General features: G+C 38.7%; 2 protein-coding genes and 1 non-coding gene across 6 annotated transcripts; 2 read left to right on the top strand and 1 right to left on the bottom strand.

Annotated features, from left to right (window-relative positions):
* Window positions 1–143,896: 143,896 nt before the first annotated feature.
* Rip11 (Rab11 interacting protein) lies at window positions 143,897–446,618 on the top strand. Of its 3 annotated transcripts, XR_010859089.2 has the most exons (13): window positions 143,897–144,099; window positions 177,640–177,678; window positions 179,584–179,689; window positions 188,244–188,381; window positions 231,685–231,851; window positions 250,094–250,162; window positions 273,450–273,604; window positions 292,645–292,873; window positions 309,932–310,210; window positions 357,855–358,027; window positions 368,361–368,527; window positions 409,624–409,713; window positions 444,089–446,618. XR_010859089.2 is itself a non-coding variant. In XM_067139175.2 (12 exons), the coding sequence occupies exons 1-12, from the start codon at window positions 144,069–144,071 to the stop codon at window positions 444,093–444,095; spliced, it is 1,560 nt and encodes a 519-aa protein (XP_066995276.1). In that variant the 5' UTR covers window positions 143,897–144,068; the 3' UTR covers window positions 444,096–446,618. The 3 variants fall into 3 exon arrangements, 1 of the variants encoding a protein (XP_066995276.1); XR_010859090.2 differs by lacking the exon at window positions 309,932–310,210; XM_067139175.2 differs by lacking the exon at window positions 409,624–409,713.
* Window positions 446,619–565,901: 119,283 nt separating this feature from the next.
* On the bottom strand, window positions 565,902–1,148,919 carry mon2 (Mon2 homolog, regulator of endosome-to-Golgi trafficking). 2 transcript variants are annotated; one of them, XM_067140860.2, is made up of 29 exons: window positions 1,148,649–1,148,919; window positions 1,125,118–1,125,249; window positions 1,105,964–1,106,146; window positions 1,077,954–1,078,193; window positions 1,077,380–1,077,505; window positions 1,077,072–1,077,269; window positions 1,073,142–1,073,397; window positions 1,044,140–1,044,293; window positions 1,014,757–1,015,011; window positions 993,181–993,365; window positions 962,396–962,521; window positions 945,570–945,697; window positions 945,214–945,456; window positions 931,603–931,815; window positions 907,012–907,187; window positions 899,746–899,908; window positions 899,444–899,588; window positions 880,842–880,963; window positions 843,473–843,604; window positions 817,488–817,622; window positions 794,086–794,366; window positions 784,237–784,399; window positions 772,381–772,524; window positions 743,114–743,242; window positions 708,816–709,000; window positions 671,778–671,959; window positions 633,565–633,787; window positions 596,909–596,991; window positions 565,902–567,837 (listed from the first exon to the last, which is right to left on the bottom strand). In XM_067140860.2, exons 1-29 carry the CDS (start codon window positions 1,148,766–1,148,768, stop codon window positions 567,680–567,682), a joined length of 4,980 nt encoding a protein of 1,659 aa, XP_066996961.1. In that variant the 5' UTR covers window positions 1,148,769–1,148,919; the 3' UTR covers window positions 565,902–567,679. The 2 variants fall into 2 exon arrangements, with proteins under 2 accessions (XP_066996961.1, XP_066996963.1); XM_067140862.2 differs by lacking the exon at window positions 1,125,118–1,125,249.
* Window positions 599,946–600,019, top strand: TRNAL-CAA (transfer RNA leucine (anticodon CAA)). The gene has a single exon. It is a non-coding gene; the product is annotated as a tRNA-Leu (tRNA).
* Window positions 1,148,920–1,153,433: the final 4,514 nt, after the last annotated feature.

The raw sequence follows: 1,153,433 nt of genomic DNA, 5'->3' as shown, positions 1-1,153,433 counted from the left end.
AATGTTCATTTAAAATTTGTTTTCATTTAAGTTTAATTCATGGGAGTGCGATTTTATTTTAAAATCAGTGACGGTGAAACGATTGTGCATTATATCACAATCTATAATCCATAAAGATGTTAATTTCTCATTGCAGGTAATGCAAAATTTATAAGGAAACATAATTTACGTGTATTTATTTTTGAAAATTAAATAAATGGTGTTTGTTGTCATCCATTCGATGGTATTATTTTCGAACCCACAGCGCCATTTACGTATCAAAGTCTTCACAACGCCAGTCGAGGTTTAACGTTCACATACCAGACGTTACAAAACATGTTCCCCTATTTTTTTTTTTTTTTTTTTTTTTTTTTTTTTTTTTTTTTTTTTTGGAGCGGTGTAGTTTTACTTGACTGTTGATATCGTTAACACAGCCACGGGATCTCGGTTCTACGAGGATCTGAACCACAGGGTTGTGACTCTTAATTTCAAAAATCCCACTTGCTTTGGCCAGGAGCTAACGATTATCATGCCTCCTGATTCTCAGGATAGTTTAATCACCAGGAAGGGTATATAACATGGCTTCAATTGCAGAATCTAAACCTTTTAAGGTGACGCCACCCAGAGCATCAATGACGAAGTTTTTCTCTTAGCTCGCTGCCATCAGCACTACATAATAATGTTATTGGTTTTACGTCTCACTAAGGAACTTGGAGAAATATATAGCTTATCAACTGTTCCTTTACTTTCCTACTTTTCACACATAATGCTGCCGTTTAATGTAAGCTTCTGTTACTTTTCTTTCCTACTTTTCATACATAATGCTGCCGTTTAACGTAAGCTTCTGTTGCTTTACTTTCCTACTTTTTACACATAATGCTGCCGTTTAACGTAAGCTTCTGTTACTTTTCTTTCCTACTTTTCACACATAATGCTGCCGTTTAATGTAAGCTTCTGTTACCTTACTTTCCTACTTTTCGTACATAATGCTGTCATTTAATATAAGTTTCCTGCTGTTGCAATTGGGTTCATTGCCATATTAAAAAAACAGGTCTGGAGAGGCATTTTGGTGCCTAAACTTTAGCTCCAGATAAAGACAACAATTATATCTCTCGCTTAAACTCCCAATAACAAATGGCTTCGTAAGGTGAGGAGAAGATGAAGATCTAAAGACAACAATTATATCTCTCGCTTAAACTCCCAATAACAAATGGCTTCGTAAGGGGAGGAGAAGATGAAGATCTAGTCACAGTGACGAACACTTACTCAGGATTCAAAGTCGCAAAAAATACTGATATGTATTTTTCAATCCTAATGGCCCGGGCGCAGCAAATTCTCGGCTTTTTACTCGGTACATAACAAAATTGTAATTGTTTCAGTTCTTAATATGAATAATTTGTCAAATCAACCCTAACCCACCCTATTGCCTGCCATCTTACAGTACAGAAGCAACACCCCAACTGATTCTTCAAACTGCTTATATCCGAAGGTAGAGTAACAGTAAGACCGTGATTATCCCCTGCCTACGCAGCGTGCAAATACTGCCGGTGACAAGTTTCTGTTTGTCTTAACCTCGCATAATGTTCAACTTTCAAAATATGTGTTGTGAATTACAATTGATAATTCACTGAAGTCAGCTGATGACTGCGCGTTAAGACTTTGTATGGATTTAGCCCAGTTGGTTGACGATAACCCTCTGTGGAGGCATTTCTGCCATTAAAACATCGTGTAATTAAATTAAAATATTGTAACATTGTATAAAGAAATGTATAAATTTTATATGTAGTGACTTTTTATGTAGTGATATTTTTATTCAGTGAATATATAAATGTCAAATTCTAGTTGGTTAAATGGCCAAACATTAGCCAAAAGCCGCATAAATAAATAAATAAATAAATAAATAAATAAATAAATAAATAAATAAATAAATAAATAAATAAATAAATAACTTTGTGTAATTACGTTGTGCTTATAGCTTATGTTACATTAATATTTGTAACAGTGTGATCAAACTGAATAATTATTTAGAACTAGGATATAGGCGCCTCAGATTGTAACCTCTACTGCAACATTTTTATGGAGAGAGCGTCAAAAATCTCACGCAAGCAGCCGTAGAAAATCCTTGTAATAGTGCGACTTTAACAGAATGACTAGCAGTGACTGTGGTGTAGTAGTTAGTGTGATTAGCTGCCACCCCCGGAGTCCCAGGTTTGATTCCCGGCTCTGCCACGAAATTTGAAAAATGGTACGAGGCCTGGAACGGGGTCTACTCAGCTTCTAGAGGTCAGCTAAGTAGAGGAGGTGTTCGATTTCCACCTCAGCGATCCTCGAAGTGGTTTCTCGTGGTTTCCCACTTCTCCTTCAGGCAAATGCCGGGATGGTACCTAACTTAAGACCACGGCCGCTTCCTTTCCTCTCCCTTGCCTATCCCTTCCAAACTTCCCATCGCCCCCCTCCCCTCACAAAGCCCCTGTTCAATACACCAGGTGAGGCCACCTGGGCGATGTATTGGTCCTCCTTTCCAGTTGAATCCCCCGGCCGAAAGTCTCACACCAGAGACTCTAGAGGTGGGATCCCTCACTGAGTCCGAGGGAAATACCAACCCTGGAGGGTAAACGGATTAAGAAAGAAAGAAAGAAAGAAAGAAAGAAAGAAAGACTAGCAGTGAGCGTCAATCACCTTACCTTGGGGCCTGCAATTTGTATGGATTAAGCCACTGCTTAATTTCCCACGTAACCTACACATTTTATCCCCTTTTCAACCATACCCCACCACCCCACTCCCATCCCCCATAAAAGTCATAGGTTTTGATATTTGAAACTTTGTGATAAAACTTACATTGATAAATCAGTTTTTACAAAATACTTTTCTGAAATTCAGGCTTTTAAAACATAATTTCTTATAATCAAAACAATAAAACCACAAGACTGAATATAAACAACAGGTGGTATGCATTATGATATAGGTATGCCTAATTATAGTTACGTTACGATTTAATACACGTGTAGGGTACTATTTTAAATCTTCGGTGTGGACTATGTTTCAGCAACATTTTATTAAGCAATCCACTTAAAACACTGTGCAAAAAGAAAACCATGGGAGGTGCCGGGACGCCGCGCCGTTCCGGCCGAAATTAAACACTGGATTTAGCCCAGTTTCCTGACTCCAATACTCTGTGGAGGGATGTGTTCACTATTGAGTGTTTCTGTGGTGGTTTGTAGTGTGATGTATTGTACGTAAATGAATATGTTTGTCAAGACGAACACAAACAGCCAGTCTCCGAGCTAGATGAATTAACCGAAGTTAAAATTGCCGACCCGGCCGGGAATCGAACCGGGCCCCCTTAGAACCAAAGGCTATCACGCTGACCATACAGCCAAGGAGCTGAATTTGTGACATATATACTGTACAAATTCAGCCATTCTTCAAATGGACCTTGCCAATTTTTCGCTTACAAATTTCGTTCCTTCCTCTTCAAGCTAGCGGTAATACAACCACCGGGCTAAATTGTTAGCTTGCTGGCCTTTGGCCCAGCGGCTCCCAGGTTCGATTCCGGTGGGTCGGGTATTTTAACCTTCATTGGTTATTCCATTGGCTGAGGGGATGGCTGTGTGTGCCGCCTTTAGCATTAGAATTCATCTCAGGTAGGGCGCCATCTTCACAGAAACGCAGGTCGCCTATACGGCGGCAAATCGAAAGATCTGCACCAGGCCTCTTCGGATGCCACACGTCATTATTTATTTATTTTTGCTATTTGCTTTACGTCGCACCGACACAGATAGGTCTTATGGCGACGATGGGATAGGAAAGGCCTAGGAATGGGAAGAAAGCGGCCGTGGCCTTAATTAAGGTACAGCCCCAGCATTTTCCTGGTGTGAAAATGGGAAACCACGGAAAACCATCTTCAGAGCTGCCGACAGTGGGATTCGAACCCACTATCTCCCGGATGCAAGCTCACAGCTGCGCGCTCCTAACCGCACGGCCAATTCGCCCGGTGACGTCATTCTTCTTATTATTATTATTATTATTATTTCCTTGCAAATCCCTCCCAAATTGTGAACATCTTTGAACATAATTCTCCTGTATTTATAGCACATGACGAGTCGTCAGCTCTAAGACTGGTTGGTTTAAATGTGGGAACACTCTGATAATTTGTCTTGTGTTGTATGTGTAACTATTACCGTTTGTATCTGGGATCAGGATAGGAGTCCAGAGATTTGAAAAAAGGACACTAATAGAATAATATGCTCCTGGAATCATCTTGATCTTTTTCCAATTACTTGGTCGGTACTTCTTATGGATTCAGGCCATTTTTACGGGCCGGATGCCCTTCCTGACGCCGACACTATGTGAAGAGATGTATTCACTGTTGCATGTTTCTGTGGTGGTTGGTAGTGTGATGTATTGTATCTAAATGACGACGTGTATTACGGGCAAAAACGAATATCCACCCGCCTAGAGTAAGGAAATTACCACACGCGGCTAAAATCCTCGACCTATCTGGGAATCGAACCCGCCGCCATCTGAACCGAAGGACACTCGCTGATGACACAACAAAGGAGCCAGACCAATATGTTCCTGAAATGAGTATAGGCATTTACCGGAGGAATCCACACTCGGAATAACTACTGTTCTAACAAAGATGGTGATTACTGCGCTCAGGAAAACAGGTGACTGTGTTGGTATCTATTGGCGGTAGAATTAGGAAAGGTTCACTGGCCTTCAGATAAGGTAGGCCCCTACCAATCTGTCCTTTATTTTTCAGGCGGTACGGAAATGTTTCAGAAATTTTTCTAACCTCAAATTCCAACCAATCAAATGTAATTTCACAGACCTTATATGATGTGCGAATTAACACAAACGGCTGTAAGTGACCTTGTTAGAACATCTTCGAAATCACTGAAGTATTCTTAGAACCATACAATTTGGATGTGTTACGCATCTCTGTGTTGTACCACTGTGCAACTATCCTCAGACTGATTGTACAGCTCATTTTATTACACTAACTCCGATCCTGAGGTAGGAACACAAACAAACAAAGCAGTTAAAAATGATTTATTTAAAACTAGCTGATGTACCCGTGCTTCGCTACGGGATTATCAGAAAGACTGACTTGGTGGTTTTTCTAACTTAATCCAACATAGGTCATTACAAAAGCGTCAGTAGGAATGTAGCGATTGAAAGCAATGTTATCATATAAAATACTCGATCAAATGAAACACCGCACACTTTCAACGAACAGTACTACGGTGCCGATCTAAGAGTCCAAAGTTCCAGAGCTGGAATAAACAGCTCGCAGACTGCCGTGAACACTCCTCTGTCATTATTCCGTTAAACATGCACACTACTTATTCCAATCAGTGCCTCAGAGTAGGTATTGAATAGCTCAAATACTATGATGAACCAGTGTGTTACGAACCAGATAGATCAGAAAATGTATGAACCAGAGGAATGACATGCTAATGAAGAACGTTATCTTACTCCCCAGCTACCTCCCGCCAATATACAGGCAGGTTGTTTCAGTCGGTACGACCAGGCGAGTTGGCCGTGTGGTTAGAGGCGCGCAGCTGTGAGATTGATATATATAGATTTATCGATACGACCACTAATGACATAAATAACTTATTTCAGAATTACATTTCAGGCCTTCCCCTAAACTACCATTTCACTCGGCGTGAATAAAATAATTTATAGCCTAGATTATAGTGGTTCATCACCCGACATTACATGACGATTTTCATTAAATTCTCTTCAGCCGTTTTCTCTTGATGCGTGTACATACACACATACATACAGACGGACAGACAGAAATTACGGGAAAGTAAAAAAATGCATTTCCTTGTTACTGTGGACATGACAGACACAGAAATACAATTCATTTCAAATTCTGAGCAATGTACAGGCAAAACACTTACTTTATATATAGATTACATTTCAGGCCTTCCCATAAACTACCCTTTCACTCAGTGTGAATGACATTATTGATAGCCTAGATTATAGTGACCTATTCCCCGACACTGCATACCAATTTTCGAGAAGATACGACCACTAATACAATACATTTTTGATAATTAAATTTTAGGCCTTCCCCTAAACTACCATTTTTCTCAGCGTGTATAGCCTATATTGTAGCGACTTATATTTTCCCATGTTTGTCTGCTGATTTTCATTAAGACACGACCAATAATAACAAATATTTGAGAACTAAATTTCAGGCCTTCCCCTAAACTACCATTTCACTCAGCGTGATTAAAATAATTTATAGCCTAGATTGTAGCGGATCATCACCCGACTTTACATTCCGATTTTCATTAAATTCTCTTCAGCCGTTTTGTCGTGATGCCGTACATACATACAGACAGACAGACAGAAATTACGGAAAAGTAAAAAATGCATTTTCTTGTTACTGTGAACATGACCGATACAAATATATCATTCTTTTCAAATTCTGAGCAATGTACAGACAAAACTCTTATTTTATATATACAGATACACCATATGCACCTACGAAACTTTCTCATGCTTTTTAATTCTCAGGCTGTAGAGGTCCAAAGGTGACCAAGATGGCACAGAAGGAGATAAGTGGTGAAACAGGTTATGGCTGAATGGCTAAATGGTTAGCGTGCTGGCCTTTGGTCACAGGGGTCCCGGGTTCGATTCCCCGCAGGGTCGGGAATTTTAACCATCACTGGTTAATTTCGCTGGCACGAGGGCTGGGTGTGTGTGTCGTCTTCATCATCATTTCATCCCCCCATCACGGCGCGCAGGTCGCCTACGGGATTCAAATCAAAAGACCTGCACCTGGTGGGCCGAACTTGTCCTCGGACACTCCCTGCACTGAAAACCATATGCCATTTAATTTCATTGTCTCCGTTTGTTAACTGCAAGATTTCAGGGTCAGCACTAGCCGGGGTCATTTAGGCCTATATGTAATTAAAAAGGTGAATATTGCATAGGCCTACTGTATTGTCTGATCTTCAGATACTATTGCCTTCATTATTGTCATAAATAATTGGATAAATTATGTATTACGTTAAATTACTACTATTCATTATTTCAAATGAACAAGGGCATGAAAGTTAATTAAGTTACTGTATTTATTTGTTACATGTTCAACGTCGCACAAACACAGCCAGAATATTTTGGCGACGATAGAACAGGAAAAGCCATCGACGGATAAGAAAGCGCCTTGGCCTTAATTGAAGTACAGTCTCAGCATTTGCTTGGTGTAAAAATAGGAAACCACCGAAAATTATTTTTCAGGCCTGCAAGCTTACAGTTACATGCCCCGTACCGCGCAGTCTTTATTAATTGCAGGCAACTGAATTCGTACTCTTATCCTGGAAGTTAAGCGAAAACAGTGCGTACTTCAGTTAAATTGAAATTATAGGCCAGTCATGTGTAGTTTGTAAGCCCTGGGAAAGCATTCTTTCTGATTATATTAGAAACGTTTGCGAAATTACGAACTGGTTTGATAGAAGGCAGTTCGGGTTTAGGAAAGGTTATTGCAATGAAGCTCAACTTGTAGAATTCCAGCAAGATATAGAAGATATTTTAGATTCAGGAGGTCAAATGGACTGTATCGCTATTAATATGAAAATAATATGAAATAATAATATGAAAACATTTAAGAAAAATCTAGGTAAACAATTGATAGGGAATCTGCCACTTGGGCGAGCGCCCCAAATGCAGATCACTGATGACTCATTGACTGAATGAATACAAAACCCTGTTCAAAATATTCTTAACTTTGGTATCGAGCCCAAAATCTTAGAGTTCCTAGAAATGGAGCCATTCAGTCACACTGCTACATTGCACCAGTGTCTTAATTATGAATCACGGTGTACAGTTTCATACAATTCCCACATCGTACGCACATTTAAACCCCTACAACGAGAAAACTTAAATGACATCAGGAATTTCCGTAAATGCAAACACGACCTGCATTATCTTTTTTTTTTTATTCGAACAATATCATCTATGTTACATTAGGCATGTATGAGTTCTTGACAGTTCAGTAACCTGTCAGTTGTTGCTGAAAGAAACTTTAATGAGTGCTGTGCGCCACAACTGAAATAATGGCGGGAAACTCGTCTTTTATGTCAGTCCCATCTGTAGTATCGTGCAGCGGCACGTCGAAATGTATGTCTTATTGTCATAGGACTTTCAATGTCTTTTTTTTTTTGCTTTACGTCGCACCGACACAGATATGTCTTATGGCGACGATGGGAGAGGAAAGGCCTAGGAAGTGGAAGGAAGCGGCCGTGGCCTTAATTATGGTACAGCCCCGGCATTTGCCTGGTGTGAAAATGGGAAACCACGGAAAACCACCTTCAGGCCTGCCGACAGTGGGGCTCGAACCCACTATCTCCCGATTACTGGATACTGGCCGCACTTAAGGGACTGCAGCTATCGAGCTCGGTTTTCAATGTCATACACTTCAACGTCGTTTGCTGATCATATTACACTTCACTAGTATAAAAGGTCGTTAGATTTGTACAAACAGCAGAAACTGTGTCTTAAGGGAAGGTGATGTGAGAGGATAATAACCTATTGGAAAATTATAATTATTATAAAATATCAAAGCCATCTTAATTATAATAATAACTAACTAATAATAACTATTGGAAAATGCTGGTAAGTAACTATTGTGGGCTATATTTTACGGTAAGAAAATGTCAAAAAATCTTCTCATTACTTCAGAGGAACAGGAAGGCATACCACTGACAATATTTCACGTGAAATGCATACAATCTTTGCATTGTGTCTAATACAGTACACTCACCTCAAATCCTCTCACATTCCTGGACATGTAAAACATATACACGCTTAACTGCTCCTTCGGATCTAAGACAGGAAGCGGCAAGAACTATAATCAGCAAAAACAACGGAAGTTGCGCTAAGACGGTTAAGTTGAGAAGCAATTCCATCACGCGCACTTCAGTGTTGATATTCTGGCGCGCTACTAACTGGCATATGCAACAATAGTGATAAACTTCAAATTTTCGCATTTCATCGTTATAAACTCTTGTCTTTAACGCAATACTATGACAAGATTCTCAATAATAACGTAGAACCGAGCTCGATAGCTGCAGTCGCTTAAGTGCGGCCAGTATCCAGTAATCGGGAGATAGTGGGTTCGAACCCCACTGTCGGCAGCCCTGAGGATGACTTTCCGTGGTTTCCCATTTTCACACCAGGCAAATGCTGGGGTTGTACCTTAATTAAGGCCAAGGCCGATTTCTCCCGTCTCCTAGCCCTTTCCTCTCCCATTGTCGCCATAAGACCTATCTGTGTCGGTGCGACGTAAAGCAACTGGTAAAAAAACGTAGAAATAGACTCAACGTAAAATGCGGTGGACTACACTGCTAAACAGTGAAAGGGATGAATTGGCTGAGGTGTCACCACCACTACTACAGGATAAACAGGAAAATATTTTCGCTACTGCTACTAGTCATATGTACAGGCTATGAGCAATCAATATTTTTATTACAGTATTTTTCCTCGTCAAGCAATGTCCTCACCTTCAAGGTTTCCCTTCATGAATGCGATCTAAAGAAAACTTCGTGAACATACATGCCTATGTATCAGTCAGTCCAGTCGCTTGTCATTCAAATGTATTTTCCCGATTAAAGTGCTATCTGTTTCAGCCAGTTGCAATATCGTACGTAAACAACATCACATGTTGTAGAAAGTTGAAAAGTACTATTATTTTACTGTTGTATACATGAATGTATATCGTATGTACAAAATACATCCCATAATCATGCGAGGAAGTTCCCTTCAAACGTTGTTTTATTATTGTCCTCACCCTTCATTAATAAAGACAGCATTACTTTGAATAAAGAATTTCAGGCTTCATTCATAAAACGACAGGTTAACTAACCATGTACTTACTCAGTGCTGGTGTGGTAGACACAAGGTGTAAGGCCGATACGTTGTCACGTTAGTTGGTACTGCACCGTGCCGCTGCCATGCCGCAGAGAGGAGCACATTGACTGCGTGCTTCAAGCAAGCCTGCCAAACATACTACTGAAGGTAACCAAGCGACCCTTCCCTCGACCAGTCGCAGGAGTGGGGAAGGAGGGACCCAGCTAGCGTGCGAGCGAGAGGGGAACTCGTCGTCGCAACAAGCGAAAATCAATGCCCCGTAACCATGGCAACCGTTTGCTCGAACAGCACTCCGAATGTTGCGCGGATTATGTACACATAGTGACGCCATTTTGGAAAGAAATTCCTCATAAAGCACCGAGAAGCATAGTCACGTTTGATGAAGTGTCGAGGATAGACTCGGGAGCAGGTGATCAAGTTCTTCCTCTGATGGCGAGTTAAGTGACTCAGATTCCTCCGAGCCTAAGCTGGTGGGTTCGATCCCGGTTCAGTCTGGTGGTATTTGAAGGTGCTCAAATACGCCAGCCTCATGTCGGAAGATTTACAGGCAAGTAAAAGAACTCATGCGGGGCAAAATTTTGGCAGCTCTGTGTCTCCAAAAACCTTAAATGTAATTAGTGGGGATGTAAATCATTATTATCATTATTATTATTATTATTATTATTATTGTTACGGAGTTATCCGTGGAATGCAGAGGTGAAAGAAGGTGCGGGCTGGAATGGGTCTAACTACAAGTCCGAAAGATGAATTAAAATTTCAATAAAGGTTATATTTTCAATAGACAACAAGATTTAACAAATTTTCACTAGGTGAAATAACAATAAAAAACACAGGTACACTGATAACTTTACAAACGAAAGCACAAGTTTCGGGGTCTTTACAAGTTCTCGCCTCAAGCCTCAGTTACACAACCCTTGAGCTACTAGCCCAACATTACCAAGGTACACTCATTTATTCAAAGGGCAGAAAACCCCTTCGTTCAAGGAGCACTTGCTCCCAACTTTCAACCTCAAGCCTCCCAGAGGCACTTTTCAAACACAAGCAAGAGCTGACTCGCTCTCAATTTTTCAAGCCTATTAAAGGCAATACTAGACTTTACAAAAACTTGCCATCGAGGCACAACTTACAAGAATTAAACAGGGGTATCTCGTACCCAGCCTACAGGGCCTTAAAAGAAAAATAATAGGTTAATTAAATGGCCCAAAATACCGAGATGAATGAAGGCGTTGCTTGCACTCCTACATGAAACTTTATAAAACCTAAGGGGCACTAGGCCGATGATACAGGGGCTATTCCCAAACTAGGGAGGTGACTCGTATAAGAAAATTTTAATACATTAAGAATAGAAAATCGGTTATGAAAACGTAGTCACCTCAACTCAAATTGAAGGGGAGCTCGAGAGGGTAAAGCACTCTCTATCTCCGATTTACAGTTAAATAATAAGAAACTTTTACATAAGCCGATACTAAGTTACATTTTTCGAGAGGTAGGTTACATTAAAAAAGTTTCGGAATTTCCCCGAGGGCTAAACTGCTGAGCTAGCAAGAAATAAAGATGTTAAAAGGCCATTACCTTGTAGAAGAGCTGCTGGCGGATGAAAGAGGCGCTTCCCGCCTCCTGCTATACTTCCATACACTAAGCTAGATGTTGTACGAGTGGCCGAGAGCCATGAAAATCAGCAGTTTTTATACTCTCGGGGAAGATTCGAGACCTTTCATGAATAATTAAGACACACCCACATGCGTTTATTGGCTAACTAAAATTTACACATCAAAAATTGGGGAAGAATGATACAATTGGCTGAAAATTAATGACAGAAATTATTGATTGGCTAACTTCAAAACTGGCGGAAAAAAGATTTATATTGCCAACCTACAAATGAAAGAACGAAATTTAGTTATAGGAAAACTTCATCATCATCATCATCATCTGTTTACCCTCCAGGTTCGGCTTTTCCCTCGAACTCAGCGAGGGATCCCACCTCTACCGCCTCAAGGGCAGTGTCCTGGAGCTTCAGACTCTTGGTCGGGGGATACAACTGGGGAGAATGACCAGTACCCCGCCCAGGCGGCCTCACCTGCTAAGCTGAACAGGGGCCTTGTGGAGGGATGGGGAGATTGGAAGGGATAGGCAAGGAGGAGGGAAGGAAGCGGCCGTGGCCTTAAGTTAGGTACCATCCCGGCATTCGCCTGGAGGAGAAGTGGGAAACCACGGAAAACCACTTCCAGGATGGCTGAGGTGGGAATCGAACCCACCTCTACTCAGTTGACCTCACGAGGCTGAGTGGACCCCGTTCCAGCCCTCATACCACTTTTCAAATTTCGTGGCAGAGCCGGGAATCGAACCCGGACCTCCGGGGGTGGCAGCTAATCACGCTAACCACTACACCACAGAGGCGGTTTATAGGAAAACTTATGAGTATAAAATATCTTCAAGAAAAGTTCCATCACTTCGCACCAGGGTGCATGATCATAGTTTTTTGGTAGAGACATCTGTGAGAGAATGTCCACATTTCTTGATAATAGTAAACAAAAACAATTCGAAATTAACACAGTGACATCTTCTGATAAACGGTTGAATTAATTCAGTTTCAAAGTTCAGAGTTTCAGCTGTAGAGGAGTACTTTAAGGCGGAAAATTCAAATGTGCGGCGTATAGGTGTACCAACCGGTACAATTATTATTATTATTATTATTATTATTATTATTATTATTATTATTATTATTATTATTATTATTATTATTATTATTGCCGGCCCCTTGGTGTAGGGGTAGCGTGCCTGCCTCCTACCCAGAGGCCCCGGGTTCGATTCCCGGCCAGGTCAGGGATTTTTACCTGGACTTAAAGGCTGGTTCGAGGTCCACTCAGCCTACGTGATTAGAATTGAAGAGTTATCTGACGGTGAGATAGCGGCCCCGGTCTAGAAAGCCAAGAATAACGGCCGAGAGGATTCGTTGTGCTGACCACACGACACCTCGTAATCTGCAGGCCTTCGGGCTGAGCAGCGGTCGCTTGGTAGACCAAGGTCCTTCAAGGGCTGTAGTGCCATGGGGTTAGGTTAGGTTAGATTATTATTATTATTATTATTATTATTATTATTATTATTATTATTATTTCAAAGATCAATTGAACAATCTACGAAGCACCAGACAAATTAATGGGAATTTTCCTCAACCAGTTTTAGGCACCTTCGGATTCAATCCCGTCTTCTTGTTTTTTCTCATCGCCTATTTTACGTGATGTACTCTACAGGCCCTGTAACATGCACCACGTGTCTTACCTTGTTCACTTCTAGGAGTGTGGGTATATACTTAACATAGAGTACACGACTTCGTTTCGAAATATTTAGCGATTTTAAGCAATAAAGTTTTCCTGACACTACGTTATGTTCACCGACATGCTGCGTAGTGAATTTGGAGAGGTGCTTGATCTCTATGCTCAAGATTGCGGAAATGAACACGGCTACAGTTGGTGGACATTTAACTCTCAACCAATATGATGGATTTTAGTTAACTCACTAGTAGACTATAGTACCTACTAGACAAGACGACCCAAATACCTCTTTTCATAGTAAACACGCATATAACTCTCGGTAATTATACTAATGTCCGCCTATGTGGTATAGTGATTAGTGTGATTACCTTCCATCCCTGAGGGCCCGGGTTCGATTTCCGGCTCTGCCACGAAATTTGAAAAGTGGTACGAGGGCTGAATCGGCGTCCACTCAGTCTCGGGAGGTCAAATGAGTAGACGGGTGTTCGATCCCTTCCTCAGCCATCTTCGAAGTAGTTTTGCATGGTTTCCCAATTCTCCTACAGGCAAATGCCGGGTTGGTACCTACCTTAAGGCCACGGCCGCTTCCTTCCCTCTTCCTTGTCTATCCGTTCCAATCTTCCCATCCCCCCTCAAGGTTCCTGTTCAGCATAGCAGGTGAGGCCACCTGGGCGAGGTACTGGTCCTTCTTCCCGGTTGTATTCCCCGACCCAAAGTCTCACGCTCCAGGACACTGCCCTTGAGGTGGTGGAGGTGGGATCCCTTGCTGTGTCCGAGGAAAAACCAACCCTGGAGGGTAAACGAATCAAGAAAGAAGAATTATACTAATTATATCTTTGTACTGAACTAAAAGTATATATTTTACATCAGATTACGTCTTATGATAGCCAAATATTCAAAATATTCTTCTAAGTTTTTCTTCAAGTGGGCTATTAACGAAAATAATATTAATTTAGTAACCTTACTATGGATATGCCGGATAGGCATCGATGGATAGGCTCCGGGCTCGATTCCCGGCCAGATCAGTGATTTTTACCTGCATCTGAGGACTGGTTCGAGGTTCACTCAGCGTACCTGATTACAAATGAGGACGTATCTGACGGCGAGAATGCGGCTCCGATCTAGAAAGCCAAGAATAACGGCCGAGAGGATCCGTCGTGCTGACCACACAACACCTCGTAATCTGCAGGCCTTCGGGCTGAGCAGCGGTCGCTTGGTAAGTCATTGCCCTCCGGGACTGTTGCGCAGTGGGGTTTGGTTTTACTATAGATATAATTCGAAAATGAATGAGTGATTTTACAAGCTGATTGAGGCTTGTAAGTGTCATGACTCTTTGAACTACTTTAATTACATTAGGTCACAGTTCATGCAGTATCCCACGGTACACTTTCCGCATATCGGTCAAAAAAGGAAATATCACCACCATCACCCTCTTCGGCATCTTGTTCCGTGTAATAAAATTCACTGTCTTTCACATTGTCTCTAAAACTTATTTTCAAAACTCCAGCATTGCTGTCAATCTTAACATTTGTGTTAGTTTAATTTAAAACACCAGGTAGGTTATTTGTTCCTTATCGAAAGAATCATGTTTTATCTTATAATTGACCGCCGTAGTAGCTGGAAATGTTCACTCATCGCAAGAAAAATATTCATTAACAAAACATAACCAAAGAGACAAAAGGTGGCCATACACACATATTCTTTACTTTGTAAAATCGCGGCGTGTTGAAACGGCACGGTTAGTACGTGTGAAACAACGGCGCGTCGAAAAAACTATCTTTTCTCATACACAGTAAATAACTCACCAGGGAATTTATTACGTGATACCACAGCCCGTTCTGTTTCCGAGGGAATGGCCGTGAGCGGATGGGCGAAAACTTGTCATTTTGAATGTCATGTAGACTGGCACGTTGTCATGTAGGCTACAAATTTTCAATTCCTAGATTTCCGTTCACATATTCCTTCGATTTCACCTTCCTCAAAGCTGAAAAAGTTCAATCAAAAATGCCCTGTTAGTATGACGAATTTCGGCCATTTTTCAACTTCATAGCACACGTTAACATAAACAACACTTAGCACGTGGTGTGGCGTGACGTGTGGCTACTTAGCGTCTGAACTCGCAGCACGCGCCATTCCACGGAATTGTATCAAAATATCCTTTCGCGTTCTACCTTGGCGCAAGGCGATGCCCACTAACGGGCACGAGACACGTCGTGATTTAACAGAAGGAAGAATGTGTGTGCGTGTGTGTATAGCCACCTTTTGGATGACCACTCGCTGGTATAGTCACCGTATCCATTGGATCTTCGTTATACGCCGCGTGATAAATACTACTTCTTCAGGCATCACTACACCGTACGAAGATGCTTCGCAGTGAAGAGCAGTCAAATTCAACTATAACTATTTTTAATAGTTATGAAACAGCTGGCTACCTCGCTCGTCTGCTTGTTGTGCACTTCCCTACGTCACGTGACCTTGACGTCACTAGCCTCTTCATCGGACAATAATATCATCTTACCGGTCCGGCTCCATGGCTAAATTGTTAGCGTGCTGGCTTTTGGTCTCAGGGGTCCCGGGTTCGATTCCCGAAAGGATCAGCAATTTTAACCATCATCTGTTAATTTCGCTGGCACGGGGGCTGGGTGTATGTGTCATCTTCATCATCATTTAACCTCATCATGACGTGCAGGTCGCCTACGGGTGTCAAATCAAAAAGTCCTACATTTGGCGAGCCGAGCATGTCCTCGGACACTCCCGGCACTAAAAGCCATACGCCATTTCATTTCATTTTTTACCTTGCTCCGGAATCTTCTGGTATATTCTGACCACCCCTCCTACGTCATCCGTACAAATGCTGCAGCAACACCGTGTAAATTGCGTCGGTCGACGGTGGCATAGTGGGCTTCGGCTGGTCCGATGGCTCTGCACTCCGACCGACCAACCGAGATGAGGAGGGGTGGACGCGGCTCTGCCGTGGCTCTATGCCTCTGCACACGGGAGAAGGAGAGGGGCTGGTTTCCACCGTCGGCTGTCCTGAGATTTTTTCCGTGGTTTTCCATTCTCCCGCACTAAGGCGAATGCCGGGACAGTTCCTAGTACAGGCCACGGCCGCCAACCCTCTCACCTTCTCCGCACATCTCCTTCACCGTAACAAATCTGGCCTGAGAGACGGTGTCACCGTCTAGGAGGCCCGCCTCCCCCTTCAGGGGAGGAATGAATCATTTTAGTAGTAGTAGTAGTAGTAGTAGTAGTAGTAGTAGTGGTGGTGTGAACTGGGGAGAGTAGCAAACTGGAATCCAGAGAGGAGGGACGTACGTGCTTCCCACTGAGTCACTCTCCTCGCCAGGGTATCTATATTTCTATGTACTAGTCAGGCAACTTGCACTTATTAGTACAAACAAACAGGAGAGAGCAACATTTGTCTGCGTCTGTGCACTTTTAAGAGAACAACGCTGTGTACTATCATGTATACTGGAAGAGCATTGTCCAATAGCGCTTCTCAGCGCTACTTCTCAGATCCTTTTCGGAGACCTGCAGGAATGACGGCAGTATTCGAGGAACCAGAGATGCCGACAGAGACGCCGGAGATCGCGGTGAAGTTAGACCCCTACAGGGACGGTAGCGCTCTCCCTGACGGCTTCTTCTTCTACGAGGACTACTCTGAACCGGAAACCCAGGTGCTGCTCGTCTACTACAGGCTGGGGCACCGCACGGAATCTGAAAGGGGGCTTGTTCTGGACAGGATGCGCTGCCCTCATCTCGGAGGCAAGAAGATATCGATGACCATGTCCATCGAATGATTTTAATGGAAGGCTTGATCATAAAGCATCACATCCAAGAGTGAATGCGCGATGTGAAGAACGAGCTTTCTACTCTGTTTCAGGTTGTCCGACTACCAGGGAGGGACGGCGTACCAGGGACGAACGCCGGCGCCTTCAGCAGGACAGAGACCCGAGCAGCCGCCACCTAGACAGTCAGGAAGGACAAGGGGCTGAGGAACAAGGTGGTCAGCACCGACCCAGCCCCTACAGCCCAGGACGCCAGCACGGAGATGGAAGCGGCCGTACCCTGGCATCGCGACTGTGCGAGCCAGATTTTATGGCCCCGCTTCGAGACGGGACTGTACCGCGGGCGTGGACGACGACGTGGACAGCAGTGGAGGATGACGCTCCCGGGCGTTCAGAGGCTGCAAGGCAAGCCACCCTGCCTGTGAGCATCTCCTCCTCCAACCGGACGTCCCAATGTACCCAACAGGACAGGGACCACAACAGGACGCCCGCAGACGCCACCGACACCAACCAGGAAGGAGCGACCAGGACTACAGCGAGGCCACCCGCTACCCCACGGTTAAAAGACCTGGAGGAGAGCCACCACGACGAGGCCTGTTCCACCGCCAAGGAGAGACCGCAGCGAGGAAGCAGACGCCGCCGCCGAACCAAGAAATAGAAGACGCCGGTCCCTCGGAAGAGGGCCACCCAGTCGTATCCCAGGACTGCTCCCAGGAAGGCAGTCGAGTGAGGAACCAATCAGGAGATGACCTCAACTGGAAGCGGCAGTCAGATGAGACTGGAACCTCCCCCTCAGCAGCACTTGCACTGTTTTCACTCTTTGAGTTGGGGCCACCATCAGGTTAGTTGTGGGCTCCAAGTGAGGTGAAACCGTTGTGGTGGTCATCACCATTGCATGCCTGCGCAGCACTTAGGGAGGCGCCGATGTACACCAATTGCGCGGAATGCCAACCAGTCTCACATTACAGTTGCCCGGTTTTCAGGGCTGAGAGGAAGGTGGCCCGGTGTCACGTGCCGCAACCATCCAACAGGTCCCCGCCTCGTGAACCGGACCCCATCATCACGTAACTTCCCGCTAACCAAAAAAATCGGCGGAATATAACCCGTGAGCACAAAACCATGAACCGCTACTGGGAAGGATCGAAAGACTAAGACCCTGAGCTGGAAATCCGGCTCTTAAAATAGTACTAATAAGAGTCCAAATGCTACTCGAAAAAAATGCAAATGTCTCTGTGGTGTAGTGGTTAGCTGCCACCCCCGGAGGCCCGGGTTCGATTCCCGGCTCTGTCACGAAATTTGAAAAGTGGTACGAGGGCTGGAACGGGATCCACTCAGCCTCGGGAGGTCAACTGAGTAGAGGTGGGTTCGATTCCCACCTCAGCCATCCTGGAAGTCGTTTTCCGTGGTTTCCCACTTCTCCTCCAGGCGAATGCCGGGATGGTACCTAACTTAAGGCCACGGCCGCTTCCTTCCCTCTTCCTTGCCTGTCCCTTCCAATCTTCCCATCCCTCCACAAGGCCCCTGTTCAGCATAGCAGGTGAGGTCGCCTGGGCGAGGTACTGGTCATACTCCCCAGTTGTACCCCCGACCAAGAGTCTGAAGCTCCAGGACACTGCCCATGAGGCGGTAGAGGTGGGATCCCTCGCTAAGTCCGAGGGAAAAACCGAACCTGGAGTATAAACAGATGATGATGATAAAATGCAAATGTGCAAACAACAAGCTTTATTCAATCAAAGACAATCAAATTAAAAGCACTAAATTAAATTGAAACAAGAATAGAAATTGTGGCAAATAATGTTGTACCAGCAAAATTTTTTGGGGAAAGGGCATGAGTAGGACCTCAGGGAGTGGAACATGGTTTTGGAGCCGATACAGAGTAGGATAGACTCGCAGAGCGAATAATAGATGTTTAAAAAATTTTTTGAACAATTTATTAATTCTTCACCCTGCAATATGATTATTGGACTCAAATCTGGCATTGAAATTAAAAGTTTGAACGTAATCTTCCTAAATTCTGTTCATGAAAATTAAATGAATATCACTGATTCCAAAGTCTTTCATATGTGAGAAGACGAGGTATTAGATTTCCACCTAAAGTCTTTCTAAATATGAGCACACACTTGTAATTGCAAATTGACATGAGAAATTAAATTTCTGTTAAAAGTTTTCAGTTTTTCAGTTTGTAAACCTTGATGTATAGCACACTTGAAAAGCCTAAAGTCTTTCTATGAGATATGAAAATTAAATTTGAAAATTAAATTAATCACTTCTGAGAAACTATGAGAACTCTGAAATATTTGTTCACACGCGGCACTGAAGTTTCCACTGTTCAAAATTAATGAGAAAATTTTAGTCCGTTTGTTACTACTCACTTAATGAAAGAAATGTTGTTACAAATGTTGAAGGATGGACGTCTGGAATGTTCCGTGGAGAATCAGGATCGGCGGTGTTCTCTTAACACACCATGTTGACGTCCCCGATGAGGTGATGATAGCTGGAACTGGATCGTGTAGAATTGCAGCTCGTTAAGGTGATTTTTCGCACACAAAAATTCACTTAGTGCGAGTAGTTATCACTGAAACTGTCATTTACTGTTGAACACAGTTTATGGCGTAATTGAACTTTAAGACGTTAAATGAATAATCACAGTCCTTCCTGTATGAAATACTATTTGAAGTTGTTACTGAAACGCCCATAATTACACAGTTCACACTTGAAAAAGGCAAATCATAGTCTATAATCACAGTCTTTGAACACGGTCATTAAGTCACTAAGGATTATTTTCTGATTATCTTGTTATTATAACGTCATATTACCTCAGAGAAAGTTCTTAGTACTCACCCAGATTACCACTGTAAGTCGTATACTAATATGGCGTGAATAAAGAAATACAGTTCAATACTCGAAAAGAAATGAGTTCTAGTAATTCTACACATTAGTTTCTGTAGAAGTTCAATATCATGTAAAGTAAACTAAGTCTACACGTAATGATATATTCTGTGAACGTTAAATATTTGGAATTTGCACTTCAATAAGTTCACTCGTATTATATTCTCAAATGTCTTTAGAATTAGACTGTAGTCGCGACGCGATGTACTAAATACATTGCGACGTTTTTTTATAATTTTGTCGGCGATATAACTTCGTGTTCCGGAAACGCGACGGCAAGTACCTTCACCGTGACTGCGCGGACATACTGTACGAGGGTCGGTCTCTCCTCTGTCTCACTCACACACATCTGTGTACTCGTCCTTGTACTGCGCTGCTCTGCTTGTTAGCCTTGACATATATACACCGGCGCTGGGAGGGGTGGTTTCTCTTGGCCATGTGACCGTGAGTGTATAATTTTCTTAGAATTTAAATTATTATAACTCAACAACCATGGGATGGATTAATTCGAAATTTACAGGGATTAACTTTTATGACGTCCGCTACAATTCAGCGTTTGTCCCGTTGAAATTGGTTAAGGCGTTGAAAAGCTTGCGAAAAGAAAATTATTTTCGAGAAATATCTCTAGGGGAGGTGAGCTTCGAGCGACAGGTGACGTCACTTGACTTCGCCTAGTGCACTCGTGAAGTCTGGCACCTGCTGGAACATTCCTTTATTTAAATGTTCGTACGTCGGACGGATATTTTATGCTGGAATAACGTTTCTTTCGATTGATACGGGCCAGGACATAGGCTTTCCTGGTACATCTTCCCCTTGGTTTGACGAAAAGAAAATACGCAGGATTTTCTTTTCCAGGCTTTACTCTTCCTGTGGTACATATTGTTTTAAATTGGCTGAAATATAAATACCCTCAAAAGTGCCATCCAATCTTACAATTTCATAAGCTCCGTTTCTCAATACAGTGCGGACACGGTAAGGACCTACAAATAGTGGACAGAACTTAGCGTAAATCTTTCTCTCAGGGTTGGAAGTAGCTTGTCTGCGTATTAAAATAAGGTCTCCAGGATTTAATGGTCTTCTGAACTTCCTATTACGCTGGCGTCGTTCTCTGATGGCAGCTGCATGTCTTAGTCTGGTCAGCGCGCCGTTGATCTTAACTTGCTGCGGCACGATAGCATCTGGTAGAGCTGGTAGAATTCTGTCCCAAGGTCGCTCAGGTTCTATCCCATGATGCAGGCTGAGAGAAATGTCATTAGTGGATTCATGCACAATAGAGTTTATAATCTTTTGCATTACTGGCAAGACCTCGATCCACTTCCAGTGATATTCGCTACAATAGGTTCGGCAGAATTTAGCGAGTTCTCTCATTATCCTTTCAGCAGGGTTAGCTTCCGGGTGCCTTATAGAATTTATGATATGACGGATTTTAAGTTCTTCTAAGGCCTGTTGGAATTCTACGGAAGTGAATTGCGTTCCGTGATCCGTTAGTAAGTATTCAGGCTTTCCCATCTCAGGGATGATGTTCTTTTTTAGCCTCCTTAAGATGTTACCGGCATTAGCTTTCTGGATAGGCAACAGCATAGTATACTTGGAAAAGACATCCACAACAACAATGACATGTCTGTTCCCGCTGGTCGCCTTTGGCAAAGGGCCGTATAGGTCGATTGCCATTATTTCTCCGGGCTTTTCCGGGATCAGCGGTTTAGGAAATTCCTTAAGTAGGTAATTATTTGGTTTGATCCGCTGGCATAAATCACAAGCCCGCAAAATTCTCCCAGTGTCTCGCCTAAGATATTCCCATGTAAACCTTTCCTTAATAAGGTTGAGAACTTTATCCGTACCAGCATGACCTGAAATTGAGTGACAATGCCATATGATAGCCTTCCTGATTTTGACAGGTGTATAAATCCTGAATTGCGTCTTGGCTAAGTCAATGTATTTCATAAGAATCCCATCCCGTAAATAGAAGTTTGAAGAAAGTCGTTGGAGACGTGGGAATTCATCATCATCGGCGGGAATCGAACCTGATAAAAATCGAATTAATTCCCTACAATTGGCGTCTCTTCGTTGCATCTGGGCAAGGTAGCGCAGTTTGCGAAGACATTCTTCGTCATCATCATTCATGATGTTAACCTCGTGAACTTCGATAACTTCAGCAGGGTTGCGGCTGAGGGCATCTGCTAAGGCATTCTTTCGACCAGGCCTGTGTATTACTGTGAGGTCGAACTGCTGAATGAAAAGAGCCCATCGGGAAACTCCTTCATTCGTCATGTCAGATGACAGTATAAATGTCAGAGCTTTATGGTCTGTGTAAATCGTAATGGGATAGCCGTAGATGATTTTCTTCCAGTACTGGAGAGAAAAAACAACAGCCAGAGCTTCAAGTTCAGTTATGGTATAGGACTTTTCGTGAGGTCGTAGTTTTCTACTTAGAAACAAGATGTAAAGTCTGTGATCGGGATCTTCAGGTCTCACTTGATACAACACTGCGCCTGTTCCTACAGAGCTGGCATCACACTCTATGAAGAATGGAAGAGAAAAATCCGGATAAACTAGTTTAACAGAGTTTTTCAACATGTCCTTGGTGGCAAGGAAAGCTCGTTCACATTCCTCAGTCCACTTCCATCTATTATTCTTAAGTAGTAGCTGCTGAAGAGGAGCTACCGTCTCAGTATAATCTGGACAGTGTTGAGAAAAGAACTGACAAAGTCCTAGGAACTGTCTCACGTTTTTAATGCGCTGATGTCTAGGAAAGTCAATGATACTCTTAATCTTGGCAGGGTTAGGTTGAATTCCATCACCACTAATTACATGTCCTAAGTATAATACTGATGTTTGGAAAAGCTGACTTTTCTGGGCATTTATCTTGAAATTCTTCTTCTCCAATTCCTGTAGGACCAGATTGACATCTCTCACGTGCTCTTCGAAAGTTCTCGAGGCAATCAAAATATCGTCAATATAAATCGTAGTTATGTCCTTTACGTCATCTGATAAGTGTTTTTGCAGGGCTCTGATCAGAACAGCTCCCGAGTTCTTAATGCCAAAGGGCATGTTGTTGAAACATAGGTCCTATTTTCAAATAAGAAGTCTGTGAAAAGTCTACTTTCAGCATCCAATTTTATATGATAATATGAAGAAGTTCCGTCAAGGCAACTAAAGGAATTCATGCCGTGGAATTTTCTGATGATATCCTTAAGTAATGGAGGACGGTCATATTCTAAGGACAGTCGGTCATTTAGGACCCTCGCATCAAGGCAAATCCTGATACCGCCTTTACGCTTACGCACTATGGCCAATGTATTCAGGTACTTGGTTACGCAAGGCGAAATTATCACATCATCTGTCATTTTATGAATTAAGTCACGAACTTCTTCTCGATATTTCTCGGGGACGGGATATGGTTTCTTCTGATAAGGGGACAAGTCATTTACATCAAGGTGATATTCGTAGCCAGCTATCTCTCCAGGCTTGTCATCGAACACACATGGAAATTTTTGTAGAACATCATTTTAGCCTCCTCCAATTTTAATTTAATTTCCGGGTCTTTAACCACACTGGCTATTGACATTATATAATCCGGACCTATGATGGAGTTCTCATTGAATAGGGACTCTGCTTCGTCCTCACTTTGGTCACCCTTTTGACATTCTGCTTCGGCTGGCGCAACCTCGCTTACAGCGGGCTTAATAATGTCACCACCGGCTTCTTCGAAACGGGCTCCATTCTCTTGAACTTCCAGGTCGCTTCGTCCTACCAGCTGTAGTCCTACGGAATTATTCTTTAATCTTACGAGGTTGGCGTCATAATCAATGGTTCCTTTGTATTTGATCATAAAATCTGATCCAAGTATTAAATTGAAGTTAAGACGTGATACTACCAAAAATATGTGTTCGAATGTCTGACTGTTAATTTCAAACTCTAAAAATGCCTGGGATTTACACTTAGCAACTTTATCAGGAACTATCCCTCTTACTTTGATCTGAGCTGCAGGCAAAACAAAACATTGTTCTGATTTTTAAGCGAGTCTACAAGCCTATCAGAAATTAAAGAAGCTTGCGCTCCAGAATCGATGAGCGTAATCATCTGTAGGTTGCCTGTGCGTACTGCAATGACAGGTAATGAACGGGTAATGATTGGCCTTGGTGTTTGTGCGTCTTCGAATAGTAATTCGGAATCATCAATGTGCCAGTAATCGATAATAGCAGTACAATAGTTTGAAATCTCGTCCTCATCGTGTTCTGTAGTCAATCTCCCTATTGTGAGATCGGCGTTTTTTTTAATTGCGCCTGTTGATTCAGGATCAGGTGATCTTTGTTCTCTTGGAACGAATTGACGTTGGTATTCCAGGGACGTGGCTCCAAGCTCATCAGGATTACGATTTCTCTCCCTGACGTATTCCCGTGTATCCTTCCATCTACTTTCGAGTTCTCGTCGTCTGGACTCACGATTTCCTTCAGGAGTGCTTTCACGCTGTCTCCATGAATTCCTGGGTTGGTAAAGGTGTCTATCCTGATTCCTCTGACGTCTAAAGTTCCGGAATCTGGTTGGGTTGGTAGGGCTTAATCTGCCTTCTTCACGTGTCCTGGGTTCCTCTCTCTCCGGCGGTTTTATTTCCGCAGAGTTCGTATTTATTTCTCGACTCCTGTTAGTTTTCGGACTAGATTGGATATTAGCCGTATCTAACCTGCGCAAAGTAGCATCGAAATGTTTCAATGTTTTCATGTTGGCAGCGACTAGTATCTCTTGAACATGAGGCGGATATTGAAGTGTGAGTATCTGAATGAGTTCGATATCTGGCAAAGGTGGATCTAAAAACTGTAATTTTTTAATGGCATTAAACAATAATCTGAATATCGGGAAGTATTGACTGATGTATTGTATTTACTAGAGTAGAGTTGCATCTTGACGAGGTGTTGTCTTTCAGAATCCCAAAAGCGTTTAAGAAGTGCCTTTTTAAAGTAGTCATAGTTTTTAAAGTTGCTCTTAAAAGCTATGAACCATGACAAGGCTCGTCCTTCTAGAAGCTTGGATACTACTCTAAGTTTTCTATCGTCATCTACCCTATTCTCTTCCAGGTAATCGTCGACATTTAACAAAAATTCTCGAGCAGTATACTAGTCAAGTCCTGAAAATTTGACTGGTTTGTCATCTGGTACTTTAATGAGGGTTGTTGTGCTGTGTACTTCTCTCGATGAACCAGGAATTGTGACGTCAGTTGTATGTTCTTTGAGTTTAATTTTATTCACTTCTTCAGACACATTCTCAATTTTGGAATTAATTGAGGCGTCTAAATCTTTTATTTCATTTCTCAAGTCAGTTTTAATGACTTGTACGTCTTTACAGAAAGCAGCTATCTGGGTATGCGTGCTGTCTAGCTGTCCTGTAATACGCTAGTCGAGTTCTCCTTGCGTGCTCTTAATTAATCCTATCTCGCTTCGTAATTTGCCCACGTCGTTCTTTAATGCATCTCGCAGGTTTTCCTGCGCCTGAGCTAGCTTTACTTGAGCTTGTGAGATGTTACCATGGGATTCTTGAAATTCATTCCGTAAATCTTTGAGTTCGGTGGAAAATGCTTGAACGGAAGGAAGAACATTTCTAAGATCTTTGTCTAAAGACTTGACGACCTCTGTCTATATTTCTTCCTTGATAGACTCTAAGTTTTCAACAAACTGATCCCTCATGTTTTTTAAAGTGGCTTTGACTTGTGCACTAGAATCAGTAAGTTTCTTTTCGACGCGAGTTCCAGCTTCACGGAATCGTTGCTCGATAAGGGCACTGGATTCAGTGAGCCTTTTATTAATGACTTTATCGGCCTCTGCAAACTTAGTGTTCAAGGTCCTATCAATTTTAGAAGTTAAGTCTTCGACCTTGCTATTTGACTCAGTTAACTGCGCTTGTAGTTGAGTATTTTGTGCCTGCATTTGTTGTTGAAGTTGAGTATTAGAACCAATTAGTTGAGCCTGCAGTTGTGACTGAAATTGAGAATTAGAGTCAACTATCTGCGCCTGTAATTGGTTATTTTGAGCCTGTAATTGGGAATTAGACTCTACCATCTGTGTATTAATTCGATCTATTTGCGTGTTCATTTGTGCTATCTGGCTGTTAGACCTATCAATCTTAGCATTCTGATCGTTAATGCTAAGCCTGAGAGCTTCGATTGCTGCAACTAAGTTATCCATGTTTCCGGAATATTCGAATAAGTCAAATACAACAAGTTCTTCGTGTTCGTAATAGTTGCAGTCGAATCCTGTACTCAAATTGAAATTTATTATGACGCAAATCGAATCCTGAGTGTTTCGGCAATCTATTATATCTGGTATCGTGACTCCAATCGAGGCCTAATCATGTGCAGCGCCTTCTATTATTTTTGGCGTGGCTCCAAATCGAGCCCCTTTAAGTTGGCGCGCCATCTATTATATATTCTATCCTCTCTGTACCAGGAAAAGTTTTTGGGGAAAGGGCATGAGTAGGACCTCAGGGAGTGGAACATGGTTTTGGAGCCGATACAGAGTAGGATAGACTCGCAGAGCGAATAATAGATGGTAAATTTTTTTTTAACAATTTATTAAATCTTCACCCTGCAATATGATTATTGGACTCAAATCTGGCATTGAAATTAAAAGTTCGAACGTAATCTTCCTAAATTCTGTTCATGAAAATTAAATGAATATCACTGATTCCAAAGTCTTTCATATGTGAGAAGACGAGGTATTAGATTTCCACCTAAAGTCTTTCTAAATATGAGCACAAACTTGTAATTGCAAATTGACATGAGAAATTAAATTTCTGTTAAAAGTTTTCAGTTTTTCAGTTTGTAAACCTTGATGTATAGCACACTTGAAAAGCCTAAAGTCTTTCTATGAGATATGAAAATTAAATTTGAAAATTAAATTAATCACTTCTGAGAAACTATGAGAACTCTGAAATATTTGTTCACACGCGGCACTGAAGTTGCCACTGTTCAAAATTAATGAGAAAATTTTAGTCCGTTTGTTACTACTCACTTAATGAAAGAAATGTTGTTACAAATGTTGAAGGATGGAAGTCTGGAATGTTCCGTGGAGAATCAGGATCGGCGGTGTTCCCTTAACACACCATGTTGACGTCCCCGATGAGGTGATGATAGCTGGAACTGGATCGTGTAGAATTGCAGCTCGTTAAGGTGATTTTTCGCACACAAAAATTCACTTAGTGCGAGTAGTTATCACTGACACTGTCATTTACTGTTGAACACAGTTTATGGCGTAATTGAACTCTAAGACGTTAAATGAATAATCACAGTCCTTCCTGTATGAAATACTATTTGAAATCGTTACTGAAACGTCCGTAATTACACAGTTCACACTTGAAAAAGGCAAATCATAGTCTATAATCACAGTCTTTGAACACGGTCATTAAGTCACTAAGGATTATTTTCTGATTATCTTGTTATTATAACGTCATGTTACCTCAGAAAAAGTTCTTAGTATTCACCCAGATTACCACTGTAAGTCGTATACTAATATGGCGTGAATAAAGAAATACAGTTCAATACTCGAAAAGAAATGAGTTCTGGTAATTCTACACATTAGTTTCTGTAGAAGTTCAATATCATGTGAAGTAAACTAAGTCTACACGTAATGATATATTCTGTGAACGTTAAATATTTGGTATTTGCACTTCAATAAGTTCACTCGTATTATATTCTCAAATGTCTTTAGAATTAGACTGTAGTCGCGACGCGATGTACTAAATACAGTGCGACGTTTTTTTATAATTTTGTCGGCGATATAACTTCGTGTTCCGGAAACGCGACGGCAAGTACTTTCACCGTGACTGCGCGGACATACTGTACGAGGGTTGGTCTCTCCTCTGTCTCACTCACACACATCTGTGTACTCGTCCTTGTACTGCGCTGCTCTGCTTGTTAGCCTTGACATATATACACCGGCGCTGGGAGGGGTGGTTTCTCTTGGCCATGTGACCGTGAATGTATAATTTTCTTAGAATTTAAATTATTATAACTCAACAACCATGGGATGGATTAATTCGAAATTCACAGGGATTAACTTTTATGACGTCCGCTACAATTCAGCGTTTGTCCCGTTGAAATTGGTTAAGGCGTTGAAAAGCCTGCGAAAAGAAAATTATTTTAGAGAAATTTCTCTAGGGGAGGTGAGCTTCGAGCGACAAGTGACGTCACTTGACTTCGCCTAGTGCACTCGTGAAGTCTGGCACCTGCTGGAACATTCCTTTATTTAAATGTTCGTACGTCGGACGGATATTTTATGCTGGAATAACGTTTCTTTCGATTGATATGGGCCAGGACATAGGCTTTCCTGGTACAATACGTAACTCAATCGTCGATCTTTGAGTAGTACGCACGACCATTTTCCTGCGAACATTCCAACGTGTTTTCAAACTGTGTTTTTAACTTACTCAATGCAATTGCGCTGAGGGTTAGAACGTTATAAAAACCATCAAGGACGATTTCTTTGATGTTACAGAACAGATCAACGAAGGTCACACTTCCCTGTGGATATGTCATCTCTCTAGAACATACAATTCCATCCACCCGCATACATCTTATTTTTTAACAATCCCCTCCCCGTCGTTATATGTCTACGCACCAAGGAACAAGCAAAAGTAATATTTGTTCCGAGAGCTCCGGGAAGTTGAAAAGGGGGAAACGAGCTCGTTCAGCAAAGAAAAACAAAATAAATGACTGAAGTCAAAACTGTGCGAACAACGTTGGGACCGAAGAAATTAATCATGTTGGCAATAAAAATTAATAATAGTAAGAGGCCAACACGTGCCCGAAACTACAAGCCTAGAACCAGCATCAAAACGCAGATAAAATGGAAATGAATAATCGAAACGGGAAATAGATATGACACATGTCCTCCAACACACCTACGCACTCATCCACAGCGCCATACATTTCGGTACTGATATGCAAATATTAGACAGGGTACACAGATCCAACAGTAACATAATTTCGTAAATATCGTAACCCCAAGGTCACCCAAGGGTTACGCAGATGGGCACAGGAACGTGCGTACGGTGCATGCACGAAGAATACGGTAACAAGACCGTTCAATACAACGCACCAAAGAATTTCCATCACGATCGCGGTTCGTACAAGACAAGAGAATTCTCCCGATGACACGAACGGCAATCACAATCTGCTCATTAAGGCAAGCGAGAGGGCTGACACAAATATACAGTATACGCTGGACCATCTCATAATCAAAAAGGCACATCAACCAAGTACTCACATGCACACAGTCCGTTCATACAACGGAGTACACATTGCGTATCGAAAATAAGAAAAAGCTCATATTAAATATAAGATAACTTACTAATACCTTACTAATGTCAAGGACTCAAACAGGAAAATGAAAGGTAATTGCAGATACACTTAAAACGTTTAACCTTCGGCGACGAACACCGTGATGTCGGCCATCTCTCGTACACACATGGTACCATTCAACTCATATCACGTGAAGTGGCAAGACGCCATTACAGTAATACTTTCTTCGGAACAAAACAACCTGACATGTCGACCCGATAATAGCCAATGCAAGGTGGCTCATCGGCGGGCTTGTTCTCATTCTCCGGGATTAGAGACTGGGTGCGAGGAAATCCAAGAGGCCCTAGGGCTTATTGCCGCATGGCTCGGCAACCGGCAAGGCCCGCGTTAGTCACTGTAGCGCCCAGAAAGACTGATCCCTTGAATAACTGGACTGGTGATGAATAGGCTAACGACTCGTGCATGATACCTGTTCCCAACTAATACTAATACATGGACCTTCCCAGAGCCACCCACTTCTCCTAAAAAGCACAAGTAAGTCAAGTTTTACATGTAGGCATCTTTCTAATTCCGCTTATGTGGTTTTGTCCTGACCCTTAATACCACCTATCCAGTACAAATACCCACCTGGTAGAATGGGGACAAGCAGATACTCCTCGTAGTATCGCTTCCCAATCCTCCCTGCTGTCTCTTTCTTCTCTGGACGAACGACATATCGGAGGTGATGTGGATTAGTGTCGATCGCCACGCGGGAGGAGGGGCAATTCGAAGGCCTCCCCGAAAATAAAAGTGTGAATTGGGGAGGATCTCAAGGTGGCAGGCAGAGCGGAAAGACGTGCGTGCTTCTCGATGAGACACTCTCTTCGTCAGGCTTATCAGTGCTTTTAAGTACTAGGCAGGCAAATTGTACTTATAAGTACGTTCCCGAAAAAACTTTGTCTACAGCTGTGTATTTGTAAGTACACACTAGAACATTGTCAATTGGCACTTTTCAGTGCTAATTCTCTTTGCATGCATTATTGTTTCAGGTAATAACATGAGTGATGGCAGTACGGGAGAGACCCGCCGAATTCGACTACGAGGCCGCAGGAGAGGATTTCACCGATCCAGACCTTCGTCGCCCTGCGTTGCTGGTGGACAATCTCTGGCGCTTGTGAAACAACAATGCTAACGAAGCGCCTTGAGGGAGGGGACATGACCGACCTCGTCCACGAAATCCTTAGCTACCGGGCGAGTTGGCCGTGCGCGTAGAGGCGCGCGGTTGTGAGCTTGCATCCGGGAGATAGTAGGTTCGAATCCCACTATCGGCAGCCCTGAAAATGGTTTTCCGTGGTTTCCCATTTTCACACCACGCAAATGCTGGGGCTGTACCTTAATTAAGGCCACGGCCGCTTCCTTCCAACTCCTAGGCCTTTCCTATCCCATCGTCGCCATAAGACCTATCTGTGTCGGTGCGACGTAAAGCCCCTAGCAAAAAATCCTCAGCTGGGCGATTATCATTCGCCCTAAGGACTCGGACCACCTCCGCTAATACGAGACGAAGCTCTCCCGCTACTTCCAACTCGTCTGGATACCAGGTGCCAGAAAAAAGCCGGACGACATAGGCAGCCAGGAGGATGCCATCAAGACGGGGCCCATGGAGACGGCAACGGCCAAAGCCACCACGCCGACAGCTAAGATGAAACGGCGTAATCAGGTGGGCACGGTTTCCTACCCCCGCCAAGCTGCGCTGAAGCCGGTAACTGCGAGGACAGAGGACGACGATGCTCCCGAGTGCCGCGACGGCGCGACTTAGGTGGGACTGCACTCCTTCTCAAAGCAGACGCAGTCGGCCAATGTGTGCCAGCCAGGAGCACCCACTACCGGCGAGGACAGCGCCCAAGACGGCGAAAGGCAGCACGGCAGTGGGTAGAGACGCCCCCTGGTGTTCGGAGACTGCTGCACAGGCTTGGTCTGCCAGCGCATCTTTTATGACACAGACATCGATGTGGCCCCACAGGACAGGATACCAGCAACGACCGACGCCACCGCCAGCCAGGAGGACGGATTAGCCGGCATAGCAGCGAGGTCACTCTCTACCCCACGGTCACTAGACCGGGAGGAGGTCCACCACGACGAGACCTATTCCCCTGCCGAGAAGACACCACCACCGCCAGGAAGCAGACGCCGTACCCGGAACAGGAAGAAGAAGAAAAAGAATGACGCCGGACCACCAGGAGAGGGCCAACCAGCTGCAGCCCAAAACCGCTCCCAGGAAGGCAGTCGAGCAAGATATCAATCAGGAGTGGACCTCAGACCCTAGCGGCAGTCAGACGAGACCAAAACGCCCCCCTCAGCAGCTCTTGCAGTGGGTCCGCTGTTTGAAGTGGCGCCATCGTCAGGGTAGATGGGGTCTCCAAGTGAGCTGCAACCGTTGTGGTGGTGATCACGATTACATGGTCTGTGCAGCACTTAGGGAGGAGCCGATGTGCGCCAATTACGCGGGGGATCACTCAGCCTCTCGTTTCAGTTGCCAGGTTTACAGGGCCATGGCCCGGGCAGAGAGGAAGGAGGGTTGGCGTCATGTCCCACAATCATCCAGCAGGCGTGACCTCATTCTGCGGGATTGGAGACTGGGTACTAGGGACCCCAAGGGGACCTAGTGGTGCGGAAAACTCTAGGGCTTGCATGGCTTGGTAAGCGGCAAGGCCCGCGCTGGTCATGACAGTGCCCAGAAGGACTGATCCCATGAATAACTGGACTGGTGAGGAATAGGCTAATGACTTATGCATGATACCTGTTCCCACCTAACTCACCACTTGGACCTTTCCAGAGCCACATCCTTGCACGTGCTATCTACGCTAAGTCAGGTTTTACATGTAGGCATCTTTCTCTCTCCGGCTATGTGGTTATGTCCTGACTCTTAATATCACACCTTAACACCACCTCACAAATACAAACACCCGCCTGGTATCATGTCCGATATGTAACCAGGCAGACACTCCTCGTAGTATCACTTCCCAATCCTACCTGCTCTCTCTTCCTTCTTAGAACTAACGGCATGTCGGAGTCGATGTAGATTAATGTCGATCTTCACACGGGGCGAGTGGGCATCATGGGTCCCCAAAAAAGTGTGAATTGATGAGGAGAAACACGACAATAAAAGAGAAAGGACGTACGTACCCCGCACTCCGCTCTCTCTCTCTCTCTCTCTCTCTCTCTCTCTCTCCTCTCACCGAGACCTTCTAGATCTTCGAGACGCACGCTACCTGCCCCAACTGGCTACCGCTTCTCGGTGTCTAGGGTTAGTTAGGGAATTATATGGATCAGGGCCCCGTCGGATTAGCCCGCACCAGCTAGTTCAGTCTAGCATGTCCCAACAGTTACACACACGGAACCAGGCTAGCAGCTTCGAATAAAGCAAAATTTCGAAAGAGCAATTTGTTCGCGACCCTTGAACCTTACAGACAAACGCCAAACGTCGAGAACTTACAGAGATGACCGATAGGGAAGAGTCACTGTTATTAGAGCGCTCTACCCAATCAGCGGTCGCCACAACACCAGCTGAGAATTTTACGCTATTCGCACAGCCCTCACTCTCTCACTCAGCCGTGAACGAAGCGCTGTTGTCACAGCGCACTCACGCACCCACCACTCCAGGAGGGAGAACGATACGACCGCAGTTCTCTCTCAGCAGCCTGGCCTCCTTTCAGCGCACGCTCAAAGAGCTCACAAAGGACCTCATTTTTATGACTTCCATCAGAAGACCACCGCCCGGAGGCCAGGGGTTCGCCACCGTCGAAGCCCAGATTATTAATAAATCCTTTTTATTCCCTTGCTCCTGGCACGAACCCCGTGAAACAGGGAATGGCGATGACTGATACCATCATTGTGACTTAAATCTACAAACACAACTGTGCAGATGTACTCACAGATAATACTAGCACAACCTCCAGTACGAACCGGAGCTCAGGTCAGGTCAATGTCTAGCCGTCCGACGGAAATCATTGCAGAGCAGCGACCAGACGCATAAAGACTGCTGGCGGGGGAAGGGGGTTGCTACGGAGGTATCACCATAACACCTCTAACTCTAACCACCCCTTTGCGTGCAACCTAGCGGTGAACCAGCTGGACAACGGGGAAACAGGACCAGTCCTGCCAACCCGAGTGATAAGGCACACAACCCGTGAAAGACTGAGGGGAAGGGGATTCAGTGGATGGCGCCAGCCGAAGTCCAACTCCCGCCCGGGAGAGCAGGCAACGCGGACTAGGAGTCAGAAGAAGCAAACTTGGAGATAAACAAATTGGAAGGATCCCAAGTAGCGGACGCTGAATGTACCTAGGGAAAGGGCCTAGCACCGCTCCGGGCAACCGAAACCCAGGTCCCGCCCACTCAGCTGGTAAACCCCGACTACACATTCAAGGGGGAAAAAGGGAGGGAAAGGAAGAATAGAAGGAAAGGAAAAGGGCCCCAGTCACAGACGCACGAGGCTCGAGCGAGCAGGTACCCTAACCTAATTACCCTCTCTGCCGGCTCCACGGACCAACTCATAACCACCCCCAGAACACAAGAACCAAAGAACACCAAACAAACTCAACAACAACAACAACAACAACATTAAAACAGCAATAGTCAACACAACCGAGTACAACACACAACCTTAAGAAGCCAAGCCGCCCCCCCCCCCCACCTCTTACGGTCTATTCAGACGACATCAAGTCGATAGAGTTAAAGAGTTATTTTACTTCTTACAGCACTCAAGCCTGAACAGAGAATATTCTTCTTCTCGAAGCCCAGATTGGACACCCATGAAGCCGTCCGGCTGAACGTGCAGTGCTTTAAGAGCTATGGCGTCGCTACCTGAGTGCTGACAGGCATGAATATCAAGTTCGTACGAGTAGTGATTAACAGTACGGCAAAGCGATACATAGTGAGAACTCCCAACAACAAATATTCTCCGGAGAACATTATGACTGGAATCATCTCGAAGAATATACCTGTCATTGCCATGTCACGGATGCGAACAGGAAACACGCGAGGCCAAAGACCCATTACTCGCTTCCGTGGCAGGCACCCCAGGAAAGGAAAAGGACAACGTTGGACGCATGCGCCCCGTGGTATACATACCGATATCGGCCGAGCCGTACCCCCCCCCCCCAACAGCCTCCGGCCCACAGTGTGGAGTGTGTCGGAGGCATGAGCATCCTGGTGCGGCCAAAGGACTGGATTTGATATGCAGGAGATGCGCCGGCTCCCACCTGTCCCCAAGGTAGCGACTCCACACACTCGAAGTGTGCTAATTGCGAGGGACCACACGCGGCTAATTATAAGGACTGTCCCAGCCGCAGGGACTTCTTCAAAGGGTGACAAGCGTGGCAACCCTAAAGCCCAAAGAGGCCATCAGGTCCAACTGACCCATTAGGAAACAAACAGCCAGAAGGCAAACCAGGACCATCAGGCAAAAGAGACCCTTCGGGTCTCCCTGGCCGGTCAGGCAACAAGGGCCAAAACAAGAACCTAGGCCCATGAGGCAAACCAGGCCCCTCAGGCGGAGACAATAAGAAGTTGCAACCCCTAAGGGTGGAGGGTGAGCTCCAACCTGGGCCTTCAGCCTAACCACCCACCACCATCGTCCCTAAGGAAGAGACCTCTAAAATACCATCTAGAAAGAAGGCCCAGACCTAACCCCTACCAAGGTAGAACAAGTCCATGCCTAGTGTTCCTCAGCTGCCCGAGGGCAACGCCCCTCGGAACAGGAACGATCGAAAGGCTGCCAACAGAGATAAGGTACCCTTGACACAGACCTCACCCCAACCTCCTCACCACACCTCCTATACCCTTCACCCTACTCACACCCACATGCAGTACGCACACACAGACAAAGCAAGACGAACCGCTGCCCACTAGGAATTTGGTGAGGGGGACGTTCAGGGAACGGTTAGACGAGTTTCTGAAAACAGTCTTACAGATCCTAGGGGCCGAATTCATAGACAGCACTTATACATAAGTGCCCCTTACAAGCCAGGCTTCATTTCATATTACCTACTTAAGTGTCCCTCTTATTGCTATAAGTGGACGTCCCAAACACACTTAAGTGACTCACTTATGTTGCAACAAGTTGGAGGATAATTATTTTGCTGAATATGTTGCATTTCATTCACAGAATGATTTCCGTGCACACAGTAAAGATGGAAAATCCTGTCGAAATGTAATGTGACCAACAATTTAAAGAAGGTTTCCTTTTAGTAAAGTGAGAGTTATGAATATTCTTCTTCCTTTGGGTGAGAGAGTGAACATAACCTCTAGGGGAATCACTATCTCACCATTAATGAAGATATTGTTTTAAGATTTTATGCCACCTCTTAATTTCAGGTTATTATTATTATTATTATTATTATTATTATTATTATTATTATTATTATTATTATTATTATTATTATTATTATTATTATTATTATTATTATTATTATTATTATTATTATTATTATTGTACCGGGCGGTACACCTCCACACCGCTAATTTAAAATGTGCGCCTGTTGAAACTCCTCTGCTGGAGGAAGTCTGAACTTTATGGACAGTATTAATTTTCTAGTTTCTCAGAAGATGTCTCTACCTGGAAATTTTGGAGTTTTTGAACTGTGTCATTTTCGACGTATTTTTGTTTTGCTTGTAGTAAGAAGTGTGAACCTTCTCTTCTAGAGGACACTACTGAAGATCAACAATAGTGCACCCTAGTGCGGAGTGAAAGAACTTTTTTTTTTTTTTTTTGGAGAAGTTCTTATTTCAAAAGTTTGTTTCTTGTTAAATTTCTTTCTGTTATTGTTTAAGTTGGCTGTATACCCCTCTTTTTCCCCTTGTTTTAGATTTATCCAATCCCGAATTTCTTTTAGTAATTTCCGACCAATCCGATGTATTTTCCCCCAACTTGGATATGTTTCTGTACCCTAGCCAATAAAGTGATTGTGGGCGGGTGTTCTCTTCCCTAAAACGCCTAGAACCTTCCGCGAGAGTATTTAAACTGCTGATTTTTGGGTTTCCGGGCCACTTCTGTTCCATCTTTCAGTGTGTAAAGTACATAGCAGGGGGCGGGAAGCGCCTCTTTCTTCTCCAGCTGTTCAACACCAGGTAATGGCCTCTTAATAACTTCTTTTCTTGCTAGGTTGGCAGTTTAACTCTCGGAGCGGGTTCGAAGCGTTTCCACCATGTAACCTTTTCCTAAAATGTAACCAATCTCTTCATCTATTCTCTTTTAAAGCTGCATATTGGGATAGAGAGTGCTAACCCTCTCGAGCTCCCACTCACATTATTTTGAGGTGAACTTATTTTCTCAACCTATTCTTCGTTAACGTAAAACAAATTGCTCTTTTCTAAAGTCACCTCTGTAGTATGGGATTAACCCTTGCATTAGGGGCCTAGAGCCAGATTAGGTTTTAAAAACAAGTGTATTAGGAGTGCAGATCGCCTCCTCTCAAATTGTTATTTTAGAGGTCATGTAATTGCCCCTTTTCATTTAATAGACCTCAGTAGGTTGGGTATTTTACCCCTGTGTCTATGTCCAGTGAGGACAACTCGAAGGTGGAGTTTGGTGTGGCCTTTGAGAGGCTTAAAGTTGAGAGCGTGTGGCTCTTTTGAAAATTGAGTGTTGTATGCCTCGTGGAGGCTTTTCAGTGTAATTTGGAGCAAGGACTCCTAGGCATGAATGGGGTTTTCTGCCCCTCTGTTGAAACTTGTGTTTGGGGTAAAACTAAGCTGATTGCCCAAGCATTGTGAAGTCAGGGCGCGAAGCCCAAATCCTGTAAATATTGTAACTACCCTTTGGACTTGCTACTTTGTACCTGCCATGCTTGTTATTTCTTTATTTTTGAAAAGAAAATATAACCTTGTTAAATTTTACATTAACTTTGATTCCGTAGTTTGAGACCCGTTCACGCCCGCACCTTCTTTCACCTCGACCTACCGCTAAAACACGGTACCAATTATTATTATTATTATTATTATTATTATTATTATTATTATTATTATTATTATTATTATTATTATTATTCCGGGGATACCCGTGGAGCAGAACCAGGTTTTGGAAGAAGGTGTGGGCTTGAATGGGTCTAACTACAATATCAAAATTAATTAAAAACTGAAACTGAAGGTTATATTTTCAGAACTACAAAATTAACAATATTTTCATGACAATATTACAGGTACAAGTAGCAATCATTAAACAAGAATGGGAAAATTCAAGATTCAGAACTTTAACACTTTTGGGCTTTAAGCCCCTAGTTTTACAATTTTACAAATGGAAGAAGAATTATTTCGTTAAGGGCAGAAATCCCTTACTTCGTAGAGAACTTGCTCCCAAAATACAATTTCAAGCCTTCCAGAGGCACTCGTTACAATTACAAACTAGAAAAAGAGCTAACCGGCTCTCAGTTTCTTACTGCCTACTCAAGGCAACATTACAACAATCTCTGGTCTCTCAAACCACCATTTACAAATTGGACTTATTTTTACAGGGGTATATAATACCCAACCTACGGGACCTTCGTGGAATAAGAATAACAGGTTAAATTAATGGCCCGAACACAAAAGGAATGGAGGCGTATAGGCCTACTTGCACTCCTAGATATAAACACCAAAAACCTAAGGGGCTCTAGGCCGATGAAACAGGGGCTATTCCCAAACTACTGAGGTGACTCGTATAGAAATTACTTTACCACATTACAGAATGAAAAACAGTTATAAAAACGTAGTCACCTCAAACCAAGATGAATGGGAGCTCGAGAGCGTAATTCACTCTCTATCAACGATTTACAGTTAAAGATTTTATGAAGTTTTTACATTAGCCGGAACAAGTTACATTTTAGAAAAGCTGGTTACATAACAAAAGAGTCGGACCTTTCCCTCGGGTTAAACTGCGGAGGTAGCAAGGAAGAAAGAAGTTATGTGGCCATTACCTTGTAGATGTTCTGCTGACCGATGAAAGAGGCCGCCCGCCTCCTGCTTTGCACACACACTCAGTAAGATGACGATCAATTGGCCAAGAAACGTGAAAAGCCGCAGTTTATAAACCCTCACCGAAGGTTCGAGATCATTCAAGATGAATCAGGACACGCCCTCTTAATTTTTATTGGCATATACAAAGTGAAGAACAAATACGGGATTGGTTGGAAATTAATTACAAAAATTAGGGATTGGCTATCTTCAAAACTGGCGCAAAGAAAAGGAAGAATTGCCAACACAAAAATAAATGAACTTCAATCAGTTACAAAAACCTAGAAATACAAAACCTCCTTAAATTATAAGTTCTTTCACTTCGCACCAGGGTGCATGATCACAGTTTTTAGTGGTGTCATCTGTGGAAAAATGCCCAAACTTCTTGATGAATGGCAAACAGAACAAGGAGAAATTCACTCAAGTTAGGCAACTGCACAATAACAAAATTACATAATATTTCGGTGGTGGCATGTTCTGGTTAAAGTTTTCACTTGTTGTATTATTGATTTCACTTTTGATTTATAGAGGAGTTCTTTTAGGCGCTAATTCTGATTGCGCGGCGTAGAGGTGTACCTCCTGGTACAGGCCTCCCCCCCCCCAAGTGTCCACAGAGGAATTTTGAGAAAACATTTTCAGTTGAAGAGAAAAAATTCTAAGTTTTTTTGAAGTTGATTTGTAGCAAAAATTATTAAATGCAGATTGAGAGTGTCCAGGGTAGTCGTTGAAGTTCATTACATGTTGATTAGATTAGACGGCAAGATCCGCCGCCGCTGCCGATACCCAGTTGAGGAAGCTCGGACCCCTCAAGTACCCTCAGATACATCTCTCCCGCTACTATGAGAGGTGTAGTCGTAGTGATGGACGCCACAGATTAGAAGTACATGTACAGTCCCCAGATGAGTTGGTGGTAGGGTAACCGCACTTCAGCCTTTCCCGGGAAGTTGCACTCCGGCGCGCCGTTCAGAAGGAGGCATTACTAGAGCGAAGAGGGCCCTTTCTTCTCTCGTGTGTCCCTCACAAGGTGTTACAGTACGGCGGCAAACGGCTGAGGGTCACTGAACCAGTAAGATCTCGGCGACAGAAAAGTGTTGTTGCTTGAGATATGAGAGTACGATCTATATTGGTGATGCAGAGGGGCGGGCGGCGTGGAAGGTTCTTGTGTGCCAATAGTGCGGAGATGCAGGAGACGGGGGCTTGGTAATGGCCACTAAGGAATAGACAACAGGAAAACCAGAGGGGAAGATCGTACATACATATCTTATAAATCGGGGCAGAAGACCTCTGATAATAAAAAATAAAAAAATATAACCTACGAACTCCTGCTAAATTTAGCGGCTAACGAAAATAACAAATCAATTATACAGGTTTCACCTGAGAGAGGTGGGCCCTAAAGATCCTCTCTGTGGCTTGATTCCCTACTAATAAGGTAACAGGTGTCAAAAAATCCAAAATGACGCACGGCCCAAGGATTCTGGGGGGCAAGCTTGCCCGCGGGAACAAAGTTTCTAACCATGACTTGATCTCCGAGTTTTAAATTGGTGGGCCTCCGTCCACGATCATATCTTTCCCTAACCTTTCCATGGGAAACCTTAAGATTGGCCTTAGCCTTCTTCCATAGATCTCTAATATTATCGAGATCTATTGTCTCTGGTAATACATCATTAAGTGACCAAAGGTTAGAGAGCGGCGTGTTAGGAACAAGTTTAAACATCAGAGAAGCTGGAGTAAAATTGTGAGACTCATGAACCGCCGAATTTAAAGCAAAGGCCAACCAATGCAGGGACGTATCCCACCTGGAATGATCTTCATGATGAAACGCAATTAGCGCAGATCTAAGATTAAGATTGACCCGCTCAGCCAGGGATGGTTGAGGATAATACGCCGATGTAGTTACATGTGATATAGACAGGTCAAATCAGAATTTACGGAAGAGATTGTATGTAAAGGCTTTAGCATTATCAAACACAATATATTGACAAGGACCGAAAGAAACAAATATAGTATTTAAACAAGAAATGGCGGACTGAGCGGTAGCCAGCTTAGTCGGAAATAACCAGGAAAATCTACTGAAATCATTTACACATACCAGAATGATTTTGTTGGCGTTCCCATTTGATTGGGGGAAGGGTCCGACGTAGTCTATATAGAGGCGTTCCATTGAGCGCGACGCTTGATGAGAGGATAATAGACAGAGCTTAGTGGACAAGGTGGGTTTACTAAGCAAACAAGATTTACAAGCTTTTTCCAATTCATGAATTTCACCGTCCATACCTTTCCAAATAAACATCTCTCGGATCTTTTCCCGAGTTTTGAAGATGCCTAAATGCCCCCCTAATGGGGTCTCATGATAGTACTTGAAGATCATAGGCACGAGAACAGCTGGAACCACAAATTTCATCTTCTGATCATGTCTCGACTGGCAACACAATACCCCGTTACTCAATACATAAGAGACGACATGTTCCCCAGAAGAAAGTGTTTCAATAATAGGGACCATTACAGGATCTTCACGTTGATATTTTACAATATCCCTAAACAACATGGGGGCATCAGTTAGAATGGCATTAATACGCGAAGAGATGGGCGTGGGAAGGGAAGAACTGTCTTCTTTTCGGTGATCTCCACATCCTGAGAAAACATGCGGCTTAGTCCATCCGCAACAACATTTTCAAATCCTCTAATATGTCTAACATCAAATTGGAAAGCAGAAATCTTGATGGCCCAACGGGCTATACGACCTGTACGACGCGGCCTAGCTAGTACCCAACTTAAGGCTTGATTATCTGTTTCCAGATCGAATTTGACGTGTTCCAGATAGAGGCTCCTCTAGTGCAAATAAGACTGCCAAACCCTCAAGACCGGGCGAGTTGGCCGTGCGCGTAGAGGCGCGCGGCTGTGAGCTTGCATCCGGGAGATAGTAGGTTCGAATCCCACTATCGGCAGCCCTGAAAATGGTTTTCCGTGGTTTCCCATTTTCACACCAGGCAAATGCTGGGGCTGTACCTTAATTAAGGCCACGGCTGCTTCCTTCCAACTCCTAGGCCTTTCCTATCCCATCGTCGCCATAAGACCTATCTGTGTCGGCGCGACGTAAAGCCCCTAGCAAAAAAAACCCTCAAGATGGAATATTTGGCCTCTCGGGCCGATAATGTCCTAGATGCGTAGGCGATGGGTCGCCTACCGAGTTCAGTTTCCTGAAGAAGCACAGCAGCCACGGCCGATGACGAGGCGTCGGATTGAACGATGAATTTCTTCGAAAAATCCGGCATAGCAAGAACAGGGGCGTTGCAAAGAGCTAATTTCAGATCTTCAAAAGCGGCTTGTTGAGACGGTCCCCACTCAAATTTGACGCCTTTCTTACGAAGTAAGTTCAAGGGCGCCGCTCTGTTAGCGAAGTTAGGAATAAATTTCCTGAAAAAATTCATCATACCGATGAACCTGGCAATACCTTTGATGTCCTTAGGAGGTTTGAAATCCCGGATTGCCTGTGTTCTGGAATGATCTATCGAAACACCATCGGGCGACACAATATGCCCTAGGAATGATATAGAAGGCTTAGCAAAGGCTACCTTGGATAATTTGAAAGTTAACCTAGCTTTACGAAGGCGATTGAGTACTTCCTTTAGATGATTAAGGGGTTCTTCAAAGGTCTCAGAAAATACGACGACATCATCAAGATAATGATACAAGTATTCAAACTTGATGTCGGAGAAGACCCTATATAGCAGTCTAGTGAGCACAGCTGCACCCGTGGGAAGTACAAAAGGCACGCGGTTGTACTCATACAAGTTCCAATACGTTTCAAAAGCTGTTACATGTTTGGATTCTTCAGCTAGAGGGATCTGGTTGTACGCCTAATTAAGGTCAAGGATGGTAAAGAACTTAGCTTTCCGAAACCATGAAAAACAAGAGTGAAGGACGGGAAGTGGCACAGATTGTAACACCACCTTCCGATTTAAAGCCCTATAGTCAATCACAGGCCTGAAGCCACCTTGGGGTTTCGGCACCAGCAAAATGGGCCGTGAATACGCCGACTTAGAGGGTGGAATAATACCATCTTTTAACATCTGGTCGATGATCTCGTTAAGAGCCTTCATTTTGGGTGGAGATAGTCTTGTATTGTATTTATTGTTGAACAAACAGGCTTCCGCCCTATACATGTTCTTATTCACAACGGGTTATAAATTGAAATTGAATAAATAAATAAGTACAATAAATTAAATTCTGTATCCGTAAGGGCTTTGGACAACTCCTTCTCGGAGGTCCAGTAGCTATGGCATTTCGGCAAACAGCATGTGAGCTAACAATGGCAATTAACAAATTAAAATGGCATGCTAGATAAAATAGTTAACGTAAAGTTATGGCAATGATTGTAAGAAGCAAGATGTCGCAACCCTGTAAACCTACTTCTACTTCCTATCCTGTCAGCATGTCTAATGGATATATTACTACTTGCTGACGTTGTCCTAGCCTCTAAAATACTGAGTGCCACTCTCTTGCTGTCCTGATTATGCTGGCTATTTCACTATTTACACTGACTGACAGAGCAAATGCAACACCAAGAAGGAGTGGTTCGAAAGGGATGAATGTTGGGGAAAAAACAGAGACGGCACGCACGAATAATTGATGTTTATTTCAAACCGATATGCAGGTTACACAATGCGCACGGCATCGACTCAGTAGGATGTAGGACCACCGCGAGCGGCGATGCACGCAGAAACACGTCGAGGTACAGAGTCAATAAGAGTGCGGATGGTGTCCTGAGGGATGGTTCTCCATTCTCTGTCAACCATTTGCCACAGTTGGTCGTCCGTACGAGGCTGGGGCAGAGTTTGCAAACGGCGTCCAATGAGATCCCACACGTGTTCGATTGGTGAGAGATCCGGAGAGTACGCTGGCCACGGAAGCATCTGTACACCTCGTAGAGCCTGTTGGGAGATGCGAGCAGTGTGTGGGCGGGCATTATCCTGCTGAAACAGAGCATTGGGCAGCCCCTGAAGGTACGGGAGTGCCACCGGCCGCAGCACATGCTGCACGTAGCGGTGGGCATTTAACGTGCCTTGAATACGCACTAGAGGTGACGTGGAATCATACGCAATTGCGCCCCAAACCATGATGCCGCGTTGTCTAGCGGTAGGGCGCTCCACAGTTACTGCCGGATTTGACCTTTCTCCACGCCGACGCCACACTCGTCTGCGGTGACTATCACTGACAGAACAGAAGCGTGACTCATCGGAGAACACGACGTTCCGCCATTCCCTCATCCAAGTCGCTCTAGCCCGGCACCATGCCAGGCGTGCACGTCTATGCTGTGGAGTCAATGGTAGTCTTCTGAGCGGACGCCGGGAGTGCAGGCCTCCTTCAACCAATCGACGGGAAATTGTTCTGGTCGATATTGGAACAGCCAGGGTGTCTTGCACATGCTGAAGAATGGCGGTTGACGTGGCGTGCGGGGCTGCCACCGCTTGGCGGCGGATGCGCCCATCCTCGCGTGCTGACGTCACTCTGGCTGCGCCTGGACCCCTCGCACGTGCCACATGTCCCTGCGCCAACCATCTTCGCCACAGGCGCTGCACCGTGGACACATCCCTATGGGTATCGGCTGCGATTTGACGAAGCGACCAACCTGCCCTTCTCAGCCCGATCACCATACCCCTCGTAAAGTCGTCTGCCTGCTGGAAATGCCTCCGTTGACGGCGGCCTGGCATTCTTAGCTATACACGTGTCCTGTGGCACACAACAACACGTTCTACAATGACTGTCGGCTGAGAAATCACGGTACGAAGTGGGCCATTCGCCAACGCCGTGTCCCATTTATCGTTCGCTACGTGCGCAGCACAGCGGCGAATTTCACATCATGAGCATACCTCAGTGACGCCAGTCTACCCTGCAATTGGCATAAAGTTCTGACCACTCCTTCTTGGTGTTGCATTTGCTCTGTCAGTCAGTGTACATTCCATGCCATTACATCATATACTACTTCCTATTTCCCTGAGGCATTGTTTTCTCACTGCGCATAAAAACTTATTCAGGCCACTACCATTTCTCCACTGATTTGCAATCCATACAGTAATTTTTTGTTCATCTCTTTGTCTGCACATTTTTTGTTGCTTAACATTTAAGAGTGTTGCCCTTAATTTCTCTGTTCCTATACAGTCATAAAGAAAATGTAAGTCATCTTGTTCGGCCTCACATAGTATACACTGAGAGTTCTTCCTGATCCTGTTTCACCCTTTGTTTCTATGTATCCCAACAGCCACCATAGTCACCCACCCTTAAATCTTCCGTCCCCAAATCTTATACTTAATTTTGAGAACTTGTATACCTTGTAGAATAGGCTGAGCGAAGGCCTTTCCCTACATTCTTCCAAACATTTCTGAGTCTGTATGTATTTAATTCTCATTGTTAGGGCCCGCTGCATTCTGCTGTTGCCCACCTTCCATCCCTCTTGCCAAATATATCCCATACCCAATTCCTCAACATAACTTTTGATTTTTGCAAGCCAACCCTCATCATACATTCCTTCCAGTTCATATCTATATAATTCCTGTAGTAGAATGCCACCATTCCCCGTCTTAGTCTAGTCCAATACTTTAGCACCCTTTTGACACAGTCCAACTCAATGAACTCCCAACGTAAGATTAGCGTCCCCACATTAGCTGTGCATTCCGGTAGCTTCATATCAGCTTTGCTGAACTTGTATATTATTTGATTCAGGCTGTCCCTTTTCTTTTCTAATTCCCACAATTCAACCCCATATAAAGCTCTGCTTAGGACCAGCGATTTTCGTAGTATCCTAAGTATTTTATAGTTTGCTCCTGGGTATTTGGCGACTAGAATTTTTATTGCTGCAAGTGGTGCAACCCCCCTTTGCTTACATTTCTTTATGTGGTCGTCACAACCTCCTTTTCTGTTCATTGTCATTCCTAAATATTCTAATCTATCTACTTCCTCTATTCTTGCCCCTTGTATCCACCATTCCCTTGCTTTTTTACCCTCCTTCTTCTACTTACAATCATCACCTTTGTCTAATTATAGTTAATTTTCAGCGACCACTTATTTGTACAATCTACTAGTTTATCCAAACTTTTCTTCAGTCCACCCCTAGTCAGCGTCGTTAGCAGAATATCATCCGCGAAAATCAGTCCTGGGATCTCCATGTTACCCACTGCCGGTACAGCCCACCTAGTCCCTCCATGCTCATCCAATATATCATTTATAAATAGTATAAATAATATAGGCGATAATTTACATCCTTGTTTGAGGTCCTGCTTGCATTCTATCGGTTTGCTTATTGAATTGTTCTCTAGTTTGACACTACTATATACTCTTTGATACAGCGCCTCTATCGCACGTATCATTTTCCTAGAGACTCCCAACATTCCTAGTTTTTCTATTAAGGCATTTCTGCTTACTGTGTCGAACGCTATCTCAAAATCTACCGCTGCTAGAAATAAGCTTCCTTTTTCTCGCACAGCGTATTTTTCCGCTAGCATTTTCACAATCAAGATATTATCTATCGTTTGCCTCCCCCTTCTAAATCCTCCCTGGAATTTAGAGATTATACCGTTGTTTTCGGCCCAATCTCTTAGCCTATTGGCTAAGACACCTGTGTACACTTTGCACAATGAGTCTAACAGGGTTATACCTCGGTAGTTATTGGGTAAATTTCTATTTCCTTTCTTTTTGTATATTGGGCATATTATCGCATACTCCCATTTCTTCGGTACCTTTGCTCCGTTGAAAATCCTATTGAATAGGTTTACAATTCCTTCTACCATCTCACCGTATTTACTTATTTGTTTCCAGCATACATTACTAATCCCATCCTCCCCCCCCCCCCGTTGATTTTATCTTCAGTTACCCAATCTCCTTAACTTCTTCTATTGTGATATCCCTATCTAGTTCGTGGATGCTTACTTCCACTTTAGACCACGCGGCCTGCTTTCTTCCCCTATACTCCCAATCGTCCCTTCCCACTAATAGCTCGCTAAAATATGCCGCCCATTTTGCATAGTCAATATTCATTTTCTTCGGACCCTTCCCTCCTTTATTTATCATATATTTATTCTCTCCCAAATTTTTTCAGTCCGATTCATGCTACATTCCTTATTTATTAGCTCTGATTGGCCCTCTAACCACTTCTTCTTCATCTCCGCAATTTTCCTTCTATACTCTTTTCTCAGCCTACAAAATGCTTCACGATCTTTGTTCCTTCCTTTTGTTCTGTACTCTTTTAATGCTCCTAGCGCTGCTCTTCTATAAACCTCACATTCCCTATCATACCATCCATCCCCTTCTGTTTTTTCCTTCTGTTGTGCTCAACTGCCCGAGTCACTCTCCTTATAAGGTACTCTAACAGCTCGAGCGCTCTTTTTGTGTTATTTTCTATCAGCGCTCTTTCCCAGCCAATTCTAATTAACTGTATCTCTTTATCCATCAACGCATCCAGCTCTTCTTTTGAATTCTCTGCCCATATATATTTAATGTAACCACTCTCTCCCTCTATCGTACTATTCTTCTTTTCCTCTTTAGTTTCCTCTCTCCTTACCAAACTCACCCATACCGGGGCGTGGTTCGATTCGTTCCAATCTTCCACCATTATGCTTTTGATGTTATCTAGCAAGTTCTCTGAACTCATTACTAATTCTATAACGCTCCCCCCCTGTTCAGTAATATATGTCATTTTTCCTTCTCTACCTCCCTCCCAATACCCGTTCAAAATGTAGAAATTCCCGACTTCACAGAATTCTAAAAGTTTTTTACCGTAGTTACTTATTGCCCTATCATTACTACTTCTTCCTGATCCTACAAGCAGCTCTTCCTCCTTACTATACCTCGGGCTTCGATCGCCTATTCTGGCATTCCAGTCTCCCAATAACAATATTCCGTCCTCCTCATACCTCCCTCTAATGATGCTAATTTCTAATAACAATCCCTCGAAGAAGTTATCATTTGCATATGGAGATTCCTTGGGGTGACAGTAGACAAAAGCCAAACACACATGTTTCCCTCTCCCTGCCTCTCTTCCCATGATAAATCTTATCCATATCATACCTTCGATACCACTCTCAATATACTCTATACGTTTGTTCAATTCTTCTTTAACTAGCACGACTACTCCTCCTGGCACACGGCCCATTTTGCTCAATGTCTTCCTTGACTTGTGCCTCACCGTAAAACCTCCCCAAGTTATCTCCCTGCCTATTTCTAGCCATCTTTCCAAAAGCGCTACAATATCAAAGCTTTCTATTAAATGTTTCACTTTTGTATTGCCCATTTTACTCAATACACCTTCAATAATAACAAAGCCTATCTTCCAGCCTAGTTACAGCTCTTTTTCCCTACCCTCCGAGCCACTCTCTTTATTCTTACTCCTCGTCACCCTCTCATTACCAGCTTCTACCTCCCTTCTGTCATTCTTGGACACTTTATTGTCATCTTTCTTCTCCTTATCTTCTAAACCTTTATTCCTTTTCCCCCACAGATCTCTCAGGCTACTGCTCCTCCCCTTAGACATAAGGTCTCTCCCTTTCTTGTCACCCCCCAGGTCAGTAATCAATGAATCCTCCTTTCCTTGCGGAGCACTAACCAATAACACTTCTTGAACCTGCACACTTGATCTTCCACCCTCATTACCTTGCACTGCACCGTTTTCTTGTCTCGTCACTTCAGCCATCGTTCCCCGTTTCTTCCTTCTTCTTGTGCGTCCTCCTGTCTGTCTTTTGGCCGTTTCGATCGCTCCTCTTCCCGTTTCATCTCTTCCTCCATACATTTCAGTTTTGCTACGGACCAAACACGCCACCAGATACCGTTCGTTACTGTACCGGGTGGTACACCTCCACGCAGCTAATTCAAACTTTGCGCCAGTTGAAACTCCTCTACTGGAGGAAGCCTGAACTTTATCTACTGTGTTAATTCTCAAGTTTCTCAGAAGATGTCCCTACTTGTAAATTTTGAAGTTTCTGAACTGGGTCGTTTTCGATGTATTTTTGTTTTGCCTGTAGTAAGAAGTGTGGACATTCTCTTCCAGATGGCACTGCTGAAGAACTACAATTATGCACCCTAGTGCGAAGTGAAAGAACTGTGTTTTTGGAGAAATTTTGAATTCATAAGTTTGTTCTTTGTTAAATTTATTTCATTTATTGTTTAAGTTGGCAATATTAACCCTTTCTTTCCGCCAGTTTTGAATTTGACCAATAAGGAATTTCTGTAATTAATTTTCCACCAATAATGTGTTTCTTCTTCATCTAGTGTAGGGGTTTTCGTTCTTAGCCAATCAAATTCTTGTGGGAGGTTGTTCTCATTCCTGAAACGCCTCGAACTTTCCACGAGGGTATATAAACTGCTGATTTTCGGGTCTCCGCGCCACTTCAGTAACATCTATCAGTGTGTAAAGTACGTAGCAGGGGCGGGAAGCGCCTCTTTCTTCGGGCAGCAGTTCAACCACCAGGTAATGGCCGTTTAATAACTTCCTTTCTTGCTAGCTCAGCAGTTTAACTCTCGGGGCAGGTCCGAAGCCTTTCTACCATGTAACTTTCCCCTAAAATGTAAAGACACTTAGTATCCATTCTATCTTTTTAAACTACATATTGGGATAGAGAGTGCTTAACCCTCCCGAGCTCACACTCATATTGCATTGAGGTGAACTTATTTTCACTACCGTTTCTTCCTTAACGTAATGTAAATTGTCTCCTTCTATAAGTCACCTCTTTAGTATGGGATTAGCCCTTGCAGTAACGGCCTAGTGCCAAGTAGGTTTTATATAAAGTGTATTAGGAGTGCAAGAACGCCTCCTCTCAAGTTGGTATTTTAGAGGCCATGTAATTGACCTGTTACTTTACTTAATAGGCCTCAGTAGGATGGGTATTTTTACCCCTGTTTTCATGTCCTTGGAAGACAGCTTGAAAGTGGAGTTTGGTGTGGCCTTTGATAGGCTTGAACTTAAGAGCGGGTTGCTTTTTCTAAAATTTTGTTTTCTGCGCGCCTCGAGGAGGCTTTACTGTGTAATTGGGAGCAAGTGCTCCTGGGCATGATTGGGGTCTTCTGCCCCTTTGTTGAATTCTGTATATCGTAAGGTTGGGCTTATAGCTCAAGAATTGTATGTCTGGCTCTCGGAGCCCAAATTCTGTAACTCTGTAATTGTACATTATCGATTTGTGTTTCGGCTACTGAGTACCTGTTCTATATGTTATTTCTTAATCTTAAAAAGAAAATATAACCTTGTTAAATTTTATCTTAACTTTAATTTCGTATTTTGAGACCTGTTCACCCCCGCACCTTCTTTCACCTCTACACAACCACTATACTCGGTAACAGTTACCACCAGCCTTTGGTCCTTAATAAATACTGCAAGACCTTAATGTCTAGCTCGGCCTAAATGCTTTCGTAGGATTTTCCTTTTCTCAACTCCTTCTCTTCCTAAGTCTCTGTTTATCCAGATCTTTTCACCTTGAAAAGTCCTAGCGTGTTTTATCACTATATCCGCCATTAAAGTTGACATCAGCTTCACTTGCACTGGTCTACTGCCTTTCACTTTTCCTACTCCCCCTACATCGTCCATATCTACTTCACTGAAGTTAATTTTCAGTTTAATTTGTGCGTGGTCCACCACTTTATATATAAGCTTCACTTTATCTTCATTTCGCTCTTCCTGTAGTCCATAGATATATATATACATTTCTTCGTCTTTTCTTGATTAACAAGTCCGAGCTCATTCTTCAGGGAAGCCACTTCCTTCTCCAGGTTTTTCACCTGCTCTTTTATCACTCCCGTTGCTCTCTCATTATCTTCTATTCTTTTTTCCGTAGCTCCCCACTGCTCCTTGAACCATATATTCATATCTTCAACACCCCTGGCTTGTTCTTGCCCTAATTCCTTTACCAGTGCATCTCCAGTATATGTTTTTATGGCATCTCCTATCAGCCCTTTGATTCTATCCCAGTCTTCCTAGCTCATGTCAGGGCCTGGGTTCATCTCCACTCCCCCTGTGATTAGTAGCATAGTTATCACCATTGCTGCCAGAATAGCTTCGTCAATTTTCCCCAGTGTTCTCTTGTCCGCCTCATTTCCCTTTGTCTTCTTCTGCCTGCTCTGCCAGCCGCCTATCGCCGCACGATATTGCTCAATACCAATCATGTTTTTACTGCACTCGCCTTACCACACGTCTACACTGTCCGGTTGCTCAAGTAGTACTGCCGGGTGGAGAGAGCCTATAAGGTTGAAACCTAACTGGGATCGAATCCGTAAACTCAATCTTGTATTCTATAAGGTCAGTATAGTAGTAGTAGTAGTAGTAGTAGTAGTAGATTTATTTATTTCTCCAGATTGTACAGTATTTCAACCAAATTAATATTTACGGAGAAATAAAAGAGAGAACAATCCAAAAGGAAAACATATAGAAAGCAACCCACAATACAATCAAAACAAGATGTAAATAATGAAAAAAACCTATTGAATAAGTCTTCGGCAACACGGCAAACAAGGCAAAAACAAACAAAAAGCTAAGTATAGCAGTCCCTACAATAGACGTATGTCCGAGCGGCGAGCCCTTGGTCAGCTGACCGAATCTTCCAACAGACTCAGGCAGCCGAGCCCTGCCAAGGCCGCCGCTCGTGCACACCCATTATCTCCCCCCACTCTGCTATCCAGCAGTGTGAGGATCTTAATTCTCTGCTGCTTATATCGTCACTCCCTGCCGACCTAACTTCTCAGCAACACACTCGCTACGATAGGAAGAACAATATATACATCTGCCACACTACACTTTACTGATTTCAGTTTCCTTTAACTTCTTGATGCAGTGTTTTTGATAGCCTCTAAAAACTTGTTTAAGTTCCCAGGTTCTTTCCACTCTCTCGCTATCCAGTTAATAATCTTCCGGTCATTGTCCAACACTTTCATGGCTTCCAATTGTCCCTCGCTCATGAATTTCTCTCTCTCCACACGAGTTCCCTTACATGCTATTAACAAATGTAACTCCTCCCTTGCCCCTCCACACAATAAACAAATTGAGTTGTCGTTCATTCTTGTCCACCCTTTATTTCTGTGAGTACCCAACATCCACCAAATAATTGCTCTTCTCTCTAATCTATTCACATTATATATTCTTACACTTACTAGTTGTTTGATTTTAATAAACATGTTTAGGGACGCTCTTCTCCCGCAATCAGTCTCCAACTCATGTAAGTGAATATCTTTAATCCTTTTTAACGTGATCCTCCAACAAACTGCACTCCTTCTTTCCCAATCCATCCCCCAATAAATTCCTAACCCCAACCTCTCAATGATATTCCTCACCTTGTCAACCCAATAGTCTCCAAAAGCACTCTTCTTTTGGTGCCGGTAGACCTTTACCACCGAGCTCGATAGCTGCAGTCGCTTAAGTGCAGCCAGTATCCAGTATTCTGGAGATCGTGGGTTCGAACCCCACTGTCGGCAACCCTGAAGATTGTTTTCCGTGGTTTCCCATTTTCACACCAGGCAAATGTTGGGGCTGTACCTTAATTAAGGCCACGGCCGCTTCCTTCCCACTCCTAGTCCCTTCCTCCCTCATCGTCGCCATAAGACCTATCCGTGTCGGTGCGACGTAAAGCAAAAAACAAATAAAAAATAAAGACCGTTACCAATCTTCTCCATTACCCCAACAGTCTCTTCATGATATCAACCTCTAAGCACACATTACACATGACTCTGAACACTGCATTAGCCATACAATTTGGGAGATCCAGTACAATTTTTCTAGATCTACTAAGGTAAGGTAAGGGTGTGTTCTGTCCGAAGGCAGGTCCGAAACTCCGCAGAGGTGTACCTGAACCGGAGTTCACGTACGGTAGGGTGGCCAGTTCCTTTCCGCTCCTCCATTCCCTTATCCCCCACCAAAGCGCGTGGCAACCCATTCACTTCTCGACCACGCCCAATGTTGCTTAACTTCTGAGATCTCACGGGATACGGTGTTTCAACACGGCTACGGCCGTTGGCAAATATACCAAAAATCTGATTTAATATAATACAATCCTTTTCAACTCCCCATATTTCTGTTCCATATAACACCCTACTTAGTAACACTGTTTTAAATACCATTTTCTGAATTTTGTAATCGACCCCTGGGAATTTATTTTCGAATGTTCTTATAACTGAAAGTGCTGCTATCCCCCTCCACTTAGCCTGATTAATTTGTTCGGACCATTTGCCATTCCTACTTATACAAACCCCCAAATACTCTAACTGATTCGTCTCCTCTATTACCTCCCCATTTATCACTTTTTGCTAGTTGTTTTACGTCGCACCGACACAGACAGGTCTTACGGCGACGATGGGACAGGAAAGGGCTAAGAGTGGGAAGGAAGCGGCCGTGGCCTTAATTAAGGTACAGCCCCAGCATTTGCCTGGTGTGAAAATGGGGAAACCACGGAAAACCATTTTCAGGGCTGCCGACAGTGGGGTTCGAACCTACTATCTCCCCATTTATCACCCAATGCTTCTTTGTCTTCCCATTCCTGCTTTTCCTACATACCACTACCTTTGTCTTAGTACTATTTACTCTCAACGACTATTTCCTGGCGTAATCCGCAACCTTATTTTAACTTCTCTGTAGACCTCCCCCCATCAACGTCATCAATAATACATCGTCTGCAATTATCAGACCAGGGATCTCTATATCACCCAATACAGGACTCGCCCGCTCCCTCCCATGCCCTTCTATTATGTCATTGATAAAGTTAAAAAAGAATGGGAGATAACTTGCAGCCCTGTTTTAAACCTACATTTGATTCGATTGGACCACTTACAACCCCTTCTTTTAATCTTATACTACAGTGCATTTCCTCATATATGGCCTCAATAGCCCGTCTCATCTTTTTGGAAATTCCCACCCTACCCAATCTCTCAAGCAGCGCCTTCCTACTAACTATGTCAAATGCCTTTTCAAAATCCACCGCTGCTATATACATCTTGCTTCCTCACATACTTATCAATTATTGTCTTCACTATCATCACGTTATCCATTGTTCTACGTCCCTTCCTGAACCCACTTTGGTAGATCGATAAAATAGACAACTCTTCCGCCCATTTCTTCAGTCTATTCGCTAATACACCCGTGTACACCTTACTCAACGCATCTAATAGAGTTATCCCCCTATAGTAACTGGGGTTGCTCCTCGCTCCTTTCTTTTTATATATAGTGCATATGATACATTTTTTCCACTCTTTCGGAAAATTGGTACCTTCGAACACCTTATTAAATAACTTCACAATACACTCCCTCATCCTATCATTCTTTATCGCTTCTTCCCAAAATATTTTTTTTATTCCGTTCCTACCCCCAGCTGTTCTATTTTTAGCTTTGGCTATCACTTCCAATACCTCTTCCCCTGATATTTCTTTGTCCAACTCATAATTCCCTACTTCCAACTCCCACCCAATCGCCTTCATCCCTCTATCACCCTTCCATCTATCCTTCCCTCCTAACAGTTTACGGAAATATTCCATCCATATTTCGTAATCAATTTTAGGTTTACTATCCCTCCTCTGTCCCCTATTCATTTTGTTAATTCTCTCCCATACCTTTTCCCCTTACTTTTGCATTCCCTATTGATTGCCTCCACTTATTCCTTTTTCCATATCTTTTTCCTTTCTATTATCTTGGCCTTGTAATCTCTCCTCAGTCTACAAAACATTTCCCTTTCTTCTCCCCCTGCATGCTTCCTAAAGTCTTTCAGCGCCCTCAGAACTTCTCTCCTCAATCCCTTACACTCACTATCGAACCACCCCTCTGTCTCCTCTACCCTTTCCCCCTATGACGTATCACCTCTGCTACCCTCTTAATGGGGTACTCCACTAGTTCTAAGGCCGTGTCAGCATTATTACATCTCAGTGCTACTTCGCACCCTATATTATTAATTTGAAATTCATTTTGTAAATAATCATCAAGTCTTGCTTTAGTCTCCTCTGTCCATTTATATTTAATGAGACTCATGCCCTTTTCTCTACCACTCGTTCCTTTTCCCAACATATCCACATGTTCCCCTCTCCTCAGGTTTATAGATATCGGGGCATGATGAGATTCAGCCCAGTTGATCACTTCCATTTTATTTATGTTCTCCAACATTTCCTCCGAGCTGATTACCAAGTCAATAACACTCCCTCCTTGTTTTGTGATATATGTCAACTCCCCCTCGTTATCCCCTGTCCACCATCTATTCAGAATGTATAAATTGCTTGCCGAACATAATTCAAGCAGTTTCTGCCCATACGCATTTATTCCCTTATCTTTACTCCTCCTTTCACTCCTTCGGATTCCTTTCGCCCCTTTTATTATATAATGGGCTTAAGTTCGCTATTTTCGCATTCCAGTCGCCCATCAATATCATCCCCGCTTCTTCGTATTTCTCCTTTATCCCACTAATTTCCACTGTCAGTTCCTCAAAGAAACTATCATTTGCATATACAGAACCACTGGGATGGTTGTATAAAAAGGCCAGGCATACCTTTTTCGGCTCGCCCCCATCTAGTTTAACCCTCACCCAAATCACCCCTTCCACCTGATTGTCTAAAACTTCAATCCTGTAGCATATTTCTTCCTTTATTAGTAATGCAATTCCACCAGGATATCTTCCCCTCCTCCCCCGCTTTTTATTAGTTATATTCCTTTCCACAAACCCTTTCCAGGTCAAAATCGTTCCTTTTCCTAGCCATGTCTCCAAAGGGGCCATAATGTCAAAGCTCTCTCCACTACTTTTATCACTCCCCCGTTTCCAAATTTACATAGAACCCCCTCAATATTTACAAATCCTATTTTCCAATATAGTTATTTATTCCCTCTCCATCTTCTACCATTCCACCCTTAAATTTATTTCCTTCTGTTGTGTTGATCATTCTACTTCTCGTTACCTTCGCTCCTTCTCTTTCAAATACCCCTTCTTCCTTTTTATTCAATTTGGTACTCTCCTTACTGGTCTTGCCATCCTGCCCTTTGATTTTCTTACCCCATAAGTCTTTTAAGCTTAGACTTCTTCCCCTACCAAACCTTCTCGTCGTCTTCTTTCTTCTCTTTCCACAGCTCCACTTGCGTGAGACAGCACCAACCCCTCCTCACTCGGTGATCTACTCGATGCTCCTTCCTCCTCTGGGCACTGGACTTCGGTCACTTCGTCACAGTTATTCACTACTGCGTCAGCACACTCTGCACTTGCTTCGAATGCACTTGCTTCGACTTTCCTTTCACCTCCACCCGCCACTTGCTCGCTAATCTGCTGATGTCTGTCATCCATTTCCTGGAGGTTTTTCACTACCCACACACGTGACCACCGGCCGTCTCCAACTAGCAACTGACGATCTCTAATATGTGCTCTCAAACCTTGTTTTCTCGCTAACCAAAGATGTTTTATCAGAATTCTCAGCTCTTTAATTGCTTCACTGCCAATATCACCCTTCAACCATATTTCCTCCCCTTTTAAATTTCTTGCGTTCCTTAGCACAATATCTGCCATCAGGGTGGATAATAGCGACACTTTAATGGCCCTGTTTCCCTTCCTTCTCCCCACTCTGTAAACATCACCAATGTCAATCTCGCTGAAATGTATCTTCATTTTGTTTTGTACCACATCCACCACTTTATACACTAAGTCCATTTTATTTTCTCCGGCTCCTTCTTGTATTCCATAAATAAAAATGTTTTTCCTTCTTCTTTCGTGCTCGCCATTAAAACTTTCCAACTTCACCTTCAGCTCCTCCTCCAAATTTTTGACCTTCGTTCTTAGTATTTGTACCTCTTCTCTGTTGTTCTCCACCTTCCCCTTTAGATCTTTCATCTCCTCCTTGATGCATTGCTTGATATCCTCAGTCTGTTTCGTTAACAGATCCCGTACATGGTCTGCCTGACAAGCCTCCTTCATCAGCTCCTTTATTGCCTTAATTTCTTCCCAACCAAGAGCGCCCACATTGCCTTGTCCTGGTCCTGGGCTCGTTTTCACTCCTCCTATCATTAGCAATAGTGCCACCACCACTGTTACAAGCAGAGCAACCATTAACCCCTCTTTCATATCCTTCGTTTTCTTATCGTTTAAGTTATTACTCTTCCATCTACTCTGCCAACTTCCTATCGCAGCTCTATATTGTTGCACAGTGTTCCCCATTACGCAGCACTCACTCATCACATCCGTTCCGTTCACCAGCTTAATCAAGGCTGTAGTTTTAATAGGAAATGATGTAGTCGGGAGAGTGGGTAAATAAGTGTAAAAAAGGTTACAAAAATAGGTCTGGGGGAGTAAGAGAGTGTTATGTGGAGGGAGAGGATAGAACGATATGGAAAAAGATAAAGAGGAGAATATTAGATATAGAAAAGCAGAATTTAATAAGGGAATATAGTGATCGAGATTCTCTATCAGTATTAAATAAATTGGCGGAAGTACCTAACCCGAAAACAAAGTTTTACGGTAGAAGAGCTAAGAGAGGATTGTATTGGTGGATGTTAGGAGTTTCGAGAAATAGGGAGTGGGTAGAAATAATAAGGATAGATGTATTTTGTGTGGGGAGGGTTGGTCAGCCTTGCATATATTCAACCACTGCAGAGCTTTGGATGAGATAAAAAGGAAATTGCTAAATAAGAAGGAGCTGGAAAAGTTAGTAAAGGTTATAAGATAGCATCACTACTGTGTAGAGAGTGGGAGAGAGGAGTAAATATATAGAAATTTTTGCATGTGGTTAGAGCAAGATTTTTAAACAAATTGAGGGAATAATTGGAAGAGTGAAGGAAGTTAAAAGTGGATAGAGGTAGGCAAAAGTGGTGGAATACAACGAATGTAATAAGTAGGATTAAAGTAAAGGCAGTAGTGAAGGAAAGTTTAGGTAAATGAGGGAGAGCACCTTGCGCAGAGGAATGGTTATCCGTCGTGAGGAAGATGCAGTTATGTAGATTGAGTAGAAAAATAGTATAAGAGTGTTGTACATGTATTATATATTAAGGTATATTTATTAAGAAGAGATTTGTGCATAATTAGATGTGTTAAGAGACGATCATGCAATACTAGAACTGATGTGATTGTGAAAAGAGTTTCTAATAAGTAGTATTAGACAGGATAAGGAAGGTTAGGTGATTTGGATATGAGCAGGTGCCGGGCTGAGTAGGCAATTTAAGTAGATGAGGGGAAACATCTTACGCATGGGAATGGTAACCCCCTGAAAGTTTTATAATAGATAGAGTAAGGAAGTAGTTATACGGAGGTTGTAAATATATTAAGTTTATGTGTCAATCAATTTCAGTCACTACTGATCTGCATTTAGGGCAGTCGCCCGGGTGGCAGATTCGCTATCTGTTGTTTCCTAGCCTTTCCTTAAATGACTGCAAAGAAATTGGAAATTTATTGAACATCTCCCTTGGTAAGTTATTCCAATCCCTACTCCTCTTCCTATAAACGAATATTTGCCCCAATGTATCCTTTATAATTCAAACCTTATCTTCATATTGTGATCTCTTCTACTTTTAAAGACACCACTCAAACTTATTCGCCTACTGACGTCATTCGACAGCATCTGTGCACTGACAGCTAGAACATACCGCTTAGTCGAGCAGCTCGTCTCCCTTCTCCCAATTCTTCCCAGCCCAAATTTTGCAACATTTTTGTAACGTTACTCTTTTGTCGGAAATCACCCAGAACAAATCGAGCTGCTTCTCCTTGGATTTTTCCATTTCTTGAATCAAGTAATCCTGGTGAGGTTCCCATACACTGGAACCATACTCTAATTGGCGTCTTACATGTCCTCTCCTTTACATCCCTACAACAACCCCTTAATACCCTCATAACCATGTGCAGAGATTTGTACCCTTTTTTTACACTCATTAATGTGATTACCCCAATGAAGATCTTTCCTTATATTAACATCTGGTACTTACCATAATCCCCAAAAGGAACTTTCTCCCCGTCAACGCAGTAATTAAAACTGAGAGGAATTTTCCTATTTGTGAAACTCACAACCTAATTTTTAAAACCGATTATCATCATGCCGTTGTCCGACTCGTTGGCTGAATGGTCAGCGTACTGGCCTTCGGTTCAGAGGGTCCCGGGTTCGATTCCCGGGCGGGTCGGGGAATTTAACCTTCATTGGTTAATTCCAGTGGCCCGGGGGCTGGGTGTTTGTGCTATCCCCAACATCCCTGCAACTCGCACACCACACATAACACAATCCTCCACCACAATAACACGCAGTTACCTACACATGGCAGATGCCGCCCACCCTCATCGGAGGGTCTGCCTTACAAGGGCTGCACTCGGCTAGAAATAGCCACACGAAATTATTATCATGCCGTTGAGTACTGTCCATCTCACAATATTATCGGTCAATTTTTCAGTTGCTCACAATCTTGTCATTTATTTATTACCCTGGAATAACATCATCAGCGAAAGGCCTTATTCCTGATTCCAATTCTTTACACATATCATTGATATATGTATAAGAAAACATGCAGGTCCAAAAATACTGCCTTGAAGATTTCCCCTCTTAATTATTACAGGGACAGATAAAGCTTCGCCTGTTCTAATTCTCTGAGTTCTATTTTCTAGAAACATAGGCACCTATTCAGACACTCTTTTGTCAAGTCCAGTTGCATTAATTTTTGCCAGTAATCTCCCATGATCTACCCTATGAAATGCCTTATATAGGTCAATCACGATACAGTCGATTTCACCATCTGAATCCAGAATATCAGTTACATCTTCCTGGACTCCTACAAGTTGAACTACAGTGGAAAAACCTTTCCTAAACACAAACTGCCTTCCATCAAACCAGTTATTAATTTCGGAGAAATGTCTAATATTCATAAAGAATGCATTCCCAAAGCTTACATGCAATGCATGTCAAATTGACTGGCCTGTAATTTTCAGCTTTATGTCCATCGCCCTTTCCTTTATACACAGGGGCTACTATAGCAACTCTCCATTCATTTAGTGTAGCTCCTTCATGCAAATAATAATCAAATAAGTACTTCAGATATGGTGCTATATCCCAACGCCTGGTCTTTAGTATATCCCCCGAAACCTTATCAATTTCAGCTGCTTTTCTTTTAAACTTTTCTATCTTACTGTAAATGTCATTTTTATTATAGGTGAATATTAATACTTCCTTAGTATTAGTCACCTCCTCCATCTGGACATTATACTTGTAACGAACAATCTTTACATACTGCTGACTGTACACTTATGCTTTTTGAAAATCCTTGCATACACATTACCCTTGTCCATTAATGATTCCAAGAAAATCCTTCTTGGAACCTGTTTCTGCCTTAAAGTACCTGTACATACTCTTCTATTTTTCACTAAAATTTGTATGACCGCCAATTATGCTTGCCATCATGTTATCCTTAGCTGACTTCTTTGTTAGATTCCATTTCCTAGGAATTTCTTCAATTTCTTCTTACTTCTACAGCATTTCTAACTCTATTTCTTTCAAACCTGCACCTCCTTCTTAGACTCTCTACTGCACTGTTATAATATAGCGGATCTTTACCACTCCGTACCATCTTCTAAATGTACAAACCTATTTTCACATTCCTCAACAATTGCTTTAAACCCATCCCAGAGTTTGTATACATTTTTATTTTCCCTTTTCCACCGATCATAGTTACTTTTAAAAAGCTCCCTCATGCCTCTTTTATCAGCCGTATGGAACTGCCTTATAGTCCGAATTTTAATATCTTCCTTTCTTTCATATTTATTTTAACTACCTCAAAAACATCTTCGTGATCACTAATACCATCTATTACTTTTGTTTCTCTATAGAGCTCATCTGGTTTTACCAGCACCAGAATATTCTTCCCTCTAGTTGATTCAATCACTTTCTGAATCTAATGTCCTTCCTATAGTAACTCATTTACCATTACTTGGTCATGCGTCCTTTCGTTCGCATTACCTTCATAATTGACATTCGGTAAATTGAGATCACCCGCTACAATCAAGTTCCTTTCCTTATCGTTTCCCATATAGCTGATTATCTTATCAAATAATTCTGAATCAACGTTAGCGCTACCATTCCCTGGTCTGTACACTCAGTAGACATCAAGTTGCCTATTATCTTTAGAGATGAGCCTTACACCTAGAATTTCATGGTTGTCATCTTAAACATTTTCGTAGCTTACACATTTTTCGTTCACCAGAATGAATACTCCTCCTCCTACCATTCCTATTCCTATCCTATCTCTACGATAACACTCCAGTTCCGTGAGAACATTTCTTCATCCATTATATAATTTCTCAGCCATGATTCAACTCATATTACAATATCTGGTAAGTATATATCTATTAGTTACTTAATTCTATTCCTTTCTTTACAATACTTCTACAATTCAACACTAACATTTTTATGTCATCCCTACTTGACTTCCAGTTTTCAGTTCCCATATCACCGCTCACTAGGCCACGCTTCCCCTGAATTTACCTCCCTATAACCCTTCTGAACAAATTTCCCAACTTATATGTATCACTGCGGTTTAAGCGAAGGCCATCTGAGCGCAGATCCCTATCTGCTACCCACCCATTAGGATTTAGAAATTTCACCTCCAGTTTCGCATATACCCACTCCATAGTCTCATTTAAATCCCCAATCACCTTCCAGTCAGTATCCCTCCTACACAGTATTCCACTGGTAACAATCTCTGCTTCTTTAAACTTCACCCTGCTGTATTTACCAGATCCCACACATCCCCAACTATGCTTGTCTTACATTGTTAGTACCAATGTGAAACACTGCCACCTGCTGCTTTCCCCCTCCTTCTCTTCTACTTTCCTCAACATCTGCCTTAACCTAATTCGTGGTTAACACTCTATCCGGGTTCCCTTTCCTCCACACACTTTCCCCACAATGGAATGCCCCATGACCAGAGCCTCAACTTAAGAGGAGAGTATGGGAAGTTATAGATGATTGTAATATGTCATAAGAACGAATAAGGTAGAATTAATAGAGTTAGTGATGTGAATAAGGAACTGTTACTATAACTGCTGTGTTCATTTATGTAGAAGATAGCGAATCGTATTAAGACGTTGTGAAATACAACGAAGGATTGTAATAAGTAGGATTAAGATAAAGGCAGTAGTGAAGAAAAGTTTTGGTACAAGAGGGAGAGCACCTTGCCCAGAGGAATGGTTTTCCGCTCTGAGCGATATGCTGTTAAGCAGATTGACTAGAAAAGTAGTATAAGAGTTCTGTATGATATATTAAGGTATATTATATTAAGAGGAGATTTGTGTATAATTAAATGTACAAAGAGACGAGCATGTAATACTAGAACTGATGTGTTTGTGAATAGATTGAGTAAGGAAGTAGCTATAAGGAGGTTATACATATAAATTTTATGTATTAAGAGGACAGTATGGGAAATTATAGGTGATTGAATATATCTTAAGGAAGAATAAGAAACTGTTTGTATGACTGCTGTGTACGTTTATGTAGAAAATAGTGAATAAGCAGTAAGAGGATTAAGGTTTAATATAACGAAGAGGTAGGCAGTGTGGGATGAACTGTGAGAGGAAGTGAACAAAGTAGAGTTTGGAAGGATAAACTGTTGAATGTCTTTTGGGGTTGGCGATTTACAATGATGGATTGTTTAAAGGATTGAATGGGAAACTGTTGGCAGGGATGCAGTGTAAGTGTATGTAGAATATAGTGAATAAGTAGTAAGAGGATTAAGGTATAGTGATAAAGGAGAGTTTGGAATGATGAACTGTTGTGTGTCTAGAGTGGTAGACTGTGCAGAACGATGGATTGCCTATGTGTGTGTAGTATGAGTAGGATCAGGTTGGAATAAGCGAAATGGTGAGAGAGTTAAAAGGTGAGAGAGAGGGGTGGGTCTGACCTATCCCAAGGAAGTGTTGATTAAGTACGTCTGCACTTGGAGAGTGAGGATTGGAAGGAAGTTCGCTGTTAATGTGACACGGAAGACGAGCCGTGGAAGGAGATCTGTCTAGACAGGGGGTGAGAGTGTGACAGGTCGCGTGTTGGACCGGCTTCCGCCTCATGCGGTCTGTTACGTAAGGAATTGTGAGAAACACTTTGTCAACAAGCGGTCTGTAAGGTTCGGTATCCGGCCTCACGAGGCAGGGCTGGTGGCGGTATCCGCGGATTGGATGGCATGTTTCCTTAACAGGGGTATGCCGCTACCAGTCAGTTCCTTTTTAAAATTAGTCTTAGAATAAGGTAGTTAAGTAGTCACAGTAATACTTGAGCAAGCAACCCGAGTGGATGTGTTGTAAGGTGAGTGCGGTATAACATGATTGACACTGAGCAATATCGAGCGGATATCGGGAGCTGGCAGCGAAGGCAGAAGAAGACGACAGGGCATGCGGCGAACAAGGGAGAGCTGGGGAAGACTGGCGAGGCTGTCTTGGCAGTGACGGTGATAACCATGTTACTAATTATAGGGGGCGTGGAAATGAATCCAGGCCCTTACATGAACTGTGAGGACTGGGAGAGAATCAGCGGGGCTGATAAGAGACGCTGTGAAAGTATATACTGGAGATGTACTGGTAAAGGAAATGAGAAAGGAACACGCTAGGGGGATTTGAAGATGTGAAGGCATGGTTCAAATAGCAGTGGAGAGTCACAGAAAAAGTAGAGAAGAATGAGAGAGCAACGGGAGTGTTAAAAGAGCAAGTGAAAAACCTGGAAAAGGAAGTGGCGTCCCTGAAGAACGAGTTTGGTCTCGTTACCAAGAAAGGATGAAGAAATGCATATATATCTATGGGTTACAGGAAGAGCGGATTGAAGATGAAATGAGGCTTATATATAAAGTAGTGGACCTCGTCCAAAACAAGCTGAAACTTAACTTCAGAGAAGTTGATATGGACGGTATCGAAAGAGTAGGAAAAGTGAAAGGTAGGAGGCCAGTGAAAGTGAAGTTGATATCAACCATAATGGCAGAAATAGTGTTAAAAACGCAAGGAATTTACAAGTTGAAAGCATGTGGATAAACAAAGAGTTGGGAAGGGATTGAGAATATGGAAATCTTAAAAAGAAATTTAGGTAGAGCTAGACACCGAGGTCTTAAACCATTTTTAAGGATAAAAGTTTGGTGGTGTCAAACGGTATCTTGTAGCATGTTTGGTCTGTAACAAAACTAAAAGGCATGGAGGAAGAGCTAAAACAGGAAGAAGAACGATCGAAGTGGTCAAGAGATAGACAGGAGAACGCCCAAGAGAAGGGAGGAAACGCGGTAACGATTGGCTGAAGCGACGAGTCAAGAAAAAAGTGCAAGATAGTGTGAGTAAAAAATCAAGTGTGCAGGTTCAGGAAGTGTTAACAGATAGTGTTCCTAAAGGAAAAGCGGATACAGTGATTGCCGACCTGGGGGGGACAAGAAAGGGAGAATCCTTATGACAAAGGGGAGAAGCAAGAGCCTGAAGGACCTGTGGGGGAAAAGAAATAAAGGCTTAGAAGATAAGGAGAGGAAGGATGACAATAAAGCGTCAAAGAATGATGGAATGGAGGTAGAAGGTGAGAGCGAGAGGGTGACGACATGTAAGATTAAAGATGGCAATTTGGAAGGTAGGTAAAAAAGGCTGTAACTAGACTAGAAGATAGGCTTTGTTAATATTGAAGGTGTATCGAGTAAAATAGGTAATATAAAAGTAAAAAATGAATACAAATTTTTGATATCGTAGCACTTTTGGAAACATGGCTAGAAGTAGGCAGGGAGATAACTTGGGGGGATTCACGGTGAGGCACAAGTCTCGAAAATGATTAAGCAAATGGGCCGTTCACCCGAAGGAATAGCGGTGCTAGTTAAAGAAGTGTTGAATGAAGGTATAGAGCATAATGAGAGTGACACTGAAGGTTTTGTGTGGATAAGATTTAACATGGGGAGAGAAGCAGGGAGAGAGAAACATGTGTGCCTGGATTTTGCCTACTGTTACCCCAAGGAATCTCCATATGCAAGTGATAACTTCCTTGAGGAAATATTCTTTTTTTGCTAGTTGCTTTACGTCGCACCGACACAGATAGGTCTTATGGCTACGATGAGACAGAAAAGGGCTAGGAGAGGGAAAAAAGCGGCCGTAGCCTTAATTAAGGTACAGAAGGTGTGAAAATAGCAAACCACGGAAAACCATTTTCAGGGCTGCCGACAGTGGGGTTCGAACCTACTATCACCCGAATACTGGATACTGGCCGCACTTAAGTGACTGCAGCTATCGAGCTCGGTGAATTATTATTAGAAACTAGTGTAATTAGAGGGAGGTATGAGGAGGACGGAATATTGTTACTTGGAGACTGGAATGCCAGTATAGGCGAGCGAGGTCCGCGGCATAGTAGAATAGGAGAGTTGATATTAGGGTCAGGAAGAAGTAGTAATGATAAGGTAATTAATAATTACGGTAGAAAATTTTAGAATTATGCGAAGTCGGGAATTTCTTCATTCTGAATCGCTATTGGGAGGGGGACAGAGAAGGCAAAATGACCTATATTACTGAACAAGGAGGGAGCGTTACTGACATAGTAATGAGTTCAGAGGACTTACTAGATAACATCAAAAGTGTAGGGGTGGAGGACTGGACCGAATCGCAGCACACTCCGGTATGGGTTAGATTGGTGGGAAGCGGAGAGGAAGGCAAAGACTTTTTTTGCTATCTGCTTTACGTCGAACCGACACGGATAGGTCTTATGGCGACGATGGGATAGAAAAGGCCTAGGAAGTGGAAGGAAGCGGCCGTGGCCCGGCATTTACCTGGTGTGAAAACGGGAAACCACGGAAAACCATCTTCAGGGATGCCGACAGTGGGGCTCGAACTCACTGTCTCCCGATTACTGGATATTGGGCCGCACTTAAGCGACTGCAGCTATCGAGCTCGGTGGAAGGCAAAGAAGAAGAGAGAAAAAGTCCGGTAGAGTGGGGTAGTGATTATATTAAATATATATGGACTGAGAACTCAAAAGGAGAGCTAGACTCACTCATGGATAAAACGATACAGTTAATTAGAATTTGCTGGAGAAGGGCGCTGGAGGAAAATAATATAGATAGAGCGCTGGAGTTATTAGAATACCCTGTAAGGAGGGTGGCACGGGCAGTCGAGCACAGCAGAAGAAAACAAATAATAGGTGATGGTTGGTATGACAGGGAATGTGAGATCAGCAGGAAAGCAGCGTTAAGAGCATTAAACGAGTATAGAGCAAAAGGAGGGAGCAAAGACCGTGAAGTATTTCGCAGGCTGAGGAAAGAGTACAAAGGCAAAATTGCGGAGAGGAAGAAGCAGTGGTTGAAGGACCAATCAGAGCCAATAAACAGGGAATGCAGAATGAATCGAATTGAAGAATATGGGAGCGGATAAATATGATGAATAAAGGAGGGAAGGGACTGAAGAAAATAAATATTGATTATGTACAGTGGATGGAATACTCTAGCGAGCTGTTAGGAGGAAGAGACTATTGGGAGTATAGGGAAAGAAAGCAGGCCTTGTGGTCTAATGTGGAAATAAGTATACACGAACTAGATAGGGACTTCACACTAGAAGAAGTACAGAGGTTGATTGGGAAACTGATGATGAAATCAGCCGGGGGGGAGGAATGGTATCAGTAATGTATGCTGGAAACAAATAAGTAAATACAGGCATATGGGAGAAGGAATTGTAAAGCTATTCAACAGGATTTTCAATGGGGCGGAGATACCGATGGAAAGGGAATATGGGATAATATGCCCAATATATAAAAAGAAAGGGAATAGAAATTTACCTAACAACTACCGAGGTATAACTCTTTTAGATTCATTGAGCAAAATTTACACAGGGGTCTTAGCTAATAGACTAAGGGATTGGGCTGAAAATAGCGGTATAATCTCCAAATATCAAGGAGGATTCAGAAAGGGGAGGCAAACAATAGATAATATCATGATTGTGAAATTGATAACGGAAAAATACATGGTGCGGGAAAGAGGCAGCATATTTTTGGCAGCGGTCGATTTTGAGAAAGCGTTCGACACCGTGTGGAGAAGAACGTTAATAGAAAAATTAGGGAGGCTGGGAGTCTCTAGGAAAATGATACGTACGATAGAGGCGCTGTATCAGAGAGTACACTGACTTAGCAAATGTCATGGGATAGTCACCTAATAGCGTGTGGGACCTCATCTGGCCCTGCGAACTGCAGTGAGACGCCGTGGAAGTGAGTCGACAAGTCCCTGGTAGTCCTCTGGACGTCGCTGACACCAAATCGTTTGCAGAGCGACCGCCAATGGTGGTTTGTTCGTGGGTGCAGGATCCATGGCACGGAGCCTGCGTTCCAGGATATCCCAGATATGCTCGATACGGTTCATATCAGAGCTCCTGGGTGGCCATGGTAGTCGTTGGACCTCCGCTTCATGTTCCTGGAACCATTCCCGGGCGACGTGGGAGCGATGTGGCGGCACGTTATCATCTTGAAACACCGCAGAACCGTCTGGGCGCTGGAAGGCCAAAAATGGGTGATGGTCTTCGAGTAGCTCAACCTACCGCGTACCATTCAAAGTCTCTTCTAGAACAACTAGGGGGCCATTCCATACCAGGAAAATGCACCCCAGTCCATAATAGAGACACCAGCGCCCTGGACCACACCTTCGAGGCAGGCGGGATCCATCGCTTCATGTGGTCTGCGCCATACACGGTGCCTCCTATCGGCATGGTACAGTTGAAATCGTGATTCGTCCAACCATATCACGTTACGCCATTGTTCCAGAGTCCATCCCTGGTGACTGGCGACAAATGCACGTCGTTGTGCCCGAAGACGTTGGGTTAACAGTGGCACCCGTGGGCGGCGCCGGTTCCCATACCCCATAGAACCCATGTCCCTACGGATTGTCCAATGGGAGACGTGTCTAGCACGGCCTGTGTTGAATTGAGACGTGATTTGTTGCACGGTTGCCCGTCAGTCACTATTGACAATCCGTCTCAGATGTCGACGGTCACGGTCATCGAGGGTGGCTGGACGGCCAGTCGTCCATCGGCTGTGGACGTTGACACCCGCATTCAACCATTCACGATACACCCTGGACATGGTTGATCGTGTGAAGCCGAATTTCCGCACCACTTCCGAAATCGCACTTCCCATCCGTCGGGCACCGACCACCATGCCCCGTTCGGACGGTGTCAGCTCACGACGACGTTCCATGTTACACCTGTCACATGCACAGCCACTGTTCTCAAGGTCTCCTATACAACTGCCGCTGGCACAGGGGGCGTGTAGTGCGCAGACAACACACCTGCGCATCAGTGCTCCGCTATCCCATGACATTTGCTTAGTCAGTGTATATAGTAGCGTCAAACTAGAAGATAATGTAATAAGCAAACCGATAGAATGCAGGCTGGGTCTTAAACGAGGCTGCAAATGATCGCCCATATTATTTGTACTATTTATAAATGATATACTGGACGGGCACGGAGGGGCTAGCTGGGCTGTACCGGCGGTGGGCAATATAAAGATCCCAGGCCTGATATTCGCTGATGATATTCTGTTAATGACGCTGACTAGGGATGGATTGCAGGAAAGCTTGGATAAATTAGCAGATTACGCTAATAAGTGGTCGCTGAAAATTAACTGTAAGAAATAGAAGGTGATGATTATAAGTAAGAGGAAGAGGGTTAAAAACTAAGGGAATGGAGGATCCAGGGGCAAGAATAGAGGATGTAGATAGATTAGAATATCTAGGAGTGCTACTAAATAGCAAAGGAGGGTAGGATGATCACATCAACAGATGAAAATTGAGAGGGGTTGCAGCTCTCGCTGCAATAAAAATTCTAGTCGCCAAATACCCAGGGGTAAGCTATAAGGGGTGAAAAACATAAAGTTATAGGCGCACAAATAAACACAGAGATGAGCGGGGCATGCAAATTAAGGTAGGGGAAGGTTCATTCTTGAACACAAATTAAAGGACTCCACAATAGGACTGTGAAGTGACAACTTTGGCCCTAAACAGAGCTTTATATTGCACCCACTCACTCTCTGAGTCCCAGGTTAGCATTTATCTCAGGGGTGTCCATCTCTTAATAGATGTCGAAAATAAATCAATATAAAATTATAGGCGCACAAATAAACACAGGGATGAACGGGGCATGCAAATTAAGGTAGGGGGAGGTTCATTCATGAACACAAATTAAAGGACTCCACAATACGACTGGGAAGTGACAACTTAAATTCCATGGGCATACTAGACTAACTACAATAAAAAGATAGGAAAATTGTTTCTTATTGAATTTGCAATAAGGAGAAATGTATTAACTTAATTCGCCAACTGCGAGTGATGACAATTATTGCAATTTAGAAAATCCATCCTGAAAAAGAATACATAAATTTGGTTTCACCTCACTACTCTGGTGGTGTGAATAACATTTTGTGAATTTGTCCCACTGGTCACTGGGGATCGACTTCACGTCCGTATGAGTGGACATTTCACCACTGGATATCTTATTTCGGAGACGTAGGCATGAGAGTAAACTTCATTTACCATCATCTCCACGTTCCGTGGGATATGAGTCACCTTCGGGTATTTAAATTCTAGTAGGCCGGATTCCCACCGTGGAAATGTTATCGTATCTAAAACGGGAACTAATTGGATGGACGAACCCTAGCCTATATAACCAGATTTACGAACATGCCAGACTTAGCTCGTCAACTAAAAGATTAACTCAATATTTACATTTGTCAGTACGACAATAACGTACGGGAAGGTTGCTTGTTATGCTCGCCTAATTATGACATGTGCCGTCCATGGGTTACTTCGCACAAATTGCCAATAAACTCCCATGTGGAGTACCAATGATGGTTCCGACCAATCCGACACACGACGACTGTCTCTATTATATTTTCCTATGATTATTTGCTAATTATCATTATTTATCTGATTATTATCATTTATTTTGATTACCATCAATTATTTTATTATTATCATTTATTCCGTTTATCATCCTTTATTTGGTTATTATCATTTATCATCCGGGATGATTATATGCTAACCTTCGCCGACGTTTCAAACGAAGGGTCCTGTTTCCTCGTAATTAATCTGCGCAAATTAATGATCAGTTTTATAATAAATTATTATTATTAGTGGAGATCATCATTTTCGTAACACTGAATCATCATCTATTTAATATTTTAATTTCATTTCACCATTATTATTATTATTATTATTATTATTATTCTCAAAAATAATATTGTAAGTTCTTCTTCTTCTTCTTCAAATTATTATTATTATTATTATTATTATTATTATTATTATTATTATTATTATTATTATTATTATTATTATTATTATTATTATTATTATTATTATTATTATTATTATTATTATGATTATTATTATTATTATTAGTGGAGACCATCATTATCGTAACACTTCATCGTCATTGATTTCATATTTTAATTTCATTTTTCACCATTATTATTATTATTCTCAGTAATAATATAATAATTTCTTATTATTATTCTACTTCAAATTATTATTATTATGATAATTTAATTTCACTCGTTACACTGCAGTCAACTATTATTATGTTTAATACATAACATTTTACAATTTCGGTCTAGTTTGGCACTAAGCAATCAATTAAGACATGATTTACTTGGATTATTGTTATTATTATTATTATTATTATTATTCTTAATTTGACATTTTTATATTTTAATTTCCTATCTTTAGAATTTAGTCACATATGTTCAATCCCAGTGTGTACCACCAAGATCCGTTTTCATATCGGTCGGGACACAATAACGGTATTGGAAACCGCAACCTTTATTTCGTACTGTCGTCAATTTATGGTAACACCATGTCCTCCCAAGACAAATCTCAAATCCCATGGCAGCTCGCGGCTGAGAATATCCACCCAGTCCTTACGAGTGCTAAATTATTCCTTCCATTTCATTTGAAATCCATTTATTTCACTGGAACTCTTCAAAACATTTAATTCACTAATTAATCCTCGGTGCGTGGACTCTACTGCCACTCATAACACCAGAATCGGCATATTATATCGAGGTAGACCTCGGGATTCATCTATTTCTTCTTCAACATCAGTACGACTCAATTTCATCTCATGCCGGATTTTGTCCCGCACGAATTCAAATTTCAAAAATGGGCATAAACCACTCTGGGCCTTCAACATAGCGTGACCATCATATAAAAGTGCCTCTATCGCTTCTAAACAACTTATTATGATTATTATGGAGTCCAAAAACGTTACATCAACAATTAATGTTAAAATCAAATTTACTGCCCGAATTAAAGTCTTTACGCCACATGTTTCTTCACATTTAAATTACTTTAACTTGAAAACTCACAAAGCATTATTATTATTATTATTATTATTATTATTATTATTATTATTATTATTATTATTATTATTATTATTATTATTATTATTATTATTATTTCACCTGACCTTCCGTACGCAAACACATAATTACACACCCTGGCACTTTCATATATCTAGATGTCTGGTAACAAATATGCATAACTACGATACAAATAATCACCGCAGTGATTGACAAATCTAAATAAACTGGATTAGCCTAAAGAAAAACCTGACACTTTAAATGAACTTAAATCAATGAATTTTCAAACAGCATGCATTATTTGAAGGATATAGCCCATATTTACATTATATACAACAAACAAATAATCAATTAATTGGTCTAACCCATAATTACGTTAATGTAATTTAATTCCTCCGTCTATCTTAAATAAAATCATGGATTCGTGAAGCGATCCATGCGTTAATCCATGATTAATTTACACATACCCCTTCTTATCGCGATAACATCCCCAAATATACAAAATTTATGTACTCATTCCTCTGTAGAATTCCATTGTCTCGTGGCGATTGAGAGGCCCCATAGCCTTATATTCGTCTACTCGTTCATCTTGCTGAACTTTATAAAATTAATTTTAAAAACCACTCATGGGCTATTGCCCATTATTAACACCTTAAATATGAAGTTAAAATAATTTATACATCAAAACACTCATAGGTGCCTAAAACCCATTACACTTTCACAATTCTTTTCTTCGCTTATGCCCGCACCATAAGCCTTGACACTTACGACGACGTGTCGTTTTATTCGACCCGGCGCGTTCCGCGATTGTCAACCGGCACTTCCCGAAATATTCTTAGGCCGCCTAGTGTTCGCCACGCTCCTACAGTTTCCTGCTCCGGATAAGTGTTTTACCGTCTATCTTGGAACTTATTAATTCAGGCTCCGCACACTGCCTTCATAAAGTACTATCGGCTTTCTGTTGATAATTTATTTTCTATCACTGAAACTTTTATAAGTGTATAAAATTCATCATACAGTTATACTGATATTAACACTCGGTACTACGAAAAATATCACTGTCCGTCTCCACTTCCATAATGACTCACGTACTTTCGGCGTGGAATGTCTCCATGTACTCGCGGCTCTAACTGACCGACTTAGAATGCGTCTCGAGGTACTGACTTGAAGTGATAAAGTATCAAAGTGTCCACGTGAGGTTCCAGTCCATCTGATGTTCCTTCCCACGTGGGTCATTCGTGGTCATTCCAGAAAGAGGGGAGCTGGTTTTCATAAATCGGCACTTGCAGGTTGATTTGGATCTCTTAACATATCCCACTTAATAAACTGGCGATAAACATTCACGTGTCGTATTCTTATCCCATATCCCTCGTAGATCACGAAGATATTACTGGATTTCTGTCCTCCTCTTTTCGCGCGCTAAGTCAGCGTCCAAGTACGTTTGGTATTTCTGACCAATAGCGATCCTGCGGGGGTCTAATCCAGGAATTCTATATCTTAATTCGTTAAACTTACAATCAATTAACCTGGGGATGATATCTAAAAATTCCCATCTATTCGATTCGGTAGTTGGAATATTTTAATTATTAACTGAGAAGATAACTGGAGTTCAAATTGTATTCTGTCATGTTGGTGCATCTGTGGTCCTTTTATAAATTTTGACATTGGCTAAAACTTCAGCGGGTAGTTTAAATATCTCCCCTCGACAACTTGACAACAATATGCCTGGAGGCACGGGAAAATTTCTTGCGACATTGTTCTCAGTATTGGTGACAAATGGCTAGCAGCCTTGTTCAAGAATAAACGCTCCGTCACTTTCCTGGAGCAATCAGCCCCTTTGTTTTGAGTCTCTTCCTTTCTAATTTCGTAACTAATAGATCGGCTATCTGTGCACTTCTTGCTCGAGTAATCCTCTTAATATTCGACATGGAAATACATCACCCATTATACAGGCCTAAATCTCCTGGCTCCAGATTATCGCAGGTAAGTCTGAGATGTTGAAATCTTTCCGTCCACCCAACTGCCCTTGCATTGTGTATTTCAATGTATTCTCATATCCCCGAATTTATTTTATAATATCATATCATGATACCTATGGTCCATCTCACCCGGGTACATAATGGGGTTGAATTATGGGGATTAGAAAAGAAAAGTGTAGCCTGAACCAAATAATATATAAATTCAGTAAGGCTGTTATGAGATTACCGCAATGTACAGCCAATGTGGGGGCATTAATCCTATGCGGAGAGTTTGTCGAGATAGGGTATTAAATTACTGGTCTAGACTAAGAAGGGGTGCAGGTGGGATTTTGCTGCAGGCAGCATATAGATATGAACTGGAAGGAATGTATGATGAGTGTTGGCTAGCAAAAATTAAAAGTTATGTTGAGAATTTGTGTATGGGATATATTTGGTGGGAGCGATGGAAGGGGAATAATAGCAGAATGCAGAGGGCCCTGGCAATGATATTTAAGGACATTCAGATGGAGATTTGGTTGGAAGAAAGTAGAGAAAGGCCTTCGCTCAGCCTATTCTATAAGGTCTACCAGATCTCAAACTTAAGTATAAGATTCGGAGATGGAAGATTGTAGGGTGGGATATTATGGTGGCTGATGGGGTGCATAGAAATAGGGGATGGATCAGGAGCAAAGAGAGCTCTCAGTGCATACTATGTGAGGTTAAGTATGATGATCTTACTTTGTGATTGTATAGGGAGAGAGAAACTAAGGGCAAAGTTTCTAAATGTGAAACAGCAAAAATGTGTAGGCAAAAGATGAGCAAAAAAATACTGTATGGATAGCGAACCAGTGGAGAAAGGACAGCGGCCCAAATAAGTTCTTATGCGCAGTTAAAAAAACAATGTCTAAGGAAAGTGCGAGGTAGTATATGATGTAATAACCTGGAATGTAAACAGAAGAGTAACCAGCATAAGTAGGTTAGTAGACGATTGGTTCTCAGCACTTTAAATGTTATGATAACGTCGGCGTGTAGGGGTAATTCTACTAGACATGCTGACAGGGTAGGATGCAGAAGTAGGTCTTACATGGTTGCGTCATCTTGCTGTTTTACTATCTTTTGTCTTAACTTTTCTCTAAGATTTACACTAAAGGGCAGTAGTTTTAGAGATCGCACCTCACATGGGGTCTGGTCATCCGTCCGAGTGAGGTGTCATTTAATATTCAGTATCAAGAGCACCCATACCCGGGGGAAAGTAGAGGCCGCGGCCCCCTCTAGCTCTCAGGAAAAGGAAAGTTCTAATGTAGTCAGGTGTTTTTCTTTCAAGTAAATGGTTTAAAAGTCTGTATTACGTAGAAGTAGCAATACCGCCCCCCACCAACAGGCAGGGGATATTGTGGGTGCTATTTTACCGCGGAATACAAGTCGCCACCCATCTACCAAATATTAAAAATACTACATACCCTCAGGTCTAGGCCCCCTGAAAACTGTCATATGGGCGCCCATGCTCAGTATATAACTTTTTTATTATATTGTTTATGTATTTAACAAAAAAATTATTGTTGTTTTTATGAAGGGGATGGGGAGGGAACGTCATAAGAGGGAGGGATAGGGCGTTCCTATCCCTAGTGTAGTTGACAAGTGTTAATATATAGCGGTTGAGAAAGGAGAGAGAGAGAGAGAGAGAGAGAGAGAGAGAGAGAGAGAGAGAGAGGCAGGATACTGTGAACTGCCGCCAAACGGAATGGTGAGGATCTAACTCTGTCAACTGCATGGGGGCCGGACGTGTTGTTCCAGGGAGGGTGTTTAACATTTTTCCTCACCAGGGTGGAACAGCACGCCCGGTCAGTAGCTATAGGTGTGGCGCCTCACATGTGGCTGGTTACCGCATGTGTGAGGGGTCACAAGATTAAGTTAAGATGTTTAGAGTTATAGGGTGGAACTCACATTAGGCACGGTTTTCCGTACTTGTGATGGTCCACATAGTATAAGGGTAGCACTTACATGTGGCTCGGTCTCCCGCCCATGTGAGTGCGCACATAGTAGATTTAGAAATTTATTTTAATTTATTTCATTTTAATTTATTATTTAGTTTGGAATGGGAACATGTATTTGGGCGGAAGCCTGTTATGTTCAGCAAATAAATTGTAATTGTATATAGTTAAGTAGTTAGTGTAGATAGTTGTCAAGGTAGCATCTTGCGTGTGGTGCTGGCTATCCGCGCATGTGTGGGAAGCTACAGAGTAGATGCAGTAGGTAGTTATTTATAGATTTAGAGGGATAGTACTTTGTCAATCTCTTTATTACCAGATACCGATGGTGTTATACTTTGGTTGGAAATAAAGATATGTAATGTAATGCAGACACTGTGAACTTGTATCCGGAAGACAGTGGATTCGAACCCCACTGTCGGCAGCCCTGAATATGATTTTCCATAGTTTCCTATTTTCACACAAGGAAAATGATGCGACTGTACCTTAATTAAGGCCACGGCCGCTTCCTTCGCACTCTCAAGTGTTTCCTATCCCACTGTCGCCATAAGACCTACCAGTGTCGGTGCGACGTAAAGTAAATTGTAAAAATAATCATGTATGCAGCCCCAGCGTGGGGTCACACTACCCTGACGAATTGGATAAGCTGAAAATAATATAACACAAATGCATACGAGCAGCAGCTAAACTCCCAACTTATACACCACTAAGTGATCTGTATCAAGTTTTGAAAGACTGTCCAAAAAGACGATATACACGAAGACAAACACTACGAATGTACACGAAATCATGGGGTAATATGATCAACCCATTAGTTAGTGGTACTGGACGTTATGACGTCGCTCATTACACAAAATATCCCACACCGAAGCACATTCTGTGCATCCACAGGGTTAGGAGGCAGGAGGTTCAAAGACAACCATTCTTCCAAGCTGACACCATAATAATAATAATGATAATAATAACTCACTGCAATACAATTTATAACATATGATTAACTTAGAACCGTGTTACGGTATAATACTTATATCTCAAAATCTGAAGATGTTACAGACATTAAAATTTGTATTTGGAATTTGCTTTCAAAGTAAAGAAACACGTAATCTTTTGTCTTTGGAAAATCCACTTAAGGGGGGTTAATTAATTGAAAAATTAGTTGAATACTTTGTATTAGGATACTTATATCTCAAAAACTAATGATGTAACAGACGTGAAATTTAGTGTTTGGAATCTCCTTTAAAAAATGAAGAAACACGCATTTTGGGGTGGAAATCAACTTGGGGCGGAGGTGGTGAAGAAGGAGTTTAATTCCTTTTTATGAGGATACATGCATCTCAAAACTGAAGATGTTACAGTCGTGGTAATTGGCATTTGGAAGCTTCTTTATAAAAAAAAGGAACAAGTTTTCCCCTCTCGGAAAATTCACGTACTGGGGGAGGATGAAAGGAAGTGAAAAAATTAATTCAATTTATGGTGAAACTTATATCTAAACAACTTAAGGTTACACACGTGAACATTTGTATTTGGAATCTTCTTTAAAAATAAAGAAGCACGCATTTTTTGGAGGGGGAATCAACTTAACGGGCTGGGGTGAAAAAGGAGTTGAATTCTTTTTATGAGGATACTTATATCTCAAAAACTGAAGATACTAAGAGGCATGAACACGGGTATTTTAATCTTCTTTCAGAGTAAAGAAACACGTGTTCTTTAGTTTTCGGAAAATCCACTTAAGGGGGTTGAATGAATTAAAAAATTAGTTGAATTCTTTGTATGACGATACTTATATCTCAAAAACTGAAGATGTTACAGACGTGAAAATTAGTATTTGGAACCTCCTTTCAAAATAATGAAACACGCATTTGTTTTTTTTTTTCGCAAAATGGACGTAAGGGGTGTGGGGTTGAAAATAAGTAAATAAGGAGTTGAAATATGTTTATGAGGATACTTTATCTTAAAAACTGATATCTTAAAAACCGAAGATGTTACAGACGTGAAAGTTGGTACTTTGAATTTCCTTTCAAAATAAAGAAACACGTATTTTTTGGTTTTCGGAAGTCCACTTACGGCGGGAGAGGGATGGAAAGAAGAAGAGAAGTTGAGTTATTCTTATGAGTATACATTTATCTCAAAAATTGAAGGGGTTACAGACGTACAGACATGAAAACTGGTATTTGGAATCTCCTTTAAAAATAATTAAACACGTATTTTTGTTTTCGGAAAATCCAGTTAAGGAGCGGAGAAGAATTTCAAAAGCTGGTAAATTTTTAAAATGAGTACTGGAATATATACATTATATCTCAAAAACTTAACATGTTAGACACAATATACTTGGTATTTGGAAAGTTCTATAAAACAATAGGAACGTGCACCTTTAAATTTTAGGAGAACGCACTTAACGGGGGTGAAAAGAAGTGAAAAATAGTTGGATTATTTTTCATGAGGATACTTATATCTTAAAAGCAGAAGATGTTACAGACGTGAAAATTCGTATTTGGAATCTCCTTTAAAAATAAGGAAACGTATAGTTTTGCTTTCGGAAAATACACTTAGATGGGGCTGGGGGTGGAGGAAGGACTGACCAAGGGGTTGAATTCTTTTTTATGGGGATACTTATGTATATCTTAAAAATCGAAAATGTTACACATGTGGGAATAGGAATTTGGAATATCCTTTAAAAATAAAGAAACATGTATTTACTTTTTTGACTTGAGAGAAGACTGTTTCTCGCATGAACAGTTCTATGTTGCATGGACGTCTTAACCCCAAAAGGTAACACCACAAACAGGATTTACAAAGAATTTCTGGGGTAAATGAAACTCAATTTTTGGGTGAGTTTTATACTTTAGGATTTTCAAATAATGTCTTAGTACAATGCCGACGAACGATTACTTTGATCAAATCACAAAATCCACGCGAGCGAAGCCGCGGGTAATTGCTAGTTTATATATTAAAGGTACAATACTGCTGTTAAGACTCTAATTCTCTGAGATCTATTTTCTAGAAATATAGGAACGCATTCAGTCCAACTGCACTCATTTTTGCCAGTAGTATCCCATGATCCACCCTATCAAATGCTTTAGACAGTTCAATCGCGATACAGTCGATTTGACCCCCTGAATCCAAGATATCTGCTATATCTTGCTGGAATCCTATAAGTTGAGCTTCAGTGGAATAACATTTCCTAAAACCGAACTGCCTGCTATCGAACCAGTTATTAATTTCGGAAGCATGTCTAATATAAACAGAAAGAATGCTTTCCCAAAGCTTACACGCAATGCATGTCAAACTGACTGGTCTGTAATTTTCAGCTTTATGTCTATAACCCTTTCCTTTATACACAGGGGCTACTATAGCAACTCTCCATTCATTTGGTATAGCTCATTCGACCAAACAATAATCAAATAAGTACTTCAGATATGGTAGTATATCCCAACCTATTGTCTTTAGTATATCCCCAGAAATCTTATCAATTCCAGCCGCATTTCTAGTTTTCGACTTTGTATCTTTTTGTCATTTTAATTTTTATCATATGTAAATGTTAATACTTCTTTAGCATTAGACACCTCCTCTATCTGGACATTATCCTTGTAACCAACAACCTTTACATACTGCTGACGGAATACTTCTGTCTTTTGAAGACCCTCACATACACACTCCCCTTGTTCATTAATTATTCCTGAAATGTCATTCATGGAAACTGTTTTTGCTTTAAGTACCTATACATACACGTGCATTTTTCACTAAAATTTGTATGACTGCCAATTATGCTTGCAATCATGTTATCCTTGGCTGCCTTCTTTATTAGATTCCATTTCGTAGTAAATTCCTTCAATATCTCCTTACTTCCATAGCCATTTCTAACTCTAATATTTCCAGTCTGCACCTCTTTCTTAGTCTATATCTCTATTATAATAAGGTGGGTCCTTACCATCCCTTACCACATTTAAAGGTACAAACCTGTTTTCACATTCCTCAGCAATTGCTTTAAACTCACCACAGAGTCTGTTTACATTCTTATTTAACGTTTTCCACCAATCATAATTACTTTTTGAAAACTGCCTCATGCCTGGTTTATCAGCCATAAGGTACTTGGCTAATAGTCATATTTTTAATACCTTCCTTTCTATCACATTCATTTTTAACTACGACAAAAAACTTCATGATCATTAATACTATCTATTACTTCGGTTTCTCTATAGAGCTCTTCTGATTTTTCCAGCACCACGTACAGGATACTTTTCCCTCCAGTTGGTTCCATAACTTTATGAAAGTGCTGTCCTTCCCATATTAGCTTATTTGCCATTTGTTGATCATAATTCCTGTCGATTGCATTTCCTTCCCAATTGACATTTGGTAATTTCAGATCTCCCGCTACAATCACATTCCTTTCCATGTCGATTCCCACATAGCTGATTATCTTATCAAATAATTCTGAATCCGTGTCAGCGATACCCTTTCTCGGTCTGTACACTCCAAAGACATCACGTTGCCTATTCTCTTTAGAAACGAGCCTTACAGCTAAAATTTCATGTTTGTCACCTTTAACTTTTTCGTACCTTACGAATTATTCTTTCACCAGAATGAATACTCCCCTCCCACCATTCCTATTGTATCGCTACGATATACACTCCAGTTCCGCGAGAGAATTTCTGCATTAATGGTATCATTTCTCAGCCATGATTCAACTCCTATTACAATGTCTCGTAAGTATATATCTATTAAATTACTTAATTCCATGCCTTTCCTTACAATACTTCTACAGTTCAACACTAACATTTTTATGTCATCCCTACTTGACTTCCAGATCTCTGTATCCTAATCATTGCTCCCTAGATCACCCTGTTTCTCCGTGTGTACTTCAATATTACCCTTCCAAACAAATTTCCTAACTTATACGTAGGCCTACCACTGCGGTTTAAGTGAGGGCCATCTGAGCGCAGATCCCTATCTCCTACGCACCATTAGGACCTAGAAATCTCACTCACAGTTTCCCACATACCCAATCCATAGTCTCATTTAAATCCCCTATCACGCTCCAGTCAGTATCCCTCCTACAGATACTGATAACAATCTCCACTTCGTTAAACATCGCCCGTGCTGCATTTACCAGATCCAACACATCCCCTACTATGTTGGTACTTATACCAGCTTGCCTTACCTTGTTGGTGCCAACGTGAAACACTACCACCGTCTCCTTTCCCACCTCCTTCTCTTCTACTTCCCTTAACATCTGCCTCAACCTAATTCCTGGATAACACTCTACCCTGGTTCCCTTTCCTCCACACACTTTCCCCACATGTCTAACGATGGTATCCCCTACCCAACTCATTTGATCCCCTCCTCTTCTGGTCAGCCCTACCTTTCCTGATAGCTGCAGAAGCTAATTCCTCCTCCCTTTTCTCCCTTCCATGATCCTGTTCCACCTGTCTTTTCCTATCCTATACTCTACATTTTCCTTTCCAACGTTTTCCCTTCCTCCTACTTCCACACAACTCAGCAACAGTTCCCTGCTCCTCACCTTCCCTCTGTTGTTCTACATGGAGTGCCTCGTACCGATTTCTCACCGACACCACTCCTGAATTCTGATCCTGAATAGAGCCCCTAGCCTGCAATCTCCTTCCCCTTAGAACATTAGACCACCTGTCTTTTTCAATTCCCCCCTTTCTTTCCCATCCCTCTTACACACCTACTGTATCCCGTACATTGTTTGAGGGAGGCCTACCTTCCTTCCTGTCTTCTGTGAGAATCCCAATTATCTCCCTCAAACTCTCCAACTCCTTCCTCATACCACTCAGTGCCTCGCCACACCCACAATTCCTACATTTAAGCACCCTAGTCATTCTTTTCAGAAAAATGAAAATAAAAAATAAAAATAAAATAACTTGTTATGTGCAAAAAATGAAGGGAAAGAAATATTGCCTAGGATAGTACTCAAAGATCACACAACAATAAGGTAATTAATATAGGCTACTACTACACTACAATACTACTTATTAGTCGTACTCTATTTTTATCCTACAGCACCCTAACAGGATAACAACTGTTGTTAATTACTGAATACCGAAAGAAATAAACAAGAATTATACAATTCTAAACTGCAGTTAAGCCTATCCTAATTACAACATCAGAATTCTAGTAAGAGGGTTTCTACGGATACCTCTACTCAGTGGCGGCTCGTGCTGAATTGTGTTGGTGGTTCTGTAATATGAGCGCCAGTCCATTGCAGTTAGTGTAATAGTGAAATCTAAATTCGCACTGCACACGAGAAGTATCAGCTTATCTCGTGTGCAATCCGTTCTCCAATCCCGCGAATGCGTCTAATGGGCCCCTCTCTCTCCATGTCCTATCAGCTTTGAAGTTCCCGAAAATTTACAGAAAAAATGCAGGTAAACATACAGTACATCTCAGTTTGTAAGACTCCCTGACTTCGAGTGGCCTCGACGATATAAAGAACCGACTTGTACAAAAAATACAATGGTTAAAATGTTACAGTCCGCCTCTGTGGTGTAGTGGTTAGTGTGATTAGCTGCCACCCCCGGAGGCCCGGGTTCGATTCCCGGCTCTGCCACGAAATTTGAAAAGTGCTACGAGGGCTGGAACGGGGTCCACTCAGCCTCGGAAGGTCAACTGAGTAGAGGAGGGTTCGATTCCCACCTCAGCCATCCTGGAAGTGGTTTTCCGTGGTTTCCCACTTATCCTCCAGGCGAATGCCGGGATGGTACCTAACTTAAGGCCACGGCCGCTTCCTTCCCTCTTCCATGCCTATCCCTTCCAATCTTCCCATCCCTCCACAAGGCCCCTGTTCGGCATAGCAGGTGAGGCCGCCTGGGCGAGGTACTGGTCATACTCCCCAGTTGTATCCCCCGATCAAGAGTCTGAAGCTCCAGGACACTGCCCTTGAGGCGGTAGAGGTGGAATCCCTCGCTAAGTCCGAGGGAAAAACCGAACCTGGAGGGTAAACAGATGATGATGATGATGATGATGATGATGATGATAAAATGTTACAAAAATAAAGCATTTCTTCCCCTTACCGTACCGAAAATAATTCTGATCTAGTATCGAACAAAACAAACCAAACCTCAGGACTGATTGGCCTTGGCCCACCACGCGACCGCTGCTCAGCTCGAAGGCCTGCAGATTATGGGGTGACGCATGGTCAGGGCGACGAATCCTCCCGGCCATTATTCTTGGCTTTCTAGACCAGAGTTGCAATCTCACCGTCAGATAGCTCCTCAGTTGTGCTGTAACCACATAGGTTGAGTGGACCTCGAACCAGCCCTCAGATCTAGGAGGTAAAAATCCGTCCTCGCCGGGAATCGAACCCGGGGCCTCCGTGTGAGAGGTAGTCACGCTACCAATAGACCGCAAGGCTTGAGATCTGTACACAACGTTTGCAGCCAGCTTTCTTAATGGAGAGGTAAATCGTGTGATGATACTAACGTTCCTATTTTCATGAAAAATCTTCACGATTACTTGTAAAGTGATCATTCCGGTATTGATCTAATTACGTTTACGGCTTGTCTCATTTTGCCAGCAGTATTACGTTTGTCGAAAAGAGGACACTTTAAACCCTTGAAATAATTCTTTGCTACAGCGCGATCCAATAGCAAGAGGTAAACTCGGAGCAATGACATTTCAATACAAATCGTCAAGGCCGTCCTTTCCTTTCACATTCTGTAAGGCAAGGTCGTCCCAAAGAGGGTTGAGAGAGGAGAGAAGAGAGGGTGTGATTTACAGCCGCGCTCGGGGAGAAACTGTCAACAATATTCCAAGTAGTGGCAATTCTCAGCTGCAGCGCTCCTTCGAACAATATTATACCGTACACCAAGAAATGCAAGGCAAGTTTGTAGCTTTGCGAGGTGTTACGGATCCTTTTTTTACATGTGTAAATCGAACCACAGGACATATTTTTAGTTTTGAATATACACATGCATTGGCCGGGAGTCGAGCTATGCCATCTTGGTTAGATACGGATAATTACACCACTATATTAGCATGCCTTTTACCAGCAACATACGTATAAATAACATTAATTTAACACTGAACAATGAAAACAATTATTTAAACTGTAAACTATTTCTTGTAGATGAATTCCATGCGACGATCTTTCTGACGAACGAAGTGGTCTATGACTCGCTCATTAAAGCTGGGTATACTGGCCACAAATTCCCGTTCAATAGACAGCATGGATAAAGCATTCAGTCTTTCTTGGCAAATGGTTGACCGGAGAAAGGTTTTTACTCATTTCAGAGTAGAAAAGCAACGTTCGGCTTTTGATGTAGTCATTGGAGTTGTGATGAGAATGTCCAGCAGTTTAACAGTTTCTTTGAAAGTGTCACACAAATTATGTCTTAAAAAGTAATTTAATAATGGTGTCAGACCTTGGATATGGCTGAAATCCTTTCTCATGTACATTATCGACAATTCTGTTTGTAAACGATCTTTATCGAGCATTGGGTAATTTTGAACGGTGGTATTCAGTTCCTCGGTTGGAAAGTTCAAGGTATACTGTAGGAAGTTACCTGATAAGAATAGTGCTGAAGCTATTAAATGGCCGTTGAATTCGAATCGGTGCTTTACATTTCTTGTGATTACGTCACGAACTTCCAAAGCTGCAGCGCGATGATCACTTACAGAATCGTCTGGGCGCTTACGTTTCGGGTCTTGGGAAACTGATTTCTTTGAAAGAATGTCTGCTTGATTCGTAATTCCATCCATGTTACTTCTTACAGACGATATACTTGTTTCAAAATATCTCAGCGCCCTTTCGATATCATTAAGGTCAGTTTTTACTTTCTGTAGTTGATTGAATAATATATCAACATGGGGCATAACATGATGAAAAACTGTCAACCAAAAGATGAATTTGTCACTTTCTAACATTCTTTCTATTGCTGAAGCTTGATTAATGGTCGTCGTCTGTCGTGATTCTTCTTGTATTTCTTGCATACACTCAATAATATCACTGCGGTGTTCGAACACAACATTCACTGTGCGGCTTTTGAAATTCCATCGTGTAGGTGCAGAACGAGGTACCCTTCGCTGTACTATCTTATCCAGCACAGCGGTGCGTTGCGGAGAATTAGAAAAGAACGACGGTATTTCTTGTAAATTGGAAAAAAATAACCTGACTTGCTTGTTTTGTGACGACGCTTGGGCCATTATTAAATTCAATTGGTGAGCATAACAATGCACAAAATGTGCTGTTGGATACTTCTCCTTGATTTTTGTTTGCACACCCCCATGCCTGCCACTCATGACATTTGCCCCATCATAACACTGAGCAATTAGTTTGTCTGAAGGAATGATCGGTAAAATTTCATTTAACATTGTTTGCGTGAGTGTTTCGGCATCAGAATCAGATGGTAAAATAAATCCACCAAAACGCTCAACTGGACAACCATTTATGACGTACCGGTAAACTAAAACCATCTGACACTGTTGAGTGCAGTCACTAGTTTCATCGGCCATAATAGCAACAAAGAATGCCTGTCCTAATTCATGAGAAATTACATCACGACAAACTGCTAACATACTGTCCAATAATTCATTTTGGATGGTTTTAGACGTACCTTTAAACTGCCTAGAACTTTCTAAATGTTCCCTTAACGTGCTATCCAAATCGGCACATAAATCAATCAAGCCATGAAAAATACCCCGGTTTAGTGAATCTTCTTTTTCATTATGACCACGCAAGGCTAGTTCAAAAGATCCACAGAATTTTATACAATTAAGTATTTTGGATAGAACATACCTATTTTTTGTGACATTCTCATTATCCTCCAGGCGAATGCCGGGATGGTACCTAACTTAAGGCCACGGCCGCTTCCTTCCCTCTTCCATGCCTATCCCTTCCAATCTTCCCATCCCTCCACAAGGCCCCTGTTCGGCATAGCAGGTGAGGCCGCCTGGGCGAGGTACCGGTCATACTCCCCAGTTGTATCCCCCGATCAAGAGTCTGAAGCTCCAGGACACTGGCCTTGAGGCGGTAGAGGTGGAATCCCTCGCTAAGTCCGAGGGAAAAACCGAACCTGGAGGGTAAACAGATGATGATGATGATGATGATGATGATGATGATGATGATAAAATGTTACAAAAATAAAGCATTTCTTCCCCTTACCGTACCGAAAATAATTCTGATCTAGTATCGAACAAAACAAACCAAACCTCAGGACTGATTGGCCTTGGCCCACCACGCGACCGCTGCTCAGCTCGAAGGCCTGCAGATTATGGGGTGACGCATGGTCAGGGCGACGAATCCTCCCGGCCATTATTCTTGGCTTTCTAGACCAGAGTTGCAATCTCACCGTCAGATAGCTCCTCAGTTGTGCTGTAACCACATAGGTTGAGTGGACCTCGAACCAGCCCTCAGATCTAGGAGGTAAAAATCCGTCCTCGCCGGGAATCGAACCCGGGGCCTCCGTGTGAGAGGTAGTCACGCTACCAATAGACCGCAAGGCTTGAGATCTGTACACAACGTTTGCAGCCAGCTTTCTTAATGGAGAGGTAAATCGTGTGATGATACTAACGTTCCTATTTTCATGAAAAATCTTCACGATTACTTGTAAAGTGATCATTCCGGTATTGATCTAATTACGTTTACGGCTTGTCTCATTTTGCCAGCAGTATTACGTTTGTCGAAAAGAGGACACTTTAAACCCTTGAAATAATTCTTTGCTACAGCGCGATCCAATAGCAAGAGGTAAACTCGGAGCAATGACATTTCAATACAAATCGTCAAGGCCGTCCTTTCCTTTCACATTCTGTAAGGCAAGGTCGTCCCAAAGAGGGTTGAGAGAGGAGAGAAGAGAGGGTGTGATTTACAGCCGCGCTCGGGGAGAAACTGTCAACAATATTCCAAGTAGTGGCAATTCTCAGCTGCAGCGCTCCTTCGAACAATATTATACCGTACACCAAGAAATGCAAGGCAAGTTTGTAGCTTTGCGAGGTGTTACGGATCCTTTTTTTACATGTGTAAATCGAACCACAGGACATATTTTTAGTTTTGAATATACACATGCATTGGCCGGGAGTCGAGCTATGCCATCTTGGTTAGATACGGATAATTACACCACTATATTAGCATGCCTTTTACCAGCAACATACGTATAAATAACATTAATTTAACACTGAACAATGAAAACAATTATTTAAACTGTAAACTATTTCTTGTAGATGAATTCCATGCGACGATCTTTCTGACGAACGAAGTGGTCTATGACTCGCTCATTAAAGCTGGGTATACTGGCCACAAATTCCCGTTCAATAGACAGCATGGATAAAGCATTCAGTCTTTCTTGGCAAATGGTTGACCGGAGAAAGGTTTTTACTCATTTCAGAGTAGAAAAGCAACGTTCGGCTTTTGATGTAGTCATTGGAGTTGTGATGAGAATGTCCAGCAGTTTAACAGTTTCTTTGAAAGTGTCACACAAATTATGTCTTAAAAAGTAATTTAATAATGGTGTCAGACCTTGGATATGGCTGAAATCCTTTCTCATGTACATTATCGACAATTCTGTTTGTAAACGATCTTTATCGAGCATTGGGTAATTTTGAACGGTGGTATTCAGTTCCTCGGTTGGAAAGTTCAAGGTATACTGTAGGAAGTTACCTGATAAGAATAGTGCTGAAGCTATTAAATGGCCGTTGAATTCGAATCGGTGCTTTACATTTCTTGTGATTACGTCACGAACTTCCAAAGCTGCAGCGCGATGATCACTTACAGAATCGTCTGGGCGCTTACGTTTCGGGTCTTGGGAAACTGATTTCTTTGAAAGAATGTCTGCTTGATTCGTAATTCCATCCATGTTACTTCTTACAGACGATATACTTGTTTCAAAATATCTCAGCGCCCTTTCGATATCATTAAGGTCAGTTTTTACTTTCTGTAGTTGATTGAATAATATATCAACATGGGGCATAACATGATGAAAAACTGTCAACCAAAAGATGAATTTGTCACTTTCTAACATTCTTTCTATTGCTGAAGCTTGATTAATGGTCGTCGTCTGTCGTGATTCTTCTTGTATTTCTTGCATACACTCAATAATATCACTGCGGTGTTCGAACACAACATTCACTGTGCGGCTTTTGAAATTCCATCGTGTAGGTGCAGAACGAGGTACCCTTCGCTGTACTATCTTATCCAGCACAGCGGTGCGTTGCGGAGAATTAGAAAAGAACGACGGTATTTCTTGTAAATTGGAAAAAAATAACCTGACTTGCTTGTTTTGTGACGACGCTTGGGCCATTATTAAATTCAATTGGTGAGCATAACAATGCACAAAATGTGCTGTTGGATACTTCTCCTTGATTTTTGTTTGCACACCCCCATGCCTGCCACTCATGACATTTGCCCCATCATAACACTGAGCAATTAGTTTGTCTGAAGGAATGATCGGTAAAATTTCATTTAACATTGTTTGCGTGAGTGTTTCGGCATCAGAATCAGATGGTAAAATAAATCCACCAAAACGCTCAACTGGACAACCATTTATGACGTACCGGTAAACTAAAACCATCTGACACTGTTGAGTGCAGTCACTAGTTTCATCGGCCATAATAGCAACAAAGAATGCCTGTCCTAATTCATGAGAAATTACATCACGACAAACTGCTAACATACTGTCCAATAATTCATTTTGGATGGTTTTAGACGTACCTTTAAACTGCCTAGAACTTTCTAAATGTTCCCTTAACGTGCTATCCAAATCGGCACATAAATCAATCAAGCCATGAAAAATACCCCGGTTTAGTGAATCTTCTTTTTCATTATGACCACGCAAGGCTAGTTCAAAAGATCCACAGAATTTTATACAATTAAGTATTTTGGATAGAACATACCTATTTTTTGTGACATTCTCATTAAGCATTTGAATGTTAATCCAATACGCAGAATCGAGTTGCTGTTGAATGTTCACAGTTCCTAATAGTGCAAGTTCTGTCTGATTGTTCAAATGAGTCTTTGAATTTTCATACTTCTTAATTTTTCGCTTAGATGTACGAGATCTTTCACTCCAGTTTTTGACCATAAGGGCTCACCACTGAATTAAACGCATGGAAAGCAGAACAGAGCATTGGCATTGTTACAGCCACAAATCCATTTATTTCTATTATATATATCTTTATTAAAACGCCTTGTGTACGCTTTACCTCGACTGGAACCTGACACTTCTATTGTTAAATTCGGAAGGGGTCTCCCTTGTTCTTTAATTAGTAGTCTTTCCTCATAAGTTAATGCAGAAAATGGCTTCGACAACAAGTTCTTCACGACATCCATATTTAAACATGTAATAATTAAACTTCGCTTATTGGCCTACACAATGCTAAATAACTAACCTACTCTACCTGTGAATTTCTGCTGAGCACTTGCATAAAACTGACACCAAAACAACAATTTCTTAAATATATTTCCACTCACACGCTTTCTTAACAAAACTGCACTGGAAACTGGCGCGAAAAATCACAGCCTGGAACGTCTAATACAAACGAATAAGCCACCTGAGCTGCAAGGCATGCAGTACAAATAGAACCTTATGTACTTATGGGCGACTCCTAACTATCGTTTTCTCCGATAGGTGGCTAAAAGTGTGGTTCTCATGCTTTCTTCACAGAGCTGGCGTTCACAGTCCCGAACAAGGTTGCCAGATCGCCAGATCACTAGTAACCGAATGGCTGTCAGTCTTTGGCTCAATAACAACACAGCATGACAGATGGGATTGTTCATCGCTGTATATCATATCTTTCCACTCAGGTGGTTCTGCAGCTCTGCAGATCGTATTATGGAGCCGCGCCTGTCTCTACTGTACTACACAAATATTTTACAATAATAGAATAAGCACGCTAATTTCTAATAAGCAATTACTCTGACACTTCTATTGTACAGTACACTACAATAATTTTAAATTTTAAACTACGTTCAGACATATCCTAATTACAATACCGGTACCGTATGTCTCTACTAAGCACAAACAGAAATGAAAATTGCAAGTTTTAAATCTGCAAGAACTATTGCACTCAAAGGTTACCAAAAAGCTAAATGCTTAGACACAGTATTATTTTTGCTATGCTCTAATAGATATACACAAATGAAACACACACAAGGATACACACGAATATAGCACGCGAGATATGGTACTATCTAAATATACCGTATCTACACTATAATTCTCAACTGAATGTGGTTATATGATTTTTACCGCTGTTGGATTACGGTTATTTTTCCTACTACGAGGCACGGAAAATAAAAGTGTCCTTAAATGTTGAAAAATAAGAGGTTGTCTACAGGAAGTTACAAGATGGCGTCAGCGAAGAATGTAAGTGAAGATAGCTCCCGGTTCTCTTGCGAAATAATCGGGAATAAATGTGGTGTAAACAAGAAGCGAGTGAAGAATGGTATCCAGTGCGAAACGTGTTTAATTTGGTACCATTTTGATTGTATATGTAGTGCTGGTTTTGCTAAAAATGAAGATACTTGGACTTGTGTTAGCTGTGGCGAGAGCAATTTGAATAGCGGTAACATGCCTAGGCCTACAACGGTCAACGAATCGCTGGCGTCTCATTACTTGGAGGATGGAGGTAATGAAAATGTACTTGTAATTCTCTCTTTATTGCAACAGGGTTTACAAGCATTAAAAGCGGAGAATGAGATTTTAAAGGAAAAGGTACGTTTACTGGAATCGAAAGAACCGGTACCAGTAAACACTCAGAACACAGGTGGCTCCGAGAATTCTAGCGCGTGGTGTCAAGTTGCTTCAGATTCTAGGAGGAAAAGTGCACAGTTTAATAACGACAACTTTGTAATTGACACCAAAAATAGATTTTCATCCCCGAGGGAAGTAAGCGATACGCAAGGTATCCGTATAGGAAGCAGTCAAACGTATAGCGCAAAATCCGTTACGAGAAGCGGCAAAGTTAGGCCTAAAATCCCACACAGTGCACCGGTGAAAGTATCGAACGTTCTTATATTTGGTGATAGCCAGGCGAGGGGAATTGCGGAGAAAATGGTCAATGAAGATATTGCAGCATCGGCAGTCATCTATCCTGGGGCCCTAATGAAGAAGGTATTGGAAAACACGGAGCAGGCGGCAAGAAATCTCGGAAGTCGTGATGCAGTAGTGATCATCGGCGGGACGAACGGCGTAGCTCACAGCGACGCTAAGAATGTTATTTCTGAACTTAAATGTACACTAGGTAAGCTGACTCACACTAACATCTTTGCAGTGAACGTGCCCCACAGGCATGATTTGATTAGAGACTCGTGTGTGAACATTGAAGTGGACAAAGTTAATACAGATATGGTTAAAATTTGTAAACATTTTCGTAATACACTGGCAATTGATAGCAGCAGTTTCGAGAGACACTGTTACACAAAGCATGGCCTTCATCTAAACAATTCAGGTAAACGAAAGATAGCAAATATTGTTCTAGATTTTATTAATCATAAGATATGTACTGTAAAAAAGGCAACTCCCTTGAGTTATAATACTGACCATGAAAACTAGTAGAAAGAGCCAGCTGTACTTCAAGCTGGCTCAGCCAACTAGTAAATGAAACTCAGGAAAGTAAGGAATTTCAAGTTACCCAATTGCAACAGTCAATTTTTAGAGAGGAAGGGGGTCTGAGATTGCTCTTGGTAAACTGTCAGAGTGTTGTAAATAAACAATTAAAATTCGGTACATTGATGGAATCTTATGAGACTGATGTGGTGATAGGAGTGGAATCCTGGTTGAGAGAAGGGGTGGGTAATAGAGAAGTATTTCCAGAAGGGTACACAGTCTATCGTAGAGACCGAGGAGATAAAAAGGGAGGGGGTGGTGAAGGAAACATATTGTTCACATGAATGGTTTACCGATGAAAGGGATGAAATATTAGGGATAAAATTAATTTGTGATAATATGAAGGAGGTGGGAATTATAGGAACATACAGGCCAGGAAGAGAGGAAAGAGACATGGACATATTTGAGAACATAATAGATTATACTCATAAAAACAATAATAATGATGTGGTAATAATTGGGGGAGATCTAAACTTGCCTGAGGTTGAATGGAATGGAGCTGCAAGTGAAGCCCATGAACAGAAACTGGCAAATAAGTGAATTTGGGAGGGAGGATTTACACAAGTAGTACAAGAACCGACTCGTCTCAATAACTTACTAGATGTATTATTGGTTAAACCATGGGAAATTGTTGATAAAACTGAGGTAATTGAAGGAATATGTGACCATAAGACTGTGATAATGGATGTAGGACTGGTACAAAAAAGGCTTAATAAGAGGGTCACACAAGACAAGAAATTGTACAGAAAAACTAAAGTTGATGAATTTGCGACTTACCTTAAATCACAATTCAGTTGTTGGATAAGTGAAGGGAGTAATGTGGATACACTTTGGGCTAAATTCAAAGGAATCGTTTGGGAAGGAGAGAAGAGATTTGTACCTGTTAAGAAGGGTAAAATGACCTCAGACCCTGTTTATTATACAAGGGAAATAAGAAAATTAAAAAGAAAATGTAGAATAGTAAACAGGAAAATCAAAGAAGGTAGGGAGAGTAGAGAAAGTAGAAAACAGCTAATGAGGGAACTGAATATAGTAAAAAAGGAAGCAAAAGAGAATTATATGAATGGCATTCTTCAAGAGCGTAATGACCACAAAGGGAAATAGAAAAAGCTGTATTCATATATCAGGAATCAAAAAGGAAATGGAATCCAAATTCCTACAATGGTGGGAGAAGGGGGTGAACACTATTTAACAGATACTGAGAAAGCTAACCTCTTTAGTAGGGAATTTAGAGATTCAGTAGATGATTGTCAGGAGTTGGGCACCGAAACAGAAGTTACAGAGGGACAGACACAGAGGGAAACAAGAAGCTTCTCGTTCACAAATGAAGATATTTTCAGAGAAATCCAACTGCTTCAGCAAGGAAAAGCAGCAGGAAGTGATCAAATTACTGGGGAGGTGATAAAGACAATGGGGTGGTACATTGTGCCTTATTTAAGATTTCTCTTTGACTATGTCATAAATAATGGTGTAATACCAAAGGAATGGAAGGAATCTATAATACTACCAATTTATAAAGGAAAGGGTGATAAAAGGAAACCAGAGAACTACAGACCAATCAGCCTGACCAGTATAGTGTGTAAAATACTGGAGAGTTTAATATCAAAGTACATCAGAGGGATATGTGATGATAAAAATTGGTTCATGAGGAGCCAGTATGGATTTAGAAAGAAATTTTCTTGTGAGGCACAACTGGTGGGATTTCAGCAGGTTATATCAGATCAATTTGATTCAGGAGGCCAGTTAGATTGCATAGCCATAGATTTTTCCAAAGCCTTTGATAGAGTGGAACAAGGAATATTATTAAAGAAATTGGAGGGAATAGGATTGGACGTAAGGGTCACACGTTGGGTAAAAACATTTCTAAATTCAAGGGTTCAGAAAGTCAAAGTAGGAAATAATGTATCTCAGGAAGAAAAAGTTTGGAAGGGAATTGCACAGGGTAGTATAATCGGTCCGTTACTTTTCTTAATATACGTAAATGATTTAGGGAACAATATAACATCAAAAATAAGATTGTATGCAGATTACATAATTGTTTACAGGGAAATAAATACCACTGAGGATTGTTCAGAATTACAAAGGGACCTTGAGAGTATCCAACAATGGGTTGAAGAGAATAACATAAAAGTTAATGTAGGCAAATCAACTGTTACAACATTTACAAACAGGAGTTTTAAAACTGAATTTGAATATACTTTGGATGGGGTAGTTATCCCAAAAAATGGCAAGTGCAAATACTTAGGTGTAAGATATGAAAGTAATTTGCATTGGAAGGGTCATGTGGATGACATTGTTGGGAAAGCATACAGATCGTTACATGTCATAATGAGGCTACTTAAAGGATGCAACAAAGAATTAAAAGAGAAAAGTTACTTAAGTATGGTTCGTCCATTATTGGAATATGCAAACAGTGTTTGGGATCCTCACCAAGAATACCTAATAAAAGAAATAGATAGTGTGCAGAGGAAAGCAGCAAGATTTGTAACAGGGGATTTCAGGAGAAAGAGTAGTGTATCAGAAATGTTAAACAAACTAGGGTGGGAAACGTTAAGTAAGAGAAGGGAGAAAACTAGGCTTATAGGATTATATAGAGCCTATACAGGAGAAGCAGCATGGGAAGATATCCGTGAGAGGCTTCAGTTGGAAAATAATTATATCGGCAGGACTGACCACAAATATAAAATTAGAAGGAATTTTAGCAGAAGCGATTGGGGTAAATTTTCATTCATTGGGAAGCGTGTGAAGGAGTGGAACAGTTTACCAGGGGTAGTGTTTGATTCTTTTCCAAAATCTGTACAGATATTCAAAAAGAGAATAAACAGCAACAGAGAAAATAAATGAAATGTTAGAGGGCATTCGACCAGTGCAGGTTAATGTAAATAAAGAATGTGTGTGAATAAATTAATTCCATCCCCTGGTCTAAGGAGTTTGGACAACCAAAGTAGGGGACTGCCTGTAGGGGTGAAGTACAGTGGGGACTTCGAGGGCCCTGGGACCGCTACGGTAGCTGTGAAGGCCCTTCAGGAACTCTGAAAAGTGGTGGTAAAAGGGGCTCTGGTTAAGACGCAGCAGGTCGTTATGCTACTTAGGTTCCAGAATGGGTAAAGAAAAGAAAAAGTAAATAAATGCAATGTAAATTGTAATCTTATACCAGTTGTACAGTATCATTTGAAGTAATTCCACATACTGTATATCAGATGACTATATTTGTAAGTAGTACAGGAGATATTATAAGTAGAATTTTGTAAAGAATGTAAATTTATTAAGGATGAGCTGTGTGTTTAACAGAAAAAATTGTAAGCGTAAATTATGTAATATTGTATTATAGGAAAATTTTATTGTCTTGTTAATTTAATATTTACTGCTTGACAATAATGTATTTTAGTGTACCATTTGCCACCGAGGTAAACACCTCATTTGCAAATATAGAGATTTTGATTTGATTTTGAATAGGTTCTGTCAATACTACGTCGGGGGCTTGAACTGCAATGTTATTGGGATATAGGAATTTAATTATTAACTCTTACCCGAAGAATAAACGAAAGCGCAAGTACAAAGTATGCCGGGAACTTAGACTAAAATTATCGAAATAAATTAATCAGCTGATTTTGTATTTGTTTACACAACTACCATGTGCATGTAGCCTACTCTTTGATCTCGTCGGGATGCAGCAACAATCGTCAGCAATCCAAAAACTGTTAAGTACCGTAATTATCCAGTGAAATTACCGTGTATTCTCTTTAACTTCTTTTTAAATCGAAGTTTACAGGCGTATCGTGTTATTGATTGTATGTACGGATATCCATACGAAATACGGAAAAGTTGCGGCGGAAGTTACAACTCCTTATGAAAATCTGCCTTTTTTAGTATTATACCAACGAACCTACAGATATTTAAATTTTCAAGTTAATATTATTACCTAAAGTATTTCCTAAACCTAAATTCGAAACAAGGCACACCTAGCTAGCCTACTTAACCTAGAAAACGTAATCTACTGAACACCAAATGAATTAATTGTTATAAAATTCAAGATAAAGTAGTAGATAATTTGGTTCTGGAAAAAGAAGAGGCGGTTGATGCTGATGAAATGGGAGATCCAATTTTGAGTTCAGAGTTTGACAGAGCTGTGAGCGACCTAAATAGGAACAAGGCACCTGGAATTGATGACATATCCTCTGAATTACTGACTGCCTTAGGAGAAACCAGCATGGCAAGGTTATTCCATTTAGTAAGATGTATGAGACAGGAGAAGTCCCATCCGATTTTCGTCAGAATGTTGTTATACCTATTCCCAAGAAAGCCGGTGTTGACAGGTGGGAAACCTATCGCACCATTAGTTTAGTATCTCATGCCTGCAAAATTTTAACATGTATTATTTACAGAAGAATGGAAAGACAAGTTGAAGCTGAGTTGGGAAAAGATCAATTTGAATTCAGAAGAAATGTATGAAGACGTGAAGCAATCCTGACTCGTATGATCTTAGAGGATTGAATTAAGAAGGACACGCCCAATACATGGCGTTCGTAGATCTAGAAAAGGCATTCGATAATGTTGATTGGACCAAGCTATTTATGATTCTGAAGGTGATTGGGATCAGATACCGGGAACGAAGAATTATCTACAATCTGTGTAAGAATCAGTCTGCAGTAATAAGAATCGAGGGCTTTGAAAAAGAAGCAGCAATCCAGAATGGAGTGAGGCAAGGCTGCAGTTTGTCCCCCATCCTTTTCTTCTTTACATAGAACAGGCAGTGAAGGAAATCAAAGAGGAATTTGGTATGGGAATCACAATCCAAGGAGAGGAAATCAAAACCTTGAGATTTGCCGATCATACTGTTATTTTATCTGAGACTGCAGAAGATCTTGAGAAGCTGCTGAATGGTATGGAAGAAGTCTTGGGTAAGGAGTACAAGATGAAAATAAATAAGTCCAAAACAAAAGTAATGGAGTGCAGTCGAACGAAGGCAGGTGATGCAGGAAATATTAAATTAGGTAGTAAAGTCTGAAAGGAAGTAAATGAATATTGTTACTTGGGTAGTAAAATAACTAATGATGGCAGAAGTAAGGATGACATAAAATGCAGATTAACACAAGCAAGGAAGAGCTTTCTTAAGAAAATAAATCTGCTCACTTCAAACATTGATATAGAAATTAGAAAGATGTTTTGAAGACTTTCGTGTGGAGCGTAGCATTGTATGGAAGTGAAACATGGACGATAACTAGCTCAGAAAGAAAGAGAATAGAAGCTTTTGAAATGTGGTGTTACAGAAGAACGCTGAAGGTGAGATGGATAGATCGGATCACGAATGAAGAAATACTGAATCGAATTGGCGAGAGGAGATCGATTTGGCTAAATTTGACAAGAAGAAGAGATAGAATGATAGGACACACCTTAATACACCCAGGACTTGTTCAGTTGGTTTTTGAAGGAAGTGTAGATGGTAAGAACGGTAGGGGTAGACCAAGGTAGGTATGAATATGACAGGCAGTTTAGAGCAGATGTAGGATGCAATAGTTACTTAGAAATGAAAAGGTTAGCACAGGATAGGGTGGCATGGAGGGCTGCATCAAACCAGTCTATGGACTGATGACTCAAACAAAAATTAAAATAAATGTGACTACTCCAAATTTCTGCCAACAAGCACTGAACACCAATATATAAATAGCACTAAATGGAACACACACACACACACACACACACACAGAAAAATTAAACAATTTCAATACGTTTTAACTACTTTATCACTACAATAATGCAAAAGCTCTCTCAACAGCCGACCGTTCACAAGCGCATCCCTAAACTTTCGTCCGTTTTTTCTGGATCCACTGTCTCATATTTTCGAATACCTTCACTTGTTTTTGTATCATATTTTTAATCTGTTCTTCCACAACCTCCTTGTGACTTCCACATCTTCCCAGCGTTTGTTACCACTGAAAATCGGCCCGGAGTTTACTTCCACACCCCCTATAACTAGCAATACCATAATCACCGCTGCCTCCAACATCCAATCACCCTTCTCTCTGTACCAGTAAAAGTTCGGGGCGTAAGGCATGAGAAGGATCTCAGGTAGTGGAAGTTGGTTTTTGGAGCCGGTACAGAGCAGGATAGATTCGCAGGGCGAATAACAGATGGTTATACCTTTTTCAAACAATTTATTAATAATGTTAATTAATTCACCACCCTGCAATGTTGATATAGAATTCAAATAATATGTCGAAATCAAAAAGGTTAACGTAAATTTTCTTGAGTGCAATTTGTGAAAATAAATAAATCTCACAGATCCTATAGTCTTTTGTGAAAACACAAAGTGTCAGTTTTTCACCTAAAGTCTTTCTAAGTATTATGACATGATATGAACACATTTATAATTGAAAATAAGAATTTGAACTTCTGTTGAGAGTTTCTCAGTTTGTTAGCCTTGAAACATAGAACACTTGAAACTCCTAAAGTCTTTCTTCTGTGAAATGGATTTTGAAAATAGATTTATCATTAAAAGATGAATTTTGAGTAATGATGGAGAACTACGAAGTATCGTCACACGCAGCACTGGGTAAACCACTGTTCAAGATTGGTAGGAAAAAGAAAAGAAAAGTCAGTCAGTTTGTGACTACTCACTTATTAAAGAAAATTTGGCTTACAAATACTGATGAGAATCTGGAACATTCCGCGGGTGCGGATATTGACTCGAACTTGAAGTTCCACGAAGAAACCACGTTGACGTCATAGATGAAATGATGTTGAAGGTAGCTGGATCTTGTAGAATTTTCTCAAGATTTCTGCTGCTCGTGGACATGATTTTAACACACGAAACATGCAAGTAGTATTGACGGATGCTATCGTTCACTGTTAAATACAGTCCAATTTGTATGTTAATTTTAGGACGTCAATTGAATGATCACAGTTCTTGTTGCAAAAAACACTATTTTAAATCGTCACTGAGAACGTCCAACACAGTGCAAATAAGTAATATTTCTCATTACCGTCTCTGACCACAGTCTTTGAATCGTTATCCTGACAGATAACACTGATTCTCTAATGTTGGTAGAACTATATTATTTTAGAAAAAGTTCTTAACTTTCACTAAGTTTATCACTGTAACACGTCATGTCCTAATATGGCACATAAATAAAGAGACACAGTCCAAGGATATGCTATGTTAGAAAATAAGTTCTAGAGTAGTTAGAGTTACTGTACACAACAGTTTCTGTTGGTAATTTAATAGTGTGTGAAATTAATTAAGTCCACATGTCATGTTCTAGTTTGTGAATGTCCAATATATAACTTCGAACTTCACTGATTACGTACGTGTTATACTTCGAAATGTCTGTAAATTATATCGTAGTCGCGGCACAATAGACTACTTACGGTGCGACGTCCTTTTTCAAGTACGATGGCGATTTACTATCCCGTAATTTCGTCTCCGCGAAACACGACGGAAAGTACTGTCTTCGAGACTGCACGAACATACTATGCGAGGGTCAGTCTCCCCTCTCTCTTACTCATACACATACTGCACTGCTAGACTGGACTGCTTGCAATGAACTGAACTCAACTCAACACAACCACCTGTTAGCCTTGACCCAGTGGCATATATAGCTGGCGCTGGGAGGGGTAGTTTCTCTCGGCCATGTGACCGTGAGTGCGTAATTTCTGTTAGATTTTAAATCATTATAACTCAGCAACCATAGGATGGATTAATTTGAAATTCACAGGGATTAATTTTTATGACGTCCGCTACAATTTAGCGTTTGTTCCATTAAAATTGGTTCAGGCGTTGAAAACTTGCGAAAAGAAAGATATTTTCGAGAAATATCTCTAGGGGAGGTGAGCTTTGAACGGTAGGTGACGTCACTTGACTCCGCCTAGCGCACTCGTGGAGTCTGGTACATACTGGAACATTCTTTTACTTAGATGTTCATACGTCGGACGGATCTTATATGCTGGAACAACATTTCTTTTCATAACTATGGACCAGGACCTAGGCTTTCCTGGTACATCTTCCCCTTGGTTGGATGAAAAGAAAATACGCAGGATTTTCTTTTCCAGGCTTTACTCTTCCTGTGGTACATATTGTTTTATGTTGGCTGAGTTATAAATACCCTCAAAAGTGCCATCCAATCTTACGCAAGGCGAAATTATCCCATCATCTGTCATTTTATGAATTAAGTTACGAACTTCTTCTCGATATTTCTCGGGGACGGGATATGGTTTCCTCTGATAAGGGGACAAATCATTTACATCAAGATGATATTCGTAGCCAGCTATCTCTCCAGGCTTGATATCGAATACACATGCAAATTTTTGTAGAACATCATTTTTGGCCTCCTCCAATTTTACTTTAATTTCCGGATCTTCAACCACACTGGCTATAGACATTATATAATCCGGACCTATAATGGAGTTCTCATTGAATAGGGACTGTGCATCGTCCCCACTTTGGTCACCCTTTCTACATTCTGCTTCGGCTGGCGCAACCTCGCTTACAACGGGCCCAATAATGTCACCACCGGCTTCTTCGAAACGGGCTCCTTTCTCTTGAACTTCCAGGTCACTTCGTCCTGCCAGTTGTAGTCCTACGGAACTATTCTTTAATCGTACGAGGTTGGCATCATAGTCAATGGTTCCTTTGTATTTGATCATAAAATCTAATCCAAGTATTAAGTTGAAGTTAAGACGTGATACTACCAAAAATATGTGTTCGAATGACTGACTGTCAATTTCAAATTCTAAAAATGCCTGGGATTTACACTTAACAATTTTATCAGGAACTATCCTTCTTACTTTGATCTGGGCTGCAGGCATTAACAAAACATTGTTCTGACTTTTAAGTGAGTCTACAAGCCTATCAGAAATTAAAGAATCTTGCGCTCCAGAATCGATGAGCGTAATCACCTGTAGGTTGCCTGTGCGTACTGTTATGACAGGTAATGAACGTGTAATAATTTGCCTTGGTGTTTGTGCGTCTTCGAATAGTAATTCGGAATCGTCAATGTGCCAGTAATTGATAACAGCAGTACAATAGTTTGAAATCTCGTCCTCATCGTGTTCTATAGTCAATCTCCCTATTGTGAGATCGGCGTTTTTTTATAGCGCCTGTTGATTCAGGATCAGGTGGTTTTTGTTCTCTTGGCCCGTATTGACGTTGGTATTCCAGGGACGTGGCTCCAAGCTCATCAGGATTACGATTTCTCTCCCTGATGTATTCCCGTGTATCCTTCCATCTACTTTCGAGTTCTCGTCGTCTGGACTCACGATTTTCTTCAGGAGTGCTTTCATGCTGTCTCCATAAATTCCTAGTTTGGTAAGGGTGTCTATCCTGATCCTTCTGACGTCTAAAATTCCGGAATCTGGTAGGGTTGGTAGGGCTTAATCTGCCTTCTTCACGTGTCCATGGTTCCTCTCTCTCCGGCGGTTTTATTCCCGCAGAGTTCGTATTTATTTCTCGACTCCTGTTAGTTTTCGGACTAGATTGAATATTAGCCGTATCTAACCTGCGCAAAGTAGCGTCGAAATGTTCCAATGTTTTAATATTGGCAGCGACTAGCATCTCTTGAACATGAGGCGGATTTTGAAGTGTCAGGATCTGTATGAGTTCGATATCTGGCAAAGGTGGATCTAAAAACTGTAGCTTCTTTAATTGCATTAGGCAATAATCGGAATATCGGGAAGTATTGACTGAAGTATTGTATTTACTAGAGTAGAGTTGCATTTTGACGAGGTGTTGTCTTTCTGAATCCCAAAAGCGTTTGAGAAGTGCCTTTTTAAAGTCGTCATAGTTTTTAAAGTTGCTCTTAAAAGCTATGAACCATGATAAGGCTCGTCCTTCTAGAAGTTTGGATACTACCCTAAGTTTTCTATCGTCACCTACCCTATTCTCTTCCAGGTAATCGTCGACATTTAACTAAAATTCCCGAGCAGTATACTCGTCACGTCCTGAAAATTTGACTGGTTTGTCATCTAGTAGTTTAATGAGGGTTGTTGTGCTGTGTACTTCCTTCGAAGAACCAGGAATTGTGACGTCAGTCGTATGTCTTTAGAGTTTAATTTGATTCATTTCTTCAGACAAATTTTCAATTTTAGAATTAATTGAGGTGTCTAAATTTTTTATTTCATTTCTCAAGTCGGTTTTAATTATTTGTACGTCTTTACAGAAAGCAGCTATCTGGGTATGCGTGCTGTCTAGCTGTCCTGTAATACGCTTGTCAAGTTCTCCTTGCGTGCTCTTAATTAGTCCTATCTCGCTACGTAATTTGCCCACATCGTTCTTTAATGCATCTCGCAGGTTTTCCTGCACCTGAGCTAACTTTGCTTGGGCTTGTGAGATGTTACCATGGGATTCTTGAAATTCAGTTCGTAAGTCTTTGAGTTCGATTGAAAATTCTTGAACAGAAGGAAGAACATTTCTAAGATCTTTGTCTAAAGACTTGACGACCTCTGTCTTTATTTCTTCCTTGATGGACTCTAAGTTTTCAACAAACTGATCCCGCATGTCTTCCAATGTGGCTTCGACTTGTGCACTAGAATCAATAAGTTTCCTTTCGAGGCGAGTTCCAGCTTCACGGAATCGTTGCTCGATAAGGGCACTGGATTCAGTGAGCCTTTTATCAATGATTTTATCGGCCTCTGCAAACTTAGTGTTCAAGGTCCTATCAATTTTAGAAGTTAAGTCTTCGACCTTGCTATTTGACTCAGTTAACTGCGCTTGTAGTTGTGACTTAAATTGAGAATTAGAGTCAACTATCTGTGACTGTAATTTGTGTGTTCATTTGAGCCTGTAATTGGTTATGGGACTCGACCATTTGCTTATTAGACTTATCGATCTTAACATTCTGATCGTTAATGCTAAGCCTGAGAGCTTCGATTGCTGCAAGTAAGTTATGCATGTTTCGAGAATATTCGAACAAGTTCTTCGAATTCGTAATAGTTGCAGTCAAATCCTGTACTTAAATTGCAATTTATTATGGCTTGAATCGAACCCTGAATATTGCGATGATGTCTATTATAACTGGCGCATCATCTATTATTATGGCACGGCTCCAAATCGAGCCCCTGAAGTTGCGGCGCCATCTATTATATACTCTATCCTCTCTGTACCAGTAAAAGTTCGGGGCGTAAGGCATGAGAAGGATCTCAGGTAGTGGAAGTTGGTTTTTGGAGCCGGTACAGAGCAGGAGAGATTCGCAGGGCGAATAACAGATGGTTATACCTTTTTCAAACAATTTATTAATAATGTTAATTAATTCACCACCCTGCAATGTTGATATAGGAATCAAATAATATGTCGAAATCAAAAAGGTTAACGTAAATCTTCTTGAGTGCAATTTGTGAAAATAAATAAATCTCACAGGTCCTATAGTCTTTTGCGAAAGCACAAAGTGTCAGTTTTTCACCTAAATTCTTTCTGAGTATTATGACATGATATGAACACATTTATAATTGAAAATAAGAATTTGAACTTCTGTTGAGAGTTTCTCAGTTTGTTAGCCTTGAAACATAGAACACTTGAAACTCCTAAAGTCTTTCTTCTGTGAAATAGATTTTGTAAATAGATTTATCATTAAAAGGTGAATTTTGAGTAATGATGGAGAACTACGAAGTATCGTCACACGCAGCACTGGGTAAACCACTGTTCAAGATTGGTAGGAAAAAGAAAAGAAAAGTCAGTCAGTTTGTGACTACTCACTTATTAAAGAAAATTTGGCTTACAAATACTGATGAGAATCTGGAACATTCCGCGGGTGCGGATGATGACTCGAACTTGAAGTTCCACGAAGAAACCACGTTGACGTCATAGATGATGTTGAAGGTAGCTGGATCTTGTAGAATTTTCTCAAGATTTCTGTTGCTCGTGGACATGATTTTAACACACGGAACATGCAAGTAGTATTGACGGATGCTATCGTTCACTGTTAAACACAGTCCAATTTGTATGTTAATTTTAGGACGTCAATTGAATTATCACAGTCCTTTTTTTATTATTAGGGTTGTTTATAGTCGCTTTAACTCCAAGGTCTTATCGCGACTCTTACATATGATTACAGAATAATGGTAATAATAATAATAACAATAATAATATTGTAATTATAAAAATGTAAAAAAAAGTATAATGTAATTACATTTTGGAGTGCAAGCCAGTGTCTTTGAGGAAGTTGATGACTTGATGACTCAGTGCTGGAGAAGACAGTGTCAGTTCCATTCCTTTAGGTATGTTGTGGTGTTGGCGCCAATGGTCATACAGTTGACATTCTGAGATGATATGCTTGACAGTGGGAGAGCAGTTACATTTGCTGCAGGTGGGAGGTTGTTTCTTTTCTAGGAGATAGTTGTGGGTGATCTTCGTATGTCCTATCCTTAGTCGGGAGATTGAGACTTGTTCATGTCTGGTGAGGTTTTGGAGAGGATATGTTCTCGTAGATATCATTTTAATTTTTTGGAGGTTGCTAGTGGAAGTTTTAAGCCAGTTCATTTTCCATTGTTCGTGTAGTTTGGTTTTGATATAAGCGATGATATCAGAATGTGGCGTGGCAATTTGACGGTCGTTGATTGGAAGACTAGGAGCTTCTTTTGCTGCTTGATCAGCTGATTCATTGCCTGGTATTCCTCTGTGAGATGGTATCCACATAAAAATAACATTTTTCCTGCAATCTTGATCTTGTGGTACAGCATTTGAATTTCTTTAACAAGTAGGTGTGTTGTTGATGGATTTTGTATTGAAGTTAATGCACTTTTGGAATCAGAGAATATTATGAATGAGTTATTGTAGCTTGCTTTTGAAATATGAATCATGGCCTGTTTAAGAGCATACAGTTCACTTGTAAACACTGTGAAAATATCTGGTAATCTGTATAGCTTACTATAGTCTTTATATTTCACTGCACAACCATTTCTCTCATTGAATTTTGATCCATCAGTATAAATTGCACTATATGATAAGTGTCTGTAACAAATTTCATTAAATAACTGATGGAATTTTGCTGTGTCAGTTTGAGCTTTAAGATTGTTGTTCAATTCCCAGTTGACTGGAGGTAAATGAGTTTTCCATGGAGGGGTATCTAGTGAGTTGTGTGGAAATAAAATGGGTGGAAGACTGAGGTTTATTTCTTTGAGAAGATTGGATATTCTGATGTTAAAGGGTTGGGGTTGAGAACCAGTTAGTTTTCCTTTATGTCTCTTTGAAATTAGGTGTTTTTTCAAGTGTTGGTTACTTGTACCAACTATCTTGAGTGCGTATGTCAAACTCAACTGTTTACGTCTGATTTCAAGTGGTGGTTCGTTGGCTTCAATCTCTATACTAGCTATGGGGCTGGTGCGGTGGGCTCCTAGGGCAATTCGAAGAGCTGAAGATTGGATGGTATCAAGGATCTTAAGAGTAGATGGTCTGGCAGAACAATATACTATACTGCCATAATCCACTTTGGCTCTGATTGTGGCTCTGTATGTGTTCATTAGGACATGGTAGTCTGCTCCCCAGTTTTTTTGCTGAGAGAATTTTCATTATATTCATTCTTCTTTGACACTCGTCTTTAAGATTTTTAAGGTATGGGGTCCAGGTGAGCTTGTTATCAAATAGAAGTCCTAGAATTTTAATAGTTTTAACTGATTCAATTTTATGGTCTTCCATATATAATTCAGCGATAGTATGTTTATTTTTGGAGAAGAGAATACATTTGGTTTTAGTTTTAGAAAATTTGAATCCTGTGGTTTTAGTCCAGTTTTGAATATTTACAATTGATTCTTGTAATAGGAGTTGAGTCGTTGTAATGTTTTCCCTGGGCAGAAGATTATCAAATCGTCAGCAAAAAGGCAACACTTAACTGGTGAGTGGATGTTAGAGACTATACCATTAGTTGCCACAAGAAACAGTGTTACACTGATAACTGATCCTTGTGGAACTCCATTGTTGATTACTATTTCCTTTGACAGCATTCAATTTACTCTAATTTGAATCCGGCGCATTTGGAGAAAATTATAAATGAAATATAGGATATTTCCAGATATACTATGTGTCATTAGAACTTTGATTACATAGTCTTTCCATACCATGTCATATGCCTTATTAATATCTAAACTGACTGCTATTAGGTGTTGGTTATTGAGAAACGCTTCCTGTATTTCAGATTCCAGACTTATCGAAGTGTCTGTTGTGGAGTGTGCTTTACGGAACCCGTTTTGCACATTACTGAAGAAATTTATGTGCTCGAGATACCAGCGTAATCTTTTTTTTACTATTTTCTCCATGAGTTTACACATCGCATTAGTTAAAGCAATAGGGCGATAATTTTCTGCAATTGAGTTGTCTTTCCCTGGCTTGGGTATTGGAACTACAATGGCATTTCGCCATTGGTCAGGAAATGTCTTAGAGCTCCATATGTGGTTGAAAATGGCCAGAAGATAATTTATTGCACTTAGTGGAAGCTGTTTTAGAAATTCATAAGGGACCGTATCTGGGCCAGGACTAGATTTGCCACATTTGTCAAGTTCAGTAATTATTTCCTGCAGTTGAAAAGCATCGTTTAGATTATAGTTAGGGTCAGAGATAGCTTCCCTTAGATCAACGGATTCACTGGATTTCTTTGTATGGAGAAATTCGGGATCATAATTTTTGTCACTAGAGATCTCGGCAAATGTGTCAGCTAATTTATCAGCGATGTTTTGAGGTTTGTTTATGAAGGTTCCATCAACAGAGTTTCTGAGGGAAGTAATGTAGAAGTGATTATATTTGCCATTTATTCTTTGAAGTTTATTCCACATTTCCTTTTGTGGGGTTTGGGAACTTAGCGAGGAGACAAATGATAGCCATGAATTCTTTTTGCTGAGTTTAATTTCTTTTCGAGCGATTGCTCTATATTTCTGAAATTGGGCTTTATTTTCAGGTGTGGGTTTTCTTTTGTAGAGGTAGAAAGCATGATTCTTATTCTTAATAGCCTCCTTACAAGTGTCATTCCACCAAGGTACTGTTTTCTTAAAGGAATTTGAGGTTACTTTTGGAACACTCGTGTCTGCAGATTTAACAAGAACTTCTGTGAAATCTTGAACAATGGTATTTATGTGCTTAGAAGGGAAATCATTTGGAGGGGTTAAGTCTTTTAAGTGATTATTGACTGTCTGCCTAAATTTTGTCCAATCTGCCTTATTTAAGTTCCATTTAGAATTGTTAATAAATGAGGAGTTGACAGAAGAATTTTCATTATTGATTAGTATCGGGAAGTGGTCACTATTTCCTTGGAGTGTTGAATAAACAGGCCAGTTGAAAAGGGTTGCTACGTCCGGTGTGCAGATGGTTAGGTCTATACTACTACAGGTGCCGTGGGCTATGTCAAAGCGAGTTGGAGCAGTAGAGTTCATTAGAATTAAATCAAATTCATCAAGTATCTTCTCTATCTCTTTTCCTCTTGCATCAGAACTATGGCTACCCCATGACGTGTTGTGGCTGTTGAAGTCGCCTACTAGGATGAATGGTTTAGGTAGTTGGTGGATAAGGTTTCGTAGATCGTCACCTTGAAACAAATAACTGTTTGGAATATAAACATTGCAGATACATAGAGAAGGTGGTAGATGGACTGAAATTGCTACAGCTTCCAAATTAGTGTTAACAGTAATTTCTTTGGCATAGATATTGTTTTTGATATAAGTAGCTACTCCTCCACTCGCATGATTCACATTAGTTCTATTTTTGTGGTCGACACTGTAGAGTCTTAGATTGGCAGCAAAGTCGTTCTGAAAGTTTGTTTCTTGGAGACACCACAGTCCTTATTGCGAAAAAACACTATTTTAAATCGTCACTGAGAAAGTCCAACACAGTGCAAATACGTAATATTTCTCATTACCGTCTCTGACCACAGTTTTTGAATCGTTATCCTGACGGATTACACTGATTCTCTAATGTTGATAGAACTATATTATTTTAGAAAAAGTTCTTAACTTTCACTAAGTTTATCACTGTAACACGCCATGTCCTCATATGGCACATAAATAAAGAGACACAGTCCAAGGATGTGCTATGTTAGAAAATAAGTTCTAGAGTAGTTAGAGTTACTGTACACGACAGTTTCTGTTGGTAATTTAATATTGTGTGAAATTAATTAAGTCCACACGTCATGTTCTAGTTTGTGAATGTCCAATATATAACTTCGAACTTCACTGATTTCGTACTGTTATACTTCGAAATGTCTGTAAATTATATCGTAGTCGCGGCACAATAGATTACTTACGGTGCGACGTCCTTTTTCAAGTACGATGGCGATTTACTATCCCGTAATTTCGTCTCCGCGAAACACGACGGAAAGTACTGTCTTCGAGACTGCACGAACATACTATGCGAGGGCCAGTCTCCCCTCTCTCTTACTCATACACATACTGCACTGCTAGACTGGACTGCTTGCAATGAACTGAACTCAACTCAACACAACCACCTGTTAGCCTTGACCCAGTGGCATATATAGCTGGCGCTGGGAGGGGTAGTTTCTCTCGGCCATGTGACCGTGAGTGCGTAATTTCTGTTAGATTTTAAATCATTATAACTCAGCAACCATAGGATGGATTAATTTGAAATTCACAGGGATTAATTTTTATGACGTCCGCTACACTTTAGCGTTTGTTCCATTAAAATTAGTTCAGGCGTTGAAAACTTGCGAAAAGAAAGATATTTTCAAGAAATATCTCAAGGGGAGGTGAGCTTTGAACGATAGGTGACGTCACTTGACTCCGCCTAGCGCACTCGTGGAGTCTGGTACATACTGGAACATTCTTTTACTTAGATGTTCATACGTTGGACGGATCTTATATGCTGGAACAACATTTCTTTTGATAACTATGGACCAGGACCTAGGCTTTCCTGGTACAATTCCCAATTTCACTTTAACTCCCTCTCTTTTGGCTGCTTCCTTCCTCCTCCTTTCACTGCCATCTTCCAATAATTACCCGATATTGTTCTACACCAACCATCTTCCTCGTCACTGTCCGCTTCCCGCTTGCACTCACCACTGACACTCCACTCCCACTCTTCCGGCACACTCGACCCAGCACGTCTCCTTAGGCTAGACTGCCTTTTGTAAAGTCCTACGAAACTTATTTTGTCAAACTCTATTATGACCATGTTGTCTCACATATGGGCATCTTTAACGTTACCTACGTTATCCTTAAATAGGGATGAGACTCCCCCTTCGGGTCTTCCTCTGTCCCTAGTTGTAGTTAAGGCGTTTCTACAATACAGGTGTGGGAAGCTCATGTGATCAGACAAGAAAGTTTCTGTAGCTATCGCTATATAGAAACGCAGCCAAAAATCGTCTGGCACGAAAGTAGTTATTGTCTTTAACCCTTCCACATTCTAATTAAGTACTATTAAATTCGTTAGTGAGTCAGCATTCTCTTGGGAGTGTCTTGTGGAGGTGTCTCCTTTTGTCCTTTTCGAAAGAGCCACCTTTGTTTCCCGTATTGACCTCGAAATCGAAAACGCCTCACCAGTACTCCCTTTGGCCAAAAGCCTGGTTCTGAAGTCACCTCCAAGAATTCAAATGGTAGGCCGACTTTAAAGGCCTTTTTGTATCCGCGAGTCTGAAGCTCTTCGCTGACTAATCTGCCTGTTATTTGTTGTTTAGTTAGATATTTTTAACCTGATCTGTTTTTGTGCTGCTTTGTATTTTTCCCAGGTATAACCAAGCGGTTTTGTGTGCGGCTCTCAAGTCACCTTCATTTTCTTTTGTTCCGATGAGATGTGCTTTATCAATTGACCTTATACTACCGACCACATCTCTCCATGCCTGTTCTACTATTCTTTCCTTTACTTCACCTACACCTGACGTGAGAGATACAGCAGTCGTCTGTATTTTGTTGAATTTATTCTGTTGTTGAAGCTGTCCAGGGAGTGGGGGGAAAATCTTCCGTTTGGATTCTGTTGTCTCTACTGATGGCATCCATTATTCTTGATGGTCTCGTTGTTTCCTTTTGGGACAATGCTTTATTTATCTTGTCTTCTATTAATACATCAAGTTTGTTTGTTACAGTAACTGTCAAGTAATCTAACTTCTTTGTCAGCTCTTTCAATTTCAGGTTGTTATTTCTCATTAGTTCCATTTTTTCTAATAACTGTTTGATTAAATTTTCTTGTTCGCGAGAAATATGTATCACCTTCTGGCATTCCTTGCATAACTATGTGAGATTACAATTAGCCATGCTCATTATATCGAACTCACCCTGCTTTAGGCCGGCACATTCTTTGTGGTGCCAGGGCGAATATGATCCTTCGTACTGTATTGTTTGATATTCTGTGCTGAAGCCCTTTTTACAAGTTTTGTAGTTATCATCCGTAATACATTCAGATTTTCTTGGAGTCATAGTTATTTCTTATTTGTACTACCCTTAGTCAAACGGGAAACAATCTAGCTCTTGTTAAACACTGTCGTGCAGCGTACCCAAGATTATGCTAATCACTCTAATTTACCCAAGTCATTACTGACACACGACACCTTAGGCAGTAACTATTAACAAGTACGTCTACCTCTTCATTCCTCCTTCTACTCTATATCAGTTGACACATTCAACTAAAAGTTCTGTCACGTTGTACATTCTAGATACCAGTAACGAATCAAATTTGTATTTTCAGAACATTCAACGGCACTGAGTTCGTTTTTAATTTTTGACGTCGCTAGTGCACTATTTGAATACAGAGTACGTCCTTTACACTCCGTAATAATCGATCTGTCCTCCAAAACAAAACTATATAACGCACACAAGAAGTTTAACAGTCACAGCGACAGGAGGAAAATTTCATGAAATACTCATGCATATACAATTTTAAAACTTGTAAACACTGTCATGCAACGTATTCAGGATTATGTTAATCACTATAATTCATCCAAGTTATTACTGATACACAACACCTTACGTAGTAACCATTAACAAGTACGTCTAACTTTTCATTCCTCCTCCTACTCTATATCGGTTGACACATTCCACTAAAAGTCCAGTCACGTCGTACATTTTAGATAATGAAACAAATTCAAATTCGTATTTTCACAACATTCAACGGCACTGAGTCAGATATCAATTTTTGACTTCGCTAATTCACTATTTGAATATCTGAAGGACGTATATACTTCGATACATTACTGACACCGGAATGTAGAACCAGGACGAATAGAAATTAATAGTGTGACGACTCACTCCGAATCGCATGTTAACAGACACGGTGTACATGTTCTCCGCCACCTGCAGCGCTGCTGTCGATAAAAAATCCAATAACGCGCACTTTTTGTCGATAAAATGTGGAAGTGTGTAAACAATTTGTGGTCTTTTTTCGGTGTAAACGTTCTCCAGTTTTATACGTTAACATCTGGTGTTCACTTTTCGTGAACTGAAAAGCGAAAAAGATTAAGCATTTGGCATATGCTTAAATTAAATACCGCATATGAATATGCCCACAACATCAATCAATCAATCAATCAATCAATCAATCAATCAATCAATCAATCAATCAATCAATCAATCAATCAATCAATCAATCAATCAATCAATCACTAGTGGTCTGCATTTAGGGCAGTCGCCAATGTGGCAGATTCCCTTTCTGTTGTTTTCCTAGCCTTTTCTGAAATGATCGCAAAGAAATTGGAAAATTATTGAACATTTCCCTTGGTAAGTTATTCCAATCCCTAACTCCCCTTCCTATAAACGAATATTTGCCCCAATTTGTCCTCCTGAATTTCAACTTTATCTTCATATTGTGATCTTTCCTACTTTTAAAGACACCACTCAAACTTATTCGTTTACTGATGTCCTCCCACGCCATCTCTCTACTGACAGCTCGGAACATACCACTTAATCGAGCAGCTCGTTTCCTTTCTCCCAAGTATTCCCAGCCCAAACTTTTCAACATTTCTGTAACGCTACTCTTTTGTAGGTAATCACCCAAACAAATCGAGCTGCTTTCCTTTGGAGTTTTTCCAGTTCTTGAATCAAGTAATCCTGGTGAGGGTCCCATACACTGGAACCATACTCTAGTTGGGGTCCTACCAGAGACTTATGTGCCCTCTCCTTTACTACCTTACTACAACCCCTAAATAACCTTATAACCAAGTACAGAGATCTGCATCCTTTATTAACAATCATATTAATGTGACTAGCAGTTACCCGCGGCTTCGCTCGCCTGGATTTCGTAAAATAATAAAAGGAATCGTTCCACGGTACTGTACTAAAACGTTATCTGAAAATCCCTAAAGTGTACACATTCACCGACGAATTGAGTTTCATTTACCCCGGAAACGCTTTGTAAACACGTTTGTGTTATTGCCTTTTGGGTTTAAGACGACCATGCAACATAGAACTGAACTTATGACAGACAGTCCTCTCTCAAATCAGAAAAAAGTTCATTTTTAAAGTAGATTCCAAATATCTATCTCCACTTCGTAACATTTTCATTTTTTGAGATAGGCTATAAGAATATCCACAAAAAGAATTTAACCCCTTTATCAGTCCTTCCCGTTTTCCGAAAACAAAAATAAATACATGTTCCTTTACTTTTAAAGGAGATTCCAAATACAAATTTTCGCGTCTGTAACATCATCAGTTTGTGAGATATGAGCATCCTCGTTACAAATTATTCACTTCTTTCTTCACTTCTTTTCACCCCCCGTTAAGTGCCTTTTCCGAAAACAAAAAGTACGTGTTCCTGTATTTTTGAAGGACTTTCCAAATACCAAGTTTCATGTCTGTCACATGTTAAGTTCTTGACATATACTGTAGATATACCGGTACTCATTTTCAAACTCACTCACCTTTTCAATTCTTTTCAACCCCTTAAGTGGATTTTTCGAAAAAAGTATGTGTTTCTTTATTTTTAAAGGAGATTCAAAATAGAGTACCAACTTTCACGTCTGTTACATCTTCAGTTTTTGAGATATAAGTATCCTCAGAAAATTAATTCAACTTCTTTTTCCTCTTTTTTCGCCCCCTCTCCCTTTAAGTGGACTTTCCGGAAACAAAAAATATGTTTCTTTTTTAAAGATCAAAATACAAACTTTCACGTCTGTAACATCTTCAGTTTCTGAGATATAAGTATCCTCCTAAACGGAATTCAGCTCCTCCTTTACTTATTTTCACCCCTCCCCCCAAGTCGATTTTACGAAAACAAGAAATACGTGTTTTTAAAGGGGTTCCAAATTGCAAATTTCACGTCTGTAACATCCTTATCTTTTAGAGATATAAGTATCCTCATAGAAATAGTTCAACGATTATTTCAATTCTTTCCCCCCGTAAGTGGATTTCCGAAAACAAAAGAAGACGTGTTTCTTCATTTTTAAAGAAGTTTCCAACTACCGATTCTCACGTCTGTAACATCCTTTTTTATAGATACAAGTATCCTCACAAAAGTAATTCTAATCCTTTATCACCCCTCCCCCCTTTAAGTTGATTCCCCCCAAAATGCGGGTTTCTTTATTTTGAAGGAGATTCCAAACACCAAGTTTCACGTCTGTAACCATCAGTTTTGAGACATAAGTGTCCACATAAAAAGAATTCAATTATTCACTTCCTTTCACCCTCCCTGTTTAGGTGAATTTTCCGAAAACCAAAAATACGTGTTTATTTATAAAGGAGCTTCTAAATACCAATTTTCACGACTGTAACATCTTCAGTTTCCGAGACATGTGTCTTCATAAAAGGAATTCAATTCCTTTTCACCCCCTCCTCCCAAGTTTATTTCCCCCTAAAATGCGCCTTTCATTATTTTAAAGGAGATTCCAAATACCAATTTTCACGTCTGTATCAACTTATTTTTCATAAGGTATAAGTATCTCCATACAAATAATTCAATAAATTTTTCAATTCCTTCACCCCCTTAATTGGGTTTTCCGAAATCAATGGAAAATGTATTACTCTAGTTCTAAAGAGGAATCCGAACACCGATTTTCATGTCCGCAACATCTATAGTTTTTGAGATATATGTAGACTCATACAAATAATTTAACTAATTGTTCAATTCTTTCACCCCGCCTAAGCGGATTTTCCGAAAACAAAAAATATGCATTTTTTATGAGATTCCAATCACCTATTTTTACGTCTGTAACGTCTCCAGTTTTTGAGATATCAGTATACTAATACAAAGAATTCAACCTATTTTTCAGTCCTTTCTACGCGCCCAATCCTCCTCCCCCAAGTGGATTTTCCGAAAACAAAAAATACATTTTCTTATTTTTGAAAGTAATTAAAAGTACCAATTTTCACTTGTGTAACATGTTATGTTTTCGAGATATACTGTAGATATGCTCATTCTAAAAATTCACCCCGTTTTTCCCCATTAAGTGGTTTTTCCGAAAAAATTATCTATGTCTCTTTACTTTTACAGGATATTGCAAGTACCAGTTTTCGAGTCTGTAACATGTTAAGTGTCAGAGATATATTGTAGGCCAATATATATATATATATTAAATTCCACCCCGTTTGTCACTCCCGTTCACACGCTATCCTTTAGATTTTTCAAAAAGAAAGAAATACGTGTTTCTTTATTTTTAAAGGAGATTCAAAGTACCAACTTTCACGTCTGTAACATCTTCAGTTTTTGATATATAAGTATCCTTTTAAACAGAATTCAACTCCTTCCTTACTTACGTTCTATCCTCCCCCACCAAGTCGATTTCCCGAAAACAAAAATATACCGTACGTGTTTATTTTTAAAGGAGATTCCGAAAACCAAGTTTCACGTCTGTAACATCTTTATCTTTTAGAAATATAAGTATCCTCATACAAATAATTCAACGAATATTTCAATTCCTTTCCCGCCCCCCGTAAGTGGATTTCCGAAAACAAAAGAAGACGTCTTTCTTTATTTTTAAAGGAGACACGGAATACCAATTTTCACGTCTGTAACATCTTTTGTTTGAGATATAAGTATCCTCACAAAGGAATTCAACTCCTTTTTCACCCCACTCCCGTTAAACTGATTCCCCCGCAAATGCGTGTTTTTTTATTTTTAAAGGAGATTCCAAACACGAATTTTCACGTCCGCAACCATCAGTTTTTGAGACATAAGTATCCACATTAAAATAATTTTATGTTTTCATTTCCTTTCGCCCCTCTCCTTAAGTGAATTTTCCGAACAAATACGTGTTTAGTTATAAAGGAGCTTCTAAATAACTATTATCACGACTGTAACATCTTCAGTTTTCTAGATATGTGCCCTCATAAAAAGAATTCAGTTCCTTTTCGCCCCCTCCCCCAAGTTTACTTTCGCCCTAAAATGCGCTTTCCTTTATTTTAAAGGAGATTCCAAATACCAATTTTCACGTCTGTATCAGCTTTAGTTTTCATAAGGTATAAGTATCTTCATACAAATAATTCAATAAATTTTTCAATTCTTCCACCCCCCTTAATTGGATTTTCCGAAATCAAAGGAATATGTGTTACTTTACTATCAAAGGGGATTCCAAACACCAATTTTCAAGTCTGCAACATCTATAGTTTTTAGATATAAGTAGATTAATGTTAATAATTTAACTGATTTTTCATTATTTTCACAGCCGCCTAAGTGGATTTTCCGAAAACAAAAAATATGCATTTCTTTATGTGATTCCAATCACCAATTTTTACGTCTGTAACGTCTTCAGTTTTTGAGATATCAGTATCCTAATACAAAGAATTCAACCCACATTTCAGTCCTTTCTACCCGCCCCCCCCTCCTCCAAGTGTTTTTTGCGAAAACAAAAAATACGTGTTCCTTATTTTTGAAAGGGTTTAAAAATACTAATCTTCACTTCTGTAACATATTATGTTTTTGAGATACACTATAGACATTCTCATTCTAAAAATTCATCCACTTTTTTGTTCCCCTTAAGTGGATTTTCCGAAAACATTATCTACGTCTCTTTACTTTTACAGGAGTACCAGTTTTCAAGTCTGTAACATGTTAAGTGTCAGAGATATATTGTAGTCCTATATATATATATATTTTAATTTCCACCCCGTTTGTCACACCTGTTCACCCCCCTATTCATTGGATTTTTCAAAAACAAAAGAATACGTGTTTCTCTATTTTTAAAGAAAATTCTAAATACCAATTTTCATGTCTGTAACATCTTCATTTTTTGAGGTATTAAACCAATTTTCCCCCTTTTCTCAACCCCCTTAATGGGATTTCGCGTAAACAAAAAACACGCAGTTCCTTATTTTTAAAGGAGATCCCAAACACCAAGTTTTACGTCTGTAAACTTTTACGTTTTTAAGATAAAGATATCCTCATTCAAAATTTTACACCCCCCCATTTTTCACGCCCTTAGCAACAAAAAATACGTGATTTTTATTTTTAAAGGAGATTCTTAATACCAAATTTTACATCTGTAAACTTTTAAAGTTTTGAGATGTAGATACTCTAATTTTAAAAATTTCATAAATTCTCCCCACTAATTGGATTTTCCAAAAACAAAAAATACGTATTTCTTTATTTTTAAAGGAGTACACAAATACCAATTTTCATGTCTGTAACATCTTCAGTTTCTGAGATATAGGTATCCACCTTAAAGGCATTCAACCAATTTTTCTCCCTTTTTCACCCCTCCTAGTGGGATTTTCCGAAAACAAAAATACTTGTTTCTTTATTTTTAATGGAGAATCTAAATACCAATTTTTACATCTGCAAGCTTTTAAAGTTTCGAGATATAGATATACTCATTTTAAAAATGCACCCCCCCCTTTTCACCCCCTTAGCGACGGAATATCCAAAAATTCTCCCTTAGCGAGCACCTACATTGGAATATAAATATATCCTCAAACTTTCATTCCTTTATGTCCAGTAGTTTTGGCTCGGCGATGATGAATCAGTCAGTCAGTCAGTCAGTCAGTCAGGACAAGTTATTTTATTTATAAATATAGATTACCCCCAATGAAGGTCTTTTCTTATATTAACACCTAGGTACTTACAATGATCCCCAAAAGGAACTTTCACCCCATCAACGCAGTAATTAAAACTGAGAGGACTTTATTTGTGAAACTCACAACCTGACTTTTAACCAATTTATCATCGTACCATTGCCCACCATCCATCTCAAAACACAATATTGAGGTCACCCTGCAGCCGCTCACAATCTTGTAACTTATGTATTACTCTGTACAGAATAACATCATCTGCAAACAGCCCTATCTCTGATTCCACTTCTTTACACATATTGATATATACAAGAAAATATAAAGGTCCAATAATACTGCCTGGAGGAATTCCCCTCTTAATTATTACAGGGTCAGAAAAAGTTTCGCTTACTCTAATTCTCTGAGTTCTATTTCCTAGAAATATAGCCACCCATACATTCACTCTTTCTTCTACTCCAATAGCACTCATTTTTGCCAGTAGTTTTCATGATCTACCCTATCAAATGCCTTAGATAGGTCAATCGCAATACAGTCTATTTAGCCTCCAGAATCCAAGATATCTGCTATATCTTCCTGGAATCCTACAGGCTGAGCTTCAGTGGAGTAACCTTTCCTAAACCCAAACTGCCTTCAGTTAAACCAGATATTAATTTCGCCAACATGTCTAATATAATCACAAATAATGCTTTCCCAAAGCTTACATGCAATGCCTGTCAAATTAACTGGCCTGTTAAAGTATGAAGGCTTTCACGGCCGGTGTCAATATAATAAAATTCTTCCGGGCTGTTATGCCGTGGTCCACTCCTCTCGCTTCTCCCAGACGTTTCGACTACTGCTGCGGTAGTCATCTTCTGTGGTGTCGTGTAGATACGCTCTCCTGTATCCCGCTGGCGACTGCAAAAGTTGTTTGGGAAGCAGCTGTATTTATATGTAAGTGTGTGGCCTCCAATTGGTTCGCGCTGTGCAAACCGACATCTGATTGATTATCTGAAAGCACGACCTCCGATTGGGTCGCGCCGAGCAGCTTGACGTTTGGTTGGCTATCTGAGCACGCGACCTCTGATTGGTTCGCGCCGGGCATGGATTCTGACTGGGTCGCTCCGAGAAGTCTGTCGTCTGATTGGATCTCGGAGTGCACGACCTCCGATTGGGTCGTGCCGAGCAATGGAACCTCTGGTTGGTTGACTGTAATGTCCCTGATCTTAGTAAACTTCGGCCGTACGTTATACAAAGGGGTGTACCAGGCCTTGCTGAGTTTCAGTCCTTCCTCCTTTCTATTAAAGTTATCCGGATGTTTATGTATTTCGATTGCTTCCCTGTAGAGACGGGCGTGAAAGTGGGATGTTGTGGCCAGTATGTCAGTATCCTCGTAACGGATCTCATGATTTCCGTCAAGCAGTGCATGCTCCGCTACTGCTGATTTGTCGTATTGCCCCAAGCGACAATTCCTTTTGTGCTCCATCAGGCGAGTATTGACACTTCTGCCAGTCGTGCCAATATAAACAGCTCCACAGCTGCACGGTATCCTATAGACCCCAGTAGATGTTAAAGGGTCACGTGGATCTTTGGCAGAACGTAACATGTTTCGTAGCTGTTGGGTCGGCTGAAAAATGGTTTTAACTTCGTGACGTTCAAGGAGCCTTCCAATACGATTCGTGACGTCCCGTATATACGGCAAATAAGCGATACCTTTCTTCCTGGGTTCTTCTCGCTTACTATTCGCTGGCTGTCTTCTGGGGTGGAGTGCTCTCCTGACCTCTTGTACCGTGTAACCATTGGTTTGTAAGGCTAGATCAAGATGCCGTAGTTCCTTCTCGATGTACTCTGGTTCACAGACACGAAGGGCGCGATCCACCAAAGTCTTCATCATGGCGCGCTTCTGCCCAGGATGGTGATTCGAATTTTTGTTTAAATATCGGTCTGTGTGTGTTGGTTTTCGGTATACTTGATGCCCTAGGGATCCATCATTCTTCCTCTTCACCAGCACGTCCAGGAAAGCTAATTCTCCATCCTTTTCCTTCTCCACAGTGAATTGTATACGAGGATGAATACTGTTCAGATGTGTAAGAAAACTGTCAAGTGCCTCCTCTCCATGTCCCCATATTACAAAAGTGTCATCAACAAAGCGGAACCAACAGCTGGATTTATTTACAGCAGTCTGCAGGGCTTCCTCTTCAAAGAACTCCATATAAAATTTAGCAATAACAGGGCTAAGTGGGCTTCCCATGGCAACACCGTCTGTCTGTTCATAAAATTCATGTTTCCATTGGAAAAATGTCGTCGTAAGTACATGTTCAAATAAAACTATTGTCTCCTCTGCAAAGAGATGTTGAATATGTTCAAGAGTATCCTTGATTGGTACCATAGAGAACAGCGAGACGACGTCAAAACTAACAAGTATATCCCCCGGTTGTACTCGTAAGTGTCGCAATCTCTTTATGAAATGGGCCGAGTCTCTGATGTGTGAGTCCTTAGTCCCTACGTAAGGTTTCAGTAAATTGCTTAAATATTTTGCGACTTCATAAGTTGGAGAGCCAATGGTACTAACGATGGGACGAAGAGGGACGTCTGGCTTATGGACCTTAGGAAGACCATATAGTCTTGGACACAAGGCTTCTGATTTCTTCAGCTTCTTCTGTTCTTCTGGTGAAATAGAAGATTTCTTAATCAGAGTATTGGTCTTGCGCAGGATACTCATAGTCGGGTCACGGGGAAGTTTTTTGTAGATCGATGGATCAAGAAGTTCTTTGATCTATGTTCATAATCCACGGTGTTCAAGATAACAGTAGCATTACCTTTGTCAGCTGCTAATATGATAATATTTTCGTCGGCTTTTAAATTCTTTAGAGCAATCTCCTCCTTCTTGCTAAGATTACGTTTTGGTAACTTGGCCTTGCAGAGTATCTTGGAACAGTCGTGACGTATTTCATCGGAAACCTCTGGCGGCAACTGACGTATTCCTGATTCTCTGTTGGAAATAATATCTTCTATTGAGATGGTCGCCGGTGTAACAGCAAAATAGCCTCCTTTTGCAAGAACAGTAGTTTCATCTTCTGTTAAACAACGGTTAGATAAATTAACGACTGTCCGGGCAGTGTCCACTCTGTCGATCGGATCCCTCGTCCTCATATTGCCACTTACGCGTTCGTACTTTTTCTTCTGCCGTAGCGTATCCTTCTTCTCCTGATGTTCCATGGTGTTGTAAGTAATCCTGTCAATTCGGTCCCAGTCACTCCAGTGCATCGAGTTGCCTGTCGTCAAATGTAGTGATAAAAGTCGTTCATCATTGAGGGCCAGTTCTTTACGAGTAAAATGAATACGTTCCATAAGAAGGGCTTGTTCAGTCCTGTTATAAATTCTGTGTGCCGAAGGAGTTGAAAAAAGTCTCTTCTGTCGAAGAAATTGTGGAATAACACATGTGTCGCGGCAGCGGAGTAAAAATGTAAGAGAGCACAGTAGATGGGATTTCTTCTTGCGAAGCGTTTCAAATTGACGACTTAAATGATAAATATCCTCCCCGTTGAGGTGGGTCATTAAAATATGAAGGATTTCACGGCCGGTGTCAATATAATAAAATTCTTCCGGGCTGTTATGCCGTGGTCCACTCCTCTCGCTTCTCCCAGACGTTTCGACTACTGCTGCGGTAGTCATCTTCTGTGGCGTCGTGTAGATACGCTCTCCTGTATCCCGCTGGCGACTGCAAAAGTTGTTTGGGAAGCAGCTGTATTTATATGTAAGTGTGTGGCCTCCAATTAGTTCGCGCTGTGCAAACCGACATCTGATTGACTATCTGAAAGCACGACCTCCGATTGGATCGCGCCGAAAAGCTTTACGTTTGGTTGGCTATCTGAGCACGCGACCTCTGATTGGTTCGCGCCGGGCATGGATTCTGACTGGGTCGCTCCGAGAAGTCTGTCGTCTGATTGGATCTCGGAGTGCACGACCTCCGATTGGGTCGTGCCGAGCAATGGAACCTCTGGTTGGTTGACTGTAATGTCCCTGATCTTAGTAAACTTCGGCCGTACGTTATACAAAGGGGTGTACCAGGCCTTGTTGAGTTTCAGTCCTTCCTCCTTTCTATTAAAGTTATCCGGATGTTTATGTATTTCGATTGCTTCCCTGTAGAGACGGGCGTGAAAGTGGGATGTTGTGGCCAGTATGTCAGTATCCTCGTAACGGATCTCATGATTTCCGTCAAGCAGTGCATGCTCCGCTACTGCTGATTTGTCGTATTGCCCCAAGCGACAATTCCTTTTGTGCTCCGTCAGGCGAGTATTGACACTTCTGCCAGTCGTGCCAATATAAACAGCTCCACAGCTGCACGGTATCCTATAGACCCCAGTAGATGTTAAAGGGTCACGTGGATCTTTGGCAGAACGTAACATGTTTCGTAGCTGTTGGGTCGGCTGAAAAATGGTTTTAACTTCGTGACGTTCAAGGAGCCTTCCAATACGATCCGTGACGTCCCGTATATACGGCAAATAAGCGATACCTTTCTTCCTGGGTTCTTCTCGCTTACTATTCGCTGGCTGTCTTCTGGGGTGGAGTGCTCTCCTGACCTCTTGTACCGTGTAACCATTGGTTTGTAAGGCTAGATCAAGATGCCGTAGTTCCTTCTCGATGTACTCTGGTTCACAGACACGAAGGGCGCGATCCACCAAAGTCTTCATCATGGCGCGCTTCTGCCCAGGATGGTGATTCGAATTTTTGTTTAAATACCGGTCTGTGTGTGTTGGTTTTCGGTATACTTGATGCCCTAGGGATCCATCATTCTTCCTCTTCACCAGCACGTCCAGGAAAGCTAATTCTCCATCCTTTTCCTTCTCCACAGTGAATTGTATACGAGGATGAATACTGTTCAGATGTGTAAGAAAACTGTCAAGTGCCTCCTCTCCATGTCCCCATATTACAAAAGTGTCATCAACAAAGCGGAACCAACAGCTGGATTTATTTACAGCAGTCTGCAGGGCTTCCTCTTCAAAGAACTCCATATAAAATTTAGCAATAACAGGGCTAAGTGGGCTTCCCATGGCAACACCGTCTGTCTGTTCATAAAATTCATGTTTCCATTGGAAAAATGTCGTCGTAAGTACATGTTCAAATAAAACTATTGTCTCCTCTGCAAAGAGATGTTGAATATGTTCAAGAGTATCCTTGATTGGTACCATAGAGAACAGCGAGACGACGTCAAAACTAACAAGTATATCACCCGGTTGTACTCGTAAGTGTCGCAATCTCTTTATGAAATGGGCCGAGTCTCTGATGTGTGAGCCCTTAGTCCCTACGTAAGGTTTCAGTAAATTGCTTAAATATTTTGCGACTTCATAAGTTGGAGAGCCAATGGTACTAACGATGGGACGAAGAGGGACGTCTGGCTTATGGACCTTAGGAAGACCATATAGTCTTGGACACAAGGCTTCTGATTTCTTCAGCTTCTTCTGTTCTTCTGGTGAAATAGAAGATTTCTTAATCAGAGTATTGGTCTTGCGCAGGATACTCATAGTCGGGTCACGGGGAAGTTTTTTGTAGATCGATGGATCAAGAAGTTCTTTGATCTTATGTTCATAATCCACGGTGTTCAAGATAACAGTAGCATTACCTTTGTCAGCTGCTAATATGATAATATTTTCGTCGGCTTTTAAATTCTTTAGAGCAATCTCCTCCTTCTTGCTAAGATTACGTTTTGGTAACTTGGCCTTGCAGAGTATCTTGGAACAGTCGTGACGTATTTCATCGGAAACCTCTGGCGGCAACTGACGTATTCCTGATTCTCTGTTGGAAATAATATCTTCTATTGGGATGGTCGCCGGTGTAACAGCAAAATAGCCTCCTTTTGCAAGAACAGTAGTTTCATCTTCTGTTAAACAACGGTTAGATAAATTAACGACTGTCCGGGCAGTGTCCACTCTGTCGATCGGATCCCTCGTCCTCATATTGCCACTTACGCGTTCGTACTTTTTCTTCTGCCGTAGCGTATCCTTCTTCTCCTGATGTTCCATGGTGTTGTAAGTAATCCTGTCAATTCGGTCCCAGTCACTCCAGTGCATCGAGTTGCCTGTCGTCAAATGTAGTGATAAAAGTCGTTCATCATTGAGGGCCAGTTCTTTACGAGTAAAATGAATACGTTCCATAAGAAGGGCTTGTTCAGTCCTGTTATAAATTCTGTGTGCCGAAGGAGTTGAAAAAAGTCTCTTCTGTCGAAGAAATTGTGGAATAACACATGTGTCGCGGCAGCGGAGTAAAAATGTAAGAGAGCACAGTAGATGGGATTTCTTCTTGCGAAGCGTTTCAAATTGACGACTTAAATGATAAATATCCTCCCCGTTGAGGTGGGTCATTAAAATATGAAGGATTTCACGGCCGGTGTCAATATAATAAAATTCTTCCGGGCTGTTATGCCGTGGTCCACTCCTCTCGCTTCTCCCAGACGTTTCGACTACTGCTGCGGTAGTCATCTTCTGTGGCGTCGTGTAGATACGCTCTCCTGTATCCCGCTGGCGACTGCAAAAGTTGTTTGGGAAGCAGCTGTATTTATATGTAAGTGTGTGGCCTCCAATTAGTTCGCGCTGTGCAAACCGACATCTGATTGACTATCTGAAAGCACGACCTCCGATTGGATCGCGCCGAAAAGCTTTACGTTTGGTTGGCTATCTGAGCACGCGACCTCTGATTGGTTCGCACCGGGCATGGATTCTGACTGGGTCGCTCCGAGAAGTCTGTCGTATGATTGGATCTCGGAGTGCACGACCTCCGATTGGGTCGTGCCGAGCAATGGAACCTCTGGTTGGTTGACTGTAATGTCCCTGATCTTAGTAAACTTCGGCCGTACGTTATACAAAGGGGTGTACCAGGCCTTGTTGAGTTTCAGTCCTTCCTCCTTTCTATTAAAGTTATCCGGATGTTTATGTATTTCGATTGCTTCCCTGTAGAGACGGGCGTGAAAGTGGGATGTTGTGGCCAGTATGTCAGTATCCTCGTAACGGATCTCATGATTTCCGTCAAGCAGTGCATGCTCCGCTACTGCTGATTTGTCGTATTGCCCCAAGCGACAATTCCTTTTGTGCTCCGTCAGGCGAGTATTGACACTTCTGCCAGTCGTGCCAATATAAACAGCTCCACAGCTGCACGGTATCCTATAGACCCCAGTAGATGTTAAAGGGTCACGTGGATCTTTGGCAGAACGTAACATGTTTCGTAGCTGTTGGGTCGGCTGAAAAATGGTTTTAACTTCGTGACGTTCAAGGAGCCTTCCAATACGATCCGTGACGTCCCGTATATACGGCAAATAAGCGATACCTTTCTTCCTGGGTTCTTCTCGCTTACTATTCGCTGGCTGTCTTCTGGGGTGGAGTGCTCTCCTGACCTCTTGTACCGTGTAACCATTGGTTTGTAAGGCTAGATCAAGATGCCGTAGTTCCTTCTCGATGTACTCTGGTTCACAGACACGAAGGGCGCGATCCACCAAAGTCTTCATCATGGCGCGCTTCTGCCCAGGATGGTGATTCGAATTTTTGTTTAAATACCGGTCTGTGTGTGTTGGTTTTCGGTATACTTCATGCCCTAGGGATCCATCATTCTTCCTCTTCACCAGCACGTCCAGGAAAGCTAATTCTCCATTCTTTTCCTTCTCCACAGTGAATTGTATACGAGGATGAATACTGTTCAGATGTGTAAGAAAACCGTCAAGTGCCTCCTCTCCATGTCCCCATATTACAAAAGTGTCATCAACAAAGCGGAACCAACTCCTTCGGCACACAGAATTTATAACAGGACTGAACAAGCCCTTCTTAGGGAACGTATTCATTTTACTCGTAAAGAACTGGCCCTCAATGATGAACGACTTTTATCACTACATTTGACGACAGGCAACTCGATGCACTGGAGTGACTGGGACCGAATTGACAGGATTACTTACAACACCATGGAACATCAGGAGAAGGAGGATACGCTACGGCAGAAGAAAAAAGTACGAACGCGTAAGTGGCAATATGAGGACGAGGGATCCGATCGACAGAGTGGACACTGCCCGGATAGTCGTTAATTTATCTAACCGTTGTTTAACAGAAGATGAAACTACTGTTCTTGCAAAAGGAGGCTATTTTGCTGTTACACCGGCGACCATCCCAATAGAAGATATTATTTCCAACATAGAATCAGGAATACGTCAGTTGCCGCCAGAGGTTTCCGAGGAAATACGTCACGACTGTTCCAAGATACTTTGCAAGGCCAAGTTACCAAAACGTAATCTTAGCAAGAAGGAGGAGATTGCTCTAAAGAATTTAAAAGCCGACGAAAATATTATCATATTAGCAGCTGACAAAGGTAATGCTACTGTTATCTTGAACACCGTGGATTATGAACATAAGATCAAAGAACTTCTTGATCCATCGATCTACAAAAAACTTCCCCGTGACCCGACTATGAGTATCCTGCGCAGGACCAATACTCTGATTAAGAAATCTTCTATTTCACCAGAAGAACAGAAGAAGCTGAAAAAATCAGAAGCCTTGTGTCCAAGACTATATGGTCTTCCTAAGGTCCATAAGCCAGACGTCCCTCTTCGTCCCATCATTAGTACCATTGGCTCTCCAACTTATGAAGTCGCAAAATATTTAAGCAATTTACTGAAACCTTACGTAGGGACTAAGGACTCACACATCAGAGATTCGGCCCATTTCATAAAGAGATTGCGACACTTACGAGTACAACCGGGGGATATACTTGTTAGTTTTGACGTCGTCTCGCTGTTCTCTATGGTACCAATCAAGGATACTCTTGAACATATTCAACATCTCTTTGCAGAGGAGACAATAGTTTTATTTGAACATGTACTTACGACGACATTTTTCCAATGGAAACATGAATTTTATGAACAGACAGACGGTGTTGCCATGGGAAGCCCACTTAGCCCTGTTATTGCTAAATTTTATATGGAGTTCTTTGAAGAGGAAGCCCTGCAGACTGCTGTAAATAAACCCAGCTGTTAGTTCCGCTTTGTTGATGACACTTTTGTAATATGGGGACATGGAGAGGAGGCACTTGACGGTTTTCTTACACATCTGAACAGTATTCATCCTCGTATACAATTCACTGTGGAGAAGGAAAAGGATGGAGAATTAGCTTTCCTGGACGTGCTGGTGAAGAGGAAGAATGATGGATCCCTAGGGCATCAAGTATACCGAAAACCAACACACACAGACCGATATTTAAACAAAAATTCGAATCACCATCCTGGGCAGAAGCGCGCCATGATGAAGACTTTGGTGGATCGTGCCCTTCGTGTCTGTGAACCAGAGTACATAGAGAAGGAACTACGGCATCTTGATCTAGCCTTACAAACCAATGGTTACACGGTACAAGAGGTCAGGAGAGCACTCCACCCCAGTAGACAGCCAGGGAATAGTAAGCCAGAAGAACCCAGGAAGAAAGGTATCGCTTATTTGCCATATATACGGGACGTCACGGATCGTATTGGAAGGCTCCTTGAACGTCACGAAGTTAAAACCATTTTTGAGCCGACCCAACAGCTCCGAAACATGTTACGTTCTGCCAAAGATCCACGTGACCCTTTAACATCTACTGGGGTCTATAGGATACCGTGCAGCTGTGGAGCTGTTTATATTGGCACGACTGACAGAAGTGTCAATACTCGCCTGACGGAGCACAAAAGGAATTGTCACTTGGGGCAATACGACAAATCAGCAGTAGCGGAGCATGCACTGCTTGACGGAAATCATGAGATCCGTTACGAGGATACTGACATACTGGCCACAACATCCCACTTTCACGCCCGTCTCTACAGGGAAGCAATCGAAATACATAAACATCCGGATAACTTTAATAGAAAGGAGGAAGGACTGAAACTCAACAAGGCCTGGTACACCCCTTTGTATAACGTACGGCCGAAGTTTACTAAGATCAGGGACATTACAGTCAACCAACCAGAGGTTCCATTGCTCGGCACGACCCAATCGGAGGTCGTGCACTCCGAGATCCAATCAGACGACAGACTTCTCGGAGCGACCCAGTCAGAATCCATGCCCGGCGCGAACCAATCAGAGGTCGCGTGCTCAGATAGCCAACCAAACGTAAAGCTTTTCGGCGCGATCCAATCGGAGGTCGTGCTTTCAGATAGTCAATCAGATGTCGGTTTGCACAGCGCGAACCAATTGGAGGCCACACACTTACATATAAATACAGCTGCTTCCCAAACAACTTTTGCAGTCGCCAGCGGGATACAGGAGAGCGTATCTACACGACGCCACAGAAGATGACTACCGCAGCAGTAGTCGAAACGTCTGGGAGAAGCGAGAGGAGTGGACCACGGCATAACAGCCCGGAAGAATTTTATTATATAACTGGCCTGTAATTTTCAGCTTTATGTTTATCACCCTTTCATTTATACACAGGACCTACTATAGAAACTCTCCATTCATTTGGTATAGCTCCTTCAACCAAACAATAATCAAATAAGTATTTCAGATATGGAACTATATCCCAACCCATTGCCTTTAGTATATTCCCAGAAATCTTATCAATTCCAGCTGCTTTTCTAGTTTTCAACTTCTGTATCTTACTGTAAATATCAATGTTATCATAGGTAAATTTTAATACTTCTTTAGTATTACACACCTTCTCAATCTTGACAATATCTTTGTAACCAAAAATCTTTACATACTGCTGACTGAATACTTCTGCCTTTTGAATATCCTCGCATACAATACTCCCCTTGTTCATTAATGATTCCTGGAATGTCCTTCTTGGAACCTGTTCCTGCCTTAAAGTACCTCTACATACACTTCCATTTTTCACTAAAATTTGTATGACCACCAATTATGTTTGGCAACATGTTGTCCTTAGCTGACTTCTTTGGTAAATTCAATTTCGTAGTAAGTTCCTTCAATTTCTCCTTAATTCCATAACCATTTCTAACTCTATTTCGTTCCAACCTGCACCTCCTTCTTAGTCTCCTTACTTCCCTGTTATAATATAGTGGATATTTACCATTCCTTACCACCTTTAAAGGTACAAATCTATTTTCACATTCCTCAACAATTGCTTTAAACCCATCCCAGAGTCTGTTTACATTTTTATTTACATTTTCCAGCGATCATAGTTAAATTTTAAAAACTCCCTCATGCCTGTTTTACCAGCCATATGGTACTGACTAATAGTCCTAATTTTAATACCTTTCCTTCACATTTATTTTAACTACGACAAAAACAGCTTCGTGATCACTAATACAATCTATTACTGCGGTTTCTCTATAGAGCTCATCTGGTTTTATCAGCACCACATCCAAAATATTCTTCCCTCTAGTTGGTTCCATCACTTTCTGAATCAGCTGCCCTTCCCATATTAACTTATTTGCCACTTGTTGTTCATGCTTCCTGTCGTTCGCATTACCTTCCCACATCATTTCCCAATTGACATTTGGTAAATTGAGATCACCTGTTGCTATCACATTCCTTTCCATATCATTTCCAACATAGCTGATTATCTTATCAAATAATTCTGAATCAACGTCAGCGCTACCCTTTCCCAGTCTGTACACTCCAAAGACATCAAGTTGGCTATTATCTTTAGAGAAGAGCCTTACACACAGAATTTCATGTTTTTCATCCGTAACTTTTTCGTAACTTACAAATTCGTCTTTCACCAGAATGAATACTCCCCCTCCTACCACTCCTATCCTATATCTACTATACACACTCCAGTTCCGTGAGAATATTTCTGCATCCATTATATCATTTGTCAGCCATGATTCAACTCCTATTACAATATCTCGTAAGTATATGTCTATTAAATTACTTAATTCGATTCCTTTGTTTACAATGCTTCTACAGTTGAGCACTAACCATTTTATGTCATCCCTACTTGATTTCCAGATCCCTGTTCGCTTAACACCGCTCCCTAGGCCACCCCGTTTCCCTGAATGTACCTGCCTATAACCTTTCTAAACAAGTTTCCTAACTTATATGTACCACTGCGGTTTAAGTGAAGGTCATCTGGGCGCAGATCCCTGTCTCCTATCCACCCATTAGGATCTAGAAATCTCACTCACAGTTTCTTACATACCCACTCCATAGTCTCACTTAGATCCCCAATCACTTTCCAGTCAGTATCCCTCCTACCCACTGATAACAATCTCCGCTTCCTTAAACTTCATCCGTGCTGCATTCACCAGATCCTACACATCCCCAACTATGTTGGTACTTATACCTGCTTGCCTTACGTTGTTAGTACCAACGTGAAACACTACCATCTTCTCCTTTCCCTCTTCCTTCTCTTCTAATTTCCTCAACATCTGCCTCTAGCTAATTCCAGGATAACACTCTACCCTGGTTCCCTTTCCTCCACACACTTTCCTCATATGTCTAACGATGGAATCCCCCATGACCAGAGCCTCAATCCTACCCACCTCATTTGATCCCCTCCCCTCCTGGTCAGCCCTATCTTCTCTCACTGCTGCAGAAGCTACTTCCTCCTCCCTTTTCTCCCTCCCATGACCCTGTTCCACCTGTCTTTTCCTTTCCACTACACTACATTTCCCTTTCCTATCGTTTCCCTTCCTCCTACTTTCACACATCTCAGCAACAGTTCCTTGTTCCTCATCTTCCCTCGGTTGTTCTACCTGCAGTGACTCGTACCGATTTCTCACAGCCACCTGTCCTGAATTCTGATCCTGAGCAGAGCCCTTAGCCTGCAATCACCTTCCCCTTAAAACATTGGACCACCTGTCTTCTTCAATTCCCCCTTTTCTTTCCTATTCCTTTTTTACACCTACTGTATCCTGTACATTATTTGAGGGAGGCCTACTTTCCTTCCTGTCCTCTGAGGGAATCCTAATTATCTCCCTCAAACTCTCCAACTCCTCCCTTATACTACTTAATGCCTGGCCACACCAACTGTTTCTACAGTTGCACTGCTTAGCCATTATTTACGGAATCATGGGAAGAAAAGGAAAAATTAAATAACTTATTCTGTGCAAATAAAAATGAAAGATAAGAAATATTGTCAGGATACTTCACAAAATCACACAACAACAAGGTAATTAATATAAGCTACTAATACACTACAATGTTACTTAGTTATACGAATTTTTTCTACAGCACTAACAGAATGAAAATTGCTGTTAATTACTGAAAACCGAAAGTAATACACAAGGATTAGGTCTACACAATTCTAAACTGCAGTTAAGTCTGCCCTAATTACTGCAACAGCATTCTTATAAGAGAGTTAATACAGATACCACAGATACTACACAAATATTTCACAGTAATAGAATAAACACACTCATTTATAATAAGATACCGGTACCTACTATAATACGCTATGATGTTTTAAAACTACGTTCAAGCGTATCCTAATTATAATACAACAGGTTATTACTAAACACAAACTGAAATGGAAATTACAATTGAAGTTTGAAATTCACAAGACTACTCAAAATGATAGACCAAGCACTCTAATTCCTAATAAGTCACTACAATACACTACAACAGTTTTTAAACTACGTTCAGACGTATCCTAATTACAATAGATTATTATTAAGCACAATTAGAAATTAAAATTGCAATTAGGCCTAAAGCTTGAAATTCGCAAGAACTACCGTACTCAAGGATTACCAACAAAGTTAAACGCGTAGACAGAAGATTATTTATTTAGTATTACTTTATCCTACTATGCTCTAATAGAAATGAAACCTTGCGTTTGGTTAAATGCTTAAGTATCGAAAGGATTGCCGTACACAAAGAAAAGCATGAATATATAACAGGCAAGACACTATCTAATATACCTTATCTTCACCACAATTCTCAACTTAAATGTGGTTATGTGATTATTACAGCTGGTGGATTACTATTATTTTCCTTACTCCACGGGACGGAGAATAAAATTGTCTTAATGAGGCCTACTGAAAAATACGAGGTTGTCTACAATAATTTTTCAAAAATATTTCTGTCAAAACTACTCCTACTACTCCAGGGACTTGAATTGCAGTTACTGGGATATATGAACTTTATTATTATTAGTTAACCGCTCAAAAATACTGAAAGATCGAGGGAGTGAAATATAAATTACGGATACTTTAACTACCTACTCAGAACTACAAATGTTTGGAATACAAGATCAGCTGACTTTTATTTATATTTACTTGATTACACTACACCCTTTGTTCACGACTGTAGCCAATAATGCAACATTTGAATATGAAGAGCCACAATAATCAATAAAAATGCAACGACTGTCAACTATTACCGTGTAATCTCTTTAACTTCTTTTTAAATGGAAGTTTACAGGCGTATCGTGTTTTTAATGTAGTAAATTATTACCTTCACAATAGTTTGAACGGATATCTATACGAAATACCGGAGAAGTTGCGGCGGAAGTTACGGTACTGCTCCTTATGATAATCTGCTTTTGTAAGTATTATACAAATGAACCTACAAATATTTACAAATATTTTTAAAGTTAATATTATTACCTAAAGTATTTCCTAAACCTAAATTCGAAACAAGGTACACCTAGCTGGCCTACTTAATCTATAAAACGTAATTTACTGAAGACCAAGTTAATTACTTGTTATAAAATTTAAATAAGTATCTCTACTCCCAATTTCTACCAACAAGCACTAAACACCACAAAATAAATAGCATTAAATGAATCACAAATACACAAAATTAAGCTATTTCAATAGGTTTATATCCTGGGGTGCAAGTCGTGTTGCGATAAACATTCGAATGAGAAACGACATATTTTCACGCCTCAATGATCCCACACTGTTCTCAACGAGGTCGAAGGCTATCCCACGTCAAGATCTGCCTTTAAGTGACATTACCCTTGATATCATTTTTCAGTCAGATTAGAGCCACAAAAGCTGTTTTCAAAGAGAATGACAAAACCATAAGTACAGCTCAGGAAAAAAAATTACAGGAAGTTTAGGTACCTGTTATATCCCAGTAGAATGCGCGCATGTCGACCACAGCATTTATATAGACATTGTGTTATTCTTTGTTAAGATTGTTTTATGTCAGTGTACCATGAGACACTTTTAATACAGTATTTGTGTAGGCAAGGTGTTCGTGTTTAATTATAAATGTAATTCGTGTCTGGTCATAACAATTGGCGACGAGGATGGGGTTCCAAAATCGACTTTCATTTTCTTCAGGAAGAAGATATTACTCACAAACATTCGGTGTTAGCCATATAATAATCATTTCTCAATATCACGACTAACTACATGCGAAGAAATTTTATGCTACAGTTCTTATAGAAGGAATATCCCAGAGATTTGAAGCAGATTCTGGGGAGGGTTTTACCTTGCTATCACGTTCTAGTTTCAAAGCGCTTGATTTACGTGTACAACTCCAGAAATCAGATGTTGCATTTCGTTCTTGTACTAAGAATGTGTTTTTACCTGATGTCAGGGTTAACGTTACTGTTTCTTATCAGAATAGAACTTCATCTGAAGAGTTATATGTAGTACCGGACGACTTCGAGCCGCTTCTGGGGCGTGTCTGGATCCGTCACCTTGGTATTAATCTTCAAGAAATTGACCGTGAAGCGGAATCAAACACTAGTCATATCGATAAATAGTCAGTCGGTAGTATTACTGAAATAATCAAGAGATTTCCAGAAATTTTCGAAGAAAGGGTGTGTGCCAAATTTGAAAGTGTCTCTTCAGCTCCGTAAGGATGCCAAGCCAGTCTTTCATAAAGAACGTGACGTTCCATATGCCTTACGGGAGAAAGTAGAAAAAAATTTGACGATTTAGAAGCAGGTGGGATAATCTCAAAAATGGATTACAGTGATTGGGGTTCGCCCCTAATAGTGATTCCAAAGTCCGATGGCGGAGTTCGACTTTGCGTTGATTACAAGATAGGCGTTAATGACAAATTAGTAGCAGCAAACTATCCAATTCGGAAAGTGGATGACATCCTAAATAGCTTGAGAAACTCGAGGTACTTATGCCGCCTGGACATATAAAAAGGATATCTTCATCTTCAGGTTGATGAAGAAAGCAGCAAGATCCAAACCATATCAACACATCGAGGTACATATCGCATGCATCGTCTTTCCTTTGGTATAAAAACAGCTCCGTCCGAATTTTATAGAATCATAGATCATGTTTTATCTGGACTATCAAAAACTCATTCATATTGTGATGACATTATTATTCATGGTTTTACAAGAACAGAATGTCAACAAACCCTATTTGCCTGCCTTCAAAGGCTCAAAGAGTTCGACTTACATCTAAATCAAACGAAGTGTGCTTTCTTTGTAACCAGCATCGAATATCTGGGCCATGTTATTAAATATAATAAAATTATGAAGTCACCAGCAAAAGTTAATGCAATACTTGAAATGACTCGTCCGGTCAATACAGACGATGATCGAAGATTTCTTGGAATGATAACATATTATTCAAGATTCATTCCAAATACTTCAACTATGACCTACCATTTGAGGCAGCTTCTCCGCAAGAATAAGAAGTTTCATTGGACTAGTTCCTGTGAATCAGCATTTGCCAGACTAAAGGAAGAGATTGCAAGTGATCAAATGCTGACACCTTATAATGCAGATCTACCACTGATTGTAGCTTGTGACGCCAGTCCAACAGGTATTGCTGGAGTCCTGTCACACATTGTTGATGATATTGAAAAGCCTATCGCATTTGCTTCAAGGTCCTTGTCTTCAGCTGAACGTAACTACAGCCAGCTGGATCGTGAGGCTCTAGCAATTATGTTCGCTGTTAACTATTTTTATATGTATCTATTTGGACGCAAGTTTAAGTTGATAACAGACAATAGCCCACTTACCAGAATCTTCCATCAGAATTCAAGATTACCAGCTATGACGTCTGCTACATTGTTAAGATATGCATCATTTCTTTCGGGATTTGACTACGAAGTTGAGTATAAAAAAGGTTCAGAGAATACCAACGTTGACTGCTTGTCAAGAGCAGCGATCATTCAATCTCACATTTCAAAAGCTATAGTGTTCAATGAAGAAGTATATAAACTCTGTTATTTAACTATCAATCAATCAATCAATCAATCAATCAATCAATCAATCAATCAATCAATCAATACTGATCTGCATTTAGGGCAGTCACCCAGGTGGCAGATTCCCTATCTGTTGTTTTCCTAGCCTTTTCCGAAATGATTTCAAAGAAATTGGAAATTTATTGAACATCTCCCTTGGTAAGTTATTCCAATCCCTAACTCCCCTTCCTATAAATGAATATTTGCCCCAGTTTGTCCTCTTGAATTCCAACTTTATCTTCATATTGTGATCTTTCCTACTTTTATAAACGCCATTCAAACCTATTCGTCTACTAATGTCATTCCACGCCTTCTCTCCGCTGACAGCTCGGAACATACCACTTAGTCGAGCAGCTCTTCTTCTTTCTCTCAATTCTTCCCAACCCAAACATTGCAACATTTTTGTAACGCTACTCTTTTGTCGGAAATCACCCAGAACAAATCGAGCTGCTTTTCTTTAGATTTTTTCCAGTTCTTGAATCAGGTAATCCTTGTGAGGGTCCCATACACTGGAACCATACTCTATTTGGGGTCTTACCAGAGACTTGTATGCACTCTCCTTTACATCCTTACTACAACCCCTAAACACCCTCATAACCATGTGCAGAGATCGGTACCCTTTATTTACAATCCCATTTATGTGATTACCCCAGTGAAGATCTTTCCTTATATTAACACCTAGATACTTACAATGATCCCCAAAAGGAACTTTCACCCCATCAACGCAGTAATTAAAACTGAGAGGACTTTTCCTATTTGTGAAACTCACAACCTGACTTTTAGCCCCGTTTATGAACATAACATTGCCTGCTGTCCATCTCACAACATTTTCGAGGTCACGTTGCAGTTGCTCACAATCTTATAACTTATTTATCACTCTATAGAGAATAACATCATCCGCAAAAAGCCTTACCTCCGATTCCACTCCTTTACTCATATCATGTATATATATAAGAAAACATAAAGGTCCGATAACACTGCCCTGAGGAACTCCCCTCTCAACTATTACAGGGTCAGACAAAGCTTCACCTACTCTAACTCTCTGATATCTATTTTCTAGAAATATAGCAACCCATTCAGTCACTCTTTTGTCTAGTCCAATTGCACTCATTTTTGCCAGTAGTCTCCCATGATCCACCCTATCAAATGCTTTAGACATGTCAATCGCGATACAGTCCATTTGACCTCCAGAATCCAAGATATCTGCTACATCTTGCTGGAATCCTACAAGTTGAGCTTCAGTGGAATAACCTTTCCTAAAACCGAATTGCCTTCTATCGAACCAGTTATTAATTTCACAAACATGTCTAATATAATCAGAAAGAATGCCTTCCCAAAGCTTACATACAATGCATGTCAAACTTACTGGCCTGTAATTTTCAGCTTTATGTCTATCAAACTATCGCTGAAATAGCAACCACGGAATTAAATCCTGACAGTATTCGAATTTCAAGGGAAAACGATGAATTGTTATCAAAAATCAAAGCAGAGCGCATGACATGTGAATCCATAGACAATGAATTCATACTAGATGATGGAATCTTATTCAAGGGTCAAAGAGTCGTCATTACGTCAAAGCTCCAGCCATTAGTCCTGAAGGAATTACATAGCACACACATAGGGATTACAAAAATGAAACAATTAGCAAGGCATTATTGCTACTGGAAGAATATCGATAAGGATATTGAGAAAATGGTCAAATCTTGTCAGGCCTGCGCTGACATTCGATCCTCTCCAGCGAAAGCACCGATTCACCATTGGGACCTCCCTACAGACAACATGGATTATAATAATAATAACTTTTAATGCAGCCACTGGCCATAAAACAAGAATACAATGATATATATGCATCTACACCTGCTTAGTTCGGGCGGAAATCACTATCACTATCAGGCTTTCACAAGTTCACTAATTGAGCACTTTCTCTCGGAGCATTCCTGTATGTGATATCGCCCGCAGATTTGACCACAGAGCTTGCACACACACTGATCACTTGGGTCATGGAATTTCTTCTCTGAGCACAACTTAAAATGGAAACCATAGACCGCCATTCTTGTAGCGATGTGGCGCAGCTGGTAATTTGTACCCATCCACCTTCTGTCCATCGTGGCTTCGGTAGTGTAGAAGGAATCCCAAATTTCCATTTTGTTGGCTTTCAGATGTTGTAGAAGCTTCTCGTATGCCGCATTAACTGGCAGTATCAGCTCGTTACGAAGGTCCTCTATCAGGTACGTTTCCCTCGTTACCTCATATACCAACCGCAATCGGGTTGACTTTGATACTCCCAAGACCCATTTGAGGTAGCGAGCTTTGATTTTCTCCAGTTCCTACAGTTGTTTATAAGTATGGTACTCTTCTATGAGTTCGAGACCATATGTCAGCACCGGTATTACCTTTGCCTTAAAAAGCTGCATAGCTGTCTCTACTGCAATAAGGGTAATATTCCCTATGTCGTTCAGTGCTCTGATCACAGCAACCATCCTGGATCTGATGTGTATTCGGAATCTAAAGCCCACTTGTTTGCAGAGTTAGCCCTAGATATTTCAAATGATTTACTCTTCTTAGACGCGATCCTCTACACATTATTTGGTCACCATCCGCGAATTTACCGCCCTTCCTGAAAATCATCATTTCTGTTTTGCCCTCGTTTATGCAGATTTCATTTTCTTCTGCCCATTCCACGAGTAGGTCCATAGCTCGTTGCAGTTCATCGATGTTCTCTGAAGCGATCGCCATGTCATCCGCGTAGATATACATTTTCGCATTGGTACTTTATTTTATCTTTACCCCTACATCGCATGTGAAGGCGTTAAAAGGGATTGGACTCAGTGGATCTCCTTGGAGGACCCCTATTTTCTGTGGTATCCACTCTGATACGCCTATCCCATCGTCCATTTGCACATAATTTTCCGCTAATATATTTGATATAAGCGTTGTCATATTAGATCTTCCGGTCAATTTCTCCAGCTTCTTGACTAGAATCTCCCTGTTCACTAAATCGAAAGCCTTCGAGTAGTCTACAAATATCACGTAGAGTTTTCCTCCTGCTGTTTCCAACGTAGATTTGATGTGTCCTAGCAGATTTTCCATAGCCATGATAGTGGACCTCCCTTTTCTGAACCCGAACTGTTCCTCGGGTAGCAATGGATCTATCATTCCCTCTATTCGCTTGGTTAGGACTCTTGTTAGCAATTTTAGGCCTTTCGACTCTAAGGCTAATCCTCTGTAGGAGTTATGGTCATCTGTGTATTCTTTACCTTTGTATAAAGGCTTGAATATGGATTTCTTCCACTGTGTTGGTATTCTGCCTAGTTCTAGACACTTATTAAGCAGAGCAGTCCATATATATATATAGTTTCTGTCGCTGTCTTTTGAATATGTTCATTCCTAATACCATCTGTACCTGGAGCCCCGTTTTGCTTAGCTTTACTGATGGCCCAAATTACTTCTTCTGTTGTCAAAGGCTGGGGCTCATGACAGACCTCTGACTGTCTGAACTGAGGCCTGGTTTCCTTCGAGCAGATGACCTTGCGCAGATGCTCCTCCCAAGTTTCCATTGGTATGTTTGGCTGGAATCTTCTTTCTTTTGGTCATAGTGCTTTATATGGATCCCTCTTGGCTTCCTCGACAATTTTCTGTTTTTCTCTTTCGATGTTGTCAATTATTTTCTTTTTCAAGAGCTTTGTGTACACCGTTCTTTTGGCTCTATATTCCTCGAGTACTTCTGTAGTTTTTATATTCTTAGCCTTGTGGAGTGACTCTATCGTTTGTTTTCTTTGTAAGTAACACTCTTTGTCAAACCAGGGTTTTCTTTCCTTTCAGATCGCGGTAATACCGCTGCCTTAAGGAGTATTTCTAGGGAGAAAGCTGCTTCATCTAAATTTTCCTTCTCTATCAAGTTCTCGATATATCGTTTTTTAGTAGCCTCAGCCTTTATTTTCTCAATGTCAATTTTTCTTGCCAAGTGTGTTGTCTTTCATTTCTTCCTTAGTCTCGCTTATACTTGAGATGATCTTTGTGCTGACCGGGATGTGTTTTCTCACGATGGCTTCTTCTGAACAAATTGGTTTAGCCGGGCCAACTATCTTGAATCGCTTAGTAAAGATGAGATCTATAGTACTCCCTCCGTTTGGACAGACATACGTCCAGTCGGATTGTCGGTTTAGCAGCTTTAGGACTTGTGATTGTAGGAACTCCTTAACTTCTCCGGTTTTCCCTTTTTGCTAATCTTTGGCACAGTTTAGATCGCCTGCTAATATACTGTAATTCCCTCATCTTTTTTTATCTTGTTCAAAGCTATGCCGAGACTGTCAACAATATCCATTGCGGAGCATTCGGGGTTGAAATACGCTGCAACATTACTCCAATCTTAGTCCGTACGACGAGTATGTCATCTTCTCCCATTAGCTGTTTACAGGGGGAGCAATGAGGTTTAACCAATATTGAGACTCCTCCTGATGGTCTTTCTCTTCCTCCGGGAATTTTTGCTGTTACCTCGTAGTGGCATAATCCTGGTATAATGATGCTATTATGTTCTATGATGAAGGTTTCTGTCAATACGCAGATATCGTACTTTACTATTATGTTCTTCGTCAGTAGGTTCAGGGCACTTCTTAATCCTTCAAAATTTCAGTTTATAATGTTAATAGCGTTGCTGCAAGCCCCTAAACTTCCAGGGTTGCCGAAAGGGCCGGAAGAACACGCTAGAAGGCCAGAAGGAACTTTTGTAAACTCTCTCAAGATCAATCATTGGAATCCCTATTTTGAATGCTCTTGAACCGGGTTTCTCTCTAACTATATCACAGTAAATTCTACCCTTCACTTCGTTTTCTCTTAGGTAGTCTACAATATCGGCCTCGGTGGTGTCTGGGTCTAGTCTTCCTATGTATAACTAGGCAATTCTCTCCGCCACTTTCAGTTTCGTAACTCCTTCTCTCGTACCTCGTACTGGTTCCTTCCGTGAGTGTTCTTTGTGTTCAAGGCTTTCTTGTGTTGTTAATCCTCTGGTATCTTCTAAGTTCCTGCGATTCATTTCTCTTTGTTGGTCTGCTTTCCTTTTCTTTATTTTTCCATAAACGTTACTAGTACTTTCCTCCGGGTTGTCGTTTTCCTCCAAGTCAATTATGTCCCTTTCACGGTCGTTTTCAATACGGTGTTTTCTCTTGTATGTTATTTCGTGGGGATCCCTGTCTTCTTTGGCTTTCCCTTCCCCTTCTGAGGTAGTTTCCTTCTTCCCTCTCTTTTTCCAAAGATTTGGAGCTCATTTCTTCTTTTTTGTGCTGTGGCTCTATTGCAGGTCCATCATTTCCCATACATGCCTCACGTCCCATTTCTCCTCGTTGATGTGGGGTTATAGTATCTGTAATCATTGCTGAATTCGGGTTCAGTGGTCCGATATTCGAAGATGATCCTTCCCCTTGTATTTCGGGAGGACTTGGCGCCTTACACTTCATTACTGAAGATCTGCAAGTTTCGAATTCCTTCCGCAACGCATTGTGCATTTCTTCCCTTACTTGTTGCTCTAAGCTATTCTTCACGGACTCTATTATAGTTTAATACGTGTCGATAGTTTATCTAGTAGTTCCTCTTTCATATTGATTGCCTTTATTTTTTATTTGCATTTACTGCATAACCAAGTTAGCATGCAGTGTCTTCATTTTATTATATCAAATTCCCCTTTAGTCACTTCCGTGCAGCCGAACTGCTGCCATCTGTTACAAATCTCGCATTCGACAGCTTCGCCTCCATCGCCGATTTGCTTTTTGTAGTTGTCGCACTGATCTGTTTCTGCTGGGGCTGTACACTTCTCTGACATGATGAAAGTCACCACTTCGTAACGATCTACCGGCCGTGTAATTTAAAGCTATGTATAGTATAAAGTTGGCACTACAAGGTATGATCAGTTATCCCTTTACGGCCAAAATTCCGCTAACAACGAGAAAAATATTGGCCTTAATCTTCTCTATGCCTTCCTGAGTTCACCTAGCGAAAATGTCGATGCTTTCCTTTAACAAACAAATTGCTCCTACACTTCCCTATATTTCACTCTTGCAAAAAACATCACAACCACTTAAATCACTCAGTATATTCGGAGCAGACTTTTACATTCACTTTCCATTCACTAACTTCTTTTATGTATAAGTAATAATCATCCTCCGTTGGAGTTATAGTCATACAGTTTTCTGTTGGGATATGCGAAACGCAGCAGGCTTTGTCTTGACTTCACTTGCTCCACATGGATTATGCAGGTCCATTTCAAGGTTTCTACTTCCTTCTAATTGTTGACGCAAAATACAGGTGGGCAGAAATCAAAGTAATTCGAGAAGCTCCGACATCTGCGAAGACAATTGAGCTATTAAGAGAAATATTTTCATTTCATGGATTCCCAATAGCGATAGTCTCTGATAACGCTACAATATTTGTAAGTGACCTATTCAAATCCTTCTGTAGGAACACGGTATATTCCAAAAATTCACAGCTCCTGGACATTCAGCAACTAACGGAATGGCTGAACGAATCATCCAGACGCTAAAACGTCGACTAAAAGCTATGTCGAATGAGTCCTTGTCTATATCCAGAAAAGTGCAAGAGATCCTTCTGCTGATATATCATGCCATCCCTCTAGAATGTGGAAATTCACCAGCTGAATTGTACCTTAACAAACCATTACGGATCAAACTAGACGTTATTCGCCCAATCAAACAGGAAGGAAATCAAGAGGAGACTCATGGACATCGCAATCTAAGCGTGGGAGACAGAGTCCAAGTGAAATTCTATGAAGGGAATAAAATGTCACGGAAGTATGGAGTAGTCATTGTAAGGTTCGGTCATTTACATTACCAGATTCAGCTAGACGATGGTTATAGCCTCAAAAGACATATTGACTAAATATTTAGGACGGAGGTTCCGAAGAAGACGAGAACAATCACTGATCAGAAATTAGGCCCAAGTCAACAAGAAGAACATCCTGAATATAAGCAACCTTTCATCTTCACTGACCGGATGAATGAGCCAATCCCTAGGAGTAATCAAGGACTCGAGGCAGAAAAAGACATGCAAAATCGAAGATTCGAAGCAGAAGAAAACGGACCTCCACCCCCAAACCTAACATGCCGACCAGATAGGACACGCCGTCCGCCGCAGTACATTAAGGACTATGTTACTTAAATGATCACCAAATTCTCTTCTTCAAAATAAGTGTGGGAGACTGTTATATCCCAGTAGAATGCGCGCATGTCGACCACAGCATTTATATAGAAACTGTGTTATTCTTTGTTGAGGTTGTTTTATGTCAGTGTATCATGAGACACTTTCAATACAGTATTTGTGTAAGCAAGGTGTTCGTGTTTCATTATAAATGTAATTCGTGTATGGTCATAACAGTACCTTTGATCAGCCACCAATATCAATCTGGGAAGATGAACAAATAGCTCCTTTCACCAGTTCAAAAATGAATGTTATTCATCACTTCTGTGGGTATATTGTTAAACATGCAAGCAAAGTGACAGACTTTACAGCATGTATTGGTTTTCTGAAAAACAATACAAAGGAGGCAAAAGGCAGTCCTTTTTCAGCCCTAACAAGTCTACAAGAATATCTTATTTACCCATCGAATGAATTATTAATGTTTCCTCACGTAGAGGAAGTTGTTGTGAGAAATCGTAGTGTACAAGAAGCATTATGGGGAGAATATTTCAAGAATACCTGGATAGTTTACCTCCAATTACTGTTTCTCATGGTTTTTGGTGTTGTACTGAACATGCTGAGGACTCGGTATCAAAATTAATTTTCCATGACATACGATGCCAATTTTATTTCCGAATTAAGGAAGTAAGGAAAGAAATGTAAGCTCGTACGACCGCAAAACATGCCCGGAGAATGTCCAAGGTGTTCAGTTAACTGACTGATGAGGTGAAGTGCTGGTAAGATTCATTAAGCTGAGCATGTTAAAATGTAAATTGACTAGTTATGTAAGAATTCAATGTGTATGACATACCGGTACGTAACAATCATGTGGATGCCTGCAAAGTTGACTATATTTGTAAGTAGTGCAGGAGATATTATAAGTAGAATTTTGTAAACAATATAAATTTATTAAGGATGAGCTGTGTGTTTAATAGAAAACATTGTTAGCGTAAATTGTATAATATTGTATTATAGGAACATTTTCTTCTCTTGTTAATTTAATATTTAGTGCTTGACAATAATGTATTTTAGTGTACCATTTGCCACCGAGGTAGACACCTCATTTGCAAATAAAGAGATTTTGATTTTGATTTGAAGTTTTAATATGTTTATATTACGTAACATGTACACTAACAGCTGAACATGTGTTTTTAAGGTTATAATTGATAATTGCAACTGAGTTTGATTTCGTGGTGAATTAATGATAGATCACTTAGTTCTACAGACACATACACATTCGAAATATTCGTTAAGATACTGACGAAACACTTTCAGAAGTAATGTCATTAAATCATTACTAAATGTACAACATTTCCTACGCCTTTTTCACTCATTACTTTCCAAACAAGAAGCACTATATCTTAATTTGAACGAAACACAGATCGCACATAAACACTGTCATCGGCCAGTAACCAGAATGCACAGTCCTGAAACATCACAGTAATGAATACACGGTTTTAAATCATTTATTTAAACGATAAATTCTTAATGAAGTCCCATCAGATCTCAGTTAGGATCACATGTTAGGAAACAGCTGATCACCATTTATCTACAGCAGCGCAGCGTAGTGTAGGGACATATCAACCAACAGAAGTCACACTAAGCATTTCTATTCGTCCTGGTAGAACGTTGCCACTTGCGTCACTTTGTCCAACGAGATAGAAAAGAGAATATTTTAAATGAATTTTATATGTCTTGCACTGAATGAACCTACCAACTCTACACTTGTAATATCTTTGATTCACGACCTTTTGTTGTTTGGTATATCATGGAATTGCTCACGACTAAAGCCCCATTCACAATGCAAACGTAACGTAACGTAAACTTAAAATTAACGTTAACTTAGAAGTTAGCGGCCATCTTATCTAATGGATCCATTCACAATGCGCCGACGTAAACTTAACTGCGAGTCCGTAAAATTAAGGGATTGCAAACTCCAAGCTCTTGCGGTTAATTTTACGTTAACTTTAAGAACCAGCCAATCAGAGCAGAGGTAAACATTGTGTGTTGTGCACGATATAATGACTTCTTTCGACGAAACAGTTGTAATTCTCTTTCAAAATAATCTTTGTGTATAGGCTATGTATGATAGAAGGAAAAAGAATTACAAATACGCTGTACCGAAAAATAATAGGTGGAAATTAATATCCTGTAGTAATGAAATCTGACAATAAATGGCGGGAGACAAGCTCGCAGCGCTGGCAAACGGACGAGAGAATATCCATGTCATAAATAAAACAGTGTCCCTGTATATTTCTTAACATTATGACGGACTACTAGTTTACGAAAACGATATCATCCAAACAAATAGATCCAAATATCTCATCGGGGTGTGATAGATAGGGTCATAGATGTCGGTAAAGGAGACCTTTTACATTTCTTTTTATTACAAAAGGGGAAGCAAATCGTAAGAAAGGCAAACAGTTCAGGTTTCATCCGCATGTCCAAAACGAACTGATGAGGGTCATTTCTTACAGTAGATTACCGAAATCGCCCTGAGATAACCTTCTTTGATTCAAGGGATGAACCCATTTTCTGCACCGTTGTTTAGATCGCCTTTTCAGGTACCGTAGGCCTACACAGCTCCCAGGAGCAAAGCAATAGATGTTTGAAGTAATATGGATTCCGCTACCACGTTGTTTGATTCCATCGAGTTATTGAAATATAAAACTGCGAGATAGCCCAAAACCTGACTTCCGTATTAAATAACATGGCAGTGTTTTGATTGGCTGCTGTGTACTCTTTACGTTAATGTTACGTTCCTCCATTGTGAATCCCACAACTTTTACGTTAATTTTACGGTTAGGTTACGTCGTTAAGTTTACGGTTACGTTTGCATTGTGAATGGGGCCTAATTCTCACCATCACCTTTGGTGACTGCTCTGCATTGGTTTAGTCACTGCCTGCTCGATCTGCATCCGATGGCTGCTTATACTGCCTGCTCATTACAACATTTTAACATGGCACTAAATGAAACACTCCGTTTACAAATACCCACAGTAGGTGGCAGCACTAACCGGCTCCAGACCTGTCGGAATGAAATAGCGGGAAATAGGATAGGCTGTACTTGTTTTCAGTGAAAATGGTCTACTGCTGCGTGCCTTTCTGCAAATCAAAGAATGGGAAACCAGAATGCCGTGATATTTCATTCCATGATATACCTTCAAGTACACAATTGCGTCGAAAGTGGTTAAGTATTATATCCAGGGAAGGAAACAGCAAGGGAAGTAAATGGATTCCTGATTATTCCGTGGTTTGCAGTCTACATTTTGTAAATGACGATTTCAAAGTGACCAGCAAAACGCGAAAATTAAAAACAGGATCTGTACCCAGCCCTTTCCCTGATTATCCAGCTTATAAACAACCGCTAATTTCAGAGATGATTAAAAGAAGGGATTCAAGCACAGAGACGTCTAACAAGAGCTCTTCAAACACCATTGCAGAAAATGGTAAGTGTAAGGTTTGAAGTATTACATACTAAGTAATATAATATCTGGGGACACTGTACTGTTAATGTGAAGGTACAAAACAGAATAATATGCTGTCATAGATTCCATTGTCCGCCTCTGTGGTGTAGTGGTTAGTGTGATTAGCTGCTAACGCCGGAGGCCCGGGTTCGATTCCCGACTCTGCTACGAAATTTGAAAAGTGGTACGAGGGCTGGAACGGGGTCCACTCAGCCTCGGGAGGTCAGTAGAGGTGGGTTCGATTCCCACCTCAGCCATCCTGGAAGTGGTTTTCCGTGGTTTCCCATTTCTCCTCCAGGCAAATGCCGGGAGCTTCCTTCACCCTTCCTTGTCCATCCCTTCCAAGGCCCCTGTTCAGCATAGCAGGTGAGGCCGCCTAGGCGAGGTACTGGTCATCCTCCCCAGTTCATCCGCCCGACCCAGAGTCTGAAGCTCCAGGACACTGCCCTTGAGGCGGTAGAGGTGGGATCCTTCGCTGAGTCCGAGGGAAAAGCCAACCCTGGAGGGTAAGCAGATTAAGATTTTATTACGAGTCTTATGCTAGCAGTATAATATCGTGTCAATATACTGCTCTTTTTATTACTATTATTATTTACGCAAGTAGGGCCTATTTAGTTAATTGGTTAATTCCAGTGGTTCGGGGGCTGGGGTGTGTATGGCATCTTCAGCATTAGAAATCATCCTAGGTAGGGCTTTCATCTTCACAGATATGCAAGTCGCCTAATAGGCCGTCTATTATTCCCTGAGTATGTACTTGATTTACTGGAAGATTTTCGTGAGCCCCCTGAGTCAGTGTGTGTCACTTCGGAAACTGCTTACCAGGGATTAGTGTGTGGTTATTTAGTGCGTGTAATCGAAGAAAAAACAGAATGCAGCACGTGCTTGAATAACGTTTCTACCTCATTTAATTCATCCCCATTGATAGCTGCGCTAGTCCTAGCAACGATTTATTGGCCTAATTATGAGGCTTCAGAAATTTGTTGAGGCGGCTCTACCGTACTGCAAGAAATCTGCAAGTCTGCTCCAGATCATAAAAAACTATGTTCTACCTTCTTTGTGCCACTGTAATTTTTTGAAGTGTTTTAGTAACAATAAGCACCAGGAACTTGTGTCAGAAACTGTGCTGGCCAAAGTCGTGAAACCTCTACTTAGTAATGTAGGGAAGTACCATACAGACAAAGTTTCCAGGTTTTCTTGTTCGTCGAAACCTCTTTCTTGAAAAGTGCTGAAGCTATAACTCTCTAGAGCACCACTTTTACGAAAAATTCTTTAATATTTCTCTTACTTTAAGATTTTAAATTTTGCTGGTATGCGTATCTAGTTGTATTCACGCGGTAAATGGGTACGTTTGGTGCTGCCATCTAGCGGCAGATTGTTTGTAAGGCGTGTTACACGTTTGAGTATGGAATGAGCAGGCAGTTTAAGCAGCCATCGGATGCAGATCGAGCAGGCGGTGGGTTTAGTCTATGATTCCCGGAAGTTGTTTCCAACTTCGTTGTTTTAAGTAGGGCTATGAATTTTGATGACAGGTGATGGAAGTAGGGCGGTGTAGTGTGTGAATTTGGGGTCAGTGACGAGTGTAGTGAATGTGTGCCTTCTTTTATTTTTATAGAGAGATTGTTTATGTACAGAATATTTTGAAATCACGTGATAGAGACAAATTAAGATGTGGAGTCCAACCCATGTTCAAGTAACTGGTACGTATCTGCAGTGTGAATATCTTACATCAGTTAAGTTTGATGTCACTCGCTACATTCATGTTCTTTTGAGGTCTTAGTCTTATTATAATCAGTCTTATTATGTTATGTCAGGAGAACTTTGATGTATGATGCGGAATTTTAATATATTATCTTGCCGTGCGTTTTTGATTGTCTTCATTTAATCTAGGCTCTATCCCTTCGTGTAAGGGTGTTTCAAACTTTGAACTATACCGTATTTTATGCATCGACATTAATAGACACTCGTCGCCTGTGATGAATTACCATGTCAAAACCTATTGCTCATTGAATCTCTTTCTTTTTGTTTCTCTCTCTGGAGGATTGCGTTTTGTCATGTGTAGTCAATGTATTTATTTTTCAGCATTGTTCAGCCAAGACATGAACTTGCTGGGGTAATTTTGTAATAATATTTCATAAGGTAGAATGTAGGTTAAGTCATAGGCTTTTGTCTCGACTAGACCTACTGCCTTAAAGTTTGATAGTGATATAGCTTACCTGTTACTGTCATTGGTACCTGAACATTTTATATTAAATTCTGAATAGGTTATGCAGTTTAAAGAGAGCTACTTATGTTAGCAATGGTACTAGCACACTTGTATATTTCTGTTATGGAGTCAATCCAGTCTCACAAGTGTGACATTTAAGACAATTTTGGGGAGCAGCCACACTCAAGCATATACTGCATTGCATCTTTAATTAGGTATTGGTTAGTCACATCTTCTAGTAAACTTATATTAAAATATATCAAATAAGTAAGTACCGAGCTCGATAGCTGCAGTCGCTTAAGTGCGGCCAGTATCCAGTATTCGGGAGATAGTAGGTTCGAACCCCACTGTCGGCAGCCCTGAAAATGGTTTTCCGTGGTTTCCCATTTTCACACCAGGCAAATGCTGGGGCTGCACCTTAATTAAGGCCATGGCCGCTTTCTTCCCACTCCTAGCCCTTTCCTGTCCCATCGTTGCCATAAGACCTATCTCTGTGTCAGTTCGACATAAAGCAACTAGCAAAAAAAAAAGAAAAAAGTAAGTGATGTGGCGAGGAATGGAATTTCTACCAGATACCTCATCGTGTTTGTGTTTAATTTTTGAATCTGTTTTAGCAATTTTGATTCTATATGTAAATATATATTTATTTTCTTTTCCTTTTGGGAGCACATGAAACAAATTCACTACCTGTGTGAAATCTGAAGATAATGTGTCACAGATGTGACATTGTCCGAAATATATACAACGCATATGAAAAACATTGTTAGATACAGTCTAGCTTAAGCAAGTAAAGGGAACAGACATGTCATGTTCTGTGTGCCAGTTGAGTGGAGTGGGGGAGTGGACGGGTCAAGTGGAGTGTGACGAGGAGGCTCGGAAGATGATCGGTATAGAGCAATATAAGGTTGTTATTGGAAGATGGCAGGGAAGAATGAAGAAGGAACTAATAACAAAAAGGGAGGTAAGGTAGAGATAGGAGTGAAGGAGGAGATGCTGTTAGTGGCAGTGGTGGTCACTGTGCTGCTGGTTATTGGAGGAGTGGGGGTAAATCCAAGTCCACAGAGTAGTAGCATCATGAGCTGGGAAGACATCGAAGTTATAAGGAAGGTGGTAGTGGAGGAGTTATGCCCATTTGATCAGTTAAGAAAGATGCTACAGGAGCAAGTTAAGGAGCACTAAAAGACGAGGCAGTGGCTCCAGGATTACATGAAAGATACTAAGGCAGAGATGGATGACAGTGAGGGAGAAATGGTGTCCGTTGACTAATGTACATATATGTAGATAAGAACCCTTCACTGTCTCTGTATCAACACGACTTGTCGATTCTCATAATTGGCACTTTTAATATCACACACACATACTGTACCTCAGAATACTGTGTTCACTGATTTTAACACTTGTTGTAAAGATATATACATTTGAGCAACACACGCTTGTCGATCCTGAACATAAATTATGGAAAGTCTGAGATAGCTTTCACCAACATAATGCCAGGCCGCCACAAGTGCTACAATACTTGGTTGTATGTCAGTCACTTTTCACAAACATAAAAAGACTACGTTCCACAAACCTTTGAAGTCCAGTCCAGTATAGTGCAGCAGTGTCACTCCAGTACCGTATATCCAGTTTCACTCCTGTATGTGTTAGCACTATTTCAAGTGTGTGTGGTTCACTTCCTCTGATGTCGAAGTATATAAAGACCTCAGCTCTCACATGATACGCCAAGATTGATCCTGGCCAGCCAATCATGGTAGATCCTCTTGCCAAGACCACGCCGTGAACTACTACTTGGTCCCAAGAAAATAACAAACTCTGGGGTGTTTCACGTGAGTCATAGAACTTTCCGAGTACAACAATAAGCTCATCTCATCAGACTGGGATATATACATGACTCATGCAAAGTTTCCAAGTTGAATATAGCAATGTTTTCCCAGCCGTTGTACAAAACAAATCACTCATACCTACCATATATGGAGATCTCCCAGCTTACAAATATAAATGACAAAATATACAAATGAAATACTGATAATAATAATGATAATAATAATAAAATCGAATACTGACAATAATATATCTCACTTCTACATATAGTGCGAGGGTGTGATATATGTACTATCACAACATTTGTAACAGAGTTAAGCAGTGTTCGTTCTTTTCTTCGCCGAACATACTGAGCAACATTTATGTTTGTTGCGATCCATTTTTTCCTCTGATGCCTCATTGTCGGAATCTAGATTTAGTTTTAGATTATGGGCGATGGTTAGGTGCGATTCTCTAGCAGCGATTTGTTGTACATTCTCTCTTTCAAGTGTAGCTCATGTAAGTCTCCAGCTAAATGCTTCAGAAAATCAAGGTGTGACGTCTTTTTCATTCCTGCTTGGCTGTGGTGTATCACAAAACCATTGACAGCACTAATGTCCAACACTCAGTTCCACACAGCCATGGGCCATCTTCTTATGCATCGATTACTGCTGTATGTAGACGTTTTCTGGTCTATTGAGTCAACTCTTCCTTTGGTGTTGTAGTCCATAATCATAATAGGCATAATAGGATCTATGTCCTTATTATGGTGCGTAGATGAGAGTAGAATCACTGCTCGGTTCTATTTTGGTACATGGCTTACTAGTGTCGCGTCTTTGATAAAACTGGAGAAAGAAGATCCCACAGGTCTCTTATTGTCAGGCAAAATATCTTTTGAAAATTTCCTTCTTGTTTTTCCACAACATGTCAAGGATTGTGAGCCCTTTAGATTTTAGTACCTCCAGTAGCTCCATCGAACAGTACCAATTGTCCAAAGTGACATTTTGATTTGAATTCTAAATGAGATTCCATAATCAAAGAGCCACTTGAGTTGGTGCAGAATACTTGTTTTCATCATTAGTAAGGGTCATCCCATCAGAACCCTTCCCCATGTACAAGTAGACATTGAGCATGTAGTGAGTCTTAACATCTGCTAGGCAGTGAAGTTTCAAGTCGTATTTGGCCGGTTTATTAGGTGTAAACGTTTTGAATTCACAGCGTCCACAGAAGGCGATGAGCATTTCGTCAACTGTGGCATTCGCTCCTATAGAGTAACGGTTCTGAGAGTTTTCGTTAAACAAGTTCAAAATTTCAGAGAGAACACAACCCGGATCTGCTCTCAAAGTCATCAGATCGCAAAACCAACAGCAATAAATAAAATCTCTTCACTGATAGCGTCATTCTGAATACCTCTTGCCTGTGCCATCCGTGGCGAATAAGGACAGAATGCTTTCACGATTTCATTTGAAAGCAAAGCTAAAAATTAGAAGACCAAGAAAAGCCTTAAGTTCTATCAAAGCGAGAGGTCGTACCTTACTCATATCACCTTTATGATCGCTGTGAAATTTTTGTCCCGTAAGGTCGAGCTTTCTATTTGTCGCTGTCATAATGATTGTAAGCATACACTCATCAGAAATTGGGTCAAAGGCTTCTTTTGGACTGAGTAGATTTTCACGCCGTGCTGAACTTCGAATAGTCGGCAGTCTCAAAATATTATGCGACAGCGTCCTAACATTTCTAATTGGTTCAGCTTGAGCCTACTTGAATCTATTCTTACCATAATAGAAACACTGTCCCCTTGGGTTTCGTTCTTCACTTGCCACGTCACTGTATTCAAGCTCTGTGCCTTCATTTTCTGAAGCACTTCCCTCAGTAGCTGTTTCGTGATCACTGGGTATGTAATCGGCATCATCTTGGTCTGAAAACTCTTCTTCTGAAACTTGTTGCACGTGGGTACCTATCTGTTCTTCGGAGTCCGACACATTTTATTGGATTTCTTCATCTGCTGGCAGCCAATCAGCAACGACATTCTCGAAATCCGTGGATCGTACATTTTTCCAGCTGGGGCAAGGTTTGGAATGGTCCATTATATCACGTTTCACTAAGAATAAAACATAAGTAAAATATAAGGAAAGTTACGTAACTGATCTCGTGTGGTCCCACGGACCACGGGTATCTCAATACTCACCTACCAAGCAACCGCACGTGCACGTCTTCTTACCATAGTCTGACTGGTGCGACTGTAGGAAGGTACTGGGTGGGGGAGTAAATCGGTGACAGCATTCCACTCGGAGAGGTATAACAAATGTCACGGTTCCAAGGGACTACAAGGTTAAGTGAGGGTTAAAGGTGGTAAAGATCCACTATGGAAAGAAATAGTTAGAAATGGCTGTGAAAGTAAGGAGAAATTGAAGGAACTTAGGAAATTAAATCTAGCAAAGAAGTCAGCTAAGGATAACATGATGGCAAGCATAATTGGTGGTCATACAAATTTTAGTGAAAAATGGAAGTGTATGTATAGGTACTTTAAGGCAGAAACAGGTTCCAAGAAGGATATTCCAGGAATCGTTAATGAACAAGGCGAGTGTGTATTCGAGGATTTTCAAAAGGCAGAAGTATTCAGTCAGCAGTATGTAAAAATTGTTGGTTACAAGGATTATGTCCAGATAGAGGAGGTGACTAATAATAATAAGTAGTATTAAAATTTACCTATGACTACAGTGACATTTACAGTAAGATACAAAAGTTGAAAACTAGAAAGGCAGCTGGAATTGGTAAGGTTTTGTGGGATATACTTAAGACAATGGGTTGGGATTAAGTGCCATATATGAAGTACTTATTTGATTATTGTTTGCAAGAAGGAGCTATACCAAATGAATGGAGAGTTGTTGTAGTAGCCCCTGTGTATAAAGGAAAGGGTGATAGACATAAAGCTGAAAATTGCAGGCCAGTCAGTTTGACATGCATTGCATGTAAGCTTTGGGAAAGCATTCTTTCTGATTTTATTAGACATGTGTTCGATATTAATAACGGGTTTGATAGAAGGCAGTTTGCGTTTAGGAAAGGTTATTTCACTGAAGCTCAACTTGTTCGATACTAGCAAAATATAGCAGATATCCTGGATTCAGGAGGTCACATGGACTGTATCGTGATTGACCTATCTAAGGCATTTGATAGGGTAGATCATCGGAGACTACTGGCAAAAATGTGTGCAATTGAACTTGACAAAAGAGTGACTGAATGGGTGGCTATGTTTCTAGAACATAGAACTCAGAAAATTAGAGTAGGCAAAGCTTTATCTTTCCCTGTAATCATTAAGAGGGAAATTCCTCAAGACAGTATTATTGGATCTTTGTTTTCTTATATGCAGTAACTTATATCAATGATATGTGTAAAGAAGTGGAATCAGAGATAAGGCTTTTTGCAGATGTTATTCTGGTATGATTATAAACTGGGTTAAGTCAGGTTTTATCATCGCCATAAAACCTATCTGTGTCGGTGCGACGTAAAACAAATGGTATAAAAAATTTAAAAAAATCCAGCTTGTAAGTTTCACAAGTAGGAAAAATTCTCTCAGTTTTAATTACCGCGTTGATGGCATGAAAGTTCTCCTTTTGGGGATCATTGTAAGTACCTAGGTCTTAATATAAGGAAAGATCTTCATTGGGGAAATCATATAAATATGATTGTAAATAAAGGGTACAGATCTCTGCACATGGTTATGAGGGTGTTTAGAGGTTGTAGTAGGGATGTAAAGGAGAGAGCATATAAGTCTCTGGTAAGACCCCGACCAGAGTATGGTTCCATTGTATGAAACCCTCATCAGGATTACTTGATTCAAAAGCTGGAAAAAATCTAAAGAAAAGCAGCTCGATTTGTTCTGGGTGAATTCCGACAGAAGTGTATGATTACAAAAATGTTCCTAAGTTTGAGCTATGAAGACTTGTGAGAAAGGAGACGAGCTGCTCGACTTAGTGGTATGTAATACTAACATAAATTGTCCGTTATTGGACAATGGACATTATAAATTTTGCAGCTAACTCATTCCTGGTTGCCAGCATTTTGCCCCAGTGTGCTAAGTCGGGCTCATCAGTTGGTAAATAGCACACCCACTAAGACGCATGGTTAGTGCATACCGTGGGGGCCACTGCGTAGGCTATTTGGAGCCACCGGCAGTGCCAGTGCACTATGAGAGACTTTGTCTCATTACCAAAAATTGATGCGTGCCTTCTAAATGCCTCTTGTGGACGTATTACGTTTCCATGAGATTGTCATATGAATAGTTTGAGCAGCAATTCTGACGAACACTCCAATGTCTTCTAGCACTCGTTCTTATACAATTGTCTTCTAGCACTCGTTCTTATACAATGATTTTTACCCAAGATACTATGTTAACTTAATCCATATCATCTTCAGTTTGATTATGCAATTTTAACCCTTATGTTTTTTGAAAACTGATCTCATCTTCAACAATCACGTTTTGTAATACTAATCCAACAGCTTATAAATCTCATATTTTGTCCCATATTGGCTCAACGCAACTAAGGTTAAGTTATAAGGAGATTCCCACCTTCCAATATTTGTCAATTTCTTATAATAGTTTTATTGTTTACACGACATAATCTAGCTTAATCTCTAGGTGTATACTAAATAGATAGAACAAGTTTTGTTCTGATTATGGAAAATCTTCAGTTAAAAGAATAAACAAAAATGGCAAGACAATTAAAACAACATGTAATGATTATGGTGATGAAATAAAATGTTCATGTTGGGTTAAAATTTCCAACGGGTCATTGTTCAAGTAACAAAGTAAAATCGGCATAAGGGGTCTTCTTTATGCTGGAGACCTGTATAGTTGTTGATCTTGAAGATAAAATTAGTAATATAAAAGATTTTCTTAGAATATGGTTGCCAGGGGAATACCGCGCTCGATAGCTGCAGTCGCTTAAGTGCGGCCAGTATCCAGTATTCGGGAGATAGTAGGTTCGAACCCCACTGTCGGCAGCCCTGAAAATGGTTTTCCGTGGTTTCCCATTTTCACACCAGGCAAATGCTGGGGCTGTACCTTAATGAAGGCCACGGCCGCTTCCTTCCCACTCCTAGCCTTTTTCCTGTCCCATCGTCGCCATAAGACCTATCTGTGTCGGTGCGACGTAAAACAAGTAGCAAAAATGTTTCGTAGAATATGGTTGTCGGGGGAAACTGTTGTAAACAACCGTAGTTGACGTTGAGTTTTGTAGTTAGATTGTTAAGATGAGTCCGAAACAAGAAGAAATAAAGAGGAAGATATTTTAAATGAGAAAACCTTGTAAGAATGTACATGTTAGTGAGGTATAAAAGGATATATGAATTTGTTTTACCTCGCAGGCGGTCATATTGTATTTAGCGTCCTCCCTTATGTCGTGTCGTAAACTGACTGAGTTCTGTCTCTGTGTGTGTGTGTGTGTGTGTGTGTGTGTGTGTGTGTGTGTGGAACTTGCGGTAGGCGAGGGGGGGGGGGGGGAGGTGAAGTGGGGGAATGTTGTGTAGGGTGGAGCTAACTGAGAAGTGGTGTTGTGATAGGCGAGGGGAAACGGAAGAAGAAGTAGGGGGAATGTTGTGTAGAGTGGAGCTAACTGAAAGGAGGTGTGTTGGATGTTTTTCCAGATCCTTTTTCATTGCTTTTCTAGATGAGTTTAATTTGGTAGCCTCTTCTAGCAATATATTGATATTCTCCATTATTTCGTTAATGTTCTGGCTGGGGTTTTGTTTCTGATCAATCTCAATATAGATTTTTTCCAAAATATTCATTAATTTACCTTTGTTTAACGTTCAGTTAAAACATATAACTTACAGCCTGAACTATTATGCATTGCTAGGTTGATAAAGAAGAATGAAATGAACAGAAAGGAACATCAAAACTATAAAAATTATAGGCTGAGTTGTGCCGGGCAGAAAGACAGCACTTCCGCCCAGCGTACCAGATAAGTACCACCCACTGCCTGCTCGATCTGCATCCGATGGCTGCTTAAACTGCCTGCTCATTCCATACTCAAACGTGTAACACGCTTTACAAACAATCTGCCGCTAGATGGCAGCACCAAACGTACCCATTTACCGCGTGAATACAACTAGATAAGCATACCAGCAAAATTTAAAATCTGAAAGTAAGAGAAATATAAAAGAATTTTACGTATAAAGTGGTGCTCCAGAGAGTTATAGCTTCAGCACTTTTCGAGAAAGAAGTTTCGACGAACAAGAAAACCTGGAAACTTTGTCTGTATGGTACTTCCCTACATTACTAAGTAGAGGTTTCACGACTTTGGCCAGCACAGTTTCTGACACAAGTTCCTGGTGCTTATTGTTACTAAAACACTTTAAAAAATTACAGTGGCACAAAGAAGGTAGAACATAGTTTTTTATAATCTGGAGCAGACTTGCAGATTTCTTGCAGTACGGTAGAGCCGCCTCAACAAATTTCTGAAGCCTCATAATTAGGCCAATAAATCGTTGCTAGGGCTAGCGCAGCTATCAGTGGGGATGAATTAAATGAGGTAGAAACGTTATTCAATCACGTGCTGCATTCTGTGTTTTCTTCGATTACACGCACTAAATAACCACACACTAATCCCTGGTAAGCAGTTTCCGAAGTGACACACACTGACTCAGGGGGCTCACGAAAATCTTCCAGTAAATCAAGTACATACTCAGGGAATAATAGACGGCCTATTAGGCGACTTGCATATCTGTGAAGATGAAAGCCCTACCTAGGATGATTTCTAATGCTGAAGATGCCATACACACCCCAGCCCCCGAACCACTGGAATTAACCAATTAACTAAATAGGCCCTACTTGCGTAAATAATAATAGTAATAAAAAAGAGCAGTATATTGACACGATATTATATTGCTAGCAAAAGACTCGTAATAAAATCTTAATCTGCTTACCCTCCAGGGTTGGCTTTTCCCTCGGACGCAGCGAAGGATCCCACCTCTACCGCCTCAAGGGCAGTGTCCTGGAGCTCCAGACTCTGGGTCGGGCGGATGAACTGGGGAGGATGACCAGTACCTCGCCCAGGCGGCCTCACCTGCTATGCTGAACAGGGGCCTTGGAAGGGATAGACAAGGAAGGGTGAAGGAAGCTCCCGGCCTTTGCCTGGAGGAGAAATGGGAAACCACGGAAAACCACTTCCAGGATGGCTGAGGTGGGAATCGAACCCACCTCTACTGACCTCCCGAGGCTGAGTGGACCCCGTTCCAGCCCTCGTACCACTTTTCAAATTTCGTAGCAGAGTCGGGAATCGAACCCGGGCCTCCGGCGTTAGCAGCTAATCACACTAACCACTACACCACAGAGGCGGACAATGGAATCTATGACAGCATATTATTCTGTTTTGTACCTTCACATTAACAGTACAGTTTCCCCAGATATTATATTGCTTAGTATGTAATACTTCAAACCTTACGCTTACCATTTTCTGCAATGGTGTTTGAAGAGCTCTTGTTAGACGTCTCTGTGCTTGAATCCCTTCTTTTAATCATCTCTGAAATTAGCGGTTGTTTATAAGCTGAGTAATCAGGGAAAGGGCTGGGTACAGATCCTGTTTTTAATTTTCGCGTTTTGCTGGTCACTTTGAAATCGTCATTTACAAAATGTAGACTGCAAACCACGGAATAATCAGGAATCCATTTACTTCCCTTGCTGTTTCCTTCCCTGGATATAATACTTAACCACTTTCGACGCAATTGTGTACTTGAAGGTATATCATGGAATGAAATATCACGGCATTCTGGTTTCCCATTCTTTGATTTGCAGAAAGGCACGCAGCAGTAGACCATTTTCACTGAAAACAAGTACAGCCTATCCTATTTCCCGCTATTTCATTCCGACAGGACTGGAGCCGGTTAGTGCTGCCACCTGCTGTGGGTATTTGTAAATGGAGTGTTTCATTTAGTGCCATGTTAAAATGTTGTAATGAGCAGGCAGTATAAGCAGCCATCGGATGCAGATCGAGCAGGCAGTGGTACCACCAAACTTCTACTTCAAATGAAAGGACACCAATCATCACCAAGACATATCTTAGCTAATCCCCATACATATAAGAACCTTAGAGAAAAATATAGCACAACAGGTCCATATAAATAACTACAGAAGTAAAGCAGGAATTACTTACTTCAAACATGCAGCCATTACTGGTACTCTTGAAAACAAGACTTCATTTTTATTTAGATATAACGTACCAAGCAGCACGATATACTAAAACAAACCACATAAGATGTTAGTCGGGACTTCTCTGAACAGGACAGTACCATAGTAAACAATACAGAGCACGTGGTTTCAATAATAAGAGTCCAAGAAGACGGTGTAGTTTGACGTGCCATATATGGCACGCTGGGCGGATCCAGGTTAAAGCTTGAGGAATCCGTTACTTATGTATGGATGCTTTCAGCACTTTCATAAAGCTATTTCTGTGCATATTGCAAGATTTTACTTTATCTTTTCAAAGAAGTTGACAGATTTCTGGTCCCCAGCTCTTACTGCCTGCTTCTACCAGGATAACTTCCGGCCCTTTCCCGGGTAATATGTATGCCTGTCTCGTGTGATTACTTGTCCTTGTTTCCTCACTGTCTCGGAAGTCGACAGTTAGCTTACAGAAGTTATCCTGAGCAGTTGTATGTTAATCTCTGTACCAGATTGTTTATTTTCTACATTGTTGTTATCTGGGCATAACTACAGTAACAACACACATCAAGCAATCAGATATGGGGAAGAAGGCTAATATAACCCAGGACAGAGAAATTTTGTGGTTGAACCGGAAAAATTAAAATTTTCAGAGTGCAGAGTTCGCAGGGCGGTGAAACGCAGAGAGGAAACGGGTAGTCATGAGGATCGACGACGCAGTGGATGTCCAAGGAAGACTTCTAAAATTGAAGATAACCATATTTGAATCCTCAGCAAGCATGACAGAAGGCATATAGTGGTAGATATTTGCTCAGAGATAAATAAAACAAGAGAACAACCTGTGTCTGTGACAACAGTGAAAAATCGTCTGCTTGAGGCGGGATTGTTTGGTCGTGTAGCAGCACAGAAACCATTGTTGAAAACTGTACACAAGCGGAAAAGGCTACAATGGGCCAAAATGCATGCTAACTGGACTGCTGAACGATGGAAAAGGGTGCTTTGGATGGATGAATCTAAATTTGAAACATTCGGTTCCATTCGTCGCCAATACGTTCATCACCGCCCCAGCAAAAGGGTTATGGAATCCTGCATAATTCCGTCTGTGAAGCATGGAGGAGGGAATGTGATGGTGTGGGTATGTTTTGGAAATGATGAGGTTGATGATTTGGTGAAAGTAGAGAGAATACTGTGAAAGAAACAATATCACCGTATCCATTCGCGTAATGCCATGCCATCTGGAATGAAGCTGATTGGTGAAGATTTTGTTCTACAGCAGGACAATGATCCTAAATACACCTCTCATTTGTGCAAGCAGTATCTGGAAAGGAAACAAGCTGATGGAAAATTGGAATTAATTGTCTGGCGTCCTCAATCACCTGATCTGTCACCTATTGAACTTTTGTGGGAAGAACTTGACAGGAAAGTGAAAGAAAAGTCACCAGGCAGTGTGGATGGGTTGTGGCAGTGTCTGTCGGAAACATGGGGATGTGTAAATACAGAGACTTTGGAAAAATTAGCAGCTAGAATGCCACGCATCTGTAAAGCAGTAATCAGAGCAAACGGTGGACACATTGATGAACAGGCAGTGTGATTAAGATGTTGTGATTGTGTTTCTAGCTCCCTGAGAATGATCAGTGTAAAGGAAAATCTAGTGAAATGTGTAATAAAACGAGTTAGTTCTAAAAACATAGTAGGTATTTCCATGTTGATTTTCAAGAACTTGCCCTTATCTTTCATGGTAAGTGAAAATTCATGGGTGAGTCTAAGCTTTCTGATGCTAGTGTATGTGTAAAGAAGTGGAATCAGAGATAAAGCTGCTTGATTGTGAGCAACTGCAAAATGACCTCGATAATGTTTTGAGATGGACAGTAGGCAATGGTATGATGATGTATGTATGTTTAGTCCTCAGCCCGAAGGCTGGTTGGATCCTCAACAGCTCTGCCATCAGCTGTCATATATGGCCTAGGCATCACTGAAGAGGCGTACTAGGGAAATGAGGAGTGAGGTAGTTTCCCGTTGCTTTCCTCACGAGCCAGAAGTTACCATTACATATCAGTCTGCCAAGCCCACTGAAATGTATGCACCAACCAACCCTATGAGCAATAAACGGGGTTAAAAGTCTGGTTGTGAGTTTCACAAATAGGAAAAGTCCTCTCAGTTTTAATTACTGCGTTGATGGGGTGAGAGTTCCTTTTGGGGATCATTGTAAGTACCTAGGTGTTAATATAAGGAAATATCTTCATTGGGGTGATCACATAAATATGATTGTTAATAAAGGGTACAGATCTCTGCACATGGTTAAGAGGGCATTGAGGGGTTGTAGTAACGACGTAAAGGAGAGGGCATGTAAGTCTCTGTTAAGACCCCAACTAGAGTATGGGACCCTCACCAGAATTACTTGATTCAAGAACTGGAAAAAATCCAAAGAAGAGCAGCTCGATTTGTTCTGGGTGATTTCCGACAAAAGAGTAGCGTTACAAAAATGTTGCAAAGCTTGGGCTGGGAAGACTTGGGAGAAAGGAGACGAGCTGCTCGACTGAGTGGTATGTATTAAATAACACTAGTATGAGTGGTATGTTCCGAGCTGTCAGTGGAGAGATGGCATGGAATGACATCAGTAGACGAATATGTTTGAGTGATGTCTTTAAAAGTAGGAAAGATCACAATATGAAGATAAAGCTGGAATTCAAGAGGACAAATTGGAACAAATATTTGTTTATAGGTAGGGGAGTTAGGGGTTGGAATAACTTACCGAGGGAGATGTTCAATAAATTTCCAATTTCTTCGCAATCATTTAAGAAAAGGCTAGGAAAACGACAGATAGGGAATCTGCCACCTGGGCAACTGCCCTAAATGCAGATCAGTATTGATTGATTGTTATTGATCACCTACCCACCCATTAGGATCTAGAAATATCACTCTCAGTTTCCCACATACCCACTCCATAGTCTCATTTAAATCCCCAATCACCTTCCAGTCAGTATCCCTCCTACACAGTATTCCACTGATAATCTCTGCTTCCTTAAACTTTATCCGTGCTGCATTTACCAGATCCCACACATCCCCAACTATATTGGTACTTATACCTGCTTGTCTTATGTTGTTAGTACCAACGTGAAACACTACTACCTTCTCCTTTCCCTCCTCCTTCTCGTCTACTTTCCTCAACATCGGCCTCAACCCAATTCCTGGATAACACATTACCCTGGTTCCCTTTCCCCCACACACTTTCCCCACATGTCTAACCATGGAATACTCCATGACCAGAGCCTCAACCCTACCCACCTCATTTGATCCCCTCCCTTCCTGGTCAGCCCTATATTTCCTGACAACTGCAGAACTACTTCCTCCTCCCTTTTCTCCATCCCATGACCCTGTTCCACTTGTCTTTTCCTATCCACTACTCCACATTTCTCTTTCCTACCTTTTCCCTTCCTCCTACTTCCACACTTCTCAGCAACAGTTCCCTCTTCCTCATCTTTCCTCAGTTGTTCTACCTACAGTGACTTGTACAGATTTCTCACAGACACCTGTCCTGAATTCTGATCGTGAATAGAGCCCTTAGCCTGCAATCTCCTTACCCTTAAAACATTCGACCACCTGTCTTCTACAGTTCCCCCATTTCTATTCCTCTTTTACACCAACTTATCCTGGTTTTTTTTTTTTTTTTTTTTTTTTTTTGAGCTAGGCCTACTTTCCTTCCTGTCCTGAGAGAATCCTACTTATGTCCCTCAAACTCTCCAACTCCTCCCTCATACTCCTTGACCCTTGTCTAGTCGCGCAAGAATTATTATGTTACTACTCGCGCACGGTGGTAACCTCCGGGGTTAAAATGCGCATCATTTTCGTCGTTTGAGATGTTTTGGCATGTTCGTTTGCAGTATTCTTCGATATAATTTACCCTTGTAAGTACTTGTAAGTTAATTTTACACAGTTTGTTTGCTCTAAAAGCAGAATACTGTAGACCTTAACTATGTCGAATGATCTTATGATATTACATTCGTGAGACTCGCCATTACCTACGACAGGGATGGCGAGCCTATGCCACGCGTGTCATTAGGCGAGACGTGAACATGATTTCGGTGGCACGCCATATGACCATCTTAACATTTTTGTATGCGCCTTGTACTATGGACTGTACAAATCTCGTACATCGCATAATCATAGTGTTCATGTGTAAAGAAATAAATATCAAAAATCCAAATTCTAGTACCATTCCGACGTGCAATATGGCAAACACTGACAGGTCCGGAAGTCTAGTTTGATAAGTGTCAGATGCGGCCAGCGAGCCCTTTACTCTTGCACGTCAGTCAGTCAATCAGTGAAGTTCGACCTGTGTGTGGTAACCAGTAGCGCGTGATTATTCGTTGTGTGTAACTGTTTATTGAATATCGTTCTCTGATGGTTTTGTATACGGATGTCGTATACATGCTTTCAGTGCGGAAAAGAACTTAACGAAGATAGTGACCAGATTTTTCAAGAACAGTGGACAAGGGAATTCGGAGTTATAGAATGGACCAATGAAGCTTCGTGTTGCCTGTGTTCGGAAACAGTTGTATCCCGGACATTTAATGTAAAGCGCCATTTCGAGACAAATCATTCAGATGTTCCATGCCAAATGAAGAAAGAAGAGTTCATTTCACAAAAAGTAGAACAATACACAAAACAATCTAGTTCTTTTGTATCATCTTTCAGGCCAAGGAATAATGTCAGTACGGCTAGTTTCCACCTGTCTCACTGCATAGTACAGCATCGGAAACAGTTTTCTGACGGTGAGTTCTTGAAGGAGGGTTTCTTATTGTCTCCTGACATATTATTTGAAGATTTTCGTAAGAAACAATAATTAACGGAATTAAAGAAATACCAACCTGCAGAAATACTGTCAAGGATAGAATAAAAAGAATGAGTGAAGATGTTTTGGAGCAATTGAAAGCTGATTTGGATAACTCCCAAATGTAATCAGTATGTCGTGGTGAATGCTCGGATGTGACCTCACAAGCAAGGTTAGCTGTTTTTGTCCGATTTCCTTGTGGAAATGTGATGAGGGAGGAATTAGTTAATTTACTGAACTTACGAACTACGAAAACAGCGCAAGATACATTGAACGAAGGGAAGCAAGAACTTGTATTAAAAATTGGGTTTGACTTGCAGAAAATTGTGTCCCTCACAACTGATGCTGCCCCAAGAATAATAGGTATTCATTATGGGCTTGTGGAATTAAAGAAGAAGTTAAACACCCAATTTTACAGTTCTATTGTTTATTACACCAATTGTGCGAAAGAAGGTATGAAGTCTTTTGAAAGTGTACTCTCGCTGGTAACTGTTGGGAACTTCATATCTGCACGTGTTCTAAATAATCGCCAGCTCTCGAAGATGTTACACGAAGTGAAATCTCAATATGGCGGACTTTTAATGTACAATAATGTTCGCTGGCTGAATCATGGGCAAGTACTCCAGAGATTTGTCGAGCTCTTGTCGAAATTCGCTTCTTCATGACAGAAAACAGGACAAATTTTCGGAACTCATGGACCCTCTTTGGCTGTGTGATTTAATGTTTCTCTATGATTTTGCAGTAATGTACAGTGATGTGAATAAGGACCTGCAAGGAAAGGGACATACTGCAGATAGATTGTTTGAAATCATAAAATCATTTCAAAGAAAACTTGAAGTATTCATCAGGGATGTTGAAACAAAGACATTTAAGCACTTACCTTCTCTTGAAGTGCAACTTGAATTGATGTCAAATTTTGCAGTTCAGTTAACTTTTGAAGACACAAAAAATTATTTGTATGAAGTATGTGGACGTCGTACAAAATTCAAAACAAGCAGTGTCCAAGAGATTTTCCACATTTTGAGATTTGGAGAAAACATTGCACTTTATTTCAAAACCTCATATTGTACAGATGAGTGATATTAAGGTCTTTTTCTTTTGACTGGTTATTGACCATTTAGAAACGTAGTTGATTGAGTTTCAAGAAAGCAGTACATGGGTGAACAAATTTGTACAACTTGGTGAAGTATTGATAAAAATTGAGTGTGCTGTTGACGGTGAACACTCTCTCCAGAAGCCGGAGAACTTTATACTTGAACAGTGGAACAGCCTCTCACAAACAAATTTTCAGCTATGAAGAAACTTGCTACAACGCTACTTACTTTGTTTGGGTCATCATACTCCTGCAAGCAGCTATTTTCTAAAAAGAACTTTGTGAAGTCAATGGTTAGAAACCATCATGGTTCAGAACTACGTGCATCGTGTGTGTTACTGAAGACGAAAAGTTTTGAACCTAACACAAATGACATGGTTACTAAGATTCAGCAACAAGTTTCACACTACATGTGAGAACGATATTTCACTTGAAGTCCATTGGCAATATCAGTATTTTTGATTTTTATATCTAATAATACTTAATGAGGATGTGTGTTACAATGGGTGCGTCTTACTGTATATATATTTTACAAATAATGTTAGGTATTCTTTAAACTTGCAAAAATGTATTGTTGCAGTATTTGCAAATTACAACCACGGAACATACAATCAAAAGTAATACTTATATCTAATAAATAAATAAATAATACCATATTATGAAACATACTTTGGAATTAGGAAAGTACGTCGGTGGGAGTTGGGGTCAGTTGTAGCCATTCCTTAAAGGAAAATAGCAGGTGGCACAGTAGACAGTTGAGAATAATAAACCAGACCTGGAATGGCACACCAGTTGGAAAAGGTTCGCCATCCCTGACCTACGATGATATATGAAATAATTTTTTTTTTTCTATTTTACTTTACGTCGCATTAACACAGGTAGGTCTTATGGCGACGATGGGACTGGAAAGGCCTAGGAATGGGAAGGAAGTGGCCGTGGCCTTAACTAAGGTACAGCCCCAGCATTTGCCTGGTGTAAAAATGGGAAACCACGGAAAACCATCTTCAGGGCTGCCGACAGTGGGATACGAACCCACTATCTCCCGGATGCGAGCTCACAGCTGCACGCCCCCGACCGCACGGCCAACTCGCCCGGTAAATATGAAATATTTTTCTAAAATAAATTTAAAGGAACAAGACAAGGTCATCGACCTCCAAAATCAAAAAGGGTATGCACTAAAATATAAGGTAATTTAATCGCACACGGAGGAAACGTCCAGGCGATGTCACTTTTCACAACAATGATCCCGCACTCGCACACAGGACGCACGATCGCGCCAAAATGCTGACATGACTAGTCCAAATGAACAAGGGGAAAAGTATAGGGATGACGAGACCCACAGTTCGACTGGGAAGTTCAGTACCTTGCAAAATGTAATCGGCCCGGAGGAAATCTCCGTTAGCGACTAATTAAAGGTTAATGCCCGGCCACACCCACAGTTCCTACACTTGCACTCCTTAGCCATTCTTTATGGAATAATGAAAAGAAAACAAAAATTACTTGTTCTGTGCAAAATAAAAATGAAAGTAAAGAAATATTGTCTAGGATAGTTCACAAAGATCACATGACAATAAGGTAATAAGGCCTAATATAGGCTACTACTACACTACAATACTATGTAGTTGTACAAACATTTTTTTCTACAACACCCTAAGAGAATGAAAATTGCTATTAATTGCTGAAAACCAAATGTAATACACAAGAATTAGGCCTAATACAGATACCACAGATACTATAGATACTACAGATCCTATACCACACAAGTATTTCACAGTAATAGAATAAACACACTAATTTATAATAAGATACCTACTATAATACTCTACAATAATATTTAAACTACGTTCAGACATATCATTATTACAGTAGGTTATTACGGTACTAAGCACAAATAGAAATGAAAGTTGCAATTAGGCCTAGTAGTGCTGCAGATCATTTCAGGTATTTAGGATGTGTATTCCCTCCTGATGGTAGTATATTAAGAAAAATTGTGTCCAGCAGGAGCAAAGCTAATGCAGTGAGCTCACAGTTATGATTACTGGTATTCTGTATGAAAGAAGCTACTGTAGCTCATGGACAAAATTCTCTTTACGGTACATCAGTGTGTTTTCAGACAAACATTGATTCCATGATGGAGCAACTTGGCATGTTTTTTTAAACTATCGAATTTAGTCGTATGTTTAACTATATGAACAGTACATATTATAAATAGCTGTATTTAGTGATGAACATCGTTTAAAAATTCATTATTATTAAAGTTTACGTGCAGCTTTTGAGGTTTCAAAATTTAAAAAGTAGAATTTGTAGCAATATTAGTTCTAGATTTTTTCTTAAGTTTCTCTCTAATTATAAATATGATTCTAACGTGCACTTAATCTTTTTATCTTTAAAAATACAAAGAGTGTCATAATAATTTTTACGAAGTCTTTAAATTTTTTCACAAGCCCTAATACCCAATTTACTCATTTAAACAAACAATTCTGGGTGAGTTAGCCATGTGGTTAGGAGCGCACATCTATGAGCTTGCATCCTGGAGATAGTGGGTTCGAATCCCACTGTCGGCAGCTCTGAAGATGGTTTTTCCGTGGTTTCCCATTTTTACACCAGGCAAATGCTGGGGCTGTACTCTAGCCCTTTCCTATCCCATCATCTCCATAAGACCTATATGTGTCGGTGCGACGTAAAGCCACTAGCAAGAAAATAAACAATCTTACTTCAGTTTGTCCTTATATACTCTTATCTCCTTTAATCTTAAAAGCATTTTGCCAATTTTGCTCAGTTATAATGTTTTCTGTCAACTGCAACACCCGTTACATTCACAATAGTGAAATAACAAGAAAAAACAGTGATTGTCCTTTTTTTTTAATAATATGTTTAGTTCCTCTAGAGTTTCTTTGGTCTCAAATTTTCAAGTTTGTATTAGCTGTCATCTTACAGAGTTTATTAATTTTCACCATCTACCTCAAGTAGTGGGTTGCGTTTGTGTAACACCTGATACAGTATGGTTTTTAATATTTAAAATACTGGGAAAAGTTTTATTTCAGAAAATAAGGGCCTATAGTATATACAAAAGTAAGAGCTATCTTTTGCAGTTAATGAGATTTTGATCAGTTATTTCATTCTCCAAATTTATCTTTTTAAGTGTTCAGCTGTAAATTAACACCCATTACAGTGGAATGCCTGCAAACTTGCTATATGGGAATGAAAGTGGGTGGACTCTTGGGATATGTTATTTGTAACAGACTTGAAAGTAGAAGGCATGGTTGATTGTGCTGTGGGATCATTGGCAGCAGGGTACTAGGAATGATCGAAGAAGGTAAGAAATTATATGAAAAAGGTAATCACATCTGAAAACTGCCTGGGATTCTGTTAATACTGTGTGATGACCGGGCGAGTTGGCTGTGCAGTTAGAGGCGCGCTGCTGTGAGCTTGGATCCGGGAGATAGTGGGTTCGAATCCCACTGTCAGCAGCCCTGAAGATGGTTTTCCGTGGTTTCCTATTTTCACACCAGGCAAATACTGGGGCTGTACCTTAGTTAAGGCCACGGCCCCTTCCTTCCAACTCCTAGGCCTTTCCTATCCCATTGTCGCCATAAGACCTATCTATGTCAGTGCAACGTAAAGCCATTAGCAATACTGTGTGATGTGTATGGGCCGATTGCAGAAACGGCATTTAGACGATGTCTACGGTTAAACAATGCCTAAGTATGGCTGCCGCATTGCAGAGACGTTATTTATCACTTAGACACTGTCTAAAACCGATGTTCAACCAGTCATGTTTAAACACTGCCGAGAGCACTGTTTAACCTCAAATGACAGGAGTGAATCACAATCAGAGGTTATGTACCGTGAAATATGTAATTTGTATTATGTTGAGACGATTCCGGGAAGAAAGGTTAGTCCGACGGCCTCTCTGTGGGTCGCCCGCTGCTAAATCGCAGCAATTCGTTTGACATGCACGGGGAGATGATAAAAAAATAAGGTTCCGCTTTACGAGAGACTTGTTTCTTGAGACTGACAAAGTGACAGGCCGGTAACTGTCAACTTGAATACAATTCTTGGCAATCGATATATTTTATTATATACATGGGGTAATTTCCATCGAATTATAGGTCACTTCGACTACATACATATCACAATTACGTGTCCCGATCGTCTGAGGGCTGTCACATACATCAACCGGGAGAGATTCACTTATATTTACTGCCAAGTAAACACACATAATAGTGAAAACTAAAAAGTAGGTTGTATGGGATTTTTACATGTATAATCGCATAGGTTTTCGGTAACTATCAGATAGGAAAAGGCAAGTGGTGGTGATTATCGTTTAAAGAGGACTGGGGAAGAAGAGCTATGGCCATAATAGCCCTAGTATTTGCCTGGTGTAAAAATGGGGAAACTACGGAAAACAATCTTCACGGCTGTCGATGATGCGTTTCGAATCTACGATCTCCAGAATGCAAGCTACATCTATATGGCCCGTACAACACACTCGGTTACACATTACTATTGCTTCATCTTCCCTTCGTCGAAGCTACCGTATTTATGAGTAGATTACACTCACTGTAACATTATAATGAAAGCTACCCTTCCCCGTACGGTGGCGTGTATATGATTTTTCACGAGAGTTTAATCCTGATGTAAACAAGGCATGTCCACGCCTCAGCCAAAGAAAGAGTTGTGATTCGCTGAGCGTGTACTATCGACCTCCGCCCCGTCAATGTCTCGTGTTCGGACATACAGTGCTGAGCATATTACCTAAAATAGACGAGGAACAGATTTTGAGCTGTGCGAAACTAAACAGAGGGGTCTAAAGGGAGATCTACTGCTGAAGATTAGGGCCTACGTTATTTATTTATTCATTTCTGAATATTAAAGAAAGCTATCGTAGGCTAGAGCACCTCTTGCTCCATTTCTCTCACTGTGAATACTGACACTTTACAGCTGCTGCAAGATGCAACACCTTATCTCCACGCTGTACAGCTTGGGACTTTCCCTCGCTATGAGAAGACTTCCTGCATTACACCACGCCTTCTGCCTTCATATCTCGTTATTTAATCACTGTTTAATTTAAAAAAATTATAGATACACACCGGTATATATGACAACCATATTTTACTTTGATTACGTACTCTTTCAGACTATCTAAATGTAATAAACTAAGATAAAATTAAATTAATGCCACCTACTAATTTTCTTCGAGCTCGCATACAGTCCAGTGAGTACGACGGTTGCTTCTCCAATCAACTACGTCTGTGTCCACGTGCAAAGCCAAGGTGCTCCGCCTATTTGTTTACATCAGGATTAAACTCTCGTGAAAAATCATATAGCTGTAGTGTCGATAATATTATGAGATTTTTAATTTGCACCGAAAGCGATACTCTTATCTGTGGGCAAGTCATGCTCAGCCATATTTGAGTAATGTGTAGGAAGACAAACAGCTGACTGGCGTTCGGCGCGCGCACCGACGAATTTCATTGGTTGCGACAAGCAAAGAGTTACATGAAAGATACTTCAGTCTCCATTTTCAAACCAAAATTGAAACTTTAAGGGATGTCTATTTAAACATCGACTGAACATTGTTTATGCAATGGAAGATCGTGAATGATTTAGACGTTGTTTAGGTAGACGATACCTAAGGCTTAAAACTAGTCATATATGTTTCTTCTATATCATGTAGAGTAATTGAGTTCCACCTGTGGAAACTTACATACTTTTGTTATCTAGGACTGCATTTAACCATGTTATCTGTTGTATACATATTACAATGCTGTGATTCATGAAACCATTTTCGTAAGATATTGCTTCTACATAATCTATATTAGAACATGTCCTGACTGACTGACTGACTGACTGATTCATCGTCACCAAACTAAAACTACTGGACAGAAAGAATTGAAATTTTGGGGACACATTTATATTACAGTGTAGGTGCTCACTGAGAGAGGATTTTTGGATATTTCCGTCGCTAAGGAAGTGAAAGGGTGGTGAATTGTTTAAATGAGTATATCTATATCTCAAAAACTTAACAGTTTAGAGATGTCAAAATTGGTATTTGGATTCTCCTTTAAAAGCAAACTCGTATTTTTTTATTTTCTGAAAATTTTCTTAAGTGGGGTGAAAAGAGGTGAAAAAGGAGTTCAATCCTTTTTGTGAGGATACTTGTATATCAGAAACTGAAGATATTACAGACATGATTTTGATGTTTGGAATAACCTTTAAAAATAAATACATATATTTTTTGTTTTCGAGAAACCCACTTATGAGGCTTAAGGAGGAAGGGTGTGTGAAATAGATTGCATTATTTTTATGAGGATACGTATATCTCAAAAGATGAAGATGTTGCAGACGTGAAAATTGATATTTGCAATCTCCTTTAAAAATAAAGAAACCTGTTTTTTTCTTCTAAAAATCCACTTTGTGGGGGGAGAGAGTAAAAGAAGTGGAGGAGGAGTTGAATTCTTTTTATGAGGATACTTATATCTCTAAAACTGAAGACATTACAGGCGTGAAAATTGGTATATATCTATGGGCCTGTATATAAAAGGCAATAGGCCCCCACTAAGGAATGGTTTCAAAAAATTCCACCCTTAAGGGGATGGAACGGGGATAAAATCTTAAAAACCGAAATATTCGTTCCTCCGAAGCCATTAACCAGACAATGTTGAAATTGCACTCAATGATTGCTTCTTATGTACTAGATGTTAAATAAGACAAGTTTAGAAGAAATTCAGCCTTTAAAGGTTAAATGGGGGTTAATACCCGAAAACAAGAATATCCGTTTGGCATACAAGGTTGAAATTTAACATGATGGCTCCTCCTGTACATCTTAGACTTTCTATAATGAGTGATCTTAAAATAATTCCACCCTAAGGGGTTTTGATTGGGGGCAGGGTTGACTACATTCATATTCATTTCTCTCCAACCGTTTGACATATGGGCTTGAAATTGTCCTATATGTTTTTAATAAGAAGTGATCTTAAAACAATACATCCCTATGGGGGAGGGGGTTGACTAGGGGGAGGTCTTGACAACATAAATATTCATTTCTCTCAAACAATTTCGCATACATGTTTGAAATTACACATGACAGTTGTTCCTATATGTCTTAGAATTTAAATTAAAAAGTAGTCTTAAAATACACCCCTGAGAGGTTTTGACCGTGAGAGTGAGGCCTAAACACTCAAATATTCATATCTTTGAAATCGACTGGCATATGAGGCTGAAATTTCACATGATGTTTGCTCCTATAAATAACAGATTTTAAATAAGAAGTGGTCTTAAATTAATACATCCCTAACCCTAGAATGTTAGCGCTCGCCTCCGCGACGAGCACGTGATACACTTAAGCTTCCCCTCAATTCTCCCTTTTATTCTATCCTCACGTACACCTGGCAGTGCCTAGCGCAATGTTTAGCCTCCTTCCTGCCAGCAGAGAGAGTGGACAGAAAGTTGAGGTAAGTATTGTTTAGGATCAGTTTCTAAAATCATAGTCGTCGTCGATATGAAGCTCTACATATAAACGTTTACTACTTCTTTGGTCTCCAAGATGAACTGCTACTATTGCTCACTGTGTAGTTTGCATTTAATTACGTAAAGTGGAATATTTCACTTAATAGTTGTGTGGAAATATACACTGGGACTCTGTATCTACTGTATATGTTTTAGGTTTTTCGTATGTGGTCAACAGTCTGAAATGGATGGACATCTCACGGAGGAAGGAATCCAGAATATTCTTGTTGAACTTTCCAATGACAAAAGAGAAATAGACTATGTTGAACTAGATTACGATTTTGAAGGAGGTGACAGTGGCCTAGATTCGGACTTTATACCCGATTGACAGTAGTCTGATACAGAGGAAGATGAAAATGAAATGGCGTATGGCTTTTAGTGCCGGGAGTGTCAGAGGACAAGTTCGGCTCGCCAGATGCAGGTCTTTTGATTTGACACCTGTAGGTGACCTGCAGGTCTTGGTGAGGATGAAATGATGATGAAAATGACTTATATACCCAGATCCCATGCCAGCGGAATTAACCCTGCCGGGATTCGAACCCAGGACCCCTGTGACCAAAGGCCAGCACGCTAACCATTTAGCCATGGAGCCGGACACAGGATGATGAACATAACATCATTATGTCCATCATAAGAACTGAATAGTGTGTCATGTACTACTGTTCATTGTATATTATAAAATGTTTTGTGTAAATGTTATTCTGTATTGCTCCTACTCATGTATCTCACTAAATTTGAGATGTACTTGTTATTATAATTTAGTCATCATCATCATCATCCTAAACCATCTCCAGTTTCCCGGGTGTGGTATATGAGCCTCCTCCATCTCATCCTGTCCTTGTACCATTCTTCCTCCACCAACTTGTCCCAATCATGACCTCTCAGCAGTACATCACTCTTAACTAAATCTATCCATTTCCTTCGTGGCCTTCCCACGGGTCGTCTTCCTTCTACCTTTCTGTCAAATTTCTTCCTAGCAGTTCTGTTTACTGGCATCCTCTTCATGTGACCAAACCACTTCAGTCTTGATATCTGAATCTTATTTAGGAGAGAATTGTCTATTCCTACTTCTTCTCTAATTTTCTCATTCCTAATCTTGTCTTTCCTGGTTTTCTGGATCATAGTGCGTAGGAATTTCATTTCAGCTGCCTGAAGTTTGGAATTATCTCTATTGGTCAGTGTTGTGGTTTCGAGACTGTATGTAAGAATTGGTGTATAATAGGACTTGTACAATGTCATTTTTGTTTTCATGGGTATTTGCTCATCCCACAGCAGGTGTTTTACCTGGTGGTAGAATTGTGTTGCCTTATTGATTCGATTGTTCATCTCATGTTTTGCTAGGTTGTCATTTGATATAACGCTACCCAAGTATTTGAAAACTGGAACGCTGTCCAGTTGAGCTTCATTTAACATGACTATTGGTTCTGCTCCTTCCCCATACACTTTCATCACCACCGTCTTGGTCTTGCTGATGTTTAAACCATATTTCTTAAACTCCTCATTCCAGCTTTGTATTCTCTCTCCCAATTCATCTTCTGAGTCACTCCAGATCGCAACATCATCTGCAAATGTGAAGGCTTTGATATCTCCATGTTCTTTCCTTTTAATAGTTTTCATTACTACATCCATTACAATAATAAATAGAAGTGGTGACAATGAGCTGCCCTGCTGCACTCCTCTCTTTGTTTCAAACCAGTCCGACAAACCACATCCTACTTGAATAATTTAGTCATATCAAATTAAAAAATAAAACATCGTTGGTATTACCATTACAATATGGACTTTAACAATTATTGAAACCCTCTGAAAGCGACAATGAAAAATAACACTTCATAGAAACTAGCAAAAGTGCACAGGTCGTCGTCCCGACAAAGCGCTACTGATAACAACATTGCGAATAGCACTACCATTCTAGGACTAAGGATGTTTGACTTGGGGGGGGGGGGGGGTGGCTGACGGCATAAATATTCATTTCTCTCAAACCGTTTGACAGCTTGAAATTTCACATGATGGTTGTCCTATAGGCTGTATCTTAGATTTTAAATAAAAAGTGGTCTTAATTCATCCCTAAGGCATTTTGACTGGGAAGGAAAGGCCTGAAAAAATAAATATTCGTATCTCTGAAACTGTTTGACTAACGAGGTTGAAATTTCACATAATGGTTGCTCCTATATGCAGTAGAGTTTTAAACAAGCTTTTTAAGACAATACACCCCTAAGGGTTTCTAAACGGTGGGGGGGTGTAAGGCCTGCTTACAAAAATATCAGTTCCTCTGAAATCGCTTGACATATGAGGTTGGGATTTCACATGGTGGTTACTTCTCAATGTCTTAGATTTTAAAGAAAAATTTGTCTTAAAATAATGCACATCTAAGGGGTCTTGACTAGGAGTGATATCCAATATTTATTTCATTGAAACCACTGGACATATGAGGTTGAAATTTCACATGATTGTTGCTTCTATACATCTTAGATTTCAAACGAGAAGTGGTCTTGAAACAATATATTCCTAAGGGGTTTTGACTGTGGTTTGGGGCCTGATGAAAAAATATTTGTTTCTCTGAAACCGTCTGACATGCGAGGAGCACATGATGGTTGCTCCTATATGTTTTAGATTTTAAATAAGAAAAGGTCATGGAACAATACACCTCTAAGAGGTTTTCGCTGGGGGGGGGGGGTTGTGACTTGTGACAAACTTATTCATCCCTCCAAACCGTTTGACGTTTGAACTTGAAATTTTACAAAACTTAGGATATTTTAAGTGCCAAATATGATATAATTCAAAATACTTCACGTATAAGGATTGGGATTATGTAGAAGTTGTTAAAGTTGTAAAACTGAGTCTTCACAACAGCCAAGGTACTAGACCAAATTTCCATCTTTTTTCTTTATTGCCAAAAAAAAGTTATTTGTAAATTTAAGTGATTTAACAGGAATAATTTTGAACTTGATACACAACTGGAGGAACATTTTTTGGGACTGTATACCGTTAAAAGTACCTACAAATTCTTGTGGATATTCATCATCATCATCATCATCATTTCCCTTTATCCAGCTGTAGCCGGGTAGGGGCAAATATGGTTCCTCTCCACTTTCTTCGGTGTTTCCACCACTCCTCTTCCAACACTGTGTCCCAGTCCAGGTTTCTTTCTATAATGCTGCGTTGGATGGTATCCTTCCATCTCAATCGTGGTCGTCCACGGCCTCTCCTTCCTTGAATTTGCATTTCCATCACCTTTTTTGGCATTCTTTCGTCGCTCATTCGCTTTATGTGCCCAAACCATCTTAGTCGGCTCTTCTCTATTCTATCATTCATTTTTTCCACTCCAATTTCTTCCCGGATTTTCTCATTCCTTATTTTGTCTCTTCTACTCTTCTGTATCATACTCCTCAAGAATTTCATTTCGGCTGCCTGTATTCGACTCTCATCCTTCTTTGTCATTGTCCAAGTTTCTGCTCCGTAAGTTGTTATGGGTACGTAATACATCTTGTACATAGTATATTTTGCTTCCATTGGCACATCTTTGTCCCATAACATATTTCTTACACTATGATAGAAACAACTTCCAGCTTGAATCCTTTTACTAATCTCAGCATCCAGTCGAGCATTCTCCATTAATTCACTCCCCAGGTATTTAAAAGTTTCCACTACTTCCAGGGACTTGTCTGCAAGTCTAATCTGACCTTTCCCTTCTTTCTCCCCTCTAGTCATAACAAGAGTTTTACTCTTTTCTACACATATTTTCAATCCACATTCTTCAATCTTCCCATTCACCACATTCAACTGTTCTTGAACCTTCCTGTCGTCTTCTCCCCAAATCACAATATCATCTGCAAATAACATCATGTTCATTTCTCTTCCTCCATATGCTGCTTTTGCCATTCTCATGATGTCATCCATTACTATTGTAAACAGGATTGGTGATAGAACACTTCCCTGTCTCAGCCCACTAGTTATTTTGAACCAACTTGTCCTGCCAACTTGTGTTTGCACGCAACTACAACATTCCTTATACAATGCCATGATCATTTTTATTAATCCCTGTCCAATTCCTTTTTGCACCAGACTGTCCCAAACTTTCGTCCTAGGGACACTGTCATATGCCTTTTCAATATCAATGAATGTCATCACCATATCATTCCCGTACTCCCAATGCTTTTCCATTAGTTGTCTCATAATGAAAATGGGCTCTATTGTTGACCTTCCACTTCTGAAACCAAACTAATTTTCCTGTATCTGCTTCTCAACCCTCAACCTTATTCTACGTTCCAGTATCCTTTCCATTATCTTAGCAACATGGGATATTAGAGTAATTCCCCTGTAGTTCTTCAAAACTTTCTTATCACCTTTCTTGAAAATTGTGATGATTATTCCTTTTTGCCAATCCTCAGGGACCTCCTTATTCTCCGAGACATTCCTGAGAATCCGATATGTCCACTGCAGGCCTACAGCTCCAGCTGCCTTTACCATCTCCACTGAAATTTCATCTATTCCAGCAGTTTTTCCATTTTTCATCTTTCTTACTGCCATTTCAATTTCATTCATTGTAATTTCTTTATCCATTTCTTCGTCAACTAATTGCCTTTCCTGGTCGTCCATTGAATGACTGTCATCCGTTCTTATGTTCAGCAGCTTCTGAAAATACTCTCTCCATCTATTTCTTATTACTTCTGGCTTTGTTAAAATTATGCCACCTTCATCCTTCAAAAATCTGGTGTTTACTTGATCTCTCTTTTTGTTTCTTAAGATACCATACAGTAATTTCTTGCTGCCCTGCGTATCATCTCTCAATGTCTGTGTGAATAAGGCCCAGCTTTTCCTCTTTTCTTCCTCCACTACTTTCTTGGCCAAATTCTTTGCCTCCACATATTTTCTTCTACTTTCTTCAGTCTTAGATGTTTTCCATGCTTTCCATGCCATTTTCTTTTCCTACACTTTAATCTTTACCCTATCATTCCACCAGTGTGTTTCTTTGTCTTTCACATTTCCTGATGTTCTACCACACATCTTTTCTGCACATCCAACCAGTGCTTCCTTAAATCTTTTCCATTCCTCTTCAACATTCCCCACCTCTGTCCTGGGTACCAAGGGTATTATTTCCCTTTGAAATTCTTCTTCTATGCTTTTCTCCTTCAACTTCCATACTTTAATTCTTTTCTCTCTTCCTAATTGGGGTTTTTCAATCTTTCCAACTTTCAATTTTCCTATCACAACTCTATGATCTCCACCAAAGGCTTCTTCAGGCATGGCTGTTACATCTACAAGGTTCTTCCGGTGTTCTTTCTCTATGATTATATAATCATTCATGGTCTTTGTCCGTCTGTCTCCCCAGCCATACCTTGTAATCTTCTGACTGTTCTTCTTCCTAAACCAGGTGTTTCCAACAATCATTTGATTCCTCATGCAAAAATCCACCAAGAACTCACCTTCTGGATTTACATTTCCATATCCAAAGGGCCCTACAACATCTTCCTTTCCTTGTCTTTCCATTCCAACTTGTGCATTTAGATCTCCCATCGATAGCACTTCCTTATCTTCTATCTGTCTCTCCACTTCCTCTAAGAAGTCCTCTAGATGTTCATCTATGCAACCAGTTTGTGGGGCATACAACTGAAATAGATCTTTCACGCCATTTTCAAACTGGAGTCTCATCATCATCATCCTATCGCTGACGTACTTTGTATATTCCAGATATTCTTGGATTTCTCTTCTAAGTATGATGGCCACTCCATTTTTTGCTTCAGGTCCTCCGCTGTAATACAGCCTGTATCCTTCTCTCAGAGGGATCTCCCCTGTACCCCTCTTCTTGGTCTCGCACAGTCCAAGTATGGCTATATCTTTTTCTATCATGAAGTCAACCAGTTCTTCTGTCTTTCCCGTCAGTGTCAGTACATTAACTGTTGCAATTTTGATGTAGTTTGGTGCTGGTTGCCCATTTTTCACAGTTCCCCTAGCACCTGAAGAGCTGCGTGTCGCTTTTAGCAGGGGACGCCCTAACCTTTTCCGAGGCACCATATTTGCTTTGTCCATATAGGCTATTGTTACGATGGGCTCGCCACACCCAAAGGCATTTTATACCTACTGCCAGGTTCAAAATTAGGCCGCCCCTAACATGGAGACAGACGCCTTTCATAGCCGCTCCTCTGGAGTACAGACGCTACGGGTATGCCCCTTCCGCCATCCCCGCCGTACCGAAGTCCACCTTCTCCGCCGTAGATGCCGTTGAGGTCTTCACTCGTAACCCTGAGCTGGGACCCATGCCAGATGTTACACACCGGGTCAGTGTGCTCTGGGACTCACATAGGCAGGGGCGCCACTCCCTGGGTAGGGCTGTCTCCGAAGAGGGTCCCTACCTGCTACCTGTGGATATTGAATGTCTAATATTTTATGGTTCAAACCTCTCAAATTACTAATCACTTTTCACAAGCTTAATACATATAATAGGCCTAAATAATAAAGGTGGTTTCATCTCTACTTTCATCAGAAATTGGTGCTGCGCTCTATGCAAACTAAATTCTATGTCTTAGATTTTTTAATAAGAAGTGGTCTTCGAACAATACCCCCCTAAGGGGTTTTGACCGGGTGATGAGGAATGATGACAGAAATATTCACTTCTATGAAACCGTTTGAATTACAAAGTTAAAATTTCAAATCGTATCCTTTGTGTTAAGTAACAGTATGTTTGAAACAAATTTAACCCCTCAGAGAGTTAAATGGGGGTTAAGATCCAAAAACAGATATATTTATTACTTCCTCCGAAGCCGTTAATGTACTAAGACAAAATTCCAAGTAGCGGTATTTATTTTAAATCCTCGGTGTGAAATAGAAAAGATGTTTAAACGTTCCACCTCTAAGGTGTTAAATGGGGTTATTTCCGCTAACAAAATTATTCAATCCTACAAAACCATTTGACGTACCCATTTAAAGGTTTTTGACTGGGGGTGGGTTCTGATAACAATATTTATTTCTCTGAAACCGTCTGACATGCGAGGAGCACATGATGGTTGCTCCTATATGTTTTAGATTTTAAATAAGAAAAGGTCATAGAACAATACACCTCGTAGTTGACTCTCAAAAACACAATAAGGCACGGTCTTAAATTTTTACATCTATGTCCTAGATGATAAGAAATATGTTTAAAACAATCACCGCCTAAAAACATTCATTCTCCCATTACAGTTCGATGTACTGCACCCATAACTGTACATCTTGGATGCTATATAAGCTAGGGTTTAAAAACATTCCAATTCTGTGTGGGGTTCAAATGGGTTTTGGAAAAGAAAATTAATAATCATTCCCCCAAAACCGTTTGACGTATGAACTGCGGGTGTAATTTACAGGCTTGGTTGATAGTGGACTCTCCGAAATATATACCTTTGAATTTAAAACCACAGCGAAGTGCGGGTATCTTGCTAGTGTTGTAATATATATCATCACTGGTTAGTCTGCTAATGTGACAGAGATGATTGAATCTCCAAGTATGCAAGGATTATTGGTTGAATATCATGCTGGTGGTATTCAAATGGCATTTAAGCACCTAAAAGAATGAAAATAACTTCTGGCATCCCAACATCTCCGAAGCCTGTTGTCCACTTCCCTCATCCAGCTCCTGGTGGATTGGAATGTTTATGGCACCTTTCCATCTTCCTCTTTCGAATCACCATTGTTCCCTCCTTAACTGTGTTCCAATCCAGGTTTCTTGTAATTATACTATTTTGTATTGTTTTCAATTATGTTAGTCTGGGTCTCCCTCTTCCGTCCTCTTAACATGTCCAAACCATTGAAGCTTATACTTCACCATTCTTTTGTAAAGCTTTTTCACACTGATTTCTTTCCTGGTGTCCTCATTTCTTATTCTGTCCTCTCTGGTCTGTATGATCATACTTCTGAAAAATTTCATTTTGCTGACCTCTGTCTTTTTGTCAGTGTCCAGGTCTCCACTATGTATGTTAGTATTGGACAGTAGTACATCTTATACATCACTTCTTTACTCTTCATTAGTACTTCCGTCCTCCACACAAGGTTTCTCACACTCTGTTGAATCCTGTTGCTGAATTCCTTGTCCAGCCCTGCATCATTTCGTTTCCCAGATACTTGAAGCTCTCCACAATTTCAAGGTTTTGTCCCTTCATTTTTATGCTTCCTTTCCCTTCCCTTTCTCCTATAGTCAACACTTATCTTACCCTCTTAACATGCTGATTTTCATTCCATTATTTTCAACGAAAATGAAATGGTGTGCGGCTTTTAGTGCCGGGAGTGTCTGAGGACAAGTTCGGCTCGCTAGATGCAGGTCTTTTGATTTGACGCCTGTAGGCTACCCGCACGCCGTGATGAGGATGAAATGATGATGAAGACGACACATACACCCAGCCCCCATGCCGGCGGAATTTACCCATTATGGTTAAAATTCCCGAACCTGCCGGGAATCGAACCTGAGACCCCTGTGACCAAAGGCCAGCATGCTAACCATGTAGCCATGTGGAGCCAGACATTACTTTCAATAATCTCACTCAACACGTCAAGTTGCTCTTGTACTTCCTCACTGCCACAGTTTTGTCCATAAATGTTAAACCCACTATTAGTTACAAAATACTTTGTAAATTAAGGTCAACCTTATCAATACTTGTAGTATTCGTGATGAATTACAATTGGCCAATACATGTTTCGGTTTGTTTCAAGCAATCGTCATCTGACAATGGTAAAGAATAATCATTCTCTTACAAAATAAAATACATAAAAAATATACATTAAAAACCTATGAACCTTCATGAGGAACCTTAAAATTAATGTTTATTGAACAATGTGGAATGTCATGTCAAAATCAGTGCACATTAAAATAATTTACCCTTCTTAGGAATTCTTAAAATTAATTTTTAAAAAAGGAATGCCACGTTAAAACACTGCACATAAATTTGGTGATGAGTGTATGAATCTTCAGTGTTATCATAAGCACTCGTTAGATTAATGAACATAAAGGGAGGTGTGATTTTTCATGCAGTTGAAAATTAAAGAATGTATGTTGTAAATTTGAAACATCGGTAGATTTACTGGCATGTAAAGGAACTCCTGTGGGACAAAATTCCGGCACCTCAGTGTCTCCGAAAACCGAAAAAGTAGTTAGTGGGACGTAAAGCCAGTATCATTATTTATTATTAAATTTGAAATGGTTAAACCCTCTATTCCCAGTTACCTTAGTTTTGGAAAGTTATTGTAAACTAATGCCTTCTGGGGTCAAGAGAATGTATTATGTTCGGAGTACCCAAATGAATGTATTCTCTTAATGAATTTGTTTGTTTGTTTGTTTGTTTGTTTGTTTGTTTAGCATATATAACATGAGGAATGTCTAATCAAAAGGCCTTATTTCCACTTTAAAAAAATGTGTTCATTATTTCGTCTGCATGCATTACAGTAGTTGAATACTATTGAATGTCATGAACAGTCCAGGCCAGAAAGATGTAATTCTTCAAATGTTGTACTATACTCGCTAATGGGTATGTTCTGTTCCTATTATTATACTTTCCTTGCATTTTCTGTAGATTTTGTTATGGTGGAAATACCTTTTGAACAGACACTCCTAATGTGTAGCTCCATCCTAGTGATGTAATAAAGTTAATATAATTGTTGCTTTATCTTGCAGTTCAAAAGGCTAGAGACCTGCTGACTAAAGGAAAGAATGGTAAGTTATTCATTAGCTCTCTCTGTGCTTTATACTGAAGATTCATTGCATTCTAAAACATATAAATTGTGATCTAGAATGAATCCATAAGTATTATATTCTACTTAAGGTTATGACTTCTGTACTCTTCCTCGTAATTTCTTCAACTTCTCCTGAACTCGGACAAGAACACACATTAGAGATATACACAATGATAGATCACTTGTGAAGACGGAGTGACAAACATGAATACACAAAAGCACCAAGATAAACTTTACATTTTCAGTCACTGTCAGGTTAACTTAGATTCACTCGCTCTTAGTCAGTCCCAGTTTGACGAACTTGTTTCTGGTTCCGAGCTTTATCCATGGGATCAGGCATCATCACACATTGTGGCAGCCAGTCTTTTTTAGCTACAGGGAGATTTCTAAGAAAAAATGTTTTTCAGTATCAAGTTATGATTGTTTTCTTTCCTTTTTTTGTCACCTACTGCAGTTGAACAAAATGTTCATAAACAGGACTGAGAAATGAAAATCTGAAACATTAGTAATACAATACAAATAATCTAATTAATGGAGAAATTATGGTATTTGGGATGCAAGCAGTCTATCTCGGATTCCATTCCTGTAGGATAAAATTATGCCATTTCTGAAAAAACAGCATTAGGCCTGTTTTTCATTATCAAACCCAGAGTCTCTGGATGAGAGCCAGACACACTATTGTTATGTAGTGGGACTGACCATTACAACAAGTACAGTTATCTTGAAAATAAATGTTTATACAGCTTGCTTTCAACTTACATTATATGTTACATTATACAGTATGTTGATGTTTCCTCTACTCTCCTGTAGTCCTTGTCGAGACAAAATTACTCTGGGCTGGGTGGGCGCCTGGAATTTTATAGCAATGAGTAGGGTAGGTTATGGTGCCAGTTACTTGAGCTGCTTTAATTCATTATTATTGTTTCTTAATTTATTTGCATTATTTTATACCTAAGCAGAACTCGGTGATTTGTGCTGAACGTGATTGCTTTGGTCACAGAGCAGTACTGTCCGGTGGGTTTTTGTATCCAGTGCATACTTCTCAAACTTTTCCATGTAGAAACAGCCGTAAACCATGGCTTCTTGCTGCTGTACATTTCTGGCACCCACCCAGCCATGACATTTCATCTTAACAGTTAAAAATTAACAAGGGTTTCTTGATCGGCGTTATTTTATAATTTCAACACAACCTAATATTCCAGAATGAGATCAGAGTTTGATGTTGACATAGTCTGTGAAAGCCTGCTCCAGTATATCTTGGTAGTGCAATTTATCAAATTTTGTACAGGTCTCTTTCTCCAGTGTTGGAGAAATTGTAGAGGGGCCAGAAATCTCATTCTTTTGCCTCCTAAAACTAACACGTGTAACCATCACTGTCATTCTTGTTGCCATTCGGGAACATACATCCATGAACTCCCCTCTGCTTGTACGTTTCACTGACGGTCCACTCACTGTACTTATGCATGTAAACTTGAATATTGGTGAATGATGCAACTGTTTTGTGTTGGAATAGTGTTAAGGAGATGGTTTTATAGTTACAGTTATGTCCTGTCTCGTAATTTGCCAAGCTGAGTAGCTCAGATGGTAGTGCTGGTCCTCCAAGCCCAACTTCGCAGGTCTGATCCTGACTCAGTCTGGTGGTATTTGAAGGTCCTCAAATACGTCATCTTCTTGTCAGTAGATTTACTGGGGTGTAAAAGAACTTCAGGACAAAATTCTGGCAGCTTGGCATTTCCAAAACCTGTATAAAAGTAGTTAGTGGGACACAAAAACCAATAACATTATTATTGTTTCTTGATTTATTTGCATTATTTTATACCTAAGCAGAATTGGTATTAAAGTTAGGACACTGTTAACTGTTGCTTATTATACTTTTTTTTTATAGGTACTAATGATGCCTTTGTGACTATTGCTTTGGGTAAAGAGAAGTACCAGACATCTGTCAAAGAGAAAGTTGGGAAAGAAGTGGAGTGGCATGAAGAATGTGAACTGTAAGGATGAGTACTATCCATTCTTGTAATTTGTTATTAAAAATGGTAGGATTTCTCTTCACTCCTATATATTGCATTACAACGAAGTGTTTTATGCCAGTTGTGGTAGCTTTGATCACTGATACACCTCATTCCTCTAGTTTTGAATATACTTACAAACAGAACAAATACATTATTAGCAATAATATCCCAGGAAAAAAAACTTTAAAAATATATTACCGGTAATACGAAACTGCAATCAACAGCACGTTTCCCCTACCATAACATTCCTGCTCCCGTTGCACCGTCTGCGCCTGTAATCGATCAGCTGCTTGACATTTGCAGTTGGTCAATAGCAAGGCGTTCCAACACACATTCGGAAGGGACCAGCAGGGAAGTGAGTACGTGACACTTTATTAGAACACACCAACCTTTATACATCTTCTCAATTTCAAAAAATGTATTTATTCCTTTTTCTTTCTTTATTTGTTTCTCTTTAGACTCGTATAACATCTAATACACCGGAGATACAAGATCTAGAAATTTCGTGTGGAGCTTCAGTCTATAATCGAGAAGTTTCCCCTGCTTTATCTTTACCTTTCAAGATACAAATATTCACACAGTACACTGCTTAATGTTGTTTTTAAAGACTTTTAATCACTTGCCAGTGAAAATAATCTACTATACAGACTGTGTTTTTTCTCACGACGACGACGACGAAGAAGAAGAAGAAGAAGAAGAATACAACCACAGCATGTAACATGCTTTTTAAAAGGCTTTTTATCAATTCATTATCTGTGTCTTTGTCATTTTTATGTATTACTAAGCTGAATATGTCTCCTATTAAGAGACGAAATGTCCTTATAAACAAGTGTCATTCTTTGATATCATCATAAATGAATGCTTTGGAAGGTGGAAGATTCTCGATTTGAATTAGATGTACAGGCGACTGGTGACTGGAGCTTCGGTGACTTTGTAAAGGAACGGGAGCATCTACTGGAACTTCTAGATAACTGATTCTGGATAGTTTGTTTGTATTTTGATGTTGGTACCACTGTATAAATAAATAGTAATAAAGAGAGAGAGAGAGAGAGAGAGAGAGTGTATATATACAATAGATTGAAATGTGTGTTCTTGTTAGTACTCCCCGCATTACACGTATACTCAACATTTTGGTTCCGAAACCCAATAATGCAGTGTAACTTCAATGCCATTATCTTCACATACAACGCGAGAATCGCAGTGTTGTTTCACACTTCAGAACAATGTAAACGGTTCATGAATAAAGAATACGTTACATGCCAGCAGGCGAGAATATAACGGCTTGTCCACACAGCGAACATTGGTCTAAAAATTGATGCCTGCTTGGCCATCAGATGATATCGATGTTGATTCAAAATCATGTAATTCAAAGTCTGATTTTTCGTCCCAAGGTTTTACTGTAATTTTCCGTCACTTATAGGAATACTCGAGGGAGACTCATTGGTAACCTTTTATTGCGCAGTTCATAACAGCAGACAATGAAATCAATTTATAACCATACACCAAGTAATAAATAATAGCACGTAGTAAATCCTCTTAGTCAAAGAACTATATGTCATCTAAAATAGTTACAGCAGGACCGCGATAATTCGCAATCGGTTAATTCAAAATCCTGCCTAATTCGAAGAAGGTCTAGTTCCCGGAAACATGAAATACGGTTTTGCATGTTATTTAAATTGTTTAATTCGAAATACAGATAATTCGTAATTCGAAGAACAATGTCGGTCCCATTGCCGAAATTCAGACATTTAATTCAAAACTTCCTATACGTTTTAAAATGATAGTATTAAAAATGTATCTGTGTCATGATAGAATGCGTCCTCTGGAACTTGGAGGAGTAGCCTTCTGCCCTTCTCTCATAATAAATTCAGAAATGCCAACACTTGCTGCTTCACAAAGTTTTCTACTATCTATTAATACATGCAATCACCTTTATTCACAGTTGAAACCTTTAAAATGCCATGGGGATTTTTTTTTCTTCCAAAGTGTATCCAACAAAGTTCATTTACATTATTCAAATAATGCACTTGGATAAATCACTGGCAAACATAACCTCACACAATGAAAGAAAAAACACAATTCATAAAGGAGGCTCTTCCGTGCAAATGCTTTATTTTTTTTATTACTGTACTGTTTGCATTATTCATATGCCTTGTGGTTGCACGGAAATTGCCAGACACCGTTTAAACATCGCGGCTTATCGAACTTTACTTTGACATGGGGAGGAAGTCTCTCACTTCCGTGTGCTTTGCAACTCGGTACAACAACCCCACCCTTGTTCGACTTCCCGGCTGGCACTTCTCTCTTTTAAAACCGTAAGTCCGTTCAGGCTTGGCTTTCAAAAATGTGGTTTTATTGGCATTGATAATGTTGATATCGATGTTGATTCCCATAGGGAATCTGAAATATTTGTCCTGAATGAGCAAATTTATAATACCAATATAAATGGTCCATTATTGGACATTATAAATTTTCCAGCTAGCTCATTCTTGGATGAGAGATGACCACTGGGCCCAGTACGCCTTATAGGTTGGTTGGAATGTTTACGGTAATATCCTTCCATTCTGGCCTCTGATTACAACTCTACTTTCCATAGGATCTGCCCAATGTTGTCATCCTTCAGCTGCTCCCTCCTCAGGGCGGCTCGATTCCAACCTTCTGTGGCGGCGGCCCTCACGGTAAGGACGTCCACTGTGCATGCCTCTCTCTCCACTTTCTGGTAACCTGTACCATTCTCAGGACACGGTCTACTGGATAGAGCATTGGCGTTGTAGGTGCCTCATTTCTTGTCTGTGCTCAGCGGTGAAGCGGAGCTTACCGTTGTTTACCTTTGCCAGGACAACTCTCGATGAATCCCCGCTGCTTCATTTTATCCAGCGTCTGGTGAATTTCCACATTCTTCAGGAGGGTTACCCTGTGGGGTGGTTGCCAAATTGGGGTGGCTTCGCCGGTGTTAAACTGATGGTACATCCTGTCTGTCCTTCCGTAGTTGCCTCTGGTAGCAGTGAAGATGTCCTGGAACTTGTGAATTAATTAATTATATTCGTTAGACTGTAACTAACCCTAAGGAAATTTATTTTTGTCAGTGCCCAGATGTGTGTGATAGCACTGTGTTGCACCTTCCTGTAGTCTCCTACCCCTATAATGGTTGTTGTGTCCCAAGGACCCACGTGGTACCTTTAGTGAATTTTGTTTGTATTCACATCAGTTTTATTACTTTTTGTTCCACTAGTTTTTAGAAATATGAGTAAGGAGGTCATTGTAGATGCTTTAAATGAACAACTAGACAGTAATATTGATGTCTTAAGTGGAAGTTACGGTGACTGTGTGTTAGGTTATTGGTTATCTGCCTAGCTGAGTCTCGTATTCCTGGAAACGAATTGGAACAATAATATTGTCTTGTAGTAATCTTCTCAATACGCTCGGTGTCTTTGCCACCTTGAATCTGTTCCTGCCATAAAGAACAGCGGGTTGTCATTACTGTCATCAGCACTTTCATTATTTTGAGTATAATGTTTGCTAAAGGCAGTACAGTTGAATCTCTTGTAAGAAATGCTTGCAGAAATGTTCATAACTGAATTTAAATAGTATATTTGATTTATATCTTTGAAGAACCACTTATTTTGTGTTTAAATGAATATTTCCAATTGTATGACTGAATATGTATAGGTGATAAATATTAATTAGTGTATATACTGTATGTTTTTCACATTTTCAGTTTTCTGTTCTTAATTATCATTTCACATAACTTCTGTAGAAGATAACCAGAAATAGCAAACATATATTCAGTGTACAATATTTAAATCTCTCCCAGTGGTTTCCTTTTATACAAAAAAATAAGAAGAAACATAAGCCAAATTTGTAGCTAATACTCTTACGACTTAAATGTATATGGCTTGATTAAAGTGCTCCAATGTGGGTATAAAATAATTTAAAAATAAAATAAAATGTTACTAGCTGAAACCTGTCAAGACATGACTCTCAATGAGGTAAATATTTATTGAAGGATTTCCATATACTTTCTTGTACTTCATTTTTTCACAATTTTCTTTACGTCACATGGACACATGTCTTATGGTGACGATGGTATAGGAAATGGCTTGAAGTGGGAAGGAAGTGACCGTGGCCTTAATTAAGCTAGTGTGGAAATGGAAAACCACAGAAAATCATCTTCCGGGCTGCTGACAGTGAGGCTCGACCCTTCTATCTCCCAAATGCAAGCTGATAGCTACGTGAGCCAAACCATGCAGCCACTTGCTCGGTGCATTCCTTGTACCCCAAACCTTGTACCTTTAGGCACTGTTGCAACTTCAAAATATTGCTGTCTTGACATTTTCAACATTTAACTGGCTGTAGCTGAAAACTGGCTGAGGTAAACAGATAACCTTCACATCCCATGAGGTTTATTGATTGTGATACAAAATGCCAAGCGAATTGGAAACTGATTCCTCTTGAAAGAAAATGGAAGTGTTTTATCAGATATGAAGTCAATTGGAGGGATCAGAGCTCTTTGTCCAGCTTTATCTTCACTTATTTTTTCCAAATCTAAACAATTTTCATGCATCCGTCTTAGAATTAGGCCCTAATTTGGTTCCATTTAGGAACCATTGAGAAACATTCCGATGGCTCCAATATTTAGAATAAGAATATTTGGAGGCAAACCATCAATTCCAAGGAATTCAAGAATTATGTAGTAACTTGAAGTAGCTAGCTTTCATCTTCAGTATTAGTTTGTTGACTGTAGTGTATGGTTTTAAATTACCGGGTATAAGCCCAGTGACTGTCAAATTAATTCATTAAGAATGGCAACTTTTGAGAAAATATCTTTCGCTGAAGTGAACGTTTTGCTATAAATTTCGAGATTACGATATCGTGCTAATTCTGGCTGGTTGTTTTGTAATATTTGATCCTTCACCATCTACAGAGGGGCAGTCACCGTTACAGATTTCTTGCAAAACGAATCATTTCTCGAACCCTTGACCTCATGGCCTGTAGTATTCCTTTAAACTGTTTCGCTACTAGTTCGTGAACATCCTGCAAAATTTTGCTCCTTAAATTTGTTTTGAGAGAGCGCACTTCCTGTTCTAATTAAACTGTCCCCGTTCCAGCTTAAACTGTCAGTTTTTCATTTCATTTATCATCACCATCCTCCTTTCCTCTTGTCCAGTTTCTGCCAGTTTGGGGCACTTCTCCACATTCCTTCCTCCTTCCACCATTCCTCTTCCATCATTTTGTCCCTGTCCGGGCTGCTGCTTCTTGCACTCCTCTTTATTGAATTGGTGCACCTTATTCTAGGTCTAATACTGATATACCATATTTTCTTGCGTAATTAATGCATATTTTTGACGAAAAATACAGACGAAAACTTTGGATCCATAAATTATTCGAGAAATTCAGATATTTAAAAACATATTTACAATTCATTTATATTTAAAAGATTCATCAAATATAATATAAACGCAATTGGTTCAACTCATTTGCGGTTAATAGTCATTTGGCGTGAGATTTTTTCTGAAAAGTCAAATAGGGTACATCAAGTAAGTTGGACACATGGGTTTGAAGTACTGACACTGGAAAATATTCTTTCCATTACAAGCTGACAATATGACCTGATGTGAAATAAATGTGTACTAATAAAAGTTCACTTCAAGTAGCGTAAGTACATAATGATGACATGCCAGCAAAAAAAGAAAACTGTCCATCACGAAGGGCTGGGCAGTGAAGGAGGGACCCCTGCTATATTTACCCAAACCGTTCGTATCCAATCTTGTACGGGTGACTTGTCCTTCCACCCTTTTTCTTGGATACGAGCGTGGATGCCTTGCGGAAATTTTACTTTAGGCATTGGTTTTCGTTTTAGAACAACATAAGGTACAAGCTTTCTGCAGTCACCTGTTACAGAAAGCATTGTAAAAGAGAACAGCATTGCAGTGCATAGTTCTTTTTCGCTTCCGGTAGCATGTACGATAACACTCGATGTCCCTTTCTTATCGATTGTTCGACTTTGTGGTATATGGTAACTGATTGGCGTCTGACCTGTGATTCTCCATAAAAAATAGTACATGATGAAATGTATGATATTAAAAAGTGTTGAATCGGTGGACCTTTTTACTTGACAGTTGCAGTCTAGCACATACAATACGGTCCCTACTACAACTGTGCTTTGCACCCTAGGGCAGTTCACAGTGTACTGTATGCCAGTGGCAGCCTCACACTTCACAGTTCTCGCGCGCATAAACATAGTCTTACATTTACACACAGGTTGGTCTTCATTCTTAGGTCTCACGTCGTACAGCTGCAATGTTTTGTCTTCACAGTCAGTCCATGCTGTAGCACGCTAATCCGATATTCACAGCAGTTCACGCACTTCATAGCACTGTCCTCACTTTTCTGTCAAGATCACTGGCAGTCGCTCACTGACTAAGCTCAAACTGAACCATCTCGCACTTGTCCGCCGCCTTGATATAAGGAGATTGACACATCGATATCCTTCAGACGAGGAGCTGCTGTAAGTCTCTGGAGATGGAACATCTAGATTCAGATTTCTTGTCACTTCCACACTGGCAGGGGAGTAAATGAGTTGACAGCAATGCCTAGCCCATCTCATCTCTGATGGGTTGTCTGTAGTGGCAAGAGTGGGGAATGAAACTGGGTGATTCGCCCCTCATTGGTGCTTGGCTGACTTGGTCCACCCAGGCTCGTTCCAAGAAATGGTGTCATGGAGGCCTTCCATACCACAATATACTAACCTGACCGGTAAAATGAATGGATCACTTGAATTTTCAATGGAAAAAGCATGTTAAATCATGAAACATTTCTTTCATTATTTACATTGATTATTTTCATGTAAATTATTTAAGTAACTTAAGGATAGCAAAAACAGACAAATAACATTACATAGATAATATTTTTACCCATTCCTGAGGCTAGCAGCTTTCTTCCTGAAGGTGTAATTTACCCTGTAAAGTTCAGGAATTCACGGCCATTTCCCGTTTTCACGCAAATTTTCCCGATTTGCCTCCTGTGGTGAGCACTCTAACCTGTTGGAAATACGTCCCTTTCACTAGGGATGACAAAGAACTTTCTAAGAGCTAGCAAAAATGTGATCGTACTGTGCCCGTACTAGTCAGTTGACATCAACAGGGGTGGTGTACCCATGTCGGCTGAGTGTACAAGTATGAGAAAGGAAAAGAGTCACAAGGAAAAACTATCCTTGGGAAAAGAAAGCGATAACTAAGCTCAGCACAATCTTTAAGATAAAAACAGATTTTATTTAAAACAGAGCATGAATAACTTTAAAAAAATATCAGCTAGAATCAAACGAATCAGTGAACACAGTATCTTGTAATTCCAAAATTGACTATCATTCTGTTCCGTCATATTGACAGACATATCTGTAAAATAATTGAACACAAGCATTAATCTTCTGACTTAACTCATGTCAAATCACACTAAAAACATTTTGGCCACGTGTTGAAAGATAGGAACATGAATAGGGAAAACACACAAGCCACCAGTGACTAAGACAAATATTTTTATGTTAATTTCCCTTTCCCTCAGAGATAGTTTAAGAAATGAAGACAACCAAGCTCGATAGCTGCAGTCGCTTAAGTGCGGCCAGTATTCGGGAGATAGTGTGTGCAAACCCCACTGTCGGCAGCCCTGAAGATGGTTTGCCACGGTTTCCCATTTTCACACCAGGCAAATGCTGGGGCTGTACCCTAATTAAGGCCATGGTCGTTTCCTTCCCATTCCTAGCCCTTTCCTGTCCCATTGTCGCCATAAGACCTATCTGTGTGGGTGCAACGTAAAGCAACTTGCAAAAAAAAAAAAAAAAAAAAAAAAAAAAAAATGTGAAAAGGATAACTCAGTCTGACTACAGCAAAAGTTGTACAGATAAAATGCAAGCTCTGAATTTAAGGAAATAATAGATTTCATTCTACTGAATGTGTTTTTCTAGTATGTTTGAAGGCAGCAAATGCAAAGATAGTGACATGATCATAATATGATATAAATATAACTTGCTGAATTCTTGTGATATAGAATGAACTCTCTTTTGATGATCATTGTTACATCAGAATTTTGTCATTTGTGATCAATAATTTGATGAGCCTCATTGTGTACTGAAATTCTTTACAGTAATACAAATTAATGACCTCTGGTGAGTGCTGCCCAATATCTGCATTCACATAAAATGATTTAAATTATGACATTACTTTGTAAGCTGTTTTTAATATTTTTAGCATATATATAAATATTTCCTCTTTTTCTCATGCTCCAAAATCACACTTTAGTATTTATACCTCTTGGAAAAGACTGCTAAGAAACTGAAGATTCTCAATGTTCACACAAAGGATCCTCAGTTACAGTTTGTCAAAATCAGTATTTGAAGTATTTATTATGTGTTCTTCCACGCTTATTTTAGTAAGCGCATTAGTTTTATATCATTTAGCCTTATTTCTTGTTTTATTTCATTATGTTGGATTATCTGTTTAAAAGAATCTGCATTTTAATATTCTTGTTTATATTCCAGTCAAATACCTAAACAGGGGAATACAGCTGAGATAGTGTTGACAGTTCTTCATCGCAACTTCATTGGTGTTGATGAATTTCTTGGAGTTGCAAATATCCCGCTGGCTGACTTTGATGTTTATGAGAGGCCAAGAAATAGGTAATTTTTTTCAAGTTGATTTTGAATATTGTCTGAACTTTCTATTATTCCTTCACAGAGTATGTACATACCTAGAATAATTTTCCTCCCTCCTTACGTAATATGTGGGATTTAATGTGGTGCTTAGTGCTGAAAACCAGAGTAATTAACTTTTAAAATGTCATTATCTCAGTTAAATTTTTATTTACTTTTAACACATTTGACATCATTAGTTGAGTTTGTCACTGTCTATGAAATTTCAGTTACAAAACATAATTTAATATTAAGATAATTTTTCCTTCAGGTAGGTCTTTAGTGAATACAATTACCGTATTTCACGGCATAATCGTCACCACCGCGTAATAGTCGTATCCTTTTTCAATACAAACATCGGACTTTAAAACCTTTAATTACATAATCGTCGCACGTCCAAATTTTGTTCACTAGTCTGGTTAAAAGACAATGGAACTGCAATGTAAGTTGCACATGAATGCGCAATTTAAATACGTGTATGGTTTATGGGCAATTTGGCAACACAGTCACGTTTGCGACATGTTGCACAACGTATAAATAAATAATACCGGTATATGTACGACGCATGGCTTACCGGTAGACTATCGGCAGTTTGACAACGTGGTCGCGAGACAGTGTACTATTTATTCACCACCTACATATTATGAGTTCCCATTTGAAATACGTAAGGCTGTAAGTTATCGCTTATCGGCAACGTCGCCAGGAAATACCGGCTAGGTAGGTTGAATGGACCTCGAACCAGCCCTCGGATACAGGTAAAATTCCCTGACCCGGCCGTGAATTGAACCCGGGGCCTCCGTGTAAGAGGCAAGCACGCTACCCCTACACCATGGGGCTGGCTCCTGTGTTATTGCGCACGAAGTGAAATCCAAGACGATAACGCAGATTTCCACGGAATTATTCAGCCGAATTATTTACGATGTCTCAGTTGTCATCGCTAGACTCTTATCTTACTACTACGTCATAAGTGTCCGGGCATGGGATGAAAACTTTTATCCAAGCAGTCAAGATAATTATTATCCAATGCTATTAAAGTTTTATTTTATAAACTCGTCAGTAATGTAATGTAAAATCATCAATAACTGGGAAGAAATATTAACCTAATTACCGTATGTTTAAAAGAAATTGAAAAAAATGAATGTTTGTTACCGACGTCTCGGAATACAGTCAACTATACAGTAGATCTACACCGCGCTAGCTAGAGCTCTGGTTTGCGAGCTTTGCGCAAGCGCAGTAGTGTGTCGCAACCAACGAGCTAAACTGATAAATTGTTGCATGCTTCCTTGCTGCCTAACAGTATTGGCTGCTCTGGAATGGACAGATCACAGATGCATTTATTTGTTTCAGATTTACGTGATTACTGTAGACATGTGTGCGTGAGAATTTAAGTTTTTAATTTGTGTTTTGGGTGTTTGCAGAAATAATTTGTTTTAATAGTGAACAATTACGGAAAGTCATTTATATCGCAAAACATTAACGTGTGAAGCATTTATAAGCGATTATGGGTAAATATAGAAACTATTCTGCGGGCTTCAAGCTAAGCGTAATTGCCTTCGCTGAACAGCACGGGAACAGAGCTGCAGAAACAAAATTTTCTGTGAGTGAAAAGTTGGTGCGTGACTGGCGGAAAGTAAAAAACAAGCTAAAAAGCACAAACCCTTCTAGACGCGCGTTTAGAGGTCCTAAAACAGGGAAGTTTCCTATAATTGACGAAGAAGTGTTTAGGTATGTCAGTGAAATACGTAACAATGGCTGCAGTGTATCATATGAAATGTTACAAATTAAGGGACAGGAGGTAGCGCGCAAACACAACATACCGGTAACTCAGTTTAAGGCGACTCGTGGGTGGATTAAGGGGTTCATGCGACGACACAATCTGTCAGTGCGAAGGAGAACAACACTAAGCCAAAAGTTGCCTGCTGATTACACGGACAAGATTGTAAATTTTCACCGATTTGTCATACGTTTGCGCAAGGAAACTTTGTACTTGCTTTCTCAAATCGGTAATGCCGATCAGACTCCAATCTTTTTTGATATGCCTCGCAACAGCACTATTGCGCTACACGGAGTGTATTAATGAAAACCAGCGGTAGTGAGAAGTTGCGATGCATGGCAATGCTAGCCATTACAGCTGACGGGAGAAAGTTGCCGCCTTACATCATTTTCAAGAGGAAAACGATGCCTAAGAATATACAGTTTCCCCGTGGAATTCATGTACGAGTGCAACCAAAGGGTTGGATGGACTTAGAACTCATGCTGGACTGGGTTAAAACTGTGTGGAATAGAAGACCTGGTGCACTACTAAAACAACCAGCTCTGCTTGTTTTAGATAATTTCCGAGGTCACCTCGTGAACGAAGTGAAGCAAATTCTCACTACAAATAAGACACGACAGATAGTCATTCCTGGTGGCCTAACATCTGCTTTGCAGCCACTAGACGTATGTGTTAATAAACCCTTTAAAGACCACTTACGTCGATTTTACAACGAGTGGATGATGAGCGGCGATCAGCAATTGACGCCCGCCGGAAATATCAGGCGTCCACCCTTGGACTTGTTATGCTCGTGGGTGAAGAAGAGTTGGGATCTTATACCACCTGAACTAGTCTGCAAGAGCTTCAAAAGGACTGGGATTTCGAATGCACTAGACGGTTCCGAAGATGACGCAGTGTGGCAGGGAGACGAAGAATCTGATACTGGTATTAACAGAGGCGAGGACGGCGCATCAGATAGCGAAACCTGCGATAGCGACACCGAAGATTTGGAATAAATTGCGTACCGGTAAGTCCGCATTTCACAACAAAGCGATAATTTTTTGCAAGTGTAATATTTTAACTTTAATACTCAAATTAATGACAAATTAACTTAATACGTACATTTTTATTTTCAGGTTGGAAAAACGTTCGCCGAATTGTTGCGAAAAATTATGAATTTTGTTTTAGACTATTTTAATTATTTTGATGTATAAACGCGAGTATTACGTGCATCTTAAATTTGTATCAAATACAATTTAGTTATAAATACATTTTTTGAGTAATACAAATACTGGTATTAAATATTCATCGTATAATGGTCGCACCCTACAATTTTTTTTCGAAAATTTTGGTATAAAAAGTGCGACAATTATGCCGTGAAATACGGTACTATGTATATTTTTCTTCCTTCCTTTGTTATGTTTCAGAATTTATTTTTTATCAAGGAACTTGGTATCAAGATCTGGCCATACTATTGTTAACTATAAAAACAAAATTGGAGAATTATTATTCTTTCTCTACTGCTTTTCCCATATCTGTGGTGTCGTGGGTGTGATCTGTGTCATACATCTTGATGTCCATCCGATGGCAACCCTGTGGACGTGTGTGAATGAAGAAGTTATTAAGACAAACATCCAATCTGCTCAGTAATAGGATTTAACGACATGCAGCTGAAATTCCCAGCCCAGCTAGGAATTGGACCTAGGTCCCTCCAAAACGAAGGGCTCCATGTTGACCTTTCAGCCAAGGAGCCAAACCAAAGTTGCAGAGTTATAGCATTTAGAAATAGCCGAAAATTACTTATTACTCAGTGGTATACGGAGAATAGTGTGTTCATTGCAAAATAGCCAAAAATTACTTATTATTCAAGTGAATGGTGTGTTCAGTGTAAATAAATTTGTCTAAGGACTGGTTTCACAGCTTGAGCTTAAGGCAAAGCATTAATAAGCTATGGATGCTGCTTAACCAAGGCTTGTGTTTTGGCTTAAACACTGAGATTCGCATTAACTCTTACCATAGTTGGCTTTATTGAGCTGGACGTCTCGAAATTACTGAAGAGTTAATATAGCATGCATAGTGATTAAGTCCTCATTGTTTGTGTCCATAATCTTACTGGAATCTGGAATATAAACTTCATTATGATCTGTGTTGACAAACATTCACATTGATAAGAAATTAAAATGAAGGGCCACCTACTCAATATCATTTAATATATCAAATCACTGATATACAATGGGACTGGTTTTGACCCCATTATGGGTCATCTCCAGCCATGGACGAAAATTGACAATGTATAGTGCAAATACAATCAAATTAACGTTTTAAAAATATTATGTACATATTACAAATTATTTTGCAAAAGAGGCAAAAAGTCTCGCTATGATACTATAATGAGTGAATTTAAAGTCCACTAGCCGAATTTTGTAATGTTTGACATTGCCGTTGGTATTAATCTAAAATGAACAGTCCTAATAAGTAACCCCTGTACACATACAATTAAAATATTAAAATTGGAGCTGAGCTGTTGCACAGGTGTTGAAAATAACCATCTTGTGTGCTTAGTTTGTAAAAGCCTGCCTTGATGAGTAATATGTATCGCTGAGAGTTGTGTCAAATGCAACACAGTTGTGTTTAAACAAGTATACACACAATGCGTAGATTTGAGATGGTACGATTGAATTATGTGATAGAAAGGACCTTGCAAAACCAGCAGGACTGGAATCAAAATCGTAATTGACGAGCTGTTCGTCAATAGGGTTTGTGCTGAGGTAATAGGTCTTAAAAGTGATGAAAACTGGAATAAACACATGTGATGGTCAATAGAGCCTTCACCCTTTCCCTATCTAAAGAAACATCTGAAGGAGGAATTGAATACCATTCGTAACAATGCCAGAAAGAATGGATACAGTAGACATTTTATTGAAAAGATAATGTATAAAGCGAAACATCATCCTTTGTCTCCCCTATCTAGAGAAAAAAGCAGCAGAAACTACTACTACTACTTCTATCTTTAACATCGACCGTGATGATAATATCAAATATCTGATACTTTTAAGAAGTATGATCATAGAATAGCCTACAAAACTAATAATAATAATAATAATAATAATGATGGCATCATTTTCCATAACACACATTCAGTCAACAAACGGAATAAGTTTTCAAAAGCAGGAGTGTATAAACTCAAATGTAATAAGTTTGAAGCCTCATACATTGGTCAAACGGGTAGAAGTTTTTCGACACACTATTTGGAACATGTCAATGCTAGAAAATATAATAGGTTCTCTGCTATAAGTCAGCATATGCAGGATTTAAATCATAAATTTACATCTGGGAGATTTGGGAGAAAGGAGACGAGCTGCTCGATTAAGTGGTATGTTCCAAGCTGTCAGTGGAGAGATGGCGTGAGAGGACATCAGTAGATGAATAAGTTTGAGTGGTGTCTTTAAAAGTAGGAAAGATCACAATATGAAGATAAAGTTGGAATTCAAGAGGACAAAATGGGGCAAATATTCATTTATAAGAAGGGGAGTTAGGGATTGGAATAATTTACAAAGGAAAATGTTCAATAATTTTCCAATTTCTTTGCGATCATTTAAGAGAATGCTAGGAAAACAACAGATAAGGAATCTGCCACCTGGGCGACTGCCCTAAATGCAGATCAGTAGTGATTGATTGATTCATTGATCTATTGCACATGATTTTGGAAATACAGTAGAAGTACGAGCGAGTACGGAATATAACGAGAACTCCGTTTTGAAGGCTTTTTTTTTTCCCCCTTCAAAATTCCTATATTAAACTGTGTATTATCCTTTGGCTACATTAAGAGCCCTATCACGACGGGCGATTAAGCGTGCAGGATTTTTTCTGTTACAGATATTTATGCGCCCAGCAATTAAATTGAATGCGTTCGATCATCTTAGATATTGTTTCCTCGCTAAACAGCAAGCATCAATTTTAATGCTAAATACCGCAATTAAGTAAGAATGGGATACTTCTCAAGACATGGCAGAGTGCATCATTGATTTCAGAGGTTAGTTTATATTTTGTTGCATCTGGTTAAATTTCTGAAAGGCTGTTATCACGTAATTTTATGGCGAGAGGGTTATCATTTCTCTACTAGCGCTTGAAATATGTTTTTTTTTAAATACATATAGTACGGTTAAGTTAGGTTAGGTGGCACTGTTTGAATATGACAACTGAAATGTTTACCACAAAATGTGATTGATCATCTTCGGTGTGGTATAGGTTTCTCGCTATGTGCACTTGCAAGCTCTCTCGTCGACATTCAAAGGCGATGTCGAGTCAATTAGTAATACCTCTCAACTGCTGTTCAATAAAGAAAATTAGAAATGAAAGACGAGAACATGTTTTTGTAACAAATACGTTAATAATGTGGTCGATAGCAGTTCGTTAATTCGCTAGAAATAAATGCTATGTAAACAGTAGCTTAATTTTAATACTCTAAACTGAAATTAAGTAAGAATGCGATACACCTCAAGATATGCCAGACGCATCACTGATTTCAGAGGTTAGTATATTTTTTTCTCACGTCTGGTTAAATTTTGGAGAGGCTACTTCCATTACACGTGGCTACTCCAATGTAAAATTATGGCGAGAATGTTATCATTCCTCTACTGGAGCTTGAAATATGTTTTAATGATACATATAGTATGGTTAAAGTTAGATTAGGTGATGCTGTTTGAATAAGAAAACAGAAACATTTGCCACAAAATGTGATCCATCTTCTTCGGACCCGAATCGTTTTCTCGCTATGTACATTTGTGATCTCTCTTGTTGACATTGTAAAGCGATGTCAGAGTAGATTAGTAATACCGTATTTACCCGCGTAATTAACACACCTTTTTGACGAAAAATACAGGTGAAAACTTGTGATGAGTAAATTATTCGAGGAAATCAGATATTTAAAAAATCTTTACAGTTCATTTACATTTAAAAGATGCAATTATAATATACACGCAATTGGTTCAACTCATTTGCAGTTAATCGTCATTTAATCATAAAATTTCACATAAATTTATTAAAATAAATCCACCTATTCAATACAAGTTAATGTTATTATAACTAGGACTTAATCTTTATTATAACTATCACATGTGGTACATGTTTTGCCCTATTTGCTGGCCATCATCAGCCATTAACTCACACCTCAGTCATTAACCAGGATCCTGATTATGTTCAAAATACTACAAAGCTTATATTTGATAAAGTATTATTGTTAAAAAGTCCATTTTTAATGTTCTTGTTTGACTGTTAGATACTCCAGAAGTGTAAAAATATGAAAACTCCTAAAATCACAGCTGAAATTTGGTAAAAGATACCGTTAATGAGTTCTTTAATTAAATCAATCAATCACTACTGATCTGCATTTAGGGCAGTCGCCCAGGTGGCAGATTCCCTATCTGTAGTTTTCCTAGCATTTTCTTAAATGATCGCAAAGAGATTGGAAAATTATTGAACATTTCCCTTGGTAAAAATTGTTGACAATCTTTTCTTCGGCGTAATATGATTATTGATTAAAACTCCATTTATGTTTGAACTTTATAAGGAGTCACTTGAGTAAATTGTACTGTTATGATAATTACTAATGGGAACTCCAGTTAAAAACTTCATCACTAGGTTCCTTATCTTGATATAAAACTGTTGTCTTCTTAACTTCTTATTAAGATGTTAGTTGCTAGTTAGAGTTTATGCATCTCTTATACCACCCTCCATTAGAGTATGTATTTGATTATGACAAGTTTGAAGAGCCAGAAGATGATGTCTGACGTTATTATTATGATTTAATTGTCGACAGCGTTCCTATGCAATACCCTTGTTGTTTTAATAAAAGAATGCTGTCATATCTGAAATTTTTGTTCTTCTTTGAATCCGATTGAGACAGCTGCCCCTTATTGTGTACACTTAGTCTATCGTTATTTATGAGTTTCATGTCCGTATTGACTGATTACAATATATGGATAAGAAAGAAATTCCACCTGTCAATACTGTTTATTGTAAATGTAGACTTACATCAGTACCAGTTTCGACTCTATTTAGTCATCAGCTGACAAATCATAGTATTACGTCTATTAGGCATTGGTTAGTGTTACTTATCTAAAAAGATGTCACCATCCATTAGCACATCCGGATGTCTAATGGGTATATGAGTTGGATGTTATCGTCGTTTCATTCGTGATTCCGCGAGATTAAAATTGTTTTTGAGATTAACCCATTCACGTACCATTTAACTGAACTTATTTGTGCCTTGGTGTACCATTTATTTTCATTACTTTACATGATAATATCACCGACACTGATAAAGCATGCTTTACAGCAACGTAATGAAAGGATATATACAAACTACTGTCAGATGTACTTTGTGAAGTCTTTATGAATATGGTAGGTCATAAAACAGTCATATTCGTGCATCGTCACCTTGCACCGGTGGCATTCAAATGAAGATTCCTTCCTCAGACCCCGTGTCACACAGACTTTGCATCTCCGTGATGGGAGAACCTTCTTTGTTATTGGGGGTATTTTGGTCGGAAAGTGTCCCCAGTACCTCTCTTGAAGTCTCAGTGGTGTATCTCCAGGGCTTGGGTGCCTTATTTTGGATAGTCAGGCAAGGTCACACTTGCCAACAGCTGTTCAGACAAATTGATCCGGAAGGTGATAAAGCCTACTCGCTTATTTTCAGGGTTGAGGAGGGTGTGAATGATGTTGGAATTCAGAAGTGTCATATCTAGCATGTAGAAGTATATTTTTTGTATCCTTTTACATATTTCCTCATCAAGGGGAATGATGCGAGTCCCTGGTCATGGGAATCAACACCACCCTTTCCACAGTTGTAGTCAACAACAAGATTGGGTCTGAACATCTTTTTTCCATCATACATTATGACTTCAAGGCAATCTGGCCTTCATTTCATCCACAGATATAGGAAACCAGTGTTCCTTTCCAAATGACATTACCCTATTCATATCCTCGGCAGCCGATACAAGACATTTACTTGCATAAGCATTTACCTCATTGGTTAGATGTTCCTGAAAAGTCTGCTGTTAGAAATTCGTTCACAACTTGTAGTTCGTTCGGGTATTGTCCTAGGTGCCTTTGGAAAACTCTATTTCACCACTTGTGATGCATGAATGATACTCTGGAGTATTACTTACGTGCTCCCAGTTCCATTCTCTATCGTGTAAAACATGATTAGAAGCCGCTGGTGCAGCATCAGTTGTAGGCCTAAAATTCAGTGACATATTTGACGGCAAAACAGCACTTTGTTCACCTCTACCAGCGCTTAAGTTTCTATCACACGAACTACTTTCACTACTTTCCATATCCACTAAATTCTTCGTCGCTTATTTCTATATCAATGTCATTCTCTTCTAAAAATTCCCATATAATTGCTTCGTAACTCAACATGGAGGCAGCCATGATTTCGCTTACGATGAGGTTGCTAAGATACTGGTTATTCTTTCCGCGAAATAACTGCACAGACGTGTTTATCGAGTACATCATTGGAATAAAACAGTGATTCCATCTGTCAAGAGGTTACCTTACTAATATCAAATCCTTTCACAAAGGAAACCGGCTTGGAGCGGGTCCGGAAATAAACACTACGCGCGGACGGAGAGATCCGTCTTTGTACCGGAGTGCAGTCGAGAGCCACAACGGAGAGATCCGTCAAAGTACGTCAAGGGGTTAAAATATGGTAGTAAAAAACTTAACCTAAGCTTAAAACTAATTGTACATGCACATTAAACACATTAAAAGTTCATGTCTTGCGTATTCCTTCTTCAAACTTCCTCGTTAGGGTCTTGTGCGCCAACATTTATGTTGTTTGATTTTGAGCTCGTAACAGTGGTGTAGGTTCTTGAGAATGTCCTATTTGACTAAAAAATATCTTCATTTATGCTTGTAATAAAACCCAAGTCATGAAATGGTCCAATAATGTGGATAGATATATGTGGCTCTGCTGTAAACTTGTTTTCAAAAGTTGGAAGCAGATGATGAAGTCTTGGTTTTTAGATGTGGTTGAATATCGATTATTGGTGGTAACTTCTTCCCTGTCTGTATTTTTGTACCGGTGCTGGAGTTATCTTTGAAAGATAAGCTGATATGAGTAAAGTGCTGTAAGTTTGAAGGAATGCCTGAAATTGTGTGCAAGAGTGAATTTGTACTTACTGCTGCTGTTGTGGTTGGGTGACTTTCTGTTTGGGAGCTCGTTGCATACTGCTACGTGTGTGCCTAGGACTTATGTAGTGAGGGGTATGGATGGAGGGGTAGGGGGAGTGGCAACTGTGGGGGTAGGGGTGGAGCTGGGCTTGTCGTTCGTTGGTTTATTGGTCTATTGGAGCGTGCTATGTTCTGTTTATTTACTATTTTGAAGTAATCATTTTTTAGTGCAGGAGTAACTTTGTTGAAGATATTGGTTTTCTCCGTAATGTCATTTATATTGTAATTAGGATTAGCGTTATTGGCCTAGGGAAATTTAGAAATCTTCAGTTATGTTAAGCAGGGGGTCCTTAGAAATTATGTTTAGTATTTTCATGTCATTCTCGATGTCCGTAAACCTGTGTTTGAATTCTTCGATATGCTCACCTATTGATGAAAAGTGGTTATGCTTTATTGCGTTTACATGTTCCTTGTAGCGGATTATGAAGTTTCTGTCTGTACGTTCAATATAACTTGTTTTGCAATTATTGCATTTAATACGGTAAACTCCTGATTGGTTGTATTTATTGCTGTTGTTGTTAACTGTCTTGGCGTTATGTATAATATTGGTGCTGTTGTGCGTGGTTTTAAATGCTATTTTCACCAAGCTCGATAGCTGTAGTCGCTTAAGTGCGGCCAGTATCCAGTAGTCGGGAGATCGTGGGTTTGAACCCCATTGTCGGCAGCCCTGAAGATGGTTTTCCGTGGTTTCCCATTTACACACCAGGCAAATGCTGGGGCTGTACCTCAATTAAGGCCACGGCCGCTTCCTTTCCATTCCTAGGCCTTTCCTATCCCATCGTCGCCATAAGACATATCTGTGTCGGTGAGACGTAAAGCAAATAGCAGATAAGTGCTATTTTCAGTTTGTACCTTTTTAAACATTAGTTATGGGGTATAAGTGTGTATTTTTAAAGGTAAATAGGGCGTAATCTTTCTTAGGTTTGTCTATTTTTGTTAATTTGGTTTTGGGTTGGAATTTAATCTTACCGGGCGAGTTGGCCGTGCGCGTAGAGGCGCGCGGCTGTGAGCTTGCATCCGGGAGATAGTAGGTTCGAATCCCATTATCGGCAGCGCTGAAAATGGTTTTCCGTGGTTTCCCATTTTCACACCAGGCAAATGCTGGGGCTGTACCTTAAGGCCATGGGCGCTTTCTTCCAACACCTAAGCCTTTCCTATCCCATCGTCGCCATAAGATCTATCTGTGTCGGTGCGGTGTAAAGCCCCTAGAAAAAAAAAAAAGAATTTAATCTTATGAATGATTTTATTGACTATTTCTTTTCTGTATCGATTGTATTTGGCTATATCGTGAATTAGTTGTAGTTCATTATTTAGATCTTCTGTTGTCAGCGGAATGTTGAAGGCTCTGTATACCATACTATAGTAAGCTGCTTTTTTATGTGTATTGGGGTGGATGGAATCTATTTTTATAGTATATGGGGTATGTGTGGGTTTTCTAGATTTTATAAGATAAATGATTTTCCCTCCTCTGCGAACCATGTGACCTTGCCGGGGTGGGGAGGCTTGCGTGTCCAAATGATGCAGATAGCCGAGCCGCAGGTGCAACCATATCGGATGGGTATCTGTTGAGAGGCCAGACTAATGAATGGTTCATTGAAAGGGGGGTAGCAGCCTTTCGGTAGTTGCAAGGGCGGCAGTCTAGATGATTGACTGATACGGCCTTGTAATAATACTCAACATGGCTTAGCTGTGTTGATAATGCTACACGGCTGAAAGCAACAGGAAACTACAGCCGTAACTACCTCCCGAGGACATGCAGCTCTCTCTGTATGAAGGATGTACTGATGATGGCTTCCTCCCGGGTAAAATATTCCGGAGGTAAACTAGTCCCCCATTCGGATCTCCGGGTGGGGACTACACGAGAGGGGGTGATCATCAGGAAGATGGATACTGACATTCTGCGAGTCGGAGCGTGGAATGTTAGAAGTTTGAATCGTTGTGGTAGGTTAGAGAATCTGAAAAGGGAGATGGATAGGCTAAAGTTAGATGTAGTTGGTATAAGTGAAGTACGTTGGCAGGAAGAACAGGATTTTTGGTCAGGCGACTACTGAATTATCAACACGAAATCAAACAGGGTAAATGCAGGAGTTTGTTTAATAATGAATAAGAAAATAGGGCAGCGGATAAGCTACTACGACCAGCATAGTGAAAGAATTATTGTCGCCAAGATACACCAAACCAATGCCCACCACAATAGTGCAGGTCTATATGCCTACTAGTTCAGCGGATGATGAAGAAATTGAAAGAATATATGAGGAGATAGAAGATTTAATACAGTATGTCAAAGGTGACGAGAATCTAATTGTGATGGGAGACTGGAATGCAGTGGTAGGCCAAGGAAGAGAAGGTAGCACAGTAGGAGAATTTGGATTGGGACAAAGGAACGAAAGAGGAAGTCGGCTGGTTGAATTCTGCACTGATCATAATTTAGTCCTCGCCAATACTTGGTTCAAACACCACAAACGACGGCTGTATACATGGACGAGACCTGGAGACACTGGAAGGTATCAAATAGACTTCATTATGATTAGGCAGAGATTCAGAAACCAGGTGTTGGATTGCAAAACTTTCCCAGGAGCACACGTGGACTCAAGGTAGATGCTGCGTACAGGAAAATCAAGGAAACCTTTGGAGAAAGGAAATCTAGGTGCATGAATATTAAGAGCTCAGATGGAAAGCCACTTCTAGGGAAAGAAGACAAAGCAGAAAGATGGCAAGGAGCATATCCAAAAGTTGTATGAAGGTAAAGATGTAGATAATTTGGTTCTGGAACATGAAGAGGCTGTTGATGCTGATGAAATGGGAGACCCAATTTTGAGGTCAGAGTTTGACAGAGCTGTGAGTGACCTAAATAGGAACAAGGCACCTGGAATTGATGATATTCCCTCTGAATTACTGACTGTCTTAGGAGAAACCAGCATGGTAAGGTTATTTCATTTAGTGTGCAAGATGTATGAGACAGGAGAAGTCCCATCCGATTTTCGGCAGAATGTTGTTATACCTATTCCCAAGAAAGCCAGTGCTGACAGGTGTGAAAACTACCGCACCATTAGTTTAGTATCTCATGCCTGCAAAATTTTAACACGTATTATTTACAGAAGAATGGAAAAACAAGTTGAAGCTGAGTTGGGGGAAGATCAATTTGGCTTCAGAAGAAATGTAGGAATACGTGAAGCAATCCTGACTTTACGTCTGATCTTCGAGGATCGAATCAAGAAGGACAAGCCCACGTACATGGCATTCGTAGATCTAGAAAAGGCATTCGATAATGTTGATTGGACCAGGCTATTTATGATTCTGAAGATGATAGGGATCAGATACCGAGTACGAAGAATTATCTACAACCTGTATAAAAATCAGTCTGCAGTGATAAGAATCGAGGGCTTTGAAAAAGAAGCAGCAATCCAGAAAGGAGTGAGGCAAGGCTGCAGTTTGTCCCCTCTCCTTTTCAATGTTTACATAGAACAGGCAGTAAAGGAAATCAAAGAGAAATTTGGAAAGGGAATCACAGTCCAAGGAGAGGAAATCAAAACCTTGAAATTTGTCGATGATATTGTTATTTTATCTGAGACTGCAGAAGATCTCGAGAAGTTGCTGAATGGTATGGATGAAGTCTTAGGTAAGGAGTACAAGATGAAAATAAATAAGTCCAAAACAAAAGTAATGGAGTGCAGTCGAACGAAGGCAGGTGATGTAGGAAATATTAGATTAGGAAACAAAGTCTTGAAGTAGATGAATATTGTTACTTGGGTAGTAAAATAACTAACGATGGCAGAAGTAAGGAGGACATAAAATGTAGACTAGCACAAGCAAGGAAGAGCTTTCTTAAGAAAAGAAATTTGCTCACTTCAAACATTGATATCGGAATTAGAAAGATGTTTTTGAAGACTTTTGTGTGGAGCGTGGCATTGTATTGAAGTGAAACATGGACGATAACTAGCTCAGAAAGAAAGAGAATAGAAGCTTTTGAAATGTGGTGTTACAGAAGAATGCTGAAGGTGAGATGGATAGATCGAATCACGAATGAAGAGATACTGAATCGAATTGGTGAGAGGAGATCGATTTGGCTAAATTTGACGAGAAGAAGAGATAGAATGATAGGACACATGTTAAGACACCCAGGACTTGTTCAGTTGGTTTTTGGAGGAAGTGTAGGTGGCAAGAACGGTAGGGGTAGACCAAGGTATGAATATGACAAACAGATTAGAGCAGATGTAGGATGCAATAGTTACGTAGAAATGAAAAGGTTAGCACAGGATAGGGTGGCATGGAGAGCTGCATCAAACCAGTCTATGGACTGATGACTCAAACAACTACAACACAAATGATTTTCATGCCTGGTTATTGTTAGGTCCAAGTAATTTAAGGTGCAGTTGTTTTCGATCTCATTAGTGAATTTTATCTGGGGGTCCAATGTGTTTAGTTTGTCTAATAGGGTGTTTGCGTCAGTGGAACTGTTGTCAATGATTACAAAAATATCTTCAACAAATCTACACCAGAAGAATATGTTTTCTATTTTACTGATTGATGTATATTCTAGGTGATCTATGTAAATTTCAGCTAGTATCCCGGAGGCCGGAGATCCCATAGGTAGGCGTTGTTTCTGGTATATGGTATCATGGAATTCAAAACATTTATTATTGATGGCAAATTCAAGGAGGTCCATGAATTCTTCTATCTGTAGGGTGCTCAAATTGCTGTAGATTTTTAGGTTGGATTTGATTATGTCTATTGTTTGTTTAATGGGAATGTTTGGATACACGTTTGTTATATCAAATGAAGCACGAGTATGGTGGTGTTCATTCTTTAATTCTTTACTTCTATTGCAAAATTCTATTGAGTTACGTACTGTCTTGTTGGCTAAAAATGAGTAATGCTTTTTAAGGAATTTCTGAATGAATTGCGAACGTTTATAGGTTGGGCTAGCTCTGTAATTTATGATTGGTCTCATGGGTATGTTTTCTTTATGTATTTTAGGGTAGGCTTTAGCAGTCGGTAATTGGAGGTTCATTGTTATGAGTTTTGGGGATTCTGTTTCGGTGAGAAGAAGGTATGTGTTTTTAAGTAGACTTTTGAGGTTTCTTTGTGTGTTGTTCGTTGGATCTTTATGTTTGATTAAAAAGGTGTTGTCTTGGAAACATTCTTTGGTCTTTGCTATGTATTCGTACTTGTCAATATTGACAGTGGTGTTACCTTTGTCGGCTTTCGTTCTTAGTAAATTGTTCAGTTTTATTTTGTTTTTAAGTTTGTTTAAGTGCGATTTATTGGTGGTATTGTTATTTAGGTTGTTGTATACATTTTTTATATATTGCGGGATCCTTTTATTAATTTCCTGTCTGACCTCTTCTCGTAAATCTTATGGGATTTTCTGTATAGCGTGTTCTGTTTTGGTAATGGTAATTATGATATTTTGAAAGGTAGATGTGTTACCCTAGTTGTGTTTGGTTCCCCTGCTTAACATAGCTGTTTCTGTTTCGTCGAATGTGGTTTCTGTGAGATGAATGGAATCTGTGTTTGGTGTCTTTGTTGGGGTGGATTGGAGGGTTTTCGTGTAGGATTTTGGTTGGTGGTTTCGGTTTACATGGTTGTTTCAGTGTTTGTAATTTCTTGTTCAATGTGTTCTATTTCTTGATGGCTAAAACTTCTATTTTTTTTTTTTTTATTTTTTTTTTTTTTTTCTTTTGAAATTTGTGGAAATAGTTCCAGTAGCTATACGGGAGCTCATGGGATGCCTTAAGATGTGTTTGATATAGTTCATACCGGGCGAGTTGGCCGTGCGCGTAGAGGCGCGCGGCTGTGAGCTTGCATCCGGGAGATAGTAGGTTCGAATCCCACTATCGGCAGCCCTGAAGATGGTTTTCCGTGGTTTCCCATTTTCACACCAGGCAAATGCTGGGGTTGTACCTTAATTAAGGCCACGGCCGCTTCCTTTCAACTCCTAGGCCTTTCCTATCCCATCGTCGCCATAAGACCTATCTGTGTCGGTGTGACGTAAAGCCCCTAGCAAAAAAAAAAAAAAAGATATAGTTCATTATTGAGGTATTGTTTCTTGCGATATAAGAATTTAATTTCTTCTTTTAGCCAGATTTTGTTAGTTCTATTTTGCGTGTTACATGTCTGGGCAGTGAGTCTATGTTTGTTGTATTTCTTGAGGAATTTAGGTGTTAAATTATTTGAAAGGCATTCCTTCAAAAAGGCAATGCTTTTGGTTGCGTTCATTAATTATATCTTCAGATTTTGATATTTAAATGCATTACGTTTTGTCTGGTTGGCTTTCGTATCGTTATTTATGAATTTCATGTCCGTGAGAACGTGTGGTTTTTCATTTGATCGAGTATTTTATATGATGACATTGCTTTTAAACCCTACATTCCTACTGACGTTTTTGTAATGGCCTAAGTTAACTGTAGTTAGGAAAACCACAAAGACAGTCTTCCTGAGAATCCCGTAGTGAAGCACGGGTATATCACGTTTATTTTATAGCAAAAAGAAACGGGTTCAACAGGCCATTTGTGGATAAAATTATTAGCAAAACTGAGAAAAAATCATTTTCCACATTAACCAAGGATACCAAAAAGAAAGAAGATAGTTACTCCCTTTTTAGCTGTAGTCACAGTAAAATATACAAAATCACGAATGTTTTCAAGAAACTTAATATGAAAGTTTCTTTTAAAACAACCAATAACAACGCTCATCTTTTCTTCAGTCAGCACACTATCAATAATGGCAGTAGCAAATTAAAGAAATCAGGTGTTTACAAATTAAAGTGCCAGCAGTGTTCCGCCAGTTATATCAGACAGACAGGCCGCAATTTTAACATAAGGTATAATGAACATGTTAATGCGTCAAAGTACGGCAGATTCTCGGCATTCGGTTCGCATATAGATGATACCAATTATACATTCACAGGCATACAACAAGACCTTCAAATTTTCCATTTATGTAAGAAAGAAAATCTATTGAATATTTTAGAAAACATTTTTATAAATATTGATCAAAAATGCAACCCGATTTATAATCTTAATGAGATATCGGAGGATATCAATATACTTTTTGAGGAGTTAATCAATAAATTCTTTTCACGAAGGCGCGTGAGTAATACTTTACCTCACGCCTCTCCCCTTACATCAAACTCCCCTCAACCTCCCCTCACAGTCAGTCCTCAGTGACCTTCGAGGACGTCACTCAGTTAGCTTTAGCAATTGAGGTGGAGTGGTCGACGTAGGACGGGCAAGGAGGTGAGTGACTGGATGGGCACTTAGTTCACATTTTAATTGAATTTTATTCTTCAGTTCATTCATATTTCCATTTTCTTTTTTAGGCCCCTATTATCAACACACAATCAGGTTCAATTTGCATCATCAGTATAACTCCACCTCCTAATCAAGAAAGCTATTTTAATGTGGCATCACCTCAACACTGTTTTATGTACAGTATGCACATAATTTTATTCGCACAGCCACTTACAGTGTTTTATAATGGACGATTTGTTGTTTTGAACAACAATTTTAACCTATGATTTTAATTGGACTTCATACTTCATATCATGTTCACGCCGCACCATTTTAACATTGAAGGTTGACAAGACGCCATTACGCTGCGTCACAGGATACAAAGACTTTTTATTTACTTACTGTATTTAAACGTATCCTCGCCTTATTTTTAATGTTTTGTATTTGTGACTGAAGATGTCCCATAAGAGGACGAAACATGTTTCACAAGTGTAATTTAATGTAGTCTTTTTAATAAAGACAATGACGGTATTGTGAAGGTGGAATTATAAAATCCAAATTTTCGCAAGTTAGCATGCTCCAATAAACCAACGAACGACAAGCCCAGCTCCACCCCTACCCCCACAGTAGCCACTCCCCCTACCCCTCCATCCATACCCCTCACTACATAAGTCCTAGGCGCACACGTAGCAGTACGCAACGAGCTCCCAAACAGAATGTCACCCAACCATAACAACAACAACAACAACAGCAGTCAGTAAAAATTCACTCTCGCACACAACTTCAGGCATTCCTTCAAACTTACAACACTTTGCTCATATCAGCTTATCTTTCACAGATAACTTCAGCACCGGTATAAAAATATAGACAAGGAAGGAGTTACCACCAATAATCTATATTCAACCACATCTAAAAACCAAGACTTCATCATCTGCTTCTAACTTTCGAAAACAATTTTACAGCGGAGCCATATATCATCTCTATCCACAATATTGGACCATTTAATGACTTGGGTTTTATTACAAGCATACATGAAGATATCTTTTAGTCAAATAGGACATTCCCAAGAACCTACACCACTGTTAAGAGTTCAAAATCAAACAACATAAACATAGGCGCACAAGACCCTAACGAGGAAGTTTGAAGAAGGAATACACAAGACAATAACTTTTAAATTCACCAACTGTTTTATATCCATGTTTTCAGTGTTTTTAATGTGTTTAATGTGCACGTACAATTAGTTTTAAGCTTAGGTTAAGTTTTTTACTACCATATTTTAATCCCAAGAACAATTTTAATCTCACGGAATCACGAATAAAATGACGATAACATCCAATTCATATCACCATTAGACATCCGGATGTGCTAATGGATGACTACATCGTTTTAGATAAGTAACACAAACCAATGCCTAATAGATGTAATACTATGGTTTGTCAGCTGATGATGACCAAATAGATTCAAAACCGGTACTGATGTAAGTCTACATTTAAAATAAACAGTTTTGACAGGTGGAATTTCTTTCTTATCCATATACACTTAGTCTAATAGGGAGCTTCCTATTTTGAATGTTTGTTGATGTATAGATGTTGCTTCTGGTTGCAGATTGTGTTTTAGTGTGTATGGAACGAAAGGAAAAGTGTATTTTAGTTCTGAGAATATGTTAATAACTTGTAGTGGAGGCCGCTTTAGATACTCTACTTACACCTCCGTCACTTGTGAGGTTGACTGGTTATGTTAATTGTGCCGGATCGACTGACGCTAAGCTTGACACTCTTCGTGTTGTAGCTATGTGAAGTTTGTGGCGGGAGGTTTTTAGGGGAAGGAGGGGTAGGCGGAGCGTTATGTTTGTGTGCAATCGGAGAAAGGGAGTTGGTGGTGAAAGAATGGGAGGGAGTTGTAGTTGTTACTACAGGGTGAGTTGCAGGAGACGATCGTTTAAAAATGTTGTTAAAGCTATTTTCTTTTAATTTTAATATATAATAATTGGGTATTTGTTCGTAAAGAGGATTTTTTACTTCTGTTATATCATTTAGATTCGGTTTTCATTGAAATGTTGGTCTAGGAAGATATAAATGTTTTCAAATTCATTCAATAATTTACCTTTGTTTACCTTTTTAATGATTTTATCTAAAGCAGACTCCACTACAATAGTTATCAACATATTCTCAAAACTAAAGTACACTTTTCCTTTCATTGCATACACTTTACAATACAATCTGTAAACCAGAAGCAACATCTATATATCAGCAAACATTCAAAATGGAAAGCTCCCTATTGGACTAAGTGTACACAACAAGGGGCAGCTATTCTAACCATATTCAAGGAAGAACAAAAATTTCAGATATGACAGCATTCTTTTATTAAACCAGCAATGGTATTGAATTGGAATGCTGGATTCGACAATTAAATCAAAATAATAATAATAATAATAATAATAATAATAATAATAATAATAATAATAATATGAGACATCATCTTCTGGCTCTTCAAACTTACCATAATCAAAGACACGCTCTAATTAAATGTGGTATAAGAGATGCATAAACTCTAACTAGCAACTAACATGTTTACAAGAAGTTAAGAAGACAACAGTTTTACATCAAGATAAGGAACATAGTGAAGTTTCTAACCAGAGTTCCCAGTAGTAATTATCATAACATGACAATTTTTTCAAGTGACTTCTTATAAATTTCAAACATAAACAGAGTTTTAATCAATGGACATTCATACTAAGCCGAAGACAAGATTGTCAACAATTTTTAATTTTTAATCAAAGAACTCATTAATGGTTTCTTTTACCTAATTTCAGCTGTGATTACAGGAGTTTCCATATTTTTACACTTCTGGAGTATCTAATAATCAAACAAAAACATTAAAAATGGAATTTTTTACTGTAATACTTTATAAAATAGGAGCTTTGTAGTATTTTCAACATAATCAGGATCCTGGTTAATGACTGTGAGGTGCGAGTTAATGGCTGATGATGCCCAGCAAATAGGGCGAAACATGTACCACTTATGATAGTTATAATAAGGATTAAGTCCTAGTTATAATAACATTAACTTGTATTGAATAGGTGGATTTATTTTAATAAATTGTAAATCATATGATACATTGTTCAATACGGATTAAGAATGAGATTTATTACGTGCGATACTAAAGCTAACCAGGCTAATCAAAATTCCAAATAAATATCTCAACCTCAGAGTCGAAATCAGTAAAATATCTAAAGATATAGGTTTCCTAAAAGAATGTTTAAAACTCAAATTGGTTCCAAAATTCCTAAAATCAACACAAAGAAAAGTCATCTCATCACCAAATTTGATGAATACTCAAAAGAAAGGAAACTAAATCTGGATTAAAAAATGAAATAAAGATGTCATACAAAAAGATTTCGCACTTGAACACGCAGTTATACAAAACACATTTCACTGTTTCCCATTTCTTAGCCCCTATAGAGTGGAATTCATTTCAGTTGTACGTCAGTAGTAAACTAGTCGCTTTACTAAACAATAAACAAAGAACGTTAGACGATAAACTTGCACACCTTAAAGAATCCAATATAAAATCAACTAAACACAGCACAGAAACAGTGAAATCATTCCACCCTCAAACATTACTCCAGCCATGGTTAATATGTCAAACATATGTTTTTCAGATGAAGAAATAAATCTTCTGAGTAAAGGTTTAAAATTTAATTGGCCTAATGCACATAAAGAGAACTACATCATTACGACTATAGCAGAAGTTGAGTCTAACATATAGAAACTCTTACCAGAACAACAAAACTACACCAAACACGAGATAAAGAAGAAACTCCCCATTTTAGCTAACGGAATGGAAACAAATTCCAATCTCACCCATCAAAAGTTAACCCAGGACTTTAAATAAAAGAAAACAATATAGGTAATAGTCACCAAAGCGGATAAAGGAGGGACCACTGTCTTAATGAACAAGAACTATTATATCAAAAGAACTGAAGAATTTTTCGCTGATAAATCATATTCAATAGTCAACAAAGACCCCATAATGAGAATCCAGTGCAAGTTAAAAAGTTACTTAGAAGTTCAACATTTCTACTAAAAGAACAAGAGCAACAAAAGTTAATTAATATGAACCAAAACAACCCCACAGCAAGAGCATTACCCTAAATCCACAAAGTAGATAACCCCACAAGACCAATCATCGATAGTAAAAACAGTCCAACGTACCAAACTTCAAGATTTATACACAGTTTCCTTAAAAAAACATTACAAGTTCAAAAACATATCCCCGATAAAACACTCAATAGATTTCTGCGACAAATTGACAATTACTGTACCTTCAGTGGTAACATTTACCACTAACTTGGCAGGTTCAATCCTGGCTCAGTCCGGTGGTATTCGAAGGTGCTCAAATACGTCAGCCTCGTGTCAGTAGATTTACTGGCACGTAAAAGAACTCCTTCGGGACTAAATTCCGGCACCTCGGCGTCTCCGAAAACCGTAAAAGAGTAGTTAGTGGGACGTCAAAACAAATAACATCATTATTATTATTATTATTATTATTATTATTATTATTATTATTATTATTATTATTATTATTATTTACCACCAATAAGGTCTATCCATTGGTGACCCCATATCAGGCATTCTAGCAGATATCTACATGGACTTTCTTGAACACAATAAAATATTGACAAAAATAAAAGGTATAAGACTATGGATGAGATATGTAGATGACACTTTAATAATTGATAAAGAACTTAACAATAGCGATAAAATTCTAGACTATTTAAATAATCTTGATCAAAATATAAAATTTACGAAAGAAGGTGAAAACAATTCCATAAATTTTCTAGATTTTACCATAATGCGCAAGAACAATAGTTTTGAATTTCAAATATACAGAAAACCAACCTCTTATCAAAAACAGCTCTTTACACACAAATTCCCATAAACAGGCAGCTTGCTACAGCCTTGTCTACAGAGCCTTTAAAATTCCCCTCAGACTTGAAAACTTATTTTTTGCTTTACGTCGCACTGACACAGATAGGTCTTATGGCAACGATGGGGCAGGAAAGGCCTAGGAATGGGTAGGATGCAGCCGTGGCCTTAATTAAGGTACAGCCCCAGCATTTGCCTGGTGTGAAAATGGGAAATCATGGAAAACCATCTTCAGGGCTGCCGGCAGTGGTATTCGAACCCACTATCTCCCGGATGCGAGCTCATAGCTGCGCGCTCCTAACCGCCCGGCCAACTCGCCCGGTACTTGAAAACCTTAAGACGGAACTCAACCACATTAAGAATAGAGCTAAATTTAACGGTTACAAAATGGAAATGATAATCAGTGAAGTTCAACTTAAATTACTGACAAATCTTATCCAAGATTAACCTAAAAAGTCCAAATTTGTTAAATTCACCTATAGCAATCCAGCTATCCATCAGGTCTTGAACACACTAAAGAAACAGGATATCAAAATTGCATTCAAGAACCAAAATACTAATCAAAATTTATTCTTCAACCATAATACTGTCAAACTAAGCAACAATTGTTATTTAGGATCTGGAATTTATAGGCTCACTTGCTCAAAATGCAACAGTTCGTATATTGGACAAACAGGCCGCAGATTTTACACAAGATATTAAGAACACATCAACACAAATAAACCTAATAAATTTTCCACGATGAGCTCACATATGAAGGAAACCGGACATCAATACACGACAATAGAGCAAGGTCTAAAAATCATTAAAAAGGTAAACAAAGATAAATTAATGAATGAATTTGAAAACACTTATATCTTCCTAGACAAACATTTCAATAAAAACGGGAATCTCAATGATACAATAGAAGACCGAACTCGATAGCTGCAGTCGCTTAAGTGCGGCCAGTATCCAGTAATAGGGAGATAGTGGGTTTGAGCCCCACTATCGGCAGCCCTGAAGATGGTTTTCCGTGGTTTCCCATTTTCACACCAGGCAAATGCTGGGGCTGGACCTTAATTAAGGCCACGGCCGCTTCCTTCCAGTTCCTAGGACTTTCCTATCCCATCGTCGCCATATGACATATCCCTGTCGGTGCTACGTAAAGCAAATAGCAAAAAAAAATACAACAGAAGTAAAAAATCCTGTTCATGAACAAATACTGTTGTGATCCTAAGGATACGGCAGGCTGGGGACTTGGGTTCGGATTTTTCGGGAGCTTAATTTTAGAAATAACAAGATCACCTTTCCACTCACTCACAATTCCCTTCACGTGTATTAATTAGATAGGCACACACTATATATTTACAAATTTTACAATTAAGAAACCTGAAAATCTTTGTACAGATACACTTATAGCTCTTGGTTAGATAGTCTCTCTCAAAGTCCTTGACTATCCAGTTCATTTACACTCTGTAATACAAAGGGCCGATTGCAGAAACGATGACTAGTTTTAAGCCTTAGACAACGTCTACCTGAACGTCTAAATCGAGCACGATCTTCCATTGCATAAACAATGTTTAGCTGATGTATAACTAGACATCATTTAAAGTTTCAATATTGGTTTGAAAATGGAGATAGAAGTATCTTTTCGTCGCCATAAGACCTATCTGTGTCGGTGCGACGTAAAGCCCCTAGCAAAAAAAAAAAAAAAAAGAAGTATCTTTAGTGACTGGACGATAATTGTTTGAGTCCAACTACACCCCTCAGGAAGAAGAAGTATCTTTCATGCAACTCTTTGCTTGTCGCAACCAATGAAATTCATTGGTGCGCGCGCCGAACGCCAGTCAGCTGTTTGTCTTCCTACACATTACTCAAATATGGCCAAGCATGAGCATGACTTGTCCACAGATAAGAGTATCGCTTTCATGGAAATTAAATCTCATATTATCTACACTAAAGCGACACGCCACCATTTAGCCATGGAGCCGGACATCCTCATACTATACATAATGGTATCAAAATATTGCAATCATGACATACGTGATGAAAATAAAGCGGACAATTTATACACCATTTCGTTTCACTTTTCCTTACATCTCATAGTAATTAAAAAACCTTCAAGGTCAGTATTAATATAATTAATATACGTGGATATTAGGGTGGATAACCTATATTTTGGTAAAGATTCCGTAGACACTTAGCGAACGATAGTTTAGAGATCCCACAAGGCGCGACTCATACGATGTCACAGAAGTTAGAAATTCAACATGGCATGCCTCGGACGATGTCACAGCGGCCTAAGCGATGCTGCCACCTTAGGAATTAGTGAAAAAATTATTGGTCTGGCTTGGTTAGATCCAGCTTGTAAATAGACAACTGGGTAGGGGGCAACAAAGTGGTCAACATGCCTCTAGCATCCCACACACATCACAAGTTGCAATGCAATCAATAACCCTGTGACATTAAAACATACCCGGCGCACACTGAAACTATTTTAAACAGCGCGATGTTCTCATTTTCAACAAAGCTTGCAGCCTTAGCCAGCCAATAACAACACAGAAAATGGTGACAAATTTGAGTTTTGCAGCGCCTCCATTTTAATTCTTGTAAATAAGAATACTTCTAGGGGCCGGTTAGTGGGTCGAAAAGCTTTGGCGCCCAGAGGTTCGTAGTGAGGTTGCACGTGAATAACCTGCGCACAGCACTCCAGCCTACGAGATCCTTGCTCAAGACTAGCAACTCGTAATTTCTCGTACATTCTCACCTAACAGGTTGCTGCTATTATATGCTAGAGTATTCAGCTGTCTCTTTAAATTCAAAAAAACTTTTGTGTATATTTTTCTTACATACAGTTGATCCATGAGGGAAAATTGTGGCAGAGGACAAAAATAGTTTTTTGATGATCGATGCGATAAAAGTGTAGTTTGAGGAACGATAGATGCGGGGAAATTTAACATTGGTTTATACGGAACATTTTTGGTACTGAATAAATTGAACGATGGATACGGGGAAACGACAGTTCCGGGAACGATCCATCGTGGTTCTACTGTATATTTACCTGCAGTGTCTGTTATCTCATCAGTAGTTATCCAAATCTTATTGTCTGCTACACTGTGTCATATTCGATTTAGAATATCTTCATGGCAGCATGATAAATAGTTTCTTCGCAGTGTTGATTCTGTAGGAAGAGATTTTTTAGTGTATTTTTCCAGGAAATTCTTGTAATGGGGATTGTTCACCTTGTTAGAGGAATGTTTGTAGACACTATCATCTTACAAATTTCCTTTGATAAATCCAAACATCTGTCCATCACTGAAGATGTAACAGCCTTATCGAATATCAATTGCTGCCTCTTCGTATTGACATGTTTGTCGTTTGACATTGCTGCTGTGTTTTGCCGTGTTACAATGTTGTTGCACATTAAAACATTTTTCAGCCACAACTTTCACTTCATACAACTTGCAGAGTAGAACTAAACTGTCTGTACAGAAATATTCTTCTCGAAATTCCTTAACAAAGCTTCGTAACTTAACACTAGTAGAAGACTTTTCCTTAGGCATACTGGAATATGTGCTGGGATCCGATTTACTGTAAACTGACACTTGTGTAAGTGAAAGGAGGTTGAGGTTCTAATATATGAACCAAGACAATTGAGCGATTACCAGAAGTAATTAGGTCACTGCTGGGACGGGATTATCCGGATTATTTTTGTCTCTACCTGGGAGACGGGGTTGCCGAGTACAGCTGGTTGGTTAGGGTGAGGTCTATGACCTTCATTGTATACAAAGGGTATTCCACTTGCATCAACAACGTGATACTGAGAAGCAGTTGTGTGAACACTAGTTCGCATTCAGTAAGTTGAAGATTATTTTGCACACCTACAGCTGTCATCAAACCGCCGAAATATGAACGAAATACGCTGTTTCTACTAAAATAGCTCAAAATACGTCATAACAGTAAAAAATTAGCCAAAATATGCATTTATATGACAAATGAAAATCACTTAATTGTGACGATAATCACCTGATTTGGACCGAAATCCTATCAGAAAAGAAAATAGAGACAAAGAAAAAATATGACTTTTCCTAAACATCCGAGCCCTAATAATGACATGGCGGCAAGAAAAGAAGAAAACTGTCCAACATGAGAAGGGCCAGGCATTGAAGGAGGAACCCTTGCTTTATTTCCCCAAATAGTTCGTACCGAATCTTGTACGAGTGACATGTCTATCCACCCTTTTTCTTGGATACGAACATGGATCCGTCGCGGATGTGTTATTTTAGGCATTGTTTTTCGTTTTAGAACAACATAAGTTGCCAAGTTTCTATCATCACCTGTTACAGCTAGCATTGCAGTACATCGTTCTTTTTCGCTTCCGGTAGCGCGTGTGATAACACTCTGTGTCCCTTTCTTATCGATTGTTTGACTTTGTGGCATATGGAAACTGATTGGCGTCTGACCTGTGGTATTTGGGAGAGGAAATATTCCTTCGCTTTACGCTTCTCAATCACAAAGCAATGAAAATCAGTTACTTTTTGGTTGAAATCATTCGGCATTTTGTGGCGTAATATCGTTTTTTGTCTAAGGGAAAGTTCATTTCTCTTCATAAAATTAATCATCAAGCCTCGGCTAACCTTCAAATCCGAGACACTGATTCCATGTGCAGCATCTATTCCTCATCCTTTAAAATACAGCATTTCGTGAGAAACGACATATCCAATATTGCGTAACGAATTCATATTTAGGCAGATCCTCCTCAACTTTCGGAAACTTGCACGAGAAAATGCTTTGCAAGACTTGTTGGTTGTCTGAAGTGCACTTCTGTGTTACCGCGGTAGCGCATGTTGCATTCGGACACTGAATATTTACGGCCCACTGCCCTACTCCCATATGTTTCGGTGTAACTGATTACCGCGACTTTTTATCATGCAGTATTACTCGAATGCTTGCTCACTCTGGACTGACAAACAATTTTAAGGTCATAGAAAACGCATGTCCTAGAGGAGTGCGACATTCCATTCCTGACCCAGTCAAATGACTGGAAACTGGCTGTGGATTTTCATTTCAGAAAATGCATGTCCTGAACCAGAAACACTCGAAAAATAAGTCTGTACCAGTCTGGAATAGAGCGTCACTAGTCACTTCTGCACTGATTCTCTTACTGAACTAGTGCAGTGGTACTTCCTACCAGCTGATAACAGCACGTTGCCCGGTATTTGGAATGCCCTTTTTCGCAATAGGATGGCTGCTACCTGAGTAGTTGACATGTTTATTTCAAAACGCATCCAGAGCTGCGTGATGGATGTTCGAAGAAGTGGGTGCGTCGAATACATGAACATTGCTTTTTTTCCACTTTGGTTCGAAAAATATTGGGATGTATAAATGAAGCAAGGGCATTAATTATGTGAGAAAATATGGTACCTGTCGACTGCTGTTCTCTAAAAGAAAATTCAAAATAAAAGTGGATAACATGTTTTCATAATAAATGTGTAAATAATGTGGCCAGTAACAGTTGTTAACTTGTTATTAATAAAGGCTGAAGTAAATGATCGCTTAATTTTAATGTTATGTGAAGTTTAGTAAGATTGTGATACACCTCAAGATAAGGCAGAGTTCATCACCGATTTTGGAGGATAGTTTATACTTTTTGGTGTCTAGTTAAATTTCGGAAAGGCTTATTCCCATACAAATTTGTGGTGAGGAGATCATTTCTGTACGTGTGCTTGAAACATATTTTCATGATACATACACGGTTAAGTTGGGTGACACTGTTTGAAGAAAGCTGAAATGTTTGCTACAGAGGCCCCTGGAGTGATACTACAATTTTATCAGAATGCAATTAAACATACACTTTCATGTGGTATCACATTTCGAAAAATAACAAACGAGTTAGCCGTAGCGTAGTTATCATCCGCAAAAATGCAAGTTTTGAACAAATATATTGCCGTTTCATACCAATTTTAATGTGTGTGGGTTTTTCCCAACTTTTACAATAAATCTGATATAACGACAGTCCGCTATAGCAAGTAAATTTTTCGCCGTAATGAATTCTCGCTATAACGAACTTCCCGTGTATAAACATATCCTGACTGAGCAAATTGGCCATGCGGTTAGGGGCACGTACCTGTGAGCTTACATTCGGAGATTGTGGGTTCGAACCCCACTGTCGGCAGCCCTGAAGATGGTTCTCCATTGTTTCCCATTTTCACACCAGGCAAATGCTGCTGCTGCTGTACCTTAATCAAGGCCATGGCCACTTCCTTCCCACTCCTTGTGCTCAGGTGGCTAGGACTATACAATTCACCGGTGGTCCATAACCCGTTAGAGGAGAGATCCTCACTTGGACTATGTGCAAGTAGGGTAGCATCCTGCTTCATGAATTTACCGAGCTCAGAACATTTTAAGCAAGCCTCGGACCTATAGGAGTAATGGAGTCCCACTCCCATTTGACAGGCGAGGGACTCCTTGGAAACAACTTGGCAAACAAAATGGAATTTGATGGGGAGCTATCAATATTAATGGGGCTTGTGGAAGAAAGAAGGTAGAACTGGCTGAGTCAGCAAAGAGGATGCATCTGGATGTGCTAGGAGTAAGTGATATTCGGGTAAGGGGAGATAACGATGAAGAGATAGGAGATTATAAAGTGTACTTGACGGGTGTTAGAAAGGGACGGGCATAGTCTGGGGTAGGGCTCTTTGTCAGGAATACCATTGCACGCAACATAGTTTCTGTTAGGCACGTAAATGAGCGAATGATGTGGGTAGATTTGTCAGTTGGAGGAATTAGGACAAGGATTGTGTCTGTGTATTCACCATGTGAGGGTGCAGATGAGGATGAAGTTGACAAGTTTTATGAAGCATTGAGTGACATCGTGGTCAGGGTCAACAGCAAGGATAGAATCGTGCTAATGGGCGATTTCAATGCGAGAGTTGGGAATAGAACTGAAGGATACGAAAGGGTGATTGGTAAATGTGGGGAAGATATGGAAGCAAATGGGAATGGGAAGCGTTTGCTGGACTTCTGTGCTAGTATGGGTTTAGCTGTTACGCATACATTCTTCAAGCATAAGGCTATTCACCGCTACACATCAGATCCATAAGACTATATCTTAACCAACTTCAAATTCAGGAAATCTGTTAGGAATGTACAAGTTTTCCTGGGATTTTTCGATGACACAGACCACTATCTGATCTGTAGTGAATGAAGTATCTGTAAGCCTAGGGTAGAGAAAGTGATATCTGTCTTCAAACGAATAAGGGTAGAAAATCTCCAGGATGAGGAAATTAGACAGAAGTACATGGATATGATTAGTGAGAAGTTTCGAACAGTAGACTGTAAGCAAGTTCAGGATATAGAAAGAGAATGGGTGGCATACAGGGATGCTGTAGTAGAAACGGCAAGGGAATGCCTAGGAACAACTGTGTGTAAAGATGGGAAAGGCGAACATGTTGGTGAAATGATGAAATGAGGGCAGCTTGTAAACGTAATAAGAAGGCTTATCAGAAATGGCTCCAAACAAGGGCCGAGGCAGACAGGGATTTGTACGTAGATGAAAGAAACGGAGCGAAACAAATACTGTAGTTGTTGAATCCAAAAAGAAGTCGTGGGAAGATTTTGGTAATAACCTGGAAAGGCTAGGTCATGCAGCAGGGAAACCTTTCTGGACAGTAATAAAGAATCTTAGGAAGGGAGGGAAGAAGGAAATGAACAGTGTTTTGAGTAATTCATGTGAACTCATAATAGATCCCAGGGAATCACTGGAGAGGTGGAGGGAATATTTTGAACATCTTTTCAATGTAAAAGGAAATCTTCCTGGAGGTATTGCAAACAGTCAAGCTCATGGGGTGGAGGATAATGATGTTGGTGAAATTACACTTGAGGAAGTGGAAAGGATGGTATCCATTGTCATAAAGCATCAGGAATAGATGAAATTAGACCTGAAATGGTGAAGCATAGTGGGAAGGCAGGGATGAAATGGCTTCATAGAGGAGTAAGATTAGCATGGAGTGTTGGTAAGTTACCTTCAGATTGGACAAAAGTAGTAAGTGCACCTATCTGTAAGCAAGGGAACAGGAAGGACTGCAACAACTATCGAGGTATCTCACTGATTAGTATACCAGACAAAGTATTCACTGGCATCTTGGAAGGGAGGGTGTGATCAATCGTTGAGAGTAAGTTGGATGAAAACCAGTGTGGTTTCAGACCACAGAGAGGCTGTCAGGATCAGATTTTCAGTATGCGCCTGGTAATTGACAAATGCTACGAGAGGAATAGGCAGTTGTGTTTGTTTCATAGATCTAGAGAAAGCATATGACAGGGTACCAAGTGAAAAGATGTTCGCCATACTGGGGGACTATGGAATTAAGGGTAGATTACTAAAATCAGTCAGGGACATTTATTTATGTTGACAATTGGGCTTCAGTGAGAATTGATGGTAGAATGAGTTCTTGGTTCAGGGTACTTACAGGGGTTTGACAAGGTTGTATCTTTCACCTTTGCTGTTTGTAGTTCACATGGATCATCTGCTGAAAGGTATAAAATGGCAGGGAGTGATTCAGTTAGGTGGAAATGTAGTAAGCAATCTGGCCTATGCTGACGACTTGGTCGTAATGGCAGATTGTGCCGAAAGCCTGCAGTCTAATATCTTGGAATTTGAAAATAGGTGCAATGAGTATGGTATGAAAGTTAGCCTTTCAGAGACTAAATTGATGTCAGTCGGTAAGAAATTCAACAGAATTAAATGTCAGATTGGTGATACAAAGCTAGAACAGGTAGATAATTTCAAGAATTTAGGTTGTGTTTTCTCCCAGGATGGTAATTTAGTGAGATTGAATCAAGGTGTAGTAAAGCTAATGCGGTGAGCTCGCAGTTGCGATCAACAGTATTCTGTAAGAAGGATGTCACTTCTCAGATGAAACTATCTTTACATTGGTCTGTTTTCAGACCAACTTTGCTTTACGGGAGCGAAAGCTGGGTGGACTCAGGATATCTTATTCATAAGTTAGGTCTTTTTTTTTTGCTAGTTGCTTTACGTCGCACCGACACAGATAGGTCTTATGGAGACGGTGGGACAGTAAAGGTCTAGGATTGTGAAGGAAGTGGCCGTGGCCTTAATTAAGGTACAGCCCCAGCATTTGCCTGGTGTGAAAATGGGAAACCACGGAAAACCATTTTCATTGCTGCCGACAGTGGGGTTCCCGAATACTGGATACTTAAGTTAGAAGTAACAGACATGAAAGTAGGGATAATGATTGCTGGTGCAAGCAGGTGGGAACAATGGCAGGAAGGTACTCGGAATGAGGAGATAAAGGCTCATTTAGGAATGAACTCGATGGATGAAGCTGTATGCATAAACGGGCTTCGGTGGTGGGGTCATGTGAGGTGAATGGAGGAGGATAGGTTACCTGGGAGAATAATATACTCTGTTATGGAGGGTAAGAGAAGTAGAGGTAGACCAAGACGACGATAGTTAGACTCAGTTTCTAACGATTTAAAGATAAGAGGTATAGAACTAAATGAGGCCGCTGCACTAGTTGCCAATAGAGGATTGTGGCGACGTTTAGTAAATTCACAGAGGCTTGCAGTCTGAACGCTGAAAGGCATAACAGTCTATAATGATAATGTGTGTATGTATGTTACATAAATTACATTACAATATCTAAAGGAAGTTCCCATCTTTGATTGGCATATCCAAATATTTAATATTAAATATTTCATTTTTTGTCCGTATTGACTCAAGATTTACAATGCTTATAAAGTTAAAGGTTTCCACCTATTCAATACATTAACATAATAATTCAATTAAAACATCACATGTTTATTTAAAATATCATGGTATACATTATGGGACCGGTTTCGGCATCCATCGTGCCATCATCAGCCATTGAGATATTGATTGCAAGGTATATTAGGAAAAATAAAAAACATAATACTATTAGTGCAGTGTAAAATGTATGCTTAGCATACTATACCAACAACAAATCTTAAGTGATTATATGTACATTAAAATGTGGCTAAGTGACAAAGACCAACTGAGGCGTCTAGTATCAAAACCGGCCAAGTCACAAAATTTACGAAAATGAGTTAAGGTTATCAGTTTGAAGTAGAAGTATAGCACTATCAGATGAAACAAGAATATGCTTGAAAATCGTCCATGTCTTCATGTTATAGAGCACTGAATTCTCGGTCGTGCAACAGAATCGGCCAAGTCATGCAGCCAGTGAATTCAAAACCGGCCAAGTCAAGGAACGAGCGACAATCTTTATGTTGCAGCATTATTCTCTGGAACCTTGTGTTGTTACATTAAGCAACAATGTGATAATATCAGTAGGCAAAATTGTTCCTTGTAATGTATATTCTTTGAAGTCATAATATTTTGTCTTTTGTTCGTTTGCAACACTGATTTACGTATTCGCGGGCTTCTTACCGCCATTGGCGCCAAAGCAATCCTATTTTCGGTGTGCTCGTATTTTGTCATTATTGTGTGCTGTAACGTGGATATTGTTCCGAGTGGTGAACTGAAAAATTTATTTTCATACCTTGTGCCACATAATGGAAACATCAATAAATGAAACCCCCAGAAAGAGAATAAGAGATACGTCACAGTGGAAATCACAACAACGAAATCGAGAGCGGTAAGAACAATATTTCATTTTATTTTACTACAGATTATCGAAGTTTCTCGTTCGATTCTTGAAGCAGTTAGGTTGATTTTAGGTTGATGTATTTTCAGAAATTAGCCTCGCAGAACTGTCAAATCTAAAATATGGGTTTCTATGTTTCATTTTTCGAGATTAAAAAAGAATTCAAATGAGTACATTTGAGAAGAAAATAAGATGATCTAACTATACATGTTACTGTGAGTGTGTGTTCTAACTCACATTAAAAAGCATAGCAATAATAATAATAATAATAATAGTAATAATAATAATAATAATAATGTAGCGTCAGAAATCTTCCAGCACTGCAGTTTTATAAAACTGTAATATTAGCAAGTGAAACAGCTTTCGTTGGTCATGAGAGTTCCCACACCGTCTCTGAAGTCTGCATCAATAATCCACGAGAAATGCTTGATATTGTATTATAAGTGAGAGCAAATTGAAGATTTTCAACAACAATATTACTTAGTATGTTTGAACAGTACCTATCTTAATAATGATTCTATTAACATAAGTGACTATTATTGATGATCATTTTATTTTACTGTGTTCAAGATCTAAGTAAACTATAAACTTTTAGTGAGAGAAATCCTATTTTGTATTCTTCTCAGCTTTATGATGTTCTTCTTCGTTTATTATTATCTCATTTATGCTGAAATGCTTTTTTTAATTGCAATAAAGAAAAGTAATTAAAATGTCTGTTTATTTTCATTTAATTGCCTTTTTTCACAAGCGTTTGGAATTTAAAAAGAATACAGTTCTACAAACACAGACTGTAATTGTACAAAATTGCAACAAAAACGGCCAAGTCAAAATTTAAATTAACAAAAAAGATGGGTTAATTATGAGTTAGATTTCTCAAAACAGCGGATCTTAAATATTAAACCATTAAGGATATAACTGTGAAAAAAAATCTTTTCCAACCATCATTGCTTTGTCTCTACAGGTTTTTCATCCATATTGAAAAATATGCCATGAGTGACTTGGCCAGTTTTGATACTAGACGCCTCAATTATTCTGTAGAAAATAATATGTCTTAAAAAACACAATATTATCTTGTGCATCCAAAATTATTGGGGGTGATTAAAAATGTCTATAATTTGGCCTAGTGAAAATACAAGGATGTCCAAATAAAACTGATTGTTAGTTCTTCAAAACATCTGCCATGTTGATACATAATTTCCAGAATGTTGTTCTTTGGTTCCTCATAATATATAACTGTAAAGTTGATATCATATACAAGTTTTTACTTTCTTTTTGAAAAGTTTTTTAAAACAGTCTGTGTTTGTCTATTGTGAGAAGTATCTGGTTCCTCATTTACACTATACTCAGTCACATCGAGCTAGAGGTCCGTGCTGGTTCGAGATCTGGTTTAATCTGCCCAATTCCACCTGGCATTGAAATAATATTGAAGATCTCAGCCATAAGCCTCGGCCTCAGCCAATCATTAACTTACTTTGAACAATATTACATAGCAGTTCTTAAGTTAGAATAAAATATAATATATCAAAAACCAGATACTTCTCACAATAGTCAAACACAGACTGTTTTAAAAAACTTTTCAAAAGGAAAGTAAAAACTTGTATATGATATCAACTTTACAGTTACATATTATGAGGAACCAAAGAACAACATTCTAGAAATTGTGTATCAACATGGCAGATGTTTTGAAGAACTAACAATCGGTTTTATATGGACATCCTTGTATTTTCGCTAGGCCAAATTATAGACATTTTAATCGCCCCCAATAATTTTGGACGCACAAGATATCGTGTTTTTTTAAGACATATTATTTTCTACAGAATAATTGGTCTTTGTCACATAACCACATTTTAATGTACATATAATGACTTAAGATTTGTTGTTAGTGTAATATGCTAAGCATACATTTTACACTGCACTAATAGTATTATATTTTTTATTTTTCCTAAAATACCTTGCAGTCAATATCTCAATGGCTGATGATGGCACGATGGATGCCGAAACCGGTCCCATAATGTATACCATGATATTTTAAATAAATATGTGATGTTTTAATTGAATTATTATGTTAATGTATTGAATAGGTGGAAACCTTTAACTTTGTAAGCATTGTATATCCGGATATGTCTAATGGGGCATATAAGTTAGATTTATCGTTTAAATTGCGGTACGTAAGTATGAATGACCTTGAGGTTTAAGTTGTGATTCTAAAAAACTTAACCTAAACTTAAGAGCTAATTGGTTGTACAAACACATAAAACACATTAAAATGTACTAAAAACATATGCAAAGTACTTATTGATGTTTGTCTTACATATTGCCCCCTTTATGCCGGGCTCAGCTCGCCGGAGAGCGAGGGTCTCAGTGGTGGACCGTTCGCTATCGGCTGCGCAGAAAATTTTAAAGGCAGGGATAGATGAAGGACTAGCGGCAAATGAAAGGAGACTAAATTAGGTTTACACATTTATTAAACTAACACTCTTTTAAAGAAAACAATTAAATTAACAAAATCTGGGTTGGATTCTTGAAAACATCTTCTCCTCGTGCTTTCATTCGTGAGGGATCTCGCTCAAATAAATTTTCAATGATTGTTCCTTTCTGCAATAATAAATATAGAAACCATTAACTTACTGAAAAATTGATTGGAAAACAAAATAATATCTAATATCCTTCTCTTATGATGATAATCCAATTATTAAAATCTTCCCTCCTGGGTTTCAATTAATTTCCAAGAAAATGACTATTTTCTCCTCCTTATTTAAATTATTGAAAATTATTTAATTCATTAATTTATGATTAGCAAGTCTTCCCTAGACTTTCCTTTCAACAATTACTTCGTTTATATAATTATTGATTGAATAAACTTCTTCTAATAACTTTTACTTGAACTTATATCACCTTAACTTTTGCTCAATTTTATGCAGAAGTGACTGTACAACATCTAACAATTAAATCTCGTGACATCAGTCCATGGACGTTGCCTTCTCTTATTCACTTTGAGTTAGTAAATTAGGCCCTAATCAACCTTAAATTACGATAAAATCTTCTAAAGATTCAAAATTGATCCAATTACGGACACGCGAAATAATACAAGTCGGTCAAAACTTTGACGCACATAATGAAAATTACCTTCACAAAATCGTACATGAAATATTCCAAAAAACACAGAATAGGATCAAATCTCACATCACACATTCACACAGGGTTACACGGCATTATTATAACATTATTTACACGAACACTAACCCATTATTATTAATTTTAGGATTTAATGCAAATTAGGGAAATCATTCTCCAGATGACACTATCACACACATCCCAGGTATCAATTCAGAGTGTGATAGAATTAAGGTTATCACTTATACAAAGAAATTAACTATACAACGATGTTCAAGGAGTATTTTAAACAGAAATCATCCTAATTTAGCGAATAGAATAATTGTAACACAGGTCAAAATAATAGAATACGCGCTAACGGTACATGAGTTGCGGCATTTATTTTTATTCATCATAATGTCGTGGCTCTCAATTATTCTGCACTGAAGCTCGAAGAAATCATGTCCAGTGACACATCTCTTCCCAAAATTGACTCTAATGGGTGCATAAATTATTACTCAAAATATAATGCCCATCTGCAAGTCATACTCAAATTCATAGCGCAGAAATATACCTATAATTCGTCGATACTCCGTCCGGAGAATTTGCCATGTTCCAGGCTTACTTTACATAAAGTGAGCACACGATAATACTTTCCAAAAATAACTAACATTAAACTCATGACCTTATTAAATCATTTTAGCCCGTAATTAGCTTTAATTATTTTTACTCATTATTATTATTATTATTATTATATTCCTGACCGTGCATAATCTCATTCGTAAAGTTGTCGTGTGAAGTTATTCGGATGACTCTAAATAAATTCGAACCCATAAACATGTCGTACAATCATAGAATGAAATTCTACACGAAGAAAAACACTAGAACACTGTCCTAATTTGTTTTAAATAACTTTCAAATTATTTCAAAACTAATCAAAATTAACGCGGGGTTCATTTAATTTTTATCTCACCTGTCTTCTAAATTCTTAGGACAGTTAAGGTCTCTCTCGATGACTCACATTCATTTCTAACTAATAGAGCAAACACACACTCATTCCAAGGGTTCTAACTACCTCTCACCAAAGAAAGAAGAATGAAAAATCAAACTACTGCAAAACTAATAGAAATCCAAAGGAATAAGTAAGGCTACGTTTACAGATATTTACAAAGATAGAAAGCAATTGAATTCTTAAAGAATACTCATGTGACTGGTGTGAACTGGATTGCGGCTGATGACCTAGCACGTGGTCACATCACCTTCCATCGAACGAAGTCTCGCCCATGTCCGATGCCTTACATGTTTAGTGACTCATGGAGGCGTTGACGATGTACAGGAACTTGCAGTATTCTTCGTGGAGCTGGATAACCATCTTGCCGTAAACTCGAACTCAGGACCTTTCTTCTTCCAAGTTCTTGTAGAAAGCTGAAACTAACAAAAAGTCTTAGAAATAGCCCAGGATTCACTCTCGATGCTTTATAATCTGGCTGAAGACACTTATCTTAGAACAGCCCTAAATTAATCGTAGTGAAATTTTTCGAGGGTCTGAATTGCTGTTTATATAGTCCTCGATGCCTTCTCCAATGTAAAGTCTTCCGATGAAGCAAACGACGTCCAGTCTCTTCGGTTGCTGCAGTCAGAGTAATGCTCAAATTTAGCGTTCAGAAGTATAAAACCCTCTACCAAATTTTCCTCTGGAATTACCATTAATTTCCTGTCGTAAGACATAGGTGTGTCTCTTAATTACATCTAATTGGTGGATTTGTTGAATTCCAGTGAAGGTTGTCACTTTTATTGGCTGCTCCAGTTTTACGTCACTTGACTTTCCATTTATTGATCGATTGAGATCTGCCTGCTCGCCGTGTCACGTGGTACGCACACATGTGTCTGAAGGCCACATAACAGGAATTCCAGCCTGCTCCCTCGTGCTCTCTGTAGGTCGGGAAAACCGGTTCGCGAAGTGACTAGCTCGTACTGGCACGAAATACGGAATCTCACCCTCTTGCCGATTAAAATAATGTCCCAACACACTGATGAAATAAATCATTTTCTTTCTAATAAAATATTACCACTTTTGAAGGGGACAATATATCTTCTTCTTTCTTGGTAAAGTCTTGTGGCTATGAAATATATAAGTTGATGCTAGTGTTCGTGAATGATGGTATAATATAATTGAGTCTAAACTTGGTGAGTTTAATTATACATGTCTTGCTTGTGCTTTCTTCGTGTAGTTATCATGCTGTTAATCATAGGTTTGTGTCGGTTGATACTATGTTTGTAAGCAATGATGAGTTTCTATGATGTATTTCGTTTGTAGCTAGGTGTTTTATAATAAAACGTTTGTCGTTAAAAGGTCCACATTAGCTTCATGGTGGGTAAAATCTTGTTTGAGTTAGAAGCATAAGATGAAGACGTAGTCTTGTGTGATTAAAATTCTGTCTGCAGTGGTGGTTCCTTTCTTGTCTATACTGTATCTGGTATTATGGTTATCTATAAAAGATAAATATGTATGTGTGATGGATTGTGGGCTGAAGGAATGCCTGAAAATGTGTGTGAATTAGAAAGTGTACTTACTGCTGCTGTTGTGGTTGGGTAGTGCTCTGTTTCAGAACTCTCTGCGTACTGCTGTGGGTTCGTCTTGGGCTTATACCGGCTGTGAGGGAGGATGTGGACGGAGCAGTAGGGGTATTGGTTGTTGTGGGGGGCAGAGATGGGGTTGAGCGTGTCACTTGGTGGTTTTTGTGGCACTTGTTGTGCTCTGCTTATTGATTGTTTTGAGGTAGTCGTTTTTTAGGGCGGGAATGGCTTTGTTGAAAATAACATTGGTCTTTTCTGTAATATCATTTATATTGAAATTGGGATTAGCCAATCCCCCTACCCCTCCGTCCACACCCCTCCTCACAGCCGGCATAAGCCCAAGATGAACCCGCAGCAGTACGCAGCGAGTTCCGAAACAGAGCACTACCCAACCACAACAGCAGCAGTAAGTACACTTTCTAATTCACACACATCTTCAGGCATTCCTTCAGCCCACAATCCATCACACATACATATTTATATTTTACAGATAACCATAATACCAGACACAATATAGACGAGAAAGGAACGACCACTGCTGTCAGAATTTTAATCAAATAAGAATACGTCTTCATCTTATGCTTCTAACTCAAACAAGATTTTACCTACCACGAAGCTAATGTGGACCTTTTAACGACAAACGTTTTATTATAAAACACCTAGCTATTAACCAACAAAATACAATACATCATAGAAACTCATCATTGCTTACGAACATAGTATCAACCGACACAAATCTATTATTAACAGCACGATAACTACAAGAAGAAAGCACACCCAAGACATGTATAATTAAACTCACCAAGTTTTAGACTCAATTATATTATATCATTATTCACGAACACTAGCATCAACTGATATATATTTCATAACTGCAAGACTTACCAAGAAAGAAGAAGATATATGCAAGACATAAACATTAATCAGTGCTTTACATATGCTTTTAGTACATTTTAATGTGTTTTATGTGTTTATACAACCGATTAGCTCTTAAGTTTAGGTTAAATTTTTTAGAATCACAACTTAAACCTCAAGGTCATTCATACTTATGTACCGCAATTTAAACGATAAATCATAACTTATATGCCCCATTAGACATATCCGGATATGCCAATCAGAGATGGGAACTTCCTTCAGATATTGTAATGTAATTTATGCAAAACATCAACATTAGCCAGCTGATGATGGCCAAATAGGCCAAAACCGGTACTGTAAGAACCACAAGTATAATAAATTGTATTGATCAGGTGGAATCCTTTCTTTTCCATATACGCCCAACATATCCATTTACAACGCTCCACACCGTCTCTATGGAGGTAAAGTTTCCTTCGAGTGTTCACAAACGGACAGTGTTGTTTTGGAGATCCAATGCAGCACGAACGGACGATGTCATAGAGGCTAGAAATTCAACATGGCAGGTCAAGCATGAGGGTATGGTTGCCTGGCATTCTTCACTTTGAATTGCTTGCTAATATTAATGACAATGAATCTGTTCTTGCATATTATTCTGACATTATCTGAGAAATTACATTTTGAATATTGTGGACTTAGGATCGCATAATGCTATGATCTGGCAAATGAACTATTTGTCTCCATGCAGATGTTCTGCGGTAGCATCAACCAGTAAACATTAACGTGAACACGTGCTCATGTTTACAGCATGACTGGTTTTCTCGCTGACAGCAGTATATGTTTTTGTAATACAGCAGCAAATGATATGTATGTACATTCGTTACTTATATAAATGCATTACCATGAAATGATATGGTTGCAGTCTGTTCTGTAAGCCATATGCAAGACTATGGGAATTGTTGCATAGCTTTAGGAGTGCAGGATTACATACTTTCCTCATGTACAGAAAGAATTGAACCAGCTGGTGATTTTTTCCTCATTTATAACTAATACCTAAATCCATGTTTCATGTTAATGTGGTGTGTTGACCATGCTATAGACGCAAGTGCTGTCTGAAAGAGGAAGGCGATTATTGTTTAGAGAGTGTTAAATTGTAAATTACCATGTAATTCAAACTGCTTCAAAAATACTGTACTTTTATTAAGCCCATTTCAGTTTCTTAATTTTCTGTGCAAAGTTAGCTAAACTGATTTTGTAATGATGGTCTTGATTTCAGCTGTTGTTTCTCTCTCCCTTTTTTTTTTTTAAAGTTGAGTTTTGTCTGTTCGCTAGAGGACCTCCTTGGTGAACTATTTCAGAATGCTCCCTGACCACCTGCCTCAGTTAACATCATCATATATTCCAACCTAATGCTGTTGTTATATGCCCTATACAGAAAGTTGGGAACAATAAAAGGAACACACAACATGAACACAATGACAGGTCAGTGTGGGAGAAGGAGAAATAGAAAGAAAACACAAAATGACAAGGACAATCTCCACATCTTCATTAGATAGATTGGCTTTCTCCTCATTAATCGCAGTTCTTTTGCATCCATTTCTTCTCAGCTCCCAACGAGCTCATTTCTGCTTCCCAGCATTTTCAGGTGGGCAGTCCTTTAACACTCATTCAGGGGCCATCTTGGCTGTTGACAGATCTTCAGGTCTGATGTGGGAAGTGTAAGATAAGAAAGCCGGGCAAACAAAGGATAAAGGAAAAGACAAAAAGATACAGACAAATACAAATGGTAAAAAAAATAGGAGCACAGGATGAACAAAAGGAGGGGAGGAACCTTGTGCATTAGGTAATGAAAATTAACAAACTAGTGCAATTCAAGTCATATATAGAATGACAGGAACACATGACAGATCAGTATGGGAAGAGGAAGAAAAGACACAAAAGGACAAGGATAATCTCTACATCTTCATACACTGCCGTTTACAGATGGACTGGCTCTCTCATCATCAGTCCCAGTTCTTTTGCGTCCATTTCTACCTGGTAATGATATTGTTAATCGTGCATGCATGGAATGGATATGGTTTTGTAATATTCTTCCAAAATGCTCTGATATGTGGCATTGTCTTGTCTGTCAAATCACTGTAACTTTCAAGATTTTAAGTCTGTCGAATACTACGGTAATTATAACACTATCGAATGCCTGTTAAAAAAAAAAAAACACTATTAAATAATAATATTTTACACTCTTGAAAAGAACATCACATTCAATGAAATCAGACTTTTTTTTACTTGATGAAATTTTTTGCTAGGGGCTTTACGTCGCACCGACACAGATAGGTCTTACGGCGACGATGGGATAGGAAAGGCCTAGGAGTTGGAAGGAAGCGGCCGTGGCCTTAATTAAGGTACAGCCCCAGCATTTGCCTGGTGGGAAACCACGGAAAACCATCTTCAGGGCTGCCGATAGTGGGATTCGAACCTACTGTCTCCCGGATGCAAGCTCACAGCCGCGCGCCTCTACGCGCATGGCCAACTCGCCCGGTGAAAATTGTTTAGATATGTAGTAACATTTGTGTTTAAATTTTGTTAATACCCTTTAACACGTTCAGTACCTGCTTCTGAGCGGGACACTTGAATGCCTGGACCGGCCATTTTCATGCCCGGCCCTCTTGACGTGCATCACTTAATACAATTTACAATTACTCCTAAACTATAAATGTTAGAAAAATGATATTTTGTGCTTACCTCTAGTAAATATTTAGGGTGTGATATCTGATGTCACAGGTTTCAAAATATGTCTAACTTTATACAGCCTATCTGTATTTTCGGCATAATGATTACTGTCACGAAGTGAAGAAATGAAAGAATATGAAGGAAGCGTATTCGGAACATTGTATTAGAAAATATCGGAGTATGAAAAACAGGGTCTTCGGTCCAGTACATATTTATATCAGGATTTTCGACTAATCGGTTTCTATGATTGCATGATCGAATTCTTTGTGAAAGGCCGGGACACCGCACTTATCACTTGACTCGCGTATAGATTGGTCTGCTCACACACAAACTGATAAAATTCATCATTCATGAAAATACGTAACTCAAAATATCCTGCTTATTTTCTATTTGAACGTTTATACCTGAATTCTTTGTAAATGGTGGAACGGGTGGACAATAACTAGGATGATATGTATCAGGCACTTCACTTTTCTCTAGGCCTATCTGATTCCGGAATCGGAATTTCCTCGTTACTCTCACTTTCACTATCTGAGTCTATTTCAGGAATAAGTTCATCACCAGAATAATCATTGTGAACAATATCTAATAATTAATCTTCCGTAAGAAATTTTGTTTTATAAGCCATTATACTACACTCGGTAAGAACAACACGCACTGCATTGGAATCTCAAGTACTGTCTTGACGCGCAAGGAAGTGCTGAGATATTCCCGCTAAAACAGCTAAGATAAACATGAGCCCACTCAATGCGAGGGTTATCTCAAAAAGGTCAACCAACTTCCTGCTACAACCAGTAACACTGACTAAGGTGTAAGAATGCATAGATGACGAATATAAACAGCATTGCTTCGCGCGGAACATTAAACGTGTTCCGCCGTCCACGGCCCTTAGCATAGGAGCAAGCTTAAACGTCTTACGCCGTCCACAGTCCGCAGTGAATCAATACTTGAATACTCTTTAATACTTGAAAGTTAGAACTTATCTTAATGAAGTTCTCCTGTAATACATCCTCTTTCCTTGTTAATTCAAAAAAGAGTGAGAGGTGGTGTAATGCTCTGTCATTGGCATGAGTCCAGCTGGCTAGTTCGTCAGTAACTTTCCATTATGTTATGTTCTGGTGATGTCACCAGCTTTTTTGAATTGTACATTTATGTTGTTTTTTTTAAACCTAATTATTCCTTAAACTACAGATTTTGCTTCTTCTCCTTGGGTGTTTGTTCCTCAATTTAATCTGTTAAACTGCACTATTTCATTGTTTACAGATGGTATACTCTAAAATGTAAACCTGGAAAAGATAAAAATAAGCCCAGGGGTGAACTGGAAGTGAAAGTTGCCTTCACTGTAAAAGCTGGAAGCTTGATTGATCTCAGCAAGAAGGAGAAACACAAGTCTTCATTGGGGCAGCTGTCTCATATGGCTCATTCTGTTGGTATGTGCTTATTGAAGAGGTTTGAATTATTTTATTTTAAGGATATGTGTGGCTTATCACTGGAAATGATTTACTTTTTTGCATTTGTGGAGTCCCCCTGTGGGTGGAGGACGCACATGTAGAATACACCCGCGCTATCCCCTGCCTGTCGTAAGAGGCGACTAACAGGGGCCCAAGGGGCTCTCAACTTGGTAGTGTGGATTGGCGACCAAGGGGCCCTTAGCTGAGTCTTGGCATTGCTTCCACTTACTTGTGCCAGGCTCCTCAATTTCGTCTATCCTGTCCGACCTCCCTTGGTCAACTCTTGTTCTCTTCCGACCCCGAAGGTATTAGAGCATTCGAGGCCTAGGGAGTCTTTCATTTTCACGCCCATCGTGGCTCTTGCCTTTCTTCGTCCGTTACGTCATTTTTCGAAGTTACGGATCCCTTCCTTTTTTTTCTTTTTTCTCTCTCTACCCCCTGTGGGTGGGGGACCCAGAAGGAAAATACACCCACGGTATCCCCTGCCTGCTGTGAGAGGCAACTAAAAGGGGCAACCAAGGGATGATTGTCTTAGAACCATGAAACTACTTTTGATTAGTACCATCACGCGGGGAACACCATGGGTCGCCTTTACTTGCGAGTAGTGCCACTATATTAGGTACACAATAGGTTTGTGATTAGTAGCAGCAGTAGGTGTGGACTGTGGGTTCCCAGTACCCATGAGTCGTACCCACGTGAGCAACACCACGGGTCTGGGCGTAGCCTGTGAGTTGTACCACTATATGAGCGACACCGTGGGTCTGCGTTGCCTGTGATTGGTACCCACCATGTGAGGAACACCACGGGAATACTGGCGCCTGTGATTAGTACACCTAGGTGAGGAACTTCATTGGTTTGCGTTGGCTGTGAGTGGCGCCATTGTGTGAGAAACACCATACGTCTGCTGCGTTCCCTGTACGAGGTACAATACTTGTGAGTAGTACCATAATGTTTGGAACACCGTGAGTTCACGCTACCTTTGATTAGTACCACAATTCGAGAAATACCATGGTTCTACGTTACTAGCGACATGTACCATTATGAGGGGCCGTTGACATGGATTTTGGACCGCTTTAGAAAACAAGCGTCCTCATCATCATCAGAATTGTACTTTAGAATGGTCCCTTTGTCGATAATGATGTTTCTTTCTGGTAGTTTTTGGGTAGGATCCACGGATTGTTTAGGGTTAATGTCCATCCATTCAATCTTCATGTCATCATTATTTTTTTTTTTTTTTTTGGTCAGTGGATAATTCAAAATCTTTGTTTTGTCATTTCATTTCGTACCATCAGGGACCGATGACCTAGATGTTACGCCCCTTAAAACGACAAGCATCATCATCATCATCATCATCATCATTTGTGGAGTCTGTTCACCAGATCCATTTGAAGATTGACAGTTCTGACATATAAAATTTTGAGGTAAATAATAATGTTTTGATTTGATATCTTTTATGGTTTTTGGAGATACAAGTTGGAGAAGGAATGGCAAATGTTATTTCATTTAGGATCTAGAGGCATAGTTGTAATCATCCGCATTCAGATTGAGATATTTTTGGTATGTTTAAGATGTAGGTGAATAACAACTCCTTTGAGGGGTCATTGGCCTTGGACAGACAAACCACTCTGAAGGGGGCTGTCTCCTCAGCAGAGGAAATCTTACTGAATCAGTCATGTAGCGTGCTGAAAAATATCTCTGCATTAAGACCAGCTAAACTAAAAATAATATGTAAAGTACCTTCAGGAGTTATGATACTACCGTATTTAGTCGTGTATTACACCTGTTTCCCCTCCCCCACTTTTACAGCCAAGAAAGTAAAGGGCGGTCTAATATGCGATAACCTCGAATTATGTGCAATGAACACTTGACTTTGACTATAAAGAGCTATAAATTGTACATTAAGACATTCTGCACTATTCTTTAACAAACTTATGAATGTATTTGAGTTATACTGGCTATTTTTGATGGCAGTATTTCTAAATGTAAAAAAAAAAAAAGGGAAACACTACTTTTAGGCCTAGACCTGTATGTACTGTAATGTAAATATAGTCAGTTTTAATTACTCTTTTGTCACGTCATTTGTTACATGTCATTAATTCATCTGATGCGGTTGACGCCAGGAAGGGCATACGGTCGTAAAACTTCGCTACAAAGATTCGTCTCGCTTCATACTTGATCCCGTAGAGAAAAGGGATAAGGGTATCATATTATGCAATACTGATACAAAATAACTTAATAGCCAGTCATTTTTCTCTGTGAGGTGAACAGTAGGCCTACCACACAGAATGCCTGATCACACCGGGTAAGTTGGCCGTGCGGTTAGGGACATGTGGCTGTGAGCTTGCATCCGGGAGATAGTGGGTTTGAATCCCACTGTCAGCAGCCCTGAAGATGGCTTTTCAATGTTTCCCATTTTCACACCAGGCAAATGCTGGGGCTGTACCTTATTTTATTTTTGCTATTTGTTTTACGTCGCACGGACACAGATAGGTCTTATGGCGACGATGGGACAGAAAAGGCCTAGGAATGGGAAGGAAGCGGCCGTGGCCTTAATTAAGGTACAGCCCCAGCATTTGCCTGGTGTGAAAATGGGAAACAACGGAAAACCATTTTCAGGGCTGCCGACAGTGGGGTTTGAACCCACTATCTCCCGGATGCAAGCTCACAGCTGCGCGCTTCTAACCTCACGGCCAACTCGCCCGGTGTACCTTAATTAAGGCCACATATGCTTCCTTCCAACTCTTAGGCCTTTACTATCACATCGTCGCCAAAAGACATATCTATGTCAGTGCGACGTAAAGCTACTAGCAAAAAAAAACAAAAACAAAAAAAAACAACCTAATCACTGCTTTCATTTGAATTATCTTTTTGCACTGCCAACTGCCCTGCTGCTGGCATGTCGTCATTCCAAGTGATGTTATCTTCACTGCCATCTTGTCAGCCATAGCAGCAGCCCTGCAATCGAGAGCATTCGAGGTCCCGTCTTTTTGAACCTTTTAAAAATAGTTCCGTTCCCGACTGTAGAGTCCGAACAGTGTGAATATATTCCCAAATGGATTCTGGAGATGGTCTCTTATATTCCCAGTTGGTGTATGTGTAGCAGAAGCCACTCCTTTCGAATAAACCTGTGTAGAAAGCTTACAAACCACCAGCTGATAACTAGCGTATGTTTTGAGTTGTACTTCCGAATGTAATACATAGTGACTGGAATCATTCTTTTGATAACTTTGGCGCATCAGGATTTACCTGAACAGCTGTAAATGAGATAAGAGAGACCGCATTGTTTAGGTTAAGTATGCTATCGCCCGGATAGTGCCAAAAGTTCCATGATGGAAAGAATAAAAATAACAGGAAAGTTTGCCGCATTTATGGATATCTACAGGTGTGGTGGTAATGCGTTTTATCATCATGATCTTTAATTTCGTACATTCGTTGTTTCAATTTTTTATTAACACATACCCTACCCTTAGTATGTTTTGTTTGGTATCTCTGAAAATCGTTAAAAGTAAGCCGAAACATAAAATTATAATTATTATTTATTTCCCCTATAAGTTTCATTATACATTCTGGCATTTACTCAATTTTCGTTAGATTCACTAGGTTTTCATTAGCTCGCTGTGTTGAGCACAGCATTCATCTGACCACTTTGCACCAGTTGTCCACTTCACATCCCAGAAAGTCCCAAAAGTTGCAGTACTTTTTCTGAGAAAGTCTTGTTTCTGAGCGTCATTATTATTATTATTATTATTATTATTATTATTATTATTATTATTATTATTATTATTGTTTTGTTAGGTACATTGGCGAGTAAAACGGTCATTATGATTGGGTAGTTTTTATCACGTTTTAAACCTTCTTCTTTCAAAATAATACCTATATTGGCCCGAGTTATGAGATATTAAACGATCACTTTGTTAATGATCTCGCCTGTTATATTAATTGCAACAACCATGAATATTTCTCAACTAAAGTAAACTAATTTCCTCATCCCGAGGTGGTGCAGCTCTTTTTAGACACGCCCCAGTCGAAGGGAGTTACATGTACCATTTTTACCGCATATCAACCTTCCTGCCATTCATAATCTGTGGCAGTATGGTACCGGTAATCGAACTCGGACTCCTGAGAATGGCAGCTAATTGTGCTAACCATTACGCAGGCAGACATTCTTAACTACAAAACACAGACATATATAATGACTGATGCATGCCTGCAATACGCGGGTCGGACATGAAACTATTCACCTATTTGTGCGACGTCATCAGAGCTGCAGTAGGCCTACGCTACGGAGACAGACATTTCTTAATTACGAAACATAGGTGTACCGCATGACTTCGACGCGTTTTCATTCCGTGGGTCGTACAGATGAAACTATTCACAAATTTGTGCGATGTCATCAGAGCTGCAATTAAGACTTGTACCCTCTTCGAAGCGGAATCGTTGTTTTCTGACGAATTGCGTTCAGGGTCTGTATGCAAGTTTGTTTGTTTGTTTTAAATTTTCTTCATCTCGAAAAGCCAGGGGTCTAATACACGAGTAAATACAGTATTATAATATCATATAATGAAAGTAACTTCAAATATCTTGCCTCAGCGGATGGTAGATTGTCTCCTGAACTGAATGTGGTTTTTGTATACTAATGGTACTACGAAAGATGGGAACCGGTATCATATCGAAAATCTCGTGGATGCACATACCATTGAATTCGGATTAGTCACCATCTTGACATTGACAAAGAAGATCGAACAACTGGTTAAATCCTTTACGGAGAATGATTCGGCGATTCTTGACTTTGTTTGACCTAGCATAAGGAGAAAAATCAGGCGACACTGAAAGACAATCTTGAGGAACAATAAACAAGGATGTGTGGATAAGTTGAAGTACGTAAATTACAGAATCATTATGGAGGGTCCTGTTTTTTTAAAGCTTTGGTCGCACCACCACCCAGAGCACGGCTGGCAGAATGACACTCAGTCGCTAACCGGTATAACGCGCACCTTTCCTCCCCACTACATTGTGGCGATTAACAGTTGTAGAAAGCTATTTCCACTGAAACTATCAGTCTAAAACCTACCTGGCATCGAATTTGATGTTCAAAATGTTTTCCCTCAGCTGTCAAACATGCCTGATACCTCATAAACAGGTTCGCAGACACTCAGCGAATCTCAGCCTATGTGATTGTCAAAATAACTTGTTCAATGTTCTCTTGAGGTTCTTCACTTCTGTCAGGGTTGTTCACCTACACTTTTCCCTTCAGCGTCCCCCAACAGCTAATATACAGATTTAAATTGGGAGATCTAGCATGGTAATTAACCACATAATCTTCCAGAACTTCCTGTATTATATCCGTAGACCGATTCGCAGTGTGTGCTATCGCATTATCTTCCGTGAAGTAACCAATACTCCTTCTGTCAGCTCTTGAAAGAATGACCTGAGATGTATTGGTCAGCATTTATTGTTTCATCTATCTATATATATAAAATAGCTTGTCCTGACTGACTTGACTGATTCATCATCGCCGAGCCAAAACTACTGGACATAATGAAATGAAATTTTGGGGATACATTCATATTAAGATGTAGGTGCTCGCTAAGAGAGGATTTTTGGATATTCCGTCGCTAAGGGGGGTGAAATTTTAAAATGAGTGTATCTATATCTCAAAACTTTAAAAGTTTACAAATGTAAAAATTGGTATTTATAATCTTCTTTAAAAATAAGGAAACACATATTTTTTTTGTTTTCAGAAAATCCCAATAGAATGGGTGAAAAAGGGTGAAAAAGGGTGAAAAAAGGGTTGAATGCCCTTAATCAGGATACTGGTACTTATATCTCAAAAACTAAAGGTATTACAGACCTGAAAATTGGTACTTTTGATCTCCTTTAAAAATAAAGAAACACGTATATTTTTGTTTTCGGAAAATCCCAATAGGAAGTGTGGAAAAGGATGAAAATGTGTTGAATGCGTTTAATGAGGCTAATTATATTTCAGAACCTGAAGATATTACAGACCTAAAAATTGGTATTTGGGATCTACTTCAAAAATAATAAAGAAACAGGTATTTTTCGTTTTTGGAAAATCCAAATAATGGGGGGGGGGGGTGAATTTTTAAAACGAGTGTATCTACATCCTAAATTTTTAAAAGTTTACAGATGTGAAAATTGGTTTTTTAATCTCCTCCAAAAATAAATAAACATGTATTTTTTGTTTTTGGAAAATCCCAATAGGAGGGGTGTAAAAGGGTGAATAATCGGTTGAATGCCTTTAATGAGGATACATATATCTCAGAAACTGAAGATATTACAGAACTGAAAATTTGTATATGGGATCTCCTTTAAAAATAAAGAAACACGTACTTTTTTGTTTTTGGAAAATCCAATTAATGGCGGTTGAACAGGAGTGACATATTGGGGTGAATTTTTTGGAAGACGATATCTACAGAATATCTGAGAAACTTGGAATGTTACAGACGTAAAAAGTGATATTTGGAATCTCCTGTAAATGTAAGGAAACATGGCGATTCGTTTTTGGAAACTCCTCTTAAGGGGAACTAAAAAGTGGCTGAAATTTTAAAATGAAAATTTATACAGTATATCTCAAAAACTTAACATGTTACAGAAGTGAAAAATGTTATTTTTATCTCTATTAAAAATAAGGAAACGTGTATTTTTAGTTTTCGAAATACCACTTGGGTGGAGGGGGGGGGGGGGGGGGTAAATGTGACTGAAAATGGTGTTGAATTCTTTTAATTAGTTGACTGTTATCTCAAAAATGAAGATGCTACAGACGTGAAATTTGATGTATGGAATCTGCTTTAAAAGTAAAGAAACACGAATTCTCGGAAAATCCCCTGAATTTGAGGGGGGGGGGGTGGAGGTGAAAGAATTGAAAAATTGACTTAATTGTATGAGAATACTCACATCTAATAAAAACTAAAGTTGTTAGGGCCTACAGATGTGGAAATAGATATTTGGATTGCCTTTAGAAACAAAGATAAGCCCGTTTTGGGGGGGGGGAAATCACCTTGGGGGGGCGGGAGTGAAAAGGAGTTGAATTCCTTTCATGAGGACACATAAATCAAAAACTGAAGAAGTTACAGTCATGATAATTGTTACGTAGAAGATCCTGTACTATTAAAGAAACGAGTATTTTTTGCCGGAAAATTTCACTTGGGGGAGGGGGGGAGTGTGAAATCTCCTTTAAACATAAACAAACACGCCTTCTTTTAGATTTTTTGGGGGGGGGATTAAATAAACTTAACGGCGGTGGGGTGTAAAAGGAGGTGAGACCAATTGATTTTCCTGTTCATAATGTGTTTATAAGGAGCCTCCGTTGCTCAGGTGGCAGCGCGCCGGCCTCTCACAGCTGGGTTCCGTGGTTCAAATCCCGGTCTCTCCATGTGACATTCATGCTGGACAAAATGGAGGCGGGACAGGTATTTCTCCGGATACTCAGGTTTTCCCTGTCATCATTCATTACAGCAACACTGTCCCATATAATTTCATTTCATTTGTCATCCATTAATCATTGCCCCAGAGGAGTGCGACAGGTTTCGGTCGCCGGCACAATTCCTATTGTTGCCGCTAGATGGGGGCTTTATTCATTCCGTTCCTGACCCTGTCGAATTACTGGTAACAGGCTGTAAATTTTCGATGTACTTATTCTGATCATAAACCGATCATTTTTAATCTTTCCTGGGTTCATTTTCTAGAGCCATCGTTTCCTTCGGAGAACGTTCTTACAGTAGATTCTCCTGGCATATAAATAAAAATTTAAACACATTTGAAATAAACGATAGGAATGAGATTGACCGTCCAATTTTTCACCTCTATAATAAGGTCAATAATGCACGGAAGAATGTCATTCGTATGACCAGAAATCACACACGCGTGCCTACACGCGACAATGGTGCTGGTCACATTCTCAACAATGACAATGGCAGCAGATGTAATTTATGGCCAAGTAGCGGTCTTGCATCTTGCTGTTGGGTCCAGAACATCTATAATAATAATAATAATAATAATAATGTTCTGGTCCGTCGTCAAATGTGCGGACCGCGCTGGAAACGGGTCCTGGGCAGGTAATGACTAAGAATGCAGTCCGGTCGCGAGTTCAGTACCGCCAAGGCACCCAAGACGACACCACGCCTGATCTCCTGAAGGATTTGTTCCATATTAAAAATGCTTAAAGGAAAAGATGGCAAGTGAACGGGTGGAATACCTGGACCTAGCCCGGGAAGTACAAACTTGATTGCTGGAAAGAAAGATTGAAAAATGGGAGAAAACTTGCCGTAATCTATTAGAAAACGAGTCAAATCGCGAATTTTAGCGGATTATATATAAAACGTTTAGCATTTAATCATAAATTTCAGTATAATACCGTAGGGAAGCACGGGTATCTTGCTAGTCTATATATATATATATATATATATATATATATATATATATATACACACAATAACTTGTCCTGACTGACTGATTCATCATCGCCGAGCCAAAACTACTGGACATACAAAAAATGCAATTTTGGGGATATATTCATATTATGATGTAGGTGCTCGCTAAGAGGGGATTTTTGGTTATTCCGTCCCTAGGGGGGTGAAACGGAGGGTGAAATTTTAAAATGAGTGTGTCTATATCTCAAAACTTAAAAAAGTTTACAGATGTAAAATTTGGAATTTAGAATCTTCATTAAAAATAAAGAAACACGTTTTTTTTTTCTTTTCGGAAAATCCCAATAGGAGGGGTGAAAAGTGTTGAATGCCTTTAATGAGAATACTTATATCTCGGAAACTGAAGATATTACAGACCTGAAAATTGGTATTTGGGATCTACTTTAAAAATAAAGAAACATTTATTTTTTCATTTTTGGAAAATCTAAATAATGGGGGTGGGGGGGGTGAAAAGGAGGGTGAATTTTTAAAATGAGTATGTCTACATCTTAAAACTTTAAAAATTTACAGATGTAAAAATTGGTTATTTAGAATTTCCTTTAAAAATAAAGAAAGATGTATTTTTTGTTTTTTAGAAAATCCAATTAATGGCGGTTAAACAGGAGTAAGAAATTGGCGTGAATTTTTGGAAAACAATATGTACAGAATATCTGAGAAATGTAAAATGTTACAGATGTAAAAAGTGGGTATTTGGAATCTCCTGTAAATGTAAAGAAACATAGGTGATTTGTTTTTGGAAACTCCACTTAAGGGGAACTAAAAAGGGGTGAAATTTTAAAATGAGAATTTCAACAGTACTGGTATATCTCAAAAAACTTAACATGTTACAGAAGTGAAAAAGGTATTTTTTATCTCTATTGAAAATAAAGAAACGTGTATTTTAGTTTTCGGAAATACCACTTGCATGGAGGGGCGGTAAAAGTGCCTGAAAATGGTGTCGAATTTTTTTAATTAGGTGACTGATATCTCAAAATGAAGATGTTACAGATGTGAAATTTGATATTTGGAATCTGCTTTAAAAGTAATGAAACACGTATTCTCGGAAAATCCAATGGGGGGGGGGGGGGTGAAAGAATTTAAAAACTAATTGACTTAATTGTATGAGAATACATACATCTAATAAAAATTAAAGTTGTTACAGATTTTAAAATTGGTATTTGGATCTCCTTTAAAAACAAACAAAAAAGTCGCTTTGGGGGGAACCATCTTGGGGGGCAGGAGTGAAAAGGAGTTGAATTCCTTTTATGAGGACACACAAATCAAAAACTGAAGAAGTTTTAGTCGAGATAATTGGTATTTAGAAGATCCTTTACTATTAAAGAAACAAGTATTTTTTGCCGGAAAATTCACTTAGGGGTGGAGGAGTGTGAAAGGAAGTGTAAAAAGTGAATTATTTTTATGGGGATATTTATATCTCAAAACTGAAGGTAATAGACGTGAACATTTGTGTTTGTAATCTCCTTTAAACACAAAGAAACACGCCTTCTTTTAATTTTTCTTGGGGGGGGGGGGCTAAATAAACTTAACGGCGCTGGGGTGTAAAAGAGGTGAGACCAATTGATTTTACTGTTCATAATGTACTTATAAGGAGCCTCCGTTGCTCAGGCGGAAGCACGCTGGCCTCTCACAGCTGGGTTCCGTGGTTCAAATCCCGGTCACCCCATGTGACATTCGTGCTTCACAAAATGGAGGCGGGACAGGTTTTTCTCCAGATACTCCAGTTTTCCCTGTTATCATTCATTCCAGCGACACTGTCCAATATTTCATTTCATTTGTCATCCATCAATCATTGCCCCAGAGTAGCACTTCGGCAGCTGGCACAATTCCTATTGTCCCCGCTAGATGGGGCTTTATTCATTCCATTCCTGATCCTGTCGAATTACTGGAAACAGGCTGCAGATTTTCGATGTACTTACTCTGTTCACAAACCGATCATTTTTAATCTTTCCTGGGTTCATTTTCAACAGCCACATTTTCCTTTGGGGAACGTTCTTAGATTACAGTAGGTTCTCCTGGCATATAAATAAAAATTTAAACACATTTGAAATAAACGATGGGAATGAGATTGCCCGTCAAATTGTTCACCTCTATAATAAGGTCAATAATGCACGGAAGTACAGTATGTCATTCGTATCGCCAGAAATCCCGCACGCTTGCCTATGCGCGACAATGGTACTGGTCACATTGTCAACAATGACAATGGCAGCAGATGTATTTTACCGCCAAGTAGCGGTCTTGCATCTTGCTGTGGGGTCCAGAACATCTATAATAATAATAATAATAATAATAATAATGTTCTGGACCGTCGTCAAATGTGCGGACCACGCTGGAGAAGGGTCCTGGCCAGGTAATGACTAAGAATGCAGTCCAGCTGCTGGTTCAGTACCGCCAAGGCACCCAAGACGACACCACGCCGGATGTCTTGAAGAATTTGATCCATATTAAAAGTGCTTAAAGGAAAAGTTGGCAGAGATTTAGGGACCCAACTGACCGGGTGGAATACCTGGACCTAGCCTGGGAAGTACGAAATCGATTGTTGGAAAAAAAAAAAGATTGAAAAAAGGGTGGAAACTTGGTGTAATCTATTAGAAAACCAGTCAGATCGCGAATTTTGGCGGATTCTCGCAGTAAAAAGAGTCGGATCGCGAATTTTGGCGGATTATATATCTAAAACAATAAGCATTCAATTATAAATTTCAGTATAATACCGAAGCGAAGCACGGGTATCTTGCTAGTATATATATAAAATAACTTGTCCTGACTGACTGACTGATTAATCATCGCCGAGCCAAAGCTACTGGCCATAAAGAAATGAAATTTTGGGGATACATTCATATTAACATGTAGGTGCTCGCTAAGGGAGGATTTCTGGATATTCCTTCGCTAAGGGGGTGAAAAGGGATGGGGGTGAATTTTTAATATGAGGATATCTCAAAAACTTAAAAGTTTACGGATGTAAAAATCGGTATTTAGAATCTCCTTTAAAAATAAAGAAACACATATTTTTTTGTTGCTAATGGGGTGAAAAGAGGGGTGTACCTTTTTAAAATAGGATATTTATATCTCAAAAACTTAAAAGTTTACATACGTAAAACTTGGTATTTGGAGTCTCCTTTAAAAATAAGGAAATACGTGGTTTTTTGTTTTCGCAAAATCCCATTAAGGGGGGTGAAAAAAGGGGGAAATTTGGTTGAATACTTTTCATGAGGATACTTGTATCTCAAAACTGAAGATGTTACAGACATGAAAATTGGTATTAATAATCTCCTTTGAAAATAATGAAACGTGTATTTTTTTTTGTTCGTACAAATCCGATGAATAGGGGGTGAACGGGAGTGACAAACGGAGTGGAATTTAAAAAATATATGTCTAGGCCTACAATATATCTCTGACACTTAACATGCTACAGACTTGAAAACTGGTACTAGGAATCTTCTGTAAAAGTAAGGAGACATAGATAATTTTTTCGGAAAATCCACTTAAGGGGAGCAAAAAAGGGGGATCAATTTTTAGAATGAGCATATCCAAAGTATATCTCAAAAAATTAACATGTTACAGACGTGAAATGTGGTATTTTTTATCCCTTTCAAAAATAAGAAACACGTATTTTTTATATTCGGAAAAACCACTTGGGGGGGTTGGGGGAGGGGCGGGTAGAAAGGACTGAAAAGTGGGTTGAATTCTTTGCATTAGTATACTGATAACTCAAAAACTACAGACGTTACAGACGTAAAAAGTGGTGATTGGAATCTCATAAAGAAATACATAGTTTTTTGTTTTCGGAAAATCCACTTAGGTGGGTGTGAAAAAATTTTAAAATTAGTTACCAGTAAATTATTTGTATGAGTCTACTTATATCTCAAAAACTATAGATGCTGCAGACATGAAAATTGGTGTTCGGAATCCCCTTTAAAAGTAAAGTAACACACATTCCTTTGATTTCAGAAAATCCAATTAAGGTGGGGGGGGGGTGAAAGAATTGAAGAATTTACTGAATTATTTGTATGAGGATACTTATATCTTCTGATAACTAAAGTTGATACAGACATGAAAATTGTTATTTGGAATCTTCTTTAAAATAAAGAAACGCTCGTTTTAGCGGGAAAATAAACTTTGGGGGGCGGGGTGAAAAGGAATTGAATTCCTTTTATGAGGTCACATATCTCGAAAACTGAAGATGTTACAGTCATGCTAATTGGTATTTAGAAGTTCCTTTATAAATACACATGTATTTGTTTGTTTTCGGAAAATTCGCTTAAGGAGGGAGGGTGAAAGGAAGTGAAAAAATTGAATTATTGTTATGTGGATACTTATATCTCAAAAACTGGTGGTTACAGGTGTGAAAATTGGAGTTTGGAATTTCCTTTAAAAATAAAGAAACATGCATTTGGTGGGTGGGGTGAAAAAGGAGTGGTGTTATTTTTGTGAGGATACTTATATCTCAAGAAAGAATGTTACCGACGTGAAAATTGGTATTTGGAATTTCCTTTAAAAATAAACACGAATTTTTTTTTTGTTTTCGGAAAATCGACTTGCGGGGGAGCTGTGAAAATAAGTAAAGAAGGAGTTGAATTTTGTTTAAGAGGATACTTATATCTCAGAAACTGAAGATGTTACAGACGTGAATGTTAGTACTGTATTTTGAATGTCTTTTAAAAATAAAGAAACATGTCCTTTTGTGTTTACGTATAATCCACTTAAGGGGTTGAAAAGAATTGAAAAAGTAGGTGAATTTTCGAAATGAGTACTGGTACATCTTCAGTATATGTCAGAAAGTTAACATGTTACAGACATGAAACTTGGTATTTGGAAAGTCCTTTAAAAATACAGGAACACGTACATTTTTGTTTTCGTAAAGGGCACTTAACGGGGGGTGAAAAGGAAGTGAATAATTTTTAATGAGGATGCTTATATCTCACAAACTTATGATGTTATAGACACGCAAATTAGTATTTGGAATCTCCTTTAAAAGTAAAGGAACATGTACTTTTTTTTTTTTTTTTAATGGGAAGGACTGATAAAGTGATTCAATTCTTTTTATAGGGATTCTTATAACCTATCTCAAATCTGAAAATGTTAGGAATCTCCTTTGAAAATAAACTTTTTACAATTTGTGAGAAGACTGTTTCTCATATGTACAGTTCTATGTTGCATGGTCATCTTAGCCCCAAAAGGCAATAACACAAACATGGTTTACAAAGAGTTTCCTGGCTAAATGAAACTCAATTTGTCGGTGAATGTTTGGTAATTTAGAGATGTTCAGATAATGTCTTTGTACAATACCGATGAACGATTACATTTATTAATTTATTATTTTACGAATTCCACGCGAGCGAAGCCGCGGGTAACTGCTAGTGGTTAAATATAGACATTATAATTCTGCAAGCACTTATTTGTGCATCAAACTCCTATATTTACATCGTGGACAGACATACAGCTGGTGCAGATTTTCTGTATTCCTGTAGCGACTGTATTGTCTATTAATATAGCCACTTAAGTGCAGCCATACCTTATCACTAGGGCTCGGGATTTGAAGACCTATAAATTGCCTATAAAGGACCTATATCTAGACCTAAAAATATCCAAAAAAAGGCCCTAAAAACTAGCAAATAGGATGTAAAAATGTGATTGAAATTCATTCATAATTTTAAATTTAATTTAATGAACAAATATAATGTTTAAAAATGGTAAATTTTGCTGGTATGCAACATGCAGTGCAAAAATATGAGTAAAATAAGTTTTCTTTCAGACAGTGCCGTTACATAATTTTAAAAAGAAACTCCATGTTTGTTAGAAAAAGTACTTGCAGAATTTAGAAAAAAAAATATTTCCACCTAGAATGAATTCAGTGAACCCACAGTGGACATCCTGGAGGAGGAAATTGAAATTATTATAACTGGAATCACATTTGGCATAACTGCACTAGTTACAGAATTTGGAATTTGGAAACCTTACCTCATTTGGCCTTGCAGTATATCACAAGTGTCATCTCCAGATTCTTAGGTGGAAAAGAGTGTCTGTTTTCAGACAGCACGTTGTAAAACATTGAGAAACTGATGCATTGCTTTGTGAGAATTCTCATTGTCACTGTTTGCTACAGACATGAAAGAAGTTATATAATTTTCCATTTATTTGCTTCATGTGTTAAAAATAATCAGCAGGCTGGTTTACATGACTGGTGTTCAATTACTAAATGACATTTAAGTGGAGATTTCAGACTACTTTTAGCAAGAATGTCACTACAAACAACAAAGTGCTCTTTCGGACAACAGTCCTTGTCATCTGTATAGGATAATTCAAATCACTGAGCAAGATGGCTACATAGTTTGGGTAACATAGATGTGAGCTTGCATCGAGGAGATAGTGGGTCCAAACCACACTGTTGGCAGCTCTGAAGATGGTTTCACATGGTTTCATTTTCACACCAGGCAAATATGTTGGGACTGTACCTTAATTAAGGTGTTGCTTCATTTGCATTCCTAGGCTTGTCCTATCTCATTGTCCCCTTAAGATCTGTCTGTGTAACTTAGAATGGATAACAAAAGAGAGAATTTCTTCTCTTTACACGCAGTTGACTTGTATCGGTTTGATACACATCACTAGAAGTTGGATCTTCCAGCAGCTTGATGCAACACTCGCTCCTAATTTCTGTTCCCATTTCAGAATTCCAGATTTCAGCCACTTATCCATTGTAGATGTGAACTGAAATGATTCTGATACCAATATAGAGAAACATTTTCCAGTGAGGGCAAGTAGGCTTCTGTGTGTTTTAGTGTTCTCCCTGGAAACTTTTTAATAGGCTCACCGCTCTGCAGTTTTTACCGACCGCCTGGCTAGTTCTAGTTACATAATACAGTAAAACATGCTCAAAGTGGAACTTCAATAAAACTAAAACTTGTCCACTACAGAATATTTTCTCGGTCACAGTGAAGCTTATGGCATTCTTACTTTTGTATAATGCAGCATCTTCTCAGTGCGGAAATGGAAATGAATAATGAAAGAATTCTTTAAAATCTACTTGTACAATGCAGAAAATATTAGGAACTGATGTAGCTCTACGTTCAATATTTGTGCATTCTTTGGACACTGACACGTGTTTGGACAGAGTGATAATACAGATGTTGGAACAAATGAAGTGCTTGAAAATCGCCGCTATCCTACTTGTGACAAGCAAGAAACGTTCCGTGGGAGGCAGAGAACTTCATTTGAAGTGATGAACAACTTATGACATGCAACATTTTCAAATCAGCTACAGCCCTTCTATCAGTGAGAAAGGCTGAGAAAGAGAAAGAGAAAGAGGAAGAGATGGAAGAAGGAGATGAGCAAAATGTTGATCAGAACAAGTTCCAAACCTACTTACAGGCCCACCTTGCTTTTGTGATGTAAAGCAGTTTGCCATTACATCTAACTCTTCCATTCTTCTTGAACTAATGTACCTAGCTCAGGACTGCATTCAGAAAGACACAGTTTGAAAGAAGGGGAAACAACTTTCTCTGTATGATCAGTGGAAGAAAGCTTAGTGTAGGAAGTATTGTATAGAGTCTTATGATGGAAATAAGTTTAAGGAACATACAGTACATCCACTGTTCGGAATTAGTATAATATAGCATTCCTCTAGTGCCAAAATGATACATACAATGTATCATTCTGTATGTAATAGTAAAGCGCAATAATATTACTAGTAATAATAATTACTATCAAATCAGTATACTACAGTACTACGAACATCAATCTAGATAATAGAGCGTCATGTGTAGAGAGCTACAGGTAAGCTCTAAACAATATTTAAAATGACTGTTTACGGTTGTAAGGCAAAAAAAAATAATAAATAAAAACAATGTTTTGTGTAATGCAGAAACTTGTCTAATTCGGAATTATTTTTTCGCCCCTTGCAATTCCACTTTGAGCAAGTTTTGCTGTATTAGTACATATTTGAGTCATTGGGGGCTCCAAATTAAAATGTAAATTCTGTAAAACTGTTTTATTTAAATGATAAATCTTCATTATTGTCAGCATAATTGCATCAGTTACATCGGAGTTTAAACATTAAGCTTGACTACCACTCATAGTGTCGTACGCGAGCAGTATCTGGATTAGGGAGCAATTGCATGCAAGCACTCGACTCTGCATGACGTCACAAACCCATATCTCCACACCAACCCTGGGGTAAGCCCTGGTGTAACATGATTATGAATGAGCGTTAGAACACTGGAAGTTCAAAATACTGCATTAGGTCTTGTTTTTGATAACGCTAAAATAGTTCACCTTTACAGTTAATGTTTACCGGTCTGATATTAATGTTAATGCCCTCTGTGGATCAAGGGTAGTGTCAGCGTCCAGATCCCAAGATAGCAAGTTCCAACACAGCAGATGCAGTCAGATTTTTCAAGGGCGGAAAATGTCCACTCGACACTCAAAATTGTTGAGTAAGCAGCCAGGTGGCATCAAATTAACAAGGTGGTTGTTGTTGTTGTTGTTGTTGTTAACAATGCCTTGAGGGAAATAAATGGAAATTTTATCATATTCATTTCTTATACGGAGGTCGAGTCATAAGTCATGGCGACTATTTTTTTTTTCTTGCGAACAGGAGACAACACGGAAAATCTAAGATATGCATTTGGAAACGTGCGGTATGTACTTGCGTATGATACCACTAGATGGTGTATATAAACAACAGTGTGGGTCTAAGCATGCCCCCAAGTTCAGTGTGTGAGTGAGAGCGTCACAAAATGGAAGTCAGCAAGCAGGAGAGAGAATTAAAATAGCAGTTCTCTGTGGCAGAAATGCACCCCAGTGCCATGCAGAGCTGCTGGAAGCATTGGGTGTGTGACTATGATCTAATCCACCAAAAAAAAAAAAAACTAATCCACAAAGTCAAGAAGCCGTTACATGGACAACGGTTTGCTAAAAAAGAGGACATCGTAACAGCATTTCGGAGAGAGGTGTCCTACGTTAGCAATACACATGCAGCGAATGGTATTCAGCGCCTGCCCCACCACTGGCAACGCACAGTGGAAACCTTCGGTGATTATTTCGAAGGTCTGTAACCAGTGGAGACCTGTCCTTTGTACGTAGTCTTATGTATTTGCTGTCTATACCATAATAAAACAATGTTTACCAATGGCCTGTGTTCTGTCACTTTCTTGCGAGAATCTTCTGAATTCAGAATTTGTCTTCAGGCACTATGCATAAGTACATGTCCTATATTTCCAAATGCATATCCCGGCTACCCATTCCTGCCACCCGACTGACAAAAATTTCTGGGGAGAATAATGTGATTGGTTATTACATTTAAAGGTATTACATTTAGAAATTTGGAGTTTGATTGGATGTGCATATTCTGAAATGAAGCTCAGTCATTCCCAAGAGAAAGTTTGGATTTTAGAAATTAATATAGAAACATGTATTTTAAAGTCCAAATAAAGTGCAATTCAGTACATTTTAAGACTGTCCCTCATGCTACTAGAAGGCAACAAGGGGTTCGGATATGTCTGCAAACTTTTCAACATGTCAGAAAGACTTCAAAAGTATTAACAGATGGCAGATAATTGGGCAAGTTTACAATGATCGTTTAGGAGGTAGAAATCCACGTTCTCTACCGGGCCCTAATTATTATTATTATTATTATTATTATTATTATTATTATTATTATTATTATTATTATTATTATTATTATATGTTGTAGTTCCTGCATACTGTATGATATGTCTGTTATATTTGGACGTGACAAATTGCAGGTCTTTCTTTATTGTCTCCATATTTCATGGATTGCAGGTGGCAGTCTCTTGAGTATTGGCAGCCTAGAGAAAAAGAAGGGATTGAAGAAGTTGGCAAAGTCCATTGGTGAGTTTTCTTACTCAAATACTTAAAGTTATTTATGGTACAGAATGTGTAATGGCACAATATTTTTTTACTTATTTTCATCATCATCATCATCATTTCCCATTATCCAGCTGTAGCCAGGTAGGGGCAAATATGGTTTCTCTCCACTTTCTTCGGTCTTTCCACCACTCCTCCTCCAACACTGTGTCCCAGTCCAGGTTTCTTTCTCTAATACTGCGTTGGATTGTGTCCTTCCATCTCAATCGTAGTTGTCCGCGGCCTCTCCTTCCTTGCATTTCCATCACCTTTTTTGGTATTCTTTCATCACCCATTCGCTTTGTGCCCAAACCATCTTAGTCGACTCTTCTCTATTCCTTATTTTGTCTCTTCTACTCTTCTGTATCATACTCTTCACGAACTTCATTTTGGCTGCCTGTATTTGACTCTCATTCTTCTTTGTCACTGTCCAAGTTTCTGCTCGGTAAATTGTTATGGGTACGTAATACATCTTGGACATAATTTCCTTTGCTTCCATTGGCACATATTTGTCCCATAACATGTTTCTTACACTATGATAGAAACAGCTTCCGGCTTGAATCCTCTTACTAATTTCAGCATCCAGTCGAGCATTCTCCATTAATTCACTCCCCAGGTATTTGAACGTCTCTACTAATTCCAGGGGCTTGTCTGCAAGTCTAATCTGACCTTTCCCTTCCTTCTCCACTCTAGTCATCACAAGAGTTTTACTTTCTTCTACACTTATTTTCAATCATCATTCTTCGATCTTCCCATTCACCACATCCAACTGTTCTTGGATAATTTTAGTCGCCAATAAGTTGTATTTTCCATGGAAAGAATATAAAGAAAAAATATGACATCATAAACTTAAACATCCATGATAAAATTCAGTTATGTGCTGTGTTATCATCTCATGCAAAGAACGATGCAGAAATTCACTAGATTAAGCATTGCAAGCATTTTGTATCTTCTTGCACGAAGGAAGATAAAATACTTGTTAGTATCTCTTTCTAGTATTAATTTGAGTGAATTGTATGTGTGACACTTATTATTAATGAGTTCATTTTGCCTGTGTGGATTGTCTTCATTCACAAGGTGAAATATCGAGTTCTGTGTCTGTCTTTCTTATATGAATTTGTTCAAAATTTGACTCATACCAAGACCATAAAGTAAACTTAGCTCTGCATCAGTATTAATGTGAAGCATATTGCAAGCACTGCCCAGATCAGTAGACCAGGAAAGGTAAGGACACCACATAATAACCAAATAAAAACATCTCTGGTAATGTGTGAAATTTATTTTTTATGGAAAAAGTTTAATAAATAATAAAGATTTAAAAAATTATTGATTACAATATTCAGTACCAGTAGTTTGTGACCTTGAGATGATAGGTTCATAATTCTTAATTTTTAACTTGCTAGAAGAATTAATCTCTTCTCCAAGATCAAATTGAATTCATGTTGCAAGAGGAAATTAGGTAGTTAAATTTAATTCTGGAATAAAATTGGTGACTAGTCATGATAAAATATTCTCCTCTTAGCATGGTTGTCAGTCAGTGAGGCTAGTCTTACTCCCTTTAGAAGATTAGGGCATATCACAACTAAAATTATGGGAGAGATCCCAAATGCCTGCTATTGAAAGGAATCAATACCACAACAGTTCCTAAAATAAGACTTCACAGGACATTTAACTTCCATAAGTGATACTTTCAGATAAGACAATCATCTGAATTTCAAACTGGTACATCCACAAGTCAGAAAGCAAGAATCAGAAAAACAAAGTAGTCAAGAAGACTATGCTATAAAACAATAAAAGGGTAGGTAAACAATGTGTTACCAATAATGGTGACCTGCTTGTTGATTGATCTCTCATAGTAAGTTTAAAATTAATTTAGGTGAGCATCTAAAGCATAAACCAAAAATAATTACACATAACGAAATAAAATTATAGTTTGAAATTTACTCTGAACTAAGGTAGCCCATAATACAGTACTTACTCCATCACAATCCGGTACAAGTTTCACCAACATAACCCAGTTACAATTTACATAGCTACCTCAGATAAAATTATGCCAGAAAATTGTCTTGAAAGGAAGACTACTGCACGGCAATGCTCAAACACAGTACTGATGTGAAATTAAATGTGCGTGGAGTAGAATATGACTCAAATTAAATAAGAACGATACGTATCGTAACAGATACCAGAAAACCATCTTAATCACACCACCAGTACTGATCAAAATAGTTTTCAGTACCACGTACTATAATTAATATAACTTCATATAGAAGGAGATTTATAACAGCTGAATCTAGAAGGTGACTAAATTTTGTTGTATTTTAGGCTGTGATACTCAAATAAGTTCCAAAGTTTGTATTTAAAGTTTGTGATTTTGTATTAGGGAATAACAATGAATTAAAAAAGAAATATCTATATAACCTTTACACAATATGGTAAATTAGGTTAAATATCTTTGCACGATGTTAATTCAACCTCAACTTAGGACAATAAGGACATTCACTGCTAAAATCCTGAAATGTACACACCACGTAGTATTTAAATCGCATCATGTATGTTGATTTTTGTGAAGGCCTTGTGGTAGCGTGGAATCCATTTTGACAAGATTAACTTACAGGACATGGTGAGGAATTTTCCAAAAAAACTTTATTTCAATTTAACACACACACACCTATGGTAGAACATCGACGGGACTGAAAGAAAAGGAGACATCATGGTGGAATGACAAGGTGAGAAAAGCACTGATAAGAAAGAAAAGAAAAAAAACATATTAAGAATGGAATGGAATAGAGATAATAAAAGATAGTAAAAGGGAATGCAAGAAACTGGTAGGAGAAAAGAAAAGTTGGGAGGAATTTACACAAAAGACTAAAACATATAGAGCTGGCAAAAGAATTCTGTATGGAATTATACGAAGTAACAGGAAAGAAAGAGTTTATACAATGATGATAAAGAGGAAGGTGGAGAGTTGAGAACAGATTCGGAAGAAATAAATGGAAGATGGAAGGAGTATTTTGATAAACTGCTAAATGTGAGAAATTGTGCAGAGGAGACGGTAGTAATACGGTGTGACGACTCAACAGTAGAAGATGATACAACATTGTTAGAAGTGGGATTAGCAGTCCATAAAATGATAAAGGCTGCTGGACCTGTTGGACTACAATGGATATACATATTGAATCAGAAGCCTGGGGCAATGGAGTAATAAGAATAAGAATGATACTAGTCTTTAGGAAGGGAGACAAGAACATGTGTGATAATTATAGTGGAATGACACTTATCACAAGTGGCAAGAATACTCAAATGGGTATTAGACAGGGGAATGAGAAGAAGGCTGTAGAAGTTGGAAGATCTACAGTGGACCCAATCTTCAGCATGAGTCAATTAATGGAAAAGAATTGGAAATATGGAAAGGATCTGATTTTGACATCCATAGATTCTAACAAAAGCATGCGATAGTGTTCCCAGGGAGAAGTGGGAAACCATGGTCAAAAATAGACTGGGTACACAAGCTGTAGAAATGGTGCAAGCAACACACAACAAGTGCGTCAGCAGCATACAGACTCTGGGTGGAAAGACTGAATGGTTTAGAAATGAAACTGTACTAAGACAGAGGAGTGTGCCATCACCTCTTTTGTTTCTAATGGTTACGGACGAAATTGTAAAGGAGACAAAGGAAGCATATGGGAATAGGGAGATGGAAGTTATTACTATTTGCAGACAATATTGTGTTTAAATTTTGGCCTACATATGATAACAATGACATTTACAATAAGATACAAAAGTTGAAAACTAGAAAAGTGGCTGGAATTGATCAGATTTCTGGGGTTATACTAAAGACAATGGGTTGGGATATAGTACCATATCTGAAATACTTATTTGATTATTGTTTGCATGAAGGAGTTGTATGGAATTAATGGAGATTTGCTATTATATTATTATTATTATTATTATTATTATTATTATTATTATTATTATTATTATTATTTCCAAAGTGCTGTGAACCCTATTTTACCATAAGGTATGTTAGGGTTGTAGTTTATACAAAATATACAATTTCTCTGATAACATTCAATACATAGACATGAACAAAAATGGAAAGATAAAAGTATGATATATACAATCCTTAATACTAGAGTACTAATATTTAAAATACCAGATCATAATATATACAATACATATGTTAAACAGCTAATAAGCAGACAATATCAAATTATACATGTTTAAATACATAGTCAATAAATTCTGAAAAGTGAAAAGTGCAGCATTTTTTTTTTTATAAAATATGAAATTTAGTGGTTTTTCGAAATAGCAACTGCAAGTTAACAAATGCATCTTAAGTTCAAAACGTGCTCTCTCAAAAACAGGACAGTTGAACAGAATGTGTTCTACAGTTTGAATGTCTTCAGCGCAGAAGCACAGTGAGCCATTTTGTGTTGGAATTTTGAATTGCTCTAAGTAAGCATTGAATTTACCATGACCTGATAGCACTTGAGTTAAATGAAAGTTGCACTTACATCCCAGCCTACTATATACATTTGGAAAAACAAGTCTTTGGTTACTGAGCCATTTTTACTTGCTAACCATAGTTCATTCCAATGATAGAGCATTTCATCCTTTACGGTTCTTTTGACAAAAGAAATTGAGCATTTAGTATAACTCTCTGAGAAGTTAGAATTACAAGCTTCTTTGGCCAGTTGGTCAGCTCTTTCGTTCCCTTTTATGGCGGAATGACCTCGCACCCAACCAAAACATATATGTTTATTGTACTTTGATGTATTCTTTCTTACATGTACTGCCAAATTGTGTAAGTTGTATTTATCTTTTATGGAGTTCAGCGCCACTTGTAAGTTACTGAGTATAGTCGCACACGTATTTTTGTTTATGCACGACTCAACTGCTTTCAGTATTGCAAGCAGCTCAGCTTGAAACACGGAACAGTATTCCTTTAGTTTTATTTTCTCAGAATGAACGTCTTCACCCTCATATACCACGAAGGCGCAGCCCACTAGTATTCCGCTGCTGGAAATGCGAGAACCATCTGTGTATATTGAATGGCTGTGATCTCTGGTACAAGGTTGGTCAAATACAGAGCTCATATAATCTGCTGGATGTCCGGCTCCAGTATGATGTGCAGGAAGTTCAAGTTCCACTCTTTCCAAATCCCGCGGATGTATTCTGTTCTTCTTACAGTTGACAGAAGTTGACATGTTGAGTCCTGTGAGAAGCAGAGGTTCTATACCAGAAATAATAAGGGCAGCGTCTGTCGATATTGTACGGTAAGCGCGTGTGATGCGTAACACGAAGCCTATTTGAATTTGAGACAATTTCTGTTGTGCCCATTTTTTATGCAGAACATGTTCGAAAGCAGTGACACGATAAAGCACCATTGGTTCAACAGATCCACGATATATAATCTTCAAAATTTCCGAGTTTAGTCCTCAGGTGGGTCGTGCTACCATTGTCAGGCTCCTATGCAATTTGGCTGCTTTGGTTTCCAAATGTTGAAAGTGCGATCTAAATAAAAGTTTGCTGTCTAAAATTATTCCTAGATATGTCATGCTATCTACAATATCTAATTTTTGGCCATCTAGTTTAACCGCCGGTGTCTCGAATTTCCTTTTCTTGGTGACTAGCATGGCAACAGTCTTAGATGCGTTGAATTTCAATTTGTTGTTCTGTCCCCACATTAGAAGTATGTCGAGTGCTTCATTTGCTGCAGATGTTAATGTATTTGTTGTTCTACCCCTAACTAGTAGTAATGCATCATCTGCATAAGCAGTTAGCGAACAATTATCGGGAAGCTTCTGTTGAAGAATATCATCATAGAGTATGTTCCAGAGACCCGGGCTACAAGCAGAGCCTTGTGGGCATCCTCGATCTATGTTTCTTGTCACAGTTGTGCCACAAATGGTCAGGTGCACTTTTCTATTTGTGAAGTAATTTTGCATTAGCCTATAAATGTTTTTTGGACAACCCTTCACTTTCAGCTGATGCAACACTTTAGGCCACCATGCAAAGTTGAACGCACCGGAGATATCTAATGATACTAGTAGTCCGAATTCTTTGCAATCGTAGATAGATTTCATCCATTTTATCACCTTATGTACTGCATCTTCCGTAGATTTTGATGGCATAAACCCAAATTAGTTTTCATGTAAACTGTTCTTTATCGCGAAGTTAAACATCACTCTATTAATTACAAGTTTCTCTCAGATTTTTCCTAACACAGGGAGTAGGCTTATTGGGCGTAGACAATTGGCTGTATATTTATTTTGCTTTCCGTATTTAGGGATCACTTTTATCGTGGCCTCCTTCCAACAGTCTGGGAAAACACAAAGTTCTAAACATTTATTGAACAGTTTCAGGAGAATGTCAGGACAGGCACTATGAATATGTTTCACAATATTTGCAGATATGGCATCAATTCCTGGGGGCTCTCTTATCATCTAACTTCGAGATCACATGACTAACTTCTTTCATGCTAAAAGGCTTTTCATCTTCTGTTTCTGGTGCAAGCATGGTTTCCTTTCGAAGTGCAGCCTGCCTTTCATTATCAGCATCGTCTCTAGGAAAAAATGTCTCTACTAGGGCATTTGCAGTTTCTAATGGTGGTGCTGTGAATCCATTGCCAGTGTCAATAGTATGCAGAGTAGTGTTGAGGTTACCTGTTTTTCGACATACTTTATAAATTTTCCCCCAGGGATTTCCAGTTGATTCCAAGGAGCAGAACTGTTTCCAGCTATTTAATTTAGTTTGCATAATTGTCTTTCTATATAGTTCTCTGATACATTTATACGAGGCTTCATATGCAAGCTTGAGAGTGTCACATGTGCATCTTTTGTATCTTCTCTGATCTGCTAAGAAGCGATTTTGGAGTGCTGTAAGTTGAGGTGTCCACCAGTAGTTCTTTGGGTGGTTGTGTGACTGTTTAGGAAGGTGGGAGTTGCACAGATTTACAATATGTTGTGTGAAATTTTGCGTAAAGTTGTTTAACTCTTGTGCAGTTGAGATAGCCTCCAATTTCTCAGTTGAATTTTGGAGAACTCGTTTGGCAGATAATTCAAAATGGAGCCACTTCACATTTTGAGTTTTGAATTTACGGGTATGATAAACGTTTGCAGGAATAACAGGAGGACATCTTGTACCACTAATTTCAGTATTAATTAGGCCATGATCAGTCATTGGGTCTTTGTTAATCCAATCAGAAACAAATGGAAAGAGCCTAGCACTGCAGGTGGTGATATCAATAAAGCTTTCAGAGTTACCACGGCGATAGGTTGGCGTAGATAGATAGATAGATAGATAGATAGATAGATAGATAGATGAAGAATGGGTATGCCCTGCCTTCGCAGGGCTCCACACGTAGGTCTGTGAAGACCCTTTGTGTCCCTTAAACGGGTTTGCCTAGTCCAGCCCTAGTGCTCCTATAAAGGATACCAGTGTCCGGATGTTGGCATTCCTGATGTCTTCCAGGCTCACGAAATGTGAGCCAAGATATCGATGTCTAGTGTCTGCAAGAGCCTCGCACTGACACAACACATGCGCGGAGGTCTCTTCCTCCCTACTGCATCTTCTACACATCAGATCCTGACTGATTTTCATAATGTGTAGGTGTCTCTGTAAGGTATTGTGGCCTGTCAACAGTCCAAATACCATTCGCATTCTGGTCCTATTCAAATTTATCAGGACCTTTTTTATAACTTTGGCTAGGCCCTTTGATAAGTTCACGTGCCTGCCTTGCTATGGTTAACCTCTTCCAAATGTCTGAGATTGGTTTGTCCACTGGGATATTACCAGTTTCACGCTTCGGAGTGACACTCCCAGGAAGGGCTCTGGTCCTATGAAAGGACCTTTTGAGCCTTGTTTCGCTAGTTTGTCAGCTTCTTCATTTCCACTGATATCTGTGTGCCCAGGGACCCATGATAGGGTAACTGAGCTAAGTTCACACAGCTGATCTAACATCCTTTGGCATTCCCATACCATTTTTGATGTTGTTCTAACTGCGCATAGTGCTTTTAACGCTGCCTGGCTATTACTGCAAATGGTGATGCATCTTCTATGTCCAGGCATGTTCCATATATGTACAGCACAGGCCAGTATTGCATATACTTCGGCCTGGAAAACAGTAGCATATTTACCCATGGGAAGGGAGAGCCTTGTCTTAGGCCCCCAGACCCCGGCACCTGTGCCCGTCTCTGTCCGCGAGCCATCTGTGTACCATGTACAGCCTCCAGACCTAAGACAGTCCCCAGTATCTGCGGCCCACTCCTCCCTTGTGGCTATCACCACTGTGAACTTATAATTCAGATTAAAACTAGGCTTCATCAGGTCCCCGATCATTATTGTCGTAGTGCAGGTCTGGTGAAACCTTGTAAGAATAGAGGCATGACCTCTATTCAGATTCTTGAAGGACCATCCTCCGAGTGACCAGAGGCGGTAAGCACTCATTCCCTGTATTTCCTTAACAGATAACTGTAAGGGAATAAGACATAGGATGGCCTCCATTGCACATAATAGACACGCAAGTCTTTGGACACTGTTTAACTTGGTGGTCACAGTTTTACTCTCCGAACCTGGCCACCAGACTAAAGATGCGAAGGTGATCGTGGGTCGTACAATAGAAATATAGAACCACTGGACCACCTTAGGTCCTAGGCCCCAAGTCTTTCCAACGGCCCTGCGACAGGCCCACATAACCTTGCGAGCCTTATCCACCTTATGGTCTATATGTTTCTTCCAACTCAGTCTTGCCTCAAGGATTACCCCTAGGTACTTAACTGAGGTTGTCTTAACTAATTTTTTTCCCAAATAGGAAAGGCTCTGACAGTCCGTCTAGCCTCCTCCTCCTGGTAAATACCCCGGGCTCCATCTTGTCAGGATTAACCAACAAGTCCGTGTCGTGGCACCATCTTTCCACCCTACGTAGGGAGCTCTGTACGAGCTCTGAAACCGTACTGGGGAAATTTCCCACCGCCATCAGGCTAATGTCATCTGCGTAGCCTTGGGCGTAAATTCCTCCAACATTTAATCTGGTAAGTAGTTCATCCACTACCACCATAACGTTGGTGATAATACTCCTCCCTGTGGACACCCCCTGTCTATATTAGCTCTCAGCATTACTGCGTTGAGGGTAAACAGAACTTGACGGCCCTGCAATGAGGCCATAATCCATTTTATGTGCATCCTGCTCACTCCTCTTCTCTCTAGACTAAGTTCTATGGAGCCCAAAGATGTGTAGTTAAAGGCGCCTTCTATATCTAGGAATACCACCATAGCAAGTTGTTGCTGATCCAAGGCACTCTCCAGCCTAGAAACTAGCTGGTGTAGTGCCGTCTCAACCGACTTCCCTGGTTGGTATGGATGTTGATGAGGATGCAGGGGACAGTCTCTTAATACTTTCTCCCTGATATGTCTATCCACCAGTCTTTCCAAAGTCTTAAGAAGAAAAGATGTTAGACTAATGGGTCTATAATCCTTAGGTCTAGTATATGAAGACCTTCCGGGTTTAGGTATATACACTAACTTCTCCTGACGCCACAAGGAATACACGTACCCCGTAGTGAGACAGGCTCTAAAAATTCTGACCAGGTATGGTATAAGGACCGTGCCTGCTTCCTGACGAAATGCTGGGAAGATCCCATCCATTCCTAGGCTTTTATAAGGGGCAAAAGATTCTAATGCCCACTTCACCCTTCTTGGGGTAACAATCTCTGCGGCTTCCTTCCTGCCACTTCTATCGGGTCTGAAGGATCCGCTCAATTCTACTTCACTATTCGTGACTGCTGAACCTGGAAAGTGGGCATCAAGCAATAAGTTCAGGGTCTCCCCCTCTGTGGATGTATATCCACCCGAAGGTGACGCCAATGAGCCCAGCCTTGCCCTTCCATCCAAGGTTAGAATTTTATGAAGCCTTGCCGCTTCATGTTGACTTTTGATGGAGTCACAAAACTGTCTCCAAGATTTCTTAGAAGCCTTTTTGACTTCTGACTTGTACTTTCTTTGTGATTCTTTATAAGAATCTAGACACTCTTAATTCTGAAGTACCGGGTGAGTTGGCCATGCGTGTAGAGGCGTGCGGCTGTGAGCTTGCATCCGGGAGATAGTAGGTTCAAATCCCACTATTGGCAGCCCTGAAGATAGTTTTCCATGGTTTCCCATTTGCATACCAGGCAAATGCTGGGGCTGTACCTTAATTAAGGCCACAGCCGCTTCCTTCCAACTCCTAGGCCTTTCCTATCCCATCGTCGCCATAAGACCTGTCTGTGTCGGTGCGACATAAAGCCCCTAGCAAAAGAAAAAAAAATTCTGAAGTTCCCTGTATTTATTCCAGAGCCTTCGTGTGTTTCTCCTCAGGTGTTCAAGATAACTGTTCCACTTGAAGCTTTCTGTTACTCTTTTTGCCTTAATGACTGGGCAGTTTAATTCATAAGAGGTAACCAGTGTGTGTGTGAGAAAGCTCACACTGAGCTCCAGCTCCTCTTTGTTCTTAATTATATTTGAGGGTCCTCCTTCCAGTCCCCTCCTCACGTCCTCCCTAAAAGACGTCCAATTGGTTCGTCTAGTGTTTCTATAAGATGGGATCTCAAAAGAGCCCCCCTATATGAAACACAATATGTCTATGATCTGACAAGGAAGGCTCCAAAGAAACTTTCCAGACTTTAAATTCCTGTATGATTCCCATGGAACCCAGGATAAGATCTACGAACCCCTCACTCCTGTTATTGATGAAGGTAGGGGTATCACCTATGTTCATGATCTCAAGATCAGTTGTACATAGAAATTCTATGAAATGCTCTCCCCTTCGGTTTGTGTGTTTACTTCCCCATATGCTGTGATGAGCATTAGCGTCACATCCTACTATGAGGTTAAGTCCTTATTTCCTACAGTATATCACCAGTCTCTTGAACTCCTCCTGCGGGGGTGGAAATTCAGAGTCTCCTGGGAGATATGCAGAACAGACAACCAGGTCTCTTGGCTGTCCGCCCTCGTCATATCTCACTAGAACTGCTACAAGGTCTCTAGTAATGAAGCCCGGTATAGCCCAAGTGTTATGATCCTTAACTAGTATACATGCTCTAGACTTCTCCACTATTCCATTGAATAGAGTGAAGCCTGCACATTTTAGTCCCATGATATGCCCCTGTCTAAGCCAGGGTTCTTGTATCAGGGCGACCAAAAACCTGCCTTTCTGGATACTTCTTATAAGTACCCTAGAGGCCGCTATACAATGTTGTATGTTTGCTTGTATGAAAGTAATCATTCCTTACTTTCATGCAATACTTTACCTTATGCGGTGTCCAGAACGCGCAGCTCCGTCTCCCGCGATGAATCCTGTGGCTTGGCTGGTCCAGGCTCCCGATCTTCGCCACTGCTGATTTCAGTGTTGTCTGTGGTGGGGTTGGTCCTCTGCTTGTCGCGTTTGCCCTCCACCAGGGTGAAGGTAGCAACATGCACCCCGCAGAAGATCATCTTCCCCACCACTTTTTCCACATCTCTGGAGTCCATGCTGACCAAAAGTCGGACACCTCTCTTCTCCTCCTTGCGGTCGTAGACCCTCCAGCTGTTGGGATTTAAGCCATGGTTCTGGCGTGCCATTCTTCCCAAAAGGATGTTGTTGTCCTTCGGTTGTCCTGGAATCCAGACCATGACTCTCTTATACGTAAGGAGTTTATCCATGCCCACAATTGTGAGCCTGGCTCCTTCCCACGGTTGTATACATGTAACAAGACTAGAGAGCCATGCTACAGTCTCATCATTCTCTGTGATAATGATGGCCGCACCTCTCGACAGCAGTCCAGGAACTGAGGCTTAATGGGCCCCTGCTCCGGAAGCTCATCTATCAGATTGGTGATAGCCTCCTCCACAGACTCCACCTGTTTCTCAGTTAGCTGCTGGTCAGGATATCCTACAGGCACTATAGCCATCCTGATCCCAGCTTTAGCTATCCTGGCATACTCCACCTTGGGTCTTTTGTGAGCCTGCCGATCTTCTGGGGTTTCCCCCGACAGAAGTCGTTTCCCCACTGGCGTCTTGGTAGGTGGAGTCCTCTGTGCCCTAGAAGCAGAGCTCTTTTCAGGGTCCCGCCTCTTGTGCTCATTGGATCCCCCCCACAGTCGTCGCTGTCGTGGCAGTAGAAGGCCTCTCAGCTCCAGAAGTTAGGCCCTCTTTGGCCTGCTCCCAGGCCTTTAAAGCCTTCTTATACCTCTTCTTCTTCTTCTTCTTCTTCTTCTTCTTCTTCTTGACTAGAAGATTGCCCACCTCTAGAGTGAGCTCTCTTACTGTCGAGGTCGTACTATCCGAGAGTATCTCCGAAGAGTCCCCATCGGTTGTTGCTGAACTAGGGTTTCTCTCGGAGGCCCCAGAGGAGCTCTCCGGTTTTTGGGTAGCTACGGTACTCATTTAGGTCCCACGAGTAGGTAGGGAAATATAATGTCCACCCAGGCAGAGCCCCGCATACCCGGGTAAGGCTACTTACTTCGAGAGGGCGCCAAGTATCTCGAAGGCTCCGTTCAAGACACATCTCCCATGTGCCATGCACCCCATTGGCACGGGTCACGTTACACCCTAGCTTTGGGTGGTGCTTTAGCTTCCTCCTCCTTGTATACCGAATGGTTACCCAATAGGGCTCCATTCGGCATCGCAAGAAAGGAGCTACTAGTCCCCCTCACCATGCAGAGGATCTTCAATTGAAGAGGGTAACCAAGGTTAACCCCCTACAATTGTAGAAGCACACACGAGGAGGTAGGTTGGCGTAGTACCGTCATTTAGTATATGAAGACATGTGTACAACAAAAATTGTAGAACTTCTTTCCCTTTTCATCTAAAATGGCCCCCCCCCCCCCCCCCCCATGCTTGGTGTTTTGCATTTATATACCCTAGTAACAGTAACTGACTTCCGTTTAGTGACTTACAGATAAGATCCAATTTACACAAAGCATTGTCAAAGTCACAATCTGGATCGAGGTATACATTACACACATATAGGGTTGTGCTCCACCAACTCACACACACTACAAGCCAGTCATGGCAACAGAACTGTACCAACTTCAAAACATTGGGATAATTTGTAGCTATTGCAGCTTTTACTCTGTGCTCCGATGGATCAGCAGAATGAATGTTCAAATTTGTGCCTAGTCCCTTAACAGCATTATTTCAAGTGTATGGTTCTTGAATGCACAAAAGTTTGATGTGCTGTGTATCTGATAGATTTCCGGCATCAATAAGTAATTCTTGTGTAGGAATAAGAGATCTGTGTAAGTTATATTGATATACTGTTATTTTAGCCATAATTAATCTTGGATTTAATTATGGTTAAGATTCTAATATAGGCCGGACATTCTGAGGATGTTGCTGTGTGATTTGTATCTATGGCTTGAAAAGATGTCCTGTTCCCCATTTTTTGGTTATATGATTTGCAATTGGCACATTCAGTTCTTGTTCGGCAGCATACATCTACAGTATGTTCCTCTGAACAGATTGGGCATCTTTGCGAATTACAGTCTGCTGCAAAATGGCCATAACCGCAACATGAATGACAACGTATGACAGGGAAATACTCTTTAACATTGCACCTTTGGTAGCCAAAATATAGCTTCTCTTCTTTCATCACGGCATGGTAGATCTTAGGCGTCACTTCTATCACTGCATACTGGCTGTCACCGCTCCGAGCTTTCTTCACATATCTTTTCTCCAAGACTTGCGTACGATCTAGTAGGCACTGCTTTATGCACAGGTTCTGGTTTTTAATGGCGTCTACAAGATCCTCTTCCAGAAAGTCCGGTTCAATAACATGAATGATAGTATAGTAGCCCCTGTGTATAAAGGAAAGGATGATAAACATAAAGCTGAAAATTACAGGCCAGTCAGTTTGACATACATTGCATGTAAGCTTTGGGAAAGTACTCTTTTTGATTATATTGGACATGTTTGCAAAACTTATAATTGGTTTGATACATGCAGTTCGGGTTTAGGAAAGGTTATTCCGCTGAAGCTCAATTTGTAGAGTTCCAGCAAGATATAGCAGATATCTTGGATTCAGGAGGTCAAATGGACTGTATCGCGATTGACTGACTGAATAGATTGCTATATTTCTAGAAGATGGAACTCAGAGAATTAGGGTAGGTGAATCTTTAACTGACCCTGTAATAATTAAGAGGAGAATTCCTCAAGGCAGTATTATTAGACCTCTGTTTTCTTATATATATAAACTAGCAAGATACCCGTGCTTCGCTACGGTATTATAATGAAATTAATAATTGAATGCTTAACCTTTTAAATATAATCCACCAAAATTCACGATCTAACTCATTTTCTGAGAGAATCCGCCAAAATTCGCGATCTGAGTCGTTTTCTGAATGATTATGGCAAGGTTCCTCCCAATTTTTCCATCTTTCTTTCCAGCAATCGATTTCGTACTTCCCGGGCTAGGTCCAGGTATTCCACCCGGACAGTTGGGTTCCTAAATCTTTGCCTTCCTTTTCTATAAGCATTTTAATATGGATCAAATCCTTGAGGAGATCCGGCATGGTGCCATCTTGGGTGCCTTGGCGGTACTGAACCCGTGGCCGGACAGCAATCGTAGTCATTACCCGGCCAGGAAAAGTTTCCAGCGTGGTCCGCACATTTTGACGACGGTCCAGAACATTATTATTATTATTATTATTATTATTATTATTATTATTATTATTATTATTATTATTATTATTATTATTGTTGTTCCGGACCTCGCAGCAAGATGCATGACCGTTACTTGGCAGTAAATTAGATCTGCTGCCATTGTCATTGATGACAGTATGACCGGCACCATTGTCGCGCGTAGTCAAGTGTGCAGGATTTCTGGCGATACGAATGACATACTTCCGTGCATTAAGACCTTATTATAGAGGAGAACAATTGGACGGTCAACCTCATTTCTATTATTTATTTCAAAGGTGTTTAAATTTTTATTTAGATGCCAGGAGAATCTACTGTAATCTAAGAACGTTCTCCGAAGAAAAAGATGGCTCTTGAAAACGAACCCAGGAGAGATTAAAAATGATCGGTTTATTATCGGAATAAGAACATCGAAAATCTACAGCCTGTTTCCAGTCATTCGACAGGGTCAGGAATGGAATGAATAAAGCCCCCATCTAGCGGCGACAATAGGAATTGTGCCGGCTGCCGAAGCCTGTCGCACTTCTCTGGGGCAATGGATAATGAATGACAAATGAAATGAAATTATATTGGACAGTGTTGCTCGAATTAATGATGACAGGGAAAACCGGAGTATCCGGAGAAAAATCTGTCCCGCTTCCGTTTTGTCCAGCACAAATGTCACATGGAGTGACCGGGATTTGAACCACGGAACCCAGCTGTGAGAGGCCGGCGCGCGTCTGCCTGAGCAACGGAGGCTCCTTATAAGTACAGTAAAGAACAGTAAAATCAATTGGTCTCGCCTCCTTTTATACCCCACTGCCGTTAAGTTTATTTACTCCCCCACCAACAAATAATTAAAAGAAGGCGGGTTTATTTATGTTTAAAGGAGATTCAAAACACCAATGTTCACGGCTATTACCTTCAATTTTGAGATATAAGTATCCTCATAAAAATAATTAACTTTCGTTTCACTTCCTTTCACACTCCTCCCCCACCTTAATTTTCCGTCAAAAAATACTTTTTTTTTAAATAGTAAAGGATCTTCTAAATACCAATTATCACGACTCTAACTTCTTCAGTTTTTGTTTTACGTGTACTCATGAAAGGAATTCAACTCCTTTTCTCTCCCGCCACCCAAGAGGATCCCTCCACCCCCCACCCCAGCTCAAAACGGGTTTTGCTTTGTTTTTAAAGGAGATCCAAATACCAATTTTCATGCCTGTATCAACTTTCGTTTTTATTAGATGTAAGTATTCTCATACAATTAAGTCAGTTAATTTTTCAATTCTTTCACCTCCCTCCACACTTCATTGGATTTTCCGAGAATACGTGATTCTTTACTTTTAAAGCAGATTCCAAATATCAAATTTCACGTCTCTAACATCTTCAGTTTTGAGATATCAGTAGCCTAAGTAAAAGAATTCAATACCATTTTCAGTCACTTTCCCCCCCTCCACCCAAGTGGTATTTCGGAAAACTGAAAATGCACGTTTCATTTTTAATAAAGATAAAAAATACCATTTTTCACTTCTGTAACATTTTAAGTTTTTTTTAGATTTACTGTAGAAATTCTCATTTAAAAATTTCACCCCCCCCTTTTAGTTCCTCTTAAGTGGAATTTCCAAAAACAAATCACCTATGTTTCTTTACATTTACAGGAGATTCCCAATACCACTTCTTACGTCTGTAACATTTTACGTTTCTCAGGTATTCTGTAGATACAGTCTTTCAAAAAATTCACCCCAATTTGTCACTCCTGTTTAAATGCAATTAATTGGATTTTCCAAAAACAAATACGTGTTCCTTTATTTTTAAAGGTGATTCTAAATATCAATTTTGACATGTGCAAACTTTTAAAGTTTTGAGATATAGATACAGTCATTTTAAAATTCCACCCCCTTTTCACCCCCACAATTTGGATTTTCCAAAAGCAAAAAAATTGTTTATTTTTAAAAGAGATCCCAAATACCTATTTTCAGGTCTGTAATATCTTCAGTTTCTGAGATATAAGTATCCTCATTAAAGGCAATCAACCCCTTTTTCACCCCTTCTATTGGGATTTTCCAAAAACAAAAAATAGATGTTTCTTTATTTTTAAAGGAGATTCTAATTACCAATTTTTACATCTATCAACTTTAAAAGTTTTGAGATATAGATACTCATTTTAAAATTTCACTCCCCTTTTCACCCCCTTAGCGACGGAATATCCAAAACAATCCTTCCTTAGCGAGCACCTACATTTTAATATGAATGTATCCCCAAAATTTCATTTCTTTACGTCCAGTAGTTTTGGCTCGGCGATGATGAATCTGTCAGTCAGGTGAAGTTACTTTATATATATAGATGATATGAGTAAAGAAGTGGAATCAGAGATAAGGCTTTTTGCAGATGATGTTATTCTGAATAGATTAATAATTAAGTTACAAGATTGTGAGCAACTGCAAAATGACCTCAGTAATGTTTTGAGATGGACAGCAGGCAATGATATGGTGATAAACGGGGTTAAAAGTCAAGTTGTGAGTTTCACAAATAGGAAAAGTTCTCTCAGATTTAATTACTGCGTTGATATGGTAAAAGTTCCTTATGGGAATCACTGTATACACAAGGCCGGGACATAGCTACTAATTTACCGCTGAAAAGACGGCCCGACCGTATTCACAGTTTGGCTGCTAGGCGTCACGTTTCTGTTCTGCTCTTGGCGGACTTTAACATTGTCATGTGTGGAGTAATTGTGATGTTGTGTTGATTTTATGCAATTTATTGTGCGTATTGTTTCTGTCGGTGAGTGTACGTCAGGTTGAAAAGCATGGTGCACTGTTGTGTACCTCTATGTACTTTAGATACCACTAAAAAAGCAAGAACATATGACCTTCCATAATTTTCCTTCGGAGTGCGGGTTAAGAGAGAAATGCAGATAAGCTATCAGATTTCAGTGTAAGCATATCAATTAAGCGAATTCTCCCCAACTAATTTCCTTCTGTTTTTAGTGTATATCCTGTTCACAACAGAAAAGTGTCAAACGCAAGAAGGCTCCAGCTTCAAGAAATGACGTATTGTCATCAAAATTTAGTAAAATTTCTGTCAATCAGTCAATACTCATCTGCATTTAGGGCAGTCGCCCAGGTGGCAGATTCCCTATCTGTTGTTTTCCTAGCCTTTTCCTAAATGATTTCAAAGAAATTGGAAATTTATTGAACATCTCCCTTGGTAAGTTATTCCAATCCCTAACTCCCCTTCCTATAAACAAATATTTGCCCCCATTGGTCCTCTTGAATTCCAACTTTATATTCATATTGTGATCTTTCCTATTTTTATAAACGCCACTCAAACTTATTCGTGTACTAATGTCATTCCACGCCATCTCTCCACTGACAGCTCGGAACATACCACTTAGTCGAGCAGCTCTCCTTCTTTCTCTCAGTTCTTCCCAGCCCAAACTTTGCAACATTTTTGTAACGCTACCCTTTTGTCGGAAATCACCCAGAACAAACCGAGCTGCTTTTCTTTGGATTTTTTCCAGTTCTTGAATCGGGTGATCCTGGTGAGGGTCCCATACACTGGAACCATACTCTATTTGCGGTCTTACCAGAGACTTGTATGCTCTCTCCTTTATATCCTTACTACAACCCCTAAACACCTCATAACCATGTGCAGAGATCTGTACCCTTTATTTACAATCCCATTTATGTGATTACCCCAATGAAGATCTTTCCTTATACAAACACCTAGATACTTACAGTGATCCCCAAAGGGAACTTTCACACCATCAACGCAGTAATTAAAACTGAGAGGACGTTTCCTATTTGTGAAACTCACAACCTGACTTTTAACCCCATTTATCAACATACCATTGCCTGCTGTCCATCTCACAACATTTTCGAGGTCACGTTGCAGTTGCTCACAATCTTGTTACTTATTTATTACTCCATTGAGAATAACATCATTCGCAAAAAGCCTTACCTCTGATTCCACTCCTTTACTCATATCATTTATATATATAAGAAAACATAAAGGGCCGATAATACTGCCTTGAGGAATTCCCCTCCTAATTATTACAGGGTCAGATTAAGCTTCACCTACTCTAATCCTCTGAGATCTATTTTCTAGAAATATAGCAACCCATTCAGTCTCTCTTTTGTCTAGTCCAATTGCACTCATTTTTGCCAGTAGTCTCCCATGATCCACCCTATCAAATGCTTTAGACAGGTCAATCGCGATACAGTCCATTTGACCTCCAGAATCCAAGATATCTGCTATATCTTGCTGGAATCCTACAAGTTGAGCTTCAGTGGAGTAACCTTTCCTAAAACCGAACTGCCTTCTATTGAACCAGTTATTAATTTCATAAACATGTCTAATATAATCACAAAGAGTGCCTTCCCAAAGCTTCATACAATGCATGTCAAACGTACTGGCCTGTAATTTTCAGCTTTATGTCTATCACCCTTTCCTTTATACACAGGGGCTACTATAGCAACTCTCCATTCATCTGGTATAGCTCCTCCGACCAAACAATAATCAAATAAGTATTTCAGATATGGTACTATATCCCAACCCATTGTCTTTAGTATATCCCTAGAAATCTTATCAATTCCAGCTGCTTTTCTAGTTTTCAACTTTTGTATCTTATTGTAGATGTCATTGTTATCATATGTAAATTTTAATATTTCTTTAGCCTTAGTCTCCTCTATCTGGACATTATCCTTGTAACCAACAATCTTTACATACTGCTCACTGAATACTTCTGCCTTTTAAAGATCCTCGCATACACCGTCCCCTTGTTCATTAATTATTCCTGGAATGTCCTTCTTGGAACCTGTTTCTGCCTTAAAATACCTATACATACCCTTCCATTTTTCACTAAAATTTGTATGACTGCCAATTATGCTTGCCATCATGTTATCCTTAGCTGCCTTCTTTGCTAGATTCAATTTTCTAGTAAGTTCCTTCAATTTCTCCTTACTTCCACAGCCATTTCTAATTTATTTCTTTGCAGTCTGCACCTCCTTCTTAGTCCCTTTATTTCTCTATTATAATAAGGTGGGTCTTTACCATTCTTACCTCCCTTAAAGGTACAAACCTGTTTTCGCATTCCTCAACAATTTCTTTAAACCCATCCCAGAGTCTGTTTACATTTTTATTTACCGTTTTCCACCGATCATAGTTACTTTTTAGAAACTGCCTCATGCCTGCTTTATGAGCCATATGGTACTCCCTAATAGTCCTACTTTTAAGACCTTCCTTTCTATCACATTTATTTTTAACTAAGACAAAAACAGCTTCATGATCACTAATACCATTTATTACTTCAGTTTCTCTAAAGAGCTCATCTGGTCTTATCAGCACCACATCCAGGATATTTTTCCCTCTGGTTGGTTCCATCACTTTCTGAATCAGCTGTCCTTCCCATATTAACTTATTTGCCATTTGTTGGTCATGCTTCCTGTCGTTCGCATTTCCTTCCCAATTGACGTCTGGTAAATTCAGATCTCCCGCTACAATCACATTTCTTTACTTGTCGTTTCCTACATAGCTAATTATCTTATCAAATAATTTTGAATCCGTGTCAGTGCTACCCTTTCCCAGTCTGTACACTCCAAATATATCAAGTTGCTTATTATCTTTAGAAATGAGCCTTACACCTAGAATTTCATGTGTCTCATCTTTAACTTTTTCGTAGCTTACAAATTCTTCTTTCACCAGAATGAATTCTCCCCCTGTCACCATTCCTATCCTATCTCTACGATACACACTCCAGTTCCGTGAGAAAATTTCTGCATCCATTACATCATTTCTCAGCCATGATTCAACTCCTATTACAATATCTGTTAAATATATATCTATTAACTTACTCACTTCTATTCCTTTCTTTACAATACTTCCACAGTTCAACACTAACAATTTTATGTCATCCCTACTTGATTTCTAGTTCCCTGTTCCCTTATCACTGCTCCCTAGGCCACCCCGTTTCCCTGAATGTACCTCCCTATTACCCTTCCAAACAAATTTCCTAACTTATACGTACCACTGCGGCTTAAGTGAAGGCCATCAGAGCGCAGATCCCTCTCTCCAACCCACCCATTAGGATCTAGAAATTTCACTCCTAGTTTCCCACATACCCACTCCATAGTCTCCTTTAACTCCCCAATCACCCTCCAGTCCGTATCCGTCCTACACTGTATTCCACTAATAACAATCTCCGCTTTCTTAAACTTCACCCTTGCTGCATTTATCAGATCCCACACATCTCCAACTATGTTGGTACTTATATCAGTTTGCCTTACGTTGTTGGTACCAACGTGAAACACTACCACCTTCTCCTTCCCCTCCTCCCTCTCGTCTACTTTCCTCAACATCTGCCTCAACCTAATTCCTGGATAAAATTCTACCCTGGTTCCCTTTCCTCCACACACTTTCCCCACGTGTTTAACCCTACCCACCTCATTTGATCCCCTCCCCTCCTGGTCAGCCCTATCTTTCCTGATAGCTGCAGAAGCTACTTCCTCCTCCCCTTTCTCCTTCCCATGACCCTGTTCCACCTGCCTTTTCCTATCCTCTACTCTACATTTCCCTTTCCTACCTTTTCCCTTCCTGCTACTTCCACACATCTCAACAACAGTTCCCTGTCCCTCATCTTACCTCTGTTGTTTTACCTGGAGTGACTCGTACCTATTTCGCACAGACACCTGTCCTGAATACTGATCCTGACTAGAGCCCTTAGCCTGCAATCTCCTTTCCCTTAGAACATTACACCACCTGTCTTCTACAACTCCCCCCTTTCCTTCCCCTCCCTCTTGTACACCTACTGTAACCTGTACATTGTTTGAGGGAGTCCTATCTTCCTTCCTGTCTTCTGTGAGAATCCTATTTATCTCCCTCAAACTCTCAAACTCCTCCCTCATACCCCTCAATGCCTCGCCACCCCCACAGTTTATACACCCATGCTCCTTAGCCATTCTTTATGGAAAAAATGAAAATAAAATAACTTACTTGCAAAAAATAAATGAACAGAGGGATATATTGTCTGGGATAGTACTCCAAGATCGCACAACATTAAGGTAATTAATATACGACTACACTACAATACTACTCTATTTTTTTATCCTATAACCCCTAACAGGATAAAAACTGCTGTTAATTACTGAATATCTAAAGGAATACACAAGAACTACACAATTCCAAACTGCAATTAAGCCTATCCTAATTACAACAGAATTTTAATAAGAGTTTCTACGGATACCTCTACTACACCTGTACTACACAAATATTTTACAATAATAAAATAAGCACACTAAATTCTGATTGGATGTTAGGCTACTCGTATACTACTGTTCAGTACACTACAGTAATTTTAAACTACTTTCAGACGTATCCTAATTATAATACCGGTACTGTATGTCACTACTAAGCACAATCAGAAATGAAATTTGCAAGAACTACTGTACTCAAAGATTACCAACAAAGCTAAATGCTTAGACAAATTATTATTAGTACTACGCTCTAATAGATACACACAAAAATAGCAGGCAAGATACGGCACTATCTAAATATAGCCTACTGTATCTGCACTACCATGTATCTACACTACAATTTTCAGCTGAAGTGTGGTTATATGAACTTTTACCGCTGGTGGATTAGTATTATTTTCCCTACTACGCGGGACAGAGAATAAAAGTGTCCTTAAATGCTGAGAATAAGAGGTTGTCTACTATCATTTCTGACAAAACCATGCCGGGAGCTTGGAAATATTTTACAATAATTTACAATATGTTACAATACCTAGGTGTTAATATAAGGAAGGATCTTCATTGGGGTCATCACATAAATGGGATTGTAAATAAAGGATACAGAACTCTGCATATGGTTATGAGGGTGGTTAGGTGGTGTAGTAAGGATGTAAAGGAGAGTGCATATAAGTCTTTGGTAAAACCCCAACTAGAGTATGGTTCCAGTGTATGGGACCCTCACGAGGATTACTTGATTCAAGATCTGGAAAAACTCCAAAGAAAAGCAGCTCTATTTGTTCTGGGTGATTTCCGACAAAAGAGTAGCTTTACAAAAATATTGTAAAGTTTGGGCTGGGAAGACTTGGAGTAAAGGAGACCGAGCTGCTCGACCAAGTGGTATGTAAAATTCTAAGTTCCTATGGAGGGAATTAGATATTTTTCACCAATAGAGCTTGTCAAAAACAGATCAGATGTAAGGCTTTTCCGGTGTTTGCTCTATTAAGCAGCATTTCGTCTTAGGTCTGACACTAGACTCATCAGAGTGGGATGTGTCACACCCTACCCACTGACGCTGGGGTGTATGCAGGTGAACTTACAGAAGCCCGTTATAAGAGGCACAGTCTGATAACTGCATACGGGAGATAAATCTCCACAATGGAATTATTGCCCGCCTAGCAATTCCGAATGGAAAATTCTAAGTTCCCATATCTAATTCCCTCCATGGGACTGAAGTTCATTCATTTTCATAAGGTCAAGCTATCTGATGTTAGAATAAGCAGACTCATTCTTGAAAGCTAAGCAGTATAGTTCCTCAAACCTTTTAAGGGTTATATTAGCCACAAAAGTACATTTGTTATACTGGCCCTCTGAGAATATTCCAGAACATACTAAGCTCTGGCTTTTCTTTTCAGGTCATAAAATGTCTAAGAACCGTAAAGATGGTGTCTTAGATGAAAAGCTGGAGAAGATAACTGACTCTGGCTTCAATAATACATATAGACAGTCAACTCAAGTTGCAGGAGATGCTGATCCTGGCGTAATCAGTGAAGATGATGACGAATTCACAGTAAGCTTTCATTTCTGTTCATCCATTACCATGGCACGTACGTTTTTATCACTACTGAACTGAACATGCCATCAAATCCCCTGTTGGCTGCTGCCACCAAAACTTTTACCACCCCTCTTATTCTGAAATTTTTAGAATCCCAATTCACCATCTTTCTGTATGTTCAAACTCCCCTTATTTTCTTGTTCTCTTGGACAATATCTGGCTATCAGTATCATTTGAGCTAGATTAATGCAGCATGTCTTGCAACCTATCAGGCTTTTGAGTTTGGTGCTTGAATGCTGTAGAATGTTGACTACTCAGCACAGTCTGACAGACTTATTCTCTTCTTCATGCATACAGAAATGTTGTCTGCTCCAAGCCAATGCATGCACTCTGTTGTATGTGTTTAGATTATTCTTGTTGTGTACCTTTATTTCATCATAAATGGAAGTCCCCTTATTGTTTGAAATGGTTTGCACTTGCAGACATCGTCGTTTTGTTTGCATGTATTATGTCAGTGTATGATTTGGATCATTACTGAACAGTGCTTTATTGCATTTTTGTGTCCAAAATGATAAAAATCTTTGTCCTGCTCCATAGTTGAATGGTCAGCCTAGTGGCCTTTGGATCATAAGGTCCAGAGTTCAATTCCTGGCCAAATTGGTGATATTCGCCACGTAAAGTTAATTCCCGTAGCTTCGGGCGGAGTGTTTGTGATTGTCTTTTTTTGCTAGTTGCTTTATGTCACACCGACACAGATAGGTCTTATGGCGACGATGGGACAGGAAGGGGCTAGGAGTGGGAAGGAAGCGGCCGTGGCCTTAATTAAGGTACAGCCCCAGCATTTGCCTGGTGTGAAAATGGGAAACCACGGAAAACCATTTTCAGGGCTGCCGACAGTGGGGTTCGAACCTACTATCTCCCGAATACTGGATACTGGCCGCACTTAGGCGACTGCAGCTATTGAGCTCGGTGTGATTGTCTTAATATATACACAATTTCATTTGCACACAACACATACCACACTACCAACCACCAGAGAAACACTCCATATTGCATATATCCTCCCACGCACTATTGGTTTCAGGAAGGGCATCTGACTATAGTACTGGGCTAAGTCTGCATGTGCGACAGATCATAACCATGACCCCTCCAGTGTGTGGGAAAAACAATGAAAGAAGAAGAAAATTATAAGAATGATTTCTTCATACCTCTGTGATTCCTTCTGATAAACCATCCACCAAGAACCATTGGCTATACATTAGTGGTTGTCAGTCTAGTCCAGAGCTATTGCACTCTTCGCACTTCATGAGTAGCATCTGGTCTGTCAGAATCATGAAGTGTTGTTTTCTTTTACACAACTCTTGAGTAAATGGAACTAATCTCTAAGGTATGTTTTGTAATGAATTTATCTCCATTTATTTAGTGTCCATTTAGACTGTAGGCAGAATGAACATCAACACTTGGTGCCAACCAAACCTAAAGATTTTTTCACTAATTGCTAAGTTATTGATTGGGTTCATTTTCAAGTGAAAATATTTGCTTCTTCTTTTTTTTTTAATGTTTAATTTTCTATCTAAAGTAAGCTGTTTTTGTAAAAGAATATCAAACAATTTGTTGTCAATTTGACTTTGAAATATGTTCCATTGTGCTCTAGAAAGCAAATGAGATGCTTCAAGGTGAGTTTCATACAATTTTTATTTAAGGAGGATTTTTTTCTTATGTAAAAAGTAAATTTTGTTTTTCAGCCAAATTTTGTTTGTATTTTGCTGAGTTTTGATCAAATGTGGTGCATAACAATGTTTTTTAATTGTTCCTTTCAAAAAATTAGGTGTTAAATCATGTGTAATACATTGCTTCAAGAAATTGATATCTTTGCCTAATTTGGCAACTTTAATTTTTAGGCCCATATATTGATAGGCCTTTCTCTTTGTCTTAATGAATAAAACTGATTATGTATCCAAAACTAAAGAATTTTTCAATAGCAGCACATTTAAAATAATCAAGAAAGACCCTACCCAAAAAATTCAGAGATAACTAAAACAAACTTAGAAGAACTTAACAATTTCTTTTTATAGACCATGAAAAATCTTAACTAATAACCACAAATCCAGGTCTTCCTACAGTCAAATCCTTTCCGAAAACTCACAAACCTAATATTCCTATCTGACCCATTATCAACTATAGACCCAGTCCACTCTACAAAGCATCCCAATTCATTCAAAGTTTCCTAACCAAAAATTATCACTTTCTCTCCAACAAATCCTTTTAAAACACTACCGAACTGATTGAGAAATTAAAGGCATTTAACCTACAACCTAACCACTCCCTCCATTCCTTTGATGTAGAAAATATGTATCCGAGCATACCAATTTCTAAACTTCAAAAAATCATTGAAAATAATTTAAGTAAATATAGTTCTCTTGGTAAACTAGAAATACAAGATTTCATTCAGCTTCTAAAACTGGTCATCAACAATAACTTCTTTGTTTTCAACAAAATTATATATATCAACAGAATGGATTGGCGATGGGATCACCTTCATCAGGAATTTTGACTAATATCCATTTAGATAACTTAGAACATGCAAAAGTCAATAATAACAACTTTCCAAATATTCTCAAATGGGCCAGATATGTGGACGACATATTCGTCATCATGGACGAATTAATCAAGAAAGCAGACTCCACTCTTCAAGACTTGAATAGTATTGACCCACACATTAAATTTACACTAGAGTCAGAAATCAATAAAGCAATCAATTTTCTAGATATAACCATTATTAGAAATATCTCTGGTTTGTCTTACAAAATATACAGGAAACATACACAAACCGCTAACACAATCCACAAAGATTCCATACATCCCCTAATGCACATACGTGCAGCATACAATAGCATGGTATTTCGAGCTTTTGCCATACCCATGACAAAGAAAGATCTTAATAATGAACTTAACGCCATTAGGGCAATTGCCAAGTTCAATGGGTACAACAGGCCGTTTATAGAACAAATAATAAACAAATACAGGTACCGACGTAAAACCAAACTCAAAAAAAAAAAAAAAAGAAATAACTCCTATTTCAACCACCTTAACTTACAATAACGACGTCCACAAAATCACCAACCTGTTCCGGAAATACAATATAAGACTTTTATTCAAAACTAACAATAGAACCTCAGAAATTTTACACAGCTCTGCATCAATCAATACCACCAATATCTACTCCAAATCTGGAATATATAGACTAAAATATAATGAATGCAACAGCACTTATGTGGATCAAACAGGACGTAACTTCGTAATTAGATATTCAGAACATGTCAGAGTGATGAGGCACAATAAGTTCTCCGCCATGGGTCTACATATGCACGTCACTAATCACAAATTTACCGACATTGAACATGATATGGAAGTACTCCAAACAGCAAATAAGGGACCCATCATGAATATTATTGAAAGTTGTTATATTAACTGCGATCAATACTTCAACCCCAATTATAATTTAAACGAAATTTACGAGAAGCCCAATATCCTTTTTGATCTTTTAATCAATTGGCTTAAAAATACCAAATTATCAAAAAACAGTTTGATTTTCCAAGTAATCCGCAATACACACCCCCGTCAATTACCCCCACTACCCCATCCTTCCATTTCCCCGCAGGTGCTCTGCCACCTGCCTTCCCCTCGCCTCCTTTACTGCTGCACATACACATTGTCCGGCTCCGTCTGTGTAACAAACACGTTCAACATGCTGCTCAAGGTGAGTCAATTATCATTCAATGATTCTAATGATTCTAGTAACTTCCATACATTACTTCCAACGTCTAACTTGGCTAATTTCTCCTTCAGGTTTAAATTGAAGTGGGAATTCATCTTTATTTATATCACAATCTTTCGTAATCAAAATAAACTTCCCCGGAACCACCTACTATAAAGTGAATAAGTGCCACTCACATAGACAGCATATAACAGCACAAATTCACTTTTCTCGGATGTACGCAGACTGGGCAGTATAACGAACTGCCGGAATTTTAAGAATTTTATATCACAGCAATCACTTGTAACATAAATTTAACTTATCTTATGTATCAGTACAGTAATGCATTTTATAATGTGTTAAAATATGTTTTTAGATGTTTTAAGAATATGTAAATAATTGTTTATTTTGTACTTAAGGCTGATGATGGCACATAGATGCCGAAACTAGTACCATTTGACATGTGATTGAATCACAATAAAACGTCATTGTATTGAATAGGTGGACCTTGAAAGAATTTTAAATACTGAACTTGCCCCCAGGCTAGTCAGCCGCTCCCAGAGGTGCTCAGTTCGAACTATGATTTTAAGAAATTGGCCTGAAATACATACACCCTGGATGTGATGGAGAACATATAACTAAATATGGACACGGTGAGGTCAACTAGAAAAACTACACCGGGCGAGTTGGCCGTGCGCGTAGAGGCGCGCGGCTGTGAGCTTGCATCCGGGAGATAGTAGGTTCGAATCCCACTATCGGCAGCCCTGAAAATGGTTTTCCGTGGTTTCCCATTTTCACACCAGGCAAATGCTGGGGCTGTACCTTAATTAAGGCCACGGCCGCTTCCTTCCAACTCCTAGGCCTTTCCTATCCCATCGTCGCCATAAGACCTATCGGTGTCGGTGCGACGTAAAGCCCCTAGCAAAAAAAGAAAGAAAAGAAAAACTACAAATAAAGTAAGGCGAAGCTTGACATCCTTTTTTGGAGGAAATCTGTTCATAAACAAAAAAGTATGAAAAAAAAAAAAAGCAAAAGGGTATCAAATGATCCAAATATTTACATGACTCAATTTTCTTTCAGCTTGATAAAGTCCATCTTGAGAATCAAAAATATATCACAAATGCACAAGGTATTCCAACACACATACTTAACATATCAAATCAAATCTTGAAGTTTTATTAATTTTACAACTTGGGCGTGCATGCTCGCACCATGCTCCTGGCTTTACTTTTTGTTAACACTTTTAACTGTAGATGAGTACATTCCCCTTTCTTGCACACTTGACATTGCTGTGGGGGGGTCCCAAACCTTGAGAAAAGACATGATTTAATGCGCAAAAAGGGGAGACAAAAACTAATCTAACTGTACAAATATAACACGCTGAGTGGTAAAATATCCTACGCACATATATACACCCCGAATCATGAGCACAAAATCAAAATCACATAAATGGCAAATATGCACATTCAAAGACACAAAAACATGTCATATTTTTCTCACCAAGAAATCATACGGCATTCACTCAACTCTTTCACTCAAAGCCTCGATGGAAAATATGGGAAAGCAAATTACACTTTAAGCAACACGTCTTATTCAACGCAGGTTCCTGAAATAAATTACATTACACAAATTCACAAAAAATAACAGAGTAGGCTTTAACCTTCAACACATAATTTAACGTTGTATCCTGAAAAAGTTCACATGACACAAATGTTCCTCAGCGCGGTTGTATCATAAAAGAAAAACCAAACGAAACGTCATGATAATAAAACACCTTATCTACTGCAACAGGTAGTGACATGGACAAAAACCAATAAAATCAACACGAAGTGTAGGCCGCTCAAATAAAACTCTCCTCGGTAGACAAACATTTCACCCTCGCCAACACACAGCGGAATGACTCAGAGCGGAGATTCACGTCTCCCAAAATAAAGCAGCAAATACCAAAAACACAGGGTCCAACCCTTTACACATGCTGCTCAACAGTCTACCCGAGGCAAGTCACAAAAAACACGAAGATGCAGGCCTTTCAGGTGAGGAACGCGTCCTCTTACTCAAATCACACTAAATATCATCTCATGTCCTGAAGTTGCCGTATCTGGAAAAGTATATAAAATGACATCTTCTAACATACGCTCGAATGAAAGAAATCAAGACCCCGCTGGTCACAAATCAAAGCACTCGCGCTCAAAGTTAAACATGAATAATAAAGTGGCCAACTCTGTAATAAATATGATAAACTGAAACTAATTGCCACATTGACAGTCGATCATGCCTGAACATCGGAACGTTACTGAAATATCTCGATCCTACAACTTGAGAAACTCGCATTGATAATTATAATAAAATAATAAATTTTACAGAAATTTGTTCCAATATTCGGAACTTGAAATATGAAACTGCGTTCGCGGAACTCGTGAATCAATTACTAATTTACGATCTTGATGTACAAAATAGTCGTGAAGATGACGCTATCAAAATTTGTGGATCCAAACTCCACCAACTCGCACACTCTTATTCACACATCATGCAATAAATCCCAGAAAACATGACGGCCCATTAATAATACTTTAATATAGTCCTTCGTGACTTTAATTTGAATCCTTATTTACATTTAAGCCCCGAGATGTACACTGCGTCTCAAACATCGAAGAAAAACAAATCAAAAATATATATGAGACTAAAATAAGAAACTGGCTCGTAAAAGAAATGGCACTAACCACTCAACTAAATAAATCAGAATAAAATGTATGAAAGCAAGCTGCGACCTTATACAAAGGGTCCACATTTATGTTACAATTATATTTACATTAACAAGCTTCCTATCATTTACTTTAAATAGGACCTAGTCCTTCCAAACAAAGCAAAATTTACTGTAATTAAATATTTAAACTAACCTATCCTCTTTTGCAACATTAAAACATGTTCACACTCGCATAATTACATTGAAAATTCTGTACTCATCTATTTCGTTGACTTATCGTCGCCAGCCTTTCAGGAAACAGCCAGCCCCTGTTGTGTTTTAGCCAGCCACCTCAATGATGATGCCTTCAGAAAAGACTTGGATCACTCCTTTGGTCTCCATTCTGGCGGCGACAAGGTGATGTCTTTTCCGTCGCTGCTTCTGCTTCTGTATGTCGTCTAAAATATCCCCTTGTTCACGGTGTAGAAACTAGGTTAAGATTAAACCAGCCAGTTACTAGAATACTACAGCCGGGGTAATTTCCACTGACCGTGAAACCAGTTCCCATTCAGTCGCGAAACAACTTCTCTTATCTAATCCCGTAGCTAGGTCAAATATTTCCCATTTATCAGCTGGACTGGAAATTGTAAAATTTATGCCCTCGGGAAACTATTTGCACAGGCAGGCTACTATGCATTTCAAATGATTAAATGAAACTGTTCTCTCCCTCTGGAAATCAAAAGTTAAATGCCATTCTCCCAGTATTAGAAAACTTGATTGGATTAAATGCGGACTGAGCGTCTTCCAACAAAATATACAAGTCCCCATACGATCACTCGCGTAAATGAGAACTTCTTCTCATGATGTTACCTGCACATTATCTCGCCGAATAATAGGTTAGCTAGCCCAAGCGGTCATCGTTTTTATTAATTCGTCCTCTTAGACGCCATTGAATCCTCGATCGGGGCCATCACCTACATAGACCAATGCCTAGCTAAATTGATTGTGGTTCTATCATTTCATTGGCTCAACACATCGCTTACTTGACGCTTACTTCAAACGTCTCTCGCAGGCTTCCGAAATGTTGTCCATTGCAGTTCTATTGTTCCCCTGTTCTGCTTTGTGTACATCATGTTGAAATTCCACCTTCTAAACTTAGCTGGTGTGCAAACAAACCCAAGCTCCAAGCTCCCTGCAGAAATTGCGAAATTCTTCTCCAACTTCTCCCCTCCCTTACAAAACCAACCACTCCCTCCCGTTGGTACAGCTTCAAACAGAACCCTATCAAGCATAACTACCACACCAAGTGAAGTTCATAACCTTCTTCAAACTCTTCGTACCAACAAAGCTACCAGTGCCGACACTATAGGTCCTCTTTTCCTAAAAAATACTGCCAGCACTCTTTGCGTCCCTCTCTCTAAATTATTTAACAGATGTTTTGCCGTGGGCTATTTTCCTATTACCTGGAAACAGGCAAATATTGTTCCACTTCTCAAATCAGGCAACAAATTTAATGTTTCATCTTACCGACCAATCTCTACTCTCCCCACACTATCCTTTATCTTTGAAAAAATTATACACCAGCGTCTCCTCGCATTCACTTTGCCATATATCTCAACCAAGCAGCATGGTTTTCTACCAGGTGGCTCTTGTCTAACAAACCTGGCCACTCTGCATAGCTTTGCATCACACGCCATTGCAGCTAAATCACAGCTGGATATCTGCTACGTAGACATTTCGAAAGCTTTCGATTCTGTAGACCATACTCTGTTGCTCCATAAACTCTCCAAACGATTTAATATACATGGCAGTCTTCTGACCCTTCTTGCTGGCTTCCTACATAACCGTTGGCAGAGAGTGGTAATATCAGGCACTTCATCCTCATGGTTACCAGTCACCTCCGGTGTCCCACAAGGCAGTACTCTTGGCCCCTTGCTGTTTTCTTTGTTTTTGGACGATCTACCGTCCAAACTCAACGAAACAGCGAATACCCTACTCTTTGCTGACGACTGCAAGATATTTAGGGAGATCAGGAATCCAGCAGATGCAGCTCTGCTACATGCCTCACTTAATGCCCTCTTGAACTGGTGCCGTACTTGGAAACTTATCCCCAATCCACAAAAATGCAGCCACATGACCATAACACTACGTAAATCTCCTCTACTGACATCATATTACCTACTTGACAAGCCCATCACCGTGGTTACGCAACAGCGTGACCTAGGTGTAATATTCGATACAAAATTACAATTTAAGACCCATATAGAAACATATACAACCAAGGCTATGAAATTACTAGGCATTCTCTATCGCTTCACAGAAATTTCTGACCCCATTGCTCTTCGTCACTTCTTCCTCACGATCGTTCAACCTCTCTTAAACTACTGCTGTCCGATTTGGACAACAGCCGCCCCCTCCAATACTAAGCAGTTAGACAGAGCAGTGTCCTTCTTTGCTGCAATTGTAAGGAACAGAAACCCCAAGCTCAGAAATCTGTCTACGCAGCAGGTATTAATGGCAATTAATGTGTCACCGCTGCACATCAGGCGACAGGTAGCTGACCTGAGTTTCCTCCACGAGATCTTAAATGGACATTACCGCTCGGAACATCTTGTCTCACTCTTCTCTCTCCGCGTTCCTTCCCGCTCCACCAGAACCAAAGACCTTCTCCACATTCCCCACACTCAGCACTCAATACTTCAACGATCTTTCCTAAGCCGCCTCCCAACACTCTTTAACAATATTAATAGGAGACAAGAGCTTGATATAGCATCAAATAAAAGTGTATTCGAGAGGTGTGTAAATAGTATCTTAAAGGTAAGTTGATGTGAAGGGATTATACCGCCATCTTGACCCACGACGACTTGGCTATGAACATGGACATTCTCATGGTTTTTGATTTGGACAGTTATTATCAGGATGTGTACCTGATCTTGTTATATTTTGTTATGTTTGTTATATTTTATTATGAAAGTTTACGTTTGTTAAATAGTCTGTTGACAGTGCAAGTGAAATTTGCTCAGTGTAGCTGTATCTTGTGCTTCGTGAATAAATAAATAAATAAATAAATAAATAAATGTGCTACTGAATGTAGATGTTTCCTGCCAGTTACTAGTATTTAATAAAAATTAAATATTCTCTGTACATTCTAATAAATGACTGATTAATTAAATGAGCACTTCAATAAGGGCTCAGTATGTCTGCTTCGCCTCATGAAACGTTTCTTGGTTTCTTAACCGAGGAAGAAACATGACGATAGACAGTTTCTTCACATCCTTCTAATTTGTTAAGAAGCTCCGAGACAAAAACATCATTGGTGGGAACAATCAACCCTATTGGTCATGAAATCCCTATTGAAGTGAAGAAGTCCGTTATACTCTACATCCATCTTGCGGCAGACTGGGATCACCAAGTGCACCGTGATAGTGTACCAAGGGAAGAACAAGAACATCCTTCTTCTTAGCACAGAATGAAGGAACAAGCCAGAAAGTGTAACTTTCTACAGCGGTACGAATCATGGGGTAGATGTGGCCAAATATCTCGTAAATATACCTCCAAGGGTGCATGCAGGAGGTGGCCAAGGCATATCTAATACAATATCCTAGGCCTAACAGCTATAAATCCTTGGTTCATTTATAAACAAGTAATGGGTAGGAAGATCTGACAAGTGAACTAACAAGTCGGAACAAGCAAGGACAACAACAAGAAGAGGAGGTTGTAGGACCTTGTCCATCTGAAAAGAGGAAGAAATGCAAAGTTGGTCTGTGTAAAGGCAACAAGTCTAGCGATGCATCACGTGCTTCAAAGAAGTGTGCGGAAAACATGCACGAAAAGGAGAATTTGTGTGTGCAAAATGTGTTTAGGCCGATTTTAATTTTCTTAAAGTATTTATGTAAATGTATAATTGTTGCAATGTGGATGACTGACCAACAAAAGGTGTTCAATTGGTTAATTTTATGAAAACTCCGTAAAGAAACATAAACAAGATGCGGCTATTTGTGATTGTTCATGTGCCCATCAGTAATATGAAATGTCCATACACTAAAGTCAGGTCTTTCTGTGTAAAATAAATTTGTAGAAACACAGTAGAAGAAAATACATCTCTTCTAATTTGAACATTTCCAAGCGACTACTTTCAGAATGCCAGTACGAATACGAATGGAATGCCCCAAGAATACTAAGATTCTCTCTTTTAAAAATCTCTCCAGTGTTATCACCTCTGGTCCGTCATGGTGCAAGTATATCAAATGGCTTAATTTTTCGCATAGTGCAGTTTTACTATCATTCTTCCTTCCTATCTTAATTTTCTTAAAGAAATCCTTCCTGTTACTACACTCCTTTGAAGACGTCCCGTTTTCTCGGCTGCAAAGGTTTTCTACCAGATTTCTAAAATATTGTCTCCTTGGGTCGAGCTCACCCTCTGCTGTCTCCTTTGTCTCTGCGTTTACAAAGAAGCGCTCTCCGGACCGTAAAGTTTTAACAGCCCCTTTGTCCATGCCTGACAAAGCCTCAACATTCTGTCGTTGCACCTTCTGCTCTGGCCTTCGTAAGTCCCTGGGTCTTGGTACTTCAATTGCATTAAATATCCTTTGGAATTATTCTATTCCAATTACTCGATATATTTTTATGAGCATGCCAGCCTAGACTCGGATGATGATGTCCCTATCAGTGGTGCATAACATATGGTATGAGAAAATTTATCATCACATATCAAGAAATATTTATCATATGAAGATCTACGTTTTAGCACCAAGATAAATAAATGAGAGCAGGTAATTAGTTATTAAACCACCACAGAAGTAGTAAAGTTACATTGCAACTACATAGAACAGATAGCTAATCTACCCATTATGAAAGTTGTCAATTTAAGTTTTCCTTCCTTCTCGGGCGATGGGATATCGTCCTCAACTGTTGACCGCAAGGCTGGTGTCTCCTCATATTGAGGCTGCTGGTATCGGTTCCTCTGTTTAACTCATCATGTTGATTGAGGAATTGTACATGACGAACTGCAATCCCATGCTGAAATTCAGGTAGAGTTCATCTTCAAGGGATGTGGATAGTTCCACCTATTTGGGTAGTGTAGTTACCAAAGATGGAGGAGCAGTACAGGATGTCTCTCAGTGTATGCAAAAAGCAAATGGTGCCTTTGTTCGACACTATCCGATATGGAAGAACAACAAAATATCTATCAGGACCAAATTTCGCATTTTCCGAAGTAATGTCAAGGCTGTTCTACTATATGGGTTCGAGACCTGGAAAGTGGCTAAAGTGATTACCTCCAAGTTGCAGACCTTTGTCAACTGCTGTTTAAGGAAGATTCTAAACATCTACTGGCCGGAAGTAATCTCCAGTCATGAACTATGGAGAAGGACGGGTGAAAGCGAGATGGCCATACAGATAAAGCGGCGGAAATGGATAGGGCATACGTTGAGGAAAGGGAATGAAGCCATTGAGAGAGAGGCACTGGATTGGAACCCGCAGGGTAAAAGGAGGAGAGGAAGGCCCAAACAAACGTGGCGAAGATCTGTACACATGGAGGCAATGGAAGAAGGCAGGACCTGGAAAGAGGTGAAGAGGTTGGCTGGCGACAGGATCAGATGGAGATGCTTTGTTGATGCCCTATGTTCCTCAAGGAACAACAGTAATTTTCAAGTAAGTCAAGTCATCTTCAGGGTAGTTCTGATCCGTCATTGAACAGAGTTGAAACTTGTATTGCAACAATTAATAAACAGTTCACCGGGCGAGTTGGCCGTGCGTGTAGAGGCGCGCGGCTGTGAGCTTGCATCCGGGAGATAGTAGGTTCGAATCCCACTATCGGCAGCCCTGAAAATGGTTTTCCGTGGTTTCCCATTTTCACACCAGGCAAATGCTGGGGCTGTGCCTTAATTAAGGCCACGGCCGCTTCCTTCCAACTCCTAGGCCTTTCCTATCCCATCGTCGCCATAAGACCTATCTGTGTCGGTGCGACGTAAAGCCCCTAGCAAAAAAAAAAAATAATAAAATAAACAGTTCTCTAAGTACTTCTTCCTTAATCACATGGAATCGTGTACTTTTATCTTAGTCACTTGGCGATATTAAAAGTCTGTTGGCGTTAAAGTAGTTAGTGTGACGTAAAGCAAAATAACAGTATTAGTTTATTTACCATCTCTGAATGTATGTTACATATCCCCTTTTATACACACTTTCCGTGAATGTAAGTATGTGTGGCCTTAAGAAGGGCCGGTATGTCATCAGGGTCGGATGAAGGCGGGATATATAGTGGGGGTAGGGGGTGGGGGCAAACTGCACTAACAATGGTTGGTAAGTTACGTTAGCAAGTGTTCGAAGTGATGACTTGCTTGGTATATGCACATCTGGACACATTGATTTGCAGGTTTCAGCAATGAGTTGTTGGAGGTGGTCGGGATTTTTGGCTCCTGGGTGTAAACTGTTTGCTTCAAACACACCCAGAGAAAGAAGACTAATGATTTAAGTCCAGTGACATGGTGGGCCTAGAGACAGGTCCTCTTCCTACCCATTTTCCTGCATGTGTCTCATTCAGATGTTTACAGATGGCTAACATCCAATGTGGTGGAGCTCCGTCGTGTTGAAACCACATCGTTAAATATTTTTCAAGCGGTTCGTCCTCCAGCAGAAGTGGAAGTTCATGGTGTAGAAAGTGCAGGTAACATGCGTCTGATGAAAGGCCGTGAAAGAAATAAGGTTCAATAAGTCGATCACCCAAGATTCCACATCATACATTCACTCTCTCTTGCACTTGATAGGCTGCCTCTTGCACCCAGTGGGGTTTGTCAGCACTTCAATAGTGCAAGTTGTGGCGCTTGATTGTACAATTATTGTGGAATCATGATTTGTGTGAGAACAGGATTTTCAACAGGAATGGTGCATCATTTTCCAGATTTCCTAACAGTCACTGACAGAAATTCATTTGAGCTTGTAAATCCCATCTGTGGACCTCATGGTTTAGCCGTGGTTGGTAGGGGTGATATTTATGTGCATGCAGTATTCGTAACACAGAAGCTTGGCTGATGTTCACCTGTTGTGCAATTGCTCTGTAGTAGTGTGTGGGTTGTGAGCTGTGCCCAGAACAGCCTCTTCATTCTCACCAAATGTTACGGGCTTCTCTCGGACATATGGTATTGTCTGAAGTATCCCTGGAGTTTGTAAACTTCTTTCCTGATACATAGGTAGTGCCTGCAACTAATTCTCTCATGCTTTTCCTCCGATAAGGAGCATCTCAACGTATTTGTCCGTGGAAAACATAGTGATTGACTGAAGCAACTTCATTCCAACCGTATAGCCATGTATGTGTCATGACGTGTGGCAACCAGTAATCAGCAATGCTCAGGACGACCTGTCAGTATGCGGACCAATGTGCCATGTGCCATCATTGAGCAGCTCCTGGACGAGGACAGACGATGGACGCTAGTGGAGTTAGAGAGGGCAAGTGACATAGAGAAACACACCACCCACAGGATATTGTGGAAAGAGCTGCATCTGCGCAAATTCGCATCGTAGTTGGTATCGCATGCACTGATGGAAGTTCAATGGTGGATGCAATATGCAACATGCTCTGACAACCTAGCACACTGGCAACAAGACGACGACCACTTCCTGTCAAGAAAAATCGCCATTGATGAATTTTGGTCATGTTCTTGCTGAAACTTTCCTACCCACCGTGCTACTGTACGGTATAGGAGAGCATTATTCTCAAGGGCTGCCACTAATTCACTGTGACATTCTCTCACATTTCTCCCCCAGAGACCGAGCTCGATAGCTGCAGTCGCTTAAGTGCGGCCAGTATCCAGTAATCGGGAGATAGTGGGTTCGATCCCCACTGTCGGCAGCCCTGAAGATGGTTATCCATGGTTTCCCATTTTCACACCAGGCAAATGCTGGGGCTGTACCTTAATGAAGGCCACAGCCACTTCCTTCCCATTCCTAGGCCTTTCCTCTCCCATCGTCGCCATAAGACATATCTTTGTCGGTGCGATGTAAAGCAAGTAGCAAAAAAAAAAAATCTCCCCCAGAGAACGGCTATTTTAATGTATGTGCGCTGCTCAACATGGGTTACTTCCATCTCGCACAGCGCTCACCACACAACTGATTTCACAATCGCGCTCTGTGCTACTACCCGCAATCACAAGGCCATTTGTCATCGTAAATACACACTATGCCTGGATATCTTCTACGCGACAAATAGCAGTTTGTGATCCGCTCGCATATCTGCAAGAAAAAAATAGTTGAAATGACTTTTGCCCCAACCCTTGTATACTAAAGTTATTTTCAAGTCAGAGAGAGAAGGGGAGGAAGAGAGAGAAGAAGGGGATAAGAAAGGAACACATATAATAGGACAAACATAATGGCAGGTCAGTGTGGGAAGAGGGAGCAACAGAAGCAGGAGGCTATTACAAACATGGAAACACAAAAGAACAAAGAGCCGGGCTGAGTGGCTCAGACGGTTAAGGCGCTGGCCTTCTGACCCCAACTTGGCAGGTTCGATCCTAGGTCAGTTCGGTGGTATTTGAAGGTGCTCAAATACGTCAGCCTTGTGTCTGTAGATTGACTGGCACGTAAAAAAACTCCTGCGGGACTAAATTATTATTATTATTATTATTATTAAAAGAACAAAGACAATCTCCACGTCTTTGTACACTGCTGTCTTCAAATAGATAGGATCTCTCTCCTTATCAATTCCAGTTCTTCTACATACATCTCTTCTCTGGCCCTGGCGAGCTCGTTCTTACTTTCCAGCTTAATCAGGAGGGTGGGCATCAACACTCATTGCGGGGCCATCTTGACAGATCTTCAGTCTTGATGTTGGATATATATAATGGTGTGTGGTCTCCGGAGAGGCCTAGTGCAGGTAATTTTCTCGTAGACGGCCTATCAGGTGACCTGCATGTCTGTGAATATAGGGTCCTACCTAGGATGATTTCTAATGCTGAAAACTCCACATGCACCCAGCCCCCGAGCCATTGGAATTAACCAATTAAGGTTAAAATCCCTGAACCGGCCGGGAATCAAACCCGGGACACTCTGGACCAAAGGCCAGCACACTAACCATTTATCCATGGAGCTGGACGATGTGGGATAAGAGTAGGATAAGAAGAAAGCTGGATAAGTACAGGAAAAGGGAAGAAACATAAGATGTGTTTGTATGACACATTATAAAATCTGATTACATTCTTTCCATATTGAATGGAATTATGAGATAATTGGTTTCCAGAACCTGAGCGAACTTATTCACTAGTTGGTGATGTCAGATTGTCCTTTTTTTAATTATTAGTAGAGATTTCATTTTGAGTTAAAAGATTGTTTATTAAGATTGCTGACTTTTGACATTGATGTTATTATTAGAGCGTGTGTAGTTGAATCCGGCACTCTTTTCAATCTTGTTGGGGTTGTGAAGAATGTTCTCACTAAGCGTTGCTGTGTGTTGCTTGAGTGTACGACTGCTATTTCTTATAGTTACGAGTCAAAAGGGGACGTTCAGACTGGTGTTAACTTGTGCTTGAATGTTCGCTCTATATTGCTAGAAGGTGTGTAGAAAATGAATCTGTAACGAGAGGAGGGTATAGAAAAATTAGACTTGAATTGAGTATAGCTAAGCTTTGAAAAAGTCATTGTTTGCATATTACCCCCTCGACTGTTATGATGGTGACTAGACGCTCTGGCTGTGCCGGATTGACTGACACTTGTACTTTTTGTATTGTATCGATGTGAGATTAGGGGGGGAGCTGTGGTGGGTAAGGGGGGATGGGCAGGGCATTGAGTTTCTGCGCTGTTGGTTGCAGGGAGTTTTTAGGGGCAGACTGGGAGGGAGTTGTGTTAATTAATGTAGTGGGAGTTTTTGAGGACGAAGATTTAAAAATATCAAGAAAGTTCTTATGAATTCAATTTTTGTAATAAATTAGGTAATCTCTCATATAGAGGATTTTTTACTTCAATTATATCATTGAGATATTGGTCTTTATTGTAGTACTGGCCTAAATAGACGTAAATGTTTTTTACTTCACTCATTAATTTACTATCTTTACCTATTCTTTTGATAATTTTGAGGTCTTGTTCTATAGTTGTGAATTCATGCCCTGTTTCCTTCATATGAGAACTCATAGCTGAATACTAATTGTGTTTGTTGGCATTGTAGTGCTCCATGTTTCTTATGAAAAAACTCTTGCCTGTTTGTCCGATATATGAGACGTCACATTGTGCACATGTAAGTCTGTATATGCCGGACCCTGAATAAAGGTTACTTTTTGAATTGACTGTGTTGTGGTTGAAAAATAGGTTCTGATTAGTGTTTAAGGCCTGAATGCAGTGCTGACATTATGCTTTTTTAAGGGGCTCGAGACTTGGTAAATGACTGGGTTATTATAGGTGATAGATTTTATAGGTCTGTCCGGGATGAGGTTTGTTGTTTAAGTTTGACCTTATTAATTAATCGGTTAATCATTTCTATTTTATATCCATTAAGCTTTGCCAAGTTCTTTATACAGGCTGGAGTTGGTTTTTTCTTAAGATACATGGAGCACTACAACGCCAACAAACACAATAAGTATTCAGCTATGAGATCTCATACGAAGGAAACAGGGCATCAATTCACAACTATAGAACAAGACCTCAGAATTATCAAAAGAATAGGTAAAAGTAGTAAATTAATGAGTAAATTAGAAAACATTTATATCTATTTAGGCCAGTACTAAAGACCAAAATCTCAATGATATAATTGAAGTAAAGAATCCTCTATATGAGATATTACCTAATTTATTACAAAAATTTGAATTCATAACATAAGAACTTTCTTAATATTTTTAAATCTCCATCCTCAAAAACTCCCGCTATATTAATTAACACAACTCCCTCCCAGTCTGCCCCTAAAAACTCCCTGCAACCAACAGCGCAGAAACTCAACGCTCCGCCCATCCTCTCTTACCCACCACAGCCCCCGCCCCTAATCTCACACCGATACAATACAAAAAGCACTAGTGTCAGTCAATCCTGCACAGCCAGAGCGTCTAGTCACTTTCATAACAGTCGAGGGGGTAAGTAATATGCAAACAATGACTTTTTCAAAGCTTAGCTGTACTCAGTTCAAGTCTAATTTTTCTATACCCTCCTCTCGTTACAGATAATTTTCTACACACCTTCCAGCAATATAGAGCAAACATTCAAGCACAAGTTAACACCAGTCTGAACATCCCCTTTTGACTCGTAACTATAAGAAATAGCAATTGTACACTCAAGCAACACACAGCAATGCTTAGCGAGAACCCATTCTTCACTACCACAACAAGATTGGAAAGAGTGCTGGATTCAACTACACATGCTCTAATAACATCTTCAAAAGTCAGTAATCATAATAGTTAAACAATCTTTTAACTCAAAATAAAACCTCTACTAATAATTAAAAAAAGGGCAATCTGATATCACCAACTAGTGAATAAGTTCGCTCAGGTTCTGGAAACCAATTATAATTCCATTCAATATGGATTTTATAATACGTCATACAAACGAGTCAGTAGATCTTTTAACAAGTGTTCAGGAATACAGTTTTAGCCTTGGACATTCAAAATCAAAGCTGCAAACATAGACAGAATGGTTAGTTAACTTTAGAAAGGTTTTTATATGTATGATTTTATTAACAACAATCGTCCGTCTCAATCATACTTTTAGATGTTTCCAGTGTGTTTATGTTTTAAACTGTCAAACACGAATACTTACAAGAATTTTTAACTTTGTAACATGTAGTATTTATATAATATTTTGATAAGGTATATCAGGTTCCTGATTATAAACCTAAAAGTTACGAGATAAGGTTGATGCCCATACAAGGGCGAAACATGTCCCTATAAGACTGTGTTTTTTTATTGAAAAGGTGATTATTAATAAATATTGTAACACTTTTGACACACCGCCTAGTCGAGCAGCTTGTCTCCTTTCTCCCAAATCTTCCCAGCCCCTGTTTGCAACATTTTTGTAATGCTACTCTTTTGTCAGAAATCACCCAGAACAAATCAAGCTGCATTTCTTTGGATTTCCTCTAGTTCTTGAATCCTGGATATATTAGAAAGCACGATTTCCCTTAAACTACGTAAAAAGAACCGAAACTCCATTGTTGGAATTTGTTAATATTCTGCATTCAAGAAGTTTGATCCCTAATGCAAACATCAAACTAGCGATTGATTGCTGCTACATAGAGATGGGAACAATGACAGGAGGAGATAAAGAAATAGATAGGAAGATAGAAAATGGATGAAGATATGTGTATGAACGGACTTTGATGGTGGAGTCATGTGAGGCAAATGGAAGATGATAGGTTGCATAAGAAAATGGACTCCACCATGGAGGGTAAGCAAAGAAAATAGAGACCAAATTGGCAATAGTTAGAATATTTTTTTAATGCTCATAAAAGGTGTAGAAGTAAGAGACCAAGGAGCTAGTTGAAAATAGAGGATTGTGGAGGTGCTTTGTACAACTTTTGTACTATTTTCTATGAAGCTACCCAGTTACTATTGTTAACCATACCTATAGTTGACAGCTAAAATATTTACTGCTGTTTATCATAGAAAAATTTACCCTGTTGTCATAACCTGTTTTGTTTTCACTTTACAGTTTGATGACTTGTCCCATAAGAGTTCAGAGAGCTCTTTGAGTACACATCAGACAGCAAGTACTCCAGTTATAGGGTCTCTAGAAAATCTTGCTGGCGGAGAATTCCTTAGACGTAATGTTGGCTCTGGTTCTACTGTGTCTTCCACAAAGTCATCGCGCACCTCTAGTGCTACTCAAGACAAAAATGTGGATGAATGGGAACAAAAATTATATGGAAAGCAGGGAAAAGGTAAGCCCAAGTATGCTGTAATTGTATGTTGCTTTTTCTGTTCATTCTGTCGCAATTAACAGGGTTTTTTTTATTTTATTTTATATGATTTCCTCATAATTTTTGTTTTCTGCTCTATATTATCCTAAATTGAAACGGACTACTGAAAAGCAAATGGGAACATACATGAGGTTTCTATATTACCTAGCAAGTTTAAATATAGGAATTTACACATGCTATAAGGTTAGTGAAAAAGAAAATCCTCGGCCTGTTTCCAGTCACTCGACCAGGTCAGGAATGGAATGAATGAAGCCCCGATCTTAACACAGCCATCTCTTCTTTAAAAAACACTTATCTCAAAAGAATCGACAAACAAAACCTGACACGCATCAAAGAACCACTTAAAGACACTTCAAGGACAGAGCTAATTATTTTTTAAAAATTAAGGCAAATCAATATCGGGCAACAAGATTCTATCACAGTGTATAACTGAAGGTTTAGGAAACAAGGAAGTGCAACCCATAAGCCCATCATTCCATAAAACTAACAAATTGTGATCAATACACATGCTCTTTCTGTTTTACCTTACATATTTTACAAAGCTAGCACCTAATTTCAGAAGAACTCATGCCTATGAACAATCCAGACTTTTATAAATGTGTTTTTATGAATGTTGCCAGGCTGAGTGGCCAGACGGTTGAGGCGCTGGCCTTCTGACCCCAACTTGGCAGGTTCAATCCTGTCTCAGTCGAGTGGTATTTGAAGGTGCTCAGATACGTCAGCCCCGTGTCGGTAGATTTACTGGCACGTAAAAGAACTCCTGCGGGACTAAATTCCGGCACCTCAAAGTCTCCGGAAACCCGTAAAAGAGTAGTTCGTGGGACGTAAAGCAAATAACATTATTTTTATGTTATTCATGAAAAGCCAGTATATACCAAGTTTCCAATTCGACGATTGCCCCCAATCATGAGAATAATTTGACATGTTATCATCGTATGACATTCTTTGTTAGATTTAGTAATGTTTTATGATTGCATGATATGTTATATGCGATTCTGTGACCACCTGAAGATGACCTAGAAAGGTCGAAACCAGTCGTGTAGTTCTAATTTAATAAAGTATTGATTAGGTGGTAGTCTTCTTCTCCTTGTATTTGTGTATAGTATCAATGCGGAAATGAAACTTACAGATTACGATAATTAAAAATCGTTGCTTCTAATCTAGTTATTCCATTCTCTTTAGCTAATGTGGAAGAAAATGTTCCCCTTAATCTTTTATCTGGACAATTTCAAAAATCTATTATATGGTTTCCTAGTTGTTTATTAACTCCAGGACTTGTTAATTGGCAAATACCGTATTTAAACGTGAATTAGGCCCCCTCACGTATTAGACCCCTCTAGGCTTTTCGAGACGAAGAAGATGAAAAAGAAATCTTGCATACAAGTCCTCCCCCAATGTAATTATCGGAGAAGAACGATTCCCATTCGAAGCGGCTACAAGCCATATGCAGCTCTGGTGAGATCACACAAATTTGTGAATAGTTTTGTCTTTACGACCCACGTAATGAAATCGCGCTTCGAAGTCATGCGGTACATCTGTGTTTCGTAGTTGAGAAATGTCCACCTCCGTAGCATGGCCCTACTGCAGCTCTGATGACGTCGCACAAATAGGTGAATAGTTTTATGTCTGACCTGCGCATTGCAGGCGCACATCAGTCATGTATATATGTCTGTGTTTTGTAGTTAAGAATGTCTGCCAGTGTAATAGCACAATTACTGTAGCTGCCGTTCTCGGGAGCCTGAGTTCGATTCCCAGTACCGTATTGCCAGATTTTTACGAATGGCAGGAAGGTTGATTTGCGGTAAAAATTGTACATGCAACTCCCTTCCACTGGGAGCCTGTCTAAAGAAAGAGCTGCACCGCCTCAGGGTGAGGAAAGTAAGAAATATTCATGGTTGTTGTTAGGCCTATTAATATAGGCAGGCGAGATCATTAATAAAGTGATCGTTTAATATCTTGTAACTCGGGCCAATATAGGGTTTTCTTGTGAGAGAAGTATGTTTAAAACATGATAAGAACAATCCAATCACAATTATTTTACTTGCCAACGTACCTAACAAATAATAATAATAATAATAATAATAATATTGATTTATTATGTCCCCACTTACTTTCAATGATTTTCGGAGACACCAAACAAACACACCAGGGTATGCGTTAATAAAAAATGGAAACAACGAACGTACAAAATTAAATATTATGATAGTAAAATGCATTACCGGCACACCTGTAGATATCCATAAATGTGGCAAACTTTCCTGTTATTTTTATTCTTTCCATCACGGAACTTTTGGCACTATACAGGCGATACCATACCTAGCCTAAACAATGTGGTCTCTCTTATCTCATTTACAGCTGTTTAGGTAAATCCTGATGTGATAAATGTAGAGAACGAGCATGAAATATACTTCAAAATAAGGGTCTGGCTTTCAACAGCTGCAGTTATCAAAAAAATGCTTCCAGTCAGTATGTATTACATTCAGAAATACAATTCATAACGCCTTTGCTGGTAGGGCGTAGTGTTTACAGTGCACTATGTTTGCTGGTATGGGCTGGAGCAATTTTGTTACTTTCATTGATCTGTCTCTGTCTTATCCTTGGCTTTGACAATATGAAAGTGACTGAAGTATGAGCGGTCCTAGTAATGCCATTCCTTCTGCAGCCAGTCCCTGCTATGAATGGTGTGGAAATGTTGCTCCTAGGGTCGGTTGGTGCATGCATTTCAGTGGACTTGGCAGACTGATATGTAATAGCAACTTCTGGCTCGGTGAGGAAAGCAAAAGGAAACTACCTCATTTCCCTAGTGTGCCTCTTCAGTGATGCCTAGGCCATCTATGACAGCTGATGGCAAAGCTGTTGAGGATCCAACCAGCCTTAGGGCTGAAGACTGAACATACACATACAACATACCATACGCTAGTTATCAACTTGTGGTTTGGCACGCTTTCAACAACATGGCTATATTCAGGAGTGGCTTCTACTGCACACACACCAGCTGGGAATATCAGAGACGATCTCCAGAAACCATTTGGAAATAGCTTCACACAGTTTGGACTCTATAGTCAGGAACAAAAATATTTTTAAAAGGTTCAAAAAGACGGGACCTCAAATGCTCTCGGTCTCAATTGCAGTGCATGGCTGACGAGATGACAGTGAAGATAACGTCACTTGGAATGATGACACGCCGAAAGCAGGGAAGTTAGCAGCGCAAGACAATTTAAATGAAAGCAGTGAACAGGTTTACTGTCTGGTAGGCCTACTGCTCAAATGAAAGAGACAAATGACTGGCCATTGAGTTATTTTGTATCACTATTATATAATATAATACGATACCCTTATCCCTTTTCTCTATGGGGTCGAGTATGAAGTGGGACGAATCTTTGTAGCGAGTTTTTACGACCGTATGCCCTTCCTGACGTTGACCTCATCAGAGGAATTAATAAGTTGAAGTGAATGACGTGATATGAGTAACTAGAACGGATTATGTTTACTTTATATGTAGACCTAAAAGTCGTGTTCACCATTTATTGGCTTTTTACATTTAGAAATACTGCCTTCCCAAAAAATAGCCAGTATAACTCAAATACATTCATAGGTTTGTTAAAGAACAGTGTAGAATGTTTACATGTACAATTTCTTGCTCTTTATAGCCTAAAAGTCATGTTTCACTGCACAAAATTTGAAGTTATTGCATATTGGGCCCCCCTTCACTTTTTTTGGCTGTAAAAGTGGGGAAGAAAGGGGTCTAATATGCAAGTAAATACAGTAAATTTATTATATATTTTAACCCAAGAATTAGAATTTATCCATGTTAAACAGTCTATTCCAACAGAATCATTATTATTAACTATTACATTATATTCTTCTTTACAATCTTTCTTGTATGCAAAAATTAAAATTATTTGTTAAATGTTTAATCATTTCTTCTGTATTAAAAATTCCTGCAAAATCTTGTCTTATATCTGAGATAATAGTGTTCTTTTTTTAAGTTATTTAAAATATCTGGTAATTCTTTTAATAGTATATCGAGTTTAACATGTACTAATTCTATTTATAGCCAGGCTGAGTGGCTCAGACGGTTAAGGCGCTGGCCTTCTGACCCCAACTTGGCAGGTTTGATCCTGGCTCAGTCCGATGGTATTTGAAGGTGCTCAAATACGTCAGCCTCGTGTCGGTAGATTTACTGGCACGGAAAAGAACTCCTGCGGGACTAAAATTCTGGCACCTCGGCGTCTCCGAAAACCGTAAAAGAGTAGTTAGTGGGACGTAAAACAAATAACATTATTAATTTTATTTATAAGGAATAGCAACTGGATTAGAGTATTTTTGCTTTAACTCCATGTCCTGCTAAATTAAATTTAGAAAATCTAGATCTTATAATACTACTATGCTTCCTTTTTTTCTAAGAAATTTATTTTTTTCACTTCTCCATTGCAGTCTACAAAATCTGTTATTTTTACAAGCATAACATTATCACAAAAGGGTTCTGTAATTGGTTTAAATTCTTGTAATTTTTTTGTTCTCCATTTATGTAATTTAATATCTCCAATATTTGTAATAGGATTCAAGTTATTTAAATTTTCTGTTAGTAACCATAATCCAAATCTTTCGTTGGTTGGTTTTGTTTTATTTCCAAGAAGTTCTGTTATAGAGTATTTATTTATGGTAGCAGACATTATGTTTTTGGCTTCCATTTATTAGAAAGAAAAAAGTAGCGGAAAATTTATCCTTAGAAATTTTTATTAACTTGTGTGCATTAGAAATATACTAAAACTTTTTATTAACCTGCATAAATAGAGGTAGCTGAAATACGGCAGCGGAAAGCATAGCAGGATGCTTCTTTTTTTTTACCTATATGATTTTTTTTAGATGTTCCAAAAGTGTTTTCACCCCTTAGTGGAAATACGTTGAACGTACCCACTTACTACTTATACATGCTATAGTGTACCTCTTACTGAATTACTACATTTAAAAATAAGTCAATTCTTACTTTGTTTCCCAAAATTCTAGTTAATTTCTTTTAATACCTTAAATGTAGCCTAATTCCAATGTTATTAAACTTGTGTTTTGTATAATTTGTTTCTTGATATATGGAACTATTTATGGTACTTAAATACTTTCATTCACATGTTACCTACATACACTACAAATACATGTAATTTTCCTGTTGTAGACAAGTTTTGATCTGAAGAGTGCTTTACATCCACATGAAATGGTATTATATTGCTGTGGTAAAATAATTTTGCATCTCTGTGAATTTATTAAATGCCTCCACAATCATCTATTTATAACTAGCTCCGAGACCACATTTAGTTCCATACCTCATATCTTTATATCATTATAAACTGAGTCTATTGTTGTCTTGGTCTCCCTCTACCTCTCTTACCCTCCATGACAGAGTCTCAATCTCACTTATACTACGATCCTGGGAGAATACACATCCTGAATGCACAAAATGATCTACCTGGTCCAATTTTGTATTCCCCATCGAATATTTCTCTTAGGCTTTCTTCCCCACTGCCATCACTTTAGTCTTGAAAAGGCTAAGTTACATATCATAGTCATTGCACCTATTTTCAAGTTCCAAGATATTAGATTGCAGGCTTTCAGCACAGTCTGCCATTAAGACCAAGTTGTAAGCATAGGCCAAACTGCTAACCACATTTCCACTTAACAAGAAGTTAAAGGATTACAGCCTTGTCTAACCCCTTTAAGTACCTTGAACCAAGAACTCGCTCTGCCATCAATTCTCACTCCAGCCCAATTGTCAACATAGTGTTTTTGCTAGCTTTTAATAATCTACCCGAAATCCCATAATCCCCTAGTACGGCCAACATCTTTTTCCTCAGTACCCTGTCACATTCCTTCTTTAGATCTGCGACACACGAACATAACGGTCTATATTCCTCAAAGCATTTTTCAATTACCTGGTACATACTTGAAAATCTGATCTTGATATCCCCCTGTGTTGTCTGAAACCACACTGGTTTTCATCCAACTTACTCTCGACCACTGATTGCTCCCTCCCTTCCAAAACGCCTGTAAACACCTTGTCTGGTATACTGATTATACTGATACCTGGATAGTTGTTGCAATCCGTCCAGATCCCTTTCCTATAAGTTGGTGCAGTTACTGCTTTAGTCCTGTCATAAGGTACCTTACTAACATTACATGCTAATCTTCTTACTCTACGAAGCCATCTCATCCTTGCCTTCCCAGTATTTTCACCATTTCAGGTCTAATTTAGTCTGTTCCTGCCACTTTATGAGAGGGGAGAATATTTACCATTCTTTCCGCTTCAAGTGTAATTTCACTAATCTCCTCCACCTCCTCCTCCTCCTCAGCTCGTTTGTTTGCGATGTCAACAAAACTGTTTCATTTTACATTGAAAACATTTTTAAAATATTAATTACACATGTCTGGTGATTCCTTGGGATCTACTATGACTTCACCTGATTTATTCATTCAACACTATTCATTTCCTTTTTCCCTTCCTTTCTAAGATACTTTATTACTGTCCAGAAAGGTTTCCTTGCTGATTGGCTGGCCTTTCCAGCTTATTTCAGGAATCTTCCCACGACTTTTTGGATTCAACAATTAATTGTTTCCCACTGTTTATTTTATATAGGTATAATTCCCTGTCTGCATCAGTCCTTATTTCGAGCCATTTCCGAAATGCCTTCTATTTGGGTTTATAAACTGCCTTTACTTTATCATTCCACAAAGATGTTGTCCTTTTCTCATCTTTACGCAGTTGTTCATAGGCATTCCCTTGGTGTTTCTACTACAGCATCTGTGAATGCCATCCATTCACTTGCTATATCCTGATATTGCTTACTGTGTATTGTTTGGAACTTCTCACTAGTCATATCCATATACTTCTGCCTAGTTTCCTCTTCCTGGAGATTTTCTACCCTTATTTGTCTGCATACGGATTTCACCTACTCTTTCCTAGGCCTAGAGACTAGAGTACTTGGTTCACTTTATATGACACAGTGGTCTGTATCTTCAAAAAATGCACGGAATACCTGCACATTCCTAACAGGTTTTCTTAATACAGAATTGGTTATGGTATAGTGTATTATGGATCAGATGCACTATACTCATGTGTGTAGTGATAAATAGCCTTATACTTGAAGGATGCATAACTGCTAATCCCATCCTAGCACAGAAGTCCAGTAAACACTTCCCATTCCTATTAGCTTCTATACCACTGTCGGCAGCCCTGAAAATGGTTTTCCGTGGTTTCCCATTTTCACACCAGGCAAATGCTGGGGCTGTACCTTAATTAAGGCCACGGCCGCTTCCTTCCAACTCCTAGCCCTTCCCTGTCCTATCGTCGCCATAAGACCTATCTGTGTCGGTGCGACGTTAAGCATCTAGCAAAAAATTAGCTTCTATACATTCCCCACATTTACCCATCTCCTTCTCATGTCCTTCAGTTCTATTTCCAACTCTCGCGTTGAAATTGCCATTAGCACTATCCTATCCTTGTTGTTGACCCTGACTATGATGTCACTCAGTGCTTCATAAAATTTGTCAACTTCATCCTCATCTGCACCCTTCACATGGTGAATATAATGAGACAATTCTCATCCTTATTCCTCCAACTGCTAAATCTGCCCTCATTTGCTGATTTATGTGCCTAACAGAAACTGTGTTGTGTGCAGTAGTTTTCCTGATCAACAGCCCTACGCTACACTCTGGCCTTCCCTTTATTAACTCTTACAGTGCCAAGGTGCCGATGCATCGGCACTTACATTCTGTACGAAAAATGCCAGGATGCCAATTCGATCGGCACCCTCGTATAAGTGGTGTAGTTATGCAGTAAGGCGCTATATTGCGCCACAAATCAAGTAGGTAGAATGTTTGTAACTGTAATTCCTTCTTATGTCATTAGATGGCACTGACATATCTTCATTTTTGCTAGTTTACTCGTCGATTTTGAGTGTGTGATCTGTGAGCGCTTGACATCTATGATCCAATATGGCAGCCTCCTTGTTTGTTTATGTCCGCTTGTTGTGACTTGTTTTCAATAATTTTACGTTCTAATTGACGCATTTGAGTTACTTATCGTAATATATTAACGTTATTGTTATTTCTACTGTATTTATAGTTACTTAGCAATTTATTTAGGTCGTAGTAAAGTTGTAAATAGTACATTTATGACAACAAGGCATGTCGTCACGTAGGCCTAATTCGGGAGAAGAAATTGAGGAACTTTTGGGGTGGTTTGAAGATGTAAGCGACTCTAATTTTATCGAAAGTGATGAATGTGATGTTTTTGGGGTCTTCAGATAGCGCACCAGGGATGATGAAGCCGTGCCATTGGCTAATGGGCTTACAACATTTCGTGTAACATCAAAGAGTTATAGTAACAGTGCTAATGAAAATGTCAGTGAAAGTGAAATAGATGGTTATTGGACTGAATGCATATTCCCTGAAAGTAATATTGTCCATCCCTACCATTTTTATCAAATCCCAGGGCCAAAACATGTAGGTCTACCTCATCCTGATGCTCCACCCATAGAATATTTCAATCTGTTCTTTACACTTTCATTCCTGACACTATTAGTTGATTTTGTATGTTATTCTTATCTTCTGAACTGTTCTGTTGTAACAAATACTGGTATTAGACACAGTTCTCTCAAATGATTACTATTACTCTCCCAAAATTCATAAAATATCCAATCGTTGACAGGTTACACTGTTGGTGTCCTTCTCTCCACATGTTCAATGTTTTTGGAAATTAGTTTATAAATTGGAAAATAGACCTACATTAACAATATAAATTGGTATATATCATCCCCGATAAGAGTTAAGATGAAATATCTTCACATTGTCACTTTGGATTTAGTGTAAAATGTGCTAATTAATTTCAAATTATGTTTTCCCTTTCTTTAAATAAAAAATAATGTTATTTTTGTGCACAATATTCCACAAAATTTTGTTTTTTGAAATGCAATTCATATGTTTATATTCCTTGGAATATATCAAGCTCACATACCTAATTTTACCTCCATATCTTTTAAAATGAGACGTAAATAACAAATTTTATACAGTAATGGAAAATCCATTGAAACATGCTTGGCATTCTATGCATATGACGCCCTATTATGGGTCGGCATCCAAAGGGTTAACACCTGTTAAGAAACCACTATAATTTCCTATCTCTTCCTCATTATCTCTCCTTACCCAAATATCATTAACCCCTAACACATGCAGTCACATCCTCTTTGCTGACTCAGCCAGTTCTTCTTTTCCTTTCTTTCTTTCTTTCTTTCTTTCTTTCTTTCTTTCTTTCTTTCTTTCTTTCTTTCATAAGCCCCATTAATATTGATAGCTCCCCATCGAATTCCATTTCATTTGCCAAGTTGTTTCCAAGGAGTCCCTCAAATGGAAAGGGGAGTACATTACTCCCGTAGGTCCAGGGGTTGATTAAGACATTCTGAACATGCTCATAAAATATTTTGTGAAGCAGGATGCTACCCTACTTACACATAGTCCCAGTGAGAATCTCTTCTCTATCAGATTAGGGATGGCTGGTTGATTGTGTAGTCGTAGCCACCTGAGTATAGTGAAGATCATGATTCATAATACGTTTGAAATATCCACTCCTATTCCATAGCAACTGGTATCCCGACTCTCAGGACCACTTACTAGGCCACTCTGCCTTTGCCCATGGTTCACGAACTACAGCATGACTACAGTAACCCATACCACAAACCACGAAAATACTATATAATAAAAAATGTAGTGCAATATAATTGTATTGTATTTTATTATATACGTCAAATGCACAACTCTTTCAGTTGTGATCATGTTTGTGAAGTAAAATGATTTTGGCCCAGCACATGTGAAATTTTCTGCGAAGCACTGTGCTCTGAGTTGGTCGGATGACATAACAATATAACCAAAAACTAACCCATGGCACTACAGTCCTGAAGGGGCTTGGCCTACCAAGCGACTGCTGCTCAGCCCAAAGGCTTGCAGATTACGAGGTGGCATGTGGTCAGCACGACGAATCCTCTCAACCATTATTCTTGGCTTTCTTAGACCAGGGCCGCTATCTCACCGTCGGATAGCTCCTCAATTCTAATCAAATAGGCTGAGTGGACCTTGAACCAGCCCTCAGATCCAGGTAAAAATCCCTGGCCTGGCCAGGAATCGAACCCGGGGCCTTCGCGTAAGAAGCAGGCGCGCTACTCCTACACCTCGGGGCCGGCGACATAACAGTATAGTAGCCACTTTGTTAGACCATCTTGTGTAACCTCTCAAAACCAAAATGTTCCAAATTTGATGCAGAACATAGATGTCAGCATATGCATATAACATGAAATTATGTGATGGTGATGGGCCTGGGTCCATTGGCCTCACCTCTAAATACATGCCCTCAGTCCGGTGGTATTTAAAGGTGGTCAAATACGTCAGGCCCGTGTCGGTAGATTTACTGGCACGTAAAGGAACTCCTGCGGGACAAAATTCTGGCACCTCGGCGTGTCTGAAAACCGTAAAAGTAGTTAGTGGGACGTAAAGCAAATAACGTTGTTAAATCCATGCCTGCCCGTAGCATTACTGTATGGCATCTAGGCCAGTTGCTCTTCCTGGCTTCATATCCTTTGAAGAAGTCTTTACGACGACGTAAATTTGTACGATGACTCCTTCCCTGGCGCTAATGTTTGGGATTGGTGAGTGGAGGAAATTTGAAGGAGCTTTATCGGTGTTTTCTTGTTCCTTCCAATCTATCAGCAAATTGCTCAAGTTTCTTAGAGTTTTTTCCATACAGAGCGGCTTTTATTACTGTCTAATCTTCATTTCCCTACAGGCTATTGTGTAGGTATTTGAACAATACTGTATTACAATAAATTATAGAGAAACTGTCGTAACCCTTTCTTCTTGGGTGCAACATCTTTGACATAATTCCAAACCCATGTGTCTTCGTCGTCGTCCTGGCTTCGATGTACAGAGAATGGAATGTACAACTGCATAAGCAGCCTCTTTCACAGCCCTGCTTTCTTTGACTGTGATATTGGGTATCAATGTTATTCTTATTATGATATCAGTCTCCTCCTGTTTGAAGTGCCAATATTTGTTTCTCTCTGGTCCTGTTCCTTCTGCACGTTTGATTTTTGATGGCTTGATGTATAACTTGTAGGTGATTGGTTGGTGGTCCGTTGCAACTCTTTAGTCTGGTACTTCTAGTGTTTTTCACATATCTGTGAAGGTCTTGGTGCCTGTCAAATATGCAGTCATTTTATGCTGCCTTTGTGCCATTGTAGTAGGCTACATAATTAAATGTGAATCACATTTTTTGAACGACACGTGATTTTTCATGTTGCATTGGATAAGTCATGTAAGACTCTTTAGGTGAGCAGGTGTGGATATTATTAATAGCTAAATGAAACTAAACCTTCATTTTCATGGCTGAGTTTTATTTTAGCGTTCACCTCCAAAATTATTCAGTATTCTGGAAAGTTCTAATTTTTTTTTTTGGCAGATATATGCTCCGCATAGAATTTCACGTACCTTTCCACAGTCTGCAAGATGACAGTTAAATACTTCATAAATTTCAGTTGCTGTCAATGCTAGCTGTATATTCTCACTTATATTGATGAACAAAAGTTGATAGCATCAAGCTACTCTTCAGTAGAAAAATTATGAGACTGCTCAGGCATGTAGAAAATATATCGTTGTGATGTATGAAGAATGTACTAGTGTTGAATCAGTGATTCAGGGATAGTTGTTGAAAGTAACAGACAGGATTTCAGCTTAGAAGAGGACCTTTAGCAGTAGAGGTGGTTATCATAAAATTACACCAACCTAGACTAATGACTCCTGAGTTAGCATAGACTTTGAATTTCTAGAATTTCTAGAAGTAATACATGATCACTTAGTGAAGCTTGTGTTTTCTTATTCTGATGTTCATATCCCATACAGCTTGTCAAAGAAAATCTGCATGGACTGGTATTCTCTGTGTGATATCTTTGCTAATTCCTCTTAAATAATACCATGAAATGATTTGAAAAATGGATTGTGTCTTATGCTGTGAAATCAATTTATTATTTTTATTTTTTCTCCTAAGGGAGTCTCTTTCAGAAGACACTAAAACTGGTCTTATAGTGCTACTTGACATTAAAACATTTTGAAATTTTTTGTATTTCATTTTATCCAGATGGCATTATGACATAAATCAAAAATTGGTTGTTGCTCTCTTGATGAACCAAATATAGGAAAAATATTCAGTATGATTGCCAGTTTCAATAAACTTTGATCTAAAATGAGACCCCTGACTCCTTTTGAATTTTCTCTATCAGAGAAACTTGCATTTTCACTAGACATAAGGACTCTCGTTTAGTTTGTTGGTAAAAAGTAGAGTATTCAATTAATTTGCCATAGCTAAATATTAATAAAACATTGAAAGAACATATCGTTGTTGCACCTGCGAAAACTGCTATGTGAAATATTTCTGCTTAGAACTTTTGCCAGTAAGGTTCTGTCATCTAAGACTCAACATAGTGCAAGTATTTCAAGTAATTCTCGTTCTTATTATATATGTGCTGTGTATATGTATTTCTTTTGCAGGTGCAACGACTATATTTGTTGTTCATCCAAGAATTAATGAAAATGATATCTTTTCAAACTCCAAATAAAATGTTGCTTGCGTTTTTGAAAAACATATGGTTTTCCTTAAAAGTGCAAGAGCTGGTGGTGTTCTGTTCAGTTATGATGTTTGAATTGGACAAGAACTATAGCAGATTTACTAGGTTTACTGTACTTGTAAGATTCTCTGGTGGGTTTGTTTACATTACACCAGAAATTGGTGGTAGTTTGGTATGGTTTTGTATAATCATCAGCAACTTTGCATGCTTAGAGCATGTGAAATATGTTTATGTATTCATGTGTTTACAAATTAGCTATATTTTCTCTTCCTCATGGGCAGGTAATGATTTCTTGATAGCTGCTGTTTCAATTTAATGGGAACTATAGCAATACTATTGGTATTTTCTCTGGTCATAGGACTCCGAGAAATTGGACAAAGGATATTTTAGTCGGTAGCTTCTATATACTTATTGACATGTGAAAATTAGCCTACATGTTTCTGGCTCATTTTGTCTGAACCATGACAAACTGCTGGAAAATTTGACATTTCTGTTGACATGAACACAAAAGACTATCATCTAGTATTCCGGGCTGTGAAATGTTAATAAAAACATACATTTTGCCACACTCAGTACTTGTGAAAGAATGCTCTTTAGAAAAAGTTAAATAAGATGATATTAAAATGAATAATACTGTAGATCTTAATCACAGTTTTCTGATTCTTATTGGTGGTTGATGAAACAGTAACTGAACACTAGAACCTACAGGAATCCAACTTGTTGACATTCACACATTATGGAAGAGATCCTGAGAGACTGCAGTTTGAGTGAAGCCAGTGTTAAGAGGATTCAAAATTCAAATGATTAAAGTATCTTAACTCTTATCATGATTAAATTTTAAGTCACATTTCTTCAAAATTGCTCTCATGTGATAGCTGTTGAAATGAATTATTCATTTTTTTATGATTAATGCTTATAAATCATTTTTGATGCAGCCTTCATTTAAAACTAGCAGTTACTCGTGGCTGCGCTCGCATGGATTTTGTAAAATAATAAAAGTAATCGTTCCTCGGTACTGTACTACGACATTATCTGAAAATCCCTAATGTATAAACGTTCAGCGATAAATTGAGTTTCATTTACCCCACAAACTCCTTGTAAATTACGTTTGTGCTATTGCCTTTTGGGGCTAAGATGACCATGCAACATAGAACTGTACATATGAGAAACAGTCTTCTCTCTAATCAGAAAAAATGCTTATTTTTAAAGGAGATTCCAAATATCTATCTCCACGTCGTAACGTTCTCAGCTTTTGAGATAGGCTGTGACAATCCCCATAAAAGAAATTAACCTCTTTATCAGTCCTTCCCATTTTCCGAAAACAAAAAGAAACTCATGTTCCTTTACTTTTAAAGGAGATTCCAAATACTAATTTTTGCATCTGTAACATCATCAGCTTGTGAGATATAAGCATCCTCATTAAAAATTATTCAATTCGTTTCACCCCCCCCCCGTTAAGTGCCTTTTCCGAAAAGAAGAAGTATTGTGTTCCTGTATTTTTAAAAGGCTTTCCATATACCAAGTTTCATGTCTGTAACATGCTAAGTTTTTGACGTATACTGCAGATATACCGGTACTCATTTTCAAAATTCACCCACTTCTTCAATTCTTTTCAACCCCTTAAGTGGATTTTCCAAAAACAAAAAAGTACGTGCTTTTATTTTTAATGGAGATTCATTATACGGTACCAACTTTCACGCCTGTAACATCTTCAGTTTCTGAGATGTAAGTATCCTCTTAAACAGAATTCAACTCCTTCCTTACTTACTTTCACCCTTCCCCCCACCAAGTTGATTTTCCGAAAACAAAAACGTAAGTGTTTATTTTTAAATGAGATTCCAAATACCAAGTTTCAAGTCTGTAACATCTTTATCTTTTAGAGATTTATATAAGTATCCTCATACAAATAATTCAACAAATATTTCAATTCTTTCCCCCCGTAAGTGGATTTCCAAAAACAAAAGAAGATGTGTTTCTTTATTGTTAAAGGAGATTCCGAATACCAATATTCACATCTATAACATCTTTTTGAGATATAAGTATCCTCAGAAAAAGAATTCAACTCATTTTTCACCCTACTCCTCTTTAGTTGATTCCCCCTCCCAAATGCGTGTTTCTGTATTTTAAAAGGAGATTCCAAACACGAATTTTCACGTCTGTAACCATCGGTTTTTGAGACCTAAGTATCCACATTAAAAGAATTCAATTTTTTCACTCCTTTCACCCTCCCACCTTAAGTGAATTTTCCAAAAAGAAAAAATATGTGTTTACTTATAAAGGAGCTTCTAAATACCAATTATCACGACTTTAACATGTTTAATTTTCTAGATATTTGTCTTCATAAAAGGAATTCAATTCCTTTTCACCCCCTCCCCCCAAAGTTTATTTTCCCCCTAAAATGCGATTTTCTTCATTTTAAAGGAGATTCCAAATGCCAATTTTCATGCCTGTATCAACTTAATTTTTCAGAAGGTGTAAGTATCTTCATACAAATAATTTAATAAATTTTTAAATTCTTTCACCCCTCTTAATTGGATTTTCCAAAATCAAAGGAATATGTGTTACTTTACTTTTAAAAGGGATTCCAAAAACCAATTTTCATGTCTGCAACATCTCAAGTTTTTTTAGATATAAGTAGACTCATGCAAATAATTTCACTAATTTTTCAATTTTTTCACCCTCGCATAAGTGGATTTTCCGAAAACAGAAAATATGCATTTTTTCATGAGATTCCAATCACCAATTTTTACGTCTGTACCGTCTTCAGTTTTTGAGATATCAGTATCCTAATACAAAGAATTCAACCTACTTTTCAGTCCTTTCTACCCGCCCATCCCCCTCCCCCAAGTGTTTTTTCCTAAAACAAAACATATGCGTTTCTTATTTTCGAAAGGGATTAAAAATACCAATTTTCACTTCTGTAACATGTTATATTTTTGAGATATGCTGTAGATATTCTCATTCTAAAAGTTCATCCCCTTTTTTTCTTGTTCCCTTTAAGTAGGTTTTCCGAAAAAAATATCTACGTCTCTTTACTTTTACACGAGTACCAGTTTTCAAGTCTGTAACATGTTAAGTGTCTGAGATATATTGTAGTCCTAGATATAATTTTTCAAATTTCCACCCCCTTTGTCACACCCGTTCACCCCCTATTCATTGGATTTTTCAAAAACAAAAGAATATGTGTTTCTTTGTTTTTAAAGGAGATTCCAAATACCAATTTTCATGTCTGTAACATCTTCAGTTTTTGAGATATAAGTATCCTCATAAAAGATATTCAACCAATTTTCCCACTTTTTTCAACCCCCTTAACAGGATTTTGCGAAAACAAAAAAATTAACAAGTGTTTCCTTATTTTTAAAGGGGATTTCAAATACCAAGTTTTACATCTGTAAACTTTTAAGTTTTTGAGATATAGATATCCTCTTTCAAAATTTCACCCCTCGCCCCTTTTTCACACCCTTAGCAACAAAAAATACGTGTTTTTTATTTTTAAAGGAGATTCGTAATACCAAATTTTACATCTGTAAACTTTTAAAGTTTTGAGATATAGATACAGTAATTTTAAAAAAATTTCTAAAAATTCGCCCCATTTGTCACTCCTGTTTAACCCCCATTAATTGGATTTTTCAAAAACAAAAAATACATGTTTCTTTATTTTTAAAGGAGATTCTAAATACCAATTTTCAGGTCTGTAATATCTTCAGTTTCTGAGATATAAGTATCCTCATTAAAGGCATTCAACCCATTTTTCACCCTTTTTCACCCCTCCTAGTGGGATTTTCTGAAAACAAAAAAATACGTGTTTCTTTATTTTTAATGGAGAATCTAAATACCAATTTCTACATCTGTAAACTTTTAAAGTTTCGAGATACAGATATACTCATTTTTAAAATTCACCCCCCTTTTCACCCCGTTAGTGACGGAATATCCAAAATTCCTCCCTTAGTGAGTACCTACATTGTAATATAAATGTTTCCTCAAAATTTTATGTCCAGTAGTTTTATCTCTGCGATGATGAATCAGCCAGTCAGTCAGGACAAGTTATTTTACATATGTTGATGTTAAAATAACTGTGAATATAGTGAGTGGTCTCATTAAATCCCAACTTATAAATCTCATATTTTGTCCCGTATTGGCTCAACACAACTAAGGTTAAGTTATAAGGAGATCCCCACCTTCCAGTATAATAATAAATATAAAAATTGACTAGTATTGGAAGGTGGTAATCTCCTTATAACTTAACCTCATTAAATCCATCACTATAATGGATCCATTATCATTTTCATGACTGTTGAGTAGGCAAGTTTAGTCATTCATTCATTCATTCATTCATTCATTCATTCATATTTAATTTCAGAACATTCCATTGCTAATATGGACACACCAAAGCGCAGATCATGGGACAGTTCCAAGACTTTCCTGACGAGTCAACCAGAAGAAGAGGAGCCTATAGAAAATACAACACAAACTCTCCCTCCTCATCATTCTCCGTCATCAACATTACCTAGAAAGCCATCTGAGGATCCTGTCAACTTTGGTGAGACTGTGGATCAGGAAAAGAAGGATGAGGAAAAAGAAAAGGAAAAGGAAAAAGAGATGTCGAAGCTTGCTCGGAAGTTCAAAAATTTTCGCAGAGGTAATAATCCACATAAAAATAGTATAACTGAAATCCTTGTAGTTAGTATTACACCCTTCCCGCATCCAGGATAGGTGACATAAAGAAATCCCTACCAGATATCAGGGTTCATTATTTCGATCTTCATTTGCCTGGTGTGAAAATGGGAAACCACAGAAAACCATCTTCAGGGCTGCCGACAGTGGGGTTCGAACCTACTATCTCCCGAATACTGGATACTGACCGCACTTAAGCGACTGCAGCTATCGAGCTCGGTCTAAAAAGTTCTATCTCTCATTAGGATTGATGGACGTCTCCATCTGATGTATCATTAAATTGCAAGAGAACTGATAATTCAACAATTTAAATCTAAGTTGACATACATTATAACGGAAAACTTCAAATAACACATAATATCTTAACTATTAACATTTATTCAAGAAATAATTACGTAGATAAAGAAAATAAAACTTTGAGAATAAGTTTGGAAATTAACTGATATTTGTTCTTCTGGAATGTACTAACCATCTAGGCTCATATTATTTGCATTGATTGTGTTGTTATCACAATTGAAAATAGTTATTGTTTATATTTAATTAATCATTCATGAACAAAATTATAAAATAAATTTTAGCATGGGAAGTTATTTGTTACATTGATCTGAAAGATCATTCTATACATCAGTTCTTGTTGATTCTTTCTTAGGACAAGCTTGTTTGGAAAGTATTAATGTTTTGGTTTGGTAGCATTTCAAGATAAGCTTCCGGAAAATGGTAAGTTTCTCTATCGACAACATAAATCTGCTTCTCTTTTAAATTAAATTATTATATTAACAATTGTCATATTTGATATTAATTCAATATTAAGCGCAAATCATCATTGGACGTAAATAACAAGGTGATAATATTCTGATATATGCCCAAATGTATCAGTAAATGACCTAATGTGCGAGTTGTTCTAAGTATCTTGCCTAGGGAAAGTGATCTTTGAAGACTACTTCAATTATATTTGTTATATAATATGGTAATAATTATCCATGTTAACCTATGCATACCATCATTATTTTGGGAAAATGTGATTTCAAACTAGAAGCATCAAGTTAAAATATCCAGGTGAGTAACATCAATTTTATAAGGATTCCTTTGATGATCTTAATCTATAACAACATTACATGTTATGTGTTACCATGTCACCATTAACATCTGATATGGATTCTCGGACAATACATTATTATTGCATAATAAACGTATATGATCCTACTGTGTGTCAATATTTCTTTCGTAACATTTCAACTACATCATTTACCTCTCATATTTCGTTGTAGCATTACTTATTCCTTCAATATATTCCCCATTTTCTTCATATAACATCATAATATCTTCATCATAAATCATAACTCATTTTATCTCATATCTCTTCATATTCTTTCATAGATTTCACATATACCATATAATCCCGAATACCACTCGCCACCGAATAAGACCCGCACCCTAACTTTGAGACAGCAAAATACGGAAAAAAAATCAATTAACTTACATACCTATTTAATTTTCTTCAAATATACCACAAGCATAGATTCAAACATCTTATAATTAATAAAACCACAAAAATTGTAAATAAAATCAGTCCAATACTAAGATCATTCACCATTCACCGTCGTCATCTGAAGTTTCACCATAGGAACTTTTGTTGCTGGCTTCTTTCCACAAATAGTTATCCTTACTACCGTCCACTAAATTTGAAATTCCACATTTCTTAAAGCTTTTGGACACTAGATTGTTGGGAATGCGCGCCCATACGGTCTTGATCCAGCTGCATATTAGTCCCACCTCAGGCCTCTTCACTCGTCTAGTTGGTGTTAACGCATGATCACCATCAGACATCCATTCTGTGTACAACTGTTTCATTGCAGTTTTGAAAGGCTGGTTCATGCACACATCCCACGGCTGTAGGATAGAAGTGAGTCCTCCGGGAATTATTGCAAGATCGGTTTTTCCTTTCCTCATCCTATCTTTTACGGCGTCAGTTGTATGTACTCGGTAACTGTCCAGCACAAGCATGTTTCGTTTTTGTAACAAAGCTCCCGGGCGACATTGCCAAACGCACTTCACCCAGTCCTCAACTAACGCACTGTCCATCCAGCCGGACTCATGTGTTCTAACAATAACATCAGACGGCAAGTTTCCTTTCGGAAGCGTTTTCCTTTTCAGAACCACATATGGAGGGAGTTTGGTTCCATCCGCTAATATGCACAACATTACCGTGCATCGTTGCTTTTCGTTACCACCTGTTCTGATTGTTACACGTTTAGAACCCTTCGTACCCACTGTATTTTCCAATGACATTTCACAATAGACAGGTGTCTGGTCAGCATTCCCAATTTGCGACAGCAAATAAGAATTTTACTTCCTCAAATGAATAAGGTGACGCTGAAAGGCCGTTCATTTTTCTTCATATGCCCCAGGGAAACATTGTGAAATAGACGTACGTCTCAGAATACACAATCCCGTTCTCCGATAAAAGTTTCGGATCTATCCACGGCTTGCACTAAAACCCTGTGTTTTTGAGTTCATTTGAGATCTCTAGCGCTTTCAATTGACACATTTCATTAGAAACACTATATCCAAACTCGCGTTTTACTATCACAAATTTATGGAGTCGTTTTTCAATTTCCGGAACCACTGCACTCTGCCCGCGGAAAGCTCTGCGATCGCTGTTACTTTTTAGAAGTTTTTCCTTCTTCCGCCAATCATGAATACACGATTCATCAATATCATACTTTCTGCCAACGGGGCACAAACATTGGAATCCCCCATGACCAAAGACTCAACCCTACCCACCTCATATGATCCCCTCCCCTCCTGGTCAGCCCTATCTTTCCTGATGGCTGCAGAAGCTACTTCCTCCTCCCTTTTCTGCCTTCCATGACCCTCTTTCACCTGTCTTTTACTATCCTCTACTCCACATTTCCCTTTCCTACCTTTTCCTTTCCTCTTACTTTCACCCTTCTCAGCAACAGTTCTCTATTCCTCATCATCCGTCTGTTGTTCGACCTGCAGTGACTCGTACCGATTTCTCACAGCACCTGTCCTGAATTCTGATCCTGAATAGAGCCCTTAGACTGCAATGTTTTTCCCCTTAAAAAATTAGACCACCTGTCTTCTACAGTTCCCCCCTTTCCTTCCCATCCCTCTTTTATACCTACTGTATCCTGTGCATTGTTTGAGGGAGGCCTACTTTCCTTCCTGTTCTCTGAGAAAATCCTAATTATGTCCCTCAAACTCTCCAACTCCTCTCTCATACTCCTTAATGCCTAGCCACACCCACAGTTCCTACATTTGCACTCCTTAGTCATTCTTTACAGAATAAAGACAAGAAAAATGAAAGGTTACTACAAAAATATCACACGACAATAAGGTAATTAATATATTACTACACAACAATACTACTTAGTTTTTTTTTTTTTTTTTTTTTTTTGTTAGGGGCTTTACGTCGCACAGACACAGATAGGTCTTATGGCGACGATGGGATAGGAAAGGTCTAGGAGTTGGAAGGAAGCGGCCGTGGCCTTAATTAAGGTACAGCCCCAGCATTTGCCTGGTGTGAAAATGGGGAAACCACGGAAAACCATCTTCAGGGCTGCCGATAGTGGGATTCGAACCTACTATCTCCCGGATGCAAGCTCACAGCCACGCACCTCTACGCGCACGGCCAACTCGCCCGGTACAATACTACTTAGTCATACCATATTTTTATCCAACAACACCCTATCAGGATGTAAACTGCCGTTACAGAGAATAAGCAGGCCTATTTTAAATAAGGTACTACAATGCTCTCAATAATGTTTAAACTACGTTCAGACGAATCCTAAGTACAATAAGAGAATAAGCATGCTAATTTCTAATAAGATACTACAATACACTACAATCAATTTTAAACGATGTTCAGATGTATCCTAATTACAATAGGTTATTACTAAGCACAAACAGAAATGAAAATTGCAATTAAAGTTTTGAATTTGCAAGATCTACTCAAGGATTACCGACAAAGTTAAATGCGTAGACAGATCAACCCGATGAGTGCTACACCCGCCTATAGGAGGGCTGATGCGGCCGATCAAGCACTGCTACGCCCATCTATGGACGGTGCACCGAGAACTTTAGTTTTTTTTTTAGTTTCACGGTTCACTCTCGAGTTACATGTGACTAGTAGAAAGGTCAGTCGGTTAAGTCGCGCATTCCTATCTACGAAATGTCACTGTAAAATTTGTCACAAATGGAACATAATTGCTTTTACACAGTTGAAGTCTAAAATCTGCAGTAAATTAAGAAATATTTTATTTTTGGAGAATATTATGTGCACCTACTTTACAAGTACCTTTGGTGCTACGCTCACAGTAACACACACGTCTTTTGTTTGTCTTACACTGTCAACAATTTTGTGTGTGATGTCTGTGTTCACTGAAGTTCTTTGCTTTCATTTCATTGCTTCAGTTGTCAATGACATCATTTCCTGAATTGTATTGCGATACGCAAGAGATTTAATAGGCGCCAATGTACATAAGAATTCTGTGGACTGGTGATTTATTGGTCCAGGGATCATGCTGTTTTCGTTCGAACAGAAATAAAAAATATTTATTGGTCTGGGGATCATGCCATTTTTCTTTCAACAAAAATAATTTTTTGTGGTACTTAAGATATTTCTCTGTAATGTGCAGCACCAAGTTGTTGAATGCGTCCTTAGTTGCTTTTCCGTAGAGTTCCAGCCATATCACTGTAATATGGTCATTTGCCTCATTGAAGAACGAAATAACATCGTGAATGCTGTTGACCTCCATTTTGCTGTTTGAATTGGCCACTCTAGTCATATGGACAAAGATAATGAGAATCCAGAGACATAGCGCTCCCATTCCTCGGTGCTAGCCCTGGACCTCAAGAAATTAACAAAAGACGGCACCAGCAGCGGAATACGACATAAAGGAATCCTGTCTGCAGACCTTAAGTATGTATTCATATTTCTCTAATAACGACGGTATTTCTTAATTTACCGCAGATTTTTCACTTCATTTAAGTAAAGGCAATTATTATGTTCCATTTGTGATAAATTTTAGTGACATTTCGTAGATAGGAATGCGCGATGTAACCAGTCAGTCAAGCTAGCGATGCTGGAACAATCTGACGTACTTAACATGCTCCGTACGAACAAAAACACAATCACTTCCTTGATCAAGTATTTCTATAGGGATAATTACAGCCACTTGACCGTCTTTTGGAACCAGTAGTTGACCAACATATCACAGCAGTGGCATCAGCTAGCTTTGACACCTCAACATTTTATCATTAACAACATCTCCATCAACAAGTCCAATACATTTTTCTATGACTTCATGATAATAACAGCCGTATTTTTTACAACGCTTGATATGTTCACACTTCAGTTGTAAATATATTTGACATTGGTCTTACCATCTTGAACTCATGTTATGAGAATTGTCAGATGTTCCCCTAGGATGAATTTACTTTCACACTCAAAGTCCTAATGGTGTGGAAGATCATTTTGGTTTTAGACGCTCACATATTCAAGATTGATCATGTTATAGTCTTAAAAACCGTTATTTCTCAGTATACTTAACAAAACTTTCTGTGCATTGTCATTATTTTGGATGTTCTTGTACAGTATTTTAAGAGGTCATTGTTCAACTTTTTTATTCTACATTTTGTAAGATTAGGTAGGTTCCACAACCAATAACTTTAAGATTGAGTTAGGCTGATGATGCCCATAAAAAGGGTGAAACATGTACCTTAAGACTTTTTAGTATTATGTAAAATTTTAACCACATAAAATAGTGGAATGTATTGAATAGGTGGTTCAGTAAATATTAGTGTAATATTTGTGATATATATCACTCTCGAGTTCCGATTCGATCTCTGGCATGTTCTGCCATCTGTTGCGCATTATGTAGAACTAATTGATCATGGCTTATAGCTTCGGGAAGTGACTTGCAGAGCTTTTTGTAGATGTCTGTGGAGTTAATTTGTGATGTAAACAAGCATGGCGGAACACCAAGTTAGTTGCTCTCGCAGCGATATTATTTCGGATCAAAGAATCATTCAGTAATTAACCATAGCGGAATTTGTTGAAGATGATTTTAATTAATTGTTAAGCGATTTTGAAAGTGAGAGTGATACAGAGTGATGAAAATATTGTAAGTGAGAAAGAAACAGAGCCTCCTTCTAAACGAAAGAAGAAAATCACAATGAGTTCGAAAGCTGTTTCATTACTATTTTCGTGGTGGACGGATGACTTTTCTCCACCAGATTTTCAAGTAACTGTGACAGACTCTGGGAGCCAAATATTGTTTGATGACTACTCCAAAATCATTAATTTTTTAAAAACTTTTGTGGCAGTGGAGTTGGTGCTGCTGGTTGTTGTTGAAACAAAACAGTATCACAAACAATGGATGGAAAACATTGAGCTCTCACCACATTCCTGGTATAGAGAGCATTTTAAAATATCAGCTTATGTACTTGTGAGGAATTACACGTATTAGTTGCCTACAGATTTTAGGAAATATTTTATTTTGGTCTCTCTACTTTGTGCAAGGATGATGTACATGCAGGCACAAAAAATGTAATTTTTTTTCTCTCAAAATAATATTGAACATAAGTGTAGGATTTTCCATTTACATTTAGATTTATAAAGAATCAGCATTGACTGTATAAACATTTTAAGCTAATCACCCCACTGATAATTTCAAAATTGAGGCTTCTACAATTTTTTTTTTACATACAAATGAAAAATTCAGCAGAGGTACCGAACAGTCAACTGGTAACTCAGCACTTAAAAGGTTAATATTGGTATTATTTTATCCGACTATGCACTAATAGAAATGAAAAGTATCGAAAGGGTTACCGTACACATAGATCACACGAATATAACAGGTAAGATAGCCTACTATCTAATATACCATATCTACACTACAATTCTCAACTGAAATGTGGTTATATGATTATTACAGCTGGTGGATTACTATTATTTTCCCTACTCTGCAGGACAGAGAATAAGTGTCCTTAAATGCTGAAAAATAAGAGGTTGTCTACAATAATTTCTCAAAAAAAAAAAAAAAACTTCTGTCAAAACTACGCCGGGAATTTGAATTGCAATTATTAGGATACAAAAATTTATTGTTAGCTAACCCTCTTAAATACTGAAAGATCAGTGGTGCGAAGTATAAATTATGGACACCTTGAACTACCTGCTCAGAACTACAAATGATAAGAATACAGGAATCAGCTGATTTTCATTTATATTTTCTTGACTACACTATACCTTTGTTTATGATTGTAACAAACTATGCAATATTTGAATATGAAGAGGGACAATCGATAACTATACAATGACTGTTAGCTATATCACCAGTGAAATACTGTATATTCTGTTGAAATCCTTTCTTGAAATGAAATTTACAGCAGTATTGCATTATTTAAAGAAATTATTACCTTCGTGATAGATGGAACAGTTGAATGCTGTTTGAAATACCCTGTCTATTGCCTGCACTATTATAACTGCTGCAGAAGTTACAACTCTTTAATATCCCGCCTTGCTGAATAGACCAACACAATTTGGGAAAAGTGGAGAGTATGAAAATGTGTGATTCAAATTTCTTTTCTTTTGAGTGAAGCCCTCTTGGAAAGTATTTCCAAACATATATATACATATAAAATAAAAAAATAAGCAAACGAATGGATCTGTGTTCAAAGCCAAAAGTGAGGCTTGACAGAAAAATGTTAATGAATTTATTGTGCTTGCCAAAGTTAACCAATATACAATTAAGCAAAGAAAACAACTATACAAAAACATGAAAAGAATCACAGAGAAAGAAAATGCCTATGACAGTGTGGAGAGATACTGCTCAAGTGCAGGAACATACCAACCTAAATGAAGGCAAAAGTCGGTGAAATATACAAATTGTCTCTGATTCAAAAATGTGTATTAGAAATCCCAGTTAATGGTTATCCCTTGAGAAAGTGTCTGTTAATTCCAGTATTAAATCCTCAAATAAGAGCACAAAGCAGGAATGAGGTACAATGGAACTTACATCAGGACTGGAAACTGTTTAGAGAGGATATATAAGAAACATATAAACTGTTCAGTCAAATCATGGAAATCATGGAAGTTTTGCATGTAATGCACCTGCCATATTAAATACGTCTTAGCTAACAAACAATTTTACTGCTTGAAACAGGGCAGTTAAGCTAACTAAGAATTTAACAGATTGTTAGGCTTAACCAATGTAGATTAAATTCTAATTTGGTTAAGTCACTGTTAAATTACTTTAATGTGTAGTTAAATGTTAACTGAGGTTGAATAAACTGGGCCCACATCTACCACATCCACCACCTGAGAGGAGAAGGAACGTCCACAAGAAGAAGCCATGTTCTAATACTTACTACATTAACCTACCAAAACATTTATAAACATTTATAAACTAGAATATCAGAATGATCCCATGTGTTACACCTAAGTTATTCTAGTTTCACAACATTTTGAAGTATTTTCATTGTATTTCTTCCCAAAGACATATAGACTAGAGATTTGCAACAACTGATTAAATTAGCTTTGTGCTGAGCAGCGGTCACTTGGTAGGCCATGACTCTTCGGGCTGTTACGCCTTGGGTTTAGTGTTTAAAAAAATGTTTTTAAATTAGAAATTTGAAAAATCCATGATGATTTTCAACCAGAGATCTAATGAGAAAGATATATAAGCCGGGCTGAATGACTCGGACAGTTGAGGTGCTGACCTTCTGACCCCAACTTGGCAGGTTCGATCTTGGCTCAGTCCGGTGGTATTTGAAGGTGCTCAAATACATCAGCCTCGTGTTGGTAGATTTACTGGCACGTAAAAGAACTCCAGCAGGTCTCAAAAAACTGTCGTCAGAGTAGTTAGTGGGACGTTAAAACAATAACATTATTATAAAATGATACATATTAGTTCCAGTTGAATAGCAGAATGAAACCAACATTATTGTATCAAACGTATCCAAAAAAAACATACACTTACTGATGCACTAATTTGCAATCATAGGTTGCAGAAATATTGAATTCCATTAATTTGTTTTAATATTTACTCCTGATCATCATTACATCCAGTTTTGAAACAGGAAACAACAAATACCAACACACATTATAGACCGTTATGCCTTTCAGCATTCGGTCTACAAGCCTCTGTGAATTTACTAAATGCCTCCACAATCCCCTATTTGTAACTAGCTCTGTGGCCTTGTTTAGTTCTGTATGTCTTATTTTTAAATCATTAGAAACTGAGTCAAACCATAGAACTTTACCTCCTTCTACTTCTCTTACCAGCCATAATCGAGTCCATTACCTAGGCAACTTAGCCCATCCATTCACCTCACATGACCCCACCTCCGAAGCCGGTTTATGCGTACGGCTTCATCAGTCAAGTTCATTTGTAACTTAGCCTTTATATCCTCCTTCCAAGTATCTCCCTGCCATTGTTTCCACCTATTTGTACTCGTGATCATTCTCATTACTCTCATGTCTGTTACTTCCGGCTTATGAATAAGATATCCTGAGTCACCCAGCTATCACTCCCGGGAAGCAAAGTTGGTCTCTAAACAGACCGTTGTAAAGATAGTTTCATCCAGGAGCTGACTTCTGTCTTGCAGAATACTGTTGATTGTAATTGCGAACTCACTGCACTAGCTTCACTGCTCCTTGATTCAATCTCACTTTCATTGCTGCCATCCTGCGAGAATACACATCCTAAATATTTGAAATGCCTTTGCTGGCAGGATGTAGTGTTTACAGTGCACTATGTCTTCTGGTATGGGCTAGAATGAATTTGTTACTTTCATTAACTTTCAGTGACCGAGGTATGAGCGATGCCAGTAATGCCATTCCTTATGCAGCCAGTTCCTGTTATGAACGGTGTGAAAATATCACTCATAGGGTCGGTTGGTGCATGCATTTCTGTGGGCTTGGCAGACTGATATGCAATAGCTACTTCTAGCTCAGTGAGGAAAGCAACGGGAAACTACCTCACTCCTCACTTCCCTAGTATGCCTCTTCAGTGACACCTAGACTATCTATGACAGCTGTTGGTGGGGCTGTAGAGGAACAAACCAGCCTTCGGGCTGAATACCCAACATACATACAAATATTCAAAAACATCTACCTGTTCCAGGTTTGTATTCCCAACTTGACATTAATTTCTCTTAGGTTTCATATTTACTGACATCACTTTTGTCTTGGAAAAGCTAAGTTTCATATCATAGTTATTGCACCTATCTTCAAGTTCCAAGATATTAGACTGTAGGCTTTCAGCACAATTTGCCATTAATACCAAGTCGTTGGCGTAGGTCAAACTGCTTACTACATTTCTAACTGACTCCCTTCCTCCTACTTGGTACCCTTCAGTAGATGATCCATGTAAACTATGAACAACAAAGGTGAAAGAATGCAGACTTGTCTAACCCCTGTAAGTACCATCAATTCACACCGCAGGCCAATTGTGTCAACATTAGTGCCTTTGATTGCTTTAATAATCTACACTTGATCCCATAGTGGCTCATTATGGTGAACACCATTTCCTTCGGTACTCTGTCATCTGTCTTCTCTAGGTCTACGAAACTTAAACATAACTGTCTATTCCTCTCATAGCATTTTTCAGTTACCAGGCACATACTGATAATCTGATCCTGACAGCCCCTCTGTTGTCTGAAATCCCACTGGTTTTCATCCAACTTACTCTCAACCCCTGATCACACTCTCCCTTTCAGAATGCCTGTGAACCCCTTGCCTAGTATACTGATCAATGAAATACCTCCATAGTTTTTACAGTCCTTCCTGTTCCCTTGCTTATAGATAGGTGCAATCACTGCTTTCATCCAATCAGAAAGTACCTTCCTTGCTAATCGTATTATTCTATGAAGCCAGTTCATCCCTGCCTTCCCAATAATTTTTTTTTTTTTACAATTTCAGGTCTATTTATCTATCCCTGCACCTTTAAGAGTGGAATTTATTTACCATTCTTTCTACTTCCTCAAGCGTAATTTCACTAAACATCATTGTCCCCATGAGCTTGGCTGTTTGCCTGAAAGGTTTTCCTTTCACATTGTGAGGATTTTCAAGATACTCCATCTGCCTGTCCAGTAATTCCCTGGGATCTGTTATGAGTTCACCTGATTTACCCAAAACACTATTCATTTCTTTTTTTTCCTTCTTTTCTTAGATTCTTTATTTCTGCCCAGAGAGGTTTCCCTGCTGCTTGACCTAGCCTTTCCAGGTTCAAACCAAAATCTTCCCAAGACTTCTTTTTGGAAACAGCTATTAATTGTTTAGCCGGGCTAAGTGGCTCAGGTGGTTGAGGCTCAGTCCGGTGGTATTTTAGGGTATTCAGATATGTCAGGCTCGTGTCGGTAGATTTACTGGCATGTAAATGAACTCCTGCAGGACAACATTCAGACACCTCACTGTCTTTGCAAGTGTTTCAATGTAAATATTTGTATAAACTTTACAATTTCCTGTGATTTTCTAATGAGTAGCGTCAATTATTCTTCGGAACACCACTGCTGGACTTTGCTAAAATACCCAGTGATTTTACGCATTGGTGCCGACTACTATATTGTTTAACTGTATCATCACTGAACAAGTTTTTCTTGGTTGCTTAACTTTCCCATTGTAATGTATCTTAATGTTTACAATTTAATTACTAATCAGATACCTGATTTTTGCCTTGAGGAGGTAATTTGACTGATGATGCCCTCAATGAAAGGCGAAACATGTCTCAAATGGAATTAATAATAAATTCCTATGTGTTTAAAAATTTATAATGTATTGAATAGGTGACACAATAAACCCTTTAGCATCCTACCTCGGTGTCTCCAAAAAACCCCATCAAAATGTGGTTAGTGGGAGGTAAAACTATAACATTAGATTATTATTATTATTATTATTATTATTATTATTATTATTATTATTATTATTATTATTAATAATAATAATAATAATTGTTCTGCTCTGTTTCATCCTTCTACATTAGTCTTTGTTTGGATTCATTTCTGATACACCTTCTATTTACGTTTACAAGCTGCTCTGATTTGGCCGTGTGGTAATTGCAACCTTACCAATTAGTAAACCAAACATTCAAAAGAAAAGCACAAACATCAAGAAGAAAACAAGCACAATACTTACCGAAAGGCAGTAGCATAAAGTAATATGAAGCGTGGAGGGCAAAAGCGAGAATAAAAAGGCCAGGGTCTTACATGACTTTGACAGGTTGCCAGGTAAATATTGCTAGCTACTAAATGACACACCAGATAAATTTAAAATGAAGAAAATTTACTAAGCAAATGTAATTTGAAAATGGTATAAAATAAGAACAATAAATATATATATATATATATATATTTCTTTTTCTAAAATTTAAAAATGCAATCAAACTAGATGAGAAAAACAGTATTTTAAAATAAAGTTGAAATTAAGGAGAAATGAAGCTCACATTAACATAGGCTTCCGCCGAAATTAAGGTTTGAAAATTCATTAATAACTCATTACCTTACATGCAGAAAATAATATTATTTAAAAATTGGTTGCAACCGATATGCGGGCCCGCGATATAAAATCACTTTAAAATTGAAATTTGCTACACTACTAAAATACTAAATTACAAGACGCACACAAGGACACACGAAAAAGAAGAAAAATTAGTGGCTCCAACCGCGAATAAACATTACACCAAAGAAACGAGCTAGATGAAAACACAATAAAATAATAGCGCACAGCAACCCCAACAAAATGAAGTATATTAAAGGAAATTTACAATTAACGGTGCGCTCATAAAAATAATTAAAGAACACTGAAGCACCCAACAGGAGCTACCCGTTACCGATGCGAAGCCAAGATCCCATAATAATCACCAAAGCCACCCAAAATATTAACGTATCTTCAGATTAGATAAGAAGGGGTGACATGACGTAATAAAGACAAAAGCAAGGAACCCAAACAAAGGAAGACACGTAATAAGACAACCAAAGAAAGCCCCCAAATTAAACTTAATTTCGACCAGCAAATTTCAATTTCAAGATTTTATTAAAATTATAATAATATATATTATTATTTATCCAAGAGGTGGTAGTACCAGTTTACATTAGCTTTAGTTAATCAATTTACCAGCGGTTTACATACTTTAGAACAGAGGGGGCCTTGGAATGCGCTACGATGCGAATATGAGGTGTCATTAACGCCCGTAACAATGCAATAATAATCACGTACAAATAATCAGCCACGAAGGCAATAGGACAAAATCAGACACCAAATACAACCAACAGGGAAAAATTAAGGGAGAAAATACGCACCGAAATGAATTACAAAAGAATAAAAGTAATAATAATAATAATAATAAGATTCATCATCATAATGAACATCAAGAAAAACAGTTGGCAATAATGCACACCGACAAAAACGTAAGATAAAATCACTTACACAAAATACCACCTCATAGATGCATAACTAGCGATCCCGAGCTCCCTACATTACATTAAATTTTCTTTTTCCAACGGATTCAGTTCAAATATATATCAAATTTTGCTTACAAGGTTACACTATACCAAAATTGGCGTTTATAATGCTGCTCATGTCCACGATGAAATTACTCACACTAGTGCCTGAACGAACGGGATCCCTTCAATAAATATAATTTTCAGTACTTACTTGGAGTTAAGATATCCAACTTACGAGACACTTGAAACTTTTCATACCGATAACGGTTAACTCATAGCACCAAGTTTACATGTTACATTAACAAAATATTAAGGTTGGAGCACACTGGATAACTTTCAAAGGATAACAGGGCCTAGCCCTCAAATTATTCTTTAACCGCCGGAGTCAAGCTCCATTATAATAGCTTTCCCTTCTTGCCAAGCCGTCCACTTGGGAGCTTCACACAACACAGCCATCTTGGAGAGTAACGGCGAGCAGACTGCTACAGACTACTGAGCTCACACCGAGCTAGGCGAGTAGCCAGTCCCATAATTCAACGCGTGCACCGCAAAGGTGCGCAGAAGTTACAAATGATAATTCACCGCATCACATAGTCCAGTCAAATGCCTGACAATAATGGATAGATAACTTGAATTAAATTGGTCTGGTAACTTCCACAGTTAGGAAACAGTTCCAACAATAGCCGATAATATAGATAACGGCTGGATACACAAGTCGACATGACAGATGAATAAATAAATACTCTTAGATGCTTTGATGTAATAATTCAGTTATGTCCAGTAAATATTAGTTCCCATTTTCACATTACAGTAATGGTCACACAGCTGTGAACTTGCATTCAGGAGATAGTGGGTTCGAATCCCACTGTCAGCAGCTCAGAAGATCGTTTCTTTTGGTTTCCCATTTTTACAACAGGCTGTACCTCAATTAAGGCCATGGCCTCTACTTTCCCAATCCTAGCCCTTGACCATCCTCAGTCGTCAAAAACCCTTGATGTGTTAGTTCTACTGTAGACGAGTAACAAAAATAATACACGCTGCTCTTACTTAATTCCACCAATAAATTTGATTTTTCCCATCTTTACACATTGTTTGTTCCTAGTAATTCCCTTGCGGTTTATAGTCATCCCTATATGCCACTCATTCTCTTTCTATATTCTGAACCTGCTTACTGTCTATTGTTTGGAATTTTTCACTAATCAAATATAATTTCCTCATCCTGGAGATTTTGTAGCTTTATTCCTCTGCAGACAAATTTCATTTTCTCTATCCTAAGCCTAGATATAGTTTAATACAGATCAGATAGTGGCCTGTATCATCAAAAATCCCTCGAATACTTCCACATTTGTGACAGATTTCCTGAGATCAGAGTCTGTTATGATGTATACTGTTGTGGATCTAATGCCCCTAACCTCCCATGTGTAGTGGTAAATATGCTTGAAGTATATAACCTTAACTGCTAATCCCATACCAGCACAGCAAGTAAATGCCTTCCATTCCTATTACCTTCCATATCTTCCCCAAATTTACCCATCAACTTTTTGTAACCTTCAGTTCTATTTTCAGCTCTCCCATGAAATTGCCAATTAGCACTAACCTATCCTTGCTGTTGACCCTGACAGCATCACTCAGTGCTTCATAAAAGTTTAACTTAATTCTCGTCTGCACCCTCACATGATGAGTAGACCAAGACAATTGTTGTCCTTATTCCTCCAACACCTAAATTTGCCCACATCATTTACGTCATTTATGTTCTTAACATAAACTATATTGCATGCAGTAGTATTCTTGATGAGCAGTCCTACTCCACATTCTGCCCTTCCCTTTTTAACACCTGTTAAGAATACTTTATAATCTCCCATCTTTTTCTCGTCATCTCCCTTTATCCAAATATCATTGACCCTGACACGTCTTTGCTGATTCAGCCAGTTCTTCTTTCTTTCTTTCTTTCTTTCTTTCTTTCTTTCTTTCTTTGTTTTATTAGCCTCATTAATATTGATAGCTCTCATCAAATTCCATTTTGTTCACCAAGTTGTTTCCAAGGAGTCCCTCGTCTGCCAAATGGAAGTGAGACTAAATTACTCCCATAGGTCCAAGGCTTGTTTAAAATGGTCTTAGCTCGGTAAATTCTGTGAAGCCGGATGCTACTCTACTTACACATAGCCCCACTGAGGATATCTACTCTAACAAGTTAGGGACCACAGTGGATTGTATACAATAGTATATGAGCAAAAGAGGGCCATGACTAGAGGCATGATTTTTTCGCATTAATTTTAGAACGATTTCGCGAGAAGGATACTAATTTTTGCGTTATTTCGCGAAGTAGATATTGCCATATCGCTTTAATTTCGCTTTAATGAAATTCTAAAATTAATCATTAAAGGTTTAATTACTATCACTGATCGTTGATTGTGGAGGTTTAATTGATAGACTCTACATACCTGGTACATACTTCTGAAGCCATTTCCGGACTGCAGGGTCGTATAACTTCTCCAACGGGATGTTGGCTTTGAGTAGCATCGCTGTTGTTTCGTGAATAAATTCTATTTCTTTTGCATATCTAATGAGATTTCTGTTGTTGCCTGCCATTTCACTGTTGGAGTGCTAAATTTACGTTCTGAATCTTCCTTGTTTTTAAAACAATGTTTTGAGATAGTATCTTCTTTCTCCCACTCGATACGAACATTGCAAAATTTACACATTAAAATATTGCTTTCCGAAACGTATAAAACTTCACTTGCAAACTGTTCAGCTCTGCTGTGCACCATAACACTTGTCGAGCGGCCCATCTTCACTACTGTCTGTGATCACTTTCTTAATTTTACCTGACCACGAAGCCGAGTACACCAGTCAATTGTGCTGCTTGTAGACGTCATTAGGGATTCCAGGATTGCACAATGCCGTAAGGAGACAGGTCGGGGTAGGATTACCAGCCACCACAAGAACAACATTCCAAACATTTCGTTTGGCAAAAAACCTGGAGCCAACCCCTTTTCGTTGATGCTCTTAAAGAGATTTTCCAGAACATTAATGATAACATATTTCTTTCCTGTTGATGAATCTTTTTTTCGCTCTTCCTTTTCTTTGCATACAAAATCTTGGAACAAAATGTCAAGTTCGTTATTCACTACAGATTTCGCTGTAATATCGCACTTATCGCGAAATAATTGAATTTCACTTTAAAACGGCATTATCGCTTTAATTTGCGAACATAATATTCATATTTTCTTAACCAGAAACATATGATTCGTAAAGATATCGCAAAATCGCTTCAAAATATTTTTTGTTGCGTTTATCGTTAATGCGAAAAAATCATGCCTCTAGCCATGACCCAGAATATGTCTGAGATGCCCGTTCCCATTCCATACCAACTGGTATCTTGACTCTCAGGATCACTTACTAGGCCACTCAGCGGCTGCCCATGGTTCACGAACTAGGATGTGACTATAGTAAGTAACCTGTACCATAAACCAAAATGCAAATAATTTCTCACCTACAAAAGAAAGAAAAATCTTAACCATGCTCCTTTTTCATGCATAAATAATTGTGTTCTCTTTAGTGAGAGTATGGTTTTACCTATAATATCACAGCACAGGTTAGAAATTGTTGTGAATTCATTCAGCTGTTGCATACCTTTACTTATTCTCACTTATTCATCTAACTAGTTGAAAACAAGAGTTAATATATTAAATTTCTAATTCATTGTTAGCTGACTTCATACACTGCTCAAAAAAGAAATTTGGTCACATCTTTAAATGTATCTAACTACATTGTACGAATGCATAGTGGGATGTGGATTGAACTATTACAGCAGTAACATGTCCTATTTACTTAATAGAGGGCTCCACTCTCATCCATATGTTTGGTGGGTGTCAGTGTCAGTTGAAATGTACTATTGTCTCAGTTCAAATGTGCGAAGGTTGGTCTGTGTGGAGTGTAGTGTTTACAAGTCGTGGCTGACCATGTGGGCCTATAGGCAGCAGGGGAAGCAGTTGTCATTGAATGAAGCCACTCATGCTCTTTTACTACTTCAGGAAGGCTACTCATTGATTTGTGGTCAGAATGCTTGGGGTAGCTCAGAATACAATTTGGTACCTGAAAACGTTAACATTTCCAGGAGACTGGAAGTGTTGCCATGAGGCCTGGCATGCGCCACCAAAAGTAAACCACTCCAGGACAGGATTGCTTTGTGCGCCTACAAGCTCTCCAAAACTGCCAAGTTACAGCATGAGCACTACAGGTTGATCTACAACAGGCTTCTGGAGTACAAGTTATGTATGAAAGAATCGGGAACATGCTTCGAGATGCCAATTTAAGATCCAGGGGGCTGCAGTTTGCTGCACTGGCAGCTAAGACACTGGCATCCTGTGCTGTTCTTGGATGAATGCCATTTCATATTGTATATCGTTCAGATATTTGTGAGTCTGGAGAAGACGTGGGGAGCGATTTCATCCGACAGCTGTACAGTCTACCATTGTTGATTGAGGTGGATCTGTTATGGTGTGGGCAGGCACACAAAAATGAATCTCCTGATCATTCACAGAGGATCCTCAACTGCTTGACGGTATGTTTGCAAGATACATGATAAATGCTAGAATGCATGATGTCAATGTCATTAACGTCATTTGGAAATTCCTGCAAGACCACGACAAGTCCCGACTTGAATTCAATCAAACAAGTCCAAAGGAGAAATCCACCCCCTCAAACTCTACAACCCCTCAAAGATGCCGTTTGAAAAGTGGGGACATCTGTATCGACCGAACATGCAGCGCCTTGTCAGAAATATGAGAAGGTATCATGAAGCTGTTATCCCTGTGAGGGTGGCAATTGCTCTTTATTAAGGTACTTAATTACCATGTAGCAATTTTGGTGTGTGACTAGGCACCACATTATTACATGTTGTGCTATGACTTTGTGTACCAAGTGTCCAGAGAACAGTTTTTATTTCAGTTCTTGTTTGGGCCGATGAATTGTTGCAAAGAAGATTTGTTTTCAGTGCATATCTGTTTTCCTTATATTGTGACTAGCTCTTTAATTAGAATTAAACAGAATTAAAATATTCATGAAATAAAATATTCAATCGTCGGACTATGTATTCACACTTAGTACTTACCTAATTACTTACACATACAATTGTTGATGGGCACCAGCTACAAATAAATGTAATGGTAATATAATGAGCATCTTGAATATCTCTAGGGTGTGAGGTAATAAGCTTACTTTGACAGCATAACATATAGGTTCTGGGGAAAGGAGATTGTCGTTTGGTTTCACCATTAAAATTTGAGAACCGAGCTCGATAGCTGCAGTCGCTTAAGTGCGGTCAGTATCCAGTATTCGGGAGATAGTAGGTTCGAACCCCACTGTCGGCAGCCCTGAAAATGGTTTTCCATGGTTTCCCATTTTCACACCAGGCAAATGCTGGGGCTGTACCTTAATTTAGGCCATGGCTGCTTCCTTCCCACTCCTAGCCCTTTCCTGTCCCATCATCGCTATAAGACCTGTCTGTGTCGGTGCGACGTAAAGCAACTAGCAAAAAAAAAATTTTGAGGTTATCTTATCTACTATTGAAATAAAACAATTAATTGTATTTGATACTAAACAAAATATATTCTTTAAATTTATAATTGAAATGGCAAGACTTATTGTGATAATATAGATAATAATATAAAATTCTGAAATTACAATTGAAAGAAATTCTAGGCATTAAATTTGAAGTCCTCTTGACCAGACATTTAAAAGTTGTACAAGAAATTTATCGCTACTGGTTCACTTAATTGTGCGAGGCACGTTTTTTTAAGTAAGTATCGTTTTGATATTCCGCCGACGCAACGCTGCGGTCGGCATTCCGTGCATGCACGCTGTGTACCTGCATCTATTGGCAAGGCTGAGACGCCATTACGGCAATAGTCGCCCTTGTACACGTTTGTTGGCAAGCATTTGAAATGGCCTCGCCGATCGAGCGTCCCGCCGACTGTGAAGTCCGGTCTGTTATTCGTTTACTGAGTGCGAAAGGTTTGAAAGCTATCGATATTCATCATGAGATCTGTGCAGTTTACAGACCAATCATTATGAGCGATGGTATGGTTACGAAATGGGTTTGAGCATTTAAAGGTGACCCCGCAAAGATGTGCATGATGAAGAACGGAGTGGGCGACCTTCAGTCATTAGTGAAGATTTGGTGCAGGCAGTTGACCGAGCAATGAGAGAAAACAGAATCTTTACGATTACGTTGTTATCTGATGTGTTTCCTCAAGTTTCTTGAAGGCAGCCAACTTCTATGAGGATGGTATGCAAAAGCTCGTTGTACGATATGACAAGTGCCTCAATATTGGTGGGAATTATGTTGAAAAGTAGAGTAATGTACAAGCTTTCATATAAAAATTTTAAAAAACATGCCTCGTACCTTGAACATTTTGAGTGTTATTACGACTTATTCCTTTGAATTGGTATCAGCAGCTGTGGGTATCTCAAACGTAATTTGGTGATGTATCGTTTCAGTTTCACAAACGAGATATAGCATGGCTTAAAATTATATTCACACTTCACAATCAACTTTACAAGTAATTCACCAATAACTGTTAGTCTATATTACGACAACTCAATATTCAGCTGTCACCGAACTGACACAAGAACTCGACCGAACAGATACACGAAACACACTCCGAACATATAATCCATTTCGTCACTGACGACTATGTATCCTTGCAACTGCTTCTTCATCTCACTGACTCACTGAGCAGCTGTGGCCTCACTCTCCTTCCAACTGTCCTGCTGCTATAGGATACACCTCTATATGTAGACACTAGTTGTCACACTCACGTCATCTCTTAAAGAGTACATGTCACTCCCACCCAGCTCCAAAGTGTTACAGACTGTGATGAAATAGTCTCAGGCAAAGTAGGAACTCCCTAAATGTTATCTCATAGTCTGAATGCATACAATGACAGAGTGATGACTCAACAGTTACTGTAACAGGATTGCACCATATGTTGTAATGTTTTAAAAGTAGTATCACAAATAATACTGTATATCCATATCTGATATTAGGCCGTAAGTTTCACTCTACATTATTTTGATGCTAAAACACACACACACAGATATACACATAATAAATTAAATACAATGAAGCAAGCGTTAATTGATACATAGCGAAATCAGATTACAGAATTGAATCAAACAATAATAATAATAATAATAATAATACAGATAAATATTTGTAACAGGATTTGAACCGTTACAGTATGCGAATCATTAAGATATGGACATATACCTAAGAAGTGTCCAAATTTATTTTATGAGCAATGTATTAATTTGGTTAACCCTTTCCTTCTCTAAGCACCTGAATGCACCCAGCAGTGGAAGTCGCAGTCTCTGCCTTATCATCCAAAAGTGTCCGTGTACTTTTCCGGCTATCTCTTGCCATCTCTCTGATGGGTAGATAATTATTACTAACTGGAAACTCTTGCTGATATGTCAGGTTAAGACAAGATTTAGAAGCCCTAGGATTGTAGCAAAGAGGAAATAGTACATGTGTATTCCATGACTGTCCCGTTTCACTGTTCTGTTTGTGAACATAAAGGCTCATTCTGATGCCAATGTCGTAATAAAGTCGTATTCAGAAAGCTCATGTGAGAGAGTTTTTTTTCCTGACTTAAATGTGGATGCTGTAAATTATTGTCCTTACAAATGGCAGTGGTGATTCTAGACTACAGCCAAACATTCGTTCATTTCTGACATTTACTCTGCCTCGCACTTTTACCAGCAATTAAGGACCTATTCATGATCCACCTCCTGGTTGTACAGAACTGACATGTTTTGAATTTGTGGTAAGTTACGGTGATCTCTATGAAAACATGGCATTGCAGGAGGCCAAAACCTGCCAGGGCGCTAATGTCCATGCTAAGTATAAGCAGCTAGAGTGAGAAAGTTTGACAGTGGGTAGTTTGGCAAAACACCTGATGAAATCAAAGCTTATCTGTGGTCTCCTGGAGTGTGCAAGTAAGTCTTGGATACTAAATCATATTGAAAATAGCTATAAAATGTTAGTAAAATATGTTTGATAGTTTTAATGTTATAAGCAATTGTTCAATTTTATGTCCATTCTTCCTCACGGGTCAAAATAATAGGGTGAAAACTGGGGATAGCAAGGCCAGAAATGAGGTAGGTAAGGGGTTAATAATAATGGCTGTCGTAATACTGGCAAAAATTCTGAATTTGACACATAGTCCCATAATTTTCTGTGAAATAATTTCAGGCACCAACAATATATTTACAAACTCAGTAGCCCTTAACAATAACTGAGAAGTGAAACTTCCTTGATGATTAACTACCAGATGTCTTCTCACATTTTTACTACACAGATGTGTGTTCTTGCTGTGCATACCTAATAGATTTTGGTTTACAAGAAGAGTGGTATCAGTCTGCAGATGTTAACTGTCAAGTTATACCGTTCATCTGGTCATCCTTCTTTTGCCTCACTGTAGGATTTATGTTCTTCCTTGGCACTACAGCCCCAGTGAGTTTTGGCCTCCTGCACAATAGCATCCCAGTTTTTTCCCTCTGTTTTCTCCCACTTTGGAGAAGTACATCTTGTTTTGTTCCATATCCTCCAGATCTTTTTCACAGGACTACCTCTCATTCTTATTTCAGTAATCCTTCCATGCAGCACTTTCTTATGCCTTCCTTCCTTCCTTCCTTCCTTCCTTCCTTCCTTCCTTCCTTCCTTCCTTCCTTCCTTCCTTCCTTCCTTCCTTCCTCTATACTTTTTGCATGTTCTAAACAAACCTGTCGCTAGGATTCACATATCTTAGGATATCTTCTGTTATGAGCTTACTGAATTCTTTGTTATATCTTGTAACTATCCCTGTCCCTCACATGAAGTCATCACTGGTTTCTCACCAAGATGGTTGGAGTTTGAATCCTAGCCAATACGAGTGGGATTTTTGGAATGAAAAGTGACTTGTGTCTATTTCGGATCCACATAAAACAGGAGGGCCTATGGTTGTGATCACGATGTCAGCATTCGCATAAAACTGCAATTTTGCTTTATGCTCTCTTCATATCCTTCTCAAGACTTTTCTGCTCGAACATATGAAGAGCATTCTTATAAACAGGCTGCATGATCCATACATCACAGCTAGTCATATCAATGTTTTATAAAACTTCCATTTACATAGTTTTGAACACCATAGCTGATTTTAGCAGTTTCAGGTTTACAAAATAGACTTTTTTCCGTGACAGCCTTTGTTGATTTGACCTGCCATTTTGTTCTCACTGATTATGACAGTAAAGTAGGTGGAACACTTAACTCTTTAAAAATAATCCTTCCGGTGGTAACCTCAACCTACTGAACATCTGTATTTACTGTCACCTTCATATATTTGTAGGGTTTTTTCATGTTGATTTTCAGCCTCATCCTCTTGTTTTTTTTTTTTTTTCTTCAGAATACTATACATCTCTACCCTGGCATCCATATCAACATAAGTGCATACTTTCTTTAGATGGTATACTATGGTTCTATCCAATTTCAGTTTCTTCATTACAATGTGGAGAGCTAAACTAAAGAGCATCACAGACTAAGAATCTCCTTGTCTTATTCCTTCTGTAAGTTCAAACACTAGACTCATTTTACCTCCTGTGCATGCTGTAGTTTTATATCCTTCCTTTGTTAGAGCAACCATTTGTATCAGTTCACCTAGAATTCTAAACTCTCTCAAAGTGTTCAACATGTATTTCCTTTTCCGTGCTATCAAATACCTAGTGACAGCTGACGAAACAACACATTAAACTCATTTTTCCATAGACCTGGTGCATAACAAATATCTGGTCATTTATACAGGGTAGGCAAAATAAAACTGGCCCGAAAAATTTAAGACAGACTCAAAATTGACTCTTGTTAATGAACAAGAAACAGGAGAACTGCCCATCACAGCAAATGCTGGAAACGCGTTATTTCGATGCACCAATCCGTTGCTTTCACATATATGCATAAATGCCTTTGATTGATATTAATAATCTACCCTTATTGCCACAGTCCCCCAATAGAGCAAAAATATTTTCTGTCATAAGCATTCTCTAGTTATACGAAGCATAAACATAACTATCTATTCCTCTCGTAGCATTTTTCAATTATCCGGCTCATACTGAAAATCTGATCCTGACAGCCCCTCTGTGGTGAGAAAATACACCGGTTTTTTCATCCAACTTCCTCTCAACCACTGATCACACACTCCTAAAATGCCAGCGAACACCTTGCCTTATAGACTGACAATGAAATACATTGATTAGTTGTTGCAATACTTCTCGTTCCCTTGCTTATACTGCTTTCGTCCAATCAGAACAGTTTATACCAATTACTATATATAATGATTACAATATTAGTTCAAGAAGTAAAATACAAGTAAAAATCACATTTTGTAAAAAACGTACAGTAACTATTATAAGAAAAATTTCTAAGAAAGTAATTGTTACAAATAATTTGAAATGTGAGGAAGATAAGGGAGCTAATAGGAATGGGGAGCATTTGCTGGACTTCTGTGGTTGTATAGGATTAGCAGTTACTTATACATTCTTCAAGCATAAGGCTATTCACCTCTACACTTGGGAGGGTAGGGGGCACGAGGTTCATAGTAGACTGTATCTTAACAGTCTTTGAATTCAGGATGATTCCATGCTAATCTTATTGTATAAAGCCATTTCATCCATCCCTTCCCACTATATTTCACCATTTCAGGTCTAATTTCCCCCCTACTGCTTTATGACAGTGGAGTTTATTTACCATTCTTCCCACTTCCTCGAATGTAATTTCACCATGGAAGCAGAAGTGGGGGGAGCGAGAGAGAGAGAGAGAGATGATAACCTTTTCAGTTTAAAAAAAAAATATTGATTTCACAAAGCAGGATGGTAAGCTGAACCTCCTAAAATCTTCCCCAAAAAAACTTGGTATGGTATGGCACCTTGAGCTCCCAGTAAAAGAATATAAATCTCATTTGACTCCAAAAACTCCAATTGATATTTATCATTGAAGAAATTTGCTGTGAGTTCGTAAATACAGTAGAAGTACGCTATAGCGAGTACTGCATATAGCGAGAACTTCGTTGTAACAAAAAGAATTCTGTCCCTTGAAAATCCCTATATATATTAAACTGTGTATTATCCTTCGGTTACAGCGAGAATCTTATCACTGATCTATCCGTTATTACAAGTGATTAAGCGTGCATTATTTTTTCTGTTATCAGTATTTATGTATTCCAACTATTGTACTGAAATAAGAAACTATCATCTTCATATCGTTTTTCATGCTGTTTGCCCTAGCAAGCGCTCTCGTTAACATTTGAACTTGAAAGGGATGTCTGAGTCGATTAGTAATACTCATCAACTGGTGTTCTGTAAACACAATTTGAAAATGAGAGAGACCATGTTTCTGAAATAAATGCATAAATAACGTGGCCGATAGCAGTAGTTAACTCGTTAGAGATAGGATGAAGTAAACTATCGCTTAATTTGATGTTACATACTGAAATTAAGTAAGAATATGATACACCTCAAAATATGCCACAGAGTGGATGACTGATTTCAGAGGTTGGTTTATTCAGTAAAACCTCGTTTGGATGTTTCTGCGGGGGACGATGAAAAAGAACATGTTAAGTGAGAAAACGTACTATTGAATACATGAATCAGAACAATCCAACAGAAATATGTGAACAATTAATATATTGGTTTTTTATTTCGATTTGCATGTATTTTACATCGTGTATGTATGGGTACAGTGAAAGATATAGGAAATCTACAGTGTCTAAAGATGAGAGTATTAAAAGGCTTGAAAAAAGACGAGAGAACAAGTACAAAAACCTTTTCCACTGGGGCTTATTAAATAACGTGATATATCCACAAAGACGCACACAAAATGCTGTCAGTTGGTACACTTGTTTATTTAGAACTATTTATCTACACATTAAACACACATACAACATAATTAACTACCGTCACAACAACACACCATATCAACAAACCACCATTTTAATAACTGCATATCATTAAGCACATGCCACTTGGAGATAGCAACCCAAAAACAGTTGACTGCTGACTGCTCACATGCATGTCTGCCCAAACACAACACGAGGTCACAAGTACAATTCCTGTTAAACCATAACTCCAATTAAGCAGTAACTTGTCTCCACCCTCCAGACCACCTCTTTATATATGTGCCTGGCCAGGTTTCTAGAAAGATATGCCAGAACAGACCTTCTCGTAAATTCTAGTGCGTTTAAAGCCCACATATAATGTAAAGAATATTTTGCATAGTTCTTGTCTTCTCTAGTGCCATTCAGGATGTTACAGTGTGTTTCACAATACTGTAGTGGATTACACGTCATATTTAAAGATAATAATAAATTATATACTACTAATTACAGGTTCTGACATAAACTGAACTCATATAAATGTCTGTATACAGCACGTTTCATGACACAACCTCACAAACAATGCGATCATCCGACTACGTAAATACTAACACTTCATAGCCATACATTACAAGTCATAATAATGATAATCGTAAAATAATAATAATAATTTGAGCTCGATACTTGCATTATTTACCCATGGGTGAGATAATATTGTTTTCAAGTTATATCAGTTTATCACACTTGCATCAAACAGTGTATTAAAAGGTTTGTAAATCACCAGACAACAAATATATATAAACATTTGCACTGGGGTCCATAAAAGTATCAGCGCATTTTTGCAAATCACTCTCTTTCTAAAACAAATGTCAAGTGAAGCCAAGGCCCTACACCGCCAGCTGCGTAGTAACGTGTGACTGGGGAAGAGATGGCCATGTGCATACCACCATGTTGAGGGCACTCCTGAGCTTGCCGAGGAGATCGTAGTACGGAATATATACATTAACTTACATTAACACACACATGGAGATACCTGTCATTATTATTTCTATGATGCAGGATAACACTGTAAGAAGTAATGGTAATTAGGTACATAGAAAACGTTTTTAAAAGGGACAGCAATAGGAAACAGAAGATAGTCAGCTCGCAAACCAAAAACACTGTATTGCTAATTTTAAATCATATGCCAGGCAGAAGTTGTATACAGGGAAGTAATCCGGGGTCTGAAGTGGAAAAAGTGGGACATGAAGTGTGAAAGCCTGGGTGTTATTTCACATTGATTCTTGGTAAATGTCAGACAATATGTCATTTAGGCCTCAGGGAAACTCAGCACTTCCCAAGTAATTGATATCGACACAGCCTACACCAACTACCATGCACATATAGAAACTTAACACATTTTGCATTGTTATTGAGCAATGTCCACTAACTTTTTTTTTTTCAATTTGCTTTATGTCATACCGACACAAATAGGCCTTAATGGCAACAATGGGATAGGACAGGCCTGGGAGTAGGGAGGAAGAGGCCGTAGCCTTAAATAAGGTACATATCCAGGATTTTACTGGTGTGGAAATGGGAAACCTCGGAAAACTACCTTCAGGGCAGCTGCCAATGGGTACTAACATGTTTTAAATTAAGAGAACAGTCCCTGAAAACAGAAAAACATCATAAATCGGTACATGAAATTGATAACCTTAAAAAAAGATCACGTAGCTCACAGGCTTGTAATGAGCATTTTATAGGCTTGAGCCTAGTAAACATTTTCGGAATAGGATATTTAACTATTTTTTATTATAAAATGGATGTGAAAAGGTAGAAATTAAGACTTATGGTACTTAAAAAGATTTTCTCAGATAATGTTTAATAATTTTAAGCAATTCATTGTCCTAAAACTAGCAGGTTTTATCCATCTTTATCAACCACATTTTCTGGATTCTAGGCCCATGTTTTTCTAATTATATTAGTACTGGTACACAGTCTGTAAGAAAAATATGCATGTTTCTTTCAGAATAGCTGTTCATTTCTTAAGAACTGTTGCTCAATAAATTGAAAAAAGGCCAAAAGTAAGAAGCCTACACATTCAAAATTTCATATCTACACCTTCTCTGAATCCACCATCCTGTAGCCTGTGTAATTCATGATTATGGTAATTGAAAATAATTTCTTAACAATTCAATTTCCACTCACTTACGTAAAGACATACCAAATCCCTTATGTCAGCGATCTGTACAGTTATACCCTGCACAAGTATTCACCATCCTTCAATAATTTTCGACTTCACACGTAAGGCCTAAATTAACTCTCCTTTAATACTTCCCATCAATTTAATTACTGCATATGCTCTTATTCACTGAAAATGTTTGATAATATATCATCACTCTTTCACATATAATACTACGACAGATCCACTAACCGACACGATTTAATATGAAAGCACGCAAGGAACTCTAAACATTATTACATGTTAACCATGCATTCAAAGCTGAAGTTCCCACAACATGGCGATGCGCGAATGTATTCAATATTCCTTGTAGCATTAGCGCGCTCTTTGAGTCTAAATAAGTAATAAAGTCTTTGGCTGAAGCCTTTTATTTCGGACTAGTCGGTTACTAAACATGGTTTTCTGATTGTACTCTTCAGCCGTGAATTATTTGTAGGTTAAATCGGCCATGTGCGAGAGGATTACCTTGACTGTCATCTTGAATGTAACAATTCTTCAATGTACTTCAGTCGAAACTTGAAGGTGCGAGTTTCAATCTACGTGCCATCGTTGAAAGATGCGGATGCCTGTCCACTTCCTGGATTATAATTTTGTTTTCATTTATAAGCGATATCACGACTTTTTCAGTATCTATAACTGGGCTACACAATAATATGTACTAGACAAGAAAAATGTTCCACCGATCAATACATTTATTGTGAATGAATTATTGCACTAGTACCGGTTTTGGCCTATCTTGGCCATCATCAGCTAGCACACAAATTTACAGTCATTAGACAAAATAACAAAGATGTTACGTTAGAGCATCCGGATGTCTAATGAAAAATGGAAGTAAAATATATTGCAGTGTGTTGCGTTAAAATATCACTGATTAAAAGTGGTGATGGTTATAATAAACTAAAACCTATTGATTGAGCATGGACATGAGTACATAAACACATTAAAATATATATGCCACATCATAAGACACTAAAAAATATAGCACATTAAACACATTAAAACATGGTATATTTTAAAAACGTCTATTAAAATTTGAGTTCATGTTGCGTTGCATTCATTCTTCAATCCTCTTGTAGTTCTTGTGTTGATTAAGTTGTATTAGGTGAATATCGAGAATGTTCTATGGCTGATATACTTTGTATTAGTATGTTATAAGAACTCTTGTCATTAAAATTTGAAAATTGAGTACTGTGCAATTCAACTGTTGATGTAGTCAGGTAAGATTTATATATACAGCAAGATAGGGTTTAATTTTAGAGCAGTCGGTGGTGACACCTCTCTTGTCTATGCACGTTATATGGTTGTTATCTGTAAAAAAAAGCTAATATGAGTATAGCGTATGTATGAAGGAATGCCTGGATGTATGTGTGAAATGAAAAGAGTACTTACTGTTGTTGCTGTGGAGGTTGTGTACCGATATGTTTGGAGATTTGTTGTGTTCTGCTACGAGTACGTCTGGGGCTCATGTTAGCTGTGTGGAGGGATGTTGGTGGAGAGGATGGAGGAGTGGCTATTGTGAAGGTAGGGGCGGGGTTAGGTTTGTGATTCGTCGGTTTGTTATGACGTGTGTTTACTAATTTGAGATAGTCATTTTTTATTGCAGGAATTACTTTGTCAAAGATGATACTGGTTTTCTCTGTAATGTCGTTAATGTTATGATTGGGGTTAGCGTATTGATCCAAAGAAATATAGAAATCTTCGGTTATGTTGAGCAGGGGGCCCTTAGAGTTTGTTTAATATCATCATGTCATTATTGATGTCTGTGAAGTTGTGCTTAGATTCTTCTACATGTTGGCCTATTGATGAGAAATGGTTGTGCTTTACTGCATTTATATGTTCATTATAACGGACGGTGAAGTTTCTGCCTGTACGTCCAATGTAGCTTGTATCACAGTTGTTACATTTGATGCGGTAGACACCTGATTGGTTGTATTTATTATTATTATTGACTGTTTTGGTGTTGTGTATAGTGTTGGTGCTGTTGTGTGTGGTTTTGAATGCTATTTTCAGGTTGTGCTTCTTAAAGATATTAGTTATATATATTGGTGTTGTTGAAGGTAAATAGGACATAATCTTTTTTCAGTTTGGCAGTTTTGATTAATTTAGTTTTAGGTTGAGATTTTATTTTGTGGATGATTTTGTTGACCATTTCTTTGCTGTATCCATTGTATTTGGCTATGTCGTGGATTAATTTTAATTCATTATTTCGATCTCCTATTGTCATTGGGATATTGAAAGCTCTATGTATCATACTATAATAGGCCGCTCTTTTATGTGTGTTAGGATGAGCGGAGTCATTTTTTATGGTATTTAAAGTGTGTGTGGGTTTCCTATAGATCTTGTAAGATAAGTGAGTGTCATGCCTGGTTATTGTTAAGTCCAAGTAATTTAAGGTACGGTTATTTTCTGTTTCTTTAGTGAATTTAATTTTGGGGTCTAAATTGTTAAGTTTGTCTAGTATAGTATCTGCATCAGTGAATCTATTATCTATAATTACGAAGATATTGTCGACAAATCTACACCAAAAATATATATTATCTATTTTATTAATTGACGTGTGTTCTAGGTAGTCGATATATATTTCTGCTAATATTCCGGAAGCAGGAGATCCCATAGGTAATCCTTGTTGCTGATATATGGTATCGAAATTTGAAGTAGTTATTGTTTAAGGCGAATTTAAGCAGATCACGAATTCTTCTATTTCTAAGGTGCTCAAGTTACTATGGTTTTTTAGGTTAGATTCAATTATTTTGACTGTTTGTTTAATAGGAATGTTAGGGTACATGTTTGTTATATCAAATGAAGTAAGGGTATGATGTTTTTCGATCTTTAGTTCTTTGGTTCTGTTGCAAAAATCTATTGAGTTTTGTATTGTTTTGTTTGCTAAAAATGAATAATGCTTTTTCAAAAATTTCTGAATGAATTGTGACAACTTATAGGTTGGACTGGCTTTATAGTTTATAATCGGTCTCATGGGTACATTTTCTTTGTGTATTTTAGGTTAGGCCCTTGCGGATGGTAATTGGGGGTTCATAGTTATAAGTTTAGCAGATTCTGTTTCGGTGAGAATAAAGTATGTGTTCTTGAGTAGATTTTTTAAATTCCTTTGTATATTATTGGTTGGATCTCGGCGTTTAATTGAAAAAGGGTTGTCCTGGAAACATTCTTTAGTCTTTGTTATGTATTCATTCTTATCCATAATGACCGTAGTGTTGCCTTTGACGGCTTTTGTTATTAGTAGATTGTTCTGTTTTATTTTATTTTTGAGTTTGTTTAGGTTCGATTTATTGGAGGTATTCATGTTCAGATTATTATTGTGAACATTATTGATGTATTGCGGGATCTTTCTACTGATTTCGTGTCTAACTTTGTCTCGTATATTGTACGGAATTTTCTGTAAAGCGAGTTCTGTATCGGTAACGGCAGTTATAATATTCTGATAGGATGATGCATTACCCCAGTTATGTTTGGGTCCCCTGCTCAACATAGCCGTCTCTACATTGTCAAATACGGTTAGTGTGAGATTTTTTACGGGTGGGTGGAATTTATGTTGGGAATTCTTGTTAAGATGAGAAGGATCTTTATTTTCAGTTATGGTTAGTGGTTTCGGTTTGCTTTGTTGTTTCATTGTTTCCAGTTTTTTGTTTAATGTGTTTTGTTTCTTTATGGCTAAATCTTCCATTTTATTTCTAGAAATTTGTTGAAAGTAATTCCAATAGCTATGTGGGAGTTCATGGGATACTTTGAGATGTGTTGAATAAAGTTCATTATTGAGATGTTGTTTCTTACGATATAGGAATTTTATTTCTTCTTTTAACCAAATTTCATTAGTCTTGTTTAGTGTTTTGCGTGTCTGAGCAGTTCGTCTATGTTTGTTATTGTATTTCTGGAGAAATTTCGGTGTTAAGTTGTTTGAAAGGCATTCCTTCAAGAAGGCAATGCTTTTGGTTGCGTTCATTAGCTTGATTTTTAGGTTTTGGTATTTGTATGCATCACGTTTTGCCTGGTTGGCTTCCGTATTATTATTTATAAGTTTCATATTCCGTATTGATTGGATTCAATGTAATAGACAAGAAAAATGTTCCACCGATCAATACATTTATTGTGAATGAATTATTGCACTAGTACCGGTTTTCGCCTATCTTGGCCATCATCAGCTAGCACAAACAAACAGTCAAAATAATTGAATCTAACCTAAAAAACCATAGTAACTTGAGCACCTTAGAAATAGAAGAATTCGTGATCTGCTTAAATTCGCCTTAAACAATAACTACTTCAAATTTCGATACCATATATCAGCAACAAGGATTACCTATGGGATCTCCTGCTTCCGGAATATTAGCAGAAATATATATCGACTACCTAGAACACACGTCAATTAATAAAATAGATAATATATATTTTTGGTGTAGATTTGTCGACAATATCTTCGTAATTATAGATAATAGATTCACTGATGCAGATACTATACTAGACAAACTTAACAATTTAGACCCCAAAATTAAATTCACTAAAGAAACAGAAAATAACCGTACCTTAAATTACTTGGACTTAACAATAACCAGGCATGACACTCACTTATCTTACAAGATCTATAGGAAACCCACACACACTTTAAATACCATAAAAAATGACTCCGCTCATCCTAACACACATAAAAGAGCAGCCTATTATAGTATGATACATAGAGCTTTCAATATCCCAATGACAATAGAAGATCGAAATAATGAATTAAAATTAATCCACGACATAGCCAAATACAATGGATACAGCAAAGAAATGGTCAACAAAATCATCCACAAAATAAAATCTCAACCTAAAACTAAATTAATCAAAACTGCCAAACTGAAAAAAGATTATGTCCTATTTACCTTCAACAACACCAATATATATAACTAATATCTTTAAGAAGCACAACCTGAAAATAGCATTCAAAACCACACACAACAGCACCAACACTATACACAACACCAAAACAGTCAATAATAATAATAAATACAAGAAATCAGGTGTCTACCGCATCAAATGTAACAACTGTGATACAAGCTACATTGGACTTACAGGCAGAAACTTCACCGTCCGTTATAATGAACATATAAATGCAGTAAAGCACAACCATTTCTCATCAATAGGCCAACATGTAGAAGAATCTAAGCACAACTTCACAGACATCAATAATGACATGATGATATTAAACAAACTCTAAGGGCCCCCTGCTCAACATAACCGAAGATTTCTATATTTCTTTGGATCAATACGCTAACCCCAATCATAACATTAACGACATTACAGAGAAAACCAGTATCATCTTTGACAAAGTAATTCCTGCAATAAAAAATGACTATCTCAAATTAGTAAACACACGTCATAACAAACCGACGAATCACAAACCTAACCCTGCCCCTACCTTCACAATAGCCACTCCTCCATCCTCTCCACCAACATCCCTCCACACAGCTAACATGAGCCCCAGACGTACTCGTAGCAGAACACAACAAATCTCCAAACATATCGGTACACAACCTCCACAGCAACAACAGTAAGTACTCTTTCCGTTTCACACATACATCCAGGCATTCCTTCATACATACGCTATACTCATATTAGCTTTTCTTTACAGATAACAACCATATAACGTGCATAGACAAGAGAGGTGTCACCACCGACTGCTCTAAAATTGAACCCTATCTTGCTGTATATATAAATCTTACCTGACTATATCAACAGTTGAATTGCACAGTACTCAATTTTCAAATTTTAATGACAAGAGTTCTTATAACATACTAATACAAAGTATATCAGCCATAGAACATTCTCGATATTCACCTAATACAACTTAATCAACACAAGAACTACAAGAGGATTGAAGAATGAATGCAACGCAACATGAACTCAAATTTTAATAGACGTTTTTAAAATATACCATGTTTTAATGTGTTTAATGTGCTATATTTTTTAGTGTCTTATGATGTGGCATATATATTTTAATGTGTTTATGTACTCATGTCCATGCTCAATCAATAGGTTTTAGTTTATTATAACCATCACCACTTTTAATCAGTGATATTTTAACGCAACACACTGCAATATATTTTACTTCCATTTTTCATTAGATATCCGGATGCTCTAACGTAACATCTTTGTTATTTTGTCTAATGACTGTAAATTTGTGTGCTAGCTGATGATGGCCAAGATAGGCCAAAACCGGTACTAGTGCAATAATTCATTCACAATATATGTATTGATCGGTGGAACATTTTTCTTGTCTATGACATTGAATCCAATCAATACGGAATATGAAACTTATAAATAATAATACACAATAATATGACTACACTGGTCAACTTCACATGATTATGTTACTACTCCTAATCACTCAACACAGAATAAATTTCTAACTTCTGAGTGGAATGTGAAATAAAAGCACAAACAGGCTTATTCAGCAACATCAGTGAAAACCAGAGAGAAAATTTGAACTTTCCTAAGGCTAACGGCTTGCTTCTGAAAGGTGTAATTTACCCTGTAAAATTCAAGAATACAAGGACATTCCTTGTTTTTGCACAACTTTCTCTGACTGGTCTCTTGTGGCGAGGGTGTTAATCTGCATTGAAAATTGCTTTCCTTTGAAAAGAAAAAGAAAATGAAATGGTGTATGGCCTTTAGTGCCGGGAGTGTCTGAGGACAAGTTCGGCTCTCCAGATCCAGGTCGTTTGATTCGACGTCCGTAGGCGATCTGCACGTAGTGATTAGGATGAAATTATGATGAAGACAGCACGTACACCCAGCCCCCGTGCCAGCAAAATTAACGAATTATGGTTAAAATTCCCGACCCTGCCCGGAATCGAACTCAGGACCTCTGTGACCAAAGGCCAACAAGCTAACCATTTAGCCATGGAATCTGTTTCCTTTCCTTTCCTTTCCTTTCCTTTCCTTTCCTTTCCTTTCCTTTCCTTTCCTTTCCTTTCACAAGGGGTGACAAAGAACATTTCCAGGGCTGGAAAAAAATGTGATCGTACTAAGCGGTAATAGTGAAAGTTTGTGACACGATAAGCAAGATATTTTTATATAGATTTAATACAGCATGAATTGGGACTTCGAATTTACACTGTGCTAGGTTAGAAATCATCTTAATGAGGAAATCCCTAATGAGATTTCACTGGATTTTCTCACGGCAGGTTAAATTTTTGAAATTAATATTGGCGTTTGAAATATGTTTTCAGGATACATAGGTTAGATGACTGTTTGAATAAGAAAACTGGAACATTTGTATAGAAACAACTGGAGTGATACTACTCCAATTTTTCAGAATTAAATTGAACATACGTGTTCACGTTGTCTTGTAATTAGAAAAATAAGTAACGAGTAAGCCGTATTATGGAAATCTGTAAAAACCCAAATTTTTAACAAATTGATTGCCGTTTCATACTGATTTTAACGTGTGTGGATTTTTCTCTGACTTTTACGAAAAATCAGCTATAGCAAGTAAATTTTTCACTGTTATGAATTCTCACTATAACAGACTTCTACTGTTCTCTTCTTTTCTTGGTGTACCTCTGTATCCTGTCCATTTCCCAACTGACATCCTATTTTTGGATCCACAATAACACCTCGCTTTGTATTAGTAGAGTGCGCTATAATGTTGACCCTTCGCGATGATCCATTCTCACTAAAAAAGTGACTGTGCAATTGAGTTGCATAGCTACCAGCCTGCATTTGGGAGATACTGGGTTTGAACAACACTGCTGGCAGCACAGTAGATGGTTCTTCATGGTTTCCCATTTTCACATCAGGTAAATACTGCGGCCGTACTTGAATTCACTTCCTTCCCACTCCTAGCATTTTCTTATACCATCATCTCTATAAACACCTGTCTTTCCAGTGCGACATAAAGCAAGCTGTACTGATCCATTCTCAACAAGGCAGGAAATTACTTCATTTACTGTCCAGCCCTTATTCCTCAGAGTGTCAGCTGTCCTTGACCTTACAGTTCCAAATGAGCATTCTAGAGTCACACTGTCCCAAGACTTGAGCCTGGGTTTCAGTTTCTGGGCAACCATGTCTGCACCAGTTACCATTTGAGAACCAACCGGGAATGGCTTGAACTGCAGCAACATTTGCATTTACCTTTAAACACATCACCCACTCTGACGTAGATAACCCTGTTTTGTTAGATATCCACTTTGTGGCCTCCGGCACCACGCTGTACATTGCTACCCCTATTACCTCTTCCAAACATTGATTTTCAAGTTTCACTCTCATGGTTACGTAGTTCTTTTCGGAATTTGATGAGACTCTTAGGAACCAAGTAATTTATTTACAAATTTATGGCGAGTTATTTGAAATGCTAACAGTCGTGAACTAAATTAAAATTATGGGAAAGATAATTTTTTAAAGATTCAAGATATCATATTTAGTCTCACCTAGTGATGATAGCCACTTAATGTGTGTGTGTTGGAAAAGAAACCACCACACAAAATGAAGCTATATATTTTCCTTGCAAACTTTGTATTATTCCAGCACTGTACAAAAAAAATATCGGTGATTTCCTAAGACTGGCATTCTTTTAAGTAATTTTAATTGAGTATAATATATCTCAGGTAACTGTAATTCAGCCCAGTTACATTTTTCATGTACTCTACCCATCACTGGTTATTACCATTACCATACAAACATAAGGAATTCATTATTTATCAAGAAGGCTTCCAATTCCAAGTTCTTCAGTTTTAAAATTTCATCAAGTTTATCTCTTCTAAGGCACCTTTCAATTTTTGGGAATACTGTTTAATATCCAGATTTAATGTTTGTAGTTTACATACACACTTTCACTGTAGACTTTATGGCTTTCAGCATTCAGTCTGCAAGCCTTCAAAAATTTCTGTTCGCGACTAGTATTTGACCTTTTACACTTATCTATTGTACTCATGACACTAATCTATTCTCTTTTGTACCTATATCCCTGTGCGATGACAGCCAATGTACATGAGGCCCAGCTCAAATTGAATTTCCTTCTATGTTGTTAAACTTCTCATATAAAGTCAAGAAATTCATGTTTGGTCCATATTGAATAGAGATTACAAAACAATAAGTTAAATTCTACAAGATCCACCTTTTCAATACAAGATATGTTGTTGATTAAAATTACATCATTTATTAAATGGTGCCGGTTTCAACATCCATGGATGTCATCATCAGCCAAATAGGGTCATTATACAAAGATACACATTAAAGTTAAAACACATAAAACTGACCCTCATAATTAAAACTATCTATAACAAGTTAAAATATAAAGCATATTTATGCTAAATGTCCAGGTTTGAATATGTAATTAATACAAGATTGACAACTTGTTAGTCACAAATAAAATAAAAAACTGAAGTTGAGAAACCTCGTAGAAATAAGTTCGGAGTCTTTGACAGTCTTAAAATGTTTAGTTTTGGGTGTTCTACACAATTCCAGCATGATTAATAGCTCTAACCCTTTCTCAAAATCAGGTGTATACAGATTTCGAAGCAATGACTGTAGCAGCTCATGTATTGGGCAAACTGACCGTAGCATAAAAATTAGGTACACGGAACATACGAAGGCAATTAGGTATAATAGATTTTCCGTGGTAGGCCAGCATATTCACGACGCTAAGCACAAATTTTACGGAATAGACACACTTAGCAAGGGCCCTCTTTTAGGTACTACCGAAAGCTGCTACATTCACTTAGACCAATTTTTCAATTCAAACTTTAATTTAAATGACATCTCTGAGAAACGGAAAATCCTGTTTGATGTTCTCATTGCAGTGTTTAATTTGTTCAAAATTCCGGAAAATGGCTCAGTCTTTCAGATAGGACGTAACTCTTTGACGCGATATCGCCTCCTACCTCCAAAACCCCCTGATCCCGCCCCGTTTATCGCCCCTCCCCCTCCTCCCACCTAACACGCTCCTCCCTCTCCCCTTCCTTCCCCAGCCAGTCCATACGTCTCCCTAGTCAGTTCCTCTTCAACTCAACTCCGCAGTACATACAACCAGCCAACCAAAAGGCGAGTCTCTTCATAAAGCTTTACTTTCTTGCCCCATTTCCACTATCCGAGTTAACTCGTTTTTATCTTTCATACTACAGGCCTGCATTGGATCAAGAATATTAACTTCTTCAACATACAGTTCCAGTCACAAGATCCACTCGCTCCAGAAAAATACGACATAACATTGTATTTACGAAGATGGTTTTTATGTGTTATCTACTGACTTGGTATTGTTTTTACGCTCACAGAGGAACATCATCCACTTCTTGCAATGTATTTAACATTACTGCATCGCACTTAGCATACATTGCTCTACATACGTTAATGCCAATGCTGTACAAAGCACCCAAAACTAAACATTTTAAGACTGTCAAAGACTTTGAACTTATTTCTACGAGGCTTCTCAACTTCAGTTTTTTATTGGTGACTAACAAGTTTTCAATCTTGTACTAATTACATATTCAAACCTGGACATTTAGCATAAATATGCTTTATATTTTAACTTGTTATAGATAGTTTCAATTATGAGGGTCAATTTTGTGTGTTTTAACTTTAATGTGTATCTCTGTATAATGACCCTATTTGGCTGATGACGACGTCCATGGATGTTGAAACCGGTACCATTTAATAAATGATGATGTAATTTTAATCAACAACATATCTTGTATTGAAAATGTGGATCTTGTACATTTTAACTTATTGTTTTGTAAACTTTTCACTTTACAAAGGTGAAAAATGAGAGTATCCTCCTAATTCAATACAATAAATATTCTGTCATTAGACGGAGTAAACAAATTCAAACATGTTTCGGCTCGTTTGAGCCATCTTCAGTGAAAAATGAGGGAAGATTTGAAATAATTTACATAATATAAGTTGAAAAAATGCTAAAAAACATAATGAAGGAACAAATGAAAAAACAAGCAAAAGACAGCCTAGACGGAAACAAAATTAGCACAGATATACAATATTTACATCAATATGCGGAGCAAAACACAACTCACTGCGACAAAATTCAGTGAAAAGGTGTTAATTTAAAATAATAATTGAAACTAAAAACTGTGTTAACCTAAGAAAACAAAGGAATGAAAAAAACAAATGCTGCAGACGGAAATGAACAATAGTAGCACATGGTGAGGTTGTAGACCTCATAGTTTACAAAATATTGTTTAGTAACAATAACAAACAGGTTGAAATCACTGTCGAAAATCATCCGTGTAGAAACCTATCACATTAAATTGGTCATGTGGGGAGCGGGAGCAAACATTTTTGAGAAACCAAGCCTGATATGACGTGCAGGCGAAAAGCCTGTGACAAGGAAAAAACACCAATGAAATTTAAAGCTTTAGAAACAACAGCATTCTCAAAATCTTCTCAATCTAGCGGTCCCGTTCTTGATTATTGTTTCATAATGTTGGCTGGTGTCTGGTGCGCGTAGAGGCGCGCGGCTGTGAGCTTGCATCCGGGAGATAGTAGGTTCGAATCCCACTATCGGCAGCCCTGAAGATGGTTTTCCGTGGTTTCCCATTTAGGTTAACACAGTTTTTAGTTTCAATTATTATTTTAAATTAACACCTTTTCACTGAATTTTGTCGCAGTGAGTTGTTTTTTGCTCCGCATATTGATGTAAATATTGTATATTTGTGCTAATTTTGTTTCCGTCTAGGCTCTCTTTTGTTTGTTTTTTCATTTGCTCCTTCATTATGTTTTTAGCATTTTTTCAACTTATATTGTAAATTATTTCAAATCTCCCCTCATTTTTCACTGAAGATGGCTCAAGCGAGCTGAACATGTTTGAATTTGTTCACTCCGTCTAATGACGGAATATTTATTGTATTGAATTAGGAGGATACTCTCATTTTTCACCTTTGTAAAGTAAACTTCTCATATGTTATAAATTTCTGTTCCACAATGTCTCAGATAATACAATGCAACTAGAATTTTTTCATATCATGGTGCAGAATACAAACCTTCTATATTAATTTTTGATATTTTTTAGAATAGGACATACTCACCATATTTGCTGAATCTGTTACACAAACAACTTCTTTTGCTAATTTCTCTCCCAGTACCACCTCATACAAGATTGCTATTCTAACTTTCTTTTTTTGCTAGGGGCATTACGTCGCACCGACACAGATAGGTCTTATGGCGACGATGGGATAGGAAAGGCCTAGGAGTTGGAAGGAAGCGGCCGTGGCCTTAATTAAGGTGCAGCCCCAGCATTTGCCTGGTGTGAAAATGGGAAACCACGGAAAACCATTTTCAGGGCTGCCGATAGTGGGATTCGAACCTACTATCTCCCGGATGCAACTCTTTTGTTATGGTATACAATTTAAAACTGTTTTTTTCCTAACTATTGTAAAGTTGACAATTTTTATATACATGGCTTCCATTCTCCATCATTGATATGTTCTTCCTACAAAGCTAGTTTGGAAATCTGCAGATATTTGAAAGTTAAGTAGGGACTTCAATTATGCTAGCAGTGTGTAAAACCATAAACTAATTATTATTATTATTAACAAATACATCGCAAATGGGAAATATCCTGGTGGCAATGGTCACTTATAGTAGTGTAATAGTAAAGTTAACATAATTACCCAACAAACAAACAAACAAACAAACAGACAACAAGAGTACAACAAGCTATTCCATGGAAATAAAATATTACATGAAATACTACTAGTTTAACATTATAAATCCAGCATCATCATCATCATCATCATCAAAAATTCACATACAACTCAAGTATTTCCAGTGCTTAACACGACAGCTTACAGTACAATAGGTTCAGCTTACTACTAGCTAACTAGCTAATGTTAACATTACAAGTGATAATAAAGTAAAGTTAAAAACGTAGGTAATTACCCAACAACAACTACACCGAGCTCGATAGCTGCAGTCACTTAAGTGCGGCCAGTATCCAGTATTCGGGAGATAGAGGGTTCGAACCGCACTGTCGGCAGCCCTGAAGATGGTTTTCCGTGGTTTCCCATTTTCACACCAGGCAAATGCTGGGGCTGTATCTTAAGGCCACGGCTGCTTCCTTTCCAGTCCTAGCCCTTTCCTGTCCCATTGTTACCATAAGACCTGTCTGTGTTGGTGCGACGTAAAGCCAATAGCCAAAAACAACAACAACACCAACATGAGTACAACAAACAATTCCCTGGAAAGTGAATACCACAGGAAAAACTACTAGTTTCACAATCTAAACCAATCATAAAATCACACATTGAGTGTCCGTAATTTACAACTTTTACACTTTACACTTGCACTAATGGTCTTGTTAAGTGACTTGATACCAGAAGGGAATCTATCAAAGACTGCTGCAAGTAATTTATTCCAATCCCTCATGGTCCTGTTTATGAAGGAAAACTTGCCCACGTCCGTATGCTGGTTTCTGGCCCTAATTTCAGGTTTATGACCATTTCTCGATAACTATGAGGAAGGTTCCAACCTATTCCTAATACTACTCCAGGCAGCCCTTCCCGTATAGCTCTTATAAAGGCCACACAGGTGAGCTCTAGTTCTTCTAGATTCAAGATTTTCCCAGTTAATTGTATTCCTCCTATTCCCGGTTACAAAACGCATCACTTTTCTTTGTATTTTTTCAAGGGAATTTATTAATCCCACCCTGTACAGATCTTAGTTGCAGATCCATATTCGAGAATTGGTCTTACCAAGCATTTTTAAGCTTTACTTTTGGCACCAGAATTAGCTATCTTGAGATTCTGCATAATAAAATGTAACGATCTCCAGGATTTCTTAACTACATTTTCCACTTGCTCTAACCAGTTTGTCTTTTCTAATAGTAACACCTAAGTACTTACAACTATCAACTTCAACACTTTCCCCTCCAATTTTGTAATCCCTCTTTCCTGTCTTTTTTTTTTTTTTTTACTGAACCGTAATTTCTTGCTTTTTCTGCTGTGGATTTTCATTTGATTTTCATGCGCCCATTTTTCAATCGTATCTAAATCCTGCTGAAGCAATAGTTCATTCTGTCTTTATCTCCTGGTATATGGCGCAGTCATCGGCAAAGAGGCGCACTTCTGATTTTATCGAATCAGGCACATCATTCATGAAAAGTATGAAAAGAATTGGCCCAATAACGCTACCCTGAGCCACAGCAGATGTAACGCTTATTGGAGAAGATAGTGTTTCTCCCACGCACACCCTTTTTCTTCCATTGAGGAGTTCTCATATCCATTTCACAACTCTGATGTCAATACCTGTACGTGCTAACTTGTTAAGGAGGATGTCGTGTGGCAGAAGATCGAATGCCTTAGCTAAATCAATTACTATTGCATCAATTCTTGACCCACTGTCGAGCTTATCCGATCTTGACATACGGAACAGAGCTGACTTTCGCAGGATAAGCCTTGTCTAAAACAATGCTGCCCGTTAAATATCATTCCAGAAGAGTCCCATTTTAACCTCAAATAATCTACTATTAATTGCTCCATTTGTTTGCATTCGATTGACATCAAACTTACTGGTAGGTAGGATTGCTTCACCCCCGAGTTTAAGTGCCTATGTGGAAATAGAATCTTGCCCACTAGATTTACTTCTTCTGAGTTTAGAAAGACCTGTATGCAGTAATGAAGCTTTAATTTGGAAATCATTATTAGTTTTCGGAAAATTGTCCCTGAATAACTGTGCCGCCGGATTTAAAACCTTTCCGTAGTGCTTACTTAATGCTTCCGCTTTATATCTGTTGTCACTAATAAATCCCCTACTATACAAAGAGAAGGAAGTGACTTGTTCTCTCTCTTCAATCTTCGTATATATTTTTAAAAAAGGGTTCCAGGAATTTTTATTTTCGTTTAGGATATTGTCAAGATATTTCTCTTCAGCCACTTTCTTGTCTGCTAGCAAAAGCTTCACCAAACTTCTATACTCTGCTTTGCACTCACTGTTATTATTTCTTCTGTTGAGCGTTCTCCTAGTCTTACATTTAAGCTTCCTAATAGTTGCGATGTAGTATGGCGGATCTGAATTTTCCCTAATTATCCTTTTGGGAACAAATTTATTCAGTCCAGTATATAAAATGGTTTTGAAGTTCTCCCAAATGTCGTCCATCTCCTTGCCCTCCTTTAAACAATTAGTATAGCACAACCTAAAAAAGTTTTGAAAACCTACAGAGTCTCCCCTCGCATAACACCAAATAGTCTTAAATATTCCCACATGCCCTGTATTACAAGTTTCCCAAGAGAGGTCATATATCACTGGACTGTGGTCATTAATCCCGTGAATTATGTCACAAGATATGTCATCCGCTCTGGCTAGAATAACATCTAAAAGTGCTTGTTTTGTGTGTTCTTTGTAATGACTTGGGAAAAGCCATTATTCCTCACTAAGTTAACTGCTTCCTGCGATAGGCCCCTGTAGTTGACCCAGCCCAGTTTACTGATGGTAGATTTAGATCCCCTGCAATTATAGTTCTTTTCCCGTAGCTTATATTTGCACAGGTCAATTCTGAAAGATGAGTGATCGTGTTTAAACCTGATTTCGGTAGGCGATAAGCTCCAATAATGACTACATTTTGTTTATTGGGTGCATTATTTACCTCCACCCCATTTATTTTGCAGTCATCAAGAACACATTTTAACGTACTGCTTAGCTCTGACCTAACACAGATGACCCTCTGTCCCATCTAAACATTAGAAATTTTGACCTGAATATATCTGAATTATATATATTATCCGAGAACCAACTTTTCATTCCCACAATTACCGGTATATCAGGGTCACTCGCTTAAACTAAGTTTTCGAATTTTGCGATTTTATTACCAATACTCCGCAGTATACCCGCAACACTCTAAGAAACTTAACACCGGGCGAGTTGGCTGTGCGCGTAGAGGCGCGCGGCTGTGAGCTTGCATCCGGGAGGTAGTAGGTTCGAATCCCACTATCGGCAGCTCTGAAAATGGTTTTCCGTGGTTTCCCATTTTCACACCAGGCAAATGCTGGGGCTGTACCTTAATTAAGGCCACGGCCGCTTCCTTCCAACTCCTAGGCCTTTCCTATCCCATCGTCGCCATAAGACCTATCTGTGTCGGTGCGACGTAAAGCCCATAGCAAAAAGAAAAAAGAAACTTAACCGATCCGGTATCGCCATCTCTTACAATATCCTGTCGGTGGCCCCGTTGTTGTAGCTGCATCGAATCTGCTCCCCTCATGGATTGTCATTCGGTTGCCTGTTCTGCGCCGTAATCCGTTTGGGTGGAGAAGGACTCAGTAACCCTCGAAAAGAGTTCACCTGTCTCACTACTCCTCGCTGGTTCAGACGCAGACCACCCTTGCTGAAATCCCTGTCATCGATCCAACTGTTGCCATTTACAGAGAGTGATCCGGAACTTTCGGCCACCCACTGAAGCTCTTCGTTCAATCATTCAATGTTTTGTTGTTGCATATCTATAAACTAGTGACACTGCAGTCAATATGAATTGTCCAGTGGTCTATTTTATTGTGGCTTCTGCCTTACAAGGGGAGGCTATGATGCATGGGTGACTTATGCAATCCATCCGTGGTTCATGTGTAGGAGATGACCAGGACTATAACAGGTGCAAGTAGTAAGGCGCGATTCTCAGCCGTTTCCGAGAAGTTAATTAATGAAACATTGCAGTGCGCTTATGTGCAGCTAGTTTGCGAGAAACACGAGCTCGTGGCGCGCTTCGTAACCGTGGGATCAAATCCTGTCGATGGACAATTTTTTTCAAATTTCACATCTCTCACAAATTAAGGTGTCTTCAATAACTTCCACAACCAGACAAGATTGTATAAAAATACAATCCCTGGTACACAATCAGTTGTCAGCACCAATTTCCTGCAGCATATTAAAATATGCATGGTTTGCGGCCAAATTGTGCCATGACAGGACATCGTTCATGAATGTAAACAAAGTTTGCTTTGCGATAGATGTATTAAGAAATCCTGCTAATGCAAAAATACGGCATTTATCACTTGCGCAAAATGCTGCAATAATGATTGTTTTCCCTGCTTCTATGACCAGTATCATTCTAGTTCGTGCAGTAATTCGTCGCGAACAGTACAATAGTGAATAAAAAATAGGGTAGAATAAGTTGTACAAAATACTGGGAATAAAAGTATTAATTTTTCAAACAGCTCCTGTACGATTTTTTCAGAACCCTTTTCCCACTAAAAAAATAATTTATTGCAATTGATTCAAAAATGAACATTACTGAAGATACTTTCATTTGTGAGAGATGTGAAATGTATGAAAAACCGTCCATCGGCGGGATTCGATCCAGCGATCCTGTGCCAGCTCTTACCGCTGCACCACGAGCTCGTTGTCTTTTTCGCAAACATAACTTGCACATCATTGCACTTCAACTTTTCATTAATTAATTCCTCGGAAATAGCTGAGAATTGCACAGTGGCATATGCTGGGATTAAGACATGGGCTACCACTAGACTTAGGATACCTCTTTTCGATGGTTGGTTTAGGGAACGTCAAGCCTTCAGGATTTTGAGCTGCAGCCAGTAGCCAATGGAGAAGCCTGCTGTATTGTCAAGGCTGCTTTACAAGCTACTGCCCTGGCCTCTGCTACTACCAATGCTCAACCCCTGATCAGTGGAGATGGTAGCCTATTTTTTAGCAAATGAAAGTCCGGCTTTGTGGCTAAATGGATAGAACGTTTGCCTTTGGTCCGATGGCCCAGGTTCAATTTCCAGATTCAACACCCTCATACTGTTAATTCCCCTGGCTTGGGGACTGGGTGTTTATGATGTCTTCACCATTCATTTTATTCCAATTAGGTCAACACCAAGCCTATATAAATCCCATGCCCCATTATTATTATTATTATTATTATTATTATTATTATTATTATTATTATTATTATTATTATTATTATTATTATTTTACAGCAGTCGTACCCATCGTTCACTGGTTAATTAGCTTCCTCGGGAGATCAGTGGTGGTGTCCGACCCATGATCACGGGTATAGACGAGAAATGTGTTTTTCCACCAATCAGTGCTTAATTTATTGTAAATAGATTACACTAGTACCGGTTTCGGCCCTTAACGGCCATCATCAGCTAGTACATGATTAGTTTCCAGCCATTAGACAAAATCACAAGTTGTTATAATGTTAGACTTCCGGATGTCTAATGGGGGATGGACATGCAATATACAGTAGCATGAAGTTAAAATATCTGTGGTCAAAGGTAAAAAGTTACAATAAGTTAGAACATGAGTATACAGAACACATTAAAACATCTGGGCCACAATATAAAACACTTAAAAAGTTTCAACACATTAAAATTTGGTATGTATAGGTTAGACACTTGTTAAAATTTAAGTTCATGTTGCTTAGATTTCATTCTTCTATCTTCTGTGTGGTTCCTTTGCTTCTATGTCATGTTGGTTTAGCTGTGTGAGGTAATCTTCGAGAATGTTCTGAGGCTGATATGTGTCATATTGGTATGGATCTTTGTCATGAAAATTTTTTTTGAGTTATGTAATTCAACTGTGATGTACTCCAGTAAATTTTTAATATAATAAACTGCAGGTCTTGAGTTTGAATTTAGAAGCTGTTGGTGGTGACACCTCTCTCGTCTGTGTTCGTTTGTGGTTGTAGTTATTGTTGTTGTGGAGGACTTGTACCAATATGTCTGAATAATACCATGATCACGGGTTCGATTCCAACCAATAAAAGAAAACACTAAACCTGAAAGATGGCCTTTCATTTTAGCAGATCTACCAATAAAAATAAAACTATATTGCTCCTCTAACAGCAGCCCTGCAGTCTCTTCCTATAAGGATGTAGATGTAAACAGGAGTGAGGAATTTCCACACTCTTATTTATATCATTACATCAGAAGAATGAGGTGAGGAAGGATATACGATGAGTAATGCATGGTTGATAGTTAGCAGTAGCGATCTGACAGACACCTATCATCCCGGTCCCCGCTCCTGTCCGATATACAGCAGCAAGCCGCGTGTGGCGAGTCGAGGGGAGAGGGACGAGAGCCTGGGCTTCAATATCAGCCTCCGATGCCTTGCTCTCAGAAATATCTGCGACCTTTTTTCTCACTGCTTTCAAGTTTTGTAAATGGAACAATGTTTCAGATGCTTACATTATAATGTGCTTTAGACTTCCGTCATTCTCAATTGAGATTTGGGCTTCACTGATAGCCTTGGTAGCCCTCATTATACGCCAATGGAATTGCACCTTACTACTACTTGCGCCTGTTACAGTCCTACACGTGTACCAAAGATGGATCGAATCAGTCACCCATGCGCCATAGCCTCCCCTTGTTAGTATATTTTATTGGATATATTTTGGCTTGAATGTAGGAAGGATTCTTCAGTCTACGTGTAAAATACTGTCATAGTATATTCCAGGGAATATGAGTATATGCCTAGAATAGTCACTGTCTTTTTCAGAAATCATTCTCAAATATTCAAGCAATGCTTCTCTCTAGTATTCAAAAATCAGAGCTAGCAATAAATGACTGTAAGATGAAAGGAGCTGTCAGCTTGCATTCAGGAGATAGTGGGTTCGAACCCCACTGTCGGCAGCCCTAAATGTGTTTTTCCATGGTTTCCCATTTTCACACCAGGCAAATGCTGGGGATTTACGTTAATCAAAGCCATGGTTGCTTCCTTCCTACTTCTAGCCTTTTCCTATCCTGTCATTGCCTTAAGACCTATCTGTCAGTGTGATGTAAGGCAAATTGTAAGAAAAAAAAGATTGTCTAAAGAGGAGAATCACACTTTTCACACTTTTGAAGTAAGTCTGCAATAATAGGTTTTATTTGATTGTTTCAATTCTGATTCATGTATAAGAAGTAGTAGTAGTAGTTAGTGGGACGTAAAGCAAATAACATTATTATTATTATTATTATTATTATTATTATTATTATTATTATTATTATTATTATTATTATTATCTTGCTTCTGTGTTGCCCATTGTTAGGGTAGTAAGGAAGAAATAATTGGAAAATATTTTACTTAATGATTTGTTTCCTTTGCTGTAGACACCAAGTTATTGGAAGCCACAGTGGAGCACAAAGCCCCTGTGGAACATAAGGCTCCTCGAGTTGAAGAAAGGATTATAATTGGAGGAGAAAATGAAGGTGCAGCCATTCAACATGTAAACAGTAGACTATCTTCTGAAATTCTCCAGAAGTTTGATGGAAAATCAAGGGAGGTAAGTGCCTGTTACATCGGTAATAAGGATGATTTCCCCAAATGGATATACAGGGTGGCCAAGAAGTTCCTTTAGGTGTTATAGCATAGGACAGTTAGACATGAAAACACTGCTATGAATAAAACAGGATTTTTCTGATTTCAGCATTTATTTTGAATAAACAATGTCTGGTTTACAAAGGAAATTTAATATGTCCTGCTGTTCATTACATACACATCTCCGTCATTAGATGGAGTAATAATAGTCGTACATGATTCAACTCATTTGAGCCATCTTCACTTAAAAAATGTTAGTTTTTTTTACATAAATGATGCTTAAAAATATGTTAAAACGTAATGAAGAAAAGAATGAAAACAAATGAGACAAGACGGAATTAAAACAATAAGTGATTATAGCAAGGTTGTGGACCTCTTAGTCTAAAATGTGCAGTGTGTTACAATTAAAAAAACGAGGACAAATTCATTGTGCTAAAATTTAAAATGACAGTCTGTCTTCGTTGAGTTACCATCACAAATAGTTAAGAGGGCAGCTAAAACTTGAGAATCTATGTTTGAGAAGAAAACAAGTGCCAAAACAATGTATGTGACACATAGTGGAAACCGCCAATGAAGTTCAAATTTATTAAAATAATTGCCCTCTCGAACGGCCTGACCTTCCCAAATTTAGCAGTCCCGTTCTCGCTGATCGTCTCTAATGTTGGCTCAGCTGTGTTTGCCTTATTCTTAAATAGTCAAGAGGGCAGCGAAAAAATTGAGAAACTATGTTGAGATGAAAACAAATGCCAGGTAAAATGTGTGTGACACGTAGTGGAAACCGCCAATGAAGTTAAAATCTGTAATGGAAAGAAGGGAAAAAAAGAAAAAAAGGAAAAAGAGGTGACTTGGCCATGCAGTTAGGGGCGCGTGGCTGTGAGCTTGCATCCGGGAGATAGCGGGTTCGAATCCCACTGTCTGCAGCCCTGAAGATGGTTTTCTGTCGTTTCCCACTTTCACACCAAACAAATGCTGGGGCTGTACCTTAATTAAGGCCACGGCCGCTTCCTTCCACCTCCTAGACCTTTCCTACCTTATCGTCGCCATAAGACTTATCTGTGTCGGTGCGACGTAAAGCCACTAGCAAAAAATGAGGTTATATGAGAAACATGAGATAAGTAAAAAATACATACATACATACATACATTATCATTATAGACTGTTATGCCTTTCAGCGTTCAGTCTGCAAGCCTCTGAGAATTTACTAAACGTCGCCACAATCCTCGATTTGCAACTAGTGTTGTGGCCTCATCTAGTTCTATACCTCTTATCTTTAAATCGTTAGAAACCGAGTCTAACCATCGTCGTCTTGGTCTCCCTTTACTTCTCTTACCCTCCATAGCAGAGTCCATTATTCTCCTAGGGCCCGGTTGTATAAAGACATCTGACTGGAGATCAATTAAGAACTTAGTTCTGAAAATGAACTGAGATTACGACTTCATCGCGTTGTATAAAATGAACTCGGTTTACACATGTGTAGTTCAAATGTAATCGGAATTCAAAAAATTGGACGTGGCAACACCACAAAACAAATGAAATACGAAATAGCTCGGCCGGTTGGATAATACTTAAATAGTGGGATTGACCTGGCCGTGACTGTCAACAAATGAAATACGAAATTGACGTGACTGTCGAAGAAGGAGAAGAAGATAATATTGTAATCTCGTGAAGTAAACATGGAAGGAACTTCACACAGAAAGAAAATGGCGATCTGGTGGATATTGTACTACCAAGGTACAAACATATAATAGAAAATAAAAGAACCTATATGGTGATATCAGAGTTGAAAGAGAAAGCCGTTGACTTGTCAATGTTAAAGAGCTCTCCAACAACTATTTGAAAACTTACTGTAGCATAAAACGTAAGAGTTGTTAGGAACATACACATGGGTGACAGGGGATAATTTATTTGACTAGGTTTTTGTAGTGTGTCCCTTAACTTTAGTTCGAGTCGTTCCACAACATCTTTCGATAAACAAAATCTTATTTTGAACATTTCACACAATTCAATAATCGGATTCCGTCTGTGCCGAAAGACGCGAGGAGCTCGTTGTAAAATCAACTCTTCTTCATCAGACGAAAAGTCGGAATAATCTGACATCCCTGCTAAAGAAAATATATATGCTTTATTTTGTAAACTTGAAACATAATAGAAAACTAAGTAACAACATGTTGGTATAGCAGTAGGCTATTGTTTGTATGATATTCACATAACCTCACTTCTGAAAAAATCGAGCGATCTTGAGCAATATTATTTAACTACTAGCATTCAATATATTTATAACGCACCTCGATATTATTAAGGTACGGTATTCTTACGCAGATACGGTGCACGGAAACACTTCTCAAGTCTTCAGGTCTAGTTCAATGTTTAATATGAATGATAATGATCTAAGTTCAAGGAGATTAATCGACGAATATTCGGCAGTCAAATCTGAACTTACATCAACACAAGATGATCTTAGATTAGCGTTTATACAACGGAAAATCGAAGTTCAACTTGACTGGCAGCCATTTTTCCTCTAAATTCAGATCAAAAGTTTTATACAACCGGGCCTAGGTAACCTATCCTCCTCCATTCGCCTCACATGACCCACCACCGAAGCCGGTTTATGCGTACAGCTTCATCCATCGAGTTCATTCCTAAATTAGCCTTTATCTCCTCATTCCGAGTACCCTCCTGCCATTGTTCCCACCTGTTTGTATCCGCAATCATTCTTGCTACTTTCATGTCTGTTACTTCTAACTTCTGAATAAGATATCCTGAGTCCACCCAGCTTTCGCTCCCACGAAGCAAAGTTGGTCTGAAAACAGACCGATGTAAAGATAGTTTCGTCTGGGAGCTGACTTCCTTCTTACAGAATACTGCTGATCGCAACTGCGAGCTCATTGCATTAGCTTTACTACACCTAGATTCAATCTCACTTACTATATTACCATCCTGGGAGAACACAAACCTAAATACTTGAAATTATCGACCTGTTCTAGCTTTGTATCACCAATTCGACATTCAGTTCTGTTGAATTTCTTACCTACTGGCATCAATTTAGTCTTCGAGAGGCTAATTTTCATACCATACTCATTGCACCTATTTTCAAGTTCCAAGATATTAGACGGCAGGCTTTCGGCACAGTCTGCCATTAAGACCAAGTCGTCAGCATAGGCCAGACTGCTTACTACATTTCCACCTAACTGAATCCCTCCCTGCCATTTTATACCTTTCAGCAGATGATCCATGTAAGCTACGAACAGCAAAGGTGAAAGATTACAGCCTTTTCTAACCCCTGTAAGTACCCTGAACCAAGAACTCATTCTACCATCAATTCTCACTGAAGCCCAATTGTCAACATAAATGCCTTTGATTGATTTTAATAATCTACCTTTAATTCCATAGTCCCCCAGTATAGTGAACATCTTTTCCCTCGGTATCCTGTCATATGCTTTCTCTAGATCTACGAAACATAAACACAACTGCCTATTCCTCTCGTAGTATTTTTCAATTACCTGGCGCATACTGAAAATCTGATCCTGACAGCCTCTCTGTGGTCTGAAACCACACTGGTTTTCATCCAACTTCCTCTCAATGACTGATCGCACTCTCCCTTCCAAGATGCCAGTGAATACTTTGCCTGGTATACTAATCAATGAGATACCTCGATAGTTGTTGCAATCCTTCCTGTTCCCTTGCTTATAGATAGGTGCAATTACTGCTTTTGTCCAATCTGAAGGTACCTTACCAACACTCCACGCTAATTTTACTACTCTATGAAGCCATTTCATCTCTGCCTTCCCACTATACTTCACCATTTCAGGTCTAATTTCATCTATTCCTGCTCCCTTATGACAATGGAGTTTATTTACCATCCTTTCCACTTCCTCAAGCATAATTTCACCAACATCATTTTCCTCCTCCCCATGAGCTTGGCTGTTTGCAACACCACCAGGATGATTTCCTTTTACATTGAGAAGATGTTCAAAATATTCCCTCCACCTCTCCAGTGATTCCCCGGGATCTATTATGAGTTCACCTGAATTACTCAAAACACTGTTCATTTCCTTTTTCCCCTCCCTTCCTAAGATTCTTTATTACTGTCCAGAAAGGTTTCCCTGCTGCTTGACCTAGCCTTTCCAGGTTATTACCGAAATCTTCCCATGACTTTTTGGATTCAGCAACTATTTCTTTCGCTCTGTTTCTTTCATCTACGTACAAATCGATGTCTGCCTCGGCCCTTGTTTGGAGCCATTTCTTATAAGCCTTCTTTTTACGTTTACAGGCTGCTCTCACTTCATCATTCCACCAAGATGTTCGCCTTTTCCCTTCTTTACACACAGTTGTTCCTAGGCATTCCCTTACTGTTTCTACTACAGCATCCCTGTAAGCCACCCATTCACTTTCTATATCCTGAACCTGCTTACTGTCTATTGTTCGAAACTTCTCACTAATCATATCCATATACAAAAAAAACCAAACCCCATGGCACTACAGCCCTTGAAGGGCCTTGGCCTTCCAAGCGACCGCTGCTCAGCCCGAAGACCTGCAGATTACGAGGTGTCGTCTGGTCAGCACGACGAATCCTCTCGGCCGTTATTCTTGGATTTCTAGACCGGGGCCGCTATCTCACCGTCAGATAGCTCCTCAATTCTAATCACGTAGGCTGAGTGGACCTCGAACCAGCCCTCAGGTTCAGGTAAAAATCCCTGACCTGGCCGGAAATCGAACCCGGGGCCTCCGGGTAAGAGGCAGACACGCTACCCCTACACCACGGGGCCGGCCATATCCATATACTCTCTGTCTAATTTCCTCGTCCTGGAGATTTTCTACCCTTATTCGTTTGCAGACAGATTTCACTTTCTCTACCCTAGGCCAGGAGATACTTAGTTCACTACAGATCAGATAGTGGTCTGTATCATCGAAAAATCCGCGAAAAACTCGTACATTCCTAACAGATTTCCTGAATTCAAAGTCTGCTAAGATATAGTCTATTATGGATCTGGTACCCCTAGCCTCCCATGTATAGCAGTGAATAGCCTTATGCTTGAAGAATGTATTCATAACAGCTAAACCCATACTAGCACAGAAGTCCAGCAAACGCTTCCCATTCCTATTAGCTTCCATATCTTCCCTACATTTACCAATCACCCTTTCGTATCCTTCAGTTCTATTCCCAACTCTTGCATTGAAGTCGCCCATTAACACTATTCTATCCTTGCTGTTGACCCTGACCATGATGTCACTCAATGCTTCATAAAACTTGTCAACTTCATCCTCATCTGCACCCTCACATGGTGAATACACGGACACAATTCTTGTCCTAATTCCTCCAACTGACAAATCTACCCACATCATTCGCTCAGTTACGTGCCTAACAGAAACTATGTTGCCTGCAATGGTATTCCTGATAAAGAGCCCTACCCCAGACTCTACCCTTCCCTTTCTAACACCTGTCAAGTATACTTTATAATCTCCTCTCTCTTCCTCATCTCCCCTTACCTGAATATCACTTACTCCTAGCACATCCAGATGCATCCTCTTTGCTGACTCAGCCAGTTATACCTTCTTTCTTCCTTAAGCCCCATTAATATTGATAGCTCCCCATCAAATTCCATTTCGTTCACCAAGTTGTTTCCAAGGAGTCCCTCGCCTGTCAAATGGGAGTGGAACTCCATTACTCCCATAGGTCCGAGGCTTGCTTAAAATGTTCTGAGCTCAGTAAATTCATGAAGCAGGATGCTACCTACTGGCACATAGTCCAAGTGAGGATCTCTCCTCTAACGGGTTATGGACCACCGGTGAATTCTATAGTCCTAGCCTCCTGAGCACAAGGAGGGCCATGACTCAGAATATGTCCGAGATGCCCACTCCCATTCCATAGCAACTGGTATCCCGACTCTCAGGACCACTTACTAGGCCACTCAGCCTTTGCCCATTGTTCACGAACTAGGACATGACGACAGTAACCCACAAACAAAGTTTGAAGAAAACATGAAATTTATTAAATACTTGTCCTCGAAAGGCCTGACCTTCTTAAATTTAACGGTCCCGTTCTCGCTGATCATGTCTTGTTGGCTCAGCTGTGTTTGCAAGGATGGGAGGGAATAGGGGATAGGGTGGTGCAGAGCTGGTGGGGAGAGGGGGGACAGATTGGTGTTAAGTTGGAGAGGTGGAGGCGGGGTTTGTTTTTATTATAGAAGTGCTGACAAATGTATGGAATGAATGTTTCAAGTAGAATGGTTTTTTTCCATTGAAATTATAAGAGGGGTTCATAAACTGATCTATATCGTTGTGAATGCTCTCGAGAATGTTGAGCAAGGTGCCTTTTTGCTCATAATGTAAGATCGTAAGCTCTATATCTATTCTTGTGTATTCGTGACTGGATTCTTTATGATGCTCACTCATAGCTGAAAAACAATTATATTTTGAGATTGCAATAAAGGTTGGCTTACTTGCCTGCCTGGATGGCATTTCCATTATAAGATATTAGAATCATTCTGTATTGACGGTTTTCACTTCACAAAGGAAATTTAATATGTCCTATTCAGTACGTACACATCTGCATCATTAGATGGAGTAATAATAGTCATACATGATTCAACTCATTTGAGCCATCTTCAATGAAAAAGTTAGTTTTTACGTAATTAATGCTAAAAAAGTGTTAAAACATGAGGAAAATAATGAATACAAATGAGACACGACGGAATTAAACAATAAGTGATTATGGCGAGGTTGTAGACCTCATAGTCTAAAACGTGCAGTGTGTTACAATTAGAAAACTAGGCTGAACTCACTGTGATAAAATTTAAAATGACAGTCTGTCTTCGTCTGTCATCACAAATAGTTAAGAGGGCAGCAAACAATCTTTCCAAATTCACTGAATTAAGTATACGCTACAGCTACAGCGTAATTTGAGAGAGCGGCAGAAATGTCTCATCACTAGCTTTAAAATGTATTTAAACTCCACCTGGAGTAATTGGTAACATTTTCCTTCGTCATTACTCCAAAGTTTGAACTGTTTAGGCTCCAAACATATTTCTAACGCCCTCAACCACTACAGGGCGCCGTTTAACAAGATTCGGTGCAGCAGTTTGTGTTCTTATAGAACTAGTAATATGCAACTTGTTACCACATTTTTGGGCAAGGATATTCAAAAAAGATCTTAAAAAAACTACAATTAAGAACAATCAGGATCCTGATTTATTATCTTTCAGGTTTGAGATTAAGGCTGAAGATGCCCTTAAATAAAGGGCAAAACATGTCCCTATAATTTTCTTCATAAGATTTAATTCTTAATTAAAATCACTCTTCATGTATTGTAGGTGGAATAAAATAAACATTAATATTTCTTTGACTTTAATTTACAATTCAATATGGACCAAAATATGAGAATTATAATGTGTAAGCTAGAGCCTTACCGAAAATCCATAACGAAGATATCCCTATCTGACCCATCATTAACTTAAGAACAGCCCTACTTATGAAATTTCTCATTTTATCTGTAGTTTTCTTTAAAAAACATTACACATTCACTAAAAAAACTTCTGTCAAGTTTTGCAATATTGCTAAAAAATGTAAAATTACAACCGCATCATACGTTACTCTTTTGATATCTCTAACATGTACTCTGGCGTCCCCGTAACAAGCACTGTCAAGTTAATAAGGAAAATCTCATCAACCACAGTAAATTCAGCAGACAAGAAATTGAAGAATTTCTTCTTGGAATTTGGAGGGGGTTTTTTTAATGCCATTTACCAGCCATTTATTTGGATAATTTAGAAAAGACTAGAATCATTAACAACATTAAAGGGATTAACTTTTGGGTGAGAGATGTTTATATTTTTGTAGAATTGACCAACAGGTTCTAATAGTTCTTGCATTTGAAGCAACTTAATTCTTTAAATCCATTCATTAAGTTTACATTAGAGCCTGGATCTTACTGTTACATGAAATGTGAACATTCTATCTTCTAATATTTTCATGAAACTGACCCACACATCGAAATACCATCAGACAGGATTCCCTTCATCCAGGAGCTCATAACAAAGCTACTTTTTTTTTTCAGTCTGGTGTAAAGAGTCTGTAACATTCCCCTTTCTTAAACTTGCACTATGATTATTTAATCTTTATTAATTCAGACTGCATTGTGAACTTCAACAGTAATTTTTTGTAGCTTAGAAAAAGGCTTGTTGTATAGAGCTTCAGCCGGTAGCTCAAGGCCCTGAGGTAGACAAGGTTGTCTCCTTGGTCTTTGTATTGTTGGTAGTTACATACCTGGCTTAAGTTCATTTGGTAACTTTTCTTAATAGGGTGTCTTATTCACACATGGCCGGCTAGTAACTGCTGAATCAGAAATCCATTGTCGTGTTGGTCTTTCGTTATGTTCTCTAAATTGTTTATTGTCACGAGGTCTAAGGCAGATGTTCTACAGGACAGTAGATCCAAAAATCAAGCGCTCATTGCAGCAACATAAGACAACAGGCTTTACAGACACTGAACATTCCTCCATCAGTAGTGCAAGAACAACTAGCTACAGTAAACAGTGAAGAAGCATTAACTCTCATGCCTGAAAGGCAGGCACTGTTGAGGACCACAAACAGATACCAGAATGTAAACAGGTCACTGCTTCCAAGAAGTCTTGAACAGAGTTGGAGATTATTCCTCGTACACTGTAACATTGAATGGCCAGCAAATTCTGTTATTTGACTCTGGGCATGGAGAACATGACAGAATTCTGATACAGTATTTATGACAGACGAAGCATTGCAACTCCTTTCTCAAAACTCTGTAATAATAGCAGATGGGGCATTTGAGACTATTTCAACCATATTTTTTCAGCTGTACACTCTCCACAGCCTTGTCCAAGAATGTGTTTCCTGTGGTGTATTGCCTATGCAAAAGGAAAGCGGAGGAATCATACTACACAATAATGGGGGAAATAGAAAAACCTTTGCAGGGTATTGGGATATCCCTTACAACCACAGATGACCCTCACAGACTTTGAGCTTGCTCTGATGAATGCCGTGAGGGCAGCTTCTCCGAACACTGCAATTTAGGGTTGTCTTTTTCACTGGACACACATCAATTTGGAAAGGAGTTTTGAATTAAGGTCTGTGGGGGACTTATAATTAGATAAAAACACAAACCTCTATTAATACACCTTTCATTAGCTGTATATTCTTTTGACCTACTGACTGTGGATCCCTGACAATCATTAGGCACTGGTCAAACCCGCTGGAAGAGGGGGTGCTGTGTCCTGCGTGGTGGTGGTGGTGGTGTTAAACTCCAAGGGAGAGTACTTGCGTTCAGCAGCATGATGGAGTGTTGACCATGTTTGTAAACACTGTCTAGAAACAATTGAGGGAGCATGAGGTGGGAGTCATAGCTGCCCACTGACCCTGGACAGCTGAAAATCGCGCCACATTTCTTCCGCTTTTCTTCTTTCCGGCCATACGTAACCTAACTTCCAAATTTCTTAGGGATTTAAAACAAATAAATGCTATATTTCTATAGTGAAATAAACTGTCCTAACACATTGACAGGTCACTTTCACTTCACTAAATCACTGCATGCACACAAGTCCGTATGTGTACTATACACGTTCAAAGTGAAAACGTCCTGGAATAATGAACCGCGAACTACGTCACCGTGAGCATGGCTAATGGTAATGGCTAGATGGTTAGAACAGTGACAATTCTCTCCTGGAAACATAAGATTCAATCATTCTATCACTGAAATAATTAGGTGAGGGACCAATGCTAAGAGGGGCTTTAGTTGAAATGATGCATGCTGTGTACACATTGTTATTAATAACAATAGTTAGAATTATCATCATGCTGGAATCATAATTTTGGAATAATTGTAATATTGGTTTTCAGTCCCACTTACCGTACTACTTCTACAGTTTTAGAAGACGTGAAGGTGACTGAATTTTATCCTGTAGAAGTTCTTTTATTTGTTGAAATCTACCACATGAAGCTAATGTATTTAAGCATCTTCAGCCAGGCTGAGCCAGGATGGGATTTGGAGTCAAAAGGTCAACGCTCTGTCTAAGCCACTTAACCTGGCTCATGATTTTAGGTGGCCCACATATTCATTTCGTCTTGTACGATGCACGTATCATTTTAGCCTTAAGTAATGGAAAATAATTATAACAATAATTCTTGTGTAAAAGTAGGATTAAAGACTTCTGTTACATTTTTATGATGATAACATGTTATATTTTCTGTTGTGAGAAGGAAACTTTTCACTAATGTAAATTTTCTTTTAATCTCAGGAGTGGAAATGATCATCTCTCTTTCATTTTCTAGGACTTGATAGAGATGGTGTGTCATTTGCAAGGTACCTTAGAAGGTCAAAACAAGAAAGTCCGAGATTTGGAGGATTATTTGGACAATCTTTTGCTGAGAGTTATGGAAACAACCCCACGAATTTTGCAAAATCCATATGTGAGCTGTAAGACTCAGGCTGGTCTTAGGTATGTATTGCTAACATTAGAATTGCTTTTTAGGATATTGTTTACAGAGTTTTTGACATCGTCCTTCCCATTCCTTCTCTCTCTCTCTCTCTCATTCACTTAGGTTGCAATGGGCATCTTACAGTACCTAACAAAAGTTTAAGGCCACAAGCAAAAATCAGTTAATGAACTCCTAGTCCTACATTTATTGTATGAATTGGTCTGCAAAATATTTTATGGTTTATTTGAGTTGATATGCACATATGGAAAACAACAGTTGAAATATCGAATGAAGTTAAAGAATGGAAAATTCTAAGTTCCCATGGAGGGAATTAGATATTTTTCACCAATAGAGCATGTCAAAAACAGATCAGATGTAAGGCTCTTCAGGCGTGTGCTCTATTAACCAGCATTTCGTCTTAGGTCTGACACTAGACGCATCAGAGTGGGATGTGTCAGACCCTACCCATAGATGTTGGGGTGTAAGCAGGTGAACTTATCAGAAGCCCATTATAAGAGGCACAGTCTAATTCCCTCCATGGTAACTTAGAATTTTCCATTCGGAATTGCTAGGCGGGCAATAATTCCATTGTGGAGATTTATCTCCCGTATGCAGTTATCAGACTGTGCCTCTTATAATGGGCTTCTGATAAGTTCACCTGCATACACCCCAGCGTCAGTGGGTAGGGTCTGACACATCCCACTCTGATGAGTCTAGTGCCAGACCTAAGACGAAATGCTGGTTAATAGAGTAAACGCCTGAAAAGCCTTACATCTGATCTGAAGTTAAAGAGTTATAATTTTTCACCTATTTTGAAAACCTATAAAGATATCCCCACTTTTGAGTGGGGGTATACAGAAGGTATATGGCTACTTTAATTTTTTTCTAAATAACTGTCCAATAGAGTGTATATTGGTATAAAAGATTAAAGTATCATAGGATAGTTTTTCTGGGGTTGTTCCTTTTGAAATTTCGCACTTAAATAATAAAAATTTACACCGTATTTAGAAATGCGTGAAAAATCTTTGGAATGAGCTACTGACAGACTTGCACTCCTTACATAGTACAGGCTTCGCTCTACAGATTGCAGTGGTCGATATATGTTACACATCGAAAATTATCACTGGCTGGTGTCTTATCTTTGAAGTCGTGAAAAATTCAGAGAAAACAACCGTGTGATATTTTCATTTTTGGGCTTTTACGGCAATATATACTAAGAATGTCGTATGGTGTTATCTACATTTAATTGAACCTTAAGCAAGACAGACACACTCTGCGCCAATGTTCAACTTCCAATTCTCTACCTGAAGATGCACTTGAAGTATCTGGATTTCGCATTCAACCGGCATTTTATACTTTTGATGTGCAATTTTGGAGAATTCACTAACAAGGGCATATTTTAAGCATCATTGTAAAAAAGAAATCCTAGTTGGTGGATAGTGATTTTTTTTTTGTGTGTGTGTGTTGAAAGAGACTGATTCTTGGATAACTGCTCACTTGTTCTTTAATGCACTGATTCTTTCAATAACATTTACAGTTCTTTACCATGAATTACAAAGCGTAAGTCATGTTGTAGTTACAGAATAACATTTGAATTATCTTTGTCACTTAATTAGCTTCATATTTATTGCCAAGTGTTTTGAAGCTGAGATTATCTACTTGTGGAGTAACGTTAATTGTGTTAGTTGCTTATTATGCCTTAATATCGTGTTATCGGTAATCATGAGTAAATCTACAAAAAAATATCACCAGGTGTTTAGGGAAACCTACGGTATTCTATGGGTTTCCCATATATATATATTGAAATCTAGAAAAGGAGACAAATTTGTGTTTTGTACAATGTGCTCTTGTGATACTAACATTGCACATGGCAGCAAAAACCACCTGACTAATCATCTAAAGTGTGTTGAACATCTTGGTAATTTGAAATCTAAGGGAGAAACTCAAAAAAAAAAAAAAAAAAAAAAAAAAAAAGTTTTCTTGCCAAAGCTGGAGATTATGTTTACGATGTAATCAAGCCTGAGTGTTTGTTTACTTTTTTTTTTTTTTTTTTATTGGAATGCAACATTCCATTGAGTGCAGCTGATCATGCAGGAGCTTTGTTCAGAAAGATGTTTCCTATGTGGAAAATTTAAAAAAAATATATATGGCTGCGGTCACACAAAAACAATGTGTGTCCTGAACGAAATGACATGTATCGCAACGCAGGACATTGTGACTTTATTACAGAATAGCCCATTTTCTTTCTCGACAGATGGAAGCAATGGTACAGATTCCAAGTTGTATCCCATAGTGGTTACTTTTTATTACGCTGCTCGCGAAAGTATATGTACTGTTCCACTGGTACAAGCATTGGAAGGAGATCTGACAGGGCGTAACTTATACGAAAGCTGCTATTGTCGCCGTTGGAATTAAATAAAAGTGCCAATTGTTCCTGTTATATCGGACAGAGAAATGAGTTCTAGAAGTTTTGAAAGAAGCTCATCAGGATATTTTTGGCATTGGTTGCAGCTGTCATCTAATTAACTTAGCTGCTGAAAACAGCTGCTGCAACTTTCACAGTTAGAATTGATGAAACTCTCGTTGATATTTTCTTTTACTTTGAGAAGAGTGAGAAAGGAAAAGAATGTCTTCAGAAATGTCAAAGTATGCATGGAAAAGAAACAAGAAATTGTTGAAGCATTTTTGCAAAAGAACTTCCCGTGGGTGGGGGACGCAGATGAAGAATACACCCACAGTATCTCCTGCCTATCGTAAGAGACGACTAAAAGAGGCGACCAAGGGATGATGACATTAGAACCATGAGATTACTTGTGATTCGTACCATTATGTGCAGAACACCATGGGTCGACGTTACTTGCGACCAGTACCACATTGCGAGGGTCTACGTTATATAGCAGCAGTATCATTCTGTGCGGAACATTATGGGTCTGAATGTTACTTGTGAAAGAGATCATCATGTGTATTCCATTGGTCCGTTCCACTGATTTCAGTATGGTCTGCATTACCTATGAGTAGTACCACTTTATGAACAATGCCATGGGTCTACGTTGCCTGCGGTTAGTACTACTATGTGAGAAACATCACGGGTTAGGGCTCAAGCCCGTGATTAGTACCACTATTCAAGTAAAACCACTAGTCTGCATTACTCTAGAGTAGTATTATTATGTGAGGAACACCATGGGATTGTATTGCATGTGGGCATTACCATAATGTGTGATGCACTGTGGGTCTGCATTGCCTATGATTAGTACCCCTGTGTGAGGGACCCCATGAGTATACGTGGCCTGTGATTAGTTCCACCGAGTGAGGAACACCACAGGAATACTGGTGCCCATGATTAGTACACCTAGGTGAGGAGCACCATGGATCTGCATTGCTTGTGGGTGGTGCCCTTATGTGCGAAACACCATGGGTTCTTTCTACCTGCAAGTGGTGCCATTGTGTGTGACATACCCTGGGTTTACATTACCTGTCATTTCTACCACCATGCGAGAAACACCATGAGTCCAAGTTACCTGTGATTAGTACCATTATGAGGGGCCGGTGATCTGGATTTTGGACCCCTTTAGTTAATAAGCATCATCCCAGTAATTAAGACATTGTGAATTGTATCCACTGATAGTTTTTGTCTCACGATCATTGAGTTACAAATTGACTTAATTGCTCAGAAAAGTCACAACTCCATATGGCATCACTGGGCTGGAAAGGACAGATTATTAGATCAGTGAGATGCACTTCTTCGAATTTTTTTATTTTTTGCCATTTTTTGCCATTTGTTTTTTAATTCTTAAAGCAAGACACAGTAGATCTGATGACAAACAAATGAAGAGAGTTTGTGATTCCTCACCTTCTGCCTAAAGTCTGGCATGTTCTTCCAAACATGACTTGCCTATTCTCAGAAATGTGATTCCCACTACATATCATGAAGAAAAGCTGTTCATATTTGACCTAAACAAGGCATTTTGTACTTTTTACATGTGACTATCCCATCATTTGATAAGATCAGTGCAGTCCTTCAGAGCGCTTCCCCGCATATCCATGTACTTATATATAGACAAGAAAAGGTTCCACCTTATCAGTACAGTTTTATTATTGTAAGAATTAGCTACCAGGACCGGTTTCAACTTTTAAACAGTCATCAGCTGTACATGAATACCTTTACATTTGTGTCAAGCATTAGTTAGTATGCCCTTTTCTAAATGGAGATGCCATAGGGAAGCATCATGTCTGAGTGTCCAAATTGGGCATGTTGAATGTAAAATGGTTATATATTATAATTCAGGTACTTAGGTATAGAGCTAAGTCTTTCAGGATTAGAATTTGTTTATAAAACCTAACTTAATCTTAAATCTAAATTACAAATACATTAAACACATTAAAATACACAGTACATGTTAAAATTCTTCAAAATAATGAATATAAAACATTTCATAGAAATGAATGTATGCGTCTTGCGTGTATCTATGTTCTTGTTTGAGCCCAATGTTGTAAATAGTTTTAGTGCTTGCGTTCGTAGGCAATGCTGTACCTCTCTTAGGAAGTCTTATTGTATGTTTAAATGTCTTCACTTGTGTTTGTGGTGAAAAGCTTCTATTGTTAATAAAATCCAGTTATATAGATGGAGGTAAGTATGTGCAGCTGTGAGTGGAATATTAACTTTAAGTATTGGAGGAATTTGTGGTCTTGGTTGTACGTAAGTATTTCTTGATGCAGATTTCCTCGTCTATAACTGTATGCTGACATATATTATCTGTGGAAGATGAAAATAAAGTATGAGTAGAGTTAAAAGCTGAAAGAACGCCTGTATGTGCATGTGTTAATGTGAATGTGTACTTACTATTGCTGTCGTGGTTGGGATGCGTTGGATTTGAGAGTTTGGCGTGTACTGTATCGCATTCTCTTTAGGTTTGTGTCTGCTGCTGCGAGGGGAATGGGTAGAGGGGTAGGGAGAGTTGCTGTTGTGGGGGTAGGGGCGGAGTTGGGCGTGTCGTTTGACGGTACTATGGCACGTGTTATGTTTTGTTTTTTGATTGCTCTGAGATAGTCATTTTTTAAAGCGGGGATGGCTTTTTTGAAAATGGTATTGCTTTTTTCTGTGATTTCATTTATATTGTAATTGGGATTGGCGTATTGGTCCAACAATATGTAAAACTCTTCTGTTATATTGAGCAAGGGGCCTTTAGGATTTATATTTAATATTTTCATGTCATTTGTGATGTTCGTGAAGCTGTGTTTATATTCTTGGATGTGCTGGCCTATTGAGGAAAAAGGATTATGTTTTACGGCATTTAAGTGTTCATTATATCGGATTGTGAAGTTTCTACCGGTACACCCAACATAGTTGGTTTCACAATTGTTACATCTGATACAATATACTCCTGATTGATTGTACTTGTTGTTACTGGTGATTATCTTGGTATTGTGTAAGATGTTAGTGATATTGTGCGTGGTCTTGAATGCTATTTTTAAGTTATGTTTTTTGAAGATGTTTGTTAAGGGATAAATGTGTGCATTGTTGAAAGTAAATAATACGTAATCCTTTTTAGGTTTGTCTATTTTTGTCAATCTGGTTTTTGGTTGAGATTTGATTTTATGAATAATTGTATTGACCATTTCTCTCTTGTATCCATTATTTTTAGCTATTTCGTGGATTAGTCGTATTTCCTCTTTTAAGTCCTCTTCTGTTAACGGTATATTATAAGCTCTATAGATCATGCTGTAATAAGCTGCTTTTTTATGAGTATTGGGATGGATGGAATCTATTTTGATCGTGTTCGATGTATGTGTGGGTTTTCGGTATATTTTGTATGATAAGTGGTTTTCGTGTCTAGTTATTGTTATGTCCAGATAGTTCAAGGTGTGATTGTTTTCAGTTTCTTTAGTAAATTTTATGCAGGGGTCTATTGTGTTAAGTCTATCCAATATGATATTTTCGTCAGTGGATCTATTATAAGTGATGACGAAAATGTCGTCAGCAAATCTGCACCAAAAGAATATATTATCTATTTTGCTGATAGATGTGTACTCTAAGTAGTCTCTGTAAATTTCGGCCAGTATGCCAGTATACCCCATTGGTAGGCCCTGTTGTTGGTAGATAATCTCGTGAAATCTAAAATAGCTGTTATTAGTGGCAAATTCAAGTAGCTTCATAAATTCTTCAATTTCTAGAGTGCTTAAATTGCTGTGGTTTCTTACATTAGATTTAATTATTTCTATAGTTTTCTTGGTGGGAATATTGGGATACATGTTAGTTATATCAATGATGCGATGGTATGGTACTGCTCTATTTTCAGTTCTTTGGTGTTGTTGCAAAAATCTATTGAATTCCGTATAGTTTTGTTTGCTAGGAATGAGTAATGTTTCTTAAGGAATTTTTGGATGAATTGTGAGAGTTTATATGTTGGGCTTGCTCTGTAATTAATAATAGGTCTCACTGGTATACTTTCTTTGTGTATTTTTGGATAGGCTTTTGCAGTTGGTAGTTGGGGGTCCATTTCTATAAGATTTGTAGATTCTGTTTCAGTAAGTAAAAAGTGTGTGTTCTTTAGTAAGGTTTTGAGATTTCTTTGTATGTTGTTAGTTGGGTCTTTACGTATGATTAGAAAGGTGTTGTCTTGGAAGCATTCTTTAGTTTTTGTTATGTATTCATCCTTATCGATGACTAGCAAGATACCCGTGCTTCGCTACTGTATTATACTGAAATTTACAATTGAATGCTTAACGTTTTATATATAATCCGCCGATGTTCACGATCTGACTCGTTTACTGAGAGATTCCGCCAAAATTCGTGATCTTACTCGTTTTCTGAGAGATTACGGCAAAGTTCCTCCCATTTTTCAATCTTTTTCCAGCAATCGATTTCGTACCTCCCGGGCTAAGTCCAGGTGTTCCACCCGGTCAGTTGGGGCCCTTAATCTTTGCCATCTTTTCCTATAAGCATTTTTAATATGGATCAAATCCTTGAGGAGATCCGTGGTGGTGTCGTCTTGGGTGCCTTGGCGGTAGTAACCCGCAGCCAGACTGCATTCGTAGTCATTACCCGTCCAGGACCGGTTTCCAGCGCGGTCCGCACATTTTGACGACTGTCCAGAACATTATTATTATTATTAGGGTGGGTGAAATTAGTTGAATTATTATTATTGTTGTAGTTATTATTATTATTATTATTATTATTATTATCATTATTATTATTATTATTATTATTATTATTGATGTTCTGGACCCAACAGCAAGATGCAAGACCGCTACATGGCGGTAAATTACATCTGCTGCCATTGTCATTGATGACAATATGACCAGCACCATTGTCGCCCGTAGGCAAGTGCGCAGGATTTCTGGCGATACGAATGACTTACTTCCGTGCATTACCTTATTATAGAGGTGAACAATTGAACGGACAATCTCATTCCTATCGTTTATTTTATATGTGTTTGAATTTTTATTTATATGCCAGGAGAATCTACTGTAATCTAAGAAGGTTCTCCAAAGGAAAAGATGGCTCTTGAAAACGATCCCAGGAAAGATTAAAAATGATCGTTTATGATCAGAATATGTATATTGAAAATCCACGACCTGTTTCCAGCCATTCAACCAGGTCAGGAATGGAATGAATAAGCTCCCTGCTAGCGGTGAGGATAGGAATTGTGCCGGCTGCCGAAGCCTGTCACACTCCTCTGGGGGCAATGATTAATGAATGACAAATGAAACGAAATGATATTGGAGAGTGTTGCTGGAATGAATGATGATGGGGAAACTGGAGTACCCGGAGAAAAACCAGTTCCGCCTCCGCTTTGTCCAGCACAAATCTCACATGGAGTGACCGGGATTTGAACCACGGAACCCAGCTGTGAGAGGCCGGTGCGCTGCCACCTGAGCCACGGAGGCCCCTTATAAGTACATTATGAACATTAAAATCAATTGGTCTCGCCTCCTTTTTCACCCCACCGCGGTTAAGTTGATTTACTCCCCCTCCCCCCAAAAAAGGAGGAAGGAGATTCCAAATACCAATGTTCACGCGTGTTACCTTCAGTTTTGAAATATAAGTATTCCCATAAAAATTATTCACTTTTTTCAGTTACTTTCACACTCCCCCTCCCAAGTGAATTTTCCAGCAAAAAATATTAGTTTCTTTAAGAGTTAAAGGGTCTTCTAAATACCGATTATCTTCAGTTTTTGAGATATGTGTCCTCATGAAACGAATTCAACTCCTTTTCACACCCGCCCCCAAAGGGTATTACTCCCACCAAAAAGGCGTTGTTTTATTTTTAAAGAAGATCAAAATACCAATTTTCGCGTCTGTAACAACTTTAGTTTGTATTAGATGTAAGTATCCTCATACAATTAATTCAATTAATTTTTCAATTTCTTCACCCCCCTTCATTGGATTTTCCGAGAATACCTGTTTGTTTACTTTAACAGGAAATTCCGAATACCAGTTTCTACGTCTATAACATTTTACGTTTCTGAGATATACTGTAGATATAGTCTTTCTAAAAATTCACCCCAATTTGTCACTCCTGTTTAACCCCCTATAATTAGATTTTCCGAAAACAAAAAAATAAATGTCTCTTTACTTTTAAAGGAGATCCCATATACTAATTTTTAGGTCTGTAATATCTTCAGTTTCTGAAATATAAGTATCCTCATTAAAGACATTCAACCCCTTATTCACACTGTTCACACCTCCTATTGGGATTTACAGAAAACAAAAAAATACGTGTTCTTTTATTTTTAAAGGAGATTCTAAATATTAATTTTTACATCTGCAAACTTTTTAAAGTTTTGAGATATAGATGCACTCATTTTTAAAATACAACCCCCCCCCCCCTTTTCACTCCCCCCTATTTGGATTCTCCAAAAACAAAAAGTACAGTTTCTTTATTTATAAAGGAGATCCCAAATACCGATTTTCAGGTCTGTAACATCTTCAGTTTCTGAGATATAAGTATCCTTACTAAAGGCATTCAACCCTTTTTTCACCCCCTTTTCACCCCTCCTATTGTTACTTTCCAAAAACAAAAAAATACGTGTTTCTTTATTTTTAAGGGAGACTCTTAAGTACCAATTTTTACATCTGTAAACTTTTGAAGTTTTGAGATATACACTCATTTTTAAAATTCACCCCCCTTTTCACCCCCCTTCGTGGGATTATCCGAAAACAAAAAAAAATATGTGTTTCTTTATTTTTAAAAGAGATTCCAAATACCAATATTTATGACTCTAAACCTTTAAGTTTTTGAGATATAAATATCCTCATTTTAAAAATTTACCCCCTTAGCGACCGAATATCAAAAAATCTTCCCTTAGCGAGCACCTACATATTAATATGAATGTATCCCCAAAATTTCATTTCTCTATGTCCAGTAGTTTCGGCTCGGCGATGATGAATCAAAATTAGAAATAGGAAAGGATTTCCACCTATCAGTACTTGTTTATTGCACTTACTAGGACCGGTTTCGACCCCTTACATAAGGTCGTCTTCAGCTGAACCATCACTCTAGATCAGTATACCAATCCAAATTACAACATAAATGAAATCACAGAAAAAACTAACATCATCTTCAATACAGTTATCCTCGCTCTAAAAAACTCTTACCTTAAGATAATTAATAAACAGAACACGACACGCGACAGAAAAACATCAAACACACCCAGCTCCACCCCCACCCCAACAACAGCAACTCTCCCTACCTCTCCTTCCCTTCCCCTCACCTCACAGCAGCTAGTATGTGCCCAAGAAGAACACGAACTAGTACACAACAAGCTCGCATATCAAACACAACTCGGCCACACCAACAAAAGTAGATACATATTCAAATTAGCACACACAACCCTTAGACATTCCTCCAACATAAATATCACTCATAGCTCGATCTTATCTTCCACAGATAAATATAACATCACTGCACAGTTACAAATGGGAAAGGAGCCACTACTTTGAACCCAAAGTCACTCAAATTTTATGGACGTCACAGGACAACATGATTTGATTTTAACATAAGGCAACAGATTCAACACACAGCAGAGCTGAACATATTTTAGCCTAATTCTATCCATATGTCTGGCACCCTTTTAAAATTGGAAAGTGTTTTATTCTATGTATATACATGAAGACAAATCTTTTAATCATACAATTTTACAAGCAAATCATATCATTTAAACTCCAGGAACAGCAACCAAGTGTACAACTATGTAAATAAGACTTGAACACAGAAGTCAACAGATGAATTGAACAACACGAACACGCAAGACACGAACATTCATGTGCATGAAGTGTTCCTGTATACTGTATTCATCTCATATATATATATGTAAGTTAGTTTTAAGTAGAGATGTGTTTTATAAACTAATTTTAAGACCTTAAGCATATTATTTTAGACATAATGTGTACTTTATTTACAGTGTTATTATTAGGATTATTGTTTCAAATTTGTTGATGTATAAATTATAAAGTACACATAAATAAACACAAATAAACTTAAAAACAAAATAAAACAGAACAACCTACTCATAACGAAAGCCGACAAAGGAAACCCCACTGTTATCAAACTAAAGAATGCTTCCAAGACAACACCTTTTTAATCATACGTAAAGACCCAACTAACAACATACAAAGAAATCTCAAAACCTTACTAAAGAACACACACTTTTTACTTACTGAAACAGAATCTACAAATCTTATAGAAATGAACCCCCAACTACCAACTGCAAAAGCCTATCCAAAAATACACAAAGAAAGTATACCAGTGAGACCTATTATTAATTACAGAGCAAGCCCAACATATAAACTCTCACAATTCATCCAAAAATTCCTTAAGAAACATTACTCATTCCTAGCAAACAAAACTATACGGAATTCAATAGATTTTTGCAACAAAACCAAAGAACTGAAAATAGAGCAGTACCATACCATCGCATCATTGATATAACTAACATGTATCCCAATATTCCCACCAAGAAAACTATAGAAATAATTAAATCTAATGTAAGAAACCACAGCAATTTAAGCACTCTAGAAATTGAAGAATTTATGAGGCTACTTGAATTTGCCACTAATAACAACTATTTTAGATTTCACGAGATTATCTACCAACAACAGGGCCTACCAATGGGGTATACTGGCATACTGGCCGAAATTTACAGAGACTACTTAGAGTACACATCTATCAGCAAAATAGATAATATATTCTTTTGGTGCAGATTTGTTGATGACATTTTCGTCATCATTGATAATAGATCCACTGACGAAAATATCATATTGGATAGACTTAACACAATAGACCCCTGCATAAAATTTACTTAAGAAACTGAAAACAATCACACCTTGAACTATCTGGACATAACAATAACTAGGCACGAAAACCACTTATCATACAAAATATACCGAAAACCCACACATACATCGAACACGATCAAAATAGATTCCATCCATCCCAATACTCATAAAAAAGCAGCTTATTACAGCATGATCTATAGAGCTTTTAATATACCGTTAACAGAAGAGGACTTAAAAGAGGAAATACGACTAATCCACGAAATAGCTAAAAATAATGGATACAAGAGAGAAATGGTCAATACAATTATTCATAAAATCAAATCTCAACCAAAAACCAGATTGACAAAAATAGACAAACCTAAAAAGGATTACGTATTATTTACTTTCAACAATGCACACATTTATCCCTTAACAAACATCTTCAAAAAACATAACTTAAAAATAGCATTCAAGACCACGCACAATATCACTAACATCTTACACAATACCAAGATAATCACCAGTAACAACGAGTACAATCAATCAGAAGTATATTGTATCAGATGTAACAATTGTGAAACCAACTATGTTGGGTGTACCGGTAGAAACTTCACAGTCCGATATAATGAACACTTAAATGCCGTAAAACATAATCCTTTTTCCTCAATAATCCAGCACATCCAAGAATATAAACACAGCTTCACGAACATCACAAATGACATGAAAATATTAAATATAAATCCTAAAGGCCCCTTGCTCAATATAACAGAAGAGTTTTACATATTGTTGGACCAATACGCCAATCCCAATTACAATATAAATGAAATCACAGAAAAAAGCAATACCATTTTCAAAAAAGCCATCCCCGCTTTAAAAAATGACTATCTCAGAGCAATCAAAAAACAAAACATAACACGCGCCATAGTACCGTCAAACGACACGCCCAACTCCGCCCCTACCCCCACAACAGCAACTCTCCCTACCCCTCTACCCATTCCCCTCGCAGCAGCAGACACAAACCTAAAGAGAACGCGATACAGTACACGCCAAACTCTCAAATCACGTATCCCAACCACGACAGCAATAGTAAGTACACATTCACATTAACACATACACATACAGGCATTCCTTCAGCTTTTAACTCTACTCATACTTTATTTTTGTCTTCCACAGATAATATAGGGATATAGTACCATATCTGAAGTACTTATTTGATTGTTGTTTGGTTGGAGGAGCTATACCAGATGAATGGAGAGTTGCTATGGTAGCCCCTTTTTTATAAAGGAAAGGGTGATAGACATAAAGCTGAAAATTACAGGCCACTAAGTTTGACATGCATTGTATGTAAGCTTTGGAAAGGCATTCTTTCTGATTATATTAGACTTGTTTGTGAAATTAATAACTGGTTCGATAGAAGGCAGTTCGGTTTTAGGAAAGGTTATTTCACTGAAGCTCATCTTGTAGGATTCCAGCAAGATATAGCAGATATCTTGGGTTCAGGAGGTCGAATGGACTGTATCGCGATTGACCTGTCTAAAGCATTTGATAGGGTGGATCATGGGAGACTACTGGCAAAAATGAGTGCAATTGGACTAGACAAAAGAGAGACTGAATGGGTTGCTATATTTCTAGAAAATAGATCTCAGAGAATTTAGTAGGCGAAGCTTTATCTGACCGTAATAATTAAGAGGGGAATTCCTCAAAGCAGTATTATCGGACCTTTGTTTTCTTTTATATATATATATATATATAAATGATGTGAGTAAAGGCATGGAATCAGAGGTAAGGCTTTTTGCGGATGATGTTATTCTCTATAGAGTAATAAATAAGTTACAAGATTGTGGGCAACTGCAACGTGACCTCAAAAATGTTGTGAGATGGACAGCAGGCAATGGTATGTTGATAAACAGGGTTAAAAGTCAGGTTGTGAAAGTCACAAATAGGAAAAGTCCTCTCAGTTTTAATTACTGTGTTGATGGGGTGAAAGTTCCTTTTGGGGATCATTGTAAGTACCTAGGTGTTTATATAAGGAAAGATCTTCATTGGGGTAACCACATAAATGGGATTGTAAATAAAGGGTACAGATCTCTGCACATGGTTATGAGGGTGTTTAGGGGTTGTAGTAAGGATGTAAAGGAGAGGGCATATAAGTCTGTGGTAAGACCCCAACTAGAGTATGGTTCCAGTGTATGGGACCCTAACCAGGATTACCTGATTCAAGAAGGGGGAAAAATCCAAAGAAAAGCAGCTCGATTTGTTCTGGATGATTTCCGACAAAAGAATAGCATTACAAAAATGTTGCAAAGTTTGGGCTGGGAAGAATTGAGAGAAAGAAAGAGAGCTGTTTGACTAAGTGGTATGTTCCGAGCTGTCAGCGGAGAGATGGCGTAGAATGTCATTAGTAGACGAATAAGTTTGAGTGGCATTTATAAAAGTAGTAAAGATCACAATATGAAGATAAAGTTGGAATTCAAGAGGACAAACTGGGGCAAATATTTATTTATAGGAAGGGTAGTTAGGGATTGGAATAACTTACCAAGGGAGATGTTCAATAAATTTCCAATTTCTTTGAAATAATTTAGGAAAAGGCTAGGAAAACAACAGATAGGGAATCTACCACCTGGACAACTGCCCTAAATGCAGATCAGTATTGATTGATTAATTCATATATGTCAACATGCAGTTATAGACAAGGAAGGAGCCACCACTCTGCATCAAGAAATACCTACGTACAACCAAGACCACAAATTCCTCCAATACTTAAAGTTAATATTCCACTCACAGCTGCACATACTTACCTACGTCTATATAACTGGATTTTATTAACAATAGAAGCTTTTCACCACACACACAAGTGAAGACATTTAAACATACAATAAGACTTCCTAAGAGAGGTACAGCATTGCCTACGAATGCAAGCACTAAAACTATTTACAACATTGGGCCAAACAAGAACATAGATACACGCAAGACGCATACATTCATTTCTATGAAATGTTTTATATTCATTATTTTAAAGGATGTTAACATGTACTGTGTATTTTAATGTGTTTAATGTATTTGTAATTTAGATTTAAGCTTAAGTTAGGTTTTATAAACAAATTCTAATCCTGAAAGACTTAGCTCTATACCTAAGTACCTGAATTATAATATATAACCATTTTACATTCAACATGCCCAATTTGGACACTCAGACATGATGCTTCCCTATGGCATCTCCATTTAGAAAAGGGCATACCAACTAATGCTTGACACAAATGTAAAGGTATTCATGTACAGCTGATGATGACTGTTTAAAAGTTGAAACCGGTCCTGTAAGCTAATTTTTACAATAATAAAATTGTATTGATGAGGTGGAACCTTTTCTTGTCTATACGTACGTGAACTACCAATACGGAAATAAAACTAATAAATCAAGATATCCATGTACTGTTAGACTTAATGATGGATCTATTCGAACAGATATTCACTAAGTTTGCCGAGCCAAGTGTGGTTAAACTATCTGCATTGCTTGATGTCTAGTATCACCCAGTCCAGAATCAGAAGGATGATGAAATTTTTATTGGCATTCAAATCTCAAATTTGGTTATGACAACAGGATAAAGACAAATCTCTGTTTTTCTTGTTAGTTAGAAACTATTTCTGTGCAGCCTGTGACTACATGGTTAACAAGTTCCCTCCTTTTAAGAATGATGTGCTAATTTTATTATTATTACAACTTCCCCCATGCGGAGGCTGCCACAAGGACAAAGTATGCACATTTTGCTAAACTTGATTCCATTGTAAAGTACAATTTCCTTCTGTTAATTTCTTCTTGGAGAAGTTTCCTGTTATTTTGTGTAAAAGGGAAAATGAAACAAGAGGTGATGCTGTGAATGAATTTCAAAGCCAGTTTGCAGCTCTTCAGATACACGACTTGTTGTAAGTAACCAAGCTACAAATGATTCAAAATTGGCACAGTTATTGAATATGTGTGGAGCTGATGGACATCATAAATATAACAGGATCTCTATATTAATTCTGTCTGTTCTTATCATATCACATAGTAATGCAGATGTGAATGAATTTTTAGCCTGATTAAGAAGAATAGGACACAGTTCAGGTCATCAATGTCCAATGGAAGTCCCGAAGCTGAAATGGCTTTGAAAACCAGAAGTTCTGAAGCATATTGTATTGACTTTCTGAAGAAATAAGCAAGCCACAACTTTAGCTGTTAAATCAGACTGAAGGTGTGTGATGGTGTAAATGTAAATAAATTGTGTGCATGTAATTATGTGCAGCAGCATAGTCTTTACTTCAAAATTCTAATTAGTCATATGCATAAACAAATTACATTGTGTAACTAGATTTCGTTGATGCATTTTAATGATATTTGTTTTGGTTTAACCGAGGTGAAATCTTTTGTTGCTTATGTCATCAGTTACATGCAGTGTTTTATATTAATACTGTTGAACTTGTAATTATCTGAAGTGAAGAAAATGGTAAATTTTATTGTGATTTGCCGCATTTTGATGCGTTGGATTCCCGTGTATTTTTGACGTGCGGGGTTTTGCAGATAGGTCATTTGGAAAGTTGGCAGGCATGGAGACACTGGTGAGAGAAATATAGGATATAGAAGATACTGTCATGGGAGCCTTTAATGCAGTGGTGGTATGGGACAGAAGAAAATGGGAGAAGTAATTGGACGTTCTGTACGTGGAAGGAAGAATGACGACGGAGAGAAGTTGGTGGATTTTTGTGTGAGAAATGGGTGAAGTGTGGACAGTACATGCTTCAGGAAGAAGAAGAATAGAATGATTACAAGAAATGGATGGGAAAACAGAAGGACAAATCGTTGACAGTTACTAGATGTAACAGACTTGCCAGAAGTAGCTTGTCAAGAAGACCATGGTAGAAAAAAAGGAGAGGAGGAAAAATAGTGCCGGGCTGAGTGGCTCAGACTGTTGAGGCACTGGCCTTATGACCCCAATTTGGCAGGTTCAATCCTGCGTCAGTCCAGTGGTATTTGAAGGTGTTCAAATATGCCAGCTCCATTTCAGTAGATGTACTGGCACACAAAAGAACTCCGGCAGGACTAAATTCTGGCACATCGGCATCCCCAAAACCCATTAAACTAGTTAGTGGGACATAAAGCTGGTAACATTGTTATTATAGGAAAAATAGTGAAAATGAAAGAAATAAGAGAGAAGAAAATAAAAGTAGGGAGATTAAAAGATATGGAAGTATAAGCAAAGCACTAATATAAAATGAAACAACACATACCCGTGGAGAGTGTGGAAGTGGAATGGGACATGTTCAAGAAGGCATTTATTATGCAGAAAGTATTTGTGTCAGAATAGCTAAAATAATGGAAGATAAAGAGACCCTCATGGTGGAATGGAAAGGTAAAGGAAGCAGCGAAAAATAAGATCAAAGCATGGCAAGTATGAAATAGGGACAAAACAGAAGAAAGTCTCAGGAAATGAAAACAAGATGCTAGAAAGTACTGTAGTAAGTAAAGGAAAGGAGAAAATCTGGAAAGGATGTACACAAGAGTGGAAGAGGATATCTACAGTGGTAAAAGGATGCTACATGGACTTGGAAGAGAAAAGAAAGAGTCTACACAAAGCAGGTAAAAGGAAAAGAGGAGATACAGAAAATATGGAAGGATTACTATGATGAACTCCTGAATGTGAGATGGTTTGTAAACGAGATGACAGAGGTGGATTGTGAGGAGACAGAACCCAAGAGTGAAATCACAATTGAAGAGGTAGAAACTGCTGTCAAACAAATGCCAGTGGGAAAAGCAGCAGAATTGGATGAGTTGTGTGTGGAAATGACAGCAGCAGGACCCATTAGTCTACAGTGGCTGTACATGCTATTCAGAAGTATTTGGAAAGAAAAATCAGTACCAGATGACTGGAGAAAGGAGTAATAATACCTATATTTAAGAAGGGTGACAAGAAGATATGTGATAATTATCGCGTAATCACACTCATATCTCAGGTAGCAAAAATATTTCAAAGGGCACTTAGAAGAATGCTCAATCTCGAGAACAATATGACTTTCAGAATGGAAGATCAACGCTAGACCCCATCTTCATTATAAGCCAGTTAATGGAAAAATATTGGGAATACGTTAGAGAGACCGGGCGAGTTAGCTTTGCGGTTAGGGGCATGCAGTTATGAGCTTGCATCCGGTCGATAGTGGGTTTGAACACCACCGTCTGCAACCCTGAAGTTGGTTTTCTATGGTTTCCCATTTTCACACCAGGCAATTAATTAAGGCCATGGCCACTTCTTGCCACTCTTAGGCCTGTCCTATCCCACTGCTGCCATAAGACCTATCTGTGTTGGTGCGACATAAAGCAAAATGATATAGATGTTGATTCCCATAGGGAATCCAATGGCCAATAACGGACCATTTATATTGGTATTATAAAGCAAATTGTAAAGCGTTAGATGGTGATGAAATTCCTTGATTTAGAAAAGGCTTATGGTAGTGTACCCAGAGCAAAATATATGGGGCTATACGTTAGACCCATTTAAACAATAATCGTCATCATCATCATTATCAGCAGCAGCAGCAAAGGTATGGAAATTGATGTAACAGAAAGGATTTTGAAAACAAATGATAGAATACATGTAAGCAATGTACAAAAATTGTTGCAGCAGTGTCCAGACACGTGCGGGGAGGACAAAGTGGTTTTGGAATGTATCTGGACTACGACAAGGAAGTATGCTGTTACCAATGTTATTCATATTGGTTATGGACGAAATTGTGAAAGAGACAAAGACAAAATATGGGAACAGGTAGCCGTTTGCAGATGATGTTATGGTGTGGGAGGAAACAGAAAGGAAGTACAAGGGCAACTCAGCATGTTAAGTGAGATTATAGAAAATTGTGGAATGAAAATCAGTGTGGAAAAGAATAAGACAGTAGTGTTGACTAGAGGGAAAAGGGAAGGGGAAAGAATTACTACAATAAAGGGACAAAACCTGAAAATTATGGAGAACTTCAAGTATTTGGGAATCAAACTGACACAGGATGCAGGGCTGGACATCAAGATTATTAAAAAGATTCAACAGGGAAATGCATTTTGACAGAGAGTGAGAGACCTTGGTGTAGAGGAATGAAGTGTAAAGAGGTGAAGTATAACGTGTATTTCTGCCCGATTCTGACACATGCAGTGGAGACCTAGATACTGACAAAAAGACAGGAGAATAAAATTGATGACGAAATTATTTTTTAAAATTTATTTGTTATGCCTTTGCAGATGGCAAAGTTAAGGCTCTTGGCCCTCTCTTACAGTTCACCACTCTAGTGATACATCATTGGGACCAGCGGAGCTTAAGAGTACTTAATAATATATAGTAAATAATAATTTACACAATAATACATTCCACTTTTCTAACTCAGTTGTTCACTCATCCAGTCATAAATTATTCAGTTGCATTCAGCAGGTAGTCTTGGCAAGCAGTCTTAAATCTAAGTAATGGGGTGATATTTCTGAAACTGACAGGCAGGGAATTCCAAAGTCTAGAACCTATCGCAACAAAAGAATTGTTATACTTAGAGGTTCGGTGAACAGGAATAGAAAAGGAGGAACCAGAGCGGGTATTACTGCTATGAAAGGAGGACAAATACTTAACCTGTGATGAAACATATAGTGGTTTGCCTTCATGAGCACATTCGGTACATCCATATCAGTATTCGGTTTGCCACGTGTCCCGTATATGAGGTGAAATTTTTCCGTCCCATATTTTGAACTGTTTTCCCGTAAAAACGAGTGTTTCTTTTTTTGTCTCTAAATATTTTAAAATCCATATTTGATTTGAGCACCATTGAAGTTCAAAGTAGCTCCATAATTTTTTTTCTCTTTTGAGCCTCAGAAGAAAGAAATCTCATGATGTCTCGCCATTTGCTGGTAAAGCTGTGAGCATGCTGGGTTATTTACCTAGTCTTCTGCCACGTACATCCACAGGTCTTCCATTCCAATTTTCAATGAGAGTGTTAATGCTGTTTGAAACTAAATCTACGTAAATAGTGAAGCCATCAAAGCTCATCGATGACATCAGTGTTAAGATGTCACATACCTGCCAACTTTCCCGATTTAGGCGGGAGACTCCCGATTTTTGACAGTTTTTCCCGCCTCCCAATTATTCTATTATTTCTCCTGATTTCAGCGTATTTTTAGGTGAACATCAAACATTTGTTTTCAAATCCCGCCATTTCACCTTTTTTTTTTACGCCAGTGGCCGGAAGTCCTTCGCTCATTGGCCGCTTTCAAACGAAATATCGACGTTTATTAATGCGAGGAATGTGCGCGAATGTGCAATGTTTATTGAAATCATGACGCGTATATCGATTGTCAATCTCTCGTTCTCGCATGCTATGTTCGTGTTCGTTCACATCAGACTAGTCGCTAGATATAGTCTTTCTTAGTAATTTAGTGACAGAATTTTAATGATAACGACTAGTGACTTTTGTAGAGATTTTAGGAGCCATTCGTAGACAATTCTGACTAATTTTAATTTATCTCAATATAAATAAAATAAAAGTTTGTACATTGCTCAGAATTTAAAAAGAATATTTCCGTACCGGTTGCGACCACAGTAACAAGGGGAAATGCACGTTTTAATTTTCCATACTTTGTCTATCTGCATGTATGTATGTATGCTAATCATGAGAAAATGGCTGAAGAGAATTTAATGAAAATCGGTATATAACGTTGGGGAAAAAGTCGCTACAATCTAGGCCATAAATAATTTTTATTCATTCTGAGTGAAATGGTAGTTTAGGGGAAAGCCTGAAATTTAATTCTCAAATATTTATGTTATTATTGGCCCTATCAATAAATACTGCATAACTAAAGTTATATATTATTAAATTTCCAATCACTGATGTCTTATACATTTTTACCGTACAGGCTATGAAACAGATATATTCGTGAATTTGGATTTTTGTTGCTAGGTCCATATCTGCGCCAAGGTACGAGAAAATGAGTGAGCAGAATTTTATGTAAAGTCAGGGAATAAGGAACTACGGACTATGGTATAAATAATTTTAATCACCCTGTTCGAAATGGTAGTTATGGGGAAGGTGGCTAAAATTTAATTTTTGATTACCTATCTTACTGATCATATCGAAAAGTACTACATAACGAAAGTTATAGAGAATACAATTTCCGATTATTTATGTCTTATTCAGTTTTACCGTACCAGCTATAATAGTATTGGTGGTGATTGATGGTGATTAAATTGTGAAGATGATTATAAGAATGAGAAACAGGTCATGAAGGAATGATCGCTTGAATAATAACACGAGGAAATCATGAAAGATAGGACGACTCACTTTACATTAGATGCTCTAATAACACAGAGTCGGAAGAAAACTAAATGTGAAGGCCTGTTATATAGAAAGCTCATAAAATTGATCAACATTAACATTACATTGACCATTGTGTTTTGTGATGTGCCTTGTGTATTCTGCTGCCATTTATCTCCGATACATGGGATTTCTGCTGCGTATCGAGTGTAACAGCCTGCCTGAATAGTGGCGGGAAGTAGCGGGGGAGTTAGATCTCTCTCTTCTTTAGCGACCCATTCCTCTGGTTCATAAATTTTCTGATACTACTGATACGTAACACACTGGATCATCATAGTATTTCAGCTGTTCGATCCCTAGTCTGAGGCAGTGATTGGAATGAGCAGTGTGCACACTTAAACGGAATAATTACACAGGAGTGTTCGTGGCTGTCTGCGACCTGGTCATTCTAGCTCTTGAACTTTAAACTCAGAGATTGACACCATGGTACTTGAAAGTTGGAAACTTCATTTTGTTCCGTATTGAACTGGGATTACAGTAAAATGAAAATGTTAAAGGTCCACCTTTTCAATACCATGAATGTTTATTGATGTGAATATATATCACATAACGTCTAGAGAAGGTTGGTACTAGTTTCGACGCTCATTGCGTGTCATCATCAGCCAACAAATCAATTGAGCAAACTGCAACTTATTGAATAGCAATATATAACACATGATAGCACCTACAAGACAAATGTTAAACTATGACTAGTTGAAATATAAAACACATGACAGGAAATACAAGGGTTAATGTTGAAAGCTAAATTGTCAAAAGTTAAAACAATGAAACCAAAACACGTGTATCATACCCTAACTATTGTTACCTTCTCTGTTTTGATTTCATTATTTTAACTTTTGACAATTTAGCTTTCAACATTAATCTTTGTATTTGCTGTCATGTATTTTATATTTCAACTAGTCATAGTTTAACATTTGTCTTGTAGGTGCCATCATGTGTTATACATTGCTATTCGATAAATTGCATTTTGCTCAATTGATTTGTTGGCTGATAATGACGCGCAATGAGCGTCGAAACTAGTACCAACCTTCTCTAGACGTTACGTGATATATATACATCAATAAACATTCATGGTATTGAAAAGGTGGACCTTTAACATTTTCATTTTACCATGGTACTTTTCGTTAAAAGTGAGAAAATGTGCTTTATTTCATTTTATCGAATATTTCATATTTCATATGACCGCATTGCTTTTAATTGCGACATTCGCACTGACGTCATTGTAATGACCTATGTTGACTTCAGTTGGAAAAGCTATAAGGACAGTCTTCCTGAGAATTCCGTAGCGAAGCACGGGTACATCAGCTAGTTATTTGATTCAAATAGTGTTGCGCTATGCATAATCGCACGGGCGCTTGACGCAATATATTAATCTATGCATTTGCTAAGTAATGACATCTTAAGTGCATGACTGATTCACACATGTGGAGCATGAGTTCATACTATTTTCGGTAGGCTTATCAGAGACCAATCATCTCACTCTCATACTTCCTATGAGGGAATCTTCTTCTTCTTAAGACATCGTCTCCGAACGGAGGTTGACGGTCCACACGGCCAGCTTTGATCTTGACGTTGCAGCCATGCCATGTGAAGTTATTGGAATATCTCTTAAGGATCTTTAATGCAGTGGTTTCCTGTTGCCTTCTGCATCCTAATGCCGTTGACCAAACTGGTTCCTCCGCTTTTGGGAACAATTTCTTGTTCCCTGGACAATAGTGTGTCCTTACCCATACCCACTCATCCACTCTCAAAGAGACTGTTGGCACTTGGTATCGGGGATCTCCTTATACCGGGAGATAATCGGTCCCTTCATTCGTTAGCCGCCTGCATATAAAATATTATTTTTGTATGCAGTCATTGCTCCCTCTCTACCGCGGGGAGGTGAATGTCAGGATTTTACCGTCATTGAAACAAGGACCAAATGGCATTTCCTTGTTTCTCTGGTTCTTTAGAGAGGTATGAGGGAATAGAGATGTGTAATTGTAGCCTCGTATGGCAACAGTCGGGCTTTGAGACAATACATGTTATAAATATCTCACAGTACTGTATTGCGCAAGACATGTAGAATAAGCAATTTTGACCAATTGTATCTCCTGATTTCTCCTGATTTTTCCTGATTTTCATATCAAAATCTCCTGATTTTTGGTTTTGTAAAGTTGGCAGGTATGTGTCAGATTCTGATGAAAATTCAGTCAATACAACTCCTAAGAAGAAAATTAAATGAGTAACATCATATCAAAATAGCTGGAAATTGTCGTACATGTGGGTGAAACCTGTTATTGGACAATGTCACAAGGCCCGTTGTTCCACATGTGCGTGATTTGAGTGCCATTGAAGTTCAAAGTAGCTCCATTATTTTTTTTTCTCTCTGGAGCCTCAGAAGAAGGAAATCTCATGATGTCTCGCCATTTTCTGGTAAAGCTGAGCATACTGAATTCTCTATATCTTATGGCGGTGAGTCAGATCTAAACCCATTGCCATACAATTATTTTCCTTGAAAAATGTTTGTTGGAATGCAATAATTTTTTTACATTTTATGTTATGGATGATAAAATGGTTACAAAAGCATACTGCATCAATCTAACATTTTCAGTTACAGTTTAACTTCTTACAATTAATTGCAGTCTTTTAAAGTATGGTACAACTTGAAACATCCATGTGGAGGACAACTTTGCATTTGTTGCACTCGAAGCAAGATTCCTTCTGGATTCCATGCTCAAAACAGACTTTACATTTCGTTGATGAGGCTGATTTACTTGCTTTAGGAGCAGTATTTTCAGGAAAATGACCCCAGTGCCTTCCCTGTAGTCTCATTGGTATGCTACCTTGAAACGGACGTTCTCTAGTGGCGTAATCAGGAAGGGTGACCTCTTCCAGAATTTGCTCTGCAAAGTTGACTCAGAATGATGAGTTCATTCTCTTTATCCTTGCACTAAGCATGTCATATATGTAGCTAGAATTCTGCAATGTCACATCCAACAAGTAGAAATTTCTACCATCATTGTAATTTGCCCGAGACTAGTCAGCCGCCTCCAGGGTTGCTTAGTTTTAACTATGATAAAGTAATGTCCTAAAAGAAATATCCTGGAATGATGGGGAACATATAACTAAAATAGACATGGTGAGGTCAACTAAAAGCTATAAATAAAGCAAGGCGAAGCATGACATCATTTTTGGAGAAAAATCTGTTTATTAAAATAAACAAGAAAAATATTTTTTTAAATAGCAAAAAGTATCAAATTATCCAAATTTTACATGACTCAGAATTTTTCTTTCAGCTTTATAAAGTCCATCTTGAGAATCAAAAATATATTACAGATGTACAATATATGCCGACACACATACTTAACACATCAAATCTTGAAGTTTCATTAATTTTAACACATTGGCTTGCATGCTTGCACCACGCACCTGGCTTTATTTTTGTTAACACCTTCAACTGCATGTGAGTACATTTTCCTTTCCTGCACACTTGACATTTCAGTGGGGATCCCTAACCTTAAGAAAAGACGTGATTTAATGCTCAAAGGGAGACTGAAATCTAATCTAACTGTACAATATATAACACTCTGGGTGGTAAAATATCCTACAAATATATACACACTGAATCATTAGCGACCTCATGAGCACAACAGAACACTGTGGGTCAGAACCACACACAATAAAATCACATAAAAGGCAAATATACACATTCAAAGAAACAAAAACATGATGTAATATTTTCCAGGACTCACCAAGAAAAGCATGCGGCATTTACGCAATCCTCACTCACTCACTCACTCACTCAAAGACTTGGTGAAACATGTAAGGGGATAAATTTACACTTTCAGCAACACTTCCTATTCAACATAGGTTCCTGAAATAAATTATGTGACACAAGATCAACCAACTGGTGGACTTTATAGCGACACATAAAAATCAACATGGATTCCTGAAATAAATTACATGACACAAATTCATAAAATAACAGAGTAGGCTTTAACTTTCAACACACAATTCAACGTTGCTTCATGAAATAGATTACATGACACAAAAATATTCCTCAGCACGGTAAAGTCATAAAAGAAAAACCAAATGAAACGTCGCAATATAAAACATCTCATCTACTGCAACACGTAGTGACATAGACAAAAACCAATAAAACCATCACGAAGTATAGGCCGCTAAAATAAACTCTCCTCCGTAGACGCACATATCACCCTCGCCAACACACGGCAGAATGACTCAAAGCAGAGATTCAGTCTCCCAAAATGATGCAGCACCGAGCTCGATAGCTGCAGCCGCTTAAGTGCAGCCAGTATCCAGTATTCGGGAGATAGTGGGTTTGAACCCCACTGTCGGCAGCCCTGAAGATGTTTTCTGTGGTTTCCCCATTTTCACACCAGGCAAATGCTGGGGCTGTACCTTAAGGCCACGGCCACTTCCTTCCCAGTCCTAGCCCTTTCCTGTCCCATCATCGCCATAAGACCTGTCTGTGTCGGTGCGATGTAAAACAAATAGCAAAAAAAAAAAAAAAATGCATCATTCATCAACAAAACACAGGGTCCAACCCTTTGCATACCCTGCTCAACAGTCTACCCGAGGCAAGTCACAATAAACATGAAGATGCTGGCCTTTCAAATGGGGAACGCATCTTCTTACTCAAAATCACACTCACTTGTCCTAAAGTTGCCAAAACTGAAATACATATAAATGACGTCGTCTAACATTTGCTCACATGAAAAGAAACAAGACCGCGTTGGTCACAAATCAAAGCAATCGCGCTCGTAAAGTTAAACATGAACATTAAAGTGCCTAACTCTGTAATAATACCATAATCTGAAACTAGGAAATTGTCACATAGACAATCGATCATGTCTGAACATCGGAAAGTTACTGAAATATCTCAATCTTACAACTCGAGAAACTCGCATTTTATTTTATTTTTTGTAGTTGTTTTACGTCGCACCAACACAGATAGGTCTTATGGGTTAGGAAAGGTCTAGGAGTGGGAAGGAAGCAGCCATGGCATTAATTAAGGTACAGCCCCAGCATTTGCATGGTGTAGAAATGGGAAACCACGGAAAACCATTTTCAGGGCTGCCGACAGTGGGGTTCGAACCCACTATATCCCGGATGCAAGCTCACAGCTGCGCGCCCCTAACCGCACGGTCATCTTGCCCGGTAGTCTTCTTCTTCTTCTTCTTTTATGACCACATAGGATCACTTTAGTCAGTCCGTCGTTCAGGTCTCTTTGAAGGGATTGTTCGGGCTTTGCGGTCCTCCCAGTACTTCTTCAGACGCTCCGATCTTCGTGCCCTTTCCTCAGTTGAAAATGTGCGTGTTGTTGGTTTGTTTTGTGTAAGGGTAAAGCGGAGGTTTGTATTCTTGAGTTTTGTATTCAATTTTATCTTATTTTTGGTGTCTTCTGTTGTAAGGCCTATTTCCTTCAGATCCTCTCTTACTTCTCTGATCCATTTACATCCTGTTGTGGTATTTTTTGAGACGAGATTGTGTTGTACTAGTTGTTTCAGAAGTCTCGAGTCCTGCATCCTCATGATATGTCCAAAGAATCCCAGTCTCCTCTTACGCATAGTATCTGTAATGGGTTCTAGCTCTTTGTACACGACTTTGTTAGGTATTAACCGCCACTGTCCATCTTTCTGATATTTTTTGTTGATACAGGTTCTTCCAATCCTCCTTTCAATTTTCTGAAGTCTGTCAGTCTTTGATTGTTTATTCAGGTAAAAGAGTGTTTCTGCTGCATATGTAGCTTCCGGTTTTATAACTGTGTTGTAGTGTTTTATTTTTGTATTTATTGATAGACATTTCTTTTTGTAGATATCCCATGTTAATTTTTGTGCTTTAGCTAATCTATTTGTTCTTACTTGGATTGAGATTTTTTCATTTAAGTTATGTGTTATTACTTCTCCAAGATATTTAAACTGAGTTACTATTTTGATTTTATTACCATTTATGGTGACTTCTTTTAGCTGTGTTGGTTTTTGGGGCATAATTTCTGTTTTTTCAAATGATATTTTGAGGCCAATTTTATTTGCAATGTTTTGAAGTTCTGATATCTGGGTTTTTGCTTCTTTTATGTCCACTGCTAGTAATGCTAAATCGTCAGCAAAACCCAGGCAATTTGTTTTGATTTTTCGGCCAATCTTTATTTTGGGGGGAGATTTTCTAAACCATTCCCTCATTACCATTTCTAGAGCACAGTTAAATAATAGTGGTGAGAGCCCATCTCCCTGCCGTAGTCCAGTTTTAATTTCAAATGTCTCTGATGTTTCCCCCCTAAACTTCACTTTTGACTTGGTATTGGTGAGAGTCAATTTTATCATGTTTATTAATTTGGGGTGTAGTCCAAGGTGTCTTAAAATTTTAAACAGAGATTCTCTATGGATGCAATCATAAGCTTTCTTGAAATCTACAAATGTTATCACCATATCTCTGTTTCTTCTCCTGTTATAGTCCATTATCAACTTAAGACTCATGATCTGATCAGGACAGCTCCTCCAGGGTCTGAAACCTCCTTGATATTCTCCTAGTTCTTTCTCAAGTTGTAAACTTATCCTATTAAGGATGATTATTGAAAATATTTTGTATGTTATGTCTAGGAGAGAGATTCCCCTGTAGTTATTAGGGTCGGTTTTGTCCCCTTTTTTGTGCAGAGGATGAATGAGGGCTGTTGTCCAGTGTTCTGGTAGTTCTTCTTTAATCCAGATAGAGACAAGTTGTTGATGGAGGGCAACTTTTGCTGAGGTTCCTGCATATTTCCAGATTTCCGCAAAGGTCTGATCTTCTCCTGGCGCTCTGTAGTTTTTTAATTTATTCAGAGCTTGGTAGACTTCCTTTATTGTGGGGGGGATTGATGTTTTCTGGTGATGTTTTTATCGGGGTGCTGGTGTCCAAATGAAGGAGTTCTGTAGGTTCCTCACAATTTAAAAGCTTGTTGAAATGTTTAGCCAGAATTTCTGCATTGTCTTTATTGTTATGGGCCAGCTTACCATCTTCATCCTTCATCAGTAGGGTCGGGGGTTCATATTTTTGGAGCTGCTTTCTGAAGGTTTTGTAGTAGTCCCTTGATTTAGTTTTACTGAACTGTTCTTCAATTAACTGCAGGGTGTCCTTATGATGTTGTCTTTTTATTCTTCTTAAGACTTGGGTAGTTTCTTTTCTCTGTTTTACTAGCTTTTGATAGGATATTTCTGTCTTTTGGGACTGATGTAATAGCCATGCCTGATGTCTTTTCTCCACTGTTTCATCACATTCACTGTTCCACCATTGGTGTTTTTTACGTGGTTTAATTGGAGCTAGGTCTTCTGCAATTTGTTTAAGGTTGTGTACTAAGTCTTCAAGTTTGTCTGTGATTTTTATTTTTTCAGTTGCTTTCTGGTAATTTTTGTTGTTGATTAGCTGGGTAGGATCTATTTTTCTTTTAGTTTTAAGGGCTTGCTTTTGTTGTCTCCTCTGGGGAGTGAGTTTAATTTTAATTTTAACTACGTAGTGATCTGAACCTGTGTCTATTCCTCGGAGGACTTTGACGTTATAGATCTCTTTGTGGTGGTATTTGTCCATGCAGACGTGGTCCAGTTGCCATTCTCCTTTAGTGTAGTCAGGGTGTTTCCATGTTTTGAGTTTTTGAGGTTTCCTCTTAAAACATGTAGATTTTGAGATTAAATTATGGTTTCTACACAGGTCAACTAGTCTCTCTCCATTTTTATTTGTTTTCTTGTGTGCTGGCCATTTTCCGATGATGTCACGGTATTTTCTTTCTCTGCCTAGTTGAGCGTTGAAGTCGCCTATTAATAATTTTATATGGTGTTTGGGGATGTTATCTATGGTCTGGTCCAATAGGTCCCAAAATTCTCCTGTTTCCTCCTGGTCTTTTGAGGAGTTGTTTTTATCATTAGTGGGAGCATGGGCATTTATTATAGTATAGATTTTATTAGATGCCTTTAAGGTGAGCGTTGAGAGTCGTGGAGACTGTGATCTGAATTCTTGAACTGAGTTTATTATTTTAAGGCTGACCAAAAATCCTGTTCCAAATTGTGGGACATTCTTCATCACTCTCTTCCCGGGTATACCTTTATAAAGTCTGTACCCTTGAGATTCCAAGGCATCCTGGTCAGTGTTTCTAATTTCCTGTAATCCCATGATAAGAATTTTGTGTTGGTCCATTATGTCGGTGATCACTTTTAGTTTACCGGTTTGCATGAGTGAGTTTATGTTGTGTGTAGAGAAGTATGTTATCTGCTTTGGTTTGATTCTTGATTTTGTCTCATTCGTGTATGTAGTACTGGGGTATTTCCGTGCCTCCGACTTCACGGTATCTTTCAGGTGGCAGCCCACCGTATCCGAATGCTGCCTTCTCTGAACTCTTGGTTCAGCCGGTGGAGTATTCCTTAAAAGACCTTCCATGGTTGACTGTCAAAGTGTCACCTGTGTGGGACTAGGTCCCGAATTACAACTCTGGATGTGATCCAGTGAGGTGATAATGAGGCCGCTCCTCTGGAGTACAGACGCCTTGTGCAGCCGCCCCTAACCTGGAGAACAGACGCTGCATAATGGATTCCAGTGGCATTTCCTCCACTGTGGGGACCATCACCCCACCCAAAGGGGCTCATTCGCCCGAAGCCGTTGGCCCCCTTAGGGAGTCAGGTTATTTCCCGCCGCCCAACACTCGGCGTTGCCCGGTATTAATAATATTAATAATAAATTTTACAGAGAATTGATTCTAATTATTCGGAACTTGGAATACAAAACTGGGTTCGAGGAACTCGTGAGTCAAACACAATTTATGCTCATGTCGATATTCAAAATGATCACGAAGATGCCGCTATCAAAATTTGTGGATCCAAACTCCACCATCCCACATTCTCATTCACACATCATGCAATAAATCCCAGAAAATGTGGCATCATGTTTCCGTACACTTTGAGCTCCCATTAATAATTAATCTAGTCCTTCCTGACTTGAATTTAAATTCTTATTTACTGTACATTTACGCCCCGAGACATACACTGCGTCTCAAACATCAACGCGAAACAAATCAAAGTAAATGAGGCTAAAATAAGAAACTGACTCATAAAAGAAATGACGCTAACCACTTGGCTAAAAATCTGCATAAAATGGAAAGAAAACAAGCTGTGACCTTATGCAAACGGTCCACATTTACATAAGTCATATTTACATTAACAAGCTTCCTAACATTTACTTTAAATAGGACGTAGTCCTTCCAAACGAAAGCTAAATTTACCGAAATTAAATATCAAAACTAACCTATCCCGTTTTGCAACATTAAAACACGTTCACACACGCATAATTACATTGAAAATTCTGTACTCATCTATTTCGTTGACTTATTGTCGCCTGCTTTAGGAACAGCCGGCCCCCATCATATTTTAGCCAGCCATATCAATGATGATGCCTTCAGAAAAGACTGATCAGTCCTTTGGTCTCCATCCTGGTGTAGAAAAGTGATGTCGTATTTTCCATCGCTGCTTCTGGATTTCGTCTAAAACATCCCCCCGTTCACGATGTAGAAACTAGGTCAAGATTAACCTGCCAGTTACTAGAGTACTACGGCGTGGGTAATTTCCACTGACCATGATACCAGTTCTCATTCAGCCTAGCAGAACAACTCCTCTTATCTCATCGTAACTAGGTCAGATATTTCCCATGTATATGCAAGAATGGAAATGGTAAAGTTTATGCCCTCGGGAAAGTATTTATACATGCAGGCTACTATGCATTCGAAATGATTAAATGAAACTGTTCTCTCCCTCTGGAAATCGAAAGTGAAATGCCATTCTCCCAGTATTTGAAAACTTGAACAGATTAAACGCAGGCTGAGCATCTTCCAACAAAATTACAAGTCCCCACACGATCACTCATGTAAATGAAAACTTTTTCTCACGATGTTACCTGCATGAATCTCGCCAAATAATAAGGTAGCTAGCCCACGCGCTCATCGCTTTTATTAATTTGTCCTCTAAGATGCCGTTGTATGCTCAATTGGGGTCATCGCTTACATAGACCAATGCCTAGCCAAATTGACGGTGACACTATCATATCGTTGGTCCAGCATATCGCGCTTGTGATGCTTGCTTCAAACATATATATACAGCTCCTCTAGCCTCTCTCCGGGCCTCCGAAATGTCTGTTGGACTGGCCATTGGAGTTTTATTGTTTCCTTGTTCTGCTTTGTGTACGTCATGTCGAAATTTCTCCTTCTAATCTTAACTGGCGAACAAATAAACCCGAGCTCCAAGCTCGCTGCAGAAATTGCAACACGGGCTGCTAAATGTAGATGTTCCCTGCCAGTTACTAGTACATAATAAAAATGAAATATTCTCTGTACATTCAAATAAATGACTGATTAATTAAATGAGTACTTTGATAAGGGCTCAATACCTGCATGTGAGAGGGTGAGATGCTAAGCGCAGGTCATGCGAATCCATGCCAATTTTTTCTGTCCACTACAATGTTTGGCTTTAGTTCCTTTTTACCTTGGCCGTGCTTCTTTTCAACCTCTACGAAGTGTGGTGTAGCATGTACTGTTGTCATGTGCACAGGCTTCTTGTTGATCCATTTTATAGCTAAGACACCATTGGAAGAGGCGAATGTGAATTCACCTTTCTTCAAACTTGTGGACTTGAAGGTACGTGGAAGTAACTTTCTGTTTGGTCGTGCTGTTCCAATTGCATTCGTGTCCCTCTCCAACAATAGCCTGAATAATGTAGAAGAACTGTACCAATAGGGAACATGCATGATTCGGAGTTTTAATTAAAAATATGCTAATCTGATTCAAAATTGCATGCAGAATTCAAAAATGTGATCAGAATGTACAAATAATAACTCCAAACATGATAAAAATCTACGAAAATGTCACGTCACGCAAGTACGCGATCTCATTGGCCTGACGTCATCGTACAGGTTGGCTGAATTAGCAGACGAAATAACACATAGTGTGCTGTGAGAAGCAGGATACACTTCGCGTATTTCTACTTTACGTTAGTGTCTAGTATGGTTAAATTCGAGGTCTTTACATTGGATAATAATCTGAGTCGGGAATCCTGTGCAGACAGTGAGGCAGAAAACTTATAAATGGTGTAGAGTTCCGATGTGCAATAGCACATCGCATACCATAAACAAATTGTTTATAAACGTTCCAAAGACGCTAAAACTAGGGAGAAATGGATTTTGGCGAGCTGGAGAAATGCTGGTGCTATATCGGAAAAGTCTACAGTTTATTTTTTTGAAGATTTTAACGTAAGATGAATTTGTTTGAATTTTCAAACCACTTTTCTATGTCAGCTGTTCTAGTGGTAAAACTTTAAATTTTAATGTATGATGCTTTATTTAAATGCTTCAATTACATCTTGGAATATGAAAGTAACAAACAGTGCATTAAATAATGCTGATTATTAAAGTATTCTCCAAACCTAACCTATGTTTTGGGTGATCCATATCAAGATAATAAATCAAAGGGGTTATGAACCATTTGACAGCTCTAATTCTACCAATATATCTTGGCATGGGACAGTTGTGTATGTCTTTATTGAAGAGCTTAATTGGTAAAGAAATTTAGGCTATATCTAAATACTCTATAATGTAACAAAGAATAGGCGTGTACATCATGAAAGGAAACAACGTGAATTTAACAAATGTATAACTCTACACAAAACCAATGCTTGTCTGTTGGGGCCTTATAAGTTAACAATGCTCAATTATAATAATTATCATAATATTAATGAAATATTTAACATAATTGCACACAGGTGAAAATAGTGATGTAGGTGTTTAAAATATTATCCAACTTGTTTTAGGTTATACAAGCCAAGTCATAAACCGAAGGGTAAAAATACCGCGCGAGTTGGCCGTGCGGTTAGGAGCGCGCAGCTGTGAGGTCGCATCCGGGAGATAGTGGATTTTGAACCCCACTGCCGGCAGCCCTGAAGATGGTTTTCACATCAGGCAAATGCTGAGGCTGCACCTAAGGCCACGGCCGCTTTGTTCCCATTCCTAGGCCTTTCCTGTCCCATCGTCGCCATAAGACCTATATGTGACGGTGTGACGTAAAGAAGAAAAAAAAAAAAAGTAAAAGTCACAGCACCCAAGGACATTCCTGTATTGAGCGACTAAAATGTCACCAGGACACTTTTCTTTCCTGATATGCTCAGCTTGTTAAAAGCCAAATGTAATTAATGTTATTGGCTTCACGCCCCGCTAACTACTTCTATGATTTTCGGAGACGCCGATGTGCAGGAATTTAGTCCTGCAGGAGTTATTTTACGTGCCAGTAAATCTACCGACACGAGGCTGACGTATTTGAGCACCTTCAACTACCACCGGACTGAACCAGGATCGAACCTGCCAAGTTGGGGTCAGAAGGCCAGCACCTCAACAGTCTGAACCACTCAGCCCGACTTGTGAAAACTAGATGAAGTCATATTTATCTTTATCATCTTTAACTTTTTCCCTCCACAAAGATATTTAATTCCCTTTTATGGGCCCTGGAAGACGGTAGGCCAGTTGTCCCAACCATAAATATATATATTTTTTGGGAATGATAGGTTATAGCCCTATAGTACTATGATCTTTCTTTCTTTCTTTCCTTCTTTATTTCTTTCTTTCTTAATCAGTTTATCCTTCAGGGTTGGTTTTCTCTCGGACTCAGCGAGGGATTTCACCTCTACCACTTCAAGGGCAGTGTCCTGGAACGTGAGACTTTGAGTATGGTTATGAAACTGGTGAGGAGGGCCATTACCTCGCCCAGGCGGCCTCACCTGTTATGCTCAACAGGGGCCTTGTTGGAGGATGGGAGGATCGGAAGGGATAGACAAGGAAGAGGGAAGGAAACGGCCATGGCCTTAGGTGCCTGGAGGAGAAGTAGGAAAATACGAAAAACCACTTCGAGGATGGCTGAGGTGGGATTCGAAACCCTTCTACTCAGTTGACCTCCCGAGGCTGAATAGACCCCGTTCCAGCCCTCGTACTATTTGTTTTCAACTTTCATGGCAGAGCCGAGAATCGAAACCGGGCCTCCGGGAGTGGCACACATTAACCACTACACCACAGAAGCGGACTAGTACTATAATACAACCTATATGTTTATGTTAGTGCTGAAATCCGATTTCTTACTTTACTAATGCTAAAAGTCCGAAAATGTAATGTTATTCTTTAATAGGGGAATCAGTCTAGAAGGAAATGTTGAAAGTGATGCGATACCTATCCAGGTTCGTTGTTATCCTAATACTATGGGTTACAGTACATTGCACGTATATAAAAGACGCCACTTACAAACTTGCTTGTTATCCGCGAATTTCTGCGGCCACAAAAGTCACTATTTTTCAAGATAGATTGTCTGATTGTGCTGTTTTGAACCTTTCTTCTGTCATTTTGAAGTTATTCGCGATCATGAATAATAAACAATCGGCTTTTAGCAACGGCTGATGCACAACGGCTGGTAGAGCTCCATGCGGTACTGGATCGTGACGTCACAGCGCGCCGCTTACGTCAGAGGCCGTTTCACTCGCCTTGCGGAAAGGCACTATTAAATATTTTTTTAATGGTAGAAAACAAGACAACATACCACAATGTAATACGTTTACGTACTATTTCATTGGTGTACTTTTCAAAAAAAAATATTTTTGAAAATGATGCATGTTCCCAATTGTGCAAACACCAAGTAATTCTCTGCAGAGATCAAGCACTACGTTTTCACTTGTTAGCATCTGAATTCCATCCCATGCCCCACCCATACCCTGGTTTTCTCTTCCTGTATAAACCTTAAAGTTCCAACAATATGCAGTCTTGGGATCACATACTTTTGTAGATTTTCAGATTTTTTAAGGATTGTAGTGGACATAACCTAATCTACCTCGGAACTTCAGGAGGCTCTCATTAATAACTACTTTTTCACCAGGTGTGTAAACTTTCTGAAATCTGTCCAAGAGAACGTCAATTAGTAGTCTGTTTTCTCATTTTATCCCTTTCTTTTTCTTGATATTGCTGCAAATCTTCTGTAAGGCATTGTTTCTCCAAATATAGAAGACTCCACAACCCTTCGTTTAGTCCAATAACTTTGCTCTGTTGGTTTCCTTGACTGTAACATTAATGTACAAAGAGCATAGTTACTTTTAGCTCATCCAGAGTCATTGGGAACCAGTGAGCTTCATCATACGACTTCTTTTTCATTGTGTCATTTTCAACAGAATCAATTATTTTATTTCCATTAGGCATTGGTTTCCTTGCAAATTACGTCCCAAAAAGTGTCAATAAGGAACTGACTCACAACTTCATATTCTGCAACATTATCACCCAGACACCTCCTGACTATAGTATTTCACTCCCCAACAACTGCACATGCATTGCCGTTTGGAACATTACTGGCCAAATTCCATTTCCAATTGTTCCATGTGGTGAGTTTATGTACACTTTCACGAGCGGAGTCACATTTCTCAGACACATTATCACTGCCAAAACTACTATCTGATAATTCTGAGTTATCTTCATCACCAATATCAAGAAGAAATTGCAGAATTCTTTACTCCTCCTTCTCGCAATGTTTACATGACATCTTGCTCAGTAGCATTCATTTCATGAACAAGATGACCAAATTTAGAAGCAAAATATACATTCACGGAATGCCCTTTGGATAATAACATTGGCATGTACATGTAAACATGCTAGCACTATCTGGGAACATAATTCTAAAGTACATCACAATCAAAATCAATGAATCGAACAGACGTATTTCCGACTTGAGTATATGGTGATGGTTGTTCCCGTCATTCCGTGTTAATGAATACGAAACTCTTGAGGGTTGTACCCGTCATTGTAGCGGAATGGGTTAAGCAACATGCTAAAACTGAAATCCATAAAGCAAATATAAGATCACAGAATAAAACAAAAAATCTGAATGAATTCTAGTTTTTTACACTGTAAAACATAACCATAGTTATGCCAGCATGGATTGTTCGAATAAACTTATATTTCATTTTTGGGGGGATTCCAGTGTTGCTAACAGTGTTACGTGTGGAAGAAAAAAGGAGAAAGTTTCATACAAGATATATTGGCTACAAAGTCTAAAAGGTGTTGTGATAGAAATTGTTAGGAACTTACTTGGAAATTGAATCTAGCAAAGAAGTCAGGAAAGGATAACATGATGCCAAGCATAATTGGCAGTCATACAAATTTTAGTGTAAAATGGAAGGCAGAAGCAGGTTCCAAGGAGGACATTCCAGGAATCATTAATGAACAAGGGGAGTGTGTATGTCAGAATCTTCAAACGGCAAAAGTATTCAGTCAGCAGTATGTAAAGATTGTTGGTTACAAGGATAATGTCCAGATAGAGGAGGTGACTAATGCTAAAGAAGTATTAAAATTTACATATGATAACAGTGATATTTACAATAAGATACAAAAGTTGAAAACACCGAGCTCGATAGCTGCAGTCGCTTAAGTGCGGCAGGCACCCAGTATTTGGGAGATAGTGGGTTCGAACCCCACTGTCGGCAGCCCTGAAGATGATTTTCCATGGTTTCCCATTTTCACACCAGGCAAATGCTGGGGCTCTACCTTAATTAAGGCCACGGCCGCTTCCTTCCCAGTCGTAGCCCTTTCCTGCCCCATCGTCGCCATAAGACCTGTCTGTGTCGGTGTGACGTAAAGCCAATAGCAAAAGGGGAAAAAAAAAGTTGAAAACTGGAAAATTGGCTAGAATTGATAAGATTTCTGGGAATATACCAAAGACAATGGTTTGGGATATAGTACCATGTCTGAAGTACGTATTTGATTATTGTTTGCATGACGGAGGTATACCAAATTAATGGAGAGTTGCTGTAGTAGCCCCTGTGTATAAAGGAAAGGGTGATAGGCATAAAGCTGAAAATTACACGCCAGTAAGTTTGATATGCATTGCATGTAAGCTTTGGGAAGGCATTCTTTCGGATTATATTAGACATGCTTGCAAAATTAATAACTGGTTCGATAGAAGGCAGTTCAGGTTTAGGAAAAGTTATTCCACTGAAGCTCAACTTGTCGGATTCCAGCAAGATATAGCATATATCTTGGATTCAGGAGGTCAAATGGACTGTATTGCGATTGACCTGTGTAAAGCATTTGATAGGGTGAATCATGGAAGACTACTGGCAAAAATGAGTGCAATTGGACTAGACAAAAGAGTGACTGAATGAGTTGCTATATTTCTAGAAAATAGATCTCGGAGAATTAGAGTAGGCGAGGGAAATTCCCCAAGGCAGTATTATTGGACTTTTATGTTTTCTTACTGTGTATATATGATATGAGTAAAGAAGTGGAATCAGAGATAAGGCTTTTTGTGGATGATTTTTTTTGTGTATAGAGTAACAAATAAGTTACAAGATTGTGAGCAACTGCAAAATGACCTCGATATTGTTGTGAGATGGACAGCAGGCAATGGTATGATGATAAACGGGGTTAAAAGTCAGGTTGTAAGTTTCACGAATAGGAAAAGTCCTGTCTCTTTTAATTACTGCATTGATGGGGTGGAAGTTCCTTTTGGGAATCATTGTAAGTATCTAGTTGTTAATATAAAGAAAGATCTTCATTGGGGTAATCACATAAATGGGATGAAAAATAAAGGGTACAGATCTATGCACATGGTTCTGAGGGTGTTCAGGGGTTGTAGTAAGGATGTAAAAGGGAGGGCATATAAGTCTCTGGTAAGACCCCAACTAGAGTATGGTTCCTGTGTATGGGACCTTCACCAGGATTACTTGATTCATGAACAAAAAAAAAATCCAAAGGAAAGCAGCTTGATTTGTTCTGGGTGATTTCCGACAAAAGAGTAGCGTTACAAAAATGTTTCAAAGTTTCGGCTGGGAAGACTTGGGAGAAACAAGAAGAGCTGCTTGACTAAGTGGTATGTAACTATTCTCATTTTTGTTCCGTATTGAAGATGACATATATCACAAAATATTGTTGTAACATCTTGTGATAGAAGTGGTATGTTCCGAGCTGTCAGCAGAGAAATGGCGTGGAATGTCATTAGTAGGCGAATAAGTTTGAGTGGTGTCTTTAAAAGTAGGAAAGATCACAATATAAAGATTAAGTTGGAATTCAAGAGGATAAATTGAGGCAAATGTTCGTTTATAGGAAGGGGAGTTAGGCTTTGGAATAAGTTACCAAGGGAGATGTTCAATAAATTTACAATTTCTTTGAAATCATTTTAGAAAAGGCTAGGAAACAACAGATAGTGAATCTGCCACCTGGGCAACTGCCTTATGTGCAGATCAGTATTGATTGATTGTTTCTAAAAACTGCTTCTTTTCAATTGCAACAGATGCCAGCAATAAAGGTAATTGTAAAATTTTTCCTGTCTGGGTAAGATACTTCACATAATTCTGAGTTATCTTCATAACCATTGTCAAGAAGAAATTGCAGAATTCTTTACTCTTCCTACTCACGATGTTTACACGACATCTTGCTGAGTAGCAAGGAGTAGAAGTTGTGAGGCAGTTCCTTACTGACACTTTTTGGGAGGTAATTTGCAAGGAAACCAATGCCTATGGAAATAAAATCATTGATTCTGTTGAAAATGACACAATGAAAAAGAAGTCATATGATGAAGCTCACTGGTTCCCAATGACTCTGGATGAGCTAAAAGCAACTTTGCCCTTTTGTATATTTTATATATATTTTGATCCAGAAGATGAATTTACGGATATATTGCTAGAAATCCATTTCCTATTCTCTAGCAATGTAGCTAAAATATACAAAATATACTAAAAAGTTGCTGGACTTTTATGATAGTGCCAATGAAACTGAAGTTCAGTTCATGAGTGTGTCATTAAGATTGGTGAAAATGGCCTGTCTTTAGACAAGATACAAGATTACTGTCTATACTGCAGACAACACTCACGTCAATTGTAGTAAGCACTATTCTTTTTTTAAGCTGCTTCATGATGCACATCGCAAAAGTCAAATTGATCAGCTCATATTGTCCACAATACAAGGCATGCAACTGATTGCCTTGATATAGTCATAGAAAATACATAGCAAGTTTTCCGTGTCTGCAAAGCGCCACAAAGACCTGAAAAAAATATTTTGAGTTTGTAGATGTTGAATAGATATTGAGACACGTTACAACTCACTGGCGTTCTTTAGAATGTGCAGTAGAAAGATTAATCAACAACTGGCCTGCCATCAAAAGCTACTTCAAATCACTGGGAGAGGACTGTTCCAAAGTTCTGAAGAAATATTTTGATCCAGAAGATGAATTTACGGATATATTGCTAGAAATCCACTTGCTATTCTTCAGTAATGTAGCTAAAATATTTGTTCAGTGCATCAAGATCTTAGAAAGAGAGACTATTTATCTGGTTGAAGCTTATGATGCAATGTGCTTACTAAAGAGAAAACTGGAACAAAGGAAAGAAGATCAGTTCTTTGGAATTGCAGTTAAGAATGCCATAGAAGCATTCTTCAGAAAGAACCAACCTGGAGAGAAGTTTTAGAGTTCTATCAAAATGCCTTAAGCTATCTTCGTAAATCATAAGATTTCTCGGAGGAGAATGTTATAGCGAAAGTACAAGTTTTTGGTTTAAACAGAAGAATATATTTTTCTTCCCTGGAAGCTGCAGTGAAATCCCTCTGATTAACTGAAATAATTGATATAGGAACATACCTGCCAGTATTTTGGAGAGTACAGAAAATGCCTCAGACAAGTGGTTGTCAGTGTTTACTGGTCATAAAGGACAACAGAAACTAATAGAATTAGAAAAACTTGTCTCTTTTGTAATGAGTGTTCCCGAGTCAAATAAGTCAGCTAAGTTAAATGTGAAGTACAGATGGAAAAAATAAGATAGTTCTATTGTTTTTTTTTTTTCTATCATACCTAATGCATTGTAGTGTGTGTACTCATAAGAGGGTATAAGTTATTTTCTTTTACAAATTTCAATAATTACCTTATTCTGTTAATGAAACTAATTATAATCTAATTGAAATTGGTACCTAACGTTTGATTTCCAAGTATTTATGAACTGTCCCTTAATTTTGTGAAAAATCCCAGAAATATAAAAAAGTGGTAACCCTAATCAGTATGTGATACATTCGTTGTTTATCAGGTTTCAGCCATGAAATAGTGTGATAGTTACAGGGTGGCATGTGTATCATAACTTATATTGTAAATAAATCTAAGGCAACAATTATGCAGAAGTTTCAAAGTCTGCCCCTTTGTTGCATCTACAAGAATGCTACAGTAATCAAGGATGGGAAGCACTAGTGTTTGACTATCACATTACATGGCAAAATATTGGTGTTTCTTTTAAGAGAATAAAGTATTGAAAATATTTTTTTACAGATGTTTTTAATATATTCAGACCAATTTAAAGTTTTGTTCATTGTCACTCCAAGATTTCTCACAGTTTTGCTGAATGGAATAACTCTGCCATTCAGTATAACTGGAGGAATGGGAAGAAGTACATTATAAATAATAAAGGACAGGGTAAGAAATAAGGACATCAGGAAGGAAATAGGATTGGAAAAGCTTTACGACAGAATAGAGAGGGATAAACTTAGATGGTGTGGACATGTTAAGAGAATTGAAGAGGGAAGGATGCTGAAATGGACGATGGAGACAGAGATAGGAGGAGGGAGGGCAAGAGGGAGACCCGGTCTAGCATGTTTGGAAACTACCAAGAATAGTATAATTAGAAGAAATCTGGATTGAAATACAGTTACTGAGGTAAAATGGTGGTTGGATAGAGGATGAAGGAAAGGTACTATAAACATCCCAACCTGGCGGGAGCTGGAGAGGGAAATGGATGATAATTATGATCACGTTGGAGCTGGTGTACATTGGAATAGCGAGAGTGTTATTTGTGTGTAGTCTTGCAATTGTCAGCCATTTAGACAAGGATGTGGAAGTCTGCAGTTTCTATACAAAAGTGGTAGAGTACATTGTTCCTTGAACTTCCATTGTTCACCAAGCACAAGGGGGGTAAGTTGTCAGGGGTGATGTAGGATCAAACTGTCCGTCAGATTGGAAGAGCATCTTTAGGACAACTCCTAAAGCCAGTCACTTCCACAAACTGAACTGTATCTTCAGTCCATCACTTGTATGCTCTCATTCCCATTATACTTCTTTTGATTAATTTTATCAGTGGATTGCATGCCTTTGCCTCTTACATTGTCCACCAGTTTATTTTACAGTCTCAGCAGAATCAGGTGTGAATTGGATAGCTCCACTTACACCATTTTTCTTTCCATTCCTAGCTTCTCTTCTTAGAGCTTGCTAGTCTGCCTCATATCACACTAGTCCTTTCCCCTCTTGCAACTGATGACATATTATTGAAATAACTTTATTTCTGTGTCATTTTAATAAACTGTCCAAAGTGTCTCTTTCACATCATGCCTAGGGCAGTTGCTCATCATCTCTGTTTTATCTTTATCCAGCTTGATGTATTGCTGTATTCTGCCATTGTTTGATGTTCATTTTAATGTAATGTTTATAAATTCCAGATGGCAGGTCCGTGAATATTGAAAAAAGAAAAAAAAGGACTTTAATTGTTCAACCAGTTATCTCAAAACTTGGCTCCAGTATATGACACTGTAAGTAAACATCCTAATATAGGTTATTCCAATGCCGTGCCATGCTAATAAACTGAAAATAGAAAAATATCATAAAGTTAAATAAGCAGTGGGGTAATATGCAATTGGAATATTATGGGATTAGGCACGTTATGTGGTAGGTCATGTGTTGACCTGATGTAAGTGGTAGAAAGCACTGTATACACACAGATAATTCAATTCCTTGTTTACAGTACAGCAGACACTGCTACCTACAGTCTGTGGTGATCAGGTAGCAGGCAGGGACCCTCTTCAGAGGCAGGCCTCCCCTGGTAGTGGCACTCCTGCCTATGTGAGTCCCAGAGTACACTGACCCGCTATGTAACATCTGGTAAGGGTTCCAATTCAGGGTTATGAAGGAAGACGTCAATGGCATCTACGGAAAAGTAGGTGGAATTCAATACGGTGGAGATGGCGGTAGAGGCAGCCGTGGACTCGGGGATAAATATGAGTACAATCTAAAGAGGTCAATGGCTTCTGGCAGATGAGGCTATTTTGGAGGGCTGATAGTGGAGGTAATACCACAAAAGTCAATCTCGCAGTGTCTGCACTCCATTTTAGGGGCAGCTGCAAAAGGCGTCCGTTTCCCATGTTAGGGGCAGCCTGAAAGAATCCTGGCAGTAGTTATAGCAAGCCCATCATGCTAATAGTCTATAAAATGTTTTAAGTTAGTCGAGGCCTCGGAAACAGTTGGAGCATTCCCCAAATGTGATGCGCAGTTCCTGGTGTTCTCATCGTGCGGGAACTGAAAAGTCTGCAATCAGTGATGAAGATTGCAACCAGAAATGTCTTGAGCCTTAACGGCAAGACAGAAGAACTAATAGAATACATCAAAAAGAAGGACATTGTATTGTTGGAATTGAGTGAAACCAAGTGAAAAGGAAAGGAACAGAAGTTATTGAGGAAGGGGTTTCAGTTGTTTTGGAGTGGAAGTGCAAACTGCAGTAATGAAGTGGGTTTTATTGTGAGGAAAGACCTGGTACAGTACATATAGAAGGTCTACCAGGTAACTGAATGAATCATGAAAATCAGACTTGGCTTGGAGAGTGAAGTGCAAGCTTTTAGCCAAGTAAATGCACCTCAGACAGGTATTGTTAAAGAGAGTCTAGAGGAGTTCTTTGAGGAAATGGAAAGGTGCACTGAAGATAAAGAAGTGGTGATAATAGGTGACATGAATGCCCACATAGGAACAGACAGGTAAGGTAAAGAAGAAATCCTTTCAGTTACAGAAATAAAAATGCAGGAGGAGAGCTACTACTAGATTTTTGTGAGAGGAATGGATTAATAGTAGTAATAAATGGTTCAGAAAGAAGAACAGCCTAAAAAAATAACTAGATATGGATGGTGACAAAGGAGAACAAAATTGATCTAATTTTAGTTCAGAGAGATACATGCAGACAATTGGAAGATATGACATCTATGCCAAGAGAAGATTTTGTAGGAGACTATAAATTTTTAGTAGCTAAATTAAGACTTGATAAAATAGTGAAAATAAGAAACAAGAGAAAGAAAAATAAAGGTATGGAAATTAAAGGAAATGGGAGAAGTCCCAAGAAGAACTGAAGAAACAAATTCCTAAAGGAGAGGTTGGCAGTTTTGAACAGGAATGGGCCAAGTTCGAACAAAGAATGGTGAAGTGTGCAGAAGATACATGTGGTCAAGTATCAGGGGGGAAAAAAAGAAAAGGAGACACCCTGGTGGAAAAACAAGGTAAGGGATGCAATGAAAGAAAAACAAAAGGCATGGAGGAGCTGGATACGAGGCAGAAATATGGAGAGTAGGCAAAAGTATCATGAAGCAAAGAAAGTGTATGAGAAGATTGTACAGGAAGAGAAACATAAGTGCTGGGAAAACTTTACAGAAACCTTGCAAGAGGATGTTAAAGGAAGTAAGAAAATGTATGGATTGGTTAAAATCAAAGTAAACAAGAGAGAAGATACAAAATGTGTAAGGGCAGATACAGGACAAATTTTGACACAGCAATCAGAGGAGTATTTTGCTAATATACTAAATGTCATATTCAAAGAACTGTTGAAAGAGGAAGAACATGAAGAAATGGTGGAAAGAAACCAAAATGAAGATATAACAATGTTAGAAATGGAAAGGGCTATAAAGTACATGAAAAGTGACAAAGCATCAGGTGTGGACGAGGTGGCTACAGAGATGATACAGGCAGCAGGACCAGCAGTGTTGCGTTGGATATATAGATTATTTCAAGTTGTATGGAAGAAAATAGAAGTACCAGAAGGTTGGAAGAGGGTTTCTGATAATCCCAGTATTCAAGAATGGTGAAAAGAATGAATGTAGCAACTATAGGGGAATCACCCTCATTTGACATGTAGAGAAGATCTTTGAGAGGATATTAGAGTAAGACTGAGGACGAAAATAGAAAAGGAAATGGAGGAAGAACAGTATGGATTTCGAAGCGATAGATCAATTTTGATCTAATTTTTGAATTAAGAAACATGATGGAGAAGAGATGGAAGTTCAGGAAGGATTTAGCGATGACATTTATAGATATTGAGAAGGCATATGACAGTGTACCATGGCAACTGATATGGGATGCATTGATAAAAAGGAAGATAAACAGAGCGGAAGTACAAATGATCAAAGCCATGTTTGAAAAGTTTGTAAGTAGTGTGAAGAATAAAATAGGAGAAACTGGTTCAATGTAGAAACAGGACTTCCACAAGGAAGTGTATTATTGGTTTGATTTACATCTCACTGATACAAATGGGTCTTATGGCGATGATAGGTAGGAAAAGGCTAGGACTGGGAAGAAAGCAGACGTGGCCTTAATTTAGGTACAGCCCGAATGTTTGCCTGGTGTGAAAAGTGAAAGTAGGAAGCCACAGAAAACCATCTTCACGGCTGCCGACACTGGGGTTGGAACCCGCTGTCTCCGGAATACAGGCTCACAACTGCGCAACCCTAACTGCACTGCCAATTTGTTCGGTAAGTGTATTTTCCCCTCTGCTCTTCATCAGTCATGGATGAAATCTGCAGGTGTGTACAACAAAAAGTGGGAGCAACTATTTGCAGACGACATAGTAATATGGGGAGAAGATGAAATGGAAGTACAAGAACAAGTTTCTGTATGGAATCGCAGACAGAAGAATATGGAATGAAAATAAGTGTGGAGAAGAGTACGACAGTAATAATGATGAGAGGTAATAGCAAAGGAAGAAGGAATATTGAATTAAATGGAAGTTAGAAGTTGTGAGAAGCTTCAAATATTTGAGGAGTATACTTGCAGAAGATGGGAAAATTTAAGAAATTTGGAAAGAGAATCCAACAAGCCAATGGGTTGTACCAATGCATGAGAAGTATAGTGTGGATCCAGGATGTCCCAGAGAAATGCAAGAAAATTCTGTCTTGCTTTATTACATACCGATTTTGACATACGTAGTGGGCGCATGGACTAGCAGAATCGAAGCAGCTGAGATGAAATTCTTTAGAGGAATAATTCAGAAGACACAAAGGGATAAAATCAGGAACATAGAAATCAGAGAATTGCATTCCCTAAACTGCAAGACAAGAATAGAGGCCACGAAGCTGAAATGGTGTGGATACATGATGAGAATGGAAGAGGATATGAGTTCCAAAGTGCGTATTTATGGAAAAAATAAGAAGAGGAAAACAACTGGGAAGGCCCAGAAAGAGAGATACAGATATGGTGAAGGAGACTATAGAGAAGAAATTTTGGAAGAAGAAAGAGAGAGAGAGAGAGAACTGTAGAGGTTCTTTATTCATAACCCGACCTAGAAGACTGCGGGCGGGAAATGGAGGAGGACTATGCCATTTCAGGTGAAGACTGGTAGTATTGTACTGTATACTGTGCAGTACAAACTTCAGTTAGTATTTGTTTCATGTGCAATGCATATTTCCAAGTTTTACAGAGCCAGAATTGTGGCATTGATTCAGGTTGGACATAAGCAGCAGTATCATGCATCATAGGGGTTATTGAAAATGCAGTGTCAAAAACCTGGAAAAGGTACCATGAGACCAGGAAAGTGACAGACAGACCAAGGGTAACAATGTCATGTCAAGATCGGTATATCTGCATAACAACACAGACGAGATTAATTTCAACAGCTCAACAACTACAAGATGTCTTCTTGAGAACAACTGGGGTCTGTGTATCTGCACAAACTGTGCGCAATACGCTGCATAGTGCACAATTAACCCAATTAAGGTCATTTCTACCAATTCTACATGTTTCCAGTAGAGAATAGTCATTGTACTGAGAGACCATCTTAGTTGGGGGATGGATGAATGGCGTAATATCCTGTCTGCAGATGAAACCTGGATATCACTTATGCTGGATATACGATGACTGTGAGTGTGGAGATGGAAACAGGGAATTTATGGGAGAGGTGGTTATCAACTACGAATTGGCCAGCTAATTCACTGGGCATGACCTGCATTGAGCATGCATTGGACAGGTTGAAAACAGCTGGGTTTGCCTGCCTGCATTATCCACAGACACTCCCAAGACTTCATTAGAGTTACCCAGATGGAATGGAATATTCTTCCTCAAGATGATTTCAATGTGTATATTGCAACTATACCATAGTATGTCAGAGACATGAACACTGCCAGAGGAGGACATGCGTGGTACTAAGATAGAATGAAGATGTCACAACCTTCTCTAAATAAAAAAAACCACATACACACAAATAACTTTTTCATTATAACAGCTTATTTGCACTAGATATTGGAAGAAGAATGTTTGAGTTTGTAAAAGATTACATTTGCAGGTTGTCTCTGATACAGTAAACAACATTCTGTGACTTTATTATTGCATTGTATCCTTGATATTCCAAACATTTTGGGGGGATATATGAGGCGTATAGTTTCAAACACGACTAAGTCCATATTTTTCACGTTCTGATGTTTTGACTTCCATGGATTCCCCTTTACAAGATGAATACAACGAGAACAAAAGTGGGTTTCAAATCCGGCAAGATCACATTTAAAATTGCAGCAAAAAATGAGGTTTCATATCAAAGTCGGCCAAGTCCCTGTTAACCCGCATGGGCCAATAATCCTGCGCTATGCAGTCACGTGTTGTCTACCGGTAATATGGCTGCCTGACGTTTGTTCGAGTCACATGTGGTGGCTTTGTTTGCGTGTATTTTTATAAATATTTTATAAATAATAAATATATACATAATTAATTGGTCGTTTTTAATAGTATTCATATTTGCTGTGCAATAAAATGGAGGAAATTAATAAATGCCATACCAGAAAGCGGCAACGTGATCCTTCCACCTGGAAGCGCACGAGGGAAAAACAGCTGAGGTGAGTACAATCAACAACGTGTTGTTAGTGGTGATTAAATCAAGGCTCGGTGATGAGTTTCGAAGGCGCGATGGTATTGAATAGGTAGAATATGAAGAATATACATTGAAGTAGCTACATGAATCAATATATTTGCAAAATATACACTATTTAAATGTTAATTAGCCTCTAAATTGGTTACAATGTTGGGTAATTTTACACCAACATAATGTTTCAAATAATAATCTTTAAAGAATTTTCACTAAATCTTATATCATATTTAATCATACTTGTTCTAAATAAAGTCAAGATGAACACAGTTGGAAAATAGGCCTAATCTAGATTTCTTTTTTCTTTAGGTATTCCGCGACGTCTTTACCACAGTACCCAACCTGTAATCACAGAGGAACAAAAAAGTGTAGGCTACTGAAAATGAAAGATATAAAAGACTTTCATAGTGCATATTATGCACACCCCGTTAAAGCTAAACAAGATGCTTTTATTCTAAGGTACTTTCACATAAGCATACCCAAAAGACGGCGAAGCAGAAATAATGCAAGGTCACAGAAAAATATTACCATTGAATATAGTATTTCAAATCAGTTAGGAAATTCCCTGCCCGTGTGTCGACAGACTTTTCTCTCAACTTTGGGGATTACTAAGCACAGGGTTGAAGGGGTTTTTAATAGGTTCAAAATGGATGATCTCCGAGTTCCTGTTGAAACCAGAGGTGGAGATAGACGATCTAAGGCTTTTGAAGAAAGGTTTGCTGCAGTAAAGACCTTTATTAGGAAATTCAAAGTCGTTGAGTCACATTACTGTCGTGGTAAAAGCGAGCGTATGTATTTGAACAGTGAATTGAATATTTAAAAAATGTGGAGAATGTATAACCAAGAAGTAGAGAGTGATCTTAAAGTGAAACAGTCTTATTTCAGAAATGTTTTCAACAGGAACTTCAACATTAGCTTTAAAGCTCCCTCTGCAGATGTATGTTCGAAGTGTTTGGAATTATCAGAGAAACTAAAAACAGAGAAGAATGAAAAAAAGAAAAATGAATTAATGATAGAGAAAGGAATACACAAGTTACGATACAGACATTTTTATGATCTTTTGAAAGAAGAACGGGAAGGAATGATAACATCTTTTGATTGTCAAAAAAATCTCGTTCTACCAAAAATGCCTGACCAGGCAGCTTACTATAGTAGACAGCTTTATTGCTATAACTTTATGATAGTGAAGGGGTCTTCAGGTTCTAAAATGTCAAGAGACAGAGTTTCAGTGTACACCTGGTGTGAAAACGACAGACCTGAATCTTCCAATGAAATTTCTTCTGCATTGTTCAGTGAGCTTCAAAATACTAACATGCAAGGCATTGACACAATAAGGCTTGTGGCGGACGGTTGTGCAGGGCAAAATAAGAATGTCACTTTGCTCACAATGTGTTCGTAATGGCTCTTCCACGCACCTGAAAATGTGAAATTTATAGAAATTATATTTCCAGTTGTAGGCCATTCATATCTGCCACCTGACAGAGTGTTTGGACGTATTGAACAGCAACTGAGAAAAAAAGAAATCATTATTGACCCAAACGAGTACCATAGTGTATTTCAAAAGCATGGTTCAGTGAAAGTACTGGGTAACGTCTGGGAAGTCTTTGACTGGAAGGAAGAAGCCAGTAGTGTTGTGAAGGCAGTTTCATCATTGCATTTCAAGATATCCCAATGTAAAAGATTCTACCTGTGTCGTAGTGACAAAACTAGAAACATTCTTGTGGGAGGAGAGAAGTTCTATCGTTTTAATAGTGAAATACAAAAGGCTATCACAAAGAAGCACAAGACATTTGAGGATGTCAATCCAAAATAATTGTCTATTGGAGTTAAAGTAAAACATGAAAAAGTTGATGATGTGAACAAATTATTGTCAAAACATTTTGGCAATGAGTGGAAAAAATTGAATAAGTTACAGTGGTGCAAACGTGTGATTGAGAACAACACTGGACATGAGGATTCGGAAGGTCACGTGTCATGTGGTGGTGGTTTAGAAGAAAATCCATTCATATGAGCATTTACAGGGGATTCACATTAAGAATAATTGTTATTGTGTACAAAATTACATTCTTTGCGGTGCTGTAAGAATATTATTCCAAATGTGTATGGTACCAAGTTTCTTTGCTGTATGTTTTGTTTCATATTTTATTATATTTTAGGACTATTGTGTTGCCATACAACCTATATTCATGTTATTTCTGTTAATTTTTAACAAAAAATGTACAGGTTATTAGCTACTGGAAACATGAAAAATAAAGTTGAATTTCTTTTGCTGATTGCTACATTGAAAACAACATTCCTCATCATATTAGGCCAAATTTTCTAATCTAAGTTTCAGTGATGGCCAAGTCCTCTTATGTAAGTATAAAAATCGGCCAAGTCCCACAGTTAGTTTCAAACATGGTCAAGTCCAAATTTTAAATACATTTTTCAATTCATGTAATATATTTAGACTGTAAAAATTGTATGGTAATGAATCAGAAGCCTCTGCTAAGCAACATAAATATTAAGGTGTCTGAATATATATGAATTAATATCCTAAACGAGTTTTTTGCTTCTCCTGAAAAAAACAGCTCAACGGACTTGGCCATGTTTGAAACTATAAGTCTCATATATATATATATATATATATACACAGAACCAGTTTATTCAAATACACACGTTTTTAATAAAAGGTAAGTTAGGTCTTTTAGGAACTCTTCTGGGGAGCCTCCGTGGCTCAGGCGGCAGCGTGCTGGCCTCTCACCGCTGGGTTCCGTGGTTCAAATCCCGGTCACTCCATGTGAGATTTGTGCTGGACAAAGCGGAGGCAGGACAGGTTTTTCTCTGGGTACTCTGGTTTTCCCTGTCCTATTTCATTCCAGCAACACTCTCCAATATCATTTCATTTCGTCTGTCATTCATTAATCATTGCCCCAGAGGAGTGCGACAGGCTTCGGCATCTGGCACAATTCCAATCCTCGCCGCTAGACGGGGGCTTCATTCATTCCATCCCTGACCCGGTCAATGACTGGAAAACAGGTTGTAGGTTTTCATTTTCATATGGCTGATAAAGCAGGCATGAGGCAGTTTCTAAAAAGTGACTATGATCGGTGGAAAACGGTAAATAAAAATGTAAACAGACTCTGGGATGGGTTTAAAGAAATTGTTGAGGAATGCAAAAACAGGTTTGTACCTTTAAGGGAGGTAAGGAATGGTAAAGACCCACCTTATTATAATAGAGAAATAAAGAGACTGAGAAGGAGGTGCAGACTGGAAAGAAATAGAGTTAGAAATGGCTGTGGAAGTAAGGAGAAATTGAAGGAACTTACTAGAAAATTGAATCTAGCAAAGAAGGCAGCTAAGGATGACATGATGGCAAGCATAATTGGCAGTCATACAAATTTTAGTGAAAAATGGAAGGGTATGTATAGGTATTTTAAGGCAGAAACAGGTTCCAAGAAGGACATTCCAGGAATACTGGACATAAAGAAATGAAATTTTGGGGATACATTCATATTAAGATGTAGGTGCTCGCTAAGAGAGGATTCTTGGATATTCCGTCGCTAAGGGGGTGAGAAGGGGGGTGAAATTTTAAAATGAGTGTATCTATATCTCAAAACTTTAAAAGTGTACAGATATAAAAATTGGTATTTAGAATCTTCTTTAAAAATAAGGAAACACATATTTTTTTGTTTTCAGAAAATCCCAATAGGAGGGGTGAAAAAGGGGTTGAATGCCTTTAGTCAGGATACCGGTACTTATATCTCAGAATCTGAAGATATTACACACCTGAAAATTGGTACTTTTGATCTCTTTTAAAAATTAAGAAACGCGTATTTTCTGTTTTGGAAAAATCCAATTAATGGGAGGGTGAAAAGGGGGTGAATTCTTAATATGTGCGTATCTATACCTCAAAACTTTGAAAGTTTACAGATGTAAAAATTGGTATTTTGAATCTTCATTAAAAATAAAGAAACACATATTTTTTTGTTTTGGGAAAATCCCAATAGGAGTGGTGAAAAGGGGTTGAATGCCTTTAATGAGGATACTTATATCTCAGAATCTGAAGATATTACAGACCTGAAAATTAGTGTTTGGGTTCATCGTTAAAAATAAAGAAACACGTATTTTTTTTTGTTTTTGGAAAATCCAAGTAATGGGGGGTGAAAAGGGGGTGATTTTTTAAAACCGAGTGTATCTATATCTCAAAATTTTTAAAGTTTATAGATGTAAAAATTGGTATTTAGAATCTCCTTTAAAAATAAGGAACCGAGCTCGATAGCTGCAGTCGCTTAAGTGCGGCCAGTATCCAGTATTCGGGAGATAGTAGGTTCGAACCCCACTGTCGTAAGCCCTGAAAATGGTTTTCCGTGGTTTCCCATTTTCACACCAGGCAAATGCTGGGGCTGTACCTTAATTAAGGCCACGGCCACTTCCTTCCCACTTCTAGCCCTCCCCTGTCCCATCGTCGCCATAAGACCTATCTGAGTCGGTGCGACGTAAAGCAACTAGCAAAAAAAAAAATATATATATAAGGAAACGCGTATTTTTTTGTTTTCGGAAAATCCCAATAGGAAGGGTGGAAAAGCGTGAAAAAAGGGTTGAATGCCTTTAATGAGGCTACTTATATTTCAGAACCTGAAGATATTGCAGACCTGAAAATTGGTATTTGGCAGCTACTTTAAAAGTAAAGAAATAGGTATTTTTTCATTTTTGGAAAATCCAAATAATGGGGGGTGAAAAGGGGGTGAATTTTTAAAATGAGTGTATCTACATCTTAAAACTTTAAAAGTTTACAGATGTGAAAATTTGTTTAGAATCTCCTTTAAAAATAAAGGAACACGTTTTTCTGTAAATCCCAATAGGAGGGGTGTAAAAGGGTGAATAATGGGTTGAATGCCTTTAATGAGGATACATATATCTCAGAAACTGGAGATATTACAGAACTGAAAATTTGTATATGGAATTTCCTTTGAAAATAAAGAAACACATAATTTTTGTTTTTGAAAATCCAATTAATGGCGGTTAAACAGGAGTGAGAAATTGGGGTGAATTTTTTGAAAGACTATATCTACAGAATATCTTAGAAACATAAAATGTTACGGACATAAAAAGTGGGTATTTGAAATCTCCTGTAAATGAAAAGAAACATAGGTGATTTGTTTTTGAAAACTCCACTTAAGGGGTGAAATTTCAAAATGAGAATTTCTACAGTATATCTCAAGGAAACTTAACAAGTTACAGAAGTGAAAAATGGTATTTTTTATCTATTTAAAATATAGAGACGTGTATTTTTAGTTTTCAGAAATACCACTTGGGTGGAGGGGGGGGGGGGGGTAAAAGTGACTGAAAATGGTGTTGAATTCTTTTAATTAGGCTACTGATATCTCAAAAATGAAGATGTTACAGACATGAAATTTGATATTTGGAATCTGCTTTAAAAGTAATGAAACACGTATTCTCGGAAAATCCAATGAAAGGGGGGTGAAAGAATTTAAAAACTAATTGACTTAATTGTATGAGAATACATACATCTAATAAAAATTAAAGTTGTTAAAGACGTGAAAATTGGTATTTGGATCTTCTTTAAAAACAAAAATGCGTTTTTGGAGGGAACCATCTTGGGGGGCGGGAGTGAAAAGGAGTTGAATTCCTTTCATGAGGACACATAAATCAAAAACTGAAGAAGTTTTAGTCGTGATAATTGGTATTTAGAAAATCCTTTACTATTAAAGAAACAAGTACTTTTTGCCGGAAAATTCACTTGGGGGGGAGGAGTGTGAAAGGAAGTGAAAAAAGTTAATTATTTTTATGGGAATACTTATATCCCAAAACTGAAGGTAACAGACATGAACATTGGTGTTTGTAATCTCCTTTAAACATAAAGAAACACGCCTTCTTTTAATTTTTTTTTGGGGGGGGTGTAATTAAACTTAACTGCGGTGGGGTGTAGAAGGAGGTGAGACCAATTGATTTTACTGTTCATAATGTGCTTATAAGGAGCCTCTGTTGCTCAGGCGGCAGCGCGCCGGCCTCTCACAGCTGGGTTCCGTGGTTCAAATCTCGGTCACTCCATGTGACATTCGTGCTGGACAAAACGGAGGCAGGACAGGTTTTTCTCCAGATACTCCGGTTTTCACTGTCACCATTCATTCCAGCAACACTGTCCAATATTTCATTTCATTTGTCATTCATCGATCTTTGCCCCAGAGGAGTACTTTGGCAGCCGGCATAATTCGTATTGTCGCCGCTAGATGGGGCTTTATTCATTTCATTCCTGACCTTGTCGAATGACTAGAAACAATGACAATGGCAGCGGATGTAATTTACCGCCAAGTAGCGGTCTTGCATCTTGCTGTGGGGTCCAGAACATTTAATATTAATAATAATAATAATGATAATAATTTTCTGGGCCGTCGTCAAATGTGCGGACCGCGCTAGAAACGGGTCCTGGACGGGTAATGACTAAGAATTCAGTCTGGCCGCGGGTTCAGTATCGCCAAGGCACCCAAGACGACACCACGCCGGATCTCCTGAAGGATGCTTATAGGAAAAGATGACAGATTTAGGGACCCAACTCACCGGGTGGAGTACTGGACCTAGCCCGGTAAGTACGAAATCGATTGCTGGATAAAAAGATTGAAAATGGGAGGAAACTTGCCATAATCAATTAGAAAACGAGTCAGATCGCGAATTTTGGTGGATTCTCTCAGAAAACGAGTCGCATCGCGAATTTCAGCAGTTTTTATATAAAACAATAAGCATTAAATTATAAATTTTAGTATAATACCGTAGCGAAGCACGGGTATCTTGCTAGTCTACAATAAGATACAAAAGTTGAAAACTAGAAAAGCGGCTGGAATTGATAAGATTTCTGGGGATATACTAAAGACAATGGGTTGGGATATAGTACCATATCTGAAGTACTTATTTAATTATTGTTTGGTCGGAGTAGCTATACCAGATGAATGGAGAGTTGCTATAGTAGAGCCCCTGTGTATAAAGGAAAGGGTGATAGACATAAAGCTGAAAATTACAGGCCACTAAGTTTGAGATGCATTGTATGTAAGCTTTGGGAAGGCATTCTTTTTGATTGTATTAGACATGTTTGTGAAATTAATAACTGGTTCGATAGAAGGCAGTTCGGTTTTAGGAAAGGTTATTCCACTGAAGCTCAACTTGTAGGATTCCAGCAAGATATAGCAGATATCTTGGATTCAGGAGGTCAAATGGACTGTATCGCAATTGACCTGTCTAAAGCATTTGATAGGGTGGATCATGGGAGACTACTGGCAAAAATGAGTGCAATTGGACTAGACAAAAGAGTGACTGAATGGGTTGCTCTATTTCTAGAAAATAGATCTCAGAGAATTAGAGTAGGTGAAGCTTTATATGACCCTGTAATAATTAAGAGGGGGAATTCCTCAAGGCAGTATTATCGGACCTTTATGTTTTCTTATATATATATAAATGATATGAGTAAAGGAGTGGAATCAGAGGCAAGACTTTTTGTGGATGATGTTATTCTCTTTAGAGTAATAAATAAGTTACAAGATTGTGAGCAACTGCAACATGACCTCGAAAGTGTTGAGATGGACAGCAGGCAATGGTATGTTGATAAATGGGGTTAAAAGTCAGGTTGTAAGTTTCACGAATAGGAAAAGTCCTCTCGGTTTTAATTACTGTGTTTTGGGGTGAAAGTTCCTTTTAGGGATCATTGTAAGTATGTAGGTGTTTATATAAGGAAAGATCTTCATTGGGGTAATTAATAAATGGGATTGTAAATAAAGAGTACAGATCTCTGCACATGGTTATGAGGGTGTTTAGGGGTTGTAGTAAGGATGTAAAGGAGAGGGCATATAAGTCCCTGGTAAGATTCCAACTAGAGTATCGTTCGTGTATGGGACCCTCACCAGGATTACCTGATTCAAGAACTGGAAAAAATCCAAAGAAAACAGCTCGATTTGTTCTGGGTGATTTCCGACAAAAGAGTAGCATTTAAAAAATGTTGCAAAGTTATGGCTGGGAAGAATTGAGAAAAAGAAGGAAAGCTGTTCGACTAAGGGTATGTGTGATAAAATTCCTTTAGTTTTGTCAATTGTGTTATAAATTCGGAATAAGGTGGTATTTAGAAGCCTAACCAAGTGATAAAAGTTATTAAAAGTCACTAACTGAGGGAGACTGATCGGCGTAATTCTGAGAATTAATGAATGCTATCTGCTGATTGGCTGGAGGCAAGGGACGCCACAATATAGCGCGAAATCCCAGGACGGGATACGGCAGCTAAATTCGCAAATATATCAATTACCAGCGAACGATATTAGTTGAGAATCGGCATGGAGCCTTTGAGAACATAATTACATCATTGAATCCCATATTTAAGCCACGGGCCGAACCGCAAATTGTCGTATGAAGATATCGGGGCTGCGCGTCCTAAGATGACCTCCCGTGAACTCGGAAGAGAGGGGATACAAGTATAAATATGAGATCGTGGACAAGGACTGACTACTACTTTTGACAAAGTGTTCGGGCTGATACCACGCCTGGGGTGCGTGACAACTTCTGATATGTTGTTCGAGCTGTTATTACGCCAGGGGTGCGTGTGTGTACTTACTCGTATAGTAGGGTTCGAAGTATTATATTGTTACATAGTACAGTGATTCATGACGTGATGTAGCTCATATTACAGTCTTGAGCAGTATACTAGTATGAAGTGTTTCAAATAGTTACAGGACTCAGTAAAGCATAACTTATGGAGTGTGAGATTCTACCAACAGATTAGGAAGTACGTTACATGAGAACGGTCACGAGTGTTCGATGTATTTCACCTAGTAGTAGTCGATTATAAACTGATACCTCGTCAGCTACGCGAATGTGAGACGGGAAATTCAAGTGCGTGCCGGGCCGTTTGAATGTGATATCGAGGTGTCGCCAGTTCCTTAGTTCCGGGGAAGGAATGAAGAATATGTGTATGAATTAGGCGGGTCAGATAAAGGCCAGAAGTGTAAAGTTTAAGTTCAATATTTGTGTGTATAAATTTGTTAAAATGTTAAAATTTTAAATCTTGAAAATTAATATGTGTAAATCTGAAAAGTGCATTGGATTACTTCTTCAGGCTGGCATGAAAACGAGTAGGATGCAGGGTTAAGACTGGACGGGGCCTGTGCTCCTCGTCCGGCTTAGCAGACTACAAAAAGAGATGAGTAACCTTTTATGATATTTGTAGATTGCTATCGTTAGGGGGAGGAAATCATATTAATTTATCATGAATTGTGAAACGAGCCGTTTCCGGCTCGTAGAAATTCAAAGATAGATAGACAAAGGGACAAATTAATGTGTACATAATTAGATCAAGCACTCATCATAATTTTGATTATTAAATAGAGTAGAGTAGGGTTTATTTGTTCATTCAAGTGCTTGAGTTGTTTGATATGATATGGAGCACGTTTCATGTAAAGATAATGTTAATATTAATTTAGAAGTGCTTCCAAAGTGTTTTTCCGTTATCAGAAATTTTATAGATATTAAGCCATGTTGTTAAGATAATCCAGAGGTAGGGTTGCCAAGTGATTTAAATTATTGTGGGACGGAATGCAGTCCATTGATTTGTTTGTAAATATCGCGAAGTTCGCCAGTGGACAAAATAATAATAATCGGTAGAAGTGTCGGAGTAATAAATTAATATTGGGTAATGTGTAATGGCGTGTTTAATAATAATCTTTGAGAATAAAGGTACGGACCTAGTTGAATAGAATGATTGCAAATTAAAGTAATTTAAATGTGGAGATAATATGTGGCTTGAATATTTTAATTTGGGCAGTGAATTGGATTTTAACATTAATTGTTGATTTAACGTTTTTGGACTCCATAATAATCATAAATAAATTTTGGTAGAAACGAGATAGGCACTTTGATAATATGGTCACGCTATGTTTGAGGCCCAGAGTGATTTGAGCCAAAAGTTGAGATTTGGAGTTTTGTGGGACAGATATCTGGCCCGAAATGAAAGCGAATTGTACTGATGTTGATGAAGAAATAGATGGATCTTAAGGTCTACATAGAGGTTGTATTTCTATACCGGTGATATGAGTGGCAGAAGAGAGTCCACGCACCGAGGGTTAATTAATGAAAATGTTTTGAAGAGTTCCGATGAATAAGTGGACTTCAAAATGGAAAAGGAAGGAATAATTTAACACTTGCAGAGATTGGAGGTATTTGCTCAACTGCGAGGTGTTATGGGATTTGAGAATTGTCTTAGGAGCATATGGTCTCCATGAATTAACGACAGTACGAAAATAAGATTGCGGGTTCGAACACTATTATGTCCCGACCGATGTGAATTCGGATCTTGGTGATTTCTGTTTGGGAGAGAACGTATGTGACTAAATTATAAAGATGGGAAATAAAAATAAAAATTCTTGAAAGAATAATAATGTTAATAATAATAATAATAATAATAATAATAATAATAATCCAAGTAAATCATATCTGGATTGATTAGTGCCAAAATAAATCGGAATTGTAAAAGGGGTTATGCGGTAAACATATATAGAGTGGACTACCGTGCAACAAGCGAAATTAATTTTTTAATTAATAATAATAATAATAATAATAATAATAATAATAATAATATTCCAAGTAAATCATGTCTGGATTGATTAATGCCAAAATAAATCGGAATTGTAAAAGGGGTTATGCTGTAAACATATATAGAGTGGACTACCGTGTAACAAGCGAAATTAAATTTTTAAAAATTAATAATAATAATAATAATAATAATAATAATATTTGAAGAATCAGAATAATAATTTTTTTTATTTATTAACACAATAATGATGGTGGGAATTCAATGGAAAATATTGAAATTTTCAAACCACTTTAATAATAATAATATTTGAAGTATAAAAAAAAGGAAGCTACTTTTTTTATTTCAGATGAGAATAATAAGAGCGAGAAGTTGAAGTATTATAGCGAGGATGATTACGGGTTACGATAATCATGATCTCCACTATTAATAATAATGATAATAATAATAATAAATTTTTTATTATTTTTTTAGTTTATTATTTCGGATGGTGATGACGAATGATACTTGGGAAGTCAGCTGGCGAATTAACGTAATAATGTCACGTTATTGTAAATAATAAGTTAAGTTAATATTTGTAATATGAAGGCAAATCCCTACATCTGGAACATTAGGTTAGAGTCCCTTTGTCGTTTCCTTCAACTAACGATCAGCATATCTTGGTTAGGAACCCGGGGAGAGTTTGTAGTTTCCCGGGTTGGTCTCATCTCAATCAAAGTGGAGGCAATAATATGGTCATGGTGTTAACGAAGGTAAATCTGATACCTTCAGATATCAACGGTTCCATCACCCAAATGGAAGGGTGGTCAAAAGTGATAAATATTACGTAATCATTTTCAGGAATAATTTGCCAAATTACCGGCAAATCAAGGGTCAACAGATTTTGTTGTGTGTAAAAATTATTTTGTTTACTTAAATAAAATGCTCCTTTAGCATTTGCAAGGAAACAGTTCCAGGTACTTGTTCTTGTAGAATAGTAAACCCTCGGTGACCGTTCAAATATCCGTCCCCGTTCCTAGGACGGAGCCTTCATAATTTCCCTTTGATCTGAATATATATATATAATTTGTGTGTGTGCTTTATGATGAGCCTTAAAGTTAAAGATTAGTGTGTCCCGTTCAACCCTGTAGTACTGATTGGATGGCGCCCTTACATTTAGTTAGAGATCTTATATCTCAAAATATTTTTATTGTGTATTAGTTGCAATGGATTCGGACCGTAACACTCCCTGAGATAATGGTTGGGACTCAGGCTTTGAGCGGGTACATTATGAACACATTTTATGATGTGGTTGCAGTTCGAATTTATTTAGTTTATCACAGAATTCTATTGAATTATTAATTGTAGAATTATTGTAAAATTTATAGTGCTTTTTTAAAAAATGATGTATAAATTTATAGGTCTTATATGTTGGGCTATTCATGCAGTTGATTATAGGTCGCATAGGTATGTTAGTTTTATGAATTTTGGGCATGGCTCTGGCTGTCGGTATCTTGAGATTCATATTTATCAGCTTCTGACATTCTAGATCATTAAAGAGAAAGGACGAATTTTTAAGTGATTTCTTTAGATTCCGTTGAATTTTGATTGTAGGATCTTTCTGTATTATCGAATAGGCTCCATTTGAGAAAAATTGTTTTCTTAATGTAATCTTGTTCATTTAAAATAACTGTAGTTTCTACTTTTTTAGCTTTGGTTAATTTTAGTTTTTAATTCTTTGATTTGTTTAGTGAGGTCGGGATTTAAGTTGTTATTTATTTCTTTTACTAAGGTTGGAAGTTTCTTTTTAACTTCGAATCTTGTATCACTTCGCGATTCTATAGGCAATTTCCCTATATTAGATTCTACTTCAGCTACAGTGGTTATTATGTCTTCTATTTTATGATGGTTAGGCCAATTAAACTTTGATCCTTTATTTAGTAAGCTCATTTCACTATCCTTGAAGGTGTCATCTGATAAATTTACAGTGGTTGGGATGTTTTTGAGGTCCGAGTTGGTTTGTTTTATTCTTGTATATAGAACTATAGAAAACAAAATATCACATTTAAGAGAGAACAAAACAAAATCCTAAAAACATAATACAAGAATAAAACAAACCAACTCAGACCTTACAAACATCCCAACCACTGTAAATTTATCAGATGTCACCTTCACGGATAATGAAATGAGCTTACTAAATAAAGGATCAAAATTTAATTGGCCTAACCATCATCAAATAGAAGACGTAATAACCACTGTAGCTGAAGTAGAATCTAATATAGGGAAATTGCCTAAAGAATCGCAAAGTGATACCAGATTCGAAGTTAAAAAGAAACTTCCAACCTTAGTAAAAGAAATAAATAACAACTTAAATCCCGACCTCACTAAACAAAGCAAAGAATTAAAAACTAAAATCAACGAAAACAACATAATAGTAACCAAAGCTGATGAAGGAGAAACTACAGTTATTTTAAATGAGCAAGATTACATTAAGAAAACAGAAGAATTTTTCTCAAATGGAGCTTATTCGATAATACAGAAAGATCCTACAATCAAAATTCAACGGAACCTAAAAAATTACTTTAAAATTCGTCCTTTCTCTTTACTGATCTAGAATGTCAGAAGCTGATAAATATGAATCGCAAGATACCAACAGCCAGGGCCATGCCCAAAATCCATAAAGCTAACATACCTATGCTACCTATAATCAACTGCATGAATAGCCCAACATATAAGACCTATAAATTTTACAATAATTCTACAATTAATAATTCAATAGAATTCTGTGATAAACTAAATAAATTCGAACTGCAACCACATCATAAAATGTGTTCATATGATGTAACTAACATGTATCCTTGCATACCGATCAACGAAACCATTAATATAATCAAAATAAATTTATTCAATCATAGTAAATTAAGTAAGTGTGAAATAGAAGAATTCGTAAATGTATTAAGATTTACTTTAAATAATAATTACTTCACATTTAATCAAAAGATATATCAACAAATATGCTTAGGAATGGGTGATCCTGCATCAGGTATACTAGCTAATATTTATATGGATCATTTAGAACATGTTAAAATTTTAAATAACATAGATGGACTAAACCTTTGGCTGAGATACGTGGATGACACGTTTGTTATAATAGACAGTAAAATGAACAATAGTGATAATATTTTGGATTTTTTAACTAAATTAGACAGTAATATAAAATTCACTAAGGTAGATGAAAGGAACAATTCATTAAGTTTCCTAGATATAAATGTAAAGAGAGCAGGAAACAAATTTGACTTCCAGATTTATAGAAAAGCGACGTTTACTCCAGTAACGATCAAAAACGACTCACTCTACCCCAACTCTCACAAACAGGCAGCATTTTTTAGTTTGGTTTACAGAGCCCTAAAAATTCCACTAACAAACAAGAGTTTAAAGAAAGAACTTGATTTTATAAATGATCTAGCACTCAATAACGGTTACAAAATAGAAATGATTAACAAAATCATTAATAAGGTGAAAATAAAATTGGCCACTAATCTTGTACCAGACAAAAATAAAAAATCCAAATTTGCAACTTTCACATCAAAAAACAAAATATTAACATTGCCTTCAAGACCCAAAACACGAACCGAAACGTTTTCTTCAACCACAATAAAGTTAATATAAATAGTAATCAATATCAAGGATCTGGAATATATAGGCTCACGTGCGCAGAGTGCAATTTTTCATACGTTGGCCAGACTGGCCGAAGCTTTATAATAAGATATCTCGAACATGTAAATGCAGCCAAACACAGGAAACATTCTGCAATGAGTACACACATGCAAGAAACTGGACACAGTTTTACAACTATTGAAAGGGATTTTAAAATCTTAAGAAAAGTAGAAAAAGGAAAAGAAATGACGAAATTGGAAAACATATACATTCATTTAGATCAACAATACAATAAAAATAAAAACCTAAATGACGAAATAGAAATAAAGAATCCCATCTTATTACAATTACCAGAACTAATACAAATACTCAAATCAGATATAAATAAATTCTATAAACATTTTAATCCGATAAAAGTTAATGGCTTAGACTATCGCCTCCACAGTCTACTGCAGCTATCAATACGCCGTCTACCTTAACTTCCCTCTCCCTGCCAAAACGCAAACTCATCCACACTCACTCATACAACACAAGAAGTGCAAACAGGACAACATGTAGTTCTCAAGAGGCTAGGAGTAACACCAAACAATTACGCAGTAGAAAGGAAAGTGAACAATTACGCAGTAGAAAGGAAAGTGACAATTCTTCCAATAAGATGTTATACAGAAATACAATCAAAACCATAAACATATAATTATCTTTCATTACAGATCAGATACACCAACGAGCCATTATGGAACGTTCGGGAACATTCTAAATCCAATATCATATCAGAAAGGGTTTCATCAACAAGTTCGTTCACGAACAATTTTACCCCATCGATAATATAAATTAATACCAATACATTTTATAAATGTTACTCCAGCAACGAGAACAAGTCTATCGACCATAATGAGAATTATCAACTGCAGAAAATATTCAATACAGTTATGAAGTTTTAATGACAATTATACAAGTTGAGCAACAGGAATCTACTCAACTAGCCAGATCTCAAAAGTTTTTTATTTTATTCTTATTTTTTAAACAATTTTAAAAGATGTTCACCCAGATGAGTTTCAGCAATAAAATGTTAGACTGAAGAAGATTTTAGACAAAAAAGTGTTAGTTTAAGACATATTTTTATTGTTGTGTGACTTTTAAAATGTTATAAGATTATCAATTAGTTTTTTTATGAACAATCTTGAACCAAAAGAATTGTTTTATAATCTTATACAATCTTAGATTAATGATAGTTTGGCTGATGATGCTCACGAAAAGGAGCAAAACATGTACCATATAAACATCATAATAAATATGTAAGTTTGTACTATATTTTTTTGTATTGAAAAGGTGGCAATTGACAAAACTAAAGGAATTGTATCACAAGTAGATCTTCAATACGGACAAACAAAATGAAGTTTATAACCTGCAATAAGTGGTATGTTCCGAGCTGTCAGCGGAGAGATGGCGTGGAATGACATTAGTAGATGAATAAGTTTGAGTGGCATTTAAAAAAGTAGGAAAGATCACAATATGAAGATAAAGTTGGAATTCAAGAGGACAAACTGGGGCAAATATTCATTTATAGGAAAGGGAGTTAGGGATTGGAATAACTTACCAAGGGAGATGTTCAATAAATTTCCAATTACTTTGAAATAATTTAGGAAAAGGCTAGGAAAACAACAGATAGGGAATCTGCCACCTGGGTGACAGCCCTAAATGCAGATCAGTATTGATTGATTACTTGATTTGAGAACTGGAAAAAAATCAAGAGAAAAGCAGCTGGACTTGTGGTGATTTCCAACAAAATTGTAATGCTTTGAAAATGTTGCAAAGTTTGTGCTGGGAAGAGTTAGGAGAAAGTTGATGAGCTGCTTGACTAAGTGGGATGTTCCAAGTTGTCAGTGGAGAGGTGGCGTGGAATAACCTTGGTAGACATAATCATTCATATGTGATTGATTGATTGATTGATTGATTGATTGATTGATTGATTGATTGATTGATTGACAAATAAGTTTATGTGGTGTTTTTAAAAATAGAGAAGATAACACGCAATATGAAGATAAAATTGGAATTCTAGAAGACAAATTGGGGCAAATATTTGTGTATAGGAAGGAGAGTTATTGATTGTAATAATTTACGAAGCGCGATGCTCAGTAAATTTCCAAATTCTTTGCAATTATTTAAGAAAAAGCTAGGTAAATAACAGATAGGGAATCAGCCACCTGGACAACTGCCCTAAATGTAGATCAGTTGTGATTGATTGAATGATTCATTCCATTCATTCATTCATAAGTTTCTATTCTCTTTCTTTCCGAGCTAGTTGTTGTCCATGTTTCACTTCCATACAATGCAATGCTCCATACGAAATTCTGCAGAAACATCTTTTTAATTCCTGTAACATTGTTCGAAGTGAGCAAGCTTCTTAACACGTTGGAGATGCCGCCCATAGTTTCTATGGGCGCTTGATTTTGTTGCTACTGATGGCGCTCAGAGAATGTAGGAGCATATGTTTTCACTCTGTCTGGCAAGAGAAGCCACTGTTCCAGCGAGCTCTGACTTCATCAGGACACTGTCTGATGCTTCTAGTGAACATGCAGTTTACTAGTTATGATCATATCAAGAGCTCTTTATTCAAGGCACTGATAACACAGCTGCGTTCCAACATAGCCTGTGGCTGCATCATCGCCCACTCTCAGCTGTGAAACAAGCAGGAAAGTACGTGCGTGCGTGTGTTCGGGAGGTTGGCTTGTTTGTGCCATTCTTGTAGCTATTATGTCTAATTCAAGCGCACACAATTTAGACTATGAATCCATCTTGGATGTTCTTATGGAAGATTCAGGTTCTGAAATGGAGAAGCATGATGATTTCATACAAAGTGACCATGAGGATTCTGACGCTTCAGGCAAGTAAACTTATTATTTAGCTCATTTCAAATAGGTACAAAGTGGGTTCTGTAATATAGTTTCATACTGCGTCCCTAATAATTTTGGTTCTTTCCTGTGTACAGATGACAACCTACAGCAACCCGATGCAAGTCCGTTGTCAAGTTACGAACTGCAGGAAAAGCTTCAAAACAAAGGGAGGAAGCATGCAGTCCAGAAACCCGCTATTGATGACGGATGGTCATTTACCGATAATCTTCAATTACCCGTATTTCAAGAAAAAAGTGGAGTGGAGTCGGAATTCTAGTGGATAATAACAGTGATGCACATCTTTGCGGCCACCTTTAAATGCTCGAACCCATATCCTAACCATTCCATCGCTCGTAATGTTTGGTCCGTAAACTGCACAGATCTCACGATGAATATCGATTGCTTTCAGACCTTTTGCACTCAGAATGCTAGTAACAGACCAGATTTCACAGCCGGCGCAACTCTGTCGGCGAGGCCATTTCAAATGCTTGCAAACAAACGTACACAAGGGCGACTATTGCCGTAATGGCATCTCAGCCTTGCAAATACTGTAGATGCAGGTACACAGCGCGCATGCACGGAATGCTGACCGCAGTGCTGCATCGGCGGAATATCAAAATGGTACTTACTTAAAAAACATGCCTCGTATTTCAACTCCTTTTTTTTCTTTTCTTATTTTCAACCCCACTCCTCTTACCTCGATTTTCCGAAAACAACAAATGTATATTTCTTCATTTTTAAAGGAGATTCCAAATACTAATTTTCACATCTGTAACATCTTCAGTTATTTATATATAATTATACTCATAAAAGTAATTTAACTCCTTTCACACCCCCCTCCCTAAAAGTGCGTGTTTCTTTATTTTTAAAGGAGATTCCAAATACCAATTTTTTGAGACATAAGTATCCTCACACAAAGAATTCAACTAATTTTTCAATTCATTCACCCCCGTAAGTGGATTTTCCGAAGACAAAAGAACACGTGTTTCTTTCCTTTGAAAGAAGATTCCAAATACAAATGTTCTTGTCTGTAACATCTTCAGTTTTTGAGATATAAGTATCCTCATAAAAAGAATTCAACTCCTTTTTCACCCCAGCCCGTTAAGTTGATTCCCCCCTCCAAAAATGCGTGTTTCTTAATTTTTTTAAGTTGATTCCAAATACAGTTTTCATGTTTGTAACCTTAAGTTTTTGAGAGATAAGTTTCTCCATAAAAAAGAATTAAATTTTTTCACTTCCTTTCACCCTCGCCCCTGAAGTGAATTTTCTGAAAAGCAAACAAACTTGTTCCTATTTATACTGTAAAGGTGCTTCCAAATGCCAATTATCACAACTGTAACATCTTCAGTTTTGATATATATGTATCCTCATAAAAAGGAATTAAACCCCTGCCCCCCTCCCCCCCACACACACAAATGTGTGTTCCTTTATTTTTAAAGGAGATTCCAAATACTAATTTTCACGTCTGTAACATCTTTAGTTTTTGAGATATATGGATCCTCATATGAAGTATTGAACTAATTTCAATTAATTAATCCCCTGTAAATGGATTTTCCAAAGACAAAAGGTTGCATGTTTCTTTACTTTGAAGGAAAATTCCAAATAAAAATGTTCATGTCTGTAACATCTTCAGTTTTTGAGATATAAGTATCCTTATGAAAAGAATTCAACTCCTCTTTCACTCCACCCCCGCCTGTTAAGTTGGTTCCCCCCACCCAAAAAATGCGTGTTTCTTTATTTTTAAAGGAGAGTCCAAATACCATTTGCCACATCTGTAACCTTCAGTTTTGAGATATAATTTTTTCCAGAAAAAGAATTCAATTTTTTTACTTCCTTTCACACTCCCCACTCAAGTGAATTTTGTAAAAACAAACGGTACCCGTTTCTTTAAAAGAGCTTTCAAATACCAATTATCACAACTGTAACATCTTCATTTTTTGAGATATATGTATCCCCGTAAAAGGAATTCATCTCTGTTCTCATCCCCCCCACCAAGTTGATTCATTTTTAAAGGAAATTCCAAATACCAGTTTTCACGGTTGTAACATCTTTAGATTTTTTGTATATATTTGGTATATATATATACACACACATACATACACACACATTCTCATACAAATAATTCAACACATTTGTCAATTCCTTCACCCCCGTCAAGGGTTTTTCCCGAAAACCAAAGAATACATGTTTCCTTATTTTTAAAGAAGATTCCAAATACAAATTTTCATGTCTGCAACATATTAAGTTTTTTTGAGATATACTGTAGACATGCTAATTTTAAAAATTCACCCCCTTTTTCAGTTCCCTTTAAGTGGATTTTCCAAAAAAAATATTTATAGATCTTTACTTTTACAGCAAATTCCGAACACGAGTTTTCAAATCCGTAATATGTTACGTGTCTGAGGTAATTTGCAGATATAGTCTTTTTAAAAATTCACCCCGTTTGTCACTCCTGTTCATCCCCTATTCATCCCCTATTCATCAGAATATCCAAAAACACAGAAATACGTGTTTCTTTATTTTCAAAAGAGATTGCAAATTTCAATTTTCATGTCTGTAACATCTTCAGTTTATAAGATATAAGTCTCCTCATAAAGGTGTTCAGCTCCTTTTTTCATCCCCCTTAATGGGATTTTCTAAAAAAAAAAAAAATACATGTTTATTTTTAAAGGAGATTCCAAATACTAATTTTTACGTCTGTAAACTGGTTCATGTTTGTGGGTTACTGTAGTCACGTCCTAGTTCGTGAACCATGGGCAACGGCTGAGTGGCCTAGTAAGTGGTCCTGAGAGTCGGGATACCAGTTGCTATGGAATGGGAGTGGGCATCTCGGACATATTCTGTGTCATGGCTCTCCTTGTGCTCAGGTGGCTAGGACTATGCAATTCACCGGTGGTCCATAACCCGTTAGAGGATAGATCCTCACTTGGACTATGTGCAAGTAGGGTAGCATCCTGCTTCATGAATTTACCGAGCTCAGAACATTTTAAGCAAGCCTCGGACCTATAGGAGTAATGGAGTCCCACTCCCATTTCACAGGCGAGCGACTCCTTGGAAACAACTTGGCGAACAAAATGGAATTCGATGGGGAGCTATCAATATTAATGGGGCTTGTGGAAGAAAGAAGGTAGAACTGGCTGAGTCAGCAAAGAGGATGCATCTGGATGTGCTAGGAGTAAGTGATATTCGGGTAAGGGGAGATAACGATGAAGAGATAGGAGATTATAAAGTGTACTTGACGGGTGTTAGAAAGGGACGGGCATAGTCTGGGGTAGGGCTCTTTGTCAGGAATACAATTGCACGCAACATAGTTTCTGTTAGGCACGTAAATGAGCGAATGATGTGGATAGATTTGTCAGTTGGAGGAATTAGGACAAGGATTGTGTCTGTGTATTCACCATGTGAGGGTGCAGATGAGGATGAAGTTGACAAGTTTTATGAAGCATTGAGTGACATCGTGGTCAGGGTCAACAGCAAGGATAGAATAGTGCTAATGGGCGATTTCAATGCGAGAGTTGGGAATAGAACTGAAGGATACGAAAGGGTGATTGGTAAATGTGGGGAAGATATGGAAGCTAATGGGAATGGGAAGCGTTTGCTGGACTTCTGTGCTAGTATGGGTTTAGCTGTTACGAATACATTCTTCAAGCATAAGGCTATTCACCGCTACACATCAGATCCATAAGACTATATCTTAACAGACTTTGGATTCAGGAAATCTGTTAGGAATGTACAAGTTTTTCGCGGATTTTTCGATGATACAGACCCCTATTTGATCTGTAGTGAACTAAGTATCTCTAGGCCTAGGGTAGAGAAAGTGAAATCTGTCTGCAAACGAATAAGGATAGAAAATCTCCAGGACGAGGAGATTAGACAGAAATACATGGATATGATTAGTGAGAAGTTTCGAACAGTAGACAGTAAGCAGGTTCAGGATATAGAAAGTGAATGGGTGGCATACAGGGATGCTGTAGTAGAAACAGCAAGGGAATGCCTAGGAACAACTGTATGTAAAGATGGGAAAAGGCGAACATGTTGGTGGAATGATGAAGTGAGAGCAGCCTGTAAACGTAAAAAGAAGGCTTATCTGAAATGGCTCCAAACAAGGGCTGAAGCAGACAGGGATTTATACGTAGATGAAAGAAACAGAGCAAAGCAAATAGTTGTTGAATCCAAAAAGAAGTCATGGGAAGATTTTGAGAATAACCTGGAAAGACTAGGTCAAGCAGCAGGGAAACCTTTCTGGACAGTAATAAAGAATCTTAGGAAGGGAGGGAAAAAGGAAATGAACAGTGTTTTGAGTAATTCAGGTGAACTCATAATAGATCCCAGGGAATCATTGGAGCGGTGGAGGGAATATTTTGAACATCTTCTCAATGTAAAAGGAAATCATCCTGGTGGTGTTGCAAACAGCCAAGCTCATGGGGAGGAGGAAAATGATGTTGGTGAAATTACGCTTGAGGAAGTGGAAATGATGGTAAATAAACTCCATTGTCATAAGGCAGCAGGAATAGATGAAATTAGACCTGAATTGGTGAATTATAGTGGGAAGGCAGGGATGAAATGGCTTCATAGAGTAGTAAAATTAGCGTGGAGTGTTGGTAAGGTACCTTCAGATTGGACAAAAGCAGTAATTGCACCTATCTATAAGCAAGGGAACGGGAAGGATTGCAACAAATATCGAGGTATCTCATTGAGTAGTATACCAGGCAAAGTATTCACTGGCATCTTGGAAGGGAGGGTGCGATCAGTCATTGAGAGGAAGTTCGATGAAAACCAGTGTGGTTTCAGACCACAGACAGGCTGTCAGGATCAGATTTTCAGTATGCGCCAGGTAATTGAAAAATGCTACGAGAGGAATAGGCATTTGTGTTTGTTTCGTAGATCTAGAGAAAGCATATGACGGGGTACCGAGGGAAAAGATGTTCACTATACTGGGGGACTATGGAATTAAAGGTAGATTATTAAATTCATTCAAAGGCATTTATGTTGACAATTGGGCTTCAGTGAGAATTGATGGTAGAATGAGTTCTTGGTTCAGGGTACTTACAGGGGTTAGACAAGGCTGTAATCTTTCACCTTTGCTGTTCGTAGTTTACATGGATCATCTGCTGAAAGGTATAAAATGGCAGGGAGGGATTCAGTTAGGTGGAAATGTAGTAAGCAGTTTGGCCTATGCTGACGACTTGGTCTTAATGGCAGACTGTGCCGAAAGCCTGCAGTCTAATATCTTGGAACTTGAAAATAGGTGCAATGAGCATGGTATGAAAATTAGCCTCTCGAAGACTAAATTGATGTCAGTAGGTAAGAAATTCAACAGAATTGAATGTCAAATTGGTGATGCAAAGCTAGAACAGGTCGATAATTTCAAGTATTTAGGCTGTGTGTTCTCCCAGGATGGTAATATAGTAAGTGAGATTGAATCAAGGTGTAGTAAAGCTAATGGAGTGAGCTCGCAGTTGCGATCAGTAGTATTCTGTAAAAAGGAAGTCAGCTCCCAGACGAAACTATCTTTACATCGGTCTGTTTTCAGGCCAACTTTGCTTTACGGGAGCGAAAGTTGGGTGGACTCAGGATATCTTATTCATAAGTTAGAAGTAACAGACATGAAAGTAGCAAGAATGATTGCTGGTACAAACAGATGGGAACAATGGCAGGAGGGTACTCGGACCGAGGAGATAAAGGCTAATTTAGGAATTAACTCGATGAAGCTGTACACATAAACCGGCTTCGGTGGTGGGGTCATGTGAGGCGAATGGAGGAGGATAGGTTACCTAGGAGAATAATGGACTCTGCTATGGAGGGTAAGAGAAGAAGACGGTGACCAAGATGATGATGGTTAGACTCGGTTTCTAACGATTTAAAGATAAGAGGTATAGATCTAAATGAGGCCACAACACTAGTTGCAAATCGAGGATTGTGGCGACGTTTAGTAAATTCACAGAGGCTTGCAGACTGAATGCTGAAAGGCATGACAGTCTATAATGATTATGTATGTATGTATGTGTGTATGTATGTATGTATGTATGTATGTAAACTTTTTAAGTTTTTGGGATATAGATATCATCATTTTAAAAATTCACCCGCCTTTTCACCCCCTTAGCGACGGAATATCCAAAAATCCTTCCTTAGTGAGCACCTACATGTTAATATGAATGTATCCCCTAAATTTCATTTCTTTATGTACAGTAGTTTTGGCTCGGCGATGATGAATCAGTCAGTCAGTCAGGACAAGTTATTTTATATATATATAGATTAGCAGATAAGTTCCTGGAAATGGGAAGCATTGACAACCCAGTGCCCAGCGTGAGTAATATCACAAATTCTGCTGCACGACTGGGAGGTATTTTGCTGAAAGGATTTCGCCCACCACAGGGAAGCAGTATGCTTCTAGGCACTGTGAAGTATGTTCAGACAAAGGGCCAAAGAATAATGGAAAGAGAATTAGGAGGGAAACTCTTTGGTTCTGCAGCATTTGTGATATTGGTTTATGTATGCTGGATTGTTTCAAAGCTAATTACTGCTTGTAAACAATTATACCCATACCAGCAGTTGACCTTGTAGACTAGACTGCGTATATATCAGTAGTATGGTTAGTTAATTTGTCCACAATATTTACAACATTTTAAAATATTAACCTGACTGGTATCCATAGCAACATCAGAAAAGAAATATTTGCTTGTAAAACATACTATGTTCATAAATACTGTATATATAATAAACTGCTATACTATTATAATAATTAAAACTTAATTTTGTGAAGAGGAAAGTCAGGTCTTTCTAAATATTCCAACAGTTTTTACAACCATCGCTTTACCTAAACTTGAAAAAAAAAAAACCACATTAAAAATCCTGTGGTTTCTGGAGGATAGCGCTTTCAAATATGGTTGTCTCCAGTTTGTTAAGAAAGGCCTTCTTTACTTGTGCTAGTCTGCATTTTATGTCCTCCTTACTTCTGCCATCGTTATTTATTTTACTACCCAAGCAACAATACTTTAAGACTTCGTTTCCTAATTTAATACTTCCGGCATCACCTGACTTCATTTTACTGCACTCCATTACTTTTGCTTTAGGCATATGTATTTTAATCTTGTACTCCTTCCCCAAGACTCTGTCCATACCATTCAGCAATTTTTCCACATCATCTGCAGTCTCAGATGAAATAACAATATCAGCAAATCTCAGCGTTTTGATTTCCTCTCCTTGGATTGTAATTCCCTTTCCAAATTCCTGTTCGATTTTCTTTACTGCCTGTTCTATATAAACATTGAAAATGAGGGGGACAAACTGCAACCTTGCCTCACTCCTTTCTGGATTGCTGCTTCTTTTTCAGCGCCCTCTTTTCTTATCACTGCAGACTGATTTTTATACAGCTTGTAGATAATTCTTTGTTCTCGGTATCTGAGCCCGAACACCTTCAGAATCTCAGATAGCTTGGTCCAATCATCATTATCAAATGCCTTTTCTAAAAATACGAATGCCTTGTACATGGGTTTGTCCTTAATGCAGCCTTTAAGATCAGATGTAAAGTCAGGATTGCTTTACTTGTTAGTACATTTCTTCTGAAGCCAAATTGATCTTTTCCCAATGCAGCTTCAACTTGTCTTCCCATTCTTCTGTAAATAACACATGTTAAAATATTGCAGTTGTGAGATACTAAACTAGTGGTGCAGTAGTTTTCACACTTGACATTACCAGGTTTCTTAGGAATAGGTATAATAACATTGTGCCAAAAATTGGATGGCACTTCTTGTATCATACACTTGCGCATTAAATGGAATAACCTCACCATGCTGGTTTTTCCTAAGGCAGTAAGTAATTCAAGGAGAATGTCATCAGTTTCAAGTGCCTTGTTCCTATTTAGGTCTCTCAAAGCTCTTGTTGAGTTCTGACCATAAAATTGGATCTCCCACTTCATCAGCATCAACAGACTCTTCTTGTGCCAGAACCATATCATCTATGTCTTTACCTTGATACAACTGTTGGATATATTCCTGCCATATTGCTGCTTCTTTTTCAGCGCCCTCTTTTCTTATCACTGCAGACTGATTTTTATACAGCTTGTAGATAATTCTTTGTTCTCGGTATCTGAGCCCGAACACCTTCAGAATCTCAGATAGCTTGGTCCAATCATCATTATCAAATGCCTTTTCTAAAAATACGAATGCCTTGTACATGGGTGCTAGCGCACGCTGGCCTCTCTCTCTTGTAGAACGATTGTCGTCCCGAATTCCCAGCTGTAAAACACACACAATGCTGTAGTGAGTGGGATGGACGATACACTCGCCAAATAAAGCATCAAAAAGATACGCTTAAAAATCATTAAATTCATTAAAATTATGAACTAAGAATGAACACGGCACTGAAATATGCGAAACTATCACATACAAAACAGATCAATATGTTTCATACATTATTAACATACGACTTTGATGGGGGGAAAAGCACAGAACCATATGAAAAAACATGTGGCCTACAACTCCAACGAAACTACGCACAGATATGGCATTAATAGCGCGCAAACCACACAAGATACTTAATCTTTCGTCCCGATTAACGGAGTTGCTAGCGCACGCTGGCCTCTCTCTCTTGTAGAACGATTGTCGTCCCAAATTCCCAGCTGTAAAACACACACAATGCTGTAGTGAGTGGGATGGACGATACACTCGCCAAATAAAGCATCAAAAAGATACGCTTGAAAATCAGGTTGCGCAAATCAATCACTCAGTCACTACTGACCTTCATTTAGGGCAGTCGCCCAGGTGGCAATTCCCTATATGTTGTTTTCTAAAATGATTGCAAAAAAATTGTACATTTATTGAACATCTCCCATGGTAAGTTATTCCAATCCCTAACTCCACTTCTTATAAACGAATATTTGCCCCAATTTGTCCTCTTGAATTCCAACTTTATCTTCATATTGTGATCTTTCCTACATGGGAAGTGTTTTGACCGTACTGAAGATCATATTGTTAAAAAGCAGGAAGAAGTAAAAATAAATCGGAAAATTGGAAGACGAGTTAAAAAACGGAAAGTTTCCGGGTAATTCGGAAGGATTGGCAGATATGCAAATTACTGTAATAAAACCTTCTTGCACAATAAGGCATTCCAAAATCTTCTAGTAATCATTCTTCAACTACACATAAAGGCTGATGGACTGTTACCACATTCCACCTCCAAACCAAACCGATACATGTTAGCAAGCTGCAAGCTTCTGGCAAGACCAATGATCTACCGCAGTTGAAGCATAGTGGCCAGAAGGAATAGACGTAGAGTAGCCAGGCTGCACTAAGATAAGTTCAGAAAACATTTCCAAATTCATTAAGCTGTGTGAACACAAGACTTTTACAGGGTTTGTTTGTTTGTTTGTTTGTTTGTTTGTTTGTTTGTTTGTTTGTTTGTTTGTTTGTTTGTTTGTTTGTTTGTTTTTTACATAGTATCACCCATCATAAGTTTATGCAATTAAGTCAAACATTTTTATTAATTGGACCATTAAAAGACATCTTATTCAGTGATTTTTTTTATAATCTTTATTGTATATATGTAGTAAAGAGCTGTGGCAGTTTCCTCAAATGTAACTTATATTTTCCTAGCGGTATGAGGGCTGAACGCCATGTGAAGTGTCAAATATGTTGTAGCCAAAACCTGTGTGGTGCTGCCCATTAATATGGAGAATTTGAATTGTTTGGTGTTTGGAACAGTGATGACCATCCCATGCTCTTCATGCATAAGCATTTGTTGGATCTCGCATATGCTATGCAAGCATAGACCCATAGTAGGCTCCGTGATGACATTGTGATTCTTAGATGATATGACACTGTAATTCTGTTGTGTATCTTAAAGGGGTCATGTCAGAAAACTTGGTGCCCTTCAAGCAGCAATTATCTTTTTTTTTTTTTTTAATCAGCAGTAGAACAGTTTTGGTATATTTATTTGCAGGGTGCAAAAAAAAAAAAAAAAAGGGCAAGATGTTTTTGGTGTACAAATGTGAGAAAATTCAGTATTAAGAGACAGTAACCCCGTGGTGTAGGGGTAGCGTGCCTGCCTCTCACCCGGAGGCCCCGGGTTCGATTCCCGGCCAGGTCAGGGATTTTTACCTGGACCTGAGGGCTGGTTCGAGGTCCACTCAGCCTACGTGATTAGAATTGAGGAGCTATCTGACGGTGAGATAGCGGCCCCAGTCTAGAAAACCAAGCATAACGGCCGAGAGGATTCGTCGTGCTGACCCCATGACACCTCGTAATCTGCAGGCCTTCGGGCTGAGCAGCGGTCGCTTGGTAGGCCATGGCCGTTCAAGGGCTGTAGTGCCATGGGGTTTGGTTTGGTTTAAATTCTATTTAGCATACAGAGGATTGTGTGTGAAATGAGGGTTCTAACCATGCAGCAAAGGGTGAAAGACTTGATGAAAATTGGTCTTCATTAGCTGTGGCGGTAATATATTTCCATTTACTTTTATTTAAATGCAAACATTTGTATTGGAGAGATGATGATGATGATGATGATTAAAATGGCAGTGTGTGGCGTCCGGAGAAGCCTAGTGCAGGTCTTTCAAGTTGATGCCTTATAGACAAACCGCATGCTTGTGATGATAACGCCCTATCTATGATAAATTGTAATGCTGAAGCCACCACACGCATACGCACACACACTCACATACACCCAGCACCTGAGCCATCGGAATTAAGCAGTGAAGGTTAAAATCCTCAGCCCAGCCTGGAGTCAACCCCAAAACCAACCATTTAGCCATGGAGCCGGACATTGGAGATATTATCGTCATCATCCTTATTTTTCAGAGTGTACTGCCTGCGTGTGAGTCAGTGAATATTACAAAATTGGTGTGCAGTTTTTCAGGCAGCAAATTTGCAAAAAAATTTTTTTTAAATATCTGCTAAAAAGCTGTGCCTGAATTAAGTTTAATGTAGTTAGTCTTTCACACACAATTGTAGATCACATACAAGATCTCACTGGTGATATAGTTCATCAGTTATATTGAAGCTGGAAACAAATTTATTGTATTTTCATTAGTTTTGAACAATGGTACTGTTGACTCCAGCACAACCTGAATGGCAGTTTCTGTCAGAGGTTTAAGCTTCAAACTAGATTAGGTGATGATTGTTTAAAGTTAAAATACATCTGGGCAACCATCCTCAAGAGAACTAGATTTCATCATAACTAGTGATGAATTGTGGGTTTATGTGTACGAATTTGAAACAAAGTAACAATTGTCACAGAGGAAGTAGATCAATTCATCGCAACTAAAAGTAGCATGCTTTGTAAAGCTGTTATTGATAATTTAGTGCAACCTTCAAAACATTGTCCACAAAGAATTTTTCCTTCCTGGTTAAAGTGTAACTGGAAGCTCTTTGAGGTTTGGCTGAAGCTAAGGAAAAGCATTCACTGCCAATGTCCAGTCAGGCAGAGGAACATTTGGGTTTTACACCATGATGATGGACACATCAACATATCATTCATTGTTTGTAAGTCCTTGGCTTCCAAAACACAACAGTCTTCCCATCCCTCTACACAGTTGACTTTGTCTTCCAAGACTTTTATTTGTATTACATGATGAAATACTCAAGAATAGCATTTTGACACAATTGAGTGGATTCGGGAAGAATTTCAGGGAAAGACATACACATCCAGAGGTTCATGAAATCAATCCTGGAAGCCCTGTATGTGTATTCAAGGAGACATTGCAGCTCACATTTGTGGGTAGTGAAATAATGGTAAATTATTCAGTGCTGTCTGACTGACCTGTGAGACTGCTGCCTGTGATTGTGACATATAATCTTTTGTCCTCTTTGCATCTCTGTTCTCACTTGGAAACTAAAATTAACCATGCACAGTGAACTGTGAATCTATTCACTAAAAATATAAGTTCAATTATCCATACAATAGCTTGTATAACTTCTTTCTCTCTTTCTTTCCAGTCATTGAACTGCAACCTAGCATCAGTCACTGTTTCCAGCCTGTCTTACGTGAGATTGACAAGGTATAACTTCATATCAGTTCTGTTTAATTGTTACAATTTTATATTATTTATCATTGTTTAAATTTAAAAATTTGAAAATACAGTTTAATGAAGTTTCATATTTCTAGGATAGTATTCTGGTATGTTAATAGAATATTAGTTAATCCCTTGTATTGAATCAACTTTCCATGGAATTAATGGAACTAAGTTTTAAGTCCTTACTAAATGATTCAGCCATTGTCTCAGAAAAATGTAACCCATATTTATTTTATCTTGAACTTCCCTGTAAAATATGTGCTCTTTTTACTTTCGGGAATGTTTTCATATTTCTTCTGACTTGCTTGCTACTGTGTATTTTATAACAAATTTGTGATTGTGAAATTGAACTAAAAGAGAAAAGAATGTACTTTGACATCAGATATTTGAACTTGCCTAATAAGGAGGCTAATGCAAATATTATAAATTTTAATCACTCATCTGCTTCTGAATATTTTAAAGTAAATATTTATTAGTGTTTGTGTTCATGTTCCCTGGTTGTATGTGACAGGTCACAAGAAATGTAACTTTATCTTCACCTAGGTCAAAATTTAGTTATTACTGGAAAGAGAAAGGAAAGCTGAATAAAATTATGTGTTTGTTATTAAAATATAGTTTTAGAAAACTAATTTTGAAATATTTGATTCTTCAAAGTTAACAGCAATAAAATTACTCACCCTCAGTTAGAAACTAATAAACAAGATTTCATTATTTGTGATTCAGAAAGAATGTAATTAGTGTTTACTACAATAATCCAAAATCATGAATTGTTGACCCTAGATGTTATTTTTAGTTGTCCTGAAAATTTTTCATTGTGAAGATGAGGTTCCTTTTACCATGACTTGTCACTTGCGTTTTAATGTGATCATTGATACCTTAATTTCACTAGCCTCTAGAGTGATTGCGGAGAAAAACTGTCACTTATTTCAGGATTAATTGTTTTTAGCTTTTACTCATCTTTTAAATAGCTTGGAATATGCTGATAGTTAACATAGTTGTTACAGTGCAATGTAAGCAACAGCTGTACTGTTCTTTTAATCATTTGTATGTTTAGTATAATTTGTGATGTTATATATTGGCTTATTATCAGCTGGTTAATACTGTGGCCATTATAAAACTCTAATTATTAAAATGAGTTATAATGACAACAGTGCAGCTCTAGTCTTTCTCTCTTAGTACCAGTAGACTCATTAGTACATCGTGTACTTCATGTTCAGTTAAGTCTCTCTTTTTGTACTGAAAGCCCTATTAGCATAGTTATCAATTCATCATCAACTCCAAGGAGACTGTCCTCAAGCAGCTTACTTGTGGTAGGGTATACAGTTGGAGGTTGCTTAGTTATCGAGGTAAGTGTGGATGATTCAGAACCATAACTGAACAGGTTCACTTTCTCATTAGGAACACTTATTTGAGAAATGTAGAAACATGACTTGCATATCTGGAGTGTCATATGGAATGATGAATACCAGATCAATTCTTAGAGGCATTGGTGGTTGGTCATTGGGAGAAATACTCTACCCCATTTCATACCCAGTTTAACGAATATAACTTCACCTTTCACTCCTCTGGGGGCCTTTGAGGCCTGTGTAGAAATAGCATTGTTTTCTTTTTAATGTTTTTTTAGAAGTGTACAGTTCAAACATTCAACGGAATGTGGTTTCCCATTTTGGTTCGGTCTGTGTCCATCATTGTTTAGTTTCAGAGATCTCATAAGATTCCGTCTTTCAGTGTAACTAAGCCATTGTCTAAGTAGTCTGTTATGGAGGTAGAAGAAAATGCCTTATTTTTGTATGTCTCTGTGGTGTGTAGAACAAATAAGCTGCACCTGTTCTTTTACAAATAAATAACTTTAGAAAGAACATTGTCTTATATCACACTGCATAGACATAAAATAAATGGTTGTATAAATTATCCATGTTTTGCAAAGTTATGGCATACTTCAGTCCTGATCTGTATTGAAGCAAGTTAACCACTTCCGTCCTCAAGTGTCTTGATACATGTCGCAGCATTGTCCAGCCTAATTTATTGGTAATAGTATGAGTCTTCCTACTGTGAGGGGGATTGCTTTTGTTCTCAAGACATCTTAACTAACATTGCTCAGATGTTTCTTGTGTCTTGTATTTATATATTTTCTTTGCCAAGACTGAACAGGGTACAAACAATTTATTTTTTCTTGTTGTGAGATATTCGGAACAGTGAGTGATCATAAAGTATGTGATGTTAGGTCATAAACATTATACAGCGAGTTTCTTTCATCGGTCGACCGGTAGCCACAAGGTGCCTGCCATTGACTCATCACTCCATGCTTCATGACATAGCAACAAGCGCAGCACTTCTGTCACTTTGTAGGGGCCAGTGATTTAGATGTTAGGCCCCTTTAAGCAACAGTTGTCATGATCTCCTCTCACTTTCTCCTTAGTTGACATGAAATAACAATTAAAATTATGAAAACAAGCACATACTTATGACAGGAGATGTTGGAAATGTTCTCCTACATCCACACATTTTTGGCATTGAGTTTGGAAACTCTAATTCACACACATTAGGTTTTTTTAATAATGAATGCCATTTTTCTTCAGTCTGCTGAAACTAATTCAGTATAACATACATTTAGAAAATACCTTGAAAAGTGTATTAACAGATTATACCTGAAAAAGAAACCATTAATAAAAAGTGAATAACATATTTCATTCTTGAAAGAACATTATCAGATTCTATCAAATCACATTTTTTTTAAATAAGTTGATGAAAATGATTAGGAAATGTAAAAACATTTGTTTAAAATCTGTTTCTATCCTTTTAATACTTGAAAGTTAGAACTTACATTAATGAACTGATCTAGCAATAGTGATGATTAGAGCCCGGAAGTTAGGCATTTATTTTTGGTTAAAATAGGCGGGCAAAAAGGTACTTGAAATACTGAAAATAGGCAGTACTGTAATTAAAATAGGCATTTATTAGGAGTGAAAGCAAAGAGGAATCTCACTCATATGAAAATATGTATATTAAATACTCATTCATTTTTATTATCAATTTATCACATAATTAGCATACTTACTCTTACTTTCCTTGGTTACAAGCAACAACAAGGTGCTTTTTCAAAGTATCAACTGTCGTAGACAGATGCTTGTCAGAAAGAATGTTTTTCATCATGGAAAAGGAACGTTCTACTTCCACTGAAGTGATTGGTGCGAATTTGAAACAAGCTATTTCGGAAGGAAACATGCCAGTTAAAACAGAATTTTCACCTTTCAGAACATCATGAATGTTCTTCATTTTTTCAATGTCCATATTAGCACTCAGAACACGTTTACACTTTTCACTAACACTGCTTCCTTTTTCTCCTGGTGCTTGCAGCAGTTGATTACTGCATCTTCGAAGATCGTCATAGATGATACCAGCGAATGATCTCTTTTTTCCAACTTCAAGATTGCTTCCGGTATCACACTATAATGTGCTGTTATAAATGCCAGATCATTGCTGAGCTCTTCATGGTCCAACAACTTTTTTTACCTCGTGAACTGAAGCTATCTCATCTACTGATACGGCATGAAGTACATCACGTATCTTGTCCAAATTGTTGCTTTAATATATGACTGCTGAGATCCAGGTTCCCCATCTGGTGAGAATTGGCTGTGGAGGTAAAGGGAGCTCCTTGAAAACCCGGATTCGGGAGGGTGATTTTAGGAAGATTTTCTTGGTATTCTAAACTAACTTATCCACGTCAGGATGCAAACTTCTTACCTCTTCAGCAATTATGTGCAGTCCATGGGCTAGACATGTGAGGTGGAGCATTTTTGGAAAGAGAACTTTCAAAGCTGTAGCTGCTTTTTTTCATGTAAGGTACCGCATCTGTGACAAAAAATAGGACATCATCATGCCGTATTCCATCCGGCCAGAGTAACATTAATGAATTTATGAACAACTGTGCCACTGTGGAACAATTTGCTCTCTCCATCTCTTCTGTTGTCAAAAGAAATACTGATGATAGGTAAGTTTGCTTTGCTTCCATAGTTCCAATGATGACGTTGGCCATGTAACATCCCATTGCATCCGTAGTTTCATCAATGGGGATCCAGATCTTCTTTTCTGCAACTCTGCTTCGAATCCTCTGCAGGGTCTCTTCAAAGGAGTTATTCAAATACGTTTTTCTTAATGTGTATTCTGACGGAACTTCTTCTTTAGTGTACTTCTGCAGAAACGTCCTGAGGAACTGATTTTCCAGTTTCCAGAACGGAATTCCGGAGTCCAAGAAAGCTTTACATACAGTAGATCCAGGGGAAAACGGAGATTGCCTTCTGACTGTTGTAACTACTGTTGATATTAAATTGATCTTAGGGCCAACAATATTTAATCTAGACTTATGTTTCGTAGCTGCAAAATGTTGAGTTATAAAGTACTTTTTTTCGTGATTAATAGAATTTTCGCAGATTTTGCAAAAGAGTATGGCTCTATCAGTAGAAAGTGTATCCGAACCTAATTCGCGAACATAGCCATGTAATTTACCTCGCAACGATGAAAATTTCGGCATGATAAATAAGTCAGCGCGAACTCCCGAGTTGCCTTTAACAAGTTCAACAGTAGACTACCAGCTTCTTTTATGCTTGACCTGTTAGACAGAAGTGATTTCTTCCCTTCCTCTGCATTATCTTATTTCAAAATTGGGAATACCAGGTAATTACGTATTGTCACAGCAAAAGGGGTGTGAGGAAGGAGAAGAGACGCACTTCTCTCATCCTCTCTCTTTCCTGGTATTCATTTTGCTTGTGCATTCCTTTCAATAATGAAGGTTCTGCTGTTTACAGAGGTTAAATGAATGGGTTGAGAAAATAAGTTTTTCGAATGCCTGAAAACAAATAAACGATTTACAGGGAACAATATTCTAAATAGGTATTTGTGACTGAATATGTAATTTAATTTGTGCAACCTTTTTTGTCTTCGGTATACGGAAATTAATTATGTGCTTTTTAAAATGTGTAAATCGCAGAAAAAATTGCATAACGATCAAAAAGACAAAAAAAGGCTTCAAATCTTAAAATAGGCAACGGAAGCCAAAATAGTCAAAAAAGGCAAAATAAAAATTGTCTCTACACTTCCTAAATGCACAAAAACATATTTATCTCTATCTGATTCTTCAATATATCCAGTCAGATAAAAAAAGGCATTTTGCCTAACTTCCGGGCTCTAATGATGATGATGATGATGATGATGATGATGATGATGATGATGATGATGATGATGATGATAATAATAATAATAATAATAATAATAATAATAATAATAATAATAATAAAGCTACAAGTACAATTCCACATATCCCAATGACATAACAGAAAGTTACTGACAAACTAGCCAGCTGGCCTCATGCCAACGTCGCAGCATTGCACCATCTTGCACTATTTACTGGATTAGTAAAGAGAGAGGAAGTACTGCCGGAGCGCATCATTAAGATAAGTTCTGTCTTTCAAGTATTAAAAGTATATAAACAGATTTTAAACATGAATGTTTTTACATTTCTTAGTAATTTTTTTCAATTCATAATGTACCGTCAAATGGGGTGATTTCGGACGGTTTTGAGGTTATTTTCATCTTAACTCATGAAGGGAATCTTAAATTCTATTGTTATCATCCTAATAATGAGGAATATATCCAGTTAATATAATACCCTACAAACGAAAAATATACGCTAACATACATGTTCCTGAGAAAACAAAAAGGAGTGTCCGAATTCGCCCCATACATCGAGGTGATTTTCGACACACATGCTTTTTAAACCGCTATCCAAAGTTTCAAAGCGTATTAGTTGATTTCGGACACAAATAGTCCTTTGTTTTAATTCTACGTTCTTTCTGCTGAAGTGTTGTGATATTTAAAGTGTTCTGAAAGTGTGCAAAACATGACTAGCTGGTTAAAATCATTGTAATGACAAATTTAATGTGTTACTGATCGATCTTTATTTTCTGACAAGGTAAATGTAAAAATTTTTGGTCTAAATTGAAATATTAATAGTTATAAACTGCACAGAAGTCCTACTGAAAGATCTTAATCATTTTTTTTTTTTACAAAAGATACAAATCGTACTGCAAAAAGAAGATCGATTCTATGAATATGTAGCTGCCATGGCCTATAAATCTAAAATAGATTTTCTCTGAAAATAAACATTCCTCTCTTCTCAACTTGGGCTGGAGGTATTTTCAAAACTTGTTCTTCAGCTATTGTATCCTCATCAGGGATGTTAGGGAACACAAACACTTTTCTGCTGTTTTTATGTGGGCACAAGTATTTGATATCCACATCCCATGAATGAATGTTTTAGGCCACGCCAAAATACTGCCTCGTATATTCTCACTTCCTCAACTTGTATTTATAATCTGTAACAAGGAAAGCAACACCAGAACGTCATTACCTTGGTCTTTACCGTCCTTGTGTGTTTTATCGCATTCATTTTCATTGCTTCTGTACTGCTTTAATCTCGGCGGAAGTCACGGCCAAAAATCGACTTCCCAGGAAGAACTTTTCATTTGCAGCGGCGAGAAGTAGCCGGTTGTGTTGGAGGGTAACGAGCTTCCGTGGGCATTTCCTTCCTCATTTAGCACTGGTTGACCTCAGAGTTTGTTCTAATGTACTTTCTGCACCTTATTTTGTAGGGTGGACCAAGGTATACCATACAAATCAAATGCTTTCCAATAAGACAACTTGCCACCTTTAATATCACATAACTTACGGCTTTTTCTAATACAGTAGTTTTGTTTCGTAATTACTCCTGGAAGTAGCTCCTTTCTGCCTCTGATAATTTCTAGGCATAGTCCGAAATCATCCGGTCTGCTTTCAATTTTCAATAAAATGTGCATAAAATACTACTTTTCTCTAAATCACACCAAAATTCCACAGAAATCGTTTATAAATACTTCAGTCACTTGACCTCGCTAAGAACCATAGTTATAATGCATGAACTTTTGACAAATCCAGTGCATACTGGAAATTTTCCAAAGTATGAAGTCGACTCATAATAAAAAAACGCAGAATGCGGGAAACTATTTTTAAGTGCAATTTGATAGAATCTGATGTTCTTTCAAGAACAAAACTTCATTCTGTTATTAATTAATGGTATCATTTTCAGGTATAATCTGTTACAAGGGATTTTCTTTTTGAAGTACAGTAAAACGTCTATAACAGACACCTTTGGGGCCAAAAAATTGTCCATTACGAAGGAGTGTCTGCCCGAGAGATGGTATGAAACCCGTACCATTAAACATAAGTTGGAACGCAATAATCCATGTATTGTATGCGTTAAAAACTCATGCAAATAATTGTATATAGTATTGCACAATATACTGTACTGTACTCACATGAGAAAATTTTAAATGCACTGCTGCAGCTGTGATGTATCAGACAAAAACACTTCTATGAAAACCTCTATTGAGCACACTGTACAATATTACCGTTCACCATGTAAAAATTAAGAATAATATACGAGATTTTGAAACTTTAAATCAATGTGTACATGTAGCAGTCTCCAGTTAAACATTACCACGTGAAAAAATCCTTAATGTTTGTTTTTGTTCCCTTGGATTTAGCAATGATATTTTCATTGTGTGCAAATAAATCCTGTGTCAAATTTACACCGTTTTTGTCACTTCGTTTATAATTGAATCGTTTCAGTCACTTAACAAAGTCGAGAGCCTAACTGTACGATGTTATTGGCAGCACATTAATTTCCATATTTTCTTCAAAGTCGTGATTAGCATCACCTTCACTGCCACGTTCATCAGATTCTTCATTTTTGTTCTCCTTCCCTTGGATTGACTGAAGAATAGTTTGTCTCTCCACTCTCACACTCTGTTAGAATATGAATCTTGTGTTGTTTCCATGCAATCAAAAATATCAGATTTTATTTTGGGATGTCTACCACTAGCAGGAAACCCAGCTTTAAGAAAGCAGTTACGAATTGTTGAAGCTGTAACATTTTTTCCATGCATTGGTTATCCACGAAATTGCTTGGAGAACATTCAATCCCTTTCTCAGTGTTTGAAGGGTTACATCATTCCCATTATGTTCTAATACAGTGTGTTTCATCACTAACTGTCTGTACATAACCTTGAAGTACTGGATCACTCCTTGGTCAAGCAGCTGAGAAACTGATATTACATTTGGTGGGAAAAAGACAATCTTCACATTTTGCAACTTAATTGTATCTGGATGCGATGCTGCATTATCGAGGAATAACACTTTTCCCTCCTGGCGTATCTTTCTCTGTCCAGTTGTCGTAGCCACTCTATTTCTCTGGTGATCTATGCTTTCCTCTTCGCTTTCCATTCAGTGCCAAACTTCATAACGTCCATATTCTTAAAACACTTTGATTTTGCAGCTCTGCCTATCACAAGGGGCTTCTCCTGTTCTCTACTCATATTTGCACATAAGAAGACCGCGAGACAATCTTTCGCAACTTATCCACCAGTACAACGATTTCCTTTGAAACACAGTTTTGTTGGTTATAGCATGGAAAAATAATCCAGTTCATCGACACCAAAATGTTTGATTGAAATAATAACATTAAGTTATTTATTAGACCACCACGTGTAACCAAAATGTTTTCCGGAGAATACCCCTGTGATTGAAGGTATTTTTTCTTGCCAGTTTTCAACAATCTCCATATTAACAGTGGACGATTCTCTGCAAATCGCTCTGAAGTTGATACCATGTTGCTTTCTGAATATTTCTAGCCAACCATTCGAGGCTTTAAAATCTCTGACATAGGGACATTGTTACCTTGTCGATGAAAGCTCCACTACCACTTTGAAACAGTTTAATGTGCTGTTCATTGCCATTTAAATGCCATTCTTTTACTGGTTCCTCTTGATTTTTCACAGTTTCAGCTTTATGATAGTCTATTATGCCTACCTTTTCTTTTAGAGTTAAAAACTTCCCCGGAGCCATGTTAAAATATAACCAACTTTCTAACGTAAAACTGAACACATCGAAAGCCCACAAGTCAATTAAAAGTAACCTGACAGTGGAACTATAAATTCCAGCAAATGCCTTCCAAAAATGTGTACAACGTGCACCGCAACCTACGGTGCCTGCAATTCTTGGAAGTACCACCTGTGAAAAATGGAAGTGAATTCTGTATAGGCAACAAATACTTTTTTGGAAAAGAAAGTAAAGTGTCCGTTAGGAAAGGTTTAACTGGAATTTCTAGTGGCTGTGGTGTGTCTCCATCTGTAATAGAGGGTGTCCGTATAAGAGGGGCAAATTATTCGTACACAACATAGGGTTAAATTATGGACCCAGAAAATTGTGTGCCAGTGAGAGGTGTCTGTTAAGGCAGGTTTTACTGTATTTTCTAAATTTTATGTTATACCGAATTAGTTTCGACAGACTGAAGAACCTCAGTTTTTTTAAGTCGCACTCATTAATTCATCTCTCTGTTCCTCTCCTGATTATGTTTTGTAGCTCGCCATGCTAAGCTCCTCAAAACCCTGTTTTTACCCTTCGCTTCTTGTCGAGTAAAGAACCCGTTCTCTTCAGTTTGTTTAAGGGGCCGATGACTTAGCTGTTAGGCCTCTTTAAACAACAAACATTATCATCATAATCAGTTTGTGTATGAATTTCCACATGCTTTTTCTATGTGGAGCGCGTACACCTGGAAATTGTGTTATGAGTAGTCTTAATGGCTTCTCTGCAAGACACTGTTTACACATAACTATCATACACAAATAACCTTTCCTGTAGTATATACACATGTGGTGGTACTATGAGAATTATACCCCAAACTAACACTTCATAACGCAACAAGGAGCGACTGATCAAGCCCAGAGCACAACTGAGAAAGTCAGGGAATTTCTGTGCTTATTGCTATGCAATGGAGGGGGGAGTGATGAGTCAACGACAGACAGGCACAGAGTGTGTGGCAGGCTGACTAATGAGGGACACTCACTGTGTTAGTTTCGTACTAAGAATTTTATTTATATTGAATGTTGAAGCTCAGGCCAAAAATAGCTTATGAATTTTATGATATACATCCTTATTATTAAGCTATTTGTTATTGAGTAGTTATAGATGATTTCTGAAAACTGTTTGGGGCCTACTTTGAAATGATTAACCTCATAAAATACTGTATAGTAATTGTTTTAATTTTGACAATCTATGCTATGTATGTAACCTTTTATGTTTTCTTCTAAACTTAAATTTTATTTACTTTTTTAAGAAAGGTATCTCATAAGACCAGAAACAACATGGTGCCCAGCTTTCCTCCAATACTGGTAACATAGTATTTGTGTTAAGCTATGTTGTCTTCCAGCTGACAAAGCTTTCAGTGCCCAATCCAAGGCCAATTTACTGTATATGTTGCATTTACCATCTTTCTGCACATGAATTCCAAAAGTAAATTGTTTTCCATGCCTTTATACATATTTTAAACAATTGTCCCCTTATGAACCTTTTGCTCATTTGTAATATCTAATTGCAGGGTTTGGGAGCAGGTAGTCATATGCCACATCAGACTCAAATTGAGATGTAAGGCAATCATTTGTAAATAGATCCAAGTATCATGAAATAGTATCTTGTTTTATTTTTCATCTGGTTGATCGAAGTGTCTTGAACTTCCCTTGCTAAGATGTACATGAAGCAATTATTGCTAAATATGTTATTATAACATTGAAAGTGTAGCACTGATGTGGCATAGGACTTTGTAGCTGGAATGTTTTATGTTACATTGAATGGCACATACATTATTTTAACATTTTCCAGTGACCATTTATGTTCTTTTGCATGAAACACACAAATAACAATGTTGCAAAACAGCTTAGTTAAATCCAAATTCTATAACTCCTAAATAAATTTGTTCACATTGGTTTCTATGACCTGATTGTTGACTTTTGTACAATATATGGGCAACTTTAGAATATAGGGAAGAAGATCTGGATATCTTTAAATTTCAATTGATTAAGTGGTAACTTTTCTTAATATTTCAAACCCTGATAGGATTTGTTCTCATGATTGACAATGTTTCTTTAAATAAACCTTATTGCATGTGAACTTCACGGACATAGTATTTTGATTTATCTGATTGAACCTAAATCTATAAACACTTACAAATCAGAGCAATTTTACTTCATTACTATGACATGAAATCGCCTTATTTTGTTATGTTTTAGTATTACATTGTGCTTCTGGATTGTGAATAGCATAGATTCAGTTGTTTGGAAATTTTTTTGACTTCAGCATAGCAGGTAGAGGGGTGGGTGGGTGTGTTGTTACTAGAAGATACTAAATACTCTCAAAGCATTTCAAACAAATGAAGTGCATCTATCATGCAATTGTGTTCTAGTTCATGTTTTAACCTGAACATTCTCAGAATACGTTACAAGGTGTTTGCATTCCCATGGAATTTATTTGGTTTATTTAACGCCGAAGTGCACTGGTTTTAAATGCCCAGTCGTCTCTGTGCTGCGGGAGGAGTTCTAAGTGTGGTATTTAAATCTTCTCAGATTCGTGCAAGACATTGTTTAAAGCAACATAACTTTGATATTATTTCACGGATTTCAGTACCTTTACATACATGTTCAAACTCTATTCTTTCAGAAAATATGATGCTATCTTACCTTAATAGTTTTGTTTGGTGTGGAACATCTTGAAACATCCCGCTTTGCAGTCTGGACACCAAAACACTGTTTCTCTCAGAATTTTCTGCTTGTAGCACATGACACACCATTTGTTTGGCCTAATTCTCTCAGGGAAATGCCTTTCAGTGAGACAAAACACTTTTTGTCTGAAGAATGACGTCCAGGCACCTTTCTTTCAAATGAACCAGAATGTTCCACAAGCAGTGCCTGGACGACATCCACTCTAAAATTTCAAATGATCTATTGTAGATTCCTGTGAATTCCTCCAGCAGATGATCATTGCATTTAGAATTGCAACATTCATTAACCTCCTGACTGGTTTTCAAGCCCGCATTCTGGAATGAAGTGGTAAGAATAAGCCTCTAGGTCTGATTCATTCCTTAGCATATATATTTGTTAACTCACCCATAAAGAACATCTTAAAAACATTCACACTATCACATTCTGTAACTGCTTCATTCTCAGGTCCTGGGTTCCCTATAAACTGTTCTATTTGACCCATGTAATTAGGCACGTTCTCGCGTCAAAATATATTAGCCGAAACATGCACAATGTCGTTCTGCGTACTATCACTCCTATCCGATTCTGAACCAAGAACTTTGCATACAGCAACATCATCCACACCACTCAAATCACGATCTGAATCTAACAAACTTATGTCAGAACCAATCGGCTGTTCTAAAACCTGCACTTGCTTGTAGATGTGACCTCCTCTCACGACAGATGGAATGCAAGACAGCTGGTGGTAAGGAAAAAACTGTCTTAAGAGAGCCCTGAATAGACAAAATTTATGATTATGTTGACAGTCTTGTTCTTTCCTGAGAGGAAAGAATGGTATAATGCAAGAAGTGAGCATAGTAGTTGCCAGTTAGAAAACAAATGCAGTGGTTATCCCAGCTGGAATATCACTGTAATTTCAGTGAACAAAAGAGTATCGAAATGGGGATCAAGGTATATAGTATGGAAGCTCGAACCTTCTGCTTAAAGGAGAAATGAGTTAAAACACGAACAGCTTCAATCATATCCATTAGATTGCAGTACAATACCTACGTGTACTGTACGAGCAGTGCTAGTCACTCCACCATGCGCGATGCTCACTGTATGATTAGCACTGCTCAGCACTCCACACAGACAGGTTAAGGAGAACCCCACCAATTTCATCACTTTCCCTGTTTCATTCTACATGAACATATATCCTTTATATGTTGCACATTTGTGTACACTGAAGTTAAAAGTTCACTCTTTACATTTACAAAATATAAACTAGCTCACATAGGAATTTAGGTATTGGTCAAACTTGTTACAAACTTTTTGGATGCACAGACAAGCCTGGTTCAGAGTGTTTTTTTTTTTTTTTTTTTTTTTTTTTTTTTTTTTTTTTTTTTTTTTTTTTTTTGTACGTTGACCTTCAAACCGTCCATTAGCTTTCACTAAATGAACCATATGATGTGTGGTGATCTGCTTCTTTTCTTTCCTTCTTTCTTCCTTCCTTCCTTCCTTCCTTCCTTCCTTCCTTCCTTCCTTCCTTCCTTCCTTCCTTCCTTCCCCTTTACCATCAAATTCAATTTGATTAATCTAAATGGTGAGCTGGTCGCATACTCTGCAAGTTGCAAGAGACAATTCTCATGATTGGTCCGTATTGAAACTGACTGGCTTATATTGAGTAGGTGGTAAATAGAATGAATTATTTTGTGATAAGCTGCAAATGTCGGATTTCAACATTTTAAATCCATTGTTGTATTCAGAGCAAAATATTTTGCAATATTTGTCTTAACTTGAGGGGAACTTCCCATTTTATCATTCAAGTCTGTACAGTTAGATCTCTAGTTAAGTTCAGTGGGAACTTTGAGATATTTGCTTTAAGAGAGAGAAATTTGTATCCACTTAGACAATTTCTTACAAATTTAGTGGGTATAAACAGATTTTGCCTTATTTAACCTGAAATAAATTTTGAGCCTGAATCAGTTATCCTGACCCAGAGTTTACTTTTGGTAGGGTGGCCAGTTCCTTTCTGCTGCTCCTCTACCTGGGCTACCCTTCCAAGTGGTGACCATGCCCATTCTTGCTTAACTTCAGAGATCTTGTGAGACCTTGTGTTTAAACATGGCTACACTAGTGGCTATGTTGTGAGCAAACAAAGCTGTTGTTCTGTTTTTTGTTTTTCGTCATAAATTAAAGTTCAGGCTTCTCTGTACACTTTGTATTTATCCATTCATTATACATGATGTATTAACAATTGAATGAAGATTAATTAATGCTGAACCTGCATATTAATGCTTTTGTATCATTACAAGAAGAAGTATGGTACCCTAGACATTTTAAACAAATAACCTAGTTTAAAATAACTTTGTACAGTGTCAGTGAGAAGAACTGCATTGTTTTTACAAAGAAATGGACTAAATCATAGAGTTGATGGCTGAGTGCATTAAGCAGTTTTGTAGTTTGGGCCACCATGTTCCTGGTTTGTGTTGAATCTAAATACTTTTCTTCTAAATACCATACTATAACATGATGGCTAAATTCTAAATCAATAGTAATACAAAGTAAGAATTATTAATTAATTTTAACGATTGTATGAGTGCTTAATTTAAGTAGTGTTCTGTTGGTCTGTAGTCACTTTAAAGTAGCTCCCTAGTGCAACTCTGATTTATTTCTACTTATGTGCATTTACTTCAAAATTAAGATCTACATTCTACTTGCCATTTACCAGGATTAATTGTTCATTTGTATAGTTTTTAATGGTATGACCGGTGATGAGTTCTGATTAACTACAGACATAATTTCCATTACTGTATATGCTGTAATTAAATTTTAACTAAGCTCATGCACATTACCATTTGCACATCATCTTCAGTGGTATATTTGTATAATAAGGCTTCTAACTTGTACTATTTCTTCTCCAGTAAAGTGGATATGTTGATAGATCAGTACTCTGAAAAGAATTGTACTGGTACAGTAAATGTTTAAATATATTTTGTAAAAATAAATATATTTTTCTAGTTATGTTTTAAAAAACAGTGGTCTCTGATGAATCACTTGTTGTTACCATGCACCAAAGTCTCTCTTAAATATTCTGGATGTTTATACCTGTGTGAGTGTTTCTATGTTCATCTTTGAAATTATCATTGAAAGATTGGGATTCATTGTAGTGGTGTCCTTAGCTTAGTCCAGAAAATTGCAAAGCTGCAATAGATGAATGGAAGATGATAGTCTTCCACCTGATAGATCCATGCTGTATTCACACCTGTCATGAATTTTAATAGCACAGTTACAGTAGGTACAGAATGAAATGCATACTGCAGATGGTGTGCCTCCATAATTTCCCTTTTTTTAAACTACAGTAAGTTGTGTACTGACTTACACTGTACAAGTTGGTCATTTCAGTTACTGAGTTTACCAAACTTTCCCAATTCAGCCCTTGAGAGCTTGAGGGTCCATGAAAAAAGTGTGCAGAATTAATTTTAATGAGATTTAATCCTGTGTCAAAAATTATTGTTCACATATTGTTGGTAAAGGAAATAAATTGGAATAGGCCTATAAAGCTGTTCAGTTAAATGCTGCTTATTGATAGATTAATACTTTAGAGGATGCATACCATACTGTATTTATTGCAAACCATTATTCTTGTCATTGTTCCGTATTGAAAACAGCTTTATCACTAAGTTTAAACAAGGAGTGTTTTATTACACCACCTATTCAATACAATCCACTGTTGCATGGTTAAATGAACATAGAAAGTACCAAATTTTAAGGTACATGTTTCGCCCCTCTTTTACTGGGCATCATCAGCCTTATTCAATCCAAAAACCTTATCCAATTTATATGAACTATACTGTTGAATTCTTAATAGTATTGACACTGTGGTTCATTATATTTACAGTATAAATATACTTGAAAGAACATATATACACACATTGAAATCACTTTAAAAATGATTAAAATGTTTGTCTAAAAGAATTTTGTGTCACATTATTTCTTAAAAATAATTCATGTCTGAATCTGAAATGGATCCCCTTCGTAAAATGCTTGAACAATAAGCAACACTTAGGGACCAGAGTATCGAACCCAAGGCATCAGTGGATAGGATTAGTATGACAAAACGTGCATGTTGAGATCTGTTTTCAAAAATCATAAGGGTTAAAAATGCGTACCTAGTCGAATTAAAGACGACATGGATTAAGTTATCATAATATGTTGGGTAAAAAATCAACGTATGATGAGTGCTAATAGACATTGGGGTGTTGATCAGAATCGCTGCTAAAACTATTCATAAGAGTGAACTATAGGCCCATATGACTATCTGAATGAGCGTGTGACCACCCAATCTGTTCTGTTTAACTGTGAGAAAGTATACAAGAATATTTTCTTCAAGATTGAAACCCTTCAGAATTGGATGAATACCTATCAATTATGTTATTCTCTAGTGAATAGTACCACTTGCATGAAATAGTTACATGCTTATTTGTTCAAATACATGACATTGCTTTGAGCCACTTGGGAGCACTGTTTTGTTATTAATTCCAGTGAGCCTGTGGCAGTAATAGCATGTTGTTCAAAAATTAATTTCATAGGCATATTAAGGTACATTTTCTATGTTCTTCACTTTGCATCATAATTTCTATTTCATAATTATATTTATCAGATGTAATATATTGTTACAAATACTTTTGTTATGTAATTTTAAAGAAGTAGAATAGAATAGCTTAATACACTATTAGTACGTTGAATAAGAGATTCCGTCCAGATAAATATTAATTACTTTATTCACTGCATTTTGTATACTTCATGTACAGTGTAACATTGTTAAATGTATATTTTCAAAATATGAGTATCAAGTAGAAATGTAAGGTAAGCAGAAGAGAACTCAATGAATTTAAATAATATATTTTTATAAGGACATTTTTAAGTCGTGGAAAAGAATTTCTGCATTGTGTGCTAGATCGTGCAAATAAGAGTACTATAATAGTAATACTGTTTAAACGTTTGTATCTTGTACCCATTTGTTGTGAAGTTTTCCTTTAGGCAAGTGTGATCACTCAAGTTAAAAGGAACTTTTGCAGAGCAGACATCAAGCTCTTCCCCCTCAAATAGATCTGAAAACTATTCATATTTTAATTAGGGAATAACATTTTTGATATAAACCTTTATCTCACTGCTGATGATGATGCTTGTTCTTTAAAGGGGCCTAACATTGAGGTCATCAGCCCCTTATCTCACAGAAGTCTGATAAGTGTGTGAATGACCTTCATTTCCCGATTATTTGTTCAATACCAATGCTTGGGGCTAGAGGATATAAGAGCTAATCATTAAAGATTCTTGAAGGTTTCAAAAATTGAACATAAGCTTTTTTGAGTATCTTCAGGTAAGGTAGTTCATAGGTGAAAGAACAACTTGAAAAAAAAACTCCACCATTGTTGGGAAGATAGTATACAAATAATACCACATGTCAGCAGAGTTCATAATTATCATTTGTGGGTGGGCTCCTGAAAGTCTTGACCCATTATTATTATTAACCATTCACTTCTGCGGACCGGGCGAGTTGGCCGTGCAGTTAGGGGCGCGCAGCTGTGAGCTTGCATCCACGAGATAGTGGGTTCGATTCCCACTGTCGGCAGCCCTGAAGACGGTTTTCCATGGTTTCCCATTTTCACACCAGCTAAATGATGGGGCTGTACCTTAAGTAAAGCCACAGCCGCTTCCTTCCACAACTCTTAGGCCTTTCCTATCCCATTGTCGCCATTAGACCTATCTGTGTCAGTGCGACGTAAAGCCACTTGCAAAAAAAAAAACTTTTGCGGGTACCTCATTACAGGGTCCCCTACTTCAAACAATGGGCTTCTCCCACAAAGTACTGCACAGACCCTTCACACACTTGGATTTAATCGTTTATGTCCAGCTTGTTCCTGACAAACTTTTCATGCTCCTCTTCCTTGGCTAGTATTCCTATGAAGGACTTGTAACCTTCATTTTAAGGATATTTTTGTGCAGAACTTATCCCCCATCACTCTCATAGAAACTGCTGTAAATGTCCCCTTCTCCAAAACATTTCATGTGGAAAAAGAAGATGCAGTAGGTGCCTTTATTAGAGAGTGGACAGGACCAGTGACATAGTTGTTAGGCCCATTAAAACATTAATCAGTGAAAAACAGACTTTCAAGGTGAAAACAATTGAAGGTTGTCTTTCAACTAAGAACGTTATCTGTTTTTTCTGATAGAGCTTCAGGTGATCCTGAATGTAACACAAGAATACTGTTGTGAGAGTAGCCAGACAATTGGAACAAGAGGTTGACAGATTTCATGGTAAAATGCAAGCTAGGATTTTATGTTCAGATCTGCAAGTTTCATTCAGAAGTGAATAGTCTTCCACAATCAGATCAAATTAACAGCAAAAGATTTTTTCTCTCTATTAACAGGATAAATTCCTCCTTTCTGTGATCCAGACAAAGGGACTTTCATACTCTCCCTCCAAGAAATATCAGATGCGATTTGTTTTTTAAGCCATGTTTCACAGTAAGAGTCCTCATTGGTTAAAATATCCATAAATTAAAATAGCATCAACACTTGTAGTGATTTAAGTATTCTGAGACTTTTTATAACATTTCAAGATTCTGAGACTCGTAACACATTGAGATTGAAGGCCGTATGCCGTACAGGCTGTCATTTATTGCAGAGAGTGAAACCCGCATGGCGTACGTTCTCTGGTTTTCATCATTGTTAGTATGAAACAAACATACTGTGTGCGTTGATTGGCACCGCAGTATAAGATTCGGTTCATATAGTTCTCGGGGAAAAAAATACAGACGGCAGAAAACTAGAGCTCTACAAGTCCTATTCTTTCTTTCAAATCGTTTCAGAGCTGTGTCGACTCGACAGCAGTGTACACGTAATGGCGGGCGCGCACGAACATAGACTGAACAACCGTGATTTATACTAACTGAACAGACCTAAGATATCACACATAATATTTATGTACTAATTATTATGTAGATGTATTTCTTATATGAAAAATTCTGAATGTCCTAAAAACTAAATAAACTCAATTAACTTTATTAAAATAAGTAATCAAACATCAAGAATCAGTGGTACATTTGTTAAATAAAGAGAAATTTCAGCTTCTCTGAAGACATCGGATTGACTGTTTTTTCAGAAGCTGCATATCTTCAGGCAATAAAGCATTATGAAAAGATAGCATTGAATAGACAGGTTCTTGAATATATAATTCAGTCAAACATATATTTGTGCAAACAAGAAATGACCTTTATGTGGCCAGCAATAAGATAACAAGTGAAATAACGGGCAATTATATAGAATTTTTAAAATTACTTGCTCAGAATGAACCTGCTGTATAGGACCATTTACTGTGTGCATCAACATTCCAAGGGACTTCACCAGAGATTCAAAATCAACTTAACTTCTGTTGTTAAGGACAAAATTAAGTCAGAAATTCAAGAGTATTCTTTTGTTTCAATCCAAACCAATGAGACCTTAGACATGTTGTGCAAGATCCATCTAAGCATAATTTTCTGGTACTGTATTCAAGATAGGATTGAAAAAAGGTTTGTAGGATTTTATAATGTCTCAAGTGATAAAAGTGGTGCAGGTTTGGCAGGTATCATTCGCATGGTTTTGAAAAATTAGAATATAGATTTTAAGAAAGTACTCAAGTCTAAAACTATGGTGACTGCTGGGTAATGGAAGGGGTGTACAAAATATTGTAAAGCAGTTGTACTCTCACACGATCTTTATTCACTACTATGTATACCAGTTGAATCTAGTGCTTTTATATGGTTCACATTCAATAAAACAAGTACGGTTGTTAATTTCTGATTTAATGGCATTTCATAGTTCTTTCAGCAAGTTGTCCTAGCGCACAGTATTGCTTACTGAAAAGGGATTTAATTTGCCGCAGGTCTGCACTACAAGCTGGAACATTCATTCGAGAGCCATCGCAGCTCTAATCAAATACCACAATGAGTTGTACCAAGTTTTTTACGCAATAACAGACAACAAACATTCTCACCAGGACTATAATACTATAAATCATGCAAGGGGATTGATTAAGTACGTGGATGATGCAAATTTTGTGTATCTGTTGTGTGTTTGAGGCATTCTTTGTTCGTATTGACGCTTTGTTTAAAGTTCTGAAGTCACTAATTAATATTCATGCATGTCATAATGAAATACAACTCGCCATTGCAAATATACTGAACCTAAGTTGCGAGGCTTTTGTTGAAGAGTGTGTGAATTGAATGGGAATGTGTGTTTCAGTGACTCTCAAAAGCGACTCTCAACTGAGAAGTTGTTCATACGAAGTATAGATTTGGAGATTTTCCAGCTCCAGTTTGATTATTTTAATTCAGACCAGCTCAAAAATGAGCTCTTCAATATTTACGCAGAAAAACAAAAGCATTTATCACCAAAAAATCTACTGTGTGGAGGTCACTAAGCTATTACATTTGTTTGCAACATATCCCGCTACCACAGCATGTAGTGAGAGAGCGATGACGAGTACATTCGAGAGGATTAAAACCTATTCAGGATACTCAATGATGAATCAGTATTTTTGTAATGTAAGCATTTTACCTGTAGGAAAAAAAACTTTCAGGAGAACTGTCCTCGGATGCCGCCTTTATTCAGTTGGTCATTTGCAACAAAGAAGAACCAGCCAATAGATTTGGTGTGTAAGACAGCTTAGGTAAGTGTTACACTGTCTTAAATATGACCATATTATAACATTGTTATTTGCTGATTTCATTGTCTACCATTAAATTTAATTTATAGGAGCACAATTTGATAAAATGAAATTTTGAAACTTCATTTAATTTCTGGCGCTAGGGTGTTTAAACTATAGCGTTCCCATATTTTTAATGTCATGCTGTGCCACTGATAGATATATAGGTAAAATAACCAAATAGATAGATTAAGCTGTCTCAAATGTAGATGGAACTGATGTATCTGGGATGAACCAAGATGACATTCACTCCAGTGAACTCAGAACACCACTTGAAAACATGATAGTACTTGCATGTTTCTACAGGTTATTCTTGGGGTATTCTCCAACACCATGTGATCACTATTCTGAAAGTGACCGTTTCTTACACACCGCCTCAAAAAGTGCACTTGCCGCAACTTGCCTTCTGTGGGTGGTAATTGTATTACTATGTTTATTTTATATACCATATTTGACACTTCAGTCCCTTTGTTTTAGGTCCTACAGGCAGAATATGTTTTATAAAAACTTTCTTTTTTCTGTTTTCTTATGCTTATTGACATCACTATATGCAAGGGTATTTCTGGAAGTGATGCTGTTTCAATAGGTTATCTTGTGCACTTGAATTTTCAATGTAATTGGCACAGCATAATAAGGTGAAGTTTTTAAAATGTTGCAAGAAAAATATAGTTCATGTTCTTCACTTGTCAAGAGATTGTTTTAAAATTAAATAGGAGAGGATTATACAGGAATAGAACATTTACACGACACGCAATTTCCAAAAGCAAAATTATGCTACTGTAACAAAAATTTTACCTTTGTAGTTAATAATTTTGAACCTGTCGGGAAAAATTATCTCAGACTCCTAATACAATATTGATTGAAGCTTGTGATGTGGTGAACCACTATGTTTTAAGAGAAAGAACATTTCCAATAATTACAGCCAAAATAGATATTTAATTGAAATTCTTTGTGTGTGGAAAGTGTAACATCTGAATTATTATCCCTAGAATAACTTCCAGTTCTGTAAGAATATATATTTTGTATGAAGGGAAAGTTTTAGGAAAATGGTATATATGAAACAATACCTTAGCCCTTAAAAGATCCACTTGTATCTGTCAAGCACTGTAGATTTGTAAAGAATTGATTTGTAATAATAAATAAATAAATCTTATTATTTGCTCTCCCCTGCCTCCTGCTATCTTCGTGAACACTTGTGTAATTGTCTTGTTTATAATTGTTTTCAGGTATCTTGCTCTACTTTTTAATTCTCTTTACATTTTTTTGTAGCATTAGTTCCAACAAACAAAATATGTTGTATATAAAGAACTTTTCTTCCAGTTTCTTCTGCTTATTGACAGCACTATATGCAATGGTATTTGGAAGTGTTCAAGTCTCTTTTGTCTTTTGAATGTATACAAACTATTTTTCAAACAGAGTATTGAGTGTTTGTTAAATTTTGCATATTTAACTTAAATTCAATGTAGTCTGTCTCTGATACACACAGAAAATATGATCATGGATTGAGGATTTTCTGTGCAACTTTGCCGCTTTATGGACGTTCTTGCCTGTATATTGTTATGAATATTATGTTTCTTTTTTTGTGCTCTATTTATACCTGCCTTCATTTGTAATAGTACTGTATGAAACCAACAGCACTCAATTTAACTATAAACCATAATGTCAGAGTTCAAGAATAATATGGTAAATGATGTTAATTTTAAATACAGTCATTTATTTTTATTATTTCCTCTTATGTGTATGTAATAGACAATTTTCTGTGGACATCAGCAATAATTCATATTGATATGAAATTCAGAAGTACCGTATATACCTTATTAAGTGTAAAAGTATTACAATTATTGTCATCCTAGTGATTTTCATACTTTGTAGATGAATAAATTGAATTCAAGTAATGGAAAGGAGTAAACAAGCCATATATAGAAGGATAGGATCATGAATAGCTAAATGTGACAGGATGAACACAATGAAAAGTTAGCATCAGAAGAGGGAGCAACAGAAAGGGCCTATCTGCATGAGAAATGCAGTGTGTGAGGATGTGGTTATTGTGTTGTCCTTGTATGTTTTTGTGTTTGTCCTTTTTCCCTATTTCAATCAATCAATACTGATCTGCATTTAGGGCAGTCGCCCAGGTGGCAAATTCCCTATCTGTTGTTTTCCTAGCCTTTTCTTAAATGATTTCAAAGAAATTGGAAATTTATTGAACATCTCCCTTGGTAACTTATTCCAATCCCTAACTCCCCCTCCTATAAATGAATATTTGCCCCAATTTGTCCTCTTCAATTCCAACTTTATCTTCACATTGTGATCTTTCCTACATTTAAAGACGCCACTCAAATTTATTCGTCTACTAATGTCATTCCACGCCATCTCTCCGCTGACAGCTCTGAACATACCACTTAATATGCTTACAGTATTGTGATTTTTTATTCCACCTTTTCAATACAATTGGTTTTATGTTGTTAGATCATAATGCTACAACACTATTTTATAAGGATCTAACAACATAAAACCAATTGTATTGAAAAGGTGGAATAAAAAATCACAATATTGTAAGCATATTATAGCAAATTCAATACGGGTCTAATCATGAGATTAGTTACATGTAACGTACCACTTAGTCGAGCAGCTCGTCTTCTTTCTTCCAATTCTTCCCAGCCCAAACTTTGCAACATTTTTGTAACACTACTCTTTTGTCGGAAATCACGCAGAACAAATCGAGCTGCTTTTCTTTGGATTTTTTCCTGTTCTTGAATCAGGTAATCCAGGTGAGGGTCCCATACACTGGAACCATACTCTAGTTGGGGTCTTACCAGAGATTTATATTCCCTCTCCTTTACATCCTTACTACAACCCCTAAACACTCTCATAACCATGTGCAGAGATCTATACCCTTTATTTACAATCATATTTATGTGATTACCCCAATGAAGATCTTTCCTTATATTAACACCTAGATACGTACAATGATCCCCAACAGGAACTTTCATTCCATCAATGCAGTAATTGAAACTGAGAGGACTTTTCCTATTTGTGAAACTCGAAACCTGACTTTTAACCCCGTTTATCAACGTACCATTGCCTGCTGTCCATCTCACAACATTATCGAGATCACGTTGCAGTTGCTCACAATCTGTTGCTCCCTCTTCTGATACTGAACTATCACTGTGTTTATCCTGTTATTCATGTTCCTTCCTATCTTTCTGTATATGACTTTCTGAAGATTATTAATTTGACTATCAATTCCATGAATTTTGATGCAGCATTCTAGTATTATTTGTGCTATTTCCTTGAATCTTCGTACATATCTCTAAATAGTTGTTGAGATATCAAGGAAACATTTCAAGAAATTCCTGCTGTAGATAATATGTTTAATATTGTGACGTGTAATTGATGATATAGAGGATTTGGATTTCAAATACCAGTAAATAATTTTATTTTTATACAGAAAGTCACATGATAATCCGGAGAGTAAATCAGCTTTATATTATTGTAACACTATGTATATAACCACCATAGGACACTTGGTTGCTGGTACCACTACTTAATATTCATGTGTATAATCCAGTAACAAAAATGAATTCTTCTGTTGGATTTCAATGAGTTACGCTATTTATTAACCTGCAAATTCTGTTTCTATTTCATTGTGTTCTTTAATAATTATTTTTGGCCTGTGGCTACTTTTTACTAAAGGGAGTACAAATATGTTATCACTAGTTGTAGCAGTAAGTCTGATATCTCATCTAGATTGTCTCTGAATTTCCTCCCTTTTATGGATATCAATGGCTGAGAATGAAAGGATTACAACAGAAAATGCATTTTGAAGATTTTACCATAAAGGTATAGCTTATTTTGACCTCTACAATGTCCAAAAGTGTTACAACAAAAATCTAACATATTCAGGCCAGGAACCACTTCTAATGGTTCTCATTGTTCTGACATTAATTGGTTGCTTTGCTTCATTCAAAAGTGTCATTTTGAGTTGTAAATCTTTTCCAGATTATAATATATGATGCAAGAATGATGTACTCACCTGTTTTCATAAAAATTGTGTAACAAGTGTATTTTTGAGAGACAATGATGTAAACTGCTAAAACTTTAAACTCTTCTGAAAAATCATGGATTTTGAATTGTAACCCTTTCATTCTCGGCTATCGATATGTCTTGAAGTTTTCAGTCATACATCAAAGAAATTCTTCATGCAATTCGTTGAGAAATATCATCTGTAGGCAAAAAAAAAAAGTTCAATCTTCTTCCCGTTCTGTAAAACTTGCAAACTCATTGCACTTGGGTACAAGCAAGTAGTGTTGCTAATTTATTACTCTAAGATTTTCATGTGAAGGTTATTGCTTTGCTTTATTATATAATCATAAGTTTTTATTCATTGTACACCCAGTCATCATTTCATTTTTACAATTTCTTCCCATCATTCTTAAAAACGTGGAGTCTTCCAAACTCGTGAATCAAAATGTTCTGTTATGTATTTATGTATAGTATTGGAAGAGTAATATTTATTTTTATATCAATAAAGAACTTCGTAAGCATTATTATTATTATTATTATTATTAAGCATTACCAAAATCTATCCTTTCTTGCGATATCTCATAGGGCAATGGTAAAAATTTTGAAGAAATGTTTTCCCAATTACCTAAAAGTAACATCTTAAAATTGCATAAAATGGAAAGGTATCTTTGCCAAAATTGTCTTTTACTGGTTATCTATTTCAGTTCTTTGTATAACCTGAAGGCTGCTTGGTTCCTCAATAGTTCCACCATCAGCAATCATAGATAGCCTAAACATCAATGAAGAAACATATGAGAGAAATAGGAGTGAGGTAGTTTACCATTGCATTCCTTACCAAACAAGAAGTCCTATTACATATCAGTCTGCCAAGCCCACAAAAATGTATATACCAACCTACCATATAACCATCGCTGTCTGCTATGCTTATAATGCCTCTCCACATTAGCTAGAACTGCGTTCACCCAGTAGCGCTACAATCCTCCATTATGCAGCTGAGAACACTACAAGGGTGTCCCTCACTGTCTTCACACCTGCTGCGACCAGCTTAAACTCTTAATATCTTCCCACTTAAAAGGTTTTCTGATCCAGTACGTAACATGTTCAAATTGTTCTGTTTTACAAGTTGGTTCACTTAAATGCTTATTATGACAAGTGTTATGGTACTAACAGGAGAATTTCACCTTTACAATACAAATCACATTTATTCCCTTCAGAATAACATTAGCTTATTGGTACATGTTATATCCTCATGGAGTAATCATCAGCCACAGTTCAAAAAACGAAAATAGAAATATATATATACCGGGTGGCTCACCAGCCCCTTATTTTTTTGGAGACAGGCAACCGAAATAATGTGTGTAAACTTAAGACCTTTATTATTTAGTTTTACGAACACCAAATCACATGGAACATCTCCTTATGGTCAATTAGGCTCTCCCCTACCTGTGTGTCATCACTGTAAATTGATCCATGGACCTAGCAAACGAGAAACTACTGTGCACAATTTCGTGTCAAAGTACAAAGGACCATTCTGTAAACATGTGATTGATCGCGCCTTGAAATAACACAGGTACCCGTAATACGATTGAATTAATAGGTTATGCCACGTGCTCTGTAATGTAAGGAAGTTAAATGAACACTGTAAACCTCCATTGAAGACTTTGACACGTATGTTAACTTTTGAGGTGGAACGGCCGTACTCGAGTACTAAACTTCATGTGTTGACTTCGTGGCTGAATCGGTTAAGGACTGGAGCAAAAAATGCGTGAGTATCGGCAGCTTAGTGGTTCGAATCAAGCATAGGGCAATTTTTTGAACTACAGGTGCTCCATTTTAGCGGGGATACAATAATAAATAATACAATGTCCGCTTCTGAGGTGTAGTGGTTAATGTCATTAGCTGCCACCCTCGCAGGCCCAGGTACAATTCCCGGCTCTGCCACAAAATTTGAAAAGTGGTGCGAGGGCTGAAAAGTGTCCACTCAGCCTCAGGAGGTCAACTGAGTAGGAAGTGAGGGGTTGGATTCCCTCCTCAGCCACCCTCAAAGTGGTTTCCCACTCCTACAGGCAAATGCCGGGATGGAACGTAAGTTAAGGCCACAGCCGCTTCCTTCACTCTTCCTTGTCTATACGTCCGAATCATCCCATCCCCTCCACAAAGCCCCTGTTCAGCTTAGCAGGTGAGGCTGCCTGGGCGAGGTACTGATCCTCCTCTCCAGTTTCATCCCCAACCCAAGGTCTCATGCTCTTGGACACTGCCTTTGAGGCGATAGAGGTGGAATCCCTCTCTGACAGCTCGGAACATACCACTTAGTCGAACAGCTTTCCTTTCTCGACAGATGCTTCTCCGTCATCTAACAGTTCTCGGTCACTACCTCGCCGAACCTTCTGTCCACGCAAGTGTTATGCGTGCGGATCGGCAGAACATCGTCGCAATAACTGCCCCTTGTAAAGACTGGTGAAACTAGGAAGGAGCAGGCCCGTCACAGGGTTTTAAGTGCGGGTCGTTCTCCCACATAACAGCACACCTTCCTGTTCTACTTCTAGTGCTGCCTCCACTAACTTAGACGATAGGAAGTGACCAGCGCCGTCGGCTGAGTCACCAAGTTCAGCTTCACGAGGCTCAGCCCACGTCAAGTCGGGCATCGAACCCTCCGAGAAAGATACCCTCTCTAATTTACCCTTTGAAGGCCCAAGGGAATGCCTTAGAATTGCTTCTGAGACCCCAGGATTCGTGCCATTTTTTTAAAATTGAGGTAAGTAATGAACTCGTCACTGCGCTATTAGATTCAGGAAGCCTTAGCTCCATTATTTCTCAGGAGTGGTACTCTAAACTGAAAGCCTGCTGTAAATTTTCAGACTATTGTTTGCCTTCTATCACATGCGTTACGGGAAATTCTTCACCTTTAGAAATATTAGGCTCCATTTTTGCCCAAGTTCGCATTTCTAAATTTACGTGGAAAATGAAGCTGTTTGTTGCTAATAAGTTGTCTTGCCCTGTATTATTGGGGCCGATTTTACGTTGCACTCTGGTCTTGTGCTCGATCTTCAGAGCAAGCCGTGACCTTTCATCTATTTCAGCTACCCAGAGGGAGATGTCGTTAGACCTTAGACATGCAAACAGTGTTTGGGATCCTCACCAAGAATACCTAATAAAAGAACTAGATGGTGTGCAGAGGAAAGCAGCAAGGTTTGTAACAGGGGATTTCAGGAGAAAGAGTAGTGTATCAGAAATGTTAAAGGAACTTGGGTGGGAAACTTTAAGTAAGAGAAGGGAGAAAACTAGACTTATAGGATTATATAGAGCCTATACAGGAGAAGAAGCATGGGGAGATATCCGTGAGAGGCTTCGGTTGGAAAATAATTATATTGGTAGAACTGACCACAAGTACAAAATTAGAAGGAATTTTAGCAGAAGCGATTGGGGCAAATTTTCTTTCATTGGGAAGGGTGTGAAGGAGTGGAACAGTTTACCAGGGGTAGTGTTTGATCCTTTTCCAAAATCTGTACAGATATTCAAGAAGAGAATAAACAACAGAGATAATAAATTAAATGTTAGAGGGCATTCGACCAGTGCAGGATATTGTAAATAATAAATGTGTGTGATTAAATTAATTCCATCCCCTGGTCTAAGGAGTTTGGACAGCCCAAGTAGGGGACTGCCTGTAGGGGTGAAGTACAGTGGGGACTTCGAGGGCCCTGGGACCGCTACGGTAGCTGTGAAGGCCCTTCAGGAACTCTGAAAAGTGGTGGCAAAAGGGGCTCTGGTTAAGACGCAGCAGGTCGTTATGCTACTTAGGTTCCAAAATGGGTAAAATATAAATATGTAAATAAATTCAGTGTTAATTTTAATCTTATACCAGTTGTATAGTATTATTAGAAGTAATTTCACATACCGTACTGTATATGAGTTGACTATGTTTGTAAGATATTATAAGTAGAATTTTGTAAACAATATAAATTTATTAAGGATGATGTGTGTGTTTAATAGAAAAAATTATTAGCGTAAATTGTATAATATTGTATTCTAGCAAAATTTTCTTCGTCTCCTGTTAATTTAAAATTTAGTGCTTGACAATAATGTATTTTAGTGTACCATTTGCCACCGAGGTAGACACCTCATTTGCAAATAAAGAGATTTTGATTTGATTTGATTTGATCTAACTGAGGATCAGGCTGAGAGTATTCGAAGGTTATGTCAGTCTTTTCCCGATATATTTTCGGAAATCCTTGCTGTTACCGGCCTAATAAGGTTGAGGTAACAGATTCTATTCATGTAAGATTTCATCAATATAGGCTATCTCCACTTAAAATGAAGGTCCTTAAGGAGATTATTGACCAAATGTTGAAGGATGGCATTATTCGAACTTCAAAATCGGCGTATTCATCGCCAATTTTTCTTGCACCGGAACCCTGAGGTGGTTTCAGGCCTGTCATTGATTACGGGGCTTTAAACCGTTAGGTAGTATTACAAGCAGTGCCCCTTCCTGATCTTCATGTTCTTCATGATTTCGTAAGGGTAAGTTCTTCACTATCTTAGACCTCAACCAAGCGTATAATCAGATTCTTCTGGCGGAAGAATCCAAACATCTGACGGCTTTCGCTACTGATTGGAATTTGTACGAATACAACCACGTGCCTTTAGGGCTCCACACGGGCGCGGCTGTTCCTACTAGACTGCTGGATAGGGTCTTCTCCGACATCAAATTTGAATATCTTTACCATTACCTTGACGATGTGGTGTTTTCTGAAAGCTTCTGAAGCATTCAATATATTATACTATCTAAGGAATGCATACCGGTATCAGATTTAACAAATCTTTCATCAAGAGATAAAAATCAAGTGTGCTGTTTACAGCAATTGATCATTTAAGATTTTATAAAGCACAACTGGTATTTTCCAAGAATATCATCAAGAGTATAATGGACAATTTAACTTTTTATCTATCATATGACACAATTTTAACGAAATTTCTAAGATCTCATTTTAAATGTCGTAAACATACATCAATATTTCAATGTGTCTTTCCAATTTTAAAAATATCTATTTTGTATTTCTGATATATTAATATTAATTTATTATAGCTGATGATGTCTCTTAGGGGATGAAACATGTACTAAATATAATAAATTATATATTGTATTGAATAGGCGGACCACTTGGTTATAATATTTAAGTTTGTCTTGAATATTTACTAATTGATTATAGTTAATACGGGATTAGTATTACTTGAAATAAAGCTGTTAAAGCTTATCACTTGTAAGGTAGTTTTTGCTAAGCCTTCTATGTCTTTCTAAGGTTATATTGTGTCGCCCGATGGAGTTTCTATCGACCAGTCTAGAACGCAGGCTATTCGTGACTTCAAGCCTCCTAAAGACGTTCAAGGAATCTTTTTTTTTTTTTTTTTTTGCTAGTTGCTTTACGTCGCACCGACACAGATAGGTCTTATGGTGGCGATGGGACTGGGAAGAGCTAGGAGTGGGAAGGAAGCGGCCGTGGCCTTAATTAAGGTACAGCCCCAGCATTTGCCTGTTGTGAAAATGGGAAACCACGGAAAACCATTTTCAGGGCTGCCGACAGTGGGGTTCGATCCTACTATCTCCCGAATACTGGATACTGGCCGCACTTAAGCGACTTAAGCTATCGAGCTCGGTGTTAAAGGAATCGCTAGGTTCATTGGCATGGTGAATTTCTTCAGGAAATGTATTCCCAACTTCGCTAATAGGGCGGCGCCTCTAAACCATCTTCGTCGGAAAGGTGTCAAGTTCGAATGGGGGTCATCGTAGCAAGCTGCGTTCGAATATCTTAAGTTAGCTCTCTGTAATGCCCCAGTTTTAGCTATGCCTGATTTCTCTAAGAAATTCATAGGTCAAACTGATGCTTCTTCATCTGTTGTTGCTGCTATCCTTCTTAAAAAAAACCAACTCGGAAGGCGGCCTATTGCGTATGCGGCTAGGACCCTATCGGCTCAAGAAACCAAGTACTCCATCCAGGAATTAGAAGGACTTTCAGTCCTATTTGCCTTGGAGAAGTTCCGCCTGTATCTGGGGCAGGTTAAATTTGAGTTAGAAACTGACAATCAGACTTTAAATTGGGTTTTAGCTAGGCCTCATACTGCAGGACGTATCGCACGTTGGGCTATCCGTATATCGGCTTTTCAATTCGACGTGCGACACATTAGAGGGTCTGAGAATGTGGTCGCATATGGTTTAAGCCGCATGTTTTCTGGTAACGTAGAGTCCATTGAACAGGAGGAAAGTTCTCCTTCCATTTCCATACCTCCTTGTGTTGCTGCTATTTTGACTGATGCCCCTATATTAATTCGTGATATCGAAAAATATCAACGGGAAGATCCAGTCCTAGCTCCTATAATGGAAACCCTTTCTTCTGGGGAACATGTTGTCCCTCATGTGCTGAAGAATGTCCCCAACTGATGGTGCCGACGAAAGTGACTGCGCTTCTTCTTAAACGCTCCTACGCCGCTGTGAGGTTGCACTGTTCACACTTTCATGTCTGATCATGCGACTTTAAATATTCCACATCTTGATCGTTAAGATTCACACACTTACTGTGAAACCAACTGCTATGGGTGTTACACTCAATTTCAGATGCTACATCCTGCCTACGTACTGCTTCCCCACACTTCACACAGGTACTCATAGATATTCCTTAATATAATATTAACCGATTGGCTAGTGATGTGATGTGATGTGATTAGTGTGTGTTGTGTCCCGGTACCACACGTTCAAGTTACCTTGACTGGATATATCGAATCGAAACCAAAGGCAATATATAAAAGGGCCGTGACCCTTCAAAAGCACATTAAACTACCTTGATGCCTTTGTTTACATACACTTGGCCTTAACCCTGACAGTAATGATCACAAATGTAACACTTACAGAAGGATTAGTTCCAATATTTATAGTTTCATAGCATTCATAACAGTTACAGGATCTATGGGTCCAGGTTCTAATCACTAAACTTACATACTTTTTATAAAATAACTCGTATTTACCGGAGCACTATTCGCACAGAATCTCAGCCAACCATTGCCAACTTAATACTATTTAATATCATAATACATAGAAATACACACACATTTCTAATTATTTAACTTGGGGTCCGAATGATCTTTATGCGATGCCTGCAGGATATATTGTGGCATTCATATGATAATTTAATATTAATATACATAAAAATGTACACACAAATATTCTCTTTTTCATCCACACATGACATTTCTTTACAAATATAAATATTTAAATTACAAAAAATTATGGCAGTAATTTTAGCCATTATGCATACATTAACACAACAGAACGCACTCTCGCCATTTTAAAGGACATGGTTATCAGTATAATCATCACGTATGATTACTCAGATTACTTGTTAACACATTCTAACATAATGTCATTCCTTATAAATTACCACCACACACTCCTTAATATTTAAACTAACACTGAATTTCTACAAAAACACTTTATTCTTACAAGTTACCACTTGCATCCGTACACTGCACGTTATCCACTTCACTGAATAATAGCGACCGTCTACGTTTGAACAGTTTCCATCCGTATCATCATGCACACGTCTGGGAAAGACAAAGTCAGACAGATAAGATAAAATCTGGTCGTTTATTGAGATATGCTGTCTACGAGATCTTCCTTCGTTTTGAACATTAATGCTAGCGCTCTATTACACACGAATACTACTTAAATGGACTAAAATGGACTAAACAAGTTATTGAGACATTAAACTACATCCAGGTTATATTTCTACAATTCCTTCCTATTTCAGAGTAGGGGAACGTGGGGCGGAACGGAACCTTAAAATTTTAACACAGTGTGATTGGTTCAGCGATGTAATTAAACAAGACAAAGTTATTGCTCTTATTTCACAACATATCATGCAACATAAAACAAGTAAAAAATAACAGAGATAATAAATGTAAGTAGTAAAACTTGGCATAAAATAATATATTCCGAATGGACCATTCTGCCCCAAGCATCGGGGTAGAATGGAACCATAGATGGAAATGTCAAACTTTTCTCACTTTTATGTAGTTTTCTCTATTTCATGTCAATCTGAAGTATCGTTATTATCCATTATTCTAATGTTCTTTACAGAAATAACAAATCTGACTCAATAATGAATTAAATCACCGGCAAAATTCACAAACGAATCTAAACTTCAGATCTCAGTGATGATCCAGCCTGTTTCATAGCATTCTGCCCACCCACCAGAGGAGCAGACCCAGTTCAAATTCCTTTCGTTTCTTTTTCCTCGGAAATATCAGCATTGGTGGCATGTAGGCATCAGCTGCAGAAAAGCATATCTCTGCTGTGACTGTTTCTCCTCTCTCACAAGACGTTATGACACCGACTTGCCTTTTTCCCTTCGGAGCAATTACTTTTGAATGTCCCTTACGGTTCACTGTTATTCCAGTCTCATCACAGTTAAAAATACGATCAGCTCTCAGATTGCATTTCTCACAACATTCAAAGAGGAGGTCAAAGAAGTTCTGAACATTTGATTGATTAAAACCCATTGCTCGGGCACCAGAAGTTGCTTCAGGTTTTCGAAGGCTTAATTCTGAATGGCTTGTAAGAAAATTTTGCATCCAGTCTATACCTGCCAGTTGTTTTATTTTGTTGAATGGATGTTCAATGTGGTTCCTTTCGGCCAATTGGTACGCTACAGCGCGGCAATCATTAAGTGTCAAACCAAAAAGAATGGACTCCATCAATTTGATGTACTCCACAATGTCTTGTTCTTGTTTTGCAGTGAACACAGTTCGAAATTTACTCGCACATTTGTCTACATGGTGTTTGTCATCTTCTATTTTTTTTTTCACGTATTTCTGCAGTGTAGTTTTGGGAACTTGAAATTGCTGTGCGGCTTTTCTTAACCCTATCCCTTTCTTTACCACTGCTGCTACTGCCAGTTCCATACTCTCCGAAGACCAGTTTTGCCGGTCTGTTTTTCTTGAGTAATTTCTGACCATCTGTAATAAAACAATAACGAATTAAACCCCATTGAATTTGAAGGTATTAACCTGTACTACAGTAATTAGGCTAACACTTTAAATAACATGAGAACAAGCACAGCTAAACAGGTGCTGAGAACGGGGATGGGTCACAATGGAACTATGGGGCAGAATGGAACCGGGGCACAACGGAACCGTGGTCCATTCTGCCCCGTGATGTAAGGTTATATTCAAACAAGCCACCAGCAAAAATTATATTTGAAATATACGAAATATATGATGAAAGGTTGTAGTAAATAATATGTACTTTGAAGAAGAACTACGAATAAACATAGTTCTGCAAAATCTGAATGCTTACCTTGAGGAGAAAATGTTCCAGAAGTTAGAAATGTAGGAATAACACGAGGCACACCGTAACTTAACCAAGACCGAACACATGGAGATCTCTAGAATTGCTGCCAACTGTTTTCTGACCTTCAGGAGAATAGTTCCTGAAACTTTCGTAAGAGTGCAGTAATGAGTAGGGGATTTAAAGGCAGAGTTCCGTTCCGCCCCGTGGTTCCATTCCGCCCCATGTTCCCCTATCATTACACCAGGTTCGTACACTCGTAATCAGAAGAATTCCGGGTGGAAAAGCAAACGGGTAACGTCTGGGCGTAGATTTTGACCAAACCTGATGGAGAAGTAAGCGAGGCAACGTCAAATACTTTAATACACCAATACCGGACAGCTCTATCTCAACAGCATTGAGTCGAGTGCGAACAGAGATGGTGGTGACATCTAGCGTGTTGGTGTGAACTGCATACTCGTCTCTGCTACAGCTGAGAGGAATGCACTACACTCATTGGAAATATTTTTGTTAAAATAATAAATTGATTAATCATAATAATTAAGAATGACATTTTAAAATATGAAATGCCTCTTTCATAAACCTCCAAAAGAGCATTATGTTAGCCGTGCCTTTCGCTATGTCTTGAAAATTAAAAGCAGCATTTATTTGAGGATCCAACCATCCTCTGGGGTAAATATTTAACAACTACCTACTCTCTCCAGTTTGTTCTAGCCTGGCGAAGGACGTTGTATGGACTTAGCCTAGTTTTGCGGCCGGATGCCTTTCCTACCACCAATCATATGTGGAGGGATATATATTCACTACCTCGTGTTTCTGTGGTTGTTTCTCGTGTGATGTGTTGTATATATTTGAAGATGCGTATGAACACGAACACAAACCCGTAGCCCCCGATCTACAGGAATTAACAGACGCGAATAAAATCTCCGACTCAGTCGGGAATCGTACCAGGGTCCTCTGAACCGAAGGCCAGTACGCTGACCTTTCCGTGGTGGTGATTATTTTTTAAGAGGAAGTACAACTGGCCAGCCATCCTCTATTAACACTAATCAGAAGGGAAATGGAAGAGATCCAACACTCCGAAGAATGAAGGTATCATAAAAACGGGGGGCACGAAGCGCTAACCATTCAGCCAAAGCGCCAGAGCGGGTAGATAACTTAACAACATCCATGATTTATTACAATTTTGGGAAAGAGAAGCTGTAATTAAGGAACAGGAGTTTTGATCCATTATTTTGACTTCTTCTTCGATACGGCCGATCTTCCCGAATGCTACAGGAGAACTCAGCTCACGCTGCTCTCTCGTTTTTGCTGTAACTTACTTTGAATTTTCTGTTTTACCTCTGAAGACAGAAATACATAATATGTATAATACATTGGGGTTACGGTGAGTGAACTAGGATGTTCTTGACAAGGAAGAAGTGTTCAGAATTTCCTAAAGTCTCTTTCACAAATTTAGGCATGAAGCATTACCATACACACGTATTAAATTAGTTGGACTGGTGCTCAAGCCTATGCCTGTAATACACTGAAATAATTGTCTTGCCCGCTTCTGTGGTGTAGTGGTTCATATCATTAGCTAATACCCCGGAGGCCCGGGTTCGATTCCAGGCTCTGCCACGATAATGAAAAGTGGTACGAGGGCTGGAATGGGGTCCTCTCAGCCTCGGGAGGTCAACTGAATAGAGGTGGGTTCGATTTCCACCTCAGCCATCCTGGAAGTGGCCATCCTTCTCCAGGCAAATGCCGGATGGTACCTAACTTAAGGCCACGGCCGCTTCCTTTCCTCTTCCTTGTCCATCCCTTCCAATCTCCCCATGCCCCCGCAACGCCCCTGTTCAGCATAGCAGGTGAGGCCGCCTGGGCGAGGTACTGGTCATCCTCCCCAGTTATATCCCCCGACCCAAATTCTGAAGCTCCAGGACACTGCCCTTGAGGCGGTAGAGGTGGGATCCATGGCTGAGTCCGAGGGAAAAACCGACCCTGGAGGGTAAACAGATAAAGAAGAAGAAGAAGAATTTTCTTACGCCGGGCTGAGTGGCTCAGACGGTTGATGCGATGGAGTTCCGATCCAATTTTGGCAGGTTCGATCCTGGCTCAGTCCGGTGGTATTTGAAGGTGCTCAAATACGTCAGCCTCGTGTAGGTAGATTTACTGGCATGTAAAAGAATTCCTGGGGGACTATATTCCGGCACCTCGGCGTCTCCGAAAACCGTAAAAGTACTCAGTGGGACGTAAAGAAAATTATTATTATTATTATTATTATTATTATCTTACAGTAAAAAACTGACTGGATTCGAAACTCGTGGCCTTCAATTTTCAATTTCAAGACTACCGCAATAACCGTTACGCTACAGGCCCACAAGTTTTCGTTTGTGAAATTTATGGTACTGTTTAACAATGTGGACCCTCAAGTTTGAGTATATTAGAGTTCCATATATGTTAATATTATTGTTTTTACGTCCCACTAACATTTCAGTAGAGTATTTGATTGGTTTTCTTAATATAAGGGTCATGGAATGTAACCTCAACACAGATGTGAGGTCATAACTTTTTTAATACTTGCTGTCCTTATCAGTTCCCATGCCCATTAGCTTGTGGGTAATCTGTTCAGCGCATAACACTTTTCTTGGAATATAACTGCAATGTAAGATTATTTAGTGACAAACACTGATACATTATAAACAACACGGCAGTGCGCCAAGAATCATACAGATGACAATATATTATTGAAGAGTTGTTCACACCAAGCCATGTAGGTAGCAGCATTATCGACTTTCTCACTGAAAACAGCAAGCTGTCCGGTATTATCATATTAAAGTATTTGGCAACGTCACCTGTGTTTGCTTTCCAGGAGGTGTGGCTTGTGACGTTACGCACTCAGAGCTCACTCCCAAATCCATTTTATCGGAACTGATGTAAGATGTTTTTATGACTAAATATTCTAGCTATACTGGCTTCTCATAATCAACGAAAACAATTAATAAATAATTTAATCGTAATGAAATGTGCATGATGTAGTTCCGTCAAATATGTGAGGGATTTAAATGTTTGATCAGCGCTGACAATAACCACTTAGTAAAGGTTCGTCAAACACTCTTGCGTCTCTAAGAATCATAATTATTTAATGCTAAGTTATTTTTACTTTGGTTGTTGAAGATAAAATTATTATTAATAAGAATAATAATACACTCTATCGGAATAAACTCATCGGTTATTTAAAATTCAACGGCTTTATAAAGGTGGAGCCGGGCTGAGTGGCTCAGACGGTTAAGGCGGGCGCTGGCCTTCTAACCCCAACTTGGCAGGTTCGATCCTGACTCAGTCCGGTGGTATTTGAAGGTGCTCAAATACGACAGCCTCGTGTCGGTAGATTTACTGGCACGTAAAAGAACTCCTGCGGGACTAAATTCCGGCACCTCGGCGTCCCCGAAGACCGTAAAAGTAGTTAGTGGGACGTAAAGCAAATATTATTATTATTACTATTATTATTATTATTATTATTATTATTATTATTATTATTATTATTATTATTATTATAAAGGTGGAAACAACTTCAATAACTTCGGTACCTGTAATGTATTTTCGACAATATAGAATTGCAACAGCACCTCGAATCATTCGAATACTAATCCTGATCAGTCTTGCATGAACACGGATATCTCATACAATTCAGTATTTCCAAACTGCTGAATAAACGGAGTTGCATACAGACGCTAAAATGTTTCAGTAGCCGGAAAATGTCACAAGTTATCAGTGCTTTTACTCTACCATCTTATCACCACCTCTAAACGTAGTTTATGCGCGGGAGGAAAGGTGTTTGGGAAGACACGCATACAACTGGCCGTATGGAAAGTGCATGAACAAGTCCGCAACTAATGGAAGTTTAGAATAACACTCCCTCTTCCTTCCAGTGAATGGAGTATACCTGCGTTACACCTGCCATTTTCTGCACATAATCCGTCATACCCTATAGCCTACATCAGAGGTGACCAGGGGATGCGTACGTAGTAGGTATGCAGAAGTGTTCAGTTACTCACAGTTAGGTTTTAGATAAGATACCAAGAATTGGATACGGAGGGCCTAAAAACTTCTAGAAATTCGGGGCTACCTAAGTAGACAACTAGAGGGTAAGATAGTTATTAGAAGTCAGAAATCAAAATCCTTTCCTTTTAACAAAATAATTAAGAATCATTCTGTTCACGTTCTTCCCTGATTAGTTTCCTCCAATTATTTAAATGGCTACAAAACTATTATATTTGTGGAAAACAAGTCCATTGTTTAAGATTGTACACTACCTTTAATTTTGCACAAATGCAATCATTTTCGTGTGGAGGCAGCGTTAATTTTATTTATTGACTTTTTTCTTACAAAATTCACTCCTTTGTTCCTTTAAGACGTTTTACAATGATATGAGAATATCTTATTTTTATTTATTATAACCCACCTACAATTATTTTTGGATTGTGAAGGATGTTCTCCATTTACAAGTTTTTAATGTAAGAGTTGTCTCTTTTTATACGTCAATTTATACCACTTAATTTCTTTCCTATTTTCCATAATTATATTGAGAAAAAAGCATGGTATGATATTTCAGTAAAACAGTGTGTTTTTAGATGAAATACGAATCGCCTTACTGAGTTCTTATTGAAGGTTACCTTCTTTCATCTTAATTTCTTGTGTCCAAATTTGATATCCGTGCATATTTTAGTGCAAACAATATCAATTCTTTTTTAACAGTTCTTGCAAAGTTATTAATGTAGAGCACAGGTGTCAAAGCTTGCGCGCCGTGAGTGCATTGCCCGTAGTGATGATGATGCTTATTATCTAAATGGGCATAATATTTAGGTCATCGGACTAGTGCCCGTACTAGAAAAACCTGTGCATCAGGGCGCAATTCGCTTCCCCTCTGTCGGGTTGTACATCCCAACGTTGTTGACTCAGGGCTGTGCACGCCTACAAGCGACAGGCTCTAGTTGGCTGTTTTGGTCTACAAGTAATTGTTGAAACGGTCAGTTGCATAGGCAGTGGCATAACGATTGGTCTACAAGTAATTGTTGAAACGTTCAGTTGCATAGGTATTCATTTCTTAGTGTGTGTTTGTGTACTTCTGCATCAACATGGTTGCTTGATGAGATGCTGTTTTTATCGTAGGCTATTTTATTTTGTTTAAGTTTGTAAAAAATGACATTTGCAGCAGAATCGATATGGTAGCTGGAGGATGAACAAGATGGCGGCGTGTGCAGGAGTGACGCTGAGTGTTATGCACAGTATTGTTATATTTTTGGTGGTAAAGAGTGCAGTGCAATACTCCAAAAGTGCTACAATCGCTTCAGATAACCCTCCTGGATACCTGGAAAACATAATTCTATTGGAAAAACTATTGGTGAGTGAAAAATGTACTCTTAACGGTTTGACGTGGTGCAGTGCTGAAAGTCTGGGGATGGCAGCCATAGGTCGGCCCCGCCGAAGGGACGGGAGCGGTGTTGTCAGACTGCCCGTAGATAATCAGCCACTGCTGTGCTTGGCACTTGCCCTAAGTGGGGACATCGAACTAAACCCGGGTCCACAACAGTGCATCATTTGCGGAAATGGTGGTAGGAGGAACCAATTATTTGTCCACTGTAATAAAAGGCCATAGAACCTGCGCAAAAGTCTCAGTGTCTGAATTCAGAAAAATAAAGAACGGTTCCCGTACATGGTTATGCTGGAAGTGTGAAATGCCGCTGTTATCAGACTCGTTCTTTACAGTTACCAGTGATAATCCCAGTGACTTAGTAAATAATTCTAAATGTACATATGTAAATAAAAACATATCACTTTTTGCCTTCAATGCGCGCAGTATTATGCGACCTGGACGGTTACAAAATATCCACGCATCGCTTGAAAGCCTTGACCCGACCATTGTATGTGTCAATGAGACGTGGTTGTCCAGCAAAATTAATGACTCAGAAGTGTTCCCTGACTCGCTGATATTGTTCCGTAAGGACCGATCCCACCGCTCTGCAGGGGGAGTTCTAATTGCAGTCAAGCCAGAATGTAATCCAACTCGAGTTCATCACCTGGAGACAGCAGCCGAAGCACTGTGGGTGGAAGTGACGTGCAACAAACGCAAATTCCTTATTGGATCAATTTATCGCGCCCCTAAGTCGTCGCCGGAAATGAACGATGAACTAATCCTCTCTCTCGAGCGTGTGCAACATGTACAACAAAATTACGATGCCATTTATATTGTCGGTGATTTCAACTTAGAAATTACGTGGTCCAGAAATGCTGCACCTGTTCCAAATAACCCCCTCGCCAATAAATTCCTTTCCGCTTTCTATGATTTATTCCTTCATCAATTAATGTTCGAAGCCACGCGTATTACGCAAACAACACGCTCAACCCTTGATCTTTTCCTAAGTAATATACCACAGTCCGTCCAATCTCTTAATACTATTCCTGGATTCTGTGACCATCAGGCAATTCTCGCAACACTGACCCATATAAAACCATCCCCCAAACTCCATACCAGAACAGTTTATAAATTTTCCCGAACAAACTGGAACGATCTATCCACTTTACTATCCAACCGCCTCCCCGTTCTCACCTCAGATTTCACCGGCAGTACTGACATAAACAAGATATGGAACGACTGGAAGAAAATTTTCTTTCAGTGCGTAGAAGAAACCACACGAACAGTAAATATAACCAGCAGACGGAAATCTCCATGGATTACCAAGGAGATAGTGTGAGAAATTCGAAGAAGGGACCGCCTGTACCAGAAATGGAAAAGAAATCCAACCGATTATGAGTGGGAGAAATACAAGCTGGCTAGGAACAAGGCTAAACAATCTATCAGAGATTCCTACGATTCTTACATCCACAGTCTCAACACCAACTCCAAGGAACTCTGGGCTCTTCTCAGAAGTAAAGGTTGCAACAGAGCTCCATCTGTATTTAAACATAACGGTACGGCAGTCTCCACACCACAAGAAATTGCAGACACCTTCAACAGGAAATTTAAAAGTAACTTCTCCGTACCTACTGAGGAAGAGAACATGCTATATTCAAGGACAACATCTACCCCTCTCTTCCCTCTAACCAACCTGTATTTCTCAACGAATGAAGTAAAGGAGAGCCTTCTGAAAACAAGACCTTTTGCCGCGACCGGGCCGGACCGAGTGCCAGCAAGAATTCTCAAGAATTGTGCAGTCGCCTTGGCGCCCTCGCTTTGCGCTCTCTTCAACTATTCCATTAATACCGGGTCTGTACCTTTGGAGTGGAAAGAAGCCAACGTAGTGTCAGTTTTCAAAGATGGAGATAAGGAAAACGTAGATGATTACCGCCCAGTTTCTATAACATCAGGGGTCTGTTAATGTATGAAACGTCTAGTTGCTAAATATATGTTGGATTTTCTCAAGGAGAGAAACCTGCTGAACTCAAACCAGCACGGCTTCATTCCGGGAAAATCCTGCACAACACTTGTAACAAAAGTCATTGATGACTGGCAGTTCTCTTTGGAGCAGACTGATGTCTCACAAATAGACTGTGTGACTCTGGACTGGAGCAAAGCTTTTGACCAGGTGTCACATCAAAGACTTCTGTTAAAACTTAGCAACTGCGGCATTCAGGGTAAACTGCTGTCATGGTTGAGGTCATTTTTGGTGGGTCGAACGCAATGTGTTGTGTACGGAGGAGCCAAATCAGACCAAACCACAATTACTTCTGGAGTAATTCAGGGTAGTGTGATAGGGCCCCTCCTGTACACGATTTATGCTCTCGACTTACCGGATTGTGTAAATTCGACCATGGCGCAGTATGCCGATGACACAGTCATTTACAGAGCCATGAAAAACTGTGATGATATTATAAAATTCCAATCGGATCTGGATAGTATAGCTCTGTGGTGTGAGGTAAATAAAATGTGTATAAATATTAAGAAGTGTAAATATATAAGACTAAGCAGAGCTAAACAACCACTCCTGAACCAACCTACTCTATGTGGAATCCAACTGCCGACTTCTAACTCCATCAGACTGCTCGGTATTCACATTACTGACAATCTGAAATGGAATAAACACGTGGAGGAAGTGAGGTGTAAGGCATACCGGGCGCTAGGTTTCGTCCGTAGATGTCTCTCGGCAGGAAGAAGTAAAGCCCTACGAACGGCTTATATTTCCCTTGTGCGGCCCATGCTATTATATGGCCTTCCTTCCTAGCATCCAACTACAACGGAAAATATGAGGAAACTAGAAGGTATCCAGCGACGAGCAGAACGTTTAAATAACAAACACATCCCCTTAAACACAGCCAGGTCATTGCCACCAGTGAATTCGTTATGTACACAAATAGATGTAGCCTTCCTTAGGAAATCCCTGACAGATAACACACACCTCTCCCCTTTCCACCGCCTGCAGCTCAATTACCGCTCTGTTAAAAGAGGCCAAGGAGTTACTCCTGTCTCTCCCTTCGCTAGAACAACCTCATATTTAAATGGGTTTTACTCAAGGGCTGCCCGTACCTGGAACCTTATACCATCTGAGGTAAAACTACTTCCTTTTCCTCACTTCCTCCGCGAAGTAAAGAAAATGTATATGTAAATAGAAACCCATATGCGATGTATATACCTGGTATAAATTAGAATTGTAAGAAGGATGGGTGCAAGTACAGGTGTATGTGGACGAATGTGTATGCGTGCGCGTGTGAGAGTGGTTGTAAATGAGTGTGTATACAGGGGTCTGAGTGAGAGTATAAATGGCTGGGTGTTCTTACTCTAATACTTTCAGGATAAATCAAGATAATTATTATTCTAAGGGTACAGTGTTTGTAGTGTAAATGTGTAAATGTAAAATTGTCTACATAAGTTTGTATGTAAATATTCAGTAGAGTTTATGTACACATGTGGAGATGGAGGCACTTCCGTATATGTGGGGCTTGCCCTTTCTCCATCTACCACCCCTAAATTGTACATGTACAATTTAAGGAAAATAAATAATAATAATAATAATAATAATAATAATAATATTCGGTATTACTCTGTTTCGTAATTGTTCATAGGAGAGTTGAGTATGTTAAGCCACTAAAATATAAATACTTTTTATTTTGTACTTCATTGCTTATGCCAACCTACAAAGAAATTATTTATATTCCAGGTACTCGATGATTACAAAGCATGAAGTTCGGCACGTTTTATGCAAACTCCGTCTTGAACACATTTATGTATGTTCTTCCATGAAGGAATAAATACATGCATTGCACGGAATACCGTAGTTATGAACATGTAACGTATAACCATTCAGGCTTCTGTAATCTGATAACGTCCTGGGCTAGAGCTTGTAAGAGCTGTTTCTCGTTCACGCAGAGTTGTCAGTCAGTTCGTGGCCTCGCCATGCCAGAAGTAGAGTAATTTAATAGGGCCTATATTGAAGAAAAAAAGGGTCATTCTTTCTTACAATTGTCAGGCGCGATGCCATTTGACAGTAAGGTCATGGTCAAGACCGCTAACTTTTCAGCCAGACTTCGCACAAAAGAATTACCGGTACAAAGAAATAAGAGAATTTGAACCCCAATGAAGTTACTCACGAGCCCGTGTGGTTACTCCATTTCACTCTCTAGCGCATATTCAAGGACGATCCAGGAGCGTGTGAGCAGGTGGGGAAGCTAGTACCTTCCCCTCTGCGCGTGTTTGGTTCTTGTTAGATCTCCCTTCATTTTCTCTCTCCATCTCCCCTCGATCTTCAGGTGTGTGCATGTCTTATGCGTCATCACGGATCTGACCAATGAGAGAGAGTGTGTAAGCTGGTACTGGGCGGTTCTTATTTCCTTGACTGAAATTAAAATTTCGGGCCACGAAATGTTAATGAACAACAGTGTACCGCGCGCGCAAATTCTGCTGCAGAGCGACGCATCCCACGGGTAAAACAGTAATGAGCCCCGGTCACGCCAAAGTTTGGACTTTGGGACGAAATACTATGATAAGATTGAACAATATTGGCTAATTTTGCTATCCGACTGGTTTTGCAAACTTTTTTAAAGCCCTCAATATTCAGTAAAAGTCGGTCATCACGATTTTTCTGGTCCCATAATTTTTAACATTAATCCATCTGCCGCCGTGGCTAAATGGTTAGTATGCTGACCTATGGTTCAAGGTGTCCCGAGTTCGATTGATTCTCGGCCGGGAGGAGGAATTTAACTTTCATTAGTAAATTCCTATGAGTAGTATAATAGGACAGTTCGGCCGCCACCACCTCCTCCGGCTCCCAGAGGCCTCCTCCACCACCACCACAGCCAGAGGCCTCCTCCACCACCACCACAGCCAGAGGCCTCCTCCACCACCCGCGGGAAATTTGAATTGGTAAACAAAGCCACGTGCTTCTTGACAGCTATCATCGACAACAACGCATCGCTAACCTCAGTACTGCCATCTTGACGGGCCTAATCCTCAGTAGTACCAACTTAACCTAACTAGCACGAGATTTGAATAGGTAAATAAATCCACGTGTTTTTTGACAGCCACGTGCTTTTTGACAGACAACAACGCATCGCTAACCTCAGTACTGCCATCTTGACGGGCCTAAACCTCAGTAGTACCAACTTAACCTAACTAGCGCGAGATTTGAAAAGGTAAACAAATCCACGTGCTTTTTGACAGCTGTCATCCGCCATCTTTAAACCACAGAGCACCGTGCTGCCCTCTTTATCGCAGTAGCTGCAAATTCGTCACCTGTCGTCGGCAGTGCTGCCATCTTGGCGGGCCTAAACCTTAGTGCTACCAACTTAACCTCACTATTGCGAGATAAACAAATCCACGTGCTTTTTTGACAGCTGGCATCCGCCATCTTTAATCCATAGAGCACAGTGCTGCCCTCTTTAACTACTTACCTTTGAAATGTGGTGGCGGATAATTTGAAAAATGCTTTTTGACAGCAGCCATCTTTAATCTAGAGAGCACCGTGCTGCCCTCTTTAGCTAGATACCTTTGAAATGTGGTGGCAGGCAATTCCACATGACAGCAGCCATCTTTAATCAAGAGAGCACCGTGCTGCCCTCTATGTGGTGGCGGCAATTTGAAAAATTCTACATGCTCTTGTTTGGAAACAAACTCACGCGCTTTTTTGACAGGGGTCATCCGCCATCTTTAATCAACAGAGCACAGTGCTGCCCTCTTTAGCTAGATACCTTTGAAATGTGGTGGCGGCAAATTCCACGTGCTCTTGTTTGGACACAAAGCCATGTGCTTTTTTGACAACTGTCATCCAACATCTTTAATCAACAGAGCACCGTGCTGCTATCATGCGGGCAATTTCGACAGCTGTCATCCGCCATCTTTAATCCACAGAACACCGTGCTGCCCTCTTTATGGCTACTACCTTAAGCACGTACTAGCGGGCAATTTGAAAAGTTCTGTTAGCTATCATCCGCCATCTTTAATCAAGAGAGCACAGTGCTGCCATCTTTAGCTAGATACCTTTGAAATGTGGTGGCGGCAAATTGAAAAATTCCACGTCCTCTTGTTTGGAAACAAACTCACGTGCTTTTTTGACAGCTACCATCCGCCATCTTTAATCAACAGAGCATAGTGCTACCCTCTTTAGTTAGATACCTTTGAAATGTGGTGGCGGCAAATTCCACTTGCTTTTTTGACAGGTGTCATCTGCCATCTTTAATCAACAGAGCACCGTGCTGCTATCATGCGGGTAATTTCGTCAGCTGTCATACGCCATCTTTAATCTACAGAGCACCGTGCTGCCCTCTGTAGTAGCGGGCAATTTGAAAAGTTCTGTTAGCTGTCATCCGCCATCTTTAATCAAGAGAGCACCGTGCTGTCATCTTTAGCTAGATACCTTTGAAATGTGGTGGTGGATAATTTAAAAAGAAAAATTCTACAGCAGCCATCTCTCGACGCTAATTGCATAAGATGGTGGCTATTCATGACTCCTTAAGGGTGATTACGCAAGATGGCTGCTATACATAGGTTCTTATGATACGCCCTTGGGATGCTTGCACAAGATGACTCCTTATGTGATGCCCTAGGGATGCTTGCTCAAGATAGCGGCAGTTCTTATAGGACGGCTTAAGGGACCTTGCACAAGATGGCTTGAGACTCCCTAAGGATGCTTGCGCAAGATGGCGGCTATACACAACTCCTTATGAGACGCTTTAAGGGTGCTTGCGCAAGATGGCTGCCACTCTTATGAAGAAAGCTAGCTTAGAGGCTAACGTGTCGTGCTAGTTCGATTCATTAAATTTAGGGCTTAAATGCAAAATGTTAAATATCTCGAAAACGGTGCACCGTAGAGCAAAACGGACAAAATTTTTCCGCCCAATACGTAGGTTCGCAGTATGAGGAACAGGAAAACTATAGTCTAATGATGGGATCAACGGTTCGGTTCCTACTTAGGCCCTTTGGCATTTGCTCTGCTTTAGCTTGTATTGAAGCGAGTCTTCGTAACATGATCAGGTCTAGCTATGGTAGAGAGTATAACGTACCGTGCTGGTTCGATTCATTAAATTTGGAGGCTTAAATGCAAAATGCTAAATATCTCCAAAACGGTGCATCGTAGAGCAAAACGGACAAACTTTTTCCGCCCAATACGTAAGTTTGTAGTATCAGGAACAAGAAAAAACATAGTCTAATGATGAGATCAACGGTTCGATTCCTACTTAAGCCCTTTGGCATTGGCAGCTATCTATTTTTACAAGATGGTGGCTGCTCTTATGAGACACAAGATGGCTTGAGACGTCCTAGGGATGCTTACGCAAGATGGCGGACACAAAATGGTGACTATACATAGCTCCTTATGAGACAGCCTAGGGGTGCTCGCACAAGATGGCGGCTACTCTTATGAAGAAAGCTAGCTTAGAGGCTACTGCGCAAGATAACAGCTGCTGTTATGCATGCGGTGGAGGGCAATTTGAAATTCTATGTGCTTAATCAACAGAGCACACTGCTGCCCTCTTTAGCTGAAATGTGGTGGCGGATAATTTGAAAAATTCTTTTGACAGCTGTCATCTTTAAACAATGGCGACTATGCATAGGCTGTTAAGGCCTTGTCATTCTCCTCCTCCTCCTTCCCTGCCTCCTCCTCCTCCACCGCCTCTTATGTCAAGGCATAGCTTTATATCGAACAAGTTTATACCTGCATCGCGAAGGTAAGCGTGTGCAGCGATAACATTATTGTGCATGTTTAGACTTTCGAAACATAAGAAGAGTAGAATCAAACGCTGTACTCGATAAAACATGTGATCAGAACATTGATTGATGTGTTCAGAAAACAAAATAAGTGATCAAGACTAGAATCGAACACTGTACTCGATACATCATGTGTTTAGAATATGTCAGGGGATACCCTTGTTCTAAGAAGATCAGATTGAAACATAACAAGACTAGAATAGAACACTGTAATCGATGTTGTTAACTTCAACATGTGATCAGAACATTGATTGATGTGTTCAGAACACAAAATAAGTGATCATGACTAGAATCGAACACTGTACTCGATACAACATGTGATCAGAACATTAATAATAATGTTATTTGTTTTACGTCCCACTAACTACTTTTTAAGGTCTTCGGAGACGCCGAGGTGCCGGAATTTAGTCCCGCAGGAGTTCTTTTACGTGCCAGTAAATCTACCGACACGGGGCTGTCGTATTTGAGCACTTTCAAATACCACCGGACTGAGCCAGGATCGAACCTGCCAAGTTGGGGTTAGAAGGCCAGCGCCTTAACCGTCTGAGCCACTCAGCCCGGCGATCAGAACATTGATCGATGTGTTCAGAACACAAAATAAGTGATCAAGACTGGAATCGAGCACTGTACTCAATACAACATGTGTTTAGAACATGTTAGGGGGTACCCTTGTTCTAAGAAGATCAGAATGAAACATAACAAGACTAGAATCGAACACTGTAATCGATGTTGTTAACTTCAACATATGATCAGTGTTGTAACCAAGGTTGAAGTTTACAAAACACAACTTTTATTGCTTCACTTTATGATATTTACACAAATAACTGAAATTTATTTTGAAGCAAAAAGGAATATTGAATCTTGAGAAAAGTCTGTCTTTATACAATATGTACAGGTTTACAGTCTTTATATACACCTCTATCTTGAAAAGATAGTCTTTGTGAATTGACACGTTGATAGTCGAGAACTATCTGGTACACTAACATGAATGTCTTTGAGAGTCCTTGTTTGTTGAAGTGCTTGAATTCCTAAAAAGCAAGTTCAATTGATCGAAGAAATTCCACCTAGCGAAACTAAGGGAGCTTGCATAAATTAGGGAATGAAAATGGCTTGTAAAAGAATTACGGAACATAGGCAGCGGAAACAGGTAAGGGAGCGGTGACCAGAGGTGAGACCTCGTACTGCCAGAAATTCAGTCCACCTGGTCGAAGCACATTTTCAAGAGGAGTAGCCTCCGTGCTCGACGTAGGGTGTATTCTGGAGCTGGACACCGGGGCAAGTGGGCGAGTGAGCAGGCAGGGAGCTCTTATTTATAGTACACTCGATGGTCAGGCACGCGCACTGAGGGCTGCGCGTCGAAGCTAGCAGAATGATACACAGGCGCGCGTGCAGCTGGCTGGCGTAGCGAGAAGGGAGCGCCGGACATACAACAATCAGAACATTGTTTGATGTGATCAGAGCAAAAGTACAATTTTGATGATTTGCTTAGTGTAAAATCAAAACTATGGAAACGCACTGTACCCATACTGCGCAGCTAACTCGCTCAGTAAACGATATAGCAAACGTATAACTTCAAATTATTTACCTTCCATCATTCGTCTTGTGTGAAAATCAGTCTAACAAGTTATCGCATAAACATGTAACATGAAATATCAGTCAATCTGTTGGCATGGGTTACAAGCATGTAGCTTATGCGGGAAGTAAAATTAAACAGAACGCTAGTGCTATAAGAAATACTCTGCTTACATTTAAGTCCCTAGCTGTTGAACAAGTTATTACATAAATATGTAACATGAAATATCGGTTCGGAAACATACTGTTTCAATCTGTTGACATAGATTACAAGCATGTAGCTTGTGTAGGCGAGGGCTACTATGCAAAATGGTAAGCCGAAAAAAAAATCGTGATAGGGTATGGAACCCAGGGGTTACATCTTATCAGAAGGGCAAAAAGGATGAAAGGACTCTTCCTCCTCCTTACCGCACATTCCTTGTAGGGCTAATTGGCTAAAGGGCTAATGGGCAAAAGTGCTAATGGGCAAAAGGGCTAATGGGCTAAAGGGCTAATGGGCAAAAGGGCTATAGGGCTAAAGGGCTAAAGGAGCAACAACCTCATCGATCGCTATCAGCAAGAACGCTTGTACTTTGTTAAGTGTAGAAAATTAATCTTTATTGGTAAATGGTTTTATGTTCAGAACAAGGAATGGAACCTAGGGGTTACGTCTTACCTAATAAAATCCCCGAGGTGCGATGAGTTAGTTTTTCTAACTAGTGTTTGGAACACTGAACTTTTCAAGATGGCAAGAGTATGGTTAGCAATGTTCTGTTGTTGGATTTTGCTATAACATGCATAAGGTGGCAGCCTTGAGGTTTACCGCCGTAAAGATGGCAAGAGTGAGGTTAGCAATGTTCTGTTGTTGGATTTTAAATTCCGCGCTGTAACATGCATAAGGTGGCAGCCTTGAGGTTTACCGCCGTAAAGATGGCAGCAGTGAGGTTAGCGACGCTCTATTGTCCTCCAAAGTGAGGTTAGGGTTCGTCAAGGAGACAGCTGTCAAAAAAGCACGTGGCTATGTTTACCAAACAAGAGCACGTGGCTGTGACGTCACGGTCACGTAATCAATCCTTAGCTCTACGTCGTTAAGAGCAGCATTAGGATTAGCTATGTTTATAAAACTTGGGAACAGAGCAGCAGTATGAATAGCCATGTTTAAAGCGTGTACACATCACCTATCGATTTTACATGCATCGACTATCGTACTAAACTTCTTCCGCTAGATTGTGCTGCTATCTTAGCATAACCTATACCCATAAACTTAAAGTACAAAGAATAGCCATGTTTCAAAGCGTGTACACATTACCTATCGATTTTGCATACACCGACTCTCGTACCAAACTTCTTCCGCTAGACTGTACCACTATCTTAGCATAACCTATACGCATGAACTTAAAGTACAAAGAATAGCCATGTCACAAAGCGTGTACGCATTATCTATTGATTTTGCAAGAATCGATTATCATACTAAACTTTTTTCACTAGATTGTACTGCTATCTTAGCGTAACCTATACGTATGAACTTAAGGTACAGAGAATAGCCATGTTTCAAAGCGTGCACACATTACCTATTGATTTTACATGAATCGACTTTCAAGCGTGCACACATTACCTATTGATTTTACATGAATCGACTATCATAGTAAACTATTTTCACTAGATTGTACTGCTATCTTAGCATAACATATACGCATGAACTTATAGTACAAAGAATAGTCATGTTTCACAGCGTGTACACATTACCTATCGATTTTGCATGCATCGAATATCATACTAAACTTCTTCCACTAGAATGTGCTGCTATCTTAGCATAACCTGTACGTATGAACTTAAAGTACAAGGAATAGCTATGTTTCACAGCGTGCACACATTACCTATCGATTTTGCATGCATCGACTCTCATACTAAACTTCTTCCGCTAGATTGTACTGCTATCTTAGCATAACCTATACGCATGAACTTAAACTACAAAGAATAGCTAAGTTCAAACGTGTACACATCACCTATCGATTTTGCATGCATCGACTTTCGTACAACGATCGCATATGTGTATTGCTAACGTATGTGTATAAAGTTAAACTTCTCCCACTAGAGTGTACAACGATCACAATTGTGTGCTGCTACCTATGTACATGAACTTAAAGCATAAAGAATAGCTTGTACACATCACGTATCGATGATGCATGCGCCGACTATCGTACTAGGCTTCTTCCGCTAGAGCATGTAGCAATTGCTTTTGTGTATCCCTAACCCATGTTCACGAACTTAAAGCACAAGGAAGAGCTGTGTTCTAAAGCGTGTACACATCACCTATCGATGATGTATGCATCGACTATCGTACTAAACTTCTTCTACAACAGCGTGCAATCATCGCTTGTGTGTGCTGCAATCTTAACATAACTTATGTCCACGAACTTAAAGCACAAAGAATAGCCAAGTTCAAATCGTGTAGACATCACCTATCGATTTTGCATGCATCGACTTTCGTATTAAACTTCTTCCACTAGAGCGTGCGACAACCTTATAACTATGCTGCTAACTTAGTATATCTTATACGCATGAACTTAAAGCATAAAGAATAGCGATGTATAAAAATCTTGTGAACATAGCAGCAGCAGTAAGAATAGCAATGTTTTAAAAGCGTGTACGCATTGCCTATCGATTATACATGCATCAACTAGAGTACTAAACTTCTCCCGCTAGAGTGTGCTGCTCTCACAGCATAAACTATGTGCACGAACATAAAGCACGAAGAACAGTTAAGTTTCAAAGCGTGTACACATCACCTATCGATTTTGCATGCATCAGCTATTATACCAAACACATTCCGCTAGAATGTACAATGTTCACATGTGTTTGCGCTGCTACTTTAGCATGACCTATGCGCACGAACTTAAAGCACAATAATAGCGATGTTTAAAAATCTTGCGAACATAGTAGCAGTAAGAATAGCAAGGTTTAAAAGCGTGTACATATCACCTTTTGATAATGCATACATCAACTATCACACTAAACAACTTCTACGCGAGCGTGCGACCATCGCTTGTACGTGTGCCGCTACCTTAACATAACCTATGTGCACGAACTTAAAACATAAAGAATAGTTATGTGTAAAAATCTTGTGAACATAGCAGAGTGTTAACTACGTAGGTGTAGACATTGAACATTGCATGCTGAAGCAGCATACTTCGTGACCGTGACGTCACAGCCACGTGCTCTTGTATGGTAAACATAGCCACGTGCTTTTTTGACAGCTGTCTCCTTGACGAACCCTAACCTCACTTTGGAGGACAATAGAGCGTCGCTAACCTCACTGCTGCCATCTTTACGGCGGTAAACCTCAAGGCTGCCACCTTATGCATGTTACAGCGCGGAATTTAAAATCCAACAACAGAACATTGCTAACCTCACTCTTGCCATCTTTACGGCGGTAAACCTCAAGGCTGCCACCTTATGCATGTTATAGCGTAGAATTTAAAATCCAACAACAGAACATTGCTAACCATACTCTTGCCATCTTGAAAAGTTCAGTGTTCCAAACACTAGTTAGAAAAACGTAACTCATCGCACCTCGGGGATTTTATTAGGTAAGACGTAACCCCTAGGTTCCATTCCTTGTTCTGAACATAAAACCATTTACCAATAAAGATTAATTTTCTACACTTAACAAAGTACAAGCGTTCTTGCTGATAGCGATCGATGAGGTTGTTGCTCCTTTAGCCCTTTAGCCCTATAGCCCTTTTGCCCATTAGCCCTTTAGCCCATTAGCCCTTTTGCCCATTAGCACTTTTGCCCATTAGCCCTTTAGCCAATTAGCCCTACAAGGAATGTGCGGTAAGGAGGAGGAAGAGTCCTTTCATCCTTTTTGCCCTTCTGATAAGATGTAACCCCTGGGTTCCATACCCTATCACGATTTTTTTTTCGGCTTACCATTTTGCATAGTAGCCCTCGCCTACACAAGCTACATGCTTGTAATCTATGTCAACAGATTGAAACAGTATGTTTCCGAACCGATATTTCATGTTACATATTTATGTAATAACTTGTTCAACAGCTAGGGACTTAAATGTAAGCAGAGTATTTCTTATAGCACTAGCGTTCTGTTTAATTTTACTTCCCGCATAAGCTACATGCTTGTAACCCATGCCAACAGATTGACTGATATTTCATGTTACATGTTTATGCGATAACTTGTTAGACTGATTTTCACACAAGACGAATGATGGAAGGTAAATAATTTGAAGTTATACGTTTGCTATATCGTTTACTGAGCGAGTTAGCTGCGCAGTATGGGTACAGTGCGTTTCCATAGTTTTGATTTTACACTAAGCAAATCATCAAAATTGTACTTTTGCTCTGATCACATCAAACAATGTTCTGATCATATGTTGAAGTTAACAACATCGATTACAGTGTTCGATTCTAGTCTTGTTATGTTTCATTCTGATCTTCTTAGAACAAGGGTACCCCCTAACATGTTCTAAACACATGTTGTATTGAGTACAGTGTTCGATTCCAGTCTTGATCACTTATTTTGTGTTCTGAACACATCGATCAATGTTCTGATCACATGTTGTATCGAGTACAGTGTTCGATTCTAGTCATGATCACTTATTTTGTGTTCTGAACACATCAATCAATGTTCTGATCACATGTTGAAGTTAACAACATCGATTACAGTGTTCTATTCTAGTCTTGTTATGTTTCAATCTGATCTTCTTAGAACAAGGGTATCCCCTGACATATTCTAAACACATGATGTATCGAGTACAGTGTTCGATTCTAGTCTTGATCACTTATTTTGTTTTCTGAACACATCAATCAATGTTCTGATCACATGTTGTATCGAGTACAGCGTTTGATTCTACTCTTCTTATGTTTCGAAAGTCTAAACATGCACAATAATGTTATCGCTGCACACGCTTACCTTCGCGATGCAGGTATAAACTTGTTCGATATAAAGCTATGCCTTGACATAAGAGGCGGTGGAGGAGGAGGAGGTAGGGAAGGAGGAGGAGGAGAATGATAAGGCCTTAACAGCCTATGTATAGTCGCCATTGTTTAAAGATGACAGCTGTCAAAAGAATTTTTCAAATTATCCGCCACCACATTTCAGCTAAAGAGGGCAGCAGTGTGCTCTGTTGATTAAGCACATAGAATTTCAAATTGCCCTCCACCGCATGCATAACAGCAGCTGTTATCTTGCGCAGTAGCCTCTAAGCTAGCTTTCTTCATAAGAGTAGCCGCCATCTTGTGCGAGCACCCCTAGGCTGTCTCATAAGGAGCTATGTATAGTCACCATTTTGTGTCCGCCATCTTGCGTAAGCATCCCTAGGACGTCTCAAGCCATCTTGTGTCTCATAAGAGCAGCCACCATCTTGTAGAAATAGATAGCTGCCAATGCCAAAGGGCTTAAGTAGGAACCGAACCGTTGATCCCATCATTAGACTATAGTTTTCTTGTTCCTCATACTGCGAACCTACGTATTAGCCGGAAAAATTTTGTCCGTTTTGCTCTACGGTGCACCGTTTTCGAGATATTTAACATTTTGCATTTAAGCCCTAAATTTAATGAATCGAACTAGCACGACACGTTAGCCTCTAAGCTAGCTTTCTTCATAAGAGTGGCAGCCATCTTGCGCAAGCACCCTTACAGCGTCTCATAAGGAGGATTGTATAGCCGCCATCTTGTGTCCGCCATCTTGCGCAAACATCCTTAGGGAGTCTCAAGCCATCTTGTGCAAGGACCCTTAAGCCGTCCTATAAGAGCAGCCGCTATCTTGAGCAAGCATCCCTAGGGCATCTCATAAGGAGTCATCTTGTGCAAGCATCCCAAGGGCGTATCATAAGAATCTATGTATAGCAGCCATCTTGCGTAATCACCCTTAAGGAGTCATGAATAGCCACCATCTTATGCAATTAGCGTCGAGAGATGGCTGCTGTAGAATTTTTCTTTTTAAATTATCCACCACCACATTTCAAAGGTATCTAGCTAAAGATGACAGCACGGTGCTCTCTTGATTAAAGATGGCGGATGACAGCTAACAGAACTTTTCAAATTGCCCGCTACTACAGAGGGCAGCACGGTGCTCTGTAGATTAAAGATGGCGTATGACAGCTGACGAAATTACCCGCATGATAGCAGCACGGTGCTCTGTTGATTAAAGATGGCAGATGACACCTGTCAAAAAAAGCACATGGCTTTGTTTCCAAACAAGAGCACGTGGAATTTGCCGCCACCACATTTCAAGGGTATCTAGCTAAAGAGGGCAGCACTATGCTCTGTTGATTAAAGATGGCGGATGTTAGCTGTCAAAAAAGCACGTGAGTTTGTTTCCAAACAAGAGCACGTTGAATTTTTCAAATTGCTGCCACCACATAGAGGGCAGCACGGTGCTCTCTTGATTAAAGATGGCTACTGTCATGTGGAATTGCCTGCCACCACATTTCAAAGGTATCTAGCTAAAGAGGGCAGCACGGTGCTCTCTAGATTAAAGATGGCTGCTGTCAAAAAGCATTTTTCAAATTATCCGCCACCACATTTCAAAGGTAAGTAGCTAAAGAGGGCAGCACTGTGCTCTATAGATTAAAGATGGCGGATGACAGCTGTCAAAAAAGCACGTGGATTTGTTTATCTCGCAATAGTGAGGTTAAGTTGGTAGCACTAAGGTTTAGGCCCGCCAAGATGGCAGCACTGCCGATGACAGGTGACGAATTTGCAGCTACTGCGATAAAGAGGGCAGCACGGTGCTCTGTGGTTTAAAGATGGCGGATGACAGCTGTCAAAAAGCACGTGGATTTGTTTACCTTTTCAAATCTCGCGCTAGTTAGGTTAAGTTGGTACTATTGAGGTTTAGGCCCGTCAAGATGGCAGTACTGAGGTTAGCGATGCGTTGTTGTCGATGATAGCTGTCAAAAAGCACGTGGCTTTGTTTACCAATTCAAATTTCCCGCGGGTGGTGGAGGAGGCCTCTGGGAAGGCCTCTGGCTGTGGTGGTGGTGGAGGAGGCCTCTGGGAGGCCTCTGGCTGTGGTGGTGGTGGAGGAGGCCTCTGGGAGCCGGAGGAGGTGGTGGCGGCCGAACTGTCCTATTATACTACTCCTATGGCTAGGGGCCAGGGTGTATGTGTCACTTTCAGCATTTGATTTCATGTAGATATTGTCCATCCTCACAGATGTGCAGGTCGCTTATACGGCATCAAATCAAAAGACCTGCACCACGCCTCTTCGGAGGCCACATGCCACGTCATTCGCAAGACTTCGAAAGGTTCTAAATGACAAAGTGTCACTTGGATGAAAGTTTCTGAACACTTAATCTGATCAATCAACCAATCACTACTGATCTGCATTTAGGGCAGTCGCCCAGGTGGCAGATTCCCTATCTGTTGTTCTCCTAGCCTTTTGCTTAAATGATCGCAAAGAAATTGGAAAATTATTCAACATTCCCCTTGGTAAGTTACTCTAATCCCTAACTCCCCTTCCTACAAATGAATATTTGCCCCAATTTGTCCTCTTGAATTCCAACTTTATCTTCTTATCGTGATCTTTCCTACTTTGAAAGACACCATTCAAACTTACTCGTCTACTGATGCCCTCCCAGGCCACCTCTCCAGTGACAGCTCGGAACATACCACTTAATCGAGCAGCTCGTCTCCTTTCTCCTAAGTCTTCCCAGCCCATTCTTTGCAACATTTTTGTAACGCTACTCTTTTGTCGGAAATCACCCAGAACAAATCGAGCTGCTTTTCTTTGGATTTTTCCAGTTCTTGAATCAAGTAATCCTGGTGATGGTCCAATACACTGGAACCATACTCTAGTTGGGGTCTTACCAGAGACTTATATGCCCTCTCCTCAGGGGCGTATTCTCCTTGAATGCAAGGCATTCACTGCATGCGTTATGATAACACAAAGAACTGTCTGATGTACGATTTTAGGTTGTTTTAAGTCAAATATTAACGATTTCATCTCTCAGAAGTTCAAAAGGTCCGCGCAACTGTACTAGTTCCGTTGCTTGACTACGTGTGGTGCTGGTGTAGTCTCGCCGTCTACTCCTCTCTAGGAAGAAAGAGACTGCATGGCGGAGTTAAGGATGCAAGGCATTCAATTTTAAAGTTGCATTCGGTGGCAGACGTAGTTCTGAAAACCTCCGAACGATGTCGCTGCAATTGAAACTTGGTCAGAATTTGTCACCCCATACCCGTGCTACCCTCTGCCATCTGTTAGCAACTTGGAGAAAGTCGACATGCTTACAGCGAACTGGACCCACAGATTATCCCCCAGCGAGAACCCAACGTGACGAAACTGACCAAGCCCACTGAGGTGACTTTCCTCCAGTGCTTCAGTTGTGGCTAACTAGTGAGTTAATTCATTGTGTGTTTTGCTGATTAGTGAGTTCATTCTGTGTGTGCTGTTCCTGTGCTATTCGTCGTTTTCGGTCTTTTATTATATTTTGCGCTTATTGTGGTATTAACGATGGATGAGTCTAAAACGGATATAATTGTAAATCAGTTTACTGGCCGTTCGTTTGATGAAAAATTCAAATAGTTCAAGCCGGGAGACCTCTACCTTCCCTCGTATATTTCTTCTTTACCGGGCGAGTTGGCCGTGCGTGTAGAGGCGCGCGGCTGTGAGGTTGCATCCGGGAGATAGTAGGTTCGAATCCCACTATCGGCAGCCCTGAAGATGGCTTTCCGTGGTTTCCCATTTTCACACCAGGCAAATGCTGGGGCCGCTTCCTTCCAACTCCTAGGCCTTTCCTATCCCATCGTAGCCATAAGACCTATCTGTGTCGGTGCGACGTAAAGCCCGTAGCAAAACAATTCTTCTTCTTCTTCTTCTTCTTCTTAATCTGCTTACCCTCCAGGGTTGGCTTTTCCCTCGGCTTTTCGGACTCAGCGAGGGATCCCACCTGTATCGCCTCAAGGGCAGTGTCCTGGAGCTTCAGACTCTGCGTCGGGGACAAAACTGGGGAGGATGACCAGTACCTCGCCCAGACGGCCTCATCTGCTATGCTGAACAGGGGCCTTGCGGGGGATGGGAATATTGGAAGAGATAGACAAGGAAGAGGGAAGGAAGCGGCCGTGGCCTGAAGTTAGGTACCATCCCGGCATTTGCCTGGAGAAGTGGGAAACCACGGAAAACCACTTCCAGAATGGCTGAGGTGGGAATCGAACCCACCTCTACTCAGTTGACCTCCCGAGGCTGAGTGAACCCCGTTCCAGCCCTCGTACCACTTTTCAAATTCCGTGGCAGAGCCGGGAATCGAACCCGGACCTCCGGGGGTGGCAGCTAATCACACTAACCACTACACCACAGAGGCGGACTCTCGTAATTTAAAAATAGAAAACAAGAATTGTGTATGCACGTTCAATCCAGGAACTTACAGTAAAACTGTTTGGCTCGAGTTTTTCTTACATGTAATTAGGGTGAGTAGAATTGAAATTTACTTAATACATTGTGTTAACTGCATGGTTACTAGTTGCATGCCTCAGTGAAGATTCCAGGATACGCCACTGCCTCTCCTTTATATCCTTACTACAACTCCTAAATACCCTCATAACCATGTGCAGAGATCTGTACCCTTTATTAACAACCATATTTATGTGATTACCCCAATGAAGGTCTTTTCTTATATTAACACCTAGGTACGTACAATGATCCCCAAAAGGAACTTTCACCCCATCAACGCAGTAATTAAAACTGAGGGGAATTTTCCTATTTGTGAAACTCACAACCTGACTTAACCCTGTTTATCATCATACCATTGCCCACCGTCCAACTCACGACACTACCGAGGTCACCTTCCAGCCGCTCACAATCTTGTAACTTATTTATTACTCGGTACAGAATAAAATCATCTGCAAACAGCCTTATCTCTGATTCCACTTCTTTACGCATATCATTGATATATAAAAAAATATAAGGGTCCAATAATACTGCCTTGAAGAATTGCCCTCTTAATTATTACAGGGTCGGATAAAGGTTCGTACCGAGCTCGATAGCTGCAGTCGCTTAAGTGCGGCCAGTATCCAGTATTCGGGAGATAGTAGGTTCGAACCCCACTGTCGGCAGCCCTGAAAATGGTTTTCCGTGGTTTCCCATTTTCACACCAGGCAAATGCTGGGGCTGCATCTTAATTAAGGCCACGGCCGCTTCCTTCCCACTCCTAGCCCTTCCCTGTCCCATCGTCGCCGTAAGACCTATCTGTGTCGGTGCGAAGTAAAGCAACTAGCTAATAAACAAAGCTTCGCCTACTCTAATTCTCTGAGTTCTATTTTCTAGAAATATAGCCACCCATTCAGTCGCTCTTTTTTCTAGTCCAATAGCACTCATTTTTGCCAGTAGTCTTCCATGATCTACCCTATCAAATGCCTTAGATAGGTCAATCGCAATACAGTCCATTTGGCCTCGTGAACCCTCCTGATGTCACGTTTGTGGCGATTGGGACACTTCTCACGGATCTGTTGAGATTTCCTCCAGTCGCAATAAAAGTAATTTGTTTTCTTGACAATAAGTTATTAATGATTTAGCATCATACTGTGTTATATCTGATTTGTCAGATTAATTTCAAAACTATTTCATGTTGCATTCAAGGCCCTCCGAAACTCTCTCCTGAGATTTCGCAGATCTGGAGCAAATCTCTAACCAAAAAGATTTTAATATCGCCTTCTCTCACACCTAGAGGGCGGCAGACGAAGAAGAAATGAATATTATCGATCGCCTGGTAACAGGGTGTTCGGCAAGTTGTATTTTTAATGGACGCGCAATTTCCGTCCAGCTTTGTCCTTGGGGATTAAGGATAATGGGTTCAATACGGTGCGGACCAGCAAACAATGCCACATGTCGTCAAAATCATGTTTCTAGTTGTTATTCTTTCTAATAGGGAACTCAATTCTCAGAATTTATTTTTAATTCACCTCACTAACTTTAAAATTGCGAGTTTTATAGTATGGAAAACTTTAGCATACATTTTTACTCATTTCTCGAAAATGTTAAAGTTCAAGTGAATAAGAAATTTGATTTAGGTTCAATGTTATGCGTTTAATGTTTTTTTAACAAGCACACAGTGCTAAAAATGATAAATCCTGAATTGCTCAATTGGCCCAAATTGCATTTTCCTCTGTACGGAGAAGTATCTCCATATATTACCTGGCATTGTTTATTGGGCTGCATCATATATAGATTTTAAATGCATCGTACAGTGAAGCGTGTGAAAAGGTAAAGCTTTTGAGGCTACAATAACTGACGGTCCAAGCTTCTAGTGTATAAAGTGCATATTGAGCCCATAATTCTATACTGCAGAAGAAACGCCGCATGTCGAGGTAGGGCCAGCTGCGAGAGGGGAAAACGCGCATACATCTTTGTAAATAGCCAGCTTGAGTTTCCTTGCTTGTTACCCGCAGCAGGAAGTGACTATAGCATCGAGCAAGAACGGATCATTTCGGAACACTTCGGGAAATTGATAATTACATTTTGGCTAATAGTCCCTATTGGGAGATATTTCGTCAATGGCATTAGAGAGGAAGTAATTGATAATAATTTTTGGACTAATTTGATGAAGCTCACTTCACAGGGAGAAATATAATTAATTATGCCCACAGATAAGATCTCCTGTATATCGAGAGAGGGGAAACAGCACGAGGCGAGGTCAGCCAGTCGTCTAACGCGGGAAGGTCACCCAGGGAATTAATTAATTACGCCCGTGAGAGAAGCAGGAGAAATCAACGAACAGCATCATTGTGATCGGGAAAGTAGGGGGAATCTCTGGTTGTGAGTTTCAGAAAAATCGTTTTAGCGGTGTAGAAGATAGGATGATGGCACAATATAATAGGACACCTTATCCCGCGTCACTAGATTTCGTATAAATACCTCCTCTGAGCATTCATCGGACCGAGAGGGTAGTCGACAATAAGAAGAGAACGTACGAAAATTCAAGAACTAGGTGATAGACTTGGGATCTCGAAAGCCGTAATGGCTTCAGAGAGGTTGGAAAGGCAAGTGTTAGGGAAACTTCAAATAAAGTTTAACAGCAGCAATGCTGCAGTCACCGCAGTGCGACGAGAACATTGTGACACCGTGCATTCGTGATTACGAAATTTTGAATGAACTTCTGTAAAGGAGACTCATTGTTCGATGCACTTGTGAACGGTTGGCTGTCGAGAGAGCTTTGCATTATTGTGGTGATAAAGTAGTTAAATCCTATTGAAATTGTTTCAATTTTATGTGTGTGTTCCATTTAGTGCTATTTATGTATTGGTGTTTAGTTCTTGTTGGTAGAAATTGGGAGTAGTGATATTTATTTGAACTTTATAACAAGTAATTCATTTGGTATTCAGTAGATTACGTTTTCTAGATTAAGTAGGCTAACTAGGTGTATCTTGTTCGAATTTTAGGTTTACGAAATACTTTAGGAAATAATAATAACTTTTAAAACAATATTTTTAAATATCTGTATGTTCGTTGGTATAATACTTATAAAGGCAGACTATCATATGCACCCGTCCACCTCCCGAGTCCCAGACTAGCATTTATCTCAGGGGTGTCGGTTCATTATTTTAAGTCCACGAATATATAAATATAGAGGCATAATAGAACACGGGAATGAACGGAGCAATTTAAAATTAAAATAGGGAAGGCTCGATTGTAAACTTGAATTTAAGGACTCCATGATAGGACTAGGAACTGACTGTTAAATGTAAAAAAAAGGTACCATCTAACTACAATAAAAAGATTTTGAGAATGGTTTCCTTTGAAATAATTGCCAGAAGGAGCAGTTTATTACGTCACCCGACGTACGAAACTTTGATACATTTGGCAGTGATATTTAAATTTCCACACATGTTACATAAACAAATCACTTGCTATACCGCAAGTGGTATCAATATCTTGCTGGGTTGCTTCTGAAAGAAATTACAATTGGAGTATAACTTATGGGTCGATTCCATTTGAATCGAACCGTTGTTCAAGCATATAGCTTCCTTCTATCGGGAGCCCGAGCATAACCCATGTTACGGTCGGCTTCCCGATTTAACTAAGATGATGTACCCCGGCTATATACATTTTTCCGAGACCGGTACTCGGACTGGGTAATGTTTCTCGTGAATTATGAAAAATGGATTACACGGACAGTTCCTATCTTACGATGTCCAGCTGATGCCATACCACAGAATTAGCATTTATATTTTATTTACACATGATCTGAGATGGTACAAAGTAGCCTCAGTAGACTACTGCCACAGATGAGATAACGAGAAGCGGTGGGAAATACCGTGCCGATGACCTCACCTCGCATCGCGGGCGAAGTAAACAAACACACAAAGTATTACTGTAACTCGTCCCGTGCGGAAACCGTATGATAACGAGGTAACAAACGACCATAATATTTATCATTCTTATTATTCAAACGTACGAATCGAGGGATGTTGTCACCAATTAATTAATTAATTCACTATCGTCAGAATATTCATTTATCCATGAAATTATTATTATTATTATTATTATTATTATTATTATTATTATTATTATTATTATTATTATTATTAACGATTCCTGACACTGTCACGTTTGATTAATATCGTCATTATTATGCGGGACGCAAACACAGATGGTTATTAATGCTATTATTATTAATATATCCCTCTTGTGGTTATTATTATTATTAATGAATAGGTGACTCCAAATATTATTATTATTATTATTATTATTATTATTATTATTATTATTATTATTATTATTATTATTATTATTATTATTATTAAACCGGTCACTACCGCCAAAACCTATTAAGATATCGGTCGCAATTACAAATATTTCACTGATCAACCAACGGCATCATTACTGTTATTATTATGATAATTATTATTAAACTGACCGCGATGATTTGACATCGTCCTAACATTGTTATTATTATTATTATCGGTTGCATATTATCATTTAGATTCCCGTTTAACATCTTTATCAACGCCCATTTAATTAAGGCGGTCCAATCCTTTATCTGCAATATTTATTATTATTATTATCACGACATCATGATTGTCATCACTCGTCATTACAATGATTACAATATACGATCATTTATGTGGAATCTGAACTCTTATTATCCTTAAATCCGTAGTATCTCGACGAATAGCGGTGCAGTCTATTTATTTGGTACATGCTGTCACGGGTTCGAATTCTACCCGCTACGTAACTCAGTATTTCTCTGTGACACTGCCCGTACATTTTACACTCATTTACATCCTAAGTGTCTCTCGTACGGAATTTATATCCCTTTCTATCTCAATATTCCTTGATTCATTTATTTCTCACAGAATTATCAACTGACTTATTTATTCACTTCTGACATCGTACGACCTTTTATTATCTGACTGCAGATTCTTTAACATTTTTCTATCTCATTTTGATCTACGCCTTAGTTCGTTCTCCACAAATAATCGTAACATTTTGAAATTATATTTACCAAAATTTGACAATCATGGTTTCGTAATATTAGTCCTACGTGTTCCGGCTACTGAATTGCAACTTTAAGACACGACATTTATACGTAAAAAAATATTGGACCGTAATTTAAACCACACGTTCATTAACATGTACGGATTATTAGCACCGATCTTAAATTTCAATATTATTAATTTATCAAGTTAAATTACCACACACTTTAATTCCGAATTAAAAACGACATCCCGTCATTAAATGATTCCTGATAAACTCAACACCTGATCACTTGACTTTTATTATTACGCACGGCTCACTAAAAATTCCGATATCACATGAATTATTATATCCAATTTATAAAAAAAAATTCTTCTAAAAACTAGTATTATTATATTTATTATTATTATTATTAATTTTTTAAAAAAATTAATTTCCGCCTGTTACACGGTAGTTCACTCTTAATATGTTTAACGCATAACCCCTTTTACAATTTCGATTTATTCTGGCACTAATCAATCCAGATACGATTTACTTGGAAATTTTATTATTATTATTATTATCGCTTCTCACAATTTTAACAACTTCACTTTGAAAATATGAACATACTAATCAACAACAAAACACAACTGGTATGACGAGGCTGGACTTTCCTTCAATGTCATTACATCGCTCGTTAAAATTACAAACAGAAAAGGACATATCGGGTCTATTTAACTATAATAACCAAAATCAAATGTAAAGAAAATTATTCTTGACTACAAAGAAAATATGAATGCGTGCATGACTTAACGTACTACCCTATATCTACAAAATTTACATCTCCAACAAACTGAATACATAAAAAGACCTGATTATTTACATTGTTATTATTTATTACTGTCCGTGCTACAAATTTAGGATGGGGTCGTTAAGCGACTCATCTTGTTACAGAAGGTAACCAAGTCTAATCAAATAATCCCCATTTTTCCAATCACGCTAACATTTCCCAAATATTATTTACATTATGTACTCATCTTAGTTTCTCGGTATTCCATTACAGCTTTGCAGATGAGAGGCTCCTTTCGCCCCTCCCTGCTATTTTACTCCTCCATTCTTGATGGCGTAGTTCCACAAAAGATTTCCTGGCACATTACCATTTTACACTAATACCTTAATTATCACGATACTTCACCATTGACAACGTTAACACTGAACACTTTAACTTTTATACAACAAATTAATATCCTAGACCCAAAAATTTAATATTTTACATTATTTTAATCTTCGTCCAATTACCGCACAATGGACCTGGACACGTACGACGAGGTGTCAAATTTTACGCCCGTCGCGATTTATGTCGTCCGACGCGATACGCCCGTTTCATACGGCCTTCTTGAAGTGTTCATGATAGCGGTTCGATATTGCAAAGTACAGGCTATTATTCCCTTAAAGTACTGTTCGTCACACAGTATGTTATTTACGTACTTATTGTGGTACAATTTATATTACTCTCTTACAGTGCAATTAATTTACTTCACTGATATTTATAACTGGCAAACACTGTCCTACGTTAACTATTTCCAGTTCATGTTGCTTGAGCGCGATCACATTTTCTAAACACTGGCGGATGCTCGCGCCATTAAATGTTGAGTTACTGTACGCCCGTAGAATTTGAAGTTAGCTGCGACCTACGGTTCAGCTCGAGAGATTCATTTCAAGTGTGGTGGCGAGGATACCTTGTCCCGTATATATGAATGAAGCTTTCCCTCGCGGATTCATTGACGTCATACCCCTGAGGGAGGGGGTGGATTTTTAATATCGGCACTTGCACTCCGAATTGGACGTTAAAATGTATATAAAATTAATCCACTCCGCTAGCATATTTGCTGGATTAAATATGAACTCCTAACGATCACAGATTTAGGAGATACGGGTGGATTTAGCTCCTCACATTTCGCGCCTTTGGAAGCGTCCCTTACAACGTGGTCTTCGTCCAGCCAATGACATTCAAGCTGTCTGGTTTCCAAGAAATCCAGCCTTCAATTTATTTAATTTGCCAATAATTATTGATTATTTTTCCATGAGTGACATCTAATAAATTCATTACATCGATCCGTGTACTCACAATAATTTATTACTGATTACTTTTGAAGTTACTAGAATATCTCATCCATCATTCCTTAAGATGGTATCCCTGAGTCTTCCATCAACTTTTAGCGATTGGCCGGCAAGCGGTCTCGTGATTTAAATCTCCACCTGCCCGAACCTAGGCTAGCGAATGTCCTCGCAACCGCTGTAGCTTTCCATGACGTCACGGGAATCTCCGTCCTGCCAAAAATATCCCAGCGCATTACTCATGTTGCGAGCTTCCTTTGTGTCACCTACCCCTTTCTCTTTCTGATCAAGACTTATTTGTGGGCTTGTATTTTTTCCTGTTCGCCAACTAATGAGATCCCCTGCTGTGAAGTAGCTAAATGTTGTTGTGTCGAGCTAATCCGTCAGGCTCCAGTCTGTCGTCCTTCCTCGCTCATATTTCGACATTACACAGATGAAATATTTTCAACTACACTTCTGTATTTCAATAAATGTACCATATATTATTTTATCAATCAAATCATGACTGACTATGGACCTATGTCACTCGGGTTCATCTTCCTCTTGCCCAGGTAAAAAAAATCTAGTGAGCATCATGAGATTTTTTTAATGATGTGTTCATATCATCACAATCATGATTTGACATCGGATCCTCTGTTCTGCGACGGCTATTGATTTCATCTCTCAGCATCTGGTTCCTGAACCTTAACTCATCGTTCTGTCTTTCGATTTGATGGATCGTATTGACAAATTCCTGCACGTCGCTGTCTATCTCTCCACACTCTGGACATGGCCTTGCTTCAATTGGTGTATGGATTACTTGGACTTCTTCTTCCCTTCCGTCTTCTTCTTCATCCTCTTCTTCGACATCATCTTCTTCCGGCTCGTCATCTGCTTCCTCCCGTTCATCCTCTGCTTTCAGTCACATCCATCTACCCTTGATTTATCGTTCGTTGTCGACTCCTTCGCCTTGGCTGACGTCCTGGATCGAAAAATTTTCTGGGCTCCTGTTCAGTGGTTGACCTCTGACTCATATCACATGTCGTCCTCTCTTCCGTCGCTGTCTCGATTATCCTAGTTTGTGGTCGTCTATGCCTGGGGCGTCTCTGGTTATAATAATACATATTCTTCTCTAACTGGCGCGGCAAAGTCTCCGTCTGTACTGCCGTAATTTTGTCCTCAATGATATTGTTTGCCTCCCGGCTGAAGCCTGTCGGGTTAACATGTCCTCGGGCTTCGAACCTGGAAGTTTTATCAACCGACATTTCTATCTCATGGACCACTGATGATGGGATTGCATTTGGCAATGTAGAAGACCCATCTCCTACTTCAACTTCCTGTTCCGTCGTTTCGGGTTGCGACCTGCCTTCCTCTTTACGGATTTCCTGGTTTTCACAGTTCTCGAGTTTTTGCTCTTGGAGGTGGAACTTTTGTGCTGATCCCGGTTGATCTACCGTAATTTTGACTACTTCCATATCCTTTCTAAACTCTTCCGGCTTCTCGGGATTTTCGTCTGACCTGGGTTCGGTCACTGAAATGTTCTCCGCCTGTACTTCGTTATCACATGCGGTGCGCGCTTCACATTTTTGCTCTGCTAACGGCGTTTTATTACTATCACTTACAAGTGGCCTTCCTTTGTGTATCTTCGTTTCAAATCTGTCATTTAATCTTAAAGCGGCGAGTTCTTTGACACTAGCGTTCAACTCCTCCTTAATTTCTGCGCGCTCCATTTGAGCCTCGTCTCTAACACGGTCAACTTTTTCATTAACGATGGTAATGTATGAATCCATGTGCCCTTTTAATTCATCTTTCACGAAGTGACACGCTTCCTGGACTTGAGTTAATTTGTCCCTAAGTTCTTGTCCCATCGCTACGCTCGCGGCCTGAACTGCATCTATTTGAGCCTTCAGTTCTGTCTTATTTACTTCACACGCAGCCTGTACTTGGTCTATCTTGTCAACAAGTTCATGTTTATTTGTATCAATTTTATGTTCTATTAAAACACTATTAGCCTGTACTTTGTCTATTTTATTCTCTAATGAAGCACTATTAGCCTGTACTTGATCGAACCTACGTTCCATCTTCAGAGTTAAGTTCCGCATTAAGTCCTCTAACGTGAGAGCTTTCATCTCTCCCTGTCCATCTACCACTATGTCCTGGGGTCGCTCCCCACCGTCGTCAGGCATTATAACTTTTCTTGAGAAAGCAAAGGGCCGATCGGCCTCTCACCTTGCTGCACACGAAGGAATACGCTATTGGGTCTAGGCCCTATCCTATGATGTTATACCCCTACACTAACTTTCATTTAACAAAAAAAAATTGACTTTTAAACTTGTTTACATTTGCACGTCATTCACCTTGAATGCTGGCTTGCGCCTAAGATTTCACAATAAACCGCTCCAATATAACAACAACAACAACAAATTAAAAACAACGATGAAGTTGGAATTATCCTGCCCTGAAATACGTTAATTTTAATTTATACCATCTCAACCTCTTTTTAAATAATAACTTGAACTGGTGCTCAGTAATATTTTTACCAATTCAAGCCTTCCTACATAACTGTTTATAATATTCATCTCATGTCCAATGACATTTAAATGGAGTCCTGAATTACCAAAATAATATTAAATTTCATATGGGAAAAAGAGAAACATCAAATCTTCGAGCTTATTCAATTTTGAATCATTGCGTAACTTGAAGAGATTAGCAATGGATTATATTAATAAACTAGTCAAATCTAGCCCCGTTCGAAACTAACCTTACTCTAGCATGATATTACGTTACAAGTGAACACGCATTTGACCGTGATGCGGTCATCAGTTAATTAAAATCAAAAATTAAAAATATAAAATTTGAAAAAAAAAATATAAAAATTTTACAATTGATTAGCAATGATATTGGCCTCTTTATAATGCAATCAAGCTTCCCAGTGGGCACACAGTAAAGTCCCACTTTAAACCAGCCATATTGCTTCTGGCCCAACTGTAACATGTCCTACAATTGGTCATCATTTTACTGATGTCAACCAACATGAATCGTAGTTCTTCCCTTCATTTTTAGGCCCTCTCTGCCGTTCTTAAAGCACCACGTTGGGCAAGCCATTTTGCACCCGTCCACCTCCCGAGTCCCAGACTAGCATTTATCTCAGGGGTGTCGGTTCATTATTTTAAGTCCACGAATATATAAATATAGAGGCATAATAGAACACGGGAATGAACGGAGCAATTTAAAATTAAAATGGGGAAGGCTCGATTGTAAACTTGAATTTAAGGACTCCATGATAGGACTAGGAAGTGACTGTTAAATGTAAAAAAAGGTACCATCTAACTACAATAAAAAGATTATGAGAATGGTTTCCTTTGAAATAATTGCCAGAAGGAGCAGTTTATTACGTCACCCGACGTACGAAACTTTGATACATTTGGCAGTGATATTTAAATTTCCACACATGTTACATAAACAAATCACTTGCTATACCGCAAGTGGTATCAATATCTTGCTGGGTTGCTTCTGAAAGAAATTACAATTGGAGTATAACTTATGGGTCGATTCCATTTGAATCGAACCGTTGTTCAAGCATATAGCTTCCTTCTATCGGGAGCCCGAGCATAACCCATGTTACGGTCGGCTTCCCGATTTAACTAAGATGATGTACCCCGGCTATATACATTTTTCCGAGACCGGTACTCGGACTGGGTAATGTTTCTCGTGAATTATGAAAAATGGATTACACGGACAGTTCCTATCTTACGATGTCCAGCTGATGCCATACCACAGAATTAGCATTTATATTTTATTTACACATGATCTGAGATGGTACAAAGTAGCCTCAGTAGACTACTGCCACAGATGAGATAACGAGAAGCGGTGGGAAATACCGTGCCGATGACCTCACCTCGCATCGCGGGCGAAGTAAACAAACACACAAAGTATTACTGTAACTCGTCCCGTGCGGAAACCGTATGATAACGAGGTAACAAACGACTATAATATTTATCATTCTTATTATTCAAACGTACGAATCGAGGGATGTTGTCACCAATTAATTAATTAATTCACTATCGTCAGAATATTCATTTATCCATGAAATTATTATTATTATTATTATTATTATTAACGATTCCTGACACTGTCACGTTTGATTAATATCGTCATTATTATGCGGGACGCAAACACAGATGGTTATTAATGCTATTATTATTAATATATCCCTCTTGTGGTTATTATTATTATTATTGAATAGGTGATTCCAGATATTATTATTATTATTATTATTATTATTATTAACGTCACTCAAGATGTTATTATTATTATTATTAAACCGGTCACTTCCGCCAAAACCTATTAAGATATCGGTCGCAATTACAAATATTTCACTGATCAACCAACGGCATCATTACTGTTATTATTATGATAATTATTATTAAACTGACCGCGATGATTTGACATCGTCCTAACATTGTTATTATTATTATTATCGGTTGCATATTATCATTTAGATTCCCGTTTAACATCTTTATCAACGCCCATTTAATTAAGGCGGTCCAATCCTTTATCTGCAATATTTATTATTATTATTATCACGACATCATGATTGTCATCACTCGTCATTACAATGATTACAATATACGATCATTTATGTGGAATCTGAACTCTCATTATCCTTAAATCCGTAGTATCTCGACGAATAGCGGTGCAGTCTATTTATTTCGTACATGCTGTCACGGGTTCGAATTCTACCCGCTACGTAACTCAGTATTTCTCTGTGACACTGCCCGTACATTTTACACTCATTTACATCCTAAGTGTCTCTCGTACGGAATTTATATCCCTTTCTATCTCAATATTCCTTGATTCATTTATTTCTCACAGAATTATCAACTGACTTATTTATTCACTTCTGACATCGTACGACCTTTTATTATCTGACTGCAGATTCTTTAACATTTTTCTATCTCATTTTGATCTACGCCTTAGTTCGTTCTCCACAAATAATCGTAACATTTTGAAATTATATTTACCAAAATTTGACAATCATGGTTTCGTAATATTAGTCCTACGTGTTCCGGCTACTGAATTGCAACTTTAAGACACGACATTTATACGTAAAAAAAATATTGGACCGTAATTTAAACCACACGTTCATTAACATGTACGGATTATTAGCACCGATCTTAAATTTCAATATTATTAATTTATCAAGTTAAATTACCACACACTTTAATTCCGAATTAAAAACGACATCCCGTCATTAAATGATTCCTGATAAACTCAACACCTGATCACTTGACTTTTATTATTACGCACGGCTCACTAAAAATTCCGATATCACATGAATTATTATATCCAATTTATAAAAAAAATTCTTCTAAAAAAACTAGTATTATTATATTTATTATTATTATTAATTTAAAAAAATTAATTTCCGCCTGTTACACGGTAGTCCACTCTTAATATGTTTAACGCATAACCCCTTTTACAATTTCGATTTATTCTGACACTAATCAATCCAGATACGATTTACTTGGAAATTTTATTATTATTATTGCTTCTCACAATTTTAACAACTTCACTTTGAAAATATGAACATACTAATCAACAACAAAACACAACTGGTATGACGAGGCTGGACTTTCCTTCAATGTCATTACATCGCTCGTTAAAATGACAAACAGAAAAGGACATATCGGGTCTATTTAACTATAATAACCAAAATCAAATGTAAAGAAAATTATTCTTGACTACAAAGAAAATATGAATGCATGCATGACTTAACGTACTACCCTATATCTACAAAATTTACATCTCCAACAAACTGAATACATAAAAAGACCCGATTATTTACATTGTTATTATTTACTACTGTCCGTGCTACAAATTTAGGATGGGGTCGTTAAGCGACTCATCATGTTACAGAAGGTAACCAAGTCTAATCAAATAATCCCCATTTTTCCAATCACGATAACATTTCCCAAATATTATTTACATTATGTACTCATCTTAGTTTCTCGGTATTCCATTACAGCTTTGCAGATGAGAGGCTCCTTTCGGCCCCTCCCCGCTATTTTACTCCTCCATTCTTGATGGCGTAGTTCCACAAAAGATTTCCTGGCACATTACCATTTTACACTAATACCTTAATTATCACGATACTTCACCATTGACAACGTTAACACTGAACACTTTAACTTTTATACAACAAATTAATATCCTAGACCCAAAAATTTAATATTTTACACTATTTTAATCTTCGTCCAATTACCGCACAATGGACCTGGACACGTACGACGAGGTGTCAAATTTTACGCCCGTCGCGATTTATGTCGTCCGACGCGATACGCCCGTTTCATACGGCCTTCTTGAAGTGTTCATGATAGCGGTTCGATATTGCAAAGTACAGGCTATTATTCCCTTAAAGTACTGTTCGTCACACAGTATGTTATTTACGTACTTATTGTGGTACAATTTATATTACTCTCTTACAGTGCAATTAATTTACTTCACTGATATTTATAACTGGCAAACACTGTCCTACGTTAACTATTTCCAGTTCATGTTGCTTGAGCGCGATCACATTTTCTAAACACTGGCGGATGCTCGCGCCATTAAATGTTGAGTTACTGTACGCCCGTAGAATTTGAAGTTAGCTGCGACCGACGGTTCAGCTCCAGAGATTCATTTCAAGTGTGGTGGCGAGGATACCTTGTCCCGTATATATGGATGAAGCTTTCCCTCGCGGATTCATTGACGTCATACCCCTGAGGGAAGGGGTGGATTTTTAATATCGGCACTTGCACTCCGAATTGGACGTTAAAATTTATATAAAATTAATCCACTCCGCTAGCATATTTGCTGGATTAAATATGAACTCCTAACGATCACAGATTTAGGAGATACGGGTGGATTTAGCTCCTCACATTTCGCGCCTTTGGAAACGTCCCTTACAACGTGGTCTTCGTCCAGCCAATGACATTCAAGCTGTCTGGTTTCCAAGAAATCCAGCCTTCAATTTATTTAATTTGCCAATCATTATTGATTATTTTTCCATGCGTGACATCTAATAAATTCATTACATCGATCCGTGTACTCACAATAATTTATTACTGATTACTTTTGAAGTTACTAGAATATCTCATCCATCATTCCTTAAGATGGTATCCCTGAGTCTTCCATCAACTTTTAGCGATTGGCCGGCAAGCGGTCACGTGATTTAAATCTCCACCTGCCCGAACCTAGGCTAGCGAATGTCCTCGCAACCGCTGTAGCTTTCCATGACGTCACGGGAATCTCCGTCCTGCCAAAAATATCCCAGCGCATTACTCATGTTGCGAGCTTCCTTTGTGTCACCTACCCCTTTCTCTTTCTGACCAAGACTTATTTGTGGACTTGTATTTTTCCCTGTTCGCCAACTAATGAGATCCCCTGCTGTGAAGTAGCTAAATGTTGTTGTGTCGAGCTAATCCGTCAGGCTCCAGTCTGTCGTCCTTCCTCGCTCATATTTCGACATTACACAGATGAAATATTTTCAACTACACTTCTGTATTTCAATAAATGTACCATATATTATTTTATCAATCAAATCATGACTGACTATGGACCTACGTCACTCGGGTTCACATAATTAGTTGTAACTCATTGTAACTTCCGCCGCAACTTTTCCGATATTTCGTATAGATATCCGTTCAAACTATCACGAAAGTAATAATTTATTAAATTAAATAACACGATTCGCCCGTAAACTTTGATTTAAAAAGAAGTTAAAAATAATTCACGGTAATTTCACTGGACAATATCGGTACTTAACAGTTTTTGGATTGTTGACGATTCTCTTAGAATTGTTGACGATTGTTGCTACATGCACATGGTAGTTGTGTAAATAAATACAAAATAAGCTGATTACTATATTCCGATAATTTGTATTCTTAGTTCACTGCATACTTTGAACTTTCCACCTTCGTTCATTCATCGAATAAAAGTTAATAATCAAATTCCTATATCACAATAATATTGCATTTCAAGCCCACGGCGTAGTTTTGACATAAATTATTGTAGACAACCTCTTATTTTTCAGCATTTGTGATAGTACATATATCACACCCCCGAATTATATGTAGAAGGTTGAGATATTATTGTCAGTATTCGATTTATTTTTATTATTATCAGTATTTCATTTGTATATTTTGCCATTTATATTGGTAAGCTGGAAGATATCCACATATGTAGGTATGAGTAATTTGTTTTGCACGAGTGGGAAAACATTGCTTTAATAACTCTGGTAATTTGAATGAGTCATATGAATATCCCAGTGTCTTATGAGATGTATTTGTTGTGGTCGTCGGGAAGTTCGTATGAGTCATGTAAATACCCCAGTGCCTGATGAGATGAGCTTGTTGTTGTACCAGGGAAGTTTGGTGATTCATGTAAAACTCCCGAGAGTTTGTTATTGTCTTGGGAGGAAGAAGTAGTTCAGGGCTTGGTCTTGACAAGAGGTTCACCCATGATTGGCTGGCAATCACCAATCAAGACGTCTCATCTGAGAGGAGGGGGATGTTGATGTCTATAAAGGTTGATCATACGGCGGCAACCAGGAGATTGTAAGGGACATTGTAAGACATTGTAAGAGACATTGTAAGGGTGATTGTAGACGTGATTGTAAAGGAACGAGAAGGAAGATAACTACAACCACAACTGACGCACTGTACGGGAAGGAAGTGGTGCTGATACACGGTACTGGAGTGACACGGCTGCAATGGACTGGACTTCAAACGTTCGTGGAACGTAGTTTTGTTATGTTCGTGGAAAGTGGATGATTGTGGAGAGTGCTTGCGCATTAAGTATTGTAGCACTTGTGGCGGCCTAACATTATATGTTCGTGAAAGCTATCTCAGACTTTCCATAATTTATGTTGAGAATCGACAGACGTGTGTATATATCTTTACAACAAGTGTTAAAATATGTGAACACAGTAGTACAAGGTACAGTATCTGTGTGATGTGATAACTGCCGATTATGAGAATCGGTAAGTCGAATTGATATAGAGACAGTGTAGGGTATTTATCTTCATACATGTACATTGTTCATCGGACTATCTAAAAATGGTACCTTAGTTCTCGCTTTCGTTTTTCCACTGTTTTTCATTGTTGTTGTAAATATGGAGTCTTCCAGCAATATTTTATGTGTTTATTATATGTATAATGTTGTATGTTGATGAGGTGCTCATGCACGGAATTGTTCAGAATATAGTTAGCTATTTTAGAATCAGTGTTATTGATGAACCTAGGTGCAGTTCCTACCTAATTAGTCGTTTTCAGGAGGTTAGGTAAGGCCTGCAGCAGATGTACCAGTACGCAGCATTATGTACATGCCCTGGGATATAAAGTTTATCATGCTCTTATCTAAATTCGAGGGATCCATTCTGGTGAACTCTGGCGCCCATACTACGGACATTTCGGTTAATTATGCTTATTAATTTTATTAAGTTTTTGAGTAATTTTATTTATATATTTTTATTTATTTATTTATTTATTATCATCAAAAAGTTACAATTGGCTTCCCAACGTGGAGCTGAATGATTGGTACATCTGTTAGGCTTATTAGCGTAGGTGCACTTGTCAGGTGTGGATGGAATTCTACAAACTATGTCAGTGAAGTGTTTTATATGTTTCATGTGTATTTTGGAGTATGAAGAAATGTTGTAGCGAGTCCAGTATTATAAAATTAAGAAGTAGAGAAGTTTTTAAAGTTGTTGGTACTCTGAATCAGGATAAGAGAAGTCAAAAGAATTCCACCACATTGAGTTCATCTAATTTAAGTGAGAATAGCGAAATGGCTAATAGTAGTGAAGATCAGTTGGCAACGATAGGTGAGGAACCGAGTAACCCGTCTCAAATTCAGAATTTAGGAGATCAAGGGGCGACCTTAACTCTTAGTATGGTTCAATCGCTATTTAATCAGTTCAGTAAAGAGGTGAAGGATGAATTTAACAATATGTTTGATGGATTGTCCAGTAAGATTGACGAGCGGAGTAAAATTTTAAGGGAGGCATTTGATAAAGCAGAGAGTGAAATCGTTTATCAGGGAGATTTTGAGAATAGGGGGCGTGATAAAAGTAAGAATGATGTGTCGGATATCTTACTTTGTGCTAGTGGTGATGGTAATAGCGGTGTTGCGATCGATAATCTTGTGGAAGTTTCTGAAATTGAAAGTGAAGTTTTTTTGTGAAGTTGATGAAGGTTGTTTTGTGAGTGAAAAGTGTTTACAGAGTATACATCATGAGGATGTTTTTGTTGATTTAAGTGTACGTGAGAAGAGTAAAGTTAGGTCCATTATGTGTGAAAATGGTGACTTTGAGATTAATGAAACTTCTGGTAAGAGAGTCGAGAGTAGCAGTGCTGTTGGCATGAAAGTGGTGCAAGTAGGAGCTGATATGGAAGGTGGTGAAGATGGATTAATTGTTGGGTCATTAAGTAGTAATGACAGCAATTTCAAAGTGTATTATTGTAAGAATTTCAGTAATAGAGTGAGCGTGTGAGAATGGAAGTGTGCGTGAGATGAAAGAAAGTCTATTCAAGCGAGGGTGTAACGTTTTATTTAAGACTGAGAGTTGTGTGAATGACTTGCTGAGTGATATCGATGTGGAATGTGTGAAAAAGTATGTGATCTGTTTGCTTGCATTAATTATGGTTTTGTGGTAGAGTAAATATTGTGAGATTCCCGCGCATTTCAGAAATAGGGATTTCTTTGTTATGAATGTTCTGAATGAAAGCGTGTATGATTCTTGCGTGACTGAATGGGATGAATGTTTGTGTGTGAGATAGAGTGGATCCTAGATTTATTTAGATTTTATTACGGTACGCATTCCTCGCTTATCGATGCCAATGTTAATTTTATTTATATATTTTTATTCATGATTTTTTTATCAGTAGTCTTCAAAAGTTACACATTTAAGGACACTTTTATTCTCCGTCCCGCGTAGTAGGGAAAATAATAGCAATCCACCAGCGTTAAAGTTCATATGACCACATTTCAGCTGAGAATTGTAGTGCAGATACAGTATGTTTAGATAGTACCGTATCTTACCTGCTACATTCGTGTATATCTTTCGTGTGAATCTATTAGAGAATAGTACTAATAATAACCTGTCTAAGCATTTAGCTTGTTCGTAATCTTTGAGTACAGTAGTTCTTGCAAATTTCAAACTTGCAATTTTCATTTCTGTTTTTGTTAATAGTGACATACGGTACCGGTATTGTAATTAGGATACGTCTGAACGTAGTTTAAACATATTGTAGTGTACTGTACAGTAGTATACGAGTAATATCTTATTAGATTTTAGCGTGCTTATTTTACTATTGTAAAATATTTGTGTAGTACCGGTATAGTAGAGGTATCCGTAGAAACTCTCTTACTAAAATTCTGTTGTTGTAATTAGGAGAGGCTTAATTGCAGTTTATATTTGTGTAATTCTTGTGCATTCCTTTCGGTATTCAGTAATTAACAGCAGTTTTTATCCTGTTAGGGTGTTGTAGGACAAAAATTGATTTCGACTAAGTAGTATTGTAGTGTAAACATATACTAATTACCATATTGTCGTGTGATATTTGAGTACTATCGCAGACAATATATCCCTCCATTCATTTTTTGCACATAAGTTATTGTAGTTTTCCTTTTATTTTGATTTTTTCCGTAAAGAATGGCTAACGAGTGCAAGTGTAAGGACTGTGGGTGTGGCGAGGCATTGAGGGGTATGAGGGAGGAGTTGGAGAGTTTGAGGGAGATAATTAGGATTCTCACAGAAGACAGGAAGGAAGATACGCCTCCCTCAATGTACAGGTTACAGTAGGTGTACAAGAGGGAGAGGAAGGAAAGGGGGAGTTGTAGAAGACAGGTGGTCTAATGTTCTAAGGGGAAGGAGATTGCAGGCCAAGGGCTCAATTCAGGATCAGAATTCAGGACAGGTGTCTGTGCGAAATCGGTTCGAGCTACTCCAGGTAGAGCCACAGAGGGAAGACGAGGAACAGAGAACTGTTGCTGAGATGTGTTGAAGTAGGAGGAAGGGAAAAGGTAGGAAAGGGAAATGTAGAGTAGAGAATAGGAAAAGACAGGTGGAACAGGATCATGGGAAGGAGAAAAGAAAGGAGGAAGGAGATTCTGCAGCTATATGGAAAGATAGGGCTGAGCAGGAGGGGAAGGGATCAAATGAGGTGGGTAGGTTTGAGGCTCTGGTCATGGGGGATTCCATCGTTCGACATGTGGGGAAAGGGAACAAGGGTAGAGCGTTATCCAGGAATTACGTTGAGGCAGATGTTGAGGAAAGTAGAAGAGAGGGAGGAGGGGAAGGAGAAGGTGGTAGTGTTTCACGTTGGTACCAACTGCGTAAGGCAAGCTGATATAAGTACCAACATAGTTGGGGATTTGTGGGATCTGGTAAATGCAGCACGGGTATAGTTTAAAGAAGCGGAGATTGTTATCAGTGGAATTCTGTGTAGGAGGGATACTGACTGGATGGTGATTGGGGACTTAAATGAGACTATGGAGTGGGTATGTTGGAAACTGGGACTGAAATTTCTAGATCCTAATGGGTGGGTAGGAGATAGGGATCTGCGCTCAGATGGCCTTCACTTAAACCGCAGAGGTACGTATAAGTTAGGAAATTTGTTTGGAAGTGTAATAGGGAGGTATATTCAGGGAAACAGGGTTGCCTTGGGAGCGGTGATAAGGGCACAGGGATCTTCAAGTCAAGTAGGGATGACATAAAAATGTTAGCGTTGAATTGTAAAAGTATTGTAAAGAAAGGAATAGAATTAAGTAATTTAATTTATATATATTTACCAGATATTGTAATAGAAGTTGAATCATGGCTGAGAAATGATATAATGGATGCAAAAATTTTCTCACAGAACTCGAGAGTGCATCGCAGAGATAGGATAGGAATGATGGGAGGGGGAGTTATTCATTCTGGTGAAAGAAGAATTTGTAATCTACGGAAAAGTTAAAGATGAGAAACATGAAATTCTAGGGGAAAGGCTCATTTCTAAAGATAATAGGCAACTTGATGTCTTTGGAGTGTACAGACCGGGAAAGGGTAGCGCTGACACGGATTCAGAATAATTTGATAAGATAATCAGCTATGTGGGAAACGACATGGAAAGAAATGTGATTGTAGCGGGGACCTGAATTTACCAAATGTCAATTGGGAAGGAAATGCGAACGACAGGAATCATGACCAACAAATGGCAAATAAGCTAATATGGGAAGGACAGTTGATTCAGAAAATGTTGGAACCAACTAGAGGGAAAATTTTCCTGGATGTGGTGCTGATAAAACCAGATGAGCTCTATAGAGAAACCGAAATAATAGATGGCATTAGTGATCATGAAGCTGTTTTTGTCGTAGTTAAAATACATGTGAAAGAAAGGAAGGTCTTAAAAGCAGGACTATTAGGCAGTACCATATGGCTGATAAAGCAGACATGAGGCAGTTTCTAAAAAGTAACTATGATCGGTGGAAAAGGGTAAAAGAATGTAAACAGACTCTGGGATGTGCTTAAAGCAATTGTTAAGGAATGTGAAAACAGGTTTGTACCTTTAAAGGTGGTAAGAATAGGTAAAGACCCACTTTATTATAATAGCGAAATAAAGAGACTAAGAAGGAGGTGCAGACTGGAAAGGAATAGAGTTAGAAATGGCTGTGGAACTAAGGAGAAATTGAAGGAACTTACTAGGAAATTCAATCTAGTAAAGAAGGCAGCTAAAGGTAACATGATGGCAAGCATATTTGGCAGTCATACAAATTTTAGTGATAAATGGAAGTGTATGTATAGGTATTTTAAGGCAGAAACTGGTTCCTAGAAGGACATTCCAGGAATAATTAATGGACAAAGGGAGTGTGTATGTGAGGATCTTCAAAAGGCAGTATGTAAAGATTGTTGGTTACAAGGATAATGTCCAGATAGAAGAGGAGGCTAATGCTAAGGAAGTATTAAAATTTACATATGATACGGTAACAATGACATAGGATAAAAAGTTGAAAAGTTAAAAAAGCGGCTGGAATTGATAAGATTTATTGGGATATATTAGAGACAATGGGTTGGGATATAGTACGATATCTGAAGCACTTATTTGATTATTGTTTGCTTGAAGGAGCTATACCAAATGAATGGAGAGTTGCAATAGTAGCCCCTGTGTATAAAGGAAAGGGTGATAGACATAAAGCTGAAAATTAGAGGCCAGTCAGTTTGACATGGGTTGTATGTAAGTTTTGGGAAAGCATTCTTTCTGATTATATAAGACATGTTTGCAAAATTAATAAATGGTTTGATAGAAGGCAGTTTGGGTTTAGGAAAGGTTATTCCACTGAAGCCCAACTTGTAGGATTCCAGCAAGATATAGCAGATATCCTGGATTCAGGAGGTCAATTGGACTGTATTGCGATTGACTTATCTGAGGCATTTGATAGGGTCGATCATGGGAGACTACTGGCAAAAATGAGTGCAATTGGACTTGACAAAAGAGTGACTCAATGGGTGGGTCTGTTTCTAGAAAATAGAACTCAGAGAATTAGAGTAGGTGAGGCTTTATCTGTTCCTGTAAAATTTAAGAGGGGAATTCCTCAAGGCAGTATTATTGGACCTTTACGTTTTCTATATATCAATGATATGTTATTCTGTACAGAGTAATAAATAAGTCACAAGATTGTGAGCAACTCCAACGTGACCTCGATAATGTTGTGAGATGGACCGCACGCAATGGTATGATGATAAACGAGAATAAATGTCAGTTTGTGAGTTTCACAAATAGGAAAAGTCCTCTCAGTTTAAATTACTGCGTTGATGGGGTGAATGTTCCCTTTGGGGATCATTGTAAATAACTAGGTATTAATATTAGGAAAGATCTTCATTGAGGTAATCACATAAATATTATTGTAAATAAAGGGTACATATCTCTGCACATGGTTATGAGAGTATTTAGGGGTTGTAGTAAGGATGTAAAGGAGAGAGCATATTTGTCTCTGGTGAGACCCCAACTAGAGTTTGGTTCCAGTGTATGGGACTCTTACCAGGATTACGTGATTCAGGAACTGGAAAATATCCTAAGAAAAGCAGCTCGATTTGTTCTGGGCGATTTCCGACAAAAGAGTAGCGTTAAAAAAATGTTGCAAAGTTTAGGCTGGGAAAACTTGGGAGAAAGGAGACGAGCTGCTCGATTAAGTGGTATGTTCCGAGCTGTCAGTGGAGAGATGGCGTGGGAGGACATCAGTAGACGAATAGGTTTGGATGCTGTCTTTAAAAGTAGGAAAGATCACAATATGAAGATAAAGTTGGAATTCAAGAGGACAAATTGGGGCAAATGTTCGTTTATAGGAAGGGGAGTTAGGAATTGGAATAACTTACCAAGGGAGATGTTCAATAAATTTCCAATTTCTTTGCAATCATTTAAGAAAAGGCTAGGAAAACAACAGATACGGAATCTGCCATCTGGGCGACTGCCCTAAATGCAGATCAGTAGCGATTGTTTGATGGCTTAGTGGTCCATTTTGGAAGACCAAGGTTATCGGGTAGTCGTCCTAGTATACGAGAATCCGAATAAGCTAGTGTAGTTGAGATTGGAGACAGAGCAACTGTGCAAACACCCAGCAGCCTAAGACATAAAAAGAAGGGTAGAGTTCAAATGCCACTCAGGGGAGTAATCCACATCCGAGTGAGGTATGAGAAAACAAGGGTGTCTGACAGAAGTGTTTGCGTCAAGAGGACGCAAAGTACTTCTTCTCAGGCGGAGGAGGTGTCGTGAACGGGGTCCGCGACGCGCCTCTCGCGTATAACAGATTGAGCGAACGGACTTAAACGAGATTCGAACCCGCGACTTCCAGGATATAAATCCTGTGATATGAAGAGTAGCAGGTATATGAACACATGTATATATGAAGGGAGATTACAGGAGAGTCTGTTTAAGTATGTATAATTCATAATTAATAATAATAATAAGAAGAATGATAGAATATTCCAAAGAATCAGAATATTCTCTGTGGTGTAGAAACTTGTAAGCCAAAAGTAGTGACTCAATATTACGAAAGATACTTGTGCAAGCGAACTGAGTATTTCTTGTGGGTGTAACGTGTAATCGACATGTAGAAAACTTCCACAATATTCGAGAACGTCGTGTGTAGTGAAACGTGCCAGGGAGGTTCCATGCTAAGGAACCAATCAAAGTACAGTGATGCTGTGACGTATACAAGTGACTAAGGGAGGTGATGTTTTGTTCAGTGGAGTGTTCTCGAAGGAATAGAAGAAACTATATAAATTCGTATCTCGTAAACAACATGGCTTTTTGACTCTCAGATTTTAGACGGTGTAGGCCGGAGGCCCTGTCGCCCAGTGGACTGATAGTTAGATGGCCAGGGAGAACTATTAAGGGTGTTGTTATAACTTGAGTAGAGCTGCAAGTGTGTAGCTAAAATATTAGCAAGTTAGAGGGGTTAGAGGGACAATAGGCTCTTGAACTGAGTGTGATTCGTCTGTGAACGATCACTGGGTTTCCCACACCAGTAGTCAATTAGGTGTTGGAATATAATCATTATAAACCAGCACTCAATCTTATTTGGGAAAGTTTCGCATCGCAGTCGAGTTAAAGGGATCCAGGGACATCAACGTGGAAGAAAGGAGAAAAGAAGAGAGAAGACTTCACATGGACGGAGATCGGCTTCATCTCGTAGTTAAGTATTCATTCAGTGAATATAAATATTCTTGTAATTTAAAGAGTTAAAAGACATACAGAAAGATCTGAACTTTGAGAAGAGATTTGAGTTTTAAATGGTGCCAGAGTACATGGTGTCGGAAGTGTAATCGACTGTGTATATTTATTTATATATATAATCAAGGGTTTTAGAATACAAGTGAAATTCACATTTTTGCCAATCTGACTGTACGCTCCCGAGTCCCTAGCCTGCCAAAATCCTTAGGATATGACAGCCTACATATTAAATATAAATCAAATAAGTTGCTTTACGTCACATCGACACAGATAGGTCTTATGACGATGATGAGGTAGGAAAGTGCTAGAAGTGGGAAGGAGGTGGCCGTGGCCTTAATTAAGGTACATTACCAGCATATGCCTACTGTGAAAATGGAAACCTTGGAAAACCATCTCATCGGCTGCCGACGGTATGATTCGAACTCACCAGCCCCCGAATGCAAGCTCATAGGTACGCGTCCCTAAACCCATGGCCAACTCCCTCGGTCATACATGAAAACGTATTTTTCTATCAGCAGAGGTTTTTTTAAGAAGTCATAAATGTCAGATTGGTGATACAAAGCTAGAACAGGTCGATAAATTCACGTATTTAGGTTGTGTGTTCTCCCAGTATGGTAATATAGTAAGCGAGATTGAATCAAGGTGTAGTAAAGCTAATGCAGTGAGCTCGCAGTTACGATCAACGGTATTCTGTAAGAATGAAGTCAGCTCCCAGACGAAACTATCTTTACATCGGTCTGTTTTCAGACCAACTTTGCTTTACGGGAGCGAAAGCTGGGTGGACTCAGGATATCTTATTCATAAGCTAGAAGTAACAGACATGAAAGTAGCAAGAATGATTGCCGGCACAAACCGGTGGGAACAATGGCAGGAGGGTACTCGGAATGAGGAGATAAAGGCTAATTTAGGAATGACCTCGATGGATGAAGCTGTACGCATAAACCGGCTTCGGTGGTGGGGTCACGTGAGGCGAATGGAGGAGGATAGGTTACCTAGGAGAATAATGGACTCTGCTATGGAGGGTAAGAGAAGTAGAGGTAGACCAAGACGACGATGGTTAGACTCGGTTTCTAACAATTTAAAGATACGAGGTATAGAACTAAATGAGGCCACAACACTAGTTGCAAATCGAGGATTGTGGCGACGTTTAGTAAATTCTCAGAGGCTTGCAGACTGAACGCTGAAAGGCATAACAGTCTATAATGATAATGTATGTATGTATGTATGTATGTATGTAACGTATGTCATATTTTGTGTAGGAACTCACAGGGTTTAGGAACTCATTAATACAATCATCTAAAGTTGAACGCATATAGTTAACCTTTTCACTCCAACGAAACAAGAGCCGATGTGTGTGGCCTCGGGGATGGGTGCCTTCGGCTGTGCCTGCTGTACGGAATAATTTCTACTCTCTGCTTCATTTGTTCATGTTGTTAAGACACGACAGGTTGACAATATAAAAAAATAGTCCAGTCAAGCATATTTGCCCATGTATTAGTCATTTTTATTCTTACAACGCTTCCCATCCTTCACAGGACAGAGCATTGCAAGAGCTAACTAAATCTTTCCCGTCTTGATTTTCTTCAGAGTCACATCCCGATATGAGGATAAGAGCTTCATCAATGGTAGTGAGTTGTTCTTGTATTGTGAAATAAGGGGCTACAATATGCTGATGCTACCTATAGAAGCACCAATACTATGGCAGTGAGCAATAATATTACACGGGAAAATATGAGCGTGAATGTCACTTGAACCCAGGAACTTCTCCAGCAGTCTACCATAGCGAAGCATGGAAAACCCGAACAACAAAAGACTGCTACAGCACATCAATGGAGTGAAAAGGTTAATTTGCTAACTCTATCTAGTGTAGAAGTGTATTGAAAGCGCTCGAATGGCTTAGAAAAGAGTCATCTGCTGAACTCATTCACCATCAATTCTCACTGAAGCCCAATTGTCAACATAAGTGCCTTTGATTGATTTTAATAATCCACCCTTAATCCAATAGTCCCCCAGTATGGTGAACTTGAACTTCTCCGGCAGTCTACCATACCGAAGCATAGAAAACCCGACCAACACAAGACTGCAACAGCAGATCAGCGGAGTAAAAAGTTCAACTTGCTAACTATACCTAGTGATGTAGACGAGTACCTATTGAAAGTGTTCAAATGGCTTAGTAAACAGTCATGTGCTGACATGTTGTAAAGACCAAACAGTTTCATAAAATCCAGGTAAATTTGTTGGTTTCTTGCAACGATGCAGGCACACTTGTACAGTATACTTACTGTAATCTCCGATAATAAACATAACGTAGCATGAGAATTTCATGGCTGAGAGTTTCCTTGCTTTATATCCTCCATCTCGTAAACCTATTCAGCATTACTGATACATTCCACAGCACCTTATGCTCCTCACTGCCATTTGTCTGGTACATCCAGAAATCGTGTGAAAAAAACAGTTGCCCTTATTTATGCCCCAAACCTCACATTTTACATCACACATACATACATACATACATACATACATACATACATACATACATACATACATACATACATACATACATACATACATACATACATATATCAACTTGTGAAAGTTCAGATTTTATAATTCCACCTTTACAATACTGTAATTGTCTTTATTACAAAGACTACATTAAATTACAATCGTGAAACATGTTTCGTCCTCTTATAGGACATCTTCAGTCACAAAACATTAAAAATAAGGCAAGGACACATTAAAATAAGTAAATGCAAAGTCTTTGTATACTGTGACGCGGCGTGATAGCGTCTTGTCAATCTTCAATGTTAAAATGGTGTGGTGTGAACATGATATGAAGCATGAAGTCCAATTAAAATCATATGTAAAAACTGTTGTTCAAAACAACGAATTGTCAATTATAAAACTCAGTAAGTGGCTATGCAAATAAAATTATGTGCATGTTGTACATAAAACAGTGTTCTGGTGATGCCACATTGTAATAGATTTCTTGATTAGGAGGTGGAATTATACTGATGCAAGTTGAACCTGATTGTGTGTTGACAATAGGGGCCTAGAAAGAAAAAGAAAATATGAATGAACTGAAGAATAAAATGCCGTTAAAATGTGATCTAAGTGCCCATCCTGTCACTCACCTCCTTGCCCGTCCTACATCGACCACTCCACCTCAAGTGCTAAGGCTAACTGAGTGACGTCCTCGAAGATCGTTGATAACTGACTGTGAGGGGAGGTTGAGAGGAGTTTGACGTAAGGGGAGAGGCGTGAGGTGACGTATTACACCCTGGTTTACCAGCTGGGTGGCTGGGACCTCGGGTTCGGTCACCCCGTGCTCGCCGAGCTTTCAGGTTCGGCCTCCCGGGATGCGCCTGAAAGGTCAAGCTGACTGTCGTAGTGCAATTTAGGCCCTCCTTATTTCTGCAATCGTTAGTTATTTTACCATCCAAGTAAAAATATTCATCTACTTCATTTAAGACTTCATTGCCTAATCTAATATTACCTGCATCACCTGCCTTCGTTAAACTGCACTCCGTTAATTTTGTTTTGGACTTATTTATTTTCATCTTGTACTCCTTACCCAAGACTTTGTCCATACCATTCAGCAACTTCTCAAGATCTTCTGCAGTCTCTGATAAAATAACAATATCATCGGCACATCTCAAGGTTTTGATTTCCTCTCCTTGGATTGTGATTCCCTTTCCAAATTCCTCTTTGATTTCCTTTACTGCTTGTTCTATGTAAACACCGAAAATGAGGGCAGACAGACTGCAGCCTTGCCTCACTCATTTCCGGATCGCTGCTTCTTTTTCAAAGCCCTCAATTCTTATCACTGAAGACAGATTTTTATACATATTATAGATAATTCTTCATTCTCGGTATCAGTATCTGATCCCAATCATCTTCAGAACCTCAGATAGCTTGGTCCAATCAACATTATCTAATGCATTTTCTAGATCTACGAATGCGATGTACGTGGGCTTGTCCTTCTTAATTCGACCCACCAAGATCAGATGTAAAGTCAGGATTGCTTCACGTGTTCTTACATTTCTTCTGAAGCCATACATATCTTCTCCAAACTCAGCTTCAACTTGTCATTCCAGTAATATGTGTTAAAATTTTTCAGGCATGAGATACTAAACTAAAGGTGCGGTATCAATCAAACAATCAATCAATCAATCAATCAATACTGATCTGCACTTAGGGCAGTCGCCCAATGTAGCAGATTTCCTATCTGTTGTTTTCCTAGCCTTTTCCTAAATGATTTCAAAGAAATTGGAAATTTATTGAACGTCTCCCTTGGTAAGTTATTCCAATCCCTAACTCCCCTTCCTACAAAATGAATATTTGCCCCAGTTTGTCCTCTTGAATTCCAACTTTATCTTCATGTTGTGATCTTCCTACTCAAACTTATTCGTCTACTAATGTCATTCCACGCCATCTCTCCGCTGACAGCTCGGAACATACCAGAGCAGCTCTTCTTCTTTCTCTCAATTCTTCCCAACCCAAACTTTGCAACATTTTTGTAACGCTACTCTTTTGTCGGAAATCACTCAGAACAAATCAAGCTGCTTTTCTTTGGATTTTTCCAGTTCTTGAATCAGGTAATCCTGGTGAGGGTCCCATACACTGGAACCATACTCTAGTTGGGGTCTTACCAGAGATTTAAATGCCCTATCCTTTACATCCTTACTACAACCCCTAAACACCCTCATAACCATGTGCAGAGATCTGTACCCTTTATTTACAATCCCATTTATGTGACTACCCCAATGAAGATCTTTCCTTATATTAACACCTAGATACTTACAATGATCCCCAAAGGGAACTTTCACACCATCAACGCAGTAATTAAAACTGAGAGGACTTTTCCTATTTGTGAATCTCACAACCTGACTTTTAACCCCGTTTATCAACACACCATTGCCTGCTGTCCATCTCACAACATTTTCGAGATCACGTTGCAGTTGCTCACAATCTTGTAACTTATTTATCACTCTATAGAGAATAACATCATCCGCAAAAAGCCTAGTTTTCACACTTGTCAACACCGGCTTTCTTGGGAATAGGTGTAACAACATTCTGCCAAAAATCGCATGGCACTTCTCCTGTCTCATACATCTTACACAATAGATGGAATAACATTGCCATGCTGGTTTCTCCTAAGGCAGTGAGTAATTCAGAGAGAATGTCATCAATTCCACTTGCATTGGTCCTATTTAGGACTCTCACAGCTCTATCAAACTCTGACCTCAAAACTGGGTCTCCCATTTCATCAGCATCAACAGCCTCTTCTTGTTCCAGAACCAAATCATCTAGGTCTTTAATTTGATACAACTGTTGCATATGTTCCTGCCATCTTTCTGCAATGTCTTCATGCTCTAGAAGTGGCTTTCCATCTGAGCTCTTAATATTCATACACCGAGCTCAATAGCTGCAGTCGCTTAAGTGCGGCCAGTATCCAGTATTCGGGAGATAGTAGGTTCGAACCCCACTGTCGGCAGCCCTGAAAAGACAGTATAGGCCGTGATGCAGGCAGTAATGACAACTATGCCTACATGCATAACACAGTGTTCAGTGAAGTTTCCGTTGGAAATGACCCACGGTTCGGACCCTCCCCGCTGTATCTCGAAACACCCGGTCATAAAATATTTTTAAATTAGAAACTTTAGTGCCTAGGTTATTGAAATTTTGCAAATAGTGAGCCAAGAGAATGTATCTGCAAACAATAATTTTTTCAGTGCATAATTTTAATTTTGATTTGTGTTTCTTTATCTCAATTATGAATTTTCAATTTTCATTTTGATAATTGTTAAACTAGTAATTTTTTATATGTCATAGCGTTAATATAACATAGCTTGTGAATTTAAAAACATGTAAAGAACCTCCTTTTCTATGATAAGTTAAAATGTCGGAGGCATATCTTCAATAATAAGAAAGTTATAATGATTTTACTGAAACATTGAAATTTTAAGCCCGGTATTCCTCGCATACACCACCTATAAGCGACTGGTACTAAAACGGTTTAACAAGACACGACATTGACTTTACCAAGCATTTCAAAGTCCATAGTACTAGTTATATGTTCTTGGGATCTTTCATGCTTTTTAATTTTCTCATTAATATGCTTGATATCACTTACCCCTGTGGTGATCCATTTATCTCCTTTCCTAGAGCGGGAGAATAGCAGGCAAGGAAAGCAGTAAAAGTTTTCTGAGATATCACTTCCACATACCCACGGGTTCTGTTATATACGTCAGAAGAATTAATTTGTCTTTGGAAAGCCCTATTCTCATTTTCCTTGGCCTCCGATTTTTTCAACGAGAAGTCTGGTGTCGGTCTACCACACTCCTTCAGTTCGACTTTCTTTTCGATAGAAAGAGAAGAAAACGTTAGTTCTTTAATATGTTCGACGGTAATCATACTGTACGAAGTGCAAACATAACACTACGCCTACATATAAATAACAACCTTTCTCCCAATTTCACCGTGTCACAGTCACCTCACGAGATCATTAATCAACACAAAGCTGGCCAACATGAGTAAAGTGCGAGGAGACAGTAGTTACAGTCGTTACTCGTTTCGTTAGTAAATGATCCTGAATATTACAAAACTATTTTAAATACATACCAGCACATTTAACTCAGGTAAGTGCCTCAGTAAAATAGTTCCTAGTTTTAGGACATAAATGGCACAAACTGACCCCTGTTAAATAGAAATCAAATCACCAATGTTTCGGGTAGGTTGGCTGCAATGATGGGCCGCGGCAGAAACGCGTCGGAATCTCCGTTAGAACAGCACATCTTTACTGTGCTTCTGATTGGCTCCCTCAAGGCCAGTCAAGCGAGACTCGGGAGTGTTTGGTCCGCTATGAGAGAGCGCCCTCCTGCGCAGGGCCAGCAGCGCATCGGGCCGCAGTACAGTACAACTTGCGCCCTTGATAGTAATCTTATAGTAAAATGTTTCCCTCGTTAATATTTAAGGTTAAAATTCCCGAATTTAATGGAACCCCGTGGGGGGGGGCGCGCCTTAGCGCCTCCCAAACGAGCCGCCACTCCAGGGGAGGAATATTGCTACAGAACTAATTAGAAACAGTAAGCATGATGTTTCTGCTGTGATTAAGCCTGGTGAAAATTTTAATGACATAACCTCAGATGGTAAAAAAATACTCTAAACATTTAGGAGCTACGGGGGTTGCTGTTTATCTAGCAGGGACTACGTGGGAAGAAATAATGCAAGAGGAATGATCTCTTCCCTCTGATCAAGACTACAGGAGTTGGATCACACCAATGTTATGATATTTTCGGTTCCTCATAGACACCTTCTTCTTGTGTTAACAAGGTGTAAACAAGGTTAATGAAGAAATTCTGAAAATATGTAGCACCTCAAGAATGTAAAATATGTAGATATAAGTAATTTAGGAAGATGTTTTTTGCTATTTGCTTTACGTCGCACCGACATAGAAGGTCTTTTGGCGACGAAGAAGATTTTATACCTGGCATGGTCTGCACCTAAATAGGTTGGGAAAAGGTATGTTGTAAATACAGTAGTATACGTATTAGAGTGTGCTAATGCAATTAAAGATGTAGAGTGTAAAAGTTTTCCCATTCCTCTACAGAAAGAGAGAAAGTGACCGATGTAGGTCGGTCTGTTGTGTTAGAATCATAGAATGATATTAATTCTTATGGTAGTCTAGACAGGTTAGGTACTTTTAAAACTATTGGGGAATAGTATTAATGTGCAAGGTAGACGGACTAGGTTAGGTTCTCAATGAACCTATAGAAACAAATCTAGAAACTGTCATGATCAACATAGTCATTTTTCTCCTAACTTACAGTCAATTAGAAATAAATTGAATGAATTAGATGTAATATTCAATAAAAGGCCTACTGATATTTTGTGTGTAAATGAGCCCTGGCTGACTAGAGATGAGACCAATCCATATATACCTCATGATTTTGAATTAGGAAGTACTTTAATAGAGACTTCCCACTAACACACGGTGGAGCTGCAATATTTGTAAAGAAATCACTTAAATTTGAAGTAATAAATATTTCTTCCTTTAGCATTAATAACCTATGTGTATCAGTAACTATTAGATTGTGTGAATATGATTGTGTTGTAGTATATGTGTATCGTGCCCCTAACACCAACGTAAAAATATTTACATCACAGTTAGATAAGTTGATTTCTTATTTAAATTGTACATATGATCAAAAGATTGCCATAGAGTTATCACGAAATACTCAAAACTTCCTTAATGTGTTAAGATCGCATGACATAATGTACACATGGTGAACCCACAAGATATAATGCACGCCTAGATAATGTTGTAACCAATGTACGGTACACAAATCATTTTACAAATCTTCGTTTCTAGGACAAGATGTATTGTCAGACCATGGTGGTATTTGGGTTGAATTTAAAGTTAACTGTAAGAGAAGAGTTGTTGAGTCATCGAAAGAATTAAAATGCATCAGACGTGTCATATCAATTAAAGGGGTTAATGAATTCCAAGACAAATTAATACGAAAAGACTGGCCTGGCCTTTATGCCATGAGTGATGTCAACTTTGCATTTTCTTATTTCATTAACATGATAATTATATATTTTAATTCAGCCTTCCCTGAAAAAAATTGGAACTATTAAGGCCAACAGCTCTAAACCAAGAAATAGAGTTAAAAACTGCTTTACGCCTGATTTGGGTAAAATACGTAGCATTATGTTAGCTTATTATAATAAGTATAAACTATTTAATAATTTAGAGGATAAAGAAATATTAAAAAATACAGGAAATTATATAAAAACATATACATGAGGCTAAACTTGCAACAAATGTCAGGTATATCCAATGTGCGAACAATAAATGCAAAGCTGCATGGTCTATCATAAGAAGTGCTAGTCAAAATTCAAATAACAAAGATGTGATTCCTCTAGAACCTGATCAGTGTAATAGGTATTTTATCAATGCACATGAAAGCACATGTGATCAGGATAATAGCATTTCATCAGATGGGGATGCCAGTAAACATAATTTCTTAGACTGGTTGCATAACTTTGATCTTCCCTCAAATGTACTGAATAATAATTTTAGGTGGGTGGAAGTAAATCTGCAAAGAGTCAGATGTATTGTCACAAATTTGAATTTATCTAGTACACAAGACATTTATGGTCTCTCCAACAATACAATCAAAGCAGTTATTGACATGATATTCATGCCATTGACATTTTTAATAAATTTAATGCTTAGATAATGTGTTTTTCCTGGGTGCTTAAAGATGTCTAAAGTGATACCTATCTTTTAAAGGGGGATAGAATGTGCCCATCAAATTACCGCCCTATAACAATAGTACCCATTCTGAGCAAAATTATTGAATCCTGTATATTTATACAACTCAACGAGTACTTTTTCAAAAATTATTTGCTTTACAACAAACAGTTAGGATTTAGAAAGGGTCATTCAACGATAAAAGCAGTTGAATGTGTCATCAAAGACATATTAAATAATTTTGAGAATAAAACAGTCACAGGTGCTACATTAACTGACCTGACAAAAGTTTTTGATTGTGTCTCGCATGAAATCTTAATTCATAAACTCAGTTATTATGGTGTAAGGGGTCATGAACTGAAATTAATGGCATCCTATCTTCATGAAAGGAAACAGATGATGGTAATAAGTGATTAAAAAATCTGGTATGGAAACGGTTAAGGCAAGTGTCCCACAAGGGTCTGTTTTTGGGACCTTTCCTGTTTTTGGTCTATATCAATGACCTAGCATGTAATGTTTCCTGCACATCAGTTCTATATGCCGATGATACAACTTTCCTAAATAGTAATGTTGATATCACAACACTACAATACCAAGTCAACCCATCTGTTAAAATGGCTGAAAACTGGTTTCATCACAATAAATTAATGTCGCTAAAACAGAAAATATCCTATACACCTTGGATCACATTGTAAATAATGGCTGCCGTAGATACAAGACTTACCTGGGAAATACATACATCAGAACTCAGTAAGAGATTAGCCAGGGTGTGGTATCTGTTGCGAAAACTGAAAACCTACATCAGTCTGGATATGCTACTTGCATCCTATCATGCTTTCTTCCACCCTCATATACTGTATGGGATCAGGTTACGGGGCAATTGTCCTACATCAAATAATGAATTTGTTTGGCGGAAAAGGCAGTCCGTTTAATTGCTGGATTAGAATTTAGAGACTCCTGTAAAACACTTATATTATGACACTTCCCTGTTTATATATTCTTACAACTATTATGCACGTGAAAAAGAATCTTTCCGAATTTAAAGAAAGATCTACAGTTCACATGCACGACACAAGAATGATCTGGATACGCCTTACTCCAGGCTTAGTAAAAGCACAAACAGCCAATGTTATCAACAGCTTAAGATGTACAATAAGCTTCCACTACCTATTCGAATATTAGACAATAGTGCATTTAACAGGGTACTGTGACAATTTTTTGAGGGAAAAGGCATTTTATTGTGTAGAAGAGTATCTAGAATGTGGTATTTAAAAAACTGACCTAATATAGGTAGCTAAAATGATTTTTCTTATGACTCAGGCATTATGGCTAAGATATTGTCTATAGATTATTTTTATTAATGCTGACAATACCTAGTGTACATTTTTCTGTACTTGATGGTGGAAGCAATAAAATATCTGAAAATAACTTGCACTTTCTATCCGCTTCATTCTTTAAACGCCTGTATTCATTTCTGTCCTCTTCATTTCTTAGCATTCCTGTATTTTCATCTTTCATCAATCAGGTCTAGTATTTCCTGAGTTATCCACTGATTCTTAGTTGAACCTTTATTCCTTCCTAACATTTCTTCAGCAGCCCTACTGGCTTCATTTTTCATGATATAACACTCTTTCTCTACTGTGTTTCCTTCAACATTTTCATTTAGTCCATTTGCAACATGTTCCTTGAAACAATCCCTCACACTCTTTTCTTTCAACTTGTCTAGATCTCATCTCCTTGCATTCCTTCCTTTCTTCAATTTCTTCAACTTCAGATGGTATTTCATGACCAACAAGTTGTGGTCAGAGTCCACGTCTGCTCCTGGGAAAGTTTTGCAATGCAACACGTGGTTTTTGAATCTCTGCCTTTTCATAATGAAGTCTATTTGATAACTTTCAGTGTCTCCAGGTCTCGTCCACATATACAGCCGTTGTTTTTTTTTTGCTAGTTTCTTTACGTCACACCGACACAGATAGTTCTTATGGCAACGATGGGACAGGAAAGGCCTAGGAATGGGAAGGAAGCGGGCGTGGCCTTAATTAAGGTACAGCCCCAGCATTTGCCTGGTGTGAAAATGGGAAACCATGGAAACCATCTTCAGGGCTGCAGACAGTGGGGTTCGAACCCACTATCTCCCGGATGCGAGCTCACAGCTGTGCGCTCCTAACCGCACGGCCAACTCTCCCGGTACATCCGTTGTTTATGGTGTTTGAACCAAGTATTAGCAAGGACTAAATTATGATCAGTGCAAAATTCAACCAGCCGTTGTCTTTCGTTCCTTTGTACCAATCCAATCCGTGCTAGGTACCAACTGATGAGCCCAACCTAGCACACGGGGGCGAAACGCTGGCAACCAGGAATGACTTGGCTGGAGGATTTATAATGCCCAATGGCGGACCATTTATATTGGTATTATAAATTTACTCATTGGGGACAAATATTTCGGGTTCCCTATGGGAATCAACATCTATATCATCTGATGGCCAGGCGGGCGTCAATTTTTTGTAATGGGACGGAGTCACTCATGTTGCATTGACGCTGTCAGCGGCTCCAAGTAGCTTAAACAGTGGCCTTCACGGTATGCACTAGCCATGCGTCTTGGTGGGTGTGCTAGGTACCAACTGATGAGCTCAACCTAGCACATGGGGGCGAAAGGCTGGCATCCAGGAATGAGTTGGCTGGAGGATTTATAATGTGCAATGGCGGACCATTTATATTGGATTTGTAAATGTTCTGAAATCAACTTACGGTCATTAGGATTACTGGAGGAGAATCTTTTGTTTACGTTATCAGAGGTAAACATTTTATCTACTTTTCTTTTTACTTCGAATCTAATTTGGTCGTGTTGTCCATGTAGTGGTAGGCCTTTCGCTTTGCCTGGTAGGCTATCTCATTAAAAGTTAGAAACTTCATTATGTTCCGTATTGAACTGGGATTACAGTAAACTGAAAATGTTAACGATCCACCTTTTCAATACAATGGCAAATTATTGATGTGAGTTAGATCACATGTCGTTTTATACAAGACTGGTACTAGTTTCCACGCTCATTGCACGTCATCATCAGCCAATGAATCAATTGAGCAAATCACAACTAATCAAAAAACAATATAAAACACGACAGCACCTACAATGACAAATATTAAATTGTAACAAGTTCAAATTGTGGTACAAGATTATGAGAGTATGGTGCGTCTGACCATACAGTAAAATTCTATAAAATTTGAGAAGGTAACTCAATTGTTTTACTTCAACTATAGCTTTACTCATCATATTCTTCCTTTCAAATCCTGTCAGAGCTGTGGCGACCCGACAGTAGTGTACACGTAATGGTGACTGCGCGCGAACATAGACTGAATAACAGTTTTTATACCAACTGAACAGACCTAACAGATCACTCATAATATTTATGTACTAATTATTACGTAGATTTATCTCTAGTACAAACAATTCTGTACGGCCTAAAAACCAAATAAATTCAACATCAGCTGTATTTTATTAGTTAAGGTTATACGTTGAACATTAAAAAAGGAAAAGAAAAACCTACTAAATTCGATCCACTATTTCCATGGTAAGGGATCTGTCAACTGTATTACAGTTCTTACACTTATGAACTACAAAGTGAGAAATCAAATATAGTGAAAGAAGAAATTACCTAAGTTCAAAACTAGTATAAAACTAGGTTATGTTATTCTTAGTTTAATGACATGAATTATCTAAAGATGAATATTATAGGTAACTTAGATGATTCAGAGATTCAGTTAAATGATCTAGAAGAACTGAAACAGAAAATTCATAGCACACGTATTCTGTATGTTAATGCTCAAAGTCTTCGTAAAAAGTGGCTAGAACTGTGCACTCTAATAAAACAAACTCATGCGCCTGATATTATAATAATTGTGGAAACATGGCTATATCCTGAAGAAGAGAAATATTTTATGCTAAATATCTATGACAGTTATTTTTGCTCTAGAAATTATAATAGGGGAGGTGGAATTCTTATCTATATTAAATCAGAGCACCAAGCCAAAGAATTATTGTCAATTAACTGTATAGAAACACCATACAGCATACTATTAATAGAAATCAGTGGGTTTCAAAGGGAAATACTTAGCTTGCTATAACCCCCATTATAAATTCGGAAAGTCCTTTCTAAGTGAACTTGAAGAATTATGGAACAAGAATAGTAGGCACTTTTGTGTTACAATTGGGGATTTTAATATTGATAAAATATCACAAAATCAGCAATCTATTGAGTTGAATAAACTAGGAGAATGCTATGGCCAACTGCCATGTAATAATGTATATCCCACTAGAGTAACAGAAAAGAGTTCTACACTCTTGGATCATATTTATATTAATGCACCCTGTAAAAAAATGTGTATAATGTTTACAGTGACTTCAGTGATCACAATATACTGGTCTGTGATCTTGACATCCCAGTAAGAGATAGTAGTAGTATTTTTAAATATTCCACCACAACACACACCCAAAAAATACACATTAAAAGCGCCAGGAAACTTTTATCTAAAAATCCTTTGATACTTGATGCTAATAACAACTGTGAAACTACTGTTAATAAGTTAACTAATCTCTTAGCAGAAGCCAGCATATCCAGTTTTAAGAAAATAACTGAATCAAGGCATAAAAACTCAGGATGTCCATGGACGACTCCTGAAATCCTCAACCTCATAAATTATAAAAATAAAATATATGGGAAAATCAAGAGACAGCATTATAGGTTGGGAAGGTGATGCCAGTATGTCTCAGAATATCTAAAAGATGAATATAAAATACTCTGTAATAAGGTCACCAAACTCAAAAGAGAAGCTGAAAATTCTTATTACAGTAACAGGTTAGCTTCTAGTAAAAATCTATGGAAATTAATTAACGAGATACTTCAAACAACAAATAGCAACAATAGAGATATTCAACTAAAAATTAATAATAATATAATCACCAACCCCTGTGATATTTCAACAACATTAAATAAATATTTTACTAGTATTGGTCAGGATCTAGCTGTTAATTTGCCTACAACCAATACCAGTATTCCATATAGTTATCACACAGCTCCAGGAAATTCGTTATTCTTGTACCCAACTGACAATGAAGAAGTAGCAAGTATGATAAAAGAACTAAAAAATTCCAGTAGTTACGATTGTTATGGTTTAAGCAACACAATTCTCAAACAGTTATCAACCGAAATAGTTCCATACATCACTGCATTTATTAACAAATCGTTAGCTGAAGGTACAGTTCCTACATTGTTAAAAATTGCCAAAGTTATACCCATCCATAAAGGCTTAGATAAATTAGACATAAACAACTACAGACCAATCTCTATCGTGCCCATTTTAGCCAAAATATTTTAAAAAATTGTTAAAATAAGATTACTGAAATTCCTTCTTAAGAATAATTACTTTTATAAATATCAATATGGCTTTATTCCAAATTCCAGCACATACAATGCTGTTGAGGATATTATCATTAAACTGCTGGAAGCTCTTGATTCACGAAAATTAGCTTCTGGGTTATTTATAGACTTAAGAAAAGCCTTTGACACAGTTGATCACGAGATCATGATCAGAAAACTGGAAGACGCAGGAGTAAGAGGTGTAGAGTTGAACTGGTTTAAGGATTATCTCAGTGATCGATCACAATTCGTCTCATATAAAAATGCTAAAAGTTTATGTCTTCCTATATCAATTGGAATTCTTCAGAGATCAGTACTGGGTCCAGTTTTATTTCTAATATTTGTGAATGATATAGGATCCCTAAAATTACAAGGACAATTATCTCTTTTTGCAGATGATAAAATATTTTCTATGTTGGTACCTCTGCTAAAGAACTTGAGGTAAAAATGCAGTATGACATTAGATTACTACAAACTTGGCTTTCAAACAATAGACTATCCATTAATCTTAGCAAGACCAACTACATTATTTTTCACAAGCCCGCATGTGCAACTCCCCTTGATATTACATTAACATTCTTCGATCATCCTTTACCAAGAGTACAATTTACTAAATTTCTAGGTTTAAAAATAGATGAAATGCTTGACTGGAACGAGCAAGTTAAAACTATATGCAAAAAAATAACTCCAGCAATTGGAGTGCTTCACAGACTAATATATAAATTCAACCATAAGTTTTTAAAATCTATTTATCAGGCTCTCATTGAAAGTCACCTGACTTACATGATTCATGTTTGGGGATGTTGCAATAAGGAACTCTTTGAGAAAGTTGCCATTTTACAAAAAAGAGCACTAAAAGTCCTTTTTAATTTACCACCCTTAACACCTACAGATTATTTGTTTAAGAAATGCAGACTTCTACCACTCCACATGTTACGTGATAGAGCTTCAGCTATGATGGTATATAAAATTAAGCATAAATTGGTTCATACAAACACTATCTGTATTACAAATTCTGACATACACTCATATAACACTCGAGGAGCAAAGAGAGTCCATACCGAATTTGTAAAAACTAGTAAGTATGGTTGTAACTCCTTATGGCACTACTCTGCGAAGGTGTACAATGCTCTTCCAAAACATATACAACAGGCAATAACAATTTCAAAATTTAAATAAAAAATAAATAATCAATGGACAAAAGAAAATGAGCAGTAAATCTTTCAACCAAGTAATGTACAGTGGTATTATATATTGTATTTATATTTGTGAGACTGTAACGTATTCAGAAATAAGCTATTATTGTATTGTCAATATTTTGTAACTCTGCCAATATTCAATCTTGTATTGCGCCATAAGAGCCTCGGCTCAGGTGCCCTTTCTTGAGTAAATAAATATATATATATAAGTTAAAAAATTAAAATTCGAAGTTACCAGTCCAGAGGATTAAGATGTATGAAAGTGAACCATACCTCAATATGTTAAAGACTTGTGTTATTGCCTTGTCCACTTCCATAGCATAATTGTTAGTGTTATTAGCTGCCGTCCTTGGGGGCCCAGGTTGTATTCCTGGTACTACCAGAAATTTAGGAATGGCAGGAGGGCTGGTATTTGGTTGAAAAAGCACATGAAGCTCACCTCCACTAAGGGTGTGTCTGGAAAGAGCTGCACCACCGTGGGAAGAAGACACAAGTTTACTTTTACTTTTGCCTTTACCAATTCTTCTGGCATAACAGAAGGGTCTGTTTCCTTACGTACAGGTGGCCAAATTATTAAAGTCAAGCTGAAACATCACAACATTTTTCGAAATTCTTTGTTTCATGGGCATTTTCATGCGATTAAAGAACATAAAATTGTTCTGAGGGGAATGTGGAATGTCTGAGGGTAAGTTTGAGCAGTGTCAGAGAATGTTGAATTGTATGAATTGGCTACAATGACTGGAAGAATATGACAATTGACAATCGGTTGTGTTTCTATAGTTTTACATAAGTTACCTTTAGTCAGCTCGCTTCGCACAGTGGTAGAGTGCGGTTCTACTTTCCAGATTGTGTCGTGTGCGACAAGTGCAGTGGACTATAGTGCAAGCCTTACGGTACATGTATGGTTCTTTTCGATAATGGGGGTGGCGGTACAAACCGTTCACCGGACATAGACGTTTCTAGTGATAATGACCATGAAGAAACAGTGCAGTCAATCAATAATAGTGACAACACACCAGTTCTCGGTGGTGAACAACCTTCATCCAAAATATCATCTGACAAGTCCGTTGTACCCAATCCGCTTTACTACTATCCAGGATATCGCGGACCGTATGTAATCTTAGTGGAATCGGCTGATGAGAAAAATACCGGAAATATTCATCCTATGGCGCTTGGTAGGATCGTCTACGATAATCAAATTGTAGGTATAAAATCGATCAAACCGAAAGGTGCAAAGCGCATTCAACTTCTATTTGACTCAACTGACAATGCTAACATTTTTCTAACACACTCCATTTTGGCTTCGCATCACCTTAAAGCTTTCATCCCGGAATCCAGCTTGTTTCGCATTGGATTAATTAGGGGAGTCGGTAAGAATTTAACTGAGGAGGACCTTATCAAATACATTGAATCCACCGTTCCTACAGTTAAGGCTCAACGGCTCAGCAGACGTGTGTCGGCGGATGGGCAACGGTCAAATTAACCTTCAAACGTCAAACGTTACCAGAATTTGTTACTATTATCCACGTAATGCTAGAGGTACAGACATACATTTTTCGCCCTATTATCTGTGGGAAGTGCCAACGCTATGGGCACATAGCCAAAATCTGCAGAACAAAAATACCGAGATGCTGTAACTGCTCTCTGTCTCACGAAACTCACACATGCTCCGATGTAATGCGTAAATGCCTACATTGTGGGCTGAATCACAGTGTAGGATCCGATAGATGTGAAGTTCATCAGCAGCAAATCGCAATCAAACGCATGATGTGTGTGGACAATATATCCTTCCAGGAAGCACAAGGAAAACTCCACCCGATAGGGTTTTCCCCCTTAGCATCCCACGTCTATTTCCACAGCTTAATGAAAGCTATTCGACGTCTCCATATGAGACTCCCCACAAACGAAAATCCACTGAAGTGCTCCACAGATCAATTCGACCAACTCCCCTGCCAGGATTTGATAGAGCAGGCTATCACGCGATATTACGAAATCCTATCTTGGAGCATGCTGCACGGACATCTAGCTCACAGCCCCAGCAGCCAAAGGTGCCAGTGGAAGAGTCAACTAGTACAGCTCCCCCTTCAGAGTGTCATCAGCCTCCAGCTGATCGCCCTACACTCCCGCGATTAACAAAGAAGATTCACACAGAAATACTGCAAGATTTCAAGCGCTTAGCGGATGTTCTGGGTGAACAACCTCAACGGGCTCATTTATTAAAAATCCTCTTTAACAAGTTTAGTCATTTATTCGTAGAGGAGGATGCGAATACTACAATTGAATAGTAGGAGTATTACTCCAAAAAGCACGAATTAATACTCCTGATTCAAGAATATCATCCCCATATTATTATATTACAAGAGTCATGGCTAAAACTTGACTCCACTTTTTCATTAAAGGGTTATAATATTGAACGACTGGATGATTGTGGGTATGGAGGAGTGCTCACATTAATTGCATCGCATATACAACACACTAACGTCTTTCTGTCTTAAATGATTCCTAACACATACTCCTTGGCTGTCCATTTACCACATTTCCTTACTGTGAACCACTATTGTCCTCCTTCCATACAAGGTAACGTCCTTCAATGGCATCAATATTTTTCACAGTTTTCCTCCCAAGACCGCTCAATAACAGCAGACGATCTTAACGGGCACCACACTGACTCGGGATGTGTAGATACTACAACAAAAGGTCATAATATTTTTAATGCAGTATTAAATAACCACCCGTTTATTTTAAATGATGGCCTCCCTACGCGGTAATCTCCACCTGGGCAACCTAACAGTGCAGTAGATCTATCAATTTGTTCCGCAAATATCGTCTATAAATCGATGTGGTATACGCATAAAGATACGCTTCTAAGTGATTATTTTCCAAACATTATTGATATTACTACTCAACTTCAACCGCAAAGCATGGCTTTAAAAACTCACCGTAGAACACGAAATCTGCAAGATTATGATTTCGGCCTATTTCATGATTATAACCACATTAAATTTGCATCACAAACATCTTTCGCCTATACTTCCTTACATCAGCATATTCAAAACTACCTAGATATATGTCACCCTTTTCATTTTCGCGATCATAGCAATACTACTAGACGTTTTAACATTCACTGGTGGAATAAGCAATGCGCCGGTATGGTGAAACGCAGACGCAGCCTGCTCAAAAATTTAAATAAAAATTTCACACCAGCAATATGAATGAATGAATGAATGAATTTATTGAACTGAACATAACAGGCTTTCGCCCAGTTACAATGTTCCAATATAATAAACACTCACAGACTATTTATAGCTAGACACTAACTACTTACTACTTAACTACTTCTAAATCTACTTTGTAGCATCCTGCACATGGGCGGATCGCCAGCTCCACATGCAGCACACCACCTAACTAAACTAACTACTTTACTACATGAATATACTACTTAACTACTTCTAAATCTATTTTGTAGCATCTTGCACATGGGCGGATCGCCAGCTCCACATGCAACACACCACCTAACTAAACTAACTACTTTACTACATGAATATATACTAAATCTATCCTAAATCTGTCTGGCCGTGACATCACCCCTGGTGAGGAACTGCTACCACCCTTCCCTGGGATGTCACGACCAGACATGTCTCATGAGGCTCGGAAACCGATACCTCATAGACCCTTTAAGCTGTCAATGTTATTTCCTCACCACTCCTTCCTGTAACAACCCACATGTGAGCGGATTGCCTAGTTCTACATGTAGGCTATCACACCTATATTTCACTGCCGAGACGGATACCATAACTCGGCTCATCTTTCACTGTCTCATTGACAACTTACTTCCTCTAACCTAACACTATTCACTACTTTACTCTACTTTACATGTGCAGACGTACCGAATCAACACTTTAGCTTGAGATAGGTCAGGCCTATCCCCGCCTCTTCCAACTCCACTGTACGTCATCAGCCAAAAACAAATAAACTAACAAAACCAAACTAAAATAAAACCAAAATAAAATAAAACGGGCAGACAAACAACCAACAATCTCATTAGAAGGTAGCCAAAACAAACTAACTAACAAAACCAAAGAAAATAAAACAGGCAGACAAACAACAATACCTAAGGAACAAGGGAACAAAACTGAACAGATATGAAAAACGAAAATAATACTAAACTTATAATTATTGTCGCCCTTAGTTATTAGTGAGTTAAACTCTATAATGTTCCATATCTGTGAATCAAAGTTGTTTTATGTACATACATGATTACAAAACTTCGTTATTATTAACCCATACAGAGATGATACTTCAGAGATAACTACTCTCCGTATGTTTTCTTCTACTGACTATAATCAATTTTAAACTTCTTATTCATTGTACGGGTAACTGGTCGATTTGGAGTCTCCCTCTTCCAACTTCGGTCGTCCGAAGTAGGAGAGCCGAGACTTGGTTCATCCTGAAATACTAGCATGCATTCCTGTATGTGTAGCTTAAGTGTCCCATAATATCCTTTTAACCATGTGTACTCGTGCTGATTACGCTGTTTCATCATTTTTTTTCAGCAGCATGTGCCCCTTCCCTCATGCACTAATTTCATTTTTTTCTCCCACAAGCTTTTTATAATTGTGAATAATTTTGATAGTTTCCCTGGCCTTCTCCATTACCTGTTTATTAATTTGACAAGAGTATAGTACTCAGATTCTCTTTCCATTTTATTTATCTCTTCCGCTTCCAAGTATTTAACCCGTAATGCTCTTGTACTTTCACACTGTCTCAAGAAATGTGCATTTCCTAACTCCTTTTCACACAATAAACATGTATTTGCGACTTCTGTAAATGCCTTATTTTTATAAACTCCCATCAACCACCGTATCATTCCCCTGTATTCTCTTTTGGTTAATTTATCATGTATTATTTTCATACCTGGGTATATATTCATGAATTCCTCCAGAGTTCTCCTATTATTACCCTCAGCTCTTAGCCTTTGTATTTCTATATCTGCTACCCTCTGTGCCACTCTCCCACAGACTTTTCTTTCTTCTAAACCGTTGTCCCAATAGTTCCCCATCCCAATTCCTTCTAGTATTTTCTTTAAGTTGCCCGCCCAGTACCCATCCTGATACCTCATTTGGTGTCGGTAAGCTATATCTAGAATTTCTCCCCCTCCTCCCCTTTTTAACCTAAACCAATATTTTATTAATCTCTTAATTATATCCACTTTTATATTAATGTCAGTACACATTAATCTTGCTCCACTATTCGCTGTACTTATTGGTAAGCCTGTAATTATTTTAATAAATCTACTAGTGACTGAATCGAGCATTACTATTTCCTTTTCTGTGCCCCATACTTCTGAACCGTATATCATTTTAGATTTAATCACAGCGTTGTATACATTTCTTTGTACCCTAAAATCAATATTAGGCATCCTGTTATCTAATATTCTTATACTAGCTAGGGCTGCTGTACCAATCAGTTTTGCTCTCTTGAAGTGTTCAGACCAATTTCCATTTCCTGATATGATAATTCCTAAATATTCTAACTTATTAACTACTTCCAGATTTACTCCTTCAAGATACCATTTTTCCTTTTTTGCTAATTTGTTCCCTTTTTTGCACACCATTACTCTAGTTTTCTGTGCGTTAATTTTCATATTCCACTCTTTACAGTACTTCTCGATACCATCAATACTTTTTTGCATTGCAACTGGCGTTAGTGTGAACAGGAGTATGTCGTCAGCAAAGACAAGACCAGGAATATCCTGATTTTCTAAACACGGCAGTGCTAATCTTTCCTCAACTTCAAATTCTAGTATATCGTTAATGAACAATAAAAATAAAATCGGTGACAATTTACATCCCTGTTTCAAACCCATTTTAGAAATAATATCTCCTACTACTACTCCTTCTTTGACTCTCACAGTACACTTTACTTCAGCATATATCTTTTCTATAGCCCTTATCATTTTACGTGACACTCCTACTTGTCTCAATCTAGTAACGACTGCCCCCCTGTTCACAGTATCGAATGCTTTTTCTAAATCTATTGATGTAATATAGAGCTTTCCACGTTTTTTCTTTACATATTTGTCAATAAGAGTTCTCACAATAAAAACATTATCTGGTGTTGTTCTCCCTCTTCTGAAGCCACTTTGAAATTTCGAGAGGATTGAATGTCTCTCTGCCCAGTTCCTTAGTCTATTTGCTAGTATACCCGTATATACTTTCCCCAATGTATCTAATAAGGTAATTCCCCTATAGTTCCCTGGCTTTAATCTATCCCCTTTATTTTTGTATATAGGGCATATAATCCCCTCTTTCCAAGCTTTTGGAAATATCCCTTTCTCGAATATTTTATTGAATATCTTTGTCAAAATTTCCAACATGCTGCTTCGTTCTCCCACCTCTTTCCAAAATTCATATGTGATACCTGAAATTGCTCCTGATTTTCCCTTTTTGGCTCGTTGTAACAGATTCCTTATTTCATGAGTCGAAATAGCCTCATCTAATTCAGGCAGAGTGACACTCAAACCCCTCGAAACAGTAATCCCCTCATGCTGAGCTCTCCATGTGTCTTCTTTATTCAATAATTTCTCGAAATACTGGAACCATGTACTATAACTTATATTGGTCCCCCCAGAGCCCGACTTCTTTTTGGTTATTTGATTTATTTTATCCCATACTTTCCTACTGTCATTGTCCTTGCACTTTTTATTTATATCTGCAGCCAACTTTTGTTGCCATTCCAACTTCGTCTTTCTTAACAATTCTCTGTATTCTTTCCTTTTTTTTACAAAATTCGTTTCTAGCTACTTGACCACCATCCACCCTGTATATCCTAAGTGCCTTCATAACTTGTGACTTTTTCTTTACACATTCTGTATTATACCATCCACCTCTTATCTGCGTTTTACTTGGATTTTGCCTCATACCTTTTCCTGCCATTCCTATTAAATTTTCTATCCTGGTTAGGGCTTCCTCCACTCTATTCTCTTCTATCAATTTTACAATACCTATTTTCCAAATCTCAAAATTTTCTCCATTGAAGTACTCTCTGAATTCATTTCCTAATTCTTCTCTCCAACGATACCTAGCTATTTTCCTCTCCTGTACGCTATCGTAAACGATCTCTTGCGCTCCTATCTCTTGAATAATTAATTTTATAGTTACTGGCATATGATTTGCCTCTGCCCAATCCTTAATGCTTATCTCTTTGATAGTTTGCAAACTATCCCTACAGCATACAACTAGGTCAATTGTACTACCCCCATTTTCTACTATATTAGTTTTCCACTCTCATCTCCAAACCACCACCCATTCAATATATAAAGCTCCTCTACCGCGCATAACTCTAGTAGTTTTTCTCCATTTCTGTTACATTCTTTATCCTGACTATTTCTATTAACTAGTAATACCCCGTCCTCAAGTTGACTATAAACTGGTTTCTTGTCCCCTATCCTCGCATTAAGATCGCCCATAATAATAATGCTTGCCTGATCATACGTACTTCTCATTCGTCTAATTTCTGTCGCTAAATTCTCAAAAAAATCATTCTGCGCAAATGGAGAGCTCAAAGGTGGATTATATATAAAAGCTATACATATTTCATTCCTCCAATTAACCCTATCTAATATTCTTATCCAGATTAATTCCTTAAACTCAGATTCTAACCGCTGTATTCTATCTTTTAAGTTGTTTTTGATAACCACTGAAATTCCGCCCGATATCCTTCCTCTATTGGACCTCCTTGATCCATATTGACTCCATACGATACACCCTTCTATCTTTAAGTCTTTCTTGTAATCATCCCAAGTTTCTACAAGCCCAAGGATGTCCATTTCTTCCAGTAGCTCTTTAAAGTCTTACCTATTTTGCTCCATACTCCTTCAATGTTAACACATGATACCTTTAACTCTAGTTATTTTTTACTTCTATGTTCTAAACTCCCTGACTTACTTCTAGTTATTCTAGATCTTTCCACTTCCATTATACTTCCCTCCGGAGAGCAAATAACGTCCTTCTCAGATAGTTCTTCTGTGAGTTTTAATCTACTACCTGAACCCATCCCCTTCTTCTGAAAAAAGTCTTTCAGACTCACTGACCTACGCCTGGAAGTATCCTCAGCTCCTCCACGCGGCGCCGCTGTTGACATCCGGCTCGCCTCGTCGTTCCTCCCACTGTTATTTAACTCCGCTCGAAGATCTTTCCCAGCCAGAGTCTTGGTTCTGTCATCAGGTGTGCCGCTACTTCCTGGATTCGTGTCGACTCGACAGTCAGCTGTTTGTCCATCCTCCTCCACTAGGTGTTCGTCCCTCTGCCGTCTTCTGTTCCTCTGTAGAGTATGCAGATCGCTGTTGTCATCAGATTGTACGTTATCAGCCACTGTGCAGGCAGCTGACTGACACATTCCTTCCTCTACAGGCCGTTGCAAATAACGTCCTTCTCAGATAGTTCTTCTGTGAGTTTTAATCTACTACCTGAACCCATCCCCTTCTTCTGAAAAAAGTCTTTCAGACTCACTGACCTACGCCTGGAAGTATCCTCAGCTCCTCCACGCGGCGCCGCTGTTGACATCCGGCTCGCCTCGTCGTTCCTCCCACTGTTATTTAACTCCGCTCGAAGATCTTTCCCAGCCAGAGTCTTGGTTCTGTCATCAGGTGTGCCGCTACTTCCTGGATTCGTGTCGACTCGACAGTCAGCTGTTTGTCCATCCTCCTCCACTAGGTGTTCGTCCCTCTGCCGTCTTCTGTTCCTCTGTAGAGTATGCAGATCGCTGTTGTCATCAGATTGTACGTTATCAGCCACTGTGCAGGCAGCTGACTGACACATTCCTTCCTCTACAGGCCGTTGCACTTCCTGGTGTGATGAACTCAACTGTCTATCCATTTCTCGTAGCTGTGCAATTGACCAGATCCGCGACCAGTTACTGTCACCTACTATAAGACGTTTGCCTCTTATGTATGCTTTTAGTCCATAGTTCCTAGCTTTTACTAGGTGAAATCGCAAGACTCTCTGTTCTATGATTGTCTCTTTATCCATATCTCTTCTTACCCAAATCCTTTCTCCTTTCAAGTTCTTCCCATTGAGGATAATTTTGTTCGCCTTCAAAGCAGAAATCAACTTAACCTTAATAGGTCTTTTCCCTTTGACTCTCCCCAGCCTATATATTTCATCAATATCTTCTTCTTTACAATTTATCTTGATATGGTTATTTATAATATCCAACACTTTATTCGTTAGATCATTCGAATCCTCCTTTTCCTTCTCTGGAATGCCGTATATGAAAATATTTTTCCTCTTTGCGTCCTGGATAGTCATTTTCAGTTGCCACTTTAATTTATCATTTTCTCCTTCAATCTCCTTCATATTCGACTTCAATAATTCTATTTCCCTAGAGTTTTCCACCACCTTTTCTGTCATAATTCTTCTCTCTTCTTTTATACAGTCTTTCATTTCTGTCATGTCATTTCTCAGCTCGCGAATTAACTCCCTTGTTTGCTCAAACTGGCAAGCCTCTCTGACTATTTCCCTAATCTTATCTATGTCCTCCCAGCTCAATGAACCCGTTGGTCCAGGGTTCATTTCTATGCCTCCTATTATCAGAAGAATTGCCACCACTGCTGCTACCATCATAGTTCCCTCAAGCCCAGATTTTCGTAAATGCACCTTATCACTTGGCGTACACACACACTTCACTCGCCCGTGCCATCGACCTATGGCCGCGCGATATTGCTCTAAAGCAATATTCATACTTCTCACTCAGCACTCACTGCACAATACAACCTCTCGCTTCGCTAGCTCGATTACACCAGCAATATAAAAATACACTGCACTTTTGAGAAAATTTTTCAACAAAAGACGAAGAGAATCCTGGAAATGTTTTGTTAACTCCCTCAATAGAAACACCTGTATTAAAGATATTTGGGCCGATATCAAAAAAACTAGCTCATACGAGATGTAATAAACTGGAGTAACTACACTTCGAAAGTATCTCCCAATTTCCAATTTTATGATGCCTTAACACCGGATTTTGTTGTACAAGAATATAGGCAGTATACTACACAGCCTCTTCCGGATAAATTTCTCACGCTCTCCCAACCTATATCTTACCTAGACTTCTCTAACACACTCCACAACAAACCTACTTCCGCTCCTGGACCGGACTATATCACCTATAAAATGCTCTCCCATCTTCCTTACCATGCACACGCAATAATCGTAGTGTATTACAATCAAATCCTAAGCTCAGTTGTCCCACCTTCTGCATGGGATACATTTACGCTCGTACCCATCCAGAAACTAAAACTCTCGACCTCAAATCTAATCGAATATCGAGGAATCAGTTTACGGTCATGTTTAAGAAAGGTCTTCCTCAGTATTATGTTGGAAAGGCTTCTATGGTGTCTCGCTTATCATAATGTGCTACCCGCATATCAATATGCCTTTACAAAAGGGAGAAGCACAGCCGACCCCATTAATATATTATTAACGGATCTATTGCTAGCAAAACAACGTAAACATGGCACAGTTGCTGCTTTTCTTGATATCAAAGCTGCCTATGACAAGGTGCCCGTACATATATTACTGTCACAACTTCATACTTTACACCTCCCTGAAAACTTTCTTAAATTGCTCCAACATCTCTTATATTTTCGGCGAATGGAAATCACATGCCAGACCTATACGTCTAATGTACGGTACGCGTCAAATGGGTTGCTTCAGGGCGACATTTTAAGTGGCCTATTATTCGCTCTATACTTAAAGGCTTTAGAAGGTATCGTATCACGCGATGCAAGAATATTACTTTATGCAGATGATATAGTCATTTATTCTTCTAATGAAAGTCTGGAAATCTGCAGAAAAAATATCACTAATGCTAAGGCATGGTTAAATAAGCACGGCTTGGAATTATCGTCTACCAAAAATGTGGCCATGATTGTTACGCATAAAAGCAATTATAATACAGACTCTTTCAAAATCGCAAATATTACACTTCCGATCGTAAGAGTGCACAAATACATTTTATTTAGATAATAAATTGTCGTGGAAACCCCACTTTGAATACCTTTCGAAAAAGACTCAAAAATTTACCAATATTTTGAAACTGACAGTTAGACGGAACTGGGGTGCTGATCCTGTAACGGCTTTATTACTTTACCGGCATACAATACGCTCACTTCTAGATTATGGACCCTTTTATTTTGATATTGCTTCATTCACTGTTATTCACAAGCTCAACGTAATTCAACATCGTGCACCAAGATTATGTATAGGCGCTTTACCCTCTACCCCGAATAATGCGTTTACTTATTGAAACATGTGAAATGCCTCTAAACTATCGCCGCTTGTATTTAGCTGCTAAATTTTTACTGCAAAGAAAGGCGCTAGCTAGACATCCTATCTTCCCCAAACTACAATTACTGGCGGAATATCGGCAACGTTATCACCAGCAATCACGAACTCCTGCCTTGTTAGACGCTTTCCACTTGACACGGCAATATCATTCTAGCATTCAGCAAAATATTTCGCTTCCCAACAATGCAATGCCATATAATATTATGCACTACAAACCTACAAGCCTAATAACCTCTTATGCACTACAAACCTAATATTATAGCGTCTCCGCACATTTCCTTTAATAGCAGCACATTGCAACCTTCCGATATGCCTAACATACACAGATGGATCCAAACATAATGCAGGCACGGGGGCCGCATATTACATTCCGCAGTTACACGTCAGTGAGCAATATCTTCTTCCAAACTTCCAACCCATGCCTCAATATTTACTGCTGAGGCATTCGCTATACGACAAGCCTTGTTATACCTAAACCACCACATCACCAAAGCGATCATTTTTACAGACTCCTTAAGTGTGCTTCAAAGCTTAATGCCACACAAGTCCTATAAAAATTGGTACATCTGCAACATTCGACGCCTATTATTTGAACTCGATGAAACTAGAACTGATATAACTTTAATATGGATAAAAGAATATTCGAACAACGCCGGTAATGATAAGGCTGATAAAATTTGTTTAACAAGCTGCATCAGGAACAGGCATCAACGCTTCCATTGCCCTCCCCTACACAGATTTCACCCTGATCATAAAACATGCTATTCAATATAAATGGCAGCACAACTGGTCACAGTGGCGAAACTGAAGGGAAAATATTATTATCAGGTGCAACCGAGCACTGCTGGTCACCCATGGTTTTCAAAAGTAAAATATATGCACGAAGACATATTACTACGTTAATCATATTTTCTTTCAATGTTACCATTTCACCCTACATAGAAAACGTTTCCTCCACACTTCACAATTGCAACGAATCCGAGTACCCTCAACTGTAGCTCGACTCGTTCAACAGACTACACCTTCAATTGTTCTTGCTATTCAATAATTAAAGTCTAACTTCGTTTGACTAGTGAGTGTTTAAGCGCTTCTTAACTCGCACCAAATACAGCAGAGACAATACGTGACACTCTGCAAGATATCGAGGGACAGCTATTAGAGCTCTCTCTAGCGGATTGACCTGAGAACTACTGATTCTGTCATAAGAGCACGTGTATTTGTATGTGAAGTTTTTGGTGTTATTTATGCGTCTTCAGTGAGTTGACATAATTAAATAGTAGCGTGTGTCATTCCTTGATATCTCCTCTGAACATGAGGGGAAAGATATGTGCTCTATTTGGCTGCAGTAACTATGAAGTAGAGAAGGATGCACGGTCTTTCTCCCGTTTCCCTCGTGACAAGAAAATGTAAGTAATATTGTGTTTGCATATATATTCTTCTAGTGACAAAGAGATTTTATAGTACTTCATAATCTTCTACCCGCTCGACCCATATTTTAACTGGCTTAAAATATAATACGCATATTTTATTGTATAATGCAGCAGTTAACCTTCAATACCGATGTGTTGTAGGTATGATCTGTGGGTTTGATTTAATTTAGGAAAATGCATATGTGTGAGCCTGGCTGTGTTCCAAGTTACCCCATTTGGAAGCACTGAAGAAAATATGGGTGATTTAAGAAATGTACATATTTTGTAGGAACAATATGATGCAAATTTGCTTTACCCTAATGTAATGGGAAGTATTGCTTATAGGGAAATTTTGAATGTTTTCAGGGTAAATTTACAGATTTTCTTTCTGTTAGTAGGCTTCAAGTTAAAAGGAAAATTGTCCAGCTCTTAAACGTAAATTTATTAAATCATGTGTGTAAGGAATGTGCCGATATTTTTATTGGTAAGTGTTTTAATGTGATGATACAATGCTTTTAAATGAGAAAAAAGACAAATCTAGCTGTGAGCGTTCAGGCAGGAATGGTAAATCTATAAATAATGCACAAATGAAAGGTATAGCCCTTTCACAGCAGTCCATTACACGTCTTGATTATATGTCTCATTTCAGTCTTTAAATAATAACCTGTTAAATAATTCTTCATTCATTTATCCGGAATTGCTTTAGCAACTTTGAAGTTAATATCTTAGTAACACTTTCTTTCTAGACGTAATTTATTTATCCATTTCCGGATATACATTTCCATTGATATTTGATTTTAACGCGAATTTCCAGGTCACGACACTAGGAGCGCCACTTGCGAAATGTCTCCCATTTTAACAAAACTAAATCCGGAAGTATCGCATATTGTCTCTACTGTATTTGCTCGCATCCTCCTCTACATAACAGTAACCTATGACGTTGTTACGTTCTCTCCCGATAACCCTAGTGTTGAATAACTCCATCCATCTCCAGTAAAACTCAAATTCTATTTCTCTTGAAGATTCGCGACAACACGTGTTGTGACTGGGCGTTGCCTACGAGATATACAAGGCCGGGAAATGGACCGAAAGAAATGCGGGTCGCAGGTAGTTTTACGAACGTCCGCTAGAGGTCTCGACATCGGGCTATGCTGCTCGCGCGAAATACATTCACTTAATAGTACATGCTGGTTTTTAAAGACGTAAAAATCTACAAATAATGAAGTTAGGACCACCTAAATGTTTTTTCGAGTGATTGGATGTAAAATAAAGCACATTTAAGTGGTAGGTATTTGGAATTATTTTAGGCGAAGTCAAGTGCAATAAATAATAAAAGTAATACATTAAAAATGCCTTACCATTATCACTGCTCGTATCACTCACATTTTTAAGATCTTCCAACTTAAAGGCCTTGTCCTGAAGTTCTTTTCCAAGTCATGAGCATCTGTAATTGTATGAGCTCCATTGTCGAGTATTGGTTTTAAAAGTTTTCTACTGAGAGTTGCAGTCAGTACTCTCTGATCACACTCGTCACATTTGAATGCCTCAAATGAACTTTGGAACAACAAAAACGTTAAGTTTTAAAACTAAATTCGTACTTCCCAGATAACGTAATGAGTGACCCGTAAAATTCAACATATTTTGCAGGAAGTAAACACATTTTTTTGAGGGGTAGCGTAATGCTCCACGATCTTTCATCCTAATGAGGTACATCAATGGACTGTCAGTACTGGCCGAGAATATCTGTCCCAAGCAAAATTCACAGTCGGAATTTTCTTCCGCAACTCGAACAAGATAACAACATATCATGACCAAGGAAGACAACTCCAGAGTGACAGGTTTTTCTGAAAAGGCATGGTGTCATTCTTAATATCAATAGCATCTAAGATAATACAAAACTACCGCGCGAGTTGGCCGTGCGGTTAGGAGCGCGCAGCTGTGACCTTGCATCCGGGAGATAGTGGGTTCGAATCCCACTGTCGGTAGCCTTGAAGATGGTTTTCCGTCGTTTCCCATTTTCACACCAGGCAAATGCTGGGCTGTACCTTAATTAAGGCCACGGCCGCATCCTTTCCACCTAGCCCTTTCCTATCCCATCTGTGTCGGTGGGACGTAAAACCAATATCAAAAACTTCCAGATATTTTATGCCTATTAAAAATAGTACATATGAAAGAAAATACAATAATCATGAATTTATTAGCTAGCTTACCTTCGAGCGTCACAACAAGTAGGTAGGCCTATTTCCAGAACTGTTGCTGATCAGGATTACGATTACAGTGTACTCTGGGCTTGATAACCATTTCATCTATGATAAGGGATACTAACGTTTCCTCCACGCATGTCAAATTCATGGCTTTGTAATGAAGGTTTCCTTTAATGAGGTGGTGGCAGCTGGGAAAACTGGAGTACCAGGAGAAAAACCTGTCCCGCCTCCGATTTGTCCAGCACAAATCTCACATGGAGTGACCGGGATTTGGACCACGGTATCCAGCGGTGAGAGACCGACGCGCTGCCGTCTGAGCTACGGAGGCTCTGCAACCATCCTCTATATAACACTAATCTGAGGGGAAAAAATGAACGGATCCGATACTTCGAAAAATGAAGATATCGGCGAAAGGAAGACAAGGGCCACGTGAAAATGAGACTCCCTAGGCCTGGGGAACCTAATACCGTCGGGGTCGGGAAAAACAAGAGTTGACCAAGAGAAGTCGGATAGGTTAGATGAAAATGAGGAGCCTAGCATAAGTAAGTGGAAGCAATGCCAAGACTCAGCTAAGGGCGCCGTGATCGCTAACCCACGCTCCAAAGTTCAGAGCCCCTGGGGCCCCTTTTAGTCGCCTCTTAGGACAGGCTGGCGATACCGTGGGTGTTTATCTACCGCTCCCACCCACAGGGGGATCTTTAATGAGGGATGTTATTCTAGTTTTCTTCCATTCGAGAAGCCAACATAGGCCTAATTCTTAAGTGTCTTTTGATGCGGTAGTCGGAGGCAGTGAAGTGTTCTAATGAATCTGTAACCCATAAACTGAAGTCTTAATATTTTAAAATGTAAATTACATACTCTAGATGACGTCCCAGGCGACCAAAGCAAACCCAAATTTCCCCCCACCCCCACCCCACCCCTGTCAAGATGTAGCAATTATCCACTTCTCCTTTAAAACTGGATCGGCTGGAAATGATTGAAAACTCATATTTTCTCATTTTTTGATGAATTGGACTTGCAGTATGATATACTATATTTTATAGTGTATATGAAATTTACTTGGAGTTCATTTGAGCACTAACAGTAAGTCAAATCTATGAGTAAACGTATTACAAAACACTTTTCTCCATGTGTTAATACACTACAGCACGTGCAAACTATAGCACGATGTCGAGACATCTGGCGGCGGTACTGCGAACCTGGTTGGGGACAGTTTTTATGCTCAGAACTAGCGCATACTTCCCGGCCTTGTATATTTCGTAGGCAACGGACTGGGTAATGGCTTTTCGGCAGAGCCCAAGAAATTACTAAGTAGAAGAAGGAGAAGATGTCTTCATTAGATTTTTTTTTAGTGCTGTGTTGATTTGTGTGCTTATAAGTCATCCTCAGTTGTTAAAACTGTGATTAAGACCTTCACTGAAGTATTTGGAGGGATTTTCATATAACAGATTAGCTACCAAGTGAGTGGTTTCATCCCACACATTCATAGAATAACATTTTTAGGTTATGGGTAAGAAAAGAGACATTTCACCCCAGACAGTTGCCATTGTGAGGACACTTCTGGATGAGAGGCACTACACACAGCAACAAATTGCTACCAGGCTCAGGATCTCACAACAAACAGTGAGTAACATTAAAAAATCCAAGTTGAAAAATGTTGTTTATCATCAGCAGCAGACTTGTAAATGTGGGAGAAAACTGAAATTGAGTCCTAGAGTCCAAAGAATTAAGAAATATTGTTGTTTCCAATCGGAAAGGTACCAGTAAGCAGTTCTCTGTGCAGTTGGAGGATCATGGTATGAAGGTGTCGCCCAGAACTGTAAGGAGAGAGCGGTGCTTCGCAGCCTGCCAGCACGTCGACCCTGACCCAAGCCCAAGATCACCCCTGTGATGGCTATGAAGCGATTATGTTGGGGAAAATCCTTGCAGAACTGGACTATTGATGACTGAAAAAGGTATTTACTCAAACTGACATAGGCCCCTATTAGTACACATTTCCATAAAATAAACTCATTTCAAAATTATGGTTTGGAAAATTCGTGAGTTTTGTCCACAAGACTGCCGAAACTTTTTTGTGAATATCGTTAGAAATTTTTGCCATTTTGAGTGTGGTAGTGATGAAAGGCTTTGTATTTTCTTCCAGGTGTGTTTCAGCGACGAATCAATGTTCTGTGTCACCGAGGAAAGCAGCCAGTACGTGAGGAGAAGGGAATCGGATTAGTTTCAATCAAGACTGCGTATGTCAAACTGTGAAACAGTGTGTAAAGGTACTGCAAGAGAGACTTCTGCCTCAAATGAGAGAGTGGTTTAATGGTGATGATTGTCTCTTCATGCATGATGGAGCACCATGCCATAAGGCCAAGGGCAAGTTTATGGAGGAAAATGGCGTTTCTATGCTCCCAGGAATAGCCTAGATATGAATCCTATAGAAAATCTCTGGTCAATAGTTAAAAAGAAGGTAAGAATGGGGAATGTCTCAACAAAGGATGGTTTAATCAAATTAGTTATCGAAACAGGGTCACATGACCCAGACATCCAAAACAATAGTCAGAAACTAGTAGAAAGCATGCCTAATAGAATAAAACTATTAACTAAGGCTAAAGGAATGCAAACTAAATACTAAGAGAATTGTAAAGTTCCACTGGAATGCATTTGTCCTAATTTGCAATAAAGAATTTGTTTTATTCAGCTTTACCATAATAATTTAACAATCTGTACAACCATTGTAGTCCAACAGGTCCAGCAGCCTTTATTATCATTGAACAGCTCCAGTTTCCCGGGTATTGTTAATGGGCCTCTTCCACTTCTTCCTGTCCATATACAACTTGTCCTGGAGAACATCACGTATATAGACAAGAAAGATGTTCCAACTATCAATACTATTTATTATGAGCAGATTCACATCAGTATCGGTTTCGACTGTTTACAGCATGAACTTTTAAATTTAACAAGTGTTTTTCACATACATGTTTTTAATATTTTAATGTGTTTAAACTCACCAAGCATGTTATATATGTATGTTTCTTATGTTTTTAATGTGTTTAATGTATCAGTACAATTTGTTTTAAGTTTAATTAAGCTTTTCACTGCCATATTGGTCTTAGACACAGTTTCAATCCCATATAGTCACAAACAATATGACAAATATATCTAATCCACAACCCCATTAGACATCCGGATTCTCTAATGAACAACATCTTTGTGACACATACGAATGTCTAATGGTTGTAATATTGTAATGTAACAGCTGATGATGACTGTAAACAGTCAAAAACAGTATTGATGTGAATCTGCTCATAATAAACAGTACTGATAGGTGGAACATCTTTCTTGTCTATATACGTGCATCCAATCAATACGGAAATGAAACTTATAAATAATGATACGGAAGCCAACCAGGCAAAATACAATGCATCTAAATACCAAAATTTGAAAATAGAATTAATGAACGGAAGCAAAAGCATTGCCTTTTTGAAGGAATGCCTTTCAAATAACTTAACACCGAAAGTCCTCCAGAAATATAACAACAAACATAGACGAACCGCTCAAACACGCAAAACACAAAACAGAACCAACAAAATCTAGTTAAAAGAAGAAATTAAATTCTTACATCGCAAGAAACAACACCTCAATAATTAACTATTTTAACACATCTTAATGTATCCCATGAGCTCCCGCATAGCTACTGGCATTATTTTCAACAGATTTCAAAAGAAAAAAATAGAAGATTTAGCCATCAAGAAACAAAACACATTGAACAAGAAATTAGAAACACTGAAACAACAAAGTAAATCGAAACCACCAACCAAAATCCCACACAAAGACCCTTTACCCCACTCCAACAAAGATTCCCAACACAGATTCCATTCACCTGTGAAAAATCTCACACAAACCGTATTTGACGAAACAGAAACTGCCATGTTAAGCAAGGGACCAAAACACAACTGGGGTAATACATCATCCTTTCAAAATGTCATAACTACCATCACCGAAACAGAACACGCCATACAGAAAATCCCATACGATTTACGAGAAGTCAGACATGAAATCAGCAAAAGGATTCTGCAATATATCAATAACATTGACAACAACAACCTAAACAACAATTTTTTTTTTTTGCTAGTTGCTTTACGTCGCGCCGACACAGATAGGTCTTATGGCGACGATGGGAGTGGGAAGGAAGCGGCCGTGGTCTTAATTAAGGTACAGCCCCAGCATTTGTCTGGTGTGAAAATGGGAAAGCACGGAAAACCATTTTCAGGGCTGCCGACAGTGGGGTTCGAACCTACTATCTCCCGTATACTGGCCGTAAACAACAATACCACCAATAAATCGCGCTTAAACAAACTCAAAAACAAAATAAAACGTGACAATTTACTAATAACGAAAGCCGCAAAGGCAACACTACTGTCATTATGGATAAGAACGAATACATAACAGAGACCAAGAATGTTTTCAAGAGAACACCTTTTTAATCAAACGTAAAGATCCAACCAACAACATACAAAGAAACCTCAAAAGTCTATTTAAGAACACACACTTTCTTCTTACCGAAACAGAATCCACAAAACTCGTAACAATGAACCCTCAATTACCAACCGCAAAAGCCTACCCTAAAATACATAAAGAAAACATACCCATGAGACCAATCATAAATTACAGAGCTAGCCCAACTTTTCGCAGTTCATTCATAAATTCCTTAAAAAGCCTTACTCATTTTTAGCAAACAAAACTCAATAGAATTTTGCAATAGAACTAAAGAATTAAAGATTGAACACCACCCTACCCTCGCTTCATTTGATATAGCAAACATGTATCCAAACATTTCTACTAAACAAACAATTGAATCGAATCCAACCTAAAAAACTATAGCAATTTGAGCACCTTAGAAATAGAAGAATTCATGAATTTACTTGAACTTGCCATAAATAATAATTACTTCATATTCCACGATACCATATACCAACAACAAGGCCTGCTCTCTGGGATAGTAGCAGAAATTTACATAGATCACCTAGAATATACATCAATCAATAAGATAGAGAATATATACTTTTGGTGCAGATTTGTTGACGACAACTTTGTAATCATAGATAATAAATCCACCGACGCAAATACCATATTAGACAAACTCAACACATTGGACCCCCAGGTAAAATTCACTAGAGAGACTGAAAATAACCGCACCTTAAATTACATGGATCTGACAATAACCAGACACGATAACCATTTATCTTACAAAAGGAAACCTACACACACCTCAAGAACCATAAAAATCAATTCCATTCACCCCAAAACACATAAAAGAGCAGCTTACTATAGCATGGTATACAGAGCCTTCAATATACCAATGACAACAGAAGATCTAAATAATGAACTAAAATTAATCTACCACATAGCCGAATACAATGGATACAGTAAAGAAATGGTCAACAAAATCATTTATAAGATTAAATTTTAACCCAAAACTAAACTAACAAAAATAGACAAACCCAAGAAAGATTACGCCTTATTCACCTTTAACAATATCCACATTTATACTATAACTAATGTTTTTAAGAAGTACAACCTGAAAATAGCATGTAAAACCACGCACAACAGCACCAACACTATACATAACACCAGGGCAGTTAATAACAACAATAAATACAACCAATCATGAGTTTACCGTATTAAATGCAACAATTGCGAGACAAGTTATATTGGACGTACAGGCAGAAACTTCGCAATCCGCTACAACGAACATATAAATGCAGTAAAACATAACCACTTTTCATCAATAGGTCAGCATGTAGAAGAATTCAAACACAGGTTCACAGACATCGAATACGATATGAAAATATCAAACATAAATTCAAAGGGCCCCCTGCTTATCATAACTGAAGATCTCTATATTTCCCTGGACCAATACGCCAAACCTAATTACAACATTAATGACATTACGGAGAAAACCAGTATAATCTTCAATAAAGCTGTTCCTGCCTTAAAAAATGATTACTTTAAAATAGTACATAAACACAACACAGCACGCCTCAGAAGACTGACGAATGACAAGCCCAGCCCCACACCTACCCCCACAATACCCACCCCCCTTACCTTTCCATCCATACCTCTCACTACAACAATCACAAGTCCCAGATCTACACGCAGCAGTGCGCAACAAGCTCTTAAACATAACGCCGCTCGACCGCAACAACAGTAAGTACCTTTTCACTTCCACACACAACTTCATGCATTCCTTCAAACTCACACTGTACTCATACCAGTTTATTTTTTACAGATAATAGCAGCTCCTAAACACAAATACAGACAAGAGGGAGGTCGCCACCAACAACTTATATTCACCAAATTTAAAATTCAAAGACATCACAATCCACTTCAAAATTCATTAAAATTCATCAACAGCTGAGCTACAACAATACTTGACCATCCTACGACTTGGGTTTCATATATACCTAGTCAAATAGAACATCTTCAAGAATTGTTTACGAAACCAAACAACGTAAACATAGATTTACAAGAACCCAATAAGGAAGCCTGAAGAAAGAACTTTGCAAAGTATGAACTTTTAAATTTAACAAGTGTTTTTTACATACATTTTTTTAATATTTTAATGTGTTTAAATTCACCAAGCGTTTTATATATATTTCTTATATTTTTAATGTTTTTAATGTATCAGTACAATTTGTTTTAAGTTTAATTAAGCCTTTCACTGCCATATTGGTCTTAGACACAGTTTCAACCCCATATAGTCACAAACAATATGACAAATATATATCTAATCCACAACCCCATTAGACATCCGGATGCTCTAACGAACAACATCTTTGTGACACATACCGATGCCTAATGGTTGTAATATTGTAATGTATCAGCTGATGATGACTGTAAACAGTCAAAACCGGTACTGATATGAATCTGCTCATAATAAATAGCATTGATAGGTGGAACATCTTTCTTGTCTATATATGTGCATCCAATCAATTGTAAGGGTTCCTAACTCCTTTACTTACTTTAAAAATATAAAACTGCATTTAAAAATGAAAATATGAAAATTAATATTCATTAAATAAAATACGCAATCGTTGGACCTTGTACTCACACTTGGTTCTTACCTGATTACTTAGACATACGTTATTTGAAGGGTGCCAGCTACAACTCAGTGCAGCAATAAGAGAATGAGATTCTTGAATATCTCTAGGGTGTGGTGTAATAAGCTTACTTCTGACAACATACCATATAAGTTCTGGGAAAAGGAGATTGGCGTTCGGTTTCCCCATTAAATTTGATGTTAAGTAATTATACTCTTGAAATAAAACGATAAATTAGTTTGATAGAATAAAATATATTCTTTAAATTGTATAGAAAAATAGTAAGCCTTGCTGCGATAAAATAGATGAGAATATGAAATTATGACATTGCAAATGAAAGAAACTAGGCATGAATTTGAATTCTTCTTGACCGGACATTTAACAATTGTACACGAAATTTATCCCTCACTGGTTCACTTGATTGTACCTTCAACACTTTGAGTGTAATTATGACGTATTCCTTTGAATTGGTATTTGCTGTAGATGTATCAAGCCTAATTTGGTAATGTATCCTTTTTGTTTCATTGACGTCTAAGTATCCATGTGACTGCTTCTTCTTCATCCAGATGACTTCTTGGTAAGTCTGTCCTATATGACTTCAAGAAAAGCCTATCCTTCTATGACTTTGTGGCAAGCCTATCCTATCCAACTGCACTGACCGACCAACAGTGGCCTGTCCTTCCAATTGACTTCTTCACTGTTCCTAATGACCGACTGAGGCCTCTCCATTTCGTTGACTCAATGACTGACGCTACAATGTGCAGCCACCTTATATAGACGTTAGTTGACACACCTGCGCAATCTCCAGAAATAACTATGATCTACTCCCACCTCGCGACAAATGTTACACACAATGGTGAAACCGCCGGCGGCATCCTGGGTTTCTCAAAAAAAGTGAGCTCACCGCTAAATACGCACGATGACAGAGCGATGACTCGGCAGTTACTCCAGCAGTATTCTGCAATATTATGTCAGAAGTTATTGCAAACACTACATCCACATCTGATATACAGCAACTCTTACTGTACATGTTTTTAGTGTTAATCTACACACACATATATATACATAACAATTTGACTACAATCACGCAAGCGACAAGCATTGCAGAATTGAATTGAACAATAATAAGAATACAATAATAGTAACCTCACAGGTAAAATAATAATAATAATAATAATAATAATAATAATAATAATAATAATAATAATAATAATAATAATAATAATAATAATAATAATAATAATACAGGTATCACCTTGTAACCGGATTTGAACCATTACACAATACGGAAATGAAACTTATAAATAATGAGATGGGGAACATCATCTGCTGTCCATCCTCTGGTAACTAGATCAATCTTGATCATGTCCATCCATTGGGTTTTAGGTCTTCCTGCAGGTCTTATCCCCTCCACCTGTCTTTCCAAATTTATTCAGGCTGTTTTTGTAGGCTCCATCCTCATCAGTGCTGCATAACCTATTTGAACACAGAACTGCCAAATGGTGGAGGAAATTGCAAATTTTTGTAAAGGCTCAGTATTTTGTTATACTGTGCTTTTTTAATAGTATTTTTCAAGTACATACCTTCAAATATACTAGAATCTAATTCTTCATCTTCCAAACCATCCATACTGTCTTCTATATTAACTAAACTATACTCAATGTCATGCCGCAATAAACTATGGCGGGCCTCCATTTCCACTCACGTGCATGTGGTGAAGTGGTGTGATAACACTGTCACGAGAAAGATGTAGCCTTGAATATATGTCAACTACAATGTCATCTCTTTTTCAGTATTGTTACTAACAGTAAGAGGCATAAATCCCCAGTGCCCAGACCTGTAGAAACAGCGCTTAGCAAAATAACATTCGTTTAAACGAGTGACCCCGTAGAAACTACAGGCTTGGTAGCTAGAGTGTTAAGAATTAATAGGACATTTATAGGAAGTAATTCAACTGTTTATCTTAGCAGGTGTGTGCACTCACATTAAAAAAAAATCCAAATAACTTAACAATAACATGCCCTAATGTAATAATGTAATTTCTACAGTACCACTGGTAGTGTGGTACTGCGTCAATGAACAAGGAACGGAGTCAAATATCAAAATAATTCATATCACTGTATGTGCTCCTTTATCAATATTATTATTAAAGTTATTTCTACATTCATTCAGTTTTTCACAGATTGTGATGATGTATTTAAGAAATTGTTCTCTTCAGGCTTTTAATTGTGAAATAATACAAACAATTGGAATGGCTAATTTTTTTTGCAAATAAAAATGAAATATAGAATATAAAAAAATTATACAGTGGTTTAAATTTAACATTTACATAACAATTTAAATTCAAACAGTTCTATTGATAACATGCTGAAATTAACACTTACTTCAGAACTGTCATATACTGAACAATAATATTCACTGAACACCAAAATATTTAAATCATACACATGGATATTAAAACTACTCAACAATCATACTTATGATACAAAAGCATTAACAACAACTGGTATAGAATAAATAAGCTATAATCATATACAATTCTTAACTCACTTCACACTTGTCATATGCGTTTGATCTTCTAAAAAAAAAAATACATGCAAACAAGGGTGGACGTTAAATATTATAACACATTGCATCTACCACTACATGTATTTACATGTCCATGAGTTATTTACAATCATTTCTTATGGTATGTACGACCACATTATTGCACATATCTAGTAAAAAATATCATGCAAAAAAACTGTCTGTGTCCAGCACTTCAAAATGCAATTTCTTTGAACACTTAGGAACAAATGAGGTGGGATTTTCACATACCTGGCACTTATTGCATGTTTAAATAGATCAAGAATATTGCAATGAAAGCTAAAACATTATAACTGGACAGCATCAGAGTGATGTCACCATGAAGCATTAACAGGAGGAAAGGAGAAGAAAAGTGATGTACCAAGTGGAAAAGTGATGTCAATATGGAAATTACGGATAAGATCTGTCTCAAAGATCTGAACGGGTAATGATTTGTATATATGTCAGTGCAAAGGAAATAACACCAATGGTCAGAAAATCACAAATTTGTGGACTCTTCAGGATTTTTAAATGTGTTCTAGATCAAAAACATTTCATGAATTTTAACAGCAGTAGTATTTGTTGAACAGATTAAGTGATACCCAGTTCAACCACAAGGAAGGCAGCCATTGGTCAGTACACCACAGCCAAATGAGATCCCCAGTGCAAAGAGTTTCAGAATATAAAATGTTATACAGATTATATCTACAAAATGTTTCTTATCATTCAATCACTGTACCACCAAAGAGGGTGTCCTTATAACAAAATTAAACATTAAAATCAACAAATGGTATTCATATATAAAACTAAATTCATTTTACACATAGTTTTTTATTTTATTCTTTCTTCTGTAAAACTAGGCCAGATGATCTTTCTGTATTAATTTCCATGTCCTGACTCATATAGCACTCATATTTTGGGATGCCACACTTTCAATCTATTTTACATCCTGTAATGCTTAATGATATACGTAAACTATAAAATGATATGAAGAAAGAGGACATAAGGTAATTCTTTATAACAGTGAATCTTTTATTCTTTAACAATTGAAAAGGAGTCCCTTTGGTTCTGTGACTGTGTACTGCAGTGGTTCAGAGCTAATGACCACCTGAAAAGTTTATTTTGGAAGCTCAATGACCATAACTGCAACTAATTTTATTTTTTGAGCCATTCTAAAATGTTATGTTTGCAGGTACACCTCACATTCTAAATATATTTCTTCCCATTCATCTACTACCGGTACTTCAAACCCAGTAATGGCACTTTTTTGATGATGAAGGTGGGAATGCTGAAAAAGTTTCCAGGCCATACTGGCCACAAAGTTCAGTCACACCCCATTTGGATATCCTGTAGGTGGCTGGAGGAGCTCACAATACTGTAGCAACGCTTCACGCAAAGAGCGTGACACTTGAGCAGAAGTAGTAGTTGTGCAATCTACTAAGTATGGGTAGAGACCAATGAGCTGTTCCCAAGAAGACCGGTCCACTGCAACATAGCAAATTATAGATCAGTGAGCAGTTTGGTTCATCATCAGCACTTAATGTTTGCTGGTCCAATGCCCATCTATTTTGCACAAAATTACATCAACCAGAAATTATGGTTTCCTGTTTGGAAAAGCATTGCCTAATTCCTTTAATATAATACACAGGAAACTGGTACTGTAATAAATGAGTATATACAGCATCAACATTTTAGTACTTAGATTTTTATTAATATCAAACTTAATGAGTTTTACTTAGCAGTTTCTGTATGTAGGCTGCATGATAGGTTTGATTCCTAGACAGACTAGAGATTTCAGCCCCCATTAGGCTCGGGGGATGCGTTTTATTTTCATCACATCTTCATTTACATACAACATCTGTAAAATTGTCAACTCACCTCCGCTGCATTTGTCATTTTTCACGGCTTTCTTCCTGATTTTTGACATCCGCACACTGCCACAGCTACGGGACTACTGTCAGCCGATTACCTGCATCAAACCTGGATGACGTCATCGACTCTACACTCATCATGGATGTTCTCGGTGTTTCTAGTCCCGTGTGTCATAATTTCCCCTGTACCTCCAGTTATGGTGCCGGTATTTGAATCCCACACGCAGCGCGGCTCGTATCCAGTTCTCACTAGCATAGCTGGCCAGACAACCAGCTGACACTCCACGTCACTGCTCGAGACCCTATATAAGCGAGTGGGCCGGGAGAGAATACAGTCAGTCATCCAACAGCTAGCTTCACCTTACTTCAGAAGCGCAGAGGATGCTCTGTATAAGCAGCTTACTGAGCAGGTGGACTGAAGCTAGCTCGTGAGGTTTCTAACTCTCAACACGCTGACATATCTCCAAAGTTTACGTTCTCAAATCTTCAGCTATGCAACATTTCTCCCTCAGTGAGTCTTCATTTAGTTTGTGTACTGGCAACATGTAAATATTGTATATATCTCAAGTGTTGTAGTAATCTGATTATGTGACAAAACAGTCTGATCTATGAAAAGACTTTTTCTTCAGCAGAAGCTGGACTTTGAGTTTAATGTGCAAGTGGCACATATTTTGCAATACTGTATCATTGCAATTTTCTTCTAATAAAATTTTGTTCCATGTGTGTGAAATAACTTCCTTAATACACAACACGAAACTGGCGATGAGGAAAAGTTCATACAGCAAAATCAGTCCTCTGCCAGTACAACACGAAACTGACATCATACATGTGCAGTACAACACCGCTCAGGCACTACACTGTTTGCAATCAGACTTTCAGTACAGTTCTCCGTTCGGTCTTTTCTCGGAGTATACCTGTCAATTACGACTTAAGACATTATTTCTTGAACATGTCAAACCCTCTTCCATCAGAAGCTATACAACAGCAGCACACAGCCTTTGGTGAAGCTTTAAAGATATTTGCTGCTCAGCAGCAGGTTCCTGGTTCCTGCAGTTTTCGCGTTCACCCCTTTTGACATAACCAAAGAAGAGTGGTCAGTCTAATACTCCAGACTCCAAAGTCATTTTATATGTTACAGTATTCAGGACGAAGTGCACCAGTGAGGCCTGTTCCTCAGTTTGGTCGGTAACGAGACCTATGAATTACTTCGGAAATTGAGTCTTGAAGACAACATCTCCAAGGTTCGTTTTGCTCAGTTAATTGCTAGATCAATGGGACACTTCACGAAAAACCCTCACGCTGTAGCAGCAAGATATAAATTCTTTCAGGTCCACACAAAAGCAGGATAGACCCATACAGAATGGATTGCAGAATTACGTGGCATTGCTAAAACTTGCAAGTTCCATTGCGAGAAACCAGCTTGTCATACAAGTTATGCTGATTCCCTCATCCATGACATGGTCATATTATGCACTCCTGAAGACACGATCCGCTTTGATGCTGACAAACACAGCAACCCACCTTTAGAAGATGTTCAGTGTTTAGCAACATACAGGAGATGATGAAACAGACTACCGCATCCACGCAACATACAAGCTAAGTCAACAACAGTTTACGAGCAACTTACAGTCCTGTCGCTGATGTCATAAGTATCATTCTCAGCATGACTGCAGATTCTACAGGGCCATTTGTTTAAATTGTCAGAAACAAGGCCATATCCAAACAGTTTGTTGTAGCAAGTCCCACTCAATCAGCCTTCTAAGAGTACAGACCAAAATGGGATGGAAATCGATCAACTTAACTTGGTTGTTCTTGCTATGGATTCAAGAAAAATTATAATTCCGCTTAAGTTCCACCAGCAGTCTGTAGATTTTCAGCTTGACACTGGTTCTCCTGTTTCTATAATTAATCTAGCGACATATCATCACCTTAGAGCACCTCCATGTTCAGCATTCGACATTCAACTCGTCACTTTCAATAAACGGAAAATTGACATTAAAGGTCAGATCTGCATTTCCGCTGACTACAAAGGCATTCACTGCCAAGTACCGTTACTAGTAGTTAATAACTACAACTCCTGTGATATTATGGGAATGGATCTGTTCAATTTGTTTGGATTCCAACTTCATGATGGAGTTAATATCCTTTCAGACTTACAGTCCACTACCGAAGTGACTCAGCTACTAGAACAATTTCCTGCCGTATTTGACTAGTTTAGGTACAGCTCAAGGGTTTATGGCTCACATACAATTGAAGCAAGGAGCTACTCCCCGTTTTTTCTGAGCACATCCGGTCCCGTTGACACAATGGCAAAATGAAGAAATTGTCTTCCCTGTTCATTTTAGCCGATAGGCTACTCCTGTTTTTCTTGCCAGAAAACAACATTAAACATAAGGAACTTCATCTTTTGGTCCGTATTGAACTGAGATCACAATTAAATTAGAATCTAGTGGGTTCCACCTTTTCAATACAAAATACAATATTGTTGGATGGTATTTACAACATTATTTATTACAGAACATGTTTCGGTGTTCAATTTTTGACACCATCATCAGCTGCTCAGAAAGTGCGAAAAAACTTGGCAATCTAAACATTAAACAACATATTGTCATATGTAACTCCTTAATATACACATATACAAACAATAGAATATTGCACTAGTTAAATCCTAAAACATCTACAGTAAATTATGCTATATTAAAACTCTAATATGTAACAAGAGAATTCTTGTAAGTCATAAATATAAAATTTCTCGTCTGTTTGATGAGTTGTCTTCACATTCCTTAATGTCTGTGATTTTGTACTATCGTACTATCGAATTCAAATGCGAACTTAAGATTGAGGATTTAAAATTGTATGCAGTCCATTTGATGTTAAAATGTTCATTTCATGTATATAATAACCACTTTGATGGATTTAACTAGTGCAATATTCTATTGTTTGTATATATGTATATTAAGGAGTTACGTATGACAATATGTTGTTTAATGTTTAGATTGCCAAGTTTTTTCGCACTTTCTGAGCAGCTGATGATGGTGTCAAAAATTGAACACCGAAACGTGTTCTGTAATAAATAATGTTGTAAATACCATCCAACAACATTGTATTTTGTATTGAAAAGGTGGAACCCGCTAGATTCTAATTTAATTGAGAAAACAAGATGGCGGTATTTGGCTCTGTGGAGATTTTTGATCAACTATAAACAGTTAACTAGGAACCGATGTGTTTCCGATTCCCTGTCTGGAGGAACTTTATCAGCAGCTGTCAGGCAGACAATACTTTTCCAAGATAGACCTGAAGGATGCCTATCTACAACTTCCTCTAGATGAAGAATCGAAACAGTGCCTTACTTCAAATACGCCTTTAGGCCTTGTACAGTTCCAGAGACTTCCTTTCAGCATAGTTCCATCTGCAGCAATATTTCAGAGGTACTTGCAGCAGATCACGGGTTTGATCCCTGGTTGCACAAACTATTTGGATAACATAATAGTGACTGGCAATGATCACCACGATCATATGAACAATCTTTGACTCTTGTTGACTAAATTAAAAGAGAACAGCTTGCATGCCAAGCTGGAGAATGTATCCTTTTCTGTCTGCAAGTCCAATATCTAAGACACATCATTGACAAGCACGGTATACGCCCTAGCGAGACCAACATAGCAGCCATTCTTAACATGCCTGTGCCCCCAGAATATCAAGCAACTACAATCATTCCTAGGCAAAGCTAACTACTACAGCAAGTTTATCCCTTGCTTCGCGTCAGTAACAGCTTCCCTTAATGTGTTGCGAAAGAAAGGCATTAAGTTTCTATGGTCAAAGCACTGTCAAGAAGCTTATCAAAAGATAAAGAAGGCCTTAATCACATTTCCAACGAGGGAAGCTTGTGACGCTAGCCACTGACTCTTCAGATTACGGTTTAGGTGCAGTCTTATCTCATAAAGATGACAAAAAACATGAATATCCCATAGCTTTTGATTCTAAGACATTGAATAAGCATCAACGGAACTACTTCCCAATTGAGAAAGAAGCCTTAGCCATTGTTTATGGTGTTCGCTGTTTTCATGAATATCTCTATGGCAACTATTTTCTGATCATAACAGATCATAAACCTCTTGTACTTTTGTTCAGCCCTGGAAACAAAGTTCCAGAGCACACTGTCCGCAAACTCCATAGGTGGTCGCTATTAGTCTCGGAATATTCATATCAGATCAAGTATGGCAGTACTACTCACCATTCCAATGCTGACGCTTTGTCTCATCTTCCGTCAGGCCCGGACACTACCTTCGATTCCCAAGAAACAGAGTGCTTAGAATTGGACATCGAATTAGAGGGTGCACTCTCCACTTTCCCGACAGACGCTCGCAAAGTCGTGAAGAACACTGATAGTGACCAGACACTTGCTCAAGTTCAAACTTATTTTCGTAATGGATAGCCCCAGACTGAGAAGCTCTCCGATCAATTACAAGTATATCACAAGATGCAGGATTGCCTATCAATCCACTCAGGAGTTTTCCTTCTTGAGACCGGCATTCATGTCTGAGTCCTTATTCCGCATAGTCTTCAACAATCATCTGGCCTGGTATTGATAAACAGACTGAATGGCTCATCCAACATTGTGACACGTGTCAATGGCATCAAAATCAGCCGCCTTATGATTTCCCTCCGTGGCCTTCCACAAACAAACCATTGGAACGAGTACATATAGACTATGCAGGCCCATTCCTGAATTCTATGTGGTTCATAGTCATCGATGCCATGTCTAATTTTCTTTTTGTGGTGGAAATGCATTCGACCACCATAGAAGCCACTGTTCGTCTCTTACAGAAAATCTTTACTAAAGGAGGCTTACCTCAGACTATTATTTCTGACAACAGTCCACAGTTTGTATCAGCCAACTTTCAAGATTTCTGTAAGAATAATGGTATACGCCACATACTGGCATCTTCCTTTCACCCTCAGTCCAAAGATGAAGCTGAACGGTTTGTGCAGACCTTCAAGACAAGTATGGGTAAAGCTCTGCACACTGGCGTCAACCACGAACAAGCCTTACTGCAGCTATTGGGCACCTATAGGATGATCCCTGGCAACGACGGCCTCAGCCCAGCACAAAAACTACATGGACGTCCTCACAGAACATTACTTTCTCTGTTACAGCCCATTCCTGCAAAACAGTTGCTCCGTTCCCGCAAGTTCCAACCCGGAGATAAAGTTTTTGCCAAGACTTTTCAGCAACATCCAGCCTGGGTCCCAGGTACCATTCTCCAAAGCCTTGCAGCCGAGTTATGTTAGGTCCATACAGAGCACAGAACCATTCATGGCCATCAAGATCATCTGCACCGATGCTTCAATGCAGCACCAGAGGTGGACTCTCCACCACCCCAGAGGCAAGATATCATGGACCGTGCATTGGACCAACTAATTCGTATGGGTTCATTTCACGCAGAACCTTCCTTGCCTACAACGGACCAGCCTCTCCCAACCACAACAAATTCGACGAACTCTCTGCTTCAACTTTGCCACCGCTGCAGCCGCCGTCGCCCCACGTAATACCAGCGAAGTTAGGAGGGGAGGGTGTTGTGGTGCTGGTATTCAAATCCCGCGTGCAACGCGGCTTGCATCCAGTTCTCACCAGCACAGCTGGCCAGGCGACTAGCTGACACTCTGTGTTACCGCTCGAGACCCTATATAAGCGAGTGGGCCAGGAGAGAATGCAGACAATCGTCCAACGGCTAGCTAGCTTCAGAAGCTCAGAGGATGCTCTGTATAAGCAGTTTAATGAAAAGGTGAATTGAAGCTAGCTCGTGAGGTTTCTACCTCTAGACGCGCTGACATCTCCCCAAAGTTTACATTCTCAAATCTTCAGCTCTCAAGTGAGCACGTTGACTTTGCAAGTCAGTTACTATGCAACATTTCTCCCTCAGCGAATCTTCATTTAGTTTGTGTACTGGCAATGTGTAAATATTGCACATATCTCAAGTGTTGTAGTAACCTGTATATGTGACAAAACCATCCGTTCTTAAAAAAAGACTTTAATGTTTAATGTGCAAGTGGCACATAATTTGCAATACTGTATCGTTGCAATTCTCCTTGAATAAAATTTTGTTTCATGTGTGTGAAATAACTCTCTTAATACACAACTCCTCCCCTCTCCAACTGGCCTATATCAGCAGCACTCTTTGCCTACTACTTCGAGGTGTTCTTCGGCTGTTGGAGAGAGGGGAACATCTTTGTGCTATGCTGGTGTAAATTTTCACCTCAATATGGGACTTTACTATTCGACAATGAGGTACTGTAAGCTCACATGACTATGTTTTCGAGTAGTTGCACTCAATCATTATCAATAAAAGAAGTGGATCTCTAATTCCTTTAACTCATACGCTGTTGGAATTTGTGTGAAGATGAATATTATTTTGTCAATCCGCTTGAAAACCTTTTGTATTTCTGTGTTTTAAATATTTTTCTACTTTGAAGATCTCTTATACTCAACTTCTGATGATGATGATGATGATGATGATGATGATGCTTATGCTTGTTGTTTAAAGGGGCCTAACATCTAGGTCAATGGCCCCTAATGGCATGAAATGAGACAAAATTAAATGACAAATTAAAAGCCCAGAACATCCAGTGACCACAATTTAAAATGTGAGGATGAAGAACGAATGGTTGGATGGATATGAATTTAAAACGATCAGTGGAACCGACCCACAGTGCCTCAAATGCACAGAAGCTAGTGTAGAACAATAGTATTATTGACCAAGGGACTGCTGCTATAACACAATACTGAAATGATAATACTTGTAATCGAAAGGGGTCCAAAATCCAAGTCAGCGGCCCCTCACAATGGTACTCATCACTAGGAAAGTAGAACCATGTGGTACTAATAAAGAGTAGCGTAGACTCGCGGTATTCCACACATTATGGTACTACTCACAGGTAATGAAATTCGCACATGTATTACAGACCTAGGCTGTTTCGCACATTGCGGCGCCATTTACAGGCAACATTTCATCACATAAGGGTACTAATCACAGGGACTCGTATGAGGACGGTTTGAAAAGTTCTCGGAATCACCGCTAGATGTCAGTGCTAGAGCAACGAGGTTCCTGCGCAATAATCACACATCCTTTGTGAGTGAACACGTGGCGCGTCAGTGCTCTAGCTGCAGGAGTGTGGTAGTGAGGACTCTTTGTTGTTGTTCCCGCGTAGTGATTTGAGACAATGGAAAAAAAACTGAGATTCGAGCAGTGATTAAATACTTTGTAAAGAAAGGTATGAAAGCAAAGGAAATTCATGCCGACTTTTAGAACACACTGGGGGACTCTGCTCCTTCATTTTCAACTGTTGCCAAGTGGACCAGCGAGTTTAAATTTGGTCGGGAGAGCTTGGATGATGACCCGCGTAGTGGACGGCCAAAAAGTGTTACGACCCCAGAATTTATCGCAAAAGTGCATAAAATGGTCATGGAGGATCGTCGACTGAAAGTGCGGGAGATTGCTGAAGCTGTACGGATGTCTTCTGAATGGGTATATTGTATTTTAACCGAAGAATTGGGTATGAAAAAATTATCCGCAAGATGGGTGCCGCGGCTGTTGACATTGGACAATAAACACACCAGATTGGAAATGTCCGAACAAAGTCTAGCCCGTTTTCAGTGCAACCAACAAGATTTTTTGCGCCGGTTTGTGACTACAGATGAAACTTGGGTCCACTACTATACCCCAGAGACTAAACAGCAGTCAAAGCAGTGGAAACATGCTGATTCACCACCACCAAAGAAAGCAAAGGCAGTCTGTTTGGCCGGAAAGGTCATGGCCTCAGTTTTCTGGGATGCAAAAGGCATTCTGCTGATAGATTATCTTCCTACTGGCCAAACAATTACCGGGCAATACTATGCAAACCTCCTAGACCAACTACAGGAAAAGATACGCGAAACAAGGCCTTGTTTGGCAAGGAAAAAGTCATCTTTTATCAGGACAACGCTCCGCCGCACACAAGTGTTATTGCCATGGCGAAACTTCATGAACTGGGGTATGAATTGTTGCCACATCCACCTTATTCACCTGATTTGGCACCATCAGACTTTCATCTATTCCCCAAGCTGAAAATTTTCCTCGGTTGACGGAGATTTTCTACAAGGGAAGAACTGACAGCCGCATTGGAGAGGTATTTTGCAGGCCTGGAGGAATCTCATTTTCGAGATGGGATCAAGGCATTGCAACATCGCTGGACCAAATGCATTAGTCTACAGGGAGACTATGTTGAAAAATAAAAGCAGTTCCACCGAGGTAAGATACTTAATTCTAGTACATTCCGAGAACTTTTCAAACCACCTATGTACTATCCTGTGGTGTTCCTCTGGGTACTAATCATAGACAAGCCAGAACCATGGGTTCCCTCATCCCATGGTGTCGCTCATATAGTGCTACTAACCACAAACCTATTTGGTACCCAACATAGTGGTACTACGCGCAAGTAAAAGCGATCCATGGTGTTCCCTGCATGGTTTAATTTGACCATCCCTTGGTTGTCCCTTTTAGTCGCCTCTACGACAGGCAGGGGATACCGTGGGTGAATTCTATGTCTGCGCCCCCCACCCACAGTGGGTTGTGTGTTTGGTCCGCGAGAGGTATTTAATTTCCCTCAAGTCCGCCGGCAAGCCGGTTAGGACCCCCTATCCGCCACCTGGGACGTGCCACGTGGGAGTATCACCTCTCCCCCTGCTACGCCAGCATAGTAGGTTCGTGGACTCAACTTCTGGACTGGTAACTTCATTCTATTGGGCCTAAATGCATGTCTGCTGTAACAACTGTTTTTGAGACCTTGTTATTTGCCATAATGCACTATTCTCTATTCAGCTCAAGTCTTATGAGTCTTATGGTATGCCTGGACTTGGTAATTTAAAATGTTGTTCTTTGGTTCACTCTCCTATTCAATCGTTTTTCCTATTTCCCTGAAGTTTCTTATTACTTGTTTTACAGTTGGCTGGAAAACATCTGTGTTGTTTCATGTACGTGTTTGTTTGTTCTATTCAAATAAAATGATATCTGTAAAATCTTTGTGTTCTAATCCTCCAATATTTTCTTGCTGTGCTATTCTTAACTTGTATCTTGTGTTTGAATATATCCATTTTGTTCATCCGAAGTTGGCAATTCTTCTTCTTCCCCTAGTGCCCTTTTATTTGCCTTACTACTTGTACATATTGCTATTTAAATCCCCCCTGTAAAATTCGGTTTACCTCTCATTGCCCAGCACTTGAATAGCTTACACAATCCCTTTTTATAATAATAATAATAATAATAATAATAATAATAATAATAATAATAATAATAATAATAATAATGGGTCCTAGGAGGGGTCTTTACGGCCCTGGCAAAAGGGCGTGAAATGTATTGTTGCGACCATCTGCAACAATAAACTATTGGATTCAGCAAGGGAATCCAACTAGCCTCTTTCACTCCAACTCCAGCATGTAACCTACAAGAGGTGCCCCTGTAAAGCCGAGCAACCCAGTGGAAGGTTGGGTAACCAATCCCCGTGGAAAACTGGGTCGGTGAACCGATCAGTGCTGGGGGCTCCAAGGTTCACCACCTTGGTAGTACCTTGGTCGGTACGAAATATCACTGACCCCAGTCTACAGTTTTTCAACTGTGAAAAGCATGGAGGAAATTTCAGCTAAAGCTACTACCCCAGGTGGTAACTAATCCACCGTCGTCTTGTACGACGCTAGTGGGCCTTCAGGTTCTGGAAAGCCTGTATCAGCATGCTCGGAGGTATCGGAAACTCCATGAAAGATAAGACATAGAGCCACCTTTAACGCCAATTCTCTCCAGAAGGTTGGAAAACTGAAACAGCTCACAGATATCCTATCTGAACAGCAAATTTTGATTGCAGCAAATCAGAAAACGAGATTTACAGATGAGCAGGCCTTTGAATTTGAAGGTTAAAGGATCTTCAAGGGTAAACCTGGTAAACGTGTCATACAAACTGTACCCCACCTCGGCACAGGATTTGTAGTCAGCAAAAATATTCTGGACTCAATCACATATTTTACCTCTGGGAATAGCAGAGTCTCGATTCTGTCCTTTAGAACCACAAACAAAAGGTATTCTATTGTAAACGTTCATCCACCGATCAACCAAACAAACAAGAGAGACCCGGAGGGAAATGATAGATTCTGGGAAGAACTTGAGGATATTTTATCCACGATTCCAGACAAACATACCCTCATTTTGCTTGGAGATTTCAATGCCCAGGTAGGCAAAGAGAGAAAGTTCGGAAACATCATTGGAAACTATCCTGCTCATCAGAGAACAAATCGTAATGGAGAAAGGCTAATAAAGCTGTGTAAGGCATTTAACCTTGTAATGAAGTCTACTGCTTTCAAACACCTGCCCAAGAAACAGAAGACCTGGAAATCCCCAAATCCCCACCTTGGTGAATTCTAGATTGATCATATCGCGATTGCATGGAAGGCTCAAAGAGAAATTTAGAATGTGAAAGTTCTAAGACCCAGTTTCACCAACATGGGTTAAATATACTCTAACCCTGGGTTTGTTAACTTAGGGTTAATATTTTAACACATTCTTATGAGTCACGCGTTTCACCAAGCTATTTTGGCAAAGAGGGTTAACTAACACCGCATTAACCCTTGCTGGAAACAGCCGCCATACTAATTAAGGAGGCAGTGACTAAAAACCAGAGATCATGAACACACTTCTTGCGTGGTTCTTTTGTTCATTTCTTGTGCGGTATATTGTTTTCTTCCTCAAGTCCGTGGTAGATATTGTTTTTTCATGATCGTGATCGAAAAGTGGAAGAAGTGCAGAAGAGAAACAGTGGCACAAATTTTTATGCTTTAGAAAAACCATTACTTGTTGAATTAGCCACCGAGTACCGAAGCATTATAGAATGCAAGAAGACTGACGGTGTAAAATAAAAAGAAAAGGACCCATGGGAAAGAATAACAGGCGAAATTAATAGTATTGCCCACGTTACAGTGCGAACTACGAAACAACTAAAACAGTTCAGTAATGTTTTTTGAACACCTTCACAGCAATAACACACACGAAAGTAAATACACAGTTTAGTTTCAAAGTGCATTTCTGTATAACCACTACGTAATACACAGTATAATGTTCATAAGTGTTGTAGTATTGAAGTGATGTTGTGCAACTGCATTCCTATATGCCACTGCAGTGCTGTCGTTATCAATGTGAAGAACGAACTACGAAACAACTAAAACAGTTCAGTAATGTTTTTTGAACACCTTCACAGCAATAACACACACGAAAGTAAATACACAGTTTAGTTTCAAAGTGCATTTCTGTATAACCACTACGTAATACACAGTATAATGTTCATAAGTGTTGTAGTATTGAAGTGATGTTGTGCAACTGCATTCCTATATGCCACTGCAGTGCTGTCGTTATCAATGTGAAGAATGATGTCATTCTTAATTCCAACATTCCTGTTCCTTCTCCTTCTTGTGAGATACTGATGCAGAGTCAAGTCCTGTGGGGGAAGTTCATCTCGGGTTTCCATGCAATACTGTGTAATACCGCTGTTGCTACTATGACGGCCAACGTAGTTTATAGTTTAATTCACAAGCCCAAGTTTGTTTCGATCGGCTTTGTATTCTAACCTCTCGCGAACTTCATTGACGAATTTACTGACAACCGTTTTTGACAGTCTATCTCTTCAGAAATTGTTCCTCAGATAGATTTTCAAAGTCTTTCCTTCTTATTATAGGCCTATTTCTATTAGGAATACCGTTTAACAAATCTAAATAAAGCAACTCTGCATCAAACGCATTATTTACAGCGGCCATTTTGCTTTTAACCTCGAATAAACAGTTTAACCTAAGTTAAAGGAGGGGTTAACTTAACTCCGAGCTTAACTTAGAGTTAAAAATAACCCTCCTTGATGAAACAGAATGAATAGTCAAATTCAGAGTTAAAACTGTATAACTCGGGGTTAAGGTTTAACCCACGTTGATGAAACTGGCCCTAAGAAATGCACAACTGGACTCAGATCACTATCTATTCAAGACAAATATCAAACTGCTCCCGAGAAACACAAAGAGATTTCGAGCCAAAAAGATTGAAAGATTTGATAGAGAAAAACTAGGATCTAACCATGAGTTTACGCAGAAACTACAATCTGTGGATGCAGAGAACTGGGAACAACTGCACAAAGCCCTGGTCGAAATAGCTAAAGAGACGGTTCAGCTTACTAAGCCCAGGAAGCATGCTTGGTGAAACAGTAAATGTGATGCAGCAACAGGGCAAAGACAGTTTGCCTGGCAAAAATGGAACTCGCCTAAGAACCAAGTCAACTGGACAAACTTCCTGAATGAAAGAAAGTGTGCAGCAAAAACCATCCGCAGCATTAAACGTGTTTTTGACAAACACCATCTGGCTCAAATTGAGCTGGATTTCAAGAACAATACACGCAATTTTTATAAAACATTCAAATGCAACTTGAGGAAATGAGACACAGCAAGCCTACAGTTCAGAGATTCCAATGGAAAACTAGCCCATGACGACAAGGAAAACTGCTGTGTACTTGCAAAATACTTTGAATCCTTCTTAACTGAGAGGCCCCAATATTCAGATTCACATTTGAAGATAAAACACAAGTCCACCCAGATTAAGCCCCACTCACGAAAGAGAAAATCAGGCAGATTATCCAATCCTTGAATAACAATAAAGTGCCAGGTGAATTCAATAATAGCTGAATTGTGGAAGTTTGCTAGTGACAATGCAGTGAAGAAATGAATGGACATCATACAGGAAATCTGGAATACCGAAAGACTTCCAAGTGGTGACTGGACATCTGCCCTAATCCACCCACTTCATAAGAAAGGCGACAAGTTGGATGTTAACAACAAAAATGGCACCTCCCTCCTACTCATAACCTACAAAATTCTCTCAAAAGCTCTTCAAATCAGGACAGAAGAACAGCTAGATCCAGAGCTGGGTGATTATCAAGGTTTCAGGAAAGGACAGTCATGTGTGGAGCAGATTATGAATCCGAAATCTGTCCTTTCATATCTTAAACTAAGGACAAAGCCTTTCGTAGTAACGTTCATCGACTTTAAGAAGGCCTATGATTCAATTGACAGAACTACCTTAATTCAGATCTTAAAGGAATTTGGCTAGGACGGTAAAACAAGAGCGATCATCCAACAGACTCAACAACACCATCTCAAAAGTGAAGTTCAGAGGAGAGACTTCAGATGCCTTTGAAGTATGGACAGGAATTAGGCAGGGGATAGTCTCTCACCTCTGTTGTTCAACTGCGATCTTGAGAAAGTGATCCATGAATGGCGCAGAGAAATGAGTAATGAAGGAGTCGAAAGCGGAGTCACTCTAGGCCACAAGAATCTTTCAATTGACTGTCTAGCATTTGCAGACGATCTTGCGGTTTTCGCTGATTCCTTGGATGTGGCCACGAAACAGATCAACCAGCTTCAAACACAAGCTGCAAAGGCGGGCCTCCAGATCTCCTTTGAGAAAACAAAATTCATTACAAACATCAAACTGGCACCAAGTGAGCTAGAAAGTACTCACGGAAAAGTCAAGCGGGTTGAAAAATTTAAGTATCTTGGTGAATGGATAGAACCTAACATGTCTGAAAAAGAAGCCTTTGCACCACCCATGAATAAAATTGAAATGCCTTACCAACTGACTAAAAATTTCTATAACAAAAGATCTGTATCTCTGAATGCAAAAATCGAACACTATTGCACTGTCATCTGGCTAGAGGCTCTGTATGCAGCGGAATGTCTCACCATGAATAAAAAATAGAGTGAAAAAGGAAGCAAAAGAGAATTATATGAATGGCATTCTTCAAGAGGGTAATGACCACAAAGGGAAATGGAAAAAGCTGTATTCATATATTAGGAATCAAAAAGGAAAAGGAATCCAAATCCCTACAATGGTGGGAGAAGGGGGTGAACACTATTTAACAGATACTGAGAAAGCAAACCTCTTTAGTAGGGAATTCAGAGATTCAGTAGAAGATTGTCAGGACTTGGAAACCATAACAGAAGATAGAGAGGGAGAGACACATAGGGAAACAAGAAGCTTCTCATTCACAAATGAAGATATTTTCAGAGAAATCCAACTGCTTCAGCAAGGAAAAGCAGCAGGAAGTGATCAAATTACTGGGGAGGTATTAAAGACAATGGGGTGGTATATAGTGCCTTATTTAAAATTTCTCTTTGACTATGTCATAAATAATAGTGTAATACCAAAGGAATGGAAAGAATCTATAATAATACCAATTTATAAAGGAAAGGGTGATAAAAGGAAACCAGAGAACTACAGACAAATCAGCCTGACCAGTATAGTTTGTAAAATACTGGAGAGTTTAATAGCAAAGTACATTAGAGGGATATGTGATGATAAAAATTGGTTCATGAGGAGCCAGTATGGATTTAGAAAGAAATTTTCTTGCGAGGCACAACTGGTGGGATTTCAGCAGGTCATATCAGATCAGCTGGATTCAGGAGGCCAGTTAGATTGCATAGCCATAGATCTTTCCAAAGCCTTTGATAGAGTGGAACATGGAATATTATTAAAGAAATTGGAGGGAATAGGATTGGACGTAAGGGTTATACGTTGGATAAGAACATTTCTAAATTCAAGGGTTCAGAAAGTCAAAGTAGGAAATAATATATCACAGGAAGAAAAAGTTTGGAAGGGAATTGCACAGGGTAGTATAATCGGTCCGTTACTTTTCTTAATATATGCGAATGATTTAGGGAACCATATAACATCGAAAATAAGATTGTGTGCAGATGACATAATTGTTTATAGGGAAATAAATAACATTGAGGATTGCTCAGAATTACAAAGGGACCTTGAGAGTATCCAAGAATGGGTTGAAGAAAATAATATGAAGATTAATGGAGGCAAATCAACTGTTACAACATTTACAAACAGGAGCTTTAAAACTGAATTTGAATATACTTTGGATGAGGTAGTTATCCCAAAAGATGGCAAGTGCAAATACTTAGGTGTGAGATTTGAAAGTAATTTGCACTGGAAGGGTTATGTTGATGACATTGTTGGGAAAGCATACAGATCGTTACATGTCATAATGAGGCTACTTAAAGGATGCAACAAAGAATTAAAAGAAAAAAGTTACTTAAGTATGGTTCATCCATTATTGGAATATGCAAACAGTGTTTGGGATCCTCACCAAGAATACCTAATAAAAGAAATAGATGGTGTGCAGAGGAAAGCAGCAAGGTTTGTAACAGGGGATTTCAGGAGAAAGAGTAGTGTATCAGAAATGTTAAAGGAACTTGGTTGGGAAACTTTAAGTAAGAGAAGGGAGAAAACTAGACTTATAGGATTATATAGAGCCTATACAGGAGAAGAAGCATGGAGAGAGATCTGTGAGAGGCTTCGGTTGGAAAATAATTATATTGGTAGAACTGACCACAAGTACAAAATTAGAAGGAATTTTAGCAGAAGCGATTGGGGTAAATTTTCATTTATTGGGAAGGACGTGAAGGAGTGGAACAGTTTACCAGGGGTAGTGTTTGATCCTTTTCCAAAATCTGTACAGATATTCAAGAAGAGAATAAACAACAACAGAGAAAATAAATGAAATGTTAGAGGGCATTCGACCAGTGCAGGATATTGTAAATAAAAAATGTGTGTGATTAAATTAATTCCATCCCTGGTCTATGGAGTTTGGACAGCCCAAGTAGGGGACTGCCTGTAGGGGTGAAGTACAGTGGGGACTTTGAGGGCCGTGGGACTGCTATGGTAGCTGTGAAGGCCCTTCAGGAACTCTGAAAAGTGGTGGCAAAAGGGGCTCTGGTTAAGATGCAGCAGGTCGTTATGCTACTTATGTTCCGAAATGGGTAAAATATAAATATGTAAATAAATTCAATGTTTATTTTAATCTTATACCGGTTGTATATTATTATTAGAAGTAATTTCACATACTGTATATGAGTTGACTATGTTTGTAAGATATTATAAGTAGAATTTTGTAAACAATATAAATTTATTAAGGATGATGTGTGTGTTTAATAGAACAAATTATTAGCGTAAATTGTATAATATTGTATTCTAGGAAAATTTTCTTCGTCTCATGTTAATTTAAAATTTAGTGCTTGACAATAATGTATTTTAGTGTACCATTTGCCACCGAGGTAGACACCTCATTTGCAAATAAAGAGATTTTGATTTGATTTGATTTTTGAAAAAGGCATGATGGAGAAATTGGAGGCTAAGGAAAGGACGTTTTTGAGGAAAATCTTAGGTCCAGTCAAAGACAATGGCTATTTTAGGAGACGGCACAATCAGGAGTTGTTTTCGCATGTGGAGAAAATAACCGACACGATGCAGAAAAGGAGGATTACTTTTTATGGACACATGACTTGAATGAAGTCAACATGGTTGACCAACTGCATTTTCACTTTCCTCCAAGAGAAAAAGGCAAAGGGGGCATGGTTCAATGAGGTACAGAAAGACCTGCAGGAGATTGGGATCTCATTTGAAGATATCCAGGAGCATGACCCACTTAAGGAAAAACTCCAAGAACATCATAGTTTCCAACCAAAGCCAAAGATGATGATAGTATTGGAAAGGTGGTGTATATTATTGTTCTTATTTTAATGTTTATAGTCTCCTCACCCTCCGTTAGTATCGCCAGATCATCTGCAAAAGCGAGGTATGGTAAGTAGAGTTTATCTTTGGGAAAGTCCAGTCGGATTGGTTTCCAAAACTCACATTTCTTCAAGTTCTTTCTCCCATTCCTCCATCACCTTGTCTCATGCCTGTCTGAATACGGTCTAGAATGAGATTTATTACATGTAATGTGATAAGGAGACTGCCATTAAACAGCTCGAGATACTTAAAGAAAGTGCTTCTGTTTTTTTTTGCGATTGGCTTTACGTCGCACCGACGCACATAAGTCTTATGGCGCTGATGGTACAGGAAAGGGCTAGGACTGGGAAGGAAGCGGCCGTGGCTTTAATTAAGGTACAGCCCCAGCATTTGCGTGGTGTGAAAATGGGAAACCACGGAAAACCATCTTCAGGGCTGCCGACAGTGGGGTTCGAACCTACTATCTCCCGAATACTGGATACTGGCCACACTTAAGCGACTGCAGCTATTGAGCTCGGTTAAAGAAAGTGCAGGAAAGGTGGGACTACAGATATCATTCGAGAAAACTAAATTATTTTGTTCAAAGACAGATATCAAGAGCCTGAGAACAAAATATGGTACAACTGACAGAATCCCTTACTTTAAATATCTCGGAGAATTTATTGAACTGACAGGCCTTGAACAGATCTCACAACAAACTCATCTACAAAAAATTAGAAGAGCATTACGATTAGGGTTAATCCAAAACATCTATAACAAAAAATCCATGTCAAGACACACAAAAATTTGGCATTACAACACAGTTCTAAAAACAACAGTCCTTTATGCAAGTAAAATATTGCCACTCAACAGAAAGTAAGAACTTGAAGAAATCAAAAAAGAAGAGAGGAATATCATTAGGAAAATCTTAGGAGCAAGATAAGATACACCAAAGAAGGTTACAGGTTACACTCAATCAAAACAACACAAAAGTTCTCCAACACTGAAATTGACATTAGCCTTTCAAGCGGTAATGACGGAATAAATCGTCATAGCCGCATGGCTTTCTAAGTGGTCATGACGGAATATTCCATCAACGCATTGTACAGTAAATGTCTTTTGGCGATGGGTATGACGACTTATTCCGTCGTAGGATCCGAGATCGTTTTCCTTTGTGCATGTATGTCAGTTTCGAACTTTGCCTACAGCAACACTCTCCTAAAACCACGTGACTGGGCAAAATGCTTTCATTCTGCACCCAGCTGGCAGCCAGCCAACATCGGCCGCTTAGTGGTAGATAGTGCATTATGGCAGGTGCAAGCGGAGCTCGGAAACGTCTGCGAGAAGAAGAACTGTTTGATTTAATACAATGTGACAATTTGGAGAGTGAATAGCAGATTCCGAAGTGTGTACACACCCAAAAGCGATGTGTCTGTAGATGAGTCTCTTATGTTATTGTAGGTTTACCGTTGCTTTCCTCACTGAGCCAGATTCTCTTTCCTTGCTCGCTTGAAACTGAAACTTTGCTTTTTTAAACCTGATGAAAATACCTGACTCACCGTAAGTTCCCATTGCTTTCCTCAGCGAGTCAGATGCCTTGCCCTTTGTACTATGGTCATTTTTGACAGCTTGATACATATTCTGTATTTTTTGAACCTAAAAAAAAATACTGTACTACACAAGAGTATCTCACTATATGTTACTTCTCAGTTCCTTATGGAAAATGTGCCACTGTGTTAGTAGCTACTCAAAAGAAATGTACCACTTGAAAGTTTAGGAAAAGACGAATGAAATTCTTCGGCCATCCGACTAGATTACCAGAAAATCGACTGACAAAAAGGATAATAGATTATGTAACCACGCTTAAGAACTCAACACCCTGGCTTAACAAACTTCGAAAGGACCTCAAAAATGCAAACATAAGTTCAACAGACATCCTAGAAAGAGACATCTTTAGACACAAAGTAAACAACTGGGAAGTTACATCAGAGCAACCACAACAAGCCTTCTCGGAAAGAATGAAAACCTACTGGAAAAACAAGAACCCACAGAAGAAATGATGGAGTTATTTGCTTATCGTCTTCCAATACTGGGAAAATTCACTGCTGCTGCTGCTGCTACTGCTACTACTACTACTACTACTACTACTACTACTACTACTACTACTACTACTACTACTACTAAAATAATAATAATAATTCCAACATCTGACCTGGAGAAGTATTTGGGGATAAGCTTTAATTATTTAATTCAAAAGATAAAAACCAAACCCATCACATCATCAGCTAAGATATCAATATAAGATAATAATAACAGTTGTTATGGACAAAAACATAGATACGTCACATGCCATAATTGGAAATTATTTCAAAAATCACAGGGTAAAACTTGCTATGGGCAATGTCATATCTGCTTGAACTGTTATTAAAGGTTGTCCTCAAGGATTTCCATGTACTCTAGGTTTTTGGACAGTACTTTGATTTACTGATATTGGAATTGCCTCCTGACTGCAATATAATTGCTTACACAGATTCTCCTACTTAGAAATGGTAATGTCTTGAATTTGATAAGTGTAGCTAACACAGCTTTTGATGCAATTATAACTGAGGATGTAAAAATAAGCTGAGTTCAATTCCCAAAAAAACGAGTGGCATGTTCATTACAAGGAACAGGAAGATTCAAGCACCTATGGTTCACATGAATGGGTAAATTATAAAACTAGTTGATCAAATGTCCTATTTAGATATTGTTCTGGACAGACATGTAACTTTTAGAGCACATTTTAATATGTTATCTGCCAAAGTTAGCAAAGTGTTGTCGGGTTTCACAATTGCTACAGGAGAGATCTGGGGTATGAATCCAGATTTATTGAAGACAATATATTATGGCACAGTGGAACATTTATTATTATATGGTGCATCAACATACCACAATGTTCTTAAAAGAAAGCAAGTTCAAATAAAACAAGGACAAATCCAATGAGGCTTAGTGGTCAGAATTATTCGGGCATACCATACAATATCCACTGATGCAGCCCTTGTGATCGCGTGCATACCACCTTTACATTAAATGGCCATGTCCAAAGCTGAGCTTACCTTAATGAAAAAGGGTGCTATGAACCATGAGAAGATTTTACAAATTACTCCAAAGCTGCAGGAAAGTGCATTAACAGGAGGTCATCAACATATATTTCACAATTTTGTTACATAACTTAACTGCAATATAAATCATAATTTTGATTTACACAGATGGCTCTCGGATTTGCAAGGAAAATTATCATTGGCTTGTGGGGAGTGCTTTTGTGGTTTTAAAGGATAACATCAAGATTGATGCTGAAAAATTCTGATTGCCTCAGAATGTTCAATATTTCAAGCAGAACTCTGTGCTATACAACAGGCAGTTTAATGGATTAAGAGTCACAATTGTAATTCACGTATATTGGTGATTCTCAGGCTGCTTTGAATGTGATTCAAGACAAATACAATTTAATAACAACAATAATAATAATAATAATAATAATATTGGCTTTACGTCCCACTAACTACATTTACGGTTTCCGTAGATGCCGAGGTGCCAGAATTTTTGTCCTGCAGGAGTTCTTTTATGTACCAGTAAATCTAAAGACAAGAGGTTGACGTATTTGAGCACCATCAAATACTACTGGACTGAGCCAGGAGTGAACCTGCCAAATTGGGGTCAGAAGGCCAGTGCCTCAAATGTCTGAGCCACTCAGCCTGGCAAATACAATTTACTTCCATTTGCTGTCAATATAACATCACATGTATTAGATTACAACAAGCATATCTGCATGAAATGGTTACAAGGTCATGACGGCACAGAAGGGATCAAGAGAGCTGAAGAACTTGTCAAATAAGCTGCAAACATCCCCTTCTCCTTGTTAACATATGACAAGTGCCCTATGTTATTTGTCAAAAAGGAACTGAAAACGTATATGAAATAATCTATGGATCACTAGCTCAAGAGGTCAGCTTTCAAGGAATTTGTTTTTTCCGAAGATTTAGGATAGGCTGAAAAGTAGATAAACACACGACAATATTTTAACACAGTTTATGCCAGGACATGGAAAATATGGATCATATTTTGAGAGGTTTAGAACCAATATCCAGAAGCCCTACATTTGAACCTGTGAAATGAAATGCCATAAACTGTTTATAATCTTTTATTTGACTGTCCCAATTTTGTAAGAAGTAGATATGAATTAGTAATTCACTTAAGTATGTGTGATATTTAATAATCAAGCACCTTTTAATAAACTTTATTGTTCGTCCCCACTGTCGACAGCCCTGAAGATGGTTTTCCATGGTTTCCCATTTTCACACCAGGCTGCACCTTAATTAAGGCCACGGCTGCTTCCTTCCCACTCCAAGCTCTTTCCTGACCCATCGTCGCCATAAGACCTATCTGTGTTGGTGAGACGTAAAAAAAACCTTGATTTAAAAAGTTGCTGTTATAATGCATTGGCTAAATTTCTCCATTTTATTTATAAATTATCCCAGTTTTCAGTTTTAGTTGTTATTTTATATATTAAATAGTTTTGTTATCTACAGCCCTAATATGCCATGTGTAAAATAGGGTTTGTACTTGAATAATAATAATAATAATAATAATAATAATAATAATAATAATAATAATAATAATAATAATAATAATGTTATGTGACAGCCCTGTCATAGCCCTTTTCAGAACTTTGTGGGAGGGACTAGTGAGTCAGCCAATAGGCGAGCTCCCAGCCGGCGTGCTGGAGGGCATGGCATGCATTTCTGTGTATTGTTCTCGTCGGCTTGCTTACCTGACAGTTTCTTGAAAATTCAACGAGAATGTTCAGCCTCTAACCACGTCACGAACATTCTGGTTCAAATCACTAAAAACTATAGAAAGGAAGGTTAGCCATGGACAATAAGTCAGAGCTGGGCTCCGTGGTGGAGTCAGAATTGGTGCTGGACTTGGGGTCAGTGTTGGATTGTGTGGTGGAATGTCCCACTGAGGTCTGAACGAGGAGCTGTTGTTGGTATCAAAGTGTCCAGAGAGTGTCTGGACTGAAGAAGCATACAGAACGGAAGACTGTGGTACTACCTGAGAGTACTGTGTGTTTGTGTGGTTCTGTAAACTAAGGATTGCAGTGAGTCAGCGAGGGAAGCTGCTATCGTGAATGTGAGGGTAAGTGGACCTGCATTAATATTTGTTGTTGTGAGTATGGTCCTGCTGTTAAATACTGTTGAGCTGTTTAGTGTTTCACTGCATGTGACCATGTGAATTACTGGACTGTCTCTGGAGTTGAACCAGGGAATAGTCATTGTGTGTTGTGTAGCCCATAGCCCCGTGTTCAATCCAGCGGTCTACACACAGCCGCTGTATGAGGTGACTGACTTGGGGAAGTGAAAATAAGAATTAGCCATTGCCAGGTAATAGAAACGGGCCAGACCGCCTGCTGTGCCATTCCTAGCTGAACATACTTGTGTGTGTGTATGTGTAAATTTATTGGATTATCCTGAAATAAATTAAGAGTAATAAAAACAGACAACCGGGTGAGTTGGCCATGCGGTTAGGGCCGCGCAGCTGTGAGCTTGCATCCGGAAGATAGTGGGTTCGAACCCCACTGTCGGCAGCCCTGAAAATGGTTTTCCATGGTTTCCCATTTTCACACCAGGCTGTACTTTATTTAGGGCCACTACCGCTTCCTTCCCACTCCTAGGCCTTTCCTATCCCACTGTCGCCATAAGACCTATCTATGTAAGTGCGACGTAAAGCCAATTGTAAAAAAAAATAAAAAACAGACAATTTTTTTGTAACAAAATGGTGCCAGAAGTTGGACCCCACGGACAGAAGACATCAGAAGAACACCAGGAGAACCTGGAAGACAGTCACGGAAAGATGGAGGACAACCGGAAGAAGACAGAAGATAGCCAGAAGAAGATGGGCGATGGACAGAAAAAGGTCGACGAGGGTCTCCACGAGTTAAAGCATGTTCTGCAGAATGATGGCTACATAACCCCATAAGGAAGAGACGCTCATCTTTCAAGCTCCAGAGGACATGGAAAGGCACTTACAACATTCTGAAAGGAATAAATAAAGTCAGCTACCGAGTACGACAAAGGCCAAGATGTAAGATGAAGATGGTAAATCTAGACCGGCAGGCGCCATGCTGAGGAACAGCTAAGAAGATAACTTATCGGACCTATCAGCTCTCGAAGGAGGGCAATGTTTGCCATTCTTGTTGTAGCGCCTTGCGGTACTTCTTCTAAGGGACTAGCAAGTCAGCAGACCGGAGAGCTCCCAGCCGGCCTGGAGGGCTTGGCTAGCATTTCTGTGTATTGTTCTCGTCGGCTGGCTTACTTGTGAGTTTCTTGGAGATACAACAAGACTGTTCAGTCTCTAGCCACCTCATGAGTAATCTGGTTCACATCACCCAAGCTATAAAAAGGAGAGCTAACTGAGGACAGTCAGAGTTAGGCTCCGTGGTGGAGCCGTAGCTTGTGTTGGTATTGGACTCAGAGTCAGTGTTGGGCTCCATGGTGGAGTCCAGTTGGTGCTGAACTCGGGGTCAGTGTTGGACTCCGTGATGGGGTCAGTGTGAGACTCAGTGTGTTGGGATTCAGTGGCTGGGCTGAGGATAACAGAGGTGTTGGCTGTCGTTAGTGCCCCACCAAGGTCTGAACGAGGAGCTGTTATAGGTATCAGTGTCCAGAGAGTGGCTGGACTGAAGACCCGTGTGGAGCGGAAGACTGTGTACTACCTGAGAGTACTGTGTGTTTGTATTCGCTGTTGGTGAGTATAGTCCTGCTGTTGAATACTGTTGAGCTCTTCAGTTGTTCACTGCATGTGACTGTGTGAATTACTGGACTGTCTCTGTAGTTGAACCAAGGAATAGTCATCATGTGTTGTGTAACCCGTAGCCCTGTGTTCCAATCCAGTGGTCTACACACAGCCGCTGTATGAGGTGACTCACTTGAGGAAGTGAAAGTAAGGATTGGCCATCCCCAGTAATAGCAACAGGCCGGACCACATCCTGTGCCATAAGGAAGAGAGACTTGTAAATAGACAGCAATTAGTAAGCGTGGCCATTCATAGCTCTGTGTGTGTGGAGGGGTGCGCGTGCGTGCGTGCACATTTACTGGGTCATCCTGAAATAAATTAGAGTAATAAAACAGAGGCTGTTTTTATTTGTAATAATAATAATAATAATAATAATAATAATAATAATAATAATAATAATAATAATAATAATACCATGAGCAAGGCCTTGCTGTCAATTCAAATTAGCACCTTCTCCTACTGTGCATCCATCTCTAATAAAAACTAAGAACTATGAGGACTAGATGTCTCTGAAATTTATTTGTTAATGCTCTCTTGTGTTCAAAGCCATTACTAGTCATTGACCGAGCTCGATAGCTGCAGTCGCTTAAGTGCGGCCAGTATCCAGTATTCGGGAGATAGTAGGTTCGAACCCCACTGTCGGCAGCCCTGAAAATGGTTTTCCGTGGTTTCCCATTTTCACACCAGGCAAATGCTGGGGCTGTACCTTAATTAAGGCCACGGCTGCTTCCTTCCCACTCCTAGCCCTTTCCTGTCCCATCGTCGCCATAAGACCTATCTGTGTGGGTGCGACGCAAAAAAAAAAAAAAAGTCATTGAGAAAGTTTGTATTTAGATGTTGGGCATCCTATCTACCTTCCGTTGTTTGTTTTTAATTTTCCAAGGTTATCAAAGCTGTCATTAAATTAATCTGCCTATCAAAAGGCTTGATATTAAACTGATGAACCTATTATAATCTCTAATAGTAAAATCCTTTGGCCCAATCAAATTGGTGGACACTAAAAATATCTATATTACTCTGCTGACCCTCTGTATAAGAGGAGAATTTTGATAAAGAGTGTCTAATCTTGTGGCAGGTTTACTCTGTGTGTTCTATCAGATGGAGGATAATGGAGATCTCCATCGGGAGATGTGACGAGGGGATCCGGCATCATGTGATGTTCATAAACAAGGTAATGGCAGAAATTTTTATCTAAGTGAAAATGCTGTGTGTGAAGGGAAGATTTCTATGTTCCCCATTAGTATGTAACTGCTGGGTTGCCGACTCTTTCTTAAATTAAAATGTAGGTTTTTCTTGTGTCTAAAATAAATGAAGCTTTATTGCCTGCCTTTGGACTTTCTATCTTTTTCTTTTCCTAATGGAAACTCATTAAAAAGTAAGGAAGCGTGAGCAATTACCATCGTAAAGTTCCTCTTAATTTATTTTGTGTGACCAAGTTTTTCTATCTTTTAAATTTATCTCTCTCTTTTCTGCTTTAAATTTCATTTCACTTGGTCACCTCATAGTATATACTTAGTCTTAGTGACACTGGGCCTTATGCAATTTAAATTAACATTGGAGTGTTTGTGCCTCCATTTCATTTTGGTTTTTGGCCTTTGAAAGTATAACCTTCATTTTTCTTTTTCATGACCAAGTAGTGTGGGTGGGCCTTATGCCTCTGAGTATTTATATTCTTTTTGAGGGTAGCATATGTAAATTGTAAAACAGTGTATTTATTGCTTGAAGTATTTTGTGGTGACTGATGTGGTCACGTGCATTATTTCATGGCCCACAAATGGGTACCTTGTAAAATTAATGTAAATTAAGTTCCTGGGTTCAAGACCTATGTCTTGTAAAACTTTCTAGAACCCAAGGCTTCTTTCACTAATATGTACTTCCCCGAATGTGTAAAGAGCCTTCCCTTTTCTCACAGTGTAAAATTGTGGAGACCTGTAGGTCGAATGTTTTGAAAGTTCCACTCGAAATGCGAGTTCCATTTAACAAGAGTTGTAAGGTTTCAAAAGCTTATGAGCGCATTCTGTTATTAAAGTGTTCTTTTACAGGTATGTTAATGTGTTATAAGAGTTATATTTTGTGCTTTGACAGATTGAGAAACTTAAAAGTTATATTGCAGCTAAGATGGCGATATCATTTCCAAACTGGTATACTATACCGCATATTAAGGCGTCAATGGTGAACAAGAGCATAATTTAATCAATACACCAACACTTGAAGTCACTTCCAAGTTACAATTGTCATTATTAGAAGATTTTTATATATTGGAAGCCAATTCTTTTCAGTTCTGACTTCATCTATAACTATGAGGTTCTTCAGTCTGTTGAAACAAATTCAAGTACGTGTCCCAATGAAGCAGATAGCTGAACCATAGGTGCGACCATATAGGAGGGTTATCTGTAGAGAGACCAGACTAACGAATGGATCATCGAAAGGGGGTAGCAGCCTTGTATAAGTTGCAAGGACGGCAGTCTGGATGATTGACTGATATGGCCTTGTAATAATATGTAACATCGATTAGCTGTGTTGATACTGCTACACAGCTGAAAGCAACGGGAAACTACAGCCGTAACTAACTCCTGAGCACATGCAGCTCTGCCTGTATGAATGAATGATGTACTGATGATGGCTTTCTCCAGGCAAAATATTTCAGAGGTAAAATAGCCCCACTGGGCGAGTTGGCCATGCGGTTAGGGGTGCGAGGCTGTGAGCTTGCATCCGGGAGATAGTGTGTTCAAAACCTACTGTCGGCAGCCCTGAAGATAGTTTTCTGTGGTTTCCCATTTTCACACCAGGGAAATGCTGTGACTGCACCTTAATTAAGGCCACAGATGCTTCCTTCCAACTCCTAGGCCTTTCCTATCCCATCGTCCCCAAAAGACCTATCTGTGTCGGTGCGACGTAAAGCCACTAGCAAAAAAAATAAAATAAAATAGTCTCCCATTCGGATCTCTGGATGGGGACTACACAGGAGGGGGCAATTATCAGGAAGATGAATACTGTCATTCTGCAAGTTGGATCGTGGAATGTTAGGAGTTTGAATTGATGTGGTAGGTTAGAGAATTTGAAGAGGAAAATGGATAGACTAAAATTGGATGCAGTTGGTATAAATAAAGTACGTTGGCAGGAAGAGCAGGACTTTTGGCCAGGCAACTACAGAATTATCAACACAAAATTAAACATGGGAAAAGCAGGAGTTGGTTTAGTAATGAATAAGAAAATAGGGCAGTGGGTAAGCTACTACTACCAGCATAGTGAACGAATTATTGTTGTCAAGATAGACCCCAAACCAATTAACACCACAGTAGTACAGGTCTATATGACTACTAGTTAAGCAGATGAAGAAATTGAAAGAATATATGAAGAAATAGAAGATTTAATACAAAATGTAAAAAGAGACTAGAATCTAATTGTGAAGGGAGACTGGAATACAGTGGTAGGCCAAGGAAGAGAAGATAATTACATAGGAGAATTTGGATTGCGACGAAGAAATGAAAGAGGAAGTCGGCTGGTTGAATTCTGCACTGATAACTGTTCAGGCCTTGTCGATACTTGGTTCAAACACAACAAACGACGGTTGTACACGTGGACAAGACCTGGAGACACAGGAAGGTATCAAATAGGCATAATTATGATTAGGCAGAGATTCAGACACCAGGTGTTGGATTGCAAGACATTCCCAGGAGCAGACGTGGACTCTGACCACAATGTGGTAGTCATGAAATTTCGTCTGAAGTTGAAGAAATTGAAGAAAGGAAATAATGCAAGAAGATGGGACCTAGATAAGTTTTTTTTTCAATTTGCTTTACATTACACCGACACAGATGGGAAACCATGGGAAACCTTTTTCGGGACTGTCGACCTAGCTACCGGCTATGTGACATAACGGAAAATTCTAAATTCCTATGGAGGGAATTAGATATTTTTCACCAACAGAGCATGTCGAAAACATATCAGATGTAACGCTTTTCAGGCGTTTGCTCTATTAACCAGTGTTTTGTCTTAGGTCTGACACTAGACTGTTCTGATAACTTCTGATAACTGCATAGACTGTGCCTCTTATATAGGCTTCTGATAAGTTCACCTGCACACACCCAGCGTCAGTGGGTAGGGTCTGACACATCCCACTCTGAAGAGTCTAGTGTCAGACCTAAGACGAAACACTGGTTAATAGAGCAAATGCCTGAAAAGCCTTACATCTGATATGTACGTGACATAAATCGTGCAGCCAACTTGCTTGGTAAAAAATGTTGAAGTATTAACACTCATTATTTGTCCACGAAGATCACCAAACGATCCTACAGTTGTTGAGATATGAGGTAATAAACAAGCTTTGAAATATGCAGTTGATGAGCAGTTGAATACAACTTCTCATTTGATGAGGATTTTCGGCCACTTCTGCGAAGACAAGAGACTGACAGTATTGGATCTGACACCCATCAGTTTTATGGTAAGCTCCTTGAAATAGTTGTGACAAAGGAAATGAACCTCTGTTACCTAAAGACCATCAGAATTTCAACTATGATCTACCTTTCAACTTGAATGTGAGAAGTATGTGTTCCTGGGTGTAAAAATTCAAAGAAGGCAAAATATTGTGTGGGAATGAACCTAAGAAGCCTCAAACATGTAAGTTACCAGTCAGACAAAGAACATGTTTGTACAAGTGGAGAAAATGATTAAAGATGACGATTGACTATGGAGCAGATTGCCTCCAGGACATGAAGATATGAATATTTAAAAATGCAAAAGAATTCCTTCAGATGTGATCTGCAAATGCTCACTTACAACCACAACTTTAACATAATTCTTCCTTACATCTCACATATTTTTTGGTTCTTCCAAATACTGAAGAATACAATCTGAGGTCGCATATTCCCCAGTCCTGCTGCTCTTGCATCAGCAATGTTTCAGGGGTCAAAGCAGACACCTTCAAGCAGCATTTGCAACAGCCATGCAATCATGGCAACGGCACTGTAGAAAATGTGTATGTATAGAGTAGACTATGTAGAAAAGGGACAGAAGCTGCAGATTTTTACTGTAAGTATATTTCCAGAAAACAAATAGGAGAACTTAGAACTTTTGCATCTCTTAATTACCTCATACCATAGAGAGAATCTAATGAGATAATGCACCACAAATAAACTATCAACAAATTTATACAGAGAAGAAGAATTCTACATATAACTTACCATGTTATGACTACAAAGTAGCATTAATTAAATGACAAAATCAACTTCAACTTACCCTTTCCAACAGGAGCTTTCTTCAGGGATATGACTAACGTTGCTACAGCCTTTAGAACAAATGAAATTTCGGAAAGCCTATACCTGGAAGATAAAGTCACATGGTTAGAGTACTTCTTCAGTGCTACAGGGGTACATATTTAAGAATACAAAGATATTCCTGATTGTTAAGATAAAAGAATAATGAATAAAACTTGCTTCAGAAATTCGAGGTGAAAGATTAACACGTTCACTGCTTTGCGAGTCACATGTGACTTGTGCACTAAAATATGGTGCTGGACAAAACACATGTTTTATTCCTATGCTGCTACGGTAATAACTTTGCATAACAAGTGACAGAGGGTGTATATGATGTTCTGTGGCATAGGTGTACATTGAACAACTACCTTATACCATGAGGCACTGGTGACTCGTGACGCACAGATGTAATACAGCTTTTACTATTTGCTAAACGAGTCACCAGTGCCTCGTTTTTTTAACTACACATCCTGCAAAATCGTGGTGGACAATAGGAGCTATACATTGTTGATTGAGTATTATCATGCTGTAGTTATCATTATAGGCTGCCAGAAATCTGTTGTGACAGCATGTGAGGTAACTACAGGATTTACAATTGGGCATCTTTTCTATGCAACAGCACAGTAAGAACATTACTAAGGGTATACAGATTTCATCATCTTTTTCTCAGTTACCACGTGTATGCATACGTCTTTTCTGGTTTCACTAAGAGATGGCACCAGCAAACAGTATGCAGCGTATGAATTTGACACATATGTCAGTTTGTTCGTCTGACATTATCCTACCAACACACACAAGTTGAGTCCACCAACCACTAGCGCCTGTGTTGTATTGTTCAATGATCTTGTCAACGTATGTGCTTGAAAAAGAACATTTGCATTATTTAATCGAGAGATAAAGGCTGTGGAAATTCATTGTTTGCTGATAGAAACATATGGTGGACACGCTCCATCGATTAGAACATGTGAGACATGATTTCAACAAATTAAATATGGTGATTTCAATTTGAAAGACAGTGCGCTCTGGTAGACCACAAAAGTGCGAAGATAAGCAATTGCAGGCGTTACTGGATGATGACCCAACTCAAACTCAATGCCAACACCAACAAATGATTAATTTAAATCATGCGTTGACTGAAAGACGACCGGAATGGGCCAGAAGACACGAGAAAGTGATTTTGTTACACGATAATGAGCCGTCTCACACAGCAAAACCAGTGAAAGACACCTTGAAATCGCTTGGATGGAACATTCTTCTGCACCCAGCATATTTCCCTGACCTGGCGCCATCTGACTATTACCTCTTTGCAACAATGGGGCATGCACTCACAGAGCAGCACTTCAGCAATTTCAAGGAAGTTGGAAAATGGCACGATGAATGGTTTGCCGCAAGAGACAAGTTTTTCTGACATGGTATTCATAACTTGCCTGGAAGATAGGTGAAGTGTGCAGAAGCCGATGGCCAATATTCTGAATTAAAAAAAAAGAATTCCCCTTGAAAATTATGTGTTTTTCTTACCACAAAAATCGGCAAAAACTTATGCATATACCTAGTATAAGTATAGAAATGTACAAAATGTATGTGTGAATTGTTTCAGATGAAACGTGGATTAGTATATCGCCAGCTACCTAGAGTGTGTTCCAGTTTAGATTCTTCACAACGAACCCCAGGAGAACCTGTTTAGAAAAATTACAGGAGTCAGATATTGAGGGGTCTTTTAGGATGCAAATGTAGTGATACAGAGGATACCAATTTTTTTATTATCAAGTTTGCATCTTCACCAGTGTCCTCCGGAACCAACACAGAGTGAAAGTGACAGCAAACAAGCTAAAACACAATCAGGAAAATCAGACTGTTTTTCTTGGGGAAGCAAAGGTTCAGCTGCAGTTAGAAGAGGGACAACCCATTGATATATACTGTACTCTCACTACGTGGATGACAGTCTACTGGAAAATATGGTTCAGGAAACCAACAGGTATGCCATACAATTTAAGGCAAATCATAATGAGAAAAGCAACTCCAGACATTTGAAATGGAAGGAAACTAATATTGAAGAAGTGAAAGAGTTTCTAGGAATTATAATGTGTATAGGACTTGAATATTGAATTTTCACGACCACATTGTAATCGAAAGCGATTTTCAACCTATTAGGTCGTGTTACGTACATTTAGGACGTGTTGAAGAGATGTTAGGAACAGAACAAAAATGGCCAACCAGACACCAGTGGGATCCGAACCCACAACCTCCCGATTTCGCGTCGGTTGCTCTACCAATTGAGCTATGGTGGCCTAGGCCATCTTTGTTCTGTTGGAAAGGATCTAAGCTACAGGTCTGGTACTACTACCATCACACTGTAGAGTGCGTTTAAGTTGCCCGTTGAAGGCCAAGTCAATGAATATTGAATTTTCACGACCACATTGTAATCGAAAGCGACTTTCAACCTATTAGGTCGTGTTACGTACATTTAGTACGTGTTGAAGAGATGTTAGGTACAGAACAAAAATGGCCAACCAGACACCAGTGGGATCCGAACCCACAACCTCCCGATTTCGCGTCGGTTGCTCTACCAATTGAGCTATGGTGGCCTAGGCCATCTTTGTTCTGTTGGAAAGGATGTAAGCTACAGGTCTGGTACTACTACCATCACACTGTAGAGTGCGTTTAAGTTTCCCGTTGAGGGCCAAGTCAATGAATATTGAATTTTCACGACCACATTGTAATCGAAAGCGACTTTCAACCTATTAGGTCGTGTTTCGTAAATTTAGTACGTGTTGAAGAGATGTTCTTCAATATTAGTTTCCTTCCATTTCAAATGTCTGGAGTTGCTTTTCTCATTATGATTTGCCTTAAATTGTATGGCATACCTGTTGGTTTCCTGAACTTTATTTTACAGTAGACTGTCATCCATGCTAGTGAGAGTACAGTATATATCAATGGCAACTTAAATGCACTCTACAGTGTGATGGTAGTAGTACCAGATCTGTAGCTTAGATCCCTTCCAACAGAACAAAGATGGCCTAGGCCACCATAGCTCAATTGGTAGAGCAACCGACGCAAAATCGGGAGGTTGTGGGTTCGGATCCCACTGGTGTCTGGTTGGCCATTTTTGTTCTGTACCTAACATCTCTTCAACACATACTAAATGTACGTAACACGACCTAATAGGTTGAAAGTCGCTTTCGATTACAATGTGGTCGTGAAAATTCAATATTCATTGACTTGGCCCTCAACGGGCAACTTAAACGCACTCTACAGTGTGATGGTAGTAGTACCAGACCTGTAGCTTAGATCCTTTCCAACAGAACAAAGATGGCCTAGGCCACCATAGCTCAATTGGTAGAGCAACCGATGCGAAATCGGGAGGTTGTGGGTTCGGATCCCACTGGTGTCTGGTTGACCATTTTTGTTCTGTACCTAACATCTCTTCAACACGTACTAAATGTACGTAACACGACCTAATAGGTTGAAAGTCGCTTTCGATTGTATAGGACTTGTTCCTCACCCAACTATCAACTCATACTGGTCCAAGAATGACTTATATGATGTGTGACTTATTAGATGGGTAATGCCATGGGGCGATTTATTTCTTCTCTTGAGATTCTGGCACTTCGCAGACAAAGAAGCTGACCATCTACCAAGTGATCGTCTCTATCGAATCCAACCACTCCTTCATAAAATAAACCAAAATTTTGAAAATGTCTTGACAATGGGGAAGAAATGATTATAAATGAATCAATGGTTCCTTGGAGGGGCCGTTTAATTTTTAGAATGTACATTCCTGACCAAACTCACGAATATGGAGTTAGGGTGTAGAAAGTGTGTATGAAAGAAGGCTATACTGTTAGAATGAACATCTATGCAGGAAAATCCTGTGTAAGTGAAAGCGCAGTGGGTCATGCTCATTCTGTTGCAACTGAGCTTCTAATTGGACTTCTAAATGGAGGTCATATCCTCTACGCTGATAATTGCTACACCAGTGTAACTCTGGCAGAACTCCTGGGGAATGAAACATTTGTGTGTGGGACCCTTTGTAGCAACAGACATGGACTACCATTGATAGTGAAACAGAAAAATGAAGAAAGGAGAGGTAGTAAGATGTGTGAGCATGGTATTCGAGTCATCAAATGGGTTGACAAGCAACCTGTTCTAATGCTTTCAACACTGCCGTGCATTAGTGGTTGTTGAGTAGACTCAGGAAAGAAAAACAGAGACAGTGAACCTGTCAAGAAGCCTCTCTCTGGTCTTGATTACAATGGAGCAAAAAGGAGGTCAATTTCAGTGACCAAATGTCTTCATATTACTCAGGTCTAAGGAAAGGATTAAGGTGGTACAGGAAAGTAGCCCTATAAGTTATCATTGGAACGGCCTTGGTTAATGCTTGGATACTTCACACCATGAGGTCTGAAAAAAAAAAAAAGTCGGAATCTGTTGTCAGTCCTGGGAGGAGACGTTCGCACACTCTACCAAAAATGGAAGGACCAGAAAGTTTGAAGACAATACGTAGTTTTCAATAAAGCTCAGTGAGAAAGTGGCACAAAGGAAGATACTGACAAGAAAACAAAGCAGGTGACAATGTACTGTAAAGAATGCCCAAACAAACTGTTCATGTGCACTGGGTGTTTTAATAAAGTTCATAAATGCTGAAATTGAACTTACTGTATTAAAAATACACTTTGTATAATAATAAAATTAGTGAAATCACGAGTGTAAATATTTTAGGGAATTTCAAGATCAGTGAAGAAAATAGACAGATGGGCTCAAACAGAGAATAGTAGGCCTATTATTTAGAAAAATACAATTTTATATCTAGTGCCTTTATCATAAAACAAATAAGTATTTTCATTTACTGTTTGTCTAAATATGCATTTAAATTCATATAAATCTACCTTTACCAAAAATATAGAAAGGGATGTTAATACACTATTCTGTGGTATCATAGGATATAAACTTCATGGTTTTGATCCGTACTGAATTATGATCATAATAATAACTAAACTTATGTCGTAAAGGTCCACCTTTTCAATACTATATTATGCAATGTTTACATTACATTTCTAATCTAGGAACTAGTTTCAGCCTTAACCTCTTAACATAGCAATTATTTACAAAATTGTGACACTTTTTTACCCAATTTTTTATTGTTAAAATGGATTCTTTATTGGTAACAATGAAAGTAAATTTTGTGATCTTAACAATGAAATATAAACCGCTCCAAAGGTCCTGTTTTAAAATCCCAAGTATACTCATGATATTTTTATGGGTTCTTCTTTTAACTTACATGTAAAATAAATAACACAGCACTAAACAGATGGCAAGTAAGATAACATGACACTCAATACTGTACAAGAAAGACACTGTTCATATGTTTGTGGCTGTGTGAAATGCCCTAAAACATGGACCAACACCCAATGCTACATCGCACTCCTTACAAATGTACCTGGATTCCCTTTGTGCCTTCTTCCTTCTAGTATTGCACACACAGAACTATCAGACTCATTAAACTCAATGTTAAATTGTTCTTCACTCTCCATTTTCACCTAACAGCTGAAGTACATTTAGATAGCAGCAAGAAATACGGAAAGGCCGCGAAAATGAGCTGCCTGAGTCACTGACATCTTTTGGCAATAATAGGAACCTGAAGTAATAATTATACAAATATCTGGTGGAAATACTGAAAAACAACAAGAAACGAGTATATTCGGGCCTTTAAAGTAGGTACCGATCATTGAGCGACATTCCCGAGTATACTCTGGTTTTTATTTGATATAAATACAGTATATAAAATTTTATGCTAAGAGGTTAATGCAAAACTGTACACACACATTAACAATTTAGAACCGAACATTAAATTCACGTTAGAGAACAAAGACAAGTGTTCCCTTAATTTTCTAGATGTAACTGTAAAATGGGAAAATAATAACTTTTAAGATTTACACAAAACCCATGTTTGATTTAAGTACCAACAAAGAAAAAAAAAAAAAAAAGCTCCTTGCACCCTAGAGCTCAAAAAGATTGGCCTACTTCAGTTTTGTTAACAAGGCATTCACGATTCCTCTCTCAAAACTGAACAGGAGAAAGAACTCAATTTCATCCGTCAACAAGCCCCTTTCCAACGGATTCAATCTTAAGGATGTTACTATAATAATTAGTAAATTTACTATTAAACAGCAAATGAATCTTATTGCAGAATCAAAACCAATAGGGAAGTATGTGAAATTCACTTACAATAATCCCAGTATACACGCGATAACAAACCTGTTTAATAAACATAATTATAAAGCTACATTTTCGATCAATAACAATACAAAACCTAAGTTTCTCAATCACAATTCGGTTAATAATTCTAAGAACGAAAAATTTCTCAACTCAGTAATCTACAGATTAACGTGCTTGCAGTGTGAAAAGTCACACACTGGGCAGTCTGGACGCAGTTTTATGATTAGATACCAAGATCACGTCAATACAATAAGACATAACAGATTTTCAGCAATGGGAGCTCGTAAAAACGTAACAGGTCACAAATTCGTTAGTACTCAGTAAGATCTCAAAATTATCAAAAGATTGAATAAGGGCAGACTAATGAATAATTACGTGAGTTTCTAAATACATGTTTCAATTTATAAATCTCATTTTTTATCCCCTACTGGCATCAACTCAACTATGGTTAGGATGAATAGAGAATCTTACCTTCCAATACTTGTTTGTTTTTAATTGCTAATCACCAGGCGAGTTGGCCGTGCGGTTAGAGGCGCGCGGCTGTGAGCTTGCACCCGGGAGATAGTGGTTTGAATCCCACTGTCGGCAGCCCTGAAGATGGTTTTCCATGGTTTCCCATTTTCATAATTACCATAATTAAGGCCACGGCCGCTTCCTTCCAACTCCTAGGCTTTTCCTATCCCATCGTCGCCATAAGACCTATCTGTGTCGGTGAGACGTAAAACCACTAGCAATAATAATAATATTGCTAGTCTATGTAAGTATGTAACATAATCCAGCTTCAAATCTTATTACAATATTAAAAAGTACACGTTTCATTCCTAATGTGGAGCATCTTTAGCTACAAAAAAGATACAAAAATTGGCATAAACGAAATAAAAAACACTTATGATGATGATGATGATGATGATAATAATAATAATAAGATAAAATGTTCCTTCATGTTGGGTTAAAACCTCAACAAGTCAATGTTTGAGTTTAAGATAAAATCTGACGTAAGGGATCTTCTTTCTTCAAGAGTTGGAAAAGTATGTACTTATACAGTAGTGTCTTGAGGATAGAATTAAAATGTAAAATTTTAAAATACGATGTTCAGGGGAAACTCCTAAAGAATAACCAAAGTTGAGGTTGATTTTTTGTTTTAAAGTTTTAAGATGTTGAAGGGAGTATGTAACAAAAGAAATGAAAATTTGTTTTAAAACAAGTCAATGTTTGAGTTTAAGATAAAATCTGACGTACGGGATCTTCTTTCGTCAAAAGCTGGAGAAGTATGTAATAAAACTTTGTAAACATACAGTGGTAAAGTGTCTAAGGAACAATGAAAATGAGCCTTTGGCTACTTATAAAAACATTAATAATATCAGGACATGTTTCGATCGCTTTGCGATCATCATCAGCTGCTTACATAAAAGCTTAGATAAAAACAGCAAACAACAATCACATAGTTCACATTTGAGAACTATTTCATTTGAGTGGTGTTTGTAAAAGTACTTACTATCTCCGAAACAGATTGTTTGGAAACAATGGCTGATAGATGGAAGCATGTGTTCATTAGTGGCAAGGATGGTGAAGAATTAATATGTTATTTCGAACTTCTAGGCTCTGATTATATTAGTAGTAATGATGAGAAAGGATGCTGGACATGTACGGCAAGATTGCTGTTTCTTCAGTTTTTCTTCCGTATTATCTCGCCACCGAGTCTTGCGTGCAATATTTTGCTTATTCCTGATCATATCTCTCTGGGATCTCGCTCATTTTTATCATTCTTCTTTGATATGTAATTTCACACGATGAGATGCCAAACCCCTCAAGAATTCTATTTTTCCTTGGGCTATCATGGTACAACTTGAACAACACGAAACCCTTACAAACTGCGATCTCAAATAGCCAAAAGAAAATAGCCATATTGCTACATTTTTCATTAGAAGTTCCCTAATGTAGGCTACTCCTCGAACTGAGGATTTGTAGTTAGTTCTTAATAACTGCAACGGACTAGTCATATGAGATGTTTTACTTACACTGACCATGCAACATGCATTGACAAAAATACTCTCTTAACTGTTGATGTGAAGTTCACTTGAGAATTTCAATCGAACGTAGCAAGCTAACCCTGACCCAGGGTGTGAAGTGTGTTGTTGACACAAATAAGAAGGTAAAGTCCGGTCTCCATTGATTAATATTTAACAACAGCATGTTAAATGTAAAGACTGTTAAATATTAACTGGTGACACTACTAACATATTAACTGTTGATGTTAAATACTGTTTCATTTAACATTGTGTTCACACTTATAAATATGTAAAACTTGACTTCCTTCGTTTACCCACATCTAGTTCATCATATCAGTTCGTGTTAATACATTCAGGTGGTGTCTTGCATTTTCAAACAAGGATAATGAACTCTGCTGCTTCTCACAGGATTTTGAGAAGCATGATGGTGGTGATTATTATTTTTGTTGTTTAAAGGGGCCTAACATATAGGTCATTACCCTTCTTGAGAAGAAAGGAAAGAAGAATATGCGCACGACAATATATGACAGAAGGCACAATGTGGATGAAATCTGAATGAGCTTAAAGTAGAAGACAGGTCTGGATTTAAAACTTTCTGAGAATGTCTGAGCACGACTTTAATGTAGTTTTCCTATACAAACTTAGCCAAAGTCATGCCGATACCACACTCACAATGAACGGATTTAACATGTTTTCCAATCCCACTGAAAAACACGCCAACATGTTAAATTCGTTAACTTCAACATATCAAGTTAACACGTTAAGTCAACTATGAACCAAATGTTCGTATACATGTCAATTTCAACATGTCATTTTTAACATGTTGTTGTTAAATGTTAATCAGTGGAGACCCGGTTTAACATAAACTAAAGCTCCCTGCAAGATTATAAATTAACACGTTGATGACTATGAGACACGCCGGCAGGTCACGCCAACTCTTTACTTCTGGACGGTGAGACCCGCCAGCGGACTCACGACACATTATACATATACTGGAGCCGTATCGTGTGCTGTTCACAGATTATGCTTTCGTCCTTTTTGATTCGTCTCTACATAAGGCAGACTAACTTTGTAAACAGTGGGACATGCAGGGAGTACATAGGAGCTAGGATAATTATGAAATTATTCAATATGCCTGTTCCATTACTTAAATCATTTTCTATGAAGAAAATATGTACAAATATAAGAATAGAGACATTCAGGTTAACACTGCTCAGAAAATCATAACTATCAGTTGTATTGGAGTTGAATATTTTAACAGCATTGTTATTATTATTAATTAATAATAATAATAATAATAATAATAATAATAATAATAATAATAATAATAATAATATATGCCGTACACATGGATTATGTTTTGTTAAACTAATACACTGATGGTAAAAAAAAAAAAAGAGAATTAATGTAACAGTGTGAGGTAGCACTTCAGTGTTGCTTATGAAAACAAAGCAGGCACGATGGCTTCTTGGGACAGTCCTCACAGTATGTGAACACTTTCTTGCAGTGCTTCTGAGCATAAGTTCTGTCATGGATTCTCACTAGTTCTGCGTAACAACTGATGCAACATTTACGTACTTTTCTATTTCGGCCATCTTTTTCTTCTATTTCCTTCAAAATATGACGGCGTTTGGGAGAAGTGGAGAGAGTATCTGCTTTTCTCACACTGTTCCCCAAAATTTCAATGACCAACTTCCAGTTTGCAATTTCTTCCCCACTACTTCATTATGTAAAATGAGAGCGCATTCACAATAGCCCTTCCAAGAAGAAGTTCCAGTGAAACTTTATGATACCTATTCCTATTCTTTTTTTCCTGTATCAATCAGATCTAATTTATGTCTCATAGAGATGAATCTCACGTTACATTTATCTTTCCAGTTTGCTACAACAATTCCAGAATTACTTTCTTTGCCAACTATCACTCCCTTCTTCATTGATGGACATAGTAGTACATTTTTGGGAATACCTTTCACATTTTTCTTAGAGTATGTGTCATTTTCTGTCAAATACTGGGCAATCGACAAATTATTATAGAAGTAGTCTGTTACCAAAGTACGACCTAGGCCACTATAATCCTGCATTAACTTTTTAACAACAATATTACTGACTCGGTCATCAGATGTAGAAGGAACATGGGTCACCTTTCCCTGATAAACAATTACGTCGTAAGTGTATCCTTTCGAATCACACAACTTGAACAATTTAACACCATATTTTGAAGCTTTGCCAGGGATGTATTGTCTAAAGGACAAACGACCTCAAAAAGGCACCCTTGTTTCATCGAACTTTGAAAGTTTTGAAATTATGCACAAGAAGGTCAAGCAAAGGTCTAATTTTACCGCGCTTGTCTGACTTATCTAGTGTGACATTATCTGCAAAATGAAGAAATCTCAAAATATCATTAAATCGTTCATGTGTCATTACTAACGGTACAAAAGGGCTGCGGTATAAAAATTGCTTTGACCAGTAGTCTGAAATTTTAGGGCACCTTACTAGCCCCATATAAATTATGAGTGCGAAGAATTCCACAACTCGGGCTCAGTTACATCTGTCCATTTATTTTGTTTTGTGTTTTTTCCATTGCAGTTTGTTTCCACCAGTATAAAGTTAATAATGTTATTACTAATTAGACCTTTGAGTATCTCTATTGGCGTATCCCTGTTACATAAATTCTGAATTTTCCTTGTTGGTGGACATTGGAACTGTCTAAGATGCTGTCCAGCGACATCGAGAAATGAAAGATTTATTTCCTGTCCTACCTGAATCACTGGTGTTTGAAGGCCTGGTTGTACATTTGCAGATATCTGCCCTGTGTGTTGTGTTTGTTGTCGCAGCCGATCCCCAGATGGTTGTCCATTCACTTGACCTGAAGGTTGTCCCTCTTCTGTATTTTACGTGGATGAGGCCGATTTTCTTCCTCCGAGTCCTGAAGTACTTTCAGATGAAGCCACCTATGATGAACCGCTGTAATTTGCGTCTTCTGCATCATCATCACTTACGGAAAGAATTGCGGCTGATGAACGGGTTTCCCATAGTCGGTTTGTAGTCTCATGAGGAGTTAATGGAAGGGTATCTGGAATGCACGTGCTTGATTCGCAAGAGTTACCTTCAGTTTCATTTTCCTCATTGTCCTCCAAAATAATCTCTTGGAGTAATTTAGAAATATTTTCCATATCCATGCCATTAATTCCAGGAAAAAACCCCAATATTGTTCACTACATATCCCAAGCTGTGATATAATGTACGATACGTCTCAAAATATAACTAATACATATCTTTGATTCATTTGAAATGTAAGAAAGTTAGAAATTCAGCTCACTTACCGAGTCATTGTAAGAATTATATCAGCAGAACTGCATACACACTTAACATGTTGCTTCACAACACTACGTTCAATCAAAACAAACAAAGCTGCATAAAGACCACCAATTTCAGTGAGGTCGCTGGCGGGTCACAGAGTGCGCGCGAACCCCGTGCGTTACTTGTGGACGATGAGACCCGCCGGGCGGTCTCAGCACACAGTGCACACAGTGCGCCCTAATACCTATAGGCCGTACTTAAGACATGTAATAGTATGTAATAAATCCATTAGAGTTCAAGTATCTCTGATTTTCACTTCGTTCCTAATGAATAAACTCGGAAAACAATAAGCTGTCGTCAACGTCTTAAAGAAGTTCTGATGTTTTATGCTTATTGGGAGTCTTCGAGACCTCATGTCACCGGTTAAAGGATATAACAACTTTTAAAAAAAGCAATGAAAAATCGGTATTTATTATTCAGCAGGCTTATATTCAATGCATACTGGTACCTAAGATATTTATTACTTAGTACAAATGTAAATATTAGTGGTAAATACTCCATAATTTCAGATGGGGTGTTCATTAACTGTTGGTGGGACTCATGATTCAAAGCCTGACGAAAGAGATCTTTATAGCTGCACTGAAGGATCAATTTGAGTCTGATGAAAATCCGTTTGAAGTGAGTTCTATTTTATTTCATGATTCATTTCCCGCATTGGTAGATATATCTACAGTAGAGGAGTCATGCTCTGAGGAGACTGTAATCGAAACAGCTGGGACAGATGACACCATACAAATGGAATCAGTGACTAAAGTCAGTGATAACATGGAAGTAAATGTACTGACCGAAATATTGTCGATTCCAGCACACCCAAGCACATTAAAACTACAATGAATGACTGTAATTACATTATAATCTGTTCATTATCACTTACTAATGTTTACGAAACTAATATAAGACCTTGTGCAAAACAGTATGGAGTGGCGTGTCATATCGGTATTTGTTGGAATCAATTCTAACATGGAGGTAACTACAGCACTAGCTGCATTTACCAGTCGTTGTGCAGATAACTGTTGTTTCGGAAACTCATTTTAAACATATCACCATGTTCACTCACTGAAAACTACGCATCTACAGATAACTGTCATTCCAGAAACTGGCCATAAATGTGAACAATTTAAGAGGCACGGGTTTTGAAGGAGCCAGCTATATGAGCAGAAAGTTTAACTCATCCGCATCCTCCTAAAGCAGAAAGGGCTTGGAAATCATGAATTTTCACACAATTTGTTAAGTTTGTAGACCTTTGAATAAATCAGCATAAATTACATATTTATTGACATAATTGAAGATTCCTTCCAGCAAAAGGGTTGTGAAGCAACAGTTACATATTTACTTATTTTATTATTGTAAAATTTTTGTGTAGTATTGTAGACGTATCTGTAGAAACTCTCTTACTAAAATTCTGTTGTTGTAATTAGGAGAGGCTTCACTGCAGTATAGAATTGAGAACGTTTTGTGTATTCCTTTCGGTATTCAGTAATTAACAGTAGTTTTTATCTGTTAGGGTGTTGTAAGATAAACATAGAATATGACTAAGTAGTATTATAGTGTAGTAGTATATTAATTACCTAATTGTTGTGTGATCTTTGAGTACTAATCTAGACAATATTTCTTTTCGTTCATTTTTTTTTTGTGCACAAAACAAGTTAATTTATTTTTATTTTCTTTACATTTTTTCTGTAAAGAATGGCTAAAGAGTGCATTTGTAGGAACTGCGGGTGCGGCGAGGCATTGAGGGGTATGAGGGAGGAGTCGGAGAGTTTGAGGGAATTAATTAGGATTCTCACAGAAGGCAGGAAGAAAGACAGGACTCCCTCAAATAATGTACAGGTTATAGTAGGTGTACAAGAGGGAGGGGAAGGAAAGGGGGAACTGTAGAAGACAGGCAGTCTAATGTTCTAAGGGGAAGGAGATTGCAGGCTAAGGGCTCTATTCAGGATCAGAACTCAGGACAGGTGTCTGTGAGAAATCGGTACGAGCCACTCCAGGCAGAGCAACAGAGGGAAGATGAGGAACAGGAAACTGTTATTGAGATGTGTGGAAGTAGGAGGAAGGGAAAAGGTAGGCAAGGAAAATGTAGAGTAGAGGATAGGAAAAGACAGGTGGAACAGGGTCATGAGAGGGAGAAAAGAGAGGAGGAAGTAGCATTTGCAGCTATCAGGAAAGATAGGGCTGACCAGGAAGGGAGGGGAACAAAGGAGGTGGGTAGTGTTGAAGCTCTGGTCATGGGGAATTCCATCGTTAGACACGTGGAGGAAGTGTATGGGGGAAAGGGAACCAGGGTAGTGTTATACAGGAATTAGGATGAGGCAGATGCTGAGAAAAGTAGAAAAGAAGGAGGAGGGGAAGGAGAAGGTGGTAGTTTTTCACGTTGGTACCAACAACGTAAGGCAAGCTAATATAAGTACCAACATAGCTGGGGACGTGTGGGATCTGGTAAATGCAGCACGGGTGAAGTTTAAGAAAGCGGAGATTGTTATCAGTGGAATACTGTGTACGAGGGATACTGACTGGAGGGTGACTGGGGATTTAAACGAGACTATGGAGTAGGTATGTGGGAAACTGGGAGTGAAATTTCTAGATCCTAATGGGTGGGTAGGAGATGGGGAGGGGATCTGCACTCAGATGGCCTTCACTTAAATTGCAGTGGTACGTATAAGTTAGGAAAATTGTTTAGAAGGGTAATAGGGAGGTACATTCAGGGAAACGGTGTTGTCTAGGGAGCGGTGATGAGGGTACAGAGATCTGGAAGTCAAGTAGGGATGACATAAAAACGTTAGTGTTGAACTGTAGAAGTATTGTAAAGAAAGGAATAGAATTAAGTAACTTAATAGATATATATATATATTTACCAGATATTGTAATAGAAGTTGAATCATGGCTGAGAAATTATTAATGGATGCAGAAGTTTTCTCACGGAACTGGAGTGCGTATCGTAGAGATCGGATAGGAATGGTGGGTGGGGGATTATTCATTCTGGTGAAAGAAGAATTTGTATATACATACATACATACATATATACATACATACATACATACATACATACATACATACATACATACATACATACATACACACTGAAACCATAGTGTCCTGTACAGCTCATTGGAATTATAGGTGCCTTTCTACTTCATTAAAATCACTCCTAAAGGTCGCGTCATTGGTAGCAGTACGGGCGATGGGGATCGAGCGGCGTCCGGCCAGAATGGAACCCGCGAAAGAGCGCCTGGAAAACAAAGGGAAGACAGAGCAGGAGCCAAGCCCCCGCGAAGAGACCCTCTCAACTTGCAGAGAGAGCTAGACGAGGACGCGATGCTGGAGTAGTCAGATACGCCCCGAGGTATGGCTTAGCTTCCCAGAGTTCCAGACTAACATAAGGAACTTCCGGTTTTTTATGCACGTGTTACGGGTGCCAACGTCGGATTCTGGCGCGTAAAAATGGGATAATATTTTGATCCAGACATAGGAAAATTATGTGAGACACACCAATGAATAGAGCTAAATTTTCTGCGTTTCCCAGACTAAAAATATGTAATAATTTATTCAGGGGAAGAAATGAGGTCACCAGCTGTCCAGATTTAACATATTGCTAACACATGTGAATACAACAGCGTCACCCAAGCTAAGAGTTGCGCTCAAAAGATGACTCCACCCCCGAGGGACGCTAATGAAATAATTAAAGGCGGGAGTCGAATTACGGGATAATTGCCGATCGTTGGTTAAGCGCACCTGGGTCAATAAGAAGAGGAAAAGGAGGGCTACAAGATGCACTATTTAAATGTCTTCAATTCTTGGTATGAAGGGAGCTCTTGTCCTTAATGAACCGTGAACGTTTACGCCCCCAGGCTTCCGGCAGGTAAAATAATATAGGCCGGGCTGGCCATCGCAGAAGACAGTTCTTTGCGGGTCGTTGAGAAGGGACAGTGTGTCCCGGGGTGCTCCAGTTTTACAGTCCGAACCCATTGACCGCTTACTAAGAGTGTTATTGTGTCCATCGCGGCCGTGAAGTACAAAGCCTTTGTGAAGTGTAAACGGGAGGCCAAACGAGCCTAGGTGAATTGTCTCTGTGCCGCGTGTCAAACTAGTCAATCCGCGAGCATAATTCACGAGTAGCGGAAGTCGGTTGGGACCGTGCCGGCTTAAATGAGTCAGTGATATTAATAAATTGGTATCACCCAAAGTGTTACTCTGAATCAGGGTGCTCGAGTCTCGTGAGCCACCCGATCCCTGCTGTGAACACGCCCGCCGTGATTTGAAAGACCGGCTTATTCATGGTGTAAACTCTGAAAATAGAGGCCGTGTGACGAGTGGTGAAGTGTTACCCATTTTGGATTACTGTAAGATTTCAGCTGTGAACGAGTTCCCCAAGATGTCGGACTTGTATGGACCATGGATGAAGGACTGCACACCCGCCTCCAGCCCCGGGGTCATGCAGCACTAAACTCCACCATGGGTCTCCCGTGGAAGGAAAAACAACGGCCACCAAACAGATGAGTGATGTCCAAATCTAATTTCTTAAGCATGATAATGTAACCGGGGATAGGATTAGCTTTCTTTTGTAAATATCAAAATGTTGTAAGGTAATGCATGTCCTAATATGGAACTTTTATTGATCTTTATAATGTTGAAGTAAATTCAAGGGAGCTGAATTCCCGGACGACCCATTTTTTCTTAATGATTAGCTTATCATGAGGGTTATTTTTAGTAATATGTAGAATGTCCTAGCAAATATGGAAACAGGGTTAGGAGAATATTTGAGTTCCCCTTAGGGGTGGCTGGAACAATAATGCTGGCGAGCAGGGAAAACCATGTCAAAATGTTGTTAGTTACTGTCCCACGTGGCTATCGTATATGCCGGGGAAACTCATGGGTCAGTCAGACAATGCATGCCTAGCTTACACATATGATCAGTGCATGTGCAGCAAGAGAGAAGAAATCCCGGCCGGGAGGGGTATATGCTGTGTTATTTAGGTAGTTGTGAGAGACCATGTGCGAGTCTCCCTTGATTTTTGATTAATTGGCCAGAATGTCTGGAGTTTTTTTTTTTTAATCTATAGCCGGGGTGAGAGACAGAGGCAGGAGTCTATAATCTTTGGTCAAAAGATTTAAATATACACTGACTGACAGAGCAAATGCAACACCAAGAAGGAGTGGTCAGAACTTTATGCCAATTGCAGGGTAGACTGACGTCACTGAGGTATGCTCATGATGTGAAATGCGCCGCTGTGCTGCGCACGTAGCGAACGATAAATGAGACACGGCGTTGGCGAATGGCCCACTTCGTACCGTGATTTCTCAGCCGACAGTCATTGTAGAACGTGTTGTCGTGTGCCACAGGACACGTGTATAGCTAAGAATTCCAGGCCGCCGTCAACGGAGGCATTTCCAGCAGACAGACGACTTTACGAGGGGTATGGTGATCGGGCTGAGAAGGGCAGGTTGGACGCTTCGTCAAATCGCAGCCGATACCCATAGGGATGTGTCCACGGTGCAGCGCCTGTGGCGAAGATGGTTGGCGCAGGGACATGTGGCACGTGCGAGGGGTCCAGGCGCAGCCCGAGTGACGTCAGCACGCGAGGATCGGCGCATCCGCCGCCAAGCGGTGGCAGCCCCGCACGCCACGTCAACCGCCGTTCTTCAGCATGTGCAAGACACCCTGGCTGTTCCAATATCGACCAGAACAATTTCCCGTCGATTGGTTGAAGGAGGCCTGCACTCCCGGCGTCCGCTCAGAAGACTACCATTGACTCCACAGCATAGACGTGCACGCCTGGCATGGTGCCGGGCTAGAGCGCCGTGGATGAGGTAATGGCGGAACGTCGTGTTCTCCGATGAGTCACGCTTCTGTTCTGTCAGTGATAGTCACCGCAGACGAGTGTGGCGTCGGCGTGGAGAAAGGTCAAATCCGGCAGTAACTGTGGAGCGCCCTACCGCTAGACAACGCGGCATCATGGTTTGGGGCGCTATTGCGTATGATTCCACGTCACCTCTAGTGCGTATTCAAGGCACGTTAAATGCCCACCGCTACGTGCAGCATGTGCTGCGGCCGGTGGCACTCCCGTACCTTCAGGGGCTGCCCAATGCTCTGTTTCAGCAGGATAATGCCCGCCCACACACTGCTCGCATCTCCCAACAGGCTCTACGAGGTGTACAGATGCTTCCGTGGCCAGCGTACTCTCCGGATCTCTCACCAATCGAACACGTGTGGGATCTCATTGGACGCCGTTTGCAAACTCTGCCCCAGCCTCGTACGGACGACCAACTGTGGCAAATGGTTGACAGAGAATGGAGAACCATCCCTCAGGACACCATCCGCACTCTTATTGACTCTGTACCTCGACGTGTTTCTGCGTGCATCGCCGCTCGCGGTGGTCCTACATCCTACTGAGTCGATGCCGTGCGCATTGTGTAACCTGCATATCGGTTTGAAATAAACATCAATTGTTCTTCCGTGCCGACTCTGTTTTTTCCCCAACTTTCATCCCTTTCGAACCAATCCTCTTTGGTGTTGCATTTGCTCTGTCAGTCAGTGTATATATATATATTTCCTGTGCGAGGAGCGAGGAGTATGGAAAAGGTTGACTGAGGAGTCATGAGAGCCCTATGACCAAGGAAAGAAGATACGCGATATGAGACGTAATGAGAGGGCCGAATGCCCGAGGAATTTACGATGAGATGAGTTAGAAGTGATCCTGCCCACAGTCGGCGTTCAGCGGTAATAATGAGAAGGGAGAGAATAAAAGTGTATTTCTTGGGAACTCAGCGGTATGATGATATAAACAAATGAAATGGGCCAGGGATATGTGCCCCCGGCTGGCCATGGTAATTGAGAGGGGTCAAGAATCTGCCATGGCTAATGAATGAGTGATGGCTGGAGTAGCGAATGACCTTCCCTTCTTTTTTTTGTGAGTGTCTGCTCCTCGCCCCTCACGACAGAGCTGGTCCCGCTGTGCTATTATAGTTAAGGTTTGAGGCTATGGGCTTCCCCCGTAAATGACTGTTGTGTAAATGGTTCAACTAAAACACTGCCGTCAATGATAATCTCACGGTGATGTAGAAGGTAATTAATAAACGAGTAGGGATCTCCCCCTAATATCCGGTAATATGAGACTGTAGCTAGTCTAGGGATTTTCAGGAGTCCACAGTACCTCTCGGTTGGGAGTCGGCCAGTTTGACCCTGGATCAGGATGGCGCCCTTGAGCGAGCTGCCCCAAGCTTGCGCCTTGGGCCGGAGACAGTGATAACCATGCTGTTTCCTTCCAGGAATGGCTCTCCTTTATGCATGAAGTGTATATATATATATATCTGTGTATGTTTCATAATTGATGTGCATATATTTTTGAGTTCAAAGAGAACCTTTGTACAACGTTGTGTGGTCTTGGTGATAGATGAGGAAGTCCGGGGTTTAGCTAAATGGTATGTGTGTTTGTCTGTGTATTATGCAAATGTTTCTTTTAATATGGTAATTGTGTAGCGTAGGCCCCGGTTATTTTCGTGCTAAGAACAGGAAGTAATATGTGAGTAGGGACATCAGATCATCTCACGGTGTGATCGACAGAATAATATAAAAATGTCATGAACGGTATGAACTAATGAGGAAAGATGAACGATAGAAATCGCAAAACTTCAATTACACCGTTATGCAGACGACGCCCATGGGCGATTCATATTTTAAAGTGATCATTATTTTCTTTTCCTCCCATATGCGGAGAGTTCATTGTATAGAGTTGTATCAATTTCTTTAATATGTCATATTTGAATAAATTAGTATTCGTAACCCCTATTTTATGATTCTTGTCATTTGTAGCAGTGCTAAGCAGTATCCAGTAGGCATTTGAACCCAGAGATCCTACTTTCATATTATCTACATAAGGCTCCATCTTAAGTATTTGTTTCTTTTTTTTCTTTCTTTCGAACGTACCACTCCCCAAGTGCTCATGCTGCCGGACCAGCACAGAAAGTAGGAAGGGAAGCGGTTCGAAGCTCGTTAAGCAATTCGACCCGCTCTTCAATCCAATCTCATCCATAGGTGTTTACCCCGTTACGTGGAGGCATTCTTATGCGTGGGTCATCCATTCGAGGCCCGGAAGGGTGTAATACATACATACACTATCATTATAGACTGTTATGCCTTACAGCGTTCAGTCTGCAAGCCTCTGTGAATTTACTAAACGTCACAACAATCCTTGATTTGCAACTAGTGTTGTGGCCTCATTTAGTTCTATACCTATTATCTTTAAATCATTAGAAACAGAGTCTAACAATCGTTGTCTTGGTCTACCTCTACTACTCTTACCATCCATAACAGAGTCCATTATTCTCCTAGGTAACCTATCCTCCTCCATTCGCCTCACATGACCTCACCACCGAAGCCGGCTTATGCGTACAGCTTCATCCATCGAGTTCATTCCTAAATTAGCCTTTATTTCCTCATTGCGAGCACCCTCCTACCATTGTTCCCACCTGTTTGTACCAGCAATCATTCTTGCTACTTTCATGTCTGTTACTTCTAACTCATGAATAAGATATCCTGAGTCCACCCAGCTTTCGCTCCCATAAAGCAAAGTTGGTCTGAAAACATACCGATGTATAGATAGTTTCGTCTGGGAGCTGACTTCCTTCTTACAGAATACTCTTGATAGCAACTGCGAGCTCACTGCATTAGCTTTATGACAGCTTGATTCAATCTCACTTACTATATTACCATCCTGGGAGAACACACAACCTAAATACTGCTGCTTTATGATATTGGAGTTTATTTACCATCCTTTCCACTTCCTCAAGCGTAATTTCACCAACATCACTTTCCTCCTCCCCATGAGCTTGGCTGTTCGCAACACCACCAGGATGATTTCCTTTTACATTGAGAAGATGTTCAAAATATTCCCTCCACCCCTCTAGTGATTCCCTGGGATCTATTATGAGTTCACCTGAATTACTCAAAACACTGATCATTTCCTTTTTCCCTCCCTTCCTAACATCCAGAAAGGTTTCCCTGCTGCTTGACCTAGCCTTTCTAGGTTATTACCAAAATCTTCCCACGACTTCTTTTTGGATTCAACAACTATTTGTTTCGCTCTGTTTCTTTCACCTACGTACAATTCCCTGTCTGCCTCAGACCTTGTTTGGAGCCATTTCCGATAAGCCTTCTTTTTACGTTTACAAGCTACACTCACTTCATCATTCCGCCAAGATGTTCGCATTTTCCCATCTTTACACACAGTTTTTCTTAGGCATTCTCTTGCTATTTCTACTACAGCATCCCTATATGCCACCCATTCACTTTCTATATCCTAAACCTGCTTACTGTCTACTGTTCGAAACTTCTCACTAATCATATCCACGTACTTCTGTCTAATTTCTTCGTCCTGGAGATTTTCTACCCTTATTTGTTTGCAGGCAGATTTCAATTTCTCTACCTTAGGCCTAGAGGTACTTAGTTCACTACAGACCAGATAGTGGTCTGTATCATCTAAAAATTCCCGAAAAACTCGTACATTCCTAACAGATTTCCTGAATTCGAAGTCGGTTAAGATATAGTCTATTATGGATCTGGTACCCCTAGCCTCCCATGTGTAGCGGTGAATAGCCTTATGCTTGAAGAATGTATTCATAACTGCTAAACCCATACTAGCACAGAAGTCCAGCAAACGCTTTCCATTACTATTAGCTTACATATCTTCCCCATATTTACCAATCACCCTTTCGTATCCTTCAGTTCTATTCCCAACTCCACAATTGAAATCGCCCATTAGCACTATTCTATCTTTGCTGTTGACCCTGACCACGATGTCACTCGATGCTTCATAAAACTTGTCAACTTCATCCTCGTCTGCACCCTCACATGGTGAATAAACGGAGACAATTCTAGTCCTAATTCCTCCAACTGACAAATCTAGCTACATCATTCGCTCATTTACATGCCTAACAGAAACTATGTTGCGTGTAATGGTATTCCTGATGAAGAGCCCTACCCTAGATTCTGCCCTTCCCTTTCTAACACCCATCAAGTACACCTTATAAAGTCCTATCTCTTCCTTGTTATCTCCCCTTACCCGAATATCACTTACTCCTAGCACATCCAGATGCAGCCTCTTTGCTCACTCAGCCAGTTCTACTTTCTTTCTTCCACAAGCCCCATTAATATTGATAGCTCCCCATCAAAGTCCATTTTGTTTGCCACGTTGTTTCCAAGGAGTCCCTCGCCTGTCAAATGGGAGTGGTACTCCGTTACTCCCATAGGTCCGAGGCTTGCTTAAAATGTTCTGAGCTCGGTAAATTCATGAAGCAGGATGCTACCTACTTGCACATAGTCCAAGTGAGGATCTCTCCTCTAACAGGTTATAGACCACCGGTGAATTGTAAAGTCCTAGCCGCCTGAGCACAAGAAGGGCCATGACCTAGAAAATGTCTGGGATGCCCACTCCCATTCCATAGCAACTGGTATCCCGACTCTCAGGACCACTTACTAGGCCACTCAGCCGTTGCCCATGGTTCACCAACTAGGACGTGACTACAGTAACCCACACGATGAACCACAGAAGAATTTGTAAGCTACGAAACAGTTAAAGATGAGAAACATGAAAGTCTATGTGTAAGGCTCATTTCTAAAGATAATAGGCAACTTGATGTCTTTGGAGTGTACAGACCGGGAAAGGGTAGTGCTGACACGGATCAGAATTATTTGATAAGATAATCAGCTAAGTGGAAAAACACAAGGAAAAGAATGTGATTGTAGCAGGAGATCTTAATTTACCAAATGTCAATTGGGAAGGAAACGTGAACGACACGAACCAGGACCAATAAATGTACCTTTAAAGGTGGTAAGGAATGGTAAAGACCCACCTTATTATAATAAAGAAATAAAGAGACTAAGAAGGAGGTGCAGACTGGAAAGAAATAGAGTTAGAAATGGCTGTGGAAGTAAAGAGAAATTGAAGGAACTTACTAGGAAATTGAATCTAGCAAAGAAGGCAGCTAAGGATAACATGATGGCAAGCATAATTGGCAGTCATACAATTTTCTTGAAAAAATGGAAAGGTATGTGTAGGTATTTTAAGGAAGAAACAGGTTCCAAGAAGGGCATTCCAGGAATAATTAATGAACAAGGAGAGTGTGTATGTGAGGATCATCAAAAGGCAGTAGTATTCAGTCAGCAGTATGTAAAGATTGTTGGTTACAAGAATGATGTCCAGATAGAGGAGGTGACTAATTGTAAGAAGTATTCAAATTTACATATGATAACAATGATATTTACAATAAGATACAAAAGTTGTAAACTAGGAAAGCAGCTGGAATTGATAAGATTTCTGGGGATATACTAAAGACAATGGGTTGGGATATAGTACCATATCTGAAGTACTTATTTGATTATTGTTTGGTTGAAGGAGCTATACCAAATGAATGGAGAGTTGCTATAGTAGCCCCTGTATATAAAGGAAAGGGTGATAGACATAAAGCTGAAAATTACAGGCCAGTAAGTTTGACATGCATTGCATATAAGCTTTGGGAAGGCATTCTTTCTGATTACATTAGACATGTTTGCTAAATTAATAACTGGTTCGATAAAGGCAATTCGGTTTTAGGAAAGGTTATTCCACTGAAGCTCAACTTGTAGAATTCCAGCATGATATAGCAGATATTTTGGATTCTGGAGGTCAAATGGACAGTATCGCGATTGACCTGTCTAAAGCATTTGATAGGGTGGATCATGGGAGACTAGTGGCAAAAATGAGTGCAACTGGACTAGACAAAAGAGTGACTGAATGGGTTGCTATATTTCTAGAAAATAGATCTCAGAGAATTAGAGTAGGCAAAGCTTTATCTGACCCTATAATAATTAAGAGGGGAATTCCTCATGGCAGTATTATTGGACCTTTATGTTTTCTTATATATAAATGATATGAGTAAAGGAGTGGAATCAGAGGTAAGGCTTTTTGCAGATGATGTTATTCTCTGTAGAGTAATAAACAAGTTACAAGATTGTGAGCAACTGCAGCGTGACCTCGAAAATGTTGTGAGATGGACAGCAGGCAATGGTATGTTGATAAACGGTGTTAAAAGTCAGGTTGTGAGTTTCACAAATAGGAAAAGTCCTCTCATTTTTAATTACTGTGTTGATGGGGTGAAAGTTCCTTTTGGGGATCATTGTAAGTATCTAGGTGTTAATATAAGGAAAGATCTTCATTGGGGTAATCACATAAATTGGATTGTAAATAAAGGGTACAGAGCTCTGCACATGGTTATGAGGGTGTTTATGGGTTGTAGTAAGGATGTAATGGAGAGGGCATATAAGTCTCTGGTAAGACCCCAACTAGAGTATGGTTCCAATGTATGGGATCCTCACCAGGATTTCCTGATTCAAGAACTGGAAAAAATCCAAAGAAAAGCAGCTCGATTTGTTCTGGGTGATTTCCGACAAAAGAGTAGCGTTACAAGAATGTTGCAAAGTTTGGGTTGGGAGGAATTGAGAGAAAGAAGAAGAGCTGCTCGACTAAGTGGTATGTTCCGAGCTGTCAGCGGACAGATGGCGTGGAATGACATTAGTAGACGAATAAGTTTGAGTGGAGTCTTTGAAAGTAGGAAATATCTCAATATGAAGATAAAGTTGGAATACAAGAGGTCAAATTGGGGCAAATATTCATTTATGGGTAGGAAGGGGAGTTACACATTGGAATAACTTAACAAGGTAGATGTTCTATAAATTTCCAATTTCTTTGAAATCATTTAAGAAAAGGCTAGGAAAACAACAGATAGGGAATCTGCCACCTGGGCAACTGCTCTAAATGCAGATCAGTATTGACTGATTGATTGATTGAATTTATGCACTTAAATGGAATAGGTTCCTTGTTGCTTGGAGTCCGGTATTCGAAAGTCAGTAGGCCATTTTTTGTGTGATATGGCTGGAAACGCTCCAGACACAATGGAATGTTGCAAGAGTCATATCGCCATGCACTTTTCCTTCTGGTCTTCTTTTGCCAACATGCAAAACAGCGTTATGCATTTTTAGTTCCCTTAGCTTCTGTTGGGGTTATCCTGACGGGAAAATTTCGGCCAGTCAGTTGTGACGGCATTTGTCCAGGTTTAGCTGCCCGTCACTTGACAACGTCTTCTTTGAAGTGATTAGCAATCATTTCTTCAGCAAGTTTCTGTTTGAACACTTGAAACGTTCTGTCTGTATTCCCGTTCACTAGTCTGTGCAACTGCAACCAGTGTCATGCATAATTTCATCTGCTGCTGACGTAGTGTTGTCAAGTTCAGTTTCACTTTCACTTTCTGTTGCATCACAATGACTCAAACGTATATGCATATTATCACCGGGATCTTTCTCATCATCACTACTAATATAATCAGAGCCTAGAAGTTTGAAATAACATATTAATTCTTCACCATCCTTGCCACTAATGAACACATGCTTCTGTCTATCAGCCATTGTTTCCAAACAATCTGGTCTGGAGATCGTAAGTACTTTTACAAGCACCACTCAAATGAACACCGGTAATTTTGTGATTGAAAAATCCTAATAGCACACCCACCAACTGATGAGCCCAATTTAGCACACTGGGGTGAAACACTGGCAACCAGGAATGAGTTAGCTGGAAAATTTATAATGTCTAATAATGGACCAATACATTGGTGCCGGGCTGAGTGGCTCAGACGGTTAAGGCGCTGGCCTTCTAACCCCAACTTGGCAGGTTTGATCCTGACTCAGTCCGGTGGTATTTGAAGGTGCTCAAATACGACAGCCTCGTGTCGGTAGATTTACTGGCACGTAAAAGAACTCCTGTGGGACTAAATTCCGGCAACTCGGCGTCTCGGAAGACCGTACAAGTAGTTAGTGGGACGTAAAGCAAATAACATTATTATTAATACATTGGTATTATAAATTTACTCATTCGAGACAAATATTTCAGCTTCCCTATGAGAATCAACATCTATGCCATAAGTGGTATGTTATAAGTAAGTAATCTCATATTTGTTCTGTATTGAAGATAACAATAAGTAAAATTCTTTCAAGAATAAAATTTACTGTGTCCACCTATTCAATACAATTATATTCTGTAGTGATTAAATCCTACATGAATTACATATACTAATTAGATACATGTTTCGCCCTAGTTTTGGGCATCTTCAGCCTAATAGTAATCTTAAAGTCAAGTCCTTAAACCGATTAAACATTAGAACTTAAAACTAAATACAATGGTCTTATGATTAAAATTTTTTTATTTTTTTATTTACAAAAAGTTGTGCTTTAGGTGATATTTACATAGATTTAAAATGTGTACATTAATTAAAACCCAGAATTTGTGACAAGGAAGCAATTAAAATTATCATACAATGACTAGAAATTGTCCAAAGTGTAAAGTGGAAATTCTCCAACTGTATGGATGAATTATTAAGGTGATATTTTATACAAATGTGTTCACATTGACTAGAAATTGACCAAAGCGTAAAATGGAACTCCTCCAACTGTATGGATGAACCATTAAGTTGATAGTTGATATAAATGTGTTCATTCAAAGGTGGTTATGATCACCTATGTCGTACGTACACAGCTACAAAACCGGAACCGTGCTCATCTGATAAAATGTTTCTTGGAATTTTGTGCCATTCTTGTCGGATTAGTGTTCCCATTGGTACATTGTTCTACCCTTGGGAATATGAGTATTGCCTGTAACTGAATAAGAGAAAAAAGAATTTAGAATGAAGAATGTAGAGCCCACATAATAATTGTAAAGATGAAAGTTTAATACCCCATAAATGTGGACGAACTTACTTCTCCAGTCAGATATTAGCTGGATCCACTTGTTCCGGTTGCATCTGAACGACTAACCTTGTTACTTCTAGTGAAGTATTGATGCGGTAACAGAGGGGTGGAGGGTAGAGGGGAAAGGGGAGCGAGTTTTAACTAGCGCGCCTGTGTTGTTGCTAGAGAGGCGTTACTCGAATTGGATTGGGCGGGCCTAGCATTAGGCGTGGTAATTGGAATGAATGCGTGCTGTGACTGAAACATACTGGGGACTTTATTCTGATTTACAGCGTGGATTAACCTTGGGTTGCCTCATATAACAGATTTTTGTTGTCAATGACGTTGTTAAGATTATTATTTTTATTATAAGTTTGCTCCAAATAAATGTACAAGTTTTCCGTCTCACTCAGTAATTTCCACTTACTTAGGCTTCTAACAATCGTCAAATCTTTCTCTATTGAGGTGAATTTGTGTCCCGTTTCACTCATATGCTAGCTCATGGCTGAATACTTGTTATGTTTGGAAGCATTGTAATGTTCCAGATACCTTGTGTAAAAGCTTCTCCCTGTTTGATCGAGATACGTGAACCCACACTGTGTACATTTTAACCTATAAACACCAGATCTTGAATAAATGTTGTTATTATTATTATTGACCTTATTGTGGTTGAGGAATATGTTCTGGTTATTATTTACTGTCCTGAAGGCTATGTTGACGCTGTGTTTTTTTTTAAAACATTAGTGATCTGATGAATAGTCGGACTGTTATATGTAAATGTGGCGTAGCAATTTTTCTTAAGATTTCTCTGGGACTAGGTTGGAAGATAGCCTAATTTTTATCTTATTAATTAACCGATTGATTGCATTTATTTTAAAGCCACTGAACTGAGCTAACTGTCTTATATAATTCAGTTCTATTACCAAATGTTTTGGCAAAAGAGGAATTTTTAGTGCCCTATATATTAGACTATGATAGGCAGCAAGTTTTTGGGTCTTAGGATGCAAGGATGAATCTTTAATAGTTATGGGTGAATGAGTAGGTTTCCTAAAAATTTGAAATTTAAAAGTTTTATTCAAGCACGTAACTGTTAAATCTAAAAAATTTAAAGAATTTTTGACCTCATCTTCTTTGGTAAATTTGATATTAGGGTCTATTTCGTTTAGTGAATCTAATATATCGTCACTATTAGTAATGTCTTTATTGATGATCACGAAAGTATCGTCAACAAATCTGAGCCATAAACAAATACCCTTTATTTGTGAAATAATTTTTGTATGTTCTATCGAATCCATGTAAATATCCACTATAATGCCAGAAAGAGGGTCTCCCGTAGCTAGGTCTTTCTGCTGATAGTATTTTCCATTAAAGGAGAATTAATTATTGTTTAGAACGAAATTCTATATCTTCATGAATTCTTCAATTTCCATTTTACTAAGGCCGCTATGTTTTTTGTTGTTGTCATGGATAATTTTAACGGTTTCTTTAGTGGGAATGCTTGGAAACATAATTGTGATATCGTAAGAACATAAATTATTGGGTTGCAGATCAAATTTCCAAAATATTTCGCAAAAATTAATTGAATTTCTTAAGGGAGATGTATTGTTGAAAACATAATGTTTTCTAAAAAAACCTATGAATGAATTTCGATACTTTATAGGTAGGGCTGTTCCTACAATTTATGATGGGATGCATTGGGGTGACCTTCTTATGAATCTTCGGCAAAGCTCTGGTGGTAGGGATATTGGGGTTCATGATGAAATGTTTTTGTTGCTCCTGTTCGTTGAAAAGAAAATTAGAACTTTTTATTAAAGTTTTTTAAATTTCACTGAATTCTTAGAGTAGGATCTTTGTTAACAATCGAATAACTTGTATCATTAAAAAATTCTTCTGTTTTTTGAGTGTAGATAAAAAAGGTTCCACGGTCCTATTAGACAATTGGACAATTTCTAATCATTGTATGATAATTTTAATTGCTTCCTTGTCACAAATTCTGGGTTTTAATTAATGTACACATTTTAAATCTATGTAAATATCACCTAAAGCACAACTTTTTGTAAAAAAAAAAAAATGATTAAGCATAAGACCACCGTATTTAGTTTGAAGTTCTAATGTTTAATTGGTTTAAGGACTTGACTTTAAGATTATTATTAGGCTGAAGATTACCAAAACTAGGGTGAAACATATACCTAATTAGTAATATGCAATTCATGTAGGATTTAATGACTACAGAATATAATTGTATTGAATAGGTGGACACAGTAAACTTTATTCTTGAAAGAATTTTACTTATTATAAGTGGTATGTTCCGAGCTGTCAGCGGAGAGATGGCATGGAATGATAATAGTAGACGAATAAGTTTGAGTGGCGTCTTTAAAAGTAGGAAAGATCAAAATATGAAGATAAAGTTGGAATTCAAGAGGACAAATTGGGGCAAATATTCATTTATGGATAGGAAGGGGAGTTAGGAATTGGAATAACTTAACAAGGGAGATGTTCAATAAATTTCCAATTTCTTTGAAATCATTTAAGAAAAGGCTAGGAAAATAACAGATAGGGTATCTGCCACCTGGGCGACTGCCCTAAATGGAGATCAGTATTGACTGATTGATTGATTGATTGATTGATTGACTGATTGATAGAGCCCTTTATCGCGTCAATGTACTGGTACATTTATGGATGCAGTTGGGTTAATGTCTGTGCTGCTAAAATAAGGGAGAAGTCTCAGACACTGTATGTGCACTGTGCAAACCATTCATTTAATTTAGGACTTTCTCATGCATGCAGCATGCCTAGCATAAGGAATTTTTTGGCCACTATGAACAATATAATTATATTTTATAGAGCAATGCCTAAAAGAGAAATATATTTTGTATGGCAAAAATAAGGATACACAGGAAACATACAATAAACTTATATAAAATACTAGCTGATGTACCCGTGCTTCGCTACGGGATTCTCAGAAAGACTGACTTGGTGGTTTTCCTAACTTAATCCAACATAGGTCATTACAAAAACGTCAGTAGGAATGTAGCGATTGAAAGCAATGTTATCATATAAAATACTCGATCAAATGAAACACCGTAAACTTTCTCACTTTCAACGAACAGTACTACGGTGCCGATCTAAGAGTCCGAAGTTCCAGAGCTGGAATAACCAGGTCGCAGACTGCCGTGAACACTCCTCTGTCATTATTCCGTTAAACATGCACACTACTCATTCCAATCAGTGCCTCCGAGTAGGGATTGAATAGCTCGAATACTATGATGAACCAATGTGTTACAAACCAGATATATCAGAAAATGTATGAACCAGAGGAATGGCATGCTACTTCCCGCCAATATACAGGCAGGCTGTTTCAGTCGGTACGACCAGGCGAGTTGGCCGTGTGGTTAGGGGTGCGCAGCTGTGAGATTGATATATATAGATTTATCTATACGACCACTAATGACATAAATAACTTATTTGAGAATTACATTTCAGGCCTTCCCCTAAACTACCATTTCACTCAGCGTGAATAAAATAATTTATAGCCTATATTGTACTGGATCATCACCCGACATTACATGACGATTTTCATTAAATTCTCTTCAGCCGTTTCCTCTTGATGCGTGTACATACATACATATAGATGGACAGACAGAAATTACGGGAAAGTAAAAAAATGCATTTCCTTGTTACTGTAGACATGACAGATACAGAAATACCATTCATTTCAAATTCTGAGCAATGTACAGGCAAAACACTTATTTTATATATAGATTACATTTCAGGCCTTCCCCTGAACTATCATTTCACTCAGCGTGATCAAAATAATTTATAGCCTAGATTGTAGCGGTTAATCACCCGACTTTACATTCCGATTTTCATTAAATTCTCTTCAGCCGTTTTCTCGTGATGCGTGTACAGACAGACAGACAGACAGACAGACAGACAGACAGACAGACAGACAGACAGACAGACAGACAGACAGACAGACAGACAGACAGACAGACAGACAGAAATTACGGAAAAGTAAAAAATGCATTTTCTTGCTATTGTGAACATGACCGATACAGAAATACCATTATTTTCAAATTATAAGCAATGTACAGACAAAACTCTTAATTTATATACAGGGTGAAGCGAAATTCGCGCACTCAGGCGTCGCAGCGCGACTGCTCACATGCCAGCAATAAAAAAAATGTCTCTCACAAAAGTTCGTCCTTCGAGTATATCCGGCAGAAAAAGGGCGTTGAAGAGTGGCAATCTGGCAACACTGTAACCACATGTAGGGTAACTACCTCTGTCAGCACGTATTCTTTGTGCTGTACAGTTGGTGCAGTGGTTACAGTTTTGGGTTAGCATTCAGGAGGTCGAGGGGTCGATCCTGGGTTGAAGCGTATTTTTTTAATTTCATAAATGTAGTCCAGGCGGTATGGTATCTGGCAACTTAATCGTCAACAGCCATTGCAGCGGGTCCTCTAGAAACCCTTTGCACTTACATACTACGATCCTACAAATGGACGAACAATCGTTTCCCTTGGCCAGCTTTGAAAGACGTCCTTTCCACGTCGTGGGCGTGAATTTATTCGCACAAATTCATATACTAAATGCGAAACCTGTTTTCTTTCTACTGTCCTCCAACGATCTCATAGATTAGTAGCAACTGTTATTCTTGCCTCGTTCAAGTCCATTGTATTTTGTAAGGGCTTACGTTACCAGTAGGCCTAGCAAGGTATTTGTTGTGTTCAGCGTTACAAAATGTTGTAAATGTCGGATACATGAGACCTAAGGTACGGTGTCTTACTGTATTACAGTATGTAATGTCCGATGGAAATTAGTAAACAAAAAATTGCGCCTTAACCCAGGATCGAACCCTCTACCACCTGCATGCCAACCCAAAACCCTATCCAATGCACCAACTGCTCAGCACGGATATATGATGCTGACAGAGGTACTTACTGTACATGTGGTTACAGTGTTGCCAGATTGCCACTATTCAACGTCCTTTCTCTGCCTGATATACTCGCAGGACGAACTTTTGTGAAAGAGATTTTTTATTGCTGGCATGTAAGGAGTCGCACTGCGACGCCCGAGTGCGCGAATTTCACTTCACTCTGTATATAGATTACATTTCAGGCCTTCCCCTAAACTACCATTTCACTCAGTGTGAATAACATTATTGATAGCCTAGATTATAGCGACCTATTCCCCGACTTTGCATACTAATTTTCGTGAAGATAAGACCACTAATACAATAAATATTTGACAATTAAATTTTAGGCCTTCCCCTAAACTACCATTATTCTCAGCGTGTATAGCCTATATTGTGGCGACTTATTTCCCATCTTTGTCTACCGATTTTCATTAAGACACGACCACTAATAACATAAATATTTGAGAATTAAATTTCAGGCCTTCCCTAAACTACTATTTCGCTCAGCGTGATTAAAATAATTTATAGCCTAGATAGTAGCGGTTCAACATCCGACTGTACATACCGATTTTTATTAAATTCTCTTCAGCCGTTTTCTCGTGATGCGTGTACAGACAGACAGACAGACAGACAGACAGACAGACAGACAGACAGACAGACAGACAGACAGACAGACAGACAGACAGACAGACAGACAGACAGACAGACAGAAATTACGGAAAAGTAAAAAATGCATTTTCTTGTTACTGTGAACATGAACGATACAGAAACGCCATTCTTTTCAAATTCTGAGCAATGTACAAACTCTTATTTTATATATAGATTACATTTCAGGCCTTCCCCTAAACTACCATTTCACTCAATGTGAATAACATTATTGATAGCCTAGATTATAGCGACCTATTCCCCGACTTCGCACACCAATTTTCGTGAAGATACGACCACTAATACAATAAATATTTGACAATTAAATTTTAGGCCTACCCCTAAACTACCATGTTTCTCAGCGTGTATAGCCTATATTGTAGCGACTTATTTCACATGTTTGTCTACCGATTTTCATTAAGACACGACCAATAATAACATAAATATTTGAGAATTAAATTTCGGGCTTCCCCTAAACTACCATTTCACTCAGCGTGATTAAAATAATTTATAGCCTAGATTGTAGCGGTTCATCACCCGACTTTACATTCCGATTTTCATTAAATTACCTTCAACCGTTTTCTCGTGATGCGTGTACATACATACATACATACATACATACATACATACAGACAGACAGACAGACAGACAGAAATTACAGAAATGTAAAAAATTCATTTTCCTATTATTGTGAACATGACCGATACAAAAATAGCATTCTTTTCAAATTCTGAGCAATGTACAGACAAAACTCTTATTTTATACACTGACTGACAGAGCAAATGCAACACCAAGAAGGAGTGGTCAGAACTTTATGCCAATTGCAGGGTAGACTGACGTCACTGAGGTATGCTCATGATGTGAAATGCGCCGCTGTGCTGCGCACGTAGCGAACGATAAATGAGACACGGCGTTGGCGAATGGCCCACTTCGTACCGTGATTTCTCAGCCGACAGTCATTGTAGAACGTGTTGTCGTGTGCCACAGGACACGTGTATAGCTAAGAATTCCAGGCCGCCGTCAACGGAGGCATTTCCAGCAGACAGACGACTTTACGAGGGGTATGGTGATCGGGCTGAGAAGGGCAGGTTGGTCGCTTCGTCAAATCGCAGCCGATACCCATAGGGATGTGTCCACGGTGCAGCGCCTGTGGCGAAGATGGTTGGCGCAGGGACATGTGGCACGTGCGAGGGGTCCAGGCGCAGCCCGAGTGACGTCAGCACGCGAGGATCGGCGCATCCGCCGCCAAGCGGTGGCAGCCCCGCACGCCACGTCAACCGCCATTCTTCAGCGTGTGCAAGACACCCTGGCTGTTCCAATATCGACCAGAACAATTTCCCGTCGATTGGTTGAAGGAGGCCTGCACTCCCGGCGTCCGCTCAGAAGACTACCATTGACTCCACAGCATAGACGTGCACGCCTGGCATGGTGCCGGGCTAGAGCGACTTGGATGAGGGAATGGCGGAACGTCGTGTTCTCCGATGAGTCACGTTTCTGTTCTGTCAGTGATAGTCACTGCAGACGAGTGTGGCGTCGGCGTGGAGAAAGGTCAAATCCGGCAGTAACTCTGGAGCACCCTACCGCTAGACAACGCGGCATCATGGTTTGGGGCGCTATTGTGTATGATTCCACGTCACCTCTAGTGCGTATTCAAGGCACGTTAAATGCCCACCGCTACGTGCAGCATGTGCTGCGGCCGGTGGCACTCCCGTACCTTCAGGGGCTGCCCAATGCTCTGTTTCAGCAGGATAATGCCCGCCCACGTACTGCTCGCATCTCCCAACAGGCTCTACGAGGTGTACAGATGCTTCCGTGGCCAGCGTACTCTCCGGATCTCTCACCAATCGAACACGTGTGGGATCTCATTGGACGCCGTTTGCAAACTCTGCCCCAGCCTCGTACGGACGACCAACTGTGGCAAATGGTTGACAGAGAATGGGGAACCATCCCTCAGGACACCATCCGCACTCTTATTGACTCTGTACCTCGACGTGTTTCTGCGTGCATCGCCGCTCGCGGTGGTCCTACATCCTACTGAGTCGATGCCGTGCGCATTGTGTAACCTGCATATCGGTTTGAAATAAACATCAATTATTCGTCCGTGCCGTCTCTGTTTTTTCCCCAACTTTCATCCCTTTCGAGCCACTCCTCCTTGGTGTTGCATTGTCACTGTCAGCCAGTGTATATATATAGATTTACATGTTTGACTGTAGGAAATATTTAGTTTGTTAAAATACAATGTCCAGTTTACGCAGCCAGGTCACTACTTCTTCAGTGGCACTATGTATTTCTTGGATAGATCCATGGAACCTTCTTCTTGGACACTCCTTAGCAACGTGCTGGATGGTCTGAGGCATATTATCACAGTTGCACAGTGGACTCATAGCTTTTCCCCCATTTGAAGAGCCATAATTTACATCTTCCATGATTTGTCCTGATTCTGTTTAAAGATGTAAATTCCTTTCTCGGTAAGTTGAAACCAGGCGGAGCTCTGCATGGATTATTGATTAAACCCAGGTGGTCGAGGTTTGATGAGTACCATTCTTCACGCCAGGCTTGATCAGCATCGAAATGTGAGTTGATGAGCTTCTCACCAAGCTTCCATGACGGGTTCCTGGATTTCAACCTCTGCCGTGTCTGAAGTTTGCAGTCCTGATCTAAGGGCAATTGAGGATCACTGCAACATTTCTGCCATTCTTTTAGCAGAGCTGCTTTTCTTCGTATGTGAGGGGGATGGGTGTTGGATAACACTGGCAGCCATTTCAGAGGTGTTGATTTGATGGTGCCTGATATTGTCCTCATTGTGTCATCCAGCTGGACATAAACTTTCGCAGTATGTACACTGTTAAGCCATACAGGGCAGCAGTATTCTGCAACTGGGTAGACAAGGCAAGGGCTGATGTTCGCAGAACTGTTGCATTTGCTCCCCAGCCAGTTCCAATGAGCTTGTGCAAGATGTTATTCCTAGTTTTTTGCTTTGCAGCGGTATTTAAGAGGTGATGTTTTTAATCTAAACAGTTCTTCTCACAACCAAACAACAACATCGGTAAAAAACATCGGCCCCTCTTTGAATATACTCCAATTAAATATTGAGGGTATAAGCCGATCTAAATGTGACTACCTTTTAAAAGAGGAACTATTTTAAAGAAACACATTGAGCAATGTATGGAAAGTGCTAAATATTATTACTCAAATTCTGCAAGACACCCTGGGTTGAACACTTCGATGCTATTGCCCCTTTTTTTTGCTTGTTGTTTAAAGGGGCCTAACATCTAAGGTCATCGGCCCACCTGCTTTTTTTTTTTCCTTTGCTTTTTTTTTTTCAGAGCTGCATGATGTCATTGTTCACTCTGATCTAGAAATTAGAACAATGAAAAACAAATTGGAGTTGACAAACGGGGTATTCCTCAGAAAGTTGGTCAACAAATACATCGAGCTAACTATGGGACTAATGACCCAGATCAGTATTAGAGGATATTCAATTTTCTTTCCCTTCAGTGATTACATGTTGAGTTGGTTAAATGATATGATTTCTGCAACACAAATATATCCTGAAGAACATGGGAATAATTATCCTTCAATCAATTGTCTAGGCACTGGATGATGAAATAAATATTACTGTTGATGCCATTATAACTCAATGGCCAGATGATATCAATGTGGGTAAAACTGTATTTGCCAGTGAACTAAAAATGTGAAAAATATGTTTTTCTTCTAAAAGGAATCATCCTGAACCAACAGATTTCATTTCTGCACTTAACTTTTGCGACAGTGATATTTTTCCAAGAATACATCGAGTATTGAAACTAGTAATAATAATGTTAATGGTTATATGTCCCACTAACTATTTTTAAAATCGTTTTTGGAGACACCGAGGTGCCAGAATTTCGTCCTGCAGGAGTTCTTTTACGTGCCGTAAATCTACCAGCACGAAACTGACGTATGTGAGCACCTTCAAATACCACTGGACTGAGCCAGGACAAACCTGCCAAGCTGGACTCAGGAGGCCATTGCTCTACCACTTGAGCTACTCAGCCTGGCAGTACCAAAACTATTTGCTGTCATACTAGTAACCAGTGTCACACCAGAACACTCTTTTCATCCCTGAAGTATTTAAAAACTTACTTGAAAAAAAACACGACTGTACAAGAAAGAGTGAACTCTTTTGTATATACACAAAGAAGAACATGTGACTGTAGAGCATCCATGAGCTGGCCACAAAACCCAGGAGACGTCTGTTACTGTAATCATCACCATGAATACAAATGTGTCTTAATTATATAATTGTATTATTTTGAAAGTTTTAATTTGGTGTTTCTACTTTCACAATATCCACCCACCATTATTTTATAGAAGTCCACAAATTTTAACATTTTCCTGAAGTTCTGTTTTTAAATTTATGGGGTAAGCCATGCAAGATCGTGAATAATGAAGCAAAAATACCCCCCCCGCCAAAATAATTTCTGCGTACGCCACTGAATACCATAAATTTTCTTTAATTTCTGGCCCCAAATACTACCACAAGGTACAGTGCAATGTTACTTTATACTGATTTCATTCGTGAATAATAAAAACACAAAGGATTCGGAAATGCTCTTTTCATTACAATTATGTGCTTTTAAAATTTTAGTTTGGACTAACCAAGTTACCGGATTATCGGGATTTAGATCAGTCAGATTCTCCCGTATTTCTTTTATTTCTTTCTATTAACATTACAGTCTTCCCCTTTTAAATATGCATCTTACCTTGGAAGGGGACATTTGCCACTCTGACGCTCATCCTCCACATACTGTCGTAATACTTCTTGGAATCGATGCAGGAGAGCAGTAACTGCCAGACGGCCTGCTAATCCTCCTTCCACACTTCCTGCATCTTCGGAGTCCATACCATCAAGTAGAGAAAACTGGAGTAAAGTCTCAAAGCAGGTTTTTGCAAATTCCTCTCTGAGTTTTGGCTCCAGTCCAACACCTGAATCAGAAAATATATTTATTTTTCATGCTATTAGCTGGGGCAGATTACATTAATGATACATCCTCATCGTAACCTCATACCCAATGGTCTGTTTTCAGAAGAATGATCAATGATGACATTTTCTTTTACAGAGGTAGGAGAAAAATGTGTTTGACATGCCATCAAAATGATAAAATCTTTACTGAAAATACTGGAATCCGTTTGATAACGTAGACTGAGACCATAATGACATGACGGACTCCATATATCTTGATTAACTCACGCATCCAATTACTACTTAATTTACTCCAAGGAATTTGAAACACATCAATTGTCTCGCATTGAAGTTATTCCAAGGTTAGGTATATTTGTACATACATATTAAGAGGACCTGCACATTAAGAAGTATTCACAAACATAAATTTCTCACAGAGGGCAATCATCTAGATTGTCACTCAAATGTCCTGCAAACAAGGCTTGCAGTGGTGTCTCAACTGCACACCAGCAGCCAGTGAATTGGAAAGTTGTGGCAATTCAACTAATGAGCCCACTGCAACATTGGGGCAAAACACTGGTAATTTTGTGATTGAAAAATCTTAAAGAACTTTAATATTTTAATATTTGCATCAATGAAATTAAATTATGGTTTTCTTCTGGGAATGTAATTTTTGATATATTTTTATTATTAAGCATCATCAATCATCCATTTCCTTTGCCCAGCTCCCGCCAGGTTGGGATGTTTATGGCACCTTTCCACCTCCTCCTATCTGACCACCACTGCTCCTCTTAACTGTGTTCCAAACCAGGCTTCTCCAAATAATACCATTCTTGATCATTTTCAACCAACTTGGCCTGGCCCTCACTCTGTCTATCAGGATTTCCATCATCTGCATCGGCATCCTTCCCTCTTCTATCCACTTAACATTTCCAAACCATCTAAGTTTAACCCTCTACATTCTGCTGAAAAGCTTTTCCACTCCAATTTCCTTCTGACATTCTTATTTCTTACTTTGCCCTTTCTTGTTTTTACTATTATCTTAAAAATGTCATTTCTTTGACCTGTATTTTATTCTCCTATCTTTTTGTCAGTGACCAGGTCTCCACTGCATATATATGTATTAATCAGTAGTATATCTTATACATCACCTCCTTACACTTCATTGGTACCTTCAATCAATCAATCAATCAATCAATCAATCAATCAATCAATCAATCAATCAATCAATCAATCAATCAATCAATCAATCAATCAATCCTGATCTGCATTTAGGGCAGCCGCCAAGGTGGCAGATTCCTTATCTGTTGTTTTCCTAGCCATTTCTTAAATGATTGCAAGTAAATTTGAAATTTATTGAACATCACCCTTTGTAAGTTATTACAATCCCTAACTCACTTCCCTATAAACGAATATTTGCCCCAATTTGTCCTCTGGAATTTCAACTTTATCTTCATATTGTGTTCTGTCCTACTGTTACAGACACCACACAAACTTATTCGTCTTCTAATGTCATTCCCCGCCCTATCTCCACTGGCAGCTCGGAACAACCACTTATAATAACGATATAAATGGTCCGTTATTGGACATTATAAATTTTCCAGCTAACTCATTCCTGGTTGCCAGCGTTGCCAGGAATGAGTTAGCTGGAAAATTTATAATGTCCAATAACAGACCATTTATATTGGTATTATAAATTTACTCATTCCGGACAAATATTTCAGTTTCCCTATGGGAATCAACATCTATATCACATACAACTTAGTCGAGCAGCATGAATCCTACCTCCCAAGTCTTCCCAGCTCAAACCTTGTAACACTACTCTTTTGTCGGAAATCACCCAGATCAAATTGAGCAGCTTTTCTATGGATTTTTTCCAGTTCTTGAATCAAGTAATCCTGGTGAGGGTCACATACACTGAAACCAAACTCTAGTTGGGGTCTTACAGGAGACTTATACGCCCTCTCCTTTACATCCTTAGCCGACCCCATGGTGTAGGGGTAGCGTGCCGGCCTCATGCCTGGAGGCCCCGGGTTTGATTCCCGGTCAGGTCAGGAATTTTTCTCTCGACCTGAGGGCTGGTTCGAAGTCAACTCAGCCTACGTGATTCAAATTGAGGAGCTATCTGATGGTGAGATGGTGGCCAAGGTCTCAAAAGCCCAGAATAACGGCCGAGAGGATGCGTCGTGCTGACCACATGGCCCCTCGTAATCTGCAGGCCTCGGGCTGAGCGGTGGTCACTGGGCAGGCCAAAGCCCTTTCAAGGGCGCTAAGTGCCGTGTTTTTTTAAATTTTTATACATCCTTACTACAACCTCTAAATACCCTCATAACCATGTGCAGATATCTATACAATTTATTTACAATCCCATTTATATAATTACCCAACTAGAGTATTCAAGGTTATAAATTTCATTATTGGTTCCGTATTGAATTGAGATTACATATAATTTACAAATTTATTCCACCTACTCAATACTGTACAATAATTGCGATGTCTATAAATACATCACAATATGTTATCAAGGGACTAGTTTCGACCCTATGTGAGTCATCATCAGCCTAACTAAGATACCCTTATGGATTTGCCAAAGTCCTAAAACAAAATTATATTGTGAAAATAAAAATTTAAAAGAATGAACTGTGTATGTTAAGCAATAATGTACATATAAAATGGTGGAGAGATGAAATGTTATAGATAAAATAATGTTGTACTGATCTATGACAAATAAAATTTTACATCAATTACAATTAGACTGTAAGAATAGTATTAACACTATTTTTTACAATAATGATTAAAATATGCCCTTGTTTAGTGAATACTCTAAAATAGCATATTGAAACTGTAAAATGCTGGTTGAATGCAAAGTCGAGATACTTTTATTGTGTTCTAAATTTCAAGTGCATCTTCAGGTGGAGAATTGAATGCTGAACATTGGCACAGAGTTTGTCTGTCTTGCTTAAGGTCCAATATTTCTGATACAGAAATTAAATGTAGATAAAAGCATATAACATTCTTAAAATATACTGCATTCTTGCTGTGGTATGAGGAAAATTCCCAATCCAAGTTGGAACCAATAGAATCTGATGATGAAAAAGTTAGAATTAACGCAAGATATTTTAAAGGAAGGGAATAGCGAAAAATGAAGAAAGAAAACATGAGTACTCACCTTGCGCGCAATGTGAACGACCTGACCGGTAGAGTGCGACTAGAGTAATGAGAATGGCATGGAATAGGAGGGGAAGAAAGTTAGTGAAGGGAGGAGCAACCCAGTGGAACGGGTGGCGTGCGAAAGGAGGGGCGGGGAAATGGGAAGTGGCTTAAGGCGGGGCCGACGGGTGGGTGAATGATGGAGATTGTAACGACGGAGGACCTTTAACTTAAAGAAAGACTTTTGATCTGCTAAATTGTTTATTTCTGAAATAGGTAATGAATAAATCAAATAAAATATTAGACATTTCCGTTATTTCGTTTTTTAAGAATGTCGTATGGTTTTATCTACATTTAATTTCTGTATCAGAAATATTGGACCTTAAGCAAGACAGACACCCTCTGCGCCAATGTCCAACATTCAATTCTCCACCTGAAGATGCACTTGAAATTTAGAACTCAATAGAAGTATCTGGACTTTGCATTCTACTGGGATTTTACACTTTTAATGTGCAATTTTAGAGTATTCACTAAACAAGGGCATATTTTAATCATCATTGTAAAACATTGTGTGATACTATTCTTACAGTCTAATTGTAATTGATGTAAAATTTTATTTTTCATTGATCAGTACAACATTATTTTATCTATAACATTTCATCACTCCACCATTTTATATGTATATTATCGCTTCACATACACAGTTCACTCTTTTAAATTTTTATTTCCACAATGTAATTTTGTTTTAGGACTTCGGCAAATCCATAAGGGTATCTTAGTTAGGCTGATGATGACTCACATAGGGTCGAAACTAGTCCCTTGATAACATATTGTGATGTATTTATAGACATTGCAATTACTGTACAGTATTGAGTAGGTGGAATAAACTTTGTAAATTATATGCAACTAGAGTATGGTTCTAGTGTATGAGATCCTCACCAGGATTACTTGATTCAAGAACTGAATAAATAAAAAATAAAATGCAACAGCATGATTTGTTCTGGGTGATTTTCGACACAAGAATAGCATCACAAAATTGTTGCAAAGTTATGGCTTGGAAGACTTGCGAGAAAGGAGACAAACTGCACAATGAAGTGGTATGTATTACAAGTTATAAACCTCATTATTAATTCATATTGAAAATTGTTATAGTTCAAAAACAATGAAGGTATTTATTAAACCACCTGTTTAATACTTTACATCAACTTTTAAGTGGTTACATAAATATATTAATACTTAGGAGTTAAATAATGTTGGTGAAATTATGCTTGAGGAAGTGAAAAGGATGGTAAATAAACTCTATTGTCATAAAGCAGCAGGAATAGATAAAATTAGACCTGAAATGGTGAAGTATAGTGGGAAGGCAGGGATGAAATGGCTTCATAGAGTAGTAAAATTAGCATGGAGTGTTGGTAAGGTACCTTCAGATTGGACAAAAGCAGTAATTGCACCTATCTATAAGCAAGGGAACAGGAAGGATTGCAACAATTATCGAGGTATCTCATTGATTAGTATACCAGGCAAAGTATTCACTGGCATCTTGGAAGGGAGGGTGCGATCAGTGGTTGAGAGGAAGTTGGATGAAACCCAGTGTGGTTTCAGACCACAGAGAGGCTGTCAGGATCAGATTTTCAGTATACGCCAGGTAACTGAAAAATGCTACGAGAGAAATAGGCAGTTGTGTTTATGTTTCGTAGATCTAGAGAAAGCATATGACAGGGTACCGAGGGAAAAGATGTTCGCCATACTGGGGGACTATGGAATTAAAGGTAGATTATTAAAATCAATCAAAGACATTTATGTTGACAATTGGGCTTCAGTGAGAAATGATGGTAGGATGAGTTCTTGGTTCAGGGTACCTACAGGGGTTCGACAAGTCTGTAAACTTTCACCTTTGCTGTTCATAGTTTACATGGATCATCTGCTGAAAGGTATAAAATGGCAGGGAGGAATTCAGTTAGGTGGAAATGTAATAAGCAGTCTGGCCTATGCTGACGACTTAGTCTTAATGGCAGACCGTGCCGAAAGCCTGCAGTGTAATATCTTGGAACTTGAAAATAGGTGAAGGAGTATGGTATGAATATTAGCCTCTCGAAGACTAAATTGATGTCAGTAGGTAAGAAATTCAACAGAATTGAATGTCAGATTGGTGATTCAAATCTAGAACAGGTTGATAATCTCAAGTATTTAGGTTGTGTGTTTTCCCAGGATGGTAATATAGTAAGTGAGATTGAATTAAGGTGTCGTAAAGCTAATGCAGTGAGCTCGCAGTTACGATCAACAGTATTCCGTAAGAAGGAAGTCAGCTCCCAAACAAAACTATCTTTACATCGGTCTGTTTTCAGACCAACTTTGCTTTACGCGAGTGAAAGCTGGGTGGACTCAGGATATCTTATTCATAAGTTAGAAGTAACAGACATGAAAGTAGCAAGAATGATTGCTGGTACAAACAGGTGGGAACAATGGCAGGATGGTACTCAGAATGAGGAGATAAAGGCTAAATTTGGAATGAACTCTATGGATGAAGCTGTACGCATAAACCGGCTTCGGTGGTGGGGTCATGTGAGGCGAATGGATGAGGATAGGTTACCTAGGAGAATAATGGACTCTGCTATGGAGGGTAAGAGAAGTAAAGGTGGACCAAGACGACAATGCTTACTCTTGGTTTCTAACGATTTAAAGATAAGAGGTATAGAACTAAATGAGGCCACAACACTAGTTGCAAATCAAGGGTTGTGGCGACGTTTAGTAAATTCACAGAGGCTTGCAGACTGAACGCTGAAAGGCATAACAATCTATAATGATAATGTATGTATGTATTAATATTTTTGGGACATGTTTCACCTCTAATTTAGGGCATCTTCATCCTAAAATACAACCTTAAAAAGTTACACACATTATAAAAGAGAAGCTAAAAGATTTGTCCCGTAGCCTAATTACTAAAAATTGGTACACTTAATGTGAATAATACATTGATACATTAATAAAACAGTTATTGGAGCATTGTCTATGGTAATTCTAAAATTAATGAGTCCGAGACTAAAACTCCTTATAAAATTATGTGGTTCTAATAAAATTGTTTCAAATGAAAACTGGCTGTTATTTCACCTAATGTGATATTGCGTATATTGCCAACAAAATAAAGGCGTTAACACAAGCACACAAAATTATGTCTTGCAAACAACGTGTTCAGGGTCGCTGCTAACGCTGTAAACATGAAGATATAAATAATGAGGAAACGGCAGCATCAGTTGATTATCGTATAAAATGTAGTCCCTTTATACAGGTAATCAAAGTTTCAAGGTTTCAAGTTGCAGGCTTTCGGCACAGTCTGCCATTAAGACCAAGTTGTAACCAAATCATCGCGATCCGCTGCCGTTGCCGTGCCGAGGTTAAAATTTAGGCCTAGATTTGAGATTCAAGACCCAGTTAGGCCTAAATCAGCAAAGGCAGCTGTGTTTGGTGATAGCCAAGGAAGGGGAATTGCGGGAGTGATAAACAACGAGAATATAGCAGCAACCGGAGAAATATACCGGTATCCAGGAGCTTCTATCAGCAGTGTCCTGGAAAACATAGAGAAGCAACTAGGAACTTTGGGAGCGGCGATGCAGTGCTTATCATCGGTGGTACAAACAACGTAGCTCACAACGACGCCAAGAATGTAAGATCACAACTTAAACATACACTAGGGAAGCTGACCCACACTAACGTCTTTGTAGTGAACGTGCCCCACAGGCATGATTTGAGTAGAGACTCGTGTGTGAACATTGAAGTGGACAAGGTCAATACAGATATTGTTAAAATTTGTAAACATTTTTGGAATACTCAGGTTATTGAATGCAGCAGTTTTGAGAGATACTGTTATACAAAACATGGCCTCCATCTAAACAATTCAGGTAAATGAAAGATAGCAAATATTGTTCTAGATTTTATTAATCTTAAGATATATACTGTAAAACAGGCAACTCCCTTAAGTTATAATACTGACCAGGAAAACTAGTAGAAAGAGCCAGCTGTACTTCAAGCTGGCTCAGTCAACTAGAAAATGAAACTCAGGAAAGTAAGGAATTTCAAGTTACCCAATTGCAACAGTCAAGTTTTAAGGAGGAAAGGGGTCTGAGATTGCTCTTGGTAAACTGTCAAAGTGTAGTAAATAAACAATTAAAATTCGGTACATTGATGGAATCTTATGAGACTGATGTGGTGATAGGAGTGGAATCGTGGTTGAGAGAAGGGGTAGGTAATAGAAGTATTTCCAGAAGGGTACACAGTCTACCGTAGAAACCAAGGAGATAAAAAGGGAGGGGGTGGGGTGGGGTGTTTATTCTGGTGAAGGAAACTTATTGTTCACATGAATGGTTTACCGATGAAAGGGATGAAATATTAGGGATAAAATTAGTTTGTGATAATATGAACGAGGTGGGAATTATAGGAACATACAGGCCTGGAAAAGAGGAAAGAGATATGGAAATATTTGAAAAAATAATAGATTATACTCATAAAAATGATAAAAATGATATGGTAATAATTGGGGGAGATCTAAATTTGCCTGAAGTTGAATGGAATGGAGCTGCAAGTGAAGCCCATGAACAGAAACTGGCAAATAAGTTAATTTGGGAGGGAGGATTTACACAAGTAGTACAAGAACCGACTTGTCTCAATAACTTACCAGATGTATTCTTGGTTAAACCATGGGAAATTGTTGATAAAACTGAGGTAATTGAAGGAATAGGAGACCATAAGGCTGTAATAATAGATGTAGGACTCGTACCAAAAAGGCTTAATAAGAGGGTTACACAAGACAAGAAATTGTACAGAAAAACTAAACTTGATGAATTTGGGACTTACCTTAAATCACAATTCAGTTGTTGGATAAGTGAAGGGAGTAATGTGGATACACCTTGGGCTAAATTCAAAGGAATCGTTTGGGAAGGAGAGAAGAGATTTGTACCTGTTAAGAAGGGTAAAATGACCTCAGACCCTGTTTATTATACAAGGGAAATAAGAAAATTAAAAAGAAAATGTAGAATAGTAAACAGGAAAATCAAAGAAGGTAGGGAGAGTAGAGAAAGTAGAAAACACCTAATGAGGGAAGTGAATAGAGTAAAAAAGGAAGCAAAAGAGAATTATATGAATGGCATTCTTCAAGAGCGTAATGACCACAAAGGGAAATGGAAAAAGCTGTATTCATATATCAGGAATCAAAAAGGAAATGGAATCCAAATTCCTACAATGGTGGGAGAAGGAGGTGAACACTATTTAACAGATACTGAGAAAGCAAACCTCTTTAGTAGGGAATTTAGAGATTCAGTAGATGATTGTCAGGAGTTGGACACCGAAACAGAAGTTACAGAGGGACAGACACAGAGGGAAACAAGAAGCTTCTCGTTCACAAATGAAGATATTTTCAGAGAAATCCAACTGCTTCAGCAAGGAAAAGCAGCAGGAAGTGATCAAATTACTGGGGAGATATTAAAGACAATGGGGTGGTATATAGTGCCTTATTTAAAATTCCTCTTTGACTATGTCATAAATAATAGTGTAATACCAAAGGAATGGAAAGAATCTATAATAATACCAATTTATAAAGGAAAGGGTGATAAAAGGAAACCAGAGAACTACAGTCCAATCAGCCTGACCAGTACAGTTTGTAAAATACTGGAGAGTTTAATATCAAAGTACATCAGAGGGATATGTGATGATAAAAATTGGTTCATGAGGAGCCAGTATGGATTTAGAAAGAAATTTTCTTGTGAGGCACAAATGGTGGGATTTCAGCAGGAAATATCAGATTAATTGGATTCAGGAGGTCAATTAGACTGCATAGCCATAGATCTTTCCAAAGCCTTTGATAGAGCGGAACATAGAATATTATTAAAGAAATTGGAGGGAATAGGATTGGATGTAAGGGTTACACGTTGGATAAAAACATTTCTAAATTCAAGTGTTGTGCTGACACTAGGAACACGACGAAGACCCAGTGCGGTGGATTTGGTCAAAACTAGCAAAAACTGCCAGGAACTGGACCCGGGCCTCTTACAGACAACAAATATATAAGAGACGCAAAGAAATAAAAATATACCAGTAATAAGGGCAAGAACTTAAATTTATTATGGAGAGGAAATCAAAAAGAAAAGTTTGCATACGTAAAACAAGGGGGCCAAAAATCAAATAGCTAATATTAATAATATGTGGCCCATAATCAAAATACACCAGACTCATTGATTACAGCACCTTCACATACGCTTACCTTCATAAAAGACGTGACGAAAAGTTTGGAATAAGGACTCGGCATCTATATTAATTAATTGAAGAATATGAATTCAGGTGGGTACAAAACATTTCTTTGTAGCACATCTGGCCTAAACAGTCATAATTTTAGGGAGTAACAGCACCGAATCATAACATTCTCCCTTTCAATTCCCCAGATAAGACAAAACTCTCAACAATAAAAAATCACGTCCCCCAAGAATACAATATCATTAAGTAAAAGAGCTTAAAACGGGAGAAGAGGGAAGGGGGCACTGAGCTCATTAATACTCATAAAATAAATGCAAAGAGAAAAGGGGAAGTTACCATGGTTTCATGCCAAACAACAAAAATATGGAAAGGCAACCCGCAAAGAATATAACATATTAAACAAGAAAATAGGTAAAGAAAGCCAATGACGGCAATGTGAAATGAACAATAAATAAGTAAATTAGACACAAAAGGTTTCACGGACTCAAACGTCAGAACCACCCATGCTCACACATGGACTAAGAGGTTAGGTCGTTGAATAAAGGGACATATAAGAATGTCAACACACAGCACATAACAAAATAAACAACCGCTCTCGAGCTCAGACAGTATGAACCAGAATGTGGTCCATCTTAAAGAGACAGAAAGTCTCCAACACCAAAACATACAGAAGCAGGCAAATCGCGTAGTTAGCTTGTATTCATAAAACACCTATATTTGGTGGACATGAAATATACAGAACACGCGATAAAATAATACAACATGAGCTCAAGCGGTATGTTAATGAAGCGACATGAGTGAAAGGTATCGGCTGGCACACAGCAAACAATCTCATTCACACACACATGAATCCATGTCACCTTCAGTTCTCAAAACAAACATACTGAATCGGTACAGGAAAATCAAAGTTAACACACAAATAAATTAGAAAAACACGTATTGAGGGAAAACTTTCTAACCCAACCATGGTGAGCACAAAACGAAGCAATAATAAAACCAAGAGAAGATTAAAGAAAACTAAATACCTCAATTATATAAGCAATTCACATTCTCGAAAGGCCGAGATATGTACAAAGACATCTTGAATCTATTAAAATATCTTTTATATGCCACAAAGGCGACCTGGAAATCCAATCCTTCCATCTTCTCAAGTCAAAAACTCTACACTACCCACCCAGAAAGATAACCCACCAAGACGGGGTAGAAAAGAAATGCTTTGACCTATGCTAACGTATGAGATGCCATCTACTGGAATAAGGAAAGATTACATAGTGGTTACAACACATGATGGGAAAGAGTAATAGTTCATAGATACAAGAGTTCGCTAGGAACGTGAAGACTTCAGAAAAGGCAAACATACCATAAAATGATATGGTGCGGTTGAGGGTTCAGTAAGTCAAAGTAGGAAATAATGTATCGCAGGAAGAGAAAGTTTGGAAGGCAATTGCACAGGGTAATATCATCGGTCCGTTACTTTTCTTAATATAAACAAATGATTTAGGGAAAAATATAACATCAAAAATAAGATTGTATGCAGATGACATAATTGTTTGTAGGAAAATAAATAACATTGAGGATTGTTCAGAATTACAAAGGGACCTTGAAAGTTTCCAACAATGGGTTGAAAAAAATAATATGAAGGTTAATGGAGGCAAATCAACTGTTACAACTTTTACAAACAGGAGCTTTAAAACTGAATTTGAATATACTTTGGATGAGGTAGTTATCCCAAAAGATGGCAAGTGCAAATACTTAGGTGTGAGATTTGAAAGTAATTTGCACTGGAAGGGTCATGTTGATGACATTGTTGGGAAAGCATACAGATCGTTACATGTCATAATGAGGCTACTTAAAGGATGCAATCAAGAATTAAAAGAAAAAAGTTACTTAAGTACGGTTCGTCCATTATTGGAATATGCAAACAGTGTTTGGGATCCTCACCAAGATTTGTAACAGGGAGTTTCAGGAGAAAGAGTAGTGTAACAGAAATGTTAAAGGAACTTGGGTGGGAAACTTTAAGTAAGAGAAGGGAGAAAACTAGACTGATAAGATTATATAGAGCCTATACAAGAGAAGCAGCATGGGGAGATATCTGTGAGAGGCTTCAGTTGGAAAATAATTATATCGGCAGGACAGACCACAAATATAAAATTATAAGGAATTTTAGCAGAAGCGATTGGGGTAAATTTCATTCATTGGGAAGGGTGTGAAGGAGTGGAACAGTTTACCAGAGGTAGTGTTTGATCCTTTTCCAAAATCTGTACAGATATTCAAGAAGAGAATAAACAGCAACAGAGAAAATAAATGAAGTGTTAGAGGACATTCGACCAGTGCAGGTTATTGTAAATTAAAAAAATGTGTGTGAATAAATCAATTCCATCCCCTGGTCTAAGGAGTTTGGACAGCCGAAGTAGGGGACTGCCTGTAGGGGTGAAGTACAGTGGGGACTTCGAGGGCCCTGGGACCGCTACGGTACCTATGAAGGCCCTTCAGGAACTCTGAAAAGTGGTGGCAAAAGGGGCTCTGGTTAAGATGCAGCAGGTCGTTATGCTACTTAGGTTCCAGAATGGGTAAAAAATAAAAAATAAATAAGTAAATAAATGCAATGTAAAGTTTAATCTTATACGAGTTGTATAGTATCATCTGAAGTAATTCCACATACTGTATATCAGTTGACTATATTTGTACGTAGTACAGAATATATTATAAGTAGAATTTTGTAAATAATATAAATTTATTAAGGATGAGCTGTGTGTTTAATAGAAGAAATTTTTAGCGTAAATTGTATAATATTGTATTATAGGAAAATTTTCTTCTCTTGTTAATTTAATAATTTAGTGCTTGACAATAACGTATTTTAGTGTACCATTTGCCACCGAGGTAGGCACATCATTTGCAAATAAAGAGATTTTGATTTGATTTGATATTGTAGGGAACCTTTGCCAAGAGATACCAGTAGTATTCTGGAATAATGTTCTGTGATTTTTGTAAGGTGTTACACATTATCTTCCGTTGCATTAGTAACCACCAGTATGGTGGTGGTGGCGTCATGGTGTGCAGTGGCATCATGTTGAATGGCTGTACTGTCCCCGTCAAATTTGATCCTAATAAGATTATTAGTTACAGACCAGCAGTGAAAAGTTTTATTATTTGCCGAGGGCTGGAATCTGCCATCAGCGAGCTGTGTTATATGTGTCTAAGCTGGATTTTACCAGTTCTGAACGGAGCAAGTATTGATCCATTCTTCGATCGAGTGAAAGGGGGAGGACACGTAACAAACAGGTTTCCGTGGCTAGCGCGTGTGCCTGGCCAGTGAGCGACCACAATCTACAAACTTCTAGAATAGTCGTAGCCAATTAAAGGAGACAATGGTGAACCAATAGTCGCCATGTAAAACGACACACACCGAGCCAAAAGGTGTGCACATTAAATCACTCTCTTATCTCTTATCTTACTTATCTGACCTGCTAATCTTACCTGCTTGTTGCTCGTCGAACCACGTCGGACTTCATTCAATTCTACGGACGATAGCCTACTCTGCTACTTGTGATCGTAGTTATTTAAAGTAGAACTTCACCGAGTGCTATTGCAAGTTTGAGGATTCAAGTCAAGTTGAATACTCCACACGATTATTGGAAATTTCAACTGTTCCATGCATATTTTAATGCCTGTTGTGTTAGTTACAGCTAAATTCTACTTGCACGTGGCGAAGACCCAGCTCAATGGCTATCGTCGACAACTTCAAGATGGATCCTGTGTTTTCAAGAATTGCATCAATTTCATCGAGGGACGTTAACTGCTGTGTCTCCATGAGCTGCTAAATATGCAAGGCGATTCTGGCATGGAGAAGGTGAACGAAAGGGAACTGCCGGAATGGTGAAGGCCTCAGCCAGGAGTCGAACATCACCTAACATTCGAGTACCCATTTATTGTATAATATCTTTCTCATCTATGTAATAACTACATGATCTTTCTTCCCTAGATTGTAGTTCTGTTAGTATTTGCTGTAGTTAGGTTTATTTCCATTTTCCATTGTTAAAGGTGGCGAGATAGATGAGTTACCTGTGTGATTTAAATTTGTGAGCTCTATTAGAGTAGTTTGCTGTAGTTGTTCTTCTGAATGGATTCTCAATTGCAGGTTTTATATATTTTAAAATAATGGACCTCGCGTTCAAACTTTAGCTAATTTACATGTGATGTTTAAAATAGTGTGAGATGGAATCGTACCTGATTTTTGAGGAGTAGAGTCGAATTGAATGTCATCCATGCCTTACCTACAATTCTTTAGGATCGTGTCATCCATTTTTATGACAATTTAGAGAGGGATGATAGAATAATCAATGATGATAATAATAATAATAATAATAATAATAATAATAATAATAATAATAATAATAATAATAATAATAATAATAATAATAATAATAATAATAATAATAATAATAATAATTTTCAAGGTAATTTAACAGTCGTGAGCCATAAACAGTGTTAGATTATTCTCAAATATGATTTTCGATGTGCTCTGTTAGTAAATGCGCCTGGAATATTAGTGATCCTGAGGGATATAATTAGAATAATTTGTAGCTTGTGTCTTTGGAACACAGTGAGTTAGAATAAATTTTGAGCATGTGTTGAATGCAAATGATATGCATAGGGATTAATAATAAATTGATTGAGGCTCACAGACTCTGTATTTGCAATTTGATAACCCACTTGATGGTGACGATTATTTATTTCTATTTGAATCTTCGAATAATATTCTGAAATTAGGATGGATTGTCGTCGTTCTTAAATGATAGACTCAATGAAAGTGATAACTCCAATTCAATCACTGGTCACTGACTAAGTCGAGTGTGTTAATAGACTTAGGTTCATCTACTTGACCTTACTGACCCGACCATGTGTAAAAATAATGGACTAATAAAACTAAGTCAGGATTCGAGTGTAAATGATGTATATAAAATTTGTGTTACCCTTGTGTGAATGAGATGAGTGAATGAAGTAGTTAGAAATATTTTCAAGTGTTCATTTTCACATTGTGCTTTAATCTGGTCATGCCTTCACCGCGATGACTTAGATTATTCCAGCGTTGTTTTGCCAAAGTGTTCATTTAATGGAAGTGTTTTTAAGAAAAAAATTATTGAGATTGGGACAAAGTAAGACTAGAGTTGAATTTATTTTCTTTTGAATAATAATAATAATAAAATAATTAATTCATTTATCAAGTGAGTCATGATTAAATTGAGAATTTAACAAATGGAATATTTCGATTTTGTGAACACGATCGTGTGATTATCAGAGGTAAATGTAACAAAATAATTCGATGGTAATTACCAGTAATAATAATTAATTGTGACTTTGAAATAGACTCATGTTCGATAGTAGGATTCCAACAGATTTCACAAGCTCATGTTCGATAGTAGGATTTCAACAGATTTCATAAACTAGCGTTACCTACCTTGAAATAGTGTAAATGATTATTAGTTAAAAATTTCAATTATAGAGTCTGGCTCCATGGCTATATGGTTAGCGTGCTGGCCTTTGGTCACAGGGGTCCCGGGTTCGATTCCCGGCAGGGTTGGGAATTTTAACCATCATTGGTTAATTTCGCTGACACGGGGGCTGGGTGTATGTGTTGTCTTCATCAACATTTCATCCTCATCACGACGCGCAAGTCACCTATGGGTGTCAACTCAAAAGACTTGCACCTGGCGAGCCGAACATGTCCTCGGGCACTCCCGGCACTAAAAGCCATACGACATTTAATTTCATTTCAATTATAGATTTACCACGTGAACGAGTGGGATTCAAGTTTAGCTTTGCTTTTGTAATAGCCAGCCCCGTGGTGTAGGGGTAGTGTGCCTGCCTCTTACCTGGAGGACCCGGGTTCGATTTCCGGCCAGGTCAGGGATTTTTACCTGGACCTGAGGGCTGGTTCGAGTTCCCACTCAGCCTACGTGATTAGAATTGAGGAGCTATCTGACGGTGAGATAGTGGTCACGGTCTAGAAAGCCAAGAATAACGGCCGAGAGGATCCGTCGTGCTGACCACACGACACCTCGTAATTTGCAGGCCTTTGGGCTGAGCAGCGGTCGCTTGGTAGGCCAAGGCCCTTCAGGGGCTGTAGTGCCACGGGGTTTGGTTTGGTTTGCTTTTGTAATAATAAAATAAGATAAATGCCAGCTGATTTGTAAATATTATTTTGAGTTAATAGAGGCTCAACATTTATATTTCGATTTTAATATTTAACGGTGATGAAGGCCTAATCCACGTTTATTATTTTTCCAGAGCCTAACCATTGTCTGCATCGACGAAGATTATTTGAATTATGTAAATGAACTGCTGGAAGAAACCTGACACAATGAAATTGTAATTGAAATTATATTGCAGCAAGAATATTTTTGTTTTCTAAATATGCTTATTTGAATAAATGTCAGGAATGTTGTTTTAAAATTATTCTTTGAACTTGGGGTCGTCAATCCTTTTCCCTTAAATGCCTCTGGAAATTCGGACAGCCATGAACGAACGTTCCCCCTTGGGATCTCTCGCTCAGTGGCTGAGTTAGCCAGGTAATAAGGGGGCAGTACAGACCTGAACATCTTCATGGGTGGTCCGAGGAACACTGTTAATACTCAGAGATACAGGGATGAGGTACTGAGACCACATGTTCGACTCTTCAGAGGTGCAGTTGGTCCAGACTCCCTCTTAATGGACGATAATGCCCGACCACACCACGCTGCTCTGGTGGATGAATTTCTGGCTGAGAAAGACATTCATCACATGGACTGGCCAGCGAGGTCTGCGGATCTGAATCCTATAGAATATGCCTGGGATGCATTGGGGAGGCAAATTTCATCCCGTCAGCCTCCACCAAGGACCCTCCAAGACCTTCGGATTGCCCTTTCGGAGGAATGGGACTGACTGCCACAAGAGCTCTTGGACCATCTGATAGAGAGTATTCACGACACTGCGAAGCATGTGTGGCCATTAGGGGTAACCGTACACCCTATCAACAGCATATTTTGTTGTGGAAGATATTGGCAAGTTTTGTTAGTTGTTGTCAAAGATGTACCTTAGCTATCAGAACCTTTCTGACACTGTTTTTTTGGACAACTTGTGTGACATATGGTGTGTGAGTCAGCTTCCGCTTGTACAGCAATCTGTCTGATATTCCTATCAGGCGGTATGGCCTCGTTTAGTGATTATGCTTAACTCTTGGACACTGGTGTACTTAGTCGCACTATATTTTTATCCTACAATACCCTAACAAAATGGAAACTGCCGTTAACTACTGAATATACCACCAGGTTTCTCACACTCTAGTAGAATGCATTTCCCCATTGCATCCTTTTACTGGCCTCTATCTCCAGCCCTGCATCCTGCATCATTTCGCTTTCCAAGTACTTGAAGCTCTCCACAATTTCAAGGCTGTCCCTTTATTTTTATAATTCCTTTCCTTTTCTCCTCTCATCAACACTACTGCCTTATTCTTTTCCACACTGACTTTTCATTCCATAATTTTCAATAATCTCATATAATATGTCAAGTCACCCTTGAATTTCCTCACTGTTTGCTCCCCACACCACAATATCATCTGCAAACAGCATTACCTTCGGATCCCTGGCCCCATATTTCATCTTTGTCTCCTTCAGAATTGTGTCCATAACCATTATGAATAACAGTGGTGACAGTATTCTTCCTTGCCACAGTCCAGTTTCATTCCAAAACCACTCTCTTCTCCCCACATGTGTCTGGATACTGCTGGAACAATTTATATTATATTGCTTGCACATATTCTATCATTTGTTTTCCACATCCCTTCTGATGCATTATTTCCATACCTTTGCTTTAACTACACTTTCGTAAGCCTTATCTAAATCAAGGAAAAGTCATCAACATATTTCTTCTGTATCCCCAATGTTTTATCAAAACTGCCTTATACTGAAAATGGGGTCTAGTGTTGATCTTCCATTTCAAAAGCCATATTGCTCTTCTTGTAACAGTCCATCCAACTTTCTTCTCAATCTCACTGCTAGTACCATTTCAAATATTTCTGCTACCTGAGATCTGAGATTTGAGTGTGGTTCCTCGATTATAACCACAAATGTTCTTGTCCACACTCTTAAATATAGGTATTATTACTCCTTTATGCAGTCATTTGGAACTGATTTTTTCCTTCTTCCAAATACAACCTGTGAAATAAAGTTTGGTGAATAGTCCTGTACTATCAACACAGATGAACAATGCATGACAGTGACCTTACTGTCCTTTGAAACAGTTCCCTCCCATAACTATGCATTGCTCAGATTGGCGATACATGTCCTGGAAACTTTGCAAGAAGGCTTCCTTTGGGATGGTGTTCAAAAGCCTCGTCACGTTTCGTTGGATGTCACGAATATCGTCAAATCTCTTTCCTTTCAAAGTGAGTTTGAGTCATGGGAATAGGAAGAAGTCTGAAGGATTGAGATCTGGCGAGTATGGGGGATGTTCAAGTTGCACCACCCCCATGCTTTGCAGTTTCATTTCAGGGTCGTACCTGAGACACCAGGTTTCAATCTCAGTGACAATACAGTTAAAGAAATTTGGTATCGCATCCGCTGTTTCGACAAAATCCTGTGAAGCCTCTAAACATGCCTGCTTCTGATCGTCAGTCAAGTGATGTCGCACAAGACGAAAATACGTTTTCCTCTTCCCTAACTTCTGGGTGACGATTTGTCGCACAGATTCATGGTTAATCTGCAGTTCATCCGCTATCATGCGCACAGTTAATCGCCGATCGTTTGTGTTTAATGTCCTCCTCACCTTCTCAATGTTTTCGTCACTGACGGCGGTTGCCGGTCGTCTGCCATGGGAGTTGTCAGAAACACTTTCCCGGCCTCCTCTAAAATGAGCGAACCACTCGTACACACACTTCAAGGACAGTGCTTGATCCTCATAAACACGTACCAGCATCGCATGCGTTTCTTTTGGTGTCTTGCCAAGCTTAAAACAAAACTGTACATTGATCTTTTGGTCGTTCATGTTCCTGTTCGCCGTTCAGAACCAATGCATTAAACATGCACTGTGTCAAACAGGTCTTACGCGGCACACACACGATGCTCAACTGAACAACGTTGGAAGCAGGTGGTCAAAACCTGCTGCTACGCAGGTGCAGTGTTGTGTGTCGCCAGTGTTGAAGGATCGACCGTTCTGACTTCATTCACCGAACTTTATTGTCACACATTGTAGATCAAATAGTGTATGCAGTCATGGTAGACCAACAGGTCCTGCTGCTCTTTTCTCAATTCACACACAATTCATCCAATCTTACTGCTTTTCCCACTTTCATTCGTCTGACAACTATTTTAACTTCTTCCATTATGGTTTCATTCTTGAATTCTGTCTCCTCACACACTGCCTCTATCATCTCATTTACACCCCTTCTTATATTCACCATCTCAGGTTTGGTTATTATCTCTCCTTTCCCTTTCACCTGCTTTGTGTAGACTCTTCTTTCTTTTAAGTCCATCTAGCATCCTTTTACCTATACACATCCTCTTCCAACTGTCACACAAATCCTTTTGAGCTTTAAGCACCTGAGTTAGGACCTGGTAATTTGCGTAAGCAACACGTTTTAATTCTGGAGGAAACATGAGATGCATCAGTTTCATTGTTCGTGACTGTTGTTGGTCATTGCTGTAGTAGACGTTTTATAACTGGCTCATTATCAAACTGGCACTTGAAACACAAGGTAAAGCCTCCTGGCAGACCTATCGCATGTTGTTTGACAGTTAGTGTACAGTACTAGTGGAATGCAGCAGACGGGCAGGAAGGGGAGAGAGGGGGCTGCTTCTTGTGACAGACTTGACTGAGCAAGTATGGTCAACAGCTAAACAAATCGGTACATTGTCAGTACATATTCCTACTGTTCGTCCATGAAGTGAATTCATTATCATCATGCCGCTGAAAATTCTAAATGGAAGTTAGCGACAACAAGAGGAGAAACGCGAGAGATTGTTCAGTGTTCATAGTTTTATGAATAAGGAAGTTGAGGACAGAAAGAATAAGACACACGAACAGTACAGAAGGGAGTTGTTGAAAGTCCAACAAAAAATAGCAGATGCAACAAAAGTGTTGTAGAGGATGGTCAAGAGAATTTTAATACAGCAAGTTGGCCATGCAGTTATAGTTGCGCAGCTGTGAGCTTGTATTCGGGAGGTAATGGGTTCCAATCCCACCATTTGCAACCCTGAAGATGGCTTACCGTAGTTTTACATTTTTACACCAGGCAAATGCTGCGATTGTACCTTAATTAAGGCCATAGCCACTACCTTCCCAATCCTAGCCCTTTCCCATGTAGAACAGCACAAGATTGAAGAAACTTCATTGGATACACCAGGACACAGAAAGGGAAAAGGCATGTAACAGATTTGTAACATTTTGACACACAATCCATGAATTTTACATTCTTCAGAAAACAACTCCATTAATAACTATACACGAGAACCTCGTTTATCTGGATTAAGTGGGACCGGAACTGATCCGGATTATGGATAATCCAGAAAAACCAAAGAAGAATACAGTACATGTTATATAATATATTAACATAAATTGTACAGCAATACATTTCTTCAATTGTACAATAAATATAAGAGCACTTTTCTTAGATTTACAACTCTGTTTTATACACTGAATTAATGTGTGAGCTTTATTTGTTTTACATTTGTATAGCATTTGTGTGAAGCACGATCACAAAGATGTTTTACTAACATCAGTTCTGCCTGTGTGGTTTGAGTCTGGGATTCTAAATAGGCCATCAGTTTGTCCAGCTGCATTTTTGCATCTCCATGAGTCATTGTTTCTTCTGATAGAGCGCCGGTTTCATCTTCCAATTCATCATCACTCTCATCATTACCTGCCAAGGAACATGAGGCAATAATTTATTCATCTGTCATTATGCCGTAGACTGAATTACAGTTGTTTTTCAACCAGTCATTTACGTCGTTCACATCTACGTTCAAGTATCTGGGAATGCGTGCAAATGTGTCAAGGAACTCAGAAGAGTCCACGGTTTCCCATTCTCAATTCCAGGTGAATGCCAGGATGGTACCTTTAATAGGTTGCGGCCAACTTACTTCCAACTCCTGTCCTTAACTATCCTTGGCGGAAATACATTCAAGAAGAATCAACCCCGTAAAATAAATGTGTACTAGTAAAAATAAATTTTTAATATTTTCAATCCAGATAAACTGGAGATCTGGATTAATGAGGGCCGGATAAATGAGGTTCTTGTGTATTGCGACCTGTGTCAGGAGAGAGGATTATTTTCTACGGTGGCTGCATCAGTTTGAGAAGTACTGTAAAAGAGTTAGGCTTCAACAGGAAGAAGATTAGAAATAATAAAAAGGTTTTCATCGAGGTTGCCTATATGGCAAAAGACCTGCACCAGGCCTCTCTGGAAACAACACGCCATGACATGACAGTTGTTATCATGTGAATAAATTTGTGGGTGAGTTGCTGCGGAATCTGCATGTACTTCCGACGACTGAAGGGTGATATCCAATAAGGAGATTAGCAGGCGACTCAAGGCGAGTACCTAAAACTTACTTACGAGTCCAAATGCACTGATCTATTACCACAAACAGATGATGACAACTGATAAAAATGTTCCTTTCTAAATATTGTATGGTAATCAGTGTAATTTCCACTTTGATTCACTTACTGTAGTATAGTACGTCAATTATCACAATTTTAAAAAATCTACATTTCTTAATACAATCATTGTCCAAATCGTTGGCTGAATGGTCAGCGTACTGGCCTGCTGTTCAGATGGTTCCGGGTTCGATTCCCGGTCGGATCGGGTCAGGAATTTTAACCTTCACTGGTTAATTCCAATGGCTCGAGGGCTGGGTGTTTGTGCTGTCACTAACATCGCTACAACTCGTACAACACACATAACACTAACCTCCACCACAATAACACGCAGTTACCTACACATGGCAGATGCCACCCACCCTCATCACAGGGTCTGCCTTACACACTTGGCTAGAAATAGCCACATGAAATTAAAAAATACTATCATTTAAGAAAATATCTTGTTATTCTCATGCCTTTCATTCCTTCAAACCAATTCCCTCAAAATATCATAAGCGCTACAAAAGCTATCGTAAAAGGACAAATTTGTTACTCGACAACAACTGGCAAACAATCATAAGCGACAGTCATAACATTAAAATAAAATTAAAAGAAATTGAAAGTTAAAAATGAAATTAATATAAAATTTGTGGAAGCAACTTAAATAATCTCTTACATGTAGCGTAACATAATTACAATGCAGTCATTTAGAAATTCACCCAAAATTTGTAAAATATACCTAACCCAAAATTTACAAAATATTCCATTACAAGCAGTGTACCAAAAGAACAGTCACAAGGCAATCATATACAAATTCACACACACAACTTAAAATATTTCCAATGCCATAACACTGAGACTTACAGTAGAGCAAGTAGTACAATGACCTGATTATTTTAAACATGTTGGTTCAATCTTGTCCCTATTGACTTATATTCAATTTCTATGAAACACTTTTCCGCCTTGTCAATACTTAACATTTTATTATAATTATCTACCGTACATGTTTAGAGAGCTACTACTCTCTTCTTCAGCAGTGCCAAAACATCAAATTAAATCCTTGGACTTGATATATTTGTACAATACACTCTCAACTAAACAAATTACACATCAATCTTGAAATAGTTAAAGTATTTCTTTGTGTCTAAACTGTTCACTTACACTTACTATATCATTTAGTAAAAACTTTAAAAATAGAATAATTATCATTTCATAAAATGAACAAAACCTGTTAAGTTAGTCACTATATGATAAACTTTAAAATAATTTCTGCTCTGTTCCTGAAATTTCTCCTTTCTTCAAGTCGTTATTTACACCTAAGAAAAGAAAAACATTATATTTACATTTCTAGTCTGTAATTCAAATATCTCATTTATTCCAATAATTGTCAATTAACATACTGCTATAGTTCAGAGCCTTTCATATAAATCAGAATTTCTCCTTTTAATCCCGCCCGACCATGAGAGCCATATTTAACTGGCAAGTTCCTTTCATATAAACAACCAACAAACCAAATTTAGAGACATTTTTTACAAAAAAAAAAAAAAAAAAAGACGACAACACAGATGACGAGAGAATTTTATTTTACTTACTTCAGTTTCAGCTGGGACCAAATTTGTCAAAATTAAAAAGTCATTACACTTGTCTGAACCAAACAAACATGTTCTTGCTCCTCTGCTTGCTGACAATGACCTTACGAGGTGAGCTGCTACTTGTCACTATGCTGCCGATTATGTAATGTAATGTAGGGGAGGGTGAGCGTGTCAATGATGGGAACTATTTCTTTCGCTCTCCCTCTCTCTTTCTTCCTTATGTGACTGTATGCTAATTTGTACATCACATTTTCTTCATTCAGCGGTTCATTTAAATTATTCTCATTATTGCTTCTCTGGTCTACATATATACATATTTTCTCTAGAACGTCCATTAATTTTCATTTCGTTGTTGTGTGCAGTATTTCCATATCGTTACCAATTTCCATAAAATTATGATTGTACCACCCATTGCTGAGAACCTTTTGTGTCTTAATGCATTCACGTGCTCCTTGTATTTTGTCTCTAAACTCCTTCCCGATTGTCCTATATATTTCTTTTCACAATATTGGCACTTGATGCAATATACTCCTGATTTATTGAACTTACTGGACCTATTAACCTTATGTGAACTGAATAAAATTCTCTTATTATTGTTGTTTGTCTTCAATGCAATGTCAATGCCCTTTTTGCTAAAAATATTTTTTATTCCATATGAGTGTATATTGAGGAATGTTATTACCGCCACATTCATCCTTCCTCTCTTTTCTTTTTGCAAAGTTGATCTGTGTTTATTTATTAACTTTCTCTTTATTTTGTCTACATATTTCTTTGAATATCCATTTCACTTTGCAATCTCATATATTGTTTTCATATCTTTTTTGAAAGCATGTCTTTTTAAGGGGAATTTAAGGCCCTTACTGGTCATACTGTAAAATGTTGCTTTTATCTGCTGCCCTGAATGGTTGGAGTCCTTCCTAATAATAGTGCTAGTAGCTGCTTCTTTTCTAAAAACCTGGTACTCTTAATTCCCTAATATTTCTCGTTATTTTGACGTCTAAATAGTTCAGCAATCCTCCTTCCACCACACCATTGTAAATTTGATATCTTTGTCTATTTCGTTCACCCTTCTTAATACTTCTACCGGACCTATTTCTTGTTCATCTATAATAATGAATATGTTGTCCACATATCTCACCCATTTGATTAATCCTTTAATTTTCTCAATTATTTTATTTGATTCCAAATAGTCCATGTAAATATTCGCCAGAATACCAAACGCCAGGGAACCCACTGCCAACTCCTTCTCCTGTTGGTATGTTTTGTTATCAAATCCGAAATAGTTATTCTCTAATGTGTATGCTAACAAATTGATAAATTTTTCAATCTCTATTTTACTTAACCCGCTATGTTCTGTTAAATTCCTTCTATCAATATTTATTGCTTTGGAGATGATGATGTTGGGTGACATGTCTTTAATATTATTATTAAATGAAAAGTGCACAATGTGCAAAAACAATTTTTGTACAGATGGTCAACTATGCTAATGCCATTCTTATTATTGAGGTTGTCCGACTCGTTGGCTGAATGGTCAGCGTACTGGCCTTCGGTTCAGAGGGTCCCGGGTTCAATTCCTGGCCGGGTTGGGGATTTTAACCTTAATTGGTTAATTCCAATGGCACGGGGGCTAGGTGTACGCGTTGTCTTCATCATCATTTCATCCTCATCACGACGCGCAGGTCACCTACGGGAGTCAAATAGAAAGACCTGCACCTGGCGAGCAAGTGTGTTTAATGTACTCATATCCATGTACACTCAATAGGTTTTAGTTTATTGTAACCATCACCACCACATTTAATCACAAATATTTTAACATAACAATACTGCAATATATTTTACTTCCATTCTTCATCAGATATCCGGATGATCTAACGTAACATCTTTGTAATTTTGTCTAATGACTATAAATGTTATATACTAGCTGATGATGGCCATGAAAGGCCGAAACCGGTACCAGTGTAATAATTCATTCACAATAAATAAGTATTGATCGGTGGAACACTTTTCTTCTCTATACATTGAATCCAATCAATACGGAAAATGAAGCTTATAAATAATAAAATGCTCTTTCTTTGACGTGGATATTGTAGGATGTTAGAATAGTTTGGAGGGTGACTCCAAGGTACTTGAATTTCGGCACAACTTCTAGAGGTTAATTGTGCATGGTTATTGTGTTTTTAGGTGCATGTTTTCCTCCTTTCCTAAAGGTCATTTGTTTAGTTTTGTTGTGGTTTATTTGCAAACCGTTTTTTTCTGACCATGATGTGAGCCTGTTGAGGACCTCTTGGAGCTCTTCTATGTTTTCTGAGCCTATTGCCACATCATCTATGTAAAGTATAAGCAATGCTGAGGTATCTATGATTATTTCTGTGATGTCTGCTGTCATGATGTTGAATAAAATTGGGCTGATTGGGTCACCTTGTAGGACTCCGTTTGTTTGGGTTACGTTTTTGGATAGGGTTATGTTGTCTGATATTTGGACATAGTTATATTTGAGGATATTCGAGATTATGATTGCTATCGGATGTGCAGCCCCTATTAGGTAATTGAGTTTCCGGACGAGTGTTGCTCTATCAACCAGGTCAAAAGGCTTACGATAGTCTACGAAGACTACAAAATATTAAAGACATTTAATAATATCTTTAACTAGCAAGATACCCGTGCTTCGCTACGGTATTATACTGAAATTTAGAATTGAAGGCTTATTTTTTATATAATCCGCCGAAATTTTCAATCTGATTTGTTTTCTAATAGATTACGGCAAGTTTCCTCCCATTTTTCAATCTTTCTTTCCAGCAATCGATTTTGGACTTCCCGGACTAGGTCCAGGTATTCCACCCGGTCAGTTGGGTCCCTAAATCTTTGCCATCTTTTCCTATAAGCATTTTTAATATGGTCAAATCCTGAAGGAGATCCAGCGTGGTGTCGTCTTAGGTGCCTTGGCGATACTGAACCCACAGCTGGACTGCATTCTTAGTCATTACCCATCCAGGACCCATTTCCAGCGCGGTCTGCACATTTGACGACGGTCCAGAACATTATTATTATTATTATTATTATTATTATTATTATACATTATTACTAGCAAGATACCCATGCTTCGCTACAATATTATACTGAAATTTAGAATTGAATGCTTACTTTTTTACATATAATCCGCCGAAATTTTTGATCTGATTTGTTTTCTAATAGATTACGGCAAGTTTCCTCCCATTTTTCAATCTTTCTTTCCAGCAATCGATTTCGTACTTCCCGCGCTAGGTCCAGGTATTCCACACGGTCGGTTGGGTCCCTAAATCTTTGCCATTTTTCCTATAAGCATTTTTAATATGGATCAAATCCTGAAGGAGATCCAGCGTGGTGTCGTCTTGGGTGCCTTGGCGATACTGAACCCGCGGCCGGACTGCATTCTTAGTCATTACCCGTCCAGGACCCGTTTCCAGCGCGGTCCGCACATTTGACGACGGCCCAGAACATTATTATTATTATATATTATTATTATTATTATTATTATTATTATTATTGTTATTATTATTATTATTATTATTATTATTATTATTATTATTATTATTATATGTTCTGGACCCCACAGCAAGATGCAAGACCGCTACTTGGCGGTAAATTACATCTGCTGCCATTGTCATTGTTGAGAATGTGACCAGCACCATTGTGGCGCGTAGGCAAGTGTGCGGGATTTCTGGCGATACGAATGACACTTCCATGCATTATTGACCTTATTATAGAGGTGAACAATTGGACGGTCAATCTCATTCCTATCGTTTATTTCAAATGTGTTTAAATTTTTATTTATATGCCAGGAGAATCTACTGTAATCTAAGAACGTTCTCCGAAGGAAAAGATGGCCCTTGAAAAGAACCCAGGAAAGATTAAAAATGATCGGTTTATGATCAGAATAAGTACATCGAAGATCTACAGCCTGTTTCCTGTCATTCGACAGGGTCAGGAATGGAATGAATAAAGCACCCATCTAGCGGCGACAATAGGTATTATGCCGGCTGCCGAAACCTGTCATACTCCTCTGGGGCAATGATTAATGAATGACAAATGAAATGAAATTATACTGGACAGTGTTGCTGGAATGAATGACAGGGAAAACCAGAGTTTCCGGAGAAAAACCTGTCCCGCCTCCATTTTGTTAAGCACGAATGTCACATGGAGAGACCGAGATTTGAACCACGGAACCCAGCTGTGAGAGGCCGGCACACTGCCGCCTGAGCAACAGAGGCTCCTTATAAATACATTATGAAGAGTAAAATCAATTGGTCTCACACCCCACCGCCGTTAAGTTCATTTACTCCCCTCCTCCCCAAAAAACCTAAAAGAAGGCGTGTTTCTTTATGTTTAAAAGAGATTCCAAACACCAATGTTCACGTCTATTACCTTCAGTTTTGAAAGAAAGATAATTCACTTTTTTTCACTTTCACACTCCCCCCCCCCCAAGTGAATTTTCCGGCAAAAAATACTTGTTTCTTTAATAGTAAAGGATCTTCTAAATACCAATTATCACGACTCTAACTTCTTTAGTTTTTGATTTATATGTCCTCATGAAAGGAATTCAATTCCTTTTTCACTCCCGCCCCCAAGATGATCCCCCCCCCAAAACGGGTTTTTCTTTGTTTTTAAAGGAGAATCAAATATCAATTTTCATGTCTGTAGGCCCTAACAACTTTAGTTTTTATTAGATGTAAGTATTCTCATACAATTAAGTCAATTAATTTTAAATTCTTTCACCTCCTCCCCTCCCATTCTTAGGATTTTCCGAGAATAGGTGTTTCTTAACTTTTAAAGCAGATTCCAAATATCAAATTTCATGACTGTAACATCTTCATTTTTTGAGGTAACAGTAACCTAATTAAAAGAATTCAACACCATTTTCAGTCACTTTTACCACCCCCCCCCCCCACGTCCACCCAAGTGGTATTTCCGAAAACTAAAAATTCACGTTTCTTTATTTCTAATAGAGATCAAAATACCATTTGTCACTTCTGTAACATGCTAAGTTTTTTGAGATATACTGTATAAATTCTCATTTTAAAATTTTACCCCCTTTTTAGTTCCCCTTAAGAGGAGTTTCCAAAAACAAATCACCTATGTTTCTTTACATTTACAGGAGATTCTAAATACCACTTTTTGCGTCTGTAACATTCTATGTTTCTCAGATATTCTGTAGATGTAGTCTTTCAAAAACTTCACCCCAATTTGTCACTCCTGTTTAACCGCCATTAATTGGATTTTCCAAAAAAAAAAAACGTGTTTTTTTTATTTGAAAGGAGATCCCATATACAATTTTTTAGTTCTTTAATATCTTCAGTTTCTGAGATATATGTATCCTCATTAAAGGCATTCAACCCATTATTCACCGTTTTAACCCCTCCTCTTGGGATTTACAGAAAGGAAAAAAAGTGTTCCTTTATCTTTAAAGCAGATTCTAAATATCAATTTTTACATGTGCAAACTTTTAAAGTTTTGAGATGTAGATACACTCATTTTAAAGATCCAACCACTTTTCACCCCCCCCCCCCACTATTTGGATTTTCCAACAGCAAAAAAAGTGTTTCTTTATCCTTAAAGGAGATCCCAAATACCAATTTTCAGGTCCGTAATATCTTCAGTTTCAGAGATCTAAGTATCCTCATTAAAGGCATTCAACCCCTGTTTCACCCCTCCTATTGGGATTTTTTGAAAACAAAAAGTACATGGTTTTTTATTTTTAAAGGAGATTCTAAATACCAATTTTTACATCTGTAAACTTTCAAAATTTTGAGATATAGATATGCTCATTTTAAAAATTCACCCCCCTTTTCACCCCCACCCCATTAATTGGATTTTCCAAAAACAACAAAATACGTGTTTCTTTATTTTTGAAGGAGATCCCAAATCCAATTTTCAGGTCTGTAATATCTTCAGTTTCTGAGATGTAAGTATCCTCATTAAAGGCATTCTACCCCCTTTTCACCCCTTTTCACCCCTCTTATTGGGATTTTCCGAAAACAAAAAAAATACGTGTTTCTTTATTTTTAATGAAGATTCGAAATACCAATTTTTACATCTGTAAACTTTCAAAATTTTGAGATATAGATACGCTCTTTTTAAAAATTCACCCCCCTTTTCACCCTCCCATTAATTGGATTTTCCAAAAACAAATACTATGTGTTTAATTTTTAAAAGAGATCAAAAGTACCAATTTTCAGGTGTGTAATATCTTCAGTTTCTGAGATATAAGTACCGGTATCCTGATTAAAGGCATTCAACCCCTTTTCACCATTTTTCACCCCTCCTATTGGGATTTTCTGAAAACAAAGAAATACGTGTTTCCTTATTTTTAAAGAAGATTCTAAATACCAATTTTTACATCTGTACACCTCTAAAGTTTTGAGATATAGATCCCCTCATTTTAAAATTTCACCCCCCCTTTTCACCCCCTTAGCGACGGAATATCCAAAACTCCTCTCTTAGCGAGCACCTACGTCTTAATATGAATGTATCCCCAAAATTTCTTTTCTTTATGTCCAATAGTTCTGGCTCGGCGATGATGAATCAGTCAGGACAAGTTATTATATATATATATATATATTGAGACTATGAATTGTGTAATTTTCCTTCATTTAAATATACCTTGTTCTGATAGAGAAATCGCTTCTATTACTGACTATTGCCTCTGTTGTGAATTTAAAAAGCTTCCTTAAGAATACTGGTGTAAATTTGGCTAAACCGCATGTCGGTCTATTTCTATAGTTACTATCGGTCTTATGGGAATTTCTTGCTTATGGATTTTGGGCAATGCCCTCATAGTGGGCATTCCGGGTTCATATTTATTAGACTATTCGCGTCCTTGGAGTCTAAAACAAATCCTACTTCTTTCAACATCTTATTCAAATTCTTTTGAACTATATTTGTCGGATCTTTCTTAATTAAACTGAACTTGCCATTCCTTAGAAGCTCCTCTGTTTTATCAATATATTCTTGTTTATTCATTAGAACAATCATATTACCCTTATCCGCTTTGGTTACTGAAATGCTGTTGCTTTCAATTTTCCCTTTTGATACCTTAATTTTCTTATTTATTATGATCGCTTCCTTTTCATTGTACTCTACTACCTTAGACAATATTTTTTCCCCACTTCATGCTTTGTCGCTTCTTGCTCCTGAAATTCCACTTTGGAGGGAAGGGAATCAGAGGGATTTTGCGAATAAGGGGTGTAAGGAAATTAGGGAAGATTTGTCAGAGGACCTCCTAAGTGCTGGTGTCAATGACAATAACACTGTGGTGATTGATTCTCTTGTACAGTAGATGCTTCATAAGTTGAAAAGGAATTTTTCTTTTTTCTTTTTGTGAAGGTGGTGGAGGCTGTTTGGTGGATGAGGATTCTTTGAAGAAGATATATGATGTTCTGGATGTTAGTGTAGGTGAGGAGATTAATTTTACGTCGCTGATGTGTCAGAATGGTGACTGTACCATTATTAGATAATAAATCTAAAAGCATGTTCTGGATTCCAATGTAAACACAGTTATGAAACTGGAAGTTAACTCTCAAAAGTGAGTAATATATCGAACAGGATATTTACTAGCCAAGTGAATAATAATATTATGAATCTACAAAGGGAGACAGTAAACTATGCAGAAGAAAGAAAGAACAACAACTTTATGTTATTACTCACTGTTAATGAGATGGCTGAGCTTGTTCCCTCTTGCAGAGTTCCTGGATATCTGGCTCAATATTAGTCAAATTCAGACCAAGGTTGGCATATACATCAAGTTGGTTTCTGTAGTTTGTTTTTGTTCGAAGAAGCAATGAAAATCCTTTCTCACATAGATAGGTTATAGAAAACTGCAGGACGATATTGAATGCTTCTTCAAATGATTTCGGGATATTCCCTTCTCGCTGAAGGACAGATCCAGAATTGAGGCAAACAACTATTACAGAATTGCATTTTTAGCTGACAGTCACTTGAAAGCACAATTTACTCTTCTTTCATCGATAACAAAAAGTCATTCTCGTAACCCTAAGCCTCAAAATGGATTGCAAATCCACATAAATTTCTCACAAAATGTACTTGGAAAATATGTTTTAAATTTTTGTTTTGCAATTTTAAGGTGGTTGCAAACCCTTTCAAGAAACTCAGAATTGACACAAATATAATTCTCCAATTACAATTATTCCGATGTATGTAAAGGTGCAAATTTCCTGTTGTATGTAACTAGGCTTAACCCATAAACCAGTTTTTTCTTGTTTGCATCAAGAACAGTTAAAGGTTTCCCTGAAGAGACAGCCTTAGTTCATTAAAAAAATAAAAAAAACCTGAAAGGTAGGATGATGCTAGTACCCATGCTTTATCAGCAATGAGTGACATAAAATCTGAATCATGTTCACTTAAAATCACTAAAACTTTGAGCCTTAACTGAAATTTGTCTGTCTGCCTGTCTGTCTGGTCATCAGCCCAGAGGCTGGTTGGATCTGCAAATAGCACCACCACAGGCTGCGAGGTTATAGAAAAACAGCAAAAACAAATGACAGTGCCAAAATGATGCATATTAGGCAAGATGAGGAATGAGATAGTTAGCCATGCTTTCCTCACTGGGCCAGAAAGTACTATTGCAGCACAAATGACCCTATGACCAACACTTTTCATAACACTCAGACACACTAGTTGTACTCCGAAAGTCCTTACTAAGCACCACAAATACCTCAGCAGCTTTGATATCATCATAGCCATACACGAGACTCGGACTTCGGTAGAAGCTACATTTTACTCTGGCCTGTGCCAAGCAACAGATGCAAAAGTACTGCATCCATCAAGAAATGGCAACAGGTGGTTAATTAAAGTAACCTTACTAATACAGTCAAACCTGCCCAAACGGATACGTTTATTCAGCGGGCAACACATTATATGGACATGTTTCCATGGAACCTATTTTATTTTACATAAAACACATGTTAAATAAGCCTCATTTAAGTGGACATCTCAAAATCTGGACAACAGACATGGCCATTAGTCTCATCCACTTGTCTTAAGGGGACACTTTACGCGTTCCAGGACACTTCCTTTACACAAAGCTATGTCATTCTTTCTCATAATATCATTCTGCACACATACGGGAATTCCTTTGAATATTTGTATTATTGAGCGTCCAAGGAAAAGACAGGTGAAGCGTGCATAGGAATGCTGAAGTAGTGGGGAAGTTAATTGCTCTGTACAGGGCTCTTTTCAAACCTCTTGTTAGGGTCATCTTGCGTTTGAATTAGTGCACATTCTGAGAATTCTAGTTGCTCGGGAATGCTACCAGTGACTGCTTACTCACAAGTTACCAAGGGATTTGGCAGGATATCTTACATCATTCTATTCACAACTCAGATTGTCGCTGATAAGGTCAAGTTATACTTGACAAGGAAGAGACTTTCACGTGCTGATTCTTGAGGCGGAAATACCACAACATTTCAATCGCCCAGCAAGCACGAGTAGGAGGGACAAGCGTGTTTAGATCTGGAGACAAGAAAAAATGTAATGCAGAAGGACTTTCAGTGAGAAAAGCCCCTTAAAAAATTAAACTGCGGGAAAACACAATTGTGAAGAATAAAAATGATATTTTAAGTGAGTGGGAGGAAAATAGGAGCTGCGGAATGAAAATAAAATGGGAGTAAGTTTTTGCAGAAGTGAACATTGTGGTACATGTGTAGTTCAAAAGTGTTCAAGCAAAGAAAGAAACTGTGAGTGAGCAGGCCAATGTTACAAGAAAAAGCAGGAGAAATCGCATGAAAGTTGAGGCTAACTGAATAAAGAATTTGTGTGTCATGCCAGGTCGTTACAGTATTCCCTTTTCAGGAATATTGCAGTAAAGAAAAATGTGCTAAATTTGTACATCCAGCCGAATGATAACTTTCCAAAGCTGTAATGAATGTAAAGGCTGTAAAATCACTCCCAGGCAAATATTTAGTTAGAAATGATTTAGAATAATCAAAATAAAGATGTATGCTTATATTTAAGGTGGATGTTCTTTGCTGTTAAAATGACCGATTAGTTCTTACAACCTTGTTTTAGCAGACATCTTGTGACGGACATTTTTCCATGGAATCGACGGTGTCAGCAGAAGGGAGGTTCAACTGCACTTTGACCCTGGAAAGCCATCAGATTTAAGAATGAAGCAAAGGGTGTGTGTATTCACTACCCATTTCATCATACAATACAGAAAATAACCTGTTATTTAACCCAAATGAACCCATAAGTGGACTGATATGTGCTCTATCTTTCATAAGAGTCTGGTCCGCTGGGCTAAAAGATCTCGTATAACAAAATATCTGACGGCTGTTGGCTGTAGGTGAAAGCATTTGCCATTGAAACTTTAATACTGATACCTCAAATGTATTCTTACGCATCCGAATGTTTATTTTCTGACATTTTTACTCTCTCTGTTGTTTGTTTTTCCAAGTGAATTTATGTAATTATGATCGGTCGATTGATGTTCGTCGTGAAGATGGCTTTGAAGACACGTGTGTGAGGAGGAAAAGCTCAGTAATAACAAAATTCAAACTTTGCTAGATGTTTTAGTATCCAGTTTCAGCGCTGATAGGGAGAAGTTCCTTTTGACCCTGTGTGTGCATTATCACATGATTCATCCGATCGCGAAAGTGATGTTAACAAAGAGGGTGAGCAGCATGTTGAGTGGAACTGGATGCATGAATAGAATTTTCCAGTTATTCATAACTTTTCGGGAACACGTAATGAACCTTAGCAATGATATCTACAAAAATGTAATTAGGGAATTTGTTTTCAGATGACACTACAGTACAGTACATTGCAGATGAAACCAATAGGCAAGTCGGTGTTGATCTTGGATTTTCACTGATGAACTTGCATGAAATAAATGTGTATACTGCTCTTTGCATTCTTACTGGAACTAGTACATAAGCCTACAACTCACAGCTACTGGTGCAAAGACATCCATGTTCGGTTCCTCTAGCTGAGTAGGCCTAGATATTTTACATTATCTATACTTGTTGTTCAGTTAGTATATTGGGATGAATTTTCTAAACACAGTGGAACCTTGATTCTCTGCGTTTGGAGGGACCACGGAAATATAATACGGGAAAATGGAAAATCCAGGAACAAATTAAAACTATCAACAATTTGGCTAAACATCACAATAATGAAATATGTATAATTATAATCTTACAAATACTCCTAAACCAAATCAAACTTCGGCCCTAATGGGCCTTGGCCTACCAAGTGACTACTGCTCAGCCTGAAGGCCTGCAGATTACGATGTGATGCATGGTCAGTGTGACGAGTCCCCTCGACCGTTGTAGTTGGCTCTCTATTATAGACTGGGATCATCACTTCACTGTTAGATAGCTCCTCAATTAACAGTAATCACGCAGGCTGAGTGGACCTAGAACCAGCCTTCATATCTAGGTAAAAATACCTGATCTGGCTGGGTATCGAATTTAGGAATTCCAGGTGAAAGACAGGCAAGCTAGACCATGGGGCCGGCTTCAGACATTAATTACACGAGTTCAAAATCTTAATAATTTACGTTCAGTTTACCAGGAAACTTTGTTAACTTCCCGTGAAAACTTCCTTCAGGTCAGCAACTTTGACTCATTGAGAATTGATCACAAGTAGTTTTTAATTCTTTAATGTAATGAAATAAACCACATCTGATACAAAAAGCGCTCAACAAGATAGCAAAGTCCCTTTTTATTTTCTTCCATTCTAATTATGTCACCAGTATACTGTATGTGGAGCCTCCGTGGCTCAGATGGCAGCGCGTCGGCCTCTCACCACTGGATACCGTGGTTCAAATCCCGGTGACTCCATGTGAGATTTGTGATGGACAAAGCGGAGGCGGGACAGGTTTTTCCCCGGGTGCTCCGGTTTTCCCTGTCATCTTTCATTCCAGTAACACTCTCCATTATCATTTCATAGCATTTATCACTCATTAATAAATCACCTTGGGAGTGGCGACCCTCTTGTAATAATAGCCTATATATGTTTCATTCATTACATCCCTGACCCGGTCAATGACTGGAAAACAGGTTGTAGGTTTTCATATACTGTATGTGGTAGGTTACTGGAAGTCTTGTAATACGTAAATTAAGCCTACATGGCTTTTAAGGTTATGTTGAACTCAAGAATATGGTTTTGAATGTAAGTATTGAATCTCAAAAGTTCTCGAATGTATCATATTCTGCCTGTCACCAGTCACAAGCAAATTAAAAAGAGAAAAAAATCAACAAAACCTCAGAGATTTTGGTTTATTCATGACCTTGAGCTCAGCCGGAAAGCACTTTGAGACTCTCGCTGTACAAGGCAGTATGAGTGGGAAATTATAAAAGCTCTTTAAATGTTGCACTGCACATATAAAATGATTATGGGTTTTAGAAGGACATTTTAAAATAAAAAAACATAAACATACAAATTCCTGTCTTATATTTCGACCAAAACAGTATTAGGCAATCCCAAGACCTTCCATGGCTTTATATACGTAAAGTGCAATATCTGTTTGGGTCTCAAGAACATAATTGTATCTGATCATATTAAAATACTAGATTTGTGTTAGGAAGGAGCAATTCTGATTCCTGTCTGAAAGCCCAGTGACTATATAGCACCCTGAGGGAGGTGCTGAAAAGCTGCTCAGCGACACAACCGAAAAAACATCAAAAATAAATGTCTAACCTGGACATAATGTAGATGTTTTACAAGAACGAACATCTGACGAAACTCGCTCCGTCTTCAAGTAGAGCTGCCAAAATACACTCTGTCTCCTTCCAACTATTGTGGCCATTCTGCTTTATGATTTCTGAGGATTTCCTAAATAATAACAGTCGAGTCTGCCCCTGTGGTGTAGTGGTTAGTGTGATTAGCGGCCACCCCGAGAGGCCTGGGTTTGATTCCCACCTGAGCCAAACTCAAAGTGTTTTTTTGTGGATTCCCACTTCTTCTACAGGCAAATGCTGGGATGGTATCAAACTTAAGGCCATGGCCACTTGCTTCCTTCTTCCTTGTCTATCCTTTCCAATGTTCCCATCTCCCAACAAGGCCCAGTTGTATTATTAAGGAAAAGCATATCCATCGAACAAAATACCAGTTTTATAGCAAAACAAAAAATGTCCATGAATTAAAATGCCAATTTTCTTGCAAAACACATAGTGTTGTTAAGTAAAAATATATCCATGCGATAAAATACTAGTTCTTATAACAAAGCATGTTGTACTATGATGTATCCATGAAACAAAATACAAAATGACCAAGACCATATCATCTGCTTCCAAACTTAAGGAATAAGACTCCACTCACAGCTGCACATACTTACCTCTGTATACACAATCGGAAGTTGTTAACAATGGAAGCTTTTTATCACACACACGCACGCGCACGCACACACACACACACACACGGGAACGGCCTACGAATGGGAAGGAAGTGGCCGTGGCCTTAATTAAGGTATAGCCCCAGCATTTGCCTGGTGTGAAAATGAGAAACCACGGTAAACCATTTTCAGGGCTGCTGACAGTAGGGTTCGAACCCCCTAACTCCCGAATGCAAGCTCACAGCTGCGCCCCCCCCCCCCCCCCCCCCCCGCACGGCCAACTCGCCTGATCCAATTCATATCCAAAGCTACTTCCTTGACTTTATAAATAACCCCACTATGCCCGCCTTTAAAGGCTTGAGCTCCATCTGTACAGAAACCCACACATTTTCCCCACAGAGTCCCTTTGTCTCCCATGTAACTCTCTCGAGAGTGAAATATTTCTTCTCTAGTTGTGTGGGTTGGCAAAGTATCAAAATATCATCAGGTATGTCATCACCATGTGCATAAGTAATGTGGCACATGAACTGTGCTTCATTTGTAACATCAGTAGTTTTGTCTATTTGTGAAACATAATAAACACTCTTCTTAACACTTTACATTAACTGAGATTTTACGTTCCCTGCCATATTGTTACTTCTACAGTGTCATTTGAAAGAGGAATCAAATCAATATCTGTAAGGAATTTATTGCCAAACATAGTTTTCAGATCAGATGTAAGGCTTTTCAGGCGTTTGCTCTATTAACCAGCGTTTCATCTTAGGTCTGACATTAGACTCATACAGAGTGGGATGTGTCAGACCCTACCCACTGACGCTGGGGTGTATGCAGGTGAACTTATCAGAAGCCCATTATAAGAGGCACAGTCTGATAACTGCATACGGGAGATAAATCTCCACAACGGAATTGTTGCCCACCTCGCAATTCCAAATGGAAACATAGTTTTCACCATAGCTTTTATTGGTGAAAAAAGTAAATCTTCCCTGAATGAATGAGGTTTCCCTGTTTTGGCTATGCATAAACTCAAGAGATAGGATGCTTCCAGAATCAATTCCATGGCCGGAACTTTATATTTCCTATAATTTTGTGTTCCCAATTGTTGCTGGAAAAATTCTATTGGATTACCTTTTACATCATAATGCTTTGCTTCTAAATGACTTCAGAGTTTTGTAGGTTTCATAACTTGTTCCACAACACTTCATATCACAGAACATGATGTGGTTTCTGTCTGCTTTCATCACTGCACTAAGCAAATCCTAATTAGAAATATGAACTGTCAAATTTCCTACTGTATTTCTTTTCTTTGAACTGCTTGCTTCGACTTTAATAGCAGATGTATCACATTACGTACATTTCATTACAACACAGGTTTCTCAGTTACATTTAGCCTCACCTATATCACTTGCTTTTATTTTTCAATGTATCAATCCTGAGACATTTTTTGATTAACAGAATTTTCAAAAATATAACTTTAAAACTGGATTTAACTCATGACACACTCTGTCCAACTATAACTTAGCACTTCTGAAGATCTACTGAGCTTTGTCTGAGGGAGCAAAACCATCAGCTACTTGAAATATGAACAACTGATGTTTACTTGAAACAGCAAGGGAAAGCAGGAGCAATAAAATCATATTGTATTGTTGTTTATTTCACCACTCTTTATGTTTCCAACCCTACCAGTTTTTATCGGCACATACAAGACCCTCATAAAACGGTCATTTACTTAATTCTTAAACGAATGCCTCTCTCTGATGTCAACTGGAAATGTATTTAGTGAACAATCCATTTAGTAACAGTCCAGTCATATCCTCATATCCTGGAAATACCACATTTTTGTCTGGTTGTTGAAATATTCATGGTTTTTAGAAAGTTTGGCTAATAGCCTTATACAGAACTAGTACAGCATCCATTTTATGTGAAGAATTTTTATTAATTGATTGTTTGTTATGATAATTTTAACTCAATTATAATTTCATTAATTCTGCCTGCGGACCAACTGCCCCATCTTCGCAGACCACAGGTTAGGAAATCATGGTACAGACAGAATAGAAGATTGGTATATATATGAGACAGAATTCACATCCTCACCTGTGGAATTGCCAGCTGAGTGGATTGAACCTTTATTCAATAACACTACTACGTTTAGGACAAAATCCTTAGGAATGGCATGGGAATGTGGTAATACTTGATCTCTTAAAAGCTCAATCACTTGACAGTCCACAGCCTCATCTGCCTGAGCTTCTTCTGGACACTGATCCATTATGGGAGAACTGTGAACAAATAATATGACCATACATAAACTAGGTAGGTAGGTAGGTAGGTATGCCCAACTGGACAAAAATTGGCCTTCAGAAAATGAAAATCCACAGCCTGTTTCCAGTCGTACGACCAGGTCAGGAAATGGTACGACTGAAGCCCACATCTAACGGCGAGGATAGGAATTGTGCCGGCTGCCGAAGCCTGTCACACTCCTCTAAAAATTGGCCCCCCAGATAAATAGTTAATTTTAAACATTCTCAAAATGCAAGGATATTTGTAAACTTTGGATAGCTGGTGGCTGAAGAGATTATACTTGGAATCCTAACACATACACAATATGTCCATCCACTGGTAGCTGAAGAGATTGTACTTGGAATCCTAACATACACACAATATGTCCATCCAATTTCAAACAACAGGATTTTGAAAGAAAGTAATCTTCTGCAATGGCCAATTTCTGTGCGGTTGAGTGTACAACACTGTTTGCATAAGATAAAAATAATGTACTTTGAAAACTAATGATTTATAACTAATGATATTAAGAGATGCAAATATGCAAGAATTTTCCTCAGACAAATATTCTTTCATGTGTCAACAAATCTACTGACATGGTGAAGTTCGCTTAAACTGCGCCAAGATTCAATCTTCATACTGTAACTTGAACACATGAGGTGAACACCTGGCAAACTGCATCATGCAATACTCTGTTACATGAAAACCATTCTGCACTTTGCACTTTGTTTTTTGAAGTACTTCTTATTTCTCTTTAGGTGATTAGCTGTGGACAAAGCAATTAGTGGGTTAAGGCTACACAAACAAGATTCAGTTTCAATACCATTACTACCCAAAATAAGTAAAAACAGAGGGTGGAAAAATTCAGAAGATACAAAGATGACTGGTCAGGATGACATAAAATAATGAATTAAGATGAATACTGTGGATAAGTTACAACATTAAAGATAGAAAATAACTGATATGAAACTGAAATGAAAGAAAATGGTATGAGAGATTAAATAAATAACATAAAACTGACAAACTCTTGCAAGAGAAAAACATTAGATGACATACCCTCTAATTATACGTTAAGGGAAGAATATATGGGATTAGATATTTTGATTATCAAGTAACTGTCTTCAGACTGACGGAAGAAATTCCAGAATTAGTTATGAAATAACACATCAAATTATTTACTATTACTTAGAGTAATTAGTTATAAGTAACTTTTTAAAAAGTTGCTTTACGTCGCACCGACATAGTGGCAACGATGGGAAAGGAAGTGATTGTGGCCTTAGTTAAGGTACAGCCCCAGCATTTGCCTGGTGTGAAAATGGGAAACCACAGAAAACCATCTTCAGAGCTGCCGACAGTGGGGTTCGAGCCCACTAGCTCCCGGATGCAAGCTCACAGCTGCACGCTCCGAACTGCACAGCGAACACGTCCGGTCATAGTCTCTCAGTGGAGAACTCTATCCCAATCTTTCTTCTTTATCAACAAATCCAACATACAAAACCGTCTATTAGTCTCACAGCATTCCGTCAATTTCAATGACTGTTTGACATAGAAATCCATGGTGATTTTTGTCATAATTATTCTGGTGACCTGTGTGGTCTAACAAGTACAACATGAACATCTCAAATAAAACGACTGAGGTTCGACGAGTATTATTGGAAGAGATTAATATCTGTCCTCCATAGGCTTTAAAATGAATGCTGAAAGGGTCATACTGATTGGTTAGATAACTGATGGGAATACCAAGCACCATGAGAACTTAGCATTGATCTATACATTGTAATACTACCAGCTCACAAAGACAATGCAACCACAATAATTAAATACGAAGGTACATACATAAAATACACAATATACAAGAGCTCACAGAGAGAAATTTATGGAAAAGTAAGAAAATAATTCAAAAGTCATCCCTCCTGATGAAGGCAAACAATACATGTAACAAGCTTTAATAGCTTCATTTCTAATAATAATATCCCGTATTGACTTTATACCAAATAGAGAATATTTAAGATGAACTTAAATATTACAAACAAGTGATCTCCCTATTCAATACAATTTATCATTTATTATATTAGTACATGTTTCATCCCCTAAGGGACATCATCAGCTATTAATATATCAGAATATTAATTTATTATAGCTGATGATGTCCCTTAGGGGACGAAACATGTACTAATATAATAAATGATAAATTTTACTGAATAGACGGATCACTTGTTTATAATATTTAAGTTCATCTTAGATATTCTCTATTTGAAGGCAAACAAGTCATTCAAATCATATGTAGTCACTAAGACAATATGGTTTATCAAAAAAACACAGAAATATTTTCTTTTTCAATTTGCTTTACATTGCATCAAAACAGATAGGTCTTATGGCAATGATGGAATAGGAAAAGACTAGGACTAGTGAGCGTGTTCTTAATTAAGATATAGCCCCAGTATTTACCTGGTGTGAAAATTGAAAACCATGGAAATCCATCTTCAGGGCTGCCGACAGTGGGGTTCAAATCCACTATCTCCCAAATGCAAGCTGATGGCTATGTGATCTAAACTGTGCAGCCACTTGCTCGATCAATTCATAAAAATAATATTTTTCTGAGACTGTCAGTCCGTGCCAACAGTTTCCCCTGCTACAACATGGCCAAACCCTTGCCAACTTTCACATCTATATGTTGGACAAACATATCACCATATAAGCTCACCGGACAAAAAATTAGTCTCCCATGGAGAAATCATTACAAGCATCATTTAATTCCGTGTAACTCCACCTCTGGACTTGATAAACGCCTGGATTCGGCTAGGAAGTAAGCCCACAAGGTTGTGCAGGTACGTCGCATCCAGGTTAAAGAAAAAAGAAAAAAAAAAAAAAGCTATTTCTTCGGGGCGTCGACCCATGTGGATCTTTTGCCCTTACTGGCAACATATTGTATGAACCTGCATGTAATTGGAATGGTGGTAGTGTGGAATGTTGTGTGTGAGGAAAGGAAGATTAAGGATGTCACAAACACCCAGTCCCCAGGCCAGGGATATTAATCATTACAATTGAAAACCCCTGATCCTCCCGGAAATCAAACCTGGGGCTGTCGGATGACAGGCGGACGCGTTGCCCCCTACACCGTGGAGCCGACCGCATCCAGGTTAAGCCATTCGCTGAGGATTTGATCACACAGTTCCACCAAATTGCAGGTATGCTGATGTCGGTGTTGTACCCATTGCCCCATGTCCCAGAGATTTTCAATGGGGTTCAAGTCAGGTGATTTTGCAGGGCAATCAAGATGTAAAAGGGTGGGGGAGTGTTCATAAAACCAGTCACAAATGCGTCCAGCCCGATGAACTTTGCTGTCCTCATCTTGAAAAATCGGAGTATTAATAACATACTCATCATGCAGATGTTGACTGAAAGGCAACACCTGATCATCCAAAATGTTTAAATAAATATGCTGGTTCATGATAGCGGTCATCTCAGTGAGTGGGACCAATCCGTGATACGAAAAACACCCCCAAAACATCACAGACTCACCTCCGGCTTGAACCTGACCTTGCACACATGCAGAATGAAGGGCTTGATTTGGTCCTCGGTGCACTCAACGCACGTGTGTCATTGAAAAACAGGCAAAAATGTGATTCCTCAGACCACATTAAGTTCCACCAGTCAGCTACTGTCCACGTTTTCTAGCTCAATGAAGACGTGCAGCTTTATGTGCATGTGTGAGTAATGGTATCATGCAAGGTGACCAACTCCAAATGTTTTTTTGCATGCAGTTCCCTCGCAATGCTCTCTCGCTTACAGGTTGGGATGGACCTTCATTCACTGACTGCAGCAATTCGTGTTGGATTTGGAAGCAATTTTGATTCACAAACTGTGAAACGGGTCCCCGTTTCCTCTCAGTCAGGATCTTTTTCCGACCACCATTCTAACGTGGTGTTTCGTGGCCACGTGTAGTACACCACTGCTTATAAACACTTTGAACAGTCCACTGTAGAACACCAACAAATCCAACAACTCCATGCACTGTATGGACATAGAGGCACGGCTAAACATGATTGCCCCTTTTTGCCCACTCTGTCATATCATTACGAGGACGGTTTGGAAAGTTCTCGGAATCACCACTAGATGTCAGTGCTAGAGCAACGAGGTTCCCGCGCAATAATCACACATCCTTTATGAGTGAACATGTGGCGCGTCAGTGCTCTAGCTGTAGGAGTGTGGTAGTGACGACTCTTTGTTGTTGTTCCCGCGTAGTGATTTGTGACAATGGAAAAAAAACTGACATTCGAGCAGTGATTAAATACTTTGTAAAGAAAGGTATGAAAGCAAAGGAAATTCACGCCGACTTTCAGAACACACTGGGGGACTCTGCTCTTTCATTTTCAACTGTTGCCAAGTGGACCAGCGAGTTTTAAGTGGACCAGCGAGTTTAAATTTGGTCGGGAGAGCTTGGATGATTGGATGATGATCCACGTAGTGGACGGACAAAAAGTGTTACGACCCCAGAATTTATCGCAAAAGTGCATAAAATGGTCATGGAGGATCGTCGACTGAAAGTGCGGGAGATTGCTGAAGCTGTACGGATGTCTTCTGAATGGGTATATTATATTTTAACTGAAGAATTGGGTATGAAAAAATTATCTGCAAGATGGGTGCCGCGGCTCTTGACATTGGACAATAAACGCACCAGATTGGAAATGTCCGAACAAAGTCTAGCCCGTTTTCAGTGCAACCAACAAGATTTTTGCGCCGGTTTGTGACTACAGATGAAACTTGGGTCCACTACTATACCCCAGAGACAAACAGCAGTCAAAGCAGTGGAAACATGCTGATTCACCACCACCACCAAAGAAAGCAAAGGCAGTCCGTTCGGCCGGAAAGGTCATGGCCTCAGTTTTCTGGGAAGCAAAAGGCATTCTGCTGATAGATTATCTTCCTACTGGCCAAACAATTACGGGGCAATACTATGCAAATCTCCTAGACCAACTACAGGAAAAGATACGCGAAACAAGGCCTGGTTTGGCAAGGAAAAAGGTCATCTTTCATCAGGACAATGCTCCCCCACACACAAGTGTTATTGCCATGGCAAAACTTCATGAACTGGGGTATGAATTGTTGCCACATCCACCTTATTCACCTGATTTGGCACCATCAGACTTTCATCTATTCCCCAAGATGAAAATTTTCCTCGGTGGACGGAGATTTTCTACAAGGGAAGAACTGACAGCCGAAATTTTGCAGGCCTGGAGGCATCTCATTTTCGAGATGGGATCAAGGCATTGGAACATCGCTGGACCAAATGCATTAGTCTACAGGGAGACTATGTTGAAACATTAAAGCAGTTCCACCGAGGTAAGATACTTAATTCTAGCACATTCCGAGAACTTTTCAAACCACCTATGTATATCTACCCATGCTGATGTGTGCGTGCAGTTGAGCATGGGACTCGTTCGCTGTGCCATCTGTACAGGCTTAACGATCCCATACCTGCCAACTTTACAAAACCAAAAATCAGGAGATACAATTTGTCAAAACTGCTTATTCTACATGTCTTGCACAATACAGGAGTACTATGGTATATACGAGGATTGGGGCAAAAGTCATGGCAACTATTTTTTCTTGTAGATATGTGAACGGATCATAAACTTATATGTGTCGTGTGGAAGTTCTGCAGGCATAGTATGTATGCAGAACAACAGATGGCTTTGTGATAGCTGGTAGTAGCACAGAGAGGGCTGTGAAATAATTCAGTTGGTGAGTGCCGTGCGAGATGGACGTAACCCGTGTTGAGCAGCGCGCTTACATCAAAATAGCCATTCTCTGAGGGAGAAATGTGATGGAATGTCACAGTGAATTAGTGAAAGCCCTTGGGAATAATGTCCTACCATACCGTACAGTAGCACAGTGGGTAGGAAAGTTTCAGCAAGGACGTCAACCAGTGATGAGCAACGTTCGGGACGACCTGTCTGTGTGCGGAATGACGTGGCATGTACCATCATCGAGCAGCTCTTGTCACGAATAATCACCATCGATGAATTCTGGGCCAGGGCATACGAACCAGAACTGAAACGTCAGTCCGCGGAGTGGTGACCCTTTGACACACCACTTAGTTGAGCATCTCATCTCCTTACTCCCAAATCTTCCCAGCCCAAAATTTGCAAAATTTTTGTAACACCACTTCTTTGTTGGAAATAACCTACAACAAATTGTGCTGCTTCCCTTTGGATGTTTTCCAGTTCTTGTATCAAGAAGTCTTGTTGTGAGTCCCATACACTGGAACCATACTCCAACTGGGATCTTACAAAAGACTTATACAACCTCTCCTACACTCCCTTACTACAACCCCTAAATACCCTCATAACCACATGAAGAGATCTGTAACCTTTGTTTACAACCTTGTTAATGTGATTACTCCAATGAAGATCGTTCCTTATACACTGCTCACAAAAAAATTTAAAAAATCACAATTTTTGTATGAACTAGTGCACACACATGCTGTTTCACATCCATGGTGCTCTGCAGGATTGTTTTGCTTATCCCTTGGTGACATTAATGTGGTGGAATATTGAAGTCAAGTACATAACCCTCCAGTCGTAGCAGTTATTTTTGTGACCACACCCCAAACAAGAGTGGTTCGTGTCATACGGCATGGTCTGTCAATACTGTGTGAGCTGTCATACTGGTAAGAAGCACAGGCATGTTAGAGCACAAGACATGGGAAGGCATTTACCACCAGAACAAGTCAGGCTTGCAGTAACCATCTTGCAGGAAAGACGCACTCAGCGTTATGTGGCAGAGCAGCTCACAGTGCCTCAACCAGTCATCTGCAGGTTGTGGCAGCGATATCAAGAGCTACACACTGTCAAATGTCAACCTGGTTCAAGCAGAAAACAGAATTTTTTTTTTTTTTTTTTGCTAGGGGCTTTACGTCGCACCGACACAGATAGGTCTTATGGCGACGATGGGACGGGAAAGGCCTAGGAGTTGGAAGGAAGCGGCCGTGGCCTTAATTAAGGTACAGCCCCAGCATTTGCCTGGTGTGAAAATGGGAAACCACGGAAAACCATCTTCAGGGCTGCCGATAGTGGGATTCGAACCTACTATCTCCCGGATGCAAGCTCACAGCCGCGCGCCTCTACGCGCACGGCCAACTCGCCCGGTCAGAAAACAGAAAACGCCGCCTGAGGACCAATTTCTTCCTTTACAGGCCCTCCAAAAATCACCGCAGTACAGCCAGGAACCTAAGAGGTGAGCTAATTAATGCACATGGGACCGTCGTCAGTACACAAACAGTCCGTAAGGTCAGCTCAATTCCCGGAGACTGCTTGAAGTGCCCTGGTTTACACCTCATCACTGAAGATACCGTCTGCAGTTCGCACAACAGCATGTCAACTGGCAGCTCCGACAATGGACCCCAGTATTCTTTGTCAATGAATCCAGATTCCAGCTTTCTGGGTCAGATGGTCGCATTTGAGCCTGGTGACGTCAAGGAGAACGAGATTTTCCTTGCAATGTGCAGGAAACAGTCGCTCACAGTGGCGGATCAGTGATGGTTTGGTGAGGGATTTCTTTGAACCATAAAAGGGACCTCGTAGTCATTCATGGGCGATTGACAGCTGTGCACTACATTGAGGAGGTTCTGGAGAACCATGTGTTACCCATTGCAATCAATATTCGGCAACATTTCACATTAGTACATGATGGAGCCACTGCACATACTACTAGGACCACTGGGACTTCCTTGTAGCTGCTGGAATTCAAGTAATGGCTTGGCCCGCATGTAGCCCCAATCTCAATTGTATCAAGCCTCTGTACAATCAACTTGGTAGGCATATCTAGAATCGCCCTTGCAACCCCGCACACTCCAGGAGCTGACAGCAGCATTATTGGAAGAATGGGGAGCCACCCCCCAGGATGAAATCCGAGGCCTATCCGAAGCATGCCACACCGGTGTGCCGCTGTGCTACAAGCCATAGGTGGGACCACAGAGTACTGAAAAGTGTTAAGTCTAAGTTGCAATCCAAGTGCCGTGGCTTTCGGTTTTAGACTACTGTGTCTGTTTGGGACAATCAAGCGTAAATGTGTGTGTATTTTTAGTTCATTTTTAGTTTCTGTACAAATAAAGGAAAATGTTTAGGTTCTGTATAATCAACTCTGCAAAATAAAGGCACACAAAGTATTACAGCTGATCAAAAGTCTGATATGGTTTTTGTGTGAGCAGTATATTAACACCTAAGTACATAGAGTGACCCCCATGACATACTATCACCCCCACAACACATTTCCTCTTGGTGAAATTTACAATCTAACTTTTCATCCCGGTCACCATCATACCATTGTCCACTGTCCATCTCACAACATTGTCTAGGTCGTTTTGCAGCCGCTCACAATCCTGTAACTTACTTACTACTCTATACAGTATAACATAATCTGCAAATAGCCTTATCTCTGATTCCAGTTCTCTGAAGAAAGTAACAATTAAAAGTGATCCCTGAGGGACTCCAACGTGGTAGTGTGAACATTCCCTATCTAAGTGGACACAGAAGAGATAGGTGAATGAAAAATTTCTGATAAACACCAGCAAGTTACATAGAAATTTCCACTGATGTATGGTTGAAAGGATGCCATATCGCCATGTGGTGTCATAGGCTTTATCCAAATTGAAGAAAAGATCTAACAAACACTGTTTTTGGAGAAAAGCATCTTAAAAGCCACATTGGTACTTGGACAAGAGTCCTCAGTTCTCCAGACACCATACAAGTCATTGATTCACCATTCTCTCAAACAGCTTGCACAGATAATTTGTCAGACATATCTGTCTGTAGCTTCTGGCATATTTCGGATTCTTTGTCAGGCTTGAGGAGAGGAATTACTATTCCCTCTTGCCAATGAGACAGAAACTCATCCTGTAACCAGATTCAGTTGAACATTCCTAGAAGATAATGTAGGCTACACTCACTGAGGTGTTTCAACATCCGGTTATGGATGTAAACTGGTCAAGGAGCTACGTTCTTTAAAGTGCCAAAGTGCTCCAGAGTTTCTGCTCCGTAAAAGGCATATTATAATCTTCTGAAACATGATTAGAAAAAAGAAAGAAGACCAAGTGAGTTGGCTGTGTGGTTAGAGGCGTGCAGCTGTGAGATTGCATTTGCGATATAGTAGGTTCGAACCCCAATGTTGGTAGCACTGAAGATAGTTTTTCGTGGTTTCCCATTTTCTCACCAGGCTATAACTTAATTGAGGCCATTGCCGCTTCCTTCCAACCCCTAACCCTTTTCTATCCCTATCTGCGTCAGAGCAACATCAAGCCAACTGTAAAAAACAAAACAAAGATGATGCCTTTCTTCCTTACGCCTTGGAGAAAGGAATTTGGGATAGTACTTCTTACAACCAGACACATCTGTGAAGTGACTTGCTAGATGATCAGCAACCAAGGGTGGATCAGTGACAATATAGCCTGAAGATTTCTTACTGTGTCAAATAAGAATTCACGTCTTAGCATGGAGTTTCTTGAACATTACCAAACAGGGCACAGTGGGCTGTAGTTGACAGTGCTTGTGAACACAAAGTCGATCTTTTATAGTAGCAGCTATTTCATCATTCCACTAGGGAACGCGTTCTACATGGAGGAGTCCCAAGGAAGATGGAATGGACTCCTCAGCAGCTGCAAGAATAACATGTGTGATGTATGTCACATCATTACCGATGCTCTGGCTATTCAAGTTGTTAAGTCTGTGAAGTATACTCTGGCCAATTAACAAGCTTCAGAATCCACTGAAGAGGAACCTCAATGGATGCCTGTTTCAACATGGTATGAATGATAGGAAAATGGTTACTATCACAGAAGTTGCCATGTACATCCCATCAAAACAGGGGAACGAGCACATGGTTGTGGGAAAAAATTCCGTGCACTACACTAAAATAAGTTGGATTCCCTGTATTCAAAGTGCAAAAATCCAGCTCTCCTATCAGCTTCTCCAATTACCTTTCTCTGGGGCATGGCAATTCAAGGCTCCATAATGGGTGATGAGTGTTAATATCACCCAATAGGACGAGGGGCAGTGGCAACTGGTCAATAAGGTCAATTACATCATTGATATTAATGGTTGGCCAGGTGGGAAATACATATTACAAACTGTAGTCATGACAGGTAATGAAACATGTACCGTTACTGCTTTCAGCTCAGTTCGTAACGGAACTGGTTCACTGTAGGTATCAGAAGTGAAGATATCATCACCATCACCACCACCACCACCACCACCACCCAAATCCCGGTTGCCATAATACTGTTCTTTTGAGTATATTTTACAACTTCTCAAAACCATATGACGATATGGACTGAGATTTGTTTCTTTAATACATACTATAACCGCTGGAAACTGATTGATTGGTTGGTGTAGCTCTGTTGTCTGTCATAATCATTACAGTTCCACTGTGTGAACGCTTGCTTATTTACATTAGGTTATAAGCAAAGAATCACCTTGTAATCTAAAAGCTGCCCCTGTCGCCATCCGAGGATAGAGGTGAACCATCGCTGTCAATCACCTCATCACCGGACACGGTTTGGGAGAAGTAGAGGGTCCCAAAACGGCAGCGAGATGCTTACTACGAGGGGAGTGCACTGGCTTTGGAGAAGATGCTTCACATGGCGCTAAAATATATCCTTAGGCGTAATTTCTTCCTAATAGGAGGCATATGGGAGCTCGTGGGAAGGGCTCCCATCTTCTCAATCAATCACTACTGATCTGCATTTAGGACAGTCGCCCAGGCAGCAGATTCCCTATCTGCTGTTTTCCTAGCCTTTTCTTAAATAATTGCAATGAAATTGGAAATTTACTGAACATCTCCCTTGGTAAGTTATTCCAATCCTTAACTCCCCTTCCCATAAATGAATATTTGCCCCAATATGTCCTCTTGAATTTCAGCTTTATCTTCATACTAGCTGATGTACCCGTGCTTCGCTATGGATTTCCACACTGTATACAGAATTGTAGGTTAGGTAGAGTACATGTTGTGAGCAAGACTGTATTAAATTGCATAGCTCTTAACGTTAGCCTAGAAACGCGACTGAGAAATCACCTCATAGCCTCATATGAGGACTGCGTTACGGAATTTTCATTGTAATGGTAGGCCCGTTTGCCTACCATCAGTCACAATCAGGCTGGGGAATTGCATTGTAATGGCAGACGCTCACTCTCCACCTGCCTTTTTACATCCCCAGAAAGACTATCTTAGTAGTATTCCCAACTGAAATGAACATAAGTCATTACAATGACGTCAGTAGGAATGGCGCAAGTAAAAGCAATGATTTCACAGTAAATACTCGATCAAATGAAAAACCACACATTTTCTCACTTTTAACAAACAATACTATGCTGCCGTCTAACAGTCTAAAATTCCAGAGCTGGAATGACAAGGCCGCAGACAGCCATGATCCGTGAACACTCTTAGTCATTTTTTTTTGGGGGGGGGTAATTCTAGACCAGGTCATACTACTACTACTACTACTACTACTACTACTACTACTACTACTACTACTACTACTACTAAGTGATCCTCTGCCTTAAGAGTGCACACTGCTCATTCAAAACAGTGCGCCAGAGTAGGGATCGAATAGGTGGATGAACCAGTAAGTTACGTACCAGCAGAATGGTGTCAGAAAATGTATGAACCAGAGGAATGACATGCTAAAGAAGAAAGATTCCTAACTCCCCAGCTATTTCCTGCCAATATTCAGTCAGGCTGTTATACTCGGTATGCAGCAGTAATCCCATCTATCGAAGTTGAGCGGCAGCATAACAGACAAATAACATCACCACAAACAATGGTCAATGTAATGTTATTGTTGATCAATGTTATGCACTTTCAATATTGTAGGCTTTCATATTTAGTTTTCTTCCAACTCTGAAATACCATTCTTATCATAGTCGGTACGGTAAAATTGAATAAAACAGAAATGGTCGGAAATTGTATTCTCTATAACTTTTGTTAAGTAGCACTTTTCGGTAGGACCAGTGAGTTACGTACCAGCAGAACGGTATCAGAAAATGTATGAACCAGAGGAATGACATGCTAAAGAAGGAAGATTCCTCCAGCTATTTCCTGCCAATATTCAGTCAGGCTGTTATACTCGGTACTTAAAAATTAAATTTTAGGCGCCTTCCCCTAAACTACAATTTTATGCAGGGCGAATAAAATTGTTTATAACTTAGACTGCAGTTTCTTATTCCCCGACTCTATATACCGACTTTCATTAAATTCTGTTAACCCATTTTCTCGTGGCTCGGCGTTGATATGGACTTGGCAACAAAAATACAAATTCATGAATATCTGTGTTATCAAAGCCAGTAAGGTAACAATGTATGACATAAATGATCGGAAATTTAATTCTATATAACTTTAGTTATATAGTATTTATTGATAGGACCACTAATAATATAAATATTTGAGAATTAAATTTTAGGACTTCCCCTAAACTACCATTTCACTCAGCGGCTAATCCCCGGACTTCACATAACGATTTTCATTAAATTCTCTTCAGGTGTTTTCTCGTGATGCGTATACATACATACATACATACATACATACATACATACATACATACATACATACATACATACATACATACAGACAGACAGACAGACAGACAGACAGACAGACAGACAGACAGACAGACAGACAGACATTAAGGAAAAGTAAAAAGTGCATTTCTTGTTACTATGGACATGACTAATACAAAAATACCATTCTTTTCAAATTCTGAGCAATGTACACACAAAACTCTTACTTTATATGTATAGATTGTGATCTTTCCTACTTCTTCTCCACCTTCTGTTCTTATGTAGATGGAATGGGACGGACAATCCCACACCTGGTCAATGATATTGCCTTTGCTGGCTTGGATACGGCTTTTGACAATACCTTACGGGAGAGATTTGGTCTTCGTCGCCTGTTGTGATGGCTTAGTGCCTTCGCTGGGACAGGCTTCTTTATGGTCAAAGATAGGTTAGACGCACCTTTGGAATTTGGTCATTAGAGCTATTGCCACCTTGGGGACAGTGATCTAAGTAGGTATAGCTAGAACAAATGATGAACTTGAAAGACTCTGTATTGTAATACTATAATCTATCTGCTTTGCTGGACCATTCATGAAATTAAACTTAAGGCATGCTTCTTTTTTTGCTAGGGGCTTTACGCTGCACCGACACAGATAGGTCTTATGGCGACGATGGGATAGGAAAGGCCTAGGAGTTGGAAGGAAGCGGCCATGGCCTTAATTGAGGTACAGCCCCAGCATTTGCCTGGTGTGAAAATGGGAAACCACGGAGAACCATTTCAGGGCTGCCGATAGTGGGATTCGAACCTACTATCTCCCGGATGCAAGCTCACAGCCGCGCGCCTCTACGCGCACGGCCAACTCGCCCGGTACATGCTTCTTTGTACAAAAGTCCATAATGTGTAAGGTACAGCCTCAGCATTTGCCTGGTGTGAAAATGGGAAACCACAGAAAACCATCTTCAGGGCTGCTGACAGTAGGGTTTGAACCCACTATCTCCCGGCTGCAAGCTCATAGCTGCGCGCCCCTAACAGCACGGCCAACTTGCCCGGGTTCACTGAGATAAACAGGACAGTTTCTATCTTGAGAAGAATGAAGACCAGGGCAGTTAGTGCATATATTTGGAGATATGCACTGTTCTAAACCATGAGCTTCCCTTTCTGCTCGTGGCACAGATAGATTTGTTCAAACAATGAGATAACATGTTTCTGAACCTCTGGCAATTATAGCACTGCATTGGAGGTACAATGTACAGCCTCACGTCTCAATGATAGATTATTATTACATTGACATTCTCTGGCAACACAAACAATTTGAAGGAGATAATGAAGACACCAGTGGCAACATCTTCGCTGTTGACTTTGCGCATAATGCGCCTGACATATGTCACATTATGGCTTTTTATATCCTCCATCAGTTCATTGTCAGTGTTCAAGATCAGGTTGTAACCGGGCGAGTTGGCCATGCGGTTGGCCGCGAGAGATTTATACAGCATGAAAGCAGTAAAAACCCCAAACAATCAAACCTGGACAACTTCTTTTTGAAGTAGGAAGCTAGACCTTTGTGTTTGGAGATGTATTTGATGTCTAGTACAGTACAGTGAAAATGAAAATCCACAGTCTGTTTCCAGTCATTTGACCAGGTCAGGAATGGAATGTATGAAGCCCCATCTAGTGGTGAGGATAGGAATTGTGCCAGCTGCTGAAGCTTGTTGCACTCCTCTGGGGCTATGATTAATGACTGAGAGATGAAATGATATTGGGGAGTGTTGCTGGAATGAAAGATGACAGGGAAAACTGGAATACCAGGAGAAAAACCTGTCCCGCCTACGCTTTGTCCAGCACAAACCTCACAAGAAATGACCGGGATTTGAACCATGGAACCCAGTGGTGAGAGGCCGGCGCGCTGCCGCCTGAGCCAAGAAGGCTTTAGTACAGTACAGTAGTACTTTCAATTTATAAATTTCATTGTGGAGTTCTGTATTGGCTTTAAAACCAAAGTTCAGTACTGCTTTAACATAATGTACAGTTACTATCCAACCTTTTAATGTTCTTAGTACTTCTTATCTCTTGTTTAAGTTTCTATATAATGTGTTCCCTTCTCTTATCAAACATTTTTATAACACAGTATTATCAATTATTTTACTTCTCAAAATATATGTCATGGTAAACAAATTTAAATATTGTGGCTCTTTTTTTAACAGCCCTTACGTTATATACATCAGCCTAATTTGCTGCCATTCAAAAACAATGAAATCTGCCAACTATGTGTTTCACATTTATTTAACCTTTTCACTGCCGAGTTCTGATGACCAGCCGAACCCTCTGGGCCGGGTTTTTCTTAAGGAAGAAGCACTTTTACAGATAAATTGTTACTGATACTATTAATGAAATGCATATCGTCCCCTTACCCCGCAGCCCAATTCGGGCAAGCAGAGGAGCAAGGACATGTTTGTTTGGTTCAGACAAGTGTAATGTTTTAATGTTGACAAATTTTGGTACCAGCTGAAACTGAAGAACTTGACGGTTAAAAATGGCTCACATGGTCGGACAAGATTAAGAAGAGAAATTCCAATTTATATGAAAGGTCTTAGAACTATAGCAGTATAAATAAGGACTTAAGGAAAGGGGAAGTTTCAAGAACAGAGCAGAATATATTTTAAATTTTAGCATATAGTGACCAACTTACTAGGTTTTATTCATTTTATGATTTGAAAATTATTCTATTTTTAAAGTTTGTACTAAATGACATAGTAAGTGTAAGTGAACAGTTTAGACACAAAATAAATATTTTAACGATTTCAAGATTTATGTATTTGTTTTTGTTGATGACTCTATTATACAAATGTATCAAGTCCAAGGATTTAGTTCGATGTTTTGGCACCGGTGAAGAAGAGAGCAGTAGCTCTCGAAACATGTACGGCAGATAATTATAATAAAATGTAAAGTACTGACAAGGCGGAAAAGTGTTTCATAGAAATTGCCCAATACGGGGTCGGGGATGAAGTGAGATTATTAAGGCTGGATGGCCTTCCTGATGTAAACCTCAGTTGAGAACATAATAAATATGAAATTAATAATGGTGAATGAAACTTGATAAGGAAGTGGAAGGAATTGGCTGTGGCTTATGAATAGGAACTGTCCCAACATTTGCTTGTGAGTGCAAAAGGGAGGTTCCAACTTACTCACCTGCCGAATGCAGAGCTTGGCTCCATAGCCGCAGCATGTTAACATGCAAGGCTACTCCGCTCAGTGATATTATTACTGAAATATAATATAAAATTGTTCTAATAACTGATATTATCAAAATCATTTACATTTGGAAAAAAAACAATTTATGTGAGGAGGGGGTGACAATTCCACATGAGACTCATCATTATTACTCTGTCTCACACTTTCTTGTAGTTCAATGTTGCCCCCTATATATTCTCCATCTTCATTATCAAAATATAGCTCTCCAGAATCACTATTTATGAGGAAACATTCAATTTCTTCGTCGACAAGAGATGAATGTATACTTCAAGACACCACGATGGCTACATGTTAGCGGGAGAGATGATCCACTCCAACAAAGCTGAAATAACATCAGATTGTTTTCAGAACACGTGAAATGTAGTGGTATATCTGCCATAGAGAAATTCTTTGAGCATTTCCACGGAATTTTAAAGTGAGACACTATATGCCGTTCATATATGAGATCGCTGAAGTACAGACTGCACTAAAACGTATATATATAGGTTTGGCGGACTAGGAACGGCTTTCAATAATGTATATATATGGGTTTGGCCTTGAATGGGTTAAGGGAATAAGTTTTCAGGCATTACCCCTTTTAAGAAGTATTTTTGTGAGTGGTCCGTTGAAAAACTTAACCACACATAACCACATATATTCTGTTGACATTACAGGTTATGGCCATAGTCCTGGGTCTACAAGGCGATTACACCAAATACCCCTACTTTCTGTGCCTGCGGGACAGCTGAACAGATGAGAAGCACTATGTCCAATGCATTGTTCACACACCATTCTGTCAGGAGCTCTTCTGGATCCTCAGCACATCCTACTTCTACCACTGCACATCAAACTTGCCATAATGAAAAATTTTGTCAATGCACTCAAGAAGGCAAGTAGAGCTTTTGCTTTCCTAACTCAGAAGTTTCCATGTATCAGTGAGGCCAAAGTGGGAGCATGTATTTTTGATGGCCCTCAAATCAGGGAGCTTATGAATGATGCTAAATTTGCTAATAACATGGAGGATAGAGAGAGGAATGCCTGGCTCACATTGAAGTGTGTAATTAAGAATTTCCTAGGCAGCCCTCACGTAACTCGGGATCAAACACACCTGTATTTTTTCGGCTGGGGTGCCATCACCTCTACTTGCAAACTCAGTCGGCCCAATAAAGCACAAACAGGCAGACGCCTAGTTGGCTGTCGCCTCCCCAATCATGTACTCTTGTCTCATATCAGGTGTGGACACCACCATCGCAGAACATACCATCAGGACAAAACTTCGCAAGTCCGGCTACCGAGTCCACGATGTCCGCCGTCTCATGGATCAAGCAACCTCCCAGCCTTCAACACAGCTACTGATATACCTACCTAATAGAGAAGACAAGCTGACCCTGGAAGCCCGTGGAGCAGAGATCGGCAATAGACGGTACTCAGTGGTAACAACACCAGACTACATTCTCCAACAAATGATCGATAATCCCTATGCCCTTCCTACCGTCAACGAATACCAACCCAAAACAGCCCACGAGCCCCCACCGCCTCCCACGTCCCTATCATCCACATCAACCACTACTACTACTACCACCATCACTACCTCGGCCCACAACCCCCACCATACTCCCACTTTCACTACCACGACAACTCATCCCACCCCAATAATGTTAATAACCACCACCTCCCCAAGCCCCTCACCGCCCAGCTATCAACAAACCCCTACTAGCCAAGAAAACGCAACCAGCACAACGCAGCCAGCCCCACAAGAACAAGAAACCGCCGCAACTCCAGCACATCAGCAGCCACCAGCTCCAGCGCCGAGCTGTGTCATCAGGGGAATCGAACCAACTTTAACAACAAGTGACATCCAGCAAGAACTGAAATCTGCAGGCATATCTGTACTCCGAGCGTACCGCATTTACAGCAGGAATGGCCCGACCTACATGGTACGAATCCAACTCCCCACAGAAGAAGAAGTACAACAGCTAATAACCACCGGCGTCCAAATTAATAGCCAGTATCACAGAGTAGAACACTCCCGCTCCCCACCCCAATCCACACGCTCCCCTCCTAATATCCCACACCGCCGCCCCCGGCCGCCCCCACCCAACCCGCCACAGCAAACCATACACCTACCCATCCCTCAAACCAACTTTCTACTACCACCACTCCCAATTCTAGATCTTCTCCGCCTCCTAGCCACGTCCATTACCAACATCACAACAACCCTTCATCTCCTTACATTCCAACTCAACCACTTCAACCCCTACCCAACCCACATCTAACTAGCAATCTATCTCCATTATATGTACTAGTAAACCAACTAAACACATTGTACTCGTAAAATCATTGTAAGCAACCTAATGTACGTAACTCATATGATGTATGTAACTCATGTATGTAACCCAGGAATCTCAATAAAAAGCACAAGAGCAGATGCTGCACCCTTAGCCAAGGGGCCAAATCCCTACATATCTCCAAAATCAAAGCTTCTTCCTTTTAACCTCCAACTCCCATCAAATCCCCAAACCCCGCCAAATCTCCTGGCCAGAGAGAAGGCGTAACCTTCTAAGTGGCCCGCCCCTCCCCTTCGGGGAGGGGAATGAAAACATCCCCCCTGGTCCTTGGTCCTAGGCAGCCGTAGGAGCACAGAGTATGAAAGTGTTGAAAAGGAACTCCTGAAGAGCTGCCAGTCTCTAGGTGCATGTATGTTCATAAAGATATACATTCTTGGCTCACATTTAGATTACTTCCCTGAAGACCGTGGGGATTACAGTGAGGAGCAAGGTGAACACTTCACAAAGACATCTGAGGGATGGGAGAGAGGATATGAACATGCTTGCAGACTATTGCTTATGACTTAGGAGGGACATACCAGATGCACAACATGCATGAAAGTTATTGAAAAGGTCACTTCTTCCATAATAATGGTGGATGTGTTTCATTCCATATATATACAGTATATATGTTACTATTAATGCGAATATAAGTCTGATTTGAAACAATAAGGCATGGTTTTGTAGCTATAAGTTACGAAGGTCGATCGAATGTAAATGGGATTTTTGTTCCTGAACATCAACAGTTGGTAGGACTGGCCCTGCGCTTCAGCTATGATTAGGTGGGACCGTTAGGAGTGGGGAGAGTGTGCTGTTAAATATTTCCCACCGTTTCGTGAGTAATGTCAGAGCAACAGGTGCACCCCTCCACTGCGCAACGCATAATAATAAAATTTCTTGCTCGTGAAGGAGATACAGCAGTGGAAATTTGCCAGAGATTGACTGCACAATTCGGTGATCAAACAGTCAAGGACGTGTGTGTGAGGAGTGGTGGAGGAAAGAGGAGGCAGCACCACCAGTGAAAGCCAAGACTCGACTATCATCTGGTAAGGTTCTTGCAACCATTTTTTTTCGATCGGCGAGGCATTTTGCTGTTTGATATTTTGCATGAGCGATGCACAATCATTGCTGCTTACTACTGCGAGCTGACGAATAAGGTGAGGCTTGCATATCACCGCAAAACATGAGACCAACCGATACAACAATGTGCGGCCCCTCTACTCTTTCAATGCAAACTATAAATATTTGTTATTTTCTATGTAACGGAAAATATCTTTCATTACAGCTGTTACTATTTGATCTTGTTAAGACAATTTAGTTGCAGAAGGTTCTTTGTTATAATTTTAGAAAATGACTATGACAATCAATGTGGTATTTCACTTTTGTACCTAACAAATCATGTTCACAATTAATGAGATTTTTCACTAAATGATATGTATAATAATAATAATAATAATACCCGTGTGGGGATTTACCGGTTACCTCCATCGGGCGCGTCCCAGTGGAATTGGGGAAGCTCGCTGGCTATGCCGCCAGCAGAGGGTAGTAGGGAAATAAAATACCACCGTGAAAAAAAAAAAAAAACAAAACTGGTCCCTTGCCAGGGTTACTGTAATGGAGTTTGAATTACTCCATTACCTTAGTACTATATATTTTGGATTCCATTTATGTTTTAATATTATGGTGTGCGTGTCCACGAATTCAGAGTTCGAGATACCATGGTCCTTGCTCTGATTTGCGCATGGGGAGCCATTTTGCGGTGGACTTGGTTATAGAAACACAAGGTGGCTAGTGTGTGCTGCGATCTGACGCGAGAAGTGAAGTTTACCTGGCGAGGGACCGTTTCTACAAATTGCGACGACCTTCTGATTGGGATTGCACGGTAAGTGATGTGGTATCTATTATTCTTGTTTACTTGGTACAATCCCTGGTCGTGCTAAACGCTCTACCTTCATATTTTATGTTGTGAGAGTGTTTTTGGTAGCCGAAGCGTGGTTGCCATAGCAACTACGTTCTGTTATTCTCATTATTTGTGCTTAGTATCAGAGCACGTGTAATTTACTGAACTACTAATTCTGATACCTGGTGTATCACCTTTTCTTTTCATATTTCTTGTGGATTCTTGGCTAATTTAGCCAAGTCACAATGGTCTATTGGCTGGAATAATAAGGAGATTGAGACAAAAATTTAAGGTTGTAAAGGGAAAGGCAGACTTACGTTGGGTGGTAACTTCTGTGTTTTCTGTTTCATATCATTATGCCTGCACGTGCTGTGTTGTTGCCGCGAATGTTACGAAAAGGGGAGCTGCAGTACGAACTGCAAGTCCGCGGCTTGGTATCAACCGGTTCCATGGAGGGTGACGTTGCCTTGCTTCTGGCTTCCCTTGATTCAGCTGTAAAACCAGGTGACATGAACATCCAAGTGGGTGAGTCAGTGAATTACCTTTCAGTTTCAGTTAGTGAATTGTTAGTCTTTTTAAATCAGCTTAAAGAATGCAATCCATCTGACTATCAGTTGAGAAGGCTAAAAGCTCGAACTAATCACCTTATCAACAGGGTTCAGGATTTAATTTCCCTTGGGCCTGAAGGAGAGTTGATATCCCAGTGTACTTCCTTGTTGACTTCTGTCATCAACATTTCAGTTGAACTTGATTTAATGATTAGTACCAAAAAGGTTGGTCAATTGTCGTTGAGTGATGAAATTGAGAATAATGAAAGTAATTGCCTTGGTCAAGCTAATGAGAATATTTCTCCCCAAAACGTAACTAATCCGTCCTCATCTCATTGCTGTGGGCTCAGTCCTGTGCTAGAGAATTTGTTGGTTAGGTCATGTTCGGCCCCCAACTCTATTAAAGATCTCTTTAAGGATGTAAAGGTCTTTTCTGTAGATTCCATTGATGAAACAATCAGATTCCTGCGGTTTCTGGTAGAATTATCTGAGTTGGCTAATGTGTATTGCATGGATGCTCTTGGGATGTTTAGAGTGTTATTTCCCAACTGTCAAGGTGTCCTTAAAAGAGAAATTTCTAAGGCTATTAGCAGTAATTTAAGTGTAAATGAATTTCACGAGTTAATCTTGGCGAGGTTTATTCCGTCCCTTGCGTTACAAAGTCTGGTTCCAAAACATTGTTATAGGACGCAATTTTTGCATGAAAATCTATTGGCCTATGTCTTGGATTTAAAATTTTATTGCGAAGTTCTTAAAATCATGGTACAGGAAGAAGAGATGGTAGCTCGTATAATCAAAGGCATTACTCCTCAATATCGGTCTTTTTTATCCTTGACTAAGTGCTCTAGTAATTTTGCTGAACTTGAGGAAGCTTGTACATTTGCCGAGGATGTAAAACATGGAGATGAGTCCCGGCACACTAGGTATCCTCCTCCCTGTGTTTCATTTCGCTCTAACAATGTCTCCACTCATCCTGTTCCTTCTTCTTCTTTCAAAAAATGTTACGCTTGTGGATCTAGAGATCACCTGAGGAATAATTGCCCTTCTGAGAGAAGAAAAGATACATTAAGTCATAGACAAAATGGTAGTTGTTATACTTGCGGATCTACAGTAAGTCACATATGAAAAGGCAGTGCCCTAAGCTAAACAATAGTAATTTTCAATGACCGAGATGTGTGCCCAATGCAGCTAATGAGAGCTGGTCGGTTGAAAGTCATGTGAATAATGAGTTTCCTTTACCTCGAATGTTAGGTATTTCTAGTAATGTTGTTTCTAAAACCTCGACCATTTGCCTTGAAGTCAATAACGAACCTGCATTGGGACTGATTGATTCCGGTAGTGCTGTGTCACTTATGAGTGAGACTTGGTATTCGAGGATGAAGGCTTGTTGCAAATTACCTGAAATTAGGACTTCTAAACTTAATTGTGTGACTGCCAATGGAGGCAGATTGAGAATTCTGGGTTGTATATCTGTCAAAATTAGAATTGCGGAGTTTACTTGGAAAACAGATTGTCTTGTGGCTTCTGATTTATCTTATCAAGTAATTTTAGGAACTGATTTTATGGGCAAGGTTGGAATGATTTTGAATTTACAAGATAGGAATTTTAGTTTCAAATTTTGTCCTAATAGAATTTTCAAATTTCATGAAGATGTAGTATTTCAAAGGTATCCTGCTTGTGCCCTAGATGAGGATCTTGAGGACAGCAGTGGTAATGGATTAGACCTTGATCATCTCCCTCACGACCAAACTTGTAAGATTCGTGATCTTTGTTCAATGTATCCCGAAGTTTTCACTGATAAATTAGGATTGACTAATGTGCTTAAATACCACATTGATATTACGGACAAGATTCCTGTTAGATCTCCGCCCTATAGGTTATCACCACCTAAGATGATTGAATTAAAGAAAATCATCGATAAGATGCTTCAGGATGGTGTTATTCGACCTTCTATCTCTCCATACTCATCTCCGATGTTTCTGGTACCCAAGTCGTCTGGAGGTTTCAGGCCAGTGACGGATTATAGGGAGTTAAATCGGAAGATTGTCATGCAGTCAGTGCCGTTACCTGATTTGCATACTTGCTTCTCTTGGTTCCATGGTGCCAATTATTTTTCAACTTTTGATTTGAATCAGGCATACAATCAAATACCCCTAGATGAGGAATCTATTCCCCTCACTGCTTTTGCCACTGACTGGAATCTGTACGAATACACGGTTATACCTTTTGGGCTCTCGACGGGAGCGGCTGTGTTAACTCGATTACTGGATTCTGTGTTTGGGGATGTGAAATTTAAGTACGTTATTCACTATCTCGATGATCTTGTTGTGTACTCTGAAAATTTTGAAGATCATCTCAAGCATGTACAGGAGGTAGTCGAAAGATTGAAGAAAGCTGGTTTAACTGTCAAACTTTCCAAAACTAACTTTGCTAAATCGCAAATCTCCTTTCTGGGACATGTAGTATCGTCACAGGGTATTTCTATTGATCATGCCCATACTCAAGCTATTCACGATTTCAAACCACCTAAGGATATATAAGGAATCGCCAGATTCATTGACATGACTAACTTCTTCAGGAAATTCGTTCCAAACTATGCAGAAATTGCTGCTCCTTTGAATTCCTTACGTAGAAAAGATGTCAAATTTGTGTGGGAAGAACCACAACAAACTGCCTTTGAAACCTTGAAGAAAGCTCTCAGTAACGTTCCTATACTTGCTATTCCTGATTTTAATAAAAGGTTCATTATCCAGACTGATGCCTCAGGCAAGGCTATTGCCGGAGTGTTATCGCAAGAGTCTGACCTGGGTAGACGTCCTATTGCCTATGTGTCTAGGTCTCCCTCCCCTCTGGAAAGAAATTATTCTATCTATGAATTGGAGTGTTTAGCGGTACTATTTTCATTGGAGAAATTCCGTGTTTATGTGGAGCACGTTGATTTTGATTTAGAGACTGATAATGAGGCTCTCTCCTGGGTTCTGAAAAGGCCCAAAAGAACTGGAAGACTAACGAGGTGGGCGCTGAGAATTTCTGCCTTTAAATTTAATGTTCGGCACATTCGTGGAACGGAAAATGTAATCGCTGATGGGCTTAGTCGCATGTTCGATGAAGAGGGAGTTGGCGGAGACTTGGAGGAGAAGTGTGTCACTCAACTGGGATTGGTAGATGTGAATACTATCTTGACTAACCTTCCAATGTTGTATCAAGATATTGGTCTGCATCAAAATGATGATCCTCAGTTAAAGGAAATTTTGGAAAAGATTAATTCTGGTGAAATTGTCAAACCCTATTCCTTAGTGAAAGGCGTACTCTGTTGTCAATCTCGTCATGATAAAAGGATAAAGATTGTTGTCCCCAAGGTTTTAATTCCTGTCATATTTCAATATTACCACGATAGTCCGGTTGGCGGACACTTGGGAAACTTCAAACTAGGTCAAAAATAAGGGAGTTCTTTATTTGGAAAAACATGGATAGGGATATCACATCCATGGTTAAGTCTTGCAAAAGTTGCGCCATTAGTAAGCCTAACCTAAACAAACGTGTAGGGTTGTTGTCATCGACTCAAGCTTCCAGAGCTATGGAATGATTGTTTATTGATCATATTGGACCTTTCCCACGTTCAAGTCGAGGAAATACCCATGCATTGGTGTGCATTGATGCCTTTACCAGGTTTTGCTGGATCTTCCCGACTAGGTCGACTAATTCGCAGTCCACTATTTCCTGCTTAAATTCTATTTCTGCCTGCTTCGGAACACCTAAGTTTTTAGTCTCTGACAATGCTTCTGGGTTTACCAGTCACTTGTTCAGGAAGTACTTGTTTGACTTGTGCATCTCCCATGTAACCACTACTCCATATTATCCCAACCCGTCATATTCCGAGAGAATGAATAGGAACTTAAGGTCTGCTCTTATAGCTTATCATCACTCGAATCATACCACGTGGGACACCTGTCTTCATTGGTTGTCATATGGATTTAATACTGCCACCCATGAGTCTCATGGCAAAACTCCTATGGAATTAATGTTCGGTTTTGTTCCATTTTCTCCTCTATCAAATCTTCTTAGGATTGAAAAACTGCTACCTGAAGTATTGTATATCCGTGTGGACTTCACGTTGTAAGGCGATCTGGTACTCTGCCTATTCATCGCTGTTATCATCATTCTCTAAGGTGTTTTGGGGGAAATTGCGACTTGTTTTACTGTATATTGTTTAATTTGAGTTGTAGGTTCATGTAATGTACTTAGAGTTTTCCTTTTTCCGTCCGTTATGGTAAAGTTGTGTTGAGATAATTAAAGGATTCATGACCTAAAGAGTGCCTTTTGACCTGTAGGGTATGGTTTCTGATCCTTATTTTGGATGTGAGTTTTGGTATTATGGGGGTTGATTTTGAGAATAATGTTGGGGTGGCATTATGGTTTCGTTGAGAGGTGACTGTGTTCCTCTGAGATCATGACGGTAGTTATTGTGATGATATTGGGTGGCACTCTGTGATTTGTGGGATGCTGTCGAGGATTGTGTATGTCCTTTACCATTCGAGGCTGACGCATCGGCACTGGTGGTCATTTGAGTGGTGTTGGATTGTTGTTATTGGAGTAATTTAGTATGTCGGTTGTTGAAGTGTGGACACCTGGAGGAGGTTGTACATTGCCTTTTATGTTCTCTTGGTGTCAAGGTGGATTTGGTGAAAACTAATTTTATGTATCTACAACTCATTTAAAAAAAAAAATTCTAAACTAATATGTTAATTTTGATAATTGTGGTCTTACTCTTGATTCAACTTCTTATATTCTCTGCCATAACCCGTTCATCTGAAGTCATCTTATTAATTCTAGGATCTCTATGTTCAATTATCCTGCCCGTCTAGCGCATTTCATTATGAGAGCGTCATCTGAAAGCTGTCGTTTGTATAGTAACTTACCGTTCTGTGATGTAGAAGTATAGGTATGAGATTATTCTGCTTGTGCAGTCGGTACTGCAGTCATCGATCCTCTACCTGGATATGGGGCCTTGTAGAAGGACTATGCGATTTCAGAATGGTTTCTCTCCGATGTTTCTTCGGGTCATTTTCTGTCCCGGTACTCCTAGGGTGTTGATGTAGGGGTTGATATTTGAAAGGTTTTCCCTGGTAATTGTTGATGGTTCAGTTGTTGACGACTCACATTTACGCGTACCCTCTATCTGATTTGTACAAATGTCCCCTTCTGTAACTATCTTGTTTCCGTTGATATGAACCTTGATATCTAATACTCTAGGATATTATTCTCTACTGATGCTTGTTGGTTCGGTTATTCTGGAATTTATTTTGTTACTGTCGTTTCCTTGCTCCTTAGAATGAGATTATGTGTACTGGGGTATGGAAGTTGATGCTGAGTAAGTGGAATTGTTGATTTCTGAACTAGAAATAATTAAAAAAAAATTTTTTTTGGGGGGGGGGACTATGTAATTCTACTTGTTTGCTGGACCTTGATTTCACGGAGATGTATATGTGTGTTAAATTTAACTGTATTGTAATGTTGTTTCCTCCTTATTCTTGCTGTTGGCATGATTATTGATTGTGTGTTGTCCAGTTATTAATGTAATATTGCTTGATCTGGAGTTCATGCCTCTATGGTAAAGGAAACTGATGATAAGGAGATTAGTGTGGCAACGTCACTTAAGGATTATGTAGAATTCGGTGCACTGACTTATCTCTTGAGGATGTTTGCGTTTCCTTTTTATCTTATTTTATCTTTTCTTTTCTTCTCCTTGTATTTTATCTTATTAATTAATGTGGTAATACCTTACCATTCAGAAAGTCATGCATTTTTCTACGTAAGAGAAACCCCTAAAACAAGTTCCAGAGAATTTATGTTACTCTTAAAATTATTGTAAGACCCGTCTTTTCAGCGTAGTGTGTTCCTGAGGTTTAATTGTGTTACAACGAACTTGAGTACTCATGTACTACTTGTGCTAGGTCAATCGCTTCGGAAATAAGTGTACATTTCAAGGAAGATTGTTATCTTTTAATATGGAGTAAAAAAAAAAAAAAAACTTAAAAGAATCTTAACGAACTGTGGGGGAACTGTAGCACTTGGTTTGGCATGTGTGTACATGTGCCTCTACTCGCTTCGTGACATGTCAGTGTTGGTTGTTGGAGGAAACCAAATTTTCTTATATATAATTGTGACTACTGATAATTTTCATCGGGCAATCAATGTCGTATTTCACTTTTGTACCTAACAAATCATGTACACAATTAATGAGATTTTTCACTAAATGATATGTATAATAATAATAATACCCGTGTGGGGATTTACCGGTTACCTCCATCGGGCGCGTCCCAGTGGAATTGGGGAAGCTCGCTGGCTCTGCCGCCAGCAGAGTCAGAGGGTAGTAGGGAAATAAAATACCACCGTGAAAAAAAAACTGGTCCCTTGCCAGGGTTACGGCGAAGACTGGTAAATGACCAGAAGCCAGAAAACATCTTGAGGCAACCTCTAGGGCTAACAACCCTAGTTGTAAAAGGATGGGTACCCCGTCCAAAGCAAAGTCAAGTCAAAAAGCATGATGGCACAACATTTCAAGAAATATACCCTAGGGGGTAAATCTTCGGATATATCCCTCGTCGTGAATGCCACGGCGCACGACTCCCGTTCGGATTCTGGGGGAGACTCGACATCATGCAACAGACGAGTCGGAGCGTCTCGGTGTACCCCGAAGAGTCAAAAGCTCAGGCCAAAATCTAAAACCTTTCCAGCAACTTTCAACATAAATTCACTTACACAAACTGGCAAGCTGAAAACCCTCACCAAAGCTCTTCACGAAAATCAGATATCCATAATGGCCCTACAGGAAACAAGGTACCCAGATGAAGAGATTTTTGAATCCGAAGGCTACCGATTTTTCAAGAGCAAAGCGCAAAGAGGAATCCTCAATGGAGCTGTGATGCTTGGAACCGTGTTTGCTGTTAGAACCAAGATCCTTAAATCGGTTGCAAATTTCGAGCCTGTGAATGACAGATTGTTTATACTCACAATTAAATGCGCGAACAAAACCTACGCCCTAGTCAACGCACATGCTCCTACAAACGATAAGAACAAGTCTGATCCAGACGGAGTTGATAATTTCTGGGATCTACTGGATGAAAAATTAAACAAAATCCCCAAACACCATGTCAAGCTTCTTTTGGGTGACTTCAATGCCCAACTAGGTCGTGAACAGAAGTACAAGAAAGTTATAGGAAATTACCCTGCTCACAAAAGAACCAATCCCAACGGCAAAAGACTGCTGTCCATTTGCGAAAATCACAACCTGCAGGTCATGTCGACCCACTTTCTCCATCTACCCAGAAAGCAAATGACTTGGCGTTCTCCCGTCCAAGCTCTCGGAGAGTTCCAAATTGATCACGTTGCAATCTCCAGGAGAAACAGCCCTGAGATTATGAATATGAAGGTAAAGAAAGGCATCAATGTGGCCTCAGATCATTATATGTCTCTTATCAAATTCAAACCAATTCCCACAAACACAAGGAAGACAACCAAACAGATCACACGCTTCGACAACGATAAGGCTAGACCAAATGACTGTGACCTTAACAACACCAAAAGTCTCCTTGTTGAGGCTGCCAAAGACGTTGCAGAAATCAAGAGAAGCAAAAAGCATGCCTGGTGGAATGGTACCTGCGAATCAGTCCTCCAAGAAAGACTCAATGCATGGAAACAGTACTACTCTATGAAATCAGAAAATGATTGGGAAACCTACAAAACCCAATGTGCCCAAGCAGCTAGGGTGTTCAGAACTGAGAAACGTAAATACGAAAAATCTCTCATTGAAAAGATAGAACAAAACTTTAGGAAGAATGAAAGCAGAGAGTACTACAGAGCCTTCAAACGCAAACTCACTGGCTATAAACCACCATCTCTATGCTTTGAGCGAAAGGACGGCACACTGGCGACATCAAATGAAGAAAATTGCAGCATTCTGGCAGACTACTTCAAGAATTTACTTAATTGCTCTAAACCGCAAAGCGCCATTGAGACCAAGGAACCCTTACTCAGGTACCCAGATTCTAGACCACCCGACAGAGATGAAATCAAGCGCCACTTTGCCCGTCTCAAAAATAACAACGCGCTGGGTGAAGACTCGGTAGTAGCAGAACTATGGAAATATGCCCCAGAGAAATCACTTGATATCCTGCAAAAGCAAATAGAAGAAATTTGGAACAAGGAGACCCTACCCGAAGATTGGAAAATAGTTTTGATCCATCCACTACACAAAAAAGGCAGCATGAAGAACATCAACAACTACAGAGGAATATCTTTGCTACCCGTGACTTACAAAATTCTATCACTTGCCATCCTGGAGCATTTGGAAGCACAAGTCGAACATCAAATAGGTGAATACCAAGGAGGGTTCAGAAAAGGTCGCTCAACAGCTGAACAGATCCAAAATCTCAAAACGATCATCAGATATTGTACACTAAGGTCCAAGCAGTATGCGTCTGTCTTTGTGGACTTTAAGAAAGCATACGACTCCATTGACCGCAAAGTCCTGCTAAACATCTTAAATGAATTTGGAGTTGATTTGAAACTGCTGGCATTAATTAGAGCCACCCTGACCGATACAAAATCCAAGGTGAAGTTCCACGGATGTCTCTCGCATTCCTTTGACATCAAAACAGGAGTCCGACAAGGTGATGGGCTATCCCCGATACTCTTCAACTGTGTTCTTGAAAAGATCACCAGAACCTGGCTGGTGAGATTACAGGAAACCAACTACAGTCCATTGAGAATAGGAACCAAATCCAAGGGGATCGCAACAGACAGCTTAGCATTTGCCGATGATATTGCTGTTCTCTCAAACGACATAGAAACCGCTAGAGCTCAAGTTGAAATTTTAAAGGAAATTGCCGAACAAACTAGTTTGCAGATATCGTTTGAGAAAACAGAAGTAATGACTAACATCAAAGAGGCTCCACCAAAACTTCATACAAAATACGGGGATATCACTCGAGTAGACAAATTCAAATACCTGGGTGAGATCATCATGAAAAATGGACTGGACAAAGAAGCACTTCAGGAGCGAGTACGCAAACTGGAAACAGCCTACCAAACATCCCGCACAATCTACAACAAAAAATGCCTTTCCCAAAACACCAAGATACATCACTATGAAACAGTTCTGAAGCCAGTAGTTCTATATGCAGCCGAAACCCTGTCTCTAAATGCCAACAAAGGACTCCTTGAAGAACTGGAGAAAAGAGAACGCAAAATTGTGAGAGGAATCTTGGGATCAAAGTACAGAAATGGAATCCATCAAAAGAGATCCAACAAGGAAGTCTACAGCAAAATAGAGAAAATTACCGACACAATCAGAAAAAGACGGGCACGATTTACGGTCATCTGAAAAGAATGGACGGAAGAAAGTTAACTAAAAAATCTTTCACTTTTTTGATTCAAACCCCAAAACCACAATTCCCTGGTTTAGAAATACCAAAGAAGACCTGCAAATGCTACATATCTCAGCTGAAGACGCCCTTAACGGAGATATCTTCCGCAAGAGAATATTGACGAACGGGCTAAACCGAGACGAGCAACCGAAGAGAAGACACGGTGCCCCTTGGACAGAGGAGCGTAAGCAGGCCCACTCACAAAGAATGAGGGATATTTGGGCTCTAAAAAAGGCCAAGTTCAGTGTCAAATGCAACAAGACTTAACGTGGTCCTTGATGGCCCCAGCGAATTATATAATAATAATAATATATATATATATATATGGTGTCTGACTACTGTTGGCACACACTATACTTCAGGCAATGTGCATGTATTTTGGTCCATAAGTAATCATTCAAAGTAATCCACTTATAAAACTAGGGAAGTATAATCTGGTGTAAACTGGAACAGGTATTCAAAGCACTAGAATTTTGTTTCTGTATATAAGGGTGCCAGGTGAAGAGCCATGAAAGTGCAGTTGGGTCAGTTTCAGAAATACTGAGCTCGATAGCTGCAGTCGCTTAAGTGAGGCCAGTATCCAGTATTCGGGAGATAGTGGGTTCGAATCCCGCTGTCGGCAGCCCTGAAAATGGTTTTCCGTGGTTTCCCATTTCCACACCAGGCAAATGCTGGGGTTGTACCTTAATTAAGGCCACGGCCACTTCCTTCCCAGTCCTAGCCCTGTCCTGTCCCGTCGTCGCCATAAGACCTATCTGTGTCGGTGCGACGTAAAGCACCTAGCAAAAAAGTTTCAGAAATGCAAATTGTCGCAAAGATATTTGTAAGTTGCCACAAAGGTATATATGAATTTTCCCTCTTACTTCATGCAGACATGGGACCGCGTCCAGCATTATTGGTGGGGATAAATTTTTTGCCTTAAATGTAAAATGTCGTATATCTCACAGGTGTTGTTTATAAGTTTCAATACGAGTTTATTTTACATTACAAATATTCAAACCGGATCATCAATAAAGTCAAAAACCAACCTAAAACCAAGTTAACCAGAATCACTAAAAATAAAAAAGAATATGCACTGTTTACTTATAACAATAACCATATACATCCCATAACAAACATCTTCAAAAAACAAGGCCTAAAAATAGCATACAAAACAGCACGCAACAACACCAACATACTATACAATTCCAAATTAGTTAATAACACAAACAAATACAATCATTCAGGAGTCTATCGCCTAAAATGTAACGACTGCCAAGCCAGCTATATAGGACTTACCGGTAGAAGTTTTTTAATACGATATAATGAACATGTAAACGCCGTCAAACACAGACATTTTTCAGCTATGGGTCAGCATATTGACGATCAAAAACATAATTTCACAGACATTAAGAACGACATGCAAATCCTTAACATGAACCCAAAAAGTCCCTTACTCAGTATAATAGAAGAATTTTATATAAATTTAGACAAATATGTGAATCCAAACTCCAACCTAAATGAAAGTATAGACAGAAACAACATCCTTTTTCATGCAGTAATTCCCTTATTAAAAGATTTCTATATCAAAAGAATAAACAAGCAAAAATCGATATGTTCAAATCAACCGCCTCAAAACCCTCTCCCCTCCAACCCCACTCCTACTACTAACACTCCACCTATCCCCCCAAACCTCCCCTCTACCGCCGCTAACTACAATCTCAGAGTTACGCGCACCAGATCCCAACAGGCAGCTATTAAGAACGCACGGCTCCAGCACTTTACGTAAGTAAACGACATACGTTTCACTATCACACTTTCTATCCACAACATTATCACACTTTTATTTCTATTTCCAGACACTCCACCTTGGTTTCTCATAACATACCAGCTTCCAGAACGCACCAAGACGCATAACTTTCATCATATTTGACTAATGCCACCAATCTTAAACATCGCGTCTACGGAAGAAAACATGCTCCATTAACATTTTTAATAACTTTAACATCTGTAGCTGCCAATAGATCTTCAGATAAACAACAGCACTACCTAATTTGCAGTGGATCATTATAATACTAATTACCTATACATCTTATATTTTTACGGATCCACTTTGTTGGAACGATATATATACAAATCCATTTATTCCAAATCAGTGTATATGCTGTACTGCACACTAACAGCACCAGTGTAATGAGTTTTTATACTAGACATGTGTGGCATACATACCACTGTTTTTGATTATATGCCCATTTTAACAATATTTTAATGTCCACATTAGCATATATTTTTATTCAATTTTAACCTCACACTAAGTTTCAATCAGTATGTAATGATTTTACAAAATGAATTTAGCTTCTAGTATGTACAAAAGCAAGATATTGCACTGATACTTAAATCAAAAATGTTCAAGCCTGTGTTCTATTATATCATGTGACTAATCAACAGCCAATTCTGTAAATATTTGAACTTGTCACTGTTGAGTTACACAAACATATCTGTGTTCCATACTATATAACTTAAAATTGAATAGTAGTAGCAGTAAGGTAATATGTGTCTTTATGAACAATGCACACTAGTCATGTACTAGACACACCAAACATTAATGATCAGCCTAAACTAGTCTAACTTTTACTATGTGATGTTTTTATGAACAATTTACAATTGTCAACTGAGGATGACCCCATAGGGGTCGAAACTAGTCTTGAATATTTGTAATGTAAAATAAACTCGTATTGATAAGGTGGAGAATTGTATATATATTGTTTTTATGTAAAGTATCTCACAGGTAGCAAGGCATATGATAAATGCAGTTCTGTCAACATAATTAAAATATTGTCTTATTTTCTTTCTAATGTCTTGTTTCCATGTTACACTTCCTTAACAATCTCAAAAAGTGTTATCTGTCCACTGGAATATTTGTGCGTGGCCTAATCTAAAAATTCTTGGTTTTTTTCTTCAATAAATGGGCCTTCTTCCTTAATGTGTGACAAACATAGTACTGAAATGTCCACTTGCTACTCTTAGATACATAATGTATAAAAAATTTATAATTGTAAATCATATACATACATTATATGTGTGTATATATAATTCGCTGGGGCCATCAAGGACCACGTTAAATCTTGTTGCATTTGACACTGAACTTGGCTTTCTTTAGAGCCCAAATTTCCCTCATTCTTTGTGAGTGGGCCTGCTTACACTCCTCTGTCCAAGGGGCACCGTGTCTTCTCTTCGGTTGCTCGTCTTGGTTTAGCCCGTTCGTCAGTATTTTCTTGCGGAAGAGATCTCTGTTAAGGGCGCCTTCAGCTGAGATATGTAGCATTTGCAGGTCTTCTTTGGTATTTCTAAACCAGGGAATTGTGGTTTTGGGGTTTGAATCAAAAAAGTGAAAGATTTCTTTAGTTAACTTTCTTCCGTCCATTCTTTTCAGATGACCGTAAAATCGTGCCCGTCTTTTTCTGATCGTGTCGGTAATTTTCTCTATTTTGCTGTAGACTTCCTTGTTGGATCTCTTTTGATGGATTCCATTTCTGTACTTTGATCCCAAGATTCCTCTCACAATTTTGCGTTCTCTTTTCTCCAGTTCTTCAAGGAGTCCTTTGTTGGCATTTAGAGACAGGGTTTCGGCTACATATAGAACTACTGGCTTCAGAACTGTTTCATAGTGACGTATCTTGGTGTTTTGGGAAAGGCATTTTTTGTTGTAGATTGTGCGGGATGTTTGGTAGGCTGTTTCCAGTTTGCGTACTCGCTCCTGAAGTGCTTCTTTGTCCAGTCCATTTTTCATGATGATCTCACCCAGGTATTTGAATTTGTCTACTCGAGTGATGTCCCCGTATTTTGTATGAAGTTTTGGTGGAGCCTCTTTGATGTTAGTCATTACTTCTGTTTTCTCAAATGACATCTGCAAACCAGTTTGTTCGGCAATTTCCTTTAAAATTTCAACTTGAGCTCTAGCGGTTTCTATGTCGTTTGAGAGAACAGCAATATCATCGGCAAATGCTAAGCTGTCTGTTGCGATCCCCTTGGATTTGGTTCCTATTCGCAATGGACTGTAGTTGGTTTCCTGTAATCTCACCCGCCAGGTTCTGATGATCTTTTCAAGAACACAGTTGAAGAGTATCGGGGATAGCCCATCACCTTGTCGGACTCCTGTTTCGATGTCAAAGGAATGCGAGAGACATCCGTGGAAGTTCACCTTGGATTTTGTATCGGTCAGGGTGACTCTAATTAATGCCAGCAGTTTCAAATCAACTCCAAATTCATTTAAGATGCTTAGCAGGACTTCCCGGTCAACGGAATCGTACGCTTTCTTAAAGTCCACAAAGACAGACACATACTGCTTGGACCTTAGTGTACAATATCTGATGATCGTTTTGAGATTTTGGATCTGTTCAGCTGTTGAGCGACCTTTTCTGAACCCTCCTTGGTATTCACCTATTTGATGTTCGACTTGTGCTTCCAAATGCTCCAGGATGGCAAGTGATAGAATTTTGTAAGTCATGGGTAGCAAAGATATTCCTCTGTAGTTGTTGATGTTCTTCATGCTGCCTTTTTTGTGTAATGGATGGATCAAAGCTATTTTCCAATCTTCGGGTAGGGTCTCCTTGTTCCAAATTTCTTCTATTTGCTTTTGCAAGATATCAAGTGATTCCTCTGGGGCATATTTCCATAGTTCTGCTACTACTGAGTCTTCACCCGGCGCTTTGTTATTTTTGAGACGGGCAATGTGGCGCTTGATTTCATCTCTGTCGGGTGGTCTGGAATCTGGGTACCTGAGTAAGGGTTCCTTGGTCTCAATGGCGCTTTGCAGTTTAGAGCAATTAAGTAAATTCTTGAAGTAGTCTGCCAGAATGCTGCAATTTTCTTCATTTGACGTCGCCAGTGTGCCGTCCTTTCGCTCAAAGCATAGAGATGGTGGTTTATAGCCAGTGAGTTTGTGTTTGAAGGCTCTGTAGTACTCTCTGCTTTCATTCTTCCTAAAGTTTTGTTCTATCTTTTCAATGAGAGATTTTTCGTATTTATGTTTCTCAGTTCTGAACACCCTAGCTGCTTGGGCACATTGGGTTTTGTAGGTTTCCCAATCATTTTCTGATTTCGTAGAGTAGTACTGTTTCCACGCATTGAATCTTTCTTGGAGGACTGATTCGCAGGTACCATTCCACCAGGCATGCTTTTTGCTTCTCTTGATTTCTGCAATGTCTTTGGCGGCCTCAACAAGGAGTAATAAATTATTATAATTAAAAAACCACCTTTCCAATACACAAAATCCTTATAATTAGGAACCTAAAAAACCACCTTTCCAATACACAAAATCCTTATAATTATAATTATAAGGATTTATAAGGATTTTGTGTATTGGAAAGGTGTTTTTTTAATTATAATAATTTATTACTCTGAACTCCAATACGGTTGTAAAATGAGATTTATAACTTGTAACTCAACAAGGAGACTTTTGGCGATGTTAAAGTCACAGTCATTTGGTCTAGCCTTCTCCTGGAACTCCTCGATCCTTTGCCGAAGTTTATCACTGTCGATGCGTGTGATCTGTTTGGTTGTCTTCCTTGTGTTTGCGGGAATTGGTTTGAATATGATAAGAGACCTATAATGATCTGAGGTCACACTGATGCCTTTCTTTACCTTCACATTCATAATCTCAGGGCTGTTTCTCCTGGAGATTGCGACGTGATCAATTTGGAACTCTCCGAGAGCTTGGACGGGAGAACGCCAAGTCATTTGCTTTCTGGGTAGATGGCGAAAGTGGGTCGACGTGACCTACAGGTTGTGATTTTTGCAAATGGACACCAGTCTTTTGCCGTTGGGATTGGTTCTTTTATGAGCAGGGTAATTTCCTATAACTTCCTTGTACTTCTGTTCACGACCTAGTTGGGCATTGAAGTCACCCAAAAGAAGCTTGACATGGTGTTTGGGGATTTTGTTTAATTTTTCATCCAGTAGGTCCCAGAAATTATCAACTCCGTCTGGATCAGACTTGTTCTTATCGTTTGTAGGAGCATGTGCGTTAACTAGGGCGTAGGTTTTGTTCGCGCATTTAATTGTGAGTATAAACAATCTGTCATTCACAGGCTCGAAATTTGCAACCGATTTAAGGATCTTGGTTCTAACAGCAAAACGCGGTTCCAAGCATCACAGCTCCATTGAGGATTCCTCCTTGCGCTTTGCTCTTGAAAAATCGGTAGCCTTCGGATTCAAAAATCTCTTCATCTGGGTACCTTGTTTCCTGTAGGGCCATTATGGATATCTGATTTTCGTGAAGAGCTTTGGTGAGAGTTTTCAGCTTGCCAGTTTGTGTAAGTGAATTTATGTTGAAAGTTGCTAGAAAGGTTTTAGATTTTGGCCTGAGTTTTTGACTCTTCGGGGTACACCGAGACGCTCCGACTCGTCTGTTGCATGGTGTAGAGTCTCCCCCAGAATCCGAACGAGACTCGTGCGCCGTGGCGTTCACGACGAGGGATTTATGCGAAGATTTACCCCCTAGGGTATGTTTCTTGAAATGTTGTGCCATCATGCTTTTTGACTTGACTTTGCTTTGGACGGGTACCCATCTTTTTACAACTAGGTTTGTTAGCCCTAGAGGTTGCCTCAAGATGTTTTCTGGCTTCTGGTCATTTACCAGTCTTCGCCATAACCCTGGCAAGGGACCAGTTTTTTTTTTTTCACGGCGGTATTTTATTTCGCTACTACCCTCTGACTCTGCTGGCGGCAGAGCCAGCGAGCTTCCCCAATTCCAATGGGATGCGCCCGATGGAGGTAACCGGTAAATCCCCACACGGGTACATATATTATTATTATTATTATTATTATTATTATTATTATTATTATTATTATTATTATTATTATTAGTATTATTTCAATAAGAATGTAATACTCACTTTTTTGGAAACAAGAAACTGTCCAATGTTTCTGCAAGCTGAGGCCACATGCCTTTGAAATACTGCGGATATTTTCTGGCTAGGGGGAGTCCAGTGTGCAGAACAGTCAATAAGCTAGCCACAGCCAATTTCCAAGTAGTAGGAGAAGGACATCCATATTTCATGGACAAAGGCACATGCAATGCCTGAAATTAGAACAAGAGGTACAAATAACGTTTTCCATCATTGTATACATTAATATACATAGAGATTTTCAAAATGGTCACATACAAAATGGCAGCAACTTGGATGGGAACACATTTTATGATAAACAACACTGTGAGAAGAGAAGCAGGAAGAAGAAAAAAAGAAGAAGAAGAAGAAGAAACAATGACAGATATGAGATCACAAAAGGACAAGGTCTATCTTCACATCTTCATATACAGTAGACTCTCCTCATCAATCATGGTTTTTCTTTGCTCCTTTCCTTTCCCTGTGTTTGTCTAGCTTCTTTTTTTATCCTACAATTCCTATACCAAGACTGAAGATCTGTCAAGATGCCCTCTTCAATGAGTGTTGATGCTTGACCTTGTGATGAAACTAAGATGCAGAACAAGCTCGTCAGGGACTAAGAAGAAATTGGGATGAAAGAACTGGGATTGGCAATCAGAAATTCTATCTTTGTGAAGACCTTATTAAATGAATATGTCAAAATTATCCCTGTACTTTTGTGTTTTTATGTTTGACCATGTCTATTCTTTCTGTAGTTGCCTCTGCCCATAATGACCAGTCACTCTGTTTTCCTAATACAGTAGAATCTCGATTACCTGTTCCCGGAAACTACGTTTTCCTGGATTATTCACTCAAATTATGTGGTCCCGTGAGTATCATCATTAAATAATGATTTAAAAATCCTGCATTATACATTCCCCAAAGAAATGATTTTCCACATCAACCACCCAGAAATTTCAGTCCCATCAATGCTAAATTCTTAATCAAGCATTTTTCAAGAAACAGTATCTCACGAAAGGACAGCTACATGGATTTTGGCATCAACGTCCCGCCATTGTGGTAATTAGAGCAAGTACTGTACTGAGAAAGCGATCGGCGGTGAACGTGCATAAGGGGCCATCATAGCATAGCATTCGGCTGGTATTATTTAGGGAAATCTCAGAAATCATGAAACAGAGGGGAGTCGCAACAATTGAAAGGAGACAGAGTGCATTCTGACAGCTCTACTTGAAGACAGAACGAGTTTCATCAAATGTGTGCTCTTTAAAACATCTACATTACGTTCAGTGTTAGATGCTTTTTTTTATTTTTTCGACTGTGTCGCAGAAGAGGTTTTCGACACTTCTCTCAGGATACTATATAGTCACTGGGCTTTCAGACAGGAATTGAAATTGCTCCTTCTTAACGTATGACTGGACACAATATGTTCTCTCGAGACCAGAACAGATGTTGCACCTTACATATATAAAGATGGGAGGCCCTGGGATGTTTATTACTGTTTTGTTCCTAATATAAGACAGATTTTTACGTTTACATTATTTTGTTAAAATGTCCTTATAAAAACCATAGTCATTTCATATGCGCAGTGTAACATTTTAAAAGTCTGTATCATTTCCCACTCATACTGGCTTGTACAGCGAGTGTCTCAACACGCTTTCCAGCTGAGCTTCAGGTCATCAATAAATTAACATTTCTGGAGTTTTAATTAAAAAATTCTCTCTCCAATTTCCTTGTGATTAGTGACTGGCAGATATGACTATAATGGATTTGCGAACTTTTGAAAATTGATACGTAGGTCTAATTTATGCACTAAAATACTTCCAGAAACTTACTACAAACCGTATACCGGTAACCAAGTCACAATGGAAAGCAAACAGATTTCACCATCATTTTGGGTGCTTTTGTACTGGATGTGCTTTATTTAATTACACCAGAGAATTAAAAACTAATCATGATCGATTGCTGTTCGGCTTGGTGTTATTTATTAGAAATTTTACGATGATGTTGACTGATTGAAGTTGCTGACCTAAAAGAAGTTTCCAAGGGAAACTGATGAAGTTTCCCCGGTAAAACAAAATGTGCAGTATTGAGATTTTTAACTCATGTAATTGACGCCTGAACATGGCCCCTGGTCTAGCTTGCCTGCCTCTCATCCAGAGGCCCCGAGTTCGATTCCCAGACAAGTCAGACATTTTTACCTGGATATGAGGGCTGGTTCTAGGTCCACTCAGTATATGATTACAATTGAAGAGTTATCTAATGGTGAGATGGTGACCCGGGTCTAGAGAGCCAGGAGTAACGGCCGAGAGGATTCGCCACACTGACCAAGCGTCACCTCATAATAAGCATGCCTTCGGGCTGATCAGCGGTTGCATGGTAGGCCAAGGCCAAATACAGCTGTAGTTTGGTTTGGTTTGGTTTAGGAGTGTTTTTTAGAGTATAATTATACATACTTCATTACTGTGATGTTTAGCCAAATTATTGACGCTTTTAATTCATTCCTGGATTTTCTGTTTTCCTGTATTATACATTTTTCTGTCAGGGTCCCTCCAAAAAAAGAGAATCGAGGTTCCACTGTATGTGTTTGTATGCAAATTCCTACCTTACTATATATGACTATTCATTATTTGTCTGTTCATTTCTATTTTCAGTATAGACTAAATGAGTTGAGCCCTAATTCAGTGTGCTCTGGCCTACATTGAAATTATGGCCCCCATGATTTTATACTTCAATCTGTAACATATGTGGCAACTTGACAGGATGCCATGGTGCCAGCTGTCTGGAAGGATTATTAAGCAAGGCTCTTTCTATTGTGAAAGAAAAGAATGTCAACCATTGTTTCAAGCCAGGACGACCTCGACAAAGTTATATTTGAAGCTAGGGAGAAACCCAGAAGGACAACAGAAATGCTAACGGCCGCACTACCTGATGACCGGTGTGAGGTTAGTGTGTGCGGAACTTAATCTGATTGGTGCAGATTGTGAGTGTCTAAATTAGGAAGAGAGAGATCGATGCGCAAAATCAACCCAATGAAATGGCAGCATCATTCTAATATTTAACCCTCCAAGTGCTATCGTCTCGCTACGAGACGATTCGGACCCCGGCTCAAGTGCTATCGTCTTGCAGTGAGACGATTCGTAAAATCGATATAACAACTCGTAAAATCGGTATAACAATCGATTTCACAAATATTCTCGCTGCGAAATTAAATTCTCCATTTGGTGGGTAGTGCAGGTTCGTCTTTGGTTGGGGAAGGGAAGCAGTAAGCGGCGATCTTTTCAGCTGTGAACTGGTCTTCGTTTACGTCTACTCAAACTTCAAACGTTTGAAAATTATTGTTTGCTGGCCAATTTGTTATAATTGTGTGCCTGATTTACTCTAGTTTAATTGGTGTATTTTAGTTTAGTGATTATTATAACATGAACATGAGTGAACTAAGTGGTTCAAGTCCAATTAGAAGCATTGGAGGAGCTTGGGAGTGATGAAAGTGAAGACGACATTGATAATGTAGAATATTTTCCTGATGATTAATCATAAGATGAGTTTTCTTCTGGAAGTGGGGAAGAATATGACCCTAATTTAGATACCCATGACTATAGTAATGCGTCAAGTAGTGATGTAGACAATTAAAACGTGCTAACCCTACCAGGCACATCTAGACCTAATGACCCACTACAACGGACTCTCTCCGAGTCTTTTTACCTGTGAATTTTTTTAATTATTCATTGAAGTTTCTATTATTATATATATCATTGTGCTTGTAATGAAATTTGGCACATTTTGTATATCTCTGAATTTAATTTCCAAGAATGTAGTGCTTGTGACCAACCACAAAAATTGGAATATATTTTGATTAGTATTTTAAATATGACTAATCATCCATTATACTTTTACTGATACTTGTAAGTAAAACATCCTACAATTATCTATTCTATAATTCTTCATGAACAAATTGATATATAATATGCCATATGTAGTTACAAATTTGTATTTATTATAATTTTTTAAATATGTATCTGCACGCTGCCTTAAGAATGTTCAGCACTTGGAGGGTTAAATATGATTCGACCAGGTGGGACTTGGAGCCCCAAATGAGGACGAGATGATAAGAGAAGGTGAATTAATAAATGCTCTAACCTTAGGTAAGAGAGAGTCTTTTGCAACTTGAAGTTTTCGTGTTCAGTCATCTTACGTGTCCAGTATGTCTTTTGTATCCTCAGTCTATGTGTGTATGCAAGTCTTTATGCCTTATGTTGTGTCGTCATGGAGTTGGAAAGATTCGAGTCAGATGCAGGAACTTTGATCTCAAGATATTTATTGCATGGGAGTTAGAGAACATTTAACTCAGGAGTGGAGAGTTTTACCAGTGGAGGAAAAACTATTGACATTGTTCAAGAGAGTACAGCAGTTATAAAGTCTTTGTCAGTGAGATCGGTTAGTCAGCTATGAACAAACAGTTTGAATTTTGCTGAGATGTTAGTAAGAAGTAGAGATATTAAGGAGTTTGATATTTTTACAAGAGTAGAACTTTGTAAATATTAAAATGATGTGGCACGTCAGTCAGAATTACTACAAAAATTGGTCGTGGACTACGGAAATAGGTATTCAACTGCCACTCATATTATGTAAACAAGAAACTTGTTTGGGGAGATAAGAAGGAACTTGATCAGTAGGTCAAGAGATAATGGATAGTAGCCATTCATCTATGTTATTATGTCATGCAGGTTGTGGAGTACTATCAGTGCCGCATAATCTAGGCAGGTCCAGGAAATTACGGTGTGTATTTATGAGTGGGACAAAGATGAAAGAAAAAAGTCATCAGTTTGAGTGTTGCAGACTGGACCTGCAGAAATGGGGCCATGGCGCGACTTCTCATCTTCTTCGCTGATGCTACCATAGTGATGTGTGGTCACTAAAGCCATGGGGTAGTCTGGCCAAAGGTGGAGCAGCAAACAACAAAAGATGGGTACTCGATTTAAGAGGATTTTATGATTTGTGCACCTATTAATTGTTGAGGGAAGAGGTTACCTTAATAGGGCAATGACCTCGATGTTTATTTAAAATGTAGAGTCATTTTTATAATTAATTGTAAATATTGTACATAATGACAATGGCATGAAGTCAGTCTGTTTGTAATTTCATTTTTTAAGTCGAGTGGGTTAGCGTGATTTTCATTTGATAAATCATATTTGTTTACTTTATATTTTATCTTGTTTGTTATGAAGATGGATTGTACATCTTGGGTGTAAAGTGAAGGTAATGGGAAGTAAATTGAGTAATATGTTTTATTATTGAATTCAGTAATTTAATGAAAGGACTTATAAGGGCAAAAAGGCAGTCAGATTTCACCATGCATGCATGTGTGTGTGTGATCTCATGTTCGATGCCACGTCATGGTCAATGAGATTTCTGATAAGTTGTACAAGTGTGCATGTTCATTTTGTGGAGATTCTAGCTCCACAAGTTGGTAGTCTTTGCCTCATTTCCCATGTGTAACGATGTATTGTGTACTGTTGTAGTGATTGTATTGTCATAATTTTGGGAAGAGGAATAGTTTATGAATCAGCAAGATTTCAATTTCACAGTAAATGAATATTCAGAGGTTAATTGATTTTCAGTCATCAATTGGATATATATTGTTATTAATTGGAAGGTGTTCAGTAATGTAGTTCAGTAACGTTTTTGATTTAATGTCCGTTTGAATTATTCACGGTTAAATTTATTTTTCTTCTTCTTCTTCTTTTTTTTGTTGCTATTTGCTTAACATCGCACAAACACAGATAGGTCTTATGGCGATGATGGGATAGGAAAGACTTAGGAATGGGAATGAAGCGGCTGTGGCCTTAATTAAGGTACAGCCCCAGCATCTGCCTGGTGTGAAACTGGGAAACCACAGAAAACCATCTTCAGGGCTGCCGGCAGTGGGGTTCGAACCCACTATCTCCCGGATGCAAGCTCACAACTGCGGCCAACTCGCCTGGTCGGTTAAGTTTCAGTCATCACGATTTAATTAAATTAATGTAGATTAATTGACATGATTACATAAAATTTATTAAATGCACGTGTAATCTTCATGCCCATCGATGGTATCTTTACCTTGTCGTGGTGGTGGGGCTTGTGTGGTCAAAAGATCCTGAGAGCTATGCCGGCGGTAGCTTAGCTACTGGTAGGGCCTCCCTTGCCGGACAGGTCGAAGGTGATGATCCAGACTAAAAGGGATACCCTGGTCCTCCAGGTTGGGGGTTGGGCATAGGGTTGACAACTCTATCCCATTAAAAAAATAAACTGTTGAGAAGCCGCAAAGAGTAAGAACAAACCGGACGGATAAAATTGACAAACGACCTAGGCGAGGAAATGGTTATGGATTGGTATTAGCGACTTGGAATGTGAGAAGCCTACTCCAGCCAGGGAAAAGCAGAAAACTAGAAGAGGAACCAAGAAAGTATAATGTTGAAATTGCTGCTCTACAAGAAATTAGATGGCGGGAAATTGAGATGTTCGATTTACAGGATTATACTTTAATCAACAGTGGGAATGGCGATAACATCTATGGAACAGGCTTTATGATATCTAAACAACTGAAGCATACCTTAATGTCTTACAAGGCAGTAAATGAAAGAATCTGTATCATGAGAATCAGGGGCCGCTTCTTCAATTATACACTTATAAGCGTACACGCACCTATGGAAGAAAAGGAGGATGAAGTTTTATGAAGAACTAGAGAAACAGTACGATGAGGTACCTAGACATGACATTAAAATAGTAATTGGGGACTTCAATGCAAAAGTGGGACAAGAGGAAGAATTTAGACCCACAATAGGAGCACAGAGTTTACATTTGGAAAGTAACAACAATGGGTTACGGCTTATTGACTTCGCTACAGCAAAGGATATGGTAATCAGTAGCACTACATTTGAGCATAAGAGAATTCATAAAGAAACTTGGGAGGCACCAGATGGGAACACCAAGAATCAAATCGACCACATACTGATTGATAAAAGACATGCGTCAGATGTACAAGATGTGCGTACTTATAGAGGTGCAGATATAGATTCAGACCACTATTTGGTGAAAGCTAAATTGAAACAAAAGCTTGCGGTAAGAGTCAGAGGTAAAGCAGAAAGGAGGAAAGGATTTAACCAAGAACAACTTAATGATGATGCAAGGAGAAAGGAGTAAAGACAGGTTGAAGAAGGTTTGAAAAACCATAAAAATGCAGTAACAGTGGATGAATCATGGCGGGTGATTAAAGAAGCCATCACAAATGCAGCCCAGGAGGTACTAGGAGAAAGAAAGAAACAGCCAAAGAAGGATTGGTATGATGAGGAAGTAAAGATAGCCTTGGAGAAAAGAAATAGAGCAAGGATGATATACATGCAACGGGCAACAAGAGCTACTCACCAAACGTATGTGGAATGTAGAAGGGAAGCCAAGAATCTTTGTAGAAAAAAGAAAAGAGAAATGGAAAAAGATCTTATAAAAGAGATGCAACAAGATTATGAGCATAAGAGAAGTAGAAAGTTTTATAGAAACGTAAAGCAGAGGAAAAGTGGATTTCAACCAAGAGTAAGCTGCTTACAAAATGAGGAAGGGCAACTACTTGGAAATACCCAGGAAATATTAGATAGATGGGCAGAATATTTTGAGGAGGTTTTGAATCCAGTTAAAATACAAAATGAAGAATATGAATTAGAATTGCCAAATAGTGAATCTAATGAAGATGAATCTGAGGAATGCAATAGTGAACCACCCACTTTGGAGGAAATAAAAGGTGTCCTCTTATCGATGAAGAATAATAAGTCACCAGGAGAAGATGGAATAACAGCTGAGTTGTTAAAATATGGTGGAACGGTATTGATACAAGCATTGTATAAGCTGATACTGGAAATCTGGCGAACAGAGAAATTACCAGAAGAATGGGAAACAGCTTTGCTGTACCCAATTCTTAAGAAGGGAAATAAATTGAAATGTGAAAATTACAGAGGGATATCTCTGCTTTGCATAGACTACAAGATCTTTAGCATAATAATAGCTAAGCGTCTAACACACAAAGCAGAGCAGGATCTTGGAGAATATCAGTGTGGATTTCGTGCAAACCGTTCAACAATAGATCATATCTTTACAATGAGGATCATCCTGGAGAGGTGCTATGAATATAACATACCACTGTATCAACTGTACGTTGATTTTAAACAAGCGTACGATTCAGTGCAAAGAGGAAAACTACTCATCGAAATGAAAGCCCTTGGTTATCCTGGGAAGCTGATTAGGTTGGTAAAAACAGCTTTGAGTGGAAGTAAATCTAAGGTATGCGTACAAGGGAAAGTATCGCGAACCTTCGACGTAAAAGTGGGTTTGAGGCAAGGAGATCCAATGTCTGCTGTCCTCTTCAATATTGCTTTAGAAACAGCTGTGCGTACCATCACTGCAAATCGTGAAAGGAACATATATCATAGACTAATTCAAATATTGGCATATGCAGATGATGTGGCCATTATTTCTCGTACAAAGAATGCACTTCTCGAAACCTATGAAGAATTGGAGAGGGGAGCACAGCAAATTGGCCTGGTAGTGAATAACAACAAAACTAAGTTCCTAGTGAGTTCCAGATCTAGTCAACCTCCAAATGCACTTAGGTGTGGAGAAAAGTGTTTTGAAAGGGTACAGGAATTTAGATATCTAGGCTCTCTGATTACTTCACAAAATGAAACAAAAAAGGAAATAAATTCTAGACTGGCTGCAGGAAATCGATGCTATGCTGCCTTAATTCCAACATTAAGAAATAAACAAATATCCAGGAAAGCTAAGTTGACCATTTATAAGACTGTCATTAGACCCGTGGTTACATATGGAGCTGAGACCTGGGTATTAAATAAAACAGAAGAATATAGGTTAATGATATGGGAAAGAAAGGTATTGAGGAAGATTTTTGGGCCAGTTAAAACTGCACTGGGATGGTGTATTAGATCTAATCAGGAGCTTAGAGACCTGTACCAAGAGCAGGATATAGTATCTTTCATGAAGACTGCTAGAGTGCGTTGGCTAGGACATGTCCATCGAATGGAGACTACAAGAGAACCTAAGAAAGTGCTGGAGGGGCATCCAGGTGGAAGACGATGTAGAGGTAGACCAAGAAAGCGATGGATAGAAGAGGTGGAGGCTGATCTACGTACCATGGGAGTCCGGAGATGGAGGACCAAGGCAATCGACAGAGAACTTTGGAAGAAGATTGTTGCGGAGACCAAGGTTCTGCAAGGACCGTAGCGTCAAGGAGTAAGTAAGTAAGTAATCTTCATGAGATATTCAAAAGACGTTTTTGGGAGAATTGGAGTTGAGGCATTATCTGTTAGTTATCAATCAAACGAATTTAGAACGTGGGTTTATTTGGTTCTGTGATTAAGGTGAAGAGTATTCTTCAGTTAAAGGTTTGCCGGGCTGAGTGGCTCAGACGGTTAAGGCGCTGGCTTTCTAACCCCAACTTGGCAGGTTCGATCCTGGCTCAGTCCGGTGGTATTTGAAGGTGCTCAAATACGACAGCCCCGTGTCGGTAGATTTACTGGCATGTTAAAGAACTCCTGCGGGACTAAATTCCGGCATCTTGGCGTCTCCGAAGACCTTAAAAAGTAGTTAGTGGGACGTAAAACAAATAACATTATTATTATTATTATTATTATTATTATCATCAGTTAAAGGCCAGTGTATTGTACAGGGATTTGATGATGATGATGATGATGATGATGCTTGGTGTTTTAAAGGGCCTAACATCGAAGGTCATCGGCCCCGTACAGGGATTTATTTGTAATGTAGACTTGCCTTATGTAGTTATGATTTGCAGCATATTGTGTCAGCTTGGAATACCAGCTTTATTTAGCTGTAATAAGAGCGTGGATGGAGAGCCTGCGTAGCTCAGGCGGCCTCTCACTGCTGGATACCGTGGTTCAAATCCCGGACACTCCATGTGAGATTTGTGCTGGACAAAGTGGAGGCGGGACAGGATTTTCTCACGGTACTCTAGTTTTCCTAGTCATCTCTCATTCCAGCAGCACTCTCCATTAATATTTCATCTCATCCATCAGTCATTTATCATTGCCCCAGAGGAGTGCAACAGGCTTCAGCAACCGGCACATTTCCTATCCTCGCCACTAGATGGGGGCTTCATTCATTCCATTCCTGACCCAGTTGAATGAATGGAAACAGGCTGTGGATTTTCATTTTCAAGAGTGGATCTCCCGAGCTGTTATTCCACCAAGGAATTGTCCGGCGAGGGCAATATTTGTCAACCAAGGAGTTTCTTTTTTTTTTGTTTAAGTGGCCAATTTATATTTCCAAACTGTTCGTAGATATCGTTATGTCGGAAGATTCATTAGTGCGGTATTCATGATTTTTTATTCATCCCAATTCGGTGGGGATTCGAGTGTAGTGAGTTATTTACATATTATGTCATTTACTTCAGGAAACGTTTAATTTGTGGTTGAATTTAACTCATTGGCATACCTTACCACCTGCCAGGCTGTGACCATTCATACACAGGCGCCCGATCTAAGCAGGCAGTCTAAGTAGAGGCAGTCTTCTGGAACTACTTCAAGGCTTCTGTCCATAGATGGCACGACATGCAGTACGTGGTTTGAAAGCTGAGAATCTGCTCTCTCTCTCTTTTGAAGTTAGAATGAACATCATAGATTGTATCACACCGCAGGCAATCGGTCTCAAAGTAGAGTGATTCCCCGTGTGGTAGTCAGCAGAAATGGCCGGCCGTTAGCAAACCTCGTATTACGAGCAATGAAACTGAGCATATATTATAGGATAGCGGGAGTGAATCTGGCAGTGATATAGCTTCAGAAAGTGATACAAGTTTATTTACTAGTGGTGAAAGTGGTAGCAACATGAAAAAAGTTTGACTGAAAGTAAGGACGAGTTCAAATGTGACAGTGATGATGAAGCCCACCATCCCCCCCAAAAAGGGACAAAGAAAGCATAGGAAGATGGCTGGAATTGGAGAAAAACAGATGTTAAACCATCGAAATCCAGTTTTACAGGACATTTTGGAATAAATCCCACCATAAAAAGGAGCCTCCCACCTGACCCCTCCCTTCCAGACATTTTTCAACACATGGTTCGCGATTCTTTATGGGATGAAATTGCTACTGAAACAAACCGTTTTATTGAAATAATAACAAAAATTTATTTTATTAATTTGGCCACCTAATCAATACAATAAATCTTGTCTTTGTTGAATTACACTGACATGTTAATTAAAATGGTACATGTTTTGTCTTACATATAGGCATCATCAGCCATAGGTTTAACCTTGAAATAAAATCAGGCACCTGATTTACATATAAATAAAATAAAACTAATTTATAAAAAGCCTTGAAGAGTCTTGAGAGGAAATTAACATATGGTAAGAGACTAGTACAATGTTGGTTTTAAAGGCTATACTATGAGTGAGAAGTATACATTTGGTGAAAGTATGGTAAGATACTAGTACAATGTTGGTTTTAAAGGCTATACTACAAGTGAAAAGTTTACATTTGGTGAAAGTACTTGCGATATTGACTTTGGAAGACTACAGCACTTTTATAAGTAAAATGAATAAAGCTACAATTTGTTATAGACAAGTGGTAAAATTGCTATAAAATGATGTTGACCGAGTAGCGGTTAGAACTAGAAAATAATGAGAAATGACGATCAAAATTGTATTTTTAAAAACATAATGTTGAATAAAATAATGTTGAAAGATGGTCAAGTGACCTGTAATTATTTGTTTAAGATAAAAGTCGAAAGTCAATAGCACATGGTGATGTTGTGGTTCACTTTGATCAAGAAGTACGAGGTTGTTGTTGAAGATTAATATACAATGTTGATATTGGACCTCTATGGACAATCTCATTTGATATGATGCTATAACATTGTTATGACATGTAGGTTTGTTGACATGCTGGTTGAAAAGGCAATGTGACAGTTGAAGGTAGCTAATGTGTTGAATCTTGGGTTAAAAGTAGAATCTGTAAAAGGAAACCAGAAGTGTGGTGTTAATTATATGAAAAAAAAAAAAAATCGTAACTTGTTAAGTTATGTGCTAAAAGTTGTTCACGACTGTTGAGCTCTTACTACGTGTATTATAGCTGTAGGTTTGTATTGGAGGAGGATCTGTTTGCAAAGGCGTAGCTATGGGCTTGTTTGTAATACTTGGGGAGGGGGCTACTAGCAGTGGGAGAGGAGGAGGAAAGTGTATCGCTGCATGTATTGTAGCGGTGGGATGCCGTTGGAGGGAGCAGTATTAGCGTGGGTGTGGCTATGGGTCTATTGGTTGTACTTGAATAGGAGGTACTAGTGGAGGGGCAAAGGGAGGGGAGTGTGTTAGTTATAAAAGACGTGGGAGTGCTTATTAATTTAAGGTTGAAAGTTTTTAAAAATATACAGTATTGTTGAGGGGAATTGATTCTTGTAATAGTAATAAAATCTGTTCGTACAAGGGGCTTTTTTATCAATCTAACGGAGAAATTTTGTCGCAGCCTAGTCGCAAAAAACCTTACATAGAGCAGGCAGTATGGGAGGATCGAGACAGCGATGATTCTGAAATACCACAAAATATGCTACAGAATGAACATACTCTTATTCATAATGATCACCACGTGCGGCAACACAGCAGCAAAGACGTTGAGGCAAATCATCGATAGCTGCACGAATTGTGTCTATTGGAATTTTATTGACAGCTGATGTGATTGATTTTTTTAACATCTCAATACTGCAGTGCCGTTTTCAATATGCTACCGCCTCGAGGTCTGGACTTCCACTAGGCCAGTCAGCAGCAGCGATGAACCGTGGGACATTGGTTGCAAAACCACTGCGGTGTCTTTTTGCTTTGTGTGCAGGAGCGCTATCTTCCTAAAATATCCATGATTTCCCTTCTTCAAACAGCTTCGAACTGATGTGTGGTATCACGCTTTCCAGTATTGTCTGGAAGACAGCTGCATAAGTCTTTACTCCTGCAAAAAAGGACCTCTGATGCTCCCCACCAGGAAACCGCCCACCATACCACGACAGAAGTAGGGTGATGGCCGCGTTGCACATATGGAACTTCCTCTCTGGCTTTCTTGGAACACCGTGCGTACACATGATCGTTTTGCTTTTTAAACAATGAATATTTTTTCATCTGTGAATAGGATGTCACGATACTGGCTCTCCCCATACACTGTTAACAAAGCCTGGGATCGAACCCAGCATATCTACATTAATTTTTCTGCTACTAAATGCCGTGTGTATCTTTTATGTGCACCAACACATAAACCATCTTTAAAAATATGTGACATAGTTTGTGGAGATATTTCACAAGAAAAAATTGTTTTTGTATGCAAAGGATTGCATCAAATCCTTGCATGAACAGCATTCGCAACTTCTTTTCAGTGTACACACCTAGGATTGCTCAATCTGACGTGATTAACAGTTGCACCTGTTTGTTTAAACTGTGCTGTTGTCTGAAACACAAATTGTTCATAAATACAGAGATTTCAGTGTTAGAAAAAATTTCCTTAGCTTCCTTTCTGCAACGAAATAACGCCAATACAATTATACGATTCTCATACAATCCTCACTCCATCTTTCACTGCTGACTTCTGTTGGCATACTGCAAGCCAGTTTACTGGTGGAGTTGTGAAAGGTGACCTTGTGGATGACGACATACAGCATTGCCACGCTTCTTCATTCAAAATTACCTTACTACAGCGCGTTAAGATTTTACAGACAGAACTTATGGCAGTACTGTGTATAATCTTAGCGTTCTTGTCTTGTCCATACTGTTATGAATATATGTTCCCCATCACATATTCAAGCCTGCCCCGTGGTGTTGGGGTAGCGTGCCTGCCTCTTACCCGGAGGCCCCGGGTTCGATTCCTGGCCAGGTCAGGGATTTTTACCTGGACCTGAGGGCTGGTTCGAGGTCCACCCTATGTGAATACGAGGTTTGTCCGGAAAATACGTATAAATCCGTTGGGGTGACGTATCACGTATCGTGGAGGCGCCGCCAGGTGGCACTGCTGTTGTCGCCAATCTTCTCAACGCTCAGTTCGAGTCGGAGAGCTCTGCGTGTCAGTAGCAGTGTGTGGCTGCTTGTTGAAAGTTACCCGTTTTCACCTGCCGTCGGTATGGAGCTCTCTCTGATTGAGGAACAGTGCATCAACATCAAGTCTCAGAGCTCGTGTGGCCCGAGTTCGACCGGATTTGGCACAAGGGGGCAGGTGGATCCTTCATCACGACAATGCGCCCGCTCACACGTCGCTCTTTGTGCATGAGTTTTTGGCCCGAAGCTCAATCACCGTGACAGACCACCCGCCTTATTCACCCGATTTAGCCCCTTGTGACTTCTTCCTGTTCCCAAAATGCAAAATGGTGCTTCGGGGGCGGCACTTGAGTGATGTGGAAGCCATCAAGGGAGAAATGACACGGCAACTGAACAGCATCACAACTGAAGACTTTCAACAATGTTATCAACAGTGGAAACGGCGTTGGCAGAAGTGCATCTTGTCTCAGGGAGAGTACTTTGAAGGAGACCATATTATAATACCTGAATAATTGTCAAATAAAGTTATTATTCAACTTTTATACGTATTTTCCGGACAAGCCTCGTAGAATTGAGGAGCTATCTGACGGTGAAATAGCGGCCCCGGTTTGGATAGCCAAGAATAACGGCCGAGAGGATTCGTCGTGCTGACCACATAACACCTTATAATCTGCAGGCCTTCGGGCTGAGCAGCGGTCGCTTAGTAGGCCAAGGCCCTTCAAGGGCTGTGGTGCCATGGGGTTTGGTTTCTTTATCACATATCCAAGGTATAATTTAAGTAAGGAATAATTTTATTTGCCGTGGACTGACCATGTCTGAGATCTGCTGAGCAACTAGAGACATTACCAATGTGGTCCTTATACGGGGACAGAGTAATGGAAATTGAATAAACAAGTATACAAACATAAATATCACTAATAGCATGGTAGGAGGGAGGATAAGAACTCCCAAAAGGATACAGTATACACTACAGGCTAGTGTGAACAAAAAAAGAAAAAAAGAGGAAAAACAAGGATAAACTCTGCATCATCTATGAAAATGGCAGTGTATGAAGATGTGGAGTTTGTCCTTGCCTTTCTTTTTTTTTGCTCCCTCTGCTCAAAGTACCCTATCATATTAATCGTTTTGTCTATTCATATCCTACTTCTTCCTTGTAATTATTTTTCATTATAGGCCTTCATCTTCTAATTTGGCACATGTTTAGAATCAAGCTGTTATATTATTGTCAGCAATATTATTATTTATTTCAAGGCTTCCTCAGCACATGATGCAGAAATATAACTTGCTATAATGCACAGGAGCATCAATGGACCAGAAACTTAATTCAATTTTGCAAATGCATTAGAATAATATCTGTGTCGTGGGAAGTATTCCCTGGCCCCTGTATTTTATTCAGCCTGGCCAGGCTCTAATGTTATGTGTAACTTTATATTTGAAGCTGTTTTCTTGTTCATGTATTCAATTCTAGCCTGCCTTCTTTCCCTTAATAAAGTATTGTTCTTTGATTATTAAGTATGGCTCCAGAGTAAGCGGATCTCTCCCACTATGGAGTGCTTCCCCTCTAAATTCATCCCCCTTCTCGTACCTCCATGTCCTTGGGCCACTTCCCCTACCCCTCTCAGGGGATCCTATCGTTGGTCATTCACCTGGCACGTGACCTCCTCTTGCGGCAAGGTGACGGCTGACCGAACTATGAGAGTACACTCTGCTTCTCATGCTTGAAGGCGACACTCTACTGTCTGGTCCCGTGTGTACGTCGAACTGGGTTCCACTGACATGGAGGTAAGAGTTGAAATTACTGGAGTCCCCCAATATCTCATTAAGTAAGAAAGGGTATGAGGTGGTTGGATCTTTGTTTAAATGAAAGTCAAGGCGTTAGGTTTGCACAAAATTCATTTGTAACTGTCTTTGTAAAGGTCTAGTTCATGCGATTATATAGAGCTAATGCTCCCTATTTTTTGTACTGTATTTTACTCCTGCCATGGCAGTTTGTTTGAGGAGGCATGTTGTACCCCTTGTATGGGGATATTTAAATTGTAAGGCTGACTGTGAATTGTAAAGCCACCGGTAATGGTATTTGAGTTTACTTATGATGAAGTGGCAAGGTCCTATGCACCCTCGTGTAATGCCAAGTAAGGTGTGTATTAGGTTGCATCTGTTGGAAACTAGATCAGTTTCTTGCTGTATTAAGAGCTATTGTTAATATAATGGTTCTGTTATTTAGTTTACTGTTATAATATTCTACTGGAATTCCTTTAAAAGTAGTATGGATATTGTGCCACAATTAGCAAGCATAGCAAAGGAGAAGGAAGTTAGTTATAGTTATAGTTATTAGAAGTTCGTGATTACCTAGACTGTAGTACTTTACTAGATCGTCAGCCACATTATTTTCTTGATTTATCTGGTGGTAATTGGCAATTATATGAAGTGGAGTACTCTCCCCGTTAGCTGTATTTTTTAATCACCTGGGCTGGTTCCCTAGGTTGTTCGGTGCATCATTTGTAAACTATGTATAAGAATGTTCTTATTACAGTGAAACTCGGTTAAGAAGTTCCCGCATAAGAAGTTTTCCCGCCTAAGAAGTGTGATATTCTTGGTCCCTTGATCAGTTGCATTAACATATATGTATATTTTTCCCGTTTAAAGTGTCCTGTTGTAAATATATTTCCCACTTAAACAGTTCAGATTTTAGAGCCCCTTGAGGTAGAAAACGTCTGCTCAAAGCAGCCCATGCTTAGAACCCTCCAGTCTTCGCGCAAGTAACACCCTGTGTTAGACCGTTCGCGCGCGCTCGCGGTGTGTGTCTGGTGTCACGGAACATGTGCAGGCCTGCCAAGGCCATATGACGTCACGCTATGACAACACGGACAGCAGATGCTCACTCTCACCTTGTGGAATCGAATCGAACCCATCAGTTAAAATTTAAATAATTGATAAAGAGATTCAACTTATTCAATACAAAAGAATAAGAAATGTAGTGAATTACATTCCCATTTAATAATAGGTAGAAATGGTACCGGTTTCGACCTTAGTCCAGGTCATCATCAGCCGATTAAGACGAAAAACAACACATAGGATCAGTAGAAGAGGCGATATAAAAATGAAATGGGGGTAGACACTGTAAAACTTAGAAGAAGTAAAATGCAAATCACTCAAAAGAAAACAGTGCGCAATTCTCTGTGCAGCAGCATAGCACACGCAGCGCTAGGCAAAGTCCCACAATGTTTACGAATAGCGGAGAACGGTTAAATGAGCCAGTTTTTAAATACTGTCAGGCATAAAGTCACATCACAATCGAATACGTATGAAGATCCATAATCGTGCAGGAGTTGAAGATGAGTAGATCCATTGAAGCAACTTGCCAGCTCCTGGTGATCAGCGCGACACATTCAATATCAGGCACTGTGGTTTCAAATGCCAAAGTAAAATGGAGAATAGCTTGACGATCCAGTCATTTTTCTCGGTCGCGGGAAAGTAAGTATATAGATAAATATAATACAATTCAATATAATTGAATAAGTAATTATGCTCCTATAGAATTCTTAGAACAGTTGACGTGAAAAAATAATTGTGAAGAGAAAAAAATATAGTAAAAAGCGCAACACCGGAACAAATGAAAACGTATATGCACAGCGTGCAATTTTTTAAAACGTCGAAATTTCCACTCCACCGTTCCATCTAGCGGAATAGAATCGAACGGGATTCTACGTGGGAAACGTAAAGTACGCAATGGATGATTTGATGAAACTTTAATGCAGTAATTTGCGGGCCGCGACAGGGTGAAATCATTAATCGGGGTGGCCTAAATATTAATTAAAAACCGTAAAGTGTATTTGTCCACAACATTACTGTTAACCTACCACAAAATTGATTATTCTAACCTGTTTGATTTTTCATTCCCTTGCTTATTTCCTTCCAGGCATTCTGTCTTACGTTGTTGCAATAATACTTTTGGGCCTAGCCGTAGAGGAAATTACATTTTTGAACTAAACTGATAAGATTTTCCATGTCCATTATTAGTGAGGTGAATAAAAACAACTTCCCGACTCTATGCGGGAAACAGCCGATTTGCCAGCAGCCAGCTGATACACATGCCGCCAAACAGCCGGCCGAAAGATCCCAATCGTTTACGAAGTTGAACGAATGTTGGTAGCCAACTGGGTGTTGGTGGGAGGCACACAGAGACATTGCAATACCCCGTGTTGGCATAAAATTGAAAGTTATTTTTAATTTTATCTTTATACGAGCTAAACGTATTATCGTGTCACTCGTAATTATTACATCGCATTATTAGAACGTAGCACAAGGATGAGGAGACATGAATAAAATTCTCGCAGGGAAAGAAACTGGAAGATAGGAAACTTAAAAGGGTCCACCTTTTCAATACAAATAAATGTTATAGTTTATTTACAATATATATTTACTGTTTACGTTTAGATGTGCTAGTGCTGCTACTACGCCTTTATCACTTTCACGTAATACCCCAGATACATTTCCATGCACCCATTTCTGCAACTTCGAACCTGTGTTTCTTTTCTTCATTACCTGTAGCATGAAGAGGATTGAAGCGGGAAAATAAACTCAATACTGGCTTGGCCATGCGGTACTTTGAAACAGCCAGAAACTACGCCCGTTGCTGTGACGAGTAGGAATGCAGGGGCGATTTAGACCTATGTTCTAAGAATCTCTAAGAATAAGTTACTAGATTTCCCATTTGCTGCCGTTATCCTTGAAGCAGGTGTCAGGGTTGTGAGGAAGATAGAAAGCACATGCTAAAAAACTGTAGTACACGTCTTGCCTTTGCGTCTTGTAAGCCTAAGCTACGGATTGCCAAGCATAATGTAGCGTCGTAATTAGTATGAATAGGAGTCGGTGAAGTTAGTTGTACTTGTAATATCAACGTACAAACTTTTAAAGTGAAAATGAGCAGAACTCAGAGGAAAGAGATCAAGCGAAAGGCACTAACAATAAAAGACAAAGTGGAGATTATAAGGAAAGTGGAGTCATCTACACTTTCCCGTGTTGCTTTGGCAAAGGAGCTGGGGATGCCGCCGTCTACTATGAACGGTATTATAGCGAAGAAAGAAGAGATCTCTGCTTCTGCAGGGAATACTTCAGCAAATTGTAAGGAAGTTAAATCTGAAAAGTACGATGAAATAGAACAAGCTCTGCTAATATGGTTTAAACATACCTTTCAGTGGGACTATTGTGCAGGAGAAAGCCGCATGCAAATTAAGGGTACCTTTTACCGCGTCAAACGGGTGGCTGGACCGCTTTAAAATTCGAGCCGCCGGGCTGAGTGGCTCAGACGGTTGAGGCGCTGGCCTTCTGACCCCAACTTGGCAGGTTCGATCCTGGCTCAGTCCGGTGGTATTTGAAGGTGCTCAAATACGTCAGCCTCATGTCGGTAGATTTACTGGCACGTAAAAGAACTCCTGAGGGACAAAATTCCGGCACCTCGGCGTCTCCGAAAACCGTAAAAGCATAGTTAGTGGGACGTAAAGCAAATAACATTATTATTAAAAAATCAAGCCAGCATCGCTTACAAAACAGTGTTGCGAAGCAGAGACTGTAAGTGCGGAGGAAAGGGAAGTGTGGAAGGACATGGTTCTGCCTGCTAAAATAATCAAACCTTGCAACGTTTTTATATAACTTAATATGTTCCCTTCTCTTATCAAATATATTAATAACACGATATGTTCAATTATTTTACTTTATCTCTAAAATATTGTCATGATAATCGAATTTTTATATTGTGGCTTTCTGTTAGCAGCTCTTATATATAGGCCTATTTCGGTATTGTTCACAAACAAGGAAATCTGTTGGCTGTGTGTTTCACATGTATTTCAAAGTACAGAATAAGTTTTTGGGCATTACCCTTTTAAGAAGTTTGTTTTTTGCAGTCCCTTGTAAAACTTCTGTTTTTTTTTTTTTTTTTGCTATTTGTTTTACGTCGCACCGACACAGATAGGTCTTACGGCGACGATGGGATAGGAAACGCCTAGGAATTGGAAGGGAGCGGCCGTGGCCTTAATTAAGGTACAGCCCCAGCATTTGCCTGGAGTGAAAATGGGAAACCACGGAAAACCATCTTCAGGGCTGCCGACAGTGGGGCTCGAACCCACTATCTCCCGATTACTGGATACTGGCCGCACTTAAGCGACTGCAGCTATCGAGCTCGGTGTAAAACTTCTTAACAGAGTTTCACTGTATATATTGGATAAAGAGTTATGTCAGATAGAACCTATGATTAAGGTTCGAAGTAATGCTGTTATAGAAACAAAGCAAATTTAAACTATTTATATAATAAAGTTTTGGCACTATGATTCGAGTGCTTATCTGTCCAGCCCCATAGGCCCACCACTTCCTTCTCGTTCGCTATGCTGCGGCACAATATCCAAACTAACTTTAAAAATGAATTCCAGTAGAATATTATAACAGCAAACTAAATAACAGAACTATTATATTAACACAGTAACTACAGAAGAAGAAGAAGAAGAATATTAATGGTATCAATACAAAACAAAAAGTATCTTCCTGAACCATTTTCCAATTGAGTAGATACCATGAAGTGTTTCAACTATTAGTGAATATGATCAAACATGTCTAAAATATTTTTAGTCATGAAACTAGACAGAGTAAATGATAGGAACATCTCTTCTAGAGAAATGAAGATCCCTCCTCTGTACATAAGCAGTCACAGGTGTAGGGCCTGATGAAGCAAGGACCACCAAAGGCCCTAGATATTTAAAAATTGCTGCAGTCAGTTTAGCATCATCTCTCTATATTCATAGACTGGGACCAGTCAACGATAAACGGGTAAATTGGATAGCTATGGAGATTGTTGTTGTTATGTGCTTTACGTCTCATCGACACAGATAGGTCTTATCGCGACGATGGGACAGGGAAGGGCTAGGAGTGGGAAGGAAGCGGCCGTGGCCTTAATTAAGGCACAGCCCCAGCATTTGCCTGGTGTGAAAATGGGAAACCACGGAAAACCATCTTCAGGGCTGCCGACAGTGGGGTTCGAACCCACGATCTCCCGAATACTGGATACTGGCCGCAATTAAGCGACTGCAGCTATCGAGCTCGGTAAATGGAGATTGAGAATTAATGGTATCCACATAGGAAATAGGCACTTCTAAGAATGTAATGACTCCCATTGAAGATGTAAGCAGGAAGAAGCATATGGTAGTGATGGAGGAAGATAGCATATTTAAACACAAAATGATTAAGTATGGTAACAAACAGTATTTAATAATCTAAAATGTCAGATCATAAGATTAAAAGTGTAGTAAAATAAAAACAGCAGAATATGCAAGGTAAAATTTGAAGTGTCACACCTGAACAGCTCAATAGCTCCAGTTAAGAAATAAAGACAAGAGGAGCAATACATTCTTACAAAGTCATACTCAGTGTAAGTTTAAGCGATTGCACATGCACACACATATGTATAATATATTTCCTGATGCAAACAAAACAGAATCCCAGCCTTGATGATAAATATCAGGGACACTTAATTATTTCCTTGATTTTATCCAACAGTTTGCATAATTTATTTACAATGAAGTGACTTTGTACTTCTTCAAAACACCCCTGTATGGACTCAGCAAAAATGTTCCTGCAGTAGTGAAGTGTTTTAAGGCTTGAAGAGAATCTTGCAAATATCATACCGGATAATCTGAATGTTTTAGTCAAGAATGATAAGAAAGCAAATAATCTGACCATAGAAAATCTTATTTATTACTTTTATACTGGAGAATTATGTACCTAATTCAGTTTTCTTACAAAATATGTATAGTACATTTATGAACCTGCATTAAAATGGTTAGCATTTTAATCAAGATTACTGTTCAATTTCTTATTAGCACAGGTAGCAATAGAAACTGATGAACACACTGAAATGCCATGCTATACCTTGATTAAATTGACTACAGCATGACATGCATATATTGACTGCAAGATATAATAAAATTAAGGGATTCAAATACATAAGTAATAAATAATGTACTTTCCTTTATATTGAAAAAACAACCATGGACAGCACAGTCATCCCACCAGTTCTAAAGATTCATAGTAATAGAGACTATTCATGCCAAAGTTACAAGTACAATGGATACCAACTATTTTCCATGTAAGTATAATATTGCAGTCCACAAAACATACAGGAAGCTCTTATGAACACAGGACCAAAGTTACTTCATAAGTTTCTTCTAACATTTTCCCCTTCCTCTTCACCCAAATAAAATAACATCTGCATAACCAGGCCTATTGATGCAACCAACTGGTATGATCTTCTTTCATATATATTGTATTTGCTAGTAAGAATGCATGAAAATGAATGGTGTAACTTAAGATTTTGATTAATCTCATTGATTTAAAACCATCTATTGCTCCTCTTCTTTTTTTTTTAAGTTTTCAATAACATCATAGGTAAATTCAAAGAGTAGTATTTCCATTATAGACTATTTTAGACTACATTGTGAAATTTCAGTACTTCAGTACTGCTATGCAGAGACTGTGTAATCCATATCAATATATGAAATCCAATGAATAAGAGTACAAGATATAAGAAAAAAGGTGAGCAAGTGGCAGTAAAGAAGAAAACAGAGAGAAGAGGCTGCAATGAGAAGTTCAGGTCTTACATTTTTTAATCTTGTATCTGACAACAAAGCAGAATAACTTACCTTCACTTAAGATCCGAATGCACAAGGCTCAGTGCAATTACGCACACAGGGCTCATTTTCACCCCATATAAGTATTCACAGGAGAATATGTAGGTATCTTAATCATGGTTTGGCAATCTCTATCACTCACACAGATAATAATAATTTGAAAATTGATGAAATGAGCTTTAATGAGTGATGACAACATTTTCCATTATCAATGGGCATGTTTCTACTGAGGTATCTGAGGAGAAGAAAAATCAGGAATCCTATGATAAACTAGAACAGACATACAAAAAAATGCCATTCTTCTTCTTCTGTCTCTTCCTGTCTCTTTAAAGAAGGTTGGCAATTATTATGGCACATGCATTTCTGTCCTGAGTTGTTCTAATAAGCTGCTGTAGATTCAGACCTGTCCACTGCAGTATAACAGAAAAAGAAGAAAACTTCCTCCTGCCTTTTCCTCTCATTATGTGATTCAAGTGACTACATCACAAAATACAATCATTCACAGCACTGCTCTCCATACAAGTATATACATGAAGCTTTATGGTTATCTCCCGATAATTATACAAGTAAGCCAACATGCACTGTAACCAATACCTAGTTATAGTAACAAAATTATTTCACATTTCCAATGCCCAAACAGAGAGATGAATAACAATACTGAAACTGAAAAGAAAGGAGAAAGAAACAAATATGTTAACAGAACTCAAGAGACTCTTCTTCAGCTGCTTTGAGAGGTAGATGATTATATTTCTTCTTATTTCCTTCTTCTTATCATTTCTGATATACTATTACTACCACTACCACCACCACCACCACCACCACCACCACCACTACCACCACCACCACCACATTCCCCCCACCATCTGGTGGGGTCCCAGGTGCAAACTGAGTCGCACATGTCGTTCTATGGCCGGATGTCTTTCTTGATGCCAACCCTTTATGGAGGGATATATTCACTAATGCATGCTTCTGTGCTGGTTGCCAAGCATGATGTGTCATGTATGAATGAAGAGATGTGTATTAAGACTAACAAAAAAAAACCCAGTCCCCCAACTAGATGAATGAACCAAACAAGGTTAAAATCCCCAACCAAGCTGAGAACTGATCTTGGGACCCTCTGAACTGAAGGCCTCACTGCTGACTGTTCATTATCTCTGATAAAAAATATAAAAATCAAAACTTCTGAGTAAAAGCCCAAAATGTTTATGACCTTAACAAACAATAGTACTACCAAACTGTGCAGAGATCCGATATAAAGTACAACCCTAACCCGAACCCCGCAAATCCAAATTTCTGAAAAATTTGAACAGAATTCGTGAGGGAGGAAAAAGGTTAAAATTTCACATGCAATGTAAGAAAAAGGATTTAATTGTAATCATCATCATCGTCATCATCATCATCATCATCATTGTCCCACTCCAGTCGCCCGGGTGTGGTTAACAAGCCTCCTCCACTCCTTTCTGTCCTTCCACTTATCCTGCTCCATTACTTCCGCCACATCCAATCCAGCTTCTTTAATGTCCTTCCAAATCTGATCCCTCCACCTTCTTCTCTTTCCCTTAACTTCTCTTTCTAATTCCCTTCTTGCTACCCATTCCTTTCCCATTCTTTTTACATATCCGAACCATCTCAGTCTTGCTTTCTGTATGTTCTGTACTAAGGTTCTATATTTAGCGCTTCTCTGATTTTAATATTTTGGATTCTATCTCTTCCTGTCTTTTTAACCAATGTTCTTAAAAATTTCACTTCAACTGCTTGGATCTTACTATCTTGTCTCTTATTAGTTACCAGTGTTTCTAGTCCATATGTAACAACTGGTATGAAATACCGTTTACATAGTGTTAATTTCGTTCTCTTGGGTACTTTGTCATCCCATAAAAGCTCTCTGACTTGATGATAAAATGTTGTACCTTTACTTAGTCTGTTATTAATTTCAGTGTTGATTTCGTAACTTCCATTAATAATGCTACCTAGATATGTAAACTGCTCTACATTCTCTAACCGTTCTCCGTCTACGTTCACTTGGGCTTCTCTTTCTCTCTTTTCCACAGTGCATGGCTGTGTCCCGAGTGTAAACAAACTGATAGTGAGGCAGAACAACAAGAAAGAGAGACTTACGAAACTATAATTAAGATTTTAGGAGTGCTACAAGAAGACTTATGTGCTCTGAAACATGAAAATGAAAGCTTAAAGGACAGAATAAAGAAACTGGAAGATAAAGAAGACATTGGAGAAGAAAGATCGCCGTGGACGGAAGTGACGCGTAGCCATTTTAGGCCTAATGTTAAACAAATGGGAGAAACTACGTACAACTTAAAACCGGGAAAAAACTCTTTGCAGTGCCAAAATAGATTGCCGTTATTGCAACAAGTTCCAGAAGAAGACACACCAAGTTTTCCAAATAATTTTAAATCCAGTGGAGGTAACCTACAGAAGAAGAAAACCAGCCGAAAGTCAAGATCACCAAAAATTCATCTCTACGCAGACAGTCAAGGGCGGGGTATGGCAGAAGGCATCAAGGGTGAGCTGCAGAATCCAGAAACTGAGGTTTTAGGACTAATAAAACCAGGTGCCAAAACTGAAGACGTCCTTTCAAGTTGTGATCCTGTGTTAGAGAAGGACAATTAAGTGGTGATTGTGAGTGGTACAAATGACATTGCTGCAAATGAAGGTGAGGAACTAATTACGACCCTCAGAGGTAAGATTTCCAAACTACCTGACTCAAAAGTAATTGTAGTTAATGTGCCACCCAGTTATGACCTTTTAGAGGACTCGTGTGTGAACAAAGCTATACATGATGTAAATATAAAAATCAAGAGATTATGTAAGAGTTTTAGAAATGTTTATGTAGTAGATACTTTAGCTCTTGGCAGGAAAATGTTCACTAGGCATGGGTTACAACATCTGAATGGTAATGGAAAAGCAACTCTCTGTAGACAAATTGCTACAATTATCAACAGAGTGCAAACTAATCTGTACTTAAGAAAACCCATACCACTAAACTGGCACATACAGGGAAACTTGCCAGAAAACCCAGATCCTTAAATCAAGATCTATGTACAAGGATCTGGGTTCCAGGGAAGTTCTCAACTCATGAGTCAAATGTTACCCAATTGCAACAGTCAAGTTTTAGGGAGGAAAGGGGTCTGAGATTGCTCTTGGTAAACTGTCAGAGTGTAGTAAATAAACAATTAAAATTTGGTACATTGATGGAATCTTTTGAGATTGATGTGGTGATAGGAGTGGAATCGTGGTTGAGAGAAGGGGTGGGTAATACAGAAGTACTTCCAGAAGGGTATACAGTCTATCGTAGAGAAAGAGGAGATAAAATGGGAGGGGGGGTGGGGTGTTTATTCTGGTGAAGGAAACTTATTGTTCACATGAATGGTTTACTGATGAAAGGGATGAAATATTAGGGATAAAATTAGTTTGTGATAATATGAAGGAGGTGGGAATTATAGGAATATATAGGCCTGGAAGAGAGGAAAGAGACATGGAAATATTTGAGAAAATAATAGATTATACTCACAAAAACAATGATATGGTAATAATTGGGGGAGATCTAAACTTGCCTGAAGTTGAGTGGAATGGAGCTGCAAGTGAAGCCCATGAACAGAAACTGGCAAATAAGTTAATTTGGGAGGGAGGATTTACACAAGTAGTACAAGAACCGACTCGTCTCAATAACTTGCTAGATGTATTCTTGGTTAAACCATGGGAAATTGTTGATAAAACTGAGGTAATTGAAGGAATAGGTGACCATAAGGCTGTAATAATGGATGTAGGACTCGTACCAAAAAGGCTTAATAAGAGGGTCACACAAGACAAGAAATTATAGAGAAAAACTAAAGTTGATGAATTTGGGACTTACCTTAAATCACAATTCAGTTGTCGGATAAGTGAAGGGAATAATGTGGATACACTTTGGGCTAAATTTAAAGGAATCATTTGGGATGGAGGGAAGAGATTTGTACCTGTTAAGAAGGGTAAAATGACCTCAGACCCTGTTTATTATATAAGGGAAATAAGAAAATTAAAAAGAAAATGTAGAATAGTAAACAGGAAAATCAAAGAGGGTAGGGAGAATAGAGAAACTAGAAAACAGCTAATGAGGGAACTGAATAGAGTGAAAAAGGAAGCAAAAGGGAATTATATGAATGGCATACTTCAAGAGGGTAATGACCACAAAGGGAAATTAAAAAAGCTGCATTCATATATTACGAATCAAAAAGGAAAAGGTATCCAAATCCCTACAATGATGGAAGAAGGGGGTGAACACTATTTAACAGATACTGAGAAAGCAAATCTATTTAATAGGGAATTCAAAGATTCAGTAGAAGATTGTCAGGAGTTGGAAACCGTAACAGAAGATAGAGAGGGAGAGACTCATAGGGAAACAAAAAGCTTCTTATTCACAAATGAAGATATTTTCAGGGAAATCCAACTGCTTCAGCAAGGAAAAGCAGCAGGAAGTGATCAAATTACTGTGTGGCACAACTGTTGGGATTTCAGCAAGACATATCAGATCAGTTGGATTCAGAAGGCCAGTTAGATTGCATAGCCATAGATCTTTCCAAAGCCTTTGATAGAGTGGAACATGGAATATTAAAACAGAAATTGGAGGGAATAGGATTGGACATAAGGGTTATACGTTGGATAAGAACATTTCTAAATTCAAGGGTTCAGAAAATCAAAGTAGGAAATAATATATCACAGGAAGAGAAAGTTTGCAAAGGAATTGCACAGGGTAGTATAATCGGTCTGTTACGTTTCTTAATACAGTAGAGTCTCGCTCAACCGACCTTCGCTTATCCGGCATTCCGTGTTATCCGACACTGGTAGGCTTAATTTGAACTTTAGGTGGAGGCAATTTTGGGACACCCGGTGTGGAGAGTGCGACCGTGGGACAAGCACTGGCAGTCATGCGATAGGATTGTTCAGTGTAGTATTGGTTGGGCACGGATGTTATAGTTTTCATATCCTCTGTGAGTATGGCAAGTAAACAGAAGAAAGTGATTGCTTCTGTAGAAGACAAGTTGAGTGGGTTAAGAGACTGGACAAAGGAGAAACTCCTCAAAAAGTGCCTTAAGATTATGGTGTTGGACGTGTTACAGAGGGAGACTGGAAACATAAGAGGGAAGAAATTGAAAAGTGGGGCTCTACCAGAGCAACAAGTGATGCACTGAAAATTAAAAAACATGATAATAAATGTGAGGACGAAAAAGTAAGTGAAGCACTATTTCTTTGGTTCGCTCAACACCTGGAAAAGGGCTTGTCAATCTGGCCCCGTTCTGCAAGAAATGGGAGTGTATTTCCAGAAGGAGTTTAATGAAGGGGACCCTAATTTTACTGCCAGTGCTGGGTGGCTTGATCGCTGGAAAAAACGGTATGGCATTAGGCAGCTTAATATCTGCGGAGAAAAACTCTCAGCTAAATCGGATGAGGTTGTGAAATTTAAAAAGGAATTTCCAGAAATAATTCTTGCTGAAATATTAACCAGTGATCAAATTTTTAATTATGATGAGACTGGGCTGAATTTTAAGATGCTGCCATCAAGCCAAGACGTCTGCACGTGGCTACAACGTAGTAAGGAAAGAGTTACTGTTCTTGCCTGTAGTAATATTACTGGGAACTTAAAAGCAAAATTGCTTATGATTGGTAAAGCAAAGAAGTCTAGGGCATTTAAAAATATTTCCGTTAATGCTCTTCCAGTCCATTACATGAATCAGAAGGCTGCCTGGATGTCTGCTGACTTCTTAAAAGACTGTTCTTTACACAGCTTGCTCCAGATGTAGAAACATTTCTAGCTTCAAACAATCTCCCTAGAAAAGCCCTTCTTCTACCAGACAACGCTCCATCACACCCAAATGAAGAGCAACTTAGAAATGGTGCCATCAAAGTCATGATCCTCCCTCCTAACGTGATGTCATTATGCCGCCAATCGACCAAGGTGTAATGGAAACATTGAAGAGGAAATATCGGCGGAAACTCCTTTCATCCCTGATAGAGAAAATGGCAAGGACATGATAGAAAAGTTAAAGCAAAACAAGATGAAAGACGTGGCATACTGGATAGTGAAGTCTTGGGAAAAAGTTGCAACGGTGACATTAGAAAGTCTAGGAACATATTGTTGAGTGAGTTTGAACATCGAGAGGAGGTCGTACAAGAAGACGTGGAAAACATTGTCCCCTTACTGAATTGCATTCCTGACTGTGACGATGCTACGACTCAAGATGTGAGTAAGTAGTGTGCACAAGATCAGCTGTTTGAACTAACTGACCCTGATATTATTGTTTTTGTGAATGCTAACGACAATGAGGATGAAGAAGAAGAGAAGAAGAACGAGGCATTGCGGAACAAAAGGAGAAAACATGACTCACAGTGAAGGATTATCGTCGATGGCGGGATCTCGCAGCAAAAAAATGTGAATCGGCAGCCAAGCAGACATTATTGACAAGTTTCTTTTCGTAAGACATTTGGAATGTTTTTGTTCAGTACTGCATCTACTGTACAACTGAATTTATAGCTCAATAAATAGAGTACCGTAAAGCCTTCCCGTTTGTTTCAGTTCATTTTCAATGTTATTCTGTATTATCCGACATTTTCGGTAATCCGACGTACTCCAGGTCCTGTTTAGGTCGGATAATCGAGACTCTACTGTATACGCAAATGATTGTATGCAGATGACATAATTGTTTATAGGGAAATAAATAACATTGAGGATTGTTCAGAATTACAAAGGGACTTTGAGAGTATCCAACAATGGGTTGAAGAAAATAATATGAAGGTTAATGGAGGCAAATCAACTGTTACAATATTTACAAACAAGAGCTTATAAACTGAATTTGAATATACTTTGGATGAGGTAGTTATCCCAAAAGATGGCAAGTGCAAATACTTAGGTGTGAGATTTGAAAGTAAATTGCACTGCAAGGGTCATGTTGATGTCATTGTTGGGAAAGCATACAGATCATTACATGTCATAATGAGGCTACTTAAAGGATGCAACAAAGAATTAAAAGAAAAAAGTTACTTAAGTATGGTTCGTCCATTATTAAAATATGCAAACAGTGTTTGAGATCCTCACCAAGAATACCTAATAAAAGAACTAGATGGTGTGCAGAGGAAAGCAGCAAGATTTGTAACAGGGGATTTCAGGAGAAAGAGTAGTGTATCAGAAATGTTAAAGGAACTTGGGTGGGAAAATTTAAGTAAGAGAAGGGAGAAAACTAGACTGATAGGATTATATAGAGCCTATACAGGAGAAGAAGCATGGAGAGAAATCCGTGAGAGGCTTCAGTTGGAAAATAATTATATTGGCAGAACTGACCACAAGTACAAAATTAGAAGGAATTTTAGCAGAAGCGGTTGGGGTAAATTTTCATTCATTGGGAAGGGCGTGAAGGAGTGGAACAGTTTACCAGGGGTAGTGTTTGATCCTTTTCCAAAATCTGTACAGATATTCAAGAAGAGAATAAACAGCAACAGAGAAAATAAATGAAATGTTAGAGGGCATTCGACCAGTGCAGGTTATTGTAAATAAAAGAATGTGTGTGATTAAATTAATTCCGTCCCTGGTCTATGGAGTTTGGACAGCCCAAGTAGGGGACTGCCTGTAGGGGTGAAGTACAGTGGGGAGTTCGAGGGCCTTGGGACCGCTACGGTAGCTGCGAAGGCCCTTCAGGAACTCTGAAAAGTGGTGGCAAAAGGGGCTCTGGTTAAGACGCAGCAGGTCGTTATGCTACTTAGGTTCCAAAATGGGTAAAATATAAATATGTAAATAAATACAATGTTAATTTTAATCTTATACCAGTTGTATAGTATTATTAGAAGTAATTTCACATACTGTATATGAGTTGACTATGTTTGTAAGTACAGGAGATATTATAAGTAGAATTTTGTAAACAATATAAATTTATTAAAGATGATGTGTGTGTTTAATAGGGGCTGCCTGGTCGAGGCGGTAAAGGCGTGCTCAGTTCGCCCGGAAGGACGTGGGTTCGAATCCCCATCAGCAAGTCGTAAAAATTTAAGAAACGAGATTTCCACTTCCGGACGTGCATATGGCCCTGAGGTTCACTCAGCCTACAGCAAAAATGAGTACCAGGTTAATTCCTGGGGGCAAAGGCAGCCGGGTTTAGAGCTAACCACTCTACCCCATCACGTGCCGAGGTTAACAATGGTGGAAGCCTTTACCTTCCACTCCTTCAAGGGCTTCATGGCCTGTGTGGAGGTTACTTTGCTTTGCTTGCTTGTGTGTTTAATAGAAAAAATTATTAGCATAAATTGTATAAGATTGTATTCTAGGAAAATTTTCTTCGCCTCTTGTTAATTTAAAATTTAGTGCTTGACAATAATGTATTTTAGTGTATCATTTGCCACCAAGGTAGACACCTCATTTGCAAATAAAGAGATTTTGATTTTTGATTTTGACTACAGTTTTCTTTTTACTGATTACTATTCCAAACTCCTTCAGATTTTCATTCTAAATGTCCAGTCTCCTTTGTACTTCCTTTTCTCCCTTTCCCCAAATCATCACATCATCTGCAAATACCAAAGCATTCACTTCATCACTACTGATACTGTGTTTTACATGTTTTATGATTTCACCCATCAATATAATAAACAATAATGGCAGCAGTGCACTTCCTTGCTTGAGACCTTTTTTTGTATAAAATGTTTCAGAGTCTCCACTCCCCACTTGTACACTGCTTTTACTCTCATGATACAACATTTTTATCTTGTTAATTAATGATTTTGGTACATTCCTTTTAAGCTTTTTCCAAATCCAAAAATACGAAGATGATTTCCTTGTTCCGTTCCAGGTGTTTTTCCATTATTGTTCGCACTGTAAATATTGAGTCTATTGTTGATCTATTCGGTCTAAAGCCATATTGTTCCTCCTCTAAGTGTGTTTCTATTATATCACTCCGTCTTTTGTCTATGACTTTCTCCATTATTTTTAGCCCATGTGATAATAGGGTTATACCTCTATGATTTTCACATTTCTTATTTTTATTTTTGAACAATGGTAGTAATGTACTTAAAATTTATTACTTAAATAGCAGACTAGAATACAAATAAACTCACAGTACAGTACATTGTTAATTAAATCCTAGTATACTGGAGCTAATAGAAGTCAAGCTTTTAAAAAATCAAAATGGCAAGTACTATAAGCAATTCTGCACTGTGCATACAAAACATGTTTGTTGCATAAAGCATCATTACTGTATTTTACTGTATTTTGTAATGAATTGTTTCCTCTCAATTTAAGTAACATTCAACAAGAAAAATTGGTAATCTTCTTTTGGCGTAAACAACTAAAGCTCGTACGTAAGCATGTGACTGCAACTACTATAGCTGTGACTGTATAATTTACTGTATATACAGTATTACATGCTTTTTTCAAATAATCCTAACATTTCCAAATCTGAACAGACCACAGCCCCAATTAGTTTGGATTACCAGGGTTCTATTGTTTATCAAATGAATGCAAAATCTTTCAGATAATTCCTGGTGCATTATTTAAAGAAGAATAATAAGAAGAAGGAAGGATGTATTGTCGAACTAATGATGAATTCTACCAGCTGTTTACAGTCACTGACAATGTACGGCAGCCTTGAAGAGAATGCAGAAACTGGAAGAAGACTGCCAGCAATCAAGTTCATGGGAACAAACACTCCTGTGCCCACAATGTTCATCCTCTGCCTTTCTCATCTTGGAGAATCTGGTCCACAGTGTGGAACTTATAAAACTAGCGAAGCTGAGTACAGGCCCCATGCCCTCACCACATTATGATGTTCCTGCTGCCATACGTTCAAGTTCGAACACATGGAAACAAATTATTCATAAATCACAGTCCCAACATGTAGCAGTCACATGTCCTATAATATCAACAGCTACACTACGTATGATGAAAAGGCTGCCAGTTGGGGCAACCTTCAGCAGGTATTACTCATAATCCCATACTATACAAGGCAGGAAGAGCTCAATGTGAAAATGTGAATGAAAAGACAGATGGGTGGATCGATGGAAATACTCCGAGAGTGAAAAAAATAAACCCAGCCACCCTAAATAAAGACACATGAATAAAAAAAAAGGTAAAAAGTAGAAAGTAAGTTGCTTAGAGTAGTAATAATAATAATAATAATAATAATAATAATAATAATAATAATAATAATAATAATAATAATATCAATTTTCCAACTGATGCGTAGGAATGTTGTCTTTGAAATACCACATGTTCAGATATGCATGAATAACATTCTAACAGTAGTGTCAACTATGTCTGACATGGGTAATGATAGCTTAGTAACTCTGTCAATGATTTCTCACTTAGGTGGTCACAGTTTGATTCCCAGCCAATGTGTTGAAGATTTTTGTAATATGTTACGAAGTAATTTCCAATGTTGACTCAGTTAAATGTAACTTAAAAGCTTTTCAGTCTGTTGAAAACACAAGTCCAATATAAATATTATAACATACCTATAAATAAACACACTATTAAACAAAAAATGACATATCAAAAATTAAGTTTCCAGAAGGAAACCATAATTGAATTTCATTGATTGAAAATGTTAAAAACATGTAAGCTGTTTAGGCCTCTTCAATCGTGAAAGTATCAGCGTTTCATCCCAGTGTAGCAGTGGGTTCATCGTTCTGGTGAGGAACCGACAGGTTATAATAAATATCCATCTGCTATTGTTACAGATGCTCTGTAGGTTCTTGCGATACCTGGATGTCCATTTTTTAAATTTCCTTATTTGTTAAAGTTAATTGGAAATGATTAAAATGGAAATATTATATTGTTGGGCAAATTCCCTGATGGTGGTGAGTGACTTTGCCTACACAGATGCCTTTAAAATGTTGTTATACACCCTCAATGTTCATCCTCTGCCTTTCCCATCTTTGAGAATCTGGTCCACAGTGTGGAACTTCTAAAATCAGCAAAGCTGAGTTTAGATCCTATGCCCTCATCATATTATGACATGTTTCTGCTGCCATACATTCAGTTTTGAACTCATGGAAAAAAAATTATTTGTAAACCATAGTCCCAACAAGTAGTATAACATGCCCTACAACACCATCAGCTACACCACATAAGGTGAAAAGGATGCTTGTTAGGGCAACCTTCAGAAGGTATTACTTACAATTCCATACTATAAGAGGAAGGAAGGGTTCATTGTGGACAGAGTACACAAGACGAGTTTCCACAAAAATTAAGACAAATGTTATGACAAGGTACCAGTTTCTGCATCCTCTTATGTGTGGCTGTTCTGTATCATATAAGTTTTAACTACAACTGTAGTTTCTACAAAAGATATTTCACTCAATGCTGCTGAGCTGCTGTTTAGTGGGGAAGGACAGAAAATATGTGATCCATGAAAGCAAAGAGCATGTTACACATATTCTTCTTGCAACTATTCTCCTGGTGGAAGAGCATACATATTTCTGGTTTTTAAAAAACACACACAAAGAGAAAAGTGGAATGGAGATTATAAAAAAACATTGGAATGCTTTAATACAATTAGAATGAGAACTGAAATTAGGAAAGTAGGATAATATGAATTTACCTCAATAATATTATGCAGAACATTGGCTTGTATCACAGACATGTCAGCAGCAGTATTCTGGTAAAGACTAACCACCATACTCAATGCCTTCTCACCAAACGGTACATAATTCATTGTAATCCAATCAGTCTGCAAAAGAAAAAGGAATGAACGATAAAATGAATTAAAATATTTCCCAGATCATTCAGGAAGCCTATCTCGCTAGTCAGTTGGCTAATATTCTGAGGAGAATGAGCACCACAGACTTTCATTTTTTTATTTAAACAAGAGTTAACACCCATGTTTCACTCTTTGAGTATATCACAGGATATTTAGTAACAAGAGTGCATATGAAAGATGTAGTCAATTACAGTTGTTAAGTTTCTCTGATATTCCTCTTTGACTTAAGGTCTGGTATACTTCAATCATATATTTAATAATCCTAGGTTTGGAAATAACTTTGCACTTGACTACCAGAGGTATGAGGGCTTCCTTATGACTAGGCGTTTACATGTTCAGAAGATGAGCTGCTGTCTGGGTTTCTTCTTCACATGGACACATGGGTGACAAGGTTTTACCGATTCTGTGAAGGTACTGAAGTAATTTCCCAGGGTTCGATAAGGAAATGTGTTAGGATGAATGAGGGGAGTACGCTGGTGTACTGCCAGCAATATACATCTGGATAGAATAGTTTTGTGGATGAGGCTTTTGGAGAGGATACGTACAATATATTCCAAAGGTGTATGTATTAGTATAATGTTATTTACTTTATGTCCCACTAATTACTTTTATGGTTTTCGGAGACGCTGATGTGCTGGAATTCAGTCCTTCAGGAGTTCTTTTACGTGCCAGTAAATCTACCGACACGAGGCTGATGTACTTGAGCACCTTCAAATAGCAATGGACTGAGCCAGAATCGAACCTGCCATGCTGGAGGTGTATATTAGTCTCTTAGTAGCTGCTTACATAGAGATGAAGCATCGTATGTAATAATTTTTTGACTTGTGGAACCCACTTTAGCTAGAAAATCGGTATGTTCATTTTCACAATGTCCAGTGTGTCCTCGGATCTAGTGAAGTGTGATTTTGTTGGTAGCAAGTACACCACAGCCATTAACTCAATGACATAACTCATAACTTGATCATTAACCTAGACTAGTCTTAAGGAAGAATCATAATGAACCAGCAAGCTTTAACTTCAAAGAAACCTTGATTAATGATACATATGTTGCTTGAATTTGTGGGAACTAACAACTTTAATTTTTCTGACGTATAAGAAGTATTTACTAAACAGAATAAGATAACAGCTATGTTTGTATCTTCATCTTTGTTACAAACAAGCACATACCATACACAAACAATAACAGGGGAGTGTGACAGCTGAGTGGCATTGTCACCAAGGTGGTTGCAGTTTGAATCATGGCCAATGCAAGTGGGATTATTGAAATGAAATGTCACGTTGTAGTGGTTTGGGTTCCACGTAAAACAGGATGTCCCAAGGCTATGATAATGATATCAGCAGTAAAACTACAAGCTTTAGCATTTATAAACAATAAAATAAAAAATTATTTGCCTATATCCTGTAGTCTGAATTTTAACAGTTGCTATATTGATATTTTTAGCATGCACAAGTATAATGAAAGCAAGTTTGATTTACATGTGAGGGGTTCAGGTGTAAAACATGGTAAGTGAAATCTTACTGCTTTGGAGTTACCGGGAAGCCAAACATTTACAAAAATATAACTACACATTTAGAACAGTCAGCAATTTAATATTAGTCTTATTGTTTAATTGAACTTTGCGTAAGGTAATGCTGGAATATCATACACAAAGTACATTTTTACTCTTTGAAAAACACCAATATCAACCAGTACAAAACATTGAAAATGACAGATACCATGTTGTGGTATACACTTATCAGAACTACTGTTTGCTTGCATCTATGGGACGGGGTCTCTTGAATAGAACTGGAAGAGTACACCTGAAGCCTTCGAGGAACTGCACTTGTTGACCTCATCATTTTAATTATATAGGTCCTATTTCCCCACGATGTGATTCTGACATGTACATTATTCGTGGATATGAAGCTAAAAACTACAGATTCACAGCATTTCTGACTTTAAACTTGTCTCCAGATGATGTTGATGTAGTCTGATTGAAATTTCACCTGCATGTGTGAAATTTTTAGAAACTCATCTATGGTCATTTGGTGCAGAATCATTGGATTCTTTTTTTGACACTTGGCCAAAACATGTTACCATTCTGTAGGTGAAAATACATATTCACAGGAACTTTGTACAGACTTCTCTTGGTGTCTAGTACTTGTATGCAACCATGAAGATAGACATTCTGAAACTCATAATTTTCCATATGCAAGAAGTCCTGCAAAATGTCCCTTCCGTTGACTTCACTGAATATATGAAAGCATGCTTTCTTCCAGTTACAACCAGGACCCGGTTGACGACTTTTCATCTCTTGCCTCTTTCCTCATTTCTTCAGGTAAGGTAGACCTTTATTGAGATCTTCTCAACTTTTTGTTGCTGATTCAAACCCCTGTTTCTTTTTCTGCCATATCATTCTCCTCTAGTGTCTGTGTCATCAGTGACAGGATCATCCTAGGAAAGTAATACATTAAAACATTTATAATCAATAAATTTGCACCGGTAATTAAAATATACAATAATAAAGTTTTAATATGGTCCACCTGTTCAATAGATTGACTATATTGCAAAAACAGAAGAATTCTTTTCAGACAAAACCTACACTGTAGTAAACCAAGATCCCATAAATAAGAATCAATGGAATCTAAAAATTATCCTTAAGAATTCTACTTTTTTATTTAATGAACAAGGACACAAAAAATTATAAGTATGAAACCAAAGTTACCAACGACTAGGGCATTACCCAAATTACATAAACCCAACGTACCCAAGATAACAATTAAGTGAAAGGTTCCACCTTCGGCTAAATAATAAAAAAGTATCGATCAGGTGGAACCTTTTACTTAATTGTTATCTTGATTACAATATCGATATGGAATGAAGTGGATAGTATGTAATACCCAATGTACCCATACATCCTATAATTAACAGTAGAAATAGACCCATGTATAAAACATTAAAATTTATACACTATTTCCTCAAAAGACATTACAAGTTCAATAACGAATCAACAATCACAAATTCAATAGAATTTTGTAATAAACTAATAAGAAAATTCAATTTACAACCACAACATAAAGTGGTTTCATTCGACGAAACCAACATGTATCAAAATATACCGGTTAAAGAAACTATCAATATCATCAAACACAATCTCCTTACACACAGTAAATTAAGTAAATGTGAAAAATAGATGAATTCGTTAACCTATTGAAATTTGTTTAAACAATAATTATTTCACATTTTATAGAAAGATTTACCATCAAACATGCTTGGCAATGGGAGACCCCACGTCGGGTATATAGGCAGACATATATATGGATAATTTGGAGCAAAACAAAATAAAAACAAACATAAATGGACTTTGTCATAATAGATAGCCAAAAAAGATAGTGAAAAAATCCTAAATTTCTAAAATAATACTGACCCAAATATAAAATTTACGAAAGAAGACAAAACCAACAACTCAATAAACTTCCTGGATATTAAAGTAACACGAATAGGAGATAGGTTCGAATATCAAATATTTAAAAAACCATCATACGCTCCTCTAACGATAAAAAATGATTCACTTCATCCAAAATCACATAAACAGGTGGCTTTTTTCAGTCTGATTACAGAGCTTTCAAAATCTCCCTTTCAGATAGTAACTTAAAAAGGAGCTCAAATTTATAAAAGATCTGGCCTCAATTAATGGATACAAAGTAAATATGATCAAGCGGATCATCAATAAAGTAAAACATAAGTTAGTAACTAATCTTACTCCCAAAAAAACTAAGAAGTCCAAATTCACAACATTTACATTCACCAATCTAGCCATTTTTCAAATAACTAATCCTATCAAAAAACGAGATGTTAATATAGCATTCAAGACAAAAAATACAATCAGAAACATTTTCTTCAATGACAATACTATAAATTCTAACAATGACCGTTATCTAAGTTCTGGCATCTATAGATTAACGTGTGTAAAGTGTAAATGTTCATATGTTTGCCAAATTGGCCGTAGCTTTCTCACAAGATACTTAGGACACGTTAATGCTATAAAGCACAACACACATTCTGCGATGAGCGCCCACATGAGAGAGTCAGGCCACCATTTTAATACTATAGAGAAAGACCTAAAAATTATCAAGACCGGGCGAGTTGGACGTGCGGTCAGGTGCACGTGGGTGCGAGCTTGCATCCGAGAGATAGTGGGTTCGAATCCCACTGTCGGCAGCCCTGAAGATGGTTTTCTGTGGTTTTCCATTTTCACATCATGCAAATGCTGGGGCTGTACATTAATTAAGGCCACGGCCGCTTCCTTCCAACTCCTAGTGCTTTCCTATCCCATCATCGCCATAAGACCTATCTGTGTTGGTGCGACGTAAAACAACTAGGAAAAAAAATTATCAAGAAGATAGAAAAGGGAAAATTAATGACAGAATTTAAAAGTATCTATATCCATTTAGACCAGTATTTCAATAAAGAAAAACATTTAAATGACAAAATTGAAATAAGAAATCATTTACATGAACAATTACCTAAACTTTTAAAAACGCTTAATCTAGAAGCCAAAGTTTTCATTCCCGAAACAACTAATAATCACTGAATATTAAAGAACACAACCCCTCCCCGCGCCCCTACTAGACATTCCCCTTCCAAAACCACACCCAAAAACATTTCTCCTCCTACCCCTACTCCCTCCCCTCAACTCCCACCACCTCAATCTTACAACACAAGGAGTAGACACGGAACAACAGGCAGTCACCACACAACCTCGGATAACACCAAACTGACAAACAGCAATTGGAGAGGTAAGTGAAGTTTCTAGAAGCACACTCTTAACTAGCAACACAACTTCCGATTACTTTCCTTTTCTTCTTACAGATATACAAGGTAAACTACCTAACAACTTTTAACTACAATCGTCGATTTACGTCCCTTTCAATCATGCCTTATTAAATCCATTATTTCAATGTATGGTCACCGATGTCAACAAGAGCGTATTTATTCAACAGCATTCGCCAAGGTCAAATGACAACAAGCATTAAATTTCATGAGGACCAACATTCATCCTGTCACAAGTTCAATTATCAAGTTGACGAGATCTTTGAAACTTTATAGACTCTTATCCTCAAGGGATAAAAAACTTTCTTACCAGATCTCATTACAAAGAAAATCTCCAAATTTAGCCCTTAAGTTTGATTTTCACATCTTTCTACGATTTTAGACATGCTACTTGTTTTAAATATTTTAGAACAACTCATTCTTCCACAATTTTAATGTATCTTTCCTATTAAGCCCATGTTATTAAGGCATGTCTACAAAGATTCTATATTTTATGATATTCTAGTAGAGTAAGTTTAAGTTTGTGAAAAATGGTTTAATAGTTCTTAAGTCATTATTTACTAACATAACCATTCCTCAAGATTCAGATTTGGCTGATGATGCTCTGTAAGGGAGCGAAACATGTCCCACATATACCTTTTTATTAATGAAGATATCTTAAACCAACAACTACCCGCAGCTTCGCTCGTGTGGATTTCTTAAATTGATCAAAGTAATCGTTCCTCGGCATTGTACTAAGACATTATCTGAAAATTCCCAAAGTATAAAAAGTCACCCAAAAGTTGAGTTTCATTTACCCCAGAAATTCTTTGTAAACCATGTTTGTGGTATTACCTTTTGGGGCTAAGACGACTATGCTACATAGAACTATACATGTAAGAAACAGTCTCCTCTCAAGTCGAAAAAATAAACACATCTTTCTTTACTTTTAAAGGAGATTCCTAATACCTATTCCTACAACTGTTTTTTTTTTTTTTTTTGGCTTAACATCGCATCGACACAGATAGGTTTTATTGCGACGATGGGATAGGAAAGGCCTAGGAATTGGAAGGAAGTGGCCATGGCCTTAATTAAGGTACAGCCCCGGCATTTGCCCGGTGTGAAAATGGGAAACCACGGAAAACCATCTTCAGGGCTGCCGACAGTGGGGCTCGAACCCCACTATCTCCCAAGTACAGGATACCGGCCGCACTTAAGCGACTGCAGCTATCCAGCTCGGTATCCCACAACTGTAACATCTTCAGTTTTTGAAATATACGAAAGTATCCCCATAAAATGAATTCAAAACCTTGATCAGTACTTCCCCCACCCTCACCCCCATCTAAGTGTATTTTCTGAAAACAAAAAGCATGTTTCTTTATTTTTAAGGGAGATTCCAAATACCAATTTTCATGTCTGTAACATCTTCAGTTTTTAAGATATAAGTATCCTCTTAAAAACAATTCACCTATTTTTCACTTCTTTCACCCCCTGTTAAGTACCTTCTCCAAAACAAAAAGGTACAGGTTCCTGTATTTTTAAAGGACTTTCCAAATACCAATTTCCTTGTCTCTAATATGTGAAGTTTTTGACATATAATGTAGATATACCGGTACACATTTTTAAATTCACCCGCTTTTCCAATTCTTTTCAGCCCCTTAACTGGATTTTCCAAAAACAAAAAATACCGCACGTGTTTCATTATTTTTAAAGGAGATTCCAAATACCAGTTATCATGCCTGTACGTCTGTAACACCTTCAGTTTTTGAGATAGATGTATACTCATAAGAATAATTCAACTTCTTCTTCTTCACTTCTTTCCACTGCTCTCCCGCCTTAAGAGGACTTTAAATCATGTAGGATTTAATCACTACAGAATATAATTGTATTGAATAGGTGGACACAGTAAATTTTATTCTTGAAAGAATTTTACTTATTGTTATCTTCAATACAGAACAAAATGAGACTAGTTACTTGTTAAAAGGACTTTCTGAAAACAAAAAAATATGTGTTTCTTTATTTTTCAAGGAGATTCCAAATAGCAATTTCCATGTCTGTAACCTTCAGTTTTGAGATATAAGTTTCTCCAGAAAAAGAATTAATTTTTTTTACCTCTTTTCACACTCCCCACTCAAGTGAATTTTGTAAAAACAAACAGTACCCGTTTCTTTAAAAGAGCTTCCAAATACCAATTATCATGACTATAATATCTTCAGTTTTTGAGATATATGTATCCTCGTAAAAGGAATTCATCTCCGTTTTCATCCTCCCTACCAAGTTGATTCCCCCCCAAATGTGCGTTTCTTTATTTTTAAAGGGGATTACAAATACCAGTTTTCACATTTGTAACATCATTAGATTTTTTGGTACATATACATAATCTTACAAATAATTCAACTAATGTTTCAATTATTTCAACTCCCTCCGTTACGAGTTCTTTTTCCTAAACCAAAGAATACGTGTTTCCTTATTTTTAATGGAGATTCCAAATACCAATTTTAATGTTTGCAACATGTTACATTTTTCAGATATACGTTAGATATGCTAATTTTAAAAGTTCACCGCCTTTTCCAGTTCCACTTAAGTGGATTTTCCGAAAAAAAATTATGTTTCTTTACTTTTACAGGAAATTAGAAATACCAGTTTTCAAATGTGTAATATGTTACGTGTCTGAGATAATTTGCAGATATAGTCTTTCCAAAAATTTACCCCGTTTGTCACTCCTGTTCACGCCCTATTCATCGGATTATCCAAGAACACAAAAATATGTGTTTCTTTATTTTCAAAGGAGATTCCAAATATCAATTTTCATGTCTGTAACATCTTCAGTTTTTGAGATATAAGTCTCCTTATAATAGGTGTTCAACAACTTTTCCCCCTTTTTTCATCCCCCCCATGGGATTTTCTGAAAACAAAAAATACGTGTTTCCTTATTTTTAAAGGAGATTCCAAATACCAATTTTTATGTCTGTAGACTTTTACATTTTTGAGATATAGATATCCTCATTTTATAAATTCACGCCTCTTTTCACCCACATAGCGACGGAATATCCTAAAATCCTCCCTTAGTGAGCACCTACACGCTAATATAAATGTATCCGCAAAATTTAATTTCATTCTGTCCAGTAGTTTTGGCTCATGCCTTTGCTGGCGAGATGTACTGATTACAGTGTATTATGTCTTCTGGTATGGGCTATAACAAATTTGTTACTTTCATTGACCTGTCTCAGTCTCATCCTTGGCTTTGACAATATGAAAGTGAGTGAGGTATGAGTGATGCTAGTAATACCATTGCTTATGCAGCCAGTCCCTGTTATGAATGGTGTGAAAATATCGCTCATAGGGTTGGTTGGTGCATGCATTTCAGTGGGCTTGGCAGACTGATATGTAATAGCAACGGCTAGGTTGGTGAGGAAAGCAACGGAAAACTACCTCACTCCTCATTTCCCTAGTACGCCTCTTCAGTGACACCTAGGCTATTTATAACAGCCGTTGGCTGAGCTGCAGAGGATCAAACCAGCCTTCGGGCTGAGTACCCAACATACAACATACACAGTTTTTGCTCGGCGGTCGGTCAGTCGATCAGTCAGTCAGGACATGTTATTTTATACATATAGACTTCAACCGCGTGGATTTCGTAATTTGATCAAAGTAATCATTCCTTGGCATTGTACTAAGACATTATCTGAAAATTCCTAAAGTATAAAAACTCAACCCAAAAACTGAGTTTCATTTACTCCAGAAATTCTTTGTAAACCATGTTTTTGTATTATCTTTTGGGGCTAAGATGACCATGCGACATAGAACTGTACATGTGTGAAACAATCTTCTCTCAAGTCGAAAAAATAAATACATGTTCCTTTATTTTTAAAGTAATTTCCAAATACCTATTCCCACATCTGTAACATCTTCAGTTATTAAGATATACATAAGTATCCCCATAAAAAGAATTTAATCCCTTGATCAGTCCTAACACCACCCCCATCTAAATGTATTTTCCGAAAACAAAAATACATGTTTCTTTATTATTAAAGGAGATTCCAAATACAAATTATCACGTCTGTAACATCTTCTGTTTTTAAGATATAAGTACCCTCATAAAAAAATAATTCAACTATTTTTCACTTCTTTTCACTCCCCGTTAAGTGAGTTCTCCAAAAACAAAAAGGTGCATATTCCTGTACTTTCAAAGGACTTTCCAAATACCATGTTTATTGCATCTAACATGTTAAGTTTTTGACACATAATTTAGTTATTCCGGTACTCATTTTAAAAATTCAACCGCTTTTCAAATTCTTTTCAGCTCCTTAAGTGGATGTTCCAAAAACAAAAAAATACATGTTCATTATCTTTAAAGGAAATTCCAAATACCAGTTTTCATGTCTGTATGTCTGTAACCCCTTCAGTTTTTGAGATAAATGTATACTCATAAGAATAACTCAACTTCTTCCTCTTGACTTCTTTTCCACCCCTCTCCCGCCTTAAGTGGACTTTCCGAAAACATTAAATACGTGTTTCTTTATTTTGAAAGGAAATTCAAGATACCAACTTTCAGGTCTATAACAGCTTCAGTTTTTAAGATTAAGTAACATCATAAACATATTTCCACTCCTTATTTACTTATTTCCAACCCCACACCACTTATGTCGATTTTCCAAAAAGACAAATGTGTGTTTCTTTATTTTTAAAGGAGATTCCAGATACTAATTTTCACGTCGGTAACATCTTCAGTTTTTGAGATATAAGTATCCTTATAAAAGTAATTCAACTAATTTTTCACCCCCCCCCCTTTTCCTACCCAGTAAGTTGTTTCCCCCCTCCCCAAAAGTGCATATTTGTTATTAAAAGAGATTCTAAATACCAGTTTTCACATCTTTAACATTTTTAGCTTTTGAGATATAAGTATCCTCATACAAAGAATTCAACTAATTTTTCAATTCATTCACCACCCTAAGTGGATTTTCCAAAGACAAAAGAACACATGTTCCTTTAGTTTGAAAGAAGTCTCCAAATACAAATGTTCATGCCTCTAACATCTTCAGTTTTTGAGATATATGTATCCTCACAAAAATAATTCAACTCAACTCAACTCAACTGTAGATACGCTAATTTTAAGTATTCGCCCCCTTTTCAGTTCCCCTTAAGTGGATTATCCGAAAAAACATTTATGTTTTTTTACTTTTACAGGAAATTTCAACAACAGTTTTCCAATCTGTAATATGTTACATGTCTGAGATAATTTGCAGATATAGTCTTCTTAAAAATTCACTCCGTTTGTCACTCCTGTTCACCCCCTATTCATCGGATTATCCAAAGCACAAAAATACATGTTTCTTTATTTTCAAAGCAGATTTCAAATTTCAATTTTATGTCTGTAACACCTTCAGTTTATGATATATAAGTCTCCTCATAAAAGGTGTTCAACCCCCTTTCCCCATTTTTTCACCCCCCTTAATGGGATTTTCCAAAACAAACAAATATGTGTTTTTTATTTTTAAAGGAGACTCCAAAAATATAAATTTTTATGTCATAAACTTTTAAGTTTTTGAGATATGGATATCCTCATTTCAAAAACTGACCACTTTTCACCCCCTTAGCGACGGAATATCCAAAAATCCTCCCTTAGCGAGCACCTACATCTTAATATGAATGTATCCCCAAAATTACATTTCTTTCTGTCCAGTAGTTTTGGCTCGGCGATGATGAGTCAGTCAGTCAGTCAGTCAGTCAGGACAAGTTATTTTATATATATAGATTGAACACGTGGATCATAATAGGTCTTACTGCGACGATGGGATAGGAAAGGCCTAGGAATTTGGTAGGAAGCGGCCGTGGCCTTAATTAAGGTAAGCCCCGGCATTTGCCCGGTGTGAAAATAGGAAACCACGGAAAACCATCTTCAGGTTTCAATACGGATTAAAACATGAGATTAGTCACTTGCAATTAAAATATAGTTATTCACAATAAAAAACCTTAATTTCAAACCTGCACAAAATTTTATGCAATATATCCCCATTTTTCAGAATGTAATATGGTCACACTGTGCAAGAATAACATGGTATATACAGTACATACCTCAATGCATGTACAACATGGTAAGTGCAGTAGTGTTGGGTACTGAACGCATGATTCAAAGCAGTATATCGATTCATTCAAATGTCCGAGTGAATCGATGTACAGGAACAGCAAGCTCACGGCACACAATTCAGCTTACTACCAGCGGACAGTGCTGAGTGGCGCATTCACAGCTCACTAGCGGGACACTGGACGTTGCCGGGGAGCCAAGCTTCTGCTGCAGCAAGACAGCGAATCATGGCACACCGAAAGAATCGTGCGCCAGCATGGCTCAGTGAGAAACAAGATACACACGGCTCCTTATCGGCACACTGGACACTGGCGGAGAGCCGAGCTTCCACTGCAGCGAGACATACAGTGAGTCATGGCACACCGAAAGAATTGAACGCAGTCATGAATCAGTGACACACAATACACACACGGTTCAATATCGGTACACTGGACATTGGCGGGGAGCCGAACTTCCTCTGAAGCAATAGATACAGAGCCATGGTACACTGAAAGAATCGTATGCTGTAATGGACTCTCAAGCTCAGCTCATTTGAAAATAATACCCACTTGCATTCACTGTCCTCTTCTTACAAGGAGGTTTAAATAATAGATGGATTTATTTGCAGTGTTAAAAAGGTAGTCAAAACATAATTCTAAAGTAGCTAGTAAGTAGGTAGGCTATTAGGTTATACTATTTATTAGTTTAATGAATCTTAGTATTATAACTTAGTTGACATCTGACAATTAATTAAACTCGACTCTAGCCTGCCCTATGACTATGAGTCATGCTCATGACCGCTCAAAAGTATCTGTTTTATATTGGGAATAACTGCTCAGTATTCTCTCAGTTCATATGTCACATTGTTGCACAAGACTTCAATCATATGTGGACAGTAAGTGAACCGACTAACGCAATAACTTAACCAACAGTATGTTGAATCAGAAAACCAGTGAGCTACTGTACATCTCGGGTAGCCTATACAGAATATGACGATTTAAAAAAATCCTCTGCTGATAAAAAACTACATATTTTCAGAAATGAATGAGCGAGTTGGACGTGCGGTTAGTATCGCGTAGCTATGCGCTTGCATTTGGGGGATGATGGGTTCGAATCCCACGGTTGGCAGCCGTTAAGATGATTTTCTGTAGTTTCCCCATTTTCACACCAGGAAATGCTGGGACGGTACCTTAATTAAGGCCATGGCTGCTACCTTCCTAATCCCAGACCTTTCCCATCCTGAGTCACCGGAAACCTTCGATGTATTAGAGGGACTAGCATTTTTTTCTAAGAAAGGAGTTCATGGTATGAAGACTAGATGGCAGCAGTGAGCACTGAATACTGTTGGTGCTGTCTTACCAGTACATACTACACAGATGCAGTAGCAGCAGTGACTCTGAGGTGCCGTAAATCGGATCACTGTATCGATTCAGTAACGTGAATGGAATCAAATTAATCGATTCAGTAAAATGAATCGAATGTCCCATCATAAAGTGCAGCAGATACCACCACATACTGGAAAAGTGAGGTAATAAAATCTTTTAACCTCATTCTGGATATTAACAGTGTTGTGTTCATTTCCATTTTTCCTCATTTGGATAGATTGGGTCTTTATCAGAAACATCACAGTCTTAGTCACTAACTAGCAGCTGTTCAAGCATTGCAGCACTGAACAATTACTTTTCCCTATCAAACTTCAACTTCCTGCTAGCAGCTATGTTGTCTCATATACCATGTTTTACATGCACTGGTTTGGATTTACCAGGAAAAAATGAGCCTGTATACTACTACAATCTGTTGAGATACCACAATACTGACTGCTCCTTTCAAACCAGAAGGTCAGATACCATTTTTTTTAAACTGACTGCTCCTTTCAAACCAGACGGTCATATACCATGTTTTACTCTCTCAATATTTCAATACAACTTCGGTTGACGCGTTTTTTTCGTATGACACATGGTAAATATTTTCGGAAGTTAAATGTCGAAATAAAAATACATAAACTGTGTTTATTTTGATGCTTACAACAACATCTTTTTGTTTAGTTGACATTCAATAAGCACGCTCTTGCCACTGTACTTTTAAAACAACTGATTACTGTATACTGTACTTTGCTACTGTATTTTAACAGAACCCAGTCCAGATGCCTGGGACAATGTTCGTAGGATAAGAATAAGATAAAATACAGTGCCATTATGAGCAGGTATTTCATGTTGAAATGCAGTAAGAAAAGTGTTGGAAGTACAGTACAGATTTGCAAGGCCAGTGGAATAACCTTGGGTAAAAGAAAAATATTAATGGAGAAGGTTTGCTGGACATCCCTGGTTTCCTAACAGAAACTGCAGTACAAACCGAGCAGTAAACAAGATGAAACTCCTGCAACTGAAGCAATGTTAATCACTAGTCTACATAATCTTCGTGATTAATAATAATAATAATAATAATAATAATAATAATAATAATAATAATAATAATAATAATAATAATAATAATAATACCCATGTGAGGATTTACCAGTTACCTCCATCGGGCGCGTCCCATTGGAATTGGGGAAGCTCGCTGGCTCTGCCGCCAGCAGAGTCAGAGGGTAGTAGAGAAATAAAATACCACCGTGAAAAAAAAAACTGGTCCCTTGCCAGGGTTACGGTGAAGACTGGTAAATGACCAGAAGCCAGAAAAAATCTTGAGGCAACCTCTAGGGCTAACAACCCTAGTTGTTAAAGGATGGGTACCCGTCCAAAGCAAAGTCAAGAAGCATGATGGCACAACGTTTCAAGAAACATACCCCAGGGGGTAAATCATCGGATAAATCCCTCATCGTGAACGCCATGGCGCACAAGTTTCGTTCGGATTCTGGGGCAGACTCGACATCATGCATCAGAGCATCTCGGTGTACACCGAAGAGTCAAAAACTCAGGCCAAAATCCAAAAACTTTCTAGCAACTTTCAACATAAATTCACTTACACAAACTGGCAAGCTGAAAACCCTCACCAAAGCTCTTCACAAAAATCAGATATCCATAATGACCCTACAAGAAACAAGGTACCCAGATGAAGAGATTTTTGAAACCGAAGGCTACCGATTTTTCAAGAGCAAAGCGCAAAGAGGAATCCTCAATGGAGCTGTGATGCTTGGAACCGCGTTTGCTGTTAGAATCAAGATCCTTAAATCGGTTGCAAATTTCGAACCTGTGAATGACAGATTGTCTATACTAACAATTAAATGCGCGAACAAAACCTACGCCCTAGTTAACGCACATGCTCCTACAAACGATAAGACCGGGCGAGTTGGCCTTGCACGTAGAGGCGCGCGGCTGTGAGCTTGCATCTGGGAGATAGTAGGTTCGAATCCCACTATCGGCAGCCCTGAAGATGGTTTTCCGTGGTTTCCCATTTTCACACCAGGCAAATGCTGGGGCTGTACCTTAATTAAGACCACGGCCGCTTCCTTCCAACTCCTAGGCCTTTCCTATCCCATCGTCGCCATAAGACCTATCTGCGTCGGTGCGATGTAAAGCCCCCCCCCCAAAAAAAAAAACCACAAACAAACACACGATAAGAACAAGTCTGATCCAGACGAAGTTGATAATTTCTGGGACCTACTGGATGAAAAATTAAACAAAGTCCCCAAACACCATGTCAAGCTTCTTTTGGGTGACTTCAATGCCCAACTAGGTCATGAACAGAAGTACAAGAAAGTTATAGGAAATTATCCTGCTCACAAAAGAACCAAACCCAACTGCAAAAGACTGGTGTCCATTTGCGAAAATCACAATCTGCAGGTCAAGTCGATCCACTTTTTTGTGATTTTTGAAATGGATTCAGATTTGGATAGCAACGACTGTACTTCTACTACTTCGTCACAAAAAAAAAAAAAAAAAGCCATCATTTAAACTCGAGAAGGCAAAAGCGAAGAATAAATGCATATGTGCATATAATGCAAAGTGGGAAAGCAACACACCAAACTCATCTCCTGATCAAAGTAACATTCATGAAGGCATTTTCTAAACTTCGCAAGAAGACATTCAGTGTTTCTCATGGATGGTCTTCAACCCACAAACTGGAAAAGAAAGTGATTTAAAAAATATATATTATTATGTCAGTAAGAGTAGTTCTGGTCAAAAAAAAAAAAAGACTTGCAACACAATGCTTTTGAAATTGTTACAAATTTTGTAGTTTTAAAACTACAGCTAAAAATGTAGCTGTCCCCCACAACTGTGGAAAGTCACCCATTTTTGACCATCTTTTTGCTCCTTCCTTCCTTCCTACAATAGTTGGTTACCCTAGGCACAAGGGCTCCTTCCTTCCTTCCTACAATAGTTGGTCACCCTAGGCACAAGGTACAGATAGCTGACAACTGTCTTGTTCTTGACAATCATCAGAAACATGTCTAGAGATAATTTGGAAATGCTGCATGTCTCAGCCACAGTATACAGAAAGTGTAGTCAGATGGAGGCTCAGTGCAATGATATTTTGGGTTACATTACATGGGACCGGGCGAGTTGGCCGTGCGGTTAGGGGTGCGCAGCTGTGAGCTTGCATACGGGACATACTGTCGACAGCCCTGAAGATTGTTTTCCGTGGTTTCCCATTTTCACACCAGGCAAATCACACAGTAACATCTGTACCTTAATTAAGGCCACGGCTGCTTCCTTCCCATTCCTAACCCTTTCCTATCCCCTCGTCGCCGTAAGACCTATCTGTGTCAGTGGGACGTAAAGAAAAAAAAATTACATGGGCTCACTGTATACCTCCCTCTTCTGGTAACTTCCTAGCCAAGGAATCTCTCTCTTAAAACAAATATGTGTGGCTGTAGTTTTAACTGACAATAAGAACTTCAAATTCAAAGAAATGCATTTCTTTCATCAACACAGAGACTAAGCACATTAATTCATAACTAAGACAGAAAGCATGCTTGAAATTTTCCTCTGTGCAGTTTACTCTTTATGTCAAGGGACATCTGTTTATGGTTGTATATCGACATTGCAGCTGTGCAAACATATCCTAGCATATCGGGTGTCTGATAATAAATCATGGAAATTGTAAGAGGACATACACCTCTGAATCAAAAAACTGATCTCCAGTAATTTTTAAAAAGTTTTCTCAGAGCACCTTACAAGAAAATTAACAAAGAAACGTAATCTCAATTGTAAGCAACTTCTGTGTCAGCCTGCAAACTTGTGGCAAGCTGAGGTGTCTTGTTTGACAACCATGGGCGGTGAGCTACCATAGCACACCGATTGGGTGCTCACTCACATGCAACCTTGCTAGTAATAGTGGTGTATCACACAGTAACATCTGATCATGCCCAAATAATATAGCACCTTCATTGTGATTATCATGCACTAATGTATCTTGAACCGTCTAGCATGCGTCCTAGTAGTTAAACACCGGGCGAGTTGGCCATCCGGTTAGGGTTGCGCATCTGTGAGCTTGCATCCGAGAGATAGCGGGTTAGAACCCCACTGTCGAAAATCCTGAAGATGGTCTTCTGTGGTTTCCCAATTTCACACCAGGCAAATGCTGGGGCTGTACCTTAATTAAGGCTATGGCCGCTTCCTTCCCACTCCCAGACTTTTCCTATCCCATCGTCGCCATAAGACCTGTGCGACGTGAAGTTAATTGAAAAAAAAAAAGTTAAACACCTCCTCTTTCTGCGTGAGCTCAACGCACTTGTTTTTTTTTTTTCTTTTTTTGCTTTACGTCGCACCGACACAGATATGTCTTATGGCGACGATGGGATGGGAAAGGCCTAGGAAGTGGAAGGAAGCGGCCGTGGCCTTAATTAAGGTACAGCCCCGGCATTTGCCTGGTGTGAAAATGGGAAACCACGGAAAACCATCTTCAGGGCTGCCGACAGTGGGGCTCGAACCCACGATCTCCCGATTACTGGATACTGGCCGCACTTAAGCGACTGCAGCTATCGAGCTCGGTACACTTGTTTTAAAAAGCATTCCAGTACATACAGTACACTTTGTGTGTGTCAAACATTGTGACTTAGAAACATCTGCAAAATAATTACTGAAATGACACACCCACCAAACGTAAGTTATGTAAGAAAAGTAAACATTGCAAACACGTCCAGTGGTATTGACAAGTATTAAACACTTAGTTTAGTATAGTGTATTCTAAGATATAGGCTAATAAAACAATATTTCATGCTGTTACATTCATTCTTATTGCATTTTGATAGGTGTTAATCAGAAAAGTACAAACAGCATACACCATAATTAACGCCAACATCTTCTTCACATTATTCAGATTCCCTGCCACAGCCTGACTTTAGAGCCTATAGAGCACTGAGGAGATATATCTATTGATAATGGATTTCTGCTAATTCTCTATGTATTGTACACTTGCCAATACAGAAAGTGAGTGTGCTGAAAAATTATAAGTCCAACTGTGCAGTGATGAGCATTGTCATATGCAACCATTATGTTTCAGTTCCTAGTTCAATACTTATAGGTATCGTAACTGGAGTATCTACGAGTATGAGAAACAATTAGATAGCACTGTTTCCTGTAAATGGCCATAAATACGAGTGAGGTGGAAGGTAGCAGGCAGACTAATAGGTGTATTATGTGCGCCTGTTCGTGAAGCGCCGTAGCCCAGTGCATAAGGACTCAGGTTTACAGTGGGCAGACTGGGCGAGTTGGCCGTGCGTGTAGAGGCGCGCGGCTGTGAGCTTGCATCCGGGAGATAGTAGGTTCGAATCCCACTATCGGCAGCCCTGAAAATGGTTTTCTGTGGTTTCCCATTTTCACACCAGGCAAATGCTGGGGCTGTACCTTAATTAAGGCCACGGCCGCTTCCTTCCAACTCCTAGGCCTTTCCTATCCCATCGTCGCCATAAGACCTGTCTGTGTCGGTGCGACGTAAAGCCCCTAGCAAAAAATACAGTGGGTAGATTGCTGGTTCCAACCCATTTGCGATGTTTTTCTTTTCATTCCGCTGCCAGCAACAGCGAACAAAGCAATCAGATTGCAGGATGTCCCCACCATGCTTATTATACACAGGTAGATCATTCTGACAGCAACTATGACACACCACAATCTCACATTCGTGAAAGGGTAGTTGCTCTCGCTGAACGAGGAAATCTAATCACAATAGAGGCTGAACAATACTACGGCATTCCACAGAGTATGGCGACACATTGGGTAAGATGTTTTTGAGAATCAGGAGTCATAAGCCGATGTGCTGGCTTAGGCTTGTGGCGAGTTTTGAAACAGGGACAGGATGATCGTTTGATTGCTGAGTCCCATTCAACCCCATTCAAGAATGCCGTGCATCTACGCCAGGCCCCACATTTCCCAGGCAGCTCGAAGATGGTCTTGAGATGCTTGAATGAGGCAGGATTACAATCCCAGTGAGAAGCTAAAGGAACGAAAGCTCACTGATGAACAGAGGGTATAACACCTTGCACTTGTCAAGGACAACATGGTACATGACTGGTCGAATGTCATACTCTCCAATGAGAGTACGCTTTCCTCAGCGAATGCTGGGCCAGCACGTGTTTCGCCCTTTCAGTACTCGACACAATCCAGCGCAGCCGAGCATAGGTGGTGTAGCCACGAACCTGTTACGTGTTGGGTTGGATGAGCTTTTGCGGGATAGGAATTTTGCAGAGAAACAAGCAACATCTCACTGCAGGATAATATGTGCACATTTTAGTCATGGTCCCTTACATGTGGGTGCTTTATCCTGCCAGTGTTATAGAATTTCAGCAGGAACTGTCTCCAATCCACACATCCCGATTAGTACAGGAATGGTTCACAAGGCAAGGATAGGTCAAGCTTATTGACTGGCCTTCTTGTAAGGCAGACATGAATTGTCCAATCCTGCGCCAAATACGAATGCCGCTCTCTGGGATGTTGTCGGTATGGCATGGGGTGAGGTGATAGGTGATGACAATACGTATTTTTCTGTCCTAATCGATTCCATGGCTATACACCCTGAAGATGTCGTGCTCAACAGCAACGGCCATTTCCATGGCCGCAAATAAGCCTACTCACTGTCAATAATGGAATGATAAAACAAAGGAAGTTATGTAACTCACCATATCAGTGTAGGTATACAAATAATCATAAACATATTTTACCCTACTGTGACTTGAACTCTTTATATCGGAGACAAACAGCAGAACTCATGATTTAGCACACACAGCTATCGCCTTGGTTGAGACAGCCTGTACGTTCAGAGGCAGTTAACAAAACTATAAGATGACCGCTGAACAAAATACAGTGCCTACATTAAGACATTATGACTAATGTGGCCACTGTACGAATATATCATATACTGTATTACGATCCACGTCGAAAGACGTAACAAGCCATGTCCTGTGGCCGTAAAAGGACAATGAAATAGAACGTAACTTGGCAAGGCTATGTGGCATGTGCTATCTTCCCACCTGTATGTGTTGTGGGCAACCATACCTTCCAGGGGACACTCACTTTCTGTGTCGGCAAATATACATACTGTGAATATAAATATTTTTTATTTAATTTTTGTAGTGTGTTTCACCCAGTGCAGAGGCACAACCATGAACACTTACATTTTTTAAATGTTATTTATTTTACAATTTGCTTTATGTCACACCAACACAGACAGGTCTTATGGTGACGATGGGATAGGAAAGGGCTAGGAGTGAGAAGGAAGCAACCATGACTTTAATTAAGGTACAGCTCCAGCATTTGCCTGGTGACGATAGTGAGGTTCAAACCCACTATTTCCTGAATGCAAGCTCACAGCTATGTGACCCAAACCGCATATTCCCTTGCTTGGTAAACACTTACAAGAAATGCTGCTTTGAATTTCTCCTTCCCAATGCCGTGCTAGTCCATTCCTCTCCTCTAAATGTCATGAGTCACGCAATGCACTCTACTGTATTGCGTGTCAACCACATAGCGCATGTAAACATCTGATACTTTGTGGTCCTCAGTTGCATATTTATGTCTGCACTCTGTTCACTAGTGAAGGTAATGATCATTTCTGCATACTCCATGCATTTTGCTTGGGAACTTTGAATGCTAATATTAACACTTTTCACTGCTAATGGCTTCTTGCAAATTCAGTGTATTATGTCACAGGAAATAATAGATATAGCCTAAAGCAATTACCACTAGTAATTAACCACACAGTTTAGGAGAAAATGGATGATGGATCCTTTCTTATATTACTGGGTGCATGATGCCCATAAATTTTTCATAACCTATTTTCAGACACCCTGTATGTTCAGAGAAGTGAGGCAACTGTAATGATGTTAACTTACTTCACACTGGGACTAAACAAAGTTTACATAATGTCACATACCATTTGAGGCTGATGACCCCGATGTTAATCCCCACCCCCACCTCCCCTAAAACAACAATCACCATCACAGTTAACATAATAATTAAGATATCAAGTTGAGAAAATTGAGAGGAGTGATAATTTCAGTGGCTCCACTGCTGGCTTTCCATCTTTAAAGGAGAGGAATTTTCACCTGAAAGACAATGTGGCTTCAAAACCTATGTCAAAACCTGAAATAAGCCAGAGTGGTTTCAAAAATCCCAGAAATTACTAGGATAGGCAGAAGAAAATTTTTAATAAAGTGAGAGTACTGCAATGCATTTCATGCTAGTTTTAAATAACATCACTCTGGTCCCTTGATTCCATGTTCAACAAACTGGCCTTCGGTTCAGAGGGCCCCGGGTTTAATTTTCAACCAGGCTGAGGATTTTAAGCATGTATCATTAACTCCTCTAACTTGGGGACTGGGTGTTTGTGTTCATCTTAATATAACACTCATTATACGCTCGTATACACACAACACACCACACTACCAATCGCAACAGAAACATGCAACAGTGAATAACTCCATAAACATAGGGTGGGTGTCAGGAAGGACATATAGCTGTAAGAATGGGCCACATCCACATCATGTGCCAATCTCACACAACTGATAAAAATGCCACGACGAAGAAGAAATAATATAATTCTCATCAACTCTCTATTCATTAGGGGCTGCCTGGCCGAGGCGGTAAAGGCGTGCTCGGTTCGCCCAGAAGGACGTGGGTTCAAACCCCTGTCAGGAAGTCGTAAAATTTAAGAAACGAGATTTCCACTTCTGGAGGTGCATATGGCCCTGAGGTTAACTCAGCCTACACCAAAAATGAGTATCAGGTTAATTCCTGGTGGCAAAGGTGGCCGGGCGTAGAACTAACCACTCTACCCCTTCACGTGCCGAGGTTAACAATGGTGGAAGCCTTTACCTTCCACTTCTTCAAGGGCCTTCATGGCCTGTACGGAGGTGACACTTTGCACTTTTACTCTCTATTCATTAGCACACATCTAAGAACCCCAAGAGTTGTAGTAGTACTTACTCTGTTTAGAAGCTTGGGATGTTGTGAACATTAATCCTATGCGATTGTGATTTGCATGGACATTGTAACTGACAACTCATGTTCATATGGAGTCCATACAATGTAAGCATTTATAACAAATTAGACCTAGAATTTGAAAATACGGAGGTGTGGAAATAGGAAATGTTTCATTCCAACATTTGTCTAAAGCTCAAATGAGAAACCATGGAAGGACAATTCAGGGCCATTTCCTTAGTCTTTGTCTTCAAGTTAGTGACTGGACATATTTCAAGGTGAGAGTAAAACATGATGAAATAATATTTTCAAAAGATATTTCTCATTGCTAACTGTTGCAGTTAATGAACTTTAAAATGTGAACCACCTGGTGTAGAAATTTCATATTTATTTCTGCTCAGGTAAGAAAGCTAGCAGGAGCAAACTAAATACAAGTCTAGGAAACAGATGGAAAGCAGCAGCTTACTGTGTAAGAATACACAGATAGAGTATACCTAAAAGAAATACATGGAATCAAAATTTTCGGCTGCAGCCTTCGCCAGTGGGGGATAGAATAATAATGGTAGTAAAGGTAATCATCCTGGTCAACAGAAAATCAATCACATTTTAAAACAAGCATTCCATCTTCTTTCATTCTTAGCCTACACTCGTGATCCTCTTCCGAAAAGCCTCACAGTCGTATTCAGGCACCCATCTAGCCTCAAAAATATTCTCACTCGCTATGAACCAAGGCCAACAAGAAAGACAGGCCTTGGTGTGGGATTATCACATGATAGTAGTCAGTCTCCAATATGGCGAGGGTTCATGTTGCCTTGCTTATGTCTGTTGCTACAAGATCATGTATATTTTAATATTCCAGTATTGTTTCAATTACATTCGATGAGTAATTTTCTTGAGAAGAAAGTTACCTTTGCATGTGTAATATTATTTGTTTATAAATATGTGTATGTGTGAACTTATGATGTAGGTAAATTTTGTTATAGTTCGAGCGGGATAAACATTTCAGCAGCATGTGCAAGATTAGGAGCTTGAAAGGTATAGTAAATGGGATACATATTTGTTCTTTCTGATGAGATATATCTTAGCACTCGTGTATACTTATCCATGCTATATGCTATAAATTCTGATGAATTACAGTTTCAGACAAGGCTGAGATTGTGTGACCTAACCTGCAAAGTCCAATTACAAAGTCCAATTCCCTTTCCAAGGATGAAAATTTGAAGGCTCAGTGGCTAAGAAAAATACCCACCAATTTCACTGGTCTAAAAACCCTGTTTATCTGTATCAGATATTTTTCAGAAAGTGATATTATTAGAGTTGACAAGTGCACTGTTAAAGGAATTTCCTCGAAAAATTCTAAAGCTAAAAGAAGGTGAAATTCCCTCTGTTTTTCAAAATGTGCCGAAGTATCTCAGTGATGAAAAGTGTATTGTAAAGATTAGCAGATGTGGAGGAAGAACAACTCAATGCGGCAATTGCAGCGAGCCTCAAGTCAAACCAAGAATTTATGAAAGGTAAACTGATTTCTAGTGTTGATGATGTCGTATTATTATATTATTTGTTTATAAATATGTGTATGTGTGAACTTATGATGTAGGTAAATTTTATTATAGTTCGAGCGGGATAAACATTTCAGCAGCATGTGCAAGATTAGGAGCTTGAAAGGTATAGTAAATGGGATACATATTTGTTCTTTCTGATGAGATATATCTTAGCACTCGTGTATACTTATCCATGCTATATGCTATAAATTCTGATGAATTCTAAAGCTAAAAGAAGGTGAAATTCCCTCTGTTTTTCAAAATGTGCCAAAGTATCTCAGTGTTCTTTCTGATGAGATGAGGAATTTCCTCGAAAGTGGCTAAGAAAAATACCCACCAATTTCAGTGGTCTAAAAACCCCGTTTGTCTGTATCAGATATTTTTCAGAAAGTGATATTATTAGAGTGGAGGAAGAACAACTCAATGCGGCAATTGCAGCGAGCCTCAAGTGGTCTAAAAGTTCTTGGTTTTGTTGGGAAAGGATGGACACTGCAAATTCATGATGGAACAGTTTATTTGCTTTTAATAGATTTAACTGCAGTGCCAGGTCCCACTATTTCAGCTTCTATAGTTATTGGCAGCAACCTTGTATGTAATGTGGTTATAATGAACAAGAAGTTGGGGTTAGATAAGATTCCCAAGCATTTAAATTATGTTCAGTGGATGTACTTGATGAGCTTGTAGATTTTGTAAAGAGGAATACAGCAATAGGTGTTAACAGTGGCAATGTAATAGATAATTTGGTTAAAACATTATCTGAAATTAATAGCAACTGCGAAACATTGAATTTCTTGAAAGAGCAGTTGGTTTTATGGAGAACTTCTGCCAACAATAGGCGATACAGTATATAGGTCACACACTGTTACTTGCTTGTTCTCCTTTCCTTTGTTCAACAGCTGCTTATATCGCTCTGTACAGTAGCAAATTGTTACTTTTACCCCACCCGAGGAACATTAGAAAACTGATAGATGCTTTTTCTCTGACTGACTGGAGTATTGAAGGTAGCATCAATTACTTAAAGAGTAAGGTAAGACTGCTGAAGGAAAATGAAAATGAGTTAATTGTGAATGTACATCTTGCTAGTGGTTTTACGTCGCACCGACACAGATAGGTCTTATGGCGACTATGGGATAGGAAAGGCCTAGGAGTTGGAAGGAAGCAGCTGTGGCCTTAATTAAGGTACAGCCCCAGCATTTGCCTGGTGTGAAAATGGGAAACCACGGAAAACCATCTTCAGGGCTGCTGACAGTGGGATTCGAACCCATTATCTCCCGGATGCAAGCTCACAGCCGCGCACCCCTAACCGCACAGCCAACTCGCCCGGTAATGTACATATTGATGGGATACATGCAAATTCCTCAACTTAATTTTAAAGCAGGCACAATTTTCGGGTCCAGTGAAGACAATCCAACCTGTGTAGCTAATAGAGCACAAGTATATGTGTTACCTGGTGTAATTTCAAATTATAAAAATGTAGTAACAATTGTACTTGTTAGCCACATGGCAGCATTGTAAGTGTACGGTTTGTTGGTGAAGGTTATACAAGAAATTGAGAAAACAGGATTCCGAGTAAGGTAAGACAATAACTGACAATAACTGACAATAACTGCATCAATAGAACACTTTTGAGCATTTTTCTGTCAGTCAGAAATTAGAATCTGTAGTTCCCCATCCCTGTGATAGTGACAGGAAACTCTTTTTTATATTTGATGCTGTGCACATAATTAAATGTATTAGGAACAACTCGATAAGTAAAAGAAATGTAATTGCCTCACATTTCCAGATTTCAATAATTTTGATGCAACTTCTGAAGCCAAATTCAAACATTTGGAAACACACTATCAAAATGAAAAGAATGCACTTGTAAAGTTTGGATATACTTTATCATATAAGGCTGTCCATCCAAACTCAATTGAAAAACAAAATGTAAACCTAGCTCTGGTCATTTGCAATGAAAAAAATATTGCAGCACTTGGGTGTGTGTGAGTTTAAGGAAAATGAAACCTTTTCTGGATTTGAGGGTACTTGCCAGTTTCTACACATTATTTGTTCATGGTGGAAATTAGCTAATGTAAAAAGTGCATTTGAAGTTTTAATGACAATTTTAGAGAACCAATTAGACAGGGAGGGGATTTTCAATTGCACTTTTTACAAAAATTGTCATCATGGTTACAGACATTGAGAATTAATATGTCTACAAATGAATCCCTCTCTGCAGAAACTTTTCAGGCATTCGTTATAACCGTAAATTCATTCATCTCATACAGTATATGTTTTCTGTGTACAAGGTAGATTACTGTATTTAATAAGTTTCAGAATGATGTGTTAGAGGGAAGGTTTGGATGCTACAGACAGTTAAGTGGAGCTAATTACCACATATCATTCTTGCAGTTCACTGAGAGCAAGTGGAAACTCAGATTTAAATCTGTAGTGTTGTTAGCAGCCAAGAATGGAAATGTTTCATTAATAACACTATTACCATGCTGTGATGAACCACAGATCTCTGTGGACATTACACCATTCAGTTCAGTTTTGAAATCAGAATTTTCAATACAATGTATACCTGAAGAAGTACTTCCAATTTTAAGTTACATTGCAGGATATGTAGTCAGGCATGAAGTATGACAACAAAATTGTGAATTATGTGTTTCATGGCTGCAAAGTAAGAAAACTGTGGATGTTGAGATACCATCTGAGTTCAAATTAATTGAGGCATTAGACAGAGGTATAAGCTTATGTTATCCTCAGAACTGTCCTTAATTGCAATTTGTGTTGTATGGCTTGTACTGCAGATCATAGTCGATAATTTTAAGGTCAAATTTTTAGCTTGCATGAACCAGCTGGGACTTCTGCAGAGATTGACTTCACAGATACTGACAACTATCTGAAAGACTGCAATACTAGAATGGTAATAGATTCTGAAGAATCTTGTTTGTGTTCCTGCAAAGTGGCCATAAAACTTGCAAATATTAGTCACCGTGGTAGTAAAATAATGTTGAGTAATTTTGTAAAAAAATGAAAGTGATGAAAAAAGATGTAATGCTGACAGGAAACTTAAGAATTTTAAAACAGCTTAATACGGGGTGTGGGGGTGGCAATCCTAAATAAATGTATTTTTATTTTCAAATTTTGTTTGACCCTGGCCCAATTTTCTATAGAATAGACGTGTTTAAACTTAGATTGTAAATGAATATATATACAGCAAATACCATTGTTTTATTTCAGCATAAGTGCTGACTCAATTAGTTACCAGATTTAGGAAGTAAATTCAGTGTCATAATACTTTTCAATTCATGATGTCATGAAATTAAAATATGAGTTTCATATCTAATCTTGTAAAATATTTCAAATTTTCTGAGCATAATTTTGGTTCTCAACCCTGCTTTGTTTCCTTTACTTTGGTGTACATTTCTCCTGTGTTATTAATGCTGTTCAGAAATGATGTTGGCAGTAATTATTTTACCATTCTCAAAAACAATCAATTATTACCTTCTCCAAACCTCCCACTCCCCTCTCAGGGACATCAACTGTAGAGCACTAACTTAAATTACTTCACTCATGGAAATACACTATGTGATCAAAAGTATCCGGACACCCCCAAAAACATACGTTTTTCATCTTAGGTGATTTGTGCTGCCACCTACTGCCAGGTACTCCATAGCAGCGACCTCAGTAGTCATTCGACATCGTGAGAGAGCAGAATGGGGCGCTCCGCGGAACTAACAAACTTCGAACGTGGTCAGGTGATTGGATGTCACTTGTGCCAGAAGTCTGTACACGAGATTTCCACACTCCTAAACATCCCTAGGTCCACTGTTTCTGATGTGATAGTGAAGTGGAAACGTGAAGGGACACGTACATCACGAAAGCGTACAGGCCGACCTCGTCTGTTGACTGACAGAGACCGCCGACAGTTGGAGAGGGTCGTCAAGTGTAATAGGCAGGTATCTATCCAGACCATCACACAGGTATTCCAAACTGTATCAGGATCCACTCCAAGTACTATGACAGTTCGGCGGGAGGTAAGAAAACTTGGATTTCATGGTCGAGCAGCTGCCCATAAGCCAGACATCACGCAGGTCAATCCCAAACGACACCTCGCTTGGTGTAAGGAGCGCAAACACTGGATGATTGAACAGTGGAAAAACGTTGTGTGGAGTGAAGAATCACGGTACACAATGTGGCGATCCAATGGTAGGGTGTGGGTATAGCGAATGCCCAGTGAACGTCATCTCCCAGCGTGTGTAGTGCCAACAGTAAAATTTGGAGGTGGTGGTGTTATGATGTGGTCGTGCTTTTCATGTAGGGGGCTTGCACCCCTTGTTGTTTTGCGTGGCACTATCACAGCACAGGCCTACATTGATGTTTTAAGCACCTTCTTGCTTCCCACTGTTGAAGAGCACTTCGGGGATGGCGATTGCTCTCTTTCAATACGATCGAGCACCTGTTCATAATGCACGGCCTGTGGCGGAGTGGTTACACGACAATAACATCGCTGTAATGGACTGGCCTGCACAGAGTCCCAACCTAAATCCTATAGAACACCTTTGGGATGTTTTGGAACACCGACTTCATGCCAGGCCTCACCGACCGACATCGCTACCTCTCATCAGTGCAGTGCTCCGTGAAGAAGGGGCTGCTATTCCCTAAGCAATCTTCCAGCACCTGATCGAACGTAGGCCTGTAAGAGTGGAAGCTGTCATCAAGGCTAAGGGTGGGCCAACACCATATTGAATTCTCGCATTACCGACGGAGAGCACCACGAACTTGTACGTCATGTTCAGCCAGGTGTCCGGATACTTTTGATCACATAGTGTATAAATCAACAAATACAGCAAGAGAATGTTATTTCACGTTGTGAGCATTTCTTCAGTAGGACCGAAGAGAGAAGTAGGACAATGGAAAACTGCAGTAAGTTGGTAAGTTATTTTTTGTTTTCTCATGCAGTAACAAATGTGAAGGAAGTGTATTGTATGAAATGAATTTAATTAATTGATCTAAGCAGTATATGTCAAATTACAAAAAAAAAAAAAAATTCCAATCACAAAGAATTGCACTGATTATTTGATTAAAATAAAAATGTCTAGAGATACCTTTCAATCCTCAAATTAAGCTATTTATTTCCCGTTTATTTTTCATGATGATTCCTTTTCTGCAGTCGCTTGCGATTCGTAATGTAGCTGGCTGTGTAAGATGCAGAGATTACTGTTACAGTGTTCAAATGCTTGTAAAATAAAAAAACTAGGTTATTTATGGGAGGAAATCCAAGGATCATTCATGTAAGTGCAGTTGTTCGACAAAGACTGGATGGGTCATATGAATTCGCTCGTTCGTGAGCGTGCCCGGGCCTGTCTTTCTTGTTGGCCTTGCTATGAACCACACCAACGTCCACTCCCTTCTGGCTCTTTCCCCTGTGAACACAGTTGCCATAAGACCTGCTGTTTACATACATCAAGCACCACTAACAAGTCTTACCTGATACTAGGTCATCATGACTACACTTTATCAAACATCATCTACCAGATTCAATGCATGCTCTGCCCAGCTTTCTACATTGGCTTTACCAAGACACTATCCAACCAAATGTGCAGTCACTGCAGTACAAGAAAAAACCCTAACATGGACCTTCCTGTCCCCATTCACACCCAGCACCATCAAACCATGTTTGATGATTGTTTCACAGTTAAAGTCCTCTACCGCCAACTTCCCACCCTCTTGCTGTTTGTGATTCTGGAGTTGGACATCAACTGGTGTTCAGGTCTAGGGAAACACCCAGACATAACATCAGATAACCACTCCCTTTTTCAATTCTTCTATCTGTATCCCCACTCAGTGTCTACTTGCCAACTATGACCACTACCATTATTATTCTATCCTCCACAGACAAAGGATGCAGCCAAACATTTGGTCCCATATTCGTTCTTTATGTGTACTCTCTCCACACATTCTTACATGGTAAGGTACTGCTCTCGATCTGTTTCCTAAATTTATTTTTATTTTTATATACTAAGAAAAATGTTTACCTTCATCCTAACTGCATTCAGAATCTCTGAACCAAGAAAAATGAGCCAACTGCACAGGTATTTGATTTTGCAAGGAGAGGATGTCTGTCCATGTATGATGACCCAGAAGTACTACTATCAGTCTATGCTGTGTAAGTAGACTGCCTCCAAGAGGTTTATACCCAACCTCTGGTATGTTTCTTTCACAATTACATTGCCAACTTCCAGTAGCATTATTTATGACTACATTGGCAAAGTAAATATTCTTTAATTTACTTGGGATTAAATTTGTCCAGACTGTGTTTCAATTAATAAAAGATGTTGATGTCCAAATAATACATGTAATGTACTTACAGAAATTCCCCTCATTTGGGATATGTTCTTCGTTTCCAGTTTACCATATGGAGGAGCTTGACAAGCAAACTTTGTGAAAGCTAACAGCTGTTTGAATATTGCAGCAATCATTGTCTTCATGTTTTCTGTACCAGAAAGAGCTTCCTGAAAACAATGCAATGAATATTTTAATCTCAGCACAAACAAAGAGGATATAAATTAGTTCCTTAATCATTTTCCTAATTCAGAAAAGATTCAAAAAGTTGTAATTTACACAAGAAAAATGTTATTATTGCAATCACTACTACACATTTCCAAGTATTGTTTAAACAGAAACTGCTAGTCAAGATGTTATTGTACCTTAAGGAAGATGTTCAAAAATCTTTCTGGCATTTGATGTGTGAAATGTAATATAGAACTTCATTCTTGTTTCCAGTTGATTAAGTGATTTTTCAATTGAAATACTTAACATGCAGTAAAGGGATGAATAAATAACAATAATGAGTTGCAGTGGAGATTGTACACATGATCCAGGCATTGTACAGAAAAAGTAAAACTAGAGTGAAGACAAGGACTGGAGAGACAGATTGATTTAAAGTGAAGACAGGACTGAGGCAAGGAAGTGCATTGCCCCTTCTTTTGTTCGTCATTATAATGAAGTACACAAGTAAGTGAAAAGGAAGATGGAGCCCGAGAATACTGGAGTTTCGTTATTTGCTGATGACAATGTGATATGGGGTGAGAGTGAACTAATAGAAGAATAGGGACATGAAAATAAGTGAAGTCAAGTGTAAAACATAGGTGGTAACAAGAAGCCAGAGGACTGAAAGAGGCATAATAAAAAAATGAGCCTCTGGAAGTAGATGACACCTTCAATGACTTAGGATGTTTAATGTCACAATATCAGACTATAACATATGAAATCAGTAACTGGGTGCAAATAGTAGGAAGTTTTACCAGAGCATACGGGATATAGTATAGAATGAAAATGTACCATGACAATGCAAAGAGGTGTTACACAATACCTATTTTATCCCTCTTCTGAAGTATTGAGGCAGAAATGTGGACTACAAAATACAGAGGGAAAAGCAGGATTTCAGAGAGTGGAAATGAAGTTCCTTAGAAGCATGCTCGGAAAGGTGAAAGAGGACAGTATAAACAACACAAGGTGGAAAACCAAAGAATAAAGGAGGTGAGAAGATGGTGGAGAAACAACAGTGACTGGAGTGATGTCAAGCGGAAGGAAATGGTACTGTTGCTTTTGTGTTGGTACTCGTCTGCCGCATTTCATTTTGTAACAGTTGGCAATGTGCTGCTGCGTTATTGTTTTATACACAGACACTGAACATGGCGACCGGCAGCAGTACACGTGTTTTGGTGTACCTTCGAATTTGTTGTACATAATGTGTAAATATGCAGTGTTTTATTCATGTGTAATAAATGTTTGAATCACCTTGTGAGTGATGTGTTTGTGTCTGCTCGTTTGGGGCAGTCTGGTCCTCCATTTGATTTGTTTCAAAACTGTATTTGTGCGCCTATGGAACTGAACTTTGTTATGTGCGGCCGATATGTTGTTTCGTCGTTCGCAACATAAAATTTTGGTCCTTCCGGGCCGCGATGAGAATCATTGTGAACTTTGAACATTGTGCTAGTCGCCTAAAAATTGTTATCGTCATGAATTGCTGCCTGCAATCGCCGTTTGAACATAGCAACGAGCTTGGCGCGAAAAGCATCGTGAACAGTTATTGTACAAAAGCACCAGAATATCGTGCTCGATACTAATTACTGCAAATGTTTGAACTCGTCATATTGAGATTTCAACGAAGTCTACATTGTTTTGGAACTACTTTGATATCGCACGTTAACAATCTGTGGAAGTTACCACGTGCTATTTATTGCATTTGTTCTTGTGAGCTGTTTACGCCAGCCTTTATCTGATACCCTGATGTTCGAGATGTTAAATGCTACTTGGAATTTGGACTCCAGTGAACATTACATCGCAGACGTCATCCTTTGGACTTTCCAGTCACTTTGGGCATGTGATTCCAGCCAAGGAGTGTTTCCAGTGGTAGTGATGATTGATGATACAGCACCGCTATGTACTGTAAGTCTGTTCCATTTGTCTTTATTGTTCCTATCTTGACTAGGGTGGACATCCTGCCTAATATCCTAACCCTACTGCTAGCACTTTTCGTGTATAGAATTAACAGATTTGTCTTGACTTCTCATGGGCATTATACGATTTCGTGCTAATAATTTGTTGGGCCGCTTTGTGTATTTTGTATATTTTAGAACGTACGTGGTTTATTATACGTTATTTTATGCTTTTGTTCATCTACCTACATTGTTGGTTCCATTCAAAGACTGTCACTCATTTCAACAATGCAAAATGAATGCAGTGCACTGAATATAGAGCTTATTGTTTGTATAGTCACCATTGTTGTAAGATTGATTTCTATTATTATCTTGTCAATAACTGATTACCTGAACCATTCATCATGGTGTTTGAATCCGAAGCAAAGGCTGTTCAAAAACGTGGTCTACTTAAAAGGTCATTAACTCACCTTGAAATTTTAATTCTTTAACTGCCAATTTCACCTTGTACAACGGAAAATTTGAATATGTTATTTGTATTTGAAAGTAGTATTTAATGAGTCCTAACTCGTGTGAGTTATAGCTTTTGTTTCACCCTTCATGGACTGTTTTGAAGTGGCATTACTGAATATCTACAAATTCGAACCTTTACTGCCAAGTTCATCTCGCACCACGAGTTCAGACATCACGTGCAATTCTACGAGGCTTGATTCTGTTATATCCTAACTCATATTTGAACTACACTCGCACCAGTGCCATTCAATGAATGAGTGAACGCAGACCTTTATGTGTCAAATCCATCACAAACCTACAGTTTCGAGTGTGTTGCATTTGCATTTATTGAGTCCAAACTCACGCTTATGCAATTTTGTCTCACCCTTCACAGCTGGTTTTGAATTGACACTTAGTGAATAAGTGATTTCAATTCCTAACTGCCAAATTTCATCTCAACCCAAAAATATTTTTAAAATGTTATGTGCATTTCTGAGACGATTGTGTTTATTGAAATCTAACCTATGTTTTGTACTACACTCGTGGCAGGCAACATTCAATGGAAGAGTGTCTGAAATAATTTGAATCTCCAATGCCAATCATCTCGAACTTCTGTGTGGTTTTGTTACAATTTATATGTATTTTAAGTGATTATGTTTTTGAATCCTATCTCATGTTTATACAATTTTGACTCACCCTTCATGACCATTTTGAAACTGACATTGTACTTCACGATTTCATGTCTCTCATTTAATCACACTGATTTAACATCTTGTATAATATAAATGTCTGCATGCTTACGCCTATGCCTATTTCCCACATTTTGGCTGAAGATGACGCCAAACAGCGTCGAAACTAGTTCCAAGTGTAAATATATGTTGTAAATAAACTATAACATTTATTTGTATTGAAAAGGTGGACCCTTTTAAGTTTCCTATGTTACTTAATAATCTAACCTGCAAAGACAGAAAAAAACTATATTCGAGAATTATGCATTAATTTTGTTTATTGAGAATCGATCAAAAAGTGGCATTTTTATAAAGCTATATACATCACAGATCAATGCCTAACTGTTCGTTAACTGTTTTTCAGTCTTCAGTAGTGACTCATCGTGTGATATTTTTTGAAGCAGCTCTCCAGATGAAGTGGAACACCACAATTTTCACATAGCCACCTCACTTCAGACATTATTTTATGAGCCTTGTACACTTTGCAGGGCCTAGAAGGATGTTTATTCCTTTCAGTTGGAGGTGTCTGAAGAAAAATCTAACCACTTTACAATATCTACATAATCAACAGCCATGTTTATTTACTAACAAGCGCAAGCAAATAGCATTTTGTGTTTTTATACAGTATTCTGTGAACTTAGAAGGGTGTATTCCATTTAGAAGAATCACTGACCTTCAAGGAATAATCCACATGTGGCGCAAGACCCATCACAAACGTTTATAAGTTGGTACGGAACAGTTCCGTACGTCGGCTTTTGGTCCAAAATGGCGGCGTACAGAACGGTTACGTAAGTCGCTGCCAATGAGTTAAAAGGGTACTTATAAAAAAACTGTGACAATGTGGATGACAGCCATGTTTGCATTTACGTTAACTCAATGAGGCAAAAGTGTATCAAAATTGACTATGGGTAGATAAAACTTCAGACTTCGACCACAATATTCTATGTGGTGAACAACAACATATGTCGCTTGTGATCACTGGATGAAAGACAACCTGAAATTGGAGATATTGCCTATTGTCCAGCAAGTTGCACTCTACAGTACCAAATGCAGTCTGACAATAAAATAGGCAGGCCACTGACTAAGCGACCTGAAGACTAAATACACAAATGGTATAACGATAACACTAAAATGGACTGTGTATCCAACATAGATTTAAAAACCAATTTGTCACAGCGTTCAACTAACAGAAAATGTGTCAGCAGACTATGACGGTTTGGACATGTGCTACGAATAGAAGCAGACATTTTTCTTTCTTGCTAGCGGATTAACATCGTATTAACTCAGAGAGGTTTTTGGCAATGAGATAGGAAAACTGAGAAGGAAGAAACAAGTGAATTAAAATACAACCCGAGCATTTGCCTGGTGTGAAATGGGAAAACATGGAAAACCATCTTCAAGTCTGCTGAAGGTGGGGTTTGATCCCACAATCTTCTGAATGCAACCTTACAGCTACACAGCCTATATCATACAGCAACTTGCTCAATAGATACAATTTCCAAGATGGAGTGCACAGTGGAAGTCACTGGAAAGTAAGTTAAACGGATGACTTAATGTTAACAATTCTGGATCGGTAGGATGTACCTAACATCCTGAATAACAAATCCCACAACCCGTTTAACTTAGTCGAAGGTGAAGCACGAAGCTTTATACTTTGTAGACTGCGTAACACAACCTATTATCTACATTGAAAATAAGTATGACAGCAACTTCAACTGGATCCTACTTTTGGCTTCCACACATATTCTGCATTCTGCTTGTTGTGTCTTAAGGCAATATGAATTCTAATGTATTCACAATTCATCATGATGACACTCTATTAATACACATATCTCAGATACACTACGTCATATAATTTTTGTATTCAGTTTTGTTTCTGTAAGATTAGAGTTTACCTTGGAGCTGTTTGGGATTAAAGAAACTATAAGCTGAAGATCTATTATTAGTTTCAGACACAAGGTTTTGGATTGACAATGTGATAATTTTAATCACTCATGTTATCACATTTTAAGAAGTGTTTAGTGTTGTCTTTTTTAGATGTAATGTAAGTTAATTTTAGAGACTATGGTAATTTTAATACCGACAATTGACTTTTTAATATGTTCACTATTGTTCAAGGTCATCATTTAAGATTAAGATAAGGCTGAGAATGCTCATTAAGTGAGCGAAACATGTCGCATAAAGAGATATAATTGTATGAAGCTGTAACCACCGAAAGGTGGATAGTATTGAATAGGTAGACAATAAATAATTTCCTATTATAATTGTTGTTAATTATCTATAAGTGTGGCGGTAATGCGTTTTATTATCATAATGTTTGATTTCATACGTTTGCTGCCTCCCATTTTTTAACGCATACCCTAGTATGTTTTGTTTGGCGTCTCCGAAAATCGTTGAAAGTAAGTGGGGACATGAAAAACCAATATTATTATTTGTTAGGTACCTTGACGAGTAAAACAATTGTGATTAGATTGTTTTTATCATGTTTTAAACCTACTTCTCTCCCAAAAAACCCTATATTGGCCCGAGTTATGAGATATTAAACGATTACTTTGTTAATGATCTCGCCTGCCTATATTGATAGGCCTAGCAACAACCGTGAATATTTCTTAACTAAAGTAAACTTGTTTCCTCATCCCGGGATGGTGCAGCTCTTTTTCAGACAGGCCCCCGGTGGAAGGGGGTTGCATGTACCATTTTTACCGCAAATCAATTATTATTATTATTATTATTATTATTATTATTATTATTATTATTTATTTTTTTGCCATTTGCTTTACATTGCATCGACACAGATATGTCTTATGGTGACGATGGGATAGGAAAGGCATAGGAGTTGGAAGGAAGCGGCCATGGCCTTAATTAAGGTACAGCCCCAGCATTTGCCTGGTGTGAAAATGGGAAACCACGGAAAACCATCTTCAGGGCTGCCGACAGTGGGGGTTGAACCCACTATCTCCCGATTACTGGGTACTGGCCCCACTCAAGCGACTGCAGCTATCGAGCTCGGTGCAAATCAACCTTCCTGCCATTCGTAAATCTCTGGCAATACAGTAGTGGGAACAAACTCAGGCTCCCGAGATGGGCAGCTAACTGTGTTAACCATTACGCTTGCGGACATTCTTAACTACAAAACACAGACATATACATGACTGATGCGTGCTTGCAATGCCCGGGTCAGACACGAAATTTTTTACCTATTTGTGCGATGTCATCAGAGCTACAGTAGGCCTACACTATGGAGGCGGACATTTCTTAACTACAAAAGACAGATGTACTGCATGACTTCGACGCATGTTTTCATTGCGTGGGTTGTACAGACAAAACTATTCAGAAATTTGTATTTTGTCTTCAGAGCTGCATAAGGCTTGTACCCGCTCCGAAGGGGAATCGTTGTTCTTCTCTGACGAATTACGTTGAGAGGTTTCGTATGCGAGATTTATTATTTTCATTTCCTTCATCTCGAAAAGCCAAGGGGGTCTAAAACGCGAGGCGATCTAATACACGAGTAAATACGGTAATTTCTCTACTCTGTATATTCCTGAGTCCTCCACTGCCTCAGACAGCTCCTCTAAAAATATGAGCACTTTTTCTTCATAAGGCCTGTCAATTCCTATAAACAATAGAGTTTCTCTTTAATTATTAATCTAATGCAAATTAAGTAATACTTATATTACTCTCATACTCAACACTGAAGAGAGAAATACTGTTATACCAGCTCCTTTTCTGTTCAGCTTTAAAGAATAGATTTTGGTCTACATGTGCCTAAATTATTGCAAACAGTTATATTTTATTGCCTATAATTTATATATTGTGGTAAAAAATTTTACTTACCATCTTTCATGGTTTGTTAATGGTATTTCCTTTATATTTATATTTCAATTTTTATTTATCCCAGTTGTATTATCACAGAAAGGTCCCATACTAATATTTTCCATCTTACATAGATAACTAGTAAAAGTGCCAGTTCTTCGTATGGATTTATGAGCAAGGATTAAAGTGGTTAAATGAAGGTGGCCCACAAGTATATGTGTGTCTAACAGCACACTCTTGTAGACAATATTTATGACCTCATCAAGTACATACATAAATATACAGGTTATGCCCACTCCAACAGTCGAGATTACACCACGTAAAGCTAGCCGTGACTAAAATAATGTTGGGACCGGAAATGAAAATGAGTTGGCGAAGTGAGGTCACACAGGAAGGCTAACCGGATGAGATTGGCACAAGTAAGTGGCACCAATGTCGGACTCAGGTCAGGGCCTGTGGTGGTCACATCATGTCTCACAATAAAATATTAGAAAAGATTTAACTATAAATCAAAACTGGTAACTGTAATAATAATACTGTAATAATAAAAATAACTGAACAAGAGATGTGAATTCTAAGACTACACAAAATGAAGTGTGAAATCTATACCCACTAAATACGAATACTAAACCTATTCAATAATTTAAAAATTGACACACGGAATATAAATACCGTATAGTACTGTGATGATAATGATGCAAAATGAAATGTGATTTATAAACCCACCAAATATGAATCCTAAACATAGATGATAATAAAAATACAGAAACATAGAATATAAATATAGTACAATGCTGATGACAATTAATATGGCTGAATAAATAAACTACAGCCCGCAGCAGTCCTCAAATATGGATAAGCATGCTTAGCACTCTCAACAATATAACTGTAACCAAATGCTTTATGCAGAATTCCACTCTCCTTGATCAGCTGGCCTGTTAACAAACCAACAATGAATTTACATGAATGATGACAAACAGGGCTTCATGCGAACCCTACTTATGTGCAAAATGAATAGACTATTCATTAGTTAAGGCAACCACAGCCAAAAAAAGGCAGAAATTTCTCAAAAACTGCTAAGAGTTATGAAGAAATGTATATAACATTTCATATAGAAAATTTAATTTTAAAGTCACAAGTTGCACTTCATTTTTCAATAGGACCAACCATTTACCTGTTATTTTAGTTTATATAAGACAAAAATTGCCCAAATTTGGGACATGCCCTTATAACATCCCCCATTAGTTTGAAACAATGAAATGTACCAAAATCAAAACTATCCCTTGTGTGACTTGTTATTTTACTCTACATCCCTAATAAATTTCAGTTCAATCAGTCAAGTAGTTTTCGAGCCTATCCAAAACAAACAAACACCATTTCATTTTTATTAATGGTATAGCTTATTTTTACACTCAATAGAATCCACAGAACTTTTTCCAAGACTGCCTGATTTTCTGAAAATGCATGGTACAGCTTACAGCCCAATTTCAGATATGCATCAACAAATCACATGATAAAAACATAGTGTTTCCTAACAGAGATAATTTTTCAGTTATTGATTCATTTCAGAAGTTAGATGGATCACTATTATCAACCCCAAGTACTTGTGAATGGACAATTTGTTATTACATGTTCCTGCATATGTCCTTTTGTCTGTCTATGCTAAATATACAGTAGAAGTCCGTTATATCGAGAATTCATAATGGCGAAAAATCTACTCGCTATAGCGGCTTGTCGTTATATCCGATTTTTTGTAAAAAGTCTGTAAAAACACCATACACATTAAATTCAGTATGAAATGGCAATCAGTTTGTTCAAAATTTGAGTTTTCATGGATAATATTCACACTGCGGCTTACTTGTTTGTTGTTTTCCGAAATACATACTACGTGAAACTGTGTGTTTAATTTCATTCTGAAAAATAAATATTACCGTATTTCTCCGAATCCAAGAGGATTACAACTTTTTCCTTCAAAATATTTAATCAGGCTTAAAAAGTGCTTTGTAAAATCATATGAATGTCTTTTCTTATACAGTACGCATTTTTAGACTGTAGACGCCGAACACTGGCTTTAGTTATGCCGTATTTTTTGCGGCTGTAAATTATGCTTTAATTCATTGGGTTTAATAAACATTAACTTAAAATTGGCATCATAATATCGAAGGGAATTCGTTGAAAATTTGCCGGCAATACACATTCCACGCGTCCCTACAATACGACGATCCACCAGGAAAATATTCTTGCTTACTATAAAACTGTTACTTTCACTCAGCGTCAGATATAACTGGCTGCCGCTACGCGCATGTCTTACTTCCCAGATTCGGCCAACTTCAGCGCTTAGCGATGTATAGGTCTTAATCGCGGACTTTGAAAGTCAACGAACGAGTTCATTGCGCCGCGGTATAGCAATTCCGCCCTTGCATTTTTGTGCACATACCTCACAATTTCATCTTCAACTTCTTTAAAGCGTCCTTGTTGCGGGCCACTGAATGCATTTTTTGTGCAGTACGCATTTTTAAGCTATCTTTGTCTTCACGGTAACGCCGAATATGGGCTTTAATTAGGCCTATGCCGTATTTTCTTGCGTCTGCACAATTATTATACATTTCCGAGTGTTTAATAGCCATTAACTTAAAATTGGCATCATCACATCGACGAGAACCCGTTGAAATTTTTCCGGCAATACCTGTTCCACGTATCTTCACAATACGACGATCCATCACGAAAATATTCCTGCTGTCTATAAAACTTAATTTTACTAAGTGTCAGTTACAGCAGACGCGTTGTAACTCTGCTACTGATAGCCGTGGCCTTTCTAAGAATTCGAAGGCTCGCATGTTTTGATGCCATTCTGCAGATTTGAGAAACGTTTTTGTAGAGGATAATAGAATGTCATTCTCTCTTCACTATTTTCCGAGATCCAGTGACGTTTCACATAGGCACTGTACGACCGGTCGCCGTGGCTAGTGATCTAGGCCTATGATAAAGAGGCGGTCGTTTATTGTCAACGAGTTTTGCGTGCGCGCGCGGGCGGTGGGGGGGGGAAATGAAAGGAAACAGCGTGGTTACTGCAGTAGTTGCCAGTGCCAGTGGTATTCATTACTATCAGGCCGCGAATGCAAAATGACCCTTGATTTTTCACACGAGATTATGAGAAAAAAAAAGGTCGTCTTGGATTCGAAGAAATACGGTATCACTCCAGAGGCTTCTGTGGCAAACATTTCAGTTTTCTTTTTCAAACGGCATTACCTAACCTAACCGTATGTGTGTCATGGAAACCTATTTGGAACGTATGTAAAGAAATGACCACCTCGGTAACAAATGACATGGGAATAGCTTTCCGAAATTTAATTAGACGCGAGAAAATATAAACAATCCTCGGAAATCAGTGATAGTACCCTGCCATATCTTGAGGTGTATCACTTTCTTACTTAATTTCAGTATACGGTATACTATTAAAATTAAGAGATCGTTTATTTCAGCCTTTATTTTTAACGAGTTAACAACTGCTATCGGCCACGTTATTTACGCATTTATTACGAAAACGTCTTATCCTCTTTCATTTCGAATTTTCTTTTGAGAACAGCAGTCGATGGGTATTACTAATCGACTCCAATATCGCCCTCGAATGTAGACGAGAGAGCTCGCAAATGCACATAGCGCGAAAACTATACTGTACCGAAGATGGTCGATCACATTTTGTGGCATTCAAATAGCGTCACATATCCTAACTTATCTGTACTATATGTATGATGAAAACATACTTCAAGCGGAAGTAGAGAAATTATAACCTTCTCGCTGTAACTTTACATGATAATAGCCTTTCCGTAATTTAACGGACGCGAGAAAATAAAAACGAACCTCGTAATCAATGACGCACTCTGCCATATCTTGAGGTGTAGGCCTATCTCATTTTTACTTAATTGCGGTATTTAGCATTAAAATTAAGCGATCGTTTATTCAGCGTTTATCTTTAACGAGTTAACAACGGCTATCAGACACGTTATTTACGCATTTATTACGAAAATATGTTCACCCCTTTCATTTTCCTCGCGGAAGAGCAGTCGACGTGTATTACTAATCGACTCTGACATTGCCTTCGAAGTTTGCAGGAAAACGATACGGTACCGAGGATGATCGATCGCATGCAGTATAATGACTGGGTGCATAAATATCGGCAACGGAAAAAATCAAGCGTGCATAATCGCTCATAACAACAGATGCATCAGTGATAGGGTTCTCGCTGTAACCGAAGGATAATACACAGTTTAATATACGAATTTCGAAGGGACGGACATAATCTATCGTTATAACGGGGTTCTCGGTATATGTCGTACTCGCTATAGCGGACTTCTACTGTAATTTCATTATACTAATGGTAATTGTAACAGGCATGATAATGGTGGTGGTTGCTGGGTACGAGAGCATTCAAATTTCTGACTTACACTGTATGATTTCATTTGTACTCAGAAATGATCATTGTGGAACTTAACAGTATTTTTTCTAACATATCAATATTGAATCATTATTTTAGCATAAAATGCTGTAAACAATAAAATAACATTTTTTGACAAATCTATGCAGTGTAAAAACATTGAATGGGCATTTATTCTTAAAATTCATTTTCATAAAAGCAATTGCTGTTCTACTGGATCAATACACTGATACAGGATATGAACAAGTAATTCCAGATTACTTTATCTGTCTTAAATCCTTGCTGTTTTAATTTGAAATTGTGTCATATTCTCACCTTTTGCAAAAGTTCCATAGAATGAAGAACTCCATCTTGCAGCTGTGTTAAGACAACATCATTAAGGGAAGGAAGAATAAAAGGCGATGCTTCCCCGTGAACTGGAACTGCTACAGCATTTTGAAGAACACCACACAACTTCTGTAAGTCTGCGCCTGTAAATCTGCCAATGGCATTTACAGAAAATAGTATCATCACTTATCTCTGGCTTCTTCTAAACTATCTTAGAAATTTTGTCACTAGAGATTTAAGCAATAGATTGTAAATATATATATATATATATATATATATATATATATGCATAAATCTTCTTACAGACTGTTGTGCCTTTCAGCATTTAATCTGCACACCTCTGTTAATAAACAAAGCACCTTTTCAGCCCTTTATCTATAACTTGCACTGTGGCACCTTCTAGTTCTACACATCGTACCTTTACATCTATAAAAACTGAGTTTAACCATAGCCTCCTAGGTCCCTCTCTGCTTTTCTCCTATACAACCCACCTCACATGATCCAATTACAGAAGTTATCAGAAGTAGTTTCATCCGAAAAGTTATAATTTCTAACTCAGCCGCTAACCCTTCACTGTGAATGTCCTCCAACAATTGTTGCTATCTCTTTGTACCAGAAATCATTCTCATTACTTCCATGCCTGTTACCTCCAGTTTACGAATGAGATATCCCAAATCCACCCAGATCTCACTCCTGTAATGCAAAATCAATCAACAGAGCATTGTAAGGCTAATTTTGTCTGAAAAGCAATTACATTCGACTTCAACTGAGAATTTATCCAATTAGTTTCAGTGCAAACATTTCACTTACTGTACTATACTGCCATCCTGGAAGAATGGACATCCTTGATACCTGAAATGTGCTACCTTTTCCAGTTTTGTACTCCCTTCCTGGTATTCAAACAGGCGCGTAGTATCCATGGATGTGTTGGAAGCGCCGCTTCCATTCATATTTTAAATACTTCATGAATTTATTGATTTGGAATTTGTATGTGATATTATAGTTTTGCTTAACTTTCTCTAGTAAATTCGCATGCTGGCTAGCGCAGGAACTCCCAACCCTCATTACAAGATCGGCTGTTGGTCGGCCAAACTCCCGAGCCCTATTGCAAGGTACGCCATCGGGTGGTAGGACATAGAAACTCCCGAGCCCCAGGGATGTGATTCTGAAGTTACAAACAAGATGACGAAGTTGTACAAATGCACAGCAATGTTACTTTCCGCATTGCTATTTAGTTCGTCATGAGGTGCATTCTGAAAGTCCGTAGTATATTTAATTAGTGTATGGTGTTATGTATATCGGTGAAGTGAATGTTATCTTGCACTAGAGGTGAATTAAGTTATACATTCCAGTACGCTGCAAACTAGCGTATAGATGTATAGAAGTTGGAAACTCGCATTCCATCCATTGAACACAGCATGGAAGACTTGGTGACAGTGGGCAAAAGTGGTGTAAGTACGGACTGCAATGTAGGGATTACAGAAATTAGTTGGAAGTGTTCAACTGAAAACTAATTAAGTCTCCTTTCTTATTGTTACCATTTCATGAGAAATCAGATATTGTTGAAAATGATCCACCAAAGCTAAACAAGAACAAAGACACTAACTCAGCATTTCAACAAGCGCGATTATAACTCTATATTGTGGCTATAAACAATTAAATAGAATGAACTGTTGGCCCTGCCTTTTATTTTCCAAAAGAAAGAAACGTACGCAACATGCATGGGTACGATGATTTAAATAACATTATAAAGCAGACATAAAACACAAATCTAAAACAAGGTTCAGTTATCTGGAAAAAATACACAAACTGAGTTTTGATTAATTGAGCAGCATAAAATAGTTATGGGAAAGCACAATGTAACTATTAAACAGAAGAGGAAAATTATGTATCTTCATTTTCTATTTGTTTTACATCGCACCGACACAGATAGGTCTTATGGAGACGATGGGATAGGATATGCCTAGGAATGGGAAGGAAGTGGCCATGGCCTTAATTAAGGTACAGCCACGGGAAACCATCTTCAGGGCTGCTGACAATGGGGTTCAAACCCACTATCTCCTGGATGCAAGCTCACAGCTGCGCGCCCCTAAACGCACGGCCAACTCGCCCGGTATGTATCTTTTAATAGCTTTTAATAACTACTGTTTACTCTCAGGGACTTGCTTATAAAATATCTATGTTCAGATTTTGAACATCTTGGGTGTTTATTTCCACCTTTTCTCTAAAATTCTTTCTAGAATTTGTTTCATTATTTTATTTGCATTTCTTCTATCATTATTTCATACTTTTTTATATCTTTTCTTGAACAAAGGAATAATTCCCTTTTGCCTGTCTCTTAAGACCTGCTTCTCTTTTCACATACTTTTCAGTAGTCACCAATGCAATGACAAAGGTTCAGCTGTTGCTATAATTTCTATTCCAACTTCATCTAATTCTAGAGCTTTCTCACTTTCATCTTTTTTATCAGCCAGTTCCATCTCTGCTAGAGCAATGCCAGTCCTATTTTGCAGATTGTTGAATACCCACCCTCCTTGGAGCAGATAACCCAGATGTTAGGCCCCTTTAAAAAATAAACATCACCACCACCACCACCATCATCATTATATATAAAATAACATGTCATAACTGACTGACCGACTGACTCATCATTAAAAAAAATCAAAGTTTTATTGTTCTCCTTTTAACAGACATTCAGTACGGAAATAATGAGGATAGTCTCTTGCAATGACTCATCATCGCCGAGCCAAACCTAATAGATATAAAGAAATGAAATTTTGTGGATACATTTGTATTAGAGTGTAGGTGCTCACTACGGGAGGATTTTTGGATATTACGTCGCTAAGGGGGTGAAAATGGGGCTGAATTGTTTAAATGAGCATATCTATATCTCAAAAACTTGAAAGTGCAAAGACATAAAAATACGTATTTGGAATTTCCTTTTAAAATAAAGAAACACATGGTTTTTTTGTTCTTGGAAAATACAATTAATGGGGGGTGAACAGGAGTGACAAAATGGGGTGAATTTAAAAAAAATTATTTCTAAGGTATATCTCAAAAAACGTAATGTTACAGATATGAAAATTGGTATTTGGAATCTCCTGTAAAAGTAAAGAAACACAGATAATTTGTTTTTGGGAAATCCACTTAAGGGGAACTGAAAAGGGGGTGAATTTTCAAAATGAGCATATCTACTGTATATCTCAAAACTTTACATGTTACACTGTGAAAATTGGTATTTTTAATCTTTTAAAAAAATAAAGAAACATACATTTTTGTTTTCGAAAAAAAAAAAAAAAAGAACACTTAAAGGGGGGGGGGGGGTGATTAAACGGACTGAAAGTGGGGTTGAATTATTTTTATTAGGATACTCAAAAACTGAAGATGTTACAGAAGTGAAAGTTGGTATTTGGAGTCTCTTTTAAAAGTAAAGAAATGTGTACTTTTTGTTTTCGGAAAATTCCCTCGGGGGGGCTTAAGAATTGAAAAAGTAGTTGAATTCTTTGTATGATGATATTTATATCTCAAAAACAGAAGATGTTACAGTCGTGACAATTGGTATCTGGAAGCTCCTTTTTAAATAAACACATTCTTTTGTTTTTTAATTTTTGGGGGGATGGTGAAAAGTGGTGAAAAAATTGAATTCTTTTTATGGGGATATTTATATCTCAAAACTGAAGGTTACAGATTTGAAAACTGGTATTTGGAATCTCCTTCAAAAATAAATAAATCCATATATTTTTGAGGGTTAGGGGGGAGACTCAACTTTATAGGGGGTATAAAAAAGGAGTTGAATTCTTTTTATGAGGATATTTATATCTCAAAAACTGAAGATGTTACACACGTGAAAGCTGGTATTTGGAATTCATTTAAAAATAAAGAAACATGTCTTCTTTTGTTTTCGAAAAATAAACTTAAGGCGGGGTGAAAGAATTGAAAAATTAGTTGAATTATTTGCATCAGGATACTTACATCTAAAAAAACTAAAGATGCTACAGATGTCAAAATTGGTATTTGGAATCTCCTTTTAAAATAAAAAACATACGTTTTTCATTTTCAGAAAATCGACCTAACATGGTGAGGGTGAAAATAAGTAAAGAAGGAGTTGAAATCCATGTATAAGGATACTCATATCTCAAAAACTAAAGACGTTATAGACGTGAAAGTTGGTATTTGGAATCTCCTTTAAAAATAAAGAAACATGTATTCTTTTGTTTTCGAAAAATCCACTTAAGGGGGGGTGAAAGAATTGAACCACTACTCGAGTTATTTGCATGAGGATACTTATATCTAAAAAAAAAACTAAAAATGTTACAGATGTAAAAAATGGTACTTGGAATCTGCTTTAAAAATAAACACGCCTTTTTTGTTTTCAAAAAATTGAGACCTAGCAAGGTGGGGGTGAAAATAAGTAAAGAAGGAGTTGAATTAGTTTGTGATGATACTTATAATAATAATAATAATAATAATAATAATAATAATAATAATAATAATAATAATAATAATAATAATAATAATAATAATGTTATTTGCTTTACATCCCACTAACTACTTTTACATTCTTCGGAGACGCCGAGGTGCCGGAATTTAGTCCCGCAGGAGTTCTTTTACGTGCCAGTAAATCTACCGACACGAGGCTGTCGTATTTGAGCACCTTCAAATACCACCGGACTGAGCCAGGATCGAACCTGCCAAGTTGGGGTTAGAAGGCCTGCGCCTTAACCGTCTGAGCCACTCAGCCCGGCTAGACGATACTTATATCTCAAAAACTGAAGATGTTACGGACGTGAAAATTGGTAGTTGGAATCTCCTTTAAAAATAAAGCAACATATATTTTTTGTTTTTGGAAAATCCATTTAAGGGGCTGAAGGGAATTGAAAAAGTGGGTGCATTTTAAAAATGAGTACCCGTATATCTACAGTATATGTCAAAAACGTAACATGTTACAGACAAGAAGCTTGGTATTTGGAAAGTCCTTTAAAAATACAGGAACATGTTCTTTGTTTTGTTTTTGGAAAATGCACTTAATGGGGGTGAAAAGAAGTGAAAAAAAGAGTCGAATTATTTTATTAATGTGGATACCCATATCTCAAAAACTGAAGATGTTATAGATGTGAAGAATGGTATTTGGAATCTCCTTTAAAAATAAAAGAAACCAGCATTTTTTTTGTCTTCAGAAAATCCACTTAGGTGAGCTTGGGGGAAGAACTGATAAAGGTATTTAATTATTTTATGGGGATACCTATATCTCAAAAACTGAAGATATTACAGACGAGGAAATAAGTATTTGGAATCTCCTTGAAATATGGGTTATTTTCTTTTTTCGACTTGAGAGATGACTGTTTTTCACATGTACAGTTCTATGTCGCATGGTCATCTTAGCCCCAAAAGGCAATACTACAAACATGGTTTACAAAGAGTTTCTGGGGTGAGTTTTTCGGTGAGTTTTTATACTTAAGGGATTTTCAGATAATATCTTAGTATAGTACCGAGGAACGATTACTTTTATCAAATTACAAAATCTCCGCAAGCAAAGCTGCAGTAACTGCTAGTCATCAATAACCCCCTTGTTGATTACAGCATGTTGCTACACATAATAGGTAACAAAAGTATTGTTTCCACTTGCTCTTTATTTCTACTGGTTTGTCAAATAAAGTCCACCTCTGTCCTTCACAAATCTCATGCTAATGCTTTCACCCATTCTGTTACAGTGAATCCCTTATTTCCACAATTCCGAGCTTTTCTTTTTGTCTTCAGCAACCACTTTTTTCTTTTTTTTTCCATTTACTATAAACAATCTGCTTTATGTCACACTGACACAGACAGGTCTTATGGCAACAATGGGATAGGAAAGGGCTAAGAGTGGGAAGGAAGCGACGATGGCCTTCATTAAGGTGTGAAAATGGGAAACCAGCGAAAACCATCTTTGGGGCTGCCAGCAGTGGGGTTGAAATCCATTATCTCCTGATTGCAAGCAGACAGCTACGTGATGCAAACTGCACACCCACTTACTCTGTCAGTTTACTATAGGGCAAAGTCTGAGAGGCAAGCTGGGACAAAATACAATTATCTAATTCTATAAAGTAATAACTTTTTCCATTGTCTTGTATCCTGGAAAAGTGATTTAAGGCAAATAATGATATCAAACATTAAATACTTGATATCAGTGAAAGCCTGGACCATGAGGCAAAATAAAGAATGAGAAAATCCGGGAAGAAATTGGAGTGGAAAAAATGAATGACAGAACAGAGAAAAGCCGACTAAGATGGTTCGGGCACATAAAGCGAATGAGTGACAGTGTTGGAGGAGGAGTGGTGGAAAGACTGAAGAAAGTGGAGAGGAACCATATTTGCCCCTACCCGGCTACAGCTGGATAAAGGGAAATGATGATGATGATGATGATGATGATGATGATGATGATGATGATGAAGTGTTTCAACATCGTGACTCTGTTAAATAAATAGATTTCTGTATTATTAGAGGAGGTTTCTCGCTGGCCAACGTTCTTTATATTATATATAATAAGGACATCAAAATGGCGATGATGACATTTTTGTTGAGCCTCCAGAACCACATACTGATATGGATGAGCATGAAGGAGGGCAAGTTATATTTAGCTCTATGTACTGAAATTCCACGGTAATATTTCTTGGTATTTTTATTACTGTCTGGCTGACAATATGACATTCCAAAAGCTATGAACTAATTTAGAAATAAGACTACCAAATGGACCTAGACTGGATGTTACCTACAATGACAATAATGGCATAACACATCCCACACCCCTGCCAAATTCGGGCACAGCTCGTCATCCACCAACCTCGGCTCAAGCACAAATGTGGATATTGGAAAGGAAAAAAGGAAAAAACAAAATTGAATTCTCGATGAGTAAAAAAGGCTGATTTTGACAGTGGAACCCTTCTTCATTTCCAAATTTAGATTATTCCATCTTAATAGTGGACATTTTCGAACAATTTATAGACAGAGAAATTGTCAAGTACTTAGCTGAGGAAACTAGGTGGTATGCATTGAGCTTGAACCAACTAGATCACGAAATCACTGTAAATGAAATACATAATTTGATTGAAATATTGAATGTTGTGGGTACAATCATTTGCCATCTTTACAGCACTATTGGGACTTAGATGATGACCTGAAGAATTTTGCCGTGTCTCAGGCAATGAGAAGAGACAGATTTCTTCAAACCTGTCATTTCATGCATTGTGCAGACAATATAGTGATCAACCTAAATGACAATGCATGGAAATTTTTTTTTGCTAGGGGCTTTACATCGCTCCGACACAGATAGGTCTTATGGCGACGATGGGATAGGAAAGGCCTAGGAGTTGGAAGGAAGCGGCCGTGGCCTTAATTAAAGTATAGCCCCAGCATTTGCCTGGTGTGAAAATGGGAAACCACGGAAAACCATCTTCAGGGCTGCCGATAGTGGGATTCGAACCTACTATCTCCCGGATGCAAGCTCACAGCCGCGTGCCTCTACGCGCACGGCCAACTCGCCCGGTAATGCATGGATAGTCAGGTAAAATATCGAGATGAAAAAAGATGTTTTAAAAGTTTTGTTTCTAAAGAACATCTGGCTTTTGACGGAAGCATAGTGAAGTATTTTAGGTGCCATGGTTGTAAACAATTTATCTGCAGAAAGCCAGTTTGATTTGGATTCAAGACCTGGAGCCTCCTTTTTTATTCTCAAATTCACTATCAGCTATTAAGTTCTACTGTCAAAGGTCCAAAGTATAATAAGGATTACAAGAAATCTTCAGCAAGTTCACATGCTCTCTAAGAAGGATCGTGGATGTTTTGAGACAGCAATGGAGATAAATGATGGACTTCTATATGTGAGATGGGCAGACAATAGAACTGTAATCATGATTTCATATTCATGCGGTACAAGGAAGTCAATCAAGTAAAGATATATTCCCAAGGAAAAAAGTGCCATGTCATGGTTTCAAGGGCTAAACTAATGACAAAGTACAATTCATTTATGGGTGGTACCGATCAGATGAATCAAAATATGAGCTGTTTTTGAAACAAAATCTGGGGAAAAAAGTGGAACTGGCCTTTTATTATGTGGATGCTGAATGTAGTCCTGCAGAATAGCTGGATATTTTATAACAAAGCCAGCAGACAAAGGATCCATCAATTATATTTCAAGTGAGAAATGGTACATGAATATTTGAGAAGATACCAGGTCCTCCCTAGGGCAGCAAGAACACCCTCAGAATCTCCAGCATTTTCTTCAGATAGCTGCATCTCAGCATCCGTGAAATTTGATTGTATTCATCACCTTATGGAACACACAGAAGAGAACAAAAGGAGAAAATGTGCTTGTAGTAACTATAAATCAATTCTAAGAACACAGTGTACCAAATGTAAAGTAGGACTGTGTATCAATTGTTTCACTCTATTCCGCAATTCCTAGTGTTTGTAATTTGATACATTTGGTATCGTAATGATACCAGAGAGCCTAAAGCATTCATATAGCAGGTTAATCTCTGTGTTGTTTCTCACACACAGTAGTTATTAGGATGTACTGTATTTCATGACCAAATGGAACATGCAATAATTTTATGCACTCAGGTTTATTATTCTATATAATTATATGTTGCACTGATCCTGACCTCTCTTTATTGTATATGTCATTATTTAACTCTGGATTAGTATATAAATGATTAGTTTGCTGTTAAAAATATCAAGAGAGAAAAACAACTTATTAAAAAATCAGATATCCCAAGCGCCCAGGGTTGCTGCAAATACATAAAAAACTGAATGAACAAACATCGAAAAACAAATATTAAATATATTACTAGGTCTAATAAAAATTTAATAAAGTGAAAACAATGTTGAGCCAAAATGTTAATAAATTCTGGCATTAATGATTAATCATAAGCCAATAATACAAATGATGAAGAAGAGGTACAGAAGGGAATGTCTAGCAACTTAAAATTTCTAACTAAACTTACTTTTTTGGATCCATCATATAATGACTCTCTCCTTAATAAAATGACTTGAAAATGACAAATATTTCCAATATATCTACGTTGCGGTAGAATATAAAAGGATAGTAATTACAAAGGAATCAAAGGAAATATATATGATGATAATGAGAGGGAAAATATGTACTTTTCAAGAAGATAAGTTGTATGCAGTGCCTTTACAGAGAGAGTCTGCAGAGGGAAAATATGTACTTTTCAAGAATATAAGTTGTATGCAGTGCCTTTACAGAGAGAGTCTGCAAGTGTTTAAAGTGAACATCACAACAAATGACAAAAAGGATGATGTACAGAAAGGAATTTCTTTTAAGCTACGGTATTTATTTTACGTCGCATCGTCAGAGACAGGCCTCATAGTGACAATGGGATAGGACAGGGCTGAGAAAGGGAAGGAAGAGATCATGGTCTTAATTAAGCTATAGACCCATTTGTTGAGTATGAATAATGAGAAACCACGCAGAAATGTCTTCAAGGCTGCCGAGAGTGTAGTTTGAACCCACCATTTCCTGAATGCAAGCTCACAATTACGTGACCCAAACTGCGCAGCCAACTTGCTTTCTTTACCTCGAAGCCTCTTAGGGATTAATGACAGTATAATACAAAGAAGTGTGTAAGACACTTCCAGGGCAGCACCCATCTTGGAGGGCAGGGCACCTAATGGATTTATGTGCAAAAGTGGATATGGCACTCTGAGTGTATTGTCTAAACACATAATGATTACAGCTAAAACTTAAGACTCCACAATATCTACCCACTAATACAAGAGAGAAAGAAATTATTAAAAGTTGAAATGAGAAAAAATAATCACGACATCGTAAGTACCTACCTTTTTCGGATGTGTTGAAATACTGCAGGAAAAATCTGTATAAGAGCTGTTAGAAATGGCTGAGAGGGTATATACAATTCTTCTCGCACATCCAGATCACTGGGAGGAGTAGTGCTTTCAGCTCCTATACTAAGCCACACTCGCCATGCAACTCCCCAAATGTTAGATTCATCACTAACCGGTATTGGCACTGCTGTCACACCAGACAAATTTAAGTTCCCATCACTGCCTTTGTTAAGATACAAAATTTCTTGAAATGCCTTTAAAGCTGCTAATGAAACCTGGTAACAGAATGAAACACAAACAATGGCATGTGGTAAATAAATTACTTGAATTAACTCATGGATAGACTATTCATATACATACATAATCTCTCAAAACAATTTATTAGAAGGCATGTACTATTATTTTTCTTTCTTCTCCATCTTCCAACAGGGAACATCTCATTCAAGACAACATTCACCTGCACTGGATGAGGAACAATCAGGGGAAGCATTTCCAGTCATAATGTTCAAAGAGAGCTGGCATGTCTAATTTCACTCTCTACATGTATTACCTTTGTACAATGCAATAACATTTGTTATGATATGTGGTTAGATACATGAAATGTTGAAAAAATCACATGGCACTGCAGCCCTTGAAGGGCCTTGGCCTACCAAGCGACCACTGCTCAGCCCGAAGGCCTGCAGATTGCAAGGTGTCATGTGGTCAGCACGACCAATCCTCTCGGCTGTTATTCTTGGCTTTTGAGACCGAGGCCGCTATCTCACCATCAGATAGCTCCTAAATTCTAATCACGTAGGCTGAGTGGACCTCGAACCAGCCCTTAGGTCCAGGTAAAAATCCCTGACCTGGCTGGGAATTGAACCCGGGGCCTCCGGGTAAGAGGCAGGCACGCTACCCCTATACCACGGGGCCGGCACATGAAATGTTATATGAATATTAAAATATTTTGTGATACAGATTCGTTACATTAAAGGATTACATTCTCATTAAAATGTCTAAATTCAAATGTACAAATGTTGTCGGCGAGTTCTGTGAATTGTAGTTCAATTGTACTTTGCATCAATTTTATGACGGTGCTTGAGATTGTTTTTAAAATGCTATTTGTTCAGGGCGTCGACCTATAGAGATCTTTTTTCCCTACTTGCACCATGTGATATGAACCTGCGTGTAATTGGAATGGAGGAAGTGTAGAGTGTTGAATGTGAGGAAAGGAACGTTAACCCATTAACGCCGTGCGTGATCATATGATCACGCATCGCAATGCCTTATATAATATTGTATATTTTCAAATCCTTCGGGTTTAATCTACTAATTATTGTTTTATTCTCTTTGACGTACATCTGGCAACTCAGCCTGATCAATATATTATGTTATAGTTCTCAATTGGCGGCATTATTGCATTGTGAGTTGGAGTGTGCCTCTGTGAGGATCAACAATGGATGCATGCTTCAAGTAAGTAATTGTTTTCTAGTCCTGTTCACACATATTAGCCCATGAAAACTGCACCGATATATTTTATATAAATCATATTGAATGCTGGATAATTTCCAAGAGGAAAAATGTTCTTACTACTATATTATATGCCAAGAATTTTTAGCGTGATCGTACGAACACGCTAGGCTCTAGCGGTAGCTTTCGATTTCATAAAATATCACACATGTAATGAGCTAGGATTTTACAAGAATATTATCAGGGGTGTCTGTTTTAACATTTTAAAAGTTATTTCTCCTACTCCCACTGCTATTATAGTAGTTAGGGCACAGATATGCTGTAACCTTTGCTTCTAAATCTCAATAACGGTGTTCGAAAACATACCTACGGTAGTTGCGAATGTATCAGACATTTCTCTTAGTCCATAATATAGGTAAAAGTACGTTTAGACTGTAAATAGCCTGCTTTCTTTACACATGTCCCGATTTTTTGCAGGGACATAACTCTAAAGGAAGTCCTCGATATTTTGGAGGCTGATGACCGTGAAGAGGAAACGTTGAAGGGAATATTCATCGAACCGCCTGAAGTGAACGTACCATCTGATGAAGATTCAGGTGACGAAGATGGTGGTGGTTTAGTTGACAATCTCACTGGCCGTCAACTATCCAGCAAGGCGGAAATTGTGTATACAAATAATGTACGTTTGGGAGGATGTGCAACAGATGATACTGAACAAGCAGAGACTTCTGCCAAGAAGAAGAAAACAAACATTTACTCGTGGAATAAGTGTAACGTACTAAATCAAGAGAGTGTTTTTCCAGAACCCGACTACACGTTGTTTCGTGATAAATCCCCTATGCAGTGTTTTGAAACTTTCTTTGATGGTGAAGTTATTGAACTGCTGTTGCAAGAATCAAGAAAGTACGCGCTTTTTAAAAATTCCCCTGATCCTAATTTCTCGCCAGAGGAAATGAAAGTATTTATTGCTATTCTGTTGCTGTCTGGTTACAACCCTCTTCCCAGTAAATGTTCGTACTGGGAAGCAAGTGAGGACTTGCGCAATGAACTAGTTGTCAATGCTATGCGCAGAGACAGGTTCTTAGATATGTGTAAATTTATTCCCTGTGCAGATAGCACCCAGCCAGTTCCCAATGATAAGATGTGGAAATTACGCCCCCTTATGGATCTTCTGAAAAAGCGATTCATTTCCATGTTCAGGTCTGAGCACATCTCGATTTCGACGAGTGCATGGTAAAATACTTTGGCAGGCATGGCTGCAAGCAGTTCATAAGGGGGAAACCGATACGTTTCGGTTAAAAAGTCTGGTGTTTGAATACATCCTCTGGATACCTTATCAATTTTGACATTTATCAAGGAAAGAATCCAAAAGGAAACTCTGAATACGAAAAGGCCTACGGTAAATGTGCAGCTCCCATGATGCTGATGTTAGATGAACTGCCAGAGGACATCAAAGTACTGCCATTCCGCCTTTACTTTGATAACCTGTTCACAAACACGACACTTCTTCAAGAGCTGAAGCGCCGTGGCTACGGAGGGACTGGGACTATCAGAGAGAATCGTGTTCCCAAAGAATGTCCTCTTTCGACAGTAACGGAAATGAACAAGCAGCCCCGTGGAACATTTGAGGTCGCCATGCGTGTGGAAGATGGGATTGGAATTGTAAGATGGGTTGACCATTCCGTCGTAACCATTGCACCCATGTGCTACGGCGCAGATCCTGCATCTTCCGTTTCACGTTACTCTCAAACAGAGAAGAAGAGAGTACGTGTGAGACGTCCCGCTGTTTTCGGGGCATACAATAAGTACATGGGAGGAACAGACAAAATGGATGAGAACGTCTCCTACTACCGCATAGGCATACGGGGGAAGAAGTGGTGGGGGTGACATCCCTCAGCTTGACTTTCACCGCCACATCGTACAGACATATCTCAAGGCGTACAAGAATCCACCACCTGGGGCAGGACGTCTCATTGGCACGGTTCATCAAGGTCGCACCCCTAATGATATTCGCTTAGATGGCAGAAATCATCTAGTAGCATCTGGTAATCATCGCAGATGTGCTGGAATTAACTGTTTCAGCACTGTACGTACCCCGTGCTTGAAATGCAACGTTGGACTCTGCATTCCTTGCTTTGTTCCTTACCATACAGCTGAATAACGCTAAGAAAAGACAACCAAATCGGTAAACAGTGATAGAGTGATGAACAAATACTTTTTCTTATGGCTCTCACGTTCTTCATTTCATGGTTTGTTGTACCCATATATTTTACACAAGTGTTTTTGTACATTATATGTTGAATTTGTAGAATGTGCTTGTCGCCTATTAAAATAATAATACATTTACAAAGATATTAATGATAAAATGAAATGCTCCCACTGCCGCCTAGCGTGATCATATGGACACGGTCCCTCGCGAGGAAACTACTGGGCGGAAATGCGTAAAACTTCATATACATACTCTAGACACAATCAGAAGCAACATGTATAACAGGCAAATAAAAATTCTATTAAAAAAAATTCCAGCATTAATGGGTTAAGGAGGACACAAACACCCAGTCCCCAGGCCAGGGATATTAATCATTTACAATCAAAACCCCCTGACCCAGCCGGGAATCAGACCCGGGGCTGCTGGGTGACAGGCGGACGCGTTGCCCCCTACACCGTCCAGCCGGACGCTTGAGATATTACCATCACTCCCTCATCCTTCGGCTCCGACTTATGTTACTCCCCTTTCCCCTCTTCACTTCCCTCCCCACGCCACCCTGCTAAACCCGTTTGCTCCTCCCACCCCCGTTCCTTCCTCCTCTTTCTCTGTTTAACACACATTCATACTAGTTGCACACTACCAGCCAAGCTGCACACACTGCCGTGCAAGGTGACTGTTTCCTCACTTCATTTTTCTACCTTCTTTTTTTTCTTCATGAATTTTGCATTAACTCTGACTTTCTTTTTTCCCATCATTAGGTTTCATTTGTTTCTGCTATGGGCTGAGAATTCCATCCACTCAATCCACCGTATGCAGAGCTTTCTAGCAATTCTATAAGACCTTCAAAGATTTGTTTATATCCAGTCTGCATATATCTATTACTGAACACTTACAAGCTACATTACCACTTGGACTTTAAGCAAGTTATATATTACCCTCTGCGCCAGTGTTGTAAAAATAAAATTTCACTCAGTTCACAAAGTACAATCGAGCTACAGAACTTACTAGAAACATCTGGATATTGTACTCAGACGGTTAACAAAATTCTATACTTTTATCATAATGCAATATTTCAATGTTCATATAATATCTCAAGCACCGTCGTAAAATTGATGCAAAGTAAATCTGAACTCAGACATTTTAATGAAAATGTATACTTTTAATGTAATGAATCCTTACCACAAAATATTTTAATATTCATGTAACATTTCATGTATCTAACCACATATCATAATGTATGTTATTTCACTGTACATATAACTCATATTACTAATTTTATTACTTTATAAGAAGGTATTGTTCTAGGACATTCGACAAAAAATGTGTACTTAATTAAGGCTGATGATGACCCCAAGTAGGGTCGAAACTAGTCCCTAGTGACTCATTGTAATGTAAATATATGCACTGCAATGTAATATAAAGTATTGAATAGGTGGAATAAAGCATTTTTTTGAAATTAAATCATATGTAATCTTAGTTCAATACGGAACCAAAAATGAAACAACTACTACTACTACTACTACTACTACTACTACTACTACTACTACTACTACTACTACTACTACTACTACTACTACTCCTCTTCTTCTTCTTCTTCTTCTTCTTCTTCTTCTTCTTATTATTATTATTATTATGAGTTCACCTGATTTACCCAAAATACTGTTCATTCCTTTTTCCCTCCCTTTCAAAGACTCTTTATTACTGTCCAAAAAGGTTCCCCTACTCAATGACCTAGCCTTTCCAGGTTATTATGTACTGTATGTCTTCTCGCAACTTCTTGGATTCAAAAACTATTTGTTTCGTTCTGTTTTTTTCATCTACGTACAACTCTCTGTCTGCATCAGTCCTTGTTTGGAGCCATTTTTGATATGCCTTCTTTTTATGTTGACAAGCTGCTCTCACTTTATCATTCCACACAGTTTACACACAGTTTTTCCTAGGCATTCTCTTGCTGTTTCTAATGCAGCATCCTTGTATGCTATCCAAACTCTTTCTACAGAGGGGTCCACAAAAATGTAGACACTCTTTGGTAGTTAATATCTTTGGAACAAAATAACATATCATTGCAATTCTTATGCAGCAGTGTAGTCCATTGTTTTCTCAACAGACTATTTGGCACATGTTTTCCAGCAGATGATAGTGCAGCAATGAATGAAGTAAGATTGTCATTTGAGCAACGCAAGGCTGTACTGGAAGTACGAAAACATGATGGAGGTACAACGGCAATAGCGTAATGTGTACGAAACTCAACCACCAACACATACAACAATTTATCATATTTGCGGTAAATTCAAAGCCGACAGTACTGTTCAGAATGTGCATAAGAAAAGGTCTCGCCAACCAAAAACATCAACAAGTCCAGCTTCCAGCACTGCAGTGTTGCAACATTTTACTAGGTCACCTAAAAAATCTGTGGATTAGGGTGCCCATGAATGCCGGGGTAAGCCGATTAACCACACAACGAATTTTGAAGACTGCAATGTGGAAAGTGTACATTTCAAGATCGCTGCACGCTATGAACGAGGATGACCTCACTCTATATAAAGCGGGAAGAAGCATGCAAAAAGAACTAGAAGAGATGCATGCAGAAATGTGCAAGAAAATTGACGAAATGGCAAAAAATCTTTCTAAACTAACAAACCAACACCTTTCAAGGGACAATAGGTCAGCGGACTCTACGAAATTGGAAGATAAGCAACGAAAGAAAAACACATCCTCCACAAAACAACCATGCGAAACGGCAACACAAGCAACTATCGAAGACGCGAGTGGTGCATGTGATCAGAATCTGAAATCTATAAATCAAAGTTTGGAGACTAACGACAAAGAAAGCATTGACATGCTGAGATATACAGAGGTACTATATAAAAAACAACAAAGATGCTCTCAACAGGTAATCGTGGGAACTTCAACGTCAACAGACAACTTACTTCAAGCAGCAGAGAAAAACGCACGGCTCTACATTGGTAAACTAGCCAAAGAAACCACAAGTGAAAATGTTATAAACTTCCTTAAAAAGAAGGGAATCAAAGACAATGTTGTTTGTGAGGATCTGAACTCACAGGGAGCCCACAAGTCATTCAAAGTAGGCTTCACATTCAAACAACTAAAGGATACAGAAGATCCAAAGTTTTGGCCTAAAGTAGTGGTAGTGAGATGATTTCGTTTTCCGAGACGTTTCACGGATAGCTCACCTCAAGGTATCAACCTGGAAGCATATCTATAAGGAAAGAACAACTACAGAAATCGTAATAGACACTCAAGAATCTTTAAGAACTATATTATGGAATATTGAAGGATTAAATAATGCTCTTAGTTTAGTGCCAGAGAATTTGTTCCGACCTTATGACGCAGTAATATTAACCGAAACTTTCCTCAAAACAGAATGGAGTTACGATGGATTTTACTGTATACATCTTTTTGCAACTCAAGGTTTACGTGGAAGACCAAAAGGTGGCATCATAGTGCTCTTAAAAACAAGACTATCCCCATTCACAGGCCGTAGATTTTTCCCGAGATCTTACTAACATACAGATCATTGACAAGTCAATGAACAACATACAATTCCATTATATGTAACAATTTAAAAACTGGCATATAAAGAGTGTGTGATTCTTACCTGCTAAAGTAACAGGTGATCTGCAGTACATATCTGAGTGGAGGTTGAAGGATCATTTCTTTTGTTGAGTACTGTAGTTGCTCCCTTAGCAGCTTGTAGTTCTGTTTGGTAAGTGTACATCTGTGACATGCTTTTTCTTTTGATATTATGTGCATCCTCTGCACTAACAGAGCACTTAACAATTCGGAGTTCATATTAGCACGGAATTCAGTCTTGTCCTTCCTCGTCATGCGCATCTGAAAAATCGCGGCTACACACACTACAAAACACGTGCGAATTAGGTTTTGAGGAATGCAGTAAACAGGGCCATTCATTCGAGTATTCCTCCGTAAATTTTGGAACTACTTTTGGTTTATTACTAGCATCACTAGTCACGGTAACGTCATTACATGTATTTTCCTGCACAAGAAATCGCTTCATTAATTGCAAACCTTTCGCATTTCGTAATACACGATTAGCATATATCCTAAAAGAGCAATATATGCAAATTTGGCAAGCAAAATCGCAATAAATACTTCTTCAGTATTCACAATGAAACGGAGTTTGTCACCACTTTGCCGCCAAAACAGACAAAAGAACTCGCACACTTGCATGGAAGTCTGATCACGTGACAAACAAAGGCAACAACTTCGCAAGATATACTACTTCTCAGGTGCCTACCTTTTCGGTACTGGAAGTCTTTACGGTGTTTGCCGGAAGCACACACTGCGTTTGGCACTTGAAAACTCGAAATATTCTTAAACGAGGGACACGAATGAGCTTTAAATTACTACTGAAAAATCCGAAAAGAATATTCTGAGATTTCAAGCTGTAATGGTATCCCTTGCGTATCCTTTTGATCACTTCATACACTTATATTTAAAAATCAACAAAAAATCGTAATTTGTGGTGTGTGATTCGTAAAGGCGTATTTATGATGGGCGATTCGTAATTATTACGATTGAATTGTAATAGTTGGCATCTCTGCGAAACGCTGGTTAATAGAGCAAACGCCTGAAAAGCCTTACATTTGATATGTTTTTTACATGCTCTATTGGTGAAAAATATCTAATTCCCTCCATGGGAATTTAGAATTTTCCATTCACACCATGTTTCCATGACTGTTTCAACGATTAAGTGAAACAGGGCAATTGGTACCACAGTACAATGACTGAGGAGGACGATGAATTACACGGATTCCTAACTCAGAAGATGCAGTGCTTGCTCGTGTGGATGAGGCGCCTGCAATCAGCACTTGAGCAGTTGCACATGAAATGAATGTTTCGCATATGACTGTGTGGCAAGTATTACGTGAAATGCAGTTACACCCCTACCATCCACAGAAAGTGCAGGCTTTGAGTCCTGCTGACATTGCACCTTGAGTCGTGTTCAGCCAATAGGTCTTGCAGCGCCTTGCAGTCAATTCTCACTTCCCTGTACATATACCTTTCATAGATGAAGCCTGTTTCACCAGAGATGGAATGCTAAATAGTCACAATAGTCATGTTTGGGCTGATAAGAATCCCCATGCTACAGATGTGAAAAGCCATCAGCACAAAATTTTCAGTCAAAGTGTGGGCAGGCATAGTCAATGATCACGTAGTAGGCCCGTTTTTTTGTTCCTCCCTGCATAAATGCAGCAGTGTGCACAGTGGTGCTCAGAGATGTACTTGCCACATCCCTGGAACATATCCCACTTGCCCTTCATCAACGGTTGTGGTTCCAACATGATGGCGCTCCACCTCACTTTGGACTGAAGGTTCATAAACACCTGGATTAGACATTCCCTGCTAAATGGATAGGAAGAGGAGGTTCTGTCTCGTGGCCCACCCGTTCACCTGATCTCACCCCACATGATTTCTTCTCGTGGGGTCATCTGAAAAGCCTTGTGTATGAGACACCTGTCGAGACTGAAGGGGATCTCTTGGCAAGAATTGTTGCTGCCTGTGACAATGTTCAAATGACGCCGGGGATATTCGAATAGATACAACAGAACTTTATGCAATGACGCAGGGGGATGCCATTTTGAACATTTGTTGTAAATGGAGCAGCTTGTGTAACTTGTGCAGGTAAACGGAATTAAATGAGTAGAACTTTGCTCAACTTTTGACTTGATTGTTTCCGGAATATGATTCCTTATCTCAAATTGATCCATTTTCTATCCTCTATCATCCCTGAAAGTTTGTATCATCATCACAGATACATGCTGTGTACCTTCTCTGTTAGGCAACAGTGGAATGTTCCTTCATTTCACTTAAGACTAAAGAGGTGTTATCATATGCAAGAGGAGGGGTTCAATGCTAAAGCAGACTGTTTTATGGAGGACGTTCTCTCAATTACTGATTTTCAAAATTTCAAATGGATGTATTTGAGCAAAAATGTATTAATGAAGGATGTGGAAGTATGCATAAAGTTTCAGAAGAAAAAAGCATAGGTAATAACTGACGATTGTAAATGTTGTGACCATTAGATCATTTGAACAGATTTCTTGAAAACTTCACAGCGGGTATTGAAAACATGTCGTGTAATGGTAAGTGGTTAATGATTCAAATGATTCTTCAGACGATGACCTTGTTGGTATTTCTAGTGAAAGCGAAGAAGATATTATGTGTTGGAAACAAAGGTGATGGTATGATATGTAGAACTATTTGTGTGGCAAAAATGTAAGCTTGAAAATACAGCATGATCTGATATAATTCTATCCATGGAAAATCCTGATGTAAGGATTGGATTATTGATGATGCTGCTTGTTGTTTAAAGGGGCCTAATATCTAGGTCATCGGCCACTAATAATACAAAATGAGACAAAATGCAATGACAATTTAAAAGTCCAAAATCATCCACTGACCATAATTCAAAACATGATGACAAAAAATGGATGGATATGAATTTAAAACAATCAGTGGATCCGAACCGTAATGCCCCACATTTCCAGAAACTAGCGTTAAGCAATAGTATTACTGACCAAGAGACTGCTTCTAAAGCACAATCCTGAATCGATGATGCTTGTAGTCTAAAGGGGTCCAAAATCCAGGTCATCGGCCCCTCATAATGTTACTTATCGCTAGGAAAGTAGAATCATTGTATTTGTCATGTTGCGCTACTAATCAAAACTAGTGTAGACTCGCGGTATTTCGCACATTACGGTACTACTCACAGGTAATGTAATGAACACATGTAACAGAGACCTATGGTGTTTCTCACATTGCAGCGCCATTTACAGGCAATGCAAACCTATGGTGTTCCTCACATAGTGGGTACTAATCATAGGCAAGGCAGACCTATGGTGTCACTCATAGAGTGCTACTAATCACAGGTACCGTGAAACTCACCCTGATTCACACACTGTCGCTACTAATCACAAACCTATTGTGTACCCAACATAGTGGTACTACGTGCAAGTAAAAGCGACCCATGGTTTTCCCCGCATGGTGGCACTAATTACAAGTAGTCTCATGGTTCTAATTCGATCATCCCTTGGTTGCCCCCTTTAGTCGCCTCTTACGTCCAGGCAGGGGATACCGTGGGATGTGTGTTTGGTCCGTAAGAGCTATTTCGCTCAAGTCTTCTGGCAAGCCGGTTAGGAACCCCCTATCCGCCACCTGGGACGCGTCACGTGGGAGTATCACCTCTCCCTGTGCTACGCCAGCGTAGTAGGTTCGTGTATTGGATTATTACCAGGGCTAAGTGCAACTGATGGTTTCAAACTAACGGATGAAATCTGAATTCTGGTAGGGATCGAAACCAATTTTTATGCTAAAAAGTGCATTGAAAAACTTGTAAATAAATCTCCGCATACAAGGGCGTGGTTCTGGAAAGATACCAACTCATGTGAAGTTTGGCAGTTTACTGCATTAGTTTTGTTGATGGGCATAATTCGAAAGCTGGAGATAAAAGTGTATTGGTCCCAAGACAGTATTCTCAAAACATCAATATTTTATGAAATAATGTCAGTCCATACATTCTAACTTCTCCGTAGGTACACATGCTTTGTTGACAATGACACTGTGGATGTGACTGATCATCTAAGAAAAATAAGACAAGTTTTAGACATGCACCCAGTCTAGGAAGCCAATGGCTGAGAGGATTCCTTGTGCTAACCACACGACACCTCGTAATCTGCAGGCCTTTGGATTGGGCAGCGGTGGTTTGAAGGCCATGACCCTTCAGGGCTGTTGTCCCATGGGGTTTGGTTTTAGACATGCTTATAACATTGTTTAGGAGTGTTTATTTGCCAGAACAACAAATCTGTGCTGATGAGTCTCTTATGTTGTTCAAAGGCAGACTTGTGATGAAACAGTTCATGCCCATGCTTTGGAAAAAATATATTTTTTCTGTGGTAATCAGGTACTGGTTACCCTTCGGACATAAGTTTAGGTCAGGGAGAAAAATGCCGAGGAGCAGGAGACCCAGCCTACCTGGTGAGCCACTTATCAGCGAGGAAACTGAGCTAGTTGGTAAAGGGTACACTGTTTACATCGACCATTATTGTGGAAAGAATTAGAGAGTGAGGAGCGTGGCATGTGTGGTATAGTAAATGCCCACCACAAAAGAATGCCTAGGAACTTGATAAACATAAAACTTTCAAAAGATGAGATAGCATCATTTGTAAGTGGAAATATGTGTGTTGTGAAGTAGAGAAACAAGAAGGATATTTACATGCTCACAATGTCAATGATGATTCTCAACTTGCTACACAGGTAAGGTAAACAGGAATGTTTGTAGAAAATCATTAGGTGGTATAGAAAGTGTTTCTTTCATTTGCTACACATTATGATGCTGAATACATTTGTTCTGTTCCACTCTTCTAAAACTCTGCTTTAGTTCAGACATGATGTGATCACTTCAACACTGGAAAAGTATGCAATAGAGAGAGTAACTTTGCGAGGTGGACAACCATTCCAAGTCACCTAATAGAAAGAAAGAAAGAAAGAAATAAATAAATAAATAAATAAATAAATAAATAAATAAATAAATAAATAAATAAATAAATAAATAAATAAATAAATAAATAGGCCTTATACTTCTTCCCTTTTCCTATATTTATCCGGCCTCTTGTTTCCTTACACTTCCCACATAAGGACTAAATATCTGTCAAAATGACCCCTCAACGAGCGTTGATGCCCATCCTTTTGATGAGGCAGGGAAGCAGAAACAAGGTCATCAGGGGCTGAAAAGAGATGAATGAAGAACTGGGATTGATGAGAAGAAAGCCTATCTATTTGAAGATGGTAGTGTATGAAGATCTGGAGATTGCATTTGTCCCTTTGTGTTTTCATTTTTGCCCTTGTCTCCTCATTCTGGTGCTCCCTACTCTCACACTAACCTACTACTATGGGCACCCTATTTCGTGTTCCTTTCCTTGTTCCTATCTCTTTATATGTGACTTGATTTGACACTTACTTCTTTCCAATACTACTTTGTTTATGTTAATCCCACAGAAAAAGTTTGTAAAAAAAAAAAAAAAAAAAAGAGGAATAGTAAATTCTGAGCTTCCAATCCTCATATCGTTTGTCCCAAAGTGAGCCGTGAGCGGATATCTGTTTGATGTGTGATCTAGGAGAGTATCAATGCACAGTAGAACAGCTTCTGTCCGGCAGTGAGAAACTAGGGATGAGGGAGAATTCCGTTTCACCAAGAAATTACTACCGTATTTACTCGTGTATTAGACTCCCACCCTGGCTTCTTGGGACAAAGAACATTTTTGTAGTTAAGAATGTCCAAAAGCATAATGGTTACCACAATTAGCTGCTGTTCTCGCAGGCCTGAGTTCGATTCCCAGTACCATACTGCCAGAGATTTTAAAATGGCAGGAAGGTTGATATGCAGAAAAAATGGTACATGCAGCCCCCCTCCTATGGGGGCTGCACCACCTTGGGCTGAGCAAACTAGTTTACTTTAGTTAAGAAATATTAATGATTGTTGATATTAATATAGCAGGCGAGCTCATCAACAAAGTGATCGTTTAATAGTGTCCAAACAGTGAGAATCTATTGGCAATTGGTTTCTGGAGGGGGTCTCTCTTATTCCCAGTTGGTGTATGTGTAGCAGAAGTCACTCTTCTGAATAAAGCCATGCAGTAAAAAGCGTGCCAATCTACCAGCTGATAACTAGCGTATGTTACGAGTTGTGCTTCCACATAGTGACTGGAAGCATTCTTTGGATAACTGCGGCTATGAATGAAAATCCACAGTCTGTTTCCAGTCATTCGACTGGGTCAGGAATGGAATGAATGAATCCCTCATCTAGCGGCGAGGATAGGAATTGTGGTGGGTGCCGAAGCCTGTCACACTCCTCTAGGGCAATGATTAATGACTGAAATGATATTGGAGAGTGTTGCTGGCATGAAATATGACAGGGAAAACCAGAGTACCCGGAGAGAAACCTGTCTGCCTCTGCTTTGTCCAGCACAAATCTCACATGGAGTGACCAGGATTTGAACCACGGAACCCAGCATTGAGAGGCCGGCGCACTGCCGCCTGAGCCATGGAGGCTCCATTACCAATCCTGTATTGGTGGCTAACATGGTTCAGTCAAAGGAAGTCTTAATTGGTGGTGTTTTCCAAGGCATTCACAATATGTATGATGCTCGAAATACATGGCTATGTGAACAAGCTATTTTGACTCCAAAGAATGAAGAGGTCACAGAAATAGATGATAAAATCCTGACACAAATTCTCAGCAAAAAAACAAAATACAAGTCAGTTAATTTGGTTGTGAACGACACTGATAGGTTCATTATTGAATTGAGTTCCTCAATTCTATTGGTGCATCTGGCCTACCAGTACATGAAATTACATTAAATACACATGTGAAGATAATTCTTTTGAGGAAACTACATGCATCAACACTGTCTAACAGTGCTCACCAAAGAATAAAGATGTTACACAGGAATGAAACTTTATTTATATATTGTCCTAACTTCTAGTATTTATCTCTTCCAATATAAGCAACTTCAGTTTCTTGTGTCCGTTTTGCCACACCCATAAATAAGTCGCAAGGCATAACGCTTGCTGCTGTGGTAGAGCTAGGAAATTCAGGATGATTTTTGCACAATCAATTGAACATTGCTTGTTCTCAAGTCAGGTCCTCTTACTATTTCCTTTATACATATGCTATATTGTCTATACCAGGGTTCTCCAACAGAATGACAGAATGATATCCCTCGCACTAATAGAACAAATAGTTTTAATGTGTTACAAAGTACAGTTAAGTAATAACTATATATCACACATGGAATGATATACTCACCATAGCTCACTGTGGCGATCACTGATCAGTCATTAATCATGCATCACACTAACAGGCCTACCCCAATTTTACAAGTCTTTGCTAGCGTGCTCGATGACCCACAACAAACTGACGAGTAACCACCTTCCTGGCCATTTCCTATTCATTGGAGAGGGGCGGAGTGAGCGAGATATCCAGCAGTAACAGTGAGAACGTTTAGGCCTATATTAATTTTGGCAGAAAATAAAGTGTACTGCAATTTGCATAATATTTTTGTTAGCAATTTCATCTTCACTTTCTCTCAAATAATGATATATTTTATAGAGAAAAATATAGCTGCTACGAGACTCAAACTCATATCGCCGAGGTTCACAAAGAAGTACAGTGACCACTCGGCTACCCCTCCTGTTGAATGTGGTGTAACTCTCTCTCTGTGTTTATATATATATATATTATATACACATATATATGCGTCGTATTGGAATCGGTGATTCATTAATTTTTCACAAATTATTAGGCTGCGGACCTGACATGTTTAAGTACAATTTGTTCACCTTTTAGTGTTCTATCACCTCCACTTGGTCTGAAGGGGATCCTGTGTCATGTCATCTGACCTCATTTCTTTAAAAAGGAAAGCGTATTGACCTAAACCCTTATACATGACTGTTGAGTGTCCCTCAACAGGTACACTAAAGCTTGTTGAAATTGGTTGGCACAGTATCTGGCCTCTCGGTGTAAGTATGACATTATCGCGGCCCCTTTCACCTGCCGCTATTGGCAGTTACCTGTGTTAAACGTAGCATAGGGCATGTGCTATTTTCAAGGGATGGTTTGCTTGGTAGCATGACATCTGTGACTGAAAAACAAGATCAATTAAGATGGCTACTATCGTTGGCACCAAATCTATTATACTAAAGTAGAATAACTCAAAAAAAAAAAAAAGGGCCAGATCCAGCAGATAACATCAGTTCACTATTAAGATGCATGAATAAACAGCACAAATTACCAGACACTTTAAAAACCAACCTGGCACTTTATTTCCTACAGCGCAATGTCAGAGTACATCATCTGCGCAGCCATCTTGACCATTTTGCACCTTCTAAACTACACTCACATTTAGGTTAGATTAACAGTTTACTTACTAAGGAATCTGTCCATTCACAGACAGACTGCCATATTCATTCTCTCACTGCAGCCGTGAATCAGATTGCATTTCTCCATTTACTCGAACCATCTACATGGCTGACCAGCCAAAGACAGGTATGACAGCTATTGAATAATATGTGTACGATATAGCTTAGTATGGTATTTGACATTTCCATAGTGCAGACTAAGAAACTGCATACAACCATTTAGAATGTTTTCAACTTTTAAGGCTATTTTTTTCTTTCACTTACTTAATTTGGACAGATGAAGGCTGAACAGGACCCCACCCACAAGAAACTCCCCGATCAACAATAAAACAATAATATCGGCAAAATATAATATGCGGATACAAAACCATGGAACGTGACTGGGAAAGGCCGACAAACTAAAGCCCCGAGCTGGAAATCGGGCTCTTATCCTAGTGCTATTAAGAGTCCAAATGCTACTTCATTGAAATCCGAATGAGCAAACAACAAGGTTTATTCAATAAATGTGAATCAAATTAAAAACAAGGTGAATTAAATTAAAACAACAAATAATTGAAACACATACGTACGTAGTACAGTCGCTGGCATTTGGGTAGTATCCTGGCCATTCGCAAACTAACATTCAAAAATGTTCCCACATCGTAGAACCTTTCATATTCATGGGCAATTTCTATTAATTGCAAAAACAGAGCCACGAAGGTCACGCTTCCCTGAGGATATGTTATTCCTCGAAAACATGTAATTCCATCCACCCGCATACATCACATCTCTCTCTCTTTTTTTTATAACAATCTATCATGTTCCTTCATCACCCCTGCATCAAGGAATAAACCAAGCTAATACATGTTCCGAGAGCTCCAGGAAGTAAAAAAATACAAGAGAGTAAACAAGCTCGTAAAACGAAGACCAAACCAAAATAAATGACTGAGGTGAGAACATTTGCGAAAAACTATGGGAACAAATATTTTTAACGTGTTGGTAATAAAAAGAAATAATACACTGAGAAGCCAACACGGGCACAAAACAAAAAGCCTAGAATCGGCATACATACATACTGTACCAGGAATTGTTCCAGCCCGGTACATTATTTTAAATTTGCCGGAATATATGGAAAAGGGACGGCAGAAATATATGTTCGTATGCCTGACATCTTGTGCGAGTGCAATACGAAGTTCCTCGTGGCGAGCTGGACACGTCACGAGCAATGAACCTGTGGGTGACGTCACTACCACATGTTGCACGCCTTTCTCTCGAATGTACTGGAAGAAAAATTTCTAACTTTTCAGCCGATAAAGATATGGAAATGAAACATACATCATTGTGTAGCTCATGTTCTGAATGTAAACATATGTTAATTTAAATAACATACATCACGGCATTCAACAGATATAAGCAAGAAAGGAATCACACTTCCCCCAGTGACGTGGCAAGCAACCTTGGGTCGTACGGAATATAAGCAGCAGAGAAGACCGTAGCAATTCAGTTCGCATTCTTCACAGCTGGCTTGCATGTCATGCTGCACGTGACGAGTTGAACTCAGTATTCATCCTGCCGGAACATCGTCATACTTATACAATTTCGACTGCAATTTGACACTTAGTTTCTGTGAATACCAGTGAGTAACTTATAAATTGTTGGACTTGCAATTCGTCAGACGTTCAAACTTAGGAGATTAACGTGTGTATAACATCAAAGTCATAGGACTTGTAATATTTCGACAATATTTGGACTTGACAAATATCTCAATTTTCGTGTGAATGACTTGAACAAACTTGAAGTTAGCATGGCTACTTTAAATTGTAATGATCTTGAACTGTTTCAACTCAGAATATCACGAGTATAGGTCGCAACACATTGACTATTTTGAGTATTATCAGAGCCTAGAACACTTTAATTTGTGCCAAAAGACTGTTCGCGTATCATCGTAACAGACTGTACCATTTGAAACAACCCATGTGGATAGACTGTATAATGAACTTCGTAATTCAGTGATATTGTGAAATAAAAAATTTATGAACGAATACTTGTAGAACTGTGATAGTGAGAAGGAACATTACGAGATATTACGAAAGAGAGCTACTTATTTATTTATTTCTTTGTGGTGAAAGTGAGCCTTGATAAACTGTGCTTCGAATGAAATTTATTCTTGACAATATGGACAGTGTGCAGTAAGTGTCAAGATAAACTATGCGTGGAAGTGTGTTTTCTTATTTTCAATTATCGTAATTTATGATAAATTTTTTTTGCTAGGTTTTTTTAACGTCGCACCAACACAGATAGGTCTTATGGCGACAATGGTATAGGAAAGGCCTAGGAGTTGGAAGGAAGTGGCCGTGGCCTTAATTAAGGTACAGCCCCAGCATTTGCCTGGTGTGAAAATGGAAAACCACGGAAAACCATCTTCAGGGCTGCCGATAGTGGGATTCGAACCTACTATCTCCCGGATGCAAGCTCACAGCCGCACGCCTCTACGTGCATGGCCAACTCGCCCGGTAATTTATGATAATAGACAGTGCTCTGACATATCTCTCATCCAGTGAATGGTGATTATTTATGAGACAATCATAATCAGTTCTAACAGTGCAAATCAAATGGTTCACATTTTAACTTGGTCAGTTGGACTTTCTCGTGTTAAAGCCACTCTTTTATTAACATGAGAAATCCTGACTCGAGACAACGGAGATCGATGGAGAACGACGGAGATCGACGGAGATTTGATGCAGATCAACGTGGACTTGGTACTACGAGAGACAGTTCCAGAAACGCGGTACTATGGAACATCGTGGTGATAGCTGTTAGCTGAGTTCCAGATTGCTGCTTGCAGAGCAGTATTAAACTGTTCGAGCTCAAAGAGAAAGCGTATGTCAGGTGATATCAGTGCTTTTTTTCCATTCAAAAACCTAATTCTGACTTTGAACAGACCTTTTACAAACAGTGTCATTACTGGCAAAGAACATCAAAAGCTCACTTATTTAATATTTCATAAACATGGAATATTAACGCTTTACGACACTCAAAAGTAAAGACAGACTTTCAAATAACAGTGTGCTCTCATAATGTCGTATTTTCCCCCCTTATTGGAACTTTAGGATTTCAACTGAGTGTTTCATTCATAGTGCAAGTGTATCATAAACTCTTAATTTACGATATTTATGTCACGTGCATAATAAGTTTTTAAAAAGTAGGATAATACTAAGAACTTTATAACAGAAATCAGATTTAATTTCAAGTGTTTCATATTTGAGTTTTTTGTGTTTACAAGAAGGAATTACAGATTTTACTTACTTTAAATTATGTAGAAAGCGTAAAATGAAATCGCAAGTGCCATTACAAAGACTTTAGGATTTCTTATTTACTTTACAACATGCTTTATTATTAATTTATGCCATGAAAGCTACGATGGACATGACTGATTGAGAAAGACATTATTTAGTTGAATTTTACTTGATCAAGTTGGGTTTTTTAAAAATATTTCCTTGTTAAAATTGGGATTTATTTTCTAGTAAATATCTATGATTCGGCGATATAATAGGGTGACCTCCCAGAGATTGAATAAAGGAAAGGAAAAATATAATATCTATTATTTCGCCTTGCGAACCTCCCTCTCTGTACCATCTCCTAAGGACTAGACACCCCTTAGAACGACCTCATGCTCTTGAAAATCAACTTTTCCTCGTACAATACATATATACATTATCATTATAGACTGTTATGCCTTTCAGCGTTCAGTCTGCAAGCCTCTGTGAATTTACGAAATGTCGCCACAAACCTCGATTTGCAACTAGTGTCGTGGCCTCATTTAGTTCTATACCTCTTATCTTTAAATCGTTAGAAACTGAGTCTAACCATCGTCGTCTTGGTCTACCTCTACTTCTCTTACCCTCCATAACAGAGTCCATTATTCTCCTAGGTAATCTATCCTCCTCCATTCGCCTCACATGACCCCACCACCGAAGCCGGTTTATGCGTACAGCTTCATCCATCGAGTTGATTCCTAAATTAGCTTTTATCTCCTCATTCCGAGTACCCTCCTGCCATTGTTCCCACCTGTTTGTACCAGCAATCATTCTTGCTACTTTCACATCTGTTACTTCTAACTTATGAATAAGATATCCTGAGTCCACCCAGCTTTCGCTTCCATAAAGCAAAGTTGGTCTGAAAACACACCGATGTAAAGATAGTTTTGTCCAGGAGCTGACTTCCTTCTTACAGAATACTGTTGATCCCAACTGCGAGCTCATTGCATTAGCTTTACGACACCTTGATTCAATCTCACGTACTATATTACCATCCTGGGAGAACACACAACCTAAATACTTGAAATTATTGACTTGTTATAGCTTTGTATCACCAATCTGACATTCAATTCTGTTGAATTTCTTACCTACTGACACCAATTTAGTCTTCGAGAGGCTAATTTTCATACCATACTTCATGCACCTATTTTCAAGTTCCAAGATATTAGACTGCAGGCTTTCGGCACAATCTGCCATTAAGACCAAGTTGTCAGCATAGGCCAGGCTGCTTACTACATTTCCACCTAACTGAATCCCTCCCTGCCATTTTATACCTTTCAGAGATGATCCATGTAAACTACGAACAAAGGTGAAATATTACAGCCTTGTCTAACCCCTGTAAGTACCCTGAACCAAGAACTCATTCTACCACCAATTCTCACTGAAGCCCAATTGTCAACATAAATGCCTTTGATTGATTTTAATAATCTACCTTTAATTCCATAGTCCCCCAGTATAGCGAACATCTTTTCCCTCGGTACCCTGTCATGTGCTTTCTCTAGATGTACGAAACATAAACACAAGTACCTGTTCCTCTCATAGCATTTAACAATTACCTGGCACATACTGAAAATCTGATCCTGACATCCTCTCTGTGGTCTGAAACCACACTGGTTTTCATCCAACTTCCTCTCAACGACTGATCGCACCCTCCCTTCCAAGATGCCAGTGAATACTTTGCATGGTATACCAATCAATGAGATACCTCGATAGTTGTTGCAATCCTTCCTGTTCCCTTGCTTATAGATAGGTGCAATTACTGCTTTTGTGCAATCTGAAGGTACCTTACCAACACTCCATACTAATCTTACTACTCTATGAAGCCATTTCATCCCTGCATTCCCACTATACTTCACCATTTCAGGTCTAATTTCATCTATTCCTGCTGCCTTATGACAATGGAGTTTATTTACCATCCTTTCCACTTCCTCATGCGTAATTTCACCAACATCATTTTCCTCCTCCCCATGAGCTTGGCTGTTTGCAACACCTCTCCAGTGATTGCCTGGGATCTATTATGAGTTCACCTGAATTACTCAAAACACTGTTCATTTCCTTTTTCCCTCCCTTCCTAAGATTCTTTATTACTGTCCAGAAAGGTTTCCCTGCTGCTGGACCTAGCCTTTCCAGGCTATTACCAAAATCTTCCTACGACTTTTTTTTGGATTCAACAACTATTTGTTTCGCTCTGTTTCTTTCATCTACGTACAAATCCCTGTCTGCCCCGGCCCTTGTTTGGAGCCATTTCTGATAAGCCTTCTTTTCACGTTTACAAGCTGCTCTCACTTCATCATTCCACCAAGATGTTCGCCTTTTCCCATCTTTACACACAGTCATTCCTAGGCATTCCCTTGCTGTTTCTACTACAGCATCCCTGTATGCCACCCATTCTCTTTCTATATCCTGAGCCTGCTTACTGTCCACTGTTCGAAACTTCTCACTAATCATATCCATGTATTTCTGTCTAATTTCCTCATCCTGGAGATTTTCTACCCTTATTCGTTTGCAGACAGATTTCACTGTCTCTACGCTAAGCTTAGAGATACTTAGTTCACTACAGATCAGATAGTGGTCTGTATCATGAAAAAATCCCCGGAAAACTCGTACATTCCTAACAGATTTCCTGAATTCGAAGTCAGTTAAGATATAGTCTATAATGGATCTGGTACCCCTAGCCTCTCATGTGTAGCGGTGAATATCCTTATGCTTGAAGAATGTATTTGTAACTGCTAAACCCATACTAAGCACAGAAGTCCAGCAAACGCTTCCCATTCCCATTAGCTTCCATATCTTCCCCACATTTACCAACCATCCTTTCTCGCATTGAAATCGCCCATTAGCACTATTCTATCCTTGCTGTTGACCCTGACCACAATGTCACTCAATGCTTCATAAAACTTGTCAACTTCATCCTCATCTGCACCCTCACATGGTGAATACACGGAGACAATTCTAGTCCTAATTCCTCCAACTGACAAATATACCCACATCATTCGCTCATTTACATGCCTAACAGAAACTATGTTGCGTGCAATGGTGGTTCCTGATAAAGAGCCCTACCCCAGACTCTGCCCTTCCCTTTCTAACACCCGTCAAGTACACTTTATAATCTCCTATATCTTCCTCGTTATCTCCCCTTACCCGAATATCACTTACTCTTAGCACATCCAGATGCATCCTCTTTGCTGACTCAGCCAGTTCTACCTTCTTTCTTCCATACGTCCCATTAATATTGATAGCTCCCCATCGAATTCCATTTAGTTTGCCAAGTTGTTTCCAAGGAGTCCCTTGCCTGTCAAATGGGAGTGGGAATTCATTACTCCTATAGGTCCGAGGGGTTGCTTAAAATGTTCTGAGCTTGGTAAATTCATGAAGCAGGATGCTACCCTACTTGCACATAGTCCAAGTGAGGATCTCTCCTCTAATGGGTTATGGACCACCAGTGAATTGTATAGTCCTAGCTGCCTGAGCGCAAGGAGGGCCATGACTCAGAATACGTCCAAAATGCCCACTCCCATTCCATAGCAACTTGTATCCCGACTCTCATGACCACTTACTAGGCCACTCACCCATTGCCCATGGTTCATGAACTAGGACGTGACTACAGCAACCCACACCATGAACCACTAGAATCGGCATAAAAAGATAAAATGGAAATCAATAATCTAAATGGATTATCGATATGACACATGGACCCCAATACACCAACACCGCCATACATTTCGGCACTGATATGCAAACATAAGACAGGGCACATAGATCCAACAGTAATATCACAAATATCGCTACCCCAAGGACATCCAAGGGTCACTCAGATGAGCACAGGGATGTGCCTAATGGAACGTGCCCGAGGTATAAGGCAGCAAGACCGTCTAATTCAAACCACCAAAGTATTCCCATCACAACTGCGATTCGTACAAGGCAAGAGTGTTTTTGCGATGACAGGAAAGGCAATCACAATCTGATAGTTCATGGCAAGTGACAAAGCTGACACAATAATACAGTATATGCTGGACCCATCTCGTAACCAAAAAGCATATCAATCAAGTGCCAAGATCACATGCATACAGTCCATTCATACAACAGTGTAAACATTGCAGATCGAAAATAAGAAATAGTCAAATTTAAATATAAGATAACTTACTAATACAAGAGCTTTTCAAGGAGTGAGCTAATACCTGGAGCTATCAAGGACTCAAACAGAAAAATGAAAGGCGGTTGCAGATACACTTAAAGCATTTAAAAACATTCTGATAAATCAGAAACACTGCTCCAATGTGCAGGGAAGCCATTTTTCTTTTCTCTCCAAAAATAACAACAACCAACACAGTCAAGGAGATTGAGCACATTGAAAGCTTTGTAACACATACATTTGAAATAATCATGGTGGGGATTGTATGATGCCTATTACATTTACAAAATTCAGAACATATAATGCTTACTTTTAAAATGTTCAATAAAAATATTATATTATCACTTACTTCATTGTTTTTACTCAATGCAGAGTTTTCAATGAATTCTAGTAGCAATGACCATGCCCTTGGAAAATCTCCCAAAGTTTGCAAGAGCTGCCTTTTTGTATTGAAAACTCTGGCCACACCTGATAAAGTCAGAACCTGAAATGAAAACAGCACAATTATCAGTAATATATGTAATTTATTTTTTGTGCTCAATTAAAAAAAATGGATATCACTGAAAGAAAGCTTTCAAACATCATAACTAAATCCTTACAATTAATTCTAATATAAAAACAATCACACCCGACAACATGAAAAAGACATTTCTAATAATAATTGTTAATGCATAGCTGCCAACTTTTAGAAATAAAAAATAGGAAGATTTTTTAATTCTTGGATTTCATCACATAAGTGAAAAAAGGACAGGACAAAAGGCATGCATACCTACAGTTACAATGTGATTTCATCATTAAATTTAAAATCATAAACAAAAAAAAAAAAGAACATTAAAATGGTTACAAGAAAATGTACCTAATCACTCTTATTTATGTCACATACATACGAATAATAATACAGTCGATCCTCGATATCTTGAACCTCCATTACTCAAATATTCAGTATCTCAAACTAACTTAGATTTTCTGGCTGTTTGTCCTATTCTTCATGTGTATTTACTTCTCTATTCTCGAAATTAGGTTATACGAATTTCTCGATTTCTCGAAGCAAACATTTCCTCCCTTGAAGCAAAAAGTACTCTGTAACTCGAGTTTTGTGCAACAGTAACTGTGCAATATGGTATTTGCGGTTTGTGAGGAACAGTTAACAAGTAAAGAAAGGGTTCCAGTGTAGCTGGAAATTTGACGGGAACCGAAGAACTCGAACTTCTAGTGATCGGCAAAGCCTCGCCATTTCTCGGGTGTCAATTAATTACCGGTTACGTATGAAAGCAAGCCCAGAAGTCGCGGATTTACGAAACTCGGCTGCGTGGTATTGACGAAAAGTTTCAACGTGAAGTGAGGAAAAGTTAACCGCGATAAACAGAAGAGACTAACGGATTTTTTTTTTTCCAAACGTGTTAACAGAGCTATGTTTATTATTTCACTACTGCATGTACTATATCCTGTCTTCTAAAAAGTTACTATAATAAATGTTATAATTAAAGTGATGCCGTAAAATAGAGTTTTTTGTATATTTTTAAGTATCGGTACTGTTAATCATAATGTATTCAGTAAAAGCCTGTAGATACATATGATTCAATTATGTGCTATACATGCTCAAAAATGGTATTCTCTATATCTCGAAATTTCGATAACTCAAAATAAAATTTATCTCCGAGGTGATTCGCATAATAGTTTCCTTTATTAGACCGTAAAATGAACGGAAATTTAATTTTATAGGTATCTCTGAACACTTGAAGATAACGTTTGTTATGTTTTTTGGCCACTGTCACCGACACAACAAACTGAAATACATTCAACTCATTAAAATTCAGTGAGAATAAACAAAAATGCAGTGAAATACACAAAACTAGCACATACAAACAAATCGGTATGCCTCATACATTATTAACAAATGATTTTGACAAAGGGGAAAAGCACAGAATTGCTAGAAAAAATACATGGCATACAATTACAACGAAATTATGCAAAGAAATGATGTTAATAGTGCGCGAACCACACAATAAGAAAATCATTCTTTTGTCCCGATTAACTGAGTCGCCAGCCTCTCTTGCTTGTAGGATGATTGCCGTCCCGAATCCCCAGCCGTAAAGCACACCTGCTGCTGTAGCGAGCAGGAAACAGCATACGCGAAGGCGACGGATGATACACTCACGAAATAAAGCATCAAATAAAATGCTTGAAAATGAAGTTGGGTAAATTACACGAACACATAAGAATTTATCCTTTATCCTAGGGGAAGAGTATTGACTGTTACTGGAGGTTATATTGGTAAAAAATGGGAAGAATTATAAAAAAATCGGAAAATCGAAAGACGAGTTAAAAATGGAAAGTTTCCGGGAAAATCGGAAGGGTTGGCAGGTACAATAATGACAATACTGGAACGAAGGATTTTGTAATGTTTATGAAGAATTATGCTAGAGCAGATGACACTGTGCACTGAAAGGTAATTTTGGAGGAACCCAGAGTTTTGTAGTGTGAAAGATAATCTTTTTAATTTTATAACATGTTCATACCCATATAAATCTTGCTTCATACAGATATGGTTTCCCTTAATGAGAATATCTTCTAGGAGTTATCAAGAATTTGGATTTCTGCAGCACAAATGAACCATTGGGATCATGAAATTAGGGGGTTGTTCTAGATAGAAAAATATCTTTATTGGCAAATTTAAGGCCATTAGGCATTCTCTTACACTAAACTAATTATTGTACATAATGTTATATGAAGTTACTCTAACACAACCAAAATATGTTACAACTGAAATAAATTTCCACCCCATAGTTACACGAAGGTAAAATTAACACACACGCACGCACGCACGCACGCACGCACGCACGCACGCACACACGCACGCACGCACACACACATCCATCTTCATTATAGACTGTCATGCCTTTCAGCATTCAGTCTGCAAGTCTGTGAAATTACTGACCGCCACCACAATCCTCTATTTGTAACTAGTCCTGTGGCCTTGTATACTTATATACTGCTTATATTTAAATCGCTAGAAACTTAGTTAACCATCATCGTCTTGGTTCCCCTGTACTTCTCTTACCCACCATAAGAGAGTCCATTATTCTCCCAAGCAACCTATCTTCCTCTACTCACCCCACATGATCCCACCACTTACGCTAGTTTATGTGTAATGCTTCACCCCTAGAATTCATTCCTTAGTCTCTCTCTCCTCATTCCGAGCACCCTCTTGCCACTGTTCCCACCTGTTTGTACCAGCGATCATTCTCGCTAATCTCATGTCCGTTACTTCTAACCTACGAATAAGATATCCTGAGTCTGCCCACCCATACAGCAGTGGCGTATGCTGGGATCAAGACTTGGGCTGCCACTAGACTTAGGATACCCCTTTTCGATGGTTGGTTTAGTGAAAGTCAAGTCTTCAGCGTTTTGAGCTGCAGCCAGTAACCACCGCAAGTTGCTGTGTTGTCAAGGCTGCTTCACAAGCTACTGCCCAGGCCTCTGCTACTGCCAGTGCTCAACCCCTGATCAGTGGAGATGGTAGGCTAAGGTTTAGCAATTTCAAGTCCAGCTTTGTGGCTAAATGGGTAGAATGCTTACCTTTGGTCCTATGGCCCCGGCTCAACTTTCAGAATCAAACCCCTCATACTGTTAATTCCCTGGCTTGGGGACTGGGTATTTATGACGTCTTCGCCATTCATTTTATCCTCATTAGCTCACCACCAAGCCTATACACATGCCATTCACTATTATTATTATTATTATTATTATTATTATTATTATTATTATTATTATTATTATTATTATTATTATTAAATAAAAATAATGAATTTTACAGTGGTCATGTCCATCATTCACTGGTTAATTAGCTTCATCGGGAGGTCAGTGGTGGTGTCCAATCTATGATCACGGGTTTGATTCCAGCCAACGAAAGAGAACACTACACCTGAAAGACTGCATTTCATTTTAGCAGATCTACGAATAAACAGAAAACTACATTACTCCTAAACAGCAGCCCTGCAGTGTCTTCCTACAAGGATGTAGAAGTAAACGGAAGTTAAATACCAGCACTCTGTTATCTATACAATTAAGTCAGAAGTATGAGGTGAGGAAGTATATACGATGAGTAACGCATGGTTGATAGTTAACAGTGGCGATCTGACGGACCGAAGCCTAGCACACCTATCCGCCCTGGTCCCCCCTCCTGTCCGATTTACAGCAGCAAGCTGCGCGGAGCGAGTCGAGGCGAGAAAGGCGAGTGTCTGGGCTGCGATATCAGTCTCCGATGCCTTGCTCTCAGAAATACGTGCAACGATTTTACTCACTGTTTTCAAGTTTCGTACATGGAATAATGTGTCAGATGCTTACATCATTCTCAATTGAGGTTTGGGCTTCACTGGTAGCCTTGGTAGTCCTCAGTATACGCCACTGCCATACAGCAAAATTGGTCTGAAAACTGACCAATGAGATAGTTTCATCCGGGAGCCGACTTCTTTCTTACAGAACACTGTTGATTGCCACTGTGAACTCACGGCATTAGCTTTGCTGCACCTTGATCTACCTGTTCCAGTTTTGTATACTCACCCTTCCTTCCAAAATGCCAGTGAAAACCTTGCGTGGTATAGTGATTAATGAGATCCTTCTTGTTCCCTTGCTTACAGATAGGTGCAATTATTGCTTCTGTCCAATCAGAAGGTACCTTACTAACACTCTACGCTAATCTAATTATTCTATGAAGCAATTTCATCCCCACCTTCCTACTATATTTCACCATTTCAGGTCCCAATTAATCTAGTCCTGTTGCTTCATCACAATGGAGTTTATTTACCATCTTTTTCACTTCCACATGCGCATGATTGTTTACAACGTCACCAGGAAGATTTCCTTTCACAATGAGATGACTTGCAAAATACTCCTTCCACCTCTCCAGTGATTCCCTGGGATCTATAATGAGTTCAGCTGATTTACCCAAAATACTAGTCATTCCTTTTCCTCTCCCTTTCTAATATTTTTAAATTACTGTCCAGAAAGGTTTCCCTGCTGCTTGACCTAGCCTTTTCAGGTTATTTTGTAAATCTTCCCACGACCTTCTTGGATTCAACAAATTAATTATTAAAAATAATAGTAACTAGTAATAGCATTGTAATAACACGGTCAATAAGAAACTAAACCTGGACAGTTCACTCTCATTCTGCTGTAACTCTTAATGCTCTTTCCAATGACACTGTGGTTGGTATTCCTCTGACATCATCTGGTAACCGGTTTCATTCTCATGAGGCAGACACAAAAAATGAGTTATTATACCGTATGTAGCATTTCATTGGTGAGGAATGATGAGCAGGTTTGATCTCTGAGCCCTTGTATCTCTGTCATGAAGATTTGAAACACAAAGAAATGTAAGACGAGGAAGACGTCATATTAAGGTCAATCAAATATAAACAGGATTTGTTTTCCTGAACATCAACAGTTGGTAGGACTAGCCCCTAGCTTCTGCTGTGCTTAGGCAGAACCGTTAGAAGTAGGGAGAGCGTGCTGGTAGATATTTCCTTCCGTTTCGTCAGTAAAGCTCATGATGTTGGAGCAACAGTTGCACCCCTCCACTGCGCAATATATAATTACAAAACTTCTTGCTCGTGGAGGAGTTACAGTGGAGGAAATTTGCCAAAGATTGACTGCACAGTTTGGTGGTCAAACATTGTCAAGGACGCATGTGTTAGCCTGGCATAAAAAGTTCAAGGAAGGTGGAGAACGTGTGGAAAACCAGCAACACAATCGCCATTCTCGGACCAGCATTACAGATGAAAACATTAACCGGCCCGGCACCAAATAGGCCCACCCCTTACGTTTCAACTGTGCCAATCACGAATAGCACTTAAGTGCTAGGCCATTCCCTATGGGAATCAACATCTATATCATCTGATGGCCAAGCAGGCATCAACTTTTGGTAAAGAGACAAACTCTCTCATAGTGCATTGGCATTGCTGGTGGCTCCAAGTAGCCTACGTGGTGGCCTCAACGGTATGCACTGGCCAGTGTCTTGGTGGGTACGCTACGTACCGGCTGATGGGCCCAACCTGGCACACGGGGGCGAGGCGCTGGCAATCAGGAGTGAGTTGGCTGGAAGGTTTATAATGTCCAATAACGGACCATTTATATTGGTATTATAAATTTACTCATTCGGGACAAATATTTCAGATTTCCTATGGGAATCAACATCTATATCACCTGATGGCCAAGCAGGCATCAATTTTTGGTAAAGGGACAAAGTCTCTCATAGTGCATTGGCACTGCTAGAGGCTCCAAGTAGCTCCAAGTAGCCTATGCAGTGGCCTCCACGTATGCAATGGCCAGCGTCTTGGTGGGTGTGCTAGGTACCGGATGATGGGCCCAACCTGGCACACGGGGGCGAGGGGCTGGCAACCAGGATTGAGTTGGATGGAAGGTTTATAATGTCCAATAACGGACCATTTATATTGGTATTATAAATTTACTAACTCGGGACAAATATTTCAGATTCCCTATGGGAATCAACATCTATATCATAAAGACATTATTGACGACGATTGACGGGCGAGAGTATCAGAAATTGCAGACCAAGTTGGAATCAGTTATGGGAGTTGTCAAGCAATCATCTCAAATGACCTAAAGTTCCGTAAAGTGTGTTCCAGATGGATCCCTCACCTTTTGACCGAAAATCTGAAGTTGAGACGTTTGGAGGTCTGTCAGAGGCTTACTGCAAGGTTTGCGGAAGAAGCTAATGCATTTTTGAGTTGGATCGTCACCTGCTACAAATCATGGGTCCACCACTACACTCCCGAAGCCAGTAAGGAGTGGCAGAGGACAGGGGAGGCATCACCAGTGAAAGCCAAGGCTCGAGTGTCAGCTGGCAAGGTTCTTGCAACGGTTTTTTTTTCGATCGGCAAGGCATTTTGCTGACTGATATTTTGAATGAGCAACGCACAATCAATGCTGCTTACTACTGCGAGCTGTTGAACAAGGTGAGGTTTGAATATCGCCCCAAAAGAAGAGACCAACAGATTCGACAGGTCATCCTCCTCCACGACAATGCGCGGCCCCATACTGCAACACTGTCTCCAAGTTACAAGAAATGCACTTGACTACACTTGAGCATTCTCCTTACAGTCTGGACTTACGGCCCTGCGAATTCCATATGTTCGGACCGCTTGAAGAAGCTGTAGGAGGACAACGATTTTTTAGATGACGAGAGTGTGGAAGACTTCTTGCGATACTGGCGCAAAAATAATCACTTGTAACTGGCTGGTGACACGAACCTGTTCTCTTTACGATGAGGGCATCAAAAAGCTGCCCATACGCTGGGGCAAATGCATTTCCAAAGCAGGAAACTATGTAGAAAAATAAATTTCTGACTGACTGACTGACTGACTGACTGACTGACTGACTGACTGACTGACTGACTGACTGACTGACTGACTGACTGAATGACTGACTGACTGAACATCGCCAAGTCAAAACTACTGGACATTCATATTAAGATGTAGGTGCTCGCTAAGAGAGGAATTTTGGATATTCCGTCGCTAAGGGGCTGAAAAAAGGGTTGAAATTTTAAAATGAGTGTATCTATATCTCAAAACTTTAAAAGTTTACAGATGTAAAAATTGGTATTTAGAATCTTCTTTATAAATAAGGAAATGTGTATTTTTTTTTTCAGAAAATCCCAATAGGAGGGGTGAAAAACGGTGAAAAAGTGGTTGAATGCCTTTAAGCAGGATACTGGTACTTATATCTCAGAAACTGAAGATATTACAGACCTGAAAATTGGTACTTTTGATCTCTTTTAAAAATTAAGAAACGCATATTTTTTTGTTTTTGGAAAATCCAATTAATGGGAGGGTGAAGAGTGGGATGAATTTTTAAAATGTGTGTATCTATATCTCAAAACTTTGAAAGTTTACAGACGTAAAAATTGGCATTTATTATTTTCATTAAAAATAAAGAAACACGTATTTTTTGTTTTTGGAAAATCCCAATAGGAGGGATGAAAAGGGGAGCAAAAAGGGTTGAATGCCCTTAATGAGGATACTTAAATCTCAGAAACTGAAGATATTAGACCTGAAAATTGGTGTTTGGGATCTCCTTTAAAAATAAACAAACACATATTTTTTTGTTTTTGGACAATCCCATTAATGCGGGACGGGGGTTAAAACGGGGTGAATTTTGAAAATGAGTGTATCTATATCTCTAAACGTTTAAAGTTTATAGATGTAAAAATTGGTATTTAGAATCTCCTTTAAAAATAAAGAAACACATATGTTTTTGTTTTTGGAAAATCCCAATAGGAAGGGTGGAAAAGGGTGAAAACGGGTTGAATGCCTTTAATCAGGATACCGGTACTTATATCTCAGAAACCGAAGATATTACAGACCTGAAAATACGTATTTGGGATCTACTTTAAAAATAAAGAAACAGGTATTTTTTTGTTTTTGGAAAATTCAAATAATGGGGGGTGAAAAGGGGGATGAATTTTTAAAATGAGTGTATCTACATCTTAAAAACTTTACAGATGTAAAATTGGTATTTAGAATCTCCTTTAAAAATAAATAAATGAACATGTGTTTTTTTGTTTTTGGAAAATCCCAATAGGAGGGATGAAAAGAGGGTTGAATGCCTTTAATGAGGATACTTATATCTCAGAAACTGAAGATGTTACAGACCTGAAAACTGGTGTTTGGGATCTCCTTTAAAAATAAAGAAACATGTATTTTTTTTGTTTTTGGAAAATCCAATTAATAGGGGGGGGGGGGGGCGTGAATAGGGAGTGAATTTTAAAAATGAGTGTATCTATATCTCAAAACTTTTAAAGTTTATAGATGTGAAAATTGGTATTTAGAATCTCCTTTAAAAATGAAGAAACACATATTTTTTTGTTTTTGGAAAATCCCAATAGGAAGGGTGGAAAAGGGTGAAAATATGTTGAATGCCTTTAATGAGGCTACTTATATTTCAGAACCTGAAGATATTACAAACCTGAAAATTGGTATTTGGGATCTACTTTAAAAATAAAGAAACAGGTATTTTTTTCATTTTTGGAAAATCCAAATAATGGGGGATGAAACGGGCGGTCTACTTTTAAAATTAGTGTATCTACATCTTAAAACGTTAAAAGTTTACAGATGTAAAAATTGCTATTTAGAATCTCCTTTAAAAATAAATAAATAAATAAACAAACATGTACTTTTGTTTTTGGAAAATCCCAATAGGAGGGGTGAAAAAAGGGTTGAATGCCTTTAATGAGGATACTAATATCTCAGAAACTGAAGATATTACAGACCTTAAAATTGGTATTTGGGATCTCCTTTAAAAATAAAGAAATAGTTCTTTTGCTTTTGGAAAATCCAAATAGTGGGAGGGGGGGAGCGGGGGGATTTTTAAAACGAGTGTATCTATATCTCAAAACTTTTAAAAGTTTACGCATGTAAAAATTGATATTTAGAATCTCCTTTGAAAATAAAGGAACACATTTTTTTTGGTTTTCTGTAAATCCCAATAGGAGGGGTGTAAAAGGGTGAATAATGGGTTGAATGCCTTTAATGAGGATACATATATCTCAGAAACTGAAGACATTACAGAACTGAAAATTAGTATATGGGATCTCCTTTAAAAATAAAGAAACATGCATTTTTTTGTTTTTGGAAAATAAAATCAATGGCGGTTAAACAGGAGTGACAAATTGGGGTGAAGTTTTTGAAATATATCTACAGAATATCTGAGAAACGTAAAATGTTACAGGCGTAAAAAGTTGTATTTGGAATCTCCTGTAAATGTAAAGAAACACAGGTGATTTGTTTTTGGAAACTCCTCTTAAGGGGAACTAAAAAGGGGTGAAATTTTAAAATGAGAATTTACACAGTACCGGTATATCTAAAAAACTTAACATGTTACAAAAGTTAAAAATGGTATTTTTTTCTCTATTAAAAATAAAGAAACGTGTATTTTTAGTTTTCGGAAATACCACTTGGGTGGGGGTGGGGGGGGAAGTGAGTGAAAATGGTGTTGAATTCTTTTAATTAGGCTACTGTTATCTCAAGAAAGGTCATACAGACGTGAAATTTGATATTTGGAATTTGCTTTAAAAGTAAAGAAACACGTATTCTCGGAAAATCCAAAGAAGGGGAGGGCGGGGTGAAAGAATTGAAAAATTAACTGACTTAATTGTATGAGAATACTTACATCTAATAACAACTGAAGTTGTTACAGACATTAAAATTGGTATTTGAATCTCCTTTAAAAACAAAGAAAAACCCGTTTTGGGGGGAAATCATCTTGGGGGTCGGGAGTGAAAACGAGTTGAATTCCTTTCATGAGGACACATAAATAAAAAACTGAAGAAGTTAGAGTCGTGATAATTGGTATTTAGAAGATCTTTACTATTAAAGAAACAAGTATTTTTTTCCAGAAAATTCACTAGGGGGAGGGGGAGGTGTGTGAAAGGAAGTGAAAAAAAAGTGAAATATTTTTATTGGGATACTTATATTTCAAATCTGAAGGTAATAGACGTGAACACTGGTGTTTAGAATCTCCTTTAAATATAAAGAAACATGCCTTGTTTTAATTTTTGGGGTGGGGGGTGGGGGTAAATAAACCTAACGGCAGTGGGGTGTAAAAAGGGGTGAGACCAATTGATTGTACTGTTCATAATGTACTTATAAGGAGCCTCCGTTGCTCAGGCGGCAGCGTGCCGGCCTCTCACAACTGGGTTCCGCGGTTCGAATCCCGGTCACTCCATGTGACATTTGTGCTGGACAAAACGGAGGCGGACAGGTTTTCTCCGGATATTCCGGTTTTCCCTGTCATCTTTCATTCCAGCAACACTGTCCAATATAATTTCATTTCATTTGTCATTCATTAATCATTGCCCCAGAGGAGTGCGACAGGCTTCGGCAGCTGGCACAATTCCTATTGTCGCTGCTAGACGGGGGCTTTATTCATTCCATTCCTGACCCTGTCGAATGACTGAAAACAGGCTGTAGATTTTTTATGTACTTATTCTGATCATAAACCGATCATTTTTAATGTTTCCTGGGTTCGTTTACGAGAGCCATTTTTCCTTCGGAGAACGTTCTTAGATTACAGTAGATTCTCCTAGCATATAAATTAAAATTTAAACACATTTGAAATAAACGATAGGAATGAGATTGAACGCCCAATTTTTCACCTCTATAATAAGGTGAATAATGCACGGTAGTACAGTATGTCATTCGTATCGCCAGAAATCCCGCACACTTGCCTACACGCAACAATTATGCTGGTCACAATATCAACTATGACAATGGCACCAGATGTAATTTACCGCCAAGTAGCGGTCTTGCATCTTGCTGTGAGGTCCAGAACATCTATTATAATAATAATAATAATAATAATAATAATAATAATAATAATAATAATAATAATAATAATAATAATAATAATAATAATAATAATAATAATAATGTTCTGGACCATCGTCAAATGTGCGGACCGCATTGGAAACGGGTCCTGGACGGGTAATGACTAAGAATGCAGTCCGGCCGTGGGTTCAGTATCGCCAAGGCACCCAAGACGACACCACGCCGGATCTCCTGCAGGATTTGATCCATATTAAAAATGCTTATAGGAAATGATGGCAAAGATTTAGGGACCCAACTGACCGAATGGAATACCTGGACCTAGCCCGGGAAGTACGAAATAGATTGCTGGAAAGAAAGATTGAAAAATGGGAGGAAACTTGCCGTAATCTATTAGAAAACGAGTCAGATGCGAATTTTGGCAGATTCTCGCAGAAAATGAGTCAGATTGCGAATTTCGGCAGATTTTATATAAAACAATATGCATTCAATTATAAATTTCAGTATAATACCGTAGCGAAGCACGGGTATCTTGCTAGTCTAGGAATATGAACACTCGATTAGGTGCAATCAATTCAGTGAATTATTGTATTTAGCTGCTGTCGCTCTTTAGAAATCTCACTCAGCCAGTTAATTCTAATTTTACTGCCATCTGGTTTCTTAATAATAATAATAATAATAATAATAATAATAATAATAATAATAATAATAATAATAATATCATCTCGACTCGAGGTCCAAAAATTGCTCTGATTAAAACGGAGAATGGCAGCCTTAAGAACTGACAATCTGGTGAAGGTTAGACCCTCATGAATAGTTATAGGGGTAACTTTCAATTTTCACTTAATATAAAACACATCTTGCCTTGTTCAGCAAGACGTGAATTTGACGACCGGCCAAGTTTCCCTGGAGATATAGGTTTGAGTCGGTGACTTCAATCGATGTCTTACAAATTCACATTCACGCCTATCTCTCTGAAAACGTTTGCCGCAAGATCATCTTTATTTTCAGTTGCACTTTCCTGAACCCCAAAAATTCAAATGTTAGCTTTTCTACTAAATTTTCCAGCGAGTTACATCTTGCAGCAAAATCTTTCCTCGTTTTATGGGTGACTTTTATCCTGGTTCCCTAGTTTTGTGTTCAATTCTGCTGCAATTTCACAATTGAATTGGAAAGTTTTATCTCGCTCCTTTACGATGAGTTCAGACACATGCCCTGGTGTGGTGTCTACGAACTTTTCAAGGCACTTACCAGAGCTGATGGTTTCATTGAGTATCCCGGTGACTGTCTCTTCAACAGTGTTTGCACTACTGCTCGGGTCACTGGTGTTGAGCATGCTGCAGCCCATATTGCTTGAGAAAACACTGCTTAATATTGATGAACTGATTGTTACAAGCTATGGTACATATTGCTTGAGAAAGGACTGCTTAATATTGATGAACTGATTGTTATAATGACCGATGCTCGCTGGTTTAACTCAACACTGTATCACACACATGTGCACCGCTTATTACGCTTATTATATAGCTCCCTTTAGAATAACACCTTCTAATTCACTTCAACTGAGAAGCCGGTTTTATGCACGTCTGTCATCCATGAGTAGGGGCCTTATTTTTTGGTGAAATAAAACTGTTGATTTCGGTGTTGAAACTGACACTATTTCGGTAGGCATTTCGTGAAATAAATTGTTATACTGATCGATGTTTCCTGCGAAATCTTCCTTGTATGGGGTAAATGTAAACTAACTTTGTGATAAGAGGTTTTAAAGTAAACTCTTGTAATGTATCATTGTTATTAAATCTTAGAAAAACCAAATATGCAAAATGTTATAGAAATAAATATATAAATCACTGATACTTCGAAATGAAGTTAGGTGATCTGCCCTGTGATATATATTTATACATAGCCTACATTTTTAGATGTTGAATTACTTGTCTCCAAAGTACAAACTAAGCATGGTTTCAACATTATCAGGATGCAGAGTTGTGAGACAGTCAGAAAGAGTCTTTGTGTAAGTAGAGAAGCTCCTCTCGCATACAACATTAGACGTCGGAAACCATAATGCTTGCGAACACTTGGATGCAAATGCACTGTGGTCTTTTTAGAAAACCTGCTAAAACTTTGCTAACACTGTCTTCTTTCACTTCCTCAACCAGATGTGCTTTCATTGCATTTTGCAAAGTCATATAGCTCTGGAAGATGTTCACGGATATGCTCTTTTTTCCCGGTCGGGGATGAGTAGCTCAGATGGTTAAAACGCTGGCTTTCTGACCCCAATTTGGCAGGTTCAATCCTGGCTCAGTCCGGTGGTATTTGAAGGAGTTCAAATACGTCAAGCACGTGTCACTAGTTTACTGGCACGCAAAAGAACTCCTGCGGGACTCTCGGTGTCTCCGGAAAACGTAAAAGTTGTTAGTGGGACATAAAAACAGTAACATTATTACTACTCAAACAGGCGATTTATTTACAATAGACCTACCAGTACCGTCATATTTTACAGTAAAGACAGTATTATCTTTCCTTTTATATTCATTCTCTTCCTCGTGCCAGGATTATTCTATTTTTCTAGAGAAATGTTGGCATGCATTAATGCTTTTTTTTGTGTCTATTACAAATTGCTCTCTATAATTTTTCAACACCTTTACGATCTGTAAAGTATCGCCTATTGTTATTTGCCGCTTAGAATTATATTCATTTGCTTCATTCTGATTCTCTGCAGTGCATATCGCACGTTTCAACTTTACGAATATTACCAGTACACTATCGATACATTAGAATCTTTCTTGCAGCATCAAATACATAGAACCCCTCACTGTTGTATTCTTCAGCCCTCGGAAAACCTGTTGTGACTTCAGTTTTCAGCATTTTTATACTTAAATGTTGGACATTTGCTGATAAATGTTCGTAAGTAATGCACTCTCATTGCGCACTGCTCTATCTACGACCGGTCTTGTACCTTGTTACGACCACAATGCTATTTGCTGTAATCGATAACAGGTATTGATTTTTATCGACTGCCTTAGAGATAGCGGAACTGAATACACATACTTTATATACACAGTGCGTACCGCTTTGTGTGCATTTGTGTGGAGAATAGACAGCATTATCAAGCAAATGAGAAGGAAACTACGATAGTCAAGTTCTCAGAAGCATTTAAACGTTTTTTGGAGAGCTCCTCCGGTGCCATTTCACATTTTTTGCACCAAGTGGTGTATATTTCGTGATTATTTGCGCGATTTGTGCAGTAAATCAATTTTCGCGAGTTCATTTTGCTAAAATACTGTATTTTTAGTACCTGGGAAGTCATATATAGACAAGGAAGAAGATATCAAAAAACTCGTGGATATCGTTATTACCAAAAAATACGGCCCCTATCCATGAGCATCGTAGGGATACATAGGCAATTAAAGACATTTTATGTTATCAAACGTGAAATGCCAAACCGCTGCGACTATTTTAAACCAAGAAATTGTCCTGCCATCATTTTGCACTGCAGGACACTGCCCTTGAGGTGGTATAGGTGGGATCCGAGAGAATGAATGAATGAATGAATGAATGAATGAATGAATGAATGAATGAATGAATGAATAAATAAATAAATAAATAAATAAATAAATAAATAAATAAATAAATAAATCAGTCTGTGGAAGCTATCAACTATGCAACATTACCATGTTCCAGGCAATTAGCGGCAAACTAGAAATAAAATAAAAAATACTTGCATGGGATTCGAACCTTTAAACACCGTCCATTATTACAACTCCCACCACAATCACAATTCCTGCTGTTTTTAGCCCATAACCACACATCCTGCTATATTACCATGGTTTAGGAAGAGGGACTAATGTATTTCAGAATTGTAGTAAACACGACGGGATGCATAAAACTAAATCCCAAGGGGCTGGTGAACCACCTGGTATATATACATATATATATCCAAATATCTACAACCATGAATAACCAGACTCCACTAATTGCTGTCTATTTACGAAGATTCTCTGTCCTCCTCACAGTAGGCGGTCCGGTTCGGTGGTATTACTTGGGAGACGGTAATTCTGACTGACACCTGTCCTTACTTCCACTTCATCTTGTAAGTCCAGTCACCCAGTAGACCAGCTGTATGCAGACAGATAGGTTTGAACACAGCGATACTGACCACAACACACAGCAACTGTCCCTTAGCTGGACTTCAGAGAAAGTCCACCACTCTTAATTCAAACATAGTAAACTACTGAACACTGACAACTTAACAGCAAGAGCTCAACAACGCTAACCAGCACTACGATGATCCTCGCAAAAAGGACAATTAACACCACTCCAATTCTTCTAATGCTAGCTGTCCCACACATAGACTCAACAACAGTCTACACTCCACAGTAGTACAAAGACAGTACTCCGTTCAGTATGCGACAATACTCTGACTCCGGTGGGACACTGACCATAACCAGCACTACTGCTGTCAAGCTCCAATCGCTCACTCCACATTGGTACACATACAGTACTCCATATTACAACACAATGATACTCTGACAATGTTGGGAAGCTGATGGCAGCCAACACCCCAGTCCAAGCAACCAACTCCAACAATGACTGGCTATTCATGGCTAGCCTTCTTTTTATAGCCTGACGATGGAGTACTAGAATATTCGGGCTTGGCTAGAGATGGAACATTCCCATTTCATGTTCCAGAAGGTGCGCAGGGAAAACAGACAAAGAGAAGAATACAGGTGAGAGGCTGTCACCACGCCCTCAGGCTGGGAGTTCCCAGCCAACTCACTAGTTCCTTCTAGGAAATACCGAACGGGCGGCTGTGACCGAGCTGGCATGTAGCAATATTAATATTTAACAAAGCTATACAATTACAAAAAATATATATCTTTTAATTACCCTTCCTAAAATGAGGGTATGAGGATTATTTGATGGCACAGGTTATTCTCGTGTATACGGTATATAAAGATGGTAATTAAAATAAAGAAAACAACTGAATGAACATCTTTAATACAATGTCGAACCAAATTTACCCTGTCATACAGCTGGAATTTACCGTGGAATGGATGCATACAACTTGTGAATTGTTTCCAGAAATTCTGTACCATTCCCGATGTAGTGCAGCACTCAGTTCTATCGGCGATGATGGGGGAGGAAATATGCAACGGATTCCCTACTCTAAACCACAGATGCCAGATAATGTTCAAGTTCGGTGACTGGGCAAGCCAGCAGAAGAGTTGAAGTTCATTCACATGTTTGTCAAGCCACGCCTGAATAGAGCCAACAACGTGAATTGCGACCTAGTCATCTTGGAATATGGAGTCCTTGTTAGGGAACAATATCCGTACCTTAGGATGCACTGGGTCACCTAAAATATCCATGTAATCCTTGGCTGTAATTTTTTCTTTGAGAGTAGCGATAGGTCAAAGGACTACCATGAATTTGCAGCAAAGCCATCACAGTTTAATGGTAGCATACCTGCCAACTTTTCAAAACCAAAAATCAGGAGATTTTGATATGAAAATCAGGAGAAGTCAGGAGATACAAATTGGCCAAAACTACTTATTCTACATGTCTTAGGCAATACAGGAGTACTATCTATCTATCTATCTATCTATCTATCTATCTATCTATCTATCTATCTATCTATCTATCTATCTATCTGTCTATCTATCTATCTATCTATCCATCTATCTATATAAGAACATGCCCTGACTGACTGATTCATCATCGCAGAGCCAAAACTACTGGACATAAAGAAATGAAATTTTGGGGATACATTTATATTAGGGTCTAGCTGCTCACTAAGGGAGGATTTTTGGATATTCCATCGCTAAGGGAGTGAAAAGGTGGGCGAATTTTAAAAATGAGGGTATCTATATCTCAAAAACTTAAAAGTTTACAGACAAAGATTGGTATTTGGAATCTTCTTTAAAAATAAAGAAATACATATTTCTTTTTGTTTTCAGAAAATCCCATTAAGAGGGGTGAAAAAAAGGGGGAAAGGGATTGAGCACCTTTCATGAGGTGACTTATATCTCAGAAACTGAAGATGTTACAGACATGAAAATTGGTATTTGGAATCTCCTTTCAAAATAAGGAAACAAATTTTTGAGTTTTTGGATAATCCGATGAATAGCGGGTGAACAGGAGTGACAAATATGGTGAATTTTTAAAAAGACTATATCTGCAAATTATCTCTGATACGTAATAAATAACAGATTTGAAAACTGGTATTTGGAATTTCTGTAAGAGTAAAGGAACATTTTTTTTTTTTTTTTTGTTTGGAAAATCCACTTAAGTGCAACTGAAAAAGGGGGGTGAATTTTTAAAATTAGCATGTTGTTTGAGTCATCAGTCCATAGACTGGTTTGATGCAGCCCTCCATGCCACCCTATCATGTGCTAACCTTTTCAGTTCTACGTAACTATTGCATCCTACATCTGCTCTAATCTGCTTGTCATATTCATACCTTGGTCTACCCCTACTGTTCTTACCACCTACACTTCCTTCAAAAACCAACTGAACCCTTCTTCTCGTCAAATTTAGCCAAATCGATCTCCTTTCACCAATTTGATTCAGTATCTCTTCATTCGTGATTCGATCTATCCATCTCACCTTCAGTATCCTTCTGTAACACCACATTTCAAAAACTTCTACTCTCTTTCTTTCTGAGCTAGTTATCATCCATGTTTCACTTCCATACAATGCCACGCTCCACACGAAAGTCTTCAAAAACATCTTTCTAATTCCGATATCAATGTTTGAAGTGATCAAATTTCTTTTCTTAAGAAAGCTCTTCCTTGCTTGTGCTAGTCTGCATTTTATGTCCTCCTTACTTCTGCCATCGTTAGTTATTTTACTACCCAAGTAACAATATTCATCTACTTCCTTTAAGACTTCATTTCCTAATCTAATATTTCCTACATCACCTGCCTTCGTTCGACTGCACTCCATTACTTTTGTTTTGGACTTATTTATTTTCATCTTGTACTCCTTACCCAAGACTTCATCCATACCATTCAGCAACTTCTCGAGATCTTCTGCAGTCTCAGATAAAATAACAATATCATCGGCAAATCTCAAGGTTTTGATTTCCTCTCCTTGGACTGTGATTCCCTTTCCAAATTTCTCTTTGATTTCCTTTACTGCCTGTTCTATGTAAACATTGAAAAGGAGAGGGGACAAACTGCAGCCTTGCCTCACTCCTTTCTGGATTGTTGCTTCTTTTTCAAAGCCCTCGATTCTATCTTGAGCATATCTACAGTATATCTCAAAAACTTAAAATGTTGCAGACGTGAAAATTGGCATTAGGAATCTCCTTTAAGAATAAGGAAACACAGATTCTTTGGTTTTCGGAAAAAACCCTAATAAGGCTGGGGGTGGGGGGTGGTAGAATTGAAAAATTAGTTCAATTATTTGTATGAGAATATATATATATATGTACCAAAAAATCTACAGATGTTACAAATGTGAAAACTGGTATTTGGATTCTCCTTTAAAAATACAGAAACACACATTTGGGAGGGGGGGGGGGAATCAACTTGGTAGGGGGGATGAAAACGGAGATGAATTCCTTTTATGAGGATATATATATATCTCAAAAACTGAAGAAGATAGAGTCGTGATAATTGGTATTTGGATGCTCTTGTAAAGAAACGGGTACTGTTTGTCTTTAGAAAATTCACTTGAGTGGGGAATGTGAAAGGAAGTGAAAAAAAAATGAATTCTTTTTCTCAAAACTGAAGGTTACAGGCATGGAAACTGGTATATGAGATCTCCTTTAAAAATAAAGAAAAATGCATTTCTTGGGTGGGGGGAAACCAACTTAATGGGTGGGGGTTGAGTGTAAAAGCAGTTGAATTCTTTGTATGAGGTTACTTATATCTGAAAAACCAAAGAAGTTACAGACGGGAAAATTAGCATTTGGAATCTACTTTAAAAATAAAGAGACACGCATTTTTGGAGGGAAATCAACTTGGGGTGGGGGCGGTGAAAAGGAGTGTAATTCCATTTAATGGGGATACATATATCTCAAAACTGAAGATGTTACAGTCATGATAATTGTCATTCGGAAGCTCCTTTATAAATAAAGAAACAAGTATTTTTGGTTTTTGGAAAATTCACTTTAAGAGGGAGGGGAGTGAAAGGAAGTGAAAAAATTCAATTCCTTTATGGATAAACTTATATCTCAAAAACTTAAGGTTGCACACATGAAAATTTGTGTTTGCAATCTCCTTTAAAAATAAAGAAACATGCATTTGGTTTTTTTTTTTTTTTTTGGAAAATCGACATAAGGGGTGTGGGGTTGAAAATAAGCAAATAAGGAGTTGAAACATGTTTATGAGGATACTTTATCTTAAAAACTGAGGCCTTTACAGACCTGAAAGTTGGTATTTTGAATTTCCATTCAAAATAAAGAAACACTTTTTTTTTTTTTTTTTTTTTTTTCCATAAAGTTCACTCAAGGCGGCAGAGGGGTGGAAAGAAGTGAAGAACAAGAAGTTGAATTATTTTTATGAGTATACATTTATCTCAAAAAATGAAGATGTTACAGATGTACAGACACGAAAACTGGAATTTGGAATCTTCTTAAAAGTAATGAAAAACATATTTTTTGTTTTTGGAAAATCCAGTTAAGGGGCTAAAAAGAATTGGAAAAGCAGGTGAATTTTTAAAATGAGTACTGGTATACCTAAATTATATGTGAAAAATTTAACATGTTAGAGACAAGAAACTTGGTATTTGGAAAGTCCTTTAAAAATACAGGAACATGAACCTTTTTGTTTTCAGAGAAGGCACTTAATGGGCGGGGTGTGTGAAAAGAAGTGAAAAATAAATGAATAATTTTTTTATGAGGATTGAGGATACTTATATCTTAAAAACTGAAGATGTTACAGACGTGAAAACTGATATTTGGAATCTCCTTTAAAAATAAAGAAACATGTATTTTTGTTCTCGGAAAATACACTTAAATGGGGATGGGGGAAAGTCTGATCAAGAGGTTGAATTCTTTTTATGGGGATATTTATGTATATCTCAAAAACTGAAGATGTTACAGATGTGGGAATAGGTATCTGGAATCTCCTTTAAAAATAAAGAAACATGTATTTATTTTTTTCGACTTGAGAGAAGACTGTTTCTCACATGTACAGTTCTATGTGGCATGGTCGTCTTAGCCCCAAAAGGTAATACCAAAAACAAGGTTTACAAAGAATTTCTGGGGTAAACGAAACTCACTTTTTGGGTGAGTTTTTATACTTTAGGAATTTTCAGATAATATCTTAGTACAATGCCGACGAACGATTCGTTTGGTCAAATTACGAAATCCATGCGAACGAAGCCACAGGTAATTGCTAGTGGTATATATAACAACACTTATTGTCTCATAATCAGACTGGTGCTATACGAGGCTACAAAGCTAAAAATTTCTATTCCCTCACAGTAAGTATGTGAGTGAGATGATCGGTCTCTGATAAGCCTTCCGAAAATAGTATGAACTCATGCTCCACACATGTGAATCAGTCATGCACTTACACGATATTACTTAGTAAATGCATAGATTAATATATTGCATCACACGTCCACGCGAGTACGCAAAGTGCAATGCTATTTTATCAAGTAATAAATCAAAATTGGTCAGAATTGTCTCCAAATACCTTGTAAAATCTCTAGAAAAGTCACTAGTTGCTATCTTTGAAATTCTGTCATTAAATTACTAAAAAAAGACTCCAAATCTACCGACTAGTCTCTAGAATCGTCTAGACTTACGTGAATGAACACGAACATAGCACACGAGAACAAGAGATTAACAATCAATATATGTGTCACGATATACAGGTTTCCATAAACACCGCACATTCACACGCATTTCTCGTATTAATATAAATCGATATTTTATTTGAAAGTGGCCAATGAGCGAAGGACTTCCGGCCACTGGCATATAAAGCTGAAATGGAGAGATTTGAAAACAAATGTTTGAAGTTCACCAAAAAATAAGCTAAAATCGCGAAAAATAATAGAGAAAACGGGAGGCAGGAAAAACTTTTAAAAAATCAGGAATCGCCCGACTAAATTGGGGGAGGTATGTGGTAGGAAGGAGGCAATCTGATACATAAGTTTCTTTGGGCATCTGCCATACATGAGCCCGACCTATTACCATATTTCTCCAAATCCAACACGACCCTGAATGCAAGATGACCCCCACTTTTTCCTTCAAAACAATTAAATCAGGCTGAAAAAGTGTATGTGAAATCATATGAATGCCTTTCTTGTACAGTACACATTTTTAGACTATCTCTATCCTCGCGCCAAAGCAAAACATTGGTTTTAGTTATACTGTACTTTCTTGCGGCTGCAATATTATTCTTTATTTCCTAGAGTCTAATAACTATTAACTTTAAAACTGGTATCATAATGCCGACGAGAACTTGATGAAAATTTGCCAGCAATACCCCTTCCACACGTCTTTACAATATGGCGATCCATCATGAAAATATTCCTGCTGTCTACAAAACTGTAAATTTTACTAGGCGTCAGGTACAGTAAATGCAATATAACTCTGCCAATGAGTAGCCATGGCCATTCTAAGAATTCGAAGGTTTGTATGTTTTGATGCCATTCTGTGGATTTGAGACACGTGTTTGTAGAAGCTAATAGAATGTCATTCTCAATTCATTATTTCCCGAGAACCAGTGATGTTACACATGTTGTTGTTGTCTGAGTCATCAGCCCATAGACAGGTTTGATGCAGCTCTCCATGCCACCCTAAACTTTTCATTTCGACGTAACTATTGCATCCTACGCCTGCTCTAATCTGCTTGTCATATTCATACCTTGGTCTACCCCTACTGTTCTTACTGTCTACACTTCCTTCAATAACCAACTGAATAAGTCCTGGGTGTCTTAAGATGTGTCCTATCATTCTATCCCTTCTTCTCGTCGAATTTAGCCAAATCAATCTCCTTTCACCAATTTGATTCAGTATCTCTTCATTCGTGATTCAATCTATCCATCTCACCTTCAGCATTCTTCTGTAACGCCACATTTCAGAAGCTTCTACACTCTTTCTTTCCGAGCTAGCTATCGTTCATGTTTCACTTCCATACACTGCCACGCTCGAGATGAAAGTCTTCAGAAACATCTTCCTAATTCCTATATCAATCTTTGAACTGAGCAAAGTTCTTTTCTTAAGGAAACTCTTCCTTGCTTGTGCCAGTTGCATTTTATGTCCTCCTTACTTCTGCCATCATTAGTTATTTTACTACCCAAGTAACAATATTCATCTACTTCATTTAAGACTTCATTTCCCAATCTAATATTTCCTGCACCACCTGCCTTCGTTCGATTGCACTCCATTACTTTTGTTTTGGACTTATTTATTTTCATCTTGTACTCCTTACCCAAGACTTCGTCCATACCATTCAGCAGCTTCTTGAGATCTTCTGCAGTCTCAGATAAAATAACAATATCATCGGCAAATCTCATGGTCTTGATTTCCTCACCCTGGATTGTGATTCCCTTTCCAAATTCCTCTTTGATTTCCTTTACTTCCTTGTTCTATGTAAACATTGAAAAGGAGGGGGAATAAACTGCAGCCTTGCCTCACTCCTTTCTGGATTGCTGCTTCTTTTCCAAAGCCCTTGATTCTTATTACTGCAGACTGATTTTTATAGAGATTGTAGATAATTCTTCGTTCTCGGTATCTGATCCCAATCACTTTCAGAATCGTAAATAGCTTGGTCCAATCAACATTATCGAATGCCTTTTCTAGATCTACAAACACCATGTACGTGGCTCCTTCTTAATTCGATCCTCTAGGATCAGACGTAAAGTCAGGATTGCTTCACGTGTTCCTACATTTCTTCTAAAGCCAAACTGATCTTCTCCCAACTCAGCTTCAACTTGTTTTTCCATTCTTCTGTAAATAATACGTGTTAAAATTTTGCAGGCATGAGATACTAAACTAATGGTGCAGTAGTTTTCACACTTGTCAGCACCGGCTTTCTTGGGAACAGGTATAACAACATTCTGCCAGAAAATCGGATGGCACTTCTCCAGTCTCATATATCTTACACACTAAATGGAATAACCTTGCCATGCTGGTTTCTCCTAAGGCAGTCAGTAATTCAAAGGGAATGCCATCAATTCCAGGTGCCTTGTTCCTATTTAGGTCTCTAACAGCTCTGTCAAACTCTGACCTCAAAATTGGGTCTCCCATTTCATCAGCATCAACAGCCTCTTCTTGTTCCAGAACCAAATCATCTACATCTTTACCTCGATACAACTATTGGATATGTTCCTGCCATCTTTCTGCTTTGTCTTCTTTCCGTACAAGTGGCTTTCCACCTGAGCTCTTAATATTCATACACCTAGATTTCCTTGATTTTCCTGTATGCAGCATCTACCTTTCTTAGGACCATACAACCTTCGACATCCTTGCACTTCTCCTTCAGCCATTCTTCCTTAGCTACATTGCACTTTCTATCCACCTCATTCTTTAATAGCCTGTATTCTTTTCTGCCCTCATCATTTCTAGCATTCTTGTATTTTTGTCGTTCATCTATCAGGTCTAGTATCTCCTGTGTTATCCATTGATTCTTAGTTGATCTTTTCTTCCTCCCTAACATTTCTTCAGCAGCCCTACTGACTTAATTTCTCATGATTATCCACTCTTCTTCTATAGCGTTTCCTTCTGCCTTTTCATTTAGTCCTTGTGAAACATGTTCCTTGAAACAATCCCTCCCACTCTTTTATTTCAATGTCTCTAGATCCCATCTCTTTGCATTCCTTCCTTTCTTCAATTTCTCCAACTTCAGATGGCATTTTATGACCAACAAGTTGTGGCCAGAGTCCACGTTTGCTCCTGGGAAAGTTTTGCAATCCAACACCTCGTTTCTGAATCTCTGCCTAATCATAATGAAGTCTATTTGATACCTTCCAGTGTCTCCAGGTCTCGTCCACGTATACAGCTGTCGTTTGTGGTGTTTGAACCAAGTATTGGCAAGGACTAAATTATGATCAGTGCAGAATTCAACCAGCCGACTTCCTCTTTCGTTCCTTTGTCCCAATCTGAATTCTCCTATTGTATTACCTTTTCTTCCTTGGCCTACAACTGCATTACAGTCCCCCATCACAAGTAGATTCTTGTCACCTTTTACATATTGTAATAAATCTTCTCTCTCTTCATATATTCTTTCGATTTCCTCATCATCCGGTGAACTAGTAGGCATAAAGACTTGCACTATTGTAGTGAACATTGGTTTGGTGTTTATCTTGACGACAATAATTCTTTCACTATGCTGGTTGTAGTAGCTTACCCGCTGCCCTATTTTCTTATTCATTATTAAACCAACTCCTGCATTTCCCCTGTTCGATTTTGTGTTGATGATTCGGTAGTCGCCTGACCAAAAATCCTGTTCTTCCTGCCAACGTACTTCACTTATACCAACTACATCCAACTTTAGCAGTCTATCCATCTCCCTTTTCAGATTCTCTAACCTACCACAACAATTCAAACTTCTAACATTCCACGTTCCGTCTCGCAGAATGTCAGTATCCATTGCAACTTCCGAAAGGCTGTTACCCCCCATTCGATGAACCATTCATTCGTCTGGTCTCTCAACAGATACCCACCCGATATGGCTGCACATGCAGCTCAGCTATCTGCTTCATTGGGACACGCAAGCCTCTCCACCGCGGCAAGGCCACATGGTTCGCAGGGGAGGATTTTACACATAAAACCAGTTAGCACGGCTAGTGATGTATAATAAAGACGCAGACGTTGATGGCCAATGAGTTTTGTGCGCGTGCATGCAGAGGATGAAGGGTAGCAGTCTGATTACTGTGGTAGTTGCCAGTGGTGTTAGGTCGCGAATGTAAGATGACCCTTGATTTTTCACATGAGATTCTGGAAAAAATATATTGTCTTGGATTCGGAGAAATACAGTATTTAGTTTTTCTTCCGAGTTGACCCGTAATGTTATTTTATGTACTTTCCGTACAGTTTGCTAAAGTTTTGAATACAATAACTAAATACTGTAATTCAACAGACTGTGGATGCTCCACACCTAGAACCTGACCTATTGTTGGAAACAAGGTAAAGGATGACTTATCAGACCATATTGTTCTCTTCCAATCACTGCTAGTTGATGTTGCACGATTTTGGCACCATTTTTTTCATGTTAAACATGTTCTAAGATCTGATCAGGGGGTTTGAAGATTGTCAACCAGCTGTGGTTGTTCAGTTTGTGCACCCCATATCGTACTGTTATTGCAGAAAAATGTTGTTCATGATCCTGACTGAATTTTGATGTTATTTGTGTGGCATTAGCTCTATGATTCTCAGTGACAACGTTTGGGATTCCAATCACTAAGGATTGGTTTTCATCTGGTATTACTCTCCGCTGATGATGTCTTGACACAAATTATGTATGCTCTCGTCACCTTGGACACTGTTGCTCTTGATACACCTAACACACTGGCAGTCTTTGATATATTGATACCCTTCCTCCAACTAACCGCCCTCTAAGACAATCCGCCTTTGTTGAAAGGCAGAGGTTTCCCATTTTGCCTGACCTATGTCTACCTGATTGCATGCACGAATATGTACTACAGCACCTAATGTACTGCAGACTAACGTCCTTCACTGCAAAACCAAACGACAGCCTCAGCACATACGTGATAAGTGTTACCACCTCACAAAGATACTGTGCTCTGGAACATAAGTGTTTCAATTATTTTGATATGAAAGATAGAGAGAGTTTGTTTGTTTGTTTGTTTGTTTGTTTATTTGAGGTCGGGGTGAGTAAAACATCTGTACACGGAAAGCGAAAGGCTTCTAGTCATATCCATATACACACTGACACACATGCAAACACAATTAATTCAAAGTCCAATATTTGAAATGAAAAATATTCTTCAAACAGGCATTACATTCTTTAAACAGGTATTAAAAACACATACTGAGGGGAAAAAGTATACTGTGTGAACATTTTAAGCTAACCTGAGTTTCTGCCCATTGTTTTTGTGCTGTGTTTCTTGAGTGGTGAATAAGAATATTACCACCTGTGTCCACCTTTTCACTGCTGGCAGAACTTGAAAGAGTTCTCACTTTGTCCAACAGAGGGAAGAGCACCTATTTCAGAACAGAAAAAAAAAAAAAAAAAGGAATGCAGTAAAAACAATGATATATACATATATACAGGGTCTTTTTTATGGCTTGCTCCATGTGTCAGGGGAACACGCACGGAAGGTGATAGCCGGGTGACTCATTTGCCGAGAGATATATTGCTCTGAGTGGTGCTGCGGAGCCAGCTAATAAAAAAGATCCTGTATATATACATGGAATATATACAAAAGCTAATTTTTAATGAAGGACCAGCTGTCCATATCTTTCAAAATGCCACACATTCATTCTGTCACACATTGATTCCCAGCATCCCTTGTGCATAAACACATGCTTGTTGTCATACTGATGCTGTGTTGTTGCTTTGTACTGTGCAAAGGAACTCATTAAGAAGATCAAGCCGCCTGCCGCATGTGAGGTACAGTCAATTATTTAGTTCATGACAGCAAGGAATGTGCCACCATTAGAGATTCATAGTGAAATCTGTGAAGTATGCGGACCCAACACTATGTGTGATGGAAAACCCTGTAAGTGGGTAAGGTTATTATTCAAGGAAGATCATAATGTACTGTAGTATCCAAAATTTTTGATGCATCTCACAGTATTGGCACTAAGAGATCAGTCACAGTCCTTAACCTAAACGAAAAGCAAATGACATGTAACATCAACAGTAAATTCAAGCTAGGTTGCTTTGTTTCATCAAGTCGTTCAATTCTGTGCTCCGGGACACTGCGTAATTTATTCATATCACGGATGACTTCCAAGCTTTCACAAGCAATGGGCATGACAACGTTATTAACAAAGTTGAGAGCAAGTATTCTTATATTGTTTAACAAGGTTAACTTTATTGTGAACGCTCAACACGACCAGGTTAATTAAAAGATTTCAATTCTAAGCAACCTGCATACTCTGATGTTAGTACTGAAAAAATACTCCTGTGTATATTCTGATGAACAGGAAAGGGCAGCTTAGTTATTTCAACCACAGCAGTAGTATAAGAATAATAATAGAGAAATGACCTAGGCTTACCATACGTATGGTTACATTTTAGTACAGAGCGTCCATCTGGATCTGAGGGTCAGGAACCACCCTTGTGACTAACAAGGGAAGAGTTTGAGGTGTTACACTCTGATTCCATTCAAAGTTTGCACGGTGGCTGCTGAGCAAAAGTAGTCACCACTTAGGAAGGCACCTGGCCAGGTGTATGCCTTGGAAAATCGTGTGACCTTGATCCAATAGTGAGCATTATTGTCCTGGTGACCGCTCTTTAAGATTTCAGTGATATTTCTCCTCTGTGCCAGTTTTAAGTGAATTTTTTATTGCTTGGAGTGTTGTGATGGTGGTGTTGATCAACTGTGATACGGCAGAAAGTAAAAAGCGAGCAGTATTGCACAGACAAGTACGGAAGATAATTTAATAGGGTGCATAGCTTCTTCCTGCTTGATAAGGAAGCTGATGGGTCAGTGAGCAATGTTGCCAAAGCTCAGGAGTGCGTGGCATGTGCGTGTGAAGTATGGATGAGAACTGTCAAGAGGATTGTTATTTAAGCACAATCTTCGCTTCTGAGCTGCAGAAATGTTGTTTTAGGGTCTATAGGTAAGAATCTTTATTGTATTAAGATAGCAAGTGGACTGGATGATTTCAATAAATGCGTTCTGCAACATAAAATTTGTGCAATGTACGACAAGGATGAATTTCCTACAGTAAAAATGTGGTTGCCAAAATGTGAGATGATGCGGGCTACAATGGAAGCGACTTTAATGTACAGAATTTAAAATCAACTGGTTTTAAATTCAAAAGGTGTAATGATGTAAGGAGGTTCTTAATGGAGTGAAGTAACAATGCAGCTGTGCAGGTGAAATTCCTATAGAAAAACACAGGAAATTTGAGAAAGGGTTTGTAACTACATATTGTCCGGCCCCATGGCTAAATGGTTACTGTGCTGGCCTCTGGTCACAGGTTCGATTCCCGGCAGGGTCGGGAATTTTAACCATAAATGGTAAATTTCGCTGGCACAGGGAATGGGTGTATGTGTCGTCTTCATCATCATTTCATCCTCATCACGACACGCAGGTCGCCTACGGGAGTCAAATCGAAAGACATGCATCTGGCGAGCCGAACTTGTCCTCGGACACTCCAGGCACTAAAAGCTATACCCCATTTCATTTCACTACATATTACATGGATGAGACTTATATTAATCAGAACCATACTGGAAAGTGGTGTTGGGTGATGAGTGATCGATGAGGGGCAAGGAAGTTCCTTCGGGTAAGGGCCTAAGGCTGATTATACGTAGGTCGAGTCATAAGTCATAGCAACTATTTTTTTTCTTGTGAACAGGAGACAACACGGAAAATCTACGCTATGCATTTGGAAATGTACGGTATGTACTTCTGTTTTTTTTTTTTTTTTGCTAGGGGCTTTACGTCGCACCGACACAGATAGGTCTTATGGCGACGATGGGATAGGAAAGGCCTAGGAGTTGGAAGGAAGCGGCCGTGGCCTTCATTAAGGTACAGCCCCAGCATTTGCCTGGTGTGAAAATGGGAAACCACGGAAAACCATCTTCAGGGCTGCCGATAGTGGGATTCGAACCTACTATCTCCCGGATGCAAGCTCACAGCCGCATGTACTTCTGTATGATGCCATTAGATGGTGTATGTAAACACCAGTGTGGGTCTAAGCATGTACCCAAGTTCAGTGTGTGAGTGAGAGCATCACAAAATGGAAGTCAACAAGCAGGAGCAACGATCTGAGCCCATGTGACTATGATCTAATCCCCAAAGTCAAGAAGCCATTACGTGGACAATGATTTGCTAACAAAGAGGACATCGTAACAGCATTTCGGAGAGAGGTGTCACATGTTAGCGAAACACATGCAGCGAATGGTATTCAGCGCCTGCCCCACCGTAGGCAATGCACAGTGGACACCTAGGGTGATTATTTCGAAGGTCTGTAACCAGTGGAGACCTGTCCTTTGTACACAGTCCTGTGTATTTGCTGTCTATACCAAAATAAAACAATGTTTACCAATGGCCTGTGGTCTGTTACTTTCTTACGAGAATCTCCTGAAGTCAGAATTTGTCTTCAGGCACTATGCATACGTACATGCCCTATTTTTCCAAATGCATATCTTAGATTTTCCGTGTTGTCTCCTATTCGCAAGAAAAAAAATAGTTGCCATGACTTATGACTCGACCCTCGTATATCATGCTGGGTCAGCAGCAACAGGGCTTGTGCCTGAGAGCAAACTTATCTTCAGGTCAAAGTCTAGTGGTGATTATCATGGTGAAATGAATGCTTGGGAACTTAAGGACTGGTTTCAGAACATGTTTGTGCCATTTATTAAACTGAACTCTGTATTAGTGATAGAAAATGCAAGTTATCACTCCAGGGTACTTGCTTATTGAAGACACTGAGCAACCTAAACTAATTCTTCTTCTTCCTTTCCTTCTTACATTATTATTATTATTATTATTATTATTATTATTATTATTATTATTATTATTATTATTGAAGTTATCCTTAACAATACACCAATTCAGCATGTACCTGAAGTAGGTTGGCAAAATTCTGAAACAGAACGGGCACCGAAATTCACCGTAGACTGAGTTTGAACCATTCAATCTTACCTCAAAGAAAAGTCACAATGCTTAATGAACAGACATGGTTACTACATTACCAAGCTTTGTATTTTTCTTTATTTGTTAATTTTTTAAAAAATATGACCTTGTTAGTATCATTAGCATAATCATATATAATTTAAGCATCTGAACAGGATACTGAATACAGAGGAAGAGAACCTCCGGTTGACATGTGCACAATGGATGGAGGGGCAGCAACATTGCGGTCAGGGAACAAGATAGATAGTGTCGCCTCTTCTCTCTATGAGAGGCCAAGGGCCTTCCCTAGTGGTGTCTGGTATAGTGTACAATCCAAAAGTGAAAACCGTACATGTCCAGATAAATATTTAATACTGTTTTTTTGTGTGTTGAAAGTGGTAAAAATACACGCGGGGGATGAGTCGAGCAGTAGCTTGTGACTGAGGTAAAGACATAAACAAAAACACCCAGGGGTTCGTAGAGTTTGACTTGTAACGGTGTTGATTGTTGAGTAAGTAATGTAATGCTTCCATTCGGATGAGCAGCAAATGGATAGTTGTGTGCTACGAATAATACAGGTAACATTATACACTGACATATCAACCCAATGAAAATTGAAAATATACAGGTTTCATGCCCTAGTTGATAATCGAGAACATGGTGTTTGTAAACATAACCATGTGTCAAGTGTGCTGTGTTGCCAAATATAACACAAATAATATATTATTCATTTTCATCATCACCCTACACATGAGTAGCTGTGTTTGTTTAAGTCACGTCTTCCATGCTATTCCTAAATTAGCAGCCCATCATGGTCAGCCGACAGTCAACTGTATGACTGTGACGTATCCCTTAATATTACGTCAGCCATGAGTTATTGCACGGTGCATCTATATTCATACATTCACCAATATCAAGATTAAAAAATAACATTAAATATTAAACTGGGTATATCCGATTTTCACTTTTGGAATGTACCCACCTTAGCTACCCACGAGCAAAGTTTGAATGGAATCGGACTGCAACACCTCACAGACTTCCCTTGTAATTGTACGTTCAACTACAGAAGAGAAAATATTTTTTGCTTAAGTTTTAGGAATGAAGTGGAGCAATTACAAAAACTGTGGAGCAGCAGTAGCAGTTCATAAGGTAGGAAAATCAGCTTCTGAGATTTTTACAACTCTTAAGAAGCTGAAAATAAGCATGATGTTTATTTATCGAGCTTGTCAGCAGGATCACTGAGACTGGTACCACTGATGAGCACCCAAGGCAGGGAAAACCATACACCGTGAAGACAAGGAATCTGGCTTAAGAAGTGACGGGGCACATTTGGTGAAATAATGTTAGAAAGAACTGTGTGAAGGCTCATGACATGAACATTTTGAAGATGCCAAATTCTAGTGTGCTAAGAAGTAACTTATGGGTGAGAGCTTACTGGCAAAGTATAGGTCACTTCATCACTCCATAGCAGAAGCAGCAGACGCCACTACAGTCAAAACCCCTTTTTCAGTGTTACATACAAAAAGAACACAAGATCCTTTCTCAGAGGAAAAGACTTTCACAACTGAGGACTCTTTCAACTGTCACAATAGCAAGGTTTATGCCTCTAACTCAAAAGAAGCTTGTGAGAAAGGTTTGAGGATCATGAGGTGAGGAGCACCTTGTCCAGCAATCAACAATGGAGCCTCCAGTATGATTTGACACCTGTTCATACTCTATAACATCATCTGTTTTTTCAGTATTGAGATTATTACATTAAAGTCAATACAGAACAAAATAGACCAAAGTGGTCAAAATAAGTTTTAAAAACCTGTTCGAAATGCGAGGACTAAGCAGGAGTGGCTTTGGAGCAACGTGCCAAACTTCATTCCTCCAGTTGATAGGCCACCCAGCAGCCCTGACCATAACCCACAGGATTAAAATTTAAGGACAGTGGTTGAAGGCATCCGTGGTGTACAGGTAGCGTGCCTCTCTCTCGCCCGGAGGCCCCGGGTTCGATTCCCGGCCAGGGCAGGGAATTTTCTCTCGACCTGAGGGCTGGTTCGAGGTCTACTCAGCCTACGTGATTAGAATTGAGGAGCTATCTGACGGTGAGATGGCGGCCCTGGTCGCGAAAGCACAGAATAACAGCTGACCACACAACCCCTCGTAATCTGCAGGCCTTTGGGCTGAGCAGCGGACGCTGGGCAGTACAAGGCCCTTTCAAGGGCGTTAAGTGCCGTGGGGTTTGGTTTGGTTTGGTTGAAAGCATGGTTTACAAGAAGAGAGACCCCAATATCGACAGCCTTAAATGCTCTGTGGTGAAAGCAGTGGCAGGTTTCCCAATAGACATCATATAGAACAATCGACGGTGTCACAAAGACTTAAGGACCATATGAAAACCAACCCCCTGTTGCCATTTCTTGATGGATGCAGTACTTTTGTATCCATCTCTTGGCACAGGCCAGAGCAAAATGTAGCTTCCACTCAAGTTCCAGTCTCATCCATAGCTGTGACAATATGGAAGTTGCTGGGGTATGGGTGGTGCTGAATAATGACATTCAGAGCACAAATAGTGTCTGAGTGTTATGAAAGGTGTTGCTCATAGGGTCAGTCGTGCTGCAGTGGCACATTCTGGCCCAGTGAGGAAAGCAATGGCAAACTACCTCACTCCTCATCTTCCCCAGTATGCCTCATTTGGGCTCTGCCATTGGTTTTTGCTGTTTCCTTATAACTGCATAGTCTCTGGTGGTGCTATTTGAGGATCCAACCAGCCTCTGGGCTGATGACCTAATAGACAGACAGACACATGAAAGCCAAAGGTGGCCTTTCTGAAGAATGATTGAAGTTTAATGTTTGAAATAATTGTAAATATCTTTACAACTGTACTAAAATATCATTTATAACTTTATAACTTTCATTGACCTGTCTCAGTCTTATCCTTGGCCTTGACAATATAAAAGTGACTGAGGTGTAAGCAGTACTAGTAACGCCATTCCTTATACAGGCAGCTATGAATGGTGTAAAAAATATGATATATTATAATGATCTGCCTTATCTATACTTACATATGTAACAATTAATTATTATTCACGTATTTATTTTAGGTACATGTTTCAGGACTTTTCCAATCCCTTCATCAGCCAATTATACAATATAAACATAACATATCACAGAACCTTATCACTCTATATTACTACATTCCACTTAAAATATCTAAAATATAATATTGTAATAATCAATATGGACCAATCAGCCCAAAAATGGTCAAAATCACTAATTTTGGCGTGGAAGTCCGGCTCTATGGCTAAATGGTTAGCGTGCTAGCCTTTGGTCACCGGGGTTCCGGGTTCGATTCCTGGCAGGGTCAGGAATTTTAACCATAATTGGTAAATTTCGCTGGTACGGGGGCTGGGTGTATGTATCATCTTTATCATCATTTCATTCTCATCACGATGCGCAGGTCGCCTACAGGAGTCAAATCAAACAACCTGCATCTGGCGAGCCAAACTTGTCCTCGGACAATCCCGGCACTAAAAGCCATACGCCACTTCATTTTCATTTCTGGTGTGAAAAATGATGCTTACAAGGTTGGTTGGTACAAGTATTTCATTGGGCTTAACAGACTGATACATAATGTCAACTTCTGACTCAGCGAGGAAAACAACGGGGAAACTCCCTCACTCCTCAATCACCTCATACATCACTTTAGTGACACCTACGCCATCTATGATAGTTAGTGGCGGAGCTGCTGAGGATCCAACCAGCCTATGGACTGACTACTCAACATACATGCAACAGTATTTATGGTTAGACGACAGAATGTGAATTGGTGGGGGCTAGAAGGAAGAGGTCCAACTATGTACTATGTATAATAATTTTTTTTTTACTGTATGGCTTCTAGTGCCAGGAATGTCTGGGGACATGGGCGACATGCATGTCTGGATGTGGGATGATGATGATGATGATGATGATGATGATGATGATGATGATGATGATGATGGTGGTGGTGGTGGTGGTGGTGGTGGTGGGGAGAGGGTGAAGCCTACTCCTGCCAAATAATAAGGGATCTGCTCAAGGATTAATGTAGCTGTCTGATGAACAAATCAGCCACCATCAGCAGCATCATATGCCCTCACTCCACATGAAATCTGCGGAGAGATTTGTAATTGAATACAGGCTTTGGCACGCAATCTAGTGACTGCAAATTGTATAGTACCACATCTCCTACCGTACCAGCCAACATTCTGATGGCAACATTTTTTACCAACAGGACTCGAACTGGCTAACCACGGTGTCATCTCATGTAGACATGTCACCTAACGGTCATGGCCACCAGGTGGGCTACAATGCTAATATAAAGAAGTCAACAATGGGCAATTAGAACAGCAAGCCAGACAAGTCTTGTTATAAAAAAAGGGCTGACAATTCACAGAAGGTAAAGGGAACAACACTAGGAAAGAAAAGTTATTTGTAAACAAATTGTGGGATTCAAAATTGCAATGAATTACCTGCAGCAGTCCTAGAGCTTAGGTTGCTTCAAGAAGAGATTACAAAACTGTATAAATTTTGTTTAACTGCAATTAGCCCTGTGAAATGTTGGTGTAATTACAATGTTGAACAAGTCATAAGAGACTGTATTTCTTAATGTACCGAATTACGCATTGTACATATATTCTGCAACAAGTAGATCTAGCTGCTGTTATATGAAGTACCGTTATCTCTCAATTATAGAACATTTCTCTTGCTTCTCTCAAAGTACCATATATACATACATACTGGGAATATTTTAAAGGTATAATTTGTAAATCATTCCAAACCACATAATTCTGCATTTAGAATACTATTACTACTACTACTACAATAATAATCATCATAATCATATCATCATCTTCCTCTTCCTACCAAATGCTGAGTAGTGAAGTGAAGCAGTAATGAATCAGACTTGTTTAACACATTTTACATATGTTTTGACTTCATTGAGATTTGGGGAAATATGTGGCCTTCCTGTTTATCATGCCTAATATGGACACATGACAGTGAGAAATATTTAATACTTGCAAATACTGGGAGGGGGAAGGAGGAGGAGCAGGAGGAAGGAGGAAAAAACCATCCGCATCCAGAAAAAAAATATGCATTAACTAATTATCCTGATGTTTGTTTCAACTCAACGTCTTAGACTAAATACCGTATTTACACATGTAAGTTTCACCTCCTCATGTAATTTTCCCACTCTTAATTCCAAATAGTAATTTGGGGGGAAATAAAACTTTGCAGAATTTTCCCACCATGATTATGTAAAATGATTCCTGGTGTGGGTTACAGTAGTCACATTCTAGTTTGTGAACCATGGGCAACAGCTGAGTGGTCTGGTAATTGGTCGAGTGCTGGGATACCAGTTTCTATGGAAAGTGGGCATCTCAGACATATTCTGAGTCCTGGGCATCTTTGTGCTCAGACAGCTAAGACTACACAATCCACTGGTGGTCTCTAACCTGATACAGGAGAGATCCTCACTAGGACTATGTGTAAGTAAGGGTAGCATCCTCCTTCACAGAATTTTCACAGACCATGATCAGAACGTTTTAAGTAAGCCTCGCACCTATGGGAGTAATGGAGAACTGGCTGGGTCACCAAAGAAGATACGTCAGGATGGGTTAGGAGTTAATGATACTATGGTAAGGAGACAAAATGAGGAAGAGATAGAAGATTATAAAGTGTACTTATTGGGTGTTAAAAAGGGAAGAGCAGAGTGGGGGGGTAGGACGGTTCATCAGGAATACTACTGCACGGAACATACTTTGTGTTAGACACATAAATGAGCGAATGATGTGGGTAGATTTGGCAGTTGAATGAATTAGGACGAGGATTGCCCCAGTGTATTCACCATGTAAGGGTGCAGATGAGGATGAAGGTAACAAGTTTTATGAAGCATTCAGTGACATCGTAGTCGGGGTCAACAGCAAGAACAGGATAGTGCTAATGGGCAATTTTAATGTGAGAGTTGGAAATGGAACTGAACGATATGAAAAAGTGCTTGGTAAATGTGGGGAAGATATGGAAGCTAACACAAATGGCCCAGCATCCAGATGTGACCAGATAGCCGAGCTGCAGGTGGAAACATATCAGAATGATATATGTCTAGAGACCAGACTAACGAATGGTTCATCGTAAGGGGCATAGCAGCCATTTGGAAGTTACAAGGCGGCAGTCTAGATGATTGACTGATATGGGCTTGTAATAATACTTAATACGGCTTAGCTGTGTTGATAGTGCTACACGGCTGAAAGCAGTGGGTAACTACAGCTGTAACTAACTCCAGAGAACAAGTAGCTTTCTCTGGATGAATGATGTGCTGACGATGGCTTCCTCCCGGGTAAAATATTCCAGAGGTAATAGAGAACCCCCATCTCTGGGTGGGGATTAAATGAGTGGGGGCAATCTTCAGGAAGATGGATAATGACATTCTGCAAGTCGAAGCATGGAATGTTAGAAGTCTGAATCATTGCAAAAGGTTAGAGAATCTGAAAAAGGGTGATGTAGTTGATATACATGAAGTATGTTAGGAGGAAGAAGAGGATTATTGGTCAGGCGACTACAGAATTATCAACACAAAATCAAGCAGGGAGAATGCAGCAGTTGGTTTAATAATGAATAAGATAATAAGGCAGCGGGTAAGCTACTACGACCAGTATAGTGAAAGGATTAGTGTTGTTAAGATAGACACCAATCCAATGCCCACCACAATGCTGCACGACTATATGCCTGCTAGTTCAGTAGATAATGAAGAACTTGAAAGAATATCTGAAGAGAGAGAGAATATAATGCAATATGTAAAAGGCAACAAGAATCTAATTGTGATGAGAGACTGGAATGCAGTGATAGGCCAAGGAAGAGAAGGTAATACAGTAGGAGAATTCAGATTGGAACAACGGAACGAAAGAGGAAGTCGGCTTGTTAATTCTGCACCAATCATAATTTAGTCCTTGCTAATACTTGGTTCAAACATCACAAATGACAGATGTATACGTGAACAAGACCTGGAGACACTGGAAGGAATCGAACAGAATTCATTATGATTAGGCAAAATTCAGAAACTAGGTGTTGGATTGCAAGACTTTCCCAGGAGCAGATGTGGGCTCTGGCCACAACTTGTTGGTCACGAAATGTCATCTGAAGTTGAAGGAATTGAAGAAAGAAGGGAATGCAAGGAGATGGGATATAGATAAGCTGAAAGAAAAGAGTGTGAGGGATTGCTACGATGAACATGTTGCACAAGAACTAAATGAAAAGGCTGAAGGAATCACAATAGAGGAATGGATAGTTGTGAAGAATGAGGTCAGTAAGGCTGCAGTAGAAACGTTAGGAAAAAAGGAAAGATCAACCTGACTGATGAACGACAAAAGTACAGAATGGAAAAATGAAGAGTGCAGAACAGAATACAGGTGATTAAAGAATGAAGTGGATAGAAAGTGCAAGACAGCTAAGGAAGAATGGCTGAAAGAGAAGTGCAAGGATGTTGAAGGTTATATGGTCCTAGGAAAGGTGGATGCTGCATAAAGGAAAATCAAGGAAACCTTTGGAGAAAATAAAACTAGGTATATGAAAACTAAGAGCTCAATGGAAAACCACTTCTGGGGAAAGAAGACAAGGCAGAAAGATAGCAGGAACATATCCCATAGTTGTATTATGGTAAAGACATTAATAATATGGACGTGGAACAAGAAGAGAATGTCGATGCTGATGAATTGGGTGAATCAGTTTTGAGATCAGAATTAGATCTCTGAGAGACCTAAACTGGAACAAGGCACCTGGAATTGATGACATTCACTCTGAATTATGACTACCTCAGGAGAAACAAGAATGGTGATGTTATTCCATTTAGTGTGTAAGATGTACGATACAGGAAAAATGCCATCTTATTTTCTGCAGAATGTTGTCATACCTATTTCAAAGGACGCCAGTGCTGACAAGTGTGAAAACTACCGCACTATTACTGCCGTGTAGAATGTAATGCCTGTAAAATTTTAACAAGTATTATTTACAGATGAAAAGAAAAAGAAAAGTTGAAACCGAGTTGGACAAGAAGAAGAGATAGAATGATAGGAAACATCTTAAGACATCCAGGATTTGTTCAGTTGGTTTTGAGGGAAATGTAGGCAGATAAGAATGGTAGGGGTACACCAAGGTATGAATATAAGCACATTAGAGCAGATGTAAGATGCAGTAGTTATGTAGAAATGGAAAGAGTAGAACAGGATAGGGTGACATGCAAGGCTGCATCAAACCAGTCTATGAACTGATGACTCAAACAACAACAACAGCAACCACATGAATGGGAAGCATTTGCTGGACTTCTGTGACATTCTTCAAGCATAAGGCTATTCACCACTACACATGGCAGGGTAGGGCATCAAATCCATAATAGACTATATGTCAAACGACTTTAAATTCAGGAAATCCATTAGGAATATGCAGGTTTTCTGAGGATTTTTCGGTGGTGCGGACCACTATCTAATCTATAGTGAACAAAGTATCTTTAGGCCTAGGATAGAGAAAATGAAATCTGTCTGCATACAAATAAGGGTTGAAAATCCCCAGAACAAGGAAATAAGACGGAAGTACATGGATATGATCAGTGAAAAGTTCCAAACAATGGACAGTAAGCAGGTTCAGGGTATAAAAATAGAATAGGTGGCATACAAGGATGCTGTAGTAGAAACAACAACGGAAAGCCTAGGAACCACTGTGGGTATATATGGGCAAAAGCGAACATCTTGATAGAGTGATAGAGCTAGAGATGACTGTAAACATAAAAAAGAGGCATATCAGAAATGGCTCCAAACAAGGACTGATGCAGACAGATGAAAGAAACAAAGCGAAACAGTTACTGAATCCAAGAAGAAGTCGTGGGAAGCCTGGAAAGACTAGGTCAAGCAGCAGGGAAACCCTTCTCGGCAATAATAATGAATCTTAAAAAGGGAGGGAAAAAGAAAATGACTAGAGTTTTGGGTAAATCAGGTGAACTCATAACAGATCCCAGGGAATCACTGGATAGGTGGAAGGAATATTTTGGAAATCTTTTCAACGTACAAGGAAATCTTGCTGGTGATGTCGTGAACAACCAAGCTCATGGGGAGGAGGACAATGATGTTGGTGAAATTACGCTTGTGGAAGTGGAAAGAATGTTAAATAAACTCTATTGTGATAAAGCAGTACGAACAGATAAAATTAGACCTGAAATGGTGAAATGTAGTGGGAAACCAGGGATGAAATGGCATCATACACTAGTAAGATGAGCATGGAAATAGTAAAATGTATTGAGAAAGCAGGGATGAAATGGCATCATACACTAGTAAGATGAGCATGGAGTGCTAGTAAGGTACCTTCTGATTCGAAAAAGCAATAATTACACCTATCTATAAGCAAGGGCAAAGGAAGAACTTTTTCTTTACAAGTTGCTTTACGTTGCACCAACACAGATAGGTCTTATGACGATGATGATGATGATGATGGGACGGAACAGGAAAGAGCTAGGCGTGGAAAGGAAGTGGCAGTGGCCTTAATTATGGTACAGCCCCAACATTTACTTGGTGTGAAATGGGAAACCACGGAATAGCATCTTCAGAGTTGCCGACAGTGGGGTTCGAACCCACTATCTCCCAAAGACTGGCCACCACACTTAAGCGACTGCAGCTATCAAGCTCGGTACAGGAAGAATTGCAACAACTATTGAGGTATCTCAATGATCAGTATATGAGGCAAAGTGTTCACTGAGATTTTGGAAGGGAGGGTGCGATCAGTGGTTGACAGTAAGTTTGATGAAAACCAATATGGTTTCAGACCACAGAGGGGCTGTAAGGATCAAATTTTCGTATACGCTAGGTAATTAAAAAATACTATGAGAAGAACAGATAGTTATATTTATGTTTCATAGATCTAGAGAAACCCTATGACAAGAGTACCAAGGGAAAGGATATTAACCGTACTTGGGGACTATGGGATTAAGGATAGATTACCAGTATTCAAGTGTTCAAAGACATTTATGGTGACAATTGGGCTGCAGTGAGAATTAACTGTAGAATGAGTTCTTGGTTCAAGGTACTTACAGGTGTTAGAAAAGGCTGTAATCTTTCACCTTTGTTATTAATAGTTTACGTAGATCATCTACTGAAATGTAAAAGTACCAGGGAGGGATTCAGGGAGGTGAAAATGTAGTAAGCATTTGGCCTATGCTGATGACCTGGTTTTAATGGTAGATTGTGCCCAAAGCCTGCAGTGTAATAATATGTATTTTGGAACTTGAAAAGAGGTGCAATGTATATGGTATGAAAATTAGCCTTTGCAAGACTAAACTGATGTCAGTAGGTAAGAAATCTAAGGGAACTGAATGTCAGATTGGGGGTACTAAGTAGGAAGTGGTAGAGAATTTCAAGTATTTGGGGTGTGTGTTCTCCCAGGATGGTAGTATAGTATGTGAGATTGAATCACGTTGCAATACAGTGAATGCAGTGGGCTCACAGTTGCAATCAACAGTATTCTGTAAGAAGGAAGTCAGCTCCTGGATGAAACTATCTTTACATCGGTCTGTTTTCAGATTAACTTTGCTCTACACGAGTGAAAGCTGGGTGGACTCAGGATATCTTATTCATACGTTAGAAGTAACAGACATGTAAGCAGTGAGAATAACTGCTGGCAAAAACAGGTTGGAACAATGGCAGGAGGGCATTCAGAATTAGGAGATAAAGTATAAGTTAGGAATGAGCTTGACAGATGAAGCTGTACGCATAAACCGGTTTTGATGGTGGGGTCATGTGAAGCCAATGGAGGAGGACAGGTTATCAAGGAGAATAATAGAGTCAGTTATGGAGGATTAGCAAAGTAGAGGGAGACAAAGACAATGATGGTTAGACTCAGTTTCTAACGATTTGAAGGTAAGAGGTATAGAATTAAATGAGGCCACAGAACTAAGGTAGTTAACAAATAGAGGATTATGGCAGTTGTTGGTAAATTCACAGAAGCTTGCAGACTGAATGCTGAAAGTTATAACAGTCTCTAAAGAATATGTATGTATGTATGTATGTATGTATGTATGTATGTATGTATGTATGTATGATAAAGTAAAGAATTTCTGTCATCAGTGCATTATCTATTTTTTTTTTTTTTAATGTGCAATCATGGAAACATTAAAGTGTTTTTAAACATAACATTTTTTTCACTGAATAACACAGGAAATGTACACATACTGGGGTGGAATATGCCATGGCTAGATGCTATGGAAGTTACTGTGCAATATCGAAAAACAAAGCTGTCTTAATGATCACAGAACCAATGAATGGATTATGGCCCATAATGTTCTAGTATAGGATGCAACTTTTAACAGCTATACGTACCTAATGTAACATAGTGTTCGAGCAACCAAGTTACTTGCCAAATATTCAATGTATCTGCCACTTTCTCTACAGTTTCTTTTCACAATGTCATCTGACAACCAAGAATGAAACAGTCGCTATTGCTGTTATGCTTAATTCTGTCATTTTCAAAATATTTCATTTCTTCAAAAAATGCACAATGGTTTACACTGAGGCCCTGCAACAAAGTCAACTACATTAAAAATACATACACTGGGTGTGTTGGCTGTGTGGTTAGGAGTGCGCAGCTGTGAGCTTGCATCCGGGAGATAGTGGGTTCGAATCCCACTGTCGGCAGCCCTGAAGATGGTTTTCCATAGTTTCCCATTTTCACACCAGGCAAATGCTGGGGCTGTGTACCTTAATTAAGGCCACGGCCACTTCCTTCCCATTCCCAGGCCTTTCCTGTCCCATTGTCGCCATAAGACCTATCTGTGTCGGTGCGGTGTGAAGCAGAATAGCAAGGAAAAAAAAAAATACATTGTGTAGCTGGAGCATTCTGAAACTTGTGTTATTTAATATACAGTCTGACCCGGGTGTATGCAATAAAATGTTTCGTTTACCGACGTAAAAGATGATCACAATTAACAACGCTTGTATACTTATCGTTTCAACATCTGGCCATCAGTTTGAATGCAACAACTGAGAAGTGTGAGTGGCAATACTGGAGTAACAAGACCTCTTTGCATGGCAAGCTATAGATAATTGGTCTATACACAGTGCATGCATCGCTAGTATCCACGCACTTGTATAACATGTACCAGTCTCAACAAAGTGAGGTAAACCAATGAATCCACCTAATCGGTACAATATATTTTTGTCTAAGGCAAATTTACATTTCAGTAGTAGGCCCTATATATTTCATTTAGTAACTAAATTTTTTTTTTTGCTAGGGGCTTTACGTCGCGCCGACACAGATAGGTCTTATGGCGACGATGGGATAGGAAAGGCCTAGGAGTTGGAAGGAAGCGGCCGTGGCCTTAATTAAGGTACAGCCCCAGCATTTGCCTGGTGTGAAAATGGGAAACCACGGAAAACCATTTTCAGGGCTGCCGATAGTGGGATTCGAACCTACTATCTCCCGGATGCAAGCTCACAGCCACGCGCCTCTACACGCACGACCAATTCGCCCGGTTAGTAACTAAATATCATCAGCTACAATGTGTTTAGGTGACATAATTATAGGATATAAAAACATACTTTTCTCATATTAGTCTTAAAACGTTCACAACACCATAAAAACGTTGACTTTGTTAAGCCTCGAAGAGGATGAGGGGGGGAGGGAGAAGGGGAGGGCAGGTAAAGGAAATTAGCTATATCTAGTCTTGAATTAAAAATGTATTGCCTAAAACATTTGTGATAACATACCCAAATATTTTTTAAAATATAGTCCTTGTGTTAACATGCGATCTCAAATATACTGAGAAACAGAAAAAAAAAAAATTCCTGTCTTCTTGTAGTGTCTTGTTTAAAAGATTCTGAGTAATGTACATATGAAGAAAGCTGGTGATGTTTTTTTTTTTTTTTGCTAGGGGCTTTACGTCGCACCGACACAGATAGGTCTTATGGCGACGATGGGATAGCAAAGGCCTAGGAGTTGGAAGGAAGCGGCCGTGGCCTTAATTAAGGTACAGCCCCAGCATTTGCCTGGTGTGAAAATGGGAAACCACGGAAAACCATCTTCAGGGCTGCCGATAGTGGGATTCGAACCTACTATCTCCCGGATGCAAGCTCACAGCCGCGCGCCTCTACGCGCACGGCCAACTCGCCCGGTGGTGATGTTTCCAGTGAAATTTTGACACTTCACTGGAGAAAAGAGTATGGATGTCTTGCATTTGACTGTACTCATTAGGCAGTTGGTGGTTTGCAACTCAATCCTAATAACGGAAGTGTCACCTTTGCCTTACATTTCTCAGGAGTAGTCTTGCAGCTTCAATCATCGAATTTACGAAGTCAGGATCCTTAATGAGTTGTCCTATTCATGGGCCATCAAATATCCCTGCGTTAAGTTTTTCCATACTCAAGTGAGGCATTTTATTTCCTATAAATGCAAAGCATGATCCGTTCTTATCAAGAGCCTTCACAAACGGCTTCATATAGCCCAACTTGATATGCAGTGGAGGAAAGATTATTTTCTCTCCTTCAACTAAGGGGGCGTTAATATCATTTTCCCCCAACATCCATGCTTTCTCTCTTATGCCATTCTTTTTTAACCCAGTGGTGTGTTTTGTCTCTGCTACCCCAAAGGCACAAGGAACAAGGATATTTGGTGTGGCCACTTTGCTGGCCAAGAAGAAAGTTTACCATTTTTAAGTCCACATAAATCACCCATTAATGTTCATGATACTGTTACAAATTAAACTCTATCTGTTTCATTACTCTAATTTATTTCAAAAAGACCCAATAAATGCACACATACACGCACGCACACATGCAATTCTAATCAAGTATGAATGGTCACACTTACTAATTACTGTCCAATTACATGTCCCTCTTCCTTACGGCACAGCAGGCGGTCCAGCCCGTTGCTATACCTGCAGACGGTTGAGCCTTTACTCACAACAGCGAACTTTAACACACGTCCATTTACCCTTACACTCATGATAGCGGCTTCCCTCGATGACTCACATTGAGCCTCAGTCAACAGAAATACACGAACACACAGTCCAGTCTTCCGTATTGTTGTCTCTAGCCCATCCAGGCACTGGTCTCTCCGACACCACAATAACAGCTCCTCGTTCAGATCTCGATGGAACACTAGCAAGCTCTGTCGCCCTCAGCCCAGCCACCGAACCCTAACACACTGAGTCTCACGTTTACTCCACCATGGAGCCCCACACTGACAATAGCCAATAGCTACACCACGGAGCCCAACTCTAACTCCGAGTCCAGCACCAATACTGGCTCCACCCCGGAGTCCAACACTGACTCTAGCTCCACCACGGAGCCCAACTGTGACGGACTGTCCGCGGCTAGCTTTTCTTTTTATAGCTCGGGTGATATGAGGCAGAAATTTTGCGAAGTGGCTAGAGGTAGAACATTCCCACTGAATCTCCAAGAAACTCACAGGTAGCCAGCCGACGAGAACAATACACGGAAAGGCCTGCCCCACCCCACAAGCTGGCTAGGAGATCCTAAGTCGTCTTGAGTCACTAGCCCCTTACTGGAAGTACTAAAAGGGGCTACAACGGGGCTCGCATGTAAATACTTTATCTTAAAAACATTTAAGCTCTTTAGGCTTTTTCAATCGTGAAATTACCAGTGTTTCTCCCCAGTGTAGCAGTGGGCTCATCAGTTGGATTGCTACACCTTTCTGAAGTACTTTATCTTCATGATATGAATCTCATTATGATAACTGTATTGGAGTTCAGAATGTAAAAAGTTTTCAAACAAATTTATTAAAAACCACCATTCCAATACTCTACAATCTTTAAATTTAAGATACAATTGTTACATGGATGTTAAAATGGGACATGTTTCGCTTAAACTCAGTAAGCATCTTCAGCCATTTAATCCAAAGTTAAGCCAGGGCCTTGAACCAGGTTCTTCATTATGATGTAATACTTGCAATATTATAAGGTAGAAAGATGTAAAACTCTAATCTATGGAGAAAGCGGTGCTTAAATATAACTGAAATTCAAATAATGAACTTGTCATAGTATCATATATACATGAAAAAAAATATTAGTTATATGTCTAGGATGGTTGAAGTTGATTATTTGTAGAGTGAACAAGGTCATAAAATTCTAACATTACAATTGGATTGTACAAGTTTAGCAATATTTATGAAGCATGGATTAATTAAAATATCAAAAATTAAATCTTCGAACATTGATGAAATAAGAATCATGTACGTAGAATTCCAGTGGAGTTGTTGGTTAACATCAAGCAGTTACGTAATATAAAGTTAAAAGGCACGTTGAAAAGCATCGGTGTGTAGAAATACTGTATCACTTTCTGTGAAATATTCTTTGTAGTGGATTGTAGTCGAAAGCTACCTTGCGTACATTGAACAGTAAGGGTGTTCAACTAAGCGTTAGATGTGGGAAAATATTGATATAAAATAACAAGTAACAACTCGCATTATTGTTCCATATTGAAGATGATGTTAGGCATAAAATCTCAAGGATAATTTAATAAAACCACCTATTCAATACTTTCCACGTTTAATGTGGTCTGAATCTACATGAATTTATGTAGATTTATCAGACATGTTTCACCCATTATTTGGGCATCTTCAGCCTGTAGACAACCTTTAGGTCAAGGTTTGGGACCTTTTTAACCATATATAGTATAATATATGAACGTTAATAATCTCTTCAGACTAACATGCCAGGATAATAATTTTAAAAACATGAACAAAACATAAATATGAGTAACTTAAATTAATGGTGTTTTTACACAATTAAAACTTGTCAGTCCTATTCTATCTAACTTAAAAATATGTCCAAAACTAAAATGGATCTTCTTCCTCAAGCATAAGTCTTGGGTAAAGAGGATATTCATGCCGGGGTTCATTTGACCCACATATACCATTTTCATGTTCTTGACGTAACTAATGTTGAAATGTGTTGTCAAACACAAGTGGAGATTTGAAACCAATTGTTATGTGTAGACTGGTCAAGATCGTTGTTGTGAATGAAACTGTAAGCGTCTTGACCTTGGGTTTTATGTAACGACAAGAAATTGTAAAGGGTACAATCTTATTATTATTATTATTATTATTATTATTATTATTATTATTATTTATTTTCCTTAAATTGTACATGTACAATTTAAGGGTGGTAGATAGAGAAAGGGCAAGCCCCACATACACGGAAGTGCCTCCATCTCCATATGTGTACATAAACTCTACTGAATATTTACATACAAACTTATGTAGACAATTTTAAATTTACATATTTACACTACAAACACTGTAGCCTTAGAATAATAATTATCTTGATTTATCCTGAAAATATTAGAGTAAGAACATCCAGCCATTTATACTCTCACTCAGACCCCTGTATACACACTCATTCACAACCACTCCCACACGCGCACGCATACACATTCGCCCACATACACCTGTACTTGCACCCATCCTTCTTGCAATTCTAATTTATACAAGTTATATACATCGCATATGGGTTTCTATTTACATATACATTTTCTTCACTTCGCGGAGGAAGCGAGGAAGAGGAAGTAGCTTTACCTCAGATGGTATAAGGTTCCAGGTACGAGCAGCCCTTGAGTAAAACCCATTTAAGTATGAGGTTGTTCTAGCGAAGGGAGGGACAAGAGTAACTCCTTGGCCTCTTTTAACAGAACGGTAATTGAGCTGCAGGCGGTGGAAAGGGGTGAGGTGTGTGTTATCTGCCAGGGATTTCCTAAGGAAGGCTACATCTATTTGTGTACATAACGAGTTCACTGGTGGCAATGACCTGGCTGTGTTTAAGGGGATGTGTTTGTTAATTAAACGTTCTGCTTGTCGCTGGATACCTTCTAGTTTCCTCATATTTTCCGTTGTCGTTGGATGCCAGGAAGGAAGGCCATATAGTAGTATGGGCCGCACTAGGGAAATATAAGCCGTTCGTAGGGCTTTACTTCTTCCTCCCGAGAAACATCTACGGACGAAACCTAGTGCCCGGTATGCCTTACACCTCACTTCCTCCACGTGTTTATTCCATTTCAGATTGTCCGTAATGTGAATACCGAGCAGTATGATGGAGTTAGAAGTCGGCAGTTGGATTCCACATAGAGTAGGTTGGTTCTGGAGTGGTTGTTTAGCTCTGCTTAGTCTTATATATTTACACTTCTTAATATTTATATACATTCTATTTACCTCACACCACAGAGCTATACTATCCAGATCCGATTGGAATTTTATAATATCATCACTGTTTTTCATGGCTCTGTAAATGAATGTGTCATTGGCATACTGCGCCATGGTCGAATTTACACAATCCGGTAAGTCGAGAGCATAAATCGTGTACAGGAGGGGCCCTATCACACTGCCTTGAATTACTCCAGAAGTAATTGAGGTTTGGTCTGATCTGGCTCCTCCGTACACAACACATTGCGTTCGACCCACCAAAAATGACCTCAACCATGACAGCAGTTTACCCTGAATGCCGTAGTTGCTAAGTTTTAACAGAAGCCTTTGATGTGACACCTGGTCAAAAGCTTTGCTCCAGTCCAGAGTCACACAGTCTATTTGTGAGACATCAGTCTGCTACAAAGAGAACTGCCAGTCATCAATGACTTTCGTTACAAGTGTTGTGCAGGATTTTCCCGGAATGAAGCCATGCTGGTTTGAGTTCAGCAGGTTTCTCTCCTTGAGAAAATCCAACATATATTTAGCAACTAGACGTTCCATACATTTACAGACCCCCTGATGTTATAGAAACTGGGCGGTAATCATCTACGTTTTCCTTATCTCCATCTTTGAAAACTGGCACTACGTTGGCTTCTTTCCACTCCAAAGGTACAGACCCGGTATTAATGGAATAGTTGAAGAGAGCGCAAAGCGAGGGCGCCAAGGCGACTGCACAATTCTTGAGAATTCTTGCTGGCACTCGGTCCGGCCCAGTCGCGGCATGAGGTCTTGTTTTCAGAAGGCTCTCCTTTACTTCATTCGTTGAGAAATACAGGTTGGTTAGAGGGAAGAGAGGGGTAGATGTTGTCCTTGAATATAGCATGTTCTCTTCCTCAGTAGGTACGGAGAAGTTACTTTTAAATTTCCTGTTGAAGGTGTCTGCAATTTCTTGTGGTGTGGAGACTGCCGTACCGTTATGTTTAAATACAGATGGAGCTCTGTTGCAACCTTTACTTCTGAGAAGAGCCCAGAGTTCCTTGGAGTTGGTGTTGAGACTGTGGATGTAAGAATCGTAGGAATCTCTGATAGATTGTTTAGCCTTGTTCCTAGCCAGCCTGTATTTCTCCCACTCATAATCGGTTGGATTTCTTTTCCATTTCTGGTACAGGCGGTCCCTTCTTCGAATTTCTCGCACTATCTCCTTGGTAATCCATGGAGATTTCCGTCTGCTGGTTATATTTACTGTTGGTGTGGTTTCTTCTACGCATTGAAAGAAAATTTTCTTCCAGTCGTTCCATATCTTGTTTATGTCAGTACTGCCGGTGAAATATGAGGTGAGAACGGGGAGGCGATTGGATAGTAAAGTGGATAGATCGTTCAAGTTTTTTCGGGAAATATTATAAACTGTTCTGGTATGGAGTTTGGGGGATGGTTTTATGCGGGTCAGTGTTGCGAGAATTGCCTGATGGTCACAGAATCCAGGAATACTATTAAGAGATTGGACGGACTGTGGTATATTACTTAGGAAAAGGTCAAGGGTTGAGCGTGTTGTTTGCGTAGTACGCGTGGCTTCGAACATTAATTGATGAAGGAATAAATCATAGAAAGCAGAAAGGAATTTATTGGCGAGGGGGTTATTTAGAACAGGCGCAGCATTTCTGGACCACGTAATTTCTAAGTTGAAATCACCGACAATATAAATGGCATCGTAATTTTGTTGTACATGTTGCACAGCTCGAAAGAGAGGATTAGTTCATCGTTCATTTCCGGCGACGACTTAGGGGCGCGATAAATTGATCCAATAAGGAATTTGCGTTTGTTGCACGTCACTTCCACCCAAAGTGCTTCGGCTGCTGTCTCCAGGTGATGAACTCGAGTTGGATTACATTCTGGCTTGGCTGCAATTAGAACTTCCCCTGCAGAGCGGTGGGATCGGTCCTTACGGAACAATATCAGCGAGTCAGGGAACACTTCTGAGTCATTAATTTTGTTGGACAACCACGTCTCATTGACACATACGATGGTTGGGTCAAGGCTTTCAAGCGATGCGTGGATATTTTGTAACCGTCCGTACTGCGCGCACTGAAGGCAAAAAGTGATATATTTTTATTTACATATGTGCATTTAGAATTATTTACTAAGTCACTGGGCGTATCACTGGTAACTGTACAGAACGAGTCTGTTAACAGCGGCATTTCACACTTCCAGCATAACCATGTACGGGAACCGTTCTTTATTTTTCTGAATTCAGACACTGAGACTTTGCGCAGGTTCTATGGCCTTTTAGCGAGCAATTATTACACTGGACAAATAATTGGTTCCTCCTACCACTATTTCCGCAAATTGTGCACTGTTGTGGACCCGGGTTTAGTTCGATGTCCCCACTTAGGGCAAATGCCAAGCAGAGCAGTGGCTGATTATCTACAGGCAGTCTGACAACACCGCTCTCGTCCCTTCACCGAGGCCGACCTATGGCTGCCATCCCCAGACTTTCAGCACTACACCACGTCAAACCGTTAAGAGTACATTTTTCACTCACCAATAGTTTTTCCAATAGAATTATGTTTTCCAGGTATCCAGGAGGGTTATCTGAAGCGATTGTAGCACTTTTGGAGTATTGCACTGCACTCTTTACCACCAAAAATATAATAATACTGCGCATAACACTCAGCATCTTAGGCAGTTTCTTAGTTTTAGGCTGCTGCTTAATTGAGAAGGAACATCGTAGACACTTAATACAGTCTTGTATGAATATCATTCCCGTTGATGTGTTGCTTGGCCTTTGGGAGGGATCTTAACATTATCAGAGATGCCAACTTTCAACAAAGGCAATTCGTAATGCAGCCGCTAAAGTACCAGGAGAGGGGGGGGGGGGGCATACATTTTTTTCCCCCGAGATCTTACTAACTTATATATCATTGAAAGCTTGTAGTTCCTGTTTGGTAAACGTACACTGGTGACATGCTTTTTCTTTTGATATCATGTGCATCCTCTGCACTAACAGAGCACTTAACAGTTTGGAGTTCATATTAGCGCGGAATTCAGTCTTGTTCTTCCTCACCATGCGCATCTGAAAAATCGCGACTACAGACACTACAAAACACGTGTGAATTACATTTTGAGGAACACAGTAAACAGGGCCATACTTTTGAGTACTCCTCCCTAAATTTTTGAACTATTTTTGGTTTATTACTAGCGTCACTAGTCACGGTAACGTAATCACACATATTTTCCTGCACAAGAAATCGCTTCATTATTTCAAACCTTTCGCATTTCGTAACACACGATTACCATATATGCTAGAAGAGCAATATATGTAAATTTGGCAACTAAAATCACAATAAATACTTCTTCAACAGTCACGCACACAGTATTCACAATTAAACGGAGTTTGTCACCACTTTGCAGCCAAAACAAAGACAAAAACTCCGCAAGATATACCAGTACACAGGTGCCTATATTTCCGATACTGGAAGCACACACTGCGTTCGGCGCGTGAAAACTCGAAATATTCTTAATTGAGGGACAGGAAAGGGGTATAAATGATTACTGAAAAATCCGGAAGTAATATTCTGAGAATTCAAGCTGTAATGGCATTCCTTGTGTATCTTTTTGAATACTTCATACACTTATATTTAAAAATCAACAAAAAATTGTAATTTGTGGTGCGTGATTCGTAAAGGCGTAATTACGATGGGTAATTCGTAATTATTACGAATGAATCATAATAGTTGGGATCTCTGGATTATTCGTTCAATTCATACTAGGTGGACCTGTCTGTTCCGGCAGCTGCAGCTGTAGCTTCAAATCACATTAAACATGGAAAGTATTGAATAGGTGGTTTTATTAAATTACCCTCGAGATTTTATGCCTATATCTTAACTTCTCCAAGACAAAAACTGTGGTGTTATATTGTTCTTTCAGTTTCACTGAGTGAGCAATTGGTATTGAACCATATTTGTTCCCAAACACTTCAAACTTTGCTTTGAGCTGTCAATAAATAGGCACTAATCATCTGGAAAATACTCATGAAAAGCCATTGTTTTCAAGAGTCCTTTAAAGTAGTTACAAAACACAAGATTTTCTTCTTGAGAGAAGAAGGGTAGCAAACCCTGTTCTCTTGTACGGTAAAAGGTAATTTTCGTTACTCGTTCCAGTAAATTTTTCTCGTTCAACCTGGAAGGCAGTAATTCAGAAGTTTCTTTTGACAAGCTGAGATCTCTGGTGAGGTCATTTAACTCATCCTGGTTGAAATGTTGAGGAAGTGATGACATCACTTCATAATCAATTACCTTCGTTAGTATCAGAAAGGTCAGAGGGACAATACTTGTCCTCATAGGATATAAACTTCATGGTTCTGATCCGTATTGAATTGTAATCACAATAGTAATTATTAAATTAATGTTGTAATGGTCCACCTTTCAATACTATATATGCAATATTTTGATTTACATTAACTAGGGACTAGTTTCGGCCTGGGCTGGCCATCTTCAGCCTTAATATAAAACATCTAATAACTAAACAAATGTACATACACACAATTGACATAAAACAAATGAATAAATTATAAACAATCAATATTAAAAACTGGGATGAAATTATGAGAATAAACTAGGCTCTAAATTCTTAGCATCTGGAGTATGTTCATCATCGAGACTCTTTCACGCACTAATATTCACAGAACTGTTAGTTCCATCACTGCTAATCATTACAATTTCAATTGTAAACCGGGAACTGGTAAATGTTGATCATGTAGTCAATCACCAAATCTACTCAAGTGATGGAACTAACAGTTCTGTGAATATTAGTGCGTGAACAAGTCTCAATGATGAGCATACTCAAGATGCTAAGAATTTAGAGCCTAGTTTATTCTCACAATTTCATCCCAGTTTTTAATCCGATGAGTGCTACGCCCGCCTATAAACGGGCTGATGCGGCCGGTCCACCACTGCTACGACCGTCTATAGACGGTGCGCAACAATTTTAATTTTTTTGAGTTTCCCGGTTCACTTTCGAGTGCGAATTTGATCTCTAACATATTCTGCCATGTGTTGGGCATTACATAGAACTAATTGATCAGAGATTATAGCTTTGGGAAGTAACTTACAGAGCTTTTTTGTAGACGTCTGTGGAGTTCATCTGTGATGTAAACAAACATGGCAGAACAACAATCTATTTGCTCTTGCAGCAATGTTATTTTGGTTCACAGAATCTTTCAGTTATTAACCACAGCAGAAATTGATGATGGAGATGATCATTTTCATGAACTGTTAAGCGATTTTGAAAGTGAGAGTGATAGACAGAGTGCCAAAAATATTGTATGTGAGAGAGAAACGAAAGAAGAAAAACACGGTGAGTCAAAAGCTATTTTATCACTGCGCGCGGCTGTGAGCTTGCATCCGGGAGATAGTAGGTTCGAATCCCACTATCGGCAGCCCTGAAAATGGTTTTCCGTGGTTTCCCATTTTCACACCAGGCAAATGCTGGGGCTGTACCTTAATTAAGGCCACGGCCGCTTCCTTCCAACTCCTAGGCCTTTCCTATCCCATCATCGCCATAAGACCTACCTGTGTCGGTGCGACGTAAAGCCCCTAGCAAAAAAAAAAAAATTATCACTATTTTCGTGATGGACGGATTACTTTTCTTAACCAGAGTTTCAGGTAACTGTGACAGGCTCTGAGGGCCAAGTAGTGTCTGATGACAAACCGAAAATCATTGATGTTTTAGAAACTTTTGTGCTAGTGGAGTTGATGCAGATAGTTGAACAAATCGGCATCACAAAATCCAGTAGAAAACATTTAACTATCACCACATTCCAGGTTTGGAAAGTATTTTAAAATATCAACGTACATACTTTTAAGAAGTTACATGAATTAGTTGCCTACAGATTTTATGAGATAATATTATTTTGGGCTCTTTACTTTGTATAAAGATAATGCATGCATGGACACACAAGTGCAATTTTGTTTTCTCTCAAAATAATATTGAACATAAGTGTAGGATTTCCAATGTGCATTTAGATTTATAAACAACCAACTTTTTATAAACATTTTAAGTTAATCACCCCACTGATAAGTTAAAAATTGAGGTTTCTACAAAAATATTTACATATGAATTTAAAAACTCAGCACTGGGGTACCAAACAGTCAACTGGTAACTCAGCACTTAATTTTTTTTTTGCTAGTTGCTTTACGTCGCACCGACACAGATAGGTCTTATGGCGACCATGGGACAGGAAAGGGCTAGGAGTGGGAAGGAAGCGGCCGTGGCCTTAATTAAGGTACAGCCCCAGCATTTGCCTGGTGTGAAAATGGGAAACCACGGAAAAACATTTTCAGGGCTGCCGATAGTGGGGTTCGAACCTACTATCTCCCGAATACAACTCAGCACTTAAAAGGTTAATGTCAATTGTATATATTTGTTCATTTGTTTTATGTCAATTGTGTGTATGTAGATTTGTTTAGTTATTAGATGTTTTCGATTAAGGCTGAAGATGGCCAGCCCAGGCCGAAACTAGTCCCTAGTTAATGTAAATCAAAATATTGCATATATAGTATTGAAAGGTGGACCATTACAACATTAATTTAATAATTACTATTGTGAATACTTGTCCTCACAGAGGTCTGGCAGCTGGCAAAATAACGGGAACAGCACTTCCTCTGTGTAAGGGACCGGGCGTCTTGCAGAGTCTAAATCAAGATAAGTCCACTTCTACGGTTGTTTCGACTGATTCAGTGAATATTTACAAGGCAAAAATAACAGTCATCTAAATGTTTTTTGGGGTTCTCTCCAAACCATCGGTATGCCGAATTTCAGACCTTTTCTTTTCCCGGTAGTAAACTGTCGTAAATGTCCTATACAAGTTTTACAGACCTGATACAGTGTCCAGGTTTTATTTTAATCACCAGGACAAATACGAAAGTATCCAATGTAAGTTCTCTTTACAAAGTCACTAACAGCTTTTCTGTTTTCCTTTACAATGCGTTCTCTGCATATGTAGCAAAACACAGGACGATTTATAAAACTTCTTCTACTTGAACTCTTTTTATTTCTACTAAACAACAAATACAACAATCTAGACCACAGTACGTTTTAGGTTAACTTTATAAACTCTTCCCTAAACACAAATACAATGCAAAGCCAATTACTGTGATATACTCTCACAAACTACCTCAATTTAGTTCAAGCGTTAACTGGGTGCACGTCACTGTATTAGATCAGATAATTGAAGCACACACAGCATTACATACGTTAATTTACATAGCCAGTCGTCCACATGCTAACACGTAGCTTGTCAAGAATGTATTAAATGTTAATTCAGTTACTAAATGCTTACACCATCTGATGGATTTTCCTGGAACTAACTGCTCGTCAGACTGACGATAGGACAAATATAAATACCCAATCCTTGTATATAATGATTGAGAATTGCACAAAACGGAGTTAGAGCTGCAAATTTCGTGTAACCTGCACATAAAAAAACACAGATCTAAAAAAGTAGAGCTGATGGAGAAGAACTGATATCTAAAACAAACAGATCTGATAAGAGAAAAACTGATTTCATATTTAGGTTCAGCAACCCAAATATACCTAAAATCAGTTACAAAATCCTAGGCAGCCAAAAAATATTTTTTTTGTAGGCCTGTGTTATGAATTAACAAGTTAACTGGCAATCAGAATGATATAATGGTGAGACTTGTGATGTCGGAATATGATTTTTGACCAACAAACTTCACTCCATTTCTCCACTTATTTACTGTAAAGGTGACCCTTTACGTGGGGAAACAAAAATAACTAAAATGTGTATGCCAGGAAGAAGGTTCCCCATATGTGTTTGGTTTCTTCAGGCTACAGGTTCCCCTTGCAAGCATTTATTTTCCTGATTTTCCTGCTTCTGAGTCAGGGAATGGCCTTTGTTAATCGGCTGACAGAAGTAATGGTTTTACAAAATGAAATTACTCCATAGAAAATTCAAAATGTTGGAATTGTTTAGTGACCACTATGAACGTTTAAAAATAATTCATTTTTATTTATAAGCATGAATGTGCAACAACCATTCTGGATGAAATCTAGTAGGACACAGGAAAATTTGAGACTTAAACCTGAAAATTTTGTTTACAAAAATGAATTTGATATTTGAATTCTTTGCTATAAATGACAGAAAATTCTCTTCAGAATGTTTATTTCAGGCTCTTAATTATATCTGAAAGTTTGGCTCTCAGGATGAATTGTCAGCATATTTCTGTAGGGCTCCAGGTTCATTTCAAGGATGGGCCGAGGATATTAACCACATTTGATTAATTCTTCTAGCTTGGAGACCAAGTGTTTGTGATGACCCTAATACACCTTCCCCTACACACAACATATCACACTACAAACCATAACAGGAACACACAACAGTAAATATATCCCCCCACATAAGGCTGGCTTCACGGGGGTATCTGTTACAAGTCATTAATCTCATTTTTGGTCCGTATTGACAATAGTGATTACATACAATTTACAAAATATAGATTTAATGTTAACCTAGTCAATACTTACAATACCACATTTTGTGGTTAAATATTTATAAATGATAGAAAGGTTGTGAACATGTTTCGCCCTTCTTAATGGGCATCATCAGCACAATGAATAACCTTAAAACAAATAATTACAATTAAGAATGTTTACAATTATTGGTCATATAAAATTGGAATGAGATGTTAAAAGTTATTTTCAATATCATGATTAGAAAGTTTGTAGCGAATGTTACAAACACAAGTTAAAACTATTGTAGTACATTTTTACAATATTGTCTAAAAAATATATATCGGCATTCGTCTGGAATTGAAATGGATCCTCTTCTTTTAATTTTTGGTGAAAGTCAATGTTATTGTCGTGTTCACCACCAAGCAGATTTGAAGAAAAAAATATGTAAAAAAACATATGTTCTTATTGTAGAAATTAGGCCAGGAATGACCAATTGGTGTTATTTCTTGAGTTAAATTGGTTAAAACACTTTCAGGTGAGAATACGTTGAAATGGAATATACGTTGAAAATTTATCGGATGTACAAGTTGGAATGGTTAATGCTATAACAGTAGTCTTCCAGATTGTTGTGTAAATCTCAATGGTTAGAACTGCAAAGAAATATAAAAACGTATTTAATGTGTATGTATAAATAATGTATGTGATTGTACAGTGTTATGGGTTACATAAAAATGGATACTTACTCGAATGCCGTGGAGTGTCTCTCTTGTTCTGTTATTAGCGTTAGTGTGACTGGCGTTCCTACTATGCGTATTGTATGGGTGTGGCGGAGGGAGGGGAGTGGGTTGAGGGAGGGAAGAATTGGGCAGAGTAATATGTATTGGTATTGGTACGGGAGGGGGATTATTTGGAGGGGGAATTATAGGTTTAGTATTCGGGGGGGATAAGTGGAGTTGTTGGATTGACAACTTTTAATGTATGCAGAATTTTCTTTTGATCTGGAATAACTGTTTCCAATAACCTAGGTATTAATGTGTATAAAGAACTCTTAATCTCCGTGTCGTCATTAAGGTTGCGATCTTTATTAAATGTTTTGTCCAGATAAATATAAATATTTTCTAATTCATTTAGCAGTTTTCCCTTGTTAGTATTCCTTATTATTGTCAGATCTTTTTCTATTGAGGTAAAATGGTGGCCTGTTTCCTTCATGTGTGTACTCATAGCGGAATATTTATTATGTTTGTCAGCATTGAAATGTTCCATATATCTTGTAATGAAACTTCGTCCAGTCTGGCCAACGTATGAATAACCACACTGCAAACATGTCAACCTGTATACCCCTGAACCTGAATATTTGCTGTTATTATTATTATTTATTTTATTATAATAGAAAAATATGTTCTGTGTAGTATTGGTTGTTCTGTATGCTACGTTTATATTATATACCGTCTTACTAATAAACGGTGTATAACTTTTATACAAGGTTTATACACCGTTTACGCGAAATTCGTTACTAATAAACCGTGTATAAGCCTCCTGTGTATACATCTGTTATAGTTATTCACTGAATTGCTTATACAGTCCAGGACCCTAGTATAAGCGTTGTATAGCAGCGAGTAGCGGAAAAAAAGAAACGAGCGAGCAGTTTATTTTCGTGGTATTTATTGTCGACAGTAATATAATCGTTGTAAAATATTCGACTTATCCATTTAACATTGAACACATGTTGAAAGAATGACGATAACGTTGATGATCTTCACGATATTTTAAACATAGAAGACATACGGTACCGTACACCATTCAGAGGTTATGGAAGCTAGACATCTTCGTAAAGTAAAACACTTTAAAGAGACGGAATGACAATGAATAACTATAAAAGAAATGATGGTTGGGCGTATTTTTGTGCAAAAATGTGTTACAGCTTAATAGACCTTTGATATTGCGAGTTTATTATACACTATCTGCCCCTACAAAGATCTTTCTTAATTGAGTACCTACCGTATACAAGGGGACATATTCCTCGAGATAAAAAGTGGCATAACTTGAAAAACATACGTAATATGATTTCCATACTTTGTAGTTGAATACGTAGAAATGTGATGTATAAATGCCTAATAGAAACTTTTTTGATCTAACCTTTCGTTTAGCTACAAAACAGGTTTTCCTTTCTCCTGAAAAGTAAGGATTTTGGAATGTGTACCCTTTTCAACTCGCCGATTCAATTGCAATTGCTTACGTTTTCCGAACTACCCCAGTTAGGACCTTTTGATATTTTCTTAAGCTTTTCCATTTCTTTTTTAGCGTCCATTACACAAGCAAGCTGAAGAAATGTTGATATCAATATAAGTCAATTTCCAGCTGTCTCACGGAATGACAAGGAATAACTATAAAAGAAATTATGGTTGGGCGTATGTTTGTGTAATAAGGTGTTACTGCTTAATAGACTTTAAATTGCGAGTTTATTATACATTATCTGCCTCTACAAAGATCTTAGATCTTTCTCAAATTTGAGTATAAAAAGGGACATATTCCTTGACATAAAAAATGGTATAACTTGAAAACCGTACGTAATATGATTTCCATACTTTGTAGTTGAATACGTAGAAATGTGATGTATAAATGTCTAATAGAAACTTTTTTGATCTAACCTTTCGTTTAGCTACAAAACAGGTTTTCCTTTCTCCTGAAAAGGAAGGATTTTGGAATGTGTACCCTTTTCAACCCACCGATTGAATTACAATTGCTTACGTTTTCCGTACTATCCCAGTTAAGAGCTATTGATCTTTTCTTAAGCCATTCCATTTCTTTTTTTGGCGATCATTACACAAGCAAGCTGAAGAAATGTTGATATCAATATAAGCGAATTTCCAGCTGTCTCACTTAGTGCTGCCACTGCCTTTTCGATATGCCGTGCTACTGTGCGACTTTCCGGAAAGTTTTGCTCGTAGATAACCAGCAGAAGCGATCATAAAGGCGGTGAACGTGCGAAATACGTCAGTGAACTACAGGAAGAGATTCCTACTCCTTGGAACGAGTGTATACGTGCTGTTTAGTAATACAATGCGTATACCTCGTTTATTAGTAAGAAAAATGTAAAACGCTTATACAGGGTTTATTCACTGTATAACTAAACAAGAGTTAAACAACGGTATAAGGACTTTTTATTAGTAAGACCCATATTGTATAAGTAAGGTATTAGTAATTTGGTGGGTAGTTGGGCTATTATATGTGAAAACGGCATGTTTATTTCTGTTAGGCCTATCTGGTTTGAGGTTAGTGGATAGCTTGTTTTTGATCTTATATATCAGACGGTTTATCATTTCAATCTTATATCCATTGGTTACTGCAAGATTTCTTATATAATTTAATTCAGTTCTCCAATTTATGGGAGATAAGGGGATTCTTAAGGCTCAATATATCAGGCTGTAAAAAGATGCCTGTTTATGTGATCCAGGATGTAATGAAGAATTATTTATTGTAATTGACAAGTGTGTAGGTTTTCTGTAAATTTGATATTCAAAGGAGTTGTTAGATCGGGTAACTTTTATATCTAAAAAATTTAATTTAAAGAGCCTCCATCTTCATCTTCTTTTGTAAAATTTACGTTGGGGTTGATCTTGTTTAATTTATCTAATATTTCATTACTGCTGGTGATATTCTTGTCAATTATGACAAATGTGTCATCCACAAACCTTAACCATAAACTAATTCCTTTTATGTTGGTTTTAATTTTTGTGTGCTCAATCGTATCCATATAGATATCGGCTAGGATACCCGAAATAGGGTCTCCCATCGCCAAGCCATTCTGTTTGTAAATTCTACCATTAAACGTGAAATAGTTATTATCTAATGTGAATTTTAATATAGTCATAAATTCTTCGATCTCCATTTTGCTGAGGTTACTGTATTTACTGATATTGTTGTATATAATATCAATAGTGTCTTTAATCAGAATATTTCAAAACATGTTAACTACGTCGAAAGAGCACATTATATGATGGGATTGTAAGTTGAATTCTTTAAGGGTCTCGCAAAAATCAATTGAATTCTTTAATTATTTATACATACACATTAAATATGTTTTTATATTTCTTTGCAGTTCTAACCATTGAGATTTACACAACAATCTGGAAGACTACTGTTATAGCGTTAACCATTCCAACTTGTACATCGGATAAATTTTCAACGTATATTCCATTTCAACGTATTCTCACCCGCAAGTGTTTTAACCAATTTAACTCAAGAAATAACACCAATTGTTCATTCCTGACCTAATTTCTACAATAAGAACATATGTTTTTTACATATTTTTTTCTTCAAATCTGCTTGGTGGTGAACACGACAATAACATTGACTTTCACCAAAAATTAAAAGAAGAGGATCCATTTCAATTCCAGACGAATGCCGATATATATTTTTTAGACAATATTGTAAAAATGTACTACAATGGTTTTAAATTGTGTTTGTAACATTCGCGTCAAACTTTCTAATCATGATATCGAAAATAACTTTTAACATTTCATTCCAATTTTATATGACCAATAATTGTAAACGTTCTTAATTGTAATTATTTGTTTTAAGGTTATTCATTGCGCTGATGATGCCCATTAAGAAGGGCGAAACATGTTCACAACCTTTCTATCATTTATAAATAATTAACCACAAAATGTGGTATTGTAAGTACTGACTAGGTTAACATTAAATCTATATTTTGTAAATTGTAGGGTATCTGTTGTCCGTGAAACAGGACTTAATCCACATTAGTGACGATCCCAGATAACTGGGAAAAGGCCAGGAAAGTAGCAGAATCTCATAACTACCCATATATGAAACATGATCCACATAAACTGATAACACTGTCATAAAGTGAAGACTAAGGAAAGTTTCTAGGATATAACCATTCAAATATATAGGTATTTCAATACTTACAATATGTAGGCAATATAATTTAGGTTTTCCATTTTCTGTACTTATACAAAGCTAATAAAATGCCCACGCAAAACATTTAGACAAAAACATTAAAAAGAGGCAGTATTCACCAAAATTGAAATTTTTCATAGCCATAGGATTTAACCATATATTCAGAGATAATCCTTCAAAGATGCCACAGATTCATAGGTTAAATTCAATTGTTCTATTTTCCAAAGTCTTGATTTCATAATAGTTTTAACTTAATGAGAAGAATTTTTGAAAACCCTTATGAGGTTATGAGTTGTTTATATTTGTCAAATAATTTTTTTATGGAGGTGGTGTTGAACCCCGCTATGCTGCCTCCTGGATATGGCCCTGCCCGTGTTTGTGAAAGTATCACGGGGAATTACAGCAGGGTAAATGACATCACTGCTGCTCTGAAGAAAATTCTTGTAAAGGTTCCCAGTCATCACATTTTGTACCAAGAAGTGACTGCACTTCACGTTCTGCAGATTCCTGTCACCACAAGGTGGGGAACTTGGATAAGATGCACATTTTTGCACAAGAAAACTTTGATAAAATCAAATGCTTCATATGTGCCCTAGCCTCAACGGACGCAGCAGCCATCAAGGAGGCCCAACAATGACTCAACAACAAAGACGTAGTGTTGGAACCTTTTTGCAGTGTATGGCTACAAGTAATTGCCTGATGTGATTCAGAGTTTGGAAGAAAAATGTGTGGTGGAGGAGGAGGAACAATGAAATAAGTTGATGTGTGTTAGAGACAACATTGATGGATTTGCTTAAAGACAATTCTGAATTAAATCTGAAGAACAGTCCAGATGTGGAAACCTTTGCAACTTTGACTGAGCTGCCTTTATGAGTGCTGACAAGATATGCTCCATTGGTTTCTGCCTATGTCACGTGGTGTTTCTCTATATAGGATCTACTGATCACAAAGCATCACAGACTTAAAGACAAAAAACACTGAAATGTTGTATGTAATCTAATATAAAAGTTTATTAATATTATTAGAACCCAGTAAATGGAATAAAGAAAGTTTGTATAATTGGTTTAAACCTCAATGGAGTGATTTTATCAACACTTTTTTTGCACCTCTTTGCATATATTTTCAGAACCTTTTCCTCCCCTTTTCTAACCATACTTTCCACCTTAAAATCCTTTCCCTAGTGGTTATATTTGGCCATGTGTTTGCCCATTGTGGAAATCTCTTGTATTTACTGGCATTAACATGTTATTTGGAACGGGTTGTAAAACTTCTTCCTGTTTGGCCAATGCAACTTGCGTCACATTGGACGCATTTCAATTTATAAACATCGGATTGTGAATATTTATTATCATCATTAAGAGTATGTGTGTTGTAAAAGAGTTGGAATTAATTATTATTATTATTATTATTTATTTTCCACTAATTGTAGTTACAATTTAGGGATGGTGAATGGAGAAAGGGCATAGCCCCATATACACAAAAGTGCCTCCATCACCACTTAAAATTATAATATACAAATATACAATTACATTCTACATGATGTTCTTATATACAGTTAGTGTTATTTGTCCTGAAAACAATGTTGAAATTTTGTTTTTTTAAACTGTTTTTGATCTGGAGTAAATTATTATTAATACTGTAAGTGAAAATAACAAAATCTTCTTTCTCCTTAGGTTCTTTTTTCAATATGGTAATGGGTTTACTTTTTCACTTTGTTGATGATCTTATTGACATCATTTTTGTTATAAGCATTACAATTCACTATGGTATAACTGGTTTCTATTTCTTTTTTTTTTATAAACTTTCCTAGAAAGGAGGATGTTCATAGCTCTGTAAATCATACTGTAAATACAGCATTTGAGAGAGATGTTATTCCTTGTGATTTTGAGACCTACAAAATGAGTCAATTTGTTTGTCTCAGAATCAAGTGTGAATTTTATGTGGGGTTTAAACTATCGAGTTGCTCAAATACAGTATTATTATTATTAGTGGAATGTTAATCTATGATGGTGAAGACATCATCGATGTATCTTGTCCAGTGAAAGACACCATCAATGTTGTTGATAATTTTAGTCTATTATTATCAATGAAGACTTCAGCTAGGATTCCAGAAGTTTCAGATTCCATAGGGAGTCATATTTGTTATTAAAGGGTCTTACTGAAAGTTATCTAGAATTATTCCAGAATGTTTAAAACTTTTCTATTCTTAACTTGCTGAGTTTGCAATGATTGTTTAAATTTTCTTTGATTAGGCTTATAATTTCAGTTACTGGAATAATCCATGTAGTCAACAAGGGAGCTTTTTTTTTTTTTTAAATATATCTGAAAACTTGCACATTCACCTCAAGCAAAGAAAAGAAAAAAGAAGGAATCCCAAATTTAACCTTTATGAAATTTTGGAAAAAACAAACATTTTATTTGATGAAGTAACAGAAATAAATTCTCAACTTAAAAAAAAAAAAATTATCAACATGCCACAAGCGAGCTGTCTCCACCCCTTCAACTCTTCCCCCTTCTCCTGCTATGCCATTTCCCCTCACCAATAATAGCTCATAATAGCTCAACCTGCTTAAGTTTTCAAAACTACCTGAAAAGATGTTCTACCAAATCAATACCAGCTAAGTACTGAACTAGTTTACTACACCAGAGGACCAGTTTAAACTCACGGAGTCATCTTCAGATCAAATATTAAAATTAAGAACCATATACGTGCATACATACAAATAAAAAGTTACAAATAAAATGTTCTGTAATGTCAAGAGTCCTGGAAAATTTATCCTCAGTGTCCTGTTATTTATATTTATAAAGTGTATCACAACACCAAATACTGCATCAAGTTCCATATTTATGATTATATAATCAAGAACACCCTGTAATTACAGTAATGGCCACTGCACTATATGAAAATAGTTTCTATATTTCATTGGGATCCTCACTCGATTCCCATACAAAATAGTGTAAAATGAGGGTAAATGTCTCTAATTTTTCAACCAATCACAAAATAATCACCATCTAGCACCATAGAGTATCATCAAATGTAAACTAACTCAAGAAATATTGATCACTACCTGCCAAAGAACAGCTTGCCATGTTGGTTGATGCAATAGGCCACCATGTGCAGATATTGTAGAAAATAGTGTCTGTCCAGCTGACTTCCGGACTGCTGGTCGGGAATCAACACACAGATCCCCTGCAAAAATAAAAACACAGTAAACCTTTAATGTTGTATCAACTGTTTATTAGTGAGTTATTTTCTTCCATTCACCCACTGGAACATCATCTTCAAAGACAATTGGCCAGATCCTCAAAATAAGCATCCCCACTGGTCCCAGAAATCACAACACAGTTTAATTTAATGATCAGGCATTCTGTTCGTAGTAGAAATAACAGTGTTTCAAAATATTTTATCACGTCACAGATGGGTTAGCTCACTCACTTCATGAAGATCATAAAAATAATAAGTCGTCTATTATATGACGATTTTTATATACTGTATCTTACTTTAAGGTGCAAGTCCTGTACTCAGATACGAGTTTGAATGAATAATGTAACAATCCACAGCGGGCCTGCACAAATGGCTGATACTGAGCCTTCACACTGCCCAGGGCAAGCTCAGAGCCATTTGTTTCTCGCAGTGCTGTTGCCCCTACAGCTACAACGTTACCTCCCTTCCACACAGCAGTCACAACCCCTCTTTCTCTCTTGATCAAATGCATTGGCTTGCCTGGTTGAAAAACCTGGATGGATCTTCTTCATGGGCAATTGCAGCCTTAATTCTGCACCTTCTCCACAATCTGTTAGTTTCTTTTTTGTTTGAATGATAGTACATGAAGATGGTTATCGGCACTTAATCAAACCATGTAACTAACAAAGCATTTTACATGGACAGAATAAGTTATGATATTTCAAAGACCAGTGAAGTTCACAGTGCTGTCAATGTTATTGCTTGCTCTTCTTTTTGTTTTCTTTCTTTCCTATATTTACATGCCGATGAAATTAAGTTATGTTATGTTATCTTGTGTTCTTCCAGAAATGAAGGATGCCCAGGGGTGTTCCATTTATAAAATTTAATACTGCATCCATAAAACACTGTGATTTTCACCATTTTTCAATTTCTCAGCTTATCGACAACAGAGAATTTGAGAACACTAGAATGCACACTCAATAGTCACATGGTATATAAAATTTACAGCTTGTCTAACAAGTGCACAACTGACAAGGAGACATCAAAGGCTAGATTTTACATTCTCCAGAGAATTCAACACATACAAAATACAGTCATCCATACATCTAACAACATTACATAAAACATCAATGAAGACAGCTGGTCCAACTGCCTACCTTTCCTGGGGGCGTTCAAGCTTTTAGTATTCTCAGAAATGGTGTAAAAAGGAATGTGCTTATTTTACATTTGCCACTAGTTTTTCTATATATTTACAAAATTTTAATAAATCAATACAGTTATATAACTTAAAAGACTACCTGCTGTCATTTCTTGATGGATACAGTACTTTTGCATCCATCTCTTGGCACAGGCCAGAGCAAAGTGTACCTTCTACCAAAGTCCCAGTCTCATCCATGGCTGTGACAACATGGAAGCTGCTAAGTAGGGGTTGTGCTGAATAATGATATTCGGAGCACATCCAGTGCATCTGAGTGTTATGAAAGGTGTTTCCCATAGGGTTAGTCATGCTACAATAGCACTGTCTGGCTCAGTGAGGAAAGCAGTGGCAAAATACCTCACTCTTCGTCTTGCCTAGTATGCCTTATTTTGGTGCTGCCATTGGTTTTTGTGGTTTTCCTACAGCTGTATAAACTTTGGTGGTGCTATTTAAGGATCCAACCAGTCTCAAAACAAAACAAAACAAAACATTCTCTTTTAATTTCACTGCCCACTTAAATGAAACAGGGAACAACAACAAATTATCCATCTTGCCAATCATAGCTCTTCAATTAAATATGATATTAATAAACAAACAAAACTATACAGTTATTTTCCCTACTACGAGGAAACTACTGACCAGGTTTCCATACAAAATACAAATGACAAATGAATTCTTTTCGTTTACACTTTTCCAAATATTTGATTTCTCCTTGGATCGCAACTTAAGAAAGATCCATTGCATCACGAGTTTCTAACTTGTAAACTTCTATTTTGTGAATATGGCAAACAGTGGACTTCTCCTGTAATTCCTCCATGCACACCAGAATGCTTGTATACTCCATCAGCACATCTCTAATCTGTTTTCAATGATGAACCAATCTAGTAGGACATAAAGATTTTATTTTCCCTATATCTGACTCAGAAACAGAAGCATAATTCTCGATCATGATCCTAAATTAACTTTTTGTGGACAAGTTCATTGTATGCAATTCTTTAAAACCTTTAATTTATCACATGCATCTCTCTTACAACAAAGCTCATGCAATGGTACCACAATCAACGAATAATGCAAGTGACTACATTTGTATTATAAAAATATAATGTCTTTGCTTCTTCCACTTATATTTTTGAAGATACATCAAAGGTCTGTCCTTATGACACAGGTAGCTCAAATGTGGTCATGGCATCAAAATATATATTACTTATATGCTCACCTGTGTTCATGAGGATAAAGGTCATCATTTACCAATCTTACATAAATACTCAATTCTTCTTCACCACTAGTATCCATTGGTACACTGCAAATTACAGAAAATATAGGAGGAAATATATATATATTTTTAAATATTAAGATATATTTTCTGGATGAATTTGTTGGCCATGGTACTGACAATTTCATTCTGCATTTCCCCATCCACGAAATTTTCCCACTGTTTCAAAACAGATTCTCTTACCTAAGTAAGACATAGACCAAATGATTTTCTCAAGGCATAATTTTGGTACAATCTGCTCACTTTCACAAGGTTTACTGACTTAGTTTTCTATACATGAGAATTTTTGTTTGCATGAAAAATAGCCATTTCATGAGCAAAACTGGACTTACATTTTCTAAATTTTTCAATGACGTTTCACCAGTTTGAAAATCCCATCTTCGAGAAAGAATCTTGCATTTCCTTTGCCACGTGTTTTTATGCATTTTTCATTCTCAGTATGAAGCAGAAGGAACACAGCGCACCACATTTGTTTGGGTTTGTATGCAACGAAGGCAGTTTATTATACCAGGCTGTTTTAAAACAAGAACTGTATTTTCATTTTTAAACGCTCTTTAGGAAAGCTGTCCGGTAGAATAGCGGGCTGATTAGGACTAGAAAAAGTGAAAATACTGTCTTGAAATGACACGGAACAATTGGATGATGCAGCATCTTTGCTTTATGAATAAATATTGTGTTCTTTCTCACAACCTGCATCACCACGTTTTAACAGTAATTTTGTTCCTTCGAACTGCTTTTCACCTAATTTGATTGACTTGTTTTCACACTGTGCAGGTTCTTCATGTTTAGCAATAGGGTTGGTCTTGATGTAATTTATTTATTTATTTAATCGTATGGTGATTACAACTACTGAACAAATTCAAAAATCCAAGTTTTGCAGCCACCCAACACCACCTTCTGTCGCTGGGGCTTTCTAATAGGAATGTAGAGGGCAGCACCGGATGACATGGCCCACAGTCTACTCCTCTGCAATGCATTCACACATTGGAGAATCTATCCACCCCCACTTATGATGCAAGTATTTGCAGCGATCATGCCTGGTTCTCAATCACTTGAGGCGACACCTCATTTTCTGGGTAGGTCGAAACCCCTCATTTTCTCTGTTGGGTTTAACTTGTAAGCAGTTCTGCATGTTGAACTTGACCAGTCATCCTGCCAATACTGATTTAGGTTGAAATGATCCGTCATGAGTTGACCGGCCAGTACACTTGCTGATCTGCTAGATCGAAGTCGTTGTGGCGGTGGGTAGCAAAATTCCTGATGAACTGATAATAAGGAAGATACCCAGATCTTCTTTGATTCTCTCAACAGAGCTTCCTTTCTCTGCAGTGGGGTGGTGGGATGTGAATGAGAGCGGGTAACCAAAAGCAGGGAGTTGACTTCGTTAATCGTAAGCAGTCAGTCGAGGCTCTGCCCAAACTGCCACGAAGCTTGAGCAGGAAGTTATTCCTTGTAGCGATTTTAAGAGAGAACTTTGTGAGATGCTCTCTGTAGAGCAGAGTCGTGTTCAAGGTGACTCCAAGATATTTTGGAAACAGACTGTACCTTAACTTTTCACCAATGAATAGGACAACTGGCTCGTAGTTTGCGAGCTGGTTGGAGGGATAGAAACATGAAAAATCAGTTATAGAAGTGATTGGGATCAATCGCCAAGACTTGGAGAAGGTTGACATTTTGTCCATGTCTGCTGAAAGAGTGCCTTCTACATCCTCAAAAATTTCTGCTTTGAGCTGCCAGTGCAATGTTATCAGCATAAATGAACTTAATAGCTGTGGTTGGTAGTAAGTCATGAATGAAGAGGTTGAAGAGAACTGGGGCCAATATTGATCCCTAAAGTAGACAATATTTAGTTTTCTTATAAGATTTTTAGAATCATCATGAATACTACAAATTCTCTTTCAAAAAGCATGTTGTAGATTAGATTTGCAATTTCCAAATAGGGAATTGCACCTAGCATTTCAAGAATCAATCAATATCACCACAGAGTATAATATGCACTTATCAGGTCGATACTGACAGCTATTGATTTTAATTTCTTTTGAAAGCCTGTTTTGATGTGAGTGGTAAAGACCAAAACTTGATCAGTGCAACTACAATTTTTTCCTGAAACCCAGCTGTTCCAGTGGGGTTACAGCTGCGATGAGAGGTGCTATCCTAGTAAAGAAGACTTGTTCCATGAGTTTATAAATGCAGCTATGAAGTGCTTTTCGTCGATAATTTTCAGGTCTCTCATCTGACTTAGCAGGTTTGAGAAGGATGATCACCCTCGAGCATTTGAACTACTTTGGCAGTTTGTTACTCTGAAGGATGTAATGTAAGTAAAAAAGGGAAGTGAGCCAATTGATGCTATATGGATCCATATTTCATAGGAATTCATTGTAGATATTATCTGAACCAGCAGCCTTACCAGTTTTCAGCATCTCGATAGCGGTTTCAATTTCCTGAATCATTAACCCAGAGTGAAATGCCTTCGGTGTCAGTAAGCTCAGTGCTTGGGAGGGCTGGGAGCAGCTGAGTGACAGTACGATAGTTAAATAAGTATAAACACAGTAATTTTTATACTAATATTCACAATCAGTTACTACTGATCTGCATTTAGGGCAGTCGCCTATCTGTTTTCCTAGACTTTTCATAAATGATTTCAAAGAAATTGGAAATTTATTGAATATCTCCCTTGGTAAGTTATTCCAATTCCTATCTCCCCTTCCTATAAACGAATATTTGCCCCAATCTGTCCTCTTGAATTCCAACTTTATCTTCATACTGTAATCTTTCCCACTTTTAACGATACCATTCAAACTTATTTGTCTACTAACGTCATTCCACACCATCTCTCCACTGACAGCTCGGAACATACCATTTATAATACCAATATAAATGGTCCGTTATTGGACATTATAAATTTTCCAGCTAACTCATTCCTGGTTGCCAGCATTTCACTCCAGTGTGCAAAGTTGGTAAACAGCACACCTACCAAGACGCATGGCTAATGAATACTGTGGAGGCCACTACATAGGCTACTTGGAGCCACCGGCAGTGCCAATGCACTATGAAAGATTTTGTCTCATTACCAAAAATTGATAATTGCCTTGCCATCAGATAATATAGATGTTGATTCCCATAGGGAACCTGAAATATTTGTTCTGAATGAATAAATTTATTATACCAATATAAATGGTCCATTGTTGGACATTATAAATTTTCCAGGTAACTCATTCCTGGTTGCCAGCGTTTCCCCCGCTGTGCTAAGTTGGATGTGCTATTTACCAACTGATGAGCATATGCTACTTACCAACTGATGAGTCCAACCTTATCTCTGATTCCACTTCTTTACTCATATCATTGATATATATAAGAAAACATAAAGGCACAATAATACTGCCTTGAGGAATTCCCATCTTAACTATTACAAGGTCAGTTAAACTTCACCTACTCTAATTCTCTGAGATCTATTTTCTAGAAATATAGCCACTTATTCAGTTGCTCTTTTGTCTAGTCCAGTTGCATTCATTTTTGCCAGTAGTTTCCCATGATCCACCCTAACAAATGCCTTAGATAGGTCAATTGTGATACAATCCATTTGACCTCCTGAATCCAAGATATCTGCTATATTTTACTGGAATCCTACAAGTTGACCTTCAGTGGAATAACCTTTTGTAAACCCGAACTGTCTTCTACCGAATCAGTTATTAATTTTGCAAATATGTCTAATATAATCAGAAAAAAATGCTTTCCCAAAGCTTAAATGCAATGCATGTCAAACTGACTGGCCTGTAATTTTCAGCTTTATGTCTATCACCCTTTCCTTTATACAAAGGGGCTACTATAGCAACTCTCCATTCATTTGGTATAGCTCCTTCATGCAAACAATAATCAAATAAGTACTTCAGATATGGTACTATATCCCGACCCACTGTCTGCAAATATGTTAAGCACGATCAGATCCATATATATGTGTGAAGACCTGTTCTTAATAATGAAGATTTGTAAATCTAGGCACAGAAGTAGGCTCACAGATCTAAAGCTAAATTATGCATCGCGACTTACCAGTACGCAAATAACAGTACCAGGGTTTCATATAATACAATCCGAAAGAATTTGAAGGTTCTATGTTGGAGACGTACACCAACGGAGAATTTTAATTCTTTTGTTTAGTTTGTTTATTTGCTTTCCTAGATACCAGTATCAAAAGTATTTTGAAATATACATTCCCTTAAGAAGAATAAGTAAACAAATTACTTAAACTGTATTTTCTTGACATAAGTGCCACAATACTTCGGCAGAGTACATTTATTTTGAAAACATATAATGCTATATTTCTCCTTTGTCTGTGAATAATTTTCTTGTCCAATAATAATAATAATAATAATAATAATAATAATAATAATAATAATAATAATAATAATAATAATAATAATAATAATAATAATAATAATAACAACAACAACAACAACAACAACAACAACAACAACAACAACAATAATAATAATAATAATAATAATAATAATAATAATAATAATAATAATAATAATCTGTGAATTTACTAAACGTCGCCACAATCCTCAATTTGCAACTAGTGTTGTGGCCTCATTTAGTTCGATACCGCTTATCTTTAAATCGTTAGAAACTGAGTCTAACCATCGTCGTCTTGGTCTACCTCTACTTCTCTTACCCTCCATAACAGAGTCCATTATTCTCCTAGGTAACCTATCCTCGTCCATTAGCCTCACATGACCCCACCACCAAAGTCAGTTTATGCGTACAGCTTCTTCCATCGAGTTCATTCCTAAATTACCTTTTACCTCCTCATTCTGAGTACACTCCTGTCACTGCTCCCACCTGTTTGTACCAGCAACTTTGCTACTTTCATGTCTGTTACTTCTAACTTATGAATAAGATATCCTGAGTCCACCCAGCTTTCGCTCCCGTAAAGCAAAGTTGGTCTGAAAACACACTGATGTAAAGATAGTTTCGTTTGGGAGCTGACTTCCTTCTTACAGAACACTGTTGATCCCAACTGCGAGCTCATTGCATTAGCTTTACGACACCTTGATTCAATCTCACGTACTATATTACCATCCTGGGAGAACACACAACCTAAATACATGAAATTATTGACTTGTTCTAGCTTTGTATCACCAATCTGACATTCAATTCTGTTGAATTTCTTACCAACTGACATCAATTTAGTCTCCGAGAGGCTAATTTTCATACCATACTCCATGCACCTATTTTCAAGTTCCAAGATATTAGAATACAGGCTTTCGGCACAATCTGCCATTAAGACCAAGTCATCAGCATAGGCCAGGCTTCTTACTACATTTCCACCTAACCGAATCCCTCCCTGCCATTTTATACCTTTCAGCAGATGATCCATGTAAACAACGAACAGCAAAGGCAATAGATTACAGCCTTGTCTAACCCCTGTAGGTACCCTGAACCAAGAACTCATTCTACCATCAATTCTCCCTGAAGCCCAATTGTCAACATAAATGCCTTTGATTGATTTTAATAATCTACCTTTAATTCCATAGTCCCCCAGTATAGCGAACATCTTTTCCCTCGGTACCCTGTCATATGCTTTCTCTGGATCTACGAAACATAAACACAACTACCTGTTCCTCTCGTAGCATTTATCAATTACCTGGCGCATACTGAAAATCTGATCCTGACATCCTCTCTGTGGTCTGAAACCACACTGGTTTTCATCCAACTTCCTCTCAACGATTGATCGCACCCTCCCTTCCAAGATGCCAGTGAATACTTTGCATGGTATACCAATCAATGAGATACCTCGATAGCTGTTGCAATCCTGCCAGTTCCCTTGCTTATAGATAGGTGCAATTACTGCTTTTGTCCAATCTGATGGTACCTTACCAACACTCCATACTAATCTTACTACTCTATGAAGCCATTTCATCCCTGCATTCCCACTATACTTCACCATTTCAGGTCTAATTTCATCTATTCCTGCTGCTTTATGACAATGGAGTTTATTTACCATCCTTTCCACTTCCTCAAGCGTAATTTCACCAACATCATTTCCCTCCTCCCCATGAGCTTGGCTGTTCGCAACACCACCAGGGTGATTTCCTTTTACACTGAGAAGATGTTCAAAATATTCCCTCCACCCCTCCAGTGATTCCCTGGGATCTATTATGAGTTCACCTGAATTACTCAAAACACTGTTCATTTCATTTTTCCCTCCCTTCCTATGATTCTTTATTACTGCCCAGAAAGGTTTCCCTGCTACTGGACCTAGCCTTTCCAGGTTATTACCAAAATATTCCCACGACTTCTTTTTGGATTCAACAACTATTTGTTTCGCTGTGTTTCTTTCATCTACGTACAAATCCCTGTCTGCCTCGGCCCCTGTTTGGAGCCATTTCTGATAAGCCTTCTTTTCACATTTACAAGCTGCTCTCACTTCATCATTCCACCAAGATGTTCGCCTTTTCCCATCTTTACACACAGTCATTCTTAGGCATTCCCTTGCTGTTTCTACTACAGCATCCCTGTATGCCACCCATTCTCTTTCTATATCCTGAGCCTGCTTACTGTCCACTGTTCGAAACTTCTCACTAATCATATCCATGTACTCCTGTCTAATTTCCTCATCCTGGAGATTTTCTACCCTTATTCGTTTGCAGACAGATTTCACTGTCTCTACGCTAAGCCTAGATATACTTAGTTCACTACAGATCAGATAGTGGTCTGTATCATGGAAAAATCCCCAGAAAACTCGTACATTCCTAACAGATTTCCTGAATAGCCTGTTAAGATATAGTCTATTATGGATCTGGTACCCCTAGCCTCCCATGTGTAGTGGTGAATAGCCTTATGCTTGAAGAATGTATTTGTAACTGCTAAACCCATACTAGCACAGAAGTCCAGCAAACGCTTCCCATTCCCATTAGCTTCCATATCTTCCCCACATTTACCAACCATCCTTTCTCACATAGAAATCGCCCATTAGCACTATTCTATCCTCGCTGTTAACCCTGACCACAATGTCACTCAATGCTTCATAAAACTTGTCAACTTCATCCTCGTCTGCACCCTCACAGGGTGAATAAATGGAGACAATTCTAGTCCTAATTCCTCCAACCGACAAATCTACCCACATCATCCGCTCATTTACGTGCCTAACAGAAAGTATGTTGCGTGCAATGGTATTTCTGACAAAGAGCCCTACCCCAGACTCTGCCCTTCCCTTTCTAACACCCGTCAAGTACACTTTATAATCTCCTATCTCTTCCTCGTTATCTCCCCTTACCAAAATATCACTTACACCTAGCACATCCAGATGCATCCTCTTTGCTGACTCAGCCAGTTCTACTTTCTTTCTTCCATAAGCCCCGTTAATATTGATAGCTCCCCATCGAATTCCATTTAGTTCGCCAAGTGGTTTCCAAGGAGTCCCTCGCGTGTCAAATGGGAGTGGGACTCCGCTACTCCCATAGGTCCGAGGCTTGCTTAAAGTGTTCTGAGATCAGTAAATTCATGAAGCAGGATGCTACCCTACTTGCACATAGTCCAAGTGAGAAACTCTCCTCTAACGGGTTATGGACCACCGGTGAATTGTATAGTCCTAGCCGCCTAAGCACAAGGAGGGCCATTACTCAGAATATGTCCGAGATGCTCACTCCCATTCCATTGCAACTGGTATACCGACTCCAATTACTAGGCCACTCAGCCGTTGCCCATGGTTCACGAACTAGGATGTGACTACAGTAACCCACACCATGAACCATAAATGAGAAGAAGAACAAATATACTTTTATGGCAGCATTATCTCCATATATCACTACTGTATGCAGAAAAGCCTGTCTGGTGCTCCGTTCACCCTCGACAGCCACCTGTTACAAGCGGAGCAAATAGTGCCTGTTCCCTAGAGTAACGAGCTGATGACCCATGGCCTACACAATTCCTCATTCTTCTTTGTCCCACGTTTAAGCTCAGTAAGGTTGTGTTTTACAGTTTTCGTGTGGGATTTCTCTCTCTTCATTCGGATGATGTCGACCATTCTGTTCGCAATGGCATTCAAGCTTTTCATAATAATGCTTTCCGGGAAGTGATTTAAGACCCTCCAAACTTTTCTGCTCAATCTTGCAAAGTCCATGTCTTTCACTGTTCCTTCGCACGTTTCTCTTCTATTCTTGTCCAGTGACCATAGACGCTGTGCACCTACTTCATGGTTGCCTGTTTTTTATTTCTATATGTTTTTACACCGCACCGACACAGACGGATCTTACAGTGACAACAGGATAGGAAGGGGCTAGAAGTGGAAAGGAAGCAGCCGTGGCCTTAATTAAGGTACAATCCCAGCATTTGTCTGGTGTGAAAATGGGAAACCATGGAAAACCATATTCGGGGTTGTTGACAGTGGGGTTCGAACTCTCTATCTCCTGAATGCAAGCTCACAGCTGCGCGATTCTATCCGCATGGCCAACTCGCTCGTTTGGTTCCTTGTTGTTTGGTATTCTTCATACAGGGCCTCACTTTCAGGGCTTGAATCCAGCACATAATCCCTTCTGAAGTATGTCAGGATGTATGATTTGGCAGCTGTAATGACTAAGGTGATGAAGTCGTCATACTTATCGGCAGGTGGCTCTAGGTTTTTTTTTTTTGCAAATAGCTCTGGGAAAGAACTTTAGAGAACTTATCCCAGCTTGCATGGTTAAAATTCCATCACTGAGCTCGACAGCTGCAGTCGCTTAAGTGTGGCCAGTATCCAGTATTCGGGAGATAATGGGTTGCCGGCAGCCCTGAAGATGGTCTTCCATGGTTTACCATTTTCACAACCAGGCAAATGCCAGAGCTGTACCTTAATTAAGGCCACGGCCGCTTCCTTCCCACTCCTAGCCCTTTCCTGTCCCATTGTCGCCATAAGACTTATCCGCGTCGGTGCGATGTAAAGCAACTTGTAAAAAAAAAAAAAAAAAAATGTTAACAACGGTTAGGTTATTAATCTGTATTATTACAGTGAAAATGAGATCCTTGTCGTTTGACTCCAGAACTTGTACTCCCATCACACTGGATTTGGCATATGTGGCAATTCCATAGTTGATAATGGATGGCATGGACTAGGGTATAGTGGGTTCAAACCCCACTGTCGGGAGCCCTGAAGATGGTTTTCCGTGGTTTCCCATTTTCACACCAAGCAAGTGCTGGGGCTGTACCTTAATTAAGGCCACGGCCGCTTCCTTCCCACTCCTAGGCCTTTCCTGTCCCATCGTCACCATAAGACCTATCTGTGTCGGGGAAAAAAAAAAAAAAAAAAAGAGAGTTTAGGGTATAGCTCGGCATTTGTCCTATTCTATCAAGGTCCTGTTCATCTTTTGTGTGAATCTCCTGAACTTGAAGTAATGAAACGGAGACACTGTAATTAAGCAGATATTCACAATGCCTTTGTATGTACAATATGGACTAGATAGGTCACATAAAAGATAAACACAGTATCATATACAGTACTCATAAAAATATTTTTAAAAAAAACACAAAACAATGAAATCACACCTTTCTGTTTTACAACCCAATATTTACACCTGTAAAATTAGAGTTCATAAGTTTGCAAAGACCTACTGAAATACAGACATCTGGAGAAAATATGATATAGTTTCCTCATCCTCCACCTTTTCTAACACTCACTAAGAGGACTATATTGTTAGCTTGTCAACACAAGTCTCTCCAGAGGCATCAAATATGGGTGAGTTCAAAGAATTTCTCAGGGTTGTCACAATTCATGCCAGGTCCTTGTTTATATATGCAAGAGAGAGCAATTGCAATGAACAATTTCAATTCTAAGGAGAGGACAGTGACTGGGTGCAGTCTGTGTAGGGTAGCAATTACGCATGGTGGTGTTGCAATAGATGAAACTTTCTTGGTGGTTTTCTGAAAGATGAAAGTTGGCTGGCAGAGTAGATTGCATGCAGGCTACCTGGGGTTGAAATGTGTTTACGAATTCCAGGGAAAATGTAGAACTGTTAGGTTCTTCAGTCTGACAAAACTCATATTTGAATAAATAAAATTTAGAAAATACTTGAAAAGGAAAACATATACAGCGTAACTTGGATAATTCAAAGCTGAGTGGACGGCAATAAAAATTTGATTTACCCAAAATTCAATTTAGAAAAAAATAAGAAAAACTGGGTCCAAAATGGGTACAGCAAGAAAAAGGACAATTTATTGAACTCAAATGGCAGTAATGAGATACTATATATGGTATAAAATTACAGGACTTTGAACACAACAATAATTGTATAGTACTGTACAATAAAACATGAAAATAAAGAGTGCATACCATTCACATCTATCGTTTTCTTAGCTGTTTAAAAAGTGAGACATTTTTATTGTTTTTATTTTGTTTAATACACTGAACAGGAGTAAGTCTTAAAAAAATTAAGGGCCTTAAAAGTGTCTTCACTTACATTTTGCTGCCCCTCAACAAACTGCCTTAATTCCTGAATGTAGTTTGAAGTTTAAGTAGCTGTTACGACCAGCATTTCAGGACAGTCTGATTCCTCCACTTCATCTTCTTCAGATGCACCTTCATTCTTGATTACATCAACAATGATGTCTGCATTAGTCAGCTCGCCACACACCGCCAAATCTTCATCCACTGTCGGAAAGTCCTCATGTAACGAACATTTCCAGAGTCAATTTCTTCCCAATTCTCAACTGTAGGTATAATTTCTTCATCGTTTTCATTTTCATCCTTAATATGACAGAAACCAGCTTTCTGAAAACGGTTTGAAATTGTTGACTGAGACCCTTGGTCCCACACACTGTTGCACAATCCAGCAGCTTGAAGAAGGTTGAATTTGATCTTGTCCTGTTTGTCTAAGTAAGTGCTAAAAAGGATATTCTGCACTAACGACCTTCTGTAAAACTGTTTGAAATTTTTAATGATGCCCTGATCCATAGGTTACCACTACAGAAGTCATGTTTGGAGGAAAAAAGATGTCCTTAACATTTTCCATACGGGGAATCAAGCTGTGTGCAGTGCAGTTGTCAATAAGTAGGATTATAGTTCTTTGCAGTTTTTTCATTTCTTGTTGAGTTTCAAGAGCCATTTTTCGAAAATCTCATATGTTATCAAGGTTTTCTTATTTGATTTGTACTCAGTCAGGTAAAGGAGGACACATTTGATGCCACACCAAGATAGTGCACCGCAATAACAGCACAATTATTAATTAAAAAATGTAGATTTTATATGAAGACGACAAGATTAGAAACGCGATCCAAGACATTATGATCCAACTTTTAATTTGGTTTATTGTACATTTCTATAGTTTTAACTTTTAAGAGGGGTCCCCCTTCTTTTCCTATGAGGTCTTTCTTTACATAAATACATGATTTTAACCTGTATAGCTGAAGAAGAGAATCCACATATTCTCAAAATATTCTAAAAACATGTACTATCTATTCTTGAGTGTATAATGAATTAATCTATTACACAATTGATTTGGAACAGGACTGACTAGGCAGATGCACCAACATAACTAGTTAATGTGATTAAGTCAATACGGACCCATCACTGGCCAATATGGTCAAGATTATAAATCCTGTAAACTCTCGTAACCTCTTACGGCCCTGTCGGTCTCCTTCCTTACTAAATATAAATTTATGCAGGGTTTTAATAGCAGACACTGGTGCAGTAGAAATGTTCTTGTTTATTCTCTGAATGACTCCTAGCATTTTCGTTCTGGATTGCTGCTGGTGTATTTACTAGAATCTCATGTCATTAACTTACACGTAACAGTCAATTTTCATTACAGTTCAATATCGTTGACATCATCCATTTGAACACTGTACGTCTTCATTCTTCTATAACATTGTTTCACTTCGATTATAATGCACCAAAAGCAATAGTTTCAAGTCTAATTAAATTAGCCGCCGTCCACTGTTCTTTTTGTGTCTTACTGTCGCATTATTATTTCAGGACGAGCCCCCAAACTTGTAGGATTTGAGAGAGATTTATTACAAAACTAATATTACTTGAACATAGGAACACTAAATTGAATTATTTATTTATTTTATTTATTTATTAATGCCGTTTTTCAGTGGCGAAGTTAGGGCTCGAGGCCCTCTCTTCCACTTAACCACATACTAATCAAAACCATACATAAAGTTATGAGATATTTAAAATAGTTAAAACCAAACATAAAATTAATAGAATTGAGAGCAATTTTAAATACATTACTAAGTTAATAATAAAACTAATTAAAAGTAAGAACTCTTAATAATGACTTATCCTCATGCGCGCACACATTCATACTTCAACCATTCAGTTAGCTGTCCTCAGCAGGTAGTCTCGGCAGGTGACTTTAAACCTTTGTAAAGAGCTAGTTTCTCTGACCTGAGCTGGCAGGGAATTCCATAATCTGGCGCCGGTCACTACAAACGATCTATTAATTTTATTTGTGCGGTGCACTGGAATAGAAAGAGTGGATCTGGAACGTGTATTTAAGTTGTGAAATGATGATAGAAAGGTGAATTTAGAAGAAATGTACAGTGGCTGACTTTCCGCCAGTACTCTAAATACCATCGTTAAAATGTGTAGCTGCCGACGTTTATCAGGCTTCAGCCATGAGAGAGCCTTATAGTATGGAGTAATGTGAACATCGTACCCAATATTGTAAATAAATCGCAGGCAGGAATTCAGTGCTCGTTGAAGTTTAAGTGTTTCTTCTCTTGTCATATCAACTAGAACAACGTCACAATAATCAAGAATAGGGAGAACCAGTGTCTGTATTAGTTTGGCCTTAAGCTCAAATGGAAATACATCCCTTTGCCGTTTAAGAGGGTGTAGCGCTCCAAAAATCTTTTTACAGATGATTTTCGTGTGATCAGACCAATCAAGTGTTTCATTCATAATTACACCGAGATTTTTAACTGTTTTATTGTAGGGAATAATGTTACCATTCAGTAGGATAGGCAGGATTGCAATATTGTTTGAGCAGTTCAGTAATTTTCGTGTTCCTATTATGATTGCCTGAGATTTTGTGGAGTTTAGTATAAGAGAATTTCGTTGTGCATATATACTGAGTCGTCGGAGGTCATTGTTAATATCTTGTATTGTTTCATCTAAGTCTGAAGTCTTGCAGTGTCAATAAATCTGAAGATCGTCAGCATAGAGGTGGTGTGTGTTATTTCCTGTCACCGATGATATGTCATTGATATAAATACAGAAAAGTAAGGGCCCTAGAATACTAGAGATGAAAACAACACACAAGTCTTAGCTAAGCTGTAGAGTATCAACATGACAACTGACTGCGTATCATTTTTTCCCAGAGTTCCTTTGACACACCAATTGTCCTCTTTAACACTGCCCATATGATTCCCTCTCCCACAATACCCCATTAAATGACATCATGGCCTTCAGTGAAGTTGTATTGAAATCAATGCTCGTTTTAACTTTTCTTTTTCTTTTCACATTTACCCTGTTTAATTTGACAGTCCAGGTACCGGTCTCAGCCCGTTATAATGTTGTAGTAGGCAAAAGCCATACTGGCAATAACACAGCATCACTTTGTTATTATATAAATACCTACCCAATAATAGTTTCAATGGCTAAAATATGTCTCTAAAAATAAATCATTAAAAATTTTTGTGTGATCATTTTTTGCATAATAGCTACTTTTGTACTTTAAAATTGGCATATAAAGTGCAGCCACTATGTGAGTAAATACAGTATAACCCTTGCTAAGGATGATTCAAGGCAGAAGAGGAAACCCCCGGTTTAATGACAATGTTACTAAAACATTTGAAAATTCCAATTTTAATATGTGCAGTATCCTTCGGTTACAATGAGAACCCTTTTACTGATTCATCCCTTATTACGGGCAAATTCGGGCATGTTACTTTTTATCCGTTATCAATATTCATACAATCTACTCCAGCATTTATATTGAATGCGATTGATCATCTTCCGTGTCGATTCCTCGCTATGTCTGAGCGAATCAATCTTGAGCAACACTGAGGTCTCCGTCCTCACAACTCCAACTTGTGTAAACAAACATCGGGATATGTTTTCGCAGTAAGTGCAATGCCAGCAGTTGTTAACTCCTTAGAAATGAAGGCTGAAGTAAACGATTGCTTAATTTTAATACTGTGTACTGAAATAAAAGAAGAATGTGATACTTCTCCTTCTCAAGATACAGCAGTGAGCATAACTAATTTCAGAGGATAGGTTATGTACTTGAGCGTCTTGTTAAATTTCAGAAAGGCTGTTTCCATGTAAATTTATAGTGAAAATGTTATCATTATTCTACAGGGAGCTTGAAATATATTTTCATAATACAAGCTCGGTAAACCTAGGTCAGGCGACGCCTTTTGAAGTAAGAAATTGGAAATATTCGCCACAAGCCTCTGGAGTGATGCTATTACAATTTTTAAGTGAAACTGAATACGTGTGTTCAGACTATTGGAATTAGAAAATACCTACTAATGAGTAGGTCGCTGCTTGGAAAACATTCGCGAAAATTTTTAAACAAAATGATTGCTGATTCATACCAATTTTAATGTGTTTTTGTGCGAGTTTGGTATCTTTCCCGACTTTTATGGAAAATCATGTATAACATAAGAACAACCTTAAAGTGAAGCGGTTTTGCATTCACTGACAAAAATCTGTCAAAATGAAGCACAAACTATAACTACAGTACAGTGTGTATGGTAGGTACCTCCTTGTTTTATTGCTGTCACTGTGTAAATAATGTATGATGGTACAATTTATATTAATACAGGCAAAGATCTCTGGAAAAGGTGTGCTTTCTACTGAAACCTCGAATTAAGGTAAACCCCAATTTAAGTTTACAAAATTCAGGTCCCTGTAAAAACATTAAATAGGGGTTATACTGTATTTCTATTATCTTAATAATTATATGTATTAGACTAAGAGAAAAATGAAATAATCAATGAACATGGCAAAGATGCTGTATTTTTTTTTTTCAGCATTAGAGCACTTGTAAGCAAAGCTTGTCCTTTTATAACTGCCTTCCATTGAATTCCCTCAGAGGAATAGTTAATCAATTCTTTTCCTGATCTTCTGTAACATAAACAAACCTCATGGCACTACAACCCTTATGTTCCCTCACCTACGAAGAGACTGCTGTTCAGCCTGATGGCATGTAGATTAAGGTGACCTGTGGCCAGAGTGACAAATTCTCTTTGTTGTTATTCTTAGCTTCCTAGGTCAGGTCTGCTTATCTCCCCATCAGATAGCTACTTAATTGTTCTCGCATAGGCTGAGTGAACATCGAACCAGCCCTCAGATCTAGGTTGACAAGATAAAAAAAACTGACCTGGCTGGGAATTGAAACTGGGGCCTCTAGGAAAGAGGCAGGCTGGCTGCCCTTGGATCGCAGGGCCAGTTTCTATAACATACTTCTCTAAAATTTGTTTCAGTTGCCTGAATTCTTTTCATCCTTCTTTGTAATGCACTGCATGAACACTTAATTCAATTAATATGAAACTTAGTAAGTTATTATGACAGTTTTACTCAGTAACTCGATAACATTAACACACCTAACACAGGGCAACACTGAGCTGATGTGTCTCTACTGAACAGCATGACACATATTATTCAATTAATTTTTACCAAATTTGACAAACAGTATGAAGAGAACTTCAAGGGATTAAATCATGTATGTTAATTGTTTCTAAGTAAGAAACAAGGTATTACAATTAATCCAATGAAAACCATTCTGAAGTTAGCTGATGATGGGACATCTGCCCATTTGTCACTCAAGTCCATTATGACCAATCCTTATCAGCAATAAGCAATCCTGATACATGACTGCTTTCCACCCACAAGATATCTTGTTTACATTACATACACAAAGATGGCTTACTCAAGATGATGGATTGCAGCCATTTTAATTTGTTACAATATAGAGTTAAAATCTATTGTCTACTGATTCATGTGTTGATAAATCTCTGTACAGGTTGTATATACACATCCTTTTCACTTCTTCACATAACTGCTTGTTTGGCATCAGAGTACCTTACTTACCTAGTCTGGCATACAGACACATCCACAGTTTGTCAAACGGAGGCATATTAGGAGTTCCTGGAAATTCCGGAAATACAGTTGAGTCACCAGATAATGACTGACAGAGTTTCTCCTGATTTTGGTAGAAGTAGTCAGATATATTCCACTAGAAACATAACATTTTGAGTAAGTATTCACAGAATTTATAAATATGAAACATGTAGGTAAATATGAAAAGGAGAACAGTAGTAATGTTTATTATTACAGCTGAAACTATATCCATTCTTAGATGATAAATATCAAGTAAAACATATTATTCATACCATTAATCCAACAGCTGTGAGAGAAATGTTTAACTCCTGTGTTTGGGATCCAAATTTTGCAGCAGTGTCCACACAAAGAGGTAAACACCTCCAAGGCATTACAGGCAGGAAGTCAGTGACCACCAATTGCAAACATTGAAATGCAACACGGATTAAATTTTCCCTGAAAGAGTATTAAACAAAAAAAGTCATTAAAAATTTTCTGACTGGAAAATTTTGTCAAGTAGAATTAATCAGAAACTGATAATCCAAAGAAAACTACACTTATTCCTATATACTTTTCTTTTTTGCTGCTTTTTTAACGTCACACTAATAAAATATTTTCTTTCTTTTAATGGTCTGCCTATTATACCAGTAATTTTATTATTATTATTATTATTATTATTATTATTATTATTATTATTATTATTATTATTATTCCATCTGAATTAGAGAGTTCTTGCAAGATGTTATTTTTAGTGATAAATGTTAATTTAGTGGATCACCTTAAGTGGTGAACAACGGTGTGTAAATTCAGAGAATTTACTACAGATAAGAATATCCTAACCCACATTCCAGACCTTTAATCTTAAAAGTTCCCCCGCCCCCTATTCGCCCTACTTAATATCTGGACAACATTTACACTTTTTGCATTAGAACTTAACATACAAAGAACACTCAAACGTGATCAGATGCAATCAACATTCAGCCTTCAGAGAGCATATATATAACAGTTCACATCAGTTCACAGACATAAACACAGATCTAAAAATCTTCCACATCAGAATAAAAGTAAATCTTTAAATATTAAAGAAACAATCAAAATTTACATCGCAAGAAAAAGATAATGAAACCAGCCTGAATGACCATACAATTCCAAACAATTCTCCCTCAATCACCCTGGTTAATTAACATCTGGACAACATTTATACTTTTGCATTAGCGCTTAATGAATACCACAGCCAACTCGCTCAGTATGCCTGTATCCCTATGGATATCAAGCTCTCTGCAATGAGATGTCATTTTATCATCCAGACTTCTGTTGTATATTAAAAAAAAGGCTTTTCTCATTAAAATAAAACTACAACTCCATGTTTGAGAGCCTTTGAAATACTATAAGTTTCATTAAAGTTGTAGCATAATTACAACACAAAATACATAGAAATATTGCAGAAAATGCCTGATTTTTAGAGACATGTACATAAATATGGTCTGGTAGTGAGATTGTTGACTAATAATAATAATGCTATTTGTTTTACGTCCCACTAACTACTTTTTAAGGTCTTTGGAGACGCCGAGGTGCCGGAATTTAGTCCCGCGGGAGTTCTTTTACGTGCCAGTAAATCTACCGACACGGGGCTGTCGTATTTGAGCACCTTCAAATACCATCGGGCTGAGCCAGGATCGAACCTGCCAAGTTGGGGTTACAAGGCCAGCGCCTTAACCGTCTGAGCCACTCAGCCCGGCTGAGATTGTTGAGACTCTAAATGTAGCATAGCATGGTTTGTACTTAGGTGCTCGGACTGAGTAACATAATTATAAAAGATCATGAGTAGGAATGCTGGGAGCCAAGATCAGACCATGTTTAATCAATGAAATTGATTTTTGTAATTATCAGGTCAATTAATGTATGAGTTGAATACTTCCACTGTTTTCTAGAATGTGATGCAAAAAGAAGAATAACACAGTCATTGAGTAGTTTACTGTAAAATTTTATATACTTTTTAAAACTGGAATTGTATGGAACTATAAAATCCATTCAGTTGGGAAATATTCATGGTTCATGCTATTAATATAACAGGCGAGATCATTAGCAAAGTGATCGCTTAATGTCTCGTAACTCGCGCCAATATAGGTTTTTTTTTGAGAGAAGTATGTTTAAAGCATGATAAAAAAACTATCCAATTATAACTATTGTTTTACTCATCAACGTACCTAAAAAAAAAAAAATAATAATAGTGATTTTATGTCCTCACTTTTTTCTTCACAAAAATGTTATTTATTCGGGGTGTTGACCTAAGAAGAGCTTTTGCCCCTATGTCCCCACTTACTTTTAACGATTTTTGGAGAAGCCAAACAAAAATACTAGGGTATGCATTAATTAAAAAAAAATAGATACAATGAACGTACAAAATTAAACATTATGATAATAAAACACATTACCACCACATTTGTTCACATTCATGAATACGGCAAACTTTCCCTATATTAATTTTTTTCTTTCTGTCGTGGAACTTTTGGCACTATCCAGCCGATAGCTTACCCAACCTAAACAATGCAGACTCTATTATCACATTTACAGCTGTTTAGGTAAATCCTGATGTGATAAATAAGGATCTGGCTTTCAACTGCTACAGTTATCAAAAGAATGCCTCCAGTCACTATGTATTATATTCGCAAGTACAACTCGTCACATACGCTAGTTATCAGCTGGTGGTTTGGCACGCTTTCTACAGCACACATACACCAACTGGGAATATCAGAGACCATCTCCAGAAACGATTTAGGAATAGATCCACACTGTTTGGACTCTATATAGTCGGAAACAAAATTATTTTTAAAAGGTTCAAAAAGATGGAACCTCGAATGCTCTCGATTGCAATGCATGGCTGATGAGATGGCAGTGAAGAATAATGACACGCCAATAATAGCAGGGAAGTTGACGGTGCAAGACGATAATTCATATGAAAGCAGTGATCAGGTTTACTTGGGTTTACTGTGTGGTAGGCCAACAGCTCACCTGACACACACAAATGACTGGCCACTAAGTTATATTGCATAATATAATACGATACCCTTATACCTTTTCTCTACGGGTCGAGTATTAAGTGAGACGAATCGTCGTGGCGAGTTTTTATAATCATATGCCCTTCCCGACGCCAACCTCGTCAGAGGAATTAATGAGATGAAACGCATGACATGATATGAGTAACTAAAACTGATTATATTTATTTACATGTAGGCCTAAATGTCTTGTTCACCATTTATTGTCTTTTTACATTTAGAAATACTGCCTTCCAATGAAAATAGCCAGTATAACTCAAATACATTCATAAGTTTGTTAAAGAATAGTGTAGAATGTTAACATGTACAATTTATAGTTCTTTATAACTTAGAAGTCATGTGTTCACTGCACAAAATTTGAGGTTATCGCATATTGGACCCCCCTTTACTTTATCTTGGCTGCACATACATACATATCCCAAGTCATTCCATCTTAAGCGATGGGTCGGCGAACGAGGCTTCTCCACCAGTTCCGGTCTCTGAACTTCTTTCTTTCTTTGATGCTTTCCAAAGTATGTCCTCGCTGTTCAATGTCAATCTTCACAATGTCCTTGTACCTGAGTCTTGGTTGCTCACTTGATCTTTTGTCTTCAAGTTTTAGATCATACATTTGTTTCAGTAATCTGTTATCTCCCATGCATCGCATATGTCCATACCATCTCAGTTGCTGCACTGTTATTCTGTCCTGCAGTCTTACAACTTGAGCCTGCTTGTGGATTTCCTCATTACGGACTCTGTCCCTCCGTGTTTTACCGATCATGTTACGGACAAATCTCATATCTGCTGCTTGGATTCTACTAACATCTGTATTTCTCATGATCCATGTTTCGCAATCATAGGTCAGGATTGGTATGTAATAGGTTTCATATATGACTCTCTTACATTTTGTTGGTATTTTCTTGTTCCATATTATGTCCTTAACTATTTTGTAGAAGTTGCTACCTGTCTGAATTCTGTGGGAAATTTCCATGTCTATAGAACCAGAATCAGAGATAACACTTCCAAGATATTTGAACTGATGGTTCATCTGTAGCTGTTTCCTGTCCATTTCAATGTGTCCTACTGGTTGTCTGTATCTTTTCATAACCATAACCTCACCTTCCTCTTGGCTGAAGATGAGTCCATATTTTTTAGCAGCTACTGTCCAGAAGTTTATTTGTTCTTGAAGGTCTTCTTTAGAGTCTCCCCACAAGCATATATCGTCAGTGAACAAGATTACTTTAATTTTCTTACCTCCAATGGTTTGGTGAACTTTTCTCTGAATCTCGTTCATTGCAGTGATGAAAAGAAGAGGAGACAAAACACCACCCTGTCTTAACCCAGATTTTACATCAAATGTTTCAGTCATTCCTACAGGTGTTTTGACTTTACTGCGGGTATCTTCATACAAATTCTTGATCCTGTGTATCATGTCATCCTCTATTCCAATTTTCTTCAGTGTTTCCCACACCTTCTCTCTGTTCACAGCATCAAATGCTTTCTTGATATCCAGAAAGGCTAACCTCAAATCTCGGTTGTGTTCATAGTGTTCTTCCATTAACTGACGGGCGGTAAAGATTAAATGAGTTGTTGATCTCCCCTTCCTGAATCCATACTGTTCTTCTAAGAGGTTCTCTTCAATAAGAGGTCTGATTTTGTGCTCTGTAATTCTTTCATAAAGTTTACCAACTTGAGATGTTAAAGTGAAACATCTATAGTTGAAACATTTCTTTTTATCTCCTTTCTTGAAAATTGGAATTGTGATGCCTGTTTTCCAATGAACTGGTATGTCCCCTTCTTTCCAGATCTTACAAAATAGTCTGTAGATCCAATGTTTTCCAGAAATGCCCATAGCCTTGATCATTTCTCCATTAAATTCATCAGCACCAGCTGATTTTCCAGTTTTAATGTATTTCCAGGCATATTATACATCACTCCATGTTAAGTCTAACCTGTTGTCAGAGGCAGACTTGTATGTGCTAGCACTGTTTTTCTGTGTAGGCTGCATGCAATTCATCAAAGTTAGTCCTCCAAGTCTCTTTGATCTTATCATTTTCAGTGATCAGACTTTCATTATCATCTCTTAGGTATTTGGAGTGTTCTTTATCTCTTCGTTGTTTTTTTTTTTCCTATTTGCTTTACGTCGCACCGACACAGATAGGACTTATGGCAACGATGGGATAGGAAAGGCCTAGGAAGTTGAAGGGAGCGGCCGTGGCCTTAATTAAGGTACAGCCCCGGCATTTGCCTGGTGTGGAAATGGGAAACCACGGAAAACCATCTTCAGGGCTTCCGACAGTGGGGCTTGAACACACTATCTCCCGATTACTGGATACTGATGCACTTACGCGACTGCAGCTATCGAGCTCGGTATATCTCTGTTTCTACTTTTCATCATCCCATATAACATTTTCTTATTATCATTAACATCCTCTTTCAATTCATCACTCCACTTGTTCAACCACTTCTCTCATTCTTCTGTAACAATTTGTTTTGCTTGTTTTTTAGCAACCCTGTATAGTTCCTTATTATGGTCAGTCCGCTCCTTGAAATATTTCCTAAACATGTAGTTCTTGTTCAGGACAGCAGTTCTTGTTCTGTCATTCCACCATGGAGTTTCCTTCCATTTTCTAGTGACACTGGTTCGTCCACATACCTTCTCAGTTATCATTACTAAATTTTCTTTCAGATCCTTCCATTCCTCCTCAACTGTTCTATTATCTGTCTTTGGTAGTACTGTTTTGATGTTTTCTTGGAACTCTATTATTCTACCATTGTCCTTCAGCTTCCATATCTTGAATTTCTTTACCTGTGTGCATCCAATGAGGAGTCTATGATCACTTTCCAGGGAGACACTAGGAATCACTTTTACATCTAAGAGTCTATTTTGTAGTTGTTTCTTGATAAAAAAAAATGTCTATAAGAGATTTGCTTTTACCGTGAGTTCCCTATTACAAGGTTGTTTCTCAGACAGAGATCAAGGAGTCTAGTTCCTTCTGGGTTTTGTGGACCCCATCCATGTGCTCCTAGAATACTTTCATATCCATCTCTCACAGTCCCTACTTGAGCATTCATATCCCCTATGATAATCGTTCCATCGCCTCTTATTCTTTTCTTAGCTGTAAAAGTGAGTAAATATGGTACTCTCATCTCTAGAAAAAATTCATACAGTGCGCTCACCTTTAGGGTGTTACAAAGCGATCCTAGTGGTAGAGCAATGAACTGCAGTGTTACCCAACTTCTGCGCAGCATCTCCTGGTCTTGTATAATGACATAAGCAATGGTTCAAACCCTATCAATGGGAGTACTAAAAATGGTATGACCGGGCGAGTTGGCCGTGCGCGTAGAGGCGTGCGGCTGTGAGCTTGCATCTGGGAGATAGTAGGTTCGAATCCCACTATCGGCAGCCCTGAAGATGGTTTTCCGTGGTTTCCCATTTTCACACCAGGCAAATGCTGGGGCTGTACCTTAATTAAGGCCACGGCCAATTCCTTCCAACTCCTAGGCCTTTCCTATCCCATCGTCGCCATAAGACCTAACTGTGTCGGTGCGACGTAAAGCCCCTAGCAAAAAAAAAAAAAATGGTATGCTGTGGTTTCCGATTTTCACATCAGGAAAATGCTGGGGCTGAATCTTGATTATTTTTCTGTTATTCATTTAATATCACACTATTTAAAGGTTTGTGGTGACAAAAGGAAAGGATATGGGAAAGTAGTGGTTGTGGCCTTTGTGAGGAATGGAACCAGTTTCCCATGGAGTTCTTGAACAACCTTGTAAGGAAAATGTTATGCTGTTGCAAGGCATGTGTGACCATTAGGGGTAACCACACCCCCACATTAACTTGTCTCATCTGTTTAGGAAGCCATCTTCAAATTTTGTTACGTTTTGCCTATGTCTTTGCAATTATAAAAATGTTAATTTCAAGTACAGTATTCTGCTCTGTTCTATACTGGATAACCTTATGATTAACTTTTACTATGTTTTATGCAATTTGGACACTTTATTAATAAAATAATTTTCTTGTATCTTAATTATGCTTAAATATTGGACACTAGTGTAGTTTATTTAAATAGAATTCACTATAAAATAGCAGTTATTTACTAATTTTTCATTTACTTGTACTTTTCATTTAGTTGCATTATTTCACTCATCTAGCAACTACCAAAATGCAACTTTTAACTCATATTACCAAAATTTGAGGATGTCATAAATGCAAAATTTTCAGGTCTCTAAACATAATAATTAAATCAAGGAATACAAACTGTTTAGCATTTACAATGAAGAGAAACAAAAGTAGCCAGAGTAGATATGTACGTGTATTTACCAATAATCAGAACACAATTTTTTTTTTTTAAGAGAGAGAGAAATAGATTTTACCAAAGTTCATGCAAGTTACTCTTCCCCACTATTCTTCTTTTCAAAATTTTGGATATTTATATATATATATATATTCTTTTTTACTATTGCAATCATAAATGTATGTACAAATTTTATATAAGCAACTAAAAATAATTTCATGCATACCCATGATGGTCAGATACAGCTCCAATGATCCCCAGGACTAATGGCCAGCCATGAGACAAGGTTTCACCAGCACCATGCAACACGTGTAACACACATTCTAGTTGCCGCTGCCGAACATCCCCATGGGGTACTGATGATAATTCTGACAATGGACCAAGTAAAAGTGTTTGCAACTTCTGCAATTAAAATCAAGCAGAACATACAAGAGGTAAGTGTAAGGTGAAGATTTGAAATGTGACATAAATTGCTGTTATTCCTGAGATTAATAAAGGAGAAGGTTTAGAATCACGAACAGCAACACAACTTCCACAATAAGTGCTAGCAAAGGTGTACATAAAAGAATGGTTACAGCAGTTTAGACTCAGCAAGTGAAATTATTAATATAAACTCTCCTACTTAAAAATATGGCAGAAAGTCGCAGTTTTTAGTATCATTTGCAACAACAGCAAAGTAAAATATGAATCTTAAAGTAAATACCGCATTTCTCCAAATCCAAGACTAGGTTTTTTTCTCAGGATCTCATGTGAAAAATCAAGGGTCTGCATTCGTGATCTAACAGTAATAAATCTAACTGTAATAAATACCACTGGCAGCTACCACGGTAACTATGCTACTTCTTCGCAAACAGTTTTATAGACAGCAAGAATATTTTCTTGTTAGATTGTTGTATTGTAAAGACTCGTGGAATAAGTATAGCCAGCAAATTTTCAATGGATTCTCTTTGACATTATGATGCCAATTTTAAGTTAATGGTTATTAAACCCATGGAAATAAAGAATAATTGTGAAGCCGCAAAAAAACCCAGCATAATGAAACCGATGTTCGGCGTCTAAAAATAGTCTCTAAAAATGCGTACTGTACAAGAAAGGCAATCATATGATTTTACAAAGCACTTTTTAAGCCTGAGTTAACATTTTGAAGGGTCGTCTTGGATTCGGAGAAATAATTCTCAAATAATTTCAGAAAATTTGGAAATTTATCGACTCTCTCCCTTGGTAAATTATTCCAATCCCTAACTCCTCTTCCTATAAACAAATACTGTCCAATTTGTCCTCTTTAATTCCAACTTTATCTTCATATTATGATTTTTCCTAGTTTAAAAAACTAGTCACACTTATTCGTCAACTAATATCATTCCACGCTATCTCTCCACTGGTAGCTTAGAACAATGTTGCTTAGTTGAGAAACTCGTTTCCCTTCTCCCAAGTCCTCCCAGCCCAAAGTTTGCAACATTTTTGTAATGCTACTCTTTTGTTGGAAAACACCTAGAACAAATCAAGCTGCTTTTCTTTGGATTGTTTCCAGTTTTCTAATCAAGTAATGCTGGTGAGGGTCCCATACACTGGAACCATACTCCAATTGTGGTCTTAGCGGAGATTTATACAGTATGCCCTCTTCCTTATATCCTTACTACAACCCTATATACCCTCATAACCATATGGAAAGATCTAACTTTTTTTTTGCAATCCCATATTTACGATTGCACCATTGAAGATCTTTCTTTGTACAACCTGTGACAATAAATTTCGGTGAATGAAGTCAGGACGGTCGATCCGACAACACTGGCGACACACAACGCTGCACCTGCGTAGCAGCAGGTTTTGACCACCGGCTCCCAACGTTCTTCAGTTGAGATTCGTGTGTGTGCCATGTAAGACCTGTTTGACACAGTGCGTGTTTAGTGCATTGGTTCTGAACTGCAAATAGGAACATGAACGACCAAAACATCAATGTACAGTTTTGTTTTAAGCTTGGCAAGACACCGAAAGAAACGCATGCGATGCTGGTATGTGTTTATGAAGATCAAGCACTGACCTTGAAGTGTGTGTACGAGTGGTTCGCCCGTCTTCCAGGAGGCCAGGAAAGTGTTTCTGACAATCCCCGTAACGGAAGACTGGTGACCGCTGTCAGTGATGAAAACACTGAGAAGGTGAGGACATTAAACACGAACGATCGGCGATTAACTGTGCGCATGATAGCAGATGAACTGCAGATTAACCGTGAATCCGTGCGACAAATTGTTATCTAGAAGTTAGGGAAGAGGAAAATGTGTTCTCATCTCAAGGCAAAAAAGGGGGTGGTGCAACTTGAACATTCCCCATACTCGCCAGATCTCAATCCTCCAGACTTCTTCCTATTCCCATGACTCAAACTCGCATTGAAAGGAAAGAGATTTGACGATATTCCTGACATTCAACGAAACATGACGAGGCTTTTGAACACCATCCCAAAAGAAGCCTTCATGCAAAGTTTCCAGGACATTTATCACCGATCTCAGCAGTGCATAGTTATGGGAGGGGACTATTTCGAAGGACAGTAAGGTCACTGTCGTGTATTGTTCATCTATGTTGATAGTACAGGACTATTCACAGAACTTTACTGTCACAGGTTGTATTAATACCTAGGTACGCACAGTGAATCCCATGAGGTATTATCACCCCCATCAATGTAGTAATTAAACTCAGAGTTCTTTTGACCCCATTTATCATTATACCACCACCTGCTGCCAATTTCATAATAGTCAAGTTCGTTTTTGCAATCACTCACTATCTCTTTAGGAGCATAGAGCTTCAATTAATTTTTGCCAGCAGACTCTGCCGCAGGCCATCCGATGAAGTTCTCCCCAGGTTTTCCCTACCTCACTTGCATCCTCTAGTACAGACCTCTTCCAGGTCTGCCGTGGTTGACCTCGCTTTTGTTGTCCCCGAGTGTTCCACTCCAGGGCTTGGTTCTCGAACGCTCCATCTTACTTCCTCAAAATGTGCCCTATCACCTCCAATTCCGCTGCATGATCTGATTTTCAATAGGTGTTTCCCTAGTCACTTCCCATAGATCTTCGTTACTGATCACGTCCGGTCAATGAATGATTAGGATCCAGCGCAAACACCGGTTTACGACGGTTTGGAACATCTTAGCAAGTGTCCTGTAGTAACTTTCCAGGTCTCGCATGCATAAAGGAGGATAGACTTGACATTACCCTTGAAGATCCTCAATTTTGTTCGTTACGATGTAGAACGGTTTCTTCACAATGTTCTTCACAATGCCCCACCTTGTTTGTCTACCATAATTTCCAGGTATCAAAATTATTCCCCATTTTCAATTTCCTGTCCATCTAGACTAAATAATTCTTGGATATTTCAGAACAGCCTCATATCCTTCATCTTGGTGGAATTGATCTTGAGTCTTGCTTTCCGTGCCTCAGTTTCTAACTCTTTGCATTTGTATTTCATATGCTGGAAGGTATGTGTCAGCAAGCAAATATCGCCTGCATAATCCAGATCTTCCAATCTAACTAGCAGTCTTCACCGTAAACCCCCTTTTTTCTGGGTACGCTTCCTCATAATGTTGTCTATCACCAAAAGGAAGATGATAGGCAACAGGATGCATGCTTGCCTAACTCCAGAGGTCACACCAAATGCTTCTGTTAGTTTACCTTCACGAACAACCCAGCACTCATAGCCACTGTAGTTCACTTTCATCAGTTTGGCTATCATCGGTGGAATGCTGTATTTCAGTAACAATCTTGTAATATATTTAAACCCTATACGGTACATACAGTATAACATCACCTGCAAGTAAGGCTTATCTCTGATTCCAGTTCTTTACTCTTATATACAGGATGATTCGGCTAAGTTGTCCAGCTCAAATATCTTCTGAGCCGTTAAAGATGTAGACATTCTGTTTTCAAATTCTTAAATTGTATTAAGGGGTTCATAAAATCTCTCCTATTCCTCTCAATCACATACATAATTATCAAGAAACCAGCAGCAACTTTGTTATTTAAATGGGAATTTACTAATTTCACCCAGTAGAACAATTAACAATCAAGCAACAAATTCAGCGAGATGCTTATTTTGCAAATCCGACAAGTACTTTTGGAGATATGAAAGGGGTTAAAATGATGTGTAGGCATTAGAAAGAGATGTGCCACTCGCCTTGATGTCGGGCATGAAGTTCCCATGCTTGACTCATGCCTTGTTGATAAACACATATACCTCGCCATTATCTCGAGGGGGCCTGCAGAAAAAACATTATGATGTGGGCCTACAGCATTCTGACAAAGCTTTTGTTTCATTACCGTTGAATCGGAAAAAGGCCGGATAACAGGGTGAAATTGTAATAATTTAAGTGCCTTTATTGTCCTTCTCATGAGTACATAGTACATGAGATGTAATCAACAACTTCAAAATACAATAAATTACATGGTCATGGGAAAGAATGGATGCAAATTTAATGATCAACATTATTGTTGGGCTCTTTGGTCCTCCCTAAAGCCAACATTTAAGATCGATGTATATTAGCAGGTAGCAGGTAGGGACCCTCTTCGGAGGCAGCCCTACCTAGGGCGTGGTGCCCCTGCCTATGTGAGTCCCAGAGCACACTGACCTGGTGTGTAACATCTGGTATGGGTCCCAGCTCAAGGTTACGAGTGAAAACCTCAACAGCATCTACGGCGGAGAAGGCGGACTTCGGTACGATGGAGATGGTAGAAGGGGCAAACCTGTAGCGCCTGTACTCCAGAGGAGCGGCTACGAAAGGCGTCTGACTCCATGTTAGGGGCGGCCTAATTTGAGCCTGGCAGAAGGTAATAAAATGCCTTTGGGAGGGGCGAACCCATCAGACAAACAGCCTATAAAATCAGTGCGAGTGAATCGAGGCCTCAAAAAATGCTAGGGCGTCACCCTGAATTGGTAGAAGAACTGATAGAGTATATGGAGACGAAAGACCTAACAATGATGGGAATATGTGAAATAAAATGGAAGGGGAAAGGTCAAAATGAATTGAAGAGAGGGTATACTGGTAGATTATATTGGAGTGGAGGAAAGATGGCAACAAATGGTGTTGGTGTTATAAAGAGGGAAGACCTAGCACAATATGTGGACAAAATTGACTAGATCAGTGACAGGATAATTAAAGTTGGACTTGAGAGTGGAATCAAGGATTTTATACAGGTTTATGCACCCCAATCATGGAATGCAGATGAATGTTTAGAAGAGTTTCTAGAAGAACTGGAAAGTTGTACTGAAGACAAAGAGGTTGTAATAATGGGAGACATGAATGCACATGTTGGAAAAGACAGATAGGGAACAGAAGAGATAATTGGCCCCTATAGTTATGGAAACCAAGATGAAGGAGATTTGGTAATAGATTTTTGTAGAAGGAATGGATTAATTGTTGGTAATATGTGGTTTAGAAAAAAGAACTCACAAAAAATAACTAGATACGGTTGGCGAGATAGAAAGACAAAGACAATGACTGATCTTATTCTGGTGGAGAAGGAGAAACGTAGACAACTGGAAGATGTGACAGCAATGCCAAGAGCAGATTTTGAAGGAGACCATAAAGTGTTGTTAGCCAAATTAAGACTTGGTAAAATAACGAAGTTAACAGAGAAAGGGAAAGAAAAATAAAGGGATGGAAGTTAAAAGAGAAAGAAATAAGGGAAAAGTTTCAAGAGGATCTGAAGAAAGAAATTCCTAAAGATGATGTGAACATGTTTCAGAGATGGATTTGTAAAGTGTGCAGTAAACACCTGTGGAAGACTCTCAGGGAGGAAGAAGGAAAAGGAGACTCCTTGGTGGAACAGCAGGGTAAAGGAAGCAGTTAAAGAGAAACAAATGGCTTGGAGAAAGTGGATAGGCAGCAACAGTACAGAGAATTGGCAGAAATATAAAGAAGCCAAAAAGATATGTAAGAAAATAGTACAAGAAGAGAAACGGAAGAGCTGGGAAAGTTTCATAGAAACTTTACAGGAGGATATAAAGGGAAGTAAAAATGTTTTGTATCGTTTGGTGAAGATACGAAATAGGGAAGATATAAAATTTGTAAAAACTGAAACAGGGCATATATTGACGCAAAGAGATAACATATTAAAAAGATGGGAAGAATACTTCTCAAAATTGCTAAATATTAAATACAATGAACTGGTAGATGAGAAGGAGAAAGAAGAAACAATGGAGAAAGAAGAATAACAAGAAGAGGAGATATCGATGTTAGAAATAGAGGAAGCCATACAAAAGATGAAGAGCGGTAAAGCAGCAGGAGTGGATGGGATAACTACGGAAATGATAAAAGCAGCAGGACCAGTGGCTGTATATATTATTTAGAATAATCTGGAGGAAGAAAGAGATCCCAGAAGAGTGGGGAAAGGGTTCAATTATCCTGATATTTGAAAAAGGTGATAAAAAGTAATGTAATACCTACAGAGGGATCACACTTAGTGCCTATGTAGCCAAGATATTTGAGAGAGTATAGGAAGGAAGACTGAGGAGGAAGCTAGAAGGAGAAATGGAAGAATAACAGTATGGTTTCAGGAAAGACAGATCAACGTCTGACCTGATCTTTATATTAGGACATATGATGGAGAAAAGGTGGGAGTTTGGAAAAGACATAGTGAAGACATTTATTGACATTAAGAAAGCTTATGACAGTGTGCCCAGCAGTTGGTCTGGGACATATTACGGAAAAGCAAGTTAACAGAGTGGAAGGAAAATTCTTAGACCTCAGAAAACAACGGATGGTACATGGAGGAAAAGGAGAAATGATGATCTCTACAAGTATTCCAAAAAGATCACGGACACAATACGAAAACAAAGACTGAAATTTTACTGACATCTCGTCAGAATGAATGACAACCGCCTGACTAAAAGGATATTTAAATATATAATTGGATTGAGGAGGACAACAAAATGGGTGGAGGAGGTTAAGAAGGACGCAGAAGAAATTAAAATAACACCAGAATTGATCCTCAAGAGAAAGAAGTTCAGAACTCGAGTAGATGACCACAAATTTCATGAAGAGCAGCGGAAGAACAGGCCCAAATTTGTAATATCCGAGGAGCAGAGAAAAATAAGGAGTGAACGTATGAAGAAGTTCTGGGAAGAGAAAAGAAGAAGACTGGCCAGAAAGAATTAAGTTTACCGGGCGAGTTGGCCGTGCGGTTAGGGGCGCGCGGCTGTGAGCTTGCATCCGGGAGATCGTGGGTTCGAGCCCCACTGTCGGCAGCCCTGAAGATGGTTTTCCGTGGTTTCCCATTTTCACACCAGGCAAATGCTGGGGCTGTACCTTAATTAAGGCCACGGCCGCTTCCTTCCAACTCCTAGGCCTTTCCTGTCCCATCGTCGCCATAAGACCTATCCGTGTCGGTGCGACGTAAAGCAACTAGCAAAAAAAAAAAAAAAAATTAAGTTTCACGCGGTCCACAGTTGACCAAATTCGGAAGCAAGAAGAAGAAGAGTGGAAGTGCAAATTATAAAAGCTATGTACAAAAATTGTGTTTGTAGTGTGAAGACTAGTATAGGAAAAACAAAATGGTTTGAAGTTGAAACTGGTCTCCAACAGGGAAGTCTATCTATCCCCCATACTATTCATCATAGTCATGGAAGAAATTCATAAGAACATTAAAAAGAGATTGGGAAGACAGGCAACAAAAGCCATGTTGTTTGCAGATGATATAATGAGATGGAGTGAGGATGAAATGGAAGTGCAAAAACAAGTAGATGTACGGAATCAAGAGATAGAAAAATTTGGGATGAAAGTAAGCACACAGAAAAGTAAAACAATAGTGATGACAAGGGGAAGGAAGTAAGGAAGGAAGGAAGGAAGGAAGGAAGGAAGGAAGGAAGGAAGGAAGAGATAAAACTGAATGGTAAAATTCTGGAAGTGGTTAAAAGTTTCAAGTACTTGGAAAGTGTGATCACAGAAGATGGAAAGATAACCGATGAAATTGGGAAAAGAATACAATAAGCAAACAGCTTCTACCAGAGTGTAAGGGATATTTTATGGAACCAAGATGTCCCGAGGAAATGTGAGAAAGTATTATATTCAACCTATTATGAACCCATACTAACTAATGCAACTGGATCGTGGACTACAACAAAACGAGAGAAGAGTAGAATACAGGCAGCGGAGATGAAATTCCTAAGAGGTATCGAGGGCAAGACCAGAAACGATAGAATTAGAAATGAAGAGATGAGGAAAAGGACAGGAATCTTGAAACTTCAAGACAGGACAGAAACAACAAAACTAAAGTGGTATGGGAATATGATGAGAATGGGAGAAGAGAGTGTGCCAAAAAAAGCTTTTTCAGAGAAGTTAACAGGAAACAGACCCTGAAAGAGGTGGACAGATTCAGTGTGGGAGTGCATAGAGAAGAGGGGAGGAAAACCAGAAGATGTGCTTTAAAAAGGAGAAGAGTGGTGGAGCGACAGGCAGCGATAGAGGTCCTTGATTCACAGCCTGACCCGGGAAGCTGGAAACGGGAAATGACGATGATGATGATGTACATTAGCAACAGGCAGTGGTAACGTTGGGAATAAATTACTGTTGGTATGCTAGCATACACCACTGTTCAGACAAAAAGTTTAGATATTCATATTTTTAGGAGCATTGTTTCATTCTGTCCCGTTTCAACCACTTGCATCATGCAGGGAAATGCGCAGTCACCGCTCAAAACAGCGGTGAGTGTATGGTATTATGTAAGTCTCTTGCATGCACATCTGTATTTCCCTCCACTTCAGCAGTAGTCTACTCAGAACGTAACTGTACAATGGTGGCATGTGTGGAATGCCATGTCTGTAAGAATTTCCCCCACTCCACCACGTTCTATATCCTAGCGGAAATACCTGAAACCACCTTACTGCATTGGATAAATAATAAGTACTGTACTATTTCAGTACTGACAAACCTGAGAAAATTGAATTAATTTACACATTAAAATTTAAAATGAAACAAAACTCACCCACTTAGTTTCTTGTGAACATCTCTTCAAATTTTATTCTTACAAGTGTAACGATTCAACATTTCGACAATGCATAATACCATCACAATATGCTATGTATAGAACACGTTCGGTATGTTTGTTTATCAACAAAATGTGTGTCATGCAGGAGGACAATGCGCTGGACATCACAGCAAGTAGCGCATAGCTTTCTGTGTACTACCCACACATGCAAAATCCTTCATTATCTCCAAAAGTATTCACCTGCTTTGCTAAATAAGAACATCACTGAATTTGTCGTTCAATTCTTAATTGCTCTATTGGGTGAAATTAGTATAATCCCACTTCAAAAACAAAGTTGCTACCAGTTTCTCAGTAATTACATATGTGATTGAGAGAAATAAGACAGTGTTTTATGAGCCCATATAATTTAAGAATTTGAAAACAGAATGTCCATATCTTTAACAGATCAGAAGATATGGGAGGTGGACAACTTAGCTGAATCACCAGGTATATACAAAAACATAAAGGCCCAATAACACTGCCTACAGCAATTCCTTTCTTAATGAATACAGGGTCAGATAATGCTTCACCTACTCTAATTCTCTGAGTTCTACTTTCTAGAACTAGAGCCCCCCCCCCCATTTAGTCACCCGTTTGTGCAGTCCAGTTGCATTCATGTTTTTGTCAGTAGTCTCCCATAATCTACCCTATCAAAAGCCTTAGATATGTCAATTAAGATACAGTCCAGTAGATGCCCTGAATCTAAAATATCTGCTGTATCTTGATGGAATCCTACAAGTGGAATAATTTTTCCTGAGCCCTTCTATCAAACCAGTCAAAAATGTTGTGAACATCTGGAGTATATATAAAATAACATATCCTGACTGACTGACTGACCGATTCATCATTGCATGTGATAAAAATCATTATGGTTCCATATTGAAAGTAATTATATTAAATGAATAACAATATATGTTTATTGATTGACCACCTTTTCAACATCAAAGTCATAAAATTAGGATTTTTATCCTTAATAAATAAAAAGAATGGTACATGTTTCGCCTCTCATAGTAGGCATCATCAGCCATTGTATCATCTCAAGAATAAATCAGGTACCTGATTGAAATTAACATGTCAAATGCTAAAATGTACATCTGTGGACTTAATAAGCAGTCATATTACAAAAATTGAAATATCAGTTGTAGTACAATATAAAATTTGCATAATATAGTTCTATTGCATAATGTAAAAAACTAATACACTTCTTCAATTTCACAATAGGAAACACATTCCAACTAGGGTATCAATTACGTATTATTAAAATTTTTAAAATCATCTGGCTAAAGTCCTTGGTTCGAGGAATTCATGTGTGTTCTAAAATTTATGTGCAAATGTAACTGAAATTCTTCTTATATGACGTAGTCTTCCTGTTACATATTTTAAGCAACAATAATATAACTGAAGTATATAGCGGACTTCATTGGGCCATCTTCTTTTAATGTGTGTAGAACTTTTTTCCTTTTTACAGAGATTCAACATACACTTGGCTTCTCATTCTTCACAACATCCACTAAAATTTGATCAATCCCTTTAGACCAGCCTACTTGTTATTCAGCATGTTCTAACAACAACAAATCACGCTAATCATATCGAGGTTCTCCACAAATACCACACATTAAAAGATGGCCCAATGGCGTCCGCTATATACTTCAATATGTTATTGTTGCTTAAAATATGTAACAGGAAGACTACGTCACATAAGAAGAATTTCAATCACATTTGCATATAAATTTTAGAACACATACCAATTCCAAGGACTTTAGCCAAGGGATTTTAAAAAATTTAATAATATGTGACTGATACCCTAGTTGGAATGTGTTTCCTATCATCAAATTGAGGAAGTGTATTAGTTTTTTACATTATGCAACAGAACCATATTATATGAATTTTACATTGTACTACAACTAATATTTCAATTTTTGTAATATGACTGCTTATTAAGTTTAAGTCCACAGATGTGCATTTTAGCATTTTACATGTTAATTTCAATCAGGTACCTGATTTATTATTGACATGATACAATGGCTGATGATGCCTACTAAGAGAGGCAAAACATGTACCATTCTTTTTATTTATTAAGGATAAAATCCTAATTTTATGACTTTAATGTATTGAAAAGGTGGTTGATCAATAAACATATATTGTTATTAATTTAATACGATCCATCATTGCTGAGCCAAAACTACTGGGTATAAAAAAATGAAATTCTGAGGATATATTTATATTACAATGTAGGTGCTCAGTAAGGGAAGACCGAGCTCGATAGCTGCAGTTGCTTAAGTGCGGCCAGTATCCAGTATTCGGGAGATAGTGGGTTCGAACCCCACTGTCGGCAGCCCTGAAGGTGGTTTTCCGTGGTTTCCCATTTTCACACGAGGCAAATGCTGGGGCGGTACCTTAAATAAGGCCACGGCCGATTCCTTCCAACTCCTAACCCCATCCTGTCTCATCGTTGCCATTAGACCTGCCTGTGTCGGTGAGACATAAAGCAACTTGTAAAAAAAACTAAAGAAGGATTTTTTCACATTCCGTCACTAAGGCGGCTGAAAAGGGGGCTGAATTTTTAAAATGGGTGTATCTATACTACTGTATCTCAAAACTGAACAATTTAAAGACGTGAAAATTGGCATTTGGAATCTCCTTTAAAATAAGGAATTTTTGTTTTGTTTTTGGAAAATCTTCTTAAGGCGGGTGAAAAAAGGTGAAAAACAGGTTTAATACATTTAATGAGGATACTTAAATCTCAAAAACTAAAGATGTTACAGTCATGAAAATTTGTATTTGGAGTCTCCTTTAAAAATAAAAAAACATGTATTTTTTGTTTTTGGAAAATCTATTAACCCATATCTGTCCAAATTATTTTTCTGTGGAATATTGCAACGTATTTCGTAAGTACAGTTGTTTGTAACCTAAATGAAAGGGTTAGGATGATTTTAGGTTTCCTTAACATATTGTCGCGGAGGTTTACCGTGTCGACATATGTCGACAGTGAGCATGGACGGGTAGGGTGAAATACACGCTCAATAAAGGAACTTTTCTTTGCATTTTAAGCTCATATGAATGTAATAATTAATCAGTTAGTAAACATTAGTCACAAGTGTTGAATAAGCACAAAATATTACAAAATATATGATTCAAAACATAAATGAGGAACAGTTTTTTCTCATTTTAGAATGCACACTGTTTCAAAACCAAAGGAAAATATTCGTATGTTTGTAGTACTTGTTATAAACACAATACCAAATTTTGAGTAAGTATGATCACTCTGAAAACAAAAAAAGGAAAACTATGAGTAGAACTTCAAAACAGTTTAGTCTGTGTTTTAAGGTTACACTCTGCTTTTTGTCATCCAGTCTGGTTTAGCGTGAGTGAAATGCCTCGAAGCAAAGGACATGGCAGCCAACGTTACATTGTTTGCACTGTTTCCTGGCAGTTTTACCACACTGAGCGCACCGCACTTGCTTCTCTCTTGTTTCGAGGTAGTGGGATACCCCATCGAAACGGACTTCTGGCAACACGCGTGAAGATGCTTTCGTACTCGGTCTTCCTGTGTTGGGACGCGTAGCGCCACAAGATCGGATATATGCCCTAACGATGTACCGTGTGAAACAGAGAAGGTCTAAATTTTCCTCTTTGCCCTTTGGGGTCAAGCGGTATGAGTTGCCATACATTGTTCATGGAGACGTTCAGAAGGAACGCAATTAGAGGCCAGTACCATTTCTTGTTTTTGATGCTGATGCGGTAAGAAGATACATTTTGATCCAGCCGATCGACGCTCCCCATGTGCATATTATACAAAATTATACATGCTGGCTGAATTACTGTTATATATTTCTTTTCAGCATTACTCCATCTTCTGACATGTCCTACAGGTGCTACACCAGACAGAGTTGAGGCTACTGTAACAACATTATTATCATTGTAGCGCACGAGGATGATACCTGAGTTACGTTCTGTTAGCTGGTGGTAACTGCCACATTTCTCTTTTTTACAGAGATGAATCTCAGGAAGTGGAGCATTTTCCACTCGATTCTGACACAAGGTACCTGTACCTTCGTGGCCTTTCTCCTTCAGCCTTTCCAACAATCAAAAGGATGTAAAATAATTATCAAAGAACAAGCTGAGTTGAGTACCTTCTGGTAGTTCTTAAATTAGGTCCATAACAACTGAGCCACCTACTCCTAATTCTGGTATTGTGTTTCCAGTAGCCGCTCCTTGGTAAGGTTCTCCTTGGACTAGATACCCGAGACGAGTTGATAGAGCCCAGACTTTATACCCAAAACGTATTGGTTTGCCATGAATGTGTTGCCTGACACCGTGTCTTCCAAAGTAGGGGACCACTGACTCGTCTACAGAAAGATGCGTATCACCAGGATAATGCCGTAGCCAGCATTCGTTTAGCATAGTCCAAACGGGGCGAACTTTTCCAAAACGGTCATTGTAGTCTAGTTTAGCGTTGTCACAAAAATGTAAATATCTAAGAATTTCTTCAAAGCAATTGCGCGACATTGCTGTGCTTACCCCAACATGATGTACATCTTCAGAGGCTTCCCAGTACATTCTTGTCCTGGCCATAACATTGTAACCGGAAAGAAACAATATTGCAAAGAACAGCCGAAGTTCAGTTTTTTCCAACGAAAATGACGCATTACCTTTCTCAACAGAGTATCGAACTGTGCTCTGAATGATATAATCAAGTATTTCATTATCGAAGAATAGCTCAAACAATTGCGTTGGTGAATATTCATTGTTTAGAAAGTTTCGTCGAGTAAACTCTGGGCTTGGCTTATTCATAATGTCATGCTTTTCCCACACACGCTGGTTTGGTTTTCACATAATTAGATGTGCTTGGCCTCGCTTGCTCAGTAATTTTTTGTTTCTTACATTTGGGTTCACCGTCATCAGAATAATTTGAAGACGTACACGGCACTGCTTCATCAATTACGACTTACTTCATTTTCACTCAATACACCATCTCGCACTTTGATTGTACCATTTTCACTTATTTTTGTACACACTAGTTCAGCACCAGCCCGGAGTTGATTACCAGAGTGTCTGTTTATATCTCCACCTGACTCATCATCATCATCGCTATCCCCGTCACTATGGAAAGCATTTTCAGGTGGTTCTATGTATATATTAGCATCTAGGATGTCTTGTGATTCCTCCAGGATGCTTACGATCTGCTCGACGGTCAATCTGAGAAGAATTAATGAAAATTCTATATCAGTACTGAGGCATACTGTCGACATATGTCGATGTGGTACTTTAATGCTCTACTAGACAAAAGCAACTATAAATCAGCCATAAATGAATTTAAAATCTATTAGAGGCATGTTTCATTAATACGTTTAACACAACAGTCCGATCTTACTCTCAACTGTAACAATATTATAAGAAAATATTACTCATCGCGACGGAAGCGTCATCCTCTTGAGTGTATACGGAATGATATTTCATACGCAGCCACGCGATAAGGCGCGAAACCTAGTGTTTCTTGTTTTCGTGCTGTGCAGTAAGTATCAAACAATGCACCTCAAAAATATTCTTCCGGTTTACCGACATAAGATCAACAATATTCAGATATTAACGTCGACAAATGTCGACAGTGGGCACATATGGGTTAAAGAGAGGGCAAACAGGAGTTACAAAGGGGGTTAATTTTTAAAATGAGTATATCTGCAATATATCTCAATAACATAACATGTCACAGATGTGAAAATTGGTATTTGGAATCTCCTGTAAAAGTAAACATGCATAACTGGTTTCCTGAAAATCAACTTAAGTGGAAGTGTTACAGGGGGTGAATTTTTAAAATGAGTATTTCTCAAAAACTTAACATATTACAGGCGTGAAAATTGGTATTTTAAATCTGTTTTCAAAATAGAGTAACAAGTCCCTTTTTTTGGTTTTTGGAAAAAACAATTAAGAGGGGTAAAAAGAACTGGAAAAGTGGGCTGAATTATTTTTATTAGGATACTGGTAACTCCAAGCCTGAAGATATTACAGACGTGAAAATTGGTATTTGGAATCTCCTTTAAAAATAAAGAAACACGTATTTTTTTGTTTTCAGAAAATTCACTTAAGGGGGTTGTAAAAAGGACTGAAAAAGGAGTTTAATACTTTTTATGAGGATACTTATACATACGCCAAAAAATGTAGATGTTACAGACATGAATTTTTTTATCTGGAATCTTCTTTAAAAATAAAGAAACATGTATTGTTTTTGTTTTTGAAAAATCCACTTAAGGGGTGGGCTGGGTGAAAAAAAAATGAAGAAAGTGTTGAATTCTTTTTATGAGGATACTTAAATATCAAATACTGAAGATGTTACAGACGTGAAAACTGGTATTTGGAATCCCCTGTAAAAGGAATATGCATAATCATAATTTGTTTTCTGAAAATCCACTTAAGGGGGAAGTGTTAAATGGGGTGAATTTTTAAAATGAGCATATCTACAGTACATCTCAAAAACTTCACATATTACAGACGTGAAAATTTGTATTTATAATACCTTTCAAAAATAAAGTAACACATATTTTTCTACCAAAAAGACACTTCAGGGGTGGGGGTTGTAAAAAGGAGTGAAAAAGGGGGGTGAATTCTTTTTATGAAGATACTTATATCTCATAAACTGAAGATGTTACAGACATGAAAATTTGTATTTGGAATCTCCTTTAAAAATAAACACGTATCCTTTTGTTTACGAAAAATCCAATTAAGGGGAAGGGGGGGTGAATGAATTGAAAAAGGAGGTGAATTCTTTGTTTGCGGATACTTATATCTTGAAAACGAACTATGTTACAGACAAGAAAATTGGTATTTTGAATCTCCTTTAAAAATAAAAGTATTTTGTGGCAGGAAAGGGGGTGGAATCTGTTAAAAGTCTTTTTATGACGATACAAATAAGAAGTGGACTTACAACAATAAACAGAGGTTTTGACTGGGGGTTGAGGAATGATGACAAAAATATGCATTTCTATGAAACCATTTGAATTATGAAGTTAAAATTTCAAATGTTATCGTAGGTGCTAATTAACAGAAGGTCTAAAACAAATTCGACTGCTCAGAGAGTTAAATGGGGGTTAAGATCCAAAAACAAATATATTCGTTCCTTCCTCCAAAATAGTTTAACGTATGAAGACAGAATTCCAAAGAGCAGTATATATTTTAAATCCTAGGTGTGAAATGGGAAATATTTTTAACGTTCCACCTCTAAAGTGTTAAATGGGGTTAGCTCCGTAAATTAAATTATTCATCCCTCCAAAACTGTTTGACGTATAAAATTGTAATTTTATATCCTAGGTGTAAAATATCGTATACTTCAAAATATTTCTCTTCTAAGGGGTTTAGATAGTAGTTGACTCTCAAAAATACAATGTCCATTCTTCCGAAGCAGTTTAAGGCATGAACTTATACTTTTGCAGAAGGGTTATCTTCTATACCCTAGTTGTTAATAAATATTTTAAAATATTCAACCCCCCCTAAAACAGCATTCATTCCTCCATTACTGTTTGACGTATAAAATCATAATTTCACAGGTTGGCCGCTTTTACATCTTAGAATTCAAATAAGATAGGTTTTAAAACATTAAAATTATTCCATGTTTGGTTCAAATAAATAATAAATAATTATCCCCCTAAACAATTAACAGCCGTTTTTATCCTGTTAGGGTGTTGTAGGATAAATATAGAGTAGGACTAAGAGCCGGTTGTACCACCTATGGGTAAAAAAGTGCATAACTTGCCCTCTGCGTAAAAGGATATTTCCCTTAGACCAAACCCAGGTAGTGCTATCGGCAGCATAAATCGTAGTTACCCGGCACGTAATTTATCGGCCACTTTGAGGGCCCGATACGGCTTTACCAGCCGGGCAAGTTTGAAAGCTGAACATTATTAGCTGTATTTCTGGAGACATACAGCTAAAATTACCTTAGTATGTTGATAAAAGCATGATCAATATTTTATTGCGGGATTTTGAACATTAATGCTTCCCTTGAGTCACATCGGTCACACCAGCCTCTCGCATCGACAGTGTCGGGAACACATTTTATACGTCAAGCTTTCGCAAAGAAAATCTACAAGGATATAAAATCAAATACCTATTTGGAAATCATCTCAAATGGGTTTTAAATTTCTAATTTTAATTTTTCAGTTTTCAGTCACCAGGTACAAGTTAGTATATGTATCTCAATTACCACAAGCGTTCTCGTAGCGTAATGGCTAATGCACTCACTTCGTAATAAGAGGTATGCAGGTTCGAGTCTTCATTATGCCGAATATTTTTTATTTCCATTATTAGTGTTGTATTCATCTGTATGCCTCTTCTCATACATTCTTTTGTAAATAATATATTTCATTAAAATGTTTAATCACAATATCACGTCTACCGGTACTAGGAAAATGCTTCATAAGTGTGCTACTTATAGAACGTGATGTTATGATTAATTCCAATCATCATTATAGTAGTAAAGCATATAGCATACAGGACCGTCGCCCAGGTAGCAGATTCCCTATCAGTTGTTTACCTAGTCTTCTCGTAAATAATTTCAAAGTAATTGGAAACCATTCCCTTCCCGAATTCCTCTTCCTATGAATGGATATTTACCCCCATTAGTTCTTTACATTTACATGTGGAACTAAACTAAACGAGGTCACAGAGCTAGTCGCAAATAGAGGATTGTGGAGATACTTAATCCATTCACAGAAGACTGCAGATATAATGCTCAAAGGCAAGTCCACAAGGAAGATGTATGTGTACGTACATCGAAGCGTGTAAAAGAGAGTTAAGAACAACGGTAGGGAACGACAATAACATTTTAATGTAAATTAGAAAGATGAAAAGAACCTGCATACCTTCTATTAAGGAGCAAGCGACTTGACCAATCTACTATGAGAATACTTTCCAAAATGCTGTCTTACATGACAGGTTATAACCAGCGTAAGAAAATGTAATCTCAAGATTTTAATCCCAACTAGGTATTGGTTTTGAAGCTCATAGATCAACCTCACGAAAGCATGACATACACCGTTGTCCAAAACTTTGAAGGCTCGAAAGCGAGAAATCGCTGAAAATCAGTCTAGCCAACCCTGTATATTGGCGTCTAGCTCCGGGTAGCTACCTAGCGCTTACACGGAGGTGGTAGCATGCAAGCCAAAGTACCAGCTGATTTATACCCCCAGGTAGTTTACGTCCCGTGCAGCTGCCAGCCAGTTTACCAGCAAATGGCTGAAGTAGCCCTAAGTAGTATTGTGGTGTAGTAGTATATTAATTACCTTATTGTTGTGTGATGTTTGTTTACTATCATCGACAATATTTCTTTCCTTTCATTTTCTTTTGCACATAATAAGCTAGTTTATTTTTCCATTTCTTTTCATTTTTCTGTAAAGAATGGCTAAGGAGTGCAAGTGTAGGAACTATGGGTGTGGCCGGGCATTAAGGAGTATGAAGAAGGAGTTGGAGAGTTGAGGAAGATAATTAGTATTCTCTCAGAAGACAGGAAGGAAGGTAGGCCTTCTGCAAACAATGTACACGATACAGTAGTTGTAAAAGAGGGATGGGAAAGAAATGGGGGAATTGTAGAAGAAATTCTAATGTTCTAAGGGGAAGGAGATTGCAGGCTAAGGGCTCTATTCAGGATCAGAATTCAGGACAGGTGTCTGTGAGAAATAAATACGAGTCACTGCAGGTAGAACATCAGAGGAAAGATGAGGAACAGGGATCTGTTGCTGAGAAGTATGGAAGTAGGAGGAAGGGAAAAGGTAGGAAAGGGAAATGTAGAGCAGAGAATAGGATAGGAAAAAAAATATGAAACAGGCACATGGAAGGGAGAAAAGGGAGAAAGAAATAGCTTCTGCAGCTGTCAGGAAAGATAAGGTTGGGTGACCAGGAGGGGAGGGGATCAAATGAAGTGGGTAGGGTTGAGGCTCTGGCCATGGGGTATTCCATTGTTAGACATGTGGGGAAAGTGTGTGGAGGAAAGGGAACCAGAGTAGAGTGTTATCCAGGAATTAGGTTTATGCAGATGTTTAGGAAAGAAGAAGAGAAAGAGGAGGGGAAGGAGATGATAGTAGTGTTTCACATGTTCCACAATGTAAGGCAAGTAGGTATAAGTACCAACATAGATGGGGATGTGTGGAATCTGGTAAATGCAGTATGGGTGAGGTTTAAGAAAGCTGAGATTGTTATCAGTGGAATACTGTTTAGGAGGGATACTGACTGGAAGGTGACTGGGGATTTAAATGATACTATGGAGTGGGTATGTGGGACTACCACCGAGGTTTATGAAGTTGTGGACTCTTCCGAGTTCCCTGACACATTTGCACACATTCCCAGATGCTCGGACGTACATGAGAATGACGTAAATGCCTGGTTGAAAAATGACTGTAATTCAGACTATGGCATAATGACAGATAAAGACATTATTGCCTCTTGTTCCTCAGCAGGTAATGACAAGAGTGATGGTGAATTTGAAAATGAAACTGATGCTATATCAGAAGAAACAATAACTCATGGAGAGGCAACAATGCAGATGGACAAACTGATGGCCTATTTAGAATCCCAGATTGAAACCACACCAGCAGAACTAATGTTAGTAAAACGTCTTTGTGATCGTGCTGCGCGAAAATGCTATACAAATGTAAAACAAAAACACTCACGTATTATTTTGGTGCATAAAACAGAGTCGTAAATGTAAAACAAAAAAGTGTTCTTATATTTTTTTACAATTTAAAAAGTACGTAGGTTGCGTCATAAGTCATGGAAACTATTTTTTTCCTCACGAACAGGAGACAACATGGAAAATCTAAGATATGCATTTGGAAACATACGGTATGTACTTGCATATGATGCCACTAGATGGTGTATGTAAACAACAGTGTTGGTTTAAGCATGCCCTCAAGTTCAGCGTGTGAGTTAGAGCATCACAAAATGGAAGTCAACAAGCAGGAGCAACGATTGTATATTAAAATAGCAGTTCTCTGCAGCAGAAATGCACGCCAATGCCATGCAGAGCTGCGGGAAGCATTAGGTGTGCATGCCATGCCCTACAGAACAGTGGCGAGGTGGGTGGAGACGTTCAAACGGGTAGAGTATCAATTGCCGATTTGCCTCGTCCAGTCCGCCCAGTGTCCATGGACAAAGATGTACAGATAATGGTGATCGATCAGTATTTACACGAGGACAGGCGCTGGACTCCAGCGGAATTGCAAGAACATACAGCAATACCAGGGGCAACAACACGGCACATTTTCCACAAGGACCTAGAGATGCGTAAACTTTGTGCAAAGTGGGTGCCACGTCACTTAACTGAGGTCCAGAAGTGGACTCATTACGAAAAATAGTGCATCAATCAGGAGAGGTTTCAGCAAGGACAAGCCATGTTGAATCGCATTATTGCAGTCGATGAAACATGGGCACATGCTTATGAACCTGAACTGAAGAGACAGTCAAGTGAATGGCATCGTCAGGGGTCACCACGGAAACACAACGTTCGCTAGAATCAGTCGCCCAATAAGGTTATGGTAATCCTGGCATAAGGTGTTCTTGTGTGTCATTCCACACTGTCAATGCAGTTTATTACAATTCCTTTTTGTTGTACCAATTGCACCGTGCAGTGCGAACCAAACATCCAGATCTTTTGGACAACGCCATAATCCTACACGATAACATGACAGCTCACAGAGCAGCCATCATTCAGCGTCACTTACAACGGTGGGGATGGGAGATTCTTCCACATCCACCTTATTCGCCTGATCTGAGCCCATGTGACTATGATCTAATCCGTAAAGTCAAGAAGCCATTACGTGGACAACGGTCTGCTAACAAAGCGGACATCGCAACCAGCATTTCAGAGAGAGGTGTCACACGTTAACGATACACATACAGCGAATGGTATTCAGCGCCTGCCCCACCGCTGGCAAAGCACAGTGGACACCTTGGGTGATTATTTCGAAGGTCTGTAACCAGTGGAGACCTGTCCTTTGTACGTAGTCTTGTGTATTTACTGTCTATACCATAATAAAACAATGTTTACCAGTGGCCTGTGTTCTGTCACTTTCCTACGAGAATCTCCTGTAGTCAGAATTTGTCTTCAAGCACTATGCATAAGTACATGCCCTATATTTCCAAATGCATATCTTAGATTTTCTGTGTTGTCTCTTGTTTGCGAGAAAAAAATAGTTGCCATGACTTATGACTCGACCCTCGTATTATTGTACAACTTATGTTAATAGATTATAATAACATGTACTGTATTTCTTTTTTCTTTTTTTTTAGTTTTTCCAGATTATCCAGATTTTCGATAATCCGGATCAGTTCCGGGGCCACTTAATCCAGATAAACGAGGTTCTTGTGTACTGAGAAAGCATATGACAGCGTACCACAGCAAATGGTCTGGGATGCATTGATAAAAAATAAAAGAAGGCAGGCAGAGAGCAGAAGTACAAATGATCAAAGCCATGTATGAAAGGTGTCTAAGTAGTGTGAAGACTAATATACGACGAACTGGTTCAATGTAGAAACAGGACTTCGAAAAGGAAGTCTATTACTACCCCTACTCTTCATTACAACCATGGATGAAATCCACAAGAGTGTACAACAAAAAATGGGAAGCAAAGAGGCAAAGGCACTCTTTGCAGAATACTATGAAAAATGAAAATCCACAGCCTGTTTCCAATCATTCGACAATGTCAGGTATGGAATTAATGAAGCCCCCATCTAGCGGCAAGGATAGGAATTGTGCTGGCTGCTAAAGCCTGTCACACTCCTCTGGGGCAATGATTAATGAATTACAGATGAAATGAAGTGATATTGGAGAGTGTTGCTGGAATGAAATATGACAGGGAAAACCGGAGTACCCGGAGAAAAACCTGTCCCGCCTCGGCTTTGTCCAGCATAAATCTCACATGGAGTGACTGGGATGTGAATCACGGAACCCAGCGGTGAGAGGCCAGCACGTTGCCGCCTGAGCCACGGAGGCTTGTTGTAGACTACTATATGAGGAGAAAATGAAATGGAACAACAAGAACAAGCTACTGTATGGAATCGGGAGATAGAGGAATGTGGAATAAAATAAGTGAGGAGAAGAGTACGACAGCAGTGACGATGAGAGGTAAAAGAGAAGGAAGAGGGAATATTGAAGTAAATGGAAGACCATTAGAACTTGTAAAAAGCTTCAAATATTTAGGGACTATATTTGCAGAAGATTGGAAAATAAGTTAAGAAATTGGAAAGAGAATCCAACAAGCCAATGTGTTTTAACAATGCATGAGAGCACGTCCCAGAGAAATGCAAGAAAATGCTGTACTCAATGAATTACACACAAATTATGTCATATGCAGCAGGCACATGAACAACAACAAAAAATATGATGAAAGCAGAATCCAAGCAGCAGAGATGACATTCCTTAGAGGAATAATTGGGAAGACACGAAGGGATAAAATCAGAAACATAGAAATCAGAGAGAGAATTTCATTTCCTAACCTGCAAGACAAGATAGAGACCAGTAGGTTGAAAAAGTATGGACACATGATGAGAATGGAAGAGGATAGAGTTCCAAAGCGAGTATTTATGGAGAAAATAAAAGGATGAAGACAATGGGAAGACCCAGAAAGAGATGGATGGATATGGTGAAGGAGAGTATAGACAAGAGTGAGTAAAATAAAAAAAATATTGGAGGAAGGATGGGAGTGTTGGAGAGATAGAAAACTGTGGAGATAAACAGAAGAAAACGGAAATTGCAACACCCAGAAGGAGTGGTGCTACATTGCTGCAATTGAACATGAAGGACGAGTGTTTGGTTGTGATTCGATGATTTTGTTTGTTAACAATTTAATTTTCTGAAAAGAAATATAATCTTTATTTCAAAGTTTTAAATGAATCTTTGACTTGTGTAGATAGACCCATTCAGTCCCCATCTTCTTTCACATTTCTCTGTTACCCGGAAACTCCGTAAGAGTTTACATAAAAAACAAATACGAATACAACTTATTATAATAAGTATTTTGTAGAGGTAAGATATAATCCATCTGCGACGCACTTGAGTATGTCTACCATATTCACTTATTTATTTGACACTTCGAACAATTTATTATACTTTGCACCTCTTATGACTGTTTTGCGATGACTTAGGATTACCATAAAAACCAGACATATAAGTTTAGCACTTGTTCATGTCTGAGATACACTGAAGAAAATGGAAATTGCAACACCCAGAAGGAGTGGTGCTACATTGCTGCAAATGAACATGCAGGACGAGTGTTCAGTTGTAATTTGATGATGACACTTTCAAGTCCCTCTGACTGCAAGTTTGGACAACAATCAATACAAGATGTGCCCACCACGAGCTACAATACATTGAATTATTCGTCGGGCATGGAGTCAATAAGGCTCTGGATCGCTTCCTGAGGAATTGTGGCCCATGCTTGCTGCACTGCACTGTCAGTTGTTCCAGAGTTGTGGGTGGCTGAGGACGGTTGGCCAGTTGTCGACCCATCATGTCCCACACATGCCCAATAGGACTGAGGTCCGGGGATCTCCCTGGTACGTCGGCGCACACGATTCCGGCGATCACTGCAGGCAAGACAGAAGTGTGATTCATCACTAAAAACTGCCTTATGCCATTCGTCAACCCACGTCGATCTATCTCGACACCCGGCCAGCCTTACACGTCGCTGTTGTGGGGTCAATGGAACACCTTCTACAGGGACATGGGCTCGTAAGCCAGCTGCATGCAGACGATTACCAACTGTTTGTTGTGTAACGTGGGGTGCCACAGCTGCTCGAATTTGCGCTGCTGTTGCATGGGGTTCCATTCGGGCCATCCGAATGATGCGGCGATCGTCTCTCACGGTTGTCCATCGCGCTGGGCCTGTGCCAGGTCTACGAGTGTGGGTACCATCATTTGACCACTGCTGCCATACACGTTGTACCGTAGATGCCTGTCGGCCAACACGTGCAGTGACAGTCCTTAGCGATAATCCAGCCTCACAAGCCCAATTATCCGAGCCCTCTCAAACGGCGACAGTTGTTGATGGTGTGCTCTTCTCTGTCGTCGAGGCATGTTTGACGGGGAACACTTCACTGCACAGACTGCAAGTCAACTACGCTACACCAGAGTCCGTATACTGGAGTTGATTCGTCCGCGACCAATCACATGGGGAAACCTGTAGCAACAACCAATGGGTCTGAAACTTTGATCGTTTACATACCTACATGGCATCGTTCCATATCTTGAAAATCAACACAAACGACCAATGCCTTCATGGTGTTGCAATTTCCATTTTCTTAAATGTACTTGATTCACAACCTGACCCAGAAGACTGGAAACGGGGGATGAAGTAGAAGGTTTCCAGAGATGCCATGGTGCTAGAATTTTGTACAGCAGTTCTTTAATGTGCCAGTAAATCTTTTGATATGAGGCTGACTTATTTGAGCCCCTTCATATGCTACCAGTCTGAGCCAGGACTGAATCCACCAACTTAAGCTCAAAAGGCCAGCACTCTACTTCCTGAGCTACCCAAACTGGTTCACTAGCATTTGAAACCTACTTTATCTTCTAGACATTTATCTTCTAGAGATATCTGATAATTTAGATACAGCATTTTATGAAAATGACAAAAATATAGCATAATTCTTACACTATACAGGAAGTATCAAGGTATTGTCCGACAATAAATCATTTCAAAGTAGGTTAAGTTTAATGTTCCATATTGATAAATTAATATTAATAAATCATTAACTTGCAATTCATTTATGAAGAACATACTCAAAATCAGCAATGTAACCAAACACATTGGTACTCAATTCACCTGATTATCACGTAAAGGAGGCTGATACTTATGCTGCAGTGCAGCTTTCACCAAATACGTAACAGCCTCCACACCCCATTCCCTCATGCGTATATGTGGGTGCTGGCAAACTTCTAGTAAGTGATTGGTAAGGGGACGCCAAAGAACCTCCACTCTTGGCAGATTTACCAGCCCAGTTTCAAGCAACTTAGCTACTGCAAACAATGATGGCTCCTGAAACACACAGAAAAAGAGGGGGAAAAATATACTTATGCAGGTTAAGAGATGAAGATGGTATTAATGCTTATCAAGAATTCATTCTGCGGCAAGAGAAATAAAAACAATACAGTTATACGATAAAATGTTTGGGTTTCAAGAGAGAAAATAATGAATGAGATAATATCTTATATAGAGAAATAACATTTGTTAGAAATGGTTCAGTTCAAGCAAAACCAGTTCAGTAAACATTTAAGTACCGTAAAGTGGGGTAACTTCGGCCATACAGGGTAACTTCGGCCACTGACGAATAGCAACACTTATTTTCTCCTGCCTCCTATACTGAAAAAAATAAACCCCTTTCAAAACTAAAATGCACGTACAAAAGAATGCTCTATCAACACTTGGTAGTCCAAAGAACACCGGCGGGCTCATTTTTTAGTCAATCAGTTTTATTCACAGCCCCGAATATTGTCTTGTTTGGTATCAGCAGAAAACAAACTGTTCTCTAGCCCCCTCATTTAATTCTCCATTCCAGTGGTTTATGGGGTCAAAAAGTAAGTACGCCTGGTAACTGATCAACCCAATTTGATGCATTTTATTCAAATAGGTTTTTCAGGGAATAGTTTTGTGATAAAATTTGTCCTCTTCTGGGGTAACTTTGGTCATGCCAAGAACATACAGGAAAACATTATGCAGCCGCGGGTATTGTAATTACAATCCTGTTTACTTCAAGAATGCTTTAGAAGAGATTAATAAAGCCACAATAACAATAAATGGGGAAGTTTATCCCAACAGGGAGGGGAAAGACAGTTCCCATTTTCAATGATAAATAGACGGATAGCAGTTGACATGGACGATGCACATTTAAGAACTTGATTGATGGCCCAGATATTTTCTAATTTAGAAGACAGTGTATAATGAGGACAGTCTACAAGAATGCTTCTCTTCCGATCTCCTTTTCTCTCCATACAATTGGGCTTTATGATTTTCATACCTTTTATTTATTATCTTTTGTACTATTACAAATATTTATGCAACGCAACATGTAATCTGTAATATCATACAATGCTTGTACACTTAGGCTCAATAAAATAGTCTCTTCTTTTTGGAAAATGTGAATTTGATCACTATACTTCTGTTTCACCACAAATCATTTTAATTTGTTTGTGATTGTTGATACTGGGCGTTCTTCAGGTTTTTAAAAAACATTCACAGTGGCCGAAGTAGAACTACATCGAAGAAAACTTTGTTTCTTGAGTTATTTTTATGGCGGCCGAAGTTACCCCAAAACATGGGGTAACTCCGGCCATTCTTTTGATAATCATAATTCATTACTGAATAACAATTATAATTATGTTCATATTTAGAAATGAAGAAGAAACATGGCAGGACTTATATTTTTCAGAAAATTAGAGCGAATATTTCACATTTTAATTTTAAAAATACACGAAGTGGCCAAAGTTACCACGTTTTATGGTACTCTTAGAGAAGGACGAGGAATTTTTGGATAGAAATATGTCAGGTTCTCAGTTAATAATCATCATAAAAATATAATCTGTACATTTTAATATATCTGGATATGTATTTTCAGAGATATGTAAGTAATTAGAAACTCTCTATGTGTCAGTAATGAGTATAGCCAATAATAATAATAATAATAATAATAATAATAATAATAATAATAATAATAATAATAATAATAATAATAACAACAACAACTAAGGACCTTCAAATTTATTGAAAAAAATGTCCTTAATTTGTTGAGGAATGAAAGAAGAATTGTTGAGTGAAAAGAAAAAATCTTGGATAGTGAAATTTGCCAAGAGAGAGAGAAAGAAAAGGACATACACTTATAAAATGTTGACGTACTACACAAAAATTGCATGCGTTCAATATTATAAAATGAAATGACAGAAATATATGCACATATAAAACCCTCACTGTTTATGCTGACAACAGTTCAAAATTTGTCAGGCTGAGATTTGTTCTATGGTCACTTATGACAGGAATATTTTGAGAAGAATCTTATTACAGTTCACATTTCAAACTTACAGCCATACTGCTCTTAGTATACCATCAACAAAAGACTGATGATCCTTACACACTACCTCAAAAGAGCCAACAGAGATTTGGGGTTCTTAATAGTTTCTTGATCTTCTCAGTAGGCATGTTCCCTTTCATCAGTAGAAATTCCTTTCAGAACTGGTATTTTTCTGAAAACAGCCTTCAGCCTGTCTCCTGTTGTTGGTTGGAGAAATCCCTCTCTGTCCATAAAGATGATTCAGTCACAGGTTTCAGGAAAGTGTGAGCAGGATTCACCATCATGGACACCCATCACAGTTCACAATAGCAATTATCCAATTTTGCATACATATGGCTTGCTTACTGAATTATAAAGGGTCACCCATAGAAACTCAAGACTGTCCAAGTGCCGTTTTTACTCACTGATTTGTAAGCTGCAGTATTGGAGGCGTGCACATCGTTCTTGACCTTGCAAGCAGCGTGCACGTGTTTGACCTCGCAAGCATCAGTCGCCAGTCTGAATCTCAGCTGTTAACACGGTGAGACAGTTATCAATGCAACACTGTATTTTCGTATGTAAAAGTTATTTTAAGTACACATCGGCTAGACAGGTATGCGATGCATTTGTTCAGCAATTTCCTGATGAAATGCCACCTTCATGAGTGCAGATTCATGCAATCGTAAATAAATGTGAAACTACTGGCTCAGTGCTCAATAAAAAGCATGCGTGCACACAAACAGTTTTAACAGAGGAAAAGCTAGATGACATTAGTGCAAAACTTAGTCACCGAATAAATCACACACAAAATTAGCACAACAAGTAGGGGTTTCAGTTTCTTCTGCACAAAGAGCTACGAAGCTATTTTTTGCTATTTGCTTTACGTCGCACTGACACAGATATGTCTTATGGCGATGATGGGATGGGAAAGGCCTAGGAATGGGAAGGAAGCGGCCGTGGCCTTAATTAAGGTACAGCCCCAGTATTTGCCTGGTGTGAAAATGGGAAACCACGGAAAACCATCTTCAGGGCAGCCGAAAGTGGGGTTTGAACCCACTATCTCCTGATTACTGGATACTGGCCGCACTTAAAAGAGCTACAAAGCTGTTACACATCAAGCCGTACAGGTTTACATGGGCCCACTGTTTAAAACCTGCTGATCCAGCCACAAGAGTGAGATACTGTGAGTGGTATCTTGCATCAATGAATGATCCTTCATTTGACCCACAGCTCGTGTTCTTTTCGGATGAGACCATATTTCATCTTAATGGTCGTGTGAACAATCATAACTCTCTCTATTGGTGTGCAGAAAATTCTGATGGTGTTTATGAAGTGCCTCATTATGATAGGAAAATTAATGTTTGGTGTGCTGTTAGTGCAAGATGAATAATTGGGCATATTTTTTTGAGATGACAATAAATGTAGAGAGGTACCAAGATGACATTTTGATGCCATTCTTCCATCAGTTAACAGAAGAAGAAAAATCGTGTGGGTGGTTTTAAGAAGATTCAGCCCCTGTTCGAATAGCAGAAGATTCCCTTCTAACGATCTTGGAAGTGTTTTCAGACAGAGTGATCAGTGCTGGTCTATTTCCCCCTCATTCTCAAGAGCTAACAGCGTGTAATTTTTACTTGTGAAGGTAAAAGTTTACTGAACAAATCCTCACACATTAGAGGAACTGAAGGAAAACATTACAGCGGCAGAACTCACTTGCATCAGCCAGAATGTGGTTACCAGATACAATGCCTGTATAACCCAGGAAGGGCAAAACTTCCAGCATCTTTTATAAGGTAAGATTTCATAAAAGACTGTATACACGCTTAACGCTTAAAGCAGGGCGGCCGTGCACGACATAAGTTCGGCTGAGGCAACTGCCATAGTGCGGAGTACAAACACTGTGTGTTCGGTCTTAGGTTATATGGGAGACACTGTATTCTCCATTGTTCTTCCTTTAAGATTATCTTTCATTACATCATACATCCTTCTCCTCCAACAATTCGTTGAAAGCTCCCCCGACAACCATACACCATATTTCAAGTTTTAAATCTTTGGGTGGACTTCTACAGCAAGTGATTTGGAACTAGTTACCAAACTTGTCAACAACGGGTTTTAACAGTGGAGCTCTCACGAAGACAGATTGAATACATAACATCTGAGAACCACTGTTGCTAATATTGTGGAGGTGCGCTGAAGGACTCCTGACAAGCAATGGAGGAAAGGAACTTGAATAGGATCTCCCAGTTATTCCGCCAGCACATCAACTGCTTCTAACCAGAAATTCCCCTGTGTAGGTACAGAGATGAGAAACAGTCCAGTCTTAGAATCTTTCTCCTGCAGGAAATATTGGAAGGCATGTCATTTCTTCCTAGTATGCAGAAAAGCCTGCTTTACAATTTGATTTCGTGTAGACAAATCATTCATTACATCAATTTATGTGCCCATCACTGAATGTGGGTAACATCCTCTCGAAAGAGGAACAGCAACCCTGTGAAACAAGACGACACATACCATACAATCCTGAACATTACCGGTTCGAACCCCACTGTCGGCAGCCCTGAAAATGGTTTTCCGTGGTTTCCCATTTTCACACCAGGCAAATGCTGGGGCTGTACCTTCATTAACCCATTCCAGTCTGGGCCTTAATATCCCTAACAAACGTTCTGGACTGGACATTTTTAAGGATCTTTAAAACATTATATCTCTGTACCTGTAGTAGATATTGGCATGATTCTTTTTTCTTTGTGCTTGTTTGAGAATCTCATTTTCAAAAGCGCTCTTTGTATCATGTCAACTATCACTTGAGATTTTAAAATTGTTTATATATTATACCATGTTTTGCGAATGGAAGAAAAGTCTGACGGATAACTAAGCAAGTACAGTTTTCTGAAATACACTTACATTTGCCCTATTTCGCTAATATAAAATGTGCATTGCAATTACAAAACAACAACAATAATGAGTATGATATAAAAACAATAATTTTTCAATAATAATAATAATAGTAATAATTACAATAACGAAAATGGGAGCTCTTACGAAATTTTATTTTAATTGATAAATTTTGTTACAACTTACTCAAATGTAAAATTATTGTTCCATTTACCACGAAATACTTCTGAGAAGGTGAAAATAAGTCTTCTAAACAGACAACTTTATGAATATGTAGACAATCTTACGTATTCACGCAAATATGAAATACGTGGGAACATGCACTAGGCCGTAAAACGATCACCAATCATAATGAAATGCAAGAAGTTGTTTCGAATTCATATGTCAAAAATATGTTCATTTGCACATAAACTTATAATATATCATAAAATATCAAAAATATCACTTTCGTCAAGCACATGTTCGCCGCGAGAAACCATGACTTAGAGCTCACTGAGTGACAACATCTACTGATGCATGCAGTTCAATAATATCGTAAATTCTCTGACTTTGACATATAATACTGCCATCTGCTTAAATACTCTCATAACTAATACATGAAGAAACACGATATAACCACCAGAATGCGTGCATAGCTCGTTCTTGATTTTTAGCGAATTGTCAAACCTTACAACGGGCTATGCCCGCAGCACGTCCTGAACGTAAGTTAGACCGGAAAGAGTTAAGGCCACGGCTGCTTCCTTCCCACTCCTAGGCCTTTCCTGTCCCATCGTCGCCATAAGACCTATCTGTGTCGGTGTGACGTAAAGCAAGTAGAAAAAAAAAAAAAACTGAATATTACCCAACCTTTTTTCCTTTTTTCTTTGCAAATGTATTGGTTCTGGAAATCAGGTGCAGGTCATATTCAAGTTAAGATCATTTTTTGAATTTACACCTATCATAGAAAGGCTTTTAACCTCTCAGTGTGGGAGGAATTTCACTACCTGGCTATTCTGTGCTGCAGGAGGAGTATAGCATCAATGCAGGCTTTTAGTTAATCAGGCGTAACAGACAAATGATTCAATGGATTTGACCAAATTTTTATACTCTGTTAACAATGCATAAACACACAAAAAGCAAAAGTTACTGGAATTACTTTAAGGTCAATGAAGTGGAGGAATCATGCAACGCTTTCAAATCAATCAAGGGAAATGTCTGTATCAAATATAGGAGTAGCTAGTATCCGGTTTTTGAGAAATGAGATCTCAATACGGGTTTCTGTACAATGCCCATTAACATATACAATGCAAAAACTACACACATTTCCTCCACAGAAACAGGTACCCATTCATTTACCCTCGACTGGAATGGAAATAACATACCATGTGATCGCATGTGGTGTTGAGCATAAATATTTGTCTGCTACTATCATCTTTATAGGGGCTGCCTGGCCGAGGTGGTAAAGGCATGCTCGGTTCGCCCGGAATGACGTGGGTTTGAATCCCCGTCAGGAAGTCGTAAAATTTAAAAAATTAGATTTCCACTTCCGGAGGTGCATATGACCCTGAGGTTCACTCAGCCTACAACAAAAATGAGTACCAGGGTAATTCCTGGGGGCAAAGGCGGCCAGGCATAGAGCTAACCACTCTATCCCATCAAGTGCCGAGGTTACAGATAGTGGAAGCCTTTACCTTCCACCCCTACAAGGGCCTTCATGGCCTGTACGGAGATGATTTTGCTTTGCATTACTATCATCTTTATGAAGTTGACAGTAAAATGCAAGTAAATTTTGAACAGAAGCAATTCTTAGCAGCTTTCTCGGGTCCATAATCTGCCGTGAATATTCCCCTTTGCCCTCTATAATTACCCATGTCTTCCCACACAAACCCAGAAACAAATAACATTAGAGCTGATATTTTCCCCATATCACAAGCAACATCACTGTCTCCATCACTAATTTCACTCTCAGTTCCTATATCCTAGTCCTTGTGTAACAAAACTAAACTTTCCGTATCATCATTTGCTAAAAACATAGTTGATTTCCAAATCTGCAATCACAAGAACAAGTTTAGCTGCTATGATGTCAACAATAGAACTTGTTGCTTTTTCAGACAAAATATATCAATGTAATCGATAAAAACTAGATAGATATACACATCACATGAAAGATCGATGCTTCATTTATGGATATGTCTTACAACATTTGTAACAGTTCAAGAACTGTTTGCTAGATAGAAGCACAAAGCAGAAGCTCCTACACACGTGAAATGCTCTTCACTCTATGATATAGAGAGTTTTGGAGTTGGCGTGCAGTGTATGGCACTTCACAATGAGTGGTGAAAAATTTGGGAGCTTATAAAAAGCTATTTTGAAAGCATAGGTGATTCAGACCATCCACAATTTCTGAACAAGTATTTCAGCAATGAGAACCCAGAAGTAAAAACAATTATTAATAATAATAATTTTGTGTGGCTATTTCTTGCAGAGTGCAGCCCTCGTAATTCAGACCCTCCGATGAGGGTGGGCGGCATCTGCCATGTGTAGGTAACTGCGTGTTATTGTGGTGGAGGATAGTGTTATGTGTGGTGTGAGAGTTGCAGGGATGTTGGGGGCAGCACAAACACCCAGCCGGCGAGCCATTGGAATTAACCAATGAAGGTTAAAATCCCCAACCCGGCTGGGAATCGAACCCGAGATCCTCTGAACCGAAGGCCAGTACACTGACCATTCAGCCAACGAGTTGGACAAAACTATTATTGAGACTTATATTAGTTTCTTTGAGAATACTGGAAAAGTTTACATAACTGGAAAATTTTGATCTTAGTATTGTGGAATCCCATGAAGCTGTACAGTTAGCAATTAGTAAAGGTGAAGAGAAAATTAAAGATAAATACTTTAGTACTGCTACTCATAAAATGTTAGCAACTGTTCTCAATTCAAATTTGAAATCTAGACGTGAAAGCAATTTCACTGAATTTTATGACACTTTGTACTCTTACTTGCTTAACAACTCAATGATAATCCAACTAGATTGTGTGAATGAAGATGAATTGTATGAGGGATTGTTTAGTTGTAAGGATGCAAGAACATGTGCTGTGTCTTTAGAGTGTAATGTTAGCCAGAAATGGATGGCAGTTTTCAGCAGCTTAAAATCAAACAATGTAAATTTTGAACACTTGGCAAAGCTGGTAGGTTTTGTTAAAAGTATATCAGGTAGTAATGCTCATACTGAGAGAATATTTTCACTTATGAATAACACGTGGACAGATGTTAGGAATAGGAGCACCAAGCTCGATAGCTGCAGTCGCTTAAGTACGGCCAGTATCCAGTATTCGGGAGATAGTAAGTTCGAACCCCACTATCGGCAGCTGTGCAAATGGTTTTCCATGGTTTCCCATTTTCACACCAAGTGAATGCTGGGGCTGTACCTTAATTAAGGCCACGGACGCTTCCTTACCACTCCTAGCCCTTTCCTGTCCCATCGTTGCCATAAGACCTACCTGTGTCGGTGCGACGTAAAGCAACTAGGGAAAAAAAAAAAGGAATAGGAATAGGAACAGTACAAACTTGATCAACTCACAACTGCAAGTTGCCACGAACTTAACTTCGTCATGTATTAAATTTTTAGAATTTGCAAGAAATGATGGCAAACAAGTGTGAAGCGAAATCTATTTCAAAATGCATGTAATGAGTAAAATAAATCCTTTTCTTCTTCTTCTTTTAAATATACAAACACTGCATTGACTTTTTGTAAAATTTTGCCATTTCTAAATCTCCTTTATTTTTCGTCAAGAAAATAGAAATCTCACTTGTTTTCTAAAAAAAAATAGTTGGCAACCCCATCCACAACCTCTGCAAATACACTTTAATAGACTTAAAATGGTGACAAAGTGGATGGGGCCAGCAGCAAGCAAAAACAACAGCAAATTGTTGAAGCTCATGATGAGGAGGGGGTGGTTCATGGTGTGGGTTACTGTAGTTACGTCCTAGTTCGTGAACCATGGGCAACAGCTGAGTGGCCTAGTAAGTGGTCCTGAGAGTCAGGATACCAGTTGCTATGGAATGGGAGTGGGCATCTCGGACATATTCTGAGTCATGGCCCACGTTGTGCTCAGGTGGCTAGGACTATACAATTCACCGGTGGACCATAACCCATTAGAGGAGAGATCCTCACTTGGACTAAGTGCAAGTAGGGTAGCATCCTGCTTCATGAATTTACCGAGCTCAGAACATTTTAAGCAAGCCTTGGGCCTATGGGAGTAATGGAGTCCCACTCCCATTTGACAGGCGAGGGACTTCTTGAAAACAACTTGGCAAACGAAAAGGAATTTGATGGGGAGCTATCAATATTAATGGGGCTTATGGAAGAAAGAAAGTAGAATTGGCTGAGTCAGCTAATAGGATGCATCTGGATGTGCTAGGAGTAAGTGATATTCGGGTAAGGAGAGATAATGAGGCAGAGATACGAGATTATAAAGTGTCCTTGACGGGTGTTAGAAAGGGAAGGGCAAAGTATGGGGTAGGGCTGTTTATCAGGAATACCACTGCACGCAACATAGATTCTGTTAGGCATGTAAATGAGCGAATGATGTGGGTAGATTAATTAGTTGGAGGAATTAAGACTGGAGTTGTCTCAGTGTATTCACCATGTGAGGGTGCAGATGAGGATGAAGTTGACAAGTTTTATGAAGCATTGAGTGACATCGTGGTCAGGGTCAACAGCAAGGACAGAATAGTGCTAATGGGCGATTTCAATGCGAGAGTTGGAAATAGAACTGAAGGATATGAAAGGGTGATTGGTAAATGTGGGGAAGATATGGAAGCTAATGGGAATGGGAAGAATTTGCTGGACTTCTGTGCTAGTATCGGTTTAGCAGTTACGAATACATTCTTCAAGAATAAGGCTATTCACCGCTACACATGGGAGGCTAAGGGTACCAGATCATAATAGACTATATCTTAATTGACTTTGAATTCAGGAAGTCTGTTAGGAATGTACGAGTTTTCCAGGGATTTTTCGATGACACAGACCACTATCTGATCTGTAGTGAACTACGGTAGAGGAAGTGAAATCTGTTTGCAAACGAATGAGGGTAGAAAATTTCTAGGACGAGGAAATTAGACAGAAGTACTTTTTTTTTTTTTTTTGGCAAGTTGCTTTACGCGCACCGACACACATAGGTCTTATGGCGACGATGGGACAGGAAGGAGCTAGGAGTGGGAAGGAAGCGACCATGGCCATAATTAGGTACAGCCCCAGCATATGCCTGGTGTGAAAATGGTAAACCACGGAAAACCATCTTCAGGTCTGCCGACAGTGGGGTTCGAACTCACTGTCTCCCGAATACTGGATACTGGCTGCAATTAAGTGACTGCAGCTATGGAGCTCGGTAGACAGAAGTACCTGGATATGATTAGTGATAAGTTTCGAACAGTAGACAGTAAGCAGGTTCAGGATATAGAAAGAGAATGGGTGGCATACAGGAATGCTATAGTAGAAACAGCAAGGGAATTCCTAGGAACAACTGTGTGTAAAGATGGGAAAAGGCGAACATCTTGGTGGAATGATGAAGTGAGAGCAGCTTGTAAACGTAAAAAGAAGGCTTATCAGAAATGGCTCCAAACAAGGACCGACGCAAACAGGAATTTGTGCGTAGATGAACGAAACAGAGCGAAACAAATAGTTGTTGAATCCGAAAAGAAGTCATGGGAGGATTTTGGTAATAACCTGGAAAGGCTACGTCAAGCAGCAGGGAAACCTTTCTGGACAGTAATAATCTTAGAAAGGGAGCGAAAAAGGAAATGAACAACGTTTTGAGTAATTCAGGTGAACTCATAATAGATCCCAGGGAATCACTGGAGAGGCGGAGAGAATATTTTGAACATCTTCTCAACGTAAAAGTATATCTTCCTGGTGGTGCTGCGAACAGTCAAGCTCATGGGGAGGAGAAAAATGATGTTGGTGAAATTACGCTTGAGGAAGTGGAAATGAAGGTAAATAAACTCCATTGTCATAAAGCAGCAGGAATAGATGAAATTAGGCCTGAAATGGTGAAGTATAGTGGGAAGGCAGGGATGAAATGGCTTCACAGAGTAGTAAGATTAGCATGGAGTGTTGGTATAGTACCTTTAAATTGGACAAAAGCAGGGAACAGGAAAGATTACAACAATGAAGGTATCTCATTGATTAGTATATCAGGCAAAGTATTCACTGGCATCTTGGAAGCGAGGGTGCGATCAGTCTTTGAGAGGAAGTTGGATGAAATCCAGTGTGGTTTCAGACCACAGAGAGGCCGTGAGAATCAGATTTTCAAATTGCGCCAGGTAAATGAAAAATGCTACGAGAGGAATAGGCAGTTGTGTTTATGTTTCGTAGATTTAGAGAAAGCATATGACAGGGTACCGAGGGAAAAGATGTTCGCCATACTGGGAGACTTGCAAGTAATCAGCTTCATTTTCCGTATCAAAATTTAATCACTAAATTTTTACACTATTGAGAATCTTCCACCGTTTTGATACTTTATTTTGCCTTTTGGCAAATTTTTTATTTATATGTTAACAGTACATGTTTCGTTCCTTGTTTAGGAACATCCTCAGCTGTTATAGTGGCTTAGGTGAATGGTTAAGATTTTAAAATACATAGATTTACAAATACATTGATTCACTTAAAAACTAAATACGAATTAATTCGTATTAGGTTAGGTTGAAATGTAGGAAGCAGCTGACAACTTGGTCTTAAATGCAGATTGTGTCGAAAGCCTGCAGTCTGATATCTTCTAACTTGAAAATTGTTGCAATGAGTGTGGTATGAAAATTAGTCTTTCGAAGACTAAACTGATGTCAGTAGGTAAGAAATTCAACAGAAGTGAATGTCAGATTGGTGTTACAAAGCTAGAACTGGTCGATAATTTCAAGTATTTAGGTTGTGTGTTCTATCAGGACGGTAATATAGTAAGTGAGATTGAATTAAGGTGTAGTAAAGTTAATGCAGTGAGTTCGCACTTGCGATCAACAGTATTCTGTAAGAAGGAAGTCAGCTCTCATATGAAACTATCTTTACATCAGTCTGTTTTCAGACCAACTTTGCTTTACGGGAGTGAAAGCTGGGTGGACTCAGGATATCTTATTCATAAGTTAGAAGTAACAGACATGAAAGTAGCGAGAATGATAGCTGGTACAAACAGATGGGAACAATGGCAGGAGGATGCTCAGAATGAGGAGATAAAGGCTAATTTAGGAATTAACTCGATGCATGAAGCTGTATGCATAAACCGGCTTCAGTAGTGGGGTCATGTGAGGCGAATGGAGGAGGACCGGTTACCTAGGAGAATAATGGACTCTGTTATGGAGGGTAAGAGAAGTAGAGGTAGACCAAGATGACGATGGTTAGACTCAGTTTCTAACGATATAAAGATAAGAGGTACAGAACTAAATGAGACCACAGCACTAGTTGCAAATAGAGGATTGTGGTGACGTTTAGTAAATTCGCAGAGGCTTGCAGACTGAACGCTGAAAGGCATAACAGTCTATAATGATAATGTATGTATGTATATATGTATGTATGTCATGATGGGGAAGCTCCCAAATGAAGCTGGAAGCTGATTTACAATGAACCAGGCACCCAGAATGATCTGGAGGTAGAAGCTACTGAAATCGCCTGCTCGGCTATATAGAGTTCAACTAGCACATGTAATTCAGTCTGGAGTTAGCCTTGAGTGCATTGATAGCAAGTGAAAGTAAAACAGCACGAGATAATCATTAGTCGGTGACATGTCATTCATCATTCATAGGGAGTAAGGGCTTCCGACTGCTACATGGAATTCAATGAGGTTTGCTATTGTGAACTGTTCTGCAACAGCACACTGCAGTGAGAAGCCATATGGAGAACAGAAGTTTGATGAGCTAGTGTTTGTATGTGAGTTACGATCATAAGTAAAAAGTGTCATGTAGAAAACTTAAATGCGAGTGATCTTATGATCTGGAAATAGTAGTTCAATAAATTTAGTTCCAAGTGTGTTGGTTACATGGTTTGGTCATATAACTATGAGCTTGTGTTTGGGAGATGATGGACTCAACCCCATTGTTGGCAGCCCTGAAGATGGTTTTTGCATGGTTTTTCATTTTCACAACAGACAAATTCTCGTACCAGTTTTGCAGTTCCAATTTTAGAGCATCCAGCAGTTAAGCAGAATTCAAATGGACAGAACAGCTAAGACTGAACCTATAAACTTGGGATCATGAGTCGTACCTCTACCACTGAAATACCAAGGTAGTTACGAGTAAAGCTATAAAGCAATGATAATGTATACGGTCAAATATTATCAGTAATAAGTACTCCAACAAGGAAACTTGTTTGCCATAAAACTGTAATGAAGCTGTTATCGTTATTTTTTTAAAAATATTATCATCATATTAAAGAGTTATGAACACAGTATTCCTGCTATATATGAAGCAAATGATAAAATCTTATTACTATGAACACCTAAAAGATGAATTTCAGTTTCTAAATGAGAAGAAGCACTAACCCTATTTGAATAAGCAAGTTCCATTGCTTCATGGGACAGTTTGCACAAAGCATCAATGAGATGATGCAGTGCCACATCGTCTAGGTACTGGCTGGATTCAAATAGCCTGCTCAGCATTGCTGATAATACTGGAAGATCCGCCATAACAGCTGTTGTAATTACAGCATTTGAGTCTGCAGTTGTACGTCCAGCCTTCAAACTTCCACCAGTTGATGGTTTCAAGCCCAGAATCCAAACTAAATGCTAAAATCAAACAGAAATTTGAAATCATGAGAAAATAGATGCTCAAACAAAGAATAAATTCTTCAAGAAACTTCATCATTCACAAGAATGAAATATTCAATAGAGGAATATACCTGCAGTGTAGTGAGTACTAAGTGCCAAGCTGTGCCTAAAATAGTACCATGACAGTGAGCCAAGCTCAGAAGAGCTCGCATACACTGTAAATTTTTTGCTGTTAACATTACAGGTCCTTGCTGGGCACCTGAAAATATACAAAATTAAACGTTTAGTACTTCAGATGGGATAAATTGCCATTCATTGATGTATTTTTATCTACCAACAAATTAACTACAATATTCATTTTAAACAGCACAGGTTCTAGGCCACTCAGGACTTCTGCAGTTGCCAGATGAAACTCTAAATTTTTGTGAGCAACACTGAATTTTAAACATTTTAAATGACATCAAGCTCTCCAAAGATCAGAGGACAGTTTTAATTTCCATCCTGTGTAGTAGCTGTAATAATCAAGTAACCACATTTCAGTTGTGAATTGTAGTGTAGATATCATAGTAGATACCATCTTGTCTGCTACATTCATGTGTATCATTGTGTATGGTACCTCTTTCGATATTTGTAGTGCATTGTAGTATTTTATTACAAATTAGCATGCTTTATTTTATTATTGTGAAATATTTGTGCAGTAGAAGTATCTCTCTAGAAACTCTCTTACAAGAATTCTGTTGTTGTATTAGGATAGGCTTAACTGCAGTTTAGAATTGTGTAATTCTTGTGTATTTCTTTCGATATTCAGTAATTAACAGCAGTTTCCATTCTTTTAAGGTGTTGTGGGATAAAAGTATAATACGACTAAGTAGTATTGTAGTGTAGTATTATATTACTTACCTTACTGTCATGTGATCTGTGTGTACTAACCTACGTAGACAGTATTTCTTTACTTTCATTTTTTTGCATGGAGTAAGTTATTTTATTTCTTATTTTTTCATTATTCCGTAAAGAATGGCTAAGTAATGTAAGTGTAGGAATTGCGGGTGTGGCCAGGCATTAAGCAGTATGAGGAAGGAGATGGAGAGTTCAAAAGAGATAGTTAGGATACTTTCAGAGGACAGGAAGGAAGATAGGCCTCCCTCAAACAATGTATGGGATACGGTAGGTGTAAAAGACGGATGGGAAGGAAAGGGGGGAATTGTAGAAGACAGGTGGTCCAATGTTTTAATGGGAAGGACATTGCAGGAGCAGAACTCAGGACAGGTGTCTGTGAGAAATCGGTACGAGTCACTGGAAGTAGATCAACAGATGGAAGATGAAGATCGGGGAACCGTAGCTGAGAAGTGTGCAAGTAGGACGAAAGGACAAGGTAGGAAAGGGAAATGTAGAGTAGAGGATAGGACAGGAAAAGAAATGTGGAACAGGCACATGGAAGGGAGAAAAGGGAGGAAGAAATAGCTTCTGTAGCTGTCAGAAAAGATAGGGCTGACCAGGAGGGGATGGGATCAAATGAGGTGGGTAGGGTTGAGGCTCTGGTGATGGGGCATTCTATTGTTAGACATGTGGAGAAAGTGTGTGGAGGAAAGGGAACCAGGGTAGAGTGTTATCCAGGAATTAGGTTTATACAGATGTTGAAGAAAGTAGAAGAGAACGAGAAGAGAAAGGAGAAGATGGTAGTGTTTCACGTTGGTACCAACAACGTAAGCCAAGCAGGTATAATTACCAACATACTGTAGTTGGGGATGTGTGGGATCTGGTAAATGCAGCATGGGCGAAGTTTAAGGAAGCAGGGATTATTATCAGTGGAATAGTGTGTAGGAGGGATATTGACTGGAAAGTGATTGGGGATTTAAATGAGACTATGGAGTGGGTATGTAGGAAACTGGGAGTGAGATTTCTAGATCCTAATGGGTGGGTAAGAGATGGGGATCTGCGCTCAGATGGTCTTTACTTAAACCGCAGTGGTATATATAAGTAAGGAAATTTGTTTAGAAGGGTTATAGGGAGGTACATTCAGTGAAATGGCATGGTCTAGGAGCAGTGATAAGGGTACAGGGATCTGGAAGTCAAGTAGGTAAGGTAAGGGTTATTCTGTCCGAAGGCAGGTCCAAACCTCCGCAGAGGTGTTCCTGAGCCGGAGTTTATGTGCGGTAGGGTGGCCAGTTCCTTTCCGCTCCTCCATTCCCTTACCCCCCACCAACAGCGCGTGGCAACCCATCCAACTCCTGACCACGCCCAATGTTGCTTAACTTCGAGATCTCACGCGATCCGGTGTTTCAACACGGCTACGGCCGTTGGCAAGTCAAGTAGGGATGACATAAAAATGTTAGTGTTGAACTGTTGAACTGCAGAATTATTGTAAGAAAGGAATAGAGTTAAGTAATTTATTAGATATATACTTACCAGACAATGTACTAGGACGCGAATCTTGGCTGAGAAATGATATACAGAAATTTTCTCTTGGAACTGGAGTGTTTATCGTAGGATAGGAATGGCAGGAAGGGAATATTCATTCTGGTGACAAACAAATTTGTAAGCTACGAAAAAGTTAAAGATGACAAACATGAAATTCTCGGTGTAAGGCTCATCTCTAAAGATAAAAGGCAACTTGATGATTTTGAAGTGTACAAACCAGGAAAGGGTGGCTCAGGTGCTGATTCAGAATTATTTTATAAGATAATCAGCTATGTGGGAAACGATATGTAAAGGAATGTGATTATAGTGGGTGATTATTTAATTTAACGTCAAAAGCTTCATAACTGGTCCGTATTGAAAAAAAGATTTTCATTCAAAAGTAAAGGGTAGGATTCTCCACCTGTTCAATACAACTTAAAATGTGATATAAATTAAAATGTCACATTTTATTAATAATTTTTAGGTACCGGTTTTGGCATTTTGCTAGACTTTTAGAAGGTTTATTTGTGTATATACATATGTAATTTACTCAATGTCCTTGTTTGCTAAACCTAGGCTGATGATGGCATAAAAAATGCTGAATCCGGTACCTAAAAATTATTAATAAAATGTGACATTTTAATTTATATCACATTTTAAGTTGTATTAAACAGGTGGAGTATCCTACCCTTTATTTTTGAATGTAGTGGGTGATCTCAATTCACCTAATGTCAATTGGGAAGGTAATGCGAAAGACAGGAAGCATGACCAGCATATGGCAAATAAGTTCATCTGAGAAGACAGCTGAACCAGAAAGTGATGGAACAAACTAGAAGGAAGAATATTCTGGATGTGGTGCTGGTAAATCCAGATGAGTTCTATAGAGAAAAGAAAGTAATAGATGGTATTAGTGATCCCCCCCCAAACCCCATGGCACTACAGCCCTTGAAGGGCCTCGGCCTACGAAGCGACCGCTGCTCAGCCCGAAGGCCTGCAGATTACGAGGTGTCGTGTGGTCAGCACAACGAATCCTCTCGGCCGTTATTCTTGGCTTTCTAGACCGGGGCCGCTATCTCACCGTCAGATAGCTCCTCAATTCTAATCACATAGGCTGAGTGGACCTCGAACCAGCCCTAAGGTCCAGGTAAAAATCCCTGACCTGGCCGGGATTCGAACCCCGGGCCTCTGGGTAAGAGGCAGGCATGCTACCCCTAGACCACGGGGCAGGCGGTATTAGTGATCACGAAGCTGTTTTTGTCGTAGTTAAAAATAAATGTGATAGAAAGGAAGGTCGTAAAAGTAAGACTATTAGGCAGCACCATATGGGTGATAAAAGAGGCATGAGGGAATTTTTAAAAAGTAACTACCATATAATTCCAAGTATCACCAGCCCCTGAATAAATTCTGCACCCCATATTATAAAGAACAAAATTTTAAAAGCAGTTTCACTCAAATTTATTTACAATACTAGCTGACCCGACAGACGTCGTTCTGTCAAAAATAAATGACAATGGAACGAACTCAAATTCAGTCTGTACTGCACGCAAAAATCAGAATAATGCAAATGACAACATCATCAACTTCAAATGAGTTAATTTTCTAGTGCTACCAAAATTTAGTAACAAACTACTGGAAAAACGTGTTTTCATTACCTGCAATATTAATATCTTGATGTGAATAAGAAAATTCTCAAATAGGTCACAGCATATCACTACCCAGAAATAACCCTGATTGACTGTAATGTAGATGGGAACTGTTCAGCACGTCTTCAAATCCCTCACAGAGCCATAATTATCCCTCATTGAAAATCATGTAATTTGATAAGTTGATGGCGTGAAGATAATGTGGCAAAACTTACTCATCTTTCTTCGTAGGAAATAACTATCATAGAAAACACTGATTCCAATCAACACTATGAAGATATTTTTCATTGTAAAGCTTTAAGGTACACAATATTTTCTGCTTGATTACCTGGCGCGTAAACAAACAAAGTTGATGATTTTCCAACACAGGACCAGGCAACATACAATTGGCCATGCGAGAAACATGGGTTTTCAATATTAATGCCGCAAACACTATATGACTGTTCCTGGGATTTATTTATGGTCATAGCAAAAGCGAGCTGCACTGGAAAATGTACAAATTCTTATAATTTTGTTAATTACCACCTATTCAATACAATTTATAACCTGCACTGGAAAATGTAGTCGTTTAAATTCAAATGGTATGTCAGTCGGAATCATAGAGATGCGTGGTATCAAAACGTCTTCTCCTTCATACTTCCCTGTTAAAATGGTTGCTTTGATCACGTTGTTCAGTAATGATTTCATCGCTAGCCGTGTGCCATTACAAAGACGCGGTTGGTTGATATTTTTCAACATTATGACCACTGATCCGACCCTTAATTGAAGAATGTGAGGCGGCAATCCTGGCAAATCCAGCGAGTTAAAAAATTCGGGTGGATAGTTGACGACATCATCTTGGTTAGTAGCGGAATCAACTGATTTGTATGTCCTCAATTCACCGGCAATTTCATCCCACACTATCAATTTACATTGCTGCAAAACCTCTGCCACTGCAGAGTTCTTCGATATGTTGCAGGTCGGAGTTTCGTTGCTCTGCATATTCAACGACAATTTTAGAGCTGATTGGGCTGTTCGACTGCCTTCCAACAATGTAGCTGCAATGCCTGAGGAAGCAAGTGCGAGTGCAATTTCATTATGTGAGCGAATTGTAGCTAAAATGAATGAAATTAAGAAAGTTTTTCCTGTACCCCGGGAGCGTCCAAGAAGTAAATCCCTCCGGTTCCAGTTCCATCATTTACAACTTTCATTAGAGTATCAAATACATACTTTTGTTGTTGGTTCGACAGCGGAAGATTTATTCGAACTGATTCTCTTGTTGCAACTCTGGATTAAAAGAGTCATGCATCAGGCGATTGGATGGGCCAAGCCTAATTGACATAACACTTTGTTTGGCATCATCAAGCACATGTACTCAATTGATATCAACGCCTTATTGTACATTTCTTCACTGATTTGTAAATTTGGATTTCCTGTTGTGATGCGCATTTCATGCAAGATCTTCTTCGTATTTGATCCATAAATCAATTGTTTTGAAGGGCAGCATGTTGATATAATTATAGAAAACAATGTTCATATTTGATGAGGTTGTGAAGTAATTACATCATCATTGAGAGTTTGATCCCAATGAGCATCATTTTCTAACAGTTGCAAATGTAGACAGGCTTCTTTGTAAGAGCCACACAATTCACAATTAACAATTTGTAAATGATGGAATGATGCTGGGCCTCGAACATTGACTAATAGCAATGCAAATAAAAACAATCATAATTGCTTCGATGGTCTGAATAAATTTGACCTACTGCATCGGTGGAATATATATTTGGGTACCCTGTAACTGGTTTTCCTTGTTTCAGCCGTTGACATTTCTTTGAGGATTGATTCCAAGTATAATATTTTGGCATTTCGGAGTATAGCAGTGTTCGGGCGAAATCATCATTCTGACACAATAAAGAAAACTGTTCAAGGTTGTAGATGGTGGTTCAACAGCTCGTTTTAATGCGTTCTGAACCATGAAATATACTCCTTGACAATTTTCTAAGCGCATGGCTAAGTGAACAACAGTGGGGTGTCTTTCATGAATGGGAAAAAATGCACCAAATTGCTTCATTACTGCTAACATAGCGGCCCATTTGGTATTGGGTAACTTCATCATTGGAATTCTCTGCACTAACTCCAACCACAGCCATGTCACTTCCTTTGGTTACAGATTTACAAATGTATTTGATAGATTTGACAGAATGCCAAGATTCAACATTGATGTGCGCCTTGAAAGTCTTTGATAGGATCGGTGAATATGGAACAATTCAACGATTATCACTTTCAATGTAATGTTGATTCACTTTGACTATTGTTGATCTTTCGTTCTCTGCAGTCGACTGGCGACGATACAGTGGATAACCTTCATTTCTGGTAATTGTTTCTGATACTAATGCCCGTGGATAACGCTTCAAACATTTACCATCCACCATAAACGGTGAATTTTGATTAAGTGTACCACAGGGACCATGAATCATGTTTTTAATAATTACCTCATGCAAGCCTGGATCTACTTGTACATAGGGATTTCACCTGATATCACTTCATCAACTTCATTTGGTCTTATATTCCCAACCAACCAAATCAGAATATGTCATGAGGCAATCCACATTTCTGCCACTCCACAGAATACATCCAGCAGCGTGTCTCGCCAAACAATGTTTCATAATGAAATCCATTAAAGATTTCAATTTTTGTTGGAAGGCTCTAGCCGTAATATCATGGCGATCAATGGTTGATTGGCCAGGGAATAACTCTTGTTTGATTTCTATCCATTGTGGATTGCACGTGAATGTGATAAATAAATCTGCTGTGTCATAATGACGAACATACGACATGGAATCTTGAGCATATTCATGCATATGTCGAGGACTTCCGATGTTTGTTGCTGAAAGAATGGTCATCCGGCCGACATTCTCTGCATTTCCATCACTGTTAATCGCATCTCGAAGGTGAATATACTCTTCAGAACGGAGTTTGCTCTGGTTCAACATGATGAATGTCAAATGCTCTGTTTCAATTTTGTCATACATATCAACAGCATATTGGTGAAATAATCGCCCACATGTCAATTTGTGATTGTTTTCATTTTCACGAACCATAAGGCGGTATGAATAATACTTCATTGAACTGACTTTTTTGTTGGTTTCGGCACCTGTAAATAAATTATTGTTTTAATGACAGTGATTGAACTTGCATATAATACATATAGTAGCTGATACAAAATATCCAAATTTATAATTACCTGTAAGGGTATTTATCATCTTGATCGAGAAGTGATAATTATCTTCACCTTGCCAAAATATGAAGCGCATCGTATGAGCCGTGTGTTTCATATACACACGCTGTAACTGATCATTCAGGTGATGTAAAACAATATCATGGGCTTCCGAATTCTCTCCAACTATAACAATGGCAACTTCATCAATTGTTGATGCATTGAACCGTCTTGCATGTTGGCCCACACGAGTTTCATCAGCTCTGATTACAATTTTGTGATTATCAGATGGCATGAGATCCAGTGCAGTTTTGAAAAATGTAATCAACTGATTGCGTTGATGAAAGAAACTTTGTAATCGTTCTGCAATAGACCTCTTTACTGAACTGTTGTGTGCACAACGCAGATCAATTTCATGTATTGAATTGCCCATGAAAGACATTTGCAGGAATTTGTAGTCGCCATCTAACACCGGCATCAGTGAACCAACATGCTCTATGATGTATTTGGCCTTGTATCTTTAAATTAAGAAGGACAGGTTTATTATTTTTGACATAAAAACTATAAAATAAAATAAACAAAGCAATATGGGGGATAAGTCTGTTTGTTATATGTTAAAAGAAAGCAATATGGGGGATAAATTTGTTTGTTATATGTTACCATGAAAGCTGGCATGAAATTGTTCCCAAGTACATTTGTTGCTCGAAATGAAGTCATTTGAAAGCAGTTGTTATATTTTTGGATATTTATAAGGAAATGTATGGAATCTGTTCCTGTTTCTGAAACCAATGAGTACAATGGATCTGGTGGTGGAATCAATGGCACTTATTTCACTTTGCCATTTGCACAACACAATCCAGCGGCTTCATTTTTGTATTTCAATGCCTTCCAATTTCGGCAAACTGAGTTCACAGATCCAATAGCAACGTATTGGTAGCCACTGTAGTCAACTGTACATCATAACTGAAAGCAGCTCGATTCAAACTTGGAAGATTATTAGCTGAACGACGCGCTGCACGGGTTTGTGATATCCAAATCCTTTCAATTTCATCTCGCTCTTCACGTTGTTGTGCAGTCCGATTAGATTGAAAATTAGCTTGGCTTGTAGCATTTCGAGTTCTTCGACTGAAGTTGCTCCGACCGCGTCATATAGGCGGTATGAGTCTTGAAATGAGTATACTGTATATGGATGCACACACAAAATAAACCAATCAACCAAAGAAATCGTTGAACTTGTTTGTTGAGAAGCGAAGATTTGAAAACAATCAGGGTAGACAAAGGTCTCCTACTATAACAAAACACACCACTGCATGCGACTGTCTGGAGAGTGTACGCGCGAAACCAAAACCCAAGGAGATATTCTTCCTGTCACAAACTGAGAATATCGTAATCTATAATCTTCATTTCCGTATTGACGAATTGCACAATTAAAAAAAAGAGAGGATTTCCACCAATCAATACTTATTTATTGCATATATTAAGCTACAGGACTGGTTTCAACCTCATTATCAAGGTCATCTTCAGCTGAACCATACATACATATTAATATAATGAAGCTTTGATTAAGATTGTGTTGTTAAAGGAATGCTATATGATGATGATGTACATTTAGTCCATGTTACACCGGTCACATGCACAGCCACTGCTCACAAGGTCTCCTATACAACTGCCGCTGGCACAGGGGGCGTGTGGTGCGCAGACAACAAACCTGCGCATCAGTGCTCCGCTATCCCATGACATTTGCTCAGTCAGTGTATATAAGAAAACATAAAGGTTTAATAATACTGCCTTGAGGAATTTCCCTCTTAATGATTACAGGATCATATAAAATTTCACTTGTTCTAATTCTCTGACTTCTGTTTTCTTGAAATATAGCCACCTGTTCAGTCACTCTTTTGTCTAGTCTAATAGTCCTCATTTTTGCCAGTAGTCTCCCGTGATCTACCCTATCAAATGTCTTGGATAGATCAATCGCAATACAGTCCATTTGACCTCCTGAATCCATGATATGTGCTATATCTTATTGGAATCCTGCAAGTTGAGCTTCAGTGGAATAACCTTTCCAAAACCTGAACTGCCTTCTCTTGAACCAGTTATTAAATTTGTAAACATGTCTAACATAATCAGAAAGAATGCTTTTCCAAACAATACATGCAATGCATGTCAAACTTACTGACCTGTAATTATCAGCTTTATATCTATCACCCTTTCCTTTATACACTGGGACAACTATAGCAACTCTCCATTTATTTGATATAGCTCCTTCATACAAACAATAATCAAATAAGTACTTCAGATGTGGGTTTATATCCCAACCCATTGTCTTTAGTATATCCCCAGAAATCTTATCAATTCCAGCTGCTTCTCTAGTTTTAAACTTTTGTATCTTATTGTGAATGTCATTGTTAACATAGGTAAATTCAACAGTTTGTTAGTATTAGTCACCTTCTTTATATGAACATTACCTTTGTAACCAACAATATTTACATACTGGTGAATGAATATTTCTGCCTTCAGAAGTAACTTGCATACACACTCCCCTTGTTCATTAATGATTCCTGGAATGTCCTCCTTGGAACCTGTTTCTGCCATAAAGTACTTGTGCATACCCTACCATTTTTCACTAAAATTTGTATGTTTGCCAGTTATGCTTGCCATCATATTATCCTTACCTGACTTGTTTGCTAGATTCAATTTCCTAGTAAGTTCCTTTTATTTCTCCTAACTTCCACAGCCATTTCTCAGTCTATTTCTTTCCAACCAGCACCTCCTTCTTAGTCTCTTTACTCCTCTGTTATAATATAGTGGGTCTGTACCACTTCTTACCACGTTTAAAGATATGTACCTCTTTTCACATTCCTGAACAAATGCTTTAAACCCATTCCACATTCTGTTTACATTTTTAATTACCGTTTTCCACCGATCATACCATATAATCCTGAATACCACCCGCACTTGTTTTCCCCCCCCCCAAAAATATCGTTTCCAAAAATTGGGTTTGGGTCTCATTCAAGTCTTTCATTTCACGGCACGATACTTCACGTATCATAGGGAATGTTATGTTTTTTAGTGTATTTTAGTTTTAAAGGTTGGCACTGGATTCAACGACATCTTTTGACAGCATTTGTTTGAAAATAACAAGTGGACGTGAGTACTGTATTGTTCTCTCTTATGTAGTTCGTGTGATATTGGAGATTTGTTCTATGGTATAATTATGTGTAAAACTTTCCTGAGTAAAATTATAACTAAGTACGGAAGAACCCTGAAATCAAACATTGGCACTGGGCGAGTTGGCCGTGCACTTAGGGGCACACGGCTGTGAACTTTCATCTGGAAGATAGTGGGTTTGAACCCAACTACCGGCAGACCTGAAGATGGTTTTCCATGGTTTCCCATTTTCACATCGGGCAAATGCTGGGGCTGTACCTTAATTAAGGCCACGGCCGCTTCCTTCCCATTCCTAGGTCTTTCCTATAGGCACTGTGCAGGTAGATCGAATTGCTACTACTATTGCTACTACTAGCGCTACATAGTGGCCTGTTCTGAAACAAGAGGTGAGGCGTAGTGCGAGAGTCTCAGTACAACATGTGTGACATTCGAAGAAGTTGCGAATTTAAAGCGATTCAATTCGGGGATCTAGGTGAATCATCATGCAATAAAGGAAGAAACCTTGTTGTCAGTGGCCATGTGAACGGCGTTGAAGAGTTCATTTTGAATGGTTTCGGATACATCACAGTGAATGAGTGAGTGAGTGAGTGAGTGAGTGAGTGAGTGAGTGAGTGAGTGAGTGAGTGAGTGAGTGAGTGAGTGAGTGAGTGAGTGAGTGAGTGAGTGAGTGAGTGAGTGAGTGAGTGAGTGAGTGAGTGAGTGAGTGAGTGAGTGAGTGAGTGAGTGAGTGAGTGAGTGAGTGAGTGAGTGAGTGAGTGAGTGAGTGAGTGAGTGAGTGAGTGAGTGAGTGAGTGAGTGAGTGAGTGAGTGAGTGAGTGAGTGAGTGAGTGAGTGAGTGAGTGAGTGAGTGAGTGAGTGAGTGAGTGAGTGAGTGAGTGAGTGAGTGAGTGAGTGAGTGAGTGAGTGAGTGAGTGAGTGAGTGAGTGAGTGAGTGAGTGAGTGAGTGAGTGAGTGAGTGAGTGAGTGAGTGAGTGAGTGAGTGAGTGAGTGAGTGAGTGAGTGAGTGAGTGAGTGAGTGAGTGAGTGAGTGAGTGAGTGAGTGAGTGAGTGAGTGAGTGAGTGAGTGAGTGAGTGAGTGAGTGAGTGAGTGAGTGAGTGAGTGAGTGAGTGAGTGAGTGAGTGAGTGAGTGAGTGAGTGAGTGAGTGAGTGAGTGAGTGAGTGAGTGAGTGAGTGAGTGAGTGAGTGAGTGAGTGAGTGAGTGAGTGAGTGAGTGAGTGAGTGAGTGAGTGAGTGAGTGAGTGAGTGAGTGAGTGAGTGAGTGAGTGAGTGAGTGAGTGAGTGAGTGAGTGAGTGAGTGAGTGAGTGAGTGAGTGAGTGAGTGAGTGAGTGAGTGAGTGAGTGAGTGAGTGAGTGAGTGAGTGAGTGAGTGAGTGAGTGAGTGAGTGAGTGAGTGAGTGAGTGAGTGAGTGAGTGAGTGAGTGAGTGAGTGAGTGAGTGAGTGAGTGAGTGAGTGAGTGAGTGAGTGAGTGAGTGAGTGAGTGAGTGAGTGAGTGAGTGAGTGAGTGAGTGAGTGAGTGAGTGAGTGAGTGAGTGAGTGAGTGAGTGAGTGAGTGAGTGAGTGAGTGAGTGAGTGAGTGAGTGAGTGAGTGAGTGAGTGAGTGAGTGAGTGAGTGAGTGAGTGAGTGAGTGAGTGAGTGAGTGAGTGAGTGAGTGAGTGAGTGAGTGAGTGAGTGAGTGAGTGAGTGAGTGAGTGAGTGTGAGTGAGTGAGTTGCATAAATGCAGCATGCTTTTTCATGGTGAGGCCCGGGAAAATATGACAACATGTTTTTGTTCTTTGATTGTGTATATTTGCCATTCATTTGAGTTTTATTGGTGTGTGTGGTTTCAATCCACAGTGTTTTGTTGTGCTCATAAGGTTACTCATGATTCAGGTGTATATATTAGTAAGATGTTTTACCACTCAGCGTGGATTTATTGTGTACAGTTAGATTACTTGTTTTTCTCCCCAATGCGCATTAAGACACGTCTTTTCTTAAGGTTAGGGACCCCCCACTGCAATGTCAAGTGTGCAGGAAATAGTCGAAAGAATTAACAATCCCGCCAGAAGTGTGGTGCGAGCACGCAAGCCAACGTGTTCGCAAGTGCTAAAATTCAAGAGTTTTTCCTTGCTAACGTTAAGTATGTGTGTTGGCATACACTCGTTAATTTGTAATATATTTTGATTCTCAAAATGAGCTCTATAAGCTGAGAGAAAGATTTGAGTCATGTAAATTTTCTTATCACATCTGATGATTTTTGCTATTTTTCATATTCTCTTGTTTATTTTTTTAATACACGTGTTTTCCTCTAAACTGACGTCATGTTTCGCCTTGCTTTATTTATAGCTGTTATCTGACCTCACCGTGTTCATATTAGTTATATGTTCCCCATCAAAATCCAGGGTGTACATTTTTCTTAAGTTGTTATTTTTATAGTTCGAACTGAGCACGCCTAGGAGCGGCTAACTAGTCTAAGGCAAATTACCTTGAAGGTAGAAACGGGGACAGATATTAATGGATTTATGAAACAGAAGTGTTCTGCTGATTGACTAAATTTACAAGATACACACAGAGGACTGTTCTTTCATATTCTTATTAACTATACTGTAGGGAAGGAAGCATTTTAAAAACAAGGACAGGCAAAAGGACAAAGAGGAAATAAGAAAATCCCTTCCACAACAAACGCCGGTAGAATAGAGATGATGTAGGTAGCTCACCAAAGAATTCACAAGAAATCCAAAATGAAAACATACACTGGCTGACAAAAAAATTGAAACCCCCAGAAAAGAAATGGTCCGATGTGAATGTAACTTCATACATGTACACACCATAGGTGGGTTATGTAAATGATTAGAGTTGCAATTCTCTGTGACAGGTAGAATGGCTCTCAGAGTGCATTAGTGTTGTTCATGTTTAGTGAACCAGGCCTGGTAGGGTCTATCAGGGCCGTGAACACCATCAGATGTTAAGTGATCATTGTGAAGGACATGGAGATGCTGTGTACTTGTGTAAAACAGCGTTGTCAGCCCCTGACAGAGTTTGAAATGGGCCACACTATAGGTATCCATGTGGCCAGCTGATTGAATAGTGCAACATCCAGATTTGTGGAGCGTTTAGATGTGACAGTGATCTGATGTTGGACTGCATGGAAATGTGAGGGCAGGCATACTTTTCGTCAAAGTTCCAGTCAACCATGTCTGACCACCACACAGGGAGGATCGCTATATTGTGCACCAAGCACACCATAAAACCTTCATATCTGCACCTTCCATCCAAGAACAAGTAATGGACTCCCTGCAACATTCTGTGTCATCCCGCACCAGTGGTTGGAGACTAGCAGCAGTCGGAATAGGAAATATCGTCCTATGTGTAGGCTGTCATTAACACAACACAAACGGCTGCGTTTGGAGTGGTGCCGTGACCAGGAAGCATGGACTGCTGATCAATGACGTCGCAATGTATTCAATGATGAATCGCATTCCTGCACTACCTTGGATGACCATCATCTGCGAGTATGTCTCTTCTTACAAAACTGTAGAAAATTATGTTGATATCCTCCTAGTCAATACTATAATATTTTACATCTAATTAAGATGTAACTTTACATAGATATAGACATGTTTTGACCCGGCATGGGATCATCCTCAGTAAGATATGTATAATGAATAAAAAACATCAGACACATAAAATGAAATGTTAGTTTAAAAGTTTTTTCTTAAAAAACATGATGAAAATTTTAAAATGTGAGATGGTGATTGTTAAAACAGTCTTCAGCTGGAGGCCTTCTTGTTTCAATGTTTTTGTTGTCGCTTGGTATAGTTCAACTAGTACCTGTAAACTGTTGGCTTAATTGTTATGTTCAGGCATGGGCTGATGTACGACTCGGCTGAGTCGAGAGCTGGACTCTGTAGTCAGAGAACACGGATGATACAAGCGGGCCATGTAAAACTAGAAATCAGACGGTTCACCTTCAATAACAGCTTACGTATATCAGCCCATGTCTGAACATAACAACTAAGAAAAGACTTTTTAACTAACATTTCATTTTGTGTGTCTGATGTTTTTAATTCATTATACCCGTCTTACTGAGGATGACCCCATGCTGGGTCGAAACAGAACTATGTCTATGTAAAGTTATGTCTTAATTGGATGTAAAATATTGTAGTATTGACTAGGAGGATATCAACATAATTTTGTACAATTTCGTAAGAAGTTCAACCATCAATACGGATCTAACATGAGATTCACAGTCTGTAATGCGAGTATGGCAGCAACCTGGGGAGAAGTCCCATTCTTCCAATGTTTTGGAGAGGCACAGCACTGTTACTCCTGGTGTCATTGCATGGGGAGCCATCGAGTATGACTTCAGGTCACGGCTGGCACAGACTGAGGGAACTCTGCCGGCACAAAGGTACATCACCGACATCCTGTGTCCTCATGTGTTACTCCTCATCCAACAGTATTGTGGTGCCAGTTTTCAACAGAACAATGCTCGTCCACACACGGCACACATCTCTATGAACTGTCTGTATGACGTAGAGGTACTCCCGTGGCAAGTGAGATCCCCAGATCTCTCCCCAACAGAACATGTGTGGGGCCAGCTTGGATGTCAACTCCGTCCTGGTGACAGTATCCACGATATCAAGGACCAGTTATAACAGATGTGGGCCAGCTTGTCTAAGGAGAGGATACAACGACTTAACGACATCCATCCCAACCGAATCAATGCATGCATCCAGGCCAGAGAAGGTGCAATGTCATAATGATTAGTGGGCTCATACTGCCAAGTTCTTTGTAAATTCGTAATCACTGAAGTAACATCACATACCCTCTCAACAAGTTAAGTTTCATTTCAATTCCTCTTCCCATTCTGAGTGCTTCAAATTTTTTTTCAAGCAGTGTATCCAGTGAGACAGGAACCTCACTCCAAACCTGAAAAATTAATACAAATACAATAGAACCTAGATGCATCATTCCCGGAACTGTCATTTTCCTGTATTCATCGTTCCTTTTTTTTTTTTTTTTTTTTTGCTAGTGGCTTTACGTCGCACCGACACAGACAGGTCTTATGGTGACGATGGGATTGTAAAGGCCTAGGAGTTGGAAGGAAGTGGTTGTGGCCTTAATTAAGGTAAGCATTTGCCTGGTGTGAAAACGGGAAACCACGGAAAACCATCTTCAGGGCTGCCGACAATGGGATTCGAACCCACTGTCTCCCGGATGCAAGTTCACAGCCGCGCACCCCAAACCGCACTGCCAACTCGCCCAGTAGCAAGGATCTTGTAGGCTGGACTGCTGTTTGCATGTTATTCAGCGCAACCTCACTATGAGCCTCCTGGCGCCAATGCTTCTCCTCGGCCCACTAACCGACTCCTTGAAGTATTTTTATTTACAAGAATTAAAATGGAGGCACTGTAAAACTCAAATTTGCCACCATTTCCTGTGTTGCTATTGGCTGGCTAGGGCTGCCACTTTCATTGAAAATGAGAAAATCACGGAATTTAAAATAGTTACAGTGTGCGCCAGCTGCGTTTTAATTAGTCACAGGATTATTAATCGTGTCATACCTTGTGGAGTGTGTGGGATACTAGAGGCCAGTTGACAACTTTATTGTCCCATGCCCAATTGCCTTGTTACAAGCTGGACCTAAACAAGCCAGATCAATAATCTTTTCACTAACTTGGTATTGAAAATAAATTGGCAGCTTCGCATAGCCCACTGTGACATCGTCCAAGACGAGCCATGTTGAATTTATAACCTCTGTGACATCGTCTAAGCCACCGTCCGTAGTAGCTCTTTGTCCTTCTAGCAATTTTCAAAAGCATGGATGCAACTACGGTCTTTGAAATTTTATTGCACCTATGGATAGCATTTTTTTCAGTGTTCACCATTCTTTTGGGATCTTTAACTTATCACTCGCGAAGGGTCTACGGAATCTTTAGTAAATTACAGGTTACAGCCATAATATACACGTATATCATTAATTTACAATAAGAGAACTGACCTTAAATGTTTTCACTTATTACGAGATGTAAAGAAAAGTGAAACGAAATGGCATAAAAGTTGTGCTTTTTATCTCGTATATCATGGTTGCAATATTTTGATACCGTTATGTATATATAGTATGAGAATGTTCGGCTCCATGGCTAAATGTGAAAATGGGTCTCACTCGGGTCGAGGATTTCAACTTTCCATGGTTAATTTCGATGGTTCGGAGGCTCTGTGTGTGTGTGCGCACCGACTTACGCATTAGGATTCATCTTAGGTAGGGCCGCATTTTCATAAGCACGGATTGCCTATCACACGATAACTCGAAAGATCTGCTCCCAGCTTCGGAGGCCAAAAGCCATTACTATTGTTGTTGTTATATTATTATTATTACATGGCGAAAAATCCCCAAATAGAGTACTGGTGTTTTATTATTTTTGCTTTTCCTCTATTTTTAATGTCACCCACATTTTATAGTTATCCTGCACCCATCGTAATTTCCCCCCCCCCCCCCCCTAGAAAAACAATGCATTGAGGTTTTCCTTTAATCTTCATGAAATATAATAAAATGTCCATCATACATACCTATTGGTAGAGATGCAGTTGGCAAAGGTGTTCCTACTGCAACAACCTGCTGTCTATAGTCAGTTTCTCCATAAGAACTCAAGGTGTACTGTGAATTAAGGTCTTGACTTCCAGTACGAGAATGGCCTGTAAAGAAAAGATCAAGAGGGTTGAAGCAATTCAATTCAGTCACAAACCTTTAAGATAGAAAATTTTACATAAAAATGCTTCTGAAACACTAATATTAGCATTATTCCCCTTCAAACTGCAATGGAAAAGAAAGAAAGAACAACTTAGCAAAGCAAATTATTGTTGCATTTTGTGGAAAAATATACTGTCAAAATTTGGAAAGTGTTTCTAATCAGAATCAATTTTATTTTTTTTGTCATAAGAATATTCAACTTTGAAAGAATTGGCATGATTACATTACTGATAGAGTGATTGAAATGCTATTTGCTTTACGTCGCACCGACACAGATATGTCTTATGGCGACGATGGGATAGGAAAGGCCTAGGAAGTGGAAGGAAGGGGCCGTGGCCTTAATTAAGGGTACAGCCCCGGCATTTGCCTGGTGTGAAAATGGGAAACCACGGAAAACCATCTTCAGGGCTGCCGACAGTGGGGCTTGAACCCACTATCTCCCGATTACTGGATACAGGCCGCACTTAAGCGACTGCAGCTATCGAGCTTGGTGAACCTAGCATGATAACCATATCATCATAAGAAAATCGCCAGAACAAGAGCAACAGAAGCCCCTGTCAGTAAAAGGAGCATATCTGTGTGCTTCCATAATAAACAAATTGGGAAGATGAAATGGAAAACTGTAAAAACAGGATGGCAATATACAAACTACTCTCTTGGCCCAAAGTAATCATCTGAATAAATTTTATTGTTTTTTGATTTCAATTAGATGTGAATGGTCCTATCCAGTGATAAGAATGAAAATAGACATTTTGTCAATTCATTCTCAAGGAACAGGATCTTGTAACTTCTGAGCACAACAGCTACTATGTTCATACCTCTCATTTACTTGCCAATTACCACTGAACTGGCCTTCCAACTAGCTCTAATGTTGTTCCCTGCACTCCTGTTACCTTACACAGCTCTAATTTATACACTCCTTGCAATTATTGATCTATGTAAGTATATTTTTGCACCGGGCGTGTTGGCCGTGCGCGTAGAGGCACGCTGCTGTGAGCTTGCATCCGGGAGATAGTAGGTTCGAATCCCACTGTCGGCAGCCCTGAAAATGGTTTTGCGTGGTTTCCCATTTTCACACCAGGCAAATGTTGGGGCTGTACCTTAATTAAGGCCATGGCCGCCTCCTTCCAACTCCTAGGCCTTTCCCGTCCCATCGTCGCCATAAGACCTATCTGTGTCGGTGCAACGTAAAGCCCCTAGCAAAAAAAAAAAAAAAAAAATGTATATTTTTGATAAATACAGATTTTCCTGTACACAGGTATGAAAATCAGTGTGGAGAAAAGCATCACAGTGATGATGACAAGAGGAGAATGAGAAGGATTCAGGGGACAAAACCTTGAGGTTGTTGAATACTTCAAATATTTGGAAAGTGAAATATGCAAAATGCAAGATTGGATATGAGATCAGCAGAAGGGTACAAGCAGGAAATATGTTCCACCGGAATGTAAGCAACCTGGTGTGGAACAGAGAAGTTCCTATGAAATGTAAAGTGATAATGTACAAGATGTACTATACCCCTATATTAACGAATGCATCAGAGACTTGGACTTTGACAGCAAGAAATGAGAGTAAAATTCAGGCCAGTTAGATGAAGTTGCACCAATTTGCACTCTTGAATTCCAACATTATCTTCATATTACGATCTTTCCTACGTTTAAAGATATCACTCAAAATTATTCGTCTACTAATGTCATTCCACGCCATCTATCCGCTGACAGCTAGGAACATTCCACTTAGATTGCAAGAAATCAACTTCATTTCCCGTATCAAATCTTATTTACATTGAATCAATAACAGTAAAATTCCTACATTTCTGATACTTATGTTTGCTTTAAGCAAATTAATTAATCATTTACAGTACATGTTTCGTTCCATTTTGAACATCTTCAGCTACATTACAACGCTTAGGTGAAATTACAAAGTATATTTATCTTCTTAAAAACATGTTAATAAGTACCTTGTTATGCTTAGAATCTACGTGAATTGAAAAGTTGAAATAATTAAAATCAATGAGGATGGTTGAACGGGGCAGTGGAATGGGAAGGGAAATGGATTTACTTATTTTAACCTACACTAGTGTTCAAAAGTTAAGCGTAAGTTACAAGTAAGCAGGGCAACAGGAAATAAACTGCAAATCGCACGACATATGCCCCTACCATCCTTATGTGTTTGCTCTGTATAGGGAAGGAGTGTTTCCTGCTTTGACTAGCAGTGTAACCACAAGGTAAACACAGCCAATGCCTGCGCCCCATATTCCCTCAGTCGTGTTTGCCCTGTTGTAATGTGCGGAGTGTAGCCTAGTGGTGAACATGACAACATAATGGCACAACGACACCATTTGTACCCTGTTTTGCAGGATAGAATACTCGTCCGCCTGGAAGCAGGCCACACACATACCGAAGTAGCCGTATCCTTGAATGTGCCATAAAGTTTCGTTTCCAGGCTTTGGAGACAATTTCGAGACTCAGGAGATGTTAGTCGTAGGCCAGAACCAGGTCGACCAAGGGTATCCAGCCCACAGCAGGACCGATATCTGGCCTTAACTGCCCGACGAAATCGGAGTGCACCTACAAGACAATTGTCGGCAGAGGTTGCAGCTGTCTCAAGGGTTGCTGTTTCCCACCAAACTGTGTACTGGAGGCTCAGAACAGCAGGGTTATTTGCCCAACGTCCAGCGGTGTGGGTCCCGCTCACTCCAGCACAGAGACGGGCCCGTTTCCTGTGGAGCCATCAACATTGAAACTGAACCATGAATGAGTGGGGGCATGTGCTCTTCACAGATGAATCCCGCTTCAGTTTGCAGAACGATTCCCATCGCACATTAATCTGGAGAGAACTGGGTAGACGATACCACAGGAACATCGTGGAACGGGACCAGTATGGAGGTGGTGGCGTCATGCTGTGGGGCGGCATCATGTTGAATGGCCGTACGAACCTGCACATCTTCATGGGTGGTCCGAGGAACACTGTTAACGCTCGGAGATACAGGGATGAGGTACTGAGACCACATGTTCGACTCTTCAGAGGGGCGGTTGGTCCAGACTTCCTCTTAATGGGCGATAAGGCCCGACCGCACCGCGCTGTTCTGGTGGATGAATTTCTGGCTGGGGAAGACATTTATCGCATGGACTGGCCAGCGAGATCTGCGGATCTGAATCCTATAGAACATGCCTGGGAAGCACTGGGGAGGTGAATTGCATCCCGTCAGCCTCCACCAAGGACCCTCCAAGACCTCTGCATCGCCCTTTCGGAGCAATGGGATTGACTGCCACAAGAGCTCTTGGAAGAAGGAATATTAGATTGCAGGAAAGAAGAAGAAAGAAGAGAGCATGCCACATCGCTGCGAAGCATCTGTGGCCGTTAGGGGTAACCATACACCCCATTAACAGCATATTTTGTTGTGGAAGACATTGCCAAGTTTTGATAGTTGTTGTCAAAGATGTACCTTAGCTATCAGAGCCTTTCTGACACTGTTTTTCTGGACAAGTTGTGTGACATATGGTGTGTGAGTCAGCTTCCATTTGTTCAGCAATCCGTCTGACATTCTTATCAGGCGGTATGGCCTCGTTTAGTTATTATGCTTAACTTTTGGACACTGGTATATTTTAAAACTATATCTATTCATTTGAACAGATGTTAAAAAAAAAAATTGTTCCCAGCACTTTTTTCACTATGATGTGTAGTTTTCTAGTTGTCTACTAATAAAAAGCTTTTGAAAACTAATTTTCCTTTGTCAATGTTCTATTTTTTACAAGGATGTTCTCTTCTTTTGCTCTTCCCAAGGCAAATGTTGTTTGTTTTAATTTTATAAAAGCGTCTCTTGAATTCATTAATGCAGGATCCCAATGACCATTACCATTGCTCAACTTTCCATAAGTTTTTAACAACACGCCATCTGACAACTAAATGGAATGTGTTTTCTGATTTTTATCTTTATTGTAATATCTTTTAATATGTCATAATCCTCAAATAATTGTCATGTTTTAAGATTCCAATATTATCACAAATATTGTCAAGTAACAGCATACTACATTTCATTTTGTAATAGCTGTTTAACAATCTCTAATACATTTTAAACAACATAATTTTAACAGCATTCATAAGTTATTTCCAATCAGGTACCTGATCTATTCCTAAGGTGAAAAATATGGCTAATGATCAAAATCAAAAAATCAAAATCTCTTTATTTGCAAATGAGGTGTCTACCTCGGTGGCAAATGGTACACTAAGGGCCGGATGCATAAAAGTTAATCTGAGTTCAACCACCCGAAACTGATCTCCAGTCAATCTGAACTTAGAATTTTGGTTGTATAAACATTAATCCAGGATCATGTCTTCTTGATGGAAGATCAAATCTGACTGGTGAATTTTCTCAGATTAACCTGGTTGAACTAAGTTCAGCAGAAGGAATATAATTATTATTTTTGTGAGAAATAAATCTGTTTAGGTGTCTATGACATAATAACGAAGAAAAATAATAAATAGGCCTACTGTTGATTAAATAAAATGATAAGTAGGCCTAATGCTAATTGTAATTATTTGAACAATAATCCTACTATTAACAAGTTGTTTGTTCTCCACTGTTTTATGCTTAGGGCCTATAGGTTATGCCATTTTCAGATTTCAGATTACTCTGACGTTTCATCCGAGAATGGAGAATTTGAACTCCAAAGAGCTCCTCGCGTGTTTCAACATAGAAGGAATCCCTTGTTAGAACTAAATGATCGACAATTTAAAATACGGTTTCGATTAGGAAAACGTGTACTTGAAGAACTAGTACAAAGATTACATCTACAATTAAGGACACAAACTAAACGAAATCATGCACTGAATCCAATGTTCATGATCCTTCTCACACACGCAACTGGAAGCTTCCAAATAGTAATTGGAGATGTATTCAGTGTAAATAAAGGAACTGCAAGTAGGACTATACACAAAGTCACTAGAGAGATTGCAGCTCTAAAACCTCAATTCATCAAGATGCCTGCTGAGGAGGGTGAAGTAAGAAGGACATATCTTTTTCCTCTTTCTTAAAATTTGCAGTACGCGTCTTCTTGTTACTCATCTTTCTTCTCCATTTTGCGGCTTTGTTTACGTATCGCAGACAAATGAATGTCGAATGGCGTCGAGAATTGTCGATCGTTTCTATCTAAATCGCATGTTCGATACAACTCGATTCGATACAATCGCAATTATCTCTCTTGTTTAGCGATGTTGTCAACTCTGTTTCGACGACCTTAGATCAAAACTGAACTTGGTTCAGTGATCTCAGATTAGTGTTATACAACTCACACAGAGAAAAGAACGAAGTTCATTTCCGATCTTCGATCAAACTGAACTACAGTTAACGATTTTTATGCAACCGGCCCTAAAATACATTATTGTCAAGCACTAATATTAAATTAACAAGAGAAGAAAATTTTTCCTATAATACAATATCATACAATTTACGCTAACAATGTTTTCTATTAAACACACAGCTCATCCTTAATAAATTTATATTGTTTACAAAATTCTAATTATAATATCTCCTGTACTACTTACAAATATAGTCAACTGATATACAGTATGTGGAATTGCTTCAAATGATACTATAAAACTGGTATAACATTAATATTTACATTGCATTTATTTATTTACTATTTTTTTTTACCCGTTCTGGATCCTAAGTAGCATAACGACCTGCTGCGTCTTAACCAGAGCCCCTTTTGCCACCACTTTTCAGAGTTCCTGAAGGGCCTTCACAGCTACCGTAGCGGTCCCAGGGCCCTCGAAGTCCCCACTGTACTTCACCCCTACAGGCAGTCCCCTACTTTGGCTGTCCAAACTCCTTAGACCAGGGGATGGAATTAATTTATTCACACACATTTTTTTATTTACAATAACCTGCACCGGTCGAATGCCCTCTAACATTTCATTTATTTTCTCTGTTGCTGTTTATTCTCTTCTTGAATATCTGTACAGATTTTGGAAAAGGATCAAACACTACCCCTGGTAAACTGTTCCACTCCTTCACACCCTTCCCAATGAATGAAAATTTACCCCAATCGCTTCTGCTAAAATTCCTTCTAATTTTATATTTGTGGTCAGTCCTGCCGATATAATTATTTTCCAACTGAAGCCTCTCACGGATATCTCCCCATGCTTCTTCTCCTGTATAGGCTCTATATAATCCTGTAAGTCTAGTTTTCTCCCTTCTCTTACTTAAAGTTTCCCACCCAAGTTCCTTTAACATTTCTGATACACTACTCTTTCTCCTGAAATCCTCTGTTACAAATCTTGCTGCTTTCCTCTGCACACTATCTATTTCTTTTATTAGGTATTCTTGGTGAGGATCCCAAACACTGTTTGCATATTCCAATAATGGACGAACCATACTCAAGTAACTTTTTTCTTTTAATTCTTTGTTGCATCCTTTAAGTAGCCTCATTATGACATGTAATGATCTGTATGCTTTCCCAACAGTGTCATCAATATGACCCTTCCAGTGCAAATTACTTTCAAATCTCACACCTAAGTATTTGCACTTGCCATCTTTTGGGATAACTACCTCATCCAAAGTATATTCAAATTCAGTTTTAAAGCTCCTGTTTGTAAAAGTTGTAACAGTTGATTTGCCTCCATTAACCTTCATATTATTTTCTTCAACCCATTGTTGGATACTTTCAAGGTCCCTTTGTAATTCTGAACAATCCTCAATGTTGTTTATTTCTCTATAAACAATTATGTCATCTGCATACAATCTTATTTTTGATGTTATATTGTTCCCTAAATCATTTGCGTATATTAAGAAAAGTAACGGACCGATTATACTACCCTGTGCAATTCCCTTCCAAACTTTCTCTTCCTGCGATACATTATTTCCTACTTTGACTTTCTGAATCCTTGAATTTAGAAATGCTTTTATCCAACCTGTAACCCTTACGTCCAATCCTATTCCCTCCAATTTCTTTAATAATATTCCATGTTCCACTCTATCAAAGGCTTTGGAAAGATCTATGGCTATGCAATCTAACTGACCTCCTGAATCCAACTGATCTGATATGTCCTGCTGAAATCCCACCAGTTGTGCCTCACAAGAAAATTTCTTTCTAAATCCATACTGGCTCCTCATGAACCAATTTTTATCATCACATATCCCTCTGATGTACTTCGATATTAAACTCTCCAGAATTTTACAAACTATACTGGTCAGGCTGATTGGTCTGTAGTTCTCTGGTTTCCTTTTATCACCCTTTCCTTTATAAATTGGTATTATTATAGATTCCTTCCATTCCTTTGGTATTACACTATTATTTATGACATAGTCAAAGAGAAATTTTAAATAAGGCACTATGTACCACCCCATTGTCTTTAATACCTCCCCAGTAATTTGATCACTTCCTGCAGCTTTTCCTTGCTGAAGCAGTTGGATTTCTCTGAAAATATCTTCGTTTGTGAATGAGAAGCTTCTTGTTTCCCTCTGTCTCTCTCCCTCTCTATCTTCTGTTTCGGTTTCCAACTCTTGACAATCATCTACTGAATCTCTAAATTCCCTACTAAATAGGTTTGCTTTCTCAGTATCTGTTAAATAGTGTTCACCCCCTTCTCCTACCATTGTAGGAATTTGGACTCCTTTTCCTTTTTGATTCCTGATATATGAATACAGCTTTTTCCATTTCCTTTTGTGGTCATTACCCTCTTGAAGTATGCCATTCATATAATTCTCTTTTGCTTCCTTTTTCACTCTATTCAGTTCCCTCATTAGCTGTTTTCTAGTTTCTCTACTCTCCCTACCCTCTTTGATTTTCCTGTTTACTATTCTACATTTTCTTTTTAATTTTCTTATTTCCCTTGTATAATAAACAGGGTCTGAGGTCATTTTACCCTTCTTAACAGGTACAAATCTCTTCTCTCCTTCCCAAATAATTCCTTTAAATTTAGCCCAAAGTGTATCCACGTTACTCCCTTCACTTATCCAACAACTGAATTGTGATTTAAGGTAAGTCCCAAATTCATCAACTTTAGTATTTCTGTACAATTTCTTGTCTTGTGTAACCCTCTTATTAAGCCTTTTTGGTACGAGTCCTACATCCATTATTACAGCCTTATGGTCTCCTATTCCTTCAATTACCTCAGTTTTATCAACAATTTCCCATGGTTTAATCAAAAATACATCTAGTAAGTTATTGAGACGAGTCGGTTCTTGTACTACTTGTGTAAATCCTCCCTCCCAAATTAACTTATTTGCCAGTTTCTGTTCATGGGCTTCACTTGCAGCTCCTTTCCATTCAACTTCAGGCAAATTTAGATCTCCCCCAATTATTACCATATCATTATTATTGTTTTTATGAGTATAATCTATTATTTTTTCAAAGATTTCCATGTCTCTTTCCTCTCTTCCAGGCCTGTATGTTCCTATAATTCCCACCTCCTTCATATTATCACAAACTAATTTTATCCCTAATATTTCATCCCTTTCATCGGTAAACCATTCATGTGAACAGTAAGTTTCCTTCACCAGAATAAACACCCCCCCCTCCCTTTTTAGCTCCTCGGTCTCTACGATAGACTGTGTACCCTTCTGGAAATACTTCTCTATTACCCACCCCTTCTTTCAACCACGATTCCACTCCTATCACCACATCAGTCTCATAAGATTCCATCAATGTACCGAATTTTAATTGCTTATTTACTACACTTTGACAGTTTACCAAGAGCAATCTCAGACCCCCTTCCTCCCTAAAACTTGACTGTTGCAATTGGGTAACTTGAAATTCCTTACTATCCTGAGTTTCTTTTTCTAGTTGACTGAGCCAGCTTGAAGTACAGCTGGCTCTTTCTACTAGTTTTCCTGGTCAGTATTATAACTCAAGGGAGTTGCCTGTTTTACAGTACATATCTTAAGATTAATAAAATCTAGAACAATATTTGCTATCTTTCGTTTACCTGAATTGTTTAGATGGAGGCGATGTTTTGTATAACAGTATCTCTCAAAACTGCTGCATTCAATAACCTGAGTATTCCGAAAATGTTTACAAATTTTAACAATGTCTGTATTGACCTTGTCCACTTCAATGTTCACACACGAGTCTCTACTCAAATCATGCCTGTGGGACACGTTCACTACAAAAACGTTAGTGTGGGTCAGCTTCCCTAGTGTATGTTTAAGTTGTGATCTTACATTCTTGGCGTCGTCGCGAGCTACGTCGTTCGTCCCACCGATGATAAGCACTGCATCGCCGCTCCCGAAGTTCCTAGTTGCTGCTTCTACGTTTTCCACAACACTGCTGATAGAAGCTCCTGGATATATTTCTCCGGTTGCTGCTATATTCTCGTCGTTAATCACTCCCGCAATTCCCCTTCCTTGGCTATCACCAAACACAGCTACCTTCGCTGATTTAGGCCTAACTGGGTCTTGAATCTGAATTCTAGGCCTAAATTCTAAACTCGGCACGGCAACGGCAGCGGATCGCGATGATTTGGTTTCACGCGCGCGATCACTTTCTTCCAGGATTAAATTATTTAGGGCAGAAAACCTATTTCTAATGTTTATTTCCGGAAATTCAGTTGTAGATTTCTTCTTAGCCGGCCATCCACGAACTACTTGACACCACGTGCTCGAGTTTGTTACTTGTACCGGTATATCACTCGAAGAATGGTCAGTCCCAAATTCTAGCGATCGCAGTCTTTCTTTTAAATCTTGATTTTCAACTTTAAGAGTCTCATTGTCCTTTTTTAGAATGTTTATAATTTCTAATGCACTTTTATATTCCTCATCGACTGTTTTCGGTGCTTCGTCAACGCCGTCCCCAACAACAACATTCCGAACACACTGCTCACAAATCCAGTCAACATTTTCATTAGTTTTTACGTCTCTAGGGCAATTTCCGCACTTATAATGCCACCATCGATCACATGAATCACACAACATTCCATTTTTCACTAATTTTCGACATTTTCCGCACTTTTCGTCACATTTTACGGTTAATTTACTCGGAGAATAAAACACTACGTCGTCATTACCGGGCGCCATTTTGAAAAAAAAAAAAACATGTACCATCTAATATATTAATTTCATGTTATCAATTTTGATAAGGACAATGACCTAATTTTTAAGATTATATTGTATTGAATAGGTGGATGAATAATAAAACATTTAAGCGTTATTTAATATCATAAGACCTATCCGTGTCAGTGCGATGTAAAGCCAATTGTAATTTTCTTTTTAATTCACATAGTTTTCCAGGAAAAGAAATGCTTTTTTTGTTTTTTTGGCACATGCTTTTTTCGATAAAACCGCAATAATGGGTATTGTTAAACCTAATCAAAAGGGAGCATACATAAAGGAAGAAATTTCCTATTAAAAATCCATGTGCATTGTCTTTGTAAAATTAACTCCAATGGTTCGCTAGGATACATAACTTTTCTTTTTGCTAGTGGTTTTAACATTGAACTAATACAATGAAGATTTTTGGTGATGCAAGGATAGGAAAAATTGAGGATTGGGAAGGAAGCAGCTGTAGCCTTAGTTAAATTATATCCCTGGCATTTGCCTGAAAATGGGAAAATGGGAAACCATGGAAAACCTTGCATTCAGAAGACGGTGAGTTCGAATCCTGCCGTCGACAGCCCTGAAGATGGCTTTCTGTGGTTTTCCATTTTCACACCAGGTAAATGCTCGAGCTGTACCTCAATGAAGGCCATTGCCTCTACATTTCCAATCCTAACCCTTTCCCATCCTTGTGTCAAAAACCTTTGATGTGTTAGTGCGACTTTAAACCATTAGCAAAAAAAAAGGCATGAGGAAGCTACATGGAACAGCCAAAATTGGGTCAAGGTAGAGCTTGATGAACTTCACGAAGGAATTAGAGGAATATTAGATTGCAGGAAAGAAGAAACTGTATGGCACTGTCAAACCAGAGATATCTGTTGGGAATAACACAATCACAATATTAATCAAGGATGAGAATGGTGAACTACCAGTACTGGCAGAGGCTGGTAAAGTTGAAAGAAGATTGAAAGAATACTTCACAAATATATTGAATGTACACTTTTTGTCTGGCCAAAAGAAATTCTGCTGCGATAATGGGGTAGATCGTACTGCTAGCAACTCTATGCAAAGTGACAGGTGGTGAAGAATAACTTGTCTAACCTAAAGGAGCCAACAGCTTGGGGCGGAGGAGCTCCTACAGGGGTGATAGACCTCCAGCATAAGAAATAATGTTGAAATACATAACTGTAAGCGTCTGACACTGACTGGGCAGCTTGCGGGCAAAGTCTGACCTCGAGTGGGCAGCTGAGCTTCTCCCACAGAGGGTTGGTGGCAGCAAGAGCATGCAGCTGTAAAACTTACACTCCAGTAGAAAACATTATGCGAATTATTCAACAAAGTAATACAGAGTGTAGGGCGTTCCCTTTAAGCAAGGCACAGGAGGCTTGTCTGACTAATGTGAATAATGGGCAAGGGTTATAGTATCAGGAGCAGATATGGCTAAAGAAGATAGCTCAACAAAGAAATAGATACCAAGCTCGATAGCTGCAGTCGCTGAAGTGCGGCCAGTATCCAGTATTCGGGAGATAGTGGGTCTGTTTAGAGTGAGGAGATTCCTTTTTGGTTCACCATATGTCAGAACAATGACTGGGAAAAGGATGGAAATCGTGGAATTCATGAGAGGAAGGAGGCTGGATATACACTGACCGGAGGGGAGGGACGGGTCAATGACTTGATCTACTTCATTCGCTGCCTCTTTCTTCTCTTCTTCCTTATATAATTATAAGCTAATTTAGACAATGCATTTGGTCATTCAAATTATGTTCGCTATTATGTTTTGGTCTAAATAAATTCATATTTTTACCCAAACATCTATAATTTTCCTTTCTTTACCGTGTGTAATATTTTCACGTTCTTCTTTATTTCCACAAATTTATGATCGTATACCTTCATATGCTCACCTCCTGCTGAGAATCTTCTATGCTTAACTGCACTTACGTGCTCTCAATATCTATGTAATCTCAAGGTTCCTGCCAGACTGTCCTACATACTGTTTTTTTGCAATTTTGGTATTTAATACAATACACTCCTTATTTATGAAATTTATTGGATTTGTTGATTTTATGTAAATTAAACAAAATGTTATTATATCTGTTTTATATGCAATTATGCTACCATGTCTATTAAAAATCTTTTTTTAGTCCATAAGAATATCCATTGTGGAATGTAATCACTGCCACGCCCCTCTTCTCTTCCTGCTCGTTACTTAAAGCTAATTTGGGTTTATTTATTAATTTGTTTTTATTTTATCTACATAATTCTTGAATATCAATTCTTAGCTTCAATTTCATAAATATTGTACTAATTTCTTTTACAAAATTTTATCTTTTTACGGTGACCTTAAGTGCCCTGCTAATAAAACTGCAAAATGTTGCATTTTTATGTTGCCCCAGATGGTTTGAATCATTCCTAATAATAGTGCTGGTGTACGTTTTTGGTATTTAATACAATACACTCCTTATTTATGAAATTTATTGGATTTGTTGATTTTATGTAAATTAAACAAAATATTATATCTGTTTTATATGCAATATGCTACCATGTCTATTCAAAATCTTTTTTAGTCCATAAGAATATCTATTGTGGAATGTAATCACTGCCACGCCCCTCTTCTCTTCCTGCTCGTTACTTAAAGCTAATTTGGGTTTATTTATTAATTTGTTTTTATCTTATCTACATAATTCTTGAATATCAATTCTTAGCTGCAATTTCATAAATTACAAAATTTACTCTTTTTAGGGTGACCTTAAGTGCCCTGCTAATAAAACTGCAAAATGTCACCTTTTTATGTTGCCCCAGATGGTTTGAATCATTCCTATTAATAGTGCTGGTGTACGTTTTCCTTCTGAAAATCTGATATTCCAACTCCTTATTTGTTCTTATTTTTTTAACATTCAAATAGTTTAACGACCTGCCATCTTCCGATTCCATTGTAAATTTAATAGAATAGAATAGAAAATATCCTTGTCTACTTCATTCACGAATTTTAATAGTTTATCTGGATCTAATTTTCATTCATCTACAAAAACAAACATGTCATCCACATCTCAGCCATGTGATTAACCCTTCTTTTTTTTCTATTATTTTATTTCATTCCAAATAATCCATATAAATGTTTGCCAAAATACCCAATGCCAAGGAACCTATTGCCAACCCTTTCTCTTGTTTACATATTTTGTCACAGAAAGTAAAATAATTATTCTCTAATGTAAATGTTACCATTTTAGTGAACTCTTCAATTTCTATCTTGCTTAGACTGTAATGTTCTGATAAATTCTTCCTAATAATATTTATAGTTTTGTAGTGGGGTATGTTAGAGTACATACCTTTGATATCAAGACTATGAATTGAGTAACTGTCTTCAATTGCAATATCCTTAGTTTTATTACAGAAATCACTTGTATTGGTAATTACTGTCTCAGATGTAAACTTAAAATGCTTTAAAAATATTTGTATAAACTTGGCCATCCCACATGGCGGACTATTCCTACAGTATAAAATCGGTCTTATGGGCATTTCCCACTTGTGTACTTTAGGCAAAGCCCTCAAAGTATTAGTATCTTTGGAATTTAAAATAAATCCTATTTCTTTTAACATTTTAAAAGTTTTTGTATTACATTTGTCGAATTTTTCTTAATTAATACAAACTTACAAATTTTTAGAATATCCTCCATTTTTTCAATATACTCTTGTTTAATCAATAGAACTATTATATTACCCTAATCTGCCTTAGTCACTGTTATACTGTTGAGTTCAATTTTCCCTTTCAATTTTTTAATTTTCCTATTTACTTTAACCTCTTCTTTATCCTCGTACTCTATTACCTTTGATAGTATTTTACAAACTTCATGCCTTGTTGCTTCCTGCTCATCTACTTCTATCTTGGATATACAGTAGAACCTCGATAATTCGAAATCGGTTAATTCAAAATCCCACGTAATTCGAAGAAGCTCTCGTTCCCGGAAACATGAGATACAGTTTTGCATGTTATTTAAATGGTTTAATTCGAAATACGGATAATTCGTAATTCGAAGTACTATGTCGGCCCCATTACCGAAATTCAGACTTTTAATTCGAAACTGCCTTTACATTTTAAAACAATAGTATGTTACAGAGTAATTTCAACTCAAAATTTATCCGCGTCATAATAGAACGCGTGATCCGGAACGTGGAGGGGTAGCTTTCCGCACTTATACTCACTTCGGTGGGTCTACAGTGCGCTTCATGATTGCCAAGTTGAATGAAATCGGAATTCTTTTGTATTCAACCTTTTCAGGAACGCTGTAATATCACGCAACAGGCAGTGTGTGGGAAAACAGAATGCGCGAACACTGGCGATGCCGACAATTGACGAAAAAGCGTGGCTCCTATAATACAATCGTAGGTACCGAACAATACTGTCATTTGTCTCAAGTATTATTACAATATTATAAGTCCACCTGTTCAATACAATACAATATGATCCACTATTTCATATGGTCAAATATTTTTTTAAAATACATAATACATAAAAGTCAAAGGAATATAAGAAAACAGAGAAAAAAGACTAATGTACCGAAGTCGGTATATCCCTAACGAACCAGTGCAAAAAAAAATTTTTTTGATTAATTTTTAGCACTGGTTCGTTAGGGATATACCGACTTCGGTACATTAGTCTTTTTTCTCTGTTTTCTTATATTCCTTTGACTTTTATGTATTATGTATTAAAAAAAAATATTTGACCATATGAAATAGTGGATCATATTGTATTGTATTGAACAGGTGGACTTATAATATTGTAATAATACTTGAGACATACGTCAACTTCAATACGGAACCAAAATGAGAATAGTTACTTGTAACAATACTGTCATTGCCGATGAAACTGCATTGCTTTATTTTAATGCGCGCCCAAACGATCTTATGGTTTTAAAGGAGAAAGTGCCAGCCGAAGATCGTACAAGGGTCGGGGATGGGGTCATTGTAGTGCGTTGCAATTGCAATGCACATGGAAGCCAGAAACTTTATCCCCTCGTCATAGAAAAGTTCGATAAGCTACGTTTTAAGGGCGTCGGGCATTTTCCATCCCAGTACAAAGCATCTAAAAATGCAAACAGTACAGATATCCAAAAAATAATGCATTTGCACAGGGGAACCAGCATTATTTATCCTCATCTTTGAATTGTGTGATTTTTTTTTCTTTCGTTGCGTGAGGTTATGTTCGTCAGTGATTTATCCAAGTGCATTATTTGAACAATGTAAATGCACCTTGTTGGATACATTTCGGAAATAGATTTTCTATGGCACTGGAAAGGTTTAAACTGTGAATCGAGGTGATTGCATGTATTAATGGGTCTTAGAATACTTTGCGACGCGGCAAGTGTTTACATTTCTGAAGTACGAGAAAAGTGCCATGGCGGGAAATCGTACAAGGATAGAGTCATAGGAAAGTTTGATTTTAAGGGCATCGGGTACTTTCTGTGTAAATACAAGGCATCTAAAATGCATACAGTATAGTACTCCAATGAATAAAGCACTTGCACATGGGAGCCAGCATAGATTTCTCCACGTCTTTGAATCGTGCTTTTTCTTCTTTCTTTCGTTGCGTGAGGTTATATTTGCCAGTGAGATATGCAAGTGCATTATTTGAATACTGTAAATGCACCTTTTTGGATACATTTTGGAAATAGTTCTTTTTTCATGGCATTTGAAAGGTATAAACTGTGAATCAAGGTTAACTGCATGCAGTAACGGGCTTAGAATATTTCGTAACGCGGCAAGGGTTGGTACTTCTGAATTGCGAATTGGCGCTTAATTCGAAATCACGTAATTCGAAGTCCGATTTTTGAGTCCCAACGACTTCGAAATAACGAGGTTTTTACTGTAATAACCTGTTCTGTTTCTGGTATTATTTTTGCTATATCTTTCTTACTATTGCTATAAACTTTAAACCAATTATGTTTAGGTCCTGCTTCTAATATCCCTCATTCCTCTAGGTTGAATTTGGTATCAGTTAAATTCTTAACAGGAGGACAAAAGTCATTTCCATTATTGTTTGGTTTTCTATGAACTATCTTATTACTTAATTTCTCGTTATTCTGTTTCTTACATTTAAGGAAATTGAGTTTCCTATCGAATCTATCTTGCTTCCTTTTCAGAATAAAGTACATTGAGTCTTCTAAGTTCTATGCAGTCCCATATTAAACCTGAAAATTCTTTAGTGATCTGAAGATGTAGGTCATGTAATCATTGGTTTAGACGGGTTTTTTTTAATGTATAGGAATTTAAATTCACTTTTTAACAATATCTGATTAACTTTCATATGAATCTTCCTTCCATGGTTTCGCAAAATGCCCCTTCTCTCAACCGACTTCAAATGGAGTTATTTTGCTTATTAAACAATTTTTAAGAAAATTCAAGTCCTTATATATTTTGGTTATTTTGACTTTTGTATTGTTAAATCTATTTGTTAACATTCTAGCCTGGCTGTCATGTTCAAAATTAGTCATTTTAACCATAACAGTCAACTAATTAGGTCAGTATTGACTACAATTTAATCATGATGTACCAGGAACACTGGTCCAGTAATGAAGTCCGCGTATTTTATACTTAAAATATGCGCCGCACGCCAACTGAGCAGCTAGCAGCTGCGAGCATGCTGTGTGTGACGTGGAGCGGGTGATGTAGGAACCTGCCTTGACTCGCCAAGGCTATGATTACACCAGCCATCGAACATTCCAAACATTCTATCACGAATAACTTCTTTTGGAATTATGATAAAAATATAATGACTACACCACTGTAGTCATCTCTTTAATATCTTCAATCCCACTAAGTTTTATTAAAATCCGCCAAGGACTAAAGAAGATATTAAACAAAATAAAATAGCGGCAATTACCACAATTCTGCTATAAAAAGGCAGCGTATTTTCAATAGCACATTGTCAAGTCCCACGGTCGAGACCAGACAGTCGGCCAGTGAAGGACCGTGTAGCGATGTATTACGAGAAGTGATTGAATTACTTCTACAGTGAATTAACTTAAGACTCCGTAGTGACATAGTAGTGCTTGTATTTTCTTCAGTGTTGAACAATGCAAAGTGATTGAATTATTTCCACTCAGAACAGTGCGGTAGAACTTACATTTTCTTTGGTATTAACATTTCGAGGTGATTGATTATTTTTACAATTAGGGACAAGTGCACAAGAACTCGCATTTTCCAAGTGTTCATACTTCCAGGTGATAGAAATATTCTTGCAATTGATAAACTTAGAACAGTGCAGTAAAACTTGTGTTTTCGTCAGTGATAAATGCCTTCAAGTGATTAAAATATTTCTGCAGTTAACAAATTCAGAACAGTGTAGTAAGACTTGTATTTTCATATGTGTCAAACACTTTAAGGTGATTGAAATATTTCTCCCGTAATAAACTTGGATTCTGTAACAGTGTCATCAGACTTGCATTTTTTCAAGTGAAGAATATTTTCAAATGATTGAAACATGTTTGCAGATAACAGGTTTAGAACAGTCCATTTGAAATCTGAATGTTAGGAAAGACTTTACGTGTGAATAAATCTAGAACTGTTAGTGAGCAGAATTTATTTCCATTATCAAAGTATTTGCCAGCATTATTATTCATGACAGTGCGTGTGAACGAGACTAACTTCACGAGCAAAGTATTTAGTTTCTTTCCTGACAAATTAAAGGGATTGCCTTCAGTGTTAAATAAACAGTGTAAATACTTGTAAATAATCACCAAGTCGTAGGACTCGATTCTTCGAAACCTTAAGTGAACTATTTTGTGCCAAGTGTCACGTACTTTAAATTTGTTTATGAGGTCGATTTCATTGACATCTGGCTGCATGAAAGTGTACTGCATTAATTTCTTCCAAGTGGCACATTTATTTGTGAGTTCAATTTCACTGACATTTGACAGCATGAAAGTCTATATACACTGACTGACAGAGCAAAATGCAACACCAAGAAGGAGTGGTTCGAAAGGGATGAAAGTTGGGGAAAAAACAGAGACGGCACGGACGAATAATTGATGTTTATTTCAAACCGATATGCAGGTTACACAATGCGCACGGCATCGACTCAGTAGGATGTAGGACCACCGCAGGCGGCGATGAACGCAGAAACACGTGGAGGTACAGAGTCAATAAAAGTGCGGATGGTGTCCTGAGGGATGGTTCTCCATTCTCTGTCAACCATTTGCCACAGTTGGTCGTCCGTACGAGGCTGGGGCAGAGTTTGCAAACGGCGTCCAATGAGATCCCACACGTGTTCGATTGGTGAGAGATCCGGAGAGTACGCTGGCCACGGAAGCATCTGTACAGCTCGTAGAGCCTGTTGGGAGATGCGAGCAGTGTGTGGGCGGGCATTATCCTGCTGAAACAGAGCATTGGGCAGCCCCTGAAGGTACGGGAGTGCCACCGGCCGCAGCACATGCTGCACGTAGCGGTGGGCATTTAACGTGCCTTGAATACGCACTAGAGGTGACGTGGAATCATACGCAATAGCGCCCCAAACCATGATGCCGCATTGTCTAGCGGTAGGGCGCTCCACAGTTACTGCCGGATTTGACCTTTCTCCACGCCGACGCCACACTCATCAGCGGTGACTATCACTGACAGAACAGACGTGTGACTCATCGGAGAACACGACGTTCCGCCATTCCCTCATCCAAGTCGCTCTAGCCCGGCACCATGCCAGGCGTGCACGTCTATGCTGTGGAGTGAATGGTAGTCTTCTGAGCGCACGCCGGGAGTGCAGGCCTCCTTCAACCAATCGACGGGAAATTGTTCTGGTCGATATTGGAACAGCCAGGGTGTCTTGCACATGCTGAAGAATGGTGGTTGACGTGGCGTGCAGGGCTGCCACCGCTTGGCGGCGGATGCGCCGATCCTCGCGTGCTGACGTCACTTGGGCTGCGCCTGGACCCCTCGCACGTGCCACATGTCCTTGCGCCAACCATCTTCGCCACAGGCGCTGCACCGTGGACACATCCCTATGGGTATCGGCTGCGATTTGACGAAGCGACCAACCTGCCCTTCTCAGCCCGATCACCATACCCCTCGTAAAGTCGTCTGTCTGCTGGAAATGCCTCCGTTGACGGCGGCCTGGCATTCTTAGCTATACACGTGTCCTGTGGCACACGACAACACGTTCTACAATGACTGTCGGCTGAGAAATCACGGTACGAAGTGGGCCATTCGCCAACGCCGTGTCCCATTTATCGTTCGCTACGTGCGCAGCACAGCGGCGCATTTCACATCATGAGCATACCTCAGTGACGTCAGTCTACCCTGCAATTGGCATAAAGTTCTGACCACTCCTTCTTGGTGTTGCATTTGCTCTGTCAGTCAGTGTATTTATTTCTCAAGTGACACAATTTGATTGTGTGTTCGTTTCCATTTACATTCGACCACATAAAAGTTTACTTCTCTGTTTTCAACTGACCAATTTAAGTCGCGGGTTCGATTTCATTAACATTCTACTGCGTGAGAGCTAATATTCTATTCCTTCGAGTGAACTGTTTAGGTGTTATAGAAACATTTTGTCCTCGAGTTCATCATTTCATGTTCCTCTGTGCAGAAGATACACCTCAGATCAACACATCCAAGGGCTTAAGTACAAGTGTTCACGCCATTCTTCCAAGTGAAGGATCTCAACGTACCGAACTACTAGATCTCCCAGACCTTCCAGAATTTCTAGACATTCTAGAGCTTCTATTGCTGGAGGAGTCGTGGTTCCATGGTGGGATGAGAGGAGTAGCGGATCAACGAGGGACATCGCCAGCCACAGGACGGGGAAAGGTCACACCCCATTATTATTCTATACTGAGGCGATATAAACTTGAATATCCTCAATAAATCAGACAGTTTGAAAAATTAACGAAATTCGTTTAAAATTAAACCTCTCTCTCCATTTACCACTCGAACTAATGTACCCGTACATGTCCTGCGTAAAATCTTGTGCTCTTCAAGCCTAAAGTACGGGCATTTCCTGTTACAATACATAATACATTCATACATTTAACACACTTTATCATTAAAACAATTACTTCTGAACATGCCAGCCAGGCTAGAACAGATTTAAGGATTTTAAAAAGTCAAAATAGCCAAAATATCTAAGGACATAAATTTTCTCAAACATCGTTTAATCTTATAAATAAAGTTGTAGGAGGTACGCTGTGTGTAATATCCTTTATTTCACTATATTCTGATATATTTATCAGTTTTAGGTCAACTTAAGGTCATACAGTAGAGTTTAGCTCATGTGTCTGTTTGTTTGTTTTTTTGTTTGTTCGTTCCACCATCAAGGGTAAATGGCTAAATAGATCTCAATGAAACTTCATTTCTAGAGTCTCTCATCCAGGAGCAGGTTTTGATATGCATATCATTTAAAAATCACCGAACAGACTGGGGGTATATAGGAAGACCAAAAGAATTCTTTTTCAATTTTCTCTTATGTTATTAATTATATCTTGACCAAACTTCATATTTAGAGTCTACTCATCCAGAAGCAGGTTTTGATATGCATATCATTTAAAAATCACTGAACAGACTGGGGGTTTATAAGAAGACCAGAAGAGTTTTTTCAACTGTCTCCTACACTATCAAATTATATCTCAATCACACTTCATATTTAGAGTCTACTCACCCAGGAGCAGGTTTCTATATGCATATCTTTTTTTTTTTTTACAAATTTTTACGTCACACCAACACAGATAGGTCTTATGGTGATGATGGGATACGAAAGGCCTAGGAGTGGGAAGGAAGCGGCCGTGGTCTTAATTAAGGTACAGCCCCAGCATTTGCCTGGTGTGAAAATGGGAAACCACACAAAACCATCCTCAGGGCTGCCAATAGTGGGACTCAAACTAACTATTCCCCGGATGCAAGCTCACAGTTGTGTGGCCCTAACCGCATGGCCAACTCGCCCAGTACATATTATTTAAAAATCACTTAACAGACAGGGGGTTTATAGGAAGACTAGAAAAGTTTTGTTCTTTCAATTTTTTCTTACACTATTGATTATGTGTAAAATCTGTGTACTATATGTAAAATGCCCCTTTATTTTAATTTTTTTGTACATAATATTGCTTACTCTTCTAATGACCTACAAAATTACTATTTTCTACAGGCTTCATGCTCTGCAGCCAGTGACTGTCACCTTCGGAACCTACAGTGAATCTACCGGTTGCCATGGCAACATCTGTCTGCTTGCCAGCAGGGAAGTAATGTAGTGCCATATTTGTCATTATTCCTGTAAAATGTGGTTTTTAGTTGGGTGGAAGGCGAGAGAAGTGTCAAGCTGACACTCAGGTATATTTGCGGAATACCGGAGGAGGTACAGTCGTCTTTGAATAGTGCTAAGTGTGACTGTTGATATTTGAATGGCATTGCGGAGTGTAGCCCATTATTTCACACTGTGTTTTCTGGCATTTGATATAATTGTTACTATATTTATTCTCTACTTCCAGTTTCTTCTTTAATTTCTTACCTCAGCCTTGCCTCTCAAGGTCTAAGTCATAACACCATAAGTCATCTATTTATCTGAATACTTAACATGCCCTGCACTTAAATTTCTCCCCTGTTATAGCTTTCAAATATCCAATCAGAATTTTGTGAAGGACATCTCATTTTATAATCTTCCCATCTGGCTGTCCTCAGATATCCTGTCTTCAGTTATAGTCAACTTTCTTAACTATCCTAATTTCTGCCTTCATTTCTCCATATGCATGAGAGAGCTAATCCTGAAACATGGACTCTCCCTACTTTCAGTGATATTTTGTGGGCATTTTTTTTTTCCTTCGCAGGGCATGATTTCGCTGATTAAGTTACATAACATATTGTTAACTGAAACTGTAACAATAGCAAATTGCTGCAAGAAAGCAAGCTTCGGTGGTGGTACTAGCAGCAGCGTTGTTATAAAAGTGAGTGATGATGATCCAGAGTGCTGGAAAATCCTACAGGAGAGGATGGAGGCAGCCAGTGGCTTCAATGATTTCACTGCCATTCATGACATGATAATCATTTGTGAGGAGCAGACCACTGATCAGATCTGCAAGGAAATTCAGGCAAAAAGAAGAAGAAGAATTCTCCAAGACAGTATCACAGCGCGGCAAGCGTCTACAGTGGAACCTCAATTATTCGTTCCCAGAAACTAAGTTTTCCTGTATTATCCATTCAAATTACACGGTCCCGTGAGCATCCTAATTAAATCATGTTTTAAAAAGCCTGCATTATTTGTTCCTAAAAGAAACGATTTACCGGATCAACCATCCAGAAATTTCAGTCCCATCAACGCTAAATCCTCAATCAAGCGTTTTTCAAGAAACAGTATCTCAAGAGAGGATAGCTACAACATACCTATAGATCTTGGCGTTAACTGTGACCTTCCTAACTAAATTGGTTAGTAGTTGGTGGCAAGAATAATTGAAATCATGTGAGAAGTCTCATGAAGAAAATCCAAGTCGATCGGAACACTCCCAACCAAAGCAGAAAAGATGAGATATGGACACTCCAATCTACAGCTGATATGTGTAAATGAATGAGTCTAATGCATTGACTGTTTAAACTCAGGTTAATTAAGAAGATATTTAATTTTTTGTTTTTTTGTTATTTGCTTTACATTGCACCGATACAGATAGGTCTTTTAGCGACGATGGGACAGGAAAGGCCTAGGAATGGGAAGGAGGCGGCCGTGACCTTAATTGTGTAAATAGGAACCACGGAAAACCATCTTCAGGGCTGCCGACAGTGGGCTTCAAACCCACTATCTCCCGGATGCGAGCTCACAGCTGCGCACCCCTAACCGCACGGCCAACTCGCCCGGTTTTAAAAAATTAACTCAGTGTATAAAGGAATTAAAATAATAACAATTTAACTTAAATTGATAACCATGTGGAAGCTTTCAATACTATCGTTAAACAAAACAGATATGTACTGTATATTTACTGGAGTAAATATGGTTTTAAGTCGTCCAGTGACGACTTCCAGGACAGTTCAGATTGTTATACAGGCTTACAGGAAAGAAAAGGGCAATGTTCATTCCTTCGTATTGTATAATGTCAGACATATTAGATTGGGCAAGAAAATTGCAAGCAATTACACTGACATGGTTCAGACAGTCAAGATTTATAAGAACATAAATCAACACTCAAGTCAAAAGAAGCAAAGATTATATAAAAATGTGTCATAAGTGACAGCCAGAACTAGACAAATATATCAATATACTTGGTGTATATTTTGACACTGGTGATTTTAAAGTGCACTTAGGGAATAGTAAAATTATTCTACATGTATTTATACTAATTAGATATCAATCAGGATGTTTATTCATCTAGAACTTGAGAAATCACATACACCAGATACGAGTTAGCATACTAATACTATCTATCTGAGATTCCAGGTACTGAAGGCATGTTCATGTATATAGGGAGCATGCAAGTGACCACTAGCACTAAAGGTGGCAAAACAATGAGGTAGGGAGCAGATCATGATGATTTAACTAACGCATGACTGTGGTGTTGATTCACAGAAAGTTTTTTTCTTCTGTATAACACTATATTGTAAAATGTATTTTACATATAGAGGCAATATGGAACGTCCTCGTCATACTAAACGACACTGTTGTGTCATGAACTGCTATAATTCAGAACATTAGAGCGACCATATTATAAAATTTTTCATGTTCAATACGAAAAATAAAGCAGACAAAAATGGGTATTGGCAGTGAATCGAATGCAATAAGTATCGTGAAATAATACCCCAGAAGTGTAATTCAAATGTCACTGACACCTTAAGAACAAAAGTGGTGTAAGTCATTATTAAAGCATTAATAATGTCTCTTAAGTTCCTTGACCTTGTTTATTACAACGATAAATTCAGATAATCCAGTAATTAATTTTGTGGTGATTCCAGATTCCACTCTTACTGAAAATAAATCCAAATTCTTCCCTGCAAAAAATATTAAGGGGAGTTATGACTGCATTTTGAAACTTCTTCATTTCTGATTCTAGTTAGTGATTTTTGCCCGGCTATGTGGCTCTGACAACTAAGGCGGCCTTCAAAACCAACTTGGCAGGTTCGACCCTGACTCTGCCTGGTGGTATTTGAAGGTAATCAAACACGTCAGCCCCGTGTCGTTAATTTACCAGCATGTAAAAGAACTCCCGCAGGACAAATTTCCGACACCTCAGCGTCTCCAATAACCATAAAAGTAGTCAGTGGGACTTAAATCCAATAACATAATCAAGGCAGGCATTTATATAAGTGAAGGCACATGCTTCCCCTAGTGCACTGTAACTGTATTGTCCTACATAGGAGGCTTGCAAGTGGTGTCTCAACGGTGCACTAGCTCCAGCGTCTTGGACAGATGTAGCATTCCAACAGATGAGCCCACTGCTATACTGGGGGGAAACGCTGGTAATTTCATGATTAAAAAAGCCTAAAGACCCAATGAACTTAAACACAATCATTATTAATATTACTTCTTCTTTCTTTCTTTCTTTCTTTCTTTCTTTCTTTCTCTGTAGAGTCTTCTAGGGACCACGTGACAATTTCCATGCTTCAACCTTTGTTGTTCCATCTTCTTCGTCCAATACTCCTTTGTCTGCTCACTATGCCTCCTTTTCCTCTGCTCAGACTATTTTGAACCTGTTTTCTTTCCTTTCCCCAGTCTAGAAAGCCGAGAATAACGCCCAAGAGAATTTGTACTGCTGACCACGTGACACCTCGTAATCTGTAGGCCTTCGGGCTGAGCAGCGGTCGCTTGGTAGGCCAAGGACCTTCAGGGCTGTAGTGCCATGGGGTTAGTGTTCTTTTCCTTTCAACCTTGAAATCCTTCCTTTTTTAACACTTTCTAAAAACCTCTCTCTCTCTGTTGCTTATTCTTCCCTTATGTTATTCCTTTCCAAATCCTCCTTGACTTCATGAATTCAGGCTGCAGTTGATTTTTTGTTCCAAAAATATTTGAAGATCTGTTTGGTTAACCTGTTGTCATCCATTCTGTACACGTGTCCAAAAAATATCAATCGCCTCTTCTGCATTGAATCTGTTATGTTTTCTATGTTCCAGTATATTTCATCATTAGTTCTTGATTTCCAAAGTTCTTAGCGGACTGAGTATTTTCTGTATAATTTTTCTCTCCAGCACTTCTAATTTATTCATCTTATAATTCAGTACTAGATATTCACTCGCTTATAGGCATTCCGGTTTGACTACTGTGTTGTAGTGTTCTATTTTGAGGTTTTTAGATAAACACTTTTGGTTCCAGATATTCCAGATATTCCTAGTTATTCCGTATTGCTCTTTCCATCTTATGTATCCTTTCTTCTACAGTGGATTTTTCCAAACCATTTGCTTGAATTGTTTCTCTCAAATATTTCAATTTCTTTACCTGCCTTATTTGACCAATTTCTGTTCTTAGAAATTCTGGAGCATTTTTTATATTTGTCATATTTTGGTTATTTCTACAGAAATTCTCAAACCTGTTCTGTTGGCTACTTCTTCCAAGAGATGTATTGCTGCATTTTTTAGGTTTTCTGAAAGTATGGGAAAATCATCTGCAAATGCTAAGACAGTTTATTTCAACACCTCTGTTCTTTCTTCCCAGTGTTATCGGTGATAGCTTGTGTTCTTTCAGTTTTTCATTCCAAATTCTTACTATTTTCTCCAGGATGCAATTGAATAGGAGTGGAGATAAACCATCACTTTGCCTTACACCTATATTTATTCTGAATGGTTTAGATATTTCACCCATAAATTTTACTTTTGATATGGTGCCTGTGAGGGTTTAACAGATTAGGTTTGCCAATTTGGTTTTAACCCCAAACATTGGGATTATTTTATCTAGAGTTTCCCTATCCCTATCCCTTTTCAAAATCTATAAATGTTACTACTATGTCTTTGGAGTTCATTGATCTGTGATGAATTATGGATTTCAGGTTGAATATCTGTTCTGAGCAAGATCTGCCCTTTCTAAATCCACTCTGATATTCACCCAAGTGACTCTCAAGAGTTGCTTCTACCCCGTTTAGTAATATTGTTGAAAATATCTTATAAGCCACTGGTAAAAGGATATACCTCTATAGTTGTTGACGTCTTGCTAGATACCTTTCTTATACAAAGGATGTGTAAGAACCACTTTCCATTCTTCCGGGATCTTCTCTGTTTTCCAAATTTCTTCAAATATGATTTTAAGATCATCTATGATTTTTGGTTGAGACCATTTTATAAGTTCAGCCGTGATGGAGCCTTCTTCTCTAGCTTCTTAAGGGTTTTAATTGCTTTCTCAATTTCTTCAACAGTAGGTAGTGGATCTGTTTTCTAAGTTTTCATGAAACTCTGAAAATTCTAACTTGTGGTACAGTTCTTCACAGTTCAGAAAAACAGAAAAATACGTGTTCTTTATTTTTAAAGGAGGTTCCAAATTTAAATTTTCATGAGTGTAACATCTTCAGTTTTTGAGATATAAGTCTCCTCATAAAAGGTGTTCATACCCTTCCCCACCCCCCTTTTCACCCCCAATGATGGGATTTTCTGAAAAGAAAAAAAATGTGTTTCTTTATTTTTAGAGTAGATTCCAAATACCAACTTTTATTACTCTACACCTTTAAGTTTTTGAGATAGATATCCTCATTTTAAAAATTAACCCCATTTTCTGGCCGGCCAGCCAGCCAGCCAGCCAGCCAGGCAGTCAGGACAAGTTATTTTATATATACAGATTTTATGAACATACAAAGCAGTACCTCGCAGTGGCATTCCTTTCATAATTTTGATTACTGGTTTACCTTTAAAAATTCAATGGTTCTTGGTTTCTGTTACATTTTCATCCAAAAATCTTGTTTCTTGTACTGCTAGAATTTGTATTTCATCTTTTTCTAAGAGAATTTCCAGTTCTTTCTGTTTACCAGCATTTAATAAGGAATTTACATTCAAACGGTTTTGGAGGGATTAATAATTTTGTTTCCTGAGCTAACCTCATTTAATGCAAGAGGGGTGGAATGTTTTAAAATATTTCCTATTTTACATCTAGGATTTAAAAACATATAACGCCATTTGGAATTTCGCCTTCTTATATAAACAGTTTCAGAGGAATGAGAATTTTTGTTTTCGGGTCTTAACCCCTATTTAACACCCTTAGGGATTAATAATAATAATAATAATAATAATAATAATAATAATAATAATAATAATAATAATAATAATAATAATAATAATAATAATACTTTTGTGTAGCTATTTCTAGCCGAGTACAGCCCTTGTAAGGCAGACACTCCAATGGGGGTAGGCGGCATCTGCCACGTGTTGATAACTGCATGTGTGGTGTGTGATTTGCAGGGATGTTGGAGACAGCACAAACACCCAGCCCTCGAGCCACTGGAATTAACCAATGAAGGTTAAAATCCCCGACCCTGCTGGGAATCAAATCCAGGACCCTCTCAACCGAAGGCCAATACGCTGACCATTCAGCCAATGAGTCAGACGATGACCTGGCTGTTTTGCCCCTTTAACTGTTAACTTTGGTCGTAACAAAACACGGGGATTTTTACGTTTTTATTTTAAAACGTTCTTTTAAAAGCTGCAATAATTTTATATGCATAGTGTAACATTTGAAAAGTTCCTTTGTAACATCTGAAAAGTTCCTTTGTAACATTTCCCACTCATACTGGCTTTTGAAGCGAGTGTCTCAAGGCGCCTTCCAGATAAACTCAACGTCAGGAATATGCCGAAAATTCTGGAATTTTGATTTTTTTTCACTTTCCAAGTTGCATATGATTAGGGCCAGGCAGAAATGAATATATTGTATTTGAGAACTTTTGAGAATTGATACTTGCTCTCAAAACCATATTCTCGAATTCAACATAACCTTTGAATGTCGATGTAGACCTAATTTATGCGGCACAAGACATCGAGAAACTTATACAAACCATACATCAGTGACTAAATTGAAGTGGAACATACAAAATAGAAGCAATTTTGCCATCATGTTGGGCACTTTTGTATAGGATGTACTTTATTTTATAGATTAGAGAATTAAGAACTACTTGTGATTAATTGTTGTCTGGCTTGGTGTTATTTATTAATTTTCCAATGAGATTGGCTGATCAAAGTTGCTAACCTGAAATAAGTTTGCATAGGAAACTGCAGAAGTTTGCACGGTAAAACTAAATGTAAAGTACCAATATAAACGGTCGGTTATTGAACATTATAAATTTTCCAGCTAACTCATTCCTGGTTGCCAGCGTTTCGCCCCAGTGTGCTAAGTTGGGCTCATCAATTGGTAAATAGCATACCCACCAAGATGCATGGCTAGTGCATACCGTGGAGGCCACTGCATAGGCTAATTGGAGCCACCGGCAGTGCCAATGCACTATAAGAGACGTTATCGCATTACCAAAAATTGATGTCTGTCTGGCCATTCCGTATATCAGTGACTAAATTGAAGTGGAACATACAAAATAGAAAGGATTAATAATTTTGTTTCCTGAGCTAACCTCATTTAATGCCATAGGGGTGGAATGGAGCCTTCTTCTCTAGTTTCTTAAGGGTTTTAATTGCTTTCTCAACATCACCATATGCTATTGACTTTTGACTTTTAACTTACGTAAACAAATCATCACAGGTCACTTGACGATCTCTCAACTTTATTTTATTCAACATTATGTTTTAAAAATACGATTCCGATTGTCATTCTCATTATTATCTAGTTCCAACCGCTAGTCGGTCAACATCATTTTACAGCAATTTTATTACTTATCTTTAACAAACTGTTGATTTATTCATTTTTCTCATATTAATAGCCTTTCAATGTTACTACTGTAAATACTTTCCCCAATTATAAACTTCTCACTCATAGCATTGTCTTTAAAACCAAACTTTGTACTAGTCTTTTACCATATGTTAATTTTCTTTCAAGTCTCTTCAAGTCCTTTTATAAATTAGTTTTACCTTATTTATATGTAAATCAGGTGCCTGATTTTATTTCAAGGTTAAACCCATGCCTGATAATGCCTATATGTAAGGCGAAACATGTACCATTTTAATTAACATGTCAATGTAATTCAACAAAGACAAGATGTATTGTATTAATTAGGTGGACAATTTAATAAATTAACTTATTGTTATTATTTCAATCAAATATCATCAATAAGGATCAAAAATGATATTTATCACTTGTAAATCATATGAAGGTGTCAGCCATCCAAAATGAAGCTATTAAACAGCAAGAGCATAATGTATGTATGTTTAGTCCTCAGCCTGAAGGCTGGTTGGATCCTCAACAGCTCCGCCATCAGCTGTCATAGATGGCCTAGGCATCACTGAAGAGGCGTACTAGGGAAATGAGGACTGGAGTAGTTTCCCGTTGCTTTCCTCACCGAGCCAGAAGTTGCTATTACATATCAGTCTGCCAAGCCCACTGAAATGCATGCACCAATCAACCCTATGAGCAATATTTTCACACCATTCATAGCAGGGACTGGCTGCAGAAGGAATGGCATTAACTAGCATCACTCATACCTCAGTCACTTTCATTTTGTCAAAGCCAAGGATAAAGCTAAGACAGATCAATGAAAGTAACAAGATTGCTCTATTCCATACCAGAAGACACAGTGCACTGTAAACACTAGGTCCTGCCAGCAAAGGCATAAGAGCATAATATCTAAGATAATTTAATTATACTAGTCTTATAAAAAACATGAAGAAATTTGTAGAGAAAAAACTAGTACATTCAAGTTATACCTTTAAGCATGCTAAAACAATAAAAATGAATCATTTAATGTGGTTAAATAAGCCACAAATAAACAAAGTTGTAATACAGTATTTACCTATTTATAAGTAGATGTTTTAAAATGGTAGTCCTGAAAACACTGGGCTAAACACAGCCCAAACTTGCACTGCTTGTATCACCATCTACTCCCTTTTCTCACACGCTTAACATTTTCCTTCTTACATCTGTCTGAGCAAACCTTGCAATAACCATAGCATTCACTTCATTGTTTGTCAGAGGAACGTTTTCTGGAAAATGTCGAGCCAATGTCCTGTCAACACTTGGAGAGGTAGTGGGTTTCAGCAATGAGATGTCCCCTCATTTAACCGCTAACCTCAAACTGATAACTGTCATATAGTTCACAAGAGACATGTTTGATTTAGATATATCTTTATATAGAATGAAACCATTTGCTATCACTATCATTGAGCCAGCGTGAGGACATGTCTGTACAGTAACACAGCTGACAGCACTTCACATTTGGCACGCACAGCATATGGCACATTGAATGCTTCGGTACAGGTCACAGCAAGGAGAAACTACCCCTTTTTATTGTTTCAGTTTGAATATCCCGACAACTGCTGCATTCTAGCGGACGCTGGATAAACTACTACCTCCAAGCAAGGGATGGAAACCATAAGGGATACATGCAGCTGCATATAAACACACGAGAAACTCACGTCCGTATCCCGTACGGGCATAATGTTGAAAGACTTAAGGAAAGGTACAATGCTTTTACATAATTTGACTGTAAAAATATTGAAGGGAATATTAAAAGGAGAAAGGAAAACATTAGAAATTTGTCTGCTTACTTCTGGTTGAGCCAGCTCCTTGAGGTGCAGTGTTCAAAACCGTAAGAGCATAATGAGGAGGTAGAGAGGCTTTGCAAATAGCTGTTATAAAGGCATCTCTTGGTGTCTGCAGATCTAAACATCCACATAAACTAGCAAATGTTTGGATAGCTTTGAGAACATTTTCAGATGCAGATTCATCAGTACTGAAACAAAGAAACATCACTTATAACTATCATTCATAATGTTGTCATAAACGGTATACATGATGAAACTGAGGATTTACGAGTAGTTTCATGAAATTCATTCACACACATAATAATCTACAAACTACTCAGTTCTATGATTTTAGAAAGAGTTCCAGGGGTAAAGTGTGCTACAAATTTTCTTTATTAGGCTTGATAAAGCATGCATCATTAATAAATAATAGATAAACCTGTCAAGTTGCTTTTCATGTGACATTTGGCTTAACCTTTCCACTCCGGTAAAGCGAGAGCAGGCGCATGGCCTTGAGGACAAATGCCTAGGGTGGCTGGCCATGCCCACTGTACAGGATACTTTCTGCTCACAACTTTCTCACTCGCATTTATTCACGGTATTAAGGTTGACTATTTTTTATTTTAAAAATATATATCAAATATCTTTGCATATATTTTAGTCTTTTACATCCGTGAATTTGGACACAGCATTGACAGAATTAAACCTTTCCCATCTTAATTCTCTTCAAAGTCACTACCCAATAAGAGGATAAGAGCTTCATCCACAATATACAGTTTCTCATGCATTGTGAAATACGGTACCATAATGCGTGAAGCAGAAGCAGTAATACTTTGACAGTGAACAGCAATTACATGGCAAATGACAAGCGCAAAGGTTACTCAAACCCTTACCTTCTAACTGATTGCCCCTGTCATATGGTGACTGTACTAGTAACTAAAGACTCCAAAGACAACCGCTAGATATCATGAAACTCCTGCGCGACTGCTACGTCAATCCACCAGCTACCTGGAACGGCCCTCTCTCAACTGCTGCAGCAGTCCACCAGAGTGAAAAGGTTAATGTCATAAACACAGCTAAATATATGACTTTTATACACATGCCCCATTACACCTAGTAGATTTAAAAGAGAGCTAGGAGAACTTATGACAACAGAAAGACTATTTTCACCTGATACTGCAAGTTGTTCTGGTATTCCAGAGAGCATCCAGTTGGGCTAAGATTAATGAGCTTATATTTGCTAAACAGAACATGTACTCTGACTAGTCTAAGGCAATCTTCTTCAATGAGCATGTATTTCTCTTGGCCAGCCTGGGGACAGACGCTACTCAGTGGGTTCCTGTGTCATTTCCTACTCTGAGGGAGAACATGACCCCACCTAAGGAGACTCATCAGCCCAAAGCCGTTGGTCACCTTAGGGGATCGGGGTTCTTTACTGCTGCCTGACACTCAGCATTGAGACGCTGGTTGTATGGTCTACTCATTACCGTAATGGGGTACCTGGCCAAACAGATGCAAAATCATCACAATCATCTGAAATTCTGGAATTTTTCTAAATGTGTGCTTCAAAACTTTCACTAATTACTTCACCTCCATGTAGAATTACATTTGGCATCTACCTGAAGGAAGTAGAGGTAGCCCTGCCCAGGGAGTGGAGCCCCTGCTTATGTGAGTCCCAGGATGTAACAGCATTACCAGGTGAGACGTTTCATGGAGACTACAGAATAATGGTAGCAAAATTGAAAATAGGTAAAATTGTGAGATTAAAAGAAGAAAGACAAAAGAAAATAAAAGTATGGAAATTAAACGCTAAAGGAACTCATGAGAAATTTCAGGAGGAATTAAAACAGCCCACACCTATATCAGAGCAGCAGAAGCCTAGAAATGAGTGATGGTACATATAAGCCTCGGAAGATGTGATAAGTGGGTGACAAGCAGCCAATATTATAAAGGTGGGAATAATCATGTATGTGTCTTCCAATCATATGATCTAGGAAACAGCCAAGTCCTCATGCATTAGTTGTATTTTTGTGATATACTGGAAATGGATTCCAGTACGCTGGATAACAATGTTGTACAGAAACGTATGCCAAGTTCCAAAGGGATGAGATATGAATGACAAGCACTATGTGCACATACTGGGCAACATTCTAATTTGGGATGGAATATGAATGACAAGCATTATGTACACATCTGGAGAACATTCTGTCCTTAACTGTATCTCCATTCTTCTATCACTTATGTAGTCCACTTTATCTTCATACTCATCTAAGATCTTGTTGGTTATTACCCCCATTCCATTCTATGCCTTATGTCCTCCACTCCAGTAGAGTTTATCCCCTCTTCACCTTCTTTCCTTTCCTCTCCACTTAAACTCAATCAATCCCATCATCTAACTACATTCAACTTCTCCATAAAATCAACCACGCCTTCCAAATTTCCAGTCAGTGACATGAGGTTGATTACCATTAATTTCATAAAGTTCTCTCCAGGTCATCCATTTTTCACAGTTCCCTGAGCATAAGAACTAAACGTTGCTTCTGGGAAACGCCTTAGCCGTATCTATAAGGCTGATTTAAAAGTGGCATTTTCATCTCAAGTTGTAATTACAATGAGGTCGCCACTCCCAAAGGCATTTTAGAGCTACTGCCAGCAGGTAATCAGGCTTCCCTTGACATGGAATACTAACAACTCTTGCAGCCGCCACTAGCCTGGGGTCAGACACTACTCGATGGGTTCCTGTGTCATTTCCTACTCTGAGGGGGAACATGACCCCACCTAAGGTGACTCATAAGCCCAAAGCCGTTGGTGACCTTAGGGGATCGGGGTTATTTACCACTGCCCGAAACTCAGCATTGAGACGCTGGCGGTCTACTCATTACTGTAATGGGGTACCTAGCCAAACAAATGCAAAATCATCACAATCATCTGAAATTCTGGAATTTTTCTAAATGTGTGCTTCAAATCTTTCACTATTTACTTCACCTCCATGTAGAATTACATTTGGCATCTACCTGAAGGCAGCAGAGGTAGCCATGCCCAGGGAGTGGAGCTCCTGCTTATGTGAGTCCCAGAATACACTGACCCAGTGTGTATCATCTGGTAAGGGTCCCAGCTCAAGGTTACGAGCGAAGACCTCAATGGAATCTACAGCAGAGAAGATGGACTTCAGAACGGTGGACATTGTGGAAGAGGCAGTCCAGTACTCAGGGAATGGTATGAGTACACTATTCATCAGAAGCATTTGTTTCCCATGGTAGGGGGAGATGTAAGGGTTCCCCATGTATGATGCGGCCTGAATAATTGCTGGCAGTAGCCCTAAAATGCCTTTGGGGGTGATGACCCAATCGTAACAGCAGCCTAGAAATCAGTGATGGTACATATTAACCTCGGAAGAGGTGGGAGTAATTACTGTCATGACCCTGACAGGAAATCATAGGTAATAAATTTATATTAATTCGTACTGAAGAGCAATATAGGAAAGTCAGAACAGCTGAACAGTTGATTGACTTTATAAAGAAAGAGAATTTTGCAATGATAGGGGTGAGTGGAAGGGAAAGGGAGTGAAGAAGATGAGTAGAGGATACACCCTATACTGGTATGGAGGAGGTGAGGCAAAGAATGGAGTAGGAGTGATTGTTAACAAAATCCTGGCTGAAAATGTGGCTAAGGTAGACTATATTAGTGACAGAATAATCAGAGTATGACTGAGGTCAGAAGAAGGAGTGACAGCCTTCATCCAAGTTCATGCATCCAAAACTAGAAACAGTGAGGAAAATATAGAGGAATTCTTGCTGACACTCGAGGAAGTAAACACCGATATGGAAGTGATAGTCATTGGAGACCTCAATGCCCAGATTTGAAAAGACAGAATTAGGAATGAAGAAGTGATGGTCCTTTTGGATATGGAAAAGGAAACAGTGAGGGAAGATAAGTAGATAGATTTTTATGAGAGAAATGGAATGATTATCGGTAACACTTTGTTTAGAAATAATAATAGTAAGAAGATCACTACAAATAGCTGGAGTAAAAGACGAACAAAAACAGTTATTGATTATTTTTTGGTTGAGAAAACAAATCATTAACATTTAATGGATGTAACAGCATTACCAGGTGACACTTTGTTTAGAAAGAATAGTAAAAAGAACACTAAATATGGCTGGGGTAAAAGAGGGAAATAAACAGTTATTGATTATTTTTAGGTTGAGAAAAAAAAATCGTTAACATTTAATGGATGTAACAGCATTACCAGGTGAGGCGTTTCGTGAAGACCACAGAGTAGTGGTAGCAAAATTGAAAATAGGTAAAATTGTGAGATTAAAATAAAAAAAGACAAAAGGAAATAAAAGTATGGAAATTAACACTAAACTTCTGATGAGAAATTTCAGGAGGAATTAAAACAGCACATACCTATATCAGAAATTGAAAGTGTAGAAGAAGAATGGGCCAAATTTAAAAACAAATTTGTAAGCTGTGCAGAGATTTGTGGCAGAACTTTGGGCAGGAGTGAAGGAAAAGCAGACACCTTCGTGTAATGGAAAGGTGAAGGAGGTTGTTAAAAGAAGAAAGTATGGCAAGAATGGAATTGAGATAGGAAAGAAGGAAGTAAGATTAATATTAGGAAATTAAAAGTAAGTGTAAAAAGTAGCAAATGAGGAAAATAAAAAATGTTGAGAGAGATTTACACAATAGTTGGAAAAGGATGTACATGGAGGAAAAAGATGTTATATGGAATGATAAAAAGGAAGAGAAAATAAAAATCTCCATAAAAATACGTGATGGAAGAGAGTGGCCCAGATTCTTATGTAATTACGTACAGCGAAAGTCCATTACAGCAAGAATTCAAAACGGCAAAAAATTTACTCGCTATAGCGGATTGTCGTTATATCCAATTGTTTGTAAAAGTCTGGCAAAAACATCACGCACATTAAAATCGGTATGCAACAGCAATCAATTTGTTCAAAACTTGCGTTTTTGTATATTCACATACTACAGTTTACTCATTCGTTATTTTTTTAATTCCAAGACAATGTGAAAGCGTATGTTCAATTTCATTCTGAAAAACTATAGTAGTATCATACCAGTGCCTTCTGTGGCAAACATTTCAGTTTTCTCATTCAAACAATGTCACCTAACATAATTTAACCTCATATGAATCATGAAAATATATTTCAAACGCCAGTAGAGCAATAACGTTTATGGTATACAATAGATTTACATGGGAATATCCTTTCCCGAATTTAACCAGACGCGAGAAAATACAATGAAACCTCGTTAATGTGTTCCTCATAAGAAGATTTCTCGCTAAGCACCTTGTAAATTCAAAGTCCTGATACACGTTGTATTAAAATACATAAAAATAAAAATATATAAAATATATAAAAATACGTCACTTACCACTAGACCTCGGATTTTTAGGTGCTAAAATTTGTATTTTAGGTGCCTAAAATAGGCTCTCAAATATGTAAAAGTAGGTTCTAAAAATAAGTTTTAGGCAGCTTCAATTTTACGTATTTTAATAAGCACTTATCAATTAAAATACCATTTTTATTTCTCTAAATTGATAACAACTCTAAATGCATACAAGTAATAAGGAAATAACATGTTAATACAATAATTTCACATAAACAATGGTTCACTACGTTTGAGTTTTTAATCTCTAAATAATTAAAACATTGTTACTGCCCATAATTTGATGCACAGTAAATCACTAGCACTTTTTCTAGATTTTCTGTTGTGAAACTACATTGCTTGTCTGACAACACTAGCTTGTAGGCTGAGAAAGTACGCTCAACATCAACAGAGGTTACAGGGCTGTATTTGAATTTTGGTACAAGACGTGGGGAGATGTCACATTCAACGTTAGGTTTGCCAATCAAAACATCAGCCACAGCACGAAGCGTTGACAGTCCTGCTGTGTTCTGCTGTAGTACTTTATTAAGCTTGTCCTGAATTCTATCCCCAGCAGGGCCTGGAGCTAAGCTGATTTTTTCTTTCACCTCTTCTAACAAATCCAACTGTTTGTAAACAGGTTTCCCGGAAGACTCAAGTGCAGAAATAACAGGGACCAAAAAAGTATAATGGGACCTAATGTAGGCAATTTCTTGAGAAATGGTTACATTATTTAGAACATTTTTAGCCAAAGTGATGCAAATGGCATCTTAATTTAGGGCGAGAACAAAACTTCTGACTGCATCAAAATGTTCGCTGTAGTACACAATGGCCTGAAGCCAAGTCCCCCAGCGTGTAAGGATGGGTTCTGATAGCAGTGGAAGATCAGGTAATTCATTGTGGAACAACAAAATTACAAAAATTTTCTTAGTGGAGGAGATCATCTTGTTGACTCGAGGAAATTTGGTATGTATCTGCTCAGCCATGTGATTTATAGCATGAGCAAGACAAGTGACGTGAATCAAAGCAGGGTAAAATACTTTCAGCAACTTAACAGCAGCAATCATGTAGGCGGCTGCATCAGTAAATATAAGAAGCACCTTATTTTTGTCCACGTTATTGGGGAAAAGCACCTTGAGACATTTATTTACAAACTGAGCAACTGTCTCCTGATTGGTTTTAGTTAACTGTCTGCTGCAGATCAAATATGGCGAACACGGCGTGTCGGGATCTAATTTTCCGACTATCAAGTGGGCAATACAACGACCTTGAGTGTCAGTAGTTTCGTCGACAGAGATCCAGACGTATGAGTCTCCTATATCTTCCCTTATCCACCTGACAGTGTCTTCGTAAAGAGTGTCCAGGTAGCTTTTTCTTAAAGTTAATTCAGATGGAATGTTCCGATGACAATATTTTTGTAAAAAATTTTGAAGGAACGATTTTCAAGTGAGTTGAAGGGAATATTTGCCAACACAAGAGCTCTGCATAAGTCAGCATAGAATTCGTCTTTGCTTCCCTCATTTAGCGATTCCGTTGTTAATAATCTTTGTTTAAGATTTGATTTTCTTTGCAGATTTTCCTGATGTTTAATCCCCTAGACATGTTGACTAAGATGTGATCGCCTTTCACTGGACACCTAGAAACAACGAGAACTATAAATAGTCGCAAATATTGTGTAAACCGTTCAAGTATATACGCCAGATGAAAATATGCACAGAAGACTATTCAAAATCATAGGGCCTTGTAGAGCTTCCAGATCCCTCCAGTAGACATGTACCCTGGACCTTTATAAGTGACGCAGTAGAGGTAATAATTCCATGTGACTATTCCTAACCTGGCCCAGCCTTTGTAAGAAAGACCCTCCAAAGAGGGTGAGCGGCATTTGCCGTGTACAAGAAACTGCATGCTTTTGTAGTGGACGATAGTATTGTGTGCGAGTTTCAGGAATGTTTTGGACAGTACAAACACACAGTCCCCGAGCCAGGGGAAATAACCATTTAAAGTTTAAATCTCCGATCTGGCCAGGAATCGAACTCGGGCCTCTCTGAACTGAAGGCGACTATGCCGACCATTCAACCAAGGAGCCGAACACAGCAGAGGTGAATTTAATTCATTTCTTTCCCTGTTTTGTTATGTTCGGTTAGATTATGTTGGCCAACATTTTTGTTACTGCCGGTATTGATGCCCGCGCATGGCTGAATTCCGTGATTTTTCCTCCCTACATTTACTGTATACTTATCAATTGCTGTATATATTTACAATGTGTATAATCTGTCATACACTTCGTACAATTGATAAAAGTGCATATCTAATTTTCCTACAATTTCCACCTTGTACTTTTAGGTTCCCTACGGCAGCATGATATTTTCATTTTTCAATACATTTCCACTATTATTCCTCTTCCAAAACCTGCTTGAAAATTTGCCTTTCTCCAAAATGAATAGACCTTACAGTACCACACAAATGTGGCAAGTTTTTAACAACTCTATAAACAAAAAATCGAGGGATCGGAATGCACTACAATCTCCAATTCATATTTACTGTTATACTTCATTTAGTGTATGTACGCTGAATTGATGTATAAAATGTATAAAACGTAATACAACAGACAGATAGGACACCTACGTATTAAGTACAACTCTCACACCAAATTACGTACTTCAGAGTGAAATATAAAACAAATTTCACTTACCCCTTTGCTGCAAACGTCGCAGAAAATAATTTTTCCATCCGACGTGAAATGAGGAAACTCCTGCAACCACTGTTTAATTAAGGATGTCTTGGAAGCTGCCACTTTCGGCATAATGCACACACTGAGCAAATGGACGCACTGAAAGTTTTTCACAGAATGAAATGAAGAATTTTGTTTCCAGCAGGTCAATGGACACTGTTCCCCACCTCGTGACATACAGACTAAGGGACAAAGGGAGTATTCACAGCGGGAGGTTCTTAAGGACTTCCGGGGAGTGGTAATTGGTTTACAGCTTCACATTTTGTCTCAAAAGAACTTCAAGAAAATACTATTCAAGATACTGAAAACGAGTCGGCAAATACTTAAGTTTCTACGACTAAGGGCCGGTTCTACCACCTACCGGTAAAGTAGCGCGTAACTTGCCCTCTGCGTAAAAGGATGTTTCCGTTCGACCACTCCCAGGTAGCGCTATCGGCAGCATAAATCGTAGTTACCCGGCGCGTAATATATCAGCCACTTCAAGGGCCCGATAAGACTACCTGCCGGGCAAGTTTTGAGAGTTGAACATTATTAGCTGTATTTCTGGTGACATACAACTTAAATTAGCTTAGTATACTGAAAAAAGCATGATACTGTAACAGTGATCGATATTGTATTGCAGGATTTTGAACATTAATCCTTGCCTTGAGTTGCAACGGTCACACCAGCCTCTCACGTCGGTAACGTAGGGAACATATTTTATACGTCAAGCTTTCGTAAAGAAACTTTAAAAGGATAAAAAATCAAAATCTATTTGGAAATAATTTCAAATGGGCTTTAATTTTCTACTTTTTCAGTTTTCAGATACGAGGTATAACTTACTATATGTATCCTAATAATCTCAAAAACCTTCATTGTGTAATGGCTAACACGCTCGCTTCGTAATACGAGGTATGCAGGTTCGAGTCTTTATTATGACGAATCATTTTTATTTCCATTATTAGCGTTTGCCTCTTTTTATATGTTCTTTCGTTAATAATATATTTCACTGAAATGTTTAATCACAATATTATGTCTACTAGGAAATCGCTTTATACGTGTGTTACTTATTTTTTTGCTAGGGGCTTTACGTCGCACCGACACAGATAGGTCTTATGGCGACGATGGGATGGGAAAGGCCTAGGAGTTGGAAGGAAGCGGCCGTGGCCTTAATTAAGGTACAGCCCCAGCATTTGCCTGGTGTGAAAATGGGAAACCACGGAAAACCATCTTCAGGGCTGCCGATAGTGGGATTCGAACCTACTATCTCCCGGATGCAAGCTCACAGCCGCGCGCCTCTACGCGCACGGCCAACTCGCCCGGTGTGTTACTTATAGAAAGTGATGTTATGATTAATATAGCATATAGGACTGTCGCCCAGGTAGCAGATTCCCTATCAGTTGTTTACATAGTCTTCTTGTAAATGATTTTGAAGAAATTGGAAACTATTCCATTCCCGAATTCCTCTTCCTATGAATGGATATTTACCCCGATTAGTTATTTACATTTACAGTACCTTCCAACTTTATTTTCATAAAGTTAAACATTAGAATGCATTATCAATAAATGGAAGCATGTGGAACTAAATGAGGTCACAGAGCTAGTTGCAAATAGAACATCGTGGAGATACTTAATCAATTCACAGAAGCCTGCAGATAGAATGCTCAAAGGCAATAAATCCGTAAGGAAGATATATGGAAGCGCGTAAAAGCGAGTTAAAAACAACGGCAGGGAACGAAAGTAAATTTTTAAATGTAAATTAGAAATACGATGAAAACCTGCGTTCCTTCTATTTCGGAGCGAGCGACTTGACCAATCTACTACGAGAATACTTTTCAAAAACGCTGCCTTACATGACAGGTTATAACTGGCGTAAGAAAATGTAATCTCAAGATTTTAATCCCAATTAGGTACTCATATTGAAGCTCATAGATTAAAATCACGAAAGCTTGACATAAATCGTTGTCCATAACTCTTAAGACTTCCTTTATTAGGTTTTTTGGTGATAATCAGCAGATGCAAGCTCAGGAAAATAAGACAATCGAAATGAGTGTCATACATCTGATGATAGACAGCACCACACTCGAAAGTGAGAAGTCGCTGAAAGTCAGTCTAGCCAACTTCGTATATCGGTGTCTATCTCCGGGTATTTACCTAGCACTTGCACGGAGGTGGTTGCACGCAAGCCAAAGTACCAGCCGATTTACATCCCCAGGTAGTTTACCTCCCGGGCAGCTGCCAGCCACTTTACCAGCAGATGGTAGAACCGGCCCTAAATTAAAAGTGTTTTTAATTAATTTAATGATTTAATGATAAAGTATGGCAATTTTGCATTCCATTCAGAAGTCAGATATGTATTCTGTGTTGAGTGATACAGTGAAGGGTAGCAAATATTTGTCACACGATAGCCTACTTACGGATTAGGAACATAATCGTGTGAAGTTGATTAGCGTGGTACATATTTGTCTCGTGGTATGGATACCAAAAAAGTTGTGAAATCACTGACTAATGAAGACGAAATTAAAATACAGTAAGTGGACAGGCATCCGCATCTATTAATAGTTGCATGTATGTTGAAACTTGCACCTTCGAGTTTCGACTCGACTCGACTCGAGTCGATCGAAGTCTTGTCCCATTGAAGGTGACGGTCAGAGTCATTCTCTGGCATGTGGCCGAAGAGTGTGAACAAAAAAATGTTTAATAATCCACTGGTCCAAAATATAAGGCTTCAGCTGACAATTGTTTTAGAAAGAGTGAGTAATCTGCAATAATGTGCTGATACTGTTATGGGCCCCAGTGCAAATGTTTCTATATTTGCTGGCTAGTGTTTTACACACCTTTTAATACACTGTTGTTATTTAATAATCCCCAGTAGAAAAGGTTACCATATTTGTTTTCTCGTCTTTTTCACGCCTTCTAATACTCTCATCTGATCTTTAGAAATGGTAGATAGACTATATCTTTCACTGTACCCATACATACATGGTGTAAAATGCATGTATGTTGAGAAAAACACATCCATAGTACGTTTTCTAGCTTAACACATTCTCTTTCCTTGTCCTCTGCAGAAAAATCCTAACAAGGTTTTGCTGAATAAACTAACCTCTGAAATCAGTCATCTATTCTGCACCATATTTTGAGGTGTATCAGAATCTTACTTAATTTCAATACATAGCATTAAGCGATCATTTACTTCAGCTTTTATTTGTAACGAGTTAACTAGGTATTGCTATCGGCCACGTTATTTACACATTTATTATGGAAACATGTTCTCTTTAATTTCAAATTGTGTTCACAGAACACCAGTCGACGAGTATTACTAACATTGCCTTTGAGTTTGACTGCCCATGAGACACCTCGGTAATGCATATTGCGCGAAAACTATACCGAAGATGATCAACCACATTCAATATAATTGCTGGAGTGCATAAATATCAATAAGAGAAATATAATGCATGCTTAATCGCTTGTAATAACGGATGCATCAGTAATTGGGTTCTCGCAATGTAGTACACAGTTTAATATAGGAATTTTGAAGGGACAGAAAGGGAAAAATCCTAACCAAAAAATATGGCTTCCGATTGAGATAACTAAAACTAAAATTCAGGAAACTCAATCCTCAAAAATTACCAGTGTTTCGCCTAGAGTTTCGGCATGGGCTCATCAGTTGGATACCGCACCTTTTCCAAGACACAGGCCAACTAGCACAGCGGTAGCAACACCACTGCAAGCTATACATATGATAAGCACAATGCAATAACGTACTAGGGGAGAATTGCATCTCCACTTGCTATATTGCCCTCTCGGGCTAGCGTAACCAAAAATATGGCTTCCGAATGAGATAACTAAAAATAAAATTCAGGAAACTCAATTACAAGATATTAGAATCATTCCGTATTGACGGTTTTCACTTTACAAAGGTGAAAAATGAGAGTATCCTCCTAATTCAATACCATAAATATTCCATCATTAGACGGAATAAACAAATTCAAACATGTTTCGGCTCGTTTGAGCCATCTTCAGTGAAAAATGAGGGGAGTGTGAAATAATTTACATAATATAAGTTGAAAAAATGCTAAAAAACATAATGAACGAGCAAATGAAAAAACAAACAAGAGAGAGCCTAGATGGAAACAAAATTAGCACAAATATACAATATTTACATCAATATGCGGAGCAAAAAACAACTCACTGTGACAAAATTCAGTGAAAAGGTGTTAATTTAAAATAATAATTGAAACTAAAAACTGTGTTAACCTAAGAAAACAAAGGAATGAAAAAAACAAATGATGCAGATGGAAATGAATTCATTTTTTTAGCATTTTTTCAACTTATATTATGTAAATTATTTCGAACTACCCTCATTTTTCACTGAAGATGGCTCAAACGAGCCAAAAAATGTTTGAATTTGTTTACTCCGTCTAATGATGGAATACTTATTGTATTGAATTAGGAGGATACTCTCATTTTTCACCTTTTTAAAGTGGAAACTCAATCGTCAAAAATTATCAGTGTTTCGCCCAGAGTGTGGCATAGGCTCATCAGTTAGATACCCCACCTTTTCTAAGACACTGGTCAGCTAGCACACAATTCTCCCCTAGTACGTCGGCACTGCATTGTGCTTATCACATGTATAGCTTGCAGTGGTGTCGCTACCGGTGTGCTAGCTGACCAGTGTCTTGGAAAAGGTGCAGTATCCAACTGATGAGCCCATGCCGCACTCTGGGCGAAACACTGGTAATTTTTGATGACTGAGTTTCCTGAATTTTATTTTTAGTTATATCAATCCGAAGCCAAATTTTTGGTTAGGCTAGCCCGAGAGGGCTATATAGCAAGTGGAGATGCAATTCTCCCCTAGTACATCGGCAGGCACTGCATTGTGCTTATCACATGTATAGCCTGCAGTGGTGTCGCTACCGGCATGCTAGCTGGCCAGTGTCTTGGAAAAGGTGCGGTATCCAACTGATGAGCCCATGCAGCACTCTGGGCAAAACACTGGTAATTTTTGACGACTGAGTTTCCTGAATTTTTTTTAAACCTGTTGTTACAACGGAGTTCTCGCTATATGCCATACTCATTATAGTGGACTTCTACTGTATTCCATTCCTTTACTTGTAGACAACTGAAAATGAAAAATGTCGGCAAACTGTGGTTCTGATATGGTTATACCTGTGTTTCATTTTACACATTTTCAGTAATAGTACATATTTTTACACATTATGTGAAGTATATACAGTAATATTTTTTTACATGTCTAGATATTTATATTAAAAAGATAAAAATTGTGTCAACTCGTTTAATTTTCACACTATAGTAAAATAACTGGCAAATTTCATCTCATATATAATATATTTCAACTACAGCAGTTGGCTTTAAAATTCCTTTAAAATTGGGATTTCTAACTCTAGTCTGTGAAACACAGCAGGTCTGAGTGCCTCAACTGTGTAAAACAGCATTAATCCCTTCTCAGAATCTGGGATGACTAATCATTGGTCAGTGTTTCTCACATACTCCACACAGTCTTCAAACGAAATTCAGGTTATTCAAGCTCTCTGTCTGTTTGCAAAATTATTAATGGCAAACAAGAAGAGTATCCAGAAGATATTTCACCCAGCTAGTTTTATCTTTTAAAATATGCACCGGTGATTTCCTGTGATGTTGAACGGTCCTTCTCAGCCTACAAGAGAATTTTATCGGATCAGCACCAAAACAACACAATGGAAAACATGGAGAACTATTTGGCAACACACTGCACATCATGATAAAAAAGTTACCATACTATTTATGTTACTTAACAGGGATTTAAAGACAGATTTTATATTAACTTGATTTAGTAACATTTGTTTCATTTTCAAGGCATGAGGACAACAGGAAATTAGCGGTAACAGTAGATTGTGTAATAAACTCTGCGACTTACAGTGCATATTATTGTTGTTGTTGTTTGAGTCATCAGTCCACAGACTGGTTTGATGCAGCTCTCAATACCACCCTATCCTGTGCTAAACTTTTCATTTCTACATAACTACTGCATCCTACATCTGCTCTAATCTGCTTGTCATATTCATACCTTGGTCTATCCCTACTGTTCTTAGCGCCTACACTTCCCCCCAAAACCAACTAAACAAGGCCTGGGTGTCTTAAAAAATGTGTCCTATCATTCTCTCTCTTCTTCTCATCAAATTTAGACAAACTGATCTCCTCTCAACAATTCGATTCAGTATCTCTTCATTCATGATTCGATCTATCAATCTCACCTTCAGCATTCTTCTGTAACACCACATTTCAAAAGCTTCTATTCTCGTTCTTTCTGAGCTAGTTATCATCCGTGTTTCACTTCCATACAAAGCCACGCTCCAGACAAAAGTCTTCAAAAACATCTTTCTAATTCGCATATCAACATCTGAAGTGAGCAAATTTCTTTTCTTAAGAAAGGCCCTCCTTGCTTGTGTCAGTCCGCATTTTATGTCCTCCTTACTTCTGCCATTGTTAGTTAATTTACTGCCCAAGTAACATGCATATTATTATTTTTAAATATTTGAAGTATTTGGTTATGCCTTTAATTTCATTATTTAATGCAGTCAAAATTAGAAAGCAGTAGACTATAAAATATCTAAAGCGACAACAATGATTTTGTCATAAAATATGGTGGTGTATAAAACAATTTTATTGTCTCATATCATAAGTCATAATGAAAAGAATATAGAATTGCTTTTGTTAATTTAGTGCATTAATACTATTACCTATTTTATGAATATTACATATTTAATTACATATTTTGTGGATATTACATATTTCACCAATATTTACATGTTTATCTACATATTTTGCACTTTGATGTTCCATAAAAATATGGACCCTAGTAATAACAGACCAAGAGGAAAGAAAGAATAGGTGGAACGATTACTTTGATAAACTCCTGAATGTGAGACATGATACAGAAGAGAGTATAGTGGTAAATGAGGATGATACAGAAACAGAGAGTGATATTGCAATGGGAGAGGTGGAAATGGCTGTTAAACCAATTAAAACAGGAAAAACGGCAAGGATGGATGAAATATGTGTGGAAATGATAAAGGTAGCAAGGCATTTTGCTTTTCATTGGTTATATAAGCCGCTAAGGTGTATATGGAGGGAAAAGCAAGAACCTGTAGATTGGTGTAAAGGTGTAATAATACCAGTATTTAAGAAAGATAACAGGAAGGTATGCGACAATTATCGATTAACTACACTTTTGTCACAAGCAACCAAAATATTGGAGAGAATGATAGGATGAGCAGAAGGGTGGAAATAAATTTCAAAGAAGAGAGTACGGCTTTCTGACAGGGCAGATCAATGATAAACCCTATATTTTCCATGAGATTACAGATGGAACTCTGCAAATAACCTCAGCCATTGTGGCTGGAGTTAACTCCCAATGAGTAATCAGGGGAAAACCTGTCCTCTTCAAAGCGCATGCCCGGGTGGTGGATACGGGGTTCCCATAGGGATGCTCTTCGGATCCATGGACCAACAGGTAGCCCAATTCCTGGGGACTTTAAAATACTGGGACACCCTCTCTCCAGGGGACATAAATATGGAGGGCCCTAACACAGGGTAATATGCCCAACGGCAAAACAGGCGGAAGAGGATCCATTTCCAATGTTATGGTTTCCCAACGGCTGTGGAGGCGGAAGAGGATAAAGCTAGACAGACTGTCTATAAAGGCTCTACTCAACTAATTTGGAGTCTGCGGCAGTCCATTACGGTTTTGGAGCTTGCTACTGTCTGTCTCATACTATATGGGCTGTGGTGAAAGGCTCTGAAATCATTGTATGTCCTCCTCTCTGCAAGTTGAGCTATTTGCTTTACGTCGCACCGACACAGATAGGTCTTATGGCAATGATGGGACAGGAAAGGCCTAGGAATGGGAAGGAAGCGGTCATGGCCTTAATTAAGGTACAGCCCCAGCATTTGCCTGGTGTGAAAATGGGAAACCACGGAAAACCATCTTCAGGGCTGCCGACATTGGGATTCGAACCCACTATCTTCCGGACGCGAGCTCACAGCTGCGCGCCCCTAACCGCACAGCCAACTCGCCCAGTCCTGCAAGTTGAGGTCCACCTTAAACAAAGTAATGCTTAGGGCATTTTTCTCCTGCTACTCATACAAAGTCCAACGGCGATGCAATAAGGATGGTGGAAGCTGATTTAGGGTATTGGAAGCTTCTAGTCTGGACCTGCACGTTGGCGGCAGATGTGTGATGGTCGCCTTTCCTGAGACTTAGTGGCTACTCAGGGATCCGGTCTTGCATCCGTGTCTAGGCAGGCCTATTCAGGATCACCACTGCCCACCCCAAATGGGTTAAGCCCTAGAAAATGTGGGCTAAACATCAGTAGCCACACTCAAGATCCTGTCTGGGAAACTGCACCCAGAGCCAAACCCCAATTTTGCGGTCGTAAACATGAGAGAACTTTGATTATAGGATCGTGGAATATCAGAACTTTACTACACAGTAATACCAGACCTGAAAGACGAATGGCTCTTGTCACTCCTGAGTTAGCAGGACTTAACATCGACGTTGCCGCATTAAGTGAAACTAGATTACTGAATGAGCGAAAACCTACTGAATCTAGTTCAGGCTACAGCAGCTTCTGGAAAGGGCAAAATGAGGTGAACATCGAATTCATGGTGTTGGATTTGCAGTGAAAACTGTAATGTGCATGAAATCTTCATCACCAACACACAATTCCATTTACCAACCGTATACAAGACTACATGGATGCACACACGTTCAAAACACTGGCACCTCACTGATTACATCATAACCCGACAACGCAACAAGAAAGACGTCCTCATCACAAAGACAGCTACAACCATCGATGACTGTTGGATGGATCATAGACTTCTTATCAGCCGACTCAGAATTTTGGTGCGCCAGAAACCACATACTCATTTCAAAAACCCTTCAAGGAAGATATTTAATACCCCCAAACTTCGAAACTGCTGCTAAAGAATTCCAAAATGCCATAACAGAGCATGGATATGGAGCTGGTATGGGCCACACTTCAAACTATCATCAAATATTTGGCAGAGAAAACAATTGATTACGAGGAAAGGAAGAGAAATGACTGGTTTGATGATAATAATGAAAACATTCTGAAACTAATTAGTAAAAAAAAAAAAGGGAAGCCTACTTATCCCTTACACAAGACCCTTCCTCTGTAGAGAAGAAAGCACATTTTAAAGAGCTTAAGATGAAATGTCAGGCTGATATAAGACAGATGAAAAATGAATGGTGGCAGGAAAAAGCCAAGGAACTACAGACTTTGTCCGATACGAGAGACCTTAGTAATTTCCGCGAAAAACTAAAGGAAATTTTAGGGCCCTCTCGCTCTTCATCAAGTGCGCTAAAAGCCACAGTCAATAACACCATCCTTACAGACAGTCGAGACATATTAAGACGCTGGAGGGAACACCAGGCTACTTTTAAATCGAAGCTCAACTGCTGCCAAAGACTTCCTCAAACATGTAACACATCATCCTCTGCAACTGTGGATGGCAGTCCAACCAACCTTCCATGAATTCATCAAAGCCCTCAAAAGCATGAAACCAAGAAAATTTCTCGGACCAGATAACATCCCTCTAGAACTTATTCAAAGTGGAGGACTTTGAAGACCAGGATTTTCTCCCGCATTCTAGTAATTTGGGAAACACAGAAGGTGCCTGCCGACATGAAAAATGCCACTATAGTAACCTTTTTCCAGAAAGGGGATCGAGGTATCTGTGGCAATCATCGTGGCATTTCCCTACTATCCATAATAGGTAAAGTTCTAGCAAGGATTCTGTTGAACCGTCTTCAGACTATCTCTGAAATGGTACTCCCTGAGTCTCAATCTGGATTTCAGGCCTCAGCAGGTACCATTGACATGATCTTTTGTACTAGACAAATCGAAGAGAAATGCAGAGAACAACAAATCCCGATTCTTTTAGTATTTTACGATCTGGAAAAGGTCTTCGATTCTGTTCCTAGGAAAGTTATCTGGATGGTATTACGGCACTTTGGCTGTCATGACCGTTTTGTAGGCTTAATCCAGGCTCTTCATGATGGAATGGTTGGACGAGTTGTTCACCAGAATGAGCTGTCAGAAGAATTTCCTATCACAAATGGGCTTGAGCAAGGCTGCGTACTTGCCCTCACTCTCTTCGCCCTGTACTTGGCAGCCATGCTTCAAGAGACTTCTACTATCGACCCTGTAGGTGTGGAAATTAAGTTTCGGGATGATGGCGGACTGTTCAACCAAACCAGGCTCCATTCTCAGAGATTGACACATAATACTTGGATAATGGAGCTTCAATATGCTGATGACAATGCAACACCTCCCCATACACCTGAGGAGCTTCAATCATCCATCAACTGTTTTAAGGAAGCTTATGAACAATTTGACCTGACCATCAACACCCATAAGACTAAAGTTCTTGCGCAGCCGGTACCAGGTGGTACTGTCCCTGAACTAAATGTCACCACAGCCGGAACACCATTTGAACAAGTAGACCAATTTACCTGCCTTGGTAGTATTCTAACTACACACTACAACTCAGGGCCGGTATTACAATGAAGGATTAAACTGAAGATTGAGTTAAACTGTAACTTGAGTTTAAACCGATGTTGAGTTTTACAATGGCTGGCCTAAGTTAAACTGAGGTGAACATGGAAATATACAATCTTGGTAGCAGTGACCTGCAAGAAAAGATGACAGTCGATAATGTTTTACAGTGACTTGCAAGAAAAGATGACTATCGATAATGTTTTGTTTACTTCTTGTAGGTAAAATGGCAGATAAAAACAATAAACGTTGTCCTAATTTTACTTGTAAGGGAATATAAATGTTTGTGCAATTAGTACAGAAATATTTATATAGTCCATGAAACAGTGGCCTTATGAATTCCTCCGAAATCTCCCATTGTAATAAACATACTACCGGAGGCATAAAACCGCAATGCTATTACTAGCTGACTGAGGGGTTCTGCAGCATGATTTCTGAAATAAAAGGAAGCTACTTTATTTGCTAAAATTTACACTTTTGACATTCAAACAGTTCAAAAAATCATTTTTACATTCTTACATTTTTGTTGCATGTTTTATTCCAGCACCAATTTGCTGAAATAGGGTCATGACAGTCTGTTGTGTAAGCCTAAACCTATTTAAAAACTCTGTTTCTTTCCATATATGAAAGTGACGTACGCTTGCTCGAAAAACTCATGGTGCCCGTGGTCGTTCAATAATTTCAACCACTTCATCATCGCTTAGTATTTCTTCAAACATCTCAAAAATATCTTCGAGATCCATTTGTTCTGCCATGTTGTAAGGTTATGTATTCTTAAACTTCAATTTAAATGGTAGATGAGTGGCAGTAAAATTAATCTCTAGGTAAACGTAAGTTTTATAATACGCAACTAACAGATAAATCGAAATTTAAACTGAACCAACAGTTTAAACCAGTATTACAATACTGGCCCTCAGGATGTGAAAAATAGAATACGCACCGCCCATGCAGCTTACGGGCGCCTCTCCCACCGAGTTTTCTTAAATAAGGATCTCAAAATATATACCAAACTAATGGTGAACCGAGCTGTAGTCATAACAACATTACTATATGGATGTAAAACCTGGACACTTTATCACTGTGACATAAAGAAACTGGAATGCTTCAATCAGCAGAAACTTAGATCCATCATGAACATCAAATGGGATGACCACATAAGCTATGCAGCAATTCCTGACAAGGTGCATATGAAGACATAGAATCCTTCATCAACACTCATCGGCCTAGATGGGTTGGTCACATCCACATATGAATGATAGCAGACTGCGTAAACAACTTCTCTACGGTGAGATTGGTCATGGCAAAAGGCCTCAAGGTGCTCCTTTGAAACGTTATAAAGACCAGCTTAAGAAGACCATGAATAGCACCAACATAAATCCTAACACCAGGGCAACAACTGCACAAAACCGTGTTTTCTGTCACAAAGCAACTGCAGAGGGTGTCTCACTGTTTAAGCAGGCACATCACAGACAAGAAATTGAAACACATGAAAAGTGGAAACTACTTCAGATCCAACCACGTCCTCCACCCACCTTTAGATGCGACTTGTGTGGCTACATGTTTCATGCAAAGATTGGCTTGATCAGTCATCAGCGATATCTACACAGAGCCAACAGACTTTAAGAGGAACTGCAGGAGAAAAAAGTATTCTCGGAAACGAGTAGCGGCCGATGACGACAGATGGAAAAACAGTGGGAATATGGAAAAGATCTGGAGATGGTATTCCTTCATCTAGTGAAAGCATATGAGAGTATTAATAGAGAAAAGGTGTGGGAAACACTGGAAAGAAAGGGACATGGAAAGCAATCAAGGGAATTAGTGAAAGCAAAGTTCAAAAACTGTTCCAGTTGTGTCCAGACACCAGTGGGGAGAACAGATTGGTTTAAAAACCAAACTGGCCTAAGACAGGGAAGTGTATTGTTTCCACCTATGTTTACAATGGTTACGGATGAAATTCTAAAGGAAACAAAGCCAACATATAGAGGGGATATGAAAATACTGTTTGCAGATGATAACGATCTGGGGAGTCACCAATACAAAAGTGCAAATGCAACTAGAGGCTATAAATGACAATATTAAGAAACATGGTATGAAAATCAGTGTGGAAAAGAGCAAAAATGTGGTGATGACAAGAGGAGAAAGAGAAGGAATCATTAGTATCAGGGAGCAAAACCTTGAGATTGTTGAATGCTTCAAATATTTTGGAAGTGAAGAAATGCAAGTTGCAAAGTTGGATAAGGAGATCAGCAGAAGGGTACAAGTGGGAAATATGCTCTACCAGAATGTAAGGAAAATGGTGTGGAACAGATAAGTTCCTATGGAATGTACAGAGGTAATGTACAAGATGTACTATACCCCTATATTAACATGTGCATCAGAAACTTAGACATTGACAGCAAGAGTTGAGAGTAAAATTCAGGCCAATGAAATGAAGCTGCTAAGGAGTACGGTAGGGAAGACAAGGACAGACAGTGATAGGATGGAGAAGAATAAATTGAGATGGTTTGTTCATGTTATGAGGAAGGAAGAGGGAAGGATACCAAAACAAGTGTTGGAGGCTAAGATAGAGGGAAAGAAGGCAAGAGAGAGGCCGAGACCAAGATGGATGGACTCTGTTAAGAACAGTCTAAGAAAAAGAAGACTGGTATGGAATACAATTACTGAAGAGGTAGTAGGAGAGAGAATGGTGGAGAAGTACCATCAACACCCTGATGTGGCAGGACCTGGATAAGGGGAAATGAAAATGATTATGATCTAAGTAAAGCATTACATGTACGATAAACTGAAAGAACAATACCAAAATACAATATTTGAACAAGTAGACAAATTAAATTTTGCTTTTAGTCCATGTTCACTACAGCACAGAAGCATGAAACACTGTACAGAAATGTAAATATAATTAAAATTTGTATTTACCTTGCATCAATTAGAGGACTTAATGCAGCTAATAAACCACACCAGCTGGACATTATCAATTGTGAATGTAATTTCCTTTCTTCATCTGTTCCTTTATAGACTAGTGCTGCAGGTTGTTGTTCTTCTGATGCAGGTGGAACTCCTTCAATTGTTAGTGCAATAGACCGAATGATATCCAGCAAACAAGCATATGCTACCGATATGCCATATCCATCTGGTATCACAGGAGGTTCAATCTTATCCAGCATCTCCAAACTACAAACAATTCACAAATGTTATTATTATAACAACAACAACAACAACAACAACAACAACAACAACAACAATAATAATAATAATAATAATAATAATAATAATAATAATAATAATAATAATAATAATAATAATAATAATAATAATAATAACACTTTTACATTCCACTAACTACTTTCATGATTTTCAGTACCAGAATGTAGTCCTGCAGGAGTTCTTTTATGTTCAAGAAAATTTACTACAAAGAGGCTGATATATTTTAGCACCTTCAAATACCAGCGGGCCAAGCTGAGAATCTCTCACTGAATAGGTGGCTAAATTTCCAGAAGATAGAACTCGGAGAATTTTTTTTTTTTGCTAGTGGCTTTATGCCACACCGACACAGATAGGTCTTATGGCGACGATGGGATGGGAAAGTGCTAGGAGTTGGAAGGAAGTGGCCATGGCCTTAATTAAGGTACAGCCCCAGAATTTGCCTGGTGTGAAAATGGGAAACCAGGGAAAACCATCTTCAGGGCTGCCGACAGTGAGATTCGAAACCTCTATCTCCCGGATGCAAGCTCACAGCTGCACATTCCTAACCACACAGCCAACTCGCCCAGTGCTCGGAGAATTAGAGTAGGTGAAACCTTATCTGATCCCATAATGATTAAGAGAGGGTCCTGGAAGGCAGTATTGTTGGGCATTAATAAGTTTTTTATGTATATAAATGATATTAATAATGATCTGGAACCACAGACCAGGCTTTTTGCAGATGATGTAATGCTCTATAGAGTACTAAATAAGTTTCAGGATTGTGAGCAACTTGCCAGAATGGCCAATCACACTGCTTCCTTCCGAACATTAAAATGGAGCATAGAGACTCGAGTGAGATTCAAAACCTCACCCTCTAGAATACAGAACTTAAGACGTAACCAAAATCCAGGAAAGTGTAATCCAACTCAGTGAGAAGAAATAGTGATACGAGTGTTAGAGCATTGGAAGAGCGTATATAACTTTAATAAGTGTAAAAGGTGTTTATGAAGTATTAAAATACTTATATTAAAGTCGAGCTCTAGCACGACGATGCTTGCTAATCAAGGGAATGTAATATAATGCAAAATTATGGCAGACATTTTATGGTGCCCAAGCAATAGATGGGCCAAGTGTCACACAGAACTTGACTTTCAAATGCAACAAGGGTGGCAATGTTCGAAAAAAGTTTTTTCTATTTCCTTCTAGAACAATAATCTGAAGCATACAATGAGGAGTAGAAGAATCACATGGACCAGTCACAGATCAACAAATCAGTAATAGTGTCACACAGAACTTGACTTTCAAATGCAACAAGGGTGGCAATGTTCGAAAAAAGTTTTTTCTATTTCCTTCTAGAACAATAATCTGAAGCACACAATGAGTAGAAGAATCACATGGACCAGTCACAGATCAACAAATCAGTAATACATGAGTGTTCGGTAGTTATTTTGACATGCACGTGTACAAATTCGAGCATCATTTAAACAAACCTAAAAACCCCTCATTTAGAACACACAGGATTTTTGCGACATGCGGTTCAGGGTAAAGATAGGGCTTTTGTATTTAAAGAGATAATTTAATATGTCCTCCTATTCAATACATACATATATCCATCATTAGATGGAGTAATAATAGTCAAACATGTTTCAACTCGTTTCAGCCATCTTCAGTGAAAAAAGGGTCTATTTACATAATAGATGCTAAAAAATGTGTTAAAACATAATGAAGGAATGAATGAAAAAGAAAGACATGACAGAATTAAAACAATTCAATATATACGCAGTTCCATCATTAGATGGAGTAATAATCAACTCGTTTGAGACATCTGCATTGAAAGAAGGTTAAAGTTATAAACATAATTGCTGCTAAAAAAAAGTATGTTAAAACCTAATGAAGAAAGGATTGAAAACAAATGAGACATGACGGAAACAAACAATAAGTGATTATGATATAGATGTTGATTCCTATTCCCATAGGAAACCTGAAATATTCGTCCCGAATGAGTAAATTTAAAATACCAATATAAATGGTCAATTATTGGACATCATAAATTTTCCAGCCAACTCATTCCTGGTTGCCAGCGTTTTGCCCCCATGTGCTAAGTTGGGCTCATCTGTTGGTACATAGCTCACCCACAAAGGAACATGGCCAGTGCATACCTTGAAGGCCACTGCGTAGGCTACTTGGAGCCACCGGCAGTGCCAATACACTATGAGAGACTTTGTCTCATTACCAAAAATTGATGCCTGCTTGGCCATCATTGATATAGATGTTGATTCCCATAGGGAACCTGAAATATTTATCCCGAATGAGTAAATTTATAATACCAACATAAATGGTTCGTTATTGGACATTATAAATTTTCCAGCTAACTCATTCCTTGTTGCCAGCGTTTCACCCCCTTGTGCTAAGTTGCACTCAGTTGGTACATAGCACACCCACCAAGACGCACGGCCAGTGCATACCATGGAGGCCACTGTGAAGGCTACTTGGAGCCACCGGCATTGCCAATGCACTATGAGAGACTTTGTCTCATTACCAAAAATTGATGCCTGCTTGGTGATCAGATGATATAGATGTTGATTCCCATAGGGAACCTGAAATATTTGTCCTGAATGAGTAAATTTATAATACGAATATAAATGGTCGTTTACTGGACATTATAAATTTTTAAGCTAACTGATTCCTGGTTGCCAGTGTTTCGCCCCTATTGTGCTAAGTTGGGCTCATCAGCTGGTACATAGCACACCAACCAAGAAGCATAGCCAGTGCATACCATGGAGGCCACTGCGTAGGCTACTTGGAGCCAGCGGCATTAATTTTTGGTAATGAGACAAAGACTCTCATAGTGCGTTGGCACTGCCAGTGGCTCCAAGTAGCCTACGCAGTGGCCTCCACGGTACGCACTGGCCATGCATCATGGTGGGTGTGCTATGTACTGTACCGGTTACGACCTCTACATGCATATTTTTTTGAGAGTTAATTGTATTTAATCATCACGCATATTACTCCGTGCAAGCCTGGTTTGTTTACATTCAGCGGGACGAGCAAGCAAGCTGAGGACAGCTGTATGTGTGACGTAGCTGCAGGGGCTAGTTAGATAACCCGCCTGTCATGCCACAAGCAGCTGGCCTGAACTCGTATGTTCTAGATTCAAGCGTCACACCTTCCCGAACATTTGACGGAGAAAAAATTTAAAACTCCTATAATAATTATGGTAGTGACTTGAGCAACATGTCATTTTAAAGGGAATCACATAAACATCGCAATCCGTCGAGGGATTCAGGAGATAACCAGCTTCACGGCATACGTGACGTAGATGTCCCCAAACCGAATATAAGGAGGGCTCAATATAGCCTAATATCTCAGTCAGTCAGTCACAGTCGAGTAGTCAGCGTGGCTCTACTCGCTGCCATAATCATCGGAGGCTATCTTCGTGTGGTTATAGTCTCACTGAGGAACTCTGAATTTCCTCGAAGTCTTTATTTACGAGTGTTGAGGAACTCTGAATTCTTCTAAGTCTTTATAAATGGGACTTATAATATTTACGAATGTTGAGGAACGAATTCTTCTAAGTCTTTATAAATGGGACTTGTAATATTTACCAGTGATGGGCTCTAAATTTTCTCCAGTGATTTTTCAAAGACTTGTGATATTTACGAGTGATGAACTCTAACATTATTCAAAATTTTCATGAGCATAGACTTGTGATTTTCACCAGTGATTTTTCAAAGACTTATAATATTTACCAGTGATGGACTTTAAATTTTTGCCAGTAATTATTCCAAGACTTGTAATATTTACCAGTGATGGACTCTAAATTTTCACCAGTGATTTTTCAAAGACTTGTAATATTTACCAGTGATGGACTTTAAATTTTCGCCAGTAATTATTCAAAGACTTGTAATATTTACCAGTGATGGACTCTAAATTTTCGCCAGTGATTATTCAAAGACTTGTAATATTCACGAGTGATGAACTCTAAATTTATTCGAAGTTTTCATGAGCATAGACTTGTGATTTTTGCCATTGATGAACTATAACATTATTGAAAGTCTTCATGAACATGGACTTGTCATTTCCATGAGTGTTAAAGAGTGAATTCTTGAAAGTCTTTATGAACATTGACTAGTGATTTTACTAGTGGTGAGAAAACTAATTATTCAAGGTTTTCATGAACTTTGACTTATAAATTCTGTGAGTGACGAAGAACACATTTTCGGAGTTTTGTGGGCATTGATTCTATCAACCTCATTGTACTTGGGTAATGTGATTACCTGCAACATCGTCAGGAACCATCGGAGGTCATCCCGAGCATTGGGAATTTGAGGCGTATTCCATGCAACCAACCTGGATGGTCCGTCTGCATCTTGACGGAGTACTTGGGCATCTTCTGGAACGTGTTCCAGCCGGTGCGGCCTGGTGAGCAGGAGACCCGGGCCATTTAAAGGACAATGTGGAAGACAACCCCTATCTACCATGAGGTGATGTGCAATTTAATATGTATTACATGAATAAACTCTTATCAAATCAGATTCAAACATTTCTTGTAGATAGGACCCTGCCTCCTGTACCAAGCCCTAGCTAATATTCATCCAGTTTAGCCCTGAGAACTATTCCATGCTTACGTTGAAGATAAATCTTAAAGTCGGGCTCTTTTACTGGTACAGTACCAACTGATGAGCCCAACTTAGCACACAGGAGTGAATAGCTGGCAACCAGGAATGAGTTAGGTGGAAAATTTTACAATGTCCAATAATATACATACATACATACATACATACATACATACATACATACATACATACATACATACATACATACATTATCATTATATACAGTTATGCTTTTCAGCGTTCAGTCTGCAAGCCTCTGAGAATTTACTAAACGTCGCCACAATCCTCGATTTGCAACTAGTGTTGTGGCCTCATTTAGTTCTATACCTCTTGTCTTTAAATCGTTAGAAACCGACTCTAACCATCGTCGTCTTGGTCTCCCTCTACTTCTCTTACCCTCCATAGCAGAGTCCATTATTCTCCTAGGTAACCTATCCTCCTCCATTCGCCTCACATGACCCCACCACCAAAGCCGGCTTATGCGTACAGCTTCATCCATCGAGTTAATTCCTAAATTAGCCTTTATCTCCTCATTCAGAGTACCCTCCTGCCCTTGTTCCCACCTGTTTGTACCGGCAATCATTCTTGCTACTTTCATGTCTGTTTCTTCTAACTTACGAATAAGATATCCTGAGTCCACCCAGCTTTCGCTCCCGTAAAGCAAAGTTGGTCTGAAAACAGACCGATGTAAAGATAGTTTCGTTTGGGAGCTGACTTCCTTCTTACAGAATACTGTTGATCGCAACTGCAAGCTCACTGCATTAGCTTTATTACACCTTGCTTCAATCTCACTTACTATATTACCATCCTAGGAGAACACACAACCTAAATACTTGAAATTATCGACCTGTTCTAGCTTTGTATCATCAATCTGACATTCAATTCTGTTGAATTTCTTACCTACTGACATCAATTTAGTCTTCGAGAGGCTAATTTTCATACCATACTCATTGCACCTATTTTCAAGTTCCAAGATATTAGTCTGCCTACCAAGCAAAACGAAAAGCCTATCTTTATAAGAGCTTACGTATTAAAATAGGGAAATTGAGCAAGGATATTAACTTTATTAAAAAGTGTATTGCAAACAAATTAACTCCAAAATTTCTAAAGAACAGGAAGTATGTTTCAACACATCAAAGAAAGGTACAGGAAAAAACCAACAAACTTTGGCTTCAAAATGAATTGAAATTTCTACACAAGAAAAAATCCTTTTTAAATAACCGATTATATGAAACTCATCTCGAAGTAACTAAATTATTACCAGCTGTACAGTGGAATATTTTCCAAAATACAGTACAAAATGCATTAAATAAAATACTTTCCCAAAAAGAAAACACGCTAGATAGAAAGTTCCAGACTCTTCTCAATGAAACCAATTCGAACAAAGCGCCATCTAGAAACACATCCTTACATAATATACAAACTCAAAGTCTACCTCAAAATCTAGCCCAATTTCATCAGCCATTTGTGAACCTATCGAAAGTTAACTTCGATCAAGAAGAAATAATAATGCTCTCCAAAGGACCTAAACATAATTGGCCTAATTACAACATCGCCAATAAGGCTAAACAACTAATTATTGAAACAGAAGCAGCCATCAGTAAAATGCCTACAGACATTCAAAACGAAGTTAGGTATGAAGCTAAAAAACAAATTAAAAACATCTTTAGCACACCAGCTATAGATTTTAACACAACCCAGCTTGAAAATAGAAAAAAGATCTGTCAACTTAAAAACAAAATTTAAAAAAAATTCAAATGTTGTCATCACAAAAGCAGATAAAGGTAACGCCACTGTTGTTTTAGACCAAACAAATTACATTACAAAAACACAGAATTTCTTTACAGACAAAACCTTCACAATCATAGATAAAGATCCAACGCAATCTATTCAAAGACAACTTAAACAAATTCTTAAAAATACAACATGCCTCTTTACTGACAGCGAAAAGAACAAATTAATTAATATGAACCCCAGTCTACCAACAGTAAAAGCACAACCTAAAATACACAAAAATGGTGTTCCTATACGCCCCATAATAAACTTCAGACCTAGCCCTCTGTACAAAACAGCGCAGTTTATACAACAATTTTTAAGCAAGCATTATACATTTCAAGCTAAGAAATCAATAAGAAATACTTCAGAACTAATTAAGCAACTAGAAAATTTCAAATTACAGGCACATCATACCATGCATTCATTCGATATCACCAATATGTACGCCAACATCAAACCTGAAAAAGTTATACCAATCGTTCTAAAAAATTTGCGCACTCACAGCAAACTTAGTCAACTTGAAATAGATGATTTCATACTAATCTTGAAGTTCCTAACTAATAATAATTATTTCATTTTCAACAAAGTAATTTATAAACAGGACGGACTAGCAATGGGTTCGCCGGCATCAGGTATCTTAGCTAACATTTATATAGATTTTCTGGAACACACTAAAATCATAAATAATAAGACATTCAATAATATAGCCTTCTGGGCCAGATTTATAAATGATACATTTATAATAATGGATCAACGCACTACCGACGCCCCTTCCACCTTAATACATCTCAACAACATTGATAATGATATAAAATTCACAATAGAATCTGAAAGCAATAAAACCCTGAATTTTTTAGATCTAACTATTACCAGGCGCCCATCCTCTTTTGAATACAAAATATACAGAAAACCGACACATACAGCCACGACCATCAAACACGATTCTGAACATCCTCCTAGTCATAAAAGAGCTACATACAATAATTTAATACAGAGAGCATTTAATGTACCCATGTCCAATATAGAACGTAAAAAAGAACTCAACACTATACGCAAAATCGCATCTTATAATGGCTTCAACAAATGTTTTATAGAACGCATAATAAATAAATTTAAACATCAACCCAATACTAAATTACAAAAAGAAACACCCAAAACAAAAACATATGCTACTTTTACTTTTAACTCTGACATTTTCCATTTAACCAATATTTTTAAAAAAAGAAATGTCAATATTGCCTTCAAAACCAATAATAGAAATTTAGATATTTTTTACAACTCCAAATCGGTTAATATACAAAACCCATTCGATAGATCAGGTGTATATAGGTTCCATTGCAACGACTGTACCAGTGTTTACCTTGGACAGACTGGGAGATCATTTAATATCAGATACAATGAACATGTCAATGCCATAAAATATAGAAAATTTTCGGCAATAGGTCAGCACATACAGGAATACAAACACAATTTTTACGGTATCAACAAGGACTTGGACATCATCGAAACAATAAATAAAGGCCCACTCCTAGACCTAACAGAGCAATGTTACATTACTTTAGATCAATATTATAATCCCAATTACAATCTAAATGATATTTCGGAAAAACCTACAATTTTATTTGACATGCTTATTTCATTAATTAACAGTTTTAAAATTCCTAAAAATCAATCCGTATATAAAATATTACGTAGCGCGCTAGCCTACTATCCCCGGCAAAGTCCACGCCCCCCTGACACACAGGCACACGCGAACGCAACCTCTCCTGCGTCCCCTTCCCCTACAGCCTTACAGCTGAGCCGGCTGGTTGGCGTTAGACATTCAGCAGTTGTTCCTCACTCTCTCTGCACGCTGGTACATTCAACCTGAGGTAAGTTTCATATCTTCAATTCTTTTCTATAGTACCGCGTATCGTTCTCAATAACTCATACTCATTTCACTATTTCCTTTTTAGGTCCGTACTGGTTCGAGATTAACACTATTTACGGCCCATTTCCATCTGGCACATAAAATAATATTCAAGATCTTAACCATAGTTTCGGCCTCAGCCACACAGTTATTTACATTGGAAAATACTAGAAGCAAGGTTCAAATACTCAAACAAACAAAAAACACATCAGGACTTACATAGTCAAACAGACTGTTGTTTCAATAAGTTTTAAGGAAAGAAGAACCTGTATTTATTATCTAAAACAGTATAAGTCGCATATTATGAGGAACTAAGAAACTGTGTTAAAAATGACAGAGGTTTTCATAGAAACATCAAATTTCCTGTGTATCAACTATATCAAACCACAGTCTTTTTAAGCACCTAAAAAACAATTCTAGACGCACAAAAAGATACTATATTTTTTAACAAAACATGTTACTTGTATAACATTAAAAAAAAAAAGGGGTTAATACTAACTAGCCAAGTTTTAATATTTTCCATGTAAAATAGGACTTGTTGTTTTAAAAACTGGTTAAATGGCAAAAAGTAGATTCTTTTATCAATTTTACATGATTCTATTGTACATAAGGTATACCAAATCATAGACTTTGCCAATTATATATAAAATAATTTTAGATGCACTAAATAATATTGTATTTTTCAAAAAAGACATGTTATTTGTATAGTACAATGGGCCTATGCTATTTAGCTATATTTTTAATGTTTTTCATGTAAGAATAGGACTTGCTATTGCATATTTTTAAATTTTTGAATGTTCCTTGCTATAAAAAACTCAATGGCTGATGATGGCATAGTGGATTGCCGAAACTGGTACCAAAGATGTATTTTATGATAAGTTAAATAAATATGTGATGTTCTAAATAGACCATTACGATAACGTATTGAATAGGTGGAACCTTTAGCTTTACTAAGCATTGTAAAATTTAAAGGGTAAGCATCCCTCCTCTAGTCGGAACAAAGATTCGTACGAGTTCGTGCGCCCTGCGTGAGAGGTTTCCTCATCGCGCGACCAGTGGCGTTGGTGTTATGTTAAACTCTAGAGGGAAACTTTCTCTTGTTATAGGCGTTAGTATTTGACTTAAGAAGCCACGCACGTAACGTTCTCCATTCGCAATTACTGATAAACGAGTCTTCAAAAACTATGAGTCGAGGAAGAATGTTGGGAAATAAACGCTGTTACAAACTCCAGCTAAATCAAATGTTAGAGAGAAGACCTATTGTACTTTATTCTTGCTTTTGTATTGCAACTGTCAGAAAGTTCTACATTAATAACAATGTTATTGGTTTTACGTACCAATAACAGTTTTTGCAGATGCCGAGGTGCCAAAATTTTGTCACACAAGAGTTCTTTTATATGCCTGTAAAGCTATAGCTGACGTATCTGAGCACCTTCGAATACCACTGGACTGAGCCAGGATCGAAGCTGCCAATTTGGGCTCAGAGAGCCAGGGCCTTAACCGCCTGAGCCATTCAGCCCGGCACTCTTGTGTGAATATTACATACATGTGGCTGAACTAATGACTAATTTCCATTAAGGAGTAATTTGTTTCTGTAATATACGGATAATCAGTCTTTTAATCTAAACTGTATAACGCAGTCTCTATGTCTCATTTCCATAATTCATTTCACTTTTACGCCCCGCAAAATTATAGAAAATATATTTATTTTAAACGAAGTTTAATGTGAAAGAAAGTCTCACGTGCAACCACTCATGTTAAAATTCGGCTAGCAACCACTCGCGGGTTAAAAGTTTTCTTCACACTTATTTTTCACTTATTAGCCCAAGTTTCTCATACAACCCCATTTTTTCCATTACAGATTTGAACTTTATTGGCAGTTTCCACTAGGTATCACATACATTCTATCTGGCATCTGTTATCTTCTCTAACATAGCTTCTTAATTTTTCGCTGCCCTCCTGACTATTTAAAAATAAGGCAAACACACGAAGCCAACATTGGACACGATAATTGAGAACGGGACCATTAAAAATGAGAAGGTCAGGCCTTTCAAGAGTACAACTATTAAAAAAAAATAAAAAATTTGAACTTCATTGGCAGCTTTCCACTATGTGTCACACACATTTCACCTGGCACATGTTTCCTCTCAAACTTAGTTTCTCAAGATTTTCATTCCCCTCTTAACTATTTGTAATGGTGACTCAATGGAGACAGTCATTTTGAATTTTTAGCATGGTGATTTCGTCCTGATGTTTTAGACTAAGAGGTCCACGTCTTCGCCATAATCACTTATTGTTTGTTTCCATCATGTCTCATTTGTCTTCATTCTTTTCTTCGTTAGGTTTTAACACACATTTTTAGCATCAATTATATAAATAACTTTAACTGTTTTTTCACTGCAGATGTCTCAAACGAGTTGATTATACTCCATCTAATGATGGAAATGTGTATATACTGAATTGTTTTAATTCTGTCATGTCTTGGTTTTTCTTTCTTTCCTTGATTATGTTTTATAACATTTTTTAACATCTATTTTGTAAATAATTTTAACCCTTTTTTCACTGAAGATGGCACAAACAAGTTGAAACATGTTTGACTATTATTACTGTATCTATTGATGGAGATATGTATGTACTGAATAGGAGGACATATTCAATTTCTTTTGTAAAGTGAAAAACGTCAATACGGAGTGATTCTAATATCTTGTAATGGAAATGCCATCCAGACAGGCAGGAAAGCCAACCTTTACTGCAATCTCAAAATAAAGGTTGCCCAATTAGGGAAAAAATGCTTGATTAATGACTTAACCCATAATTTTTTTTAAATATGGTAAGAAAACTCATAGAAACACAGCAAAAACTTGTGCGACTCAACTTAAAACTCATAACACTTAGATTAAACATGAAATCAAATTTCTCCATAAAAAGAAATCTCTTCTGAACCACAACCTATATGAAACTCATTTAGAAGTTTCCATTCTTCTTTGCCCCCTCGAATGGACTTCCTATCAATTACACATCACTAACAAACTTAATCATACTTAGTTAAAGAAGCAAAACACACTTGACAAAAATTTGAATGCTGTTTCAAAAACAACACTTAGCAAACATAATACTCCAAACAGCATAAAACCAAATGATTTTTACCAACCTGTAGTGAACATACATAACATCAATCTCGAAGTCGATGATCTCAAAGTGCTGAGCAAGGGACCTAAACATAATTGGGGTAATCCTTACAATCGTGATAATTTAATTTCCACCATAGCTGAATCGGAATTAGCCGTTAATAAGTTACCCATAAACATACAAGAAGAGGTCCGATATGAAGTCAAACGTAAACTATCTTCTATCCTTAATCAACAACAAACCATTAAACCTAACACTGAACACATAGCTGAAGTCCACAAACAAAAGAAACAAGTCAAAAACAATGACTTAATAATAACAAAAGCCGACAACGGGAACGCTACCATAATCAAGGATAAAAGTGATTACATCAATAAAGCACAAACTTTTTTAACAGAAAACAACTTCATAACCTCTAAAACGATCCAACTAAAAATATACACAGAGACCTGAAAATCCTTATTAAAAATGTTTCATTTTTGTTTAATGACCTTGAAAAATCCAAAATGATTATCATGAATCCGAAGCTTCCCATAGAGAAAGTGCTACCCAAGATCCATAAAGTCGACATCCCCATAAGACCCATTATCAACTTCAGAAATAGTCTGACTTATGAAGTATCTCAGTTCATTCACAAATTCCTTAAAACACACTATCATTTTCAAGCCAATACGACAGTGAAAAAATCCATGGAATTTTGCAATAAAATTAAATACATTAATTTATCCAAACACCACACTCTTCATTCATCTGATATTACTAACATGTATGCTAATGTGTCTGTTAACAACTCCGTACAATTGATTAAGAAAAATCTTTCCAAATTCAGCATATTAAGTAGAGGCAATATAGTTGAATTTATTGAGATTCTGAATATTACATTTAATAACAATTTCTTCACTTTCAATAATGTCATTTACCAACAGATGGGTCTTCCCATGGGGTCACCATCTTCGGGGATCCTTGCAGATATTTACATCCGTCATTTAGAACATTCTCACATCACTGATAAGATTAACGGCAAACACTGGACACGCTATGTAGATAACACGTTTGTTATTTTAGACTCCCGTATTATTACTAACAGCAATACAGTACTTGAACTTCTCAACTCCATTGATCCACATATAAAATTCACCATAGAGTCATAGAACAATAATGACCTTAATCACCTGGACTTAACCATTATGCGCAACTGCAACACCACTTTATTCTTTGATATAAGCAGAAAACCCACCCACACCATCAATACCATCCAACAAACTTCTCTGCACCCAGATATACACCAGAAAGCAGCTTACAATAGCATGGTACTCAGAGCATTAACTGTTCCTTTATCTCGCAAGAATTATAAAAATGAAATTAATACTATTTACAATATTGCAGAATACAATGATTTCAGTAAAACCTCCATCAATAGAATCACACTGTCAACAATAACAATAATAATAGACACTTGAACTCCAGAGTTTACAAATTAGAATGCCAATCCTGTAATTCTAGCTATGTTGGTCAAACAGGCCGCAATTTTGTTATAGGATAAGCCGAACATCACAATGCTCTCAAATAAAATTTAATCGTTTTTCAGCTATGAGTGAGCATCACAAAGAATCCAGTCATGGATACACATCAATAGATAAAGATCTTAAGATCTTGCATTATAAGAAAAAAGCACCTTGCTGAATGTTCTCGAGAGCATCGACATCGATATAGATCAGTTTATGAAACCCTCTAAAAATTTAAATTAAATCAATGGAAAAAAATAAAAGAACATTCTACTTGAAACATTCATTCTATATATTTGTCAGAACTTCTATAATATAAAAAAAAAACCTACCTCCATCTCTCCAACTCACCACCACTCCGCCCTCCCCCCCTCTCCCCAACAGCCCTGCACCCACTCCCCTTCCCCCTTCACTCCTCCCATCCTCACAAACACAGCTGAGCCAACAATAGACAGGATCAGTAAGAACGGGAATATTAAATCTGAGAAGGTCAGGCCGTTTCGAGAGGACAACTACTTAATACGTAAGTTTTCTTCACACTTATTTTTCATTTATTAGCCCAAGTTTCTCATACAACCTCATTTTTTCCATTACAGATTTGAACGTCATTGGCGGTTTCCACTAGATTCACATACATTCTACCTGGCATCTGTTATTCTCTCTAACATAGCTTCTCAACTTTTCGCTGCCCTCCTGACTTTAAAAATAAGGCAAACACGCGAAGCCAATATTGGACACGATCATTGAGAAAGGGACCACTAAAATTGAGAAGGTCAGGCCTTTCAAGAGCGCAATTATTTTTTAAAAAAATGAACATTGCCAGTCAATCAATCAATACTGATCTGCATTTAGGGCAGTTGCCCAGGTGGCAGATTCCCTATCTGTTGTTTTCCTAGCCTTTTCTAAATGATTTCAAAGAAATTGGAAATTTACTGAACATCTCCCTTGGTAAGTTATTTCAATCCCTAACTCCCTTTCCTATAAATGAATATTTGCCCCAATTTGTCCTCTTGAATTCCAACTTTATCTTCATATTGTGATCTTTCCCACTTTTAAAGACGCCACTCAAACGTATTCATCTTCTAATGTCATTCCACGGCATCTCTCCGGTGACAGCTCGGAACATGCCACTTATTGCAAGTGACTAATCTCATGTTTTAATCCGTACTGAAATCTGTTAATTTACAATAACAAAGTTTTATTACGATCCACCTGTTCAATACATTACAATGTTGTCACATTTAAAATATCTTCATTAATTAAAAAGTTATGTGTGGGACATGTTTCGCTCCTTTACAAAGCAGCATCAGCCAAATCTGAATCTCGAAGAATGGTTATGTTCGTAAGTAATGACTTAAGAACTATTAAACCATTTTTCACAAACTTAAACTTACTCTACTAGAATATCATAAAATGCAGAATCTTTGGTGACATGTCTTAATAACATGGGCTTAATAGGTGAGATACATTAAAATTGTGGAAGAACGAGTTGTTCTAAAATATTTAAAACAAGTAGCATGTCTAGAATCTTAGAAAGACGTGAAAATCGATCTTAAGAGCTAAATTTGAAGATTTTCTTTGCAATGAGATCTGGTAAAAAAGTTTTTTATCCCTTGAGGATAAGTCTACAAAGATTCGAAGATCTTGTCAATTTGATAATTGAACTTGTGACAGGATTAATGTTGGTCATCATGAAATTTAAATGCTTGTTGTCATTTGATCTTGGCGAATGCTGTTGAATAAATATGCTCTTGTTGACGTCAATGACCATACGTTGAAATAATGGATTTAATAAAGCATGATTGAAAGGGACGTAAATCGACGATCGTAGTTAAAAGTTGTTAGGTAGTTTATCTTGTTGTATGTCTGTAACAAGAAAAGGAATCTTGTAAATAATCGGAAGTTGTGTTACTAGTTAAGAGTGTGTTTCTAGAAACTTCACTTACCCCTCCAATTGCTGTTTGTCAGTTTGGTGTTATTCGAGGTTGTGTGGTGACTGCCTGTTGTTCCGTTTCTACTCTTACAACACAAGGTGGCCGATGACCTTCGATGTTAGGCCCCTTAAAACAACAAGCAAGCAACAAGCAACAACAACACAAGGAGTAAGATTTACACTTGTTGGTACACCCAACTTTTCACACAAATGCTTCCAGTTCTCCTCTGTTTCTGTATTCAACTCTTCACTTTCTGCGATGTTGTCTTCTCCATGACCCACTCCAGCTTTTCTAAAGCAGGTCCTGATTACCTCTTCTTTCAGTGATCTCCATGCAGCACTGAACATCTGCATTGCTTCCAATAAGTTGACATTAAAGTCTCTCTATGAGGCAATGTTACATAGCATACGCCGGACCATACAAGTTCGGTCATGCCGCTTCACCACGTGAATTATCCCCTCATCCAGTGGCTGCAGAACTGAGGTAGTATTTGGAGGAAAAAATAAAACTTTCACATGCTCCAAATGGTGAGGTACACAATTGTGAGAGGAGCAATTGTCTAGGATGAGAAGAATTCTCCTCTTTTCGGCCTTCATCTGATGTTCCATGCATAACAGCCACTCTTCGATGATCACTGATGTCATCCATGCCTTTTTTGTTGTGCCTATATGCACAGGGCAGATGTTGTACACTCTTGAAGCACCTTGGCTTCCCAAACTTCCCAATTATGAGAGGCTTCAGTTAATCCGTTCCAGTGGAGTTGGTGCACAAAAGAGCCGCTATCCATTCTTTTGAGCTTTTGCCCCCAAAATACCTATTTCCCTTGAATTCAAGGGTTTTGTTCAGCATTCATTTATAGAATAATGTAGTCTCATCTGCATTATAAACATCAGCTGGCGAATATTCCTTCAAGGCAGCTGATAGTGCCTCCAACCGCCATGAAGGTGCAACTTCCTTTGGGACACTGTTTGCTTCACCATTTACAACCTTGTGGGAAAAGCCATATCTTTCCCAGAACCCATGAAGCCAACCAGTACTCCCCATAAACTCGAGAAATCCAAGAGAACGTGCAAAGGATCGTACACGCACGCATAACAGTGGGCCATTGACAGGAACGTTTCTGATCCGCAATTTGACAAACCACGTATAAATGGCTTTGTCCGCCTCCTCATAGTCTGCTGCCCTCATCTTCTTTCGTTGTGAGCCAAGGGAATCAGCATCAATATTCTGCTCTATCTTACTTTTCTGTTTTAGAAAAGTAGAAATACTTCCAGAAGTATTTCACATTTTTCTCTTTAAAAAAACTGCTTTCACTTCTTTTGATCAATATTGGTGAGAGAGTTAACTGGTGCACTAATACACACGTTGCTTCACAGACGAAAGATAAACAACGAACACGTCATGAGATGTGAATAACCAATATGCAGTACTGAAGGTAGAGATGTAAAACCGTAATGTTCATTGGTTGACTAAATGTGGCATTCAATAGCGTTACTTCTTACGTATTGTTCACTTTGAAATAGACATCCAAACCAAACCAAACCCCATGGCACTACAGCCCTTAAAGGGCCTGGGCCTACCAAGCGACCGCTGCTCAGCCCGAAGGCCTGCAGATTACGAGGTGTCGTGTGGTCAGCACGACGAATCCTTGAAATAGACATCCTGCTCGACCAATTATGTACATGTATGGAAAATGGCTACCTGAACATGATCTTGTAAACGCAAATACTGCAATCCAAGGCACCCCAATATTTGAAGATAGCAGTATTTTTACTTATAGAAAATTGGCATTAATTTGCTTTTTATGTATAAGAAATTAATGATAATTTAATTTAATGCACGCAATGGCCATGGGATAGTTATATGTTCACTTAGAATATCATATGTAGTTCTCGGTGTTAGTCACCACAAAATTTGGTCAAGTACACCACATTCCTGGAGGTGATAGCAATCACAACGATTCTTACACAGCCGACACATACAATTCTCCTGCGGATCATGATGCTTCGTATTGTCACATATTCTGTGATGGAAGCCGTGTACCGCAAATCTTGTCATGACATGTCTTAGCTCATAATTTGATTGTTTCCAATCTTGAGTTATCATGGCATCCGTGGTATAAAACTTGCTCCATATTTCCTTTTTCTTTGAATAAAGTTCTTGTAGAACACTGTTGTAGGCAGGTGTAGAATGTAGTAGCATCCACTCTCGCAGGTCCTCTATGAAGAACCATTCTCTTACTAGTTTGTATACCAATCGAGAGGGAGTAAATTTCAATAGGTTTAGAACTTTATTTAAATAAATGACTGACGTCTTCTCTAAATCTCTCAAATTATTCTTGGTAAGATGGTCCCATATTCGACGTAGTCCGCAATGCACTATTGAAGAGCTTCATCGCTGTATCCACAGAGAGACTCCGCAGATGCTTGATTTCATTCATGGCTATTACCACAGCAGCGACCTTGTCTTTAACATGTAGCATGAAAGTGGTACCCATGAAAAAAATTAATCCTACATACAGTAGAATCTCGATAATTCAAAATCAGTTCTTTCAAAATCTCGCTTAATTAGAAGATTTCATTCCCAGAAACATGAGGTACGGTTTTGCATGTTATTTCAGTTGTTTAATTTGAAATATGGATAATTCCTAATTCGAAAAACAATGTCGGTCCCATTACTGAAATTCAGACTTTTAATTCAAAACTACCTTTACATTTAAAAAAATAGTATTTTATACAGTACAGTAACTTAAATTCAAAATTTATCCGCGTCATGAGAGAACGCATCTTCCGGAATGTTCAGGGTAGCTCTCCGCACTTTCACTCACTTCGGTGTGCCTACAGTGTGCTTCATATTTGCTAGGTTTGAGTGAAATCGTAAATCTTTTGTATTCAGTGTTTTAAGGAACGCCACAATATCACGTAGCAGGCAGTGTGCGAAGAAGCAGAATCCGTTAATAGTGGCCGTCCCAACAGTTTGCGAGGTGGTGGTGATTAGTGTTTTAAGAGGAAGTACACATGGCTCATATAATCAATTCGTTCTCACCGAGCAATGTTGTCAATGCCGATGAAACTGCATTGTTTCTTTTAATGCCAAGCCCAAACCCCCAAACCCAATGGCACTACAGCCGTTGAAGGGCCTTGGCCTACCAAGCGACTGCTGCTCAGCCCGAAGGCCTGCAGATTACGAGGTATCGTGTGGTCAGCACGACGAATCCTCTCGGCCGTTATTCTTGGCTTTCTAGACCGGGGCCGCTATCTCACCGTCAGATAGCTCCTCAATTCTAATCACGCAGGCTGAGTGGACCTCGAACCAGCCCTCAGGTCCAGGTAAAAATCCCTGACCTGGCTGGGAATCGAACCCGGGGCCTCCGGGTAAGAGGCAAGCACGCTACCCCTACACCAAGGGGCCGGCGCCAAGCCCAACCGGACTTATGATTTTAAAGGAGAGTAGTGCCAGCCGGGTTGGGGTCATTGTACTGTGTTGCAATGCACGCGGAAGCGACAGACTTTATCCACTCGTCATAGGAAACTTCGATAAGCCACGATGTTTTAAGGGCATTGGGGACTTTCCGTGTAAGTACAGGGCATATAAAATGCATGCAATACAGTAATCCAATGAATAAAGCACTTGCACATGAGAGCCAGCATAGATTTCTCCTCGTCTTTGAATCATGCTTTCTTTTTCTTTCGTTGCGCGAGGTTATGTTCGGCAGTGAGTTATCCGAGTGCATTATGTGAATAACGTAAATGCACCTTGCTCGATACATTTTGGAAATAGTTTTTTCCACGACATTTGAAAGGTTTAAACTATGAATCAAGGTTAATTGCATGCAGTAACAGGTCTCAGAATATTTCGTGATGCAAAAAGGGTTGGCATTTCTACATTAAGAGTTGACAGTTAATTCGTAGTCCGATTTTTGTGTCCCAACGACTTCAAATTAACAAGGCTTTACTGTAATGACGTTCAGTACCGGTACACCCCGACTGAATAAGATTAATCTTCACGTGCTGTTGGGTAGGCAACCCGCTCGTCAGAATTATGATGTATTTGCTTACTTTCCCCCGATTCGTAATCGGATAGTTTCGCCTGTGTGTTGTATAGAGTGTGCTGTCTGGTATTAGCTGTATAGAAATATGTTGCGCGATATACCCGGCGATTATATCATGATGAATTTCAATCATGTTTTGAAGAAAAAGGCTACATTTTAATTCGTTATACTGAAAGTTTGAAATTCGTTACAATGACATATTTTAACACATGTTAAATAGGGAAAAGGGAAGGGGCCTAAAAATAATTTTGCTATTCTGAACATTTCATTAAACAGGTGTTCGTTACAATGATATTTTATTGTATTTGTTACAAAATGCAATCCATCATCTTCGGTACTGTATCGTTTTCTCACTATTGAACTGCATCATATCACAGTTCAATTAAATTGGTTTAACACAGTGGAACATTTTGATTTTAGTGCTAAGGAACGAGCTTAGGAACGGTGTGTGACCATGTGGATATACGTGTCAAACCCATAGCAAGCACGGTGTGGCGCTTTTCCCTCTGATGAACCAAGGCAGGATGCTGTAACTTTACTGGTGTAAACCCCGTCGATATCTTGAGTACAATAGGAGATGAGAGAGTCGGCAAACAGCATGCAAAAGACAGAGCAAGAGATTTGAAAGCGGGGAACTACCGAAGAATGCCAGGGTGTTCTCAAACACGAAATATCCAGGTCTGGAATCATTTGAATTTGATCCCGGATATAAGTCACAGAGCGATATCCCACAGATCCAAGAAGAGGACAATTCCATTTGATATTTTCAAAGTAGACTGAGCCATTAAAATGATGTCACTGTGCCTGTTTTGTTCATTTCAACTTGTTTGAAATATTCATCGCGAGGTAACTGGCCGAACACAAAGCGAGCCTGTTGTGTCTCGGGATGTACTATGGGGCGTGTCCCACTAATCAGACTATAAAAGAAGCAAGCATCAGTGCAAATGCCTCCAGTACATCAGCGTCCGCAGTAGCTAAGTTACATTTCAAGGCGTGCGTACTTTCCGCGAGAACGTGATCAGCAAAGCCTATTGTATCAGTGATCGAAGAGACTTAGTAACAATTTGCTTAAGCTCACTCGAGCAACATTTGCTCAGTTAATAATTGTTAAATACGAGTTTGCACTGTGTAATAATTCCGCGTGCGGCTAATGATGGCTAACCACTGTGAAGGACTTGATCGGAACTGGGAAATATCCCTTAATTTGGTAACTGTTTGACCAGAATAACGTCTCGATAGGGGATATTGTCAATTGTATCCTTACCAGGGTTACAACAGTACAATCGTGCACGAACGAAGCGGTGAAGAGAATTGGGATTGACAACCGTTACCAGGTTACAGGGACACATCTCCAACACGTGACTGAAGGCAGCATATCATGGGACCAGAAGCACCGAACCAGAAGACTCCTAGATCCGTCGACAGCAACACTGTCATGAGCTAAATTATACCAATGGAGCGGTTCCGAGGGTACCGCTAACAGCAGAGATGGAGATAAAGATAAGTTGAACTGTTTATAAGCATGAAATGTAGTGATCAGATTCACATGTGGCTCTTTTGTTAAGTGTAAATGGTAATTGTAATGTAAGCCAGAGTGGCATTGGTTTGCTTTCATTTATGTTGTAAATAATGTTTGAGGCTGGATGCATGCTATACCCATCTTATTTCAGTGTTATTTAGAATTGGGATACGAGGGCTATGTCAGGATGCAGAGTAGTGTTTTGGTTGTGCTGAGAGATTTTCACTCATGTCATGCAGACACTAAGGTATAAGCGATGTCATATTCATCTATGCAGATTGGAGGGAACTAAACCTCCTGATGATTGAACGGGAACTTAGAGATGTGTAGAACTAATCTATAGACAGGCTATGCATGATGCAATATTATTGCATGTTTTTCAGTTGATGACGTGTGCAGAGGGCTATCCCCATCGTTGAATTTAGTGAGGTTCATTTACAAAAAATGGCAGGCAAATCCTATCTGTGCTCCAGAACTGAACTGGGGACTATTGAATAAGAGGCCATTATGAGCCATGATTTTTGTGTTGAGGCCTAGAATTGAAGATAGTATTATGGCTGATGTAATGAGCTGTACCTGTTTTGTGAGAGTGTGTACCCCAGACCAGATGTTATAATAAAGTATATATTTAAGAGCCTATAAGCCGAGACTCTCTTTCCACTGGGCAAGTTGCTTCCCAGGTGAAGAGCAAAGAATGTGTGTATCCCGCATAAAGCCTTGAGTGAAAGTATACACATAGTCCCGTTAAATTGAAAGGGTCGTATTTGAGGTTGCTTGAGCCACGCAGACCAAGATTGTGATTGTTTTTTCCCTTGACAGCCAGCTGACCACCTGCTTTGAGAACATCTAGCCAAGAATACTTCAGTGTATTTGTGACTCAGACTGTCACGAGAACTTCACAGATCCTCAGAGCAATTCCTGCTCACTTAGATCAGCAAAGGGTAATACTTATGTCTTTCTTTTACAGATGTTGTTCATTTGTGTCCATTGTTTATATGTGTCTTATGTGTGTGACAGTGGTGTCGATTATTTGTGTTGTTCAGTATTTCACAGCCCATTGGCTGTAGATGGACTGTGAGGTTTCCAAACCTCTATCTTATGCCCACCATCTGGATATCGTGTATTAGAATCACCGTTCTTTTGGCAGGTTGAACTTAGGGTCAGTCCCAAACAAAGTGTTCTTTTTCATAACCAGTTTGTTTGTCCAATCTTAGTCTTCACACAGCAGTGTGAAGGGAAATGTTTGATAAATTTCCAAGTTCTTGGAAATCTTGAGATGCTTGATGATGATGCTTGTTGTTTAAAGGGTCTAACATCGAAGGTCATCGGCCCTCTTTGAAATCTTAAGGAAAGACTAGGTAAATCATTTTTATCAATGCACCCCAGACCAGTCGACGTAGTACACTGTCATATGCCTTCTCAATATCTTTAAATGTCAACACTTAATTCTTCCTGAACTCCCATATTTTCTCCATGATGTTCCTTAATGCAAAAATTGATGATGATGATGATGATGATACTTGTTTAAAAGAGCCTAACATCTGGGTCATCAGCCCCTAAACACAAAAATTAGATAAAACGTTGATCTATCTCCTCTACATCCATATTGCTCTCCTTCCGTTTCCTTTTCTACTTTCATTGTCTAATATCCTTTTGAAGAACTTTGCTACATGTGAAATTAGGGTGATTCCCCTATAACTGCTGCATTCTCTCTTATCACCCATCTTGAATACTGGAATTATTAGAGCCTTCCTCCAATCTTCTGATACTTCTCTCCATATCACTCAAAATAATCTATATATCCAATGTAACCCTACTGCTGCTGCCTTTAACTTCGCTGTAGTTACCTCATCCACACCTGATCCTCTGCCACTTTTCATCTTCCTTATAGCTCTTTCTATTTCCAACATTGTCATATCTTCATTTTGGTTTTCTTGCATCATTTCTTCTTTATGTTTCTCCTCTTCCTTCAGGTCTTTGAATTTGATATAAGTAATTCAGCAAAATAGTCCTCCCATTGCAGGAGGATATCCTGTCTTTGTGTCAAAATTTATCCTGTTAATACCAATATAAATTTTGAATCTCCTCTCCTGTTTACTTTGCTTTTAACCCCTTGATGCCGACCTACATATGCCGTATAGATATTCCTTTCTTCCATATGCTGCCGACCCTTGTAGGCCTGACTTCATTTTGTTCTAGCTTGTAAAGTTTTAAAGTTGTTGAGATGGAAAGGGTATATCTATGAAGGTGAAGATCTCTGCCTTCCCTGTATGTATGAATCAGCCCAAATAAATGTTTTTTTTTTCTTTCTAAAGAGTTATAAATAGTTTGACCTCTTCCACTTGAGAGCATAGAGACTTAAATTTCTGCTGCATTCTAGCGGATATGTATTTCATTACAGGATGTTTCCTTATGCAAATTGACAGTATAAATCACCATCTTTCCCCTGATATGCAAGCTGACATGATCTGGTGAGAATTTCTAATTCTTTCAACGCCTTGAAACCTATTACGACCCGTAATTGCTAATACTGCTTTTTGTTTTACGTCCCACTAACTACTTATATGGCTTTTGGAGATGCCGAGGTGCTGGAATTTAGTCCAGCAGGAGTTCTTTTATGTGCCAGTAAATCTACCGACATGAGGCCGACGTATTTGAGCACCTTCAAATATCACCAGACTGACCCAAGATCGAACCTGCCAAGTTGGGGTCATAAGGTCAACGACTCAACCATCTGAGCCACTCAGCCTGGCACGACTCGTCCCACTGTCACTTTAAAATACAATATTGCATGGCATAGAAGCATGCAATGGTGCAGTATGGATGAAAAACAAGTAATTAAGTTATAATAAATCAGACGATAACAGCACTACACCAGACTGAACTGAGCAAAGCGAGAGTGGACGCATAACATACGGAATGAGAGTGCAAGGTGAGTGCGACCAAGTAAAGGACAGCAAAATACACCAAAGTACTTGCTCTCTTTCTCACAAACTAACTGTCCCATTAACCTGGGATTTGTGCTAAATTAATATATTTTAACTATTGTTTCTGGTTTGTCCACTAAAAGTAACTGAGACAATGATTACCCTAGTTTTTACTGCATTATGAAACAACCCATGCAAATACAAGAACATCACTTTCATTCCGTACAAAATGTGGAAGGTCTCCTCTCCATTATTAGACTATAAGGTAAATATAAATTCAATGAATACAAATTACATTGATTTGAGTCTACTGTAAATGTTTCAAACTAAGCTAAACTGTTATAACAGTGAATTCTTAAAGATATTGCTGCATTTTCTTAGTGCTCACATCTGAAGCACATCCGTCCACTGAGTAAAGCAGCACTCAAATGTTCCCAGTAGCTGAGGGGCTAACCAATCCATATAACACTTTCCTACTTCCTTTAACATCATCTTGCGAGGTTTCTGTGAAGTTTTTCTAGCACTTCTGTTTCCCTTCTCGTACAATCTTCTCACATGCTTTCTTTACTTCATGATACTTTTGCCTACTCTCCGTATTTCTGTCTCCTATCCAGCTCCTCCATGCTTTTCCATCTTTCACTGCACCCCTTGCTTTGTTATTCCAATAGGGTGTCTCCTTCCCCTTCTTTTTACCTGATACTCTAACATGTGTATCTTCTGCACATTTCACCATTCCTTGTTTGAACTTGTCCATTTCCACTTCAACACTGCTAACCTCTGCTTTAGGAATTTGTTTTTTCAATTCTTCTTGGAACTTTCCTTGTGCTTCCTTTTCCTTTAATTTCCATGCCTTTACTTTTCTTTCTCTTGTGTCTTTTAATTTCACTATTTTTCCAAGTCTTAATTTAGCTACTACAATGATATGGTCTCCTTCAGTCATCTCTTGGCATAACTGTCACATCTTCCAATTGTCCGCATTTCTCTTTCTCAACTAAAATCAGATCTATCATTGTTTATGTTTTCCTTTGTCCCCATCCATATCTAGTTACTTTTTGGCTGTTCTTCTTTCTGAACCATGCATTGCCTACTACAAATCCATTCCTCTCACAAAAATCTACTAGTAGCTTTCCTTCTGTATTTTTATTTCAGTAACTGAAAGGACAAATTATTTCTTCTTTACTTTGCCTGTCTATTCCTAAGTGAACATTCATGTCTCCCGTTATCATCACTTCTTATCTATGATGCACCTCTCCAGTTCCTCCAAGAACTCCTCTAGACTCTTCAACATTACCTGTCTGAGGTGCACGTACTTGGATAAAATCTTGCACTCCACTCTCCAAGCCAAATCTGATTTGCATGATTCTGTCATATACCTGGTGGACCTTCTATATGTACTGTACCAGGTCTACCCTCACAATTAAACCTACTCCATTATTGCAGTTTACACCTCCACTCTAAACCAACTGGAACCCCTTACTCAATCTCTTCCGACCTTTGCCTTTCCACTTGGTATCACTCAGTCCCAACAATGCAAAGTCTTTCTTTTCCATGTATTCTATCAGTTCCTCTGTCTTGCCATGAAGGGTCAAGACATTCATGGTTGCAATATTCATTGCTGGCTGCCCACTTTTCACAGCTCCCCCAGAGTCAGGACACCACGAACTGTGCATCACTTTTGGGGGACGTCCAAACTGTTTCCGAGGACTTGACTCACACTAAATAATTTTATAGGCTATTAGTACGATGGCCTCGCAACACCCAAAGGCATTTTATACCCACTTCCAGGATTCTTTCAGGCTGCCCCTACCAAGAGGAAACAGACGTCTTTTGCAGCAGTCCACATGCTAGGTGGGCATTTGTGGTGTTATCCCCACGGAGGGACCATCAGCCCTCCTAACGAGCCTCATCTGCCTCAAGCCACTGGCCTCTTTATATTGTACTTATATTTATCCCTGACTCCAGGGCTGCCTCTACTGCCACCTCCATTGTACCGAAGTCCACCTTCTCCGCCGTAGATGCTATTGAGTTCTTCACTCGTAACCCTGTGCTGAGACCCTTACCAAATGTTACACACCGGGACATGGTGCTCTGCGACTGACATAGGCAGGGGTGCCACTCCCTGGGTAGAGCTGCCTGTGAAGAGGAACTCTAACTGCTACCTGAACCTAAAAACTAACATCAGTAAAAGAATTTGTCTCATGGATATGGTTCATGATAAACCAGAGGGTATTTTTTATGTTGCACCTGCACAGATAGGTCTTATCATGACGATAGGAAAAGGCTAACAGCGGGAAGGATGTGACCGTGGCCTTAATTAAGGTAACACCCACGCTCTTTTTTTTTTTTTTTTTTTTTTTACGTCTCACTGACACAGAGAGATCTTATGGCAATGATGGGATAGGAAGAGGTTAGGAAAGGGAAGGAAGCAACCATGACCTTGATTAATAGGGCCCAGATGTTGATGACATATCATCTTTTTACTGAGCTGTCTAAAACAATGCTGAAGCATATATAAACTCCGGCCGGGCTACCCCGGCTTCAAATATGTCATATTCATTTTGCATTTTTTGCTATTTTTCCATTTTAAGAGCATTTTTTAAGTTTTGTAGATTTTTGGGTGATATTTTAGCGAAATCGGCCTTTTAAGGTCATTTTTTCCAATTTAGTCATGTCACAGCTTTATATGAGGGAGTTATGTTTCTCAGAGTTAAGAACAAGCTAGTAGCTGATACAAGATAATTTAAAATATTGAAATAAAATATCCTTGAAAGCAACTTCTTCAGTAATCCCTCTGTTGACCTGCTGAGCCTAACACAGACGGAGATTTTCTTTCAGGTTTTTCTCCCTTAGCCTTTGGTGTCTAGTCACCTCAACCTATAAGGCAGCAGGTTGTACTCATATTAATCCCTGAATACAGGGCTGCCTCTTCCGCCATCTCCACCGTACCAAAGTCCACCTTCTCTGCTGTAGAAGTCGTTGAGGTCTTCACTCGTAACCCTGAGCTGGGACCTTTACCAGATGTTACACACCGGGTCAGTGTACTCTGGAACTCACATACACAGCGGCGCCACTTCCTGGGTAGGACTGCCTCCGAAAAGGGTCCCTACCTGCTACCTGCAATGGTATGGTCACATGAAAAGAATGAACCCTCAAAGGACTCCTCAAACATACTCTGACCACAATGTTCCTGGGAAGGGACCAAAAGGAAGACCTCGTGATGTTTGGGAAAAACAGATAATGAAGGACCGTGAAATTAGAGATGTGAACTGGTGTCGCATATATGAGCAGCATCTGTGGATGGATAGAACAAACTGGAGGAGGCTCGTACACAACCGCACCCGGCTTGCTGGAGCGAAGAAATGATGATGATGAAATAAAATATTTCAGTATTACTATTGGTAGTAAAATATATATCTTGGATGCAGAAGGTTATGGGGGTAGATATACAGATACTCTTGTTTTCGTCGCAAACCAGTTATTAGTGGAATGGAATGTTACCTGCTCTGTTGACCAAGGTCAGCTGTGGCAAGGTAGAAAGGGGAAGGGGTGGATATTCTTGTCTCAGTTCCACATAGTTCACAACAAGAGATATTAGTTCATTCATTGCCGCTTTCAAAATGCCTAAAATAAAACTGAGTGTGTCAATGCATTTAGAACAACTAATATCAGAATTTGATGACAATGTGTTTTCTATCGATGGAAGCATATTGTTTTGCAAACTGTGTGGAACTAAAGTAGCTGCTGAAAGAAGATTTACTGTAACGCAACATATCGGTCGCGATAAACACATTCGTGCTCTTCAGCGTGTTTCAAATAAACCTGCCACTCAGCGCTTACTGCCTTTGGTTGCTTCGACTTCTGGCAAGTCCTCACAGTTCAGTAAAGAATTGTGTGATGTATTTGTATCTGCAAACATTCCGCTGTGTAAACTCAACAGCCCGAAATTACGTGAATTTTTGGAAAAACATATGAATCAAGAAATACCAGACGAATCAACTTTATGTAAGAATTATTTGCCGCAGTGTTACGAAGACACATTAAACAAAATAAGATCTGAAACTCGCGGGAAGAAGATATGGGGTTTCAATCGACGAATCTTCAGATGGTATGGGGCGTTATATAGCCAACGTTTTGATCAGAGCTTTAGAAGTGCATACACCAGGTGAAATATTTTTATTGACTACCGAAGTGTTAGGGAAGACCAATTATTCTACCATATCAAAACTGTTTGATAGTGATATGTTTCTTCTGTGGCCTGAGGGCATCAAACATGACGATGTACTTTTACTTTTAACTGATGTTGCACCGTATATGGTACGAGTAGCTAATTCATTGAAGCCACTCTATTCTAAAATGGTCCATATTACATGCCTTGCCCATGGACTGAACAGAGTTTGTGAAGAAGTATATATCTTGGATGCAGAAGGTTATGGAGGTAGGTATACAGATACACTTGCTTTCGTTGCAAACCCGTTTTTAGCGGAATGGAATGTTACCTGCTCTGTTGACCAAGGTCAGCTGTGGCGAGGTAGAAAGAGGAAGATCTTTACCCCAGTGGACAGGCTTATAGCGAACGTTAAGGAAGTTTTCTTAAAAGCACCCTAGCGAGTCACACGTTTCAGAGCTGAAGCTCCAGACACTGCATTACCTCCACAACCCATCATAACACGCTGGGGCACGTGGTTAAACGTGTGTATGTATTATTGTGAAAACTTCAAGTTAGTAAAGGAAATAGTGCAGACTTTTGACAGTGAAGAAGCTGCAGCAATAAAAATTGCCGAGGACATGCTATCTGAACCAAACACTGAAGGTAGTTTGGCCTTCATAAAATCATATTTTGCCTTATTGACAGCAACAATCACATCGTTGGAGAAAACAGGCGAAGAAATGGTTGATACCGTTTCCTTAATCAACCAGGTGGAAACTAGTCTTAGCAATAATCGTGGCAAACTGAAAAAAGTGCTGGACAAAAACACCAAGTATAAAACATTATGCAAAATCTCAGACATTCTTTCTGGTGAAAACTACTGCATGGATTGGTTTGAGGAGGATTTAGCAGCAAACGACCTTCCTCACTTCAAGTACGCTCCAATCACATCAGTTGATCCCGAATGCAGCTTTCCGTGATATAAAAACTTGGTGGCTGATAACCGCAGATCATTTACATTTGACATCAGAATGACATTCGTAGTGCAGTGCAACTCACACTAAAGTGAACATAAACCTTTTGTTAAGTGCTAGAAATCTATTTTGATTCATTTTTCAGTTTGATCTTAAGATGTCATTTTTTAAATATTGGTGAGTTTTTAGACCATTTATTAAAGTACTTTTTAAACGTTTTAAGGGCCTTTTTAAAACTTTTTTTTACGGCATCAACACCCAGACCCTATTAATTAAGGTACAGCCCCAGCATTTGCCTGGTGTAAAAATGGGAAACCACAGAAAACAAACTTCAAAGCTGCTGACAGTGGGGTTCGAAGCCACTATCTCCCAAACGCAAGCTGATAGTTACACGACTCAAACCATGCAGCCTCTTGCTTAGTAATTAAGGTACAGTCCCAGCATTTGTCTGGTGTGAAAATGGGATACAATGGAAAACTATCAGAGTATTTTAAGACATTACTTGTTGAAAGTATATGATCTGGCTATTTGAACTAAATTAAGTTGCAATATTTGTACAAAATCAAACAATGTATTATTGTTGTAGTAAACAGAATCAAGGAGTTTGAAAGTAAAACTTATTAACATACTATGTTGACTTAGCTTGACCACTGGAAAATGTTGCTACAACGGGAAGCCAAACACCTCTGGAGAAAAATCCTGGCTGAGGAGACACTCCAGGTCCAACTGGCATTCCAGCCAGAAGGGCAGGTGGCTGGCCTTGAGCTACAGGAACTGCAGCACCTGAAACAAATATGCTATGATAGTTTCAGTAAAACAAGAAGTACCTAAAACTGAATTTGATGTGAATACACTGGCAGAAAATGAAATCCCAATACCAGGAAGACACATGTTTAGAGAAATGCAATTTATGTTAAGCAACTGTCTAGGTAACATATTTGTTTCATTGAAGTTTCCAGGTCACAGGTTCAAGTATGTGTGATAAAACATGTGACATGGTGGTACACTAATAACCACTGTAGTTGCCACGATTTCGAATGCAAGCATTCAAATGTCCATGCCTTGTGTGGTACAGGGGCCGTACATAATTTTATGGGATGGAGTTCCAAGCCTGTTGCACTCAGTCAGTCAAATCGGTAATGGTTAATGCTGATATTAAAGGACGCTGGATTTGACGTCCCATACGTGCTCAATTGGCAACAGGTCTTGTGATATCACAGGCCAAGGCAAATGTTCGACACACTGTACAGGATGATCATAAAGTCCCATTACCCTCTATGTATTACATAGATGTTAATGAATTGTTTCTTATTGTTGCAGGTGTTAATATACATCTAAATCATGGCTGATGAGTCCACTTACACCATGGAGGAAATGATCGTAATGAACACATGGGCTCACGAATGACCCCATACACTATAATATAATGTTTTATTATGTACAATCGCTATTAAGCAGGTTCACCAACAGCTGATGATGACCTATTTACAGGTCGAAACCGGTACTGTTTTAATGTAAATAATTCTAAACATTTTGTAAAATGAAGTATTGATTACGTGGAAAACTAGTCCTTCATACTTGTGGACCCCATACAGGAAAATCAATGAGAGGTATTCAGCATGATTTCACTGTAATGCTTCAGAAACCTTCCCCACCAAAACCAACAATTTTATGGTGGGAGAAAAAGTTTTTTGCAACTGGTTGCATAAAAGATAAGCCCCGCTCAGGACGACCATCAACAAGACTGGAAACGTGTGTGGAGGCTGCAATGTCTGCCGAACATTCGCCAAAGAAGTCCATTCATAAGCGGTCACAGGAAGTGGGAGTTCCATACTCAACATTACAAAAACATGTGAAGAAGTTAAAGGCATTTAAACCTTCGTTTGTAAAAGAATTGAGTGGTAATGACTTCAAAAATGTCATGAGGCTTGTGGGCGAACACTCTATGTCTTTACAACTCTTCATTCGAGGGGGAAAGTGTATTTCTCAAATGAGTGTGTGATATATCACAGTGCAAAAGCGAGAAACATTTATTTCTGGAATATAGAAAACCCACATTTTTATGAAGAACTTGAACACTACCAACCACATGTCATGATCTGGGCTGCAAAGCCTGCAACCCACTTGGTAGGTCCATATTTCTTTGACAGTGCTGTGAATCAAATTGTGTATCTCACCACATTCGTGACTGGTTTATTCCACATCCACAAGATCAGGGACTGCTCAGTCATATATGGTTCCAGCAGGATCACCAGCCCATTATGCTATTACTCTTAGAGAATATCCCAATGAGGTATTTCCTGATAAATGGATTGGATGTGGTTCTCTCCATTTGCTTGCACTTTTGGAGTGGCCACCCTCAAGTAATGATCTGTCATCTTGCAACAATGCATTATGGGGGTTCATTAAACAGGAGGTTGCTGCCACATGTTACGAGACAGTTGAAGAAATTTAAGAATGCAGTTCAATGTGCAGTTACTGCCATCACACCAGCAATGTTGAGGAGAATTTCACATCATACATGGAGGAGAATTATACTCTGTTATGAAAACGATGGTGGACACACAGAAACTCTGGAATAAATAACAAAGAATAGTCATACTACCTCAAAGTTGTCCTCTGTCATGATCCCACATTAATACAATGCAACCATCTATGAATATGTGGATACACAATAGGAGTAATAGGACTTTGTGATCACCCTGCAGAACACACTGGGTGACAGCAGCGGTATGAGGACGAGCATTATCCTGTTGGAAAACACCCCCCTTGAATACTGTGAATGAATGGCAGCACAACCAGTTCAATCACAAGTCTGACGTACCAATCCGCTGTCAAAGTTCTTGGTATAACAACGAGAGTGCTCCAGCTGTCATAGGAAATCATTCCCCAGATCATAACTCCAGGTGTAGGTCCAGTGTATCGACACCACAAACAGCTTGGTTTCAAGTGCCCACCTAGCCTCCTCCTTACCAAGCTACAGCCATCATTGGCACCAAGACAGAAGCGGCTTTCATCTGAGAACACAAAGGACCTCCACTCCACCCACCAATGAGCTCTACCTTGACACCACTTAAGTCGCAGGTGACAGTGACTTTGAGTTAGTGGTGTGAACTCCACAGGACATCTGGCTCAGAGCTGTCCCTCAAGCAATCAATTTGTTGCTGCTCGCTGTGTCAGTCTGGTATGAACTGAAGCCCTAATGGCTACTGCAGATGCAGTACAATCCACCAGAGCCATGTGACGAATATGGCGGTCATTCCTTTCCGCAGTTGCCCATGTGAGGCCGGACTCTGGTCTTCCTGACACAGTGCCTTCCCATGACCATTGTTGCCAACACCGATGCACTGTGGATACATTCCTGCCAAGTCTTTCTGCAATATCGCGGAAAGAACATCCACCTTCTCATGACCCTATTCCATGGCCTTCATTCAAAGTCAGCAATCTGGTGATATTGCCTTCTTCGTCTCCTTAAAGGCATGTTTGACTCACACCTACCTCACAACGTCAACACCAGATGATGACTAACGTTCACGAAGTGTACAGCGCATATTTAAAGCAAACTTGCTTTGCAAGGTCATAGTGGCACTACTAGCACCACTACTAGTTACACAAGTTTGGACTCCAACATTTCAAACACATGAAGTATGGAATTAATAAGGGTACATTCACAGAAAGTTCTACAGATTCTTGCCGGGATCTTCAAACTTCTGTAATTTTACCATAAATGTTGGTTGAATCATGGACATTTCAGTCAGTTTAGGATAGTCATGGATATATCTCAACCAGAGAAAACTGTGTGAACTAATAATGCATATATACATACAGTTGAACTTGACTTATACATATATGAAGGTGAAGAGAAGATTTTATGTATACAGGTAACTAAGAATTACTTAAAATCAGGTTTACATATTGTCATATGATTATTAAAATTATTTTATCAACTTTCAGGAATAAGATTAAAGACAGATTATTTCAGAGATATAAGATAACAATGTAATTTATACTTATGATTCTTTTAATATATCAGGTCTGCAGAATTATTGACTTTGCATTGTCTGACTCGTTGGCTGAGTGGTCAGCATTGAGGCCTTCGGTTCAGAGTTGTGTCAGTTCAATTTCCAGATGGGTCGAGGATTTTAATCTTGTGTGATAAATTTTTTGCCTTGGGTTCTGGGTGTCTGCACTTGTCCAAACTTTCTCCTTTTGATATTCAGACAACACACCACACTGCCAAATGCCAGGGTGATCAAATCCTTCCACATACGCAAGGGCACCTAGCCGTAAAACAGGGTGAAATCTACATACATACATACATACATACATACATACATACATACATACATACATACATACATACATACATACATACATACATAATGGGTGGCCTCCGCGGCTCAGGCGGCAGCGTGCCGGCCTCTCACCGCTGGATACCGTGGTTCAAATCTCAGTCACTCCATGTAAGATTTGTTCTGGACAAAGCGGAGTAAGGACAGGTTTTTCTCTGGGTACTCCGGTTTTCCCTGTCATCTTTCATTCCAGCAACACTCTCCAACATCATTTCATTTCATCTGTCAGTCATTAATCATCGCCCCAGAGGAGTGCGACAGGCCTCAGCAGCCGGCACAATTACTATCATCGCCGCATTCATTAATTCCATACCTGACATGGTCACTGACTGGAAAACAGGCTGTAGGTTTTCATTTTCACATACATAATGGGCCGATGCATAAGTTCGTGCGGTTCATAAATTTTATATTTTATTTTACTGTCACTGTTACGCAAAGTAACTCACAATCACTCAGTGATGTATTCACCTCCACTCTCTATGACCTTCTGCCAACATTCAGGTAGCAGCTGAATGCCTCGCCTGTAGAACTGTTTTGGTTTTGACTGGAAGAAATCTGTTAGCCAGGCTCAAGAGCTTTGTCAGGAAACAATTGCCCCTGAATGTGGTTAGAAAGAGAGCGGAAAAGATGGAAATCTGAGGGGGCAAGGTCTAAAGCAAGTTGCTTTATGTCGCACTGACACAAATAGGTCTTATGGCGACGATGGGACGGGAATGGGCTAGGAATGAGAAGGAAGTGGCCATGGCCTTAATTAAGGTACAGCCCCAGCATTTGCCTGGTGTGAAAATGGGAAACCACGGAAAACCATCTTATATGTATTCTGCATTCATTCCTAATATTTTGTATAAAAATTCTTTACTGTCTTCGAACTTAGCATCAAATAAGACTTTAACTACCATTATTGTCAATACTGTACATATGACAGCCTTGTTTTGAGTGAAAATTCACCAATGTGTTCACTAGTGTAACATTTTTTAATCAATTTGATATTTTGTTAATGATAAGATCTTGTAAATGTTTTTTAATGTATTCGCTCATGCTACATATTTGTATAATTTCCAACCAGACGTCTGGTAGAATTTTGAGGTATTTGATATGACTGATGATGCCCCACAGAAGGAGCGAAACATGTCTCAACTATTTTAACGATGTTTAACTAATATGTTAACATTTTGTACTGTATTGAATAGGTTGAGTTAAAATAAATTTCTTATCTATATATATAAAATAAGAGTTTTGTCTGTACATTGCTCAGAATTTGAAAAGAATGGTATTTCTGTATCGGTCATGTCCACAGTAACAAGAAAATGAATTTTTTATTTTTCCGTAATTTCTGTCTGTCTGTCTGTCTGTCTATCTGTCTGTCTGACGCATCATGAGAAAACGGCTGAAGAGAATTTAATGAAAATCGGAATGTAAAGTCGGGTGATTAACCGCTACAATCTAGGCTATAAATTATTTTACTCACGCTGAGAAAAATGGTAGTTTAGGGGAAGGCCTGAAATTTAGTTGTCAAATATTTATTTTATAAGTGGTCGTATCTTCACGAAAATTGGTATGCAAAGTCGGGGAATAGGTCGCTATAATCTAGGCTGTCAGTAATATTATTCACACTGAGTGAAATGGTAGTTTAGGGGAGGGCCTGAAATGTAATCTATATATAAAATAAGCGTTTTGCCTGTGCATTGCTCAGAATTTGAAATGAATGATATTTCTGTATCTGTCATGTCCACAGTAACAAGGAAATGCATTTTTTACTTTTCCGTAATTTCAGTCTGTCTGTCTGTCTGTCTGTCTGTCTGTCTGTCTGTCTGTATGTATGTACACGCATCAATAGAAAACGGCTGAAGAGGATTTAATGAAAATCGGTATGTAATGTCGGGTGATGAACCACTGCAATCTAGGCTACAAATTATTTTATTCACGTTCAGCAAAATGGTAGTTTAGGGGAAGGCCTGAAATGTAATTCTCAAATAAGTTATTTATGTTATTAGTGGTCGTATCGATAAATACTACATAACTAACATAACTTTAGTTATGTCGTAAGTTAGTAGTAGTTATGTAAGAAGTTATGAAATTTCCGATCACGTGTGTCTTATACATTGCTACCGTACCGCATATAATCAGAGATATTCATGAATTTGGATTTTTGTTACTAAGTCCATATCAGCGCCGAGTCACGAGAAAATGGGTAAAGAGAAAATCGGTATGTAAAGTCTGAGAATAAGGAACTACAATCTACGATATAAATAATTTTGTAAGAGACCCGAATATGACAGAGTCGAAAGAAAACTAACGTGAAGGCCTGCAATATAGAAAGCTCATGAACTTGATCAACAATAACATTACATTGACCATTGTTTGTTGTGATGTGCTTTTTGTCTTCTGTTTCCACTCATCCCTGATAGATAGGATTACTGCAGCGTACCGAGATTTTTTTAATTTGCTTGACGTCGCACCGACGCAGGTAGGTTTTATGTCGACGATGGGATAGGAAATGAATAGTGGAGTGAAGGAAGCGGCCTTGGATTTAAGGTAGAGCCTGGTGTGACTGGTGTGAAAATGGGAAACCACGGAATACCATCTTCAGGTTTGCCGGCAGTGGGGTTCGAATCCACTATCTCCCGGATGCAAGCTCACAGCTGCGGGCGCCTAACCACATGGGCAACTCGCCTGGTCGTACCGACTGTAACAGTCTGCCTGTATATTGGTGGAAAGTAGCTGGAGAGTAAGATAACTTTCTTCTTTAGCATGCCATTCCTCTGGTTCATACATTTTCTGATATATCTGGTACGTAACACACTGGTTCATCATTGTATTCGAGTTATTCAATCCCTACTCTGAGGCACTGATTGGAATGAGTAGTGTGCATATTTAACGGAATAATGACAGAGGAGTGCTCACGGCAGTCTGCGACCTGGTTATTCCAGCTCTGGAACTTTGGACTCTTAGATCGGCACCTTAGTACTGTTCGTTGAAAGTGAGAAAGTGTGCGGTTTTTCATTTGATCGAGTATTTTATATGATAACATTGCTTTCAATCGCTACATTCCTACTGACGTTTTTGTAATGACCTATGTTGAATTCAGTTAGGAAAACCACCAAGTCAGTCTTTCTGAGAATCCCGTAGTGAAGCACGGGTACATCAGCTAGTATTATTATAAATTAAGATTCTTTCAATACGGAGAAAATGATTTTCATTACTTGTAATCTTCAGGGCTGCCGACAGCAGGGTTCGAACCCACTATATCCCGAATACTGGATACTGGCCAAACTTGACTGCAGCTATCGAGCTCGGTAGGGGCAAGGTCAGGGAAATACAGAGGATGAGGAAGAGGTTCTCAGCCAAGTTCAGCAATCACACCTTTGGTCAATTGTGCTGTATGCGGATAAGCATTATCATGGAGCAATAGAACTGGTTGTTGTCTTTGTCTTTTGTTGACAATAGCAATGGCAAGCCATCTTAGCTGGTCACTATACACAGCAGAGGTAATCGTTACATTTTTTGGAAAAAGTTCATGGTGAAGAATCCCATCTTTGTTCCACCAAACACACAACATGATTTTCTGTGGATGGGCACTATCTTTGGCACAGGGAGTTTTTTTTTTTGGATAGGCTGAGCCACTCTTTCCTCTTCATGTTGACATACATGCACCATTTCTCTTCACCGGTGACAATGTTCCAAAGGAATGCTTCGTGCCTATCACAAGCCAACCGGTGCCAGGCAAGCAATGACGAACAGATGTTTACTCTTTGATTTTTGTTACTGTCATTTAACACATGTAGTACCCATATACCCAATTTCTGTACCTTACCCATCGAATGCAAATGGCGTACAATAGTTGACTGATCACATTCAAAAACGAGGATTCTCATGAAGCAACCCATTCAAGCTATTTTCGTCAAAATCTGAAGGACTTCCACAACGTGGATCATCAGACAAGTCAAACCGTCCTGCTCGAATGCGGGAAAATCATTTTTGTGCCGTTCTTTCAGCAATTGTTTCATTCCCGTACACTTCACAAATTGTTCTCGCAGCTCCTGCTACACTGGATCCTCAGTTAAACTCAAAGAGTAAAATATGTCGGAAATGTTCACTTTTCTCAACTTGACATTCCACATCCATTTGTCTGAAATATATACAAACAACATGTTCACAATCAAGAAAACCTGTGTTTTACAACACACAAACTCCATACTCAGTTAAAACAACGGAATAAGGATAAGCAATCCCTTCACGCCACATTGTTGCCAACCCAAAAGAATACCGCACGAACTTATGCATCGACCCATACATACATACATACATACATACATACATACATACATTATTTGTTTACCATAAACCTTTACAGTATCTATGGAAGGCCAAGCAAAAAGGACAGGTCCCCTACACGTAGTGCCCCCTGCGACCCCACAAGTGTGGGAAAAGCAGTAGAAGAGGAAGAAAAAGAAGAAAGCATTGACTTTGCACACGATTTTAAAAACTTTTTCTACAATAGTGAGAGTTTCTTTTACTAATGTCTCTGCAAAGTGAGGTATAAGCAATAGTTTTAGTTTTAGGTGGATTAATGCCCACTTCTCGTACAAATTTTACTTTCTCATTCAGTTTATAACTTTTCTCTTTATGCTCTCTATGGCTGACTGATAGCAACATACAATTTCTACTGATAGAACCACAGATTTTATTACTCAATATGGCAAATGTCAGCTCTTGGTGATGTGCCTCATTTTCATTATCTTGCTTACAGTTAAAAAGGGAGAGTGTTCTACGTCCCAAACACGTCTCGTAATATTTCTACTTTAGCATTATGCTGCACGGTCACTTCCCATGACCAGAGCAACCCTCCGACATCTGCAACTAAAGTACTGCCACCGACAATGCTGACTCTAATGTACTGCATTTCCAATTCAGCTGTATTTTGGTCAACAACAGGAATTCATACGTCTACACCGAGCGAGCTGGCCATGTGGTAAGGGTCGCGTAGCTGTGAGCTTGAATTTGGGAGATTGTGGGTTTGAATCCCACTCTGAATATGGTTTTCCGTGGTTCTGAATATGGTTTTCCATGGTTTCCCATTTTCACAACAGGCAAATACTGCGGCTGTACCTTCAACATATTAGTGCAACAGTAAACCACTATCATAAAACACCATACGTCTATGGCATTATTATATCTCTGTTACGTGCAAATCAACTGTCTTGTAATTTTTCTCCTTTAGTTAAAAACCGTACAGTCACTTCCCACGACATTCGTTACACTACCACATGCACCCATCCAACATCAGCAGTCTAAGTCCCGCTATCAACAAAGCCAATTCTAACGTACTGTATTTCTAACTCGCCTGTGTTTTGATGTCGGCAACATTATTTTAATTTTGTTAAGTACAAATATACTAAATTTAACAAAAATTAATATGTATAACACCGAATTACATATAAATGGGTTAATTAACATGTTTTTAAGTTATATTTTGCCGCCGAGCAGAGTGGCTCAGACAATTGAGGCGCTGGCCTTCTGACCCTAATTTGGCAGATTGAATCCTGGCACAGTCCGGTGGTATTTGAAGGTGCTCAAATATGTCAGCCTCATGTTGATAGATTTACTGGAACGTAAAAGAACTGATGGAGTAAATTCTGGCACCTCCGCATCTCCAAAAACCGTAAAAGTAGTTAGTGGGTCGAAAAGCCAGTAACATTATTATTATTATTATTTTTATTACATTTTGCCGAGACCTACATAAATTTACATATAAAACATAATTATGCAGAACTGAATTACATATAACCCAGTCTCAATTGAACTCTGGAAACATTTTAGAGGGGAGAAATGCTGAATGTCAAGGAAAACATTTTTATTTTCTGTATTACAATGAGTTTTAAAGAGACAAGCATAACTGGCTAATTTTAAGGTATATCAATGTTTTTCCAGTCAAATGGCAAATGCAACTTTTCTCATCACATCGTTATAGAGGTCTAATACTTCCATTAACAACTGTTCTAATTGCCACGATCATGATGATAGCACATGTAAATCAGTCATGTGAGCAGTAGTATTGCATGGGCTGATGGTCCTGTTGTCTTACCTCTTAAAACTATAATTATTACCACTGGTGTACCAGAAGACAATGAAAGCCAGAATTTAATCACTGTAAATGCTTACTGATATTTTAAAAACAATAAATAATCAATTTATGAAGTGGACCTAATGATCAAGGCCATCACCAAACATTATTAGTTCTCTGAATTACTGTTATGTGAATGGGGTCTTCAGTCATAAAAAGGGTCTGAAGTCTCAGGGTGAGTGGTTTATGATAAACTACCATACATGTTTACTTACATCCCTCCCCAGCTTCACAAAGGAGTAATTCTCAATTTATGGTGATAGGCTTTATGAGATTTCCTCACAGATGCTATCAGTTGTTTTCTTCCTGATATATGTACATAGTTCAATGTCTGGCTCCTTGGCTGAAAGGTCAGAGTCAAACTCTTCAGTTGACGGGACCTCGGGTGCAAGTCCCAGCCAGACTGGGGATTTTAGCCACATCTGGGTTCATTCTTCTGACTCAGGGCTGGTATTTGTCTTAATACACATCTTCATTTACATACATCGCACCCCACTACCAAATACCAAAATCCCACAGAGATATGCAATAGTGAATATATCTCTCTCTAAAGGGTTGGTATTAGGAAAGGTATCTGGCCATAAAGCTGGACTGAATCTACTACATCCAGTGCTGGCCCCAAAAGAACTAGGAAACTGCCAGAAAGAAGAGGATACAGTATGTAGTTCTGTGCAATGTTTTCCCAAGGCCATCCATCTGCCAGTCTGTTAGCTCACTCCTTTCTCCCCATACGATATTTAAACCATTCTTGTGTCTTCACTAAAATGAAAATAACTTCTAAAGCATTCCCGCAAATTATATACTAAAGAGGGTACTTTTAACTTAAGAATATTACTAATGTGAATAATTAATTTATTTAATGAAGATTATATGATTAATATCAAAGGATGGTTTCTAATTTTAAGGTTGACATTTCATTGCAAACTATATTAGAAAAGCACTTACTGAAGGCTGACTTTTACAGATAGGTGAACACCATTTTCTTGAAGGGCCTTTAATGCTCAACAAATCTTCCACTTAGGGACTATCACTGACGGTTTAGAGAGCATAAGCAAAGAAATCACTCAGATGGTTGATATTTCTTTGTCTTCCTTCACTTAAAGTCACACTTACTTAGTTCCCTTTTGTTACAGACCAGTGGATCTCAAACTTTCCTCCTTCATAACACTTCATCTCTCCATAGCGAGTTCTATTGGCACAATACAACACCAGTTGGCAAAAATATAGGAAACTGCCAAGTTGAGTAGGTCAGACAGTAGAGCACTGACCTTCTGAGCCCAACCTGGCAGGTTCGATCCTGGTTCAGTCCAGTGGTATTTGAAGGTGCTCAAATACGTCAGCCTTATCTCGGCAGATTTAATGGCACGTTAGAGAACTCCTGCAGGAGAAAATTCTGGCACCATGGTATCTCCAAAAAACTCATGGGAGGTGGAAGCAACAGAGTTTAAAATATTTAAATAATAAAGTCTTGCCAACATTGAAATATATGAGGATTAAGAAACATAAACATCAAATAGTAAATAGCTAGTGGGACGTAAAATCAATTACATTATTAACATTATTATTATTCATGTGAGAAACTTGGTTTTATGCGCACAGTTTGCCTTCAGCTGACAGATGTTTTTAGGCTTGTAATCATAAAACCATTTCATCTGGGTTCTTGCACATTTTGAGGTAGTTAATTTGACAAGTGTTATGTACACTTGCTGACACAGATAGCGAGTGTGCTAAAAAATCCTAAACCCAACTGTACGGTGAATGAGTACTGTCACATGCAACCATGCTGATGTGGTTCCTAGTTCAATACTCAGGGGCAATGAAACAATACTAATATAGAAGTTGCCATCATAACTGGAGTATCTACGAGTGTGGGAGTGGATAATGACACACATTCACAGTAGGAATGCAACTGGTTCGAATATGCCTGGGATGCATTTTCTTTCACTATGCTGGCAACAACAGCGGGCAAACCAATCAGATTGCATGAAGCCCCCACCATGGATATTACACAGAGGTAGATCATTCTACCGGTAACTATGGCACCCCAAGGACTTTCCATCCACAAGTGGGTAGACGCTCTCGTTGAACAAGGACATCTGACCACAACAAAACTACAGCATCCCACAGACTATAGTGACACATTGGATAAGACATTTTCAAGAATCAGGAGACATAAGCCGACTTGCTGGCTCAGATTCATGGTGGGTCTCCAACCAGGAACAGGATGATTGCTTGATCAGAGAGGCCCATTTAACCCCGTTCGTGAATGCAGAGCAGCTACACCAAGCAGCGCATTTTTCCGGCAGGTCGAAGATGGCCTTGGGACACCTGAATTAGGCAGGGTTAAAATCCCGGCAAACAGATACAGATTACAAGATATTAGAATCATTCCGTATTAATGGTTTTCCTTTGTAAAGCTAAGGAACAAATGCTCACTGATGAGCAGAGGAAGTATCGCCTTGCGATTGACAACAGCAATGTGCTATGTGATTGGTGGAATGTCATATTCTCCAATAAGAGCACATTTTCCTCAGCAAACGATGGGTCAGTACGTGTGTTTCATCCTTTCTTTATCCAGCACAATCCAGCATACGTGGCCAAGTCTCGGCACTCTAGCCATGAATCTGTTGCATGTTCAGGTTGGACAAGCTTTTGTTAATGTTATTGGCTTTATGCCCCACTAACAACTTTTTTAGTTTTCGGAGACGCCGTGGTGCTGGAAATTTGTCCCACAGGAATTCTTTTATATGCCAGTAAATCTACTGACATGAGGCTGATGTATTTGAGCACCTTCAAATACCACCGGACCGAGCCAGGATCGAACCTGCCAAGTTGTGGTCAGAAGGCCAGCACCTGAACCGGCTGATCCACTCAGTCTGGCGACAAGCTTTTGCATCATAGGAATGCTGCACAGAATCGAGTTACATCTCTCCGCCAGGCAACATGTACACATTTTAGGGAATTTTATGGTCTCTTCCATATGGGTGTGCCATTTCACCAGTGCTGTACAATTTCAGCAGGACCTGTCTCCAAACAAACCCACCCCAATTAGTTCAGGAATGGTTTGCAAGGCAAGGTCAGATCAAAATTATCAACAGACCTCTTTGTGGGGCAGACATGAATCCTATCAAGAACATGTGGGCCGAGATGAAGAGAGTAATGGTGGACACGTGGTCCAATTCTGCGGCAAATAAAAACGATGTCACAGCAGCCTGGAACGAGGTAGCAGATGACAACAGTACGTATTCTTCTTCCCTAATCAATTCCATGTCCATACACCTCTGAAGGCGGTCATGCAAAACAACAAAACAACAAAGGCCCTTTTCAGGGTCACAAACAAGCCCACTGATGTAAATAACAGCATGATAAAACACAGGAAGTTATGTGATTCACCATGTAAGTCAGGGTAGAAAGAAAAATATTTTACCCTAATAAGATTTGAACCCTTGACACCAGCAGCGAGCAGCAGAACTTACAGTTTAGTACACACATCTACTGCCTTGGCTGATACAGCCTGCATGTTTGGAGGCACTTCACAAAACTATAACACCACTGCCAGACAAAATATAGTGCATACATTAGGACATTACATCCAGTGCCCTGTGGCCTTATAAGGACAAGGAAATAGAATGTAATTCTGCAAGACCATGCTGGATGTCCTATCCTTCCCAACCCTCCCCTACCGTACATGTTGCAGGCAACCATACTTTCCGGGAGATGCTCACTTTTGTGTCAACAAGTGTACATTATTGCTTTTATTTTAGTGCTTAAAAAAATCTAAGTTCAGGAGCAAAGGTGAAATTGAGTCAAGTGACAGAGTCTTGAACAGAAATGAGGCCAAACCGATTACAAGGGTAAGTGTAGTGAAAGCAACATACATGGAAACAAGATAGACAAGAAACACAAGAAACTTTGGTTAGTTCAATAGGAAATATCTGTATATTTGTCTTCAATTTCACCAAGAATTGAGCTTCTGTGTATGAAATTACAAGCTTAAATTTCTTATAACTCAAATCTCACACAGCAAGGCATAAATCAACAAATTCTCCACATTGTAGTGGACAAAACAAGACGGCCTCATCTCACACCACCACCTGAATAAAGTATATCCCTCAGTTAGGTAGTCTTAAGAATGTAAATTCGTCAAATCCTCCATCACAGTGGTTCCCAATCTTTCCAGTCAGAGAAACCTTGGAAAAAAAAATTAATTTCATGGACACCTTCGAGTTTTAAAACAAAATAAAACAAAGTGTAAAAGAGTCAATAATAATAATAATAAAAAAAATAAGAAGAAGAAGAACGAGAAGAAGAAGAATTATAATAATTTATAATTCTGTGTGGCTATTTCTAGCCAAGTGCAGCCCTTGTAAGGCAGACCCTCTGATGAGGGTGGGCGGCATCTTCCATGTATAGGAAACTGTGTATTATTGTGGTGGAGGATAGTGTTGTGTGTGGTGTGTGAGTTGCAGGGATGTTGGGGACAGCATGAGCACCCAGCCCCCGGGCCACTGAAATTAAGCAATGAAGATTCAAATCCCCAACCCGGCCGGGAATCGAACCCGGTACCCTCTGAACCGAAGGCCAGTACGCTGACCATTCAGCCAACGAGTCGGACATAATAATAATGATGATGATAATAATAATAAAAATAATAATAAAACCGAGTCTTATTGAGGTGGAGGATAGTGTTGTATGTGGTGTACAAATTGCAGGCATGTTGGGAACAACTCAAACATCCAGTACCCGTGCCAAGGGAATGAATTGCTTATGACTAAAATACCCAGTCTGGCTGAGAATCGAACCTGAGACCGTCTGAACCAAAGACAATTACGCTGACCATTCAGCCATGGAGCCGAACATTAGAAGCACTCATATTTCAGTTCAAATGTATTACAATCAAAAGGCAAAATTATAATGTGAATGACATCAAACACAGTTTAATTTGAACACTGAAGCTACTTTTGGACAATTAGCTCTGCAATGTTGGATTTAACACCTGATTATTTCCATATTAAGTCACTCTCAATTTCAACTTTATTTCATAACTTCGATTCCAAATATGTGTTTGGGAGAATGCAGTTTCACACAAATTAGTTGGGAACACAAAACACTTCAAATCTTTTCTTGAGAGTTCAGGATAATCAGTCATGATAACTTAAAGTCAGCTAAATGGAATTGGGGAAATAAAGATATTAAAATTTTAGATGAAACTTCTGCTAAAGAATATTATTGCAGTATAAGAATGAGGTTGGATTACAGCCCATCAGCAAATGCACTCCTTTCCCACATGTCACTTTCATCAGTCACCGCAAAATACATCCTTAGCCGCATGTACAGTTGCTCCCAGTGTGACTTAATAATGAGGATCTCTTTTTGAATATTTTCTCCTGACATCAGGACAAAACCTGTCACATACAGTAATCACTCACAGATTTCAGAGGGTATTTAGGGACTGTATTAAGGATGAAAAGGACAGGGCATATAAGTTTCTTGTTAAGACACCAACTAGAGTATGGTTCCAGTGTATGGGACCCTCACCAGGACTACTTGATTCAAGAACTGGAAAAAATCCAAAGAAAAGCAACTCAATTTGTTCTGGACGATTTCCGACAAAAGAGTAGCGTTACAATAATGTTGCAAAGTTTGGGCTGGGAAGACTTGAGAGAAAGGAGACGAGCTGCTCGACTAAGAGGTATGTTCTGAGCTGCCAGTGGAGAGATGGCGTGGGAGGACATCAGCAGACGAATAAGTTTGAGTGGTGTCTTTAAAAGTCGGAAAAATCACAATATGAAGATAAAGTTGGAATTCAAGAGGTCAAATTGGGGCAAATATTTATTTATAGGAAGGGGAGTTAGGGATTGGAATAACTTACCAAGGGAGATGTTCAATAAATTTCCAATTTCTTTGCATCATTTAAGAAAAGGCTAGGAAAACAACAGATAGGGAACCTGCCACCTGGGCGACTGCCCTAAATGCAGATCAGTAGTGATTGATTGATTGATTAATCCCTGAATTCACATTACCATTCCCTCGGTTTTACCTTGAACATACATACTGGTATTGAAATAATGACGGTGTATTCCATACTTTCTTAAAATTGTCTGTGGATCCCCTCATATTATACAGCTGTAGATTACACTCTGGGAACCTCTCCTCTACTTCTTAAATTTACTTTATTGCTTTAATCTGGCTTGGACAGTCTACCAATAAGGGCTATTGTGTCATTTTGACCCAAATGTTTATTTTTAACTTATTGGGGGAGTGTTAACTGTTACACCTTTCTAAAAAGGACTAGAGTCTCAAATAGATATTTTTATTATTCTATAGCAAGGCCTTTCAGGGTGCACACGCTGGTGCACTGCGCAGCACTAGGTGCAAAAGACGACTTTGCTAGGTTGACCATAGTGGAAACACTCACTCCTCTCCGTGTCTGTCTTTTCCCTACATTTGTCTTGCTTGCTCCGTCTGTCTTCCCCTTTCTCACTTAGTCTGCAGGCTAAGTTAGTGATGAACTCAATGGATGAAGCTGTGCGCATAAAACAAGCTTCAGCGGTGGTGTCATGCAAGATGAATGGAGGAAGATATGTTACCTAGGAGAATAATGGACTCGGACACGGTGGGTAAGAGAAGTAGAGGGAGACCAAGACATTGATGGTTAGACTTAGTTTTTAATAATACCAATATAAATGGCCCGTTATTGGACATTATAAATTTTCCAGCTAACTCATTCCCGGTTGCCAGCGTTTCGCCTTCTATGTCATAGATTTTAATCAGATGGACGGACAGGCAGATGGTCGCAATTCAAACATTTTGGCAAAGGAGAACACCAAATAAATTATAATTAAATTAACAATTGTCTTCAGGCCAAAGACATAAAGATTTCAGAGGACCGTAGAAAAATTTCAGAACGGAAGACGCTACGACAATATGTTACCAGTGGTGGGAGAAATTATTTATTCAACCCATGCTTCAGCATGTTAGAGACATACTAGAAGTAAATTAAAATTAAGGGACCGGGAAATTCGTGATGCCCAAATATTTCTGAATATTGAAATGAAATGAAAATCCACAGCCTGTTTCCAGTCATTCGGCCAGGTCAGGAATGGAATGAATGAAGCCCCCATCTAGCAGCGAGGATAGGAAATGTGCCGGCTGCCGAAGCCTGTCGCACTCCTCTGGGGCAATGATTAATGAATGATTAATGAAAGTGGAGAGTATTGCTGGAATGAAAGACGACAGGGAAAGCTGGAGTACCCGGAGAAAAACCTCTCCTGCCTCCTCTTTGTCCAGCAAAAATCTCACATGAAGTGACCGTGATTTGAACCACGGTATCCAGCGGTGAGAGGCAGACGCGCTACCGCCTGAGCCACAGAGGCTTTTTGCTGAATATTATGAATACCAATTATAAATATGAGACCCATGGGATAACAGACATGGCTAATGTGGTGTAACAATTATGCAATCTTCTCGTGCCAAAACGCATGCATATATTAGGTTTGAAGAGCAGGTGTCAGGCATTCTACAATCAATGTTTCATGAGTTAAGACCTGTCTTTCTTGATCCATTATCTATGTGCAGACCAAGTTGAAGAACTCAAGACTGGTCGTGGCAAGGATGAATACCAGCCTCGAATAAGTATGGTAAGAACTTGTGGGGTGTGAAATGAAATAAATACCTAATTGATAATAACGATAATTCAGCGAGTGTTGACCACGGTGAAACAGTGGTATTAAATGGCATATCTCAGCACGTGAACGAAAGTAATTTCTTTTGCCTGGCAAATCTGTGCAGGATGATATGAATATTATAGGGAAACAATGAGTGAAGTTGTAAATACAATACATTACATTACATTACATACATACATACATACATACATACATACATACATACATTATCATTATAGACTGTTATGCCTTTCAGCGTTCAGTCTGCAAGCCTCTGTGAATTTACTAAACGTTGCCACAATCCTAGATTTTCAACTAGTGTTGTGGCCTCATTTAGTACTATACCTCTTATCTTTAAATCGTTAGAAACCGAGTCTAACCATCATCGTCTTGGTCTCCCTCGACTTCTCTTACCCTCCATAGCAGAGTCCATTATTCTCCTAGGTAACCTATCCTCCTCCATTCGCCTCACATGACCCCACCACCAAAGCCGGTTTATGCGTACAGCTTCAGCCATCGAGTTCATTCCTAAATTAGCCTTTATCTCCTCATTCCGAGTACTATCCTGCCATTGTTCCCACCTGTTTGTACCAGCAATCATTCTTGCTACTTTCATGTCTGTTACTTCTAACTTATGAATAAGATATCCTGAGTCCACCCAGCTTTCGCTCCCGTAAAGCAAAGTTGGTCTGAAAACAGACCGATGTAACGATAGTTTCGTCTGGGAGCTGACTTCCTTCTTACAGCATACTGTTGATCGCAACTGCGAGCTCACTGCATTAGCTTTGCGACACCTTTATGGAGTTTTTTAATTACATCAGTGTAAATCTGAGAACAAGTGAAGATTTATGTTGTAGTTAGTATGTGCAAGAAAATCAGTGTGTAGTATGTAAGTAATAAATAAATAAAAACTATTTCAAGTGAAGATTTCCAAGAAGAACTGCGTGAAATGTGTATGCTGTGTGTCAGTATGGTGCATTAAGCCTCTAGTGAAGCACTCGGTGGATGGCAATGTCTTATAGCATTCCATTAATTCAGCGATAAATGCAGGTGTCATGATTTCCATTAAATGAAGTGTATTCTGCATTGTTATGTTCTGTGTAAATAAGGGTCAAAGTTCCAGGCCAATAGCTTGCTGCTTTTCTTCATTCTTGTGTATATATTAAGTGCTATGTGGCATAAAAATATTTTTCGTGTGGTCAGTAGTGAGAAGTTCTTGCGCAATGTTTATGTTAAAATCCCAGAGTGTCAGATAACTGATTAAATCGGATCAGTGGAGGTATCGGATAAAGATCAGTCCTATTCCAGTTTTGTCATTAAAGTATCAGTGTGTGTCAAAGTATTTTTGTATGAAATTAATCTATATATATAAAATAACTTGTCCTGACTGACTGACTGACTGACTGACTGACTGACTGACTGACTGACTGATTCATCATCACCGAGCCAAAACTACTGGACATAAAGAAATGAAATTTTGGGGATGTATTCACATTAAGATGTAGGTGCTCGCTAAGAGAGGATTTTTGTATATTCCGTCGCTAAGGGAGTGAAATTTTAAAAAGAGTGTATCTATATCTCAAAACTTTAAAAGTTTACAGATGTAAAAATTGGTATTTAGAATCTTCTTTTAAAATAAGGATACACGTATTTTTTGTTTTCTGAAAACCCCAATAGGAGGGGTGGAAAAGGGTGAAAATGGAGAAAAATGGGTTGAATGACTTCAATCAGGATACCGGTACTTATATCTCAGAAACTGAAGATATTACAGATCTGAAAATTGGTACTTTTGATCTCTTTTAAAAATAAAGAAACACTTATTTTCTTGTTTTTGGAAAATCCAATTAATGGGAGGGTGAAAAGGGGGTGAATTTTTAAAATGAGTGAATCTATATCTCCAAACTTTTAAAGTTTGCAGATGTAAAAACTGGTATTTAGAATCTTCATTAAAAATAAAGAAACACGTATTTTTTTGTTTTCGGAAAATCGCAATAGGAGGAGTGAAAAGGGGTGGAAAAAGGGTTGAATGCCTTTATTGAGGCTACTTACATCTCAGAAACTGAAGATATTACAGACCTGAAAATTGGTGTTTGGGATCTCCTTTAAAAATACAGAAACACGTATTTTTTTGTTTCTGGAAAATCCAATTAAGGGAGGGGGTGAAAAGGGGGTAATATTTTAAAATGAGTGTATCTATATCTCAAAACTTTTAAAGGTTATAGATGTGAAAATTGGTATTTAGAATCTCCTTTTAAAATAAAGAAACACGTATATTTTGTTTTTGGAAAATCCTAATAGGAAGGGTGGAAACGGTTGAAGAAGGGGTCGAATGCTTCTCATGAGTCTACTTATATTTCAGAACCTGAAGATATTACAGACTTGAAAATTGGTATTTGGGATCTAATTTAAAAGTAAAGAAACATGAATTTTTTTGTTTTTGGAAAATCCAAATATTGGGGGTGAAAAGGGGGGGTGAATTTTTTAAAATGAGTGTGTCTACATCTTAAAACTTTAAAATTTACAGATGTAAAAATTGGTAGTTAGAATCTCCTCTAAAAATAAAGGAACACATATTTTTTTTTGTTTCCTGTAAATCCCAATAGGAGGGGTGTAAAAGGGTGAAGAATGGGTTGAATGCCTTTAATGAGGATACATATATGTCAGAAACGAAAGATATTACAGAAAATTTGTATATGGGATCTCCTTTAAAAATAAAGAAACACGTATTTTTTAGTTTTTGGAAAATTCAATTAACGGCGGTTAAACAGGAGTGACAAATTGGGGTGAATTTTTTGAAAGACTATATCTACAGAATATCTTGGAAACGTAAAATGTTACAGACGTAAAAAGTGGGTGTTTGGAATCTCCTGTAAATGTAAAGAAACATAGGTGATTTGTTTTTGGAAACTCCACTTAAGGGGAACTCAAAAGGGGTGAAATTTTAAAATGAGAATTTTTACAGTATATCTAAAAAACTTAACAAGTTACAGAAGTGAAAAATGGTATTTTTTATCTCTATTAAACATAAAGAAACGTGTATTTTTAGTTTTCGGAAATATCATCTGGGTGGAGGGGGGGGGTAAAAGTGACTGAAAATGGTGTTGAATTCTTTTAATTAGGCTACTGATATATCAAAAATGAAGATTTTACAGACGTGAAATTTGATATTTTCAATCTGCTTTAAAAGTAAAAATACACGTATTCTCTTAAAATCCAATGAAGCAGGTTGGGGGGGGGGGGGGTGAAAGAATTGAAAAATTAATTGGCTTAATTGTATGAGAAAAACAAAGAAAACCGCGTTTTGGGCGGTAAACCATCTTGGAGGGCGGGAGTGTAAAGGAGTTGAATTCCTTTCATGAGGACACATAAATCAAAAACTGAAGAAATTAGAGTCGTGATAATTGGTATTTAGAAGATCCTTTACTATTAAAGAAACAAGTATTTTTTTCGGGAAAGTTCACTTGGGGGGGGGGGGGAGTAGTGTGAAATGAGGTGAAAAAAGTAAATTACTTTTATGGGGATACTTATATCTCAAAACTGAAGGTAATAGACGTGAACATTGGTGTTTAGAATCTCCCTTAAACATAAAGAAACAAGCCTTCTTTTAATTTTTTTTTTTTGGGAGGGGGGGGGGGGGGGTGGCGGTAAATAAACTTAACGGCGGTGGGGTGTAGAAGGAGGTGAGACCAATTGATTTTACTGTTATTAAGGTACTTATAAGGATCCTCCGTTGCTCAGGCGGCACCGCGCCGGCCTCTCACAGCTGGGTTCCGTGGTTCAAATCCCGGTCACTCCATGTGACATTCGTGCTGGACAAAACGGAGGCGGGACAGGTTTTTCTCCGGACACTCCTGTTTTCCCTGTCATCAGCCATTCCAGCAACACATAATAATAATAATAATAATAATAATAATAATAATAATAATAATAATAATAATAATAATAATAATCATAATAATAATAACAATAATAATAATAATAATAATAATAATAATAATAATAATAATAATAATAATACCGGGCGAGTTGGCCATGCGCGTAGAGGCGCGCGGCTGTGAGCTTGCATCCGGGAGATAGTAGGTTCGAATCCCACTATCGGCAGCCCTGAAAATGGTTTTCCGTGGTTTCCCATTTTCACACCAGGCAAATGCTGGGGCTGTACCTTAATTAAGGCCACGGCCGCTTCCTTCCAACTCCTTGTCCTTTCCTATCGTCGCCATAAGACCTATCTGTGTCGGTGCGACGTAAAGCCCCTAGCAAAAAAAAAATTATAATAATAATGATGTTCCGGACCGTCGTCAAATGTGCGGACTGCGCTGGTAACGGCTCCTGGACGGGTAATGACTAAGAATGCAGTCCGGCCGCGGGTTCAGTGCCGCCAAATCACCCAATATGACACCACGTCGGATCTCCTAAAGGATTTTATCCATATTAAAAATGATTAAAGGAAAATATGGCAAAGATTTACGGACCCAACTGACCAGGAGGAATACCTGAGCCTAGCCCAGGAAGTACGAAATCGATTGCTGGAAAGGAATATTGAAAAATGGGAGGAAACGTGCTGTAAAATAATAGAAAACGAGTCAGATCGGGAATTTTGGAGGATTCTCGCAGAAAACGAGTCAGATCGCGAATTTCGGCGGATTATATATCTAAAACAATAAGCATTCAATTATAAATTTCAGTATAATACCATAGCAAAGCACGGGTATCTTGCTAGTGTATATATATAAAGTAACTTGTCCTGACTGACTGACTGACTGACTGACTGACTGACTGATTCATCATCGCCGAGACAAAACAACTGGACATAAAGAAATGAAATTTTGAGGATACATTTATATTACAATGTAGGTGCTCGCTAAGGGAGGATTTTTGGATATTCCACCACCAAGAGGGTGAAAAGGGGGGTGAATATTTGAAATGAGAGTATCTATACCTCAAAACTTTAAAAGTTTACAGATCTAAAAATTGGTATTTAGAATCTCTTCTAAAAATAAAGAAACATGTATTTTTTTTTTCTTTCAGAATATCCCAATAGGAGGGGTGAAAAAGGGTGAAAAAGGGGTCGAATGCCTTTAATGAGGATACTTATAAATAAGAAACTGAAGGCATTACAGACCTGAAAATCTGTAGTAGCAATCTCCTTAAAAATAAAGAAACACAAATTCTTTTGTTTTTGGAAAATCCAATTAATGGGGGTGAAAAAGGGGGTGAATGTCTCAAAACATTTAATGTTTGCAGATGTAAAATTGGTATTTAGAATCTCCTTTAAAAATAAAGAAACACGTATTTTTTTTGTTTTCGGAAAACCAATAGAAGGGGTGAAAAGGGTGAAAAAGAGGTTGAATGCCTTTCATCAGGATACTTATATCTCAGAAACTGAAGATATTACAGACCTGAAAATTTGTATCTGGGATCTCCTATAAAAATAAAGAAACGTGAATTTTTTTTTCGTAAATCCAATTAATGGGGGGTGGAAAGGGGGGTGATTTTTTAAAATGACTGTATATATGTCTCAAAACATTTAATGTTTGCAGATGTAAATATTAGTATTTAGAATCTCCTTTATAAATAAAGAAACACGTATTATTTGTTTTCAAAAAATCCCAATAGAAGGGGTGAAAAGGGTGAAGAAGCGGTTGAAAGCCTTTAATTGGGATACTTATATGTCAGAAACTGAACATATTTCGCACCTGAAAATTGGTATTTCGGATCTCATTTACAAACAAAGAAACACGTATTTCTTTGTTCTTGGAAAATCCAATTAACGGGGGTTAAACGGGAGTGACAAATTGGGGTGAATTTGTAGAAAGATTATAACTTCCGTGTATCTCAGAAACCAAAAATGTTACAGACGTAAAGACTGGTATTTGGAATCTTCTGTAAAAGTAAAGGAACATAAGCGATTTATTTTTGGGAACTCCACTTAAGGGGAACTAAAAAGGGGGTGAAATTTTAAAATGAGCATTTCTACAGTATATCTCAAAAACTTAACATGTTACAGAAGTGAAAAATAGTATTTTTTTAATCTCTACTAAAAATAAAGAAACATGTATTTTTTGTTTCCAGAAAAAACACTTGGGAGGTTGAATTCTTTTAATTAGGATACTGATATCTCAAAAACTGAAGATGTTACAGACGTGAAATTTGGTATTTGAAATCTCCTTTAAAATAAAGAAATACGTAGTTTTTGTTTTCGGTAATCCACTTAAGGTTGGGGGGGGGGGGGGTGGAATTGAAAAATTAGTTGAAATATTAGTATGAAGATACTATTATCTCTAAAATGAAAGATTTTGCAGACGTGAACATTGGTATTTGGAATCTGCTTTAAAAGAAAAGAAACACGTATTCTCGGAAAATCCAATGAAGGGGGGCGGAGGTGATTTGAATTGAAGAATTAATTGAATTAATTGTATGTGGATACGTATATCTAATAGAAACTAAAGTTGTTACAGACGTGAAAATTGGTATTTGTATCTCCTTTAAAAATAAAGAAAGAAAAAAAACGTTTTTGGAGGAAAATCATCTTGGGAGGCGAGGGTGAAAAGGAGTTGAATTCCTTTTATGAGGACACATAATTATCTCAAATCTGAAGATTTTAAGAGTCGTGATAATTTGTATTTAGAAGATCCTTTACTATTAAAGAAACAAGTATTTTTTGCCAGAAAATTCACTTGGGGGGGGGGGGGGTTGAAAGGAAGTGAAAAAAGTGAATTATTTCTATGGGAATACTCATATCTCAAAACTGAAGGTAACAGGCGTGAATATTGGTATTTGGAATCTTGCTGTGGGGTCAATGATGATGATGATGATGATGATGATGATGATGATAATAATAAAGTAAATTCAACTAATATCACCCACCCTAACAACAATAATAATAATAATAATAATAATAATAATAATAATAATAATGTTCTGGACCGTTGTCAAAATGTGCGGACCGCGCTGGAAACGGGTCCTGGCCGGGTAATGACTACGAATGCAGTCCGGCCGCGGGTTCAGTACTGCCAAGGCACCCAAAACAGCACCACTCTGGATCTCCTCAAGGATTTGATCCATATTAAGAATGCTTACAGGAAAAGATGGCAAGATTTAGGGACTCAACTGACTGGCTGCAATACCTGGACCTAGCCCGGGAAGTACAAAATCGATTGCTGGAAAGAAAGATTGAAATATGGGAGGACCTTTGCTGTAATCTCTCAGAAAATGAGTCAGATACCGAATTTCGGCGGATTATATATAACACGTTAAGCATTTAATTATAAATTTCATTATAATACCATAGCGAAGCACGGGTATCGTGTTAGTAATAATATAAAATGTATTCGAGTGTTGGTAAATTTTTTGCGGGTATCATATAGAGGTTTTGTTATGCCCAAAACTAAGTCAAGATCAGCACTGTTTTGTATATTTTTCTGTGTCAGTTAATTTCCGATATTTCATTAAGATTTATTCCTGTAGTTGACTCCTTAAAATGGGAGAGAAAGGAAACTTTCATGCAAGTTAGGATATTCAAAGATAATGTTTGGAATTAATACAGGTCATGCAATGCAATTTATGAATGATTTGGGATCAAGTAGACACCTTGTAGCCAATGGAGTTGAATTAGATAGAGAACGAACCACTAGTGAGAACGGAAAATTAGGCAGAATTGAATTTATGTCTGGAAGAGTTGAAATGCCCCGTGGATTATGTGTTAATTATCCAGGATGTGCGAGAGACCCCTGGGATAATATTTAATGGAAGGCCATGAGGCACCAATTTGAAAGTGATGGTTCAAATTTTTAGTGATACTGTTCTGGTTCGATGTGGCACAAATCATTCAAAGTCAATATTTTAGTGCACAGAATACTACGTGATCTCAGAGAATTAGATGTCATGAAATGTATAATGTGAACAATTTCACTTCAAGTGAATAATGAATAATTATGGGATGTCTTGTGATAAGATGGAAGGGATTATTTTGCAATTTAGATTTGTTGGTATTGGACTTGTTTCAAAATTATTCTTGAAATACGAACTGCTGCTATGGGTAGGTGAGAATAGACAGGTGGTTGATATCATGTCTCCAAGGAGCAAGCGAGGATCAACCTTCCCATTATGAGGACAACGTATTTTAGACTGTTCCAAGCAAGTTGCACTTTCCAGTCTGTTTTTTAAGTGTTTTTTTTTCTTTTAAGGATAGCATTGTAATAATATTTCCTAAACTTCATTGATAAAGGAACATGGAGGTCATTTGTATCCCTGAACTCAGTTGTCTTTAAGGTGTAGAGGGGCTTGTTCCTATTGATCGTTAATCATTTTTACTTTTGAAATGGAGGTTTTGGAATGTAGTGTATTCATCTTAAACAGCTCACAACAGGACTTTGACGGTAACTTGTACACCATGAATAATTATGGGTTGTCTTGTGATAAGATGGAAGGGATTTTTTGCAATTTAGGTTTGTTGGTAGTTAGTGAGTACCGTGATAAGATTAGGATAGTTTTTTGTAAATATTTTATGATATTGGAGTTTGAAATTTTGGTTAATTATGAGGTCGGGTCAATCTTTGTTTCTTTCTCATGGGACATTTTATTTTTATTAAACGTTATAGTAAGTGCGGTTGGACTTACATGTATTTTATTTTTTTTCTAGTGGCTTTATGTCGCACCGACACAGATAGGTCTTATGGTCCACGATGTGATAGGAAAGCCTAGGAGTTGGAAGGAAGTGGCCGTGGGGTTAATTAAGGTACAATCCCAGCATTTGGCTGGTGTGAAAATGGGGAAACCACGGAAAACCATCTTCAGGGCTGCCGACAGTGGGACTTGTACCCACTATCCCCCGGGTGCAAGCTCACAGCAGCGCACTCCTGACCGCGCGGCCAACTCGCCCGGTGTGTATTTTATTATAAAGTTAACTAGTTCGTAGGTGAGCACGCAGGACATTTTGTTGTAAATAATATTGTAATAAAGTAGGTTAAGAACGTAATGATGCAGAAATATTTTTATCATGTCATTATTTCATACTTTGTAAACAGCAGTTCAATGAAGATCACCAATATATAAATTTTGTCCACTATACAGTAAAAGTGAGTTAGTTAATTTTCAGTGAAATTTATATATGTTAATTCAATCTGCGATGGTCAGTACTGAGTTTATTTTACAGAGATGATCACTAGTTTATAAATTTTGTTCAATCCGTAATGACAGTGTTTATTTTATTTTCAGTGATTGTCATTATTCAATTTAGATGGTCATTTCAGTCTGCGATGACAGTGTTTTGTTTATTTTAATTAGGTAAGTTTATAAATTTAGTTCAGTCTGCAACCATAATGCATTAGCTAATTTTTACTGGTGTTGATTATTGAAGTCAATTATTCAAGATATTATTTTTTTGTTTGTGAGGGTACTGATCACAGTTGGTGGTGTTTACCAAACCGACAATAATAATATTTATTTTATGTAAGTGAGATGTATAGTACGCGCACCTTTTCTTGAGCCCGAATCTCCATAGTAACGAATGGGAACCAGGGCTCAAGAAAAGGTGCGCGTACTATAATATGCTTGTTTCTGACCATAGTGATGGTAATAACTGTTGAAACGAAATGTCATTTTATATGGGGATGAAGAGCGTTTGTTTAAAATCTATTTCACATTAGTTACTATTGTTAGTATAGCAAATTTTTATTATGACACCAGTCATCAATGTTACTTTCTTAGTTTATTTTCTTTTGTTGACACCGTTCATTTTATTCAAGGAGATTATAAGATTCATTTCAGATATCTGTGCTCAATGGTTTATTCATTCAAGATTATTTATTATAAACAAACATAACCCGAAAGTTATTTTGTGTGTTAATTTAAATGTAAATTCAAGTCTTTTTATTAATGAATATTGTGATTCAGTGGAACAGTCTTTCTTATATTTAATTTAAATAACTACTAAAGTAATTTAATTTACTTGTTGTCTGGTTGTGACACAACATGGTGTGATCATTTATTTTGTTGAGAGATTAGAATTGCCAACATTGAATTTGGAGCACCATGCCTTGTCAGAAGCAAGTTAACTTGTGACGTAAATTCATTTATTTATATATTAATTGATTCAAGTATAACCAGAGGTTGTTTTGGTTTGATTAAGGGTCCATTTGATGGCTGATGATATTCTATGTGGTATTTTATAATCGGTGGATAACCTTCGACGAGAAAAATTCGGAGTCTGGTTACGGAAACTGAATCTTCACAGATCAAGTGAATCGACAACGGCAGGAATCGCAATCCGATAATGATTTTCAGGTTTTCCCTTTTTTTTTCCAGTTTTTTATCGATTTTTATTTCTAGCAATGGCAATGTAAAATAAATTAATAATAACAATAAACTATTATATAGAAGTCTTCACCTCAATCTACATTTATGTCAAATTTCTGTCATCTGTTTTGTTAATGCCAGTCTTCTTCAAAATTTTTTATGCTTCACATCTATTAAATTCAGTTACTTTTTGAGATAGTAAGTCCATCTCAGCCTACTTCTTGAATTCTATTTCAAGTAATAATTTGATTTTCTTGTGTCACCCTCTGATCTATGCCAACAAGTGACAGAAGAACCCAAAAACCCTAAGGACAGAAGAGTCTACATGGACAAGAGCTACAGGCAGTTGTTGACGATTGGCAAGTGAAGGTGCAGTATGTATGTATGTATGTATGTATGTATGTATGTATGTATGTATGTATGTATGTATGTATGTATGTATGTATGTATGTATGTATGTATGTATGCATCTAAAATGACCCCAACATAAACATCTTCCCATTTGATGAAGACTATAGTTACCTCATACTTTCATGGTACTGTACAATTTTTTGGTATGTGGTATGGTAAACTGATGTGATACACTTCATTCAGAAAACTGGAGAACACAGTGAAGTAAATCACTACCAAATTGCTCAAATAAAACAACAGAAAAATTTACTGCAATATTAAGCTCAAATCAGAAAGGAAAAGATGGGAAAGTCAAACACATTATAGTCTACTTCTTCTTTAACTACTGCTTTTCCCACACGTGTGGGGTCGCGGGCGCGAACTACATCACACGTATGTGGATTTGGCCCTGTTTTACGGCCGGAATCCCTTCCTGCTGCCAACCCTATATGGAGGGATGTAATCTCTATTGTGTGTTTCTGTGGTGGTTGGTAGTGTAGTGTAGTGTAGTGTAGTGTAGTGTGTTGTGTGAATATGAAGAGGAAATGTTGGGACAGACACAAACACCCAGTCCCCGAGCCAGAAGAATTAATCAGAAGAGATTAAAATTCCCAACCCGGCCAAGAATCGAACCCAGGATCCTCTGAACCAAAGGCCAGTACGTTGACCATTCAGCCAACGAGTCGGACTACTTGACACATTATAGTATCAATCCAAAAGAAAAATACAATGGCATATTACAATGCAATTCTAGTTTAGCTTCACTACAGTACAGATGATAACAGCATTTAAACTTACTCACCAACACCAGAAGCTTGTCCCATTAACTGTGGATTTACAAACAGAGACTGGACATATGCACCTAAGGAATTCACTATGTCTTGAAATATGTTTGTAGCATGAGGTTTTAAGTCGTAGCATTCACAAAATGACTTCAAAAGCTCAGGTTGGACGGTCATTTTATGCAGAACTTCAAGAGCTAAGGACCGCTGCCAGACTGGTTTGTCAGGATCCAGAAATTTAACAATCAATGATAAAAATATTTCACACTCGGTCACCTAAAAACAAACAAAGTTTGACATACAAAAAGGAACTTGTACAAAGAACTATTTTTGGCAATTTGCTTTATGTCGCACCGATACAGGCATGTCATATGGTGACGATGGGATAGGAAAGGGTTAAGAGTGGGAAGAAAGCAACCATGACCTTAATTAAAGTACAGCATGATGTGAACATGGGAAACCACAGAAAATCATCTTCAGGGCTCCGACAGTGGAGTTCAAACCCACGTACTCCTGAATACAAGCTCACAGCTAAATACCCAACTTGCTTGGTTATGACAAATTAAAAAGAAAAATAGAGAGGGGAGAGCTTTCCCACATTTAAGAAATTGTCGAGGACAAAACATGGACAACACTGTTAAGATGTACAGCAAGTTCCCTTGTCATGATAGTTAACAATATGTATGCCTAATGCATTCTTGCATGAATCACTCTCTCTTACGGTTTAAACTTTTTCTTTCATGTAAAATGTAAATTGATTTTCTTTACATATATTACAGAGAATGATGAAATCAATCACAGCCTTGACTCACTCCTGCATCTATACGAGCCAAAAATTCAGTCTACCACTCACTGCAGCCTAATCCTTAATATAAAAAACACCATTGATTTTCTATCTCTTGTTAGACATGATAGTATAGCATCTTTATTACGTAGGTTGTTTCTTATTTTCTGTATAATATATATTTCTGTCAAAAATTAGTATTATTTTGCAGTTCGTAGTATTTTAAGTTTCAACCAGTTCTACAGTACTAATAAATAATAATATGTATGTGGTTAAGTGAAAGAGAGGGCCAGGAGCCCTAATATTACCAAGGTTAATAGAGGCTTCTATCTATCTATCCATCCATCTATCGCAACAGCATTTCTAGCTTCCTGTAAAAGTGGCTATTATTAACATTTCAGTTTGTATAGGCTCTTTCTAGGGTTGCTACTACCAGTTTTACCCTAGTCATAAAGACAAAAACCGAATGCCATCGTTCAGCATTATCTCCAAGTTACGAGCTATATCAATGGAACCTGGATTGGAACATGGAGACACAGAAGAAGTAGTGAAAAGGTATAGTATAATTAAAAGGAATCATATTTTCTGTGAACTAGCAGCATCTGGATAACAGGAAATGATGGTGAGATGAAATAAGTGTCTCACTCTTTCAAAGATGAATAATTTCACCATTTCAGTACCAATTATTAATTATCAAATCACTGAAAATATACAATCATACTGATTTTTTTTTTTTTTTTGTAGGACATGTTTCATCCGTATTTGGGACATTTTTAGATACCATACACTGAATTTTCTATGTAAATTTCAATGATAAAAATTGTGCATGTAAAAAATACACAATGTTGCATTAAAATAAGATTTTAAAAACGTTCATAGCCCATTGTATATGCAGTATACTCTCCTAAAAGGGTAATCTTAAAAAACATATATTATTTCACTCTATGGAGAGGAAACATACGTGTAATGAGTGAACAAGAAATTAAAGTATAAGTCTAGTCTCGAAAGTCACCTGTTAACTCACTCGGGTGAAGGCCATACATGTGCAATCAATGCAATAGTCCGTTCTTCTCAAAAAGTTGATCTCAAAAGACCATTGACCATGAGTTTATCACCATTCATTAGCTTACAACATTTTCATAATTTAAGATGTCTGATAATAAATGATGATAAATTGAAGGTTATGATACGTCTGTTTATAGTGTTGATTGCTGTCATACTCTCACAGAAATGTGCAAAATTCAATTATCCTGAAATCTTTTCTTTGTGATGAATTATCTAAAAAGGCAGTAACCTGGAAATACAACTTTTCATTGTGTACGTCCCTTAGACACCAGCATAATTCCTATAGTGTATCCTGCAAATCGTGATCAAAAATACACCAGAATAAAACCACACGAGTGGAAGCTCATGCCTAGTGATAATGAAGACGAACATTCAAATGAGTCCTCAGCACTTATTGATATCACGTTAGGAAATAAAGATATCCCCAACTACCAGCGTATGGGTACTAGTGTTGGTGCAGAACCGACTAGTGATACATATACTGAACAATCTCAGTCTGCATCAACAAATGTTGTAAAACATCACATATGTAACAAAAAATTTAAAAGAAAGGCTTTACACGCCCATGTAAGACTGGTTCATAATATTACAAGATAATCGCAATGATTCAAGAGCAAGCGATGCCTTAAATGAAGAGACACAGTTAGTATTATAAATTGAAGAAATTGGTACACTCTGCGACACCCACAGTACTCGTAGAAAACCTTGTGAGTCTATTAAAGAAAATACTTGCTACATTTGTGGCAGAACTTTTGTAGGACTAAACAAGCATATTAGAAGATCTCATCCTCAAGTGTACAGAGAAAAATTGCTATTGAAATACCAATCCAAAGATACTAAATCAGGATAAGGCAGCGAAAATAGGAGGGAAAATTTACCTAGGAAGTCTCACAAAGAAGAGAACAATGAATTTAACATAGGCTTAAAAAGATGGTCAGAAGAATTCAATGTGGAAATTTTTAACATCAAAAGTGAATGATTTGTAAAATTTCCAGCAGCAAGGTATTACAAAGCAAGAAAGACAAATACCTACAGATCAAAACGAAATTATTTTAAATGCAACTATCACAAGAAATATCTTAATTTGCTTTCAGTATGTTGTTCTTACATGCATTCACTACACACAGCATAAATCACTTTTCGAAATGGTCACTTTTTGCACTGACAGAGGCTCCAAGTCTTTGTGGCCACTCGTCTACGGTGGAACGCAAGACATCCAGGGGAAAATCCGCCACTACTGCCAACACTTTCAATGGTGGGGTGTCTCCTCTTGCAGACGATGTACTCAAGCACTGACCACAGTTGGTAGTCCAAAGGGTTCAGGTTCAGACTGCTACTGGTCCAATCTTCAGGCAAAATGAAGTCAGGGACATGTCGCTGAAGCCACCCTTCAGTTGACCTTGCCATGTGGGCTGGAGCAGAATCCTGCTGGAAAGCCCAGGGTTGGTTTCAAACAATGTGCCACTTATGTTTTTTACAATAGGCTCCAAAATGGTGCTTTTGTACACTCTGGCACTGGTTTTAAATCTCTTTTAGCAAAAATGCAGTTGGGTGGTGCCAGAATAACTCACCCCCCGACCAAACCATCACTGAGGAGGGATGAAGTGTCCTCTGAGATTTTGGACCTTCTTTTACTGGCTTCTTGTGAAGTTGTTACATAAACCCTATTGTTTTCATGATTGAAAGACTCTTCAATGGTGAATATTACTCTTCAATGGTGAATATTTTCACACTGGTAAAGAGGATTTTCCGATGACCATCATGGGCATAACGCTGCACGAGATGTCGATATTTTAGCACTCTCATCTTCTTTCGGCGTGTGTCAGTGTACCTCAGTGATAAGCCCTTAGTCCAAGGTCCTCTGACAGAAGCCTGGACATTGACCTTCATGAAAGGCTCATTTCACGGGCCATGATAGCCTGCTTCCATACTGCATTTCTCCAAACACGAGCCACCACTGCTTTTTGTGCTGCTGGAGTCTTGACACTGTGTGGGCAACCCTCTCTCAGACATCAGGAATAATTTTAAATGTCAACCATCTTACAAGATAACAGAGAAAATCTCAAAATGCCAACATGAACAACAATAATGCAATACTTACCAGAAGACTGTGGTATTTCTGGATAAGAATTGATACAACTCTTAGAAGTCTCATACTGATCGGAAAATATGGCTTATCCAAAGGAGTGGCTTGCTGGATACTAGCTGGCACTGAGCTTCGATACTTGATATTAGGTGAAAATAATTTTATAACCAATGCACATACTCGTTCCTTTAGGAGAAAACTGAATTCTGGGTGCTTGCAACAAAAGAATGACAGATATTAAATTTCATGAACACATAGAAATACTATGAATTAACAATTTCTAGCGAGCAGTTACAAATGAGACACAAAGAATATTTGCTTACCTGAAAGAAAACAGATGAAAAGTTTGTGAGCACTGATTCTAAGAGTTCAAGTCCAAATGTGCGCGTCATTTCTGTCATACCTATCAACCAATAAGGCTGATCAGCATTCACTAACTGCACTAAATCCTACAAAAAAATTAGTAACACTGAATAGAAGTTCCAAATCACAGATTTTCTAAGCTTAAAAGCTAAATTAGGTTATCTTCACCACAGTTACAAATAGAACGGCAAGCAAGTACTACACTGATCAGATTCACAGAATATGAAAGCTGTAAAGGGAATTTTATTTAAAGTGAGAGTTTACATTGGAGAACTCAACTGTATATTAAACTTGCAGGTGGAGGCTAATTAATACACACCTATTTTGAAATATCGTAAGCTAGTGACTAGAGAAAGTTTCACCACTTTTTATAGGGTCAAAATGATCAATACATTCCTAAGATAGACCTGCCTAGAAACAAAGTTCCTTAAATAGTAGACTGAGACCTTCTTAAAAACAATAACATCAATCGACTCATCACCAACGGTTGATTACATTGCTGTCAAAACACTTTGCATTTAAAATATAAACTACCTGAAACATGAGGTACGCATCTGCAGCACATGGTCGTAAACCTTTAGGGGCGACATTACTGGGTATCTTCAGTTCTTCCAAATTGACCTCCCGCTTCACAGTGTCTCTAGTTCTGAAATACTCATCTTCAGCCACTACCCGCTCAAAAACCAAAGATACTAGCTGCCTTACTGTGGCTCCTGCAGTATTTATTGTGGTAGAATCCTTTGTGAAATGAAGTCGAAAACACAGCACAAGATTCTGAAATGAAAAAAGAAAAAAAAAAGATAATTATACCCAACATTTAATATATAAGAAAACAACACAGAAACATTCAACAATACATACCGCCTTTATTTGGCACTAACTTCTAGGCGATTTAATAGGGATGCTAAATTTATTTAATCTTGATTGCAAAATAAGAGATTTAATATTCAACCTTCTCACAGTAAACTGATATCTTTTTAAGTAATAAAAAAGCAACAAACAAGTGCAAATTCTTTTTTAACTATCGTATTTACCCTAATAATCCCCACCGTCGAATAATGCCCGCACCCTCATTTTAGGAAGGCTCATTTTGAAAAAAAAAAAAAATGAAATGAACTAAAATTCCTACCATCGAAAGAGTAACGTAGGCATAAACAAACATTTCGTATCACTCCGCCAGGTCCACGTGGTCTTTACGCAAATATGAACATGTAAAATGAAAACGAGCAAGTAGGCCTACTTACGTGACAGGTATTTCATTAATCTAAACTTGCAATACGCTTGATTCCCTGTAGATGGAAAGATTCGTTGTCTCTTGCATCACTAGAATCCTCTCCAAATTACTTACAAGTTCGTCACACTCCACTTCTAAAACACTTCTCACACGTGGTCTCTTTTTACTGGACAGTAACGTGACTGGTGGTGGATAATTCTTTTCGTGCAATGTTAACACTTGAAATAGACACACCGGCGAAATCTTATGTTAGTTTTGCGATACAGTGAAACTTCGTTAATTCGAAGTCTTTGTAATACAGAAATCGGACTTCCAATTACGTGATTTCGAATCAACAGCCATCTTGTAATTCAGAAATGCCAACCCTCGCCAGTTTTTGCAGATTCTGCTTTTCCACGTACTGCCTGCTACGTGATATTTTGGCGTTCCTCAAAACACTGAATACAAAAGAATAACGATTTCACTCTATTTTCAACTATAAAACACACTATAGACACAACAAAGTGAGTGAAAGTGCGGAAAGCTACCCCTGCACGTTCTGGAAAATGCGTTCTATCGTGACACACAGAAATTTTGAATTTAAATTACTCTGTAAAATATCGTACTATTTTTTTTTAAATGTAAAGTCGGTTTAGAATTAAAGGTCTGAATTGTTTTCCACTTAAATATGACATACGGGGACTGAACACTCTTTATCGAAAACTAGGTGAGCCAGGAGCGTGTTGGCAACCTTGACTCAAATAAAACCTGCACCCTAATTTCGTGCCTCAAATTTTTTTAAAAAATATGTGGGGATTATTGACGTAAATACGGTAATATCAAAAGTTTTTTCATATTCATAATACATGCATCTAAATCATACTTTTTAAAATTCTTCCTCACACCTTTGTGGTGCAAAACTAACAAATAATATCATACAATACAAATTCAGTAATCTATAGGACCGCCCACATGATGCATTTTTGCATGCGCTTTAACGCATGCCCTCAGCACAAAGAGAAAGGCAAATGAGGAATGAGCTTGCCTCACACACTTTTCTCAGAAATCTACAGCGCACACTGTGTTGTGTACCTTCCCGCAGGCGGTGGGTACCTTGTGCGTCATTCACAGTTTCAATATAGCGGCAATGCTTGCATAGTAACGTACAGAAATGTCTTTTGACAATAGGGATATAATGGTGCAATTTATTGTGGAATATTCAGAATATTTATCTGAACTTGAAATATCATATGAAAATAACATACCTGGTTACTCCACTGCTAGTGACTCTCATTGGAACTTTCCTTCAATAGAAACAACTGTCTACACATTACAAAAACTGGAGTAACAGAATTACGAATATATGAATTTTAGTGTCATCATAGCATAGAGAAGAGGAAGAATGCACTCTTCTCCTTACACCCATAAGCTGATTAAAGAGAATGGTGGTCCTCCCACGAGCTGCAGCACAATCACCCGAGACAGCAGTAGATGAGACGTGATTAGTGCATGTTACATTTGTGACAAATGATCAGAATTTATATACAGTAGAATTCCATTAGTCCAGCATCCAACAGTCCGGAACGCCCGATGGTCCGGCACCGTTCTAGGATTTTTTTAATGTTGTTTTTTTTTTTTTACATTTGTGACAGTTTAAGCACACGGCGCGGTTCAAAACCACCCGGAAGTGTCCACTATGCGCCTGCTAATTTTAGATACAATCGGCATTGTTGGCTGACACCACACACAGGTTCAGTTCATTGTTTTCATTGAGAGCACTTTTCGCTACAGTATTTTTTTCTTGCGATCTAGGATCAGTATTATAGTAGTGCAGTAGTGTAGTGAACATGCATATCAAAGTGGCCTGTGGAAGTTTTCTTGGTATTTAAGCAGTGACAATGTTCTCGAAACCGAAACCTTCTTCAAGTTCCAAATCAGGAGAGAAACGTAAGCACGTAACTCTGACCATCAATCAGAAACTGGAAATCATCAAACACCTAGAGAAAGTTGAGAATATAAATATTTTGTTGAATTAATTTAATTTAATATTGGCTTGTCAACCATTTACAAAATAAAAAATTTAAAAAAACATGAACTAATGAAATTTGCTTCTCAATCGGTAACAACTGAAAAATTGGCTTCCAGACAAACATTAAAAAATCCAAAACTGGAACAATTAGACAGCTTATTGTACAAATGGTTCAGTGCAGTACGCTCCGAAGGAAAGCCAGTAACGGGACCAATGGTTATTGAAAAGGCAAAGACATTTGGACAAGACTTAGGTGTTGCAGAAAGTGAATGCAATTTTTCTGATGGTGGGCTCAGGAACTTCAAGTTTTGGCATGGAATTCAAAGACTTGATGTAACTGTAGAGATGCTTTCAGCAAACCAAGATTCACCAGAAAAATACAAAGACGAGTTTGAAGAAATAATCGCAGTTAGTAATCTAACAACTGATCAGATTTACAATGCTGATGAAACAGCCCTACTATGGCGGTGCTTACCAACATCTACTCTAGCTGCGGAATGTGAAAAGGCGGCTAAAGGGTTTAAAAAAAAACAAAGACAGACTGACAGTTTTGCTATGTGCTAATGCGTCTGGAAGCCATCGAATAACTCCTTTTGTAATTGGTAAATCTAGAAAATCTCGGGCATTTAAAAATGTTACGAACTTGCCTGTTCATTATGACACTCAATCAAATGCGTGGATGACCGCCACCCTATTCATAGACTGGTTCTTTCATCATTTTGTTGCTGGGCTGAGTGGCACAGACGGTTAAGGCGCTGGCCTTCTGACCCCAACTTGGCAGGTTCGATCCTGGTTCAGCCCGGTGGTATTTGAAGGTGCTCAAATACATCAGCCTTGTGTCGGTAGATTTACTGGCACGTAAAAGAACTCCTGCGGTACTAAATTCCGGCACTGCGGCGTCTCCAAAAACCGTAAAAGAGTAGTTAGTGGGACGTAAAACAAATAACATTATTATTATTATTATTTCATCATTTTGTGCCACGTCAAAGAAAGCTTCAAAAATCTGGTCTACCAAAAGATAGCAAAGCCATCCTTGTTTTGGACAACTGTAAAGCACATCCACCAGTAGCTGAGTTAGTTTCTGGAAATATATTTGCTACACTTCTGCCACCTAATGTTACATCATTGATTCAGCCAATGGATCAAGGGGTAATCCAGAACTTTAAATGTTTTTATAGGAGTTCTTTCGTTCGAAGCCTGTTAAATGTTGAGTGTGATGTAACTGAATTTCAAAAAAAAGTTGAATGTACAAGATGCCGTCTATGCTGTCGCACTTTCCTGGGCTCAAGTAAAAAAAAGTTACTTTACAATGGTGCTGGGGAAAACTTTCGCGAACTGCGGATCCTACATTTGACTCAATACAACAGATGCTGAGGAGGAACAACATCCCAAATCAGTGTCTGAAGATTTGGATGTTGTAAGAAGTGTAACCAACAACAATCCTTTGGATAACATATCTGAAGAGGAACTCGTGGAGTGGATTCAAATGGATAACAATGAACCTACCAAACAGGAGCTAACTGATGAGGACATTATCCAAAGTGTATTAAACCCTCAACCTATACACAATCTTGAAGAGAGTGACTAAGACGAGGAAACCGAAGAAAAGGAGAGAATCAGCTGGGCAGAAGCCGCAGAGTCCCTAAATAAATTCATCACTTTTGCTGAGTGTAATACTAATTATAATGCCACTGAACTTAGTGATTTACATATCATCAGAAATAACTTTTATGTCAAGCGACAATGATCTCGAAAACAAGAAGATATTAGAGATTTTTTTAAAGTCACATTAAAATATTGTACAGTACATGTAGGTAAACTGAATGTGTTGAATGAAAATTTGGTGCAACCCTAATTTTGAGCTAAAGTTATTAAACTAATGATTCTGCTGATCAACATTATACTGCAAAACGCCGTGTTACAACTGCTTTCGCTGTATACCTTAACCTATATCGTAGTAAGAGGTACCGCCCGATAGACTGGCATTTTCGGTAATCTGGCACTGGGCCGGTCCCGAACGTGCCGGACTATCGGACTTCTACTGTAGCTCTCCACTGCCAGTATTAAGAGATTCAGGCAGTTTATATTATTGTTGTATTCATTATTGAATAGTACGAGTGGTATTATGTCTTAAAAACAGTAGTTTACAATGGTATTGTGCTACCAATATAAATGGTCCGTTATTGGACATTACAAATTTTCCAGCTAACTCATTCCTGGTGTCCAGCGTTTCGTCCTCGTGTGCTAGGTTGGGCTCATCAGTTGATACCTAGCACACCTACCAAGTTGCTGGCTAGTGCATACCGTGGAGGCCACTGCGTAGGCTAATTGTAGCCACCGGCAGTGCCAATTCACTATGAGAGACCTAGTCTCATTACCAAAAATTGATGTCTGCTTGGCCATCAGATGATATAGATATTGATTCCCATAGGGAATTTACTCATTCGGGACAAATATTTCAGATTCCCTATGGGAATCAACATCTATATTATGGTATTGTGCTTCAAGACAATGTGTTTCAGTGCAGGAGGTATTGACGCAACATGCTCCAGTTTCGTACCTGGCTGTAGATCTAGACATGACTGACAGTCTTCAGGTAGACATTTCTTTAGACCCACTAAAGAGAATAGTGTTTTCCTGAAATGGGACAAGGCTGTTTGAAGGAAAGACAGAAAACTGACTCATAATTGTTTCATGTGTGATATTCAGTTTTGCGATAACTTCTTAATAAAGTTTGCAGTGAATGGTGGAAGAGTAGAGATACCAAGGCAGCAATGGAAATTAAAACCAGAACCTTTCCCCAGTATATTTACTAATATGCCCAAATATCTCTCTACAACAGTTAAGAAATGTAACTCTCCCATGAAGAGAGAATCCACATGAACAGATGTCTCTATTAAAAGCACTAATCAGAACATAAATGTCAGCAATCAGCCTATATGCTTAGCAGTAGAAAGTAGCCCTGATACTGCAAATGATAGCAAAACAATTGCTTTATTAAAGAGGAGACTGAAGAATCAGAAACGTAATTTTATTAAAACACAGATTAAAACAAATGTTGCTAAAGCTAAAATATATTTACTTGAAAAAAAAAAAAAAAAAAAAAAAAAAATGGATATAAAACTAAAGAGCAGTTACACACAATAAAAACAATTCACCCTCTTTGCAACATTATAGACTGTTATGCCTTTCAATGTTCAGTCTGCAAGTCTCTGTCAACTTAATAACTGTTGCCACAATCCTCTATTAACTAGTTCTGTGGCCTTGTTTAGTTACATACAGTCTAACCATCATCATCTTGGTCTCTCTCTACCTCTCTTACCCTCCATAACAGAATCCTTTATTCTCCTACATAGCCTATCCTCCTCCATTCACCTCACATGTCCCCACCAACAAAGCCGGTTTACGCGTACAACTTCATCCAACGAGTTTATACCTAACTCAGCCTTTATCTCATCACTCCGAGTATCCTCCTGCCAATGTTTCCACTTGTTTGTACCAGCAATCATTCTTGCTTACTTTCATGTATGTTACTTCTAACTTATGATTCCGATATTCTGAGTCTACCCAGCTTTCACTCCAGTAAAGCAAAGTCGGTCCAAAAACAGACCGATGTAGAGATAGTTTCGTTTGGGAGCTGACTTCCTCCTTACAGAATACTGTTGATTGAAACTGCGAACTCACTGCATAAGCTTTACTGCACCTTGATTCAATCTCACTTACTATACTACAATCCTCAGAGAACACACATCCTTAATATCTGAAATTATCTACCTGTTCTGCTGTGTATCCCCAATCTGTTATTCAATTCTCTTGGATTTATCACCTACTGACATGAGTTTAGTCTTTGAAAGTCTAACTTTCATACTATACTCACTGAACCTATTATCAAGTTCCAAGATATTAGACTGCAGGCTTTTGGAACAATCTGCCATTAAATCATCAGCATAGGCCAAATTGCACATTACATTTTCACCTAACTGAATCTCTCCCTGACACTTAATACCTTTCAGTAGATGATCCATGTAAATTATGAACAACTAAGGTGAAATATTACATCTTTGCCTAACCCCCGAAAATACCTTGAACCAAGAACCCATTCTACCATCAATTCTCACTCCAGCCCAATTGTCCGCATAAATACCTTTGATTGGTTTTAATAATCAACCCTTAAACCCAGTCCCCAAGTAAAGCAGACATCTTTTCTCTTGGTACTCTGTCATATGCCTTCTCTAGATCTACAAAACATAAACATAACTGTTTATTCTTCTTGTAGCATGTTTCAATTACCTGGCACATACTGAAAATCTGATCCTGACAGCCCCTCTGTGGTCTGATTCTACACTAGTTTTTATCCAACTTACTCTCAACCACTGATCACACCCTCTGTTCCAGGTGTTGCAATCCTTCCTGTTCTCTTGCTTATAAATAGGTCCAATTACTGCTTTTGTCCAACCAGAAGGTACCTTACCAACATTCCATGCTAATCTTATTACTCCATGAAGCCATTTCATTCCTGCCTTCCCACTATATTCCACCATTTCAGGTCAAATTAAATCTATTCCTACTGCTTTATGAAAATGGAGTTTATTTACCATCCTTTCCACTTCCTCATGTATTATTTGACCAACATCGATTGTCCTCCTGCCTGATGAGCTCAGTTGTTCGCAATGTCACTAGGAAGATTTCCTTTTACATTGAGATTTTCAAAATATTCCTTCCACCTGTCAAGTGATTCAATGGAATCTATTATGAGTTCACATGATTTACCCAAAACAATATTCGTTTCACTTTTCCTTCCACTTCTAAGATTATTTATTACTGTCCAGAAGGGTTTTCCTGCTGCTTGACCTAGCCTTCTCAGGTTATAACCAAAATCTTACCTGTTTCTTTTATCTACGTACAATTCCCTATTTGTTTCGCTTTGTTTCGTTCATCTACGCACAAATTCCTGTTTGCGTCGGTCCTTCTTTGAAGCCATATCTGATGTGCCTTTTTTACGTTTACAAGCTGCTTCTACTTTATCATTCCACCAAGAAGTTTGCTTTTACCCATCTTTACACACAGTTGTTCCTAGGCATTCCCTTGCTGTTTCTACTACAGCATCCCTGTATGCCACCCATTCTCTCTCTATATTCTCAACCTGCTTACTGTCCATTGTTCAGAACTTTTCACTAATCACATCCATGTACTTCTGCCTAATTTCCTCATCCTGGCAATTTTCTAGCCATATTCATGTGCAGAAAGATTTCACTTTTTCTATTCTAGGCCTAGAGGTACTTAGTTCACTACAGATCAGGTAGTGGTCCATATCATTGAAAAATCTCTAGAAAACCTGCCCATTCCTCCTGATTTCCTGAATTTAAAGTCAGTTAAGAGGTAGTCTATTATGGAGATGGTACCCCTACTCTTCCATATGTAGCAGTGAATAGCTTCATGCTTAAAGAATGTATTCGTAACTGCTAATCCCATACTAACACATAAGTCCAGCAAATGCTTCCCATTCCTATTAGCTTCCATATCATTCTCACATTTACCAATTACCCTTTCGTATCCTTCAGTTCTGTTTCCAACTCTTGCATTGAAATTGGCCATTAGCACTAACCTATCCTCGCTCTTGACCCCGACTATGATGTCACTCAAAGCTCCATAAAACCTGTCAACTTCATCCTTTTCTGCACCCTCACATTGTGAATACACTGATACATTCCCCATCCTAATTCCTCCAACTGCCATATCTACCCACATCATTCGCTCATTTACATGCCTAACAGAAAGTATGTTGCGTGCAATAGTATTCCTGATAAACAGTCCAACCCCACACTCTCCCTTTCCCTTTTTAACACCCATCATGTACACTTTATAATCTCCTCTCTTCCTCATTATCTCCCCTTATCCGAATATCATTAAATCCTAACGCATCCAGATGCATCCTCTTTGTTAACTCAGCCAGTTCCACATTCTTTCTTCCATAACCCCATTAATATTGATAGTTCCCCATCGAAATCCATTTTGTTCGCAAAGTTGTTTCCAAGGAGTCCCTCGCCTGTCAAACAGGAGTGGGACTTTGTTACTCCCACAAGGTCCAAGGCTTGTTTAAAATGTTCTGAGCTAGCTCTGTGAAAATTCTGTGAAGCAGGATGCTACCCTTACTTACAAAGTCCAAGTGAGGATCTCTCCTCTAATGGGTTCCGCATGAACACAAGGAGTACAGTGACTCAGAATATGCTTGAGATGCCCAATCCCATTCCTTAGCATCTGGTATCCCGACTCTCAGGACCACTTACTAGGCCATCCAGCTGTTGCCCATGGTTCATGAACTAGGACATGATTACATAAACCCACACCACAAACCATCTCTCGGCAAAATGCAAAAAACTGTATTTGATACAACGTTAAAGAAATGTTAAGTGAAAAGTAAAATAAGGAATGAGATATAGTGATGAATATTCTCTTAAATTCTGTTCTTTTAAAAATGAAGTCTCCCGAAGGTTATCGGCACTGCTTAAATAATGACTTGCTGCCTTTGCCTTCTCAAGCTCATTTGAGAACAATGGTGAAGGGCCTTAAATTTTTGTATGGCATAAATGATCATGCTACTGATGGCATAGCACAATTTTTCAGTGGAGAGAATGAGCATGAATACCTAAGGGATGCTAGCTTATATTTGATGAGGTAAAGCTCAGAGAAGAAATCTACTTTAACTGGGATTTGTTAAAAGTGAATGGTTTTGTTTATTTTGGAACATTTATTTCTGAGGAAAGCAAGGATCAGTTGGCAAATCATACTCTAGTTTTAATGTTTGTTACTATTCTGTTCAACTGGATCAAACCCATAGTAATACATACCAGCTGGAACGCCACCCCTGGTGATATAATTTCTCATTCAGATCATCATACTTTTAGAACAAGTGGGTGTAGGAATCATTGGTTTCACATAAATGGTAGCCAGTCAAATAAAAACAGTTATGGAAATGCCTTGGAATATCCAGCAACATAAAGAATCTATAGTGTTCACTTTCCAGCAGAAAACTGTGGGCACTTTCAGATGTACCACATAAATGACAAAGTTCAGATTAAATACAATGGTGGTATTGTTGATTATTCATTTTATTACAGGAAAGTTCATGAATGTGACACCACTCCCAAATTTTCCAGATTGAAAGTTTGCCTATTTGGAACCTAATGAATGAATGTTAGACTGGCATTTCAACTGTTTGATAAATCTGTCACTAACAGCATAGAATTCTGTCCGAGTATTAATTCAGAGGATTTAGAAGACAGTGAGAAGATGGAAAATTTCACAAGTGATTTAAACTGCCCGACGGATGCATTAAATTCATCCATTCCCACTCAAGCACTTCAGTGAAATGGCAGAATATCTTCAGAGATATTAAAATTACATTTACTTTGCAAAGAACACTGGAGTCTTGAGAGCTACCTTAGAAAGCACTTTTAGAAGTGTCAGAATATTTGTAGGAAAACAATTATAGCTATGTTCTGACAGTTAAATTTAATCAAGATCCTCCTAGAACATTGAAGACAAAAATCATGCAATGAAGCTGAAGATAAGGGGAAAAACTGTGAATTTTGAAGATGAAATTCAAATACCAAACTGAGAAAGCAGTTTACCTGGCCTAAGTGAGTAGAGTTTTGGCAAAGAATGCTTAGTGTATTATTTAGCTGCATACCTAGCCCAAAATATTTCAAAAGTGAGGCAATGTAAATTATACCCACCTTTCTTCCACAGCAAACTGACTGATAATGTTCCAGTACCTGCTTCACAAACACTAATAATATTAAATATTATGGGTCTACACAGAGTGGCACGTATCTTATGTATGCATCAGACAGTGTTTATAATGTGCTGTTGCGAGTGGAAAAGTTTGATGCAGAAAAGCTATTGTGTGTTAATATTTTGTGGTAGGGGCCGATGACCTTCGATCTTAGGCCCCTTACAACACCAATCATCATCATCATCATCATCATCATCATCATCATCATCATCAATATTTTGTGGGGGAGGGATATATTTTTCGAGTGTTTGGATAGTTTAGATATTACAGTGAAGTTGTCACAATTGGAATGCTGTGAAGAACATGTATGGTATATGCTACCTATACTTGTATTTCACTACTTGACGTGTATTATTCGGCCACACAAAGGAGATACAAAGAGAGCTGGCTACATCCAAGATAGCTAAATCATTTTGAAAATACTTCAAAGTGTCCAGCTGCTGAATCATTTAACCTTTCAGGTTCAATGGCTCTCTTTTGAGCCCACTACAATATAAAATAGACTGGTCCATGCTATAGGAGGATGTTTACCTCTAATATGAATGTTTCTTATGCAAACATTGTTACACTGTGTAGAGTGATTTAGAATTAACCACCAATTCTTAGTTTTTAAAAATACCATCCCTTGCTGCATCACAAAATATTGCAAGACCCATTAATGCTGCTGATATAGGTGTAGTCTTTTAACTGATTAAATAGTGTATTGAAATGGAGGATCGTTAACAATCATATATGTTTAGTGACATCAATACGGAAGCAATATGAATCTTTAAGTATGTAATTACTATATTTGTAGTGAATCATGTATAGGTCTCTCCTTTTCTTTGAATCGTGTTGTTGGGTTTTTTCCCCCCTGGGTGTGAGGTTATGTTTGCTACTGTTGTTGTTTTCTGAGTTATCCAAGTGCATTATTTGAATAAATGCACCTTGTTGGATGCATTTTGGAAACAGTTTTTTCCATGGCATTTGAAAGGTTTAACTGCGAATTAAGGTGACCGCAACATTAATGGGTCTTACAATATTTTGTGATGCAGCAAGGGTTGGTATTTTTTTAACTAAGAATTGGCAGTTGATTCTAAATCACGGAATTCAAAGTCCGATTTTAGAGTTCCAACAACTTCAAATTAACAAGGTCTTACTGTACGTAAAAATAAATGCATAAGCCTTCAAATGAAAGCTGTAGGGTATATATTTTACATTAACAATGTTCATGGTATTTTTAAGATACTGGTCACATTTTTTAAATAATTCTGTGTATTCACAGCTGCGCTAGGCAGATACCTCCTCTGGAGTCTACTGTATATTTCTTTTTATCAGTTGGTAGCAGCACAGAATTTGGAGAGTAAAAGTGTGGTGCATTCCACTCACTTTAGCAGATTACAAGTCAATCAACGGTGTCTTGGGAATGGCATCTTTATACAGTACATTATCAGAGTGCACATGCCAGCCTAACATACAAATCTCTTACAAAGTGAACTGCTCAGCCCTTCTGGAAATGATCATACTTCAAGTTCCAAGTTGCAGCGCATGACAGAAGTTTGACTTTTGTCAGCCAAAACTGAGGACGACAGTTCACAGCAATTCCTTGTTGTTGATGGCACTGGACACTGAGCAAACTTGGAGATTAAAAATAAATCTCTAATACTTCACTCACTAATGTTTGAAAAGCACTTGAAAGTTTAAAACTCTGGCTATGCATACATGTTTAGGTGTAGATAATCTTGTACAAATCTTTGTAACTTCTAGTTTAATAGGGCAGGTGCTGGAATTTTGTCATGTAGGAGTTCCTTTATTCATCTATTAATCTACCAGCACAAGGTGCAGCGGTATTTGAGTAACTTCAAATACTACTTGACTGAGCCACGATTTAAGCCGTCGACTTGGGTTCAGAAAGCCAGTGCTTTCCCATCTTAGCCACTCAGCCCAGCACAAGGCTGTAGGTTTTAGTGAAAGAAGTTGATTTTTTTTTTAAGTGTTAACCATTATATCATTAAGAGTTATAAATTTCATTCTGGCTGGTCCATATTGAACTGAGATTACATATGATTTATTCAGGTAAAATTTTTCCACCCATTCAATACAGTAAGCTTTTTGCAATGCAGTTTTTATATTATATTATAAAGTTTGGTAATAGTTTCAACCCTACTCAGGGTCATCATCAGCCATAAATATTCAGTTACACAATTTAGTCAAAATATCCTAAAACAATACATTTTGGTTAAAATAAGCAATATTACATTATTCAGCTTAAAAGTTAATGGTGAAGAAATGCAAAGATAATAAAACAAATATAAACTAATATGCTGTTGTAAAATGGATACATCTGGAACCAAGTGCTATGGTTCTAAAGGTATATCTCTCATGTGAGTTCTAAAAGTATTGTTTTTATGTAGCACTGAATAAAATGAGCACAATTGTGGTGAAAGTTCGTAAAATAAATGCTTCAAAATATGCTTTATAATATATTTCTAAGTACTAATAGTCTAAAAGTGAGCCTTTCTGGTAGATTCTATTGATATCAGCCTATGTTTTGACGCTGTTGAATTATACACTATTTCAAAATGTTGGCATATATATGTCATTGGAGTAAAATTTGACACTTTGGTACTGAAGATTTTTCATTAGAGTTCTAATAATAAAGTGGCTTTGAAGTGAGGAGAGTAATTCATGCACTTAATCTAAACAAATAAAACCATATCATTAAATAAATTTCAGTACAATTTTGAGAAACTGAATGCAAGCACCGTGCGTGGTGGTTGAATAATTGTTTGTGAGAAGATTGAAGTCTCAGTTCATAGCCTCGCTTCGCACACTGCCGCGCAAGGTCCAATTGCTCCGCAATGAATTGAGACTTCAATCTTCTCACAAACAATTATTCAACCACCACGCACAGTGCTTGCATTCAGTTTCTCAAAATTGTACTGAAATTTATTTAATGATATGGTTTTATTTGTTAACATTAAGTGCATGAATTACTCTCCTCACTTCAAAGCCATTTTACTATTAGAACTCTAATGAAAAACCTTCAGTACCAAAGTGTCAAATTTTACTCCAATGACATATATTGTACCGGTTACGACGTGTACATAAGTATTTTTTGAGCATAAGTTACGTTTATTTACCACACGTAATGTTCCGAGCGCGTCTGGTTTGTTTACCAGCAGCGAGGACCAGCTAGCGAGTGTGTGACGACTGTGAGCTGTGACGTAGCCACAGGGGCTAGCTAGACCGCCCGCTCGTCTCAACACGTGTTACCAGCCTTGACTGGTATTTTCTGGATTCCACGTCACTTGTTCTAGAGAGTTCGATTGAGAAAATTTTGAAATTTCTATAATAATTGTGCTAGCGAGTCGAGCGATATGTCATCTTGTTTGGGATCACCTAAACGTCCCAATGCTCGAGTTTCAAGCAAATCCATCGAGGGATTCGGGAGATATTCAATCAAACCGTATTATGACGTAGACATCCCGGATTGAATAAAAAGGAGACCTACTGTAGCGTATTCACACAGTCTCAGCTGAGTAGTCAGCGGGGACACTCTTGCTGCTACTATCATCGTGGAACTCTGTCATTATACAAGTGTAGGAAGACGATTCTTCCAAGTTTTATAAAGTGGACTCATAAGACTTCGAGCGTTGTAGAAATTTTTCTAAGTCTTCGTAATTGAACTTAGAATATTTACAAGTGTTCATTAAATGGACTTGTATTATTTACGTGTCTTCGAAGTTGAAACTTTTCTAAGTGTTCACTGAATGGACTTGTATTATTTACGTGTCTTCGAAGTTGGAATTTTTCTAAGTGTTAATTAAATGGACTTGTATTATTTACGTGTCTCCGAAGCTGGAATTTTTCTAAGTGTTCACTGAATGGACTTGTATTATTTTCATGTGTTCGAGATCAGAACTTTTCTACGTGATCATTGAATGGACTTGTATTAATTACGAGTATTCGAGATTGGAAATTTTCTAAGTGTTCGTAAAATGGACTTGTGTTATTTACGTGGAATATTTGCAACTGTTGAGGAACTCACTCTTCTAATAGACAGTGATTGATTAACATTGCTAGTGATGAACTTTAACTTTCCAACGGCTTTGAACAAAGTTAGGATTTCACTTGCATTTACTCAAAGACTTGTACATTGGCCAGTGTTGGTTTAAAAGACTTATAAATTTCGTCAGTGAATTTATTTATGTGAATGGACTTGTGTTTTCGTCAGTGGTCACTCAAAGACTTTATGAATTTCACCAGTGATTAACTTTAAATATATTCAGACTTCCAAGTGAATGGACTTGTGTTTTTTCGTTCGAGTTTAGGCAAAGACTTGCACCTTCGCCAGTAATGAACTTTGAGTTTAACTATAATTTCACAAGAAGGGACTTGTATTTTTCGTTGCCAAACGTTATTCAGAGACGAAGATTTTCCTAGTGATGAACTCTAAAATTAGTAATACCACTCATATCATTTTAGGAGTGTTGGAAGTCTTGATGTACAATTATCAAGATCTCTGCTTATAAGTTGATCATCCAAGGTGTTCATGGACTCAGTGCTACTAGTGACCTTGGGAACATCAATCCTCTCAGACTATCTACAACATCGCCTGGATCATCGGGTTCAACCCGGGCCTCAGAGTTCGAGACATCTCTACTTGCCGTCAATCCAGACAGTCCACCTGCCTCTGTCTGGAGTATCTGGAGTCCCTGGAATCCCTGGAGTCTTTGGGAACGTGCTTCAACCAGCTTGGCTTGATGAGCTGGAGAACCCAAGCCATACTATTGGAATACGAGGAAGACAGTCCATTTCTACTTAGAGGTGATGTGCAAACTCATGACTTATTTGAATAAACTCTTATACAATCAGAGTCAAACTTTTTCTGTAGATAGGACCCTACCTCCTGTACCGAGCCCTAGCTACAATTAATCCAGTTTTTCGCCCTGAGAACTCTATTTCATGCTACTTTAAAATTTAATCTGAGAGTCGGGCTCTTTTACTGGTACAGAGAGGGGGTAGTATACGTGGCACCCTACACGTAGGGGCTTGATAGCTAGGTCAACAGTGCTATCAATTAAGAGACAATTATAACACCCTGGACGTGGTGTTCTTTCTTTCTTTCTTTCTTTATTTGCAAAGTGAAATTTATGCCCTGGACATGGCAAATAATTTGTGTTTTATGTGTTCTGTGTCATATGGTTGATTTCTATGTGCTGATATATGATGAACTGAGTGCTTTCGAACTTTAAAGCCACTGATATTTTAATTTATATTTGAAAATTTCTAAGTGTCACATATTGAAATATTTTCATTACTCTCAACATGGAAAATATATTAGCAGCAATTGAAGCCCTTAGGCTTAATATGAATAAAGTTAACACCAATTTAGAGACTAGGCTTACTGCAACATGTGCTAACCTAGAGCGTAATATGAATGAGGCTAACACCAATTTAGAGACTAGGCTTACTGCAACATGTGCTAGCTTAGAGCGACACCTCACTGAAACTAATACTAATCTTTCTAGCTTGGCTGAGGCTAACGTTCAAACTAATGCTAATCTTGCCAATGTAGACCAGCGTTTAAGTAACTTAGCCCAAGCAAATGTTGAAGCTAATACTGAAACTAAAGCCACTCTTGCCAACCTAATAGCTGAATCAAATGCTAAGTTAAATAATCTGGCAGAGTCAAATACCAACCTAGATAGGCGATTAGCTGAATCAAATGCTAAGCTAAATAATCTGGCAGAGTCAAATACCAACCTAGATAGGCGATTAGCTGAAGCAAACACCGAAACTAAAGCCACTCTTGCCAACCTAGACAGGCGGTTAGTTGAAGCTGACGCCAGGTTAGATAAGCGTCTACATGACGTGGTTCAATCCCAATTTACGGAAATGAACACAAAATTAGAATCTCGTTTTGAGCAGGCAAGTGTTCAAATAGAAGAAAGATTCACTGAAATTCATTCCCAATTTACTCGCAATATCGAAGAAATTAAAACCACTATTAAAGACCAAGTCTTAGAAGCTGTTAAGGAAGATTTAAAGAAGGTTGCTCCTTCCGTTCAACAACTTTCACAGGGCATTGAGGAATTCAAGGCCGAATTTCAGGAGTCTCATGGTCAGCTTTCGCAAATGCAGGCCAAAATTGTTTCCGTCCAAGATACCTTAAGAGAGACAGTTAAGAATGACATTTCCAGAGTTGGAAACGAAGTTGCTCTATTAAAATCTAAACAGGGCGAGTTTGACAAACGATTCACTCAGCAAGCAGATAATACGACCACACAAATTAGTCGTATTTGCAAAGATGTGGGTGAACTTAAAACCGAATTGAAGAACGATGTCAAACAAGTCGAAGGAGTAGTCCAACTCCAATTAGGAGATGTCAAAAGTAATCTCGAACAATTAGCCACTAAGGTCGTTAGTCTTGAATCTCGAGATACTTCCAGACCTATCTCTAGTTCGATAGAAGGAGTCGAAGGAACATCGTACCAGACGACTATTGTTAAAATCCAAGAGGAAACACCTCCTAAATTTTCCGGTAAAGAAGACTATACTGCTAAGGAATTTCTGATTAATGTAGCAGAATATTTTCAAGAACATAAGATTGGCGAAGATAGAAAGCCAAGGACAGTTGCCCGACTACTAGAAGGCAAAGCTCTTTCTTGGTTTTCTGTATTCAAGTCCAATTTCAAGGCATATTCTGATTTTGACAAGGCGTTAATTGATCGTTTTTGGAATGCAGAAACGCAACACCTTATCAAACTTCAACTGTACTCGAGAAGGTATAACACCTCCATCAATACTTCTCGATACGCAGATTTTCTACTATCCCAGTTGAAGAAAATGCAATACTTAGATCCTCCTTTGCCTGAGAAGGAACTTATTCAGGTTATTACTTTACAATACCCTTCTCACGTCCAAGAAATTTTAGTAGCTGCTAACATCCAAAACTTGGATCAATTCGATGCTGTATTGCGACGTCTGGATACTGCTCATGCACAGGGTACATTAAAACCGAGCAAGAATAAAGACATAGCTGCTCACCCAGTGCAGGTTAATGCTTCTGAGCAACCACGTCAGAGTCCAGAACGAATGGATAACAAGGAAGAGAGAGATACTCAATCATCACCTCCGCGGTATAGAGGGTATAGAAAACGCCCATACCGTAGCCAGATGCCATACCCAACCAAGCCTACTTGGTTGAAACAAGAAAGAAAACAAGAGAGTAGAGACTCAAATAATCCGGACTTACACAAACGGTGGAAGGAAACACAGGACTACCTCCATCAGTTGAAACAAGAGGGTCAGCAACCTGGAGCGACTTCTCTTGAATATCAAGAATATAATAAGAGAAACAACACCTTTGGACAAAATCCTGAATCCACGGGTGCTGTTACAAAAAAAAAACTTAAATTTTTCCAAAACAAGATTGCCTGAAAATGAGGAGGTCGGGTCATTTCACGTCGATATTATAAATTATTGGCACATCGATGATGACTTACTGTTTGAGGACAAGTCACCTATTCGTCAACAAGTCCAACGAGGTTTACCTATAATTAATATTACCATTGGGGGAGTCCAAGTATCATCATTGGTGGACTCGGGAGCGCAAGTGTCCCTGATTGCTGACAAACTGGTAACATTGATTAAGGTTAAATGTGATCTTCTGATTTTGCCAGTTGCACAAGTAAAGATCAAGGGCATTATTCCTGACCGGAATATTAAGTGCAAGCAGCAAGTATTCCTTGAGTTTACCATTAATGAGGAAGTGTGTGAACATGTCTTTTTGATAGTTTCGCCTATGAAATTCAACCTTATCTTAGGTTCAGACTTTCTGTCTAAGTATAAGGCTACTATTGATTACTCTGCCAACACCATTCATCTATGTAGGATTGGGTCTGTAGAGTTGCAGCTGGTGGATGGTGAAGACTTTAGGCTTCATGGGATTGATTTACCCTATACCCAAGTCGATGGTGTGTTTGGCGATGCCGCCCCAGTCGACCAGGTATTGAGAGAAGAGGGACCCATTGAGGAAATTTTACATGACAAAGGGCCCGATTTTCTCACTTATATCTCCAGTGTAACTGAAGTGCCAGATCACCACCCTGACATAGCAGCGGCAGAGGAAGAGATCTATCAGGCTTATTCGGACGTTTTTGATGAAAAGCCTGGAGAAATTAAGAATTTTAAACACCACTTCAACGTCAAGGAAACTTCGCCTTATAAGTGCAAACCATATCCAGTGCCCGAGAAGTACATGGAAGAAACCAGGACACTGATTCGCCAGATGGAGGCTGATAGAATTATTTCAAAATGCGTCACGCCTTATATTAATCCACTCACCATAGTAAGGAAACCCGATGGTAAGCTTCGTTTGTGTTTGGACGCCTGTGCCTTAACTGACCGACTGATCCTTGAATATGACCACCCTCCTCCGCTTAAAGATGTCATTAAGCGATTTTATGGAAAGAAGTATTTTTCAGGCATGGATATGACATCATCCTACTTCCATATTGTACTGGATGAACATAGCCGGCTCTTCACTGGATTTATCTTCGACAATATTACCTATGTCTTCAACCGGCTGCCCTTTGGCATTAAGAACTCGGGAGCCGTTCTAATAAGAGTATTGGAAAACCAGTTGTCTGATGAAGTGAAAGCCATCGCCACTATTTATGTCGACGATATCTTGATAGCATCTGATACATGGGAGCAGCATTTGGAAGATGTACACACTGTACTTAAGGAGTTAAGGGAAAAGAACTTTAAAATTAATTTGAAGAAGAGTCAATTTTTCAAGACGGAAGTTCTTTTTCTTGGGCATGTGATTAGCGGAGAAGGCATCCGCCCAAATCCTGCTAAAATTCAATGTATTACAGATTTTCCCAGACCTTGCAGGATTAAGCAAGTGCGGCAATTCCTGGGACTTTGCCAATTCTTTTCACAACATTGCCCTCAGTACACTGAAACTGTAGCACCTCTCCAGGAATTACTGAAGAAAAACAATCGCTGGAAGTGGACTACTGAATGTGAGCAGTCTTTCATTGCTACTAAAAGGATGCTCAAAAATTATGTGCAGCTCTGCTATCCTAACTACGAATGGCCCTTCCATATTGAATGTGACGCCAGTAAGATAGGAATTGGAGCCGTCCTCTATCAAGTCGACCCTAATAGGCCCGATGTCAAGTTGTTCATTTCATTTGTGAGTCGTAAGCTTAGGGTTCATGAAAAGTCATACGCCATTACGGAGCTAGAAGCCCTAGCGATTGTGTACTCACTTTTGTATTGGAAAAAAGTTGTCTTTGGATTTCCAATCACAGTTTACACTGACCACAAGGCACTTACCTTCATTCTGTCTTCTGACCTTACGAGTGAACGAGTCACCAGATGGGCATTATTCATCCAACAATTCAATGTCTCTATTGTGCATCGATCTGGAAAGAACAACATATTAGCCGACGCTCTCAGTCGGAATCCTTCCGATGCAGCTGTAGCTTATCCAATTTCAGTCATTAATAGTGACGAAGAAGAATTTCTGAGAAAATTTCGATATCTAGCCCAAGCCCAGCGGAGAGACCACAGGCTAAGAGAGATAATTCGTTTCTATGAAGGTTCAATTCCGCAACATGATCCAGACTATGCTAGGATTGAGCAGGCAGCCCAATCTTTTTCTTGGGACAATAACCTACTCTACAAGTACATTAATACAGCCAAGACTGCTAAAAGGATTTATGCCCCAGCTAAATTTCGGGAAGCCATCATCTGGCATTGCCACTTCATCACTGGACATGCTGGAGTAGACAAAGTGGCTAGTGTGATTAAGGAGAGGTTCATCTGGGAATACCTCCGTAATGACATCAGAATGACCATAAAAACCTGTGACTTGTGCCAACGGATTAAACCAAATAATTACCTTATGAGGGAATATCCAAGGCCTATCATTCCGGAGAAGCCACGGGAGGTGATGGCGCTCGATCTGTACGGCCCACTTCCAAAGGCGACCAGGGGTAACAAGCACGTCTTAGTTATTGTTGATGTATTTTCAAAATTCACCATGTTGTTACCTATCCAAAAGGCTAACACTGGAAACATTTTAAGGAGACTCCGCAGGAACGTCTTTCCTGAGATGGGGAAGCCTACATTTCTGCTAACTGACCATGGAAGCCAGTTCACGTCTGCAGAATTTCAGACGGCGATAGAAGAGTTGGAGATTCACCATATAATGAATTCCATTCGTCATCCCGAAGCCAACCCTGCTGAGCGATTGATGAGAGAAATTGCCAGATTCTGTCGAGTCTACTGCCAACAGGAACATTGGAGATGGATTGAAGTACTTCCAGTGATGCAGAAAATAGTCAATTCCACCGTCCATGCATCCACTGGGGATATTCCGATGTTGGTGCATCATGGGCATATTCCTCATCGCCCTTGGAATGCTATTCTTCCTGCTCCGCCCGATGCAGCCATCGGTCAAGAAGCAAGAATTGCTAAGGCACTGGGAAAACTGAGACATGCTGCAGATATCAGACAGCGAAGAAATAGAAACCGAAAGTTCAGACCACCCTTGCAAGTGGGAGACAAGGTGTTGATTCGCAAACCTGCGACGTCTCGTCCAGAATTGAGGATCTATGCTAAATTTTGTCCCTTATATTTTGGACCTTTCAAGATTTCTAGATCTTTGGACAACGGTGCTTATGAGATCACAAGATTAGATGGCAACCTTGAAGGCATATACAATGCTTCTAATCTCAAAAAATACTTTGAATAAGGTTCATTAAAGAAAATCCTCATCGTATTTTCTTTTTCCCTGAGAGGGAGGGATATGTACCGGTTACGACCTGTACATAAGTATTTTTTGAGCATAATTTACGTTTATTTACCACGCGTAATGTTCCGAGCGCGTCTGGTTTGTTTACCAGCAGCAAGGACCAGCTAGCAAGTGTGTGACGACTGTGAGCTGTGACGTAGCCACAGGGGCTAGCTAGACCGCCCACTCGTCTCAACACGTGTTACCAGCCTTGACTGGTATTTTCTGGATTCCACGTCACTTGTTCTAGAGAGTTCGATTGAGAAAATTTTGAAATTTCTATAATAATTGTGCTAGCGAGTCGAGCGATATGTCATCTTGTTTGGGATCACCTAAACGTCCCAATGCTCGAGTTTCAAGCAAATCCATCGAGGGATTCGGGAGATATTCAATCAAACCGTATTATGACGTAGACATCCCGGATTGAATAAAAAGGAGACCTACTGTAGCGTATTCACACAGTCTCAGCTGAGTAGTCAGCGGGGACACTCTTGCTGCTACTATCATCGTGGAACTCTGTCATTATACAAGTGTAGGAAGACGATTCTTCCAAGTTTTATAAAGTGGACTCATAAGACTTCGAGCGTTGTAGAAATTTTTCTAAGTCTTCGTAATTGAACTTAGAATATTTACAAGTGTTCATTAAATGGACTTGTATTATTTACGTGTCTTCGAAGTTGAAACTTTTCTAAGTGTTCACTGAATGGACTTGTATTATTTACGTGTCTTCGAAGTTGGAATTTTTCTAAGTGTTAATTAAATGGACTTGTATTATTTACGTGTCTCCGAAGCTGGAATTTTTCTAAGTGTTCACTGAATGGACTTGTATTATTTTCATGTGTTCGAGATCAGAACTTTTCTACGTGATCATTGAATGGACTTGTATTAATTACGAGTATTCGAGATTGGAAATTTTCTAAGTGTTCGTAAAATGGACTTGTGTTATTTACGTGGAATATTTGCAACTGTTGAGGAACTCACTCTTCTAATAGACAGTGATTGATTAACATTGCTAATGATGAACTTTAACTTTCCAACGGCTTTGAACAAAGTTAGGATTTCACTTGCATTTACTCAAAGACTTGTACATTGGCCAGTGTTGGTTTAAAAGACTTATAAATTTCGTCAGTGAATTTATTTATGTGAATGGACTTGTGTTTTCGTCAGTGGTCACTCAAAGACTTTATGAATTTCACCAGTGATTAACTTTAAATATATTCAGACTTCCAAGTGAATGGACTTGTGTTTTTTCGTTCGAGTTTAGGCAAAGACTTGCACCTTCGCCAGTAATGAACTTTGAGTTTAACTATAATTTCACAAGAAGGGACTTGTATTTTTCGTTGCCAAACGTTATTCAGAGACGAAGATTTTCCTAGTGATGAACTCTAAAATTAGTAATACCACTCATATCATTTTAGGAGTGTTGGAAGTCTTGATGTACAATTATCAAGATCTCTGCTTATAAGTTGATCATCCAAGGTGTTCATGGACTCAGTGCTACTAGTGACCTTGGGAACATCAATCCTCTCAGACTATCTACAACATCGCCTGGATCATCGGGGTTCAACCCAGGCCTCAGAGTTCGAGACATCTCTACTTGTCGTCAATCCAGACAGTCCACCTGCCTCTGTCTGGAGTATCTGGAGTCCCTGGAATCCCTGGAGTCTTCTGGAACATGCTTCAACCAGCTTGGCTTGATGAGCTGGAGAACCCAAGCCATACTATTGGAATACGAGGAAGACAGTCCATTTCTACTTAGAGGTGATGTGCAAACTCATGACTTATTTGAATAAACTCTTATACAATCAGAGTCAAACTTTTTCTGTAGATAGGACCCTACCTCCTGTACCGAGCCCTAGCTACAATTAATCCAGTTTTTCGCCCTCAGAACTCTATTTCATGCTACTTTAAAATTTAATCTGAGAGTCGGGCTCTTTTACTGGTACAATATATGCTAACGTTTTGAAATAGTGTATAATTCAACAGCGTCAAAACATAGGCCTAATGAAAAACCTTCAGTACCAAAGTGTCAAATTTTACTCCAATGACATATATATGCTAACATTTTGAAATAGTGTATAATTCAACAGCATCAAAACATAGGCCAATATCAACAGAATCTACCAGAAAGACTCACTTTTAGACTATTAGTACTTAGAAATATATTAAAAAGCTTATTTTGAAGCATTTATTTTACAAACCTTCACCACAATTGTACTCATTTTATTCAGTGCTATGAAAAAACAATAGTTTTAGAACTCACATGAGAGATATACCTTTGCAACCATAGCACTTGGTTCCAGATGTAGCCATTGTACAACAGCATATTAGTTTATATTTGTTTTATTATCTTTGCATTTCTTCACCATTAACTTCTATTTTTTTTTTTTTTTTTTTTTTTTTTTTTGCTAGTTGCTTTACGTCGCACCGACACAGATAGGTCTTATGGCGACGATGGGACAGGGAAGGGCTAGGAGTGGGAAGGAAGCGGCCGTGGCCTTAATTAAGGTACAGCCCCAGCATTTGCCTGGTGTGAAAATGGGAAACCACAGAAAACCATTTTCAGGGCTGCCGACAGTGGGGTTCGAACCTACTATCTCCCGAATACTGGATACTGGCCGCACTTAAGCGACTGCAGCTATCGAGCTCGGTCCATTAACTTTTAAGCTGGATAATGTAATATTGCTTATTTTAACTAAAATGTATTGTTTTAGGATATTTTGACTAAATTGTGTAATTGAATATTTATGGCTGATGATGACCCCGAGTAGGGTTGATAATAGTACCGAACTTTATAATATAATGTAAAAACTGCGTTGCAGAAAGCTTATTCTATTGAATAGGTGGGAAAATTTTACCTGAATAAATCATATTTAACTATTATATCATCTGTACTTGGTAGTATGTCCTGCAGATATTCTATTTTATATCTCACTAGCTGTTGTACCCATCACTGATGAGACAATTGTGGCCTTATTAGACGCATTATTCATTACCTTGTTACTTGATCTTGACTTACAATTCTGCCGGCAATGGTCATTTACTAATATTTTATGTCATACATCAACTACATGAACTGTATCAGTCGAAGATTATTTATTTTGGAACAGTTGCATGAAGTGATAGACTTGACGACACTGCGCATTTCATCTCACTGGCGAGCAGTCTGGTTTGGCCACCTGAGCACAAGGAGGGCCATGACTCAGAATATGTCCAAAATGCCCAATCTCATTCCATAGCAACTGGTATTCAGACTCTCAGGACCAGTTACTAGGCCACTCAGTGGTTGCCCATGGTTCATGAACCAGGATGTGACTACAGAAATCCACACCACAAAGCACTCAAAAATAAATCTCTAAGTTTTAGTGAAAGAAGATGATACCGTTTTCAGTCATTTTAACTATTATATCATCTCTACTTGGGGGTGTATCCAGCAGATATTTGATTTTATATCTCATTTGCTGTAGTACCCATCGCTGACGTTGAATGAATTAACCCGTTAAGTGGGGAGCGAGCTCTTCCTCTTTACACACTACGGTGGGGAGGTGTTTTCATCATTATTTATTTTTTTAAATACTTGGATTTATGCAACCCGACATGTATCTATCTAATATTACTTGTATATTGTGACAATAAGACACATTAATTTCGATACTGCACCGCATATTCACGATAAAGAATGATTTTTAAGCACTACGTTTTTTAGTGCAACAAAGGCATAAGTCTCATATTTCCCGTTTTTTCTCTTATGGGCATTGTAATAATTACTTTCTGAAACTTGTACATAAGCAGTAAACATTTACGAATCAAACTGTCATTGTAGTCCCACAAGCACTATAATATATTGTTATACTTTACTATTATTACACTATTGAAGAATATAAAAATGATCAGAGAAAAATGTACTCACCGAATATCTACTTTCTTCTCTTGTTCTGGATATGAAAATGCCGAGTCACTAATTTCACTCATAGATTTTAACTAGTCTATATATCCACACACGCAGTGGCGGTGACAATGGGGGGGGGGGGGGGAGGGGGTTAGCGGTTAGGGGTAGTGCTCCTCCACATTTTGGGGAAAAATAACATTTTTATTGCATTTTAGCCGTATAAAAAAGAAATTAAATTCGCAGTTCAAATGTAGGTCCTACCCTTTTGTTTCTAATTTCTTTATCCGCTAGTCACCGTCACTGTCTACACGCACGCACACACACGAGTTTACACAATTAGGGACACTATTCACAATACACGTTCAATGGACGCCTCTCAGTTCACATTTTAGCTGTGTGGTACACTCCGAAACAAGGAGCCGGGCACAGTGCTACATCGCAGATTTTGCAGCAGTGCTGTGTCTCCTTTCTTTTATTATTTGCATTGCAAACAACACATCTCTTGCTTGCAATGGGTTTCGTCTTTGAAGGGGCATTGAAATCCGGGAAGTGCCTTCCCGAGAATCGATCCGAAGGGTCATTTGACAGTGACACTACTGATCTGACTGGCTGGGCTTCAGCAGGGATTGATTTATCATACTTGTCAAAAAGCTTCTGGATAACGTGCATACGAAATTGTAAGTGAGTGAATTTTCCTCCATGTTTTTGATAAATAACGAAGGAATTGAACATTGTTATGTCCAACAAGTGCCTGAATATCTTTTGGTAGAATTTCTTGATTCGCTTTCGGGCTGTACTGTACGGGACCATACACTGATCAGATAAATCGACCCCACCCAATGAGTCATTGTAATCTATACACATGACAGGCTTTTCTACTGTGTCCCCTTTCCTGTTTTTCACAGTGTGCATTTCGGCATCATGTATGCTACTTAGCATACACACATCCCTCTTGTCTCTCCACTTGAGAGCAATGAGTTTGTTACGATAAGCAAACGCAACTTCCCCCTTTTTTAGTTTCTTCCCCATAACATCTTTTGGGAGATTTTTCCTGTTCGGTCTTACGGTGCCTACAGCATCTGTCTGAAGGTCATTGAGCAGGTCAAATAGCTCCGGACTACTGTAGTAATTATCCACAGCTATTAGATAACCTTTATTCAGCAGACCTTCGGCCAGTGTAAATACAACTTTGGAAGGCTTAGTGTACTCAGAAATATCTATTCCACAAACTTCGTTTACCAGATCAGTTTCCTTCCCCGTATACCATAGGAGGTTCCACACATACCCAGATTTAGCTTCACATAACTTATAAGATTCCATACCAAAGCGCGACCGTTTCTTCGGTATGTATACCTTCCATCCCAGTCTACCTTTCCACAATAACAGGCTCTCATCGATAGATAGGCGATCGTCTGGAGTATATGCAGTTCTGAATTTTGATAATAGGTTGTCTAGAACTGGCTTCACTTTATACAATTTGGGGTGAACCTGTCTATTATATGCTTCATTGTCCGCAAAATGCAAAAATTTAAGTAAAAGGAAAAATCGTTTCTCAGACATAATTTCATAAAATACAGGAGTAGCTAACAGTTTATTACGAGAAAAGTAATGGACTAATTTCGGCTTCTGAACAATACCCTGCAGTAATAAGATTCCTAAAAAGAGTTTTATTTCATTTTTGTTAGTGGGTACCCAGTCTCTCTCACGACTTCTTCTTTTCACTTTTGCCATCAACGAATTTGAGGTAATTATTTGCTGAGCATACAGATTTGTTTGCTGTGCAATAAGATCACAAAGTCCGTCATCTATAAAAAATTCGTAAATTTCTTCGGGCTGTTTCTTATCCAAAAGTTCACCCTGAATTCCAGCATTGTAATTTGTTGGAAATCTTGCTCGCTTACAACCCCGCACATCCCATTCACCCTGTACAGCAGCAGGATTACCGTCATTCGCAGTTTCAGTTTCACTGCTTTCACTGGAACTCGAACTCCGCACCGATTGAACCGGTCTTGGAACACTACTAGAAAAGCTACTTCCTGGAATATTTACTAATAACGGAGATTCATCGTCACTTTCCGAGCTGAATTCACTACAACTTTCATCTTCGCTATTTTCAAGGATATCACGAATAGTACAATCACTTGGAATATCCCCCGCCCTTTTAAACATACTGTATTACGATATAAAACAAAATAAACATTTCAAAAACGCAAAAGGAACACACTGAAGCTTCTATTTATCGTGAACTTAGTACAGCGCAGGGCCAGTCATGCGGCCTACTGACGAATGCACGAGCTGAATGTGATGCGGCGCTTAAGCGATTTTTGCACTGAACAAATACGAACGAAACAGAAAGGGGATTCCCTGTCGCAATACCGTTCTTACTACGTAGTTCGAAAAAAATCGTCAAGATGGCAACACCGTCCAAAGCATGTGAGGAAAGTTTCAAGGCTCGCGCCTAATATTGAAGATAAGAAAAAAATAAAAACAGTCCCGCGTCTGGAGCCGCATCGCCCACCCTAGCGCAGAGTTTGAAGCGCGGATGTAGACGCAAGCCCCGCTCTACGGGTTAAAGCCAAGATCCTACTCACCCTTATTCTAAACTTAAATACCAAGTTTTGTAAATATCCTCCAATTCATTCTCCCATGATGCTGTAACAAACAGACAAAAATTAAACTGACCCCGACATCAGCTATTTATTATTTATTTTCCGGTGCAAAAACCAAGTATCAGGTCAATATTCAAAAAACAGAAAGACGAGGCATTAACACTTTTTATCTTTCAATATATATATATATAAATAAAATATCCATTGAACTTACTCTTGCTAAAGTGTCTCCATGTACTACTGCATTGGTTGTCAATAACAATGTCACACTCTGTAATACTTTCACCTCCTCTATACCTGATTCCATTAGCATCCATAATGTATCAGTGATATAGCGAGCACCTTTCTGATCCACAGCTTGCTGTGTCATTAACTTCTGCATCATTCCCAAACAAATCTGAAAAATAATTTTAAAATCAATAACAGAGGAAGAATATAGACAACAAAACAAAAATGTAAAATTTCAAATAGAAAGAAGTGAGAATCTAATTAAATGTGTGACTGATAAATGCATCACATGATAAGAGTTACATCTTGATGAAAAACATATCTCATTTGAATATTTCTCAAAGAAAGAAACTGAAATGGTTTTAAAGAGGACAGTTGCAAATAAACTACTAATGGGTAACTGTTAAGCATTCTCCTGTAAAACTGACATTCACTTCAAATCTATTATCAAGTAAGTAAAAAAAGTTTGAGAAATAAAACTCTTTGGCTTATGCATGACGTTATTGAGAATTTACGATTGGAACTGGATGTGAGAGTGGAACAGGTCTCATGATTAAGCCCTTAAACATTAATATCTTTCAACAAATATTTATTATAGTTCTAGAGCGAGGAAAATGTCAAGGCTAATCTCTTATTCATAGATCAGTTTTTGTAAGAGGCTACTGGTACAAAGTAAGCTGTAAGAAAATAGTTGCAACAAACTGAACACTCACTTCAATCTATTCAAGAATAATCCTAGAGGTAATACAGGTGGGTTTCAGAAGACAGGGGTCAACAACAGTTTCCAAGATCTCTGCGATGTGACAGTAGCTGGTCAGTGTAGTAGCGATACAGAGTGTGAATGGGACTGAAATCCGATGGCACCACATTCTATAACACAAGGTGCCATGCCTGTATGCAGTGCATAATTAAGTACATGGACAGGCATGTGCCATGGTGCTGCCAGAAAAATCGGGACTCATTGTATAATACAATGGCATGCCATTTGTCCCTCCAGCCTGACATTCTACTCACCATTGCAGCTGCAGGCACCTGTGGTAAGGAGTTAGTGGCAGCTACTGTTATGGGTGCCTACATGATGCACCAACGCAGCAAAAGGCAAGAAACCGAGCATGCAAAAATTGATGTGCCACATGCCTGAAATTCTGAATGAGGATATTTGATGTGGCTGTACAGTACATAATCGCTACGCGAACTAGATGCAGGCGGGCCAACTTTGAAAAGTAAATATCAGGAATCTGATGACACACCCTATTCTATAACTCCAGGTGTGATGCCTGTATGACAGTGCATAACAAAAGACATGGACAAAAGTGTGTCATGGTGCTGCTAGACAAGAAAGTGATCATCGTAGTACTGCAAGCAATATTGAGACTCAACATATAATATAACGGCATGCAATTTATTCCTCCAGGTCTGATATACCACGCACCATTGCAAATGCAGGTGCCTGTGGTGAGAAGTCAGTGGTAGCTACTGTAATGGGTGCCTGCACAGGATGCCTCACTATAGCAGAAGGCGATAAACCAGGCATGGCAACACAGACTGATGTACCACATGCCTGAAATCCTAAGTGAGGGTGTTTGATGTGGATGTACGGTCCATAATCACTGTGCAAATCGGATGCAGACGTGCCAGCTTTCAAAAGTAAAAAATCAAGATACTTTTCTTATGACATACTACAAAATGTGATAATACATCAGTGATGACATAATTTAAATCAATTCAAAAATATTTAATACATTATACTACTCTATTACATAGCTTTTCTTATTTATTTATTTATTTATTTATTTATTTATTTATTTATTTATTTATTTATTTATTTATACTAAAATACTGCACATACCTGTGCTCGTCATAACTGCCTTACGCATCTTCAGAAGCTCTGACTTAACTTTTTGCACAAAGCACTTGCCTTGCTGAACAGATTTTAAGGTTAAGAGTTTTTCCAATGTTTCTTTCAGACAGCATTGAACCGATCTGTGTTTCTTCCTTTCTTTCTTGTTACTTGTTTAACGTTGCACTAACACATTGAAGGTTTTCAGCAATGGAGGGATGGAAAAAGGCTAGTAGGACTGGTAAGGTATTGGTTGTGGCCTTAATCAAGGCACAGCCCCAGCCTGGTGTGAAAATGGGAAACCACAGAAAACCATCATCAACGCTGTCAACGGTGGGATTTGAACCCACTATCTCCCAAATGCAAGCTCACAACTGCACAATGCTAACTGGATGGCCAACTCACTCGGTGATGTGTGTTTCAGCCACTGTAAATATGCTAACAATAGTCTCACAGTTGGCACTGCCATAAGGAAGTGATAAAGAATGAAGCGTTGTGTTAGATATCCTATAGTAATTAAAAACACCACCAGCTACTTGCTTCTGCCCTGCCAATGCCCACTGAACATCAATTCTCTCAAGCTACTGAATGAACAAGGAAAAACGTGGGATTTTAAACACTACAATAATAATAAATCTGCTCTCAAAATCGAGAGATAGATCTCTGCAATTGGAGGAGTTGGAAGAAAGATGAAAAACTGGGAACTTACCACTTAAATCAAGGGAGTTGGCACATCTGCAGATGTCTGTCCTCACGTTCAGTGGTGGGATGGAGCCGTTAGCTTCCTGCATGTCACTCAGCCTGTCCCTCCTTGACCCACTGATCATACATCCGCTTCACTGTGGTTGCATTTATTTCAATGCCAGAACAGATTTTTGTGGTACAATGATCCACAATCTTGATATGACATGATTCTCCAGCAAGCAAAGCTGGAAATCTGGTATGGTTGTCGTGTCCTACGACACAGCATGTTAAAACTCAGTCTGTGCACAGCAGGAAAACGCATCCACTAACTCTTAATGGCTCTCCGAGCTCCACTTATGTACTGATTATTTATCAGTGTTGCTTTCGCTGCACAAGCTGTGCCACTCAACTGAACAACTTATAACGTCAGTTTTGTAACCTGCTTTACACATTCCCCCAATGTGGGGGCCATCAGATGTATCATTCTTGGTGTTGCAAAAGCAATGGCCAGCAGTGTAATTTTATAGTGCCACCTGGATCCAATAATGATGGTACTTAACTATACACTAAGAGCAAAATTTACAGTGTGTGAAGCAACATCCTAATCCTAGGCACAAAATATTGTACAATTCCTACTGTTCATGACACATGCAGCAAATTTCTGAGCAATGGATAGAAATAGGAAGATGACGATGATGATAATAATGATTTTACATTACACTAATTATTTCTATAGTTTTTGGATCTGCTGAGGTGCTAATCGATAGTTTTGTGAGAATTTATTAAACTGTATACATGTTTCACCCACCAGGAATGGAAAATCAAGTGATATTACATAATTACCCTTTTTGATTACGGTAGTTCATGCCTTAAATTGAAAAGGGACGGATTCATCACCCTATAAGTCTTATGCAGTAAAGACTTTGTGATAATCTTTTCTTGAGTCTTTGCTTGTTTGTTTCTGTAATGAGATCTGATGTACCTATTTATACTTTTTGTTCATGTATTTGTTAAAAAATGACCTATGGACTATAAATATTTATTTTAATTTGTTTACAATTTGCTTTACGTCGCACCGATACAGATAGGTCTTATGGCGACAATGAGATAGAAATGGTCTAGGAATGGGGAAGGAAACGGCTGTGGCCTTAATAAAGGTACAGCCCCAGCATATGCCTGGTGTGAAAATGGGAAACCATGGAAAACCATCTTCAGGGCTGCAAACAGTGGAGTTCGAACCCACCATCTCCCGGATGCAAGCTCAAAGCTGTGCACCCCTAACCGCATGGCCAATTTGCCCGGTTATACATAAATATAAATAAAATAACAATATTTTATATTACAAATCATACCAAATTGCCTAATAGTCCAAAGAAGATTATCACTGATGAAGCATCTACTAAGGACAGACTTCCCTGGAGAGTGAAAGACCTGACTGGCTGTAAATACATACATTATATACATTATCATTATAGACTGTTATGCCTTTCAGCGTTCAGTCTGCAAAGCCTCTGTGAATTTACTAAACGTCGCCACAATCCTCGATTTGCAACTAGTGTTGGGGCCTCATTTAGTTCTATACCTCTTATCTTTAAATCGTTAGAAACCGAGTCTAACCATCGTCATCTTGGTCTCCCTCTACTTCTCTTACCCTCCATAGCAGAGTCCATTATTCTCCTAGGTAACCTTTCCTCCTCCATTCGCCTCACGACCCCACCACCGAAGCCGGTTTATGCGTACAGCTTCATCCATCGAGTTCATTCCTAAATTAGCCTTTATCTCCTCATTCCGAGTACCCTACTGCCATTGTTCCCACCTGTTTGTACCAGCAATCATTCTTGCTACTTTCATGTCTGTTACTTCTAACTTATGAATAAGATATCCTGAGTCCACCCAGCTTTTGCTCCCGTAAAGCAAAGTTGGTCTGAAAACAGACCGATGTAAAGATAGTTTTGTCTGGGAGCTGACTTCCTTCTTACAGAATACTGTTGATCGCAACTGCGAGCTCACTGCATTAGCCTTACTACACCTTGATTCAATCTCACTTACTATATTACCATCCTGGGAGAACACACAACCTAAATACTTGAAATTATCGACCTATTCTAGCTTTGTATCACCAATCTGACATTCAATTCTGTTGAATTTCTTACCTACTGACATCAATTTAGTCTTCGAGAGGCTGATTTTCATACCATACTCATTGCACCTATTTTCAAGTTCCAAGATATTATACTGCAGGCTTTCGGCACAATCTGCCATTAAGACCAAGTCGTCAGCATAGGCCAAACTGCTTACTACATTTCCACCTAACTGAATTCCTCCCTGCCATTTTATACCTTTCAGCAGATGATCCATGTAAACTATGAACAGCAAAGGTGAAAGATTACAGACTTGTCTAACCCCTGTAGGTACCCCGAACCAAGAACTCATCCTACCATCATTTCTCACTGAAGCCCAATTGTCAACATAAATGCCTTTGATTGATTTTAATAATCTACCTTTAATTCCATAGTCCCCCAGTATAGTGAACATCTTTTTCTTTGGTACCCTGTCATATGCTTTCTCTAGATCTACGAAACATAAACACAACTGCCTATTCCTCTCGTAGCATTTTTCAATTACCTGGCGCATACTGAAAATCTGATATTGACAGCCTCTCTGTGGTCTGAAACCACACTGGATTTCATCCAACTTCCTCTCAACGACTGATCACAACCTCCCTTCCAAGATGCCAGTGAATACTTTGCCTGGTATACTAATCAATGAGATACCTCCATAGTTGTTGCAATCCTTGCTGTTCCCTTGCTTATAGATAGGTGCAATTACTGCTTTTGTCCAATACGAAGGTACCTTACCAACACTCCATGCTAATTTTACTACTCTATGAAGCCATTTCATCCCTGCCTTCCCACCATACTTCACCATTTCAGGTCTAATTTCATCTATTCCTGCTGCCTTATGACAATGGAATTTATTTACCATTCTTTCCACTTCCTCAAGCAAAATCTCACCAACATCATTTTCCTCCTCCCCATGAGCTTGGCTGTTTGAAACACCACCAGGATGATTTCCTTTTACATTGAGAAGATGTTCAAAATATTCCCTCCACCTCTCCAGTGATTCCCTGGGATCTACTATGAGCTCACCTGAATTACCCAAAACACTGTTCATTTCCTTTTTCCCTCCCTTCCTAAGATTCTTTATTACTGTCCAGAAAGGTTTCCCTACTGCTTGACCTAGCCTTTCCAGGTTATTACCAAAATCTTCCCATGACTTCTTTTTGGATTCAACAACTATTTGTTTCGCTCTGTTTCTTTCATCTACGTACAAATCCCTGTCTGCCTCGGGCCTTGTTTGGAGCCATTTCTGAGCCTTCTTTTTACGTTTACAGGCTGCTCTCACTTCATCATTCCACCAAGATGTTCGCCTTTTCCCATCTTTACACACACTTGTTCCTAGGCATTCTCTTGCTGTTTCTACTACAGCATCCCTGTATGCTACCCATTCACTTTCTATATCCTGAACCTGCTTACTGTCTACTGTTCGAAACTTCTACTAATCATATCCATGTACTTGTGTCTAATTTCCTCGTCCTGGAGATTTTCTACCCTTATTCGCTTGCAGGCAGATTTCACTTTCTCTACCCTAGGCCTAGAGATACTTAGTTCACTACAGATCAGAAAGTGGTCTGTATCATCGAAAAATCCACGAAAAACTCTTACATTCCTAACAGATTTCCTGAATTCAAACTCTGTTAAGATATAGTCTATTATGGATCTGGTACCCCTAGCCTCCCATGTGTAGCGGTGAATAGCCTTATGCTTGAAGAATGTATTCGTAACAGCTAAACCCATACTAGCACAGAAGTCCAGCAAACGCTTCCCATTCCCATTAGCTTCCATATCTTCCCCACATTTACCAATCACCCTTTCATATCCTTCAGTTCTATTTCCAACTCTCGCATTGAAATCACCCATTAGCACTATTCTATCCTTGCTGTTGACCCTGACCACGATGTCACTCAATGCTTCATAAAACTTGTCAACTCCATCCTCATCTGCACCCTCACATGGTGAATACACCGAGACAATTCTCGTCCTAATTCCTCCAACTGCCAAATCTACGCACATCATTCACTCATTTATGTGCCTAACAGAAACTATGTTGCGTGCAATGGTATTCCTGATGAACAGCCCTACCCCACACTCTGCCCTTCCCTTTTTAGCACCCGTCAAGTACACTTTATAATCTCTTCATCTTTATCTCCCCTTGCCCGAATAGCATTTACTCCTAGCACATCCAGATGCATCCTCTTTGCTGACTCAGCCAGTTCTACTTTCTTTCTTCCATAAGCCCCATTAATATTGATAGTTCCCCATTTTGTTTGCCAAGTTGTTTCTAAGGAGTCCTCGCCTGTCAAATGGGAGTGGGACTCCGTTACTCCCATAGGTCCGGGGCTTGCTTAAAATGTTTTGAGCTCCGTAAATTCATGAAGCAGGATGTTACCCTACTTACACATAGTCCAAGTGAGGATCTCTCCTCTAACTGGTTCGGGACAACCGGTAGATTGTATAGTCCCAGCCGCCTGGGAACAAGAATGGCCATGACTCAGAATATGTCCGAGATGCCCACTGCCATTCCGTAGCAACTGGTATCCCGACTCTCAGGATCACTTACTAGGCCATTCAGCTGTTGCCCATGGTTCACGAACTAGAACGTGACTACAGTAACACACACCATGAACCAATTCAGAAATAATTCCCCTAAATGTTGGCAGTGAAAGTGTAGGGAGTCTTAATTCATTCATGCTACTAGTATTTGAAAAACTAGCTATTGAGGGGGAAGGTACACTTGTATTTGGTTCCAAAAGAGTTTCCATCTTAGATTCTATTTCTAAGATAAGTTCTTCAACAGATTCCCTGCCTGCATCATGAACTTCTGCAGTATCGTTAATCTTTAACTAGGTTAGAACATTGTATTCATCCTTACTTGAACACAGCAGCCTTTGCCTAACTTGAATGTCATTCATGTTAGACCCTTCATTAAATGCGCTGACAAAACTACCTATAGGCTTTATTCAAGATTGAATAACTGCTCTCCTTTTTATCAGACCTTTCTGCAGAACGGGATGCATGGTGAAGGACAACAAGAAATAATGGATATATGATAAGGACTGGGATTGCCTGACTACTTACAGATCAGGAGCAAGTATCTTTCCAAAGCAGGGCTGAAGACCAAAGAGCTCTGAGTGGCTGAGCTGCACTCTGGTGCTCACCTCTGGAACTACTGCTACAGGTCTAGACTGTTTCCTCGGAACCTCCACCAATTGTGTTGGTAAGATTATATTCAGCCGGCTCTACAGTTAAGATGGCAGCAACACACACTTTAATCTCAACGTTTATAATTAATGATAACTGTATTACTACTCAGTTCATCACATTGCAAATCACAGTGTTTCATGTAGAAAAACAGTTGTGAATTACAGATACGGTACGTTAGTTGAATTCACTCGTTTGTACTTCACTACGCAGTACTAACTCGTGGGTGGTTGTAGGCTTGGCAGCTATAAGAACACACTCATACATTTCACAAAAACACATATACATGAACTGTAATCATTAAAATGCGCAGGTTATATGAGGTATATCGCCAGTGAATCATATCGGGCACTGGAGGACCAAAATGTTTGGTCTCGTGTTCGGGTTGGTAGACCGCACTGTATGCTCTTCCCACAGTGCACATAAATGTATGCCATTAAGTACAAAGGGAAGGCCAAAAGAATGACCATTTCATAAATAATGTATTAATAACACTAAATACACTGTAAAAAATATATAAATAGGAGGCTGTGGTCCATGATGTAGTACAATGCCATAACCATCCCATTCTCACCCACGCCAGTACTGTCTCGTCACTGAAGGCACACTGGAGAGTTGTGTTGCATCGCATCCCCTTCCAGAGAGGGTGCAGCACAAACATTGTCCCTGATTGGTGCTACCCTCTTGGACAAACATATACCTAGTGTTCAAACAGAGGCAAGTATGTGGGTTGCAAAAGAGATTTAATGGAGAGTCTGAAATCTGTCTAAAATACTTCGCTTTTTCAGTGGTTTTGTTAATGAAATAATGTTAAATTTATCAGAAATATTTGTCATCTTTGGAGACTTCACCTCTAAATCTGATTTCCTTGATGTCTTCTCTTCTCACAGTGTTATATCATTCAATAATATTGTTCTTTTAACATCCCACTAACTAGTTTCACAATTTTTTGGAGATGCCGAGGAAATCTACTGACACGAGGTTTACGTATTTGAGCACCTTCAAATACTACCACACTGAGCCAGGATTGAACCTGCCAAGTTGGGGTCAGAAGGCCAGCACCTCAACCGCTTGAGCCACTCAGCCCAGCTGTGTTATTTCATTGACTATGCCCCAGACCTTACCCTGGATATTTGCATTGTGATTGATCAGATTTAGTTTGTTCCCCTTTTTCTGCACCGTTCTTTAAATTTCCAAGTTATCTTTATTCTTCAGATATTGTTGACAAAGTCAATCTCTTACATGTATAGATTTCACCAAACTGTAAGTAATCCATTCCGTTCTTTTAACTTTGTTTAATATTAATTGTACAGTGCTCATGCAGCTCCTAACTGTCTTCATGAAATTATCAAGTTTGAAATCTAAATGATTGTTATTTAAGATGACTCTCCAATTCACTTTACCTAAATGTTTTTTGACCTCTGTTTTGACTTCTGTTTTTAAACAGTAATGATGAAAATTGGGAATACTGCTAAGGATCAAGGCAATTTGAACAATGAAGCATACTATTATAGGATAATGATCATAAATTTTATTTTGAGAGATGACAGACAAAATGCCATCATCTTTCAATCTACATTTAATCAAAGCATGATCAATAGAATTTACTTCTAAAGATACTCTAGTAGGATTGCTTATTAAGGACTAGAATATTTTTATTGCAAAATATTAAGATATTTGTTACAATTGCGTTCATTTAAAAGATGTACAGTATATTTGTGTCCTCAATTAACACTTTGGTTTAGACATATCTCTCCCATATATAACAATAACAAGAATGAACACACTGTATGAAGATGTTCATATGAAACGGCTTCAGTGGTGAGCTCATGTGAGGCGTGTGGAGAACGATATGTTCTTGGACACAGAAGATAAGAAAAGCTGGAGGAGAGCTAGGACACAATGGTTAGACTCAGCATTTTTATGATTTCAAGGTATGTAGGGTAGAAGTAGTGCTAAGGTGTAGTAGGGGCACTTAGTTCATTCAGAGAGGATTACATACAAAATGCTGAAAATAAATAACAGTCTATAACGATGTATGTATGTATGTATGTATGTATGTATGTATGTATGTATGTATGTATGTATGTATGTATGTATGTATGTACAAGGTGTAGTCAAATGAAAACCGAACACCTGCTACAACATGACCATGGAATGGTTTTATAAAAATTAATTACCAAGAGCATTAATAAATTTATCCCACTGAGAATACGAGATGATCAATTCCAGTTTGGTAGAAAGAGGTAGGTCGCTGTCGGATCCACAACCACACCCACTCTTGCAATTCCTCGTCCGAATGAAACCGATGTCCACGAATATCTTTCTTCAGATCGCTAAAAGTGTGAAAATCACAAGGTGAAAGATCCAGTGTGTGCAGAGGATGTTGAAGTGTTTCCCAACAAAATTGCTGAAGCATAGCCTTCACCAAATTGGAAGCAGTGGGGCGAGCATTATCATGCAACAGGATGACTCCGCCTGACAGCATTCTGGGCGTTTTGACTTCATGGCGCATCGTAGTTTCTGCAAAGTGTCTTCACAGTCGAGGAAGTCGACAAGCAGAGGGCTCCTGCAGTCAAAGAAAAAGGTCATCAGACTTTAGCGAAACTTGTGTGAACAGCTTTGGATTTCTTTGGCGGGGGAGATTTGCGATGTTTCCACTGCTGGCTTTGCCTTTTGCTCTCAGGCTCAAAATGGTGGCACCACGTTTCGTCCCAAGATGATATGGGACTGAAACGCATAACTCTTCCTTGTGATGCTGCTGCTGCAGATGACTCAGACATGATGCCATTCTACCAATCTTTTGTCCTTCCATCAGCAGAAGCGGCACCCACGGCACGCAAATTTTGGGTAACTGCAAGTGATCTTTGATAATGGCATGCACAAAGCCATGGCCAATGCTGACCTGAACACTAAATTCCTCCTCTGTGATTTGTCGGTTTTCCCAGAAAAAGCCATCAATCTGCCCTATCACATCAGGAGTAATGGCTCGATGGGCCTGTCCTGGACGCGCATCATCTTGCAGTGATGTGCACCCTTCTCGGAATCTCCTATGCCACTCGTGCACACTCGTCATGGATGTGCGGTGTTTGCGATACTCAGCAAATACATAACAATGAGTTTTGCATACTCCAGCACCCTCAACCACCAGAAATGAACCACACTTCTCTGCTCTTCTTTGCTTGCCCCCATTTCTACACCTGGATGAACACAGTCGACCAGTCCACGCACCAACAAAAACATAACCCAACAACTGTGTGCACCTGTGAGTTGTCACTACGCAGTTCTCCTACCACAGCAATGGCAGTACAAATACGTGACAACAGAGTTGGCACCTTTGGCGCGGAATGTGTGTTATGGCAGATGTTCGGTTTTCATTTGACTGCCCATGTGTGTGTGTATGTATGTATGTATGTATGTATGTATGTATGTATGTATGTATGTATGTATGTATGTATGTATGTATGTATGTATGTACTAGCAAGATACCCGTGCTTCGCTACAGTATTGTATTATAATGAAATTTACAATTGAATGCTTAACGTTTTATATATAATCTTATCATAGGTTATAAACTTCATGGTTCTGATCCGTATTGAATTGCAAGTACAATGTAATTATTAAATTATTAAATTGGTGTAGTAATGGTCCACCTTTCAATACTATAACTGTAATATTCTAAATGACATTAATTAGGGACTAGTTTCGCCCGGGGCTGGGCATCTTCAGCCTTAATGTAACACACCTAATAACTAAACAAATGTACATGCACACAATTGACATAAAACAAATGAAAACAAATATATACAAAGTGACATTAAAAACTGGGATGGAATTATGAATAAATCTGAAAATGAACTAGGTTCTAACATCTTGAGTATGTTCATCATTGAGAATAATTTCAATGGCCAGCCCCGGCCAAAACTAGTCCCTAATTAATGTAATTTAGAATATTACATATTATAGTATTGAAAGGTGGACCATTACTACATTAATTTAATTATTGCATTATATATAATCTGCCGAAATTCGCGATCTAACTCGTTTTCTGAGAGAACCCGCCAAAATTCGTGATCTGACTCGTTTTCTGAGAGATTACGGCAAAGTTCCTCTAATTTTTCAATCTTTCTTTCCAGCAATCGATTTCGTACTTCCCGGGCTAGGTCCAGGTATTCCACCCGGTCAGTTGGGTCTCTAAATCTTTGCCATCCTTTCCTATAAGCATTTTTAATATGGATCAAATCCTTGAGGGGATCCAGCGTTGTGCCGTCTTGGGTGCCTTGGCGGTACTGAACCAGTGGGCGAACTGCAATCATAGTCATTACCCAGCCAGGACCCATTCCCAGCATGGTCCGTACATTTTGACGACGGTCCAGAACATTATTATTATTATTATTATTATTATTATTATTAAGGTGGGTGATATTAGTTGAATTTAGGTTGTTGTTATTATTATTGCTAGTGGCTTTACGTCGCACCGACACAGATAGCTCTTATGGCGACGATGGGAGTGGAAAGGGCTAGGAGTTGGAAGGAAGCGGCCATGGTCTTAATTAAGGTACAGCCCCAGCATTTGCCGGGTGTGAAAATGGGAAACCACGGAAAACCATCTTCAGGGCTGCCGACAGTGGGATTCGAACCCAATATCTCCCAGATGCAAGCTCACAGCTGCGCTCCCCTAACTGTACGGCCAACTCACCCGGTATTATTATTATTGATGGTCAGGAACCCAGAGCAAAATGCAAGACCGCTACTTGGCGGTAATTTACATCTGCTACCACTGTCATTGCTGACAATGTGACCAGCACCATCGTCGCACGTAGGCAAGTGCGCAAGATATCTTTCGACACGAATGATATACTTCCGTGCATTATTGACCTTATTACAGAGGTGAACAATTGCACGGTCAATATCATTCCTATTGTTTATTTCAAACGTGTTTAAATTTTTATTTATATGCCAAGAGAATCTACTGTAATCTACCTTTATGTTCTCCAAAGGAAAAGATGGTTCTTGAAAATGAACCCAGTAAAGATAAACAATGATCAGTTTATGATCAGAATAAGTACATTAAGAACAGTAAAATCAATTGGTCTCAACTCTTTTTTCATCCCACCGCCGTTAAGTTGATCTACCCCCCATCCCAAAAGAAGGAAGGTGTGTTTCCTTATGTTTAAAGGAGATTCCAAACACCAATGTTCACGTCTGTTACCTTCCGTTCTGAGATATAAGTATCCCCATAAAAAGAAATAACTTTTTTTCACTTCCTTTCACACTCCCCCCATTAAGTGAATTTCCCGTTAAAAATACATATTTCTTTAATAGTAAAGGATCTTCTAAATACCAATTATCATGACTCTAACATCTTCAGTTTTTGAGATATGTGTCCTCATAAAAGGAATTCAAATCCTTTTCATCCCCGCCCCCCAAGATGATTTCCCCCAAAAACGCTTTTTTTCTTTCTTTTTAAAGGAGATCCAAATACCAATTTTCACATCTGTAACATCTTTAGTTTTTATTAGATGTAAGTATCTTCATACAATTAATTCAATTAGTTTTTCAATTCTTTCAACCCCCCTCCCCTTCATTGGATTTTCCGAGAATACGTGTTTCTTTAATTTTAAAGCAGATACCAAATACCAATTTTCAAATCTGCAAAATTTTTTGTTTTTGAGATAATAGTATCCTCAAACAAATAATAAACTCTTTTTTCAATTTCCCTCAATCAATGAATCAATACTGATCTGCATTTAGGGCAATCGCCCCATTTAGGTGGATTTCTGAAAACAAAAAATATATATTCCTTTATTTTAAAAGGAGATTCCAAATACCAAATTTCATGTCTGTAACATCTTCAACTTTTGCGATATTAGTATCCTAATTAAAAGAATTCAACCCCATTTTCAGTCACTTTTACCCTGCCACCCAAGTGGTTTTTCAGAAAACAAAAAATACAAGTTTCTTTATTTTGAATAGAAATAAAAAATACTATATTTCACTTCGGTAACATGTTAAGTTTTTGAGATATGCTGTAGAAATGCTCATTTTAAAATTTCACCCCCTTTTTAGTTCCCCTTAAGAAGAGTTTCCAAAATCAAATCACCTATGTTTCTTTACTTTTACAGGAGATTCCAAATACCAATCTTTACGACTGTAACATTTTACGTTTCTAAGATATACTGTAGATATAGTCTTCCTAAAAAATTACCCCAATTTGTCACTCCTGTTTAAAGCCATATTAATTGGATTTTCCAAAAACAAAAATGTGTGTTTATTTTCAAAGGAGATCCCAAATACCAATTTTCAGGTCTGTAATATCTTCTGTTTCGGAGATATAAGTATCCTCATTTAAGGCATTCAACCCCTTTTTCATCCTTTTCACTTCTCCTATTGGGATTTTCCGAAAACAAAAAAAATGTGTTTCTTTATTTTTAAAGGGGATTCTAAATACCAATTTTTACATCTGTACACTTTAAAAGTTTATATATATATATACACACACACACACACACACACACACACACACACACACACACTCATTTTTAAAATTCACCCCCCTTTTCAGCCCCCCCCCCATTAATTGGATTTTCCAAAAACAAAAAATACATGTTTCTTTATTTTTAAAAGGGATCCCAAATGCCAGATTTCAGGTCTGTAATATCTTCAGTTTCCAAGATATAAGTATCCTCATTAAAGGCATTCACCCCTTTTTCACCCTTCATATTGGGATTTTCCGAAAACAAAAAATACATGTTTCTTTATTTTTTAAGGAGGTTCTAAATACCAATTTTTACACCTGTAAACTTTTAAAGTTTTCAGATATATATACACTCAGTTTAAAAATCCACCCCCTTTTCACCCCTCCCCCCATTAATTGGATTTTCCAAAAACGAAAATTATGTGTCCCTTTACTTTTAAAGGAGATCCCAAATACCAATTTTCAGGTCTGTAATATCTTGAATTTCTGAGATATAAGTATCCGCATTAAAGGCATTCAACCCCTTTTTCACCCCTCTTCACCCCTCCTATTGGGATTTTCCGAAAATAAATTAATACATGTTTTTTTATTTTTAAAGGAGATTCTAAATACCAATTTTTACATCTGTAAACTTAAAAAGTTTTCAGATATAGATACTCATTTTAAAAATTCACCCCACCTTTTCACTCTCCCTTTAATTGGATTTTCCAAAAACAAAAAAATATGTGTTTCCTTATTTTTAAAGAAGATCCCAAATACCAATTTTCTGGTTTGTAATATCTTCAGTTTCTGAGATATAAGTATGCTCATTAAAGGCATTGAACCCCTTTTTCAACCCTCCTTTTGGCATTTTCCGAAAACAAAAAATATATGTGTTTCCTTATTTTTAAAAAAGATTCTAAATAACAAGTTTTATATCTGTAAACTAGGTACACTCATTTTTAAATTTCACCCTGCTTTTCACCCCCTTAGCGACGGAATATCCAAAAATTCTCTCTTAGCGAGCACTTACATGTTAATATGAATGTATCCCCTAAATTACAATTCTTTATGTCCAATAGTTTTGGCTCGGCGATGATGAATCAGTCAGTCAGGACAAGTTATTTTATATATATAGACTAGCAAGATACCAGTGCTTTGCTACGGTATTATACTGAAATTTATAATTGAATGCTTATCGTTTTATATATAACTCGCCGATATTCGCGATCTGACTCATTTTCTGAAAGATTACGGCAACGTTCCTCCCATTTTTCAATCGTTTTTCCAGCAATCGATTTCGTACTTCCCGGGCTAGGTCCAGGTATTCCACGCGGTCAGTTGGGTCCCTAAATCTTAGCCATGTTTTCCTATAAGCATCTTTAATGTGGATCAAATCCTTGAGGAGATCCGGCGTGGTGTCCTCTTGGGTGCCTTGGCAGTACTGAACCGGCGGCCGGACTGCAATCATAGTCATTACCCGTCCAGGACCCGTTTCCAGCACGGTCCACACAGTTTGACGACGGTCCAGAACATTATTATTATTATTATTATTATTATTATTATTAGGGTGGGTGAAATTAGTTGAATTTAGGTACCGGTATTATTATTATTGTTATTATTATTATTTTTATTATTGATGTTCTAGACCCCACAGCAAGATGCAAGACTTCTACTTGGCGGTAAATTACATCTGCTGCCACTGTCATAGATGACAGTATGACCAGCACCATTGTCGCCTGTAGGCAAGTGCACAGGACTTCTGGCGATACGAATGACATACTTCCGTGTATTATTGACCTTATTATTGAAGTGAACAATTGCACGGTCAATCTTATACCTATCGTTTATTTGAAATGTGTTTAAAATTTTATTTATATGCCAGAAGAATCTACTGTAATCTAACAAGGTTCTCCAAAGGAAAATATGGCTTTTGAAAATGAACCCAGGAAAGATTAAAAATGATCGGTTTATTATCAGAATAAGTACACTGAAAATCCACAAGCTGTTTCCAGTCATTCCACCGGGTCAGGAATGGAATGAATAAGCCCCCAGCTAGCAGTGAGGATAGGAATTGTGCCGGCTGCCGAAGCCTGTTGCACTCCTCTGGGGCAATGATTAATGAATGACAAATGAAATGAAATGATATTGGAGTGTTCCTGGAAGGAATGATGACGGGGAAAACCGGAGTACCCGGAGAAATACCTATCCCGCCTCCGCTTTGTCCAGCACAAATCTCACATGGCGCGACCGGGATTTGAACCACGAAATCCAGCGATGAGAGGCCAACGCGCTGCCGCCTGAGAGACAGAGGCTCCTTGTAAGTACATTAGGAACAGTAAAATTAATTGGTCTCACCTCCGTTTTCACCCTACCGCGGTTAAGTTGATTTACCCCCCCACCCCCAAATTAAAAAGAAGGCGTGTTTCTTTATGTTTAAAGGAGATTCCAAATACCAATATTCACGTGTGTTACCTTCAGTTTTGAGATATAAGTATTCTCATAAAAATAATTCACTTTTTTCACTTACTTTCACACTCCCCCTTCCCTAAGTGAATTTTCCAGCAAAAAATATTTGTTTCTTTAATAGTAAAAAATTTTCTAAACACCGATTATATTCAGTTTTTGAGATATGTGTCCTCATGAAACGAATTCAACTCCTTTTCACACCCGCCCCAAAAGATGATTACTCTCCCCCCAAAAACGCGTTGTTTTATTTTTAAAGAAGATGTAAATACCAATTTTCACGTCTGTAACAACTTTAGTTTTTATTAGATGTAAGTATCCTCATACAATTAATTCAATTAATTTTTAAATTTATCACCCCCCCCCCCCCCGACCCTTCATTGGATTTTCCGATAATACCTGTTTCTTTGCTTTAACAGGAGATTCCAAATACCAGTTGTTACGCCTGTAACATTTTACGTTTCTGAGATGTACTGTAGATATAGTCTTTCTAAAAACTCACCCCAATTTGTCACTCCTGTTTAACCCCCATTAATTAGATTTTCCAAAAAACATGTTTCTGTATTTTTAAAGGAGATTCCATATACTAACTGTCTGGTCTGTAATATCTTCAGTTTCTGAGATATAAGTATAATCATTAAAGACATTCAACCCCTTGTTCACACTTTTCACACACACACCCCCCCTCCCCCCTATTGAGATTTACAGAAAACAAAAAATATGTGTTCTTTTATTTTTAAAGGAGATTCTAAATATCAATTTTTACATCTGCAAACTTTTGAAGTTTTGAGATATAGATACACTAATTTTAAAAATACACCCCCCCCCCTTTTCACTCCCCACTATTTGTATTTTCTAAAAACAAAAAGTACATGTTTCTTTATTTATAAAGGAGATCCCAAATACCGATCTTCAGGTCTGTAACATCTTCAGTTTCTGAGATATAAGGATCCTCATTAAAGGCATTCAACCCACTTTTCACTCCTTTTCACCCTTCCTAATGGGATTTTCCAAAAACAAAACAAAAAAAACGTGTTTCTTTATGCTGAAAGGAGATTCTAAATACCAATTTTTACGTCTGTAAACATTTACAGTTTCGAGATATAGATACACTCATTTTAAAAATTCACCCCCCTTTTCATCCCCCATTATTTGGATTTTCCAAAAACAAAAAATTATGTGTTCCTTTATTTTTATAGGAGGTTACAAATTTAAATTTTCAGGACTGTAACATCTTCAGTTTCTGAGATTTAACTATCCTCATTAAAGGCATTCAACCCCTGTTTCACCCCTCCTATTGCGATTTTCCGAAAAAAAAAATGTTTCTTTATTTTTAAAGGAGATTCTAAATACCAATTTTGACATCTGTAAACTTTTAAAGTTTTAAGATATAGATACACTCATTTTAAAAATTCACCCCCCTTTTCACCCCTCATTATTTGAATTTTCCAAAAACAAAAAAATACCCGTTTCTTTATTTTTAAAGTAGATCCCAAATACCAATTTTCAGGTCTATAATATATTCAGGTTCTGAAATATAAGTATCCTCATTAAAGGCATTCAACCCATTTTTCACCCCCTTTCACCCCTCCTATTGGGATTTTCCTAAAACAAAAAAATACATGTTACTTTATTTTTAATGAAGATTCTAATTACCAATTTTTACATCTGTAAACTTTAAAAGTTTTGAGATATAGATGCACTCATTTTAAAAATTCTCCCCCCTTTCCACCCTCACATTAATTGGATTTTCCAAAAACAAAAAAATTCATTTTTCTTTATTTTTAAAAGAGATCAAAAGTACCAATTTTCAGGTCTGTAATATCTTCAGTTTCTGAGATATATGTACCGGTATCCTGATTAAAGGCATTCAACCCCTTTTCACCGTTTTCACCCCTCTTATTGGGATTTTCTGAAAACAACAAAATACGTGTTTCCTTATTTTTAAAGAAGATTCTAAATACCAATTTTTACGTCTGTAAACTTTTAAAGTTGTGAGATATAGATGCACTCATTTTAAACTTTCAACCCCCTTAGCAAAGGAATATCCAAAAATCCTCTCTTAGCGAGCACCTACATCTTAAATGAATCTATGCCCAAAATTTCATTTCTTTATATCCAGTAGTTTTGGCTCGGCGATGATGAATCAGTCAGTCAGTCAGTCAGTCAGTCAGTCAGTCAGTCAGTCAGTCAGTCAGTCAGTCAGTCAGGACAAGTTATTTTATATATATATAGATGTATGTATGTATGTATGTATGTATGTATGTATGTATGTATGTATGTATGTATTAGTTCATAATACTTTCACAAATTCTAAATACCATTTTTTAAACACTTGAAAAATAAAACAGCCGAATGAAAAATCTCATTACCTTTACAATTTTCTGATCTTTTGTTTCACACCCCTGAACCAAAGGGTATAAAATCTGATTCACAATATAGTAAACAGGAGTCTGGGGATTAGCTGCAGCATTCCTGAGCTTCACTATTCCTTCTTCACAGGACTAAAAAATAAGAACATGAGTCAGTCTCAACACACTTAATCTTTAAGAAATGTTAAAATACAATCCTACAATCCATAAATTACTCAGGCAAATATATGTACACAATAAAAATTACACAGAACTAATAGCAAGGTAACTTCCTCACATTATTTGTTTAGATTTGTAGATTTTTGTGGATAAAATCTTTTTAAAAAATGTTTTATTTTCCCTCATTGTGTCTATGGGGAAATCTTTCTCAGATAGTTATTTCACCAATTCAAGTAATAATAATTTCGTGTGGCTATTTCTAGCCGAGTGCAGCCCGTGTAAGGCAGACCCTGCGATCAGGGTGGGCGGCATCTGCCATGTGTAGGTAACTGCGTGTTATTGTGGTGGAGGATAGTGTTATATGTGGTGCGTGAGTTGCAGGCATGTTGGAGACAGCACAAACACCCAGCCCCCGTGCCATTGGAATTAACCAATGAAGGTTAAAATCCCCGACCTGGCCGGGAATCGAACCCGGGACCCTCTGAACCGAAGGCCAGTACGCTGACCATTCAGCCAACGAGTCGGACACCAATTCAACTAATCAGGTATGAATAGATGTGTGTATGTGACTAAATGTAGTGACAGGGACAATAAGTTTTAAATGCACCTATTCACATAAGTTATTTTCATACTGAATTGTTGAGAAAGCTCTATTCACAATGGGCCTTCAGTGTACATAACGATGACTGGAACGTTTTGAAAGAAAACGGTACATATTACAGAGGATCCTAAGAATAATTTCTGCTTAAAGGCTAGTTTACATGGGTCAAGTAACCATTCATATTACCTGAACAAGTATAGAGAAACAAGTATTCAAGTAGTGAAAATTATTCAAAATAGACCGAAGGTGATATAGATGTACTGTTGTAAGACATACTGAACAAAATGTTACCAGATTATATGTAATGAGTAGGGTAACAAAACTGAAGAGGAGTTAAGAAGAAAACAAGGACTTTCAAGAAAAGAATGGTAATAACAAAGAGATACTTGCAGAGCTTCAGCTCGCGTTGGAGGTTCAACAGGAATACCTGAAAACGTCTGACAATATTTTGGGGATGACTGCGATACATATACAGTGATCAAAATTTTTTACGAGGGACGCTAAACCACCAAGAGTAAAACTACAAGTGACATTATGGTTTGTTTTCTTGTTTACTCGTTAAAGCGTTTTAGTTTTGACTTAGTTATAATTTTGGAAGTTTTTCAGTACATTAAGACTAATACATGACGAAGACTAACACAGGAAGAACAATATGGCTTTAGTTTTTCAGTACATTAAGACTAATACATGAAGAAGACTAATTACAGGAAGAACAATATGGCTTTAGACCAAATTGATCAACAACAGACTTGATATTTACAGAGCAAACGATAATGGAAAAACATGTGGAAAGGAACAAGGAAATCATATTCGTATTTTTGGATTTTGAAAAAACTTATGATACAGTTAAGAGAAAACATGTATGGGAATGCCTACTGAAAAGGAATGTACCAAAATCATTAATTAACAAGATAAAATGTTGTATCATGAGAGTAAAAGCAGTGTACAAGTGGGGGAGTGGTGACTCTGAAACATTTTATACAAAAAAAATATCAAGCAAGAAAGTGCACTGTCGCCATTATTGTTTATTATATTGATGGATGAAATCATAAAAAGTGTAAAACAGAGTATCAGTAGTGATGAAGTGAATGCTTTAGTATTTGCAGATGATGTGGTGATTTGGGGAAAGGGAGAAAAGGAAGTACAAAGGAGACTGGACATTTGGAATGAAAATCTGAAGGAGTTTGGAATAGTATTTAGTAAAAAGAAAACTGTAGTCATGAACTGTAGAAAAGAGAAAAAGAGAAGCCAAGTGAACATAGACGGAGAACGGTTAGAGAATGTAGAACACTTTACATATCTGGGTAGCATTATTAATGGAAGTAATGAAATCAACCCTGAAATTAATAACAGACTAAGTAAACGTACAACATGTTATCATCAAGTCAGAGAGCTTTTATGGGATGACAAAGCACCCAAGAGAACGAAAGTAACATTATATAAACAGTATTTCATACCAATTGTAACATACGGACTAGAAACGCTGGTAACTAATAAGAGACAAGATAGTAAGATCCAAGCAGTAGAAATGAAATTTTTAAGAACATTGGTTAAAAAGACAAGAAGAGATAGAATTCAAAATATTAAAATCAGAGAAGAGCTAAATATAGAACCGTTAGTACAGAACATACAGAAAGCAAGACTGAGATGGTTTGGACATGTAAAAAGAATGGGAAAGGAATGGGTAGCAAGCAAATTGGAAAGAGAAGTTAAGGGAAAGAGACCAGTTGGAAGACCGAAAAGGTGGATGGATCAGATTTGGAAGGACATTAGAGAACCTGGATTGGATGTGGCAGAAGTAATTGAGCAGGCAGGAAAAGTGCAAGGACAGAAAGGAGCGGAGGAGGCTTGTTGACCACACCTGGGCGACTGGAGTGGGACATTGATGATGATGATGATATGATTAATAAAACTAGAAAACACCTAAAATGGAAAACATTACATTAATAACAGAATATACATGTTAAAGATAACATTAAATTAATAACAGAATGGCAACTTTTGCTCTAGAAACATCATCACCATTTTTTTAAAATTATTTATTAGAGGAAAGTGACCAACGTTGGCCCCCTCTTGCTTTTTACTGGCATATTCTTATAACAAGTTAATTTTAATTATCTTGTGAACTAAATTTGTTCTTTGATATATTTTCTAATGAGTTTTGTAATTTAATTCAACTTACAGCTGAATATGTTTTCTATTTGAGACATTTCTTCAAATTTGTCAAAAATGACTGGTGAGGAAAATGTTGGCAAAGTCCGACCCCTTTAGGAATTACATGCAAAATCACAGAAAAATCGTATTCAAGTAAGTGAAAACATGCACTTAATTTATTCTACCATCTTACTACACTGTGTTAAGAATAAACATACATAAAATGGTGGATCTTCCATTCAGCATAAGTCGTGGGTACTTGTGCAATAACGGCAGAAATTACAAACATACTGCAATGTAGAATGCCTCTGCGTCCACCATTTTGTAGCAGGTCATGGGGAGGAGCAGCCGAGCCTGGACTACATAGAGAGTAATATCACTGTGTGGAGTCATGCCACTTGCCACACAGTGAGTCTATCGAGAAAGTGAGGCGGTGCGCATCAGCCAGACTCTGCTACTGTTACTGTCACTGGCTGCTGCGCCGCTGGAGGTCTCATGCATTGTAACGTAATGGCAGGGTAGCAGCAAATAAACAATGGACTGGTAGCTTCTACTTTGTAATTTATTAACTCTAATGATCACCTGCACACAGGTACACAATTACATTAGTTAGCATTCTCTCCCTCTGTGCTCTCACTGTTCAGTCACAATGTCAAACCGAGAGCCTTCAGTCTCCAGAGGCTTCCACGGGGTTCTAGTGACTGATGTATCTTGAAGGGTGGGTCCAGGTGTATAAGTTAGGCAAGACCTGCAAGTTCAATCTAGTGTGTGAGTTCAGTCAGTCAGAGGTTGAGAAGGAGCAGTGCAGCGATCGGACGGTTCAGATCTGTGAGGCCAGCGCCGAGGAGTGAGTACTTCGGAGCACTGGAGTGCTGCATGTAAACTGACAGAACAGCGCTGTTGATAAATGTGAGACTGTGAACGGAGGACTGCCATGTGAGTGTGAATTCTATACCATGAACAGATTTGTGTGACTGTGTTGCATGCATAAACTGTTGGGTGAATTAGTAGTGCATTGCATACAGAAGAGCGTTGGTTCAAATCCCACTTTGGCCGTCCTGAGAATGGTTTTCCAAGGTTTCCCATTATCAATTCCAGGCGAATGCCAGGACAATACCCTTGATAGACCATGGCCAAATTACTTCCAATTCCTGTCCTTAACCACCCATGGCAGAAAAGACATTCAAGAAGAGTCGATGCCGTAAAAGAAATAATGTACATGTAAAAATAAATTTTTATTATTCTCAATCCGGATAAACCGGAGATCTGGATTAATGAAGGCCAGATAAACAAGGTTCTTGTGTAATTGTGTACCTGTGTGTAAGTGATTATTAGAGTTAATTAATAAATCTAAAGTAGAAGCTACCAATCTAGTGTTTATTTGCTATTTGCCATCACTTTTTTTTTCTTTTTTTTTTTTTTTTTTTTTTTTTTTGCTAGTGGCTTTACATTGCACCGACACAGATAGGTCTTATGGTGACAATGGGAGAGGAAAGGCCTAGGAGTTGGAAGGATGTGGCCGTGGCCTAAATTATTACATTTGCCTGGTGTGAAAATAGGAAACTACGGAAAACCATCTTCAAGGCTGCCGACAGTGGGATTCGAAACCGGATGCAAGCTCACAGCCGCGCGCCGCTAACTGCACGGCCAACTCGCCCGGTGCCATCAGCTTTGTCATTTGTCATTTCCTGAACACTCTTCATGTGCTGCCCACAAATTGCAAATTGCACACTACCGAGCGTGATAGCTGCAGCTGCTTAAATGCGGCCAGTATCCAGTATTCGGGAGATACTGGGTTCGAACCCCACCGTTGGGAGGCCTGAAAATGGTTTTCTGTGGTTTCCCATTTTCATACCAAGCAAATGCTGGAGCTCAGTGAAATGCAGAGATCTTTCTCACTAGGGACTAGGTTTGAAAACTGGGGTCAAAATTTGCTGAAACCCAATAAATTGTCCATACATGATTTAACAACAGAAATACCTTAATACATTAATCAAAAATATAATTAAACAATCAAATATTTAAAAAATCAATTCCATTAAACTCAACTTTATTTGTGTTATTAGTTTAATTCTCCTGTCGCCTTTCTGAAGGAATTTTTCAATAACTGCCGTAGAAGGATTTTTCACTTTGAAATTCACTTAGCAAACCGCTTTCAATTGACAACAGGTAAAGTGTAGAAGGTCTATTCTCGCTTTGCGAATTACGAAGAGATGTCTTTACATGTTTCAAACAAGAGAATTTGTGCTCTATATTGGATGTGATGACTGGTATCATAGACATCAAACAATGTAATTAATAAGTTGCAGTAAACGCTTCTTCTTTCAAGACTATTTCTTTGAAGAATTGCATCATTTCAGTCACATTTTTGTTCAAAATGTCTGAGAGCCTGTAAATATACCAATATTAGTTCACTCCACAAATTACCAAAATTTAAAAAACTCCCGTAACTTGATTGAAGAGTCAAAAACAAGTTATCAGGTAATCAAATTCTGAAGCACTGGAATTTCTTTGAATCTAATAGCTCAAGAAATTACAAATCACTGAGATTTTGAAATCTCACCTCCGTTTGTTCAATCACAGTATCAATAATTTCATTGTAGGGAAGCACATACTTCATTTTTCGATGTAGTGGATCATCGTCTCAACATCTTTCCTTAGGAAGTTCCACATTATAATCTTCTCCTTTCCTATACGTCTCTTCAAAATCATTTCTTGCGTTTCTAATGTGAGATATCGTCTCTTGTATTTTCTCGATGCAGTATTTCACATTCAAGGGTTTACTCTGAAGAATGTTGAATAGCGTGTCCATGAGCAAAAAAATATGGCAGAAAACGTTCAGTAGAAATGCAAAATCCTTCAAAGACAATACATAGCCTTTTGCACTATAGAAAGCTTCCATGTCCCAACTGTCTGGAAATTCAGCAATAACCTAAAAAAATCCTATGAGCTGTGCTTGTTTTTCATTCACTGCATTCACTCTTCTGGAATTGAAATTCCATCTTTTATTGGCAATACTTGAAAATCATTTCGTTACTTCAAATTCAGCAAGTGCGTTAACGTGTTTCGACGAATGCGAAAAGAAATTTGGAATGCCACTCAACATTCAAAAAAATACCTTACATTCTTTTATATGGGTAACAGGCTGGGAAATAACGAGATTGAATTTGTGAGCATAGCAGTGTATGAAAAGTGCAATGGAACACCTGTTTTTCATAAGTAAATGTAAACCATTTAAGTGTCCAAAAAAATGGCAGCTCCAACATAATCTTCTGCTATAAGCTTTTGCTCATAATTGAAACGAGAGAGGACTTTAAAAACATGGTCGCTTACAGCAATCGCAGTGCGATCACTAGTGACATCTGTAAAACCAATGAATCTCTCATGAATAATGCCATCTTTCACAAACTGAATGAAGATTGAAAGCTGAGAGAGCTTTGCAATGTCTGTAGTTTTGTCCAAAACTATTGCTGTAAAAAATGACTGGTTTATTTCTGACTTAATATAATCCAGAATTACATCATTAACACTTTCAATAATATTGTTCTGAATCCTGTAGGATGTTCCTTTAAACATTCCTGTGCTGTAAAGATGAAAATTCAATTTACTGTCGTATTTAGAAAGTAACATAATTAGGTCAATATACACTACCGCTCATTAATTTAAATACACTCTGGTGTTTGAGATTTAAAACACAAAACAAAATTATATGAACTTACACATACATAATACAATCACAATCATTATATTTTACTTTCACCAAAGTCTCCTCCTTTGGATTTAATGACTGCCTCACAAACTCGAGGCAAGCGGTCAATCAGTTTCTGTAGGTATCGTGAATCTATATGATTCCACACATCCTTAACAATATTCCAGAGATATTCCTTTGCTGGATATATTAACTTCCCTGATACGTCTGTCCACTTCATCCCAGACCATTTCAATGGGATTACAATCGGGCCTTTGGGATGGCCATACCATATCTTTCAGTACTTTCTGTTTTTCCTTTGATGCAATGTAGTTCGTACAGTATGCCGACCAATGTTTTGGGTCATTATCTTGTTGTAAGGTGAACCCTTTCACTATTAAGCGCAATCCACTTGGTACTGCATGATACTGAAGTATGCGGTGGTACTGCTTCTGATCCATACATCCTTCTATTTTCATAATGTTGCCAACTCTATCTCCGGGAAAACTTCCCCAAACCATAATAGAACCTCCGCCGTGTTTAACTATAGGTAGAACACACTGCTGGGCTACCCTTTCCCCTACAAATCGGCGAACAAATATTCTCCTTCTGGTTCCAAAAATCTTGAACTTCGATTCATTGGTGAATAACATCTTCGTCCACTTTTCCGATGTCCAATTACGATGTTTTCTAGCCCATTCAAGTCTCTTCTGTTTATTTATGGGCCTTAAAAGGGGTTTTCTTGCTATGACACATCCTTTCAAGCCGGCTTCAATCAGTCTCCTTTTTACTGTTGCAACATATATTTTTGTCGTATTTATTTTTACCCATTCTACATGAATCTGGGCCGCTGTTTGGAATTCTGATCTATTTATCATCACTTTTAGTTGTTTTACGAGGTCATCCTGGTCATGGTATGTCCTTATTGCTACCTGTTGTCCTCTGGCGGTGAAGGGTGTATAGGGTGTATTGCACTGTCCTATAGATTCGCTACACTGTTTCGCAATTTGGCAAAGAGATAAGCCTGCTTGGCTAAGTGCTACAATTGCAGCACGTTTTTCTATGGATATCTCCACTCGTGGAGCCATACTAGCGATGTGCACACTTCAACTGTCATGAAGGAACTGACATGCAGGAACCACATGTCATGTATCGTAGCAATGTTTGCCATTCGCTGCAGATATCACATCACTACAGGGAACAACACAGATGCACCAAATGCGGCGTCCGTCGGCAAATAGGCAAACAAACATATCCGATAGGTACACAACATTTATGTACACAACATTGGTTGTTGGGTACTATTGTATCTCGATGACCACAAACAAAAATCATGTCATGTGTACAACTGTTGTACTATTCCTTTGCTTCCTGAACCGCACCCACGGTATTAGACCTTATCTACAGAGAACGAGATGTCAATTATTGGGTGTATTGAAATTAATGAGCGGTAGTGTAGTTTCCCTGGTTGACAGAATTTTCCTGCTCATTATCACAGCTCTTGTTTAGCCAATAGACAGCAGACATCAATCAATCGTTTCATTAGCTCTTGTTTAGCCAATAGACAGCAGACATCAATCAATCGTTTCATTAGTTCTCGGTTTGAATTAAACTCTGCACTGTTTTAAAACATCTAATCTTATTTGTTCACTCATCTGAAAATCAATTTTGGTCCACCCGAAGGATTTCTACTCAGTTATTGCAAACAGGTGTGAATGACACTTCTCGTGCCATGCTTGGAACTCGTGAAAGTTACTAATGTCACAAAATCCATCATTATGCCACACTCCCTTTCTTGTTTCGAACAGAACGCATGACCAACAATACACTTTGTTTCTTGATTTGAAGAAGCATAACTGTCCGTTTCGAAATTACGATTACAATCTTTCATTTTTGCTTGGAGCTGGCCTACCTTTGATTAATATTTGTTGATTTTCTTCAAAACTGAGGCATCCAAATGATACCATGAATAACTGATCAAGAATACAGCACTCAGACTGTCAGTCCCTACTCGTATTCTTTGCATTATCACTTGGCGTAATGCCACAGGGAGTAATGCTACTGCTCGAGCCATCGCTCTGCAGCAGGGGACTAGATTTCTTAACAGAGTCCCCTTCCATATTCTTATGTGGCAGTACTAAGACAGCAGTGGGATTTTATTGAAATTTCTTAATTTATTGTTTTAAAAACATATTTTTTTTTTTTGTATTAGATTTTATTTTGTTTAGATCTTTGAACTTTGAAGAATTCTTTTTTAGAAACTCTTATTTATAGGTTGTATCTAAATTATCATTTATCTGTGAATTTTTTTTTCTATTGGCTTTACGTAGTACAGACATTCTGTGAATTTTAATTTTTTTTTTTGTCAAAATATGTGAAACAGCGTGTACCTACACGCACAGTTCTGGAAGCACATTTCCTGTTGTGTAAACAAAGACTTTTCTCAAACATGTGTCAGCAAGAATGAAGAGACTCTTGATTGGAGAAAATAAGAGTTAATGCAATTGATGAATATAAAAGTCGAAGGTAAATACCGTTTTCTCATTGGTTCTCTTTGAGATTGCACCATATCTTGTTTCGCAATCTTACCACGCTCCTTCGGTGGGAGCAAGGTAGGATGTGTATCTTTGATCATTTGACCATCGTAGCAAGCAGTCGTGCTCCTCCTTCGGTCCCCTTGTGGGAAAACCTGGACTCAGGGTAAGCACGGTTTATACATTTATTTGGGCCGATGACCTTAAATGTTAAGACCCTTTAAACAACAAGCATCATCTGTACATTTATTTTGGTTTTTAACTTCATTTAAATGTAATAATTTCTTTTCTTACGCAGGAGTTTATCCTCGAGTTTCACGTTCACCGTTAAATTTGTCAAAATGACTTAGCCTTTCAGCTAAGATCTTGTACCTTTTATTTCGGAGGCAATATCGGTTTTTTCTTAATTTCGTCACTTACACGTAATTATCGCTCGGGTTCACCTCCCTGTATTTCCGTGTTGCCATACATAAGTACTAAATATCTATGCACACCTGAAGTGTTTTAGGTAGTGGTGCAAGTTTTCCATACCGCAGTGTTTGGGCTTATTTTTACTTGTGTGTAGATTGAGATTAGGCCTCATTTAATCATCATGTATCATTGGATAATTTTGTTTCAATTCAAATTAAGTGATTAAATTTGTTTTAGTGCACTGTGCACGTCTGCAGGCGCGGTTAAATACTGAATTTCCTTGTAAAGATCTTTCTATTTTGAGTTTGATTTGTTCCTTCTATTTTGAGTTTTGATTTATTTCCTTTTTCTTAAAATAAACGTGTGTAATCCAAGGGCAATTACCCTCTACATTTTCTTTCTTTGCAAAAGGCTACGTTCCATTACCTCTCAGGGTTCCATGCCACTTTCCACATCCATTCTGTAGTTGTTATGTTTCCTAACCTGTTGTTTACATTTTGTGCCGCAATGCTTTTGTTTAGACTTCAGTTTTTCTTTTACTGTGCTTAAATTTCATAACTTTATTATTATTATTATTATTATTTTATTTGTACAATCAAATCATCACGGTTACACTTTACACTTCGATTCGCTTTCAAAATATATAGATAATCTAACACTTTTACATTTCACTAGATCTCTTTCAGTGTCGAGATCAATAATGTAAGCTTAATAACCTTAAAACTGCCACTGGTAAAAAGCAAACGAAAATTATATATACTTGATGTGGAACGCCCGAGCATACCACCTGAACAAGACGACAGATAGACTAGGCAGCTTCTCCTGTTCCCTTCCCACGAGAAGAACCGAACATTTCCGATTCTCACTCAGCGATCACAGTCAGCGCCCAGGCGGCAATGTATGTGACAATAGTGGTACCAAGTGTTATTTTTACTGGACGAGTTGGTCGTGCGGTTAGGAGCACACAGCTGTGAGCTCGCATCCGGGAGATAGTGGGTTCGAACCCCACTGTCGGCAGCCCTGAAAATGGTTTTCCGTGGTTTCCCATTCCTAGGCCTTTCCTCTCCCATTGTCGCCATTAGACCTATCTGTGTCAGAGCGACGTAAAGCAACTAGAAAAAAAGTGCTATTTTACAGTGAAAATAGAGAAATATAAACTATGGCTTTTTTACTCTTGTATGTTTATTGCAAAATACTTAAATTACAATGTCACGGGACTACCCTAGTCCCCCTGACAGCACGCCACTGCTGGGGCTGTACCTCAATTAAGGCCACGGCGGCATCCTTCCCACTCCTTTCCGGTCCCATCGTCACCATAAGACATATCTGTGTGGGTGCGACATAAAGCAACTTGTAAAAAATATATATATATATTGCACACAGGATCCACAGTTCTTCTCTACAGCCTGATGAAAAATTTCCTCTCCAAAACATGCAATCTGTGTCATCCTCAGTTGGAGGTCCTCCTTGTGGTATGTCAATGTTATAGAGTCCCAACTATAAATGAAATGCCTCCAATGTCTGAACTTTCATCTTCTTGTAGTCCTGTGTTGAAATGTAGGTTCCTCTTTGCCCTCCCACGTCCTCTTCTTTGCCTTCCACTTTCCTAGGAGCTCCATCCTCTCCGCTGCAATCTCCTCGTCCTTTAGTCGGCTGACATTCCTTTCTCTTGGACCTCTCCAAAGACTGTGCTTGATCCTGTTTCTAAAGCAAAAAGGTTAACACAGTAGATGAAGATGGCTTTCAACCACTTGCTTAAATGTTCTGAATGATTGGTGAAGGGTTGAGATCTTCTGGACCCATAAACTGTTGAAGGACCAGAATGTTCTAGCATCAATGGTGGTGAAGTGCAAGGTGTGACTTGGTGTTCTTCTCGCTGAGAACAGGAACATTTTCTAATACTCTGACTTGATGGTAGCCTCATGAGAGATGCAGTACAGGAATAAACTTAATGATGTTCCTGTTGACAGAATATATACTTGTACGTAAGCTTCTCCATTAGATCGTAAAAGGAAACAGATCTCTGTTTCTCTCAGAGCCAAATTCTTATCTCATCGCTGTAGTAAGCTTTAAGGGGAACACTGAAAGTGTGGTTCAGAGGCTGCATCTTATGGGATGAATGAAGTGGCAAAGAAATTGTTGTGAGTTTTCTCTTGTCATATCTACCACGTCAAAATTGCGGGTGTGGATGTAATGCCCATCGAATATGAGCATCACGGGTTTCTCTTTGGATAGTTTTGTCCAGTGGATGCAACTCTCGAACCAGTTGATAAATATGTAAGACTGGACCCAATCAGAGGGATGTACAAGCACAATTGTTCCAGAAGACTTGCCTCTTTCTAAAGCTACACTCATATATATGTGCATGAGGAAATATCACTAGAAGGGGGATAAAGTTTACTGCTGCACTCATGAAAACTATCACTGCGATCAATGAACCTCTCTCAGCTGATGTGATACACTTATAATCTGCTGTTTCCCTCGCAGTCCGCTCACTTGAGAAACCTTGCTCTGAACTAATAAAAGCCCTGTTTCATCAACGTTCAATATTCTGTCAGGTGTGTATGTCTTCTTCTCAAATTCATGAGCATAATTATGGTGAAACTTGAACATATTCTCCTTGGTGAAACCTAAGGCCCTAGCATACGATGTTCTTGTTGGCTTATGCACTGATAGTTTTTCTTTGTATCATTTGAGGAACAGCTTCAACCATTTATGCCCAGCATCCTGATGATGAAAAGGATGCTTCAGATTGTTTCGTATGGCCAAAATGAATGCCATCTTTCTCAAATAACACCTTGTCAACCCACAGAAAGTAACCTCCACCTAGAGACAGTAGTCTACTAACTCTTTCTCAAGTTTGGACCCAAGAAATCTAGGCCTTCCCATTTTTGTGCACACTGCTTCCTTTGGATAGCCATACTTATTATTTGCAAGCTTCATTAGTGTTGTTTAGGTACCCCTAATTACTTAGCTGCCTTCTTCCATCTCATTGTATTACTCCTAATTGCCTCAATCACTCCCTCATTTTCTGGACATTCCAAATTTTTCAACAGGGTCTGCCATTTGTTAGGCCATCTGAAACAATATTTCAGACGGCTATAACACAATGGAAATATTTTATTGTTTAATTACTGGGGTCCAACTTAGGACAGCCGGGTGAGGCCGATGACCTTCGATGTTAGGCCCCTTCAAACAACAAGCATCATCATCATCAAGCTACTTAGGCTACCTTGTTAGTGATAATTAATCAGCTCTAAAAAGACAGAACTCTAAGCAAAATTTGACTTGCCCTCCTCTGAAGTAACCAAAAATCACTATTATGTACACATGTGCAAAAATATTCATAGACATGTAAGCACATAATGGCATAACGCCTCCATAGTGTAACTGTTAGTGTTATTAGCTGCCGTCCTCAGGGGCCCAGGTTCAATTCCCGTTACTGCCAGAAATTTAAGAATGACAGGAGGGCTGGTATGTGACTGAAATGGTACATGCAGTTCACCCTCATCGGGGGTGTGCCTGAAGAGAGCTGCATCACCTCGGGATGAGGACACGAGTTTACTTTTATGGCAGAATGCACTGGAAATACATAGCAAGCCATTACCGCCAATCCTAGATCACTTCACTTACCATCTCATTTGTAAGTTGATGGACTAAACAAGAAAACTGAAAAGTATGGTATGAAAATCAACATAGACAAAAGCAAGACCATGGTGATATCAAGAAGGGAAAGACAAGCAAAAGGCACTGTGGAAATTGGTGATCAAAGCTTTGAAATTGTGGACAATTTCAAATGCCTAGGGACTGATGTAGAATACATGGCTGGACATGAAGATTTGCAAGAGGGTGCAATAGGGCAATACATTCTGCCAGTGTGTAAGAAACCTTGTCTAGCATAAGAAAGTACCAAGAAAGTGTAAAGAGATAATGTACAAAATGTATTATGTACCCATATTGACTTACGTAGCTGAGACCTGGAAAATGACAAGTAGGGAGGAGAGTGGAATTCAAGCCAGTGAAAAGAATATATAAGAAGTATCATTAAAAAGACAAGGAAAGACAGAGTGAGAAATGAAGACGTTAGAAAGGAAGTCGGAATAGAAAACATAAATGAGAGAATTTGCAGGAATAAACTAAGATGGTTTGGACATGTAAGAGAATGAAAGAGAAAAAATACCAAAACAGATGATGGAGATGAAGTTCGAGGGAAAGACAATGAGAGGGAGAGCTAGAACAACACAGATTGATTCAATAAAGAGGAGTGCCAAGGAGAAGAAATCTGGACTGGAACGAAATAATGGAAGGAAAGAGGAAGGTGAAGTGCCATAAATGCCCCGACCCAGCAGGAGCTGGATAAGGGGAAATGAGGATGATGATCTAACTTGTGCATTATACCACCAAGCTGCAGCACTGTTTGCGTAAAATAAGTAGGGGGACTGACTTTGGTCAATTTCCTCTACTAATTTTTTTAATTTTAAAATAATTTGTGAATATTATGATCAAGCATAAAAACATTATGTTAAATTTCCAATTATTCATTTAGAGCTTTTTCTATAATTTTAAATACAGTGACATATGTATTTAAATTAACTACACAAAAAAATGCACAATTCCTTTTTAATTGGCAAAATGTACAAAATTACATACATCTTCATGAACCTCGGCTTGCTCCTCCATGGTCATATATAATATTTCTTCACTTTGCAAACCAGTCAGTTCCCTTCTCCTCATGGTCCTTGCAGAGGGAACAGACGTCAGTCAATTTCTAAGAAATGTTCATACAGTTCCTAACAGTCTTCAAGTATATGTATGTCTACCCCTTGATCCAGTTTCCTTTATATGGGGTCGGGTAAGATGAAATTATATGGCATGTTTTTACAGTGGATGCTTTTCCTGAAACCAATCTTGGTTGAGGAGCTATAGATTACACTCATGTTAAAGAACAACATTTTTTGAGCACAAATCTGAGACACCTATAACTCAAAAAACTGGTAGCTATTGAAAGGATGCTGAAAACGGCTTTGGTTTTTTGTTTGTTTGTTTTTTTGTTGAGTATTCAGTCTGAAGGCTGGTCGGATCCTCAACAGGTCAGCCACCACCTGCCATAGATGGCGGCCTAGGCATCACTAAAGAGGAGTACTAGCGAAATGTGGAGTGAGGTAGTTTCCTGCTGCTTTCCTCACCGGGCCAGAAGGAGCTATTACATCAGTCTGTGAAATCTGTGCACCAACCAACCCTATGAGTGACATTTTCGCACCATTCCTAACAGGGATTGCCTGCCTAAGGAATGACATTGCTATCATCACTAATAAATTACCTTAGTAAGGCTTAGTTCAGAACTGTTTGTAATTAATACATTATGGTTCAGTTCGTTTTTGCTTTGTCTTGGTAGATTCAACAGTACATAAAAGAACTCCTGCAGGACAATTTTCTAGCACATTGGTATCTCTGAAAACCATAATTAGTAAATAGGATGTGAAACCAATAACATTTCTTTACAGTCTGGTTTGCTTCAATTACCTTTGTTCCACATGCACCAATGATTTCTGTGAAAATATAAAATAGCATGCAAATTAATATGAACAAGATACAGAAAAGTGTTCTCATAACAAAAGTTGTAAAAACTAAGAAAATCAGTTGTGCAATTACAGAAAGTCATATCTTAATATCTTATGTGACCTCCTTTGTTTTTCAAAACAGCATCGGCACATTTTTACATAGATTCCACCAATGTTTTGCAAATATTATTGATCTCTTCATTGTGAAACCATACCTTGATAAGCAAACACATCATGTTCACTTTCAATGAACATCCAGTTTTGCTATTCTCTTCTTACAAATGGCCCATAAATTTTCAATGGGGTTGACATCAGGTGAGTTGCCGGGTTAAGGGAGTACTTCAATGTTTCTGCCATCAAAGAATTGATTGACCTTCTTAGATGTGTGTATGGTGCAAGATCTTAGTGAAAACACTTTCATCAAACGGAGAGAGATTTTGTAACTCAGATACTACCCTCCTTCGAAGGACTTCTACATACTGCTCACCCTCATTATAGCCTTAACGGGGACTAAAGGTCCTGGCCCACTGTAGGTAAAACATCCCCAGAACGTCACTTTTGGAGGGGTGTTCATGTGCTTGTGAAGTTTTCTGAAAATTCCTTATGGGGATTACTGTAAGTACCGAAGTGCCAATATAAGGAAAGGTCTTCATTGGGGTAATTATATAAATGGGATTTTAAATAAAGGGTACAGATGGGTACACATGGTTGTGAGGGTATTTAGGGGTTGTAGTAAGGATATAAATCAGAGGGCATATAATTCCCTAATAAGACCCCAACTAGAGTAATGGTTCCAGGGTCTGGGACACTCACCAGGATTACCTGATTCGAGAACTGAAAAAATACAAAGAAAAGCAGCTTGATTTGTTCTGGGTGATTTCCGACAAAAGAGTGGCGTTATGAAAATGTTGTGAAGTTTGGGCTGGGAAGTGAGAAAGGAGACGAGGTGCTCGATTAAGTGGTATGTTACCATTATAAGTGCACACTGGAGCGAAACACTGGCAACCAGGAATGAGTTTGCTGGAAAATTTATAATGTCCAATAACAGACCAACTATATTGGTATTATAATTTTACTCATTTGGAATAAATATTCCAGGTTCCCTATGGGAATCAACATCTTTATCAAAAGTGGTACGTTCCGAGCTGTCAGTGAAGAAATGGCGTGGAATGACATAAGCAGACAACTAAGCTTGAGTGGAGCTATAAGTAGGCAAGAACACAATATGAAGATAAAGTTGGAATTCTGGAATTCAAGAGGACAAATTAGGGAATATATTCATTTATAGGAAGGGGAGTTAGAGATTAGAATAATTTACCAAGGGAGATGTTCAATAAATTTCCAAATTCTCTGCAATTATTTAAGAAAAGACAAGGTAAACAACAGATAGGAAATTTGCAATGTGGGCGACTGCCCTAAATGCAGATCAGTGGTGACTGATTGATTTATTGATTGAAACGAGAACTCCCATTTAATCTAATGTAGCCTACTGGTATTTAACTGTACGAACAATTTGGTGAGAGAGTAAAACTCTAGTTTTGGTTCTACGAAGTTCTTTTTTTTTTTTTTTTTAAGCAAGGGCCATATGAAAATAACTACAACGAAAGACGATTTTCAAACACCACATTGATTTGCAGATTATACATACTTTACTCTATTTTTTGACATAGCTGCCAAGTTTCTTTAAACACTTATCGCACCTTAACAACTAAGTTTTGAATACGCTGTTCATAGAAACTTGCCGCCTGCTCCGATAACCAACAAAACACCATGCCTATCCCAAAACACGGACACTATGTTCTTGTGCTGGGACAGAGTCTGTTTGGTCTTCACCTTTGCAGGCGAATGTGTGTGTCTCCATTCCATGCTATGTTGCTTCGATTCAGGCGTGATATGCGACACCCATGTTTCGTCTCTCGTTACGATCTGACTCAACATGTCGTCACCTTCTTCAGCATAACGAGTCAAAAAGTCATCAAACACTCAAATCTTTTGTTTTTGTGGTCCTCCATTAGGAGTTCAGGGACCTAACAAGAGCACAGTTCCCTAAAAGTTTAGGTTTTGAGAAACAATTTTGTAAAGCAATAACCTAGACACGTCAGGAAAGGCGTTTGAGAGAGCTGTTATGGTGAAGCGTCTGTCCTCATTAATCTTCGCGTCAACTGAAGCCACCAAATCGTCTGTGATCAGAGATGGGCGACCAGAGCGGGCCTCATCATGGACACTGTCACGGCCATCTTTGAAGTCTCGTACCCACTTACGCACTTTACCTTCACTCATAGCATTAGCATCGTACACTTCGCAAATCTATTGGTGATTGTCTGTAGCAGACAGATTCCTTGCCGACAAAATTCGTATCACTGACTGAACCTCACACAGGGAGGGCGAGTCGATAATCCTGAACATTTGAGCAAGCACAAAACAGAACCGTACAGGTTAGCAACAGAGCTGCAACTGAGCACCGTTGTTCCCGAGGCATGCTGGCACACAATGCGAAGCACGCGCAAACTACTACTGTCTACAACAAAACAGCCCTTACTTAAAAACACGCCTCGTATAATCAAGATGATTTGAGATTTCTTTGTTTATAACCCATGACATACCATCAATTTTAGCTAGAATTATACCAGAAATTCTGAAATAACCAAGCCAATTTTCCACTGAATGAATCACTGAGAATGACTTGAATAAGGTAAGGACTAGTAAAGTACATGTATGCTACATAATACTTCAGATACTTTCATATACTGTATACACAAAGTAATGCTAAACTGAAATAGAAAATTGCCCCTTTCTTGGCCTTTTTTCCTCCATTTATTGGGATTGGCAATTGATATGGATTTGACCTAGTTTTACAGCCATATGCCCTTTCTGATGCCAACCATATGTGGACGGAAGTATTCACTAGTGTATGTTTCTATGGTGCAGTGTGTTGTGTGTGTATGAAGAGAAGAGTATTAAGAACAACATGAAACAACATGAACGCTCAGTCCCTGAATCACAGGAATTAACTACGCACAGTTAAAATCCACAGTCCGGCTGGGAATCCAACCGTGGGCCCTCCGAACGGAAGACCATTATGCTGACCATTCAGCCACGGAGCCAGACAAACTTTCTTCACCTTATTCCAGCTATTTCTGGGGCCGTGAAACCACCCAGGCTCATTTTCGTTTCGGCCGGGGGTTTAAGGCCTCGCTGATGCCATGTGATATTTCAGATGATAATCATAACCCACAATCAACCAAGATTCAAACCTAAACCTTCTGAGTAGAAAGCAGCAGCTAGATCACTGAGCTAATCATTCATGTACCTTCCCCAATCCCTGAAATAAATTTAAAAATGTTAAAACTGGGTAAGAAGTTCTAAGCTACAAAGCTAAAACATTAAGTTCCTTTCATTATTACACTTAATCATACAAAATGCACTTCACTTTTTAAAAGCAAACGATAGATCTCACTAAGACAGAGTAATTGAGGGTACCATACTTTATAATGGTCATTCCTTGTTATAAGGTTATTTATTTTACACCCCGCCAACTACTTTTATGGTTTTTGGAGATGCCAAGGTGCCAGAATGTTGTCCCGCAGGACTTCGTTTGGGTGCTAGCAAATTTACCGTTAGGAGGGTAACGTATCTGGGCACCTCCAACTACTTCAACCAACTGAACCAAGATCAAACCTGCCAGGTTCAGCTCAGAAGACCAGTGCTCTACTATCTGAGCTACTTGGCCTGGCAATGGTCATTTGTGTTCAAGAACTTCTAAGAAAATATAACTGGGTAATTTATTCTGAAGTACAGCCCATAATTTTAGAACAGTCATAAAATTAAAGTGTTCAATTGAAAAATACTAAAAAGAACCTGATCAAGTACAGAAATATACATATTTTTAACTCTTTAAATTTAACCCCCCCCGTCGGTCGCGCCGTATCCAGAATTGATTATTTTCACCATGTTGGTTACTCCTGTCCGTATTGACTTGTATTCAAATTTCTATGACCATTAGGTAGAATAAAATATGTAAAGTATTGACAAGGCGGGAAAGTATTTTATAGAAATCCGTATCCAGAAGGCGCCAGCGCTAGTTTTTCGTGCCCTACTTCACAGCGCATGCATCTGGTGAACCTGCACTCACAGTATTTTCATAGCTCCCAGTGTCTTACAATACAGCTGAGAAGCTGTCATTGTTGATAACATTAGTGTTGGGACACTGAACGTTGGTGCCTACCGGATGCCACGCAACCTAAACCTTCCGTTTTTTTAGTACAGCCGGTAACTGTCAGTTTTTCAATTTAAACAATCCTAGTGACTTGAAATTAATACAGAGTTTACTTACTGATGATAATTTTGATGAAGAGCAACAGAATGAAGAGGACAGTAATACTAACGCTGAAGATCTTCCAGCTGAGAGCAGAGAAGACAGCTCCGATACTGAGGAAAGTGGAGCGGGAGATGAACCTCTTCTCAGGGACATCCTGTTTTATGCAGGGAAGGATGGAAACACAAAATGGGGTAAGCACCCTGAATCTAATCGTAGGAAGAAAACACCCCCACATAATTTGCTCACCAAACTGCCAGGAGGTATTGGTGATGCACGACATGTAAAAGATGAAGGTGAGTGTTGGAAATTGTTTATAACTGACGAAATGTTACATAATGTCGTTCGGTATACAAATCAGTTTATAGAACACGTAAAAACATTTTCAAAGGGAAAGAGATGCAAAAGTGACTGATATTATTGAAATAAAGGCATTCTTACGACTTTTATATTTGGCTGGTACTTTACATACAAACAAAATAATGCTTGAGGACTTGTGGGGCACGGACGGCAATGGAGTGGAAAAATTCCGTCTTGTTATGAATTTGAGGCATTTTAAATTTTTGGTTCGTTGCTTTCGTTTTGATGACAGGGTTACAAGAGAGGAGCATAAGAAGATAGACAGCTTGGCAGCTATCCAGGAAGTATTTCAATCATTTGTTGACAACTGTAAGAAGAACTATTCCCTTGGGGCGTTCATAACAATAGATGAAAAGCTTGAAGCCTTTCGTGGAAGATGCCGTTTTAAGCAGTATATTGCATCAAAACCAGCCAAATACGTGATAAAATATACGCCGTAGTGGATGCAAAAACTTTCTATTATCATAATTTGGAAATTTACCCAGGGAAATAGCCAGCGGGGCCGTTTCATATTAGTAATAAATCATCAGATGTTGTTAAGTGGTTGGCACAGCCTATCTATAACACAGGTCGTAATATTACGGCGGATAATTGGTTCACAGACTTTGACTTGATAGTTGACTTGAAGAAGAAGAGATTATCTTATGTCGCCACAATTAGAAAGAATAAAAGAAGTCTACCAGCTGAGCTTACGAATGCAAAACAAAGGGCAGTAAAGTCATCAATGTTTGTTTTCAATTAACATGCCACTTTAGTCTCCCATGTTCCTAAGACAAACAGAATTGTCCTGCTCGTTTCCAGTCATCATTTACATGATGACTCGATTGATGATGAAACTGGAGAAAATGCCAAACCTATAATTATGAGATGCTATAACGGGACAAAGGGTGGAGTAGATGTCGTGGATAAAATGAGTGGGAGTTACAACATAGCCCGAAATACCACACGTTGGCCACTGGTTATTTTCTTTGCTATGTTGAATGTTAAATGCTCAAGTAGTGGCTATTGGGAACGGAATGAATGTCAGTAGGAGGAGACTGTTCTTGAGAACACTAGCTGAGCAGTTGGTGTCAGAGGAGATTAGACGAAGGAGCATGAATCCAACAGGTCTCCATTCTACACTGCATTTCCAACTTGAAAAGTACCGACCTGCAGAGCAAGACAAAGAAGCAATAGCCACTGGAACTACCCTTCCTCCTCTTGCTGAAAAGAAACGATGTGACACTTGCAAGCTCGCTAAACCGAAGAGAATTACTGGAACATGGAAGAATATTTGCCATGAATACTTCGAAAATCTGGACTTGGGAAAATAAAAGGAAAGATGAACAGTTCATTCTGTATTTTTTCTTTAGTTCTGTACTACATTGCATACTTTTCTGTTTTTACGTTATTATCACCTATTTCAAATTCTGTGAACAAGGTTACGGTATATCATGCTATAGTTCTTATTGTTGAGTATATTATTGTGTGTGAAATAAATACTAAATAAGAGATACGTCACTGAGCATTCTTGTAATATTTGAAACAAGATAAAACAACCTGCAGGACTTTATTGTTGCTGTTAACAATGGAAATAAGAGTAAAATGAATGTCAACATTATTTAACTCAATTATATCCAAACATATCCACAGGAAATGTATTTTTAAAACTAATAACACAATGGCGCCTCCTAGATGCCGCGTGACTTATCGTGTCGAAATTAGAGCGCGACCGACGGAGGGTTAAATTTATCTGGAGTTTACCAATACTCAGACGTCACCATTCTGTTTCCTCAGAAGGGATATAATTAATCATAGGATATAGACTTCATGGTTCTATCCGTATTGAATTGGAATTACAATATACTTAGGCCCTATTAAATTAATGTCATAATGGCCCCCACTTTCAATACTATAATATTCTAAATTACATTAATTAGGGACTAGTTTTGGCCGGGGCTGGCCATCTTCAGCCTTAATGTAAAACATCTAATAACTAAACAAATGTACATGCACACAATTGACATAAAACAAATGAAACAAATATATACAAATTGACATTAAAAACTGGGATGAAATTATGAGTAAATTTGAAAATAACTAGGTTCTAAATTCTTGCATCTTGAGTATGCTCATCATCGAGACTCTTTCATGTATTAATATTTACAGAACTGTTAGATCTAATACTGCTAATGATTACTAATTCAACTGTAAACGGGAACTGGTAAATGTTTATCCCGTGATTCATCACCAAATCTAATTAAGCCAGGCCGAGTGGCTCAGACGGTTGAGGCGCTGAACTTCTGACCCAAACTTGGCAGGTTTGATCCTGGTTCAGTCTGGTGGTATTTGAAGGTGCTCAAATACGTCAGCCTCGTGTTGGTAGAATTACTGGTACATAAAAGAACTCCTACGGAACAAAATTCCGGCACCTCGGCGTCTCCATAAACCGTAAAAACAGTTAGCGGGATGTAAAATAGATACCATTATTTAGATATTATTAAATAGGTATTAAAGCACTTGCCATTGTAATTTAAAACCTTTAATCTGTAAATGTAGGAAGTTCTGCATACAATAATTTAAAGGACGACCATCTAAACATAAAAATTACGTAAAATTTCCGCATATTTTAAAATGTTTTAGGTTCATTTTTCCGCGAATGTAGAATATTAACTTCACATCTCTGTATAAACACAATAATGAAAAAAACAATTACGGCAGAATCATTATTGACATTAGACTGTAAAAAAAATGTTTAAAAAACATGAAAGGTAGTTTAAAGTGACATCCTTGATCGCGAATCATACAAGAACCGTCTTACTTAAACTACTAGAGGTATACATGGAAATAATAAATCCTTCAAACCCCAGTGATACGAAATTATCGAACAACAAATGAGCCTATTGGTGCCTCCGTGGCTCAGGCGGCAGCGCGCCGGCCTCTCACCGCTGGTTTGCGTGGTTCAAATACGTTCAAATCCCGGTCACTCCATGTGAGATTTGTGCTGGACAAAGCGGAGGCGGGTCAGGTTTTTCTCCGGGTACTCCGGTTTTCCCTGTTATCTTTCATTCCAGCAACACTCTCCAATATAATTTCATCTGCCATTCATTAATCATTGCCCCAGAAGAGTGCGATAGGCCTCGGCAGCTGGCACAATTCCTATCCTCGCCGCTAGATGGGGACTTCATTCCATTACTGACCCGGTCATTGCCTGGAAACAGGCTGTGGATTTTCATTTCAAATGAACCTATTACATCATATATAGCAGTTCATAAAACAATAATGCACGAAATGCGGGCAGAGGGCATAAAAGTAGATAATGTGTGACGTTGCTATGAGCCAACTGGCTTCTCAGTGAACACGCGGAGGACCTATACAGAACAGGGGTATCCTTTACTTCACAACCAGGGACTTATATATTTAAATACTTAATAAAATCGACTCCAATACAATACCGAACAACTAGTGCCACTGTTGGGATTTCCAAAACATAGTGTTCATACCTCTCCTTGCAATCAAAAGCAGATACCTAACAGCTAACACTAACAAGGCGAAAATGTGAGTGCATGATGCAATCGTTTACGTAAAGATGGGTAATCAGCACATAGTATAAGGAGCAGTAAGACAATAGGGCCGTTAAACTGTCATATATATGAAATAAATCACAGTACAAATACACCTTGCATGGAAAATAGCAGAATTCTAACCTTCAATTTCATCCACACATCATAAAGCCTTATACTTATTGGACCAAAATGCTATCACTTACTTCTTTAATTTGGGGAAACTTTTTCTTAGTTTCTATTGACAAATTTTTTAAATCATTCTGCAAGGATTCTAAAAACTTTTGTGCGACTTCGTTCCCTGTCGTTCCACCAACACAAGCCATTATCGACAATTTAAGCAATTTCTGCGTATGCACTATTTCGGTATTTACACTTCATGTCAACCGTATGTAAATGACTTTGTATATAAGTCTTTCTTAAAGTTCATTCATTTCATAAGCTAATATAAACATTACACTACTTCAGTGAGTTGGCACTGCGAATAGTAAACATATGTCGAAATCAAGTGCAATAGATGGCAGTACTGAGAAAAAGACAACGAAATTGTGTGTCATAACCCTCCAAATACATCTGAGTTTCTTATACAATGGTATGGTCACGTCGTATATCATTCTAGAACAAATTAAACGCCATTAAGCTAACCAGATAAAAATATTAATGGCGTGTGGCCTCCTTCGAGTTGACATCGTATAGGCGACCCGTGCGTCTATGAGGATGGGGCCTTACCTATGATGAATTCTAATGATGAAGACGGCACACACACCCAGCCATCGGAATTAACGGATGAAGATGAAAATAACCGACCCAGCAGGGAATCGAACCCGAGATCCTCTGGGCCAAAAGCCAGCACACTAACAATTTAGTCATGGAGCTTGACGTCGATCTAAATGAAGTAGATGTATTGACGTTCGTTGGTACTCAGAGGAATAGAGAAAATGAAACATATTGAACAGAATCTAACAATTGACGACATCAAATTTTATGAACCTGAGTGCGAAAGAATCACATGAAATGAGATCAACCTTTGAACTATTCCAAAGACATACCATTAAATTTCACGTATTAAAAGGATCCACCTGGGCGCCAGTTCCTAGCATGGTCAATTTACAGTATATACCGTTATAATCTCATCATAACGCACTCACATCAGTAGAAGCTGTTAAACTTGAACTATTGTCATAAATAATTGCAGGACGGAATGAAAACGCACACCGTATTTTAGTTTTTAAAATACCTCGTACAAGGGCACTGAGCCACGAAAATCAAATAAAACATCCATGAATGATGTCATTTACCTCAATAATTCTCAACTTGCTAGCAAACGATACCAAGAAACAAACACAAAAACCAAATAAAAAATAGCATTAATGAATAAACTGGCGTAAGACATTGCTGGGGGTGATAGTATTACCGGCAGCTCTCAACATCACGAAAAGAAAATACAGCATCACCATATACACTCCCTATAAAAGGATATATGAAGAAACAACCACAGTGAAGAATAAAGTAGATAATGTAAATGTCGGTGGCGGACAAGTGACATAGAGTATACTATTTGAAATACTATAGTAAGGCCCACGAGAGTTGAAGTCTGACAGGTGAGCGGCGAAAGCTGTAACTACGAAGTACGCTGCGTTGTCATAGTTACCTCCATTCGCAGCCTACCACCCTTTCAGACAGGCTGAGTGTTTAATAAAACATGTAGGCCTAGGCCTAATACAATTCATTTACCTTGACCGGTTCCTAAGCTCGTGTTAATAATTCCAGCATTTAAGACAGAACACGACATTATCGATATATATATATATAAAAAATTCATAATCACTAACAAAATCATCAGTTTCTGACAATAACCTCAACAAACGCACATGCTAATCACAGAATAGAACAACACTACCCACATTGATAGTTTTTTATTATTTAACTCCGATTGTTAATGGTACCTGTACAACTCAAAAATAATCTGCGGTATAATAAACACAATAGGAAGACGATACTTCATCGAGAAAAGAAATCAGTCAGAATATGAATGACAAAAGTGACTGAGAGCAAGCCAACCCACGTGGTGATAGCATCCTAAAATGTTGCAACTCTGTTATCATTACCATAGCAACAGGCCATTTTCGAGCAGCGTTAGTCAACTTTTTCTCGCCGGTAAGACATAAGACTTCAACTCTCGTGGGCCCTACTTTTAAACGTTACACCACGGCCACCTACATCTCTCACAGAACATGCTGGTCTTGAAAATCGTTTGTGAAGCCCAGCATACAGAATTAATTGAAAAGTTTCTCCGAAATGCCCCAGCAGCGCTGGCAACCTATGAAATTGATATGAAGCTGTGCACCGTAATGATCGTATTTCCAGTTTCATATGTACTGTTTTGTTCCCGAGTATTGATAATGGGTTCATAATAGGGTGTTTTTATTGAGAGTTCATAGTAATGCACTAATCCGTTTTTTATTATCCAGTGTTGTGATTTGATTTTTATTGTCTTCAAAAATCTTCGAATATGGGATATTGTAGTGTGCTTTTTGTACTTCGAACAAAAACAAAACAAAGGAGCTTTATCATTTCACAAATTTCTTGCAGACAATGAAAAATATAACAATTTGTCTCAAAGCTATTTCTCGCCATAACTTCGCCATAAACACTCCTTTAGACGCTAATTCATTTTGTTATAAAATGTGTAGTGTGGTGATTTGGTTTTCTTGAACTGTCTTTGCAAATATTCCAACATGTCATATTGCTGTTTGCCTTTTGTACATCAAAAAAGAAAAGGACACATCCTGACATTTGCACCTCACACGATGCGATTCTGAAGTTTCCTACGATGAATACGATATGTCGTTGTATTAGACCACCTCCACGTTAATCTTCTCGCATGCCCGCGGCAGGTCTGGGCACGATGAGCACTGAAGAATAAATAGCCGGAAAATACAACATATACACAGGCAGAAAGATAACGAAAAAGGAAAAAATGAAAGAAATCAGTGGAAGCCAAATCAAACAAAGGTAACGGGGCGATACATTAGTTACGAAATTTGTTTGGAAGGGTAATAGGGAGGTTCATTCAGGGAATCGGGGTGGTCTAGGGAGTGGTGATAAGGGTACAGAGATCTGGAAGTCAAGTAGGGATGACATAAAATGTTAGTGTTGAACTGTAGAAGTACTGTAAAGAAAGGAATATAATTAATTTAATTGGTAGTATATGTACTTACGAGATATTGTAATATCAGTTGAACCATCGCTGATAAATGATATAATGGATGCAGAAATGTTCTCACGAAACTGGTGTGTGTATCGTAGAGATAGGATAGGAATGGTGGGGAGGGGAGTATTCATTCTGGTGAAAGAAGAATTTGTAAGCTACGAAAATGTTAAAGATGACAAACATGAAATTCTAAGTGTAAGGCTCATTTCTAAAGATAATAGGCAACTTGATATCTTTGGAGTGCACAGACCGGGAAAGGGTAGTGCTGACACGGATTCAGATTCATTTGATAAGATAATCAGCTATGAGGGAAACAACATGAAAGAGAATGTGATTGTAGCGGGAGATCTGAATTAACAAAATGTCAACTGGGAAGGAAATGAGAACGACCGGAAGCATAACCAACAAATGGCAAATAAGCCAATATGGGAAGGACAGCTGATTCAGAAAGTGATGGAACCAACTAGGGAAAATATCCTGCACGTGGTGCTGATAAAACCAGACGAGCTCTATAGAGAATCGGAAGTAATATATGGTATTAGTGATCTTGAAGCTGATTTCACCGTAGTTAAAAATAAATTTGATAGAAAGGAAGCTTTTAAAACTAGGACTATTAGCAAGTGCTATATGGCTGATAAAGCAGGCATGAGGCAGTTCTTAAAAAGTAACTATGATTGGTGGAAAACGGCAAATAAAATTGTAAACAGGCTTTGGGATGGGTTTAAAGCAATTGTTGAGGAATGTGAAAACAGGCTTGTACCTTTAAACGTGGTAAGGAATGGTAAAGACCCACCTTATTATAATAGAGAAATAAAGAGACTGAGAACGAGGTGCAGATTGGAAATAGACTTAGAAATGGCTGTGGAAGTAAGGAGAAATTGAAGGAACTTAATTAGGAAACCGAATCTAGCAAAGAAGTCAGCTAAGGATAACATGATGGCAAGCATAAATGGCAGTCATCCAAATTTTAGGAAAAAATGGAAGGGAATGTATAGGTACTATAAGGCAGAAGCTGGTTCCAAGAAGGACATTCCAGGATTAATTAATGAAGAAGGGGAGTGTGTATGTGAGGATCTTCAAAAGGCAGAAGTATTCAGTCAGCAGTATGTAAAGATTGTTGGTTACAAGGGTAGTGTCCAGATAGAGGAGGTGACTAATACTAAAGAATTATTAACATTTACATATGATAACAATTACATTTACAATGGGATACAAAATATGAAAATTAGAAAAGCGGCTGGAATTGATAAGATTTCTGGGGATATACTAGATACAATGGGTTGGGATATAGTACCATATTTGAAGTAGCCTAATTTGATTATTTTTAGGTTGAAGGAGCTATACCAGATGAATGGAGAGTTGCTATAGTAGCCCCTGTGTATAAAGGAAAGGGTGATAGACATAAAGCTGAAAATTACAGGCCAGTCAGTTTGACATACGTTGCATGTAAGCTTTGGGAAGTCATTCTTTCTGATTATATTAGAAATGTCTGCGAAATTAATAACTGGGTCGATAGAAAGCAGTTCGATTTAAGGAAAGGTTATTCCACTGAAGCTCAGCTTGTAGGATTCCAGCAAGATTTAGCAGATCTCTTGGATTCAGGAGTTCAAAAGAAATGTATCGCGATTGACCTGTCTAAAGCATTTGATAAGGTGGGTCTTGGGAGACTACTGGCAAAAATGAGTGCAATTGGGCTAGACAAAAGAGTGACTGAATGTGTTGCTATATTTCTAGAAAATAGATCTCAGAGAATTAGATTAGGTGAAGCTTTATCCGA

The sequence above is a fragment of the Anabrus simplex genome, chromosome 2, assembly GCF_040414725.1.
Source record: "Anabrus simplex isolate iqAnaSimp1 chromosome 2, ASM4041472v1, whole genome shotgun sequence".
NCBI lineage: Eukaryota > Metazoa > Arthropoda > Insecta > Orthoptera > Tettigoniidae > Anabrus > Anabrus simplex.
Note: the sequence above shows the minus strand (reverse complement) of the source record. Positions and strands in the feature narration are given on the sequence as shown.

Bases quoted from the DNA above. Each gene is read 5' to 3' on its own strand.
- Rip11 (XM_067139175.2), top strand. From the start codon at position 144,069: ATGTGGAGTCCAACCCATGTTCAAGTAACTG. The intron at 179,690-188,243 runs GTAAGGATGAGT...TTTATATTCCAG, and splicing joins TGGCATGAAGAATGTGAACT to TCAAATACCTAAACAGGGGA. The intron at 292,874-309,931 runs GTAAGCCCAAGT...ATTTAATTTCAG, and splicing joins ATATGGAAAGCAGGGAAAAG to AACATTCCATTGCTAATATG.
- mon2 (XM_067140860.2), bottom strand. From the start codon at position 1,148,768: ATGGCTTGTGTTGGTGGAACGACAGGGAACGAAGTCGCACAAAAGTTT. The intron at 1,073,398-1,077,071 runs GTAAGTATTGCA...GTTTGTTTTTAG, and splicing joins AGAAATACCACAGTCTTCTG to GTGACCGAGTGTGAAATATT. The intron at 743,243-772,380 runs GTAAGTACATTA...TTTCTTTTGCAG, and splicing joins CCCAAATGAGGGGAATTTCT to ACTGATTGGATTACAATGAA.